The following is an 870,125-nucleotide window of genomic DNA, read 5'->3' as shown; positions in this document are numbered from 1 at the left end:
GGACCTGTGTCAATGAAAGAAAGGGCTTTGTCTGCGCTTGCCGCTACCCCTTTGGAGGAGCCACCTGCAGCACAAAGATGATGGAGGAAAACGCTGCCACCCCAGGCAAGTATATGCAGAATCAAACCATCTCCTTCCCTCCCTCTCTACCTGTAGTCCAGGGATTAAGAGCCACCGGCTCCCCTGAACAAAAGCACCAGTTTAGCCTGAACCGAAAAAACTGTTTTTATAATGCTCAGTTCCTGAAGACGCGCCACGGTCCTCTCGTTTGATGGCTCCCACATTGCAAAGTGTAAAATTTGATCTCTGTCTCTGGCCTCCTTGGGAAATAAAGATAACACTCAGGCCTGTGAAGGATTGAGCAAGATGGTTTTTAGCCGAGGTGTACTATCATAAGTAGTCCAGAGCAAGCTGGCAGTTTTTGATACAAAAGCTGTGGAAATTGCATTATTGGGAAATTACATGTGCAACTAAAGCTGCTCCTTCCATTTTACAAAAACTCCGCTTGGCGAGGTTTGCACTCATGGTTATAGTATTTGGGCAGAATTTCCCTTGACTGACTTTTATTTCCTAGAGAAACCGTTCCCTTTCTCTGTGATAAACGAGAGCAATGTTTTTCAAATCCTGCTCCCAGACATCATGAGCTTCCTCAGAATATAGTTTCTTAATAAGGAGGTGGGAAGGAAGGAAGGAAGGAAGGAAGGAAGGAAGGAAGGAAGGAAGGAAGGAAGGAAGGAAGGAAGGAAGGAAGGAAGGAAGGAAGGAAGGAAGGAAGGAAGATAGCAGAAATGGCCAGGGGAGATGAAGGAAGGAAGGAAGGAAGGAAGGAAGGAAGGAAGGAAGGAAGGAAGGAAGGAAGGAAGGAAGGAAGGAAGGAAGGAAGGAAGGAAGGAAGGAAGGAAGGAAGGAAGATAGCAGAAATGGCCAGGGGAGATGAAGGAAGGAAGGAAGGAAGGAAGGAAGGAAGGAAGGAAGGAAGGAAGGAAGGAAGGAAGGAAGGAAGGAAGGAAGGAAGGAAGGAAGGAAGGGGAATGTACTGTCAAGTCACAGCTGACTTATGGCAACTGTGTAGGGTTTCAAGACTAAAGATTTCAGAGGTGGTTTGTCATTGACTGCTTCCATGCCATGACCCTGGTATTATTTGGATGTCTCCCATCCAAACCTAGCCAGGGCCAATCCTGCTTAGCTTCTGAGATCTGACAAGGCCGGGGTACCCAGGTTGAATTCAAACCCTCATTTTGCTGAGGAAATCACTGGATTACTTTGGTTATTAGCTGTGACACATTAGTGATGTTATTTTCAGATAGTCTTGCTCCTTCAAGACTCAGCTGCCTTATTTGGTGTCAGTAGGAATGTTGGGACCCTGGGTTCACACTTGGGTACTTTTTTGGACTCTTTCAATACACCCTCCATGGCGGAGGTTGACAGAGTCCTGTTGGCTGTGCAATCTACTACCTGCTCCTTGGATCCTTGCCCTTCCTGGTTGGTGAAGGATTCCAGGAAGTGGTAGGAGGTGCTTTGGGAAACATTATAAATCTCCCAGGGTACTTTCCTTAGCATCCTCCAGGAGGCAGTGGTGACATTCTTCCTGGAAAAGTCATCCTTAGATGAGAGGTAATTACCATCCAGTAGCAACCTTCCATTTTTGTTGGGAGAGGAGGTATGGCTCATCAGTGTAGACCTCCCCTCATTCCCACAAATCTAGGATTGCCTAAAACCCAGGGGACGGGGATGACCTGGCCCTTTAAGAGAGGCTTAAGCCGTGGAAATTAAAGGTGAAGCTTTTCTTGGAATGGAAGTAAATAACATCACCTAGCAAATATCACAGAAGCTAAGCAGGGTCAGCTCTGGCTAGAATTTGGATGAGAGGCCTCCAAGGAATACCAAGGTTGTGACACGGAGACAGGCAATGACAAGCCACCTCTGAACCTCTCTTGCCTTCAAGGTTGCCATAAGTCAGCAGTGACTTTATTGCACTTCCCACTTCAGCAAATAGCATCTTACAATGCTTGTGTTAAGGCTGCTGGCAGCCCTATAAACTACAAGGAAGGGGGCTACCAGAACCCATATTACTTTTCCCCTCCCATGCAAAAAGCCTCCAGCAATGGAGAAATTTAAGCAGGGGGACATCTGGGAAGGAACCACCCATCTGGAGGAACTCACTGGGTCAGGTCAGGACATAACAAAAAAAGCATGATGTGTTTTAACTATGGTTAATCCATAAAGCTAGGATTCATCTTGCAAATGGTAACTCAGATCCTGGTTTGGTTGAACAAATGCTCATTACAGTACCTTTACTATACAGCCAGAGAGGGCAGTGCCTGGAGTCAGGATTCAACCAGAATGCCTCCATTCCTCCATTCCGTGAAAGCATAGCTATGACTAATGGATTAATAACCCAGGCTATGATATCAGACCAGGTTTGGCACACCTTAGTTCAGGGGTAGTCAAACTGCGGCCCTCCAGATGTCCATGGACTACAATTCCCAGGAGCATTTGCTGGCAGGGGCTCCTGGGAATTGTAGTCCATGGACATCTGGAGGGCCGCAGTTTGACTACCCCTGCCTTAGTTCATGGTTGTTCACACTACCCCACTTCTGATAGTTTAATTAAAACATGGTTCATGTTATGTCTGAACTGGGCAACTGTTACTTTATATTACAAAACAAAATGTGGGGTAAATAGCCATGAATTATGGGTAACATATAGATTGTCCGGTGGTGTACACCCAAAAATGTATTGTCTGAAAAGCCTCTTAAAATGCAAAGTTTGCTGCAGCAACAACAAAAAAATGATGAGGAATTTCCATCTGGATTTCAGCCCTGATATTCACATAGACTTTTTTCTACTGAGAATTTCATTTCAGCTGTAACTGTCATGGTGATAGTTGCCATAAAAATGAATAAACTAAGATTTGCATCCAGGATATATGAAATGTGTATTTTATGCCTCTTTCAGCCACTATTTCAGTATTTCTCAATCATTTTTACAGCGGTGAAGGCATTGGTTCATATGCTAAGGGTGAGGGGAGAGAAACAAAGAATGTTTTTTTTATTTCCCCATTCATTATGAAGCTTGCTAAACCTTCAGCATTTGTTAAGAACTTGCAGGCACAATTCTAAGCTACTCGCCACACATGCGCGCACGCACACAAACACACGCACACACACACACACACACATGTGTTAGGTTTGTAGAAATTTGTGATACTGACATGGAGGGAGAGACATAGAGCTTTTCTTAGTAATAATGCAGCAAAGCCAAGACTGCAATTTTCTTGCTGTTTCCAAAGAAAAGCTTTTGGTTGGTGGTGGTGCATTTGATGCTAATTGTGGAGAAAATTGCTTTCTGTGTAGTAGTTAAGAATTCATTCAGCTTTTCTTCTTTGGTTTCCTAGGCTGGGGGCGGCGGGGGGGGGGGGAGGGAGGTTGCAACTGCCCCATGGCTGCTATGCAAAGCTGATCCCATTTCAATCTGCAACAACTAATGAGGGATGGATCTAGATGTTACAACAGCACATGCTCACTGCTGAAAATAGAAGCTCCATGTCTGATGGTTCCCCCCCCCCACACACACAATAAATTAAAAGTCACTTTGCTGACATGAGTTCATCGTGCTGTGGGCAGGGGTTCCCAACAAGGGTTCCAGAGAGCCAGTTTGGTGTAGTGGTTAGGAGTGCGGACTTCTAATCTGGCATGCTGGGTTCGATTCTGCACTCCCCCACATGCAGCCAGCTGGGTGACCTTGGGCTCGCCACGGCACTGATAAAGCTGTTCTAAGCAAGCAGTGATATCAGGGCTCTCTCAGCCTCACCCACCCCACAGGGTGTCTGTTGTGGGGAGAGGAAAGGGGATGCCATTGTAAGCCACTTTGAGGCTCCTTCTGATAGCGAAAAGCAGCATATAAGAACCAACTATTCTTCTTTTGTTCTGTCCGAGCAGTGATATCAGGGCTCTCTCAGACTCACCTCCCTCACAGGGTGTCTGTTGTGGGAAGAGGAAAGGGAAGGCGACTGTAAGCCACTTTGAGCCTCCTTCGGGTAGAGAAAAGCAGCATATAAGAACCAACTCTTGGTCTTCTTCTTCTTCTATGTGAGAGCTCCCCAGGGGTTATGCAGCCTTTCCCACAAGTTCAGATGGCTGCTGACATCACTAGATATCACTGGAGCCCACTTCCCCTGTTGCTCTGGTCTCTCTCTCTTTGCAATAAAAATGATAAATGATCACTCGATTGATTGGCTGGCTCCCACATCTTACTTCCCCACCATCTTCTCTGAAGGGCCATGCCACCACTTCTAGGGTTCCCTAAAGCCTGAAAAACATTTCAGGGGTTCCTTCTCAGTCAAAAGGTGGAATGAGCTTACCTCTCCCTTCACCACACTGCTGGCTGCTGGCACATGGGAAGCTCACAGCATGACGGTATCATGGCATGTGGTAAATCTGATTAAACATTACAGGGAAAGAGAAAAAAACTAGATGCAGGGGTGTCATTTTCCATGGCAGAACCACGTCAACAGTGACAGCTAGTTTTGACCAAACAGACTGGAAGACTGACTTCTCCTTAACTGTTCTTTCCTCTGCAGATTTCTCAAAAGGATCTTACAGATATGCACCCATGGTGGCCTTTTTTGCTTCACACACCTATGGGATGAACACTCCCGGCCCTATCCGGTTCAACAATCTGGACGTCAACTATGGTTCCTCCTACGTCCCATCGAATGGAAAGTTCCGTGTGCCGTACCTTGGCGTTTATGTTTTCGAATACACCATTGAGTCACGCAGCCCGCGCCTCTCTGGCTACCTCGTGGTTGACGGGACAGACAAGCTGGCTTTCCAGACTGAAAGCACAAACAATGAGAAGTCTACGGACAGGGTGGTTACCGGGTATGCGTTACTGGAACTGAACTATGGCCAAGAAGTCTGGCTCAGGCTGGCCACGGGATCCATCCCAGCCAAATACCCACCTGTAACTACATTTACTGGATACTTATTGTACCGTACCTAAATCACTTGCAACTAAAAGCTCTCCCCTTTTGCTTCCTTTTTATTCCCAGTTCTCCTTCAACCACAGCAATCTCATTTAGAATTGCCCCGTTTCACTCACAGTGGCACTTATGTCTTCAAATAGAAATGCAAAATCTTTCTCCCCCCACTGTAATTCCGTGAGGAAAAGAAAAGCTTTCCATCTTCCTGCAGTTATTAAAAAGCCAAGGCGCCCTCATGGAAAGTGTCAAACCTTATCTCATTAGGTACAGCTCAAACTTCCAGATATCCCAGTTATACCAACTTGTCTTCCCATGAATGACTGGAAGTCTTTATCAATAGCTGTTCTGTGTGTCCAGGCATCTCATTAGTTAGATGTGTAGCCACAACCTTACTGAGATGTTTGCACCAATATTAAAAAGAGCTGCCATTTATTAATATTATCATCACTGTGAAGTGAAATTGATTTCAGTAGCTGACACTGGTCAGCAGTCATGTGATCTTGGGTGCTCATAGCTGACTCTGATCGGGATGTTTCTGTTCCCGTTCTGGGAGACACTTATGGAGAAGTAGAGGGCCCCTTGAGTAAGGAAGGTTCTATGTGAGCAGCCTTGTCCACATGATAGAAGGTTTACTAGACATTATGCGTTTGCCTCCTGTGCTACTGAATGCATGTGTGAAGTGGACAATAAGATTCCAGACTGCCCAAAGAGTTGGGTCTTAAGAGTGCAATCCTATACAGAGACCCAGTGTGCTGCAGAGGTTGCAGAGTTTCAAGTATCCAAGAGATACCCAGGTTTAAATCTCCATGAGGTTTTTTGGGTGACCTTGAGCCAGTGACACTCTTTCTCTCTCTCAGCCAACATCACAGAGTTGCTGTGAAGATAGACTGTAGTTTCAAGGGGTAAACGGAACCAAACCCTTTTATTCTCTAGAACAGGGGTAGTCAAACTGCGGCCCTCCAGATGTCCATGGACTACAATTCCCAGGAGCCCCTGCCAGCGAACGTTGGCAGGGGCTCGTGGGAATTGTAGTCCATGGACATCTGGAGGGCTGCAGTTTGATTACCCCTGCTCTAGAACATTAACAAAATTGAATGGCCTTTATTTAAAAGATAAACAAATTGATCAGTTTGCTAATGTAAGAGACAATACTTTGAGGATACCAAAAGATGATAATTTCTCTTGATGTTTTTTTTTTTTTTAAGAAACGCATGGTTGAAGGGAAATATCATCCTTAATGCATTGTGTAATTCAAGAGAAATATATGGGGTTGCTTGTCGTCCGCACGCCGTACCCTTCACAGGGGAGAGCTCTGATGAAAATCTGATTAAAAATCCATGTATTTAATCTGCAGTGAGTAAATTAGACAATTAATAGCATCAATTAGAGGATTAACACTTTCATCCCGCTGTCAGTCCTACCGGACTGAATTTTACTGTAGGTCGAGAAAGGAATTGGTGACACTTAAAATACAAAGCCAAAAAAAATTAAAAATAAAAAAGAAAGAAAAAGGAAAAAGAAAGCAGTTTGCTCTCCACTCCCTTCCATGCTTTTAATGTTTTTGTCTTCTGTTAATAAGATTAATTTTCAACACACCATGAACCCTGACTGTATATACCCTAGCCCCCTTTCCCACGGATGTCCTATGTCATCCTGTAAATATGTGAATTCCCTGATTTGTCACTAATTTAGCCTTACATATCATTGTATTTTATCAAATGTCTCACCCAGAGGGCCAAATCCTTCCCCACTCCTTGTATGACTTTGTCAGCTTAATAACCTGTTTAGTCCTATTTATTCCTGCTACGGATAGGGCTAAATGGCGTGGAAATTACTCTGCAGATGAAATTCAAATGACCCACCAGAGACAGCCTCTCTCTCTTTAAGTATGACTTTGGTTGCCCTTGCTGCCCTTCCAATTAAATCCTTCCAGCCAGGTCTCCATCTTGGAGGAAGCTAATTGTTTTCTTCCTAATACAGATTCCTGACAGGCTTTTTGTTTGTTTATTTCTCCTGTTATCAAAAAAAAAAAAAATCTATTTAGAGCAGACCTCTGACCTGCAACCCTTTCAAAGCAATATGTTTTTTAAATTAAAAACAAAACAAAAACAAAAACACAGCAACCCAAAGCTAGCTTGGCTGCACTGGTCATAAAAACACACACACACATACACAGTTTGCTTAGAAAATGAATACATGCACACACAGAGGCACAACATTCTTTAGATCATTCCCCTGAGGGTTGTAAGTTAAGTATAACTATGTTGCTGATAGATTTTTATGAATTTCTCTGGGTTAATGTTTTAAGGGGGGTAGCTGTGCCCTGAGGGCTGTTGCTGTTCAGACAATCGTGCCTCTTTCAGTTTGGAGTGAGTCCAAATTAAGTTGCTTCCTTGAGTTTTCAGAATGTTTCATTTTGAACTGAGGAACAGCTAATATGGCGGCTGCCCCTTCGTAAAGCGCCTGTGACATCAGCAACTTTTCCATTCCAAGTCCAGTTTTGCTACTACTTTAACCAGGGGTAGTCAAACTGCGGCCCTCCAGATGTCCATGGACTACAATTCCCAGGAGCCCCCTGCCAGCATTCGCTGGCAGGGGGCTCCTGGGAATTGTAGTCCATGGACATCTGGAGGGCCGCAGTTTGACTACCCCTGACTTTAACTCTTTATAAGATGAAGGATGGTTGTGTAAATACATAAGTTCATAAGCAAAAAAATGCAGATACCTGCCGGGTGCAAATGATAGAGACCTGACGCCTCTTCAGCATGGCATAAATCGCTAGTCCAGCAATGGGCTTGATGATATGCATTTCTGTAGCACAAAGACCAGGCGTGTTTGTTCTAACTATGTTGTGCCTTTCTCCGACGTATTATAAACCGATATTATTCGCCCTTTTATTTGAAATATTGTGTGCTGTGGTCCCTCCTACCTGAGGATGGTTTTGTAACAATGGAAAAACTTCATTAATAAAGTAAAAGGAAAACAGGTGGGACTCCCTTTGTGCATCTCTAAGCAGAGCATGAGCCTCTTGTGGCGCAGAGTGGTAAGGCAGCGATATGCTGTCTGAAGCTGTCTGCCCATAAGGTTGGGAGTTCAATCCCAGCAGCCGGCTCAAGGTTGACTCAGCCTTCCATCTTTCTGAGGTTGGTAAAATGAGTACCCAGCTTGCTTGCTGGGGGGTAAACGGTAATGACTGGGGAAGGCACTGGCAATCCACCCCGTATTGAGTCTGCCATGAAAACGCTAGAGGGCGTCACCCCAAGGGTCAGACATGACTCGGTGCTTGCACAGGGGATACCTTTACCTTTACCTTTAAGCAGAGTATTTCAGTTTGAGTTCCATGCTAGCATGTAGTCAGCATCCCATTAAAAAAAAAACATTTACATAGCAAACAGAAGGAATTCTTGGAAGGAAATAACCGCTTTGGCCTGCTCACGTCTCCTTATCTGAGTATGTAAAACAATTCATCAGACATCTTAAATTCCTCGCGGAAGCAGTGGAGCCAATCCATCCTGCTGTGTCAATGAGTAGAGGCCGACCCCATTATCATTGCCAGGGGCTCTCGATCAGGTGCATAAGATGCACCAATAAAGTCCTATTTGCAGAGATTGGGAGATCTTCAGCATGTTGTTTTCTCCTCCTAGAATCATAGAATAGAAGCATAGAATCATAGAGTTGGAAGGGACCTCCTGGGTCATCTAGTCCAACCCCCCGCACTATGCAGGACACTCACAGCCCTATCGCTCATCCACTGTCACCTGCCACCCCCTTGAACCTTCACAGAATCAGCCTCTCTGTCGGATGGCTATCCAGCCTCTGTTTAAAAATCTCCAAAGATGGAGAGGCCACCACCTCCCGAGGAAGCCCGTTCCACTGAGAAACCGCTCTAACTTTCAGGAACGTCTTCCTGCTTCTACGAAACACATCCTCCGCTTGTTTTTGAAAACATGACACTGCTAGGGCTCATAATAGTAATTGACAATGGAAGCAATCCCCCAGGGCAGTGGTCCCCAACCCCCAGTCCGGGGACCGGTACCGGTCCGTGGATCAGTTGGTACCGGTCCGCAACTCCTCCTCGTCCTCCTCCCCGGGTGCTTCCTCGGGGGCTGCCCTGCCACTCTGTCACCGGCTCACCTTTGGTGCTCTCCAGCAGCTGCCATGGCTGGGGTGCCCCCTCGGCATGACACTGTGCAGCTGCTGCTGGCAGCGCCCCCAGTGGGCGGCGGGAAGTCAGGGGCACCGGCAGGAAAACAAGTGGAACTCAGGAGGCAGTGACGTCCCTCGGCAAAAGACTACCGCACCCCAGGCCTCAGAGAAATTGTCAAGCATTGACCGGTTCTTGGGGATAAAAAGGTTGGAGACCACTACCCCAGTGATCCCTCAGTGATCTTATATGGCCGATTCTAGAGAAAACCTTCTCAAGAAAGGCTATGTAGATGTGGAGTGGTTTGTCCTGACAACTTTTGGATTGCCACCTTTACGATGATTTGTGAGAACACCTAATAGAAACTATAATTCCAACATCTTGTCCAAATAATCTGATCCATAAATTACTAGCCGATCCAGACTCCAAGATTACAGAAAAGGTGGCAACCTTCTTGGTGGCAGTATAAAAACAATGGAATTCTAGTTCGGAAAAAAGGATAATTATCCTGACATGTGCTGGGATTGTTCATAATACTGGGGCTGCATTTGTCAATATTTCAGTAATTGAATTATGCCAATAAAGGTATTCTGTCTGCCGATCTGCCATCAGGAATGCAGGAGCTTTGGATTTATTGCATTTGGTGGGTGGTTGGACTAAAGGGCCATCTGGCACTATGATTCTACGGAAATAGCTCTTAGCATTACAGCATCAGTGTCAACTTCGGTGTCAACAAAACGTAATTTGCATGCCTCCCAGAGGGCATATATTATGACTTTGCAGTTCTAGGGTTGCCAGCCTCAAGGCGGGACCTGGAGAGCTCCTGGAATTAAAACTGATCTCCAGAATATGGCGGTCAGTTCCCCTGGAGAAAAAAGGTCACTGGGGAGGGGAGGAGACTTGAAGCATGATATTCCACTGAAGCCCCTCCCTTCCACAAACCCCACTTCTCTGTGCACCATACCCCAAATCTCCAAGAATTTCCTAAACAAGAGTTGGCGACTCTACAGCTCACATATATGATCTCGCACATTCATTTGCTCCTGCAGTGGCTCCAGGGAAGGGGCAGTGGGCTATCATCTGCTTGATCTAATGAAGCATTCGATGGTGAACGTAACTGTCGATCAATACAATCAGTAAGCTGAACCATTATGCAGAAGAGAGGGGAATCAATCACTCCGGGCTCCTGTGACTCCCTCCCTCCTCCTCCCGCCCTCCTCACTGCTGCCTTCTTTCAGAATACGTGCAAAGGACGTCTCCAGTAGCACCTTCATTTTTATTTTCTCCCTGATCATTCAAGACTGACCGGCTAATCTCTACCCCAAAGCTCCAAAAGGTATCCAAGTCCTGTGCACAATATACAGTTAAGTAGAGTCTCCTCTGTATATTTGGAAAGCCCAATTACCATGGCAACATTTCTATCGGCTTGGCTTTGACAAGCCCATCCAATTTATTGTGGAGCTCTGCACTATCATTTTCTTTCCTTTTGCCTAGCAAGCCCTCCCGGAATGTGTTTGCCAGCCCGTCACCTTTTGAGATATGACATTGCAGGCGGCAAGTTTGGGAACACATTAGGTAGCCCCTTCACATCAGCCATGCAGTTTGCCTCCCACCCCCCAAGCCCCTCATAGTGCAAATTCAGAGGCATTACGATCCTTCGTCATGCAATCAGTTACACGGGCTCTTAACATCACTCCCCCCAAAATGAATGGTGAAATGCAAGGGAGTGTTTTCAATGAGCAGAAACACAATAAGGTAAAGGTAAAGGTATCCCCTGTGCAAGCACCGAGTCATGTCTGACCCTTGGGGTGACGCCCTCTAGCGTTTTCATGGCAGACTCAATACGGGGTGGTTTGCCAGTGCCTTCCCCAGTCATTACCGTTTACCCCCCAGCAAGCTGGGTACTCATTTTACCGACCTCGGAAGGATGGAAGGCTGAGTCAACCTTGAGCCGGCTGCTGGGATTGAACTCCCAGCCTCATGGGCAAAGCTTTCAGACAGCTGCCTTACCACTCTGCGCCACAAGAGGCAGAAACACAATAACTAAGGCTTAACTAAGCCCCTCCATGAGTGTCTGGAGGATCAGAGTGAGCAAGCCAAATATGTTTTCCTTGTGTTCAGAATTGTCATGAGAAACCTCTTTGGGGGTTGTTGACCATACCTGTAGCCACCACCCATGCACGACAGATGCTGCGTTCTAAATCTCACTCTATAGCCCCACTGCATGCATGTGCCACATAGAATCATAAAGTTGGGACTTCATGTGTCATCTAGTCCAAACCCCTGCACTATGCAGGACACTCACATCCCAATCGCTCATCTACTGTAACCTGCCACTCCTTTGCCTTCACAGAATCAGCTTCTCCGTCAGATGGCTATCCAGCCTCTGTTTAAAAATCTCCAAAGATGGAGAACCCACCACCTCCCGAGGAAGCCTGTTCCGCTGAGAAACCGCTCTAACTGTCAGGAACTTCTTCCTGATGTTTAGATGGAATTTCTTTTGAATTAATTTCATCCCATTCATTCTGTCCCTCTGGGGCAAGAGAGAATAATTCTGCTCCATCCTCCATGTGGCAGCCTTTTAAATACTTGAAGATGGTTATCAGATCCCCTCTCAGTCCTCCCCTCATACAGAGTCAGACCATTAGCCTACTGAGGTCAGTACTGTTTACTCTCACTTTCCAAAATCACAGCCAGAGGTCTTTCATATCATCAGCTATCTGATCCCTTTAACCTGAGATGCTGGGAGCTGGACTTCAGAACTTCTCCATGTAAATCAGATACTCTATCACTGGCCCAAGCAGGCTTCATGTGGAGGATTTTTCATGTAACTGTATGTCCTCAAATATGTGGTTCAAAGAGACTCTATGAAGGGTTCCTTCCTTTGGTTTACTGGATCACTGTTAGAAACCTAGTTCTCCATGTGTTCAGAAGAAACCACGGTCTAAATACAAATTTGTGCCCAGGAAAAACATAGTGTTTTTTTTCTCAAGCAAACCCTAGAACTTGTCGCACACAACAAAGCACTACCAGGAAAATAAAAAAGTAGCAAGTATTATATTAGCATTGTTAATTATGTGCTGACAGGGTATTTTGCATTTTACAAGACAAAGATAAAGACACGGTTCCTGGCCTGATGAGCTTGTAATGTAAAAATCAAACTCTCATCGACTGATCATACCATGAATGTATCACCCAGTTACCTAGCAACTTCAGAGACCTGATTAACCCTTTTTTAAAAGGGTGCCAAATGTACAACACTTTGGAGAGTGAATTCCCTGATGATTCCCCCCTAATCTTATGCACGTTAGTTGCATGTGTTCCCCTACATCCAGCCAATTGTTAATAGGAGTGATCCCTGACAGTTACTCAGAGTATGCTATTAACATCCCTACTGTGCTGGTACAAATCAGTTGGAAATAAAGCTAATTTGATTTTTTTTTTTTAGCAAAAGGGCCTCTGATATCATTTATTTTAAGGAATTTTAGTATGATTTCCAGTCTTTGAATGTATCTTTCTGGAGACCAATATAAGCATTAATTTTGCAGCATGGTAGCATCCATTTTTAGCTGTCTTCTTCAGCACCTGAAGTTTGGCACTATATTTATCTATTCTGCTTCTCTTCTTACTTTTTTTTTAACACACAACTCAAGATTAGATTGTGGTAAAGACAGGCTGGTGGGACTTCCTCATTTCCAACTTTCTGCAGCCCAAAATGCCACTGCTGGAGACTGAACATCCCGGAACAGCATGAAGAGGAAATCAGAGATCTGTCATGGAAAGTTGGAAATCCATAAAAACTGCCTCCTTTCACTAGCAGATCTCTACTGGAGGGATCCAGCTCATGGCTTCCTAACCAGACTTGTCAAAGTTCCACAGGGCCTGTAAAATGGGAAGAAGAAGAAGAAGAAGAAGAAGAAGAAGAAGAAGAAGAAGAAGAAGAAGAAGAGTTGATTCTTATATGCCGCTTTTCTCTACCTGAAGGAGTCTCAAAGCGGCTTACAGTTGCCTTCCCTTTCCTCTCTCCACAACAGACACCGTGTGAGGTGGATAAGGCTGAGAGAGCCCTGATATCACTGCTTGGTCAGAACAGCTTTATCAGCGCCATGGTGAACCCAAGGTCACCCAGCTGGCTGCATGTGGGGGAGCAGGGAATCAAACCCGGCTTGCCAGATTAGAAGTCCGCACTCCTAACCACTACACCAAACTGGCGCTTCCACCAGGTCTTCAGTTGAGGTGGGGTCTGTTAAGAGAAATGGCCCCCCTCAGGCTACACTATTCCATCTGATGAACCCCTTTGTGGACAGTTGTGGGGAGGCTACAGGATTTTTCTTACTACCATCTTGTGATTGTGATTTTTATAGTTTCAGGGTTTTAATGGGGTTTTATGGGGTGCTATTATGTAAGTCCAAGAAGAATGGCGGACTATAAATTGAATGAATGAATGAATGAATGAATGAATGAATGAATGAATGAATGAATGAATGAGGTGCCCATGTGTGAGCAGAGACTGCTCCATTCACATTGCCCATACAGGGAACTTGCATGACTGAGATCCGCCTTATGGTTAAGGCATGGCTGTTCTCAAAGGACACTACACACAGATGCTGCGCATACATGTGCAAGGGATGCCACCACATTGGAGAGCAGAGTGCATCCTCTGTTCATGGGTATTCATCAACATTCACAGCATGCCGAGTTGAACAGGACAAAAATTATGTCATTTGCCAAAGAGCATTAATTCAATAAACATTAGCAAAATGTAATATCATGGCTCAGCAGAAGCAGAAGCAAGCTCCTCCAACCATAATTTTTATCTACTGTGAGGGAAATGATGTCTTGTCAATCATGGCCAAGACTATCGTCTGTATTGCAACCAAGCAGATATGCTAATATCCGTCAGTGGAAGGTCGTGTGTTGTTGATGAAGGCATGATAGGAGAATCAACATATAAAACAAACAGTCAGCAAGGATATTTATTTACTCCAAACACAGACTGTTATCCCACTGGATCTGAGAGCTACCATATGTCATATGTCCCCAGAGAACACAAATGCTTGGCCAATCCCAGAACCCTAAAGATCAGAGTATTTCATCTTCAATCATGGCTAGAAAAAAAAATGTTTCGCCTCTGATGAAACCAACATGGACTTGGTGTGATCTTCATCAGTGCTGATAACAGTTAAGTTGCCGCATGGAAATATCTACAGGAACAGTCAATCCCTCAAGTTCAGCAAGGAGACATGAATTGACACTGCTCAGCTGCCATAGCTGCCACATCCTCCTCCTCCTCCTCCTCCTCCGTCCTGAAGGAGGAGGACATTACACCCTTTCCATTCCACTGCAAGCCCATCCCAGTGTAGAGATCAGGTGTTGTGAAGCTCCAGTTTAAAGCCTTTATGCACGGATTGGCATCTGAGAGCAGCAGGCATTATACCTGGGTGCATAGCTTTAAGGGGGCTGGTGGACCATGTGACCATGATGAAGCCTAACTCTTTCGAGACACAGGCACAGAGACCCCTAAGGAGCTTTCTTTGACACAAGCTGCTTCCTTTGAACTGAGGTTTAGTCGTAATACACATGCCAGTCTCCAGGTGGAGTCATAGCTCATCTCCAGATGACAGTTCCACTGTCAGAAATGGATGCTTTGGAGAGTGGACTCTATGGCATTATATCCCACTGAGGACCTTGTCCTCCCCAGGCTCCATCCCCAAATCTCAAGAGGTCTCTTAGCCTGAATAGAATCATAGACTCATAGAGTTGGAAGGGACTATATAGGCCATCTAGTCCAACCCCCTGCTCAAGGCAGGATCAGCCTCAAGCACCCAGAGTTCCCCACGGGTGACCATGAAGGACCTAGCAATACCATTTGCCTCCTAAATGAAATCCCTCCCAACTGAACAGAACCGTGCAAGCAGCCACCTCTCACCTTGTTTTCTTGAAGCAATTAAAAACCCACCTAACAAAACCAAGAGGCGGCTAGAGAGAGAGAGAAAGAATCACTCTCTGCTCCCCATAAACAGCCTGGCCTCTGTAGATTGCCCTGCAAGGGGAAGAAAAGAATCCAGTGACCCATTACTGTGATCCTTATATCTTTTTTTTATCATGTAGAAGGCCACAAACGAGGGAAGAGGTTATTTATGAAGATTATTACTGTCAGAGATAGTGCTGTTGCCTGCTTATATACTACCCAAAGGCTACACCTATTAAGCCTCAGGGTACAGTGCTAAATCCTAATCTAGTACAGCCAAGCAAGCCTGTCTACGCCAGCCAGAGCAGAGAACATTCAGCACAGGCTGAGGTAGGATATGCAGACCTGTTTAACTCTTATCAACAGGGCAACCTTTTAAAACAGGGGTAGTCAACCTGTGGTCCTCCAGATGTTCATGGACTACAATTCCCATGAGCACCTGCCAGCACACACTGGCAGGGGCTCATGGGATTTGTAGTCCATGAACATCTGGAGGACCACAGGTTGACTACCCCTGTTTCGAAATACACTGTATCTCCTTCAATTAAACAACGGAGTGCTTTCACCTGTGTTGTAACCCACCCCGAGCCATCTAGGAAGGGCAAGATATAAAAAAATTAAGTTTATGATTGTGTTACTGTTGCCGGCAGCATCTGTGCACGTGTGCGTGTACCAACTGGTGTGCCAGCACCAGTGCCACCCCCCCCCCCGGCACCGGCGGCTCCGGGCTGGAATGGCCACTTTGGCGGCTGAAGTACACAACCCTAGCTCAGATCTCTTGGCTAAATAACCAGAAGATGCTATTTGATATGGGCACAACCAGACAACATGTTAACAACTAAGTCTTGTTCCCTCCTTTGGCACAGCGTTGTCATATGCATAGAGTAGAATCTGGTTTAAAACCGTGAGCTGAACTTGATGGTTTTTGGTAAAGATGACTGGATGTTTCTTATTTATTTTTATATACATAGATATTTTTATCGGTTGTGTCGGATCTCTGCTTTTTTGCAGTGAGCTTTGTAGGGTTATTTGCATAATATATTCACGCGCATTTTTATATGCCGTTTATATGGTATTCTTATATCCAGTGTGCATATATGCAATATATGTATGAGGCTGATTTATTGACATACAAATAATGTCAGAAAATGTATGTAGTTTACCATTAAAAAAATTGTCATAAGGAAATAGAATCGTGGTGTTCATTTTTCACAAAAGAGAAACAAAAACCAAAAGGAAACTTTCAGGCTAAAACGGGTAAAGGAGAAATTCAGAACCATCCCTTAATTTCTGGCTTCTTCCCACATCTATGAATGCATGGTTTTATGCTGCAATAGTACATAGATTTGCACTGAAATTGCACATTGCCTATTCTGATGCGTCTTAGAGAAAGTTTGCTCAGAAACATACTTGAGTGAATCCCACCCATGTCACAAAAAAAAAAATTGTGTGTGGGGGGGGGAAACCCCCTTTTAAAATTCACATTATTTGCCTGCCTGTAATAGCACAACTGAGGTGACATGAATAACGTGAAAGGTGGCATTAAGATGTCAACAGGAGACACCTCGAGGAAGTGATAGAAAAGAACAGATTAGCCAACGAGCATGAAATTTCTTTTTCCTTATGCCAGTTTTTTACTGGTGAAAACTTTTGTTACATACTGAATAAAAACACTGAAGTAGAAAAGGGAAATTGTCATTCTACATCTGAATTCCTTGGGTGTTTTTTTTCTTTTCTTTTTTTTTTTGCTAAATCTGGATTTTATTTTTTTTATTATCATTTTCTCTCTTTTTTGGGGGTTTAGTTTTCCTCCTGACAAGACACGGATGGCTGAAGAGACATGTGATGCTTTTATCCAGAAAAGGAGACGCTATGAAGAGAGAAATGTTACCTTCTTTTGTAGAGTAAGAAACAAGCTTTTCTGACAGCGTACGTCTTGACAAGTGAAGAAAACACGGTGAGTGTGTTGTTGCTGGGGGACTATAAATCTGGAAAGGCGTAAACACCAGTAGCAGCCTATTGCATTGTGGGTAGAGTACAAGGGTAATTGGGTAGTGCTGGCAATTCATGGGTTGATCAAAGTATATCATGCAGGTTATATATCTGACACTAGATTCCTCGCAGATTTGGATTGCCAATTTGTCTCCTATAAGTGCCCCCCCCATGCATTTACCAGCTAAAAAGATAATTGGTGTAACATTGTCAACCACCTCCCCTTCCCCCAGATCAGGCTTTCTCAAGGCTTTCCTGAATAGGTGGGAGTCCATTATAATATATATAATTTGTTAAACATTGATATGGTCATGTTGACCCTCCCCCACCATGGCCAATGATGTGCCTGGAGAAGTTGGGAAGGAGAAGGGCCCAGCAAATTTGCTAAACATTTATCAGGTGATATGACTGCATTTGTTCCTGCCAACCTGAACCCCTCCCAAAATAGCCAATGATGGGCCTGGAGGGGGTGGGAAGGGGAGGAGCCCCAGGTAGGCATGTCCACAGCTATGTTTCCCAATCATATTCTGCATGATCATGCCACTTCTCCGGTTTCTCGAAGCCTGAAGAATGTGTCAGGGGTTTGTCAATGGTAAATATTCTGAGAAAGACTGCACTAGGCAGATGACAAAAGGGAAAGCCGGAAGAGATGAGCCACTCCTCAACTCTTGTGGCCCTTTCTTGTATGTGCAGGGTAATGCTGATCACCATACTGGGGTCAGGAAGGAATTTTCCTCCAGACCAGATTGACTTGGAGATCCTGGAGGACTTTTGCCTTCCTTGAGGCATAAATCAGGTGTCACTGGGGGCATGGTGAGGGTTGGACTAGATGATCCTTGGGATTCCCTTCCAGCTCTATGTTTCTGTAAACCTTAGGATAGCCAGTCATCCAGACAGAGAGCTCCACATGTGTACAGATGTTGATCAAAAAGCTCCATACTGACCCAGAAATGAATACATGGAGGTTAGGAATGGAGACAGAATCCGTTTTCCATGTGCCCCTGAGACAGCCAATGGGACATAATTACCTCCCAAAATATTTTGTTATAATTCCTGAAACATACAATGCTTTTTTGTTCCTTGGTTGGGTTTTGTTCCTTTTTTGGTTTAGCACAGCCAATGGGACAGCCAATGTGGCCAATCCACTTCCCTTTTCATTAGCCCAGTAGGCCAATAACTAACATGAGTGGATCAAATATTTGGCTGGCCTCAGTACAGAGCTGGTGAACATGGTTCTATTGGGTAGCTCTCAAGTGGTGGAGGCCTGCCTCAGATTCAGTGGCTTTCCTCACTTCAGTTGTGTTTCCATGTTGGCAAGACAAAAACCACGAGCAATAATACAGTAACGACGCAGGTGTCGCGAGAACACCGTTAACTAGCATATATGCAAAACTTAAGATCCCTCCTTAATGGGTTTGATGATCCCTGTCCCATTTAGAGACATGAAATTGTCTTACGTTATTATCAAAAGGGGAGGACAATGAGAGCGATAAAAGACAGGTTTGCACACCCAAAATGCAAAGCTACCAGGGTCAGAAACGCTGATGACGCGAAGCCAATTTTTTTTAATATTGGGGGTGAAAAAGACATCTCATTTGCTCCTCTTCTCGTTAAGATCATTGGGAAATACGCTGACAACGACAGGCCAGAAACAAAGCTGCTTCTTGACTAACAAACCTTAATGAGAAATTTTCTGCCTGGGGTTTGATCTGCCCCCAGCATGAAGGCTGCCCTTTTGCAGAGTTGCATTCCGATCATGAGCTCATGTATGCTGATAACAGCATGCCGCCTGCCGGTAATATGGTGGGGTCTGCCTATTGACAGTGACAGTATCGATTGTAGGAACAGTGTCTTCCGTAGGCCTCGATATTGCCTAAAAGTAGTGGAGGCAATCTATTACTTTGTGCAGCTCGTATGGATTTTTGCTCATAAATCCCTTTCCCCTTTACGACAATGTTACGAGCAAAATTTGTTTTCTGCAGCCTCAATTCTGAGATTGTAAATATGTATTTATTTGAGCGGGTTTCACAAGACTTTGTATACACGTGCAGCCTTCAGCAAGAGAAAGTCTTCCGGACACATATTCGTCCTCATTTTATCCCTGAGGACAAGCTCCCCGAATAATCTACCACCTAGGCCAGGGGTAGTCAACCTGTGGTCCTCCAGATGTCCATGGACTACAATTCCCATGAGCCCCTCTTATGCTACTCATGGTCGACCGGCTCCCAGGATGTTGGTTGCCAACTCTGGGTTGGGAAATACCTGGGGACATTGGGGGCAGAGCCAGGAGTGAGTGGGATTTGGGGTAGGGTGAGACCTCAATGGAGTAGAATACTATGGAGTTCACTCTGCAAAGCAGCCATTTTCTCCAGGGAAACTGATCTCTGTTGCCTGGAGATGAGCTGTAAAACCAAGGGATCTCCAAGTCCCAACTGGGGACTGGAAGTCCTAATTCTATGGCCTTCTACCCTTCTGTATCCCGTGTCCTCCCCAGGCTCCATCCTCAAATCTCCCAGAGTTTCTCAGTCTGAATAGGGCAACCCTACCCTCCATTCCCCATTGGTAGCCAGAGAATTCTTATCTAAATAATCCTCATAAACAGCCCCTGTCAGGTAGGTCAACAGTACATTCCCCATGTTGACAAGGTGAGAGTCTGCACTGGGAGCCACCAAGTAAGTTGCAATGCAACCCAGGGACTTTCAGCTATCACCCTTAGTCATTCAAGGCTCTGGAGGGAGCTCTCCCCTTTCTGCTTCCTGCATAATCCTCTAAAAAAGTATTTATTTAAAACATTTCTGTGTCTCTTCCACCCAAATAAGATCCCCAAGGAGGTGAACATCAAGCACTAAGCATTAAAATGAAATATATAAGCAATTCAGTGCCAACACATAAACACGCAGCACACATAACGCAACAAAGGTTTAACCAATAATGGTTAAACAAGGGGCTTAGAAGGGTTTAAAAGGTAAAGGTAAAGGTATCCCCTGTGCAAGCACCGAGTCATGTCTGACCCTTGGGGTGACGCCCTCTAGCGTTTTCATGGCAGACTCAATACGGGGTGGTTTGCCAGTGCCTTCCCCAGTCATTACCGTTTACCCCCCAGCAAGCTGGGTACTCATTTTACCGACCTCGGAAGGATGGAAGGCTGAGTCAACCTTGAGCCGGCTGCTGGGATTGAACTCCCAGCCTTATGGGCAAAGCTTTCAGACGGCTGCCTTACCACTCTGCGCCACAAGAGGCTCTTTAGAAGGGTTTAGGAGGCACCAATCCTCTGAATCCAGGAGGCAACATCAGGGGAAGGTCTCAGCCTCTATGCCCCAGTTTGATGGCCATCCAGAGGATATGGTTGGCCACTAGGTGAGACAGGCTGCTGGACTAGATGGATTACTGGTCTGATCCAGCAGGGCTCTTCTTTGGTGTTAAGCACACCTAAAAACAGAGTTCTCCTTTCATTAAGGGGACTTCCTGGGCTTTGTTGGTTGTGGGAGGTTTTGCCACACTCCTTTATTTTCTGTTTATCTTTCCAAAGCCCTGAAAGACATTTGCGTGACCTTTGTAAGCACCTTACAGAACAGTTAAGCAGAATTACACCCTTCTAAGTCTACTCACTTCAAAGGGCTTAGAAGGGCTCAGGATCACACTGTTGTATCTCTATTGCCTATATTAGTAGCATCATAGAGAGAAAACATCATTATTGCCTGTGACCTGGAGTTCACCTTCCCCCAGAGCTTGTAAAGAATCACAGGATCCTAGGAGGAAGTTGATGAGAGACACAAAGCAGGTAAGCAATACCTTTTACTGAACTTATAAAATGGGGGGAAATGATTCCGTGAAAGGTATCTCCTTACCCACTTTATGATTCCCTTTCTTCCTCCTCCCTTTTCTTTCCTCCCTGGGATCATCCGACGCATTAATAACAAGACTGTGCAAAAGAAGAAAGAGCGGAAAACAGATGTAGGAGGAGAGAGTAAGCCAACAGATGAAAAGGAAAGCCAGCTTCCTACAATGGACATTGCACACTCGACAGAATCCCATATGCAAAACAGGAAGTGGTAGAGGAAAAGCAAGATTTGGCAGAACTCCACAAACCAGATGAAAACAGGAGAAGAATATGCAATGCCGTGAGGGCAGGGAGAGAATAGAAACACCGGAAATATAAAGAGAGCTGACTAAAGGTAATGCTTAGTTGGCAAGGATTTCTACCCCACTAAATCCTTCTATAAAAATCATCACTTTCCGATGCATGCATTTGTTTGCCAGAATGAGTCACACCAATGGTCTTTTTATCCCACCGTCCTGCCTCAATCTGCGTCCATTCCAGGTGCTCCAAAGGAAATTCTCGACATTCCAAGCTACTAAAGACTTCCAGTATATTTTCAAGGGGTGCAGTTAGGGTGGTTGCCAGCTCTGGGTTGGGAAATACCTGGAGACTTTGAGCGTGGAGCCAGGAGTGGACAGGATTTGGGGTGGGAAAGGACCTCAGTGCTCTATTGAGTCCACCCTCCAAAGCAGCCATGTTCTCCATGTTCTACGCAGACTGTGCCATTTTTTAAAAAAAACAATTTTGATTAGGGAATGGAGAGAGAAGGGCAGGCGCAAGGATGGGCGAGACTGTTGTGCCTTTCTCCCTCAAGACTGGCTTGCTCCTGTTTGTGCCCTGATTTGCATTGTGACTAGAAGAAGGAAACTGGGATTTTGTGATTTAGTTCATCGTGGCGTAAACTGGATGAAATCTTGCACCACCCACTGGAGAGCTCCAGGTTGCTGCTGACATCATGTGGAAGCAGTACTAAAACCCATGAGCAATGAGAGGCTGTCCAGGGGCAAATTCCTTGTGTGGAATCAGTCAGAGTATGAGTCCAGTGGCACCTTTAAGACCCACAAAATTTAATTCTAGGTATACCTTGAATAAAACTTGAATAATCGCCCCTTCTGGTACAATCGCCCCTTCTAGCAAACCGTTCCACAACAAGTGTGCAGCAACCCAGAAGTCAGACAGAGCAGGATCATGTCCATCCAGGAGTACGGGGGGAGGGGACCGCAACCAATAGTATGCTAGAGAATGCTAAAGACACTTCAGCCCACTTGAAATCAAATTGGTGAAATGTCCCTTTTTGACATGCAATGCAAGAAATGGCCGATATTCCCCAGACATCGAGCCCTTTAATTCAAATTACCCTGGCTATGCTTATGTTTCTGTTTATGTGAACTGACACAGTCTTTAAAATGGATATTATCTGTCATTGGTCGCCTGCCAAGTTTGCCACAGAGGGACATAAATTCTAGGCACTTCCCTTCAGTCTGGCCTTTAGCAGACAGGAAAGCAATAGATAGAGGTTTTAAAAGACCCCAAATATTAATGTTTGAGCACGCCCAATGCAAGGTTTCTTTGATATCTTTCAAGATATGTAGAACACATACAAGTTTTAAAGTCTCCTTGTGAAAGCACACCAGAAACACAAGCTGTTTCTTCTGAAATGTTTAAATTTTTCAAATGATCCAAACTGAAAGCCCAGGATGGATAACATAGTTACAAAGAAAAATAAACACATATTGGTATATCCAGATCTGAGAGCCAGCATTGCACATATAGGAATTAATATTTCAAGAGATCCGGTGAAATTATTTTAGGGGGAAACAAATATTTTTTTCCATTTGTGAATTCTGATGCCCATGGAGCTTAACATTAATCTTTTGAGTTGGATTTTTAAAAAATATATATATTGTATTCATTTCTACAATGGTTATCTGGAGGGGGGGATCGATACAAAGTTATTTTTCTGAAAATGAAGAGTGTAAAATACCTATTAAATACAAAATACAATACAATATAAAATACAATATCAAAACAAAAGGCCTTGGGCACTGTAGAAAATTTGATCTTGAAAACAGCACTTTCCCATCTTTTCCTTCTTTCTCTCTGACTAACATCCAGAAGAGAAAAAAACCACAATTTGTATCACAACGACCGTTTATGCACTGGGAACTTCACTGCCCCAGCTCTCGTGCAGGAGCATAAATCGGGGGCGGATGAGGTGCACCGGGCCAAATGCTCCCCCATGTAGGTACAGGAAGAGGTGGGGCAGCCTGCCACCACTAAATCTCCAGCCTGCAGCTCAGCATGAAACCTCCAGTGCATAAACGGTCAACCTCCATGTACTGTGGCCCCAGAAAGCAGCAGTCAATGAAGTGGAACAAATGCAGGGAAATTAAGAATGTGAATGATCAACTCTCATGTTTTGTTTTATTGGGTATTTCCAAGGCTCAGAGGAAGAGGAGACATGAGTGTCTACATCAGGCCAGAAGAATAAAATACTTCCAAAAATGTTTTAGCATGCCTCCACAAGAGTAAGGGGGCTGTGACTAAGTGGTAGAGGATCTGCTTTAGGTGCAACTAGCTGCATGTGGAGGAGTGGGCAATCCAACCTGGTTCTTTAGATCAGAGACCTACACTCTTAACCACTACATTACTCTGTCTGATCTGATCACTTTCATTTTCTTTTATTGAGCCTCCTCGGTGTCGTGGTTAGGAGCACCGACTTCTAATCTGGTGAGCCGGATTTGATTCCCTGCTGCCCCACATGCAGCCAGCTGGGTGACCTTGGGCTTGCCATGGCTGATAAAGCTGTTCCAATTGAGCAGTAACATCAGCCTCACCTCCCTCACAGAGTGTCTGTTACAGAGAGAGGAAAGAGAGGGTGACTGTAAGCCACTTTGAGACTCCTAGTAGAGAAAAGTGGCAAATAAGAACCAACTCCTCCTCCTTCTTTCCTTTGAGCCTCCTTTTCTCTCTAATGGGTCTTGTTTTCACCCCCAGTTTATCTGTTTTATACAGCCCATGGGTCATCCTCATTGCCACTGTACCAGCTGAAACTTTGTGGTGAAGATGCCTTTATCTCATTTTCAGCCTCTTACCAGAATCACCTGGAGAAGAGGCCACCTAGACAGAGCCTCACGTGAGCCACACCCAAGTCTTTTAGGAGTCTCTTGAATTTTGGCTAGAAGAAACCAGCCAAGATGCTGAAGCCCGGGTGTAACGTATTCACCATGCTTCCGTATAAATGAGAAATAAATGAGAAATCACCATAATGGACAGGTGTTAAAACAAACAGACAACTAGTAGAAAAATTAAAAGACATAGATGGTCATTTATCTTCCGGTAGCCTGAGCCGAGCTGGAGCCTGGGCCAATTAGACGAACTGGAGCTGTAACAGTGCCTTTTGTCCTGCTTGAATTAACAAAATCAATCCTCGTCAATTAAAGTATCATTGATCTATGATACAATTAAGTCCTATCATCCCCCCACTGGAAAAAAACCCACAACAAAAAACAACTATCAGCAGACACAGCATCACCCAGCAAGTTCCAACACTGAATTTTAGCCAGTGTTGGCTACATTCTCCTGCCACTCTGTGTAAAGCTCCCATCTGGCGCATGAGAGGCACATATTAGGATACAGTCTCTCTCTCTCTCTCTCTCTCTCTCTCTCTGTCTCTCTCTCTCTCTCTCCCTCTCTCTCTCTCTCTCTCTCTTTCTCTTTCTCTCTGTCTCTCTTTCCCCCATTTTTCAATTTAGGCTGACATCTGCTGGCCTTAGCTAATGGTTAGCCAAACAATGCTGAATGTAACCCAGTTTTTCAGGAGGCAATTTTTTCCCCTTTGTCGTTTGCGCAGTGCTTTGAAAGCCACAACCAAACCACTTAATTACGTAGGAAATTCGCTTGGAATAATAATTTGGGGGGAGTGGGGAAGGCAAGGGACGAACAATAGAGGCAGATGAAAATGACTTTGACATAATAAATTATATGCATTGCAACCACCGTGCGCCACATTCTTAATACAAAGAGTCAATAGGAATCATCGTATATTGGCCAATTAAGCCTATACAGAAAAGGGGCCATTCAAATGGTGCCACACTGCGGGGTCAGGGTGGGGAGTCAGCGCACACGCCCCGTCTTTTAGTCCTGTGGCACAATGAAGGGAGGGGGTGTGGTCTCGTGGCTGGTAACGACCTGTAGAGGCTTGATCGACAAAAGGTAATTTAGGATAAATATTTGTCTTTCATTGGAGCGCATGAGACACTTCCCTTAATTAGAGGCAGCCTGGAGGGAGGCGTCTCAGAGCAGGCGGAAAGGTGGATCGGTCTTGATCAGTCCTGCGACGGATCACAGCAAAGACATAAATTCTGCCCTGCAAAGAGAGCATATAGAATACCCAAATGAAAACTGTATAGTGCTACGACAGGCATGGAAACTCATGCCACCTAGCCAGGTTTAGTCCTCAGTATTAAAAACCGAAAAAGGAGGCCTTGGAGCACACCCGAAAGGTATCGAGGCAGGACTTTTGTAAGCCGAAAGGGGTCTCGGGCAGCCTTTCTCAACTTTTTTACCATTGAGAAAACCCTGAAACATTCTCCAGGCTTTGAGAGACACCAAAAGTGGCACAGTTGTGCAGAATATGCTAGGGAAGCAGAGCTGTGTACATGCCCACCTGGAGCTCTTCTCCTTCCCACCCCCTCCAGCCCCATCGTTGGCCATTGGGAGGGGCGGGTCAACATGACCCTATGTCATCATATCACCCAATAAACGTTTAACAAATTTAAAACATGTATGAAACATTCACAAACTCCCACCTATTTTGGAAGCCCTTCCAGAGCTGTCAAGAAGCCCCAGGGTTTCACAAAACCCTGCTTAAGAGAGCCTGCTCTATGGGAAGGACTTGCTTCCTTGTAAGCAGGACAAGAATCCCTGGGCCTCAGGATGACTCACTCTGCCCCTGAGCAATGGCCAATTTCCTACCTGGCAGTATTTCCTAAAGTAATGCCTTCTGACTTTGCTATCATTCCTTGCTTGGTTAGCTGCGAATGGGCCACTGAGCAGGCACTGCGAATGCCCCTGCAATGCAAGTACATGCAAAAATGAGCAGGATGTATTTCAGGCGCATGATTGTCTCTGGGAACGGCAGACAACAAATGTCAGCTCTGCGAGGTCTCCTGCTTGCGGCTGGGCAGTCTGGAAATGATACTGGAAGCTGAGTGTTTATGCTGACAGTGATCAAGGGAAAGCTTCCCCCCACCTCAAAAATAGCCACAACATTTCCCAGTCTTTGTAAAAGAGAATATTATCTATCTAAGGACAGACTGATTACCGTCTGCAAACTCTATAAGAGAGGAGCAGAGAAATGCTTAGACAACAGTCTCCGTAGGACCGTAATCTGGTCCAGGAAATTTACAGTGCAATCTAACCGGGGCCTTCCTAGTTTGCAAATGCATTGAGGTCGCCGGAGTTAGGAGGGTATAAGTCTGTTCAGGACTGCACTCACTGATAGCCATGTAGCTAATCAGTATTTGCAGACTGGGGGATATTGTGAGGAGGTGTTAAAAGAGAATTCTCTCCTCCCGCCCAGAAAACAAAAATGGAAAAGATGCTTCTGACAGATTCAAGGCAGTTGTCCTTCCTATTCTTTTATATAGACATGGGCTGTTGGTTGTGTTTTTCCAGAGGACTGGTTGCTGACTTGCAAAGAATAATGCATTGTGTTATGCCAGCCTTAAGATTCTTCTGCTAGGAAGTTTTGTTCCAACAAGGTAAATTCTTGCATGTTGCCGTGTATTTACTAGGAATGGCCAAACTCCTGTGGGATGCAAATTATGGCACAAACAATTGCTGGTAATTGCCAATCATGAATATTCCTCAAACTGATAGATGGAGTAATTGCGGAGCTATTCTTTGGATTTCACTGGGCGGCTGCATATCTAGTGCAACGTTACTTGCACACACGAAACTGGATTTAGTAGAATTGTGCTAGCCTGTCAAGGTCCGAGATCATCTTCCTGGAGTGGAAGCAGCTTTTTAGGATTTCTAGCACTGATCCTTCACAGGATGTATTACTTGACTTTTTAAACTGGAGATGCCAGGGATTGAACCTGAAACCCTTCGCTATACCAAATAGAGGTTCGACCACCAAGCCATGGCTAATTTACCTGTGGTAACTGGCCCTACAGCAGAGGTAGAATCAGATGACTTGAGTGTCCTCAAGGATTGTACAGGAGGTGGTACTGCCCTCAGTGAAGGCCAGAGTTTTTTCAACAGTGGCCCCTGCCTGGAGGACGCTTTTGCGAGATGACCTGTAGGATCTTTCTAGATTCCATAGGGCTGTAAGAGGGAGTTTTTCCACCAGGTTTTCTGTTGAGGACGGTCAAGCCCAGTCTCCTATCATCTCTCAGTAGTGCTGCCTGTTCTTGTTGTTTGCTTGTTTGTTTTTACAACCAACTGGCATGCTGGTTGTTAGGTACCAAATGGCTGTGTTTGTATCCCAATGCCTAAGCAACAGTAGAATGCGGTTGACTTCTGCACTTCTGCCTGGAGTGTTCTCACCCCTTGAACAGCTCAGGGATCCTTTTAGTTTTGCAGATCCTACTGATTGTATTGCCAATTCCATCATTCTTGCCAATCATTTTTGGTGCGCGTCTTCTGTTTATGGATTAATGGGTTTAAACTACAAGTACAACGATATAGGCTAGATATCAGGAAAAAAATTTCACAGTCAGAGTAGTTCAGCAGTGGAATAGGCTGCCTAAGGAGGTAGTGAGCTCCCCCTCACTGGCAGTCTTCAAGCAAAGGTTGGATACACGCTTTTCTTGGATGCTTTAGGATGCTCTGGGCTGATCCTGCGTTGAGCAGGGGGTTAGACTAGATGGCCTGCATGGCCCCTTCCAACTCTATGATTCTATGATTAATGCTATACTTCACAATTGCTCTCCTTTGCTCCCTTGGATTACTGACTGCTGAGCCTGTTTGCTGTATTTTGTTTTTCTACTGTTCTGTGTGAGTAGTACTACTAATTAGATGCCAAGAATGCTGGAGAGGGCGGGGCTGGAGGTGGTGGCGGTGAGGACGGTTTCCCAACAATAACTCTTGTTCCCCGGAAGGATGCAGCTCAATAGCAGCCAGGCCCACAACTCTTCCGCACAGGTCTGAAGATGGATCACTTTCAACCATTAGCACAATTTCCCCAGGGGGTCTATTTGGATGAATCCGTTGCATAAATTTGGGAGAGATGCTTAACATATTTTTAACACAATCAGCAATGGCCCTCAGGGGGAGTGGGCTCATGCAACTCTAAAACATTTCCTCCATGGCAAAGCCTATCGCATAAATATCTACGTGGTGGTCTGTATGTAGCAGCCACTGTATGATTCATGGGCATCTTCCCACAGGTTAAAGACTTCCCTATTATCTATGAATTAGAGTCCAATCAATCTCTGGAGTCATTTTATGCAAATAGCTCTCTTGCCTGCCCTGTTCTCATCTTTCCTCACTCTTTTTTCATTTTTCTCTAGGTAGCACACTTCCCTCAGGGGCGCCATATTAACCCCAATGTGATGCCTGGGGTGCAGCTCCTTGGGACTCCCCATGTGCAGGATTAATCTCAGAAGGAGAACCTCCAGAATGAAGAGGGACTGGATCTGTTGCTAGTACTTGAGAGATATGGTGGGCTGTTGGCATGCCCAGTGTGGAGTGGCAGCCTAGTATGGATGATCTGCCATTTGTTTTGAGAGCCAGTTTGGTGTAGTGGTTAGGAGAGCGGACTTCTAATCTGGCATGCCGGGTTCGATTCTGCGCTCCCCCACATGCAGCCAGCTGGGTGACCTTGGGCTCGCCACGGCACTGATAAAACTGTTCTGACCGGGCAGTGATATCAGGGCTCTCTCAGCCTCACCCACCTCACAGGGTGTCTGTTGTGGGGAGAGGAATGGGAAGGCGACTGTAAGCTGCTTTGAGCCCCCTTCGGGTAGGGAAAAGTGGCATATAAGAACCAACTCTTCTTCTTCTTCTTCTTCTTCTTCTTCTTCTTCTTCTTCTTCTTCTTCTTCTTCTTCTTCTTCTTCTTCTTCTTCTTCTTGAGTCTGAAGTAGGGTTGTGCAGTTGAGCCACTGAAGCGGCCATTCCAACTTGAAGTTGCCAGCACAGTGCTGGCTGTTTCAGGTTGGAGCGGCTGCTTCTCCCGCCAAATGTAACATATGCTGAAATCGAGATATTAACGCATGGTGCAGGTTTTAAGAGCCCCCAGATCTAGTGTCCAGTGTCCATCTGCAGTGTCAAGAAAAAAGAAGTCACGGCATTGTCGAAAAATTGTGCACGGGATCATGAAATAAGCAAAAATATCATTTCCCAGGATGCAGGCAGGGTGTTTGTGGTAAGCCCAGGGGGAAGATAGGTTGTTAAATTCCTAATTGATCTGTGTGTGCAGAGACTACAGAGCCACATTAACACTTCTGAAGTTACCATGGGAATGAAATTGGGAGTTAAACAATCATTCGTGTGTGCGCGCGCATGTGCACATTTGTGCCCGTGTGGGTCTGTATCCTCAGATTTAGTTCCTACTTGGAAAAGGGGAGAAATCTTGCTAATCCGTCCATCAAATAGACGTCATTAGCTGTCTCTGACAAGGCCATAAAGGAAATGCCAAACGTAAGATTATTCTTTGTCCTTTTCCTCTGCTGGAGGCCGATGGACATGGATGTGCTTGTTATTATCACTCGGAGGGCGCTACTCATTAAAAGGTTTTTACACGTATCTTGTTGGTAAGGCACATCGGGTTATAATCCAACACGATCGTCACTGATTTGCATACATGACCAATTTTCACTTCCTGCCAACTTTCTCACGCAATTATTATAAACCTGAAATTAATCCGGACTCCCACTTTCAGACTGAACTGTCTCCTGATACCATTGTGGTAGACCTTCGTGTCAAACATTAGAAATTTCAGTGTTTGATATTTGACATTCGGCACCCAGTATTTGACATAACCGACGTTTGACAGTCTGTATTTGCTGTTCTATAGTTGACATTTGACATCCTGTGTTGACATTCAACATATGATAATCTTGGGAAAGACTATTTGGATCGATTTCATAGGAATGTTCTGTAGGGCAAACACGGAAGAATGAGCCGTTTACATCTTCTGGGAGAAGTGGATTCAAAATGTTTATGAAAGCATTACCATTACAATAAAAACAACCTCCCAAACTTAATACATTAACCCTAAAGCCCTAAACAGAATTCGACGCTTGTAAATCCACTGAAGTCAATGGGTTTACAAAGGTGTAAATCTGTTTAGGATGGCATTGCAAGTCCTCACTGCTGCAGGAAGTGGTGGCAGCTACAACCATAGATAACTTCAAGAGGGGACTGGATAAACATATAGAGCAGAGGTTCATCTCTGGCTTTTAGCCACAAGGCATAGATAAAGCTTTAACATGGTCTCTCTTATCTTCTTATGGATTACACTTTTACATACAACATTGGGCATGAGAAATGATACCCAGTAGAGTCATAGTCTTCAAATCAGTAGTCAACGAAAGCCAGCAGAAAGGTATGTAGAAAACCATGTGATTGTAAAGACCTCCTACACTTGAATTGTATAATTTATTTAATTTTTATTTATGTTGAAATTTATTTGCCACTGCTCTCACGGCAGCTGACATTGCAATAAAAATTACAATAAAAGTCGATAAACCCTCAATTAAACCCCCACAAAACAACCTACATAAATTAACAAAACCACGGCAGTTTCCCACAGATGTCCTGACAGCTCCAGACCCTAGTTTGCAAATTAGGAGGAGGATAGATAAACCTCCAGAAAACCTCCAGAAAAATAAGGCCGGGTGAAAGGGAGGGGGGACACGACGATCTTCCAAGCCCTAGCCCTGACCAAATGCCGGATGGAGAGCTCTGTCTCACAGACCCTGTGTCAGCTCCGTCAGTGTCTTCACCCCATCCAGGAGCTCATTTGTTTCTTCCTAAACCATTGAACATGCTTCAGATATCTCAGGTGTACTGATAACATGACAACTTGATTGCATGTTGTTTATAAAAAGTCACCCAAAATGGAGGAGGAGACAGCATCAGCCAATCCATGGACAATGCTATAATGGGCAAGCAGGGTGGTAGTCACAGCCTCAGGAGTAGGTATGTGCCCTATGGCAGGGGTAGTCAACCCGTGGTCCTCCAGATGTCCATGGACTACAATTCCCATGAGCCCCTGCCAGCAAACGCTGGCAGGGGCTCATGGGAATTGTAGTCCATGGACATCAGGAGGACCACAGGTTGACTACCCCTGCCCTATGGCATGCATACTAGGCTGCTCCCCATTTGTCTTCTACCTTGTATGGAGGTGGAATCCGAAACCTTCATGGCTTGCATAACTTTAGTGGCATGTGAAATATCCCTGCCCTTCCGGCACCCAAAAGTGGGGGTGAAAATCCTGAGCTAACATCTTGGGCTGCCGGATCTGATGAAAACCTGGAAGGTGGGGGGCAGTGCCAAAAGGCAGCCATAAATTTGTCATCATCACTATGCCAATTTCCCCTTAAAGCCCATTTTCCAGAATCAGGGCCACAAATTTCTATGAACAATTCTTCCAATCCACCAGATTTCAACCAGAACTTTCTCCGCAGCCATATTTCCTTTCTTTATCCCTGTTTATTTTACTTAGAATATTAGGGTTGCCAGCATCCAGGTGGGTCCTGGAGCTCTCTCAGAATTACCACTGGTCTCCAGGTGACAGAGTTCCTCCAGCAGGGATGGCCACACTGTGGCTCTCCAGATGTCCATAACTACAATTCCCATGAGCCTCTGCTGGGGCTTATGGGAACTGTAGTCCATGGACATCTGGAGAGCCACAGTTTAGCCACCCCTGTGAGAAAAATGGCTGCTTTGGAGTGTGGACTCTATGGCATTTATACTCTCTCGGCCTCTTTCCCCATGCTGCACCCCCCAGCCTGGAGTTGGCATGAATGGTCTGTGTTAGCCACTACACTACATTGGTTCCGAGGCAAAAACACTTTATTGGCACTTGCCAAGGAAGCCATTATATTCTGAGTCAATTCCAACCCAAGCCAAGAGTTCTTACGCCATAGGGCTTACTCCCAAGTAAGTAAGTATAGGATTGCAGCCTTCCCCTAAACAGAGCACTTTCCTGGAAGTAAGAATAGAATTAGGCTTCTTCTGGAGGTGATATACTCTGAATTCTCTGGATTACTTACTACTCGTGAGAAAGAAAGAAAGAAAGAAAGAAAGAAAGAAAGAAAGAAAGAAAGAAAGAAAGAAAGAAAGAAAGAAAGAAAGAAAGAAAGAAAGAAAGAAAGAAAGACAATGGCTCATCATAACATTAAAACATTTTAAAGCATCCAAAAGCTCTGAAATAGCAGTCAGCTCCAGAATAAAAGTTGGACTAAAAACAAGTTATTGTTAAACAATAATAGTAATATTGCAGGAATGCCATTCATTTCAGTAAGAAGAATTAATTGCATGATCACAGGGCTGTCGTGAAAGTGTTATTTATTTATTTATTGTTTGTTTGTTAGATTTATTACCCACCACTCACAGAACCGGCTCATGGCGGGCTACAGTTGTCTGTATCAAAACCCCAAATAAAATCCCATTAAAACATTACACAAACATTAAAAATGACACAGCAAGAGCCAAGAACGTGACGGTTTAACTCAGCCTCGCATCCCCCCAGTAAAACATCCAAGAAAGGAAGTGGGATGACGGGTCCTGGGGAGGCGTCAGAAGATAAACCCCGCTTAATATTGCGTTCGGTTGACACTTGTTCATTTGACCCGCGCAAGGAATTCTAATATGAATCAGAAAGACCCTCAATAGCTCGATTTGGGGAGAAAGAGAGATCATAGAGGCTGCTCAAGAGTGCCGACGCGCTCCCAGAAAGATGCCATTGTCTCAGGGAATGCCCTCTGACCCCCTGCATTAGCTCTCCATTTGCTACCAGCCAGGCGGGTTGATTGGAGGCGTGTGTGGCTCGCCAGCAGCAGGCCCACAGTGGGGAACTAGGCTGAGGCAAGGAAGAAAGGTGAGAGATTTCCAATTAAAAGCCCCCCCTCTGCAACAGCTGCCCTCCTTTCCCGGCCTCCACAACTTCACAGGAGTGAGAGAAGCAATGGGGTTCTCCTCCTGCAGTTGCCGAGATCACGCGGCTCTCTTGACCCCGGAGCATTTACGGGCCGCGCTGTCTTTCATAAATGACACCTCGAACAATTATAAAAAGGGCCTTAAGCTCAGGTAGACGTTTTGTACTATAAATATCAAGGCAATATTCTCTCAGGCACGTAGGACGTAGCAGCCTTTCAATCCCTCCGTTCCCGCTCTGAGCCCCTGCGTCCTGTTTAATTGTAAGTCGAAAGACAACCACTCACATTCCTGTGGATTTCTTTCTTTTTTTTTGTTTTTTTGTTATGCCTTTCAGGCTGAAAACCTCCCCTCCCTCCCCAAACCATTCACACAAACATTTAATTTACGGAACTGACACATTAGCTTCCCCTGGCCTGAGAGAATAAATGAACGACGCTATATGTTCGTTGGCCGTACAACAGCAACATTTTCCCAAAGATTGTTTTTAATTGAAACCATTCATCATTTTGAATGTAGGATGTATTCATTAGGAGAGCCGCGGCTCTGAAAGGGATGAGAGGCTTAGGAGATCACCAGTAATAGGAAATGAAGGCCCGCCTCACATCGTTACTTCCTCCAACATGGAGATTAATACACATGTTGGGAAAGTCTGTAAAATCTAATGCGTTCGCCGCGGCCTGACTGGATCTATTTTACTCTGGGTATTGGGCATCAGAGAACCAGTTGGGACAGGTTAACAATATTTGGGATAGTGTCCATGCAAAATGTTGAATTTCTCCTTACTATGGAGGCCCAGGTCATGGAAGTAGCACAACTAGCTTCTTTTTTTTTTTTAACATCTCTGCAAAGTCAAATGAATTGCACCCTATCTGGCCCTGGAATAACTGGTCACGGTGATCCATGTTACAGTCACCTCCAGACTGGACTTCTGTAACTCACGCTACAAGGGTCTTCCCTTATCCCTGATCCGGAAATTGCAATTAGTACAAAATATAGCAGCCTGGATCCTGATCAGGACCTCATGGAAACCTCATATCCAACCTATTCTCCAGTAACTACACTGGTTACCAATTGTATACTGGGGCAATTTTAAGGTGTCTTTAAGGCCATCTTTGGTCTAGGCCCTGCATGCCTAAGGGACCTTCTCTCTGGTCTCCAGAAGAGCCTTGCATTTGGCCAACATAAACAGGCTGGTGGTCTTTGACACCAGGAAGGTTTAGCTGGCTTTGAACAGAGCAAGGGCCTTTTTGGACCTGGATCCTGCCTGGTAGAACAAGCTCCCAGAAAACATCAGGGCCCTGTCAAAGCTCACTGAGCTCCACAGGGCCTATAAAATGGAGCTCTTCCACCAGGCTTATGGTTGAGGCCAGTAAAACATCTAAACTGGCCTACCTCCTAAATCACACCTATCCAGGACCAAAGAATCTGGCCTTAGAGGTCTGGTTTTGCGTTTTTAGATTCTGAAAAATTTAGCATTATTTTATTATGGTTGATCGCTATAATGGATATGTTTTTCACCACCACCTCTGGCAGAGAGGACATGTTATAAATTTTAAGAACTAAAATTTTAAAAAATTAAAAGCTGATATAGCTCTCCCAGTATACCTTGAAGTAAGCACACACACTGGGTTATGGCCTGTTGGAGTTGGTGTTGAATAAAGAGCTGTTGTTTTTGAAGAAATCTGTGTCTGCCAAGCCCACAGGCTTAACTGAGTCCACTGTCCAAAGTAGCCATTTCCCTGTTATGTGGATATGTGGACACATGAAATCAGTAATAATTCCCAGAGATCTCCAGGGCCCATATGGAGAGTGGCAACCCTATATACCCCACATTTCCAAAGAGGACTCAGAGTGACTTAGAACTTCCCTCTCCTTCTGGTTTATCCTTACGTCAACCCTGGGAGGTAGGTTAGGAGAGGTGGGAGTGACTTGTCCAAGGTCACCCAGTGAGTTTCCATGGCAAAGCAGGGATTTGAACCTGGGTCTTCCGTACCCGAGTCTCACAGCCTAAGACTAGGAGAAATAAGATGATAAATGTGCAAGTCCTCTTTTTAAGAAACAAAAAACCCTAGTCATTTTCTATTTCCAAAATTTAGGCCTGGTTCAGGGTGTTGGTGCCTCACCTACCCACTCACGTACCACATACATACAATTGTTTGTGAGCCTGTGTAAGACTTTTCCTATATTGGTGACTCTACACCAGAGGTCGTCAAACTGCGGCCCTCCAGATGTCCATGGACTGCAATTCCCATGAGCCCCTGCCCGCGAATGCGGGCAGGGGCTCATGGGAATTGTAGTCCATGGACATCTGGAAGGCCGCAATTTGACTACCCCTGCCTACACACTGACATGGAGGGGGGGGGAATCTGGGATGGTGGTGGAGTGATAGGAAGGGCTCAGCAAATTATAACTGTGCTTAGAACCCGTGAAGTGAAGAGTTTTCCACAGTTAGTTATAATTTGCCAGACCATTTCCAGTAAAGGTCTGGGAAGATTCTCTTGTTAGTTCTATTAAAAATGTAATTTGTAACACAATTAAAATGTAATTGGTCATGCAATTAAAATGCAATTTAATACAATTAAAATGCAAGCAACCTTTATACATCAGCTCTTCCACTTTTTTTTTTTTGCATGGGACACTACCCCACACACTATTAATCTGTACTATAACCTGCAGACTGAATAAAGCACGTTCATTTTGTCCCACCCTCCGCATTTGTGTAAGTAACATGTCAAGTCGAACAAAAAACAACACAAAAAAATTTGCCTGATACTCTAATTTGACCCCAAGTTATCTGTGGATTCAGATTCCACTTGTATTGTTTCGTACCAAGTTTTGTATTGCTGAATGCAATGATGCAATAACTGCTTTTAGGGAGCTTAGGCAACCCGGTTCTTGCCAGCAGACTTCGGTGTGGGAGTTTCCATGTGGTGCTCACATGACACCAGGGCAGAGTCTGCACTTACTTCCTTTATTCCATTGTCAATCCAATCAGATCACTTTGAACTCGATTCTTCCTCTCTTCCCCCCCCCCTCCATTGAAACAGGAAAGTCTTCTGCACGTGGTTAGGGTAGTTCAGAAGGGGGGAGGAAGCCAAGCCTCTTTCTTTTCTTGAAGGGGGGGGGAGAGGAGCCAGGCAGGGAGCCTCTTTCTTTTCTTGGGGGGGGGGGGGAAGGATCAAAAAAGGCAGAGGAGGGAAGAAAAATCCCGGACTGACAGAAGTTGAGAGAAATTAGGGGCTTCTCCTTTAAGGCAAGCGTGTCACATGACTAGTTGTAGCCTATCAGAGGTTCTCAGATTTCTTTCCCAAATGGATATTCGGGATTAAAAGCAGTCTGAGATATCGATAAAGGTAGGGTCACACCGGATCAGTCCTTCTTGCTGCAGAAGGAAAATTTAAATTGCCCCAAATCCAAATGGAAATCGCATTCTGTGTAGAGGGCAGGGACTGAATCGATCTGGGGTTGGAATAAAAGCTCCGTGCAGTTTACACCCAGTCCTTTTCCTTTTCCCCCAGCTCTTCTCACTCTTCCCAACCTGAATTTCAACTTGCCTGTGTAGCCACCATCTCATATCTCTTAGGTTTGGTTCCATAGAAAGAAGAGACGAAAGCTCAGAACTGAGTATCTGCAACCACAACATGATGTCCACTATGGAGCTCAACCCATTCCCTAGCTCAATCCATTTTCAAGGACAGGTCCATTTAAATCCCTATCGAAAAGCCGAATTTGTCCTTAACATTCTTAGAGGTGCTTTGCTGGACCGGGATCTGTTGCTCAGCATTCAGTTTCCTAGAAATTTGGTGGCAATTTTCGTAATGAAAATACTTTTAATGCCAATATATAAGAGAGGGGGGGAGAGGGGAATGGTAAGAGACAGATTGGCCCATCCCTGGGACGTCAAGCACTAATATCAATTTAAATAAATACCAACAGCGCAGAGCCCCTGGCTGACGTTCACCCAAGTGATGAATGTGAAGCGCTCCATCAAGGTTACTAAATAAGTGCACTGTGTGGATTGTCTGTACACAATTCATCATGTCAATGAGGAGCAAAGAGCTACTTACATTGCAGGTTGCTACATCATATATTAGACACCAGACACTGATGACCCATTCCGACGTGTCTTAAACAAAACGTATCGGAGTGAGGATCCCTGTCACAGGCAACGCCTCTTACTAAGACACAATTACCTATAAGCAAAAGGACTTTGCTTTAAAATATGAGACGACTCCATTCAAAGCCCAGTTTTTTCAACGGTACTTTGTTTTATTTTCTTGTCATCAAGACACACTTCTGGTGACCCCCGTAAGGTTTTCAAGAGGTATGCAGAGTTGGTTGGCCATTGTCTGCCTCAATGTATGGCCCTGGTATTCCTTGGAGGACTCTCATCCAAATACTGACCCAGTCATGCTTGGCAGCTAAGATCTGACAAGAGCAGTCTAGCTTAAATTGTCCATACCATTGGATTTAGACAGGCATAGCTCTTTATAGGATTGCACTGGCAATCTGATGGTTTTAAATTGTGCCTTTAGGTATGCCTTTTTAACTCTCTGTTGTCTAAGGAGCTTTGATCGGGGGATAGCAATGTATAAAACCATGGTGAGATTTACTGAAATATAATACATAGTATCCCTTATGACTTTGCATATGTAATCCCAGAGATCAAAAACCAGGCTAAGAATATCTTGCAGCATGATATAGCTGCTCTCCAGAAAGTTTAGCTTCCTTTTCTTAACTAAAACTAAGCCTTACTACCTGAAATAATAATAATAATAATAATAACACTTATAATAATAATTATAATAATAATAATTATTATTATAAGTATTATTATAATTATAATTATAATTATTATTATTATTATTATTATTATTATTATTATTATTATTATTATTATTATTATTATTATTATTATTATTATTATTATGCACTTCATTTATAGCCTGCCATTCTCACCAAGGTTCAAGGCAATTCAGCCAGAGAGCAGAGATCTGTAAGTAATGCATTAGGGTTAGGACTAAGAAGATTTTCATGTATCTTTTCTTTATGGCTATAGCTAATCCAGACGCCCATTGGGTTCTTATCACAATATTCATGGAATGGCCCATATCAGCATTGCAGACTGCTGACAAGGCTGGAAAGTGGCCCCACAGCTGGGCATTTAGCTGATTAAATGGCCATTGCAGAGCCAACTGGATGCAAATGAAAGATAAATCTATTGGACTGCCAAGTCTTTCCTGAGACAAGCCTGGGGAAGGATTCCTATACAACCGCCTTGCATTCTTATCGTAGTGGGATGCATGTCGATTGTTTTGCTGGGAAATACCTGGATATTTTGTAAGTGGAGCCTTGAAGAAGCCATGGTTTGGGGAGGGAAGGGACCTCAGTGGAGTATAATTCCATAAAGTCCACCTTCCAAAGTGGCCATTTTCTCCAGGAGAACTAGTCTCGGTCATCAGATCTTCCCTACCACCAGTGAGGCAAGTCAAGTTAAGGGAGAGTGATTGGCCCAACCATTTAATGGTCTAGAGGGGATTCAAACTTGACTGTCCCAGATGCCACCTGTTGTTTTTTTCAAGGACCAGTTATTTATATCGTATCTACAGACCTACTCACAGAGAAGATGAGCCATAAGCTTATAAAGCAATTTTAACTGAATACATTACAAGGACAATACATTTCCATAAAGTACCGTTAATATTCTGACACACGTAATATGTCATTTTCTTATGGTCTCACCACATGCTCCTTATTTCGGAGCTCTTCAGGTGGCAGCATTAATGATATTCCATGGGGAAACACGTTTGGACTTGCAATATTCCTGTTTCTCCAATTGTTGTCTGAACTCTCTCATTCTGTGTTGCCAGAGGCTCTTTTCTGCCTACTGCACACAATATTCATTTAGTTTGTAACAGCCAGTCTTTCAGTGATCTGGGAATGTTTCCTTTTTGAGTTAGACATGACCAAAAAAAAAATAAATCTCAGCTGTCCAATCTATTATTGACAGTCCAAAAGGCTGCAGTATGTGAAACGGTGTCTACATGCTACATAATGCCTTAATATTCATGTGCATCGACATATATGTGCACTAATACAAAATGCATCTGTCTCCTAAAATCAGCCTAGGACCTGATTTTAAGTGTTATACTGATGGTGCAAAGTAATACTTGTGCAAGTTTCCTGATGTGACTCCCCACCACCATCACAGGTGGTACCTGCGTCTTGCAGGTACCTGGTCCATGAATAGTCAGTTTATCATCTACTATCAGGGATAGGCAAACAGTGGCCCTCCTGCAGATGTCCATAGACTGCAATTCCCATGAGCCCCTGCTGGGGCTCATGGGAATTGTAGTCCATGGACATCTGGAGGAGAGCCACCGTTTGGCCATCCCTGCACTAGGTCAAGGGCCTTCCACGGGGCGGCCCCTGCCCTCTGGGACCAGCTCCCCAAGGCAGTTCATGCCACACAAAATCTATTAAGGTTCCAGCAGGTATGCAAAGTGGCCTTGTTTTGCGCAGCAGCAATTAATTAAACAGGAGAATGGGTATGGTGGCTAGCTGTCCAGATTTCTTAGCTGATGACTAATTGAATTTTAATTAGAATCTGTTTTATTGCATTTACTTTTCTTTCTTGGTTTTATTATCTCTTTTAAGTTTGGCTGCTGTATTATATGTGCTGTGAACTGCCCTGAGTCCTCTGGCGAAAGAGGGCCAGAGTCATAAATCAAACACCAAGTTGTCCAAGTACATTTTTGTTCTCTTGCTTGTGTCATCACTAAACCTGTCCCAAGATCTGGTCTACACATGCAGCAGAATGACATGGCAAGGGTTCTGAAGATGTCAAAAGGGACTGGACCACTTCAGACTGCAGTTGGGGACATCACCGCTTATAAATCATAGAGTCATAGAGTCATAGAGTCATAGAATCATAGAGTTGGAAGGGACCTCATGGGTCATCTAGTCCAACCCCCTGCACTATGCAGGACACTCGAATCCCAATTGCTCATCCACTGTAACTTGCCACCCCATCAAGAAGAAGAGTGTTGGTCACTTAGCCATTTACCTGCTGTTCTAGGAAAGGGAGCTGAAACCTAAAGAACAATGCAGACACCACTCGAAGACAGGTGATGTTTTATGAGGAACAGGTACAGACAAATTAAAGTGGTACCTGCTGAATAGGTGGAGTGTGTGCTGTTTGAATAGTTAAAAGCTGCCCCTTGGGACTTTGTCAGTAGCCACTGCCAGGTGAATGGCCATCTGTATCCCCCTTGGAAAAACCCTTTGCCTTAAAATTCATACAGGGCTCATGGTTGTTTACGCTTTTTATGCAGAAAAGCACACTACCCAAGTGAACAGGAAATCAGGCTACCGAAGCAATGAGGAAGCTGTTCTTTTCTGTGTCAGATGGCTCTTGTTCTTTTCTAAAGAGGCAAAACGGAAAGGCCGACATCCCCACGTGCTTTGATCATCAATGCAAGCTCAACAAGCAGGAGTAAACACTCGTCTTTCCTCGGATGCATTTGATGCCGAAGCATTCGCGGGCATTTTGCCGTACGGCGACAACAACCCGGGCTTACCGCAATGGCACAAGAGGAGCTGTTGACCTCAACAACCTCAGCTAATTGGCCATTCACAGCAGCGTTTCAGATTTGGATAAAAAGTCAGCCAAGGCATCCTCATTAAAACGGAAAAGCTATTCAGGCACCGTACGTTCTAAACATCCAAATACGACTCTGGCGGCCGCCCCTTGATGATGAAAGAGAAAGGGAAATGGGATGTGGAGGAGGAGGCAACTCAACCCTGTTGGCAAGGGAAGCGTTTATGCGGGAACAATCTGAGAGACAGGCCGCAGGTTCTCTTTAAGCTCATAGGAGGGAATGGATCAAAGTGCCCAGACAGCCTACCAAAGCAGTCAAGGGGGCAAGCGCAGAAACAAAAGCTAGAGAGGGCGATCACAAACCCCAAAGAGGAACGTTTGCAGGGTGGGGCAAGGTCTTCCCCTTCCAATAGTTTGGGTTCGGCCCTTACGTGCCAGGGGCAATTGAAATATGCTGCTTCTTGTGACACAAAAGGCATCTTTCCCCCACTCCAAAAGCAGGTACGGCTGGCCAGCCGGCCTCAGAATGTCATTCTGACATCCCTAATCAAGAATATGGATGCCAGACGGAACAACCCTTTCCACACTGGGGGAAAACGGAACAACGGCCGTCTTAATGCTCTGTGGAATTGCCAGAATTCCACACAAAAATCTCGGGATTTGCGGTGTCAAATGCACTCCTTTTTTGCAGTGCATTTTGGGAATGCTGCTAAAACTGCTTTACCCCCTGGGAAGGAATTTGTGGTAACTTAAAGTGGAAGCTCAAAAGAGTCACATTGGCTTCCTCCACTTTGAATTACCTCTCTGTGAAGTCATACGAATCCATCCTTCATGATATATATTCTTCCCATCCTAGTCATTTGGAGTTACTCATTGAGCAGGGGGTTGGACTAGATGGCCTGTATGGCCCCTTCCAACTCTGTGATTCTATGATTCTATGATTCTATGATTCTACTGGAGTTCCCTGAGAATCAAGAGTTAACTGGAGAACCATAATTTAAAATGACCACCCTTTGGACCACCAATGAAACCACAAGATTATTATCTAGAGAGGCACCAAAAAAAGAAAAAGAAAATATAAACAAAAACAAAACAGAGTGTCCAAGGGAGAGTGAGTTGCTTGAAGAAGGAACGGGTTTTTAGTAAAGATGCTTAAAAAGCAAAGTTATTAAAGCAAAAGATAATTCACGAAACAATTATCGCCAGAAGCCCCCTGCTGCCTGGTAGCTGCAAGCTAAGCAACGTAAAACCGAACTCCGATGACCCGGTGGCCTCCCCTCCCCGGAAAATGCCTTGCACTCCTGTGCTTTGGGTGTCTCCATTTGCATTTTTCATTTGCTTCCCATCAGGATTCCTGTAGAGATCAATAAATGCATTACGTGTCAGGAGGGAAAGCACGGGATTCTAGCTTGGGTGTTGTTCAGCTTGAAAACCTGGACAGAAAGAAAAGTAGGAAGTAGCACAATGGTCAATTTACAAAAAAAGAAAAGAACAAAGTCCAGCCTTGAACAAGTCTTGAATTCTTCAGGAAAGGGGATTTGATAAGGGTCATGGAGGAACAGAGAGCGAGATCAAGAGGCCTTGTAACCCGTTCTCCATACAAAGGAAGAAGCAAAGTCTTAGCTTCTTCCGATGAATAACTTTTTTCCAGGAAAGCTGTACTAAGCCAAATTGAAGGTCTGGTGGGGAAATAGGGCACACGTCTCAGGTTCAATCCAAGAGGACGAGATTTGGGTAGCAGGACTGGGGAAGGCCTGGAAGTTTGGAGAACCAATCAGCATAGACAGCTTTGGGCTAGAGGGATCAATGGTATAGGTTAGCCTAAGACAGCTAAATACGTTCATGTGCAAAATGAAGATATGCCCCAGAACTTTCTGGGGCTTCTAGAGTATGGCTTTCGTTATTGCTGGGAGCTGGTCTACTACTTCTGGCATATCTGATCCTTATTTTCTGAGATCTTTGTGTATGCCTTTAACATAAGGAATTTTTCTCTAATCATGCATGAGGAGGAAAAGGAGAAGAGTAGGTTTTTATATCCAGCTTTTGTTTCTCCTCCCAATAGGCACCATGTGAAGCAGGTGAAGCTGAGAGGGTCCTGAGAGAACTGTGAATGACCAAAAGCCACCCAGCAGGCATCCTCTGGAGAAGGAGTGGGGCATATCTTCAGATTAGAGTCTGTGCCTCTTAATCACTACTCCATGGTGTCTCTCAGAGGCTGTTCCACCAGTGGAAGGAATTGCTGCCGTAAGCAGTAGGATATGAAACAATCAACACTGAGACAGGAAGTGAGATCACAAGCTTCAGCCAATCAACAATGAGACAGGAAGTGATATCACATAAGGCCATCTAGGCCAACCCCCCACTCAATGCAGGATCAGCCTAAAGCCTCCAGGATAAGTATCTGTCCAGCTACCGCTTGAAGACTGTCAGTGAGGGGGATCTCAGCATTTCCCCCCTAATATCTAGCCAATACCGTTCTCCATGTAATTTAAACCAGAGGTCCTATCCTCTGCTGCCAACAGGAGCCTTTCCCTGGCCTCCTCTAAGCGACAACTTTTCAAATACTTGAAGAGCGCCATCATGTCCCCTCTCAACCTCCTCGTCTCCAGGCTGGACATTCCCAAGTCCCTCAGCCTTCCCTCACAGGACTTGGTCCCCAGGCCCCGGATCATCCTCATCGCTCTCCTCTGCTCCCACTCAGTTTTGTTGAGATTGCTTACTTCTGCAGTGCTGAATCAGATACCCTTGGATTTGGGGTTTCTTCTGCCTCCCCTAGTGGCCTGAGTTCTGCATTGAAACCAGAGGGTCATTTTAGATGCTTCTAGTTCAGCTGCGGTTGACTAACGATGGGATTTGGGGAGGCAAGGCTGCTGAAACTCGCTTATTGAAAAGTGTGTGCGTGTGTGTTTGCACCCTGGAAAGGTTTGCTGTGATTCCAATCAGCAGGAGAAATTCAGTAGAATCGGTTCTTTTGTTTATCTAGTCGCCTGCAGGGGGAAATGCCTCACTACAGGTAAGAGATGCAAAACAGAGACCTGAAGGTCACTTCTTCCTCACATGTTAGAATCACAACATTTTCTCCAAAGAGCGTCGGCTGACAGTGTGCTTGAGGGTCAGATGAAAATGGCAACCTGTGTCAGTCAAGATCCTGCAGGGCTTGGAGTCCCAACTTTTCATCTTTTGTTCCTGAACTCCTGCTGAAAAGGAAACAATCAGCTTTCGGGTTCCTGTGTAGAGAAGAACAAACACAGGGTCCCAATGCAGCAGCTCATTTGAAGTTGGCTTCACACCCAATCGTTGCTCAAGTTATATATTTTTCCCCCTGCAGGTTCCATCCTATAAAGCTATGACCCTAGCACTTATTTTCTTTTCAAGGGGCTCTTTGAATGTGAATTCTTGTTATGGAAAGGTGGGATTGCATTCTTTTGAAATTCAATTAGAACTTCAACAGAAGCCATTTTTCCCATATGTTACTGTCTTGTGTTCTTCACAGTTGTATCTCAATCATTGTTTTTAAAAGGCTGGGGGGAGGAGGAACATTTTTTAAAAAGCATAATGACTAAAAAAAACAATTTAATGTTGCTTTTTTGTTATCCCTGTTACTTGTGTGGTAGTCTCAGAAGAAGTCCTTGAACCTGTCATTCTTCCTGCTTTATCCCATTTATTTGTTAGCTGCGTGATGTTTCAGCCACGAGGCAAGTCTAATAGATCTTCCAGCTTAGTGGCCAATCACAAAGGTCAGCCAAGGTGCCACATTTCCATTGAAGCCACTGGGTTGGATCTAGTGCTCGATTTCCACAAATGGCTGGGTGGGGATGGATCCTTGACTCAATTTTCATGGTGTTCCGGGGGGAGGGTCCCCAGTCCATAAGGAACACGATTTGGGGGAGCATTTTAAACTGCTCTAGGAGAAAGTCTCATTGAACTGATGGAAATCCTTTCTGTCATTAGAAATTACCACTGGATTTAAATCACTGTCACGGGAGCCCTCATGATTGCAGTTCACCATGGTGGAGCTTGTGTCACCATCATATGAAAACTGAATTGGATAGCTACCATGTTATCTCGGTAATATATGGATCAGGAATAGGCCGTTCACTTTCTCCACAGAAAGATGACTTTGAAGGTGTTCCAACCTGGCATGCTGAGGGACCATGACAAGGACTGTGATAAGGCCCGAGAGACCCCTTGCTGCTTCTTGCGTTTGGTACCAGCTTGGTGTAGTGGTTAGGAGCGCCCACTTCTAATCTGGTGAGCTGGGCTTGATTCTGCGCTCCCCCACATGCAACCAGCTGGGTGACCTTGGGCTCGCCACAGCACTGATAAAGCTGTTCTGAGTCTGAGCAGTAATATCAGCGCTCTCTCAGCCTCACCCACCCCACAGGGTGTCTGTTGTGGGGAGAGGAAAGGGAAGGTGATTGTAAGCCGCTTTGAGACTCCTTCAGGTAGAGAAAAGCAGCATATAAGAACCAACTCTTCTTCTTCTTTCTTCTTCTTCTTCTTCTAACTATACACAAACTTAGGCATGCTACATCAAACTAACTACTGCGAAAAACTGGCTCATTTTCCTTTATGTTTTCCCATCTCAATAGATATTTATTTGAACTTAAAGTAAATTCTGGCTTGGGAGTTGCATTGGAGAGAGGTGACAAACAGCAAAACTGCAAATACTTTAACTTCTTTGTCTAGGTCAGGCTTTTTTCAGCCAGGGTTTCATGAAACCCTTGGGTTTCTTGATGGCTTTGGAAGGGTTTCTCGAATAGGTGGGAGTTAATTAATTAATACTTTGGCCACCTCATGAGGAGGAAGGACTCCCTGGAGAAGAGCCTAATGCTGGGAGCGATTGAGGGCAAAAGAAGAAGGGGACGACAGAGAATAAGGTGGCTGGATGGAGTCACTGAAGCAGTCGGTGCAAACATAAATGGGCTCCGGGGAATGGTAGAGACAGGAAGGCCTGGAGGATCATTGTCCATGGAGTCACGATGGAGCGGACACGACTTTGCACCTACAACAATGACAACAACAATTAAGTCTTTAATCCAGGTCCCTGCCTAAACTAACTAAAAAAGTATGCCCACAAGGCAGATACCAGTCCAGTCTTTTTTCCTAAAATGCCCAGATAAGGCAATTCTGCACTCTTTATTCAAACTACTAAATTCAGGCCATGCAGCTATTTACATCTGAATACTGATTTGTTTATAAATAAGTGTTGCTGGCATGGTGTGTGCTGCAGGGAAAAAAAGATTAATTGCATGACATTCCGCATGTTTCTGGGAGTTAATGCGTCTTAAACTGTGTAATTGTCGTCGTCCCCCCCTTTCCATAATTATAAATCACAACTCTGACCATCAATTTTGCAAGGAAAAAATGATCCCATTTTTCAGTTTGCTCAATAGCCACGTCAAGTGCACGTTTCCTGTTTTCTGCATCTACAATTCAACACAGTTTCCTTCTTTTTGTGTTTGTAGGGGGGGGGAAGGGAGAGCATGCAAAAGAAAATTCACGCATTTCATATCTTAATTCAGAGTTCTCTTTAAGAACAAAAACCTGTGTTGACAAGAAGGAGGAATCGTTGTGTTCGGTTATAATAAGTGTCAACTGCTGGAGCTACCCTACAGTATATTACGAAAAGAACCAATTACATGTCATTGACTCCTTTCATGCTGCAGTTTACCTTGATCAGAAACCGATGACTTGTCTGCTGTGGACCGGGCCCGAGGAGGGGGGGCAGGGGGAGGGGGAGGGGGAGGAAGGGCACAAACTGTTTTAAAAAAACAATCCTCATTCATTGATTTCTCCTCTGATAACCATCCGTTGATTGTCAGACCTGACCCTTCCTTTCTTGCCTTCCTTTCATATAAATATACCCTAAATTACATGCCCACACTTTTTCTCCTGACCTGGGAGAAAGGCTGGGTTAATGACACTGTGTAGTCTCAGAATTAGCCAGTTGCCCAAGGCAAGAATTCCTTCCAGGGGAATAGCTTATAAAACCAATCAGGTTCTCATGTGCGTGCTACAAAGGTAAGCTAGCTTAATAGTGGGAGGGAGGCTTACCTGCAAGACTCCCATGATGCTCTGGCCCTGCATTCATTCATCACAAGGGCACTGCTGCCCCAAATGGTCAGCCCTTTGTTGGGTTCCACGTCCCCCCCTCCCCTGCTGTGGGCTGACCAGATTTCCTTGATTCAAAAAGGGGACATCGGGATGGCAAACGTAGGCCGGGGGTTAAATATTCTGTATTCCTGAAAGTAAGACCCTAAAGTTTTATAAGCATATTGGGTTTACCATTATACTTGGGCCTGCAAATACATTAATAGTTTTAAGTCCTGGCCTTCTCTTTCTGCAGGCCAGAAGAGCTCAGCTAGGGGAAAGGAGATTTTTAACCATATCTTTAATTACAAAAAAAAAACTTTCTTAAAGCAGCCTTTAAAAAGAAATTTTAAAATAGAATTTCTTCCCTGGTTATTGAGCCCATTACATACCGGCAAATAAATTAACAGTTTAAAGTCCTGCCTCCCCCCCTTCTTTCTCTTTCTGCAGGCCTGAAAAGCTGAGGAAGGGGACCTCTTGTAGGGTCAAGTTTACTAACTGCCCATACTCCACAAGTCAGTATAGTGTAGTGGTTAAGAGCGGCAGCTTCTAATCTGGAGAGCTGAGTTTGATTCCCCACTCCTCCACAAGCAGCCAGCTGGGTGACCTTGGGCTAGTCACAGTCCTGTTAGAGCTGTTCTGACCAAGCAGTCCTGTCACAGGGAGATTCCTTCGGGCAGTGAAAAGTGGGGCATAAAAAACAACTCTTCTTCTTCTTCTTCTTCTTCTTCTTCTTCTTCTTCTTCTTCTTCTTCTTCTTCTTCTTCACCCTAGACCCAAATTCGAACTGTTTAATAGAAATCAAATATAAATGAAAATGACATGAACTACATTAACATACAGACAAAACCAAAAACTAACACTACAGCAGTTTTTATTAAAAAGGGGACAAAAATTGACATTTTTATTAAAACGAGGGGATGGCTGGGAAATGTGAAAACGGGTACTGTCCCCTTCAAAAAGGGTATGTATGTTCAGCCTATCCCATAATCATATAGGGCAACCTGCTATCTTGACTCAATATTACTGAACTATATAGTTTTCACCCATATGTTCTGTGGGGAGAAGAAGCATTCCATGTTATGATATCAGGACAAATTTACTAGCTTTTAATGCCACGGAAGTGAAAATTCAGCACGTCTCCCTGCGACTTAATTTTCTGTCTTAATGGTGCATCATACCTTTTTAATTTTCCGTTCAAGATGGCTGATAGCAACAACTCATTGGCTTTGCTATTATGAAATGCCCGCTAATTCAATTGCCCACTTCATTTATTAATATATCTCCTTTCCTCCAGTATCTCTCTTCTGCTTTTCTATTATTGCTGTTAGCTTTATTAACTGGCAGTAAGTCATTACGTTTCTCCTCCTCCTTCCCCCCACCCCTCCTTTCCTAAGCTGTTACTCATCCTTCGTGTTTGTTTTCATTCCCTGCCATTCGGCTCAATTTCCCAATATAGCTTCGTCTCTCTTTTCAGCCTTGTGTGTTGGTACATGATGCAGCTTTATAGAGATATAAAAATATCTGCCATCCCTGACAAAACAGCGCCTTCTTGGTACTCCTCTTAGGTTGGTCTCATGGGGGAAGGAGTTTCCAGGATTGCTTTTAGTGTAGTAGCTTGGTGCAGTGAAAGTCGTCATGATTTATTTAGCTATTCTGAAGTGCTGAGTCCAGGTTAAAATGGCAGGTGACGGTAATGATGCTCCCCACATGCACTGGGTCATCTGCAGAGGTCTTGCTGAGATAACCTCTCCACTATCTGACATTTTGACAGGAAGGAAGGAAGGAAGGAAAGGAAGGAAGGACAGGATCATGTTATAATATTATCTAAAAATTTGCAAGTAAAGAAAACACACCCTGGTCCAGCTCTTCCATCATCTCTATCCTGGACCCCAGGTTGCGAGCCATGAGCCCTGGTTGTCAATTGCTGTCCAGATCCAGTTCGGTTTTGGTTTTAACCTTTAAGGCCTTACATGGGTTGGGACCCACATACCTGAGGAACCACCTATTGCCCTATTCCCCCTGCAGGGCCTTACACTCTGTGGGTGACAATTTACTGGTTGTTCCTGCCTAAGGGAAGCACGACTGACCTCAGCCTTTTTGGTCCTGGCTCTGACCTGGGCAGAGTCTGCACTTACTTTGTTTATTCCATTGTCAATCCTGTTGACTTCAGATCGCTTTGAACACGAGTCTTCCTCTCCCCCCCTCCCCATTGAAACAGGAAAGTCTCTTTCTTTGTTTTCTTGAAGTGGGGAGAGGATCCAAGAAGTCAGAGGAGGGAGGAAAAAATCCTTTCTTTTCTTGAAGGGGGGGGGGGGTGGATCGAAGAAGGCAGAAAAAAAATCCAAGGCCGACAGAAGTTGAGAGAACTTAGGGGCTTCTCCTTTAAGGCAAGTTTGTCACATGACTACCTGTAGCCAGTCACAGGTTCTCTACCTCGGAGGAGAGCCCTGATTCAAAACAATGCGATTTTATAATATATTCAGGATTAAAAGCACTCTAAGATATCGCACAATAAAGGTAGGGTCACTCCGGATCAATCCTTCTTGCTGCAGAAGGAAAATTTAAATCGCCCAAAATCAAAACGGAAATCGCATTCTGTGTAGAGGGCAGGGACTGAATCTTCAGCCTCCCCAACCTGTGGTTGGAATAAAAGCTCTGTGCAGTTCACACCTTGGTGGAATGAGCTCCTGGATGAGCTGCAGGCCCCGGGGTTACTTTTGGCGTTCCACAGGGCCTGCAAAATGGAGCTCTTCCGCCAGGTCTATGGATGAGGCTGGGGGCGGTGAGGAAGATCTATGCCCCCCCCTCTGGTCATGGTAGGGGGTGGTATTCTGCCATGTTCGCTGTTCTAATGTGTTTTTATGTCTTGGTTTTTTTGTGTCCTTTTAATGGGATTTTTAATTAGATTTTTATCGAACGTCCGTAACCCACCACGAGCCAGTTCCAGGAGTGGCAGGAACATAAATATAACAACAACAACAACAACAACAAAGCAGCTCTTGCCCTTACCCCATCTAAGCTAGATACTGGAGGAAGAGAAGGAAAACAGACAGCCTAGATGGGATTCAGCTCTTGCCAGATTGCTGCAGAGGGATTAACGTCATAACCTTCAAGTCACTCTTAACTTGTTGAGTTTGAGAAGAAACTCATCTCCCGAAGCCTGCTGCCTGGGATGGTCTAATGTGGGAGAAAGAAAGACAGCTGCAGATCAGTAAAGGAGGCATAAAGCAGCCCTGAAATTTAGCTATTCAGCTGGAACAGTTCGACAAACCCTACCGAACCTGCTGGCTTTTTTGTCCCTCGGCTGTTCCTTGTGGCCCTGCCAGGAAATGCATGGCTGCGTGTTTCCCCTCCTTCCAAAAACATTGCATGCTGATTGATGGTCAGTGTCAGGCAGGCACGAGGTGCAGGACTGCTGCTCGTAAACCTTCCCTTAGGGATCCTTGCTCCACAGTTGCTAATTCCTTTCCATTACGGTGAGTGATCAGATTGAAATCTAAGAGGAAGACCTCTCTCAAAGGAAATCGCATTTTGCCTCCTCGCCCGTCTGTCGGGAAGCTTTACAGATGAGACACTGCCTTTTGCTATAAGTCTGCCTTCCGAGATCAAGTGACGGTACATAAAACCCTTTCTTTTCTTCCAAACATCCAGCAAGTGCAACCAATATTCAAGGCAAAAAGAGATGACAATGCAAAGTCTTGACTTGGGGAGGGGGGCAGAAGGTAATTCCCATTCAAAGCAGTGAGGTTTACTTTTGAGCAAGTGTGCCGCATCATTGCATGTGCAAGTTTTTCCATGAACAACAGGTGTGGGTAGGGACTCTACTGTAATACAGGAGCTCTTGTCTATGTCCAACAAGGGCAAAACCAGACATGAGGAATTCGTGAAACTGCCTTATGGAGAGTCTGGCTTTTGCTCTCTCAAGGTCAACATTATCCCCTTTGACTGATCCGGGGCCAGGGGACCAAGCTCTGTGATGGAAGACAGAAGGACTTGGGAATGTTCAGCCTGGAGAAGAGGAGGTCGAGAGGGGACACAATGGCTCTCTTTAAGTATTTCAAAGGTTGTTACTTGGAGGAGAGTAGGGACAGGACCCGTAGTAATAGGTTTAAACTACATGTAGAACGATATCGGCTAGATATCAGGAAATTAAATTCACTGTGGAATCGGCTGCCTAAGGAGGTGGTGAGCTCCTCACTGGTGTTCTTCAAGCTGCTGGACAGATACTTATGCTGGATGCTTAAAGTTGATCCTGCATTGAGGAGGGGGTGGGACTAAACAGCCTGGTTGAGCTCTTCCAACTCTATGGTTCCATGATTCGATGATTAGCCGTGGCTCTCCAGGGTCTCAGGTTGATAATCCTGCTTTTTTTAAAAAAGGTATGGTGGTGGTTTTAGTTGGAAGCCACCTTGAACAGTTCGCAGAAGAGGTGGCATAGGACTCTCCTAAATAAACAAATAGATATCCATCCCTATGTTTCCACCTTTTAGCAAATTGTGGCTCCCTGGGAACTTTGCACACCTGAGAACTGGTCTTGAGGGAAGGCCTCTTCTTGGGCCATAGTCCCAATCCACACACACAGCTGGTAATTGAATTCTAAAAACATCTAGGGGATTGTCAGACTCCAGCAGAGTTGATGGCACCAGAGTTGATGCAGACCTGGGCTGTAGCATCCTCTAGCTTTAAGTTATTTTTGGTATCAGCCCCGGAAGAGCCACAGAAGAGGGCAAGGAGTGGAGTCCGCCCTTCACCCTGGTCCCTCTTTCTCTCCAGCCAATTGCTTCCCCCAGGAGCTTTTCTTCACTGGCTATTCCAGGGATCACTCTTGAAGGGGTTCTCTGGGGGATTGACATCCTCTGTCTCACCCACACCTTCCTCCTTATGAGCCGGGCTTGTGCAGCAGCCGTCTCCAGGACCACTATGCCCCATGTTTAGGGTTTCCATCCCTCCTGCTCATCCCTCCTGGGCCTCTTGAAATAACAGTGTTCTTGCCCCTTGTAGGATACCTGCCCCCTCCCTCCCTCCTCTATTAGGGACATCCTGGGCCCAGACACTTGCATAAGGCTGGCTGAGCACCATGTGTCTTCTCCACCTTTGTTGCCTCTGGGCCACCTGGTTCTGCCTCATGTTGGTCAATTGTTGACTGCATCAGGCACCCAGGGGAGATCCTGCTCAGTGTAGCTCTGGCCATCTTCCTGCCTTTTCTGCTGGCTGCCTCCTCACCGCGGCCTCTCTGGATCTCTCCTGCTTTGCCATCTCTCCGTCTCCCTGGCTGCACCAGTCATTATGGCAGCCTGGGATTTGGCTCCATCAGCCCCAGGCCTTGCCTCCATGTCTTCTCCCTGCTGGGGAGGTAAGTGTGGGGGTGGAGGAGCCAACCGTGGACAGTATGGTAGCCCTAGAACTCCCAGCATTGCATCTGGTTTGGCCCTGAGAGGAGCCCAACAAAGCTTGCTGGAGAAATTCAGTCTCCCTTCAGCTATTCATAGAATCATAGAACCATAGAGTTGGAAGGGGCCATACAGGCCATCTAGTCCAACCCCCTGCTCAACGCAGGATCAGCCCTAAGTTGATGTTAAGAAGATCCTATGAACATGTGCCCTGTGCGCTAGATAGACTCTGACACAGCACATGCTTCGCCATCCACTGAAACCTCCTCCTGCACTGCAGCCTGTTCAAAACCAATGATCTTGGGCAAGTGGACATTTTAGCAGAGAAGGAAGTTGTGTTTCATAGCAGGGCCTACGTAGCCCAAACAAAACTCATTCATCGTCTGTAACATCAGGCTGTTTAGGGGCCTGTGGGCATCTAATGGGTAGTTCCCATGACATTTCACCAGCAGCTCTGTGATTTTCTTTTCCCCAGCATTTCTGTTAAGCTGTATAATTGAATCTAAAGACACAAATTGCAAAGCAGCAATTTGGGGCTGGGGTGGGGTGGGGATCCGACCCTCTCCACAACTGGAAGGAACAGGGCCAAGGAGAAACCGCAGTCTTTTTTTTGTTTTGTAACAGCTGGAATCGTGTCAGCCTATTCCACGTTGCATAATTACATGCCTCGCTCTTGGCTGGCACAAGGTTGGGGACCATTATGCTCCAGGGCAGGCCCACATCCAGGATGCTGCTGTCTGTAATATCAGGCTGCCGAAGCCAAACAGGCGAAAGCTGTCTTGCTGTTTTCTGCTTGCTTGCTTGCAGAGAGTGACCTTTCCCACTCCAAACAATCTTCTCTTCCCTTTGCCTCTTCCCCTTTTGCAAAGAGTTTCTTCCCTCCCCCCCCCCCCCCCACCTTCTCCCTTATGACTCATTACAGTGGTTTGGATAGCTTATGCTTTCAGGTAAGTGTAATAACCGCGCGGGAAACGCAAAAGGTTAATTGGCTGGCCGGCCCCACATGGTCGACGGGGACCCAACGCCGAGTCTTGTGAATCTTTGGGCGGAAATGGGATGATCGGGTGTGAAGGAAAATGGGGCTCCTGTGCCTTTAAGACTGACACAGTATTAGGCAGATGCCACTTGTCAAGCATGGGCAAATCAACTGGTTCTGCAGAAAACGCCTGAAACTCTTAAGCCTTTTCCTGCTTTGCGGAAATGGGGCTATTCTGATAGCTGCCTAATGTCAGAGCTTGCTTTAATCACACAATATTTGCTAAATGCAAAAATTAGGTCCCCGCTGAAACCATTTGCACTGTTTGGCTGCTGTTTGGCACTCTTTTTCCCTGGAAATGGCCGCTTCGATCATTCTCCTCCTCTTCCTCATTCATTTACTTACAATATTTATAGTCCTCCCTGGGAGGGCATGCAGCATGGCATTGCACAGTCTTGCCAGATCTTGGAAGCTAAGCAAAGCCAGCACTGGGAAGGATGACCACCAAGGACACCTCTGCAGAGAAAGGCTGCCAGGATCTAAGTCACTGAGAAGTCGATGAGGACAAAGCCAATGGCAAAACATCCCTGCTTCTCACTTGCCTTGAAAACTCCCTGCTGGGTGGCCCTAAGTCAGCTGCCCCTCGTGTTGAGCAGACAAACGCCTCCTCACACTAAGGCAGTGGTTCTCAACCTTCCTAATGCCGCGACCCTTTAATACAGTTCCTCCTGTTGTGGTGACCCTCAACCATAAAATTATGCAAGTGTTCTTTCACAGAAATTAAAGCAAAACTGACCAGTGGTGTGAAGATCCATTGTTCATGATTGTATATTAATTGGTTTTTCCACAGGGTTTCTCAGTTCAGTTCTGCCTCTTGTCCCACCATGCCGATCTCGGTCTTTTCTGCTACTCCAGACAGCGGAATGCTCTATCTCGATCTACCCCGCAAGGCTGTTGTGTGGATGGCACCCCCCCCCTAGGCCAAGCTGCTTGCCCTACCGTGACCCCTGTAAAAGGGTCATTCGAAAACGACTGCACTAAGGAATAGTTCCTAGGCAGCTATTCAGAAACACCCTTCTTTAATATTGCATCAAAGAACTGTCTCTAACAAAAACCATTTCCGGTTTACCTCACTGCTTTCATTAAAGTTTTTTAAAGGAACATCCCAGTAGATTTAGGAGGAGATCCCATAGTCATTGGCCTCTCACTAAGTGACCGATTAAAATGCTAATTTCCCCCAATTAAATCAGGAGATGACATTTGAGGATCCCTTACACCAGGGGTAGTCAACCTGTGGTCCTCCAGATGTCCGTGGACTACAATTCCCATGAGCCCCTGCCAGCATTTGCTGGCAGGGGCTCATGGAAAGTGTAGTCCATGGACATCTGGAGGACCACAGGTTGACTACCCCTACCTTACACACACAGAGAGAATCTGCCTTTTTCACTGGGGCTCAAGTCAGATCACACAGACCGAATGAGTACAATCAACAAGTTGAGGCCTCTTTTGCCCTTCCTGCTGTTTAGTCAGATGGACTGTAGTGGGTCCCTGTGCAATTTGGCTTCCAGGAATATTGATGTCATCCGATTGCTCAAGTGTAGCATCGTGACATCACTGACAAATCAGGCCATTACCACTTGACTGCATACAAGAGCAGTAAGGACAACCCAAGCTGGGGACAGCGAGATCCTCAGTTTGCAAGACCTGAGCCAGGCTACTAATGACAGGGAGTTCTGGAGGTCACTCATTCGTCAGGTCACCATAAATGAGAAGCAACTTGACTGCACTGAACTCTGCAACAGCTCTTTCAACCATTTTCCCCAGGAACGCTGGATGTGAAACAGGTCGGTAGCTGTCGGGCTCTCGTGAGTCCAGAGATGGTTTTTCCAGCAGCGGGCGAACCGCAGCGTCTTTTAGCCCTTCCGGGAATTCTCCTGTTTCGAGAATTCTGACACTCCTCTTCCCTCGTTCCCTCCGTCTGTTCTATTAACCCACTTGCACTACCAGCTGAGTCCCAGGGCTTGACAATGAGATACAAGCTGTTTGCAAATCCGAGATTTTCTCTCAGCCCTATCATCAGGCAACACGCCTGGCCCTTTCCTTTCCTGCACGTTCCCCTCCCCTTTAATGTGGATCTCCCCCTTAAGTAAGTCACCTCGCTTTTCCCAAAGCAAATGGATAATAAACCATGCTGACCTAGATATTTCCCCCCCCCTTTTCCTCTGGTTTTTATAACAGAGCAGGTAAACGAATGTGACAAGATAATGTTGGATGACTGCCGCTGTCTTGACAGCCTCTGAGTCAAATGCCAGGAGTTCCTCCGCTTGTTCTGAATGGCTGATGATCCCAAATGGGCATCGGAAGTCAATGTACCCCGGACTTTTATTTTGAATGTTGACAGGATAATGAACCTAAGTTGAAAGGCGTTGTTGGCTCAGCTGGTTGAGTGGCTCCTTGCAAAGGCAAGCTCCTAGGCCTTGAAGAGCTGGGGGAACAAAGGAGAGGGGCATGTGCCCCGTGACACTGTTGGCAGAGAGAAAAGGAGCATGCTGCTGGGGTTAAAGTTAGCGGTGCTCAAGGCCCCACCGCAACTCCCACTTTGGCTCACATCCGGGCCACCAGCTGCAAGCGAGGAGCGGATGCTTTGATGCACGGCTCTGCTTGAACCTGGCCAGTGGGTTACGTCTGCGGTGTGTTCCCCAGGCTGCGTGCCGCTGGCTGCATATTTTGTATGCATCTTTTTGCTAAGTCCACTGGAAAGACATAGTCAGGCATCTTGTCGCTGGGTGCTGCCCTGCTGCCAATGCTTTAAGGAAGGAGTCAGCAACATCATCATCCCAGTCATAAAGAGGCCCTGCGTGGATGTCTTCACTGGCAATCTTCAAGCAAAGGTTGGATCCACACTTTTCCTGGATGCTTTAGGATGCTTAGGGCTGATCCTGCGTTGAGCAGGGGGTTGGACTAGATGGCCTGTATGGCCCCTTCCAACTCTATGATTCTATGATTCTATGTTTTAACAAAATAAATGTGCAGTTTGCTGTCCATCCACGCTGTGTTGGTGGCTGCCAGTCTGTTTGGATCAGCTGCTTTTTGCAAAGCCTGATATCCAGGGGGAACCTGGCAACCCTAATCCCATATGAAGCCTGTAATGACACCCCTGATTTTCTCACTCTCGCATGGCAAACTTCAACTCCCCAACTGCGTCCTTCCATCTGCGGAACGAGAGACCCGTTCTCTTGACCATCCTGTGGCACGATGCGAAATGAGTCTATGTTGCTTAGCAAAACAATGAGCAAGAAATTTGAGAAGGAGGCCTTGCATAATTGATAGAATTGGTCTCATTCATCCTTTCAGCTGTGCAGAACTTGCCTCCCCGCACCTCAGAACTAGGTTACAATTTTTTTAATCGGAAAAAAAAACCTAGCAATTTCAGCCGGCTGGAGTTTATTATACTCATCTTTCTGTATTTTAGAAAATTATTTTCTGTCGAGCGGCACTGGCTGAATATCAGCCTTCTGATCTGCAGTAGCTGTCACTGGCAAAGAAGGGATGAGACGGGGAATTAACTTTTTCTTTTCCCAATCCATGTCTACACAACCATATCTGGAGTTGTAGGAACGAGGACAATAAATCCCATCTTATTATCTCGCGCCTGAAATGTAACTAGGCTAATGACCATATGGATCAGACTAATGCAACCGGAGTTTAATTTAGTAAAGGCATGAACAAAATTGAAAATTCTTACTTAATTATCCAGCAAAGGAGCACATAATAGCACAGGGTACAACAGGCGTTGTCGTTTTTAACGAACTTCCCCTCGAAAGGAAGCCTGAGGGAGCTGAAGAAACCTATTCAGCGGCGTTTCTGCCTCTTTATTCATAAAACATCTTTGCATTTTAAAAAGCTTTGGCATCAGGTTGACGAGTGGGGCATTTTAAAACTGGCCAGCCAGGTTCGTTGCCACCTGTCAGGTCTCCTGCTCTCTGTTCCTCCACTAACATTAGACAATGGGTCATTTTATATTTGCAAATATTTCAGCTCATCAACACAAAAACGAATCGGTGACAACTTTTATTTGGACAAAGCACACAAACCCTAAGAGCCTCTTGTGGCGCAGAGTGGTAAGGCAGCCGTCTGAAAGCTTTGCCCATAAGGCTGGGAGTTCAATCCCAGCAGCCGGCTCAAGGTTGACTCAGCCTTCCATCCTTCCGAGGTTGGTAAAATGAGTACCCAGCTTGCTTGCTGGGGGGTAAACGGTAATGACTGGGGAAGGCACTGGCAAACCACCCCGTATTGAGTCTGCCATGAAAACGCTAGAGGGTGTCACCCCAAGGGTCAGACATGACTCGGTGCTTGCACAGGGGAGACCTTTACCTTTACCTTTTTTTACACAAACCCTTCATGCTAATATGTACAAAATACCTGCGTATATTGGATGCAAATGAAATTTCAAGAAAAATTTGTAGCTTAGTACTTGGGTGAAATATCTCTGAAGATTCAAGAGAAGCAAACTGGAGAATAAGACCAGAAATATCTCAAAGGGATTTGGTCCACACAGCCCTGCTCAGGGCTACAGAAAGCTAGACTGCAGGTTGTTTAACAAGCCACACTAAGTTCATTTGTTTCTGGGCCACCAACAGATAGCTTGTTTGGAGTCTGGCTGCAGAAAGATGTTCTCCACACTGTGATCCAAAGTCTGGGACTAGAGTTGCCACCAGATGTTTAGGCACAGCCTCAGGTGAGATGTAGAAAGAGTTTTGACACAACTAGAAAAGCTCCTCATAGACCGTTTACACACTGGGAACTTCACTGCCCCAGCTCCCATGCAGGAGCACAATTTGGGGGCGGATGAGGTGCACCAGTCCAAATGCTCTCCTGTGTGGGTGCAGGAAGAGGTTGGGCAATCTGCCATGACTAATAGTCCAGGCTGAAGCCCAGCATAAAAATACCAGTGCATAAACAGTCATAGGTGTTCTGAGCACTGAGAGCTAATGTGGCATAGTGGCTAGGATGATGGGCTAGGATCCTGGGAAATTGAGGGTTGAAGCCCCATGTCTAAGATGAAAGCTTGCTGGTTGATGTTGGACTTGTCACAAACTCTTAGCCTGACCTTCCTCACTGAGTTACTGTTGTCAAGAAATGGAATGGGGGGGATGATGGTCTAAGCCAGAGGTAGTTAACCTGTGGTCCTCCAGATGTTCATGGACTACAATTCCCATGAGTTCCTGCCAGCAAACACTGGCAGGGGCTCATGGGAATTGTAGTCCATGGACATCTGGAGGACCACAGGTTGACTACCCCTGGTCTAAGCCACCTTGAGCCTTAAGTGGAAAGAAAAATGGGATACAAATAAATAAATATATGCAAATACACCTTTATTATGAGGATTGGTGTTCGGTTTTGCAAGCAATGAACTGACCCCCCCCTGCCCTGTTTTCAGGACTGCTACAAGCCTCCTCATGTGTCATTGCCCCACAAGTGACCCATCTAGTGTCCAGTATTCATTTTCACTAGACAGAGTCAAGCTGCTGGGGGGGGAAATGGAAACTGGAAAGCGGGAATAGATGGAGATTGTAAACTGGAGATTGAAAAAAGGGAATGGGAGAGGTGGATGAAAGTACAGATTGGGAGGTATGAGTACAAAGTGGGTGATGTTGGATTGGAAGAGTGTCCTCTGAGAGGTGAAAAGGGGTGACAGGAATTAATCCAACAGAGTCCTTTATTTTGGTTTAACTTCAGCTTTTGAGTGAAGGGGGGGGGGAATACCCCAGAAGGACTTTCAAATAAGCCAGAGATAAACTGGTCAGAAAGCAAATTTCAGCTTGAAATAAGGAAAAGCAATGCAGAAGCCAAAATTAATCCTAAATGAAGGGCATAGAGAAGAAGGACAGCAAAATGGAAATGAACTTTGAAAACATGGGAAACAGCCAATGCAAAAACGTCTTATTTTTTCCCTGCCTTGCAAGTGAATCGGGCCTTCTTCTGGGGCAGGCAATTGCTCATCAGGCGGTGTCCTGCAGGTTCAAGAAAACTATCCAACTGGGGATGCCAACTACCCGTTGCATCTATAGCCAGGCTACCACTTCCCACATAGCTCCCCTTCTTATACTGCCTTGCATTTTCTGTCCCTTCTCCTTCATATCCGGGTCTATGTCAAGGTGTTAGGCTTCTCTGATTGATTTCCATAGGAATGAGGGCATCGGTCATGCCCTAAGTAATGAAGCACCACATTATCTCTATTGAATTACCTGACATTGACAAGCGAGGGCAAATCAAAGATCAGCAGGATGTTAGACCTGCCAGATCAAAATGATTGAATTTGTTGCTGCCTATAAAAAGAGGGCATTCATTTTACTTGACAGTGGGGCACTCATGTACTGGTGAAAGGAACCTGTCTTGAAATGATGGTCACTGGGTAACCTCTGGCATAGAGCTAGTTATGCACTGAAGTTGAACATTCCAGTTTGATATTCTATATGCACATGGCAGCCACTCTGGTAATTCATCCCACTGTGATGTTGTGCATAAGGCTGACAATAGCCCCGTACAGATGTCCCACCTACACATTCACTGACCATGCAGAGTGGAAGGGCAGGCGCAAGCTTGAGGGACCCACCCTTTGCTTCCTCATGATCCCTGAGACATCTACATGCTGTGAACATGCAGAAGACGTATCCACATATATTCTCCTTCTCCATGATCAGTAATCCTCAGAAAGCAGCATCTCTGCTGATGGAGAGAAAGCTTACATGAGGACACTTCCTTTTATATTGTGAGTCTGAGTCCAGTATGCTCATTCCTAGACCATTTCTGCATGAGGAATCTGTTCCTGGACAGCCTTAGGATGTTGGTGGGTTTTAGAGCCCCCTCCACATGACATTGCCTGCATCCCGAGGCTGTCTAGTATCTGGGTTAAATGTTGTCGATTTTTAACTCGCAATTTTGGGAATTGCCAAAACTGGATTTACATCCCTAAATCATGCATACCATTGGTGAGCAACCAGGGATAAGCCCATATGGAGGGGAAAATGTGTGATAGTCTTGGCAACCCTGTCCCGCCCTTGCACCCACCCTCCCCCCTCTAGTTCCTGCTCCAAGTAATTATTTTTTGTGTTGCAGTGCAACCGCAAACCTACATTGTCAAAGGTAAAATAAAATCTTCTTTAAAGTGTCCATGGTCTTTTTAGGATGAGCCAGGCAATACACAGCCCTGATTTGCAATCACTGGCAGACTTCAAGCCGTGGCTGGACAGCTACTTATCCTGGATGCTTTAGGCTGATCCTGCATTGAGCAGGGAGGTGGACTTGATGACCTGTGTGGCGCCTTCCAACCCTAGGATTCTATGAAATATCTCAACCGGAGACTCTGGAGAACTGCTATCAGTCTCAATAGACAATGCTTTCCTTTGTGGACCAATGATCCGATTGAGTATACAGTAGCCTCATATGAAGTTATGTTCTCTCCAGGAGACATAGAAGTCTGCAATGGGAGATCTGGAGATCCAGTCAAAACCGATGGTGTTGACCATGACAAATGAATGGTCTGATTCTGCATAAGGCAACTTCAGGCGTTTACAAAGAGAGCAATGTATAGGAGATGACTGAATGTCTCCAGTTTAGTTTCTTTTTTATATCCATTGACATTTTTGTCAACTGTTTCAAGTGTTTGGCAGATTGGTTTGCAGTGCTTCTGCCCTTTGTTTTTGCACACCACGTATTCAATATTAATATATACAACTTACATTATTTATACGTCTAACATAATATGATTTGTTTCCAAACAAGTGACACTGAAAAATGCATAGATTCAGAGTGAGGACACACAAAAATAACGGATCACAAGTTCAGTTAGTACAGAAGAGAAGCAACATCAAAACAGAGCTTCACAAGCAAAACAGCAGGGATGAGACACTCAAAACCAGCAGATCCTGAGAAGCTATGGCTCCATTACCTTCAGTTTCCTGGACATTTCTCAAGTTTTTTTTTAGTTCATTCATTAATTCATTTATAGCCCAACCTTTATCCCCCATGGGGACCCAAAGTGGTTTACATCATTCTCCTCTCCTCCATTTTAGCTTCAGAACAACTCTGTGAGGTAAGTTAAGATGAGAAAGACGGTTTCCGCACTGGAGGCTTCGCACGGGGCTGCAGGCTGGAGTTTGAGCCAGGGCAGGTTGCCCCACCTCTTCCTGCTCCCGCATGAGGGAACATTTGGCCCAGGGCACCTTGTCGGCCCCAGATTTGTGCTCCCTCATGGAAACCAGGACAGCAAAGTTCTCAGTGAGGAAATGGTCAAAGTGTGACTGGCCCAAGGTCACCCAGTTAGCTTCCATGGCACAAGTAGGGATTTGAACCTGGGCCTTCCAGATTCTAGTCTGACTCTCTTAACCATTACACTGCATTGGCTCTCATTGAAGTGATAAACCTAGTGGAGGGATGGAACTGTATAAGTAAAAGCATTCTTCTTATTGGCTTGCCGAATTGCCCTCCCTATGAATGAATGAATGAATGAATGAATGAATGAATGAATGAATGAATGAATGAATGAACACAAACAAACAAACAAGCAAATGCTTTTGTTCCTAGTGAGCCCCTTATCCTAGGGAGGGGCTGTAGCGCAATGGTAGACCATTTGCTTTTCATAGAGAAGATCCCAGGTTGTATCTTTGGCATCTCCAGTAATAAGGATCAGGTAGTAAGTGATATCCTGGAGCGCCACTGCCAGGCTGAATAAACAAAACTGACCCCGAGACACCAATGATACAGCTCAGTACAAGGGAGCATGCGTATGTTTACCTCCCCAAATATCTGCCAACAGGAGAGTGCTTTTTGCAGCATGAGAAAAATGCCTTCCATTTCAGCTCTCTCCTCTCTTGTACCAGTGAATGGGCCTTTGATGGCACAAGGTATCAAATACTTGGAAACTTTCCCTCTGACCCGCCTGGTAGACCTCACACTCCCAAGCTGTCTGAATGAGGAACAATTGTCAATGGGTGAGGCTATGGGACACAATGTGGTACCCTGCAGGACAGAAAGCACAACTAGCCTGGAGAGGAGACAACTGAGAGTGGATTTTATAACCATCTTCAAGTATTTAAGAGGATGGAGCAGAGTTGTTCTCTGTTGCCCCAGAGGGACGGACCAGAACCAATGGGATGAAATTCATGCAAAAGAAATTCCATCTAAACATCCGGAAGAAGTTCCTGACAGTCAGAGCGTTTCCTCAGTGGAACAGGCTTCCTCAGGAGGTGGTGGGTTCTCCATCTTTGGAAATGTTTAAACAGAGGCTGGATAGCCATCTGACGGAGAGGCTGATTCTGTGAAGATTTCAAGGGGGTGGCAGGTTACAGTGGATAAGCGATAGGGTTGTGAGTGTCCTGCATAGTGCAGGGGGTTTGACTAGGTGACCCAGAATGCCCCTTTCAACATTCTATGATTCTATGATTCTATGCTGTGCCCACTGTTTGTACTCCTGCTCTCTCCCCTTCCCCACCCCAGGGACAAAAGGCAATGAGCCGGCTTTATGGATCCAACACTGGAGGCAGAACGATCATAGCTCCTTGCATTCAGCCGAGATAAGGAAGCTAGATTGTTCACTCATTAAAAGCTGCCAGCCGCTGGGTGTGCAGAAATCAAGGGGTATAATGCAGGTCTTAGACGGCCAGCAGAGGGGCACGTGTTCTTCTGGGCTTGTAAACCGGGAGGGGAATTTCTTTCAGCGTCCTCTGGAATCTTGATAACGCAGGAGATCTTTACTTCAAACACTTCAGAATAATTACGCTTATCAATGACCTTGACTAAGAAGGTTAGATCCTTTTCACTCATCTCCGGGCTGAGCGTTATCTTTTTCATGCAGCTTACATTAGCGCTCGAGTAATCCATGCAGTATAATTAGCGGGGAATGACCATAGGTTTTATATTCAGGAGGGGTGGGGGTGGGGAGCCGACAGAGGTGTGATTCCTCTCGCTCCTCTTTGCCGAGGATCAGCTAATTGACTTCTGTTCCATCATCAACACCACCTATAGATTACCCACGAAGGCTGACCAGCTGCTAATACATGCAAAGCGCTCAGGATGCTCCATTGTTATACCCTGTCAATACGGGGATGGACTCATTTACTTGCGAAACCTTAACTTCAGGGCTTTGCTGCCTCTGTTGCACAGGAGACATAAATGAAGGGTATTAAGGAGATCGGGGAGGGGAGGAGGGCGAGGGCTGGATGGGGAAGCCTGTCAAAAGCTGTAAAGATGCCAGGAAAGACCATCTGTTAATAGTGCTCGGTTGATACATTCTATCGGAGGCCTGAACATGTTGGGAACTTGGTGCAGGACAACTTTGCCCTCCAAACTGGTAGGGGTGTTATTTCAGACTTCATTCGCAGGTGATAGGGGGGTGGGGAGAAGAGGGAGGCGACTCAGTGGAATCTTCTGGCCTGCTCCTGGATTCATTCCCATTAAAGGTATTCCCTGTGCAAGCACCGAGTCATGTCTGACCCTTGGGGTGACGCCTTCTAGCGTTTTCATGGCAGACTCAATACGGGGTGGTTTGCCATTCCCTTCCCCAGTCATTACCGTTTACCCCCCAGCAAGGTTGGTACTCATTTTACTGACCTCGGAAGGATGGAAGGCTGAGTCAACCTTGAGCTGGCTGCTAGGATCGAACTCCCAGCCTCATGGGCAGAGCTTTCAGACTGCATGTCTGCTGCCTTACCATTCTATGCCACAAGAGGCTCTTCTAATTCCCATTAAGGTGGCCATTTAAACAAACACGCACACACAGAGCTGTTTTGAAGGTCCTGGCTTGATATGTTTTATTTCACGGCAGCATTTTTTTCCTTCTCCTTTACTTCTCATGGGTGGAAGATTTCTGTGGATAGAAACTTGGGGGGGGGGGGGGTAGCAGCTTCCACTTCTTCCCCCCTCCCATCGTATGCCTGCAATGTCTCCCTTAAGCTGTTCCTTAGAGTCCCTTATCCCGCGTAGGGAGCATTTCAAGGGTGTTTGACTTGTTGCTCAAATCCTTTCTGCCAGAGCAAACAAAAACCAGGTTCATGTAGGCAATCAACAATATACACACCATTTATTTTATTTTATTTATTTATTCAATTTACCTCCTGCCTTCCCAACAATCCAGCTCACAGTGGTCTACAACAATAGACAATAACAAGAGTACGAATTAAAGATTAATAACATTCTAAAACCATTTAAAATCACATTCTGTTCCTAGCAGCAGCATCCATTTAGGTATTATTTCTATTGTAATCTCCGTTCAGTGAGTCCATGTCTAGGTTAAGATGAATTATATAACAACAACAACAACAACATTAATTATTATTATAACTGCTGGTTTTATTGACTGATTTGGCCTCCCTGATTTAATTGCTGGCTTTGTTGGCATCAATTATTGATTATTTATCATTGTTGACTGGTTGTTTATTGGCATCAATTTTTTGCGTGTGACGAAATGATTTTATGGTTTAAGCTGCTATTGTGTGATTATTTCAAACTGAAACAAATCATATTCAACAAAAGCAAAGCTAAAACTAAACAGAAGGCTTTAGTTGACTTCTTCTTCTATATATAGCCAGTTCACCTTCCTTGCACCCCATGATAAGAAGTACAGGCAAGGCAATTCTGCAAAATTGATGGACTATCTGCTCAATAAACCATGAAAAACTGACGCATGCTTGGCAGTTTCAATAAAAAAAAAGTTATTATCACTTTTTATTTTCAAACGGTGTGCAAGCAGGGTAGCGTTAAGCGGCCGATATTAATACACGAAACTCGTATTTTCAGGCTCTGTAACATTAAGGGTTGGAATCCTATACACTTTTACTTTGGAGTAAATGCAAATGATCCCCATGGGACCGACTTCCAAGTATACACGCAGAGGATTAAGCTGAATCTTTCTGCCCTTATTGCAAGTGATGTCTCTGCCTATGATCTTTGCTTTCTCAGATCTCTCCCCTTCAGGCACCTATAAGATTCTCGCTCCCTTAAATGACTCTGTCCATTCTCTCCTTTCCATTTTTTAAAAATTTAATCCTTTATATTTTTCACTCGGGGTTGTTTCCCCTTTTTCAGAATGGACAGATGCACAGAAAACAACATATCCGAACATCAAATAGAGAGCACAAAGAAAAGGGCACAGCTCATTCTTTTTCACTGCCCTCAGAGTAGAACTTCGTCTGTCTGGTGCCCCTTCCCCCCCCCTTTAAATTCAGTTCAAAGCCCACCCTTGTTCATGAAGCACAACCCCTCAGCTTCTCACAGTGGCTGAGCCAAAGCTGCATAACTGGGCTTGTGAGTGTCATGGGCCTCTCCCATCCCATCCCACTGTTTTGATCCCAGTTGAAATAGAATCATAGAATCACAGAATCATAGAGTTGGAAGGGGCCAGACAGGCCATCTAGTCCAACCCCCTGCTCAATGCAGGATCAGCCCAAAGCATCCTAAAGCATCCAAGAAAAGTGTGTATCCAACCTTGGCTTGAAGACTGCCAGTGAGGGGGAGCTCACCACCTCCTTAGGCAGCCTATTCCACTGCTGAACTACTCTGACTGTGAAAATCTTTTTCCTGGTATCTAGCCTATATCATTGTACTTGTAGTTTAAACCCATTACTGTGTGTCCTTTCCTCTGCAGCCAATGGAAACAGCATCCTGCCCTCCTCCAAGTGACAACCTTTCAAATACTTAAAGAGGGCTATCATGTCCCCTCTCAACCTCCTTTTCTCCAGGATGAACATTCCCAAGTCCCTCAACCTATCTTCAGAGGGCTTGGTCCCTTGGCCCCAGATCATCTTCGTCGCTCCCCTCTGTACCCTTTCAATTTTATCTACGTCCTTCTTGAAGTGAGGCCTCCAGAACTGCACACAGTACTCCAGGTGTGGTCTGACCAGTGCCGTATACAATGGGACTATGACATCTTCTGATTTTGATGTGATGCCCCTGTTGATACAGCCCAAAATGGCATGTTAAGTGAAGAGGGTAAGTTCTGGTTCCCCTCCTCCCTCCTGCTTTATATAAATAACAGAAGTAGAAGTGAAAGAAAATGAGGGGAGGTTGGAATGTAGTGTTCTGTGTGAGTATCTTTGTGCTGCATTGAAGGTGGTGTGGACAGTCCTCCAGAACTCTTTAAAAGTGCCGAGAGCAGATATCTGCCACCAATGGTCCCCCCTCCAGATCATAGATGCTGATTCATTATAAGATGTTCTCTGTTTAGGTCCAGTGCTTAGCTCCTTTCTGAAGGCTATCTGTAAATCTGCATTGCACTGAAGTCCTTTTAATTATTGGGGGGGGGGAGAATGTATGTGCATAAAATCTAAGATGCAAGCTTATTTTTAGTTCACAGAGGTCTATTTGCATGACATTTAGGTGATGAAAATACTCGAAGGGAAGAGCTTTATGCACATCAGAGGCAGGAATGGGTTGAAAGGCAATCTTCCCTCCTACTCATCCCCAGTTAAAGTAGTTAATCAGATCCTGGAAAGTTAGGAGCAACTTGGCAGTTGACTGCCTAACTATAAACAGATCCATTTATGGATGGCCTCTTTGAGGTTTCTGAATCTTGTGTTGGTGTCTAGGAAGTCTGTTTATGTCATATGGAAGGAATGTAGACTTGGAACCACAGGCTTTGGTGGAGAGATGGGGGAGAAAGGAGGAGGAGGAGGGCTTGTTTGGACTTTGCCTTGGTGTTGGAGAATATACCAGTTCATGCTAGTATTAGAGATGAACCAAGAAAATTCAATTCATTTCAGCTTCTGGTTTGCGGCATGCCTAGTTTAGAAGAAGAATTGTTGGTTCTTATATGCTGCTTTTCTCTACCTGAAGGGGTCTCAAAGCGGCTTACAGTCGCCTTCCCTTTCCTCTCCCCACAGCAGACACCCTGTGGGGTGTGTGAGGCTGAGAGAGCCCTGATATCACTGCTTGGTCAGAACAGATTTATCAGCACCTTGGCAAGCCCAGAGGAGAAGCGGGGACTCAATCCCAGCTCACCAGATTAGAAGTCCGCACTCCTAACCACTATACCAAACTGGTATAAACCATAAAGGTAAAGGTAAAGGTATCCCCTGTGCAAGCACTGGGTCATGTCTGACCCTTGGGGCGACGCCAGTGTAAACCATGAACTCTCACAAATGAGAGACTCTCTGCAGTAGAGACTCAATAGGGATCATTTTTGCTAGACCAGGAAAACCGAATGCTAATGTGGCATCACCAGCTCAATCACAGGGGGCAATTTTGCAAGCCCAGCAGAACCAGTACAATGTACAGAAGCCCCTGAAGTACCAGTGAAATCACAGAGTGCCCAACAGAACCGTTTTCCTGGCATTGTAAGCTTAAAAGGGCTGATCTCAAAGCACAGTCACAAATCTAAATGATAAGAGTTATTTATTTCTATAATTTATAGTCTACATTCCTCACTTGGACTCAAGACTGATTACACAGAGTAAATTCAGTATAAGCCCCAGATTCTGTGCTGTTCTGAATAACACTGTCCCTGAAGATACTGTTTTTCACATCACTGCAGTAGAAACCTATACCAGCCAAAACTCTCCACTTTTACAAATATCAGAGATATGAGCCTATATATTTCTCCAATTATTATTATTATTATTATTATTATTATTATTATTATTATTATTATTATTATTATTATTATTATTATTAATTTTACTAAATATATGCACTGCCTTTCTGCTCTCATAAGAGTCCCCAAGCCAGATAATAAATTTAAATCCCTCAAGAATCAATTTAAACTCATTGTTTAAACAAGTAAAACCAAAGCTAAAAATATAAAAATGCTAATTAAAAAACTGGGCAGGAGTGAGGAAATATCACATGAAACAAACATGTCTTCCCCTACCGGAAGACGGCAATAGAAGGGGGCAGATAAGCTGTTTTAGGGATAAAGTTCTAGAGTTTTGGTGCCACAACAAAAAAGTCCATTTCTCGGGCTGCTACCTGTCTAATTTCAGAAGCCAGGGACACTCAAAGCAGTGCCTCTAAAGATAACCATGGTGGTTGGGTTGGTTCATAAGGGAATAGATAGTCCGTCTGGAATGTTGGTTCCCAAATAATGTAATGCTTTAAAGCAGTGGTCCCCAACCCCCGGTCCAGGGACCAGTCCCGGTCCGTGCATCAGTTGGTACCAGTCCGAGACTCCTCCTCGTCCTCCTCCCCAGGTGCTTCCTCGGGGGCTGCCCTACCACTCTGCCACCGGCTCACCTTTGGTGCTCTCCAGCAGCCGCCATGGCTGGGGCGCCCCCTCGGCGTGACACTGTGCAGCTGCTGCTGGCAACACCCCCCAGTGGGCGGTGGGAAGTCAGGGGCACCGGCAGGAAAACAAGTGGAACTCAGGAGGCAGCGACGTCCCTTGGCAAACCCCCCCCCCCAGGCCTCAGAAAAATTGTCAAGCGTTGACCAGTCCTTGGGGATAAAAAGCTTGGAGACCACTACTTTAACGGTCTACTCCAACACTTTGACTTACGCTTGAAAATTGGGTTTGAGAGTTTATATTTCTGCAGCATTTAATTACCCACTAAAAGTGTAAAGATCTAAAGCAATACTATCTAACACAAAATAATCAGATAAAACACATTATCTCATGTGATGTGTTGAAAGACAAATCATTTTAACTAGTGTGGTGTAATGGTTAAGAGCGGCAGACTCTAATCTGGAGAACCATGTTTGATTCCCCATGCTGGGTGACCTTGGGCCAGTCCCAATTTCTCTCAGAGCTCTCTCATCTCAGAGGGGGTCTGTTGTGGGGAGAGGCGGGGAAGGCGATGGCGAGCCACTTTGAGACTCCTTTGGGTAGTGAAAAGCGGGGTATAAAAACCAACTCCTCCTCCTCTTCCTCCTCCTTAATAAATACTTCCACCAAATGACTGTGCTTTCTTTGTGTCCTCCTTACCTTGCCTTCAGATGTTGTTGTTCAAATTGCCACACAGGAGAGATTTGGAGTTTCATCGACATAGTCTCCTCGTAATTCATGATAGGATCTTTGAGGAGGGTTAATTAGACGGATGTGGAAGTAAACTATGTTATTCCCTGAGAGGCTGCTTTGAAAGCACTGGAGAAGAAAGGAAAGGAAGGATGGGAGACCCTGCAGTTAATGAAAGGCAAACCAGCTACCAGAAAACTGCCTGGCACTTTTTATCCCAGATTGTCTCATGGCACCCTAGATGGCTTCCGTTTTATCCTCACGACTACCCTGTAAGAAGGGCTAGGCACAGGCCTTATAGCTGAAGCTTCATAGCAGTATCAGGATTTGAACCCTGATCTTCCAGGTCCTAGTCTGACATGCTAACTGTTATACTACACTGATGCTGTTGTCTTGGCATGCAAGCTTACCTCAAGCTCCTTTGGTTTCCCTTCCCCACTGTTTGAAAATCAGTCCTGTATCAGCTGCCAACCTGCACATGGACCATCCTCTCAGGGGCCAGTCAACAACATCTGCCTCTATGTCCAAGGTTCAACTTTCAACTTACAGTAGAGAGCACAAAACAGACTAAACACACTTCCCAGCATTTGTTGGCAAGTCCTTGGCTACATCCACATGGTGGCATTTCTTCACCTAGGACTCTAGTAGCAGCATTCTTTTTTCAAGCAAACCTACAATGTCATTGTCTAATTGTCCACTTTCCAGGCTTATCCTCTTTGGTACGTTCTTTCTCAATCCTGGTTTGCTGCCCTCTTCCTGGAAAGAATGCATTCCTAGCACATTAGTGAGTCATCTGGGTGGGAAGATGCACAGCTTAGATGGTTTCCCCCACGTGAGTGCTTTGGGCTCAGTCTCTTCGGGTGCCTCCCCCTCTCATTACCATAGGGCTTTTTCAGACGTTTAATTTTTAAAAACCCTACAACTGCTATTGTACTATACTGCAAAATGTCATTTGTAATGTAAATACATAAAAGTAAAGGTAATTGGATACTGGATAACCCTCGCTGTGCAGATGCAGCCCCATGTTCCCATTGGCCGTGCAACTAGATCACGTTTCACTTGAAAGCATGCGTAGCTATGATCATGAAGTTCGTAACCTGCTGAATTGCTCCACCAAATTGCGCTCCCTGATATTTCCCCTGACAATACTAAGGGTAGAGCACAGAAATGTATCACAGCAACACAAGAACCAACAAGAGTCCAGTAGCACCTTTAACAAAAATAGAGTCCAGTAGCACCTTCAAGACCAACAAAGATTTATTCAAGGCGTGAGCTTTCGAGTGCAGGCACTCTTCCTCAGACTAAATGAACAACCATCATAACTGTAGAGATATAAGGCCAAAGCAAATTATGGCAAATTAGCAAACTGCGTCCCAATATCCAAATTAAGCCATATGTTTAGTGAGTTAGGTTCTGAGAGCCAAATGTTAGAGGCTGGAAGCAGAGTTAAAGAAGGGTAGCAGACTGTGGGGCATAAAGGCATGGGGGAAATCAACATCACCATGCCATCACTTCCAGGAAAACCGAAGCAACATTGTGCCTCTCTAGAAATTGTTGGAAACTCTATGGTGTCACCATGGAGGCTTTGCCAACCCCTAGAAAGAATTGACATCATTTCTAGGTTTTCCCTGGAAATGATGTCATGCCATTGACCCAAAGGCTAAGAAAACTTTCCTCTACAGCTGCTTGAAGCAGAGGTGAGAAACAAGATCAGGGCATATTCCTGCTTTCTTCTATTCCTCAAAGTCAGGTCTCTCTTCCTCTTGCTAGGTGCCTGATCGGGGCAGCTCATTTCTCACTGGCTCGGTGAATTCAATTTTTGGTTCTCTTTCTCTTTTACAGGTTAGCAGGAGGACTGAAACGTGTCTGATTCATCTCAGTCACTTCTGGAGCCTCTGTCTCACCTGATACTTAGCTGGCCTTTCAATGGGGGGGGGGAGGAAATCCTGTCCTATTAAGTCTCTCCTGTCAGCCCAGTTTCCATCAGTTCCTCTCCATTCCCACCCAGCTTGGGATTCCCTTAAAGTGCCCCAAGCTGCAGGGGTGGTCCCTGACCTACCAGCAGCACCATGCCTCTACTTCTGACCTGACTTTGTTGATATTCAGCCTGTCAAATAGAAATATCTAGTTGATAGTCCCTGCAGGGCCATGCTCTGCTCTCATTTAGATGGCTGAAAAAAGAGAATGGAAAGACCACAGGAGAACACGAAAACAATATAGTAAAGCAAAAAAACAAAAACAAAACCCATGAATCGTCTGGCCAAGATATGAATCAATGTCTTTAGAAGCATCACAAAGTAAGAAGTCTAACAGGCAGTAGTACCTCCAATGGATTGCTCAGTAAGTATTGGCAACATTCTACAATTATGCTATTTTCAACTGGTATTCTTTCCTTTCATTTTTTTAATTAGAGCAAGAAATATTAAAATGGCTACTTTGAGTTTGGCTCCTTCCTAGAGCTGTTTTCTATGCCTCACAGGCTTTGCTGCAGAGGAAATCATTTTGAAACAAGGATTTACCAGAACCTTGTTCAGCTCTCAGCATCAGCTTTCAGCATTGCTTAAAGGAGACATACTTGTCCATGGATTATTTCCTCCAGATTAATTTCATTTAGGATGAAGATTTGTTAACATAACAAAGAGACTTTTTACTTACCCTTTCTTGATCATGCTCCAAAATTCATAGATTCATACCTCGGCCACACGATTCGTTATTTCTTTTGCTTTACTCCTCTAGATGACCCCAGAACTTCCCACCACGTATGAGACCATCATCTAGATATAGAGACAAGCGACAATGTATTTCTGCCTGACTCACAAACCCGAGCAGGCCATCGGAAGGACTGGAATTTTTTTTCTCTGTGTGTTTTCTATGCAATATGCTAAACAGGAGACAAAGAAATTAGACCACATATTCATGCGCAAGTCCCAGTGCAATGAAGTTCCCTTTTTAAATAGGAATTCAGGCCTCGGAGGTGGGGTAAAACTCAGCGGACGACTGCTGATCCACATTTCAAGTTGTCATTTAAGCAGAAGATTAGGGGCAGCAGATTCCCTGCCATGCCATAAATGTTGCTGAATGTGCCCACATGGGAGCAACTCAAAGGCAAAAAAGATGGATAAAGAATATATCCAGAAGGCAAAGGAAATGTTCTTGTATCTACAACTGGGGGGGAGGGGTGTGAAGCCTACAATAATTTCCTCCAGTACCGATGAGTACCCTCAGCTGCCTTTTTTGGACGGCATTTCCTCGGAGAACTCTGCTAGCCTCAGTTGGAGTCCTTGCAGCCGTACGCTTTTCAATTATTCCGCCTGACGACGTGGCGAGTTGGATTCTGTTTATCACTTTTGTACCTGCTCCTAATCCCCGTAGGCAGAGTAAGTGGGATCTTATCTTTCAGTGTTTTATTAGACTCAGCTTTTTGGTCTCCTCGAGGAATATAATGAAATGACACCCTGCTCTGCCTATACAGATGGCTGAATTACAGGAGACCTGCCACTGTTGTGTCAATTTGACTGGGAGCTCTCTTATCCCAAAGGCACAAAGAAACAAAAAAGTGTAATGGATCAGGGTGGGGGGGAGCGACAGAATAGGCCTTGATGGAACGGCTATCTCTCGTCACAAAGATTTCAGTGTGTGTTTTATGATTCTTCTGTGAATTAGAAGAGATCCAGACTGGGGCGTGATTCTTTCCGACAATATCGCTAATTAATTACTGTATGCCCCACTGTTCTTTTGAGGGGCTCAGAGTAGCTGGCGTACAGTTAACATCCGAGGACTAAGCAAGTACAAAGTGGGCTAATAATGAGCTGGTCCATGAGTCCGTCTAGTGTGCTGTTATTGAATCTGGCTGGCGGTGGGTTTCGGGCGGCCTCAATCAAAATTCCCTCCCAGCCCTGCTAGCCGACATCCTTTGGTGATTTAACTATACACGTAAAGCGTGTGTTCTGCCTCTCATGAGTACCTCTGTCCCTTTGAGATAATGTGTGGCATCATTCATGCCAGATGGACTAGGCCCAATTCATGATGGGGATGAAACTAGGCAGTTAAACATTCTGCTGAAGAGTTAGATCCGTCCATTCTACCTCACTAAAAATTCCGAGTGGATCCAAGAATCCAGAATGGCTTCTGTTGTTCACTCTGTGTATGAACATGGAGTAACAGGCTTCTGTATAACGGGGGTAGTCAACCTGTGGTCCTCCAGATGTTCATGGACTTCAATTCCCATGAGCCCCAGCCAGCAAACACTGCCAGCCAATACCCAGTGTGGTATAAAGGAACCATGCCGGGGAAGCTTCACAGAAACACTCAATTTTTGGTGAAACCCTTGAGATTTCAGGCACGCCTTTATAGACCTTTTTCTTTGGGGAATTGGGATTCTTGACAGTCACACTTATTTTGCAGACTTCTCTATTTATCCCAAGAACTGCCATTCTCCTTTACCTCTCCCGAGAAAAAATAAGGGGGGGGGATCCTGTTAGAAGAAAGTGAGAGAATAGCAGGTCTGTGATCCCTACAAAAGATCAGAGCATGGATAGAATGATATCTTTCGTCTCGGTATTATCTGGCCCCTCTGTTTTGACCTCTTCTAAGAAGGGTGTTCCATTAGTCCTTTCTGTAATAAAAGAAGCATTCCATCTGTACTTGCTGTAACCATTTCTCATTTCAAGCTCTGATCCGAAAGATGAACCCTTGATACGGCAGGAGCAGGTGAGCACATGCAAGAAATATATTGTTTAAGGGCATTTGCTCACTGAACCAGGAAGAACAGCTGAAGTTTGGGACAGAAATCCATCTCTGGCTCGCCTGTGATCATAGCAAAGCCCCCTACAGCCCTGCGCATGAAGCAATAAAGCACTTTCCTCCTTTTTCACACCCCACCAACAGTTTCCAATGCCACAAAGGTAAGCATTCTATTAAGTCTCAAGGCACCCACAGTCTTCAGATTGCAGACTGACATATGGCTTCATTATACACTGTTTTGCTCTTCCCACATCTCCGAGCTGTAGGATGTTCTGGGAGAATATTACTGGGGGGGCGGGGGGGGGGAATGCTGTAGCTATGTGATGCTGTTGTAATAGCTGGCTTTGATCTTATGGTTTGAAGGTAGGGCAAAACAAGTAGGCACCTAGGACAGAAGCTGCTGTGTCTGCAGACCTGCCGAGGACCGAACTTGAGGTCCGAGGCAGGATCAAAAGTGTGCACGGCAATTAGCCAATGCACAGCTAGATCCCATCTGCAGGATCCAGTCAGTTTAACGTGAAACTGAACAAAAGCATGCACTAGTGGGAATTCTTTCTCTTTCTCTTTCTCTTTCTCTTTCTCTTTCTTTCTATCTTTCTTTCTACTTAAAGAACGAGGACCTTTAAGTAGTCCCAAAATTACAGCACTGGAGCTGTATCCACTCATGTCCAATGGGGGCCTGTATGTCTACTTGGAAGTTCTAGTATACTTCAAATATACCTTCAGGCTTCACAGTGAGCAAAGCTGATGTTCTTGTCTCCGTGTGTTGGTGGTGGGAGATGTAATCAAGTAGTGGATGGTTTGTGGCAACCCTGTAGGGTTTTCAAGGCAAGAGATGTTCAATGGTGCCTTGTTGTTGCCTGTCACTGCAGAGCAACCCTGGACTTCCTTGGTGGTCTCCCATCTAAGTGCTTACCAAGGTCAATCCTGCTTAGCTTCCAAGAAATGGCAGAGGTCGGGTTAGACTGGGCCATCCAGTGTGCAGGGAGCCAGTTTGGTGTAGTGGTTAGGAGTGTGGACTTCTAATATAGCATGCCAGGTTCGATTCTGCGCTCCCCCACATGCAGCCAGCTGGGTGACCTTGGGCTCGCCATGGCACTGATAAAACTGTTCTGACCGAGCAGTGATATCAGGGCTCTCTCAGCCTCACCCACCCCACAGGGTGTCTGTTGTGGGGAGAGGAATAGGAAGGTGACTGTAAGCCGCTTTGAGCCTCTTTCGGGTAGGGAAAAGTGGCATATAAGAACCAACTCTTCTTCTTCTTCTTCTTCTTCTTCTTCTTCTTCTTCTTCTTCTTCTTCTTCTTCTTCTTCTTCTTCTTCTTCTTCTTCTTCTTCTTCTTCTTCTTCTTCTTCTTCTTCTTCTGTAAAGCAAGGGAAGAACTTGGAAATGTTGACTAGAATACCACCAGCACCAGTAGTTCTGGAGTTCAAAGCTCAATCACTAATTCACTCAGTTGCCCTGGACAGAGAGCCGTTTTATTTACCTCCCCTCCCCAGCCTTCAATATGATGAGAATAATCATCTGGTCACCTTTACTAGGCTGTTGTTTTGTATGTTTGACATGCACTGTATAAATGCCTAGTATATATACAAGCAAATATCTTATCTTCCTTAAAAAAAGAAAAAAAAGCATTTCAAAGGATAAAAAGCTCATCGATTTAATTAAACTCTGTTCACACTCCAGTTTTTCACAAAGCTATTTAAAAAAAAACACCCTCTGCTGTTTCATTGATCTCCTCTCTTTCTCTATAACCATTTGAAATTAAAGCTAATACAGCGATAGGATCTCTGGTCTGCAAGGGGTATTGTGAAAGAATATGCCTGACCTGACACTTCTAGGTCCTGTATTAGTGGAGTAGGGCAGAGCCTACGAGGAGCACATAGGCAATACCCTCCCGAAATTCCCTTCAGGATCAAACTATAATACTGATACTTCAATTATTTATACTGAATAGCAAGCCATCCCAACCATTGTACAGGTAATCTGTATTTCCAGGCATTGAGGGGGAAAGGGGGGGGGAATTCCTTGTTTGTAGCATGAAACACCAACCGAGCTGTAAAACTGGATTTCCTGTTCTTCTAACCCGAAGGGAGCCCCGCTGTGCTGTTGTCATTAGAATGTGCAGAAAGAAGAGGCTTTCAGACAGTTACCACTCAATGTGGTTTCTAAACAGGCAGCCTCTCTCCGCTAGTTTAACTACGGCAAAATTGATCCATTCCTTCGCCTTGGAAAAATGGCTTGAGGAAAAACAGCCAGGTTTACTTTTAAGGTGCCCAACGTGAACCTTTTAGCCACATGCTGCCATTGGGATGTTTTGCCAAAGGTTGAAAAAATATTGCCGCTAAAAAATACGTTTCCACCCATCTCAGAACTCTAGAAGTATTAGTGTTGCTGTCTGTTTCTTCAGACTTCCAAGTATTAGGAAGACATTCCAGAATAGGCACAGGCAGTTAATGGAGGCAGGGACAGATCGTCGAAGCCCATTTATGCACTGGGAACCTCACTGCCCCAGCTCCCGTGCAGGAGCACAAATTGGACGTGGATGAGGCACACCGGGCCAAATGCTCCCCCATGTGGGTAGAGGAAGAGGTGGGGCAACCTGCCATGACTAAAACTCAAGCCTACAGCATGGTATGAAACCTCCAGTGCATAAATGGTCAAGTTGAGGGAAAAATGAACAAGGGAAACTGATTTTCTGAAGGCACAGAAGATTTCAACTCTGAGATACTTTTATATAGCTCCACCAGCCAGCTGCTCTGTCATACAATTCATACAATTCCAACCATGCATCTTAAGAGATGTATTGCACACAGTTCCCCACACACAAATGACAGTATAGTATCCTGTTCTAATGGGATGAGGTTTCTGGAGTACCAGATGAGATTCTGAAAAGGACTTACCTGAAGTAAGGTGAGAACTGATAACCGGTAGGTATTGCAAGTAAGTGATCATTGGTCAGTCAAGTAATTCAAGCTTATGGCTTTGAGACGAGGGCCCATCCTGCACACATAGGATAATGCACTTTCAATGTGCTTTGGCAGCTGGATTTTCCTAGGCAGAACAGGAAAATCGATTTCTAAAATGCATTGAAAGTGTATTATCTATTGTGTGCAGAATAGGCCTAGGAGAGGGGTAAAGAGGAAATTTAGGACCAAGGACAGCTCCAAAGGAGCGCACCAGTTATTCTGAAAAGGTGAAGAGGTCACTTGGATTCTAGGACTGGTTAATAGGACTTCTGCAGAATAAAAAAAATAAGTTTTAAAGATAGGAACACTGTGGCAATTTCAAAAGTAAAATTAAAAGGTTCTGACATGGCAGCATGCCCTTGCTGTGGACCGATGGGCACAGCACAGTCTAGCTTGACCCCCAGAGGTGAGCTGACCACTGGGTCTATTTGGTCCTACACTGAACGATCCCAATGCTTGCCGATAAGGTTTGCGTTACTTTTTTTTGCAAAACATTGTTCGCATGAGAATGCTGCAGCTCAAAATACATCCCCAAGAACGAATTAAACAAATGCTAAATGTAAGGATTGTTTTCTTTAAAAATCATGACATATATTTAAGATGAATACATATGGATTTGCGATTGATTTACTAATTTCCTGTTTAAAAAATTGCCTGTCCAAGCTTGCAGTGATGCAGCAACAGAAGAAGAAGAAGAAGAAGAAGAAGAAGAAGAAGAAGAAGAAGAAGAAGAAGAAGAAGAGTTGGTTCTTATATGCTGCTTTTCTCTACCCAAAAGAGTCTCAAAGTGGCTTACAGTCGCCTTCCCTTTCCTCTCCCTACAACAGACACCCTGTGAGGTGGGTGAGGCTGAAAGAGCCCTTAGATTACTGCTCGGTCAGAACAGTTTTATCAGTGCCGTGGCGAGCCCAAGGTCACCCAGCTGGCTGCATGTGGGGGAGTGCAGAATCAAACCCGGCGTGCCAGATTAGAAGTCCACACTCCTAACCACTACACCAAACTGGCTCTCAGGCGAGGCGGGGGAGAAGAACTTGATTGGTTGTGTGAGAATTCGCTTGAATGAAAAGGCAGTTGTGCCGTACTGTACTCTAGGGATGGAATATAGTGAAGCAGCCTGCTGAACAGCCCCGAATAGGTCAATTAATTCACAAACAATCAATTGAAAAACCCGCTTCCTGGTGAACAGGCTGGGACCTGACCCAGACAGTGTTTGAGCATCCCTAACAAGGCTGTCTCCTCCTCCTCTTCACAGTGATCCATTGATTATTCCCCACTGAGGCTGAGCCAGACAAAAGGCGCTTGGGCTCTCCAAAGCCGCCTTCCCTGGATTCTTTTGCTGCTTAGGTCATGCTTGGTGTAGTGGTTAGGAATGCCGGCTTCTAATCTGGCGAGCCGGGTTTGATTCCCTGCTCCTCTTCCACATGCAGCCAGCTGGGTGACCTTGGGCTCGCCACAGCACTGATAAAGCTGTTCTGAGTCTGAGCAGTGATATCAGGGCTCTCTCAGCCGCACCTCCCTCACAGGGTGTCTGTTGTGGGGAGAGGAAAGGGAAGGCAATTGTAAGCCGCTTTGAGACTCCTTCGGGGAGAGAAAAGTGGCATATAAGAACCAACTCTTCTTCTTCAGTAATATCAAGGCTCTCTCAGCCTCACCTCCCTCACAGGGTGTCTGTTGTGGGGAGAGGAAAGGGAAGGCGATTGTAAGCCGCTTTGAGACTCCTTCGGGGAGAGAAAAGTGGCATATAAGAACCAACTCTTCTTCTTCTTCAGTAATATCGGGGCTCTCTCAGCCTCACCTCCCTCACAGGATGTGTGTTGTGGGGAGAGGAAAGGGAAGGCAAATGTTAGCTGCTTTGGGACTCCTTTAGGTAGAAAAAAGTGGTATATAAGAACCACTCTTCTTCTTTACTTGACTCCCATCAACTCATTTGCAAATGTGGATGTATGCTCAACATGTATTTGTAGAGGGGTTCTTTTCATTCAAGGATCCTTCATTCCTTGAATTCTATTTTAGTTAATTGAGCTAGGTGGTGCCACACCTGGGCAAAAGAGCAGAAAATCCCCTCGACTCTATGTCGAGACATCCCTGTTTGCTTCTCTGCGTAGAGAAGCTGAAGCCCTTTAATGCTACCAGCGGCAATTTTTGAGCTGTGTGCACGAGATTGAGCTTTATACACATTTTCCTGGAAAAGAAATAGCCTGCAATTTGCAGCCTTTCATTAACTGACTGTGGTTCTGCTCCAGTATCTACTCTAACAGATATGATGAAATGGACAAACAGAGCTGAACGATGCTGAGTCAGCCTTTTCCCATTTATATAGCCTACGAATGAAGATAAGTTGCATCTCAAGGAAGATCTATCACATTCCAAGGGCATGCATACATTTGCTTCCTGATTGCAATGGTTAAATTATAAATGAACTATAACAATTTAAGCATCCCCTATGAATTAGTCTGATATTGCTTCAGAACAACCCCCTGATTATTACCATCTCATTTGGTGTGCCTCTGGACACTGCCTTTGTTCCCATTTGTGTACCGTAATCATTGGATGACATTAATAAACTGCTGCTTACAGCGCAATCCTAAACAGAGCTGTAGTTTTCTAATTCTGTTGAAGTCGATGGGCTTAAAAGGGCATGATAATGCTTAGGAGTGCTGTTAAAACAGCTACTGTGGATTCCTAGGAAATGAACTAACAAGTAAATAAACTTTAGGACAAATCGGCATTTCTACATTTGTGCAAGAAATACCTGCTTCTCCCTGTTCTTGCTTAACACTATTGCATTCTTATCTATGCCACCATTAATTAATGCGCCGTCATTAATTTTAATTATAAAGTACCTAATTTTTAGGTGTCTGCCTTCCGCCGTTATTTTCCTGATGGCCTCTGGCTAAAATTTGCAGTTCAGGCTTTCACCTGAATATGTTAGTGAGACATATTTATTCTGTGGCAGAGCACTTAATGTGTACTGGGCTGCATAACTCGCCTGTTAAGAAATAAAAGAGAAAGTGGGTTTAGACCACAAGCATGTAAGAACTAAATAATATTTCTTTTTCTTTTTTTTAAGTGGAAGAAGTTGGAAGAGGAAAGGTAACTGAGAATTTGATTTCAAAGACAGGGATGACTGCCTGTCATTTCCCCAGAAAGCATTGGGGGTGCCTTCTTTGGGGGGCCATTACTGAGATCCCATAAATCTAATTCTCACTAGACTTGCAGGGCAAGAAGAGGACAGCGATCCTCTATGAGTATAGTGTCTCTAGGTTGCACAAGGTCCTTCCTGTGCTGGCAGGGGCTCATGGGAAATGTATTCCATGGACATCTGGAGAGCCACAGTTTGGCCATTCCTGATTTAAAACTGATTGGCCACCCCTGTATGTTTTTATGATTTTACAAGTGGGAAGGCTTGGGAAGACTCACAAAAGAGAGATCGCCTTTCCTCCATATAAACTACAAGTAACAAAAAGATTCACGTCATGCTGAGGGGTGTTTCACATGGCTTTAAGTCCATAAGGGAACTAGAGTTGTTTCTCTGCAGTTTTGAATATTGGAATCCAGAGATCTACCATGATGTCAAACAGAAATTAATTTTCGGGTTGCTCATCCTGAACTGCTTGAAAGATGCTCCTGGCTGGAATGAACATTCAGCTGCCCAGAGACTGCAGATATGAGGAGAAAGATATCTTGACCACTACTGCAAGAAAGAGGTCCAAGGGCCACTGGGAGATGCACCCCTTCCCAAGAAGAACACCATCTCCATGGGAAGAACCTGGTCCCTCTCATCAGCAAAAGAATAAACATCTTCAAGGAAATCAGAGCCCAGTAGGACCTTTAAGACCAACAAAGATTTATTCAAGGCGTGAGCTTTCGAGTGCAAGCACTCTTTCATTTGAATCCATCTTCAAGGAGTTTGCTTCATATAAGTCCATGAAGGAAACTCTGGCCTCTGCTACTACCTTGGTCCTCTTCCCTCAATAATATAAAGCAAATGAAATCAGAGTCCAGCAGCACTTTTAAGACTAACAACGATTTATTGAAGGCATGAGCTTTTGAGTGCAAGCACTCTTCCTCAGATTATGAACTGACCATCATGACAGTGGGAATATAAAGCAAATGAGTTAGGGTAATTTGCTGTTATAGCTGGACATGAACATATGAACACATGAACACTGAATCAGACCATTGGTTCATCAAGTATTGTCTACTCATACCAGCAGCAGCTCCCAAGGGTCTCAGGCTGAGGTCTTTGACGTGACCCATTACCCGCTCCTTTTAACTGGAGATGCTGGAGATCCTGAACGTGGGAGCCTTCTGCACACCAAACAGATGCTTTACCACTGACCCACTAGTCCCTCCCCCAAAGGACTTGCAAACTGGGCCTTTTTATAAGAAATGCCCTTCTCCTAATCATGTCTTACAACTGGGCCTGAAATTTCAGTTAGCAATCTGGAGAATCCAAACACTAAATGGTTGGCACAACTTAGCTGAATTCTATCCCCCCCCCCCCTTAGCTTCAGGGAGATTATTTCATGATAGCCTCCAGACATAGAAATATGGGAATCCGCCTTTTTTTAGTGCAGAAGAATAAATGGTAGGTTTGCAGGTGAAGTTAAATAGGAATTGTAAAATGGCATCATACCATTAGACCTAAATAAATGTCTGTTGGCCCATGTTGGTTTCGAGCACTGGTGACACACCCAGGCCACCCAGAACGGTGACAAGAATCTATCCCAGACACTCCCAGTAACAGATGCTAAATAGTATAATTCTAACTTCCTTTGTGTAGAAATATCAAGCCAGGACATCTTATTATCCTTAGTTTCATACGCATGGCTTGATTTAAGGGTGTATCGAGAATAACAAGACTGCAACATTTTATGTGACTCTTCGGCAGGGGTAGTCAAACTGCGGCTCTCCAGATGTCCATGGACTACAATTCCCAGAAGCCCCTGCCAGCATTCGCTGGCAGGGGCTCCTGGGAACTGTAGTCCATGGACATCTGGAGGGCTGCAGTTTGACTACCCCTGCTCTTCGGTCTCTCCATACTCTTGTTCAATGCATCTGAAAAAGCCACTCTTTATCACTGTAATGACTACCCTTAATGATTTGCTTAGACCAGGGGTAGTCAAACTGCGTCCCTCCAGATGTCCATGGACTACAATTCCCATGAGCCCCTGCCAGCGAACACTGGCAGGGGCTCATAGGAATTGTAGTTCACGGACATGTTGAGGGCCGCAGTTTGACTACCCCTGGCTTAGACCCACAGTTGGCATCACCGCGATGTAGCTAACAAAGAAGTCTTGTTTCAGCTGTTTAGAAGGCTAGGTAAGAAAGACTTCTCTGAAGCGAGCCTTATACATTAAAAAAAATATATATTTTAACACTAGTGCTAGTGATATTCTAGTACCATGACTATTTTGTGTAAGACTGCATATACATCCACATGTTAACAGCAATTTTTAGTCTATTTTAGTGCAAGGAAAAAAAATAGATCTAGGGTGAGTGAATGATTTCATACAATTACAGCTGCAGATAGACAATGGTTTTCAGAAAGGAGGATCGGAAGAGGTGTTGCTCACTACAGTGAATAGTCACTGAACAATTTTCTTGGGTAAACAGGCTTTGTGGGTTTTTTGGAGTGCTTCAGGAACCCTCGAAACCGGTATGGTCCAAGGTGACTGTGGAACATTTTTTGAAAGCCTCAGCTCAGCAGACAAATGATACCGCTCTCGTAACACCTTCTGTTATCCTTAAAACAATTGGATCGGATCCCATGGATCTCTTTCATTGCAGAAGTGTCTTTTACCTAGTAGAAGACCTCTTCGCCTCTGGCATCATGGAAACACACTGTACCAGCGAAGATGCTGCTGTGGGGACTTGTGGAGATTTTCTTTCTCCAGCTTAACTGCTCTTGATATTATACTACCATTATTGACTGCATGAAAACCCTTAAGTAACACATGGGGACATTTTATCACCACAGTGGTTTGTTTGTTAGTTTCGCAGAATGCAGAGAAAAACGGAACTAGATGTTTTTTCCATTTTACGACGTTGTCACTTGTACGGTAGTAAACTATAAATTCAGAGTCCACTAGTGCCTTTAAGACCAACAAAGATATATTCAGGGCGTGAGCTTTTGAGTGCATGACAGGGAGTTCATATTCTGAGGAAGAGTGCTTGGACTCGAAAGCTCACGCCCTGAATAAATCTTTGTTGATCTTAAAGGTGCTTTTATTGTGGTACTTCAGACCAACATGGCTACCCATTTGAATATTTCCTTGTGGAAGGTAGTAAAGTATGTCACTTAAGGTGCAGCCAGCCTTCACTTACAGCATGGGCCTAATCAGATTCAGGCCCTTGTGGTATTTGAATATCACTTTAAATTAGTGACAGTGAACTTATAGTGGCCTCAAGTTCTCTGTCACGTTTAGTTTTGGCCCTCATTATCTTAGAACAGGGGTAGTCAAACTGCGGCCCTCCAGATGTCCATGGACTACAATTCCCAAGAGCCCCCTGCCAGCATTCGCTGGCAGGGGGCTCAGGGGAATTGTAGTCCATGGACATCTGGAGGGCCGCAGTTTGACTACCACTGTCTTAGAATGTACCTTCTTATCCCATTTCCTCTTAGAATGTAACTAGAATGAGAACGTACCTGCTTACCCCAAAAGAAGGCTAGGTTGTTCTTTTCCACCTGTGCCATCAAGAAAAAGAAGGGGACACCTTAAATCCCCATGCAGGTTATTGTTATGTGCAGTAATAAAAAAAAACTCTTTGTATATGATCTTTTTAGGTGGATTGGCTTACATTCAAGGTCATCTTCCTTTCAGTATATACATGTAACAACCTGAGAAAAGTGACTCATTATGTTTCACTTTAGTGAGTGCATGTGTTCTGGTAAACGTGAGGGTATTTTTCCTGGTAGGGGGTCTGATCTTTTCGTAAACTGAAGAGAGAGTGTAAACAATTGTATTTCCTATATAAGACACAAATGCTTGAAATTGGCTTTGGGAGCACAGATTTTTGTCTGTTATCCTACACCAGGAGATGAAGTGATCCATACTAAAAAGGGTTTAGCACAATTTCTCAGCAAACACTTAAAAGACCGCCTCTCTGTGGCTGACAGTTGTCCTTTCTACTTCAAAAAGGGGGAAGGAGATTTATATTGGAATTTTTTTTTTTAACTTATCACAGTTGAACCTCTAAAATGGTTTATACAGGTTGAAATATTTACACCATTGCAAAATAAATAGCTATAAGACTATTATATCTGATGATTCATTTTCTCTTGGGATTTAAAAAGCAAAGGAAACATCCCTAATTACTTCACTTTGCCTATATTTTTATGATAGGAGGGTTAATAATAATGAACATTATTCCAGAGTGTAACTTTTATAATTGTGCGTGTTAAGGGTCATCGAGTCACTTGGGACTTATAGTTACCCTAAGAATTAATGACCTCCAGGCATCCTGTTCTTAACAGCCTTGCTCAAGTATTGGTAGCTGAGGGCCATGGCCATTTTATTTAGTCAATCCATCTCATGTTGGGTCCTCTACTTTTCCAGATGTGTTCAACTTTTCCTAGCATTATTTTATTTTCCTCTGGGTCTTGCGATCTCATAATGTGACCAAAGTACAATGCGTGTGTGTAGAGCCAGTTTGGTGTATTAGTTGAGAGTTGTGGCCTCTAATCTGGAGAACCAGGTTTGATTCGCCACTCCTTCCCATGCAGTCAGCGGGGTGACCTTGGGCCACAGTTCTGTCACAGCTCACTCAGCCCCACCTACCTCCTCTTTTGGAGAGAAAAAGGATAGGCAATTGTAAGCCGCTATGAGAATCTTCCGAGTAGTAAAAAGCAAAGTACACAAAAAAAAGCCCTTTTCTCTATAAAGTGCCATTGAGTTGCAGCTGATTACACGTCAGCCTCTTGTGGCGCAGAGAGGTAAAGCAGCAGACATGCAGTCTGAAAGCTCTGCCACGAGGCTGGGAGTTCAATCCCAGCAGCCGGCTCAAGGTTGACTCAGCCTTCCATCCTTCCAAGGTCGGTAAAATGAGCATCCTTCTTGCTGGGGGGTAAAACGATAATGACTGGGGAAGGCACTGGCAAACCACCCCGTATTGAGTCTGCCATGAAAACGCTAGAGGGCATCACCCCAAGGGTCAGACATGACCCAGTGCTTGCACAGGGGATACCTTTACCTTTAACTTACACGTCAAGTAGATGTGGCCAGAGGCCTAAAGAAGGATACCACACGATTCCTTTGACAATAAATAGGCCACAGATTAATTGAAAACACATATCAAGGAGCATCGGCACAGCATGGGTGGATCTTGCCGTCTCGTGGCCAGCCAACCGTTAGCAAGCCCCTGTCCAGGGGCTCGATCTAGAGCAATCAAACTACTACCTCTTTGCTTGAAGCCCCACTCCTTCTGGAACCTTGGCAGGTTAAAGGGGAGCCTGATGGGCTCTGGCCTCTGCTTGTTCCCCCCACCACCCAGAAATTCAAGCCACCCTGGCAGCCCTGCCTGGGGGCACCACTGTGGCCCACCATCCACACAGGCCCCGGTCTCCCCCCAAAAGGATCCGCCCCCAGGCATAACAACCGTCAGCTGTGAGAATGTTACAAAAGTCACGCAAGAGAACAAATCATGAATAGCAACCATAAATCCTTGAAATATAAAATATGGACATGTCGTGATAACAAAATAACAATGAAACGTAACACGCAATGATGGTGAAAGGTAATCCGTTACTTGCTGGGGGGTAAACGGTAATGACTGGGGAAGGCACTGGCAAACCACCCCGTATTGAGTCTGCCATGAAAACGCTGGAGGGCGTCACCCCAAGGGTCAGACATGACCTGGTGCTTGCACAGGGGATACCTTTACCTTTACCTTTAATCCGTTACAACCCAAAAGGCAGGGTGGGAAGCTCTGGGCTGGCCCCAATTTTAGTTTGTGCCCATGTATTAGGGAAACCCTTGCAAGAGGCTTTTCTCAAAGGAAGAAAGTAGCAGAGTTGGTTGGCCATTGTCGTCCAGTGCAAATCCTCCCTTGCTGTTTTTTCTGTGTTTGACAGCTAGCTGCTATTGTGAGAGAGGCTGGCTTCAGGTTGTGAGTTTTCATACAACTGAAGTAAACAAATCGTGTTTTCAGATTCTTTGTAATCTGGGGGAATGTTCAGCTTTACTCGTCGTGGGAGTCGTCTGACAATTTTTTATTTCCCCCCCATTTATCAGTAAGACTCATATATCTTTAATAACCATTTAGAAGATGATCCAAAAGAGTCACTTTGCTTCCATTGACCCTGGTGAATAGACTTTGAAAGGGCTCTCCCCCCCCCCCATATTTTTGGTATGGTCTCATAAATCTACAAAACCTCTCCCCTTAGTAATCATGTGTGTGTGGGGGGGGAGGAGAAAGCAAAGTGTGTGTTACACGAGGACAACAAAGCCTCTAGCCCTGTGCAGATGACATTTTCATAAAGAATAGATGCGTGGAAAGGTTGGGGATTGTGCCTGCTGGCGTCTGCTGTGTGCTATACATTCCTTTGCCCTTCTCAACAGGCTCTGTGCGGAGGGTCTGATACATTTGTGGAGGCTGGAAGCTGGGCTGGTTGATTCAATCCTGACCCTTCCCCTCCTCCTTGTGTTCATTTCCCGTGGATGAGCTGTCTACAGCCTTTTCTATCATAGCATTGAAAATAAACAAACCCTGTCTCTTTCCAGCATTACAACAGCACAAGATCTTGAATTTGGTAGTCCCCACCAGCCGACCACCTCTGTGGGTAATGGGTTGTCGCTTGGGGTCCCCCTGAGACCAGATGATAGCTAGCACTATGGGATTTGGAAATGTCGCTGCCATAGGGATTTTTAATGGGTATTTTAATGGGACCATATTGTATATTTTATTGGGGTCTTTAGAGTGACCCGCCGTGAGCCAGCTTGCTGTGAGCGGCGGGATATGAATTGAAACATAAATAACTAAATTAAAAAAACAGTATAGCTTTCCTGCAGCAATTTTAGTGGTGAATATCTGAAATCACAGGCCACGGACTGACTCATTCTGTCACGCCTCCTGTCCAAGTATCCCAATTAAAAACCCACAGAGCACGGAAGTCATCTAGGCTAGAAGAAGAAGAAGAGTTGGTTCTTATATGCCGCTTTTCCCTACCCGAAGGAGGCTCAAAGCGGCTTACAGTCGCCTTCCCATTCCTCTCCCCACAACAGACACCCTGTGGGGTGGGTGAGGCTGAGAGAGCCCTGATATTACTGAAGAAGAAGAGTTGGTTCTTATATGCCACTTTTCCCTACCCGAAGGAGGCTCAAAGCGGCTTACAGTCGCCTTCCCATTCCTCTCCCTAGTACGTCTTCTTAAATGATCAGTTCAGCTTAATCATTAAACAACTTGGATATTTTCCCCACTCTCGAGTATCCATGGCAGAAACTTCCTCTTCATGAAAAGGGATCCACATGGTCCTTTTAGATAAAGTTTTTTTTCCCACACTAATTAAATGGGGGGGGGGGAACTGGTGGTAATTGCGCTCCCTCATTATTGGCAAGGTGCCACGACTGAATCACAGAATGACAGATTTCCTCTTAGCTATTCTGGGTAGCATGTTTAGTGAGCGGCATTTACAAAAACTGGCACAAAGAATACCTAACCTATATAATCTGTGTCAGATACATGAAATCAGGCATTGTTATCTTTCGGGAACAATTAACACCATTTTTCACTAAAGGGGAAGAATAAGGCCAAGAAACTTGCTTGTCCCCCTCTCGACACTGCTGTGCTTCAGTTCCCATGTTCATTTTCATATCCACACTTCAAACAAAATGCATTAGTACATCCGCTATCTTTCCCCCCCCCCCTGCTTTTCACACCATTTAGGGTGTGAGAATGAGGCTGAGGTTGACAGGGGAGCCTACCCTCCCGTTTTATTCAAACGTGCAACATGGACTATCAGAGCTAATTCAAAAATCTTCACCAGTGTGAGTCCTGTTGAGGAGTTTTGATACAGCCCCCTCCCCACCCCCACCCCTTTAGGTTTACATTGACAGGAAACACAGTCTGGTGGCTATATGATATGAGATCACGTATCAATCTGGAGCAAAGCTCAGCACAGAAGAAATGGAGCTAGTTAAAATTCTGCTACTATTCACAGGAAAATGATTCTCTATTGTGTGGGATTCTATACCCCCACGTGCAATCGCTTTTTTAAAAAAAATTACATCTTCCTATCTTCAGGATTTTTACTCACAAAAGGCCCTTTTATGCTTAACAAAATACAGTTCAGCATTTTTGACATTTATTGTCGCCTCTAATTCTCTGGAAGCAAACAGAACGGGGTGGCAGAGAGGCTTTTCGCTCGTTTAAGTTCAAGCAGCGTTTAAGGCGAGGCTACAAAACGTTAATCGCTTTTTTACTTTCAAAAAGAGGTCGCACAGCTGAATTCTGGGAGCAGGTGAATCATGGCGTCGAAATCTGCGCCCTGCGTCTTCGTCTTTAGAGAGAATTGGAGAGGCTTCCAGAATTCACACTGGGTTAGTCAAGGTCAGGAAAGCTTTCTGCCCTGGCTGGGTTTATTTCGTATTGTTCCCCTCCCTGTGGCAACTGCAACAACAGAAGGGTGGGCTAAAGCCTTAGGAAGGCCAGCCTCCAGGGGAGGCCTGAAGATCTCCTGGAATTACCACTAAACTCCAAACAACAGAGATCAGATCACCTGGCTGCTTTGGAGGGTGGATTTTAGGGAATCATACCCCATTGGCCCCGATCTGGATGGCCGAGTGTATCCCAATCTCATCAGATATTGAAAACTAAGCAGGGTTAGCCCTAATTGGTATTTGGATGGGAGACCACCAAGAAATCCCAAGGTTGTAAGGAAATGGCAAGCCACTTTTTAGTCTCTTTTAGGCATGTCAAAATAAATAAATAAAATTCAGACAGCTTCGTATTTGGCCCAAATTGATTTGGGCCGGTTCCAAAGCACCTTCCCTGGTATGGCCAAATCAATCCAGCCGAATCTGAAGCTATTCAGCACCGTTAAAGACAGTGGTGCCATTAAAATCAATGGGACATGTCCCCTATCTGTCTATTCCATGGTTGGGCACGTGGAGGGGTGGGGGACTTGTGGTAGAGGCACCAAATTTGCAATGAGATGAGAACAGATAGTTTTCCCCCTCACACTTGGAAATAATGGAGGTCAGGTGGGGGCACCCACTTTGGGTGCCTGTAGAATTGGTCCACCTGGTTGCATCTTTTTAAAACGTTTTTTAAAGAAGAGGCTCCCACAGCTACACTGCAAATTTAGTGCCTCTACCTGAAACTCCTGCCCCCCTTCCCCCCCCCCCGACCACAGAATAGACAGAAAAGGAATAGACAGAAAAGTTGGTCCCTTTAAACTGCCTGATCTCTGCATGACCGAGTCATGCCCAAATCACAGTTCGGTGATTCAGCCAAAGACTGATTCAGACAGATTAACTACAGGGGAAGATCGATTCCAACCAGATTATTGTATATACCCGAGTATAATCCAAGTTTGTCAGCAAATTTTAAACTGAAAAGCCCCCCTTGGCTTATACTTGAGTATATATAGCAGTCCAAAAAAGTGTCCAAATCAACATTAATATAGACCAGGAGTGGATAAACTGTGGCCCTCCAGATTTCCATGGACTACAATTCCCATGAGCCCCTGCCAGTGAATGATGCCTCTAATGAGCCTCCTTCGGTTAGGGAAAAACAGTATATAAGAACCAACTCTTCTTCTTCTTCTTCTGTATCACCCCCACATCCAACCAGTGAGGCAGGATACATGATACCCCACAGTCTGTGTCAGATGACCCCGCCCATTTCATCTAGATTATATTGTTCAGCAAGGAGAGAAAAGGAATGAAGTGTAAGAGGCACCTTGGAAAGCTATAGTTCAAATTTAATGCCCTACAGTTTTGTGTGCCCCTGCTGAGGTGGGAACCATTGGTTTCGCAGGCAGATCTGCTAATATGACAACTCTCAAAGAAAAAGAACTAAATGGAAATAGATTGTAAACAGGACTTTAAGGAAAAACACATCGTTTTAAGTTTCTAACAAATTTAACTCATTGTATCCTCCAGCTGCTGTTATCTTGGTGGCTTGCGCAAGGTTTCTTGCCTGGAAACTAAATCAGCCCTTCACAACTTTCTATCCTATGTAACTGAAATGACATTAAAACTCATATATTTACAGTGTATGAAAGTGCAGGGTTTTTGTCTGGAGGACTTAATATGTTGAATTTGTTCTGAAAATAAGCATATTTGATAGAGGATGGTACCAAGCCATTCACTTATGAATCCCTCAGACAGAGTCGATTCACATGTAGAATTCGGATGTGGTAACATCAGCAGGTGATGATTTTATCTCATTAGCTTCCCCTGGTGAAGTTCTCCTAGAATGTGGCCTCATGTAGTAACATTCAGTTTTTATCCCACCAGGGAGCTTGGTAGATCTCCAGGCTGTAAACGGTCATGACTGGGTTGGGTGGGTGGATATAGAGGAAACACTCTCTACTCAAAGGTTGTGAGGTAAAGGAGGGAAAATACCTCGCTGTGATTTTAGTACCTAAATAAACACAAACTCTTAATTGAAAGTTAATATGCTAGCCAGTTTCTTTCGCTTGGCCTTTTTATTTGTTTTTGTTTTGAGGGAGTGTCAAATGGTGAACTTTCCACAACTGGAAGGTTCTCCTCTTTAGTTATTTAGGAAAGGTTTTTGCTTCCTCCAGTTTGTAAGACTTCAAAGCGAAATAAGACATTACTCATTGTTAAGTAGATAGATATCAGGAAAAAAAAATCACAGTCAAGAGTAGCTCAGCAGTGGAATAGGCTGCCTAAGGAGGTGGTGAGCTCCCCCTCACTGGCAGTCTTCAAGCAAAGGTTGGATGCACACTTTTCTTGGATGCTTTAGGATGCGTAGGGCTGATCCTGCGTTGAGCAGGGGGTTGGACTAGATGGCCTGCATGGCCCCTTCCAACTCTTTGGTTCTATGATTCTATGATTCTAAGTATGCCTATTTCGGAGTGAAGCCATTGCTGCGTATTGATTTTGTGAATATATATGAGCTGCTTAGGGTTGCTGCTCTGGGTGGGGAAACCTCTAAAGATTTTGTGGGGAAGGTAAGATTTAGAGAGGGGAAGGACTTCAGCAGGGTGAAGCGCCATACCAATTCCCAAAGCAGCCATTTTCTCCAGAGGAACTGAGCTCTGCTGCTCTGTTGTAATTCTAGGGGATCTCCAGCCATCACTTGCATGTTGGCAATTACAGTGGCTTTAAAACACTAATCTTAACAGCTCCCTTAGGATCCATTGAAAAGCAAGCACGTGATAGAAATAAAGGGGAACCCTGAGATGCTCCCTCACTGTGTGGAAGCTTGAACTAAGGCAGGGGTAGTCAACCTGTGGTCCTCCAGATGTTCATGGACTACAATTCACATGAGCTCCTGCCAGCGTTTGCTGGCAGGGGCTCGTGGGAATTGTAGTCCATGAACATCTGAAGGACCACAGGTTGACTACCCCTGGACTAAGGGAATCTGCCCTAAGTCTTTTTGAGAAAGAGTGGAATAAAAATCAAAATATAAATAATATAAACTTAATATTTTTTATGATTGTAGCTGCCAGAATAATTATTGCTAACAATTGGAAAAGTGCTGAAAATTTGGTGATAGATAAGTGGTGGAATAAACTAAAGCAACTTATGATACTAGAAAAAATAACTTATAAGAATAACTCAAGGAGTCTGTTAAAGGAATGAATTTGATTTAGTTTGGAAAAATGTAATAGGATACAAAAAAATCTTTAAATAGCAATGTTTGGGAATTAATTATGTAAATATGTTAGTTTGTGTATTTAGTTAATCATATTGTGTTTGGTTTGTGGTTGTTAATTGTTTTTACATTTTTCTTTTTTCTACACAGTATTCTTGATGTCACTGTTATTTTTTACTTTCTATGCCTATTAAAATAGAGCCTCTTGTGGCGCAGAGTGGTAAGGCAGCAGACATGCAGTCTGAAGCTCTGCCCATGAGGCTGGGAGTTCAATCCCAGCAGCCGGCTCAAGGTTGACTCAGCCTTCCATCCTTCCGAGGTCGGTAAAATGAGTACCCAGCTTGCTGGGGGGTAAACGGTAACGACTGGGGAAGGCACTGGCAAACCACCCCGTATTGAGTCTGCTATGAAAACGCTAGAGGGCGTCACCCCAAGGGTCGGACATGACCCAATGCTTGCACAGGGGATACCTTTACCTTTACCTTTACCTATGTCTATTTAAATAATTTAAAAAATATATAATAACTTCATTTTCATATTCTGCCCTTCCTGGGCAGGTAAAACATGCATTTAATTTTTACACGGATAAACAATGTTTAAAAATTAAATTTAATTAATATTAATCAATTAATCAAATATTAATTTATACTCTTAAGCTGTGAAGGAAACAGAATCTGAGTAGCAGGTGTATCATAGCGAGGAACAAGTCAATGGAGGTATGATCAGGCACTCTTTCCCGGCAAAATCTCTGTATTTGTTATCCTCAAGGAAAGATTTGCAAATTTGCCCCCTCCTCCCCAAGGTTTTATTTTATTTTATTAAATAGATTTTTATTTCTCAAAAAAGAACAGAAATAGAATTGTTATCATTAGTACATCATATTACTTATACACACTATAATAACAAGATATTAAAAATACCTCCTTTTATTCAACTTCAGCTATCTATTTAAATAGTTCGGATAGGGGCCCCATTGTTCTTGAAAGGCTTCTTCAGTTTTCCCGTTGACCATCGGGTGTCAGTTCTGCCGTTGTTTTATTGTCTCCCTTCATCAGAAGAAATTTTGACTTTTCTCCTCAGCCGCTTTTTCTTCCCTGGCTGTCTCTTTATAACTGTGACTGAACCGGAACATTCAAAATTCACAGCTCCTCCTTAATAACAAGCCTACAATTCCTGCATATGAAGATGAGTTTTCATTGGGATGGAAGCTCTGCACTGCAAGCTCATGTAAGCATATTGTAAGGTTGATTGGGAATGGTAGGCATGATTATGTGAGGTTCTGCTGTGGGGGGGGGGAGCCTTTGAACCTCCCCTGTTCTGCAAAGGCTGCCGCCGCCGAAAGACCCGGACTCCACCAAGGAATGCAGCCGCTCGCCACCGCCGAAAGACCCGGACTCCAGGAAGGACTGCAGGTAGTCCCCCCCCCCAATACCCACTCTCACTCCTGGGGCCTGCTAGCGCCCATTGCATTTCGGACTGCAATGGGCTTGATTACTAGTTCATAAATGATTTGGATGAAGGAATGTAAAGGTAAAGGTATCCCCTGTGCAAGCACTGGGTCATGTCTGACCCTTGGCAGACTCAATATGGGGTGGTTTGCCAGTGCCTTCCCCAGTCATTACCGTTTACCCCCCAGCAGCAAGCTGGGTACTCATTTTACCGACCTCGGAAGGATGGAAGGCTGAGTCAACCTTGAGCCAGCTGCTGCGATTGAACTTCCAGCCTCATGGGCAGAGGTTCTGACAGCATGTCTGCTGCTTTACCACTCTGCATCACAAGAGGCTCTTGAAGGAATGTAGGGGGTCCTTATTAAATGTGCAGATGACACTAAACTGGGAGGAGTAGCAAACATATCAGAAGACAGAATCAGGATACAGGATGATCTCGGCTGTGAGTGCATAGTGCAGGGGGTTGGACTAGATGACACATGAGGTCCCTTCCAACTCTATTATTCTATGATTCTAGGGTCTGTCATATAGAAGACGGAGCAGAGTCGCAGCCAGGTCAAGTGGGACGGGTGGGGGCTGGGCAGTTCATTAGCTGGGCTGGAACAGAGCTCTTTAGCAGGCAGTCAGCAGGCCGGGAGGCCCTCATTAGCAAGGCCTCCACCACAATCCTTTACCCAGGGCCTCTCCCCTTACCTGCTGATGGCTCCAGGCACTGAGTCATCTGAGAGCAAAGAGGCTAGAGCCCAGGGACGGAGGGCGGGAGCTGCAGAGGCAGGTCCAATCAGGGCAAAGCTGGCTGCACCCTGATTGGCCTTATTCCAACTTGGACAGCCGGACATGTCCCACCCCCTAGGCTGTTTCATAAATATATAAAGGAACAACAATATACATAAGGGTGTATATGCTGCCGCTCTGAAGACCTGTGTGAGGCAGCTCACTAAGTAAAACAATACAATAGAATAATACAGCCAAGTATCAAAACAAACCACAGGCACCACATTGTTGCTGTTGTTGGGTGCAAAGTCGTGTCCGACTCATCGTGACCCCATGGACAATGATCCTCCAGGCCTTCCTGTCCTCCACCATTACTCCATTTAAGTTCACATCAACTGCTTCAGTGACTCCATCCAGCCACCGTATTCTCTGTCGTCCCCACATAAAACCATTCAAAAGCCTGAAGTTACATTACAAAAAGCCCTCAGAGTAGAAGCAAGCCATAAAAAACTGCTTTCAAAACAAACGGAACCCCTTAGTTCCAAGCCTGGGTATGAACAAAGCAGGTCACGGCAAACCAGAAGCACAATCAAAGAAAGCTTTTTAACATTATACAGAACTCTAATTCTCATTGCGAGAGTTCATGAACACCTAGCCAAGTTTTCCATTTTTCAGAACAAAGAAGCTAGAAAATGCAGCAAATGAATGTTAATTAGAGTTAGAAATAGTTATGCCCTGGTGTGAATACTGAATTACAAAAGGTCATCTAGAGACAAAACAGTAAATAAGAAATATTTGCTACCTTTTGATATATACAGAGAGAGTCCAATCCCGCCATATCTGCATCCCTGACAGTGTACAGAAAATGCCACTAAAATCAATTTGAGTAATCTTCCATTTATATATGCAAAGTCGTCTCGTCTGCTTTTCAAAGATCAGATTGTAGAACCAGAGCATCCATGTATGTTCGTTAAAAAATGGTTTCATTAAAATTTCTGACCTTAGAGGTTTTGAAGCAGTACAAAAACCTCCGAAACCTGTTGGCCCTCAGGCAAGATGGGGGGGGGGGGGGGAAGAATCCCGGGTTATTTTAAGGGATTTTTAGGGTGAAAAAAAAATATATGGATGCAGCTACTCAACAAAAGACTTAATGCTGACAATGATCGATGTGGGGGACTTCAGAGGAAGGCATAAAGACTGTCGCTATAATGCCAGGGAAATGCCTCCCTCCTCCCAGATCGCAGCTGGTGGCCAGTTTATAGGTACTGAAGCAGGAGGCCGGATGGGCTTTGTAATGTCATCCCAGATAGTTTCACCATTGATGTTTTTCCTATGCATATACATGCGGTGAACGACTTCAAACATTGGCTTCCCCTGAGCTGCAGCTTTCAAAAGGACAGAAAGTCTTGATGGTCCCATGCTGTGCCAGAAACCTATGGGCTGGCGTCAGAGTTCAAGGGCACTCCCGTGCTGTCAAAGGAGTTTATCCTGCACAGTTACAACTTGCCACATCCCGTGGCTGAAAATGCACAACTTCCCTGCGCGTTCTGCACCGTTGCAGTAATTTATGTCAATAGGTGTCTTGACATTTATTGTCCCCCGTTTGCAGTGGCCTGGAATAAGATTTTCATAGTTATCATGACAACCTTGGAATTGCATCTAGGTAATAAAAACAACCTCCTTCCCAGCACCCTTGTACCGGACCAGATAAAGACGTATGTGTTTTTCAGCAAACCTCTTTTTAATATTGGTGTGTGAGCCACATGCCTGCCGGGGACTCCCTCAAATAATTCTTAAAAACAGGTATTAGGCAAGAAAAATGGAAGTGAAAATAAGCACAGCCACTTGTGAGCTCCACCAGCATATTAAATATCTGTTCATTAACAAAAAATAAATTAAAACCAGAATGTGCTTGCATCCCCAGGGCAAGTAGGTTATGCCTCAACAAGCAGCAAGGATTTATGCTCCTACACATTCTCATAACGCGGCAAATGATTCTGTAACTTCCATCCTGCCTGAAGACCAAGATGCATTTCTTTGAGGATCACAAATGGTTTGGCCCAAAATGTGAGTAGGCACAAACACCTTGCTCTAATGTGGGGGATCAAAATGACCAGTTCGGTGTATTTGATGTTCTCCATGGTACACACTGCCAGGTGTCACCTGCCAGAGAAGTTCTGTGTCCCATTTTGGGGCCAGAACTTTTCAGAGGGGGAAAGAAGGCTCTCAGGCTTTGTGGCCCTTTTGAATGAAATGTTCAGTTCATGGTCTCCTAACTGAGAGGCCAGGAGAGATCAAATTTCAAATGGGAGGGGGCGGAACTTGCATGTCTGTTCCTGCCTTAAATCACATCCTATATCATCCCACAGTTCTCAAAACTGTCAACACAGGTGGTGATTTCACTTCCTGTGACATGCAACTTATAGCGGCATGGTAGGGAGGCGTGGCCAGCTGACATCACTTCCGGGGTTCCTTGAAAATTGAAAAATTATTCCAGGAGCTCCTTCATGGTCAAAAGGTTGAAAGAGGCTGATCTATATAAAGGACTGGGAGTAGGTTGCCAGCCTCCTGTTGGGGCCTGGAGCTCTCCCAGAATTACAACTGCAAAGGGGTAGTCAACCTGTGGTCCTCCAGATGTCCATGTACTACAATTCCCATGAGCCCCTGCCAGCAAATTCCAGCAAATGCTGGCAGGGGCTGAGGGGAATTGTAGTACATGGACATCTGGAGGACCACAGGTTGACTACCCCTGCTCTAGACTACAGAGATCAGTTCCCCTGGAGAAAATGGCTGCTTTGTGGGGGGACGGGACTCTATGGCACGGCCAATTGGCAGGGTCCACCCTTTGTAGTCCATGAACATCTGGAGAGCCACCCTTTGGCCACCCCTGGCGTCATACTCCACTGAGATTTCACTCCACCCCAGAATCTCCAGGAATTCTCAACTTGGAGTTGACAACTCTAAGTGGGAGGCAGATGCTCCTCCTGTCTGCCTCACAATCTCCAAAAAAGAGTGCATGAATGTCTTCCCTTTGTTAGCAGAGCAGAGGAAATAAATGAGTTCACACATGCAAAATTGCATGCTATATAAGTAAACTGCAATCACAACCCTACAAGAAGTATTAACTGTAGACCTACTAGTAAAAAACAGGTACTAGCCAGGTTATAAAAAACTTACAAGTAAAGAAAGGAGAATAGACACATTTGACAAATTCTGAACAAGAAAGAAAAATTACAGCTCCCCCTGGAGTCTGAGTGGATTAAACACACCCTGTGCCATCATTTACACCAGGGGTAGTCAAACTGCGGCCCTCCAGATGTCCATGGACTACAATTCCCAGGAGCCCCTGCCAGTGAATGCTGGCAGGGGCTCCTGGGAATTGTAGTCCATGGTCATCTGGAGGGCCGCAGTTTGACTACCCCTGATTTACACTTTTCAAGACTCACATGCTGTTGCCTCTCCCACACATCTGAGGAAGATCATTAATCTCCTTTCAGAAGTCCAATAGAATGAATGCATGAATGAATGTTCCCAATTTTGTTTCTGTACATTTGTCAAGGCCTTCGGTTCTCTGCTTTTCACTGCTGGTTTAGTGCGCGTGGATGCATGCTGTCTGCAGGGCTTATGCATGCAATTTAAATTGCATGCATAAATACAATGAACTCCCACTGTCTAAACCTGTTGTAGAATGCTGCTTTACTGATGCACAAACAATGCTGAGCAGTGCATGCAGTTCATGGGGAACATCCCAAGTGAAGACTTAAAATTGGCACGGACATAAAGAATCATGGGTGTGGTTGATGGAAAAAGAAAAGATAAGGAAATGTGTCGTTTGGGGTCAAAACTGCAAGGATGAGAAATCTGACATGGCCTCTAGTACATGTGGGAAGAAACCATGGCCACACAGTCTGCATCCAAACTATGCTTTCACACGTGCTAAATTATGCAGCTTCAATCCACTTCAGCAACCATTTGTGAGTCGATTTTGCCATTTCACACAGTTGCAAAGTGCATTGGAAGTGGATAGAAAGTGTGTGACTTAGTGTATACACACATGTATGACGTGCAGGTACACACTCTTTCTGTGTGATCCTGATCACAGACAGAAACTTAAATGCATACATTTGTAATTCACAGAGGCTCTGTAAGGTTTTATTCTCCTCCCATTTTATTCTCCCATTTCCCCTCTACAGCAGCCTTATAAAATAGACTAAGGTAAAGGTAAAGGTACCCCCTGTGCAAGCACCAGGTCATGTCTGACCCTTGGGTGACGCCCTGCAGCGTTTTCATGGCAGACTCAATACGGGGTGGTTTGCCATTCCCTTCCCCAGTCATTACCGTTTACCCCCCAGCAGCAAGCTGGGTACTCATTTTACCGACCTCGGAAGGATGGAAGGCTGAGTCAACCTTGAGCCGGCTGCTGGGATCGAATTCCCAGCCTCATGGGCAGAGCTTTCAGACTGCATGTCTGCTGCCTTACCACTCTGCGCCACAAGAGGCTCATATAAAATATACTAGATGAGAGTAATTGAGCCCAAGTCACCCTGTGAGCTTTATGGTCTACCCTAGCATTCTCACCATCATCACACTAACTCTCAGCTCTCCCATGAATGAATGTAAGTCAAGGAAGAACTCGCCATTCCTTCACTTGTCCCTTACTTCTGTCTAAAGGAGTGCTTTCTCATGGGAGAACACCACATTTTGACTACTGGGATGTCTAACTGCTTGTGGGAATAAAATTCTCCACCTAGGCTGCGAGGAGCTATTGTGATCTGGAATGTTCTCAAGAACACAATTAGTGATTGTCACAGACCCTTTGTGGATCATGCCCAGAAGAGCTTTCAGTGGCACAAGCTGTGGCCGATGTTATGCTCCTGATATCAGCATGGAGTAAAGAAGAGATTCCCACAAGATCTGAAATGGATGAGTCTAAAGGCAAAGAACTGCATGACAATTTCATACATATCCCCTTCTTCCTCTCCTCCAAGGACTCTTCTGAGATTCTAGCACGGCACTCTGCAAGGCTGCAATGGACAATTGGGACGGCAAAACAAATAAGCGCATAATTCTGTGGCAAGAAAATCTGAATTGTGAAAAGGTACTCTTTTTTTAAACATCATATGATCAACAACAGCCTATCCCTAAGAATTATTACCCTCCAAATCTACTGAATTCAAAGACTTTAGGAAGCTGTGACTCTCTTTAGGGTTGTGCTTAGATTCTACAATTTTGCATAACTTATTATGCTTCTCTTCGCCAAAGAGCTCTTCCAGGTTACAGTCTGCCTGTCCCCAAATCACAAAGAATCTATCCAGCCGCAAACATCTAGTGTCAAGCATGACTTTCAACAACCAGACGGCCTAGAAAGTTTCTCTTAAAAATGAAGGCTGAAATTAATTCTGTGACCAGGACTTCATATATGCATTCCTACAGGAGAACTGTGACTTGGTGACTGGGCACCTGTTGAAGATGCCAGGGCCAGTCTCTGGCATCTGCAATACTGAAATACCACCCAGGACTGACCCTTCTGAGTCTCTGAGATAAACCGAACCAGCCCGCATCATCCAAGTCAGCCTGGAAAGAAGACTGCCCAAAGAAAGGTGGTGATTAATTCATTTGGTGCGATGTGAAGAACAGGGATGGGTGCAAGCACATTACAAGAAAATGGAGTAAGACAGGAAAAGCTGGGCTGGAACAGATGGCTGCTTGTGGGGAAACCAGAAATACAGCACATCATTGGACCAAACAACTAAAAGCATTTGCTAGAGCCCAGGATTAGAGGCCTGGGGCTTTCTCTTGGCGCTTGGGGCTAAGGCGTACGATGACTAGCTGTGTTTCACGGTCATTGAATTGCAAACATCATTATTACACGTCAATGGAATGTATTCAGAAGAAGCATCGGGTTGCCAGAGGTGAGGCTGAACATGATTCCAAGGGTCTAACTGGGACTGGCTAAGAAACCAACAGGTTTTGAAAGGGGGTTGAACTTAGAGGTACAGGAAGAACTGAATCTGCTGATGAAGACAGCAGTGCCTCTTCTTCCGCTGCACAATCAAACTATCGGTGGGGGACGTGGAGGAGAAACTCCCGATCAGTTCTCGATTCCTCGTGGGATATGCCTGCTTGAGACAACAGAATATCTTCAGGATATTAATATGCAGACACAAAGCTGATAATTTTTATTCATGCCTGCCTGCTTAGCAAACTATAGTTCCTGCCTTCTTGGAAACAGACATGAACCAAGGTTTTGGCAATCAGGGTACTAAACAGCAGCCAAGGTGTAAATGGAGAGTCAAGTGGGGCAGTGGGCATGGGCTACCTGAGAAAAGCTGTGACTGTACCTGAGAAACACCTGTTCATTATGAAGAGTCAGACAAGAGGTGGAAGTTTTATAAGAATAACTAGGGTCCAAACCCATTGCATTCAGGAACACACAGGCGCTAGATTGGGGGGGGGGGTCGAGTGGAAGAACTCTGCAGACAGCCTCCCCTCCCACCCAGGACCTGGAAAGGCTGCAGGCAGTTAAGGAACTCACCTGCAGGGGCAGCTCTCACGTAGCACGGATCTGCAGCCTCCAAACCTCAGAGAGAAGAGAAAGGAGGAGGAGGTGGTGAGGGGTGGGGGGACGGAAAGCAATTGGCTGGCTGCTGGATGGACAGGCAAGCCGGTTGGAGGAGGAGGCACTTAGAGGCGGGACAGCTGCCCTGAGTGGGTGTTAAGTGCTGATTGGCATTTAAGCCATGAGACAGGCTCCTCCTCCAAGGCCTTACTAGAAATATATAGTGGAACAGATTAGAGCTGTATTAGTTCCTTATGTCAACTGATCCTTGCTGAACTGGGAGCCACGATACCACAATATGTCCATCTGCAGTGGTGGCGCTGAAGAGCAGCAGAGAGCAGTCCAGGAGCCTTTTGTTGTACCAAGCTACCAGGATGGCACAGAGTACATTTATAATTGCTGGAATCCCTGGTCGTTTTCCAGTGGTTTCTTCGGAATCAGCATCCAAATATTACATGATTTTACTGGTGTTGAGGATCTCTAAGAGTTGATTTCTCAAAAGTAGATTGCTTGGCTCATTCTTTGTCGAAGTCATGCTTAAAATTCATGAACACATGAAGCTGATTACTACATATCAGTAGGCCACCGTTGTCTTTAACAAACTCTAGATCTTCAAGGTCTCAGGAAATGAAAGGCTTTCCCCAATATTTGTTACTTAGGATCTTTGAAACTGAGAATTTCCAGGATTGAATCAGGCTGCCCTTTCTGGTAGGCAAAAATACATGCCCAGCTTTATCCTCCTCCTTATATCTGTCATGAGCCTTGGCTCATAACAACAATGGTGAATGGTTGTGATGGGGTTGTAGCAGAAACATACATAAAATCGTCATAACACAAACCACTATACAACTCCCTATTTCACTCAGGCACTTCTTTTTCTAAGCCATTTTGGCAATCTGTCAGAGCCAAGGATTCCTGGCTTGCTCTGTGCTGCCCTTCTCCATTTTAGATGGCAAAAGGGTGATGTTACAAGAACCAGCTTACCTGGATCAGGTGACACAAGGAGTTCATATAGACTGTGTCAGAACTTACAGTAGATTCCGCTGGCCGATATAAAACTGAGCAAAGTGTTTAAATGGAACAACAGAGTACTGAACAGCTTCCCATTCCTAAAAGATATAGTAGTTGTGTACGCTCAAGTTGCAAGCGATTGCAGGACTGTGGGGTTTTCAAGGCAGGAGATAAACAGAGGTGGTTTCCCATTGCCTTCCTCTGTATAGTAAATCCAGTCTTCCTTAGCGGTCTCCCATCCAAATACTAAATTATGCTTCTGCTGATGAGATGGAGCTAAGTTGGATTATTAGGGATCAGAATACAACACCCTGAAAAAAGGCTACAAGATTGTTCCCTGTGCCACATATAATAACTTGTGAGACAAAGGAAAAAGGGAGGATAATTTCTAGGTGGAGGAGGGAAGATAGACGTGCAAATCTCTGGATGCTGATGATAGGTCAAAGTTTATAGCAACTGTTGATTTCAGAAATGTCATGTTCATTTTGAGAAACCATTACACCATGCAAGTTTTAAAACGTGCAAGCATTTGTGGAATGACTTTTAAAACTACTTCCCAATCTCTACCTTAAAAAATCAACAGCACTCCTACATATTTTAATTGCATTGTACTCCAGCCTTCCCCTGCCCAGTATGATTCACTCGGTTACATAATCTGTGTCAGATGTATTATTCAGTCCAAGGGAGACGAGAGCGGAGCAGCAAAACTAAGACTTGTGAAGGTTGTTTCAGGTTAAGTACCTATTAGTGGTGAACAACAGGCAGAGAGTTCAATGGGCTATTTATGTTTGGAGAGAATTATACAGGGGTTACCTTATTGTCTAGACATGGGAAGGGGTGAGTTAACCCTGACCTCACTGCAACTTTTATTTGTTTTGACTCCAGTGGAGTCAGGAATTCATCCCACCTCTTAACCATAAGCTGCTTTGAAAATCCATTCTTCACCTGTGTGCAGGTTTTGTACTTTTGTAAATTTCCTCTCAAGGTCACCTCTCTTGCTTGTTTGCAGCCCTTTTCATGGACCTGTGTGATCCCCCAGTGTGCAACAAAAACAATGCTTATACAGGTGGTTAAAATGAAGAACAGTAGTTGGTTCTTATATGCCGCTTTTCTCTACCAGAGCGGTTTATAATTGCCTTCCATTTCCTCTCCCCACACCAGACAATGGAATTGGACTACAACTGAGAATCTTTTCCCCATCATAAAGATACAATGGGGCAGGATAGTGCACTTACTTTGGGTGCCCCTAGAACTGGACCCTCTTGTCTAATCTTCTTGAAATCTGGGGGGTCTTTAGAGAAGAAGGTCCTTAAGTTACACTGAAAGTTTGGAGCCTCTTACTCCAACTTCCCCCCCAGACCTTGGAGAAGACGGAAATGGGAATATGGCCATTGACTTTAATGGCGCCATTGACTTTAATGGCTGAAACCTTTTGGAAATGTCCAAATTGTGTTTCATCCGTTTTGGACGGCTCCGTTTTAGCCATACAAATCTATGGCAGTTGGCGTTTCAGACTGCTTCGTGCCCAAATCAAGCCTGATTCGGGCTATTTTCAGCCAAGACAATCTGAAGCGCCCATGCCTATAAACACATCCTGTCTTCACCCCTGACTGAAGTGCAACAGCCTATTTGGGCTGTTCTGTTTACAAAAAGGATGGAACACATGATGCACAATCATAAACACTATTCAAATTAACTATTCAAAACCCAGCTAGTACTATAAACAGCACAACACGCATAGTAGCCTAGAAACAATGTAAAATCAATTTTAAAAATCAAAATCTTCAGTAAAAAACCTGGATTAAAAAGAAGTGTTTTGGCCTGATGCCTAAATGAGTAGTGTAGGTGCCCAGTAAATTTCAAGAGGCCATTCATCTGGTGAGGTGCCACCACAAAAGAAGCCTTGCTCTTAGTTGCATTGGGGGACACAGGGAAAAGGGTTTGTGGGGCAGACCATATGTGGTCAGGTAGACAATGAGAAAGTGACCTTCCAGGCACCATTCACAGTTTATATTCTTACCTCTGAGACATTAAATGGCTTAGAAGTAGGGCACTTGAAGGTCTGTTTCCTCTTGTGCTGTCCAGTCTACCAGGAAGCCTCCATGGTACGCCAGTGTTCTATAGTAATGGTATTTCGTTCCATAGATGGGTATTTGCATGCAGCGTGAATATGTTATAGTTTATCACCTTGTTGAGAAGTACCCAATGTCTACAGCAGGCTTTCTCAATCAGGGTTTCTTGAAACCCTGGGCTTTCTTGATGGTCCTGGAAGGGTTTCCTGAATGGATGGGAGTGTTACTTTTTTATATGTTTTTAAAAGTTGTTAAACATTTATCGGGTGGCTAATGAGGGTCCTGGTTGGGTAGGGGAGGGGCCCCAGGTAGGTGTGTACACAGCTATGCCTCCCAATCGTATTCTGCATGATTGTACCACTTCTGTGGTTTCTTGAAGTCTGAAGAATGTTTCACCGATAAAAAGTTTAGAAGGGTTCATCTACAGTAATATGCTAAGAACTGACTGTACATATATGGGTGACCCTTTACAAGACAGCTATTTGGATTGCTGCTGGGACTGTATTACCATTTATATGCCACAAGGTAAGCGTGAGGATCTATTTTAATTGCCTCTGAATCTCCTTAATATGGTGGCATGATTAAAAAAAAACTATATTCATTCTTGCCAATTTTAAATATATCTTACATTTATTAAGCAGATCAAAAGAATATACAAACACAACCTCCTTTCCTCCTGCTAAAATTTAAAAGTTAATGAAGTCACCGGGGCCCTGAGATGCATAACGTTAACAAGCACAATCCCTGAACGATTAGGGCCTAGCAAAACCTCCCCCATCACTTATGGTAAGCTATTGGCCAGAAGTTAAGTGCTTTTCCACAGCTGGCTATGATTCATCCCACTAAGAAGCGCAAAATCATTCAACATTCAGCAAAAACTGAAAGTACACAAATAAATCTAACTTCTCCCTTTTCACTTCCTTTCTGTGTTTGTGTAGGCGCGCCAGCTGTAAATATGCTGCTTTGAATCTGGAATAACTGGCTTGTGTGAATATGAAAAGTAACCATTTTGGGATTTACATCAAAATGAGCTGGCAAAAATTCAGTGCAATCCTAAGTAGAGGCAGGTAAGGGCAAACTAGTTCTGTTCACCTCTGGCCTAGAAAAACCCATTAGGGGTTGCTATAAATCACCACCTTTACAGAATCACAGAATCATAGAGTTGGAAGGGGCCATACAGGCCATCTAGTCCGACCCCCTGCTCAATGCAGGATCAGCCCAGAGCATCCTAAATCCACTGAAGGGCACAGTTCTGTTTAGGATTGCACTGTTCATCATTAACCATTGTGGCTTGTACGCTTTAAATTGTCATCATTGGCCAGGCTTGTTCAAAAACCAGTATTTTTACTGCAAACACAAAAGGCAAAACATATTGAGAATCCCAGGATATGAAGGGCAAAGAAATGTGCTGTGCTTAGATTAATTTGCCCCTGTGGTCCAGTGGATACCGTGTCAGATCAGGTTTGAATCTCCACTCTGCGATGGAAGCTTGCTAAGGGACCTGGGGCTAGTCTCACACTGTCAGCCAAACCCAAGGGTTGTTGGAGAGGAGAATTATTATCAAGGCATTTTGATGCCACCATTCCACCCAATCAGGTTCTCCAGTGTGGCAAACATAAACACAGTAAAACATTGGAACAATTTAAAACATTTACAATTATAAAATAATTCAATAAAATATATATTCAAAAACAACAGCGGAACCAGGGAGAAGAGCCATAACCATTATTGGAGGTATGCAGGACTCACTTATCCATATAGCAAGTGCTAAGGGACCCGTGCTTCCAGGGGCTCTGCATGATGCCTCCCCCACCCCCGGATCAGGACCATAGCTGCTCTCCTCTCTGCTTTTCCCTCTTTAAGGACACCTGGAATAACACCTCTTTCCACTGTGTGGGAAAGCCCCCCCCCCCAATCTGGCTGCCCCCACTGCAATTGTACTCTGCCAGGGCCCTGCAAATCATTAAACTGGTGCTACAGGCCCCCATGAATCTTTAAACCACTCCTGGAGGCATGCAAAGCAACACAAAAAGTCTTGACCTGCTGATGGAAGATGCCAACAGTTGCTTCTTTTTTGGCCTTACAGAGGGAGACAGACAATCCCCCTGGGGAAAGAATTACACAATTACAATTGGTTCCATGAATGAAAAGGCCCTTTCTTGGGTTACCTCCCATCTAGCCTCAGATGGCAAAGGCAAGTGAAGCAGGGCTACCAAAGATGATCGGAGTAACAGTGGGAGAAGGCGGTCCTCAAGATTTGTTGGTCCCAAATGATGCACGCTGCTGTGGATCCTCAAGGATGAACAGGGTGGTTGTGGCCAAGGGGACTGAAATTAGCAACACAATCTGAAGCAGAGTTATGTCATTTGAAGTCCATTGACATCAGTGGGCTTAAAAGGGCATAACTCTGTTTAGGATTGCAATGTAGGAAATACAAACCAGCCATATGTTTATACGAACGGATCCAGAAGGCGCTAAAAGTAAAAGTATGCCCTGTTAATGTCCCTATGGCACTTGAAATGTTGCTTCCCACAGATTACCTTGGTAATCCTTACAACTCTGCATAGTAGGCTGCTATTATTAGATCCATATTGTAGACTGCAGTGGGCGAGTGATTGTAGCTTCAACCTAATTATAGTAAGCAGAATGAAAAAATTAATGGAATACAAACATGACTTATTTTATTGGAATAAGAGTCAGCAGCAAGGCACTTCACAGAGCAACAAATGTCAAAAAATAGGTTCTTGTCCTAAACAGTGTACAATTTAAATTCCAGCAATGAAAGAAAAAAACAGATGGGAGGGGGAAACAAGTCTAGAGACTAACAGGGCCCTATATCGGCAAATACAGTCAAGGGTAGGTTTTGTTTGAGAGTTAAATGGAAGATTCATGGCACAATTAAGAACAGAAGCCATTCTCTCAACAGCTTAGCTTCTACAGGAGTTCTCTCTTTCAGGATGCTGGATCACAGGTCCAAAACGAAGGGCTATCATTGTGCTGTGGTGTTCTAGAACAACAAGTGTATTTCTAAATAAAAGTGTATTGATTTCCGATGCTCTGGAATATGAGACTTAAAAAAACCCTGGGCTGACTAACTGGAAGCCCTTGGATCCAGTCCAGTCCAATTTTCCTGGGCTAAATTTTAACCTAAGACATGGTTAACCAAATATTCCCCCAATAAAGAAATGGAATCTCCCTCCCTCTCTCCCTGGGTGTGTGAGAGAGATTCCACATAACACAGCTGAGGTGCAAACCTCAAAGGCAGCATCAACCAGCTATGCCTGAATAAGTAACCTCAAAAGTTCTTTTCCACCTACACATGAGGAGGTTGGATCTGGCAGTAAGATACACAACAGGGCAACACATTGGAGAACAGAAACAGGTTATCTCTGCTTTAAAATAAAGGACATCTGGCAATAGGGTACATCCTGGTTGGTAGCAAACATCAAGTTAATTAATATACCGGACGGGTCCACGTTTCCTCGGCAGGAGTTTGCTTTGCTTTCCTTGGGGTTCCTCTGGAGTCAAGCAGGCTTTGAGAAGAATAATTTACCCCAAATCCATTCACTTGTGTACCCACACACATATACAAATCTCCAGGCAGACAGGAGATATTAACCAGCCCAAGGTCCCTGGACTCTGTAGCTGGCTTTCTCTTCCCAAAGCATGTCCTTGTAAAGATGCCTTCTTCTCCCTTCAAGACACTGCCATTCACTGCAGATCAGCATAGCCTAAAAAACAACTGTTGTGCGCACCAGGTTCATGCTCCCAGCCATTACTACCAGTCAGAAATGCCTCTCCCACATCATACATGCAGGTGAAAATGGTCATGCATGGTGCCAGGCTTCTGTGCACAAAATGACCTTCCAGTGACCTTGACTCAGCATCAAGGACAAAGCTGATCAACTCCTTTTAGGCTACCACAGCTGAGCCTCCCAGGTCCTCTGCTTCATATGTGCAGCACCACATACTTATGGTGCCTCGCCCGCTATACTCTGTATATCCTTTTTTGCTGCAGACTGGTTAATCCGGAATAGTTACCACGTCTTGCTTGGGGACTCCCAATCCCTACAGGGGAATAGCCTCCAGTCACCAGCAGAAAAGCACCAGTCGGAACAAGGGGGAGATTCAAGAGTAAAAGAGGAACAACTAATCCGCGGTAAGGACATTTGAAGGCGGCTTCCAAACAACATTTTTTAAAAAAATAAGGGAAGGGGGGGAGGGGGGGAGATCGCTCTCAGCCTTTCCCCCCGGCCCAAAATAGATTAAGCACACCTGAGCAAACAAACGGTGGCAGATAAGGAGCAGAAAAGGGGGGGGGGAGAGCAGAGGAGGAGGAAAGAGCCCAGTCCGTTTACACTGAGGCGTTGCTCTGGATTTCCCCTCTTCTTCTGCAGCACTGCTGCTGCTTCTCCTCCTCAAGTGTGGCTCCAGAAGCCGAAGGAGGAAGAGCGAGGCGCGAGGCGAAGCGAAGCCAAACCAGCCCCGCTGACTCAGAGCTCAGCAAGGTGAGGCTCCTCCTGGCAATCCGGCGCGTCCGCGGGCTCCGCTGTGCCGCTTGCCTCTCCCCTGCCGCGCCGCAGAGAGCCTCTCTCCCTCCGCAGCGCGCTCGCAGCAAGGTGGCACGGCGCCGCCCGCTCCCCGCTCGCGCCCTCCCGCAAGCGCCGCCCCCTTAGTCCCGCCCCGTCTTCTCCTTGGCGCTCTCTTCTCTCCCTCTCTCTCTCCCCTCCCTCCGGTCTTGCCACAAACAGCGCCGGCTGCCAATCCGCCCGCCGCACAGGCTCGGCACCCTCGCGCGCGACGCACAGCCCCAACATGAGTGCCTGCGAAGCCGCCGCCGCCGCAGAGCCGGCCCGCCGCGGGAAGGATTAATTTGCCGCTCGCCCCGGAGGGGATTTATTTTGGGGGAGCTGCCCGGCTCTTTGGGGGACCTCGAAAGGACCGAGGCGGAGGAGAAGGAGGAGGGAGTTTGGTGGGGGTCCCTGGGAGAGACTTCCAGCGGTCCCTTCCGCAAAGGCGCCCAAGAAGTCGAGGCACCCGGCAGCGGCAAAAGGTACTTGGGCTCACCTCCTGGCCAAGCACCCACCTGGGGAGGGAGGCGAAGTGATGCGCACCTCCTGGTAGATGTGTGTGGGGGGGTCAATTGCCCGCTTCTGGTGCCCCCCACCCCCTTTCCCCACCCAGTTTGGGAGATCTGCGTTTTTGCCGGCTTGGAAAATGCATGTGGTTTGTTGCATATATATATAATTTTTTTGCTTTGGGTGGGCGGGACGCAGATTCTTTTTTTTTTTTTTTGACAGAAAAGTGCAGCGGCTCGGAGAACAGATGGAGAGTGACAAGTGGTGCAAAGCAGGCTTTTTATTTGGGGGGAATAAGATTCCTTGCAGTCCTGCAGGTAGATCCGGGGCTGGGCAGGCGGTAGTGGCAGCTGATTGGGAGAGACGCCGGAGGAGGAGAAGGCAGAGCCGGTAGGTTATTGCACGGAGTAGCCGCGGCTGCCGGGAGGGGAGGGTGGTGGTGGTGGTGGAGAGAACCGCATAGCCTTGTATGTGTGTGTCTGTCAGGCGTCCTGATCCCGAGGATTTGACCGAGCTTGGCTCGAGCAAGTCGGCCGCGGCGATTGGGATTAGGCGGGGGAGCAGATCGCTTTGTGGCGGTGCTCCTTTGGGGGAGGTCTGGACTTTGCAGGGATGAAGCGGCTGCTGACTAGCGAGATTTCTTCTCCCAGCACGGCCAAGTCGTGCCTTCGGGGAGACCTGTGGCCCCCGCGGGCGTGCTGCGTGCCGGATGACCTCCCAACATGTGGCCGCCTCTTTCCTGCCGCCTTGGCTCTGGCCAAGGGGTGGCAATCATGACCCAGGCTCAACAGATGTGGAAAATGACAGGTTGTGCGGTGGAGATGCACTGGGTAGCAATTGGAGGGTGAGTCCTGGGAAGATTCCATATGTGCCAATGGGCCTTTGGGTGCTGCATCTTGAACAAAGGTCAGCTGCAGGACTGGGGCCCTAAAAGAGGGGTTGGCCCGTTTCAAATAGGGGAGACCAGGCCCTGAAAGTGCAGAAGGCAGCATCAACAACCTCCAGTTTGGGCTTTGGCACACAGCTGGCTCCGAGCCAGTTTACCATGGTGGTTTCAATGCTGTGTTTAGATCCTTGTTGTTTGTAGAAGCAGCATGCATGTCCCTTATATGTCCTGTTGCTGTCTTAAGAAGGGGAAGTCCGGACTGAGGCAGAAATCGGAGTTTCCTCCTTGAGATTTGAATAGGGAGACGGTGTCGCCGGATGATGACGCACACGTTCCTAGATGGTTCATGTGCACACTCTGAACTGTGATGCGTACCTGCGCCTTTTTCGTGAAGCACGGGAGAAGCTGTACAGTGCCGGAGATAGCATAATTGCACATTTAATGATGGGGGGGGGAAGGGGAAAAGCTTATGAAGACCATTAGGCTTCCGATAATGCATCATTTTAGCAACAGTGTGGCTCTGGGGTGATTTCAGACACGAAAAAAAACAGAAGCATGATGCCGGGTACTCAAGAGGATCAATTTTCTTTGCCTATTCCAGGATGGAATGCTACCGAATGTCCTTGTGCAACAGATTTCACTCTGCTGGAACCTGGGGAGTACAGAGCCCAGAGATTCAAAATGACTAATCTATCAAATTCTCCTTTGCAGCATGACTTTCCTGTTCAGTATGCGCTGTCTGTTGCCAGATTAGCCCCAGAGTGAGTGAGGCTATGCGGGAGTGCTTTTACTGCGGGTCAGAATGCAATTGAAGCCAGACAGGGAGCTGGCCAAAGAGCCATGGTTCTGGGGACACAGAAGGAAAGGAGAACAGAGACTCCAGGTAGACCAGGGGGGGGAGTCCTAAGGATGGCAAAAGGGCTGGAGGATACCAGGACTGAGACATGGCTGGGGGCATTTCAGCCATCCAGCTTGGTATCTGGTTCCAGGATACCAGGATTGAGACATGGCTGGGGCATTTCAGCCATCCAGCTTGTTATCTGGTTCCATTCACAAAATATTTGCCAATCTGAGGTTCCGTGGCACTTCCTATGCTTTCCCTTTCATTCTGCCAGCATGACTTGTACTGGTTTTGCTTTTTCGGCATTTTCACAGCAGAATGCGATGACAAAACAATTGCAAAACCTTCCTTTTTGAGAAGTGGTTCAAAGCCAGACTTGGGTCCACCCCCCCTTCCTCTGCTTCTCTCCTTCTGGTATATGTTGTACTTCAAGTGTTAAAATTCTCAAGAGGCCGAGGTGGAGAAAGAGAGAACAAGGAGGGGAGGAGGGGGGAAAAAAGACGAGGAAAAGGTTTACCAGTGCTTGCTTCAAACATTTCCTTTTGCTTATGCCTTAAAAGAGGATAAGACGGAAGCATGTTCCAAAACCGGTTCAGGGCTATATGAAAGTGAAATATTAATGACCCGGGGAAGCTTAGGAGGCAGATAACTTTGCATAGCATCGTTTTGGAGGGATTCCGTTCTCTTTACAACTCCTTGCGGTATATAAAATCGTGTCTCTGTAGTGCAAATGCAATTAAAAACTTCAGGGCGGCAGGATTTGTAATTATGGGGGTATAGTACTATGCTGGCCGGTGGATTATGATAGCAAATCTAATAATTTTTTCTTCCATTGGAGAGCATCTGTGATGTGAATTGTTTTGATATTCTTGGAGGACGTTGGAGGCCTGGTTCCTGTAGTAACGTTTGGAAGATACCTTGGGCCTGCCAGTGAGATGCAGTGGAAGAGTCTGCTGATTTTAAGTTTCTCAAGCAAGTACTGTAAAGACCTAGTAAAGGTCTAGTACTGTAAAAGAACATGCCGCGCTCATTCGTGCGTGGCTGCAAAACCTTTCTTCCCTTGATCGCTGCGGGCGATCTTACATTTTACATATTAAGATCCTCATTCATTTGGTGAGAGCCCATTCCGGTAATCCATTTAGTTTCACTATTGTTAAGAAGTTACTGCTCTCGCCGTTTTTGCCAAGCCGACTCTAACTTTACTGCTTATTCCTCCTTCATGCCCTTATTTAGGGACTATCTCACTTTCTGGTCACTTTCCACTGTGTTTAAAAACTTATTAGGTTCCTTTTTTTGCAGCTTTTGGCTTTGTGTCGTACTTCTGGTCTTTATTTTTTCTTCAGCTGTCTCTGATATACTTGTATACAGCCCTTCTCGGAGCTTGGAAGGCCATAGGTTTAATCTTGTCTAATCCTCACAGTAACCTTTAGAAGTGGGTTAAACTGAGTGTGTGTGTGTGACTGACCCAAGGGTCACCCTCATGAGTTTCGTAGCTGAATGAGGCCTTGTGGTAGGACTTCTCCAGTCCTGGTTCATTCCTCAAGCTTTTACACTGCACTAGGTGCTCATGAGTTATCAGAATGGGGGGTTCTTTCATACCATGATGGACCTGTGACTATACGGACACATTTTTCTCTGAATGTACATTTTAGTTCTGAAATAGACATTCATAGGCTACCTCTTCTGAAGCCACACTGACACACATTCACGACCCTCCTAGGTTAAAAGGCTTAGCAGAAAAGATCTGCTGCTTTCCATAATGGAAGCTGCAATGAATTATGAAACGTAAGGCATCTGGCCAATCCCATTAAGATATAAATATAGGGAACGTTTTGAATATTTATGCATTTCCCACATTTATGTTCTGCCTTTCTCCCCAGTGGGGTCTTAGAGTGGCTTATATCACTCTTCTCTTCCATTTTATCCTTACAAAAAGCCTGTGAGGTAGATTAGACTCGGAGTGTGTGTGTCTGGCCCAAGGTCAACCAACCAGCTTCTGTGGTAGAATTGGAACCAGGCAGAATGGGAATTCGCAGGTTCTATACCAGCCACCACCTCAGCATGGTGTGATCCAAGGCTTAATTTGGTTTACATTAAATCAGTATGAAAATCAAAGCTGGCTGATGGGCAGTTGGCTATTAGACTTCAAGATTTAATTATTTATTTGGAAGATTTCTATGGCACCTCTCCAGAGAACTGGTCAAGATGACATCTTATGTGTTCCAGGGGTTAGAATACTGGACATGGCCCCTTATGATGCAGGTTACTTTTCTAATCCACTATGAATCTGACTAGGCCTCTATTAGTTTTAGTTCCTCCATCTCTAAAATAGAAATTACAGAGACAAAGTTGGGAAGATGAATAAGATACGAACAAACCTTTTAATACATTTTTGTTGATTTTAACCTGTTAAAGCAGGGGTAGTCAACCTGTGGTCCTCCAGATGTCCATGGACTACAATTCCCATGAGCCCCTGCCAGCATTTGCTCATGGAAATTGTAGTCCATGGACATCTGGAGGACCACAGGTTGACTACCCTTGTGTTAAAGGAACAAAATTGGGAATAGTTATGGGTGAATCCTGCCATGAGCCTACAGTTAGGCCAGATGAGTTTTGCTTGCTTGGGCCGGTTGATCTTCACATCTAGCTTGGTAGGTAGCTATTTATTTATCTATTTTTCTATGGCCGCCTCTCTTGGCATAGCTGTCTCAGGGCAGTTTGAACAGTTCAGTAAAACAACTTATTAAGCAGTAAAAACTATTCAAAATTTTGAATCCTTTAAAAATGAAGACTTCACTCTCGCTGACAAATATAATAGTCAGTCTGCTCGCAGTCAGTCCAAGACGGGAGAAGGGTGCAGAGGAGGGCCCTTGCTGGTGATGTTCAGCCACTTCATTGGCTCCAACCAAATGTCTAGTGGAAGAGCTCTGTCTTACAAACTCTTTGGAACTGTGACATTTCCTGCAGGGCCCGCAGCTCAGTCCACCACGTTGGGGCCAGGACTGAGAAGGCCCTAGCCCTGGTTGAGGCTAAATTTATTTATTTACATCTCTCAGGGCAGAAATGTACATCTCTCAGGCCAGGGATCACCAGCGGGTTCGTATTGGTGGGGCGGAATGTTCTTCCAGGGTATAGCCACAAGTCTCAGAACCAGGAGCAAAAGGAATGGCAGCAGGTGAAAGGAATTTTCTAACGGGATGTTCACAGGAACCTGACCTAGACACAAGCATGGCATTCAGAGCAGAGTTACACTTCCAAGTCAGTTGCTTATAGCTACGGTAATCGGTCCACAGCTTAGAATCATAGAATCATAGAGTTGGAAGGGGCCATACAGGCCACCTAGTCCAACCCCCTGCTCAACGCAGGATCAGCCCTAAGCATCCTAAAGCATCCAAGAAAAGTGTGTATCCAACCTTTGCCCGAAGACTGCCAGTGAGGGGGAGCTCACCACCTCCTTAGGCAGCCTATTCCACTGCTGAACTACTCTGACTGTGAAAAAGCTTGCGGAAAGCCACTTCAGCAATTGCCATCAGCTAAAGCAACCACATTCATTTATGTCCTTAGAATGTGGCCTGCAACTTGGGGACGCTTGCAGCATAGCTGTTCCTCCAGCAATGTCTGTTGCAAAGTGGGGAGCACCTACCAGGCCAGGCCCCACTGGGCAAAGTTCTTGCCTCCTTTCCTGAAATACGAGGAGGAATAGTGGTCAGAACAGCCACAGGTGGTTCCTTGCTCCAAGTGAGTATCACCGCTTGAGGGGGTGTAACGGTGCCTGTGGTCGTACTGTAGGTATCCTATCTCCTTTACTCACTTCCTTTGAGGTTTGTTGGGTCTCTCCTTTGGTGTGTGCCCACTATTGTATATTCTGCCCCCCTTATACCTACCATAGCAGCTTCTGGTATGCCAGTATTCTGGCTGTGCCCCAGGGAATGCAGGGGATTCCTTTGGCTTTGTGCTTTCTTTTCAAGACTGACCTTTCTATTTTCAAATGGGCAGTACCATCGAGTCACGGCTGACAGTAGGATTTTTGAAGGCAAGAATAGTTCAGAGAAGGTTTGCTGTTGACTGCCTCTGTGGAACAGCCCTGGACTCTCTTGCTGCTCCCTGGTGCTTTAGAAACAACCCTGTATTGTGTATTGTGTGTAACAACCCTGGACTTCCAAATACTAACCAGGGCTAACCCTGTGTATCTTCTGAGATCTGATGAGATTGAGCTAGCCTGGCCCATCAAGGTCAGGGCAAAGGTGGAATGGGATTATTCACAAAAACAACACAGTGTTCTGTGTGTGTGTGTAGTATTGTCGCAATCAACTTATGGCAACCCCAGGAAGGAACTCTCCAGGGAAGTGAGAAGCAGAGGTGGTCTGCCATTGCTCTCCTCTGACAAGCCTGCCTTGCTGGTCTCTCTGCTTAGCTTCTGAGATCTGCTGAGACTGGGCTATACTGTGTCACCTTCCCTCCATATTCGAACTACTGCCTTGTTATGCCCAATGTTTTAAAATGCAAAGGGAAAATCTACCTGTGGGGCCAGCTGCACAGTTTTGAGGCCAGAGGGTACTTGTGTGGAGTGTAACATACGTATGGGGCTTAAATTCATTTGCAGTGGAGGATTTGGGTTATAAATGTTGTATCCCTTCTTTGGGGTGGAGTGGGGGTAAATTTGTGATACAAATTGTGCTTTTTTTTGTCCTGTAATATTGACCCTGCTGGACCAAATGAAACATCCATCCAGAGTAGTGTCCTGTTTCCAGCAGTGACAAGCTCAATAATAACTTTTTAGTATTTATATAATGTTTTTAGTGTCTATAGCAGGGGTAGTCAAACTGTGGCCCTCCAGATGTCCATGGACTACAATTCCCAGGAGCCCCTGCCAGCATTCGCTGGCAGGGGCTCCTGGGAATTGTAGTCCATGGACATCTGGAGGGCCGCAGTTTGACTACCCCTGGTCTATAGGACTTAATATAGAAGAGATTCCTTGGGGAAGTTCTTAAACCAGGTAACCAGGGAACATCCTTCCTTTGTTGTCCATTCCTCCAGCTACCGCTTAGGGTTCCATTTGGCTATCAAGGCAGTTACCCATAGACCGGGAATCCTTCATGAAGTGGTTAGGAGTTAAAAATACCATCATGAGCTGAGTCATAGAATCATAGAGTTGGAAGGGGCCACACAGGCCATCTAGTCCAACCCCCTGCTCAACGCGGGATCAGCCCAAAGCATCCAAGAAAAGTGTGTATCCAACCTTTGCTTGAAGACTGCCAGTGAGGGGGAGCTCACCACCTCCTTAGGCAGCCTATTCCTATCATCAATAGGAATCATCAATAGTCCTATCATCAATAGTCATCAAACTAAATCCACTCAGATCAATGGGGCGGGGAAGCTGTAACTCTGCTCAGTGCTATAAGCCTGTAAATGCCCCTATAACTTCCGATCCAGTTCTTACTCTCACCTCCCAGACCTATCATGCTGAAGTTGCCACCTATGTGCAATATTCTGGAATTTTGGGACCGGACGCCTTTCCATTTTCCGCAGCAACAATAACCCGTGCTTCGTTTTGTCCGCTTTCTCTTTGAGATCCGCTTAACTCCATTTGCGGCATTTTCTTCCTCCGGCTTTGTGACATGACATGTGAAATGCAGCATGTATAAGTGCTTAGCGGTAGCATGCACAGTGCAATTTACAGTGGGCCGATTTCATGCGCATCTACACCAGCGGAGGGCCTGTAACACCGGGGTAATGGAAGCTACAGATGTGTGTATTATACACACAATTGAATAAATAACAGCCTAGCTGTTCACTAGTTAATTTTGCGGGCATGCATATGCATTGCTTTTTCTCCCGCTGCCTGTCATGCGGCATGTCAGCTTGTATTGCTTAGATACTACAAACTTGCATGCTCTCTATGAGTGGCAAGTCTAGTGAGATTTCCCTCCTGGATTGTAACAAAATACTTGTGCTTTATATAGGAGGCTATTGCTTTTATCAGCGCCGTCATCTGTCCTATACATGATAGTCAGCTCATAATAAAGCCTGAGGATTGGGTATGAGAAAGAAAGAGACTTGTCGCAGAGATAGAGGAGCAGCGCAGCAGATGCAAGGAGGACATCCTGGGGGGGAAACGAGAGAGAGAGAAATTGCAAAAATATCTACATTAAAATCTCTCGGTCTGCATTATGCGAGTTCTTCTTCTTCTTTTTTTTTTGGTAGCAAAAAATTAATTTAGATGGAGGGAGACTGAATAAGATGCCATGTAGGAATTGTTAGGATAAATGGGAGTTCAGGAGACACAATCACTTGGCAATTATTTGCCCGTAAATATGCAGGCGACTTTCTTCCTGCTGTACAGTTTGGTGCTTCTTAAGATTGGGGCCCTTCTGTTGGGGGAATCGCCACATGTAGCTGCATTTGAATCTTGACAGCTGCCGCCCAACATGGATTAGCAGTTTTGTTCCGGGAAGAAGTTGTCATGGTTCGGCTGCAGTTCTGTGTCCTGGTGAGGTCAAAATCTGTTTCGCCAGTGCAGTTGCATCATTAATTTATAAGATGCCATCCATGACCCTGGGATTTTGCAGAACAAGCAGAATGCTCAGCCCCTCCTCTGGTGAGCTTGTGTCACCTGAAATGTTATCATTTAATCCCTTATTTTCTTCGTTGAAGCTTATAGCCGCCAGCTTTTCCCCAAAGGTACTGTACTGCCCTCAAAAAAGCAAGCAGACATCTATTACGATCAAAGCAACTATCAGAAGCCTTAGCACCAGTCTATACTGAAAACAAAGAATCTTCGCAAGGCTGTACCATAGGACAGGGTTGGCCAAACTGTGGCTCTCCAGATATCTATGGACTACAGTTACCATGCCTGCATGCTGGCGGGGTCTCATAGTAATTATAGTCCATGAAACATCTGGAGAGCCACAGTTTGGCCACCCCAGTCGTAGAACATCACTAAAACAGTCCTCAGCATCTCCAGTTCCAAAGGCTGTGATAGTCGATGATGTCTAGTCCAGTCTGATCTTGTCAGATCTCAGAAGCTAAGCAGGGTCAGGCCTGGTTAGTACTTGGATGGGCGCCCACCAAGGAAGTCCAGGGTAGCTAAGCAGAGGCAGGCCATGGCAAAGCACCTTTATTAGTTTCTTGCTTCAAACAGAAGGAGAAATTGGTTTTTATAACCCGCTCCTCTCTACACGAAGGAATCTGAAGTGGCTTATTAATCGTTTCGTCTTCCCACAGCAGACATCCTGTGAGCTAGGCGGGGCTGAGAGGGCTCTGACAGGACTGCTCTGTGAGAACAGCTCTGACAGGACTGTGATGAGGCCACGGTCATCCAGATGGCTACATGCAGAGGAGCGGGGAATCAAACCCAGCTTGCCAGATTAGAGGCTGCTGTTTTTAACCACTATATCAAGCTGAATACCCTAAGGCAGGGGTAGTCAACCTGTGGTCCTTCAGATGTTCATGGACTACAATTCCCATGAGCCCCTGCCAGCATTTGCTGGCAGGGGCTCATGGGAATTGTAGTCCATGGACATCTGGAGGACCATTGGTTGACTAACCCTGCCCTAAGGGGTCACTGAGCCTCTGGGGAGGGCGGTATATAAATATAATATGTTGGCTGCAGCTTGTCAGCACTTTTCCTCCATCTCCACCTAATAGCTTGGCAGGCTGCTGCTAGCCAAAGCAGACTGTGCTGACTTTAGGAAGACGATGGCCTGACTTGGAAGAAGCAGAAGAGTTGTTGTTTTGTATCCTGCTTTTTATTACCTGAAGGAATCTCAAAGCAGCTTACAATCTCCTACCATCAAAGCAGCTTACAATCTCCTACCATCCTACCAGCTCTGAGAGAACTGGGACTGGCCCAAGGTCCTTCCCCTGGCTGCATGTGGAGGAGTAGGGGATCAAACCCCATTCTCCCTATTAGAGGCTACTGTTCTTAAGCACAACACACCACACTGGCTCCTTGGCAGCCACAGACTGGAGGAAATGGCCATTGGGGAGTCCCTTCCTAACCTGCGATCAGCAGTGCTTCTTACCAAATGACTCCGATCACAAGGAGCAGAGAGTTGTATGGCCGCTTCCTTTCCACAGTCTCCCCTGCGGATGACCAGATAGTTGCACAAAGGCATAGATGGGGCCAGCGTACTCACTGCTTGTCCCCATGTGGTCAGTGGGGCTGTTGTTTGTACCTGGCTAGTATAAGGCAGCTCTCATGTATTCTGGCTGCATGTGCGGGAAGAGAAAGGTAGTTAAAGAGAAAGAGAAACTGTAGTTATGAAATCAGAGCCCAGTAGCACCTTTAAGACCAACAAAGATTTATTTAAGGCGTGAGCTTTCGAGAGACATCTGTCCCACTATATATTTCTGGTAAGGCCCAGGAGGGGGAGAGTGTCTCACGGTTTAAGTGCCACTCAGCGCTTAACACCCACTCAGGGTGGCTGTCCCGCCCCTGAGTGCCTCCTCCTCCAACCGATTTGCCTGTCTGTCCAGCGGCCAGCCAGTTACCTTCCTTCCCCCACCTCTGACCACCCCCTCCTCCTTCCACTTCCCTCTGAGGCTCGGAGGCTGCAGATCCCGGCCATGTGAGAGCTGCCCCCTGCCAGTGAGTTCCCCCTGCCTGCAGCCTTTCCAGGTCCTGGGGGGAGGGGGAGGCCATCCGCAGAGTTCTTCCACTCCAGCCCCCTAATCAAGCGCCTGTTGTATTCCTGAATGCAACAGGCTTGGCCTGAATCAGTCTATATGATATAAACACGTTCATCCTGCTGTTGTTTGTATTGACGGGTTTTGCAGGTTTTTGCAGTATGGAAAAACCTGCAAGACCTATTTGATCGGAGTTGGTGGTGAGCGAAAGAAATGAGCATGCTTGCCATGGGCCACCGAGCCTCTTTCCTCATGTTGCTTTCAGATCCCTTAAGCATGATTGTCTATCTTTAGTCTGGGAGGGTAGGTGGAATCTGAATACACATGATGGTCAGTTTTCTGTGACGTCTTCTGGAATGACACCTCCATGCTAGTGGTCAGAAATGGGCTGGCTGCAACGTTGATTTCACACACACACACACCCCTCCGTCGATGGGAATGCTTCTATTGACTTCAGTGGAGGAGAGATTTCATCCTTGGAAACTACTCTGCTATTAATCATAGTGTAATACGCAGCCACCTGTTAAAGCCAGAATCAATAGCTGTCTCATTGGTAGCCATTTGTTACCGGTTCCACCAAATGTTAATGACCGCCGAACGGAAAGAAGAGAATCTTTTTGGGGGGATTGAGGCTGTCTGCGACTAGGTGTGGGTGAGCAGCCTTGCGTGTGTCAGTGAGACAATGAAACCGGCAGCCCGGTCGGCTCCAAAATTCAGAACGGCAGTGTTTCTGGCAGTCGGTGACACACATTTGCGTCTGTGCGTGTGTGTTCAGTGTTCCACGTGATAAGAACATCTATTGGGGTAATTCATCTTCCAGCCGCGAGAGACAATATGAAGGCATTAGATAAGGGGGTAGCGCAGATATAAGGAGAGCATGCTGCCATGGATGTGTAAGACGTTCAGAAATGTTCAGTGCACAGGGAGGGTCGGAAGGAGTTTTTGGTGGCATGGGTCATGCACAGTGTGGAGTGGAGGCAGTGGCTTGGATCCGCCAAAAAAATTCCGTGTGCCCTAGGCTCTTTGCACAAGCAGAAGGGGGAAGAACCCCCACCCCAGGCCTTGTGCTAAAATAACCATGCTGTATCCAAAGGAGTGTCTCTGGCTGACTGTTCTGTAAGCAAATTTTCTGGGCATTGTATGATGTACTAAGAAAAAGTGTTGCAGAAGATCTCGTGCAAGCAGAACTGCACTAAGTCTGTTTATATTTCTGCTTGTGCCTCACTGGTTCCAAACCTATATTTGAAGGTACCAAGGCAGAATGTAAATGTCAGTTGTGACTATGCATACATGTTTCTGATGTATCATGGTTGCTGATGACCCCTGTGATTTCATTTGATTTGGAAATGGAGCTGGCTGATTTTTTGAAGTGAGATGGTGCCACAAAACCTTGAAGACATCAGTTTGTTCTGGTGTCTGGGGGCCAGATTTCATCGTCCCGGATCTGTAGGTAGTGGATTGGAGTCCAAGGACTTGCAGGGGATTTCCCTTTGTTGTTGTACCTGTGACGGATATGTTACTAGGGCAGGCCCTGACAGATGAAATTCATAAATGGGGAAATATAGTCTTATGAGGTAAGTTTGAGAATTCCCCAGAACAGGGGTAAGAAGTGAAGGTGTTTTCTGGGTCAACAGATAAAGATGTAACAGAATGAGAAAAGGTTTAAAACAATTTTAACATGAAAACTAAAACATCTTGCAGAGCAGGCTCTCAGCCCTGTTCTGGAACAGACTAGGGTCATATGATTATATGCAAATCACAAGTTTCTTTAGCATTGTGAATGGTAAAGGAAGATCCTTGAACGTGTATATGCTATGGGGTGGATTGTAGGTAAGCATGGGATAATGGTGAAGCCCCACAGGCCCCTAATGAACAGACTGCACCCTCAAACATGTCCCTGAATTAGGATTGCCTGGTGTCCTGCTATCGTGGGAGCCCTCCCTGCAACCCTGCTTATTGCATGCTGGTGCCTGAAGTGCTGGGGTGGTGGTGTATGAGGGCATCTGCTGACCAGTGCTCTTCCTGTGAAAACCAGAAGTGACATCATGGGTGCTCTAGGATTTGCAAAAACTCTATGGTTTCACCATAGAGTGTTAGTCCTTCTGGTTTTTACCGAAAGTGATGTCAGTGTGATGTCATGTGACACTGGCACAGCAGTCCCCACCCCTAATTGCCCCTGGCAAGCCCACCCTGAATCCTTTGCTACATATAAGAGTTCTGTTGCAGAAGTGCAAAGGTTTCTCATTGAACGTGGAGTTTGGAAACCACTCTGTGAAGGCATTTGGAGTGCTAGCAAGGCAAAACACAAGCTTAGCTTGAACTTTTGCAGGGCTTGGCCTTTTTCTTTTGTTGATACCGACTTTTTATTGTTTGAGGAGCAGAGGGTAGCTAAGGAAGGAATCTGGCACCCATTCCGAGGACTCGGGCAAGATTAATTAAAAACCAAATCTTCTCTGACAGTCCTATATCCAAAGTAATTTTAAAAAACATACTGTGAGTGAGATCCCAGGGTCTCCCTTGGTAGTTTTTTCCAATTTTCAGCCTATTCTTATGGGTAGCACATATCTCCTGATGTTATTTAACCTAAATCTTTTCTCCTGCAGTTTAAGCTCATTATTGGTTTTCCTATCTTCGCTAGCAATACAGAGCAACCGGTTACTATTCCTACTTAACACAGCCTGATGCGTATTTGAAAACATCTATCAGACTCTCGCTAATGTAATCGCCTTCTAAAGCAAAAACACTACCCATACTCATATCTTTCCAATAGGTTTCTCTCTGTCATTTGCTCTTACTTTAATCACAGCTGTTGGTGCTCTTATCTTTATATATACACACACACACATATATACCCTTCAAACTAACGCTGGTATTTTAAAACAATAAAAAACCTGCATTGTGTTGCCTGTAAAAATATGCAGAATCAACAGATGTTTGCAGAATCATTTAATCTGTATATAAATCATCTAGAGGGAACAAGAAGCTCTCCTTTTCCTGGATATCGCATGCTTGTGTGTTGCAGAATTCTCTTTCAGGACTGGAAACTTGAAAACAAAAGTGTTGGATTCTGAGTCCTCCACCCATTCTGAATACGACTTCCTTAATATATTTGGTCTTTTCCATAATATTAGCACAACTTGAAAAATAACCCCTAGGCTTTTAGTGTTTTTTTTAAAATATATCTCATGTGCCTAGAAATTTGGAGTCCCTTCATAGCTCTGTGCATTCAGTTGACCTTCAGTAATTTTTTTAAGAATTTGCCAGTTTGATTAAGACCAGTCATATCTTGAAAAGTCGTGTTCGGTTGGCCACCTTTTTGGTGAGGTTGCTGAAGCTTGGTTCCCTAAACCAGTGGTCCCCAACCTTTTTATCACCGGGGACCACTCAACGCCGGGGACCACTCACCAGGGACCACTCAACGCCTTTTACTGAGGCCCGGTGGGGGGGGGGTAGTTTACTCCTCTACTCTCAACCTCTGCCCTAATTCTCTCTGATCGCTATGGTAATGTTTAAATATCCCTTCAAAATAAGATACAGACACGCCACAACAATGAAGTGTGTTGTAAAGGGCTGGGGGGGATGAAGTAAAGGGCCAGTGGGGGGGGGAGAAGGCTTCCTTTGGGGCCCACCTCCAATTAGTCTAAGGACCACATGTGGTCCGCAGCCCACAGGTTGGGGATCGCTACCCTAAACCATCCACCAGGGAAATCACTGTACGTGTAGTGTTCATGAGACGTGCACTCTGCAACTGGTTTGCTGTTACAGATTCCGTGAAAAGAACCAGGGTGGGTCTGCCTTAGCAGCAACCTGCACAGAAGACAGAAAAAACTTCTCCTTGGGAAGCTGAGTACAGATTGGTGGTTTAGATCCAGGAAAGGAAAGGCTTTAAGTTTGTGTCTGCCGTTTTCTGGAAGGGCTGGTATGTGTGCCTGGCAGAGCTCCTCGTGCGACAGCCCTGCTTTCCTTCCAGAATTTCTGCGGCTGGCATCCAACATTGCTGCATTCTGCCCTCCCCCTCCAATATAGAACGTGGCAGATGGGTGGCATACAGGATGGGAGTAGATGCTGATATACTGTAAGCTCACAGCTGCAGTTTTTGTCCAATTCAGAAGCCTCTGACACCAACAAAGTTTTTTGGGGAGGGGCGGGTAAAGAAGGACGAAATATTTTTCTCACTGTGAACAAGGAAACAGATCCAGTCCTCAGTACCTGGAGGAAAAAAAGTACTGAAAGAAACCCAGAAGGTGTTGATGGGTTAATACAGAACTTACAGGGATATGTCAATCAATCAATAATAAATAAATTACAGGCATTGGCTACAGCTGTTGATATTGCAAGCGGGCAAACAGGGGTAGAGTTTTGGCTCTGTGATACAGCAGCTGCTTTGCATACGGAAGGTTCCAAGTTCAGTCCCAGGTAGCTCTCCAGTTAAAAGGATCTCAGGTAGCAGGTGCTGGGGGAGGGGGACTCTTTCTCTGCCTGAAACCTTGGTGAGTGAGTTCTTGCCAGTTCCTAGACAGATGGTCTGACTCAGTATAAGGCAGCTTTGCATGCTCATCAGTATATATTTAGTATTGCTTCAAGAACCTTCCCTTTTGCTCTTGAATACCTTGGCAGACGACAGAGCGTTCTCGTCTCCGATGATAGCTGTCTGAACAAATGTGGTGGCTATTTGAGCAAATTCCATGTAGTATCTTCCTGTTTGAATGGAAAAGGGTCTGTTAACTGACCTTGCCTGGTTAGGCCGATCCACAGGACCACTAAGACACGGCTTTCTCTAATTATGAGTGATTTGAACACTAAATTCCACTTGTTTCTAATGCCTGTTTTCTCTTGCGGAATGACTCCTAGAATCATAGAGTTGGAAGGGGGTCCCCAGGGTCATCTAGTCCAACCCCCTGCACAATGCAAGACACTCACAACTACCTGCCCATCCATTCACAAATTAAGTTAATAAAATTACCATTTCTGTTAGATGACCATCTAGCCTCTGCTTAAAAACTTCCAAAGAAGGAGAACCCACCACCTCCGGAGGAAGCCTGTTCCACTGAGGAATCACTCTGTCAGGAACTTCTTCCAGATGTTTAGCTGAAAATTCTCTTGAATTAATTTCAACCCATTGGTTCTGGTCTGACCCTCTGGGGCAACAGAAAACAAGTCTGCTCCATCTTCTATATGACAGCCCCTCAAGTATTTGAAGATTGTTATCATATTTCCTCTTAGTCCTCTGCACACAGTACTCCAGGTGGGCTCTGACCAACAGAGGGGCTATGACACCTTGTGGTTTTGATATGTGTGATGTTTTCAACACTTGAGAATGTTTGAAGGAAACAAAACAATTTGTCGAAGGTATGCGAGTGCTGTTTGGAATTTTCTGTCAGACTGCAATTTGGACGGAAGGGTGTGAGCTTCCTATGCTTGCACTGTGCTATCCTAAGTGGACTGCCACCTGTTTTAGAAAGGTGTAACCTAGCTGAGGATTGCACTGGAATTCTCGCTAGCTATTTTTGAGCTCTCCGATAAGATGGCAAACATATGAGTAGTCCAGGAAACTTGCCACATTCGTTCAGAGTCAGCTTGCTATTCTTGTCTGTAATTGCTATTTTTTCATGCACCTGCATATTGGAGTGCAAATCTGTCGCTAGATAAGTGATGATCAGGAACTCCAGCAAATATAATGTTGGGGTGGAGCCTCACCCTGCCTCTGAACTCCAGCTCCTGACTGAAGTTGTTTTCTGTAAATTGGTAGCATGAGTCATTCTGAGATTATCAGCTGTTATGGGAACCACTTCTGTTATGGCTTGCCAAGTGGGGAACGCTGTTTGCTTTGCTGGACTTGCCGGCAAGTCTATGCGTGCTCTTAAGGTAAAGGTAAAGGTATCCCCTGTGCAAGCACCGAGTCATGTCTGACCCTTGGGGTGACGCCCTTCAGCGTTTTCATGGCAGACTCAATACGGGGTGGTTTGCCATTCCCTTCCCAGTCATTACCGTTTTACCCCCCAGCAAGCTGGATACTCATTTTACTGACCTTGAAGGATGGAAGGCTGAGTCAATCTTGAGCCGACTGCTGGGATTGAACTCCCAGCCTCATGAGCAGAGCTTCAGACTGCATGTCTGCTGCCTTACCACTCCGCACCACAAGAGGCTCTTTTGTGCTGGGCTATCCTTGAAGAGAACTTGCAAAATACATCTACATTGATTGCCAGCTGGTTTCTGAGCTTAATTCAAATAGTGCATTATGAATTTAAGGCCTTTCTGGCCCAGACCTGAAGGGGTGTCCCATGTTCCGTATTCCAGGGGAATAAAATTAACAAAAGCCTGAAGGGAGAATGGACATGCAAACTAAGGAAAGCTTGAGTGCTTGTCAGTCCTCCTGATACTGCAGAGGCTGCTAGTGCAGGTAAGAAAACCCTTTCCTTTAAATAAGACCAGCTACTCAAAAAGCGTACCTTACATGGCCTGGCCTACTTTCTGAAAAGCTCAGCAGATGCTAGGAATGTACTTGTGGGTGCCACGGCGCTCATGGGCACCATGTTGGGGAACCAAGCACTAGGGTGGGGTGGCCAACCTGTGGCTCTCCATCTGCACTAGGGCATTTAGCGTGGTGTAAGTTGAGGGCATTTGGAAAGCAGGGTTACTTGGAGTTTTAGTAGATTGAAGATTGTCACATGGCAAGCACAGTTTTGCTCAGCTGGAACCAGTTCACACTTTCTGCTTCCAGCCTTCTGTTCACACATGTGTTACGATATCTTAGCTCCTGGCTCTTATTGGCACATTCTCTACCATCTAAGCTTCATTTATAAGCTTCTCCCTCTATTATTCCTTTATTACATTTTTGCCCTGTTCCTTCTTAGAGAAGGAGCCAGAACATAGTGTATTCCTTTAAGGGCTATCTAGGCACTGATGAGACTTAGACCTGCTAAGGTTGTCTGTATCATGTAGCTTCCATCCATATTCTTGGTCAGCCATATTCTGTAGCACACTGGTCCTTAGCCATTAATCTGCTGCCCACCAAGCTTGTAGCATCATCATGAAATGAGCAAGGGAAGGAGCAAGGGAAACATTAGGACATGATGTTTACCTGGATTTTAGTTAGGCTTTTGACAAGGGTCCCCATGATGTTCTGATGGGTAAACTGGAGGACTGCAGAGTGGAATTTCTGTTGGTTAGGTAGATAGGGAACTGGTTAGAAAACTGCACCCAATGAGTAGTTGTCAACGATATTTCATCAGATTGGAGGAGGCGAGCAGTGAGGTGCCACAGGGCTTGGTACTGGCTCTGGTACTTTTCAACGCTGTTATCAATGATCTGGATTAGGAAGTGGAAGGACTCCTCATTAAATTTGGAGATGACAAAATTGGGAGGAGTAGAGAACACCCCAGACAATAAGAGTTCAACGAGATCTGAACGCTTTCCGTGGGCAAATGAGAACGAGATGCAATTCAGTAAGGAGAAGGGCAGAGTACTATATCTGGGTCACAAAAATGAGAAGCATGTATACTGGATGGGTGATACACTTCTGGGTAGCAGTGTATGTGAATGAGATCTTGGCTTACTTGTGGACTGTAAGCTTAATATGAACAGACAGTGTGATGCGGCAGTAAACAAGGCCAATACAGGCCTGGGCTGTATCAACAGAGGCATCACATCAAAATTGCAAGATGTCATAGTCTTGCTGTATACGTAATTGGTCAGACTGCACCTGGAGTACTGTGTGCAGTTCTGGAGGCCTCACTTAAAAAAGGATGTGGACAAAATTGAGAGGGTGTAGAAGAGAGCGATAAGGATGATCCGGGGCCTGGAGACCAGTTCCTATGAGGGAAGGCTGAGGAACTTCGGAATGTTCAGCCTGGAGGAGGTTTTATTTGGTCTTTAAGCAGCAGCTGGACAGATACTTATCATGGATGCTTTAGGTTGATTCTGCATCAAGCAGGGGATTAGACTAGATGGCCTGTATGGCCCCTTCCAACTCTGATTTGATGACAATAGAGTCCACCTTCCAAAACTGTGTGTTCTCCAGGTACACTGATTTCACTAGTGAGATGAGTAGTAATTCGTAGAGGTCTCCACCCCCCACCCCCGAGGCTCCTCTGGGTCAGATGGGCTTGGGCCTCGAGAAGGAGAGGATGGTGATTCAGATTCAGAGTACCTTTATTGACATAAAATTGCAAAGTATAAAACAAAAATTTCAAGAGAGGATGGTGGTGTCCGTACTGCGATTCTTGGACCTTCACATTTCATTCAAGGACATGCTGCTTTAGCACAGTGGAGTGTAAGCACATATTTTTATCTTCTGAAATATATTTATTTAGCAGAGCAAAATGCATGCAACATGTATTTACTATATTCATCTCTTTCTTCCAATAAGAAGAAAATGCTCTTAATTGGATATTTTATTATCTCAGACATTTCATTTCCCGCTGTACAAAATCTGTAGTGTATCTTTCTTTTTTTACCTTGGGAATTTTAATATATCAATGACAATAAGAACACTTACTGGAAAGTAGTAGATGCTTGAAAATTACTGTCTTTATTTCCCAGGGGTTAACATCTGCACATCAAAATAGAATCAAGCAACATATTATGTACAGTAAAAGGTTCTTGGCTACAGAAATCAAGAAGCCAATCCATTATAAAATGAAATTAACTCTTTGTGCTCTCCATTGCTCTGCTTTCTGCAGGGAAACCATCCATCACTAGATTTTCAGGATTATGCAGGATTCGTGCTCACCTAGGTTTTCCAAGTGCCTGTTTTTTCCCCCTTTCTCTGCAAGAAAAAGGAACAAAGAAATGTAGGTAGAATATTGGATTCCACTCACTGGCAACTGGATCTCTTCCAGTAGTTGATAGGTGTCATTTTTTATTCCTCACTTCTTTTAATGGAAGGGCCAGGTGACCATCTGCTATGTCAGCTGTAGTAAATGATGGCTAAAAAGGTTGCAGTTTTTATCCTAGGCATATGCAGACTTCAGTTATTAAGAATGTTCCTGGCAGAGTTTTTATTTTTTGTATGATTGTTCCGGATTTCAGGGCCATAGAGCCCTGCAGCCTGCCAGTAGCCTACAGTTGAATGGCTATCATTTTCACTTTCTGACCTACTAGTTTTAACTAGGCCTGCCAGCCTCCAGGTGGGTTCTGGGAGTCTCCTGGAATTACAGGCCATCTCCTGACAACAAAGATCAGTTCCCCTGGAGAAAATGAATGTTTCAGAGAGTAGACTCTGCAGCATTGTACCCCATTGAAGTCCCTGTCTTCTGCAGGCTGTATCCCCAAATTTCTAGGCGTTTCCCAACGTGGATCTGACAATCCTACCATGCATGCTCTGCAGGTAATTAGAGGGAACCTGGCAATACTACTTTTAACCGTTGTCAAATAATTGCTGTTTTGGAGTTAACCTTTCTGTTTCTTTGTCGTTTTGAGACCTGGATAGCTAGTCTAGCCTGATCTTGTCAGATCTAGGAAGCTAAACAGGGGTTGACCTTGGTCAGTATTAGGATGGGTCCACAAAGGAAGTCCACCGTCCCTACACAGAGGCAGGTAATGATAAATCACCTCTGGACATCTCTTGCCTTGAAAACCCTACATGGTCGCCATAAGTCAGCTGCAACCTGACAACACTTTCCATCACCCCACGGTTGTGTGAGATTTTGCTCTGTGTGCATTCATTCCTCTTCAGGGTTGCCTACCTCCTACCTGATCTCCTGGATTTACAAATATTTGTTAAAGGCTTTCACAGCTGGGGTTACTGGATAAATGTCAGGGACTACACTTATCAGATCGCAACCACAGAGCACGGAAAGCCCACAACAGCCAGTTGCAAATTTATTTTAAATGTTTGAATCTTGCCCTGGGTTGGAACCAGACTCACTTTTCTGCTAGTGGAAGTGGATGGGAGTAATTTCCACCTATTCTCTTTTCCTGCTGTAGATCCCTTGATTTGCTTCTCCTGCCATTTGTGAGGGGGTTCCCTGCCCCAAGGAGAGGGAAGACTAGTGGGCTGTGGAGGGAGAGAGGAAGGAATCATAGAATCATAGAGTTGGAAGGGGCCTCCTGGGTCATCTAGTCCATCCCCCTGCACTATGCAGGACACTCACAACCCTATCCCTCGTCCACTGTCACCTGCCACGCCCTTTGAACCTTCACAGAATCAGCCTCTGTTTAAAAATTTCCAGAGATGGAGAACCCACCACCTCCCGAGGAAGCCTGTTCCACTGAGTAACCGCTCTAACGGTCAGGAACTTCTTCCGGATATTTAGACAGAATTTCTTTTGCATTAGTTCCATCCCATTAGATCTGGTTCGTCCCTTTTCTTCTAATGAGAAAAACAGCTTTCACAAGCACAGAATCTAATCTGGATCCAACCACTTATCCCCTTAGGCTCCAGTTGTGCAACACAGAAAGATTCCTGAGGCAGTGGCCAAATGTACAAATAATACCAAGCACAGGATAAAAATGTAAAAAACACTAAAAACAACTGATTCACAGTAAAACAGTCAAGCGTGAGTAATCACGGTACATAAGTCATCAAAATAGCAAGAATCCTTATATATTTTTTTCAAAAACAGTGAAAACATTTATTTAAAAGCATTTATGACCACAGGCAACAGGTACCAAAAATAAGCAAACATGCAACCTGTCCAGCTTTTGGCATAAAGTCTTCTTGACACCATTCTTGTTTGTTTTCTAAATTCACACTGTGCTTTTCTCCCCAGGGGGGGGGGGGCAGAATGGCTTACATCGTTCTCCTCTCCCCCATTTTATCCTTACAACAGTCCTTTGAAGTATCTTTGGCTGAGAGTGTGGGACTGGCCCAACATGACCCAACAAGCTTCTATAGCAGAGCAGGTGTTCCAACCCAGGTGTTCTTCCAGATCTCAATCTGCCACTCTGCTAAATCAAGCTGGATCTCAGTGTGTCCATTGCATCCAACATAGTGTATGTAGCCATGCAAACAGCTGTGTGGAAGAAATTCCAGTGCTGAACTGCCATTGCGGAGAAGGCCAGGCCTTGAGAAGACCCTGCACCTTGGAGTGGGGCCCAAAAACTGGTTAATATGAGCATAAGGAACCCAGACTTGGGTGGCCTAGCCTAGTCTCATCAGATGTTGAAACCTAAACAAGGTCAGGCCTGGTAAGACGTTGGATAGGAGACCACCAAGGAAGTCCAGGTTTATTCCAACTACCTCTGAACCTCTCTCGCCTTGCAAACCCTGCAGGGTGTTGGAATATCCAGGATCTATAGTAAGTGCATGATTCAAAAGCATATAAAGAGTACCCTATGGGGCCTTTGAAGATGTGTATTTAGCACAGTTAGAATAAGAACTTCCTGATATTTTTTCAAATGATCTCCTGTGCCCTGGCTCGCTCTGTTGGAGACATCCTCCTCCTTTGAGCATACTTCCTCCCTGCTTGCCCCCACAGACACGACAGACTGTCTAATGAAGACAAGAGCACAGTCTGACAATTAGCTAGGACTTGCCGTCTCTCCTCTTTCTTCACAAAGGCCCTTCTCTTTTGGATAAAACTGCTTTCTTCTTTTAAGCCGCTGGGTGCTCTGTCCTCTTTGCATGTTTGAAGTCTGCCAACACAGGGTTGTCATAAGCTGGTTGTAACTTGATGGCACTTTCCACCCCCAAGGAGTCCTGTGTGCTTAAAGTTTGCCTGGTGACATTTTCCGTGACGGATTTCCAGTAGTTCCCGGTGTTTAAATTCTCACGTAATCATTTGTGAGCTCAGTTTTCTATCAGCACTGACTAGTGTAACTGGAACGGATGTACTTTGCTTTTGATCAATACCCAAGAGCTATGCATCGCCTGCCATGTGGAATGAGGATCTGGCATTTAGAAGGACCCCTATTTGTCGAGAATCACGTTCTGTCGGTGTCCTGAAAATAATAAACAGCATGTCATTAAAACCAATAATGACTTTTCGGGGCTTTTCAGAAAGTACTGCTTTTCCTGAAAAGCCAAGTTAATCTCTCACCAAATCCATAAGTAATTCTAGCTTATACTATGGTTTCAGCATTCCCCTCCCCAGAAAGCATACCACAGGAGGGGGGGGGGAATGGGCTGCTTTAGTAGCAATCTCTGGGTTTTAAGTACTTAGAAGAACATTGCATCTGCTTTTCAGACAAAGTATCTAAAATTCTTTCTTATTATTAGATTATAATGCTGTAGAACAGGGATTTATTGCAGAGAAAGAGTTTTGCCACAGAATAGCCTCTTAAAATAAAGGGTGCTTGTTTAGCACATTGGCTTCGTTTTGTTCTAAATCTTGCATTTATTCATGTCTGCTGCCTGAAACCTATCTAATGCAACCCTACAAGTTGGAACTACTTCAGCAGTCCTGAGCTTTGTGTTGCTGGCTTGTGCTAAGTGGTTCACAGCTGGAAAGATGTTGGAGAGAAGAGGGGGAAACAGTGACTTTACATCCTGTTCAGTAAGCATAAGACAAAAGGAAGGCTTTTAAACCACAGGGAATTCATTGAAGTAAGAGGCATGCCCATAACACCTTTAGAGAAAGATGGTGTGTCCAGAAGATAGCACTGAACACTAGGTGGGTTGCAGATGGGATGTAGGATCTAGGCTTTGCTCTACCTGCCAGGGGTCCCACCAAGATGCCTTTTCTACTGCAAGTTCATCCCTTCTCTGCCCTAACAACTGGAGTACAGGTCTTCCCATTCTATGTCATTGGCAGTTGTAGGGAAGGAATGGAGAAACTCTGAGCATGATACTAAGTTCTTGTATTATGGAAGGAAGGTAAAATATTTGCTACCAGGGGAGCCAGTCTTGGTAGCAGATTTGTTGTTGGTTAACAGCGTCGGAAAGTTGTCGGAACAGTTGTCGGAAAGAAAGTTGTCGGAACAGTTGTCGGAAAGAAGACAGTCCCTATTACAGGATGTTCCCAGAGTACCATAGACATAGAATAGTCCTCTATTGCAACAATTTTAATATGTTTATTCAATTGGTATTGGCTCCTGAATCTCAAGGGTAGGCAGCATATTGTTTAAAACCAGATTACAGCTGTTAAACATGAAAAGATGGTTAATTAAAATAATCCTTTTCCAGTTTAAGCTGAGCCACCAAAGGGATTTTAAAACTTCCGAAGGAAAGGCACTGCCATGAACGGGGAGCTGTTGTCAAAAGTTCCTCTCTGTGCGCAATTCGTTTCTCAGACCCATGCAAAAATGGATTTGTACCAATATTTAATCCTCCATTTTATCAAAATCAAGTAATTTTTTTGCCTCTAGTGTATACTAGAAGCAAAAAATTTACTTGATTTCCTCCATGTTGTGTTTATTAGCTGTTAGATAAAAAAAAGACAGGTGTGATTGTGGAGGTGTGAGTTTGGTGTAGTGGTTAAGAGTGGCGGCTTCTAATCTGGTGAGCTGGGTTTGATTTCCTGCTCCTCCATATGCAGCCAGCTGGGTGACCTTGGGCTCTTATAGCCCTGATAGTACTGTTCTAACCGAGCAGTCATGGCAGAAGCTCTCTCAGCCCCGATAACCTCACAGGGTGTCTGTTGTGGGGAGAGGAAGGGAAGGTGATTGTGAGCTACTTTGAGTCTCCTTTGAGCAGTGAAAAGCAGGGTATAAAACCCAACTCTTCTCCTTTTATTGCTGAAAACACTCAAGGAGGAAAGAATTAAACCCTTCCCTCACAGGGTCCCTCATGCCTGAACCAAGCCCCCATTGTCTAACACCCCTGGGAGGATCCAGTCTCTCAGCATGTTGTGGTGAACCCGTCAAAGCTACCTGTCCACTTTACATCAGATTGGAATGTTCACTAACAGCCAATCAGAGCATTTGGAACCTTGACCGTGCAGGTGAGAGAGGAAAATTGGAGCAAAAATCAGTTAAACTGCCATTTTTCTTCCGTTAGGAGGCAGGCTAGGGAATCCTTGACCTCAAGAGACAGGGTTGGCCTCAGCCTGTCTGCAAGGGAAGGGCAGGCTGGCAGAGTTTGATGTCCAGGACAGGTTCAAGTTTAATGACTACTTTTCACTCATCTTCCAAGACCGAGAGAAGCTAAAGGGACAGACGGTAGTCTTTGTTTAAAGCATTCTGGCAATTTTGTTCTGGGATTCAGCAACTCTACATCCAGGCATTCACACCTCCCATCCTACAGATCAGCTGTTATTTTCTCGCTACTGTCAGAATACATTGGCTTTATCCATAACTGTTTCTATGTCCTGTGCCAAGTAAAAACTGGGAGTTACGTTTGCAAATGTTTTCAAGCCTTGCTACTCTAAACCACCCTGTAGGTTGGGAGCCTTATCTGGCTCTTTGACATGGCACCTGTGGTTCTTCTGAGAACTGTTCTCCAAAGTGACACCTGTGCCAAGTTTCAGGAGAGTGGCAAGACCTTTGTCCCTACCATATGGAGTGAGAGAACACCAGACGAAAGGGAAAGTCTTTGCCTGGTGGTGGTGGAAGATGACAACAGAAGGAGATAACTGAGTCTTCCTGAGGAGAGAGTTCCAGAATCTTGGTGCCATGACAGAGAAAGCCCTCCCCCAGGTTGTCACCCATCTAATGTCAAAAAACAAGGGTACATGAAGTAGGGCCTCTAAAGATCACTGTATTGGATGGATAATTTTATAAGGGTGTAGGTGGTCCTTTGGGTATCTTGGTTCCAAGTCATAAAGAACTTTCAAAGTCAACTCCAGTACCTTGAATTGTGCCAGGAAGCAGATTTGAAACCAGTATAGATGAGCCAAGACTGGAATGCCATGGTCCCTATGCCATACCTGCACTCTTCAAGGGGGTGGGAGTAAAGCCTTAAGCCCTCATTAGTTACCTCAGGACAAATTTTGAGTCCAGAGGCACCTTTATGACCAACAAAGTTTTATTCAAGGTGTGAGCTTTAGTCTGTACAGACTCTTCCTCAGATACAATGGAATGGAATGATAGTAATTAATTCATACCTATAAGCATAATGAAAATGGTTAACAATTTCCAGAGATAAATAGGAAAACCCAGCTGTTTGTATTCACTTGAGTTTGAATGACATGGGAAATGTTTTGTACACAATAAAAATGTCCACATTAAGAGAATAATGAACAAATATATAAGCAATTGCTAACAGCAATTAGCTGAGACCTTGCCCTCATGCCCTCCTTCCTCTGGACTCTACATTTGTTCTGCGGCTTCAGACTAACACAGCTTCCCACTTGAATCTAGTTACCTCAGGGTGACTGCTTACCTACCATAAGGACCTATGCATGCACTTACACCAAAAAGAGCTATATGGAGGTCCTCGCTTAAGAAACCCTGAAGAGTGCCGAGGGTGGTGGCTGTGAATGAAATCTCTAACCTGCTGCCAGAGATTTTCTAAGCTTTTATACAGAACCTTCCAGAGTCTTCATATGTCCTCTCGCTTGCATCTTAAAATGGTTGCCAGTTTTCAAGAATTGACATTCCTAGATATTGCACTTTAGCAGGATACAGAGTTTTAAAAATGCCCATTGTACAGCAGAGTTTCAAAGATACAGAGTTTTAAAAATGCCCATTGTACAGCGTTTTTTTCAGGGAAGGGGGTGGGGGGAGCCAAGTGGCTATAAACAGTACAAAGAAAATCTCCAGCTTCTCCGGTGAACTGGCAGTGGGCAAAGCCATGCATCCATATCAGTCTTGCCTCAGGTTGTGATTTATGGCTTGTTTGATGCTGTGTACATTAGCAGTAATGTGCCTTTTTAGATGTGGGAACGGGTGTGACACATTTATTGTCTAAGGACATTTAAAAGGGGTTTTTAACTCTGAGGAGTATAAACTTGCGTATCCCTCATGTGCTATGGTTTTGAGCGGAAAGACTCGGTAAAGCAGAAATAGCGCTGATCTGGCAGAAAAGGCAATTCTACAAAGGGACACCCGTGGGCTTGTGTAATTTAGGTCAAAGAATTATAGAAATTAATGCAGTTATGCTGCTCTGTGCTACCAGCTGAGGATCTGATTGCAGGCATCTAATTTTTCGGAATATGTCGAACGTGAAGGCCAGAGCCAGGGAGAAGTTGAAGGAATGTTGTTTGCTTTAAAAACATGCTTGTTAGGAGTCTTTTCTTTCCTCCCCTTTTGTGTCTGACTCTTTTGCCTGTGCATTTTCTGGTATGGAAAAGAGAAATCTTATTTGTCACACATTAAAAGGTGGCAACCAAATCCTTGCTGAATCCCCCAGTGTCTGTCTCTGGAAAGGAGGGGGAAGAAGCTGAATAGTTAAAACTGCAAAATCAGATTGGTTGTCTTAGCATATGTAAGCTGCATTCTTGGAGAGAAGATTATTCCCAGTTCTATTTCTTTACTGGGCTTTCTGATGGCTCAGCCAGAGCAGACACTGTTAAGCTAGATGAAGCAATGATCTCATTCTGTACAAGGCAGCAGCAGCTACTGTTGCTACTGCCTTATGCACTAGTGAGACCATTGTTTCACCGAGCTTAGTATTGCCTGCTCTGGCTGGCAGCAGCTCTCCAAACTCTGAGGGAGCAGTAGAGATAGAACTGGAGCTTCCAGATGTAAAAGCACTCACAGCACTTCCTACTGCTCAGCTATGGGCTTCCTATATTGATTATAATAATGAAGGAGCTGGTTATACAAACAGCATAGCGAATGAAGTTCAGTGTAGGTAACTGTAAGGTAATACGCAACTGAGCAGAAATTCCAGCTTTAAATGTCTGAACTTGTGTGAGACTAAAAGGGGAAGCGAAATCTTGGGTTCGCGTAAAATCTTAGTGTCACACAACAAAACATGGGAAATCCATTATAAGGATTTCAACCCTTGGTTTCCTTATTGGGGGGTGGGGAACAGCCACAGGTTTAAAAACTGAAGGGATTTTTCATCAGCACAGTTCTTTCCAGACCATTTTTCTGATTTAAATCGCTGATCCTGCATTGAGCAGCGGGTAGGACTAGATGGCCTGTGTGGCCACTTCCAACTCTATGATTCTATGATTCCCTGGGGAAAGGAGACATTTACTGGTACTTGTTTAGTTCCTGCTTGTTTTCTCTAAAGGTCAGTTTAAATCAAGAACACTAAATGGGGAGATCCTCTACCTGTGCTTTCTCAGGGTTCATAGTCCGGATCTGATTCAGCTGCTTTTTGTAAAGTGAAAAATCCTGATTTCTTGCATATCATTGAGTTCAGCCTTGACACACACATCTAAAACTGTAATTCTAAAGTGCTGTCTTGAAACCTTTATTACAACTGATGGCAAATCATAGCTATTTCACAAGTGAAAAGATCATCTAGCCAAGCTAGGATCTATTTTTTTTTCTTCCTTTCCTAATGACCTAAAATTTCCTTAGCCATTTCGTGTGCCAAAACTGCTTGGAACGAGAACATAGTTCCTAATCGATAGACAACCCATATGTTGTCCAACATCTTTGCGCGACAGGATGGATTAACAATGTCTAGGTGTTGCTCCACATTGCCAGAAACCAGGGAGGGCATATGGCATACTTTCAGAAAGAGCCAGTCTTGATCTTTCCACCTTTTCAGTGTTTTGTATAGAATATTATTTCCTCCTCTCTTAGTTTAATGTAAGTGTTATGTCTGTGATTTGATTTCATACTATAATATTTGAGAAGAGCCCCGAGTTTAATTATGAAAGCCCGAATTAAACAAATATTCAGTTATGGTCTGTGATGATTTTTTTGGAATAAGGCCATTTCTTTCATGCAGGTTTGTATCGGTTCTCTCTTTAGTGTATGGTAATTTTTTCAAAGCAAGTAGAAGCTGCTTGGTTGAAATACACATCTAAGGGCACATCTGAAAAGTGGAATATTTTAATTTCGAGTGTTAAAAAACATTACTCCACTTCTCTAAATATTGATTTTAGAAAATGTGGTTTTAAATACTTAATCAAATGAAAACCTGTGCTAATGAAATCTAACAAAACCCTGAAATGGATCGTAATGGAAGCTGCATTCCCATGGAAACAAATTATTTAGTGAGATGGTGGTATATTGAGGATTATTTTGAGGGTTCAAACAAAGACTGAGATCCTTCTCTTGGCATATTCTCAAAGTGTTTCCCATTCAGAGAAAATACTGTAGTTAAGTTACTTTTTGAAGACGCAGACTATCTTCCCCAAGTAAATATCACAGAAAGCTATAATGTTTATATTCTAGTTCTTGATAATCTAGCCAGCCTAATTTGCATACTGTGCCAATTGTTTGCTAATTGTGCAAATCAGGCACATTCTTTGTTGCATTGTCTGCCAGTGGCTTTGCGTCTAACTCACAAAAAGTTGGAGAAGAATCAGAGGAAGCATCTTTATACCTGACGCTTGCTCATACTGTTTTTTTGTTCTTCTAAAACAGCAGCAAAGCCTGTTGGGCAGAGATATGGCCAGCATATCAATCATAGCTGGGGCTTCCCTTATTGGCTGAGCAAGGGAAGGCAGAAGCAAGCTTGTTTCTTATTAAACTATCAACTGGGATATTGCCTTCACATTTTTGTCTTGTATCTCTCGAGCGGGGACTCAGGCAGCAATGAACGGACATTGAATGGCGTGTCCAGAATCATGGGATGGAATACCTATCCTAGCCCTGTACCTACCATGTGCATGGCTGGAGATCCCCAGCCTTTTTGAACTTGTAGGCACCTTTGTAATTCTTTGGAATCACTTTGTAATTTTGACAGTGCAATAATAAAATGGCTGCTGAAGGAGGCGGAGCCAACCACAATATTTCAGGAAGTGAAGCCTAATAACAATATCTCAAGCCTTTCTAAATGAACCTATTGTTTACAAATATTTTCTTTCCTATACATACCTTAGTTACACAGTGAAGATCATTGTGGTGTTGTAGTGGCTTTTGCTGAAAGACTATTTTTGAAATCTGCTCAAAAGGTGCTAGGAAAGATGTCAGCAGGCACCACGGTACTGTGTATCCACATTGCTTCCCCCATTAGTTGCCAGAATGGTACAGGAGAGAGTGTTTAAAGACGGGGGGGGGGGGTTTCTTGGATGTTCCTGCCAGCCCAGCCTCAACAAAATGCCTGGTGGAAGAGCTCTGTTTTATAGGCTCTGCAGAACTGAGTAAGCTTCAACAGGGCCTGTGTCTCCTCTGGGAGCTCATTCTACCAGGTGGGGACTAGGACTTGAAAAGGCCCTGGTTGAAGCCAGATGTACCTCTTATGGGCTGGGGACTACCAGTCTGTTGGAACTGGCACAGTGCATTGCTCTTCAGTGGACACACCTGGAGAGGCAGCCCCTCAGATACACTGGGCCCAGACAGTGAATGGCCTTAAAGGTCAAAACCAACACCTTGAATCTAATCCTCTGCTGGGTGTCGATGCAGCTGCCTGAACACTGGCCGTATGTGAGCCCTCCAAGACTAAAGAGAAACTTGAGAGCATCCTCACTTGAGGGCAGAATTATACTGAAGACTGAGAAGAAACTAGAGGGGATCTGGATTGATGAGTTCTTCCATTGTCCACCAAACTAGAGAAGCTGGTTTTGAAGTTGGGATTTTCTGATTGCTAGTTTGCTGTGTTCTGTGCTGAAACTGTTGATAGGTTTGCATTGTTCACCCTGCTTGCTTCCATTGAAAGTGCCAACAAGTTTGTTGTAATACCCCTCATGGGCCTCTTTCTCAAAGCAATCACGCATCCTTCTGCATTCTGTTCAGTTATGCAACAAGCTGCCAGTCCTCCTCTCCTCTTTTTTAGGGCTCTGTGATAACCAGAAACTTTTTTAGGGACATACTTCTGCTGCGTCAAATATAGTTCTTCAACTTGATGATGGAAACCACAGATTTCTGCAGCATGCCAAATGGGGCCTTTGTTTTTGAACTCTCACAATCGGAACTTGTGGTTGAATATGGTCCAAGTGTGCAAAGGCAAGCAGAAACTATGTCTTCAGGTTTCTGTGGCAGTATTTGGGGTTTGGCAGTGGGAGCCATAGTCGTGGACCCATGCCTTCCATCATCACATGATTTCTGAGGTCATGTGATCAACCTTCACATTAAGCCTTTAATCTCCTGGCTAAGCTCATTCCTCCCCATGAAACATTTTGTTCTAACTGACTTGGCCGTTGAGGGATCAGGGAAATAGGGAAGAAGGATGGAGCTGCCAGGGGCAAAAAACGGGTAGATTAATCCTTAATTTCTTTTTACTTAGAAGTCCAGTGCCTGCTGGCTGGGTATTAGGTCGGGGAAATTGAGTTAGAGAAATCAGATAGCTTTCTCCCACCATCTCGTAGCTGCGGCTTGTTAGGAGGAACGTGGTGACTTGGAAAACCCCGTGTTACTTTCATTAAAAGATGTTTCTGTTCTATTTCACGGCCATCTGTCAAGATGCCTGAAGCAGCTCGGCAGAGTTTGAAAAGTACGGCGCAGTGACTCATGCATGCTGTGGTACAGATACACAAATGTGCACACACAATAACGTACCCACTTTCTCTTTTGTAAATGAGTAGACTATAATGCACCTAAGTAAGGAGTGTGCATGGTCTTTTCTTAGATGGTGATTGCAGGATGCAAAAAGGGAAATCTGCAATTGTTAGGAGTGCAAAAGTTCTGCAAGAGTAAGGGAACTGTCTGGGCAAAAGTGGTTCTGAGCATGCTACTTGGAGAAATACATCTCCCCCCCAGGTGTGTAAGAATCTCGCCTCATCCAAAGTGTATAAGTAACACATGTGATGGGAAATTAAAATATGAATAACAAAATCTGATTAAAATTCTTACCTCAGCCGAGAATTCACTGGGTGGCCTTAGGAAAACTGCTCATTCTCATCCCCAGAGTCAAACTACAGATGACTGTAATTCCAAAATGTGTTGTTTTAGGCCTAAAAAGCACAGCATAGACTATTAAAACAGCCCCAGGGAAGCCTGCAAGTGGAGGAAGTGTTAACCCCTCTTTCTGTCATCCCTCATCCCTCATCCAGGCTCTCCCCCCCACCCTCTGATTCTAATAGATTCTAGCAAGGTGTGTAGCTTGACCCTCAGTCATCTCCCCCCCCCCCCCCGCCACCCACAATATGAGATAATGATGCTGGCTGGTTTTACAGGTTTGTAAAGATGGCTGAGATAACATATGTGCTTTGGACTTTAAAGAAAATTATGAGCTATGGCAATGTTAATTATTACGTAAGTAAAAAATACCCCAAACCAGTAATTAAGTGTTTTTTGAATAGCCTGATGTGCTACTTTCTACAGAGTAAAGTGGAGATTTTAAAGTGTGTGTGTGTGTTGCTTTGCTCTCTTGTTAAAGTCAGAGTTTTTAAAAAACAGTAGTAAAAGCCTGATTACACAACTGTGATGACAAATGGAGTTCTCCTGGGAAGTCCTACTGGTTCTGTTGAAATGATAATTATTTTTCACCGTCTTCGGAAACTGAGAAAAATTAGTCCCGTGTCTCTTGCGGCGTACATGAATTACTGATTCTGGATAAAAGAGTTGAAGCTGAGAATCTTGGCAGTTACAAAAAACATGGTTTATGATGATGAATGGTTTATTATGCATTTGGGAAAGAATCTTGCCTCCCAGGCGTTGAACTCAGGTAAGATGTGGGTTAAATCTCTAAATCTGTGCTATACATCAAATGGCAAAGATTGAACTCCTCTCTGATCTGGCCTGCTTCAAAATAGTTCACTTGGGGGGCAGTTTAATTCAGGCCCCAATTAAGGGCAGATTACAGAGAGGTAGGGGTGTTCCCTAGCCAGCTCCCCATTCCAAAGCTTCTGTTACTTTCTTTTCTCATAGTAGTGATGTCTTCCTGCGAAACATCAGCATCGTAGCGGAATCCCGGATGCAAAGACCCATGGGAGAGGCAAGTCCCACGGACCCTGGATGTCCAATCAGGCGAGAGAAAAGGCTATAGCCAACCAACTTTTGAATACCAAAATGGTTAGGTAGAGGATCATGGGACCTGTATGGACCAAAGCCATGTGGGAGGGAGGCTGTAGTAAGAAAAGGCAAGACTGAGTGAAAAGATATCTCATAACTGAATCTAGACCACTGCCATGGCAGCATGATCTGCTGTAGCTTCTTGATCAGTTGGTAATGGGATGTGAAAGGGAAGGAGTCAATAGTGGCAAAAGGCCTTGTTTGGGGCCATTATGAGCCATGCTCAGATTTTAAAAATTGTTTGGATTCAGCTTTTAATAGGCTTAGAGGCTGTTGGACTCTAGAAGTTCACTTCCAAATGTCAGTGATATCAATATTTAGGAGACCCATGGGATAACACTGAACTGAAAAAGGACAACTATACTGATACGCCTTGGGACTGACAGTTCATAATATCGGGGCTGTATTTGTTAATGTTTAATTTTAACAACTGAATTATGCCAATAAAGGTATTTGATTGATTGACTGAACTGTGAAACTATTGCACGAGGCTGCAGCAGAAATTCCACTTCCCATGCCTAGAACAGGGTTTCTCAAACAGGGTTTCACAAAGCCTTTGGGTTTCTTGATGGCCCTGGAAGGGTTTCCTGAATGAGTGGGAATTAGTTAATTTATCAGGTGATATGACCATATATATGAGCCTCTTGTGGCGCAGAGTGGTAAGGCAGCCGTCTGAAAGCTTTGCCCATGAGGCTGGGAGTTCAATCCCAGCAGCCGGCTCAAGGTTGACTCAGCCTTCCATCCTTCCGAGGTCGGTAAAATGAGTACCCAGCTTGCTTGCTGGGGGGTAAACGGTAATGACTGGGGAAGGCACTGGCAAACCACCCCGTATTGAGTCTGCCATGAAAACGCTGGAGGGCGTCACCCCAAGGGTCAGACATGACTCGGTGCTTGCACAGGGGATACCTTTACCTTTACCTTATGACCATATATGGCTGTGTCGACCCACCCACCCCTCCTAAAATGGCCAGTGATGGACCTCGAGGGAGTAGGAAGGTGAGGGGCCCCAGGTGGGCATGTACACAGCTATGCTTCCTAACCACAACTGCACCACTAATGGGGTTTCTCTATGCCTGAAGAATGTTTCAGGGGTTTATCAATGGTAGAAAGGTTGAGAAAGGCTAGCCTAGAAATTAGCTTAGACTTGATGTCATTTTCCACCACCCTCAAATATGGATAGGGATTCAGTGATGTGCCTGCCGAAACATTAACAGCACAGTTCTGCTTGGTCAAGCTGTCCTGTAATACAGTGGTCCCCAACCCCCGGTCCGGAGACCGGTACCGGTCCGTTGATCAGTCGGTACCGGGCCGGGGCTCCTCCTCGTCCTCCTCCCGGGCTGCTGCCTTGGGGGCTACCCTGCCACTCTGCCGCCAGCTCACCTTTGATGCTCTCCGGCAGTTGCCATGGCTGGGGCTCCCCCTCGGTGTGGCATTGCACGGCTGCTGCTGGCAGCACCTCCCAGCGGGCAGCGGGAAGTCAGGGGCACCAGCAGGAAAGCAAGTAAAGCAGGGGGTCAGACAGCAGCAGCAATGTCTCTCGGCAAAAGACAACCCCTCCCCCAGGCCTCAGTAAAATTGTCAAGCGTCCCCAGTGATAAAAAGGTTGGGGACCACTGCTGTAATACCTAGCACTCTCCTTCCCATGTCTTACAGTGCCTAGAACAGAGTTTCAGAACCAGGGTTTCCTGATTGGCTGGGAATTAATTTTTAAATATATTTTTAAAAATTTGTTAAACCTTTAACAGGTGATATGGCCATATATGACTGTGTCGACCCACCCACCCCTCCCGAAATGGCCAATGATGGGCCAGGAGGGGGTGGGAAAGGGAGTGCGTGCGTACACAGCTATGCTTTCCTAACCATAGTCTGCATGATCGTGCCACTTCTGGGGATTCTCCAAGCCTACGGAATGTTTCAGGGGTTTCTCAATGGTAAAAAGATTGAGAAAGGCCCGCCTAGAAATTAGCTTAGACAATGTGCAATCAATTGAAAAAGAAATACAGCCATGCCAGCTGTGACTTGATGTCATTTTCCACCAGTGCATGCGGGGATAGTCTTTGGAATGTAGAACAGTTATTCTCTTAATGCAAGAACTTCACGTTAGGAAGATCAAACTGCTTCTTGGGAGTTTTCCTAATTATTTGTCTGGTTATTCACTGTAAGTTTTGGCCCTGGCTCTGCAGTGCAGAAGTGACTTTTTGCCCCATTGGCTTGTGGCTGTCAGGATGAGAGTGCATGCATATTTTAATGGACGGTTCTTTTGCATGTGCAAGCTACCATCTGTGGCTCCTGCCATATCTGTCAGAAACAATAACTTTGTAACAGTTACACATAATGCGTATCTGGACTACCTAATAATTTCCTTTTTACTTCCTTTTCCAAATTGCTATTTCAGTCCGGCTGTACAGCTGCATGTAAAAAAAAAGAGATCCTAATTGCTTAAAAAAAAAATCATAGCTATTTGTTGGTAGCAAGTGTTTATTTAGCTGTCAATCAGCGTAATGGAGCAATCAATAGCTTTGGCAGACTTTTGTAGATAAAGGTAATCTGTTGGTGGGAGCAGTTTAGTTTCTATTCTTGAAAAAAAAAATTGCTCCATGAATATAAAACCTTTCACAAAAACAGATGGGGCTTCATCCTTACTGTGTGACTGTGGATCAATGGGTATGTCAGGAATTATTGCTGCAGTCGAAAACCCCTGGGATTTTGTATTGCTTAAAGCAGGGGTAGTCAAACTGCGGCCCTCCAGATGTCCATGGACTACAATTCCCAGGAGCCCCTGCCAGCATTCGCTGGCAGGGGCTCCTGGGAATTGTAGTCCATGGACATCTGGAGGGCCGCAGTTTGACTACCCCTGGCTTAAAGGGTACATATATAAACAGACAAAGTGGTCTTATAGTGGTCCTTGATACGTGACCACTCTGTGAACATGGGGGAGCAGGCATGTGAATGCTGGCCCTGCCTTATGCAGGGAGCATGCGGCCTGTGTGTAGAGGCAGGGTCCATGTGCACACTCCCTCCCCATGACTGGAAATGCTGCAGTGCTGTTCAAAGCCTGTTTGCACTCTCTGCTGCTGCGTGGCTAGAGACCATGAATCAGGTCTGTGGAATCTGGCCCCAACTCTTTTAAAATGGGGATGTGCATTTGGCTCAGTACTACATCTCCCAGCAATCTTTGGGAGACGTCATGGTAGTTAGAATGGTATAAAACTGCCACAGTGCGGGGATAATCCACAAAGCAAATTGGAGTGGCTGCCCTCTCCAAAGAAGGGGTTCATATTTCCCTGATAGTATTCTATGATTCTAGAACAAAGGTGACCAATATACAAGATACTGATTCCTGAAGCATCTCTGACGGGTGCAGTCCCATCTTTTCCCCCCAAAGCTTCCAAGGAGGGAGATCTGCGACCTCCCTTGAACTGTTGAACAGCTCTTGGAGATGCACATGTTGTCCTGGTGCTTAATTGGTCTATCTTTAGGTTCTTTCCCCATTGTCATGATATGGTGAATAACAGTTTAAAAATGCTGATATGCTTGCAATATGCTAATAGAGCTAGGATGTTTCCCCATATTTTCCAAATTAGGCATATCTAATGTCTACAGCTTTTTCTCACGCGGTTCTGGTTTCTAAAGCCTCATTTTGGGGGATGGGGCACATAGGTGCACACTGAGGTTGTATGTTGATGTTTTATGTGAGCAAGCATAGAGTAGGGTAGAAGAAGAAGAGTTGGTTCTTATATGCCGATTTTCTCTACCCGAAGGAGGCTCAAAGTGGCTTACAGTCGCCTTCCCTTTCCTCTCCCCACAATACCCTGTGGGGTGGGTGAGGCTGAGAGAGCCCCGATATCACTGCCTGGTCAGAACAGTTTTATCAGTGCCATGGCGAGCCCAAGGTCACCCAGCTGGCTGCATGTGGGGGAGTGCAGAATTGAACCCGGCATGCCAGATTAGAAGTCCGCACTCCTAACCACCACACCAAACTGGCACCAAAGGGATACGATGGGTTCCCACACACTCTGCCTGCCTCGAATTGCAGCTTTAGAGAGATGGTGCAGGTCAGGACAAGGGTTGAGCTTTCATCTCTGGTCTTGTGCTTGTTGCTCCCAGTGGAGTCTTCAGGGTCCTTCTCCAGATATGGTATCTTTAAAGGTAGTTTTGCAAGCCTATATAGGCTCCTCTGACAGCTTCAGATACCTCCAACAGATGGAGTACACAGAATATAGCAAGTAAACATCAAATGAATCTGTGCAGGCTTAATAAGTTTAATGAGGTAACCTCCTAACAGGTGTGTACCAATTTCCTACAGAATAACAAGTCCCGGTGAATTACCCTTGTTTCGTAAACTTTGTCAGTCTATAATGTAACAATCAGTGGACAAAATGAGATACAATGGCAAACCTTCTGTATTCTCTCCAGTGCACATTCCTGGAGATGGAGAGGACACAGAGCGTTTGCCATTGTATCTCATTTTGTCCACTGATTGTTACATTATACACTGACAAAGTTTACGAAACCAGGGTAATTCACAGGGACTTGTTTGTTATTCTGTTGGAAATTGGCAAACACCTGTTAAGAGGTTCCCTCATTAAATGGTTTATTGAGCCTGTGTGGATTCATTTGGTGTTCATACTGCTTACCAATGGTAATCAGGCAGCCAAAAAATCGACAGGCCACTCTACTGTTTGCAGCCTATTTCTGCCTGTTTATAGGGACAGGCAACTTGCAGCTACCAGAAGCAACTCCTGACTGATCTCATCTGGGAGTTGGCTTCTGAGCTCCTTCTGGAAAAGTCTTGCTTGTATCCAGTAATGCGTCTTTAGCAGGGAGAATCAGGAGGTGACTCCCAGCTGATTTCTGGGAGCACATCCTTTTTAACTGAGCAATAATTCCCCCCTTGCTGTAGATCCCTCCAACTTTACCTTTGCAATGGCACTTCCCAGCTGATTGGCGGCTCCATTGTATGGGTGGGAAGGGTTCTGTCCAGTTCAAAAATATCTCTTCATGCTGCAAGAGTTTTGTAGAGTTATTAAATGAACTGGATAATAGAATAAATAGCAACAGCTTTTATGGTAAGTATATGCAACGGGTAGAAGTTTAAATTATCATGTAACCTCTATGCTGACCAAGGTCTGCAGGGAACCAGCTGTATATTTCTCCTGCCACTCTTTGCAAATTAGCAGTATTAGAGGATTGTTTGGCCTCATGGTGAGTCTCTGATCCTAATTTTGAAGGGCCCGTTGTCTGAACGGGTGTGGCAGCTGACTTGTTAGGAATTCATTTCCCGACTCGTCTGTAATCCCGGATGGAGATACTTGTCTCAAAAGGATACGGCAGAAGATTAATACTTACGAAGCATGTTAGAGATACAGAGTGCAAAATATTGTTACATCCATCCTGCTTCATTGCCGAAAACATTACCTTGGTGTGCCCAGTATTGCAAAGCAGGGGCGGGGAGCGAAGCGACTGTCTGCTTTGAAGGCAGCGAGGGGTCTGGAAGTGGATTTAGCCCTCCTAATCTCTGTGGCAGTGCAGATGGGTACCTGAGAAAAGTTGAGGCAGCTGCCTTTGGGCAGCAGACGGACTAAACTGTCTGGCAGAGGCTTTTAGAAGACTTAATCACACAGCTGGAACAGACTTTAAGGTAAAAGGAAAGCTGTTTATCCTTAAATGTGAAAGGCCTCTGGATTAAGCGTCTGGAGGAGGGGAGGTCTCAGTTGCCAAACATGAGGAAATGCCTCCCTCTCCCCGGTTTTGCCGGATAACAGAAAGGATTCTGCACTGGAAGCCCAAGGCGAAATGACTGAAGAGAATGCCCCCCCCCCCACTTCCACGTACTTGTTTGTTTGGGTAGCTGTGAGTTCAAAGACGTTTTCTCTTGATCGGGAATTTATGACGAGAAAGCGGATGGCAACTCGTCCTCCCTCCTTACTCTGATCTCTAAAGGAACTGCTGCTCGGTTATAGGCCGGGAGGAGGGGGCGGGGGAGAGAAAGTCAGAGTCAGCTTTAAAGGGCTTTTCCACACTTGCTGATAAAATGTGCCAGAGCTGCATTTTCACCTTTCCGTGCAGTTCTCCCGAGATGACGGTAATGTGATGTTCTGTCTGAGGATCATGGATTAGGAGGATAGTATTAGGCTGGGGGGAGGGAGGTACACATGGTTCTGCTGATCCCCCCCTTTTTTTTTTTTTAAAGATGACTGTGTACTCCAGGTTGGAAGAAGGAGAGCGCTCACTACTTAAGGAGTGAAGCAATTCTCACGAAACAGCGGAATAGTATTATATTGATGGTGAGGCAGAAGAAGAGTAATCTTGCAAGATGAGAATTCCAGTCCTGTAATTTCACAGTGGGGGCACTCAAACCCCCTTAAGAATAACAAGAAGAAAAAGGAATTGGGTCTAGAATTGGGGTGGGGAGAGGAGGTTTGTGTGATTGGTAGGGATGCTCAGATACCTGTCAATTTGGCTCTTTGCCCATTTGCTAGGCAGCTAATGAATAGACGGGCTGTTTGCAACCTGTTCCTGTTCCTTTGCATGAGCAGGCTCCTTGCAGCTAACAGAAGCTGAAAGTGGGCACAGCAGACTATTTTTCTCTGGCATCGAAGTCCAAGCAGCAGAGGGACTGGCAGCACTGCTGGGGCCTGCGGTACAGGAGAAGCCAACAACGGCATCACCGCCGTGGACTGGCAGCTGAGTCCGAGCAGAACCCCTAAGATTCTGGCAATGCCACTGGGTTGCTCCAAGTGAGTCTGGCCAAATACACCCCTAGTCTTCTCCTCCCACTGCTGCCATTTCATTTACTGACACACCAACATCTCCACAGGTGGATGTTGTAGGATTTTTTGCCCTTGGGCCAAATGAGGTGCCTACTCCTTTGTAGGAAATGGGAACTGCAAAAGTGTCTAGGGTCCTGTGTACACCTCTAGTTTCTCCATGTGTCAGTCCTTTCTACCCAGATGCGAACTTGAATCTGGGACGATCAGGAGTGGACTAGGAGCTGCAGTCCTGGGCCTATTCTGCACATGTTGGATAATGCACTTTCAATGTACTTTAGAAGTAGATTTTCCTGTTCTGCACAGGAAAATCCAGCTGCCAAAGCACATTGAACGTGCATTATCCTATGTGCGCGGAATGGGCCCTGGTTTCTGCTCTCCCACATTTCACTTGTACCCACTTATAACCAAAATGCTTCCAGATCTCCGATATTTCCTTTTCCAGAAACGGCTTTCCCTTAATTGTTGTGCTTCTTCCCAGAGCGTGAAGAAAACATGGGAGGGTAAGGAAATCTGCACTCTCCAGTAATTTAGCATTGAACTTCATCCCTCGTTAGATCTTTCACAGGAAGAAGTCAGCATCAGCTTAGTTTGAGATGTTCTAATGAGCATAAAAAAGTCTGATTTCTTAGGGCAGTCACATCCCTTGGATCGGTGCGCTGCCTGAGCTGTCAGGGCCGGGCGACTCCAGGCATCTCTCTGCCTTGTCATACTCATTTGCTTTTTGTCAAGAGGCAAAGTTGCAAGGGAGGGGGGGATTATTCGAGCAGGAGTCTGAATTTGAAAGGAGAGGGGGGGAAAGAGTCAGGCTTATTTTGATCTATAGCTAATCAGGTCTCCGCCCCTCAACCTGGTTTCATCGCTGTGCCTTTTGGAATATGCGGAGCAGTCAAAGGGTGTAGAGAAACCACCCCGGTTGCTTCATTCATGCATGGTGCGCACTCTATTTCTCTCCACGTGATTACTGAAGCTTTGATGAACCAGCAGTTGGATGCGTAAACAGGTTTCCTTGAACAGCCGAGTGTTTTGAAGCCACGGGTCGGCTAAGTGCAAGTTCTGACTGTGCCTGAGATGGGCTGTTAGCCCATGCCGGCTCATCACTCCATTGTTGCAGGTCCTCAAGGGAGGGGCATCCACGGCTGACCCACTTCGAAGCGTGTGAGCTGTGAACCGAGAAGCTCCCGGTTCAGATTTCACCTCATCCATGAACTCATGAGGTGGCCTTTCGAAAGAGAGTCTCTTCCCTTGTCGCACAGAAATCTGCGATAGGAGAGTTTTCCAGGACTGGGCTCTTGCACAGGGGAGGGGCTGTGACTAAGAGGCAGCACATTTGCGTTGGGTGCACAATGTTCCAGGTTCACCCGCTGCTATCTCCAGTTAAAGTGCCCAGGACTTTCGAGACCTGTTACCTGTCAGATCAGATAATGCTGGGCAAGAGAGATGAATCGATAATAGTGTCAGTTCCAGTATGAGAGTAGCTTCATATGTTTACCTGTGGCCTTTCATGGACTACTCAGGAACATCCAGGAAAACCTGATGAGCCATTGACAGTCAAGACAGATTACACGGATGGTTGCCAGTGTTCTAATTTAGTATGAGGCTGCTTCATAGCTTTCTATGGGGCCTTCTAAGGGTTAACTGAGATAATATACCAAGGATCATGTAGGAAGCATGAAATGAAAGCCAAATATCATTAGCGGAGCTTCTCTCTCTCTCTTTCTCACTCTCTTTCTCAGTAGATTTATTAATTTTATGTATTTGAAACATTTATAAACTCACCTTTCTCCTGGGCAATCGGTGGCTAACAGATAAGGAATACCATCCTAAACAGAGTTACACATTTCTGAGCTGGTTGATTTCTACTCCAGCCTTTAAACACTGTTTAGGACTGCCTGGCTAAAAAAAACCTATAAAATGGGAATGTTTAAAACATCAGATTATCAAAATAAACCTGATCCAAAGTGAGTTCTTACTCAAATGTGCGTTTTGACTGGCTAAGGAAAGAAATCCTTAATTTCTTTTTAAATACAAGTTCTCATAAAAAATGTATATGACAAGTGCCATCTTATAAGAGGCCACGAAAAGAACTGTAAAAGCTGGACTGTAAAAGTGTAATTTAGAGACACTCCTTTTCATGGAGGGCCCTAATTAACATTATGAAGGAAACGGTAATTTGTGGGCATGCCCTCAGGTTACATGGGGTTGTGAGATCTGAAGTATGGACTAGAGATGTCAAATTTCCGGAATATGATTCTTGTGTGATATGAGCTGCTTTTTAAGAATACTGCAGGCACCGAAAGAATTAACTATTTCAGAGAAATGCTTCGTTTTTCTCCTGCAAAAAAAAATGGGTTAGTATGTCACAGAAGCAAGAAGGTTCAATTAGAATTGCAATTTTGGTTAATTAGCAGCATCTGTTGCTGTGACGAATGTGTGTATTGTCTAAAAGCAAATTCTGCTTTTTCCCTTTGAGAGTAGATATTTTTCTCACACAAACATTTATGCAGTTTTGCAGCACAGTCTTAAGCAGCATTATACCCTTCTAAGACTCATTGACTTGGATGGATTTAAAAGCGTGTAACTCTGTTTTAGGGTCACCATGTTAACCAGCTAAAGCAGAGTAGGATTAACTTTCTTCACTCTGGTGACCGCTGCAATTAATGGCAAGCATGCCTCTGGGAATGCACAGATTGTGTTTCCACCCCTGTCGTAACCACACCCTCAATCTCAGTCAAGATTTGGAGGTGATGTGAGGGTCCTCACTGGAACATCATGGAGGGCCCATATCCCCCCTGTGCTACAGCAGCCCCATTGGCTGCAAGTGGTGTTTTGGATCAAGTTCAAGGCCTTGTTTTGGACCTTTAAGGCCATTCGCCGCCTGGGTCTGGCATAACTCGGCGACCACCTATCTCCTTATGCCCCTAGCAGGGCATTAGGCTCTGCGAATCTAAACAGGATAGTGGTCCATGGGCCAAGAGAGGTCCGCCTGGCAAGAAGGACCAGAGGTTTGACTCAGTATAATCATATTTCTGCCAAAATAAGTTGGAATGGCTGCTGCTTTCCACAAATGATGCAAAATGGATGCAAAAATGATTCAAGAGGATTTTTCTACACAAGTAATAGGGCAGCACTGTCCAGAAGCTTAAACACAAGACTACTTGGATATATTACCGGGGACTGGGGTCTGTACCACTGGTGCTGGCCAGGACTCATGTTTATTGTAGTCCGTGGACATCTGGAGAGCCACAGTTTGGCCATCCCTATCAGGTTGGACCCCACTGTGTAATTTGACATCTATTAATGTGACGTTTTAACAATCATGCTCGGTTTCAGTTCTGTTTTTTTAGACGTCTGGTTGGTTCTACACTCTCAGGTGCTAATTCATTGTTTATTGAATGTCGCATCTCCACTCTGCCTTGAGTCCCACTGAGAAACGTGAGCTATAAATAATCTGAATAAGTAAATAAACCCCTGACTCTTGCACACAGGAAGTGAAATCCAAAGCCAGAAAGCGAATCAGTCATCTCTGACAAGGCCGGGGTACTAGAATAACGCAAGCCATGGTAGGACTGGTAATTTCATAGAATAATAGAATCATAGAATCATAGAGTTGGAAGGGTCCATACAGGCCATCTAGTCCAACCCCCTGCTCAACGCAGGATCAGCCCTAAGCATCCTAAAGCATCCAAGAAAAGTGTGTATCCAACCTTTGCTTGAAGAATTTCAGTGCCCAGGCTCCCAGTTTCACGGAAAACATGCGGTGGTGACTCATGAACATGTCCATGGCTGTCCTTCTTTGTGTGTAATTTCAGGATTTTGAGCGAAGCATCTCTGGTGTATTGTGATTAGGTAAACAAGCCCTGGATGAGCGCAGGAAAAAAAAAATAAAGATCTAAGGTCCTTCTTTCTGAGCGGCATGCTTTACATAATTGCCAGCGGTGAGAGCATTAATTGATTTATTGGTGTGATTAATCAATTAATGCATTATTCACCATTTTGAATTGTAGATTTTTAATTGGAGCTGTCCCCTGTGGAAAATGACATTGAGTGCTGATGGCACTGGTATATATAATTTATGTGCGTGATCCGGCAATGATTTTTTTTTCCTAAACAATAAATGCCTTGTCTGCATCATTTAGTCTGAAGAAACTGTTATCTTCATTAAATACACCTGTATGGGCAGAAAGGCAACAGCTACTTTAAAAAAAAGAGCCTGACAAATTAATCCATTCCTTTGTTTGAAAACTGGATGAACGAAGTATTCAGAATCAGAAAGGAATTTTCTCCCAATTCAGACTCCTAGATTTGATTGTTGTTTTGCCCCATCCTTTAATTTGTATCTTGGCTTTCTTTCTCTGATAATATGGGACTGTGGGGTGTGTAGCTTCTGCCTTTTAATGTTTTATTTCTGTAGCACACTGATCTCCCTGAAATTTTGTTCCTGGCAATCAGTGGACCCTTGGGTGCAGCATAGGTGGCAAATGCAGGAGGCAGCAGTACAAGTGGAGAATCCACAGAAACCTCTGCCCAATGGAAATTCTGCTGGAGGAACTGCATGACTATATAACAAGCCATTACATTTCTACTTGAAGAGAGCCAGTGTGACATAGTGGTTATGATTTGGGACACCCAGATTTAACTCTTTGCTCTACTTTGGAAGCTTGCTGGGTAATCACATGCTCTTAACTGGATCTACCTCAAAGGGTAGTTGTGTGGATGAAATGCAGGAGAAAATTATTATATGAATTACTTTAGGTCCTTGTTTGGGACAGAAGTGGGGCACACATGAACTTTCTACTCCCCCCCTCCAACAGATCTCAAGATAGCATGTGTGGGGGTCCCCCATTTTGTGTCTGAGGGCACTTTTGGGATTCTGACACAACTACAAAATGGCTGCCACAAAGGCAGAACCATCCACAAACTGGTTGTATTAAGAGGCAGAACCACACACACAGTTGAAAGCCAAGTACATGGGAGAAGAGAGGCAATGTAAAGGGTGGCCACTCCCACTTTCTACAAACATTTGGTGGGTACCTTTGCACCCACCAGCATCATGTTGGAGTTTTCAATTCTCGATGGACTTCCATTAAGGGCACTGACCAGATTCACATCAACTTTGTTTCCTTGACCTTTCTCCAGCGTACTTTCGCCTTGCCTGTGGTACATAGGTCAGTTCCACCCGACTTCTGACCAATGTATTCTCTCCCTGCTGTCTATTGTGGGTGTGTTACGTGCTTGATAGCAGCTCTGCTCTTGCAGTTGAAAGCAAACAAGAAAATCATTGGTGGGGCCCAATGATGACATCTGTGTTGTAGTGCAGCGGCCTTCCTATCAGTCGCGTGGCTCATTGGGTCCTCTGTTGGTAGTTAAAGGCGGGACCCAAGTCTGACTCAGCAATTCTTTGTGTAGGTTAGGCATCAGGCATGCAGGGAAGGAAGGAGTTTGTCAAGACCTTGGGCATGGTAGTTAACCTGGAGGCTGTCTCCCAGATCTCCTAGGTTCAGTTCCTGATGCACGTGTTGTCGTTCTGCTGGTCGGAGGGATGATCTGGGTCTGATTCTCTCAGGAGAAAATCAAACGATGGATGAATGGAGGTGCAACAAGTCGGGCAGGTGTGGAGTTCTGTTTACCAAGGCCTGGAAGAGTGGAGGTGAAACTGCAGAACTTCCCTCCTAATCTCCGCCAGTCCTGACAAGCTCGTTCGCTGGAGATGCGTAATTGACAACTCCATCGCTGTTCATATCCGTATACGGCGAAAAGGGTTCCGTTTGATTTGCTGCGGAGATCAAGGGGGAAGCCTGTCAGTTTTCACATCTGCATTTTGCAGCTTTTGCGAGCAGTTCTGCTTAAGGAAAACCAGCTGTTTCACATTAGAGGGCTGCAAAGAAGTGCTGGAAGTGACAAGTTTAGAGGTGCCTCCTCGATGAGAAGCTGACAAGGTTTCAGAGTTGTCAGTTTATTGTCCTTGGGAACCCATTTCATTTTGCCTGTTTTTTTGTAATTGCCGTAGCCGGTTCATTTATTTCACTCAAGCAATTACTGTATATTCTAAGCCAGGAGTAGTCAACCTGTGGTCCTCCAGATGTCCATGGACTACAGTTCCCATGAGCCCCTGCCAGCAAATGCAGATTTGCCCCTGGCAAATTATATGGGGGAGCAATGTGGGAGAACAGCGGGAAAAGACCCAGAAGCAAGGGTCAATGCCACTGTTTTAAATGGGTTGATCATTAGTTTTATAACTTTGCTGTTTTGAACTGTTGTCCACCACCATGAGACAGCTCGGCCAATTGGGGTGGCCCTATAAATCTAATTATAAATGAATAAATAAAATTATTGAGATGAGATCTCTATGTACCATAAGACTGTAATTCCTGGCCTTGAATTGAATTTGGAAGCCAAGAAATATCTAAATAAATTGGAAAGTTTTCTCAAACAGGGAAATGCCATGCCTGCATACCGCCAAGCTCCCACTACGGCAAAGACGGTTTAGAGTAAATTAATGGCATGAACCTTATTTGCCTTCCTGACAGTTGGGTGTGTGTGTTAAATTAGTGTTAGATGGCATAAAAGTATATCAAATAGCATTTAAACAGGCTTCTTTCCTATATTTATTTTCCCTGCTAGAGATCATCCTTTGCAATCAGTAATCCTCTTGAAACTTTCCCTTCCTTTAAATTTGCTATCAAAGTTTTGCCTGAGGAGGACTCAGCCACCTCCCCCCCTTCCACATTTGCTGTGAAGTTCAGTGCAATTATAGAAATATGAAACCCCCTTAAAACTGCTGCGGATCATATCAAGGTGCTCTCAGCTTCCTTCAGAATGCCTCTCTTCAGCAGGCCCCGTCAGATTTGCCTCTGCTTTCCCTCTACCCATCTACCGCCAATCTCAAGTCATTTTTGCACTGTGCCAAGTGTTGCTGGCAAAATGCGGGGTCCTTGCAAGGATTTCTTGGATTAGAATCCATAATCTTTCAGAGACCCCCCTCCTTCAGTTTGCTTATTTATATTAGGACACTGATTTTCACTTCTTCTGAGCACTGTTCCCCAATGTGGCCTATACCAGTGGTCCCCAACCTGCGGGCCGCGGCCCAGTGCCGGGCCGCAAAGGCCATGGCGCCGGGCTGCGGCTCCCTCTCCCCGCCCCCCCCCCCACAGTAAAAAACTTCCCAGGCCGCAAGCTTGCGGCCCGGGAAGCTTCTTACTGTGAGAAGGCGGGGAGAGGGAATCAGGGCCGGGCCGCGCTCGCGGGTGCGGTCCGATCCACGGGCGCGGCCCGCCGCGTGGGCGTGGCCCGTGCAGCAGTGGTCCCCGCGGGCGCGGCCCGATGCCCTGCCGGTCCCCAGCCTCATAAAGGTTGGGGACCACTGGCCTATACCACATATTTCAGGAGCTTATAGTGCAGTTTCTGGTTGGCACCTGGTAAAGTTTCTGGTTGGCAGGTGATACCCACATTCAAATACCTGCTACTAGAAGAACAGGTAAGCCGGCAGTCCTCCCTGTGGAACAGGCCTCATGCCAAGGATGGAAGTCAACTCGGATTTTTGGGGTGACGATGATAGAGAACACAGAGTGAGTAAGAGGCTTAAAAGACGGCTGTTACGGCTGAGGTCATGTAGTACCAAAACCAGTTCTGCTACAAGAAACATTTTGTGTTCCAGAACTTTGCCCCCAAGGATTATGAAAACAACAACAACAACTTAGAAATGTGCTACTGGAGCAAAATTCCCTTCGACGTATTGAAATATTAGGTGTATAAGAGGAGCTTGTCTGGGGCTGAGAAGGAAATCACGTAAATAGCAGAGGGGAATTTAGAGGCAGCTGGTGACTTTTGAAGATAGGTAATGGAATTCCTTGCGTAACCTCCCCATTTTGGCTGCAGCTTCAAAGCTGTGTGGACAGGTACAAGTTATTTCAGTGGCAGGTTGGTTAAGGAATAACTTGGGCCTGGTCTCTGAATGGATCAGAATGTAGTGGCAGGGTCCTGAGAGGAAAGAGGGGATTTTAGACTGTGAGTCACTTTAGAATGCATCCCTGCATTTGAAAAAAGCCTGTGCCGGCAGGGGCTCATGGGAATTGTGGTCCATGGTGCATCTGGAGAGCCACAGTTTGGCCACCCCTGCACTAATAGAACCTATGGATTCTTTAGACTGGGGTCTTCCCACCTTCTCACACTGCTTCTTGACCTATTTTCTGTCTGTCTTTCGGTTAAGGAGAATTTTTCTTCTGGCCCTGGTCACAGGTCATCAGGACTGTCCGGCACTAAAGAATGACTTTGTTTCATCTGCTGCTTCCAGTGCTTTCTTTTACCTGAGCTGGAAAAAGGTTCAGCCGGAAAGAATATCGAGAGCAGCAGTGCAGAGATTGCACACGCAGGCTGGCGGTTTCAGTTACATAACCCGTTTGACTGCTGCAGATGTACTCGGCAAGGTAGTCTGCAGGCTCTGGCGCGTGGGAGAGAGGTGTGAAGAGAAGAACTTGTTAGCTCCTTGAACTGAGGCCAAGAAACCTCCTGTTGAAACCCGAGACAGGTGGATCCTGGATTCTGAACTCTGAGTGGCGACAGGGATTCGAAGCAACAGGCAGCTGCAGGGAAGCGTCTGGCGTGACAGTTCATCCAATCTGGAAAAGGCCAGGTGCACAGTACCGTTCTCTTCCAGATATCTTTGGGCCAGTCCGATCGATTCCAAGGTCCTGCGGTCTGCCAAATGACTTTCATTGCTAAAGCTACAGCACAGTTGGGTGCAATTAATAGTATGAAACTCAGCTGTTAGCATATACCCAACTCACCCCTTTTGCTGGTTTATTTTATTTTATTGGCTTTTTCTTTTGATACAATGGTTTTCTTTTCTCTAGCCTTTCTGTCTCCCTTAAGCCCCAGGCCTCTTGGCACATTCTATCTCTGCACATTGTGACTCCGGGCATTGTATGTGAGGAAGTGTGCGTGGACTCAAAAGCTCATCCCTTGAATAAAACTTGGTTGGCCTGAAAGGCACCCCTGGAATCTCAGTTTGTTCCGCTGCTTCAGACCAACACGGCTCCCCGCTTGAATCCTAGGCCTAGTTAGGTCTAGTTAGGGACCCACCCTTCTTAACTAGACCTTTACACAAAATTAAAAACAAGTTATGGATGAATTTTGTAAACCTTGTGAGCCCCCTTCTCTGCTGTAGTTTAATATACTAATTTTGTGCTCCTCCTCAAACATATATATATATATATATATATATATATATATATATATATATATATATATATATATATATATATATATATATATATATATATATATATATATATATATATATATATATATATATATATATATATATATATATATATATATATATATAATTATATAATTCACATGGGAATAAGCCTCACTTTGATCAGTGGGACTTGGTTCTTCGTTTGAGCTCCATGCTACCTTCCCAAAGGTGTGCACGACAGTAATCCTCTCTGGTTCCATTGTTCATAGATTTCTAGGCGACTTTCCTTAAGGAGGCCAATTCAATTAATCATGTTTCTATTCTAGGACTAGGTTTGGATTTCCTTTGTTGAAGGAAAGGTAGCTCTATGGGTGAAGCTGCTGCTATTAAAAGCAGGGGTCCACACAGGTTATTTCAATGTGTATGGGGGAGGGGGCGCAGCAAGTCCCTACTCTGGCTCTCAGCACACTAATTGGAGGGGAAGGTTGCAAATCCATGGTTTAATTTAACTACCGTTAAACTGACCATCTGTTTGCAGACCACTCTGTTATCTGTGGTTAATTAGGCTGTGTCAAACCAGTAACTGAAACCTGGGTTTGAAGGTGGTGGTGGTGGTTGTTGTTGTTGTTGTTGTTATTATTTCCCGCCACTCCCTACAGGCTCGTGGCGGGTAACAGTAGTCTTAAAACCCCCCATTAAAGCCTCCACTAAAAGACTATAAAAATACCCAACACGGCGGTAAATACTACTCTCCCCTACCCGAACAAGGGCATTGGGGGATGGAGGGTAATGATGACTACTTCAGACCCCCAGGGTCTGATCAACCATGGTTAGTCTTGATTGTGGTTTCTCGCGATGTGTCAAAGCAGCCATCCTGGCTTAATCCTTCGCTGGCCCTGTCTTCTGTGGCCCCTGAGTGATGATGATGAGATCGGCATTTGCAAAATGAACCAGACTTTGAGAGGTGATCTGGAAGCAGAATCTTGGCTTCACAAACCATAATTGAAATGAACCGTGACTCTGATATCTCTGAACCAAACCTTCAGTATGGTGAACATGCAACCTGGTACTGGATTTCCCTGTCACCATAACTGTAAAAGAGTGGGCTAAAAGCATTCGGTAATTTAATAGTCATGACACAGCACTAAGGCAGGAATACTCCTCAGCATATAAAGACTGAAAGTGCAAGATTGCATAACTGTCACATTAGAAATCAGCCAAGCCAGCCTCTTTCTGCTGTTCCAGAGATTGATGACAAGGCCTTGGGCTGTCTTCAGAACTCACTGAGTTAGAATCATAGAATTATAGAGTTGGAAGGGGCCATACAGGCCATCTAGTCCAACCCCCTGCTCAACGCAGGATCAGCCCAGAGCATCCTAAAGCATCCAAGAAAAGGAACTCCTGATGGAGCTCTCTTGCCAAGCCTACGGTTGACGCCAACCCAGAAAGCACCTCTAGATTCGTGATCTAGCTTGGGCTTCCCCATTTCAATTTCATTTGATCTTTATATTTCCATCATTCCTCCCTTTTCTACTTCAGGGCTAGACTATTTTATTAACTGAACTGGATGGCAGTGTGACGTCAATATTTTAACGTGAAGTTTAATTTTAATCCAATTTTAATTCAGTTTTGTGTTTTTATTGTGGAATCTATGAACAGATTAAACTTGAACACCGCCCCGAGATGACCTGGTTGAGAGGGGATGGTATATAGATTGAAACAAAGACATAAACAAACACCCTGGACTTGATCTTTGGCGCAAGGCTAGAAGTGGATGTGACAGCTAGGAATGCAGTGCCATGGTCAGACCATTATCCTGTAAAGGCCCAACTGTGGCTTTCTCACCCTCCCCCCACAGGCGGCGGTCACATTTATGCCTGAGCAAAGAGATTTACAGATCCTGATGGTTGCTGGAATGCCCTGTGGGATGCAAAACTCACTAACTCATTACATGAGATGGTCAACAATTGGCATAGCCACCATTGATGAAATTGCATCCTGCTGTCCTCTGTCTTCCCATCGTAAGTCAGCATCTTGGTATACCAATGAGCTATGTGAAAGGAAATGAGAACTGAGATGGCTAGAGAAAGTTTGGAGGAAAACTCATGACAAAGCCTCAAGAACATCTTATACTTTAGATAGCAGTGTTAAACAGGGATGAAAGAGCTCCCAATAGGAAAAAAATTGGCCTTACATTTTCAAATGTACCAAAATCTATGTTTTGAGCAGCATTGCCATGCACAGTTACATATACTCACTGTAGATCTTTTCTCTTGATGTTACACAACATGCCTTTTTTAGTATCGTATAATGCAGGACAGAAGGGTTGTGTTGACTTGAGGATTTGCGGGCTCAGATGCATTGGCTTTGAGGAGTCCTTCTGCTCGTGCTCTGTATGAACTAAATTCCTCTCTTTCATGTTGAACGTTGTGGTTTTTGGAGTGTCACATAACCTGGTGCTCCTTTTGGAAGTTGATAAGTAGGATGTGAACACCTTCTACTAATGTGGGTGACATTGTGGAATGAAGCTTATTGGTAAAGCACACAATTTACATACAGAAGGTCTCCATTTCAAATCCTGTCACCTCCTCATAAAAGGATCTCAGATGTCAGGCTGGCAAACTCCTTTAATTGAAACTGTAGGAAACTGTTAAATGGGATGAGCCATTCCAATGCTTTGACTCGACTTGGTTTTTTAGTAATCTTTATGCAGTTTTTCAGTTCAGTTTATTTCATTTCCAGTCCACTGATCATAGTGCAAAAATCAAATATGATAGAAAAGTAAAAAATACCCACTTCCAGCGAGCTTTAACCCTTTTCGAACCAGTTCTCATGGAAGGCCAACAAATGGGCCAATGAGGTGCAAACCACCCCCTGATATTGCCTCTTAGCATTGGTATTCAGCGGTTTACTGTCTTACAGCAGATGGATTTTAATTTTATTTAGTACCATGTTTTCCCAGCATGCCTTTAAAGAGCTGAAGCAATGTATATGCTGTTCATTTAGTCCATTTTAACCTCCTTACAATCTCATGAGGTAGGCTAAGCTGAGGGGCTCAGGTGGACTTTATGGCATTTGTGAATTTCAGTCTGGGTCTTCTGAGACCTAGCTCAACACTTTGACCCTGTTGCCACACTAGCTCTCTGCCCTGAACCGTGTTTCATTGTCTGTCCTTCCCATCGTAAGGTCTGGGAACGATTTGTTTGTCTGGTGGTTCTCCTTGTACATCCTGGGACCTACAGTGATAGTTGTGGAGTGCTGCACACTTTCTAGACAGCAAAACCATGCGTCATATATGGTTGAACCGTGCCATGTTCTCTTTAAAAACAGATCTATCAAAATCAAGGCTCCTGCTTTATGCTGGTAGAGAAACGGCAACACGGCTTGTTCATGGTTGCCTGCCTTCTCCCCCCTCCCCTCTCCTTCCCCAGTATTGATCTGAAGCCGTGCTATAAATCATTCTATATTTAAACTAAATCATAGAGCAAATAATTAACATTGAATCTGCCTCTACTGATACAATCTCATGTCTGTAAATGAAGAGACGGGTAAAAAGGCAGGGGAGGCGAGAGTTGAACAATAAGCATTGTAACGTCAGATTGGGCAAGGCGTAAAACTTGATGGAAAGAGCTGCATTGTCAGAAGCCCATAATATGTGCCTTGCGTCGTATGCTTCTCATTACAGCATTTTTAAGCACCTGGGTTGTCTTCAAGGATACTAATTAAACATCTGGGGCATATGGAAGAATCAACAAATTTATGCATCGTATGTGATAGATGGATCCCTCCCCCCACCCTCTGTTTCACGATGAAGTATCCTTTTATGTCATTTTGTTCTGAAATATTTCTGTAGCATTCCGCACTCCATATATAATTTACACAGGCTGCGGTCCTAAAGCCAGGGATTAGGAAGGAAGCCCAGAATTACTTTTCTTTCTCAACCACTTCTCCATGGCAAAGCAACAGAGGAAGGCAACTGTTTGCAGGGAAGAAGCTATGGGTATAGGGGAGTGTTTAATATTTTTCCCCTCTTGCTGTTTTTCCGCTTCAGGTTGCCTGCCCATTCTACCCAGGTCTTCGAGTTCAGGTCAAGAAAAGGCAGCAGGGGGATGGGGTGTTACTAGGGAAATCAGCAAGTGGGAAAAAGGTTTAGCACCCCTTCTCCTTCTCATGCCTCTCTCCTGCAAACTCTCCCCTCTTCACTGCTGCTTTCCAGTAGATGCAGAAGAACAAAGAATAGGATTGATGAAAGGTGTACCAATAAAGAAACCATTAAACCCAAGTGTAATGTCCAAATCTTTAATGAAGTAAATCGGGAGTCAAGCCAAAATGGGCTTCAGGATTTTAACTTCCGTTTTCATGATGTTTGAAGGTTACATTACATGAGAATTGCTGGGAGCCTCCAAAAATACGTGAACATTTTGTTGATTGATACTATGAGAGAACACTATCGACATAGTGAACAATGATTCTGCTTGAACATATTTTGAAATTGACAAGGAGCGGATCACCGTGGAAGGTTTGAAAACTCAGGTAGAAATCTGGAACCCTGCTTTGGCCTGACTCCCAATTTATTTGATTAAAGAAGTCGCTTGCCTGAAAACCCCCATGAAGTCACCATAAGTCGGTTGTGGCCTGTCTGCTCTTACCCATCCCTGTTTCTGTGGACAAATGCTTTGGATTGCCTTGAAAGTTAAATAAAAAGGACTTTATGGATACTGAGCCCAATAGCCAGTAAGCTGTTACTTTCAGAATTGCATGAGGTTTTTCAACTGGTGGGCTTTCCCTCATTTTCAGCATTGGAATCCATGAAAACCTGCTAGTAGTCCCTGGCCCAAGGCTGGTGCACCTGTTGTCAACCAAGACCAAGGGTTTTCTGTCCTGGTCCTGTGAAACTTGCTTCCGATTGAAATCTGAGCCCTGTGGGACAGTTTGGTGTAGTGGTTAGGAGTGTGGACTGGCACGCCGGGTTTGATTCTGCGCTCCCTCACGTGCAACCAGTTGGGTGACCTTGGGCTCACCACGGCACTGATAAAGCTGTTCTGACCAGGCAGTGATATCAAGGCTCTCTCAGCCTCACCTACCTCACAGGGTGTCTGTTGTGGGGAGATGAATGGGAAGACAACTGTAAGCTGCTTTGAGCCTCCTTTGGGTAGGGAAAAGCGGCATATAAGAACCAACTCTTCTTCTTCTTCTACTTGTTTCAGTTCGAATGGGCCTGTGAAGTGGAGCTGCTATATGGCCACAATTCTAAGCTTTACCTTTGTTCTGATTCCATAAACTAGGTTTGTGGCTAAAAGTAATTCATTGACCTTGTGCAACCTGTAATTAAATATGGAAGCAGCTCCGTATGGCAACGAAACACTTAAAAAAACAATATTTGCTCATGCGGTAGTGCCGCTGAAGGCCTCTTGATGTCAAATCATCCATCACAGAACGAGCTCTCTTGAAGAGTCCATGAGAGAGGCAAGGGAAAGCAGGACACGGATTGTATTCTAGCGGCTAATGAAGAAAATGCTTAACAACTACAGTGACCTCTTGGAAAGTATAACTTACAGATGATCCTTTATCTGAAGTGACATTTGGACATATACCGCAGAGAGTAGCGTGAGAGGTTGACAGCTATGTTGCTTGTCTCACCAGCGTCCTTGCCCGGTAAGACACATCCTGAGGAAAAAGGATTCCTTTCTCGGTACTAACACAGGTGAACCTTCTTTTCCGTTCCTCATTGTGTCTGGGAGATTTCTGCTTCTTTCCTCTTCTCCCCATCTTGCCTTCTCTCCTCCCTCAATACTGGCCCTCCTCCCTGGTTGTGTGGCGTGTGTTGTATGTTTCTGTTTTTTTTTTAAATTGAATTGTTTGAATATTTTATGCGCACTGTACTCTAAACGCTGTTTTAACATCTTAAATATTTTACTGTTTTGATTATTGCTGCATCAGGGACCCTATGTGGTTGGAAAGGCAGCAGAGGCATATTTTAAATTATATCAGGATTGTGTGTCGATTGGAAGGGGGAGGGAGCCTTGGGGAAACGGAGAGGCGGAAAGACAGAATGTGGCCGAGCCGTGTGACCTGATGCTTGCAGGCCAGCCAATGGGCAGGTCTGAAGGTTAGATTTTCAGACTGGAAGAGACCCTCCTTCCTTAGTGGCTCCCTCTAAGATGACTATAGCGCTAAAATTAACTGGTTGCCTCCTGAGGCTGAGTAGCTGTTTTTACACTGGTGTAAAAGAGGAGTTTCAACCTACTCTGCATTGCAGTGGCAGAGGGAACTCCGTTCCTCTTTGAGATTTGCACTTTTAAAAAGGCGGTTGAAAGGTCTTCAGACAGGGAGGTGCATAAGAGGTGAATGAGGGTGATCTTATGTGGAACTACTCGAGTCTTAGCCCAGTGGAATCAATATGCTCAAAGTAATTCTGCAGAGGATTGTAGTGGAATTAACTTAAGAGTAGTCACTTGGAAAGGGGTCTTTCCTAGATCAACCACTCAAAATACTCTTCTTGAGGGACCTGCTTCAGCGTTCCCATTTCACCAGTCCAGCTTTTCTTTTTTGTGTATGGGGACAATGGAGGAGGGGGGACATGATAGAGGTTTATAAAATTATGTATGGAGTTTTGGCTCTCTGTGGGATACATAACACTTTCTCTCCCATGATTTTGGAGCTCACCCTGTGAAACTCATGGGGAATAGGTTCAGAATAGACAAAAACAGGTACTTCTTTACTCACTGATTAATACATTTGTGGAATTCTCTGCCAGGGGACAAAATGCTGTTCGTGGGCAGTGAACCTCAGGATACCAGTGACAGGAAGCAATGTCAGGGGAAAGACCTTGGTCATCAGCAGTGGAATAGGCTGCCTAAGGAGGTGGTGAACTCCCCCTCACTGGCAGTCTTCAAGCAAAGGTTGGATGCACACTTTTCTTGGATACTTTAGGATGCTTAGGGCTGATCCTGCATTGAGCAAGGGGTTGGAGTAGATGGCCTGTATGGCCCCTTCCAACTCTATGATTCTATGATCATGCCCTGTTTGGTGGCTCTCCAGAGCAACTGTTTTCCTACTGTGTGAAACCGGATGTTGGACACGATTTTTACTTATTTACTGACAAAATATATATCCTGCCTTTCTGACCAATCGTGGTGACTTAAGTGGATGTTGCCCTCAATCACTTTTGCCCTCAATTGCTCCCAGCATTAGGCTCTTCTCCAGGAAGTCCTTCCTTCTCATGAGGTGGCCAAAGTATTTGAGTTTCATCTTCAGGATCTGGCCTTCTAAGGAGCAGTCAGGGTTGATCTCCTCTAGGACTTGACCGGTTTGTTTGCCTTGCAGTCCAAGGGACTCGCAAGAGTCTTCTCTAGCACCAGAGTTCAAAAGCCTCAATTCTTTGACGCTCGGCCTTCCTTATGGTCCAACTTTCACAGCCATACATTGCAACTGGGAAGACCATAGCCTTGACTAGACGGACATTAGTTGGCAGGGTGATGTCTCAGCTTTTTAGGATGCTGTCTAGATTTGCCATAGCTTTCCTCCCCAGGAGCAAGCGTCTTTTAATTTCTTTGCTGCAGTCCCCATCTGCAGTGATCTTGGAGCCCAGGAAAATAAAATCTGTCACTATCTCCATTTCTTCCCCATCTATTTGCCAGGAATTGAGAGGGCCGGATGCCATGATCTTTGTTTTCTTGATGTTGAGTTTCAAGCCAACTTTTGCACTCTCCTCCTTCACCTGCATCAACAGGCTCTTTAGTTCCTCTTCACTTTCTGCCATTAGAGTGGTATCATCTGCATATCTGTGGTTGTTGATATTGCTCCCTGCATTCTTGATCCCAATTTGTGACTCCTCTAATCCCGCCTTTCTCATGATGTGCTCTGCATACAAGTTAAATAGGCAAGGCGACAGTATACAGCTCTATTCGTGTATCCAATCCCCTCTCAAAGCTGTCTGTGCTTGCAGCCACCGCCACATCCTGCAGCAGTGAATTCCATGTGTAAATTACTCTTTGGGTGAAGAAGAACTTCCTTTTGACTTTTCTAAGCCTGCTGCTCAGTAATCTCATGGAGCGCCCATGGATTCTTGTATTGTATCATCCCATGTACAGTTTTGTAAACCTGTATTTGGGGGGTTGATGGAAATATATCCTGGCATATCTTTTCAAAGGTTGTAGTGGAGAGGTCATCTTGGATGAGGACTGCAGTGTGGAGGCTGACAGAAATGCCCATCAGCCCAAGTGCTCTTAGCATCTATGTTTGCATCTATGTTTAACTATGTTAAATCTAGCTTTGTGCAGGGGTCGTCTCTTAGACAAACAGCATACAGAGCTAGATTAGAAGAGGGTATTTCCTCTTTATTTTATCTTCACAACAGGCCTGTGAACTTGAAGTACCTTAGGTTGATGTGAAGGCCCCCAATGAGCATCATGGCAGGGAGAGATTTGAACTTGTTCTAGTCCAACATTAGACCACTGCACTGCCCCAGCTCTTCTTTGAAGTGAGGACCTCTGTTTGTGCTTTAGATCACCCAGAGATAGGGCATGTAGCTGCATCTCAGAGTACATTACAGAGTACATCTCAGACGCATTACTTTCAAGTGGCTCTTACAGTTGTCGTAAAGGTACTCAGGGTTGTCACTGAGCACCAAGAGTGGGGGAAGCAGCAGGGATCAAAAGGTGGATCAAGCTGACAACAACCGTTTCCCATATTCTAGAATCCTCTGCCCCACGAAGTGCATCTCAACCCTTGGCCTTTTGGAAAGTGGCTAAATCCATCTTGTTCTGGAGGGCCTTTGATGTTTTACTTCTACAAACCATAGACTTAAAAAAAAATAGCTCAACTTCAGTTAAATTCAGATGCACTGCTGAATTTTGTTTTTGTTTTTTATCGTTTACGAGTTTTGAATCTGATTTGCAGCTGTTTCATTAATTGTCCAGTGAGCTGCTTTTTAAATCCTCATGGATGCTACTTGGTCGTGATGTTTTATTCAATGATTCTGTTACAAAACTAGATATGCTAATCACATTCATCTGTATTTTCATCAAGAGCATCCTCTTTACTTTTATTGCATTTCTTATTTGGAATGGTAGATTGGGATAGCGATTGTAATGTGATGCAGTGAATAGTGCAGGGGTAGCCAAACTGCGGCCCTCCAGATGTCCATGGACTGCAATTCTCACGAGCCCCTGCCAGCGAACGCTGGCAGGGGCTCCTGGGAATTGTAGTCCATGGACATCTGGAGGGCTGCAGTTTGACTACCCCTGGAATAGTGGAATGGTAGATTGGAATGGATTTCTCTGGTTTGCTGGGCCAGCTGTCTTCTTTGTTTTGAAGGGCTGAAGTGGTGCTCAGCTAACGGATGGTTGGTTGCCTGGCCTGTCTGGGGCTTCATCTTGCTAGGAAGTGCCTTGAGATTGACTTTGCAAAGCATTCCCTTAGATTTCATTCTTGGGACGGGTGCTGAAAAGACTTGCCTTGGTCATTGTTCCTGGGATCGATGAGGTAAGGAAATTGTTCCTGGGACCTTTCTCTAGCCTATGGAGGTGATGCTGAAACCTGCTATTGTTCAGCGATACATGAAGACTGTGAAATCCGTGCCTGATATGCGGTGGGAGTGTAAATGCCCTTGAATGACATGCAGTCCTCTCCATAGAACCGTTCTGGGCTTCAGTGACGATGTCCCCTATATTTTAAATTATTGTGTGGGAAGGTGGTTATGGATGCACTGGGAGCTGCAGAGGGCTTTTTCATGTACCGTTCTGGCAGGATATTAATATTGCATTTGCATTAATATTGTAGCATTAAGGCTTTGCTCTTACGTTCCCGGGCAAATCTTAATAACCTTTTCCTAGTCTAGCCTAAGAAAACAGTGGTTGAGTCATTCAGGAGGTCTGATTTTTTTCAGTTCCCACCCTGATGGGTTTCTATATAATTTTCTCATGTTTACTTAATTTAAGCCCTACTGTGTCAACTAAATTAAGTTGCCTTTTCAGTAAATTACTTGCCTCAGCTTCTTTTCCCCTAAAGACAAAGATTCAGTGACAAGTGAATGTCACAGGATGACCTTCCAGCTTTGTGGGGACTGATCCGAATCAATCAGTAAGATTTTTTTTCATAGCGATATGGAAACAGAAAGGCAGACGCCTGTTCATTCTGATGAAAAGCTGGGGAGGGGGGGGAATCAATACATATCTTACTCCGCTCCTGTTACCTTTCTGCGTTCATTGTGTCTTGGCATTTAAATAACAAAAGAATTCCAAGAGACTGGATTCCATTGGGGAGCAGAAAGGCGTGCATTTACAAAATAAAACCTGTTAAGTATTCTTCTTCTGCAAATCCCAGTCTGCATTAAATATTGTCAGTTCTTTGGCCTATAACTGGGAACCCATTTATTTATAGGAATTTGTCCCACCTTCTCTCCCCTCCCCCACCCACACAAGCATCGAGGAATGACAGCTCTGTTTGGCACGTAACTTGGAGATGTAGAAACCAACCAAGTGTGGCTGACTATATACAAATTTGATTCTCACTTTGTGGATGATTGTGCTTCTTGAAGTGTTCTGGGGTTATTTTCCCCTTTGGAAATACTTTGTTTTTATTTCTGTTATCACAGCAAACATTGCATATGTTTGTGTAGAGTCAAGAAATCGTTGAGTGTGAACATTCAATTCTTCATAAATGTATTTGTCCGGGGTGATCGTAATTCGCTTTTTGAGTATGCTAGAAGAGCCGCCATTCATATTCTTCTGTATCAAGCCATTAGCAAAGGGCAGATTCTTTGGTTTTCATACTTTGCTGGAGTTATGAGAGGCATAACTAATTTTATTCCGTCTGTTCTGCTGTGGCCCTTAAAAACGTTTGGTAAAAGTATCCCAGGTTCTGGGGCAAATAATTTGCAGTGGCTACCCATAGTTGCTTTGAAAAGGTGATGGGCATCTCTGAAACAAGTGTATGTATTTGTGTCCTTAGACTGACAACATGAGCATTTTGTTTGTCGTCTCCTAGGCATAAGGTACCATTCGTGGAATTTCTTTTTTCTTTTAGATGGCAAAAGACAACAGAGGGAACGGTTGCTTAACTGCACCAAAAGCCAGCTTCCCTCGAAACCCATTACATTTCACAAGTTTTGTTTTTCTCCTCAGAAACTGATTTTTTAAGAATCCTTGCTTTCTGCTAAAAATGCAAACCTACCACCATCTGAGAGTTCCAGGTCATTGTTCAAAATCCTACCTGGAGCGCATCAACATATGTTGAAATGAAAGGCTTTGTAGCAATATGAATTGTATTTTTTCTTTTGCAGAGCAAGGGATATCTTTGGGTTGGATCCCTGTTATCTTTCTACCCAAAGCTTCATGTTTTATGAAAGATGCCTCCCTTTTTCTTTCCTTTAAAACCGTATACTGGCTGGCTTCTTTCCGAATTGATTGTGTTGAAAGCCTAAAGAGTTTTTCAGAGTCAAATGGCCTCTTTGTAAAGTCTTTCTAATCAAGACTGTTCTTAGAAGCCCTTTGTAGTGCATCCGGGAGGGCTTTGATCAGAATCACCTGAGCTGGCTCCCACCTGAGCCAGCAGGTGGGAGGAAAATAGTGATACCCCCCCCCCCATGTGACAGCTGAACATTAGAATTCACCAGCCCCACAATCTGTAGTTGATTGCATTAGCTGGCCAGACTGTTGTAGCAAGTCTTTGACCTTTATAACCCGCCTGCTTTAAATAGTTGGGGCGGGTGCTGACATTCCTCCCTCTGCCATCTTATCCTCACTACTATCACATGGACAAGTTTAGACTTTCCCAGGGGCACGAAATGAGTTTTACGGCTTGGACTCATGTCTTACTAGCTTTAGGCCACCAGTGCACCAGTTCTATCAAGGTTTTCAGTGATGGTGGCTGACACAGGGAAAGAGTTTGTGCCAATTTATAATGGGATAATATAGAAGGTCTGTGTTATCAAAAGATGGGATATCTTCCAAGTGGAATCCCAGTTCAGATCAGTAATTGATGTGGCCTAGTGGTTAATATGTTGGACTAGGGATCCGGGAGACAAAGGTTCAACTCTCCACTCAGCCATGAAGTTTACTGATGACCCTGAGCTAGTCCTCCTGCTTCAATGCAAACTTACAGTGATGTTGTGAATGTGTGTAGTTTAGGAAGAACTGTGTGTTCTGCCCTGAGCTCCTTGGCAGAAGGGTGGCATAAAAATGTGATAGATTGGGACTGTGGTTTAGGGGTGAAAGAGTGTGTCCTTTCTACCTCCACACAGTTTTGTTTATCAAAACCAGCCAACCAGCCACCTCCAACAATGGCTTGCTATTACAAGGAAAAGAGAGGGTGCCACTAACCAGATTACAGGAGGAGGGTCCAATTTTAGGATACTTTTTTGGGGGCGGAAGGAATGGAAGACTTGCAGTTCAAGCATCCCAGGCTCCCAAAGCTGCTTGCGGTGTTTTACAATTTTTAGTATACAATCCATATAATAAAATAACCCCCCCCATTAAACCCGTTAAAAACATTCTAAAACTCAACCCAAGCAATGGCAAAGTACAATGTAATTTATATCCCACACAAGCCCAGTGGGTGGACCAATGATGCCCGATGGAGTTTGGGATGTTTTCACTGGGGACTTGTTGAGTCAGGCCAATCTAATACTGGCCCAGACCCTAAGGGGAGAGGGGAACAATATTGTTAAATAACAATAGTTCATTTGAATGTTATAAAATGTTGGATCGCCTTGATGAGAGATCTGGTGAGAGACATGTTGGTTTTAGCAGCTCTGTATAGATGGCAAAAAAGAAAAAAAAAATTACATGTTGGGATTGTCTGAATCTACCCTTGTATTTCCTGTGCTGTATTGTGATTTTCTGTTTGCCCATAGCTTCACAGTGTTGGTAGTGCCTTTGTTCGTAATGCTTTTATGCATCTGTAATGAAATCAAAATAGTGATAGAGTAAATTGGGATATAAATAAACAAAATCACGGTTGCATTCATACTTGGGAGTAAGCCATATGAAACACATTGGCACTTACTTCTGAGTAGGCATGCAAGAGATCGGCCTCCATGTGTATTTGTTGGCATGCTGCCATCACAAATCTCTAATAAAGCTTCAAATCCCATTTGTAAAACATTCGTGTGAAATCACATATAGCTCAACCGTCACCAAAACATCCAAAAGTCCGTGAGGTTTTTACCTCTTGCTGTAATGGCCTTAAAAAAAAACCAACAACAACACACCATTTCTGATAATATGATTCTATACCTTTGGACTGCATCTGATATAAAAGCAGATCATGACGAATTTTTGTATTGTACTAACTCTGTTGTACTAACTGTGTTGTACTAATTTTTGTGTTGCTACAATTATTGCTTTTTTTATTTACAATTATTGCTTTGTGTACTGAGAACTCAAAACGACTGCTCCTCAATTAAAATTATCAAAGGTATTAAATACTTCAACCTGCCAACGTTAATAAACAAGAAACACAATAGGAGGATTTCCCTAGAAGTCGAGTTCTTGCCAACCCAACCTATAATAGCATTACCTAAAAGGATGAACGTAGCATCTGGAGAAATGACACATCTTGTTCTCTTTCTCAGTAGAGAAGCGAGTTACTTTTCTGAGAAAGAAATGAGCCCATCTGGTTCTGAGGTCCTGAAATACAGGCCATTTCATACAATGCTTACTTGAGAGGTGGGTTGCTCCTCCATCCCAGAACCACGAACTCAGCCAACATTGAGGCACCTGTCACGGAGCTCAAGAGACCTTCCCTCCTCTTCTCCAGCCATGGAGAGAATCAAAGTTGTCAGAGAGGCATTGCCAGTCTATTAGGTGTGAGGAGGGGGAGGGAGCATGTGCAAGTCAGTGGTGTGCCTTGGGGTCCCCTACTCTGATGTGCAGCTGTCTTTCCCATTTGCGTGCTGCAGATGTGCACATGGGCAATCCTGCGTTTCAGCACGCAGGCTGTTCTTTCAGATCAAGGTTTGTATGTGTCATTATAGCTGACAGGAAGCAGAGATTTTGATTTCCAGCATGACTGTGATGGTGACATCAATGAGACACTCTGGTTTCTGCTACAGGAAAAAAACCCAGCGCTGTATCTGCCTTTGCTTTCAATGTCGCATGTTTCTAGCCCATGTTGTTATGGAGAAGAGCTTCAAAATGGGAGGCTGGGGTTGGATCCTTTGTGGATGAGAGGTTGGGAGTTTTCACCTAATTACCACTTCTCCCTGCAGCCCCTGTGGTATTTTGTCCATGAGCTTCCCCCTACCCATAGCATTGGCTTTTGGAGAGTGACAGGGAAGGAGAAGGCAAGAAAGATCGATATCTGTAGTTTGCAGCATCCAAGCCAATCTCCCCTCAACACTTACAGAAATCCCTCCCCCCTGCCCTAAAGAGGGGCACATCTTGCATTTCCCCCAGGGGGTGATAACAACTAGACTAGAACCAGGGCTTTCTCAGTCTTGGCCCCCATCAGGTGGAAGGAGTTCCCAGAGAACACCAGGGCCCTGCCAGGGCTAAAACAATTCCGCAGGGCCTGCAAAAAGGAGCTCTACCACCAGGCTCTCTACCAAGATAGGTGAACAAGCCACTAACCACCAACCAGAAGCCGCATAATCTGCACTAAAAGAAAACTGGACCACGGTGCAGGTAGACTAAATTGTTGTTTGTTATTGAGTATTGTTGTTATATCACACGGTTTGATACAAGTTTCACTGTTAAGTTTTATATTGAATGTTCATTGTACTGCGTGTAAGAGTTATAATGTAAACCGCCCTGAGCCGAAAGGGAGGGCGGTATACAAATATATAATAAATAATTATAATAAAATAAACCAGTTTAAGCAGTCTCTTCTTTTGCTATTCCTCTGCCTAAGCAGCTAGTTTTGGTTTTAAAACATCAGTGATACCTGTGGCTCTGCGTAGTGTAGCCCTCAGAGTCAGACAATTAAACTTCTGTCACTTTGGTGTGATTTTCGGCATGCAAAAAGCTCCCCGAATACTTGCTTATTAACGGCAAAAGTGAGCAGTGCAGCGGTTACTTAGCAAACAATACCTGTGCTGTGGTAAGGTTAGTATACAATCATTTCCCAACACACGAGCTTCCGCGTGACAGCAAAATTGAAAGAGGGTGCTAATTAGCAATTAGTTAGGCTGACTGATTAACAACGTTGATGTCGGAAGACTGGGATTGTGTTTAGGTCAGTATACCTTGCGGTACTAAAGGAAGTGAGAGATGCTTTTTTTTTGTTGGTTTATTTTGTTTGGTAGATGTAATTCAGAAAAAATCCTGGCCATATTTAACTAATAAGAAGAGAGACAGAAGGGCTGAAAATCTCTTTGATTGCTTATCGAATATGCTACTTAATATTTAATCTAAGTTGGCGTTTCTTTGACAGCAAAAGTAACATATCGGGTCCCCCCTCCCCTTTGGGAACAGTTCATACCCTTGAAGGCTACCATGTAATTATCCCCGATTGGTACGAATTGGTACCTTCACATGAGTCCTGCACCTCCACTGGTCTGATATCTACAGCTACTCTAATTCCTGTGAGATGAGCATCTCAAAAAAGCGTGAGGAGGTTTTGCACCTGGGAGAGCATACAAACACACAAAATTTTGTGATATATTCTAAGAAGGACTTTGTATGTGATTCCCCTTGACTCTGCTCTAAGGGCATATTGAAGTTAGAATACTATCTGCGCAAACGGACCCTTGGTGGCCCCATGCTGCTGTGATTCCTGCATCAAAATTCAAATTGTGGTTATAATCTTCAGATCATTAATTCTCCGGGGGGCCTGAACCCAAAACGGTCATCTCTTTGTCTTCTGTCACGACATCTCCGATGTGTGTGATTTATAGAAGAGGCAAGCACAAGTTAGATTATCAGAGCAGAGGACAAAGGCTGGGTGATAGCTCAATTGCCTTTCAGAATGACATTGGAAGAATGATAAAATATTAAAGCAGTCAATTCGAGGGAAGTGACATGTGGCGAACATGTTGCTACAAAGGGGGTTGGGGAGGAGAAGCATGTTAAATTATCATCTGGTGATGCCCCTGCCAACCTTTCCCTGCTTTGGAGCCTTCCTGTTATCCCTTCAGTTAAGGGATAAAAACTATTTGGCTTTATGGGATAAAATGGTACACCTGTGTCTGGAATCAACCACTATTGCTTTAAGTTGACTGTCTGTTGTGCCAGCCAACCAAAAATAAATACTTGCTTTAAAAAAAGTATCTGGGAGAGAGAAGTTCTAGCATAATCTTCTTTCCAACATGTTTGTGGTCTGTGTATAGGAATCTTTTTTTTCGCATGGATGGAGAATTCTGTCTTAGAAATTTTCAACCAAATTCTGAAAGTAGAGCAATTGAGATATAGGTGGAACACCTCCTTGGCTGTTTGTGCAAACTAAAGAAAATAGTCAACAGCCATAGCAGTCCACAGGAAACCTAAACACAAGAATAACGTCCATGTAATGCCTTTCATAAGGACCAAGCAAATGGATAAACTACATTGTGAAAACTAGATCAGACATGAATTGATCACAAATTCTTCATTTTGCCTGTATAGTTTTTGCAAGTTTGGTGTGCTTTAATCCCTGTGAATACATGCAGGTGCTGACTAGGAATTCTCAAATTTCCTTTTTTTTGTTGTTTTTTTGGTGGGCAGTTCTTTATTATCTGTTGGAGATACTCCCTAGTTTCAAAAGAGGTTTGTGGAGTAAAATTGGGTTTTGTTGCCAGAGCCCCCCCAAAGTGCTGTGTAACAATCTCTTCAGATCCTTCTCCCAAGCTTTTGAGCCATAGAAATGTGGATAGGCTGCCTTCGGAACTGCTTGAGTAGGATGGTTGTCTTATTCATAGGTAGTTATGGCTTGGTGAGACTCAAGCGCTTGTTGAGTAGGGTAAGTGTTGTAGATACATTAAGCATCTCTTGAGTTAGATAATAACTTTTCCAATTCAACCCTGTCCAGAGCTGTAGTCAAATGATCTGTTCATTTGTGAAGCTAATGCATTTTTTTCTTCTCTATGCCTGCTACCCATTGGAAAATGGGTTCCATTAATTAGTGGCAGGGTTCAGTGTCATTGTATGCGGAGCTCTCTCTAATTACGTGCGCAGGCCTGCCCATTTTCCTGGATAGTGACATTTATGAATTTATTCATTGCAGTTGCCACGTATCATCTCACCCATGGAAATGCTTCGTGCCGGAAACACAGCTGCATTATGATTTCTAATAATACGCGTTAATTGATAAATGATAGGTGCAATCTCTTGTTTGTCCCGTATTACAGTTCCGCATTTAGAACTGGAGGAATATGTTTTGCTAGCGAATGTAAGACACCATGTGGGGAAAATGTCATTTTGGCTGCCATCCCAAGTACACCTACTTAAGTATGAATTACAGTGAAATTAATGGGTTTTAACTTCCTGGGAAACATGCTCAGGGTTGGCCTACAAGAATTTCAAGATTAGGAAACATTTCAACAGTGGCATTTTCATTCTGCTGCACTTTTGGATGCTGTGGAATAGACCGACAGGTGTTCCTTGGGTGGCGTTCTGTTCAATATTTTTATAAACGATTTGGAAGAGAGGGTGGAGGGGCTACTCATTAAACTTGCAGATGACACTAAATTGGGAGGAGTAGTGAACATCCTGGAAAGATATAGAATTCAACATAGAAGATATAGAATTCAACAAGATCCGAACACACTGGAAAAGTGGATGGATGTGAACAAGTTGTCATTCATAGCGACCCCCAACCTGTGGGCCGCGGACCAAATAATTGGAGGTGGGCCCCGAAGGACGCCTTCTCTCCCCCCCAGGCCCTTTACTTCACCCCCCCGGCCCTTTACAACACACTTCATTGTTGTGGCGTGTCTGTATCTTATTTTGAAGGGATGTTTAAACATTACCATAGTGTTCAGAGAGCGCTAGGGCAGTGGTTGAGAGTAGAGGAGTAAACTACCCCCGCCCCCCATCGGCCCTCAGTAAAAGGCGTTGAGTGGTCCCCGGCGTTGAGTGGTCCCCGGTGATAAAAAGGTTGGGGACCACTGGTCATTCAGATAGGATAAGTGTGGAGTTCTACGTCTGGATAACAAAAATGAGAATCACACGTACTGGATGGCGGATTCCCTTTGGGGGTAGCATTGTATGTAAACAAGATCTTGGCGTACAGGTGAACTGTGAGCTAAATATGAGCATGATGCAGTAGCAAAAAAAAGCTAATGCTATCTTGGGCTATATCATCAACAGAGGCATAGCATCCAAATTATGAGATCTCATTGTCCTGCTGTATACTGCATTGATCAGGCCGCTCCTGGAGTACTTACTGTGTGCAGTTTAGAAGGCCGCTCTTCAAAAAGGATGTGGACAGAACGGAGTGAGTGCAAAAGAGTACGATGAAGATCATCCGGGGCCTGGGGACCAAGCCCTATGAGGAAAGACAGAGGGACTTGGGAATGGTCAGTCTGAAGAAGAGGAGGTTGAGAAGGAATATGATTGCGCTCTTTAAGTATCTGATAGGCTGAATAGTTTATGCGTAGAGGAGCTGTTGCTGTTGGCAGTAGAGGATAGGACTCACAATAATGATTTTTAAATTATGGGCAGAAAAGTTATCAGCTGGATTTTAAGGTTTTTGTCCCCAGCTGCCTAGGGAGGTGGTGAGCTCCTCTGTACTGGCAGCCTTCAAGCAGCAGCTGGATAGATACTTATTACAGATGCTGTAGGCTAGGCTTTCTCAGCCAAGGTTTAATGAAACCCTGGGGTTTCTTGATGGCACTGGAAGGATTACTTAAATGGGTAGGAGTTAATTATTATTATTTTATTTGTTAAAACATTTATTGGGTGATGTGACCATATATGGTCATGCTGACACCCCCTTCCCAAAATGGCCAATGATGGTCCTCGAGGGGGTAGGAAGAGGAGGGACCCCAGACGGGCATGTACACAACTATGCTTCCCAACCATATTCTGCACGATTGCTCCACTTCTGGAGTTTCTTGAAGCCTGAAGAATGTTTCAGGGGTTCTGCATGGTAAAAAAGTTGAGAAAAGCAGCTTTAGGCTTTTTCTGTGTTAAGCAGGGGGTTGGATTAGATGGCATCTATGAACCCTTCCAACAGTGGAACAGTTGCAGTGAGGACTGTAATCCTGCCCATGCATATGCATGCAAATTCTTCCACCTGGAGTCGAATATTTCAGCTTTCTCAATACATATGTACAGAGCTTGCTGCAGAAGCTGATTTCTACATGTGAGCTTTCCAAAGCACAGCTGGTGAGTCTGAACCTGCTACAGATATGACTTTTCACATCCGATTGTTTGGAAAAACTGGGCTCTCCGCTGCAAAAAGAAAAAGCTCGGTGTACGTGCACAAACCGTGCATGAGTCTGTGCAAAAATTTCCCGTGGAGTGCGTACAAGCTCTCATTCTCCACAAATGTTCAGTCACCTTGGCTGTATCAAGCAAGGATTCTAACCAGACCATCAATTTTGCTGTGTTTGACCGGCTCTCTGAGGCGTCAGCCAGAGGTCTTTCTCAGCCTTGCTGCTTGAGATCCTAAAATAATGATTGGCTGTCTGTGATTTTATGAGCCCAGCCACCCAGGCAAGAAAGTGATTGAGCCAGACCTCTGGCCAGGATTTGGACTTGCAATGAATGGGACCAAAAGACCACCTGGCTCTCCAGACAATAATAAGAGTGAACATCACCCGTGGACTGGCACTTCCCCTGAATCCTATTAAGTCAGTCCACTGCTTATTAGTTGGACTCTTGTAGAGTATAAACACTGCTAAGTAGCAATAGATCATTAGAAATATATTAAGATGAGAGTGAATATGATTATAAAACGGCGACAGTTTGTACAAATGCTATCCCGAAAGCGGAGCCGTGCGATAAGGACAGCGTAATACAGAAATTCTTCTTGCAGTAGGGGGTTCTCATTGATTTCTCTCTCGCAAGGTTAATAATTTATTGGAAATAACTGCTCCGCTACGTCCAGAATAAGTGGTTGGCGGTGGGGAGGGCTAGAGGCAGGTGTATTGTTCTTCAGCCTCCATGTACAGCACCTATTGTTGATCATCTAAGACCGTGTTGCTCTATTTACATATGAATCTACCTTCTGATTAATTTTCTGTTAATTTAACACCTAACGTTTCTCTCTGCTGGCCCTCTTGACTTCATCTGGGATAATCACACTTTCTGCTGGGTGGACCTTTGTGTTCCATTTCATTTGGGCTGTTTGTTCCCCAGTGGAAACCATTCCTGTACGGTGAATAGAATCTAATTTCCCCCTTTTGTGTAGTAGAGGTTTTTCCCTGGTGTGCAATACACCCGTCCTGGTTGTGTGCATTTTGTTGCATGTAGGCACATATCCTCCCATGCGCAGCCATTAAAGAGTGAAATGCTTTCAATTAGAAAGCTCTAAGGTTTGGTGCTGAGGCTTCTGTGATGTTACACCCACCCTCTTAATAAATATTGCTTTCATTGAGTCATTGGCTGCACTCCACCATCTACTTAAATGTATATTATTTTAAGCTGATTTCCTCCTTAATCTCAAATTCCTAAATTCACATTGGTTCCTGCCAAATGATTCACTTAGCAATTTGGGGGTGGGCCGTCCCATGTTAATAGGATTAAACTGGAATAAATGTAAATGTGCTGGTTTAGCGCTAATGCGGATTGGACAATCCGCGTGTTTGTTTACAATGCATGGTGCTGCAGCTGGTCTCACTTGCCCTTCCCACAAGGACATGCCTGGGTTGGTGGCCCTGTGTGTTCACTGCTCTGTGTGCATGTTTGTGTGTCTTATTGTTAACATCCTAGCTCAGGTCTTGCAAATGGAAGGCCATGGCAAGACCTGAGCTGGCATGTTAACAATAGGACATTTTTGAAGGTCCTTAATTCACAGAGCCATTGGAAGTGACTTGGCAGTATATATCACACACAAACATGCACAAATGACAAACATGCACACAGAGCAGTAAACCTCATGTAACCAGGGCAGCCTTTCTTGACTTTTTTTACCATTGAGAAACCCCTGTAACATTCTTCAGGCCTTGAAAACCCCCCAAAGTGCATGATGGTGCAGGATATGGTTAGGAAGCATAGCTGTGTGCATGCATACCTGAGTCCCCTCCCCTCCCCATCCCTTCCAGGCTCATTGTTGACCATTTTGGGAGAAGAGGGAGGGCTGATATGAGAATAAACCTTTAACCAATTTAAAAATATTTAAAATTAACTCCCATCCATTCAGGAAACCCTTCCAGGTCTGTCAAGAAACCCCGAGGTTTCATGAAATCCTGGTTGAGAAAGCCTGAACTAGGGGAGCATTTTGAGGAGTATCTCTTTTGATTATTTCTGGACCGTATGGGTGCAATAATGTGATAGCCCATACAGCTGGCCTAGTAATTAGTATGTTGGACTAGGTCCAGGAAATCCAGGTCTCAGATCTCAAGTTTTCCACGAAGCTCAAAGATTCATTATCTTTTGGCCTAATCCTGCTGGGCTGTGGCGAATTAAAAATCGAAGAAACAATCAGACAGAGAACAAACTCCTGAGTTGCTTGATAGCCTAAAAACTGATCAAAAATAATATCAGCTCAATTCTTTGCCATTATGTGTTTTTTTGCACATGTACTGCCAGATTTATATGGATGAAGACATAGGGGAAGTCCATAGGATTTAAAAAGTATATTTATTAATTGAAAAGACTATATGATTTGTAATAAATGCATCTCACCTTATTTATATAATATCCTTCTGCTTCCACTTCTGTCTTAGCTTTACTTTATTTTCATTTGGAAGCAAATAAGTTTATCATGAAAAAAAATCCAAGCTATTTAATGTATTGATTTACTATAGCTTTAGAAGCAAGCTAGTTCACACAAGGTTTGTAACTTTAAACCTTAGAAGTCAAGTAATGTGTGGATTCTCCTAGAACATTAAAAAACACATTGTTAAGTACTTATGTCACAAAGTTAATGACAAAAATGATTGTGCTTGAGAAAGCTTTTTTTGGGGGGGGGGAGGAGAGACGGGGGGGGGGGGGGAATTGAGATGCAGCAATTTTTCACTTGGGTAAATTCACCGTAATTTACCCTTTTTGACCAGCATAGATTCCTTGATGGTCATTGATTCTGCAAAGATAGTTCTTATTTACTTGCTTACAGAAATGGAAGGGATGAGGCAGAGGAGGAGGGGAGGGAAACCACCCAGCCTGTATTGACCCACAGGTATTCTTCAGCCGCTTGCAATTTGGCAATGATGTTAATGGCTTTTCTAACCTACCCGGGTGAACTATTCAATACAACGAGAAAGCAGTCACAAAACTGCTGGGAGTAAAAATGTTATAGTTCCCGCGTAATTACACTGGTGGAAAATTTGAGCTCCTACGGCTTCATTCTCCTTTGCATCCTTAGCAATCCATTGAGGGTCAATGGCACTATTCTGGAGTTAGGGGTTTTGTCGATGGGAATCCGGTGGCAGCAATCCGGCTGAATGCTGATAAAGAACCTGTGCTGCTTCCACTGCTTGGCATTTGTTCAATGCAGGGAGAATGCTTTATTTGAATGGAGCTTGGCTTGGGTCAACAAGGCACTTAAGGTTTTAAGTAAGAATAGACACTCAAGGATCGTTTAAGCCTACTTACGTATGTAAAGTGCTGCCAAATTGCAGCCAACTTATGGCAGCCAGGTAGGGTTTTCAAGAGATGGTCAGGCATGATTTGCCATTGCCATCCACTGTGTAAGGACCCTGGACATCCATGGTGGTCTCCCATCCAAGTATTCGATGTTATGCAAGATCTGCAGTGTGCATGATTGAACAGAATGTGAAGAGTAGCCTACAGGGGGCATCAGTGGAGATGTATATTTATCATAGTTAGATTGAGAACTTCCTAATACGTTTTCCAAATAGACTCCTCCTATGTTCTGATCAGCTCACTAGGAGACTTTGTAATCCTTTGAGCATATTCCCTCCCTGATTGCCTCCAGAACAGACTAAATGAATGCAAAACAACAGTTATATAATTAGATAGGACTTATGACTCTTTTCCTAAACAAAATTTGTTTCTTTCTTAATAAAGCCATTTTATTATTGTAAGCATCTTGGTGCTCCGTCATGCTTTGCGTATTTGAACTCTGCCAACCTCAAGTAGAGCCAATCCTGTTTAATTTTCTGAGATTTGACAAGATCAGGCTAGCCTGGGCTATCCAGGCCGGATTTCGCTTGCCTAGCGATGTCTTAATCATTAAGAGCAGGAGTAGTCAACCTGTGGTCCTCCAGATGTCCATGGACTACAATTCCCATGAGCCCCTGCCAGCAAAAGCTGGCAGGGGCTCATGGGCATTGTAGTCCATGGACATCTGGAAGACCACAGGTTGACTACTCCTGATTAAGAGCACCCAAGGATGTCCTCAACTGGATTCAAGGCAAACCAACAACAACCATAACAAAAGACCACACAAAACTAAAGTTGGCCAAACTCAAGACTTGAGGAAAGAGCTGAATGCCTTTGAAATCTCATCAATGTGAAATGGAGGTTGTATCCACAGCATGTTCATGAAACAAAATATAGTATATAAAAACACTGTTTTTGTGTGTGGATTGCATACAGTTGCCTACACAGCACTGTTGTCTCTGTTGTGTAAGAATTATGTCCTGTTTTAAATGTTATCAGTCTCAACTTAGTTACATCCTTGTTGGCCCGAGGGCCATAGTGGTCGAGCATGTGCTTTGCATGTAGACGGCCCACATGCCATTTCCTGCCCCTTCAGCTGAAAGGAACTTGGGTTACTGGGAGGGGGAGAAATGCCCAGTGACCTTTCACGATCTCAAGCAGCAAATACTAAACTAGATGGGCCGGTAGCCTGTCAAGTCAGCCTCGGTCATTAATTATGCTACACTTTCTCTGTGTCAGTGATATGAAATTATAGATTTAATAATTTTCTCTGGTCCTTAAGTCTGTAACTTGGAAGGCACCGGTATAAATTAAAAACAAAATCCTTGTCTATCAAGCGAGCTAAAATAGTGGGCCTTTACCCAAATGGGGGGAAAAATTATCTTTCTGAATATTTTTAGGAAACAAAATGAAAATCCTTCAAGCACAAACATTTTTATAATTAGTTTTCTAGCATGGTCAATTACTAACTGCCTGCTAATGCTGCTTAACAATCCATGTGCCATTAAAATTCATTTCTAGTTGCAATGTGTTTATCACTGTCCCCAATTCACCAGAGCACTTAACCTCAAGTAAGCAAGTTTTCCAGTTGAAGTAAATGGGGCTACTCAAGTGTTCACAGCTGGAACATTTTTAATTATCTTGCTAAGGGCAAGCAAGTTTTGTATCTTGCATGACTGATCCATTAACGACTGCTAGATTTACACAGATAACAGTATGAAATTAAGAGACTGGCATCTCTCTGGACCTTGGGATGATTTGTATGCGCCCAGCACTGATTCATTTCTGTGAGCTTCAGTGCCAAATTGCCTAATCCAAGGGAAGTTTGCTTTGAGCCCTGTTGTGTTTTTTTACACTCCCCTCCTCTTGATCAGCCAAATAACTCCACCAGGCCATATTGCAAACTGCTGCATCTTCAATTTACAGGGCTCTTTATAGGGTATGCCCCCCCCCAGCATCTCTCATTATATCAAGAAGCTCACTGTTTAAATTCTGATTGGAAAAGACAACAAAGAGAGAGGAGAGTGGGAGGGGCACTGCAGACCCCCAAATTACACCTAGTGCTGCTTCTGGGGAACCTGTGAATTAGGGGCAAGTATTTTGACTGGTGACCTGACCTGGACAGCCCAGGCTAGCCCAACCTCATTAGGTCTTGGATGCTAAGCAGGGTCAGCCTAGGCTAGTACTTGGTATGGTTGTCTTGCCTTGACAACCCTACGGGGTCACCAAAACTCAGCTGTGACTTAGTGTCACTTTCCACCACCCTGTTCTGATCGGCGGAGGCAGGCATTGCCTAGCCTAGGTGGAGGAGGTGGAAAAGTCTTCTTCTGCAAATCCCATTGCCCTTACAGTCCTCATTGCATGTAACCAAGTACACAAGTATAATGTTAATCATGCAGTATAATGTCCTTGCACTACCAAGTTTACAGAATGTGCTGTCATTAATAGTGAATTCCTTCTGCTGTTTACCGATATGTGTGTTGTCCTTCCAAAGGCTTGGTTGGGGATACTTACCAAGTAAAGATAATACAATAAAGTTTTAAAAAAATCATTGTTATACTGGCACTGTGGATGTGGTTTGCCTATAAACGGACATGGAATATTAGAAATACCCACACCCCTTACTTCTACGTCACAAGTATGCTGGGGGTTGGATTTTTTACCAGCCCATTCCTTAAATACATATAGTATACTTTTTGTCTTACTCTAGGCCAGATTAAGAGCCTCTTGTGGCGCAGAGTGGTAAGGTAGCAGACATGCAGTCTGAAAGCTCTGCCCATGAGGCTGGGAGTTTGATCCCAGCAGCCGGCTCAAGGTTGACTCAGCATTCCATCCTTCTGAGGTCGGTAAAATGAGTACCCAGCTTGTTGGGGGGTAAACGGTAATGACTGGGGAAGGCACTGGCAAACCACCCCGTATTGAGTCTGCCATGAAAACGCTAGAGGGCGTCACCCCAAGGGTCAGACATGACCTGGTCCTTGCACAGGGGGATACCTTTACCTTTACCCTTTAGGCCTGATTAGGTCTGTTTTATTTTATGTAATAAATAAAGCAGATGACATTTGTATAGCAATTTATCAGCGGCCATTGAAGATAATTGATCACTTGGTGATTACAGACCTTGTCCTGAACATTTGAAAGTGATTCACTACAGCAAGCTGGAGGACAGAACGCAATGTAAGCGGTTTTGGGTCCTCAGTTTGGAGAAAGCTGTGGTGTACATGGAAAATAAAAATATACATATGCAGCACTCAATCTCTCTGTGTATACATGTGGTTCTGGGCATCGACAGTGTGTATATGCACCCAGGCCTTTATGGTCCTGTAGCCTGGCCTGATCTCATAAGCTAAGTAGGTTTGGCCCTGCTTAGTATTTGGATGGGAGGCCACAAAGGAAGCCCAGAGTCACTGTGCAGAGGTAGGTAATGGCAAGCCACCTCTTGCTTATCTCTTGCTTTGAAAATCCGGCAGGGTTCCTATTGGTAAAATGCATCTTGACAACACATGTTACGTTAGCTTAAGTTGACCAGATTTTAACATTGGTAAAGCGGGACACTATTGACCGGGGGGGGGGGGGAGATTCTTGATTTAAAATTTGGTATATATGGAGCAACAAAAGTTTCATAGAATGCATAGAACGCAAAATAGTACTGTAATATATATATTTTTTATTTCAACCTAAGTACAATTTGCCAGGTGCCCCCAGATGTCCCTCCAAAAGTGGGACAATCTGGTCACCTTATGCTATGTTATGTTAGCTGGATTTATAAAAGCTACCAGACTGGTAGCTTGTTGAATCCAACGGTCCTTTGTTGCTGGCAGAGAGGAAATTTGTTGCTTATTCCTCCCTTCTGCTACACCTCACTGAACTCTCTCAAATGCTGCTCCTGTAGAAGGGAGGTACACCCAGGAGCAGTGAAGGGAGTGCAAAGTCAGGTCGGCATGCAATGGGAATTAGCAAAAATCCCCCCCCCCCGACGTACATAGTTCTCTGGTGGAAGATACCCTTAGGATGCAGCCGAGTGAACCCCAGAATCCTATACCACTGAAAACAGGGCGTGAGAATGTGGAATCTTGATTCCATCTGGGTATGTGAGTAAAGGAGGATCAGATGCCTGGTTCTCCCAGAAGTATAGCAATGGCATGCATTCATTTGCTTGGTGACATGTTTCATCTTAGAGATGCTGTATTTGCAATTGAAATGAAACCTACATCAGAGCAGCACATGTGCCTTCTTGTCTTGAGCATTTTCTTTAATAACCTTCTCTAGGCGGTTGCTTCTGTTGGTAAATTACTTATGGCAGGCTATGGTATAGTGCAGATATAAATAATGCACAATTCATAAGGGAAGCTGTTTTGTTTCCTAACAATTTGGCATGTCCAGTGCCCATGAAAACGCTACATGTATTGAAGCCCAAGTTTGCTCTGTTTTCTGAAAGGTACCCCAAAGGCTCTAAAATCTTTTTTTTTTTTTTTGCGGGGATGGAGGGCGGGGGGAGGAGGAGAAAGATTGTCCTGTAAGATCAGGAAGAGATTTATGGCAATTGGCTTCCTTCAATGGACAAATTATAAATTTTCTTTTCCCATCTGTTCTCTGTGCCATCTTTCTTCATATGCAAGTGTCAGAAATAGGATACTATGGGATGCTTTCCTTGTAAGATGATTAATGGTTAGTTCCAAAAAGAGGATGATTTCTGGTTTTGGGAGCGTGGTATGGTGTCTGTGAATCAAAGAGACCTTGGTGCAAATCTGAGAAACCGCCCCTCTACCTATGCTTCCCAAAGAGCACTGCGCTCCACCAGCACCAACACACTGGTGATCCCTGGCCCCAAGAAAGCTTGTCTGTCATCCACCAGAGCTAGGGCTTTCTCAGTCTTGGCCCCCACCTGCTGGAGCTAAAACAATTCCACAGGGCCTGCAAAAGGGAGCTCTTCCACACGTTTGGTCAGGACGAGTGAACAAGCCACCAACCAGATCCCTCCAGAGCCCAACCAGAGCCATTCACTGCACTAACAGAAAAAAAAAAAAATCACAGAGCAGAAAAGCTGAGTTGCCAATTGTTGAATGTTAAATGATGAACTATGTTATCAGATAAAAGTTCCTATTGTTAAAGACGTTGTTAGATATCTAAGTCAAGATGTTTATTGTATTGCATTGTAATTATGAAAATTCCTAATGTGAACCACCCTGAGCCAAAAGGGAAGGCGGTGTACAAATATAATATAAATAAATAAAAAATGTTGTCTACTCTATGAATCGAAGGGTCCTTGGTGCAAATGTTACTTCCATCATGAACTCATGCAGTGGGCAAGATCCAACCCCATACTTAATGTTCATGGAACTCAAAACTTATGGCACTCAAGGCGAGGGGGATTGATATTCTATTGCGCACTGGTACAGATTTTGTAGTTAAAATTGAGTGTATTTGGACAAAGTCTACTTCTGATTACCAACTTCTGCCAGAAACAGTAGGAAATGGTTACCACAGGGGCCCATTATGCACGGCCGCCGAAACGGCGATTTCGGGTCACATGGAAAACGCGGAGGGGGAAGACGCGACGCACACCGGTTATGCACGGGGCGGGGCGCGACGGCGGCAAAACCCAGAGTAACCGATTATGCATGCGGCGATCCAGGCGCCGCTTCTGGTTGCGCCCCGGTTACCCGGAAGCTGCGCTTTCTTCCGCGTTTCACTGACGCGGCTTTTTCGGCGGCATGCACCGAAGCTGCAGCCGGTTGCAGCCGGCTCCGTGCGTTATCCGTGATTTTAGTCGCCGCCATTCCACCCCGAATGTGCGCTAAAACCCCCGTGCATAATGGGTCAGGGATGTGACCAGAACTTCCCAGGAGCCGCTGTTCTGGATAAAATGCAGGACTAGACATTTGATCCAACTAGCAAATGTACCTCCTGCCTCATGCTGTCAAGTCATACAGCAATCCTGGAAGCATAAGGGTGTTTTTCCCCTTAGGAAATAATTGACAACTAGACCCATTTATAGTTTTATTTGTCCTTTAATTTCTATTTTTTTAATGTGTCAATCCTTTTCTGTTTCTTGGTGGCTGGAAGGAAAATTAGGCCGCCTGTAATTCAAAGAAACTTGCAAAACTCAATTTACCTGTAATTTGTACTCTGCATAAGCTTGGAGTATTACAAAGGAGTTGAGTTCAGTTGAAGAAATCCTATCTTAAGCAAATGGCTTATGCACATCTTTGACTAAACAAATCAGAGCGATTGAAAAGGGCTTGCTTCTAGGATTCCTCTTGCCAGTAAAGTCATCCACATATTAGCAGACATTGGAAATGTTCCAGTTGACACACATTGGAGGGCATTCATCAGGGAGCATCAAGTAATACCAGCTGATGCGTCTGTTTCTGAGACCAAATCCTCGAGATTTCTGTTTTTGTGGTGGACAGCAGCTTGCAAAACAACACAATCTTAGAATGCATTCTGTAGCTTGCCACCCTTTATGAAAGACCCACCTGAGCAATAGAGTATGGTCTACATTGTCCTTATGTAAATAGGCTTACCTGTTCCACAGTTACCATCAAAACTGGTTGGGGAAGGGATGGGGGCAACAGTCATAATGCACAGCACTACCATCCTGGATGCAGGAAGAAATTGAAGCTTTCTGCCAATGCTACTGGAGCTGCCTTATACAGAATCAGACCATTCATCCATTAAAATCAGTAATGTCTGACTGTCAGCAGCTCTCCAGGCTGTCAGGTAGAGAAGAAGAGTTGGTTTTTATGCTTGTTTTTTTTCACTACCCAAAGGAGTCTCAAAGTGGCTCACAATCATCTTCTCTTCCTCTCCCCACAACAGATGCCTTATGGAGTGTGTGGGGCCAAGAACTCTTGAGAGAACTGTGATTGATCCAAGATCACCCAGAATTGGTAGCAGCTTCCTATTGAGCATAAAATTAGGTAGCAAACATGGGTCTCTTGTTGCATTATGCATGCAACAGGCCATAGTCAGCTGGGCATACAAGTCGTAACTACCTGTCAGTGTGATGGCTGACACCAGTGTCCTACTTGGGCTTGTGGATTTGCACATGTGCCTGGAGAACAATGAAGGAGGCTTTTGTGAATGTTAATAGAATTTAAAATACACCCCTTTGAGTTTGTAATATAGGAAGTATTAATGAGGACTGTTTTCACTTTTGGACTGCAGGCATGCCATGTTCCCATCTGCTGGACTTGTAAATAAACAGATGCTATGCAAACTTCATGATATTTCGGTTCTTTTTCCTTATAAGGTGATAGACTCTCTAAAAAGGCTGCCTTAAATCTACCTACTGTTCAGAGAAGTAAGTAACATTATGCAATCTATATGCACTTGTCTGGGTCCTGGGCACCTAAGGAGGCCATCACTATCCTTATGTTCTACCACAGCCTTTACATCTGGTAGGGATAAGGTTGCCAAGGGATGGGGAAACCAGTCTTCTCCACTGCCTGCATTGCTGCAGATGGTGTTGGGAGAAAAAATGGGGGAAAAAATTGTTGCCAGCCTCTGTGCTGGCATATCACTTCTGAGTACAACTTGGAATTGACAATGCGTAGCTCTAGGAATCGCTGGAATCTCTCTGGTTTTTACCATAGAGTTTCCAGCAATGCTTAGAACCACCAAATATCACTTCTGAGTTGGGTCTGGAAGTGATGTAGTGATATATTGGTGATGTCACCAGCATTCCGTGCTTTCTCCCACGTCACTGACTCCCAACCTTCTGTCTGGTTGGCCGACTTGACCTGGGAATCCTAGGCAGAGGTCTCCTTACTGAATACACATCCTGTGTGTCAACTTGAGTCTGCAGCAAGCAGGGTGTTCTCATTGGCTGCCCCTCATTTTTGGAACTCTGTTCTTCAAGTGACTGGCCAAAGCCTGAATATGTGTGTCTTCCAGAAAGAGTGTTGTGTTTGGTTGCCATGAGGTTTGCTGCCTAGTTTTAAATTAGCCTATCTCAGTGTAATCTACCTCATTGAATTGTTGTGATGATAACATGGGATCATCACTCGGGACTATGCCTGGAAGAGAGGTGAGATACAAATGCGGCTTCAAGAAATGACTACTTATGAGCAGTAGCTGCACAATTCTGATTTCTTATCCATTTCTGAACTTGGAGGCCGTTGCTTGCATTTGCTGACATTTAAGAGGAGGAGCACTTTCCTTGCCTTGCAGATCTTCATGTGCACACTGGAGCCTCCGTTTTAGTCATGAAAGGCGTTAGATCAGGATTAATATTGTGCAGCATCAAGTTAATTTAACAAAGAGGAGGGAGGAAAAGTCATTCTCTAAGTATTCATTCTGGATGAGCCAACACTTGATCAGCTTTTGCCGCTGAAGTTATTAACCCCTGAAAGAGTTCACTGTGGAAACAATGAGAACTCCTTAATTAACAAGTTATTCCCATGGGCCCTGCAACATTAAGATAGCACCCAGGTTTGTGTGGCTAGGACAGCAGTTGCATTTTAACACAAAATAAAACTACGCAAATCAGAAGCTCGCCCACCATGCTGTAATCTGCATCCTCACTTTTTTGAAAGATACCAACGTTAAATACGTTTATCATTTCCCCTGATAGTATCTCTGTCTTCTCATATACTCAAACTGCAGGCTGCACAAGCCACGTTAAGCTACATTATTCCCCACAGAGGAAGAAATTAGGGCAAGACACACATGTGAGTGGAAAGTCGGTTGAAATTAAGAATGGAGTTGGCACAGTTCGGTTGTAGCGGGCATGCAATGAGGGAGAGGTAGGAGGAAACAGAACAGGAAAATCAATTCTAAAGTGCATTATCTCATGTGTGCAGACTAGGCCCTGATCTCCAGATGACAGGGATCAGTTCCTTTTGGAGAAAATGGCTGCCTTGGAAGGTTTGAATTCCTTCCTTTGCCCTCCCCAAACGCTGCTGTCCCAGGGATTTCCAAATCTCTAGGGATTTCCAAAATGGGAGTTGGCAGCCCTATGTTGGAGGAAGACATCATACTTACTAAGCAGGATATAGGGTTGGGTTTCAAAGCCCTCTACAAATTGCTTGTCTGTCTCCTTCCTACTTACCTGGTATGGTGTATCTGTGTCAACAGAGAGGAAACGAGAGACTTTTTTGAGAGACCCCTCTCCCTCCTGACACTATAATTCTTGGAAAGTTAGTTATCTGAAGCATCAAGGATCTTGGAAAGTGTGCTTTTTTTTTTCTTGAGCTGCCAGGATCATGTGAATGCAAATGATGTGAGAAATTACATTTTGCCTGCCATGCAAATGTTTCTAGCCCCGGGATGGGTAAGAGGGGACAGGTCTTTAACAGTTTCTGTCACTGAGTGTCCAATTGACACCTTTGGGGGTAATACCTCTCAGTCTGGATTACAGTCAAGCATTATGAGATGGCAAATGCGTATTTCGCAATCTTGCCTCCCTGGAAATTCACTGTGAATTCATCTGTGTGCCAGGTCTGCAGGGCTATAGGTACTCTGAACTGAAACTATCAAAATCCTGTGCCATGGTAACCACAAACTCTATTCTGGGAGAAACTGAATTTTTGTAACTTGCATAAATTATGTAAATCTCGCTACTTGCTAGTTTTGAGCACTGGCTATCCATTGCGCATATATGTCTAAGTGCATCTTCTCAGCTTTAATGGCTGGCAACAGGCTTTAAAAAGAACCCCTGAGATTTCTGAGCTGCTGATTTCCAGAGCACAGTTTTGCAATTGCATTGAGCGGAAGTTATTTGGCTAGACCTGAAGCAATTTAATGATATATAACGGCTCAGTTATAGAACTGCCATGACACCCTGCAATCCGGCATATTTCAGACTTCCAAAACCAATGGACTGCCTTATTTGTTTGGTGCCGAGGGTTGCCAATTCTGCACGGGAGACTCCTGGCAATTTGGGGTTGGTGCCTGGAAGGTGAGAGTTTGAGTCAAGGAACTTCAGCGGGGTATAACGCCACAGAGTCCATCCTCAAAAGCACCCATTTGCTGTATGGGAAATGATCTCCATAATCTGGAGATGCATCTGTAATTCTGGGAGAATTTAAGACCCTACCTGGAGGTTGCTAACCCATAAGATAGCCAGGTGCATCCTCTCATGACTTAGAATCATAAAATCATAGAGTTGGAAGGGACCTCATGGGTCATCTAGTCCAACCGCCTGCCCTATGCAGGACACTCAGAACCCTATCGCTCATCCACTGTAACCTGCCACCCCCTTAAGCCTTCACAGGCTTCACTTACAAACCTTCACTTGTAAGCTTGTAAAATACTTAAGACAACACTACCCTCTCCTGAAATATTGTGAGAGCCTGTGATATGTAGTGCTTAGAGTATCTAAGTAGAATTTGGGAGATCCAGTTCATATCCCCACATTTCGGTGAAGCTTGCTGGAGAGTTTTGGACCAATCACATTCTTTTTCAATTTAGCCTACTTCAAAGGATCATTGTGAGGACAAAATGGAGGAATTGTCTATGCCTCTTCGTGCTCAAGTTCCTCCTTTTGTCCAATGGTGGTGGAAAGTGACATTAAGTCGCCGCCATCTTACAGTGACCCCATAGGTCTTCCAAGGCGAGAGGCACTCAGAGGTGGTTAGCCATTACCTGCCTCTGTATAGTTTAGGTTTGCCAAACTCCAGGTGGCACCTGGAAATCTCCCTCTATTAAAATTGACCTCCAGGTGATCGAGATTAATTCCCCTGGAGGAAAAGGCAGACACTCTGGCATTATATCTTGCTGAAAACCCTCCTGTCCCCGAACCCTGCCTTCCCCTTACTCCACCCTCCAAATCTTGAGATATAGCCCATCCCAGAGCTGGCAGTCCTAGTCTAACACCCGCTTATTTTCCTTGGCAATTTCCCATCCAGGTACTAACCAGGGCCAACCCGGATTAGCTTCTGAGAGCTGAGGAGATCAGGCTAGCCTTGATCGTATGTTTACCACAAAAACACCCAGCTGGCATTGCAGGGAGCTCTACGTGAACATCCCTTTAAGCAGAAGAAAGCTAAAATAAAAGTCCTGTGAAAAAATATACCATTAATCTTCCCTTTGTGCCGGGGAATGCTCCCTGTTTTTGTTGTTATCTAACCACATGTCTTGTTCTTCTACAAGAAAGTGAATAATATGACTTTAAGGGTGCACGTCATAGAGATGTGCTTTGTATAGTACACAAGCTCGGCTTGATCTGAATAGCAACATTGCTTAGAGGCAAAATACTTCTCTGCTTGCGCTGCGGTAGGGACTCCGACTGGTGCTTTCCGAAACGAAAATTCGCTTTGGGATTTTTCGGGTGGTATCTGCCCTTCCCTGGCATGAGTATTCTAGGACAAAGAGGCAGGACTTTTGTGCTGTGTAAACGAAGCCTCTTTAAATTTTAATCAAGAGATTTCTTTCTGTCTCCTGCTCTGAGGAGTTAATCTTCCTAAAATAGCCCTTCTGATGCTCATTCAGCCTGTGGTATTGATCACTTCATTGCTTTTGAGACACAGGCTGCACCTTAAGCACTGATCTTTGACATTGCAAGACTTCTATGGAAAGATAACTCTACTGAACAAAATTGATTTCAGTTTCATTCTTCTGGAGCTTTGGATTTAGATTGTCTCACCTAATTACCATTTCTTTTTCTTCTTTTTTTTCTTTTAAAGCTCTTTCAATATGATTGGGATTTCTCCCCCCCCCTCCCCACTGCTTTCTAATCAGCAACAATCACCAATAGTAATATGTCCATATTTCATTCCTAAACATACCTATTTGGGAGGCCAGACATATTATTTAATACAGCTACGTTTCCTCTTTGATTCAGAGTACGTGTTTCACGTGCCATTTTTATTGACAGATTCTAATAACATGCTTCTTTCAATCTCATAGTTCAAAATTTCTTTACTATTCTAGTATAAAATGAAAAAAGCCGCTGGCGATTGACGGAACAAAGAAGGGACTCCTTGTAAAGAGGAAGATTTGCTTTCAGAAGGGGCATTGCCAAGGTGGTTCTGTTGGAACCATGATAGACTGATATAAGGGTGTGTGTGCTTGATTATGCACAATTAAATTTTCTTTTGGGTACAGTTTTTGTGGTCCGAATTGTTGTGTTCCAAAACTTGAACCCACCGTGCATCTCCCAGTGTGGTTCATTTAGGGGCTGATTAAGCTTATTTCTCTCCAAGTGTAGTTTCTCCACAAAAGCCTTTTCTTGTGGGGTGAGATGGTGGGAGTATCTTTTAAATCAGGGGTAGTCAACCTGTGGTCCTCCAGATGTTCATGGACTGCAATTCCCATGAGCCCCTGCCAGCAAACACTGGCAGGGGCTCATGGGAATTGTAGTCCATGCACATCTGGAGGACCACAGGTTGACTACCCCTGATTTAAATGACTCTGTTGGGCAAAATGAGAGGCTGTGGCCACTCCTGGTAGAAGGGAAATATTAAAGTTGCCCTCTATGGCAGCCTTTTTCAATCTTTTGATCGTGGAGGCGCCCCTGAAATATTTTTTCAGGCTTTGAGGAGCCCTGGGAGTGATGTCAGCTGGATATGCCTCCCTGCCACTCCCCCCAGAAGCTACATGTTACCAGAAGTGATGTCACCACCCACATGAACAGGCAGGCTCAAGGAGGACTGAGGGAAGGGGAGACGAGGTGTGGTTTAAGGCAGGAGTAGGTGTGCAGGCTTCACCGCATCCCAGACTCAGAAACCACGAGAGAATTCATGCGCAGGATGGAGAGTAGTGGAAGTGGCCAGTTCCCTGCCTTGTGACCGAGGCAGGCGGAAAAATGCCATGGACCCCCTCCAGAATTTCTGTGGACCCCTGTGGATCCATGGAATCCTGGTTGGGAATCCCAGCTCTATGGTGTCACAAATTCACCATTAGAAAGAACAATCCATATAGATTGCTGGGGGGTAAATGGTAATGACTGGGGAAGGCACTGGCTAACCACCCCGTATTGAGTCTGCCATGAAAACGCTGGAGGGCGTCACCCCAAGGATCAGACATGACTTGGTGCTTGCACAGGGGATACCTTTACCTTTATATAATAATAATAAATTGTATTTATAACCTGCTTTTCCCCAGATGCTCAGGGCAAGTAACAGCATATGTAATAACAATAAATGACCATTAAAGCCACTCATTCTGAAGTTGTCCTGTCACTTTTCTGGCGGGAGGGGCAATATAAGCATAGATTCACAGTATAGTTTGACTGCTGTTTTGAGCAGGGAGGCCAGAATTTTGATATTGTTCCTGGCCTCAATGGCAGGCCTGGCAGAACAGCCTCATTGTACAGACCCTGAGCTACTGTCCTATGTCCTGCAGGGCCCTGAACTCCCTAGGCTAGTTTGACATCTTGGGGTTCAAGAATCTTGAGTAACTTCTGCCCGCTATATCTTCATCTTTTTTTGCGGATATAGGGGAGGAGGCAGTCCCATGAATCTGAAAGTCACAGTCTGTTTAGGACTTTACAGGTATATGGTGTACACCTGGTATACTTTTTAATAGTTTCCTTCAACCAGATTCTTCCTTGCCCCTTTCTGGGTTCCCTCCTTCTGCTATACTCTTGTCTCTGCTATACTCTTGTTTCTCCATTGCTTTTACATTTACTTACACCTCTTCCTGTTTCTTCCTTGCTGTGACTTTCTGCCCCCTTCTTTCACTCTTTGGCATCCTCGTTGTCTCCTTCCTGCTGTTTGTTCTAGCCTAGTGCTTCTCGGGCCCACAGACCTGTGCTTTCCAGGCTTCTTTCTCATGACCCGTTAAGGCCCTTCAGTGCCCCCCTGCCCTCTACAGCCGTGCCTCCAGGACGGGCTTGAAGCTGCACTCTGAGCATGGACAGCTTTCCTGGCTTTGGCCACCTCCTGTTTCTGCTGTGCTGCCTTTCAGCCATGCCCACACAAGTTGCCATGTTGGGTGTTGGCCAAGCTGTGTCTAGGTCTCTGTGACATCTTCTGGGTAAGGCTAGTTATTTGGTGCTGACTCCGTGGGGCTACTGCCAAGGGGTCTTTGACCTCTCCTTCTCCTTGCTTGCTCTTGTCACTGCTGCTCAGCTTGGTAGAGGAAGAAAATTTCCCAGAGGGCTGGAGGAGGGTGATCTTGTTGATGCCATGACACCTCTTCTGGCATGACTTGGAAGTGGCACAATCCCTGACACAGTGACATCACTTCTGGGTTATGCCGTCAAATAAGCTCCTGGCTATTGCAAGCCTTAGGCTATAAATCCTATGAGGTGAGGATGAAGCCACTGTGCTTGGCCGGTGAACGTACAATTTTCAACAGCTGTGATCACTCCAGAGCCAAGCTTTGGATCTTTTTGCTGCTGTCTGACCTAACTGTTGGACAGCTTTGCAGCTGCATTGAGGTTATGACAATGCTGTTTTATTTCCTTCTATTCTAGGCCTGTTTTGCACCTTCAGAATAGATTAAATGGATTCTCCAAATTAAATGAAGAGGTTGGAAAGTACCACTCCTATTAGGGTTTGTAAAAGCGCACATATGCAAAGCACACTTAATAACACAGATGTAAAAGAACACCAAATTGTGTGTGTGTGCGCGTGTATAATCAATCACTTATTGACTGTTTAGTTTGCCAAGCAGTGTACAATGAGATATGGTCTTTGGCAGGATCAACAACTGACCAACCTGCAAATCAGCAAAATCAACCACTGCTTGGATATGTGGAAAGGGAGGCCTGAGACTTAGATACAATGGTGTTCATTGTCTAGCCAACTTCAACCACAGACCTGGTGGAAGAGTTGCATCTTGCAGGCCCTGCAGAACTCAGAGAGTTCCTACAGGGCCCTGGTCTTCCATCATTCTACCAGACAGGAGCCAGGGCCAAGAATTTCAGGTGAATTTCCCTAGGGCCAGGGATCCTTAGCTGGTTTGCTGTGCTCAGTTGAAGAGCTCTCTGGGGAACGTATTCAGAGAAGCGGTCCCTCAGATACACAGGGCCCAGACCACGCAAGGCCTTAAAGGTTAATACCAAAACCATGAAATAGATCTGGAACTTGACTGGAAGCCAATGCAGCTGCCACAAGACAGGTCTTATGTGGGCTCTCCATGGTGTTTGGTTGAGAACCTGGGCAGCTGCATTTTTGACCAGGTGTAATTTCTGAAATAGGGTCAAGGGTAGGCCTGTGTAAAGCAAGTTACAGAAGTCAAGTCTGGAGGTGGGGGCCATTGCATGAATCACAGTGGCTAAGTGTTCTAGAACCAGATAGGGCAAAGGTGTAAGAACGCCCACTGTGCTACCTTCATGACTTGAACCTCCATCATTAAGAAGGCACCAAAAAGCATTCCCAGGTTTCTGGCCAATTGTGCAGTTGTGAGCTGCACCCTGTCCAGCACTCTGCCTCTTTGCCAGGGCTGAATTCAGAATTAATTCTCTTCTTCATCAATTAGCTCTACCGTCTCTCTCTGCTCAGCTTATAACTGCCATTCAGATTGCTTGGAGCAGCCTATCACTCAAGCCTCTCTGTTTCTGTGAAGACTTAACCCTTCACAGTCCTTGAGCAGAACTTCTAAGCTTTTAAAAAGGGCAGTCCCTCAAAGACTCCCTCACCCCCTATTCTATATGTGAATGGAGCAGCCGTGTCCACGGACAAGCAAGCATGGCTGTTCCCGTCCTGTTTAGTTTAGCCATAAATATCGAGATCTTGCAAATAAACTCTTAGAAACCCCACTAGATTGCACATAACTTCGACTGGCCTATTTGCCCATTGAAACCTGTGTAAGTTGGTAATTGCTCTCCGCTGGGGAGGGGAGATCCTTCCAGTTTACAAAAGCTTTGCTGCCTGGGGGGTCTGCCACAGGTAATCAGAAGAGCTGCTGTTCACTAGCCTGTTACAATGAATGGCCTTACCGACACAACATCACACTCCAGGAATTGATGGTGGTCTCACAAGCAGGTCGCCCAGCGTTAATAGCTTGACAATTCCATACGAACCAACCCCCCCCCCCCTTGATTTGCCTTTAAATAGGCTGCGTAGACAAGAGCAGCTTGGACTCCGCTGGAAATCTTGAAATGCTCTGCCAGATAGAGACCTCAGGATTGTAGACTTGTGCTCCATCCGTCAGCTACCCGCCCCTTTCCCTGTTATGTTCTTGAGATATGTATCAGGGACTAATTGCTTAAAAGATCAGTAATCTGCATTTTAATTACAATCCATTTCTGAGCATGTGTTATACCCAGTTGCAGCTCACCCTTTTGACTCTTAGCAGGGAACAATGGGCACAGTTCATTGTTGCTAAACTAAATAGCCTTATTGATTTTTTACCCCCACCCCAGGTACCAGGGAATGAGCATGTGCACGGTTCAATTGGAGACCAGTCACTCATTTCAAGTATTTGACGTTCATCCCGGCAGGGCTGCAATTCAGGTGGAAAAGTGCAGGTGAAAGGCTATCGCAAGCCAAATAGCGGCTTACTGTCAGTTTCTTTTATAATGTTCGGTGCAAGTCCTAGACTGCTGGGCCTAGGCCCTTGCAACACTGGGCTCTTTCAAGACTGAATGCCTTCCAAGCATCTTGAAGTGCTGCTGAGAATAACACAGAACTTCAGAAGTGAATTGGTCAAGCACAGGGCAGAACCCACCAGGGGACTTGGTTGTACAAGTCTCTTAGACACAAACAGTGTGTGATGTTCTTACGCATTTCAGTGGGGTTTGGTGGGGGAGAACTTGCTAATGAATCGGGTCCAGAATTCAATTTGTTTCAGTATTTCTGCGCAGTTTCATTTTTAGGGGTGATGTGTTGATATGGCGATAGTTTGGTGATGGTGACGGTGTCTATTAGTTGCTACGTGTACAGATTACAATAAGCACTGGGCCGAAAGGGGCTGTCATCAAAGCTGCACTCATAGAAATAGCTGATATTTGCAAAGGTACAACTAAACACTGAGCATTAGAAATGCACTTATCCTCCAAGTCAGCAGCTCTGCACACCTGAGTTATTGGGCAAAGATAATAGTATTGTGTCAAACCAGTGCTTCAGATATTGCCTTACTGGGTGGATTTTTTTCTTGTTTTAACTTGTGATTTTTTTTCTCGGGAATTTGTTTGATTTTTTGATATGGTTGGACACCACTCTGGGCTCCATTTTTCAGGAGAAATGCGGGCTCATTAAACATGTCCTCCTTTTAGATCCGACCAAGACCTATTGTTTGGACCACTCTTTGGGTGGGTCTAGATTGGGTGGCTTGAGCCTACTTGGCTGCTCCTGCTTCCTCCCTGTAGTCTGCTCTCCTCAGATTGAGATGGGAGCTTTGATTTTGCCCAGTGAATTGTTTTGTCTTTCTGAGTGATGTCACATCCTGGCTTTGCACAGGACTGGTTTTGCCTTTTAGCGAGTGCTGATGGCAGAAATGTGGAAAACAAGGCCAATTATTGTAGGCTCTTGTCCTCATTTCCAGCACTAGGATAGGTAGAAAGGAGTAAGCTTAATTGTGTTAATTGCTTTGAATAGACTGCCTATTATTATTATTATTATTATTATTATTATTATTATTATTATTATTATTATTAGATTTATAGCCCGCCACTCCCTTGCGGCTATCCCAGAATACTCTTGTTACTCAACAACCAGTTGATAGTTAAAGCAAGTGCTCAAGCTGGTAATGTAGGTGCTCATCTACTGTGGTTCATGGTGTGGGGAAGGGCAGTAGAATGCAGGGAAACCGTCCTTCATATATCTTCAGGGCATTGCCAACCCTCTGGTGGTGGCTGAAGATCTCTTAGAATTATCACTCTGTCCCCTGGTGACAGAGATGAGTTCCCCTGGAGAAAATGGCTGCTTTGGAAGACTCAAGACACCTTTATTGGCATGACTCTGCTTTGAAAAGGATTCTGGGAAATATAACTATCTGAGATCCTTCCCCTCCACGAACCCCACCCTTTCCAAGTTCCACCCTCAAATCTCCATTAATTTCCCGAATCTGACTTGGCAACCCTGCCTTATGACCTTGCTAAATGGAATTAAAATGTGTGGAAAAACCCTGAGTGTATTTTTCTCCCTGTTGGATTGCATGGTGGAAACTTAATCCTCCATTTGCAACAGCCATATCTGCTCAATCTGGCATGCCTCTGGGTTTACTTTATTAGAGCACAGAGGAGTCTGCCATAGCAGTATGAACAGGACTTTTATTGTTCCTGGATGAATTAAGCCCAAACTGACTCAGCCAAAAATTCTGGTGTGTCCTTGACATTCTGGTGCGGAAATTCTCCTGCCAAAAGACCCACTGCAAGCCTTAATCGCATTTTTAGTACCTAGCCAAAACCTAAAGGAATTAGCATATCACATTTGGCCAGAGTCCTAAATGCTAAGCTAATTACCCTTGAGCTCTGGTGAGTACAGATTAAAGCAGACAATTGAAGCCTTGAACATAGTAAGTAAACATGGTCGTAACAGCCTTCGAGCTGGAAAACCCGTGGCTCTGAGTTCCTCTGTTCCACAAATAGCTTTTGGATGGAACGCCTTCCTTTTTCTATTGCAGGATGTTGATTTTGACCCAGGCTCCCCTATACGTCTCCCCCTTGTATTCTTGTTTGGCTAACACTAGCATTTTCCCCATTTTCTATATGTATTATTTCATGGTGGGCCCATGAGGACTTGTTCCTTCTCTCTTAGCCAGCTGGAAAAGCCTCCTTTTGCACTGGCATTATTTTGTGAAACATGGTACTACAACCATCAGGAGCATCTATTGAGTAGTGCTTGTGACTCTAAATTCAAGAGATAGGTGCATTAATAATTTCTGATACCATTTTGTAAGCTTTATTGGATGTGAATGTGTTTCTTTTCGGGAGGGGGGCTTCCCTTCACTCTCACACAAGCAAGGCTACCTGCCGGGCTTACCAGCTCCAGTTTGGGAAATACCTGGAAATTTTAGTAATGGAGCCTGAGGAGAGTGATTCAGGGAGAAGAGAAGATTCAGTGGGGGTATACAGTGGCCATTTTGTCCAAGTGAATGGATCTCTGTCGCCTCGTAGTCCATTGTAGAAGTGGGAGATCTCCAGCTGTCACCTGGAGGCTGGCAACCCTACAACCTTCTCTTAAAGCATAGCCCTTTGGAGGGATGGTGGAAACCAGGTGTCTCTACCTTCCCGCACTGAAATACACAGCTTCCTTTTCTTCTTAAAATTGACTTTCTTGGGTTTTGGCCTGAAATGTTCACAGTAAAAAATTATTGAAAATTTTGTTTTCAAAGGGGTAAACAGGATTTTATGACAAGGCTGTTCTGGCTAGGGCAGGCCTTCCCTCCCTCTTCCACTGTTGCTGCAGGACTGGGATTAGTGCAAGCCTTGTGCTGGGGTGAAAGTTATTTTTACTGTGCCAAAAGATGGTATTATGTCTACAAGCTTTTGCAGTAGCTCCCTTGGCCTCAATATGAGACTATTGTTACACACAAACGCACCAAGGGGCCTTATACTGACTCATCCCATCAGTCCATCAAGGTGAGTTTTGTCTACTCAGGTACTGGTAGCAGCTCTCCAGGACATGCAGAGAAGCCACAAAATGCACCAGTAGCTGGACTTGCTTGACTTATTAAGTCTTGGAGCCAGTCAAGAGCCTTGGCAGCCATTTGGCACTTCCACCTTCTTGCTTCCTTTGAGTGAATCTCAGAAGAAGGCTGTGACCAAACATCAGCTTGAGCCAGTGGCTTCTTTGATTTATTTACATTTTAATGTATTTTCTAGCCATTGTTGGTTATTGGCCTGAAACAATCGTATTTTGTACTACTTGAAACAATCTTGTTGTTTTTGCCATGGTTTATTAGTGCATGTATACACAGTGGCTGCTGGGCTGTTTGTGTTTTCGTGCAGCCATGTTGGTCAGCACCAGCAGCAGAAGAAGAGTTGTTTTTTATGTGCCGCTTTTTTCTCCCACTTATGGAGCACAATAGCAGATGGCAAGGGGAGGATACCTATCTACCACAGACAATTATGTTGTTGCCAGAATTTCCGCAGTGCATCTTAACCAATAAGGCTGCATTCTTTAGACTTGGAAGCAAGACTTGATTGAAATCTGACCCTGGTTAACGCAAAGCCCATTGGATTCTGCAGTTACAGTGTCTTGCTGGAGCTTTGCTAATGGCAAGGCCATTAGAGTCAAGCTTAAATCTTGAGTTCTCATTGGCAAAGTTTAAGAATCAAGCTTTTTAATGTTTTTTTTTTTACTTTAAAAAACAGAAAGACGTGACAAGTGTATTTGGATTGGAATGTGATTTTAAACAGTGCAACTTAGATCTGACCTTTGACTTGCTAATGACTTCCCCAGCGTGAACTGACAAACTGCATGAGTCACTTGAACTTGAGTCACTGAACTTGACAGAAAGACAGACTGTTAACTCTGCCCTGGTGAAATCTGTTGGGGACCCATGGTGTGTTTAGCTGTATGAAAAGGCAATGGTGAACAGACAGCAGAAATGACAGGGACTCTTTAGTTAGACCCCTTAAATGACAGGACCAAACACTAGGTCTTGAAAGGAGTGAGCCTTGGGCTTGTGTGTCTCTTGCTTGGGCTTGTGTGTCTCTTGGGCTTGTGTGTCTCTTGGGCTTGTGTGTCTCTTGGGCTTGTATGTCTCTTGCTCCTTTGCTCTAACAGAGCACTTCCTGGTTTGTAAGACACTATACATTTAGAAGTTGTACCAAATTGTGATTGTGGTCAGGAACTCTTTGAACTCAGCTCTGTGTGCAAGTGGGAAGGGGGATACGTGGAAGATGGAGGGGCCTCGTGATGCCAATTCCATGCCCAGATAGTGCTCCAAAAAACAACAACAGAATCCCTGGCCAGTCTTGGCCTGGAGGAAATTCACCTGCTGACCACAATGTGGTGATGGCCATTTCCCTCGGCATGCAAGAAGCCAAGCATGGACACAATCCCTTCTTCCCAGCTATTTACAGTCTGTCTAAATTCACAGAATCAGCATTTCCGTGAGGTGACTATCCAGCCTATGCTTAAAAACTTCCAAAGAAGGAGAACCCACCATCTCCCGAGGAAGTATGTCCCACTGAGGAACCATTCTGTCAGGAACTTCTTCTGGATGATTAGCTGGTAATTCTTTTGAATTGATTTCATCCCATTGGTTCTGGTCCTACCCTGCTCCATCCTCCATGTGACAGCCCTTCAAGTACTTGAAGGTGGCTATCATATCACCTATTAATCGTTTCTCTCCAGGCTAAACAGACCAAGCTCTTTCAACCTTTCCTGATATGTCTTGGTCTCCAAACCCCTCACTATCATCTGTGCCCTCCTTTGGATGTGCTCCAGTTTGTCTACATTCTTCTTCAATTATGGTGCCCAAGACTGAATGCAGTATTCTAAGTGAGGTCTAACCAGAGCAGAGGAAAGTGGTACCATCACCTTGTGCGATCCGGACACTATACTTCTTTTGATACAGCCCAAAATCCCATTTACCTTTTTAGCCACCGAGTCACACTGCTGACTCGTGTTCAGTGTATGGGCTACTAAGACCCCCAGATCCTATTTGCACATGCTGCTGCCAAGACAGGTCTCCCATATCCTACAATGATGCATTTGATTTTTCCTACCTAAATGCAGAACTTTACATTTATCACTATTGAAATTCATTTTAGCCCAGTTTTCCAGCCTGTTAGGATCATCCTGTATCCTTATTATGTTTTCTGCTGTGTTTGCTACCCCTCCCAGTTTACTATCATCTGCAAATTTAATAAGCATAGAGTTCTCTGCATAGAGTTGCCAATCTCCAGGTGGGTAGAATGGAGAAAGTGACCTGCCACTGAGGACATTTAAAAAAAAATGTTCATAACCTCTCCATGTTCTGGCCTAACTTCTGCTTCAGTAAACAATTGCTGTTTCGTCATACATCATAGCCAATTGTCAGCGTTTTTCTCTGGCCTCCAGGTGGGACCTGGAGATCTCCTAGAAAATGGCAGCTTTGGATGGTAGACTGTTTGCTCAACTTCCTCCCCAGCCTCCACACCAAAATCTCCTGTGGATTTCCCAATCTTGAGATGGTAACCCTTACATTCCTATTTGGTTGTCTTTGTCCCTATGCTGAACTACCGAAACATTTGAGGTTTTCCTGGCAGAGAAGATTCTCCTTGTCCGTCTGCTTTTTTCTTTTGCTGTACTTCCCCCCCCCCGCCCCGATTTATGATTCCTTTTGTGAGATGAGGGCTATCAAGACTACACTATGAAGGAAGAATCACTTCTGAGGCATACATATAGAACAGTTTAATTGCCTTGGTCATGGCAATGGAAACACCTGGTCTCCAAGTGCAGTGAAAGGAGTAGTGCAAATAGAATGGGGGGGGAATTGAACTTTTTCTTTCATCTGCATTTTCGTTAAATTTCCTTTTCAGTGTATCAAAAACCATTGAATGTTGATTTTTTTTTAAGTCATTATATCCTGTTAAGCCTTTTCATTGTTTTCACCCTCTGGCTGTGAAACAGCAGCCATTATAGCATTCAGGATTAAATAATATGTGTTCCAAGCCTGTAGCTGGGTTAAGTCCTTAGAAGAATGGTAAAGGTTCTGTTTTGCATCTCTGTGAGTAGGAAGCTGGAAACAAACAAACGGAAAATCACCCTCGCTCTCTGATGGGGTGAAATCTCTTCACTCAAGAGTCTAAAGATAAAAGGGTTCTGTTGGGAGCATTTGTTTAATTAACTATAGCCAACAGTGAAGAGGGTCAGAAGACACCCAGTGGGGCATGACTGTTTTCCTTGTTTGAAAGAATCGCCTTCATTTATGGGCTCTTAGGCCTCCATGGCTCCTATGAGGCCTGTGTTTGATTTAATATTTATAGGGGGATTATGTTACCTGGATTATTCTCATGGTTATTTCCACCCACTGCAGTATAGGGTTGCCAGGAGCCACTGCGTTGTCATTGGGGCAGGGGGGCGCTCTCTGGGAGCTCCCCCCTACATTTACTCAAACCCAGAAGAACATCTGGCATGCTGATGCCATCTGGAAGTAACATCAACTCATAGGATATGAGGAAGATGTTCTGGCTTTTTGGGGAAACTCTGTTGTAAAAAATTAGCCTCACATAATAGAGGTTGGAGGGGGAGAAGGTCCGTTGTGGTGGTGAAAATCACCACTGAACTGGGGAATTGATCTCTGCCACCTGGAGATTAGCTGTAAAACTGGGGGGTCCCCAGATCCCACCTGGGGACTGGAATCCCTAATATGGAGGTTGGTAACCCTAGTCTTATGGCCAAATTTCTCCTAAGGTCATGCTTTCCATTTAGCTGCATGTTGAGTTGGGGGCACACTGCGAGGAGTCATGGCCTCCACACAAGGGCTGTGCCTTTGACTTATTACAAAAATTATGGCCAAATAATTGCTGAGTATTTTTGTAAAACATTAAAGTGGAACGTAATAAAAAATACTTCAATTATCAAGAGGTTTAATAGTTGCGCTAATGAGAAAAGCTAATGTATTAACAGTTCTTGTGAAACATTGAGATGTAAGTTTTAATGAAATTATAATGAGTTATGACACTTAATGTTCTTATATTGTGAAGAACCCTCTGTAGGTTGAGCGATATCATGGCATAATTGTGTCGGTCTTGGAATTGAGAGTCCTAAGATTGATCCCTCCGAGCCGTGAAGCTAGTGGGAGACCTTGGAGGTAGTTTTAGAGAGGGCAGTCATGTTGGTCTTCAGTAGAAATTAGATTCCAGTCCCGTACCACAAGATTTTCAGGTTATGAGCTTTTGAGAGCTGACACTTCCTTCATCCCTTGACTCTCTGAAGCTCATACCTCCAGAATTTGGATGGTTTCTAAGATGCTACTGGATTCCAATCAAGCTGGGAGTCCATGAGCAGAATTAATCCAATTTAACCCCACTGATTTTCATTGGCCTTAGACCGGAGTAACTTTGCCTAGGAATGCAGAATTGAATGATTTAAATCCCTTCATAACCTTGAAACAGGACTTTTGGGGAGAAAGATATTATAGGATTAAGTTATTATTGCAACGATATCTTGCAGAACCATGTCTGCTCGAGATCCAGAATTGTTTTACTTTTGCTAAAATAACGTGCTTGGCCAACCCCACTCCTTTCAGTAACTTTATTATTCTTGTTCCTTGACCCTTATCCCATGGGCTCTGAAAAGGGTCAGGGCAGACTTCTAGCTAAAAAGATTTTAGTAATTCTAAAGATATCAAAGATGTACATGTGTTTTGTGCTTTTCTGTTCACCAGTGAAAACAAAATAGAAACTGCTACTTTAAGAATCCCAAATACCATTTGAACTATAGTTCTAATTGAGTGTTGAGAATTGTGTGTAAATCGTGCGTACAGGGTCAGCATGGACTGAAATTCTAGTGTAATTACCCATGCCAGCTAAAAGAGTCCTTGACATTTCTGTTTGTACATGTGTGTTCAGTGTGCATATATGAGTTTTAAAGGGGAAGATACCATAAAGACATCAGGGTGTTGGTCTGTGTTTCAAGAATTTCCTGTTGTGTTACTACATGCAAGAGATTCATATTTCTAGGATTTTCTCTGGGTGAATCACTGTCTTTATTTGCCAGTCAAACAAAAGAGAACATCCTGAGCTTCAGGAACAAGAGAATGGTTTCCTTCCTTCCCCAACCCGGTCCATTTCCTGCTTCTGTGGAAACAGGAGGTCCTGACTGGAGTGGCAAACGGGTTGCCAGCATCTTGAAGGAAAAGGGTCCTCTCCCTTTAATAGTGGCTTCGTGGGCAGAAGTGAACAGGTGGCTCTTTTCCATAGCATGGCAGTAAGTAGTACAATCTGGTGAACAACCACTAAAGTCTATATTAAAGGGACAGAGGACCTTTTTCTCCTCCAGACTGTAGGCATCCCACTGTCTAGGGAACAGTAAGGGGAAAACATTGGTTCTCTAGCAAGGAAGAACTCAGACAAATAAACAAATCTGGTTTCTCTTCATCCATTCCACACCCCTGGTCCTGCTGGGCCAGGGAGCCCTAAGCCTATATGTTTATCTGCAGAGCTAACAATAGCTAGTTAGATAAACTGGTTTTGACTCCCAGAGATGCTGGCCCAGCCCAGGATCAAGAACATGCACCATCAACCTTTTTTATACCTGCAACCACCTTTGCTATAATGACTTAACATGGTGGGTGCAGCCCCAAAAAATGGCTGTCAAGGTTTATCTCTGGTGACACAATAAATATCCTTGTGACGTGATGACAACTACTGCCAAAGGAACATTAAAAAAAAATCTGCACAGCCAATCAAGTCTCCACTGAGAAATTGGAAGTATTTCTGGACAGAAGCCCCACCCTGCCCCAGCCAATTTCTCATAACATGCAGTAGGCATTACAGTGGGTGTCATCCCATGGGGTTCTCTGATCGAGATACGTAAAAAGACCCAGCAGCTCCTTCTCCCGAATCCTACCTTCTTTTTAGGAGCCTGTTTGTGAGAACACCTCAGAGAGAAGTTGGCTTGCTCATAATGAAAACCCTTGCACCCCACAAAACTCTTAGGTTTCATACATCTTTGGTGGAATTGGATTCAGTGAGGCAAAGCCCAGCTGATGCCTCTCAAGGGTTCATATGTATAGTGACAGCTTCATTTCCTCTTACAAATTTTGGTAATTGGGCCTCTCTGCCTACATGGCCCTTTGATCATCTTCAAGGGCAGAGTAAGGAATGGGATAATTGGTTCATCATGAGAACCTGTGGGCCACAAGATGGGAGGGGGAGAATCAGGAGGGGGTAAGGTCATCTTCTGGAGATATCTAGCAAGAACATGCCATGATTGGTTGCTCATCATTGCCTGATCCCACTTAGCCAGGAATTGTAACTGGGCTCAGCTAGCTTGGGTCCTGTTAGCCTAAAGGCCTTGGATATTGTTTCCTTATTTGCCAATGGACAGCAACATAAAGGCTGTTTGCACTACCATGGTGTTGACTCCACCATGGTAAGATTGTGCCATCTGATATACATATTGATTTGGGCTAAGCTAGTTTTTCTTCTTTTCTGCATTGCATGATTTTGGACATGTATTGTTAATAATTGATAAACTTACAATGAGAATTAGTTCCATAAACACGAACACACCTACACACACATATTTGCTTTCTTGTACATGCCTAGTCTAGGACTTCTCGACAAATTCCATTTGAATCCTTCATCCTTATGTTTATCTTAGCATTTCTCAAGTTTTTTTCTTCCCATTGAGAACCCAGGCTCTCCCACCTCCTTCCCAGCTCCTGCTTCCTGCCTGGAACTTTTTTACTATTAAGAAACCCGTGAAACGTTTTTCAGGCTTCGAGAAACCCTAGAAGTGGTGTGATTGTGCAGAATATGGTTAGGAAGCACAGGTGTACACATGTCCACCTGGGACCCCTCTCCTTCTGACCCCCTCCAGGCCATCATTGGCCATTTTGAGAGGGGAGTAGTCAGCATGACCATGGTCAGCATCGCCCAAGAAATATTGGAAATGAGCAAGCCTTGTACCATTTAGTCTGACTCTTGGGGAAAGGGCAGGCCGGGCTGGGTGGAATCTTGTGTGTGTGAGAGGAGGGGGTGATTTCCATAATGTGCACATTTAGCTCAGTCAGTTGAGCAAGCCGGAAATGGAAGATGAGGTTCTAGTCCGACTGAAACCAGATGGAAATCTGGCCTGGCTCTTCTAGGCAAGAGAACCCAACAGCCCTCTAGAATGGGTTATCTGGGCTAACTTATATAGATATTATTGCAGTTTTTGCCGCATCTGTCCTATTATACCATTTTGTGTATTATTGTGTAATTGGGGTTTTATGGATTTTATTGTACGGTTTTATTGGGGGTTTAGTGCTGTCACTCGCCTCGAGCCTCCAGGGAAGAGGCGAGTAACAAGTCTAATAATGATAATAATAATAATGATAATAATAATGATAATAGAATGGAAGTTTGAGGACTCTATAAAAGTCATTTTTGTACATTTGATTTGCCATATTGGTATCCCAGTGCCTCTGTACTTGCTGTCCTCCTCCCTGGTACGAATCAAGGCCAGCCCTCCTTACCTTCCAAGGTCTGATGAGTTTGGGGTAGCCTGGGCCACCCAGCTCACAGTCGTGGTTCCGTAGGGTCTATGAAAGTTCAATTGCTGACAGCAGGGGGGGGGGGGCAGGTAGATGAATCCTGTCTCAAGTTTGCATGCATATAAATGCCATGAGTCTAAATATTTAAGGTACCATGTAGTGGAATGATTGCCTTTTCACACACCGCAAATGTTTTAAGACATCTGCATTTACTGTAGGATAATTAAGGTTCTTTCCCCCATTGTATCTTGAAGCAAAAGAATAAGCACGTTCTGGGGTTTCAAAGCTGCTGGGCACCAGCTGCTGCAGAACAAATGAACGGGGTGGGCCAGGTACCATCTTCAGCAATGGATCAGAATGGCTAGACAGGCAGTTCTCCTTGCAGTTTCACCTGTGAAATGTAGGAGGGGACGTGAACAGCAGCCCTGGCTCTTAAATGCTGCGTGTGCATGCCGCCGTCCTCTCGCCCAACTCCCAAAGCTCTGCTTTTCCTTACTCAGCGATTCCTGCTACATTTTCCACCATATGTTCAGGCAAAATGGCAGATGTGCCGTGTAACAATTAACAGAGCGCTCTGATTTGGGAGCAGCGTTAGGATCATTCATAATTAATTATGATCATCTCATCCTTTTAAGGTGGCTTTGGCTTCAACACGGTCAGGCTGGCTGCTTTTGAACCTCGGCACTGCCTGGATCGAGCCAAGTGAGCTACAGGGCATTTTTGTGACTGCTTTTTCTTGTGACTCTGTGGGGGCTTGTGTAGTGCCCCCCACTCTGGTTTGAGAGGCATATTAGAACTGAGGCATGTAGAAGGATGTGGTGGGTCCTCAGTTCCCTCAGGTGTAAAGTCAGCTAGAAACAAAGTTAATGCTCTACACCAGGGGTAGTCAACCTGTGGCAGGGGTCATGGGAATTGTAGTCCATTGACATCTAGAGCAGAGATAGTCAACCTGTGGTCCTCCAGATGTTCATGGACTACAATTCCCATGATTTCCATGCACATGCAAAATTTGCTGGCAGGGACTCATGGGAATTGTAGTCCATGGACATCTGGTGGACCACAGGTTGACTACCCGTGATCTAGAGGACCACAGGTTGACTACCCCTGCTCTACACAACATCTGAGCAGCCCCCTATGGATGACATGTGGGGGATAAAAGGAAAATACGGAGAGGGGAGGGATGAATGAGCACTCCAGCCCCACCGCTAGCGATCTGCGCCAGAACATGAGCATAGCTCCTCTAGAAAGTGTATGTATGCTGTTTCCATCCTCACATTTGGGAACAGTGGTTTTTCTCACTACCGTGAACACAAAGAAGCAGCTTTATTTTTTTTATACCTGATGGAGTAGCAAAGTTGCTTGCCCCATGGCCTTTCTTTCCTCTCCCTGCAACAGGCACCTTTGAGGTAGGTGGGCCTGAGAGAGTACTGAGAGAACTGTGACTGGCCCAAAGTCACCAGGCAGGCTTCACATGGAGGAGGAGTGAGTTATGGAGTCTGCTGTTCCTAGCTGCTACCCCATTCTGGTTGCTGTAGACTGCGCTTGTGCACATGCAGTGCACTCAGCTTTATACAATGTTCAGTTTGCCCAGTACATGGCTCATAGCACTTGATCTATGTACTTCCAGACTGCAGTTTTTACAATGTGATCTTCCCTCTGATGTTTCCCAGTTGAAAATAAGTCTACTGTTATGTACTTGAGCTAGACTAGATTCTTGTCTAGTCTAGTAGCATCTTAGAAACCAACAAGATTTTTGAGTATAAGCTTTCAGGAGTCAAAGTTCTCTTTGTATCTGAAGAAGGGAGCTTTAATTCTCTTAATCTTGTATCCCCAAAATCACATTAGCCTCTACGATGCTCCTGGATTCAAATCTCGTTCTTCTACTGCAGACCCAAGTGGATTGCCCTCTGAAACTATCTTTGGTGCAACCACCAATGAGCAAATTCCCCCGATGTTCCTTTTTGTCATTTACCCCCCTCTGTCTTTCTTTGTGTTGGTGTTCCGTTCCTCTGCATTTCTTCTGCACTCTTTAGAATTTCTGTGCTTTTTTTTCTTCCCCAACGTTTTGCTCAAATATATATATTTTGGAAGGGGTATTTTTACCTTGCTCCTCAATCAGGCCCTTCATGTGTGTAGCTGAATGAACACCTCAGTCAATCAATGTTCCCGACAACGTGTGATTTCAGTACATGCTTTATTTTTTCCATCGTTTATCATTCTGTCAAAAGGAGAAGAGTGTGTGTGTATGGGGGAACGGAGCACCATCGGTGCTGTTACACACCGTTGGTATGGTGAGTGAACAGACTAAACTTGGCAGTAGTGAATTTCCTGAATACTCAATTTACCTCCACCCTGTTTTTATATTGAGGAGCATTACCTGAATGCCATATTTTGCTAAAGGCCCTCGTCCACCAGCCATGTTAGTCAGTCATTATTCAGTAGTGGCTTCTGAAGTTGGCAAATTAGCACACAGACGATCACGGTGGCCCTTCAAATAAATCCCATGATCCTTAATTCTAATGCACGGCGGATGTGTTTGTTTGTTTTTTTACTTATTATGAAATAGATGCCACTCCGAGTCTGCTGTGTTTACTCTCTGGATATGCAGTTGTGGAGAGCGTACAAAGGAAAGTAAACTAAAATGGCATTTTGGTATGCACACACGGGAACGCTTGTCCACTCTGCCCAAAATGCATCCTGCCCCCTCCCCCCACCAGGCTGAAATCTGAAGAGAAGGGGCATAATGATATTGCTGTCATGAAAGCCCGTGTGGTGTCGTGGTTAGAGTGCCACACCAGTTGCTGGGGGACCCAGGTTCAAATCCTCACTTTTTGCCATGGAATCTGGCTGGGTGACCTTGAGCCAATCACACATTCTCAGCCTCACCTACCTTATAGGGTTATAAGGATAAAATAGAGGACAGGAGAGCTATGTAAGCCATAGGGGAGGAAGGTGGGGTATAAATGAACTATTAAAATCATCCATGTTAGGTTGACTGAGAAACGACCTGTAGACAAGGTGTCAGAACCTTAGAAGGTGAGCTAGGGGAGCTCTCTGAAAGCAGAGTCGGGGTGGGTGGGGGAAGAAAAGATCCCTTTTGCTTTGTCTCAAGGATCGCTTTGTGGAATGGTTTCAGAACATGTGAGGAGTGGAGGAAAACCCCCGCAGCCAGACAAGTTTAAGTTTAAAAGAAAAGGAGTTGATTCAGATGTTCAAAAGAGAAGTCAAAGGATGGGAATTGGGAAACTTGGAATAGAAAATTTAGATGTATTCTGCTGGTTTTGTGTCTCCCAGCGTGGTGCCTCTAAGCCTCATGGGGTCCACCGATGTGCTGCCCCAAACACTAGTTCCTCAAACCAGGGAGCTAGTCTGGGTTTAGAGTAGCCAACCTTCAGGTGGGGACTGAAGATTTCCTGGGAGTCCAACTCATCTCCAGGTGACAAATCAGTTCACCGGGACAAAATGGCTGCTTGGGAAGGTGGGCTTTATGGTGTTAGATCTCACCAAAGACCCTCCCATCCCCAAACCCCACCCTCCTCAGCCCCTTCTCCTCACAAAGCTCTGGCTTTATATAACTTTTTAGAAATGGACAACCGTGTTGTTCTATTGGCTGAGCATGACCCCTGCTTACTCTCCCATCAGCATGATTTTTCTGGTAGTGACTTGAGTTCTTTGCTCATCTTTTGGAGTGAATGATATTGTAGATGAACTTGAAAGCAAGTGAATGCATTTTTGTTTTGCTGGATCCCCACTAGTAAGGGTTGCCAACCTCCAACCTGGAGAGCTCTCAAGAACACCATTGATTTCCAGAGAACCAAGATCTGTTCTCCTGGAGAAAATGGCTGTCTTGGAAGGTGAACTTTGTGACATTATACCCCGCTGAAGTCCTTTCCTTCCCCAAAGCCCTCTTTCTCAAGGCTCCGCTCCCAAATTCTCCAGGTACTTCCCAAACTTGAGCTCTACCCACTGGAGTCTCTACCCAAATGGTCCTATCACTGGATCTGAAGGCCCGGCCAGACCTTTTGTACATTTCACAAGCATTGGATGGAGCTCTGGAGAGGGCTTGGCTGGATGTCCGTGCATGCTGTAAAAAAAATTAAAATAAAGGAAAATTCTCCTGGTTCTCCTTAAAAAGACGGTGCTGTTATAAGGCCCAGGTATCATAACATTAGGGTCTGCTGGAACATATGGCTGTTGGTGGGAGGGATGGAAGTGCCTCATTTGGAATCTGTCATGGTTTGCTATTAAAAGGAAGTGCAGAGAGAGGGGAGGTCAGCAGTGGAATCAGCAACAAGGAATTGAGGAGTCAGCAAAGCCAGAAAGATAGCTCGCAACAGCAGCCTGGGATGGGCTTGTGCTCCTCCAAAAGCCAAGAGGCCTAAACAGTTGGTGCTGAATTTCAACTACCTTTCTGACCAATCAGCCTCTTTGCTTTTGCCTCTGGGATAGTGCCGCCCCTGCTGTTCATACTTGTTGCTTTTCTTTTCTGCTCTTCCACCTACCGTGCTCCCCTCGAAACCAGGGGATAAAGAGCAGCTGGTGGACAAAGAACAAAGAAACAAGCCCTGCTTTTTGGCATCAGGCCTGTGCTGGCACGAAGGAGGACCAGCTGGTGCTCTGTCACTTGATGGTTGTGGAGAGGCCAAGTGATTGCAGTGAGTGGTCTTTGACTCATAGGTCAAGGCCCTCCGGTGGGTTACACAGCCTTGTCTTTGGGCTGAGAATCCATGCAGAGATGCCATTTTGGGGCTAGCTTTTGGAAGGACCAGCTGCTAGCAGGCAAGGAAGCCATGCCTCTCTTTGAATGCGTTCTGAAAAAAGCAACAGTACGGTGAGGTGGCCCTGATCTGGACAGCCCAGACTAGCCTGATCTTGTCAGGTCTTGGAAGCTAAGCAGGGTTGGTCCTAGTTGGTATTGGGATGGGAGACCATCAAGGAAGTCCAGACAAACCACCTCTGAATGTCACTTGAAAGGCCTATGGGGTCACCATAAGTCAGCTGTGCTGTACTTTCCACCAGGGGCCATCAACCTGTGGTCCTCCAGATGTCCACGGACTACAATTCCCATGAGCCCCCTGCCAGCGTTTGCTGGCAGGGGGTCATGGGAATTGTAGTCCGTGGACATCTGAAGGACCACAGGTTGACTACCCCTGCTTTCCACCACCATCCTGGGAAGGTGAAGTCAGGCATGGAATGACTTCCTTTTTAACACAGACACAGGTGGAGTGAATTTGTGTTTAGCTCGGACAGGTTCATTCTCTGTCTCCTCTTCCTAACACTTGATCCTCTCTCTGCTATGGGCTTTCTTTGAGGTGTTGAGTGTCCCTCAACATACCTCTTTGAGTCTCTTTTGCTTGGCACACAGAAGGTCCCAGGATCAATCCCTGATATCTTGAGTACAAGGACCAGGTAGTAGATGAGAGACCCTCCACGTAAGACCCGGGAGAGCTGCTGCCAGTCTGCGTAAACCATGCAGGTCTTGTTGGGCCAGTGGTGTGATTCCATACGAGGCAGCTTCATGCGTTCATAGAGTGGGCCACTTTGTGCATTCTTGTGTGAATCCGGAGCAAGCGAAAGCTCAGCTCCTTTGCGGAAGTGACTCGGTTGGTTATGATTTCCAATACTGCTGCTGTTCCTCTGAAATGCTGCCTGCGGTGAGTCTTGACACAGCCAACCGCTAAAAGGAGATGAAAGGTGCTCTGCCGCCTTCTCTTTGATTCACTTTTGTAAGCAACTGAGAAGCCGTGCGTTTTTGCTGCGTGTGTGTTTTGTCGGCTTAGGTCTTCCGAGCACGCTCTTTTCCTGAAGAGGCTGTAGGACCGTAGCCTTGCTGCTTTTCAATGCTTTTTGGCAAGTTTGGCGATGGAGTGTGAGAGAGACGAGCACACACACACACACACACACACACACACACACATTTCCTTATATTAAGCGGAAAAATGGATTCATTTGACTCTTTTGCTGGGCAAATCTGTCTCAGGCCACATATTTCAATGGAGGGATTTGGGCCAAAGTTCTGACCTGGGTAGTCCAGGCTAGACTGATCGTGGAAGCTAAACAGTTTGTCCCTGGCAAGCTATTTGGATGGGAGGCCTCTAAAGCAGAGGTAGGCCACCTGTGGTCCTCCAGATGTCCATGGACTACAATTCCCATGAGGCCATGCCAGCAAATTCTGGTAGGGGCTCATGGGAATAGTAGTCCATGGACATCTGGAGGACCACAGGTTGACTACCCCTGCTCTAAGGAATGTGGAGGTAGACAATGGCAACCTACCCCTGACTGTCCTTGCCTTAAAAACTCAGCAGTGTCACTATAAGTTGGCAGTGACTTGGCAGAACTTTCTACTGCCACCAGTGGCTAAAGAACAGAAGTGTCTCCACTGTGCAGCTGTGATAAATTGAAATAAAACTTCGGACACCACCCCTCCACGCAACGCTAGTGATGTTATACCCTGATTTAGAAACGTGTTCTTTTTATTGTTGCTGCAGAATAAATACACCAGAGGACAAAACAGCCCATCTATACAGTTCAGCCTTCCTGAAAACCAAGGGTTGCCTTCCAAATACATCCAGGAAGGCCACAAAGTTATGGTTGCTACAGAAAATGTCATGGGACTGGCCGGGGCTATATTCAGAATGAACTTTACCTAACAGTTCACCGTGTCTGTAATTGAGGGCATGTGAGCCTGTCTAGGTTTGCCCGCCGTGGGTGTGGACGTTTGAAGCTTGGGTACTTCCATCAGGTCATCTCAGCCTGGGCATTCTGGTTGCATGACTCACACAGGATTGGCTTGTTTGCTGCTTGTGGAGAGCAACCACTCCATGAAGGCCAGCAGCGTGCAGAGTCTGGAGTTTCATAGGATCTGGGAGACCCAGGTTCAAATCACTACTCTCTCATGGAAGCTCACTGGATGACCTTGGGCCAGTCACTCTCCGCCTAGCCTACATCACAGGGTTGTTGTAAAAAGGAGAGGAGAAGAATGATGTAAGTTGTCAATATAGCTAAAGATAGGGGCAGATAAAAGGGAGTTTGGTATGTGGGAAGGAAAAGAGAAGATAGGGCAAAGTTGCTATGGGGAGAAGAAATAATGGGAGGAAGGGAGATACAGGGGGGAAATGTGGTGCCCCTATACGTTCTTGTGGGTGTGGCAGCCAGCATTATACAATGGGGCCTGGTCTGGTGACTGGCATTGCATGACTAGGCCATAGATTTCCTGTGCAAGGCTGCCAGGGGAAGGGAAGAAGGGAAAACTGAAGACTGGGGTGGGGAGAAAGATAAGTTGGTGGGTGGGTAGGAAGGAGAGAAGAAAGCATAAAAGGGGACAGACGACTGGGTTTTCAGGAAAAAGGAAGAGGGAATGCTGGAGGAAAAAGAAGTGAGATACCCCACAAGTCCTTGAAGGTCCCCCCACTTTTGTGCTTATACATAAAAGAACCGCAAGAAAGCCGAGAGGGGAAAATTGGTTTTGTGAGGATTCTTGCTACAGAGCACTCAACCTGAAGAACCAAGCTGAAGCAGATGATTGTCCGACCATGCGGCTCACCAGACCGTGTAAAAGGTCGATCTTCGTCTTGGAACGATAGAAACACGAAGCAAATGCTCACTCTCCAGCTGGCTGGTTCGCGGTTTCAAAAACAGTGCCTGAGGGAGGAGGGTCATAAAATATTGTGGGGCAGCTTTAAAGGGTAGGAGAGCCCTTTTTCCTTGAGCTGAACATGCTCGAGGAGCAAATACATACTTTCTGTAGCTTTCTTGAAAATTCTGTGCGAGTAGAAATAGTCGTTTCGTTTTAAACAGTGGTCGGGGCAGGATTGCAGCGCTCCTGTTTCATTCCCTCCTCTGGAGCAGGGGTAGTCAACCTGTGTTCCTCCAGATGTTCATGGACTACAATTTCCATGAGCCCCTGCCAGCGTTTGCTGGCAGGGGCTCATGGGAATTGTAGTCCATGAACATCTGGAGGACCACAGGTTGACTGCCCCTGCTCTGGAGTACCCTCCTCACCTTAAAACTCTGCTTCTAAAACTTTTTGCAATGCAGGGACTCCTGGCTCACCTGTAGCCCTCTCTTTGGCAGGGCAGCTCCTTGAATAATTACACACCTATATCTGGTCCATTGCTATGAATCGCCAGGCTTATGAAATGGGATGTTAAGCTGAGCCTGGCATGAAGTATTACTAGTTAGACATGCAGGGAGTTCTGTGTTTAGACTCCCCTGTCCTGTGTGTATTTTCTTTCTAATTAGTGATGCTGTTGTTATGGTGATGGGAGGAGGTCAGATTTCAACCATCATCATGCTGCAAAGGGTTAAGCTTTCCCTCCTGTGTTGTTGTCCTGACTCAAGATAGGCCCTGTAGTGCCTGCAGAAAGGCTCCAACACCCCACACCCTGCACGGCAATCCTAATTCAAATCACAATCCTTTCCAAAGAAACAAAAGTCTTGGGAAATCTGAATATGGGCCTCCTGACAATTTTACACTTGAGTCCTAATGGTCCCTCCTGTAATTGGTTCTTATATGCTGCTTTTCTCTACCTGAACAAGTCTCAGAGTGGCTTACAGTCGCCTTCCCTTTCCTCTCCCGACAACAGACACCCTGTGAGGTGGGTGAGGCTGAAAGAGCTCTGATAGTCCTGCTCAGTCAGGACAGCTTTATCAGTGCTGTGGTGAGCCCAAGGTCACCCAGCTGGTTGCATGTAGGGGAAGAGTGGGGAATCAAACCTAGCTCACCAATTGATGCTCCTAACCAATGCACCAAGCAGGCTGGATCAAAACCTTCATATTTTTCTTCCCTCATTGAGCTAACACATTTGGAAAAGAAATGTAGCCATCCTTCTGCCATGCTAGTTTTCCATGGGCTGAGAAGGTCTGATTTGATCTGGGTTTGATTTGGAAGCCTTTGGGCATGTAATTGCTGGCTTGCCGTCTCCGGCAGTGCAATGCAGGAAGGACTGTACTTTACAACCCATTACTGCATGTTTGACTTTGCTCAAAAGGACCTCTTCTGCTGAGCAATGCGTGCCACAGGAAGAACCTTTAAATTAAAAGGGAGCTGGCAAAATTGAAGATTGAAAATATATTGGTGGAACGATAAGGTTAACCCAGTTCTGGGATTTCTCTTGCCAGGAGCCTGTAAAATTTCCTAATCTCTTACCTTGAGTGTATAAATTCAATTTCATCGTCAATTACCGGCAGGTTAATTAGCGCAATTTCATTTTGCTTTGACACACACAGGCTTTTGAAAGTCTCCTGAAGATCATACCCTATCCCTGATGTCCAAGAAGTATCTCTCCTGGATTTCTGCCTCTCTTATACATACAACATCCCGCTCTTCTCCAAATTGCCTAGGTGTTTGAAGGATGCCCTCTTCCTATCTATTACGGAGTTACTGGGTTGGAGTTTGAGTGGCATTCTTATGTTTATAATGATTGCATTTGAATATAATTAGCATCTGCAAATGATTTCGCAGTAGGACTTGGAAAACCCTGTTTAATTTATCAAGGGCTAGACCAGTTTCCTATACCTGTGTCTTCTACAAAAAAACAAAAACACTTTTTGGGGAGGGTAAAGATAAAAATGCTCTACTAAAAAGGCAATGAAAATGACTTTATTTAGCAACCTTTTAATCAGGATTCCATGTTCACAGCCCAAAGTGTGACATCTTCTTTTATGCCTCTGATTTTGGGAACTGAGAACCATATGGTATCTTGTTTTTGCATTTCTTAGATCTTCTTAATTGCATCTGCATAGCAATTAGACTTGTGCATAAATTTAAGGAAAAAATAATGCATTCATTTGTTCTTGCTGTGTAAGAGTTTTTTTTGTCGTTGTTTGGGAGCTCTTAAAGTACTGCCGTTGGTCTATGCCTGGGATTTACTGTGTTAATATCTGACTATGTAACATTTTAGTTTTCCATTTCCTCCCTTTTAACACAGCATTGGAATGGCTGCAAAGAATCTGAGGCCTGAGTACTCAAACCATTTTAATTAACGTGGATGGGATGCTTTGAGAACAGGTTCTAATGTTAGCTCAAGGGCTATAAAAAGCCTGAAGATCCACTTGATGGGATGGCAAAGCAAAGAGCCTTTGTGAGATCTTCAGTGACTAATTCCCACATTGCCTTTCTGTACAGTAGGAATAAGCTTTTCCAGTGTGGGTTCTTCTTGCAGGGACTGTGTTCCAGATTGCATGGACAGAAATATGAAGGGGGAAGGTGGCATTCTGTCCGCTTGCTGACAATACCTTTGTTCCAGCTATTTCCCCTCATAACCCAGGGTGTCACCCCTTTTGATTAGGGTCTAAGGAGGAGCTGCAGTTTAGTGGTAGAGCATCTGCTCGACATGCAGAAGGTCCCAGGTTCAGTCCCTGCCATTTCCAGGAAAGGACAAGGCTGTGCGTGATGTGAAAGAAAGTGTAAGGCTCTAGAGCAGCATTTCTCAACTTTTTCTTTACCATTGAGAACCCCCTGAAATAGTCTTCAGGACTCGAGAAACTCTAGAAGTTGTGTGATTGTGCAGAATATGGTTGGGAAGGATAGCTGCGGACATGCCCACCTGGGCCGCTCCTCTTCCCACCCCCTCCAGGCCCATGATTGGACATTTTGGGAGTGGGGGCAAGTTGACATGACTATATATAGTCACATCACCTGATAAATGTTTAATTAAATTACAATATATAATAAATTGTCTCCCATCCACTCTGGAAATGCTTTCAGGGTCTTCACGAAACCCTGGTTGAGTAAACCTGCCCTAGAGCAGGGGTAGTCAACCTGTGGTCCTCCAGATGTCCATGGACTACAATTCCCATGAGCCCCTGCCAGCGTTTGCTTGTAGAAAGCCAAACCCAAGATGTGCTGTCAGCATCATCTCAGGGATGCTCCAGGGATGCAACTGGTGGCTGTGCAGGTCTGGAACGCACTTGTGGGCATAGGTCTCTTGTCTTCTCCTGCAGTACTGGACCTGGCAGTGTTGCCAATGCTTCTGTTGCCTGGGCAGACATCTGGACTTGGGCGTCATAGAATCATAGAGTTGGAAGCGGCCAGGCAGGCCATCTAGTCCAACCCCCTGCTCAACGCAGGATCAGCCCTAAGCATCCTAAAGCATCCAAGAAAAGTGTGTATCCAACCTTTGCTTGAAGACTGCCAGTGATGCAAAGTGGTGTGCTACATCATGCAAAGAGGTGTGCTACTGTTGGGATACATGCAAGGGATCACCTATCCCTGATATAATGTAATTGCCTTGGGTGGCATTCAGAGATTAGTGGATGTTACGCCGTTGTTGTGCTTTATGGATTTCCTGCTTGAATCACACGCAATCGTTGTGTTTAGTACGGTGCCCCAAAGTACAATTGGGTTGGATCCAGCCAGCTTTTCGTTAGTGAAAACAGCAGAAGGGGGTGTCCTTCAGCAACCTCAAAGGCTTATGTCTGGGTGGAGTCATGGATGGAAGACTTGTGTGAAAAAATCTGGAATGCATAGAGGGGGAACCAAGTGAGACTGAATGATAGAAAGGTGGTAGGATCCAACCCATTGTCTTTACCACCACCCATTTTTACTAAGCACGAGTCATACATGCATAAACCAAAGCATTTGATTTGCTTTCCCCTCCCCCCCCAATCTCTAGCAAGTTGGCCAAATCAAAGCTGTGCTCTTTGCCTACACTCATTAAAGAGAACAAAAACACACCGTTCCCTTTGAAAGATGGATTGCTTTAGCGCCTGGATTTGCAAACGTAAATGCAAATTGCCCTGAGAGTTTTCATTTGGAGGACTCTCCTCTCCTGTTGGCTTTTATTAGGGAGAAGAGGGAATGAAATGGACCTAATGAATCTAGTTTAGAGATAATTCCATTTTGAATAAATCAGAAGTGGAAATTGGTTTACTTCGTGTTTAAGTTGCCGTGAGCTCTTTTACTTCAGATATATGGTGTCAAAGGTGCAAATTTCTCCTGATGAATGTTTTTGCTGGCTGAAACTGATGTCCGGCCGAGTAGATTAATACAAATGCAGCAAACAATTAGCCTATCATCTTTTCTTTTCTGTTTTTCTTTTAATCATACGATTAAATGGAAGCACAGCTATTGCGTTACCGCTAACGTTGATCTTGGGAGGGGCCGGCTTGGTCTGATAATATCAGAGGGTAATGAGGAATTAGGAGTAGAAATCATAATCTAGTTCATTGCAGAAAACCTGATGATAGAAACCGAGTTTGGGAAATAGCGCTACATCATAATGCTCTGTGCAGCGAGAATAGTTTATTAAACATTGACAAGACTTGATGTAGATGGCCTCATAATGATCTTTTTTTCTTTATGGCGGTTAGATGGGGGCCACTATATCCCCCCCCCCCCGCATCCAATTGCAGATATCTGCTGTGACTTGAATATTTATGCTGGCTTCAGCAATATTTCACAGCCATCTCATTGAAAGTGGCTGCAGTCAAACTTCCTACGAGACCCACAACTGTTCTCATCAAAGGCTGATCCATATCTTAATTTGCTTAATGTTCGTACAGTGCGAAAGGCTCGCCTGTCATTAATACTACTGAGCGGCCTGACTTTTATTTCTTTTTAAAAGCTATTTCCCCTTATTTCTTTATCTCCTGGATAATTATCACTGTCAACTTAATCGCCTCAGTATTGAGCAGAACTGCTGGATTGCAAGATCATTTATTTCCCAGGAATCTGTTAAGCCCAGATTGCACACAGACCAAGGAATTTGTCGTCCCCCCCCTCCCTTTTGTTCCAAATAGACCTCAGTGCTGCATTGGTGGCTCTTTCTGCACCTCTCCCACAATGCTCCATGTTGCTCTGGAACAGCGCTTAGGATTGCAGGGGGAAATTGGGGGCCTATAGAAAAAGGTGACCCAGACAGGAGCTCTTCAGGCCTTAGACTCCTTATTTAAACACTGATATCCTGTGTTTCCTCTTTGTTCAAGGCAGCATACAGTAATAATTAAAACATCTCCAGCTGAACCCAAGGATGAACTAACCATCCTCCAATTCCTCCTCACTCTTAAAAGATGCCTGGTGTTCAACCCCCTCAAATAATCTTGCAAACCAGAAGGCCTTGCAGCACCTCCTGAAGATCTCCTAAGAAGGGATTCCTGTCTTACGCCTTCAGGGAGCTTGTTCCACAGAGCTGGAGCCATGATAGAAAAAGCCAGAGCTCTGGTAGATGCGGAATGGGCTACCCTAAGTGGTTGGATAGCCCAGGGGTAGTCAACCTGTGGTCCTCCAGATGCTCATGAACTACAATTCCCATGAGCCCCTGCCAGCAAACGCTGGCAGGGGCTCATGGAAATTGTAGTCCATGAACATCTGGAGGACCACAGGTTGACTACCCCTAGGATAGCCAACAGATGGCCGTGTGATGACTGTATCTGTCACACAGGGGGCCTATGCAAAGAGATGGACCTTCAGATATGGAGATCTGAAATTATGAAGCGCTTTAGAGGTCATAACCATCACCTTGACTTATACTCAGAAACAGTCTGGCAGCCAGTGAGGATGTTTTTAAATGAAATGAGTCATATATGTTCCTGGCGGCTAGCCTTTGATGGCAATTGGACTGCTGCGTTCTAGACCAATTGTAGTTTCTGGGTTGTATTCAAAGGCAGCCCGGGTAGAGCCCGTCGCAGCAATCCAACCATGAGGCTACCAAAGCAGATCAGCTGGGTCTAGATAAAGATAAAGTGTTCAAACCAAGAGCAGAAGGCACTTCTGGCCACCATTCCTGCCCATTTTTTCAAACATAAGCAGGCTTTTAAGTAGGGATGGGCATGAACTGGGAAAATGTAGTTTGTTTTGGTTCATGATTCATGGCTTACCCGGTTTGTGAGCCACAAACCATCATGAACTTTTAGACACCAAACAAACTGACTTGATTTGTGACAAGGAAGAATGGCCCTTCCAGCATGCTGGGGACACCAAACTCACGGGGGAACGACGGCTGATTACCTTTTACCTGCTTCCGAGTTTGGTAAGAATTGTATTTATGGAGTCCTAAAATATGGCTCCCATTTGCCCCCAGATGCAGGTTCAGAAGTGTGTATAACACACCCTGTGTAAGCTAAAGACATCAAACTCATAGGGGGCCTTTCCCTGATGCTCCTCTACATGCCCTCCAAGTTATGGGCAGATTGGAGTGAGTGCTTGGATGAGAGACCACTAAAGAAGTCCAGGGTTGCTACGCAATGCAGGCACAGGCAAAATATCATCTCTTGTCTCGAAAGTTCTTTGGGTTTGCTGTAAATTGACTGCCTCTTGATGGCACCTCCCATAGGCCAGAGAAAAATTACCAAGGGACCTAAATTATTGGGAAATTCCAGCCCATGGAACCAGACTCCCCCTCTAGGCTATAAAAGCCTTGCATTTTCTCCACCATCCTTTCCTCCTGATTCCCAACAAATAAGAATAGGAAACAACCAACCATTACCACCTGAATAATAATTTACTGAAGTACATTTATCCTATCACCTTGATTTGTCCCTTGGCATTCCTAGGGTAAGGGGCACACACAATCCCTAGCAGCCTGTTTCACGCCCTGTCTTAAAACTGTTGGATATTAAGGATTGGTAATGTCTTAATATCCATAAAGTTAGCAGAGTGAGGCGTGTAATGCAGTGGCTGGCAGAGTGCACGTGGAGTGAAAACAACAAAGACACGTTCACAAACGTGGTACTTAACTAATATAACAACTATTTAATAAAGAACTTAATACTACATACTTAGAGGTAAAGATTAAGTTCCTATTCTATTCTAAATAGCTGGATGGAGGGAGATGCTTGAGGCATCTCCCTGCCATCATGTTGCTTGCTGGAGAGATGGAGGAGAAAGAGGATGGGGACTCTGGAAACAGGAAATTACCCTCTAGGGACAGGTCAGTGAGATCAAAGGTGAGAGTGGTCAGTGTCCTATCTATCTCACTAACTCTATGGCAAGCAAGGCCTGTTTATACCCCACAAGTCAGGAGACATAGCACAGAGAGATGTTTTCCAACAAAAACAAACAAAAATCACAGTAATATTGTTTCTGAATACTTAGGAAGTGTGCAGAAATCCTGACCTTGACTGCAGATGGATCGGTTGTGTTGCTTTCATGGTGGGCACTCGACCATGAAAGTTGCTATCAGAGGGGGCGATTGATTTTTTTTTACTTCTGCCCTTTTCATATAAACATACGAAGCAGTCTTATACCGAGTCAGTTCACTGGTCCAGCTAACCTGACAGCATCTCCTCTGCCTGACAGAAGCTTTCTAAGATTTCAGGCGGAACCCTTTCCCAGCTACCTGAGATCTTTGTCATTTGGAGGTGCCAGGGACTAAACCTAGGACCTTTGGGGAGGCAAAACAGGTACTCTGCCACAGATCTGTGGGCCTTCCCTTTTAGGCTTCTGGTGTTCTGATCAAGAGAACATTGCAGTCCACACATGCCTAGTCTTAAAAAGGTTACACTATAGCAGCCTTTTTCATCTTTTTGTACTATTGAGAAACCCCTGAAGCATTCTTCAGGCTTTGAGAAATCCCAGAAGCGGTGCTATCGTGCAGAATAGCAGAGCTGGGTACTTGTTCACACAGCCCCCCCCCCCCATTCCCATCCCCTCCAGGCCTATAATTGGCCATTTGGAGGGGGGGAAGACAGGTTGACATTGACCATATATCATATCACCTAATGAATGTTTAACAAATTTGAAAAATCTATAACGTATTTATTAACTCCCATTCATTCAGGAAACTCTTCCAGGGCCGCCAAGAAACCCCAAAGTTTTATTAAACCTTGGTTGCGAAAGCCTGCACCACAGTGACATCCAGGCCTTCCACAGGTATATATGTACACTAACAGCTGTGTTCATAAACTCACAATCATTCATGAAAGCAGTATGTCAAATGTTCCTGGTTTTATTTTTTAAAATATTTATTTGGACTTATTCTTGGACTCACATGCTGAATTTCTTTGAGAAGTCAGCTCCTCCCCCCAACCCCTTCAAGTTGATAGACAGATTGATGACACTAAATTGGTGATGGAAATCAATGAAACCTGATTACAGTCCAGTTACCATAACTTGGGCATCTGACCTTTGGAGAAGGACCTGAACTCGCATAGCAAATAGGGGCTTATTTTATCAAAACTGGAGAGGGCTCCCTTCGCTCTGCTGCAAAAGAGTCAAAATGCAGCCCTTCACAAGTGCCCACCTTTCCTCCATTAATAGCTGCTAACACATAGCTAAAAATGTCCACACAGTAAATGATCATAAAAATATGAAAAAAGCCCCCAAACAGTCTTCAAAATTATCTGGAGTTCCATCAGGTTCACAGGACCCTGTACTACCGTGTTTTCCCGAAAATAAGACCTAGTGGTACTTTTTCATGCACCGCTAGTATAAGCCCTCCCCTGAAAATAAGTCCTACCTCTAATTGGTCCTTAGAGCCAGGGCTGGCCTTAGGATGCTTTAGGATGCTTAGGGCTGATCCTGTGTTGAGCAGGGGGTTGGACTAGATGGCCTGTATGGCCCCTTCCAACTCTATGATTCTAGGGGTGTTCTTGTAGGGGTGTTTGCGGTCATACATTGTGGGCCCCGACATTCAAATCTGCAGCACACATGTACACTGTGCTGCTGTGCCACTCGTCTCCCCACTGGCAGCGATATACACTGCAGAGCCCTGCCCCTGCTCGTTCAGCCTCTGTCAGCTCCGCCTACAATCCCAGAATCCCCCGGCTTGACAGAAGCTGTGCCCTGCACTTAAGGTACGATTTAACGGGGTTCTGGTGGGGGGGGGGGACTGGAATAAATGTAACATATTTTTGGGCGTCAATAAATATAAGACCTACCCGGAAATAAACCCTAGTGCATATCCAAAAATTAATATAAGACACAGTCTTATTTTTGGGGAAACACAGTAGATGGGCCATTGGCCTGATCCAGCAGGATTCTCCTTTTATTATGGGCTTAGGTAACTATTGTGGCATCACGAGATTGCTCAATTTTCTTAAATGGGAGGGCTGGGAAGGACAGACATGAAAGTTTAATTAGGGCATTGAAGGTGTACGGAACAGACAAGAGGTTGGATCTAGACTGAACAGGCTATTTCTGTCCATTCCCGCTTTCTGCTGCTGACCGTCTTCATGTCATTCCTCAAGGTCCCATATCCACGCCCCCCCCCCCCCCCAGAACAGCATTTTGTGGAGATCATTGGGAAGGGGAATGTAGGAAAGTCCCTTTCCACTAAGGGAAACTTTTTGTTTAGTTGGATCCAACCCAAATGCATATTATGTTGTTCACTCACATTGTATAGTATTGGAAATCTATCTCTTGGCTCAGGTTAACGAGGCAAACTTCTGGCTGGAGGAAAGGTCCGTAGGAAAGGAGGAAAGGTTGTGGCATCTCGTTCCTTTATGCTCAATGGCTGTAGTCACCCAGTGCTGGCAGACGGATAGAGCACATAAGATCGTAGAATTAGTCCATGCAAAATTTCATCTGGTAGTACAAATATCACATTAGTAGCGTAGAGCTGCTTGGACCATAAGGAAGGCCGAGCGTCAAAGAATTGAGGCTTTTGAACTCTGGTGCTGGAGAAGACTCTTGCGAGTCCCTTGGACTGCAAGGCGAACAAACTGGTCAGTCCTAGAGGAGATCAGCCCTGACTGCTCCTTAGAAGGCCAGATCCTGAATATGAAACTCAAATACTTTGGCCACCTCATGAGAAGGAAGGACTCCGTGGAGAAGAGCCTAATGCTGGGAGCGATCGAGAGCAAAAGAAGAAGGGGACGACAGAGAATGAGGTGGCTGGATGGAGTCACTGAAGCAGTAGGTGCAAACTTAAATGGACTCCGGGGAATGGCAGAGGACAGGAAGGCCTGGAGGATCATTGTCCATGGGGTCGCGATGGGTCGGACACGACTTCGCACCTAACAACAAAGCGTAGAGCTGCAGCGTCATTACCTTCTAGTCCTCATGTAACGTTCTACCTTTTCTAAGTAATTGTGTAGAGGTGTCCACTTCTTTGTCAAATCATTTTTTTGAGAATGGGACTATTCTTTGACCTGATATTGCTTGGGATGCCCTGATGGCAAGTGTGGCTAACAGTGGTTTTCAGCTGTCGTGGCTATTTCCCTTTTTGGTAGCAAAAAGATTGTTTCCATATAGGTAAAAATAACATTTGGTACTGGGTAGCTATTTCTGACTTATTTTCTCCAGGGACATTTATCTCTGCATATATTCGGCTTGGTACCTTGAATTGCTGCAAGACTCATGGAATATTAAAAGTCATTATGAATAGAGGAGGCTTTAAAAGTAATTGTATGAGCTTTAAGCTTGTAGGTTTTGAAACTAGTCTTTTGATTGCTCTCCCTCTTAAATGGAAAGAGTGTGTAGATCCACTGGTAATGAAGAAAGAATATATTAGCCAAGTTATGCTCTTATTAACATTTTCATCACAGACAGGTTTAAAAGAAAGGGAGGGATAATGTGTTTGGAGTTATGGTTCTCCTCCCCGCCCCCTTTGAGCATTCCCCTATATTTTGTATTTTATTTGAGCGTTGCAATGGAAACTTGGAACTTTTAGGCTATCTAGATTGAATCTGACTCAGACACTCAGACCTTGAGTTAGTTGAAGGCTCTACATGTCGTTATATTCCAAATTAAGACAATTCTTTGGATCTTATTCTGAATGTTTAAACAGATGCTATTTCTAGCACACGTGCATGTGACTAGCCCAGACTAGGTCAAAGTGGCAGGTCCTATGAGTACAATGTTTAATCTGTTTAAGCTTGGCTTGCCTACATTGCCATCATGCTCCTCAGTGACTCATACTTTATGGGTGCCATAATCTAGCCATAACCAGGTATATTTTTATTTTGTATTTACTAAATTTATACCCCGCTTTCTCTCCAATAGAAACGCAAAGCAGCTTACATCATTATCCTGTTGTCTATTTTATCCACCTGACAACCCCATGAGGTTTCGGCTGAGAATGTGAGGCTGGCCTGAAGTTACCCCAGTATTGAGGTTGGGGAATACTGGCAGAATTTTGAGGATGTGTGTGTGGAGACTGGGGAGGGACTGTGGCAGGATGTAATGCCACTGAATCCACCTTCCAAAGCAGCTGTTTTCTCTGGTCTTGGACGTCAGATCCAATCCTACCCAGGAAGTTATCATGGTAGAGTAGGGATTTGAACCTGCGTCTCCCCATCCCCAGTTCAGGACTCTAACCACTACACCAGGGGTAGTCAACCTGTGGTCCTCCAGATGTTCATGGACTACAACTCCCATGAGCCCCTGCCAGCAAATGCTGGCAGGAGCTCATGGGAATTGTAGTCCATGAACATCTGGAGGACCACAGGTTGCCAACCCTGCACTACAGCACACTGGCTGTCATTTTAGGGATGAACTGCGGGTTAGCGGTATATTGTCCGCTTTGTCCGCTGAAGGCTTAGTCCCCATTGACTGGTGGCAGCGCGGTGGCTTCTCCTCTAATTGAGCGGCTTCTGTTTTTTCTCCCTTCCCTCCATCTTGACTTCAGCATTCCCTAGAAGGGCATGTTACGACATGCACGGTCTCACTGTTTTGTCAGGCTGTTCCTTTTCTATCGTGGCAAGGACAGATGCTGGGAGGAGGTATCTGGGAGAAATGGAGACGTTCAGAGAATGCGAAAGGTGGGCAAGAGCAACATTCAAGAAGCAAGCGAAAGACGTATATTGAAGCTGCATTTAATTTGATTTCCTAGGCCATCAAGGAGAATCTGGGATCATGGGGCATCTCGTTGGCAGCTGAAAGCCTCAACACCTAAAGTGTGCTGGATATTACGCAGATACATGCTGTATACGCACCTGTATATGTGTGTCAATGCTTTGTTTTGGGATTCAAATATTCCCGTTTCTGCATTCTCCCTTAATCCCATTACAAATTGTTTTAATGTAGAGAAGAATGTGCCTCTTCCCACAGGAACGGAAATCAATGAAACTGCGAGTATGACGTTCCCAACCCCCAAAGGAGACTATTACACTGAAGGAATGAGGAGGAAGAGAATGGGGGTCAAGTGGGAAGGGAGACAATTACACTCCTCTAATCTCACAACCAGGTTGTTTTAGGTATGCCGCGTTGGCAGCCGGCAAATAGAATTCATTCAGTACACATGAACGGATTTAGTAGCAGGAAGATTTGCAGGGAACTATAGTGGAGAAACTTATTAGCATCATGACCATTATTTTTATATCACTGCTGTACATGTATATATATTAATGGATGTGTTAGTTTTTTACAACCAAACGGAGATTGGTTGCCGGTTGCTGAGTCACCAATCAATTTTGTTTTGATTTTTTTGGGCCCCGGGGGGTAGGGGGCAGCTACAGCAGCCACAATCAATATGCGGTCAAACTTCATCTATCATTTCATCTGTAATGGGGGAAGGGAGGGCCCCGAGTTTTGCATGAGAAAGAAAACATCCCTCGTGGTTGCATCTTTCTCTAGGATTTTCCTGTCCTTGTCCCACCAGCAGAGCATAATGATCTAATTTTGCACCCGAGGCAAGAAATTAACATTGTGCCCCCCATACCTTCTCAGTAGCCATCTTCCATGCTTCATGGTAACGTGCACCTCTGATTGGCCCTCACTGGGGAAGTGTTCCCCCTGAGAGGGTGAGAACTCTGCCCCACTGTGGGTCAGTCACAAGCTGTTCGCTGTTCTCCTCCTCCTGTCCCCAGCACTTCCCATGATGATGTAGAGCCAGCAAGGAGGTAAGCCATGGCCACCCTGCTCTCTCAGTCACCAGGGGAAGTGGAGGAATGCTGAATGGCCACCCACAACCCTGGTCTCCTGGATACTGGGGGACAGAGTGGAAGGCCGGCAAGGTACACTGCATACTGGCCATGCCACTCTTGCTCACCTCCAGGTAATGGCGGGAAAGCCTGGCCGGACATGCTGTGGGCCACTGCCCTCACAACTGGGCAAGGGAGCAGAAGGATGGGCAGGTGTGCTGTGTGCTGGCTTTGCCACTCCCGCCCACCTCCCGGGCACCAAATGACGCTGGGGAAGGCTGGCCAGGCATGCTGCACATCCACACTGCTATCTCACCGGGAGACTGGAGGGGGGCACCACACCCCTCCGCCCATATTTAAAACTGGCTTCTCCATTATTTTAGTATAAAGATAAGCACATAAATAACAAGAATAATTGTAACAGTGCTTATTTTAGTTGTCACTCACCTTTTATTGAACCCTTCAGCATTGTGTGCACTTCACTTTTCATGCCCTGGTTAGAACTCTGCCTCCCAGTCTGCAAAGAAGAGGGCACTAAGTCTATTCCATATTAGTGGATTGCACTGCTGTCTCATGCACAGTCTTCATTGGTTAAACCCCACTGGAAAGCTGCCTTAGCAGGGGATCATTGGAGCAGTGTGTTCCTCTACACATAAGGCTTTTATGTTCCATAACCCTGAAGCCTGAATGCTTGTAATGAGCCTGTGAGGTGATGTGGTACAATGTACTTCCTCATTCATGGACTGCTATTTGAGGAGTGGAGCATGCAGAAGTTGCTTTAGGATGCTTAGGGCTGATCCTGCGTAGAGCAGGGGGTTGAACTAGATGGCCTGTATGGCCCCTTCCAACTCTATGATTCTATGATTCTAAGTTGACCATTCCTGAGAAGACATTGCTTCTAGATTATGGCATTCGTGACACCTCTCTGCTCTGCAAACCTGGATGCCTTCCTTCAATCCAAGGAAGAAGAGACTTAAATTGCATGAAAGTCAACTGAGGCCTAGTGGAATGCTTCAAGCTCTGCTGAGGGAAGTGGTAGGAGATAGGGTTGGATCGAGTGCAGCGTTTCTGTGGGCACAAGGACTTTGTGCACAAAGTACAGCTCTGTCCTGCAACTGCTCAAGGTGCCCCATGAAATCTGAGAGCCAGCGTGGCGTAGTGGTTATGAGCAGTGGCTCATAATCTGGGGAGGTGGGTTTGATTCCCTGCTCCTCCGCATGGAGCCAGTTGGGTGACCTTGGGCTCATCACAGCCTTGATAGTGCATTTCTGCTTGAGCAGTCCTGTCAGAGCACTCTCAGCCTCACCTCCCTCACAGGGTGTCTTTTGTGGGGAGAGGAAAGGAAGGTGATTGTAAGCCACTTTGAGATTCCTTTGGGCTGTGAAAAGCGGGGTATAAAACCCAACTCTCCTTCTTCGTGGGGGTCCCTTGCATCCCAGGAGCAGAGTTTCAGGGGCTAGTCACAAAGAACTTGGCCCCACAAGTTCAGTATTGCCTATTTAGTCTGGCAATGGCCCTCTAGGATTTTCAGTAGTGGCCTTTCACAGCACCTGTTTACCTGATCCTTTTAATGTCACTGACCTTCTGCACACCAAGCAGATGCTCTACCACTGAGCCACAAACCTTCCTTAATTTTGGGCCGTTGTGGTTATTTTGCCTGTTGCAGAAAGGGAGACGAGAGAAAGCTGCTCTTTGCAGGTGCAAGCGCAGCCCTGGGCCGAAATCAGATTGGTGTTCACAAAAGCAAAACAACTTAAGGAAATTGTGAGGTGTGTTTGTGCATGCTCACACCCTGACAGCAGCAGCTAATGAAATGTGATGGGATGCAGGTTATGGCTGAGACTTTGCCACTAGTGGTGTGGCTCGTGTCTTGCTTTTTCTCCACCTGATGCACCTTGAACACATGAGCAGACATGAAACTGCTTTATACTGAACCAGATCCTAGATAGGCCATCACGATGAGCTTGGTCTGTTCGGGCTGGTAGCAGTTCCTGAAGGTCTCAGGCAGTGGTCTTTCACATCACCTCTGAGCTGATCCTTTCAACTGGAGATGCCGGGGATTGAACCTGGGACCTTCTGCATGGCAAGCAGAAGCTCTTCCAGTGAGCCACTGTCTGTCCTCTAGCCACAAGACTCTCTGTGAGCAACTCAATACACATCTCCAGCCGGTTTTTAATGGGATAGCCCCCTGCGCTGCTGTGATGTCAATTCTGTAACACTTGCTGGCAGACTGTTGGCAATCTCTGCTCATGGTTCCGGTGTGCCAGAGAGAGACATGGGCAGTAGGAGACCCATGGGAAAATGCTGAGTTCGTCAGCAACTTTGGAAAACGGAAGCATTCCCGACTTGCAAGTGCAAAGTGAAGCAATGCTTTTAAAAACCCACAATGATGGGCAATTTCCCTGTGCCTACGACAGGAGGGGAGGAGGCGTTTGCTAACGTCCACTGACACAAGCTCCCCCCTCCCCGTAAAGAGGCCGGCATCTTCAATACTCCAGGCATCCAGATGTTAAAACTGGCTCATAACACCGAGCACTGAGAAGGCGAGGCAATTTGCTTTTCAAAGGGAGGGAAAGACAAAAAGACAAAGCTGAAACCATTCCGCCATCTTCTGGCACAAAAAGGCATAGCCAAAGTTTTATTTATGGAAGAAACAGCTATGATGATGATGGCGTGAGCCGTTCAGTCGAATCCTCCTCTTGGCGATCCTGTGGCTCAACTATCTCCACGATTTCCAATCTTGCGGCACATCGTTTAGTTGTAGAATGTTCTGGCCCGTGTCCATTTTGATCGTATCTAGCCATCGCGTTCTTTGTTGGTTTCCTTTTACCACTGATCAATCCTAGCTTAATGGCTCTCTCCACTGAGTTGGGTCGCATGATATGGCCATCGTACGTGAGCCAGAATTCGAGGTTTGGAAGAAACTGTAGATGGATCACAGACCTGTGTGATTACGCGTTGGCTGTGTAGGGTGGACATGGTAGCCATGGGTCCAGTAGGGCGGTCGTGTGCCTGCTGTGGGACTTCCTTAATGTCAGGAAAAGGGTTCCCCTTCCATAAATGCGGATGGGGATCCCCATAGCAAAGTAGAGGATTGTGAGTGGCATAAGGTTCTCTTGCTGACTGTTTTGGAAATAGCCCAACTCATCAGTTTATGGCTTGGCAAGAGACCACCAAGTAGGGTTAGGTGCTGCGGCATCTGAAGTGGCCGTTCCTGCCCAAAGCAGCCAGCACCATGGCGGTGGGGGGAGGGGCGGTGTTGGTGCACCGGTTGGCACACACACGCAGGTGCAGAGCGCCCAACCCTACCACCACGAGAGCCAGCTTGGTGTAGTGGTTAGGAGTGCGGACTTCCCTCCTCCTGTGTTGCAATATGTTAACATGGTCCTGAGGCAAGCCAAGGTCAGTGGCTCCTGAAGCACTACAGGCCGGTAACTGCATGGCATTTTAGTTCAGCGGCACCCAGCAGGTGAGAATTTGCTCATCTGTTTCACTGAAGGTTGCAGGGTGAGGTTGCCAACCTCCAGGTAGGCTCTGGAGATATCCTGGAATAACAGTTAATCTCCAGATCACAGGAATCAGAAGGCGGTCTCTATGGTATTATGCCTTGCTCTCCTTAGAATCCTCCAAACTTGGTCTGGGGTTGACAGCATGACTTGAGCTTGGCAGTTGGGGCTTGGTCCTGCTTGCTTCTGACCACCACTGGCCAACCAGGACATTTCCCTGCCAGTGTCTGTTCCGCCCTCGTCTTCATAGCGTGTAAGAGCTGGCAGAAGATTACCCGGGCAACAATCCTATCACCTCCCAGATGGAAGAGGAAACTCGAGAGGGCAAAAGTCGTGCAGCTGTACATTGCAGCCCTTTAAATAGCTTCCTCATTTCATCACACCCTTGATCAGCAGCAGCTAGGCATTCAGAGAATTGGGCGGGGATCCCCACTGGCTGAGAAACGAGTCGGAATGATTCGTTTTCCTGTGCAGTAGAAATTCAGCAGTGGCCTTCATGAATGATCACTGTCTTCCCACACAAACAGGTATATTTGCAGAATCAAGGTGGGGAAGAACGGGAGGAATAAAATGCAAAGTGATAAACGAGGACGTTCTGATCTGGGGATGAACTGCCTGCTCCTTAGTCTTTGTCATGCTTCTGCCGTGGCGTGCTGGAAGAAGAGTCCTATAGGAAAGGCTGCCTGGGTTTTCCTGGCACACGTAACTGAAGGGACTCTTCCTTTCTTCCCTGTCCCCAGTTTTTTTCTCTTTCTGTGTCATACTTTAGATCAGCCTTTCTCAACTTTTTTTTAATATTGAGAAAACCCTGAAACATTCTTCAGGTTTCAAGAAACCCCAGAGGTGGTGCGATTGTGCCGAATATGATTGGGAAGCAGAGCTGTGTATGCGCCCACCCAAGGCCCCTCCCTTCCACCTCCTCCAGGCTTATCATTGGCCATTTTGGAAGGGGGTGGGTGAGTGGACATGACCATATATGGTCATATAACCCGATATGAAAGGTCTTTGAGAGGTGGCGGGGTAGAAATCTAATAATGAATGAATGGATAAATGAATGAAAATTTAAATATATATATATTAAAATTAATTAACTTGTAATTAACTCCCACCCATTTAGGAAACTCTTCCAGGGCCATCAAAAAACCTCAGGGTTTCACAAAATCCTAGTTGAGGAAGTCTGGTTTAGATAGTAAAGTTCTCTGAAGAGGTACCTGCCTTTTTATTAATATGGAGTAAAAAAAAAAGGCAGGACTTTAACCCTTCCCCTAAGGCTTTCAGGGTAACATACATGGTCATCCATGTGTGGGGCTTTAGTTAAAAAGTCATCTGTGAATAAGCTAAATGTATGCCACCAACTGGATCTGGGTGCAAACATGATGGGTGGGGAGAGATATTCCTGGTTGTTTCTGACCCTCCTTCTGATGGTTTCATCAACAACAATTAGCAGTTGAAAGCAATAACATATGGTAGCAAGCGGGGGGCAGCCTTTCTCAACATTTACTCCACTGATAAACCTCTGAAACATTCTTCAGGCTTCCAGAACCCCCAGAAGTGGTGCGATCATACAAAATATGGTTGGGAAGCACAGCTGTGGACATGTCCACCCAGGTCCCCTCCCCTTTCCATCCCCTCCAGGCCCATCATTGGCCATTTTGGGAGAGGGTAGGTGGGTCAACATGACCATATATGGTCATACCACCTGATAAATGTTTAATAAATTAAAAAAATATATATAAATGAATTCCCACCCTTCCAGGGCCATCAAGAGACTCTAGGGTTTTATGAAACCCTGGTTGAGAAAGGCTGCTGTAGGGGTTTAAAGAAGCATTTCTAATGCTCTCTCCCCCCCCCCCTGCACATATCTGCACTGCTGTTGCATCTGTTTTTTCCAGCTTTGTCTTATTGTACTGACGCTGAAAAGGAAATTACTTTTGCGTGAATAACATCTGAAATTGTTAATAAGGTGAGAAGGAGCATTGTTCTCCCTCTTTTGTTTCTTCCCCATTTGCATTAATTTAGTGTCACGTCGTGTTCAGGCCTCCACGAGATCAGCATCGTCTAATTCCCTTCATTAATCGTACTTGGCAATTAAACATACTTTTAAACTACTGTATTTTTTTTTTTTTTTGCTCATTAAACGTCTTTCTGCGGTTGCTTCTTGAAATCGTCCTCACAATACGGCTGATCAAAATCAGTCTATTTTTTTTTTCCACCCACGGACGTGAATGCCCGGACAATTAAGAGCGCTTTTGAAAAGCTGCCTGTCAGGGAAATTAATGAATTAAAACAATGTTCTTTAGCTGCTTTTGTCCTTTTATCCAATAAAAAATTTAGTGGCTGGGGAATCTGATCTGTTGCTTCAATCATTTGTATGGGGCACTGAAACCTGTGAGAACAATGCCTTTAATGAGGTTAGGATTTGGTTGGACAGGCCACTGGCTTCTGCCTGATGAAATAAAATACAGAGTCCTTGTGGCTTAAAGCAGCGGTCCCCAACCTTTTTTGTCACCGGGGACTGGTCAAAGCTGGACAATTTTACTGAGGCCCGGGGGGGGGGGAGGTTGTCCTTTGCTGTGGGACGTTGCCACCGCTTGAGCCTCTGCTCTGCTTGCTTTCCCGCCGGCGTCTTTGACTTCCCGCTGGCTAGCAGCAGCTGCGCAATGCCATGCCGAGGGGGAGCCCCAGCCATGCGGCTGCTGGAGAGCACCAAAGGTGAGCTGGTGGCAGAATGGCAGGGCAGCCCTCGAGGCAGCAGCCAGGGAGGAGGACGAGGAGGAGTTGCGGCCCGGTACCAACTGATATACGGACCGGTCCCGTTCTCCGGACCGGGGGTTGGGGACCACTGGCTTAAAGGAAAGGGCATTAACATTTTACCGTAAGAATAAATGAAATTGGGGGGAAAGGCAGCTTGGTTCCTGACTGTAGGAGCTCTGTATATCATAAACCAGGATGGCCAAGTGTTGGCTCTCCAGCTGTCCATAGACTATAATTACTATGAGCATGCTGGCAGGGCATCATGGTAATAATAGTCCATGGACACCTGGAGAGCCTCCATTTGGCCAGCCCTGTCATAAACTGACCTCTGCAAACCGCTTCACAGTATAGGTACCAGAGTATTAACAACTGCATGGAAAACTCTACCAACACAGCAGCTGAAGTTAAATCCTGTTGAAAAATCTGTGCATACATGAGGTGGGGGCAATTCCGTATTCCTATGACAGCCCACCTTATTCTCCTCATTGCTCCTGTGTGGGGTCTCTTGTTCCCCAAGAGGGAATTTGGTGGGCACTTGGGGCAGTTTTTGGAGGGAAGGTGTGGGAAAGTTGTGTTTCCATGTACAGAATTTAGAAGAAGACTTGGTTCCATTATGCCGCTTTTTCTTTACCCGATGGAGTCTCAAAGCGGCTTACAGTCGCCTTCCCTTTCCTCTCCCCACAACAGACACCCTGTGAGGTGGGTGAGGCTGAGAGAGCCCTGATATCACTGCTCGGTCAGAACAGTTTTATCAGTGCCGTGGGGAGCCCAAGGTCACCCAGCTGGCTGCATGTGGGGGAGTGCAGAATCGAACCCGCCATGCCAGATTAGAAGTCCGCACTCCTAACCACTACACCAAACTGGCTCTCTTTTTAGATGGGATCCACACAGAATAGAGAATAAATCTCATTAAATTCAGTGGCATTTACTTCTAAGATTTTTTTGGAAGCTGCTCATTTTGGTTGAATGAAAAGTCTTGGTCAAGTGCTTGGAGTTGCAAGTACTGTTCATGTTCACATTTCAATCTTATTTGTCCTTTACTCTGAAGCAGTGGTTTCCAAATTGTGTTTTTTCCCCCCAAGACCTGTGTGGGGGGACATAGGATGTGCACAGTGGCGTCAGGTGTAGCCATGGCAGCTGCATCTGATACACATGAAACGGAGGAAGCTGTTTCCCCAACAATTGCACCCAAAGATGGGGGAGGGTCTCTTGATTATATTTAGGAAGTCCTGATCTGAAGCTGAAGCATATTTTAATTTGTCCCTTGAGATGCCAGCTGCTAGTCCTTAAAAACTAGTGTTAGCCAATTGGATATATGATATTTCTGACTTCACAGGTGTGATGGAAGGAGAGCTGCATCCTCCTTCAGGTGGAGAAAAGCGGCATATAAGAACCAGCTCTTCTTCAAACTGCATCCTTCACTTTCCTCTGATGGTCCCATTAATGGCGGTTGGAAGGTGGCTTTTAGATAGACCAGAGTAGAAGGCTAAGGAATCAAATTTAGCAGTGCAATCCAAAACAGAACTACAGCCTTCTGATTCCACTGGCGTCAATGGGTATTGCACTGTAACAGCACCCAATGACATGAGGCTTGGGTGGCCAACTCCAGATTGGGAAATCCCCGGAGATTTAGGGTCATAACTTAGGGAAGGCAGAGTTTGGGGCCAGGAGGGGAGCTCTGTGGTGATATGATGCCTCAGAGTCTACCGTGTTAAGCTGCGAATTTGTATAGGGGAACTGATCTTTGGTGAGCCTGGAGGCCAGTTGTAATTTTGGGAGAACTCCAGGCTCCACCTGGAGGATGGAAACCTTTCATAAATCTCTACCAGTAGGTATGATACCACATGTAAAAAAAGCATGCTCGTTTGAGTCAACTTTCCCCCTTGGAACTTTGCATCACCACCTGTGACTTAAAAAAAAAAAAAATGTGCCACTTCCTGTTTACCTGGAGCAGAAATTTCCTTTAAGAATGTCCACATTAGTCACATTGTTTTTCAATTACTTACCAATTGTGCATAAAAGACACAAAACCCCCATCCATATATAAATGGTCTACAACAAAGAAAAGAGGCATTTATGATGGTAATAAAACGAGGACTACTAAAACAGTATAAAAAAGAATAGAAAAATGGTCCCATCAATTTATTCCCCACCTCCCACCCAGTTGTTACTTTTGCTTAAAGCAACTTCTTTCCTGCTCGAAAGGTTTTTAAAAGAATATTCAGACCTTATTTTGGAACCCCTACAGATGCTCTCAATGTCACTTGGTACATCTGTTTTCACCATCCTACAGGGAAAGGAATCAATTCAATCGTTCGCTTGGCTTTGCCGGTTTTTTTCCCTCCCTCTACATCCGGAAATGAGCTAAATAGTAGCTTTGGAGTCATTCAGCCAGTTCATTTTTCTGGCTTTGGTGCGATATGCGAGACGATTTCACAGGGAGATTCTGTCAGCAGCGCTGCTTGTATGATGATGATAAAAGCAGATCTGAGGACACATCTGCCTGTATTGTGCATGTTCCATCACATCCTGCTACTATGAAACCCATTTAGTCGCCCATCTTTGGAGCGCTGCTGAAGCGTAGATGAGAAATTCAATGCAGAGGAGATCTGTAGGCACAAAACCGGCCAACACTCCCTGGGAAAGGAAGTAAATGGATATTCGAGCCCTTCTTTGACTCCCCCCCCCTCTTCTTGTAGTTCTTCTGTTTCTATAAACCTCAAACACAGCTGCATGGCGCACAATAAAGTGTCAGGGGGAAGCGATGTGTAATTTCTCCTTAAAGGTTAGGGAACGTGCTCATCTCATAAGCCTGAAGGACTCTCTCAATTTCATGTGCTCCCCTTCGCTGCTTTCTCTCCTGAGCACAGAAACATTGCTGTGTAATCTGGCCTTAATTGATCAAACAATATTATAATCAAATGCTTATTTGCTTTTGATAACTTTTAAAAGCTCGCTTTTCATTAAATTAATCTTCTCAAACAAAACAAGGTGGGAGGGAAGGATCAACTTTGTGTTTTGATTTCAGCGAGGCTGAAACCTCAGTAGAATCCACCTCGGGCTGTCTTCAAACACCCCCACTGTTTTTTAAAAATAAAGATTAGCCACTGTTTTGAGCCTTTGCCTTTTATCTGAAGCTTCAAAATTGCTCTGCTCTTTCTTGATCTCTGTAAACCCCAACATTGTCTGCTTATTACAAGTAAGCACAGAGATTGGGGTTTACAGACGTTTAATGCAGGATCAAGGGGGAACGCGTATGTGATATTTGGGGAATGTAGACTCAAGGATAGTAGGTTTTATCCATGGAGCTGACTTTTCGACACCAGAGCCCTTGAATAATGTTCTCCAACTGGGGGCTGGAACACCCCCCCCTCCAATATTACAATATTTCTTTGTTGTGCTTGTTTATAATCGGTTGGAGTTAGGAGCTTAGGAAAAATTTTAATTGATGATAGTGTGGATTTTGAACAACACATTATTGGTAACAAGCAAAATTGGCTGAATTGCGGAGGCCTTTTTAAAGAGGTCATTGTGTCAAAACTTTGGTGTGCCATACATAATCATACATCATTATGGTTATGAGCTGCCTATAAATCACAAGATGTCACAAGATGTCATAGTCCCATTGTATACGGCACTGGTCAGACCACACCTGGAGTACTGTGTGCAGTTCTGGAGGCCTCACTTCAAGAAGGATGTAGATAAAATTGAAAGGGTACAGAGGAGAGCGACGGAGATGATCTGGGGCCAAGGGACCAAGTCCTATGAAGATAGGTTGAGGGACTTGGGAATGTTCAGCCTGGAGAAAAGGAGGTTGAGAGGGGACATGATAGCCCTCTTTAAGTATTTGAAAGGTTGTCCCTTGGAGGAGGGAAGGATGTTGTTCCCGTTGGCTGCAGAGGAGAGGACACGCAGTAATGGGTTTAAACTACAAATACAACGATATATGCTAGATATCAGGAAAAAATTTTCACCGTCAGAGTAGTTCAGCAGTGGAATAGGCTGCCTAAGGAGGTGGTGAGCTCCCCCTCACTGGCCGTCTTCAAGCAAAGGTTGGATACACACTTTTCTTGGATGCTTTAGGATGCTTAGGGCTGATCCTGCGTTGAGCAGGGGGTTGGACTAGATGGCCTGTATGGCCCCTTCCAACTCTATGATTCTGTGATTCTATGAAATGAAATATAGACAGACAAAACATGGTTTTGGTCTTCTATCTCCTGCTGTGTTTATGTTCTGGATAGATGCTGTATTTCCTCCTCTTCACACGAGTACCTCTGTACATATGGCCAATTCATTAGAAAAGTAAAATATTCGCTCACGCAAACTGCTTTGCCAGCATTCCAGTTTATTGGGGCCCGTGTTGGAATATAGCCCCCTGAGGAGCAGCCTTTCTAAGTTTGCATTTCTGTAGATTATATCCTGACACTGCGCACTCATAAGTCCTGATGAGGTATCACCTGGAAGTCAGAATTGTGGTTTCTTCCCCCCCCCCACTTTCCCTCGGGGCTGTGATTCCGACTGCTGGTTCTGCATGCATAAAAATAATTACGTCTAGAAAAATAAGCGCCGGAAGGGAGCCCATTGTGTCTTCATAAAGTGAATTAAAATTTGCACAGTCAGCGCTCAATGGATCTTCTGTAGTTTTGTGCTGAATTTTGCTGAGGAGCTACATTGTTAGAATAATCTCTGGTTCAGGAAATGTGTGTGTGTGTTTGTACACAATTGTGCATGTGCCCAAGAAGGAGAGAGAGAGAGTGGAAGTGTTGTGTGACAGCCGGTCTGGTTTTCATTCAGGTCTTAAATACCTGGGTGAAAAGTTAGGTGTTCCTGGCTTAAATACCTGGGTGAAAAGTCAGGTGTCCCTGGCTTAAATACCTGTGTGAAAAGTCAGGTGTCCCTAACTTTCATCTTTAGACTTCCTGTATTGGTAGATGTGGACAACATTTTGGCAGATTAATTCTACTGTATATAACCACCCTCCTTCTTCTAAGTAATGCGTCTTTTTTTAATTTCATGCTTTCTTGACCTGGCTACATACAATGTCTCCACATGTTGACTGAATGCGCAGGGAGGGAGGGGGACGTGAGCATGCCAGCCTGGCCCCCTCACTTCAATGTGATTGCTTGCTCATGAGTGTGCAGAGGAAGTATCCATGCACATGCTCCTTTCCTATGTGATTGGGGATGTTGCTTTTTGAACATTGCAGACTGGGCAGAGGGGGTATGTGTGCAAACACTTTCTCTGTGCTTAGGTGCCTTGCTCACAAACTGGCAATTGTGCATGTTGGTGCTTGCAGTCCTTCCTCATAGATTTAGTCAAGATGTGAATGGGTTGTGGGCAGGGGGCTTTTGTCATCCATGTCTTTCTCCCTCCCCTTTTGTGTGCCTTCCCTTTTCTCTGTCTGCTCTCACTCTTAAGCTACACCATCTCTTTCCATTCCCCATTATGGGGATCTTACCATACAAATAGCAAGAGCCTCTTGTGGCGCAGAGTGGTAAGGCAGCTGTCTGAAAGCTTTGCCCATGAGGCTGGGAGTTCAATCCCAGCAGCCGGCTCAAGGTTGACTCAGCCTTCCATCCTTCCGAGGTCGGTAAAATGAGGACCCAGCTTGCTGGGGGGTAAACGGTAATGACTGGGGAAGGCACTGGCAAACCACCCCATATTGAGTCTGCCATGAAAACGCTGGAGGGCGTCATCCCAAGGGTCAGACATGACTCGGTGCTTGCACAGGGGATACCTTTACCTTTACCTTTACCATACAAATGGGGATCTTACCATACAAATATAGTGTGGAGGTAGCCTGCACCCACGTATGAAAGACCTTTGCCTGAGACCTTGGAGAGCCACTGCTAGTCTGAACAGACAATACAGACCTTGATGAAGCAATAGTCTGATTCAGGATTAGGCAGTGTCATGTGTTCATATCACCACCTATATTTGTCATATTGACACCCTATCCCTACCCACGTGTATCAGCAAGGGGAAAGGTCATGGTTTATGGCAAGGGTCTCCAAAATGGTAACCACCAACAGTTTTCCTGGCACTTTCCAAGTATGTTTAGAAAGTGGGCAGCACCAAATCAGGTTTTTTTTTTTTTTTTGCTGAGTAGAGCAACATTGGAGATCTGTTTTGCTGTACAGATTTTTTTTTAATTGCTTTGGCAGCAGTTAACACAGAAGTAGTGAGCCTCTTGTGGCGAGCGAGCCTCTTGTGGTGCAGAGTGGTAAGGCAGCAGACATGCAGTCTGACAGCTCTGCTCATGAGGCTGGGAGTTCAATCCCAGCAGCCGGCTCAAGGTTGACTCAGCCTTCCATCCTTCCGAGGTTGGTAAAATGAGGACCCAGCTTGCTGGGGGGTAAACAGTAATGACAGGGGGAAGGCACTGGCAAACCACCCCGTATTGAGTCTGCCATGAAAACACTAGAGGGTGTCACCCCAAGGGTCAGACATGATCCAGTGCTTGCACAGGGGATACTTTTACCTTTACCTTTAACACAGAAGAAGAATCACTGTGTGACTGAAGGAAAGATCTGTGAATGTAAGAAAATATTTTAGAGCAATTTAGCCATTTTGAAAGTGGTGATCTGCCATCTTTGGAGTGCCTTTGGAAACTTCAACTGGTCCAAAATTCAGCTGCATGGGCCCAGTGGAGAGGACTTCAACTGGTCCAAAATTCAGCTTACTTGGGCCCAGTGGAGAGGACATTCGACTTGTGCTCTCCCAGCCACACTGAACTTCAGGACCAAATCAGATTCCAGGTTTTGGTGATCAACTTTAAATCCCTAAATGGTCGGGGTCTTTTGTATCAAAATTGCTGATAGGTAAATAAATGAATAAAATGTCTGTCAGGTCCTCTCTTGTCCCACCTTCCTTATAGTGTTGGCCCTCTTACGTATGTTGTTAAAGAGAAGAAAATAATGCAATGCAATACAATATAAAATGTAACATTTTACAGGACAGTTGCCAGTGTTACTGCACTACTTTTTGTGAAGTGCTTTGATCTGGTAAACTCATTAAGCTACTGCTAAGAACCTGATGCCTACTTGAAAAGTAACTTCTCTTCGAAACCCAAATCCATTGATTTCAGTGAAAGTTGTAAAATATAATTTGTGATATGAAAACAGCAGGGAGAAACCTCATACAATAGTTCTAGACACGGGAAACGAGCAACAGGAGGTTGGTTGGACCGTGGGGGGGAAGAAGGGGGGGTTAGAGCAGGGGTAGTCAAACTGCGGCCCTCCAGATGTCCATGGACTACAATTCCCAGAAGCCTACTTGAAAAGTAACTTCTCTTCGAAACCCAAATCCATTGATTTCAGTGAAAGTTGTAAAATATAATTTGTGATATGAAAACAGCAGGGAGAAACCTCATACAATAGTTCTAGACACGGGAAACGAGCAACAGGAGGTTGGTTGGACCGTGGGGGGGAAGAAGGGGGGGTTAGAGCAGGGGTAGTCAAACTGCGGCCCTCCAGATGTCCATGGACTACAATTCCCAGAAGCCTACTTGAAAAGTAACTTCTCTTCGAAACCCAAATCCATTGATTTCAGTGAAAGTTGTAAAATATAATTTGTGATATGAAAACAGCAGGGAGAAACCTCATACAATAGTTCTAGACACGGGAAACGAGCAACAGGAGGTTGGTTGGACCGTGGGGGGGAAGAAGGGGGGGGGTTAGAGCAGGGGTAGTCAAACTGCGGCCCTCCAGATGTCCATGGACTACAATTCCCAGAATTCTGGGAATTGTAGTCCATGGACATCTGGAGGGCTGCAGGGCTGCAGTTTGACTACCCCTGGCTTAGAGTGTCATTTTCAACTCCCTGACATTCCCTGGGTACTCTTTAGCAAGTTAGTGTCTTTCAACCTAACTTACCTCATACGATTTTTATGAGGCCATTTCAGATGCGAATTGTCATGCAGACGAGGAATAACGACAGGGAATTGGAGTAGAGGAAAGGCCTAAACACAAAGTTAATTTCTTCCGTGGGAAATAAGCAGCCTCCAGAGCTTTCCCGTTATTATCTAGGCAATTTGTTTTTGTGGTTCGGACTGGATATTATGCATGTATTTGAATAGGTCTGCACAGCTTGCGGCCACCAACCCAAATGAGGCCCGGCAGCTATGTCTCCTGGTTGCTTGACAACCCTTCTGATTTGGCAGTCCCAAGAAGGCTGCAAAAGGCCTGGAGTATATTGAGCCCAGGTGAGCCACCGTACTTGGCTGATGCACTGTGGTTTGTGACTCGCAGTGGCGCAGACCAGCTTTAGAGAGTTTGGTTCTGAATGGGGCTGCTGAGCTATATTTCTTTGGAAAGCCTAGGATTTCTTTATGTAGCGCATTTATTCTGAGGTAATAACGGCAGCCCCCGTTCGGCCTTTTGTTTCCTTATGGAATCAAAATAAATCAAATGTGAGAATATGTAAAAGGGGAAAGAGTCAGAAATATAGGCACCAGAAAAGACCTGGTACCCAAGTGAGAAAGTGACAAAGGTGACTATGAAACAATGAAAAACATTGATATTCCAGTGTGTCAGCACAGCAATGTGGAAAACATAAAAATTCAGTTGTATAAGAGTGGTTTTTTTGGAGAGAATGCAGAGAGTTAATAACCAACATTAGGTTGATTAAGGAGTGGATTTCAAATGGTCGGCTTTGAGTATTGGTCAAGTTGCCCTTTCGTATTATGGCTGGGGAAGCATCACATTTCTAGACTGGGACAGATGAGTGCCAGATTTCAGCCAGCAGTAGAAAGGGCAAGGGGACTTTCTGGAGGGGGAAGGAGGAGAAGGAGAGAGAAAGGAAGAGGAAGAGAAATAATTTTGTGGCCCCTAAGCAATATATGGTCAGATTTATGAGATGACTTGGAGATGCATTATGCACGGAGTGGAGAGAATTAACGAAGAGAATGTTTTCTCCCTCTCTCACAGTACTAGAACTTGAGGATGTCTAATAAAGCTGGTGGGCAGTAGGTTCAGGATGGATAAAAGGTAATACTACTTTACATAGAGAGTGTTACAATGCCACTACATTGCCAAGGCATGTAGTGATGACTCTGGAACTAACAGCTTTAAAGGGGTATTAGATAGATTCAGAGGATAAGTCTATCAGTGGCTTCAAGCCATGGTGACTGAGGAGGACCTGTACATTCAGAGGCACTAAACCTTTGAATTCCAGAACCAAGAAGGAAGGTTTCAGCCTCTGCGCCTTGTTGTTGTCCCTCCAGAGGATCTAGTTGGCCATTGTATGAGGCAAGATGCTGGACCGCTGGTCTGATGCATCTGGGCTCTTCTTACATTATATGGTTGGCTTTTTGCAGTCATAGTTGAAGGTGTCTATAATTTATAACTACAATGCTCTTCTTCTTCTCTCCCCATACAGATTTTAATATTGGCTGATCCTGGCCAAGCACAAAGGATCCTGATGGGGGACTCAGGATCAAGGCGTTCAATCATCGTGTCCCGGTTGCCAATATTCAGGAGAAGTATTAGCCGAAGACACGATTCCCTTCCATCATCTCCCACTTCCAATAGTACTGTTGGTGTTCACAGCTCTTCTCCCTCCAGCACCAACTCCAGCTCAGGTAGTACAGGCAAACGCAGGAGCCTGTTCCGCACACCTTCCATTAGCTTCCACCACAAGAAAGGGAGCGAACAGAAAGCTGAATCGCTAAGCCAAAATGCAACCGTTTCCAACGGTGCACAGTCCGGTCACACGTTGCAAAAGCTCGGTTTGGAGGAGCACGTGAAAAGCAGAGGAAGGCATTCCGTCGGCTTCGGCAGTTCTCGAAGTAAGAAGATAACAAGGTCTGCGACGGAGGACTTTGAAAAGGGCAGGGAGCCTTCGGCCAATAAGAACGTCTTCATAAATTGCATCCGGTCTGGCAAGAACGAAGGCGACGACTCTGGCTTCACAGAGGAACAAAGCAGGTCCTCTGTTAAACATTCCTCAAGGAAACTTCTCCCCAAATCCTTCTCAACACACTATAGGTTTTCAAAGCCAGTTCCTGAAAGCCAGTCAGTTTCGTGCGTCCAGTCATCTTCTTGCCATCTGGATATTAAACCCAGTGTTGAAAGTGAACCCCAGTCAGCCAGGTCCTCCCCTTCATGTTCTCCTGAGGTTATAGAATGTGTAGGCAGCTCTTTGCAGTCACCGATGCTTTCTGCCGATGTGACCATGGTCCAGACGCCTTCAGAATTTCTAGCACTGACTGAAGACTCTGTCTCAGAGGTCGATGGGCTGCCCAACTGTGGGAATTTGCACGCGGAAACCTTTGTCCACAATATTTCTACCTCTCAGATCTTCCTCAATCCTGCTGCTGCTGCCTCTGCTCCCCTCTCAAGGAAAACAGATCATCTTGAAAGTGTTCTGCATTGTGCTGTTATAGAAACCAATAGTCAGGGAGTGGAGAATTTACTGCTCAGCGAAGCTAGTGACCTATCTGGAGCTCTCGATGCTAATCCAAACCATGCAAAAGTATTATTGAAGGAACTTCCCATTCGACAGACCTGCCATCTGGAAACAGTAAGCTCAGGAGCTGAAGCACAATTAAAACCTTTTGTCTTAAACCAGGAAGAAATAAATGGGTGTTCTCCAAAAGCACAGGGATCACATAGGGACCAACAACATGGTAGAGCACCTGAACAGATTAGAGAAGCCATCCCAATACCTGAGTCCAAGGTCATCTCTCCATCTTCTGAACCTCAGTCTTTTCAAACTCAGCAGGGATATGAAATGAACCACACAAATGGTACGTATTCTGACCCTCTTTGTTTTCTTTTAACAATGTCATTTGGTTTTCAGGCACATGCAGATAGCACTTAGCTTGGTGGTTGTTAAGCTTTTTGAGAATCTGATGAAAGCTATGGTCCCCCATCCCAGGCAGAATGTCATTGCGAGGTGATAACAATGCTTTATTATTTATTGAGAGCCAGTTTGGTGTAGTGGTTAGGAGTGCGGACTTCTAATCTGGCATGCCAGGTTCGATTCTGCGCTCCCCCACATGCAACCAGCTGGGTGACCTTGGGCTCGCCACGACTTACATATCTTACTTGTATCAAAAAGGCCGGGACAAGTCTCTTGCATTGCTTTCCTTTAATCTTCTGGAGCATGCCAGCACATCACAGTAGAAAGGGCAATCTCAAGAGTAAAGTAGACAAACCTGTTTCAAATATATCTTCCTCAGTACAGAGCTGTTGCCAAGAGAAGTCCCAGAAGACATGGGAGCAATTTAAACATTGTGTTTGACTTCTGTATGTCTAGTGAAACTGTACTGAAGAAGGTGTATCTGAAACAGGCTTGTCTTCCTTACTCTTGATGTTGCCCTTTCTACTGTGATGCATTGGCACACACTAGAAGATTAAAGAAAGCAATGCAAGAGACTTGTATTGATGGGTCCTTTCTATTAGTGGCATTTCGTATATGGTATACGTTGGTAGCTTTTGTGTATTTTCCATTTGCTTCTACATCATGGCAATGGCAAAGGAAGAGAGGACCAACTCTTTGCTCTATTTCTGTTTTCGCAATTTAAAAACAAAACATCTTTCCTGGTTTATTTAAATTCAGTATGAAAAAAAGGACAGGAATCCATACTGTGACTTCCAGTGTAGGTAAGGGCATCATCATCTACATAACAAGAGTTAATCCTGCCTGATCCCCAGCTGTTCCTTACATCTAAATTATGTATCTGGAGATTTGATTGTGGAATTTCAAAATAGTGTAGTTGTTCCCTGTGCGAGCGAAGACATTTCTCCGTTTGGAGGAAAGTTTTCCCTCCATTTTCTTTAAAGTTTCCCCATATTTTTGCAAACCAAGGGGATTCCCAATGTTTGAAGAAAATTCTCCCTTCTCTCTTTCTGGCCCTGATCTGTGGATTTAAGTAGCCCGCCGATGAAGTCACGTTGCGGATTAGATATATTGGTTCCTCTTCTGTTGAATCAGTTTTGAGGTCTGTGTTTCCTGTCCTGTTTACAGCGAATCTTGCCAGTAGCTTCAGCCCTCATCGTGAGTGGAGATTCATAGAGAAACGTCTGAGATCTTCCTCTGAAGGTACCGCTGGAAGTAGCCGGATGATCTTAAAACCAAAGGATGGAAACCCGGAAGAGCTGAGCAGTTTGCGAAAGCAACGGACGGGCTCCTCCTCATCGAAAATGAACAGCATGGTAAGTGTGTAATGCACATTTCTTCCGACATTTTACTGCTTCTTTCCTTTTATTTTTACTGATGATGATGATGAAACATGGCGGCAGTTTTTAAATATGGACTCCTGAGTTTGGGCAAATGAAATATTCATTGACCTGAGAAATGTCAAACAATCTAGTTCTTGTCCAATTTATTTATTACATTTGTATGAGGGTCAGGGTGGTTCACGTGGAACGTAAACAATACATTGGTTTATTTATCTTGGATTATGGATTAGCTGGGTGGGAATAGGAAAGTCATCCTTTGCTTGTTGGCCTCCCAGTTTGCAAAATGGAAACACCAGTGAGGAAAGGCCATAGATCAGCACCGAAGGATCATATGCACAGTTTGCTGTTGTTGTATTTAACAACTCAAAGGGGCTATTCAGTGTTGTAGCTAGTAGGAAAACACCAGGATGATTTTAGCAAGCAATGTGATAATTTCTCATTTTTGTTTACGGTGTCCAGAGCAATCCTCCAACTAACTGATGATGACAATGGGCCCTGCTCCTGTTTTGTGAATTCCTATTGTGAATGTCGTGTAGAGGGCAGCATTACATGTCCCCCTTTTCTACGGAGAGGACAACAGCAGCCAGCGGCGGCCCATCCTCAGTAAAGGTGTTCTGTAGTGAATAGAACACTCCTCAGCCACAAAAGAAAACAGCCTTTTTAGCTTTGTTTTCTTCTTGTCACAGATGCTATGGGGGGACTCGGTGTTACCTTTCATGGCAAGGGAATATCAGAAGCTCAGGATACTGGATTCTGTTGTCTCGTGCTAAAGACCAAAGCTCTTTGGAAATAAAATAGTTTCTAGGTATGGAGCATTCCCCCCCCCCCCACAAACAACTTGTTAATTGGAGTTTGGAGGGGCTATGAATCAGTGGCAGAGCATCTGCTTGACATGCAGAAGGCCCAGGTTCAATCCCTGTTGTCTCCAGTTATAAAGGGATCTGGCAATAGGTGATATGAAGTATCTCTGCCTAAGGCCCTGGAGAGCTGCTGCCCATCTCAGTAGGTGATACTGGTGCTGAGGCACCAAAAGGTCTGATTCAGGAGAAGGCATCTTCATCTATTCACGCTGAGTCCCCTTTTTATGACAGGGATCCCAGCCAGGGGTCCATGGGAGCTTTGGAGTGGCATGGTATGGGAGGGGCCAGGCTGTCTTCTCAGGTCCTGCTCTTCTTTCTGCCCTACATGAGGCAGGGTAGGGGGAGGGAGGGAGTGCAGGAGCAAAAAGAGGGGTAAGGATGTGGGTAGCGATGTCACTTCCAGGGGTGTGGTAAGGGGGTGTGTGTTGGCCAGCTGACATCACTTCCGGGGATCCTTGAAATCTGAAAAATTATTTCAGGGGCTCCTCCATGGTCAAAAGGTGGGAAAATGCTGCTTTAAGAGTTCTGAACTGGGTGGGAGCTTTGGGCATCAGAGTATATTTCAGTCTGAAATGGATGCTTTGTACTGTGCTCTTTTGCATTTTGGGCAACTGAACTCAGTGCGTGAACAGGAATGTAATTAGACACCTAAAATGAACCCAATGAAATATATGGGGTCAGAGGACTTTGCAGAGTCTCGCAAACAGCTGTTCTCTTTTCAGAAGTCACCCGGCAGTAATTCGCTTGCTCCACGAGATGTCAGTGTTACTCTGTTTCAGCAGCCACCAGCCCCTCTGCCTTCTCAAGCATACAGAGCCGATGGCCTTTAATTGGTTTGTCCAGGGAGTCAGAAATGTTAGCACAGTGTGAAAATTCCTTACGTTCATTGATTCTGGCTGTTTTCCAGCCAGTGCGAACGAATGTATTTTGGGAGCAGACATAAGTGAAGGTTATGGTTGTGGATAAAAGAGAAAAGGATGGGGGTAGAAAAGGGAGGATCAAGTTGTGGTTGTGGAGGGTGAAGAAGACCAGCATCCCATGGACCCAGATCCTTTGTGGGTCCCACTGCCACCACCTGAAGGTTTCTTGAAGTTCCACTTGAAGATATGTGTACATGTGTGCCAGAGGGCTTCTATGCCTTCATGGGACAAGCCATCTCTACAGGCAACATACATATGGGAGCATGCTTGTGGGGTCGGATATAACTTAGACCATTTCCTCAGTAGGAGAATGAAGAGACTTTTGCTTTAAGTTTCATTTTCTTGGCATGCAGGAAAGCACAAGTCAGTGGAAACTCTGGGCTGGAAAAGGCGGAAGTAAAATAAAAAGTAGAGCTTGTACAGATAAACATAACTGCCATACTGAGGTTAGGACAAACGGTCCATCCAGGTGACTGATAGAGGTCAGGCTGACTTGGGCCCTTCCCAACATCTTATTTCAGGGTTACTCAGGGATGGGGAAGGGGAGGAATCCCCTTGATCCAGTTAGAAATGAGGTTTCTTGTTCAGTCCTCTATTGGCCAGTACTCTGTTTCCGTAGGTTTGTGTGCGTTTGACACCTGGAATGTATTTATTTATTTGTTTTGGCAAAGTTTTGTGCTGAATCACCCAGATACTATATTAGTATAAAAATGCTACAAAACATCAGCATGGGACCTGGGCATTTATGCACTTCTTATTTTAAGGTCAACTCAGCCAGCAGGATTAATGCTGAAATAACTCCCAATAGAAACAAACTGCTTCTAGCAGGGAACGTGCATCCTAGCATTGGTAATGAAAGTCAGAACAGCAGCTGATGTGTTGTTGAATTTGAAGGTTGGGGGATATAATTTGATGTGATAATGGGTTCAGAACAGCTCAAGGTTTCCCATTGCACTAGATCTTTTGGGGGTGGTATGAAGTGCCATGAGATTGTAGGACTTTCGTAGCAGGAGATTTAACAGAGGTTGCTTGTCATTACTTGCCACTGCACAGTAACCCTCTATTTCCTTGGTGGGCTCCCAAGTACTAACCAGGGCTTACCCTGCTTAGCTTCTAAGGTCTGATAAGATCAGGCTAGAGTACAAGCGAAAACACAAGAGAAATGCTGTGGTAGCTACTTGGTCTAAGACAGTCAAACTTTATGTACCACAACCTTAGCTCCTGCTTGCGCAAGATCTTCTGCAAGCAAACAAATTGCTAAACATTATAAAGTTGAAGTTGCGAGCAGCCAGCTCACTCCCTATCTGATTGGCCCTCCCTAGTGGTGTTCCACCAATAGGGAGAGAGCACTAAGCTAATGAGGGCCAATCAATTCAAATTGCACACTGCCCAAATTGCACTCTGCCAATGAGAGCTAAGTTCAAATTGCACTCTGCCAGTGAATCCCAATCAGTTTAAATTACATGCAGACAACTGACTCCCTACCGGATTAGCCCTCCCAGGGGTGTGCCATCAATTGGGAGAGCAATCTTCCAATGAGGGCCAATCAATTCAAATTGCATGTAGACAACTGGCCCCCACCTGATTGGCCCACCCTGGGGGTGTACCTTCAATAGGGATAGAGTACTTTTCCAGTGAGAGCCAGTTATTGGGCTTATCTGTGCTTGCTACATGGAAGAGGTGCTGGCCTCTCTGAATAGTCCTGCTACTGGTAGGTTGCTCCATCCTCAGCCTCTTCCCAACCGCCATCTCTGCTGGGCAAAGGAGGAAAGCCAGCTACTTACTTTGCTTCCTGTGTTGGTCTCCGGTTACAGCACTCTGCTGGAAGGAAGCAACAACAAGCTGCCAGGTAGGTAGAGAGAATCAGTATTTCAAAAACAAAATGCCGAAGGGACAGACAGAATGCAATGAATGTCTTAACTCAGTCCAATGAGGTAAGGGTTCCTTCAGGTAGTCCAAGGGCATCACAGAAGGAAGAGTTCCACAACCCGGCCTCCTAGCCTCAAGTTATTGTAGGCTGTCAGTAGCCTTTCAGTCCTTACTCTGTGATAACTCACCATCTTCTGCAGTCAGTAATTTTCTTGCTAACATGGTGTGGTGCCTTTTAGACTGGAGCTCTCTTCTAGCACATAGCTGCTTAATTACCTCAGGTGAGCCAGGTGTCTAATAAATAAATAGATAGATAGATAGATAGATAGATAGATAGATAGATAGATAGATAGATAGATAGATAGATAGATAGATAGATAGATAGATAGATAGATTATCCCCGATGGCCCCTGGCATTCCAGATTCTGAGAAAATGATTCTTCTATTGTCTAATAACGATCCATAGGTTTCTAATAGGGTTGCGCTGCTTGCTCTGACTACCAGACAGATAAGGTCTAAAGTGAGGGGCAATGGCTGATTCTGGTGAGCTGTGATACCCTGTTTATGGATTCCAATGTTATGTGCTATTCTCCAGTGACCTGCTTTTATTGCTTGTGGTTGTCTTTTTGTACTTTGCAAAGGCCTATGGCTGCACAACCATAAACTTGGTTTTCTCTCTCAATACTAGGAGGCAATATCAACAGAAGGCTTTGGCCTCGATGCCCTCCAGAGCAGCAGATTGGCTGCTTTATCAATCAGGATGCTAGACAGGGTGGTTCATTGGCCTCGAGCCTCTGGGACTGCCCTTCCTTTAAGTATTGGAGTCGCGTTTGGACAGCAGCAATAAGCCATAAGAGCTGGAGACGGCAACATGCTGTGGTGTTGGTGAGGCAGACCAAATTCCAGGACCAGACCCAAAATCTACCAGAGTCTCCCCAGACTTTGCAGTTGCAACAGGCCCAGATTTAGTAGGTTAATATTCATCCGGTAGAAAAGTTCTTCTGAGGGACAATTTTTCAGCCGGTAATATATGCACTGTTTGCAATAAAACTGACAGGGGCTTCTGCAAGAAAGCAATCTAATTTTGCTACGCTGTGCACAATAGCAGATATACCTTCTGTGTTTTCATTATTCACATCTGAAATGTTTTCCCCCGGAACGGAATAGAGATTTGCCATTTCTGTCTCCTCTTCTTAGGACAGATCTGACAGGGAAAGCAATTTGATCTTGTTACCAGAGACAGATTTTACAGAACCTTTCAAAAGGAAGGGGAGGGGGAAACACTCAAAAAGCATTATGAAATTTCCTACCACCCAGCCACCGCCTCACTGTATGCCTTTTGAAAGTCACACATAATGAAGAGTCGGATCTTATCGAACCAACATCACTGTCCACAAATATTTCTCATGACTTAAGGAACTCACTGCCTACTAATGAACTGCTACTAGCCTGGATGGATTTAATGTGAGAGGCTTGGAAGATAATCATAATAATTCATGGATCTTCCGTGTACAAAGGTAGTATATCTCAAGAAGACCAGTTGTTTGGGCAAACTGGTAAGCAGTGGAATTATTATCAGGACCTCTTTATGAGGTTCAGGGGGCACTTGGTTTTTTGTTGTTGGATCCGAGGACTCCTTTCTGCTCTTTGAGGAAGCCTTCTTTCAATAGCAAAAGAGAGTTTTAGGATCCAGCCCAACAAGACTGTTTATGTGCTTGTGGCATGAGCAAGAACAAGTGGGTTATACCTTAATGCAGTGCAAAATATACTGATACCTCCTCCACCCACCCAAATCAGGAAGTTAAACAACTCTTGAGATATCAGAAAAGATGATCAGAGCCAACCCATATAGGGGAAAAAACATAGAGAAAAACAATAATAACAAACCAAATCCACAGAAAGAAAGATGAATCTACGGGGAGGAAGCCAAACAAACTGACTCAAATTTCTATTGTTAAGAATATTTTTCGACTCAAGTTCCTATTGTTAAATGTATAACATATTCAAAATAAGATGTCTATCACATTGTATTGTTTTCATGATAGTTCCAGTGCAAACCCACCCTGAGCTGCAAGGGAGGGCGGAATATAAGTAGAATTTAAAAAAAATTAAAATAAATAAAATTAATACAGTAATTAGAGTTCCAGGCGAGGACAGGAACAAGTTCCAGTTAGCCAAGAACCCACTCTATCAGCTAGGGTTGCCAACTGTGAATACCTGGAGACTTTGGGGTTAGAGCTGGGAATGGCCAGGTTTTGGGGTGGAGAGGGACCTCAGTGGAATGTAATGCAATGGAGTCCAACTTCCAAAAGCAGCCATTTTCTCTGTCACCTGGAGCTGAGCTATAATTCCAGGGGACCCCGAGGACCCTCCTGAGGAGTGGCATCTCTACTCAGCCTGGATTGTTGCAAGGTTAAAATGGTGGAAGGGGAAGGAGTATGCATGCTATGAGCTTCTTGGGAGAGCAGGATTGGATGAAATAATAATGTACTTGAAAACAGGGCAGGTGTTGGTGGGCTTGCCTCTGAAAAGTTTAAATTGTGTCCTAAATGTGCATCTCAGTTTGACATAACCTATTTACATTCTGTTCTACAGATTTACTGCCCCAATTTTGGCTGGGGTGCAGGGTTGGGCCAGGGTTCACCCTTGAAAAACAACATGTTGTCCTGAAGACTTGGGTGTCTTGAACTTTGCATTTGCAGTTTTGGATGTCTCGTATTGGATGTCGCTATAGCTGTTGCCATTTTTTTGTCGCAGGTTGCCACTGAGGGAGAAGTCATTGCAAGCCCGTATCTCTTCCAATTGTCTCTCTATACTAAAGAGGTTTGAGGAGGGAGGATGCTGGCTGTCAGCTCCGTCCTATCCTACATTAAGTGTCGATAAGCGGTGACAGTAGATCTCAGCATGCTGCTGCCTTTGATATGCTACAGTCTGCAAGGAGTGCAGATACATGAATGGAGAGCTTGAATATATGTAAGAAGAACCATCTATTTAGACATGGTTCATTACTCATAGTATGCCCCCCCCCCCCAGGAACAAGTAGAAATGGAATTTGAATCTCGGATGTCGAGGGGCTTAGTTCATGCTGAAAATATGCCTTGGACTTGGTGGTCTCCGACGTAGTCCCTACAGGTGGAGGAGAAAAGACCGAAAGCACAGAAGCTGCGCTGTCTTGCTCAAAGGCTGGGGGAGCAAAACTCTATTGATGCATGGTTCCAGTCTTGCATAACTTTCAGCCTTCTGGGAGGCTTTGTATAACAAAAAGGGGTGGTGGGCTTCTGAAATGTTGTCAACTGTTAGCACCTATGTCCCGAGGCATCTTTATTGCTGCTCTGGAGGGGGCCTGTAAGGTCTGGTGACTAAAGAAGTTCAAAGATTTCTACTGTTTTTTATATATATGAAATCCCTTCTAGGGGACTGTTGGAAAAAAAGGTTTTTTTTGAGATTCTCTATTGTTTGGCACTTGGCACATTCTGTTTCTGCATGGATTATACCCCTCTCTGTCATTATCACTCCCCTTGCAAGAGAATAGAAGGAGATGCTAATGCCAAATCTTCTATTGAGTTGCCTATAGCCCGAGATGAAACCACAGATCCATGAAAAATGGACAGCAGACCAAATAGAGAGGGTTGATCGTGCTATTTTTTAAGCGCACTGAACCAGTTCATTAATTTACATTATATTGAAATGGAAATGTATTTCCCCTTCAGTAGATCATTGGCTCCTCAGGTATTGAGCGGTGGCTTAAATTGCTTCGAGCCTCTTGTGGCGCAGAGTGGTAAGGCAGCCGTCTGAAAGCTTTGCCCATGAGGCTGGGAGTTCAATCCCAGCAGCCGGCTCAAGGTCGACTCAGCCTTCCATCCTTCCGAGGTCGGTAAAATGAGTACCCAGCTTGCTGCTGGGGGGTAAAGGGTAATGACTGGGGAAGGCACTGGCAAACCACCCCGTATTGAGTCTGCCATGAAAACGCTAGAGGGCGTCACCCCAAGGGTCAGACATGACCCGGTGCTTGCACAGGGGATACCTTTACTTTTACCTTTACCTAAATTGCTTCATCCTCGCCTAATTGTTTAGCAAATATGAATCTATGATGACTAGTCTTTTGTTAGCATGACAAGTTGGGTGGGCAGAAATGGGGAAGAATTTTAACAGCCATTCAGGTGGAGCTGAAATACAGTTTATTTTAGCATAGGGAATAAAACATTATTTAGTACTTGCCATTATTTAGTACTTGCCTGGCTTTATACTTTTGGCTGAAATTTTAAAATTCCTTTAGAATGCTTCTAGTGTGATTGAATTGTGTTATTCCGTACATACGATCCTCGGCCCTGAGTCTGCGTCGGCAGAGTGGGTGGTTTACAAATTCAAAGAAATAAAAGAAACAAAAGGAAAATGTAGGGCTTTTAAAAAGTGTTTAACAACCCAGCCTAACCAAATACACACATATCCCTATTTCTGATTCCCTTTTACACTCTAGTGCCGGAGTAGTCAACCTGTGGTCCTCCAGATGTCCATGGACTACAATTCCCATGAAACTGTAGTCCACGGACATCAGGAGGGCCACAGTTTGACGACCTCTGCTCTAGTGTATCCCCCCAAAAGAGAATAAACGTTTTAGCAATGGTAATGGAAGGATGAGGTTGACCAGTATCTGGGCTCTTGGAGGGCAGGGAATAGATGTCCCTGCATACATCACTTCCTTCTACGGGGTGGCGGGGGGGATTAAATCCCTAATTTTGGCAGGTTGTCTCAATGCGGGCAATCGGTGTCCTTCTCCCGACTCAGAGTGAGCCGGTCTTCGTTGATAGGATCCTGTATTGTGGTATGCTGAGCCTCTTTGTGCACAGAACCATATTACATCTCCTAATGGTTCTTGTGATAAAGAAGTTCTCCCTCCGTGTACAGATGACATCCATCAAAAAGATGGGCGTTTTGCTAGTAAATTAAGAATTGCGGGATTTTGCTACGGCCGCTCGCCTGATTTAGAGCAGTACCAAAATACCTCTGCGCGGCAACTCCAAGTATTGATTAGACTATGAATGCGAGGGAAAATATAGCCCATAAAGGTCAGGTATGATTTCTTCTTGCGAGGCTGCAGTAAAATATTTATTCAGCGTCAGACGGATAATGGACTTGAGCCGCTTGGATAAACACGGGGAGGCAATGAACTTTCGAGTATCAATTGGTAGGGTGGTTTTCAGTGCACCGCACAAGTGAATAACACCATTCAGCACCGTCCTCCGTGGGAAGCGACAACCAGGAGTGAAATGGTGGGAGGGTGGCTGGCTAAGTTGCCATTATCCAAATGCGACACGCAATGGGTTTAAATAGCCAGACCTCTGATGGGGTGGAGAAAACGGAGCCTAAACTGCATTGCACCAAGCCCCTGGATCAACTTTCTCAAAACAAACCGAGCTCATGGCTTTCCACATCGTAAACGTTTTTCTTTCACGGGAGGAAAATTAAATGGAAAACCGTTCAGTCCAACGGAATGTCATAGTTATCTCATTGCACGGCACGAGGGCGGATTCCATGTACCTTAAAAATGTACCATACGGTGAGATACAGGATGGAGGGCACAGGGCAATGTTGAGGCCTAGCGGAATGATTCCTTCTCTAATCAAGTTCCCCTTGGCCTGTGAAATCTGCCTGCCATTCTGTCTCTTCTTGTTCTGGATTGGAATGTGTCCTCCTCCTGCCGCTTTTATATCAAAAAGAGACTTTTCAGGAATGTGCTCATTGCTTTTCATTCCTTGTTCGGGCTCTTCACAAAGCGGAGTGAGCTATGGGGCTCCATCCCTTCTCTGTGGCTTCTGATGGCCATTTGATTGACATCCTGCCACCATTTCACCCCCCTCCTTCTGGAGTGGTGCCTCCCATCAAGTGGCAACCTGAACAGATGTTCCGGTTGCCACACCCTAAATTTGCAATTGAATATCACCCCTATAAATGGCAGGCAGCACGTGGCTTGGCCAGGCGACATGTGAACGCCAAAGTCTAGCCTTCCGATCTTGCCTGGCTAGCAGAGTAATGCTTTCTCTTTGCCGCAGTCAAGTCCCTGAAGCCCCCAGCTCCAGGTTCCTCCTGCAGTGACTCTGAGTGGGAGAATATCCATGGTCCCAGGCTGCCCCAAAACTATGTTTGCAGCCATCTTGTAGGCAGCCACTTCCCCTGCTTTCTATATCAGAGGGACTAACTAGAAAGAATTATACAGTTGTTCGAATTTGTCGAGAAAAGAGTTCTTTTCGTAGCCTCTGAACTAACAATGAGAAGCAAGCCCAGCAACTACATTGTCCTGTCCCCCCCAAATCCTTACAACAGCTATCCGATGTTACCAAATGCTGAAAGCTGTCTTGCTTGGAATGTCTCATTAAAATCCCTTTTGCTTGCAGCCTTAAAAACTACAGGCTCCCCCACTTTTCCGCAAATTCCTTCTGTAGTATTTAGCTCTCCGGAAATCTACCGCCAATTCAATTGTTCCAGAGTGACTAATTTAGAACCAAAATACGGTTGGTGGATTATTCCCCCTCCCCCTTTTTAATGAGTCCACAGCGATTGCCTTTCTAAGAACGGGTAAGTTGAGTTGAAGGCCGGCTTTTGAGTCTTAATCATGACTGATACCTTCATGATTAGCAAAGAAGCTTGCAATCAACCTGGGGAGATTGCCCGGCTGCTCTTTTGTTCTTTCATGTCTGCGCTTTTTAGTTGAAAGCAACCTGCCAGACCTGCTCCGGCGAGGAGGCAGCAGTCTCCGCGGCCGTCACGCCGAGAAAGTACAAAAAGCAGTGCTAATTACAATACAATCAAAGCACGAGTCCCCAGGTTTGCCGCGTTCGCTACGTACAAACGAGATTTTCTTTTTACCATGGACTCTTTCTATTAGTCCGTGCCACCTCGCCGAGCGAAGCTGTGCGCCAAGCGTTCCAGCACTTTCGCGTTGACAGTTTGCGTTAGCGGGCCTGGAAAGGGGATGGAGGATGTCAGGAGCGTGAGCCTGGAGCGTAACACAACCTGGCAGTTTTTACTTAAAAAATGTAAACGACCCAGAAGGAGAAAATTTATCAAATTGAGCGAACCGACCGTCTTCATGCTCAGCACCTGCAAATGAAAACAAACGTAAGGAGCTCTCTGAATTGCGGGGATGACTGGTGACCCTGCGGCGAAAGGTGGCCCATAGAATGGGAGCCACTGCGAGCCCAGCCCCGTGCTACCGGCCAGTGATGTATGGCAGGGGTAGTCAACCTGTGGTCCTCCAGATGTCCATGGACTACAATTCCCATGAGCCCCTGCCAGCGTTTGCTGGCAGGGGCTCATGGGAATTGTAGTCCATGGACATCTGGAGGACCACAGGTTGACTACCTCTGATGTATGGGGCCTGCTGAGGACTTGACAAGCTCCTCCTTGCAGTTCTGGGCAGCAGCGCTAACAGGTTTCTCAAGCTCTGGGAGCTTGATACACTATTTGTCAATTGGCCCACCTCTTCCTGCTCCTGCACGGGGGAGCCTTTGGCCCAGTGCACCTTGTCTGTTGCGGATTTGTGCTCCTGCGCAGGAGCCGGGGCAGCGAAGTTCCTAGTGCAGAAACGGTCTTGGTGGATTATAATTGTTTTGCAGGGGCACAAATCAAGTCCATCGGGCTTCTTATTAAATACTCTCCTGCAGCTACCTGACCCAAACCTGGAAACTGAAGTAAACTAGGCCAACGGCAACACCGCTCCTTTCTTCTTCTCTTGTCCCCTTGTTTTACCCAATGAGGTAGGACCAGAAGCCAAGACCTGTTCATAGATAATTCACAAGCCAAAATCCCACAGCCCTCATGAAGGTAAAAAAAGAGCGTCAGCAGCAAGTGGGTGGGTGAGATGGCGGAATAAGAGAAGCGTTGGAAAAGAAGCATTTGTTGCAGGACCAATCGAGATTGGGATTGTCCCACGCTGCAAGGATCCGTCTGAATCAAGTGCAGTAAACTTATCACACTAAATTCCTGCCTGCCCCCTGCTAAACCCCTTTCAAGGTTTGAATGCAAATATAGCAGTTTCTGACAAAATAGGGATGCCAACTCACACTTTGGAGCTATCTGAAGATTTGGGACTGAGGTCTGCGGCAGGCGGGGTTTCAGAAAGGGAGGGGCCTCAGCAGGATGCTATAGAATCCGTCCTCCAGAGCAGAAATTTTCTCCAGGGGGACCGATCTCAGTCTCCTGGGGATGAATTGCACTAGAGGTTCTCTGGGTGCCACCAGGAGGTCAGCAGCCCTAGCTGCATCTGATGTTTTGGTCCTTTGGAGGTGCCGATCCTGGCTCTTTATAGCAGGAAGGGCAAATTTTAAAAGGCAGGGGCTCTCTTAACAGTTGGAAGCAATCACAGCGATGTTGTCAGTGATGAATTGCTGCCCATAAATGTGGGTGAGGTGGTCAAAGGACAACAGCAAGCTCAGCTTCCAACATGGAAATCGCTGCCCTCATGTGCTGCCCTTGACAAAAGGCACTTGCATTAACAAGTTTTTAAGCAGGTAGTTAAGAACAGTTTTGGGATAAGAATCATTCTTTAAGTGCGTTTATTCTAAAAATAAGTGGAAACTGTATGCTTAAGAGAAGTTCTCCTATATAGAGGACCAGACTACAGAAGAGATCCTTGACAGACAATACAGTCCTAAATTGGGCTGGGTACTTCAGTCTCAACGAATGCCAGTGGGTTTAGACTGTACTATCGTGGATGGAATAGCTCTGCTAATCTGCCAATCTACTTCAGAGAAGATGATGCCCCAAGATGCTTCCATGCTTGAGAAGACAGGCAAGGGGCAGAAGGGCAAGATCTCAGCTAACCGCTGTCAGCGATTGACTGTCCGTTTGCCCATTATTCTCCTAATGAAGGCACATTTATTGTACACCAAATGTTTCCCATGCAATTCAATCTCAAGTGAATACAAACAAATCCAAGTAGCTGTTTTTGCCTATTTATCTCTGGAATCATTTTTCATTAGGCTGTCTGTTAATTTACTCTCACACTCTACCTGTAAGTTTGAATGGATTACTCCCATCCCATTATATTGTAACCGAGGAAGTGTGCGTGCACATGAAAGCTCATACCTTGAATAAAACTTTGTTGGTCTTAAAGGTCCCCCTGGACTCTGAACTTGTTAATCTGCCAACTTTTTAGGTTAAAAAAATAATTGAAATGCAGCAGTATCTCCTAGGGTTGCCAAGCCCCCCTTCCCACTGGGGGGGGGGAAGTGGGGGGGACATACTTGGTGGCAGGAGCCCTCACAGGAAATGTGCTGCTATCTCCAGCAACATGGTGATGTCACCTACTGTGCATACCAGAAGTGACAAAGAAGTGATATTTGGTCAAAACTCTGGTTCAACTGCGTAAAACACTATGGTTTAATGGCATTCCCCCAGTGTTGTGCTAACATGCTTTCCAGGTGTATGGTGAGTGACATGAATGCATTAAGATGCTGCTGACATGCTCTCGATTTTAGTGCTATTTCTCCACCACTGGCTACCTGAACCACATTGGGGATTGACCACTGGGGATGGGGCCTTGGGCCCATAATAGCACCCTGTATGTTTTTATCTTTCCTCTTTCTCCAAGGAGTTCAGGGTGGTGTACATGGTTCTCCTCTCCCCCTTTGGCCTCACAACAAACCTGCAAAGCTGGTGAGGTTGAAAGCCAGTGACCGACTGGTTTGGGATTTGAGCCAGGGCTAGAATCCAGCACTAACCTGTCCATCTCAGAGTCTGTCTATATGGAGCTGCTATTTGGTCTTCCCTACCCCGGGGAAAGCCAGTATCTGAATAAACAACTGCTGTGCTAAATGATTCATGTTTGTGTTGAAAAGCCATAAAACTGTGCCGCCCAAGCTACCTCCTGATTTTATTATAGAAATGTTTGACTCCTGCAGGTTGTGAATTTATTGAGTAAGCTAAGAGAAAGAATGCATTGTTTTTCACTGACTGCTGTATCCGGTATGTTGTAAGGATTAACATGTCGGACTAACTATTGGGTTTTGATAGCTGTATCTTTTCATAGAATCATAGAGTTGGAAGGGGCCAGACAGGCCATCTAGTCCAACCCCCTGCTCAACTCAGGATCAGCCCAAAGCATCCTAAAGCATCCAAGAAAAGTGTGTATCCAACCTTTGCTTGAAGACTGCCAGTGAGGGGAGCTCACCACCTCCTTAGGCAGCCTATTCCACTGCTGAACTACTCTGACTGTGAAAAATTTAAATTGTTGGTATTTAGAAGTGCATTTCATTAAGGAGATTCTAGGCAGACGAGACCCCCTCTAGTCTGAAAGAAAAGCTAACACACAGACATAAGAAAGGAGGAGGAAAGAGCAAAAGCTGTCTATAAGGACGGAATAATAAAACCTTCATGTTAAGAATGCTGCTTTGAATAATCTCCTTGTCTGCTGTGGCACTAACACCTTGAAGGTCCCAGATTCAAATGTGAAGTGATATCTGGCTAGTCGCTCTCTGCCCATGTAGGCTGCTTCGCAGGGTTGTTGTGAAGGTAAAATGGAAGAGGACAGAAACTCTGAGTTCTTTGGAGGAAAGGTGGGCCGGCAAACGGAACAGATAGAATTCTGGAAAGGGGGAGGGGAAATAGGAAACTTCTGTTTGTTTTCCGACTGCAGGTAGCTCAGTTAAATATTCCCCCCTCCTCTGCCCATTTATCACTTCATTTTATATTCCCTTTATATTTCTAGAGTGATTAAATACTGTGCTGTAGCACTCGTGAGAATAATTTGGGCGAGCAAAAGCATCACTAATAGGGAAAAATCGCTGCCTCCAGCAAATCCGTCCCCTTATTATTCGAAGTGCTACCTTATGAGAATGCAATTAATTTCAGATCAGAACCTTCCTTTAGCGACACGCATGTGTAATAGTTCAGGTGGGTCATTTGTTCTCTCAGCCCCAGATATCGGATGGGCGATGAGGAGCCGTCTCTGTTTTGCAGCCGCATTACAAACATCATTAATTGTGTCCCGGCTTGTTTGCTTCAACTGCACACTGGCGGTTGCGTGCCCTGGGATTAGTCGTGTGTTAAGGATTCAGACAGTGGCCTCTGGTTTAGATAGTTTGAAGTCCCAAATCGTATTACCCAGCAGAGATCTGCAGGCCTCCCCATCATTTTTCTCCCTCCAAATGCCGACTTTCCTTTTAATTCTACTTAATGCAAAAACGGGAGCCGCAGTTAGAAGCAATTATTGTGTCTTTGGTGAATGGAGGAGGAAAGTGCCATCAAGTTGTGACCGACCTACAGCAAGTGTTCCCCAACCCCCGGGCTGCAAACTGGTAGCGGTCCGTGGAGCCCTCGGTACCGGGACATTCTGGAGGGGAGGGAGGGGAGCGGCGAGCGCTATGTCGCCGGGAGGGGGAGAGGTCCCTAGGCCTCCCTCTTCCCCCCCATGGTCTTTGGCCCGAAAAAGGTTGGGGACCACTGTGGGTTTCAAGGTAAGAGATGTTTGGATATGGTTTGCCATTACCAGTCTTTATGTAGCAGTGCTGGACTTCCCTGTTGGTCTCCCATCCAAATACTAATCAGGCCAATTCTGCTTCATTTTTGATGAGATTGGTCTAGTTTGGGCCACCCAGGTCAGGGTTCGGTGACTTTAGCTATTCTTACACATTTGCAACTTTAAAACATCTTGTCATCCAGGTAGGAAGACCCATGAAAATTACTCTAGCCTCCTAATTCTTGCATATTGTAGTTTTGTGATCTTCAGACAGCTGGTGCCCCTAAATGCATAGTAGAAGAAGGAAGGAAGGAGAAGGAGAAGGAGAAGGAGAAGGAGAAGGAGAAGGAGAAGGAGAAGGAGAAGGAGAAGGAGAAGGAGAAGGAGAAGGAGAAGGAGAAGGAGAAGGAGAAGGAGAAGGAGAAGAGTTGGTTCTTATATGCTGCTTTTCTCTACCTGAAGGAGTCTCAAAGCAGCTTACAACCACCTTCCCTTTCCTCTCCCCACAACAGACACCCTGTGAAGGAGAGGAGGCTAAGAGAGTCCTGATATTACTGAAGAAGAAGAAGCATCGATCAGAGCAGTTTTCTCAGTGCTGTGGCAAGCCCAAGGTCACCCAGCTGGCTTCATGTGGGGGAGTGCAGAATCGAACCCGGCTCACCAGATTAGAAGCCCACATTCCTAACCACTACACCAAACTGGTAATCCACCATGTGTGTCCACTTGCTTGTTTGACACACCAGTGAGCGAATCCAGGCATTATTCAACTTCAGTGGCATAGAAAGTGCTTTAGAAGAGCCCACAAGCTCATTTTTGTGTCCGCCCACATTTGGAGACAACTGCTTCCATCGTAGGAAGCCACTTGGTTTGGTACTCCTAACGCTTTCGGGAATCTTTCAATGATTTTTGATTGAACATAGCCCTCACGGCGGCCATTTTGTGACTGGTCCCACCCCTCTCTCAGAGCAGCCATTGTACTGTGTGGCACCCATTCTCCAAAGCTCTAAAAGCGCCCCTAGATGCAACAGGATAGCTGCTATAGCCGAGCAGGATTATGCCACTGGGAAACAGCCCATGTGCCATTGAAGTAAGACGAGAGGAAGGCCTGAATAAAACATAATAGGAAACCATACTTTTGAGCAGCTGTTAGCAATGCTTGCAAATTTCATTTGCGTTGCACTCCATTTTAATTATATAGTTTTATGCTAATTCCAATCGCTTGCGATAGCTCATGATTGATGGTAATAAAACTGTACTGAACATACTTTAGGAAAATAATGCGCACACACAAATGCTATAGTGTTAGCAGGATCGTGCGACGCAGCTCCTCTACTCTCCCTCCCCCATTCTCCATCTACTGGGAAAGGGGCGCTTGTCTCTCACCAATGGCCGCAGAATCACCTAGCTTGGAAGTGATAGCATTTTGGTGGCTGTGCGATATATGGGCATGCGAGCTGCATTTTCCTTTACCGATAAGTACCTTTGGGGGGTCAGTGAAATGCTGCAAGAAGGTTGCAGTTCTCTAGGTGGTGGCATCTCCGGGTAATAGAGGTGAATTGACGGCTAAACATGGAAAATAAAGACAACCAAAACTCACCTACAGAAAATGTCCCATTTGGAAGGTATCCTCTATGGCAATGTGGAACCCCATTGGAGTCTTTCCCCTTCCCAAATCCTGCCCTACCTCAGGCTCCTTCTCCCAAATGGCCATGTATTTCCCAGCCTGAAGAAGAAGAGTTGTTTTTTATACCCCACTTATGACTACCCAAAGGAGTCTCAAAATGGTTTACAATCACCTTCCCTTCTTCTCCCCACAACAGGCATCTAGTGAGGTAGGTGTGGCTGGCAGAGCTCTGTGAGAACAGCACTATCAGGACTGTGGCTAGCCCAAGGTCACCCATCTGGTTGCATGTGGAACAGCAGGGAATCAAGCCCGGCTCGCCAGATTAGAAGCCGCCACTCTTAACCACTACACCATGCTGGCTCTTTTGGAGCTGACAAATCTACCTTTTAAAGATCCCTCCCCTTTCAGTCCTTTAAACCAGGGGTCGTCAACTGCCGGTCTGTGGCCTGCTACCGGGCCGCGAAGGCCTCAGTAACGGGCCGCCACGCCTGCCTTCCCCCCCCCCGCAGCGAAAAGCACACCAGCCCGTGAGAGAAACAGCCGCCAAAGCGGTCGCTTCCTCGCGCCCCGGCTAGCTTTTTGCTGCGAGGGGGGGGAAAGGTAGGCGCGGCCGCTGGCATGCCGGCGGACACAAATGCGCATGTGCGGAGCTGCTACACATACGCATTAGCGCCATCTGGTGGTGAAAACGCACATGCGTGGCAGCTCCACGCATGCGCGTTTTCACCACCAGGGGGCGCTAACATGCATGTGCGGCGCCCGGGCCGCCGGCTCTTCCCCACCCCCAGAAGTGGTCCTCAAACCTATAAAGGTTGGGGACCGCTACTTTAAACAATATTAGTGAGGTTAGAAGGATTTTGGGGTTTTTTATCTTGCTTTTGTGAGTGGCTACTATAAACACTGGATTGGAACCCACCAACTGAGAAGTCTGCTTGGTGGTTAAGAGTGGTGGCCTCTAATCTGAAGAACCGGTTTTGATTCAGCCCACTTCTCCAAATGCAGCCAGATGGATGACTGTGGGCCAGTCACATTTCTCTCAGAGCTCTCTCAGGCTCACTTACCTCACAGGGTGTCTGTTGTGGGGGGGGAGGAAGGATCGGTGATTGTAAGCTGCTTTGATATTCTTTTGGGATATGAAACAAAGCTCGTCATCTCTTCTTTTTTGATGGTGAAGGAGGAGGAGGGGGTCCCCTTTGACAAAAAAAAAAAAAAGGCCACACGGGCGGGGAGCTCATGGTTTCTACAAATACAAAAAGTATGTGGAACAGTGGATCATGTAAGGAAGAGGAATTGGATGAGATAAAAGTGAAAAAGCTGGCTAGAGACAAGCCAATGTGTATATGAATATCTTTCAAGTTGCCATTGGTTGTATTTGCAGTGCTATACAAGGAGAATAGCTTCCCACTGAAAAAAAAAGGATTAAAAAACATAAAACCTAACTCTTATATGTGATACAACTGCTAGGATGCTGCTGCTAGAACTCAGTGACGGATCTGTTATCTGATCTGCTGCTGCTAACAGTGGTGATGATTGGTGGGTTTTAATTGTGGCTAAATGCTAATATTTACATTCGTACACCTTTCGCATTGTAAAACAGATTTATGATGCAGAACCCTGAGGCTTAAATGGAAGGCAATTATCTTTAAGATACCGTCGCAGTACCCCATTTGTCCATGCACAGATCTATGAAAATTGCCCTTCACTTGCTGTTGTGCTTTGAAATGAATTTTTGATTACAAGGTTGTTTTTTTTTTTTATATCCTCCTTAATACAAACAGACCGCTGACTGCAAATCAAAATATCTCCTCACTGGGAAATGCATCAAGGTTAGAAAGAGACACGGGGATTTCTGCAAATTCCCTCGGGAGAGATCATGCTCCCCCTCCCCCCCCCACTGGAAGGTAGCATGTCCCTTTTGTAAGGTGGGGAATGTTGCTGGAAAAATCCATATATTGGGGGGGGGGGGGGGGTGGAGTGTCATATTTTTTCTACATAATACTGTAACTAAGGCTTTCAATTAAAGCCTAAATTATGAGCCTCCATATTTCCTGCTAATAACTGAGAGATAACATTCAGGAGCATTTATCAGGAGGACTTCAAGCTGGAGGAGAGTTATTCTTTTGTAGAAGGAGGACTAAGAGAAAAGAGTAAGAGATTTGTGAGGCAACCCTGCCTAGAGTTATGCTGGTTTAACCTCATTGAGATTCCTGGATGTAGATCAGCAAAACTCTGCCGAAGATTGCACGGTATGTTTTTACACTGCATGAGGTCCGTGAGGCGAAATCCCCTGAAAGCTTTTTATTACTGCTGATAATATTGTCGTAGCCAGGGAGCTGAAAACCGGAGGTGTCCTGAAACTAGCGGTCTCATCCCAGGGACTGGAAATCGCTCAGCAGTAAAGAAGCTTGACAGGTAAATTACCATGATAAGTCAAATCCTTGCATTAAAAAATGAGACGTGCTTGGGTTTGGCATCCTGTTTTAGAATTGGGTAGCTCGTGTTATGTGGGAATAGAAGGAAAGGGAGCCCTGCAGGCACTCAGAGCAAATTAAACTTGAGTAGAAGAAGAAGAGTTGGTTCTTATATGCCGCTTTTCTCTACCCAAAGTAGTCTCAAAGTGGCTTACAATTGCCTTCCCTTTCCTCTCCCCACAACAGACACCCTGTGAGGTGGGTGAGGCTGAGAGAGCCCTGAGATTACTGAAGAAGAAGAGTTGGTTCTTATATGCCGCTTTTCTCTACCCAAAGTAGTCTCAAAGTGGCTTACAATTGCCTTCCCTTTCCTCTCCCCACAACAGACAAACTGTGAGGTTTGTGAGGCTGAAAGAGCCCTGAGATTACTGCTAGGTCAAACAGTTTTATCAGTGCTGCGATGAGCCCAAGGTCACCCAGCTGGCTGCATGTGGGGGAGCGCAGAATCAAACCTGGTTGCCAGATTAGAAGTCTGCGCTCCTAACCACTACACCAAGTTGGTGTTTCTTTTGGAGATACAGGGAAAAAATGGGTTGAATGAAACAGGCAGCCCATCAGTTTCCTGGTTCATTTCCTGTCCTTCAATAAATTGGATGGTTTCTGCAAACTCAAAAGGAGACAGGCCAGGGTGTAGGTCCCAGGATCACTCACTTCTGTTGTGTGTTATTTGAGTGTGTGTGAAATTCTCTTCATTCCCCTTTTCCAATTCCTTCCCTGAAAACTAATAATCCATTTATTTTCTCTTTTTTAGGAATTTGGTGTTAGTTTCTAGTCAGTTCTATTTTGCTCAAAGAGAAACTCAAACAGCAGAGGGGCGGGAAAGGAAGAGCACCATTTTATCCCATGTAATGTAGAACCACCGCAAGGGCTGAAGATACGAAAAGGCGCCTTGATTTCTTTTCAAAGAGAAATCAATGAGAAATTCCTCTTCCAAAGGAGGTCAACAAAGGAGGTTAACAAATTAGCACCCAAAGACATTTTACTTTCCATAACCATGCTACAATCCAGTAAACTTATAACACACTTTTGAAACCATGGTTTCACTGCTTTAAAATTTGCTCTCCCTGGTTAAGCACCTCACATTGTAATTCTGTATGCAGCTCCCTGGACAAACATGGGGCATGATACAGCTGGGGCCAAATATTTTCAAGTTATCTTTATGCATTGATTGGATTTTTATACCACCCTCCTCCCATGGAGGGCTCTAGGTGGTTTCAAAGAGCCAACCACTTGCTTTACAGTACCAACCTACGCTATCCACTGTGAGTTTACAAAGATGCAACTCTGTGTAGGATTGGACTGTAGATCTTTCATTTTAATCTATGGGGTTTATTTTATTGATTTATTGATTTCCCGCCACTCCCTGAAGGGGGATGTGCCCCGAATTTGTATCTAAGCACACTTGAAGTATGTTATGTTTATTTATTTTTATTTATTTAGATTTCTTTACCACCCATTTCTTTGCCGCTCTGGGTGGTTTACACAGAACATTATAACTTACATGAAACATTATGCAGACTATGACATCAAAACAACTTAAAAAAACATCAAAAGATTACAAAACCACAATTATGATATAATAACAATTAACAGTTATGTTATGTTATGTTGTTATGTTATGTTATGCCCTCCCTTTTGGCCCAGGGAGGTTTACATTAGAACTCCCATAAACGATACATACAGTAAACATCTTGACTTAAATACGTAACGTCTTTAATGAGAACTTGCACTGAATAAAACAATTCATCATTTATCATTCAACATTCAGTGCTCAACAACTCATTTTTTTTGCACCGCGGCTCCATTTTCCCACCGTGGGTGCTGTTGATGGTGGGAGGGACTCCTGGGCTCTGGTTGATGGTTTGTTTCACTTGTCTTGGCTGTTTTGGGATATGATGCATTGTAGCCTCCCTTCCAGTATAGGTTGTGTCCCATCTCCCCATTTTTGACAAAACCATTTAGGAGAAGATCTAATAGTGGTGCAGTGAGTTTCCTTCCCAGAGGTAAGAATGGTGTGATGTTAATAGCCAATTACAGGCTTTTACCTTCATCGTAATATTTGTTTACATTTATTTTGCTACTATATAATCAACAGAAAGCAGATGCGCCAATTCATGTCATGGCAATTACCATATATGGGTTCTAATGAGGATTCTGCAGATGTTGGTCATGACATTGATTTGATATGTTTTTGCTAAGCCTACTCAGAATTCTTCCTCCTCAGTGTGAGAGCTCCTCTAGGCTGTTTCCATCTCCCTTCTTGTTTAGGAGAGACATGACTGTACTTACATGAATCCTTTACATATTACAGACCTGGTCTAAATATTATACTCACTCCATTAATAGTGATTCTATACAGTGGTATTAATACAACCAAATGGCCAGAAAGCATCTGGAACTTTGCTCTACAAACAGTACAACCTTACAACCCAGCAAGAGAAACCTTTTGTTTCTAATAGGTTTCTCCTAGGAGTAAACCTTGATGAACAAATTCAACAGGACGTTTATTGCATGGAGGCCAGTGTGCTGGGATACAGTCTGCTGTTTGAGCTGGGGTGGGTTGCCCCGGCTCTTCCTGCTCCCATACAGGGGAACCTTTTGGCAGCTGCACCTGGTTCACCGTGGATTTGTGCCACTGTGTGCTCAGCCAAGGTGGCGAGGTTCTGCCATGCTGGAAGGTGGTGGGGGCCTTTTCCCTCTGTTTAGGAATGTGGTATTGCTTGGGGACACAGTACCACGTTCCTAAAAAGAATACCCAGACAGCTCCGGAAGGCTGTGCAGCACCATGGAGCCACCTGGGACATTTTTTGTCCCTTTTGGCATGCTGTAGTTGAGGGAGGAGCTGAGCCTGGACAGCCTGACACTTCTCTTCCCCACAGCCCAGGCCCACCATAGGCCCCATTGCTGCCTGTCGCAATGGAGGTCCAGGAGACGAAGCAGAGTTGGGCCATGCCTGGGATGGCCCCAACCCACTGCCAACATAAAGCAGAACTGGGAATTTGCTCCATTATCGGATGACCGGAAGGCATGACTAATTCCTGGAGTGGAAATCAAGCAGATTGTAATTAATTTTGCTCTGACAATGTGCTATTCCTTTTGGGGAGGGGAAAAGGGGCATTAGTTCTGCTAGCTGCAGGTCTCAGGTCATTCAAGTCAACATAGTCTACGATACCAAGGAAGATAAGCAACATAATTAATAACAGCAAGATTATGTCAGTCCTCTGTGCTGAGTTGAAAAGTCAGAAGGTTGGATGGCATTCAAGATTGCTAGTTTTGATCCCACCATTCATATTTTAGATTTCAGAGGCCCCCAAGGTGGTGACAACAAGCACCATGGCTCCCATCAGTGCCTTTTAGAAGGTAGGTGGCACTTTTGCCCAGCAAGAGTTTTGATTGGCTGTGCAGGATTTTTTTGTTTTTTGTTTTAAAAAATTTGCTTTGGTAGCCACTGAGAGTGAAAGAAGAGTGGTACGACCATTTTGTAGCTGTCGCTACATCCTGCGATAGTCATTTTATGGCAGCCATTTTGAGGGCTTTACTCACCACTCTGTCAGAATTTCAGAAGTGCCCACAGGGTTGAGGCCTCTTGGCTTAAATAATGGAAAGACTCCTTGCTTTTTGACCATGGTCTGATCTACAACCCAGGAAATATAAATGACCAGACTAAATTATTCACCTTTAAGACAGGGAGGGCCTTCGGAACCCACCCCAGTATCTCAAGGCAGTAGTAGAATCATAGAATCATAGAACCATAGAGTTGGAAGGGGCCATACAGGTCATCTAGTCCAACCCCTTGCTCAACGCAGGATCAGCCCAAAGCATCCTAAAGCATCCAAGAAAAGTGTGTATCCAACCTTTGCTTGAAGACTGCCAGTGAGGGGGAGCTCACCACCTCCTTAGGCAGCCTATTCCACTGCTGAACTACTCTGACTGTGAAAAACTTTTTCCTGATATCTATCCTATATCGTTGTACTTGAAGTTTAAACCCATTACTGTGTGTCCTCTCCTCTGCAGCCAACATAAACAGTATCCTGCCCTCTTCCAAGTGAGAACCTTTCAAATACTTAAAGAGGGCTATCATGTCCCCTCTCAACCTCCTTTTCTCCAGGCTGAACATTCCCAAGTCCCTCAACCTATCTTCATAGGGCTTGGTCCCTTGGCCCCAGATCATCTTCGTCGCTCTCCTCTGTACCCTTTCAATTTTATCGATGTCCTTCTTGAAGTGAGGCCTCCAGAACTGCACACAGTACTCCAGGTGTGGTCTGACCAGTGCCATATACAATGAGACTATGACAACTTGTGATGTAGGTTATGTAGGTTATGTGCAGCACTTCACCCTGGTGGAGCTGGATAAGAGGGGTGTTAGTTGGTGCACAGCCTGGTGTTGAATTAGAAAGCAAACAGAGGCCAAGGAGCTCTGGTTAGTAGGAAGGTCTCACCCCAGTGGAGGTGGGTTTTGTCCATAAGAATGTTAAATGTTAATGAGTTATCATCATTACAGTTAATAAAGTACATGCAAAAGCCCTACAAGATGTGTACCCAGTACCAATAAATACAAATAACAGAAACGACAATGGGGCATTAAAAAAAGAAAAAAAATGGAGAATACACACCCCTAGGTGGCACCAATGTACTTTACGTGTGGAAACATTCACTAAATTTCAGATACCACTTCCACACACAGGAAAAAATGCCATTTCTAATATTTCTAATAAATAGGCTTATCCTTGTAGGAGTTGATCCCCCAAATGTAGAAAAAACAGGCATTATTAATGTCATTAAGATATGGTTCTTGTTTGTAAATCATGAAAGAGTGAAAGGTGTAATGAACGATATCAAGAAGTTGACAAAGCGGGCAAAAAATAGGCTTTTGTTGAATTTTTCTCAAGCTTTGATGTTCGGAACAATACCTGAAATTTACAGTGGAAATATGTTTCAGTAAACCAATGATGCAAATGATGGCCCTATAGAAGAGTCTGGTTTTGCGTGTGGACCAGCTTCAAAACAGCCCTTTGGGCATTTCGGCATAGAAAAGAGTTTTCTGTTCCAAGGCTCTGACAGAAAGAAAGAAAGAAAGAAAGAAAGAAAGAAAGAAAGAAAGAAAGAAAGAAAGAAAGAAAGAAAGAAAGAAAGAAAGAAAGAAAGAAAGAAAGAAAGAAAGACTAGCAAAGATTTTTAAAGGCTGTTGAAAAAAATCAATGAGAAATGAAATTGATTATGAACGGGTATTATCAAATTGCAACCAAGTATTGGTTGCATCCCCCAGGTGTTCCGGGGGGTGGGGGGCGGGATGAGCAGAAGCAGTTTTCCATTTTCTTTCTTTTCCTAGCTAGCCCAGTCTTCTTTGGTGGCCTCCCATCAAAGTACTACCTGTGGCCAAGCCTGCTTAGCTTTGATGAGTTTCGGCTAAGATGGGCGACCGAATCTTAAACCAGCATAGTTTGTACTCCAGCCTCGATGTAGTATATACTGCTCTCTAGAACGCTTTTTAAAACATACGATAACCATCTTGAAGGGCCGTCGTATAGAAGATGGAGCACAGTTGTTTTCTGTTGCCCCAGAGGGTTGGACCAGAACCAATGGGTTGAAATTAATTCAAAATAATTTTTGGCTAGACATCCGGAAGAAGTTCCTGACAGTTAGAACAGTTCCTCAGTGGAGCACGCTTCCTCAGGAGCTGGTGGGTTCTCCATCCATGGAAGGTTTTCAGCAGAGGCCAGATGGTCAACTGACAGAAACACTGATTTTATGAACTTAGGCAGATGGTGAGTGGGTGGGCAGGAAGGGATGTGCCAGAGTTTGTCTCTTGTGGCCCTTCCTTGCATACCAAGGGAACTGCCACTAGGGGATGATAGCAGAATTTCCTCCAGGCCATGCTGGATTTTGGAGGGAGGGAGGATCGCTTGGGCATGAAATTGGGGTCACTGAGGGTAGGCAGGTAGTTGTGAGTTCCTGCATTATGTAGGAAGTCTCTGTAGGTCCCTTCCAAGTCTATGATTCTTATGGCTAAAAATCCAGTTGCCCAGTGATGTTTTAAAAAAATTAATAGAAAAGAAATAATAAAAGTGCTGCCCTAATTTAGGTGTTGCTCCTATATGAACTGTGTCTTCTTGTCTTTTATTGACTCGTCAGCAGCTGTTCAACCCGCAGCCTATTCTTAGTGGCATGGTGCCATTGCTAGTAAAAACTGTACAGTCCAATGATCTGAAATTTGTGAGGGGGGCTTTGCTGTCACAGTGCGACTTGAATATAGCACAGGTTACAGCCCCGTTCTCTTCAGGTTGGATTTGAGGGATGGAATTGCAATTTTGATAATCCAGTTCTCAAGAAACTGCCTTGGCACACCTGTATCTACCTATGCAGATCCAGTGCAAACTCCATCTCTGGTTTGCAGTCCTGGGGTCTCTTTGGGAGAATGCAGAAATACAATAGCATGCCGTTCGAGGCTTTCACTAAGCTCCTTTGCAAAAAACAAAACAAAAACAAACAAACAAGCAGCTCGGGATCCAGTTTTCAAGAGCAATCAAGGGAACCATTGTGTGCCAAACCTGGATTTTTGAAAAATCAACTTCTGTGTAATTGAGACACAGGTGGGCTGAATGGTCCTGAACAGACTTTTGTCCCCTTCCTAAGAGTATAACTCAGTTTCGGATTGCACTGATGTGACGAAAGCATTCCCCCCCTCCCCCACTCCGGTACCGTAATGCCCTGGGAACCTAATTTGGAAGAAAACATCATAAAAATGGTTCCAATCATAAATTCTGCTTGAAGTATGTAGAATTTGGAGCTACAAAAATAAATAACCTAAAAGTAAAGGTATCCCCTGTGCATGCACTGGGTCATGTCTGACCCTTGGGGTGACACCCTCCAGTGTTTTCATGGCAGACTCAATACGGGGTGGTTTGCTAGTGCCTTCCCCAGTCATTACTGTTTACCCCCCAGCAAGCTGAGTACTCATTTTACCGACCTTGGAAGGAGGGCTGCTGGGATCAAACTCCCAGTCTCATGGGCCGATCTTCAGACAGCATGTCAGCTGCCTTACCAATCTGCGCCACAAGAGGCTCTAAAATAACCTATATTTATTTATTTATAATTTATATGTTGCCCTTCCCCAGAGGCTCAGGGCGGCTTACAACAGATGGCATTATGAAGCTCCTCAGTGGACCCATTCGGAAGAATATTTCTGGAAGAGCAGGGAGGAATCTGTTTGTTTTAACAGTTGGGTCAATAATTGGGTGTGCTTCTTTGCAAACCAAAATGAGTGATTTAAAGCTGACATTCATGAAATGGTAATTTCTTGTATCTTGCACTATTTGCTCTGCAAGTTAAAATGGAGACTCTTAAATGAAATTTCGGGTGACCCTTTACTAGAGCATTATTAATACAGTCCTGTAATAGATAATAGATACACTATGGCCTAATATTATTGGAATGCTGCCTGTTTCCATAGCAACTTGGGCCTGTGACTGTTCCACTGGTAAACATGGTATTAAATCATTCTTTGATGAAGGCTTTTACTCAAATGTCATGTTTTTATCCGTACGTGTGCTCCACAATTGCCTTTTGTGTGTGCAATTGTGAATGCAGTGTTTGTAAAGATAGAGATCACACCGGTGCGGGAATCTTGCTGCTGGAAGTCACAAAATGGTGAGGACTGAAGAAGCAAAGTATTTGGCTTGATTGACCTGGGTTTTCTCTTGGTGACTACCCAAAACGGCCCATGCTGGAGGGGGGGGGGGGCATGAGACTTTCATGGACAGAAATCACCAGTAGCGCCTTAGAGACCAACAAGATTTTGAGGGCGTATATGGTTTTTAGAGATAAAGTTGGAATCCAGTATCAGGACATTCCTGGGCAAATAAGAAATCAAAGCGAATAGGAATCTGGTGATCTTGAGTGGGGACCTCATGTGTTCAAAGCCATTGGCAACAGTGACGGCTGCAGCAGGGACACATATCAGCTGGCAGTAGATCTTTAATGCCATGCTATGATGACAATTTTATATCCCAAAAGACCTTTCCAGTTATCACTTGTCAGCAAACCTGGGTTTGTACCCAGACTGGGTATACTCCTCATAATATTGCTCTGTTGTTGTAATCATGCTCTTCCTGGACTTGCCTATCTAGTCAGGAATATCCTGTCAGTAACTGAATGCAATAGAACAATACTGAAGAATCTGTGGACCTTACCTGTGTCTATACATGATAGGAAGCTGTAGCCAATCCCAGATATCTGATGAGTGTAGCTGCTATATATATATATTTGTTTCATTTGCACACTAAATTTTTTAAGCCAGCCTTTCTCAACTTTTTTACCATTGAGAATCCCCTGGAACATTCTTCAGGCTTCGAGAAACCCCAGAAGTGGCATGATCATGCAGAATGTGGTTGAGAAGCATAGCTATGGACACGCCTACCTGGGGCCTCTACCCTACCCACCCTATCCAGGCCCATCATTAGTCATTGGGGGGGGGTCAACATGTACATATATGGTCATATCACCTGATAAATGTTTAACACACAAACACACATTCTGGAAATTGTTCCAGGGCTGTCAAAAAACCCAGGGTTTCATGAAACCCTGGTTGAGAAAGCTTATTTTTAAGCATACACTTAGAAAAAATATCACTGTAACATATAAAACCGTATGCATTGCCAGTTCTGATCTTCTTTCTCGGAAATTGTGCTTTCTTTTTTTGACAATGCTTGTTTTTTGTTGGGTTTGTTGTTAATTCCTATTATTTATTTCCGTTTCTTCATGATTGTGACAAATGTTCCCAATACATATTTTATTTGGTTGATTGTTTTGTGGGGAGAAGAACAACAACGGTGTACATGTCAATCACGAGTCTTCTTTAGCCGCTTTTTGTGTTTAAAGCAATTGTGTATTTTCTCTTAAGTTCATGAAAGTTCTATAAAAGTCACTAGGTGTTCTTAGCCAATCAGTGTGGTTGGCCTAAGCAGCTTAATAGGGCATATAAATTGCCATGCTATGGATCATCAACAGCTTATCTTGCCCAGCGCTGGACAAATCCCCGTCACCAGGATTCCCATGGTGCCTAGAAATTTCATCATGACACCTAGTAATTTCCACAGTTTTATTGTAGCGTCTCTTGTCAGCAATACAATATTGTAGGCCATAAAAATAAATGTGGATGAACTTCTTGTCATTGCACATTTATGTGTACTTAAATTTACACCATTCAGTGTTGATGGATGAATTCATTTCTTAAGCAGCTGCTTTATGTACTGCCTGCAATATTCAATTCGAAAGGGCTTTTAAAAGCAATCATGAAATTATGAGCAGTAGGGGAGAATAATGCAGGGTAGATTTAGATATAAAGTTTTTGTTGTGGTTACCTCTTTATTTATATATCAAATACATTTGTTGTTGTTGTTATGTGCGAAGTCGTGTCCGACCCATCGCGACCCCACGGACAATGATCCTCCAGGCCTTCCTGTCCTCCACCATTCCTCGGAGTCCATTTAAGTTTGTAATCAAATACATAGCATTGATAAAATTGCAGGAAATTGTGAACAAAGGTTAGGAACAGGTCCCACAATGCATTGAACATTGGTATCCCCTCAAAATCAACTTGGAAACTCCAGCTGGTCCAGAATGCTGTGGTTCAACTACTTGCGGGAGTTAGATGAATCATACATATTACTCCCATTCTGCAGACAGCTCATTGGCTGTTTATTTGTTACTGAGCTCAGCTGAGACATTGGATTTCTCATACAAAGCCCTTCATGGTCTTGGCCCCTCTTATTTGCAGGGCTGCTTCTCTTGCTATGCTCCAGTATGAAAACTCTGCTCGTGTCAGCAGGGGCTTCTGTAAAATCAAGTCCATACATGCACTTTCTTTGTTGTGGCTCCTGCCTTGTAGAATGGCCTGCCTGTGAAGGTGAAGGAAGCTCACAATATCCTAGCCTTCTGCAAACTATGCAAACACTGAATTATTCAAGAGTTTTCTGTGCAGGCAATAGTGTTGCACTGTACACAATGGTACACAAGTTTACTTGGGTAAATGATTGAGACTTCATTCATTCATTCATTCATTCATTCATTCATTCATTCATTCATTCATTCATTCATTCTATATACCACCCCTCACTACGATGCTTCAGGGCGGTGTACATAGAACAGTGGGAATGAGAAGATACATTTAAACATTTGCAAATATTTGCAACGATAAAACACACACAGTCATTAACAGTCAACACTAGTCCAAGCCAAACATAACTTTTAGCAGAAGCCTTAGAAGAAGAAGAAGGAAGAGGAAGAGGAAGAGTTGGTTCTTAGGCTAGGGTGTCAGAGTTGCCTGACAATGGGACCAGGTTGTGGGGAGGTCCTCATCACTGACCATGTATATAGAACTTGTGCTTTACACTACTGCATGCAGCTTATTGTAACTAGGATCCTGTCATGTAATTTCTGTGTCGCTTTGTGTGTCATGAAAAAGTCAATTATACTGAACTGGTCTGAACCTCCCCGTGGTTTTCTTGACCAAACATTTTCAGAACTGCCAACAGTTGCCTCTTCTTTTTGGCCATTATTCCACATGGTTATTTTGCCAGACATCCCCCGAGGTGTGTCATAATATAACCAAAACCACTTTGTGTTTTCAGAAAGGATGGGCCAATTCCTGTAAATGTCTTTATTTGTTTGCTTTATTTATAGTCCGCCTTACCTGCTGAGTAGAAGCTGCGTTTGCTCAAATGATGGCCTTGAACAGAAGATTTAAAGAATACTTTTACAAATTAAAAAGGTAAAAGTATCCCCCTGTGCAAGCACAGGGTCATGTCTGACCCTTGGGGTGACGCCATTAACGGAACACAATTCTTCTTCTCTTGGAAAGAGACCTCACTCTGCTGAACAGTTTGAAGTGCTGCCAGTGAACTGAATCAAAATAAAATGACCAGGAAAGTTCTTCAGTTGCCTGTAAGCCTCCCTTTGTCTGAAGCTCAGCCCCACTGAAGAGCTAATGTCCATATTTCGTGGATAATGATAACATTTATGACAGTCGCTTGACTCGAAGCAAAGCAGGTACGATGGCAACTTCATCAAATAGACTGTGGACCGTTCACCCGGTTCTCCATTTGTCACATCCAGAATGCAGGTTTGTGACATGCTTGGCTCTTCCGATGTCCGCTGAGAGGCAATAAAAAGGTGTCATAGGCTGTTGATGGTCTGTACGGGTGGAGGATTTCAGAGAGGGCAGCGGTGATCTGAGGCTTAAGCGCGAGAAGCATTCTCGTTAAATATTTTTAGGGGACACCGCTTGACCTAATCTGCCTCTAGAACTCTCTTTTCCAGGCCGTAGTTGTTGTTTGCTTTTCCTTTCAGGATAAAAATAAATGAGTTTTCCTCAGAAGAAAACCTACAGCAGGGGTAGTCAAACTGTGGCCCTCCAGATGTCCATGGCCTACAATTCCCATGAGCCCCTCCCAGCGAATGCTGGCAGGAGCTCATGGGAATTGTAGTCCATGGACATCTGGAAGGCCGCAGTTTGACTACCCCTGCCCTACAGTGTCTGATAAAGAAACTGCTTCTTGTGTTCGACAGTGAACGCCGAATACAGATATAGAAGATTTTCAAATCTTCTTTATGTTTCTTCGGGTGGTGATGACAGCAACAGTACTTCAGGACTGGAATGATTTACCGATGGCAACTGGGCAGCTATATGAGAAAGCAGATACCTTTCTACCATTTTGAATCAGTGCGCTATCTACCTGCCAATGTAATCCTGACAGAGCTCTTGGATTAGGGCAGGGGTAGTCAAACTGCGGCCCTCCAGATGTGCATAGACTACAATTCACATGAGCCCCTGCCAGCATTCGTTCATGGGAATTGTAGTCCATGGACATCTGGAGGGCTGCAGTTTGACTACCCCTGGATTAGGGCATCTCAGGGATGTAAAAGCTACTGCTTGGTTTTCTATGCATGCCAAAAACGATTTCTTTAAAAGGGCCATGTAGTTCCTGGGATTATAATGAAACTATGTTGCAACCACAGTTAACTGCTCCCAAATGTAGATATAGGGAGCCTGATCCAACCGAAGTAAAACTGTTTTCAGCTCCATTGGCTGCTGAGGGAGAAATTTAATCACCAGTTTAACTTGCCGATTTGAATGAATTGGACTTTTTTTTTCTTTTAAGGTATGTTTGATTATGTTTTTGCATTACATCTTGCTACAAGGAGTAGAATTTTTTCTCTTGCTTCTGTTAGCTGACTTTGAGTGTAAGAGCCATCCTGGACTTCCCTGGTAATAATGAAGCAATGTGGAAAAAGGAAAGGAAGGGAAGGAATATTCAAAATAGAAAAGAAGAGAAAAATGCTATCCTCACTGGAAAGAGAATGGTTGCATTCTGTAGTGGGGGAGTCCATGTGTAGGAATAACGCCCCAGGAGGATCCAAGATGGAATCGCTGAGGGTCGGACGTGAATGAATGGATGACATCATCAGTGTTGGATTTTACCTTTTAATGTGTGGTTTTACTGTTGTAACCCACCGCAAGATGGTTTTCCAATAGGAGACGGTAAGAAATGAAGTCCAAATAATTAATAACTAAGCAAATAAATTCCATCTCTCAGCGACCTTTTACCTCCCTGAGCCATTGTGTTATTAAATAATTTAAGAAATCCCTCATTATTGGAAGTGCAAAATTCTAATCCAAGTTTCGTAAAATTCTAACGTGGCAATCCATCTGACTGGTGCTCAAAGACTGCAAATTTAAGTTTGAGTGTAACCAAAATTTACTGCTAAACAAGAAACCAAGCACAGCAAAATGCCTAAGAACTTGTTAATAAACATCTGGTATTAATGGAATGTAGATTCATTATAATGCGTTTGCAATCAAAGCGCAGAATGTCACAAACATTAGTCAAGACTTGGTAACAATATTGGTATAATTGGATGGTAATTTGCATCATTTGAATAAGGGAACATAGGATCATACAGAAAGACAACATATTTTTTGCATTGTTAATGGTAAACAAGAAGGGGCAGGCAGATTATCATTCACTGAACAAGTGAACAAGATCTAGATTACAGTCTGTAAATAAACATGTTAGAAGGGCCCCTAGCAGAAACATAGTTCGATGCTTGGCCATGCATCAAAAAAAAAAACCTGTTTGAGCATAACAATTTTAAAGAATATTAAAGGACCTTGGCCTTGGCCTGGTGGAACGCTCTGCTGAAAGAGATCAAGGCCTTGCAGGACCTGGACCAGGCTGGTCCACCAGGCCAATGGTTGAGGCCAAGTGGAACAGCAAGAAGGGCTGGCTTTGCTGCTGGAATGGAAGTTAGATCTGCTCCCCTCCCCCTAAGTATCTGGAAGTTCCTCCCCCCCCCACAAGTTTTATTGGATGGGGCTGATAACATATATAATTATACTGGGTGTTTTAATCCCACCCTGAGCTACCAAGAAGCTACTCTGCGAAGCGTCCTCAGTCATGCAAGTTTCTGACCTGCCTGGCTGACAATTTCATTTATCAAATGGTAGATGAACCCACAAGAGGTTCAGCCATACTGGACTTAATACTGACCAACAGGCAAGAGTTGGTGGATGAGGTGAAGGAGGTGGGGACCCTAGGGGGAAGTGACCATGTCCTCATAGAATTCCTTTTGAGATGGGGAGCCAAGGAAGCTTGTAGCCAGACGCGGATGTTGGATTTTCGTAGGGCAAACTTTAATAAACTCAGAGACATGATGAGTGTCATACCATGGACGAGAATGCTGGAAGGGAAGGGAGCATGTGAAGGGTGGGCGCTACTCAAACAAGAGCTATTGCATGCTCAATCAATGACTATCCCAGAAATACGAAAACACTGCAGGAGCTCTAAGAAGCCTATTTGGATGAACAGAGAACTTCAAGAGGAACTAAGAAAGAAAAGGAAAATGTTCAGGAAATGGAGGGAAGGACAGAGCTCTAAAGAAGAGTACCTACAGGTTACTAGGCACTGTAGATCAATCATCAGAAAGGCCAAAGCTGAGAGTGAGCTAAGATTGGCCAGGGAAGCCCATTGTAACAAGAAAAGATTTTTCAGTTACATGAGGAGCAAACGTAAAGTAAAGGAGGCAATAGGCCCGCTGTTGGGTGCGGATGGACAAACTCTAACGAAAGATGCAGAGAAAGCAGAAAGGCTTAGTGCCTATTTTACATCTGTTTTTTCCCACAGGTCTAAGTGTTTAGGCACATCTAGAGATGGCTGTAGCCAAAGGATAGTGTCTGGGTGGCAGGTTAACATGGATAGAGAGGTGGTCGAGAGGCATTTAGCTGCACTGGATGAGTTCAAATCCCCTGGTCCAGATGAAATGCACCCGAGAGTACTCAAAGAACTTTCCAGAGAACTTGCACAGCCCTTGTCCATCATCTTCGGAACCTCTTTAAGGACTGGAGATGTCCCGGAGGACTGGAAAAGAGCAAACGTTATTCCGATCTTCAAAAAAGGGAGGAAGGATGACCCGGGAAACTACAGACCAGTGAGTCTGACCTCTGTTGTGGGGAAGATAATGGAGCAGATATTAAAGGGAGCGATCTGCAAACATCTGGAGGACAATTTGGTGATCCAAGGAAGTCAGCATGGATTTGTCTCCAACAGGTCCTGCCAGACCAACCTAGTTTCCTTTTTTGACCAAGTAACAGGTTTGCTGGATCGGGGAAATTTGGTTGATGTCATTTACTTGGATTTTAGTAAAGCTTTTGACAAGGTTCCCCATGATGTTCTGATGGATAAGTTGAAGGACTGCAATCTGGATTTTCAGATCGTTAGGTGGATAGGGAATTGGTTAGAGAACCGCACTCAAAGAGTTGTTGTCAATGGTGTTTCATCAGACTGGAGAGAGGTGAGTAGCGGGGTACCTCAGGGTTCGGTGCTCGGCCCGGTACTTTTTAACATATTTATTAATGATCTAGATGAGGGGGTGGAGGGACTACTCATCAAGTTTGCAGATGACACCAAATTGGGAGGACTGGCAAATACTCTGGAAGATAGAGACAGAGTTCAACGAGATCTGAACACAATGGAAAAATGGGCAAATGAGAACAAGATGCAATTTAATAAAGATAAGTGTAAAGTTCTGCATCTGGGTCAGAAAAATGAAAAGCATGCCTACTGGATGGGGGATACGCTTCTAGGTTGCACTGTGTGTGAACGAGACCTTGGGGTACTTGTGGATTGTAAACTAAACATGAGCAGGCAGTGTGATGCAGCGGTAAAAAAGGCAAATGCCATTTTGGGCTGTATCAACAGAGGCATCACATCAAAATCACAAGATGTCATAGTCCCATTGTATACAGCACTGGTCAGACCACACCTGGAGTACTGTGTGCAGTTCTGGAGGCCTCACTTCAAGAAGGACATCGATAAAATTGAAAGGGTACAGAGGAGAGCGACGAAGATGATCTGGGGCCAAGGGACCAAGCCCTATGAAGATAGGTTGAGGGACTTGGGAATGTTCAGCCTGGAGAAAAGGAGGTTGAGAGGGGACATGATAGCCCTCTTTAAGTATTTGAAAGGTTGTCACTTGGAGGAGGGCAGGATGCTGTTTCTGCTGGCTGCAGAGGAAAGGACACGCAGTAATGGGTTTAAACTTCAAGTACAACGATATAGGCTAGATATCAGGAAAAAGTTTTTCTCAGTCAGAGTCGTTCAGCAGTGGAATAGGCTGCCTAAGGAGGTGGTGAGTGCCCCCTCACTGGAAGTCTTCAAGCAAAGGTTGGATACACACTTTTCTTGGATGCTTTAGGATGCTTAGGGCTAATCCTGCGTTGAGCAGGGGGTTGGACTAGATGGCCTGTATGGCCCCTTCCAACTCTATGATTCTATGATTCTATGATTCTAAGAAGGGCAGGATACAAGAAGAAAGATTCAATTATTTATACCCCACCGTCCCGAGCCAAGCAGCTTACATCAATTTTCTCTGGCATCTTATGTTTGTAACAGTTCTGGGAAATAAGTTAGGCGGAATGTGTATGGCTTTTCCAAGGTAACTCAGAATAAAAATCAGAATAGGTGCAAGACCTACAACCATTTGTTGGAACTACGCAGTGGTACCGAGCAAATAACAAGTATGCTTACATTGCCTTAACTCACAGTCCTTTGTGTAGTTCATTGAAAATAAACTATTGAAGTCACCTGGATGAGTTTCTGAGTGCATATATGAAGGACCGGGCTGCGAAACACTGTAGTACTTTAATGGGACAGGACTGAAGTTCTGCTTCCGCAACAGTGAATCAGCTCCTCTTTTTCTAGCATCTCTTGGGTTGGCTGTTGCTATGAGGACTTCAACTGGGGCACAAGGGAAGTGTCCTACTATGTTGATGCTGTCATACAAAAGTGCAGTTCCATGTGTTTCTATGTGCACAGCAGGAGTTAAAGCTGTCTGCACTAAAGAAAGATCCTGCTAAGAGGAAAGCTGTGTTTTAAAGTTTCTAAGGGGCTATTTCAAAGTCAATGGAGAGTTTTATTAAACCCTTTGCTGAAGCGCTTCTCTGAAAGTACTGATTAAATCCCCCACCCCTCCCCAAAGGGACATGTCTGCATTCATCTGTCAGCATTTCTCTGGAACTTTGATGAGAAATTTCTTCTCCATTTCTTCCCTCCTAATCAACTCACAGCACACAGTGGAGAAATTTTTCAGTGAAAACATTGTAAGGACCACTTCTCTGAAACTCTCTTGATGCCTTAAGCAAATGCTGGTAGGGGCTCATGGGAATTGTAGTCCATGAACATCTGGAGGACCACAGGTTGACTACCCCTGCTTTGGAGAACTGACGTAGAAATGTTCAAGTAATCAACACCATTTTGAAAATCAGTGGAACTTTGTGTAGATGCTCATGATTTTTATTTCTTTCAAAGTAATAGCTATTTAATAGCAATGAATGAAAGAATTTGTTTATGAACTCAGGACTAGCACTGTTTTTTCAAGGTCTTGCAGAAGTCTTTCCACCCACGCCTCCTGAGATCCTCATAAATACAGGTACCAGAGACTGAACCTGAAATCTGCATCAAAGACATGCACATAGTTATGTCAATACAGCAAGCTTTTGCGGAAGATGCTAGTCTCCCAAAACACATCTGCTTTGTTTTCTAAGAGCTGGTTTTTTATATGGCAGGGCGGGGTAGAAGAGGAGTGTAACCTTTTTGTTGTATCACAAGATGAATTAGAACCTTTAGCCCATAAAACCTTTCATAGAATCATAGAGCTGGAAGGAGCCGTAAAGGCCATCTAGTACAACCCCATGATCAATAGAGGATCAGCCTAAAGCATCCATGGTAAGTAGCTGTTCAGCCACTGCTTAAAGACCACCATTGAAACAGAGCTCACCTTTCCTTAGGCAGCTGAATCCACTGCTGTACTACTCTGCCTGCGAAAAAGTTTTTCCTGATATCTAGCCGCTCAACATAGTTTAAAGCCATTACTGCGGGTCCTATCTTCTGCTGCCAGGAGTAATCACTCCCTGTCCTACTCTGACAACCATTCAAATACTTAAAGACAGCAGTCATGTCCCCCTTCAACCTCCTCCAGGGAGACTGTAGCAGGCACCATTAACTTTGTTTTTCCCTCCCTTATCTTCACCCAGATATTTTCCTGTCCTCCTCTAGTATTTCTTGACAGGCAATCCCTCTCCTCATCTACAGCACCACTCCACCTCCTCTTCGACCTTTTCTGAGTTTTTTTTTTTAACAACTCATCCATCCACTACTGCATCCCAGTTATGGGAATCATTCCACCATGTCTCTGTAATACCTACTAAATCATATCTCACTGTCTGCATGGGAAGTTCATTCTCCTCATTTTTATTGCCAATTTTTTGGGCATTGGTATATGGGCATCTGAAGCCTTCTACCCTTGGTTCCATTTGACCATAACACAAGCATAAGTATGTGCTCAAGATGACATTTTTCTTGAGCATGCATATGAAGTTATCCCTGTATTTCTGATCAAGATGCATCATTGGGGTGGCTTTGGAAATCTGGACCATTTGCACTGATCCACCAGTTCTTCTCTTATGTTCTGAGAGCCTCCTGCTATTTAATCAGAAGGATTTTCAGTAGAATCCTAAATCGTTTACATCCTTCTAAGTCAACTGGGTTAGGAAAGTATGACTCTGCTTATGATTGCACTGTTTGAAATATCATGGTTTCCAAGGAAATGCTACCTGAGCAATACTGAAGAAACTGCTAGTATAAGTTTTTGTTGATCTTCATACCCTAATGTAGAAGTATAGTCACTGGTCTTTATCCGTACAGTTCATTGTAATATCTACATGCATACACTGAACATTTTTGTGTTTTTTTTCGTAATTATTTACCTTCAGTTTTATATTCTTTTCTTATTCCTGTATTACAGGATGTTTTGAATAATTTGGGCTCCTGTGACCTGGATGAAGATGACCTCATGCTTGACTTGGAATTCCTTGAAGAGCAGCACCATCACCGTTCTGGTGAGTTGGACATTTATGGTCTTGGGGATTCATTTTATATGTTAACATTTCATAGAAGGAAATTGGGCAACTACACTTCAGTAGCTAATAGAAATCTTCTAAAAATAATATTCTAAAAAGGAAATGAGTGGGTTTGTGTACTTAGCCATTTAATGGTTCTGTTGCCTTTGAGAAACCGATATCTCGACTACAGATATTGATTTCTTGCTGAACACTGTTTGTGAAGATGTCACGTTTGGTGATCACACTGTTTTACCATTGGTCACTTCAAGAGGCTGACTGTCAAATGGTTGAGACATTTTTGCAGGTGCTGAATTATCCTAGTTGCTCTGTGATTGGAGGCTTATTGGTTTTCCAGATGCTTTTAATGCCTAGTGCCTTCAGGGTAGCTGTTGAAGAGCTTTCACAGATGTTAATGCCACTCTATTTTGTGTGTGTGTTGGCATGGTACTTAACCTTTCCCTTCTGCTTTTGCTGTTAATGGCTTTAATAACAGGCTTTGCCATATTAATTTCTCTCTTTCCCTCATTTAACTTTTCTGCTGTGCTTATGGTTCCATGTCACTTTTGGTTTAAAATCCCCGTGTAATCTGGAATGCTTCCAAATGAACAGGTATTTGAGAACAAGTATTTCATAAGCCATGAATAACTATAGTCATTGTTTTAGAGCAAGTATCTAAAGCATTTTACCATGCAAGCACCAGCAGGAAGAAGAAGAGTTGGTTCTTAGATACCATTTTTCTCTACCCGAAGGAGTCTCAAAGCAGCTTATATTTGCCTTCCCTTTCCTACACCATAGAGCCTCTTGTGGCGCAGAGTGGTAAGGCAGCTGACATGCTGTCTGAAGCTTTGCCCATGAGGCTGGGAGTTCAATCCCAGCAGCCGGCTCAAGGTTGACTCAGCCTTCCGTCCTTCCGAGGTCGATAAAATAAGTACCCAGCTTGCTGGGGGGTAAATGGTAATGACTGGGGAAGGCACTGGCAAACCACCCCGTATTGAGTCTGCCATGGAAACGCTGGAGGGCGTCACCCGAAGGGTCAGACGTGACCCGGTGCTTGCACAGGGGATACCTTTACCTTTACACATATACACCAGTATTTCTAGAGTATTACAGATAGAGGCAAACTTCCCTGGCAGGCTGAAAAGATTTACTTAAATTATGAAAGAATAAGAGCTCCACCCACTGCCTGTGCTTTCTCTCTGATGTTTACCAGACATACTTTGCTCTGAGGTTTTGGGAGAGCTCACAGCAACGCTTGGAAAAGTTTGGATTTTTCTGGTTCAGTCCACACAGCAGCTGTTTCCCATGTAGTAGCCATTTCTTCTCCCTACTACAGAGGGTTTTTCTTTGCTATGGCTTTATACTTATTATATAGCATTATATTAAAATATACTAAAATATGCATCAGGTTCCCAAGAGCCACTTTGGTGTAGTGGTTAAGAATGGAGGCTTTTAATCTGGCAAACTGGGTTTGATTCCCTGCTCCTCCACATGTAACCAGTTGGGTGACCTTGGACTAGTCATGGTCCTGAAAGAGCTGTTCTCACAGGGCAGTTCTGTCAGACCTCTCAGCCCCACCTACCTCTGTTGTCGGGAGAGGAAGGGAAGGCGATGGTAAGTCACTTCGAGAAAAAATCTAAATCTAATTTAAAAAATCTAAATCTCTAGCTTTAAGTCCAAATGAGAAAGGTAGACTATAACTAATTGAAATAAAAATCAGTAGCACCTTTTCTTGGGGAAATAAATGGGAGAAAGCATCTCTCTGCAACAAAAGGGACTAGAGACTTAGATGAAGAAAATAAACCTGGGAATATCGATGTAATGCTATCAAATTGCCCCAAACCTACCAGGGAAATCTACTGTATGGAACTGTTCTGTATTAGCAGCCAGGACAGCAACAGGGGAACTAAACACATCAGTCACTATATAAAAAACACCTACAAATAAACACTGCAGTTAAAAAAACACACATCTTATTCTTGGGTGTTCGTTTAAGTCAGTATCAAGGTTATTAAGTGCTATGTGTTTTAGCCTAGCTTTCTGGGGGCAGCGATGTCCCCCCTACGGCTCAGCCGTCACGGACCTGTGGGAGAATAGATTTTCCCTACTCCACCAACGCAAAAGCACTTTGCAAAGCAGAAACGGGATAGGTGCTGTGCAGCCACAGAGCTCTTAATCAGTTGCTTGAGAGGAGCCACGCTGAGACGTGCAGATCAGACGTTCACTTCCTTCGCTGAAGACAGGATAGTTATCAGATGGAGCTGTTTGCAGTGAGATTTGTGGCATCCCCAATACTGGGGCAGACTATCTTGTTCAGCATTATGTCTCTTCAGAGTCTAAGGTAGATAAAGTGCTCCTCAACCCCTGTAGCTGGCATCCTTTCCTCAGCGGTGCCAGAAATTAAGCTAGGGCTTTCAGCATGCCAAGCACATCCTCTGCCAGCAGCCATGACACCCTAGTCTGCCTTGTGCCGAGTCAGACCATTAACTCACCTAGCTTTGTATTGTCTCCTTTGAGTGTCAGAAGTTCTTCGGTATCTCTATCAACTCATACCTAATACCCCATAAGTGGAGACGCCAGGGATTGGCCCTGGATGCTTCTAGATGCAAAGAAGATGCCTGCCACCAAATAACTGGATTCATACAAGCCATTTAGTTGTGTATGTAAATAGTTCTACCCTGCTTTTCCTTGGAGCTCAAGGAAGCTTAAAATCCATTTAATTAAAACAAAATGGTAATCGATACAGACATTTCAAAACAAATAACTTTACAGAATGCCTGCAGCTCGATTCCTAAACGGCCTCGTAAATAATATAGCCTCACAGCATCTTTGAAACTCGGTGATGGACTGTACTCCCCTTACCACTTCACGGAGCCTTTTCAATGAAGTGTGAGCTTCTACAGAAGAAAGGAATGGGCTCTAGTGGATATCATCCATCCATCCATCCATCCATGCATCCATGCATGCATCCATGCATGCATCCATCCATGCATGCATCCATCCATCCATCCATCCATCCATCCATCCATCCATCCATCCATCCATCCATCCATCCATCCATCCATCCATCCATCCATCCATCCATCCATCCATCCATCCATCCATTTTATATAGCACGTGGGCAAGCACTGAAAAGGGGTAAGCAGAAAAGCATAGGGGGCATATGAAAGAGACGGTCCTTTCGTCTTCTCATGCAACACTAGCACAAAGTTCAAATACTTCCTTCTTCCAAACACAAGCCCTGTTGGATGGCTTTCATATTCTTTCTCAGTAACATTGCAGCAAATGCCATTGTGCGTTCACCTGCCTTGCAGGGCTGCTGTGAGGAATTAATGAGCTCTCTTTACAAAGTACTTGGAATGAAGGGGAGAAAGCTGTTTGTGAATGTGCTAAATATTTACTTGAAGTCTTTTAGAGCTTCACACAGGCTGTCAATACCGAAATACTTAAAACAGCCTGTTATAACAGACACAATCAGCCTTAGGGGGTGCCTGTTTATTACACTACATAAATTAGAAGCTTAAATGCTGCTAATGTGCAAAAAGAGTAATCGTGACAGGCAGGTTACTGTTTTTCATGTGGCACAAACTCATCGAGTGTTTATACAAAGGAGGAGCATTAATTTAACCTTGTTTGTTCAGGGTTTTTCTCTCTTCTCCCTCCCCCACCTCCTAATTAAATATCTCACATTTAATCAAAGCATTGATTTTTGAATGGTGTATATTTATATAAATGAGTAGCTTAATCTTTGGTAATGAAAGGAAAGATAATTAGAACAAACGGCGTGTGCAAGGATGGACAAGGGGTGCACAATGTTCCAACTGCATCATCTTTGACATGCCCCAAATGAAGCAACCCCCCCCCCACCTCCAACCCCAGCGTGAAGCAAGTTAAAATAAAGTTAACTTGGGTTTACAATGCAAATTCAATCTGGCTGGATTGAGGAGATATTTCAGATACAATCTCTCTTGATTTAGGAGCCGGGTGGGGTGGGGTGGTGTGTGTGTGTGTACAGTGAGATAGTGGGATGAAACTCCCTTCCCAGTAGGGAAAAAAGGAATTTTAGCAACATGGATCTCACTGCACAGGAGTCTCAAAGCGGCTTACAGTTGCCTTAGTCTCATAGAATCATAGAGTTGGAAGGGACCTCCAATGTAGGAATTTACAACTACCTGCCTACCCAAGGGGACTCCAATTTCATGCCCACCAAAAATCTCCAGAATCCAGCCTTCCCTTCCTCTCCCTATAACAAACACCCTGTGAGGTAGGTGAGGCCGAGAGAGTTCTGAGAGAGGCTGCTCTGTGATAATACCTTCTAACAGGACTGTGACTAGCCCAAGGTCACCCAGCAGGGTGCATGTGGAGGATTGGGAAATCAAACCAGGTTCACGAGACTGGAAGCCGCTGCTCTTAACCATTAAACCAAGCTGAAATAATGAAGATAAATATTGGTCTGAACAGCAGTAGGACTGCTGCTTTGAATTGATGCTGTGGTACATTGTGTGGGAATACCTGTGTGCTTCCCTGTATATTTTCCCCACGGTACAAACTACAACCTGATAGTGGTATGGAAAGTGCTGTCAAGTCATAGCCGACTTATGGCAAGCCCTGTAGGGCAGGAGTAGTCAACCTGTGGTCCTCCAGATGTTCATGGACTACAATTCCCATGAGCCCCTGCCAGCATTTGCTGGCAGGGGCTCATGGGAATTGTAGCCCATGAACATCTGGAGGACCACAGGTTGACTACCCCTGCTGTAGGGTTTCAAGGCAAGAGACACTGAGAAGCGTTTTGCCATTGCCTTTCTCCACGTCACAACCCTTGGAGGTCTCCCATCCAGACACTCACCAGGACTGGTCCTGTGTAGCTTCTGAGATTGGATGAGATGGGGGCAAGGCTGGCCTATCCAGGTCAGGGCAGTTGCAACTCGGGAAGGGGTTATTTCCAGTGGTAAACATGCCAGTGGGTAGAGTTAAGCCACCTGTCCCCGTTGCTGCTGATAACTAGCTGAAAGCAACCCACAGGGATGATGCTGTGTTGACTGTGAAATTTTAAGCCAGGAGAATAAGTCCTTTAGCTACGCTTCAGAGCCAAGTCAACCTGTGCAGTGCCTTCTAATAATCAAGCTTGTATCAGAGTCCTGCTACCTATTTTGGTGGGTTGTTTTGTTCAAGGGCAGTGAGGAAGATCATTGCCCCTCCCCCCAGTTGGGTGCCCTGTTGGGTGCCCCTTCAAGTGCTAGTGCTACTGTTCCTAGCACTGGGTTATGGAACATCAATGGCCCCCTCCTAGCCCACATCTAGATAGTGGTAGGACGGTGGGGTTAGGTTTCGCCATCTGTGGTTTTCTTGTTTATTGATGGATGTCCTGTTTTTAATCTTTTTTTTATCTGGGTTTTATGATGGACTGTTGTAACCCGCCATGAGCCAGTTTCGGAAGTGGCAGGGAATAAATCACACAACAACAACAACAACAACAACAACAAAGACACAGCCAATTAATGGCAGTCCTGCTGGTGGTTTACCCTTGCCCGCCTCTGCATAGCAGCTCTGGTATTCTTTGTTGGTCTCCCATATAAATACTCATCAGGGCTGACCCTGCTTAACTTCCAAGATCAGATGAGATGCAGGTAGCTTGGGCTATCCAGACCATGATAGGGAAACCTAATAAAGAGGCACATTAATAGGAAGCCCCCAGGGCAGCTCTGTGCCATGCATGTTTGCTTGGGTATAAAGACAATGTAACTTTCCCCCAAGTCAGTGTGCATGGATCTGCAAAGTCCTCGTTGAATCTCCGTGCGCATCCATGCATTGGATTTGTAGCCGTGGTGGAACTTTCGATACACTTTTTATTGCTCTGTGTGCCATTTAGAAAAATGATAAAAATATTAAATGGGTATGGAGATTTTTCTTGGTTTAAAGTTTAATGTTGTGGCGCTGTGGCTATTTAATAACACAGTATAATGAGCTGGCAGTGTGAAATGCCAGTGAAATAATTAAGGTCCCTGGGTTATTCCTCTGCCAGGTGTTCGTATAACAGATTTCCCCCACGCTCTGTGTTTTGTGCACTTTACTGAGCTCAGAAAAGGAGCATCTTATTCTGGGTTCATGGACAGATCGTTGAGAGATTCATAAATTAATCCTCTAAGTTTTCTGGTTTCCTTCGAGCAGAAGCTCAGTGAGATTGTTTGGGTTCGGAGCAAGTTGGACTGCTAAATTTGTCATGTTGTGTATCAATCTTTGGGAGGCAGCATAGTCCCACTGCTTCTTAGTGGCCAGCCCCAGAGTTTGGAGGCCCTTGAGGAAGAGGCAGTCGGGCCTTGCTCCTCATTTCTGCCATGTGGTTGCTGACTCCATTGATGAAACTAGATAATGGCGACTGCTGGTTTTAGTAACAGAAGAAGAACCCTCTTGGATCTGTCTAGTAGTCCATCTAATGTAGCATCCTGTTGTAGACAGTAGACCCCAAGTTGTCTTAACGATCCAAGTGTTATTTCCTAGCACTGGTTTTCAGAGGTTTGCTTTCTCTGGACATGGAGGTCCCCCCCGTAATCTTCACAGGTAGCAGCTTTTGATGGACCATTCCTCCACGAATCTGTCTGATCCCCTTTTCTTACTCCACACTGCTGCTGCTCAAAGGTGGGGAAGTGAGGGATGCATAGGAGAAGAAACAGAAGCAGCTTTCTTTCATGGTAGGCTCAATCTGTTGCCACCCAGAAGGAGATAAAGGTGAAGCAACGGATTATTGCTGCCACCGCAGCTGTGCTTTTACTTCTCACCACCCTTGGTGCTCCTTGCGTCTTCCTCTAGTCTAGATGAAATGAACAACAACAAGTGAATGGGACTGGTGAGGAAGATCAACGGTGTCCATGATTCCTTGGTTGGCTGGGAGTGATTCTTTGCAGGGCATGGGCTGGTCAAGTTTTTGATCATTCTGACACACAGTGCCAACTGGACATTGTGCTGTACATTGGACAAAATGTGTCTTCAGTCCGTTCCAATACTGTATGAAATCCTGCCTAGCAGGAGTGATAGAGGCAAAACTTAAGCAGTTCTGAGTCCCACTGATTTAAACATAATCTACAACTAACTCAGGCAAATTTCAGCGCAGGTGCTGATGACTCTGGTCGTGATGGAACCAGCCTCTTCTCAGGCAGGGTGGCAAACCCTTCCCTCCCAGAAGCTGCTATGCTGCCTTCATTTATATTCCCATTGTGGGAACAGCATTTGTGTTGTCCAGTCCAGGACTGCAAAAGCACACTTGTGAACAGAATGGCTGATCAACTTAAGCCCCTCGGCATCTTGCCAGGATCATAGTCTAATTCAGGGGTAGTCAACCTGTGGTCCTCCAGATGTTCATGGACTACAATTCCATGGGAATTGTAGTCCATGAACATCTGGAGGACCACAGGTTGACTACCCCTGGTCTAATTTATTGGGAAGTGATTTTGTTTTGAGATCATGGTAGACCTTAGTGTGGTGTAGTGGTTAAGAACAGTGGCTTCTAATCTAGGAAGCCAGGTTTGATTCCCTGCTCCTCCACATGTAGCCAGCTGGGTGACCTTGAGCTCATCCCAGCCCTGATAGTGCTGTTCTGACCGAGCAGTCCTGTCAGGGCTGTCTCTTATTTACCTCACAAGGTGTCTGTGGTGGGGAGAGGAAGGGAAGGCTTTGAGACTCCTTTGGGCAGTGAAAAGCAGGGTACAAAAACCAACTGTTGAAGTCCACTTTCAGGATTTTAGCCAGTCTAACAACTGGCAACAACCACAGCTGCAAAATTTACTTTTGAAAGGAGAAGTTTTATTGGTCATCCTGGGAGAACGCTTAGAAGCCAAACAGCCCCTAGGCCACAGCCTAGTTGGTATCCAGCCAAATGAATGTGTTGGCGTAATGACCCAAGGATGTCAATTAGGAATTAATTAAGAAGTGGCTAAATTATTTTTGAGTTTGATGAACAAGGCTGGATTGTAACACGGCAGCAATTTAGGAGCTCGTACTGCATCCATAAATTAAAACTGGCAATATTTGCTAATATTTTTTAACGGGGAAAAGTAGAACTGCGATGGAACCCCAGAGACTTTTGATCCTTGAACGTGTCTCCTGAAGAAAACAGAAAGACATAAGTAAAGCCTACTGGATGAAAACAGCAGTATATGGTGGCATCATATGTCTCAGCTTTGTCTCAGCTTTCCATGTTGATATCAACCTACTTAGAGGGTTGTAGAGATTGCTTAGAACGGTGGTTCTCAACCTTCCTAATGCCACGACCCTTTAATACAGTTCCTCATGTTGTGGTGACCCCCAACAAAATTATGCAGGTGTTCTTTCACAGAAATTAAGCTGAAACTGACCAATGGCATGAAGATCCATTGTTCATGATTGTATATAAGTTGGGTTTTTTTCTGTGGTTTCTCAGTTCAGTTCTGCCTCTTCTGCCAATTTTGCTATTTTCCGCTGCTCCAGACAGACGAACGCTCTATCTCAATCTAACCCACAAGGCTGTTGTGTGGATGCCTCCCCGCCAAACTGCTTGCCCTGCTGCGACCCCTGTGAAAGGGCCGTTTGACCCCCAAAGGGGTCCCAACCCCCAGGTTGAGAACCACTGGCTTAGAGAAAGCATGTAGTCCCTGGAATACTTTTAAAGCTAATTTATTTCCTTAAAAAACAATTCCTGTGCTGAATTAGATGGACCATATAGCTTAGCACCCAGACTTTTGGGCAGTGGGCCAACTGAGACGAATTAGTCCCAGCCTCTCTGTTTTTCTTCTTATCCAGCTATCCTGGTTTTACTACCCCTGAATGTCGAAGATCTATCCCTAGCAATAATTGCTAATTGCTTTTGATAAGACCCTTCCTTATGTGTTTAATAGTGTTTGGTGACAACAGGGCTTTGTTGCGCAGCCCATAAACATAGTTTAAATGATGTTTTAAATATTCAGTTAACTTCCAATTAACAATTAAGTGTGTCAACACTTAGCTAATAATTCAGAGGTCATTCTTCTGCCATCTGCCTGAACAGCGGCCTTTGCATCTCCTTTCCAGTCAATGTTTAGATAATGGCCATTGGGATACAGAGGTTTAGCACAGATGACAGCGGTAAGAAGTCCATCCAATTGGGAGTAGGATCTTCCAGATCTCTTGAATGACTCTTCTTCAGCTGGAACAGAGCTTCTGGCCTGTAGAGGACTCCGCCACTAGGTGAACCATGTGCAGTATCCTACTCTCTGTGTCTGGGTGTCATTTTTAAAGAAGCAGGGAGGGTAATAGGGTTGTTTACATTGTAAGAAGTGGTGAAATTTTATGGCCGGTATGTGCACAGAAGCCATTTGAGCCTTCTACAAGGATGGAAGGGGCCCAGCTGGATCATAAGGCCAGGCAACTATATAGCACAAGGAAATAATTTGCAGTCGGTCTTCGGCTATAGTGAGATTTAAAAAAAACAAAAAACATCTTGATATAAAATTTCATGGTCCTTTCCAATTACGAGATGGCTTTGTGACGCACTGTTTTGATTAATGCCAACATAATCAGCTGTCAGTTACAAAGAGCAATGCAGTAATTAAAGTCAAGCTAGCATCCTTGCTTCCTTCTGGAGACCTTAACATCCTTAAGCATTTTTTAAAGAGTTTGGCAAAAGTAAAACAACAACAACAACAACAACAACAACGTTGAGATGAAAAAAACAAACACAATCTTCACAGGTGCCCTGGGGCAGGGAAAAGAGACACAATAATGAACATCCCCCTCATTACGACAAATTAAGATACAGCCACATTAGCTTAAAACAACCGCAGAGAGTTTTCAATTTTTTGGACAATAAAGTTTTAATAGCATACCAGGTGCTAATGCTCTCCGTGCCTTTCCCAGCTCTGGGATTTACAAAGGGCTACAACAGTCCTGTTCCACCCCCCCCCCCAACAAAATGAAAGTGCCCCAGGAGTTGATCCAGTACGAAAACTTCTGCTATTGGTTCTTGAATGTATATATAACTAGCGAAGTTAATATATGAACTTCATAGTCACTAAAATTAATTATTTAAAAAAATTCAGCACAGTCATCCTTAATATATAGCTAAGTGGTGGGAATAACACAAGCTGATGATAGAGTAATATTGAATTATGGGACTATTATTTTATTTTATTGCTGGCTCTTTCATTAGGATACGCATACACAACTGCATCTGTTTCTAGATCATTGAGATCTAGCCACAGTGATACATGCCTTAATTACATCCAGTGTAAAAATACGTTGCAGTGTTTTGGTTTTTTTTGTGATTTTTATATCCCTTTTATGAGCCTCTTGTGGCGCAAGGTGGTAAGGCAGCGAAATGCTGTCTGAAGCTGTCTGCCTGTGAGGCTGGGAGTTCGATCCCAGCAGCCGGCTCAAGGTTGATTCAGCCTTCCATCCTTCCGAGGTCAGTGAAATGAGTACCCAGCTTGCTGGGGGGTAAATGGTAATGACTGGGGAAGGCACTGGCAAACTACCCCGTATTGAGTCTGTCATGAAAACGCTAGAGGGCGTCACCCAAGGGTCAGACATGACCCAGTGCTTGCACAGGGGATACCTTTACGTTTACCTTTATATCCCTTTTCCCTCCCCTTGCAGACCCCATGTTCACTCCCCCTCACTTCTCTCCCTGAAGCAGCCTCCTTCCCTCCTTGTAATGACCACAGAACATTCAGGTGCCGTTTTAGGCTGACCCAGCTTATTGTACAGATTGTTTAGTCCAGGGGTAGTCAAACTGTGGCCCTCCAGATGACCATGGACTACAATTCCCATGAGCCCTTGCCAGAAAACGCTGGCAGGGGCTCATGGGAATTGCAGTCCATGGACATCTGGAGGGCTGCAGTTTGACTACCCCTGGTTTAGTCATTGTCCAAGCTTGCTTTTGTCTCGGGACACGTTCAAAGTTCTTATCATTGGTATTTCAGTCCCTTGGAATCCCAATTTTTATTTCTGCTAAAGATTAATGTTACTTTTTCTTTAGATGAGCCTCTTGTGGCGCAGAGTGGTAAGGCAGCGACATGCTGTCTGAAGCTCTGCCCATGAGGCTGGGAGTTCAATCCCAGCAGCCGGCTCAAGGTTGACTCAGCCTTCCATCCTTCCGAGGTCGGTAAAATGAGTACCCAGCTTGCTGGGGGGTAAACGGTAATGACAGGGGAAGGCACTGGCAAACCACCCCATATTGAGTCTGCCATGAAAACACTAGAGGGCGTCACCCCAAGGGTCAGACATGACCCGCTGCTTGCACAGGGGATACCTTTACCTTTACCTTACTTTTTCTTTAATTTTGCATCATGTTTTATGGGGGTTTCTCATAAAATGTACGCTTCAGAACTATAGTTTACTCTGTGCAGAAAGTATTTGCATGGTAGAAATAAACTGCATATAAAATCTGTGCAACTTATGTACACATTACAAAGGAACGCACATAAACCAGAGAACTGAAACAGTTCACACAAACCTAAGTGAATATAAACAAGAACCCAAATATTGTTTGCTCATCCTTACCTTTTTGTTACCTTCTTTCTTTTATATATCATAAAAATTCTCACCTCAGCAATCTTGGATTTCATGTAATCCCATTTTTGATGATGTCTGCAGCGTTCAGCAATTGTACTGTAATGTGTATTTATGTAGGCTTCCACTATGTGTTCTTTTTAATGGAGACAAGTATCTGCCCCCCCCCCCCACACCTCTTGCAGGAAACAAGCTATGTACCAGGTTGATATTTAAAGAGTAATGAGCCATTGCCTAGTCTGGGAAATACTGGCTGCTTAAGAACATCTTCCCTTCATCACCACTTATCGGACAAAAGCAGGTCTCCCCCCCCCCCTCTTTTGCCACAATTGCTGGTTTTCTCAGCTACTATGTGAGCAGCCGAAGCGCACCCTCTGTGCAGGGATTGGACATGCATGCATGTATATAGACACAGATTTGTGTATAAATATCTTCTCAGTTTCTTGAAACGGTGTCATTGCTGTGTTTGTGGGCATTTGGCCACTGATGCAAATGAGGGCTTCTGCCAGCCAAGGAACTAACCAATCAAAGGAACCTGATCACTCTGCTTAGGGATTCTGTTCAGTATCTGTTGCCTGTTGCTGGAATTGCTAAATAAAAAGAGCTGTTCTGAAGAATGGGAGTCTGTGATCACTGAACCCGCAGACATAATAGTCATCAACAGTGACTGTCTGGGCCTTAATCCTTGCAAAAACTCTGCTTCCTAATCTCTGTAGCGGTCACCACAACTGTGGAAATCATTGGTCTCTGATCGTTCCATTCTGAAATCATATATTTGCTGGATTTATCTTCAAAAGTGGATTTGCAATTTGCAATTTTGCCCCCCCCCCCGTTTATCATACTCACTTTTGAGTGTGTAGCTGTTGTGTGCCATTTTATATAGCATGGCTCTCTCCACCAGAGCACTGGTTATTTTTAGTGGTTTTGTGTGTGTGTGTGTGTGTGTATGTGTGTGTGTGGGAGGGGGGTCTGCCATGTTCCTGCAGATATTTCAGTTGGGATTCTTGTGGAGTGCTTCCTGCTCCTTAATAAAGCAGCTTTGGGTGAATGCCAGTATGGATCACTGAATGACTGTTGGGAACGTAGTTCTCCTTGATCTCTTCCTTTGAGAACTTTACAACCACCCCCTTCAGTGAGCTTGCTTAGTCTTCCAAGGAGGGAGTTGGTAAGTGTTGTTTATTGAGGAGTCTTCTGTGCAGGCACGCATACCTCCCCTCTGCCTTGCTGTGAACATACTTTAGTTTCTTGTGGTCTCTAGGGTCAGCAAGGAGAACTTTGAGGGTCACGTGAGGACTTTTGCAGGAAAGTGCCATAGAGAGGAGTGGCACTCCTAGTTCTCACATAAAGTTTTAGAAATAGGAGATCAACGCACATTGTTACCTATTAAACTTATTTGAAGAATGGGTACTCTTCATTGAGCGGGGAAATTGATTTAATGACACATAGTGTGTACCCAAAGCATTTTAAATTACTAAGACTCAGTTTGGGATATTCCATCCTGCTGTTTACCTGTTTACCTGATCACATTACCAAACATTGTTATATACAGGTATGCAGTTTATGAAGCAATATAGCTTTATTTCATAGCTGCAAAACAGCATATGTTGCAATTTTAGGGAAGATGCTGCACATAAAAATAAAACTCAGCTTCAAGTCCCATGATCATAGATAGCCTCCTAGTAGGTTAAGATTTATACTTTACTGTTAACTCATTTTGTGTGTGTCTGATTTTCATCTCCCTGCATTAGGATTGTTGCCTTGTATATAAATCGAGCAATGATCAGGTGTGCTATCTTATTTTAAGTTGGTCAAAAAGTATATTGAATAGGACAACGTCTGGTGGTAGCCTCTCTCAGCAATGCCCGTACTGCAGGGATGCAGCAGTGGCATCCTGTTTTTCTGTTCTCACCTTTCCCCGAAGGCAGAGGAATCCGGACTGTGATGTTGCACTCTTTGATCTACCTGAAGTTCCCTTTGCTGAGGAGTAGAGTTGGTTCTTATATGCCGCTTTTCTGTATCCAAAGGAGGCTCAAAGCGGCATACAGTTGCCTTCCCATTCCTCTCCCCACAACAGACACCTTGTGGGGTGGGTGAGGCTGAGAGAGCCCTGATATCACTGCTCAGCCAGAACAGGTTTATCAGTGCCATGGCGAGCCCAAGGTTATCCAGCTGGCTGCATGTGGAGGAGTGCAGAATCGAACCTGCCGTGCCAGATTAGAAATCCGCACTCCTAACCACTACACCAAACTGGCTAACCACTACACCAAACTGAAGGAGACCAGTTTCAACGGTATGCCAGGCACACATCTCCTGGCAATTTAATTGGTTAAACCATTCCTTAGATTAAGGGACAGTGCACAACAGTATTCCTCTTCACCAGTGCTGCTGCTCTGATCATATTTGGAAGTTTGCTTGCTCTCATGTCCCATGCAGTCAGGAAGGCCCAGATGTGCTACATGGTTTGTCTCCCATTAATGAATCCAGAAACCTTCCTGCCTTTAGAAGTTCCTGAAATTACTATGGCAACTGAAAGCTGTTCTTAGCATCATTGGGAGTTTCATCTATACATTGAGCATCAATCCCCACCCTGGGGGAAAAATGTTATGAACAAGTGCACAGAAAGGATGACAAACAAAAGGATGAAACAAAAGTAGATCTTTCTCTACCAAAGATTCAGTATTCTCTGTCTGAGCTGAAAATAGTACACAGCAGGACAGAAAAGTGCTGTCTCTCCCCCCACCCCCCCAAATCTGACATCCATGACAACATTTAATTCTGTCACTTTTAAACCTGATTTTCTACTTGAATTGAATCACGGAATCAGAATCACAGAGACAATTGCTGTGTCTCTATGGTCTGTGTTTCTTAGAAAGCCCCCCCCCCATCCATTTTTTCATGTACTAATAATGGAAATGCTATTTGCATTCAGAGATTCAACTAAATGACCTCATTGTTATTGTTGTTGTTATTGTTATTGTTACTTCGATTTATAACCCGCCACTCCCCTAAGGCTCGTGGCGGGTAACAGCATATAAAAACCCATAAAACCCCTAATACATAAAAACATCCTACAAAAACAAATACACCGTCCAGCCCAACCAATTACTGAATCCCGACCAATTATTGAATCAGGGTACTATTACACTACTACTTGATGGCACAAGGGGGGGGGGGGCAACAACAACATGGTAAGAAGGCTACAGAACAGCATAATATAAAAGTTCCCAGAATTTAGTTTTATTAGGAAATACCATACAGGATGAGCAAATACAGAAAAAAATACAGAAAAAAAATGTAGATTGTCTGGCTGAGGGGGTCTTGTTCCCCAGGATTGGGTAAATAGGGTGTATTCTGGGGTACAGTTGAGAAAGGCTCCCCCTCTTGGGGTGGGTAATGTGCAAATTATGAGTGATTCCAGTGGATGATAGAGAAGCACGCCAAGCCATGAAGAGCAGTATGCCCTTTCCATGTTTCTACATAAGTTTTGGGGCATAGATATTCATAAACTGAGACACACAATCATGCAATCATAGCATTTTAGATACCTCTACCATATGCTTCTGGCTTGATAAATGTTCGGTCTCCTTTTCCCCCTTCCCCTTTGTTTTTGACATTCATGTCAGATGCCATCAGCACAGTGCCTGGCAGGTATCTTTGCTCCAATATTCTGCATGCTGAGGATTTCAATGCGAGGCAGTTGCTATTCGCCACGTTTCCCAGACTTCCTGCCATTCTGGCTCCTAGCAGTGTTGTAAGTCCAAAACTCATGAACTGGAGCTTGTCAGATAATGAGCTAAATGTTGAAAGACCAGGAGTGTCCTCTGTCCAGGAATTTGGCTCTATTATCAAACCATTGCAATGACCTTATTGTAATTTTCTCATACATATTTATTGGTGCTCCTGTGGCAATCCAGGAGGATTAGCTGCCTTTATGTTTTTTAGTGCCTGCTGCAGGTGAGCACCTCTTAATGGCAGATATTAATTTGCATTCATATGCAAGGCATCTGGTTCAGGTTGGGAGTACCAAACACAATTTCGGGGCTTTCCAAATTGTTTATCTGGCAACATTTCCTGCTCCCCCCCCCCCGCGCTCCATCATAGGCTTAGAGAGCTGATTAAAACTATCAAATCATGCTCTCTATTATCTTTCATTGGCAAGTTCTTTGTTTATTACTGTTAAAGTGATGGCAGCTATTGTTCTGGTTGGAACGTTGCCTCACAATCAGGTCTTTCAAAGAGGCTTAACCTTCCCTCAAAAAACCACTCAAGCCTGCTGTTTTCTCTACCATTGGCTACTGTTTATGACCCTTCACAGCCCTTCACCCAGCTCTGGCACATTATTTTTTCTGTGTTTCATTCCTTCTCCAATGTAATGTGAAATTCTATTTATATTCCACCCTTTCCCCAAAGCTCATGGTGGGTGGCAACAGAAGTATAACAACAGAAATAATACAATAACAGTAAAATAAAGAATAGTTAACATCAACATTCTAAAAATATAGTTTCTATTCAGTTTAAAATGGGATTCCTTCTAAAAGGTCACCTGCTTCTCTCTGGTGAGAGAGGTCATATAAGCCTGCAAGGGCAGCCCTGCATAGAATAATTTGCAGAAGTCTAGTCTGGAAGCCAACTCATCATAGATTATATGCCAGACACAATCGCGTCAAGAAAACGTTACAGAGCAAATAAGATCTTGGCTATACATTGGTTTCTCAATTAGCAGTGGAAGTCCATTTGGAGTGAAGCAAATGTTTGATATATTAATCATCTAGGTCACCCTAACCATTAAGGAATTATCCTAACATGGGCATCCCTATACTTTTTAACATACTGTCCTTTCACAGCAATCCTGAACAATACATCCATATCCATTGTTGTTCCTCTATATAGTTATGAAACAGCCTAGGGGGTGGGATGTGTCCAAGTTAGAATAGGGCCAATCAGGGTGCAGCCAGCTTTGTCCTGTTTGGCCCTGCCCCTGCAGCTCCCGCACTCCGTCCCTGGACTCTAGCCTCTTTGCTCTCAGACGCCTCAGTGCTTGGAGCGAGCAGCAGGTAAGGGGAGAGGGCCCTGGGCAAAGGGTTGTGATGGAGGGCTTGCTAACGAGGGCCTCTTGGCCTGCTAGGCTGGGCCTGCTGATGAGAGCCTCCCGACCTGCTGACTGCCTGCTAAGGAGCTCTGTCCCGGCTCTGCTAACGAGCTGCCCAGTCCCCGCCCGCCCCACTTGATCTGGCTGCGAGCTGCGGCCCAAAGTCACCTTAACTTGCCTGGCTGGGGGAGGGGCCCTTTTCAAGGCCTGCTCTTAGGAATGGGCTTTGAAGCTAGTATATAGAAAGAGAAAGATCACCATTGATTCTTCTTCTCTTTTATCTCTTTCAAAAGAAGTATTTCTCTCTCTGTGTTGTTTTCTGTTACACTTCTATGCTCCCTGTTGTAACTTTAGCCCTTGTAGGTCTTTTTTGATGTTACTTACCACAGGGTGCTCTAGCAGAAATGTAGAAAGCTTTGGGAAGCAGTGCCTACCTCTGAGCATCTGAAGAATGAAACTCTGAAATTTAGTTGAACCTCCCTTCTCACCCATTCTCGTCAAGGTTCTCTTTTGATCAAAATAGATTGGATGCAAAACAGATCCCAAATTGCAGCAAAGACAACAAAAAACAAACAGATTATTGGATTTCAGGGAGCAACTGTGAATTAAAAGATTTCCTCTTAACAGTGCCATTGTGAGGTGGCTTTCAAGTGCTGCTTTCTCCATGCAATTTCTCACAATGTTTCCAAGGTAGCGAGGGTGCTACCCCCACAGACGCCACAGCAGGGCTTGTCCAAGCACCAGTTGTTTAGTGGCAGTTCACACAATGCATTTCTCCACACAATGAAGTTGCTTTAGGATGCTTAGGGCTGATCCTGCGTTGAGCAGGGGGTTGGACTAGATGGCCTGTATGGCCCCTTCCAACTCTATGATTCTAAGTTTTTTGGAAAAGATCGGGAGGAAGTGGGGGACAATGTGGCCAGTCTCCATTTTTAAGAACTGGCCATACTTTACAGCTCTTTGGAAAACAGGAGACATCTGTTGGCGGGGAGTTTACACTGCAGGGGTTGTCTGGCTAGCCTGTGCGTAGCTAGTTTGGTCAAGTATTGTTGATGTTGCCTCTTAACATTTGCAACAGTACTACATCTGGTGTTGTAAGAAATCTCCGGGATGCGCAGGCCTATGCCTAATTGGGAAAGAATTTATTTATTTTTCCTTTACATCACAGTGCACTTTCATCTATGACGGTGGCTGTCAGGAAACATGAAAAAGCATTCCTCTGGTGCTTAATTAAGCCCTGTGTTTTAGCAAGAAAAACAGCCAAACATTTAATTAATGATTAAAAATTAACTGTATGTTCTTTGTATTGATTTATGTGCATAATTAATACTGCAGAGTTTTAAGGTGTAAGCTGTCATTTGCATAAGCATAACGAATGGATATTTTTGGTGGCATTGCTTAAACTCTGTGCTAATTTCTTAAGCATAGAGCTGTGGGGAGGACAATGTAGGTAAAGAGCCACATGTACTTCACTGTATGTTCCTGTGTCCATCAGCAATGTTTCAATTCTTTGCTTTATACAGCTCAAAAAAGGAAACCTTTTTTATTTTTGGAACTGCAGCACTTTTTTGTCGAGATAAATTACTTAGGTTAATACCTGTTTGAAAATTTCCTAAGCTGTAGCAGTATTTCCAAGAGACTTCAGTGTATATTGTGGCACACAAGTTAACAGCCAGGGGTCGAGTGTTCTCTGGAAGAGATGATGTTGAGTTGACAGGAGATAATTCTGTTTATAACAAGGCCTGAAAAGTCTGAATAAGGTATTGTTGAGAGAGAAAAATCAATAGGTAGAAAGATTGGTTTAAAATCTTCTCTATATTGAACTTATATGACTTCCAGTATTTGAGCTAATACTCTGTAACATTTCTAATAAAGGCACAACAATCCCCACAACTCCATGGCTTGGTACTTGAAAATGTAATCGTATCTCAGTGCTACCGTGGACTAGAACACATCTGTAGAATTCAGCGTTTTTCTAAAACAATGCCTGAAACAATTACTTCTGGGGAGTGGACAAAGTACCTGAAGAAGAAGAAGAAGAAGAAGAAGAGTTAGTACTTATATGCCGCTTTTCCCTACTCGAAGGAGGCTCAAAGCGGCTTACGGTCACCTTCCCATTCCTCTCCCCACAACAGACACCCTGTGGGGTGGGCGAGGCTGCCCGGTCAGAACAGTTTTATCAGGTCACCCAGCTGGCTGCATGTGGGGGAGGGCAGAATCGAACCTGGCATGCCAGATTAGAAGTCCGCACTCCTAACCACTACACCAAACTAAGGGTGTTCTTAATTTTAAACAGGGGCTCGAGCCTGTGTCAAGTTAAGGAACATGGTCCCAGAAGCATATTGCCAACAAGTAGAAAGTATCGCAAGTCAGTGGTGCAGTTATGCTCTTTTAGTCTCTAAACTGTTGGTGTTAATGCATAATGCTAATTTACCCCTGCTGAGCCCATGAGTTGGGTTCCTGGAATTCCTCCTTAAAACCTAATCAAAATGGAAAATTCAGTCAAAATCAATAATGTATTCTGAAGTCTGTGAAAGACGGGAGAAGGCTGGATGGACAGTAGGAATAGGAAGCCACCTCCCAATGTAAACAATAAAAGGTGACTGAGGGAAACAAGGAGTACAAAAGGTTTGAAAAAGTCATGCCAAGAACCTGGAGATCAAACCAAGAGTGTATAGAGTAGCAATACTGCTTCATGGATGATAAGAGATTTGCTATTCCTCTTTATGCATTAGACTCATTTCACAGATTTGTGATTCACGATTTCACTTATTTTTGATCTGTGACTCAACGGCATGATGTAGCTAGCCCTGATCACATGACACTTCTGGGACAGGGAAAATGAGCATGAGCATCCAGATCTTGCCCCTAGATTCTGCACAAGTGCCAACTTGTCAGCAATGCGCTGCCTTCTAGTACCTGCAGATTTCACCATTCACAGTAATCCCAGGATTCAATGCTCCAGTAATTTTAAGGGTCCAATGTAATCCACTAGATCTTCTGATTCTGGTGAGTAGAGAATATTATTGGATAGTTCACTGGATTAGGTCTTCACCCGCAGGTTTTAGAGATCCCAAAGCACTTAGTTTATAATCAAATGGTAGAATATATGTAGGCGCAGAACATTTTCTTGGAGAAATGTGCTCTGAGTATAGCTTGTTTTGCTTTATATCTTTGAAGTAATTTGTTTTCTGTTTTTTGGCCATCTCACTAGGAGTTGTCGCCCTTAGGTGAATTTGTTTTTCATAAGCATAACATTGACTACATCCAGTGGAGCAATATTACATTTTGTTGAAAAGTAATTGATACAGAATGGTAGCTTGTGAGTTGCACAATATGTCTGTAGCTCATGTTGAATTGTTGACGTAAAAGCAGATACTATTAGGGATGCCAGCCTCTAGGTGGGACCTGGGGATCCCCTGGAATCACAGCTTAGAATTAGAAGTTGGGATTGTATGGCATTATATCTCATTGAAGTCCATCCCCTCCTAAACCCCACCCTCTGCTGATTTCCATCCACAAAATTTCCAGGGTTTTCCTGACTCGGAGTTGGCAGCCTAGATACTACACATATCTCTCATAGTTTCATATTAACTTATATATAATGGGGAAAAACTTGTATATAATGGGAAATGAGAGCCAGTTTGGTGTAGTGGTTAGGAGTGCAGATTTCTAATCTGGCATGCCAGGTTCGATTCTGCGCTCCCCAGGAGGAACCAGCTGGGTGACCTTGGGCTCGCCACGGCACTGATAAAACTGTTCTGACCGGGCAGTGATATCAGGGCTCTCTCAGCCTCACCCACCCCACAGGGTGTCTGTTTTGGGGAGAGGAATGGGAAGGTGACTGTGTAAGCCGCTTTGAGCCTCCTTTGAGTAGGGAAAAGCGGCATATAAGAACCAACTCTTCTTCTTCTTCTTCTTCTTCTTCTTCTTCTTCTTCTTCTTCTTCTTCTTCTTCTTCTTCTTCTTCTTCTTCTTCTTCTTCTTCTTCTTCTTCTATGACAGAGGACTTTGAGTAAGCTGAAGTCACCACTGTTGTCAATTGCACTGGAATGATTAGACCATATGTTTTAATAAGATTTATTTATTTATTTTTGGATTTATAACCCACCCCTATCAGACCTGCTGTCTTCCTTTGCTTATATCAGGCGTGATCATTGTAATGAATTATATTCTTTTCTAGCAGTTGTTTCCACACTTTTAAAAAGTCGATGTTCACTTGAATGAGAACGTGGCCACAGATATTTAAAGTACTTTCTATATGGTTTATTCAGGTCAAAATGCATACAATTGCATCCTCTGATAAACTTAGCTTTTCCTTTTCCTCATTTGAACATTTAAAGGTATTTCACTAACACTGAGGTCATTTTCAACATATGCGCTTGTCTTTGAAAGCCTCTCATTCTGCCATGGATGAGAGGAGGAAGATGTGACTCCTTAGTAGAACATGTGCCTCAGAGGCCGGAGGCCAGAGACTTACTCAGTCTCTACACTTAAAAGGAGCTCAGGGGGAAGGTGTTTGGGAAGACCTCGGTGTGATGGAGAATTCTTTGATAGCCTTCTTCCCTTGTGAAATATAAGAAGCTGACGTTTGAGTTATTGTCAGGTTTAATATTGTAAGGCCGTAATTGCCTAGTTACTGCAGAGGACAGGAATTCTTCTTCTTCTTCTTCTTCTTCTTCTTCTTCTTCTTCTTCTTCTTCTTCTTCTTCTTCTTCTTCTTCTTCTTCTTCTTCTTCTTCTTCTTCTTCTTCTTCTTCTTCTTCTTCCCAGTGGTACTTGTTAATTGTTGGTCTTAAAGGGTGCCACTGGACTATAAAAGAAGACCCAAGATCACCCAGCTGAGAGAGTTCTGATAATTACTGCTCAGTCAGAACAGCTTTATTAGTGCTGTGGCGAGCCCAAGACCATCTAGCTGGCTACATGTGGAGGAGTGGGGAATCAAACCCGGCTCACCAGATTAGAAGTTGGGGCGCCTAACCACTACACCAGGCAATTAGTTATTAAAATAAAAATAGTTATTAAAATCAATAATGTAAAATGAAAGAACTAGTCAAATGTTGTCATAAATAAAATTGCCTCCTAAAGATCAAAAGTGAGTGGGCAAGGCACAACTCCAGGGAGATATCCCCTAATGGAGGGGCTGCCACTGTAAAGGGACTCTCTTGTGTACCCACCATATGAGCATCTTAGGTAAAATGAAATGCCCAAGAGTGCTTCTCCCTGTGATTTCAGTATGGGAGATGATGGTCCATGACTGGGTGGCTCTCCTTCTAGCTTTTAGTAGTAGGTAAAGGCAAAAGGGCTTCTATTGTGCTGGATTCACATTTCAGTCATTCTTTGCCTCCTCTGATAAGGGGCCTTAGATAGCTTCTCCAGCTACAATAGGCAACTCTGGATTATATGGACCAGTAGAAACTTCAGGAGTTAAGTGCATAGTTAGCTCAAGAGAAATTTGCAAAAAGAAGAGTTTTTTTTATACCCTATTTTTCACTACCTGAAAAGCAGCTTACAATTGACTTCCCTCCCTCTCCCCACGACAGACACCCTGTGAGGTAAGTAGGGCTGAGAGAGCTCTGATAGAACTGTGACCGACCCAAGATCACCCAGCTGGTTGCTAGTAGAGGAGTGGGGAATCAAACCCGATTCTCCAGATTAGAGCCTGCTGCACTTAACTACTATGCCACGCTGGCTTTCATACCACACTGGTGTGAAGGAGAAGAAAATTTTGCCCCATGTGGGTTTCAAACTGGCATTGCACATTTAGGTGAACCAAAAGCTGCATTAAGTATTATGTATAAAGCTGTCGGAAGCCTTAGTACAGGGGTAGTCAAACTGCGGCCCTCCAGAGGCCCATGGACTACAATTCCCATGAGCCCTGCCAGCAGATGCTGGCAGGGGCTCATGGGAATTGTAGTCCATGGACCTCTGGAGGGCCGCAGTTTGACTACCCCTGCCTTAGTAGATACTATGCATCATAATTGAATGCTCATTGATTCTAATTTAATAACGGCATCACATTGTATGCAAATTTACTTCAGACAAAATTTCCATTACGCTGGGGGTTTCCGCACTGTTTCAATATCATAATCACATTCACCATACTATGAAAATACTTCTTTGTACTTCTTTATACGCAGAACTGTGAAGCACTCTATGTTTCTGGTAACATTTTTTCCTCCTAAAAATGGAATGTGCCACATCAGAAATTGTGCTTTAAAGGCTACCCTGGATTCACTTTTGTTGACCTTGGTGTTTATTCTTTATGTGTGTGGATGAGTTGTGGGGAAATGATTCATGGTGTTTACTTACAGATGTTTGAAAGGTGAATGTGGCTTTGTGAGAGCATGCATTTGTTCTTTTTTTTTTTTAAAGAGGTCAAACGTGTGAGATCTTACTCTTCAGTATTCTGCTCCAATAAAAATGTGCCTCTTCCAGATCAAGTACCATAGGCAACTATTAGCAATTGTATATTTTGGCTGCAGAGGAAAAAATGGCTACTCCCATTGGCTGCAGAGGAAAAGACACGCAGTAATGGGTTTAAACTACAAGTACTACGATATAGGCTAGATATCAGGGGAAAAAAATTCACAGTAGTTCAGCAGAGTAGTTCAGCAGTGGAATAGGCTGCCTAAGGAGGTGGTGAGCTCCCCCTCACTGGCAGTCTTCAAGCAAAAGTTGGATACACACTTTTCTTGGATGCTTTAGGATGCTCTGGGCTGATCCTGCGTTGAGCAGGGGGTTGAACTAGGTGGCCTGCATAGTCCCTTCCAACTCTATGATTCTATGATTCTATTCTATTCTATGATTTTATTATTTATTTATTTATTATATTTATATACTGCCCTCTCCGAAGGCTCAGGGCCATTTACAGGAAACAGGAAAAAGATATAGATAACATATGGTAGCAACATATGATAACAGCAATAACATGATAATAACAGTAACCTTAACATGATAACAACAATAACCTTAGAGAATGATGGAACTGCAAGAGAGCCTCAGCTCAACTCAGCTCAAGCCCAGTGGGTTAGGCAGATTAATAGCAGTCGTAGTAGGAGGGGGGGGAGGCTTGGGGGCCATTTGGAAGTATAGAAAGGTTGTCCCTTAGCGCAGAAGCACGCACTCAGATTCCAACAAGCACCAAGAGAAACATGCAGGAGACACCAAGTCCATTCAAAATAGTTAATGGATGAGATAGTCAGAGCTGTGTACAGTTCTTTATTTTTTCTGCAATTTGTAGGGTGCATAACGGCATCACATGGGATGGCTGCTTTCTCAATGTGCTAGATAAAGCTAGTTACAATGGCAAGAATACCATACACACATGCATGGGTGTATACACTCATTCTGCCTATACCCAAATGCCTATACCCACACACACATGCATGGGTGTGTACACTCATTCTGCCTATACTCCAGCCATAGGAATGGAGTTCTCTCATAATTACAGCTGGTCTCCAGATAGAAGAAATCAGTTTCCCAGGAAAAAAATGGCAGGACATAAACATAATCAAATAGGGTGAAATGAACATGCTCTCATTGGGTGGGTTTGACCAAAAGTATTTCTATTCCTACTGCACACCTCAAAAGCACTGTTTTCATCTCCAAAACCAAAGTGGGAGAACATTCCTAGAATTTGAAACGCACTGCAGCACCTTCGTGGATGCATCTTTAATACTTGGACTAATGTCAAGTATCAGTTTTAGGCATGTTCTTAAATTCCAATCAGTAAAGATGGTAATTGCACATTAGTGATTAAAGCAAATTATGTTATTGTACGCAGCAGTTAAGTAAATGATTTAGTAGTGTGTTCCTAACTCAGTTCTAATAATATGTACGATCACACACTCCAAAATACAGACGCAGCATAGTATAAGCCATTACATAGCTAGTAAATTTTGACTCCATTTTGAGGGCATGCAGATGTTTTCAGCTGCCGCTGGACATCTGTTCCTCCCCCTCATCTGAGGTTTGTTGAAATATATTGAAGGAAAAGTCCCATACTGGTGTTCCTTATATTCCAGTTGTTAAGAGAGTGTGACAGGGAACCTGGAATAGGCCACAGATCTTTGATTTGTGATGTCTGGCTTTCTTCACAGAGGGGAGTTGTCTGCTTGTAATGGAGTTTTAAAAACCTCCCTCCTAGTGAAAATGCCTCTGGTATTCTTTGGTGGTCTACCATCAAAATACTACCCAGGGCTGACCCTGCTTCTCTGCTGAAATCTGACAAAATTGGGCTAGCTTGGGCTATCCAAGTCAGGGCCACAGAACTGAGTTATGTTTTTTTTTTAATTGTTCCTCAACCTTTTTAGCCTGCAGGCCCCTATGGAATGATGGGCACAGTCACAAGGTGCCCCAGATGGCTACACCAGCTCACATGAAAGGCTTTGCCTTTTATTTGTAAGCCGCCCCGAGCTGACTTGTTGAGAAGGGCGAGGTATCACAATACCACCCGCGGAGCCACGGGTGCTGCAGACTAAATAATTCCATAAGGGGTTCTGGGGCGGGATGTGACCGGGATGAGGAAGGGTCCGGATTGGACCCTTTCTCCGGACAGACAATCGGAGGGACCAATCGGCAGGCGGTTCGCGCCTGCCGATTGGTCCCTCTGATTCCCAGCCCCAGCAACTGCGAGCCGCACACAGCGCGGCTTGCAGTTGCTCCTTTGCCGGCGGCCTGACACGTCGGAGGCGCAAAGCGCCTCTGATGCGTCAGGCCGCCCGCAAGGGAGCCCATGGCTGCCGGGGGCTCCCTGCCTGGCGGCCTGACGCATCAAGAGGCGCAAAGTGCCTCTCGCCGCATCAGGCTGCCGCACGACAAAAGAGACGCCGACGAAAGACCGCTGCTGGCAGGGGCTGATGGGAATTGTAGTCCATGAACATCTGGAGTACCACAGGTTGACTACCCCTGCTCTACAGAAAGAAATGGATAGGAAAAGTAAGGAAACTTCCTGCCGTTAAGGTGCTGTCCCCTGTTTATTTTATTCTCCTTCTGTCAGCAGAAATGTTGTTAAAATGATTCGGGGAGGGGAGCTTAACGTAAAGTTCACTTTAAGTACCTAGTTGTAAGAAAGGTTTGATAAACAATTATGGGCTTTTACATATTGAAGATAACTGCTTTTAAGTAAATGTTATTATTGTGAACATGTTGACTTCGTATCGCAGTGTGCATTTATTGTGTAGAATGTATTGTATAAAATGACAATAGGAGCAATTATTATATCTTAATGTGCATGCTTGTATTTTTGCATTACTGTAGTCTTGAAAAAGAGCTGTGAGGCTTTTCTTTTAAAATGTAGCATATTTTCTTTAGTCTCCCCTCCAAGTGCTTTCCTGATCTGGGCTTTTGATCAACAACCCACTGGGATTAGTGCATACATTCCCAGTATCCCCTGGGCTTTTCGATTTCTGAATCATATTGCAGTGCTTTTCCTCTGGGGGAATATAATTTTCAGGTTAAAATTGATTGTTGGTGGGTTGGTGAGATAACATAATTTCCTTCACTGAACCATCTTCAGTGGTAGGTAATAATCATAATTTTCTTTCACATGGAATAAAACAGTGAGGACAGAATTCAGAAACAATGAATGGGACCAGTTATTGCAATGATAATATCTCCCCCAGTGTAAGGTAGCTTCCCCTTGTACAAGGAACTCTTCTGCTGGGTCAAGGCTCCTTGAATTGCATGGGGAAGGCGCTGTCGTTAGCCCAAAAGACTTAATGCCAGCTTGGTGTAGTGGTTAGGAGCGCAGACTTCTAATCTGGCGAGCCAAGTTCAATTCTGCGCTCCCCCACATGCAGCCAGCTGGGTGACCTTGGGGTTGCCACAGCACTGATAAAGCTGGTCTGGCCAAGCTGTAATATCAGGGCTCTCTCAGCCTCACCTCCCTCATAGAGTGTCTGTTGTGGGGAAAGGAAGGGGAGCCGCTTTGAGATTCCTTCTGGTAGAGAAAAGTGGCATATAAGAACCAACTCTTCTTCTTCTTCTTCTTCTTCTTCTTCTTCTTCTTCTTCTTCTTCTTCTTCTTCTTCTTCTTCTTCTTCTTCTTCTTCTTCTTCTTCTTCTATGCTGAAAAAAGTACTGGGATGCCCAAGCAACTGAATTCCAAAACCAAAAGCCATGTCATTTTTTAAAAATTAACACTGACCAGAATAACACAAAACGATGTGCAAGCTATCCAGTTTGAATTGAGTTTTATTTAAACGGTCTTAACCAGAGCAGTATAAAACACAAAGCTATCCAGTTCTCCGACACTTCTCATCAGGCTGGATATCACAATTTTGGAGGAGGGGAGATCTTTCTGGGCATGACATTATGCCTACCCCTGTTCTTTATCTGAATTCTAGCTTTCACCACAAACCAGAAATGTGTCTGTAGATAACCTGCCTGACCACTAAGTGTCGCTGTTTCCTTTTGTGCGTCAAGAGCAACCCAAAAATCCTTAAAGCAGATTTTAAAAGCGGTGTAGTAGAAATTGATGGTTACAGCCAAACCAACTCCCCAAGGTTAGAACATTGTGTTGCTTTGCAGGAATCAGATGAGCTCCCACCACCAACGTGTGTGAGTTTTTAAGGGCATGTGGTTTGTTGCATTTGTGAATGATCTGCTTATGTTGTTTATTAGTTATATATGCTTATAAAGGTAAAGGTAAAGGTATCCCCTGTGCAAGCACCGAGTCATGTCTGACCCTTGGAGTGACGCCCTCTAGCGTTTTCATGGCAGACTCAATACGGGGTGGTTTGCCAGTGCCTTCCCCAGTCATTACCATTTACCCCCCAGCAAGCTGGGGACTCATTTTACCGACCTCGGAAGGATGGGAGGCTGAGTCAACCTTGAGCCGGCTGCTGGGATTGAACTCCCAGCCTCATGGGCAGAGGTTGAGACAGCATGTCTGCTGCTTTGCCACTCTGCACCACAAGAGGCTCTTATATATATACTTATAAATTGCAACTAATCTACCTGCAACTAGTTGTATGTCTTTGCTATGGTTCAAACAATCAAGCATTGCTACTGTTTTCCAGAGTGAGCTAGCCCCATAGCTTGGTAGGGTAGTATCAGCTTTGCATGCAGAAGGTCTCAGGTTCAACTTCCAGCAGTATCTGTCAAAAGGGTCAGATAAGAGGTGATCTGTAAACCTGAGACATTTGGAGGTCTAGCTAGAGTAGACAATACTGATTTTGGTAAGCCGGTGGATAAACTCAGCATGAGGCAACTTCATAGGTTCTTAGACATAGTGACCACTACATCTATGGTCACTATGACTTTAAAAAGCATGCACCAGATACACAAAATGTCAAACATAAGCACTTTTTGTTAATTGAACTGGCTGATGGTTCTCACCTTGTTTGATAACAAAGATGTGCTACAGAGTACCTACTACCCTCCACTTCCTCTGTCCTGCAGGTTCAGGGTTGCAGGTGGTCTATGCTGTTGCATGTTGCTACCCTTCTTGCCTCTTTCAAAATCTATAGAAAGCCATGACCATTTCACAACAGACAGACAGACAGAGAGAGAAATGATTGATCGATCCACTCCCCTCCTGAAATCTTTGCTTGTGTGTGAGTGCGAAGCTTCTTACCCTGAGAAAACCAGCACAGGGTTAAACAAACACTGCGTTAACTTTTATTAACAGTTTTAACATAACAGGAAAAAAAGAGTTTACAGCTATCTTGTCTATTGAGATTTTGAACTGTTTCCCTATTCCAACATTTGGTATCTTTTGTTACACAGTGGCTCTTTAGTCCAGGGGTAGTCAAACTGCGGCCCTCCAGATGTCCATGGGCTGCAATTCCCATGAGCCCCTGCCAGCTGCTAGCTGGCAGGGTCTCATAGGAATTGTAGTCCATGGACATCTGGAGGGCCACAGTTTGACTACCCCTGCTTTAGTCAGCTTAAAGCTACTCTTCATCAGGGTTTCGGCAAGATGCATTCCGCACATGTTAGATAGCACTTTAGAAGTAGATTTCACCATTTCATTCATGACTTCGGGCAGATCACTCTGAGCCCAAGCTACTATTGTGAAGGGACAATGATGACAAAAGAATTATCCCCACTAGGCTGTTGCATGTTGAAAATGCATTACCCAACGTGTGCAGAACCATTGATACTCTCTCAACTTTTGACCTCCCTGCCAGTTCCCAACTGCTGTTTTCCAACTGTTTCTCACTGCTGTTCTGTTGGCTCCCTTTGGTCGCTCTTAAGGAGAGGTGAGACCTAATCCGTTCCATGTATTTATTTTTATAGTTGCCACTCGATGTTTACAGTCATTGTTTGCCCTGTGAGAAGTGTCTACTCGGAAGATACACAAGAGTTGCAGTTCACAAGCCTGTCGGTTTCTTGGCTGCAGGCTCAGCTGGCTCTAGTTTTGCCTGGGGTTGGAGGGGGGGGGGTCTGGAGACAGAGATCAGCTTCCCTGGAGGTAATAGCCCCTCCAGGCCCCACCTCAAGATCTCCAGGTATTCCCACCTGGTATTCCCACCTGGGGGGGCAGCTGCAATCCCAGGCTATCTCCAGCCCCACCTGGAAGTCGTCACAGACCCCTTCATTGTAAACCCATGTACAGACCATCAACACAGCAAGAAGCCAATACGTGTAGAGGGTTCATGGGAAAAGGTGCGCTGGCCATGCCCCTCCCCCATTACACATGGGGTCATGTGTGTGAGCATGGCAAAGCTGCATGTGGAAACTGAACCTGCAAATGTTCTCAGTCACATGGACAGGGCTAATGCCTGCCCATTTGGTGAAGAGGAGGGATGGACTGCTGAATTCTTTCCCACCTTCCTCACTTAATTTATTGACTTCTTCCGGTCTTGTGAACTCCCAAGAGCCATAATGTTTTCCATCAGCATCTAGGCACTGTTATAGGAAGATCCTGGATAACATGCCAAAATCTTTACCCAAGGATAATGAAGGGCAAAGGAAGAATTTGAAAGCGCTGACACCTCTGACATCCCTGGCAGTAAGGGACTGATGAATATGCATGATAAAATGCATGTTTTTATTGGCATTTCAAATAGCTTCTTTGTGAAATAAATCACTGCTTTTATTTAGGCCGGCTTGATTTTGACCTTAAATGAAATGAGTGAGATCCTTTTATTTGCTAATGGATAAGTCATTCCATGGAATTATGACACCTACTGCAATTTGGCAGAATTATCTGTGCTAGCCGTGGTTCAGATCTATAATCTAACGCAGAGGCCCGCAACTTGCTTGCAAAAGTGCTTTTTTAAAGCAACGATCAGGTCACAAAACAAGTCACAAACAATGATGCTAGAAACATTAAACTATGACATTATCCCTGCATAATAATAGCTTGATGAAAAGTAATCAGGGTTATCTTTCTCCTTTGCCAGATCAAAAACATGAGCACCACATTAATTCAGTACGAACCAACTCCTTAATAATATGTTCTGTACTAAGCACCATTACTTAATGATCTGCTCACTTGATAGTTTAATGCCAAGTCCTCCTCTTGTGCTGGAGCCCAGGGATGAAGTGGGAAAGGCTGGTCAGTTGCGGGGTATAAGATAGTCACACTTGCTAAGGAGCTGCTGGTTGTGGAAAGTGCTGTCAAGTCCCAGCCAATTTATGGTGGCCTGAAAGGGGTTTCAAGGCAGGAGATATTCAGAAGTAGCTGCCTCTGTGTAGGGACCCAGGACTTCTTTGGGGATCTCTAATGCAAGTACCAAGAGCCTCTTCTGGCGCAGAGTGGTAAGGCAGCCGTCTGAAAGCTTTGCCCATGAGGCTGGGAGTTCGATCCCAGCAGCCGGCTCAAGGTTGACTCAGCCTTCCATCCTTCCGAGGTCGGTAAAATAAGTACCCAGCTTGCTGGGGGGGTAAACGGTAATGACTGGGGAAGGCACTGGCAAACCACCCCGTATTGAGTCTGCCATGAAAACGCTAGAGGGCGTCACCCCAAGGGTCAGTCATGACTCGGTGCTTGCACAGGGGATACCTTTACCTTTACCTTTTAATGCAAGTACCTTTCCCAGTAGGCCTTTCTGAGCATGAGGAATTTGATTTCTGGGTTGAGGAACTAGTTCACAAAGTTTGGGATGCAGAGGGTGGCCCCACAGGGTCCTACAGACTCCAACATCACAGGACATCTCTAGCTGACTCTCCTCTACCTGCTAAGATTGAACCGGGGGGGGGGGGGGGGAGATTGAGTTGAAGAAATCCAAACAAGGTGCCCGCACATAAATGCTTTTTGGGGAGATGGCAGGTGTGGGTCCCGGAGTGTATAAAACAGACCCTGTGTGAATTTGAGGCATGAACATTGTGAGGGCAGGATGCTGTTCCCGTTGGCTGCAGAGGAGAGGACATGCAGTAATGGGTTTAAACTTCAAGTATAGGCTAGATATCAGGAAAAAATGTTTCACAGTCAGAGTAGTTCAGCAGTGGAATAGGCTGCCTAAGGAGGTGGTGAGCTCCCCCTCACTGGCAGTCTTCAAGCAAAGGTTGGATGCACACTTTTCTTGGATGCTTCAGGATGCTTAGGGCTGACCCTGCGTTGAGCAAGGGGTTGGATTAGGTGGCCTGTATGGCCCCTTCCAACTCTATGATTCTATGATTCTATTCTATACTATGATTTTATTATTTATTTATTTATTATATTTATATATCGCCCTCCCCAGCAGGGGGTTGGGCTAGGTGGCCTGTATGGCCCCTTCCAACTCTTCTATTCTATTCTATTCTATTCTATTCTATTCTATTCTATTCTATTCTATTCTATTCTATTCTATTGGATTTTGCTTTGGATTTTCTTTTTTTGGAGGTGCCATTGTCCTTATATTTTTTGCTAGCAAATTTAGCCACAACCTTTTAATTAAATATGTCATCGAGTTTTTTTAGGACGAAAGTGAGGAAAACATGCAGAGCCATCTGGAAGGGGGATAGTGAAAATTATAAGCCTACTTACACACATCCAAGGGCTTTTGTAAACAAAATAGGGTCTTAGGAAGCTGTTATTTCTTTATGGATTTCTTCATAATGACTGGGCTGCTGTTAATTTTTTTTTATATCACTGCATTCAAAGAATCGAAAACCGCTTCAGAACTGATATCTCCAGCAATGATATACTCAACATTGTTCCTCTCCATTGAAATCCTTTCTTAATAACGCAAAGTATACCTCGCTGCATCCTTTGTGGCTGTTGTTTTAAAAAGGCGAAAAAGAAACAATGCTTGGTAGAATGTAATTCATTTGCCAGTAATGGTCCTATTACAGTAATTACAGTTTTCTGATTGTGGTTCTGCAGTGTGTAAAGACCCTGGCCTGTGGCTTAATTGCAGATTTATAACAACTAACCCTTTGGGGACCATTGTCCTCTGTAATCACATTTTTTTAAAGCAACGCTTTGAAAAACAAAAGTTTCGTACCAGTTGTTGTGCTACTGATTACTGTCATCATTTCATTTGTTCCTTTTGAAAGGCCAACGTCTAAACAAAGACTCAAATTAGGCTGTAATGTTCACTCCATACTGGAGTGTGATTTTGAGTTAAAAATGCTAAGAGTGCATGCGTTGGTCATACAATATGACCAAAGGAAGATCTCTGCTACTCTGCAGAATCTGATCAGTGTTGACTAAACATCATCTTCATGGGGAGAGACTTCCAAAGTGAAGTTCCACCATAGGCAAGGTCTGAGATCTCACTGCATTTCTATTCCCAGTACAAAAGCACCATGGAGAAAAGCATAAAGTTCTCATTAAATATCTGTGTGCATTTTCTTGGAAAACCTAAAGTCCACAGTGTATTCTAACATGTGTAATACAAATAATTAATACAAATAATGAATGGGAACAACAGTAATGAATGTCCTGGTAACTAAACAAATGCTTTTCTTGCAGTTTGCAGGGAAGATTCACACCAATCTATAGTCTCTTGTGCTGCAGTGCTACTGACTCCAATTGAACAGTCTGCTGAAGGGAAGAAAAAAGAACAGCCCAAAATGCCAGAAGTGACCAAACAGTGAGTGATTAACACACTATTAACTCTTTTATGTCCCTTATTCATACACCACACCTCTTCTCTTTCTGCTATGTTGTAAACTTCTTTTTAGCACACAGTACAGTGATTGAAACAACCAGTAAATATTATAGTCCTGTGTGCACGGTAGTAAGTAATGTATTTGTTGATAATATTCTGTATCTGCTCTGAGCTGTGTTGCCTTCTTCCATGCTTGTGTCAGCAAAGGGCATAATAAGAGTCTCTGTGTTCATAATAACCCAAAGTAATGTTACAATACTGTCATCCATGTAACCTCCCTATTTGTATACCTTTTTGCACAGGTTTTCTTTCATTCCTCAAACTTAGGTTATTTTGCTTCTTTATTGCTTTGATATAAGGGAGAAGGCATAGGCTCTGACCACAATCTCCTCCAATGCAAATAATATGGTGAAGACCTTTGAGGCAAGGTGATAATCATAAGTGACATTGTTATATCACCAACAGACTGTTTACCAAACAGTCATGAGCCACTGAAGAAGTCATATCCAAAAAAGAGGCATACTGGATCTCGTTCTGGCACGTTGAAAATTGAATAAACTTTTGCCATAGCAGCCAGCTTGATATTTCTTCATTTTGTTTGATATAAGTCCAGGCAGCAGCTTGCAGAAAAAGTCATGTGTTACCCGGTAAATCATATGAACGACACAGACTGTTGTTAGATATCTTACAATAATGTGTTGGGGGAGAATTATGACCCTGGCACAATGAGTGTGCAGAGTGTGTAGAGGCAGTAGCTACAGGCTCAGATGCTATAGGAAGCCTTCAACCAAACCGTGTTAGTCTGATGGAACAAAACTGAAGTCCAGAGACACCAGCTGCTTATATCTTCTATCTCGGCATCAATCAACTTGGCCTAGATGTGTGTCCGTGGACAGAGAGGGAGGAAGGTTCGTGCATTGTGGAGTGAATGGCTGTGATGCACAAAATGCAGCAGGAGGTCTCTCAAATTGTCACAAAGACATGTTGTTTTCCGCATTTAAAAAAGAAAAGAAAAACAGCTTAACAGTCTGAAGACTGTTAATTCTGTATTGAGAGATTACAGGATATGCAATCCGGAACACACTTTCCCAGGAATTAAGCCCATTGACATTGAGGGCCTCACTGCAGAGAAGATATGCTTTTAAGTTTTAAAGTTTTGCTTTAAATTAAGTTCAGATTTCATACTGAAAGACCTTTAAAGTACAATTTTAAAATCTGTTTTGATTCACCTTGGTGCACAGTATAACCGTACTGGAAGAATTACTGCAGCACCAGGTCTTTGTCACAAATTCTGTTTATCTTGTTATTCTGATTTAATACTGGAAGAGAAAGGGCGACTTTTGTGTGAGGCTCTCACCCACCTTCTGAAGCAGGATGGAATCCAATGTGCCACTCAGTTTTAGATCATATATTTCACACTGGAACCTCTGTTGAAAGTGTTTTGCTGACTTTAACATTGGCCTTAGAATGCCCAAGGTGGCCATTTTTTTCCAAGGTATATTGGCAATGTTATTATTGTTTTATGGGGTTTTAATGGGGATTTGCGATATTGTTACCCGCCACGAGTCGCAAGGGAGTGACGGGCTATAAATCTAATAATAATAATAATAATAATAATAATAATAATAATAATAATAATAATAATAATAATAATAATAATAATAAAGGTGGATTCAGAATTTTGCCATTGGTGCAACATTTGTCCCCACAGATATAGTATAATCTGAGTACTGATTATTTTTGAGTATGTAAACTCTCCACCTACCCTCCCTACCCAGTTTGGAGCTGATGAACTTCAGTTTGATAAGAGATGATCCAGTGAAATAACTATCGGAGTAGAGTTTTTACTTGTTGGAATAACTTCTGCTTGGTTTTATAAAATGAAATTTGATTTCCTGATCTTCACTTTCATAATGTTGTGCCGTTAGCTATTGATTGGTAATTCTAAACTTTCCCCCTATTCTGCTGGGAGTCTCTGTGGATGTTCATTTAATAGTTCCTCTTATTTCTTATTTTCCTCCAGAACAAGGCAGTTATTGCTACTTTGTCAGTTGCACACAGGGACCTTAATTTTTAAGCAAGCTATCGTGGATACTTCTTTCCTATCTACCTCGGTGAATGATTGGAGACAGTTTTACTGGAATAGTAGCATTTGATAACTGTATACTATTTGTTAACCAAGTGTGGTTCATAAGAACAAGTATATACCCTAGTGTTTAGGATCATGAGTGTTCTGAGAACAGCTAATGCTTTAAAGGTAAAGGTATCCCCTGTGCAAGCACCGGGTCATGTCTGACCCTTGGGGTGCCGCCCTCTAGCGTTTTCATGGCAGACTCAATACGGGGTGGTTTGCCAGTGCCTTCCCCAGTCATTACCCTTTACCCCCCAGCAAGCTGGGTACTCATTTTACCGACCTCGGAAGGATGGAAGGTTGAGTCAACCTTGAGCCGGCTGCTGGGATCAAACTCCCAGCCTCATGGTCAGAGCTTCAGACAGCATGTCTTACCACTCTGCGCCACAAGAGGCTCTTAGCTAATGCTTTAGGATTTCTTTTAAAGACATCTGTGCATAAATTCCACACTTATTTTAAGCATTAAGTTCATATTGTTTGTAGAGAATTGACAGCCCATTGTAAGGCCAAGTTCTAGGGCTTTTGCTTTATAAAATCAGAGTCCAGTAGCACCTTTAAGACCAACAAAGATTTATTCATGGCATGAGCTTTCGAGTGCAAGCACTTTTTGTCTTCTTTTGCTTTAGTTAGTCTCATTACCATCGGGGATCCCCTAAAACTAGAACTAGAGAAAACTAGAGAAAGGACCCTCGCTCTTGATAGAAGAGCTCCTGACTGCAAGGGGAGGAGATGGAGAGTTAACTCCAATTGAATTGCCATCTTTTAATGGGCTGGGGGCTTTTAAGGGGTGTGTTGTTGTTTTTTTATTGTGAACCGCCTTGAGAGTGGCAAGTCCTTGAGAGTGGCGGTCTATAAGTTAAAATCTAAATAAATAAATTAATTTATAGGCTGACAGAGTGAGCAGCCCACAGACACCCAAAAAGCTCCCATGATGGAGCAGGGATATGAACCTGGGTGTACCAGACTGTTGCTCTCTAACCATTACATCATGTTGACTCTGGTCAGCAAATGGACAGTTATTTCGTTTCAGGTTTTCTCAATACTTTGGATAGTGTTACTTCAGGAACTTCTTTGCTTAAGTTCCAGCAAGTCTTGCCACTCTGGTATCCCCCCCCCCAAAAAAAAAAGCCACGTGCTAGCAGTTTGAGAGAAGTAAGAAGCAAATTAACTTTGGAGTGCTGATCCTTGATTATAGATTAGTGTCGTTATATTTCTACACACTTTTCTTACTAGATGACATTTGTCCATTGTTGATTTGTTGTTGAAATTCACGGAAATAAACAGTGTTTAAAAACATGCTGACATGCGGGTTAAACATTCTAGGCCTCTTGTGTTGTCGTGGTGCCACTCCAGCAAGCTTCTCGTAGAAGGGCATGGATTCTTAAGCCTAGGTGAACTTTCCTTTAGATTGGTAGAAAGGGCTAAATATATGCTTAAAAAGAACAGTCAGGAACACACTGAAATGGCTACATGATGGGAAGACTCTCCTAGCTGCGAGCATTGGAAAGGAGGCCGGCCAGCTCGTGTTTTAGTAAGAAAAAAGAGCTTTTTTAAAAGTGCGGCTGATCACGGAATACTTCTTGAAAGCTCATGCTGCTCGTGAGGGACCATCCAAGGAGTCGGGAAACAGGAAGGCCATGTAGATTACTCTAATGCTGTGCTTTCTGTCAGGCAGTGCTTTGTGGCTAGATTCCTGCGGTTCTGAGATGCTATTAGAGAAAGTCTTTTCATACTGCTGGATGCAAATACCATAAAAGCAGATTCATGGAGTACGTTTTGCATCTTGAGGGAACCGCATTGGCTGCTAGCTTGTTTCTGGAGTTCTTTATTCTTGATCCTCTCTAGTATGTCCCGAGTTCTACTTCTGAGTTTTTTGGAAAGGGCTGTTACTACATGTGCCTATTTGCACAGAGTTTACTTGTTACACGTAACATCTAGGGCTGTCTGAATAGTTGTCCCTGTCCCTGAACATCTTCCTAGTGACCACTACTTGGCTGCCTCCCTACCAGTTTTGGGGGGGGGGGCTCTTCTAAAGCCCTTCCTTTCTGGGAAAGTTACTAGGTGAGTTTTGATGAATTACCTAAGAAAAGTTTAGCTAGGCAGCCACACTTCTAAATATTTTATATTAACTTTTATTTTTTTAATTATTATTTATAAACTGACTTGAATAGCTAATATGCAGTATCGTGTGTTTTAAAATAAGTGGGTTTGGATTGGCCTTTTGTCAGGGAAATCTCATACAAAATTTTGCTTGAATCTCATGCAAGATGTTTTGCTTTCTGAAGGGATTTCCCACTACTTTCCACAGTTGTCCTAGAAATATTGCTGTAAAGCAGTGGTCCCCAACCCCTGGGCTGCGGCTCCCTCTCTCCGCCCCCCCAGCGAGAAGCTCGCCAGGCCGCGAACAAATTGATTAGCTTGTGGCCCAGCAAGCTTCTTGCTGCGGGAGGGGGGGGGAGAGGGAAGTGCGGCCACCAGCACGCTGCCGGTGCAAATGCGCATGCCTTGTGGGAGGGCACCATTTTATTTTTATGTAATCATATTTTTATTTTTTTAAATGAGATAATAATATAAAATAAATACAAAAGAAAAAGAGGAACCATGCAATAAACCACATATATCAGAAATCATTATATATTACTCTTGGCCCATGCCAGCAGGCTGGTGGCCCCTGGCCCCAAAGAGGTTCACGTAGCCCTGGCCCTGGCCCCAGCTTGGTGGAATGAGCTCCCAAGCGAGATCAGGGACCTGCCTGAACTCCAACAATTGTGCAGGGACTGCAAAACGGGTATTACCATAATAATTAATTTTTGGATCTGTAAGCTGCTGTCAGCTCCAGGAGAATGGAGGTAGTAGTAGGAATTGGGGGTGGGGTTCCACCATGTTGCTGGGTTGCGGGTTTCTGTATCAGTATTTTGTGTCCATTTTAATGGGTTTTTAATGGGAGTTTTAACTGGACATCTGTAACCTGCCACGATCCTGCCTGGGAGTGGCAGGTAACAAATTACATAATAATAATAATAATGATGAAGATGAAGATGATGATGGAGTATACATATATTCAAATAAAGAAATAATTGTATAATATTAGAAACCATGACTTTGAGCAGCCCTCTGCTGTAATTTTTTACACTAGAAGGTAGAAATATTTCAGCTGAATTCATGTTTTTTTTAATAGCCTGCAGACGGATAATAGCCAAGCGCTATCAGGGCTGTAAAACAGCATGGTCTCGACAGTCTGTTGTGACTCAAGCACTGCAAGAGAGAAGGTTATAAGTAACATAGCTTATTAGCTCTGCATTGTCGTTCTTTCCAGCAAGACCGAACTTCAGTCATTCAGGATCTTACATCTAGTATGTCTTCTTTTTAAAGGCCTCGGAGTTCACTAAAATGTGAACGTCTTCCAATGTAACCTGCTTAATAATGTCTATAAACGGCTTGATGTGGATGTCTTCTAGTCCGTTAGAACACTCGGAGGTCAGGACAGGTGAGCGAAGAAGCTTTTCCACCATTAGGTGCACAATAACACATTTAAGTTGATGTATGACCTCATGTCACCTGGAAAGCTAAGTAAAGATAAGTCCAGTATTCTTAATATAGCTCTTAGGTCTATAGATCCTCACCTTGAATTTCATACATTTCCTAACGTCATAGGAGAAATGGCCAAATTGCCTGCTAAAATCCTGCAAAATGATGTCCGTATAATTATTATTTAAAAACCCATTATGCTATCAGCATTTATTACACGCAGAGGACACGCAGTAATGGGTTTAAACTTCAAGTACAATGATATAGGCTAGATATCAGGAAAAAGTTTTTCACAGTCAGAGTAGTTCAGCAGTGGAATAGGCTGCCTAAGGAGGTGGTGAGCGCCCCCTCACTGGAAGTCTTCAAGCAAAGGTTGGATACACACTTTTCTTGGATGCTTTAGGATGCTTAGGGCTGATCCTGTGTTGAGCAGGGGGTTGGACTAGATGGCCTGTATGGCCCCTTCCAACTCTATGATTCTATGATTCTATGATTATTTTTCTTAAACCTTAGGCAAATATGTGTTAGTTATAACAAATATTTTTGGCAAGCTGGAGTTTGGGACGAGGGATTTAGCTAGTTGAGGCCCTGGCTGGTTTACAGAATGCCCCTCTGTCCATATTGCCAACCATTGACCAGGCATCCAGATCGGTTAAAATGAAATAAAGTATCTTCAGCTCAGCATTGTGCTGTGAAATATGAACATTTTAAGTCATGAACATGAAATCGCCAGGATAGGGAGATATCCCAGGCTTTTTCGCCAGAGGCTGTGAACTTGTAGACTATAAATCAGAAATGAGATTTGCTCATCTTTCATTTGCTTTAGAGAGCAAAGTGAAGGGAACCAAATGGACCTGTACATGTTACTTAAGAACAAACTGACAGAACGTGGCAAAATTGCCTACGAAGAACGTTACTGTGGATTTGACTGTCTTTCTCGAATTTGAGTGTTATGTAGAAATTTATAACGCAATCCTAAGTAGAACTGAAGGCAGTGAGCTCAAAAGAGTGTAGCTCTACATAGGATGGCACTGTTAATCCTGTCATAAAATGAGATTTAGAACTTGAAGGTAACACATTAGAGAAGACACAGTGTCTTAATATCTTCTTTTAAAAAACCCGAACAAGCCCACCCTGTGATCTAGCTGAAGTCATAAATTATCTCTACATGACATATCCTTTATACATCAACTGTAACTGCAAAGAAAAGAAGTCAAAAGGGAATCTTGGATGTCATTCTGGGTGGCCTTAACAGGGCAGAAATCAGGAATGTTGTCTTAATCAGCGCGTGAACATCAGTCATTCAAAGAAGATACAGGCATTTTTATTCTAAGACTTATGCAGTTTGGATGAAGCATATGGACTACTCATATGTCCACCATACTATGCATTAAACATTACCTATGAAGCTGCTTTTTGCTGGGTTGCACTACTGGGCTGTCAAATTCTGTATTGTCTGCTCTGCGGGTTCTTGAGTGGAAATCTTTTGTTTTATCTTCTACATGATCCTTTGAGATGGATATCCTGGGCATGGAACTTGATGCCTTCTGCATTCCAGGCAGATATTCTACCTCTGTGCTGTGGCCTCTTGCTGTTTCAAAGGCCATGAAGCTGCTCCCAAAAATGAAAGCCCTGCTTACTTCCCCCTCCCACACTTTAATGTTCACTTGTCTGTTCACAGGTAGGGGAGGGGAAACAGTTTTGTGCATAGTGAATTGCAACCCCCTCCTCACCGCAAACACACCTTTATATGACTACTTTATGTTGTCCATCACTTCCTTACTTGTGCAGTAGTTAGAGAGCAGATATAAAATAGGCTTGGTTTTATCTTGATTTGCTGTTTGCCAAGGGGAGGTCAAGTGCATGCTGGGAGTTAATACCGGGCTTTCAGGATGTGGCAGGTAAATTTGCAGACAGCCATACATCCGGCAGTGAGAAAATAAAGCAGAAGGGAATGAAAAAGCACTCTAATGTTCTTAGGAAAGGAACTTTACTAGATATAGACAAAGTCAGTTCTCCGTGGAAGGAAATATGCAACCTGTGTAAATCAGCGGGTTGTTTTCATTGCACCATCAAGGTAACCTTGGCTCGGCACACAGTTGTGTTTGAACGGCAATTTAGTGTTATTCTGGTTGGCAATATGTTTTATGAGGGTGTTAACAGCTGCCACACAGCATAATAAAAAGCATCACCAGTTCATTACAATAACAAATCTGATAAGACGCTCCGCTGTTCAGTAAAGCAGCTCTCTCCGATGTATCTTCACGGATAATGCACAGGGAGCTTAATTATCTATTTCTACCCATCTTACCTTGCAACCCAATGCCTATCAATCTTCTCCTGTACTTGCTCTTGCAGTTTTGCCTCACACTCAAAGATTTAATGCAACCCATTTAGATTACAAATAGTAAGTGGGTGCGTGTTTTTAAAGCCTCAATTAGCAGCTCAGTGTGAAGGCTGAAGTTTAAGAAATGTGAAGGCAAAAAAAAACCCCAGGGCGTTAGGGACTACTGCCAAAAAAATGACAGCCAATACTCCCCTCCTTCTATAAAATATCTAGTTTAAATTATCCTGTGTAATGATGTCATTACTCTTAGGAACGGTGGTCTACAAAAAATGAAGATTCGTTTTCATTCATTCATTCATTCATTCATTCATTCATTCATTCATTCATTCATTCATTCATTCATTCATTCATTCATTCATTATGATTATGTTGTTTATTTCTTCAGAGGCAGCCAGTAATGTGCAATGAGAGTGGAAGTTGGTGGTCTTCAGAGCTCCCTTCCACCCAATGTTCCTCTGATGGAGAAACACTTTAATCTGTAAGTGTAATCTTTCTTCATGGGAAAGAGACTTTTCTCCATTGCAGGAACTGTTTCTTCATTGAAAACCTATGTGAGTTTTTAAGATTTTTATCATAAACCGCCATGAGCCGGCGGGGTCCAGGAGTAGCGGTTAATAAATGTAAATATAAATAACTAAACAAACAAACATTTTGCTTTTCCTTGTGGCCCAAAGCAGCTTATAAATTTCATTTTAAATTTGCAAAATTAAACCTCAAGCAACCCCGCTCTTTCCTATAAAATATCTTTAGTTTCTGAACATCATTAAAAGACATGGCAAATATAATGGCCTTGCAGCACTGGCTTGAGATTGCTAGTGATAGCGTCTTCTCACTGGGATAGTGAGTGCAAGCCCTGATCATTCCTGTGTTATTCCAAGCCAGTCATCTGCTTTCATCCTAACCTACCTCATAGGGTTGTTGTGAGGAGAAAATGGGAGAGGAGGAGAAAAGGCATGCAAGTTGTTCTGAGCTCTTTGGAGGAAAGACAGTATAGAAATTACTAGATGTAAGGTATTCGGTCCCCTGTGAAACAAGCCCGTATGGGGAGCTGAGTAGAATTATTTTCAGTAGGGCCCCGTCTTAATGTGCCAGCAAGGCAACCTTTGTAATCTTCTCATGACTATCAGGAAACAGTTACCAGGTGTCATGAGAAAATAGAGGCACTTAGCATTAATGCCATTTATGAAAGACACGGACAAAATTAATTTAGTAATTTATAACTCTGAAACATTCAGATTAGAGTTCCCTCTCAATAGTTACAAATTAAATTTCAAAACAGATTTGCCACTCAGCTCTGGGGATTAATCAAGCACATTATTACAAGAAGAACTGAAAGCCAGTTTAGTGTAGTGGTTAGGAGTGCGGACTTCTAATCTGGCGAGCCGGGTTCAATTCTGAGCTCCTCCATATGCAGCCAACTGGGTGACCTTGGGCTCGCCACAGCACTGATAAAGCTGTTCTGACCAAGCAGTGATATCAGGGCTCTCTCAGCCTCACCCACCCCACAGGGTGTCTGTTGTGGGGAGAGGAAAGGGAAGGCAATTGTAAGCTGCTTTGAGACTCCTTCGGGTAGAGAAAAGCGGCATATAAGAACCAACTCTTCTTCTTATTATTATTATTTGTGAGTAATAAAACATAGAATGGAAGCAAATGCTTCATGCACATGTGCAAATACATGATTAAGGCAGATCTTTAATAGGGGGAATGTATAGTGTATCCCGAGTAACACTCCTGACACCTCAGAGTGGAATCTAAAGACTCAGGGATCTCAGTTCAGACTCGTTTCTGATGAAAGGAGTTCTCAAAAGTTCATACTCTGAAAATCCTGTTGTTCTCTAAGGTGCTGCTGGTCTTGTACCTGGCTGCTGTGCTGCAAACCAACACAATTTCCCTCTAGACTTAATTTGCAGTTTCCATTGCCTTCCAATGCCCACCACTAAGCTGCAATCGTTTATTAAAACATTTTAAAAATTTGCAAAAAGAAGGGACCATTACATGGCAGACCAATGTTCTGGTGGGTATCCCATGTTGACTCTGCACTAGCTTTTATATTTAGTAGCGTTTCATAAACCACCGTCAAACAAAACTTCTCTGATCTCATTGCTATGGGTTAATTGATTTCTAGAAGGAACGTGTAATGTTTTGCTGACTTACAACATTGTTTGGGCTAACAATGAAAATGCCACATCAGCATCTAAATCTCAATATGTGAAATAGGGTTGTTAGGGTTTTTTTTTGTTTGCTTGTTTGTTTAAATCATCTTTTTTGTCTAAGCCGTAGAGACTTTTTTTTCTTTCATGGAAGAAAGTAGGGAATCCTAGCTATGGAAGTAAATGGAACCAAAGTATCCAGTTAAAACGAAAACAGCCAAATGTTTATACTTATAAACAAATTATGCTTATTGACTATCCAAATGAATATGCAAATAGCATGCACGACAAATTATTTTGCTGGGAACGGATGCAGTGCTGCATCAGTTAATATACATTGCGGAATTGCTCTGCTGTAAGCAGTTATTTCCAATTGTTCTGAAATGAAAAGCCTTTGAAGCCCCAAATATAGCAATAATAAACTGCAAACACCAGAGTCTATTAAAAACACACTGTGTTTCGTCCAGTGTAAAGCTGATGCAGTTGAAATGGCCAAAAGTATGAACTGGGAAGTCCAAATCCTCCTTCAGCAGTGAATTCACTGAGTAGTTTTAGGTAAGCCACCTTTTCTCAGCCTCAGGGCTTCCAACTGCGATACAAGGATGAGGGCAACAGTCTACTTGACATGGCTGTGATAAAATGCTTTGCTCTCTTAAAACTAGCCTGTAACAATGTCAAGCCACTAAAGCGGCAGTCCTTCGCACTTCTGTGTGGGAGTTATTGTCTGGGGTCTGCTACTCCTGTCGGGTTTAGATGTTCCCCTGGCCTCCAGTTTAATTTAGGGATAGGGGCATGCTTGCTGGCTTGTCAGAGGGAGATGCTTTCTCAAATTCACTTATAGGACTGAGACATTCTAGTGTTTCTCCGCTGTTTGGCAGTTCTGACAGGAGTCCTAAGACTGGTTCTGATACCAGAAAGGCAGCAGCGGGTGTGAGGGCAGGGGAGAGGTAGGGCGGTTCACCGTGATGGTAGAGGTGCAGGACAAAAGGGACTGGGCGAGATTATGGCAGACGCATGAAAACCGGATGTTGCTCTTTAAAGGTGTGAGGGCCGCAGTTTGACTACCCCTGGTGTGAAGGGATACATAAATCCCTACAGCCTTGGGCCAGTCATTTTCATATCTGTATTTCTCTCCACTTTTGCTGCAGTCATCCACTTGTCCAGGGTAAGTATCACTTCTTCTCAGACAGTGAAAGTGGATGTTGTAGCAGCTGAATCAGTTCAGTTCGGCGTCTTATGTTCTTTGTCTCAACCTGCCAAACAAATGTCCAGTATTTATTAGCTCAGATATAAAATAAGTACACATCCATGCATTTTGCCCTTGTTCTCCTGAGTATAGCAGAAGGGTACACAGTGAAGTGGTTGCTTTAGGATGCTTTGGGCTGATCCTGCGTTGAGCAGGGGGTTGGACTAGATGGCCTGTCTGGCCCCTTCCAACTCTATGATTCTGTGATTCTGTGATTTGGCTTCAAAGACATTTGACATCTAATTCTATGACCCTCTGCTTCATGACCACCACTATCTTTATATACCTGGTCTAAAAGTCAAGTAGCAATTGCAGAGAAATAATAATAATGTTAAATAATAACAACAATAGGCATTTACATGCACTAAAGTTACATTGATAATGATAACAGTTAAACTTTTCAAATTGAATTATATTATTAACGTTAGACCACCTCTTGTAAAGGAAGGAACTTAATTTCTGCTGGGCAGTTGATTTTTTTGGATGGTGCATTGTTGGTTTTGGGTGGGAATTTTTTGAGGAGGGAGGCCAGAGTTGTCTTGGTGTTAATGTAGATAATGTTGAGCCTCCCTTTGGTGGTAAATATATACTACTGGAGTAGGGTTGCCAGAATCCTAGTAGAGATGAGGAAACCTCTGCCCCTAATGTCTCTTTCATTTTGCTGCTCATATTGGGAGTGGTAGGGAAAACAAACATGGTTGTCAGGCCAACGAGATGATGTAGCTTCTCGAGGAGACTCAGAAGTGATGTCTCATTCCTGCAACTATAGAGTTTTTGGAGATTGCTAGAGAGAACTCTAAAAATCCCCCTCCCCAGTTTCCCACTACTTTTCCAGGTCTAGTCTGGCAATCCTATGCGACAGCTAGGTTTCCAGAAGTAGATTTTTTCCATTGATGGTTAAGCTAATCTACTGTGGTGAAGTTGGCTTCTGCATATAGGGATTTAGAACTGAATCTTTGTGTCCTGAGCTGTTATGAAAAAGGTTTTCTTCCAATGTAGCTATGTGTATGGGAGCAGCATGAGTGGACATCAGAACCCTGTGCGTAGAATCATAGAATCATAGAGTTGGAAGGGGCCATACAGGCCATCTAGTCCAACCCCCTGCTCAACGCAGAATCAGCCCTAAGCATCCTAAAGCATCCAAGAAAAGTGTGTATCCAACCTTTGCTTGAAGACTGCCTGTGAGGGGGAGCTCACCACCTCCTTAGGCAGCCTATTCCACTGCTGGACTACTCCGACTGTAGGAGCAATCACAAAGGCCTTTCACAACAGAAAGTGATCCAGCTGGATGATGGCTGAGATCTAAAAAAACATGAGGACGCTGAGTTCCAGTATTCAGCCATACAGCGACTACATGGGATCTTTTCAGAAGAAAAATAGTTTCTACATCATTGCAGCTTTCTGTGAAATGGGACAGTGCGGCCTGTATTTTCTAAAGAGAAGGGATAGTTTGTAGGAACCGACATAAACCTTGATTTGCTTATCATCTGTAATCTTTTTTTTAATGGGTAAATAAAATTTGTGGGAGGCTAGACTTGTTTTTGCCAGTCAACTCTTGCAAATGTGGCCTGACTTGTACAAATGTCTGAAATAGCCTGGTAGTTCTAACCTTCATTTGAAAATGGATGTATGATAATGGGGTACTGTGGAGAAATTTAATGTAATAACCAGAGAGATTTTCCAAAGATAAAAATAGAACATACAAAGTGACAATGTGTAATCAAGTTTCTAATAGATCATTGAGCACAATTTACATCAATGAGTGTTTTTCCCAATTTCCCCAATTCGACAGAGCGCTGAAGTACATGAGCAATTCTACCCTAGTGAGCTAAGCTCTTTGAATTCACGCTTGAAGCTCAATGGCCTTGTACAATGGGAACAAACTTGATTAAAGCTAATGTGACCCAGTCATCACAGTCTTATAGTCCCGCTGAGATGAATGCCTCTCAGATTCAGTAGAGCAACTTGGCAACCAGTGAACTGCAGCAGCGGGCCGAGTATATATTCAGAGCAATACACTGGCAGCTTGACAGGACATGTTTCCTTATCTCCATTGTCTTGGTTCCGTGCAGGGGTTTCTAAGACTCGGTTCACTAGGAATTGGCATGTTTGGTTCATGATGTGCTCAGTTCTTGAACCATGAACCATCATGAACTTTTAGGGGCCAAACAAACCAGTTCTGTTTGTGAGATCTGTGACGTGTTAAAGCGGCCCCATAGCATTCTAGTGATACCAAACATGCCATGATTCTCCAGCTGTCTCTCTTTGACCCATTATGCACGGGGGGAATAACGCACATTCGGGGTGGAATGGCGGCGACTAAAATTACCGATAACGCACGGTGCCGGCTGCAACCGGCCGCAGCTTCGGTGCATGCCGCCGAAAAAGCCGCGTTAGTGAAACGCGGAAGAAATTGCAGCTTCCGGGTGACCGGGGCGCAACCAGAAGTGGCGCCGGGATTGCCGCGTGCATAATCGGTTACTCTGGGTTTTGCCGCCGTCGCGCCCCACCCCGTGCATAACCGGTGTGCATTGCATCTTCCCCCTTTCATGTGACCCGAAATCGCCGTTTCGGCGGCCGTGCATAATGGGCCTTCTATCTGCCCTTCACGTTTCACGAGGATTAGATTTATAAGGTCTGAGTTATAGCCCCCCCAAAGAAGGTTTGCTTTGAAGTTTGGTAAACATTTAGATGGAGCTGAAATATGTTTGTCTGAATCTATTCACAAACCTCAATGAACTTCCATGAACTGCTTAAAAAGTTTCTGGAAAGTTTGTGCTGGTTGTCCTGCCAAAAACTGCACTTCACAAAGCATGAACCAGTGAAAATCCCTCGAATGTTTCTCTGCTGATCTCTGGGGTAACATAAGTATTGAACATCACTGGGTCCCTTATGGCCATGATTTGAGATTGCTGTCTATATCCCTGAACCTCTTCATATTCAATACTGAGCTACCACTCTCAACATAAAGATTAGTGTCACTTTGAAAAACTTATGAAACTTTCATTTGCCTGAAAATCATATGAACTGAAGCCTTTGCATATACCAGTTTTACCTCAAGGTTATGTATATTGATTTACTTCAGAAATGTTACCCCTGATTTCACCTGATCTTTCCTCCTCTGTGTTGAATAAAATATTTTGTTGATTTGTAATATAAAAACTGTTCAAGTGACATTTGCAGGGGTTTAAAGGGGGTTCCTATACCTTCTCTCTGGTTCCTAGGCTGAGCAAACAGCCAAAATATCATACGGTAACAGCCAGAGTTCTTCAGGAAAGGAGAAAACAGACATTTAGAGGGGCTCAGTTAGAGAAGGGAAAGAAAAATGGGGGAGGGGGAATCTTTCATCTGAGGGAGGGAAGGGGACAGGGGCCATCATACAAACCCTTCTGTATGTGTAAGGGCTTCCAGAAAAAAATAACATTTGTGTGGCACACACAAAGGTGCTGGTGGCAAAGGAAGCAGGGGCTAAACTGGAGGATGGCTTTTGCAAAAGCTAGAAAAAACTAAAAGGGAATGGTGTCTGCACAATCAGGAGAGCTCTGCTTTTGCAGCACTCACAGAAGTGTGAAGAATAACTCTGAGAAGTTGTCTTGAGATGGGACTGGAAGCCACAGTGCGGCTCTTCTCAGCGTGTTCAAGGTTTTCGTATATTTTAAAAATCACAGCGAACTGGATTCCTTGGGTATATTATATCCTAAGTCTGTTTTTTTGACCGTGAAATCCTAACCTGAAATACTGCATTCTAAACTCATTCATTTCAAGTAGAACGCCAAGTAATTCCAGGAATTTAGAGTGCTTTTTTCATGTTTCACAATTAATTACATAGAAATTATTTTTGAATGTAGTTATGCACATTCTTACATTACCCAAAACCATTGTGATATTACATAGAAAGTGTTTTTGAACCCCGTCATACCCGTTATTCCATAACCAAACCGCAACGTTATTAAGAAGGGGTTGGAATTTTTGTTTAAAAAAATCTTTCCATATTCAGCTAACAGGCCAATTTAAGAAAATCTTTATCGGACATTTTTATTGTCCCAATTATGTGAAGTATGCTTAAAAATGGAAATTCTTATAATGCAGATGGAAATAACGAATTCATTTTGTATGAATGGTCATTTCACTTGAAAATGTGGAAACATGTCATGGAACATTAGCAAAGTATTAATTATTGCGTACATAAAACTCTGAAACTCATGAATGGGATGTAAAATCTGAAACCCAACCAGCTGTGATAAATTTTCAATATATTATCTCAAAATGATGACATGGCACAGAGAAGGTGCTAATCCCAGCACACTGGCAAGATTATACCAGTTCACTGGAACTAATGAAATAATGTTATGGGTGCTAAGGATGCAACCTTCTCATGGCTGAATATTTTTTTCCTGTCATGACTGGCTTCATTTTTGTTGGTCTTAAAGGTGCTACTGGTGATTTTATTGTGCTACTTCAGACCAACATGGCTACTCATTTGAATCTGTCTTCATGGTCAAAGTAATTGGGTTACCTGAGTTGGTAATTATGGATACTTCTATAGGTGTTCCAGGCACAAAGCAAATTGATTCCAACCAATCCCCCCCCTCAGCCTCCAGATCTTCAGTTGCCTTCTTGGGTGTTCTTAAGCAGTGGTCCCCAACCTTTTTGAGGCTGGGGACCGGCAGCAGCAAGGAGAGTGATTGCCCGACCGTGCAAGCTGCACATGCACCATGTGTGGCCGAAAACACGTGTTGTGCATGCGCGACTGGGATGCGCATGTGCCATGCGTGGCCAAAAACACACATGCGCGGCACTTTTGTGCATGCGTGCATACACAGCACTTTTGCGCATGCGCGTTTTCGTCCGTGCATGCGCAATGCGCGTGCACGGCCCTGCTTCTCTCTCCCCCCTCACAGTAAGAAGGTTGCCGGGCCCCAAGCTTGCGGCCTGGTAAGTTTCTTACTGCGGTGGGGCGGAGAGAGGGAGCCGCGGCCCAGTGCCAGGGCCCGGTGGTTGGGGACCACCATTCTTAAGGATCCGTTGATACTTAGGAACAAATTTTCATGGGACACAGTCAGCTTCAACAGGAGAGGGAAGCAGAAAAGTCTGCAGAACCTGTGGATGGTGGAATAGTTTTACCTGACTCTTGCTGCCATGAATAAAAGACCAATATAGAAACTTGGAAATTCAATAGCGGAAGAAATTCTTAGCTGAGTTAGATCCAGGCATAACTGAGGAGTTTTTTTCCTCTGGTTGCCAGATCTCAAACTATGGCATCTACTCTTGGAAAACAGATTATCCTTTTCTCCCACAAGCATAAAGCTGCTGAACAAGAAAGGTGGGAGAATCAGACATGGACAAGAAAAGCAGTCAATAGTATCTACCTAAGCACAAAAAAAATCATTTATTCAACTGGCAGAAGTGTAATTTTGTTATATCTTATTACTGAATTTAGCATTTCTTCCTTAGAAATTCTTCATATGATATTAATTTTAAGAGTACACCCCAAAATATAAATGTGAATATGATGAACAGATGTTCAAAAATGGACTGTACAGGTATTTATATAAAAGATGTTGTATTGGCTGAGACATCCTGTTGAGCTTGTACCCAGCCACAAACATGAATTTGTGGCTTTGTATTATATATCAAGGTCAACCTTGGTTACTACTTGTAAGGGAGAACACCATGGAAGTCTGTGGTTGATACACAGAGGCTGGTAATGGCAGAAGTCCTCTGCTCATCTCTTCCCCTGAAAACCCTATGGGATCATCTTAAGTCTGTTGCTAACGGTACATGGTTTCTTACAAGCTTTAAAGGAAAACTTTTCGGATTACCTGGATCAATTCACACCCAAGTCTTTGAAGAAGCAGGTGAAGCACTTTCCCTGAACATTTCATGTGCAACTAACATGAACTGTCATAAAGTTCCTAGCCTAAGAACTACATGTTGTTCCCTCCACCTTATTTTTCATTTAAAGAAGGGAGAAAATACATATGGTCCAAGTGCTCCCATATAACCGATTAAAAATGCCATTCACCTAAAACCAGCTGTTAAATAAAAGACCTAATCCTTGGAATCAGTGAGGTTGCTCAGGCATGTCTGAAGTCAGACTATTATCCATTTATATTTAACGAATTAAAATGTTTTGAAAGTCAAACAGATATGAACCGTCACTTCAGCCATGTGGACAAAAGCTGGGCCACTTTATGGGTTGTGGCACTCTGGGAGAACAAGGGTTATTGAGATTTTAGATTTAGATTTCCCATTGAATGAAGTCCAAACTGAAAGCCTGCTTTGTGAGCATTTTGAATTAAGACAAAGCCCATGGACTTCAATTCCAGTGAAGCACGAGCAAAAACTGGGCAAAAAAGAATCCTGGAAAAGCAAGTTCCCTTTAAAACAAAGATTTCCATCTGCTTTTCAATGGCAAATGTACCTTTTTGATTAAAATTTCATCATGTTTCAATATCAATTATCTTCTGCTTGATAATGAGAGGGAAGCTGATTTACATTTTATGGGGAGTTCATTTGCATTTTTCTCCATTAAATGTTTGATGCTGACTTTTAAAAAAGTAGTACTAAAATTAATATCATTTTGAGAAAAAGAAGAGATCTGAGAGTGAACTTAGGTTTTCCGAATGGGTATTCTGAAATCTGCCTCCAAGTTTATTTTGGTAAGAAGGAGAAACGTAACAAGATGTCACTTGAAGAGCAGAGCTTGCAGAGGTGGTCATTTGGGTTTTTTCTATGCCCTGGAGTGGTGGTCCCCAACCACCGGGCTGTGGCCCGGTGCCGGGCCGCGAAGGCCCTGGCACTGGGTCGCGGCTCCCCCCCCCCCCCCGCAGCAAGAAACTTCCCAGGCCGCAAGCTTCTTACTGGGGGGGGGGGGAGCAGGGCCGCGTGTGTGCAGCATGCGCGGCCGGGCAATCGCCCTCCCTGCTGCCGCCGGTCCCCAGCCTGAAAAAAATTGGGGACCACTACCCTGGAGCGCAAAAGTTACTTCTGTATGGCTTCTACCAGTGTTGCTCTAGTTTCCAAAAGGAAAGAAGCCATGCTGTGATAAAGTAAATCCCTCCCTCCCGCCAGTTGTCTGCCATGCCGAACCAGGCTGGTAACTCTAGTTTTGACAGTTGTGAAAGGACAGAGCAACAAAAGGCAGCGGAGAGACACTATTGTGTGTCCCATTCAGCACTGTGGCTTGTCTCTCTTGAAATGGCTGTATTTTCCTCTTGGGATAAGGTCGGTAGGAATTAGGTGTCATTTCTTCTCACTTTATTATTTCCTCCCGCATAAAATGTTTGAATACTAACCTGGGTGTATTGGTTCTGTGCCCACTTAATATTTCAATGTTCAACTAACATTTAGGGTGATGTTGAATGTGGCTGTATCTAGAATTTATTACTTTTTACTATAGCCAGGTCTATCTATATCCAGCATGGTGTGGTGGTGGTTAAAGAGTGCTGGACTCTAATCTGGAGAGCTCGGATTGATTCCCCACTCCTCCTCTACACAGCCTGCTGGATGACCTTGGGCCAGTCACAGTTCTCTCAGAACTCTCTCAGCCCCAGCTACCTCACAAGGCTCCTGTTGTGGGGAGAGGAAGGAAAGGCAATTGTAAGCTGCTCTAAGACTTCTCAGGGTTGAAGAAAGTGAGGTATAAGATCCAATTCTTCACTCTCTTTCTCTCTCTCTCTCTCTCTCTCTCTCTCTCTCTCTCTCTCTCTCTCTCTCTGGTCTATCAAGTTGGAGCATTGTCTACGCCAGGGGTAGTCAAACTGTGGCCCTCCAGATGTCCATGGACTACAGTTACCAGGAGCCCCTGTCAGCGAATGCTGGCAGGGGCTCCTGGGAATTGTAGTCCATGGACATCTAGAGGGCCACAGTTTGACTACCCCTGGTCTATGCTGACTGGCAGCAGCTATCCAGGCAGCAGCTATCCAGCAGCTATCTAGAGGGCCACAGTTTGACTACCCCTGGTCTATGCTGACTGGCAGCAGCTATCCAGGGTCTCCTGTACATTGCCTATTAACTGAACCTTGCTAAATGAGATGGTGGGGATCAAAACCGGGGCCTTTGGCATAGAAAACAGACAACTTATCATTGAGCCACAATTCCTCAGCTGGAAAAGTAGGTCAAGTAACCAAACAGCATGCTCATAATTCTTGTAAATTGTTCCATTTCTATGCTTATTATAGCGAGCCTGCGGAATTTGGCTTGATAGACTGAATAACTTTTTGTCTTCTGGGCTGCATTAAAAAAAATATCCCTGATTAACAATGTATCTGCCATTGTTATGATAACAGGACTCTGTAATTAAATTTATAAAATACCCTGTGCCCATGATGGTAAGGAAAGAATGAGAATAACAATTATTTTGTACATTTTTCCCCCTCTTGCGATCCAGTCAGCGAATGCATGCCTCAATTTTATTTTATTTTTTTTTGTCTGCATTTTACTTTGTAAAGCAGAAAAAAAAGAAGTGGCAGAACAGCGTTTTTTGAAAAGAGGGGAAAATTCCTTGACGTGTTTTGTGGATAGCAGGCCTATCATTATACCCTCATTTCCTCTTTGTGTGGTTTCGTTATGACAAACAATCAACAGCCCCCATTTGGCATCTTATGTGTTTAAGGGATGATTTGCACAATAGAAACCCCTTAAAATGTCACTTTAAAAGAACGCAAATGTAGAATTCCAGTTAAAGAAGTGAAACGTGATCTGTAACAGGCAGGATGATAAAATCAAATTACCTGGTCCCTAATTTCCATAGATAGTAGTGATAGCTTGCTGAGCAGGCAATGGTGCAGTTGCTACAGGAAAATCTCAGATAAAAGCAAATGGGACAGGTCCATCCTCCCATGATAGCTGCAGTCTCACTGGGTCCCCTCACTAATGAAACAACAAGGAGTTCCGTAATATCATAAAGGCGTATAGATTGGTTGTGGCAGAACCTTTCATGCATCAGAGCCCATGGCATCTGATGTGGCACAGCATATGTTATTCATAGGAACATGGGACCTGTTCAGATGTTTGAGTGGTGGTAGTACAGAGCTGATCAGGCTCACCAGGAGCATGCGTTACCTGTGATGCTTCCGGTACCCAAGGTTGAAGTTGTTATCTATGAATGGAATACTACATTTTGCAGGGTACAGATTTGTGTGTGCAGAAGATGAAAAACAAATTCTTCTCCCTGTTCAGATACAATGTCAGCCACTCCTGGTACATGTTGTTAGGGGTGGGAAGTGCTGTCAAGTCACAGCCGACTTCCAGCGAACAGAGATGGTTTTCCATTGCCTGACTCTGCGTTTCAACCCTGGACTTCCTTCGTAGTCTTCCATTCAGGTACTAACCAGGGTTGACCCTATGTGGTGTCATGTCCCCAATGACTCCTCAATCAGGCCGAACCAGGCTTGGCATAGCAGCAAAAGTGGTTTATTGATAAAGTAAAGTAGCAGTCCGCGCATGCGCATTTGCGCTGGGGCTGCCGCACGTGCGCGGGCCCCCGGGCCGCCCTCTCCCCCCAACTACGCCACAGTGGTCCGCAGCGGGAGAAAGCTTGCGGACCGCTGTTTTAGAGGACCACTCGCTGCCCTTTGAATCTGTCTCTTGGCAGTTGCTGCTAGAATACTAGCAACAGTGATAAACTATGAGTAAGGGAAGTGAGTGCTTACCTGTATGCCAGTAAAGGGGCTTGTAAAATTAGCTTTTGCTTAGCTTATTTTGTACAGCGATTCACTTCTCAGAATCTCTCTCATATCATCATTACAAATGCAGGATCATTGTTTGAAGGCTTCAGAGAAAATGAAGGAATTGGGATTTTTGTTTGTTTGTTTGTTACCTTCATGTCCATTACCTCCGCTTGCAGCTGGGCATTGTCTTGGCGATATCGGAAGGCTCACGCTGGCGCCTTCAGCAAAGGCTGTCCTTGGAAACTGCCTTTTGATGAACTGAGCAATGTCAAGAACAGGAATGCCCGTGTAAAATTTCTCTGCTTCTTTATTACGTCCCCGTAGATGAAAAATGCTGTGCAGAAACTGTTCTCTTTTTAAGCTGCGAAAATCCGTAGCTGCTGTTTGTGTGCGCTGGGAAATTTAGCGGCCGGATGTCAGATGCAGCAGCAGTGGCATAAAAGCAAGACGTTGCCATCCCTTCAGTCCTGCGATGTCTGTAAAAGGATTACTTGGAAGATATGAACGTTTCCCAGCTGTAATTGTAGAGGACATTTAGGCACAAAATATGTTAGCTTTCTGCACCGGAGCTGCAATTCTTACTGTGTGAGATGAGCCTCCATAAGGAGTGCAGGAGAACAAGAAAGTAAGAAAGGATCAGTACCTTGGGCAGCAAAAGGGGACACAAAACGACAACCGATCAACTGAAAGAGCAGGAATAACAAAGAACAAGTTGACAATGGCGTGAAGAGCTTCACTTAATTAATGGTTCACAAGTAACAGTAGAAATGCAAGTCAAAACAAGCTACGGTACAACTCCCGTTTTCGGGAATTCCTTCTTCAGTGACTCTTAATTATTCAAATCCTATATTGTTGACCAGCTCTGTAGGCTGCAGACCACTGGATCCCCAGAGACTTTGGGAAATGTATGACTCTTTTAATCAAATTGATATGCTTTAGAGACAGATAAGGAAAACTTTTGAGGCATGTTGAAACAATATAGGATTTAAATAATTACGAATCACTGAGGAAGGAATTCACGAAAACGTGTGTTATACCAAAGCTCATTTTGACTCGGATTTCTGCTGTTACTTGTGAACTTTTAATAAAGTGAAGCTCTTCATGCCATTGTTGGCTTATTCTTCATTGGTCCAGCAGAAGGGGATTGGACAGGTGGAACAGATGGAAACTGGGAGTTCTGGAGAACTGGGAAGATACTTCAATTCAGTGTGATTGAAGATATACTTCTCCAGCTATATGGTGATGGAAAAGGCAAGTACTGAACTGCAATCCAAAGAACACTTTCCCGGGAATAAGCCCCATTGAGTCAAATATGACTTTTTATGAGTAGACTTGCTATTGATTACTCCCCTAATGCATGAGCTTGTTCAATTTGTTCCCCTCTGTTTAATTTGGAAGAAATATGCAAATCAGGTCACAGAACTAACCTACTGACAGAACTAACCTACTGACCCACAGTCAATATTCTTCTTAACCAGTTGCTTGAAGGTGAGTGAGTAAACTCATCATCTCTGTTTTTAGGTGCACATTAGCAGGTCCGCAGATTATGAGGTCCAGAGACTATTGGCTTGGATGTGGATGCCTTCCCAATACGTGATACGTGGATACTTGGGTACTTGCTTTAGGATGCTTAGGGTTGATCCTGCGTTGAGCAGGGAGTTGGACTAGATGGCCTGTCTGGCCCCTTCCAACTCTATGATTCTATGATTCTATGATATATTGCACAAAACTGAACTTATGGGTGCTTTATTATTCCACCACAGGCTATTTTATGGCAAACAAGGGATTTCAGGCCTTACTGTAACTTCTACAACTTCAGTAAGACTTTGCAATTCCCTAACAAATTTGTTACAATTATCCCAGTAATTAAAGCAATCTATTAGTCATCGCTGAGCAGAAATATAGAACAGAACTGCATATTTCTCACTGCTTTTGTCATGAGAAATAGTATAGAACAACTAATTAAAGGGGGAGAAAGACGACTACTTCAGCATAACTTATTCTAGCTATACTGGTGTGCAAACAAACACATGAAGCTGTTCATTGGTTCCTCAAAGTCAGTACTGTCTACTCAGACTGGAATCAGGGTCTCTACATCACCTTCTACCTAATCCATTTTAATTTGAGTTGCCAGGGATTGAACCTGGGATTTTCTGCATGCCACATCCTCAATCGAGCCAGGGGACTTATGGTCCTCTGAACCAAGCATTGGATCCAGGCAGTTTTTTTTTTCATTCAGTCTTACTCAGTTTCCTTTACTACAGCCCCTGTCACAATGCTTTGCATATGAACTTCCCATAATACACACTTAGCAATTTCAGTAGTCCAAGGGGACCCATCTTCTCTTTCTCAGCTTCTAGGCTAAGGTGACCAGATTGTCCCACTTTTGGAGGCATATCTGGGGGCACCTGGCAAATTGTACTTAGGTTGAAATTAAAATATATATATTACAATACTATTTTTGCGTTCTGTGCGTTCTATGAAAATTTTTGTTGCTCCATATAGACCAAATTTTTAATCAAGAACCCCCCTGGTCAATGGTGACTCGCTTTACCAATGTTAAAATCTGGTCACCTTATTCTAGGGTTGAACTCCAGTCTCAGTTCCAGGAAGCAGGAGAATCAAACTTGCTGACAAGTGGCGATACATGGCTATAAAGTTGTGTTTGGTTAGTTAGATCATAAGTTGGGCAGGCTATTAAGGTGCCATAGAAACTTTTGTTGCAACATACTGAGTATTAATACAGTCCCTTAAAAAATACCCTATGTTTAAAATGCTTTCAGAAAGTAATTAATTAAATGTTTTTAAAAAATACCAGGGGTCTTAAATGATTCTGAAAGTGTAAGAGTAGATTTATCAAATGTGCAGAAACCAGGCGCCTGTAAAATTCCCACTTGGCAAAATGCGATTTTACACATAATGAACTGCTGAATTTATTGTATTTTTATTCATCTGCGATAAATGAAAGCTATTGCTTCCATTTGCCATTATTTCCTTTGGAAGCGACAAATCCCATGATAGCAAAACACCAAAGAAACTCGAGTTTATAATTGTTTTTTTTTTGACACTCTCTCTTTTGTAATGTTGTAATATTTTGTTTTAATTTTTGCCTGTCTAAATTGGAAATGCATGAATGTGGCTGGCATTATTGATTATTAAATTCTTCAGTGTCTTCACAAGAGCCCCCTCCCAGTACAGATTGAAAGTTAGATGGCAGGATAATAAATTGCTCTATTGTGTTTCTAAGATAACAGCACTGCTAGATTCAAATAATCTTTACATAGCAGAGATTGTAGCCTGCCTGCAAAGAATGTCTTGGGCGCTCTTTCAAATTTAAGTATTATAGAATAGTTGCAAGGAGTGGTGTTACCAGTAAACCTTCTTGATCAAAACATACCAGATGTGGGAGAACTATGAGTGGACATCCCAAACGGATTTTATGGATAGACTATTAATAAAACTCATTGTGGGGGAAAATACAATGGCCTCTAGAAAAAAGGGAGGGGGAGTGGGTGCGACGGTTGTATCATAGAATCACAGAATCACACAATCATAGAGTTGGAAGGGGTCACACAGGCCATCTAGTCCAACCCCCTGCTCAACGCAGGATCAGCCCTAAGCATCCTAAAGCATCCAAGAAAAGTGTGCATCCAACCTTTGCTTGAAGACTGCCAGTGAGGGGGAGCTCACCACCTCCTTAGGCAGCCTATTCCACTGCTGAACTACTCTGACTGTGAAATTTTTTTTCCTGATATCTAGCCTATATCGTTGTACTTGTAGTTTAAACCCATTACTGCGTGTCCTCTCCTCTGCAGCCAACAGAAACAGCTTCCTGCCCTCCTCCAAGTGACAACCTTTCAAATACTTAAAGACGGCTATCATGTCCCCTCTCAACCTCCTTTTCTCCAGGCTGAACATTCCCAAGTCCCTCAACCTATCTTCATAGGGCTTGGTCCCTTGGCCCCAGATCATCCTCGTCGCTCTCCTCTGTACCCTTTCAATTTATCCACGTCCTTCTTGAAGTGAGGCCTCCAGAACTGCACACAGTACTCCAGGTGTGGTCTGACCAGTGCCATATGCAATGGGACTGTGACCTCTTGTGATTTTGGTGTGATGCCCCTGATGATACAGCCCAAAATGGCATTTGCCTTTTTTTACCGCTGCATCACACCGCCTGCTCATGTTTAGCTTACAATCCACAAGTACCCCAAGGTCTCATTCACACACAGTGTTACCTAGAAGCGTATCCCCCATCCAGTAGGCATGTTTTTCATGTTTCTGACCCAGATGCCAAACTTTACACTTATCTTTATTAAATTGCATCTTGTTCTCATTTGCCCATTTTTCCATTGTGTTCAGATCCTGTTGAACTCTGTCTCTATCTTCTGGAGTATTTGCCAGTCCTTCCAATTTGGTGTCATCAGCAAACTAAATGAGCAGTCCCTCCACCCCTCATCTAGATCATTAATAAATACGTTAAAAAGTACCGGACCGAGCACTGAATCCTGAGGTACCCCAATACTCACCTCCCTCCAGTCTGATGAAACACCTTTGACAACAAATCTTTGAGTGCGGTTCTCTAACCAATTCCCTACCCACCTAACTATCTGAAAATCCAGATTGCAGTCCTTCAATTTATCCATCAGATCATGAGGAACCTTATCAAAAGCTTTACTAAAATCCAAGTAAACAACATCAACCAAATTTCCACGATCCAGCAAACCTGTTACTTGGTCAAAGAAGGAAACCAGGTTGGTCTGACAGGACCTATTGGAGACAAATCCATGCTGACTTCCCTGGATCACCAAATTGTCCTCCAGATGTTTGCAGATCACTCCCTTTAATATCTGCTTCATTATCTTCCCCACAACAGAGGTCAGACTCAGTCTGTAGTTTCCCGGGTCATCCTTCCACCCTTTTTTGAAGATCGGAATAACGTTTGCTCTCTTCCAGTCCTCCGGGACATCTCCAGTCCTTAAAGAGGTCCCGAAGATGATGGACAAGGGTTCTGTAATACATTGGCTATGTTGAAAAAATGTGTGTGTATGTGTATATGTGTGTGTGTGTATACACACACACACTTTTAAAAACATAGCCAATGTATTCAAGTTTACAAACACACAATTTGTATTGCACACACATGCACACCTTTTGCATACATTATATTATATATACATATATACACACACAATTAAAATTATCTGCCGTCTTCTTTTTTTCTAATAGAGGTGTAAAAATTCTCTCCCGCATTCAGTATCTAATTTTCCAAAGCCTCTTCCCACCCTAGTGTGACTTTGACCTTTAACCTGTGACTTGAGGCAAAATAATTACAGGTCCTCTCAAAGTCAGTTATGCATAAATACCATTACTTCTTTTTATGCTTTGCCAAAAAAAATTCTTGAGCCTCCGCTGAAGGTGCTGACTGAAGTGGTTTTGGGAAGCAGCAGCAGCTGTTTGCAAGTTGCTATGGCTTGGCTAATGCTTCGGGACCAGCAGATTATTTAGATTTCATTAACATTTAATTAGCCCAAAGCACCTATGCCTTACCAATGACAGATGGAGGAAGCGAACATAATGGCCATCTTACTGTTGTTGGTGTCTTTTTTTTTAATTTACTATTTACAAACTCTTCTCCTGAGTCTTGCCCTTGTATAATAATTAGCCATGAAACCATTTTATACCTTTATTTAATTGGCTAACGGACAGCCAAGCGTATGCTAAGAAGCAACATGTCCTGGTAACACTTGAAATCAGAAATGATATAATAATGAAGAAGTTGGATGTCCTTCAAAGAGGCCACCTCCTTAACAGGAAGTTATCAATGATGGGAGATTGTTGTAAGCAAAGATGTTAATATTTCCAACCAGCCAAGTTTTTCTTTTAATTTTCAAAAACTCCATGTAGGGTTGTAAGCATATTTGAATCTTCGGTGATGCAATTAGAAACTTATGCCACCAGCAAGTAAAAGATTAGAGTGTTCAATCTGGATTTGCTACTTCCGAGTCAAACCAGTTGTAGAACCAGAGTTCCTAGGAAGGGAGGTGCTGCAAAATGTCATGCTCAGGGGGAGGCAGTGCATTCCCCAATGTTTCTGTCCTCTTAGAGCACAATCTTGCAGTGAGGGACATAAAACAACTACAAGGGCTTGAAGTTTCTCTACAAAGTAAAATCATAGAGAAATGAAGAAGAGAAGAATGAGGAAATAGAAAAAGAGAGGCAAAAAAATAAAAATAAAAAACAGAACCAGTACCTATATCTGAATGAGGGGATTCTGGAAAAAAGAAATTCCCATCCCTATAACAATGCTAGCTGCAAATGAACACATGAAGCTGCCTGGTACTGAAGCAGACCACTGGTCCATCAAGTTCAGTAGTGTCTACTCAAATGTCGAGGCCATGACTCTCCAGGGTCTCAGACAGAGGTCTTTCAAATCACTTGCTTCCAGATGCTTTAACTGGAGATGCCAGGGACTGAACCCGGGACCTACTGCATGCAATGCAGAGACTCCTCCACTGAGCCAGAACCCCTCCTCGGATGATGGAGATTGAGCAGAATATCCCAGTCTCTCTGAAGCCCATGAGAGTGGCAGGATGCTGTAATTCCACAGGGCCTGCAGTCTGCAGGGCCACAAGTCTGCAGGGCCTGCAAGAGGCAGCTCTTCCACCAGGCATTTGCTTGAGGCCGACCGACTCAGGAGACATGCTGCTCCCCCCAGACACCTGCCCAGGACTCTCCCAAAGTTACTGTTAATTGTTATTATATTATAAATGTGGTTTTGTAATCTTTTGGTGTTTTATTGAAAGTTGTTTTGATGTTATAGTCTGTATAATGTTCCATGTAAGTTTATATTGTTCAGTGTAAACTGCCCAGAGCTGCAAAGAAATGGGCGGTATAGAAATCTAAATAAATAAATGGACATCCTCTTTTACTTGCTGTTGCCTTCACGTACTGACCGGGATACCCGGACAACAGAGGCATACCAACCCAAGCTAGCCATTTCCACAGCTGGAAGCAGCCCTGTGTCCATGATGGGCTACCATCTCCTGCTACCTCCTATGAGACACACACACAAAACAAACAAAAACCAAGCAGGAACACCCCCTCAAAACCTCACATCAATGCAACAAACTGCTTTCACACATATGAGATCATCACAGCATACTAAAATCATACACCACGGACAGTTCTGTTTGCTTTTGGATGAAGGGGGAAAGTGCCCTAGTACTAGTTTCAGACTGGGGGAAGAGGGAAGGAAAAGTGAAATTTATCTATGCCGACAAGAGTGGTGGGAGAGTCTTTTTTCATGATGAAAGTTGCAGGAATACCCTGAAGTTGCAGGAATACCCTGAAATTTGCAGGAATACCCTGAAATTTCCAGCAGCCTAAAATGTGAGCAGCCTAAAATGTGAGCAGCCTAAAATGTCTTGTCATTTCCCTAATGCACAAGAAAACAGAATAACAACATGCCAGACAAGACCTTATTCTTTTACTGTTTTACCTTTCCAGATTATTTTCCCCTCCTCTCTGGCTGGGCTCTAACTATAGAGATCCTTCTGTTGCTGAGAATATTATTATGACAACTCATCACGGTATCCCCTGGGGCGTATTTGCTCATATAAAACTCACTGTTCTTATGAAATTAATCTCTGTAAAATTGGATCGTAAAGCAGAAGTAGCGAAGCTCTTGGAGGGGGGAAAAATTGTTGACTCTAGCAATTACATGTGCCATTTTTGTACTGCCAAGAAGATGATCATGGCTCAAAACTACAGTCTATATAATATGTAATGTATGATATTTTTTAATGCTTAAATTAAAAAAAAATACAACCTATTGTTTCTTGCTTTCACAGCTGCTGGTTTTTTTGTTTTTAAAATAATTTTTAGCATCACTGCGTGCATTCAAATGACACCTTAGTTTGGAAACCAGTGAGGCCAGCTGGGAGGCAGTGAGGTGTAGTGGTTAAGAGTGATGGCCTCTAATCTGGAGAACAGGATTTGATTCCCCATTTCTCCTCCACACAGCCTGCTGGGTGACCTTGGACTAATCCAAGTTCTCTTAAAGCTCTCTCATCTCTACCTACCTCACAAGGTGCCTGTTGTGGGGAGAGGAAGGGAAATGCAATTGTAAGCTGCTCTGAAACTTCTTAAAGTAGATAAAAGCGGGGTCTAAAAACCAATCGTCACCTTCTTCTTCCTTATATTCTTCTTTGAATCATAGAAGAAGAGTTGGTTTTTATACCCTACTTTTCACTACCAGAAGGAGTCTCACAGCGACTTACAATCTCCTTCCCTTCCTCTCCCCACAGCAGACACTCCGTGAGCTAGGTGAGGCTGAGAGAGTTCTGACTTGGTTAGAACAGGACAGCTTGGTTAGAACAGGACAGTCAGGACTGTGACTAGCCAAAGGTCACCCAGCTTACTGCATGTGGTGGAGCGAGGAATCAAACCCAACTGGCCAGATTAGATGCTACCGCTCTTAACCACTATACTAAGCTGTTGGAAGGGGCCCTAAAAGCCATTTAGTCCAACTCCCTGCTCAGTGCAGAATCAGTCTAACGCATCCATGACAAGTATCTGACCAGCTGCTGCTTAAAGACTGCCAGTGAGTGGGAGCTCACTACCTCCTAAGGCAGCCGATTTCACTGCTGAACTACTCTAACTGTGAATAATTTTCTCCTGATATCAAGCTGATACCATTCTACACACAGTTTAAACCTATTACTGTGGGTCCTATCCTGTGCTACTGCAAGAACTTCTCCCTGTCCTCTTCTATGCATGCTTCTCATGTTTGTGACCTAGATGTAGAACTCTGTACTTCTTATTGAATTGTTTTTGGTTTTCATTTGCCCACTTTTCCAACATGTTCAGCTCTTGTTGAATATCTCTATCTCTTGGAGTGTTCTCTACACTTCCTAATTTCCTCCACACTTCCTAGTTTCCACGGTCTAGTAAACCAGTCACTTTGTCAAAGAAGGAAACCAGGGGCTGTTATGCATGTACCAGTATTCTCTGCCATCAGTTCGCTGACCCTTTTATTTTGGCCTTTAAAAAAATTGTTTTAAAGACATTTCCATTCATGCACGTGCTCTGATACTTTGTCGTTATTTGGGGGGCACCAATTATGCCTTTAAAAAGGGAAATTTACTCCATTGTGCCACAGTGTCACCTGATTGCCACTCTGGCAGGGCCTCAAGGGAGGTTCCCATGCAAACTTAAAGTCCCCACCATACCAGATATATTTTGGTGACCGTATAACCCCATCCCTCAACCTCCCGTAGTCCCTTTTCTTTTCTTGTTCCAAGCTTCATTTGGCAAGATAGTCCAAGTAAAAACTCCATTGCTCCTGGAATTCTTTTGTTGACTACAGAAGTTAGCTTTGCCATTTTCGCTAATTCAGTGAGTTTATTGTCCCCTTCTTTGTCATCTTTATCTTCTTCTATTCTTTATGCCTAGGAAATCTTTTTTGGTTCCCAATGTAATGTCCCATGCTAGGACATAAGATCTGGGGGAGAAGACATGTAACTCCCTCTTGTATTTGAAATGGAATGATACCTAAATAAAATTTACGTAACATTTAAAAGTTAGTAAATTTAGATTTATTTGTCTTTTGTTTGCCTTTTTATTTTTTTGAAACTCAAAGGGACTTTGCTGTTCCTCCTTACATTCATATTAAAAACTGACAGTGATAAATGACTGGTAATTAGATACAAAAGTAGTATATCCACAGTGTCCTTGGTTGTCAACATCCTGTATTGAAAAACAACCCTCCTGCTCCCCAGATTAGATTACAAAAATGGCCCAGGAAATACATTACCTGGCCCCAGTGGATACTTGTTTTGCTCATATTTTCATACTCTAATTTTCGCTCACTAATGTACTTCTGATTACATCAACAGCTTTCCTAAAGAAAGTTGTAATCATTAGCCATTGCCCCAACCCAGTGACCTTCACTGAATGCTGATTGCCTGCCTCATCATAAGTCAATTTGTCTTCAGATTCCTATTGTCTTACCTTAAATTCTTAGTTATTCAAATTGATCTTCACAGCTCAGACTAGTTCATTCTTCCATTAAATGTATAATATTAGAATTATAAGATATAAGATATATAAACTTTTGTCTATATTGAATAAGAGCTTTTCTCATATACAATTCAATATGTTCTTTTTAATAATATTTAAGATACATGTAATCTGTCTGCTGTTATCAGAGTGGTTGTTATTCCATTAGTTGAGGAATGGGAAGGCAACTGTAAGCCGCTTTGATCCTCCTTCAGGTAGGGAAAAGCGGCATATAAGAACCAACTCTTCTTCTTCTTCTTCTAGTTAATGGACAACCATTGAAATGGTTTGCTTTTTTGGACGTTCTTCTTTCACCATTGCATAACTGGTCGATCTGGCCATCCAGGAATAAGGTGCACGCATACCTCTTTGCATGAGAGTTTTGACGTATCCATTGAGATTTTGCATAAGAGACTTTTGTTTCCATAACCACCCAATACATATGCTTGATCATTATATTTTTTGATATTTGTAAGAAGGGATAATAAAGAATCATGATTCCGTTTTAGCATAGTAATTGCGTGTTTATGTCAGATTTTGGATCCACGAATGGAAGGCATTTCCATGAGCAGAACACAGACAGGCAGTCTTTCCGTCTCCTACCGTAGCCCATTGATCTTCCTGAAATGCTGCTCTTTGGGGACAGAAGATCCTCAGGAAAGTAAAAAGGGCAAATTAGGGGCTCTGCAGCAGGAATGAACAATGGGCAGAAATTACACCTCTTTCATTGGCAAAAATATTACCTTATGTCTAATCTGGATCCAATGGCATTATGTTCAATGCAGTCTTGTTAGTTATTTTGGAAGGAAGGAATAGAGCATCTTCATAATAATTGGCATACTCCCAATTGTACAGATTGAGTAGATATCACATGTATTCATAAGAAGGATATAGGCCAGGGTTAGTCAACCTGTGGTCCTCCAGATGTTCTTGGACTAAAATTCCCAAGAGCCCCTGCCAGCGTTTGCTGGCAGGGGCTCATGGGAATTGTAGTCCATGACATCTGGAGGACCACAGGTTGACTACCCCTGATATAAGCCATACAAAGATATACACTTGCCAGAAAACCCAGTGATGTAACAGGCTTTGGGTTTGACCAAAATAGTGGCTTTACCCTAAGAGGTGTGAGGCATATTACACACTGAATAACAGAGAAATAAGGCCTGTTAATGAAGCACCAAGTGTTCCACATCTGATACCCTGCCCGGCACAACCTAGATCTCTTCAATTGTTTAACGGAACAATTGTTCTGTAATTCTGTCTTCTGGAGTAGAAGATAAATCAGTATGCTGCAAGGACTGTATTAACGCAATAGGAATGCTTGTTATTATCTTATTTTTTTGCTAGAAATACTAGTTTAGAAATAAAATGGTCAACATTGCCAAGTTATATTTCCAGATGTCAGAAAACATGCTAGGGCTTTCTGGTACGGTGGTAAATTCTTCTGTCTAGATTCAAGAACAGTTTTCGTCAAAATGTCACAAAAGGCTGTCAACTGATTGACCAAATTAATGGCATTGTGCGAGCATAAACTTGTAAAGAAATGCTACTCTAAAGTAAGTACATAAAATTATACAAGTCTTTTTTTTAAAAAGCAAAACATACTTTTATCATCAGTTTTCTTTATCACCATATTAAATCTCTCTCCTGGCAGCTAAGAGGAAATTACAGTGATTTACAGCGTGAATCTTTATCAGTGGTTGACAGGCCAAGGGTGGGTGGGGGAACGATAAGACCATACAAACAGTTATTTAAAATAGCATTTAGCTGGAAAGTGGCAGTCGTTCAGTATTTGATTTATGTAATTTTTCAAGGCAGTGGCGATACCTTCTGCAGTCCATCAGGGGACTTTTCATGAGCTTGTTATTGAAGGATGAAAGTGCATTGAGTCCCTGCAGAAAAAGCATGATTAATGCAAACATGGGGTGCTTTTTTTTTTGAAGCAGATCTATTTGGTTTTTGATGCTGTTGAATGGCTTTCACTCTGAGGCAGCAAGAGTGCTCAGCGTTTGGAAATAGATTTTCCAACATGGATCTGTTCTGCCTGGGCCTCAAAAAATAGATGCACAGAAAACAGGTCCTCATGATCTCTTGACAATATCTAGTGGGGTACTAGTTATGAGCCTCTTGTGGCGCAGAGTGGTAAGGCAGCGACATGCTATCTGAAGCTCTGCCCATGAGGCTGGGAGTTCGATCCCAGCAGCCGGCTCAAGGTTGACTCAGCCTTCCATCCTTCTGAGGTCGGTAAAATGAGTACCCAGCTTCCTGGGGGGTAAACGGTCATGACTGGGGAAGGCACTGGCAAACCACCCCATATTGAGTCTGCCATGAAAATGCTAGAGGGCGTCACCCCAAGGGTCAGACATGACTCGGTGCTTGCACAGGGGATACCTTTACCTTTACCTTACTAGTTATGGAGAGACAGGTGAACATATGAACTTTTGTAGGTTCTGTAGGTTTCAGGTGACATTTGTTAACAGGATTCAGACTGCTGCCAGCTTTGTATTTCTCCTTTACTTTATCATGTTTGAATTGAACCCGGGAGTCCCGGGACCATTCCCCTAGCAACATAATCAAAAGCTTACATAACCATACAGCCTGTTCTTTCCTGTCTGCCTCCAAAATCTGAAGGATTTACCCCCCTCCCGTCCAAAGCTCTCAAAACATATTTGAGTGCATTCTGCCAAAATTCTCAGGGACGCATCCCACAAAGATTCCATGCATAATATTAATATGTCAGGGGAAGTAAACACAAATTAATTTGACCTAAAGTTGATTGAATTTTTGTGTGTTTTAAAAGAAGCGTTAAATGTTAGCGGCTTAGCTGCTAGACTATTTTAGCATCCCCAGGCATGACATGACTTTCTTACAATGACAGTTCATGCAGATTTCTTTTCAGATGCATCTCCTTCTCTTTCCCCGAGAGGCCAAATTAAAAAGAACCTGATCAAATTCTGAATAACTCCCTTAGTAAAGCGGCTGCTTTCAGGCTTGATTTGAAAGGTGGAGGCAGCAAAATATTGGTCTTTAAGGAGCACAGAGATTAAAGGAAGGAAGACCATTGTTCCTTTCTCATTTCCTTCTTCTCGCTGGGGACCATTTAAGCTGGATGAATGCAAATCACCGACGGCATTTTCTGTTTCTTGAGCTTAGGCCAGCAGAATAAAGACTGAGGAAGGAGGCTGGCTCAAGCGGCTGCAGCATATTTGTGGATCTCCCCCAGAGAAGTAGGAATAGTAATAACCGAACAGACAATCACATACGCTGGCTTCTTCTGAGAGTGCTTCTAATGCAGCATTCATATGTCAAATTAATTTGGTAGCTGCTGATTAGGTTACAATAAAGTTTGATAGAATTAAGATAGGGAGAGCATATCTGAACAGGGTTACACCTTTCTGCATCCACTGAAGTCTCAGAAGGGTCTGTTACTTTTTAGGATTGTAGTTTTTCACCACCATGAAAGACAGAATTCTATAAGTGCCTCCAGTGGTTAAAAGCAGCAGCTTCTAATCTGGAGCACCTGGTTTGATTTCCCACTCTTCCACTTTCTGCGAGCTGAGTCACCTTGGACTAGTCACAGTCCTGTTAGAGGTGTTCTCACAGAGCACTTCTGTCAGAGCTTTCTTAGCCCCACCCACCTCACAGGGCATCTGTTGCAGGAAGAGGAATGGAAGGCAATTGTAAGACGCTTTGAGACTCCTTTGGGCAGCAAAAAGTGGGGCATAAAACAAATTCTTCTTTTGCCCCTTTATTTATTGAAGGAGATATGTCTTCCCCACTTTCCTTCCTAGTGGGGCCCAAAGGATTTTAAAATGTCATTTTTTTCTCTGTTTAATCCTCACAATGACTCTGTGAGGTAGATCAGAGTCTTTAGCTTGTTTTGCAGGGGGAGTCTTACTAATTAAGAAGTTCTCTGATTAAGTTGTACTTTCAAACAAAATTGTTTTGGAAATTTACTTTTGCTTACATCAGTGATTCTCAACCTTCCTAATTCCATGACCCTTGAATCCAGTTCCTCCTGTTGTGGTGACGCCCAACCATAAAATTATGCAAGTGTTCTTTCACAGACATTAAACCAAAACTGACCAATGGTGTGAAGATCCGTTGTTCATGATTGTATATAAATGGGTTTTATATTGTAGAATCATAGATTCATAGAATCATAGAGTTGGAAGGGGCCATAAAGGCCATCTAGTCCAACCCCCTGCTCAACGCAGGATCAGCCCTAAGCATCCTAAAGGGCTGATCCTGTATATAAATTGGCGGGCGCCTTCAGGAGCAGCGGCAACAATGGTGGTGCCCCCCCCCCGCCAAGCTGCTCACCCTGCCGCGACCCCTGTGAAAGGGTCATTTGACCCCCAGGTTGAGAATCACTGGCTTGGATGCACTAGTCAGGGCCTCTTGGATTATGGAGATCTAAACTGAATTATATCTTATTTTTTGCACTTACCTCACAGGGTTTTTGTTGTGGGGAGAGGAAGGGAAGGCAATTGTAAGCTACTTTAAGACTCCTTTGGGTAGTGAAAAGCAGGGTATAAAACATCCTTCTTTCTGAGTCTGCAGTACTAAAAACCTTTCCATGGGAATAAGTCATTGAATAAAATGAGACTTACTTGCAAGTAGGCCCGGTTGGGCTCACTCCATCAGTCTTTCTCTTGACATTGTTAGCTTTACTGGAATATTCTTTTGCCCAGATGAAAACTGGGTTTTTAAAAAGGAGCGAGCAAGTGAGATAGGCATTCATTCATTCATTCATTCATTCATGTTAATAGAGGAAATGTTTGTTCTTTGTTCCCTTATGTTGTCATAATTGTGTCAATAACTGGAAGTCCATCAGGCTTCATCCTCCGTTGTAAAGCTGTTTTGATGCAAATAAGGCTTTGTGGCTTCAGACCTTTCGTTGTCACAAATGGTGCTAAATGCTACATGCACTTTTATGAAGCTGTATAGGCAGTGGAATGAAAACAAAAGACACCTTTTGTCATCCATAATTACAAGGGTAATTAGAATTTTTATCATAGAACAAGAATTATGATGATTACCTCAATGTCGAAAATGGCACCCACACAATTCCAGGTGACTGTCACATTCGTGCTCTTGTCCTTCCTCCACGGAGTTCGGGATGGCGTACCTGGCTGTTCCTACCTGTACTTCAGTGGCATGCCAGCCCTGTGAATAAGGTTGCCACTGCTGCCTGCTAATGACTAAAGGAAAACAGAGAGTGGAATGGTGTGTGTGTGTTAAACTGTAGAATTTCAAGCAAATGACAGAAAGTCACCCTGGCGTGACATTACTTCTGGGTCAGTCCAGAAGTGACATCGTCTCTCTGGGCCTGCCAGGCACCCTTCCTAGTAAGTCCCCCCCCCATTTTGTCCCGAACCTCTGAGATAGGTTGGCCAATTTGGGAGTGGCTCAGCTGAGATTTTCAAGTGAACTTCAAATCTGAATGAGCCCAGATTTCTCCAGCCCTAATTTAACAGTCCAGCAACACTGTCACACTCACTAGACCCCAAATTGAGGCCATGAGGTTTCCATTTCATTTCCTTGAGTCTCACATGGACTCATATATATTGTGATTTCTCAATAATGTTGGGTCCCCTTTGGTTAGCAAAGTTTGTTTTTCTTTATTTACATGTCTGTCCTTATGGGCTGACCTTCCCTGAGGGTCTCAGGGTGGCTCACAATATTTCATGGGATAAAGCAATGATTAAAACATATTGAGCATTTTAAACAATCAGCTTTACATTAAAGGTAAAGGTATCCCCTGTGCAAGCACTGAGTCATGTCTGACCCTTGTGGTGACACCCTCCAGCGTTTTCAGGGCAGACTCAACATGGGGTGGTTTGCCAGTGCCTTCCCCAGTCATTACCGTTTACCCCCCAGCAAGCTGGGTACTCATTTTACCAACCTCGGAAGGATGGAAGGCTGAGTCAACCTTTGTAGGCCTCAAACATAGGCCTGGTAGAATATTAATGCTTGTAAGTGGACATTTTCTCCAAAATAATGTAATAACAATCAACACTGTTCAATACATACCAAGTGAGTGTGTGTGTTTTATTTGACAGTGTAATTAATGAGACAAATGCATTTTTAAAATAATTCATAAAATACAGGTCTTAATCTTGCCATCAAAAGCCCTGCATTCCACAAAAATAAACTTTAGAATGTCTTTGTTTTTGCCTTTCAAAGCCCAGGTTACAAGACAAGATAGTTAGAGAGGTTATAGGAAATATCCTGAAGAGCTGAATAATAAAATGACTATAATGGCAAGTTGAATTAATTTCCTACTGCACCATGGTAACTTTTTAAAAGAATCTCAGTATTAACTTTATGCTAGATTACATCGTAAGTATATATATATATATTTAAAATGCACATACATATGCAAATTATAATAAAGGCTCTATTAAGATAACATTTTGAAATAATTTTCACTAGCTCATTGTCTTTATCTGCATCAGTGCACATTATTTGGTTTCATGTTGTCTAATTATAATATTTTGTCTCTTAAGACCCATTAAACACATTCTTCTAGCCTCTCTCTCTTTCTCTTTCTGTTTCTCTTGTGCACAGATACATTTTTTCCATTAATGACAGTAATTTAATTTAGACTGTATCCTCTTGGCTGGGAACCAAATTACATTTTTCCCATCCAAAAGGACAATTGATGTTGGAACAGTCTTCCCAAGTTATTGTTGCGGTGGCTGTTTTTAAAACCAGATCTTGTTTCCAGTCCAAGACTGGAAAGATGGTTTTTGTGCTGGCAGCTGACTTGACAGATTTTTAAAAACAAACTCTTTATTTTCATTAACTATTTTATACAATTATATCATGATGATTGTGGGGTCAGGAGGGAGGGGTGAATGAAAGGCTTCAGTAGAAATTTGTGGGATCAGTTCCTTTCCTCATATGTATCTGGGTATCTGAGAGTGTATCTGAGAGTGTATCTGAGAGCCCAGTGTATCTGAGAGACCGCCTCCCTGCCTATACCCCCAGAAGAGCTCTACGCTCCGCCACCTCCAACTGGCTACAGATCCCTGGCCCTAAAGAGGCACGTCTGGCCTCAACAAGGGCCAGAGCCTTTTCAGTCCTGGCCCCCACCTGGTGGAATGAGCTCCCCGAAGAGATCAGGGCCCTGCCGGAACTTCCACAATTCCGCAGGGCCTGCAAAAAGGAGCTCTTTCTCCAGGCATTTGGTGGGGCCGACTGAGCCATAACATCTACAGGTGCCCCCCCAGACTGAGGGACCGAACCTACTGAGGGATTGTTAAGTTATTGTTGAAGTGCCATTCTAATTGTTCCAGTTGATACGTTGTTGTTATTGTTATACTGTTATATTGATTTTGATAGTGTTCTATGTGAATGTTCAAAAATGTTCTGTGTAAACCGCCCAGAGCCGTAGAAAAGGGCGGTATAAAAATATAAATAAATAAATAAATAAATAAATAAATAAATAAATAAATAAATAAATAAATAAATAAATAATAAATATTGTAGTGAGTCAAATCTCTCAGATATACCTTTGTCAGTAATAAACCATCACAGATCATCAAACTGTAGAGTGAGCAAGCATCATGGTAGCCACAGGAGATATCGTACTCCCGTAGTGAGACCCGGATGTAGTTGACTAGCTATTTCCACATTGTGCTGTGGCCTTCTCCTAATTCAGTAAACTCAAGGGCAAATCACAACGAGGTCCATTTGGAGCTATATAGGTGCCATAGCACCATGTCACATTTAAGAACCCATGTAGTGTAGTAGTTAGATGGGTGAACAAGGATCTGGGATTTTGGGGTTCAAATTAGGGTTGTCAGCATCTAGGTCCTGGGATTACCACATCTTTAAGCATCAGAGATTAGTTCCCCTGGAGAAAGTGGCCACTTTACAAGGTAGGCTCTATTGCATTATACCTCACTGAAGCCCCTCCCCTTATATAGTTACCATTATACTTAGTAGGGCGGGGGGGGGGGAAGATTGGTACTGTTCTTGTAGCAATTTGTGCTACCTTGTAGTCATGCCATATACCAAGCTGAAAAAAAATTGTCATACACTGACACTTCTGTACCACCATGATCTCTCAAAGATCCTAGCTTCAACTGTGCAAGTCTTGGGTCTCAGCAGTTTTATTTGCATATGCCACTGGTGACAGAAAGTCAGTGTGAGCAGTGGCTATGAACATCAGCCCTGCTCCTAAATAAGAATGGTGGAAATCAAGGCAACATTCTGAGTTTTTTGAAAAATGCTGGCAGCTCATCTGATCACCTCCCATATTTTTAACTATTGATTTATACAATCTTCTGTAGGTACAATAAAGAGATAAGACCAGTAACCCAATCTCTGTGGACAGAAAGGGCCACATTAACATTGCATTTAATTTTAGAAAAAACTTTTATGTAGCTCATGTTAGTTGACCATATGCCCTTCTAGGCTTCCTTCTAATGGAATTTTAATGTTGGCATTTGTTTATAGGCTGTATTAGAATGGCATTGTTTCATTAATCGCTCCTTTCTAAATTTTACGTGACTTGCCGATGTCTCTCTTGACTTTTCCAGATGGGCTGAGAAAGGGGCTGACGTAAAACAAATGAATGAGTTTGCGAGACAGATGGAAGGTGCCAGGTCCTTGCAGATCCCAGCTTGGTGCTCAGCATGAGAGCTGATGGTTCTGTAGCAGACGACATACATCCTACATCAATCCGTTTCCACAGAGAACCCAAATCAAAATTGCAGCCATTGGCTGTGATCCTAGTGGACTTGTGAAATTCATTTTGGATTGTTGTTTTTGGCTCTGTGAGTGTATGTGCAATACACACACACACAGAAAAGCCCATTGTACAAAAAACTGTACAAAAACTCTTCAGGGTTTCATGAAACCCTAGTTGAGAAAGCCTGATTTACATGGTTGCCTTCCGTTAGAGATAACTTGATGGGACATTCACCCTTTTTCCTGCATTCTTGGGGAGTCCCTCAAGTAGGCAGAGATTCCGACTCCATCTGTTGTCTGCACAGGAACTAGCCAGTTTATTGTTAGATAAAGGGATTGAGAGTCATAAGTTTTGTAGCTTGGCTTATGTTCTGCAGCACCTGTCTTTGAGGACTTTTCAGAGCATGAGAAAACCCAGATGATGGTTAACCTTTTGGGATCAGGATTCTCAACACCATTGCAAGGAAAGGTATCTATGTCAACAAAATGACCGATCAGCTAAGCATTTCAAAGAAAAGAAAAATGGCCAGGAGACCCCTCCGTAATAGAGAAAGTTAATAAAACTTCTCTAAAGGATTTACTTTTTCTCTCACACTCAATATAACGTGTGGTGTTCTGTTGACAGGTGCTTCACATAGAAGGATAGCTTGCAATTTGAAAGGTTAACTTATTGTGCAGATACTGAACCAGCGGGCATCTGCAGATCCTTCAGAAGCAGACCCTGTCTGTGAACTTAAAGCATATGGATGAGCGTTATTAAGGGCAGTTAAGCAACAAACTTCCTTGTAAGTTCATATGCGCACACACAATGATAAGTTTCTGGACCACCGTAGGGGAACAGGCAGTTCAGGTCTTGTTTGTCCCTCTGCGGATGCAGTTCTTTTGAAGTGGCACAGATGGGTGCAGTAGTTTTGCGAAGATCAGGGGAAGTGAATGAAAGAGACAAAGAAAAAGGACAAAAAAATGGAAGCCATTAGAGTTGCGCTAGGCTGCTAAATCGATGAGAAAATAGCTACTGCTTTCAAAGCTGCTTAGCTGATGGTCATGTCTGTTTCCTAATGGAGTCAAGTACCTATAGAAATAAAATACAACACTTCTCTTTTGCTTTTATCCGACTTTTATCCGTCTTTAATGTGGTTTTTGGTTTACGAGCTTCTAAAAGTCACAGGTTCCTGCTTATTTACTTTTATAGCTGCCTTTTTGGGGTTCCTCACAGGGTTGATGTCCCTTTTATAGCTGTAAGGCAAGAGAGGTTTAGGAGGCATCAAACTGCTGTGATATACCGGCAAACTGCAAGGATGGGCACTGTCTTGCCAAGCCACTCTTAAGTTGGATCACTATTGCTGTTCTCTCTCTCCAGCAGATTGAACTGGAGCAAACCCAGTTGCAGGGACCAAAGGCAGGCATTAGCTTACCTGTTGCTTTGTCTTGTAAACCAGGGGTAGTCAACCTGTGGTCCTCCAGATGTTCATGGACTACAATTCCCATGAGCCCCTGCCAGCAAACGCTGTCAGGGGCTCAAGGGAATTGTAGTCCATGAACATCTGGAGGACCACAGGTTGACTACCCCTGTTGTAAATTACAACACAAAAAAGGAGGCGGTTCTGAATGAATATCCTCACAGAAAAAAAGAGAGAACCTGTCCCAGGCTATCAAAATCAGTTAACAATATATTTGTACAAGCTCTATTTTAATGATAATCGGAACAACCGGAACGGACTCTAGATTTCGTTCCGTTTTCAATGTAGACCTTTCATCGGTGGTTGTTTCCAACTCAAAGTTGTAATCAAAATCCTATGCATATAATACTGGCCTTCAGCTCGCAGGTATGGGAGAAAGCTGAGTTGGGAACAAACCACCGATGAAAGGTCTACATTGAAAACGGAATGAAATCTAGAGTCACAGAATCATAGAGTTGGAAGGGGCCATACAGGCCATGTAGTCCAACCCCCTGCTCTCCCAGAGTCCGTTCTGGTTGTTTCATTTATCATTAAAATAGAGATTGTTAACTGATTTTGATAGCCTGGGACATGTTGTCTCTTTCATCTTGTAAACTGGCAGCAGTATGTTCAGAGGCCATTGGTGGGAGAGCTACCGGAGCTTGGAGCTGCTTACACAGCAGCCTACCAGGGAATTGCCCTGTTGGATAAATGGCCAGTCAGCCCTTGTATGCCACCTCTTACACAAATGAAAGATCTTAAGGGAGACTTTTGCGTCTCTCAGTCATAAAGATAACCCAGACTCTTTTGGGGTGGGCTCTTCTGGTGGGACGTCATGTCTCCGGATGTAGTGGGAGACCATTCAGATGAGCTCCATGTTTACCACTGTCACTTAAGAGGCCAGCATGGGGAAAATTGAATGGGATCCTCAGGGCCATGTGGAACATCTTTCTGGCAAAGAATGAAAGTGATGCCATCATGCCAGGGTGATATGCTAGGGCTCCTCCCAAACTAACCATAAAGTTTTGGGTGCATTCTAGACCGTCACAGTGAGATGATTTCTCCAGCCACCCAAGCTCTCCCAGAATGTTTCCCAACATTTTGCACCTCCTCAGGTGATGTGTATTCTGTGTGTGTCTGTTGACAATTGCCACATTCCATCCTCTCCTGACGTAATGCCCCAAGTAGCCTCTTTAGTTACTTTGGCAGTGACCCAGAGAAGAAAGCTCTGGAGGTGCTGGATCTGCTAAGCAAAGCTGATGCCATTCCTTACATTACATTGCAAGATGTTTGTTTCCTCTCAGTTATTCTATCGGTAAGTTAAGATTGTTTGCAAAATATATTGGAAGCTCATTTATTTTTAGGAAGCACCGAGCTGTTTGTGTAGACATTAAATCATTATTGTGCATTAATGTTGTAGGGTTGCATGCCCCATAAAACCATTTCCCATCTTTTGGAAGATAAGTTTAGCTCAGTTATTAGATGACTATAAGAAGTAAGGATGTCAGTTGGCATTAGTGATAAACACTTTGTGAACAGCTAAATTATCCCTGAACACTCACCGTGTTGCTTGGGCTCTTCCTAATTTAAATTGATGCCAATAAGAGTTGAAACCGTATAGCATTTGTCCCCCCACAAAAAAAAAAAACAAAAAAAGAAAAGAAAAAAAGTTCTTAGCTCCAGAGAAAGATAGCTTACTAGTCAAAATAAAAATCGAAATGTAGCATTAGAAAAATAGAATACCATGCTTGGACTGGAATTATATTGCACTGTAAGTCCATTTGACTCTTGAGACATAGCATTATATATCTGAAGACACATGGGATGGAACTATTGGAAGGGTAATGCATTTCTATCAGAGAGACGGTGAAGAAATTCTCAAGTGGTTTCTGCGATCTTGTCCAAAATAGGCAGATATAGGGATGTATCACGGTTCCAGCATTCTATTTCCACAATTTCCCAGCATTAGCATAACTCTTATCATAAAGGATCATACCCATATCCTTCAAAAGTGGTCTTTTATTCCTATGTTTAGGTTTCAATCTTTCTCCGACTAGAGTTTCTCTGACTGTGGCATTTGAAACATATTGGATATATTAAATGTAATTCTAGAAAGACTGCTGCGTTAGATCCATGCCTCTGATGGCACATAGATACAGTAAGGACTTGAACTGCTTCTGAATGATACTTAGGCATTTCTGAATCCACAACCAACATGTTTTTTGTTGGCTGGGAATTGCTTTTGAGCTGGCAAACCTCAGGGAGGTACAGCACAGAAGCCTAATAGTGTGATCTTGTATAGACCAGAGTAAATCTGTTTAGGATTGCTCTAGTAGGCCTCCTTCCCCAAGAATATTCTTGGTTGTGAGAAAAACACACAGCCATGCCATCCTCTAAAGAAGGGGTAGTCACCTGTGGTCCTCCAGATGTTCATGAACATCTGGAGGACCACAAGTTGACTACCCCTGCTCTAAAGCTTTAACAAATTTAGAGACCTAAGCCACAATGAGAAGTTCTTAGAGATCCATCACTACAAAGGGTGAGAAGCACACTTGTGTCATCTCTTCTTTGTTAGAGTTTGCCCCCAAATCTCCTGGAATTTCCCAACCCAGAGACGGACAGCTGATATGTAGTAATACAAACATTTTTGTGTGATGCTGCCTTCCTGTGATTTTCCTTGCCGCAGCAAAGACAACTAATAGTGGAGCCAAAGCTCAGAATGTTTGCAGGGTTGTAACGTCACATCACAAAACATTAGGGTTACCCACTTCCAGATGGTGACTGGAGATCTCTCAGGATTATAACTGATCTTCAGGCAGTAGAGATCACTTGGAGAAAATGGCCATTTTGGAAGGTAGACTCCATGGCGTTATACTCCACTGAAGTCCCTCCCTTCCCACACCCCACACTCCCCAGGCTCCGCTCCCAAATCTCCAAGTGTTTCCGAATATTACTAGGGCGGAAAGGAGATACAAAGTCTTTTGGGTATTGCCAGGCTTTTCCATGACGTCCAGTGGCATTTCCCTTTGATCAGAAACAGAAATCTGCAGTGTCCGAGAATGACTGAGCAGACGGTAACATCCCTTGGTTGATAGGAAAGATTTGCACATACTTTTTCAGTAGACTAAAATAATACAGTTTGGTGATAGAGACAGCTGCATTACTATATTTAGAGATGATTGATGCTTACGATTCTTGAAGACATGTGTGAATCTTCTGGGTTATCAGAACTTTGGGAGAATTAAATAAAAATCACATGCATTTACACCACCCTTTTTATCTTTTCAAATTTCTCATGTCAACCAAACGTCACCGCCATGATGACATCTTTGAATTAATCTGCTAAGATTTCTTTATTTAAAGAAATTAGTTTCATATATTTTGATAAGGACTTGGTAGAATGAATAAATCGTAGCACAAAGAAGGATTTTTAATCAAATGGCTTTTGCTGGGGCTTATAGGTTAACAGATAGGCCTGCTCTGTTTTAATATATGCCTTAGTCTCATTTGTACTAAGGAGAAAACTATGAAAACCAAAGAAATGGATTTAACAAACATGGCTTTTATTTGTTTTTGCATGCAGAAGTGTGCTGTATATTGTTATAATTTAACAGTTTTCAGATACTGGCAAAAGGACAGCTTCTTTTTCATGTAGAACCTGCTTTCTTATTTACGGTTTCAGGTAATTGTTATCTTCCGTTATCCAACTACCAAATAGTATGCATTTTCTTTTCAGATTATGAAGATTTGCAGCAATTCTGTCTTATAAAGGACGCTTGGTGAGCACGCTTGAGAAACAGGCAATCGATGCTGAGAAAATTCAGTTTGTAGATTCTTGGTTAGGACTGCTAAGTGCACAAAATAAAACTATTTCAAATATCCTCGTGTATTAGCTATGGGGCAGACCACGGTAGATGCTTACATATGATGGGCTATATCAGGGGTAGTCAACCTGTGGTCCTCCAGATATTCATGGACTACAATTCCCATGAGCCCCTGCCAGCAAACGCTGGCAGGGGCTCATGGGAATTGTAGTCCATGGACATCTGGAGGACCACAAGTTGACTACCCTTGGACTATATGATAACACAAGCAGGATGCTATCAAAATGTAGGGCAGGTGGGTACATGATGTTTTGGTGATATTAGCACGGGAAGTGACGTGGTGAGTCTGGCGTAAAGAGCTTTCTGTGATTACACGAAGAGTTGGTCTGTTAAACTCTTGACTGTGCAAATTATATATCATCAAATCAAGATGCGAGAGCAGAACCGTTTGGAGGCACGGGGAATATTTGCTTCCAAATGTCTCCACATCACCTGCTTTACTGTTATTGACATAGCATCGAAGAATCTCAGAAAGGATCGGGAGAGCTCTCAGGCTGATATACAAAATGGGGGTGTACAGCGTATTGCAATTGCACAAAATAAGTAAGAAAGAGCCTCTTGTGGCGCAGAGTGGTAAGGCAGCCATCTGAAAGCTCTGCCCATGAGGCTGGGAGTTCGATCCCAGCAGCCAGCTCAAGGTTGACTCAGCCTTCCATCCTTCCGAGGTCGGTAAAATGAGTACCCAGCTTGCTGGGGGGTAAATGGTAATGACTGGGGAAGGCACTGGCAAACCACCCCGTATTGAGTCTGCCAAGAAAAGGCTAGAGGGCGTCACCCCAAGGGTCAGACATGACTCGGTGCTTGCACAGGGGATACCTTTACCTTTACCTTTAAGAGTTTATACAGTAGGGGGAAAGGTTATGCAGTGCTTTAAAAGCACAAAGTCTGTATTGTAATATTCCAAAAGCGTGTAACTGTAGGAAGGCCACTGGAAATCCCAAATCCAAACAAGGAACCGGTAAAGACAGAGATTTGCCTGTGAATGTTTCCTCAGTAGACTCCCACCAAAAACTTTACTGCACAAGTCCTGAAAAGCCTCTATAAAAACATTTATGTCCAAATGAATATCTTCATGATTTTATTGCAGAGTATCAGCTCTGAAACACGGGAAAGACGTGCTTCAGGAGTAGATATTCAGAGCAGGCATGCCAGAAACAATGCCTATGAACAACTTCTTGGTGTCAGTAGAGAGAGAGAGTCAAAGGGCTTGATCCAAAGATATTTGGGTCCCCAGGTCATTGGTACAATTACCTTTATTGGGGGTCCTAGACAATGAACACACACACTGTTCATTGTCTGGGTACCTGGGGATTTGGGGGGGGTGGTGGAGTCTAGAGATGCCAAGGTTTGGGGAGGGGAGACCTTCACAGGGTATGATGCCCTAGAAAGCAGCCAGTTTTCCAGATTGTCTGCAGATCAATTGTAATAGTGTGGGATCTCTGGGCATCACCTAAAGGTTGGCACCTCTCCTTTCCCTGTATAAAGTCAGTATCATATTCTTTAAAAACAACTGCAACAACAAGTTGACTATTCCCTTTGAAGTGTATTGAAACAAGCCTGTGCTAGTTCCACCTTTTCCCATTCCTGTCTAGGCTGGAGCCCTTTCTCTCTTGCACTGCAAACAGCAGTTTGTAAGCTAGAGGAGAAGCTTTGAAGAGTCCTGTGCTGTAGTGAGTCGGGGCGGGTGGGAAACTTCTGCATCAGAGGCTTCTCCCACATTGGAACAGGGCTAGGGCTAGACGGCTTTAAAAGCCCCTTCCAGGATTCTAGGTGGAGGCTGCTCATCTGAAAAGAAAGGAAAGTGCTCCTATTTTAATTTTTTTTATTTATTCAATTTATAGTCCACCTTCTCCTTGGACTCAAGGCGGATCACATAATAACACCCCATAAAAAAACCCTTTAAAACCCTAAAACTATAAAAATCACCAACACAAGATGGTAAAAAGCAAAATCCCCCAGCTTCCACTCAACTGTCCACGAAGGGGCTCATCAGATGGAATGCCATAGCCTGACCCATTTGATCTTTAACAAACCCGAACTGCAGCTGGCATGCACTGAACAAGCATAAAGCATAAATGTCTCTGCAGTGTGCAGGCCACTGAATGCATGTGCCCTACGATGCCAATACACAGTGGTAGTGATATACAGATGCTGTAAGACTTTTGTTTTTGCACCTCTCTGGGATTGTAATAGTGGGACAGAGGGCCATAAAGCAACACGGGGGACGTACCATTCGTCTTTATTGTCCGCAGGCCGTCCAGGTTCAGAATCTATAGAGAGAGTATGACATTTGTACAGCTCTGTACCTATTTGCACATGATTAAGCACCTAAACGAGTCATGCATTTGTGCCAAGGAAGCAGAAAGACACTGCTTCCCATGCCCCTCAGAAAGGATGGAGTCGGAGAGCCGATCGTCTGTCACTTCAAGGGGGGGTGGGGGATGTCCCTTTGCCGGTAGCCATTGATTTTGGGGAGGTGAATTATTGGGGTGTTTATGGAGAGTAGTGATTTGAACAGTGTCAAGACACCAATCACTGGGCCTTGCTGAAAGGGTTTGTGCACAACTGGTAATAATTTCCTCCCATGAAACGTTTTTTATTGCACAGTCCCGTGCTGCTGCTGTGTTCCAGCTGCCGAACGTACAGATTTGTGGCCAGTTTCCAGCAGCCTTTTGCTTTCCATGTGGAAGCTGCTCTTTCAGATTTTAGGACATAATCGGCCATGTCCTTTCAATGTACTTCAAAAAATGGGAAGAGTTGATGGTAAAAATGTCGCAGTACAGGATAGGAGAAAGCATGATTTTTTTTTAAACTGTGTTTTTCTCCTCCCAAATGTCAAACATACTTTTAAATGGCATATGGTTATAACTCTGTAAATGAAATGCCAAAACATTGGAATCTTTCTTTTCATTCAGTCTAGAATCCCCTCCCCTCCCCGATTTTATAGATCAGTACTAGTTGCGTTCAGAAATACAATGGGTGGGTGGAAGAACTCGGCAGATGGCCTCTCTGATGGCCCAGGAGTGGGAAAGGCTGCAGGCTGGAGGCCCCTGGGAAGGGAACTCACTGGCAGGGGCAGTTCTCACACAGCAGGGATCTGCAGCCTCTGAGCCTCAGAGGGAAGTGGAAGGAGGAGGGGTGGTCAGGGGTGGGGGAAGGAAGGTGACTGGACAGACAGGCAAGTCAGTTGGAGGAGGAGGCACTCAGGGGCGGGACAACCGCCCTGAGTGGGTGTTAAGCGCTGAGTGGCACTTAAGCCATGAGACATGCTCCTCCTCCAAGGCCTTACCAGAAATGTTATGTGGAACGGATTATTTAATAGTTATGCCAGACAGATTGGGAAATCCTCGTAGAGACTAATATCTTAATTTTCAATCCATTCAGTTATGGCTGGGAAGAGTCCAGAGAGTTCTGCCACATCTCCCTGGGGAGCACAATGCTCACATTCCTGCGACAGATAGAAGTTGGTTTGGTAGGCTGCACCGCAATCACATTTGGGTCCTGGTATTTTTCCCCATGTAAACAACAGGTCTGCACAACTTCCATAGCCTGTTCGTATTCTATTATCCTCCATAATTTATGTGGCAAGTCAAATTCCACAGGCCTCTCACTGGTGTGTATCAGGTCATGGATATTGGGTAGAACTGATTTCATCCGTGTTTGCAACCATTTATTCCCCAGATCAAAATGTTGTGATTGAAGGATTTGTGCAGATCTCGTTGCTGGGTGTTGGGACTTTAGTCTGGATTAGGCCCACGTCAGCCATGCCTTTGAGGATGAGCAGCTCTCTGTTTTCAGCGCTCTTTCTGTATTCATGAAGAAGACGCATCTTGCCTTTACAGATGTGAGGGAGTGATGTGGCACAGTACAGGCAACCAACCTTATGCTTTCGTTTAGGTCCGTGTCAGTCGGGAATGGTACAATCCATAGATCTTATGCTCCTATATTGCTAGTTTTACTAGGATATTCACACCCAATATATTTTGCCAATATTGTCTAAATTTACAGCCAGAACTGACCATTTTTATACTTGTCTTCTCCTAGCTGATAGCGCTACCGAAATTACTTTGGATGTAGCAAAATATAGCGCAGCGGCTTGCTCAGCAGGGCAGAAGAGATGGACTGATTCCCAGTAAACTTGGTGTTGTTTTTATGTATAGATTTACTGTTCCATGATATTAATAGTTTTCTCGTTTGTTGTGCGGATGACGGTTGTGTATTTTTCGGTGTGTCTGTATGCTGATATTGGATCGTACTAAAGCAATTGATTGATTGATAGTTCAGAGTGGGTTTAATACAATTCTAGTTGACCTCCTCATGGTAAAACTTGGGTACCCCTAAAGAGCTGGAAATTTTGGCTGCCGGACAACCGTGTGATCTCCTGCCCACAGCACACACATGGAATCTATATATCACTTATGGTTGTCTTTAACAGCAATTGAATTCAAGAGGCACAATTATTTTTACTGTGGGGAAAAATGCTGGGAAAGCTTCACCTATTTAATTGCTGCCTGTCATGTAGTTAAAAGCACAGCACTCTGGCAGGACAAAAATAATGGTCACTTTACTAGTTATCAGCAACTGCCCTTGTACCCTGATATAGACCTCCCTGCCACTCTAGACCTGCCCACTACTGCCTGCTGGCAGTTTGCTCCTTCTTGACCGTTTACGCACTGGAGGTTTCATGCGAGGCTGCAGGCTGGAGTTTTAGTTGTGGCAGGTTGCTCCACTTCTTCCTGCACCCATATGGGGGAGCATTTGGCCTGGTGTACCTCATCCACCCCTGATTTGTGCTCCTGCACGGGACCTGGGGCAGAGAAGTTCCCAGTGCATAAACAGTCCTTGAGGGATTGTTTGGCTTCCACAAGATCAATACCCCCCCCCCCCCCTTTTTCATGGTTGGACCCAGCTTGCTAGATTAGAAATCCACATTCCTAAAAACTACACCAAGCTGCTTTGTTTTTTTTAAGCTAATGTTTTTATTCTTAAAGAAGAAGAGAGATGGATAGATAAAAGTCTGATCATTACATACAGTAGACTAAGGCAGTAGAGTTTGTGAGATGGTAGAAGGAACCAGGGCCAGTTTAATATGTAGCACATGTAGCATGTGGTACGGGCCCTGCACTTCCAGGGGCCCCTCAAAATACCTCTCCCCATGGATTAGGACTGTAGCCTCTCTCCTCCCTCCTTTTCCCTATTTAAGGACACTGACACCCCTTTTCCACTGTGGGGGTCCCCTCTGACCCCAGTCTGGCCACACCTGCCGCAATTGTATTCTGCTAGGGCCCTGCAAATCCTTAAACCGCTTCTGGATAGAACAGTATTAATTCAGAATCAAGTGCGGAATGTTTCTATACATCTTAAAAAAAATAATCTTGGAAGTAACAATTGAACACACAGGGACCAGGTGGAAACCCCCTCCCCATCTTGTGATACTTTCATGTTTGTTGACATGCGTCTTATGGATTCTGCTGTCTCATTCCGATGTTGTGCCCGGTCCTCCTATGGATTAGAATCTGTTTTCCACCCAATAAGCATTCATAGAACGCACGGAACACATCTATCCCTTTATTAACTTTCCACAAACCCGGCTATAGCAAGTGTCAAATGATTGTCAAAACATTACAGGCTGTAAATCCCCTCTGTAAACTGAATTGCCACTGTGTGTGTCAGATTTATGTCTGACCACCTTGACGGGATGGAGGTTTTCCTCTCCCTATTTTCTCCCAGGTCCTTTAAAGACACAGTAATGGAACCAGCTTCGAAATTGCTTCTTTTCTGGAATCCGAGTCTGTGGAAAGGAGATGTGAAAAAAAAACCAAAATATTCATGGCCCAGAGCATGATGGGGATGGATATGCTGCCACAGATCACATTGCAGTTAATTAAGTAACCCCTCTGAGGCAGGGATTGTTTAGCCAATTAATAAGTAGAAACATAAAGTGACTTGGCAGATTGTACCTTGAATCACATTAATAACCCCAGAGCCGGGAACAATGCCATCCAATCGCAGTTACATCCGTGTTTGCATTTCTCAGTCTATTGGATGCTAAACTTAGCAAATTACCCTACTGGATCAAGTGGATAGCAAGTTGATTTGAAGAAGCAGAACAAAAGTTTGAGTGCAGGGACATCTTTAGACCAACAAGCTTTTATTCAAAGTGTCGGCTTTTGTGTGCACGCACACCTCCTGGCTCTTATTTGTCCTCCGAAGAAGCCTGCGGAGGCTATTCTACAGAGGCATGAAACAGACTTGGAAATAAGCCCTACTGAACATAGTAAGACCGTTTCAAGTAAACACTGAAGTCAATATGCATATAATTGGGCTTTTAATTACCTAATTGATTGTAATGGCTAATAGAAATTGTCAATGAGAAGCAACAAGAGGAAGAGACAGCAGGAATTGCAGGGTCAGTCAGTTTCTTCCCAGAGCTGATAGACTGAAGAACAAGTGCCAGTGTCTTGAACCAAAGTGGTGGCTTAAGGCAGGAGTAGTCAACCTGTGGTCCTCCAGATGTTCATGGACTACAATTCCCATGAGCCCCTGCCAGCAAAAGCTGGCAGGGGCTCATGGGAATTTTTGTCCATGAACATCTGGAGGACCACAGGTTGACTACCCCTGCCTTAAGGCACAGAAATGGATCTGTTTAATCTAAAGGAACAATGAGATTTGATTTTTCCACAGCTGCTTCTCCAGGGGGTGGAGAAACATCTAGTGCTACCAACTCCAGGTTGGGTAATTCCTGGAGATTTCGGGGGATGGCATCTCAGGAGGGTATACTCCCACAGAGTCCAGTCTCCAAATCAGTTCAAAGGGAACTGCCTTGAATTTTCCAGTGCTTATTCTGGAGGAAGGCAGAGAAAACCAGGGCTGGACTTGACATTCCTAGGAAATGCTGACTGGGTCCAACCCATCATGTGCATATTAAAGACTCTCTGAAATACCAGAAGATTTCCTAAGACTTGTTCCAAGGAAACTAACTTGAATTTTCCAGTTTTTAGCAGAGGAAACCAGAGTGATTGGGGCCAATGTATTGTCAGAAAACCCAGTGAAATGTACTTTGGAGGAAATGCATATAGGCCTGCATGCTAAATTAGGATGGCTTCACACAAACATCCCTGCTAGCTAGCCATGTCTGCTTCAGATGATTTGGCACTTAACGCCCATTACTGGTAATAGAAGCTCCACAAGAGCTCATGTAGACATGGCCCAAAGTATTTCTCGTGCCGCTAAATAACTCAAAACTGCACGTGCAAAGACACTCTTAATTATTTGCTCCTAGCCTTCGATTGCTATGGTTTGATCTTTGTCCAGTAGTTGCCTGATCCGTAGCTAGCTGGACAGCTCCCGTTTCCCTTGCCAACCTGCGAGGAAATCCAGCTTGCTTGCTAAATTGATTGCCGCATTTTTAAGAGAGTGCTCCGTTTAAATATTGAGCAAGGAATAAGTTAGCTTCAAAGAGTTACCTGTGACAAGGGATTCCTTTAATATAGATTGCTGGCAGGCCTCCCTGTTTTTGCGGTGGCCCCGGAATGCAGGGAACAAAGGACAGACCGTATTTTATGGGCTGTGCCCTGGTTTACAGCCACCTGTCAGACTCAGTCCCATTTCTGTCTCCACTGGATGACCCCCTGAGGATGCCACAGTGACAGATGCATTAGTGCCGAGAAGAATAAATACATTTTGAAGTACTTTACAGAGTGGCTGCAAAGTGGAACAAACATCTCCATATTTTATTTAGACCCTCCAACAAACAACAGGCTGTGCCACTCATGCTGCTACACCTTTTCTGCTTGGTCCTGGAAATCACTTGTAAAATACACTCTATTATGGAGGAAGCCAAAGAGAAAAAGTTGCCCAGTTGCAGGACTCACATTTAGAAACAGTCTTCATCAGGCTGCTTTCAGGGATGTGTGAACACTTGCTATTTGACTTCCTTTTTTTTTGTAAATCTCTGTTTCAAAAGTATCCGTGTTTGGTCTTCTTCTTCCCTCCTTCCCCTTGGCCAGTCTTATGGGCGGTATTGTATTGTGTGTATTTTATAAGCCTTTTGTACATTTATAGCAATCCTTGTACGGACTGGAAGTGGGCTTCTGGCTGTGATCTTCATCCTTCCCTCCCACCAAAGCAAATCCCAGCACTGGATTCCTTTCTTGTTCCCCTGAACTTGAGGGACATCTTTAGTTTTTTGTTTCCCTGGTGGGACAAACTCTGTGCAGAAGGAAGTGTAGACCTTTTTGCAAAAAGTGAGCCATTTTGATGTAGGGGTTAGGAGCACGGACTTCTAATCTGGCGAGCTGGATTTCATTCCCTGCTCCTCCACATGTAGCTAGCTGGGAGACCTTGGGCTCGCCCCACCACTGATAAGGCTGTTCTGACCAAGCAGTAATCTCAGGGCTCTCTCAGCCTCACCTCCCTCACAGGGTGTCTGTTGTGGGAAGAGGAAAGGGAAGGCGAATGTAAGCCACTTTGAGACTCCTTCTGGTACAGAAAAGCAGCATATAAGAACCAACTCTTCTTCTTCAAAAGGAAATAATCTGCTTCTTGCTAAAACCTTTCCACCTGAGCAGTCCAGAGTTGCGTGTGCCTGGAAATCTCAGAAGCTGTTGGGGGTTGCGTATAGGGATGGGTAGACTTGCATAACACATTGAAAACCAAGTCTTGAGTGATGTGGTGATTGCTCATCAGGCAATGTTGTGGCTATACCTCTTTCCTCCTGGTCTGGTCAGTCACCTTGGAGTGCACACTGATGCCATGGGCTGCTGCCAGTTGCTTGTTTTCTGCTTTCTCTGAGAGATGATGCTTTCATGTAAAATAAAGAGAGATAGAGACAATTCCACATGTTTATGCTGTATCTATGATATTTTACTCACTTCTCTACCACTGTTTTGATCCAGCTGACATTTGCCTTGGCAGTCCTTATTGATCGTTCTCAGCCACAAACAATGTTCTTGTGATCGATTCACAGAACCACTCAAGAGTGTGAAGTTGTTTTTTGCCCCCACAGTTTGTTAATAGTTTGGGGGAAATTAATCCAGAGGTAGGCTTGATCATGGATCCACGAACGTTGTGCTCATGCACATGAATGCAGTAAGGCTCGTTTTGTTAGTTTTCATAACAAGTAGAAGAAGAAGAAGAAGAAGAGTTGGTTCTTATATGCCGCTTTTCCCTACCCGAAGGAGGCTCAAAGCGGCTTACAGTCGCCTTCCCATTCCTCTCCCCACAACAGACACCCTATGGGGTGGGTGAGGCTGAGAGAGCCCTGATATCACTGCCCGGTCAGAACAGTTTTATCAGTGCCGTGGCGAGCCCAAGGTCACCCAGCTGGTTGCATGTGGGGGAGCGCAGAATCGAACCTGGCATGCCAAATTAGAAGTCCGCACTCCTAACCCCTACACCGAACAGGATCTCAGTAATCCGTATTATGGGTTCAAATGCTTTTCTTCCATATGTCCTGTGAAACTGATCTGAAGTATTGACTTTAAAAGCCTTGTTGATAACATTTTTTTTTTTGCTCATGAACAAAACACTTTTCTAAATGAATTTTGGCTGATGAAAGGATTTTCTTTCATTTTTTTTAAAATTTGTTCTCTGATCAAAAGCAAACCTTTCATACCATTTTTTCCCCATACAGTTGCATAGTAAACTTAGTAAGTAGATGAGTTCTACTTAAGACAATTTGTCTTTTCTTCCTGTTTGTCCATCATTGGTTTGGATGCTTCGCTTCGTAATCAGAGATGGTTATTGGGCCCAAGATTCAGTATTACAAGGGGAATAGTGATTCCGTAATAGTTCCCTGTCAGCTAACTACATGGGCCCTGTGAGATGCCCTGCTGTCTTTTTTTTTTTAATGTCCAGGATAAGGAGGCAGAAAAGCTCAAACCTGTATTCAGTACTCTCTCTCAATTCTGCCTTGTAAACCCAAAGGCTAATTCATGGGTACATTTCCTGCCCGGCAACTGAAGTAGGTGATTCCCAGTCTCATGAATGAGTAAACCCTGGAAGCAAATGTTTTGCTTCCACTTGAGCACATGCATAATGGAGGTATGTGATCAATCACTTCCCAGTTTCTTCTCGCTGGCCTTTGTGTCATCACTAATTTGCTCCTTCCGGGTAGCTAATCAATAAGGAGAGAGATGAAATCGCCCCCCAAGGTACTATCCTTTCTGCCGCTTTGTTTGGTTTCTACTTGGAAGGGATTAAAAAAAATAAAAGAAAGAATCCAAAGGAAAAGCAAATCCTGCACGCAAGTTGGTTTTATACTTTATTTTTATGTGCTAATAGGATAGATTTGTTAGCTTCTAAAAGTTTTCTGGGACTTGAAGGTGACATTTATAAAATGATACCAGGTGTTCATAGGGGTGAGCTCCTTTTTCTGAGCCATTGGCTGAAAGCGCAGGAGATGAATGGCTATGCCAAGGTTAGAGTTATTGATTCAGGCAGGTAATAAGGGTTTCAGCCACAGTCTCACTAACATTTGTTTCCATAGAAACAGGCCGGGTTTACTCTGCAAGTCAGATGAGACGATACGGGCACTTTTTTGAGCAGGGAGAGAAGCAGAAGCCGCGCAAACCCAGAACCGTTTCTTCCTCTTTTGGTAAAGCAAATAAATCTTTTACAGAGGAGTGAACTTCTTCAGAGTAGAAAGGGACGTAAAGGTCAGCTAGGCAAACCACCAGCCTTCCGTGCCGCAGCATTCATTCCTACCACGGCTGATGCATAGAGCATAGTTTCTTCTAGCCTGCAGTCTCTTCCAAGAATCCCATGCAAGAATGATGAGTTGTGTGCTGGATTTGCTGGCGTGGTGCAGGGGTAGTCAATGAGTTGCCGTCTAATACCACCGTTTCAGATCTCGCCACAATCACAGATCTAATAAGGGCTCTTCAAAGGCGAAAGAAACTTCATTTCCCCCTCCCGATGGTAATGCCTTTCTTGGTCCCTTCTGGTACTTATCCCCTTTGACGAGGAGGGCCAGACCTTAAAAGCCCTGGCTCACACTTGGATGGGAGACCACCAAGGAACTCCAGGGTTGCTATGCAGAGCAAGGCAATGACAAACCTCTATTATTTGCCTCTTGACTTGAAAACCCTATGGGGGGTGCTATCCGTAGCCTGCAACTTAACTGCCCTTTCCATCACTGACTTGTACCTGCTTAATTTTGTGCTCTTAAGCAAGCTGCTTAATCTGTTTCAATGAGAGTTGGAGGCAGATCCTAGAGTCTCCCTCTGGCAAAGCGACATAACTCTAGTGTGATGCTGATTTTCCTGACCTTTCCCCCTGCTACCCAGCCGAGTGCTGGCAAGGACTGTGACTGGAGGCTAGGAAGTCCTCTGCTAAATCAGGAGTCCTCCTCCCCTTAATTTTAGTCCCCCCTCTTCTGCAATCTGGGGATAATAATACCTTCCAGAACTGTTGTAATGATGAACGATACAATAGATCTGAATTGCACTGAACCATAAAGGCACTGAGCAAACGCAAAGATTTATAATCAGAAGTGTGAAGAACGGTTTAATCAAGCAGTCTTGATGCCTCAACCAAATGAGCCAAGAAATCTGCACTGGGAAAACAGTGGCATAGGAAGCAAAAGAATTTAGCAAAGGATGCAGTGGTGAAAAGTTGCATTAAAGAAAATATATGAATTATTTGATTTAACGTTGGTTTAGAAGCACCCATGCTATATAATTATAGGATCTGGGTTACAGATTTTACTTCCTGGAGATTCAGGAGCATTCCTTGTATTCTGCTCTTTTGGACCTGATTCAGCTGTATGAAGCCAAAACTGCATTGGAATTTCTTGGCAGCTTGCACTGGACTCTGTTCCAGTGCTTCATGATGGCATTTTTGCAACCAGTCATCCTTAGATCTGCAACACAGCTGTACATTTCTAGGTTTTTCCTACATTTTGCTACTCCCCTTTCCGTGCCCTGAGCTATTGCTTGAGACCTGTTCATTTGCAGGCTCAAAAGTGGAATGTGCTTTTCCCTGCACACGGTGGAATAATGGGTAGGATTCAAGTTTTATCCGTTGAACAGTCCAAAACACCAGACATCCAGGTTAGGACAAAACGCAGGACGGCTGTAATTAAAAGAGATTATAGTTGATGGGGAAAGGAAATTAGGCTTGGCCGCCTTACAGCCTGAGGCATGGCTGTTGACTCTGCAATACAAAGGCCATGCTTCAAATAGGACATCCCAGGTGCTTCACACCAGTCCCAGGGAAAAAGAATATTTCAGCAACAGATTGAACATATTTGGACATGGGGGGGGGGGGGAGGACTCATAATCGAAGGGCTTGGTATTGGTAGAGTCATCTTGCATAATTCAGAGCCTTTGTACTATGTAATTTAATAAAAATACCTCCGATTGCTGGCAGATGGCAAAATGCATTAACCGGGAAGAATCGTCAAGAAGGTCGAATGCATTGAAATGATTCTTCCGGGGTCTCCAAAACGGGATTAGTAAAATCATTTCTTTGAATTTCTGGCTGCCCCACACCAAGAAGGAAGCTCTAATTGGTGATTCCTTTTTTTTTTTTGCTAACTTGTATAATTTAAAGTGAGTTGTGGGCAGAATAATTGCCTTTCCACCACAGCACAGCTTGGCTGGGTATGTGTGTTTGGCGGTATCCCCAAAACGATGTTCTTTGAGCAGTCAGGTCACATTTTGAACAGAATCATTTTTTTCCCCCTTAGCAACTAGTAAATTGGTAACTGACACACTGCAGTCCTAAAAATAATTCTAAGAGTTAAACCTGGCTGGTTAGGGGAAAGCTCTGTTTAGGATTTTACAGTTAATGTCTGCATTGGCAATTTGGATTAGGGCATTTTTTTCCCAAAGAATTCTTCTTGAAAGTTTAGAGTCCTGATAATTCTCTGAGAACTTGGAAGAAAGCCAACATTAACAGGTGAGATTACTTGCTTCTTTTCTTCCCTGGGAGTTCACATACACACCCCTCCCCACCTTGTATTGCAGGTTCCCTCCTTACTTCCCTATCCCTATCCCCAGAACTGACTTTTCAGCTGCAGTAAATAGATGGGACATTTAAAAAGAGATTGCTCTTCAGGCTTTCACTAGACTGTGGTCCTCCAGATGTCCATGGACTACAACTCCCATGAGCCCCTGCCAGCAAACGCTGGCAGGGGGCTCATGGGAATTGTAGTCCATGGACATCTGGAGGACCACAGGTTGATTACCCCTGCACTAGAGCATTACTAAAGGATTTTCCAACATTGGTACCTTAGGGAGTCATAATTTTCCTGAGTCTCTGTTCCTTACAAAGGGACAAGAAACACAACTCTGAGGCATCTTCCCTGATGGAGTGTTTGGAACTGAATGGATGTTTCAGCAGGATCCCGCTTCTTTGTGGCTCATTCAGCCAATGTGGCTGGGAGGTGAATTAAAAAAAAAAAAACAATATCTTGCTGTTTATTTAAGATGAGAGAAGAACAGGGTTTTTATATCCCACTTTTCAATCCCCAAAGAAGTCCCAAAGCGCCTTACAGACACCCTGTGAGGTAGGTGGGGCTGAGAGAGCTCTAACAGAACTGTTCTGTGAGAATAGCCCTAAGAGAACTGTGAATAGTCCAAGCTGGCTGCATGTGGAAGAGTGAGGAATCAAGCCCGGTTGTCCAGATTACAGTCTGCTGTTCTTCACCACTATAGTACACTGGCTCTTCTGCACCATGCTCACTCTCTGCTTACAAGCCAAATCAGAATCCAAAGGTATTGCAACTTGGATTTTTTTTTTAAAGTTTAGTATTTCTGAACATGCCCTATCCCACTTCCTGGTAACCTTGCCACACTGTAGTGATGCCACAGCTTTCACCTTTTGTTCTCAGTGAAACAGGTATCTGTGGTTTAGCTGATGCTTCTGGGAAGAGCAGGTGTCTACAAGATTCCCTCCTAACAGCCCTCTCTTTGCTTTCTCCCTTTGTTATCACTTAACTCAGGAGTTCTTATAACACTTGTGTAATTCTAGCTCATTCTTGAAGTCACAGTTCTGTGATTCACTCACGGCTGAGCTTGCTGCGTTATAGCCTTCTTGCTCCGCTTTGCCTTTCCAGTGGTCTGTTACCCTTCTAATAATTTAGCATTTGTTGGTGAGTGGTGGATTTTTACAGTGAGAGCTGCAGGATGGGGTTGGCGGCAGACAAATATATATATAAAAAGAATTACTGCTATCTGTTCAGAGTCAAGTGCGAAAGAATGATTGCTTGGTCCTTTAAGCCTTGGAACGCAGTCTCAATGCCTTCTTTTGTCTGGATGGATAGCGGTCTGGCAGCCAAGAAGACAGTGATCCTAAATGGGACTTCTTGGTATTTCCGGTAAGAGAGAAGAGTGATATTTAAAAGATAATGGCTGCGATGCACAGGGAGACACGTGCATCGCACCCAAAAAAATCAACACAGCTGGCTTTGAAAACAATATTTTGAGAACTGCAAGGTACAAATGGAAGACGATAGGATTTTATAAGCTGTTTTCCAGATTCCAGTGAGAGTCTTTAAGGGTAACTAGTTTTAGGACAGCTGATGTAAAGTCTGTTGAATCAGCATAAAGGACCAGCCTTGGGAGCTGGTAATAGTTTTATGCTTAAGGTTGCATGGATGTTACTAAGGCTTCTGTGTTTGTTTGTTTTTTGATAGTGAACTGAAATCAGCTACATTCAAGTGGCTCCACAGTGAGCAGCCATCACACAGATGCTTGAATGGACAGAATAATTAAGGAGGAACCTGTTGGCTTAGGGCAGTGCTGCGTGTCTCCAGAAAGGGGGCTGCTGCCTAGAGAATAGCCTTTTCATAAACATAATAAATAATGAAACTTACTAATGTGCTGACATAACAATGGCATTAAAGGTAAAGGTATCCCCTGGGCAAGCACCAAGTCATGTCTGGCCCTTGGGGTGACGCCCTCTAGCGTTTTCATGGCAGACTCAATACGGGGTGGTTTGCCAGTGCCTTCCCCAGTCATTACCGTTTACCCGCCAGCAAGCTGGGTACTCATTTTACCGACCTCGGAAGGATGGAAGGCTGAGTCAACCTTGAGCTGGCTGCTGGGACTGAACTCCCAGCCTCATGGGCAAAGCTTTTAGATGGCTGCCTTACCTCTCTGCACCACAAGAGGCTCTTATAACTATGGCAGTAGGACATGGTAAATTTTGCCACATAGTATGGAATGGAGAGAAAGATGCATTTCTTTTAGCCAAACAGCTCGAAGTGCAAAGTTGAGGCTGATTTTAGAATGGCAGCCATAAGTCAGTGCTGGCCCAGTGAGAGACTAGCATGGCGGGGAGAACTGGGTTGCTAGAATGGTAGGGAGACAAGGACAGTGAAAGACAAAATGTTCACCAAGTCCCATGAACTGATGTACACTTTCAGACAAATCTGGTAGTACTGCAGTCTTATTAATAATTAAGTGCCATCAAGTCACCCTGTGAGGGAGGTGAGGCTGAGAGAGCCCTGATATCACTGCTCGGTCAGAACAGCTTGATCAGTTCTGTGGTGAGCCCAAGGTCACCCAGCTGGCTGCACGTATTGGAGTGGGGAATCAAACCCAGCAAGCCAGATTAGAAGTTCATGCTCCTTACCACTACTAGAAGGGCTTTCTCAGATCTGTCTCACAGTTAAGCATGTTTCCACAGCTAACCATATAAACAATATTCAAGTTGTCATTGCCATGGGCTCACTAGATCAAGACAAGTTCTCAAGCGTTTGGTCAATAAGCGAGCCTGGGAACGCAATTTACTGCTCCAAAAGTTTCTAATGACATCAGGAGCCAATCAATATAGGGTAATAAATGATCCTTTAACAGCCAGATTAGAAAATAATATATATCTAGACAAGCAGAGATGCATTGGAATGGCTTACCTAGAAACTGCATCTGCAGCTACTGCTGTTAAAAAATTATGTTTTATGAAACCCAGTTAGATTAGATTTAACAGTCAAGTTAGGACCACTGTTCCGTTGTTTGGATTGAGTTCCATTCCAAAGGATTTCCAGAGAGCAGAGTATATTCTCTAACTGTGCAATCCTAAACAGAATTACAACATTTTACGTGCAGTGAGTTCCATGAACCTAGAAGGGTATCACTCTGTTTAGGATTGCACCGTAAGCAGCATCTGAGCCAAATTTCAGAGTCTAGGATTGTGCGTGTGTGAATCTTGTTAATAGTGGCAGGTTACTTCTAGATAAGAGACTTGCACCAGTCTGAAGTCTACTGATCAGCAAGCTAGGCACAATCTGAAATGTCCCTTCTGTGGCAAAACCCCCAAGGTAGATGGTGCTTGGTGTACTGTTGCCCCCCGTTTCACACTTAGCGATAAAGTACTAAGATGGTGGTCAGCTGGAACAAGCATTTGGAAAAGCAAAAAACTTTTTTTTTAATTAAAAAAAAATGCAAGTGTCCCTATTTAGCTGAGCTGAAGACTAAAGCTAAGAGGACTTCAGTGTCCGAAAATTCCAAAATGTTTTGTAGGCATTTTGGACACAGATTGGCCTCAGTTTTCTTTTCATCCTTGAACAAATGCACTGGAAACTGTACAGCTTTAGGGTGGTCTTGGATTGGACTCTGACACCACAGAGGTTAGGCCTCATTAGGTATGTGGCTCATTTGGTTTTCCTTGTCATATGCAAGTCTGAGTGGGATTGCTGTGAAATAAACCCTAATCATGGCAGACAGAGGCAACCCTCTAAATTGCACGACCAGCTCTACCTGCACATGCCAGCCATAGTATAAATACCTGTCCACCAAGCCCAGCTAGACTTACGATGCCAGTCTGAGCATCTTACCCTTTGGATCAGGGCATGGCTTGACTAAAGCAGCTCTCACCTGTTGCCTTGGGTTTTAACCATGGCATAGTTTAAATCAGGGGTAGTCAACCTGTGGTCCTCCAGATGTCCATGGACTACAGTTCCCATGAGCCCCCTGCCAGTGTTTGCTGGCAGGAGGCTCATGGGAAATGTAGTCCATGGACATCTGGAGGACCACAAGTTGGCTACCCCTGGTTTAAATGACCACTTCTACCCTTTTAGTATTTAGCCACTTATGTCCTTCCAGTGTCTCATTACACTCATGAAGAAGAAATCTCTCAAATCCTCACTTCTTTTTTTGAAGCCTGACAACAGTGAAGATTCTAGAGGAGGATACCGTATAGCAGGGGTAGTCAAACTGCGGCCCTCCAGATGTCCATGGACTATAATTCCCATGGGCCCCTGCCAGCGTTTGCTGGCAGGGGCCCATGGGAATTGTAGTCCATGGACATCTGGAGGGCCGCAGTTTGACTACCCCTGCTTTATAGGCTAAATTGATCATGGGGAGCTCCAAATGGAGGAGGGAAATGAGGAATCTTTAACAGAGGAGACATTTTGCCTTTTGCAAAATGATAATGGCTAGAATGCCATGGAAAGAATCCACATTTAACCAGAGATAGATGGGTATACACCACTTCCCCCTCTATGGGGCACTCAAAGTAGATTACAATGTAATTCTCCCATCTTCCCTTTTATTCTCACAACAGCAACCCAGTCAGGTAGGTTGGGCTGGGAAGTAGTCAGTGGCCCAGAGTCACCCAGCAATTTTACATGCCAGAGTGGACATATTCAAATCTAAGTCCCCCATATCCTATTCTGGCACTCTAAACATTACCTTACGTTGTCTGTCCATGTTTCCTTGCAGTGAAGATGTGTCAGATGTCCTATAGCATCTCTATGGATTCACTGGCGAATCACCTTGCTTGATTTTGGGTACATATTTTTTATTTTCTTCTCACTGGCCGGCTTCAGCGCACCCAGACAGCTGAATTAAAATGTATTACAGCCTTCCATTTTAAATGCATTGCTTTCAGAGGAGAATGGTTAGAATTGATCTACAGCGTTAGTAAGTCATCTTTATCCATTCTCTTTCGGATTTATATGGTTCTGTGACTGATGATGTGCCCGTGTTGAGTAAATGTTCCGTTTCTTTCTCTTTTTTTCTTTGTTGCGAATTCGAGAAAATTATACTTCCTTATTTGTAGCATAAATGATTTCTTATCTCTTTTATTCTTGGAGCACAGTGCCTCATTTCCCATCCAACCAGCCATATGGCTATACCGTGGGAAGGGGAGGGGAAGGGTGTAGAAGGAGTTAAAAAAAATTCTAATTTGATGGTTCATTTCCTGAAATTATTATGTGTCTCAGAGGTAATAATGATCAGTGATGTATGGATTGCTTCTTTAGGAGGGAGACAGGGGGCATCTCAAGATGTGTGGGTTAATGCGCTGCTCAAATAGATAAGCTCAGCCATAATGTAAAGTATCATGATTGACATTCTTCATACCAGGCGAGTAGGAAATCTGATTGTCTAGCGTGTTTTCTTGACAGCCGTTTTTTGAGGGGAAGCCTCTACCGTAGATATGGCTCATCTTAAGGAGGAGTGTGTTTGTGTGTGTGTGGGGGTGTGTGTCCAAAGCATTGACAGGGCAATGATGAGGGAAATATGTTATAATTACGGTATCTGTTGCACTATATATTTATGGCAAGGCCTTAGAGGAGGAGCGTGTCTCATGTCTTAACACGCACTCACAGTGGGTGTCCCGCCCCTGAGTGCCTCCTCCTCCAACTGGCTTGCCTATCTGTCCAGTGGCCAGCCAATCACCTTCCATCCCCCACCCCTGACCACCCCCTCCTCCTTCCACTACCCTATTTATTGATTTGTTTTGATTTGATTTGATTTGATTTCTATACTGCCCTTCCATATGGCTCAGGGCGGTTTACGTACAACATGGGGGATACATGGAACCAATTAGTACATAACATAAACAAATACAACAACAACAACAACCCAATAACACAGTTTCAGTGATCATAAACAATACAACAGGAATGGAACCCAGCCAAGGCCCCCGAGAGGACAGACTGGTTCAGGCCATGGAGGGACGTCTGAGTGGGGACCTGTTGACGGTCTCAGGCAAATGCCTGGTGGAGGCTCAGAGGCTGCAGATTCCTGCTGCGTGAGAGCTGCCCCTGCCGGTGAGTTCCCTAACAGCTGCCTGCAGCCTTTCCAGGTCCTCGTGGGAGGGGGAGGCCATCTGCAGAGTTCTTCCACTCCACTCCCCTAATCTAGCACCCGTTGTATTCCTGAATGCAACGGGCTTGGCTTCTAGTATTTAGAATAATCACTTTACAACCCTGTGAGCCATACCTCTTTTATGCTCATTTTACAGACATGTTACTCAGGTTCAGGCCGGATATGTCTTTAGGAAAAGCAAAGCCAATTGGAGGGTTTTGTAGTGTAGCAAGCCCTGTCTGCCAAATTCCCTCCCCTTTGTCCCTGACCTTGGAAGAAAACCTGTGGCCAATCTAGGATTGTGCTTTGAATCTCCACATTGGCTAAGCATTGGGATAATAGCCATGGTCGCCAGTGTTGGTGCTGTCAAATCTAGCAAGACCATCAGCACCGACCCACCTAGTTCCAATTGCCTCTGAAGGTCGTCTGTGAGGACGACTAGAACCGTCTCCACCTCACTGTCAGGCTGGCAGCCAGATTGGAATGGGTCCTGGGCTGATAGTTCTTCCTGGAAAAAAACCCAAAATTAATTTCTTTTTTAAAGGCACTTCTGTATTGCTATGCAGTAATACCATAACACAGATGCATCTTTAATAAAATCAACACTGTCCCATAGCTATGGAGAAACGCCAGAACAATCCAGCAGAATGATACACCCTTTTGGGGATTTGTAATATTTTTCTGCCCTTTATTTCTGTCTGGAGCCCAAGAAGATGCTTTGTGCTAATGGTTGTCTTTAAAACGAGCTACTCAGACCCCGGTATGATCGTCAGAAGGCAGCCAGATCACGCATCCCTCCCCTCACCCTGTGATCTGGGAATCACAGGTTCAACTATCCCCTGTGCCACGGAAGTACACATTGAAGCCTACACTTTTTATTGCGATGCTGAAATGGAGGATGGAAATAGGATGCTGGAAACTGCATTGGGTTCCCCACTAAGAAGAAGAGTATAAATAAATCAATAGCGTGACAGAAGGTATCATCAGAAGGTATCACCAGGTACTGCTGGTACCAAATCGGATTCCCCTTTCTCCAGAGCAGGGGTAGTCAAACTGCGGCCCTCCAGATGTCCATGGACTACAATTCACAGGAGCCCCCTGCCAGCGAATGCTGGCAGGGGGCTCCTGGGAATTGTAGTCCATGGACATCTGGAGGGCCGCAGTTTGACTACCCCTGCTCCAGAGTGTATGATTCATAGTTTAGAAAGGCAGAAGTTCTCTTCGTATTCATTCTGTGATGAAACTAGAAAGTAAGCCAGCTCTGGCTTGCCTTCCCTCCTCCTCTGGCTCTCAGTAAATTCAGTTGAGGGCGAACCGGAGTAGTCAGTGCCTTCCTTCCTGGTTTTTTGATGCTGTCATGCTCTCTGTTAGATGCAGTTAAGTTGCTTGTACTGTAAATTTCATTTCTGTTCCTCTTATCGATTGCCTTTTTTCCCTCGGACGCTCTGTCTTCTCTTTCTCTTTCTTTCCTTTTTGTTAAAGGCGCAGTAAGGTCTTTCTTTTCCTTTTATTTCAGCCTCCACGCTTCAGTTCATTTCGAGATGCCTGTTTCGGTGTTTATTTGTCTGCGCTTTCCAGTGATTAATTCTAGAAGGAAGCAGCTGTGAATAGTAAATTGGCAATCCAGAGTGGCTCTGGGGCTTTGGCAGTTGGTAGGATTTTCAAAGTGAGGAAATAACAGGTGTCCCGTGTCATCGCAGGCTTGGAAAGAACTTTCAAAGCACAAAATATTGCATTCTCTCCCCCCCCCCTTCATACGCCGAGGTAGCAATTAACAGGCTTGATTGTTCTGTCACTCGCTTCAAAGGGGCTTTGAATTCAAAGGCATGAATATTGTAAATCCACCTTTTGGAATGCTCTGTGCAGATCTTGAGTGTAATGAGGGCCAAACATGAAATGACACTGGAATTCCAGATGTATAATTTCATCCTCAGATGTAACCACTAGAAGAAAGGGGGGTGGGGTATGGATCTAATGCTGGGAAATGGAGGGTTAACTATTCCTCATGGCATTTAAAAGAAGAAAGTTGGTTTTTATACCCCACTTTCCCCTGCCTGAAGGCTTACGATTGCCTTCCCTTCCTCTCCTTGCAACAGACCCCCTGTGAGGTGGGTGAGGCTGAGAGAGCCCTGATGTTACTCCTCAGTCAGAACAGCTTTATCAGTGCTGTGGTGAGCCCAAGGTCATCCAGCTGGCTGCACGCAGAGGAGCAGGGAATCAAACCCAGCTTTCCAGGGCCTAGTCTGCACACAGTAGATAATGCACTTTCAATGCACTTTAGAAGTAGATTTTCCTGTTCCGCACAGGAAGATCCAGCCGCGAAACTACATTGAAAGTGCATTATCTGTTGTATGCAGACTAGGCCCAGATTAGACGCTGCTGTGCTTAACCACTGCGCCACGCTGGCTCTCTTACCTACTCAAAGGTCCCCTTTCTGACGTTTTAAGCCATGCCTCAAACCACAGATTAATGAGCCTGCAGTCTCCATTATTACAAAACTGATTAACAGCACTGCAAAGGAACATTATTTGTTTTAAAGGGCTGAATGGCTTGTAAATGTGCACACTAGCTGTTTTTGTTCATTTTGATGATGTCTGTCACTGTATACACCATTGGAGGTAAATCCTTGGCATTTCTGTGGATCCGTGCACTTAAGGGACTCGCAGTATGACAACTTATCCCTATGCAATTCCCAGCAGGATCAGCGCGGCTTATATAAATCTCTGCTCTTGGAGATTTATGAGCCAGGTGATCTTCAACTTTGAAAAATGCCTCCCCTCTTCGATTTATGTTCATAGACAAGCCGGAATTAAAACATCTAGTTCTCCCTTGATATTCAGGAGGACGCCTCGGTGGGTGTTTCCCGCCACTAACTGGGAGGCAGGACTCATTTTCAACTTCCTGTCCTGCGTGGTGGGAGGCACCCTGCCCCAGTCGTCTTCCTGCCTATCCTGGGAGTAGCAGGTCTGACTGGTCTCTTCCCAATTATTAATGCGTAGTGTTAAAATTGATTGATTAAATTAAATTGTAGTTCATAAGTCAGTAGTTCTTAGGACTAAAGTGTTTAGAGGGTTAGAATTTATTGTCTTTAAGGCAAAGTCCTTGAAAACAGAGTCACTGGGAAGGCTAAATATTGAAATTTTTTTAAAAAAAATTAAGCTCTGAGACACATTTGGTGGCTGGTGGCTCTGAATACTCTCACGTATCAGAAAGCTGCAACTTGCAAGGACTTCACTTTACTTGGATCATGAACTGTAGATCTGAGATGGAATTTTGTAAGGCTTAGGTCTTCACAGGGCCATGCAGGCAGTTCCACCCAAACTCCAAGCAGAACTGTGAGAAACAGCAGCTTTCCCAGCAGCAATGAACTTATCAAAAGTAAAGCAGGCCTTTGCTATACTGTGTACTTCTATTTCTAACTCACTTTAGTGGATACAGTTTCCCATTCCATTCCAAACCTGAGATAGAGATGGCCCTGAGCTCTGAAACGCTTCATGCCAGACCTTAATTTAATGTATAGACTTACCCATTTAGATGAGGTAATTCAGATGCCTTAGAACAATGGAAACCAATCCTATATCAAACGTTAGGCATTGGCCCCCAAAGTAGATTAAAGCAGGGGTAGTCAACCTGTGGTCCTCCAGATGTTCATGGACTACAATTCCCATGAGCCCCTGCCAGCATTTGCTGGCAGGGGCTCATGGGAATTGTAGTCCATGAACATCTGGAGGACCTCAGGTTGACTACCCCTGGATTAAAGAGAAAGACAAAAGAAATGCGTACAATTTTGTAGTTCCCATCTTCAACCCTGTCCTTTCAGAATGAGCATTTTGTTAGATACAATCAGATATTTCATGCCTAGAAGACATTAGGGAAATGTCCCATTTGCCTGTTAAGACGGCCATGCCTGGGATATCATGACCTACCTGACAAAAACCATCTGGGACAAGAGCAATAACAAAGAGGGGAAATAACCAAAATTTAATCCAACATCTGTCTGGAGCCAAGCAATTTGCTCCATTGGTGCTTGGCTTGAGCATTCATCTACTGCAAAGATTTTCTGCTAATTAATATAGGACACTTTTGAAGATCTTGAGGCCAGTGGGGAGGGATCTTGTGGGCACAAGCAGAACAAAACAGTAGGACCCAAGCCCACAAGACCAGGAATCACTTATAAAACGTGGTTATATACATTCTGGACAGATCAATTAGAGTGGTGCATTTTTATCAATTAATCCAATTTTTTAAAGTCTTTGAGTGCCTATCCTGCTATAATGCACACCTTGGTTTTAGGGCTCACAGACTTGCCTTTAAATAAAATGTGCACCCTTTCTTTATGGGCTTTGCAACACCCAGATAATAACAAGGTTGAATTCATTTGCTGATTGCCATGTCACTGTTATCATCTCACTACAAAGCAGTGTGTATAATTTTTTTTTTTGTCAGCCTATCATTGGATTTAAACTTTCTCCCTTAGTGGCAGGTGTCTTTCACCGTATTTGTCACTCATTGTTTGGGTGTCTCTTTCCTGGGAAAGTGAGAGGAGAATAGGACTTTCTTCATCTCTCCCCTCCTTGTATAGAAATCTTTTGCATCCTTGGCTTTTGTTTCAAAGACAATGGAAAGCCGATAGCGATCGGTGTTTATGGCACCAAGTATGAAGGGGAGCCTTCCCCCTTTGCTTCCAGGCAGCTTCTGTTATCGGTTTTGAAATGCCGAGCATTCTTCAGCGTGCATAAAAGAGAGCAAGAGATAACATTCAGAGTGGTGTAAAGATGGAGCAAGATACGTGGGGCCAAGGAAATTGTTTCTCCGATATTCTGTATGGAAATTTTGCTGGAATCTGTTACAGTGTCCCTTGTTATTATGCATTAGCTATTACAATTTGCAAGGCCTATACAAAAGATGCACATGCAGGAGTGAATGTAAACCAGTACAGTATGGAGTTGGCAGTCGTGGTACGTCCCATCTTTTGCTTTGAGGCACCCACAGCAGGGCAGCCGGGGTATGAAATGGCAGGTGCTCTCACTCACACGTGACAGGCGAGTGAACGATTCTTGTACTATTTATTGATAGCATTTTGCAAACAGCCATTCTTCAGAAATAGATTTACGTCCATTGGCTACAATGTACCTTCACGTTGCAAATGATTCTCCTCTGCGTAAACTTCTATGTTAGCGTTATGTGAAATAGCCTTACGTGAAATCCAACGACTACAGTATTGTTTGTTATTTCAATTCGATATCTCTACATCACAATTCTTTTAGTACTGCTCGGAGCGTGAACCTTTTGTCTGTTGCTACCGATTCTGCAGGCAGAAGCAGAGATTAGAAAGGGATGCTACAGTAAATCTATACATGATGGAGATCATTGTGGGAGGATGTAGACCCCAGAACCAACTTGATCGTAGTTATGCATGATTTATGTTTCCTCTCTTCCCACATATGCTGTTCCTGCTGCAGATCAGAGCACAGCATGCATGTAGAAGGAACTTTAGCTTTCTCCTCTGTGCTGCTACCCAGGATAGAAACGATGTTAGTAAACCATGGTCCATAAAGAATCTCCATGACACCCTTTTACCTTCAAAATGCCTACCCCGGACTAGTTTCCAGAACTTTCATATGAACCATGACAATAATACTCTTGTTCCAGAGCCAGAAGTTCAAGCCAAAGGGACGTAACCCACAACCGCACAATAGGAACGCACACCGGCTTGAAATACAAGGCTTGCACTCAATTATGGACCAATGATCAGTGCCTCAGGCAAAGGCGGTGGGCTAGGCTGCCCAGGAGGTCTTACTGTATCCTAGCCTAGGGGTAGTCAACCTGTGGTCCTCCAGATGTCCACGGACTACAATTCCCATGAGCCACTGCCAGCATTTGCTGGCAGGGGCTCATGGGGATTGTAGTCCATGAACATCTGGACGACTACAGATTGACTACCCCTGTCCTAGCCAAAATACAGTCTGTGCCCTGAATTTCCTCTTCCAACTCTCCATCAGTTGCATAGTCTCACAAAGTTGTAGACTGGATGCATTTTTAGTCTGGATAAAATTGCAGGATTCCAATGGAAAAAAAATAGTATTTTCAAGTTTTATTCCACTTGTAGTTGTTAACTGTATAGCACTAGAATACCCTGATTTGGGAACTTCCTGGACCAATTTTGAGTCCAATGGCACCTTTAAGACCAACAAAGTTTTATTCAGGTTGTAAGCTTCCACATGTATCTGAGGAATTGTGCTATGAATGTGAAAGCTTACAACTAGAATAAAACTTTGTTAGTCTTAAAGGTGCCATTGGACCCAAAATTTGTTCAGGAAACTTCCTATTCATTTACAGAGATCACTGGCTTCCATCATTGACAGAGTAGAAAGTAAGTGCTCTTCAGTCCTGCCTCTATTGAAATGTTTATTTCAGTATCTGATAAGGGGATCAATGGCCAAATAACATCTCCATTTTGCACCTCCTCTTCCTCAGATGAGCCATTGCAATTATGTGTCTCTTTACCCATTCAGTGGGATTTGGGGAGATTTTGTACATTTTGCAGTCATGAGATTACCTGTTTATCCAGTATCTCTGAATCTGTATGAAATACTTCAAGATGAACTGTACATTTGTAAGATCATTCCTTATTGTATCAAGAATATCAGGATGGTACCTCTATTGCCCTAATCGAAGAAACTGTGTGAACTGGTTTTGGTTTAGGAGAGATCAATGCAACATGATTTTTTCAATGTTCATTTTTTCTATAGTAATTATCTTTTATAGTGTCACAAAATCTGAAAACAATCCATTTTTATTTGGGATGGCCACAACCACCCACCATGCATACCCTACAGATTATTTTTGTATTGTAGAATATCATGTTTTATGTTTTGGCCTCAGGTAACAGTGGAATGTAAGAACAAAGTGATTATGTTAATTTGCACAATTAATTAGTTTGTTTGATCTTCTATCATCTTTGTTGAAAATTGAGCTGGACTGCTTTGATTTCATTCATTAATTAGGAAGGGCCTATTTGCAACACGTGCAGAAAAGAAAACCTGGACTCGAATAGGAGAAAATCCTTGATGGTCCAGACTACGGATCCATGAAATTCGGCATCCTATTTTACACAGTGGACAACCAGGTACCACGGAGGGTCCACAGCAGAGGCTCAGGGGCCAAAGTCTCCTCTGTAGGCTGCTCCCCTTCCAGTAGCTGATATTCAGAGGCATTTAACCACCAAAATTGTCCACTGATGGGCCCTAATATATTTCACAACAGTTAGTTCTGCATATGTTATCTTGTCTGTCCTGCTTCTACTGCCTGTTAAGGTAATTGGATGTCACCAAGTTCTAGCATTTTAGACAGCATACACAATTTCATGAATCTCTGGCACATCCTCCTTACCTGCCTTTTTTTAAGCCGCAAATCTCAAGCTTTCAAAGTCTACTTTTTTTATTGGGCTACTTTTATTAGTACCTTTTGCAAGTCTCTGATGGGCAAGCAGAAGTGCACATAGTATTCCCAAAGACACTCATTTACCTGCATGAACACCTTTATAATAAAAACGATACCACATCTCTTTTTACAGTCTGTTTGTACGACACCGTATTTTGTTAGATACTCTTTTCCCATTGATGGTTTTTGTTGGCCAGAGGAACTAGTGTTTATAGGCACTGTCCAGGGCAGCCTTTTTCAACCTTTTGATCATGAACAAACCCCCTGCAATGTTTTTCAGGCTTCAAGGTGCCCCAGAAGTGGTAATAAGACCCTTCAGAGAAGTGAGCACGGAAAGAGAATCATAGAGTTGGAAGGGGCCATACAGGCCATCTAGTCCAACCCCCTGCTCAATAAGATGTGGGAGCCAGCCAGCCAATCAATCAATTGATCATTTACTGTTTCCACTGTGGAGAAAGAGACTAGGCCTGTGTAGGAACAGGGAAAGTGGGCTCTAGTGATCTAGTGATGCCAGCAGCCTTTCAAATGTCTGGGAAAGGCTATGCAACCCCTGGAGAGCTCTCCAGGGTTTCCTGGAGCCCTTGTTGGGAAATCCCTGGTCTAGGAAGAATAAGGTAGCATAGTTTTGGTCAGATGCGGCCTCAATAATTTATTGAGGCTCTCATACAGATGAAAGTAGCCCCCTCTGCACACATCCTTTGACCTGCAAGCACAAATTCTGGTAGACCAGGAACTTTCTGTATATATTCAGCTGAACGAGAACTGCTTTGCCTGCCAGCTCACTGTCTGATTCTTCTAATCTTTATACATTCCAGGACTGAGCCCTGGCCTAGAAAATAGAATCTGGGACCAAGAGTTGTTTGTGAGGTTTTGCTTTCTATCTGAAGGCTGTTTGTTTTTTGAAGATCTGCACAATCAAGCAGATAAACTCACAATAATGGGGCTGTAAAATGGCAAACACTTTCAACTAAAACAAACAAAAAGTAGGCAAATACCCTTTCAAGGAGTTGGAGGCAGAATAGTAACTGCACAGAAATATTGTGGAAGAGTGGAGGTAGGATTCCCCCACACACACATGCATACTCTGTCTTTTCAAACTGGCAGTTTTGTGCATTAAAAATCGAACATCAAAGCCATTCGGCAACACATTACATAGAACAACCAGGAAGATAGAGAGTCTGCAGTGTCAAAATATTTGCCACTCCAGAGAGGAAAGTACCGTCTGCTGTCATTCATTGTGACTTAAACCTTCTGAATCCCTATTTATTCATTCATCATTGTTGTCAGCGGCTTTCTCTGAAATATGCCCTCTCTGTGACCTACCAGGATGGGGGTGGGAAGCACATTTACTGCGTTAGATAACTTTGTATGTACGTGGCAACAGCAGGAGCCCTGACTTAGTTTAAAGACAATGCTTCACCGGTGGGCTCTTTGGTGCCATTTGGTTATTACCTGAATTCTTAATGTCTGTACATTTTTGTGCATCTGAAATTCTGTTGAGAATGCAGACAGCTGTTTAGTACTGGATGCATTTAAAATGTGTTTGGACGAAGGCAAGAGAAAATTTGGGGAAGAGCCATAGCTTAGTGGCAGAGCAGATGTTTTACATACAAGAGCAAATGTTTCCTATTTCATTTATTTTTCATTTTTGCTTCTGTGTTTGGCAACAGTTGTTCTCTTTTGGTTGCTTTTTTTGTAGTTTGCTTTGTATCACATACGGAAGTTTTGTTTGTATTGTCCAATATTCCATTGGTGTAATTGCTCTGGGGTGGAGGGGCTGGAGCGGTCCTTGTGTTTGTTTGGAAGTCCTAGCAGGGAAGCGTAGCTACCATATACCCTTGGCCAAAGAACGATACATTCCTCCTATCTGGGATGGTTGTCCTCCTCCACTGAGCATGCAGCTTCGGGAGGGATGCCCATGGAGTGGTAAGGGAGGTAGAGGACACCCACCTAGCCAGGCAGATAGCCAAATCAACCCAGGTGATCAGTGGGGTGACAGACGTTGCAGCCAGATAGCCCTCATACGATGACAGGACAACCTTCTGAGGCCACAAAGTAGCCCAAAGGCATGACCAGTTACATAAATGTATGGAGTCTACACAGTATTCATGCCAGTCCGGGGGTCCAGCAGATCATATTTCTTTCCTTCAACTTTGAAGAGGCGTCCTTCTGTGATCATTGTCTCCCTCCCTCCCCAATACACCTGGCTAGGAAAACTTCCGTAATTAATAATTATAGTGTTGAAGGAGAAACATAATGATCAGTACATAGTAATATCAGCAGCAAATCCTACTGGTGAGTTTAATTAACGCCATGTCAAGGTCCAACTATTTGGTAACTTGTTTCATTTATAGAGGTATAACATTTATAGTGCAGATTATCAGTTAGAATGGTCAAAGACTAGCCTACAAAGTTGGAATTATTATTATTTTTTTAAAAAATGCATGCTGGCTTCATCTAAGTTGGAGGAGGGGGCCATTAACAATTTATACATATTTTATAAGTTATGACTTCAAATCCATTAAGGCTTTTTCTTAACTGGCTATGAAACAGGGACTTCGCATAAAAATTATTTTAACAATAGCATTAACTACTTAGTATTTTATGTGATAATGAAATAGGACGTTTTTTTATAGTTCCCGTTTTCCTCTTGACTGATTAATGAAATTACCCAGGTTGCAGATGTGAGGCATCTTCAGCAATTAGGCACGGACTCTTCTGCAGCTTGTTATTCTTGGGAAGGGATGGCAATTTGACTCTTCTGTGCAGTTCCCCACTTATCTGAGCCAGGGTTTCTGCTATGTGTGGAACTTCCATGAGGTTAGGCAAAGCTTCCCCTACCTGAAGTAACTGCCTAAATTAGAGCATGCATCAAATGTGAGCCTGTCCATAGACTTAAGTGAGATGTGCTTCCTTCTTAACTGGCGTTGAGTAGTGGACACAAACACAGCCGTGGTGGATGTGAGTTGCAAGAGAGGAAGGCTTTGAGGCAACTGCCTTTCCTACTGAAGAAGGTCCAGTCCCCCACCCAACCTCTCCTATAAATGCTTTAAACCCCAAATTCCCACAGTCAAATAAAAAATGGGGAAGACAAGCTTTGACTAAAGGATTGGTAAGGTGTTCCCCAAAACGTGTCCCCCAAAACTCTTATTTGTAAACTTGTTAGACCAAAGCTGTATTTACATGGATGATAAATAGAGCCCCAGAGCTGCCACCCCCCTCATAACCAGGCAACCAGAGACCCCCAGAAGACCAGTTCTCCCCAACTGTCCTCTCAAAAGAGAAATCAGGGGACCTACTGAAGTACTGCAGTGTGTCACACAAGCACACAACTCCAAATGTGGATATAGGCACATTAAGAACTGCTCATTAGTATTGAAGGGTGGGGCCTGGCTGAATCTTTCTGGCTGTAGTAGTTGTGAGAACAGCTGTTGAGCTCCTGTAGGTACCCTAGTCTGTGATTCTGTACGATCATTTTCATGTAAGCTGGTTTCTGCCCTGCAGGTCCCCTAGTCAAGACAGGACATAACCTGACCCCACTAGGAGAAATATGAGGCAGGTCAGCATTGTTCCCAAGAGCACTGCAGTGTTTGTTTGTTTGTTTGTTTGTTTGTGTCTGTCTGTCTGTCTGTCTGTCTGTCTGTCTGTCTGTCTGTCTGTCTGTCTGTCTGTCTGTCTGTCTGTCTGTCTGTCTGTCTGTCTGTCTGTCTGTCTGTCTGTCTGTCTGTCTGTCTTTCTTTCTTTCTTTCTTTCTTTCTTTCTTTCTTTCTTTCTTTCTTTCTTTCTTTCTTTCTTTCTTTCTTTCTTTCTTTCTTTCTTTCTTTCTTTCTTTCTTTCTTCAGTTTTAAGGAAGTTCATATTTGGCCTTACCAGGCCTGTTTAAATTCAATAAATATATATGTACCCATAAAAGCAAGACCTGAACATCTCTTATTTACTTACTTAATTTGTGGGTAGGAAGCAGTTTCTATAGAATATTATGGTTTGGTGTCTTTGTACATGGGTTGCTGCCTAGATAGTACCCCAGGGGGTAGGTGTGTAGGTCTGCAGTATTCAAGTCCAGTTAAAGACTGACATGATTTCCAGGGTTAAACTGTTAAGAGTCAAAGCTCTGTCTAATGAAGTCTGTGACTCTCAAAAGTTTATACCATGGAGGTCTTGTTGGTTCTTGAAGTGCAACTGGGTCTGAATGTCTTCAACTAGAGAGTTCTTGAGGTTAGACTAAGGGCTTCTTTGAATGCAGCTCATATTGTTAGCTGCTATGATACACTCTGTTCACTGTTGAACAGTGGATTGTCTTCTTTATGCACTCCATCATCGTGCTGGTTCTCTGGTACCAATATAGAAGACTCCTTGAGGGGAGGCAGAACCTTGCCCATGCAAAATGTACTCCTGCATGTCAAAGTATTTATGGTACATTGGATCATGGTCTGTGCATGTGTAGAACTCGTCTAAGAATGCAGGAGAGATTTAGAGTCTAGTAGCACCTTGAATACTAACAAAATGTCTGGCAGGTTATGAATGTTTGTGAATATCTAAAGAAGTGAGCAGTGACTCTCAAAAGCTCATACCCTGCCATAAATTGGATTAGTCTTTAAGACAGGCTTTCTCAACCAGGGTTTTGTGAAACCCTGTGGTCTCTTGATGGCCCTGGAAGGGTTTCTTGAATGGGTAGGAGTTAATTAATTTTTAATATATTTTTAAACTTGTTCATCAGGTGATAGGACCATATATGGTCATGTCAACCCCTCTCCTCAAATGGCCATTGATGGGCCTGGAGGGAGTGGGAAGGCAAAGGGCCCCATGTGGGCATGTGCACAGCTCTGCTTCCCAACCATATTCTGCATGATTGTTCCACATCTGGGGTTTCTCAAAGCCTGAAGAATGTTTCAGGGGTTTTTCAATGGTAAAAAAAGTTGCTTTCTCTTGCTCTTTTCTACTTCTACAAACAGGTTAACACGACTACTTATCTTGATCTGTCTCCAAGGACAGTGGTGTTATAGTTGGAACAGTATGGAATTAGATTCCTTGAAGTGACTATACTTCCTAGCTTTTCTAAACCCAGGCATTATCATGAGTCAAGGATTGTGCTGTAAAGGCAGGCTATGCAATCAAAAAGTGGCCACAGACACATGTGAATCCTGTCAATTAAAAATGCTGAGGAGAGTCTCTAACCTAGGCTTGCTAGATGTCCTCTTTTTAGAAGACATCCCTGTTTTTTGTGTCCATCCTCCTCTGGGCTCTTAAAAAAAGAAAGCTAATGAAAATGTCCTCTTTTGGGATTGGGAGGTTAGGAATATTCCTAGTTAATGGCAATTATCAATTTAAAAGGTAAGGTTCTTTAAAATGAGATTTGTCCTAGACCATTTATGCACTAGGAACTTCACTGCCCCAGTTCCTGTGCAGGAGCACAAATCGGGGGTGGATGAGGTGCCCCAGGCCAAGTGCTCCCCCCACATGGGTGCAGGAAGAGGTGGGGCAACCTGCCACCACTAAATCTCCAGCCTGCAGCTCGGCATGAAACCTCCAGTGCATAAACAGTCTTTGTGATCACTTATTTGGCATAGTCAGTCAGGAAATGTGTCCTCTTTAGATAGGTCTCCCCTATCTAACCAGGGGACCTCTTTATTATTGGTGGCCTTTTTATCATTTGGTCGTTCCCTCACTGAGTCTGTGAAGGCAGACCACTCACTTTTCAGAAGAGGGCATTTTAAGACAGAGCAGAATTTGCTTGGAAGATTATTTTTGTAGAACATCTGAATGTATCTGTTATATCAGTGCATCCTAATGACCTCATTCTAAGGCTCTTGTTTGCTTGTCTGACACACACTTTGTGAAAGGTAGGCTGTAAGCCTGTAGGTTTGATTTTTATCTTATGATTTGGAAGTCTCTTAGAAATAAGTATCACTTTTATCTAGTTATATGCTTAAGGCTGCTTATAACTGGTAGCCTCGGAAGCTTCGCCTACCCTTCTGTTTTCACAATTAAGACCTCAGCAAGTAGATAATTCTCGCTGTGTCCTTTTGATCTTCTTAGAGAGCTTCCCGAGGCGAAGTTTTGGTGGTCTCTCTCACTAAGCTGATATCAAGAAGTGCAGACACCGGCAGTCCATTGTGCATGTTCAGGCTAATTCTACTGTGGCAGGGTTGCAAGTCCCATTGATAAAAACTAAGAAGATTAAAGGAAATAATCTGAGAATCTTTGTCAGTGAAGTTTAAATTCTCATAAGCTAACATCATGGCCACGGGGATTAGTGAAGAAGAAGAAGAAGAAGAAGAAAAAAACCCAGAAGAGTTCTCTTTTCAGTTATCCTTACCCCTTACGTTCTTATCCCTAAGTGCAGAAAACCATTGGAAAGGGAGAGTAACATGGCGAGATTTTAAGATTCATTGTTGACATTGGAAAGTTGCTCTAACGTAACCTTGCCATTGTACATTGTAAAAAAAAATATTGTCTTGTACATGAAGTTTCTCCTGAGTGTATTTATTTTCTGTTCTGATGCTTTCTCTCACAACTTTATAGAAGCACTTGAATATTGGCATGTACACCCCCCCCCCCCGGCCCAGGTTCACCCATCCACAATTATATTTTAAGATGGCAGGGAGAAAGCACTCCCTTCTCACCGTGAATTCTTCCCCTTCTCATAAGCCCTCATGCCACCTGTAGTCACATTTGCCTGCACCACATTCATGCTCAACAGTAGCGATCCCCAACCTGTGGGCCGCGGACCACATGTGGTCCTTCGACTAATTGGAGGTGGGCCCCAAAGGACGCCTTCTTCCCCCCCCCCCGCCCTTTACTTCATCCCCCCCAGCCCTTTACAACACACTTCATTGTTGTGGCGTGTCTGTATCTTATTTTGAAGGGATGTTTAAACATTACCATAGCGATCAGAGAGCGCTAGGGCAGTGGTTGAGAGTAGAGGAGTAAACTACCCCCCCCCCCACCGGGCCTCAGTAAAAGGCGTTTAGTGGTCCCCGGCATTGAGTGGTCCCCGGTGATAAAATTTGGGGACCACTGCTCAACAGCACTGGCTGTTCTATACAGATGTGTACATCAAGGAGCATAGGTGATAGATGGATTGCAAGCAAATGTGCAGGGAAAGTTATTTGACAAGTTTGGGAGGGGGGATCCATGACAGGAGGCCTTGCTAGAAGCCACTGGGCCTCAGCTGTTGCCCCACTTCAGCTTATTTTTGTTTAATAAACTCAAATAATTAGCATTGATGTCCTTTAAAATATTGTTTTGCCAGGAATCTTTCTCTCAAACTGTCGAAGGATGTCGATCGAGGAGAACCCCGGTGTCCTCGTGTCGGCCAGCTGGCCAGCAGCCCGTCTATGGAGTGGCCTTTTGCCACGATGGAAGAAAGCGGCGGGATGGAATCTCTGCCTTTCCGGCTGATGATGCAGGACTGCACGGCTGTGAAAACATTGCTGCTGAAGATGAAGAGAGTTCTTCAAGAGGTAGGAGTTTCAGTGGCCCTGTCTTTTTTTTGGGGGGGGGGAATTATTTTTCACGTATGTGCTGCTAAGTATTTTATGCCAGTCTACTGATAGATGCTTAATTGTCAAATAGAAATCATGGTTCCACCTGATTTGCATCCTTTTTTTGACTGCTGAAGGGAAAAGAGGGAAATGAAGCGTGCTTGGGTGCATGCGGGGGTGAAGGCAAGATGGGAAGCTTGACAGGAAAACGAAATGGAAGTGAAAGGGCTGGAACTGTGAAAGAGATGAAATGGTAAATAAAGCTCATTGAAGGTTGATGATCTCCGTTGAAAAATAGTCCCTGGCCTTGTGGAACATCTGCATGCTTTATTAGTTGCCACAGATCAAAGCCGCCATCTGATTGCTTCCTCGTGCAGCCAGATTGATTTTCCTCCGGCATTGATGTAGCCTTGTTTGAGCATGCCATCAGAGATTGCAAACAGGTCTGACAACCGAGAAGACCCTCTGGATTGTTGCATCGTTGCTGCTTTCAAATCATATGACAAGGGACCACTGTCTGTGATTGGGGATGGTTTTTTGACATGTGAGAGTTGCCACTTGATGTTGCAGTCATCCATAGAGAAGAATGTGTGTAGGAGGAAAGCTTGCTTTGCATATTGTATTTGTGTATCATAACCCATGCCTCAGGAAATTAATTTGAAGATTCTAGTTATCGCGATCAATCCATTTTGGCATGAAGTTCATTCAAGGTCAAGCGTGCAACTTGGTTCAAGTTTAGAAGTGGTATTGTACTTCAGAACTGAAACACCACCAATATTTGTGGGGGCGTGTTTCAGTGATATAGGCATTGTAGCAGAAGCAATGAGCTAGTAGACAGAAATGTGCTAGTAGGATGGGGTATAGTTTCTGAAGACTGTGAAAGAGAACATTTTCTGCACGCGTGACACACCCATGATCATAAGCACATGCACCAACATGAGGTCTAGAAACTGGAAGGAAAAGGAAGGACGAAGCCTCCAAATCAGGGGTAGTCAAACTGCGGCCCTCCAGATGTCCATGGACTACAATTCCCAGGAGCCCTTGCCAGCATTCACTGGCGAATGCTGGCAAGGGCTCCTGGGAATTGTAGTCCATGGACATCTGGAGGGCCGCAGTTTGACTACCCCTGCTCCAAATTGTCCTTGTGAAACAGCCCGGACTACATCTGGAAACAGTGAGAAGGTTCCAATATTCTCAATATAAAGAGCTCTTTGGGACCGACATGTGATTCCGTCCCCTATCAGCTGAACAAATATTTCAAATTGCTGGCAAATTAAGAGGCGGTTGTAAATTTATTCAGCTCCCCTAGGTTCCTTCAGCTAACCAAGTTTGTAATTAACTAGTGTAGCATTGCTGATTGATTCAACAAGTTTGCATTTCAAGTGGTCTCGTTTTTTAAAAAATGAACGAAGCCATGCTAGAAATGGGCAATTCCTTCATTTCATGCTGGTTTGACACTCATTTCAAGTCCATGCGAATTTAAATAAAAATTAAAAGGCACTGGATTTAGCATTGGGATAAATTAAAACTTTGACTCCCGCGGTAGCTTAGAAACGTATCCTTGGCAGTCCGTTCTTTCCCTTTTGACGGTTTCCTGACAACCATTTACATAGTCAAAAGATTTGCTGACAAGTGAGTCAACATCGTGGCATTCTCTTTTCAGAGAGAACCGTTAGGAATGATGACTATAAAGGCTGCATGTGTTGATACAGCAGGCAATTGTTACAGAAGTTAAGAGCCCAAGTAGAATTGTCACTCCGGTGATGGTTCGTGCCTCTCACCATTCTGCCATAGTGGGGAACAAAGGATTTTAAAAAATGTTCTTGGTTGTGAGTGAATCGAAAGGTCTTTATCAGTGAGAAAGTGTTCTTTGGGCAAATGATCAATGATTCGAAAATGAGTCCCTTAACAACGGTCTCTTGACCAAGCCCTATGAAGATAGGTTGAGGGACTTGGGAATGTTCAGCCTGGAGAAAAGGAGGTTGAGAGGGGACATGATAGCCCTCTTTAAGTATTTGAAAGGTTGTCACTTGGAGGAGGGCAGGATGCTGTTTCAGTTGGCTGCAGAGGAGAGGACGCACAGTAATGGGTTTAAACTACAAGTACAACGATATAGGCTAGATATTAGGAAAAAATTTCACAGTCAGAGTAGTTCAGCAGTGGAATAGGCTGCCTAAGGAGGTGGTGAGCTCCCCCTCACTGGCAGTCTTCAAGCAAAGGTTGAATACACCCTTTTCTTGGATGCTTTAGGATGCTTAGGGCTGATCCTGCGTTGAGCAGGGGGTTGGACTAGATGGCCTGTATGACCCCTTCCAACTTTATAATTCTGTGATTCTGTGACCAGAGCTTTGGATCTCCTTCCTTTCTCTTGGTCTCCTTCTGCTGTCTTGGAACTGAAAGCAAATAGAGGAAAGCACCGCTTGCTGACAGGCAGCACTTCTGTATGGGTGGAACCTAAAGAAACTTAGCTTGTGGGTACAAGGCCGATGATTTATTATGGCCTGGGCAATTAGAAGAATTAATGGTCCTGTGGGATGTTAATTCACTTTGTATTCTGAGTTTTTCAACAAGGAGCACATAGTGCAGGCTTAAGCAGAATGACACCTTTCTAAGTTCATTGGCTTAAGATGATTTAGAAAGGGTATAACTTTGCCAAAGGTATAGGTTTGTTAGACTGTGGTGCATGGATTGGGTGGCCCCAATTTCCCTTTGTAGCCCCCTGCTGAGAAATGCTGAGAAAAAATGACTGGTCCAATGTCACAAAATAGCATCTTAAGACCAACAAAGATTTATTCAAGGGGTGAGCTTTCGAATGCAGGCACTCTTCCTCAGACTAAATGAAAAACCATCATCCAATGTCATTTTTTGTTTGTTTTTATTTTGGCAGGGGGTGGTGGTTGTGCTTGGGTAAAAGACTCAAATGTGTGTCTTCTCTGGTGGTCACACACTATACCACAGTGGCTCCCATTGCTGCCATAATCCTATTTAAAAGCAAATATTAGAAAAGGGGAGGCAGTATTTCTGATGGTCAGGTATAGATATAAGCCAGACTGGTACAGACTGCCATCTTACTGCCCATCAGAGTTTTGAATCTGGTTTGAAAGCCTAGTTAGCATTAACCATGGCTAACTGGGATGCTGATGCAATCTTTGACCGGGAAGCTAGGCTCTTGGCCTTCTGCCTTTGCCTGGCCAACAAACACTTCATCTAAGCTGCATTGTTTGTGCCACAAATCTTAACTCTTGTTCCAGATCCCATGACGACTGCTTGTAGGGAAAATAATTGGGACTCTCTTGGGCTACCAGTGTGCTTCACTGACAAGATCACCACTGATAATAGTAGCTCAGCAAGGGTCATGCTGTCATTATCCCAACTAGAAATTATGAATTTTCATTTTTGGCCACAAGGACAGTGGAAATGAGCCAGGTTCCTAGTTATCTATTGTCTTCTTTGGCTATGTTGCCTCAAGCTAGTCATCTCAGTCCCACCTGATTCTTAACACATTCTGTCTTTCCCCCTGATCAGCTTCCATGCCAGGAGTTTACAAATAACTAGCAAGCACAGAAATGAGTGTGTGTGTGTGTGTGTGCGTATATATAAGTCTAGAAAATAATGGAGAATGCTTCTTCCTTTCCATAATCCTGTGAGCTAAGTGATGTGGCCCTTCATGACAGCGGAGATAAAAATGTTACCGATAGCGGGGAAGACAAAGTTTAATAATGTTAATGATAACAAGGCTCGTAATGAGTTCTCCAACTCTGTTAATAAAATAATATAGAGAATAGAAAGGGGAATAAGGAGGAGGGCACAGCAGACAGGGGAGTTCCTGACCCATGTTATGCAGTAATTGAATCTCCTAACAACGTAATTGGGTTGAAAGAATTAAAATGTCAAGTTGTCAAACATAATTTTCTAGTATGTAAAGCGACACTAACTATGTATACCGGAACGTAAAGAAGTGGTGTCCACTTTTGGACACAGAAATGAGCTCTTATTAATAATCTGGCTCTTTTGCCCTTTTGTGCTTGTTGTAGGCATCAAAGGCATAATATCACTGGGGGGAATGGACTCACATTATAGGGTAATATTTAAAAATATTAAGAAGTATAAGAAGTAAAGAGCAAAAGGTCCAAAAGAGATTTCCTCAACGCTTTTGGAGTGTGTGTGTTAAGACTTGTCAAGTTGCTTCTGACTTACGGTGACCTATGAATCGATGACTTCCCAAACATCATATCGTTGTCAGCCTTTCTCCCGTCTTGCAATCTGTTGACTTTGGCTTCCTTGACTGAGTCAATCCATCTCATTTGGAATGACTGTATAATAATTATTGCAGGTTGTATTGGTGCTGGACTTTGTCATTAGGAAACTGAAAAACAGGACAGGAATTCTCTTCAGAGAGTCGCTTCCCTAGAAGCTAATGGCTAAATTCGACTGTCCACTGGTTGGGCCTATGGTCCACACCCTATATAAAAGTCAGGTGTTAATTGAGGGTTCTTATAAGCTCCTGAGTACCCAGCTTGCTGGGGGGTAAACGGTCATGACTGGGGAAGGCACTGGCAAACCACCCTGTATTGAGTCTGCCATGAAAACGCTGGAGGGCGTCACCCCAAGGGTCAGACATGACTCGGTGCTTGCACAGGGGATACCTTTACCTTTACCTTTATCAGCTCCTGCATGTGTGTTGCCACTCAGGACTGTGATGCAGGTAGATAAGGGTTTCCCCATCATGATCTTTTCATGACCAGAAATGGCAGGAGGGGTGCTTCGTATGCATCGCAATCTGAAATGTGCACCATGCCTATAGGGAATGAAAAAAACCCGTAACTCACAACTCATTTTCACCCAATGGTCAAATGCTGCTGACAGTGCATGGACTTAGAATGGTGTAAATCTGCTTAACATGTTTTTTTAGGAGCAAAGTTCTAAGGCTTTCATGCATTGACTTCAACCACCATATTAATTTTGGCTTCTTTATAACCCAACTCATGCCAGTTAATGGGATATATATGTATCTTATGTTTTAAAAGTTGCTTACTTTTTAAATCATGTTCCATCACGTTGTTTTGGCATAAATAAAAGTTTACTAACGCCAATAAAATAGTCCTTATGCATTATCCCTCGCGAGACTGGCCACCCATTAGTGGCATGCGCTCTCTAGCACCCCTTGTCAATTCTCTGTGCATGAACACCAATTCTCAAAGGATGAACGAGAGCTGCGGGTATGAAATTAATCTCCTGCTTAAGTTTCACCATTGGAAAGCTTTCCTCTGCCTACTGAACCTCCCCCACTTGGCTTCCTTTTCCATTCCTGACAGGCTGTCAAGTGAAAACACTCTCATCCAGCATCCTCCTCTGAAAGACAAGAGTCCTGCCTCTCATCCCCCCCCCTCCCCAGCACTTATTTCAAATCTGCCGAAAGATAACTGACACAGAAACAAAGATATGCTCAAGCATTGCTGCCATTACTTCAGCAGGCTCCGGAACACCACAAAGCAACTCGCCAGTGATACAGCTAGATGATTGCCAGCTCCCTTATCTCTCCTAAGCAGGACAGAGATAGCAGGAGCTAAATATCTACCCACAAATCACTGATATCCTGGGATTCTTTCTTCGGAGATGATCAGTATGCTTTCGAATGGCAGCGCTGCTTTTACAGTGGAGGGGAAACACTGCAATTCTGTCTAATACATATAAACAATGGTCTGATGATGATAAGTTGTGTCAGTTAGGATTCAGCATCTCCAGTTTGCATCTATGAACATCTAAGAGGCCAGTTTGGTGTAGTGGTTAAAAGTGCGGACTTCTAATCTGGCATGCTGGGTTCGATTCTGCACTCCCCCACATGCAGCCAGCTGGGTGGCCTTGGGCTCGCCATGGCACTGATAAAGCTGTTCTGACCAAGCAGTGATATCAGGGCTCTCTCAGCCTCACCCACCTCACAGGGTGTCTGTTGTGGGGAGAGGAAAGGGAAGGTGACTGTAAGCTGGTTTGAGACTCCTTTGGGTAGAGAAAAGCGGCATATAAGAACCAACTCTTCTTCTTCTTCTTCAGTAATATCAGGGCTCTCTCAGCCTCACCCACCTCACAGGGTGTCTGTTGTGGGGAGAGGAAAGGGAAGGTGACTGTAAGCTGGTTTGAGACTCCTTTGGGTAGAGAAAAGCGGCATATAAGAACCAACTCTTCTTCTAAGAATAACCATTTGGGGGGGGGGAGGGGGAGGAATCCTACCATCCCTGGCATACAGCATGTACCGTGGATCTTCTGACCCACAGAAGGCAGCCACTGAAACTTTAGATGTCGATAGAAACAATAATTTAGTGTATTTTAAATACATCTCAGAATGTTGAAAAAAATGCTAAGAAAGAACCAGACGTGTATCCCAGAGTCACACAAGGAGAGTAGGTGAAATCCAACTAATAATATTGGGGGGGGGATGAGTCAAAGGTGACATACTGAAACCTAGTTTCTGATACTCATTCAGGGGCTCAGGAGGCACGTGTGGCTCTGATATGACACCTGAGGCTCCTCTGAGTTCCCCAGTGTGGCACCTATATCATCCTCTAGGAAAGTGAGAAGGCCTGGAGAGGCTTGTTGCTGACAGGTGGAACTCACCTTTGAAATATTCACTTCCAGATATACTGGAATATGGTGAACTGCAGGCCTGTGTTAAAAGCAGACCCAGGAAAACATGTGGGTGCACCCATGGTTATAGTTGTTTAGTTGTTTTATCTGATTTTATTTTATGTCCATGTTTGGTACGGTGGTGCATGGTGCATACAGTAATCCTCTGGCTGTTTTTGTGATCATTGCAGATGTGGCTTTCTCTGTGTCACAAATTGACCACATAGATCTAAGGTTTTGCCTATCAGAAATACTAATCAATAGGGATAGTTCAGAAATCCCAAATTTCTGAGTCTTGAAGGTGGCCGTCCTCTTGGAATTCTCACACTTGGTGACCAAATCAGGCTTATTTTGGCCTTTTGTTGAACGGAGGCATTAACTTTAGGGCTTATCATTCATCGCCCAGTTGTTTGCTGGACACAGAAGATACTTTCGCTAAATTTCTTGAGAGGAATAGCCAACCTACCCATGTGTTAGTACTGTATGGAGGACAAGCTGGCTCTCTCTTGATTGCTGAACTAAGCTGCAGAAGAAGGGTGGCACTCTTAAATCTTTTTGAGAACCCGGCTTTTAAAATTTCAGCATTAAACACAACACAGAAAGCCTGTTGTTTCTTTACCTCTACAGCAGTTGACTACCCCTGCTCTAGAGGATGCCCCTTTCAGTGGCAAGCTAGCTGGAAAGAGAAAGCAAAGAGACGATTATGAAGGCCTATTAGAGCCTCTTGTGGCGCAGAGTGGTAGGGCAGCCGTCTGAAAGCTTTGCCCATGAGGCTGGGAGTTCAATCCCAGCAGCCAGCTCAAGGTTGACTCAGCCTTCCATCCTTCCGAGGTCGGTAAAATGAGTACCCAGCTTGCTGGGGGGTAAACGGTAATGACTGGGGAAGGCACTGGCAAACCACCCTGTATTGAGTCTGCCATGAAAACGCTGGAGGGCGTCACCCCAAGGGTCAGACATGACTCGGTGCTTGCACAGGGGATACCTTTACCTTTACCTTATAGATGCATAATCCAAAGCATCCTTTATTATTAGTGCAAAGTGTCAGAACGCAGTAAAAATTAGAATGGCTCAGTCATGGGAAGTAACCTTGTTTGAGACTACTCTGCTTCAGCTCACAAGCCTCACAAAAAGCCGAACATGTGCCCGGGCATGTAAGGGCACTTCTCTGAAGAGGGAGGACAGTTTCTCGCATCACCTGAGAGCATTGTGTCACTCGAAGGAAATCAAATTTGGCACCGTCAATTAAACTTTTTGATACTCTCTATTGAATCACAGTTGTCCTGTTCCAATATTAGTACTAATTTGTCTTGTCAAGCTGCAGGCCAGAGCTGCTGCTGGGTGTATCTAGGCATGCTTGACTGTCTTTTCCTCTCCTAGGAAGGATGAAATAATCGTCTCCCTCTTAGTCTGTGCATGAGATTGCTGTTGGTTTAATGCAAAACCCACTTTTATCTTCCTGAACCACACAGTGAGGGCTGCGTAGGGGATTTGGAGGAGAGGAATCCCTCCTCACCAAACAGATGGCCACATTGTACCTGATCTGAAATCTGAAGCAGTAATAACGGCAGCGGCTAATGACCCTTGTGCTTCAGCCCACAGGATTTGGGGGGGGGGGTGTTGGATATTACTGAGAGAATCTGTACACGCAACATATGTTGGGAAGGGATGTTGCGGATTTTGCGTCCAAGGTGTTTGGCTGTCAAACTTGCTTAGTTCTGCTGTGACGATCAGTGGACCTGTTTAGTTTTGGCTGGATGCAAATGCTTGCTGAACAAGTTTGTCCCATGGTTCCCCGCCCCCCCTGCGTGTACCAACTCGATGCTGATCCAAGCAGACATTAATGTTGCTAAGGATTATGCAGATGAAAGCCAAACAGTATGATAACCCCCCCCCCCAAAACAAAAACAAAAACACAACACTTATTTATTTGACTAATTTATCTGATTTGAGACTGATTTATCTGTATGACTCTTATTTATTTGTTTATTTATTTAATTTCTTATCCCTGGGGGGTGGGGTGGATTCTCCATGCAGAGACAGGATTTTTCCAGGATTTTTTTTTTTGGGGGGGGATGGCAATTGCTATTGCACTTTAACATAATTTTGACATGATTTCTACCAGCTTCTTTAAATTTCCAGATTTCTATACTTGAACATTTATTATAAGTGTCGGTGGAGGCTGTGCTCCAGATAATCCCTATGGTAGGCACCGCCGACCGGCAACCCGACTGAAGGGAGGACAACGCTTTAGGGCTTCCACAGAAGAAAGGGGCAAGCCCCTAGGGTGCATTTGGCTGGATGCCCATCATATGGGGCGCAGCCAGCTTGTCACGTTCCTAGGGGTGAAGGAGTTGGGTGTGTCCCTGGGACTACAGGGGTGGCTGGGAGTGAACACAGCGGTCCTGTGCAGAAATTATCCTAAGCCAAGGCAGCTGTTCATGAGAGATTTAAATGCAGACATTTATGGGAGCTGGGAGCCAGAGCCGGAGACATCCATGGAGACATCAGAGCGACACCTGAAGAGACAAGGTTGGAGCTGGGAAGTGAGGAAACTGCCCAAGATGTGAGACTGATGAACACGAGGTGAGGGGCTAAAAGGTAAAGGTAAAGGTATCTCCTGTGCAAGCTCCGAGTCATGTCTGACCCTTGGGGTGACATCCTCCAGCGTTTTCATGGCAGACTCAATACAGGGTGGCTTGCCAGTGACTTCCCCAGTCATTGCCATTTGCCCCCCAGCAAGCTGGGTACTCATTTTACCGACCTCGGAAGGAAGGTTGAGCCAACCTCGAGCCAGCTGCTGGGATCAAACTCCCAGCCTCGTGGGCAGCGCTTTCAGACTGCATGTCTGCTGCCTTACCACTCTGTGCCACAAGAGGCGGTGAGGGGCTAGTTAGCAATAAAGGGTTATTCGCCCCATGCTTGTTGCTTTCTGCCTCCTTCAGAGACCTTGGAGACCTGACCACGTCTTATGGGCCCTGTTGCTATAGGCGCCGTGCCCCAGTCCAGTCTTATGGCTAAGCCTACAGCCCCACTTTCAAAACCCAAGTGGGTAGATAACAGTTGTATGGAGTTTTCAGGTTTTTGCTGAGCAGTTGCACACTCCTTGCTTTCCTCACATTTTCAGAATCTTAGTCTGAAAGAAGAGGGCTTTGGATATGATGATTCCAGTTGTTACAGGAGGTTTCATCACAGCTTTCATTGTTGTAGTCCTTGCCGTCTATGAGGCAAGCACTGTTTGTATATCTAACATCTCTAAGGTAGGGATGAAAGCTTTGGGTGATCTTAGGCTAGTCATGTGTTTTTCTTAGCCTAGTCTACTCTACAGGGTGGTTGGGAGGACAAAGTAGAGGGGATCAGATATGATCCCTTGAGATCCTTGGAGGAAAGGTGGGATGAAAATTAACCCATGTTACAAACAGAATGAGATTTAACACTGAAGAGTAAAAAAATAAAATGTCTGATGTCCTGCAGGCAAATCTTTCTACCATACATTGATTAAAAATTGGCAGCTTCAGCACTCAAATTGTGGAGCCAGATTTAGTCTCTCAACTCCTCTTTGGCTGTCTTCAGTCTGTCCTGCTGGCAATGAAAGCCATGCAAAATGTCAAGTTTTGCTTGGTGGTAAGGATACACAAAGTCCAATTTGTCAAATCCACATAAATTAGCAATTAGTAATTTTAGAAATGACTTGAGCTTGCCAGTGATCATAAATATTCCATACAATCCTTCTTGATGTGTCCGTACATATATTGTTAGAGGCTTTTGCGGGCCAACATAGGTTTTGGCAGCAGTCCGAAATGACTTCAAAACGTTGTTTGCTGGGGGCTGTACCAAAATGTTCTAAACAATTATACTCCAAGATGATAAGGGAGTCTATTATAACGCAAATGGCGATGCTGTTTTGTGACAAACTGCTCTCTGTTCTTGTAAGGAAACGGTTTACACATTATCTGCTATTAAACTATCCTTTCTAATTTCAGCCAAATATGATTCCTTTTGAAAGTGCAGATCTTCGAAACAGAGTACTGCTTTATGACAAGTGTAAATGGATTTTTTTTAAAAAGAGAAAATTAGTCATACTAATATAGCAAAAATCCCATAGTGCCAAGGAGGCAATGTCTCTGAGCACTCAGTTACATGCAAATGTGTCTTTAACATAAGCGGGAAGGAGCATATATTGTGTGCGGTTCAGTCGATTATGTGAACACACTTAAAAATTCCATGAAAGGACTGTCGAGGCATTTCTTCAATAAAAACACCGTATCCACAGAGTGTATACAATCTGTGTGCAAGGCTGTAATGTACCAGTATGTATTTTTCTCTTGTCCACTTTGGCAGCGAACGTTCTCCCCTGGATTTAGGTGACACCTCTTCTGCTGTAGTTTATATCCATTAGTTTGATTCCTATCATCCAACATGACGGGAAAAAAATGTATCTTCCACATTCTCCACATGGCCTACCTTTTAAGCATTGGAAGGTGACAATCATGTCATTTTGCAGGCACCTCACCTCCAATGCAGAGATTTTCACCTCCTTCCTCCACTCCTCTAGGACATGATCTCCAGCTTATTGCGATCCTCCCTTCAGTGTTACAGAAGGCAGCTGTACTGGCATGCTGTAGAAGAGCTAGACCGGACTCCAGGATCATCTTAGAGACCAACAAGATTTTCTGGGTATAAGCTTTCAAGAGTCAATGCTAACCTTATCAGGTATCTGTGAAAGGGAACATTGAGTCTGAGAAAGGTGTACCCTCCAAATCGTGCTAGTCTCTAAGGCGGAGATTCCCAGCCAGGGGGTTGGCGGGAGCTCTGAAGGGGGCCTTTCCCGTCCTGCCTTAATGGATTCAGCTACAACTTAGGGAACTGGCTTCTTCCATTGCTCCCTCTCCCCTCCTCTTGAGCGTGTGTGAGGTCTCTCCTGGCCACTGCTCTTGGGAGGGGGCAGAGTCTGAACACCTACTCCTGTCTCCCCCCTGCCTTCTTCCCTGTTAACACTGTTGGTGATGTCACTTCCAATGATATGGGCCCTGGTAAGTTTTCATGAGAGCTTCTTGTGGTGCAGAGTGGTAAAGCAGCAGACATGCTTTCTGAAGCTCTGTCCATGAGGTTGGGAGTTCGATCTCAGCAGCCGGCTCAAGGTTGACTCAGCCTTCCATCCTTCCGAGGTCGGTAAAATGAGTACCCAGCTTGCTGGAGGGTAAATTGTAATGACTAGGGAAGGCACTGGCAAACCACCCCGTATTGAATCTGCCATGAAAACGCTAGAGGGCGTCACCCCAAGGGTCAGAAATGACTCGGTGCTTGCACAGGGGATACCTTTACCTTTAAGTTTTCAAGAGGAAGTCAGAACTCCTGGGATCCTTCCAAGCCTATTTGAATTCTGTTGCAGTCAATGCACGTAAAGAGTTACCATGAATGAAATGGAAGGCAGTATGAGCCCAGTGGGCACCTTGAAAACCAACCAAGTTTTATTCAACGGATAAGCTTTCATGTGCAAGCACATTTCTTCAGATACTTTAAAATGGAAATTAGCAGTCCATCCATGCAGGTAGAGGATGAGGAACAAATTAGCATAAGCCTAATAAATGGCGTTTAACCGAAGCTAGGCCAATTTGCTGATTGCCCTCTACCTATATCGATGGGCTCGTAACTTCCGTTTCAATGTATCTGAAAAAGTGTGTGTGTACACAAAAGCTGATGTGTTGAATAAATCTTGGCTAGTCTTAAAGATGCCCGTGGACTCAAAATCTGGTCTGCTGCCTCTGACTAATATAAAGAAGAAACTGACGTGGCATCAAAATCAAACCAGGGAATCCAGCTTTCCTGTTTGCTTCTGACGAACACAGCAACTCACCTGAGTCTGTGTGAATGAAATACCACCAATTAACCCTGCTGCCAGTTTTATTGGTGCATATGGCTCCTGATTGTCCTGCCACTCCTGTGTGGTGTTCTCTGTTATAAATTTAGAGGGAAATGCATATATGGCAGAGCCTCTTGTGGTGCAGAGTGGTAAGGCAGCAGAAATGCTGTCTGAAGCTGTCTGTCCATGAGGCTGGGAGTTCAATCCCAGCAGCCGGCTCAAGGTTGACTCAGCCTTCCATCCTTCCGTGGTCGGTAAAATGAGTACCCAGCTTGTTGGGGGGTAAACGGTAATGACTGGGGAAGGCACTGGCAAACCACCCCGTATTGAGTCTGCCATGAAAAGGCTAGAGGACGTCACCCCAAGGGTCAGACATGACCCAGTGCTTGCACAGGGGATACCTTTACCTTTACATATATGGAAATTCATACTGCCATGGTGCTTGATTATCAGCTACATGGACCCCAGCTGTATTCTGGAATGGTCAAATAACCACTGAAATTCTAACTTTGAATTTGCAGTTTAATTTGCAAATCTCAACTTGCTTGTACAATGTTGCATTTTTTAAAAAACCAGAACTGTGTCGAAACAGCTCTCTTAAATGTGTTGCCTGCAGTATAGCAGATGACCAGCAGGTGGAACTCTTCATGCTTGGACAATTGTTAAACTGCTACAGGATTTCGGTTTCCAGCCTGAAAACAATTTCTGCCCAAGCTATAGCAGAGAAAGCTAGGAGTTATGTTTCCAAGACATTCTCATTGCCAGTGACAAAAAGCTTTGCATATGTGTGTTACTCTTCCTTTTAATTTTGCAGAAGATACACAAGCTTGATTAATTTTCTTATGTTTTCTTACGTTCCTTAGCTACTGTGTGAAAATATTATTCTCATGAACATTATTCCTTAACTAGAAATAAAGCCCGCTGTACCTCGAATACAGCGGGTGCTAGATCCGCGCCCCCCCGGCCTCCGGGCAGCAGCTGGGGGCTTCTCCCGGCCGGGAGAAGCGCCCTCCCCCACCGGCGAGGCTGTGGGGCCTTCTCCAGGCCGCTGGAGCGGCCTTGCTGCGTCTGGGACCCGGCGAAGCCGCTCCAGCGGCTGGGAGAAGGCTTAGGAAGCCCCCCCACACCGACGAGCATCTTCGTCCTTCTCCCGGCCGCTGGAGCAGACGGGAGAAGGCGTAGTGGGGCCCTCCCAGGACAATGGCTGGTGCTTCTCCCGGCCGCAGGAGCTTCGCGGCTCCTGATTGGGCCCTCCGAGTTTTTATCCCAGACAGGGCCCGCCCTAACTCCTCCCAGACCCTTTTATTTAATCCGCTCCGCAGGAGCGGTTTAAAGATATATATAATTTTAAAGTATCTATTAGAAGATCTAATGCTTGTATATAATTACAAGGTAGCTGTGGCTTCATTCATTCATTCATTCATTCATTCATTCATTCATTCAATTTATATACTGCCCTCCCACAAGCCGGCTCAGGATGGTGTACAAAATCAAATAAAACAATAATATAATTAAAATAAAAACAGATTAAACCATTTAGATATAAAGAAGTTCAAAATGGCTTTGGCAGCTTCTCTTTCAGCCAACCAAGTTAAGAGATACAGTGTTGCATAATGGTCACAGTTTCAAACTATGACCGGGGGGGGGGGGTCTGGATTCAAGTTCTCGCATGGCCATGAGATATACTGGGTATCTCTGGACTATCCATTCTATTGCAGCCTAATTGCCTCAAGGGGCAAGTATTACAGGAGAGGCAACCTTGTACGACACTCACTGTTCCTTGTAGTAAGATAAAAATCTAAGAAAAGAATGTTGCGATTCAGAGGAAGTCTGGATCACAAGGTAGTTTCCAGCAGGTGGAAATCAGAATATGCATTTACACTTTTTCATTTCATTTGCTTATTCAACAAATTAACCTGTTTCAGCTGAATCAGAACAGTGATTTATCATAGTCTGTACTGTCTGTCCTGGCTCTCCAAAGTCTTGGACAGAGTTCTTTCATCTCACCCATTGCCTGGTCCTTTAAATAGAAAGCCAGGGATTGAACTTTTGTCTTCCAGATACTCTGTTATTGAAACATACACCCTTTTTGAAATGTTATCATGGCCAGCGGTCCCATTTTGTCCCATATTTGTTGATGATGTTTGTGATTTTGCGTTTTAGTCTTATTTATACCCTGTGTTCCCTGACCTGGGCCCATTCCGCACACATAGGATAATGCACTTTCAATGTGCTTTGGCAGCTGGATTTTCCTGTGCGGAACAGGAAAATCTACTTTGAAGGTGCACTGAAAGTGCATTATCTGTTGTGTGCAGAATAGGCCCTGGTTGGCTCAAGTCAACCCAATATTGTTGGATCTCAGAAGCTAAATGGGGTCCGGCTGGTCACAATTTAGATGGGAGACCACCAAGGAATTCCACTGTTGCAATGCAGAGGCAGGCAACAGCAAACCTCCTCTGTTCACCTCTTGCCTCGAGAACCTAGAACAGGGGTAGTCAAACTGCGGCCCTCCAGATGTCCATGGACTACAATTCCCAGGAGCCCCCTGCCAGCATTTGCTGGCAGGGGGCTCCTGGGAATTGTAGTCCATGGACATCTGGAGGGCCGCAGTTTGACTACCCCTGACCTAGAAGGTTGTCTTAAGTTGGCTGTGACTTGATAGCACTTTTAAACATCATTTGTATACCATATTTGTGTCTAGATGACACAAAAAAATATTATTGAAAACGTCATTATTTTTTGCGGGAACAGCTGAACATCGATAAAAAATGGGTTCAGTTCACATATGAGAGGAAGCAACTTCAAATAGGAAAAGAGTCACAAAGTTTGGTGATATTCACAGATGTAAGTATGCCTCTGAACCCGAGATGCCAGTGATAAAGAACCAGGGAGCGGTTATTGTCTTTATACCCTTCTGCAGAATTTCCCAGAGACCTCTGACTGTTAGAGTGAATGCTGATCTGTTGCTTAGTTATGTCATCTTTAAAAAAAAAAGGTGTCCTTGTATACTTTCATGTTATGGGATGTACTCATGGTTCGATTAGAATGAGAAGAGAAGTTCATTTTAGAATCTTTCACCTCCGCCCCAAGAAGGGTGAATCATCCTCCATCTAGCTACAGAACCAGTTGCACAATCCAGATTAGGCTGTGTATCAAACAGACCAGTCCCAGTGACACTCTGAAGGTGGAAAACGAAATTAAGCCGTTCTAAAAGTCTCAGTGGCCAGCCCGATCTGGTGCAATATTTTCAAACGTTTAACAGGGGTAGTCAAACTGCGGCCCTCCAGATGTCCATGGACTCCAATTCCCAGGAGCCCCTGCCAGCGAATGCTGGCAGGGGCTCCTGGGAATTGGAGTCCATGGACATCTGGAGGGCCGCAGTTTGACTACCCCTGGTTTAGCATATCAATTAAGCAGATGCTTAACACGATGAAAACCCCTATCCCAAGGAAATTTTAAATTAGGAACATATGATTTGATTTCATGCCGCCAAATATCCTCTTTACAGTTGTAGCTGCTCCTGGGTCCTTTCTTGAGGAACTAAGGGAATAGCCTCCAGGCAGTGGCAGAAGGGGAGAGAAAGAATAATCTTTGACACAGCTATTTAGTTGCCCAGAAGACTAACCTCGGAGGTGATGTCTGCAAACTTGATCCTCCCTTTGAGGAAAGGCTTCCCAAGTTAGAATATTTCTCTGGCATTGAGAGCAGAATTTCCTTTTTTTAATACACAAAGTTGTTGTCCCACCCTCCCCTCGCCCCCATCAAAGTGTCTGTGCTGAAAACTGCAGCAATGATTGTCAAGTGCTATAATATAGTGCAGACTTCCTCATGCTTAAATTTGAGATATGTTCAGAGGTTAATGCTGGTAAAGCTGAATTTACGGCGATTTTATGCCCCTTTTCTCTTGCTTTCAAGGTGCCATTGACAATCCAGATATCATTTTGGACAGCAGCTCCATTAATGTCTGCTCTTTAAAAATATGGATGAGGTTATCCTTGATCTAGGACTGTCATTTACTTTCACCACATTCTTTCTGTCTCCATTTCCTCCCCCTTAAAATTTTTTTTGAACATTGTTCAAATCCATCTTAGCATGCACAGATCCAGAATCTGGCCCCCATTTATATATTGCCTCCCAGTAGAATCCTTCAGTTATCTGTTCTCTCAATGCTGCTCCTTCATTTGGGGGGTGTCCCCCTTCTCTTGGTCCTTCAAATTTTTATCCTTGATGCTGGTGCTTTCTAGAATTCTGTGCAATACAGAAAACACACAATTTCTTTGGTTATTCGCGATTAGCAGCCATAAAGTGGTATTGAATGTTTTTATTGCACTGCTGTGACCCTACCGTTTCATAAATAGCATCCTTTTAATCACGTATTCCTAGTTAAGTCAGGCGTCTCCTTGATCCTACATATTTTCTTAGTGAATATGAGCAAGTACTTCATAAAGCGTTTGTGGACAGTTGCATGAACAGAGCACAACACTTTGTATGTGCCTTAGATAGCTCTTGAATTCATAAGGTCAGGTTTAGATAAGAAAGCATAGCCTGGGACAGAACTCACCATCAAGTTCTCTCTGTGGATGGCATTGTGTTTATTTTGTGGTGGTGAAATGGTCTTTATACTTATCTTAAAAACAGAAGCTTATTCTACTGCATATTTAACGTGCTTGATAATTTCTTAGGGTAGAATTTAGTAGATGAGTTGTTGGTCTGTTGTTTTATTTTATTTGCTTGTCCATTTATTTGCTTGCCCATGATGTTTTACAGAGTCCATTTTTTTCTGGCTCAGTTTCAAGTATAAAACATTGGAATTCACATAATTCAAGCCTCAGATTCGTTATCCTTCTGTCTTCATTTGTTTTAATAGCTTTTTTGTCAACAGAGTGCCTCATTGTGTGGGTTGTAACTCTCCTCCCCCTCAGAACCCTTCACAATGGAGACTCCTTGTTAGTCTTTGTAATAGTCTTCTTCAGTTTAAAATTCTACAACCAGTAGAAGGGGCAGTCTCTTTCAACTTTTCCACAACACTGTCTTTTGGAATACTGAATTTGTGCGAAAGAGTCATAATTATGGGCCTCTAGTGATACAGCACCATTGTAACCAGTATTACATCCTTCTGAGCCCTTTGAAGTCAAAGGTCATGATTCCGTAGAAGATACCATAAATCCACAAAAAAAGTTCTAGGAGGTGAGTTAAAGGGTAATTGATAGGCTGTGATTTCTGATGGAATTCTTCCTTTTTCCTCCCGCCATGATCAAACTCAAGTTGGGAGAAGGGCATAACTTCCAGTTTCTTGATGGTTCGGGGGGGGGGGGTGGATCATAATCTTCCTGTGATGTTAACTCCAACTTCCCCCATGAATCATAAAATAGAAGGCAGCAAGATATATTTGGAACAGAGGCTATGAGTCACCCATGCCTTCCACCGAACTTTGGGATATGATTGAGCAAATCTCCTTTGTAATGAAATGGAAACAACTTGGAACCCTTTAAAAATCTTTCCCTATATTTAGTTTGACCTGACCTGGCTGGCCCAGACCAGCCTGATCTCATCAGATCTCTCAAGCTGAGCATGGCGTGCCCTGGTTAGTGCTTGTATGAAGAGCCACCAAGGAAGACCAGGGTTGCTGCACAGAGACCAATTCCACATGGGTGGTAAAGCCCAGGCTGGCATCCATATAGACCTGGAGCTAATCCCCGTGTCTACATGATGCTGCCACCAGGCTGCCGCCCTCCCAGACCCCAGAAGCCTTGCACTAAGGCCTGGCTCCTCCCTGCCCTATGGAGGCCTGCAGGGGACAAAGAATTCCCTAGATAGCTTTGTGGCACTTCATGGCACTGCAGGGCGGACCAGGGCCTTTTTTGTTTAGTTTGCATGGAACACAATGCCCCCTCCAGCAAACTAAAACATCTCCAGCTCCCCCCCCCCCCCCGCATGGCAGAACCTAACTGCTGCCACTGCGGAGGACTCATTTCAGTGGGGCACCGGGTGTCTGGCTGATATGTCCCCCATGGGACACATTTCAATGCCGGAGATCATCAGGCGCTGAAATGTGTTGCCCATGGAGCATGTAGCTCTGCAGCAATGCACTGGCAGCAACCCGAAGTGGCGCCACTGATGTGGAACCGACCAGAGATGGCAAACCATCTCTGAACCTCTCTTGTCTCAAAAATCTTGGAAGATTGCTAAAAGTCGGCTGAAACTTATTGGCACTTCCCACCATTACCATACTGAAGGCATATGAAATATTAATAGTCCCACCTCCCTGTTACAAACTGCTTAATCCCTTAATAAATGGGTAAAATTAAGAAAACCATAAAGCAAGATTTACTAGCAGTGAAAAGTAGTTATCGAGTGTCTTAAACACCAAGGAATCACCTTGGTTTTCACCTGGCACCTAAAGCTTTAATAAGTTAGGCACTAGGTGAACAGCCGTGGGAACAATATCCCAGAACCAAGATATGGTTAGGTCCTGGAGCTACAGTATTTATCTAGCAAACCATTTTAGAACTCTTGGCCAGCTGAAAACAAATATTTGGGGTAAGGTGCCAGAAGATTTCACTTTCACAGTACAATCCTAAAAAAAAACACTTTTCTGGATGTAATCCCTATTAAATAAGCATGACCAGGGGTCATAGCTGACCTTTTCGGACTGCTGTTATCAATTTCCCTCTACGGGAGTTTGTGGATTTCTTCTTGGGTGAACTATAAATGTTGACGGATATAATCTCATTTCTCAGGAGCTGTATACGTTCACCCCTGAAAAAGATCTGGTTTAAGGCAAACCTATGGAGCAAATTGAAGACTTTCTTGTTGACCAAACTGTTGGGAAAATGTTGTGGTAAGCCACAAGGATTCTAGTGTCTAGCGATTTTGCTTAAGGGGATTCCACACGCCATTCCCTTGAGGTGGCACCAAACCTCTCCTCCCTTCCCACTCCATTCATAAAGGCTTCCCATGAGCAGTACCTCTTCTTGGAAATTGGGCAGTAGTAAAATGCCCTACATGGAGGTCAGTTAAATGTGCACAGATGTGCTTCAACTTTCAACATAACCAAAATGTGCTGAACTTGGAGACTGGAGTGAATCAAGTCACCCCCATCAAGGAAGCCACATCTTTTTGAGTTGCTAATGAGCAAGATAGCTGAGGACAAGGGGGGGGGGGAATCACCTTGAGTATGGTGAAAGATTGATATTCTTTAAAATGTGTCTTGGCTTGCCAAAGATTTATCCTAACGAGTATTTCTTATCAAAATGGCCTATATGTGATTAGAAATTATAGTAGAAAGAGCATAGCCTTGAGTTCGCATTAATAAAGCTATATCAGAAAGCAGCCTCAGTTCTTTTGCACATTACTATCTGTGAACCTGAAATTACTGGCGGGACCCTGGGTTCTGAATTCCGAATTGGCAAGGGTAGAAGGAAACACACTGCTCTTTGTTTGGGCATGAATTCTGATGAGGACTGGCTGTGCTTGCGCAAAACTGAGAGGACCCAGCCTGTTATAGAGTAAAGAAAAACCAAGGAGAAAAAATGCTTGGGTGTCATATGGGATTGTTCCACGCTCACCATTAATATTTATTTCCAAAAGAATGGAGACAAATGGGATAGAAATTCATACCGGCATTCATCTATCCAGATATGACAAAGTGCCCTCTGGAAAAAATAATATATTTCTTATGACATTTAGGTATCCCAAAGCTGATCTGGAAAAATGTCCACACACCCCGCCTTTTTAAAGACACAGATGATTTGCAGCCATTTCGCAGAGCAAGGTTGTTCAGAATCAGGTTTGACAGAGCCTCTAGTCCAGCGGTGCAACCCCCGCATGGGTGATGATCTGAACCATGGTGCTTTCAGGTCGACTTAGCAATAAGTAGACTTCTATAGCATGTGGGTTTGTCTGTTTGTCTTTTACTCTGGCAAGGTGAAAAAGGCCAAGGTGGAAAACTGAAGGCCAAAATGTTATTAATAAAAAAAATAGAAAACTGACACATTGCAGGCAGCTAACTCTCTAGATCTCTTTTGTTCCTGCTTTTCACATGCAAGAGAGTTTGGCAATAAACATTTCCTTGTCAGGAGGCCATGCTGAATTGTGATGAGGACAATATAGATTGGGGATATTAAAAAAAATCCACACATACTTTGAACTTTGATGGTGAAGTATGTATGTTTGTGTAAGCTTAGGGATATGATTGCTGCTGACAAATGTGTGTTTTACTGCTGAACTTCAGCAGTGCAAAAAAACAACAAAAACAACCGCAACCCAAAACCTGGATAGTGATTCCGATAGTTTAGAGTTTGAAGATTAAGTAGCTTCTTTTCTAATTTGCAGCTGCTGGTTTATTATTCTTTTATTGCATTGTTGATTCAGAAGGGTTCACCACTCACCAACATTTCCACATGGGTGTTAATCTTTAGGAATGATAGTATTCTGAACGTTGAGAAGACATGTACTGTTTGGTTGAGGGCCAGTGCTTCAGGAAGGAAAGTGATTCAATGTTTTGGAAATGTTGAGTTGGAAGGAAGGTCACTTTTTTAATTGTCACCGATTTAACTGTCACAGTTTACACACTGCACGATATTACACTTAATTTAAAATATTTTAAAGAAACAGAGGCATGTATTCAACTGAAGTTCATCAAAACAGCCTACTGCCAACATCAACACATCAGCACTCAAGAATTTTAGTGGTTTCTACAGCGTCATGCCTAGAGAAGGCACTGGCAAACCACCCCGTATTGAGTCTGCCATGAAAACGCTAGAGGGCGTCACCCCAAGGGTCAGACATGACTCGGTGCTTGCACAGGGGATACCTTTACCTTTACAGCGTCATGCCAATACACTGATGTTAATTCTGTGTTTGTGCTGTTGAGGACATTGCAGCATTGGCACAACCCCAAGTATTGCTCCCCTGGTCTTTTCTAGTACAAATCTCTGGAAAGAATCGTGCGACCCAGAAGTGCTTGACTGCTGGGCAAAAACAAATGTTTCATTTTTGTGTTTATATCCACACTGGGCTGCTCCTAAACAGTTTGGTAATTTATCTCCCTTCCTCATAGGAATCTTCACCTCAGGAAATTCTAGGCCCACATTTCACCTCTGTCACACATTCATTGTGTTGCTTTGGGAAGCCAGTGTGTCTCTGTCTCAGTTCCTCGTTTGTAAAACTGGCATAGCAGTAGTGTCTTTCCTATCACTTATTTATGAGAAGAAAGAAAGCAAAGAATGAAAATGCATTCTTATTTCTTACAAATCATTGGACAGTGGTGGTGTAGTTGGATCAGAGGCCCATTATGCATGGAGTGGAAGGTCCGCATTTGGGGTGGAATGGCGGTGGCTAAAATCACCAATTATGCATGCTGCAGGCAGCAACCGGGCACAGAGTCAACGTATGCTGCCGAAAAAGCTGCGTTAGCGAGATGCGGAAAAAACTGGAGCTTCCAGGCGACCAGGGCGCAACCAGAAGCAGCTCCAGAGTAGCCGCATGCATAATCGGATACTCTGGGTTTTGCCGCCATTGTGTTCCATCCCGTGCGTAAGTGGTTTGCTTCGTTTCTTCCTCCTCTGTGTTCTCCATGCTGCTGTTTCAGCGGCCGTGCATGAATGATGCTGTTTGACACAGCAGTTTTAGTGATTTCTCTTTTAAACCGAATAAGTGACATGTGGGTCTCCTCCCGTACATGGACTATTCCTGTTTCCCACTCCAAAGATGGATCTGCAAGTTTTTTGGTGCTAGTTGGTACTTAATTGTCTGTATCTAGTAGGGGAACCGTTCTCCAGAATCTTCATACAGTCACGTGGCTTAGCAGAAATAATGGAAATTTTCCACCATATTCTCTTGTCCCCTTTCATAATGTTTAAATCAGTCCTCAAACAGTAAGACGTAACATGATTTGATGGAGCAAATATCTCAAATAAGCAGCCAAGGAAGTTCAAACATCTTCATTTTAAACAAATGTGGCTGACAATGTAGAACTGCCGATTAAAAGCAGAATATAAAGGCCCTATAATATTTGATTTAAATGTGTTCACTGCTGTCAAGCTACTCATCTGGAACCATTTGTTCTCTTTTTTGCATACATGAAACAAAAAAGGATAATAAAATATAGTCTTATAATAGATTATACTCTCATATGTATCAACAACTGTTCTGCTAAGAAAGATAGTAATAACTTCTAGATCAGGATCAATATGTGATGGGAACTGAATATGTATGCCAATATGTATACTAAAAGAGGATGACAAACTATACTTCATATGTATTAACAAGACGGCAGCAGTAACTCTTAGGTCAGGGCCAATTCATGAAGGGGACTGACCTTATATCACTTAAGATAATAATAGAATATATTCTTCTAACAGATCATATTCTCATATGTATTAACAATCATTTTGCTAAGAAAAATGGTAAAAACTTCTAGATTAGGAATAATATGTGATGGGAACTGAACATGTATGTTAAAAGAGGATGGCAAACCATATCAGCTGGTCGTTTTTTTTTCTCTTTACTTTTCTGTAAATGCTTCATATAATAATAGATAATAAAATTATTTTTAAAAAAGGATAATAGGTTTTCTTAACGTTTCCCCCCTTTTGATGTATCCTCTATGTTCTGAGAAGCTAAATAGATGCTGAAGACATAATAATGCAAGATAATTTCTTTCTGGGGAAAAAAAAACACTTGCAGCATTCAAGCTAGCCTTCACCTTTTCCTCGATTCCGTTGTTTACGTCTCCCTTCTGCAGCTCAGCTAAGGATCCCATAAAATGGTGCAGCCCCAAGAGTTAATGCTGGTATCAAGGCCCCATAGCTTGCCTACAGTTTTTAAAGGAAGTTTAAATGAAGAGTAGTGCTGGAATGGAACATCTGTCAGATCCATCAGTGCTGGCCTCAGAAGTCTAATCTCTGAAGTTGCTGAGCGTGGCTTTGGAAACTCGGATTTCAGGCCGAGCGTAGTTCAGTTAGTGAATTGCTTGATTTAACATACAAGACATGAAACTGCTATGTATTCCACTGGGCTTAGAAAAGGCGATATTATGTTCAGGAATGGACTATAAATGAGTTTGATGTCTCTTCTAACATACTACTATTGCTCTAGGTCAGTGATTCTCAACCTTTCTAATGCCACAACCCTTTAATACAGTTATTGTAACCATAAAATTATGCAAGTGTTCTTTCGCAGAAATTAAACCGAAACTGACCAATGGCGTTGAAGATCCATGATTCATGATTGTATATAAGTTGTTTTTCCCCCCGGGGTTTCTCAGTTCAGGTCTGCCTCTTGTCCCACCATGCCCATCTTGCTCTTTTCCACTGCTCCAGACAGACGAATGCTCTATCTTGATCTACCCCGCAAGGCTGTTGTGTAGATGGCACCACCCTGGCCAAGCTGCTTGCCCTGCCATGACCCCTGTGAAAGGGTCGTTGGACCCCCAAAGGGGTCCCGACCCCAAGGTTGAGAACCACTGCTCTAGGTGTTCCTCATCCCTGCACTAAAACTTTAGCTGGTGTTCTGTTGGACTTCTGGCACCCAAGCAGTGACGTTTGATGGGTCTCATATTACTGTGGTGTGAAGGAGAAGCTTGAGGTCCCTTGAAGAATTTGTTACTACAAACACTTTATTGAAAAGAAGCATTTCTACCTACAAGAATAGCTCCAAATCACAGTATTTAAAGTGTTTAAATACTTTGTAAGCACATCATAAAACTGTTGAATTGGATAAATTCCAATGACATTTATTGACCAGGAATTTGGATAGCTCTGGAGTAGAACACGAATGAAAGAAAAGTCTAGCTTTTTACCACCTGAAAGATGCAAAGCACTAAATCTTAAGTTGCTTTCCTTTTGTGTGTTCTGAAGTGAACAGAATTTATGTACGTTCATTTGGCTTGTTATAATATGTGTAACTATACCAAATGACTGACCTTGGCCCTGTTAAAAGCAAAAAAAAGATGATTTCTTTTGAACTTTTCCTGATACTGACAATAATTACTCAGGGCAGTCAGACTAATTAGGATTGTACAGAAATGTAGCTCTTATAGTGCCTTTTAATCTTACCGTCCCCCCTTCTTAATTTTAATGTATGATCTATTCTCCCATGTTTGTGGTAAGAATTTCACATTTCTCTGAAAAGAGAAAAGAGCAGTATGGGTATTCCAGATACAACATGATTAAGAATGGCAGCTTTTAATCTGATAGGCCGGGTTTGATTCCCTGCTCCTCCACATGCAGCCAGATGGGTGACGTTGGGCTCATCACAGCCCTGATAGTGCTGTTCTGACCAAGGAGTACTGCCAGAAGTCTCTCAGCCTCACCTACCTCACAGGGTATCTGTTGTGGGAAGAGGAAACGGAAGGTGATTGTAAGCCGCTTTGATATGGCAGTGAAAAGTGTGGTATAAATCCAACTCTTCCTTTTAAAAAAAAAACAGCTGTCTAGTTGGTTGGGCAGCAAGATGCTTGTCAGTGTCAAACATCCTTGCTTGTTCCGAAAGCCAGTGTGTAGTAGTTACAGTGCTTAGCTATGACTGGGGAGGCCTGGGTTTGAGTTAGGATTGCCATGTGGCAACTCTGTTATTGCAAATCCTAGTGATGCCTAACATCATGACATCACAAGAAGTGGCACAACAAACTGAAAAGCCAAAGGCAAAAGGACGTCAATCATGGATACTTTAGGTTGATGCTTCACTGAGCAGGGGGTTGGGCTAGATGGCCTGTATGGCCCCTTCCAACTCTAGGATTCTATGCAGATCTTTGATTTGGTTCTCTGCTCAGCAATACCAGCCTTATGGGACACCCATGGACATACAGACCTCCCAAGGGATGCTTTCCAAATGTCTATGTAACTCACCAGCAGGTAACTATTGTATTCTTCTGCACCCTCAGTTAAAAACATGTTTCACTTTGACAGCCTTTCCCAAAGCAAATTGAGTTTGGGTAGCTGTGTTGGTCTGGAGAACTAGAACCAAGTTTAGCTCCAGTGGTACTTCAAAAACCACCGAAGTTTAATTCGTTCTATTAGCGTTCATGTACATGCACCCTTCATCAATGATATTGAGAGTGTTTTCTTCACACCTTACACATTGGTAGAAGGGAGGAGGGGGTTAGTAGCCAGAAAGGGCTAGTTAGTCAGAAGGCATAAGTAATTGAGTGATAAGTACGGCCGAGTTTGGGTTTAAGCAGTAATAGATAGATTGCCTTTTTAAAACCGTTCAGGCCTTTCATGGGGGAAACAGCCCGCTATTCTGGTTCTATATATCCATTTATAAATCAGCATGAAGATGTAGGTTGCAACCCAGTGGTGTGTGCACACCAGATTGGCACATATATCAAGGCTGATCAGGTTGTTTCTCATTTGGCAGGTTCTCCTGGCAGTTCTTCAAGATGATCAATGGTGAGCTCCATGGCAAAAATTCCTGTATTGAATGTGGAAAATGCAGACTTGCATTCACTAGGAACTGTCGAATTGGGGTGCGATGGAGTAGATCTTCTATTTTTGACAACTCTGGCTTTCTTTCCACAAAGAATTGTTTTTATTTTTTATATTACCTTCATCCTGCTAGAGAGACAGATATATTCACTGTTATTAATGAAGTTGTCATTCATATCCAACCAAAGATACATCAGTCCATTGACAGCTATAAAAAAGGAAATGTTCTATTTTTTTTTTTGCAATCCCCTTGCAGTTTTTTGCAATTTAATTGATTGTCTTTTCTGTTTCTTTAAATAATCATTGTCGCACTCCAGCCAATTTTAAAATTATTTCTAAGCAGGCTCCATTAAGCCGTTCTGCACTGAACTATTGTGTGTCTGAGTGGTTTACTGTGTGAGTAAGCAGAACCATTATGTAAAAGTGTGGAAATGTCTCTTGCCTTCTCTGTTCAGTGGTGCCAGAATCCATTATCTGCAATGTTCGAAGCTCTAAGGAAGAAAATGATCAAAAGAAGATGCAGGACTCTGATATGTGACATATAATTACAGGTGGCCTAATGATGATAGATAATAATTTAAATTCTAAAGGGAAATCTGGTTCACTTGCATCCATTCAAATATTTAGCATCCACTGATGCAAAATTCTGCTTGTTGAAACATTTGATTTGATTAATAAAGCTGTGAGGTTGTGATACTTTAAGGAGAGCCAGTTTGGTGTAATGGTTAAAATGGTGGCCCCCTCTTCTGGATAGGTTTGATTTCTCAGTCCTCTTCCAGATGCAGCCAGCTGGGTGACCTTGAGCCAGTCCCAGCTTTCTCAGAGCTCTCTCAGACCATTTATGCACTGGAGGTTTCATGCTGGGCTGCAGCTGGAATTTTAATTCTGGCAGGTTGCCCCACCTCTTCCTGCACCCACGTGGGGGAGCATTTGGCCAGGTGCACCTCATCTGCCCCCGATTTGTGCTCCTGCACAGGAGCTGGGTCAGTGAAGTTCCCAGTGCATAAACGGTCTCAGTCTCACCTACCTCATGGTGTCTGTTGCGGGGAGAGGAAGGGAAGGTGATTGTGAGCTGCTCTGAGAATCCTTTGGGTAGCAACAAGTGAGTACAAAAAAAGCTGCTTTTCTTCTGCATTGTCTTCATCTTCTTCTATCACAAGTCCACAAGTAATGTGGATGAGTTATGGAAGACTACTGATTGGATCCAGCCAGCTATTTCTCTCCAGCCTGGCCAGTTCTCCTCCTTGTTATTGCAGCCTCCATCCTACTGGGCTTTTGTTCATGGAGGCACTATGATCCTTAATATAGTCTGTGTTCAATTAGGACGTCTTTCTTCATTTTATACCAGTGGAAAATCTAGTTGGATCCAACCCAATGGCATTTGGCGCTAAAACAGATTGCAGTGTTGCAGTATATGTGTAGGGTTGCTAGGTACCACCACCAGAGGATGAGGGGTCGTATTTGGTCCTCCAGACTGTGAAACTCCTGGAGATCTGGGTGTGGAGCCAGGGAAAGACAAGGACTTCAGTGGGGTACAATGCCATAGAGTCATCCCCCCCCCCAAGTTTCCATTTTCTCCAAGGGATCTGATCTGTGAACTCTGGATATGAGCTGTAAGTCCAGGAGATCCCAGGCTTGACCTAGACTAGAAACTTTCTTCCATTGGTATCACATGTGACCAAACATCTGTTGAGACATGTTTGCTATTGAGTGCATAAGAGGCCAACTTTAGGGTGGCTTACTTAGTTATATGGTTGTTTCCTGGCTCAGTTCAAAGTGCCAGTGCTGACTTCTAAAGTCCTTCACCCCCTGGGACCTTCATACCTAAATGATCAAGTCTTCCTGGATGAGCCCATGTGCCAGCTGCTTTCTGTGGCCAAGTTGCTCCTTTCAGTGTCACTGAGTTCAGCAGGTGCAGTTGGGTTTGGCCACAGCATACACCTTCTCCACAGTGGTACACACTTTATGAAGTAAGTCTGTAGGGGAGAGAGGTACATTGAGCTGCAACTTCCCTATGGGGATTTCAGAGAAATCTATTCTGCTTCTCTGGGAGAAGATAATTAGTATATATTATCCCTATATTGGAAAATCCATGTAAAGAATGAATAAACTGTTCCTTTGCATTCAAATATATATACAAAGAGGGAAGTCGAGAGGATTGTATAAAAAATGATAGGAGATGATGACGCCCAGGCTGGGTCCATGCTAGACAGTGCCATCCAGAGAACACTTCCTTGTAGGTGAAGTCCACTGAACAGAGTTGAGTAGGGCTATGAGTAGACCTGCTTAGGAAGGCAATGGCTATTTAACTTCATTCCAGTGTATTTTTGAGTGATTTTGCAAAAAAACTCAGTGGGTTTCTATGGCAGGGATTACCAGCTTTGAATTCAAGGTTACAATGAGCTTCACTTTCACAACAGAAAATGTTTAGGATTGGTCAGCCATCCAAATTTGAGCCAAAATGGAGAGGAAGTTATCAACATTTAGGTCCATCAGCACCAGCTGGGTGCACTGGCTAACAAATCTGGCTTGTTAATGTTGCATAGTGTGGGTTAATCTAAGGTGCTTTGGGTTTTTTGGGGGAGGGGGATTGGTTATTTTCAAATTCTGATAGTTTGCTGGATGGTGGTCACATTATGGAGCAAACAGAATACCGTAGAAGAATTTGTTGGCTGTGCCATTGATGTCCTGTGCTTTTGCTGCATTAATATTTTTGATGTGATGAGAACATGAAAATGCTTGTGAATTTTAAGCATCCCAAGGCTTATCTTTCTAACCCAGGACCCCAAATTCTGTGGATTGTGCATTTTATATCAGCGACAAATGGCAGCCCTTTGTCTATGGCTTTCCCCCCATTCTGTTCAGTATATATTACTTTTTCAACACAGCTGGAAGGATTTGGCTCTCCTGAACTCATTCTTGCCAATATCAACACAGTTTGGAAAGACGAGTAGCCACAATGTGATTGCCATTAATAAGCATCATGACAATATGCTGAAAATATGGGTAGCAGCTGAAATTTAATGATGATTTAAAGCTCTAATATTGTGCTGCTCTCGGCTATTTATTCAGAAGAAGCCCCAGTGAATACACTCTGATCTAAGAGGTTTGACAACTGCAGCCACAGTCTAAGTTGAGAAATATGAACTTTGGTGTTGGTGTGTTAAGAGAGGACAATGAGACCTCTCCTGCCTTGTCCTTCTTCCACAACTTGAGGTCATCCATTAAAACCTGCAGCAAGTTTAAAGCATCCAAAAGAAAACTCTCTGCTTTTAATTATCTGTAAATTCTATTGCTTTCCTGTACCCTTCCAAGAAGCATCTTTTGGGTTGCTGCTGGGACAAAAATGGTAGTGGAGTAGGCTAGCTTATGCACTACTAGGACCATTCTCCCAAAACCAGTTGGTGCAGTTCCAGCAATATATTCATGTAGAGATCAACAGTGGAACCAGCATATCAGCAAGGACTTCCCTGTCCACACATAAGGTGATTCTGTTCTGGTTCTGATTTTGCCTTTCCTACTGTCCATATGCCTCCATTTGTGAGCCTTGTATCCATCTGAATAAGTAAGTTGTGGTTCTCCCCATGGCCCAGGTAGCACCCAAGCTTCAAATTCTAGCTGGAAGCTCAACAGTCTCCTTTCCAATTCAGGTTTTCCTCTTGGAAACCACACTGATACATTTCGCCTATTCTTAATGGTGTTACAGCACCAATGATTTTTTAAGGCAACTCTGGTAGCTGTTTAAGTTAACTCTGCTTGCACTGCTTGGAACTGAGTAGGAAGTTGCCATGAAAAGGAAGGATCTACTGGTGCATTAGCACAGAGACTACACAGAAGTTGCACTTTTATTCTAAGCAACAGAAAACAGTTACAACAGAATGTGTTCTGGAATAATCAGGAAACTGCAGTTTGTTATCAATGACATGTAAACCACCAGGGCAGAGGCTGGGGCACAGTGGCTGAGCCTTTCTTGGCATGCAGAAAGTTCCCGGTTCAATCCCCATCATCTCCAATTAAAGCAATCAGGCAGGAGGGGATGTGAAAGACAGAGGTCCCTGCCTGAGACCTCGGAGAACTGCTGCTAATCTGAGTAGGTGCTACTGATCTTGATGGAACAATGGTCTGATTTCAATGCAAGTTGGCTTCATGTGTTCGTTGTAACTGCATGTGCAATTGATGGCAATGGTGCTAAAATTAAATGAGTTTGCTCATGTTCCTAAATTCCTGGTTGGCATAAAATAACAAATATTTACAGCATATCGATAATGAGAAGTACTAAAGAGTCCTCTAAGTACGTTGGAAGGGGAAAATACTAGGCAGTTAGATGGAGCAGGAGAAAAATGGTTAAATATTGACTTATTTTAAAGCTTCTGCTGCAAAAATGTCTTTCTGCTGCATAGTAGGACTGGATGATATAGATCTGAAACCTCCTCCAGCCCTTGGTTCAGGCCCTGAATTTCATTAGCTTATGCTCTCATTCATTAGGCAGTTTTAGTGAAATTCTGAATTATTTCTTTCTCCTCTTCATTGGAAGCAGAATGTTGGTCAACATGAACAAATGAATGTTTTCCTGCAAATATTTGATGTGTTCCATAAATCCTTAGTAGCTGGCAGAGTTCTTCTTTTACATAGAAAAGAAATAAGAGTACTTTTTAGAAAATCAAACCATCCCAGAATGTATGGAGGGGCAGAAAATGGCCCTCGCAGAGAGGCTAGCAAGGGAACCCTGATTTTGGAGCTGCCAGTGGGAGCCAGATGAGAAACTCAATGAAGGACAAAATGGACAGTTGCCAGGGCAATCAAAGCAATCAAAGCAGACCCTGTCATGCCATTTGACTTCAGAAGGCTATTTCAGCTGCTTAAAGAGAGTATTTAGAGATCACACTGCAGCTGAAGCCAGATCTACCAGACAGAAATGTTGCATTTCTGGGCAAGGTGTTTGAAAGGGCCGCCGTGGACCAGCTCCTGGCATTCTTGGATGATGCTTCTGTGCTCAATCCATACCAGTTTGATTTCCATCCTGGCCACGGGGTGGAGATGGTGTTGGTTGATGGATGATCTCTGACGTCAGCTGGATCGGGAACGTTTGGCCATCCTTTTGATGTTAGACCTGTCAGCCACATTTGATGTGGTTGACCACGCACTGTTGGTCTGCCGTCTCACTGGGGTTAGGAGACATGGGACAGCCCTCCGGTGGCTGTATTATATTGTGGATTTTAAATCTGTAATCCGCCACAAACCATCTCGGCTGGGAGTGGCAGGCAATAACAATAATTAGCAATAACAATAACAATATTGTGGTCACAACAGGGCAATTGGAGTGTGCTCAAATGGTGCCTGTGAAGAAATCCATCTTAACTGTAAAGGTCTGAGTTGAGCATTTTAAATTCCTGCTCCTATTCATTGGACAGACCAGGCAGGGATGGGGAAGTCAGTCCAATGAAATAATTTCAAGAATGAAGGAGGAAAGTGATAGTATTGTGCATTAAAAAAAATATTGTAGGAAAGTAAAGACACTTGCAGATATTCTGTTATCATCTGATAGTCATTGCCTTAAACGTCATATCCTGTTTGTAATTTTGAACTCAACATCAGCATGCAGGTTGAATACTCCTCACTGTGAATCCAAATAAAGATAGCTGAAGCTTTTCAGACACCCTGTGGGGTGGGTGAGGCTGAGAGAGCCAGTTTGGTGTAGTGGTTAGGAGTGCGGACTTCTAATCTGGCAAGCCAGGTTCGATTCTGCGCTCCCCCACATGCAGCCAGCTGGGTGACCTTGGGCTCGCCACGGTGCTGATAAAACTGTTCTGACCGGGCAGTGATATCAGGGCTCTCTCAGCCTCACCCACCCCACAGGGTGTCTGTTGTGGGGGGAGAGAATGGGAAGGCGACTGTAAGCCGCTTTGAGCCTCCTTCAGGTAGGGAAAAGCGGCATGTAAGAACCAACTCTTCTTCTTCTTCTTCTTCTTCTTCTTCTTCTTCTTCTTCTTCTTCTTCTTCTTCTTCATACACCTAGTAGAATGACAGACTGGGGGGGGGGGTCTGAAAACTGTAAAAAAGGGGTGGGGGAATAAACCCTGAAGCATGTGACATGAAGTTTCTGTTTACACATATGTCACAAAAGAAACCCTTGTTGACACCTTTGGTTGGTTAGCATCCCAAGACAACACTGGGGGGAAAAAATGTCTGGGAAGTTAAGAACCATCTGATTCATTGGACTGGAAGTGGGAGGAAATAGAATGATTTTGTTTCCTGGGGAGTGGGCTAAAATGGAGAGTTAGGGAGTTGGACGTTGGAAGAAGGAAAGAGCAACTTAAGAGGAAGAAGTAGCAAGCAATCAGAGAGATGGATTTCTCTTCCCGATGACTCCTTGCTGGTTGGCCCCTTGTGTGTATCTGAACTACATTTGTCACTACAAAGTTCTTTTTATTGGTCATCTTGCAGCTGAGATACATGTCGTTCTCAGGCCCAGTGGAGAAGTCAGCAGTTTTTGAGATCTGTTAGTGAGCTTGAAATGGAGTGTGTGCCATTTTGGGATACAAGAATGATAAAATTGTAGCTGCTTGGTAATATCTGCTGGCGCGGTTTGTGAAATATCCGTAGCCTATAATAGAAGCACCAGTTTCCAGAAGTACCATGCAACTCCTAGCGTGCATTCTTAGAAGTAAATCCTACTGAGTTCAGTAGGGTTTTTTCTCTAGAGAATGTGTTTAGGATTACAGCCTCAGTGCCTTCACATAATCTGTGCTGTACTTTTTGAGCATTTGAGGTTATGAATCTATCATTGGCCCCACACGTTCCCATAATATAGGCTAGATATCAGGAAAAAAATTTCACAGTCAGAGTAGTTCAGCAGTGGAATAGGCTGCCTAAGGAGGTGGTGAGCTCCCCCTCACTGGCAGTCTTCAAGCAAAGGCTGGATACACACTTTTCTTGGATGCTTTAGGATGCTTAGGGCTGATCCTGCGTTGAGCAGGGGGTTGGACGATGGCCCCTTCCAACTCTATGATTCTATGATTCTATGAGTAGTTATGTAAGAACTAGTGATAAACTGGGCATCCAGTCTTATTAATAGAGACATTTAGCTTATTCCGCAGTGACATGCTTGCTGCTTAAAGCATTGGTTGATGCACAACTATGAAAATAACATGCCCCAGAAGACTTCTAATCTATGTTTGTGATTAATTGTTGGTCTTTTATCTCTAGTTGAATGAAGCTTACTGCGTGATCCAGAGAAAAAAAAAAAGTGAAGGCTTTATTCTTCCTGTAACTGAAACATCTTTAGATAGTTGACTCTTTTGCTTTGGGACCGGATGCAAGCTCTTTCAAGGTCGACCATTAAACTTACTTGCCAGTGTGATAGGGGAACCATTAGCTCACTGTGTGTTTGATGCATTGACACACACACAAAAAATTTCCCTAGCTAGCATTTATATTTTGAGTAGGAAGGGGAACGACAAATCTTCCTGGTTCAGTGCTTGCTGTCAAAACTTGAAAATAGCAGAAACTGAAGTTATTGTTATTGGGTGATAGATGGATTGTTGAGATTATGCACATAGTAAATAAGACAATACATCATTTGAGGTGTTTGTTCCAATTTAAATGGTGGTGGTGCTTAGATAAAAATCACATATTACTTCCCTCCCGAATCTGTACGCTCCAAGTGAAACAAGCTGATACAACAGGAAACAGAGATGAATTAGACAATGCATTTTAGGCTTGTCTGGGGGAAGCTCTTCTGGGTCCTCGTTGCCTCATTTAAATGCCCCCGGCTTTGTTCTCTGGATTTCTTAACACATTTCTTACTGCAGAAGGTCTTTTGTTAACTGCCGTATGATCTGGAAATGGCTAGGGAGGTTAGTTAGCAGCCTCTGAGAAGTCATCTTGACCCCCTTGTTTAAGTAGAACGGCCTCAAGATGACATGCCTGGCCATTCTGGAACACTATTAACACTGAGCAATTATTATAGTGAAAACTCTTTAAATTAAAATCCATAGTTCCAGTGATGGGCCCATGAAGGCTCTTATAACCCACAGAAGCTTTGTTTACCCCACTCCACCAGACCTTCCTGCTTGAAATAATATGGGGGGAGGGAAAGCCAATAAAGACAACAGTGTCCTACCCCATGTGGCTATACACACATTTTTGTGTCTTGCCTAAGATGGCAGTTGCCTTTAAGCTGTGAGATGCTTCCTACTTAAATCATGGAAAGTGGTCAGTGACAGACAGTATTGTCTAGTCTCATACATTCCCCTTTTCTTTCCTTCCTTTCCCCTCCTGTCTCAAAGTTATTAAAGACTTCTCCTTCTGCAGCAAACTACTGTTAAGCACTATATCTGAACCACCAAGTATGGTTTGTTTTATCTCTGTAAGCTAGTTCTTGACCTCTCATAGAATCATAGAGTTGGAAGGGACCTCATGGGTCATCTAGTCCAACCCCCTGCACTATGCAGGGCACTCACATCCCAATCGCTCATCTACTGTAATCTGCCATCCCCTTGAGCCTTCACAGAATCAGCCTCTCTGTCAGATGGCTATCCAGCCTCTGTTTAAAAGTTTCCAAAGATGGAGAACCCACCACCTCCCGAGGAAGCCTCTCCCATCATGCATTATGTGGAATTACTAATCCTATTTGATTTTTGATGGAATTCATGCCTAACCTTTCTACTTTCTCCCCTTTCATTGATTATTTAAACGTGAAGGAATGATTGCGGAATTTGTACCAGACTTCTCTGCCTTGACTCCCCACCCCCCACTAATCTTCCCCATAGGAATTAATTCCTTTTATGATTGTCCTTCCCATAACTATCTGAAGACGTGAGCTGTGACTGCTAGAAGTTCCTTTTAAAACAAATGTTTTATTTAAGGTGCCCCTAGACCAGGCTTTCTCAACCATGGTTTTGTGAAAACCCGGAGTTTCTTGACAGTCCAGGAAGGGTTTCCTGAATAAATGGAAATTAATTTTATGCATTTAAAAAAATTGTAAAATATTTATCACATGATATGGCCACATATGATCATGTTGACCTCCCCCCCCTAAAAAAAAGAAGTAATTTACACGTTTCTCCCCACACTTCTTAGATTTGGTGGCCATTTGTATACTATTACTGGTTTAAAATAAGCTATTGGCTAGAGATCCATTGTATTTGAAAATTGACTTCCCACAGAGGAAGGTTGTTTTCCATTGAAAACGGACATTACCAGAATGCCGTTGTGGTAGAAATCCTGACAAATGGAGGAATAAGAAAAGAAAGAACATATAAGGAGAGACTTTTCTTGTATTTGATAGTATTAAGTTTATTGTATTGCTTATGGATAGGTTTCTTTTTCTGAGATTGCCCCCCACCAATGGCCAATGATGGGTCTGGAAGAGGTGGGGAGGGGCTCTGGGGGGGCATGTACACAGCTATGCTTCTCAACCACATCCTGCACCATCGCACCACTTCTGAGGTTTCCTGAGGCCTGAAGAATATTTCAGGTATTCCTCGACATTAAAAAAAGTTGAGAAAGGTTACACTGGACTGGTTGGATGGAGCGTTGGATACACAACATCACATTTTCAGGTGATAAAGTGTAGAGCTCTGCGTCAAAGTCATTACCCTAAAACCTTTCTTCCCCACAATGATAGGGTGCTTTTATTTTCTTGCTACACTGTTGTGTTGCTTTAATAGCTCACCTTGTGCTAAGTATATTTTCAGCAAATTGCCTTCTGCACTTCTTTTCATTTGCAAGGAGACAGCAGGTCCAATTTTTGAGTTCCTAATCTCCACTTACATGCTCAGTCCATTTGACTAGCATACAATTGGCCATCTGTCGGGATGCTGTAGCTTGGAACGGGGCTCAGCACTACATCCGACGCGGGCACGGACGGCTTTGCAAATATTATTTTGTGGTTTTCTGAATCCTAGCCGGTAATGAAAGCGGTCCACTTGCCATATGGAACTCTGTCAAAGATGTCTTCTAATGAGCTGCCACACAGCAGCATCTACTTTACCTAGCTAATTCCATAACTCTGCGGGAATTGCACAGCCATCCTTCCCAAACCAAAACAATACAAAAAATTCTTCTAACACAATCCCCCACCCCGCCCAAGATGTGAAACTAGGAGATACATCACTGAGAAAAGAGGCTAAGCTTTGCTGGCAACCTGGCTAACCTATTCATTTATTTTCATTTAAAATTTGTATTTCTATTTTAGTTTCTGCAAGTGGGCTTGGAGCAGTGTACAATGGGCATTTAAAAGGCGAGATATCCATATCCATTGTTCCTCCTCTTAATATTTGTGAAACAGTCTGGGGAGTGTAACGGTCCAGGGTGTCCGAGTTGGAATAGGGCCAGTCACGGTGCGGCCAGCTTTGCTGATTGGCCCTGCATCTACAGCTCCCTCCCTCCCTCCCTTCCTGGATGCTAGCCACTTTGCTCTCGGACGCTGCAAGAGCCAGCACCTGAGAGAGAGAGACATAGAGACACAGAGAGCCCTGCCAAACCACTAAGGAGCCCTGATTACCTGCTATGGCTCCTGCTGCGAGAGGGTGAGAGAGACAGATAGAGCTGCCCCAAACTGCAAACAAGCCCTCGTTTTCTGCTACAAACCAGCTCTGATTACCTCCTATGGCTCCTACTGCAGAGAAGAACACACACACACAGATCTGCACCTGCCGGTGTCCCCTGGGTCCTAGCACCCATTGCATTCCTGGTTGCAATGGGCTTTCTTGCTAGTACCAAAATAAAAGCTGAAAAGTGCAATCTTGTGCATAGTTACTCTGATCTAGGCCCACTGCAATTAAAAAGCTGAAAGACTGAAGTAACTCTGGGAATGCACTGTAGACACAGTTTCACCTTTTAAAGGAAGATCCACCCTTCTTCCACTCCTGTTCTTCCTGTGCATTGAAAGAGGGTTTTGCACAGAGGCATTTTTCCCTCAAGCTGCTATCTGGCTCATTTTCAGGCTAACTGAACAAACAGAACTGTGAAGTCTGCATTTTCAGACTTGGCTTGTGCCCTGGCATAAATGCATTTCAAAAGCTAGAGATCTGAAACCAAAGCCCCCGCGTAGGTTTGCTTGGAATCATTTCCTACTGAATGTAGCGTAGCTTACTCAGAAGTAAAGCTGTGGGGCGTAGAATTGTAATTTTAGGCCTTTTTGCCTTTGCTATAAAGCACGGAAGTCAACAGAGACTGAGAACATGAAAAAATGTACCGTTTTGAGTCCTTTTTTGCATCAGTTTGTGAGCAGCCTGTGTGGTTGGGGACCTGCCTCTCACATCTTGTGTACCTACTTCTGGGAGGCTGAGGCAGTTGACCTTGCACAGGAGACATGATATGCCCTCTGCATGTGCCTGCCAGGCACAAATCTGCTTCCCAGGAACTAGATGAGATGCATACTACAGGCTTCCTTGTCTGCTGCTGAGATTGCTGGGATTTTGTTTGTTTGTTAAGTAGAAGGCAGAGGCATTCAGCTCCTGAATCTATGCTTGTGGGCCCCAATGTTTTTGAGCCTGCAGGCACCTTTAGAATTGCGCCCCAGAATGATGGTCGATAAATAAATAAACAAATAAATTTAAAAAATGGCTGAGAGCGAGGTTATGTTTGACTCCCATAGTAATTCTTCAACATTTACGACAGAAGCTCTGTCTAGCAGCATGCCTTTTAATCTCACAGCCCGAAAAGGACTTGGTGCACACCAGGGGTGGCCAAACTGTGGCTCTCCAGATGTCCATGGCAGGGTCTCATGGGAACTGTAGTCCATGGACATCTAGAGAGCCACAGTTTGGAACCCATGGAACCCATGGGCATCACATTGGTGACCCCAGATTTGTGATATGTAGACTCTTCCCTATATTACAGTAATATAGGGATCCCTAAACAAAAACCCTAAAGGTAAAGGTAAAGCTATCTCCTGTGCAAGCACTAAGTCATGTCTGACCCTTGGGGTGAAGCCCTACAGCGTTTTCACAGCAGACTCAATATGGGGTGGTTTGCCATTCCCTTCCCCAGTCATTACCGTTTACCCCCCCCCCCAACAAGCTGGGTATTCATTTTACCAACCTCGGAAGGATGGAAGGCTGAGTCAACCTTGACCCGGCTGCTGGGACTGAACTCCCAGCCTCATGGGCAGAACTTTCAGACTGCATGTCTGCTGCCTTACTACTCTGCGCCACAAGAAGCTCTAATAAAAACTCTTAACATTTATTCCAGTGTGAGCTTTCGTGAGCCAGAACTCACTTTTCAGCTTCTCTCCAGACTACAGAGGTCAGATCCCTTGGGGAAAATAAATGTTAAGGAGGGCATTGTTGCCCCGCTGAGGTTCCTCCCCAGGCAACATCCCCAAATCTTCAGCAGTTTCCTCCTGGTTTTGCCAATCCTCCCCCCTCTATCCTTTTTCAGTGGCCAGGGGGGGGGGGAGACACCTGACAACCCTAAATGAAAGGAAGAAAATATCTCCCCTCATTATACTGCAGAGAATTACAGAAAAGGGGGAAATTGTAAACAGATGCCTTTTATTATAAATCAGCAGGGACTCTCTGTGTTAGAGCCTGGAGCAGTTCATACATAACTGAGGATGGTGGAGGTTGAAGTTCAAGCCTCTCTTTGCCATCCTGTGGTGAAGATAAAAGTGCAGTAGGATGGGATAAATAGCAGACTAATTAAGGAAGTGCACTGAAAGATTAGAGTATAATACAACATGTTAAAGCAGTCTGTTAAATTTTCTAAAAGCAAGGTTACAACTAAGAGGGAAGGAGGAATGTGTCAGCTTACTTTCACTTCTGAACTTTCACTTCCAACAGCAGGAAGAAAGAGTCTTCTCTGTCTCTCTGTCTCTGTCTCTGTCTGTCTCTGTCACTGTCTCTCTCTCTCTCTCTCTCTCTCTCCCCCTCCCCAAGTCAGTTCTGGTGGTTTATGTTTTTTTTACCAGGGAGTCAACATCTTTGCTTGATCTGGACAGCCCAAGCTAGAGATTTCAGAAGCTAAGGAATGGGCCCTGGTCAGTATTGGGATGGGAGAAGCTTAGCAGGGTCAGCCTTGGCCAGTACTTGGGTGGAGGATCCCGGGGGTAGCAACACAAAGACTGTCCATGGCAAGCCACCTCTAGAAGCCATTTTCCTTGAAAATGCCACAGAATCACCATGTCAGCTGTGACTTGACAGCAAAAAAACCCACAAAACCCAATGGGGTTCAGTGCGCATTACTTTCAAGTAAATCAAGTTCTGGCTGCAATCCTAAACTTGGCACACTCGGTAGAGAAGTAACAGTTTAGGAATTTCCTTAAAAACAATGGGTTTCTGCCCCAAAAACCTGGGCTAGACTGCAGCTGCTAGAGAGGAGTCTGCCCTGGAAGAGGACTCTGGACATCCCTGCCCTTCCAGAGGAGCGCTGCTTCCTCTACTCCTTTCCCTTGGCTGACCTCCCCCCCCCCTTCTCCTCACACTCTGTTACTTTGGAGATGCTGGCTGCCGACTGATGACTACTTTAAGCTTCCAGTGAGATTAATGACCAGTCCACCCTTATCACCGGACAAGCTTTATAACAGTTCTAATTAGTTTGCAAACCCACTTGCCTTGCAAGTTTCTTTGCTGGTGTAGAAGAAGAAGAGTTGGCTCTTATATGCCGCTTTTCCCTACCCGAAGGAGGCTCAAAGCGGCTTACAGTCGCCTTCCCATTCCTCTCCCCACAACAGACACCCTGTGGGGTGGGTGAGGCTGAGAGAGCCCTGATATCACTGCTCAGCCAGAACAGTTTTATCAATGCCGTGGCGAGCCCAAGGTCACCCAGCTGGTTGCATGTGGGGGAGCGCAGAATCAAACCTGGCATGCCAGATTAGAAGTCCGCACTCCTAACCACTACACCAAACTGGCTGTATATCAAAACATTGGGTCACTCAGAAAGTGGCATCAAAACTTTGTCAATGTTAAAATTAAACTGACCGAACTGAAGGGAAAGCTGGGAACTCATCGGAAAGAGATGCAAGGAAACCTGCTTTCTATTGTGTGGCTTACTGACTGAATCAGCTAGAATGTGGCAATGAGAATAATTATGCAGCATTGGGAGAATATTTTGTGTTGCCTGGTATATCAGATGCTTGCATTGTGTTGTTTGCAGGTGTGAAGTGCCAGCAGGTTGCTTTTGACATATGGCCACCCTGTGAATTAATGATCTCCAAGACATCCTATTGTTGACAGGTCTTGGGAACAGAGGGCTGCAGCTTCTCATGTTGAGTCTTCTTCTCTTCCCGTTGCAACCAAATTTCAGTATGGACCAAAGTACGATAGCCTCAGTTTAGCTGTTTAGCTTCTAGGGGGAGTTGAGGCTTGATTTGATCTAGAACTCACTTATTTCTCTTTTCCACAGTCCACGGGCTCCACAAAACTCGCCTTCCACACTGATGTGCAGCATCATTTCTCAGTGCGCCCCTCCATCCCTGGCCCAAGAACCTTCTTTACATTCACCTGCATCCATTCCTGGTTAACCTATGCATTGCAGAGTATCCACCAGCATATTCTAGAGATCTCATTAAGTAGCAGTGGCTAGGCTAATCAACGTTGCTTGTTTTGAATAATCAACCGAGTTCAAGATGTGGTATGTTTCATTGTTTCTGTTTGGTTCTGCAAATTTGCATTCTATTTTGTAATTTGCTTCAGATCCCTGCTGGGGAGAAAAGTAAGATAAAAATGCTTAAAATAAATTGGCTGCCTGTATCAATTTGACAGAATTTCCTGGTTGCAGGCCTCAGTCCTGTGTGAAGCACACATTTCCACATTACATTGAAGCCTGGCTAGAACACATCTGACCCAATTCTGTCTTCTCCGACATCCTGTCTGAAGAGAAACTATGACCCCATTTTCTTTGGAGCAGATCCTGTATCTCAGGGACTTGCTTGCTCTTCAGGCCATCCAGGGAGATCAGAAGCAGTGATGAGAATATTCCTTCTGACCTGGCTGACCTGTCAGCTTGAAAAAAACAAACATGCTTCTGTGTTCCATGTGCAGGACACTACGTCTGTTAGCTTGGGTATAAGCAGTGGCATGGGTCACAGGTGTTCTCTAATGAGTGTTCCTGTGGCCGCTGCCACATGGTACAATAAATTTTGTAATTAAGGCTTGTTTGCTGTTATTCCCCTGCAATAAATTTTCTTGCAATGCTGGAACGGCTTTCTATATGAGGCCTCCAATTCCTTTTAAGGGAATGCCCAGATTGCAGTCTCAATGATTTACTATAGCAGCAAGCATTTATTCTTGCAAACATGCTAGATGTTGCAAGATTTACTACACAGTGGCATGGTGCTGTATTGGAGGCCAGTGGGGAAACTTGTAGTTACGTGTTGTTGTGACAGTTCAACACAAAGCAAGTGCGTATTTCTTATTTGTCTTCTATTTGCTTGCTACAGTTATGTCTGGTTTTATCGTCTACCATAAATAAATGAATATTCCTAGCTGGTGCAATTAGCAGTTCCCAGGAAGAAAGCTGACAAGCTCTGTGCGTAATTTGCATTGTATGTAGGAAATGACTGACAGAAGAAGATTGGGAAGAGGGATCCAATACCCCTACATCCCTTTAATCTAGGCTGCCCAACCTGATTGGGTAGGATCATCTATTTGGCAGCTTCCGTGCATCCCATAGTGCTGGGCATGATGCTGTTCCCCACAGTACAATTTAGCTTGTGTGACATTTTATCTAGAAGTAGACTGGCCAGAGAAGATTGTTTCCTCACATTGACAACCTTTACTAGTTTAAGGCAATATTTGCCAAAGTTATGAGCAAGATTGAAGTCCACTAGCACCTTAAAGACCAACAAGATCTCCAAGGTATAAGCTTTCAAGAGACAACTCTCTTTGTCAGATACTCTCTGTCCCACTGGGGGATGAATATGTATTCTGGTTGGCCTTTGCAACTGGGAAAATGAAAAGGGACGAGTCAACACCCCCCCCCCACACACACACACACAAACTCGTCATTTGATGTTTATTACACCCTCCCACAAAGGTCAGGGCAGTTTACACAAAATGTAGGGATAATACAGCACAATTCATAACATCAACAACAATAATAGTGGGTTTCATAACTGAAGGCAACAAGTAATATTTCTCATAACGATAACTTTCTAACTGTGATCCTGTAGGTTGGTCAGTTTGGGTTCAGCTTGTGAGGGGGGACTGTCTGGGGGCCCAGTGGATGATGTTAAATTGGTTGACCTCAACCAAATTCTTGGTAGAACAGCTCCCTTTTGCAGGCCCTGCGGAATTGTGGGAGTTCCGGCAGGGCCCTGATCTCTTCAGAGAGCTCATTCCACCAGGTGGGGGCCAGAACAAAAAAAAAAAGCTCTGGCCCTAGTTGAGCCCAAACTTTGGGGCCAGGGATCACCAGCCAGTTGAAAGTGGCGGAGCATAGAGCTCTTTGGGGGATGTAGGCAAAGAGGCGGTCTCTCAGATACATTGGGTCCAGACTGCGTATGGCCTTGAAGGTGATTACCAAAACCTTAAGTCTGATCCAGAATTCAACTGGAAGCCAGGGCAGTTGTTGGAGAGCAGCCCAGATGTGGGAACTCCACAGTGTACCTGTGAGGATCCTGGCCACGGCATGTTGTTGTCACCATCTGAATTTCTTTCATGGCTTCTATTTTATAAGTGCGTACAGAAAACGATACAACTCACAGTCCTTCTAACCTTATTGGATCGGCCCTCAATTCCAAGTAAGCATGAGCAAGATGGGCAAGTTAGTGCCTTCCGCAATGCTGAAATCAGAGGAAACGTGTTAATGAACACAGCACGGCTGTAACGAGCCTGATTTCAAGGCCCTGGAATGTTACAGGATTAAGAGCCGCATAAGGAACTAATTATATCAGTAGCAACCAGAAGGAATCTGGCCAAATTTTCATGGGTATGAACTCTCCATTTACTTTAATGTATTTGCATGTGTTTATGCCAGGAGAGAATTGTATTTTTCACAGCATTTACACCCACTACAAACTGGCATCTGTATGTTATTAGTGGATCTTTAGGCATATGTGCCGGTCTGGAACATCTAATAAGCTAACTGCATTCTCTGCATTTACTAGGTTAAATCAAGAGTATTGGAAGAACCTTGTAGCCCCCCTGACATTTTTTCTTTTCTGTAGGTGTCTTACCTGCATTAATTACCTATGTGGACTGATCTGAAACTGACCTGAAACATGGCATCATCCTTCTTTTAACTGCACATGGTGTTGTGTCATCAAATTAGTAATTGTGGCATATATCTAGAAAGGGAAGTTAACAGGGATGAGAACATTCAGTTTTCTTTACAGAGGGGTAGGTTTATTCCAATTCTCAGTGGCAAAATATTAGCCATTATTTATTTATTTAATGTCCATGCTTCCTGTGCAAGGAACCTATTCCTTAGACATGTGTGTGAGGATTGTTAGAGCTCTTCGACTGACACACTGCAAATCTGATACTTTTCAAAGTATCCTTATGTGAATAAACAAAAGAGGCTTTTAGCGCTTTTAAAAACGTACACATTTGCAATAACATAATCTGTTGTGAACCAGAATCCTTTTGTAACTCTGTCCTTCAATAGATCTAGAAAAAGAAGAAGAGTTGGTTCTTATACGCTGCTTTTCTCTACCCGTAGGAGTCTCAAAGTGGCTTACAATATCCTTCTCTTTCCTCTCCCCACAACAGACACCCTGTGAGGGAGGTGAGAAGCATTGGTCCTCCTCTTCTCAGCCCTTCCAGGTCCATCATTGGACATTTTTGGGGGGAGGGGGCAGCAGCTTATTATTTCAGTTATATATTAATTAAATTTTTAAACCGCCACTCTCGCCACTCATTTTAACTTAACCGGGGCGGTGGGAGAGAGAGAGAACAGCATAGGTCTACCTCAGCGATGACTCTGCAGGCTCCGACTGTTGGTTCCTTTTGGTGAAAAAGAGCAATCTGGGTTATGGTTCTGTTCACAAATCATCTGAAAATACTTCTGTGCTGTCACGTCCTGTATTATGGCGGTGGTCTGGTGGTGTCATATCTGATGGGAGCATTTGGGTGATGTCACCTCTGCTGACATTTGACTTCTGGGGGCCTGGCAGGAAAGTGTGGCCTGCTGACATCACTTCTGGGGTTTCACTTAGTCTGAAGAATGTTTCAAGAGGTTCTCAATGTAAAAAAGGGTTGAGAAAGGCTCTAGGGAAAAGGTCAGCAGTGCAGTTAGTCTACCCTGGCAGGTGAATCACCTTTGTTTGTAATGCCATGGTCTACCTAAGAAGATTTGGGGGTGGGGGCACTATAATTTCTGTCCTGTCTCAGAAACCTGTTATAATAACTTGCATTTTGCAAATGTGTTAAGTTGCAGCGATCTTGTGACAACTCTTCAAGCGGCTTTCAAGGCAGCTGCAAAGCAGAAATGGTTTGCCATTGTCTTCTGCAGAACCTTCTGTGGTGGCCTTCCTGGCAAGTCCCAACCCTGCTTGCCTTCCACGATCTGCTTAGATCAGGCTATGCCATCTTTTCTAATTTCAAATTAAACACAGACCTTGCAACACAGTCCTCTGGCCACGTCCTATTTGATCTCCCCTCCCTTACTTTCCTTGTGCCGTTCAGTCCTGTGGCAATTTGCCTGTGTGTCAATTTGCACAGTTCATCAATATCTGGGCAAGTAATTAATAGGATTTGTAGGTTTGATATGATCTGCTGTTCTGGGACTTTTGTGTTCTTGTTTTTTTTTTTTTTTCATTCCTCTGAATGACTCTTCATCAGCTATCTGGCCTCAGAGGATCGACTATTTTTTTCAGTTGCCAGGTAAATTTCTTTTGTAGGAACACATTTACTTGCAGGCCATGAATCAGTGGTCCATGCTGGGAAAGGAATGTTTGTATAATTATCTACTTAATTGTAGCCATGTACATGCCTGGTTTGGGCTCTCCGATGTCTCATAAGGCATAACAATAGAGCTTCACGTCCTTGTTGAATTCCCCATCCAGTGGTGTAAAAACATTTGTTTTACTTAGGTCAAACATCAATGAGCAATGAAGCAGATTGCATGCATGGAGCGTTCTTTAGTAGGCAAGTGCTTTGGGCAACAGCATTGTGCATATGTTTTCAATTCATTCTATCTTCCTTTCTATTATTAGGACTTCTGCCATGTTCTTAGCTGCTCCGGGCCTGGAAAGAGATTTCCGCACCACCACCTCAGGACCAGAATCTTCCACCCCATTTACCTCTGAGTCAATGGCAGCACTTAAAGTGCATAAGGCTGCCAGAGTAGACTGCCTTCTCCTGTATTGACTGCAGCCCTTTGGCCTTGCTTGTTATGACTCAGCTCTCAAATCACCCCAAGGGGATCCCTCTGACACAAGAACCTTGCCTCTTTCAAAGTGGGAACGTTGACAGTGCTTTCCCAGGGGCCAAGACTGAACTGTAGACAGCTGGGGAACATCTGAAGTGTACATTCTCCCAAACATTAGTAGCCATGTTGGTCCATACTGAAATTCAAAACCAGAATGTGTGTAATACTCTTTTATTTGCAACCAATCAAAATAACACAATATGTTGTTGTTTGTGTTGTACCTAGCAACAGGTATCACATGGTTTTTGATTTGCAGTTCTCCAACCAAGTTCATTGTAGTTGGCAGATTTGGGGTGGAGGTCAGAGTGAACGTTGAGGTTAAGGTGAGAGTTTTGTCAGGGAAAGACTCACTTGTTTACGGTCTGTTGTAGTACTGTCTGACATAGCATTAGGTTCATCCTTCTGGAAGGTCAAGGATTCAGAAAGACGTCAAGGCAGAGGTGTTTTATGTCTAAACAAAGATTGGTCAGAGGTATTTAGTCAACTATCTGGAGAAAAGGAAAAGAAGCAAAGGTCAACAATTTCTTATAGGCATATATTCCATGATCACACGAAGTTACATTTCAAATTTTCAGGTTGCAAGTTGTTGTTGCTGTTTTTTTTTTTTAAAGCACAGGTAATAAAATGTGTAGCAACTGATTTTGATAAGTTACAGGAAATGTCCAACATTTTTGTTTACTTGGGGAGGCCAAATATAGGATTCCCAGCTGTGAGTTGGGAAATTCCTGAAGATTTGGGGGATAGAGCCATCACACTATCTTCCTCGAAAATAAATATATAAATATATTTAAAATATATACATATATATATTTTCCTAATGGTGCCACTGTGGCACTAAATTACTATATTTGTCTAGTGTTATAACACCCAACTTAAAACATTTCGAGGAAGATCACGGGTGAAACAGCACATCACAGTGATTTAGAAGTGCAAGGAAGAGGTGAAAACAGAAGAATGCAGTTTATATCAAGAACGGATCAACCACACTGAATAAAATCCATTAGCAGCTGGCTGCTAAAATGTTTGTGTCTGAAAGGACACACAAAAATCTGTTCGCATCTGGCTACCAAAACAGTTTGCAAAGTCTGTCTGAAAGGTGCCCAGGTCTTGAGCCCAGCAGGGAGAGCTGTTGTTGTTTCTCCTTATACCACTCAAGAGCAGTTTTTATGCTTCTAAGATTGGAGCTATCATTTCTGTTTTGTTCGTGGTGGAGCCTTTGCCCATCACAAAGAACATCTGCCATAGAGTTCCCAGCCTTCAGGTGGGACCTGGGAATTCCCTGAAATTACATTTTATCTCTAAACTACAATTTCCCTGGAGAAAAGGGATGCGCTGGAAGGTGGGCTCCATGACATTGTATCTTGGACCCATTATGCACGGGAGTTTTAGCGCACATTCAGGGTGGAATGGCAGCGACTAAAATCACCGATAACGCACGGTGTCGGCTGCAACTGGCCTTAGCTTTGGTGCACGCCACCAAAAAAGCCACGTTTGCAAAACGCAGAAGAAAGCGCAGCTTCCGGGTGACCGGGGCGCAACCAGAAGTGGTGCCCGGATCGCCGCGTGCAAAACTCTGGGTTTTGCCGCCGTCGCACCCCGCCGCGTGCATAACCGGTGTGCGTCGCGTCTTCCCCCTCCGCGTTTTCCATGTGACCCGAAATCGCCGTTTCGGCGGCCGTGCATAATGGGCCTTGTTGAGGTCTCTGTCATCTCCAGGCTCCATCCTTAAATCTCTAGGAGTTTCCCAGTCTGGATCTGGCAACCCTACCCTCTGCCTCCAGGCTTTGGGTGGAGATCTCCTGGATTACAACTGATCTCCAGGTGACAGATCAGTTCATAATGTCTACGGTATTATAACCCAATGCAGTTCTTCCCTTCTCAAATTACACCCTCCAAATCTCCAATCAGTTCCCAGCCCAGAGCTGGCTGCCCTACTTGTGTGAATGTGCAAAGTGCCATCAAGTCACAGACGATTTATGATAGCAAGAGGTTGACAAGACAAGTAAGAAGCACAGGTGGTTTGTCATGGGCTTCTCCTGCACGGTCTGCCTTGGTGGTCCGCATTCCAAGCCCTAACCCTGTTTAGCATCCAAAGTCTGATGAGATAAAAACATTTAGCATTAGGAATTATTTCAAATATCTCATCCCTGATTCAACCTAAAAATCCCTGTTTTGATTTTGATCCTGTTGTGCCAGTAGTTAATGCCATGATTCCTTAATTGTTGCATCATTTTCTTTTTCTTTGCATTGAATTACAGACTCATGGGGAGAGTACATTTTTCTAAAGCATAAATGAAATGTGTGTGATTGGTAGGCAAGACACAGTCAAGAAGGAGCATTCATTGTGCTTTTATTTAGAACATTTAATCCTGCCCTTCCTCTAAGTAGATTAGGGAATTTACTGTAATATTATCCCATGTTTTGTTGCAATGTCTTAATTATGATTTTGCATAATTAAGTCACAGTAGGGTGTCTTTTACATGTCATGGTGAATATTTCTTTTTTGTATCCCAGGTAATAAATTTTTAGATGTCAAAATTCTCAACGCTTCCTCCGGTAACCCTCGTTCAGACTTCTCCAATAACCTTTTTTGTGATTTCACCAAGAATATAAGTGCTGTTGAGTTGTCACTGGTTTATGGCAACTCCTGAGGGAAGAGGTGCGCAGATGGGGTTTGCTGTTGCATACCTCTGCAAGGCAACCTTGGATTTCCTTGGTCTCCCATCCAAATATGCCATCTCCCATCTCTGGCTCTGCTGACAAGGTCTGGCTAGTATTATTCAGGCTACTTGACAATGAGTAGAGATGCTCATTTGCCAAGGGTTATCTCATCTTCCAGTGGAATAGGCTGCCTAAGGAGGTGGTGAGCTCTCCCTCACTGGTAGTCTTCAAACAAAGGTTGGATACACACTTTCCTTGGATGCTTTAGGATGCTTTGGGGTGATCCTGCGTTGAGCAGGGTGTTGGACTAGATGGCTTGCATGGCCCCTTCCAACTCTATAATTCTGTGATTCTGTGATTCCTCCATTTGTAACCATGCAGGAAGACAACTGTCACCCCCAACAATAGGGAGAATTTGACCTTTTCTTCTTGGAATTTCTAGGTGCCAAAATATGACCAGATTGTCCTTACCACTGTGCCAAGGTCGCACTGTGGAATTCATATGCTTATCACAATATTTCACCACCTGGTGAATACTTGCCTTCATTCACCCAATGTCAAAATACGAATGGAGGAATGTAATGGAAATAAATGTAATTGTCTTTTCAGAATCGGGTAAGTATCTTTACTGTACTGTAGAACTAGAATCTTAATTGTGATTTTTGTAATGATCAAGCTATTAATTGAGAAAAAAAACTTCATTTTCAGTGGTTTGGCTGGATCTGTCAAGATTTTCATATAAAAGGCATTAATGAGCTATAATAGATTCTGAAGCAATTACATGTTCAGAGGAAGAATATGAGAGTTCCTGAAGCAGCAGTAATTCAGTTTCTCTTCAACCTTAGATAGCTATGGGAAGGTGATATATTAGGGACAGTGCTGGAAATTAGAGCTTCAAGCTGTGAACCTCAAACACCGTTAAAGGAATGTTTTGTTTATATGAGCAGATTGTGTGTCTACAAAGTACCTTGAAAACTTGACTGCTGACATCTTGATTATCTCTAGGATAGTTGAAGAATTTGTGCAATGCATGAATGACAAAGGTAGATATAATATTAATCAAATTTGTGTATCCTAGAATAATAAGAAGAGTTGGTTCTTATATGCCGCTTTTCTCTACCTGAAGGAGGCTCAAAGCGGCTTACAGTCGCCTTCCCATTCCTCTCCCCACAACAGACACCCTGTGGGTGAGACTGAGGTGGGTGGGTGAGGCTGAGAGAGCCCTGATATTACTGCCTGGTCAGAACAGTTTTATCAGTGCCGTGGCGAGCCCAAGGTTATCCAGCTGGTTGCATGTGGGGGAGCGCAGAATCAAACCCGGCATGCCAGATTAGAAGTCTGCACTCCTAACCACTACTCCAAGCTGGCTCTCCTAGGTGTCAAAGTTTCTGTTAATAGTATGTAGCTTGAATTGCAGGCCTCTTCTAGCACAGTTAGAGGTGCCCCCCCCACATGTTGCAAGAGCTGTGGCTTCATCCCACATTTCTTTAATAATTAACAGGGGTTCATCAGGGCAAACTTATGGTAATCAGTGGAAGAGATTCTGGTGAGTAAATCATAGGGATGGTTTGTTGATATGGCAAGTGCCCCAAACACCTGAATTTGCTTGCAATGGGCTCTCAGATGGCCCATTGGATTTAATGGGATCCACCAATACCAGTTGTTTCGAAAGGGCTCCATTGAAATGCATTGAATTGCTTACTACAAAGGGCCAAATAAAAGAAAGGACAGATCAAGAAAAACAAGAAAATGCGTCAGATTTAGATTTGGTCTCTGCAAGTAAAACAAGGCTTGTTTCTGGGAGTGAGCAGATGGAATAAAAAGGGATTTGCATCGGAGTAGATGTTCTTAGGACAACACTTCTCAAGGATAGGGATGACAGCTCTCACAGTAGAATAACTGAGAATAGAATGAAGTAGCAGGGGACCGGCAAGGGTTTGCAGGATGCTCTACATCCCCCCCCCCCCCCGTATCTGTCTAATTCCCTTTCAAAGCCATGCATGTCTGTGGCCATTGCTACATCCTCTGGCATCAAATTTCACAGATTAATTACTCATTGAGTAAAGAAGTAAATCTTCTGCCCCTCAATGTCATTGGATGCCCTCAGGTTCCGGTATTTTGGAATAGGGAAAAAACGTTGTCTCTGTCCATTCTCTTTATGCCACAAAAATGTTTATAAGCCTCTTTCTGTAATCAGAGTACACCCCACTCTGTATTACTCTCATGACTCGCTTTGCGACTTATGTAGTTTCAGTGCTGAATGCTCAAAATCAGTCCATTACCTTTGAGCAGGCTAGCAAAATCACTATCAGGTATCGCGATATATTTTAAGTCTGAAAGGTAGCTGCAGTGGACACTTCTTTAAAAAGTGTGAAGAGAGATTGGTGGCTCTACCAACACCAGAGACTATTTATTTGATAGAAAAAAGTTCTTTCTACTAAGAGGTATTATGGGAAGAGAATAGCAAATACCCATTTTGTTCCTGTCTTTTTCCTGCTATCAGTTTTCCTGCTAACAGTTCAGGAGAAAATTGCATGGGCCGAAAGAGTTAAAACACCATTTCCTGTGATTTGGTCCAAACCCAACCGAGGTCCCCGGTGGTTCTTTTTAACCTTAAACAATACTGTGAGAGATATTATCATGGAGCCCCCACATCTCTTGTAATTGTACCTTAAGTTGCCTGTCACTGTATTTTGCCACATATTTTTGCATCATGCACTCCCACCTAATGAAAAGCTAATTGATTCTAACCTGAGTGCTTATATAAATAGCTCAATTGATTACCTAGCCATAATTGTATTTTAGAGTACAAACACATGGGCTCACCCAGCACAAGGCAATAAAGGGCAACCATGATGCCTGTTCATATAACCCTGCCTATCATTATTGGCTTCTACAGAGAACAGTATTTCTATTGCCACCCAGCAGGGTCTCTGGATAACTGGTTATTCTTATTACCAACACATCAGTCACTTTCCCTCTTCCCCCCAACGGTAAATTATCTATTGAGCTATCAATAACAATTTATAGGCAATGTAAATTAGAGCCTGGTTAGCTCCCTGCTGATCTTCTTTATTATTATTTTGCTATTTTCTATCTGACACAAATGAAAACAAAAGCTCCCTTCCAGAATGAAACACAAGCACCTGTGTGTTGGTGCTAATTCCTGCTGCACTCGACACCAGGTGATTAGCTCGTGTCAAGAATTCAAAGGATAATTATTGTTTAAAAATGATTGTCTGACTATATTTGGCGTAGTTGAATCAATTAGGAAGCCAGAACAGATTCCGGCTCTGTTTTCCCCAAGGCTTGGCTTGGTATCTGTTGGAAGAGAGATCCAAAGGAAATGCTAGTCTGCGATGCTTGGAGACATCCCCAAATCCCAGCAATAATTAGAGTTGCCTCTGGGCAGTTCTCATTTGTGCCACCAAATTAGGGTCTGTAACACAGCTTACCTCTCATTTACAAGGAATTTGAAGTATGGATTGGGAGTCTATTGCATTAGCTACGGGCCATCAGCAGAACAGCGGCCCATATATCAAAAATGTAAGATGGTGAAGTTAACAAAATGGAATGCCTTGCACCTGCAGTTTCCAGGGCTTGGGGACCACCAACCTTCTCTGCTATATCACTGGAGAGAAATCATCTGAGGCTACCACCTCCCTACCAAGAACTGCTACTTGGAAAATAGAATATTGCTGTTCTGTTAATCAACTATGGATTATTTTGATTCAGACACTTGGAATGGCTTAAAGCCACAATTTTGACAGCATCACAAGTCAAGCAGAGTTAGGGATGCCAACCTCCAGGTGAGACCTAGATTTATCCAGCATTATAGCTCATCTCCAGAATAGAGAGGTCAGTTCCCCTGGAGAAAATGGAGGGCGGACTCTGTGGCATTATATCCAGGGATCTCTAGGAATTTCCCAAACTGAGGTTGGCAACTCCACCTTTCAATCCCCCGTTGGTGGCCAAAGGAACCTGGTGACTCTAAGCACAAAAGAGATTGTGCGACCATAGTTCTTGCCACTGTACATGCTCATACATACATCTCTGTCCTGGCATAGCTTTATCTACTCCTTTTTTATCCTGCCCTTCTTCAAAAGAGCTCAGAACTATGCACCATTATTCCCCCCTCTCGTCCGTGTTCTGTCAGTGTCACTAAGCTTAGGCAGAGAGAGGAAAGAGAGGGGTTCTAGATCTCCATAGTGTAGATGGCGGAGTGGAAATAAGGAAGTTTTCAATTATTCATTTTCTATAAAACCAAGGTATGTTTGGGATGATGCAGAATTGCAGTAATTAATGTGTCCATTATCCTGCCTTTCTGTCTTGTAGCGTTGATTGTGTTAGATATTTTTTTAAAAATTGGGATGATGTATAATGTTTACAGTTGACATTCACTATCTGTGTGTGTAGGGCTTTTCACTTCTTGGGATTACCACAGATGGTGAATTTGTGGAGACTAGGAGGCAGGGAAAGAGCCTCTTGTGGCGCAGAGTGGTAAGGCAGCTGCCTGAAAGCTTTGCCCATGAGGCTGGGAGTTCGATCCCAGCAGCCGGCTCAAGGTTGACTCAGCCTTCCATCCTTCCGAGGTCGGTAAAATGAGTACCCAGCTTGCTGGGGGATAAACGGTAATGACTGGGGAAGGCACTGGCAAACCACCCCGTATTGAGTCTGCCATGAAAGCGCTGGAGGGCGTCACCCCAAGGGTCAGACATGACTCGGTGCTTGCACAGGGGATACCTTTACCTTTACCTTAGGAGGCAGGGGTCTGTCCATTGCCTCCCGAGAGCAAACCAGCCACATTTCAAATTGTAATAGTGAAGTGATCACCAAGATGGTACAGTGAGAGTAAAAAGAGGCTGTGGGCCACGTCATGTGACCGGACTGTGAATGAATGAAATTCCAAGTTATGGATCTGAAGGGGAAGGTTCAGTAAATCCCACCAAAAACACTAGTGCTTACTTCTGAGTGCATTTGAGTTAGGCTCAGGCTATAGCTACTGTATGACAATCTATTTTTGAATCCTTGTACTTTTAAAAGCGGCTTCACTGGGAGCCTTCTATCTTTTTTTATTTTCCTATGCATGCTGATAAACCCATCGTGGGGTGCACGTGCCTGATATACAATCATTTTCTTTGTTGCTTCTTTTTTTGCCAAAGTATGGAAGTTGACTTCTTTCACATTTAGAAAAGTCAGCAGCGATGCTTGTGCCTGTTAACACCAGAAGGAGATGTGCCATGGAGGTTACGCTTTGTTGTTGTTGTTTTTTTCCCCCCCAGAAGCTTTCAGAAAAAGAATTAACTTCCTCCAGTCGCAGCATATTTCACCAGAGCTTTTAACGAGCCATTTTGCACGTCTTAAATGTTGTGACTGCAATTATTCTCACTGCTTCATCTGCTTCTCCAAAGGGCCTTTGTGATTTAAGTACGGAACCACTTTTGACAGGTCATTTTAACATTTAGCGGCGAAGCCTTCATTCTGATCCTCCTGGTCCTTTAATACGAAAGCAAGCGGGCCAGACATTTATATATGACATAACCCCTTTGTTCAAGGAGAAATTGCTGTTGCAGAATGTGGATGGCTGTAGCATATTCTGAAAATAGCAAAAGACCGACAAAGATCTTATTTGCTGTGTCGCATTTCGTTAACAAACACATAACATACGCAATTTTCAGCGCTTCTCTGCTGTAGTGTCATAAAGACTGGTGAGGAATTTCTTTGGGAGGTTATGAGCTGTTACTGATGATGTCCAACATTTCCAATGATATATAATTTTTTTTAAACATTCACGTAAAATAGGAATCAGTGTCAGCTTCAGTCAACTTTACCTTGGGCCACGTTCTCTCACACTCAGCCTGCATGCAGTCACATTCTTGTCCTCTGTTGTTAACTGCAGATGACAGAAAACCATACATGTCTAATACCGAATTCTGATGCCATAAATTGGTGCTATGGTTCCCATTCATAAGCCTGCGCTGAAATTTATTTTAAACTTTTTTTAAACTGCCTTTCCACTCAGTAGCATCCACAAGGTGGCTAATGTAAGACCATTTATTTATTTATTTATTTATTTATTCATTCATTCATTCATTCATTCATTCATTCATTCATTCATTCATTTATTTATTTATTTATTTATTATATTTGTATACCACCCTCCCCGGGGGCTCAGGGCGGTTTACATAGAACAACAACAGTACATAAAACAATCTATAAACATGTGAATAACTTTACAATAATAATTAATGGTTGTAACCGTATAACAATGTAACAGTATAAATAATATAGGCAATACAACAATGCAACAATACAAACAGGTCCAGAGCATGTTGGTGGACCTCTGAGGGGAGGGGAGCAGGGGCCTTTCAGTCACTGTTGATTGTGTCTGGTCTCAACCAAATGCCTGGCGGAAGAGCTCCTTTTTGCAAGCCCTGCGGAACTGTTTAAGCTCCGTCAGGGCCCTGATCTCCTCCGGGAGCTTGTTCCACCAGGTGGGAGCCAGAACAGAGAATGCTCTGGCCCTGGTTGAGACCAGGCGGACTTCTTTAGGGCCAGGGATCCTTAACTGGTTGGTGGCAGTGGAGTGCAGAGCTCTTTTGGGGGCATAGGCGGGGAGGCGATCCCTCAGGTACACTGGGCCCTGACCGCGTATGGTCTTGAAGGTAATTACCAGGACCTTTAGTCTGATCCGGAATTCAACTGGCAGCCATTGCATTAAAACATTGTAATAAAACATTTCAACAATAATACAAACAGGCAAAATTATAACATTGAATTAAAATGACAAAAACACAAAGTGCTAGAAGGGGGGGACAATACCGTTAACAGGGGTGTGCCAGGCTAAACAAAACCCTTCACCTGTTCGTGAAATACCCTGAGACCATTTCCGCACTGGGAACTTTGCTGCCTTGGTTCCTGTGCAGGAGCAAAAATCCAGGGCCAACAAGTTGCATGAGGCCAAATGCTCCCAGAGGCAGGGCAACCTTCCCCAGCTCAAACTCCAGTCTGTGGTTGAGCATGAAGCCTCCAGTGTGGAAATGGACTGAAAGAAATAGATGAGTCTCCCTGAGGAGGTGTCACAGGACAAAAGGTCCTTTCTCAGGTCATTGCCCACCTAGCCTTAGATCATAAGAGTGAAAGAAGCAGAGCCTCTAATGATTATCTGAGTGAATGGGTAGCTTTGTATGGGTGAAGGTGGCCTATAATATATGTTGGTCCCAGGCCATACAAGGCTTTAAAGGTCAATAAATGTCAGCATATTGATATGGTAGTTAAAGGGGGAAATGCATATAAAATCTGTTTCCAGGGCTTGGAGTCACTGAGTGACCCAAATTTTGGCAGGTTTAGAGCAGAAGGCTTACTGGGGTGGGTGATTCAAAGATGTATTTCATCTTTAGGAGCTTGCAGCTTTGAAGGAAATTAGCTTTGTGCACCCATAGTTTCCGAGTAGCCACAATTCCATCACAGTTAATCTAATTAAACCATTGTTTTGAGCCATTGTATTGTGTTCTTTATTTATAAAGCAACCTTTCTGGTGCCATATGAGACAAACCATCCCACTAGAACAGAATAAATGTCCTGGGCAGGGTGTGTGTGATTCAATGCCGTAGTTTTTATCCTACAGGGCAACTCACACATAGCATTCTTTAACTGTTGCTGGACGTTTTCACCATATTTGGGCCTAATGTAGGTATTATGCACATGTATTAATTGACTAGTTAATAGAAATATAGAATCATATAATAATAGGAGTTGGAAGGGACCTCGTGGGTCATCTAGTCCAGGTGTAGTCAACCTGTGGTCCTCCAGATGTCCATGGACTACAGTTTGCTGACAGGGGCTCATGGGAATTGTAGTCCATGAACATCTGGAAGACCACAGGTTGACTACCCCTGATCTAGTCCAACCCTCTGCACTATGCAGGGCACTCACATCCAGGGAACTCACATCCCTATCGCTCATCTACTGTAACCTGCCACCCCCTTAAGCCTTCACAGAATCAGCCTCTCCGTCAGATGGCTATCCAGCTTCTGTTTAAAAATCTCCAAAGATGGAGAACCCACCACCTCCCGAGGAAGCCTGTTCCACTGAGAAACCGCTCTGTCAGAAACTTCTTCCGGATGTTTAGATGGAATTTCTTTTGAATTAATTTCATCCCGTTGGTTCTGCTCTGTCCCTCTTGGTCAAGTTGGGATTGGCCGAAACTTCCTGTTGAATATAAACATGGGGGCAAACCCAGGTTTGCCACCACATAATGTAGAAATTGGCCCAATCCTGCAGTGTGTCTGTGACTCTGCATCTTGGAAACTCTATATCATTAAATCACCAGAATGACATCTTTTCTTTTTAACTTCAGAAAGTTACGGGAGCAAAACAGATGACACAAGAATTCAAAGAAATCATATGCGCTTCCCGTTAAATTTGAAATGTTAGACACAGAGGCATTTGTTCCATTACATCCCATATCATAGCTATATGCAACTCGTACCAAGTTTAATAGCCAACAGTATAGCTGAAGCAATCACCCTGAAAATAAGTTGAAAATAAGATTCACACACACACCCCTTTAAAGAGCTCTGAAGTCTTCTCCTTTCTTTAGTTATCAAGATTTATTTGTTCTCTTACTTCTAATATCCAGTCAAGATATTTGCTGCCAGTGTTAACTTCTTGGATCAATAAATTTTGATAGTGATCTTGAGGGAAGTCAGTATCTGCCAGCTATCATAGCCCTGCACGCTCTTGCTGAAAAGCAGCTGTTACAAACAAAATTGGCCATATCTGGGGGACTGATATTCAAGTCACTGCACATATTTTATGGCACAATTATCTAGGGAGGCTGCATTGTCCTCTGCATGGAAAGAAAAAGGAACGAGGTTCAAGGCAAGATGCTGCAGCTTGAACAACCCGGCTTTATGAGTCGAAGGCAATCATTCTTCCCCCCCCCAGTCTAAATTCCCACAATGATGTGTTTGTAACAGTTGAGGAGTTAAAATGTGGACTTGCAGTGAGTAGGTTAGGTATGTGGTTCTTAAGCCAGCCACATAATGCATAATTCACCAAGGACAGTGAAGCTCAACTCCTAGTTTCCAGGCTTCGAGAAGCCCCAGAAATGGCAGGATGGTGCAGAATATTGTTGGGATGCATAGTTGTGTATGCGCCCACCTGGGTCCTCTCCACTGCCCCTTCCCCAGGCCATTGGCCATTAGAGGGTGGGGCAGGTTGTTTAACAAGTACTTGTTTAACAAGTTCTCCCACCCATTCAGGAAACCCATCCAGAGAGCTCATAAACTCACCAGGGCCCTGCTGAGTTTATGAGATCTGACATATTTGGGCTACCATGGGCTGACCAGATCGGGGTACCATACGGGAAGGCAATACCAATAAAGGTGGACCAAGGCAGTATAAGGCAGTTGGTGTAGTGGTTAAGACTGGTGGCCTCTAATCTGGCAGGTTGATTCTCTGCTCCTCCACATGTAGCCAGCTGGGTGACCTTGGGCTCCTCACAGTCCTGTTAGAAGCTGTTCTCACAGAGCAGTAACATCAGGGCTCTCTCTGCTACCTACCTCACAGGGTGTCTGTTGTGAGGAGAGGAAGAGAAGGCAATTGTGTGCCGCATGAAGATGTCTTCTGGTATGGAAAAGTGGGGTATAAAACCCACTCTTCTCCATAATTCTCTAAAAGGTCAAATCTGACCAGCTTTGTTTTGTTTTGTTGCCACATTCAGTGTTGCTTTTACTGTTTGAGGTTATTGTTGTTTTTCTGTTTGCAGTGGGTCAGCAATACATATTAAAGTTCATCTTCTAAACCAGAATAATTTTGTATTACCTTGTGCCTTTGCTTCCCATTAAACTTGTATGGTTACACTCTTTTGAACTTTGGGATTTATTCACATTTTTTCTTCTTTTGGCTCTGTTAAGAAGGTTGAGTGTTTTAGTGTGCATGTTTTTCAGAATATAACTCCTTTGGATTTTTATTCACTGTTTTATGGAAATAATTCTGATGTTGTTTATAGGAACACATCAAGAGACAAAAAATTAAACAGTTGCAGGGCATTTCCCTTGCATTATTTATCATTTCTATAGCATTTGTTTTCTCTCGTTTGCACTTGGTGATGTGTCAACTCTTTATTTTCCATGTTAAGAGGATCATAGCAGCAATGTGCTCATAAGCAGTGTCAAAACAATGTTGATTTCTCGCATGTTGATCTAGCCATTATTTTTTTCTCTCTCCCTTAGAGTGCCGATATGAGCCCTGCTGGCAGCACGAATTCACTTCCTGTTAGCCCACTTACTGAAGAACCATTGCCCTTCAAGGTAAAGCTACTTTGCTAAAAACTACATATGACTGGGCAATCTTTAGCATCCTGGAACTACACTTGGCTATCCTGTTCCAGAACAATGATAGATATCAAGCTGAGGGCTTTATTTGTTGAGATATCGTTAGATGGATTCTCAGTTCCTGGTTTGCAAAGATGCCTTTCCGTTTTCATAGTGCCACACGGCATTGGGGATCTTTGGGTAGACCCTCTGATATGGAATGCCTCCTAAAAAACAGCCAGGGGGCCTGTGCTTATTCAACACTGTATCAATGGGAAAGAAACTGTCTTTGGCTCCATTTAGGCCTCTCATTTTTTTTTTTTGGGGGGGGGGGAGGCAGACAGACAGAATACAGATAAAGACCTTTTCCTTCTATAGGGGCATATAAAGTGAGGGAACAGAATTTGATAAGGAAGAGGTAAAGATGGCCCCAATCCATATGGTTCCCCACAGCTCTTTGTAGCTGAGATCAATTCCAGACATCTAACATCTCGTGAAGTTTGCCCCATAGCTGTTATTTACTTGTTTGTGCATTAACCCCACATATTTATTGAAAGCCAGTTTCCTTTTCCACTATTAGGATTTGACTTGGCACGTCGGTGGTTATGGTGGTGCAGATGTAGATTCTCTGCACCATCAAGGTCCTACTCTGAAGGAATTTCAAAGACTAGATACTACCAGAAGGAATTGGGGATCATATAATGATGGACATTGGAACTGCATAATCCTGGAGAGTTTGTTTTGTGTCACTATGTACCCTTTAGCTCAAAGCTCTAGGCAGTTTATTGCTGTGGGAAGCCACTAGGCTTCTGTGCTTCTAGATAGTTCTCTGCCTTTTATCCTTCTGGTTGCCTGCTTGGTATACCTTCTCCTCTACATGCTTTCCTGAAAGGCACCAAAGACTGGAAGCTTACTAGTAATGGGATCTGATCCACCTGCATTGCTTAATTCTCTTTTCTAAGATTCCTCCAGAGCATAGTCACTTTTAGAATGTTAACCCAGAGTTAGGCTACTGTTGTTGGGAACAATATGCTTACACTGAATGACTCCTTATGTAATGACGATAAAGACTTGATGTTCTAGTCAATGTTTAGCTTCTGATGGGTAGCCATATTGTTCTGCAGTGGAAGAACAATATTTGAGACCAGTAGCACCTTAAAGATTAACAAGATTTCCAGAATGGGCATCCATGTTAGTCTGCAGTAGAAGACAAGATTTGGATCCACAGCACCTCAAAGACCAACAAGATTTCGAGAGTATAAATTTTTGAGAGTTGACCTTCTGAGCCTTAAAGGTGCTAAGGACTTTAATTTTGGTAGTCAGTTATGTGGTTACACCAGGTGATGGAAGGGGATACATTATAATCCAGTCATCTCACCTCCACCACAGATACTCTTCCTCCTAGTCCTAAAACACTCTTTTGGCTGATACATGTAACCCAATATGCCATCTAAAAATGTCATCGGTATGCAGTTGTGTTCAGCACCAACATTGTCAGAAATGCTTTGTCTTCCCGCACACCACAAAATAAAAGGGAAAGAAGCAGAACCATTATAGGTTATCTGAATTTGGAGTTTGTCTGAATCATGAACAGCAAGCTCAAGGATTACACACCTTTTCTCCAAAGATTGTAATCTTTTGTGGGTCTTTCATGGTTCTCTGGATCCTTAAAAATTCTCTTTCAGTGGTGTGCCTCTGCTGTGACTCAGGATCGGAACTTCAACAAAGAAATAGATTTAAACTGAAAGTGCCACTGAGTACATATGCAGAAACTCATATTACACTCTGAATTGGTTCAAAACACTCAGAATCAAATGTTGTTGTTGATTTGGGACACTCTCTTTTGATGCCTGTAATTACCAACCCAATTCCGGATTGAGCTGTAGCGAATGTGCTCAGTACTGATCCTTCCTTCCTTTCTGTGTGTCTTGTTTTATTTTCTGCCTTTCTTTTTACGGGGGGGGGGGGGGGGACATGGTACTTTTTCCTTGTGCCACCTTTGCTTTCATCACAGAGGTTTCCGGTGCCATCATGAATAATGGTGCAAGCATGATGGAATGGAAATCTTCAAGGGAGCTATTTTTGAGAATCCCCAAGAAGAAGGGAGAAAAATACATGATATTAATTTCCATGGGCATTCTGCTGTGTGCTGTTTTTAAAAATAACACAGGATATTAAAAGAAAAAATAAAGCTATCCATGCATTTGGTAGGACAGCAATTGTTCTTTTCATTTTTAGGCCCTGTGGAAAGATGGGCATCTCCCCCTTCCTGTGGAACTCATGTGAACATTGAGGCTGGGCTGCAGGGAAAGTCAGATGTGTCTGTGAGCCAGTGCGGTTAAATAGAGATAAAAATAATATCAAATGCAACAGTTTCTGTTATTGCTTTCCGACTTGTTCCAGGAGAGAGCAATATTGTTTCAGCAGTAATGTGAGGGAGTGATCTTATATGCAATAACCCTCTACGACTACTATCAGTCTATAATATTGGTTTCTGATGACAGAAAATGTATTGCCCTGGCCAGCACAGTGGTAATGCTTCCCACCTTCCCGCCATCATGAAATCAATGGAAATGTTTTTAAATTTTATTTGCTTATGCATTGCCGAGGAGGCCCGTAGTATCCAACAACGGAGAATAAGCATGGAGCTCCTGTGGGATGATAGATGACCTTTTGCGTGCTAGGATTTACTTTTGAATCTTAAATTATTCCGTGTTTTCATCACATCTTCCCTATTCTGAGATGTTACAAGAAGGAAGTAAACTTAAAAAAAAAACCTTTCTATTAGGGGGCATCATACTTTCTTCTCTCCTGTTACTTGCCATTTCTCTTTCCTTGAAAGCCCCCCTAGCTTCTCCCTTTTCCTGCCTTCTTTCTATCCCACCTTCCAGCCAACCTACCTTTATCTGCTTCCCTTCTTAAGTTTTTCCTCCTTCCCCTCACCAGTTGTTCGCTCCTAAGTACAAGACTGGGCCCAGTTGGATGGTGGTGAACCCTTCCTGACCCCATTTCCTATTTCCTTTCCCCTGGCAGCTTTGTACCCTCCTTCTTCCTCTCCCACTCACCTACCAACCTACTTCTATCTGTCCCCCCATTTTCTGCTTCATTTGTTGTTTATATACCTTATATTTATACCATACCTTTCTCCCCAATGTGGACCCAAAGCAGCTTACCTCATTTTACCCTCACAACAACCCTGTGAGATAGATTCAAATTAATAATCAGATTCAAATTCAAATTGTTTTAACACAGAATTAGCAAAATAGAGAAAAATAACGACAAAGTTGAAAGCAAGTTAAAGCAGCATCCATTTTTAAACAGAGGAGCCAAACATACAATCAGCATCCAATCAACAACCAGTGTTTGGTGATTTTTGTTTTAATATCTTGTTGCACCCTCTCTGGTTCTTTTAGGGAAGGGATTCCATAAAACAGTAACTACCAAAAGGAAACCTGTCTTCCTCACCACTTTAATTCTCATGTGGCTGATCAGTGGAAGCATCCAAAGTCTTTGTTGATTCGAATCTAAGAAGGCTAGTGGACACACACACAGAGGTTTTCAAGTAACATTTTGGAAGAAGCGGTGGAGGAAAAAAAATCCGGCAGAAGTTCAAAGACCCAGAAACCGAAGGGTAAAGAGAGAATTCACCTCCCTGTTGCTTCAGGGTATATCCCATGGGTATTAATATTCCCCTGAATTTGCAGTCTCTACAGATGCTGAGGCAAAAACTGATGAACAGAAACAGAAGGGCAAGCCCATTTCAGATGGTTTATTAAACCCCTTGCAGATCGGGCTTTCATCTGAAGAGTGCCTTGAGGTGGGAGGCATTGGGGACCAAGATATAATTGTCCTGACCCCGGGGTCTAGTCTCCTTGAGAGGAAGTTGAACAAGAGAGCAAGGGGCTGCATGAAAACCTCCAGCCACCCCAAACACACACAACTCAAATGGGTCAACAGGGGATAGAAAAGGCAAAAGGAAGCTGGTAAGGGAGAGGATTCAGCCGAGGTGAAGACACAGTGAGGTGGCACAACATATTATATATATAGTAGCTTGGGGGTGTTTTTGAAATATGATTAGATCAGATTTTGTTGCAACTCAGAGGTCTGCTTCCTTGGGCTATTCATCAGATTGAATTCCATGGAACTTCCGTTGAGCGGCTGAACCAAGTTCTCTGTAAGTTTAGCTTCTTTGATTGTAGACATTTCCCCCTTGGTGTCTTAGCAATCTTTTCTGAGTTCTGCTTCTGGACATTTATGAACTTTGATGCAGGACCATCTGATGGTATTTCCAGATGTGGATAGAAACCCAACAGTAAACGGAATTACAGTTTAGGAAACCCTGTCATTTCTCATTGGAATCCAGATAACAGTGGGTAGGCCGGCAATTTGGTTAGGTTGTTCCTTCTCCCCTCACTGTCACTCAGGACCTCAGCCAGCCTTTCTTACATATTTCTAGTGAGGCGAAAGGAGAGGTTTCAAAACTAATTTGGTGTAGTCATTAGAGTGCCTGCCTAGGGTCCCCTGCCCTGCCACAGAAACTTGCTGGGTGACCTTGGGCCAGTTACTCCTCCTCAGTTAAACTTAATCACAAATTGGTTGTTTTGATCATAAAACAGAAGATGGGAGAATGATATTGCAAGCTGCATTGTGTCCCCCTTGCAGAGAAAAATGGAAAATAATAAATAAAAGCAATCAGTGCAAAATTAGCTGGGAGTGGCGGGGCATGAATCCAATAAATAAATAAATAAAAGGCCAGCATTTTCCTTGCTACCCTGCCATGCTTTAAATCAAAGTGTTCAGGGTTGCTTAAAGTAAGGAAAGTGTGATGGTGATTTTGAAACATTTCCCTGTGCCACAAAGAAGCATGTGTCAGAAAGGTGGGATTCAAACAGCTAAAATCATTAGAGGGTCCCAGGTGACTTTGATTTTTCTCTTAACCAGAAATGTTTAATATTCTGCAAAGTGGTTAACATTAATTGAGTGAGTACAGGCAACATTGTGGGTGCTGGTGGAAGAAGGTCAATCTCTCATTGTTACTGTTCTCATTTCAGCCTTGACCCAGGTGCAGATCCCACAATCCCTTGCTATAGCTTCCCAGGGGTCAAAAAGGGGCCTCTCCTCCTCCTGCTGCCAGTGGAAGAGATAGTAGGATCCCACACAAGGAAGATGGTAGCCATGTTGATCTTCAGTAGAGGAGTTGGATTCAAGTCCAGTAGCTCTTTAGAGACCAAAAGATTTTCAGGGCATACACATTTGAAAGTCAAAGGTACCACTAGTCTCAAATGTGTGTGCCCTGAAAATCTTGTGCTCTGGGACTCAAATTTAACCTAAAGAACTGAACAAGTTAAATGGTTCCTAATCAATATTATGATTTCATTAATATTCTCTTCTTTTACTAAATATATCCTTAAAAAGAGAATGGTTTGTCTTCTATATATGATACTTGGAAGCAAATGATCATTCTTGCCAGCTTTTATTATCTTGGTTACTTTTTTCTCACTTCAGTAATTAGCTTAGCTGATGCTAATCCCCCAAGTGAGAAAGAGCACCATTAATAAAAGGGAACAATCTTTTGACAGTAATGCTGAAAGAAAGCGTGGGAGTCTGCTGATAGATCTCTCATTCATCGAGTTCTTTTTTTCCTCTTCTGCATGTCTGTTTATAGGAAAGTTGTAACTAGGATACCAGCTTTATGTAACATCAGTTAAAACAGATAATCTAGCAGTCAGGAGCAGATCAAGGGAGAGATTCTCCATTTCTAAGATACCACTAAAATGAAAAGGATTGTGTTGCATGTTGGGTAATGATAGTCAATTAATTATAAACATTGCAGGCATTTTTCTGTTCTTTATTTACAAGGGGACACATAAAGCCAGGCTGATTTCATTTGCAGGCCCTTGGTACTGACCATTGATGGAAGGTATAGTGGGGAGACCTCATTTCTGAAAGCCAGCTTGATATAGTGCAGGGGTTGCCAAACTGTGGCTCTCCAGATGTCCATGGACTACATTTCCATAGCAGGGGCTCATGGGAATTGTAGATCATGGATATTTGGAAATCTACAGTTTGGCCACCCCATAGTGGTTAAGAATGATGGAGAACTAGGTTTGGTTCTCCACTGCTCCTCCATACGCAACACCTGAGTTACATTCTCTGAAAGCTTCTCTCAAAGGTCTCTCAGCCTCACCTATCTCAAAGGGTGTATGTTATGGGGAGAGGAAGGTTAGGCAATTGCTTTGGGTACAACCCCCCCTCCAGTTTTTCTTCTGTACTGAACATGACAGGATACATAGCCTGGCCTGTGAAGCATCAAGGACCTGATACTGAAACAGTGATGACATCAAGCTGCTGCTGTGGCTCAAAATTGGGGGACATTATTCAGAGTTGAAGGGAATGCGATTAGTTTGTTTTTTCCTCTTCAAGTTACATCTGACATGCTGCAAACCCATAGGGTTTTCAAGGCAAGACACATTCAGGGGTGGTCTGCCATTGTTGTCCTCTGCATAGTTTCCTTGGTGGTCTTCCATCCAAGCCTGACCAAGGCTGACTTTGCTTAACTTGCAAGATTGGGCTAGCCTGGGCTATCCAGGTCACATAGCTGGTTCTGTTACGGGAAAAATTGTTCCAATGAATCTGTAAACTGGAAATTATATATTAGTTTAACTGGTGGCACCCCCCCCCAAAAAAAAAAATTACAATTCAACACCATTTTCAGAAGCCTTTCTTATATATTAGCAAGCCATGCTGTCATTTGTGTGCAGAAATTCCTGCCAGGACTTTATGTAACTCAATGAAATCAGTGATGTTAAAAGGCATGAAATGCATAATACCACACAATTACTTTGGGTTTTTGAGTGGTGTATAGTTTCCATTTCATCATGCCCTCCGTCAGTTAAAAGTGTTGTTTGTTAATGTACTGGGCAGGAGAACAAGATTAAACTTTCTTCTAATTTTAAGGGAGTTAATTACAGTGGGTAAAGCACAGTATTTAAGCATGAAGAATTGTTTGGAAATTAAGCCAAGGTTTTGGTATAAGAAAAACGCTGGACATTGAATGATCTAAAACGAAGCTTGTTCAGAGAGCATCATTCAACTGGGAAATGTGGAATAATAATGTAACCCTTTATATCACTTTTTCAAGGTAGCTGCCACTGGAACTTTCAATAAATGTCAGAAAGATGGAGACGTTGTATTTTGGAATAGACACCTTAGATGAATTAAGATGAAGTATTGATAAATTCATCAAATACATTTTCATAGGGTTGATTTGGGAACCTTGGCCATTACTGCTGCTTCCATCAAAGATAGATGGAGTCAAGAACAATAGAAATGACCAGAAGCATGGCTGGCTGATCCACCTTAAAGGAATTCCATTTGGTTTCTCATAGATAAAATGAAGACTCCTTCAATGGCACTCCATTTCCAATAGTCAGGTTTAGTAGAAATGCCTTTAGAACAAGGCATAAATTAACTGAACTGGCATAAAGCTGCTCACAAAATTCTGGGCCCAATCCATAGAAACATTCATTGTGCTTAAGTCCTGTTGAAATGAATGAGCCTCGAGATAATTTCAGCTAACGTAGCCCGTTGACTTTAATCAGAGGAACAGAGCAAACTTTCTCTGAATTGGAGCTTTTCATATTTTAGGGCTGAGTGAAATAAAGGATAGCATGCTTCTGGTAACAGGGCAGGTAGGAAGATTTTAGAAACTCCTACCCAGCAGGTTATGAGCCTCTTGTGGCGCAGAGTGGTAAGGCAGCCGTCTGAAAGCTTTGCCCATGAGGCTGGGAGTTCAATCCCAGCAGCCGGCTCAAGGTTGACTCAGCCTTCCATCCTTCCGAGGTCAGTAAAATGAATACCCAGCTTGCTGGGGGGTAAACGGTAATGACTGGGGAAGACACTGGCAAACCACCCCGTATTGAGTCTGCCATGAAAACGCTGGAGGGCGTCACCCCAAGGGTCAGACATGACTCGGTGCTTGCACAGGGGATACCTTACCCAGCAGGTTTATGAGAATCCATCATATGATGCTGACAGCAGAATTGCCCCCCCATCATGTTCTCCTTATCTGTATTGTGATAAGAATGTAAGAAGAATGCAGCTGGATCAGGCCAAAGGTCCATGTAGTCCAGCCTTCTGTTTCACATAGGCCTATTGTGCACGGCCGCTGAAACGGTGGTATGGAGAACAAGGAGGAGGAAGAAGCGAAGCAAACCAATTATGCACGGGATGGAACACAACGGCGGCAAAACCCAGAGTATCTGATTATGCACGCAGATACTCCAGAGCCGCTTCTGGTTGCGCCCTGGTCCCAGGAAGCTCCACTTTCTTCCACATCTCGCTAATGTGGCTTTTTCGGCGGCATACGTTGACTCTGCACCCGGTTGCCGCCTGCAGCGTGCATAATTGGTGATTTTAGCCGCTGCTATTCCACCCCGAATGCAGACTTTCCACTCCGTGCATAATGGGCCATAGTGGCCAGTCAGCTCCTCTGGAGGGCCACCAAACAGGACGTAGAAGCTCAGGCTCATGGTGTTGCCTCCTTGGTCTCTGAACATCAAGGTTCCCTTTACTCCCCATGGCCAGTAGCCACTTGATAGGCCTGTCCTCCGCCTATCTGTCCAGTCCCCTTTTAAAACAGTCTGTGCTTGTGTCCACTTTCCCAGTCTGTGCTGAGAATCAGCAGTACCCTTACGGTGACTGTTTTCTTTCCCCATCCCTGCTGTATGAAAATGAATGCAAAATTTGTTTGCAAAAATGGTAATTTGTTATCATGACAAGGCAAACTGAACCATTGTTCCATAAATTAAAATGGAATTATTATTGGATTTCATCTCTTTTTCTAAAGCAGTCTGTTCCTCTCAGACAGGTCCTTAGAGTAAATGGGAATTAATTTGGGGAGGGGGGATTACTGAATATTATGAAGCTGTCATTTCAGCTTTTGAGATCACTGCCCTAGATAGGAGAGATGCTGGGTGCATACCAAACCATGCAGAGGGTTTCAGCATATAGAATTTGAGTCGGGAAGTGGATCATCATCCATTTTTATGTACTCTGTGAAGAAAACATGTCAATGTTTTGCTTTGAAGATGGTGCTTCTTTTAGGTATTTCCCATATCCTTCCGCAGGAAGGTGATATGCCAATAGGTTATTAAGCAACTTGGGGATAGGACATTTTTCTTTCAGGAATTCAGGAAATGGGAGTCTGGCAAACTACTTGGTATCAACCTACCGGGGGGTAGACACGACATTCCATTGTGCCTAGCATTGCGACGGACCTGGGTGGAGCATGGGATTACCAGAGGCAGGAGGGCAGAGCCAGGGTAGCCATAACAGAAGAGCGGCTTTGGCAGTCTGCTATAAGGAGGCTCTGAAGAGTCAGAGACACCTGGCAGGCCAATGACTCTCTGAGCACAGGTGGTTTAAGGCAGGGAGTGGGTATAGAGAGGAAGAGCTGTTTACAAAGTAGTAAATAGAGAAGCAGAGGGTGGAGCTTAGCACAGAGACCTGGTGTAGAGCTGGGGCTATAAAAAGGGAGGAAATGGACATGGGAGGGGGCTAGCTAGTAGGAGAGGATGCAGGACCAGAGGCCAATGGAGGAAGACAAACAGGAAGCCAGGGGGAAGAAGAGGAGTGCTCTCAAGATCTCCCAGTCAAGGAGGCAGGTTACAGAATTGTATCTCGTCTCTATGGTAATGTATAGCAACACTGGGGTGAGTGAAGCTATTCCCACCTTCGGGTGCTTGGATTGGTCAACTTCCATTTAAAGTCCTTGAAAAGAAAGCTGTGGGTGGGCTGGGAAATTATTCTGCCAATGGAGGTCGGATGGGGGCACCCTCTTAGGGTGCCCATAGAAGTGGACCCCCTGGTCCAATCGTTTTGCAACTTGGGGGTTCTTTTGAGGACAGGCTCCCACAGCTATGCTGCAAATTTGGTGCCTCTACTTCAACCCACACACCACAGAATAAACAGAAAGAGAAATTTTTCCATTTACTTTAATGGCATCAAATCTGAGCCAGGGAACAAGGCTTTGGGTTCAGATTCAGGTTGAATCTGCATTTATTGTATTTATTATTGAACTTCTTACCCACCACTCTTGGGGCACCGACTTGTGGTGGGTTACAACATAAAAAAAACATATAACAATCCCACAATGATAGAACCCCATCATACAACACTACCAAAATTAGCAGGATGGCAGCAAAAACCAATCCCTCCCCCCAAACAGTACGCCTGCCACAAGGGCAGCAGAGGACTATGTCAAACACTTCCCACCCATGGTGTTCAGACGGATGACATTACTTCCGGGGGGAGGGGGGTCAACAGATCTGGTAGAAGAGCTCCATCTTACAGGCCCTGCAGAAAGCCGGCAGCTCCCGCAGAGCCCTCGGCTCTTCCGGGAGCTCATTTCACCAGGTAGCAGTCAGGACCAAAAAGGCCCTGGCCCTGATCGAGGTCAGGTGTGCTTCCTTGGGGCCGGGCATATGTCTGTTTTAGATCTCAGGTCTCACACTGAGTTCCAACTAGAAATGGCAGCCTCCAGGTGGGACCTGGGGATCCCCTGGAATTACAGCTCATCTCCCGACTACGGAGATCAATTCCCCTGGAGAAAATGGATGCTTTAGACCAGAGTGGACTCTATGGCATTGCACCCCACTGAGATTCCTGTCCTCCCTAGTCTTTAACTGCAAATCTCCAGTTTCCCAACATGTATCTAGAAACCATATCCTCTTATCCTCTCCCCCTTCTGGAGGCTAGGGAGGGCCTGGCAACCCTAGTCCCAAAACAGAAACTGGCATACCTCAGACATGAGCCAGCTCCTTTCCAGCCTCTCTCTGTCAGCTATATCCTGTAGATTAGCAACAACCAAAATTCCTATGAGTTATTTTCTATTTAAAATGCTAGGTGTGATGTGGAAGAAGCAGAACTATCACTTAGCAGAAGATCAGCTCAGTGGTATGAGAAATCAAGTCCGGCCATCCACTCTTGCCTGTTTACTCTGTTCTGAAACTTACAGTCATGCAACATTTTTTTTAAAGCAATAAAATTAAGCTAATAAGAAGAAGAAAGTGCCATCACATCATTGCTGATTTAGGCAACCCTTGTAGAGTTTTCACGGTAGGTGATGCACAGAGATGGCTTCCTATTGCCTGCCTCTGTGTAGAAACTCTGGGCTGCCAGGGTAACCTCCCATCTGAGGACAAAACAAGGTAGACCCTGTTTAGCTCCTGAACTCAGATGCACTAAGGCTGCTTTTAAAAGAATAGCATTTTTAAGTGACCTCCGAATCCATAGCAGTAAGCCTCATTGAATTCAACTACCCTTCAATACTTCTCCAAGTCTCTACAGTTGGCTTTGACAAAAATTGGCCAGCCAGAAAGGGAGGTGCTCTCCCAGGTGACAATCTAATGTAAGGGGCCCTCCTTTTAAAAGAAAATAGTGTTGTTTTGTTGGGCATCTACACTGTACATCATCACAGGGCATATATGGTGGGGCCTGTTTAAATTGGGTTGTGGTACATCTTATTCCTTCATTTTGTGCCCACAAATTGTAGGGGGATGCAAAGAGAATCCCATAGCTTAAAAAACCAAAATTATTATAGATCTGGCCTGTCCTTCCAGGGTAGCATATGCAGTTCTTCCTTCCCCAGTCAATTAGGGAACCAAGGAGTGCTTTCCCTGGAGCCCCTGTGGATTTGGAAAATTGTTGTAAATGTGGAGTTCAGTAGACCTGAATATTGCGGGCAGGTCCCATCTCGCCAAATAAGCATCGGCCCAGTAAAAGCAGCAGTGGCTTGTTCTGAATGCATGTGACAAACTCATGGTGCACCCCGCTTCTCCAGATTTCAAGTAGTGAATGTGAATTGGGTCCATGTGCCCCCAATGACTGATTGTTAATTGTATAAGAATAATCCACCCTGTAAGGATTTAGACAGCTCTGCTAGCCTGCTATGCAGTTATTTTTTTTAACCTTAACCGGTGTGCATGCAAACTATAAGATTCCTATTCACACCAAAAGGACTGGATGTGTCTTCTCTCTGGCAGCTCCCGCTTAATCCATCTCCTTCAGTCCTGAAGGTAACAGAGCTTTCAGCAGACTGACAACTTACATTATGGGGAACATGATGTTTTAGTTATGCTTAATTTCATGCATATGAGGAATCATGACTGGCTGACAGACTCGATGAATCCAGAAAACTATAGCCTTAAGTGACATTTTGCTCCCCTCTCCCAAATAATGTTCGTTATAAGCAAGCTGAACACTTAGATTTCAAAAGGGTGGAAAAAAATCAAGAGCCCCCCCCACCCACCTTTAATATGCCGTTTCTCTCCCCACTGCTTTTCTGTTTGCATTTTGGAAAACTAATATCAGACACAGCCGTGAGAGAAAATACAAACTATTATTCTCATTAATTTTGTATTGTTTGCATATATATAGCGTTGTTCAAGAAAGCAACCTAGATCCTAAGCTGCGTGAGCAGAATACCATGAAAAGGAAAGTGACGCCTCCCATCCCCCTTGGCAGACTTTTGTGTGCACCATAAAACTGGGTTCCTGCGCTGCTGTGGAGCATGAGGAATAACACCGGGGCAGCCTGGAGGTCTACCGTCAGAATGGAGGGTTCCGTGAAAATTGTGTTCCTCTCTTTGATGAATGGAAATGACATTCCATCAGCGGAAACGCTGTTGCAAGTAAACTGTGAAGCAAATTACCAATTAGAATTCATCTTAGGCTATCCGTTCCCCTGAAGAAAATGGCTACCTTGGAGGCCCGCAGTGGAATTATATCCCTGTTGAGGTCCCTCCCCTCCCCAGCCTCTATCTCCAAATCCCCAGGAATTTCCCAACCCAGAGTTGGCAGCTCTAAGGTGGAGTCAGCCATTGTCTGGCAACCCATCTGACATGTTTTGAGGAAAACCGTTTCCTGTGAGGAGAGTGGAAACGGTCCGGAGAGGTTCCTGCCTGCTTCTGGGTTCCTTGTCTCCTGTGTCTTCCTCAAACTTAACTAACATTTTATCGGTGGAGGTGTTAAAACTTTACAGTGTGAAAATTTTGGTTATTTCCGTCTCTCTTGCTTGACGAAGTCTCAGCAGCGTCTGAAGGCTGATGGAAAAGAAACCCTCACACTACCGTGCAAATAATTTAAACAAGGGCAGTGCACCAAAGCAGAAGCACTCACCTCCACTATGGCATGTGGCTATCGTAGCACTCTCTCCATGGGGAATATCAGCGTTGCCCCTTTTCATGGCAAGAGTACTCCTCAGAAAGCTTTTTGTCTCGGAACAGCGGGAGCAGCAAAGGGGTAAATTACTGCTACATCAATTCTCGAAGGGCGTGCTGTTATCAAAAAGGATGGAGCTCCATCTCATTCTTTTCAGTCCAGTTGTCAGGAGACAAGAGACCAGTTTTTCTTCTTCTTCCCTAAATGAAACCACAAGAAACTACGCAAATCAAGGGATTTTTGAGCAGGCCCCTAGAGATTTTGTATTGCTCAAAGAGTCTTGTGCGCTCAAGGCTTAAAATGATAATAATAATAATAATGACAGAGAGGATAGGATTGTTTTTCTTTTTAAAAAGTCATTAGGGATAAGCAATATCAGCATACAATCCCTTAAATCACTTTGAGCGATTTTTCCATAATACATCTTCATAGATCTTCTGCTTGGTGATGGCTTCTTCTATTTCTATTGGAATAAATATGGCCTGTTGATTTCTTCATTAACAATGGCCACTGTCATGTATCGTGTGTATTTATCTTTCCCTGCCTCCAAGGAGTTCAAGGAAGCTTCACAGTCTCCTCCTCCTCCTCACAACCTTAAGAACTGGATTGGACTGAAAGTGACCCATGGTTTCCCAGGGGGCTTTACGGCTGAATGAAGATTTGAACTTGGATCTTGTCAGGCCTAGTCTAGCTCCTACATCACCTTCTCCTTTTCAAGGTTAAAAACACTGGAAAAGGAATTGTAGCTGCAAAATATCTTTTAAGCTTATGGGTGAATTTCTTTATAAATACTCTCTAGCTCACATGGGCTAAAACATAAAATAAATTTACACGAGGCAAAAGCAATCTTGAATATTGTGTCAGGGTGATGCCTCCCCTGCCGCTAGTTTCAAAGGGGACTTTGGTGAGGAATGGCCTCACCCAGGCACTGCTAAGTCAGGCAGCCCAACCAGGGGCATGGAGCAAGCCATACCCAGAAATATGCCAGCAGTAGCTTCAGAGACCAGAAGGTCCAGTGCATGCCTCAGAATGGAGGCAGAGCTGAGGCAGCAGGCTGCTCCTGAGGACAGGCCAGAGGAGGGTGGACAGCAGCAACCTAGGCCTCCTAGGGCTTGCACAAAACCCTCATCTGGTCATGGATCACTGTAGATGGGCGGGTAGTTGTGCATTTCCTGCATTCTGCAAGGGATTGTACTAGATGAGCCTGGATGTCCCTTCCAACTCTATGATTCTAGGCCAGAAGAGCAACCTCTTAAAACCTGAGAGGAGGGCCCAGGCCATTAACCAATATTCCCTTCAATCACTGTGCGTCCCGAGGAGAGGACATTGAGGGAGTCAAGGGTTACCCCACCTCAGGTAATCCATTATTAGTCCAGCTCAGAGAGACCCTTGAAGGAGAGGCCATGTTATGCCATTGCAGACAGAGGACTAGCACAAAGCTAGAAAGAAAGAGAGTTCAGGGTACAGCTGAATCGCCCTCTACCTAAAATGAGTCCCAACCTTTGGGCCCACTGAAGGAAGAATACTGGAAGGCATACCAGTCCAGGACTCTGTTGGAGTTTCAATAACACACTGAGCTGTACATGTCTTAAATGTGAAGGAGGAACAGAAGAATTAACACACATACAATGAAAATTTGAGTGTACAGATTGGATGTGCGTTCAGTGTTAACCATTACGAACATTCCTCCAGGATGGTTGTAGAGCTTTCTCCAACAGTGCCATGAATGGAGAAGCTGGTCTTTTTGATGGCCATTCTGGTGATCTGCAAATGGGGCTAAAGTGTCCCATCGCTAGTTTCAGGAGAGTATTGGTTCTATATAACTCTTACCTTTAGAACTGCAGTAATATCATTCCTAGCAGGTAATTAAAAGCATCTGTCAGGCCAATGCCTATAGTATCAGCACCTATAGTATCAGATAAAACATTTGATGAACACGGAGACCACCTTTATTTGTTCTGGTAAGATGTATCTCTTTTCAGCCTGCTTGATGTGGTTCTAGCCACAGGCTAACATTTTGAACAATATTACCTTTAAAAGAAAATCAGTATTTAAAGTCAAGCGTGAATAAGTCTTCCAGATGTGATAATATTTACTTATCAGGGTATAATGACATGTACTTTGTGCAGTGTTGAGGGTGATGGCACAATGAAAATGTGTGTGAAACATTATCTTCAACAGCTAAATAATTAGATACGGGAACAGTGAGTAACACAATCAATACTGTTGACAAATAAAGGCAAAGAGAATAAGCACCATTGCAACTTCTGTCAATGTGAAACCTGCAAATTGGTTTAACCACTAGCTGGTCCATAAGCCACATATTAATACACCTGCTTATTCATGCAGGTGGATGGCTTAGATTTCCAGAGATGATTTTATATGCTGTATTTGTGAGTGTGGGTTCAAGAAACACTGTGCTTTGCTCTGTTGCACTAGCAACACCTGTCGAGTTAAATATATTTAAGACATTTCTGTGGCACAGTTTTTAGGCTGGGCCCTACTGCAATTGCATTCTCTGTACTGTTGCATGCCTTGTTTCCCCTGCTTTAATGGGACTTTGCTGTGTTACACTCCTGCAACAATTAAAGAGTTGGAGGTGGTAATCTTGTTTACTACCACCACCCAGGGGGGAAAACACTGGACAATGTAGGAAAGCTGGCATCCCTCTGGTAGCAAAGGACCAAAATCAGAGTTGTAGTATAACATCAATCAATGCAACATGCAAAGAAACACGAATGTAGATTCTAGTAGTGGAACCTCTGATCTTGGATGCCCCCTCGTGCAGATGGGCCAAAAGGTGGTACTGCAGTTTGTTGAAACTGCTGATAGGAGGGGCTTCATTTCAGTGGTGGAGCTTCTCCTTGGCATGCAGAAGATCCAGGTTCGATCCTGATCATCTCCAGCTAAAAAGATCATGTGGTAGGTAGAAAACCATTACCCGTGACACTGTAGAACCCCCACCAGTCTGAGTAGACAATAGGGACCTTGATGGTCTAATTCAGTTTAAGATTAATGTTTCAGATGACACAAAAATGCCAGTGAGGTTTCATCTGGCTCTATAAAGATTAAGCCCAGATCTAGTTTTTCAGTCTTGAATGAAAACCAAGCTGCTATCTCTCTCGCTTCTCACCTCCTAACTAGTTTATTATTATTATTATTATTATTATTATTATTATTATTATTATTATTATTATTATTATTATTATTATTATTATTATTATTATTATTATTATTATTATTATTATTCAGCGGAAGCAGTCTCAGAAACTAGTAAAGCATGGAATAAAAAGGAGCTAAACATTGGTCTGGATGGGGCTTCTAGTTCTCTTAATGGGAATACATGGAATAAAAAAAAAGATCAGAATAGTGGAAGGAGACATTTCGCCCCCTCAGATTTATGAAATAATGGAACACATTAAGTAGTCTTTTCTTCGTGTATTGGTCTAACACTCTACTTGGAACTTTCTTTTGCTTCAGGGGTTACTTAGGTCAAGATAAATACAGATACTACTGTGTCAACAGTAAGCTTCTTCGTGCTGGTATTGATTCCTTCTATCAGAGATATCGTTTGGAGTTAAAAGGGATCAGATTTCTGGGTTTATCACATGATAATTGTCTGGTTTTGTGCTTCTCTTGACTGAATCTCACAATATCCAGAATTCCATTAAGACAATACATTCAGCACTTTCTGAGTACAATTGTTCCCTAATCTTTTTTCTTCTTCCAGGATTTCCCTATGCTTTAAAATTAGATAGAGAGTCCAGATATACAACCTTGAAGGATAACTGTGAACCCATTTCAATAAAATCTTATTTATTCTGAGTGGGATACAAAAGGGATCCTTCAGACTCAGCCCAGGGCTTTGTGGAGCTAAACATGTCTATTTTTGAACAGTAGAATCCATGCTTATCAGAAACAGAATTTGAAAACCCACTTAGTTTCAAAAGGAGGAGGAGCTATTATTCATCTTTAAACTTTTTTTAATCCCATCTGTCCTCCAAGGAAGTCAAACCTTCATAAAGTGTACAGCTCTTCTCATATTTATCCTAACAACCCACAGAGGCAAACTTGACTGAGACATGGTGACTGGACCAAAGTTATCCAGTGTGTCTTGTGGCTCTAAGGAAATCTGAAGCCAAATCTCTGCCACCACACTCAACATAAACTGTTGCCTAACATTGGTTCTCATTACTAAAATGTAAAGTGTGTTATTGGGCTGCAACCATCTCATGTCAACCCCAGTCTTCCTTGGTACTCTCCTATCCAAGTACTGATGATGGCTGTCCCTGCTTAGCTTGTGAGCATTAATGTGATAAGGGTAAAGGTATCCCCTGTGCAAGCACCGGGTCATGTCTGACCCTTGGGGTGACGCCCTCTAGCGTTTTCATGGCAGACTCAATATGGGGTGGTTTGCCAGTGCCTTCCCCAGTCATTACTGTTTACCTCCCAGCAAGCTGGGTACTCATTTTACTGACCTCGGGAGTCAACCTTGAGCCGGCTGTTGGGATTGAACTCCCAGCCTCATGGGTAGAGCTTTCAGACTGCATATCTGCTGCCTTACCACTCTACACCACAAGAGGCTCTTGTGATCAGGGTAGGCTGGGATAATAGTAAGAGTTCTGAACTGGATGGCTCTTGCTTTGAACTGGATGGTTCAGGCTAACCCACTCTTATTGGTTCTTGTAAACCAAGCAGGGTCTGCCCTGGTTGATACTTGGATAGGAAACTACTGAGGAAATTCAGATCTGCAATGAAGAGGCAGGCAGTGACAACCCACCTCTGAATGTCTCTTGTCTTGAAAACTCGGTGGGGTTGCCAGAAGTCAATTGGGACTTGATGTCCCTCTTTGTCACCTATAGCTATTCATTCCCTTGCTTTTAGTGTTTGGGTAGAGCAACAGCCCAGGAGATAAGCATGATGTCCATGCCATGTTATGAGCATTTGGGTTTAATAACAGTTCCACCTGCCAAATCCTCTTCCCTTCCAAAAGGTTTTTATACTTAGATCATATTCATTGCAGCACATAGAAATCCTCTCCGTAAGTTATAGTCACTTGTTTACCATTCCATCTATACTGAAATAGGTACAATATAAAGTTATAAAACATTTATGAAGTCTAGCTACTCCAAGCCTGTGCAGTGAAGCTCATAGGGAAGGGTAATCTATCTTCTCTGTCTTTCAGGGGATGAGCTCTTTTAAGGATCAAGTCGAATTTAAAGGATATTGCTTGCATAATGTGACCGTGCTTGAGATGAGTCAAACGAGAGCCATGCTAGTAAACTGGCCTTTTTTCTCATAGGTGCTCTGCCTTCTCAAGCAGAATCCAGAATGAAAAAAATAATAATAAAGCTTATCTTGCAATCACAACACTCTGTGATTGGAAAGTTGTACAGAATTGTACAAGCAATCAGATAGCTAAATGAGATCCCCCCCCCCACCACCACCAGTTTGAAGAGTTTCTGACTGCTAGATAGTGGAGACAAATCGGTGACTATTGCTATCTTCCCAGATATGTATGCTTTTTAAATTTACTTTATTTATAGTCTGCTTTTCTCAGTCAGATTTCAGGTGGATTCCAGAAGACAATAACATACGCCCCAAGCTATCCAATAAAACTAGAAAGCAGTGCAGTCAAACCAAGCTGATGCTAATTTCATTAAACTACACTCCTATTTCTTTTATAAAAATGCCCTCCTGGACAGTTCCATTGTATTACAGCTGTATTCTTTTTATAAAAATGCCCTCTTGGTCTTTCCGTGGAATGATAGAATTTTGGAAGCACAACAGGGAAAGGAAGTGTGTACAGGCTGCTTCCAGTCTTTTCCAGTTGCTGAGGCTTTGCTCGGCATAGAAATGCCACTGCAACAGAGCACAATGGAAAAAGAGGCACTCCCGCACTTATGTGAGTTCAAGGCCATGAAGGAATTTTCTAGGCAATAACCAGCACCTTGAATTGAACCTGGAATCCAGCCAGCAGCCAACAACTCAACTGCAGAATAGGTGTAATGCCTACACTCTGTCTAATCGCAAGTAGTAACTGAACTGCAGCATTCTTTAATAACTGGAGCGTCTGAGTTGTCTTCAAGGGCAGATCCATGCAAATTACATTGTATCCATCTAGCCTCAACACCCTCCTACCAACAAGCCTCATTGCAGGGGCAGAAGAAACCTGAGCAGCAACATTGCCATTGTCAGGATGTCAGTTCTGAATGAATCCCAAAAGTGACATATGGTAGATCTAGAAGTCACCAATTATGGTTATTCCTGGAGCTACGCTTGGGTACTATTTAACGATAGCAATTTATTTAAGCTACCCAGACCTATTAATAAATTAACATCAAGCAAGCAGACTTTCATATTGTTGTCCATAGACTTTATTAGTTAGAAGGCACAAATATTACACGCACACACGCACACACACACACACACACATATATCACATCACATTCGCTGTTCTAGGTAGTTTTGCTAGAATCTGGAATGGAGTATTAGATCAACGCTTTAAGGATTTACTGCCTGGTTATATTACTCAGTTGAAATTTCATTGCAGGATTGGGAGGAAAGAAGTGCCTTTGATCTGTTTGAAGAAAACATTTAAATTTTTAACGATATCTCAGCAGAAGGTAACAACTGTACGTTATTGGATAGTGCCAGTCAGAATATATAATAGTTTTGAGTGATCTATCTTGGCATTTTGCTGCTTGCCTAAACATGTGCTGCCTTCTTACTGAGTTTTCGGAGGTCTATGTAATACAAAAGAATCACTACCGGGATTGAAAGTTATAAAGTATTCATTAGAAAGAAAATGTTCACAAAAATATCCTTAGCACAGCATTAGTTTGACCGAGGGCCTACTGCATCAAGATAGTTCAGCATGAAATGACCAATTATCTGTTACTGATACTTTGTTCATGTTATTTTGAACACTTTAATTAAAATGCGTTGGGTCGGTGTAGTTGATCGTTTGATAAACTGGCCATATTCCGCCATCAAACTTTTTAAAAAGTTCTATTGGTTGGCATTCTAATTTGTTACATAGTTCAAGCTTTTAGAGAGCCTCTTGTGGCGCAGAGTGGTAAGGCAGCCACCTGAAAGCTTTGCCCATGAGGTTGGGAGTTCAATCCCAGCAGCCGGCTCAAGGTTGACTCAGCCTTCCATCCTTCCGAGGTCGGTAAAATGAGTACCCAGCTTGCTGGGGGGTAAACGGTAATGACTGGGGAAGGCACTGGCAAACCACCCCGTATTGAGTCTGCCATGAAAACGCTGGAGGGCGTCACCCCAAGGGTCAGACATGACTCGGTGCTTGCACAGGGGATACCTTTACCTTTACTCAAGCTTTTAATCCCACTATGAATGGGAATTATGCATATTGCCACAAAAAGAAATTGTTTCCTTATTCTTTGTCTGGTCATTTCAGCAGTGATTCCTAGGCTTTTTCCAGGATCCTTTTCTAAATGTTCATTGTGCTCCAGATCTCCAGAGAAGATCTTTATATCTGTTTACGTGGACAGCTATTTGTGACATCTCAAGCAAGGTAGTACAGAGGGGTAGAAAAAGTACACACTTCCTCCCCTCAGAGCTTCCGGCTACTGATTAACATTTTCATTAGAATATTTGAGTCATGGTTGATTTGCATGAGGATTTATTGTCTGGGTAAACCTGACCTGCAAAATCTTCAGAAGCTATTACTGTCAGCATGTTCGATAATTACAGGAAGAACTCTGTCTGTGCCATATCAACACCTCGGCTGTACGACGTTTCTTTTCTCGAAAAATCATTGCTGCCCATTTCGTTTCAGAAATATTAGATATGATAAATTATTTTATGCCTGCCACTGTTGCGTCCATCTTTTTTAATACCATCCTTGCTCATAAGATGTGCCTTTAGCTGTACCGGTTTAATGAACGGTTCCTCGTATCGTCTGATTACAACTCTAATGTTTTCCAGGCATGCTTGTCGATGAGCTTGGCATATGAAGCAATTTCCTTCAGCAATAAAACTAATTAAAGTAGGCAGTCATCCACACAACACTCTTTAATGAATGATAATGAGCTCATTAATCCAGGCTCTCTTGCTTTTACCAAGTCCACTAGCTGGACCTCTCCAAAGGTCTTCCTGAAGAGAACTCTTGGCCTGAAAAGAGGACAGTTACCTCAGGAGGAATTCTTCAGGGGGAAAAAACCCAACAAACCAACTTATATTACCTTCTAGAATCGAAATGATGGAAGTAGAGTAAATTATATATCTGAAAACTGTTTGTAGTGATGTAGGCTGGTTGGAGGAGGGCAGTGAGATCATTTGCCATCAAAATGTACCAAAGCAGTTTAGCACATTTTTACTTCATGTTTAGCGGTTATGTTGGGTGTCCTCACGAAATGTGGCATTGTATCTGTTCCATCTGTTACACATAACATATTTCTGATAAGGGCTTGGAAGAGGAGCGTGTCTCATGGCTTAAGTGTCACTCAGCCTTTAACACCCACTCAGGGTGGCTGTCCCGCCCCTGAGTGCCTCCTCCTCCAACCAGCTTGCCTGTCTGTCTAGCAGCCAGCCTGCCATACCCCACGCCTGACCACCCCCTCCTCCTTCCCTCTGAGGCTTGGAGACTCCAGATCCCTGCCATGTGAGAGCTGCCCCTGCTGGTGAGTTCCCTAACAGCTGCCCACAGCCTTTCCAGCTTGGTGTAGTGGTTAGGAGTGTGGACTTATAATTTGGTGAGCTGGGTTCGATTCTGCACGCTCCCACATGCAGCCGGCTGGGTGACTTTGGGCTCGCCACAGCACTGATAAAACTTTCTGACTCAGCAGTAATATCAGGCCTCACCTACCTCAGAGGTTGTCTGTTGTGGGGAGAGGAAAGGGAAGGAGATTATAAGCCACATTGACCATTTACACTGGAGATTTCATGCCAGGCTGCAGGCAGGAGTTTTAGCTGTGGCAGGTTGCCCCACCTCTTTCTGCACCCACATGGGGGAGCATTTGGCCCAGTGCACCTCATCCACCCCCGATTTGTGTTCCTGCATGGGAGCTGGGGCAGTGAACTTCCCAGTGTATAAACGGTCTTTGAGACTCCTTCGGGTAGAGAAAAGCGGCATATAAGAACCAACTCCTCTTACTTCTTCTTTTCAGGTCCTGGGGGGAAGGGAGGGCTGTTCACACCCCCCCCCCCAATTTTCTGCCCATTGTATTGCTGAATGCAACGGGCTTGGCTCCTAGTTTTACATAAAGTTGTACTTTAGCTGACCCATCTAGATATTTAAATATGTCATTTCTAAGTTAGTGTTCCATCTTGTGCTTATAGATCAAAAGCTGTGCTTTTGGGGGGCTTCATGTATCGGTAATAATTGCAAATAATTTGCCCTGACCTGGATAGCCCAGACTAGCTTGAATTTATCAGATCTTAGAAGCTAACCAGGATCAACCCTGGTCAATATTTGTATGGGAGACTACCAAGGAAGTCCAGGGTCAAAACTCAGAGGCAGTCGATGGCAGACTACCTCTGAATATTTCTTGCCTTGAAAACCCTATAGGTTTATAGTTGACTGTGACTTAATGGGGAAAAATGTGTGTGGGGGGGCGGAATTCTTCTCTGTACAAAGAAGGGACTACTAGCCAATCACACCAGGCATATTGTACAATTAATCTATATAACTGTATTCACATTTTTGTCACAGTAAATGAATAGTTTCTCTTCACAACTGAAAGGTTTTGATATATTGTGCCATTTGAACAAGTCTTCACTGACATCCTAGTGAAATTGTGCATTCATTGTTATAGCTAGCTTTTCTAATCTAAATGGATTAATTTTCTTTTTTTTTAAACTCTTAAAGTCCAATTTGTTTCTGAGGTAATGATCTTCTTAACAGCTGCATAGGAACTGGGATTGTCTACATTTATCCAAAACCAGTGGTATTTAAAGATGGATATAGCCACACCAAAAAGTAGCAGCAAAGTGTCACACAGGCTTAACAAAGGTATACGTCCTGGTGGGAAAATATATATATATAAGTTTTTGGATCTCCTTATAGGAAACTCAAACATATGTATTTTATTAGTTGTTATTTATTACATTAAAATATTTTTGCTGGGTGTCTTTTTAAGAAGGAGGGACAGTTTTTGCATATGATGACTAACTCAGGACGGTACAAAACTGAACCACAAATATTATCATTAGAATGGCTGTCACCTCTGTGTGCCCAAAGTTTTGTATGTCTCATGTCACAACTGACTTTTGGTGTCCTCCAACAAGGGATTTTCAGGGCAAGTGAGAAGCAAAGGTGGTTTGGTATTGCTTTCCTCTGAAGATTCTTCCTTGTTGGCCTCCCACGTAACCATTGACACTACTTAGCTTCTGAGATCAGACAATATTAGGCTAGACCCTGGGGTTTCTTAATTTTTAATATATATTTTAAAATTGTTAAACATTTATTGGGAGATCTGACTATATATGGTCATGTCAACCCCCCTAATGACCAATGATGGGCCTGGATGGCGGGAAAGGGAAGGGCCCTAGGTGGGTGTAAACACAGTTATAATGCCCATCCATATTCTGCATAGTTATGATGCTTCTGGGGTTTCTCAATGGTAAAAACATCGAGAAAGGCTGGGTAGACTATAACATTCTAGTGTAGCCATGTGGTCAGTACCATGACTGTAAAATTAGTCAGTGCCATTGTATTTAGTTTAGCCCTGTATAGACCATGATTCTGATTCCTGATTAGTCTCAATGATCACTTTGGGCTGGTCATGTTTAATAGGGAGAGGCGGAATACAAATTGGATGGATGGATGAATATGAATGAATGAATGTCTCTCATAGTTCTATGTAGTGGTGATAAAATGGGTAAATCCCATGTGGTTCACAGTGTGTTTGAGGATCCTAGGACTTCTTTCTACTACATAAGAGTCTTCCTCCAAGGGGATTGGCTCCAAAAAACATTTGTGCTAAGGTCCTTGGAGGAAGGTTGGGAAATATATGTAATATATTCCAGAAATGATTGCAATGCCTTCAGTGTTTATTAAAACATTTTATATGACAAAATATCACCACTATTAAAACTGGAAGCAGAATTACATATAAAGCATAAGAATAAAATGATTTAGAAATACTAATGTATTATTTTATATTTTCAATAGTTTCTCACACACACACACACACACACACACACACACACACATATATATATATATATATAATGTCTTTCTAGCATGATGTATGTAATTGTGACCTACAGTGATTTTAGTACCTAGTACATTTAGATTTGAAGAGCTGCTGCAGTCATGATGCATCACTCTATATATTGGCTATATATTGGCTGTTATAGTAATTTAAGTGGAAGCTAATTTTGTTTAACTTGTGGGACAGAATGATTTTACCAATTCACATTACTGTGCCTTACATATGATGGATTGGGAGAATACTTTAAAACAATATTTGCGCCGACATCTATGAACTTTAATACACGAACGTGCACTGTTTTCCCAATCTTTTTCATTCCTATAGCATACATGGAAGATTGATTATTCATGGCAATGCATGCAGTGCATAAAGAAAGTACACCCATTTATGCAATATAGCTGTATCACCGCCAGCTGAGAGCTGAAAAATCAGACTGACCATGAGCACTTGTTTAGGAAAGCCCAGTTGCAAGTAAGGTATGGTACCCAACCTCAGTCAATGACCCCACCCCCCATACTCATTTAGCAGAGAGGAAAGCAACAGAGTATAGCACAATCTCATGAGATTTCAGAACTTAAGCAGGACTGGCACTTGAATAGGAGACCACCAAGGCAGATTCTGCAGAGGAAGCCAACGACAAACCACCTGTACTTACATGCCTTGAAAGCCACTTCCTGGGGTCACCATAAGTGGCTCGTAAGTTGATTAACATAAGTATGTACCCACTTGGTGTGTGTTTTTTAGAAGGGATCTCCCACTCTCGGGAATGTAGCGCCCTGCACTGGCAGTCTTCAAACAAAGGTTGGATACCCACTTTTCTTGGATGCTTTAGGATTCTTTGGGCTGATCCTGCGTTGAGCAGGGGGTTGGACTAGATGGCCTGTATGGCCCCTTCCAACTCTATGATTCTGTGATTCTATGATAAGCAGATACTAGAACTGGGAGGAAGGGACACCCTCCTGATTTTGGCAGCCAGTGCAAGAATCACGTGGCTTCAGTATTACATGAAGAGGCTAAGATGTGGATTGCCTTTTATATGTGAGTGTGTCCATTAACCAATATGTGACTAATGGATCAGACTCCTGCATGCTTCCAGATTAAGAAGCTTAACACAATGCCACCATGTCCTTTAATTAGATTTTGGAGAACTGACTCTACAAGGCCAAAGAGATATTCAAATAAAATATTTTTGAAAGAAACCTCAAGCACCATCAACGTTGAGAACTCAGTGGTGAATAGTTCATTCTTCTGTTACGGTATGCACCTCCCAAGCAATTGTTGTTTGATTTTAAAGCCTCTGACAGCTTATCAGATCCCCTTATGACAGACATGTGTGTCCAGCTTTTACAAATATTGATATAACGGCTCGAGTGAGGAAATAACGTGATATTATGAAAAGCCAGAAAATGTTGTCTGCTTTCTGAATGTTAAAACATATCCTTTCCCCCACTTCCAAAATACATCTGGGAGAGGCAATATGCTGAACCCACTCACCATACACGAAGGCCGTTTCCGCACGGAGGGCCAAATCACATGATGTCTCCTACCTACAATTGCAGGATAGTAAATTGTGCTATTTCTCCCCTCCACACTGTACCACCATGTCTTGCCTTTTTTCCTCCTCACTAGCAGCAAAAAACAAACACACACACACACACACAAGAAAGAGCAATGCACTCTTTTACTCACCACTCCTCCACCTGTCACTCAATGCAGACAACCAATCGGAGGTTTGTGGGTCTAGTGCGATTTTTTAAAAATTGAAACCTATGCGTGGCAACGTGTAGTCGTTGCTATGGATATGAGTTGCCATGGAAGGTAAAGCACACACAAAAAAATCCAAACATGGCCGGCCATCAGAGGGCACGGCAAAGGGGGCAATTTCCCACCCCTGCAGTAGTTCAACCACCATTAAGGTTCTCTTTAGTGGTCCTAAGTAGCTTCCGCCACCCAAGCCACCGCTGCCTCACTGCCCAAGTGCCTTCTTCCCTTCCTCCTTTCCTCTGTCATGCCTCCATCCCTACTGCTCCTCTTCTCCCCCCCCCACCATCCTACTGGTCTGCCCGCTGTCGCTCAGCCCTTCCTTCCCCACTTACCTTGAACTCCTGCCCTCCCTTTCCCTCCCTGAGCACTTCTTACGCTGTTGTGAAGAAGTTGCAGGAAACGGAGTTTAGATATTGTTCTGGTTAACTTCTGCAGTGGAATTCCTGATGGCTAATTTCCCTCCACACTTTAACAGGAGTCCGCTTGTGTCTTTCTTTTCCCCTTCACCTTAAAAGCTTCCATAACAAATTGTGATGCATTTGACAGTAATGGTCCAGAACCAGCAAGCCTTGAAACAATGACCTGTTCTTCACCTCAGGTTTCCTGGCATTTGCTACTTTTAGGCCTTTCAAGGTACAACCAGTAACTTTTGTGCATTGCTGTTCCTTTTTGACAGGGATGCTCCTCTTTGTCATCTTGCCCACCCACCTTGTCCCTCTCATTACATCCTTGCTTTGTCGGTTCCCATTGTTGTATTTTTGTGGCAATATTTATAGCTCCATGATGTAATTGTGTTTTTAGACTCTTTTCAAAATCTTTTTATCACTTTGAACTTTCTATGAAATATTTTTTAGTCAACTGGATTTGTTTTTTTGTATTGGTTTTTAACAATATAGTGGAGTGAAGGAAAACCAATGCTCTTCTGGCATTAGGTCCCTTTCCTAACAGTGGCTGGGATTCTCTTTGTGAATTGCTGGGCAAGGAGTGGTTATCACCACCCGTGTATATACTTCTGTGCCATTCTAAGTAAAGGCATTGCTCTCCTCTTTTATGGATAGGAAGGATTGTGTGATCAACAGGGACAGATTGGCCATTATGGCTACCAGAACTTCTTCTAGTAGGCCGATGCTCTCCCCTCCTGCCTCATTAGGAGAGCTGTGAGTGGCCAGAAGGCCACTGTTTGCCCAGTTACAAGTGATGGTGTAATTGGCCTGGTCAAGTCACATGCACAAAAGACACTGCCTGGGCCATAAAAGTTGTGGTGGAGAGGATACAGATGATCAGGCAAGGAGAATGCCACAATATTTCCTTTCCTCTGGTGAGTTGTTTCTTCTCCTGTAAGGGGCAGGTCAACGGTCAAGCTCTTTTCCAGGGCTACTTTTTCCTTCCAGTCTGCCCCTGGCGATTACACACTATGTTGGCAACATACCTATTTGAAGAATTTTTATTTTACCTTGTTTATAGTTCCCGTGGTGTTCATGGGGTTGATAGTAATGAGCTCTACCAGTACACATTCCTCTTCACCCGCCCATAGAGCGGTCATATTGGTCCAGAAGATTGCTGTTTTGGGATATGGGAATTTGCAGGATCATTAATGCTTACATATTAGTACATTACATGATGGTTAAGTGACATTGGAATTTAGATGTTGTCAAAAAGCACTGGGGAACTATTGACTAATATGATTTAACCCCTCTCTTGTATATAATGAAGTTAATTAAGGGGCCCATTTTGGACAGCATTGAAATTTTAAAATCTTTTTCTTTATACATAATCCCCCCCTCCCAGAATTATGATATTTGCATGAATTCTGAGCTTCTGTCGATCCTTACACAGAAATGCAGTCCACTGAGGGCTCTTTCCTTATGAACTTACTTATTCATCTCAAAAACCCTTCTCTGGCTATCTTGCCATTGGAAGAAAGAAAAGCAATGACGCAGAACAGTTTTACGTTCATTTGTTTCAGTCAGAATGCTCTGTATCCTAAATTAGGTTTGGAACCCCTGGGTGGAGGCTGGAATTCCAACTGATCTCCAGGTGACAGAGACCAGTTCACCAGGAGAAAATGGCCACTTTGGAAGGTAGACTCCATAGCATTATACCCCATTGAAGTCTCTCCCTCCCCCAAATCCTCACCTCCTAAGGCTTCACCCCCTACAATCTCCCAACCCAGAAACCATACTGGGACACTTTCCCAAGAGCCTCACTGTGCATTTTCATTTGTGTCAGCAGATACATTATTTCTTCTGTTTCTTTATCCATGCACCACTAGATACTTTGCTATTGTTATAACAGTTATTCAGTTATACTTGAAAATCCAGTTTCAAATTATAGCTACAGCAAAACAACAGTGCAACATCCTACATGTGATGTAGTTTGCCAGTTTGGTGTAGCGGTTAGGAGTGCGGACTTTTAATCTGTCGAGCCGGGCTTGATTCTGTGCTCCCCCACATGCAGCCAGCTGGGTGACCTTGGGCTCACCATAGCACTGATAAAACTGTTCTGACTGAGCAGTGATATCAGGGCTCTCTCAGCCTCACCCACCTCACAGGGTGTCTGTTGTGGGGAGAGGAAAGGGAAGGCGACTGTAAGCCACTTTGAGACTCCTTCGGGTGAAGAAAATCGGTATATAACAACCATTTCTTCTTCTTCTTCTTCTACTACATTGTGCAGCATTTTTTGTGAGACTGTGCATGTTTTGCTCTAGCTAGTTTAGCATTGGTTTCTGGCCATTATCAATTTTTACCATGTATTATGATAATTATATGTCATTTATGGTTGTTCTAAATATTTGTTTAAGTGATTTAATTGTATTTCACACATTCTTGGTCGCAGGTCAGTTTGAGCTGTTAATTTTGGAAAAGTAAAATGAAAATACTTTAATGATGTAGTGCGCGGGGGTGCTTTCATCAAGGACTGCAACTTAAATATTGCCCACTCTATTTTGTCATTATAGCAAAACTAATAATCTGGTCTCTCATTTAAATGTTATATAGTTGACATCTGAAAAGTGACTTATTACTGATGTGTTAGTAGCAGTGCAGAATGTGACTCTCGGCTTGCAAAATGCAAGCGGAATTTAGAAGGGTGATTTTCATAAGAGAGAGAATTCGGATATGTGATACCTGCATTATAAAGAGTTATAATCATAGGGTAACCATGTCACTTGTTTTTGTTTTTTTTGTTCATATTAAAATCCCCTTCAGGCAGGAAATACATCTTCCCGCTTGCTTTGAGGAACTACTCGCTTGGATAGCTGATTATTGTACTACATACTGTTCTAATTGTGCTCTGCTTTTGAAGACACTGATACACTATAAGCTTATTTAGATTTTTCTTTCAGTTTATCTACCCTCCCAAATAGTCTTTTGGAATGTCTTTCTGTTAATAACAGGATTACCAGCACTGGCAACCCTTGGTAGATGGTGGAGGGTAAAGGAAATAAAAGTGCTTGTTATACCATAGAGTTTGAGCGTGAATCGTAGGTTGTCACCCTGATACAGTGACATCACTTCCAGATTTGTGCCGGACGTGATATTGCAGCTTCTGTATGACACTGGTTTGCCCAACAAATTTACCTCCAGTGTTTCACCAAGCAGCAGCAGATATCCAATCAACTCTCCCAGTGGAAAAATAGTAAAAGGTATCCCCTATGCAAGCACTGGGTCATGTCTGACCCTTAGGGTGACACCCTCTAGCGTTTTCATGGCAGACTCAATACGGGGTGGTTTGCCAGTGCCTTCCCCAGTCATTACCCAGCAAGCTGGGTACTCATCTTACCAACCTCGGAAGGATGGAAGGCTGAGTCAACCTTGAGCCGGCTGCTGGGATTGAACTCCCAGCCTCATGGGCAGAACTTTCAGTCAACATTTCTGCTGCCTTACCACTCTGCACCACAAGAAGCTCGTGGAAAAATAGTAGAAAAAAATAATTAATCTCCAAGCCTTTTGATTGTGATTGAACAGAAATACATAAACAACTAGGGCTAAGGTTTCCATGTTTCTGTAGGGCAAGGACGATTATTCAACTGTTTTTTAAGTCTGTAGTGTAGACATCCTGCTGTGTTTAAGAATCTTGTTCTGGTTTTCCCCATCCATACCCTTATATCAGTTTAATTTCATGCCCCTTACAAAACCCTGACTGTAACCTGTGTTGTTTGAATCTCATTTAGAAGAGCATCAAAGCCACCCACAGATCACTACATTTGACTTTGTAGAAATATTGTTGACTGTCATGGTAGGTTATTTCCTCCCATGAAAGGGCCGCTTCATTTCTCCTGCTGAATTGCAGCCCGTGCCTCTGCTTACCTTTTCCATCTGCAGTCTGATTTGGTTTATTTCTTTTAATCCCCAGTAATGCATCTGAAGCGAAATTTCTTCTATGCTGTTTTGTGCGAACAGAACTATGAAATTTTATGGCCATCTGTTCCTCCGCTGAAATAAAGAGACGCCTGACAGAGGCTTCAATAATAATGATAAAAAAAAATCTTAAAAGGATCAGACTCTAACAAAATGGAGTTAACACACAGGGAGCTGTTCCCATTCCTGGGCATGTAATATCTGTGACTGCATTAGGTTGTGTATGTAGCAAACCTAGAATTTGTTATTTATATGTGTGCATCTCCCACCTGACACAGAAGGGATTGCGTTTTCGTTGGATGCAATTATCTCACCCTGTGTGAAGCGGCCTTTTCTTGTCAAAAGCAAAGGAGGCCCGCAAAGTCTATTATAACATCTCTTTTGATGTTTTTATAGGATTTAATGAAAGATGAATGCTCAGCACTGAAGCTGCAACTTAAAGAGAGAGATGAACTAATTTCCCAGCTACGCGAAGAACTGGTAAGCCAGAGTGAACACACATTTTTTCACAGAGCTTATCCACATAGCAAATGACCAACAAGTGTGTGCGTGTTAGATACACACACACACAGACTGCTTGTGTAGTCTCCCCCACACACATATGCCATCAAAAAAAAAAGGGGGCTAACTTAAATTTGCGTCCAGTTACAGTTCTGCCCAATAATGACTTTTTCTATGTGTATTTACAAGTTTTAGGGGTAGTCAAACTGCGGCCCTCCAGATGTCCATGAACTACATTTCCCATGAGCCCCTGCCAGCATTTGCTTGAAGGGGCTCATGGGAATTGTAGTCCATGGACATCTGGAGGGCCGCAGTTTGACTACCCCTGTAATTTAAGGGATCATGTTACATTCAGGATTGTCTTCCTTTTGAGTCACTTTGGTATGTTAACATAGTTGTGTGTGCTGTAAAGTAGATAGCCAAGAACGGAATTAATAATTCTTTCTGATTCAAGGAGATTTACAAGTTCTTGGGTATCTGGGGACTTGTCAGCCTCAGAAAGGGGTACCATGCAGGGGCACTGATAGTGACTGTTTTGGAAGATTGTGTTGACTGTTGTCTTTCAATATGAAAGAGGCATTTGCCATTATTTAAAGGAATGCTGCAGGTCTGTGCGGATCCTACCTAGGACAGGATAAGTACCCACCCACAAGCACAAGGGGGAGTTGAATGGAAAATTAATAGCTTTGTTTTTAAAGTCTATCAATGGTACTTTTTAAGGAATGAGCTAAGTTTTCTGTTTTATCCCATTTGGGTGTTTTTTAAACATGTTTTTGGCATCCACTGTCACTATCCGCTGTTTCTAAGTTTTAAAGAAGTAGTCTTGCATGGCATCATTGTAATGCAATAGCACAGGATTTTTTAAAAAATTACATTCAGGACATTTGGGGGGAGGAGGGAGGTGTACAAGGGCACAGAATGGTGGGATTAAGGGGTGCGACTTAAACAAAGGTGCAGGCAGACACCATTTTGCAAAAAAAAATCCACATTTTTTGAAAAGTAGAATGGAGCAAAGCATAATGGGAGGCTGCGTCCATTGGACTCAATGTGAAAAGCATATTGCGAATGTAAACCTGGGAAAAGAGGGGAGGAAAGTCCAAATGTGGAAAGGCTGGAATCAAGGATAGTTGTTTTCTCTCTCATTCAAGATATTCTCTATAGCAGGGGTAATCAACCTGTGGTCCTTCAGATGTTCATGGACTATAATTCCCATGAGCCCCTGCCAGCATTTCCTGGCAGGGGCTCATGGGAATTGTAATCCATGAACATCTGGAGGACCACAGGTTGACTACCCCTGCTCTATAGTTATTAAGACTTCTGATTGAGGAATATTGGTGTTTAGCGAGGCCATATCAAAGACCGTTTATGCACTGGGAACTTCACTGCCCCAGCTCCCGTGCAGGAGCACAAATCGGGGGCAGATGAGGTGCATGGGGCCAAATGCTGCCCCCTGTGGGTGCAGGAAGAGGTGGGGCAACTTGCCATGACTAAAACTCCAGCCTGCAACCCGGCAAGAAACCTCCAGTGCGTAAACGGTCAAAGGGAGCAAACAAGGTGGTTTCATCCGTACATGGTAAACTGGCTAGGTTTTTTATGAAATCTGTTGTGTCTTTAAGATAGAAGGGATGTTAGGGTCTGAGGAAATATCACGTATATTTGGAAAAGTGTTCTAACACTAAATTGCTACCAGATGTAAATGGTCTCCCTGGGGGGTAGGATTTATACCTTTGTGAATTGTAGGTAGTACATAACATACAGATGTTGTGGGATTTGTGTTATATAAATATGCCTTCTCTCATGATGAAATGTAACCCAAAATCGCTTCTTCTTCCAGTACAAATCTAATCTATTCTTGCATGGACTGAAAAGTATTGTAACTTCAGGGAATACAAGTTTGGCTGTTAAGTTGTCCCATGACCTCTGATTCATAGGCTACCCTGTTTTGTATAACTGTTGCTCCCCCCTTATCAGCTTCCTTTAAAATAATGGTATGTTCTTTGGTCATCTTATTCAATGCTGATATTTCCAAATTATTTAAATTAGACCAATATAGTTTGGTACATTTCCCCAGTCTCTCTAAATTAGTTTATTTTCAAATAACTGAGTAGAAAGAGGTACTAGACCTGGACGTATGAAAGGTGCAACGGTGAAAATTATTAGAGGAAGAAAAATTATCTGATACATTTTCCCCAAAGAAAGCTCAATCTCAAATGTGTAGAGGTTATTCAACCATTAAAGATTATTTTCCTTCTGCACCAGTTGTTTCTTTCCAGTGGTATGTGGACATGAGAACCACAGATCTTTCTCTTACTTCTTTCTCTCCCTGGGAAATTATTCCTCTGTTTCCCAGGAAACTTGTGAGGCCACAGGACCTGCGTGGTCTGTTTGCTACATATCTTGGAGGGCTGCCCTGAAAAGGGGAAAATGCAACATTGCCTAGACCTTTCTCTTCCAGCTGTCTGATGCAAATGACTTGATAAGTTTTCTTTGTCTGAACTGGGGTTAAGGGATCTCAGGTGTACTTTTTTTTTTTTTTTTTTTTTTAATATCAAGCTGCATCAGTTTTTAGCATACAAATATTGTCAGCTTGAAAGCTGCACTTTCAGTGTGTGGAATGCTTTCTCAGAAAACCTGCTCACTTTGTTAGCTGCCTGATCAGCTGCACCTTCAGCACTATTTATTTAAACCAAGGTTTCTCCACACTGAATACAACCAATCAGGGTTTACGGTTGCAATACATAAATGCAATGAATGAATGAATGAATGAATGAATGAATGAATGAATGAATGAATGAATGAATGAATGAATGCTGCCACACAGCCAATCGTGGCAAGGGATTTCTCTGAAATGCCACTCATCTGAATCTCTGCTCTGGTTTTTGCTTGGAGTTTTCTGGCCTTGTGTTTGTTTGAAGCTGAACCATTCCATTAGGAGTTCTAAGTTTTTGTGACTTTTGTACAGAACACTTTTGAAGTGATCTCTGCCCCAACCCTCAGCATCTTTTACCTACTTGCCCAACTTCTGTTGCCACTGAAGATGTACCCTCTGATAACACACTTAATTAAAAAAAATGTTTATGCTTATAGGTGTATGCACATGTTATTAAAACAGCACACAGAAAGAAGCTGGAGGCAATCGTGTGTATGATCACTTAATTGTTGCTTCTTTGCAAAGTTTTGTCAGGGGATTGATAAAATGGGGCGGTGGGGCGGCATACAAACCATGGAAAGAACTGCAGCAGTTTCTGCATTATATAATTCCAAAATGACTTTTAAAAGATAGTCTCTTTATGAAGCTGGAATTAAGGACAAGTGGACTTCATCCCAAAGTGCAATAAAAGAATCAGAGAAGTTTGTTAATTCCTCGTTAGTTTTGGGATGATGATTCAGAGTGAGGGGAGTTTTTCTTGTCTGCACACTGAACACATTAAAAATTTTTGCCCATTAACACCCCTCTCCATTTGCCAAATAATGTTGGGTGCTTTTTGCAGCTGAAGGACATGTGGCAACTCCTTCCCCCCAAGAAATAACTCCTGCTTGGCTCAGCAGAAATAGAATAATAGGAGAATAGGACTGTGATTTTCTCAAGGATCCTCTGCTCTGATATCTCCAGCTCAATAAAAGGAGACAAGGGGAGAAACGGCTTGCTGAAGCAAAACTCAGGGTGACAGTCTAATGAATATTTGTCAGTGGTCCATGGTATCTGCCTTTGAAAGTTCCACCATGTTGTCAGAGGTTAAGCGTTCTCTGTCCTAGAACTATCATTCCTCTATTCAAACCAGTGGTCCATCCTAGACCTTCGCGGATGTGCATTAAACATTTGTTAAATCTCTTCTCTTTGGGTTTGTTTGTCCCTTTTTTGAATGCAGTGATGTGCACAAATTTCTAGGGGATGTTTTGTGTCTTTAGATTTAAATAGACACAAATAAATGTGTAGAGTGCGAACAATGCAGAAGACGGTATTCCTTCAGCAGAAAGCCAGTTCGTTTTCCTCGACTGGTCTATTGTGATTTGCCTCCTACTTCCTTTATAAAAAAAACAGGCCCCTAGAACAATTCTGTTTTGCATAGCTGTTGAAATGCCAAGAGTGTGGGAGCCTTCCAGACCTCCTCAGGCAAGCCTCCATGGCACAGGATGGGGGGGCCGCTACACAGAAGGACAGTTGTTAACCTTGCCCACCTGTAGGTTGGAAGCTGTTCAAATATGTGAAATTGTCATGGGGAAGCATCGGTGGAGGGGCAGTCCTGCAGGTATGAGGGTCCAAGACCATGAAGGGCTTTGTATATGAAAGCCAATACTCTGATGGGCAGCTCATGGGGTAACTGCAGTATAGAATCATAGAATCATAGAATCGTAGAGTTGGAAGGGGCCATACAGGCCATCTAGTCCAACCCCCAATGCAGGATCAGCCTTAAGCATCCAAGCATCCTAAAGCATCCTTTGCTTGAAGACTACCAGTATGGATGCAATAAGACTATTTCACCTAGCTCCCAATAGCCAAGCTGTAGCATTCTATACTGACTGGCATCTCTAATTTGTCTCATTAGGAATCCTGTTTTGATTAAGGTGGAAAGCCGTTGACCCTATTACATCCGTTCTGTATTCCTATAATTAAGGGAAAATTTTTAGTCTCCTGTGTTGAGTTGAGCTGAATCCTGGGAAAGTGTTCCTCATGGCATTACAAAATACGTTATATTTCAATTTCCCTTCCCATATTTTAGGGAAGCATTCGCTGGCAGGGGCTCCTGGGAATTGTAGTCCACGGACATCTGGAGGGCCGCAGTTTGACTACGTCTGTTTTAGACTTTAATTCTATGTTGATATTTGGAATGAAATATATATAATTTTAAAGAATTATATTCTGCCCTCTTGTGTGTGACTTCATGCTGTTCTTTCCAACCTGGCTTCGAAACAGAGAATAGCTGTTGGCAAAATAACCAGAACAAGGAGTGGGTTTACTTTTGAGCCTGAGAGCTACTGTCCATGATCAGCCCCCTGTGCAGTTAAGTAAAACTCTGCTTTCATTGTACTTAACCAGGCTTTGAGCAACAAACCTGAAACCATGATCAAGGTTCTGTTCCGTTTCCCCCCACTTGGATTTGTGTGAAAACACATAAGTGTAAACAAATCATGTGGCGACCTTCATCTCCTTCAGGAAAGTTCTTCATTACCACTCTGCCTTCATGACCTGCCTGTCTCAGTAAAGGATTCTTATTATTCTTTAATGCAAAATCTTTACATCGTCTAATTAGTATTGGAATTTAATATTGTTGCGTAGTGGCCTGAATCCAGAGATCCTGCTGATAAGGCACAGGTAGGTTGCCAATATCTGCCTCCAGCCTCAGCCCTCTGGGAAGGCTTTTCTGGGAAGTGAGGGGCTGCAGCTGTGGCTGAAGGGGCGAATCATTATTATCCCCGTATTCTAGCAGTAGCTAGCTTTGCGTGGGGATCAGAATTGTCACTCCAAAGGTGTGTCAACAGAGAGGCTGTTTAGCTTTGTTGACTGTGATATTGACATTTCTGTGTAAAGAAATTGAATATTCTCGTGTAGGGGAGTAGCACGTTTCCTTTGGAAAAGTGACGTTTTTTGCAAGCCGAACCAAACAAAGCTTTTTTTTTTTTTCCAGAGCCTCTGCAATAAATACTAGTTATCTGTGTTGTGTTTCAGATGTGGGTACTTTAAGGCATGATGTATTACGTAATTAGTATATAAAATTAAGTGACAAAATGGAATACAGAGAGCATCAAGCTTTTGTGCATTGGTGGAATTCTGATATCGAATCCATCTTGTCTGAAGCATATATTACGCAGCAGCTGGCAGTTCTGCCACTGAAAAATTAGACTTCGTTGATACATTGAGCTTAGCATAGTTGATGCTGTGGAATTTGTTCCAGTGAGTAGGAAATGTATTCATTTGAGCTGACAGCAGTGTTTGAGTTTCTCGCTGAAGTTTATTTATTAGGTCTTAAGTACTGTTGTTACTATTTATTTCTGGTATTTTGCATTGTTTCTTCTTTCTCGTCCCCTATTACTTTCAGTAAGCTTTCTTTTTATGATGTTACAATGTTATAACATTACTACATATGCAAAAAAAACTAAATTAAAATTAAAATGAGGTTCCCTCACTGACAGAGTACATGAGGACACATTTAGCATGCTTCATAATAACCGAAATGGTGCATCCAGTTCAATGATCACCAGCCATTTTCCTAGTTGGTGACTAAGGAAGAGCAAGGGACCTTCGAAATGGTGGCAACCATGTTATTTCCCATAATGCATCCAACCTTTAAAAAATGTGATGTTCTACTGTTACTGTCTTAAAGCCAGCTGAGAAAATCATTTATGTACATCAATATATCTAATTTCAGCATGGCCAGATCTGTGGATAATTAAATCTGGAGACTGAGGCCATAAGTTCTTTCAATAAACTCAAAAGATGTTTCAGCTATGCAAAGCAACGACATAATAATATAAGCAGCACCTGTAGCTTTAAAAAACTATTGTCCTCAGTGACTGTTACTATGTAGCCACTGTAGTGTTACCATCTTTAAAACCTTGGCTTCTGTCAGTAAAAGGGACAGGGACTTTGCCAGAACTGTTTTGACCATTGAGGAAGGACTCATTGGATTCACACCCAGCAGAAATCACTGGGCAGCTCGCTGTTACCTGACTGGAGTGTCTCATTCGGGTCTGGCTACTTACTATGATTAACAAAAGCCTCCCCACAAAATCCAGTGTGGTGTAGTGGTTAGAGTTTCAGGCTACATCTGGAAAACTCAGATCTGAATACCTACTCAGTCTCAGAAGGTTTTTGTGAGGATAAAATGGAGGAAAGGAAAACAATGTAAGTTGATTTGTGAAGAAAGTTGAGGTATAAATGAAATAAGTAATAAATATAGCTGAAGTTGTAACATCAGATAAAAGATAGACTGGTGGGTAGGAAGGAGAGACAGAAGCAGGGGAGAGTATTTATTGTTTTCACATAGAAGAGAGAGAAAGAAAGCTGATGAAAAAAGAATAATAACAAGGAAATTATCATCTTCAGTTGTTTCTCTAATCTAAAACAGGTTTCAAACCTACTTATTCATACAGTCTAAACAAAAGTGCCAGTGAATTTTAAATTCTTCCAGGGGTCTCCTGTTTACTAAACTCATCAGCTTTCTCCGAGTTTGCATTGTTCTCCGGGTTTGTCATGCCAGAATGTCACGTTGGGTAGCTCCAAATGTTTCCAATGCTGGGCGATGAGTATTCTTGCTCCCGATGTGATGTGGGGAAAAAATTCATTGGCATTACAAGGGAGTTTTACAGGAGTAAAGCATACAACATAAATTCAGAATGCATAGAGAACTTAATATTTAACATTTTTTTCTAGTACGGCATTAATTTTTATCCAAAATTTCCTAACCTTTTTACAATTCCACCACATATGATAAAAAAGAATCAACCTTTTTATATCATCTCCAACATTTATCATCATGTTGTTTAGACATTCTGCTTATCACTTTTGGTGTTATATACCATCTAAACGATTTCATACCAGTTTTCCGTTAGGAATTGACATTTTGTGGATTTTATATCCCCCCCAAAGCTGTTCCCATTTGTCAAGGGAAACATTATGGTTTAAATTCTGCATCCACTTCACCATACAGTTTTTATCTGTTCAGTTTCACTCTCATATTTCAACAGAAGTTTGTATATTTGCCCTTGCATATGGGGTTTGGTTTGATGTAGAATAGTTTCATATTCTGCTGTTTTGCCAATGGGGCCTGTCGAGTCCTTTAGCTCAGACTTAAGCTTCACCGGAAGCAGGGAAGAGTAAGGATATGGAGGTTGCCAGGAGGAGGGAAAGTTAAAACAGTTTGAGAAAAAGTGGCACAAGGGTTATAGAAGATGTAATCCATTATGTACTTCAACACCCCCTCTATTCAGAGCCGAGATCTAAATTCTTGGGAAAGTTTCATCTTAAGTATAATGGGCACATGGTGTCCGTGTTCATATACACATTATTGCTGGACAAACTCCTGCAAGGAAAATTAGGGATAGATTTGTGAAGTCAGGTTTCATTTGAACTCTTTAAACTTAAAGTTATTTTGTAATAATGAACTTGAGACTGTGATTTGAAACTTGTATAGTTTGTATAGTTGCAGAATGATTTTTTGTAAGGTTTGCAGCGCCCTTTGCCTGGGTTCGGATACAAGGGGAATTGCCTCATTCATGTTCTTATGGGGTCCCCCACACAACTGGGCCAAGCCCAGCAGTCCACATCAGTCAGGCCCAGCACTCAGTACTTTATAACACAGCCTGGGAGCTGGCAACACACAACTGGGTGTGGCCCCATGGCCAGCACCACGCCACTGGTTTTCCAGGTGGAAGTTGCCAGTTAGAAGAAAGGAGAGGAAAAAAAAAAAAAACAAGCAGAAATCGGTTGTGTGGTGGGTGTGAAGGAGGCCGGAAGAAAGGACAGGTTTTCGAGGGAAAACAGAGGAAGGGGGAAATTAGATAACTGCTGCAAGTCCTTGTAGGTCTCCCACTTGTAAATTTTCTCTTGCTATTGTGGTCTATTGATTGAACAATCAAACGCCCTCCCATGCTGCTCTAATTCATCTCTTTTTGCAGAGTATCAGCACTAGGCCCTTCACCCTGACAGAAGGGGAATGAGATATTTCTGTTTGATAGCTGGCCCACAGAGGATATACCTTTGCCACTGCTGCTTCATGAGAGGTGCTTAGTGCCTTAGGACAAGCTGTTGGAACATATGCAGTAGACTCGCAGGTCCCAGGGTTTAATCTTGGAGGATTAAATAGATGGCCGGCATTAACATCTTTTAACTGAGCAATTTGTCTGAAATCGTTCAAATTAGAAATGCGGCATAAATTTATCATGAGAACACAGGCCACTGTTCTCAAGATTATCTCCTTTTATCCCCTTACAATGACCTGTAAGTAGGTTTCTCCAGGAAGGAGTTATCCAATTGATGTGTCTGTTGCTGTCCCCATTTTGTACAGAATACTTGTCATCGCATTCCAAATTATGTTACCTTCTAAAATTGAGCTTTGACAAGTAATTAGGTCTTCCTTTAAAAATGGCACAGGGAGGGGGGAGTGTTGCTCATGGAATGTATTTATGCTCATTTATGCTCATTGAATAAAGCACAGCTTGAATAAATCTTTGTTGGTCTTAAAGTTGCCGTTGGACTCAAGTTTTGTTGCGCTACTTCAGACCAACATGGCTACCCGCTTGAATTTACACTAGCTATATATATACTTCCTTCAAGTTTCGTTTTTTAGCTTGCTTTTAAAAAGGTTTTTTTTTAAGAGCCTCTTGTGGCGCTGAGTGGTAAGGCAGCCGTCTGAAAGCTCTGTCCATGAGGCTGGGAGGTCGATCCCAGCAGCCGGCTCAAGGTTGACTCAGCCTTCCATCCTTCCGAGGTCGGTAAAATGAGTACCCAGCTTGCTGGGGGGTAAACGGTAATGACTGGGGAAGGCACTGGCAAACCACGCCGTATTGAGTCTGCCAAGAAAACACTAGAGGGCGTCACCCCAAGGGTCAGACATGACTCGGTGCTTGCACAGGGGATACCTTTACCTTTACCTTTAAAAAGTTTTTAATAGGTGAGGGAACCTAGGGTTGGATTTAACTGGCTTTTCCACTGATGAAAAAAGGAATCCCCTTTGACCACCCAGATGGCTATGTATTGCGTTTTGTGGAAACTTCGCAAACAAAAACCACGCAGGATGGGAGATACAGTAAGAAGCGGAAATGGGCAAGATGGAACAAGATACCTAGCTGGATCCAACGCATGTGCCAGCACATATCCTCTGTGGCAAGATAGATAGACATGGCGAAGCGATTATAATTCAATGCAATATACATATAGAAAATTGAATTAAATTTCATGCCCTTGAAACTTTGATGCCATGATAATCTCTGTTTGATAAGAGTAATGGCGGTACGGGAAGAACTCACATTGTGTATTCATCTCGATGATAATTGAGTGCTTGTTCTGCATTCTATTACAATTTGTGATCTCCTTTCGCGTTTGCTGTTTTATGATAGAATGTTACAAGTCCATGGATGATTTACATAAAAGGAGACAGCTATAAGTACTTCCAAATCCTCTTTCTTCCTCATATTTAGGAAACATCTGAGCAGAAAAGAAATAGATTAGGTGTACTTAGACATTATTAAAGTGTCAGATTCCTCCCTCCCTTTTTTTCACTGGGAGAATTAATTGCACGTATTCTGGGGGGAAAAAAGCTTATCTCAGCAGTAATTACTTTTCAAGTCAACTCTGCAAGGCAGCTGTAGAGTGTGAAAATGACAGCATCCAATGATAGACAATGTGGATTAGCCGGCAGTCCATTGCGCTCTCGGAAGCCTTGATGAAAAGCTGCCAGACAAGATAGAATCTTTAATATTCCCTTACACTTGTGGAGGTGATTCTACATATTAGTTTAAGTCTCTATCACAAAGAGGCGTCATTTGGGGCCACTCAGTGCCGGATTCAGATAAATGATTGTCACGCTGTCAGCACAGGAGGAGTTTTCGGGTCTGGTGCGGATTCCCTTAAACGTATTTGTATAGAAAGAATACGGCACAGGTCGATTGCCTTGGTAGTAAAACTCTGTCCGTAAGTGCTTTGAGCAATGTTGCAAAGTGACTAACAACACACCTTTCATGATAACAACGCATGCTGTTTAGGTGTCACTGGTAGAAGGCTAGTTTCAGAGGAGATGCATGGTTTGACTGACAGGTAGGCTGGCGGATTTAGATAACCATGACTGGAGGTTCCTTTGAAAGGGCTTTTTTGGTGGGGAGGGGTTGGCACACTGAAGACATTTTAACCTTGCTGTAGGTAGGTGGGTATTCCCCATATTTATTAGTTGTCCCTGGTCTCTGGGAGATACGCCTGGCCTCAACCAGGGCCAGGGCCTTTCCGGTCCTGACCCCAAACTGGTGGAATGAGCTCCTGGAAGAGCTGAGGAGCTGACACAGTTCCACAGGGCCTTTAAGACAGTGTTCTTCCACTAGACATTTGGTTGAGGCCAGGCTAAGGAAAGTCAGGTCCCTCCCTGCAGAAGCCCCATATGCCAGATGTCTGGGCAAGGACTACCTCTCCCAAGGGGGGTGGTGTGTTGCTGTTACAGAGCATGGACGGTGTGGGCGGGGAGAAGGTTGTAGAATTGGATTGTGCCACCATTATTGTTGTAGTTTTATGAATTTTATTGTAAACCTCCACAAGTCAGCAGGGTCCAGGAGTGGCAGTTAATAAATAATTTAATAACAATAACAATAACAATAACAATAACAATAACAATAACAATAACAATAACAATAACAATAACAATAATAATAATAATAATAATAATAATAATAATAATAATAATAATAATAATAATAATAATAATAATATTTCCTGTAGGTTCCAATGTTGTAAAAAGAAAGTGTAATTAGCTGCTGTGCCAATTTTCATTTAGCTCAGCAGTAACAATAAAACACAAATTGGGGACCTGCAAGGAATCACACGGGGATGGAAACAATTGGGACAATTCTGATCCAAATGCCCCCCTCCCTTCTCTTTAATAATCTGGGTAAAATGATCCTCAGGCCAGAGCAGACTATGAGATGTTTGGAAGATAAAACCCCTGAGTTATAAAAGCCTGGGTAAAGCAGATCATTTTAGTCTGGCAGCTAAAAGAATGTAAAGCAGCTGCCAGGCAAGCCCCATTGGGATGGAAGTTTCAAAGACAAGGAGCCAGTTCTGAAAAGGCCCTGTCCCTGGTAGCTGCCTGCTCCCAAAAATGAAGCAGAAGTACGGAGTGTGGTGGTTCTGAGGTAGGTCTTAGCTGGCAGGCTGGACAGTATGGGAGAAGGGTAAAGTAACCTGTGGCCCAAGCCATTTAGGGCTTTAAAGATCCAGTCCTCTGAATTGTTCCTGGAAACAAGATGGGGAGTTGTTGCAAATCTTTCAGCACAGAAAAAAATCTTTATTATAATGTATAGCTTAATATTTTGGTGTGGTTATGGCTATCTTAGTGTATGCATTAATTCCTACTTGGGATTTCTTTATTATAATTTATAACATAATATTTTGGTGTACCTATGGGGGCCTGAGCGTATACAGAACCCCCTACTTGGGATTTCTTTATTATAATTTAATATAATGCATAACCTAATATTTTGGTGTTCCTATGGAGACCTTAGGGCAGTGATGGCAAACTTTTAGTGACCGAGTGCCCACTTATTTATCACAAAGTGCCAACACGGCAATTTAACCAGAATACTGAGGTTTTAATTTAGAGAAAAAAAAACAAAACCTCACACATTAACATATTTTGTCTTTAAATAAAAACACAATAACAGAGCCCTTTGTTGGTGGGCTGTTTGGTCCCCCCCCCCGCCATTTTCCCACACTTTTCCCTTCCGTCCTTTCCTTCTTCAACCTGTGGTCCTCCAGATGTTCATGGATTACAATCCCCATGAGCCTCGGCCAGCGTTTGCTGGCAGGGGCTCATGGGAATTGTAGTCCATGAACATCTGGAGGACCACAGGTTGACTACCCCTTCCTTAGGGTATATAGAAATCCCTACCTTTGGCTGTCATTCTAATATACTCCAAGACCATTGTTATTGGTAGGAATGACTGAATTAGTCTTTAAAATATTTTCCTTTTAATTACATTCTTAAGGTGTCCTTGAACATAAATTCATTGCAAACCTAAATCTTATGAGTCCCCAAGGCCCAACCATTGTGTCCTTGGCCAGTGTAGTAGGGTGTCGTAGTTAAGAATGTTTCACGAATATTTGGAAGACCCAGGTTCAAATTCCTGCTTGTGCCTTGGAAGTTTGCTTATACAGTAGATCTTGGGTCAGTCTTCCATACTGAGCCTGTCCTACTTCACATGATAGTTGTGAGGATAAAAGGGAGAAGAGAATGATGCAAGCTGCTTTGAGGGCTTCTTTGGGAGAAAGGGGGCATAAATGAATTATCTGATACTAGATCTGAACCTTCTAAAAAGTACTCAATTTTATCATGTTAGCTGCATATGGGATGGGGTATGGAAACCATCCTCAGGTTTTCTTCTTTTCTCTATTATGTCAGAACTTTGTGTGAACAAATGACTCACAGTTGGCATATATGAGTATAACCCTGAAATTTACCTATCACCAGAAAGGTGGAATAATCAGTATGATTGTGTGTGCTTGGTTTTATCAGTTGTTTTGATATATTTTAGTTTCTAATGTCCTCTGAGCTGCACGAACCCTTAGAGCAAGAAAAGTAGGTTTTAAAAGATGAGGGGGAAATAGTACATCCCTTGCTTGGAAGGCCCTCTCTGTGTGTTGCGGTCCCAGCACCATAAGTGCCTGGCAAATGCAGTTCTGAAAAGGATTTTGTCCACCTCTAATTGTATAGACGCACAACGGGGTGCCTCTTTTGCCTTACCAGAAGTAAGTACCAGAACTATATTTTCATTCAGAGAATTATCCCATGACATTTAGCACAAGACTGAAGGTTTGCCATGATCAGTAGCTCAAAGGTCTTTGTTATTTGTTTTTCTTTCATGTGGTTGGCAGTGCCGCATCAGTGCTGTGGGATTAAGCACCACAGGCTACAATCCCCAATTAAGCCTTCCTGTTCAATCATTCTTGAACACAAATTCTGGTGAAGCCCTATATATTCATCAGATGGGTCTACTGCATTCAGTTGGACTCCATAAATCTGCGTAAAGAAATTGGCTCTCAAGTTGCTGGAAAGATTATCTTCTGTGAGACAATGCCCATTATCCTGTTCAGAGTAATCCATTGAGAACTGTTTGCTTCTGCATTTTTTGACTTAAATTTAGACCTTGCTTTTCTCCATAATAGGGATTCAAAGTGACTTCTATTGTTCTCCTTGTTTCCACCTTACCCTCGCCACAACCCTGTAAGATAGGTTGGACTGAGAATATATGAACGGCTCGAGGTCACCAGGAAGCTTCCATGTCAGACCAGGAATTCAGACCTGGGTTTCTGAGACCCTAATCCAGGGGTGGCCAAAACTGTGGCTCTCCAGATGTCCACGGACATCAGTTGCTATCAGCTCCTGCCAGGTTCGGCCACCCCTGCCCTAGTCTTGACACACTAGCCACTGCAGTACACTGGCTAAATGAAAATGAAGTCATCTGAAATATTCTAGTTAACAATATTTGCTTGATTGAAGAGAACCTCAGTGAGAACCTGAAGAGAACATTAGTGTTGAGGGTGCCGCCCAATTTTGGGTGCTGCACATGTGGCGTGGTAGATCTGAGCCTGAATGAGTTTTAGATCAAGTGGAATCATGGGATGATTGTAACAGCTCACTGGAATAGAGGGTTACCACTGGTTTTTACCACCATCTGGGGATTTATGTTGTTAAATATTGTTGTATGTAATTGTAGATTTTAATGTTTTATGAATTTCATGGGGTATATTGTTTTATTGTTGTAAGCCGCCTCAAGTAGACTTAGTCAAGACCTTTTATGAATGACGGCAGCTACCCCATGCTGCCGCTGTGCCGTTGTGGTGGGGCACGATGCACCCCCATTCCCCGTGTATGCACGGGGGTGGGGTATGCTGAGCTGCCACGGCGTAGCGTGCATGCACTTTACGCCGGGGCCAGGACGGCCGGATCGCTGCTGGCCGAGGTAAGCTTAAGCAGCGGACAGAGAGGGGGAGGGCCGGGGAGAGTGGGGGGGCCAGGCCCCCTTTACACGCACTGGTGGCGGCAGGTAGTCACTCCTGCCAGCTCTGCGGCTCCATGGAGCCTGCAGGGGCGTGCGGTGTCCCTACAGGGACACCGCAGGTCGGGGCTGGGCAGGCTGAAAGACCTGGTGCTGGTGATTATGCACAGCGCCGGCCCGCCTCAGCCCTTGCCGGCCCCCAGCGTACCCAGGAAGCTGCGGAAGTTCCCGCGTTTGCTTAACATGGGCCTTCTGTAGTCCTGGGTCGTGACGTACTTGCGCTGGTGGCGGCAGTGAGCATTATCGTGGATTTTCCTCGAAGCGCTGCCACCACCAGCGCGGGCATTATGGCCCATGCATAATGGGCCCAAGAGAGGTGGGATATCAATTAAAATATAAATAAATAAATAAATAATAAATTTGTAACACCTTGTTTCAAATGTGGAGGAAGTGCACATAACCAGTTGCCTCGTAGCACACAAAAAAATCAGCTCTTCTACAGTAGAATATAGGCTTTCCATCTTCTCTGATTCCTGTCAGTCCCTTTTTGCTTCATACCAGTTTTTTTTGCACTTTTGCATATCTTTATAATAGTAGCTGCAGAATGAAACGGTACTATTTCCTTTATTTTAGTCAAGCTCACTTTCACCTCTGTAACAGGGTCTGTTTTGTCTCCAGTGCTGGCCAAGGCCTCAAAACCTTAATTTATTGTTCCCTAGTTCTTGGATGGGCTCAGAAGAATTTGTGACTTGAAGAAGAAGAAGAAGAGTTGGTTCTTATATGCCGCTTTTCCCTACCCGAAGGAGGCTCAAAGCGGCATACAGTTGCCTTCCCATTCCTCTCCCCAAATAGACACCCTATGGGGTGGGTGAGGCTGAGAGAGCCCTGATATCACTGCCCGGTCAGAACAATTTTATCAGTGCTGTGGTGAGCCCAAGGTCACCCAGCTGGTTGCATATGGGGAAGCGCAGAATCGAACCTGGCTCGCCAGATTAGAAATCCGCACTCCTAACCACGACACCAAACTGTCTCTCAACTGTCTCTCAACTTGTTTTTATTTACTTGAACATATCCTCCCTATTGCCATATTATGAATTGTATGTATAATAGAAAGAGAGAGGGTTTTTTTGTTTGTTTGTTTCAGATACACAAAACAAGTACTACCCTGAGTATTCAGAAGTAATCATGTTCATTGGATTAACAATAAGTTATTTTTTTAAATGTTGCTTTGTTGTTCAGCACTTCATTTGATTCTACTGTATTTTACACTCATGGGGATTCACAGAAATTGGACTTGAATACTCTTTGCTTTATTATAAATGCCTGCTACCTAACCTCCTTCAGCAATCTTGGTGGGACACAACAGTATTCTAAGGTCCCAATCTGTTTTCTTTCTTTCTTTTTTTTTTGCCTATTAAGCAACAGTGGAATCTTGTTCAGTGATATGTACTTTGACATCAAGCTATAACTCTGTTTATTTTTTTAATCTTATTTCTATAGGAATATTTTTGTCACTGTTAAAATATAAGAATGTTCCCTATAGTAATAAATCATTCTTGCAGAGATGTAAAATTATGGACATCTGTGTCTGAGTTACTGTTGGCCTTAGGGTGGGGAGGAATATGATAAAAGCTATAGAGAATATTAGAAAGTCGTTTTGCGCTCCCGTTAAATGGGCTCCTTGACAAGTATTGAAATAATCATTAGAAATTGATGATGCCATTTCACAAGGAAGTTTCCCCCTCTAATAGCCCCTCTTCAAAACATATTACTCCAGAACATGGCCATTATTTTGCTTTAGATTTTGTATAGTATATAAGCAATCTTTGTGACAAATGTGAATAGTGAGGATGTTCAAATAGGAACAAAGGTGTTCTCATGCTTCTACAATGTTAATAGTGTTACCTTTCCTTAGAATAATGTTGTATCTCACCAAGATTGCTGAAGGAGATTAGGTAGCAGGCATTTCTAATAATAATCTCAGCACTTGTCCTTGCATTGAGAAGAACCATCTGCTCATTCAAGGTATTTTCTGTTACTTTTCTCCAGGAAAGGAAATCTTGCATTCTGATGTTCGGTATATAACCACGGCATCCCTTTAGGTTATTCTGGGACAGAACTACTGAATACAGCCAAGCTCTTGTGTAACCTTCACGAAGGGTGATAATAACAAATGGTTAAGCTCAGATATAGACATACACACACCGTAACCCTGCTCCCATGTTACAGTGAATGATCACGCATTGTTCATGTATGTACATATATCTGTAAGAAAGAGCTTCCTGAAGACTTCCAAAGGAGGTTTAGGTAGAGTAATTCTTGAAGCCTACCATAGAATCATAGAGTTGGAAGGGATCTCCAGGGTCTTCTAGTCTAGCCCCCTGCTAAATGCAGGAAATTCCCAACTACCTGTCTACAACAGTGATCCCAATTCCATGCCTTGATTACACCCCCCCCCCCAAAAAAAAAAAAAAAAAAACAGAATCCCTGGCCAATCTGGCCTGGAAGAAATTCACTTCCCAACCCCCAAATGGTGATCAAGCATTTACTGGGAATTCAAGAAAGACCACAACAGCCAAGCATGGACACAATCCTTTCTGGCCAGCCACTTACAATCTGCCGAGATTCACAGAATCAATATTTCTGTGAGGTAACTATCTAGTCTTTGCCTAAAAAAACTTCCAAGAAAGGAGAATCCACCAGCTCCCGAGGAAGTATGTTCCACTGAGGAACTGCTCTAACTGTCAGGGGCTTCTTCCAGATGTTTAGCTGAAAGTTCTTTTGAATTAATTTCATCCCAATGGTTCTGGTCCTACCCTCTGGGGCAACAGAAAACAACTGTGCTACATCCTCTATGTGACAGCCCTTCAAGTACTTGAATATGGTTATCATATCACCTCTTAGTCATCAGCTCGCCAGGCAAAACAGACCAAGCTCCCTCAACCTTTCCTCATACATCTTGGTCACCAAACCTCTCAGCATTTTTGTTGCCCTCCTCTGGACACCCTCCAGTTTGTCTACATCCTTCCTCAATTGTTATTTATGTATTATTTAAATGTATATACAGCCCGTCCTGATTGGGTTCATGGCGGTTTACATAATAAAAGAATAAAAGCACAATAAAACCCATAAATACCTGTAATTACGATTTCTAAAGGTAACAAGATGGCAAGCGAAAAAAACTACTACGTTCAGCTCCTCGACCAGCCGTCTGACTGACTTACTGGTGAGAGTGAGGAGACAGATCTATTTATTATCAGATAGACACAATGGACATAGGGGATCTCAGATTGAATAGCAGGCCCCGCCCTGGCCTCAACCGTATGTCTGGTGGAAGAACTCCGTCTTGCAGACCCTGCGGAAAGTTGACAGCTCCGACAGGGCCCTTAGCTCTTCCAGGAGCTCATTCCAGCAGGTTGGGGCCAGGACCGAAAAGGCCCTGGCCCAGGTCGAGGCCAGGCGAGCATCCCGAGGGCTCAGGACTACCAGTAAGTTCATATCCACAGAGAGAAGAGCCCTGCGGGGGGCATAAGCAACCAAGCGGTCCCAGTGTAAACACTGTTAGTAGTGAAAGAGAATCATAGTGTTGTGTTTGAAATAATGAAGCTGATTATTGAAAAACATCTTGTATAATTTGTATAATTAAGCAATTTGCTAGCTTCTCTAGAGGAAATTAATGTTCAACCTTTATTATTTCCTTACTTTTTAAAAAGTAGAATGTTGAATATATAAATTCCCTCTCCCTGGACCATTGAACTTTATGAGATTTGGATATTATATTACATATCAATTTGCATTATCTTAATAACAACTTACTTCCTAATTTGAAATCATTTTATATTCATATTATACAGAGATGAAAGCCTCCTATACAGGCTAACTGTAAATTATGGGATAAATTTACTAATTATTTATTATGCAATTGGTTGTATTTGCTTGGAATATTCTCTACTTCATATTATAGCTGTTTAGGTCTCCAGGGCCATTAAAATGAAACATTTCGCTGATATGGTACTCCATGATCTCTGTTAGAGAAAACTTGGAACTGAGATCACATTATGTTGTGTTAACTTTTTAAATGTATAAATTAATGGAAGAGCTGCAAAGAGCTCTCATTGCTGGGAATGACTCCATGTATTGAAACCAAAGCAGCAAGCAAATAATTCTATATTTATTTAGCAGGTCAGTGTCCATCATATGATGGGTGGGTTGGATGTCCAGTATGATAAGCCAAAGGTCCTCCAAGTACAACTTTTTCACTGGGTTCAGCAAACCAACCTCTTCTTTAAAATAAAAAAAATAATACTGAAAACAGATTTAAAATGGAGATCCATGACTAAAATCTAAATCAGGCTAGCAAGTGATTTGCTGGCTAACAGGCAAATTGTGCAGGTTCTTATAGGCTGGATTCCAAGCACTCAGAATACAGCAGCATGTCCAGTGACGTCATTGGGAGTGTCACTGAGATTGTCACGGGTTTCTACGCCCACAGTGATGAAAAGTGATGTTAAGTCGCATCCAACTTAGGTGACCCACAAGATTTAGCAAAGCAAGGTACAAACAGAGATGGTTTGTCATTGCGTGGTAGCCGTGAACTTCTTTGGTGGTCTTTCATCCAAATACTACCCAGAGTCAAACTTGTTTGGCTGCTGAGACCTGACAAGATTGGGCTAGCTTGGGCCATGCTGCTCGATATCCTTTCTCTCCACCACAATTTACTCCTGAGGGGCATTTTTGTAGTGATACCCATGGCAAGTACCAAATTAGCCTGCCTTCATTCCCTCCTGGTCCATTCCCCCCCCCCCAATAGTAGAATAATATGACAAATGAGAAATATTTGCATAACTCTGAGCCATTATCCCATCAATAGGATGCAGCTTCAGTTGACACAAAGACCGTTTACGCACTGGAGGTTTCATGCTGGGCTGCAGGCTGGAGTTTTAGTCATGGCAGGTTGCCCATACCTCTTCCTCTACCCACATGGGGGAGCATTTGGCCCGGTGCACCTCATCCACCCCTGATTTGTCCTCCTGCATGGGAGCTGGGGCAGTGAAGTTCCCAGTGCATAAATGGTCAGACAGGATTCTGTCAGAGTTGCTCAAGCAAATTTGTAACACTAGGTTTGGAGAACAATGAAAGCTTCCAGGTTCAGTCTGGAATTGCTAAATGAAGTGCATATGGGGCCAGGAAGACGTTATAAGATCATTGTACCTGCTGCAGGCCTGGTTCTTACCTAGCATAAATGTTTCTCTGCTGGTAAAGTTGCATTTAATTCCCTAGAGCAGAGTTTGTCCCATCTTGTTTAATTTTACGAACACAGTATTCATCCCTTAAGGAACAAAGATATTTGCTTGTTGGCTTCCTGTGGTTTTTGAAACAGTGGGAGGATGTGGTTCATCAGCAATCTTCTGCCAAATTTCTTAATAAATTAAGTTTTCTGTCTGTAGAATTCTCCAATCCTTATTAATCCAAGGCACTGTTGAGGCCGCCATGACTCCTTTAGGCCATTGGTCATAACTGCAACTATATGTAGTCCAGTGTGATTATTCATAGCTATGTGCAGTTATTGGTGAGCTTTGAATGTTGGTACAAAACAGAAGTTTCGGAGGACCTTGAAATGTCCTACAAAAAATCTCTCCCAAATTTGACTTTTTTCACACCATGTTTGGAGTCTCTCTAGCCAAACACATCTGAGAGAGTTCTTGTAGGTTACAGACGCCAATCTGTCAGATATTATCATAGAAACCATAATAATGTTACCAATACAAGTCCTGAATGGTGAAAACACACACATAAAATAAAAACAAACAAAACCCAAGAAAGATACAAATCCAAGAAGACTGGGAATCACATGCAGATTCTCCCTTGGATAATTGGTCCATAAATAACAGTAATAGTTTTATAACCATTAACCTATTGTTTCAGGACAGATCACTGAGAGCTACTGCCCTGGTCCCCTCCCGGCTGCCCTGGACTTCTCCCGGCCGTGGCTGGAGCCCTATCACTCCTGTGGCCAGGAGACAGGGGCTGGGAAACCCCCCCCACTCACCTCTGACCGGCAGGGGTTCACAAGACAGTCCAATCCAGGCAAAGATGAGGACCACCAGGCCTGAACTCCACTGAGGCTCTGACTGCCTCAAGCTGCAATATGTCTACCCAAGGCAGTAAGCTCTGGAAGCACACCCTGGTGAAAGGGCCAGCGTAGGGTTGGCCAAACCAGTGTAGAATGATTAGTGCATGGGGCCTTCAGAAAGGATCCTGGACCGCCTGAAATACAGAGCCTGCCCATCCCAGCAGCCTAAGGCAAGGGAAGCCTTACCCAATCCCAGTGAACATCCCAGCCTTCCTCAAACAACCTGAGGCCTCAACAACCTAGGGGGAAGGCACTCCAGGCTCAGTCCACATAGCCAGCATCCAGCTCTTCCCAGCAACTCAGGGTCAGAGACCCAGCAGGGCATGGCCATTGGCCCCTCCTTAAAATGTCAGGGGTAGGAACTTGGGTGCGGTCTCACTGAGGAACTAGATATAAAAGAGAGAGGCAAAGGAGAAGATGGGCTCAGAAGCTAGGAAGGAAGAAGGCAAGCAGAAGACCCATGGAGGAGGAGGAGTGAAGCAGAGTGGAGGGGAGACAAAGAGGAAGTGAAGAAGGAGGATAAGGAGCAGAGGAAGGAAGGTTGAATCAGTGAAGGAAAGATATGCCAGTCAGATGGGTCAGGCTGGCTTCAAAAAGGTGCTACCTCCTGGCCATCACAGCTATGTATGTTCTTTTTCTCTTAGTTTCCATGTGTAGAGGAAATACATATTTCATGAAAGAGATGTGCAAGGGAGGAAAGTTGCTTGTGTACTTTCAGAGGCAGCTGATTGGCCACCACTGGAAACAATGGATATGAAGACGATTTTGGCCTCCTGTAGACACAATTCTTTTGCTCTTACCCCTGGAGTATGGTATCCTGTCCTTCAGTCCTGCACCAAGCAGAGGGTCCAAGATTTCAATTTATATTCTATGAGAACGTGAAGCTTTTCTCAGTTATCCCACTCAGGACTTGCTAGAACTTGCACTACTTATTAACAGGAAGTTAAGGCCATTATCATACTTCTGTTCTTTCGTGACAATGGATACGGCTGATTTCAGATGTATGGATCAGCTGATTGCCTTGGTCTCCCTTGATTGATTAGTTTTGAAGTATTAATGTACTGTGCTGTTAGCATTAGCACAAAGTCTGCGGCTATTTTTCATCTGTGTACATCTTTTTAATAGGACTGTGAAATTACGCCACCTGTGTTATGTACAGGCTGCTGGACAAGCTGCTTTTCATCTCTTAATGTACCAATTTTTGATGAAAGAATACACCATTAGAGAAAAGAATGAGCTCTCGTGGAAGGCCATTAAGGCCAAGTGATGTGTTTTTTAAAATTCAGACAGCATGTTAAAATAGCCCATCTATTTGGACACTGCACTGGAATGTGTTTATTAAACATTGCACTTATTAAGTGTGAAATTTTCTCCCTCCACTTTAACATGTGCATCAATCAAAAAAATCCTTCTGGCTTATTTAATCTCCATCATTTTCTGCCTTCGGATCTGGGTCCAGGCTATTTTCTTGCTAAATATCAGAATACAAATAAGTCCTTAAAGCACAGCCTTTACTCCTTTGAGCAAACAAGCTCGGGTATTAATATCCATTTTTAAAGAGCTCATAGGATGATCGATAGCATGTCAGAGCAAATTTGACTAAGGAAATTAAGTAATGGGAAAGAAGCCTCGCATCTTGTATCAGTGTTTCATTTATTGCATTGATTTGTTGCTGTGTTTTGGGAGGGTGGGGGAGCTTTGTTAAAGTTGGTATTTCCAAATTCCGCCTTTTTTACCATCCAGACACCAATGGAAATAGCCATGGCCATAAATTCATTTGTCATAATCAGTCCATTGTGAGTGTCGAACATTTTTTAATACTAGGGGTTATTTCCCAGAGATGTTACAGCCATTTTTCAATGGATTCATTATTTTTTGTTAATAAAATGTTTCCTCGGCCATCATAATGTTTTACTGTGCCCCCCCCCCCCCCCGGATAACCAGACCATTTCTGTATTGTGACCTCTCCTGGGTCTTGGATAGAAGTCTTTCATGTCACCAACTAGCCCATACCTTTAACTGGAAATGCTGAGGATTGAATTAGAGATTTTCTGCATACACAGCAAATGGTCTACCCACAGGTCATGGCCCCGCCCAAAAGGAAATTCACAGAAATTAGTATCAGAAATACAGAAGAGACATCATTCTTATATAAAATCAATAAAACAAGTACAGAACGGAATTAGTGTTGTGTACTGGAAATGCTATAGGAGTGATTCCCACCCCCACCTCCAGTTCCACTCCGCTGGGCTCATCTTATTACCAGAAGTCCCATCCAGGCCCTGAGATCTGCGAGGTTCAGGCCCCTAGGTGCACCTTGCACATCAACCTTGTGATCCTGCCACAGCACCACCGTGGACCCCACACACTCCATGCCTACAGAAATCCTCCCAGAGCCTCAGGATCTGAGGTGACCAGGGCAGAGACCGGAACCCAACAAACACAGAAACACAGAATAGAAACACAGAATCACAGAATCATAGAGTAGGAAGGGGCCATACAGGCCATCTAATCCAACCCCCTGCTCAACGCAGGATCAGCCCAAAACATCCTAAAGCATCCAAGAAAAGTGTGTATCCAACCTTGAAGACTGCCAGTGAGGGGGAGCTCACCACCTCCTTAGGCAGCCTATTCCACTGCTGAACTACTCTGGCTGTGAAAATTTTTTTCCTGATATCTAGCCTATATCGTTGTATTTATAGTTTAAACCCATGACTGCGCGTCCTTTCCTCTGCAGCCAACGGAAAAAGCATCCTGCCCTCCTCCAAATGACAACCTTTCAAATACTTAAAGAAGGCTATCATGTCCCCTCTCAACCTCCTTTTCTCCAGGCTGAACATTCCCAAGTCCCTCAACGTATCTTCATAGGGCTTGGTCCCTTGGCCCCAGATCATCCTCGTCGCTCTCCTCTGTACCCTTTCAATTTTATCTATGTCCTTCTTGAAGTGAGGCCTCCAGAATTGCACACAGTCCTCCAGGTGTGGTCTGACCAGCGCCATATACAATGGGACTATGACATCTTGTGATTTTGATGTGATGCTCCTGTTGATACAGCCCAAAATGGCATTCACCTTTTTTATCACTGCATCACACTTCCTGCTCAAAAGAACACGTGATGAGCTATCTGTGCTCTTCTCTCTCCGGTCTCTCCCAGTAGGGAGAGAAGTTGAAGTAGTTGTTGACCGGAGCTGGAACTTTAAACGTACCATCAGAAAAGGTGGGCATCCAAGCTCCTTCCATAATCCTTCAGAAGCTTGATTTGCTCCTCTAGCTGCTTCCACAAGGGTCACTGCAGTTGCCTCAGTTTTGGCTTGATTGACACCTGCATTCCTCCATACCCTCCCTCCTGCCTTCTCTGCCTGTCTTCTGCCTCCCTTATGCCTGTCCTGGCCATCTCCTGCTGCCTCATACCTCTCTGACTCTCACCTGCTTGCCTTCTCTCCTGCCGGTGCGCTGGTCTCAGGATGACTGCTGGCAAACAGGACCCATGTGCTGGTTGGTGTGGAGTATGGAATGAGTGCTCTACTCCACAGCACTCCCAGAGGCCTAATGAACCTTATGTTTGAAACCACTGCTTTTAGATGTGCATAAACGACCCAAATAATTAGAAGAAAAGGTGCCTCTAGCTATATATCCCAAGAATTATAGGATGCTGACAGTTGAAACAGCTGGTTGCTAGATACAGTATATGTTTCCATTTGCTATATTCCAAAATAATATATCCACATATTTTCTGTTTAAAACAAACATCTCTTTATAAGCCCCACAGACTTCTGCATGTCTGCCTTTTAGCCATCATTGGTCCCAATCCAAAGAATGTCTCACAAAAAAATTAGCTTGGTGTAGTGGCTAAGAGCGGCAGCTTCTAATCTGGAGAGGCAGGATTGATTCCCCGCTCCTCCACCTGCAGCCATCTGAGTGACCTTGGGCTAATCATAGTCTTGTCAGAACTGTCCTCACAGAACAATGCCTACCATGGCTCATTTTCAGTTACAGCGTGAGAGAGCAGCTTCTACCAAAGCAGTGTTTTAACCATACTCTTAAACACAACACCATACTGGCTTAGTCAAGCAAATCTCTAGTCACAGCCCATTAGAAGACTTGTTGGGCAATATCCCTATCTCACTCTGTCCCCTTTTGGCAGCACCATGAAAGGTGTCACATTGGGTGACCCTTTAGGGCAGGGGTAGTCAAACTGTGGCCCTCCAGATGTCCATGGACTACAATTCCCAGGAGCCCCTGCCAGCGAATGCTGGCAGGGGCTCCTGGGAATTGTAGTCCATGGACATCTGGAGGGCCGCAGTTTGACTACCCCTGCTTTAGGGTGACCTCTTCTTGAAATTACAGCACTATGCAAGAGAAATTTCACTTGCTCTGAAGGGGTCTGTCCTGCCCGCCCCCATCTCGTAACATGGATTGTTAAAACAAATGTTAAAGTAACAACATGCAGGGCTGAGAAGAGTCAGACCTCTCAGTTTATTGTTTGGTGCATTTGGAAAGCTCCAGTGAAGCCGAGAGTTTGTAGGAGCACTTCTTTCCTTTACACCTTACATTACATGATCATTACCCTTTCCATCCTCCCACTTGACATTTGATGGAGTGCACTACCTTCTGAAGAAGGTGCTATAAATAGCAACGACACTTGTCAAGGAGCCTGGGAGTGGAGATTTTATGCTTATGACTAATTAAGCAATTGAAAACGATCACATATAAAGAAGACGTCTTTCACAGCTCATCTGCTTTATGTGAAAATAAGGAAGATCCTCCCTGACTCGAGGAGTTAGAGAGCACCGGTAAACCCACCACATGGTCTGGGCAGTTAACTCCTCCATAATTGCTACTCTGAGATACAGTAGTCAACCGTGAGAGGTAGGGATCTTTGTACTAGAGCCGGACCACAAAGGAGTGGACACTGGCATCGATCTGTATCCTGGACCACTTCGCTTAGCAACAGAGGGACTTCTTGAACTTTGTTCCAAACCTTAATAACAAATTAATTGTCATACGTTATGTCCTGATCTGGATGATCCAGACTGTTCTGATCGCATTAGGTATCTAAAGCTAAGCAGAGATGGTCCTGGTTAGTATTTGAACAGGAGGCCACCAAGCAATCCCTGGGTTGCTACAAAGAGGCAGGCTGTGGAAAGCCACCTCTGAATGTCTCTCACCATGAAAACTCTATGGGTTTGCTGTAAGCCAGCTACAACTTGTCAGCCCTTAATGCACACAATTTCTGTGTCCAAATAGAGTCAAATAATACTTGGGATAGCATCTTTTTTTTTTCCTCCAGAAAACATGGATACTGAGATTCTGTCCACTCTGTGAAGGCTTTTTCCAGCACAATGAGCCTTCCAGTAGTGGGATGGGCCTTGTCCACCAAAAAAGTCCCTTTGTGCCAGGAGGCATTGGACAAAGTCACGACTCTTAGAGGAACAGAACCTTTGGTCCCAACATATTTGTTGCTGTGGTGGTTGTGTTGTTCAGTTTAAGTACAATTGAACACACAAGTTCTTCACATGTTGACTGAACAAGCAGCCCACCCCAGGTGATTGCTGGGTCTTCTGCATGGTGCGAACACGTGGAGGGAGTGTCCACATGTACACTTCCTCTCTGTGATTGTGTGGGTCACTAAATGTCTACTATACGTAGGGCTTTAAACCCAGCCTCAAAAGCTTTTCAGACAGAGAGTCTTGCACAGTTTGGGCTTCGTTGAGTTTCTGAAGAAAGGAAGCTGCCAAGAGTAACTTTCCCTCCCCTCACTATCTCTGATTTGATGTAGGTATGTCAAGATGAATCAATGGGTGTTGTGCATTGAAGAAACATGAATGTGCTTTATAGTGAATCTGCCCTTTGACCCCCTGAAAATCAGTATTGTCTACTCAGAGAGCCAGCTAGTGATTAGGAGCACAGACTTCTAATCTGGCGAGCCAGGTTTGATTCTGTCCTCCCCCACATGCAACCAGCTGGGTGACCTTGGGCTCACCACAGCACTGATAAAGCTGTTCTGATCGAGCAGTAATATCAGGGCTCTCTCAGCCTCACCCACCCCACAGGGTGTCTGTTGTGGGGAGAGGAAAGGGAAGGTGAATGTAAGCCCCTTTGAGACTCCTACGGGTAGAGAAAAGTGGCTTATAAGAACCAACTCTTCTTCTTCAAACTAGCAATATTCTCTAGGGTCTCAGATCTTTCACGTAACCTACTGCCAGATTCTTCAACTGGAGATGACAGAGTTTGAATTTGGGTCCTTCTGCATACCAACTCGAGGCTCTGCTCCTGAGCTACAGCCTCTCTTTCAGACATTACATATTTAGTAAATTCATACTAACCTGCTTTGTACAAATACCAGAATCTGACCACCTCTCACCTTGGAGAACTGGCGGCAGTCATGGCTGAGCTAGCTGATGTGACATACGCGTCACGTGTCCAATGAGTGGAAATGTTCCATTCTGAAAATGGGCAGCTGCAAGTGTGACACCAGCATTGGATTTTAGGAGATGAGAGCAGCGGCACATCATGTCATTATTGTTGGAGGGTGAATTATAGTGTTTAGTCTGTATAAGACATTTTTTTTTTATTAACAGACTAAGCCGTTAATGCTGGAGTAGGAAGACAGACGCAATTCAGCTCCATAGTTTAGTGAACTTCATTAGCATTTCACGGCTTCTCAGCTCAGTTCCAAATGACCACAAGAGAACTTTAGAGCCGTTTTGAAAGGTGGCAAAGTATCCATATTCTCATCCATTCCTATGCAAACGGTTCAAACCGCGGGGAATTCTTCAATTAAAAAACACACCGTTATCTAGGAAGTTATCCCTCCGACACACTTCCGTGGGCAGGGATTGAAAGCTTGGTTCTGTGAGGATGCATTCTTTATATCGACGAGCCATGAATAGCAGGGGAAATGAATTATACTCTCCGTTTAATTTCTGCTACTGAAAACACCTTTAAGATAAACCCATTCAGCAGATTTCGAAGATACTTCTGTTATGCTTCCCCATACAATCATATCCTTTATGGAACTAGAGGTTTGTGATGAGAAATTATCTAACTCAGCAATGTGCATCAATAAATCTGTTAGCATCTAGATTTATTTGTATCGCAGAGGGGAGGGACCATAGCACAGTGAAAGAGCACGTGGGAAAGATCCCAGATTTGTTTCGTTTTAAATCCAGTTCAAGGATTTAAGCCAGCACGGCTGGGAATGATGTGGAGCTACTACTCTGAATATATGCTGCAAAGGAGGTGAGATAATACTGAGCAGGGCAAAAATAATGGTCTCTCTCACCCTCAAGGGCTTGTCCACATTCTCAGATTTTCCTTCCTTGTGTCATTCGTGTCGCAGGGAGATATTTTGGTCATTAAACAATGTAATATGGAATCAACCACAAGATGGAGCTAAATACATGTGGAAATAGAGGGCGGAGCAAGAATCAAAGCAGCAGGAACACACAAACAAGGCAAATAAGAATATGGAAAGCCCCAGTAATCCAGGATGGGGAGCATCTTTTACATCATAGGTACACTAATGTACAAAAGTGCAGTGGTGAGAGCCACAGTTGTAATTTATAGGCTAACTTCACATGTTTCAACTGTATACCATATTGTTGCCAAAGGGTTAATCTCAGGTATGAAATAAGCAAATTGTACTTTGAAATATATGTAACTGTTGAAAACAAAGTGAGCATTTGTGAATTGTGAAAAAAATAGAGAGAGAATTGTGCCTCTCTTCATTTATTTTATTTTATTTTTATCCCACTTTTCTGCTCTATGGGGACCCAGCACGGCTTACATCCCACTGCTGCCCTCCATTTTATTTTCACAACAACCCAGTTCAGTAGGTTAGTCTGAGATTGTGACTTGTCCATGAGCTTTGGTGGCAAAGTGGGGATTTCAACCTAGGTCTCCAAGTTCATCAGTCTAACCGCTACACCCCACTGCCACTCTTCTATATTTTGCCTAAAGGAGCTTCTGAAAACTATAAAGATACAACAATCAAACTTAATAGTGCAGTTTTATTAATAATGAAATTGATTAGCGTAACCCTCTATAAAATCCAGCCCCTCGCAGGAAATAACCAAGGCCAATAACAGTAACTCGCCAGACCAGTAAACAAGCTAGCACAAAAGGACAATCCTTAACTCATGCATTCCACGGTGATCGATTTTCAGCAACAGCAAAGCTTGACAATTTAATTTCCATAGGCTCACTGCAAGTGGTGTCATGGTTGTTGTTGTTATGTGCGAAGTCGTGTCCGACCCATCGCGACCCCATGGACAATGATCCTCCAGGCCTTCCTGTCCTCTACCATTCCCTGGAGTCCTTTTAAGTTTGCACCTACTGCTTCAGTGACTCCATCCAGCCACCTCATTCTCTGTCGTCCCCTTCTTCTTTTGCCCTCGATCGCTCCCAGCATTAGGCTCTTCTCCAGGGAGTCCTTCCTTCTCATGAGGTGGCCAAAGTATTTGAGTTTCATCTTCAGGATCTGACCTTCTAAAGAGCAGTCAGGGCTGATCTCCTCTAGGACTGACCGGTTTGTTCGCCTTGCAGTCCAAGGGACTCGCAAGAGTCTTCTCCAGCACCAGAGTTCAAAAGCCTCAATTCTTTGACGCTCGGCCTTCCTTATGGTCCAACTTTCGCAGCCATACATTGCAACTGGGAAGACCATAGCCTTGACTAAACGCACTTTTGTTGGCAGGGTGATGTCTCTGCTTTTTAGGATGCTGTCTAGATTTGCCATAGCTTTCCTCCCCAGGAGCAAGCGTCTTTTAATTTCTTTGCTGCAGTCCCCATCTGCAGTGATCTTGGAGCCGAGGAAAATAAAATCTGTCACTATCTCCATTTCTTCCCCATCTATTTGCCAGGAATTGAGAGGGCCGGATGCCATGATCTTTGTTTTCTTGATGTTGAGTTTCAAGCCAACTTTTGCACTCTCCTCCTTCACCCGCATCAACAGGCTCTTTAGTTCCTCTTCACTTTCTGCCATTAGAGTGGTATCGTCTGCATATCTGAGGTTGTTGATATTTCTCCCTGCAATCTTGATCCCAATTTGTGACTCCTCTAATCCCGCCTTTCTCATGATGTGCTCCGCATACAGGTTAAATAGGCAAGGCGACAGTATACAGCCTTGCCGAACTCCTTTCTCAATTTTGAACCAATCCGTGATTCCATGTTCAGTTCTCACTGTTGCTTCTTGACCTGCATATAAATTTCTCAAGAGACAAATAAGATGCTCTGGTATTCCCATCTCTTTAAGAACTTGCCACAATTTGTTGTGCTCCACACAATCAAAGGCTTTAGCATAGTCAATGAAGCAGAAGTAGATGTTCTTCTGGAACTCCCTAGCTTTTTCCATGATCCAGCGTATGTTGGCAATTTGATCTCTAGTTCCTCTACCTCTTCGAAATCCTGCCTGTACTTCTGGAAGTTCTCGGTCCACATATTGCTGGAGCCTAGCTTGTAGGATTTTGAGCATAACTTTGCTAGCATGAGAAATGAGTGCAATGGTGCGGTAGTTTGAACATTCTTTGGCATTGCCCTTCTTTGGGATTGGAATGTAAACTGACCTTTTCCAATCCTGTGGGCATTGCTGAGTTTTCCAAATTTGCTGGCATATTGAGTGTAGCACTTTTACTGCATCGTCCTTTAAGATTTTGAATAGTTCAACTGGAATGCTGTCACCACCACTAGCTTTATTGTTGCTCAGACTTCCTAAGGCCCATTTGACTTCACATTCCAGGATGTCTGGCTCCAGGTCAGTAACTACCCCACTGTGGTCATCAGGGATGTTAAGCTCGCTCTTGTATAGTTCTTCTGTATAATTTTGCCACCTTTGCTTAATCTCTTCTGCTTCTGTGAGGTCCCTACCATTTTGGTCCCTTATCATACCCATCTTTGCATGAAACGTTCTCTTCATATCTCCAATTTTCTTGAAAAGATCTCTGGTCCTCCCCATTCTATTGTTTTCTTCTATTTGTTTGCACTGTTCATTTAAGAAGGCATTCTTATCTCTTCTAGCTTTTCTCTGGAATTCTGCATTCAATTGGGTGTATCTTTCTCTTTCTCCCTTGCCTTTCACTTCCCTTCTCTCCTTAGCTATTTGTAAAGCTTCCTCAGACAGCCATTTTGATTTCTTGCATTTCTTTTTCTTTGGGATGGTTTTAGTTGCTACCTCTTGTACAATGTTGCGAACCTCCGTCCATAGTTCTTCAGGCACTCTGTCTATCAGATCTAATTCCTTAAATCTATTTGTCACCTCTACTGTATATTCGTCGGGGATATGATTTAGTTCGTACTTGAGTGGCCTAGTGCTTTTCCCTACTTTCTTCAATTTAAGCCTAAATTTTGCAACAAGAAGCTCATGATCTGAACCACAATCAGCTCCTGGTCTTGTTTTTATTGCCTGTATAGAACTTTTCCATCCTTGGCTGCAGAGTACATAGTCAATCTGATTTCTGTGTTGACCGTCTGGTGATGTCCATGTGTAGAGTCGTCTCTTGGGTTGTTGGAAAAGAGTGTTTGCTATGACCATTGTATTCTCTTGACAAAATTCTACCAGCCTGTGCCCTGCTTCATTTTGTACTCCAAGGCCAAACTTGCCTGTTATCCCAGTTATCTTTTGGCTTCCTACTTTAGCATTCCAATCCCCCATGATGATAAGCACATCATTTTTTGGCGTTGCTTCTATAAGGTGTTGTAGGGCTTCATAGAACTGATCAACTTCATCCTCTTCAGCAGCAGTGGTTGGGGCATAGACCTGGATCACTGTGATGTTGAATGGTTTGCCTTGGATTCGAACTGAGATCATTCTGTCATTTTGGGGATTGTATCCCAAGACTGCTTTTCCTACTCTCTTATTGATTATGAAGGCTACTCCATTTCTTCTGCGAGATTCTTGTCCACAGTAGTATACCTGATGGTCATCTGAATTAAATTCACCCATTCCTGTCCATTTTAGTTCACTGATTCCTAAAATGTCGATGTTCAGTCTTCTCATTTCTTCTTTAACCACGTCCAGCTTGCCTTGATTCATGGATCTGACGTTCCAGGTTCCTATGGAATAAAAATCTTTACAGCATCGGACTGTCTTTTCGCCACCAGTTACTTCCACAACTGAGCGTCCTTTCGGCTTTGGCCCAGCCGCTTCATTCATTCTGGCGCTACTCGTACTAGCCGTCTGCTCATCCCCAGTAGCATATTGGACACCTTCCGACCTGAGGGGCTCATCTTCCGGCGTCATATCGTTATGCCTATTGGAACTGTCCATAGAGTTTTCGTGGCAAAGATACTGGAGTGGTTTGCCATTGCCTTCTCCAGTGGATCACCTTTTGTCAGAGCTCTCAGCTATGACCTGTCCGTCTTGGGTGGCCCTGCACGGCATAGCTCATAGCTTCACTGAGCTACGCAAGCCCCCTTGCCACAACAAGGCAGCGATCCTTGAAGGGGGGGTGTCATGGTACGATGTTTAAAACGTTTCCAGAGAAAGGAGCACGTCCATTGGCAGCCCTATCCAGGGGGTGCTCACCCCAATCACAAGGCCATTGGTCTTTCACAACTCCTGTTAGATCAGACCAAAGGTGGTCTAGTCCAGGGATAGTCAACCTGTGGTCCTTCAGATGTCCATGGACTACAATTTCCATGACTACAATTTTCATGGGAATTGTAGTCCATGGACATCTGGAGGACCACAGGTTGACTACTCCTGGTCTAGTCTACACACACTCAAATGAAGCTACCTTATTCTGAATGGTCTATTCAAACTGCCACTGACTCTCCAGAATCATCTACTGCCTGGTCCCTTTAACTGGATATGCTCAGGATTGAACCTGGGACTTTCTGCATAGAAAGCAGATGCTTTACCACTGAGCCACAACCCTCCAGTATCTTCTTTCCCTCTGTAGCCAACCAAAATGCAGAGAATGAGCACAAGTGTCCTCCCCTGCAGCTGGCCCCCAGTAACTTGTCTTCAGGGAAACACATACGTTCAACTTGATTTGTCCATCACTCCAATGGTTCCCATGCAATTACATACACACAACAATAACATATTTCATTTTTCCTGTACTATTCTCACCCATGCAATTAGCCTAAAAGTCTTACATCTAAACTTGGGGAGGGGGGGGGGGGGAGAACAGCTGGTGCTGAAGTCAGTAACTAGTTTCTGAAGACCATATGGGAGAGGCAGTGAGTGGGCAGCGTATGTGGTGAGGTTATTTAGCACGTGTATTTCAAATTACTAAAAAAGTTGTACCGGGAAACTATTATTTTTGTCATCATCAGTTTCCAACAGTGTTTACTTTCAACCCTTTGCTAGAAAGTCAGTGAATTCAAAGCAAAGCCTTGTTATTCCATTCCTGGTACAGACAAGGTACATGGGTTCCAGCTGATTATTTTGTAAAGAAAGTAGGGAGGGGAGGAGGGCTTGGTTTCAAGTGGATACTTTTTTTTTTTTGTCGTTGTTAAAGGGAGGAAGGACACAGGTTTGAAAACCGGGAAACGGAATGTTTCCCTATAGGAAATCACCGGCGTAAGTGCTTCTCATGTTCGGTTCCAGCAGAGCGTTGTTGACCTTCCTTGCGGAGTCAGTGAACTCTGTCATGCTGGTTTTCCGCATGGCTTTTCCCCCTCCTGAGCGCTATTCCATGACAGTGGGCTGCATGCATTGTTAATGACGATTGTTTGTCTTCCTGCGTGTTGGAGGTAATATAATCAGTGTAATTGGGAAGTAAGGAAATCTACACTTGGCGTGCTGATTTCTCCTCGGGGTTTCTTTGTTGCTTGCTGTTCCTGCAAAGCAGATTGTACTTCGACCTTCTGGATACAGATTATTTCCACCGGCAGGCCAGGGTGAAAAAAATCTGTCATTATAAGCGGAGACCCGTAAGACAACCATATTGTTAGAGCGGTAATTGGAAATGTTCAACCCTGCTCGGAGCCTGAACTACTTGAGCGGAGAGAATGAAATTGTACTATTAAGTGACCTGCAAGTGTCCATTCCAAAGGCAGTGCTTCGTCACACCACCGTGTTCTACCTTTTCACCTCTACGCTCTCGTCTTCAGAAAGTGAACGTACGCAGAGTGTTCAACTGTGGGCTCTTCCTACAGGCGTGGTAGGGGGCATGCCTAAAGAATGCTGTATATGAATTTACAGTTTACTAGTTTAGCTGGTTGTGTGATGTGTGGTGGTAGTGGTGTTAGTGGAGGAGGAGGAAAGGGACATCAAGTCGCAGCTGATTTATGGCGACAGTGGAGGAGCCTCAAAGCAAGAAAGGCCTAGAAGTGCTTAGCCAGATGGAAGAAGCTGGGATTTTTGCCAAGCCAGATGATCAAGACCGTGTGCCAAGGAGCTTTAAGCCTTGAGTTGTTGGGTGTCTGTCTAGAACTCCTTGAGAATTACTTGAGATGGGTGCTCCATTACCAATGAAAGAGGGAGAATGCAGCAGTTCCAAAAATGACATCCTGGGTGATGGGTAGCATGTTAAGACTTGATTTGCACTGCACATTATGTTCAGATTCCCACTCAGCTATGAAGCTCATTGACTGATTTGGGACAAGTCACAATTGTTCAACCTAACCCAGTCTTGTAATATAACAAATGTAAACTGTTTTTGTCAATTTCTGTGAAATTCCACAGTCTTCAAACTCTCATTCTTAATCAGTTCTAGGGAGTTTGTCCACGGACTGCTTGTTTTGTTTCTCCTTGAGTTGTATTTTGTTTTGCTTGCTGTCGTTTGTTATAATCAAGTCACAGCTGACTTATGGCAACCCCAGAAGGTTGTCAAGGCAAGAGTCATTCTGAGATGGTTTGCCATTGCCTGCCTCTGCCTCTCAACCATGAAACCCTTGGTGGACTTCCATCCATACACTAACCTGGGCTGACCCAAGCTTAGTTTCTGAGATCTGACAAGACCAGGCTAGCCTGAGTTATCCAGGCCAGGGCACTGTTTGTTTTGCTGGATGTAAAAACACATATTTTCTCAGATCCCAAGCTCTCTTTCCAGCACCAAACGGGGATATGTTATGAATTCCTGGGATAGCATGACAAGGGATTTTGATCTGTGTCCTGGCTACTTTGCTCCATAACACCATATTTTGTGGACCCAAGCTGTAGCTTTTTCTGGTCACCACCCCTTTGCCAGAAGAGAACATAGGAGAGAAATAATGGTGGGAAGAGAGGCAGATGAAAGGCGGTAGACTCCAGAGCCCTGCACGTGCTCATTGAAGGCAGTATCTATGCTGGACCGCTAACTGGTACGGAAATAGTGCACTTCATGTATTGCTTTGGCTCAGGCTCATGTTGTTGTTCTGCTAAACAAAAAACAAAACAAGAAGAACATCAAAGTGTACTGTGAAGTTTCAGAGTGCAGTGAGATTTTGGGACACACCAAGATTCATTAACCAGCAAAATCTACGGTCCTCCATGTCCTTCTGGAAACCAGGCTTCTTATTTGCAGTGGCACTAAGCTATAAATGCCTGGAAAACATGAACACGACGCTTGTGTGGCTTTCATTGTTTGTTCTCTTGATGTTATTGGCATACTTTGCATAAAATGTACGTGAGGGTGGTAGACGCTAGGATGCAGAGAGTGATAAATTGTACCCTTTTTAATACACTGCTAAATTTGCATATAAAGCAAATGTGCGCAGCAATTTACATGACATTAATAGGGACCTAGTAAGCGGCTGGGCTGGGCTGCTGGAAAACTGGCATATCTTTTGTGAAGCCGTTTGCGCAGTTTTCCGGAGTGAGATTAAAAGTGGCAGTTCTCAGGATGCTTGGGAGTTGATCGTCTGTCATATGAGATCTCATTTTACACTTGTTAAGCTTCTGCAGTGAAAATATTTGCTGACAAATGTACACACTTCCACAAAGCATATGTTGCAAGGAAGTTTGCATATGTTAATATGGCTGAAGGCCAGTGGGAAAGGATTTCAATAGTGGACCAAACAGTTGAACTGTAGGATGAAATGCACTTTCTGTTATATCCACTGGAAGATTTGCAACTGATTGCAATGGGGTGTGGATTTGTGCCCCTGATAATGTACTATTTCAGGTTTTTTACCTTTCAGGAATTATCACATGGAATTAGATGTTATGAGAGCGGAAAACATTATAGATTTTGCACTGTTTGCATGATAGTCTCTTAACCTTTAAGACCTGCTCTCACTACATTTTCAAAATTGCTTCTATATGCCAAAACATCTTAAGTGCAAAGGGAAGTTAATCAAAACCCTTAGAAAGCCCTTGGGAGAGGCTTGTGAATATCACTGTTTCTTGCCCCTGCACTTTTCTTTGCTCCATGTTTAGGGCCTGCTATGGTTGGATAAATTGGGACCTTTCCAGTATATCATGGCGGTGCCCCAGTTTTGTTGAATGTGCACTTGACTTATGGGTTTTAGCTTTTTATAGTACCGACCTGTAGTGCAAGAAATGGAATAGCTCTCAGAATTTTTCTCTGTTTCAGATACTGCATCTGAGCCAGAGAATTCCCCTTCTTGTCTCCTTCTCCTTTCCTTCCCCGCTCCAACTTAATGGTTGCTCTGTTGGGACAATAAGATGGTTGCTCACCTATAACACCCAGAATGAAGAAAAGGTCTTTCTGTCTCATCCTTCTGTAAGTTGGTCAGTACTTACTGGGATATGTTGTTCCCAGGAGACCTTGCATTGGGATATCTGATGTTTTAAAAACTGCATTTCCCAATATGGATAGAAAAACCAAGTAATTGATGAACCGTGTGGGTGACAAGGGGTGGGGGACAGAAGTAAGACACATCCTTATCTCTGATGACACCACTGGAGGAATCATGGAGTTCTGAACCTATGTGTTGGATCCATGGTTTCAGAGACCAGGACACTGGGGGTTCATTTCAGCTCCTTATCATGCCCCAATCATGATGGTATGAAGAGGCAAAAACTGAACCTAAGAAACCCACAACCAACCCCTACTTATATACAAAAGCCGCATGATAGGTCTTCCCGCCAGGGCACACTATTGGTCAGGTTTGCTTTAAACTGATTGGTTATGGCTGAAGGGTTCCAGCTGCGCATTGGTCAATTACAGTGCAGGCTCACAATCCTACCTTGGACCTCAAGCTTGGTCCTTGGTGGAACTACAGACCCAACACTATGAATGCTCAGCACACAGCACAGCTTTCGAGGGCTCACACACAAACACCCCCATGAACTTGTCTTATGTTTTATCAAACCATTGGTTCTTCAAGGCCAATATTGTCTACTCAGACTGGCAGTGGCTCTGCAGAGCCTTAGTTAGAGGACTTTCACATCAACAAATCACCTGATGCTTCCACCCTTTTAAACTGGAGGTGCCAGGGAGTGATCCTTGAACCTTGTGCTTGCCAAGGAGATGCTCTACCATGGCCCCATTTAGTAAGCTGTGACCCCATTGGACATGAGCATCACTAATGCATTCATTTATATCTTAATAATTTAATATTTAATACAATATTTAAGTTTGGCAAATGGAATACAATTTTAGCTTGATTCTTTTTTGTGTGATCTATTTTATATATATATATGTATGTATGTATGTATGTATGTATGTATGTATGTATGTGTATGTGTATGTGTATGTATGTATATGTGTGTGTGTGTCTATATATATATATATGTATGTATGTATATATATATACATATGTATGTATATGTATATATACATACACATATACACACACACACATATATACATACACACACACACACATATATATATACATACATATATACACATATATACACATATATATACACACAAACACTTTCTCAAATACCAAAAAGATTACAGTATTCCCATTTCCCCCCAAATTAAACCACATTTATCCTCAGAAAACATTGAGTATTTCCCCTGTCTTCGTTACTATACATAATCAAAACTATATTTCTGCATTGCTCAAAATCTTCTATTTATTGTTCGGATTTGGCTTACTGGAGTATTAGCATGGGGAACTTTCAGACTCCTCCATCTACCGAATGGATTATGGCTGTAGAACTAAAGAAGCAAACAGAATTGTGGTGATTGGAGACTTGTGGGATTTCAGATGAATGAATGGCAATGGTTTGTCATTGAGAAATAGCTAGAAGGACAAAAAATAACCTCTAGGTTTTCCCAGGGTACTTGTATGGAGGCCTGTGCATAACATGTCCAGAAATATGTGAAGAGGCCCGAATAAATCAGTCAAATTTCGGAACTGAATTCCTGACCCTGTTGAAAATGGGTCTAGTCTGGGATTTCAAGCCTCTTGCAGCCTGAGCCCCCAGCACTGCCCTCCAAACACTACCTTCAAGGTAGGATTCAAACAACAGCCTCCCAGTCCTGACTCTGAAAGATGGGCCAGAAGGATGCCATTGTTATGGTATCAAAAGTCACCAAGAGTTCCAGGAGAATTAGCATGTTAGAAGCACTCCCCCTGTTCATCTCCTGGCATAGGTCATCCACCAGGGCAGTCAAGTCCATTCTAGTCTCATAACCAGCCTTGAAAGACTCCAAACAATCCACTTGATTCAAGAGTCCATGAAGTTGCCCGACCACCATTTGTTAAGTTACCTTGCTCAAGTATAGCCCATTAGAGACTGAACAGTAGTTATTTAGGACTCCTGGATCCAACGTGAGTTTCTTTAGGTAATGCACCAGTGCTGACTTTAAGGTAGGGCAGCCACCCCTCCTCACTCCTGGCCCTGTCTCCTAGCCCCCTCCCCTTGCAGATATAAGCAGCAAGGCGGGGCAAGTCCTCACTAAATCATCTTGGAGGTCCCATGTTCAGCCTCTGCTGAAGCAGCTGCACTGGTTGCCAGTTTGTTTCCGGATCAGGTTCAAGGTTTTGGTATTAACCTTTAAGACTATACGCGGCTTGGGTCCTGCATACTTGAGGGACCGCCTATCTCCTTATGCCCCCCGCAGGGCACTTCGCTCTGCGGGTAAGAATCTGCTGATGATCCCAGGACCCCGGGAGGCACGCCTGGCCTCGACAAGGGCCAGGGCCTTTTTGGTCCTGGCCCCTACCTGGTGGAATGAGCTCCCTGAAGAGCTGCGGGCCCTGTCGGAGCTCTCTGAGTTCCGCAGAGCCTGCAAAACGGAGCTCTTCCGCCAGGCGTTTGTCTAAGGCCGGGTGATGGCCCGGGGCTAAGATCGGACCCCTCTCCCCGGAGGGGGGAGGCCAGTACTAGACTGACCTGGTTCCCCAGAGTGTTCCATCCTATGCCCAATTATCCTCCGTTCCTTTCTGCTCATCCAGCGGGCCTGTATGGGAATAGTTTTTTTTTTTTTTTTTAATCGCCATCATTGTGACTTAGTCATTGTTTTAATGGGGTTTTAATGGGGTTTTAATGGGGAATTTTTAATGGTTAATATATTGTATTTGTATTAAAATATTGTGAACCGCCGCGAGCCGGTTTCCGAGAGCGGCGGTCATACAAATCAAATAAATAAATAAATAAATAAATAAGTGTCTTATAAGCAAGAAGTAGGTGTCCAAGAATACCTCTGCTATATCCTCAGGTTGTGATACAAGACAAAAGGTATTCTTTTGAAAATAGACACATAGGCACTCAGGGGCCATCTGATCCCTGTCACTGCTAATGCAGAGTCCAAATCAGAACAGATGCAAGAGATTTTATCTGCAAACTGTATAGCAAAATGTTTGCAGAAGGCTGCAAAGCAATCCACTTTCTCCTGTAGGCCAGACTCCAGTAGGTCCCAGACCACCTGGAAGACCTCCCCTGTGCGGCTCCACCGGTGGTAGAGGAATAGCGTTTCTTCACCACGATCACCACTACAGAGTAGGCTTTAGCCTGCGCCTGATTCATCCCGAGTCATTCCCTGCCATTCTTCTAGCCGTCTTCCTTGTCTTTCCATCATCTGCAGCCCTTCAGTAAATGTTTACAGTTATCTTGTTGTGACACTGACTTCCGCTATTCTGAGTGCAAGCTTATCCTTTTCAAAACAGTTAGATTTCAGGAAGTATAACCAGAGCTGGCAGTCCACATGCGTGTCCTTCAGGGACAATATGCCGCGTTTCTCATAGACCATATGTTCCCGACTCCCGAGAATAAGAAATGGGGGAAAAAATAAGAAATAGTGTCCTGAAAGACAATGTGTCCTAAATATTTTGGGTTTTGGCCAGAAGCAGGAGTTCCATGGCATGAAAAATTCAGTATTAGGTTTTGTTTTTTGTTTTTTTGAGACCAAAACATCTGGATGGGGAGAAAACAAGGCTGATCTATAACTGTCATGCTCGATTCTTACTTAGGAAGAAGTTTACATCACTCACAGGAGAATCGTAGGACCTCCACAGTGATTACCTTTCTTCAGCCAGTTGTCTTGTGTAACTTCCCCCCCCCCAAATGCTGGATTTCTTCTTCTTTTTTCTTTTTTTTAAGTTGGGTATTTCTACTTCAAAGCATTTTTGACAGATGGTGCGAGCGTGTGCATGTTAGAGGAGGTTGTGGCATGAAAAAAACATTTTCAATCATTTCCAAGAACTGTGTTAGAGGCACCTTGTCAAATTCACTTCCGGATTTGCCAGAAACTTCCTTCCTGTCTAAAGGCAGCATGTACAGAAGGAGGAGTGAGTTTGCTGCTCTTGTGTTGCATGCATGAAAAAGATCACCTTTGGGGTTGAAGTCAATGCAGACTGGCCTGTTTCTTTAAGATCCTGCTGTTGGAGGTAGAAAGTGCTGTCAGCTGACTTACAGCAACCCTGCAGGGTTTTCAAGGCAAGAGACAAAAAGAGGTGATTTACCTTTGCCTGCCTCTGATAGCAGCCCTGGATTTCCTCAGTGGTCTCCTGTCTAAGTACTGATACGGATTGACCCTGTTTATCTTCTAAGACTATGCTGGGCTAGCCTGGGTCATCTAGGTCAGGGGTAGTCAATCTGTGGTCCTCCAGATGTTCATGGACTATAATTCCCATGAGTCCCTGCCAGAAAATGCAGGCAGGGGCTCATGAGAATTGTAGTCCATGAACATCTGGAGGACCACAGGTTGACTACCCCTGATCTAGGTCACAGTTGCAGAAGTGCTCCTTTGATAAGCATTTGCATTCAGTCATGGGGAGGGAGAGGGACCATGGTCATGAGTTCTCCTGTATACCGCATTGGTCCGACTGCATCTGGAGTATTGTGTGCACTTCTGGAGGTTTCAGTTCAAAAAGAATGTGGACAAAATTGAGAGGGTGCAGAAGAGAGTCACAAGGATGATCCGGGGCCTGGGGCCCAAGCCCTAGGAGGAAAGGCTGAGGGACTTGGGAATGTTCAGCCTGGAGAAGAGGAGGTTGAGAAGGGGACATGATGGCTCTCTTGAAGTATTTGAAGGATTGTCACTTGGAGGAGGGCAGGGAGTGTTCCAGATGGCAGCAGAGGATAGGACCTGCAGTAATGGGTTTAAACTATATGTTGAATGGTATGGGGGGGAATTCATAGTCAAGAGAAGTTCAGCAGTGGTAAAGTCTGCCTAATGAGGTAGTGAGCTCCCCCTCACTGGCAGTCTTTAAGCAGAGGCCGGAAAGATACTGATCGAGATGCTTTAGGTTGATCCTGTATTGAGCAGGGGGCGGGACTATCTGGCCTGTCTGGCCCCTTCCAACTCCATGACTCTGTGATTCTATCCCTGATGACTGCATATTCAGCCAAGTATCTACAGTGAGCCTAAACAAGAGTTCCCAGCTGCACAGAGTAGGAGTTCCAGCAGAACTAGAGGGTGTGTCTCACTGTCCTTTGAGAGTGCAAAAAAGTTTCTGAACTAGGCTGTATTGAGGGAGGGGCCATGTTGTGGCGGGGCGGCAGAGCATCTGCTTTCCATGCCGAAGGACCCAGGTTCAACCAGTGAAAAGAATTCCATAGTAAGTCCTGGGAAAGACCCAAGTCCCTGAGCCACTTTGAGACAGAATGAGCTTACTAGATCAATAGTCTTACCTAGCAGCCCTGTTCACCCACTATATCGAACACCTGTACCATCTGTGAACAGTGGGCACGTGATTTTTCTTTGCATACATCAGGGTTGTCCAAGTTGGGGCTTGCCAGATGTCAGTGAACTACAGTTCCCATGAGCTCCTGCCAGCATGTGAATTGTAGTCCATGGGCATCTGAAGAGCCACAGTTTGGCCAACCTAGCATATGTGTTGAGTAACTGCCATGTTACAATGAATGCAGCTGAATGTGGGACTTAAACCTCATTTGTATCTGCAGGATGTGCACGCGTTCGCTGTAACATGTGAACAGGGCTTGCATAGGGCAGCTTTATGTGTCCATGCAAATAGAGCTAGAGCTTCAGTCAGTCACTGGGCTTGCCAGACCTTCAAAACTACACCCACCATTTATTCCGTTCCCATGTTTTTCTTGCTCACGGCAAAAGGAATATATTTAAAATGACTGTAATAATGACTGTGTCAGACTTTATTTTAGTGTGTCCTACAAGGGGAATAACACCCTCACTGTTTATATTGAATTCCCTTGATATTGTTTGTAAATTTTATTAGGCATTTTCACATTAAGTAGTTCTTACCTTCCTCATGCGTCCTTATCTTTGTGTACTGAGAGCATATGCTTTTTTGCTTCAGGGGAGAAAAAAAATGAAACCTATAATCTGAACTGGCAAAATTTAATAACCACCCTAACAAGGTGTGATAAGAAAATTGATGTTTTTTTCTGTATAATCTTCCCACACAGAGGACGGAAGATGGGTCCCGTTTTTTAAACAGGGAATGTATTTCCATTTGCTATGGGAAATTCTGAAGTTATAAAAAATGATTAAATTATTCCAGTGTTGGACTAAATAACTCACTTCATTATTGAAGTGTTGTGTTTGCATTGGTGGGGAGATGGTTTTTCAGCAGAGCTGGCTTCCCGGTTGGGGACGGAATACGTCTGCTTATTCTCTACAAGGCAAATTGGTAGGAGTTAAGTTTTTGTTGTCGCTGTTGAATAAATTTAACTAGAGCAAAGAGGCAGAAGGCTAATCTTCCTGATAGATCTTCAGAAAAAAACAAATCTAAGCCATACTTTCATGTAAGCGAGGCTTCAGACTTCACACAAAAATGTGACCAACCTTTGAACTTTTCGGAGTGCAGGGTTTGGTGTGTTGACTTGAACCACTTTGTATGATCGCCTAGATCCGTAGGCTCGCAGTTGAAAGAGAATAATATTTTGAGCAAGCGTGGTATCTACTGATTAGCTGGCTGGTTAGTTGCTTTGATGAAGCATGCTACCACAGCTCCAAATGAATAATTAAGACGGTTACGCTCAAGTATTGCAATGGCAGCGGGGCAGTTTGGAAGTAGGGCTGGCAGCTCGGACTTGGAAAACTCCTGGGGAGGTTACAGTTTGGGAAAGGAGCACATGTGACACCTTCCAATGTTGCCATTTCCTCCAAGGGAACTGGTTTCTGAAGTCTGGAGATCACTTTAAGAGAACTTCAAGCCCCATCTTGAGGTTGGTAAACCCTTTTTGAGGCAAACCACACATTTTTCTGATAAAGCTACTCTTCGCGTCATTGAGTCACTGTGCCACCCTGGTAGCCATCAGGATAGAATGTAATCATGGCTACCCTTGCACAAGGTTACAAGTTCCCCATGGACCTTTGACCAACCCAAACTGTTATGACGAACTGGTGTTACTCCTCCAGCAGCAGCCAGTGTGGTCACTTGTTCACTATGGTAGCATCCTATAATGCAGTTGGATGACACCGTGAGGAAAACAAGGCTGAGAGACAGAATGTTTTTTTTCTGGTTCTGCTCTGTTAAGAGGAGACCTCTTCTGAAGTTTTGTAGAAAGTTCCTCTGGTTGCAGGAAGGGATTTCTTCCAGACCATGTGAAGGTATCAAAGTATTAAAAGCTTTGCACACATGGTGATTCTCTCAGATAATGTTGGGTCAGGGGGCTGATATCAGTTGAAAGCACACTCTCCTTTTTTGTACCCTGAACAGGGAGCCTAGTAGGGTTGCCAGTGTCCAGGTGGGGAGTAGGAATCTCCTGATATTACAATTGATTTACAGACCACAGAGGTCAGTTCCCCTGGAGAAAATAGCTGCTTTGCAGGGTGGAATCCATGACATCATAGATTGGATGGAAATCAGTCCTGTTGATTTCCCTCCCAACCCCTGACTTCCCCAAGTGCCACCCCAAAAATCTTCAGCTTTTTCACCACCAGAGCCTTAGAGCCTACAAGCCTACAGAATGACTACATTCTGCATTCAGTTAGAAAAGAGTTTACAAACTCCATCACTTACAGTCAGTGACAAATGCAACGCTCCATGCAGCTGTCTTGGCTAGTGGTTTCTTTCCAATGAAAACAAGTGCCCGGATTTCAATAGTTAAAGCTGTGAGATGTATTTGCAATTTTAACAAGTGATATTCATGGGAAATTTGCCCGAGAGCATTCATTTCTATTTTTGCAGCTATGTTGAGCCAAGGGGTTTATCCCCCCTTTCACTAACATACATAATAAAAATAAAATATCTGTCTCTGTTGACCGATCAAGTGGGGAGCAGATCAAAAACACCTCCAGGGCAAGTCTTTACTCTGTCTCAGAACAGTGGGGCGGGGGTGGTGAAAATGAACAAAATCATAATGGAAAATATCACTTGTGATGCTAGAGATTTTTTATTAGTATTTTTATTTCAGAAGCTACTTGGCCAGTGTCATTTAAGGCAGTGTGTGTGTGTGTACACGTGTGCAGATGTGCTTATTATTGCTGTAGAATGTATTTCTGATAGGATATACCAACCTGCTCGTTAATTAACCAGTAAGACACAGTTTGTTAGGAAGAATTTATTGGCAATGTTTGTTTTCAGGACTTAACCTGTGGTGTTTTGCTTAAAGAAGAAACAGAAGAAGAGTTAGTTCTTATATGCTGCTTTTCTCTACCCAAAGGAGTCTCAAAGCGGCTTACGTTCGCCTTCCCATTCCTCTCCCCACAACAGACACCCTGTGGGGTGGGTGAGGCTGAGAGAGCCCTGATATTACTGCTCATACTGAACAGCTCTATCAATGCCGTGGCGAGGCCAAGGTCACCCAGCTGGCTGCATGTGGGGGAGTGCAGAATCGAACCTGGCATGCCAGATTAGAAGTCCACACTCTTAACCACTACACCAAACTGGCTCACCAAAGCCCTTCTATACTCTTTTCTGATTTAACCATGAAGTCCAATGTTACACCATGCCTTACCCATCACTTAAAATGCCTCGTCTTTTATTTCTTAAGGTTCACATTGACATATGCAAGTTAAACTGGAAAGTCCCAGTGCAAGCTGCATGTTTCAAAAGCATAATATTTCCATCGGCTTATTGGAGCATCATTGAAATGTTCATCAGAATTCCCATGTCTGTGGCAAGCATGAGCCTGCTCGCGCTCCGAAATGCATCAGCCTTTCTCAGTGAACATATTTATCTCCGTCAGGGTAAAGGTAGGGGTGCGGCAAAAAAGCAAGTGGTACACCTGCCTGCCCAGCACCATTTTGAGCCTCTCCCTCCCCTCTTTCAACCTTTTGACCATGGAGGACCCTCACTTCCTGGAATGTTCCTGTGAAATTTTGATGCAGAAACGGTGACCAAAAAAGAAGAAAAAAAGAACAATCTTATGTATGATAAAACAAGACATGTCTGGTCAGTTTTATTGAGCAGAAAGCTGAAAGTGTTGAGCGTATGAGAAATTAATAGATGTAGAGCCAACAACGAAATAACTCTTTGCCCATCAGCACAAATAAAAGCTATTCTTTGTGTGTAGCACTATCTAAACTCTCAGCATGGAAAGAAATTAATTGTTTTCTCAGCATGGAAGAAATCATATTTATGTCCATTTTGTTTTCGTCTACAAACCCAGTTAGTTGTTTTTTTTAAGTCTTTACATTCTTTGGGGGAAGGCAGTGCTAAATAAATGCTGCACCCCACAGGGAGATGTCATCACTAGTGTTCTTTTGTGAAAACGTTTGTGCCGATTTCCACCTCCATTTTCCCACCAACAGATTCCCAATTCTCAAAGGAAACACTGATAAGATAGTAACATCATTTTGCCCTGAAACATACCTGTCCCATTCACTGATTACAATCCTATGTACGCTTACCTAACGTAGTCCATTGCACATAGGGCAGTTTAGTGAACAAGCTTGTGCTCTCAAGGGGCTCACATTAATGATGTTTCAAGCTAACTGATAAAACCTAGTACGTAATTACATTTTGATATGATACCATGATGCTGTTGTCACGTGAGCGTTGCCCATTTTGCTTGCCTGCCTGCCTGCCTGCCTGCCTGCCTGCCTACCTACCTATCTACCTACCTATACTTGGCATCACCGGCTTCAGAAGGGCTCCTCCCTCCATTTCCTGGGCTTTGAGGTACTCAGCATTTTTGCTGCCTCAGATAAAGCACAGGGTGTCATAGAGGAAACCTGATGAAGGCTCATATGAAGCTGCCTGATACCAAATCAGAACATCAATCCATCCATGTCAATCTTGTCTACTCCTACTGGCAGCAGCTCTCCAGGATCTCAGGCAGAGAGTCTTTCATATCGCCTTTCAATACCTGATTCTTTTAGCAGCAGGTGCCGGGGATTGAACCTGGGACCTTCTTCAGAGGTTCTAACTCTGTGCTGAAGCCTTTTCCATCTCATTTGGCTCAGTTGGGTCAATCCATTAGGGACCTCTGAGAGACTGTTAAAAATAGACTTCTCAATGTAGGATTTTCAAAGATAATCAAAGGGCAAAATCATCATCAGAACATAAAAGAGCCTGTTGGATCAGACAGAGTGATGCTCTAGTCCAGGAGCAGCCCCAGATGTTCATGGACATCTGGAGAGCCACAGTTTGGCCACCCCTGCTGTAGTCCATAGGGTTTCCACATTACTACTTGGCACTTCTAGACATGGCTAAAAGAACAGAAATGATGTTGGATGATACATTGATAACAGTGTGTCTGGAAGAACTATGAATACCCCAAAACTCTGTCTTAATACCATAGAGTTTGGGTGAGGGGATTGCAGACTCAGTTTGGAATCCCTCCTTGGGCTACAGAAGTTGGCTGGGGGACCAATTCTACCCTCTTGCCCTAGTGACATCACAGGGTTGTCATTGGGAGGGTGAAATGGAGGAGAGGGAAATAATGTAAGCCAATTCCTAATAGAGAGAAAGGCATGGAAGGACATTGGCTATACATCTAACTTTGCCAACAGTTTATGAGTGAAAGATGATTGCTTTGCTTTTGCTTCATCTGGTATTGCTGCCATTTTTGGGCCACAGGGCCTGTAAAACGGAGTTCTTCCACCAGGTCTACGGTTGACGCTGGGGCTGGCGTGGTAGATCAACACCCCCCCCCCCCGGGTATGAGTAGTCCTTCGCTTTGACCTCCTTCCCCACCCCTCTAGTAGTGAGGGTTGGGAGTGGGTTTTTCCACCATGTTGGGTTTTTTATGTCTTTTAATGGGAGTTTTAATGGGGATTTTATACGACTCTGTAACCCACCACGAGCAGGTTTTGGAAGTGGTGGGGAATAAATCAAAAAATGATGACGATGATGACAGCGAGCACATGGAGCTATGGGGTGGGCAAGCAGAGGGAGCAGAGGTGGAGCCCTAAGAGACATTGTAGAACATACTCCCATATTCAATAAGGGACATTTTCTTAAGGAGATGGCATATTTAAGGTGTAAATTCCGATGCTTTCAAATATGTCTGTGATACTGTATTATTTACTAGCGGAAGAAAAATAGCTGGATGTCAATCTTAATCGTACATTTATGCATTTTCTCCTCCGCCGGTTTTCTGCTTCTGTAGCCACACGGAAATACAGTCTCATTCCAGGCTTGAAGTGATAGGCACCCTTTCCAGCAATTAGGTTCCGTGAGAAGGCTGAGGAGCTGGAAAGCAATTGGAATGCCGATTTCAACCTCTGTAATGAATTCCAAAATATATAGATTCCGCATTATGATCAAATCATGAAGCCAAACATGGAGGGACTTCTCTCTCTGAACAAACTAGAACTGGGAAAGCTGCAGAGCTATATGAAGAGAACGGGTGAGCGGGAACGCTTTCCCCCAAATACACAGTCTGGTCGGAGTAATGAGCCCTAATGACAGCGCCGCATTTTGGTACTGCTGTAACAACCAGCATCAGTAATCCCCAAAGATATTATGTAGTTGTAGATCATAAACTTTTAGCTTAAATTAAACATCACAGCTGGTTGCTTTAATGCAATGCATTAGAGCACAAATGTTGCAACAGCTTGACGAAAACAAAGCATGCTGCAGATTCGGAGAGAAGAGAAGCAAGGAGGTCAGCTCACAGGATGTAGATGACGTGTGTGGGGATGGGGGAGGCTTGTGTGGCTGCATCAGTGCATTCTACGGAGTTTTGGTGGCTGGCAGACAACCCACTAGAACCAAACATCCCAAAACAGAATGTTGTGTCAGAAGTTTTGCATATGGGGAAGGCAGATGGTTCTCTCTGCTTTTGAACTGCACCTAGTCAGCCAACGAATAGGCATACGGGAAAGTGGGTTATTTTATTGTAGTTGTGCTTGCTGGTTGTTTCTGGTGCTTAATAGGTACAGTAAACTTAATTATGCTCTACAGAATGCTTCTGTTTTTATCTCCTTACTAAGGAACGGTAGTGGAAGAAGTAGAAGAATTGGTTTTTATACCCTACTTTTCATTACTCAGAGTCTCCAAGCAACTTGCAAACACCTTTCCCTTCCTTTCTGGAGAGCAGACACTCTGTACGGTAGATGGGGCTGAGAAAACTCTTAACAGAATTGGTCTGCAAGAACGGCTCTAAGAGAACTATGACTAGTCCAAGATCACCCAGCTGGCCGCATGTGGAAGGGTAGAGAATCAAACCCCATTCTCCATATTAGAAGTCCACTGCTCTTAACCACTACACCACGCTGGTTTTAACCAACTTTTCCAAAAGAGAAGAATTATTTAATGCCACAGAACTCCCAGACTCACAACTTTGGCTCAGTGGATGAGATACTTGTTGTTAGGGTGGCCAACCTCCAGGTTCATTGGAAGAAAATGGCTGCTTTGGAAAATGGGCTGTATGATATTATACCGCACTGAAGTCCCTCCCCTCCACAAACCCTGCCCTCCTCCAGCTCCACCCCCCCCAAAATCTCCAGGTATTTCCCAGCCCAGAGCTGGCAACGTGAAACAATTAGTGGAAGACTAATATTTTCTTAATAGGATAAATAGAGTGAAAAGTGTCAAAAAAATCATCACTGTTGTAAAGGTAAAACAAATAGGATTGCTATGAAACATTTCTGTAGGTAGAAAATGAAAGTCATAAACGGGAGAAAGTGACAATATCTTTGACTTTCAACTGTTCACTGAGGCTATAGCTACACTTGGAATTGTCCAGTAAAATTCATGAGCCCATTATCTCTGCTGACCATGGGGAAGAAAGAAACCTGATTTGGAACCATTTCCCTGCCTTCGAGTATATGACAAATGGTTTAAGAGTTCAGAGCAATATAAAATTTGGCCAAGTTTGCTTTTTGCCCTGTGGAGTTGTATTGTAATGCAAATTATATAAAAATTCTCACAAATGGTCAGATGCTAGATGACTTCACAAACACAGTGCTCATGAACAAAACTCTCCCAGCATTTCTGTCAATTAAACCACAGGAAAAGGGATAATTCGTTTTTCACCATCCATTATTTGTGTTGTAATGATGAGGAAAAGACCTGTAAAGAGAGTTCCTCTGGGAAACCCTCAAAAGCATGAATATAGATCATTTTAACCAATATATTTTGAGCAAGTCTGGAACACGTTCAGGAATCTTCACTACAAAACCCCTGGAGATTATAGCTATTGCTTTTTTAGAAAAATCACCTGAGCAGAACCAAGTATTAAAATAATAATCCTTGTTATCAACAATTCAGCCATGAATATCAGGGAAAAGCTGAAAGCTCACATATTCCTTTTGGGCCTTGTGTTCATGGCTTCCTTTTCTTTTACTTTCCTTTAAAAAAGAAGAAGAAGAAGAAGAAGCTTTAACCATACTTTGCCAGAGTGTTGAAAGACAAGTAGCACTTTTCTCCCCAATTACAATCTAAATCCACTTAAATTTGTGGGTCCTCGTTCAAGTTTAGAGGAGAGATGCAAATCAAAGCTTCTCAATTTGGGCCTCATAGTAAAAGATAGCTGGCACGAAAGGGGCAGCTGTGTGGAAATGAGGGAAGGAAGACAGCTCACAAGTAGGGATTCCCAAACACCCAGCAGGTGATCTCATTTCCTGTTTGCCAGTCACACATAGAGAGCCGGTTTTTCAGACTATTTGTCTGTTTATTGATCCCCCTGGGATCAGTGTTCAGCAATTTCAGTCCAGTGGCTTTTCACTCAATGTGGGTTCTCATAACAATTGCTGTGTCACTGATCCAGTTGGAAGGAAGTAGTTCATCGAGAGAGTTAAATGATTAATAAATCATAGAACCATAGAGTTGCAAGGGGCCATACAATCCATCTAGTCCAACCCCCTGCTCAATGCAGGATCAGCCTAAAGCATCCAGGAGAAGTATGTGTTCAGCCGCTGCTTGAAGACCACCAGTGAGGGGGGAGATTATCTCACTGCTGAACTACTCTGATTGTTAATTCCCCCCTGATATCTAGCTGGTACTATTCTGCATGTAGTTTAAAGTCTTTACTGGGGGTCCTACCCTGTGCTGCCAACAGGAACTGTTCTCTGCCCTCGTACATATTACTGTCTATCAAATCCTTACAGACAGCAATCCTGTCCCCTTTCATCCTCCCCTTCTCCAGTCTGAATGTTCCCAACTTCCTCAGCCTTTCTTCATAGGACTTGGTCCCCTGGCCTTGGATCACATTCTTTGCTCTCCTCTGCACCCTCATAATTTTGTCCATGTCCTTTTTTAAGTGAGGCCTCCACAACTGCACACAGTACTCCAGATGCAGTCTGACCAATGTGGTATACAGTTGTGATTTTGATGTGATGTCTCTGTTGATACTGCCCAAGATTGCATTCACCTTTTTTACTTCTGCATCTCACTGTCTACTCATATTTAGCTTACAATCCGCCAGATCTCATCCACACACGCTGTTATCCCCATCCAAGTATTCATGATTCTCATTTCTGAGACCCAGATGTAGAACTCTCCATTTAGCATGGCTTTTTAAAGTAAATACTTACCATTAGTGTTTATGTGACTCTTAGTGATTTTTTAAAATTGTCTTTTGCCTACATATCAAGTTTTTTTATTGATCCTGCCTTGAGCAGGTGTGACTGGTCGGCAAAAGTAAATGGAAAAGGTTTTCAGGAAAACACAACATACAAAATGAAAAACCCACATTTCAGCAGTATCTGACAAAGGAGAAAGTATTTGGGTCCTGTTTTCCTTAACAATTTCTTAAAGTATTTTGGTGTCATGAGAGAGATGCTGTTGTCAAGGTTGCTACCCACTGATCTCAGAAGGTGGGGTCACCTGAAGCAGAGCCTTGGAAGTTGACTTTAGTATTTGAGTAAGTTCATGGGAGTAGGTGGTCTTTTGGGCATATTGTTCCCAACCATATAAGGCTTTCAAGGTCAACACTAGCACTTTGACTTGTGCCCAGAAACAGCTTGGGAGCCATTGTGGAAGGCCAAAGGCTAGAGTAATATGGTTCCTATGAGCCGTTCCTGTTCACATCCTGACGGCAGCATTCTGCAACAATTGAGGCTTTCAAATGCTATTCAAGGGCAGTCCCACATAGAGTACATACTGGACTAATATGCAAGGCACTGCTGAGTGTGGAATGTCTTGAGTTCAGAAACAAACTCTAAAAGATTTATGCTGTAAAACACAGTACTGTTGGCAGTTCTTTGTCAAAGTGAGCTATGAGAAACTGGTTGACTGCGGTGTCTATTGACATGAAGCATTTTGGTGAAGCATCAGCGTTCTGGAACAGTAGCATCCATTTACTTGTCAGCCAGATGCTATGGAATAAGATACTGCTCGTCAAGTGGAGAATCATGAGCAAATTTCAGTGCAGATAAAAATATGCAGGATTGAGCTAAATGAACCTTACCTCCTACTGAATCAGACTGTTGGTCCATCACGGTCAGTACCATCTTCTGAGACTATCAGGGGTTCTCCAGGATTTCAGGTGGGGGTCTTTCATGTCACCCACCACTTTTAACTGCCAAGAACTGACCCTGGGACCTTGGACATGCCAAGCAGGTGCTCTACCTGAGGAATTTCAATAGACTTGTTAAACTTCCTGTGGCTTCTTTCAACATTCCTCAGAGAGTTTACCTGAGAAGTAGCCAGCCTTAGTCAGGGGACTGTGGGACTTCTGTGCTGGATTTGGCAAATCCTTACACTCAAGCCTTTTAAAGATGGAGGTGAAGGGAAAACTGCAATGTAATTGCATTTGAGAAAGAGAAGGAAAGTATGTTTGGTGCCTTGGTAACTGTGACTATTTGTGGAACTTTGCAAACTTTATAGCAAAAAGACCCCCCCCCATGTCCTGTGGCATCTGAAGGCCATATAGTGTAGCATAAGCTCTCCTAAACAGCGGCCCAGCTTATCATTTTAAATATGTATACACACAGGCTGTTGCCTGTGAAAACCTGTGCCATAAGGTACCAGCACGATGTGTTAAAAAAACACACACAAAAAAACGATAAAGAACTTTCAACAAAGAAAAGAGAGCAAGTTTCTTATCAAGAAACTTGTACCAAAAAAATGATTTCTGTTTAGTGACAGGGTGTTGGCAAAGACCAAGATATGAAATTTGGAAGGGAAATCAGAGGGTGCTGCTTCCTTTTTAGAGAATTACAGCTGACGAAGGGCTATGCCTGATATGTACCCCATAAAGAGAAGCAAGGGTCCAGATTTTAGATTCTTTCCTCTTCTTCAACTGGCTCATGACATCCTCCATGGAAAACAACCCCACAAACGCAACCATGTATAGCCAATGATGATGCAGGCAAAGAAGATGCAACTGTGTGATGCATGGGTTTTTGTTGTTGTTGTGTTTTTTTGCTCCTTTGGTTCTAGTATTTGTCCTCCTGCCCAGCATGCTTTCAGTATAAGAACTTGGTAGAGGGGGAAAGCCTCAAAGCAACAAAATGTAGGGAGGCAAGGGCAGGGCAGATGAGTTTTGTTCTCCTTGCCAAATTATGAGAAGGCACATGCTGATGCACATGCAATCCTCCCCCCCCCCCATACACACACAGTTATATTAATGGCTAGCAGGCCTATCATTCCTGCTCTGTGTTGACATTACCCTTAGTAACCCAAGGTTCACAACTGTCCTATAGATACTATTCCGTGAGCAGTAAGAAGTTCCAGGGAAAACATTTGCCTGGGTTGGTTCCCTTTGGAAGGACTTATTGCAGGGGAGATGCTGTTCCATATGAATGAGTGAGTGAGTCAGAGAGAGAGAGAGAGAGATCCTTCACCTCCGGAGTGGTTCAGCCAAATCACATCAGTGCCTGTTTTGTCACTTGTGGAATCCAAACTGCTGTTCTTTACCTGTTCTGCCCCTTTCTTTCACCTGGTGGGGACTCATATCTCCCAAGCCCTGATGTGCACTTCTGCCTCTGTGTGTAAAATGGTGTGTGTGTGTTTTATTTCATGAATTGATGCCAAGTGATGAAGCCTAGGTAGGAATTTCTGTAAGAAGCTTTGACTTTAGATATAAACCAGAAATGAAACCCAGCCAAAGGTCCTTGCAATGAATGTTTGATTGCAGGAGCCTCAGGGAAGCACAACATCTGCTAGTGCTTTTAAACTGTAAGAAATGGAAACAGATTCTGTGCATATTTTTTAAAATTGGCTATTTTGACTTTGTGCATATATTTAAAATTGGTTATTTTGACCTTGCAACCTTTACAGTTTATCGAAATGTTCAGAATTTGATAGAGGGGAGATCTCAGAGGATTCAGCACTTTAGTTGAAGTGGTGGGCGAAGTTTAGTTCAGGATCCCTTTAATCGAAACTTGTTTTTCTGCTATGTATTTATGCACATCTCAGCCTAATACTACAGAGTCAGAAAGGGGGAGGGGGGAAACTAGGCTTGCCAAGCAGACCAAATGAGTTTCTGAATTTCAGCTCCCAAGATAATTTTTGTTTTTATCTCCATGGCTGCAAAAGTTTGCTCTTTACCAGACATAATTAAACCTCTCAGTGGGTTGTTGGAAAGTAAGAACCAAATCTTTTCATACTGAAAGGAATTGTGCTTCCAGAAGGCACACATGTAACTTAATACATGAAACATTATATTCAGAACTGAACAGAAACCACTGTTTTTTTCTTCTTCTTAGATTTGTAGAATTGGAAGGTGTCTTGTAGGTCATCGAATCCAGCTCCTCTGCTCAGTGCAAAACTAATTGCATCCCTGATAGATAAACATCCAGCCTCTATTTGAAGAATTCTAATGACAGAGAAGCCACTAACCCCTAAGGGCTCCATCATCAAATTGCTGCTGATGCTAGGAAGTTCCTCCTAATATTCAGCTGAAATCTATCCTCCTATAACTATCTACCATCCATAACTATCTACCATCCAAAGCCTTTGGAGCAGCAGAGGAAAAAATGTTACCCATCTTCCATTTCTAGCTAGTTTCTTTTCTGTTACCGTTCATTCGCCCCAGTGTTCCCAAACAGCTGCTGAGAGTTTATGTTTGAAAAACTGATGGAAAGCTAACCACATAATGGAATCTCTCCTACAGAATATGATAGGCTTTATGCAGTTGTTTTAGAATGTTTCAGCAATGGCAGCCAACAATCTAGTTACCCTATAAGTAACCCATCTAGAGCTCGGTCGCCTAGAATGCATAGGTATCCGAATACCTCTTTATGTCTCTCTTTAGTCTTCTTTTTCTTGAACCTTTCATCAAGCAATTTGTTTACCAAACTCATTCTTTGTTGTCCTCCTCTGAATGTGTCACAGATAGGTTGCCAATTCTGAGTTGGAAAATTCTGGGAGTTTTAGGGACAGAGCCTGGGGAGGGCTCTCAACAGAGTATAAAGCCATACAGACTGCCATTCAAAACAGCCATTTTCTACAGGGGATCTGATTTCTGCTGTTGTAATTCCAGGAGATCCCCAGCCCTACCTGGAAATTGGCAGCCCTAGAGATTTTAGTCTTAATATAATGCCATAGTTGCATAAAAGCCACACAAAAGGCCCGGTTATTTGCTCTATCCTCTTCACTGAAAGGTTTTGTTAAGCTTCCACGATTTTTATCTCCTCCCAGCAGGAAAGTTACATGATGTCCAGAATCCTTTCTTCTTCCTTCTTTCCTCAGTGGGGTTTATAGAACCCGCCCTCAAAAGCTGCCATATTCTCCACTGAAACTGATTTCTGTAGTCCAGTTCAGTGGTGGGCAATCCCAAGAAATGAACATAGAGTTAGATCCACTGGAGCGTTTCTGCAGATGGATGGATCCTACCTCCAGAGCATTTCTCACTCCCCACCCCTATACTACAGTGCAAAATAGTCCCTAGTGTGTTGAAGACCATACAACAAAGGGAAACCAGCCAAATTAAAGATAGTAATAATATCAAATAGGAACTGACTGGCTGTGATAAAAGCAATAAAACTAGGTCACCAACAGGCAGGCCTGAAGTCTCTACATCTTTGAGGAACATACCACCTAAGCAGAAAAAAGTATCTTGGGGATCTTCAGATTTGTTCAGCTTCTGGTCATTATTGGAATTTGGCAAATTAGTGGGTGTCGGCACAAAATGGCTGCTATGGATGTTGCAAACCACAGAATGGCTACCATACAACGAGCAGGAGCCAATTGCATAGTGGTTGGAAATCTGAGGCCAAGCCTTATCCTGTGATGCAAACAGCTGTTTTGAGATGAGTGTACCTTTGCAGAACAAGGGTGATACCTCTAGAGATTCCAGTCTCCAGGGGAGACCTAGGGATCCCAGAGAATTACAGATCATCTTCAGATGACAAAAATCAGTATCCCTGGAGAAAATGGATCCTTTGGAGAGTGAATTCCATGGCATCATACCTCACTTAAACCCCATCTGGTCACCAGGGGGATCCGGCAATGTTGGGTTGTTCTGAAACACATCCTGCTCTAGTGAAGTGGAAGAAAGATATGGATGGTTCTTTGATTTGGGGAGGACATAGGCACCAGGATGGTATGTTAAGGATTGCTGCATTAATGCAAAAGAACCAGAAAACAAATCATTTCAATTAAAGCAGGGAGGGAGGGATCAGAAATCAGTCTATTCCATTATCTCCAATATGGCACTCATGGTTGCCATGGTCTCTGCCAGTGTCAGTCGTAGTGCCTACTTGTTTCTTCCCAAACCCCTCTTCTTCAAAAAAAATTCCAGTCCTGGCTTTCTTCTACTTCACTGGAATAGGAGATGGTTCTGATGAGGCCAGGACACATTACGGTTACGTTTACTGAGGCCAAATTTCAAAGCAGCTGCCCCCATTAGAGGAGAATGCTTGGTTTGGGACCTCCTAACTTAAATATATATAAATTATATCACAATATTTTGTGATTGGATCCAGCCCCTGTGCAGCCGTTTTGTGATTAACCCCACTCACCACTGGGCAGCCATTTTTTATGGTGTCTACTGCCTGTTCTGTAAATTGCAGACATGCTGACAGTTCCAACAAGAATATGGAACCCTAACATATTCAGTCCCCTATGAGTTTAGAGAACCTTGGCAAATGAGATTTTGAGGGATGGAATGGGTTTTCCAAATTGTTGAAGTCCCAGTTTGCAGTGCTTAATGGCCTGAACAGTACACATTTTATTGACAGACCTTTACCAAATAACAGAAGGTTTATTCTGAATTCTCACTGAGTTGGATCCTATGATTCCTGTTCCCTATGAGGAAATATTCTTCTGACAGAACAACATTTCCTACAGTGTAGAAAGGCCTAGTCCAGCACATTCATACCTCAATCCTAAGAGTTTCATTGAGATACCATTTTGTGGGCCAAGCAAGATCAGGGTCTGCCACAGGTAGTGGGCTGCCTGGGTTTGGTTGGTATCAGATTTTACCTCTGCCTACATCTCCCACCTTTCAAATGCTTTGATCTCCTGTCTCCCTGTTCCAGCCTCTTTGCCTCCTTCTTCAGCATTCCATCTTGTTTATTCTGTCCACTGATCCTCCTATGCCATGAATCCCTTAGCTCAGGGGTAGTCAACCTGTGGGCCTCCAGATGTCCAACAGGTTGACTACCCCTGCTTTAGCTGCTCTGGAGGAGCAATGGAATTTCTAAGTCTTCCCTTTATAGAGAGGTGTCTGGGATATGCACAGCTATCCATATCACTTCAAGCATGCCAATTTTTACTTCTTAGCATGCTATCAGAGTTAAGAAGCTTATCTAGGCCCTAGGCAGCCCTTTGAGTCGTAGGACCTAACCTATACTTTTGATTTTGACTTTCTGTGTGTCCTGAAAAGACTTATGCTGAAACTTATACACCATGTGCCTTCCATCATTATAACTTGTCAGAGTTTATGATATCATTTGTACCTGTAGTGTTCCTGGTAGGCTTAAGTATAGATCTGTCATCACTTTTACATGAATGAGACCTCTTGGTATCGTTGAGCTAATGATATACTTTGGCATGGAGCTCTTTGCCTATCTGTTTATGATAATCAGATATTCAAGAGTCTTGTCTAAGATCATTTGCACAGTGGTCCCATTCTACAAGCTGTTGTCCGTGATCCCCTTTAAACCTGTACATATTGGTGTTGGCTGAATTCAGGGTATTCAAAAAGTAAGTGGGGTGAATGTGGACATCTCTATTCTTTTTCATTTTTCTTTTGGAATAAATATAGAGTCCTTTTGAGTTCAGCAGTGCTATAGCCCAAGAGCAAGGGCGGTCAAACTGTGGCTCCCCAGATATCCATGCTGCCAGGGGCTCACGGGAATTGTAGCCCATGGACATCTCGAGAGCCACAGTTCGGCCGCCCCTGCCCTCGGGCATTGTTTTTACTACAAGCCTATATTACGTCTGTTCAGAACTGAAGCTGAACCTCAGAGTTCTTCTATCTCTCCCCGTACCAAAACAACACATTAGCAGTATGTGTTTTTTACTTCATTAAGAATTATAAAATGCAGAATAATATCTTAACACGTTAACTAAATTTAGCTCAGGCAGAAAATGAAAGTGATCATGTAATTAACTATCGTAATCTAATACAAGTGCACAGGGAGCAAAATTAAGATTGCCTGGATAACTTCAGTTTTGATGCATTTGAGCAGGGTTATGTCAATATAATCTTTCTTGATGAATGTTGACTATTATAGCCTATGTCCTCTAGATGTTGTTGGCGGAAAACAGTGACACCTCTTTTTGTGTTGAACAAGAGAGGTGTATTCCAAGGATCTGAAAGCTGGGCTCAGTAAAAGAATCACAAGGCTGTCAACTGATGTAGCAATATGTTTGATGTTCCAATTTTAACTAGTTAATCAGTTTATTAATGTGGTACACGCTCACACAGAGCAGTAAGGATTAGGCATGGGCACAAACTGCATTTTTTCAGTTTGGTTCGCAACTCATTAATATTGGTCCATGACCTTAAAGTCTAAGCCCCTGCTTTTTGTTCCCTGTAGCTCTTTGCAGGAAGCAGAAGGCAGAGATTTCCAGGCAGCTGAGTGATAGGGATTGCCAGTCCCCTGTTCGGTTTAAATGGCTCTTAGCTACTTTAGTCAAGGAGCTTGAATCAGGTGAAAGGAAAGGAAGGACTGGCTGGGCCCAAATGGCCAAGTGTGTAGGATAGTAGAGGCTGGCCCATCAGGTGAGTCTGACTAGATATCCAGAAATTAGGCAAGGCGGTTGGTGTTGTCAACATCCTTGGGTGATGGAGGTAATCCATAAGGCATGGATAAAAGCAGCTAACCTCAGGGGCAGGACCAGTTACTGAGGCAGGCCTGAAAGGGCATGGTTCATCACAGCTGAGAGATATCTGGTAGCAAGAACAGGAGCTTAGGCAGGGTATGCAAGAAGGAGTAGCATTGAACTCAAGTGTGGGAGAGGATTCTGTGAGTGGCCAAGCAATAATTAAGAAGCATTTATTGTTCCATCCTATCCTATTTCTTTGATAATGCAGACAGGATGGCATATAAGAACCAACTCGTCTTCTTCTTCAAAGGTCTGATTCAGCTTGGTGTACAAACAGAAGTGATTCACATGCCTCGCCCATTCATGTTGGATGCTTAAATGTTTAAGCAGAATTGTATCAGACCAAGACTACAGCTTTTTAAAAGATTGCTCTGTCAGACTGGTAATAACCAATTCTAAGAGTTACTTGAGCCTCTTGTGGCGCAAAGTGGTAAGGCAGCAGGCATGCAGTCTGAAGCTTTGCCCATGAGGCTGGGAGTTCGATCCCAGCAGCCGGCTCAAGGTTGACTCAGCCTTCCATCTTTCCAAGGTCAGTAAAATGAGTACCCAGCTTGCTGGGGGGTAAACGGTAATGACTGGGGAAGGCACTGGCAAACCACCCTGTATTGAGTCTGCCATGAAAACGCTAGAGGGTGTCACCCCAAAGGTCAGACATGACTCGGTGCTTGCACAGGGGATACCTTTACGTTTACCTTTAAGAGATACTTGGTCCTTTAGTAAGTAGGCCACTGTTTCCAGAATGGAGGCTGTTACATTTATTAGTGATTTGCTTTCCAATGAGAAGGTGCTATATTGCCCTTTAGGAATGTGGCTCTGGCTCTGCTCGTATAAAGTTCAACTCCTCGAGAGGAGACTGTAGAGAGTTGCTGCCATTCTTAGTGGATAATACTGACCTTGATAGGACAATGATCTGACTCAGCATAAGGCAGCTTCATGTGTCCTGTTTAGTCAGCTCCTTAAATTGTGCTGCAGACTTCTCAGGCCTTTTTCTCTCCTCCGCCCCCATAATTGTTGCTTACGTACACTTCAGCTAGGGAGGCCACAAAATATCAGAAGCAAATCACCATGAGATTTAATTAATGTCGGGAGTCATCAATAAACATTAGTTTATGCATCTGCCACTAAAATCTATACGGGGAAATGACTGGCAGTGACCTTGGTAGGGTCACATTCAGAGATATATCCCAGGCGACAGGAAAGATTTATAGAATTTACCTTATATGGTCAAAAAGAGACACAATCCCTCCATGTCTGTTTCTATGCTAAGAGTATCAACGCCAACCTTTTTTGTAACAATGAAAACTTGGCCAGTGTCTCGCCTTATTACAACACTCATCCCACATGGCTGTTGTCTATGGAGGTTCCATAATCCCAAGCACTGCCTTTTTGGTAGTCAAAAGGAACTAATCCAAAAAGTTACTTGGTCCTTTTGTGAGTAGGCTACTTTGTCCAGGCTGGATGCTGTTAAATGTATGAATTATTTGCTTTCCAATGAAATGGGACTGTATTGTCCTTTAGGGAAGAGGCAATGATTCAGTGGTAGACTCCTGGAGTATATGTGTCTTTTTTTAGGCCTCTCTGCCTTGTTGTTGAACCTCCAGAGGAATTGGTTGGCCACTGTGTGTGATAGCATATGGGACTAGATGGATATTGGTTTTATCCAGCTGAGCTCTTCTAATCATCTTATGACCACTTCTTCCGTTTTCACCAGTGTGAAAACAGGTTGGATCTAACCCTTAGATCAGGGGTAGTCAACCTGTGGTCCTCCAAATGTCCATGGACTACAATTGTCATGAGCCCCTGCCAGCAAATGCTGGCAGAGGCTCATGGGAATTGTAGTCCATGGACATCTGAAGGACCACAGGTTGACTACCCCTGCCTTAGATTATACGGTTGGCTTCAAAATCCCTTATGTATATACAGTCAAGAATCTTCATGACTAAGTGAGGAAGGGCCACCATAAATTTAGAAAAAGCAGAGCCCAATGCTGACAGAAATCAGGAGAACAAGTTTATTAAATCTAACTTCAAAGCTTATAAATAATAACTTACTCCAGGCACACTTTTCCTGCCAAAACTTGCAAGTTAGAGGGTCTGCCAAGTTCCACTTTTAGGACATTGTCACTGGCAGACTGGTGCATTTCCTATAAGGAAATTAATTGCCATAAATATTTTCCCTCTTGTTAGCAAAAAAAAATTAGCTGTGGTCAAAACTAGATTTAGTGGCTTTATAATAGAGGATAGCAGATTAAATGTGAGGAGAAAGCATTTTGTCAGTGTAACCAGTTACCTGGAGCAGGGGAGAATCTTCCTTGTTGGAGGTTTTCATACAGATGCTGGATAGCCATCTGTTGGGGATAGTCTCACTAGCTTTCTTACTCTGAACAGGTGGTAGGACTACGTGGCCTTTCCAACTCTGTTCTTGTAATAGAAATGTTCAAGGAATGTCTAGAATTCGGCACAGATCATTAAAAATGTAGCTGTATTTTTTCTCTTTTTGTTTTTATTAGCATCATTATTTTTATTAAGAGCCTCTTGTGGCGCAGAGTGGTAAGGCAGCCAACATGCTGTCTGAAGTTCTGACCATGAGGCTGGGAGTTCGATCCCAGCAGCCGGCTCAAGGTTGACTCAGCCTTCCATCCTTCCTTGCTGGGGTCCCCATAAGTCAGTTGTGACTTGATGGCACATGCATACATATGCAAATACTTGAACTAGAATATTAAGGCACAAGCAGTCAAATACCAAACATTATAAACTCATGAAACAGCTAGTTGATCCAGACATCCAAAGTTACTAGACTAAAGCTACCAATCTCTGAAAGTGAGTTTGCACTATGCCCAAAAAGCAGGTTCATCAAGTCTCATCAAGGTCTGTATTGTCCATGCAAGACTGGCAGCAACTCTCCAGGGTCTCACATAGAGGTCTTTCCCAGCCCCTTCTTCCTCATCCTTTTACCTGGAGAGGCCAGGGATTGAATCTTGGACCTTCTTCACACCAAATAGATGCTCTGCTGCCATCAACAGCCCTTCTACATATAGGGTCCAAGCACTAAGATCCGTTTGTGAAATGGTGAGAACAAATAGATTCATAGATAATAGACTGATTTCATCAGACTTGTGAGGGTATAACTAGGAGATCCAGAGAGATTTGGGGGTTGAGCCTCTGGAAGGCAGGTTTTGGGGAGGGAAGGAAAAGTACCTCAACAGAATATAGTATCAGAGTTTAACCTTCAAGGCAGCCATTTTATCCAGGGAAATTGATCTCTATAGTCTGGATGTCAGCTGTAATTCTGGGAGACCACCAGGGCTCATCTGGATGTTGGTAATCCTAGGTATAGATATGTTTAGGCTTGTACCTAAGGTTACCCAGAAGCTTTTGTGAAAGGTGCCTTCTGACAAGGAGAGACATCTGGCTTCATGAAAGCTGCCACTGCATGTTTCATGAGTAAGCTCTTTTCAGAATACTTGCATGAGCAGCTATTAGCACATATCATATCAGATTCATAATGCATGAATCAGCTCAAAGTCTTAGAAAGCGGATTGAGCTGGAAAATTGAAATTTTGTGGATGTTATATAGAAATGCATTTTAAAAAGTGGTGCTCTGTTGGGATCCAAAGTGGAAGGAAAGTGAAACAATAAAATCTGAATGTCATAAGACTGAAGATTTATTTCTAATGGCTCTTAAATTATTAAACTGTCTAGTTTTCTACTACCGAGGCATGTTAAAATATACAAAATCAGCCAGCATGTCCTACGTGGCGTAAATGAAAGATTATAACACCATTTTTCAGGTGTTTTCAAAAGCTTGCCCAACATCGCTTTGGCTCTGTGTTTGGAGTTTTTCTGGCCCTTAGTGTCCCATGGTGAGTTGTATCCTTCTTGACCCAAAATACTTAGTTATGTTCCAAATATTGTGTGCTAACCCCCCAGTAGGAACTAGTGTTTTTTTCTCAGATCCTGAAGCCCTCTGTTAGACCATTTATGCACTGGGAACTTCACTGCCCCAGCTCCCGTACAGGAGAACAAATCAGGGGCGGATGAGGTGCACAGGGCCAAATGTTCCCCCATGTGGGTGCAGGAAGAGATGGGGCAACCTGCCATGACTAAAACTCCAGCCTGCAACCTGGCATGAAACCTCCAGTGCGTAAACAGTCTTAGAGCCATTCATGTGACCACTTCTTTCACAGAAGTCCCCTTTCTAGATTCTTGGAATGGGTTGTTAGGAAAAAGTGAGGTGGACTTCAGTCCAACTCCACAGGCCATTCTTTTTTAGGGAGGTCTTTGACGATCATTAGGCTTGGTAAATGATGTTTGTGAACAATAAGCAGTCTGGCTGATGTTTTATATTCTGTAAAGTTTTTGTCTGTAGGATCCTGTTGCTGGCATTATAAGCCACTTTGATTAATAATTTACGTTGGAAAAAAAAGGTTTTTACTGAATCCTTATAAATACCCCTTCCCCGAGTTCCAGTTGTCCACTGCTGCTCCAAGTGTTGGCAAGGGGGGAATAAAACCCTGGCTGTATCACCATTATGACAGTGTCATTTCCAGGGAGAAACTAGAAGTGATGGTGGGTATCTCTAGGAAGTGCTGAAAACTCTATGGCCTCAACAAACTAGTGAAATTTAAAATTATAGTACTTGTGTCTCCCATGATCTTTTTCTATGTGTTAAAAAAAAACACAGGTTGATCATGCTAATACAAACTGTAGCAAATAATCATAAAATGCATATTTAATCTCATTAATTTCATGAGCTAACGATAGTAATTGAGTAGAATTGATTCAGTTGGCTAAAAAGTTTGCCAGTTTAATCAAGTAGGTGATTAAATGAAAATAATGCCAGCACACAAAAAAAAACATGCAGATCGGAAGCAACGCACAAAGGGAAGAACACTTTTCCTACCTGATTTGTATTGTGAATTAGGTGTAAGGACTGCTTACACCCATATGAACCTACCTGAGCACATACAGGCATCTCCAGAGGCCCTGCTTTGAGACAAGATGGCCACCAGACTAGATGGCTGGTAATGCAGAAAAGGGCTCAAAGTCTCCCGCAAAGTCTCAAAGTCTAGTTTTCTCCCTTGTGCTTTGTGTTGTGCCCATATATCAGGGGTAGTCAAACTGCAGCCCTCCAGATGGTCATGGACTACAATTCCCATGAGCCCCTGCCAGCGTTTTCTGGCAGGAGCTCATGGGAATTGTAGTCCATGGACATCTGGAGGGCCACAGTTTGACTTCCCCTGCCATATATGAACAAAGGCTGTGTTCTGGCACGGGATGAAAGTAGTTTATTAAAGCGGACCCTTTTTCTGATTTATTTTTTGGTACGTGTGTGGTATGTGCTCCTTAATACATCACATTCTAGGAGAGACTTCTGGGGCATAAATACCTGAGACTGGAAGCAGCCATCTCTTTCATCAGTGAAATAGGAGGAGCGTTCCCCCTGCAGTATTCAAAAGAGTCGGCTTGGTATCAAGGAAACGGAATGAGCAAATCTCATTGGGAATGAAGCTCTAGTAAAAATTGGAACTGGGCAGGATCAAGTGAAAAAGCAGGCTGGGCCAATCCTGAGTGTTCTTTTTGTGCGAGTTGTTAAAGGAAATCAGATTGAGTTAAAGAATTATTACCCCGTGTATAAATAGCGGGGGAAGAATTGACTGCGTCATGCAAAGCTGCAACTGCCTATAAGGCAGAGCGGGTTAATCCTATTGACTCAGTGCTCTAACAGTGCACAAGCAACACGCTGGCACCTTGTCGTTACAGTACTTCGCCGTGCCATCAGCAAGCCTACCATTAGGAACAAGGGAGAGCAAAATGAGATTGAACGCTTGGAGCAAAACATATACAATTTTTAAAATACAATTTAAAATATATGACACGAGAGAGAATATAGTGCCCAAAGAATTCCCAGCCCAACCAGGGCCATTAAATCCAGGGCCAAATAAAAACGTCTTCCCTTATATCCTGAAGCAGCATTTTTGGGGAGAATGAGCCTGCATTGATCATCGTTGAGCGGGGGCTTTGGCGAGAAGTACCTTTTTATTTTGATTCACTGCAAACCTGTGCACAGATTTTTCAACCACCACTGCCGTGGGACCCCACAAAGCTTTCAGAAGCTAAAACCAAACTCCCTCTGAACTTGCTTTAAGAGAGAAACGTAGATGTGATGTCGGGGATCTCTGGATTGCTCTTCTCCTTTTAAGAAAAGTTGCAGCCAAACGGGTTCCCAGTTCAGATTGGTGCAAAGGTGTGCATGCCTCTAGCAAAGATCCAATTATCACAGATTATGTGTCTCCACATAATCTACGACAATCTGATTTTCTGAATTTTTTTCTGTCACAGTACAGTCATAAGAGCCTCTTGTGGCGCAGAGTGGTAAGGCAGCCGTCTGAAAGCTTTGCCCGTGAGGCTGGGAGTTCAATCCCAACAGCCGGCTCAAGGTCGACTCGGCCTTCCATCCTTCCGAGGTCGATAAAATGAGTACCCAGCTTGCTGGGGGGTAAACGGTAATGACTGGGGAAGGCACTGGCAAACCATCCCGTATTGAGTCTGCCATGAAAATGCTAGAGGGCGTCACCCCAAGGGTCAGACATGACTCGGTGCTTGCACAGGGGATACCTTTACCTTTACCTTACAGTCATATGAAAGGGCACATAACAGGTTTGTAATAAAGGAGTTTTGTAATCTAAAGATCAAATGTAATCTTAAAAATATAATGGTTGTGTCTGGCAGTTCTTCATGGAAGATAGTTCATCAGTCACTGAATGCACTACAAGAAAACAGCTGTGAAGGTATCTGAAATTAAAGACAGTGCTGTTGTTGTCTCTGCTCTTTATTCTGACCTTGGTCTATATGTGGTTTTCCATAGGCAACAAATACCTCTTCTTCCTTCAGGGCTGGCTCTTCAGTACTGACCTTCAGTATTGTCATTTTTGCTGCTGTTGTTTAAAATTCATATGCAAAATTGTAATTTGTATACAAAATATTAACAATGCTCCCACTATTACTACTCTCTATGCATTCCAAATCCTTGTTTCCTCTGGCTATTTATCTGATCTTTTATATGCTAAGCCTCAAAGCATTCAAGTCATGGCAGCTGTCCTGAGGAGGAAATATGCAAGTCTAATCTATTACTGTTATTTAGGGGAGGGACTGTGACTGTGACAATGTTCAGTGCAAGAAGTCTTCTGCTACAGTGGGAGATCTGTCCACTTTGCCAAGCAGGGTGATCTCACCCTTCCACTTCCTTTGTCTTGTACTAGTTCTCTTCTTGTACCTACACTTGACTCAAATGAATTCCCTATGACAGATTATAATGGACTAGAATATAATGGAGACTTGACAGGAACGAATAATTAGATGGAGGGAAGGAATTGCTCTAATTTGAGGAGGGGAAAATGTGAGGACAAAGTTGCTCTGACACTTCTGCTCATGCTGGAAGGTGGTTTGGAAACATTTGTGGGCACTTAGCTCAACAGAAGGCTGTTAGGTAAATAGGTGCTGGAGGTGGCAACTAGAGATGGACACAAACAAGAACATTCTGGTTCACTTTAGATATTTGGGTGTCCCTTAACAGAACATCTGAACCCAAAAGATCAAGAAGCCCCCAAACAAACTGGCTGGATTTTGGTCAGTTTGCTTTGCTTCTTTCTCTTAGAAGCAGAGGGAATTGAAATTTAGCGCCAAAATGGATGCCAGCCATTTTAGGGATCCATTTTGCTCCCACATCCAAGTGGGATAGAGCAAATCATTCTCTGAAATGACGTGCCTGTCTGCTGTGAGACCAAAATGGCTGGCAGCCATTTAAACCCAACTGGATAAAAGGACCAGGAAATGATCAAGCTTCTCTGAACCTGTGTTCAGTAGGGGGGAAGAGCCATGCAAATTTGTGAGGGATTTAAGGTCATAAATTAGTTTATGTCCATCCCCAGTGGCAACACTCATGGAATCAAGAATATCCTTAGGAAACTAATACACCTTTTTTCCCCTGATGTGCTATGGAGACATCTGTTGTCCATGTTTTACAGATCATAAATGAAATATGACTTATGATGCTCTGATCTCATATAAACCTAATCCTAACTCAAAGTCATGGTGATTTTGTAACATTACAAGGAAACACTCATCTCTACTCAAGAACATGAGGACATAGCAAAACATTTTGCACATTTAATGGGAAACTTTCAAAATAAATATTAAACAATTAACATATGATGAGTGATGGGGATCTGATACAAATTCTTTGGAAGTTGTCAATGGGACTTAGATTGCTTAAAGTCATAACGCAAATGTTGCAAGAAAAGATTAATCAAACCTGAAAACCAGAGAGTGGGGAATGTAGAACAAAACCTGGGTAAAGCAAGACGTGGAGAAATAGAACCAAGATGGTAACGAAATTTGAACTTCTCTGTGTTTCCTTCCTTCTCCACTGCAGAATCATATATTTCACTCAAATTGTTCATCCTTTGTAGTCTTAAGAGGGCTTTTTGTTGTATTTCCACAACTGAACAAATGGAAACTCAGTGTTCATACGTCTTCCCATTCCATAGCAAATGGCCTTAGTGTAGAAAGTTCTTGTACCTTCTATAGAGAAAGTGAATTGATAAAAAACACACACACACAACCGTGCTCAAGTCTTAAATTTGTTTTCTTGAAAATAGGTCCTCTGTGTATTACGCCATTGTAGCGTTTCCTCAGCTCAGCTGAATTACACACACTTCAGTAAATGACCTCAATGATGGTCTAGTAAATGGACCAGCCAGATAAGAGCACCAGGAAAATGAATCTCCCTTTCAGAAAGGTATAACAGCAACCGTTTCCCAAAAGCTGCTGCTGTTTGATAGTTTGCTCTTATTATGGGGACACTAGTAGCTGAACAACCTGTGTGAACAAGCACAACTGACCTGGAGTGTGTCATATTTTTGTTTTGTTTTTCAGGAGAAAGCCCAGCATTTACAGAGGACTCTTGCTTCTCAAGTAGATAAATCCACGCAGACTGAACTTGTAGGCCATGATGTAAGTCGCTGTATTAAACAGTTTTTTTCCCTTTTATCTTCTCTGTTGATATGCAAATGTCTACCAACCTGTCTTCCTCAGCTACTGCTGTGTCTGTGTGGTGATACAAATGTGTGACACCATCCATCTTTTTTGCTGTTAAATGGTTCTCAAATGTATTCTGCAATGGGGGGAAGAAAAGATAATTATAGCTACCTGCCAGCATACCAATATCCTATTAATTGCTTGTTTTTCCAACAGCTCCCTGATAATCCCTAGAATCTATACAAGGAGAAACATGGAGTATATTTACTAGTGGAATTTGAAATCTTTCTCTTTAGCAAAAACATTAACAACATTAATTAACTTATTATTATGCAAATATTTTAAATATTCTGTTATATAATGAAAATTGAGGAATCTAGCAAAGAGGTTTGCATTAATATTCTAACGGTTGCTTATCAGTGGGGGATGTTGTCAGTAATTGAAAATTAGTGTGTGTGTGTGTGTGTGTGTTTATCCTGGTGGGATTATGAACTGTGACTATCAACTAAAGTACTTGGCCCTACAGAATGACTAGCCGCTTTGACTGGCATGTGTGGTATAACTTGTCTTGGTAATCATGGTTTGGAGAATCTCATTGTAAAATTATCTACTGCAAGGAGCATCATTCTGTTATCTTTTCCCAATCAAAATTCTATAAAATGAATTTCTCGCTTTTGATTTCTCGCTTCCATTGTGCTTCTGAGTGGCTCCACATGGATCTATTGCTGCATATACTGTATTTTATTTAGGTTGTTTCTCACGGTCGTATTTTATGGAACAGTCCTGCTCAGTTTCATGTAGTGGGTGCTAGGTTCAAAGGATAACGCCTGTGTTTTTCTTTCAAGAAGAAACCGTCGTTCTTGGATGCTACAAGGGTGCTTGTTTGTGGTCATGCATTTACTTTGTGGACGATGGTTCAGAAGAAGGCAACTTTGAACTGTTATTGTTGTGAATTTCCATCTCCAGATTCTCTGGCAGTTCTGTTGAGGACTACAGTGTTTGAATCTTTGAATTGGCTCTCATAGTCACATTCTGCTTTGTCTACCACAAAATCTCAAGATGATCCATTTAAAATAATAATTTAATAGCAAAGTGATACTGCCATTAAAATGTCATAAGGGTCATGAAAACCATCAGTTACACAGCATATGTAGACCTCAATCCAGAGAAGATTATTATTATTTTGAGTTCAATGTGTTGGATATGAAGTCTCTATGGAACAATTTTTTTTGTATTAGCCACCAAGGCTGACAGAAACAGATGTTTAACATTATATTATCTATTTATTTATTTATTTATTACATTTTTGTGCCTCCCTTCCTTGCGGCTCAGGGAAGTTTAGATGGAACATGGAATCAAAATATAACAGATACAACATACCTGCAGTAACGGCATCTCTCAACAATAACATCAACAGCATTGAAAATGTATTTATTCATTATTTAACTCTTAACATTCTGACCACAGACTGGTCAGGTCGGGATTGCCCCAAAATGTGTCTAGCATATCTGACTGGAAGGGGGTTCTGGACCACCCAATAGATGCTGTTAGTTCACTGGCCTCAACCAAATACTTGGCAGAGGAGCTCTGTTTTGCAGGCCCTGTGGAACTGCATTAGCACTGTCAAGGCCCGGATCTCCTCTGGGAGCTCATTCCCCCAAGTGGGGGCCAGGACAGAGAACGAGGCGGAGGTGAAACGTGTTTCTTTGAGGCCAGGGATCACCAGCTGGTTGACATTGCTTGAGTGTTGTGCTATTTGAGGATTTCTGTATTGCAGTTCATCAGGAAGTGTATGACATCACTTTTTAACTAGATTGGCTCCCAGTGCAGTTTTAAATCCAGATCCATTTCGTACACAGTGGTAACAATGGAAATCATTGCTAGTCTTCTAAAAATCACAGGAGAGCTGTGCCTACCTTGGAAGAAAGCTCTATATAGGAGTTGTCATCATGGAGAAGTTTGATTATACCTACCAGCTTTCATTTTCCCATATGTTCAAGATCAAAATGTCTCTATGAAAGAATTGTTTGGTTCAGTTTTGTATGAACCAAATGCATTGCTTGTGTATGCAGCTTGATATTTTGCTATGTGTTGTACTGAAGTTTAAGGTCACCTTGAGGTCATTTTCCACCTAAGCAATGACAACCTAAATAGAGCAGTTGTTCAAATTAATCAAATATTTGAAGTAACCAATGGATATTATCCTGTGACTTTATTTTGCTTCATGACGTACAGTACTTTTAAAGGTTGTTTGTGCCCGCCAAGTTTGCAGCGATCCCAGAGCCAAATCCCTCGTGCTCCGTGGTCAGAATCTGCAGTTGTGTCACCATATGGTCTCCCCATACCAGAGAACAAATAGACAGCTGTTCATATGTCTTGATATTACCAAGCTTAGCCAATTTATATTAAGAAAACTGGAGGGAAAGACAAAGACAAGAAAAAATCATATGGAAGAATTAAAATGATGCTTTATTTAGTATGAACCAAGAAAGTCCATTTTAATGACAAAGCAATAGTATTAATGCCATACGTCGAGAACTGGCTTTGGTTCATATCTCAGATGTTCTCTCCCAAATCAGTCCCTGGATCCCAGAAATAGATTTTGAATTTTGACATTATATCTGAACTGGAAATTATGGGTTTATGAAGCAGCATCTTGAGATGTTCTTTGATCTGTGTTTCAAAGGGTGTTTTACCCAAATGGAATGCCATGAAATGGTGATGCCTTTTTAAAAGCTTTAGATGAATTAAAGACAAGCACAGCTGGGACTCGCCTAACATGGTGGTTTGTGGCCCAAGAGGTAGGTGAGGCAGCAAGGAGGCAGTCAGTCAGTAACCTTTTATTGGCATAAAGCAAGGAGGCAGTCAACGGCATCTCGATGCCATTGGGGGGCCAGAAGGAGGAGTCCAGCCAGGGTCCTTACATCTGTTGTGTTGTGCATGAGGTCATTAGGCATGTGATGTCTTTGTAGGATTCTTGAGTGGCATACAGACTGACTGTCTTGCTCCATGGCACCCCATTTTTCAGACCCATCACTTTGTTCCTCCAGCAATGGCCTGGGGACCCAGAGGCCTACAACGGGTGGCCTGCTTGTAGACTCATGAAGTGAACTTAGTGTTGACAGCCATCCCTACTTAGCCAACGGAGGTTTTTTTTTTTTTTTTTTTTCTCAGTGCCATTAGGGGAGGCAAAAGGAGGAGTCTGGGCAGGGTCCTTACATCTCCTGTGTTGGGCTGCAAATCACTATAAGCTGGATTCAAGGAAACCCTAAGCAAACAGGAGGCTCATGGAAGTACGCCTGACAGTAGTACAGTGCGCAAAAACAATGAAATTAAAGCCAAAGTGTCCTTGTTTTGCAGCACAAGATGCCTTGCATTGCCTTTTACATGGGAAACATGTTAGAATGTATTGATTATAGTATTGTGTGATTTCCTGCACAAGTGCTTGCAAAAAGGTTCACAAAATCCCATCGGTGCCTGATTTCCTTCCACTCGCTGTTCTTTAGGTCAAACTGCAACTCTTGAAATGCCTGGTGTCATTCCTAAACTCTGCCCTATCAGTCACACCCTCTTATGTGTCTGCCTGGAATCTGAATCACTTCATTTTTCACAAAAAATATGCCCCAGGTTACAAACCTGCTGTGGCCATAAAGTGCTGATAAAGAGAGGCAGTAATTAAAACAAGGGAAACATCAGCTTCTGTTCACAAGAAAGGGGCTTTTGCACAGGTTGTAAAGTGACTGTCCAAACGACGACGATCAGAAATGTTCCCCTTCCAAGGTATGTACATCAAAGTTGTTTCCAGACAAATCTAACATCCCAGCAAAATCGACGCTGTGCAGCCGTGTGTGGATGTCTGTGTGTGTGGGGGGAGGGAACTTGCTATCCAATATGTATACTAAACAATCATTGTCATTTTAATGTTCTTCTCCCTCTTTTGTTTCACTGAGAGATGAAGGAATAATTTATTTGCAGTTTTGAAGTGAAGATGAAAGGTTGAGGTGCTGCTGGTAAAGAGCACCTCTGATTCATGATTTTAATTTTTTTTATGAGTCTATGACAGAGTATGTGAAATCTAGGGTTAAAGTAAATCTAGTCTACTGTTGCCTTAGAAGACTCTCTAACTGTCCTTGAACCTTTCCATTAATATTTGTAGATCATTTGTCATTAAGGAAAACATCTGTGTCATTACTGGTCTTTGAGACTTTTGGGAACTCTTGGGTATCCTAGAACAGTTTGAAAATCATTGAAGTACCTCAAAGAGCTCACTCTGTGAGAGACACCATTTCACAGACTAATTTTTGAAAACCGATGTTCTCCTGTGGTATTCTAAATATGTGTCGTACCATATGTATTCATAGGTTGGACAAGTAAATAATGAGGCATCTCTGCTTTTGAATAGCGTGACTGTTTTAGCTGTATTGTGTCTAGGGTTCACCTGAACAGCTCGGTTTCTCCCACTGGATCCACATGAAAATGAGATGGGGAAGCCACCTTCTGTTTGAGGATTTTTACCTTCTTGATAACTTTTGGCTCAGGCTTAGCTCTGAGCCTATTCTGGATTTCAAAAGACCATTCACTGGGTCATATTTCAGTGATAGACCTTTCAGAATTTGGGTTATTTCATATATGAAGACAGTGGGGTGACCCATATATCTTCAAAGTTTAGAATTGTTGTTTTTATGGCAAAAAAAGTTCTAAAAACACCAACTGCCATATATCCTGTAAAAATGTTTTTGCTTCTTCTACTTTTAGTGCTTATAGCGCAATCTACAGGAGCAAAAAGTTAAAAACAGGATCCACATGCATAGAAACCATATCCTTTCCTTCCAGCATCTATGTCCATTGCTCATAAATATTTCCACAGCATTTTGCAACAGAAAACAGAAGTGTCCACTGTTTCATGTGTTTGGCTTCTCATCGACCGTTTATGCACTGGAGGTTTCATGCCGAGCTGCAAGCTGGAGTTTTTGTCCTGGCAGGTTGCCTCACCTCTTCCTGCACCCACATGGGGAAGCATATGGCCTGGTGCACCTCATCCTCCCCCATTCTTTGCTCCTGACAGAAGGGTGGGGCAGTGAAGTTCCCAGTGCATAAACGGTCATCATGAGGCTGGACTGGAAGCACTGTATAGCCTTGGTCTAGTTTAATAATAGTCAGTGAAGTTGAATGGTAAACCTACAGAGGTCATGAAGGAGAACAGACATGTCAAACAGAAAACTCTTGGCAGTTCAAAAGTCGACGTTTCCCAGAATGCTGGGCAGGGAGTCCCAATAGGGGTTTAGAACCAATATACATTTGTAGTAGATCATAACAGGTGGGTGGAGAGCTGTCCATAGAACCAGTTCTTCTGACTCAGGGGCGGGGGGTGAATCATGTTAGAGTGACTTATCTTTTAAAACCACTTTAATAGGAAAGAGACTTCAACCTCTTTCATAATCTTTCTAACCTCGGATCTTTTCATAAAATAGTGGTGTCTCTCCATTTATCATGTTGATGACTTCATACACCCAAAGATCTGCAAGCTTTAATCATGGTAACACTTTCATTTTTTTAATCTCATTTTTTTTAATTTCCTCAGCAATAGGATTGTGCCAAACAAACAGTTCTGCAGGGTATTCTTACATTACATTTAGCCTATTTTATGTGCCATCCAAACCAGACTTTCCCAATATTTATGAAATTATGCACATTTGCCAGCAGGTCCTTGCATGCTTTTCTGGCCTTTTATATTTCTTTATAAGATCTTAGCAGGAATGTGGTCATGTGATGCGATAAAAGGGAATTGCTACATTTCTGTCCCACTGCAAGCAACTAGGGTTAGGTGACAGCTCTTGGATACCTTGCAACTAGCTTGCTACAACCACAGCTGTTTCAGAGCGACATGAATTCTCAGCAGTTGAGTTCCTAATCCTATAACTGAATGATGAACTACAGATGGACTAAGTTTTATTGCCATTGTTGATGTAGATCTTTAATTAACATAATGAACATGATTATGCCTTCGTTCAGACAGTTTGATAAACGATTCCTGTACTATTAGCATCGGTATTAAGGATTCTTTTACCGTATATCTGTGCAATCTTGGAGATTCCCTGTTTACCTATGCTGCAGCAGAATTGCCAGTCTCCAGGGTGGGAGCTGGAGATCCTCCAGAATGACCACTGATTTCTAAACTACTTGAATAGCTTATTTATTTATTTAGAAATTTCATTCTGCCTCTGGAGAAAATGGCTTTGGAAGTTGGATTGTATAATATTATACTCTACTGAGGTCGTTCCCTAAAGCCCACCTTCCCCAGATCTGCCTTCTAATCTCCAGGTATTTCTGGATCCAGAGTTGACAACACTGTGTTGCAGATAGGCACAATTGTAGGGATACCAAGATGAGAGCAGCCTTTACAATCAACAATACAGTACTGGTAAATGTCCTTTCGTGTTAGACTGGGGGGGGGGGGGGGGAGGCGGGATTCTTCCTGTGCAGCCAATTGTCACATCTCAACAACATGAGTGGAGAGAAGGTGTCAATCTTGATTCCCCCAACAGCAACGGACAGACATGTTCAACGGTTTGATTTAGATGAAGAAAGGCTACAGCTTTGCTTTCAATCCAGAATGTTTGAATTAGTCCTTATTTGATCACCATGGTTAATAAAGCATACCTAATAGCTCTGCTTATTCCAGAATGTTAAGTGTTTTGCAGAAACTCTCATTTATCTTGGTTTCTTCCTTCTCCTTCAGTTATCTGGAGAGATCTGTCTGCATTCTTTTACATTATTCCCAAGCACGTCCCGAATTTCCCCATCTTCAACCCTTGCCTTAATAACTCAGCCCTGATTAACCTTCAGAGAGACCGAGGACATAGGTGCCAAGGAGGCAAACTTTTACAACAGTAAGATGAAGTTTAATTTAGAAATTACGACCTCCTTGCAGTGGCCATTTCAAATGGCTCAACATGACAGCTAGTCCATCTCAAATGAGGTAACTCTTGTCACATTGTCTCAGCTTTGAGAAAGAAATGTTGTGTAGAGATGTCAAAAGCTGTATGGTGATCTTCACCACATGGAGCTTGCTATAATATTTACACAGGCCCGTGGACATGTCAGGATCATATTGAAATCCTCCATGTTAGACTCGAGATTTAAATTGAATAGGCTGGCAAATATATTCCATTCAGGTAAACTGAGTCGAGAAACACCTTAGACGAGGGATGGGCAAACTGTGGTACTCCCGATGTCCATGGACTACAGTTCCCATGAGCCCCTCATGGGGATTGTAGTCCATGGACATCTGGAGGGCCACAGTTTGCCCACCCCTGCCTTAGACATAAGCCTGTGAGTTTAAAAGCTCGAGTGAGCTTTGTCTCTTGAAAGCTTACACCCTGAAAACCTTATAGGTCTGTAAGATGCTACTGGACCGACATTACCACACTCTAAAACTGTGTCATACAATGTTTCTTGTTTCATTCTTCGTAGAAACTATAACTGCTGTTTTGTCCTGCATTCCACTGCTGACTTTTAAAGCTGAATAGTCTCAAATGTTTCCCCATTTTGTGTTCATCCGGGCAAAATGCAATCAAGTTAAATTAGTTTGGTTTCTGGCTACTAATCATCAATTTCTAATAATCTTTAGCATTCTGTAAAGATTTGATGCAGGTTATCTTGCGGGCCTTCCAACAACTCTGTAAGAGGTGTCTGTTTGGGATGGGGAGGGGGAACCTACGAGAGGCGGGTTTGCCTGAAGCTTTCTGGTCAGTTTTTGGCAGATATGAGATTTGAATTCATTACTGCCAGCCCCGTCTCTTGACTACACCAGTTCCCCAGCAACTCACCACAAATTGCTAAAACATTATAGTGTATGTGGAATACAGCCAGATTTCCTTTGCAGCAGCCGAGCGGATTCTGACTATAACAAGGAAGATACTCTAATATAATTCTGTAGATTCTTATCAATTTATCTTGTTTACCTTTGGCACTCAGTTCTTTCCTAATTATTTCACCCCCCCCCCAACTGATGCAATTGTCCCAGGGACTTTCCCCCCTTTTAAAATGAAATGTTTTAGATGAGAGAGAGAAGGTATTAAGGGCATGGTTATACTTATTTCAATCAGTTATTATTGTTTCTGGTTAAATATTTTTAATTCAGTCTTGGAGTACAAAGCATCTGTAATGCAAATAGCATTTTGTGTCTCTGCTACCAGTCATGCATGCAACTTCATCTTTGAGACTTCATTTATCATTTCCTTTTTTTTCCCTTTTTTTTTGTCTTCCTATTAAAGGCCCTGTGGAATTCTTCCTGTACTGAAGGTTCAGTTTACAAACCAATCAGCATCTCTTTGGTATCAACATTATTTAATTAAAGAAAGAGACTTGGAGACACACCCATTTAGTTTACTGATTTTGCCTGAGAAAGGATCTGTCCTTCTCTTAGGGGTTTGGCTGATTTCACCATATTTTTCCTGGGACAGAAAGCCTTATTTGGTATTAAACAAAAAGTATTTCCACTGTTCTTTGCAGCATTAACAAATATTTTATTAAATTATTAGCAATAAATTATTATGAATGGATTTTACCTTACCAAAATAAAACATATTTTTTTCCTCCAGAATGTGTATGGTTGTATTATCCTTGGTTGAGAGCCGGGGGAGTGGTCTTATATTCCATATTTATACCTACAGGGAACTGGGGTATGAGTAAATTGCTTAATTTGTAAATTAAGTAAATAGCTTACATTGGGGTATGAGTAGAATGCTTAACAGCAGTGTTCTCAAGGAATGAGCAGTGTCCACTGAAGAAATCTTTATAATTTCACTGGATGTTCCATTTGTCAGATGTCCAAATACACATTGAAGGTTTGTATTAGCCAAAGTACTCTATGATACAGCCCATAAATACTTGCAGTTTATTGATTCTGCAGTTCTGTCCTCCAAAGGGTATGTTACATATGGGGGACTATCCCATTTCTTCCCTTACAACCATTCTGAAAAATAGATTAAACTAAGAGAATATGACTAGCAAAAACAGGGATTCAAAGCCAAGATTTAACAATCCAAGACTAATATTTCTTTGCATCACATTTTCATATGACCCTTCCCTTCAAGAAGCTCAAGTCTAAGTACAATCTTCTCGCCTCCGTCACTTTCTTCTCACTACCACACTTTGTGGTAGGTTACTCTGAGTGTAACTGCCCCAGGGTCATCTAGTGAATTGAGGATTGCCAACATTTAGGTGGTGTCTGGAGATATCGTAGGAGTACAACTGTTCTCCATGCGACAGAGATTAGTTCACCTGGAGAAAATGGCTACCTTGGAAGTCCTTCCCCTCCTAAAACCCTGTCTTCCTCAGGCTCCACCCCCCAAAATCTCCAGGTTATTTCCCAACCTGGAATTGGCAACTCTAAGTGAGCTAGATGGTTGATTGCAAATTTGAGCCCAGGTCTCCCAGAGTCTAATCCAGCCTATTAACCTGTGTACCACATTAAGTCCCACAGTATACCCGCTTGTTTGAACACACCAAAGAATCTCTTGCAATCTTTAGATTTAATTCATTCTGGGAAGTTTGACATTAAACAAGAAGCCAAATCGCCCCTCTGATTTTGCCAGCCCACTGAATACAGGAAGCAGAAGGGTTGCATATTGTGAGGTACCACAAACTCTGTTCCTCTGTGCTTCTGAGTTTAACTAAATGGGACCCTCTCTGTAGCCCCTGGGACTCCAGTTTCCAAACTCTCATGGAGTCAATCTTCCCCTTTTCCTCACTCTTTGTTTATCCTTCTTTAACTTAAGTCTAAGCTTTGGATGGAGGAAGCCTCCTTGGAGGATGGATGGATGCACCCCACTTAATTTTGCAAAGCAATACTGATAACTCGTTGTGCCATCTTTGCCTTACCGCTGATGATGACCATGATTAACATCTATTGAAAGTAAAGGGGAAGGTAGCTGTGGTTAACTTGTTCTTTTAGTTTCGGTGGAACTTAATCATGCCCAGCTTATTTGACTTGTTGAGAAATTCTCTTAGGTACAATATTTCATTACTGTGTTTCAAATTACAAATCTTTATTGTGTTCAAGCAAGCCAATGAGTTGGAATGGGTGAATTAGAAGCTATCCATAAATATCCTGGTTTGGCAAGTGATTGTAATGTGTGAAAAATACCCTCCCCGAACCTTCAGTAAGCCCAAGCAACATTATGTAGCTATGGGAGATATCTCATTATCCAGCTTTGTATTCTCAGTGTAATGTAGCAACCATGATCTATCAGTAGATCTTTTTATCCACCTCCATACTTATTTCTTCCAGTTCATTTCCTGCTGTCCTAACTGGAGATTCCTCTTTGATTTGAGGGTCTATTGTTTTTTAAATGTATTAGTTACTTGCAAAATGCAAACTTGATTGTTCTTTCTTTTTTCAGCCTCTCCTTCTTTGCTGATCTTTCTCTTTTTCCGTGCACAGTATTTAATTAATGCTATGATTTTCTGAACTAAATCCTACCCTTTCCCCAGTCAATAATGAAGTTAGTGACAAATAGTAGACCCATGGGGAAATATTACTCAGCTGGATTTCCTCTCCCCCCCTGCTCGACATGACTGTTAATATCCTCAGTAGATCTCCTTCTGTAGCTGAGAACAGACCCATCAATGAAATAGGCACAGTTGATCTCCTCCATGGGAGTAAGGCATGCTAAACTACATCGAAGGCATCCCTGATGCCTAGCTATTCCACCCCACCCCGTTTCCTGGAACATTTCCTCATAGATTTGTCTGGACAAGCAGCTCATCAATAATAAAATTGTCCCCAAGGCCAAACTGTAACACTCCAGTCTCCAGGCAGTTTCATAAACTATCAAGCTCAAAAATATTAATGTTGTGAATGTCATTACAATGCAAATCTGGATACAATACCGAACCTTTTCTGGGATAATTTCTCAGGTCTAGCCAGTAATCCTATAACAATTCTGACATATTTAATTCCATATTTACTAATGCTGCCCTCCCTCCCAGTCCTTATATGAAAGGTTGAACTAATAAGAGAAAGGGAACTCACATTCTTCTTCTCCATTGCTGGCTAATGGCCATTTCTGTGGGTAGGACTTAAAGTAACTGGCCAAACATGAAGAGTATGAAGCCACTTGTCTAGTACTAGGAATGCCAATGTGCTTTTGTAAGCTTCTTATTTTTATTCTGTACATGCACAGAAACGAAAAGAAAAATAAGTCCACTGCATGCAAGAGAACCAAGTGGAGTGTTTTGGCCCAGTGCTGTGAACCTCCTGGCTGTCAGTGCAGTTTGTAAAAACCCATTTGGATTGTCAAGAGAGTACTTTCTTGGAATGTGATTGATATGTACATTGGGAATTTATATGTGGCACTAAAATCCTGGATTGTAAAGGTTTCTGTCACAAAAATTCAACCTCCCTTTCCGTCGTTCGGAAGAACTTCGGACAAAGATAAATGATGAAGGCAACAAGACGTTTATTTTTATGTGCACAGAGAGAGTTCAGGACACACCCACATTCCTCTCTGGGGTCTGTGATGTAGCTGCTGGTAATTGTACAATTGGGGGAGATGGAGAAATACAGTTAATAATCCCTGGTAGGTAGGGCAGGCAGGCAGGCAGCATGACATCAGAAATACTTACTGATAGACTAGAAGAACGGGGTTGGGGATCAGGAGACATTTGAGTGTCCAAGGTAAATTGTAGCATATCATAAAGTCATACAGGTAGGTTATCAGGAGTCAGTAAATCACACATGGAAGTGGACATGGGGACTGAGAGAGGGTGAATTGTTAGTCACTGTTATGAAAAAACTACATTCCACCTAGACTAATTCTGTGTCCCACCATTGAGGCTGTGTCCCACCATTGAGGCCAGCCTGCCTGCTGAGAACCACTGGTCTAAAGGAGAAATTGAACACATATTGATTTAAAATAGTAGAGGAATAGAATCTTAGAATCATAGAGTTGGAAGGGGCCACACAGGCCATCTAGTCCAACCCCCTGCTCAACGCAGGATCAGCCCAAAGCGTCCTAAAGCATCCAAGAAAATTGTGTATCCAACCTTTGCTTGAAGACTGCCAGTGAGGGGGAGCTACAGTGAGGGGGAGCTAAAGGAAGATACTTTAATACTCTTATTGTTGCTTTGCATCTAGGTATGTTTAGGAGAAGCAAAAGGGTTGGTAGGGGAGTCTAGTGAATTGTAGGCTTGTTTGGAGAAAGACTTATCTGCCTTTTGTGGAACCGAACACAAAAAGTCTTAAGGCTGTGGGCTCCCCTCAGATATGGGCTCATATTTTCAGATTGGGGAGATGTCATATTTTGAACATTCCAACTTGAATATTGTTAATAGCGGTAATGGTTCCCAAATATGAAGTGTATGTACATGAAGCTACTGTGAACCATCTCTGTGTTAAAATCTCCTGTGATTTGTTATGAGAATTTAGGCAAATGACATAGGTTATGTGGCAGAGGAAGTAGGGAGGGAGAATTCAACAGAACAATCTCATTGTGTTCTTCTGTGTGTATCAGATGGTTAGATTAAAAAAATTAAATAATTCTGCAATTTAGGAGATTTACCTATAAAATGGTGCTATAGTTAACCTCAGTTCTAGAATGTATATAATCTACCAATGAGTTTTGGGACTGATCCACATCATATCATTCCTCTAGAACAGGGGTAGTCAACCTGTGGTCCACCAGATGTGCGTGGACTACAATTCCCATGAGCCCCTGCCAGCAAACGCTCTAGAAGGTTTCTATTGAAGTACTTCCATTGTACAATTTGTTTCCCAGAAGCATTCATAGGCAAGCATCATTTTGTGATTCAGAATGGAAGCAAAGGTTATGATTTGAATCTTTCAAAGTGAAGAGAACTGTTGCAGCCTTTATGAATGTTCCACATAGAACTTATCATGCACTGATTTAAAATATATATATTATTAAATGATGGAGTGTCAAAACCAATAAGATGTAATAGGTTGCATCTGGGCAAACAAAGATCCCAGTAAACTTTCTTAAATGCATGCCTGTTTTAACAAGAAGACATGAAACAATGGAGTTAAAAGGAAGGAGACATCCCACCATCCTATCATGAGGTAAGATATTTCTTGGGCAACCATCCATCTCCATAAAATGATGGGCATAAGTGTTCTCTCAATGCATTGCATTACATCAGAATACATTTCCTTTGGCTGAAGAGGTGAAGGTGAGCGGTATACTATAACATTATATTTATGGATACAGAAGTTTCTGAAGACATAAGCAGCATTGGTAGATGACTTATTACACATTTCCCTCTCTCAAGGGCAGCAATCTGTCCAACAGAATGGATCCTAAATATCAGCAACATGGAAGAAAAAGATTAGAACTTCTTAACTGGTTTTACCTGTGGAATATTGATTTGAATTCTGACCCAGGTTACTGAATTCCATGTTTACCTGAAAGAAGGGATTGAATTTTTATTTTCACTTTTGTCTGTGGGGGGGAAATAGTTGTGAGTTCTCTATTTTAACAGTTTTCATAGAGTTTCCAGAAATTCCTAGAGAGGTGTGGCATCACTTCCTCATTTCTTCCAGAACGGATGTTATGCTGTTGCTAATGGAACTCCTCCATGTTTTGTTCTGGGCTCCTGCCATTTGCCCAGCCATATCTGGTAATGCTTTCTCATCTCTCTTCCTACAAATTAAGTTGGGGAGAGTACAGCAAGTAGGCTTGAAGCTATGGCTTGTTCTAATTTAGATTCTAGTGGGTAGCCATGTTGTTCTGAAATGGCACAACAAAGTTGTCATTGGCCCCACAGCCAGCAGGAGCACCAGGTAAGGTGGTGGCAACGCTGTCATGGGGGGCCTGCCGCTAGCGCCCACTGCATTCCTGGGGGAGCCCTGATATTACTGCTCAATCAGAAGAGCTTTTGCAGTGCTGTGGCGAGCCCAAGGTCACCCAGCTGGCTGCATGTGGGAGAATCAAACCTGGCTCGCCAGATTAGACGTTGACACGCCTAACCACTACACAAAGCTGGCTCTATAGCGGGAGGGCTTTTAAAATTGTTTCTGATGTGCTTACTTTGATGAACTGAGCAATAAAAACAACAAAACCGTTTTGTAGATTTCCTGTGTGTAGCAGAGTTGCATGTTCAGCCTTTTGTTCAAGAGTAAAAAGATACAAACATTTTTTTAGCTAAAGTTCCAGTTACTTATTTATCTCCTGCTGCCCCACAGAGCTACATTTCTGCTGTTATTGAGATGTGAGGATGACCAAGATTTCTAGATGATTGACAAATGAACTGAGAGAGTACCTCATACACTTGCAGGACTGAACATCTATTTGCATTAAAATGACCTAAATAAATACAGGTTAAACTCTACCAAGTGTTTATTAGCAAAATCTCCAAGGTTAAAAATAATAATCTTCCATCACTGGTATCCAAGTTGAACTTGGAGAAAAACGTGTTCATGTTCCAAAGAGAATTTGTCCTCCTTCTTCCCCTTGACATTTCTAACTGTACAAAGCGATCCAAAATCCAAATTGGGGTCCCAGATTTCTGGCATAAGATTCTTAGCTGTTGGTTTCCATTTTAGATTTTAAAGAGCAGCTCTTATCTGAACCCCAAGCATGATGCAAATCCATTTAAGAACGTTGCAAATCATCATTTGTCACATGAATGTTAAAGTCAGTGAAACAAATGATAATGAGACTAAAATGAAACTTCAGAGAATGCAAAAAAAAAAGTGAATATGTAGAAAGAGATTTTGATAAGCGCGCAAGGGCTTCAAATGAAAAGTCTGTTTTTGGTAGAGCCTGCCTAAAATAAATCATCCTGGATCTTGCCATTTTTGCCTCTTCATTTCTGAGCTGTCACCTTCTGTTCTATTAGATTTAATTTCTCCAAGATTGACTGATTTGGGTGATGAATAAAACGTACTCTTTTTTTATTTTACTGATTTTGACTTCAGAAGGTCACATTTATATAGCGGTACTATTGAATTAATGCAGAGCTTAATATTCCTCCTCCTAATCTCATCGGCAAATTTGTAATTTTAATGCCACTCTGATATAGTATGCCCAGTTCACACAGCACTGAGACTGCGAGGGGTGAATATCAGCTTTGAATCCTCTTTCATATTAAATAAAGCTTCCATGCATACATGCATAAAACTAGCACAACAGCACCACCACCCCCACTTAATGCGACAGAGTTCTGTTTGCAAGGATTTCTTTTTAACATTTGGAAGAATCCCAAAATGTGACCCTATACCTATAGTCTGAGCCCTGACTGAGATGGTCCTTGCTAGCCCAACCTAATCAGATCACAATTTATTTTTTATTTATATATTATTGCATTTTTATATCTCTCTTTTAAAGAGCTCAGGGTGATTTTCATCAGAATGAAAATACTGTTTCAAATCAATTAAAATGTTCCATAATAATATAAAGGTAAAGGTAAAGGTATCCCCTGTGCAAGCACCGAGTCATGTCTGACCCTTGGGGTGACGCCCTCTAGCGTTTTCTTGGCGGACTCAATACAGGGTGGTTTGCCAGTGCCTTCCCCAGTCATTACCGTTTACCCCCCAGCAAGCTGGGTACTCATTTGACCGACCTCAGAAGGATGGAAGGCTGAGTCAACCTTGAGCCGGCTGCTGGGATTGAACTCCCAGCCTCATGGGCAAAGCTTTCAGGTGGCTGCCTTACCACTCTGCGCCACAGGAGGCTCTTACCATAATAATATACAGGAGTCTAAACATAATAAATAGGTAAAATCACTTAAACAAAAATAGAGTCCAGTAGCACCTTTAAGACCAACAAAGATTTATTCAAGGCATGAGCTTTTGAGTGCAGGCACTCTTCCTCAGACAAAATGGAACAAGGATCATAGGAGTACAGATATAAGGCAAAAATAAATTAGTGGCAAATGAGTAAACTGAGTCATAACATCCAAATGTGAAAAGAAATAACTAAAAGAGACTAGTGCTTAGTGTGTTATTTTGTCCTGAGTCCAAAATTCAGAATCTAACTCTCTGGTCTCAAAACAAAATAACAAACTGAGCACCTTGTGTCATATGGGGATGCTTCCATGCTTCAGTAGAGACAGATGGGGCAAGCAACTAGTCTCTTTTGCTTATTTCTTTTCATAACAGGGAAAGTGTCTCCCATTATTAACCTTAACATGTTTATTACCCCAATGTTTTGTGAACTACAACTGAACTCAAAAGGACTGATTAGCTGTTTTAGCAAAGAATTGCCATACTCTATAATTTGGATAATATGACACTGTTTGCTAATTTGCCACTAATTGACTTTTGCCTTATATCTGTACTCTCATGATCCTTGTGCCATTTTTCTGAAGAAGTGAACGAAAGCTCACGCCTTGAATAAATCTTTGTTGGTCTTAAGGATGCCATTGGGCTCCATTTTTGTTTTGTTACTTCAGACCAACATGGCTACCCACTTGAATGGCTACCTGCAGCCACAGGAAACTATGCAGGCTTGAACTCTGATTAGTATCTGGATGGGACACCATCAGGGAAGTCCTGGTTTGCAATGCGGAGACAGACTATAGCAAACCGCCTTCGAACAACTCTTGAAATTATGGTTGCCAGTTATGCCTTGGGAAATACTTGGAGATTTTGGTGGTAGAACCTGGAAATGACAAAGTTTGGGGTGGTCAGAGACCTCACCAGGTATATTTCCACAGAATACAACTTGCAGAACTATTGTTTTCTCCAGGGGAACGGATCTTGGTTCCCAGGAGATCGATTGTAAGAGTGGGAGCTCTCTAGGTGCCACCTGGGGGTAGGCAACCCTCTTTGAAAGCACTATGGTTTTGCCACATATCAGCTATGGGTTTATGGCATGTTCCACAGCCACCAGTAGTCTGAAGTGGAACAGTCCATTATATTGTCTCCACATTGTTACCATCTCATTTTTTTTGCATATATACATAAGACTCTTCTAAGAGCTTATGAGGCATTATAGCATACTTGAAGTGCCCTTAAAAAATGAGAAGTGTGTCCAAATTCATTGAAGATAACTATGCCTCTTGGTGTAATTACATATGCAAGGAACAGATTTTGCATATTTATTGAAGACAGCAAAGGACTCAAGGAGGAAATCAGAGCTACTGCCTGAAACTAAGGTATTTATCACACTGTTCATAAATCTTTGCTGACCACAAGTTGTGTTGACTGTTGCGTATTTAAAAGAACCTGGTATAGTATGGCATGCTTATATTGGGCCAAAATGAACTCTTCTCTGGATTTGTACTGATTATGTGGGTTTCAAGAGATTATCTTCCAAAGTGGCACATTCTAAGATCCCCACCCCACTCAAAAATATAGTAGTGGCACAGTCCATCGAATCAGTGGATTTCTCAGACCAAGAGACATAATTGGCCAAACAGATCTAAATTATCAAGACAGGGAAGAACAGAAAGTTTAGTGATCTAAAATAAGTAGCACAGGTAGATTACAGATCATACAGGATAAGAAGGTAGAGTCCCATTTGATTCAGAAAGGAATTGGGTTTGAGGTTTGGTTGAGGAAAAGAGTTGCCAAAAGGTTAGGAAATGCATTTAGATTCTGGGGAATAGAGCCCAAGAAGGGCAGGATTCAGGACAGGGAGAGACCTCTGGGATGTATTGCCACAGAGTCCCCCATCAGATCAGTAATTTTCTCCTGGGGAACTGATCTTTGTAGTCTAGAGATGAGCTATAATTGCAAGAGATCCCCAGCTCCCACAAGGTTGGCAGGGAGAAATAGGAAGTGACATTAGGGCTATGTTTTGGATCTACCCAAAAGCAAGGGAGAAGTGAGCACAAATAGGAAATGTGATGTTGCCCCTATAATACTTACAAAATGGCATATATCTTTCAATGCATTTAACCAAAAGTAGCTGTATATGAATTCTATTAAAAGAAGGAATAATAGGCAGTCGGGGAGTCATCCTCTAGGACTGCCTGGGGGCTTCCCTTTCCCTTCCCAGAATGCTTAGAACCAGAAAGTAGGCCCAGGGGTCCAGTTGAAGACTACTGCCCTTCCTGTGCAAACTTTGAACAGGACTCAAGCGGAAAAGTCTGGGGTTAACACAAACTGATTGCCTAGCTGGAGACGTGAGACATTTTTCTGATTTGTTAAGTACCTTTTATGACACCTAGTAGTTTTAGCCTGGGGTTAAAACAGGATTTATATTAAGAATATGATACAGATTTTCCTAGGCTGAGCTGTGCATTATGCTTTCCGGCGCACCTTAATCTGTAAGCATATTTAAATGGTAAGAGCTTAAAAGGATATTATCCCACCAGTGTACTTCACTCCATCTGTGACATACATAATGCAAATAATGGAAGCTAGATAGATTATCTTGATTTTCATCCTTGACCTGCTGCTATCTATCTATCTATCCTAATAGAAATGTATATGAGCATTGCTGGCTGGCTGTGAACTGTATATACCGTTTTAATATCGTACAGCTTTAGAATTCATTTATTTATCCACCCCCTCCCAAAGTAATGCAAATTCCTGCTTGTTAAGAACAAAGCAGAACATTAACGTTAATGATACAACAGGATGAGAGCATGTGAAGATTATACAAAGGGATTTGGACCCATTAACACATTGCTCTGGAATGGGGGGGGGCGCGCACACACACATCAAAAGGTACTGTAGTCAGGGGTTTCCGAGAACATTGCACAGGAATATGAAATGACAACAGAAGATACATTTCCAACAAGTCAGGTTGCTCTTTGAAGCTCGATTGCATGCAGTGCTAGTTTTGTGGCTGCACTAATTCAGGTAAAAAATTAGGGCTGATTCAACCTAGCCTGTGTCCCAACTGCTCACTCAGCAATCAGTGTCTTGTGTCTGAGAGTTTTAGATGGCCGTTGTGCTTGAAATAACATCTGCAGAAAAATCAGAGTCCAGTAGCACCTTTAAGACCAACAAAGATTTATTCAAGGTGTGAGGCTCACACCTTGAATAAACCTTTGCTGGTCTTAAAGGTGCTACTGGACTCTGATTTTAAGCAGAGACATCACCCTGCCAACAGAAGTGTGTTTAGTCAAGGCTATTGTCTTCCCAGTTGCAATGTATGGCTGTAAAATTGGACCATAAGGAAGGCTTAGCGTCAAAGAATTGAGGCTTTTGAACTCTGGTGCTGGAGAAGACTCTTGCGAGTCCCTTGGACTGCAAGGCGAACAAACCGGTCAGTCCTAGAGGAGATCAGCCCTGCCTGCTCCTTAGAAGGTCAGATCCTGAAGATGAAACTCAAATACTTTGGCCACCTCATGAGAAGGAAGGACTCCCTGGAGAAGAACCTAATGCTGGGAGCGATTGAGGGCAAAAGAAGAAGGGGACGACAGAGAATGAGGTGGCTGGCTGGAGTCACTGAAGCAGTTGATGTGAACTTAAATGGGTTCCGGGGAATGGTAGAGGACAGGAAGGCCTGGAGGATCATTGTCCATGGGGTCGTGATGGGTCGGACACGACTTCACACCTAACAACAACAACAACTTCAGACCAACATGGCTATTCATTTGAAACTACAGAAAGCGCGGTTGGTGGGATTTGCTTAGAGGCTGCTGTTTCTGGCATGTGTAGAGAATTACTTGGTGAGTTCAGGCCACCCCATATTTACTCTTTCATTTCCATCTTGGCTCACCCCCCCACTTCTGCTTCCCCTTAAGGATCTACTGCCACCTCCTTGCAGCCTCTTCCCCCATCTTTTCCTGTCTCCTTACCTGCATTCATTTGCCTTCTGGTGTTGGCCACACTATATAAGGCACTGGTTCAGGCACAGGCTGAAGAGGGAGCCCACTTACCAGAGGCCAGGAGGTTCTCCTCAAGAGGAAAGCCCTAAGGGACAGCTGGAAGCAAAAGGGTTCCTCAGTAGCTCTAAAAGACCTGCTCAGAAAAGGCAAATGCAGAACTGGTGAGGGCTAACAACTTTGGAGACAACAGATCCAGCAGCTGGGAGTAGGTGGGGACAGCCACTCAACCAAATCTGGATGCTTGTAAAGTTTTGAGAGAAGCTGGCAGATAGAGCAGTGAGGGGAATTTTTGAGCCATGAGACAGGAAGAGTGCTGTCAACCGCTTCCTTTCACTGTATGCCTGAATAAATAACTGGCTGTAGAGTCCTGCATGTTCTTGGGGGGGAAGGGCCAATGGATTCTAGACCCTTACCCAGTTGGCCATGAGCTACAGTAATGCAAGTCACCTGGAATATACCCAGTCCTTCTACAGGCACCATTTTGGGTTGCTATAGCAAAATGCCATCTGTGTGTAATTTTTGCCACTTTGTGTGTACATGTATCGCTAGTACCTTTTTCCTTCTGTACATTTTTTGTTTTACAAATCATTGTTGCCCCTCTCAAAACTTGGAAGTTACCTTAGATTTACAGAAATGCCTTATCTCCTGGGTGCCCTGTCCTTGTGGATATTTTGATCCTCTTGGTGGATCCACCTCTCACTATGGGACACATGATAATTGGTGACATTCCATCCTGTTCTGTCAGCGTCTTAGCTAGTAGTGGCTCTTAGTTGTCACAGGAGCAGACTTTCAAGAGCCCTGCCAACTAAGAACTTTTTAAAATATAAACTTGAGACATCAGGGATTCAGCCTTCCGTTTCTTGCATACTTCCCACAAACTGCTAAATTATGTCAAGCCCAATATTTAAAAGCCTTTGGAATTAACTTAAGAAAGCAGTCATACCCAGTAAATATTGTCTGTGTTAGGATCCAGTGTACTTTTTTTCAAGCGACGCACCATTAAAGTTCCCCATCGTAGGTAACTGTCTTAAAGCTTTCTCAGTGAGCTGTCTATATGTTCTTTGCCTGAAATCAGAGCAGGTGTGCAACCTCCTTCAGATCTTAGCCATCAGAATAAAAGCCCGTAGCTCCAAAGCACTGGAAACCAGGGAATCAATAGTTATTGCGGGAGGGAAAGTTATACTTTATATTCTGCTAAGGCAGAGTCGTCTGGTTCAGTTATGGACTACCAGCATTGCACATTGATTGGTTTTGCCTTTTTGCTTTAAAGTCTTGGAAGAGAGGGGGGAAATCCCCTCCATGAAATCCTGGCTTGTACCTCGCTTCCACCTTTCAGTAAATAGTTTTTACTGATGCTGTGAAAATACCTTCAACTTGATGCCATGGCTGTGTTATAAGGGGGATAGCTTCTTCTTTTTTTTTTCTGAAGTCAGGTTCAACATTGCATGCAAATATCCTGGGCAATTTCCATCAGTAAAACTCATGTAAGGAACCAGGCTGTAAAAGGAAATGACTAACCCTGGTTAGTTCAACCCAGTTTTATACTCCTGCTATGTATAACGATGCTTAAGACAGCCAGTTGAAGCTGGGGGAGGGGGGGACAGACAATGTTAAAACAGGGGAGGAACAGGATGGTGGTTATAGTGCTGAGTTCCACTTTGCATGTAGAAATCCAATTTGTGTATAAATTTGCATTAAAACTGGGTTGAGAAAAATGCCTCTGGATTTAATCAGGATTCAACATTATGACAAAACTGGGGTGTGGTTTTTGTCGTTCAAATAATTTGCCTTCAGTGAATATCATACTTAACCCGCCTTGGAGATACAGCATTCAGTCTCTGGCATATCCAGATAAGAGAATCAGGTAAGAGATGATATCCAAGCCTCTCTGACTCAGGCCCATAGAGCTGCTGCAGTTAAGTGCAGAGAACACTGGCCTTGAAGCAATATTAAACTGGAAATCTAAGATATGCAGAGGGATGCCAGCCTCCCGGTGGAACCTCGGAATCCCCCTAGGGCAGGGTTTCTCAACCCGGAGGAGGGGTCATTTTTGACCTCACAAAAGATTCATGGGCAAACGCCATATGAGTGGGAGGCCAGATTGAATGAAAAATCTGGCTGGATCCAACCCAAGTCCTTTTGAACGCTTTAGCCATTTTCAACATGCATATTAATTGTTGTTACCTTTTTATCTAAGCCAGGAAATGCCATGAATCACCCGGCAGCCTTGGGTCAGATGAATTTCCCCAATTTGGCACCCCAAGAATGAGCAAAGCAATTGTAAGCCAGTTAAGAACATATGATTAAAAATAAAATAAAAAAGTTCAGCTTTGGAAATCACACATGCAAAATGTTCAAAACTAGAAGAGCCACAAAGCTTCCTATCTACTGTCTTTTCCATGTCGACAGGATTGTGGCAAGCAAGGACTCCAGTTATAAGTTAATACGCAAGTGGGTGAGTGGGAAGAAGTGCAAGTGATTGAGTGTGAAGTGCAAGTGATTGAGTGTGAAGAAGAGGGACAGGATAGCCATGGAAAAGCAATGCAAGAATGGTCTCATGCAGAACATTTGCAATAGAACATAGAGCAGGAATATTTGTTATTCCTGGCAGTGGCTGCCTTATTTATTGTGCTTTTTGTTTGTGAATATAGGTTTTGCATTTTAATTTGTACACATTTTAAAACTTTAAAAAAAAATCAGGAATGCTTGAAATGAATCAATGAAATACAAAATAAACCAATTGTATAAACTCAGCAACCACCAAAGATGCTGGATCTCATGGTCGTACACGAGTAAAGAAGCGATTACTCTGTGTGTATTGAGCAATCTTCGACCTTGCATGAATATTGACCGTGTCGTTTATCTAATAAATTAAAAGCCAACACCAGCTCCTTTAGAGCCATCCCAGAAGTATTCCCATCTTCCGTTTCTGAAGCAAGAAAGATACCAAAGAAAACGACAGTGTAATTCATCCCTCTGTTCCTGTTCCTATCAACTCAGCTTACCTGTCCTCTTGAGTTGATTGCGGATTTCATGTGCATGCACTGAGATAGCGAAACTGCATTACCAGCGCAGCAGGTACTGGCACATGTAGAAGCAATTAGCCACAGAAATGATCATAATTGAATATCTCAACACTTTCTCTTGCTACAGCTGACATGTCCCTCGCTAATTCATCTTCCCCTTTCCATCCTAGAGAAATAGTCAACAGCTGTGGCATCAGACAGAACTTAATTTGGCAGCTGGAAAACCCAGATGCCAGAGCCTGGAATTTACCCATAAACTTTGGAAATCTATAATTCTGGAAGCCTCGTTGGGATCTGATGCTAATGGCCCTGCTTGGCGTTACAAGACAAGCTTTTGCTAGTTAAGTGCCTGGCTTCCCTTCTGGAATCCAGGCAATTGTCCAAGCGAGTAAACGTTTCTCTCTCTCTCTCTCTCTCTCTCTCTCTCTCTCTCTCTCTCTCTCTCTCTCTCTCTCTCTCTCTCTTTGGGTGAGAGAGAGAGAGAGAGAGAGAGAGAGAGAATAGTGTCATTTGGGATTATTACCTATTAAATGTAACATAGCTTACTTCTGAGTAAACATGCATGTGTTCAGGTTATATTGTGACAGCAGATACCACATTGTGAGAGAATATGCATCTAAATATTACGTAGCAAGGGAGAGGTTTGGATTGACTATGTAGACAAAGTAAACAAAACATCTCTTTGTTAATTCAATCCCCCCCCCCCCCGGCTACAGAGGAAAAAAATGACTGGTTTGGTCAGTGGATTTCTTAAATTTTACCCCCTGAGATCCCTCTTCTCCCTCCCTCCCTCCTCATCAGAAAATTCAGCTCCCTCATTTGCTTTGAGAGCGCCACGATCATACTCTGGACTGGTACAAGGTGCCACAAGAACAACACAAGACCTAGAACTCCATATACATAATACTAATGAAAATTAGATAGGCCAGGCCACTGTGGTGCAGTTAAAAGAACCGGAGAAGCAGGTTTAATTCCCCAATCCTCCACATGAAGCTTGCTGGGTGACTTTGGGCCTGTCACAGTTCTCTGAGAACTCTCTCAGCCCCACCTACCTCACAAGGTGCCTGTTGTGGAAAGATGATTGTAAATTGTTTTGGGACACATGTGGCCTGCAGGGCAACATTGGACCAGTTATAGTTCTTTCAGGACTCTCTCAGGGGCATCTGCCTCACAAAATGGAACAAATCTTGAGTCCAGGGGCAGCTTTAAGACCAACAAAGTCTTATTCAAGGTATGAGATTTCATGTACATGCTCACTTCTTCATTGCATCATAGGAAGTGTGCATGCACCCAAAAGCTCACCCCTTGACTAACTCTTTGTTGGCCTTAAAGGTGCTACTCAAAATTTGTTCCACTGCTTCAGGCCAACACAGCTACCGGCTTGGATTTACTCCACAAAGTGTCTGTTGAAGGAAGAGAAGGCAATTGTAAGCTGTTTTGAGGCTTCGTAGGGTAGAGAAAAAAAATATAAGAATGAAAATCTTTTCCTTTAAAATAACCATGTAGGCTGGTCTCACCCAGATCTGCCCTGATTTCTACCCCGCTAGAAAGCTCTGCCTTCCTGAGCATTAGGAAAACCGGGCGGGACGAGAGATTGTGTTATTTCAGGGATGTGCAAACTGCGGCCCTCCAGATGTCCATGGACTACAATTCCCATGAGCCCCTGCCAGCATTTGCTGGCAGGGGCTCATGGGAATTGTAGTCCATGGACATCTGGAGGGCTGCAGTTTGCCCACCCCTGTGTTATTTCTCAGCATCATTAAGACATAGACTGAACAACAGGCTATTTTTTTCCCCAGCTTGTAACACACAAAAATAGATAATTTTAATTTGCTCCCCATCGGATCAGTTCTTACGCGCTTACCTGTCGTTCCTACAATGCCGTTACTGAAGTCAGCATTGAAACGATGTTTCTGCCCGTGGCTTTTTCCATTTGTTTCGTAGGAAATGCTAATGAAAGAGGTGACATTGACTCCCTCCTGCCTATTACTGGATCAAGCAGGATCCACGGTTTATCTCTGCTTGCATATGTTATTACCAGCGCTAATTAATCCCATTTGCAAAGGCAAATTATGATTGGCATTTATCCTTAAAAATTAAGAGCTCATTACACAGAATATAATCTTCACATTTGTGTAAGTGGCAGCTATGATTGTGTGTGCTCAAGATGAAATGTTTAAGCAAGCTGGCTCAATGTATACCCCGTATTTGCAGATGCTAATGAAACCCGGCTTCATTGTGTGTGCCCCAGCAAGCAGGTGAAGTTCTCATGCGCCTCAAAGTCCCTCCGCTTTGTGAGCCAAGGTTGTCAAGCAAGGCAGCTCTGACGGAGGTCGAGAATATCCCACGCCTGCTGTGCTGTGATTTAATCTCGCCGGCTGGCACTCGTACGAAAGAGCGCCTCTTGGAGCATTAACGGCCTTGCTAGCTTTAAGTGCAAACATGACTTTACAGAAACGACTCGGATGTTTCTGCAAATGACGTTCAAAGAAGCATGCGACTGCTCAGGAGCCAACAGGCTGCTCAACAAGCTAATTCAGCCGGTGCTATTGTAGTAAGGAGGAGCTGAGTTTAAAGTAAAGTTGTGCTTTATTGGGATCCTCGTGCCTTCCACCTGCCTTTAGGAGCCCAAGCATATTAGAAGTCATAGAATCATAGAGTTGGAAGGGGCCATGCAGGCCATCTAGTCCAACCCCCTGCTCAACGCAGGATCAGCCCTAAGCATCCTAAAGCATCCAAGAAAAGTATGTATCCAACCTTTGCTTGAAGACTGCCAGTGTCATTTGACACTGTACCGGTAAGTTAGATAATAATTTAGCTATCAGTTATGGGAGATTGGGAAAAAGTGTAATGGGAAAGAAACTGCAATCTGATGTGCTGTAAAGAAAGACCTGTACAGTCCACAATTTGTATATCTCGGGCCCTTTAGACTCCACATGCCTCTCTTTGAGGTTATCACTGGACTTCTGGAGTCTGCTGCATTTACACATCTCCTTCAGGGGCATTCTTCGGTAAGACGTTTGGTGTTTTCACAAAGATCCCCCGGTGTTTCACAAGCCAAGGAATGGGAGTATCTGCCATAAAGACACCATCCCAGAATACAATTTCATAATCTGCCCTAATAGTAGGACAGAACAGTTTGTTGTTAGTAGTGTGAAGTCTAATCAGCGGTCTCTGGATAATTCAGTTAAGTAGCAATTGATACTGAATGCCATCTAGGCATTCTTATCCAGTTATCTAGCCTTGTGTTGTGAGTCCAAAGTCCATAATGGAGCGAGCCGGCCATTTGTGGAAAGAAAAAAAAATGGCCACAGCTTTATTGAGCATAAGCAGATAGGAGCACTGACACAGCCTGGGGATGGATCCACTGTGGGATGAGCTGCCTGCCACATGAGAATCCCCTTCCCCTCCCCCAGCCCATCTGCTGGAAAAGGAAGGCCAAGGTATGGCAAGTCCCAGGGACCATGAGGGTGCCTGCTGCTTCATAGTGAGAGCCAGCTGACAGCCGCCCAGCTGGACATGCTGCTTCATGGCTCCACCCCAAGATCCCTGAAGGGAGATCCCAAACAGAGTAGGCAGGCACACAGGCACAGATCTATCCCAGTGCCAAAACCACTGGAGGTCATTACTTCAGCATGGCACCAGCATGGTGTAGTGGCTAGGAGGGGCAGCCTCTAACTTGGAGACTTAATTTTGTCCACTTCCCCATACGCAGCCAGCTCGGTGACCTTTGGGACTCCTTCAGGTAATAAAAAGCCAGGCATTAGAAAAACAGCTGTTCTTCTCAAAACATCTGTCAAATGGATTTCCAGCTGCCCTATTGTGTTTCTCAAGATTCAAGATACCAAGTTGAGTCTCAGGTGAACTGGGGATCAGCTAAGAATGAGTTCTGACCCCCCCCCCCAAAAAAAAACCTTTCTTACAGCCTGCAAGGCAGCAAGAATTGTCCTGTTTGCACCAACTAATCATCATGAACAGCTTAACCACTGGATGGTTTCCTTGATCACCACTTGATCCACCCCTAATCAAAACACTGTGGATATCTCTAAATCCATGTTGGATGCTGTTTTCTCTAAAAATAAATAAATAAATAACAAGCCTGGAATTTCCCATCATGCCTTTAAGAATTGCCCCTCCCTCCCCTGCTTCTCCTTTAAAAAAATCTTGCCAATTGAAGAAATGTGGAGACCTTAAAACCTTGCTCCCTATCTCATGGCATTTTGATGAGTCCTAAGAAGAGGCACAGAGATTAGTCCTAAGAAGAGCCTCTTGTGGCGCAGAGTGATAAGGCAGCAGACATGCTGTTTGAAGCTCTGCCCATGAGGCTGGGAGTTCAATCCCAGCAGCCGGCTCAAGGTTGACTCAGCCTTCCATCCTTCTGAGGTCGGAAAAATGAGTACCCAGCTTGCTGGGGGGGAAACGGTAATGACTGGGGAAGGCACTGGCAAACCACCCCGTATTGAGTCTGCCATGAAAACGCTAGAGGGCGTCACCCCAAGGATCAGACATGACTCAGTGCTTGCACAGGGGATACCTTTACATTTTTAAGAAAAGGCATTGCCTTGTGGTAGTTTGGGAATTGTTTTTCCTAACAGACCAATATGCCATTCCATGTTTTTACAGTTTGCAACATCAGTGTACCTAGCGCCAAAAAAGGTAGCTTAGTATAGTCAATATTTTTTTTTCAAAACATCAACTTTTCCTCTCAGCCTACAAACATAAAAAAAGTCATGGAAATAATTTTCATTCAGGAGTTTGCATCTGTGGAGTTCTCATTGACATCATAATGACTTTGAATTTCACCTGCGTGCTTTCTTTTACAAAGAACCTATAAAAATTGTCTCTAAAGCTTTCTAACTGAGTAGGCTATTATTTGCATAGCATTTTGCTGCCAAACCTTCAGGGTTACACAAATTTAATCACAATGGGAAAAGACTTCAATAGGAATTGGCAAAAATCTTCACTTGCTAAAGCTTATTTAAAACTCCCAGGACAGATCCTCCATATTTTTGGATCCTCTCATGAATATTGACATCTAGTCTTGTGTATTATTACCTACTCTGAATTTATTCTTAGTAAACCTGTCTTGTTGGCTGGCTCAGAACTGGAACCTGAGGTCAAACCAGTTCCAACAGACGAATATTGTCTGGTGTTTCCTAGTAATTTGGAATAGTGACAAACTCACCTCCACATCCTGGTAGCTGGCAAAATCATCCCAGTTGAGGTGGCAGCTAGAGAGCATGATGGGAATTAATTTTTGTATATGTGTGTGTGTGTGTATCCTGCCACTCTCACTGTGGGTTACGATCTCAAATCCTCGTACAAAGCCTCATAAAAGTCTAAAAAATCCCAACCCCCATCAAAACTCAATAACCCACCCCCCAGGTGGCAACCAAGTTCCCAGCCCTCGGCTCACAGACTCATCCATAGACCCATCCCCAGAGGGCTGCCTAAGCAGACTGGTGTTCCGATTAACTCAGAGAAGAGCTCAGAGTTTACATGCCCTGCCTTGCCCAAAGACCTGGCGGAACAGCTCCATTTTGCAGGCCCTGCAGGACTGAGATAATTCTGTCAGGGCCCTCAGCTCACCTGGGAGCTCATTCTTCATCATGCCCCCCCCCAGCTCTTGATGGAACTGTGTCACTACTGTTTCTTTATTTACTTTGTGTGCTTCCATTTTCACAGAGTCAAGGCAGATCACAAAAGAGCACCTATGCAAGTTTAAAAGGTGGTTCTCAGGGTAACAAACACGGTTATCCATAATCTTTTAGCTATCGACTCTCTGTTTTCAGCAATCATTCTGAATCCGTAGAATTTCGATAGAATGAAGGAACTAGTGTTTTTATTTGAATGGTCTACTTCTCCGTCTCAAACTATCTGCCTGCATGTTGAGGCAGAGTTGCGAAATTCCTTTTGTCTGTCACGTGAAGGAAGGACCTCAGATTTCTTCTTTCTCTTATATTATCCGGATGTGTGTTAAATCTTTCCTGGAAGAATTCTACCCTCCTTGTCCATCGATGGATATAACATGGCCTACATCTTTATTCACTCAGAGTAATGGCTAGGAATGCCAGCCTCCAGGAAGGACCTGGGCATTCCCTGGAATTACAGCTTATCTCCAGACTACATAAAATGCATATTTTGATGGGTAGACTTGGAAGGTAGAGGGTGGGATTGTACCCCACTGATCCTAGTCTTCCCCAGGTTCCATTCCAATTTTTCCTAAAATCTCTCAACTTGAACCTGGTAATCCTACTCCATATCCTCTGCCAGTGGCAGTACAGTATTTACTGGTCACTATGATGAATATTTGATACTCTGATAGGTATAACTCACTAAATCAAGACCATTTCAGTGCCTTCTACGAGGCTGGAGGGTAAGCCTGTGTTAATCTTGTTTGTTCCACGAAAATTCAATTATTCTAAAATTTACCTCAGAATGAAACGTACATGTACAATATTATCCCACACTAAATGGACAATGGTACCACTAAAGGTTTCTTTTCTCTTTGTGTTCTTCTTCCTAATAAAAAACACATAATATAAGCAAGAGACTTCCCTACTGAATGAGTTGAAACTCTCTTCTAGGATGAAATTATTTAATAACTGATAACTAAACATTGAAAGTAGGGATTATCATGGGAGCTGCTGAGCACAGCACAGTGATGAAGAATATTCTTTTAGGAATCCAGAATGGGTACTTGGCTATTTATTGAAAATATAAAATCATCATGGTTTGTTCTGATGTGTAACTTTCAAAAAATGAATTTAGCCAATCTATATTCATTTTATGTACCTCTAGCTCTACCTGGAATTTTTATTTTCTATTAATGCTTCAGAAGTACAGAGGGAAAGAAAATGGCTTATTTCTTTCAACTGAGAATTTAAAAAATGGTTCATTCTAGGGATTTCTTTGGTTGCCTGGAGTCACTGCAATCAGGTGTACAGTATTTTAAACCCTGAAGCTACTGAAGTAAAACATGTCAAGATGTAGCCTAATGTCTGTTATAAAACCCAAGAACGGCTTTTCCGCAGTTCTCTGGTACGGATACATGACCATAAAATGCACTGAAAGCCATGCCTTCGTAAAATTTGGTCTTGCATATAAGCCGACCAAGCCGAGGCACCTAATTTTACCACAAATCTGGGCAAACCTATTGACTCGCATATAAGCTGAGGGTAGGAAATGCTCCATCCTCACAGGCTCTCCCATACAGCCTCCCTCCCCCCGACATATACAGAAAAGTCAAGAGTATGAATAGCTGCTGGTTTTGTACCCTGGTTTTCACCCACAGAAACCAAAATAATAGTTTGAAAGACGTGATTAAGAAGAGGAAGAAGTGAAGGCAAAAGGGAAAAAAAGATCAGAGTCCCTCTCAGTCAAACCATTGGTGTCCTACAAGCTGCCAGAGCAACTATTGGCTGGCTGGAGCAGGCTTTTATTTCAGTTACCGTATATAACCGCGTATAAGCTGAGGAGGAGAGCTTTTTCAGTGTGAAAAAGGTGCTGAAAAACTAGGTTCATATGTGAGTATATAGGGTACTTCCAATAAACTCAGACACAGCAATACTCACTGAGACCATTTATGCACTGGGAACTTCACTGCCCCAGCTCCCGTGCAGGAGCACAAATTGGGGGTGGATGAGGTGCACTGGGCCAAAAGTTCCCCTGTGTGGGTTCAGGAAGAGATGGAACAACCTGCCATGACTAAAACTCCAGCCTGCAGCTTGGAATGAAATCTCTAGTGCGTAAACGGTCTGAGAAAGGAGTCACCAGTGTCTCAAATGTAAAGTTCTGCATTTAGATAAGAAAAAAAACATATACACCAATATAGGATGGGGGACACTGGTCTTGGCAGTAGTACTTCTTTTAATCAGTATTTCAATTAAGTAGATATTATCTGGGTTTCACCAAAGGGTTGTGTAATTATTTTGATAACCCAACTTCAAAATATCAATCTCGTAATCTCTTGGAGCAGGTGGTATGGTGTGTTTTGGAGAGTGAGTCTGTGTGTGTGCATGTGTGCATGTGTGTTTCTAAGCAGCCTCACTTTATTGTAAGTAGTGAATATATATTGAACTGTTTGTGAGATGACAGATCAAATCCTTGCTGACTTAAAATAATAACCTCTACTTTCCAAACAGTTTTTGGCCAAGAACATATCAACAGACTACTACTTGCCAGAAAGTGTAATAGAGCCCAGAACTTAATGTTCTGCGTCTCCTGACAGAAAACTTGTTTCGTAGAACAATTCCATTCATATTGGAGCCAATTTTATCACTACCCCTTGAATATCCATGTGTTTAAGTGTTCAAATAAATTCTAATTATGGTCTCAAGCTATATGTTCCACTGCACTATGTCTAGGACCTGTGTTGTGGGCTAAACTCTATCCTATGTCTACTATGTAAGGGCCAGGCTGGTTGTCTGCAAGCAAAGGGAGATAGATCCAGTCAAGTGTTCTGACTGCCCTAAAGATCAAAGAAGACAAGGAAGTTTAAGAGCATCCATTTGGGACACGGCTTCGGTTAAGACTGGTGCCAAAGCAATGGAACAATTTGATTGATTTGATTGATTCCATTCATAGCCTGACACACCCAAGATGGCTCATGGCAGGTTTTTGCCCTCATGTTTCCTACTTGCAAAGTTTCTACATGCATATCACTCCCTGAACCAACTAGAACATAAAAGCAGCCATTCTGGATCATAAAAGGGACCTTATATTCATCCTGTTTCATGCAGTTGCTCATTTATTTATTTATTGTATTTTTATGCCGCCACACCCAGCATAGATGGCTCATGATGGTTTACAAATTAATATACATCTCATAAAACATCAGTAAAACTTCATAAAACAAGATACCCACATGATACTCTAAAATGCACCTCCAAAACTGTGGCATTAAAGCAACTGCCTCCCCAATGAACTGTTGTCTTGGCCCTATGCAGTCATGCCATCTCTACATCACATTATAAAACAATAACAATAATACAGAGGAGCAGCTTACCCAGTGGGCCTGGGCAGCGTCTAATACCCTAGCCCAGAGACCCTTGGGGGGGGGTGACCCAATCTCTTATTTAAAGTATGTGGTTTGATCATGCAGCTCAATCTCCAGCCACAGTGTTTGTTTTTTCCCCTCTCACCGCACCGCCATAGTAATCATGGCATTATTAAAATTTGCAGGACATTTGATTGTATTTGTACTGCCATGCCGCAAACTTTCTGCTTCCCCTTATTTGTTGGTTTTGCCATTTGTGATGATTGCAGGAATGGATCCCCTTAAAAGGCGAGGATCTACCATATCAAATCCTCTTAATGGGGCTGGGGAGACCCCAGATGGCAAAACTCAAGAGACCTGCACCCCCAAAACAAAAACAACAACAACCCTGATAACATCTTTTTGTTTAGTTGCAACCAGCTTATGGCAACCCATGATGGAATGTTCAAAGCAAGAAACATTCAGAGGTGGCTTGCTATTGCCTGCCTTTACATAGCAACCCTGGCCTTCCTTGGTAGTCTCCCATCCAAATACTGGCCAGAGCCAACCTTCCACAGATTTGGAAACCTGCTGAGATCAATTCAAGTAGATAGCCATGTTGGTCTGAACTAGCACAACAAAATTTGATGCCAATGGCACCTTTAAAACCAACAGAGGTTTATTCAAAGTATGAATAAATCTTTGTTGGGCTTAAAAGTGCCATTGGACTCAAATTCTGTTGAGATCAAGGTAGCCTGGGCTGTCCAGTTCATGCTGGTAACATTTCTACGCAGGGGCAAACAAATTACTGCCAGTTCTGCTCCAATGTCTGCCAATCCCTGCCTAATGAGCTCCCTGCCCACACTGTTCCCGCCCTAGGTACAAATTTTGTTGTTTTTTTTTTTAATCAAGGGTTGACAGTCCTATTCCTTTTGGAACCATTAGCTATAGCATATTTATCTTATGAGCCACGCTGAAAGAAGGCCTCTGTTTCTACCAAATAAGCCAGTCTGATGAATAACAATGATGTCTTGAAACCTGCTCCCAAGAAGCCGATTGCAGGACCCCTTGGAGAAAATTACACTCCAGCTCTGACGGAAATGTCACATGAGTCATTGATGAATGGGGTCGTTAGTGCACAGTTGATGCCAATCAGGCTGCCTTTCTGACAGCCCATAAGTAAATCATAAGTAAGCCTGGGAACTTAAAAAAAAAATTGCCCTTCAGTTATGGGCATCTGTCAAGAGGAAAGGGCAACAGCATAATGATGGGCTTTCAAGGAATATAGCAGGGGGAAATCATCATCTCAGGATCTGGAGCTTTAACATCATATATCTGCCATCAGAACTTTGTGCAAATTACCACTTCCTGTATTATTGTAAATAATGACATGTGTTGCCAGAACTGGGTTAAAAGTAGAACTCTTGTTAGAGAGGCGATCATTCTGTCTCAGAATGGACCTGAAGTGCTGATTTGCATATACCAATAGAAAGGATACCAGATATAAGATGCAAGTGCCACTCAGAGTCGTTCATCGACATAAAAACACTTTTGTTCTTAGCTCAATACTTGAATGGTTTAAAAGCTTCGGGCTGCTCTGTGAAAGGCATATATCAAATCATTAAAAGTCACAGACTTTTAAGACAAAAGGTAAAGGTAAAGGTATCCTCCCTGCAAGCACCGAGTCATGCCTGACCCTTGGGGTGACGCCCTCTAGCGTTTTCATGGCAGACTCAATACGGGGTGGTTTGCCAGTGCCTTCCCCAGTCATTACCGTTTACCCCCCAGCAAGCTGAGTACTCATTTTATCGACCTCGGAAGGATGGAAGGCTGAGTCAACCCTGAGCCGACTGCTGGGATCGAACTCCCAGCCTCATGGGCAGAGCTTTCAGACTGCATGATTGCTGCCTTACCACTCTGCGCCAGAAGAGGCTCTAAGACAAGCAGTCACTTAATATCACTAGGACAAGCAGTCTAGTTCTTGGCCCAGGATCCTTAAGGCTGTTGATGGTAATATAAGACAGGGGTAGTCAACCTGTGGTCCTCCAGATGTTCATGGAATACAATCCCCATGAGCCCCTGCCAGCAAACGCTGGCAGGGGCTCATGGGAATTGTAGTCCATGAACATCTGGAGGACCACAGGTTGACTACCCCTGATATAAGAGGTTTGACCTAACTAGCAATTTTTTTTTTCCTTCTTGAATGGTCATCTTCCACCACATCACAAATTATTGTTTTGAAACTTCTCTGCATTTCAAAGGCGCTAGCTGGCTCTGCGGTAGAAATTGGGGTGATTTAAAAAAGCCCTCAATAGTCCTGTTCAGGAGGGACAGGCGTAGCCAGAGAGAAAAACCCCATTGTGCAACCGGGATATCAAGGGAAAACCACAGGGAGCCAGAAGAAGCTCCAAAGCCCACCCAGACTCAAAGAGACAGATAGAGGGGAAGTTGGGAAGGCTAAGAGGGGAATGAGGGAGAGAGAGAGAAAGGCAGAGCAAAGGATACTTACCGAGGGAAATGGGCTGTTCTGGAGAGTTGTAGAAGGCTTGGGAAGAGGTTTCTCCATCAGCCCACAAGCAGGGTGAAGAGCTGGAGAAAACTACAGTAGCCCAGCTCTGCCACTCTCAGGAAGGGCCAGACAGAGGTCCTGAGTGTGATGGAACCTAGAAGACAGTAACATTAACTTACCTGCATGCCCAGCAGAAGAAAGAAGACTGCTAGAGGGGAAAGAAAGGGTTAACACATCTGAGGGAAGGACACACAATGGGGCTTAGAGCCAGGTGAGCGAGGTCAGAAGGGAGTGAGTGTGACTAAATAAGGGGGTGGAGTCAGCACAGGGGAATATAAGGAGGGGAAAAGGAAAGGGTGGGGCTGGTGCAGTTTGGAGGAAACACTTGGGGGTACGAACTGATGCTGGATAAGCTGTTGCTGTGGGGAGCTGTGTAAGCTGCTTATCTTTGCCAAAAGCGATGGAGGAAGGCCCACATCACGGCAGAGAAAGAGGAAGCCGGGAGGGGGTCTCAAGAGCACCTCACAACTCCTTGAGCGTGTCAAATCAGTGCAAAATAGAACTATTTTCAAAGTTCATTTTTTGATACTGGCCAAGGTATTTTGCAGACCCAAAGGGCTTAAGATTCTGATTGATAAATCGTGTGTGTTTCTGATTGTGCTGTTAACCTTTGTCAGTGAGAGTGCATGGGGACATTACTTATTGGTTAAAGTCTAGAGTCCTGGTCCAGAAGACTTGGGAGAGAATTGTTACCTTACAAATTCTTTGATGTTTTGGGGTTGGGTCGCATCGTTATTTTTTTTGGCTTTCATAAACTGTTTCGTTGTGTTATACGCACAATATTATAAATACAGTGTGAACTAAAATTACTATGACAATCAATAATAATAATAACACAACAATTAGTATGAAAGTGGTGGCTTTAGTAGTAGTAGTAGTAGTAGTAGTGGTAGTAGCAGCAGCAGTTAGTAGATGTATTCCTAAATACTTTATTTGGCTGTACAAAGATTGGTGCTTATATTTTCACAATCATTATCATGTACTGAGCACCTTCTAATACTTCTAGAGATAGCTGATGTACTACTACTCAGTGAGGTTATTGTACATCGGTGTGGCCCTCATAATGTGCTCAGAAAAGTCAACTGGTCCATAACAGGGCAGCCAAGCTATTCACCATAAAACTCCATTCATTATAGGTCCTATCAAAGTATTGGTCTTGACCCATAAAATCATAATAGTCCGGGCCTAGAATATTGGTGGGATCATTTCTTCCAATAAGAATCTGCTTGTGAAATCAACCTCAGGAATAGGGAACAGACTGTGCAGGCTTGCAGGGAAGGGAAAGAGGACCTAGAGGAGGGAAGAAGAAGAGTTGGTCTTATATGCCGCTTTCCCCTACCCGAAGGAAGCTCAAAGCGGCTTACAGTCGCCTTCCCATTCCTCTCCCCACAACAGACACCCTGTGAGGTAGGTGAGGCTGAGAGAGCCCTGATATCACTGCCCGTTCAGAACAGTTTTATCAGTGCTGTGACTAGCCCAAGGTCACCCAGCTGGTTGCATGTGGGGGAGTGCAGAATTGAACCCGGCATGCCAGATTAGAAGTCTGCACTCCTAACCACTACACCAAACTGGCCCTCCAGTCTTGTAGATCTCGGATTCAATTAAAAAACTGAATCATGATAGTTTGCATAGACGTTATTCATAAATACCCCTGGTTGAATTAGGCTGTCTTTGTTCCCGCTGGAACTACAGGTTTTCAGGAAAAGGTAGAGGTCTGTATATTTGCGATATTTCAGAGGAGGGTTATTTGGAGGGTGACACGAATCATAGCGAATCAGCCGTCTTTCATCTTCCCTTTGTCTATGTTCCATTTTTCTGGCCATGACTGCCAATTCTTTGAAAATAATGCCAGATCAGAGGCCATTAAGAGTGTTGGGGAAACAGGGACAGTAAACAAACAGTGTGCTGAGGCAGCAAATTGCTCGATTCCGAGCGATGAGTAGAATGATTGATAGCAGGAATTAGGTTGCTAAGTGTTGCCTACTGACAGCGTTCAAAATGGCAAGGCCTGAAAAACACCTTGGGCTTCCAGAGCGTCTCCGGCTGTACTCAATGCCAAGGGCCTGCAGGTAAGAAATCATCTCAGCATATATTGTTTGGGTATCTTGTCCAGGGGGAGATTCATTTTTAGATGAACACTGATTACTTAGCCTCTTTGATAATGTGCTATCATTGGGAACATCATGCTTGGGATAATAGTCTACTACTACTACTAACCATAACAGAGTAGGGATCACTCAGTAATCTTTTGTTTAATTGTATCTAATTTTGTCTTATTGTGTTGTTGTTGTTGTTAAAGATATTTCTACCCAAGTAGGATCCCCAAGGTGGTCAACATCAAATATATTAACATTTCAACATTTAGAACATACTAAACAAAGTCTTTGAAAATGAAACTCAAATACTTTGGCCACCTCATGAGAAGGAAGGACTCCCTGGAGAAGAGCATAATGCCGGGAGCGATTGAGGGCAAAAGAAGAAGGGGACGACAGAGAATGAGGTGGCTGGATGGAGTCACTGAAGCAGCCGGTGCAAACTTAAATGGACTTTGAGGAATGGTAGAGGACAGGAAGGCCTGGAGGATCATTGTCCATGGGGTCGCAATGGGTCGGACACGACTTCGCATCTAACAACAACAACAACAAACAAAGTCTTATATAATGTAGTGAAAACATTTGAACAGAAATAACACCAAAAAAATTAAAAAACAGGAGGCCAATAACATGTATCGGAGGTATGCATATTGGAACAAAATATCTGTTGGCAGAAGACAACAGCATACAGTTTCTTCTTTCACACCTAACTGTAGCATTTCTTTTTGGAAAAACAAATTGTATATAATGAATTACATTATATACTCTGAGACCAGCATGGATTTTAAGATCCCCCCAGTGGTATGCTTACAGTTTTACCTGCTCATAGGATGCAGAAACCAGACGGAACCCTTGTCTAGTCCAGCAAGGCTCTTCTTACGTTTGTATGAGCCTCCCTTCTCCCTGTGGAGCTGTACTCTAGCATAACCCTCTTTCTCAAGAAGGTTAGCTACTTGGAGGAAAACTCCTTTTCCTGGTGGAAGGCTTGATATTTTGCTGTGTGGAGTGTTAGGACAGGGGAAGGATCTTGGTTGTTTTTTCTCCTTCTCTCTCCTCCTCAAGGTAAGTTTTATTAAACTTGGGTTGAACAGGGCAGGTAAGAGGGAATTTCTCTTAAGTTTGCATGCGTGAATCTGAACCCAAGTCATATTCAGCCCAAATCAATTGATTTTATATTGGTCACTTGAGTTGACTTTTGAGAGGCTACCGATTGCAAATTACTTTTGCAATTACTTTTGCAAATTACTTTTGGGTGGGAGGGTTGTAACAACGAGAAAGCATAGTGATCACAGAAATGCAGCAGAAATTGTCCAGGGCAATGTGATCCAGCGGTTGCGGTGCTGTATCTCAGCAGATGAAGGGCCTCCTCTTGAAGCCAGATGAATGGGCAGTCATCATAGTTGGCACGGGGAGAGACATATGTACTTGAAGGATTGCCTGCTCCTGTATGGATCTACCGAATCACTACGGTTACTGTTGGAGGCCCTGCTTCAAGTGCCTTCATCTTATGTGGAAACCTGAAGGACCCTTAGTCATGGCACCCAGTGGTGGAATTCTCTCCTCAAAGAGGCTGTCATTGCCTTCTGCCAGGGCGTGAAGACTTTGTTTTATCTGGCATTTGGTCTCATGCTCCCCCACCCCTCTGAAAAAGGGGACCCCAGGAAGGCCTAATCCCCAAATATATATTGTGATGATTCACATCTGAGCATAGTAATTTGACATGCCATATAAAACACGGCAGAATCGGTAGTAATTACACAGCCTCTTGTCTTGACTGTTCTTTAATTGCAAATTGTCTTCCACAAGTAATTGCAATAATCTAGTTCTGCCAGGAATCACACACTGTAAGCCTAAACTAAGTTAACTATTGCAGCTTGTCCCAAGGAGTACTGTCCTTAAGCTAGAGTCTTAGCAATTCCAATACAGAATCCTCCTTATCCTTATAAAAAAGCTACTGTTACAAGAATGATTACTGAGCCAAAGTATGTGTGCAAGCACTTTTGAAAATCATCACCCGTGAAATGCATCTCGTTTGAGTAGTGTTATGTTCATGTGTTGTAAACAGGAACAAAACTGTTCGGTACAGAGTAAAAACAGAAAGCATTGCCATCATTCTGGGGTTGTTGGTTCATTTGTTGTTGTTGTTTTTGGGGGGGAGGTTGCAAAATGTACTTGCTTTCTAAAGATATCATGAGATCACATGGCTGATGCATGTTTGGTGTAGTAAGAGACCCAGCTTGGTGTAGTTGTTAGGAGTGTGGATTTCTAATCTGAAGAGCTGGGTTTGATTCCCTACTCCCCCACATGCAGCCAGCTGGGTGACCTTGGGCTTGCCACAGAACTGATAGAGCTGTTCTGCCCGAGCAGGAATATCAGGGCTCTCACAGGGTGTCTGTTGTGGGGAGAGGAAAGGGAAGGCAGCTGGAAGGTGCTTTGAGACTCCTTCGGGTAGAGAAAAGTGGCCTATAAGAACCAACTCTTCTTCTTCAGTAATATCAGGGCTCTCTCAGCCTCACCTACCTCACAGGGTGTCTGCTGTGGGGAGATGAAAGGGAAGACAACTGTAAGCCACTTTGAGACTCCTTCGGGTAGAGAAAAACTGCATATAAGAACCAACTCTTCTTCAGTAATATCAGGGCCCTCAGCCTCTCCTCCCTCATAGGGTGTCTGTTGTGGGGAGAGGAAAGGGAAGGTAAATGTAAGCTGCTTTGAGACTCCTTTGGGGAGAGAAAAGCGGCATATAAGAACCAACTCTTCTTCTGATGTGAACCCTGACTGGTAAGCTTTTTGGTTGGGGAAAGATACGATTGAAAAAGGCAGCAAAGGTACACATGATGGCCCACCAAGAGGATTTTGTGAAACTTGACTCTCCCACTCCCAAATAAAATTACTCCTTTTGACCTCGCCATTTTTGTGGCTGAAAACATGGCACACCTGAATGGGGAACGCTAGGAGTGGGCGTATGCAGGAATAGCAACAATGATGAGTTTAGTGTTCAGATCTGGGCTACAGGCAAAACAAAGATTTGTGTTGTGACAGTTGTTCACATGGGTGTTTCCCCGGGACTCAATTTGCCACATATGTCAAAGGAAGCAAATTATGAATATTTAAATCGTTGAGTCCCAAGGCATGCACACTAAAGCTCACACCTTGAATAAAACTTTGTTGGTCTTAAAGGTTCCTTTGGACTCAAATTTTGTTCTGCTACTTCAGACCCACACAGTTAATCTGTCTTTTTAAAAGCAGGTATCCTTTTACCTCTGCTGGCTTGACGGCAGATGGAGCAAGGGCTCACCCTGGGGGCTTAAACTGATATGGCACCTGTGCATAATCTCAGCCTCTAGAATTGCTTTTGTCTGACTCCCACTATGAAATCCCCTGCAAGACGGAGCTCATCCGCCAGGTCTATGGTTGAGGCTGGGGCTGCTGTGGTACATCGACTGCTCTCCTCCGGGCTTCTTCTTGAACATCGTTGGCCTCCTTCGCCTCCACCCCCCTTTTTTAGGAAGGGGGGTAGGAAGGGGATCTTATTATTGTGCCGCCATGCTGTGACATTTTAAAGTCTTTTAATGGGAGTTTTAATGGGGTTTTAAGACACTGTAACCCGCCATGAGCCATTTGGGAGTGGCGGGAAATAAATCAAAGTAATAATAATAATAATAAATGAGTGCACCTCTGAGTTCTTTGCAGCATCACGAGGCATTGTGGGACACACTGTGGATTTATACTGAAACTAGTAATCAAGCCCACTGCAGCTAAATGCAGCGGGCGCTAGGGACTCACTGTGGGTGGGGGCTCCTTGGGCGGCGTTCTTCTGGCGGCGATCCGATGGGGCGGTGGCTGCCCTGCGTGGCGTTCTTCAGCAGCAGCGGCCTGACGAGGCGAGAGACGCTTCGCGCCTCTCACTGCATCAGGCCGCCTGGCAGGGAGCCCCCAGCAGCCGTGCTCCGCGCGACTGCTGGGGGTTCCCTCGGGCGGTGGCCTGACGCGGCGGGAGGCGCTTCACGCCTCTCGCCGCGTCAGGCCAGGAGCAACTGCGAGCCGCGCTGCGCGCGGCTTGCAGTTGCTGAGGCTGGGAATCAGAGGGACCAATTGGCAGGTGCTTTGCGCCTGCCGATTGGTCCCTCTGATTGTCGTGAGGAAGGGTCCAATCCGGACCCTTCCTCATCACGGACAAATCCCACCTCAGCAGCCCTTAACCATTTATTTAGTCCGTGGCGCCACGGGCGGTTTAAAGATGCTGTTCCCTCTAACACATCACATGTGTTAGCCTGGATTGCACACAATTTGTATGGCATTCAAGAGCGAGGAACATGGGCATTGATCTTCTATCCCTCCAATTACTAATTTTCTTTTGTTGACTTTTAGATTCCATTGATTTTAAAGCTCCTAATGTGCTTTGATGGGTATGGCGAAGGAGACATTGTGTAAGTTTTGCATGGAACTCTGTTCTCAGATTTTCGTATCACGCCACGGTTCTCAAGGGGGGAAAAATACTCTTGGAATGAATTTCTAAATGTACATAAAGCACTATTTCTATGAGTTTGAAGCAGATTCTTATTGTGCCTCAATTACACCTCGTTGTAGCATTTTAATACTTGTTCTGTAACTACTTTCAGACTGAATAGCTCAGCATAAAGTTTAAGGGGCTATTAAGCAGATTTAAACGCTCTTGTTTGCAGCTGGAAGCCGTGTTTTTGCACACTATTAATTATAAGGTGTGAATAAAAAAGTATAGTTTATTAGGCAATAATGAGGAAAATAAAAGGCATTACAGGTAGCTGTAGTTTTGCCAATAAATGTTGGTAATTGCTCCAAAGGAGGGCAGTGGAACAAGCAATCCTTTTAGGCTGCATCTGCACAAAATACAACACTACTTCGGTGCACTTGGATATGCATGCCACTGGGCAACGATCCTGCACTATCCTGGCTGTCAAGGACCCGAGGAAAGAGACAGGCGGTAATAATCATAACAAAGGCAAGCAGTCATCAGATTCTTTAGGCCCTGCTGTTTCAGTCTCGTAGTGTACAAAGTGGGTTCCAATCCAGAGGCCTAAAAAGTTCTGAACAATTAAGACAAAAACATCACCATAACCAACCAGAGGGAGCTCCTCCCCCAAAGAACCATCAATGATTAAGTCTCCTTCCCGGATCATTTATCACCTGTTCCATACAGCTATTCAAGCAGAACCATTTTCTCTGGCATCCTAGAGGGGAATAATATAGGAGATTCTCTGTGACCATGCCCAGTTGCTGCAGAAGTAGGGTCACAGAAGATGACCTGATTGTTTGACTTAGTGCATATTACATGGAGCAATGATCAAGCTATCCATGTCTCAGGCTGTTAAGGCCTCTAAAGCAGGGAAAGTCAACCTGTGGTCCTCCAGATGTCCATGGACTAAAATTCCCATGAGTCCCTGCCAGCATTTGACTACCCCTGCTCTAAAGGTTCAAACTGGCACTTTAAAATGGGTTTCTAAACCAGATTGGTTAGTCTGCAACAGCAAAATAAAATAGGAGTCCAATATCACTGAATCAAATGTATTTTATGCTGGAAGCAATTTTGTTAGTCCTTTAAGTGCCACCAGATTCCTGCTTTAGTCCACTGTGAGCCAGTATTTTTTTTTTAATGCGAATAATATAGTCCAAGGGGTGTACCTCTGCAGTAACCAGACTGTCACATTCTGGACATCCCTTCCTTTCCTAACATTTTTCACAGGCAACCTCCACACGCATGCCTGTGTGGTAGTCTAATAAGAATTCATGAGCGCATGTTTCCCTCTGCTTTTCCTTCTTGCTAAAAAAATAAAACGAAAACAGTCTGCTCAAATCCCTGGATAGTTTTCCTACCAAGATCCTATTCTGATTTATCCAGTCAGCTTCTTGCATTCTTGGAGAAAAAATCATGTGCCAGAATTAACTAAGGCAGCCCTGAGTGGTCAGGCCCACAGGGCATCACATGAGTACCAATACTCCCTGCTACTCCAGAACGGTTGGAAGTGTCAAGTCACATGTGCAGCCCAAGTCAAATTGAGAGCCATTGGCCTCAGACATTTGGTGCTGCATGATGGCCGTTCACTTCAGTCTGGTTTGCTGCAGGCAACCTGCCCAGAAACAGAGGTGAGTGAAAACTGTCCTCTGGTTCTAGGGGCGGGACAGCCATTGTAAAGTGTCCAAAAGTAATCAGTCTGATGTGCAAGGGGGGAGGGGCTTCCGGGTACTGAATCGTATGAAGGCAGCGGCACTAATTAATTCCACCTTTGAGCATTACCGCTTCTGTCTGATTACTTCATTCATCATTCCGGGCATCCTCCTTCTTCCCCGCCCTCTTCTTTGAGTATGTTGCATGTTCAGGAATTGGTGGATCACCAAACAGTTTGTCTTTGCAAGAGTCCAGGGCTGATCCTTCCAACTGGATAAGAAATTAGTGAGTTTGAAAATACATTCCCATCATATCTATATCTGCAGTGCACTCTGGGAGCTGATGAATGTCACAAGAGAGGCAGCTTCTCTCATTCATCCTAAGGTGGCTTTGCAAAAGCAACAGCTGGGGTGGTTAAGGGGGCAACCCCACATTCTTCTTATGAAATGCGTGAAGAATGCATGGTTGCAATGGGTTTTGTATTCGTATTTCTTGAAATGTCCCATTATGATGCTGCTGTAAACATCAGTGCATAGCAAGGCTTAGAATTCTGTATATTCTTTCCTTCAGATGGTCTTGGAAAAAAACCCGCCTTTTCATGCCAGTATCATCAAGGTAAATAATGCACATGGAAATTGTAAGGTGCCATAATGGGGTTACTGGGCTTATATGGCTATGCGGCCCTGATATGAATGGGCCAGGCCAACCAGAGCTTGTCAGATCACAGATGCTAAGCAGGTCAGCTCTGGCCAGCATTTGGATGGGAGCCCCACCATGGAAGGCAAAGGTAGGTATTCAGAGGAAAGCACTGGAAGCCATATTGGAACATCTCTTGCCTTGAATACCCAAAGACTCACCATAGGTTTGCTGCAATGTGACGACGCCATCGATGACTGGTTAGCCCACGGTTGTGCTGAATGGCATTTTCCAGCTGTATCATAAGGACAATAAACACGCATCTGAGCACAAGACCCAAGAGAAATGCAAGCTCTCAAATAGCAAGCAAGCGACGGAACAAAACAAAAGGAATGCCGCTAGACACGCGCGCTATAGAGAATAGCTGATAGCCTGTCTCTCTTGGAAACTGCTGGTGAATGCATTTGTTATTTTAACATGCCCTCGAAGGTTGGTACGGAAGGTACACCTGTGCATCTTTACTGGAAAGAAAGATAGCTGGGGGTGCGGGGTGGGGTGGGGAGAGAACTGTAGCACACTCAGCTGTTTAGGAGAGGATGTCCTTGAACACAAGTGCAGACAACTCCTGAGGACTTGATGCTGGTGGGTGAAAAACTCTGATGCATGTTTTACTGTCCATTTAAAAGTCCTGGACCTGCTTAATATTAGAAAGCCCTGTCTGTATACAAATCTAAAAAGACCCATATTCTTTCCATGCTTTTCAAGTTCTTGTTCAACGTGAGACGGTCAGGCTCCCAGGTGGAAGAACCACCCAGGTCAGTACTTTGGACCGAGAGGTCTTAAGCAGCCCTACAGAACAGAGCAGTGCTTCAAGTGCCTCTGGCTGCTTGGAGGGAGCAATCAAACGCATGAGCCCTCTGCATAAGCAGCAGATTTTCTTGTTGCAAATCCATACGCAGCTCAGATATCTCTCCCCCCCCCCCCATCACCACCACCATCAGTGCATCTCCATTCATTCTGCTTGCCAGGGACTGCTTTCCCTCCAACCTACTGATTATAGCCAATCAGGGCCACTCAAGACTGTGATTATGGCAGCTGTTCACTGAGCAGGGGAAAGGCCCAGAGTTCACATACAAACTTACAGTTCATAAACTTCGACATAATCTGCTGCTGGGAAGGGGGGGAATTTAGCTCGAGCCTCTCGGTTTTAAATGTGGTAAAGAGTGCCTTGAGGAGGGATGAGGCAGCTCAACTGTGAACCAGATATGTTTTTGGAATCCTTCATTTTTTGCTCACTGTCCCTCGGTGTATACATCTGATAATATGCTTCCTTGTATTCAGCAGGTCTTTCGTGTTAAGAAATTCAGAATTATCTGACAAGTTGGGAATAATTGAAAGCTAGTGGGGTGTAATGGTTAAGAGGCAGGTTCTAATTTGGCAAGCTGGGTTTGGTTCCCTGTTCCTCCATATGCAGCCAGCTGGGTGACCTTGGGCTCATCACAGCCTTGATAGTGCTGTTCTCACAGATCAGTCCTGTTAGAGCTCTCTCAGCCCCACTTACCTCACGGGGGGGGGGGTCTGTTGTGGAGAGAGGAAGGGAAGTCACTTTGGGACTCCTTTGGGCAGTGAGAAGCAGGGTATAAAACCCAACACTTCTAATTTGGGGGTTAAAAAAAAAGACGGACCATTTATATATTTATTTATGACTGACTTGTGGCAACCCTGCAGGGTTTTCCAGCCAAAAGACATTTGCCTGCCTCAGTCATGTCACTGCAGCCTCATGGTGACCTTCTGCGGTTTCTAAGGCAAGAGACATTCAGGGGTGATTTGCCATTGCCTCCCTCTGCATGGTGACACTGGACTTCATTGGTCGTCTTCCATCCAAGCACTAACCAGGGCCAACCTTGCTTAGCTTCCAAGATCGGTTGAGATCAGGCCCATCCAGGGCAGGGCTCAGACTACAGCTACAGGACCATGTTTTGAAATGTGCCCCTCGGTCAAGGCCCTGTTGTTTTCTGCCACCATACCTTTCTACGTTGGGCTATCACAATGGATAACTCCAAGATCACCTAGAAAGCTGCATTGTAGAAAAAGGATTTTAATCATCATGTTTCAACTGGAAACTCCTGATTGCTCCAGGATTCACTAGCTCTAATAAGTCTATATCGCTGAGTTTTGGAACTAGACGACTCCCTTTGTGCTGCTCCCCTGGTCCTGAAGCTCAGAAGTTCTCAATTGCCCAATAATGCTGACCTCCAAGCAGGAAACTGTTTTTTCTGATGCCAACCTCAAGTGCCCCATTGTGGAGAGGGAGGATGTTTTACTTTTCTCTCCCAAGTCTGTATGTCTGGATGGGACAGTTTAGGTGATAGGATTGAGTTTTGTCATTTCCACATTCTATTTTCACTTCCCCTTCCAAGGTACGAGCTCTTCCCCCTTCGCAACTCGGAGTCTGGGGTGGGTAGGAAGGGTGACTTTTAAGAAGATCAAAGCAACTGCTTCCACCCCACCCCCATTCGATCGAGGAGTCTGTCTGTTTCTAGATGATATTCCAAAGATTTGCAAGGAATTAATAACCCTTCTGCTATAAGACTTGAAAAATGCATATTGCTAAGTCTTATAAAAGCAAATCGTTTCTCGGCCTTTCGGCTAAGATCAAGTGTAGTATAAAAGCAAATTCATACCTAGCATAAGTTTGATATGATGTGGGAAATTTTAATAGCCAGCACAATAACCGGACAAATTAAAGATGCACAAATTTATTCCTATATAAATAGCTGTGTACAAGAACAGGTTCTCTTTTTATCATTTGTTGACTCAGTTTGGCATACCACTGAGAGAGCAGATTTCAATGGGTAGCTGTTTCGAAGCAATCGAGCAAATTTTGAGACCAGTGGCACCTTTAAGGCCAACAAAGTTTAATTCTGGATATAAGTTTTTCGTGTGCATGCTTGCTTCTTCAAATATCTTCAGGCAAATAGGCTTCCCAAGGTGGCAAACATCAAGACATTTTTAAAAATGTAAAATGTTAAAACACCATTTAAAAGTATCTGTAGAAAATGAAAACATATAGACCCACAAATAAATATAATCATGGAGGCAAGCCAATGAAGGTTTACTGGGGGTATGCAAAATGAAATAAAATGTACTTGCTAATGGAGGACCCCACATTCCATCTCACATCTTGCATTTCTGTGGAGGGTGATTGAAAGGAAAGTCCGGAGAAGAAGCATGCTTGCCCTGCCTTGGCAATGTGCAGCTGATGGTTGCACAATCTGCTAGCAACTTAGGCATGACCCTTGATGCTTCCCTGTCTATGGAGGCTCAGGTCACCAGAGTAGCTCAGCTGACATTTTGCAATCTCCACCAAGCTAAGGCACTAGTGTCCTACATGCCACGAAGCACCTAACTACAGTGATCGAACTGTCACCTCCAGGCTAGATTATTGTAATTCACTCTATGCAGGTCCATCCCTGATCTTGACCCAGAAATTGCAACTAGTCCAGAATATAGCAGTACAGGTCCTCACTAGAACACATTGGATCGCCCATATCTGGCCTTTTCTCAGGCAACTGCACTGGCTCCCAGTTGAATTCTGGATCAAGTTAAAGGTCTTGATATTGACTTTAATTCCATTCACAGTCTGGGCTTGGTATGCCTGAGAGACCACCTAGCTGACTGGACCCCCTGAAGAGTACTTCACTCCACTAATATGAACTGGCTGATGATCCCTGGCCCTAGAACCATACTTCAACGAGAGCCAGGACCTTCTTGGTCCTGGCCCCTACCTGGTGGAATCAGCTCCTGGAAGAGCTGCAGGCCCTGCATGAGCTTCCTTAGTTCCAAGGAAGCTTTTACCTTTACAAAAACCTTATAAAAGCCATTCCCTATGAGCTGCTGCAGGTGACTCAAGAAGACCGTATTCTGGATGGATTCTTGAGAATATTGTGAATACCAAGGAATAAAGAGATGGCAGAGAGATATCAGTCATGATGCGGTTTGCCCATCCTTGACTATTGAAAGTGCTATGCTCAATCAGCTGCTAGTCTGAAAAGTTTGTCAGATAGTACTATTAAAGTCTAAGCTGTAAAAATATTGCAAGTCTCCTGTGAGGAGGAAACTCCAGAAACGGAACACTCCATATGCCATTATGTGCAAAATCCCCAGGTATAGATTATGCCATAGCCTGAAATGCATTACTGTGACATGACAGCTACCAGGTGTTTTGTTCCCATTTGTTTTCAGACAACAACAAAAAAGACCTTTGAGGGACTTTTGCAAATGAAGCAAAACCGATTCTGCCAGTATAAAATTCCTGTTTGGAAAAGTAAATCCCAGCTGTTGCCTAGCTGAGGGTAAGGTAAACTGCCTCGGTACCGATTAAATGTAATTGTAAAGCTGCCAAAGAGTCCCGCAAAGCAACAATATCAAAAACAGGTGTACTTTTGTCAAATATTAGAAGGAATCTTGGAAAGTTCTAAGAAGTCAGTGAACTTCAGTTGATCATAAACAGGAAGTGCAAGTTCTCAAGATGAAAGGAGTGGGCCAACCCTCCTTTAGTAGAGGGTTCTAAATCATATGTCTCGGCTTCAGGACTGAAACTTTGTGAAGACCTAGAAACCAACAGGTCAGGAATTTAACAAGAAAACTAGAAGCAGAAATTTATAATCCAGAAGACATCAATCGTCACCATGAGAATTGCATCTCATGGACAAATGTTCCATACAGATGACCTCTATATCCCAGTAGTGTACTTTTACGATTGGCTCCACAGCATCCATTGCTGGAAAAGGTCTCTCTTTGTTTATCAAAGTCAGATGGCGACTTCCCATTCTCTAAGAGTTATATGTCCACCATGCATCACAGTGTAAATTGCTGTCAATCTGCAGCCAATTTAAGACTCTTTAGGGTTTTTGAGGCAAGAGATAAACAGAGGTCCATCTCTTTACTCTCGTTGATGACCCAAGAAGTCTCCAGCTGAACCAGCTTCCAAGATGAGGGTCCCCAAGGAAGTCCCCATTAGATAACACAGCCCAGAAATAATAATTCAGAAACTACAGTTTAGAGCAGGGGTAGTCAAACTGCGGCCCTCCAGATGTCCATGTACTACAATTCCCAGAAGCCCCTGCCAGCATTCGCTGGCAGGGGCTTCTGGGAATTGTAGTCCATGGACATCCGGAGGGCTGCAGTTTGACTACCCCTGGTTTAGAGTAAAAGGCTCCCTCCCTTACCAGTTTTCATACATACGTCCTGGTTGTCTTAAACAAGGTGTTTGGAGCCTATGATTAAAATCCCCAGCAGGTCAGGTCTTACTTCTCTCCTTTGCACTCTTCTGCACCTAGAGGCCCCACCCCTTTCCTAACTCATTCCATTACCAGCTAGGGGTTTCATCAACATGAATTACTTCTATATCGTGGAACAACACGGCTACCCACTTGAGTCCTTCTATACTGTGAAGTGTTTTTTCTTATTCCTGCAGAAGAGCAAACTAACTTCTGACCTTGCTGGAGCTTTTCTCATGTGTCTGGTTTTTTTTCCCCACACCCCTGTGTTTGTAACACCCTGAAAAGGCCAGAAACCTTCCAGATTTAATGTTGGTTGTACAGTTATTTTTTCTGATGATGACGCCTTTCAAAAGGTACTTCAAAATACCGTTCTCCAAACGGAAGGCAATTATACTAAGTAGCGTACAAAGACGATGGATGGATTCTACCAGATCCTGGTGAATTTTGTTTCCGTTAAGACAGGAAAGCTCTTCTTCATTCCTAAGTACTTATGCAACTTCATTTGTCTCGAATGAAGTTAATTTGGGCTGAGAGAGCCTGGAATACTACTTGTACAAATCCATTAATTGAATGCCAGTTTATACAGCCGTGTTTCTTAGTATCGAGAATACTTGAAGGTGATGCAATTTTCCTTCCGTTGAGTTGGCTGCTCTTAATTTCAGATAGAAAACTATTAACAGGTTAAGAGTCAGGCTGCATCTGAGCTAAGAAAAGGAAATCCATGTGGCCTGTCTGAGTCATTGTGAGCCAATCCAACTAGGATCATTTCTTTAGGGTCTCAGGCAAAGAAGAATCCTTCTGTCCAAAACATTCTACCCAGGGGTCGGGTCAGTGCTTACCGCCCAGGGGCTTGTCACACTCCATCACCTCGGAGAATGATGAAAATCTGTTTAGCAAAGTGCCATTGAGAGCTGGTTTGGGGTAGTGGCTAAGAGTAGTGGCCATTAATCTGGAGAACTGGGCTTGATTCTTCATTCCTTCTCCACAAGCAGTAAGTTGGGTGACCTTGGGCAACTCACAGTTCTCTCATAGCTCTCTCAGTCTCACCTACCTTACAAGGGCTTCGTTGTGGGGAGAAGAAACGTAGGCAGTCGCAAGCCGCTTTGAGACTCCTACAGGTAGTAAAAAGCAGGGTATAAAAAACCTGTTCTAATTACTGGAGCAGCAGATATGGTGGTGAGGCAGTTGCAGTGAAGGACTATGTAATTATGCACATGCAGTCAAGCATCCCTGATTAATGTTCTCATTCAAATATATTACATAAACTTAGTTTCCATCTTGATATCTGCAGACACAAGGGAGAGAGGCTATTTGTTGATTTTTTTTTTCCTGCTGTGGCAGCCTGAAGCACATCCAGCCTGAAGCACATCCACAGCTAGTTTGGTGTAGTGGGTAGGAGTGCAGATTTCTAATCTGGCGAGCCAGATTCGATTCATGCAGCAAGCTGGGTGACCTTGGGCTCGCCTCGGCACTGATAAAGCTGTTCTGACCGAGCAGTGATATCAGGGCTCTCTCAGCCTCACCCACCTCACAAGGTGTCTGTTGTGGGGAGAGGAAAGGGAAGGCGAATGTAAGTCGCTTTCAGACTCCTTCGGGTAGAGAATAGCAGCATATAAGAACCAACTCTTCTTCTTCTAAAATCTTTCTTGCAGAGGGGACCGTGAATGGTGTGTGTGTGTGGTGGTGGTGCTGGTCTGAGGTTTCTGGCAGCAGAACCTCCTCCTGTGCGCCACTACAATTTAGGAAGGATTATAAACCCTAGTGGCACTTTATGGATAACTAATAAGGCCCTCAAATTTTGGCTTAACATGTATAAACCTTTTGGAAAACTAACCCAACCCATATGTGCCATGACACTATCCGTATAAAATATATATCAAGCATGATTTCTGAAGTTGTACTGATAATACTGGTATCTCCATTCTCCCATTGTCTACCCTTGCAAGATGCTACTGCCAACTGACTTGCTGGGAATGTTGACCCTGCTCATATGTTTGAAAATCCAGGTTAGGAATCAGCCAACCCTTTTTGCTTCTTTTTTCCTTTCATATGGTTCCACCATTATTAGTTTCAACTCGCTTGATAGTTGTTTCTGCCTCTGAATTTTTTTATTGTCTTTTATTCCACTATGAACTATTTATATGGAAATGCTATTCTTATGCTGCTTTATAATATTGTTTATGTACTTTTGTTAGATATGTGGCAATTTTTATGTCATTTATGCAGGGATGATGCACAGATGATATTGAAAAATTGTGTACATTTTTATGAAGGAAAAATTCAGAGCGAGGAAACAGAAGCTGGTAGGAAAGTAATGATTCCGCAGTTTATTTCTCACGAGGGAGAACCAAGATCAGAATTGAAATATTCAAATCAAACTAGTTTACCTGCAAGAATTAACCTTATCTACAGCTTAGCTAAATTTGAGTCCAGTAGCAACTTAGCAGCTTGGTGGCTTCACCTCTCCCCACTCCTCCACGTGCAGCCAGCTGGATGCCTTTGGGACTGTCACAGTTCTTTCAGAGCTCCCTCAGCCCAACCTACTACCACACAGGGTGTCTGTTGTGGGGAGGGGAAGGTGATTGTAAGTTGCTTTGAGATTCCTACTGGTAGTGAAAACTAGGGTATAAAAAAACAAATTTTCTTTGTCTTCTAGAGATCAACAATTTTGGGGGGGTTTATAAGCTTTAGGTTTCTGATTTACCACAGGAGAGCTGATTGGCTATGCAGATTAAAATAACACAGTTTCAGTGGCCGCTAATTCTGCCTCACCTCTAATTCCCTGTGTAGCTCCGCCTTCTGTGGCAGCCATTTTGTGGTTGTGCCCACCACCCTATCTCCAAATTCCAGATGTTCCCACAGGCTCAGAAAAGATGGGGAGCCACTGGGACAATCCCTTGCTCACATGTCTTTTTTTGTGGCGTATTTAGAGGTACATGCCTGGATTGGGTCAGCTGTGTTCAGTTCTCTGTTTCTGGAAGAACAGCGTGTGAGAAATATCTCTTAAACATTGTTTCCTTGTGGTGTAAACAGCTGGGAAAAGAACAGAAGTGGGTACGCTCCACAAAGGGCGTACGGCCTTCTGAAATGAGGCCCACTCCCACAGAGCACATGTTCGTGATTGCTTAATACTCACTGGCCTTAGCAAGTGCTTTAATAAAATGTACTAATGAGATTTATAATTTCCCAATACAATCCCTATTGAAATTTATTAGGACTATTACCATGAGATTATTAAAACATATTAGTGTATTCATTGGAATTGCAATTCTTTTGTGATAGTTGGAATACAATAAATGTTTCTAATTAACTAACACTCCGATAGCATGTAAATTTTTTTTCTTGTGTCCTCAGTTTGAGATTAAATGAATTGGTTGTCTTGTTAAACTATCATTATAAAATATATATTAAGGGTTAACAACTGTATTCTGCCTACCCATTTATTAGCTAATTTCACAGCCTGTGTGAGTGCTTTAATTGTACTGCAGAAGGAAGCTCTGAAATCTCCCACTATTTGCAAACCATGAAAGTCTCTTTGGGGAAACAGGCAGACTGGAACTGAGCAGAGACACTGAGTACGTCAAAGGAGATTTCCTATTGGCTAAATGGATAGTCCTTAGGATTTTGATAGTCCGTGGTCTTTCAAATATTATGGGTTCACTCCTTAATCTTCTAGATTCAGTGTCTAAATAATGATATGCAAAGAAATACCCTAAATATATTGAAAGCTATATTGAATAGGGTGGATCCTACCCCTGTCCTAACTCTCCATTGGATGTAAAGCTCATCTTTCCCTTTGGCTCTAGTTTGAAGCCTTATTTCTGTTTAAGGATACTGTCCCAAGTTTTACTGGCTCTGCCAATGGAGGAAAAACCAATTCAGTTTGAGCAAGGCACGGCTTCTCCCTGTCCGACAGAGGCCTGGAAGGGACAGGAAATGCCCCACTTGGCTCCATAGCGCTTTGTACCACTGCAGGGCTGAATGGGGCATTTTTTTTTCTACAGGAAAGCCGGATTGCTTTCTCACACAATCCCACCTTCCTGCAGAAAAACCCTGCTGTCCCCCTCCCCCTGGCACGTGCCAGAACTAATCCACACCAACTGCGTCTCTCGGGATGCACAAATCCTGAGTGGACCAGGTCCACCGCCAAAATGTGTCCCCCATATAGACACAGAAACCTCTGCCGCAACGCACCAGTGGCGATCCGGAGTGGTGCTGTTGGTGCAGAATCGCCCCCCATGAGCTTTCTGTGGCTGAGTAGGGATTTAAAATGGAATTTCCCAGATTCAAGCCTGGCACTCTAACCACTACTCCATGCTGCATCTTAAAAATACTGGTCTTTAATTGATTGATCAGTTAGAAGGTCGATCGTCATTTAAATGAAGCCTTAGGAACTGTGGATCAACATCTGCTCAGGGTCCTTGGCCCAAAGGGGGTGAAACTGACCTTGATCAGGACCAGGGCTGTCTCGGCCTTGGCCCCAGCCTGGTGAAATGCAATCCCAGGAGATATCAGGGTCCTGCAGGGCCTAAATCACTTCCACGAAGCTTGTGGTCAAGGCCTAACATCAACTCCACCAAGAAGGTTGGCCTCACTGCTGGGAGGTAGAGGAGAGTCAAAAGATCTTGCCAAAGGATCTTGCCAAAGGACTTCCCTGTCTGAGAATTTTAACTGGATATGTTATTTGTACACCCATAAAAGGTTTTTATGAGGTGGCTGGATGGAGTAACTGAAGCCGTAGGTGCAAACTTAAATGGACTCCGGGAAATGGTAGAGGACAGGAAGGCCTGGAGGATCATTGTCCACGGGGTCACGATGGGTTGGACACGATTTTGCACCTAACAACAACAACAAAGATTTTTAATTTTTTTAACCCTGTATTTTGGTTTTACTACTGTTACCTGCCCTGAGCGACTCAGAAGGGCAGGATAGGAATTTTTAAAATATATGTTGTATTATTATAATAGCTCTGCATGCGATGAAAATTATAAGTGATTTTTTGCCCATCAGTTCCACACAGATCTGAGTATTTTATTGTTGTTGCAATGAATCGCTGTCCATTTCCCATGAAGATTTCTTCTTATATGTATGAAATTGCTGGTTAGTAGAACTTCCTTGCTGCGGTCTACTAGACTTCCAGCTCAGGTTTGCAATAATTGGCCACGATAAGGCTTTAGTATCACACCAAAGAATTTTAATTAGCTCAGGTTGAACAAAAAAAAATATATATATATATATATCTCAACAATAAAAAAGATCCTGTACTCCGACACTGCTGCATATGACCACTTGCTTCATAGTTGGAAAGCAAAGATGAGAGGATTTTCTTGTTCAGAGCTCTTGCTTCCCTCCCAAGATGCAGAAAAAAGCCCAGGGTTACATGCATAGTGTGAAAAAGAAATTATTATATCAGTGTTATGAAACCTTAATAGGATAAGGCTGACAGGTTCACATTTAGGGATCAAAGGCATGCCGTGTCTCTGAAAGTTAAGCTTCATACCCGAAAGGCAGAGAGGGGGAGAGAGAGAGAGAGATGCATCCGACACACATACTATTTAACATAAGTAAATTCACACAGATCTTGGATAAATTTAGGTTAGGAATATTTGTTCACTTGGGCACTAGAATATGTATACTCTTTGCTAAGTTTGGTGTAGCCAGTTTGGTGTAGTGCTTAGGAGTGCGGACTTCTAATCTGGCATGCCAGGTTCGATTCTGCGCTCCCCCACATGCAACCAGCTGGGTGACCTTGGGCTCACCACAGCACTGATAAAACTGTTCTGACCGAGCAGTGATATCAGGGCTCTCTCAGCCTCACCCACCCCACAAGGTGTCTGTTGTGGGGAGAGGAATGGGAAGGCGACTGTAAGCTGCTTTGGACCTCCTTTGAGTAGAGAAAAGCAGCATGTAAGAACCAACTCTTCTTCTTCTTCTTCTAAGAGGTGTTCTATGAAGCTATCAGCAAAGCAAGAACCCCCTCCCCTTTAAAAAAGCCATGAATCCTCCTTACCTTGCGGAATACACACAGAGTTAAGTTTCCTTTTCCTTGAACCTACAATTTCCTGTCTGTATACTTTGCACTTTGTTACAATGACATTTTTCTCATCATTATGCCATACTTTTCGGAACTTCCACTGATGCACAGATCTCTTCAGCTCAGCTCAGAAGGAGCTTGGTTGTTGCAAGCTTTCTCAGCCAGTGTTGCAAAAAGCTGTTCCTTTCTACACATTTTTTCCTCCCAAATTGTAGTGCAATGCACAGATACAAGCCAATGTTGTCACATGCAATCAATATTGTATTTCCCCCTGGGAATTATTTTGCATGTCCTTTTACTCACCTGATAATGCCAGAGATTGCAGAGAAGTGTCCAGAAAATAATTTACCTTACCACCAAATTCATTTTCCGTCTCTACGAAGACTAACCACAAAAGGCTTAAAAAAAAAAAAAGCAGAGATCTCATTGAGCCAACCTAGAAGTTGGTCACCAAACAAAAGGTGGTTTTCAGTATGGTCCAGTCACATAACTCACAGCATTCGGTGAGAATTTTATAGATAGTAAATTGCTAACATTAAAAACCTATGTCCGTGCACGTATGATATAGCTCCCTTAGCATTCCATCACAACAACCGGGTCATGACTTTCAACAAATGCACATATAATCCATGTAAAGTGTAGTCTTGATTTTTCTTTCTATGTGCACTGGGTCATTCACTTGTTGCATTCCGCTCATGACTGAAATCTAGTTACTAGTACCCAGATTTATTTGTAAACTGAATGCATGTTGGCTGTTTCATCAATCATATGACTACCTGTACATGCAGGATGTATGTGCATGTCATAGTAGCATGACCAAGAAATCCATATCATTTCACATCTAGCATGTTTCCAATTGTACAACCAAGAAATACAATCAATAGTGTGGTGGTTATATGCACAGTGGCAGAACATATGTGTGTCATGCAGAATATCCTGGATCCAATCCCCAGCATCTCCAGTTCAAGGATCTAGCCCTAGGTGATATATGAAAAACTATGGCCTGAGATTCTGGAGAGCCACTGCCAGCCTGAGTAAACAGTACTGACTTTGATCAAGTAAGGGTCCAATCTCATAAAGCAGCTTTATGTGCCCGTGTATGTTCATGCTAATAGAGGCTGGATATATAGATAGTAAATCTATAGATAGTAAATAGTAAATATAGTAAATATATAGTAAATATAGTAAATAGTAAATCTGGATATATAGATAGTAAATAGAGCCTCTTGTGGTGCAGAGTGGTAAGGCAGCCGTCTGAAAGCTTTGCCCATGAGGCTGGGAGTTCAATCCCAGCAGCCGGCTCAAGGTTGACTCAGCCTTCCATCCTTCTGAGGTCGGTAAAATGAGTACCCAGCTTGCTTGCTGGGGGGTAAACGGTAATGACTGGGGAAGGCACTGGCAAACCACATTGTATTGAGTCTGCCATGAAAACGCTAGAGGGCGTCACCCCAAGGGTCAGACATGACTCGGTACTTGCACAGGGGGATACCTTTACCTTTACCTTTAATAGAGGCTGGCTTGTTTTGGGATGGCTCTCACTGAGATTGTAGAACAAAAAAATACTACAGAATTAAGAGAATCCTCATGAAGCCCAGGGTTTCACTGGTGAATGAAAGACTGAAGAAGAAGAATTGGTTTTTGTATCCTACTTTTCTCTACCCAAGGAGTCAAAATCAGCTTACAAACATCTGCCCATTCCTCTTTCCACAACAGACACCCTGTGAGGTAGGTGAGGCTGAGAGAGCTTCTGACACCTGTGCTCTGTGAGAACAGAACTACCAGGGCTGTGACAATCCCAAGGTCACCCAGCTGGCTGCATGTGGAAGAGCGGGGAATCAAACCTAACTTGCCAGAACAGATGCCGCTGCTCTTAACCACCACACCACACTGGGTCTCCAGGGGAAGTGACCCAGGAGTGGGAGTGGAGACCCAAGAGGATGGGACTGAAAGTTCTGAAACTCTTAATCCTTCTCCCTTTCATCCAACATGGTTTATCTTTATGTCATTAAGAAGAATCAATTAGGGATGTTGAATACCTGCCAATTTGACACGAATCTTCTTCACCCATCATGAAATGGGAGCTGGTTTTTCCGTGATCGGTTTGACTGTTATTTACCTGTTTGTAGCTATTTGGAAGGTTGCTTCACTGTGTCCCTTCCTAATGGAGCAGTACAGTGTCACTTGTTTATTCTGCATGCGCCTCTTCATACATCCCGAGAATTCTAATTCCTCACCGTCCTTGATTTGTCACTGCACCATCCAACAGGCAATTGTTTAAACAGACAATCAAATCAGTCACGAATCATGTATTAAATCCGTCACAAATAAATGCTGTTTTAATTTTAAAAAACACTACCATTCATTGTCCGTCTCACTAGGCGTGATGAAATGGCTGCCAATCGGCTCAAATCGGCAGCATCGGCACCTGTGCAGTTTTGCAGAAATCTGATGCACACCTGTTCAGCAGGTATTTGTGGCTGTTTGACATGAACCATGACTGATCAGCAATGTGATAAGTTTAATTGTCGAACAAGTTCCTGGCAAAATCGGCAGCACTCCTGCCAATAAGTAATTGAAGACCGTGCACCGTTTAAAAAGTAAAATATGGAAGCTCGTTTTTTTGTTTGGGCTAGAATGAAAAGTTGATGGTGCATAAAAAGGGGTTTGGGATGTGTCTGAATTGTTCTACAAAGGACCCCTCCCCCCCAAATATTTACCATTCCCACAATATTTCTTTCAGTTGATCTCCAGCTTCTTATTTTGGAACATGTAGCTAAATGGGAGACCATTTTCAGCACATTTCATACACCCACCCCCAAAGGCCAGAATGGCAATGCAGGATTTACAAGAAACGCTCCCCCCCCCCAAAAAAAATCTGCCTCCTTCCTTGGTTGAGCCCAGATTTCTGTTTTTGATCTGGCCATTGGACAAAAGTAGGATTTCTTAAGGGTGGTGGTGGGGGGTGTTTCTTGTAAGGTAGGTGAGACCAAGAGAGTTCTGAGTGACCTGTAAATGGCCCAAGGTCAGCCAACAGGTTTCATGCAGAGGAGGAGTAGGGAATCAAATGTGGCTCTCCATATTAGAGTCCACCACATTTGATCTCTATACAAGGGGTAGTCAACCTGTGGTCCCCTCCAGATGTTCATGGACAACAATTCCCATGAGCCCCTGCCAGCGAATGCTGGCAGGGGCTCGTGGGAATTGTAGTCCATGAACATCTGGAGAGGACCACAGGTTGACTACCCCTGCTCTATACGACACTGGGTACATTGAACTAGGCCATATGAAGTGTAAAGTTACTACCACCCAATGCTAGTCACGGACTATTTGACTTTTCAGTATAGCATAATTCCCAAAGAAGAATGGCTAGCATGCATGACAGACTTCTGGAGGTGGGGTAAGGAGGTGGCAGAATTTCCTGTCTCTCTTTTTCCAAAAAAAATTCTCACCTATCTTATCAAGAAACTAATTATTGGAAAGTCTGAAATGACTGCTGCTGCCAAATGGTCTCACAGTTAGCGACCAAGTATATAAATTAAAAAAGAGTGCTTGGGGGCATCGGGCAAGCCTGCCTGTCCTCTTTTGCAAGCCAGGTTTGTTCCCAGAGTGTCAGATGACAATTAAAGGAACTGAAGCTTGGTGAAGTTTAGAGGGCAAACTAAAAAGTATAACTTGTCTGAGTCACTTTGTGCTTTTTGGGAGGCGGGGGAGTGGAATTAAGGATGTGATTTACCCACAGGATCCTCTTAGGATGAGGGAACTTCAGAGTCATAAATGTGGGTGTAGTTCTGACGTCTTCACTCCTTTTTTTTTTTGGTGACCCCTTTGTCATCTACTGAGGTTTCTATTTCTTGTCTGGATATTACCTTCAAATGTTGCAAGAGTTTAGCCCAGGGGTAGTCAAATTCCCATGAGTTTATGGCAATTGTAGTCCATGGACATCTGCAGGGCCACAGTTTGACTACCCCTGGTTTAGCCCCTAACATTCACCCCTATATTCCCTGCACTGTCTCCTAGTAGAACAACAGGGTATGGTTCTAAGGCTCATTGAAATTAGGCTAATAAATCTTGGGTGCAAATAGGACCAAAAAATCCAAACGAGCCCGTAAAAAAACTCTTGTCTATGCAGTAGTATTGATTTTCTTTTAATCTTTGCTTGCCCTGGGAAATGTTTAATTGGGATCAATTTTTCTTCTTGTCTGAAGGCATCAAGAGCTTGACTTAAGAGTGAAAAAACAATTTATTATTAAAAGTATGAGAACGCTTAAACAGTTAATGGCTCATTGTAAACTCACAAGGCCTTTCTTGAGCTCTCTGAGGGGCCTTAATATTGGATCTGGGGAGGGGGGGGGGTCGTAATAATCCCTTCGCCGTCTGCTGCAATCGAAAAGCACAAATGAAAAAACCTTCACTAATATGGAAGGCAGAAAAAAATGCAATAGGATTAAGATGGAGAAATGCTGACCAATCCAGGTTTTAGTGGCTCTGGTCATTCTTCCCAGGGGCTCCTTCAAAGGTGTGACTAGTTCTCAAAGGGCGGTGAGTCTCTAGATGGGGCCTGAAATTGTCCTTGAATTACAGTCGACCACCTAGATAAGATTCCTTGGAGAAAAAGACAGCTTCAAAAGGTTACCCCATGGCTTCCCATCCCTGCTGGCCCACCTTCCCTAAATTCCACCCTCCTCATCCCCCACCTCCAAATGTCCAGGAATTTCCCTGCCTGGAGTTGGCAGCCGCATATTCTCTCCATCTTTGAAATGTTGGGTCAGAGACGCTTCTCCACAACAGTCCAGAATATCCCAGTTTTAGTATTCAGAGCAGAGGCAGATAAATCACTCCCAGTGGGACCATGTGCAAAATAACTGTGTAAAGGCCAGCACTCTGTGTGTGTGTGTGTGTGTGTGTGTCAGCAGTTGGTGATTCACAGTTGCATATGTGAGTTGTCGGTTCTTGTAACAATTTCTGTTTTCCAGTCTACATTTTTTAACACAAAAGGTATGCCGTTTTCGATCATTTTCCCATAATCATTCAAAAATTAGCACTGTACATTATGCTTAACAATGGTTTGCCACGTATATATTGATATGATATAAATTGTATATAAAGAAACCCTACAACATGCTTACCAAGGACAAGGCATTCCTCAAAACCAAGACCAATGAGCAGAGAGTGGAAGCAGGTGGCCAGCAAAAAGAAATTAAGCTGGGTACATTTTCCAATCCCTAGAACTTCCGGACCTGAAAGGGATTGCACCAAAATGCTTGATCTCAGACGAGTGTTCCACATATGCAGTTTCTGGAGAGCTGTACATTAATGTTGCTCTGATGGGACCAAACGTGAAATGTGGCACTTCAGCCTTCCCGTCTGACTCCACAAAAGCGATAAATTTCCGACAGACGTGAAAGCTGAATAAATGCAGCGCTGACCTTTTGTTTACAGGATGCCCGGGGAAATCTTTATTAGGCCGGTGAAGTGCTTCAAAAGGTTTTGAATCATTATGCAAGACGAAAATGTGTCCCTCGTGCATAGTTTTGACAGCCAAAATCTGACTGTTTCTCACTGAGCTGTGCCCTTTCCTCTAGGGTATCAACATGTCATTGGGTAGTGGCACTGGAGAGAGATTTCGGTGGTATAATGCATAGACTACTTTTTTTTTCTTCCAATAAAGGATATACTATAATGTTCTACACTTTCCCCCTCTATTGGTATGCCTGACATGTCAGCAGTTAACCCCCCTTAACAGTGCAACTGATTTATGTGCCTCAATTTCCCCCCAAAAAAATGAACTTGCAAAGAAATGGGGAGGGGGTATTTTTTTTTGCCCTTGATATTCTGTGAACATGTAAGGTTTGAGCTAGATAATACTATTTCTGTAAGCATTGCTAAAAGATGGAAATCCCAGACATATGTTCGGTTTATCCCTGCAAACCACAGGGACCACCACGTGGCATCCTTTGGCCTGACCATGCCAACTCAGGTGCCACCTTCTAATCTGGTGAGCTGGGTTTGATCTCCCGCTCCTCCACATGCAGCCAGGTGGTTCAAACGATCCAAGATGTGATTATGTATAAATTAATAACAAGAAAAAGAACCCACAGTGAATTACTATTTATAACCATGTCAGCTTGTTAACCCAGCAAAGAAGGATAAGAACCTACTATGAAGATGAGAACTTAGAGACAGATCTTGCCTGCATGTTCAACAGACTTTACTTTTGACAGTTCTTCCATAATGGAGCTCAACATGGTTTGTATAGGACACCTGGGAAATCTCCCAGTCTCCCTACCTTCAAGCAACTGGAATGCTGTTTTAGCAAACATTTGAGGTGCCATCAGGTGCATCTTGGGAAATGTAGTCCCTTGGATACCTGACAGTGGCTTTTCACAATAGTCTGCTGACACCACCATGGGTTCCTAAAGAGGTCCTTGGAACTCTTTAGGATACAAAGGGAAGAGAAGGAGAGAGAGAGAGATTATTTTCCTCTGTGAGTACATCAGCTAGTTAAATGGGACAGAGAGTAAAGGAGAAGAGAAGAAGAATGTTCTTTTCTGTCTTGGATATACAATCCAAAAAGTACTCGGGGTCATGATGTTCACCTTCATGTGGGTGGAGAGTATTAGAAACCACTGAGGTTCATATTCCAAATTAGCAAACTTTGGGATGACATCAAGTGTGTTTTCCCCCCTTCTGATTTGATTTTCATCCAAGATGATTGAGCAAAACTACCTAAATATTAATATTGCGGAAACAGCATGGTGGTAATTGTAGGTCTCAACAGAGCACTTTCCTCACCGAATGGTATCTTTCTGTGAGTTTGCAAGGGGTGTTTTACCTCAATGGCTTCAGTAATTGCTGCATACACAGCCATTTCAGCTGTGTGCCTATTACAACAGGTTGCCACAGCAACAGCTAGCTGCAGAGAAAGAGGGGGGGGGGAGAGGTCTATTTGGCAAGCATTACACAGTAGTGTTTGCTTTATAAAGCTGTTTACCCAGGAATTAGCAATATCTTAACACTGCAAATAGAAGGCAATAGCTTGGGCTTCTTCCATTCTCCTGCCCTGCATGCTAACCTCTGCTGCTTTATGTAACATTACATAGATGGAAAACCAAGCCGAACCCCATTCGGAATAGGTTCGCTTAAGAGGAAATGTGTCAGATTGCTTAATCGTCTCTGCTTACCAAGGACTGTTCTAATTTTCACGTATCGGTTCCTAGAAGGTCACCCAGTCTATTTTGACTTACAATGTTCTTTGTGTGAGTTTCTCGTTATTGTTCGTGGTTCTTCTCCGTTCCTCAAGTCTGTAGGACTTAAACGTCTGAATGGGGCAGAGGCTTCCTGTCCCCAGAGCACATCCATGAAAATGCACATGCATGAACATAAGAGCTGCAGCCTGGCCATTTCATACACTACAGATCCAGAGACATATTTTGAACAAGGGCTCCCACCTTGACTGTGAAGGGGTGGGTATGTATACAACCCTAAGGAGATTAGGAGCCCAGTGCCAAGGCTGAGAAAAGAGCTGGGGGGGGGGCAGCAAAAGTTGGGGTTGCACTGTCAGCAAGGAAGCCCACCAGTCTTAGCTCCTTATGGAGCATAGAACTTCTTGGGGGGAGGGTAAGGCTTCCTTGAGAGGAAGGTTTTACTCAAGAGGACGAGCAGGGAAATAGGAACTGGAAGTGACCAGAGGGGGGGACGATAAAAGGCCAAAGGAGATAAAGAATACAGTTGCAAGCTCTGGGTTGGGAAATACCTGGAGGCTTTAGGGGTGGAGCTGGGAGTGGGTGGGGTTTGGAGAGGGGAGGGACCTCAATGGAATATAATGCTATGGAGTCCACCCTCCAAGGGAACTGATGAGCTAAAAAACCGAGGGATCCCCAGGTCCCACCTGGGAACTGGCATCACTAATAAGGAGGCAGATGACTGAAGACTGGGAGAGATCTCTAGGCAGACAGTCTTGGGGCCATTACAGGTGGGACAGTGTCCTGCTTCCCAAAGTGTCCAAAGAAGCTGGCCTTCCTGGCACCAAGAGCAGCCAGGAGGAACTCTTCACACCTGACCCAGGCAAATGGGCTATCCCCTGACTTAAACCTGGAACTAGGGTGCAACAGCTAGGACAGGTGCAGCAAGACTTGGGAGAAGGACCAACATGGGGAAAGCAACCCTGGCAGCATGGTGTAAATTAGTGGAGGTGAAGGGGCATGTACTGGCTGAGCCACAGGGTTGTGACTCACTTTTGCAGTTGGCTGCGTGGAGGAATCTACAAATCGAAGTACCTGTTCTTGTGTGCTTCCTCCTCTCTGACAATGTGGGGAAAGATGGTCCCTCGACAGAGAGATGCAATACCTGATCCTGGGGATTTTACACCATGATAGCATGTTAGCAGACAATTATATATATTGTAATATACCTTTAAACTAAAGGACAAAGTTTTAAGTTTTAGAACAGTGGAGGATGAGGATGTATGTTGCAGAGCAAAGGATTAACAAGCAGCAGAGAGAATATGTACTTGGAAGCATTATATGTCACTTTTTATTGTTGAAATAGTGGAAGCTCTTGTTCTGGGCTGCTTTGTAAGCTGCTTTGTGTTTCCATTGCGGAGAAAGGGAGGGTATAAATGAAGATAATAAATGCATGTGGGGATATTCATTCATGGAAGCAGGGAAATATGAGGATCTGGGGGCTGCCAGGAGAAGGAAGAGAACAAATAGGGTTTGGAATGCCTGTTCATTAAAAAAAAAATGAGAATAGTGGACCACTACCTGAATAAATATGGCATTTTACAGGCTTATCTCTGCATATGTTGAATGTAATAGGAAAATTACTCACCACACTTATGAAGGAAATAGCAAGTTACATATCAGCCCCAATGGTGAAAGGGTGGCTGGGCCAAGAACAGAAACATGTTTTTTTGTGGATTTAACAGGCCACAGCTTTATGGATTTCAGCTGTAGAGATTTGGCTTGACATGAGGTGATGGATGCAAGGTGTCAAGCTGCCAATCTACTGCCTGAGAGAAACCTGTCCATCAGTCTGCCTACCAAGGGGGAATTACCTTGGGATGGCAGACAAACAGCAACACCTGGACAGAGGGCACAAGCCCTATGAAGATAGGTTGAGGGACTTGGGAATGTTCAGCCTGGAGAAAAGGAGGTTGAGAGGGGACATGATAGCCCTCTTTAAGTATTTGAAAGGTTGTCACTTGGAGGAGGGCAGGATGCTGTTTCTGTCGGCTGCAGAGGAGAGGACACACAGTAATGGGTTTAAACTACAAGTACAACGATATAGGCTAGATATCAGGAAAAAAATTTTCACAGTCAGAGTAGTTCAGCAGTGGAATAGGCTGCCTAAGGAGCTGGTGAGCTCCCCCTCACTGGCAGTCTTCAAGCAAAGGTTGGATACACACTTTTCTTGGATGCTTTAGGATGCTTAGGGCTGATCCTGCATTGAGCAGGGGGTTGGACTAGATGGCCTGTATGGCCCCTTCCAACTCTTTGATTATATGATTCAATGTTCCCTTGTCACTTGGGGGTGAACAGGACACAGCAGTCCCCAAGCTGGGCATAACCTCTAAGCCTCCACCCCCCAAATCTCCTTAAGGAGACCCCATCTGGGGTGATGGGCATGCAGGTCCAATCTTTCCTGCAAATGGATCCAGCCCAATACCAAAACCACCAACTATCATGGAACAAAAAAGAAATAACCTGCATCTTGTTCCCTTCAGCTGTTGCGTACTTGATAATATTCCATGCTGTGTGCCATAACTGCAGTGTTTCAAAATGCAGGGCTCAGTAACCACATGCATCTTTGCAGTTACTGAAAAATACAGCAACCTTATTAAAAAGGAGGGGGGAGTTTTGCTATAGTTACATTAATGATTTCTTTCCTTTTCTTGTTCCTTTAAAAAAAAGAAGTTATTAAAATGAAATGTACTGCCGATGCATTAATGTGCTTTTCTAATGGAACTCCAACTTATATCATTCCATCTCCTGATCTGATTCATTCTCTGCTTGCTTTTGCCTTTTTCAAAAGCTTTTATAGTAATTTGCTTCTTCCTCAGTCCGCGACTCTCTCCTCTGGCTCGGAAGCAGTTTCGGCCTCTCCCCAGTTGCTTACTGAGTTCATCCATTATCCATGTTCATGCTTGCTACTTGAATGCTCTGGCGGAGTTGTCGACAAAGGCCGGTCTCCACTCTTGCACACACCACGCACGGCCACAGTGATTTCCAAGGAGCAAAATTTGTTCAGAAGAACTGATGTGCTGAATATTTCATATTTCTTGTAGGAGAAAGAGTGGTTAGGTGAGCTACGCAAAGGCAAGTCTGTCCCCGCTTTGTTCGTGTGATGGGTTCCCAGCATGACAGAGCTTCGTTTTTAGAAACAAAATATGTAAAAGTTAGAAGGGATTTTTTTTTAAGTGTTCCTGGTTCTTACTGGGGTTATGTAGCTTAACTTGGCCTGCTCAGAAATAATCGTAGTTGGTTTTGCTCATGGATCAAGGCTTAATATGAATCATTGCCTATTTTGGAGATATGTAAAGGTAAAGGTAAAGGTATCCCCTGTGCAAGCACCGAGTCATGTCTGACCCTTGGGGTGACGCCCTCTAGGGTTTTCATGGCAGACGCAATACGGGGTGGTTTGCCAGTGCCTTCCCCAGTCATGACCGTTTACCCCCCAGCAAGCTGGGTACTCATTTTACCGACCTCGGAAGGATGGAAGGCTGAGTCAACCTTGAGCCGGCTGCTGGGATTGAACTCCCAGCCTTATGGGCAAAGCTTTCAGACGGCTGCCTTACCACTCTGCGCCACAAGAGGCTCTTGGAGATATGTAAATAGAAGCAAATTGGATCTTTTGGCCACTCATCTCCGAGGCCGATGGATTAAGGGGAGTGGATATATCCAGTCTGGCACCACCTGGTGAGATCAGGTCCCCCTCTTCTGGTGGCCTTCAGGCTATCCCTGGTCTCCTCCTTGGGTAATGTCGCCGTGTTGGGTTGGTTGATGTGTTATGTATTAGGATGGCTTTTTATGTATTAGGGGTTTTTTATTGGGGGGTTTTATATGCTGTTACCCGCCACGAGCCTTAGGGGAGTGGCAGGCTATAAATGCAAATAATAATAATAATAATAATAATAATAATAATAATGAATATCTGTTTGATACTTGGCTTTATTGGGAGTTGTGACAATGTGAATTTCTATAGGAGTGGAGGAAACTGTAACTGCCATCAAAATTGTTAGTTAGTATATATTCACAAGCCGTATTATTTTGGGAGGGGGGAATAGCAAGGTGCATTTATTTAAAAGTAAAGGCTGAGAATGGGAAGGAAAAGAGGAATGCCAACAAAACCGACACAGAATGAATTTTGTTACTGTGTTATAAACCAGGGGTAGTCAACCTGTGGTCCTCCAGATGTTTGCTGGCAGGGACTCATGGGAATTGTAGTCCATGGACATCTGGAGGACCACAGGTTGACTACCCCTGTTATAGACTCTCTATTGTATTCCAGTACCATGGAGAGCTCAAGCCTTTTATTTTATTTTATTTTTTGTCAATGGGTAATTTAAATGAGATTAAAGGATTATTCCAGATAGGCTTCAGTGGGGAGTTGATAGTATTAGACTTGCTAAGTGTTTTTGAGATATCGCTGAGTCTCCCCACCTCAATTTGCAGTAAAGATTGAGCTGTTTCTCGAAGGTGTAGGTATTCGTTTTTGAGGTGTAAAATATGTTTATGCTCCCAAGAAATCTGCTAAATCAGCCTATTAAGCAATAAAAGAGTAACAGTCAAACTGAACAAAAAAGAGGCACATAATCATAGTATTGATAGAAACAAAAAAAAATGCAGCACATTCACACTGGGAAATATTTCAAATACTCCACTGAAATATTTTGGGAAATAACCTGGTTTATATTGGATTTGGAACAAGGAAACACTGATGTGCTATTTTATGCATTTGAACAGCCCCAATCGTCTTCTGTCTGTGGTTGAGGCGCCCCGTGCAGAGGCCTGATTTTCTTCATTTCGTTTCTTTCCTGCCTCTTGATGTTTTTTTTTTATATAACTTGCTTTGATGATGACGAAAGTCAGTTTTATGCTGCTAGATTTTTAATGACTGCCGGCTGTTGGCTCATGAATTGTTTTACTGCAGGGCGATGGTTCTTGTTGGATTATTTTTAATGGTATTATTTATTGTTTCATTTCTTATTTTCTTGTTAACGGCCTCGAGCAGATATTTGGAGGAGGAAGATATGAATGTGCCAAATAAAGAAATCCCTTCGCCATTCAGGGAACGGGTAGAGGTTTTTTGTTCATTTGCAGTAGGCCTCAGTATTCTTCCAGAGCAACTGATATCTTTCTCCCACATGCAATTTTACCCTCCTGTGAAGTAGATAATGCCTCCAGGTATTACGCCTGATGGGGAGGAAGAGATTATGCTGCTCATCCTGTGTACAGGATGGAGATTTTGCTGCTCTTCATCAGTAGTACAGGTGAGCATTCAGAACATATCTTTTCTATATCTGTGGGAAGCCATGTTTGTCTGAAGCAGCAGAAGGAACTTAGTGTACAGAACTTAGCGCACCTTTAAGACCAATGCAGTATTATTCATGGCATGAGCTTTCGTGTGCATGCACACTTCCTCAGATACCATGTGGAAAGTGTAAGAGTAAATTTACATACAGCATAATGAAAATGGCTAACAAATTCTAGAGATAAATAGGAAAAATCAGCAGTTTGGATTTGTTTGAATTGCATGGGAAACATTTTGTGTACACTAAAGATTGCTAAATTGGCAATTCTAAAATAACTATTGATGGGATACCCCATACCAGAGAGATAGCAGCTGACTTCTCTTTTTGACGTCTCTTATAACCAGAGGGCATATTACAACTAGGGATTATTATTATTATTATTATTATTATTATTATTAGATTTATAGCCCGCCACTCCCTTGTGGCTCGTGGCGGGTAACAATATCGCAAATCCCCATTAAAACCCCATAAAACAATAATAACATTGCCAATATTGCCGGCATGGCAAGAATGGCAGTTCAACTCCCCCCCCTCCCTCCCACTACTAGCGGGTGGAGAGGAGGTCCTGATGATGTTTTGCTTCCGGTCCAGAAACCGAGTCCCTGGGGGAGGCATAGATCTATTATCAGCCCCGGCCTCAACCATAAACCTGGCGGAAGAGCTCCGTCTTGCAGGCCCTGCGGAACGTTGAAAGATCCCGCAGGGCCCGCAGCTCTCCCGGGAGCTCATTCCACCAGATGGGCGTGGACTGAAAAACTCTGGTCCCCAATAACCCAACCCCCTAAAATGAACCAGTCCAGTTTGGTTCGTTTCCTACCACATACTTAGAAGTGGTGGGGGAACAAATTAGCACACTAAATTGACTTCTGGGAGCAGAAAGTGGCTCCCCAATCTACGTGTGTGGAGGAGACTCCTGGGAAACTTCTGCTCTCTGCCCCCCCAAATAGGCCCCCCAAAAAACAGATAGTCCAGTGGAGAGCTTTCTTTCTGCAGGATCAGCTGTTTATCTGGGTCTGCTGCAAACTATGTCATGCATTATGAACTCTTCTCAGAGCTGATTTGGACTGAGCCTTCATGTATTTCAAGAATGTCCTGGCATCATTCAAGTTTTGTTCTTTGTTGTGGTGGAAGAAAAACGCTGCTTCTATAATTTTTTTCTTGTATATCCACCCAAACAGACTATGTTGCTTATGGAGGATGCTGGTAATTAGAAGGACCTGTCTTCCCTATAGACACATATCAAGTGTGATTTTTTGCCTAATTTGTATGGCAGGAGTGACAGTGTTCCGTATCTATCCATCAGGTGTAGAGAAGAAGGACTGCAAGTGATAGAGATATTCTCAGAAGTGAATCTGTTGACAGCCCACTTGCATAACATGAACATTGTTTGCCAGTTTAGATGCCACTGCATAATTGGTCTGAGCTAAGTAGTACAGCCAGTAGTGATTTCATTGGCAAATGAAAAGGGAGCATCTGAGGCTTGTCCCTTTTCTAGGCTGGGAACAAACAAGCAAGTCAGTTAATTAACTAAAATCATTGTATTTGAATGGTTGTACATCTACATAACTAAGTTCAGGTCACTAATAATCCGTTTTAATGGGGTATTTAGACCCTCAAAAATATGATTTTATACAATTTCAGATGCTGAGTATGACCCCAGAGTGCCTATCAAATATCCTGCACAGTGGGGCCATGCACCAAGAAGGGGGATGTTCTTAGAAGTCGAGGGGAAACTCTGAAAAGTAAATGAAAAAAAAAAAAAGAATACTTCTAGGAGCCTCTAACACAGGACTTGCCACCTGTGGCTCTCCAAATGTCCATTGAAAGAGAACACAACACAGACAGGAAGCAAGGGCCAATGTAAAAGACTTGGACAGAAAGTATCTCATTCCATGCTTTCACTTCCAGCCCTTCCTCCTCAGCCCATCACAAGAAAGCTAAAATGGTGGGTCCTAGTCAGGATCATGCCTGGTTTGGCCCTGCAACATTGGACGGGAAGTTGGCCCGCACATGGAGGATGCCATTATCTCAAATGGCCTCACTTGCACCCATTTTGAAATATGCTGCGATTGAGCAGTGCTGAGAACAGAGATAGTAGGTCATTGGGAACATGTTCAGGAAGCAATTGTAGATTTCATGTTCAAACCCAAGCTCCACCCCAGGTCCCGTTTTCAACACAGAGAATGAGGTATCTCAACTACCATTCTTTACTAGTAATAATTTACCAGTGTCCCATTTTAATGGTCAATTCCTGGGTTTTTAAAAACCTTCTAAGTGCCCGTTTACTATCCAAAACCACTTATCCTCCAAACGATTTCCCATCTTCAGGCCAAGCTAATGCTTTACAAAGTGATAGAGATTTAATATGCTGAGTTTAGGTGGGTAATAATTGCTTGTTATAATGGACTAATTTTCTCCACTTCAAACTGGGGCCGAGTTCCCATTGGGTATCCATATGCATATTATCAGGCATTTATTACCAAATGCTCATAATAAGACGGTGCCCTGTGTCATCACAATGTTCTCCTATTTGATTACTGGCAGTATGCAGGCAGTGATACGCCATTTAGCAAAACTGGTAAATACCATTAAGGAACTAATTGCTAGGCAGGATGTCAGACGTCGAACATTACACGCAGTTATAAATGAAGGAGGGAAAAATATATATAATTTGATTTCTTGAAGAGGACCAGAGGATGGCTCTTTCCTCTGTTAATGTTATTACTTCCAGCAAAATCAAATTATACCTGTCCAAGGCCATGTACATGATTCATCTCGGTCTGTCTTGCATGGAGTGTCATTGCATTCTAGGACATGCTGTGGAAAGGTTAGGCATGTCAACAATGTAATAAAATAATGTTTGTTAATTAAATGCATCTTCGTATTCATAATTAAGCTTCTTACCACCCGGCGTGTTTTTATCTCCTTTTATGCCTACACTCATAGCTCAAACTGATGATTCATGTTTTTAAAATGTATAGCTGAAGCCTCAATGAAATCATTACATTCCCGACAGTTAGAGCAGTTTCTCAGTGGAACAGGCTTCCTCGGCAGGTGGTAGGTTCTCCATCTTTGGAAATTTTTAAACAGAGGCTGGAGAGCCATCTGATGGAGAGGTTGATTCTGTGAAGATTCGAGGGAGTGGCAGGTTACACTGTCAGCAGTAGGGTTGTGGGTGTCCTACATGGTACAGGGGGTTGGACTAAATGACCCAGGAGGTACCTTCCAACTCTATGATTCTATTGTTAATATGGAGTAGCGATGAGCAAAGACCCTTTGGTTTGATTTGGATTTGGACTTTGGCTAACAGAGCTATTTAACATATCACCTTTGCATCTTGTTGTTACAGTTCTGATCCTATAATCTCACACAATAGGAAAGCATGCTACTTGCCATTTTGTGTGAATAGGGCATATATTTAGAAGCACAGAATTTTTTTAGTGGGGGCAGGGGGCATACACCAACATTCCCTATTCAACTGGGAAGTGTCTCTCTCCCCATTGCAGCCTTGCCGATGTGGCCCGCCTGACTCCCAAAGCTGAATGGGCACATGTTAACTGAATGTGCTCAATTGGGTCACAGATCCTTTGCCCTTTCTAGTCCTGGGAACCATAGTTCAATACAGTACATTCTGAATACCACAGTGTATATTACCATCTGATTATTGACATCAATTACACATCAATTACATCCCCTGTCCAGTCTCCATTTTTAAAGTATTACGTGTTGCCAAGACACTGGTTTCGGGGATCATTCTTGTATCCTTATAAAGATGAACCAGGGAATAAACATATCTCAATATGTTTATGCAGACTCGAATGTGTCACCACTCAAAACCTATAGGTTAAATAACTAGTATCGTATATAAGTAGTACATATTCCCAAAAGTGTGTTTTCTGAGTGTCAAGAACATGCAAATCCTTAACATTTCCAAAGTTCTTCCCTAGGGCTCCTTCTCTCTCAACAGTTTGATAGGTTCGTTGTCTCTGCACAGGGGATACTTTTACCTTTATGAGCTACATCAAGATCGCAGACCAGAGAGTTTCCGCAATTGTTGTGAAAATCTTCCTCTCTTGTTTTGTCTCTGCTTCCCCCCTTCAGATTCCAAATTCAAAATTGTAGTGATAACCATGGACAAAACTCCCAGAACAAGAGACCTTTGACTGGAATTAGCCCAAAATCACAAAATAATAACCATGAGTCTGGTTGTTAAGCACAACATATGTGAGGAGAAGGGATGCATTAGCTGAACCCCAAATTTTGCAGTTTTCATCTTTTTTTCTGTGACATTTGTTAACATGTGCATACCATACAACCTCATGACATCATTGACTTTTTTTTTTCCTTTGGCATTCATTTGGATATATCTTGACCTGTAACCACATCATATTTGTTTTATGTATTTTCTTTCTCACCCAAAAAGATTTAATTTTAGGCACTGATTCCTGAAAAAATGACCTTAAAAGTTTTTTAGATGTGAATAAGTACACCAAGGACTTGTTAAAAGTTCAAGGATCTGATTTAGAGAAAATCCTCCAAGGAAATTCAGTCTTCAATAGCCACTTAGGAAATTAGATTTATTTTTGATGAATGCCAGAGGGATAGAAAGAGTGAGTGAGCTGTGGAGGGGCTGAAGATGTAGTAAAAATAGTTATTAAACCAATTACCCTCCTTTCCTAAAAGTGTTATCGCACGGGAGTTGAATTTTAGTAGCAACCTCAGAATGTGCGAGGTTGAAGGCACATTCTACCAATGAATCAGAAATGTGGCCTACATCTGACACATCTATTTCTAACTTTTTTGAAATGGAAACATTGGACAAGCTAGACCAGACCTTTCAGTTGGATCAAAGAGTCTTAAGTGTTGAAAGAATTTCAGAACTTCCGTTCAAGCTTCAATAGTCAGGGCAAACAGCCCCCTCTCTTATTAAATTGAGAAGATTATGTAAGCCAGTGCAATGTAAAACTTAGAGTGTCACCTCAGTTTAGAATGACTGAAGGGAAGGGGGTAGAAGACCCAGGCTCAAATCCCACCTCAGCCATGAAGCTCACAAGGTTAGTCACTCAGCATTACCTAACTTCAGAAGGATCTTGTGAAGATAAAAGGGAGGAAGGGAGAACCGTCAAAACTGCCCTGGATTCCTTGGAAGAAAGATGACAAAGGTAGGTAAGGATGGATGCTTTCCTTAAGCACTTGTGATATTTTTTTTTCAGAACAAAGAATAGAATGAATTGTAGCAAGTCCCTTTGCCATTCCATCTGACTGACTCAACTTTCTTTCCTCTCATGTGTGGGCTTCAGGGAAAGAGGTGAATTGCATCATGGCCCAATCTACATTGTCTCAGTTGTGTCTAATCCACTCTGTAAGGGATGTGTGGACCTTTGCTCTTTTCATGAGAACCAGAGGTGGAAGAAAAGGAAGAACGAGTTGTTTATGCATATTCTGGTAGGGCTTCCGTGGGAGGTGTCAAACCTCTGTCTGCTCCTTTGATCAAAGCATGATTGAAAGAAAAGATTTGGGTTGCAAAGGCCTCTCCAAAGTCAATGTGGTAAATGAGAAATATGTGTTACCTGTAGGAACCTAACCATTCAAAAACAACTCATTTGTAAGTACCTTAGGGAAGTGGAGTGATTGATAGAAGTCAAAGTTGTTTTAGAAGGACAAATCATGCTGGGCCAACTTAGTTTGCATTTTGATAGAGTTAGCATGCACACTTAAAAAGGGGGAATGCAGTTGTTATATCTAGATTTCAGCCTGCCATTTTGAGCTAGTTCTGAAAGACACTCTGTAGGAGTAGAAGCCCTTCTAAGTTGGATCACTGTTGCATTCTTTCTCTTTCTTTGAAGATTTCCAAGAAGAACATTATGAAGGCAACTCACATCAACATTTTAGTATAGGATGAGCAGCTCAGAGTTAATAGGTTGGACTAATAAGGCCAGTGGATATCTCCTCACCCAAACAAAAATATTAATTATAGTTAAGAAAAATCTTTTTGGTGTTCACTGTCATGGCCTTTTACCTAGTATGTCATGGTCCACATTGAACACCAGGGTGGTATAGAGGTTAAGAGCCCCAAACTCTAACCTGGAGAACCATGTTTGATTCTCCACTCCTGCCTATGAAGCCTGCTAGGTGACCTTGGGCTAGTCACTATTTTCTCAGAACTCTCAGCTGCACCTACATCACAAGGTACCTATTATGGGGAGAGGAAGGGAAGGCAATTGTAAGCTGCTTTGAGATTCCTTAGGGGAGAGAAAAGTGGGGTCCAAAAATAATCTCTTCTTCATTTGTATGGTCCCCATTTGTAGTCTAGTCAAGGCTATGGTCTTCCCAGTTGCAATGTATGGCTGTGAAAGTTGGACCATAAAGAAGGCCGAGCGTCAAAGAATTGAGGCTTTTGAACTCTGGTGCTAGAGAAGACTCTTGCGAGTCCCTTGGACTGCAAGGCGAACAAACTGGTCAGTCCTAGAGGAGATCAGCCCTGACTGCTCCTTAGAAGGCCAGATCCTGAAGATGAAAATAATTTGGCCACCTCATGAGAAGGAAGGACTCCCTGGAGAAGAGCCTAATGCTGGGAGCGATCGAGGGCAAAAGAAGAAGGGGACGACAGAGAATGAGGTGGCTGGATGGAGTCACTGAAGCAGTCGTGCGAGCTTAAATGGACTCCAGGGAATGGCAGAGGACAGGAAGGCCTGGAGGATCATTGTCCATGGGGTCGCGATATGTCGGGCACGACTTCACACCTAACAACAACAAGAAGTCAAAAAGTATTGCTACTAGGGTTCCAGTCCGTATATGTATGGGTTTATTCCAAATATGGGTTTATTCCAAATGGAATGGTAAGAAAAAGACCAAGAAAGTTGCACCAAGGGATTTTTTTTCTTTAATACAATACACCTGCTCCTTCTTCAAGAGTAGCATAAGCTGAACTATGAGAATTTCATTGGGAAGCATTGCCCTATCCACTCTACAGCCGTGAGCTTGCTCCTTCAGGTTTCTTTTTGTTCCCCAAACTCAAAGAACATTGAAAGGAAACACGGTTTGAATCCCCAGAGGATGCCAAAACTGTTGCTTGGACACAGTGTACATCAAAGTGTGCAGAATTCTTTGGTGAAGGGTTAGAGAGAAGGAAACAGCATCTTCAGAAGTGTATAAACCTAGACAGAGGCTATGTTGAGAAGCAATAGCTTCACATTTTGATATTTTTGTTTGATAAAGGTTGCTGATTTTGCAGCAATACTTTTTTACTTACTTGGCCCTGCCCTGAATGGCCCTGATTAGCCACCAGCCTATGAGCTTTGATGGAATCACAAGAGGAGACCAATTTGGAATACCTCCCCCCTCCCCCATATCTTCCCTAATATTCTAGAAACTCTCCAAACCAAGATTCTGGCAATTTACTTGTCTCTCCCTTTCTATCTACTAACAGAGTCTCTACTGATCTCAATACTCCATGGCTGTCCGTCTTGCCATTTGAAGGAGGGTCCTTTTTCATTCAATCCAAACATATGCTTCTGCATACCCAGGGAATTTCTCTCTGTGTGTAGAAATTCCTCCCGTGTTTGTGGGTGGCTCCATTAAGCTGCTTCATTTTTTTTTAATTGACAAGAACTCCTGCCGATACAGTGATTTAAAATGGCACCGAAACATGACATAACCTAGTTTGACCAGACATTCTGACAGAACATCTGTTCCAGGCATTTTTTTTTTACTTCAAAGGAAAATGGAAGGAGATTCCGAGCACATCTGACCGGCAGCGTCTTCTTGAGTTACATCATCCACAATGACGGCAGCTCAAAACTTGTGTGTGCTAATCTCCAACGTGGCTTTCATCATGAGGAGGTTCCCAGAATATTAAAAGGGCCCAGTTCAAAGAATGCCACCTACTCTGCGGAGTATTGAGCATAATGGCTCAGTCAGTCCTGCTGAATAACAAATCAACCTGAGATGTTGAAAAACACAAACGTTGAACTACCGAGGTTGGAAAAAAAGAAGAAGAAACCTTGGCAAGGCTTTTGATGTGAGAATTAGCATCAACAAGGTAAAATATTAATGACTTTCCAGAATAAACACATTTGGTCTAAATAAGTACAAGTTATCTCTTTGTGTTTTATTTCGGGCCCTCTGTTCTTCTTTTGTTTGAAAAGGTTACTGAATTTTAACTTCGACTGTAATTAGAGATAAGAGGGAAAACTTGGAGGCGAAGGTCTGCTGTAATTAGAGGGGGGAACGAGAAGTAAGGAGGTTGGAGAAAAGGTTCCCCTAGTTCAAAATAGAAAGTCGAATGAGGCACAGAGCCAGAGTCTACTGCCAGTTTCCATTGTTCCCCATATCTGCCTTCCAAGGGAGAAGGGAGCAGAATAGAAAAGAAAGAGAGGAGGCCGGGGGTTCCAGCCTCCTATTAACACTCACTGCCCTTGGTGACACAATTCAGGCTTCCAAATATGTTTGGCAGCCTCCATCACTACAGGGAACACTGGGGTCTGTAGCGTTTAGTTTCTCTTGGCTCGATATTGTTAAAAAAGATTAATTACAATTACTAATCCTGGCATTTTTTATTGCTCAGAGCCACAGATTTTCGCCATGTTGCTGGGAAGCTCATCCAGAATGTTCATTTTTTCCTCTGCCACTTGTTTTGCTCCTCCTGAGGGCTGCCAACTTCCCACCAGGGGTGGAGCATTACAACAGCTGGCAAGAGGGAAAGTAGTAGTAGTAGTAGTATTAGTAGTAGTAGTTTAATACAGTCAGTGACCAGCAGGGTCGATGACCACAGGTCTGGCCGCTGCCTGGCACAGGAAGCAGCAGGTGGTCCTCGCTGCATAGGGGCGGCCCCCTGGTAGCGGGTGGGTGCAGGGGTAGGGGGCTGATTTGGCCAGCAGTGGATGGAGGGGAGCGGGACGCCCAGGAAGCCTGTTCCACTGAGGAACCACTCTTCTGGATGTTTAGCCGAAAATTCCTAGAGAGACATGACATCATGTCTGTTTCCCCCCACCCCCCAAGAACTTTTGTAAACAAGCAGGCCACAAAAGCAGATGTTGCAGAGTATCAATTTCCCCCAAAATTCATATGCATCTCAGAACAGGGACCTTCTTACAATGACCATTCATTGATACCCACCTTGTATGTTGAGCTTGTAAACAAAATAACTTGGTGTCTGGCACAGGATTTATCATTTTTTAAAACATTTTGTGTAGATTTGCTTTTTCTTTTAATAAGGGGCCAAATGAATGCAGGGTAATCTGAATGCACTTGCCCCTAAATCACAATATAATTGGCAATCTAGGCCAAGGTTCCAAGCCAATGCGCACTCTTTTAGTCCTTAAGACCCTTTGTTCCCTCAAAATTGTCCAAAGTTCTGTCTCTTATTAAGAAGAATGGCTTCTGCTTAAGAAGATTAAGTGAAAGAACATGCATTCTATCTTCATCTCTTCTCAGAGTGAAAAAAATAGTGATTTTTTTTTAGGCTGTCCCCCTTTTGTTAGGTAACACATTGTCAATGCAATGTGAGAAAATTTCATTCCCACCTCTTCACAACTCATCATTAAGCAGGTGATATGTTTGGCTTTATTTCCCCCCTTTCAAGATGGCTGTTGAGACGTGCCAAAGATGAGGCTTCCCTTGAGGCAACCATGGGAAATAGCTAGATTTGAGCCCAGTAGCACCTTAGAGACCAAGAAGAGTTTGGAGGTATGGACTTTCAGGAGTCAAAGCTCCCTTCATTGGATACAAGTTGAGCTGGGGCTCTCTGAGTCCTGTCCCAGTCATAAGGCAGGAGGAGTGTTGCAAAGAAGGAACTCAGGATGCAGAGGTACAATGTGCAAAGTAATCAGCCTGACTAGAGCAATGGGGAAATGCTTGGGGGGTAGAAAATTAGGCTCTGTAGAATCATAGAATCATAGAGTTGGAAGGGGCCATACAGGCCATCTAGTCCAACCTCCTGCTCAATGCAAGATCAGCCCTAAGCATCCTAAAGCATCCAAGAAAAGTGTTATCCAACCTTTGCTTGAAGACTGCCAGTGAGGGGGAGCTCACCACCTCCTTAGGCAGCCTATTCCACTGCTGAACTACTCTAACTGTGAAAAACTTTTTATTGATATCTAGCCTATATCGTTGTACTTGTAGTTTAAACCCATTACTGCGTGTCCTTTCCTCTGCAGCCAACGGGAACAGCATCCTGCCCTCCTCCAAATGACAACCTTTCAAATACTTAAAGAGTAATAAGAAACTTATGTCCCTATTCAGCCCTGGAGGAGCTTTGTTCTGAACTTGCAAATGGACTCAAGTTTGAAGGATATTTTCAGCTGTACTTCCTTTACAGAGTGACTTGAGTGATAGCCCATTCATACCTTATGTGGCCTTATACAGACAAGATTGCACTGTAACGTCTGGGAGATAGGAACAGTGAGGACAAAGCAATAGATAATGTTGCTAGTACTGACAAGTATCTCTGCTGTGTGTGGATGAGAGAGTGAGAAGTGCTATCAAGTGGCTTCTGACTATGGTGATCCTCTGAATTAATATTCTCCAAAACTTGATGTCTTTAATAGCTTTGCTCAGGTCTTGCAAACTGAAGGCCATGGCTTCCTTGATTGAGTCAGTACTTTTATATTAGGTCTTCCTCTTTTCCTGCTTCCTTCAACTCTTCCTAGCATTATTGTTTTGTTTTGTTTGTCCAGTGAGCCTTGTCTTTTCATGATGTGCCCAAAGTAAGATAGCCTCAGTTTAGTCCTTTGAGATTCTCGGGAGAGTTTGGGCTTGATTTGATTTAGTTCAGCCTTGATTTGATCTGTCTTTTGGCAGCCCATAGGATCCATAAAACTCTCCTTCAACGCCACTCGTTAAAGGCCAACAAATGTTGAATAGAGAATATTATTTGTCATGTAGGGTTTGGATTTAAGCATCCGTTCAGAAGATAAATAGGGATCCTTATAATACAAATTATTTGGTCCTGCAAAAGTCATATGAAGCTGTAAGCTGAATACTACCAGAATGAGGCACTGAAGGGTCAACATTTCTTCTGGATTTTGCTCAACTAAAAGAACAGGAAGAAAGTAATGATTTTATCCCCTTCCCCTGTCCACTGCATTTGCCTGACCTGCATGGCTGTTAGTCCACATAATTCCATCAACTCTGAGAATAAACTTTCCTGCAGTTCAAAGGACTCTGGGGATAGCACATAAAATCCAGTGGTACTTGTGCTTGAAGATCATGAGACCCAACCCAGTGTGTTTTCTGGCATGTAGTTAAATGGACAAGGTACCATGCTTAAGGTGAGAAGAGCCCAAATTTTTTTTTGCTAAAACTATGATAAAAGGAAGTGACAGAAGTTATTTAATGAAGAAGAAAGGGAATTCTTTAAATCTGAAATATACCAGTCTCTCTTCAATCATTAATGCTCAATGTCGCTGCTACGACATATGTCTCGGTAATTTGATGAAGCCCTTCTTTGACCCTGTCTTAGATGGTGTCTCAGCAGCATGCCGACATACCTTCTGTAAAGAAAAATGTCAGAAATTGGTTCCTGTTTTTAACTCAGCCATCTGAAGATTAGATGCAAGGCAGCAATTCTGCTTTTCAGCCATGGTCAGTTGCAATATCACCTGATCACCACTCTGGCACATGCTCCTGGCAGGGTTTCATGGGAATTGTAGTTCATGGACATGCAGACCTCTACAAGAAATTTACTTAGGTGCACACAACCTTTAGAATGACAACTCTACAACATTTCCATCTCAGAGGTATGCTGTTCCTCATAGACAGTGGACTGGAATGCTTACAAATGCTTCTGAGGGAATGAATAAAGATTGAAATATATGAATGGGGCAGAAATTGAAATATAACCAATAGTTCCAGAACAATAGTCATTTATAATTTGGCATAATCAAGGATGCTTGATTGTCCTAAGTAATAACTAGGTATGCTTTTTATGTGGTAAGTATGAGGGACTGGTGCATTATTTCATAATAACAAATGCCATATTATTGTAGGTGTTACATCTCTAGGTCTAGTTCAGGCCTTTCTTTGAACATCTCATGGAAACATCTCATGGAAACAACACAATTTTGAAACTCAAAAGTCTCAGCTATTTCAGTTTTTACAAACTGCACATTTCAGAGGTTCCGAAATCACAGTTTAGATCTGTGAGTTTACAGCTTATACATAACATGCCTTTCCCAGGTGAACTACTGTGTATAGTGAAAAAGACACCCTCCAAGGTGAATCAGTTCCTGCTATCGATCACTGTCCAATTTACTTATATTCCTCACTTGTATCTATTCTGTCTTTCTATTTAATAGCAATACTGGGACACAAGCCAAGACTGAACCACTGGGTTCATGACAGTAAACAGCCTAACTAACTGGGCAGCCTCACAATACTGCAGTTAATTAAAAAAAAAAACAACAACTCCAGCTTATGATCTCAGAACATAACTAACTGTGCTAAGTGAAGTAGTAGCATTCAGACAATTCTGCTAGCCATTGTTTTGTTAAGCCCTGGCATTTAGTTATTAGAAGCCTGAACAGCCCCCAGGTTAGCCTGAGCTCATCAGAACTTGGAAATTAAGCAGCGTTGGCCATGGTTAGCAAAAGAAGAAGAAAAAAGTAAAGTTGGTTCTTATATGCTGCTTTTCACTGCCTGAAAGAGTGTCAAAGCGGCTTACATTCCCCTTCCCTTTCCTCTCCCTACAACAGACACCTTGTGAGGTAGGTGAGGGTGAGAGAGCCCTGATATTACTGAAGAAGATGAAGAGTTGGTTCTTATATGCCACTTTTCTCTACCCAAAAGAGTCTCAATGTGGCTTACAGTCACGTTCCCTTTCCTCTCCCCACAACAGAGAAACACCCTGTGAGGGAGGTGAGGCTGAGAGAGTCCTGATATTCCTGCTCGGTCAGAAAGCTTTATCAGTGCTGTTGCGAGCCCAAGGTCACCCATCTGGTTGCATGTAGTACTTGGATCAATGGTTTATCCATTTACGGGTCCCGCATGGGGCCTTCACTTCTGTCCTACCCCCTTTCCTCTCTTTAAGGACACTTGGAATGATGCCCTTTTCCACTGGGGGAGCTCTCTGTCCCAAGTCTGGCTGTTCCCGCTGCAATTGTACTCAGCTAGAGCCCCCCAAATCCTTAAACCACTCCTGACTTGGATGGGAGCCCACCAAGGAAGGCCAGGGTTGTTACGCACAGAAGTGCAATGGCGAACCATCTCTGCTCCTCTCTAATTATCTCTGAGCTGATCCACTCTGCCTTCCAATGCAGGCTACACAAGGAAGCTTTTTATCCCCCCAAAAGTCTCCAGCATAAATGGGAATTCTCTCTCCTTCCCAGCCCGTCATAGCAACAGGTAGTACGCAACTGAAAAGTCAAATACGCGGAAATGAATAAATGCATCCATTTTTTAAAAAGATACCTTTGAGCCACGATTCCCTACTCATATTTCTTCCGGCCGGAAATTTCTTGGAACAAATCCTTCTGTTGGTCTTGTCAGCCCGTAACTAATTGCGATGACTTTTGGCTCTATCCGTCTGGTCTCTTTCAGGGAATACAGGAGAGAGCGGCACAGCTGCAGCTCTTAATTAGGACTCAGCGAGCAAGCGAGGTAGCTTCCCTTGCAAGGAACGCTGTGCAAAGCCGTGTTTGGTTTTAATATACCTTTATTATTCCAATTACACACCCCAAAATGACAAACCGACACAGACGGAGACACAAACATCAACAACATTAAAAAGGATGCTTGGAATTAAAGTGCAAAAATGACTAATGGATAGCCGTGTCATAGATGAAGAGGAGTGATATGCGAAATTATGCTGCACATGGGAAACACACAAAGAGCTGGTGCTAAGGCATGGGAAGGTTGTACAACCGCAGAAGCCTCAGATCAGATGGAAAGCCAGTTATAAACGCTCCCTTTTACAGTAATTGACCCTTTGACGTATTGCCAGCAAGGAGAAAGAGAGACCACTGCTAATATCCTGACCCAATAAGCCCTCAACGCTAGGGGAGCCCTCACTGAGAGCAATTAGAACAATTACCTATATTTCCATTTCCATTTAGAAAAGCAAAATTTGAGTCCATTAATAACTTAAAGAACAACAAGCTTTCTTTTTTTCTTCTTCTTCGTATTTATTTAGAAGAAGAAGAAGAAGAAGAAGAAGAAGAAGAAGAAGAAGAAGAAGAAGAAGAGTTGGTTCTTATATGCCGCTTTTCCCTACCCGAAGGAGGCTCAAAGTGGCTTACAGTTGTCTTCCCTTTCCTCTCCCCACAACAAACACCCTGTGAGGTGGGTGAGGCTGAGAGAGCCTGATGTTCCTGCTTGGTCAGAACAGTTTTATCAGTGCTGTGGCGAGCCCAAGGTCACCCAGCTGGCTGCATGTGGGGGAGTGCAGAATCAAACCCGGCATGCCAGATTAGAAGTCCACACTCCTCACCACTACACCAAACTGGCTCTATTTAAGATAAAGATTACAGAAAAGGAAACAGACAGGAAAAATGAACAGTTTCAGGTTTTGCAACTATTTTAGAAATTCACCCCAATGATTTTGAAAATCTTCTATCGGTTTTTGATTGACTATATTCATTCACTTGGCCATCACTGCAAGATCTCTAAGTTCATCATGGCATGCGTCGGTCTGAGGCTTTCACTGTTGTTTCCATCCGGAGGCTGTAAGGAGCCTCATCACTGTTGTCGCGTGGAAAAAGAATTCTGCTCCTGGAACAACAAGATTTCTGTGGTATGAGCTTCTGAGAGTCAAAGCTCCCAAAGCTACCAGAAGGTTAATTTGATTTGAGGTTTCCATGTATATTTTAATGATTTGTGACTTAACTTTTTGAACACATTTTTTAAAAAGGGCTAAGGTCTTGTGGCGCAAAGTGGTAAGGCAGCAGAAATGCAGTCTGAATCTCTGCCCATGAGGCGGGGAGTTCGATCCCAGAAGCCAGCTTAAGGTTGACTCAGCCTTCCGTCCTTCCGAGGTCGGTAAAATGAGTACCCAGCTTGCTGGGGGGTAAACGGTCATGACTGGGGAAGGCACTGGCAAACCACCCCGTATTGAGTCTGCCATGAAAATACTAGAGGGCGTCACCCCAAGGGTCAGACATGACCCGCTGCTTGCACAGGGGATACCTTTACCTTTACCTTTTAAGGTTATTTCAGTATGTACAGGCTACCACAGCCTGCACCCATATACCTAGCTTTGGCACTGTTGTATCAATGTATTTGGTGACTCTTCTGTCCCTTTTTTTTAAAAGATGGAAGTAACTATTTCACTGTTTGGCCTCAGTGTTAACAGTTACATAGTCATTAAGCATTCAGGCACACCATGTTCAGGCACAACGATCAAAAACATACGAATTGGGTGACACAGTGAGAAGCATGCAGGTACTCAGAAAAGACTGGAGCAGGTCAAAATTTGGACCTGCCATCCTTGATGATACATTAATTATCCATTAGTCATTAGCAGGCGCCATGGGACAGTTTTGCAACTGCTATTATGCAAATAGGATTTTAATAGCTTCCTTGCATGGTGGAAATGGAGACCAAGTCGGTGGTGTCAATTGAATTCCAGCCCTGCTTTGTTTGTTTTTGGGTTGTTGGGTTTGGTTTTTTTTTGCTTTTGTCAGGTGAAAGGATGACTTACAGAGAAACCCTAAAAAACATTTTGTTCCTGTTATGGGAGTCCATACTATTTAAGAAGAAAAACTGCATTTGACTAATGGTGGCAAACAACCACAGAAGACTAAAATGAGAGTTGTTTGAAAGGGAAATTTTCCCTTGAGGAGTAGCAACTGAGATAGGCATTGTTTTGTTACCTTGGAGAACATAGTGCAGCTTTGGATGATTTCTAGAAAGGGTGGTAGAGATACGGCTTGTTTGCCAGGAACTTGTGAAAAGAGGAAACACCCACATGGGACAAATGCTCAGTTCCTTTTTTTACATAAAACATCCATTCTAGAGGGGAGGGAGACGGAGGGCGCTGTTGGCATTCACTACTGCCACTCAGATTACTCCTATAGGGCGTAATATGGCATGCAACCATTGAAGGCCAATATTTTCTTCCCTGATTGGTAACAGCTTTCTAGGGTCTCAGGTGGATGCTTTTCACATCGCCTACTACCTGATGTTTTTAATGAGAGATGTTGAGGACTGAATCTGGGACTTGCGTGCAAAGCAGATGTTCTACCACCAAGCCATGGCCCTTTCCCATTCCCAGTGTTGCTACTTCTCTATAGACAAGAGTTATAGTAATAGGGAGCTGGATGGTACTCTACAGCAGGGGTAGTCAACCTGTGGTCCTCCAGATGTCCATAGATTACAATTCCCATGAGCCCCTGCCAGAGTTTGCTGGCAGGGGCTCATGGGAATTGTAGTCCATGAATATCTGGAGGACCACATGTTGACTACCCCTGTTCTACAGGGTCTACTGTCCAACTGTCTACTTATTTCTTATTTTAGAAGTTTCTTGACCAAACTTTTTTCTGAAAAACTTCCAAGGAATGAGGTTCTTTGTGCAGCTTTTTTCAGCAGCAAATTATTTAAACACTTGGGAAGTGCTAAATATTGTCAAATCGACCATCTCGTTAGTTAAAACTGTTATTTCATGCATCCCTTGGGGGAAAGGAGGAAACATTTCTTCTCTTTTTTTCCAAAATCTTTCTCAGTATTTAAGAACTGTCAACATATTTCATCCCCACCTTTAAAATTCTTGATTTTGTGCTTCCGAAAGAAAAACACAAGGATTTTCAGCCTGTCTGCATCACATTTTCATTGTGGATATTTTTGATCTTTTTACAGGGACTTTTATTTTTAGGGGCACTTTTATTTTTTTGAGGCTATCATAGTTTGATGACATTCTGTGAAGACAAGACTCACTGGCAAAAACAATACTGCTGGGGAAAGTTGAAGACAGCAGGAAAAGAGGAAGACTCAAGAGGAGATGGGTGGACTCAGTCAAGGAAGCCTCAGTTTGCCAGACCTGAGCTAGGCTATTAAGGACAGCAAGTTTTGAAAGAAATTAATTCATAGAGTTGCCATAAATTAGAAGCAACTTGACAGCACTTAACACACAAACATCCCCCTGTACTGGAACCTTTTTAGGGAACTTCCCCAAGACGAGGAACTGGTGGACATCCATGCAACTTCCCCAAGATGAGGAACTGGTGGACATCCATGCAACTTTATATGTACCATAAGTACAGGTTCCTCTTTCTTTAACAACAAAGCATAAGTCTGAACTAAACATACAACTGTGACTTATTGGGCCTGCCATAATTGCGGATTATGCAATAGACAGGCTCACAAAACTACCTTTGTTGTTTGCAGAGCTTAAGGGCCACTTCATAGGAGCAGGAGAGAACTCTTGCAATTACTTCTTATCTTCTAAAACAAATAAAAATGCTCTAGAGGTGTTTAATAGGAATGCAGAGGGAGACGGGCAAATCCTCTCGTAGTTATGAGAGGCAGTGCAGGAAGACCGTCTCCTTCCATTATATACTTTGCATTCTTTTCATACCGAAACCAGCCTCTATTTCATTATCAAGGCCAGCAGCTTTTGTGTGTTTGGAAGCTCCATGAAATGAACTTTTGGAGGAGAAATTGGATGGGGCCTGTGCTTTTCATTAACCACGCATTTGTTGGCTCTACAACATGTCTACAAGTGCCCTGCGTTTCTGATCCTGCATATGGCAAGGTGTGTGAAGCACAGGGCTGGGGACAGAGGATAGAATCATTGAGTTAGAAGGGACCAGCAGGTTCATCTAGTCCAACCCCCTGCACAATGCAGGAACTCACAACTACATGCCAACCCACCAATTTCATGCCCCCAGTGATCCTCCCACCAAACATTTCCAGAATCCATCCTGGTCTGGAAGGAATTCACCTACCATCCCACAGCAGCAATTAGCAATTCCCCGGGCTGGCAAGGAAAGGCCAGAAGAGACAAACACTGGCACATCCCTTCCTGCCCACCCACTCACAATCTGCCTAAATTCATAAAATCAACATTTCAGTCAGATGACTACCTAGCCTCTGCTTAAAAACGTCCACAGATGGAGAACCCACCACCTTCTGAGGAAGCCTGTTCCACCAAGGAGCCGCTCTAACTTTCAGGACCTTCTTCTGGATGTTTAGCCAAAAATGCTTTTGAATTAATTTCAACCCATTGTTTCTGGTCCACCCCTGTGGGGCAACAGAAAACAATTCTTCTCCATCTCCTCTATGACAGCCCTTCAAGTATTTGAAGATCATCTCTTAGTTGTCTTCTCTCCAGGCTAACAAGTCCAAGCTCCCTCCACCTTTCCTCATACAACCTGGTCTCCAAACCCTTCACCATCTTTGTAGCCCTCCTCTGGACACACTCCAATTTCTCTACTTCTTTCTTCAGTTGTGGTGTCCAAAACTAAACACAGTACTCCAAATGAGGTCTTAACCAGAGCGGAGTAAATTGGTAGCATCACCTTGCATGATCTGGACACTATACTTCTTTTAATACAGCCCAAAATCCCATTTGCCTTTTTAGCCATCCAGTCACACTGCTGACTTATGTTCAGTGTATTGTCTACTAAGATCCTTTTCACACATACTGGTGCCAAGACAAGTCTTGTCTCCCCTATAGTGATGCATATTATTTTCCTACCAAAACGAAGAACTTTACATTTATCACTATTGAAATTCATTTTATCCTTTTAGCCCAGTTTTTTAGACTGTCAAAATCATCCTTTATTCTGATTCTGTCTTCTCATATATTTTCTACCCCTCCCAGTTTAGTGTAATCTACAAATTTAATAAGTAACCCCTCTATTCCTTCATCCAAATCATTTATAAATATCTCTAACATCACAGGGCACAGAACAGATCTCTGAGGTACCCCACTCGTCACTCCTCTCCAAGAAGATGTTGAACCATTTATAAGCACCCTTTGGATACAATCTGTCAACAAGTTCTCAAGACACTTAACAGTCATAGGATCCAGACTGCATTTTACCAACTTGTCAATAAGAATTTCATGTGGAACTTTAACAAAACCTTTACTGCGACAAAGGTAAACTATGTCCACAGCATTCCCCTGATCTAGCAAGGTAGTAACTTTTTCAAAATAAGAGATAAGCTTAGGTTGACATAACTTGCTCTTGAGAAAGCCATGCTGACTCATAGTGCCATCTGCTCTAGCTGCTCAAGGACCAATAGGATCCAGGTTGTTCCTCCATGTTTTCAGGACACATCACTTTCACATGAAAACAGCTGCTATTAGGTAGCTTAAATTAATATATTAACTTGGTCAATGCTACTTTGGGATTTTCACAATTATACTCCCCACTGAAAATATGGAAAAACCAACCCTAAATTAATCCTGTTTGAAGTCTGGTGGCCCTACCCTATCAAAATACATTTGGGTGGAAAATGCCATCGAGTCACAGCCAACATATGATAAACCCTGTAGAGTTTTCAAGGCAAAAGACCTCCAGAGGTGATTTGCTGTTGCCTGCCCTAGACTTCCTTGGCAGTTTCCCTTCCAAAGTACTAACCAAGACTTCACCCTGTTTAGTTACAAAATCTGGGCCATCGTGGTGAAGGCTAAATCAACCATCCTGTCCATAGATTTGCTGCATGTTCCCCCTTGGCTGGTGTTATGTGGAAATATCCACTTTCATGCTCATATTATCATTGAGAGGTTTTGCATATTGCCTGCTTTTCAATTTGTGTTCTTAATGTGTTAACTTCTTTCATGCCATCTAAATACACAAACAATTCCAGCATCCATTTTAGTGGCAAGATGTATGTTAAACTTTGTTAGCAAGGGCTGGCAGTTTTGTCCAAAGTGGTGAACCAGCATGATGTACTCATTTGAAGAAGAAGGGTTGGATTTTACACCTCACTTTTCATTACCTAAAGGAGTCTTGGAGCACCATCAAAACACTTCTCCCTACAACAGACATTCTGTGACGAACGTGGGGCTGAAAGAGCTCAGGATTGCTCTGGGAGAACAGCCCTACAAGAACTGTGACTAGCCACCCCGCTGGCTAAATGTGGAGGAGTGGGAAATCAAACCCAGTTCTTAAGATAGGCCACTGCTCTTAACCACTACACCACACTGGCAGGAACACTCCTAGTTTCACACTAGGATCTGAGAGACCCGGGTGTGAATCCCCACACCTACCATGGAAATTTGCTTGCTGACTCTTGCATCAGTCATTCGGTCTTAGCTTAACATAACAGGACTGCTGTGAAAATAAAATGGAAGAGAGCACTGGGCCACTTTGGGAAAGATATACACATCTATCTAGACATGTAAGTATCAGGGATTTTTTTAAATTGCTACAATGTGGCATCAAAATATAGCAGCGTTCCAGTCCTTGACCTGGAAGGTTTCATTGTCACCATGAATATTGTCTAAAGGTAAAAAGGTAAAGGTATCCCCTGTGCAAGCACTGGGTCATGCCTGACCCTTGGGGTGACGCCCTCTAGCGTTTTCTTGGCAGACTCAATATGGGGTGGTTTGCCAGTGCCTTCCCCAGTCATTACCGTTTACCCCCCAGCAAGCTGGGCACTCATTTTACCAACCTCAGAAGGATGGAAGGCTGAGTCAACCTTGAGCCAGCTGCTGGGATTGAACTCCCCGCCTCATGGGCAGAAGTTTCAAACTGCCTTACCACTCTGTGCCACAAGAGGCTCTTGAATATTGTCTAGGTTTTTTCAAATAAAAATACATCTGCATTCTGACAGTGTTCCAGTTCTTTTGTACCTACACATCTGTTCATATTCTTAATGAGTTTTTTCACTCTTTGTAGAGAATTCATTCTCCACAGTGAACAGCACCTTGAGTGAGCAGATAAATTAATTCTGTTCATAAGTAAATAATCTTCCCCCTTCAGTTGTAGCACCATCATACCAAGCTGCATTCTGCTAACCAAAATCTGTTCAAAATACGTATGGGATAAAAAAATACGAGCATATATTAAAACAAGGGAGTGCTGATATAGCTATAAGATTGTAGAGCTTGAAATCCCATGATGCATTGTGACCAGAATCAAGATGATGTTTGCCAAGCACATATTGGACGGTGATCAAACATGCAAGCATAAATGAATTGGCATAAACAGCTCAAAGGATGGGAGCAGACAGGAGTTGTCCAAAACTTGAATATGCCAATGGTGTGTGTGTGTGTGTGTGTACAAATTCAAAACAGGGCCAGGAAAATGGAAAATCCCCAACAGGCTTTCCATATGGCTATCCTGAATAAGGACGTGAATATGACTTTCCAAAATCTAAATCTGGCAGTTCAGTCATTGTACCACACTGATTCCCAATTCTATTCTTCTAGTAAGTTATGCCTGTTACAACCTGACTTATAGACACGGGCATTACATTGGCCTCCTGTTAGCTTTTTGGCCTGCCAGCTGACCCCTCTGCTCTCTCCAGTGGACACCAGATCCTTCACCCATGAAGTCCCTACCATCTGTGTTTCCACTTCTTCCATTGTGCTTAATTAATTCCTTGGCTCTTTCAAAAGCTTAGCTCATGACCCTGTCTAGACCCTGACATTTATTGCTGCCTCTGAAGCAATCAAGTCCTGTCCCCCAAGGATTCTGCCTGTTTATGCTCTCTCACTAGCCACACGTTAAAGTAATCTTTCCCAGTGCTGCTTGCCATATCAAATTATGCAAAGGAAATGGGGAGTAGGGAGGTGTTGGTAATTTTGGGCTGCTGCTCACTTGGATTTGCAAGTTAAAGCTGCTGTTTATAGACTTGCACACTATTTAAAAATGACACCCTGCATGTGGATTTTGTACTTGGAAATCTATTCCCTTCTGTAGAATTATGATGGCTTTCTTGACCTTTTGACACTCCCGTTCTCCGTTTTGCTGAGAAAAGAAAATTGGCAGGCCAAGGATTCCAGTTTGCTTTGAGAAAAAGATTTTTTTAAGTAAAATCTTTTAACATTTATCATATTGATTGCATGTTTGGTTTACAAGCTACTTTATAATTCTTATCTCCTTTTCCTTCATGACATCCCTCTGGTTATGTTGCATGGTTCACGGCCATTCCCATTGCTTTTTTTGTCTGAGAAGAGAATGAAAGCGGTCCACTGGTTGTACCACTTGGGAGTTCAGAGCCTCCTTCCTCTATTCTAGCAGGAATAGTTGTTCTACTGTCAAAGATCATCTGCTGGGCAGTGTGTTGATGACTTGGGAATGGGGGAGATGCCAGCTGTGCCCTTGTCATGGAGACTTAAGAACTTGGTGTTTGGAGGAGTTTTGGTCCCTTCTAACATCTGCCATGTTTATTAGAGTTAGGAACTACAGACACTCCTCCAGTGTTTCTAATTCTATCCCTTGCACAGATTTCAGGACCTAGAGTTGAGAAACAGTTGACATTCCTTAGCAATTCTATTGCACTAAGCTTTTCAACATACACATCAAGTCCCTAAGTGAGGTCAGGTCGCTGATAAGTGATTGGCTCTCAGCTCTGTTTAGTTTACAGGCACAGTAATGTCCTGTATTTGGGGTTGCTTTTAAAGACAGTTCAGAAACTGTGGCAAATCTACAATAAGACAACTGAATTGCTAATTGAAGATTACCATGGGTTGAATGAACTTCTCTAGCTCTGAGTCTTGATCATCTCTAGAAACTGAACTGACCTCTAGTCTGAAGGTACACTCAATAAGGGAAGATTTACCTTCTTGTTCTGGCAAGGCATTTATGCTGCTTGAATCCTAACTTCTTCGGACACATCATTTCCTTTCCCTCCAAAAGGGCTCGTAGCGGCTGAGATGTAATCCGTTCTGATGAGCTCTTTGGTAATAAAACAAATTTGCATTTACCAATGTTTGGGAAACTTTTGATAAGTTGTTATATATATACATATATATATATATATATATATATATATATATATATATATATATATATATATATATATATATATATATAGTATTTTGCCACTGTGTAATTGTGTTTCTTAAAAAAAATGTTTAATTAGCTGAGACATAATTCTGCACAAAACCACTCTTTTCACAGTGGGGAATTCCACCAGTGAAGTGTTTACAGAAATGAATAAAAGTTAATTGAAGTCATTGTGAATCTCTTAGAACAACTGCATTACAAATGAGGCTCTGACTTACTTTAGAGTGACTGTCATGCGGAACTATTCTCACTGTGTCATAGAGGCATCTTGTGTTGGACCATATAACAGAACTAAACCCACAAATAACAGTAGATTAGTCTGTAATAAAGAGGGAGTCCCCCAATACTGGAAATGACTTCCAAACTGGAAATCACTGGAAGACTTCATATTGAAAACTCTGGAAATTTGTACCTAAGTGCTTGGATCCAGGAGAACATTTCCATGATTAGAAGAGAAGGTAGCTTTTGCAGCCTAAAAGTTCCCCCTTCCATTTGTTTCAGGGGAATCTCTTGTCCCACAAGAAAACCATTTGAGGGTGGACAGTCTAGGTTGCAGCAAGAGAGGTTGGAATCAGCAAAATTACATTCCTCAATGGAAAACCCTTTCATCCATGGAATTTGTTGGGGGAGCCAAATCAAGATGTTTTAAAATGAAATCTGGTGGCTGTGGGGATGATGATGATGATGGAACTTCCACCACTGCCACCCTAAACAGCAGTACCCCTTTATGGGTCCAAGGTGATCAACAGTAGGAATGGGCATGAACCAGAACATTCTGGCTTGGGTCCGGATGCTCGTGAAATACCACCCCCCCTCAACTGAACACAAAACCTTGACATGAATTGGCTGGTTTCAACCAGTTCATTTTGCTTCTCTCCACTTAGAAGTGGGGTGGGAGGGGGGGGATGGATCATTGATCTATTTGCTTCCCCACATTTGGAAACGGAGAGAGTGCAGTCAGTTGCTGAGATGGCTTGCTCTTGGGTTCTTCTAAAGCAGTGGTCCCCAACCTGCGGGCCGCGGCCCGGCAGCGGGCCGCGAAGGCCTTGGTGCCGGACCGCGGCTCCTTCTTCCCTCCCCCCCGAAGCGAAAAGCTCGCCAGGCCGCGAGCAAATCGGCCGCCAAAGTGGCCGATTAGCTCGCGGCCAGGCAAGCTTCTCGCTTCGGGGGGGGGGGGAGGGAAGAGAAGCTTGCCGAGCCGCAAGCTAATCGGCCGCTTTAGCGGCTGATTTGCTTGCGGCCCGGAGGGGCCGGGAGGGGGAGCCGCGGCCGCCGGTATGGTGGCGGCGCAAGCGCGCATGCGTGGACTGCCGCGCACACACGCTTGCACTGGGGCTGCCACGCATGCGCGGGCCCCTGGGCCACCCTCTCGCTGGACTCCGGAGCAGCGGTCCGCAGCGGGAGCAAGCTTGCGGACCGCTGTTCTAAAGTAACTCCTGCTGCAGTACAATAGAGGAAAACCAAGGTTGGTTCTTTATTTTTGGGGGGGAGGGGGAACACATTGGGGAATAAAATTAAGAAAGGTTTTGTGAATATAGATCCACCTACATTAAACACAGTGTTCTTGAGCTGGCGCCAATATCTTGCCATTGCAATTGAATTCAGCACAGTAAAGAATGTGCCCGAGCCAATGTGTTTTCGCCCCCCCCCTCCTGCTTTTGGAAAGCAATTTTATGTGCACCGAATTCTAACATACTTTAATTTATTTTCAAATCACAGTTACGCCACAGGAGATCACATCCTCGTTCTTATAGGGGAGGGGAGGAATCAAGCAGAAGGGCAAGCTCATACCATTCTCGAATTATGGAGGCCTCTTGCACTGAGGGATGAGGAAAAACCTAATTCATTATCACTCTTTGAAGGAAAGGGTGACCAGCAACAGTAAAGTACTTCAGTGTTGACCATAGCAGAAGCAGGGCCATGTCTAATCAATTTTGACTTCCCGGTTCAATAAACCCTTTAAAAATGTAGGTCATCCAATTCTTACACAATGGGCAATAGTACCTATTACAGAAGGGTAACGCTAAAGATTTTCAAGTTTTTTGCGTGATGTATAGAGTGGCCGATCAAAAATGTCTTAAACTACGAGAAATATTTTCACGCTCTTTTGTCTGCTGAGGGAACCATATGTATTTACCTGCGCATTGTCCTGTAGGGTCTGAGAGTCTACTAAAATATACACTGAGATTCTACAAAGGTTGCACATTGTAGCTTGGACCTGGCAAAATTGTCTTCTGCATAAATATAGGCAACCTGTAAGAATTAGAATGGTTTCCGATTTTAGTTGTTTCAACCTCACCAATGTCCAATTTCTATGGACATATCCCTTCTTCTTTGTTTTATTCCATTTTCTGTGGCCTCACATTGAATTTCCCTCCATTAAATTTGCATTTTCAATGTTATCTATGTTGTGGTGGAAAGTACAGTCAGGTCACAGTCAGATTATGGCAACCCTGTAAAAATGTCAAGGCAAGAGACATACAGAAGAGGTTGGCCATCGCCTGCCTCTATGTAGCAACCCTGAACTTCCTTGGTGTTCTCCCATCCAAGTATTAACCAGGGCTGACCCTGCTTAGCTTCTGAGATCTGACAAGGTTGGGCTAGCCAGAGCCCTGTGGATCATGGCACACAGTATACAGCAGGGATTCCCAACAAGGGGTCTATGGACCCCTGAGGGTCTGTAGGAGCTCGGAAGGGGGTACTCCAAAGTGGTGTAGTCTGGGATGGGAGGTCCGGCTTCTCAGCTCCTGCTTTTCTTTCCAGCCTACATTAGGCAGAAGGGGGGAGGGAGCAAAAGAAGGGCTAAGGTAGTGATGTCACTTCTGGAGGTGTGGCTGGGCAGTCACCAGCTGACATCACTTTCGGGGCTCCTCGAAGTCTGAAAAATTATTTCAGGGGTTGAAAAAATTATCTCAAGTTTATAAAAGGTTGGCATATAGATTAGACATATGAATGGTGTGGGTTGCACATATGAATGAATTTAAGTTGAGTTTAAAAGCTATGCATGCACAGTTCAGATGAACGTTCATAACCGATAGCACAGATGGAGAACTGAAACCAAGGACAAAAATATAAAAAGTATATGGAATAGGAAATAATGCACTCATCCCTCGTAAAAGATTCGTCCCAGAGTTTAAATGAACTGAATAGGAGTATCTGCAGGAAGAGAAGACAGAAATTAAGTTATGTGTATATCATATCAGAACCTAAATTAGGAACCATATTGAGAGAAAGCCTCTCTTTAGGAACAATTCATGCAAATGGAAATGAGATTAAAATACTAAACAAAGTTAGATATAAATGTGGTCGGATCCCCAGAATTGCAGCCCATCTTGAATAATTCATGTATGGAAAGTGCTCCTTGATGGAAGGTTATGTACCGGTGCTGTTATGTAACGTTATTTATTGTTACTGCTAATGGGAGTTCTGTTCCCACTGAGGAGAGAATATACTCCCAGCAGCTTTTAATATTTATTCTTGACACAGTTCTGCATCATTCCCTGGTGTTATCACAATTGTAAGGAGTAGTGTGAGCATATTTTGTATCTCCAGCTGCTGAGGGGAGGGCAGGGAGATGCCTGGGCACAAAACCATGATTCTCCAATGACCATGTGAATGTAGGATCCAACAGTAGGTTTTTATTTACTATTATTTATATTTATATGCACTTTCTTCAAGGAGTTTGGAGTAACTCCTCCTCATTTTTCTCCCCTCACCACAATGCAGTGTATTACCTTCAAAGGCGAAGCAGGTTAAGCTGAAAGTGACTGGCCCCGGGTCATCTACAGTGGCATCTTAAGGGAAATTGGAAAGTGCTATCAAGTCAATGCTGACATATGGTGACCCCCGTGGAGTTTTCAAGGCAACAGAGGTGGTTTGCCATGACCATGGTATTCCTTGGAGGTCTCCCATCCAAATACTAGAGCGGGCCTACCTTGCTTAGCTTCCAAGATCTGACAAGATCCAGCTAGCCTGGGTCAGGACTAAATGGAATTATGTCCTTCTAAATCTACTGAAGCTGATGGGTTTAGAAGGATGTAACTCTGCTTAGGGTAGCACTGTTTGTGAGTTTCTTCTAAGATCTAAACCCAGGTTTCTTTTATTCTCATTTGTATTGTCATCAAAGAGACAAAATAATAATAGTTATTAGAAAGTATTCCATTCTGTACCAAGGCCTGAAATTGTTCTTCTGTAGCCCATGGCGATAAAGAAGTTGATCATCTTACTTCTAAACAATTAGGGCCCAAACAGATATGACCTAATCCACTGTTACAGCCGCTGTTGACATATGCAGCTTGGTATAGTTGTTAGAAGTGCGGATTTCTAATCTGGTGAAACGCGTTTGATTCCGCACTCCCCCACATGCATCCAGCTGGATGGCTCACCACAGCACTGATAAAGCTGTACTGACCAAGCAGTGATATCAGGGCTCTCCCAGCCGCTTTGAGAGTCCTTCGTGTAGAGAAAATGGCATATAAGAACCAACTCTTATTCTTCTTCCACTTCCACATATTTCCTTTGTCCTTACTTTGAGAGCCAATTTGGTGTAGTGGTTAGGACTGCAGACTTCTAATCTGGCATACCGGGTTCGATTCTGCACTCCCCCACATGCAGCCAGCTGGGTGACCTTGGGCTCACCACAGCACTGATAAAGCTGTTCTGACAGAGCAGTGATATCAGGGCTTTCTCAGCCTCACCCACCTCACAGGGTGTCTGTTGTGGGGAGAGGAAACGGAAGGCGACTGTAAGCTGCTTTGAGCCTCCTTCAGGTAGAGGAAAGTGGCATATAAGAACCAAGTCTTCTTCTACTCTTCTTCAAGTTGTATTTCTTTAAATATTCTCTAAATGTGTTTTGTGGGGGAAAGACAGAAAAAATATTTGTCCAAGGGGCATATGGTAGCTCTCAGCATCTCTGGACATGTTACATACATTTGATCGGTGAACAAAAACGCTTTTTTTTTTCCAGACTTCCCTGACTCTGGAGGCCCAGTCTCTTGCTTTGGCCAAAACCATGTGCAACCATCCATGCACATTTCCTGTTTCCTTCCTTCATTTGGCTTCTCCCAAATATACTGTCTCTACAGCAGGCTTTCTCAGCCAGGATTTCATGAAACCCTTGGGGGGGGGGGGTGTTGACGACCCTTGAAGTATTTCCCGAATGGGTGGGTGTTAATTAATTTATATATAATTTGTTTGAAAAATGTTGTGATATGACCATATATGATCATGTTGACCTGCTCCCCATCCCTAAATGGCCAATGATGGGCCTGGAAGGGGTGGAAAAGGGAACCCAGTTGAGCATGTATACAGCTTTGCTTCCCAACCATATTCTGCACAATCGCACCACTTGTTGTAAATTGTTGATCAAGATCCAAAAAAAGATTGTTTGTTTTCAAAAGTATCTGCCAAGAGTTTTAGTAGAAGCAATTATTGCCATGACCATTTTAAGGGGTGATGTGTTAGTATTACTAGGGAAATCTTTTTAAAAATCTTTAAAATGATTATATTACGGTTCTATTTTTGTTTGTTTCCATCTCTGGTGCAGACTGTGCCACCTGTCTCATTGACCTCAGCCATATTATCCTCCTCTGATGAGTTTCCGCATGTTAATTTATGTGGCTCCAGAAATAACTAGCATAGGGTGCTTTACAAGGCTGGACCTAATGTTCTAACAAAAAGGGAGGAGGGGGAAGGAAAGAAGCACCAAGAACATTTTCCCAAGCTCTTTTCTTTGTGCAAATGTAGGATCACATCAAAATAGCTTTTAGAAGGGGGGAATCAATTTCCCTTCAGTATTTAAAAATGAAAAATATATTCTTCATTGGTTATTATTTCTGTCACCTGTTATGTGTTTACAGTTTTATACTTTCTTCTTTGAACAGCAGAGGGTGGGATCAGATACCAGGCAGATGAGAGGGGAGGCCCACTTGAATACCAAATGGACCTGATATATACTTATTAAGATGCATGAATATACTTGTGCTTTACGTGCTGCTTTTAATTTGCAAGCTCTTTTCTGGAGGACAGAGAGATGTATGATAACTAGGTCTAATCTATTAATGTACTGCCCTGCTGGGTAACACAGCAGGTACCAGTTAATAAGACCTTCAGTCGGGAAGCCAAGACCAAATCAGTAGACAAGTTCAGAGTCAAAATCCAGATCTGGGGAAGACAATTCATCAAGGAGGGGAGGGCAGGGCAGGGAGCACAGTCAAAGCCAGGCTGGGGCCAGGGAGAGTGCCAAAGCCATACTATGGTCCAGTATCCAGGAGCAGAGTCGAAAGCCAGACCAGAATCAAGTGCCAGGAGTGGAGTCAAGGAACAAGCCAAGCCGAAGTCAGGAACCAAGTCAGGAGTCAAAGCCAAGGTCAGAAACCAGGAATGTAGTAAGAAGTCAGGCCAAAGTCAGAAATCAGGAGTCAAGCAGGCAGAGCTTCTCTGTAGAGAACCAGAACACTGAGCATCTGGAAAGACAAGCAGAGAATCCACATGTTGCACCCATGCAGAGGCTTGCCTCAAGCCTCTTAAGTACACCAAGGCTGGGTCAGGCAGCTGGGCCTAATTCTCATATGAGGAAGGAGCTGTGCCTGGGCCCCATCTAGACTGGCAGCATGCTGACAGTTGTGCTGATCTTCTGACAGCTATCAAGTTGGTCCGGTGACACCAGTGGCGCTGCTCTACCGAGTGCTTGGGGCTGGATGGGGTCTTGTCCTGGGGTTTTATGTAGACTGACACATAGGGCTAGGTATCTGCTTCTCTAGGACTGGGCTGCTTGTCATCGAGGGAATCAGGTGGGCCCCAATCTCCCAATGGCAGGATTTCTGGGAAGTGCACTTGGGTCAGTCACAGCCTCCGGAGTGCCCTCTGGTGGCTCAGCTGGAGGTGCACCGGAACAGGCATGGAGAAACATGATAAGACATCATTCTTTTTTCGCCACTAGAGTAGAGGAGAACAGAGGAGGAGCCATTGGGACTCAGCTTTCAGCAGCCATTGCACAGCTGCTGCAGTAGGAAAATGTGTTTAAAGTACTGTTCGCAGAAGTGCCAGGCCTATCTGTTCTGATGAAAATTTGGTGGTTGAAGATGGAAAAGTAGAAGTTTCTGTCTTCCTATTAGCTTGGCATCTATGCTCTGTGTTTTAAATCGTTATTGTGAACACACAATCATCAGGGTCCAGTTACCATGGCCAGCCTATTATAAATCTACCTGAACATAAAGAGAGACCATTATACAAAGTATCCCGAAAGGGGATCTAAGGAAATTTTTTATTGTTGTGTCATGATCCCATGGCAAAGCAGACTTAAAAAAAATGTTTTGCTGTTGTGGCATTTCCCAATAGTAAAGCAGAAGTGGGTTTATCATCATCATCATCATCATCATCATTAATTTTGGGACTTTGGGGGGGGGGACAACCAAAATTTGAGTCCCAAAAACAACCGCTGTGAAGAGATTGGTGGCTTGCATTGATTGACAACCTGAGGAGCGGGGGGAGATGTGTGGGTTCTCCAGGCTTCTCCACCACTTTGTCAGGAAGGGAATAGGTGTGATGAGGCAGTGGGATAACATGGGAGCCTCCCATCAGGAAGGGTGCAAACACCCAGTTTCCTATCGCGCATTTGGAAGTTGGAGGTGGCATGCATTTTACACTTCCATGCAGCAATGGTCCTTCATTTAGCAGATTCTATTCAGCTCTTTGATTCTCAAACAGGGCTCAAAAGGTGCCCCAAAGGTCTACCAAACCTGTAGTGTCCCCCAGCAAAGACAGGTCCCTTCTTGTGATCCCGTTCTAGTGTATACCAAAAGTGGGCAGGGAAAGGAAAGGTCTTTATTCATTCCAGGAATGACCCTGATCATAAAGAGGTCTTTCAGGCTGTGATACACATAGACTTAATTGAAAATGGTTGGGTTTGGTAATTTGGATTATGCCCAGTTATCAGGGATGGATGCTTGGAATGCGGTGGTGTCCAAGGCATCTTTAAGCCCCATACCCTCCCCAGAATGATAGGGCACTCACCACTACCTCTCACCTCTGGTAAGTCATAAAAAAGAGCATCCTTGCCCCAACTGTTCCAGCTCAAAGCTCATGAACCTTGACATGAAGACAGTGGTCCGTAGTCTATCCTTCCTCTCAGCATCCATTGAAGAAATATCTATAAGGCCATTCATTGTTATTTGTTTGTGACTATCCTACTTCTAATGATTGGAATCATTCTGCAAGGAGTGCCAAGAAGGTTTCAAGTAGCCATTAGACGAGATGAGCAATTGTCTTTCAACGTACCAAAGCCAAATGGGTCAGATTTCTTGCTCCTTTAAGGAAAATCCACTGCGTTTTTAATTCACTGAAATCTGGAGATCTGTGAGCTACAAACCATGGAGGTGCCCAGAGGGACAGGAAATTTTCAAGTTCTCATTGATTACATCTGGGAGTTGAATTGGGTTCTCATTTGATCCTTTTGCAGGATAAGGGTTTAAATACAATTTAAAATAATTGCAATGGAAACATTTGAATGTACCAGCAAGGCTTGATCTGAAGCAAAGGGCGGGGAGAGACCCTCCCCTTCTTAATGCTTTCCTATCCTAAAATAGACATACCTGAATGACAAGTTTTATTTTTTTTTAATGGGAAAAATGTAGTTCTTACATTATTATTGATTGCAGGTATTTGAGTTAGCATAAAATCCAATAACCAGCTTTTGTACAAAGCAATTTGTATTTGGCAATAGGAAAAAAATGCTTTTAAAAGTGTAGGTAAAATTCGAAGCACTTCAATTTGCCTTCTTTTATATGGTGAAGGGGAAATCTGCCGTGCCCAGCAATAATTTTCAGGCCATTTCCCACTCCTTTGCAAGAGAAAATCTGTAAGCACTTTGAATGAATAAATTTAGAAGTCACTCAGGATTTTTTTAAAAAATGAAGAAGGCGCATGAATGCTAATAAATTTTAGTCTGCTTAAATACCAGTGACCACCGCCCAGCACAATTTGGGCAAAAAATGCTCTCTACTGGAATAGAAATTTTCTGTGGACTCCTAAACTAGTTTCATACCCTCTTCTGCAGTATTAAACTCAGAAGAATGGTAGTTCCTCATTGCCTACTCAATGGAAATAAAATAAATAGGATGGTCTCTGAACTAGTGGAGATACTATATATTGTCAGGGGGGGGTTTGGTTTTGTTTTCCTTTTTATTTGGGGAAAGCAGGAATTCGTTTTGTGTTCAAAAATTAGATGGAAAATGGGCGACAAAGAATATCCGCATTGCTCAGTCATTTGATTTGGCTTCTATTGCAATAGCTGAGAGTCTTTTGTGATTTCATTCTCCTACTGCTTTGGTTTGCCTCCTGGCATAAAGTTAATAGCAGCCATGCACATTTATTTCAGAATAAGTTCACCCGCTCACTACCTGATTGAGGTTGAATCCTGCCAGGTTTTTGTTTTGCTCGGTCTCACCCAATTCTCCTCTCGAGCCTTGCATGGTTTTTGCCCAAGCAGGTGCCATAATCTCTGGCATAATGTTCTTCGTGATCAAAGGGGACCTCCCTTCTTCCTTTATTCTCCCAAGAAAAAGCAGATTGGATCATTAACGTCTGAAGCCTGATTAAGATGCCTATGTTGGATAAGTGAGACAAATACGTCTCTCAGAGAACCTGGTAGAATAAGTACTGTGTCTTCCGAGGCAACAAATTGGGCATGCATGATTGTTTCAATGAGTAGGCGTGTGCATAAACAAAGCATTTCTCTTTTCATTGCCAACTGGAGTGTCTCCAAGGTGACATAGATCCTGGTAATGCAACAACATCTGGAACGTGAACTTTCTATGCTCAGAGTAGATTTGACTTACATTTTTTAAATTGCATATTATAATTATTTCTTGCAATATTTCAGTGTTGATGACTTCCCCCCCCCCTCTCTTCCAATAGAATTTACTGGCTCAGAATATGTTGTCTGATAATGAATTTTATTGACTTCATTTCTAATGACCTTTCTCCCTGATGGGGACTCCAAAGACACTTACTCTGTTCTTCCTATTATCCCCATCACAACCCTGTACAATAGGCTAGGTGGAGAATATATGCTTAGCCCAAGGTCGCCAAGAAAGATTCCATGGCAGACTGGCTTTTTAAACAGATTCTCTTCTGACACTTTAACCACTATATCACGCTGGTCTCCAATGTAAGTTTTATCACAATTTCTTTGTTCTTAGATGGTTGGGTGGGCAAATAAAAGAAGCCCAGTTGTCTGTAATTTAAATCAGAATCCCTTGAAGGTTCACATCACGTATTCAGATCTAAACCAAAATATCTGGGGTTAGACCCAATCAGCTTTTGCATTCCCATCTCACCCAATCCCCTTCTTTATTGCAACTCTATCCCACATAGCTTCTTTCCACTCAAGTCCCATGATCTTCTGCATTCCTTGGCCTTTTTAGTGTTCAAAGGAGGCCCTTTTCTCTCTGCTTCACTAGTGGAAAAATTAACTGGATCTATCCCATGAGCTGCACCCTTCTCTCCCCAAACCTTATATAATGACAAACCACAGTTTACCTTTCTGTCAGAATCACAGTCTTCTCCAATATTTCTATAAGTAAAGAAGTTAAAACTTCCACTTTACAGCATTGTACTGGTATGTAGCTAGGGTTGCCAGCTTCTGCTTGGAAAATATCTAGATATTTTGGAGGTGGAACCTGTGGAAGGGAAGGGACCTCAGCAGGGTATAATGCCACGAAGTCCACCCTCCAAATTAGCCATTTTCTTCAGAAGGAACCGATCTTGATCATCTGGAGATTAACAGTAACAGGAAGAGATCTCCAGGTGCTGACTGGAGGTTGAAGGTGACAGAATTTAAGGTTGGGATGTGGATTTGCATTACATAACTAATGTCTGATGAGTACTAGAATTCCAGGGCAAGTCTGGGGCTGTTCACTCAGAAGCAAACCGTGTATGTCCAGTAGGTCCAGAAGCCAGCTTGGTGTAGTGGTTAGGAGTGTGGACTTCTAATCTGGCAAGCCGGGTTTGATTCTGCGCTCCCCCACATGCAACCAACTGGGGGGGGAGGGGATTGGCCATTTAAAAATGCCTTGAGGGCATTAGCAGGTGATCTCCCTCCCCCCATATTTTTAAATGCTGGAGCAGTACCAGCTAACTGCACATGTCCAGTATGCTGTACCAGATTTTGGAAGTAAAAACAGGAATAATGGGAAATTCCTAATGTTTTTTATTCTATCTAGCTAACAAGACCATTGAATTGAGAACTCCAGAATGGAGAGGAGAAGAATGTTAGAGACTGTTGTTGTTTGTTTTGGGATAGGAATAATTTATTATTATTATTATTATTATTATTATTATTATTATTATTATTGACAATTTTACACAACAACAGAAAATACACAAAACCTATGAAATACTACCACCAACACCACCACAATAACCCCCCCCAATGAGAAACAATAATAAAAACACCTTGCCCAATAAACAAAAACATACAATGGTTTTCAATGAACTTCAAACAAATTCATGGGAGATCAGTCCATCAATGACTACTAGTCATGACTACTAACCATGATGGCTAGATGGAATTCCAAGATTTGGGTTCAACATTCCTGTGAATCCTAGCTGCTAGGGGAGTGTAACAAGAGAAGGAAGTTGAGCTTCCTGCCATGTGCTTGTAAAATTTCCCAGAAGATACTGGTTGGCCAGTGTGAGATCAACATTTGGCCCCTCACAACGGCCATGAAGGCTGTCAGAAATTAAAGCATACATGATTAGTCTATGTTTCACAGTCGTTAATACCAACCACCCAGAAAAGTAACCCATCAAACAATTAAAACCAGAATTAAGATACAAAAACTCCATTAAAAACAGCAATAAAAACACTGGTTAGGAAGGATAAATACTGAGGGAATGTCTGATAAAACAAAGAAGTCCCAACCCACTGGGGGAAGATGACAATAGAAAGAGACAGATAAAACTCCCTGAAGAGAGAGTTCCAGAATTTTGGTGCCACGACCAAGAAGGCTCACTTCTGGGTTGCCACTTGCCTAATCTCAGAAGGTGGGGGCACCGGAAGCAGAGCCTCAGAAGGTCTGGTAGATTCCATAGGCATTCCTCATGTTGCCACGGCATCCCCCAAGGTTGATAGTAGGATTCTGCCACCATCTAACATTTGAATGAGTAGCTAGATTGTGAGGGGGGGGGGGTTACCTGGCCTGGGGTTTTTAGCAAGGTTGTCACTTTAAAAGATGCCACAATGAAGCCTCAAATTGACACCATCAGCACTAGGCAGAAATAACTCAGCAGAATAAACAAGACCACATGAGTGCATCTCTGTGCATACATCTATTTCTAGCCCTTGAAATTCTCGCCCTGAATAATACAGGATGAACGCTTGGCACCTGATTGTTCAAGTGCCCTGTTCTCCTTTTAGCAGACATTTGAATCAAAACATCTTTATCTTCCCACTCTTGGCATTGTATAAACCACTCAAATGAAATGTCTTTGAGGGAGGTCAAAGCCAAGCGCTGCACTCGGGAACAACATGCCGTAATATTTTCCTTAACCTGTAATAACTGCCTTGGCTGATCCAGTTTATCGGGATGAAATGGGCTCCGACAGTCCCATTACATCTTTGTATTGTTGTGCATTAGTAAAATGTTTGCAAGGAAGGCCTTGTAAATAAATCAGCTGGCGGTTTACAAGTGAAGAGAGCATCTTCCAGGAAAATGCAAACTGGGAATCCGCTGTGAAAATATGTCTTTTTCTTCCTGGAAATTCAGGCCAGCAAAAGGCAGGCACCAATATCATGTCCCAAAGCCTGTAGGGGATCGCAAACCCATTGCATTTCCCTGTTTGTTGGATTTCATCTGCATTTTTCAGAATAATCTTGACTCCCTTGAAAAATGTTCCAAATTAAAACTTGGATGAATGAGTGGGAGGAATGAATGATTTGTGGGGGGGCTTGGGTGTCATGCAGGATCAGGCTTGTAAAGTCCCTTTTGGAAGATCCTAGATAGGCTGTGGCATTGTGAAATATCTGGAAGTCAACAAAGAATGATGTCAATGACATGCAAGTGTATGCTCAGTTGTGGCTCTCCAGGTTTGACAGTCAAAGCCCCAGGCCATTTTCAAACTGCCATTGTATTCTGTTTTAGTAACTGGTTACTAATAGATTTCTTCTGTCATTTCAAAAAGACCCATTTTAGCAACCAACCGCTAACAGCATTTATTTAACTGTTCCTACAAACCCACTTGCATCAGGTTAGCAAAGGGTGGTTGAGCCACTTTTGAGGGAACATGGTTTTCTACACCTTCATTGTGCTTCTGAATTGGTGTGGTGTGGTGTTTAAAATATCCATAGCACTTCCTACAACGCCGCTGTTTATCTCACCCTTTTCTCAATGAAGTCAAAGCATATCAGTGGTGCCACCCTAGCACTGAAGCGCTTTATTGGTTTAGTTCAGTTTAGAATGTTTAGAAGAAAAAATTCAGAGGGACCATTTCTGCACGAGTCAATTTCCTCGGTTTACCCTCTGCTTGTTCGCGGGGCTTATTTGGGTTTCCTCATAATGTCACCTCCCTTCCAGAGCTGGCATGAATCTGCCTGGCTGTTGCCCCACGATAAGGGAATGCGGATAAATCTGCAGTCCCTTTTTTAGAGAAAAGTGGCATATAAGAACCAACTCTTCTTCTTTTAAGCCAGAGACATTCAATTTTGCAGCTTCCTTAAATTATTATAGAAGTGATGTGGTATTTTATAAATAGTAACGTTGTGTCATTCGGTATTAAACTTGCGAGGCAACTGCTGGGAACCCCTTTTCTTTCTGAACATTTCACGTGGATCCCAAATATCTCCAGTTGGCTGCAAGAAAATGTAATTAATTTTCTTAAGGCAACACATGAGAGAAAAAGGAGCCTATTGTGGAATGTTTCAAAGAACTTAAAAGGAGAGTTTCCAGTTCAAATTTTGGAGTTTGGAATTCTTTTTCTCAACCCCCTCTTCAATTGTATGAATATTTTTTTTGTGGTTTAACAATCTTTATCACCCTGCATTGCCTTTGTCTTGTCTGCATTAATCTTCAGCCTGATTTGTCTTAACCACTTGATGAAACAAGAAAGTGACAACAGCTTCAAGGGGCTTAGTTAAAGAAACACCGGCGACAAGCAGTCCCAAAGCTATGCAATGACACCAAGACAACTGAGAGCTTATTTGCTTTACTTGTAGTCTGCTTTTCTTGCTGAAATTCAAGGTGGGTAACACAATTAAGAATCAATGCAATAGAAACAATATAGAACAAACCAACTGTACACTAAAATTAGCTTGCTAAATTAGAGAACACAATAAGAATCTGTTAACACGAGAATGGCCAACCCTCCTCGATCCAGCTGGTGTCAGAGGTCATCCGTCAAGGGGACCAACACTGTCTCCAGCCTGTGGCCAGGACGGAAGCCCGACTCATTTGATGTATTGGTGAATTGTTATAGTCTGAGTGTATTCCTGTTTATGCATGTTTGCCCTTTAGGTGACTTTCTTGTGCTGAAACTAAATCCCTTTGGAAACTGCAAAAAGACAAATATGTTGTTGTAAAGGAAGGATTGAGGACTAATTTGGCTACTGGATGGCCTGTTGGGCAATGGCTAGGGTTTGAACCTGAGTTATCCCTGGATTCACTGGTTGATCTCGGTCTTGTCATTCATATACTAACTTCCCTCAAAGTATTGTTTGAAACACATTGAAGTTAACTCCCATAAATGTTTCCTTGAAGGCCATGGGAGCAAAGAATTGAAGAGCACCTTCCACCCACATTTTCATACTATCTTGATAATACAATCCTTTGCATTTTTCTTTCTGCACTGTAAAGAACAGAACATTTCGCTGTGAACACTGCATCTTGCACACGATTCTTGTATTCTTGATTAATATTGCCAAATCACAGCAAACTAATGTCTAGCTTACTACCTCAATTTCTGCATGATTGCTGTACCCACTCACAGAGCGAGCTTAGTAGTTATCATTTCAGGGTGAATGCTGCTTTGGTTTTTGTCTTCTCCCTTTCATTCAAAAGGGGAAAAGAGCAGAGCTGTGATTAATCTGGGGTTGATTCTCCACCCAGCTGGGTGACCGTAGGGGTAGTCAAACTGCGGCCCTCCAGATGTCCATGAACTACAATTCCCAGAAGCCCCTGCCAGCATTCGCTGGCAGGGGCTTCTGGGAATTGTAGTTCATGGACATCTGGAGGGCCGCAGTTTGACTACCCCTGCCGTAGACTGTTCTTGCAGAGCTATTAAGGCTTTCTCAGCCCCAACTACCTCACAGAGAGGAAGGAAAAGCCACTTTGGGAATTCCTTGGGTAGTGAAAAGTCGGGGATTAAAAAACCCAGGTTTCTTTTCTCATCTTCTGTAGGCAGAAGCATTTACACAGCATCTCTTTATAAACTTCCTGGCCATTTAATTTGTGACTTGCTGCCATCAGACCTGGATTTCCTTTATTAGACCCAAATAAGCCTAGGGATTATGGTCAGCCCCAGAGTACATGCTGTGCATACAGAAGACTGCAGGTTTGATCCTTGGCTGGGCCTAACTTGGAAAATGCTAGCTTCACGTTCTGCCTTGCTTTGCCTGCAGATCACTTTTTCTTGCCAATTGCCTCTCCAGAGACCAATTCCAGTTCTATCTGGCACTACTGCAGTTACATGGCTTGCGCCAGGTAAAACACTGAGATAAAGTCCCAGGCCCTATCCAACTGCCAGCCTCTTGTATAAACTCAGCTAAGTCACTTCCAGCCTGTTGACTAATATCCTGATCAGATCCTTTTATGGAAGTGAAGAGAAGGTAGCGACTGCATCGTTGAGGGTTATGATGAGTCCTAATAACCCTCTTTATCCTTGTCCACCCTACTGTCAAGTAGTAGATGATCCAAATCACCTGCAAGCTACCTTTCTTCTGAAATACATTTAGGCTTCATCTGTTGGATAATTCATGTGTTCAGGTTTTTGGTGGAAACAGGTATTGTGGAATGAAAAGCAATTTTGCCTCCTTGAATAGGAAAGGGGTTATTGATGGGACAATCTTATATGTACATCCTTGGACACAAGTCCAGGTCCTCCATGTCATACTGCTGTGTAGCATATTTGAGATTACATACACTGACCTGGACTAATGACTACCTTTTTAAAAATCATGAGTCTTCCTCCAGAGGAAAAAGTCCACTAGAGCAGTGGTCCCCAACCTTTTTATCACCGGGGACCACTTAACGGTTGACAATTTTACTGAGGCCCGGTGTGTGGGGGGTGTAGTTTACTTTTCTACTCTCAACCACTGCCCTAACGCTCTCTGATCACTATAGTAATGTTTAAACCTCCCTTCAAAATAAAATACAGACACGTCACAACAATGAACATAAGGAACATTTTATTTTCATGGAAATTTTAACTCATGACAATGACAAATCAATGGGAACCCTGAGCTTGTTTCTCTGCAATGAGATAGTCCCATCTGGGAGTGATGGGAGACAATGACACCCAAAGTGTGTTGTAAAGGGCCGGGGGGGGGAGGCGTCCTTCGCGGCCCACCTCCAATTAGTCAATGGACCACATGTGGTCCGCAGCCCACAGGTTGAGGATCGCTACACTAGAGGAAGAGTCCTTCCACTAGAGAAAGAACCGGTCACTAGATCCACCTTTAGATTTTAAACATCAAATCATACTTTAAGTTGGTTTCAAAGTTGTTTCAAAGTATAACACTCCAGCAAAGATTTAAGCAATTACCCAATTTTTCTTTGTATCTTGATCCGAACCATTACTGTACCCATCATAGAGTTCAGAAACTAGAAATGCTGAAGTGATACCATTTGCTCTTACATTAAATATTGAGGGGAAATAGATATGTAACTACTTTGATTGATACTTCTGCTCTCAGGAACCTGAAGTATTTTGAACAGATTTAATTATCTCTCATTTTTCTTCATGTACAAGAGGGACGCCAGACATCTATGTGTTGTGATGATTACCTCCAACTTGTCATATTTCAGGCAACACTTCAATATCCAAAAGGTCATCTCGCAAGCAAGGATTTCCAAATAGACTTGCTGTACTTTGAAATGCAATCTACTTAAGTCCCCAAATTGTCTAAACATCAAATAGGATTTCATTCAACAGGTGTGTGTTGGTTCATTTATATTTATATCTCAATTTATATGGTAATGTCACACACCATACTTAGCAGCTTATGAGAGCCAGGTCTCCTCTGAATTAGAGTGGTCTTTTTCAGCATATGTAACATTTATTGCAAATGAAATGTCAAGTCAGATGGGCCACGGTACGGATCCCAGCCTTGGGTCATTGTCCCCCGTAACTGACTCTTGCTCTTAGAGATGATTATTTCCGTCACTTTGAGATTAAAACTCCCGTGTAATTTTCTTAAAGCATGAGCCTAACTTTTCCATTATTCCTATTCCTTATTTCAGGCAGATAATAATGGAGGTCTGCTGAATAGATCAAAATAATCTTAGGCATGACTTAGATAAGGAATTGGAATTATATAAAGAATGGATTTGCTCTCTATAATTTAATGTTCTGTGACATTGCATAAGGAAGCCAGTGGAATGAAAATCATCCATTTCCTCACCCACATATAAAACTTCATATTTGCTGGTGTGCAGACCGTTTGGTCTTGACTACCAATTCTGGATTGTTCAGTTAAGCCAAACTTGTTAGGATGTGAAAGATGGTACATTTTGCAGATAAATATTGCCGTTATGGTTGTTCTTTCTCGTATATAAAAGATGTAAAAGAAATTGTATTTACTCATTGTATATATTATTACAAACATATTGCCCTAGAAAGGTTCCCTGTTCCCTGTTCTCTTTTTTATTTTTTTATTTTATATAATTTTATTTATATACCGCCCTCCCCGAAGGCTCAGGGCGGTTTAAATGAATCAACAAAATAGTACAGGTAACATCATTCAAGTAACAGTACGGTGGTAACAACAACAATAACATTTACATAATAACAATAACAACAATAACATTAAAGTAAGGTCCAACTGCAAGAGCCTTAGCTCAACTCATACTGAGACCCAGGGGTTGGGTGAATTTGTTCAGGATGTGAAAGAGGGCAAATTGTGACTGAAAGATCAGTAGCACCTTTGCCTGTTATCTGCAGCATCTGAGCATCACTAGAAACTCCTCAAAGCTATTAAATGGCTATGTTATGCAATGTTGGGCATCCAAAGATTGGGTGAGAGAAAATTATGAGCAATAAACAAAATATCTGTATTTATTATAAACTCTTAAAACATAGGTTAATTCCATCCTTGGAGCAGCAAATATTTGAGCTAAGAAATCCTAAATCTATATTACACATTAGCAGATGTTCTCTTTGCTTCCATTTTCAGTGTTTGGCTGATGTCTGCTCATTCGTTTCTCTTGGGTCTGACTTGTTTGTTTTGCGTAAGCAGGAGAGAAGACATTGTTGGCAAGTGCATCTATGACCTCAGAGGTTGCAGAAATGAAACAACTGGTGCCAGTATGATAGTGCCATTAGATCCATTCATAGAGTTGCTAGAATACTTGGACAGGGATTGACAGCACTGAGATTCGCTGAGGGCCTCACTCATAATTCATTACCTCACCCATGCACGACTTTTGATGAATAACTTTCCGTCTGGAAGATTAGTTTATCTGTATGAAAACATCCGTCTTCCATCATGGAACAGGTACTGCCTTCTAGGACTGGAGCAGTTGGTCCTAGAAGAATTTTTGTAGTTCTGATGATGGCCGTGTATGCACCACAAAATGGTTGTGGGAGATTGAACCATAGTAGGGGGGGAGATCACTAAATGTTTAGGAGGTTCCAGGCCAAGCATCCTAGCCAAATTCTTTCTGAATAGGTGTTTCCTGAAGTCCCAAAGGTGATGCCTCTTGGAGTCTTTTGAAGCACCTTCTGCTCCACTGTAGTAGAGGGAAGCCTTTTGTTAGGAGAGGGAGAGCCTTTAGGGAAGCAACAACATTTACCAAGAGACGTGACCATGTGAGTCACATGAAAATGAAGGTGAAAGCATAAACTTAATAGTGGGGAAGAATTTGACTTTTTTCAAACCCGTTGTCCTTCAGCCCCACAAATTCACTTTGGAAGTTGCTTCTCCATTGTGTAAATTGAACCAGTGGGTCTTTTCCTGCCATTTTCTGTTGTCTTGTACTGGTTTTCCCCATAACAGGTATGTATTTTTGTGCATCAAACTTAATAATGGTACATTTTGCAGACAAATATTGCTGTACTGCACACAGCACACATAAAACTGTATGTTGTGGAGTTTTAAAAGCCAACAGCAATATGCAGAGAACCAAAACCAATGACAAAAATATAAATGAAACGGGGAACACTTGCTCATTCCAAGTTGGAATGAGTTTTGGCTGTCCTCATATTGTAACCTATGTGGGGGATAAGGGAGAGAATTAAAAACAAAGAACATCTCCAAGTTGAATAGCTGAAATATCACCCTTGGGCATATTCAAGAAATACTGTGTGAATATTGGCTAGAAATGAAGATACTTTGATTTCTTTGGGGGAAAGGATAAGAGCTACCAGTTCAAGGCCTGTAAAAAATTCATTAGCCAAGAGGGATTTTTATTATACCAGGATACTCCCTGTAAAATGAATCAGAGGCATAGGGTAGGAACTCAAGTAATCACAGAAAAACCCCTGGTGGTTTCTAATAGTCCTCTCATTGTTCTATGACAAAACACAGTTAGTGTTTTGACCCATCTCAAGCTACGGGCAAAACGTTATGCGTCTCGGAGCACACCCTTTACACTTCCCCATCCAATTTCTTCATGACAAAAATATGCAAGTGATTGTTATTACTGTTTTAATTCTTCCCACCGTGATTTGCCCTGCACGTGCTTACTGTGATTTTTAAAAAAAATATTTATCGGACGAAATAGTAGCTTCTCAGCAGCATCAGATGTGACCTTGTTGTGGCAATCAGGAGAGGACCAGAACCACACAAGAGGTTGACTTCTTGTTTCGATGGCGCCAAGATGATGTTATAGAAGGAATCTTGACATTAAATCATCTAATTTCCACCAGAACAGGTGTCAAGAGTTGTCTTCCCTGTGCACCTTCCAGGGGCCTCTTTGTGCAGTGAGGTCTATAGCAATTTAGAATCATAGAATCATAGAGTTGGAAGGGGCCATACAGGCCATCTAGTCCAACCCCCTGCTCAACGCAGGATCAGCCCAAAGCATCCAGGATAAGCATCTGTCCAACAATTCCCCCTCCCCCCCAGTCCAGACTAGACCCTGCCTCAGGGTTGTGAGGGTAGCCTGATGTTCCAGCTTGGCCTGGGGAGAGGCCCCTGATCTTACTTGCCCTGGCCTCAACCGAAGACCTGGCAGAAGAGCTCCATCTTACAAGCCCTGCAGAACTGCAACAGATCTGCCAGGGCCCTTAGCTCTCCTAAGAGCTCATTCCACCGGGTAGGGGTTAGGACCGAATTGGTCCTAGCTCTGGTTGAGGCCAATGCCTGTCCAGATGCCACGGCCCTGAGGCAGTGTGGGAACGTGCAGCCCAAGGCAGCTGGCCTCTCTGCGGTACAGGGTTCTGCCCCAGATCACCATATCATACTCTCTGCATCACGAAGCCATGCCCCTTGCCCCAGGTGCCAAAATACATGCCTGGAAGCAGCTTCAGGCTACAGCTGTTGCTGCAGAAGGGTGGCAGTCACTAGAGATGGGGAGTTGCTGCCACAGCATGATGCCAAAGATGAGGTTCTAGAGTGCAAGTGAGCAAACTAGGGGCATTTTCTCTGGCTTCCCCTTACTTTGTATTTGGATGTTGCTAGGGGGCGGCCGTTCCCGGAAGGATATTTTGCTATGAATTCCCGAATACTTGCAGCTGGCCCTGACCTTCAACAAGCCTAATTTCATATTATACCGTTACTATGATCTATAGCAGGGGCATTCGCTGGCAGGGACTCCTGGGAATTGTAGTCCATCGACATCTGGAGGGCCGCAGTTTGACTACCCCTGATCTATAGGATTCATGTAGTGTTCCCTGAGTGTTCTTTCGTGGCAACTTCTGTCAGGAGGTACTAATCACGCACATAATATAAACTATTCCTGCGTATCATAAAAGCACATATGGCTTCTCTGGGTTACCCGCAGCCTCCAGCAATTCATTTCCCATATAACAGACCAAGTGGTGAGGCATCAGGTGATGTTCATGCATGCCGCAGGTCCAACGTTATGGTTTCGAAGCTTCCACTCCAGGATTGTATTTACGAAGCAGTGCTGCAGAATGATAAAGAGCACAGCAAAATTACAAATTAGCATTGGATTTTTCCCAGTGTCTGATTCAGTGGAGAGTGATAGGAAATGATTTGTTTAGTCTCTGCGGAGGAGCATGCCAGATGTCTTGCTGTTTCTGCTGTCCCTGACAATTAGAACGTGGAAGGGTATTTTTGGTGCTTGTGAAAGGAGAGGCAAGCCTGCCCCCACCCACTCCTAGCACACGGAGGTACTCCTTTCCCTAAATATGGAATTGGTGATCAAAATAGTGACAGCTGCAAAGGATGGATGTACTCCTGAAACATTCATGCCGGGATCCAGAAGCCGTACAGAAGCTAAGCAGCATGAGGAGCCCAGAGGACAATGCAGATGGGACTCACCTCTCTGATCCAGCAGCTGGAATTGTACACGGTGAACAGTTTTTGAAGGTTAAAATCCCAGCTGTTGGCTGTTTAGGAGGCAAGCCAGGGGCTGCATGCAGCTCCCCCTCCCATCCCTTTCTCTTCCTGACTGTTGATTGGTGGGATTTAATTATGTTGGGGAAAGTATTTCATATACGGAGACTCAGAAATCTCCATTCCGACTTGTTTCTGATGCAGGGAGCTTTGACTCTGGAAAGCTCATAACTCAAGTATCTTCTTGGTCTCTTAAGGTTCTGCCGGATTCAAGTGTAGCTGTACTTACAGAGCCTAACTATACATTATGCTTCCCCCAGGTACGCCCCTGAGTTAGGTAAAGCCGAGATGTCAAGTTCTGTGCTTTGCAGGAAAATGCATGCGGGCCCAAATTGCACACAGAGAGAGCAGGCTGAGTCCTTCTCCGCTACACCATTTTGTCGACTTGAGGTGTCCCCAGGAAGGGCTTTTTAACCTATTGTGGAAATGTAATGTGTAGCCCATCATTATACATGCAGCCTCCAATGGGCTCAATAATGCCATGGCCATTTCAAGTTAGCAAACCAATGTGGGTGGGAGATCTAAACCCCCTCTCTCAGTGCACGGTGACCTCAATCCATATTAGGCCCATAAATACCACAGAACTTCAGCATACACCTTCCCATCCTTCCTGCATCTGACTGGGGAAAAAATGGAATGTGTAGTTAAAACTGCTCTGATGGACTGGAATAGCATGGCTGCTACATTAAGGTGTGTAGAGCTGGATGAAGGGAAGGAGTCGCCATCTAGCCCGATCTCATCAGATCTCAGAAGCCGAGCAGGATTAAACATGGATCTCCAGATTAGAGTAATAGATTCATAGAATAATAGAGTTGGAAGGGGCCTCATAGGTCATCTAGTCCAACCCCCTGCACTATGCAGGACACTCACATCCCAATTGCTCATCTACTGTAACCTGCCACCCCTTTGCCTTCACAGAATCAGCCTGGCTATCCAGCTTCTGTTTAAAAATCTCCAAAGACGGAGAACCCACCAGCTCCTGAGGAAGCCTGTTCCGCTGAGAAACCATTCGAACTGTCAGGAACTTCTTCTGGATGTTTAGATGGAATTTCTTTTGAATTAATGTCATTCCATTCATTCTGGTCTGTCCCTCTAGAGCAAGAGAGAACAATTCTGCTCCATCCTCCATATGGCACCCTTTTAAATACTTGAAGATGCCACTCTTAACCACTACACCACGCCTAGTGATGCCTGGGAGGCGGGATTGCAACTGGATTTGGAATGGTGGGAATGCCCCTGCAGGAACCCTTATTCATTAATTTTATTTATTAAATTTCTATACCACCACTCGCCAATAGGTCTCGTGGTGGTTTACATCATAAAATCCTAAAAACCGTAAAATCCCAATATTACCCAGTTCATCAATAAAACAATATCACAATACAATAGCGGCAGTGGACATTCTTTGTAAGTCTATTTTAATCCCACCTTGTTCAGCATGGGGCACTGATCTTACTCTAGTGAGAGCAGGTGCTGTCAGGTGGAACTTGGGATCCAGTTGCCCTGGCCTCAACCATACACCTGGCGGAAGAGCTCCGTCTTGCAGGTTCTGTGGAAAGCTGGTGACTCCGGCAGGGTCTTCAGCTCTTCCAGGAGCTCGTTCCACCAAGTCGAGGCCAGGACCAAAAAGGCCCTGGCCATGGTCGAGGCCAGGCATACATCCCAGGGGCCTGGGACGACCAGTAAATTCTATGTGAATAGAGAAATGCCTCTTGTAATGTATGACAATTTCCCCCTTCATATTACATTTTGTGCCATTCCTGAAGGGTCCCTGATCAGTATGGTGCAGTATCAGACTCTGAACTGGAGAGCCATGTTTCATTCCCTGTTCCTCCACATGAAGCCTACTGGGCAACCTTGAGCCAATCACAGTTATCTCGGAATTCTCTCGACCCCACCTACCCTACAAGATGAATGTCATGGCGAGAGAAAGAGAAGGTGTTTGCAAAGTACTTTCAGACTCCATAAAAAGTTGAGAAAAACAGGGTGTGAAAACCAACTCTTCCTCTTAGCCCTTGGAGAGGGCTTAGGGAGCTCTGCTCAAAAAGAGGAGATGGCAAAGATATTTTCAATTAATTGGCTTTCATTCATAGTTCAAACCTTAGGCTGCCCCAAGCCCATACATATATTGTTCTTGAACCACTATATTTGTTTCACTGTTGATGTTAAGAAATTTGTCCTGTTAGGGAGACTATAGTTTGTTGCTGGGCAAGCTAGACCCCTCAATACTGAAAGAGAAGAGGAGGGAAGATAAAACTGGGGCTGTAAGAAAGACAAAAGAATACAACCTTGTGTTAAGAATCCTGCCTTCTCTTGATTCCTTGCCTGCACCAAGCTACACTACATCTCTGCACATTTGCAGCCCTTTATTCCTCGATGGTACTCAAGGGAGCATATGTGGTTGCCCCATTCCCTTTTAATTCTCACAGGAATTCTGTAAGGCAGGTTAGGAAGATTAGGTAGAGCTGAGAGAGCATGACCAGCCAACGGTTCATGGTACAGTAGAGATCTGCAGTGTCCTAGATCCAAGTCTACAATCCTAACCAGTACATGACACAGGCTGTCCATCTCTGTGTCTCTTTCATTTTTCTCCTCCCTGCTCAAATGTGACAGCCTTGTAGGTTCCCCACAAGACATCCCATCTGTACTCCCCGGACTTCACTGTGTTCTCATTGCCAGATGATTTGGAGGAGTTTGCATTAATTTGCTGCGTTACTTTGGGCAATGGATAATTAGCGCATTGTGCTTGTTTTTTTTTCTGTTCCATTCTGCCTAAAAACATAAAAGTGTGAAATATTGTTTACACAATTGTTGCTAATTGTTTACTGTAAATAATTGCTCTGCAGACACTCATTGCAACCAGCTGCTGGCTTAATTTTAGAAAGTTTCTCATGAGTAGACTATGCAAATGGATGCTGAAACACAGAGCGAGCACCAACCTGCTTTTTGTTTTTGTTTTAACTATGGGAAAAGAGCTGAAGTAATTTGAGCATCAGACGATTGTCAGATCAATTAATAAAGCGTATAATTCGCTAATGACTGATCTTGCACAAGCTAGAGATGCTTCCCAAATTGTCCTTATTTGAATTTCTCCTTAGATCTTTAAGTTCTGAAATACCTTTCCTTGCTTCGGAAGTGGAGCTGATGCATCATCCATTCTTTTTCTTTTCCCTGAAACTTGTACAAGGCACTGTACACATACCATTTGCCAATTTTTTCTTGGTGTTTTACCAATGCGCATCTGCTCTTGTGTGCATTGGTAACAGACAGTGACTTTGATCCAGTGGATATGGTCACTTCAAGGTCAGAGATTTTTTTGGCTATGTTCTACCAATTCATGCATGCACATCACCAAAGTAGAATGCAAAAAGAGGGAGGGAGGGAGGGAGGAGGGAGGGCGGGAGGGAGATACAAAATGCTTGAGGAAACTTATTTGCATCCAATGGCACAAGTTCTAGTTCTAGGACTCATTCTAGAATTAAGGAGAAGTTGAAGGTAATTCAGAATGATCTTCCAGGATGGTAAAGGAATGGTAAAGGATCAGGGAAAATCTGGCCATTCCTGGTACAGCTTTGGGGATGTGGAATGGTAATGTATACACTGATCTTGTCACATCTCAGGAGCTAAGCAGGGTAGTAGGTACTTGGAATGGAAGACCACCAAGGAAGACTCTGCAGAGGAAATCAATGGCTATAATAATTCTCTATAATTCTCACTTGCCTTGAAAGCCTCTTGCTGGGGTCTCTATAAGTCATTGTGACGTGACGTTACATCAGGCTTTGAGGTACTGAGCCCAAGGTTACCCCAGTGCTATGAAGAATCTCAGTTCTTGAGATCCATCCTTCTCAAATCTTATGTTGAGTATTGACAAGATTTACCTGCCATGTCCTTGAATAATTAGAAGCTTGCTGCATATGTGTAAGACCCAAGTTTGCCCCAAATGTCTCCTGTAGCTGATGAAAAGCCATTGGTCTTCTTGGCTTCTTCTTGGCTGGGCATTTGCCCCTGGCCAATAGCCAGTCAGCAGGCAAGAGAGAAGATGGATGGGGTGGGATGGGAAGGGGTGTGGGGTGTGAGTTTTTAAGGGTAAGGTGTTTTAAATTTTGATTATGAATGCCTTAATTGTGCAGTATCACCCGGAGCCTGCTTGCAGAGAAGGGCAGTCTATAAATATAATTATAATAAGCTCAGACAACCCTCCAGAACAATATGCCATAGAGCATGGGTTGCTCCCTCTAGGGGAGGAAACCGATTGAAATCACTCATCACTCACTCCTAGGACAGGATCCAATCCTAAGAGTGCATCTGAATCTTGGATTACCTGGGTAGCACCTAAAGCAGGGGTAGTCAAACTGCGGCCCTCCAGATGTCCATGGACTACAATTCCCATGAGCCCCTGCCAGTGAACACTTCCATGGGCTCATGGGAATTGTAGTTCATGGACATCTGGAGGGCCGCAGTTTGACTACCCCTGACCTAAAGAATGGATGGAAATGTGCCCATGAGTTTAGGTCTGCCTAGTGATCCTTGTTCTGTTGAACTGTGCAGTCTTGTGGCATATCACAAAGCTGCTTGTGGAGTTTTCTTCAGTTTCTGATAAGGTTTACCACGTGTCTCCAGCCATTGTCTCCAGAAACACAAGCCTGTAGCCCAGTTTTCTGTTGTGGGTATATGGCTAACAGCTCAACAAGCTGGGATTTCTTCCCAGCCATTCCTCCCAGGAACTCAGTATGGTTTCCATTAAGGCATCATGTTTTATTTCATACCTACCCTTCGGAGTAGGTTTGGATGAGAGATGTGTTGCCCAAAGCCATTTAGGGAGCGCCACAGCTAAGAAGAAATCTGAAACCATGCACCCATTGTGTCCCTCCAGCGCTCTGTCTGCTCTGTTGCTCTGATCCTCACCATGACTCCTTTGATAACCTCAGGCATGCTGTCTTCAGGTTACATTTCCCTATGTACAAAATACGGAGTTAGCAACTTGTTTTGATAGGAAACAGGATAAAGCATGTCAAACAATGTTTCTGTGAAGTGTCTCTTCTGTACTTTACAGAGGAAGAAGAAAAAGCTCAACAAAATGACAAAAAATTGGGGATTGAGGAGTACTAGGTGCTCCCCATTTTTTTTAAAAGCCCTAAAATATCTACTAATTATTTTGTTACCCTCTGTCTCATATTGTCATAGAAGGAAGGAAACGAAAAACATAACAGGAATGCTTTATTGTGTTTGAATTGAGCTTTATTGTTTTGATATGTCATTTTGTTCATAGCTTTCTTCCCCTTCTTTCTTATCACTCCAAGCTCTGTTTCTTAACTTTGACCTCATTTTAATAAAGGAACATAATTTAGGCTCAACTAGGAAGAAAATAAATGCTCAGTGTGCATATTGTGTTTTGATTCAAAGATGGTGATTGACGTAGAGTTTTCGTTTTGCCTGGCTAGAACCTGGGAGGCAATGGTAGCGCCAAGCAATGCAGAAAGCATATTGTAAGCACTGCATGGGAAGGAGCAGGCTTGTGGTAGGGCTTCCTCAGAAGGGTGTTGCCCCTTCCAATGACAGACCTGATACTGCCAGGGAACAGGCTGGCCCTACAATCCTCTGCTGTTATTTCAGGCCAAGTCCCTTGATTTCAGCATCGGATTATGTTGTAAGCAGCAGACTTCATAGAAGAAGTAGGTTTATGACCAGATTGGAAAGAAGAAATGGCAGCACAGTTGCACAGATAATGCCCTTATTTTCAAGAATCTGGACTCTCATCCTTATCCAAGGTTCCTCTATCCATAGTTCCTCTACATGGCAAGTGAGGGCAATAGACAACACTGCCCAAGTTGGAATTAGCGGAGTCTCTCACATTTTGTTTGCTTTCTTAATTTGAAGCATGGGGAGTAACTTGGCAGGTACTATTTGCTGCGTCAGATTTACATTCCCACTGCCTGCAATTGGCATGGAGTCCAGATGTAATTGATTGGTGGAGACTTGCCCTCACTCTCCAATTTGGCTACTGGTTTATTGCCCAAATCAATGAAATGCACGCTGCGTTTGCCAGCTCACATCCCGCTTTTTCCTGCAGAGAAAGCAACCCTGTGCAACTATACAGTACTGGAAGTAATTGCACATCTCATAAACAGTTTTAGTTTATAGTTTAGTAGATGTACCGATAAAGGTGGACTCAGTGTGTATCTCTCAGGTCAATAAATCTTGATGACTCCACTTGAGAAGTCAATATCTGCTGAGAGGCACATCTTTTTCTTTCTTTTTTTTTCTTTTTTTTTTTACGCACACGCCTTGCAATGGAAGAAGCCAGAAAGGGCCAAATACAAAGATAGAAAAGACCAAGTGCAAAATCCTTTTGGGGAAATAATAACAAAAAAGCTTAGAGTTGCATTTTCATATTGTCTAGTCTCCTGCTAGGGCAGGACACCTCCCAGCTATCCTTGTCATTGCCCAGCAGGAGGAGAAAGGTAACATATTACTGGGGGATGCCATCATCATTATGGTATGGAGTCCTACTTCCAATGAAAACTGGAAGTGACATCATGACATTGGAAGGGACACTCAGGGATTTGCCATAAATTCAGTCTGCCAAGTAATCATAACATTGACACATGTACTTGGTTGTCCCAAAGCTGGCTAATGTAATATGATGACATTTATAATCTACAAAGTATGTCAAGCTTTTAGAATATTATCTCCAATCATCATTAGAACATGTCAGACTGGGTATGTGGTTCCATCAACTTCGTCAGTTGTGTAAAGCTGGGACATGAGGTGGTTAGGGTTGCCAGCTCTGGGTTGGTTGATACTGGAGACTTTGGGGGTGGAGCTGGGAGAGGGCGGGATTTGGAGAAGGGAGGGACCTCAGTGGAGTATAATGCTATGGGGTCCATTTTATCCAGATTGTTTCTTTAGTCTGGAGTTGACCTATAATTCTGGGGGATCCCCAGGTCCCACCTAGGGACTGGAATACTTGTAGATGGCTCCTGTTATATTTCCAAAATTCAGAGGAATCATTTACTGCAAATCTGAGAGCAAGAAAATTACTTGCAATTAAGATCATAAAACCATTTGGATTTTCTATTTTGTAATAGTTGTATTCCTATAGTTATTCTGGTTAGGCCTACTAGAGTGGTGATTAATGTTTTCTGGATTAAGGTGACAAGACGTCAGACCTGATTGTTCATCCTGAATACATTGAGAAGCTCGATTTTGGCCACTCCTTCTCTTATGAGCTAGTACAGTGGATCCACCTTGTGCACAGAACACCTCATGTGCTCATGTTCCTCTCTGCTTTTGCGGTGCCTTCTAAAACCAATTCCCAGGACTGTGGGAATTCACAGAGGAACAGCCTCATTGGTTGGTGGGGGAAAGAGTGAAGAGGACATGGAGGTGAAATCACTCCTCTTTCCTTTCTCAAGGGCAGCTCCCATCAGTGCCATCTAATCATCTCTCCTCATTCCAGCCTGCTGATGCTCATGGCTGTTCCTGTGTACAGAACCTGCAATTTACGAATGTTCATTCTTGGAGCTCCATGAAAGCAGAGGAACAGATGGTAGGACACTGCCTGACCAATGTCTCCACTGCCTCACTTTTTCCTTTAAGAATGTTCATGGTGTCCTGAAAGCCAGTCTACTATGATGGTCAAAGTGTCAGAATAGGACCTGGGAGACCTCCCTCGTCCTTGGAAGTTTGCTCAATAATCTTGGGCAAGTCACACACTCTCTGGAGATACAACAGAGGTGAGGGGAATGGTGCCAGCCACTCTGGGTTCTTGCTGGGGAAAAAGCCAGGGTATGAAGTAAATAAGTATCTTCACTGGCCTTACATAGTGTATGCTGCTGAATTTATAGCTGATGCACCCACACACCCCTCCGTTAAATTGAATTCTTGCTGCAGAGTGAATGTGATATGGATTGCATCTCTTCTTGACTGATTTCCGAATATTACCTCTCCTCTTTCTTTTTTTAGATTAAGATGAAGCATTTTAGTTCAACAATGTCATATTTCATAAGCCAAAAAGCGACACCAAGCCTTGCAAAAATTTGGGCGGATTTCAGCTATCTGCTCAAGCCAGTTTCTATCTCTAAGGGAGATGAGGTTTGTACCTCTTCTTTCAATGAAGCTAGAAGGACCTTATCTTGTCGCTTGACACTGTCTATGTATCTTCTGTAACAAATGATTTCAGATCTATAATTCAGAATGATTTTCTTTTAGCATTCACGCTAAAACAGAGCTATGCATTTCTAGCATCATTCTAAATGATGTCTTTATTCTCAAGGCATTTCTTGAATGCAAACATCTTTCTACTTACTTGAGGTCAATAACAGCACATTCCAAAGCACGGCTGCACCATTTTGAGTCCATGGACATTAATCAGCTTAGAAGGGAGTAGCTGCTCAAAAGGCAAAGAAGAAGAGTGCGTTTTTATGCCCCACCTTCCTCTACCTCAAGGAGCCTCAAAGTGACTGATTACTCGTCTTCCCTTTCCCTCTCCAGAACAGGTGCCTTGTATGTGAGAGAGAAAGTTCTGAGAGAACTGTGACTGAAGCAAAAAAGAGCCCTACCTTCACAAAAAAGGGTGGTAAGAAGCCAGATGCACACCTGTGCTGGGCCCTGCACCTGGCAAGTCTGGCCAGCCAGACTGGAGCCACCTTCCTGTTGCACAGGAAACCTTTTAAGGAAGGGGGGACAGCTTTGGGATCCTTAAAATGGCAACCCCAGTTATTCTTCAGTATTCCCAAAAATAAATAGGACCCAGATGTCAGTATTCCCGAGAATCCTGAATACTACTTCTGATACCCAAATGTACCCAAAATACAGATAAAGTTTTTTTTTCCTGGGGATTATGGATTGTTATTTAAAACATTCCTCTTTTCTACATCTGTAGTGCTTTTTATTAAAGCCCTTAAGAAAACACTTCTGATATGAGCAAATGTAACATGCAAGCATAAGCAATTTTGCGATTCTCTGGTGAGTGAGTGCGTATAATCCCCTTGGCTCTGCATGTAAGATGGGACCCCAGTCTGTGACCCTACAGCTTCCAAAAGTGACAGGTGACTGGCTGTAAATGTTTGCACAAGAGACATTGAGTGGTCTCTTGCTGTGAACTGGCATGAGCCCCAATGACACAAGCAATGGCGTGTGCTGTGGTAGCTGGCATGACAGCTGAGTGATGTGCCATAGGGAGCATGGGAGCTCCTTTTTCCAGAAAACACTCTCTTCCTACTATTAGAAAGGTGGGGGAGGTGAATCTGAATGGCACACAGGAAGCCCCTTACTGGGGGTGGTCCTGACTCAGTGGCACTTGTATGACACAGCTAGATGTTGTAAAGACCGGAGTAGGACCCGAAACCTGCAAAGAAGCCACAGTACTTGATAAGTTCTTGAGGCCTGTAAGCATGATCTTATGAGCTCTGGAGGCAGCAGAGTGATTCATCGTAGCAGCCTGGAAGATATCATTGTAATCAATCATTTTAGCAATTTTAACTTTTTAAATAATGCATATGGCCAATGGCTTTATAGTCCTGGAAGATATATAATGTGCTTTAATTTACTTATTTATTGTCTATTGCAATTAGGTCTATTGGAAAGAACTGAAGGAAATCACTTGCATGGTGGAATTACCTAACGCTTATGGGATCGCGAATGAGTTCCATTTGCAATGGATCAGGTTGACTTGTGAGCAGAGATAATTTACTTTGGTGATACTGGCTTATCTCACGATGGCTAAGTTATTGATATGTAACACAGATGCAAGAGACCTAAGGAGATATGCACGGGTTGTGTAATGAGAACAGAGATAAGGGACAAAGGTGCTTAAAAAGAAAGAACATTTTACCTGGACTAGAGAAACTACAAATCAATAGCAGCTACCTCTAAGGTCAAACAATGACTCCAGAGACACACAAGTGCATGTTTTGTACATGCTGGCAACATGAGCATTCTGTCTATTAGAATAACCCGAAAATGGCTCTGCTCTTCGTTCCTTTCCTGTCTGCCTCTTCAACCCCATCTGTCTTTTCTCTTAGACCCAATTGTGCTGTTACTCTTTCGCTAAGTTGGTTCCCACTGCTTGCTGCCTCTAAATTCTTCCTTGGAGAAAGCCTTGATGGAAGGTGGTTGCAGAATCTAATTATGCATAACAAGATTCAAGCTATTGTTTGAGTCAGCTAACTGTCGACTTCCACGACTCTAGCCAAGAGGTGGGTTTAGATATCACAGCTTGCATGTAAACCTGCAACCCAGTGGAGCTTTTGGTCTGGTTCGTGATCTGCTTTTCACTGTCAGGAACATCAGCCCCCTGGACTGCAGCATCATTGAGTCAGCCAAAGTTCCTGAAAAATTGTTAGGCAGCTTGAGAGCTGAGTGACTTCAAGACTATCAGAATGGAAAGAATGGAATGGACCACTGCAGCCTTTGGTAGCTTCTTGCTACTGCCAGCTCCCTGGAATGTAAACACAGGCGAGTCAGGAATGAAAGGCACCAGAAACCAGCAGGGCCAGTGTGCCACTGGGACCCCTCCAAAGCAACTGGAAACAGGCTGAAAAAGTAATGTTTCCCCTCTCTTCTTCCAGCCAATCTCCCAAAGACCATGAGAGCCGTGTCCCACTTAGTACCAGTTCTCCAGTTCTTCTCAGTCTAGTTTTTAATTGTGCCTGGATTCTGAGATACCAAACCAAATTACAATAATCTCTTCTGAGTAATGAAATTTTAATGACTTGTGCTGAGTGTTTATGTTTTGACTGGTGGTTTGCAGCATTAGTATGCAGGCCATTTACAAATGCCCTTTAAAATTAACATTTTCTTTAGGATATAAAGGAAAGGGACGGGGGGAATATCAGTGAGGGGATACTTGTTTCCCTCAGTGTAACTGAGCCAAAGACCAGTGTTGTTGTTCTCACGTTTCATTGCCGTTGTTGGGATTTAGAGGAAAACAACATTTCTGCATTAGAGAATTCCGTGCCTCTTTCATTCTTCCAGTGTAGATTTGATTAAATGGGCTTTACATTAAGGCTCAGGGGAGGATAAAAACTACACACTGTGGATGTTTCTGTCTCCTCACAGGAACTACCAACTAGTCTTGATTTAGATTTAATTGGCTGACCTATAACTGGACCTCTACTTTGGTCAGACATAAAAGACACTCTTAGGGATAAAATATGTTACGTTGTAGATCCGTGTGATGGGCTCTTTCCGTGTGTTTCTTTACCCTAAAAAAATCAAATGCAGGGAAGGTGAATTGAAACTGAGACTGCTGGCGGGGGAGGTCATTCCAATTCAAAGGCTGGAGGCCAAGGCTGAATTGATCCCATTAAGAGGGAAAAATGACAGGCACCTAATCTTTCTCAGACATATTTCCTCACTGGGGTTACTTGTTTTTTGTACTTTCTATACAACATGATTGCCTGGGGAACACTAATTAGAGCTGCCAACTTTGAGTTGAGAGATTCCTAACAATTTGAGGAGTGGAGCCAGGGGCGGGGTGGGATGGGGAGGTGTTTGGGGGGAAAGAGAAAGTTCAGTGGGGTATTGTGCCATAGAGTCTATCACCAAAGTAGCCATTTTCTCCAGGAGAATTGATCTCTGTTGTCTAGATATAATTCCTGAAGACGTCAAGACCTTACCTGGAAATTGACCACCAATGCATTTCTGTGGACAGAACAATTTCTGCCCTCAGAGTCTGACTTTTAAACTTCCCCCTCCTGCTGGATCCAAAATACTGCAGGCAAGGGGCGTCATCCTCTGTGAGTGGAGATCATTCTGTCCATCGGAATGCTCTGGTGGATCCAAGCCATTATCCTATTAATAATAATGACATTTGCACTGCAATCCTAAACAGACATGCACCCTTCTAAAGGCATAGCTGTGTTTAGGATGTCAATTTTCTACTTCAGCTGCATTATTTTATATATATATATATATATATATATATATATATATATATATATATATATATATATAATGGGAAACCTCCTTGGAGGCTATGGTAATCACGGTCTCAAGTATGATATGTTTAATTTGAAACAGAACCTGTAACTTTGAGCAAAGCAAAATTATTTTGTACCTCAGGATGTTACTGTGATTACTAATATACAGGAATTGGGAAGCAATAGACCACTTGTTCCTTTATCTTTCTAATATTATGTTGAATGCTTTGCATTTCTCTGATTATTATGACTCCACATTTATGTTACCATCTGGCCGTGCTCCTTACGTATAATAGGGAATTAACGTATATCGTTAGCAGCTTTTTGAGCAGCTAGTTACAGGCAAGAGCTGAAAGCCTGAAAGAAGCTAATCTTGAAAGATCTTGTGATTTAAAAAAAATAAATTAAAGTCCTGCTGCCAAAATGATTTTTTTAAAGAAAACTGTGCTGGATATTCCGCTCTTAAATTAATAATTTACGAAGCTGTATTTTCATTATTATTTTTCTGCAGTGAACAAAATCCCTTTAAAACAACAACAATTAATGAGAATTTTTGGCAAGAGAAGATTTTCCTTTGAGTATCGCACCAGGCTAAGCAGATGTCGATTTTATTCCATTATTTTAAAAATTCCACTTTAACAATGAGCAAACTTTTGTGTGTGTGTACCGTTGAGTCATGTACATAAAATTCTGTGCTTGATGTATTGCTGGCTGCCAGGGAATCTGAAACAGGCCTACAAGGAGGCAAGTCACATTTTACTCAGTGGAGCAGGAAAGCATTCTTAGGACTGCAAAACAGCCCCCTTGTCTATACTTTGAAAATACCTTAGCCACAAAATCCAAAATTACATTTGTGTAAAATCCATTGAAGTGAGTGGGGGCTTAAGTGAAACACTGTGCTAGATTGTGGCCATAAAGAGTGATTGTCATTCCCCGCAAAGCTCTTAGGATTTCCTGTAATTTGAGGATGTGAGAAGTCTGATTAAAAATCATATGGAATTGTTTGTTATAATAATTAACAGTTTACATTTCTTGAAGGAAAGTGTGACTGAAAAGCTTCACAGTGTGAGTTTCTGAACTCACCCATTTTACAGATAATTTTTTTCCCATTGGTTTGCTCTTTCCCAACAATTGTCTCTCAAGAGGCTTTCTTCATTGAACAGAGCCTGAAAGCATACATACATGCTCTGTACCACAATCCAGCATTCTCCTTCTAGAACAGAAAGGGGGTGAGAAGCAACAGAAATAGCCCCTATCCTAGATCAATGCTGTGTCAACAAGAGTGTAAATTTTTCTGTTATAAAGAACTTCTGTTTTGATATGTTTGTGCATGGGTTTGTGTGCATGGGGGGACTGTTTTTTATTCTCTTCAAGACTATTTATGCACTGGAGGTTTCATGCCGGGTTGCAGGCTGGAGTTTTAGTCGTGGCAGGTTGCCCCACCTCTTCCTGCACCCACATGGGGGAGCATTTGGCCTGGTGCACCTCATCCGCCACCAATTTGTGTTCTTGCATGGAAGCTGGGGCAGTGAAGTTCCCAGTGCATAAATGGTCCAAAGGGCGACCCATCAAAATGTTCCTGTAGAATCAAATTCCCCACTTCACTCGCCATACAGGAGAGCCTGATGTCTGAAGAGTCTTCCCATCTCATTTCCCACTCATTTTGCTGCCTCATAGGCAGAGCCTCTCAGAGGTTGTAGAGTGAAGTCCAGATCACTTTCTCTGCCAATAGAGGACATTGATTCAAAAGTCGCAAAAGCCTGGGTGAGATGGCCCTCCTGCCCCTCCCGCATGGCATAGATGCAGCCTATAAGCCTGGAAACCTCACCTGCCAAGTGACCTAGGTGTTGATGGATAGAGGCCCACTTCTCCCTTCCAAATTCCAAGCAAGTCAAGAACTGTTGTCCATATGGCAGAGAGAAAATGTCTGAAGTCATGAGCATCCTTCACTTTCCCACTTAACTTTTCCTATGCACTTTGTCGTTTCTTTGTAAACATGGGCCCGAGACGACTTCTTGGCATACGTGACAATTCTTAACAATGCGCATCTCTTCATTAGGGGTTGTTTTGAAAAATCCTCATTAGCACCAATCTGAGTCTTAGCAACACCAAGACAAGCAGTAATGATATCCTGACATGACTTCAAGTGGAAAACAAAAGGCTGCTTCACCTGTCAATGCTTGCTTTTTTGGGATGATGTCTGAGATCCACCCCTTATCCCCACCCCTCATTCTTCCATCCTCACACTTCTTGTAACCATGGCATGCCTTTAAAAAAAAAGAAACTTTTTCACTTACAGATACAGGGAGTTGGTATTGAAATGCTAGGGCCACAACATATTCTTCAAGATATTTGAGGCCTTGGTCATTAAATCACCATTGTGGCAAGTGAGATTCAGTATGTCTGTGGGGATGGGGCAGAATATAAATTTAACTAGGATCCAAGCCCGTTGCATTCGGGAATTCAACAGACGCTAGATTGGGGACCTGGAAAGGCTGCAGGCTAGAGGGCCCCGGGGCAGGGAACTCACCAGCAGGGGCAGCTCTCACGCAGCACGGATCTGCAGCCTCCAAGCCTCGGAGGGAAGTGGAAAGAGGAGGGGGTGGTGAGGGGTGGGGGATGAAAGGTGATTGGCTGGCCGCTGGAGAGACTGGCAAGCCGGTTGGAGGAGGAAGCACTCAGGGGCGGGACAGCGGTCCTGAGTGGGTGTTAAGTGCTGAGTGGCACTTAAGCCATGAGATACGCTTCTCCTCCAAGGCCTTGCCTGAAATAGTAAGTGGAACAGATTATTAATTAATTAATTAATGTCAAGTGATACACCTTGGAGCAGAAACAGTCCAGATCGAGTCTGAACGGACTCTGACTGATCAAGAAAAAAGGATTTGGGGGTTGATAGCTTGATGAAAATATCAGCTCAGGGTATGGCAGTTGTGAAAGAGGAAAATTCTTTGCTAGGGATTCTTAAGAAGGGGTTTGGAAATAAAACAGCCAAGAATATAATGCCTTCGTATAGATCTGTGGTTATGGCCGCCTTTGAAATATTGCATACGGTTCTGATTGCCATTCCTCAAATTATAAATTGTAAAGCTGGAAACTGCCAAGAAAAGGGCAACTAACAATTCTAGGGCTCGTATATTCCCAGTGAGGAAAGGCTAGAATACTTGAGGCTTGTCAGTTTAGAGAAAAGATGACTAAGGAGGGGATAGAACAGAGGTTTATAAAATTATACTTTGTCTCAAGGCAGTGGATAGAGATAACTTTTTCTCCTCCTCCTGAAATACTAGAACTTGGGTCTCCTAATGTAATTGATGGGCAAAGCACTGAAAAAATATAGTAGTGATGCAGTGTCATTTATAATCACATCAAACTGAAAATTATTTTTATACAGTGTTTTAGTGGTGCATCAGTTATTCAGCACACAAAATGAATCTGGATAGAACTAGATGCATATGACCTTTGGGTTTATACCTTTTTTGGCAGGGGAGAGTTGCCACTTTATCTGTTGTCATGGGTACATTATCATCAAGGTAGGGGAATGAGGAAAATTGTTATATATCATTTCCAGGATTGTACCATTTCTCCTTCTATCTTATTAACACATTGATTGTGGTTTACTGTTTGAGAAGTTTTATCGTAAGGTAACACCATATCAGACAATTATAACATCTCTGTCTTGAGTAGAATGTATGTCCATGCTCATCTTAGGACATCTGACATCTGGTGTAGTGGTTAGGAGTGCCAACTTCTAATCTGGCATGCCGGTTCGATTCTGCACTCCCTCACATGCAGCCAACTGGGTGACTTGGGGCTCGCCAGGGCACTGATAAAGCTGTTCTGACCGGGCAGTGATATCAGCGCTCTCTCAGCCTCATCCACCTCGCAGGGTCTCTGTTGTGGGGAGAGGAAAGGGAAGGCAACTGTAAGCCACTTTGAGCCTCCTTAGGGTAGAGAAAAGTGGCGTACTTCTTCTTCTTCTAAAATCCTAATCCGTTTAAGCATTGAATTTAATTTAGGCAAATTGGATTTACATGTTGATTTTTGCCAATTCACATTGATCCATGATAGTTCCTAACCCCTCCCTCAGTGTACTAATTTACTGTACATGCTGTGCTTGTGTTACTAGATAGAGGAGACAGGCTGCATTCTACATACCTAACTGCATAAATGCCACTAAATAATGGCAGAAGCAACAGGATTCTTGCATCCTGAGGATAAGTGATGGGAACGTAACCCATGTCATCTTGATGTAGCGAACGGTTCAGAGAATAATGATGTGAATGGTCCATCTTTCCTTCTTCCTGAATAACTTGTGGGCCCAGCTGGGAGAGATTATGCAGTTGGTCTTCAGCTGCTTCTTGGTTTTCCAGCCAAAAAGTCAGTGGTTCAGCCATACTGAGTTTGTCACTGATGCAGAATCAAATGTTATGAACAACCTTTATGAAGTAGCTTCTTGAGAATGTAACCCCCACTTCTGGAATGGATTTACTATCAATTATCTTGACGATCATTATCTGCTTAGAGATGGCAAATAGATCTTTTTATGTGGCAATCTGACCAAAATGTCTTTCCAAATATTCACTTCATGCTCAAGCAGCAATCAATAAATGCTATTTGCCATCCTAGATAATAGTTTGTTGAATGTTGTAAAAGAAGGCGGGAAAGAACTCCACACAATGCACTTGTATCATCATTTGGTAATCAGTTTTGTATTATAACGTTCACGCAAGGGATGAAACAGCAACCCTGCTTTAGAATAATATCATTAGTTGCTCGACTAATGAAAAGCAATAGCCTCGAAATGTTTTTTTGGCACTAACCTGAAATCACTTGTTTTCATCTTTCTGTGAAAAGAGATATTTTATAAAGAGACAAGATTCTTAGAGGGGCCAAAAAAATGTTTAAGCTCACTTGTACTTCATTGCATACGCACTATATTAGCCAACAGTTCAATAATATATATGAGACCCCTTTGACATTCCAGGGAAGGAGATTAGACTTCTCCTATAAATTTTTGCCAGTTTTTCTAACAATGGTAATTAGCACAGTGGGCTTAAAAGAATAAAGGGGTTGTTTCAATATTGACTTCTGACAGATCCTTTTGCCACTTTCTTGGGAATGAATCCCATTTGCAATCCTGCCATGTGATAGATCATAGTATGGCTTCATGAACTCATTGACCTCAATTGTTGGTTTCTTTGTGGATTTTATTTAAATACATATGTCCCACAGTTCCATAGTTCCCCCCCCCAGCTCATACATTTCCTATACTTTCACAGTTCAATAATCTATTCTTGTTGAATAGAAGCTTTCCTGGACCTTAATGTTTTCATCTCAAATAGAGAACATAATTTCATAATTCTATATGTCAACTTTATTGACTTTAGGTAGTCATATCCATTATATGAGGTCGGTAAAATGAGTACCCAGCTGCCTGCTGGGGGGTAAATGGTAATGACTGGGGAAGGCACTGGCAAACCACCCCGTATTGAGTCTACCATGAAAACGCTAGAGGGCGTCACCCCAAGGGTCAGACATGACTCGGTGCTTGCGCAGGGGATACCTTTACCTTTACCTTTATCCATTATGAACACTATAAAATCCCTTGTAGAACAGTCTTTCTGATTTCTGTACAAGTGTGTCATTGAGACACTACCTTCCAAAGGTGAAGTGAAAGTGAAATTCTTAATGAATTTTTAATTTTTACATAAGTTCTCTTGTCCAAAGGAGTCCCCTTGGATTTCACAAGCAATATCTTGGCAGGGTTTCTTATTTGTAAAAATTATCCAAGGGAACACATTATGGAGCCTCTTGAGCACAGAACACTAATATCTAATTTTAAAGCACATTTTTGTAAAATGTTAATTAGGCCATTTGCAAAAATACACTATTAAATTTCCATTAAGGAATTTTTTTTGGGGGGGAGGGGGCTTCTCAGCTCTCAGTGTGCTGTATGGACAATATTTTCTTCATGCAAAAGTGAATTGTAAGGTGAAACACTGTTTTCTTTGGTTTAAAATTCTATTTAAAGACCTCTATACATAATTTAAATTAAAAAGCTGAATTTGCCTTAAGGGTTGCCAACCTCACAAAATTACAGCTGGTTTCCTGGCTACAGAGATCACTTTTCCTGGAGGAAATGGCAGCTTTGAGGGGTAGATTTTATGGGTTCACATCCTTACTGATCTACCTCCCCTTCACAGGTACTGCCTCCAGATCTTTAGAGATTTTCCAAACCTTACTTCATGTTGGGAAGTAAAAGTGCTTGCTGGAATCAAAGCAGTTGGAGAACCCTGCACTACATCATCCAGAAGCAGTTAAAACAACCCAATATTTACACCAAGAGTCCAGTGCTAGTAACTTAAGAAATGCTAGCAACTGAGTACAAAGATGTCACCTGGCATCTGGCTGAGGAGTACATTTCCCCATTTTCTGCATGGGTGTAGACATTATTTAATGAAATAATAAGTTTATTTTTATAGCCCAGCCTTCTCTGGTTGACTCTGGATGCATAACAATATCAATAAAACAACAATACAATTCAAAATGTATCTATGCCAATTTACAAATAAATTAATTACATTTTAAAAATTAAAGTTAAAATCATACTAAAACCACCAATTTTACAAATCTAAAATTACCGAGGAGTTAAGGGGCATTTCATCTATGGAAAGTTGGGTGTGCTTTTGAACAGGGAGGTCAGCAGCTTCATGGTATCATTTCCTGGCCTCAACCATAGGCCTGGCGGAACAGTCTTTGAAACTGACACATATTTATGCATGTACAGTGCCAAGATGCTGTTGCAGAGCAATATATTAGTGGGGTGCAGGCAGCAATAACAAAACTGTCTATGGGCAAACTTCCCCTCAAAGCAAGGAGGGGTCCTGCCTCTACCAAACAACCCTGTTAGGTTAGGCTGAGAGAGAGTGGATGGCCTGAGGTCATCCAGCAAACTTCGTGGGAGAGTGAGTATTTGAACTTGATTGCCCTCAGATTCTAGATTGCAGATGACGCCACATAAGGGGGTGGTTTTGTGTGATGAACAGTCCTGGGGTATTGTTGGTCACCTCATGTTTTTGCTTGGAAATCTTGTTGTGGAAAGAGCCTAAGGTGAGATTGTCAGTACTGCCAGTCTCCGTAGTCACAACTGTGAAATGTATAGATACATGAGGGGATAATAGGACAATCAAATAATTCACCTCCCTTTCTATTTGTTCCTCCCCAGGTTTTTGCTCTCATGAGATGCAATAAGTGAGCTTGAGGGATGAAATATTTTCTATATCTTTAAATGCAAGTTTTTCCCACCATCAAGTACAATACACTATTTATTTATTTTTTTAACCTCAGATCTAAAATATTTATATTGGATGACTTTTTTTTCCTGATGGGAAGACTAATTCCTGTTGCTATAGCATCAGTGTTAGATGTGCTGTGGTGGTTTTGGCAACTTTAAACTAATGCTTATGTAGTTAAAACTGTAATGTATTCAAATCAGGCCTATTCGATGCTTCAGCCAAATGCAATGTTAGAATATTGAAGTGAGGGAAGCCATCCATTTTTCTGTTTCCTGATGCCACTTGGGAAGAACTCCAACTTTGCTGCCAATCCATTAGCAGGATGCGTGCACTATGACCTTCTCTCCAGTCAGCAGTCTTTAACGAATATAAGCTAAGGTTCAAGATGGCTGTGTCTCCACATAGGTCATTAATAGGCATCAGGTCCACCTACGATCTACAGCAGGGGCAGTCAACCTGTGGTCCTCCAGATGTTCATGGACTACAATTCCCATGAGCCCCTGCCAGCAAATGCTGGCAGGGGCTCATGGGAATTGTGGTCCATGAACATCTGGAGGACCACAGGTTGACTACCCCTGATCTACAGTATCACCTAGCTTTCATAATACCTTTTTTTCATATTTCAAGCAGGGACAGGTGAGGTTCTGAAGTATCTCTGAACGTTGTCTAATCTGGACGTCTCTTTTACAAAGGACAGCTACTGAGAAGCCATATTATTTTGGGTGGGTGGCTCATTTATCTCTCCACAACCCTGTCATCCCACAACCCTTTTTTGAAACCATTATTGATCAACTCCACTATTTCCTTGAGGACAGATGATTTTCTGCCCCTTCCCCATCCTCACTGATGTAACCTTAGTACCCAGCATGAATTAATCTCTGTCTAGCTATGTTTTAAAACTTAGCATAGTGAAAATGACTCACTCTTGAAGCTCTAGTCATATCAGTACAGATTCTGAAATTTCTTGGGAAAAGTTCATGCCCTGTGATTATATAACAAATGTGGAAGGTAGCTAGAATAAATTGTGGAGGGGTTGTCATGCTGTCTCCTGCACCATTGGTCATTGTCTAGGATACATTTATTTGTGGTGTCTTCTTTTTCATGTTTGGATGTTCCAGCATAATTGAAGGGATTAAAGTGACCTAATAAATCCTAAAAGGATGGAGAAATCCCCCCACCCCAAATAAAGAAGTCTTATATGGACAGAGGAATAGGAAATCACTTCCCACTCCTTCCAAAAGGACCAACAGTTATTTATATGTTCATGATTAGACTATTAGTACTCCTGGGAGTCTACATTATTGTGAATCTGCTAGTCTTTTAGAAGGCTGACAAGGAAGAGTGTCGAATATCTTGCAATGCAATCTGAAGCAGACTTCTGTCCCAACCTGAATGGCCCAAACTAGTCTAGCCTTGTCAGATCTCAGTAGCTAAGCCAGGTTGGTCTTGGCTAGTATTTGGCTGGGAGACCACCAAGGAAGTCCAGTTTTAATACAGAGGCTTCCTCTGAAGATCTCTTGGGTTGAAAACCCCGCGAGGAGTCACCATAAGTCAGCTAGTGACTTCATGATTAAGCTTTGCATGAGGAACTTGGGAGCTCATACTTATGCAGTGCAGCACCCTTGTAAGTCCATTGAAGTGTGATTTTCAGAAGAGAATCTGCAAGATCAAGAAAAAGTTAAGGAGTTGACATACTTTTCATTGCTATAAAATGACAAGCATTGGAAGCAAAAGGGAGGCAGTTGTTTTTAGATGAATGGTGGGGAAAGGAGCAACAAGAAGAACAGAAACCTTCTGCCCTAAAGCAGAGCTGAGCTTCATCAGCAAGGCAGCACAAAACCTAGTAAGTCTTCTGAAGGTAACACTCAAATAGCTTTGCTGATGCGGCAACCCTTCACAGCCATATGAATGTTCTCTATTGTGTGTGTGGATGTGATTTCTGGCTTTTGTTTCATTGTTTTCCAGTGACCTCTCAGTACAGCTAATATGGTGTTTAAACTGCAAGCTGGAGGCTATTTCAGTAGGAAGATGATAGACAGCTCTGCTTGGAAGGATTGTATGAGAAATGCTGACTAAAAAGATAATGACTCCATTACCAAGCTACTGAGAGACAAAGCAGTGTAAAATAATCAAGTGCGTAGAGATGAAAAGAACATAGAAAAGGGTGGATGCAGACAATGGCAGGCGTTTCAAAGCTGTAGTTCTATCCGTGCCTTGGGGGGAGGGGAGTGTCAGTAAGGTTGTCAATGCCAGCTTGGGAAATTCCTGGGGATTTGGGGTAGTAGACTATGGAGCAGAAACCACCCTCCAAAGCTTGGTTGCTTGCTTTATCTATCATCTATCTATTTACCGCCACTCACAACAGGTCACGTGGTGGTTCACAGAACAAGCTTTAAAATTACACTATAAAATCCTCATAAAACCCCATACAACAATGTATACATATACAATAACAATAGCATGATGGCTTAATTAAAATTTATAACACAACTGCATCCAGTCCTGCTGTTCCAGCCAATGGACCCAACTGATGACCCTAGGCAAGATGCCTAAATACCTGGTGGAAGATCTCCATCTTACAGGCCCTGCAGAATTCAGAGAGATCTGTCACTGCCCTCAGGTATTCTGGGGGTTGGGGCCAAGGCCAGGCAGACATCCTGGGGACCCAGGACAGCCAGCAAATTCATACCCGCAGAGCGGAGGGTCCTGCAGGGGACATAAGGAGATAAGCAGTCCATTTGGTAGATGTGACCCAGTCTGTATATAGCTGCCCTTTCTAGAAGAACAGATCTCTGCCATTTCGGCCCTGGCCCCTACCTGGTAGAATGAGCTGACAAAACTTTCTGAGTTCTGAGGGGCCTTCAAGGTGGAGCTCTTCCATCAGGCATTAGGTTGAGGCCAGGACATGGAAGATCTGGCCCTCCTCCCATGCCTTCGGGCACCTTGCATGGTACCAAATTTGCAGCTGGGTGGGGAAGGGGTTGGGGGGAGGATGGGGAGGGGGGAGGGTTTTTTAACAAGAGGATTTTCTTGTTATAACATGTTGTAAGCCACCATGGGCTAGCTGGGCTAGAAGTGGCAGCATAAAAGTCAAAGAAACAAATACGTAAACAAATAAAATTTGGAGAGAAGTTGTCTTTCCAAGAGACTTTCAGGTATCAGTCATGCAGTAAACCTACTGTCACCGGGCTGCTAAGGCTCCTTTCATCTGCACACCAAATGGCTTCTCTGGAACAGCTGGGACATGGGTATTCATAGAATCATATAATCATAGAGTTGGAAGGGGCCATACAGGCCATCTAGTCCAACCCCCTGCTCTACGCAGGATCAGCCCTAAGCATCCTAAAGCATGTGACCAGCTCTGTGGATAGCCAGTTCTTCCTGGTAACAGCCAGTTCTTCCTGGTGGAGGTCTGGACAGATGGGATGACCCAGTCACTTAATCCAGCCTACTTGGTTACAATATTCCCAGCAATTTATGCTACCCTTTAAAAGCAGCCCCCATGTGGTGCAAAGTATTTGTGGAAGAAAACCTCGGAACGGTAATATTGGGGACATCACACTGTCAGGATTTATTTATTCTGTTTATTTATATCCTGCCTTTCCCTTGTGACTCCCTCAACTTTTAAAGAAAGTTGGACTATACAGCATATTGGGTCTGGGAAGACCAAATGACTATTGTTATCATCTAAAATTTAGTCTGGCACAGATGAGTCATAAACTGAAAACAAGAACAATGTGGAGAATGAACACCATATGGTGGTCACTGTCCGAGTCTCAGAATAAGCCTGTAGAGTAGTGGAGATCTGATGGGAGCAGCCTCTATATGGGTGCTCTGGTACTAAACTGGTCCCTCACTCCTAACCTGAATGAAGCTAAGTTCACCTTGTCCCAAAATTGTTCTGCCCATGGAATTTCATTTATCAAGCCCTGGCCCTTGACCACACCCACACCATAACACTTGTGTAGGTCCCCTGTCATGTCTAGAACATATATACCAGATGTGTAGGCCACCTTCTGACATAATAGCTTTCTAGCTCCCAATGAACGCACCAAGTTTGGTAACCCACAACTTGTGCAAGATGAGGATCTTATGAGTCTTGAACCTCATCCATGCAAATGTAACCCAAAGTGAACTTTCAGATTGTGAATCAATCCCATTTCATCAGTCTTTGCTCAACTCAGGTTCTATTACCAAAGTATATTTTTAGGATCCTTCACCTCGGCTTCATGAGCAGATTGCTGAAAACCGCATGCAAATGTTCCTTCCTTTAGAGTTGAAAACATGCCAGGAGACTTCTAGTAAAATATTTACAGCTAACTTTAAGATGGAAATATGTCTTCCTTATTGAGCGATAACTTTGCTTTGAAAGATATTTGGGAAAGGAACAGATTTATTTTAGTTTACTTGATGACTGTGTTTGTGGCATTTTCTTCAACAGCTATTTGGCATTAATTTTTATTCAAGTGTGGATTTTAAAGAAAATCAGTGAAAGCAAGAGAGCAACTTTCTGCGGTTTCCCTTTTTTTTAGGGATATTTCAGGGGTGTTAAGTAAGAGTTATAAGGGGTTATTAAGAGATAAAGAGTTATCATGAGCTACTTTTTCCACTAACATAATTGGGTAGCCATAAAAGAGGTGCTAAGGGTGGAACCATAGATTGCACTGGATAGATATGCACTGTTCTGGTTAGATCAGCAATAATGTATACTTGTTCAGGTGAATCACAGGTTCTTTAAGCATTCTCAGGCTTTCCAAATGTCTACTGCTAGAGCTGGGGGACTGAAAGGGTGAAGAAGATACATTTGGTGGGACCACTGTATGCGTACAACGGTGTGTATCAGAACCCAACCAACCCTCTCAGTGAACAAACTTGGCATTATCAGTAAAAGCAGGGTATTGAGGTAGTGATACAAAGTTCATGATTATTCTTGCTGAAACTAATTTGATAGGCAATACACTGATCAATATAACCCCCCAAAAAATACCCTGCCCCAACTGACAACAGGTGGACTTTTCCAGTTCCCAGGAAAAGGCAGGCTCCCTCACTCATTTCTGGGGGAAGCGTGCAAACTAGTCCTATACCCAAGTGCAAATTACACCATTCCTGCAAGACTGGCTCAAGGACTGCATCACTGATAATATCCAAGGTCCCCTTTCCTACAGTTCCATCCTGTGCAGAAAAAAATGGCCATTAGACAAATGGCAATGGGAAGAATGACTTTGGCAGATGGCATTGTATTTAAAAGGGTGCCATATGGAGGACAGAGAAGAATTGTTCTCTCTTGCCCCAGAGGGACAGACCAAAATGAATGGGATGAAATTAATTCAACAGAAATTCCATCTAAACATCCGGAAGAAGTTCCTGACAGTTAGAGCCATTTCTCAGTGGAACAGGCTTCCTCGGGAGGTGGTAGGTTCTCCATCTTTGGAGATTTTTAAACAGAGGCTACATAGCCATCTGACGGAGAGGCTGATTCTGTAAAGGCAAGGGGGTGGCAGGTTACAGTAGATGAGCGATTGGGATGTGAGTGTCCTGCATAGTGCAGGGGGTTGGACTAGATGACCCATGAGATCCCTTCCAACTCTATTATTCTATGATTCAGTGACAGGTAACCCTTCCTCATTAAATACTATATCAGATGATCATGGCAGTAGACTGTCAACCAGGCAGATCCTGACAGTGTGTTTCTATGTGTGTTTGTAAACAGATGGACACTATTTAGCCAAGAATAGATGAAATCATAACTTTGAAACGAGAGGAGTTTGTACACTAGCCACTGTGTTTTGCTGATAGGCACGCACACACATAAAAAACCAATGTAATACATATCTATTGCTTTCTTTATGGAACAGAATTCTTCATAAACACACACATGCTTGAAGAGTTCACTCCTTTTCTTCCCAAGAAGAACTAAACTTTGCTAAATGACACACAGAGTCATTAGTGGGGAAACTGGCAGGAACTTGTTTGGGTAAACCGACAAAATTCAAGATAACTCCACTCAATAGTGTTAAGTTTCAGTGATAATTTCTTTGCAGCGTTCAGGAAGTGACATTCTGTCTTCTAAATTGTGAATATGAAATCATGCTGTGCTTTGGCCTTACAGAAATTAAAAATTGATGGTGTTTTCAAGAGGATGATCTGAGGTTTGTCTCATACCAACTGTCTTCGTTTAAAAAAAAAGATTGATTGGATGAACAAATCTGGAGCAAGAAACAGGCTCACCTGCTGCTTTGAGTATAGAATCCTCATTCAGTCCAGCATGTCTTGGGTAATCAACCAGATTTGCTTTAATACTAAGTGGCTGTTACAAGTAGAACATAGACATTTGGTACAGCATAATTAAGTTCAGAATAGAGCCTCTTGTGGCACAGAGTGGTAAGGCAACAGACATGCAGTCTGAAAGCCCTGCCCATGAGGCTGGGAGTTCGATCCCAGCAGCCGGCTGAAGGTTGACTCAGCCTTCCATCCTTACAAGGTCGGTAAAATGAGTACCCAGCTTGCTGGGGGGTAAACGGTAATGACTGGGGAAGGCACTGGCAAACCACCCCGTATTGAGTCTGCCATGAAAACGCTAGAGGGCATCACCCCAAGGGTCAGACATGACTCGGTGCTTGCACAGGGGATACCTTTACCTTTAATTAAGTTCAGAGGGAAGCAGTTCACAAGAGCTCAGACATGCTCCTATAATACTTAGATGGTTGGATCCATCCACATTTTTTACTGGTGGCACAAGAAGGAGGGGTCCTCACTAGGTTGTCCAGGAATTACAGCTGTTCTCCAATCTGCAGGCACTAGTTCCCATGGAGAAAATCTAGCGACAGGCTGACTATCACAGGTTATGTGGAACACATACCAGATCTGAGGCTCCCTGGTCCTAGACCTCCCCCCTATCACAGATGCACACACACATGAAGACACAGACTCCTTCCCCCACACTCCCTGCTGGCCTCTCCCCCCTTACCTTGTGCTTCCCTGATCTCTTCCATGGTCCCTCCTGCCTCCCTCTCTCTTACACACAGATGCACACACAGAGAGACACAGACTCCTTCCCTCCCACTCCCTCCTTGCCTAGCCCCCTTACTTCTTGCTTCCCCAATATCCTCTTTGGTCCCTTCCCTGCCCTCTCTCTCAAACACACACACAGACATACCCAGACATCTTCCCCCTACTCCCCCTTCCCTTCCCCCTCCTTACCTCTTGCGGCCAGAGGTCTGCTGTGTTCTGCGGCCCTCCACCACCTCAACTGGCCACCCCATGGCTAGCAGCTGTGGGGCTCCTTCAGGGCTCTGCCTCCCATCTTTCAAGGCCAGTCCCACTCTCCTCTGAGGGAGGGGCCAGCCTCAGAAGATGGGTGGCAGTGGTGGCAGAGCACTGAGCAGGGCTCAGCACTGGGCCTCACCACCGTGCGGCTGCTCCTGCTGGCCATCTTCCAAGGTTGGCTCCACTCTCCTGGACAAGACAAGCAGCAGGGGCAGCAGCAGTGCAGCTGCTATCTACTGGCATGCTCCCTGAGGCAGGACAATGGATGTCACATTTGTTATCATTTCTGTTACAGGGAGCATGGCAGTAGATGTGTTCCACTTAAAAATGGTGGTCTCAGAGGACAAAATCTACTGTATACCATAGATTCTTGGTGAAATGCCTCCCCATATTCCCCCCTCCATAGGTACTGGCCCCCAAACTCCAGGAATTTCTCAGGCCAGAGTTAGCAACCCTGGTCCTTGCTGACCACACACACACACACACACACACACACACACACACACACAAAGCTATGTTCAGAATCAAGGCACCATCATGTGCAAAAGCTTAAAATGAAAATGCTATCTGAGTCTAACGTTTGCCTAGGTCTAACCCTGTGTTAGATTATAGAGATAGAGATGCTCCAACACCCACTGGTTCAGCTCACAGCCTGTGCACCAGTTTTTATCAGGCAGCTCATTTTTATTTATTTGTTTGTTTGTTTGTTTGTTTATAAACTGCCCTCTCTTATGGCTCAGGGTGGTTTACAAGAATCATGGATTGCCTAATACAATATAATATACCTTGGCAATGGTGTCATTAACAATGTGGCAGCTTCAACCATTGTAATATAACATGGGTAACCACAGAATGTTTAGTCACAGTAACATCACGGTCACACTCCCGTGGAATCGATGGGAGGGGATTCTGGGAGCCCGATGGTCTGAAATAAAGACCTAGTGAAAGAGCTCCATTTTCAGTGGACTGTCCATCTGCTCATTGATTTGCACTTGGCTGCTCAGCAGGCTGTTTCCTTTCTGCCAGGCATATGGTTGAGGCCAGGGTGGAGTCTCGATATTCTATCTGAAGGTCCCCCTCCCCATGGTTCTGCCAGATAATGTTTTATTGTTGTAAACCACCGCAAGCCCATTGGGAGAGTGATGATATATAAATTGAAAAATAAATATATAAATAAATGAAATAAATGGTAAAGCACAGAGACATCCTTGTGCGTATTGCCTGGTTGAGTTCTCCTTCTCCCTTGTCCTTGCCGTACCACTACTCTGCCCAGCAAGCAATTTTTTAAGCAGACATTGAAATTAGTCATAAATCATATACGTGAATGTATCAATAAATGCTGGGTTGGATCCAGCCAGCTTTTTGATTGGTGACAAATGAAAATAGATGGTCCCCCTTGACCATCCAAAGAACTACGCTAGAGCCTGCGGAGAGAACAACCATGAAAGAGTCAGTGGAAAAGCGAGCTAGATCCAACCTGCTGTGTTTTTAGAAAAAACAATCTTAACATTGGATCTTTTTCTAAGAAGTCCTTAGTGAAGTCCCTAGTGTTTGATCAGTTTGAAGCAGCAACATTTCCACCCATAGCAGTGCTGGGAAAATATACAAATCTGTTTGGCAGGTCTTCAGTCTGAACTGTTGCCAAATTGAATAGATCCCTTGATCAGCTCATGTCTGATGTCTGCAAGGTTTGTGGTATCGCTAAGGTAGACATTCACAGTGCAATCTGAAGAACCTTTTTCCAGGGTGTGGGCATCATTGAATATTTAGGGAAACTCTGAGCAGACCTGTTTAGGATTGTTCTCTTGTTGTTCTCACAACACATGCAAGTGCTGTCAAGTTGCAACTGATTTATGGAGACCCCAGCAAGGGGTTTCCAAAGCAAGTGAGAAGCTGGTGTGGTTTACGTCTTCCTCTGCAAAGCCTTCTTGGGTGGATTTTCATACAAGTAGTGACTCCGATTAACTTCCAAGATCTGATGAAATCAGGCTGCACCATACCATTCTACATGCTCTGGTCTCTTTGTTGTAGGAGGGGAAATGATAATGGATGTTGTCTGTGGTCTTGTTTATATGTACATGGGACTAAAAATGCCATCCTACGAAAATATTCCTGGGAGTATCCTGTGAAAGGTTAGCCCAGTCTAATCCCATTGAAATGACTCAATTTATATTTGTATAACTCTGCACTGGATTAAACTGCCCATCCCACTGAACTCAGAAGAACTTATTGCTCAGCAGATTTATATTGATTTGTTTGGTAATCATTCACATGACTACAGAAGTTATTTGAAATTATCTGAATCCATTCCAGCAACAAAATGAAATGAAATTTATCCAACAGGAAGCCACTAGGAAATGTATTGTTCAGGGTGCATAATTGCATCATGTTTTGTTCTGAGAGAAGGATTGGAGGGAGTTGTTGTTGTTTTTTTTGCTACCTCTCAAAACACTAGAATCCAGGGTCGTTCAGCCAGAAAATTGGATGCACAAAAGAAAGTACTTCTTCACCCAACGGAGTATTAATTTAAGGAATTCACCGCTTCAGCTGTGGTGATGGCCACTATCTTAGAGAGAAGACAAATGCATGGAGCTTAGTGCAAGCCATGGCATATATCCATGACAACTAAATTGATTGCATATGAGATGCTGAATACAAACTAATGAGCTTTCCAGCCACTCTAGTGGGCTTCTGGAGGCCTCTAGCTGGCCAGTATTGACAAGTGCCCTTAATCCAACCCATCAGGGTCTTTCCTGCCTCCCCACTTTTTCTCAGCCTAATCTACGCCACAGTTTTGTTGTAAAGATAAAATGGGGCTGAAGGAATGCAACTAGATGTTTTTGATTAAGGTGATCTAGATTTTACTGTCAAAATAGCTATCATATGATTGCTTTGCAAGCCAGACCCATGACCCACGAGAAAGATGTTCATTGTAGTACTGTGGAACGAGATTGTCCTGCCTACAAATGAATGCTTACAGCAAATTCTGTGCATGTTTTAGTGCTGTGGATGCATTGGTCTTGCACGTCTAATTTGGAGCATTGCAGAATGCAAGGCTGTGCATTTGTGCATCTCTTGGACCCAACCTAATTCCACAGAACTATACAACTTTTCTGTATTCTTGGCTGCTGTGCCCATAACACTCATTTAACTCTTTCTTTAAACCCTGTAATGATGAAAAACAAGTTTTTAAGTTGCTCGTTGGCTCCGCTCCATGACCTGTCTCTTTCTCCCTATTCCATTTCCACCCCTTCTGTTGACTTGTTCTTATATCTTGCTTACTGTCTCCCAGCATCCATCCTCCTCCAGAGACCCCCAGGCCAGCACCAGGTAAAGAGGTGCTTGACTGGGCTGGTCTCCACCTCTCATTCCCCAATGCTGTATATAGAATTTCTACAAATGTGATAAATCCTAAGGACACTCAGCTTGGTCAAGGTAGCCCTTCTTTATTGAAAGACTTACCATTCTCTGTGATTTGTCTGCCTAGCCTGGCCATATCCCCATGTTTTAAGACAGGTCTTAATGTATATTTACTAAAAGTGAACTATCATAGAATTAAGGCACCCAATTGTTTGTAGAAGAAGCATCTAATGAACTTCCAAGTGGTATCAATTACATGTTCATGGATAATTAAGTGCCTCAGGGTTCATCACTTACTTGACTAGCTGAGCCAGGTTGTTAACAATGATCGTCCTTTACATGAAGGCAGATTTCTGTGCTTGTACAACATTTATATAACTCCTAAGCTTGTGCTCATATTACAATGGGGCAACATTTCCTTCAGGGTTTCTCTTTTGCTTGAAACCCATAATAGTATCTCTCGTTTTCATATGCCCTACTGATAGTTTGTAATTTCTGGGTATTTGCTGCTGTATCTACATTAAATTGAACAAATCTACAATAGTTGCTGTATCTTCTGAAATAAACTTTTTGACCATGGGTGTGATGGAATTGTGAAGCTCAGTTCTGATCTGAAAATCTGTTTTGTCTTTGTTTCCCCTGTGTATGAATTGATCTTTTATCTCTGTGCCTTTTCTTGTTTCCTAGTGTTGCACTCTTTCCCACAATGCACATATTATAAAGTTACCTTGGCATCCCTGCTTACAAATACAGTATTTCTGCAGTGTCTGTAAAACAGACAAATCCATTGGAACACCGACAACTAAAATGGACGATGCGAAAAATCTCATAATGACAACATGTGAAGAGAAAAAGAAATGAAAGGTGCCTATTTGTACCTTCCTATTGTTGTCACTATTCTGACCTGGATGGCCCAGGTTAGCTCATCAGATCTTGAAAACTAAGCAGTGTCAACCCTGTTTAGTACTTGGATGGGAGACCACCAATTGAAAACCCCACAGGGTCACCATAAGTTGACTGTTATTTGCTTACACTTTTCCACCAGTACCATTGTTGTCAAATAGACATACATGCAGCAGTTAACTACATCATCTATCAACCCATGCATCGGTTGTACTACTCAGAAGTACTACTCAGGCCAGCTTCTGTTTATGACATTTTATACATCTGTCCATCCCTCTTCTGCTTTGCCTAACCCTTGTTTTGGAGTTTGGACCAGTCTCCTGGATGGGATGGACTACTAAAGGCAGAGCAGGATCGTTCTATCACTGTGTGTCCTTAGGAAAATGGCTGCAAATAGCTTGCAGTCCACCCAGGGCATCTGACCTGGCCACTGTGATCCATGCAGTGGTCACCTCCAGACTAGGCTACTGTAACACACCATGCAGGGCTACCTTTGTATCTGATCCAGAATCTTCAACTGGTCCAAAATGCAGAAGCCCAACTCCTTACATGAACCAGGTGGAAGGAAGACATTCAACCAGTGCTCTCCCAGCTGCATTGGCACCCAATTGAGGACCGAATTCGGTTCAAGGTGTTGGTACTCACCTTTAAAGCCTTAAACAGTCTGTAACCCTTGTGCCTGCTGGAGTGCCTTCTCCCCTGTGCTTCTCAGAGGAGCTTACGCTCCAGCACACAAAAACAGCTAAAGATCCCTGGCCCCAGAGAGGAGAAACTAGCCTCAATCAGAAGCAGGGCTTTCTCTGCCCTGGTCTGGTGGAACAGTCTACCGAATGAGATTAGGGCTCTGTGAGACTTCATACAGTTTTGCAGGGCCTGCAAGACAGAGCTTTTCTGCAAGGCCTATGTTTGAGGCCTATAGCACATCAGTAATAACTGACCACTTTATTTCCCCCCACCCTGCAAATAGTGGGGGCTCCTGAGCTTTTAAATAACTGTAAACATACATTGGTTTTACTAATCTTAAATGTTTTAACTGAACATATGTTGTAAGCCACCCTGAGCCCTCGGGGAAGGGCAACATAGAAATTCAATAAATAAATATTTAAGAACTTTTAAATTTTAGACCGTATATTTATTGATATTTCTTTCTTTATTGTGTAATGGCAATTTGTTAGCCAGCATGTCTTTTTAGGATGGTATAGTATAAGCGATGATTTAATGTGGGGAAGGAGAGGTGGATAAAAATCTGCATAACAATTAGCTCACTTCTAAATTGCAATGTCTTCTGCAAGTGTCAAAGAATTAGAACTGGGGGGATTTATCCAGCATCTCATTTCCCCTTCTGGCACCCTCTTCCTCAGTTCTCATTGGCCTTCCTATCAGACCTTGTTTTAAAGTAACCTGGCCAAGCTGTGAACGCCCCTGGCAACTTCTAGCCTCTTGAAATTGGAGATGCCCTTGTGAGAGGTCAGAAATGAGTCTTGTCATTTCCACATCCTTGTCCTGCCTCCATCTCATAAGAGTGTTGTCTGGACTAATGCCAGTCATCTGTTCAGCCCATGACTGTTAGCCATCCAAATTGGTGGTGACTCTTACCCCTGGTTTGCAGATGCCACTTGGTAAGTCCAAGGTGTCTCTTGCCTCTGATCCTAGAAATAAGCGAACAAATGCAGTTGTCAAACATCGTCCTAATCCTAGTGGTAGGCTTGCCATCAACATCTCTCTTCTTTCTATACCATTTAAATTTGGATAATCTGCTAACATTCTGCCCTGTGCTTCTGTTCCCAGTCATCCCCCCCCCCCCCGCGAAAACTCTCTAGTTCTTTCTAATCTTCTAGTGATAACAAGTTCAACTTCTAGGTCTTTCTTCTTCTCTCTGGCAACCTTTGCGTCAATCGCCTTCTTTCATTTCACTGTGTTGGCTACAACTGAAGTGGAGTGGGGAAAAAGTCATGACATCCAACCCAACATCCACCTGGGATCAGTTCATGTGAATATTTGTCACCTGGTGACAAGAAGAAGAGGCTAAGTTTGGCCATCCTTCTTCCACCTTGGCAATCCAACATTCTTCATGTTATAGTGAATATCTGTAACTGGGGAACAATCCTAGGCTGTTTCCTCGGTTCTCTGTGGATCTGTACACAAACATTCCATTCTTTTGACCTTTTGCTCCTTTCTTTTGAATGGTTTTGGCATTTTGCCTGAATACGCATATTTGAATAGAAAGTTTATACTCTGAAACTCTTGCTGATCTCTATGGTGCTAGTGGACTTGAACTAAAGTATTTTACTTTGGCATTCAATGTCACATTTTATAAATATAGTTAGAGTGAACACCATAGTTATGTTACCTGTGGAAAAGGGTTGTCTGGAATAATGGGAGATTGGAATCACTAAACCTTGACTTCTGAGATAGCCGCCGTTCCTCAGAGGGCACGACTTATGGGCTTCTGTGCGTTTTGGTGTCATGTTGAGATATAAGTAAATAAATACATAACCCAAAACATATGTCTTTGGACCCATCCAGCTTTTCTAGTCAATCTTAGGTAGTTCCCCATTCCTCCCTGGCTTTGTCCATGCAAATCCCAAGGTGACCAGCATAGTTATTTTGGTGCTCAAAGGGGAATCACTCTCTCCCCTTTTCACCAGTGGAAAGACTGATAGGCTGCCACCCATAATGTATTAATTTCTTAGGGAGCACAATATGAAGAATGGAAGGAAGGGACCATCAAATCTATTTCCGTGTGCCATGCTGGTACGAGGGCAGATTAAAATCAGCAGTGTGATTTCAGCCGCAGAGTATTTTGTGAGCGTTCAGCATTCAATACTGACATGTATTAGAATGAGATGTCAATGTCCACATGAGAACGTTGACCGGTCACCAGAGTTTGGACGTTCACCATTTAAGAACATTGAAGAACATGGAAGGGAGAGGAAACTTGACTGTTGGGTTAATTCTGTGAGCTGTTAGAAATGCTTGAAGCAAACACCGCTTGACTACTTCCGTTAAACAGCTGATGTAATGGAGTTTATTTTTCTTAAGGAGGCTGCATTGATATGTAATTCATGCAGTCTCCTTTTCCACCCAGCCTAATTTCTGACAAGTTTGAAAGTGCCTGTCATTTGCTGTAATGCCTTGCTTTCTTCGGTAAACAACAAGATGCGTTATTTATCTGAAGCTTCTCCCTCTCCGGCGCCATCATTTCCTGCCATTTTTCTTTTGCTATGACTCTTAATGCTGACACCCTTCGCTCCAAAACCAAATGTGTTTTGTTTACAGGGCACAGCTTATGGAAGTGCTCCTGTTCCTTCTCGCAGGCAATTATGTGAGTCCCTTATAAATTCTGCTCTGTGTTGTAAAGATGACTATATGTGTTTTATGATGTGCTGTAGCATGGCATGCTGGTAGAGTTTCAACGCCCCGAGGCCAATATACAACCGCTTAGTGTTGCATATTGCCTAACATGTCTGTAGCGAATGGTTTTTGATGCGCCCTCCTTTCCTCGCTTCATCTGCCCTTTCTCCGGTGCAGCTGTAAAGGAAGGTTGCCTTGACAGAGTTGTGAGAGAAGTTGAGGAACTCCACGCTGACTCAAAGTCTGCAAGGGAGGAGGAGGCTGGCCTGAGTTCCGCTCTCATGCCTCCTGCAGAAGTTGAAAGGGGACCCCCATCCCTAGCTTGTCACCAAATTGAAGCGAGCTAATGACCTCGTTTCTGGCTTCATGGTATGTTCTTGCGATGCAGTTGCCCTTTGTAAGGCGAGCATAATCCAAAATAATTGATGAAGCTTTTTTTGAAAAAAAATTGAGAATGAAAGAGCTTGCACCCAAGGGGATGGCACCGCCACTACTGTCACTACTGCCATTGCTTCTGATTAACCCATGAAGCACACTTAAGAAAAAGACAGTCCAATAATAACCTGCCTGCATTTCTTCCCTTGCTACCTACTTCGTAGAGAAAGGATGACCTGTGCAAGATGGTGGAATTAGGGTTTCATTTCTAGTGATAGCGCAGAAAGAGAGGGCAAGGAAGAGGTCTCTGGCACCCTTTCTGTTTCTGTGACTAAGTTAAATAAGCAAAGTCTCCCAAGTGCCATCAGACGTTGAGGCAAGGCCTTTTCTGCACTTCTTCAAGTCTATCCCGTCTCTCTTCTGCCTTCCCCCACCCAATGGTCCATCTGTGAGGCATCCATTTTTGTTTCACGTGCACATAACCAGCTGCAGCAATGCACCGCATTAACAATAACTGCGCAATGCCATATCAGCGATGAATGCCAAGTCGATTCCTCATCACATGACATTACTGGCTTCTTCACCAAGCACGGTCCAGTGGAAATAACGCTTTTATTTCACTGTTGGCAGTCTTGCACATGTTGCTTGCATCACATTCGCTGAGGCTGATATGTGAATCGGTGGGGTACCAAGAGCTTGATCACGTTTGTCCACTGATACGGGTCTTGTGGGAAGAGTAAGAATGGTATAAGTACAATGATGGTCTATGTCTCATCTTACTGCGGGAAAGGTTTATAATCTGTTCAGTGGAACAACTCACTCTTAAGAAATGCTGGAAGGATTGACTTTGCTCTTATTAATGAAGGCAGGTGTGGAATGGCTCATTTTAAAGTCCTTGCTTTTGAAATCTTAAAATAATTAAAGGAGTGGAGTGTTCCTTGCAATGTGTGGTAGGTGCAAGGTGTTGTCGTGGTGGAGTTGAAGCATCTAAGATTGCTGATGCTGCTTTCAGCCAAAGCAGAAACACCTATAACTTGATAGCAAAGATTTCATGGTCATTATGGTCAGTAATGGTTATTGACATATATTTATATGACTTTTTTCTTGTATCTCCTGGTTACTCCTGCCATCATTTAAAAGCTTTAGTGCCTGTAAATTACCACCAGGTTCTTCTTTGGAAAATCCATCTCTGGTTACTCCTGCCATCATTTAAAAGTTTTAGTACCTGTAAATGACCACCAGGTTCTTCTTTGGAAAATCCATCTTTTAGGTATATAACGTACAGTAAAAATTGACTCCCTAGGCCTGTATTATATATTTCATAAGAACATCAGAAGAGCCCTGGAGGATCAGTCCAGTGTTCCACCTACTCCAGCATCTTCTCTCACATAGTGAACGACCACAGTGAAATCAAGCACAGAACCACAGAGAAGCAATTTAGGGCAAATTGATGTATACATTTCTACACAATGGTACAAAAGTACTATGGTGGATGTGGTTGGGTGGATCCATCCATCTGCCAATTATCCTTGATAAAGTGCTAGAAAAGCAAGATAAATGCAACCTCGTTGATCCATATCTCAGGCAATATCAATGAATAAATTGGTGGCCAACAGTTTTGTGAGGCCATGAGGTCATTCCGTCCCTGCCCCCCATCACTGCAACCCTACACAGAGTATGGCTTTTCAGATCTTCTCACGGATATGTATCCAAAAAGAGCATACAAAGTTTTGCTGTTGTAATTGGGTTAGGCAGCACTGGATTTATTATGTCATACAATGTGTAGCCTATCTGAGTTCTCATTATTTTTGTGAAAGGTTACGTGCCAACCCCCTACCCTCTTTAAACTGCCTTTACATGTTATCAAGTGCTGAGAGAAAATAAGAGGTCAACCCTAAACAGAATCACAGCCAGAGCGATTCAGTGGGGCTATTCCCAGGTAAGTGTTTTTTTTCCCCCCAAGATGGCACCACAACTCACATGCATTCCTGCTTTGCACATTGCACTAAACAATTGAGCAGTGCGATTCACCTGTGCATCCTCTCTGGGTACTTCCTGATAACATATATTCCACCTTACAGGCTTCAATGGTAATTACGACCCTACATCTAGTGACTCTCCGTAATATTTCAGCATACATGCATTCCTGTTTTGTCTCTCATACACTCTTGCCAGTTTACTGATCTAAGGAGGGGGAAATAGTTTGTTCTTAGTGCTTAACTTCTGCAGTTTTAGGTTTCTTTTTTTTTTAAGTGATCTTTGAATTTCAGCAGTCTTATTTTTCCCCCAACATTGCCTTTCTTGTGTGGTTTCCTAAGCAAATGTTGTTATCAGCTATGATAAATTACTTAGAACTTGACCTGAAATCTTCATTCTCCAGGTGGCTGTAAAGGTTTATCTGCAAATATCAGTAAAGGCAACTTTACACCATGTGAACTGTTAGGTGGCTCAGATCTTGCAAGGCTTCCTAACTAGTCCTGTTTAGCAAAGTTTTCTGATTAGCAGTTAAAGGGTTCCTTTGGTGGTGTCTAACACAGACAAGTAGACTCTCCTGATCATCCTTAAAGCTTATTTTCTCTGTGGATAATGGGAGGTAACGATCAGGCTTAATTTCAATGGACTAAAAAGGTTATAGTTGTGCTTAAGATAACTCTGTAAATCTTTCTCTGGGTTTTTTCAAAAGTTATGCTTTATGAGTAATACCTATTACTCAAAAAGCAGGTATGCTTTTTGAGTAATACCTATCTATCTATCAATCATCTGTCAATCTATCAATCAGCATTTATGACTGTATTGCTTTCTTTTAGAAACACCCTTAATGAAATGAATTTCACTTAGAGGCAACAAACACCAAATGCATTGAAGACGTAAATCATGTCTTCGAAAATTATGCTCAGCCTTGTTCCATAATTCATGATTATCAAAGGAAGTTGTGAGGAAGTTTTCTGTTGAGTGCCTCTAATTATATGTCTTTCTGTATGATTTTTTTGGGGGGAGGGGGGGCTTTCTGTTCCATCAGTCACTTTTTGACATAACTGTCCTTTCTGGAAACTTCTCTAATGGGGATTTCCGGGAATAATATTTCTTCCGTCTTTTAGTGTGATGACATAAAGTTGTCCATGTTGAAAACTTTTTCCATTTGTGACTTCAATGTTATATAAGGTCCTCCAGCCTTGGAAACATTTCAATGAATTAGAAATCAGAGAGAGAGAGTCCCTAGCCCTCTGTTGTCAAAGAGAAAGAGAGAAATAAGCTATGAGTTTCTCTTTTGAGTAGTGTGACTCATGCTGAGGACTGCCATCTATGGAGCACAGCTGAATGAAGTCCCCCATTCCAAATTTTCCTCTGCAATAAAATCCAGTAGATGTCCTCAGGCAAATCATTCTTTCCCAACCTCAGCTCCCCATATGAAATAGGAGATTAATAATATATGGAGAGACCACATAACTCAGTGGTGCAGTGCATGTGTTTAATGAGAAACAGTCCAATGCTGCAGAAGATACACGTGATATGTTCAGCTAGAAAGATCAAGTAGCAGTGAAAGATATTGTTCTGAGACCATACAGATATCCCTGTAAATAATATTGGACTTGATAGGCCAGCATTCTGGTTCAGAATAAGATAGTTTTATATGCTTCTAGGAGAGAACCATACAGGCACATAGCTTTCCAGTAGGTAGCAGTATATATATATATATATATATATATATATATATATATATATATATATATATATATATATATATATATATATATATATATATATATGGAACAGTCATATATATGGAACAGTCTTGGTGTAGTGGTCAGTATCATGGCTAAGAGCAGAGGCCTCTAATCTGGAGAACCAGGTTTGATTCCCCATTCCTTCACATGCAGGCAACTGGGTTACCATGTGCCTAAGTTCTCTCAGAGCTCTCTCATCCTCACCTACCACACCTGGTGTCTGTTGTGTGGAAAGGAAGGGTAAGCAATTGTAAGCCATTTTGAGACTCCTTCAGGTAAAGTGGGGTAGAAAAAGCCAGCTTTTCTTCATCTTCTGAATTGTTAAAGAGGAATAGCATGTAGCATATAATGAGTCTAGTTTTCTGGCGGCTTTCATCTTTCCAGGAGGTGTGACATCATCCTTTTATTTCGGTTTAAGGGTTGTATGCCATGGTCGCACTGACATTGGGGTGGTTACTTATCGCTGTGCCTTGGTGTTCCTTGGGGATTCCAAATCTCCACTAAAACTGTAAATGAAATACAGTGCATAAATATGTAAGCCTGTGCCATCAAATTGCTCCTGACTGTAGTGACCCTATGAATTAATGACCTCCAAAAATGTCCTTTCATTTGCAGCCTTGCTCAGGTCTTGCAAACCAAGGGCTGTAACTTCTTTGACTATCTGGCAATCCCAGCAAGGGGTTGGGAAGCAATTAAGCAGTGGTGGTGGTTTCCCATTTCCTTCTTCAATGGTCTTCTGGCCCAGCACTGACCCTGCTTAGTTTTATAGATTTGATGATGTTGGGCCGTATCGTGCTGCCTTCCCTTCCAACATGGATGGTATTGTTTTTACTTGAAATTAGAGAACCTTGCATGTAAGATGACCCCCTTCAAAAATCTAGAACAATGTTTTTCCAGGAAAGCCACCGATTGGAGGATTTTAAGGGGATGGTTGAGTTGTGCTTTATAATGTTATGGGTTTTATGGGATTTTTTTGTATTGGGGCTTTTATAATTGTTAGCTGCCGCGAGCTCTTGTGGGAGTGGCAGGATAATTTTTTTTTGAAATGGTCAGAGGAAAGATGTGATTTTTCACGACATGGGAGCCTTTAATAATACTCCTCCCCCCATTGCTAAACTTGGAGTGCATAATATTTTTCTCTTTTGTATAATTTTTAGGTTAATGCCCGAATTAATTTTTAGGTCTTTCTGTTTATTCTTTTTCTCACAGAAATCAAAGGATAATTTGGAGCATGCCCTCTTATCTACCTAATACTAGACTTAATATATAGACTCTTCTAATTCTTCTCCCATTGGCAGTAGTATTCTTTCTGGTTTCCATGGAAACTGCTATTAGAAGAATTAAAGTTTTAAAACAGCAATTATGTTTAAAAAAAAAAGAAACACTGGAAATACAAGAATACACTTGAACAGATTTAGAGCCTATTCATAAAAATGACAGAATTTTCCTTCAGCCAGAGGTTCTTTACTCCTGTTTGGGTTTCTTCATTAGTGTATTGTTGTGCTTTTAAAATCCCTCTTATTGGCCCTTAAAGGCAAGATAATTTAAAAATTAAATTTTGTTGTATTCATCAAACAGATTTTCATTTAGCGTTTCATGCTTCTTAGAATTAAATTTCCTCAGAAAATCAATGAATCATAATAAAGGAAGAGACCGTTTTGTTTTATCGGTAGACGATCGGTATCTTGTTCCCTTTGCCCCTTTGTTGAACCCACACACGCACACCTTTCTTGTATAAGTTTTAAAAGCATCTCTTTAAATGGAAACGGAAATAGGAATAGCATTTTTGGACTCTGCAGCCAAGTTGTTCATTCTCTTTGCTGTTTCCATGGATACAGATACTCCTTGGGTGAAAGTGGAGTAAATCTGAGGGAGCATGCGTAAATAAACGGATCAGAGTAAAGCTAATGTTAATATAGGACAACAACAAAACTGTACGTATAGACGTTTAAGGGACAAAGCGGCATTTTCTTTCAAAACATTCTGAATATTCTTATGAGAATCTATGGAGAACTAAGGCAAAATTCCAAGCACTGCATGTGGCATGTATGAACACAAAGGAACTTAGATCAAGATGGGTCTGTCTGTAGCAGTAGAGATGAGCAAGGATCTACTAGCACCTTAAAAACTAACAAAATTGTTGGCAGGGTTCATACTTTTGTGAGTCACTGCTCAATTCTTCAGATATTTTCAGATGTAAAGGGACTTTTTAGTTTCTAGGTGGCAAAGAGGTATCAGATGTGGCCCTGGCTAGTGGCCAGACTTCTTAGACCTCACTGATAATGCATGTGAACTGGGATCATTCATTCATTCATTCATTCATTCAAAATATTTTATGACACCTTTCCATTCAATCACCTTTCCATAAAGCGGCAAACATAAATTTAAAAATGGAGGCAAAACTATGAAATTCAGGGGAGATTCAAGGCAAAACTATACATTGAGGGGAAAATTGATTATTCTTCTGAGATACATGGCCACCCTTCAAAGCAGCCATTTTCTCCAAGGGAACTGATCTTGGTCATGGGGAGATCAACTGTAATAGCGGGAGATCTCTGGCTCCCACCTACCCCTGGGGTACAGGATATCCTGAGGAACAACATAAGGGGGTTCCGTGGTGGGAAGCAGGATTAGTGGAAATTGCATTTAACCCCCTCTCTGCCAATGCAATCTAAGAAAAAAGGGATGGGGAACATCAGGACTAAGACAAACCAATGTGAGATGGCTTCTTCTCTCTTCCTTTCTCAAACTTCAGGGTAGCTGGCTGCTGATTCATTCTAAGAGCCAGTAGGCAGCTATCCTGCATATAAACTATATAAATAGTGTTGGAGTTGTCTCAGCAATATAGAGTTTGGGGGACGGAAATCTGTTTTCTTTTTAAATAATACATTGAACAATTAGTTGTAAAGGGGGGGGGGGATAGGGGGCTGACCTGGATGGGCCAAGCTAGCCGGATCGTGTCAGATCTTAGAAGCGAAGCAAGGTCAACCCTGTTTAGTACATGGATGAGAGACCACCAAGGAAGGCCAGAGGAGCTATGAAGCTATGAAGAGCTCTGGCTTTGACAAACCTGCCAGGTCACTGTAATTCAGCCATGACTTTATAGCACTTTCTACCTGACTAGTCACAGGGCTTTGTGTGTGCTTTCATGGCATGCAGTAGTATTTACAGAGTGGTTTTTTATTACCCATTCCAAGATAAATGTTTTGTCCCCAAATATTTACAAACTGGCATATGTCGAAGGGATAACAGTGCTATGCAACAGAACAAATAACATCTCTGTATAGCCTTTTGCTGTATAGGCACACACAAAATATCTGTGATTCCTACTGCTGAGAAAATAGCACAGGGATTCCCCTGGTATCCCCACCACCAATACCCCCAATCAGTCAAGATCTAGGTAAGCATGTAAGATGGTTGTTTTTTTTAAGCTCAATCACCAAAGCAATGATGAAGAAAAGGAAGCTAGTTAGCAGTCAATTTCTGGGACTTCATTATACTATTTGTAGCACAGGGTTACAGAGCAGAAAAGTAATGTCACCAGAGTTATATTCGAAAAACAGCAGTTTTCAAACATAATAGGCACAATCCAGAGGAAATTAGGTGTGTCCAAATTGCACGAAATGAAGGGGACTTCAAAATACCAGGCTCCCCCTGCATTGTATCTTTAATGTTCATTGTATACTTCCTTTTGAAATGACATCAAGCAAAACTGGGCACATTTACAGTTTAATAATGTAAGATCCTCAGAAATGGTATGTTTCTTTGTAGGCTTGTCTGAAGGGTCAGCAGAATCAAAAAGAAATAGATGGAGGTATGATTATCCTCGGAGCTTCTTCACCAAAACTGTGTCTTGTAGGATTCAGCACAAAAGTCCTAATAATGAGGTGACATTAGCTTTCTGCTGGAGCTGGGATTCCAGACGGTGCTGAAATTCATACTCACAGAGCTTTGAGTGTGATCTTTGGCATCTTGTAACTTATTCTATGCAATATGTCATGTAGCCTCATGGATGCCATGCCATCAATGTGGAGGGGAGACGCTCTCTTCTTAGAGGTCTAACGGGCTTCTCAGTATTTCTCCATGCTGTGGCTGTTTCACCTCATGTCTCCTTGTCTCTTTAATTCCTAGGTCACTGGGTTCATGATTTATAACTTTGTATCTCTCCAGGATGCCTGTGTACTGTCTGAAGGGGAATAAGCTTAGGTAAAGGTAAAGGTATCCCCTGTGCAAGCACCGGGTCATGTCTGATCCTTGGGGTGACGCCCTCTAGCGTTTTCATGGCAGACTCAATACGGGGTGGTTTGCCAGTGCCTTCCCCAGTCATTACCGTTTACCCCCCAGCAAGCTGGGTACTCATTTTACCGACCTCGGAAGGATGGAAGGCTGAGTCAACCTTGAGCCGGCTGCTGGGATTGAACTCCCAACCTCATGGGCAAAGCTTTCAGGCGGCTGCCTTACCACTCTACGCCACAAGAGGAATAAGCTTACTTCAGATATATTCAGCAACCCGGTGTTAGATCCTGAGTTACTTTCACAGAGTTGGCAAGGGATCATGGGAACTGTAGTCCTTGGACTCCCGGAGAGCCACAGTTTGGCCACCTCTGGTCTAGAGCAGGGGTAGTCAACCTGTAGTCCTACAGATGTCCATGGACTACAATTCCCATGAGCCCCTGCCAGCATTTGCTGGCAGGGGCTCATGGGAATTGTAGTCCATGGACATCTGGCGGACCACAGGTTGACTACCCCTGCTCTAGAGTATAAATGGACAGAAACACTGCTCTCTTTTACCCTACCAGAAATGCAGGCTGTCTTGCAGACAAGATGAAATACTTAGCTGGGGCTCTCAAACTGGCTCATGTTTGATTTTTCTGATGAGTAGTCAGAGTGAAAACCAGCATACACCTTTAGTGCAGGTGACCTGTAAGAACAGGTATAAAGGTAAACGCAAATGTATGATTATGTAATTGATGGTGATGGTAATGTGGAGAAATATGTTCACCTAGGATATACATATTATGTGTCCCTAAGAAGCAAAGTTTTTGGATTTCTGATGCAGCCTTTTTGTAACAAGTATAGAGGTCATGCTTAGAACACCAAAAGACACCCCAAATCCTTTGTGCAGTCATTTGAAAAAAAGCTGCTGGTGCTGTTCTATCACTGACAGAAATTATAGTGGGGGGAAAATCCTCGCATAGATAGAAGGAGATGCCTCCAGTGGTGAAACTTTATGAAATTCAATCATGGAAAATGAAGCATTAGCCTTCTCCTGCTGCGATAAAGTTTTACTGAAACCAGAGGGACTGTACGAATTGTGATTGAAGTTTTCGTCACTCTTGGAGAAAGAAATATTCCGGGGATGAGCTAAAATGGCCCCTTGTCCTTGAAGACCAATTTGTAGGCTGGAATCTGGGCATTATAGTAGCCACCCTGCAAAAAAAAAAAAAAAAGACACAGAACAACCACAGTTTGGGTTAATAAATTAGGCTTTGCTAAATGGCAGACCTGCATCAACACCATGTGGGGTGGAGCTGTGGCTCAGAGGTCAACTATGGCCATGCAGAAGGTCCCGGGTTTGCCTTGGCTCTGATTTGACTTCCCACTGCCATTACTTAGCAATCAGTTGGGGCTATATGCAAGTATCATGAAGTCAACTCAGACTGAGGGCCATACTTTGTGGCTTTATTCTGGTATATCACAGCTGGCACTCAAAATGGCACTCAACATTAGCAGAGCTGCCTTAGTAGCCGTGTCTAGGCTAATCGTGTCAGTCCTTGGGCGATAAACAGGGTCAGCCAGGGTTAGTATTGGATGGGAGACCACCAAGGAAGGCCAGTGTCAGAGACAGGCAATGGCAAACTACCTCTGATTGTGTCTCGCCTTGAAATCCCACTGGTTGCCATGAGTTCTTCGTGACCTGAGATCACACTGCAAGTAGGGCTGACCCTGGTTAGCATTTGGGTGGGAGACCTCCAAGGAACACTGGGGTCATGACATGGAAGCAGGTGACGGCAAACCACTTTTGAACTTTTTGAAAGAGATCAAGATGATTTTTTAACCCTTAGCAGGAAGTAGATTGGGGGAACACAGCAGGGGGCCAGCCTTGAAAAAGACTTAAACAGCTATGCTAAGTAAGATGGTGTCTGTGGGAAATATTTTAGTCCCAAACCCACTTTAGCTCTGAAAATGTTTGCTCCAGATCATTTGATGTTCAGAACATTTGCGTTCATGCTTGACATCTTTGGCTCCCTAATTAAGGGCCAAGTTTTCACTGTAAAAGGAGCTTTATTGAGTTCTTTGGGGGACAGCAGAAGGGCAGCAAGTCACACCTTTCTAAATCCATTGAAGTCAGTGGGCTCAGAAGAGTATAACTCTGGTTAGGATTAAACTGCAAGAAGCAGAAACCAGAGCAGGGCTTTGCAAATGAAGGAATGAGGCTAAAATGCAGGCAGATCTCAATTCCCACTCACTCCTATTAAGTTCTGTCGGGCAAAAAGAAGAGGATGAGATCAGGATGGCTCGAGAAAAGATTGATAGTCCCCTACACAAAATCTGGTGTCACTGGTGGCAAATTTCATGTATGCTGTTTCCTTGGTGCACTTTCCTCCCCCCCCCCCCCCCCGCAGTGAAACATGGATCTCACTCATTCGAATGGAGGAAAGGACAATACTGGCCATTGGGATATTGTTGCAGCAGCTTGTACAGAGTGATAACAGGAAATAGCCTGATCTCCATGTATCAGGACTTATGGTTAGGGTGGCTGGCTAAAAGCCCTTTCTACAGAGCTCCTGCATTAAATGAACTTTTCCGTCGGCACCTGACCCTGCCTATCGTGACAGAACAAGATTGGAGTCCTGTGGCACCTTTAAGACCAACAAGGTTTTATTCAAGGGGTAAGCTTTTTGTGTGCACAGAACACTTCCTCAGATACTCTGAGGACGTATGCTATGAGCATGAAAGCTTACACCGGGCTTTCTTGACAGCCCTGGAAGGGTTTCCTGAATGGGTAGGAGTTAATTCATGTTAATATATTGCTAAAATCTGGCTTCCATCCATGCTCTGTCGGTCTTCAGCTCGGTAGCACTGGCATTAGAGGCTACAGGATCCAAAACTGAGTTCATGTCTTAACTTGGGCTCTAGCACTTTTGAATTTGAGCGCTTAATGTTGTGACGTTGTTCTCACAGGTTGTGTGCCTATTTGGTTACGTACTGAAATGCTGGATTTTTTAAGAAAAGTGCATCAGCAGCCAGCCCTGTGTCGTATTCCACAAAGGACGGAAAGGGCGATTGGTTTCTAGGACTACTCAGAGCTTTGTGTAAACCTAGGCTGCCAAATGTTCTGATTAGAAGGCAGATTCAAATGAGTAGCCGTGTTGGTCTGAAGTAGCACCTTTAAGACCAACAAAGATTTATTCAAGGCATGAGGGGGGGAGGGTTTTCGCAAAACCCTCCCCCCCCCCCTCACGCCTTGATTAAATCTTTGTTGGTCTTAAAGGTGCTAGTGGACTCTGATTTTATTGATTAGAAGGCAGTTCATTTCAACTTTAGGACCCTTCCAGTACATTTAATTAGTCAGTCTCTTTCCCTCTCTCTTTCTCTCATTCTCTGCATAGATTATCTCAGGAAAACTCAGGCACTTCCAGCTGCACACAAAAAAAAATATACATATATACTGTAGAGATAGATGAATGATTATAACCATGCCCAGATATTACTACATGTTTGAAAGTGCATTACTATGCAATCAAATGTGCAACCGTCTTTGACATGAGGGAACCGCAAATCTGGGCAAAGTGAGTTCCCCGTCACTAGCCCAGAGTGCAATTCCGATGCTATTTCTGCCCTTCATGCTGCTTCAGCTGCCTCTTATTGTCTACAATAAAACAGCAATAAAATAAGCAATAAACTAGCTGTGTGTCTTTTGACACGGACTGCAATGGTGTATAAAGTGAGACATAATGGCTGTTTTTTTCCCCCCCTTGGCTTTGAGACAAAGGACTTTAGACGAAGACTGCTTCTGTATTCTAAAATGACCAGATATTTAATAAAGAGCTGGTCACTTTGCTTCAGCGCTCCCCTGGAGGCTCCGACTCTTGACCAAGAATGAAAATGCCATCAACATCTCTGCTTCTGCTCAGGCAGGGGACAAAGCCTCGATACAAATGCTTCATTTCCTTGTGCGGAATGATAAACATTTACTCATTGTCTACATTATTTATGCATCAGCTGTTAAAAAGCACCACTAAGATGCCATCGAGGAGCACCAGAAAGCACCACTAAGATGCCACCAATAGCAACAAAAATGAGGTGGAACGGACCCTGTATATGTAACAATACATCGCATCAAAAGGAAATGGAAATGGTCGTATCAGCCCATTGTGCTCCACTTCTGTTCTTAACTAACAGCTGGTGCTTAATCTTCATTTAGATCCAGCAGCTGTGCGTGCCGTTACACTGATCCAACTTTCGTTTAACATTGACAAGGTATCTATAACATATAAGAGAGTGCACATACTTCCGACAATGTGCTGATATCACATAGTCTGTGGACTACAGGGGCTCATGGGAATTGTAGTCCATGGACATCTGGGAAGCCACAGTTCAGCCACCCCTGATCTATGCAGAGACATTATAATTACAACTCTTGATCCCTGGATCTTTTTCTTTCTTAGCAAGTTCAGACCCCATAAGTCTTTGAAGCTGTGACACCCCCCCCCCCATATGCATCCCCTTACACTTATCAACAGAGCCTCTTGTGGCACAGAGTGGTAAGGCAGCAGACATGCAGTCTGAAAGCTCTGCCCATGAGGCTGGGAGTTCGATCCCAGCAGCCGGCTCAAGGTTGACTCAGCCTTCCATCCTTCCGAGGTTGTTAAAATGAGTACCCAGCTTACTGGGGGGCCAAACCAGTAATGACTGGGGAAGGCACTGGCAAACTACCCCGTATTGAGTCTGCCATGAAAACGCTAGAAGGCGTCACCCTAAGGGTCAGACATGACCCAGTCCTTGCACAGGGGATACCTTTACTTTTTACACTTACCAACACTAAAATTCATTTTCCACATTGTTTCCCACTCACCTAATTTATGGACTCAGTCATCCTGAAGTTTTCCCCATGGAGTTTGGTTATTCCTAGAGCTACCCAGAAGTAACAAAGGGTAGCTCTAGCAATCACCAGAAACTCTGTGGTAGAACTGGAAGTTCCAAACTCTTCCATTGATTTTCAGAACTACTTTTTATCACTTAGCAGACTAGCTCTAGGAATCACCAGGAACTACTATAATCCCTATAAGGGTAGATAAAGCCTTGGGTTTTTAAAATATTTTCATTTTGCTTCTAGTGCCAATGGGCAACAGAACCTGGGGTTTCGCAATCCCCACTCCCAATTGGGAGCCTGGGAGCTATCCCTGTGCTTCAAGATGGGATGAAGTGGCATTTGAAACGATTTACAAAGAAAATCATTTAGTGATAATTTTGTGGGAAATGGTATTTGTGCCTGAGCAAAGCTTGGTGTGTTATCCTCTCTTTGACAAAATGCATTTCCTCTGGCATTCTTGCCAGGACCTACAACTGATGTTCACAAACATCTGCGAATGTCTGATTAACTTCACAGAGCCTCTCTTAGACTATTTATGCACTGGCAACATCACTGCCCCATCTCCCATGCAGGAGCACAGATTGGGGCAGATGAGGCACATCAGGCCAAATGCTCCCCCATGTGGGTGCAGGAAGAGGTGGAGCAACCTGCCATGACTAAGACTCCAGCGTGCAGCCCATCATGAAACTTCCAGTGCATAAATGGTCTTACAGATACCTTTCCGAATGCTGCTTCCTGTACTCATTTGCTTTGATGGCGTGCGGTCTGGTCATCCTTTCATGTAGCACACTTCATAGACTTTGGTTGTACAGTTTTACATTAGTAAGCAATAGATGGAGGAAAGGGGGAAATTAGGCTAATGATATTGTTGCCTAATGGACTGGAAGGTCACGGAAGAATAATAGATTTTTTAAAAAAGAAAAGTAGGAAAGAAAGAAGCAGTGTACTTGTGTATTTATTGAGTAAGAAAGAATGGACTCCTCCGAGCGGTTCCACTCTATCAGGTATGGGATATATGGTTTAAGAACCTGCCTCATTAAGGAATTATGCAGTAGGTAGGCATGCAGGCTCTAAAGCCCTTGCTGACAACTAATATTTGTTTTATGTCTGGAATAGCTTTTTTTTAAAAGAACAGGAGAAAGAAGAAACTTAAATACTTTGATTTATCTTTGGCACCTACTGTGCTTTCAGTGGTTGTGTGCAATGAGATTACAGTGCCATGCAACTGCATGGGGCGAAGGCCTGCTGTAAGCGCCTGCATCTCTCTGACATTTTACATTCATTGCGCTTCAGGCAGGAAACCAAGTCCTTAGCTGGAACACTTAAAAAGCAGTCCTATAATGTATCAGACCTCTGGTCTATCACAGGTCTACTCAGACTTGGAGCACCTCTCCATGACGTCTTTCACATCCCCCCCTACTTGGTCTGTTTGCGGGGGACTGAACCTGGGAGCTTCTGCATGCAAAGATAGGTGTTCTGCCAGTAAGCCATGGCCCCTCTTAAGCTGTAGAATCACCCGGTCCCCACCATGAACCAGAAGCAGCACAAGATCAATATTTTTGCTTGTTTTCAGAAATTATCTCAGATCAGTTTGTCCTAAGAAATTTAAGGCCACTGTGTTCTCCACTCCTCAAGCCTACTTCACTGACAGCAAAAGGAGCACTGCTTGGCCTTTGAGGATGTAAAACTACAAATCTTCTTCCAAGTCCATTTAAAGGGTGCATCCTAAAGGGTGTATCTTGACTTAGGGCAGTCCTATAGTGTCTGATTCTCACAACTGTCCATTTATTTAGCCAGTTGCTTTGTTTTTCTTTAAATCCAGATTGCACTGTGTACACATAGTAACTGTGCAATCTGTTTTGCCGCTTGAACCTTTCCAGTTACATTCCTTTGCAAGAGGATTTATTTATTTAGCCAATGGATTGATTGACTTTCTATAAGAAGGATGCAGTCAATGATGGGATTGGAATATCTATTTGCATTGCTTAGAATAACCTGAATCGCATGTCTTGAATCAGTAGAACCTGTCGCAGATGTTTCCATAAGATGCAGATTTTTTTGTCCTGGAGTTGGAGATGTTTCTGCTCATCATTTGGTGGGCCAGATCAGGGTCAATGATTCCAGCAGTCCCCATCATTTGCACAACCTTCCCATTCATTGATACCAAAATCAGTGGCATTGAAGCCACTTTTACAAACAACCTTGCCGTGGATCTTTGGATATTGGAATCACTTCACACTGGTTAGTTTACCAAAAAGGATGTGTTCATTTTCCATCGTGTGCTATTGCCCCAAATAGCAGAGCCATTTCTCATCAAGAAAATGCCTTGTCAGCTGGCAGGATGTCTTTTGTGGACAAAAGACACAAAATCTGATATCAGCAATGAAAGTGGAACTGCTCAGGTTTTTTTGTTGGTGGATGGAAGGAATCCGTGTCTCAGTGCTTGAGGCATGATATGGAGACCACAGGTGTAATAGATCACCATCTTGGTAATTATGGTGGCATTTTTCTGGACATCATGTGTGGGCTTGTGAAAGCGGAGGTTATGGACCTGTGGTCTCTTTTCAATTGGCATGTGCATAATCTCTGTGGATCTGAGACAGTGGTATACAGTGCTTCAGGACTGGTAGTGTCTAATGCTCACTTGGGCTATTGTATCGTATTTTGTCCCATGCACCTGCTTTTTGTTAATGCTCACTACGATGCAAAATATTCAGCATGCATATGAAATATACTGCATGTAGTTTTGTAATTCATTCTCTGCCAGCACTCGGATTGCACAACAAACGAACATTAGCCTGCGATATTCGTGGATTGAATATCGTGGAGCAAAGACTTTCCTATAGAATCGGGGAGGGTCGGACACGGCTGAATGGATAACATCATCATCATTTGTGGATCGAGCTTGCGGTTGAGCTTTCACATGCGCTTTGCTCCCTCGGCATCCTTTTACCTTCTCCTGCAGAGCACATTCCTGGCTACAAACTAATTTTGGCCATCTGTAATATATGGAAGTGACGTCCGTGCAGTTAATTGAAGTTCGTTTCCCTCCGCTACAACTGTGATACTAAACCCTGGGTTAAATTTTAGATTAGAATCTTATTATATATTTATTTAGACAGTTGCCCTCTATGGGAACCCAAGGTTTACAAGAGTATTCTCCCGTCCTTCAGTTTATTTTTACCACAATCTTGTGTTGTTGCGTTCGCTGGCAGGGGCTCAGGGGAATTGTAGTCCATGAACATCTGGAGGACCACAGGTTGACTACCCCTGCTCTACAGGGGTATCGTCACACCCCCAGACTCATGGACAGACAAATGAAAAAATAAAGAAGATCAGAAATATGAGAGACCTGGGATTTTAGAAAGCAGTATTTGTCCATTTACGTATAAATGAAATTCATATTTCCAATCGTACTGAAGAGATCTCTCCATAAAACCTAAAATAAAATGAAAGCGCTGCCTTTTTTATTGAGCGTTCGCTGAATTTTAAGCATAGCACTAAAAACTTCTCATTTCAAATTTAAATTCTTTCATCATGCTTAACTATGTCAAAACTACTGTTTTTCTCCCCAGCTATTTCTTTTTTAAAAAAAAATAACATAAAATAAGGATATAGGGCACCAAATCTGTATTAAAATTATCACCATTATGTTACAGAGGCCGATGAGTAGAAAACCAGACGAGAACTTTCTATTAGCTCCTAAATGAGAAAGGGAAAGAATGAGAAAAAGGATGACAAAGATTCCCATGTGAAGAGTCTCGGTAATATTTTTGAGAACTGTGACCCTTGGCACTTCAATGCATGTTATTCAGAAAAGTTGAGAGGACAAAATGCCTTTAAAAATTATATATCTTTTTTTTTATCCCTTTCTTTGACTTGTGACAGGAATTGACATTAAAGGATGAGGAAAAATTTATGGAATATATGTAACCAATATCTTGAAGCATTAGAAAATTAGGATGGCGTTTGAACAACCCTCTCATGCCATTTGACAAATATAGCAGGAAGGAGCAGGGGGTGGGTGGGCGGAGTTCTTCTGGTCTATAGAGTAGGGTTGCCAGCCTCCAGGTGGGACTTGGAGATCTCTTGCTGATCGCCAGACAGCAGAGATCAGTTCCCCTGGAGAAAAGGGATGCTATGGAGGCAATGTACTTTGCTGTGGTCTCTCCCCTCTCCAGGCTGCATCCCCCAAATCTCCACGCAGTTACCAATGCAGACCTGTCAGCCCTGTTGCAGAATGAGTTAACTTCAAAAACAGGGACGCATTAAGAACAAGCCCTGTTTGAGGAAGCAAAGCAAGTCTATAAATTGGCTATTCTTGACCCAATGCTTTGAACCCACAAATATGCTCTTTTTGATTATGACAAAAAGGTGCTCAGATAGGAACTTGGAAGGAAAGCAGAGCAGCATGACAGATACAAAGCTCCGTGTAATGGAGAAAAAAGCGAGAAGTTTCATTTCCCCCACAGTGGTGTCGCTTTCCCATACTTCCACATCATTGCCTCTTGCCTACTCCATGACTGACAGTTTGTTAGCTGACGAAATGATTTGCAGGGTGGGAGATATTCCACAAAGCAGCAGGAACACTGAGAAAACCCACGTGTGATGCCAACGGGGTTCAGCAGGAGCAGGAATGCTCTTGTTCTACAAACGTACACGTACCCTTTCCATTAAGGACATTGGGTGGCTTTTGGCCAGTCTGTCTTGTGTGTGTGCCAACCTGAATTCCTTGGTGGATGGGATAGAAATCTAATGGATAAAATATTTATTTACTTAAGTTATCCCCTGGCCCTGAGTATTTGCTCTTTGCTGTAATTAAACTGATTGTGGATTGTATCTTTGCAAAACTGTGTTCATTCTTTGAAATCCCCCTTGCACCTTCTGACCGAGATATGAGAGCTCAGAAATCTCCAATTCAACTTAAATCTGACAAGAGACCCTTGATTCTAAAAAGTTTATACCTCCAAAATCTTGTTGGTCTCTAAAGTGCTGCTAGACTCGAGTCTAGGTATTCCTAGCATTTTGATTCTAGTTTTGAAACAAGGCAAGATAGGGAGACATCTTTCAATCATGGAGAATTACCGAAGTGGACAGTTCTTGACACATCCCTAAATTCATATTCATACATGATATTTCTTTGTACATCTCATTTTAGGGGGAGGGAATTACCCTATGATGCAGGAAATGCAGAAGAAGAATGTATTTTACCACCAGTATGTGAACTGGATACCAAATGTTTGGGCATTTCTGCACATCATTAAAAATAGCGTTACACCAGCTGAATGGTGTAGAGCTAAATATTATCGGTCTCCCAGCCATTCTGTAACTTTTTGCAGTCTCGCTCCAGTCTGATGCTTTTCCCTGCTTCTTACCCTCCACAAGTGCTGCTAGAAATTGCAGAAGCCAGCAGCGTGGTTTATATGCAACTCTTTTCCATCTGTCAATCAAGCCAGTTAGCCAATCCCCTTTTTCCATGTTTTAAAGGTCCCATAAGGCCCGCTATTTTTTAAAAATAATACTTCTCTGTTTAAACGCCTATGCATATAATCATAGATGCAAGGTACTTTTTGAACACCATCTGTCATGGAATCTCAAGTTTTGATACTTTTTAAAATTAATCTTTCTCCTGATATTGGGGGGGGGGTAACTTTAGATAGTCATGCTTTGTGTAACAACTTTGGGAGAAAATTATTTCTGGCATCGCCTGCACACTTGTCCGCCTATTCATTGCTCCAGGCTGTTCTCAATTTTTAAATACCACTTCCCATCCCCCAGAAGTCGGGATGGGAGGTGGGTGCAAGGACAGGACATGGGAGGCAGAGGTAGTGCTTCTTCGCCTCCACACATTTCTTTGTCTGATGGCCTGCTGGTTGCTCTCCCTTAGCGAGCGCTAAATAGGTGTGGGAATCCACTTTATGTGATTCCCCAACTTTAAAATGGAGAATGTAGACAGCCCGTTACTGCCGAGTTGCTGGATGTTGGCGACGTCATGCAGAGTGCCTAGAATAGTGTCTTCACAAGGTAGGTGTGACGTTAAATTTATGGCATACGGAAAGGACCTTTTGTTGACCATTGTACATATTGACAGCATTAACTTCTATTGTTGTACATGCTTGCATTATTATATATCATAGAATCATAGAGTTGGAATGCTCCATACAGGCCATCTAATCCAACCCCCTGGTCAGTGTAGGATCAGCCTAAAGGTATCCATTATAAGTATCTGTCCAGCCACTGTTTAAAGGCCACAGTGAGGGGGAGCTTGCTACCTGCAACCGTGATAGATATCTATATCTGTCTTTCTATTTGTCTGAAGGAAGATTGGGAATGTGGTATGGTTTAGCCTAATCTCATCAGATCTTGGAAGCTAAGCAGGGCCAATACTTGGAAGATAGACCTGCGAAGGTAGACTCTACAGAGGAATACAATGGCAAACCATCTCTCCTCTTCACTTTCCTGGAAAGCCTCTTGTTGGGGTCACCATAAATCATCTGTGACTTGACGGTACTTTACACATACATATATATGAAGATTACCTCAGTATAAAAAGAAAACTCCCATACCATTTCCTCCCCTGAATTTGAACTTGCTCCTTTCAAGACGGGAATGAAAAATGGTTACTCCTGCATGCTGAACATCTTGGATGACACTCATCATATTTCAGACTTGGCTTAAATTCTCACAATATTTTGCTGCCAGGGTCTTCACTTATGTTGTCCCTTGTCGGTCTGTCATCTCCTCCACCCCCAGTCTCTGTCCCTCCAGGGTAATGTTCAGTAAAGAAATGGAAAAACACAAAAAGGTGTCATAGTGACAGTGACTTCTGTGTAATCTTCAGTGACTTGAGCCAGTTTATGGAGCATTTTTCTCAGTTATGGCAATCATTTATTTATCAAAACCATTTTCCTCATCTATGAGGGTGAGGCAGTTATTTATTGAAACATTTGCACCCTACCTTTCCTTTTGGCTGTAGGCAGTGTGACAATGGTGAAAACAGGCAAGGAATAGCTGAGGCAATATGATAAAGACTTGTCCTTAGACTCAAAGATGTCATGCTCCCATCTGCATATTCATTTTGTCAGTTTTCTTCCTCTGGGATCCTTCGAAATCTTAACAGTAAATAAAGAAGTGACACAGACAGGGAGGAAGTAGCTCCATTTTGCTATGGGTAAATATTGAAACATCTAAAAGCCAGACAGCAGGATGAGTCGGAAATTAGGTCATTAAGTGCTGAGGTAGTAGAATGAACTCCACTGTTTTGCTTCTCTCTTATTTTTATGGAATGGCCTTCTGCCTCCCCATTCTGCTGCATAGACCAGGCCTTTCTTGGGCCTCTACGTGGCATCTCAAGTCTCTCTTCATAGGTGCTTGGTTTTCTCCTTCCCCTTCTACCATCCCAGTTATGATCCCACATGACACCTCAGTGTCACTCTTTGTGGCTTCGTGTCTGTTATGTCAGGGCCTTGTCTTGGCCAATAAATTTCACAGTCTAATGAAGAGTCCTGAAAAACTGGCCAACTTCAGCTTTTTGTGGATCCTGGCTGAGTCTCAGAACTGGACCTTCTAAATGACTGCCCTGTTTAAGCCTATGATGAAGCTAATCTTTTTAGGCATTAGTGAAGTTTAGTTTTCTTAAGGAGACAAGCTTAAATATATATTCACACAGTGTAACGGACATTTATTGATGTCTGCAGTGAGACCATTTCAAGACTAGATAACCCTCAAGGTAGGTATTGATTTCCCTTTTTCTTCTCAGACAATATTTCCTTCTAGATAGTGACGTGACCCAAGTCAATAAATTACAAAGTATGTTGTGTGCTAATACATCGATGCCTTAAAGTGTTTATGGCAATGATGCCTGTCCAGACTTCTCTCTACTGGGTCTGGACTTAGTTCCAGACCAAGGAGAGAACCACCCTGTTCCAAGACTTGGCAATGAAAGCCCTGTTCCACATCCCTGCAAGACATACTGCTGCCCTAAGGATGAGGCAGCTCCCCATCTCAGATGAAGGTGATGTTGGAGGTGACCTTGTGGGGCATCAAGGGCCAACCAAGTGAGAGCACAGTGGAATGTAACTCACAGAAGCCAGATCTGGACTGGAATGAAGGGAAGCCTGGCAAGGCAGTCACAACCAGCAAGGAGACACTGGGAAACACCTGCAGTTCACTGGGACAGACGGTAGAACATGCCTCCCTGTCTGAAAAGCATGCCTGGAGAAGATATCAATGGGGGAGGTTAACAGAAATCTGATAGAAGTGGTGGGACATGTGCTGCAGCATTGGACAGCCCCTGACTCATGCAGGCATGCCTTACACAAAAGGGCCAGGATAAGCTGGGAGTGGAGTCCCAGAGTCCCTGGATCCAGGATAAGCTGGGAGTGGAGCTCCATAGCCCCAGGACCAGTGGTGACCCAGTGTCCAGAGCATGTGTCTGAGGGGCAGGTCCAGCTTCCAAGGAATGACCAGAAGGGGAGTGGGGAAAGATAAAAGGAAGCTCCAACAATAGACCACGTGGGATGTCAGTCACCAACCCAGGCCAAGTTCAGTAGTGCTGGCAGGGAGGAGAAGGAGGACAGGGGTGTGCAGAATCCACCCCCCCCATCTGAGTCCTGAGGAGAGTCTCAACATAAGCAGGTCACCACAGCGGAGGGCACTGCGACCCCAGGCTGGGATGGCAATCCCACTGCCCAGAACATTTCCTTTGTACTTTAGAAAATAATATTTTTAAGTAACATAAAAGGACATTTATGAACTGAGAGTAAACCGTTCGGGTGGCCTTGCTGACTCAAAAGAAGCTGATTTTACTGCCACGTTGAAAGAATCAATACTTTTCAGAAATCTTTTGGGATGTTTCTTGTTTCTCATTTCCAATATGATAGAGAAAAAATGTAATCGTTGCATTCTGTGCTTCTGAGAGTCAAACAAGATTTTGACCGAGAACAGATTGCAGCCCTATAGGGTCCCCGTTCAGGTTGGAGCTATGTGACAAGGGTAGACCAGATGGCCTGTATGGCCCCTTCCAACTCTGTGATTCTTTGATTCTGTGATTCTAAATGACATCACACCTCCTGTTTGTAGTTATGATCAAATTAACCAGCAGTATTATTATTACTATTATTATGAATTAGATTTATTACTACCCTCTTCTGGAAGGCTTGAGGCGAGTCACAACATTTAAAACCCCCATAAAAACCCCTTACCGTAAAAAAAAAACCGTACAAAAATAACACTACACACATATACCAACCATAACAGGACAAGATGTGTCGAAGAAACACAACCAGTGACCCTAACCAAAGTTGTACTCTTCTAGGCCCTTTCACTTCCGTGGGTGTAACTCCACTTAAGATTGCATGGTCAATATTCTGTAGCAGGCTGTTCCAGCCAAATTGTAGTCTCCCTGATTTTCTGCTGCCATGAAGTTCTCTTATTCTATCCTGTCGATTGCTGCCCTTTAAAATTGCCTGCCGTTTATATTATGCCAGCTGTTTCCCTGATTGCAGGATGGGAGGGAGAGCAGTTGCCTTTGATTTGCCTTTATAAGATTTTAAAATACGGCAGTTCCACAAGGAGGGAAAGCGGCATGGCTGTACTGTTGCTCTTGCCGCCAGTACTGGGATAGGAGTCTTCGTATCTCCCTGCGACTTCCGTCAAAAGGGATACAGTCATTGATTCAAAAGGCCAAAGGAAAGCACCCATGCACGAGCTGCAGCCTCTAGCTAGGGCAACACCATGTAAAGCAGGGGTAGTCAACCTGTGGTCCTCCAGAGGTCCATGGACTACAATTCCCATGAGCCCCTGCCAGATTTTTCTGGCAGGGGCTCATGGGAATTGTAGTCCATGGACCTCTGGAGGACCACAGGTTGACTACCCCTGACGTCAAGCACATTGTTGCAGTAGGCCAACACGTTGCGCTGGTACCCCATGGGCATCTCACATACGTGGTTTGCCAGACTTGCATGCAGGGATGCCATCGAGGTTATGTACAAGTATTTTGCCTTGAGCACGTTGCCTCTAAATACATGTCATAGCACTTGAGAGTAGTTTTAAATCTAAAAGGAGATATGTCTGGGAAGTATAAACGGGAGTGTGTTTTATTACTTGGAGGAGATGAAAAGTGCTTCAGGCTGCTTGTACCACTGGGACTTCTAGGTGCATTGCTGCTTCAACAACCAGACAAAACTGCATGATGAGGGAAGTGATTTCCCAGTGTGGTATAGTGGTTAGAATGCTGGGCTAAACTCGGTGAGGCCCAGGTTCAAACCTCTCCTCCATCATGGAAGTTGATGGATTTAGAAGGGTTTAACTTTGCTTACAGATGAACCTGCATTATACTGAATCCGTTCCTTCATCCCTCACAGTCAGTGCTAGATTATTTTAAACTGGAGATGCCAGGGATTGAACCCAGGACCTTCTGCATCCTGAGCCGTTGCCGTACCACTGAGCCACAGCCCTTTTTGGGGACTGCAGTGCTCGCTGAAGTTAAGTAGCTAAGACACTGATCAGTGCGCCAATGGAAGTCTCTGAATGCCACCTTGAGTCAAAGGTGGAAGGAAATAAATGTATAAATAAATACATAAATCAAACCAGTAACATGTATGTTTTGAACCCAAATAAATCTCCATGTTGGAAATAAAATTGTGAAGGCGAGAACTACATTTCAGGATTCTTTAGACAAGGGCACTAAAGCATTTGCTGGCTGTAACATGCCTAGGACTTTTCTGACATTGCTTGAATATTAAAGTGCCATAATAATACCCTATCTGCTGCACCCTTGGAATTGCTTTGGAAGTCTGCAAATGAGGTCTTGGTTAATATGAGCCTGCTCTTGCAAGTAAATTGCACATTAAACGCAGGAACGGCTTGCCTGAAGTTTCTCTCCCATAAGCAGGGTAAGCGCGAGAAGGAGAAATGGGAGTTTAAGATAATGCACCACTTTCTTCCTTCGCAAAACTTTTCCGTTTCTGTGTTGTTGAACCTTGAGGAATGATTTGATTTCCATGAGTATCTCGCCATGGATGCTAATTTTCTACCCCCAAGCATTTCCCCTCTGATCTAATCAAGCTGATTGCAATATGAGTTGTACCTCTGCATCCCGAATTCCCGCACTGAAACACCTATCCCGCCTTCTGACTAGGATAGAAACATCTGCATTCCTACTTGTATCTGATGAAGGGGACTTTGACTCTCAAAATCTTATGCAGTGAAAATAGTGTTGGATTCCAGGGTGCTTCTGGACTCAAATGTGTTTTGCCTTAGATAATGATTTTGAAGAAGGAGGAGGAGGAGGAGGTGGTGGTGGTGGTGGTGGTAGTGGTGGTTCTTATATATCGCTTTTCTCTACCCAAAGGAGGCTCAAAGCGGCTTACAGTTGCCTTCCCTTTCCTCTCCCCACAACAGACACCCTGTGAGGTAGGTGAGGCTAAGAGAGCCCTGATATTACTGAAGAAGAAGAGTTGGTTCTTATATATCGCTTTTCTCTACCCAAAGGAGGCTCAAAGTGACTTACAATCGCCTTCCCTTCTTCTCCCCACAACAGACACCCTGTGAGGTGGGTGAGGCTGAGAGAGCCCTGATATTACTTCTTGGTCAGAAAAGCTTTATCAGTGCTGTGGCGAGCCCAAGGTCACCCAGCTGGTTGCATGTGGGGGAGCGCAGAATCAAACCCGGCTCACCAGATTAGAAGTCTCACTCCTAACCACTACACCAAGAATCTCTGGCCTGTTTGGAGTGTTCTGAGCCTTTGCCTCAGCAAAAATTGTCCTACCATTATCCCTTCTAGTCAGGATGTTTTAAACCAATCAATTTCAGCACTTCACTAAGCAGTTATAAACATTTGGTATATTGTGATTAGGAGGATAAATACCAAAACCTAGTGCTTTTTTTTAAAAGCCTGCAATTGGCCTTCATTTGAAGTCCTGGAAAGAGTTGTCTTCATGCAATCTAACAAAACATTTCCCCTCAGTTGTCACTGCTACTCAGATAAATGTTTGTTTGTCATAATAGCACTGAAATTAAAATATGTTCTGTTTATGGTTAGATAGATTTCTTTAAAAAAATAGTATTAGTCAGTAGAAAGAGTTTCCATGCTATTGAACATAGTGCCAGTATTTCAGAAAACATTTATGAAGAGTTATATTATTTGATCATTCGTTGATCTATTTTGGATTTTTTTTGCCATTCATATAGAACAGTAACAAATCATGCTATCTTTGAACCATAATTCATTACATGCCAGCTGATGTTGATAAGGTAATTCACTAAACCAATGAAAGGAATATAAATAATATACTTTTCAAGGCAAATGAAATCCCCAACTTCTGTATAGTCTTTCTTGCTTAGATGTCAGAAATCAGCTGTGGAAAATGAGATTATTGTTCTTGGGCTGCATCCCCAGGGGCTTGGAAAGCTGTTTTAAACAGCTGAGCCCCATGAGGTAAACTGCTCCCATGGCTCAGCTGTTTAAAGGGGCATTCTTAGGTAACTAGCACTGGTGCCTGGCTGCCAAAGAAAGTTGTTTTACATGACTGAGCCCTGCAGAGTAGATTGCACCCAGAGCTCAACTGTTTAAAGGGGCTTTTTTGGCAGCACTGACTGCCCAAGAAAGCTCCTTTAAACAGCAGTGCCTTGGGAGCAGGCTGTTCCTTTAAACATGGAATCAGATGTTTAAAGGGGCTTTTTTTAAGGGGCAGCCCAGGTGCATAGCCATGTGACCCCCTGCTTTCTGCTCCCTGCACCTTTTCATGTGGAGTGGAAAGCAGCCATTTAAACTGAACAGCTGAACAGTTGGGAGCAACCTGACACTGAGCTGGGGGGGGGGGGTTGTGCAGAAAGAAAGATTTTAAACTTCTGCTTCCTGCTCTTCACAAACTTCATCAAAATTTCTGAAAGTTTGTGGTGATTCTTCAGTTCACAAACATTGCTCCACGAACCAGCCAAAAGTCACAATGGACTTCAATTCGTCTGCTGATCCCTGCCCACCCCTAGTGGAGTGGTTGTAAGACTGGTCTTTGAAATATGCAGCACAAATGTTTCCTCAAGTCATGTCCTCATTAGGTAGGCTTATGCAAGCCTCCAACCTCACCCACACACATAGTATTTTTGCAAGGATCAGTGAGAGGATGTATATATATATATATATATTTGACAACTTCAAGTGCTATATAAAGAAAAGTTCTTATTTTTCCATATCTTGTCGTAATAATTATTATTTTATTATTATTATTTTAATTTATTTCCCTCCACTCCCCAAACCGGCTCATGGCGAGTTACAACCATCCATGCTATAAAACCCAATGAAATCCCATTAAAACAGTCCAAGGACAACAAAAAAAAACATACAACAAGAAACCCCAAAACATGGTGGTAGTCCTCAATCTCCCAGCCCCCAAGAAATCATCTAAGAAGGGGAATGGGAAGAGGGATAATGGAATAGCCTTGGTGGAAGGACATTAGCCAGGGGGAGAAGAAATAGATTATTTCTGTTTACTGCTGTGTAAAGAAATGAGAGAAATAAGCTCCAGCTGTTTCAAGGGATGGCACACAGCCAGCACAGGGGGGGAAAAGCGATGAAATTCAGGAAGATAGGGTGAAACTTTGTGATAGCCATCCTTTTGTACTTTAGAGGCTTTGTTTCTTGGCTCCATTAGCCCCCTGAGGACTCACATGTTGGATGAGGCTCTGAGTAATATAGCCCCCGGGCTTCTTTTGTAAGTGCCATACCAGTAGCTCCCCATTTCAATTCTTCCAGTCTGGCTTCTACCACCCGAGATACAGGATAGGTATCCATGGCTGTTGCTATGCTGCATCAGGTCAGGGATCAGTAGTGAGCCCTCTAGAAGGAGCTTCATCCTTAGGTAGCTGCCATCCACAAGACCAACCATAATATAGTTCATACAATGGCATGATCAAGGAAGGGCAAACATAAGGACATAAGAAGAGCACTGCTAGATCATCCAGTCTCACACTGTGGCCAACCATTTCCTCCAGAGGTCCAACAACAGGGTGTAGAGGCCAAAAGCATCCCCTGATGTTGCCTCTGGGCTCTGGGATTCACATATTGACTGCCTCTGAATACTCCCTTTAGTCACCATGGCTACTGATCGACCTACCCTCCATGAATCCCATGAATCCTCTAGTATTCCCTTTTAAAACCATCAGCATCAATGGCCATCATGACATCTTCTGGCAGTGAATTCCACATTTTAATCATTTACCGTGTAAAGAAACATTTCCTTTTTTTTTGTCCTGAAGGGATGAAGAAGTTATCACTCTCATTTTCCAAAGGAATTCTTTTGGGGAAACAAGTTTCAATTTTAGAGCCAGCTTGGTGTAGCAGTTAAGAGCTTCTAATCTGGCCAAGTACGTTTGATTCCCCACTCCTCCAGATGCAGCCAGCTGGTGACCATGGGCTAGTCACAGGCCTGATAGAGCTGTTCTCACAGAGCAGTCCTGTCAGAGCTCTCTCAGCCCTACCTACCTCACATGTGTCTGTTGTGGGGAGAGGAAGGGAAGGTGATTGTAAGCCCCTTTGAGATAGTGAAAAGTGGGGTGCAAAAACCAACTCTTCTTTAATTTTGTCCTTCATTTTTGAGGACTGGGGAAATGCAATAACCCTTCAACAGGAACACATTGTGAAGGAAAGACATCTGGGTTCCTCTACAAAGAATCTAGAGCCTCTTGTGGCGCGGAGTGGTAAGGCAGCAGAAATGCTGTCTGAAGCTGTCTGCCCATGAGGCTGGGAGTTCAATCCCAGCAGCCGGCTCAAGGTCGACTCAGCCTTCCATCCTTCCGAGGTCGGTAAAATGAGTACCCAGCTTGCTGGGGGGTAAACGGTAGTGACTGGGGAAGGCACTGGCAAACCACCCCGTATTGAGTCTGCCATGAAAACGCTAGAGGGCGTCACCCCAAGGGTCAGACATGACCCGGTGCTTGCACAGGGGATACCTTTACCTTTACCTTTACAAAGAATCAACAACAGAAATGATAATGTGGAAATGCATGTAACATAGATAACTGCTTTATGGACCATACCAAAACGGCTGGCACGTGCCCAAGAAAATGATCAATGTATAATAGCAGCTTGGTGTCCATCGGGGTTTCTTTGGATATAAGAATGTGAGTCTGATGAACTGCTGGGGATTCTGAACTGAACAGTTCAGAGCTTTCTTTAAGCCACTTCTAAATCTGTGAATCTTTCCTCAAATAACAGCAAGCTCTAGCACTGGAGGCCCCATGATGGCTAATTATTGCTCACATCCTTAGCCTGACATTCCTCTTGTATCACCTGCACCAAATGTGCCCCCGTGTGGTCACATTTATGTTTAAATTGTATCTAAATATTAGGTTACCTTTGGGTTATTCTTCATGACAAAATAAAATGTGTGGGCTGCGGGGGGGGGCACATTCATTTTTAGGATCTGCTTCTAGCTTGAGAGCTGTTTTATTATGTGTTGTCCTGATGGTCTTTAATATTGATAATTTTATGTTGTTTTAGCTCTTTTATTTTTTGGAAATCATTGTTAATTTTTCATTATTATTTCATTATTGTTTATTAATCATTATTTTTTAAAAAAATCTTGAGCTAGTCTCTGGAGAGGGAACATGAACATTTCAAAACCTTCATCATGGGACAGAACCAAAGATTATGATGGCAAAATTGGTCTCTCTCCTTTTAAATCGAAGCATAATATAGCTGGATTTTGAGCTTGAGATTTAAAGATGGGCATAGTGTAGACTTTCCTACAATCCCAAGGCGATTTTAGAAAGTCCCAAACAAGAAGGTATAATTGAATCACAAAAGTCAGCAGGAAGAGTTGTTGATTCGAGATAATAAACCTGAATCAGTAGCCCAATTCATTTTCAAGCATCTGTAGTGATGTAATCCTGTCTTCTAACCTGAATTTCAAGCTACTGGGTTTCCTATTCATCCTGGCAGCAAAATACCTTCATTATCTTTCATCAGTATCTGTTTGGCTGTACATTTTCCAAGTATCATTGTAACTCAAATGCAGTGAGATGAGATTTTAGCCTAAAATGGGTACCTGCAATGGTTTAAACTGCCAATCCATAGTGCTTTGTGACTGTGCCATACATTCTAGATCAAGAAAAAAGTTCCACTGTATTAATTATACAAAGAACAATTAAGTCTTGTTCACATAAAAAACTGGAAAAGTGATTTGATCAATTGTAACAATAATAATATCACACAGCCATATCCACCTACTTCCCCCAGAATCTTGGCGAACCTATAAATCAAGAAGCAAAAGCCACCCCCAGAATGCCCAACTAATTTTACATTGAATATGGAGGAAAATAAATTAATATGAATGGCAGTTTTCTAACCATCAACACCAGCAAGATTGTACAATCCAAATATTTACAAAAGGGGGACTCCCAAGGACTCATGGGAGGTGAAAGGCTCTTCCCACCCTAGCACATATTTTCCTCTATTCCTGCTCTACTTTCTTCCCTTCTCTCTAAACTATATCATCTTCTTCTCACCTCCCAAGCCTTCCACTGGCCATTCCATACTTCACCCCCCACTAGCTTTATGATGCTTTGCGTATGCATGCATACAGGCATCGTAGATTATATTGGTAGAAATTTTAACCCCCCTTTTGATAATTGTAATAATTTTAAAAGATTGTTCTGCAGACCTCCTTGTTTTTAATCTTGGTCTCCAAACCCCATACCATCTCTGTAGCCCTCCTCTGGAAACGCTCTAGCTTCTTTCTTCATTTGTGGTGCCCAAAACTGAATACAGTACTCCAAGTGAGGTCTAACCAGAGTGGAGTAAAGTGGTAACATCACCTTGCATGATCTGGACACTATAATTCTTTTAATACACCCAAAAATCCCGTTTGCCCTCACACTGATGACTCATGTTCTGTCATGGTCTATTTGCTGATCTTGATTGTGTTACTGGCTATAAGATGAACAATGTCAAGAATACAACTCATTGTTATCCCCATTGGATCCTGACAGATATTTGCTCAGTCCTGCTCAGTTCCTCTGCTTACTACAACCCCAGATCTCTATGACACTTGTCCATTTTGGTCCAGTGGTCCCCACCACATCCTTGTTGATGGTGAAAAGAGACCTTCCTCCCATTTCATCCAAAACAGAACATCTGGCTGGATATTCATCCTCTTTAGTCCACATGCAGCCATCTGCTCCTTCCCATACTTTCCCCCATATTCTGGGTAGCGCGAACAGCATCTACCTCATCTTTTAAGTATGAGATTCAAGACAAAGTTGTAATTTAAAGCAGAAAAGAAAAGCTTTAGCAAACATTAATAGATGTGCTGTTAGAGAGAAAATCATTAGCTTTCTTAGTACAATCAATGCAATTTGGGACACATAAGGAAGGTGTGAGTAATAGCTCTTTATTTACATTTCTACCTCATTAGCGCATAGACTTAAAGCAACATCCTTCTCTTTTACAGATAATTAAATATATTCTGCATGCTTTACATTCTGAAGGCTTTGCACAGGGAAAAAAACAGTGGACTTCTCCAATTAGGCCTTTATTGGACCCTTGTAATGTGTTTCGCCCTTGGTTAAAATAAGCACATTGAACAGCAGATCAGAGAGTCTTTGTTTGGTCTCTTGTAGAAATTGATACTCCAGTCTTCAGGATCCAGCTCACAGATTAGAGTCAGATCTTATTCTTAGTTGTAACATTGACGGGTGGCAAGTGTTGCTTCACATCTGCAAAACGACTGAATTGGAAAACTGTCTTGTTTTGGGCTAATAAAGGTGCAGTTAATAGGAATGGCCGTTACAATGTGATCATCTGTAGGAGAACTCGAACTGGTGGCAGGCTTGTGGCCACATGGATCATTTCCACAATTATGACTTCCTTTTTTCACTGTATTGAAACTTTGATTAAGTATCCAGTTTGGCTCTCGTCCTTTGGCAGTTGTGCTTTTTCTTTGAGTTTTCCTCTTTCTGTCGAGATTCATCCCTCTGTATTCTGTCCTCATTTGCCTTTGTCTGTGAACTCCCAGCATGCCTTCCTTCTTTCTTTGTGTTTGCACATGCATGGTAACATTGACGTACAGTAACACAGTAAAGTAAACAGTCATGTGACCCCCGCTATCTTATTAACATCTCCCCCATTTGCCATCTGCCCGCATGTTTAGCTAGCATTTGTCACATCGCATATTTACACATATTATTAACATTGATCATCATAAAAAGGGAAGTGGCGACTGGTGGTATCTCAGGAGTACAACCTATCTCTACCCTGGTACATACAATTCCCTAAGTCAGGAAAGAGGGGCTATGTGTGGAGATGAGCACCCTGCAAGACAGTGCATTCCACCCATGGGCTCTTTCCCTCCTCCCACCAATCCCACAAGAATCAGCCACCAACACTCTTGTTCTCCTTGACCGATTATGCACTGGATGTTTCATGCTGGGCTGCAGGCTGGAGTTTTAGTCCTGGCAGGTTACCCCACCTCTTCCTGCAACCACATGGGGGAGCAGTTGGCCTGGTGTACCTCATCCACCCCCGATTTGTGCTCCTGCGCAGGAGCTGGGGCAGTGAAGTTCCCAGTGCATAAACGGTCCTTGGAAAACTGTCACACAAGCCTCCGACCTGTGGAGATTGCTGCTCAGGAAACGAGAGAATATGTTGCCTTGTAAACAGGGATGGTAAAACGAGGTGACAGTAAAGACAGGAAGCTCCACAATGTAATGTTATTTTATGGTGTAAACAAAAAGGATTGATAAATGAGGGGAATGGAGAGGCTTCTGCAACTCGCAAATGTTCAGCTCTGAGTGCTGGCATATTAGTTTATCATCTCATGCCATCAAGGTTGTGTTATAATGCGAAGAGACATTAAAAAAACAAATTGGAGGCAGGGTAGAGTGGGAGCTGGGCGCTTTCTTATGGGTAGCCATGACGTTACCAATGCAGGAGAAGGAAATGGAGATAGAAATGGAGGCGGACTGGAAGAAAGACTACAAATCTGTGGATTACACATACGCAAAATGCAAATTGCAATGTGCAGGAAAAGTGAAATTCACTGCTTCTCCGGATTCTGAGAATGTAAGGTAGGTAGGCAAGAATTCTATGCTGGCAGGAGGATTCTGTGTCGAGTTCTTTACTTCCTTTGGGTATTTAAAACTGCTGATGCCGGGATCTGATCCACTGCAGAAATGATCACAGTCCCTTGAAAACAACCCTTGATGAGAAGCTACTTGGACAGCAAGGCAAAATTCACTGCCAGAATAAGAATACCAACATTTAATGCTCAATTAGTTGACAGATGGACTAGACTTTGAATTGTTTTTATTTGAAAGGTGATTTCTAACTTACTACATTTTACACAATGATCCTACCCGCCATGAGCCTCACAGGAAGGGCAGGACAGAAAAAAAATATTTATCAATTATTTATGTAGTGAGGAAAGCAACTGGAAAAAATCAAGCGGAAAAACTGGTATAATCAAACCCAGTTGCCAGGCTATGTCTGTCTGCCTATCTGTGTATCCACTGTAAAGCTTCCCATTTGTCCAAAATGGGAGCTGATTGACTTCCATCCCTTCCTCCTTTCAATAATTATACACATATACAGAAATTAGAGAACAACTTTAGATTGCATTTCCATCGTAATTTCCTTTTGACTCTGCTGAATCAATCATACCTTGTAATGAATTTTGAACAGGTTTTCACTTTGCTGACATTTGGGCTCAGCAATCAGTTTTGAGCTTAGCTGAAGAATGTCATTCATTCATTCATTCATTCATTCATTCATTCATTCATTCATTCATTCATTCATTCATTCATTCATATGTTTCCCTTCCCAAGTACTTAGTGCAATTAGACCAGGAATAGTCTCAACATAACCTGTGATAAATCTGGGCAGATCGGAGCCTTATTCCTGTTCAGTGTAGCTACACTGAACAAACACTACATAGGAAGGAAGGAATTCACTCAAGACGTGTGATAAAACAGAGAGTGCCGGCAATTGTCGAACAGCAGCCACAGGGCTGAAATGAAACCTAGAACAAGATAAATGTGATATGGAAATTTTGCCGGAAGTTTGCCTGAGGTTGCTATAATTTGGGGGGAGGGGGAATTTCAAGAAATCAGAAATTGGATATGCTCTCGACTCCAGATCTCAGTCGTGAACATTCTTCTCATTAATCATTGTAAGCTTTAGTGGATAATTCAGTGGTGGATAGATAACACCAGGGCAAAATACATATCATTAAAGAAAAATCAGTATAGGTAGAATTTATCCAATGTACGATATAATTTTAAAAGGCAGATATAATGTAATTCAGATAATGCTAAAAATTTAATTGCAGCATTTGAAAAGGGGCTAGGGAAGATCATGATAAACTGGTTTGGGCCAAACACATTTCTGCCCCAATATTGGGTAAGGCAGTTTTCCATCCATTCCTCTCAGAGAATTACAGGTAACATTTATTTATTTATTTGGAACATTTTTACCACCTCTTTAGGAACCTTCCTCAGTTGGCTTGCAAAAGGGACTAGGCGTTATTAGCAGAAGCCATAGCTCAGAGGAAGAGCATCTGCTTGCCATGTAAAAGAGAGCCCTGATATCACTACTTGGTCAGAACAGTTTTATCAGTGCCATGGCGAGCCCAAGGTCACCCAGCTGGCTGCATGTGGGGGAGTGCAGAATCGAACCCGGAATGCCAGATTAGAAGTCTGCACTCCTAGCCGCTACACCAAACAGACTGCTGGTACCAGTAAGTTTAAACTGAAACTGATCAATAGCACACACTGGTGGGAAGATCTATTGTGTTGTCTATAGTTGGGGATTTTGGAGGGGTTCTCTAGTTCAGTTTCGATTCCCTTGCATCTCTGTACCATCTTGCTAGGTCACAATAAAGAGCTGAAATGAATTCCCAGTGCCCTGGTCTCTGAACCCATGGATCTACAACCCACTGATGGATGCAGTGTTCCAGAGTGCTAGTGGTTTTTAATTGTTCAGTGCTGCTCATCAACAATTGAGCATCTGCCCTGCACATTGTGGGAAGGTGGACTTGAAAGGTGATATATCACTGCAGAAGTTTGCTGCAGACAAAGAAAAACAAGCTTGGAATCTGGTTATGTCAAGCTTGGAGTCAGGGTGGGTTTGCCAAATGCTGGCAAACTCAACGGACAGTCTATTAAAGAACCGGTATAAAATAGTTTAATATGGAGTTCAGATTGTAATGAATAAACCCGAGTTTGTTTCAAGCATTTTTTTCTGGTGTCTTCATTTCTGAGAATAGGACCAATATTCCATCTAGGCCAGAACTCTGGTTTCTTCTGCAGATCATATTGTGTTATACTTCCGAGAAGCTGTGTAACATTGATACATGGCTATGGTTCAGTGCATGCAGAAGGTCCAAAGTTCAGTCCCTAACATCTCTGGTTAATAGAATCAGATAGTAGGTGAACTAAAACAGGGGTAGTCAACCTTTGGTCTTCCAGATGTCCATGGACTGCAATTCCCATGAGCCCCTGCCAGCAAACGCTGGAGAGCTGTTAGCAGTCTGAGAAAACAATATGGACCCAGGTGAACTAACGGTCTAATTCATTATGAGGCAGCTTTATGTGTATGATTCAATGACATTTAATACTGTTATATCTTATTCTTAACCAGACCATAGATTGTGGATCAAAACAATCTATCTACTGTGTTGAGGGACAGTGGGGGAGGGGGGTACATGCCTGGGAGAGGTCCTATATTTGCAAAATAAATTTTTAAACCATTTTTGCATAGCTTTGTGGAAAGCCAAAAAAAAAAAACGGAAAAAATATTACAAGCTAATGAACAAAATGTAAACCAAAGTAAGTGTGAATAATGAAAGATTATTGTGCAGAACATTTAAGGATTGATATAAACATCATGTTCATTTTTTATAACATTAACTTCAGTTAAATTACTCCAAAGACCAGGGGTATTTATATTGGAATTTATGGCTCCCTATTAGCACTGTTCATTAGTCATGTTAATATTTAGCCAAGTATTAATGCAAATTAAACAAAAGCCTGCATTTAGACAGTGAAATTACCTACTGGGGTACAATCCATGGGTGGTGGGTTGGATTTGGCTTAATAATTTGGAAATTGTGCAGGTCTGATTTAACTTCTTTGTTTTTCTTGCTACGTAAATATTGGGAAAGGAAGACAGTAGCTCATGGAGTCAACCAGTAGCTACTGAAATATCAGCAAACTTCAACAATGGCAAGATGTCTGGTAGAATGCTGATATGCCATTTTGCTTTATAGTCCACTGCATTACGTCCCTGACCTAACAATTTAGTTTTATTTTCTCCATTAGACTCTTCCGCACATCCATACCATTTTCTTCCCATTTCTCTTTCTTTTCATTCCCATCACCTACTATATCTCATTAGGTGTCTGCAGCTAAAGATTGTGTAATCATTACCACCTTCTGAAGTATGTAGTTCACGCATGGATCAATGTTTATTAGGACCTATAGTACTGGGCTTCCCAAATTGCTTCCGACTATCAATTTGTTGCAGAATTTGCAAGCATAGAACCTTGAAAAATTTATCTGCCTTCCATTTTTGATGGGGTTCAGCTGACTGACTCTGACCTACTCTGGTAAGAGACTAGTGATCACACTGCTGGGGGAAGTATGATTATACTGCATGGGTTCAGCATTGCTGCTGGGGAAGCGAGTTAATGCATCTGCAAACCAAAAATCCACTTTCTTCCAACTCGGTCTAGCCCACAGGATGGCCCCTATTTTGACATGGCTGATCTGACTACTTGGATCCATACTACACTAACAATAAGAATAGACTATTGAAATTCATGCTACATAGGTGTCCCTTTGCAATCCAGTCAGAGACTCCTTCTGGCGCAGAATGCCGCAGCTTGCTTATTATCAGGAGCTAGGCAGATTATATACATCTTATTCCCATTCTGCAGTCATTCTATTGGCTGCCCATAAATTACTGGTTCAGTTCAAATTATTGGCTGTTACACACAATCCCTTCATAGTCTTGGTCCATCATATCCTCAGTACAGCCTCTTCCTTTATGCTCTTCTCTACTAGCTTATCTTTGTTAGAAGGCCTTCTGCAGGTGTTCGAAGATCATAAATTTTCCTTTTCTTTCCCCCTCCCTTTCTTTTTTTTCTTTTAAAATGCTTGGTGCATCTTAAGATTGCATTTTGGTTCACATTTTTGTATCATCCCCCTTCATTCAATCGTAGAGTTTATTTTCCCAGCAAATAAGTTTCATTGTTGATTGATTAAAGGACAAAGAAATATGGTATGGTGTTATTGTCATTTCATCTACACGTCTTTCTGAACCAACATCCATAGTCAAGATTACATTTATGAACATTATCTATGTATCATTGTTCCTTTCAGATCCGTGCCAAGATAGTGATGGGCATACAGCTAATTAGTTATGCCTTCTTTAACGATATAATGATTATATCTGAAGATGATGACTTCTGGAAAATCTTGATTATTAGCTAGTTGCAGTTTTCTCCCCAAAATCTGTGTGTGGAATTAATGGCCTATGATTGAATTACCCAATATACTTCCCCAGAAAGTTATGGTCTTATAAATATGGATTTAGTGATACATGTTGTAAACATATGCATATTTTGGGTTAATGGTTATGTATGGCTACATTAAGGTGGCCAGAAGTCTTGCCTTTGGCGGGACAGTCCCGCAGTTAGGACATTTGCCCTGCATTCCGCGGCATTTTCTAAATGTCCCGCGGCATTCTCCATTTTTAAAAAATAATTTTTAAATTTTATTTTAATTTTTTTGGCCGTGCACCGCGCGATACCCCAGCAGGCAGCCCGGGCTAAGGAGGCCCCCACACAGGCACCTGGGCTCCGGGGTAGGGCTTCCCAGCCAGCTCTGCTGCCACCTGCTCAGGCAGCCTTTTCCTCCGCGCCTTCCTGCCTCCTCCTGACCCGTCTACCAGGCTCTTCCTGGGCCGCCACTGCCCTTCTTGAGGCCAGTCAGGGAGGGAAGGGGAGGGAGGGCCTGCCTGCCTCTGCCGCCGTCGCCCCGCCACTGCCCTTCTGAGGCCAGTCAGGGAGGGAGGGGGAGGGCTCGCCTGCCGCCGCCACAGCGTGTCCCGCCTTGTGGCCCCAGATTTCTGGTCACCTTAGGCTACATAGGCAATTTTTTTACTCCATTTGTGTGGAACACCGGCAGCTAGAGCTAAGGCTTCATACCACAAAACTTCGCATTTTCTTCTAAGTTGTGGATATTAATTTTTGCCACATAACTCCATTGTGGGACTTGATTATTTCCTCTCTAGGTTTTTTGAGGCACTTCAATGGATTAAAACTTCTTTTAACTTGTTAGCATAACTTTCTTTTTCTTCTTTCAGAAAAAAGAAAGTTCTTAAAATAATGTGTATGCGTGTGTGGGGTTCCTTCAGTGCATAAAACCAGGAGGAATTAAAATGTATCTCAGAGTCTGAAGTGTTTAAAATTCATGCATTAAAATAGGTATGAACTGACAAAGTGGAAAATCCAAATGTGATGCATAAATTGTCTAGAATACCTGTTATCTATTGTTTAGTGAGTGAAATACAGTGGATGCAGGTTTTTATATCTATATTAGGGGCCAAGCCCATTGCATTCAGGAATATAACGCGTGCTAGATCGGGGGGAGGGGGTGGAGTGGAAGAACACTGTGAATGGCCACCCCCTCTCCCCAGGACCTGGAAAGGCTGTAGGCAGCTGTTATGGAACTCACTGGCAGGGGAAGCTTTCACACAGCAGGGATCTGCAGCCTCCAAGCCTCAGAGGGAAGTGGAAGGAGGAAGGGGTGGTCAGGGGTGGGGGACAGAGGCAGTTGGCTGGCCTCTGGATAGACAGGCAAACCGGTTGGAGGGAAAAAAAATGATCTTCAGGTCTCACTTGGAGGCTGGCATCCCTGGTGGAACCCTTATTTGTTAAAAGTTCAGGGGAGGGTATATTTCAAAAGTCAAGGCTACTGTAGATTTAAAAAAAATTAGAGAAATAAAATCCATAATGTAAGATCCAATTATCCTTGCTGCACTTTACAAAGTGACTCAAAACTGTTGCGCTTGTTCATATCTTTCTGTTTACTGAGAATGGATTCACAGAATTATTTGTCCCTGTACCATTACTATTAAGTCACCGCTGTTGCTTCTGCCTGTCTTCATGCTTTTGCAATGCTAATGAAGCAGTTTATTAAATCAAAGTGAATTTCTCCTAGATCAATGTATTCCTATGAGCCTTTGATAATTAGAATAATTACTTTCCCCCATTTCTGCTTGCTGGTGCTCTTTAAGAGGATTTGTCTGCACAAAGCGGGGATAAATATGGGACCCACTGAAGCTTCATTTTTTCCTCTTCACAATATGATATAACTTCCCCACAACTGTAGAGCTTCTACTCTTACTGTGTTGCCATTCATGGCCATAAAAATGTGCAATGGGTGTCAGCCACTGAAAAATTTGGAGAAATGAGGTGAACATGTAAGCAAACAGGTATTAGAAAGAAATACATGAAGAAATGCAACATAAATTAAAGTTCAGATATCCTATGGAAGCCAAGGATAAGCTGTTAGGTATCTTAACTGACAAATTAACAAAAATATGGTGACAGCAGCTAGAATAATCTGTGCAGCAAAATGGAAAGTAGACATCTGTCCACATTTAGAAGAATTGGAAAATAAACTTGCAGAATATGCCGTAATGGTGAAATGAACAACTTATTTGAGAAATAGATCAATTATGGAAATGGAGGAAAGAATGAGTGTGTATTATGCAAGCAGGAGACAAATTTAGAATGCAAAGTAGTTCAGAAATATATACAAATGTATTGCAATGTAGAAGCAGAATGGGAATAAGTCTTAAATATAACATCTTGAATATAAATATATATAAGGAAGAGGACCTTTCACTTTCTTATTATGAGATATATAGAATCATAGAGTTGGAAGGTACCTCCAGTGTCATCTAGTCTAACCCCATGCAGAATGCAGAAATTCACAACTACCTGCCCACCCATAGTGACCCCAATTCCATGCCCAGATGATGCCCCTCCCATTAAAAAACAGAATCCCTGGCCAATCTGGTCTGGAGGAAATTCACCTTCTGATACCAAAATGGCAATTAGCATTTCCCTGGGTGTGCAAGAAATGGCCACAAAAGCCAAGCACCGACACAGTTCCTTCTGCCCATCCACTTACAATCTAAGTTCACAGAATCTGCATTTCTGTCAGATGACTATCTAGCTTCCGCTTAAAAACTTCCAAAGAAGGAGAAGCCTTCTTTAATAATGGACTTTTCCTCTATACTTTGATATATTTCCTAGTTATTAGAAGTAATAGTGAGTACACAGAACTGGCAAAAGCATGCAGTGATGCTGAAACCAATAATATAGCCGTATAACAGATCAGTTACAAAATCTGAAATCTAGAATATTAACTATAATGAACTCCAATAGACATAAGCATCATTGTACTTTATAGACAGTGTCCTAGAAATTATAATGAAAGGAGACATTTGTTTTGTTTTAAACTATTTGTTATATATAATCATTTTTGCGATACACAATTATCTGTAACTGTTCTGCGGAAACGGTATAAATAAAAGGGTAAGGGGGGTAGAGGTGGGCCGTGTCCGGGATGATGAGTTGGGAGGCACGCAGCGTTCACAGGCAACCACATAGGACAAGCTGCTCAAACTTCCTGACCCGCCCCCCCCACCTCGGCCAACTTCGTGCAGCTGCCGCCATTACGCAGCTGCCCGCCTATGAGGTAGGTTGGCGGCCGGCCGGGGGAGCCTTCCAATCAGCCCTCACCCCTATGAGCCTCGCACGGAAGCACCGGGGAGGGTCGCAGCAGGCTTCCTGTGGCCCTGGGAGCACGCTCGATGCATCACGGACACGTAGGCCGTGCTTCCTGGGCCGCAGGAATTCTCCCGCGCCCATCCCCCTCCCTGCTGCTCGCCCGCCCTCCTGCGGAGCACACCAGACGCATCACAGACATGTCGGCCATGCTTCCCTAGCCTGGGCCAACTCTCCCACGCCCGTCCCCTGACAATCGCCCACCCTCCCATGGCCCGGGGAGCATGCCGGATGCACTGCCCGTGCTTCCCCAGCCAAGGGAAACCCTCCCACGCTCGTCCCCCTCCTCGGCGATTGCCCGCCCTCCCACGGCCCGGGCAGCACGCCAGATGCGGTGCAGACACATCACCCATGCTCCCAGGACTGCGGGAAGCCATGGCCACTCTCTGCCCCACTCGACAGTTGGGGCACCCAAGCACAGGAGGCTTCCTTCTAGCGCCCGCTGTCTGGCAGCCACAGTGGGCTTAAATTCTAGTATTATATAATCCCCTTTCCCCCTTTTGTACCTCTTTATACAATCCCAGTGTTTTCTAAAATGAGAGAGAGAGAGAGAGAGAGAGAGAGAGAGAGAGAGAGAGAGAGAGAGATGAGGACCGTTGACAGGGCCTCTGTGACTATGTGACTATGTGACTGTGGGGATATTTACATTGTTGGTGGGAAATGCCAGCAAGTCCTGGTGATCCTGAGGGGTTTTCAGTGCAATAGACTTTCAGCCCCATTCTTAGTGGTCTCCCATCCAAATATGAGCCAGGATTAACCTTGCTTAGCTTCCAAGCTCTGACAAGGCTGGGCTAATCAGTACAGATTTAACACTAATCAAATAGCTATTCTGTCCTTCACTAGAACTATGGGAATTGTAATCGTTGAGGGAAGACCATAAATTTCTCATAGCACCTCTCCAAGCTACAACTCCTGGGCAGGGAAGCCGTGAGATTGCCATAAACCTGACATATGTTTCTGGTTTCACAGTACTTTGCTGTCTCCCTTTTCTCTTTTTTTTATGGTGTTGGGGTATCACTTCTCATTCTGGTAACTGGCAAAGCAGGGGAAGAAGTGATGCCAATTGAACACAGGACTTTTCTGGATCAGCCTTCATTCAGTCAGGTTGGCTGATTGATCTGTAGATGACAGGTGATTGTTAAATTGTCCTCAGAAGTCTGTAACCATGGAGCCACACTCTTGTTACGGGGATTAGAACATCGTAGCCGGCCCTGTAAATGAAATCCCTGCTGTAGTTATGAATAGCAGTTCTCCAGAGACAAATGCCTGAGTAACCAGAAGGCCGTGGGGTAATGAGGATAAAAGTGAAGGCAAGCTGAATACAATTAAGTCTTAAAGTCTAAAAGATGTATGCCATGTGGAATCATGAATATTTAAGGAGGGAAAGACTGTGCAGAAATTAGTCTTTTTTGGCACAACGAGAGTGTTCAGTGTATGCAGCAAATTCCATAAATAGCATTAATATTCTGTGGAATAGAACAGTTGAACAGCCTGATGTTTGTGGTAATCTTCCCACTATCTTTTTGTTATATAGTACAGCAGCACCAATATTAATTAGGGATTTGAAAATCGTATTTTTCGATGCAGACCATGATGGAGAACAAATATTTGGAGGCCACACAAGATGTTGAAACACAAATGACAGTTAGGTTCCCTTTTTTGCATATGTTTTTGAACCAGGTGGTTTCGTGAAATGGATCACCTATTGTCACACGGGTCAAAACTGTACAAACGGTAACGAGCTGTTAGCGGTATTCTGCAAAAAGAGAAGGGAACACTGGTGATTTTCAGCAGATCTTTGCTGTCCCTTGGAATGCTAGCTACTGTCATCATTTCAGTGCCTGCTCTTTCTGAGCCTGACAACTTGTTTTTATTATACTACACCAGTCTGTATAGGAAGTTTGCCAGCGATATTAAGAGATTTTTCTCATGACAATAGGCTGGATGTGAACAATTTTTATACAAGAGAAAAAGGAAAGGGGGATATCCTTTGAGTGCCAAAAATGTAGAATCATGGAATCATAGAGCTGGAAGGGGCCATACAAGCCATGGAGTGCAACCTTCTGCTCAATGCAGGATCAGCCTCAAGCATCCATGCTAAGTATCAGTCCAGCTGCTGCATGAAGACTGCCAGCGAGGGGGAGCTGACCACCTCCGTAGGCAGTCGATTCCACTGCTGAACTACTCTAACTGTGAAAAATTTTCTCCTGATATCTAGCCAATATCATTCTCCACATAGTTTAAGTCCGTTACTGCGGATCCTATCCTCTGCTGCCAACAGGAACCTTTCCCTGCCCTCATCTAAGTTACAACCTTTCAAATAACTTAAAGACAAAAATCATATCCCCTCTCAAACTCTTCTTCTCCAGGTTGAACATTCTCAGGTCCTTCAACCTTTCCTCTTAAGGCCTAGTTCCCAGGCCTCGATCATTCTTGTTGCTCTCCGGTTGTGTTGAGGATAGCATTGCCAACTGCTAGTTGGGAAATTCCTGGAAATTGGGGGGGGGGGAGGTACCTGAGGAGGATGTGATTTGGGGAGAGGAGGGACTTCAATGGAGAATAATGCTATAGAGCTCACCTTCGAAAGCAGCCATTGACCCCAAGATCGGTGATACCTAGTATTGTTAAAAACAAATTCTATTAATTCCTCTTTACCCCATTTCTACATGAAATCCAACAATCCATTTCTTTACCTCTTTGTAGGAATTCTGGAGTCTGTTTCTAATCAGCTTCCTTGTGATCAAAGGGAAATTCAACCAAAGGAGAAGCAGGAACAAAATTTCTGCGGTTTCAGGATTTGACTCTGTAGATGTTCAGAGGCAGGCGTTGGCTCCCCATATCTAACTATCCTCCTGCTAGAGCATTACCCTGTGGTGCCTAACATAAAACATCTTCAAGTATTTAAAAGGCTGTCATATGGAGGATGGAGTAGAATTGTCCTCTCTTGCCCCAGAGGGACAGACCAGAATTAATGGGATGAAATTAATTCAAAAGAAATTCCATCTAAACATCCGGAAGAAGTTCCTGACAGTTAGAGCGGTTTCTCAGTAGAACAGACTTCCTCGGGAGGTGGTGGGTTCTCCATCTTTGGAAATTTTTAAACAGAGGCTAGATAGCCATGTGATGGAGAGGCTGTTTCTGTGAAGGCAAAGGGGTGGCAGATTACAGTTGATGAGAGATTGGGAAGTGAGTGTCCTGCATAGCCCTGCATAGTGCAGGGGGTTGGACTAGATGACCCATGAGGTCCTTTCCAACTCTATGATTCTAACTGCAGAGGCATGCATCGGTCCTTGCAGACTCTCTGGGAAGGTTTGCTCCATTGGCTCCCAAATCCACACACCAGAGCAGCAACATCGACTTGCATGTCTATCAGACGGAGTTTTGTTTAATTTGCTATGCTTGCTCTTTAACAGTCCAGAGAAAGTTCAGGTGTAATTAGGTTTCACCACAATCAATTTTATTTAAGAAGTTAACAGGGTGTTTGTATCCAATTGATCTGAAAGCACCATACTTTTTCCTCTAAAGGTGAATTTGCAAGACTTTTGTGGAACTTGCAAGATCGCAGGCAGATGTAACAGCTGGTACCATACAGCTCAGCTCTGTAACTAAAATCAGAATGGATCAAATCAGGTTGAGATTGGAACGGAATACCAATTCATCAAAACTGCTAAGCTGCAGCTGCCTTAGCGCCTGGCTTTGTGGTTCAATTTGTCACTGATTGTGTCCTTGTGAAGTCGGAGGGATTGGAAGTCCACCTACAGACACGAAAAGATATTGGTTCAATAGGTTTACTGAACTGTGCAGATATACAGAGAGGTTTATGGAAAAGACTCTCAGTAAAGCGGATGGCTGTTAGCTAGTTACTTCAGATACTCAGTGGCCTTTTTAACTGTGCAGTCAGCCTTCATCTTAAGAACATATCATCGGTTCGTTAAAGACCCGTGAGAAGCCTGGGATCTAAAAGTCAGATATAGACTTTGCAGCTGCTGAAGGCAAAAGTTGCTGAGACACCAAAGCAGTAGAAAGACAATCAATAAAATAGATCCTGTCATTAAGTCAATGTAACAGGACTTTTGTGGCATCAGATTGATGAAGACATGGTCATCTCACCAACCCTCTGCGCAGTCAATTAAAAAGCCCCATTCCCCCACTTCTCTCTGTCAAATATTACAGGAAATGTCCCAAACTCTGTGATGTGAAAGTTTTAGACTTTTGTATCTCAAGCTACAAAGTCTGAAAGGGACAAATATCAAAGTAAGGGGAGTAATTAAAAACTGGTTGTCTTGGAATGGGAATCGTACAACATTCCAAAGACCAATGGGATTGGGTGTATGGACGAATACAACTTAGTATAGCAAGGGACATCTGTTGGCACTTACCATACCTTGTATCAAATTTCAGTGTAATTTCAGTGTTAAGAATTTGGTTTCAAAAAGTTATCCCCAAATTTTTCACTTTATTACAGTTTGTCACCATGGGATGGTTGACCGGATAGTCAATATTTGCAGAATTGAACCAATATGTGACAAACAGGTGGAGCAGTGGCTCGTTGGTACAGCATCTGGTTTGCACGCAGAAGGACCCAAGTTCAATCCTAGTTAAAAAGACCTACTAGTTAAGAAAGAGCCTCTTGTGGTGCAGAGTGGTAAGGCAGCAGACATGCAGTCTGAAAGCTCTGCCCATGAGGCTGGAAGTTCGATCCCAGCAGCCAGCTCAAGGTTGACTCAGCTTTCCATCCTTCTGAGGTCGGTAAAATGAGTACCCAGCTTGCTGGGGGGTAAACGGTCATGACTGGGGAAGGCACTGGCAAACCACCCTGTATTGAGTCTGCCATGAAAATGCTAGAGGGCGTCACCCCAAGGGTCAGAAATGAACCGGTGCTTGCACAGGGGATACCTTTACCTTTACTAGTTAAGAACATGGAGAGCTTCTGCCTATCATAGTCAACAAGACTTGATAGACCAGTGGCCTGACTCAGTAGAAAGCAGCTGCATCCAACAATTTCTGTCCATTCATTTTACAACTTTTTGTTTCCAGTAGAGGGCATTGAATATCAGTCTTGCAGAAAACGCCGCCTCCTTTATGTAACCTTTTTTATAAAAATCAATTTAACATTTGCATCCACATTGGTAGATCCATACATTATACTTTAGAATATTACTATGTTTCAAAAACTAGACACCGATAACATTTTTAGTACATAACGAAGAATGATTCGGATATTAATATTTGAAAGAAATATTACATATATCCCTCATTATAATTATATTGTAACTAAGAGATTTTGTTACAGAATGTGCTTGGAAACTCTCAGGGAATTGCCATATCTGGGACACTGATTGGGAAATGATTATAAAGAAGTGTTGGATTGGATTCAAGCTATTATTGCAGAAAGGATTTTCTGGTGCATTTTCTAAAATGTCATTTCGGGGTATCAAGGGAACCATATGGGATGTGATGGAGGCAATCCACAGTGAAAGGAGGGATCCGTGAAAATTTCCAAATTCTTTAACAACATTTTGGAATAAATGGGTATCTTTCTTATATGAGCCAATAGATTATATCTAGGGGCAAGGCCAGCCCAAGAATTTGGGGTACCATGGATATGATGTCCAAGCTCCTAATACCACCTGCATTACAGGAAGGCAGTGCCTGCCCTCTTCTCCCCTGCATTGAGGTAAGAAGCTTCCTCCCATGTTTTTGGTCCCCAGGCAGTGGCACCCTCCCTCAGTTTCCACTGGAGTGTAGAGAGGGAGAAAATGAGCACCAGGTTGAGGAGACCTCTGCTGTCCATTGCCCAGCAGCTAGGTGGAGGTGAGATGGTGCCCTTTCTCCTCACTACATTGCAGAAAGAATTCACTGCTGCTGACCTTCTTCATCTCCCCCCCCCCGGAAGAAATTCAGGCCTTTGCCTCATCCTGCCCTGAAGAAAAGGGGGCAGGCTCCCTGCTTGCCACCTAGTATTGCAGGGGCCAGTTCACAGGGCAATCCTGGAGGCTGTGGGTAGGCAGCTGGGCAGAAAGGCAATTGGGCTGGTTGGTACTCATTGATCCCTGGCAGAGTAAATTATCACCTAGGGTCACCTAATGGAGGAACCCACCCCTGTCTAGGGGGAGTTAGTTTGTTAGAAACATTTACTTGTTAGTTTGTTAGAAACGTTTTCTTATTGCTTTTCTCCCCAAAGGGACGAAAGCTGTTTACAACAGGAGAGCAAATAATAATAATAATAATAATAATAATAATAATAATAATAATAATAATAATAATAATAATAATAAGCAATTTAACTATGCAAACACACACAAATAACAACCTTCAGCCCATCTTGAACAGTGGATTAGGTTGCCCAGGGCCAACAGGCATGAACTTCAAGTGAAGAACCAAAGGCCAATGGCTCTTTAGCTCTTACCTGAGGGCTTGCACCTCTGGCCACACCCAGCCTTTAAAGCTGTAAACAGGACAAAGGCAAAGCAAGGAAAACACAGTTTAGAAATTTAGATGTTGCAAGATGACAGTAGCCTTCTTCCAAATCTACCCTTACATATCCCTGACACGCCAATTTGAAATTTTGAAATAATAGCATGTATTGGTCCCAGAAAACAGTGTACATACACAATCATTTCATAGACTCCTCAATAACCCATGAACCTTTCAACATTAATGGTGTGATTTCTTTTATGTGGGATTTTTAATATTTAACATGTGGTGCATTGCCTATTTTTTTTACAGGTGTATAATACACCTTAGTGGAACAATACATCTACAAATTCTTTAAAATGATTTCATATACAGTCAAATGTCTAATTAATTAAAGGACAATCTTTGGATTTGTATTGGTTTATTGGATGCCCAGTATCTTTCTATTTTAGTTGTTATTTATTTCTTGCGGTCTGCAAGGACTTTAACAGCGTTCCTGTTTTGTAGCCCTGGGCAGGCAGCAAAATTGAATTTTGGATGGTGAACTACATTCACCTTGGAGGGGGGTCACAGATTATTAAAGTCGGGCTTCTGTTTGGACTGCACACAGCCTTCACTAGCCCCATCTGAGATTTCCCCATCTTCTTCCTTGTTTCAGTGCAGTCTTAAGCAAAATTATACCCTTATAAAGCCACTCTCTTCAATGGATTTAAAATGGTGTGAAACTCTGCTTAGGATCACACCATTATTGTTGTTTTGGCATATGATCCAATTATTTCAGTATATCACCTATTATCAACCCATTGAACTAATAAAATATAATGTCAGCCAAAAACAAAGAAAGGATGCTCCAAATTAAATTGACCACTACATAAGTAATTAAAGGTAGGGCAGTTTAAATTAATGTAAATCAATATGGCATTACTGACATAAATAAAAAATGAATAAGGGTCATGGGGTCATCTGTCAAGATTTCATGATGGTAGTTGAATAAGACTCTATTGGAACGATGCCAGTGAATTAAGGCCTTTTAAGATTAACATGGATACTTACATTAAATAACACCAGCGATCAGACTTGGGACTTGAATGTGGGACTGTCCAAAAACAGATATTTCATCAAATTCTGCATATTTATCAGTGAATTCTAGCTACAGTCTATGACTGTCAGTATTTACCTTTGTGTTTTTTGGGACATCCTAAAAATTCACCTGGAATTGTCGACATTCTTCAAATTTCAAAGTAGCCACTGTATCTTGGAGTTATAGTTATAGTCAGTGTAATGCATGTAGCCATAGGCCATGACAAAGTAGATTAAAATATTTCAAAATGATAATAAAATAAACAATAAGATTACATTTACTGATCAAATTTAAAACATTTCTAGATTGTCATAGTCCACCGGCAGTGATACTTACTATCTTTAGAAAGTTCTTTAGCCCTTGGCTGAAATGGCAAATGATGACCTTCTGTTGGTAACAAAAAGATTAGTATCTGTAAACAAGAAAATTCATTTTTCGTAATCGGATTAACCATTTGGACCATTTAGTAAATTAGCAAGAAATCTGGGCCTTGGTTCTGTATACAACAAGCAAGTTAAAATGTAGTGTATTATGGAGTCACAAATCCCTATACAGTTGTGTTTTTGATGTGGAACATCTACTGGCACAGTCCCTATAGTGGAAATGCTAACGGATGTAACGTCCATTGTCCTGCCTTAGGGAACGCACCAGTAGATGGCTCACAGCATCGGCAACAGTGCCAGAGCAGCAAGCCCAGCACTGAGGCCTGCTCTTTCCTTTGGCACCGGCGCCAGCCTTCTAACGCCACTCCTGCACTCCAAAGAGCAGGAGTGGCCTTGGAAGATACTCGACAGCGGCAGTGATACCAGAACAACAAGCGGGCCTCAGTGCCTGGCCTTGCTGCTCAGGCCCCGCAGTTGCCAGTCTTCCAAGGCTGCTCCCATCCATTGGATAGCAGGGGCAGCATCAGGAGAATGGCGGCGGCAAGCAGGCCTGAATGCCAGGAGCGCCCAAGAGCCCTAAAGGTAAAGTTGGAAATGAAGTGGGCTTTGAGGGGGATAGCGTCTGGGTGTCTGTGTTTGAGAGGGGGGAGTTGGCAGGGGGCAAGGATTCTCACCCTGTATGTAGATGTTCCACATAAAGGGCAAGAATCCTTGTTTGCAGAGAGCAAAAATGCTTTATATACCCCTACCTCCTTTTTAGCACAGACAGTCCAGAGACTTGAACCCTTCCTCTTTCTGCCACATGACACTGATGTCATGCAACTTCCTGTCATGTGCTTTCAGCTTAAAGGGTCCCATGCTAATGAATGGTGTTAAAGATGGCGTTGAAAGGCTGAAGCGTAATGGATAGCACTTTCAGCCTTCTTATATAACTTGACACCTACAAAGTTTCCTGGTTCACTGTTTCACCTGATTTTAGATCATACAAACCAGTTCACCACTGCTCTAAGCCCAGTATAGATCCTTGAAAATAGATATTTAGATGGGAACAATTTGATCTCCTCAACCTTTAAAAAACCCTGAAGATGTGCCAATATATGCCTATGTAGATGGAAACACTTTCACCCCCTTTATATCTCTGCTTGTCTATACATATTTTAAAAGTGGGGTTGCTAAAGAGAGTCACTGTACGCCTAATCTTCATTAAGAGATCTTGAATATTTTCTGCATTCCAGCCCAGAGATGGCTAACTTGTAGCTCTGCAAAGTAATAAAGCTGAGAATTAGAAGCCGGAATCACAAAAAGTATTAATAACATGCTACAGCTCTTTGGCTGACTGTGAATGCAGCCTCTTTATCTTGTTCCCCTTTGAGACAGTTGGGCCTACTTTAGAATCTAAAGGCTCTATGGCATTGCTTCTGTGATGAAATCAGAGTCTCATTGCTTAAAAATGATAGTGAGCAGCAGTTAATCAAACTAATTGGGGATTCTGTACAAGGAGTGAACACTGGTAGGCATAGAGAAAGTGCTAATAATTCTTAGAAGTGCCCTTATTAAAGTCCAAACTCCTGACAACTCTTTCAAGGGCAGAGGGCTGTAAGCTTGCCGGAAAAACAAGGGGCAATTCACATGTTCAGAAAATGCCACTGGCACATCATTGTAATCTAAGACCTAGTCTGCACACAATAGATAATGCACTTTCAATGCACTTTCGAAGTAGATTTTCTTGTACCCCACAGGAAAATCCAGCTGCCAAAGCACATTGAAAGTGCATTATCCTGTGTGTGCAGACTAGGCCTAGGACTGTGAATCACCAAGAGGACATCCCCTAGAATTGCAACTTGTCTCCAGGCAACAGAGATCACGTTTCCTGAGGGAAATGCCTCCTCTGGAGAGTGGACCCTATAACATTATACCCCATTGACGTCCGTCAACTCCCCAAGCCCTTCTCTTCCCAGGATTCACCCCTGTAGCTCCAGGAATTTCCCAGTCCAGCACTGGCAACCCTATTATCATCCTCATTACTGAGCTATTCTGAATTCTCAGAAAGGACACTCTGAAGTCCCCTCTTAATAATCACTATATACCACACCCGGAAATGGCAGTGGTATGAAATCACATCAAAATCAGAAGATGTCATAGCCCCTTTGTATGCCAAATTAGTCAGGCCACACCTAGAGTACTGTGTGCCGTTCTGGAGGCCTCACTTCAAAATGGATGTGGACAAAATTAAAACTCTGTGATTCTATGATTCTATATTCTTTCATTCGATTGATTGATTGATTGATTGATTGATTACCTGCTGCTGTTGCACAGCATCTCTCAAATGTTCTTTTGGCACTACTTGCCCTTTTGTGAAGAGCGCTCCCTTTCCCTTACATCCCTTTCAAAGGAAGGGAAGAAAAAGGGACTGCTAGACTGACCAGCTGGCAGGCCAGGCTTTGTGTGTGTGTGGGGGGGGAGGGGGGGTTGAACCACACCCACAAATCCCAAGCCAATCCCACAAAGAGACTTCTCTCCCAGAATCAGCTGTTTGTCGGGCTTTGTGGGGAATGGTCGTGGTTTCCCAAATATTTTTCTGAATCCCAATACTATACCAATATTGAGATTTGGGAATATCAGGAAATACCAATATTTTTCGGTATTTGAGACTTTCCCGATTTTTCCCCCCTGCACATGCCTAGTCCAGGATACCTGAATACAGAAAAATACTTCTCCCCCCACCCTTACACACCCCTATTAGCAAACCTAGGCTTCTTTGGTAGTCTCCCTTCCTAGTACCAACTCTGCTTAGTTTCCGAGTTCTGACAAGTTTAGTCTGTTAAAGGCTGGTGTTTTCAATAAAGCTTTTGTATAAAATCTGTTTTAAGAAGGATCAATTGTATGTTTCTGACAATGTGGCCACAAAAGTGCCACTAAACTGTTAATTTTTGCTACAAGAGAATACTACTCCTCTGGAATTCTGAAACTTGGAAAGCTACAGCCCCCTTTTTTCAGTCTGTTTTAAGCCAACAACATACTTTTTGTTGTTGTTCAGAAGATATAAGACTCACCACTGGCAAATATTTTCTTATCCTAATAAGCCATGCTCTTTAAAGTTTGAAGACGCCCGAGTTCTAGTTATTTTTTTCGAATGTGGGGGGAAAGCAGGGAAGCTTTGATCTGATGCGTTTAGTGGTTACAAAGACAGTGTGGTTGGCATGAACTTTGAAAGGTTTTTCCTAGGGGTGGGGGAAGATTAAGGTTAAACAGGACTTGAAACTCCCCAAACAAAGAAGACACTTATACCTTGAGTAGCTGAAGGTCAGCCTACCATCCATGTCTTGCTTGAAAGGGCATCCTAAATTTCTTTGTAGACATCTTACGCTTTTATCAGAAATACGGAGTTGTATGCAAACTGGTAATTGGGATCTGTGTCTTTATAGGGGTGAATTCACACATTCAATTCATTTTGCCCCGTTTGTTAGGTAATTGTCAACCATTCTAACAATAGACAATGAACCATGCAAGTGGACCAGCAATCAAGTCAATGCTGATTGACTAACCGGAAAGATTCATTAAAAATTTTGCTTTTTCTGGTTTTAAAAGGAATGCAATATAATTCTTGGGGCAGAACCAGGGAACTTTCCCAAAGGTTTTTTTTTATCTTTCTCTCCAGCTTTTGGAATGTTGAATGTGGTGGTCTTATTTCCAAAGTGAAACTGAGGCACTGCAGCAAAACAAACAAACAAACAAGAACCCCTTCCTTACTGTGGAGCACATAGAGTTTGCTATCATTTTGAATTTCTTCATCTCCCATTGCTTGGGATCACTTGGATGGCTTTTATGTTTGACTTCTATTTCCCAGAAAAGTGCCACCTGAGAGTCGCCATTCCCAGTATCCATTGAAGTCTTGGGGTGGGTAGAGTATCTCTTTTGCATGCAGAAGATCCCAGGTTCAATCCCCATGCATCTCCAGTTTAAAAGGAACTGGTACAAGGTGATGTGAAAGGCCTCCTTCTGGGACCTTGGACATCTGCTGCCCATCTGAGTAGACAGTACCAACCTTGATGGACCAGTGCTCTGATTCAGTATAACATGGCTTCATATGAATTTTCTAGTCTGCAGGTAGCATGTGGAGAAGATCCTGAGAGCCAGCTTGGTATAGTAGTGCGGACTTCTAATCTGGCAAGCCGGGTTTGATTCCCTGCTCCTCCGCATGCAGCCAGCTGGGTGACCTTGGAGCAGTCACAGTCCAGACAAAACTTTTTGACCAAGAAATAATATCAGGGCTCTCTCAGCCTCACCTCCCTCACAGGGTGTCTGTTGTGGGGAGAGGAAAGGGAAGGGGATTGTAAGCTGCTTTGAGATTCCTTCGGGTAGAGAAAAGTGGCATATAAGAACCAACTCTTCTTCTTCTTCTTCTTCTTCTTCTTCTTCTTCTTCTTCTTCTTCTTCTTCTTCTTCTTCTTCTTCTTCTTCTTCAACATCATAGCCTGAAATTTTTCCCACCCGCTTTTGGGGGTCTTTTGACAATCACCCTGATATACTTCAAAGTTTGCATTCTGTGTTATTTTTTTTTGCAAGAATGCCTGGAAAAGGGGGGGGGGGTTCTTTGATTAGCCACTGCCATTTTCACTGGCTTTCCAAGTGGTAAACATTGCTGTAATTGTTTCTCTTCCCAGCCTTGTCTGTAGCCTGTCTTTCTCTTGTCTCCCATTGTTAAGCACCTTAAGATATAATACAATAGTTCTTGGACATCAAAGACATTCTATATGAATTTTTTAATGGTGTACAGCGTTTCCTCTTCAAGTGCCACACTCAGAAGATTGTTTTCAGGCTTCCTAGCTGCATCACAGCCTTGAAAAATAGAGCACACCCAACCAAGCCCAAGAATAGCATCCTTCCTTTTCACACTTCTCAGGGAGATGTCTTTTATTGACATGATTTTTGCCAGCTCCTGTTCCTCCTGGACTAAAGATGACTGGATTTTGTATTGATCTAAAGCCAGAGCTCTTGAGTTGCAGGTGCAGCAGCGTGAAAGAAGACTTTGTAGACTAAAGTTCTTTTGTAATGGAGTTACTGTGGACTGCTTTTTCTTTTAAGAGTAATGTGAAGAGAAATTTTGATTTTCCACTTACAAAATGTGCAAAGATGCCAGCCTCCCAGTGGGACCCAGGAATCCCCCAGAATTACAGCTCATCTCCAGACTACAAATACCAGTTTCCCCAAAGAAAATGGATGCTTTGAAGGATGGGTGCTAGGGCATTGTCCCCACCGAGGTACCTGTCCTCCCCAGGCCCCACCCCCAATATTCCAGCCGTTTTTGAACCTGGATCTGGCAATTCTACCCTTCCATCCTCTGCTGGTGCCCAGGGTGGATCTGACTACCCTAAATATGTTCATGGGAAAGGACAAGAGAAGGGGAAATTGCTGATTGGAAGAGTTTTGTTCCCCAGCAGGGAGTCGGGAAGTCTTCTAAAAGAATCTTGTCCCAGCAGTGGGAGTAGCTAAGAAGATATTTAGCCTCTTGCAATTTTTCAGGATGAAGTGCTTCTTCATAAACCTTCATTGGATCCCAAAGGCAGAACTGTTTTTTTTTTAACTGATTTGTTTGGTTGCAGTAGCATTCCATCCTGAATAATTTATAATTGCTTCATATCCTCTTTTGCACACTTAGTATCAGTTTTGCTTAATGTAGGTCCCACCTAGTGGAAGGCGCTGTGTGAGATCCACCTGGTTGTGCCAGAATATGGATGAAGTTGGGGTAGGTGATCTACCAACTGAGATAATGGAAATAGATTACCCATAACATTTTAGTAACATGTTAATCTAACATGGTTATCTCTGAACATGGTAATATTAGCTTGTATCAAGCAAGATATTGTGCTCTTCAACGGAACAGCCGTAATCATACTTGCACATAGATTTATGTGGATAATGTGACTTGTGAACCAGAAATAATGTGTACTGCCAGAACCAGTTTCCTTGATGGTCACAAAGTCCTCTTTCCGTCAGTTATATTCATCACCTTCCATTTCACACGTTTTATCTTTGTGGAAATGTGTGGGTACAGATGCTGGTGGCTGGTCACTTGTATATGAGAAAATATTTTGTGCAAAATGATCCTTTAAAAGATTAGATCAAGGTGGGTAGCTATGCTAGCCTGTCTCTAGCAGACGAAAAGAGGGCCATTCCGCACAGCGCTAATGTTGCTGAAGTCTTACCATTGTGTAACGCTATTTTTTTTACGTTACATATGACGTCGTACACAATCTGCAACACTCTTGTAACACTCCCGCAAAAATCACTTAGTTGTAACGCTTTTGGGGGAAACCACAAAAGTGGATTCCCCCTAAATAAAAACCCGCTAAACTCTTGCAACACATCCGAAAAAGTCATGTGCATTCTCAATATAGTGGTAGCAAACATGTCCCTTCCTAAACTCTTGCAGCCGAGCTTCCGGTGTCGCGATCGCCATTTTTTCCCCCTTTAACCGGCAAAAGCAATGAATAAGCGATGCTTCTTTGGCTGAAATCCCTCTACAAGCAATTGTCTGTAAAGTTTCGAAGCACAATACAGCCCCCTGTTCGACACTGCCCATAATTTTGGCCAGAAATTGCATGGGAGGGTTAACTTTAAGAGCGTGTAAATGATTAATTGCCAGCTCCCACACCAGCGGAAAAGGTCTTTCTGATACATCGAATGAACAAATATGCGTTGCTACAGGTGTTTTCGGGTTTAAAAAAAAACAGTTTTTAAAGGGAAGCACAAACACAACAGTTAATTGGCTGTTCTTTTTGATTGATGGCCAGGGGCGGGAGGAAGCGCGGAGAAATATCACCTCCTTCGTTACGATTTCAGCGAGACCGGAAACTTGTGCGTTACGAGAACAGCGCTAGTGAGAGAGCCTTTTTTTCGATAGAAATGGCTGTGTGCGTTACCAAGACCTGCCATTATTGATTGCAGCGCTTTTCAATAGCGCACAGATTTAGCAACATTGCCCGTTGTGCAGAATGGCCCCAAGAGTCCAGTAGCTTCTCAAAGACTAACAACATTTGTGGCAGGATATCAGCTTTCGTGACTTGAACCATGACTTACAGAAGTTGTTAAATCCTTAAGGTCCTACTGGACTCTTTCTCTTTTCTACCTTAAAAGAGAAGTTTGCAATTTCTCAGTTTATATTTGTTTTCTGATACCACAAGCTGACACCAAGTGGAAGAAGTTTCCTGCTTCTCTCTGCTTATATATATAATATTTATACATCTCAGTATATTGCTAGCATTAAAAACTTATTCTGACAATAGATCCTTAAGGCCTATGGGCAATTATTTTTCCTATCTGGCAAGCTCTACTAATGCTCATATTACTTTCAGTCACACTGTCCAGATTTGATAAATCCACAGAGAGCAGTAAACTACTAAAATGAGACCATTTACTTGTGTTGTTCACAGAGAGTATCTGCTTCACTTAATGGTCAGAGATAAATTCATTAGGTTATTATGTTAGCCAGAAGTGGGGGGAAACAAAGGGAAAGAGATCAATGAGCAACGAGATTAATTCCATTCTTTCCCACTTTTAAACCAACTCCTCCTCCTGACATAAAAAAATCTTTCTTTGAAGAAGCCATCCGTCAGCTTCCTCAAGTAAAGACTTTGGCAAGCCTACCTTGGAGATCCTTATCTCCGTAACAACATCTGAATCTCCACAGGATGCAAATAAACACCTCTCTTGAATCAGTCTGACATTTTTAGTTGTTAAAAGTGTAAATCATTACCGTAAACATTTAACTTGAGTCAATGCGATGTTTTGATATTGAGGCCAGAGATTTGGAGCGGGGATACTAAGGTAGAATCTCCATTATTCATGTTCATTGAAGAGCGAAAGGAAAGTCTACATGAAGTGCTGTTTTTTATATACAAAGTTTGAGGCCAATGACACCTTTAAGACCAGCAAAGTTTTATTCAAGGTGTGAGCTTTTGAGTGCATGCACACTTCTTCAGATACATTGACATGGAAATCATTAGACTACATCTATAAGGAGAGAGTATATATCTAGCCTAGTGATGTCCAGGTCACTGTCTGAAGACATGTGCATGCACTCAAAAGCTCACACCATTGGATTCAAACTTTGAGCTGTTACGTCAGACCAACGTGGCTACCCACCGCAAGCTTGAGTTGTTGTTTCATCTCTTCAGAACGGAAAGTTTTCAAATTGCTTATGCTTTGCCACTGGAGGCTGGGTGGACCCATGCACTATGAGACAAACAGGGATGACTAAGGATAATTATCTTCTGTATTCAGTCTTAACCAATTCCAATCCTCTTAGCAGCTCCTTTCCTACATGACCAGCTCATGCAGGTTTTAGAACACATTTGCCATTTTTGGTACCCTTTTTGCTGATGCTGATGCTATCTAACAAATCTAGCAGAGCTCCTAATTAGAAATAAACTAATCTGGTTCAAAAAGGTTTTTAGGCTCCACTTTTCTGTGCCTTAAAGGTAAAGGTAAAGGTATCCCCTGTGCAAGCACTGGGTCATGTCTAACCCTTGGAGTGACGCCCTCCAGCGTTTTCATGGCAGACTCAATACAGGGTGGTTTGCCAGTGCCTTCCCCAGTCATGACCGTTTACCCCCCAGCAGCAAGCTGGGTACTCATTTTACCGACCTCGGAAGGATGGAAGGCTGAGTCAACCTTGAGCCGGCTGCTGGGATTGAACTCCCAGCCTCATGGACAAAGCTTTCAGACGGCTGCCTTACCACTCTGCGCCACAAGAGGCTCTTTCTGTGCCTTAAGGAGTCTCAAAGTAACTTACAATTACCTTCCCTTCTTCTCCTTGTGAGGTAGGCAAGGCTGAGAGGGATCTGAGAGAACTGTGGCCCAAGGTTATCCAAGATCATCCTGGTATCCAAAGATGATTGTATCACTAATGCTATCAAGAAAGTTACAAGGTGAAGTGAAGAGACTTCACTGAAGAGGTGGGCCTTTCAAACCCCAGTGTGGGGGACCCTCTCTCTGTGTGTGAAGTGCTATCCAGTTGCAGCTGATTTATGGTGGCCCCAGCAAAGGACATTCAAGGCAAGTGAGAAGCAGAGGTGGTTTGCCATTGCTTTCCTCTGCAGCATCTTCCTTCCTCTGGTGGTCTCCCTATGAAGGAGACTACATGGGGTTTAAAGTGGAGAAACATTCATACTTCTTTATATTGGCAGTTAGGTAGGGGTGGGGTTTGGGAAGGAACATAACTTCAGGGGTATATAATTCCACACTGTCCATCCTTCAAAGCAGCCATTTCTTCCCCGGGGTCTGATCTCTTTAGTCAGTAGATCAGCTGTAAGTCTGGGAGATGTTTGGAGGCCAGCAACACTGATTGGTGAGGTAGGTCATTGTGATTCTAATGACATCAAGGGAATTTGGAATGCACCCAAACCAAAAGCCAGCTTATTCAGGCCTGCTAAGAATCAAGCCCAAATAGGTAACTCCATTCTGTAAGCACACTCTTTAAACTTACCCACCACTAGACAAGACATGAGGTCTAGAGCAATAGTCTTCAACCCATGTGTAGGGATTCTCAAGTAAGATTCTGGTTCATAAGTCTCTACACCAGGCTTAGTCAACCTGTGGTCCTCCAAATGTTCATAGACCACAATTCCCATGAGCCTCTGCCAGCAAATGCTGGCAGGGGTTCATGGGAATTGTAGTCCATGAACATCTGGAGGACCACAGGTTGACTACTCCTGCTCTACACCACTGCCATGTTTTTGCTGCTCCTTGGATGGATCTGTTGCCAGTGGATCTGTTGCCAGTGTCCATGTGTGGAGAACAAGGGTGCCACTCCTGCTGTGTGTGTTGAGAGGGTTTGTGGGTAAGGCTGAGATGATTCCTTTTGAGAATAGGCAGATTAAGCTTGCGAAAGCTTTCCTTTGCCATCTTCCTTTTTTCTCCCACCCACCACAGCCTGGCCTGGCCACCCCTGCTGGTCAGTCCCTCTGACTTAGCGAATTCTAGCCAGTGGCCATAAAACAGTTAATTGTGTGGGTGCAAAGAGAAACTATATTGTTTATCTCTTTATTAATGACCCTGAAGGACAACTTTCTTTGACATTTAGTAGACTGGATTATTTTATGCGAGTATTGGCAATCTGACTCCAGCATGTGACATTGATCGTGCTTGTCAATAATGCTTTAAACGTAAGGATTGTCCTGATGAGCAGAGTCTCATTGAACTCAGGCGGACTGATTTTCAAAGAAACATGATGGAATTCGGCTTCCTGTGACCACTGTCCTAGGCTTTAAAGAAAGGTCATATAGTAAATTATTGAGGGGTCTTCTTATTGTTTTAAACATATTTTATTATGATTGTTACAGTTATGAACTTCCAGAGATACTCTTCCCTCAGTACATTCTTTTACAACATTACTATAATCTAAAGTCATAGAAATCAATGTGGAATTTGCTGTCAGAGGATGTAGTGATGGCCACAGGAGTAAACAACTTTTAAAAGGGATTAGATAGATTCATGGAGGATAAATCTGTCAATGGTTACTAGCCAGGATTACTATGGGGAGCCTCCTCACTAATCCTCTGAATTCCAGAGCCAGGAGGCAGCATCTCTATGCCCTGTTGTTGGCTGTCCAGAGGATATGGTGGGTCACTGTGTGAGACAAGATGCTGGATGGACCAGTGGTCTGATCCAGCAGGGCTCTTCTTTTGTTTTGTTGGGACTAAACAGGAGTAACCCTCCATCAAATTAGGCCACACCTTCAAAACTGTTTTTTAAAAGGGGTTACAAAAATTCTTTTATGTTGATGCCAATTTGACCTAGTGGCTACGGGACAGCTCCAAATTAGGAAAGTCTCAAATTAAATGACAGCTCTGCTATAAACTCTCCAGGCATCCTTAAGCCAAGACGGGTTATTTGACCAAATGCATCTCTTAACATAGTCTCATTGTTGGTGACCTTCTAGAAAGTTGTTAAAAAACAAACAAACCTCTGTTGTTCTGGAAGGTTTTATTTTAATGAAACCTGAAATTAGTTTTGATGGGATTGAGATTCATATCATTTTGGGTGATGTGTTTTTTATTCTTCAACCGAATGTTTTTATTGTTGTGAACCACCCCGAGCCCATCTGGGGAGGGTCGGTATGCAAATTAAATATTATTTTTCTTAAGATGAGCTCTCTTAGAGCAGTCCTCAGGAAATCTTCCCAGAACCCCTTCCAAGTCTGTTCAGTGGGGCTTGTTTCCAGGAAACAGTTTTGAGGGTTATTCTGGTAATCTTACAGCCTGTTCATAACATGGTCATAATCACACTGACCTGTTTTGTCATGAAGATCTTAGCAAGTTACACATGTTGCTGCCTTATATTGAATCAGATACTTTGTCCATCAGAGTCAGACCCACAATAGCTCTCCAAGGTATCCATCATAGGTTTTACACACAACCCCTATCCAATACTTTTAGCTATAGATGCCAGAGATTGAACCTGATACCTATGGTATGCAGGTCCGATGCTCTACCACCAAGGCTCAGCCCCTCCCCATGCGTGTGTGGAATATTTGCGTGAAGTTAACATTTGTGAACTGCTCTAAATACTTGAAAACTCTATGCAATTGCTAAATAACAATACTAACAAACAGCTCCTGCCACTTTTGCAACATGACTTGGATCTATGCCACATTTTATCTGGCCATTCGTCAATTGAGGGCATCTTTAACTCCCGTTTTGCTACAGTCTGGTTAGCAGTTAGGCCCATCTGTTCACCTAACTGCTAATTTACCTCAGTAAAGCTATATTTAATATAGTCAAGTAATATAATTTCTGGATTCAATCAAATAAGGCACCTAGGAATTTTTAATATATGACAGGATCTATCCATTAAACCCTAATGTTTGGGACAGTTCCCCATATGCGCCTCATACAAGCTTGTTACTGATATCCCTCCAATTTATGAATTTTACTTCTTATTGCAGGCAAGAGGCACCAATACATTTTTTTTATACAGCTTCTCTTTAAAATTGTCACGTGGGAGAGCTGCTAGGGCAGCCAATCCCCCCCCCCCATTTTTCCTCTGATAGTTTGTTCCCCAAATCTGTCTCCCCTTCCTAATTAAATTTAGTCCTCAGGAATAAATTGCAGTCTGAGACTGCAAAAAGTTTCTCTGCTCAACAGAGAGGACAGAACGATGTTTTAAACGATTCCCTCTGGAATCTATTGATAAGTATTTCAGAGATTCGGCTCTGAGGGGATAATTTTTCCTTTACACAAGCTTGGAAGAAAACTCAGACAGCTGGTTTGTGGAGAACAGGGAAGAAAATTAACTTTCTTATTACACCACCAAGGCCCCTGACCTAGCTTACTTCACAATTTGTATACTTCTCCATGATCCTTGAAAACTCTAGGAGGCATTGTAAGTGCTAATTCAATACAGATTGTAAGCTTCCCAAGATGTGTGTTTGGTACATTTTACTGGGAGTCTTTCCAAAGCCTGCCCACTAATTATTGGGATCTGAGGCTGAAGAAAAGCATTGTTTTATGATAATCATGACGCTAGCCTTGAAAAATAGGACAAGTGATACATTCTGTTAAACAACTTGCTTATTTTGGGCCAATACTGAAGACTGTATCCATATCTGGCAGAGTTAGAAGCTCTGAGAAATAATTCATTGGGGGAAGGGAGGTTGCATTCAAGACTCCAGACATGCTGGAGATAGTCCATAGGCCTCTATACAAATGTAGTATCTCCAGCTAGACCACAGGAGAATCCTGTCAGAGCTTCCTTCTGTTTTGGAGTAGTAGAACTGCGGAACTTCATATTCATACTGGATTGACTGTCAAAGCAGAACTTCAGAATGGTTCTGCTGAATCACTAGATATACACTGGCTGGAATAAGGTTGTGAATTGTGAATCTTACTGGTGATCTGTTATTTCTGCTGCGCGTGAATAGAAAGAGTTCGAAAGGCTACATGTTTTTTTTACTGTTTCTCTAAAATAGTGTGGCAACCCTTTGTCCGACAGTTTGGTAATCATTTCTCCTAAAAGGTCTAACTCAATGCTCACTGCAAACAGGTGTGGACAGAGCTAGGTCTTTGCACAACACAACCCCCTGACTTCTAAAACATCCAACCACACCCTCCTTTTACAAGAAATGCCTGACCAAGGCTGGGTAGATCCGGGAATGGACATAAGCTTTTGGGGAAGTTCTAAACCACAGAACAAGGGTCAACAGACAGACATCCATTTGGACATGTATATCAGAACCTCTTCCCCCACATTATTATTTTTTTAAGAAATGCATCCCCCCCCCCCCGGAAAATTTAAGAAATAGAGTTAAGTAACAATAGGCGAGTCGGAAAGATTGTAACTCAGAGTACCCTAAGTAAAAAGGGGAAATGGAAGGGACATTTTGCGGTCGGTAAAGGATATAAATTAAATGTGTGATTCTGTGTTTATCGAGCTGGCTTTATTGCCATGTTCCCATATCAAATGCCTTTGATATGATAAAAACGGAACTCTTCGCTTCAATCTTCGATAAGTGGGATAAGGGCCCTATGGCCTAGACTCCCTTGGGGTCTTGCATAACATTTCCAGTTTTAAAGGAGCAGTTTCTTCTAGTGTAAAAAAGGAAGTATTAAATCCACAATAGTTTCAATTACCTGAATGCATTAAGTAACGTGTACACATACCTACCTGGCACCGCCTTCACACAATTCACACACCTGAAACCTGTTCAGTTTAATTGGCTTACAACTCATGCATATTGTTTTCCCCCAATAGTGGAATCTAATTTCATTCTTTTCAAGTTAGATTGTTTAGCCTGGCATTTCAAGGTTTTCGGAGGGGCGGGGGCATTGAAAGCCTCTACTTTTTTAACAGCCCTAAAGGGAAGTGTACTTTTCTTAGTCATGCCTGTAAACACCTGTGCACCAGCAAGCTTAATTGGGCTGCAGCTGGTGCTGCAGAAATACAGTGAGAGCAGGTTTTGCAGACTAAATAGAAATCTTGACATTGTGTGTTGTCGCAGTTTTTTCCTGTAGAGGTTTGTAGTGCACAGTCAATTTGCTGTGGGCCAGTTCCCACTGCCTTCAAAGACCCTTAGTTCACAGTACCATTTGGATAAGACCACTTTCCTAGACATTGCAGCTGCATATCAGAAAAGCCAACATAGTGCAGTGATTAGATTAGGACAGTAGCCCAGGAGCACCCATCAAGTATTCGTAGAAAGTAGGTGGGGCCATTCGGGACTTTTGCCCAGTAAGGCTTCTGATTTTCCACTGGAGATTTTAGAGCCTGTGTGCAGATTACTAAGGATGTCGCTTTGGCAGCAATCACTCACACCGCACAAGGACCTTCACTGTATGACTGAAAGTCAACAGTGGCAGCCATTTTCTGTCTGGTGCTGCCTACCATGGCAGCCATTTTGAGGCAGCCGCACTTTTGCTTGTTTCGGCTTTTGTAATAGTGATGTGTATAGAAAGTGGTATACCTTGGAGTGTATGTTACAATTCTGAAGGAACATGGGGAGGGAGAGCCAGTTTGGTGTAGTGGTTAGGAGTGCGGACTTCTAATCTGGCATGCCAGGTTCAATTCTGCACTCCCCCACATGCAGCCAGCTGGGTGACCTTGGGCTCGCCACAGCACTGATAAAACTGTTCTGACCGAGCAGGGATATCAGGGCTCTCTCAGCCTCACCCACCCCACAGGGTGTATGTTGTGGGGAGAGAAATGGGAAGGCGACTGTAAGCCACTTTGAGCCCCCTTCGGGTAGGGAAAAGCGCCATATAAGAACCAACTCTTCTTCTTCTTCTTCTAAACATCTAGTGTAGTTCCTCAGAAACTCTGTGTGTGTGTATGTGTGTGTGTATATACTTATATGTATATGTGTGTATGTATATGTATATTTAATACATATACACATAATACATAATACACATTTAATAATACACAAGGATGCAAAGATATGCTTGGATTGTGCATTTTTAGGTTCACTGAAGCTAATGGAATACCTGTTTGAGTAAAAAAGAAGAAGATGGTCAATGATTGTCTTTTCAGTGCCCCACATAATATTACACCCTACCCTGAGGCTGCACGAGGAAAGTAAATTATGCAAAATAAGAAATATCATGTCCGTGTTATCCAATCACATTTTTAACCTGGCCTTCCTCCAAGGAGCTCAGGACAGTGTACTTGAGCCCCCCTCCTTTTGTCCTCATAACAATCCTGTGAGGTAGGTCAGACTAAGAGAGAATAGCCAAGACCGCCAACAAGTTGCATGACTGACTAGATATTTAAATCCCTTCTCTCCCAGGTCTTAATTGTACATACTAATATTTAATTAACATTATTGGAGTAGACCACGAAATTCATCCTTTCTTGCTGCAGAATCTATCCTTCCTAAGTTTCAGCACAAAGAGTACACAGCTGTCACACTCTCACACACATGACATATTCCATGTGCTTCTGAATATTACTGAAATCAACTACGTTAAAGACTTTTTAAAAAATCCACATCAGGATGAGTTTAACTAGAATTCTCACGAGGAAAATTCTGTTGTGAACTCTCTGTGATCCTTTTTGATCATTTCTCTTCCTTGGCACCTATGTGGGAACTGTACTGTGACATTTCTTAAAAGAAGGTACTAAAAAAATAGTTTCAGTGACTCATTAAAAGAAGGCCCCGGTGAGCTGGTGAGCTGCAAAGCTCACCCTGAGTAAAAGGAAAAGTAGAGTTAAAAGGGGACACATGTAGAAGATTTGGAGGTTACCCGAGGAATGAAGTGTGCCTTAAATGTTAAACAATTTTAAATAGTCTCTGGCTCCAAGGAAGTATGTCTGGCCTCAACCAAGGCCGGAATGTTTTGTATCCTGGTTCCTACTTGGTGGAATGAGCTCCTGGAGTAGACCTGGGCCCTGACAGAATTTGTGCAGTTCCACAGGGCCTGCAAGATGGGGCTGTCCTACCAAATGTTTGGTTGGGGTCAGTGATCCTAGAACATCAAGGGGACCCGTATTGCCCCCCCCCCCATGAAAACATCACTGAATGGAGACTATGCTAGAACCATATATAAAATGACAATGACGCTAGTTACGAACTGTGGTTTAAAATGGTTTTGTAACGTTACTAATTTTTCTCATTACTTTTATTAACTCATATGAGTATAGGATAAAATGGGCTCTAGCATAGCGCGATTTGGGGGGGGAGTAAATGGGAGGATATTGGAGCCACGAGGGGAGAGAGTGTGGCTGGTTCCCTCCTCCCCCTCCTGCGTCGCGCCAGCTGGGCTCACCTGCTGGGCAGGCATAGTCCGTGGAGTGTGATCAGAGGTTGGGGAAGTGGGCAGAGGTGGTGGTGCAGTGTGTCCTAGAGGGCAGGAGGAGACGTAGTGCAGTCAAAGAGCGGGTCACAGTGTGGCCGCGGTCTGCTTGGTCGGGAAGGAGGAGAGAAGCCAGAGGGACGATAGAGGCGGCGGACACTCTCAGCGCTGTCCCGCGCTGTGGTTCGACAGCGAAGCATGACTTGCGCACTCTGCATGATGTGGCTCAGCAGAGGCCACTGCAGCAGGACGGGCTTGAGAACAGACATGGCATGTGGTGCGCTGTGTCGCAGGAGAGGCAAAGCGGGCGGAGAAGAGCCGCCGGCTTTGTCGGCACAGGTGTGGCGTGGTCTCCGGGCACCTGGCATTTCCAGTGACACAGGGCAACACAGGCCGTGGCTGCTCTCTGGCCCATCTCACATCAGCGTCCTCTGATGCTGTGTTGTCCTGCATGCAGGAGTGGGGGCTCGCTGCCGGGCGACAATGCAGGACGGCGCAGAAAGCATCCGCCAGCTGTGTCGTCTTTGGAGGTTCGCACCTCGTGGGGGAGAATGGAGGCCATGGCTGCGCCACTGCACAGAGGCTAGGAGGGAGGGGGAGAGCATGAGGGGGGGTACCAATCAGAGTGTGGCCAGTCTCCCCCCAGGCTGTTTCAGAAACATTAAGAAGAACCATAGATAAGGATTATTGTTATTAGAGCCAGCTTGGTGTTGTGGTTAGGAGCATGGACTTCTAATCTGGCGAGCCAGGTTTGATTCCCCACTCCTCCTCCACATGCAGCCAGCTGGGTGACCTTGGGCTAGTCACAGCACTGATCAAGCTGTTCTGTCCAAGCTGTAATATCAGGGCTCTCTCAGCCTCATCTACCTCAGGGTGTCTGTTGTGGGGAGAAGGAAGGGAAAACAATTGTAAGCCACTTTCAGTCTCTTTCAAGTAGAGAAAAGTGACATATAAGAACCAACTCTTATTCTTCTTCAGTAATATCAGGGCTCTCTCAGCCTCACCTACCTCAGGGTGTCTGTTGTGGGAGAAGAAAGGGAAAGCAATTGTAAGCCACTTTCAGTCTCCTTCAAGTAGAGAAAAGTGGCATATAAGAACCAACTCTTATTCTTCTTCAGTAATATCAGGGCTCTCTCAGCCTCACCTACCTCAGGGTGTCTGTTGTGGGAGAAGAAAGGGAAAGCAATTGTAAGCCACTTTCAGTCTCCTTCAAGTAGAGAAAAGTGGCATATAAGAACCAACTCTTATTCTTCTTCAATAATATCAGGGCTCTCTCAGCCTCATCTACCTCAGGGTGTCTGTTGTGGGGAGAAGGAAGGGAAAGCAATTGTAAGCCACTTTCAGTCTCTTTCAAGTAGAGAAAAGTGACATATAAGAACCAACTCTTATTCTTCTTCAGTAATATCAGGGCTCTCTCAGCCTCACCTACCTCAGGGTGTCTGTTGTGGGAGAAGAAAGGGAAAGCAATTGTAAGCCACTTTCAGTCTCCTTCAAGTAGAGAAAAGTGGCATATAAGAACCAACTCTTATTCTTCTTCAGTAATATCAGGGCTCTCTCAGCCTCACCTACCTCAGGGTGTCTGTTGTGGGGAGAAGAAAGGGAAGGGAATTGTAAGCCACTTTGAGTGTCCTTCAGATAGAGAAACGTGGCATATAAGAATCAATGCTTCTTCTTCTGTTGTTCACCACCCTAAGTTGACTTGCCAGGGCAGTATACAAATCAAATAATTAAAAATATATTTAAATATATATTATATATTCCACTGAGATCCCTCTCCAACCCAAATGCTGCCCACTCCTGGTGCCATCCCAATGTTTCCAGGTATTTCCTAACCCAGAACTGGCAATCCTAGCCCCGAAGGAATTTGTTTGAGAAAGAAGGTATGTCTAGAAAGGAACTGGTCTTTCAATTGTGTGCTCCAGGTACTGTATACCTGAGCTCTTGTGATTGTATAACACAATGAATACTCTATTACTATTACTATTTTAGCAAAATAGTTGATATTTTGGCCATCTCCTCCCCTTTTATTAAATTACTTTCACACCCAACGTGTTGTTCCCCTTAGTTCTATCCATGATTGGTGCATCTTTGAACTGGTAATGCTAACTAAAAAAAAATGCCCATTAATCTCTGTGAATAACCAGCTCATTTCATTTTTCTTCAGAATTGATTAAAAAGAAAACCACCCATGCCATGTTTATTGTAACATGTTCATGAAACATCGATTCTGTTTTATGTACGTACTGCACATCTACTGTTGCGACCCAGGCATTCTTCACTGTTAATGGCATTTTTTGATGCTTAAAGGTTCAATGAATTATTCAGCCCCTTTACCCTTCCTGCATAGCTGCACACCTATTGAGCTCTTGGTGCCGATTCATATCAATAAATTCTGACTTGCTTTGTGGCTCCAATTTCATGCTTGGCCTTTCCTCAGCTACATGATAGGAAAAATAAATAAATGAAATAAATAGAATGGGTACACAAATTGCTTTAAGTAACCACTTGTGCATCTCTTGATGCTTCCCTCTCCCCCGCCCCCCCCCCCCCCACCAAAGGAGCAGACATCTCATAGTCAGCAGTAAATGGTTGGATGAAATCTTTCTGAGGCTGATTCTGCACAAGCAGAAAAGGCCAAGAGGGCAGTCACATGATGCAGCCGCTGAGCATGCCCCCAGTTGCTCCAGGCTAAAGGAATGCAGGACAATCTGTGTTCCCTTAGCCACTGCATGGGCCAACAGGGCCTATTGCATGACAGGCCCATGTGGACAGGCTTGGTTCCTCCTTGCCCTATAGTGGTCCAGAGGGAACAAAAAATGCCCCAGTTGGCTTCGCCATACTTCACTGTGCCGTGGAACAGACCAGGGCAAAAGAAACCCCCCAATGGCCCCCCTCATGCAGCAGAACCATTCCAACATTGCTCTGTTTCCCGGGGGGAACACATTTCAGTGCCAGAGCAGAGCAGATCTGGCGCTTACCACCCCATGGAGACACAGAATGCTGTGGAGCTGCACCAGCAGCCTTCCAATGTGGCTGCCACCATGCAGAATAGCCCCAAGGGGATTTTTTAATGGTTCTTAAAGATGAAAGGGCTGACTAAAACTTGCCATCTCCAACTCCCTTATTTTAAATGTTTAAAGGCTCAGGATTATGCTGCAGTGATGGTACAGGTCGGCCTCAACCAAATGGCTGGTGGAGGAGCTCCCATGGCCAACACTTGTTTAGTTTCCGAGCTCTGACGTCTTCCAATGAAGCTGGGCTGTTCAGGCAGCTGTGGCTGTTTATAGGTTCAGTTCTAGTGCAGAAGTATGTCTTAAATATGGCTAGTATGAATGGCAGGGAGATAAGATCCACACATTGAGAGGGGTAAAAGAAACCCTGTGCATTTGAAGTGATGTCGGAACCAGCCCTTTGTCACTGAGGGTTGCTTCTTGATTGCAGATCGGTCTGAACAATCAGCACTGATTCTTAACTATGTCTACCAAATCCGCTGTGCTGAAGGCAATAGCTGAGGTTCCAAATGCTTACCACTTCAACACGGTACGCTAATCACATAGACTTGGCAGTTTTGGCACGGGCAAAACTTGAAATTGTGCTCCTTCATCACTTAAGCCACAAAGTTCCTTTTTTTTTCTTCCTTCCAGGAGATCTAACGAGTTTTAACAAATTAGTGCATTTGAGATAAAACTGACCCACACTCATCTGAAATGACTTCTCTGTCCCCGCCCCCACTCCCCATTAATTTTATTTCTGTGGAGTATAAATGAACAGCAGGCTTTGTACTTTTGAGAAGTCGGAAATCTGTGGGAGTTCTACACAGAAACATTCACTCCTTCTCCAAAGCACTAACAGACTTGTCAGGCAAATCTTTTAAAGTCGGAGTTACTCAAGGGGACAGACAGTAAGTCCTTTCAAAAAACGCCTGTGTGCCGGAAGAATGGGAATTGATGCTGTTTATGAAAAATAAGACAGCTAGTACTCACACAAGTTGCCTTGAGACATAAGAACTTCTCTTCGGCGTGAAACTCGGGGAAGTAATGTTTGTCCTTCCAAAGGGACATCAATGTTAATTTCCTACCAAGTTCAAATTAGGTCATTCTACTAAAAATTACTGTTGGGAGCTAGGTTGGTAACATGACGCTCCAGTTCATGTTTAATATGTATTTTCTATTTTTGCACACATATCTCACAATCCCAAACACGCTTCTCTGTCAGCTGAAGTCTTAGAAAAGAGTAACTCTGCTTAAAAGTGCACTGAGAGAGGCTGAGGTCCCCTTAAATGAGCATCTGCCATGTCATATGGTTAAGTACTTTTGAATCATCCTTATATCTGGCTTAAGTGTTTGGGGGAATTCAATTTAAACCACTGGTGAAAATTCCAGAATACGCACACAGCAGAATGTATAGTGCACAGAGGTGGTGCACAGAGGTGGTAAAACGGCCCACGTTACTTCAGACTTAAAATAAAGCTGACCGTTTTCTTTCTAACCCTCATAAAAAAGCAGTAGCTGTTAAGCTTTCAAATTTCGCTCTGAGTGTTCTTCAAAATAAGCACATACCTTGCTGAAAAACCATGCCTGCAATATTCCAGGGGTTTCAAATATCCAAACGGAATGCCATATTGTAATTGAGTGGACAATCACTTTACTGTTTCCCCTGGGAGCCACTCTCCTCTTTTCCCCTCAGAGAGTAGGAGCGAAAAGGGCTTGCATCCCCCCCCCCCCGACACTCTTCTCCCCCTGTAATGCGGCCTATCTTCAGAATTGTCGGCAGGAACAAATAACATATCTGTCATAGAAAGCTAAGAAAAGGTACTTACAAAATAATGTGCTATGCTACATTGGGTCCAGTGAAATAAACAGCATTTCTGGAGCTAATGATACAAAACAGCATGTTTCAAAATTAGCGTCATTACCGTTAACATTGTTCCTATGGACAATATGGATTGCCAAGTCGCCATAATAGCATCGTTCTTCGCGGCAGCTCTGCAGCGGCAGGTCATTGTAGTCTCACATCTTGGACAGATCGCGCTACTTAATACGCTGGAGCCGCTCAAGCTATTATGATAACTTTCTTTTTGTCTCCCAGATCAATCTTCTACTGGGCTTCGTTGTTATTAAGTAAATAAAAGCTTAAATCGGGTCTTTTTAAAACTGTGACAAGAAATCTATGCCGCAGGCTCCCATCAATATGGTGGCAAGCAATTTCCCAGGCCTTGCTTTAAAACAGGAAGCTTCGGTGAGGAAGGAGGCTTCCAAATCTCTCGCCTGAATTTCTCCCTGAAATTTCAGTTTTCTGGCCTCATTCCCAAAGCAGAGGCGATTATTCTGGACTGTAGACTTTTAAACAGAGCATTGTATTTACAGATTATGGAGCTTTTCTATCGTTTTGTATCCCTTTTGTATCCCTTCCCCCACAATGGGTTGTATACAGTGGTGAAAAGAGGTGGAAGGGTTCATCTTTGGCCAACAAAATGACAATGATGGGACCTCTGTGGACAGAAGTGGTATTGAATAGGAGCTGTGACAAGGAAGGCAATGGGTTGAGATTGTGCCAAAAAAAAACAAAAAAAACCCCGGCTAGATCAAGCCCTATGTCTGCACATGGGATCAATGGGAGCTGATATATCCCACTAGCAATCTTGTAAACCCCCAAATGCACCACACGAAAGAAAAATAATGCACCATCCATGCTTCTGTGGGTTTTAATTCTGTTAATTGGCTGCATTTGTGACTTAACGATGCTTAGGAGGAATGGTACAAGTTGCTTTCTTCCAGCCCAGTAAAATACATCGAACTGACACCAGAAGATTGTATTCTTCTTAGTTGAGAATCATCTGAGTGTGAAGTCTACATTGCTCAGTGCCTTGCTAACCTCTGAAAGTCCCTAAGGCTTCAAGATATGCTGCTTGCTTGATGCAAATGTATTACTGCTGTTAACATTACTAAGAGATGTGCATCAAAGGGAGAATTACTATAGGCTTCGAGTAAAGCTGAATCTTTTCTCCTGTCAGGTTCGACAATTGCAGGGCATTAGGCTGCAGCAGTTAAAAGCTCCCCACAGAGCTTATTAATAGTTTCCTCTTAACCCCATCTGTCACTATCCTTTCGGGAGTATATATTATAGCGATGGTCTAAATTCAAAGACTCTGCTTATCAGATGTACTGCAATTGCCACCAGCGTCTGTGTACACTTTGGGAAGCAATGTCGTGTTATTACCTTGTAGGGTTGTTGGCTCTGGAGATTTTGGGGGAGGCACCTGGGAATGGCAGGGTTTGGGGAGGGAAAGAACCTCAGCAGGGTATAATGCCATAGAGTTCACCTTCCAAAGCTGCCATTTTCTCCAGGGGGAACTGATCTTAGTTGTCTGGAGATTGCTGGTAGTCCTGAGTTCCACATGAATGTTGACATGCCTATCACCCTGTGGGAATATCTATTTATTTACCATTCCTATAATAGTTAAAAAAATGGTCACTAGTCTTTTAAAAAACTACTTGTAAAAACAGAAGAGCATGTACAGTCTCACACTAGAATATTCCCTATACATCCAGGTCTTAAGTACTTTTTTGGGAAAGTTGTTCTCATCAGTTGCAGTTAATTTAACTCTAAGTAAATGTGCGTCACACTGACCTAGATGGCCCGTGGTATCCTGACTGGGTCAGATTTTAGAAAAGTGGGGTTGTCTCTCATTAGTATTTGGATGGGAGGCCCCCAAGGAAGGCCCAAGTTGCCACCTCTGGATGTCTCTTGCCTTGAAAACGCTACAGGGCTGCCGTAGGTCTGCGGCAAGATGGCAGGACATTCCACCACTACCAAAGATGCTTAAAAGCTCAGCCCTAGATACAAATGGACAAGGGGACACTATTTATTTTCATGTTTTATTGCTTAGTCCTGGGCTGTGTAGATGCATTTGTACTTGAGTTGCTCAAATTTCATAGCAAATACTTTCTGGATTCAATGTATGCCATTGCTCAGTATAGTGCTTAACTGACCATTTACGGATGAATGGATAAAGTTGGAAAAAGTATACATTTTATAGGGAAGAAATCTGGTGCATGGGAATAGAAAAACATTAAAAATATTATGAGATGGTACCAAAGCGAAAGAGCCTCTTGTGGCGCAGAGTGGTAAGGCATCAGACATGCAGTCTGAAGCTCTGCCCATGAGGCTGGGAGTTCGATCCTAGCAGCCGGCTCAAGGTTGACTCAGCCTTCCATCCTTCTGAGGTCGGTAAAATGTGTACCCAGCTTGCTGCTGGGGGGTAAATGGTAATGACTGGGGAAGGCACTGGCAAACCACTCCATATTGAGTCTGCCAGGAAAACGCTAGAGGGCGTCACCTCAAGGGTCAAACATGACCCGATGCTAACACCGGGGATACCTTTACCTTTTTACCGAAGCAACTGTGGCTCAGTGGTAGACAATTTGGTTTTCATGCAGAAGAAAGGATCAGGTTTCGTTGTGTTTCTGGAGAGAAAGCCTTTCTTCTTGGTTGAGGGCACTCTTTTGCCTCATTTATTGTGGATTTGATGTTTTGATTGTGGTTGCAGACTGCTCTAAGTAGAGGATAAAGCAATACAAAACTAGTGTAAATAAGTGTAAATAAGGTGAGTGGATAAATCACTGATAGCATTAATAACAGTCTCGTCTCGCTAATTAGCCATCTTTAGTACACACTAATTTTGCGCTTTTCCTAACAGCTTAGCACAATAAGCATTGTTTACAGCCATATCCTCCAAATATTTGAGCAGCTGCAGGCCATATTGGCATGACAGCTCTGCCAGTTACACATTCGGATCCCAAGTACACACAGAGAGAGCCATAGAAACAAATCATTGTTGTACTACTGCTGGGAACACCAGCATCATGCTGAAAGCAGGGCCCATTTGGAAAGGTATCACCAACCTCCTAGCTAAAGGAAATGTCAAGGACAGCTTCAGTCCATATTCAAAATGAAGTCCTAAAACTGTAACTTTGTGCAATCTGACAACTCCTTTGCAATTCAGAATTGGGGAGTAGCTCTGTCCCCGCCCCCCTTGGGATGGACAGTTAAAACAGCTCAGGAGCAAACCAATCTGAGCAACCCATGCAAGCTGAGACATTAGAAAACAGCACTGTCAAGAAACATGATCACTGTTCTCTAAGGGTCCCCAACCTTTTTGAGCCTACTGGTGCCTTTGTGGGTGCAGCCACCAAACGAATACTCCGGGGGGGGGGGGTGCAGCCAGCCACAAAATGGCCACTGTGACTGTAGTCCATGGGAACTGTAGTCCATGGACATCTGGAAGGCCGCCGTTTGATTACCCCTGGCTTATACTGACCGAAATTATGGACTCAAATCCAATTTTACTAAGTACGTCCAAATTCGACTTGAATGGGACAGGAGAAACATGCCTCTCAACCCATTTTTCCCCACCCAATGCATTATTTTATGAATCTCTTTTGTATCTCCATAGTCATCTGTTCTCTCAAATAAATCGCCTCCTCCTCTTCACCATTTCTTCTTTAGTCTTAAGCAAATCCCTTAATCATTAGTTTTCCCAGCACTGATTTTTATTTGTATTTGTGAGCTACAGTGACCAGAATTATATGGACTACTCCAAAAGTGATTATACCATAGATGCTGCAACCATTTTATTTTCAGTCACTTTCCTAATAATCCCAAATTTTCTTCTTTTTTCCTCATTTTAACCTCAAGATATTTTTTCATATGTGATCATTGCCAGTTCAGGCAAGTATATACCAAATTAGGAACTCTCTGTAATCCAGTTGGGTTTTCATCATCCTGAATGATTTCGTATCCTCATCTCTTCACTGCTTACCCTGACTTCTAGATCATTTGTAAACACTTGACCCTGTAGTTTTCAATAGGATTTCCTTGTGCTGGATTTCAAATTCTCAGCCCAATCTGCTCCTGGGTATGTGACAAATTGGCTTGCATCCAACTACTTGGACTCAACAAGGCTGTCGATTGCAGTGTCAGGTGGTTGGGTTTTTTAAAATATATTTTCCACACCATTTAGGAACAGATGGAGTTGAAGAACTCTTTAAGTGTGAATTAATGTCTCTGATGAAAATACTTTAGTCTGTCCTTCTAAACTAGCTGCTGGAAGCTGACTATGGCTTGTTATAGGTCTGAAGTTGTCTGCTAACTCATAGAGATCAATATATTCAGGTGCTACTTCAATGGGACTGCACAATGCAGAATGCAGAACATAGAAAGCTAGCATGTAGCTAGTACACAGAATTGAGAAAAAATGGATTGAAAATAAAACCAGTATGTGTTTATTTATTATTGAGATTTTAAAGCCTGTCCTCTCAAGCCTGTCATCTTGGGGCAGCATACAGCATTTTAGATAAAATTCATAAGTACAGTAAAATACAATAAAACTACTAAAGTTAACAATATCCTGTGCTAAGTCATTGCTACCCCTTGAGAGGGAGGATGCAGGAAGAGACCACAGACTGGTAGGGGAGGCCCATATGTCATTCTGCTCCTCCATGCATACTGGCCTCAGCCATATGCCTTGCAGAAGAGCTCCATCTTGCAGGCCCTGTGGAACTGTGTTAGCTCTGTCAGAGCCCTGATGTGCTCTGGGGGCTTATTCTACCACGCTGAGACCACTTGCACTTCTTTGGGGGCCGGGGACAACCAGTCGGTTAGTCATAACTGATCACAACATTCTCCGTAGGACATATTTAGATAGATGGTCCCTTAGATATGCAGGTACCAGACCACAAATGATCTTAAAGTTAGCACTAAAACCTTGCATCAAATTCAGAACTCCACTAGAAGCCTTTGAAGCTACTGCAGTACTGATCTTATATGTGTCTCCCATGGAGTCCTGGTGAGGATTCACGCAGCAGCATTCTGGAACAGTTGTAATTTACAAATTAAGGCCAAGGGCAGGCCCTATAGAGCGAGATAAAATAATGTAGTCTGGAGGTGATTGTTGCACCTTGGCTAGGTGTTCTGGGGCCAGGTAGGGCACTACTAGCTTAGCTTGGCAGAGATGGGAAAATGCCAGTTTTGCTACTTTCATGACTTGGGACTTTCTGCATGCAAAGCAAGGTGCTTTGCCACCAGCCCCACCAAAATAAAGGTTTGGAATGGGTAGTCCAAATCTGTTTTTGCATGGAACGTTAACTCATTCCTGGCTTTGTGCAAGCCCTGAAAAGGTTGCAAATGAAAAGCCATTCATCCAATGACAGCGCAGTGTGCGCTGAGTGCAACCTTAATGACACTCTTCTGCTGCAGTCATATTTCTTCCTTAGTGTTTGAATTATTAAGCTTAATTGTAGCCTTGCTAAAGCCACCAAAGTCATATTTATTGGATTTATATGTGTCATGGGCTGCTGACAGCTTTATGAGCAAAATTGATCAGAGCATCTTGATGTATTTTGTTGCTCTCTTTTCTCCCTTTATAATTAAGGAATGGCTTTTTGCACTAGGCTGACATAATTTTAATGATGCCGCTTCTATGAAAATTTTAATTATATTTTATAAATCTATGATTTTTTCCCCATCCCTCTTTTCTAATGGGGTAATAATCTAGAAGGCATTTTCCCCCCTCTACGCTTGTTGAGAGAAAGAATGATATGAGGAGAAATGTTTAAGGTTTCGGTATCTTCTCCCGGAAACCAAGCATTAATAAAATAACTGACTCGTATTAAAACTAACAATAATTTCCAAGCAGAATGCATTTCAAAAGGCCAGTCTCTTACAGAACAGGAGCTACTTTTTATAAGAGATTAATATATTTGAGAAATTATGAAGAGGGGGAAAAAAAGCAGTAAGGGAGGGGAAAATAAAAGACTTGTGTGTCAACTATAAAAATGTGGTCTTTAAAATGCTCTTTTTTGTTAGATAAGCCAAGAAGGAGACCAATGAATAAGAAAACACTCATTTATATATTAACACCCTGGAATGTGTTCTTAGTGTCAAGGATTATGGGCTCCTCAATTTTCCTTTCCTTTCTGAGAAGTTACCTCCATTTGCAGAACTGCTCAAGGCATCATCTGTTATTCTAGAATGGTTCCACGGCTAGATATGAGAATGAGCTCCAGCATAATGTGTTATTTTTTTCATAGAGTGATAACAAGAAGTATCCAAGGTCACCTTCATGCAAGGCCTTAGCACTGCTGCACTGAAAGCAACCATGAAAGAGTGTAACCCAGTTTCTGCGTAGGACCAGTCTGGATGTTGTGGGAGGGAGGGACCAACCCAAGAGGTTACAGCATGTCCTCCAACATGTCACGATGAAAACTGGGACACTGGTTTAACACTCCTACTCTTGTACTGAGAATCACTGTGCAAGCCAGCTGCCTTTTGTACTTCACATTGGTGAAAGTTCTATCCTATCCATTTGTTGTCATTTGTTCTGCCAGAGCCTGCCTAGGACTAATTTAAAGGCACAGAGAGTATTAGTTCTTTAAAGGTATGTGAGGATGTGCTATCTGTCAGATAATGAATGCAATTGCAGGCTGGGCTGGATAGTGCCTAGGGTTTATGAGCATATATTTGCAAAAGCATGTACCACCAATGAGATACAATTACCATGGCCACTCTCACAGGAACCAGAAGATCAAATCAGTACCTAGTTAAGCTGGGACATTTGGGGCATATCGCACAGCTGTGACTGCAGACTGGGGTCTCATATATTTGAATGACTCATCACATGAAAAGCACCTTGTCTTGTCTGAGATAGCCAGTATCTCAAAGAAAAAGGTTCTAAGTTAGTATTCTATCTAACAAACTAGTTTCTTGAGTCAGTGTGGTGTAGTTATTAAGAGTGGGGAATTGGAATCTGGAGAGCTGAGTTTGATTCCCCACTACTCCTCCTCCATATGAAGCCTGCTAGGTGACCTTAGGCCAGTCGCAGTTCCCTCCAAACTCTCTCTGCCCCTCCGACCTCACAAGGTGCCTATTGTGGGGAGAGGAAGACAATGTAATTGTAAGGTGCTTTGAGACTCCCTAAAATAGAGAAAAGCAAGGTATAAAAACCTACTCTTTTTGTTGTGTTTGGGATCATTGTTGGAGTGTATTTATGTTTGTGTATCCCACATCTGTATTTTGTGCCTTTGAACAGGCCAGACTAGCCTGAGCTTGTCAGAGCTTGTCAGGTGAATAGGGTCAGATATGATTAGTTTGTGGATGGAAGACCACCAAGAGAGACCAGAGTTGCTATGCAGAACAAAGCAATTGCAAGCCATTATTGCTCATCTCTTGCCTTGAAAACCCCAGGAGGGGCTGCCAGAAATTTATTGTGACTTGAAGAATTATTATATTAGATTTTCAATTCCAGAGAACAACCCACAAAAGTGGCAAGCTTGCAGAAGCAGACTGGCCATTGTGGCCACCAGAAGAAATCCCTTTAGGCTGAGCGCTTTATGAGTGGCCTTTCCTGGTTCCCCCATGCCTAGGTCCAGCCAGCCTAAAGGGAGAAGGAGACTGCTGGGTAGAGGGAGGCTACAGGAAACGGGCAAGTTGTGCAGGGGTTGTCAGCAGGTCCATCAAGTCTATCTTCCATGGGGGGAGGGATGGGGGGAGAGGACGTTAAGGGAGGGGGAGGGTCCCCGTCCACAGACATTCTCCTACCCTGTAAGCTTAGGAACACTTTTGAAATTCTCCAACTGGGACCTTGTAACTTCTAAATTCACTTAGCTGAATGTAACACATTAGCCATGACTTTTCTGCATATAAAAGCAGCCATTTGAAACCGTAACCTGATTCTCTCATTTTTGTGGGCTTTTTTTTTTTAATATAATGATTTTTTTTATTTTCATAAAGATAGAAATATAATAATCATTTGAGAATATACGACCCCACATTGACTCCACAGTGATATAAACTTTTGCCCAAAACTCTAAGAGCCATGAGTCTAAGAGCCGTCCACATTTCCACTACATTTAAAAAAAAAAAAAGGCCTGTTTACATATACAAAATAAAAGTTATTATTAGTCAACTTACTTGAGAGATCGTAGACCTCACATTAACTGCTTGATACAATCTAAGAGCTATCCTAGCAGATATTTCTAGGTTTGAGTTAGATGCTTAACATTAAACATTTCTTATAGCACAGTATGAGTTTTGGCCCTGTATCAATACCCTGATGAAGGGAGAGGAAAGTAGGGCTTTGCCTTAAAGATGTACAAAGAAAAAAAATTACAAAAGGATTTCATAATTTCTCCTTATCCTTAATACAGATACATCTACAAACCATTTATACTTGACCCATTCTAAGAGCCATCCTGACAGGTATAAGTTGAGAGCTTTGCATTTTCTACAGATCAATATGGGCTTTGGCCCTATAACAATACACCAATAAAAAAAAATAATAAGGGGGGAAAGCCCCATTTTATATTTCCAACGCTAACTATTATATTACCTATATGCCTACTAAGAAAAAGAAACAAGAGAGAAAAAAGGCACTGCTTCCCCTTTTTCATAAAAATAGCAATGTAGAATACAGTATATGTTGTTAATACAGAGAATAATAAGATTTCCAGGTTTAGATTAAATGCTTAACATTAAACATAAAACAATATAAGCTTTCAGTCTTCTATAGCTTCTCCTTATCCTTGGTTCTGATACATCTACAAAACAATTTATGCTTGACCCATTCTAAGAACTATCCTAACAGATATATTTTCAGATTTAAGTTGAAAGCTTAACATTAAACATTTTCTACAAGTCAGTGTAGGCTTTAGTCCTAGGACAATACACTAATAGAAGAAAGAAAAAATAAGGGGGGAGAACCCCATTTTACATTTTCAGCACTAATGATTATATTACCTATATGCCTACAAAAGAAAAGAGACAAAAAAAAAACAAGAGAGAAAGAGACACTGCTTCCCCTTTTTCATAAAAATGGAAATATAGAATACAGTATAACATTAAACATAAAACAATATGAGCTTTCGGTCTTCTTAAGGGGGTCTCATCTCGAGGCTTGCTACATCTTGTCGTTCCCGTAAAATTATATTCTGTCCCATTGGCCTTTGGCGTAGAAAGTGCAGTTGTACTCTTTCCCGCAGAGTATGCATCGATAAATCTTGAGGCCGTTGCACCTCCTGGACTCCAGTGTCAATACAATTTTTTCCCCAGAGAGATCCTTTAAATCGGTTACTTTCACTGCAGATCCATATTTCTTTTGATTGATTTTTGTACACTGTTGCTTTGAGATGGCTGTATGTCTTTTTAAAAAGGGTGTCCTTATCTGGGCTGCAGAACTCCGGCATCCCATTTTCCGTCTCCAGAATTTCAGATTTCTCTTCTACTGTTGGTTTTCCACCTTGTTTAGAGCTGTCATCAGCCACTGTTATTGATCCATTATTCCTGTTAAAGACGTCTTCCTTGGCATCTTGGATCTCCTTGAAGATATGAATTTCAGATTTCTCTTCTGCTGTTGGTTTTCCACCTTGTTTAAAGCTGTCATCAGTCACTGTTATTAATCCATCATTCCTATTGAAGACTTCTTCCTTGCCATCTTGGATCTCCTTGGAGATATTTTTGATCAATCCATCTAAGAATACTTTGTAATCTTGGGTTTGTATCTCTATTAGATGAGCCAATCTTTTTAACATAGACATGATTTTGACTTTAAAAAAAAACCCGGCCTCAAACAGTTTTACAAGTGGCCAGTAGAGGTCCTCTGTTTTATCCTCTGATGTTCCGGCACAGGCATGTGACGTATTGAAGTGAGTTAAGGCAGAGATTCTCGTACTGGCACAGAGTTCTCGTGAGATTTTCCCATTCACAGCTCTTATCTTCTTATCTTCGAAAACCAAAACAATTACAATAAGAGCTTTTGCCAATTAATTCGAGTTGATTTGAGTCCTTCTTCTGCTTAGTTAGGAGAATTAGCCTGCCTCTTAACGAGGTGGCTTCAGGCAGAGCAGAGTAAGAGGAGGGGGGAAACAAAGGGCTTTGATGCAGGAAGAAAGACGAAGAAAAAAAAAAAACGAGAGATACTTGCAGTAAATGATGTTTTGGAACTCAGCCGATGTCCTCCCCTCAGTTCAAAGCGTTCATTTGTGGTAAATCATCATGTAGGGTTGAAGCAGATACTTTAAGATTGAAGAAAGAAAAGAAAGTCCGAGGTAGAAAATGGCAGTCGTCCTCTGGACCTGGAACGCTGACAGCCTATAATCCAGGGAGATATACTCCCTAAAGGATTGGAGACGGCCCCAAGAACTTCCTGGGTAGAAAGGTGAGGTGGGGTTTGCGTACCCCTCCTCTTTTCTGCCAATTGCTTGCACAATTGACCCCTGTCAGGCTTCAGAGATAGCAGAGCAGATGCCCTGCCACCCTCTCAGGACGACATCTTTAGCCACACCCCTCATTTTTGTGGGCTTGAACCTTGCTTGTCAAATAAATCAGCTTCACACCTTTGTTGCTTTTTAAAATCCTTTACATATTTGTAATTTCAACTAACTAAAGTTTTTTTTCCCCCATATGGAACCCAATGTGCTGTGTATTATGACAATCAGGAACAACCTTTCTCTCCATCTGTTAACTCTGCCTGGCTGAGGAAAGGAGCATGTTCATTGTGAAAAGTGCTTTCTTTGCTCTGCCCTATCTGAAAATTACACCTTTCTTCCAGGTCATTTGTATGTGAGGAATACAAAGTTAGCTTCACAAAGAATCACAGCGGCATTAACAACCTGACTTATTATCTCTTTTCATATCTGTAATAACAAGGACTTCCTCTTTTTGTCACCATAAGACTCTTAATTCATAAGTCTCTTATATCATGTTTTGTGACATTTGCAGTTGAATGGCTGTGACAATGTAGATTTCTTGATCTGAATCTTCTGTGGGGGATGTCTTTCTTTTTTGACCAAACTGCATTGATTACTCCAGTTCTTCCCTTCTAGTTAAATAGCACACTGAAATGAATGCAGGAAATCTGTCCCTTCCCACATGAATCTGGACTCCTTAGTTACTATGAAAATATGGATATTGTATCATAGAATCATAGAGTTGGAAGGGGCCATACAGGCCATCTAGTGCAACCCCCTGTTCAACGCAGGATCAGCCGAAAGCATCGTTTATATCGTTTACATGGTACCTAAAAGCTCCAGGTTCATGAAGGAAGGGCCAATTTTCCTGCATTCATTTCAATGTGTTATTTAATCTGAAAAGATTAATTGCAGTAATCAATACAATCTAGTCAAACAAAGGAAGAACTCCCCTCCCAAGAGGACTCATATCAAGAAGTCTACATGTTGTCATAGCCATTTGCGTGCAAGTGTGACAAAATACACTGAAAAAGAATATGGATGTTGGATACTCCACATTGGGATAGCCTAGTCCAGCCTGATCTCGCCAGATCGTGGAAGATAAGCAGGACTGGTCCTGGTTAGCATTTGGATGGGAAACTACCAAGGAATTCCCAGATTGCTATACAGAGGAAGACAGTGGCAAACCATCTTTAGTCTCTTGCTTTGAAACCTGTATGGGGTTAATGTAAGTCAACTGTGATTCAACAGCACCTTCAAGACACACACACCCTAAGTCTTCAAAAAGATTCAATTTGATCTTGGCTTAGATCATTTGGATGGCATAAAGTTCTCACATTACAAGGTTGAATGTAGGATCAACATGAATAAATAGCTACATAGAATCATAGAATCATAGAGTTGGAAGGAGCCACACAGGCCATCTAGTCCAACCCCCTGTTCAACGCAGAATCAACCCAGAGCATCCTAAAGCATCCAAGAAAAGTGTGTATCCAACCTTTGCTTGAAGATTGCCAGTAAGGGGGAGCTCACCACCTCCTTAGGCAGCCTATTCCACTGCTGAACTACTGTTGACTGTGAATTTTTTTCCTGATATCTAGCCTATAGCATTGTATAGTTGTACTTGTAGTTTAATCTTACATTAATCTTAAAGAGTTCACTTGAAGGGTTAGCGCTTAAAGATCTTGTTCTTTAAGGGGCTACTGGGCTTAAATCTAACTGTTCTACTGCAGACCAAAACGGCTTCTCAAATTCTTAAATCTTAAACGCTCTTGAAGACAGGGCTCTGAAATGATTAATGTGTGTTTCTATACAGTAAGGTTCCCCTTATTCCACCTGCCTAAGTCAGGAGGCGGCAAGAGCTGTCCATGTGCATCAGAAGCCAACCACCTGTGTCCCCACGCCTGTATTGATGCAGCTTTACACTTCGTACAGATTCTGAAGCAAAGACAGCTATTCAAGCAGTTCTTTATCCACCTTGTTGTTTTGGTTCTTTGTGGCTTTGGGGACTCTCAGCTGCCGCAGACGCTACCAATTCTGTTTCTCGATTACAATTTGTGTATTGATCCTTTGCTTGTTATTTGATAGTGATGCTGAATTGGGTCACATATCACTTGCTGGCACATTGTACCCCCTGGTCTTATAGAGGTAATCTAGGTTTTATCTATCTGGATAATTTAAATTGTACATTAGGCACGCTATAGCCTTTTAAAGCTGTTTTATTAACAGAGCTATTTCATAGTCCAGTTGTTCTTTCCACTGTGGAAGAATCCCACAATCTGTCCTGATAGCTAACTTCTCTATCCGGAGCACATTGGGCCTCTCTTCAGAATAAATTTACCTCATTTCACTTTTTAATTCCTCCTCACACACTCACTTCAATTTTTTTGGCGCCTTCTAAATTCTCCTTCACAAAGGCAGGGCTTCTCTCAATTTTCTTTCTGCCATGTGTGGTGAATTACAAATGTTTTCTTTGGAATGAGGCAAAGTTAATGTTTCACGCATTCCTGGTTACATTTTGTCAGTGGCTGCAGTCATCTGCTTTTCACTGTTGTTTTTGTAGATCGGTTTATGGCTCAATGGTAGAGCATCGAGTTGGCCTGCAGAAGGTCCCAAGTATAAGCTCCAGCATCTCCAGCTGAGGTAGTGCGAAAGACTGCAACTTGAGACCTTCGAGAGTGCTTTCAGATCAGTGTAGCAATGCATGTTGGTTCCATGATTTGAGTCAGCAATGCCATACTGCAACGAAACAACCCCAGTCAAAACAACTTAATATTGTTCAGCTTTCTCAGAGCTCACTGGTCCATTGGCTCCATTAAAAGTAAAGTGAAATAGCATTTGCATGCCAAAAATAGCGTGTGACAGTGCCCTTTGTCCTTCTTCAAGCAAACATGCAAAACAGTAGGCCTGCTACTGAAAATGGCCTTGCCTAAGCCGAGTCAGAAGTCTCCGATTAGAAAGAAGGTACCATGATGAGACAGCCATCTGGAAAATATACGTGGGATATTTATTATATGTATATAATTTGAAATGTTTAAACCTAAAAGAATTTATTCCTGTATACGGGTTTTTGGGGTAGGGCTGACTTTATCATATAAAAGAAGAAGAGTTTGATTTTATCGCCCACTTTTTACTACCAGAAGGAGGCTCAAAGCGGCTTACAATCGCCTCCCCTGTGACATAGGTGGAGCTGGCAGTCTCATTATAATGTACTCTATGTATTATAATGTACTCTATACCAACGTGAGTTGGTATAGCATGCTGCAGCCAGGATGTTGACCCCTTCCTTCCTTCCTTCCTTCCTTCCTTCCTTCCTTCCTTCCTTCCTTCCTTCCTTCCTTCCTTCCTTCCTTCCTTCCTTCCTTCCTTCCTTCCTTCCCTAGATTTTAAGTGCTGTTCCAACATTCTTTTCCATATTTCAGTTTTCATTGTAATTGTTTTAATGCTCAGTTTTTGAATGTTAGCTGCAGTGGTGAGTCCTGATTAGGCAGAAAGGTGGGATATACATTTTGTAAACAAAAACAAGAACCATAGAATCATAGAGTTGGAAGGGACATCATGGGTCATCTAGTCCAACCCCCTGCACTATGCAGGACACTTGCTTCCCAATCGCTCATCTACTGTAATCTGCCACCCCTTTGCCTTCACAGAATTTGCCTCTCCATCAGATGGCTATCTAGCCTCTGTTAAAAAATGTCCAAAGATGGAGAACCCACCACCTCCCGAGGAAGCCTGTTCCACTGAGAAACCGCTCTAACTGTTAGGAACTACTTCCGGATGTTTAGATGGAATTTCTTTTGAATTAATTTCATCCCATTCATTCTGGTCAGATTGCACAGTTGTTATTCAGACATTTAGGAGCAACCATAGAGATCACATTTCTCCAGGTAACCCAGCCTTAGATCTGCATGTAGCCAAAGGCAAGCAATCTTTTTCTTGTCTGTGTCCATGACTTCACAAAGCACAATGGAAAACAAATACACTTGGTTTAAGTTAGGGATATCTTTTTATTCTTAGCAGAGATTTCAGAATGTTTATTTTTTTCCCCAACATTTCTTGGAGGAAATAAAAAGGTAGTTTCGCATTTTCTACGGCAATGTTACAACCTGCATTTTCTCATTTACAATTTCCCATTACACATGTGGTAACTCATCTTACTATCCCGTTGTATTGTGAGACATTTGAGCCCAAAGTTCATGACCCGCAAAGGACAAAAGAAAAACATTAATTAAATACTGGTATTTGCTGAGAGACCTACTAACAGCTCTCTGAACATTTTGCGGCTGGTAGAATGATAGGGGTCAGCTTTTTCAAATGGCATTTCTGTTCACCTTTGCAATAGTACAGCATTTCTCGAAGCTCATTCATGCAGATATGGCTCTTACAATTTCTCTGTCCATATAATTTACAATATAAATTCTTCACACACAGACACATGCCCACACACACAAAGAGAGAGAAAAGGGTTTTATATCTTCCACAAGGCACATGGAAGAGAAAAAGGACTATGCAGGGTATTTTCAACATTTCCTCCTGGTCTGAACCCTCTTTCCTGACTTCTTTAGGGGCAAGTGTACAATTTTGTGAATTGTTTAGGATCTCCTTGTTTTGTTTTGTTTTTTTGTAGATTGATTTCTATTGGGTATCAGTGATGGGAACCCACTGAAATCACATAATAGTAGGAATGCCTAGGCTCTTTCCTAAACTGTCCCTAAAAATGTCAACACTTACCAAGAGTCTTTGTACTACTGGGGCAATTCTCCAGAGATTAGTCCTGAACAGGGCCGTTTCCATCTCTGAATGTAAAGGTTATGCACAAAATATTTTTATTACCATACATACTGTAGCTGTGAATTAAAAATGAGTTCCCTATACTTTTTTATGACACTCAAGGGTGTGGTCTGTTCTTCCTTTCACATGAAAAGGAAGAGATTTCTGCATTCAGGACTGGTGTTCAGAATCATCAAGTTGGGAATGGGCCATACAGGCCATCTAATACAACACCCTGTTCAATGCAGGATCAGCCTAAAGCAGTGGTCCCCAACCTGCGGTCTACGGCCCGGTGCCGGGCCGCGAAGGCCATGGCGCCGGGCCCCGGTTCCCTCTCCCCGCCCCCCCTGCAGTAAAAAACTTCCCAGGCCGCAAGCTTGCAGCCCGGGAAGCTTCTTACTGCGGGAGGGGGGGAGAGGGAATCAGGGCCGCACTGCGCATCGCGCATGCGCGGCCGAAATCGCACATGCGCAGCACTTTTGCAAAAGCGCATGCACAATTTTGGCCGCGCAGCGCGCATGCACGGCCGCGCATGCGCGATGCACGGGCGGGCGGTTGCCCTGCCGGTCCCCAGCTGAAAAAAGGTTGGGGACCACTGGCCTAAAGCATTTAGGATAGATATCTGTCCAGCTGCTGCTTGAAGGCTGCCAGTGAGGGGAAGCTCTCTGCCTCTTTAGCAGCTGATTCCACTGCTTAACTACTCTGACTGTGATTCCGCCAACCCATAACTGCCTTTCAGTTACTTAAAGAGAGCAATCATGACCCCTCTTAACCTCCTCTTCTCCAGAATGAACATTCCCAAGTCCCTCATAGGTCCCCAGTACCTGGCTCATCCTCTTTGCGCTCCTCTAGATCTGTTTCTGGAATAGAAATATGGTTTATGGTTGAGGCTGGGACCAGCAAACCAGGGACATCACCCCAGCCCCCAGGAGTTAGGAAGTGTACATCGCACTCTTCCATTATCTCCAATGTTAGCATGGGGAGGGATGAGGATTTTCTACTGTCATGTTAGTATCGTATAGTTTTAATGGGTTTTAATGTGGTTGAGATTATTGTTACCCGCCTCGAGCCTATAGGGAGAGGCGGGAAATAAATCGAACAATAACAATAACAATAAAATAACAATAAAATAACAATAACAATAACAATAACAATAATAGCATGATAGCTCTGATTTCTTATGTCCTGCTCTGTTCTATAAGTTGTTAGACCCATGTTCATGGAGAGAACACAGATACAGTGAGCTAATTATTGCCAAGTTAGGCCAAATAGAAGTTGATATTCTTCCGCAGGTAGATCCAATTGGGTAGCCATGTTAGCAGTGGAAAAGTCCAGTAACACCTTAAAAACTAATAAGATTTGTGGCAGGTTATGAGTTTTTGTCAGCTTTCTAGCTATATCTGAAGAAGTGAGCAGTGACTAAAAAAAAAGCTCATACCCAGCCACCCACTTTGGTGGTCTTTAAGGTGCTACTGGACCATTGGTCTTTTCTTCCTCACAAATAGAATAAAATCAGATTATATAGAAATCTGAATGGTCTTTTGAAAGAGCTCACAATATATTGACTTTCTTCTTGAAAATTATTATACTTTCCTGCTTTTGACAAACAGCCTTCCAGACTTGTTTGGATTTTTAAAATATTTGTTACTTTTGCTGACTTGGGCTCCTTGACTTGGGCTCCTTGACATTTTTAAAGGTATTTTTCTTAACTCAGAGCTACTTGGTCAATAGCAACAAAATTGTAGTGCAGATTTCCATCCTGTGGTCATTCAATTGAGGAGCAATTAATAAACAGTAGGTTTCTGCTTTCATAAAGCTTGTTATAGTCAATAGGAAATGTATGTATATTTCAAGCCTCTATGCCATATAAGCACCATTGAAATGATCACAGTATTTGAACATGAAGTGTATGCATTTTAATATAATTATACCCTTAAAAATGAACCCTTTTTCATTTTTTTCATTTCAGTCTTAAACACTTGGAAGTAAATACTTGTTAGTTTAGATGAAAATCACTTGTAAATCACTCTGCTAAATATCATGACCCTGCCTGCAATAGCAGGGGGGGGGGAATTTAAAGGGCATACCTATAAGCTAATGTGTCATGATCAGCTGCTTGGCAGTCCCTTTAAATGTCTCTCCCTCCAGCCATATTTGGCAAGAGACATGCTCTCGCTCCTCCATTTGACTCTTCCTTTAAATGGCCAAATCGTCACCAAATCGTGATTTGGCCACCACTGGTTCGATCCATTTAAAGTGCAGGGACTGGTGAGTCAACTTGTATAGGTCCAAAAAGTACCTGAATCAGCATTGATTTGAGTACTTTTCATCTTATCCAAATCAAATCATGCATTCCTAATTGTGAGAGTAGTAGTGTTTTTCTTCCTCAACCATGTTCCAGGGAGCATTGTAAGAAGTATGAACCAGGTCTGAATCTCATAGGGCTGGTCTCTGATGATCGATAGTTTCACTTGCGTGCTGTTGTTCACTTGTGAACAGCTAGAGAAGGAAGTTCTCATTGCTAAGTTCTGTGGACATCCAAATGAAAGCATGGTTCTGACTAGACTAGAGATGCCAGTCCCAAGTGAGATCTGGGAATTCCTCAGTTTTTACAGTTCATCTCCAGATGACAAAGATCTGTTCCCCTGGAGAAAATAGCTGCTTTGGAGAGTAGACTCCATAGAATTATACTCCACTGAGGTCCCATCCCAAATCCTACTCACTCTTTGCTCCACCCTGAAAATCTCCAGGGATTTCCCAACACAGTGTTGGCAACCATTTGCTAGACACCCCCATGCACATCAATGATCAGTCTCATGTGTGCCTAGAGAAACATGATGTACTAGCACTCTCTGTTGAAGCACTCCTCGAACAAGTGACAAACTAGACACAAGTGACAATTCAGGTGACCAATCAGGAATCAGGCGTACAAATGATCAAGGTATCTCAGAGTACAGGAAACATTACTTTGATAACATGTACCATAGCCCTGAAATTTTCAGAGGTGATGGTTGCTAAGCCCCAACCTCTTGATTTTGCATACCAGTTTGTAAAATGTGATGGTAAGTTTTTTTTTTCTGGACTGGACTACACAACACATAATTGTGTCTTGGCAATACAAAATTTGTCTCATCTCTTTGTCAGCATCCCGTTATGCCGTCTGACCATGAGTTTCAGAAATCCTTGGGGAAGCTTAACTAAATTTGTTAACTTCCCTTTCAATTTTTTCCCTGCGTAGCAGAAGGGAAGAAGCAAAAGTCTTCTGAACTTTGCAAATGGCTTTAATGCAGACCATTACAGAATTAACAAGAGTAAAAATTGTCTGTGTCATTGGACAAGGATGAACTTTTTGGCATTGCAGCATTAACCATGAAGCCGGTGTTCCATTTCATGTTTCCTGTTGACCTGACATAAAGTTAAAATAGCATAATGCCGGTGGAAGAAATTACGATAACACAGTGCTCGCCGAAGAAATGAAGTACATTGAAATTCCATGTGTGTTTAGGAACAAATGACGATATGCGTGAAGAAGACAGTGAGATGGTGCCAGGAGGGGGAGAAAGATATCACCTAAATGAGTTAAGGGAAGAAAAATTATTGGGCTGCAGTAAGCCATCATTTAAAAGGAATAGCTCTGGCGTGTATGTCTTACACAATTGTAAGGCAATGGTAAAAGGAAATTATGTTTCATTTGCAGTAACTCAAAGTCGGCTTACACAGCTCAACTTCTGCAAAGGCTGTAATAAATATGCCAGATCACAATTAATCCAGTTTGCTGTGGGAAAAGAATAGTTCATTTTGGATTATTCTCTGTACTTAACACCTACATTCTTTTTTCTTATATCACAAAAAAGGTTATGATTCAGTCGTGTCTTGACAAGGATATAGATAGCCAGAAATTGCTATACATCAGTCAGTACCACATACCTGGAGCCTTATCTTCCTCCGTGACCCAGGTATTCAAAAAGATTATGACACCTGAGTTTAGGAATTGGGGGGGGGGGTGAATTCAGGCTCAGGAGTAGAACTATAGCCTTTTATATAGGGTGTTTTCCCACACTTTCACTGCGCACATCCATTGGGTTTTCTTTGTTGTCCAGCATTAGTTTTCTTCCCTTCAGAGCTCCATTCACTCTCCCAATGCTTCGTGCTCGCACCCCAATTCCCTCCAAGTGGTTTTATGGTGGTTTCCCCCTTGCTTTGCTCCCAAGCCAAAGATAATTCAAAAGCATATAGATTCCCTTGAATTCTTCTCTTGCCCTTTTCCTACCTCTCAACGGGGAATGCACCTCCCACACTGAGTTTGTTCTTCCCACTCTGCACCTTCCACCATCTTCTCCCCTTTATTATGAAGGGAAGTGATTGGCCAGAGAGCAGCTGGTTGTTTCTCTCCAATTTGTTGTTGTTGTTGTTGTTGTTGCTCTCTTTCTCCTGATATGGAAATAATTTTTGGTGGGTAGTTTGCAAAGAGAGAGAGCTGCGAGATAGGGCTTTTGGGAATAAATCTGAAATAGGGATTATTGGTCTGCTGGAAAGAGAGTGATTCACAAGAGCTGAGTGAGGGGAAAGGAACCAACATCCTAACTATTCTGGGGACTGTTGGGCTGCCTGTGGAAACAGAGAATGGACTGCACAAGCACAGGGATCTGGTGCGGGGCTCGTGCTGTGTACACCTGGCTAAATAGTTGCTACTGCTGTTGGAACTAGCACACACCAGACGAGTGGCAGCGCCTGCCACTTTCCTGCCTCTGCTTCCAGCCACTCTTGCTTTTGCCAAATGGGCCTTGGCTTGCTCCTCGCCAGCAGTCTGCGCTGCCACTTGCCCAGGTGAATAGTGTGTGAGTGGCCCAGAGTCATCCAATAAGTTTGCATGGCAGAGTGGGGATTTCAAAATCAATAATGCCCTCAGCATTGCTGGGCAAAGGGTTGCAGTGCAGTGAGGACTCAGTGAAAAATGCATACCCTTCCACTGAACCATCGGGCATCTGCCAGGAACATCAGTTAACTGGAGAGTAGAAGTTAAAAGGATGTTTGGAGGGTAGCAAAGAGAGACAGAAGTAGAGGGAGGTGAGGGATTGCAATGAGTGGGGTTGTCTCCCCCACCTCAGGATTAACTTCATTAATCCTGTTAAACAATTGTCACCCAAGGTGAACGAGAGCAATTCAGGACAAACTGCAACTACTTGGTTTCTCCTGTACAGCCTTACTGTATCTTGGGTACTTAGGAGCCAGAGCACTAATCAAACAGACTATGGGACACTGTTCTTCAAGTTGACAGATCTACTCTGGCAGTGGGAAACTGTAACAAAACATTTCAGAGCTTTCACTCTGGCCTGGTTTAATGCTTTCGCATATGCCCTACTTGAAGGGAGATATGCACACATCCCATACACAAAACATTTCTGTCCCTGTCAATCTGGAATGGTAGAAATGATCAAACATGTCCTCTTATATTGCCAGTTTTACCAAGACACTAACCCTAACCTAACCTGGTGGAATGAGCTCCCGGAAGAGCTGAGGGCCCTGATGGAGCTATCACAGTTCCACAGGGCCTGAAAAATTGAGCTCTTTTTTCAGGCATTTGATTGAGGCCAAGCTGCAGAAGAACAGGGTACCTCTTCCAATGGCTCCTTATGGCCTCTATGGCCCTAAATGCCCATCTTGGGCAACCTCCTGAAGCTGGTTGGCACTGCATACTGGGACTAGTTGGGACATTGGAGAGAGTATTGACTGGTTTTTTGCCACTGAGGATTTGTGTTTTATCCTTCTTTTATTGTCTTTTTGTAAACCACCATGAGCCGGCATGGTCCAGGAGTGGTGGTCAATAAATCAAAATTATTTGTATAATATATATAAAATTACTGCAATCCTGCCCAAATATCCAGGAAGATCAAATTATGGTTATATTTCTTCTTACTGTTTCAATGAAACTACCCTTAAAGTAGCAAGATTCTGCAATCTGACATGTTGAATAAGGCAGAAGAACATGATCTAGTGTTTTAATAATTTTATTATCACTGTTAATTGAATTTTTTGAAGATTATCAGTTTTATGCATTTAATGTGTGCTATGTGTTGATATTCTTGATCGCTGATCTTGAATCATCAGAATAAACTAGGGAACTAAACTAAACTAGGGAAGGGGTACAGAGTGGAAACAAGGTACTCCCATAAGTCCTTGAGTGTCCCCATGATACAGTTGGTCTCACCCATAGTTTTTCTAGGTAGGCACTACCCAGGAGGGAAAGAGGGAAAGCTGAAAACATGATAAGGTAGGTTGGCTGGCTGGTGGGAATGGGACAGGGAGCTAGAAAAAGGGGAAAGCTGTGGGGACTTTCAAGGAAGAATAAAGGGAAATAGAGAATGAGGAGGAATCAGATGTCTGGGGTTAGTCCTTGTGGGTCCCCAACTTATTTATTTTTTGAATGTATAGACTGCCCACTCCACCAGAGCAGATAGTTCCTTGTAACTATATAAAATGGAACTCTTAGGGACACTGTAGTTTTTCAGTGGATCTTCATAAATTTCACTTTGCATAGGTGTTGTGAAGAAAGACTGTTGAGCTTCCGGTCACTTGGAATGTTTCCGATACAGGTCCAGGCTTCCTTCAAAAGATGATAAAATATATTTTAAAAATACCTCTTAAGGACAGAAGCAAGATTATTAGCTGTATCTGCAGAGTCAATCAATGAAACAATGACAAATTATGGTCTGGTATAGAACCAGAGACACAAGCAGCAGAATTATTGAACGTAAAGTAATGTATAATCTCTCTTTGGCAAGATGGCGGTATTCAGTTGATCAGCTTCTTCATGTGTTTCAGTGATTCATGGTTTCTGGTGACACTAGACTATCCTTTTAAACACCTTTGAGTGTGTGGAGATAGATGATATAGTTAGTGATTCTTTTACTTGGTTTGTGAAACAAGAATTTTATCTTTGCAAGAAGGCAGAAGTGGTTCTGCTGCTTTGGAAGGTCATCTTTTTCATTCCTTAGTGAGAAAAAAGCAGGTGAATCCAAACCTATGCAAAAAAAAAAAATCATGCACGCCGTGTCCCGGATCCATCTGAAATGAAGAAATCTCTCCAAAGAAATGAGCTGACTCTTGGGTGATTCAGCGTGCCGTGATAAATGTGCTTACAGGCCCTTTTGACAAGAGCCTTAGTCTCTTTCTCTCACTTACTCCTAGCCATCCCGATGACATTATCGAGCTTTAGAAGAGATCTTCATGTTGCAGCACATCATTTCTGAGAAATGGCAAACCAAGCGGCAGAGGCTCAATATTGAAAAAGAAGGCAAAGCTTGCAATTTAGTTTTTCTTCCGTTTTGTCCTTTCATGTTGAACTATGTTGTGCAGTCCTCAAAGTCACATGATATTACAAAGGGCCAGATGGCCATTGCTCCTCTGATTATTTGTATATAGGCAGGCTGTTTGCCTAGCTCTGACCTGGATAACTCAGGATTGCCTGATCTCATCCATTCTCAAAAGCTAAGCAGGGTTGGCACTGGTCAGTCTTTGGACGGGAGGCCACCAAGGAAGATAAGGTTTGCTATGCAGAGGCAGGACATGGCAAGCCATTGCTGAATTTCTCTTTCTTTGAAAATCCTGCAGGGTTACCATAAATTGGTAGCAACTTGACAGCAAAAACAAAACATCGAGCATTCCTCTCTGGGTTTTGGGGGGCAATTGGGGGGGGGGGCATTTCTCCTCTTGTGGCGCAGAGTAATAAGCAGCAGAAATGCTGTCTGAAGCTGTCTGTCCATGAGGTTGGGAGTTTGATCCCAGAAGCCAGCTCAAGGTTGACTCAGCCTTCCATCCTTCCAAGGTCGGTAAAATGAGTATCCAGCTTGCTGCTGGGGGGTAAACGGAAATGTCTGGGGAAGGTACTGGCAAGGCCACCCTGTATTGAGTCAGCCATGAAAACGCTAGAGGGCGTCACCCCAAGGGTCAGACATGACCCAGTGCTTGCACAGGGGATACCTTTACCTTGATTTCTCCTTTCTCTCAATATACTTTTTCTTTATTGTGCACTATGCTATTTTTATGTGCTTGGCTGAATAACCATTGCAGTCATACACTGTTCTATAATGTTATCTAGGTTTGTTTGGATTGGGGAAATGGAGAAGCACAAAACACCCACCTCTGAAATCAGCTGCTTCACCCCAGGATTCACAACCCATGAGTTTCTGTATGTTCCACCTTCACATCAAAAGAGTTGAAACCTGTTAAATAATTAGGCCTGCATTAAATAATCATTTTGTTAATGGAAAAAAGAAGAAAGCACAGTTGGGTCAGTGTCAGTGTATTGTGTTGATGGATTAAAGTTGGAAGGAAACCTTGAACTATGCAAAGATGACACAGAAATGTAGAGAGACTCTAAACAGAACGAAACGAAGCTCTTCTAGCATCTTTGATGATAAAGTTTGGATAATGCAGGTTTTTGTGCATATGCATGGAAAACTGTACACCTGTTGGAATCCCCAAGTATAGATATTATGCCAATAAAGGAATTTGACTTTGACTTTGATATACCATTCTTAGCAGTACAAAACAAGAGACCATTAAAAGACCTCAAGGGAGGATGCAGCTGCTGAATTTCTCATTTTCTTCACTTTTCCCATGCTCATTTCCTTCTCTCCCCACAGTAGAAAGCAGGTTCCTTGATTTACTCCACAGCAGACAGAGGCTGGCAAGAGACGTAGGTGCTGTATCCTGTCTCTGTTGCCTAGGTGCTATTAAAAGGATGGATAATGCTCTTAGGAGCCAGTCAGAAAAAGCAATCCAAAGTAGGTCTACTTAGAAGTAAGTCACATTTTATTCCATGGTACTTACACACAAGGTTCTTAGGATTGCTGCTACAGTAGAGTAAGTCAAACCTTACTCTACTCTATACTAGAGTAAGAACAAACCTAGTTTTTCTAAACCTTGTATCAAGGGACTCAGGTATTATGGATCAATAAATACATTAAAATATTAATTCAAGGCAAAACGAGATAAGACTGATAGTATCACATTATGAAGATCATGAGAATCACAGTGGACTGTAAATATCTCCAAATGATTTCTCAGAACTGGCTGAGAGAATGTGTTAAGTAAGGTAGAAGAACTAACCTTCTTCTTCTTCTTCTTCTTCTTCTTCTTCTTCTTCTTCTTCTTCTTCTTCTTCTTCTTCTTCTTCAAGTAAGGTGCAATATAAATAAATGAAAAGTTCCCAAAATTGCAGTACATCATTGTAAGTTTTCCTTTAAAAATACTAGCTCCAAATTTGTGAGGAAGTCCCAGGCAGGATGCCATCCAGTAGTCTCCTTCTAAGTACTTCATTGCTGACATCACCTCATTCTGCTCCATTCTCTGTCCTTTGTATGCACAATACACTTGGTTGTTGCTGGAGAGTCCTTCCTCCATTACCTTCCTGCCAGGACACTGGAATGTTTTCCTGAAGGCTCTTGCAGTGTCTCAGGGGCCTCTGCAGAGAGGTCACATTTCCTGGTAGAAATGGAGAGGTCAAGTGTCTCTTGTGGTGGACTATCATGAAAGATGTTCAGTCATGTCAATGCTGGATGGTAGTCTTGCCCTGACACTGGAGCTATCTGCTGCCACACTATTCTTCATGTGTGCCGTGGAGCTACTGACAGTACTATGCAATGTTTAATGCTTCTTGAGTTTCTACCAGAATATACTAGAATCATAGAATCATAGAGTTGGAAGGGGCCATACAGGCCATCTAGTCCAACCCCCTGCTCAACGCAGGATCAGCCCAAAGCATCCTAAAGCATCCAAGAAAAGTGTGTATCCAACTAAATGCTGACTGTTTTATATTGCTAAAATTTAGTAGTGTGACACTCACTTTGGCTAGAGGCCATATTTGGGTGACTGCAGAACACAATTCCAGTTGATTTGAATGGCCATACACCACCCCTTTAATCATCTCTTTATTGTGTTTCTAAAGAGACTCTAGGAGCTCAAAGGCCTGCTTCAGTCCCAGAAGATCCATGAACATTCCAGTCCATTCAGTGGTACTGGATAGATTATATTCTGTTAACAAGTAGGCAGGACTGTTTTAGCTGCCAGCTACTTGTTTTTGGCTTCCAAAATACACCTCTAAAATTACAATGATATACCAGTTTTAAATAGTTAATTGCCATTCAATTCATGTGGCAGTTCCAAAACGTTGTTTGGCATGGAGTTCTGGCATCCAAAACCTCTACCCTGTTAGCTGTCATTAAAAGCCTTTCCCCTCCAAAATAACAGATATATTTGCATATTTAGCCAGAATGTCTTGATTTAAATTTCTAGGTAGCTAACATCTGCCATCTTATGCGAAACAGTCATAGTGGTAGTTGGGTGAAGGTGGCTGATAAAGGGATCAGGTAGGGGGGGGAATCGATTCCTTTCAGTCTCTGAAGAGATATTAAGAAGTTGCATCCTCAAAAATGGTAAAAACCCAAATGTGAGCAAAGAATCAATCCCCAAATTTTGTTGGCATTCCATTGTTTGTATTGATAGGGCAAAATCACGATTAGTACCGGGGATTCTTCCTGCAGTTCTCCTGTAACCCTCAGCTCTTGATCCTTCGACTCTGCCAAACTTCACTGCTTAGTAGCTATTAAAAATGGGAGGAAGAAAATAAAGGTGAGTCATGTCATGATGCTGGGAATGGAATGCAGAGAAGGGAAACAATAATGGCTAGATGGCCTTGTGACCCCCTCCCCAATAATATTCACCTTCCTCTGCAAATGTGCAGAGGTTAGTGTCTTCAGAGCTGTTGGATATAGATGCATGGCTTTGTATTATACATGCAGTGGGAATATTTTGTGCCTCCCGGATGCATTCTGGTTCTTTGTGACCACGGCATGCAGGGGGAAGTGGGAGTAACCTTCCCCTCCCACCATTTTTGTGACTTTGATCTGTTGCATGGAGCCACTGTGAGCTCCATTGTGAAACTTAGATGTAGTTGTGCAAGTGATGGGATTTTTGGGAACAATGAGAGAGGACCTCTACAGATGCCTCTCGTGATCACAAAATGGCTGCCCAAGGGTGGTAGGGCCAAACAACAAAATGGTGGAAGGTTGCAAGCAAAATGTCTTCCTATGATGGAGGTGTCTGTTTCTGACTAGGCACCATCTGCAAACACAAAGGTGATGCCTCTTGGATTCTTCTAAAGGATCCCCCACCCCAATTTGGTAGAGGAGACAAGGTGGATTTTTCACTTTGGAGGAAAGCTGCAGAGGAGAATAAAATGTATACCAGGAAATGCTTGGCAGGTTCATGGTCTTTATGGGTGCCATGTCAGGTATCACTGCAATAGCTGAATGAGTGCAACACATTTTGGAGGTTACCACAATTAGATAAATAATATCAGTGGTATGGTATCATGGTATCAAAAGTCCACAGTGCAATGCCAGTTTTGTAGTGAAGCAGAGAGAGATGATGAACAAGAAAAAATGGCAAACAGATAAGAAGTATCCTGTTTTCATATCATTATTTCACTGTCATCAAGAGAAATGGTTCTAGAATACTTTCAGAGGACAAACGGATAATTTGGCAGGCTCAGAAAAACTCTGCAATGCATGCGTATGTGCGGAAGGGGAGAAATTACACTTTGAAATGGTGGCATGCCTATTCTTTAAATAAATGACCGAGAACTATTGAATGTCTGCTTGCCATTCTGTACTAGGTCTTCCAGGTTTTAATAATGAGTTTTTTAAAATAAACATTTCCTTGACTTTCCAAAGGATCAGAAGTGGCATTTCCTCACTTTCTCTGTTTCAGATATGCCATCGTAGAAAAGCAAGGGGATAAAGAGAGGGGTGCAAACTTAAATGGACTCTGGGGAATGGTAGAGGACAGGAAGGCCTAGAGGATCATTGCCCATGGGGTCGCAATGGGTCGGACACGACTTCGCACCCAACAACAACAACAAAGAAAGGGGGCTTAGTTGTGTTGGTCTCAATTGTCACATTGGAATGTCTCCATGCATTCCAGTTCTGTTGTAATCACTGACAATACACAGGGCTTCTATCGCTGTCCCTTGGCAAGGAATTCCATTATCAATACCTCCTTGTACGGTGGAAACCTCAAAATGGGGACAACTATATGTAGATCAAAGAACAAATGCTGCCCTTAACCCGAAGATAATCTACCGCTGATGCACCGACACATGTTAATGTGTCTGTGCTTGTTCAGTGTTTTAAAAGGGAGTTATCCATTAGCCCATTTGAAACAGATCCATATCGTTCTCTGTCTTGTTCTCATTATCTGTTCATCTGATGTTTAATAGCAGCCTATCTAGGTCAGTTAAAGTATAGGTATATTTTAATTCTACAGGCTACACACATAGAGGGGAAACTGCACTCTCGTCTCCACTAGCTCCTGCCCCACTCCTTAGCCATCTGTGGTCAACTGTACACACAAAGGCACTTTCAAACAGTTTCCCAAGCTTAAATAAGCAGTGGGAGTAGTCGGTGCAAGTGGGTGAAATTTCATTTCACTGTGTAGCCATCAACACCTGTCTAAAGTCCTACTGACATTGAAGACCTAATGAGCAGAGAATGGAAATATGACTGACTCTACCATTTTTCAATTGATCCCTCTGGTTTTATGCCAGTCTCTGCTGCTGTTCTCTGCTCCCTTTATCAAATATCACTTTGCCAAAACTGAGTTTCTGGGTTTCTTTTTCTCTTCTCCGCAACTGTTTCCAGCATCACTGTCTCCTGCTTGTGATGATGTTGCTCTTTGTCCTGTTTTAATTCAGAATCTTGGAGTCTTTGCATTTCCAGTTGCTTAAGATATCTGGATTTTTTTTTCCTTTTTATTCTCACTTTGCTTTCTGGTATTGCTGCATTGATCACTGTAACATAGAATCATAGAATCATAGAATCATAGAGTTGGAAGGGGCCATACAGGCCATCTAGTCCAACCCCCTGCTCAACGCAGGATCAGCCCTAAGCATCCTAAAGCATCCAAGAAAAGTGTGTATCCAACCTTTGCTTGAAGACTTCCAGTGAGGGGGAGCTCACCACCTCCTTAGGCAGCCTATTCCACTGCTGAACTACTCTGACTGTGAAATTTTTTTCCTGATATCTAGTCTATATCGTTGTACTTGTAGTTTAAACCCATTACTGCGTGTCCTTTCCTCTGCAGCCAACATAGTTTTTGTGGGCCACCCACTTCTACCCTTAAACTATGCCAGTCTTAAACTTTGCCACACCCTGGATATTTTTTTTCAGCCTGTTTCCCAGACAATGTTGCTGCAGCCTCCCAGCTTCTCTCTTCCCATCTCAAGTTTCTGAGGTGTACAAATGTCACTTGTTCCATTTCATACTTATTATATAATTTTGCTGTGGAGCAGCTGTTGAGATTTCAAAGTACTTGCGTTGTTTGTGCTGCCTGCTGTGTGCTTGATTCTGTGCCCCAGAAGACATTTTCCGTTGTATATCTGTAAAACAAACAAACTCTGGTGCTTACTGTTCCAAACCAATCCTGTCAAAAGCTGGAAATAACTTTGTACCACTTAGGAAGAAAGAACCATGACACCGTACAACAGAAACATAATACGCACAGATATATGTGGTCTGTCTCCAGATAATCTGAGGGATATTGCCTTGGTTTGTTGTATAGACTCTATTTAACTTTTGTGTATATATCCTGCACTTCCTCCAAAGAACCAAGGGGTGAATATCTGATATTTTGTTTCATGGCAGAAGATCATCCACATCCAGTGAGTTTCATTGGCTTGCCAATCTCCTGGCGTGGCTGGAAATCTCTCAGAATTACAACTGTTCACAGGGTTACAGAGATCAATTTCCCTGGGTATAATGGTTGCATTGGAAGGTATACTATATGACATTACTTCCCACTGAGGGTCCCTCCCATCCCTCAACCCTCCTTCTCCAAACAGCACCCCCAAAATCTCCAGGAATTTCTCAGGCCAGACTTGGCAACCCTATGACTGAACAGGAAATGAACCTGTGATCCTAATTCAAGACTCTAATCCAGGCTTTCTCAACCAGGGTTTTGTGAACCTCTGGGGTTTCTTGATGGCCCTAGAAGGGTTTCCCGAATGGGTGGGAGTTTTTAATTTTTTTAAAATTAGTTTTTATTTTTTTTAATTGTTAAACATTCATTGAGGTATATGACCATATATGGTCATGTTGACCCACCTATCCCTCCCAAAATGGCCGGTGATAGGCCTGGAGAGTGGTCCCAGGTGGGCATATACCCAGCTATGCTTCCCAACCTTATTCTGCACAATCACGCCACTTCTGCATTTCTGAAAGCCTGAAGAATGTTTCAGGGGGTTCTCAAAGGTAAAAAAGTTGAGAAAGGCTACTCTAATCTGTGTATCCTGCCATGCCAAGACTCTCGAGATCAGCTCAAGAGTTTATGCAGTTTAATTTCTTCACACTGCTTTGGGCCACTGATCAGCTTCACTTCAAACAAACAAGCTAAGAGGCCCCTGGCAACTCCCCTTGATATCAATGACCCAATTGCGCAGTTATGGCACTTCATAATGTGCGCTGAGTGCTTTCTTTGTACGCACTTGGCACCTGAAAAATACTCATGTCACTGTTCAAGGCAACATAACAGCAGAACCAGAGAAGAAATAATGGCTGAGCCCTTGAGCTTTCCACACATTAAGACAGTCATAACCCTTTCTATTTAGGAGAATAATAGTTTCTATTTCCATTCCTTGAATTTGACACACTAAGGCTTGAGACAGTGGTTTCATAAATATTTTGATATACTTGGATCATTCCTGTGAAACTTATGACAGTTTTTATAAGTTATGACAGTGTTCATGATGGAAATGGATGTTCATATTTCATGGAAGTTTTTAAAAAGGTGCTGTTGGGGTTTTTTTGGCCCATAACATAAGAACCAGCCTTCTATACAATTTCTTGGTGTGGAGAGAAACTTGGTTGTGCTTGATCACCCTAAGATTTGTTGATGGTTCAACCAAAGTTGCTTAACTCATGTGGTGTTCTTTACATGAGTGCCAAAAAGGCATTTTCTATCAGTTTGGTCACTTATGAACTCATTGTTTAATTTTAATTTTTGTTTTTACTGTATTTCTACTCCACTATGTTTATGGTCCACTTTTCTCACTGAAGCTACTTTCATAGGGCAGATGTTTTGATCTGCGGTAGAACAACTGGATTCAACTCCAGTAGCACCTTTGAGACCAACAAGATTTTCAGGGCATACGCTTCTGAGAATCAACATTTCCTTCAGCAGATCCAATGAAGGGAGCTTCAGCTCTTCAAAGCTTATACCCCCCAAAGTCTTGATGGTCTCTGAGCTCAAATTTAGCTTTTCTCACAGTGAGACTCAAAGCAAGATTACAATGGAAATGAACATTAAATAAGATTACTATTAAGCATTGTAACAGGATTACAGAAATTTGACACAGGCATAAAATATTAGACATGATCCCGGATGCAGTTACAATCCAAGAAAAATTGTATTAAATCATTAGCTACATTGCAAAAAAGAAATCAGTACATTGGTAGCAAAGAATGCAAGGTTTCTTCTTTATTTGGACGATTTCTCCCTTTATCTTTAGCATTACAGTTTTTGGTCTCATGTGTATATATTGTAGCTTTCATCCTGGGTCCCTGACAGCTATCTGTTGAACAACATGACTTGTTTGTTCATGCTCTCTTTGATGCCTGCTGTAGCCTGGATTCTGCGAATAAAATCATGGGATTGATAAACAGAAGAATTTAGAATGGGACAACCTTCAAAACCTTTTGGTCTCTTTCTGTCTCCCCACCTTTATATAAGCAAAAGTTGGCCATTATATCTACTCATATATAATCCATTTTTTAATGTCCAAAGGCACCTTTAAGACCAACAAAGTTTTATTCAAGATGTGAGCTTTCAGAAGTGAGCATGCACATGAAAGCTCACGCCTTGAACAAAACTTTGTTTGTCTCAAAATTGCCTTTGAACTCAAAGGCACTTTTTGTTCTGCTACTTCAGACCAACACCCACCTGAATCAATTTTTGTGTCAGAGGGTGTCAGAGGAAAAATATGTCTTGGAAAACTTGCCAATATTAATTCCCGTCCCCCTTTTGGGAATTGTATATTAATATTTATTTCACTGTTTGTTGTTGCTTTGCTGCAAGTTCTCCTAGCTGACATTCCCTTGTCCATATAGGACTTGTCCAAAACCTCCAGGGATCATGTAGTGCGGTGGTCCCCAACCACCAGGCCGCGGCTCCCTCTCCCTGCCTCCCTGCAGTAAGAAACTTCCCAAGCCGCAAGCTTGCGGCCCAGCAAGCTTCTTTTTGTGGGATGGGGGGAGAGGGAAGCAGGGCCGCACATGCGCATTTGCGCCATGCACGGCAGTTTCGTGCATGTGCGCACGCATGGAAGTCCCATGCATGTGCATTTTCTGTCACGCATGGCACATATATGGCATGCGCAGCCTGGCAATTGCCCTCCCTGCTGCCGCCAGTCCGCAGCCTGTAAAAGGTTGCGGAACACTGATGTAGTGAATATGATGAGATCATCACAACACTATGTGGCCCATTGGATTTAATTAACTGCTGATGTCGCTGAAGCTAGTACATAGGACAGAGCTTCATGGTATGACACTTTTGTCCTCTTGCACAAGAGCACCTGAAAAAAACTTTTATAAATGCAGATATCATAAGATAATAAAATTGTTTTAAAATATTTCAAAAATGGTTATTTATTATTTATATTATACTAATGTTTTCATCATGTTTATGAGAAGCTAGTTGGCAAACACTATTCATTTACATTCATACCCCTGCTAGCCATTTAATCCTTCCCAGATGACACCCTCCCTTTCTATAGCCAAAAGAAAGAGGACCCAAACTGGCTGGTCTAGTGCAGGGAAAAACTGGCTCAATTCAGGGGTCGGTTCATGGCCAACCCTTGTTCCCAGAATGCCCCTTCCCCCCAAAAAAAAACTTGCTTTGTAGCCTTCATTGCAAAAAGAAGCCATGAGAATATAGAATGATCCCTTCTTCTCTACTACTGTATTTCTTCCCATTATAAGTATGTAAGGCCAGCCTGATAGCCCATTCTAGCCTAATCATGCTAGCCCAAAACAATTAGCTTGGAAGCTAATCAAGATGTGCCACAGTTAGTACTTGAATGGGAGACCACCATGGAACACTGGGGTTATGATGCAAAGAAGACATCGGCAACCCCTTCTGCTCATCTCTTGTATCGAAAACCTCATGATTCGGATGCAGCTTAACAGCACACATTTATTAAATTAAACATGAGAGGGATGGGCAAGGAAATTGGCAGCAATGGGCCCATCAGTAAGGGTTGAAGAAATATCCCGATATGGATCTTACTAAGCTTTTGGGTCTTTCTTCCAACAACAACAACAACAAGCCTTTAATAGCATATAAAAGTACAATATAAGAAGGGAAAGTGCAAAAGGATCCACTGCTAGTGAGAACAAAGGCAAAGATCATGCTTTAGACATAACACATTCATGATTTCTCATGGCAAGATGTAAAAACTTTGCTACTGGTTCAATTATATCAGGGTTCTGGGATGTCAAAAGAAACTGAGTCTTTCGTTCATCCGAATGCAGTTCTCTTTTACGCAGCAGTGAGTTAAGAAATTTGGCTCGGATCGAAGAATAAAATGGACAATGGAAGAAAATGTGTGTAATTGATTCTATACAGCATTGTCCACATGGGCACAACCTAGCTGAATACGGGATCTGTTGAAATCTCCCATATAGAACAGCAGAAGTTGGAGCATTAGTTCTAGCTAACATGAATGCTCTACGCTGTTGTGGAATGATTAGATGGTAGAAGGACGCAGCTAGGGGCTGAGAGCTTGGTGAGATCCCCAAGCTCAATGGCGAGCAAACGTTTCTAGCTTTACTGCTAAGTTCCTGCAGTTCTATGTCTAACAGTCTGCGTTTAATTAAATTAAATGCAGTCTTTTCAGATATCAGATACAAGGAGTCTAAAGATATCCCTATAGATTTAATTTTTCCCTCGATGTGTCCTAACCAAGTAGATGACTCATGTTCAGATAGCATGAGGGAAATTAGACTATTGGGGTCAGATCTAAAATGCATGCGAAGCGGGTCTTTCTTGAAAAAAAACCCAGACTTGGGTTTTGTAAAGAAAGCTGGGAAGGACTGAACAAATTATGAACCAAGATTGGGGGATTTCGCCTGTTGCTAAGGATCGAGAATAAAATGAAATTTAATCTCTTTTAGCTGTCATCCAGTGCTTTCACACTAGCTAAATAATGCAGTTTCAATTCACTTGAGCAACTATTTGCAAGTGGATTCTGCCATTTCATACAGTAAAATCCAGTGGCGAAGTGCTTTGAAAATGTGTTATTTAGTGTGTCTGAAAGTGCCCATAATAGCTACCTAGGAGCGGTGAAATTTGTAATTCTATGGGGGGCTAGGTTTCGAACAGAAATCTCTGCTCTCTCACAAAATTACTTGCAAGTGATTTTAAAATTTATTTTAAAGGTGACACAACCCATTTTCAGCCTGCACCACAGATATATAATAACAGTGGGCTCTAATACACACCTGATCTCTGAGCATCTGGGCCATAACTCAGTAATATATCTATGGGACTGAGTTTAAATCCAAGCACTTTGGAATCACTGAATTGTAGACTGGAGTAGTGCTTGGGCATTTGAGGCTGCACTTCATCATGTGCTCCAGCTGTGCAGCGTAAGAGAACTATTGCCTTTAATGCACATTATTCAGTTTAAGTGGGATGTGGGTCATGTCTTTGGGCTATTAATGGGGGGTCACCGTCTTGTCCCGGCTATTTCCTAAGTCTTGAATAAAACCCAGCTTTAAAAGCTTCCCTGGCTTTATCCATCTGTCTCTTAATAATGCAGAGGTCCGTGTTGCTTGCTAAGGATAAGAGGCAAGTGCCAGAGAGAAGCTTAGAAAACAGGGGACATAAGATTGTCACTAAAGTGCTGCAATCAATCAGTTTCTGAATGGTACACATATATATTTGTCTGGTGAATGTCACGGGGCATAACTTCCAGATAATCTCTTGGGATTGTGATGCCCAGGCAAACCCCCTCTGAATGTTGACTTAAAACCACGGGGCCACCATAAGTCAGCTGTGACTTGATGGCACCTTCAACCACCACCAAGAAGGATCTTTATCAGATGATGGGAGCTTTGACTCTTGAAAGTTTATACCCTGAAAATCTTGTTGGCCTCTAAGGTGCTACTGGACTTGTATCTAACTAACCACAGTTAGTTAGAAGAATTAGTTAGTTAGAGCGTCAAAGAATTGAGGCTTTTGAACTCTGGTTCTGGAGAAGACTCTTGCGAGTCCCCTGGACTGCAAGGCGAACAAACCGGTCAGTCCTAGAGGAGATCAGCCCTGCCTGCTCTTTAGAAGGCCAGATCCTGAAGATGAAACTCAAATACTTTGGCCACCTCATGAGAAGGAAGGACTCCCTGGAGAAGAGCCTAATGCTGGGAGCGATGGAGGGCAAAAGAAGAAGGGGACGACAGAGAATGAGGTGGCTGGATGGAGTCACTGAAGCAGTAGGTGCAAACTTAAATGGACTCCGGGGAATGGTAGAGGACAGGAAGGCCTGGAGGATCATTGTCTATGGGGTCACGATGGGTCGGACACGACTTCGCACCTAACAACAACAACAAACCACAGTTAGTGAAATGGCCTGCCTTCAGGTGTTGACACTGGCCGCAGTTAGTTGAATTAAAACTTCATTTTGAGTAAACTGATCCAGACTCTCCAAAAGTCTATGGAGAAACTCCACACTGAAAGAGACCCCCTACAAGTCCTTTTATCAGCACAAGGAAGTATTACATGACATATTGACCTGTTCTAGGCATATTTGTACACTTGTGTTTTCTTTTTAGGCAGTAGGCAAGTCTAAGTGACACGATCAGAGAATAACTTGTAAAGTTTGGTCATTAAGCCAGCCTCTCCAGGTGGTGTTTTTTTTATTTAAAGACTTAATAGCCTACTTGTTTCTTCAAAGAAGACAAGCACCTTTACATCATATCTCCTCCCTGTGTTCATTAACTTTGACAAAGTAATTCATCTGCAAAGGTCGTAAGGTGGACCCAATCATTGTAAAGATGGAGATTTCAGCCAGGCACATGGATAATGCCATAAAACTAGTCCGGAATTCATTGGCTGCATCTTCTGGGCTGTAAATTGTGTTTACTTGGTTGGTATTATTAAACTAGGTGCCATTCCGCCACTGCACTGAGAATTCTTGGCAACAGCATGTGTGATCTTTCAACTGGTACATAACACGATTGTTCAAGACGGAAAGGCGAGATTCAGCTTCCCTGTTAAACAGATGGGTTATTAGTGTGGGCTAATTCACATAATAAATGGTTGATACGTAAGCAAGAGCGTGGCAGTTGCCGGCACAGGTTGGCTTGACATGTCACTGCTTTGATCGATTCGAATACTGATGTCCCTGCTTTTGATAGATAACAAGCCAATTAAAACAGTATCCAAAATGGAAAATAAAACATCAAAAGAAATCAGGTAAACAGAATAAAGCTCAAAGCAAAATACTAAAACAGCTCGGCATAACAAAAGCAGTGGTTCCTGAAGCCTTCTTAGAAGAATGATTTGACTGATGGCTCAAAGGTAGCCAGCGATGAGGACGGCTGAACTTACTCTGGGAGAGCTTCCCAGGATCATCGGACTAGACCTGAAAAGGCTGTTATTTCATTTGTTTGTTCATTCGTTGGTTTTTACCTTTGTCCCCAGTGGAGACCCGAACCAGTATGCATCATTCTCCTTTCCTCCATTTCCCCTCCCAACAAGCCTGTGAGGGAGGTTACGCTGAGCGTCTGTGGTTGGCCCAGGGTCATCCTGTAAGCCTTCATGGCAGAGTGGGGAGCCAAACTTGGGTCTCTCAGATCCTAACCCGATGCTCTAATGCAGAGGTAGTCAAACTGCGGTCCTCCAGATGTCCATGGACTACAATTCCCATGAGCCTGGGAATTGTAGTCCATGGACATCTGGAGGGCTGCAGTTTGACTGCCCCTGCTCTAACAACTAAATCAGAGGTGGGCAAACTGTGACCCTCCAGAAGTCCATGAACTACAATTCCCATGAGAATTGTAGTCCATGGACATCTGGAGGACCACAGTTTGCCCACCCCTGGACTAAATCTTGTCATTTACGTGAATGTCATATTACACAATATAGCACACCGTCCACATAAACTGCTTTAGGAGCCTCTTAGAGAATGTTCCGGTCTCACTTATATGTGATATACTGGTGCGCTGAGAGACAGCAGTTGGATTCTTGTCCCTGTATAATCATATTATGCAATCCCCCCCCCCCCAAAAAAGAAGCCCCTAAAGAATTCAAAAGGGAAACTTATCCGGAAGGCAGAATGACTTTCAGGGTACAAGAGGTCTCTCCAGCAGAATTCAGGCTACAAAGAGCTTGGGGGCCTGGCCGTCCTGCTGGGGAGAGTGATTAATTCTATTTAGGTGATAGAAGTGCAAGGATGGGAAGGTTATGGCCTTAGGCATGAACAAACTGGGAATATCGCCAGGGAATTTAAAAGCCTGGAAAATCTGCAAAGAGTGCTGGTAGGAATAGTTTAGCATCACAGGACAACCCTGTAGAATCTATGAAGTACTCATGGACAAGGTTGTTTGAGGAGCTAGTCTGACTTTAGTCTGAGGCAGTAGAATGACAAGGGGTAATAATAATTAGGGTTCTTGGGCAGAAAAGAAGGCTATAGGTAATTCCTGCTGGGCCATAAGAAGAAGACCTGTTTTTTTCTACCCCATTTTTTTACTACCCAGAAAGGGTTTCAAAGCGGCTTACAATTGCCTACTCTTCCTCTCCCTCAGCCCATATGCTGGGGAGGTCAGATAGGGTTGCCAATCTCCTGATGAGGCCTGGATATCTTCTGGAATTGCAGCTGATTTCCAAACACTGGAGATTTGTTCACCTAGAGAAAATATCTATTTTGGAAGATGGACCCTGTGGCATTGTACCCTGCAGAAGTCTCTCCCTTCACAATAACCCCAACCTTTCCAGGCTCCCCTCCCAAAAATCTACAGGTATTTTCCAATCAGGAGTTGGCAACTTTAGACAGTCAGTCTGGTGGTACTGATTAGCCAGCTGTTGAAAAAATTCTACCCCTTTAAATGTTCAACATTTAATAATAAAGCCAAAGGCCACCAAAATCCACCATCATAAACCCCAGTTCAGACACTTGTTGGGCCAGAGAAACAAGGGATATGCAGTCCTCCTGTGCTGTAATGTATGACATGGAGACTTAGCAATCTTAGTTACACATTTGAAAAGGGGAGGGGTCATAGGTTTAGTGTTCTTGTCTCATGTTACATTAGGTGCCTGTGGAGTATTCATTCCACCACCACAGAAATTGCAGCATGGTACATTAGCGATCCCCAACCTGTGGGCTGCGGACCACATGTGGTCCGTCAACTAATTGGAGGTGGGCCGCAAAGGACGCCTTCTCTCCCCCCTCCCCGGCCCTTTACTTCTCCCCCCCCCCCCGGCCCTTTACAACACACTTCAGATGTCATTGTCTCCCATCACTCCCAGATGGGACTATCTCGTTGCAGAGAAACAAGCTCAGGGTTCCCATTGATTTGTCATTGTCATGAGTTAAAATTTCCATGAAAATAAAATGTTCCTTATGTTCATTGTTGTGGCGTGTCTGTATCTTATTTTGAAGGGATGTTTAAACATTACCATAGCGATCAGAGAGCGTTAGGGCAGTGGTTGAGAGTAGAGGAGTAAACTACCCCCCCCCCCCCACTGGGCCTCAGTAAAAGGCATTGAGTGGTCCCCGGTGAGTGGTCCCCGGCGTTGAGTGGTCCCCGGTGATAAAAAGGTTGGGGACCACTGAGGTACATGATTGAATGGCCTCAAAGCTGCCCTAAAACGTGACAGTTATGACCTAGAATCAGGTCAGGCGCTACCAAAGAGCATTTCAAGGGAATGTGTACAATTAAAGAAAACAAACAGTCTATCAGCAACGACAACCCTGAAGTTAGAATGTTGCAGTAAAGTTTCTAAAAAGCCTTTTGTGATGAGTAATTTATATGTACATCTGTCAAAGTACATCTGTACTCGTTTCCAACTGATCAGGCTAATGCAGTTAAGGAAGCATACTTTAATATCCTACATCTTTTAGCTGAATGCCCAGCGATCTTGGACTTCTATATGTCCCTGTAGGGTAAAGGCTATGGCCCAGTTGGTAGAGCATCTGCTTGGCATGCAGAAGGTCCCAGGTTCAATCCCTGCCATCCCCACTTGAAAGAATAAGATAGTAGGTGATGTGAAAGAGCTCTGCCTGATACTCTGGAGAGCTGCTGCCAGCCAGAGTAGACAATACTCACCTTGATGGACCAATGGTCTGATTCAGTATTGCATAGCATCCTGTGTATACGTGTTGTCCCCAGGCTGACTGTTAGAGGAAAGATGTGGTAAATATATGGGCATAGGTCTGCACAATGAAGAGGAATTACTCTATGGGTAGGGGTCCACTGCTCAGTAGTACGTCATGCATTTCATATGCAGAAGAAGTTCCTGACAATTACAGCAGTTTCTCAGTGGAAGAGGTGGTGGGTTCTCCATATTTGGACATTATTAAAAAGAGGCTGGATAGCCATCTGACAGAGAGGCTGATTCTGTGAAGTTTCAAGGGGGTGGCAGGTGAGAGTGGATGAGTGATAGGGTTGTGAGTGTCCTGCATAGTGCAGGGGGTCGGACTAGATGACCCAGGAGGTCCCTTCCAACTCTATGATTCTGTTCATTGTTTGATACATCTGTTTAAGGAGTTTCAGGATGAAGTGGTTGAAAAACCCTCTTGAGCACAGACCCTGAAGAACCGCTGCTGACCTTCCTGAACGAATGTTTTCGCTCAGGAGAAGGCGTGCTTTCTCAAGCTAATGACCACATTCACAACAAGAACTGGACCAACCAATAAGCTGTGAGATGATGTAAAACTTCAGCCCCTAAACTTGAGCAGTTCAGCCACGTGACCTACGTCCTTGGGCTTTGCTCAGTTTTGAACACCCATAACATTTGCACTTCCATTAATACATCTGTGTTGCACTGACCTTTTCATTCTTGGGCACACATGATAAAGAAAGGTAGACAACCTGGTCAACCTCAGTGCTATAGATACGATTTCAAAGGTTGCAATATCACAGCTGATGATTTGACCTCACCGAGCACTGGGGAGAATGAAGATTTCTACCAGAGCAGGAAATGCCATGTTTAGCTGTCTTGCAAAACAAGTCAGTTTTGCCTTGTATTGAAGATAAATCATATTTGAATTAATTTCCACCTTCACCCTGCCAATACTGTCTGGCACTTTCTTTGCCGTACATACATACATCAAGCACAGGGCATGGGGGAGCAGGATTTGTGTTCTCAAACTGAAAAATCTCCCAGCGGTTGCTTCTAGGGGCAAAAAGACAAGCATACTACTTGCCTTTCCCCTCCTACCAAGATTTACACTCACTCCTCTCCTCATATTTGTGGCCCAAGTCCACATCAGGGATTGGGCTGCAGACCCCCATAGTCACCCTCATGCTTACAGCATGCAGCGTAGGCATTCCATGCAGTTATAGATGGAGATGGTCTGAAGCAGGGGTAGTCAACCTGTGGTCCTCCAGATGTCCATGGACTACAATTCCCATGAACCCCTGCCAGCAAATACTGGCAGAGGTTCATGGGAATTGTAGTCCACGGACATCTGGAGGACCACAGGTTGACTATCCCTGGCCTGAAGGGAAGGGGAGATCACACCTCCATGCGGGGCCCTCATACCTCTGATGAGTACTTGGGAGAAAAGGCATGCGTGCATGCTCCTCCACCATGAAACAGGATCATTGTTCCAAGCAAGTGGCTCAGCAAGGCCAAAGGTGAAGGCTTAATGTCCTTTTAATTAGGACATTTCTGGTATAGCCTGCTGGTTCACCTCCTTGAATCATCCATTGGGCTTCAAAGACCTCCTGTTATGTAGATAATAGTCTCTTAAAATTTCATTTGCAAAGGGTGGGGGAAAAAGCAACTTATTTCTTTCGAATTTCTGCAGAGCACATTACACTTAATTTGGGGGGCAGTTTTATGGTTTTGTCTTCTCTTTTTTATGTTAGTGCATATATATAGAGTCCTGCATAAAAATCTGCAGCATGGAGTGTCAACTGGAGAAATACAATGGGGCTAATGTGCCCAGATTTTAGAACAAACTCTCCCTACCCCATCCAGTGACTAAAACTACCTCAACAATAAAAAGGTAAAGGTATCCCCTGTGCAAGCACCGAGTCATGTCTGACCCTAGGGGTGATGCCCTCCATGGCAGACTCAATACGGGGTGGTTTGCCAGTGCCCCAGTCATTACCGTTTACCCCCCAGCAAGCTGGGTACTCATTTTACCGACCTCGGAAGGATGGAAGGCTGATTCAACCTTGAGCCGGTTGCTGGGATTGAACTCCCAGCCTCATGGGCAAAGCTTTCAGACAGCTGTCTTACCACTCTGCGCCACAAGAGGCTCTTACCTCAACAGTAAAAGGATAATAGAAGTTTATGGAGAATGGAAAAAAAAGAAAGAAGGGAAGAAATGGGGGTGTGCAGTCTGAAACAATTCCCTAGGATTACTGGGCTCCACTCTGCAAAGCATTGTTGCTGCATATTTCCCATGGACTTATTTCCCCAACTAGTTATACTGACTAAATGGACTCTGGGGAATGGTAGAGGACAGGAAGGCCTGGAGGATCATTGTCTACAGGGTTGCGATAGGTCGGACACGACTTCGCACCTAACAACAACAGCAAGTTATACTGACACAACCCTTGCTTGAGAGTACTTTGATTCTGGTTGGGGAATGTTAGGGCACAGTCAGAGGCCGAAAGTAATCCATAAATATGTTGTAATGGCCTGTCTGTCCATATATTGTATATAAATCTTGCTGCATCGGAAGCCCAGTGCCCTTCCAGGCTAGAGCTGAAGAGATGTAAAAAGAGTCACAGAGAGTCATGATTCCTGTGTCCTAGATCCAGAGTGCTTGGAGCTCCTTTCACCTCCCTTCTGAATCTCCACTCCGTTCCACACAAAAGACTTTCTATAACACTACTATGTTCCTCTGAATGATCTGAGAAGTCAACGTACAGGAATACATGTGCAATCGGAGACTGCTTTAGAGTTTCCTCCTAGCAACCAGCGGGAGATGAGGAGGGACTTACCAGGAGCTAGAAGAAGGCCCATGCTACATTGTCTGTGATGTGATGTCATCACTTCCAGCGTCTACTGGAAGAGACGTCATCCCACTGAGCTTTCCCAGAGGTACTCTGGCATTCAGAGAAATACTCTATGGTGAAAATGACTTTTTACTATAGAAGAAGAAGGGGGGATTAAAAATGGCAATGTTTCATTAAATCAAGCAGAAGTCCCCTCCCCATAACTTAAAAAAAAATCTGTCCATCTTTACCCCATTATCCCTTAATGATGCTCACAGGACATAGTATCTTCCTTCTGTGCTTAAATGTTTAGGCCATATAACAGATCTCCTGCAGGATCAGAGTCTTCCAGTTCCAGAGCAAGGTACTGCCAATGGAATACACCTAAAGCAATATTTAAAGAGAATTCCAATCTGGTCATACCCAGAATAACTGGCCCAGTGCTTTGGAAAAGGAAAACAGAACCTTTTAATGAAGGCTGGTTGTTAGATTTTGGAGAGGATACAGAATGAATGGCATTTAAGAAATTCTCCTTGCATGTCCTCACTATCCAAAGACCTATGTAGAAAGACAGACTTGAGAATTACTCTCCTTTCTTTGAAAGCTTCCCTCTTTTGTGTGTTCATGGAACTCCCCCCTCCCACTTGCACAAACAGAGTTGTGTGAACTGTATCATTCGTCTGTGTGCCATGTTTCTGTCAGGCTGAGATAAGAGGAGCTGGCCATTATCTCACCTCAAGAAGCCTGGGGTAACTTTAATGACTTGCCTCTCCTATCTTCAGTGTTCATCCGGAAAAATATATTAGATCACATAGAGCATCCACCTTTCCCCATAGAACTCACAAGGATGATGATGAATCATCTACTGATCTGTGTCGGCTGGTGAAGGTGGAGGGAGAAGGGAGGCACGGGAGAGAGGCTGGCTGGCATTCTGGGAGGCAGAAAAGGGAACCGGGAGCCTTTTGGTTGAGCTGAAATCTTATTTAACGCCACTCAAATCACTGTCTTTGTCAATCGAATGTGATATTTGCTTGTAATGAAGAAAATGACATCTTGATGGGAGACAAGCACGCACATGGCGTATTTATGACAATTTTTGCAGTTCACTAAATTAAACCAATTAAAACTTAATGTGTTGATCTACCAGCCAAATGTAACGGCTCCTTTTTTTCATCATTCGATTTCTTAAGGTGGTATCTGTACAACGGGCTCATGCTGTTTGAGGAAGTCGCCCCCCCCCAGGCATGATAAAAAAATTTTTACAGAGCGTTTTGCAATAGTCTTTCCTACGTTAGGACAGAGGCTTCCATACCTTAGTCCAGGGGTAGTCAAACTGTGGCCCTTCAGATGTACATGGACTACAATTCCCATGAGCCCCTGCCAGCAAATGCTGGCAGGGGCTCATGGGAATTGTAGTCCATGGACATCTGGAGGGCCGCAGTTTGACTACCCCTGCTGTAGTCCTATAGGGACTTTTCTTCTTCAGTGAAGCCCAAAGGATAAACGGTGTTGCAGTTATGTCTGCTGTGAAACTTGGCTTCTGCTGCTGGCTGCCATTCTCAGAAAGGTCATCCATGCTCAGTGTGGAACAACATTGCCTCACTTTATTCGTGTGTTGCTAGATGGGCACGCTGGTTCCAGCATCCCCATATGATTTATGGAGTTCCCTGGATAAGTTTATCCAAGGCCAGATCTTCTCTGTATTTGGACAGATCGCTTACAACTATGCACAGCCCTTATTCAGAGAGGAGACGGGATTTAATCGTTCCACCCCTGCACAATTACACTTCCTGAACTGCCCCCTGACACTGTTATTCATCCGGATAGGGAGAAGATGTGTACCTTTTTTTTAAAATTCATTTTCTCCCCCTTCCAAGGCTAAGAGTAAATCAGAGGGTGGTTTCAGTAGCTGAAATCATGCAAAGTGGAAGACTAACCTCCCACAAATCAAAATAAGGGCCGTGCATGGATGGAAATTTTAAAAAAAATACTAGAAAGATCTGATTTTGCCTTGTGATTTGTCCCGTGACGGCCTGGAGGATCAGTGTCTATGGGGTCGTGATGGGTCGGACACGACTTCGCAACTACTGACAAGGATTCTCAGTCCTTATGAAGAAATCTACATAAGGGGTGAGAAACCTTGTCCTCTTCCCATTGCCCCCTCTCGGAGACCCAGACTCCCTCCCCCCCACTTCCCAGTCTCTTCCCCTCCTTACCTTTGTGGCTCCTGGGCACCCCACTGCTGCCTCCACCAGTCTCTGGAGGGTGGGAGCAGCCTCGGAAGACTGTCAGCTGCGACGTGAGAGCAACAAGCAGGCCCCACTGCTCTGGCAGTGCTGCCACTGCTGTGGGCCATCTACTAGTGCAGTGGTCCCCAACCTTTTTATCACCGGGAACCACTCAACGCTTGACAATTTTAATGAGGCCCACTGCCCTAACGCTCTCTGACTCTGGTCGCTATGGTCATGTTTGAACATCCCTTCAAAATAAGATACAGACACGCCACAACAATGAACATAAGGAACATTTTATTTTCATGGAAATTTTAACTCATGACAATGACAAATCAATGGGAACCATGAACTTGTTTCTCTGCAATGAGATAGTCCCATGTGCGCCTGCCAGATCGTGGATGAAGTAAAGGGACGGGGGGGGGTGAGAAGGCGTCCTTCACGGCCCACCTCCAGTTAGTCGACGGACACCATGTGGTCCGTGGCCCACAGGCTGGGCATTGCTATACTAGTGTGCTTCCTAAGGTGGGACAACAGACCTCATCTCCATTATCACCGCATCAGTAGATGTTCCACATTTTAAAAAAAAAAATGTGAACCTATTCTTTGTGCATCCTGAGCTGCTTAGCAGAAAGAGTACATTTTTTAAATGTTTGGATCAAATCCAAACAATTTTTCTTCAGTGGACATGTTCAAAACCCAATGGCATTTTCACCCCCTCCGCTGCTGTAGTTGCTTCACACTTGAATGCTCCCGAGGCTTTCACCGCTGTCCATGCACTTTATCCCCGTGTGCAGAATTAAGGCGTGGGATAGAAATTTGGATCCATTCCATTTTCAATATTATTTCCTATTTTATAATCAGAAGCAATTAACCAGTTCTTCCCTCCACGTATCCCCGTCTCTATTCAGTTCATTTTAATCCAAAACAAAAAAACAAAAACAAAATTAATTGGCTTAATTCGTGCACTCTTTCTCTGCTCATCATCTGTAATCAGTTTGTAACGTTATTTCTAACTTAACCTCTGACTGATGATACTTCACCACCAGTCTGTAGTGGAGTCTGAATTGGTAGGGGGAAAATAATAGCTTCAGGGAAGGAAATGAACTGGCTAGGAAATGAACTGCCACTATTCCAAAGGTGGACAAGACAGATGGGTCTCTCTTGGATCTCTCATCGTTTACAAGAGAGTCACAGGAGATGGCTTACTGCAGGTATGTCTCAGTGACTTCACATCTGTGTGGGAATTTCCAGGCTATCCTGTTCAAGCTCAGCACTGTATGCAGAAGAGTGGTTTAAGGATTTGTGGGACCTGTAGCACCAGAGCCCAGGTAAGGATTTGTGGGGCCCTAGCAGAGTAAAATTTCAGCAGGAGCAGCCAGACTGGGGGCATAGTGGAAGAGGGTATCACCCCAAGTGTCCTTAAAGAGGGAAAGGGGGGAGGAGAAAGAGACTATAGCCCTGACTGGCATTGTGTGGGATCCCTGGAAGCATGGAGCCTGTATCCCATGCTACAGGTGCTACATGTACTACATGGATAAACCGGCCCTGGTACGCAGAGCACCACTAGCTGCTGGTTTACTGTGATCACGTTGAGATGACACTCTAGGAATTCCGACAGAGATTGGGGAAGTTCCTAGAACATAACTATCAACCCTCTCCTCTCCATTTTTCATCAGCTACTTAAATCAAGAGCAGCAGACTGAGGATAAGGCTGGGGGGTTGTCTACCATGAGTAGAAAAGCGGCAAGCCTCCTAACATTTCCCCCTACTCCTAAAAGCGGATCCAAAGCACACTAAGATTAAGAGCTGAGTTTTATCTGTCATGAGATGCATTCATGCTTTGCAATCGTGATATGCCTTTTGGTGTAATGGTTAGGAATGGCAACTTTTAATCTGGGGAACCGGGTTTGATTCCCCCCTCCTCCACATTCAGTCAGCTGGGTGACCTTGGGCTAGTTACAGTTCTCTCATAGCTCTGTCATCCCCACCTACTTCACGGGGTGTCTGTTGAATGGAGGAGGAGAAGGGAAGGAGATTTTAATCTGCTTTGATTTATTATCATTTATAATAATATTTATTATTATTATTATTATTATTATTATTGTTATTATTATTGTTGTTGTTGTTGTTGTTATTATTATTATTATTATTTCATTTCATTTCATTTCATTTCATTTCATTTGCAGGCTGCCCTTCCCTGAGGGTCCAGGGATCCTTTGGGTAGTGAAAAATGGGGTATAAAAAACTTTTTCTTCTGTTAGCCACAAAGTACAATTGATTCCTCCCCCTTTCTCTTTCAAAACACAACCAGGTATATCTCTTTTGTAGCCATATTTCAGGTTTCTCTGTGCACATTTATCTGTTGACAAGAATGACCATTGTCATTTGTTAGCATTTTTGCTGCTAGAGCTGACAGAGTATTGCTTTCCGATTCACTTTAAGGAGAAGAAAAAGAGAGTGTGTGTGTGAGAGAGGGAGGGAGAGGAGAGAGAGAGAGAGAGATTAAACAAATATAAAATGGAAGAGTTTCATAAATGATAGAACTGTCATTTCCCCCCCTCCCATTTTTGCAGCAGTCAATCAGCACATTTATCTGTGAACTGAAATAATTTGTCTTCTTGTTGAGGCAGCAAAAGAATTCATCGCATGAATTGTCACAGAACATCTCTTATGGATTATAGTGTTGTTGTTTTTTTTTTAAGAAAGGCAGATTGATGATAGCTTAGGAAGAATATCCTTTTGATGTTGTTTTCTTTCTTTAAAAAAAAACATTTTGAAAATGATGTCCCTTCAGTCGTGTTATTGTGTGGACTAATCGGCAACATTATGAACAATACATGTAAGTGTAAATTATATGCATCTCTTTTGCATTTGGAACAAGGAACTGGTGGAGTGTGTCATTAAATAACAAGAACGTCCAAAACCACCCCCTTCCTAAAAAACGAGAATTTCTCTCTCTAGTTTAACTTGCTGCCACCTCTGATGTTTCTATTGCCCACGGAGAGGGTCAGAAATCCCAGCTTCTCTCCTCCAGCCTAAGGCCTTGCCTTTGTGCCCCCCACTGCTCAGAAGAAGAAGAGTTGGTTCTTACATGCCACTTTTCTCTACCCAAAGGAATCTCAGAGCAGCTTACAAAGTCGCCTTCCCTTTCCTCTCCGCACAACAGACACCCTGTGAGGTGGGTGAGGCTGAGAGAGCCCTGATATTCCTGCTCAGTCAGAACAGCTTTTATCAGTGCTGTGGGGACCCCAAGGTCACCCAGCTGGCTGCATGTGGGGGAGCGCAGAATCAAACCCGCTCACCAGATTAGAACTCCACACTCCTAACCACTACACCAAGCTGGCACGTGACCACTAGGGTGACAATTTACTTTTGGGTTCTAGGTGTGTACTATATTTACTTTTAAAAATGTTATTATATTGCAGCTCAGGGCCATTTACAGTTTAACCTTTCTAAAAGGGGAGCATTGATGCTGTCTTTAGGCTTCCCCCCTAAAATCTCACAACTGGTTCAGGGTAGAAGTCAGAACACTTACATAAAGCTGCATAAAGACCAATATGCTCTTTCTCTTTCGCTCACACACGCGCACACACACAAACAAAGAGAAACAAATTAATTCAACCATAAAAACTCCTATTGAGTTGCCCTTGCAGTCTAATAAAAAACTAAATTGCTTGGGTAAACTTAAACGAGAGAGACACTTATTTGATATAAAAGCAATGCAAAGTCTGTTTCATGTTTACCTGTTGTAAAAACGATTGGAAAGTCAGTCATGGCCCATTAAAAAAAGTCTCATCACTTCATCTCTCTTCAGAGCCAGTGGGAAAATGCTTCTTTGTGCAAACAAAACCAAACTAATACATAATAATTTAGGAGGAGGACTTCATATATGTCACTAAGTTGGCATAAATATGCATATCATTGTTGTCACACCGGCCATCTAAAGACTGTGTCCTTGCAGACACATACGCTAGTAGAGCCCATCAGAGGAGAAAGATGAGGCCCATTTGGAAGGGTTCTCAAGCTTAAAGGGGCCTACAAATTTCTCAATACTTTGATCATGGAGGACACTGAAATAATTTGTCAGGCTTCAAGGAGCCCCAGAAGTTACATCAGCTGACCAAGCCTCCCTGGAAGTGGCGTGTCACTGGAAGTGACATCACAACCTGCTTTAACAGGCAGGTTTGAGGAGGTCTGAGAGGGGAGAGACAGGAGGTGGTTTAAGGCAGGAGTAAGTATGCAGGCTCTGCACCCTCCCAGGCACAGAAATCACTAGAGAACTCACTCATGCTTGGAAGGGAGAGCAGTGGACGTGGCCGGTTCCCCTGCTTGTGGCGGAGTCCATTATGGTAGTAGAGGGAAAGGCGGAGGACCCCCTCCACAGCTCCTGCAGATACCCAGGAGTCCACAACCACAATGATTAATCCCCCCCTCTCTCTGTGCCTCTGTGTCATCGTTTTTAATTTTTATTAAGGCTGGGCTGGAGCATCTGAGGCTTCCTGAACTTCTAAGAGAGCCTGTATTATATATAAGATATTATTTTTAGGAAGGACAGCCCACATACTATCCAAAATGAAAAATGTTTGGACTTCTGACCTAGAAATGTAAACAAGCTCTAAATTATTATTTCTGATATCCCAAATGATGATTGTTAGGCAATGATTGCCAGGCTAGCCTGACCTCAACGGATCTCAGAAGCTAAGCAGAGTCAGCCCTGGTGAGTGCCTGGATGGAGAACCACCAAGGAAGTCTAGGTTCACTAGGCAGAGACAGGCAATAGCAAATCATCTCGGCTTATGTCTTGCTTTGAAAAACTTACTGGATCACCATAAGTTGGCTACAATTTGTTGCCAAAAAAGGGCAATGACGTCACTGTGATACTCACTGAGGCAGGGCAACTTAAAGTTGTAGCTGCAGCCTTCATGTGATGAAGAAACCCTCGCTGAAGGAAGGCATGCGTTGGAAAGTACCAAGACTGGAAAGAGGCCATCCAGCTTTGTGAAACATGCATTGAGCCTCTGGTTTGTTTTAGAAAGATGACAAGGGAATTCTATGCCCTGTTTGTTGGCCCTCCAGAAGAACTGGTTGACCACTGTCAGGAGGCTGAGCTAGATGGACCATTGCTCTGATCAAGGAGTCTTCTTTTCTCCTGTAGAAATAGGGTTTTGTTGTTGGTTTTTTGCTGCTGCTGCCTCCGTGGCAATAGATCATGAACCTCTGTGGGCTCAGACTGGAATAAGTACTTCAACCCAACCAATCTCAAGGAGGTGGGGTGGCTATTTACATTGGTTCAGCCTACCAACTTTGGGAGTTCTGCTGTTGCCCCACCATATGATGAACAATGTGGAATTAGCTGGTCACCATTGCAGAGGACCAGGAATTTTGAGGCTTTCATTGTGCCTCATACTATCTAACAAAGCTTCATGGTGGGTAAGTCTGGTCAATGAGGACTGGTTAGTCTATAAGTAGGGATACCAGGAACAGGCTGCTAGCACGTAGCTTGAGATAACTGGCAAGCATCCTGAGGTTGGGAGATGGGGAAGTGACTCCCTTAGTGGTTTGTAGAATCAACTGTGCATTATGATGTGTTAATGTCTAGCAGTTCTTGACCCACATTTCTATGCAGGTCAGTAGAAACAAGAATGGCCATTTAGTTTGGACCCAGGATAGGCTTGACTAGAAGCTCCCCACAAGGGAAACCCTCAATAAAAGAAACTGAATACTGTGCCTATCAGCTATTATTAACAGTTATTAGGTCCAAACACTGGAGCCTTGTATCTTCATTTTGAGTGCTGCCCTAGGCCAGGGGTAGTCAACCTGTGGTCCTCCAGATGTCCATGGACTACAATTCCCATGAGAATTATAGTCCATGGACATCTGGAGGACCACAGTTTGCCCACCCCTGGACTAAATCTTGTCATTTACGTGAATGTAATAGTACACAATATGCCGGCAGGGGCTCATGGGAATTGTAGTCCATGGACATCTGGAGGACCACAAGTTGACTACCCCTGCCCTAGGCAAATAAGGTGTCACGTCAGTCCAAAAATGTCACAACTTCTGCTGCTTGGAACAATAGAAGGGAGACACAGTTTGAGGCATCACTAATCTAAATCCCGTTTGCAGTAACAATCAGACCCATCACAGCTATAACAGAGGTACTCCCGGTGTTGCTAATGGCCAAGGAAATTACCTATCCTTTGAAGATATTTGTCTTGAGCAAAAGCGAGATGTGAACTGGGAAAGGGCTCCAGATGATTAAAAGAGCACAGTACTGAAGAGGAAAATGTTTAAAAGGACGGGGGCACCGCGCTTTGCTTTATATTATAATAGGAGGATTTGATTCATTAGTGCATGAATCTCTTAAATGCATTTGGTATTCAGGCCAATCACACCGCACAGCTGGTGTTTAATATAAGTCATAGCTCTATTAGGTGAGTAAAAATGTGAAAATAACTTCCCGAGTTCTTCTTTACTAACCTTTATTATGGGCTCCCTTGGTACTCTTGGTGTGGTGGCGAAACACGCAGTCGAAAGTGTAGATCATTACGTTTTTATTGTGTAGATCGTGAAGAGTTTCTAGGCCTCATGAAAAAACATATAGTAATTATGCAAATGGAACAGGTCATAAATTAGGAAAGTTATGACCATCTCATGCGTATACAGCCTTTGGCATTAAGGATTTAGCTACTTCAGGTGACATGCTGTAACTGACACTGAATGCAAGGTGAAAATGTGACAAATATCTACAGCAGGTTTACTCCCCTGAAGTCCTATTAAAGTGCATGCAACTGCTGTGGAATAAGCAGTTATACCATTTAACAAGCTCATAGCAGCTCCATAGCAAGGAAAGACAACCGTTGTTTGCTTTTAATATATGTTAGTTTCGAATGTTCTGTTTTAATTTTAAAAATATACTTAAACAGTTCCGCAGGGCCTGCAAAAGAGAGCTCCTCCACCAAGCATTTGTTTGAGGTTGACCGGGACCAACAACACCCACCAGGCCCCTGAAGCTCCCTCCCAGGAATCCATGGACCTGAATTGAACAACCATGGACCTGTTTGTTATCCTGTTAAATTATTCTTCTCTATTATTATTATCATTATACCATTGCTATAGTTCTGTTTGATACAAAAACTGTATTGTTCAATGTATTGTTCTTTTACATTCCATGTGATTCGCCCAGAGCCTCAGGGGAGGGCAGTATACAAATGTAATAAATAAATACATTCCTCACCTCGATGAACAGTCAAACATATAGAATTGGCAGGCATTGCTTGGTAAATGGTCAAAGAACTGTGTCAGGGGTGGGGGCATCCTGCGAAAAAATTAAAATAAGGCCTTGGCTACTTAGTGGAAGTTCTGACCATAGAATTTCTGGTGAGTGCTAAAGCTACCCATGTCTTTTCAAGGTTGCTTTAGGAATAATCAGGAACTCTGTGGCTAGGACTCCCTGTAAGTAGATGGGGATTTATTTTTCTTTCAGTTTTACTCCCCAGGGTGATTATATCCCTGCCCACCCCACTGTGTAGTTTCTGCCAACCAGGTTGGCGAGTAAAGGCTGCAGTTGGCTCATTTGCTCACTCCAAAAATCAATTACTGACTATCACATCTGAATTGTAGCAGGTGAAAAAACTAGGGTAGGTATTCAGAGAGTGGGAAAGTATTCAGTGCCCCTACAGATTCCCTCGTAAAAAAGTATCTCTTGCCCCACGCTACACAAGTTTAAACATAAAGGCTTGCTGCTATTCTACCACTGAGAAAGGAAATGCTCATTCCTGTGGTCTACCTTGGGTATATCATAGGATATGATGTGATCTGTCACTAACCCCGGGTCTGTAAGATTGCAAAGCTATGTATCAGTCTGACATCAGCAATGTGACGATGTGCAGTCAATCCATGTGATTCATGTTGTTGCCTTTGTCAGCGGTTCACTAACCACTTGTTGTACATACAGATTTGCAGTCTGCAGCTGTAAACCTCTTGTCTATCTTGGTCTCACGAAAATGCACTTTCCCTAGCCTTACCATTTGCCTGACCTCTCTGGACAAGCTTTTGCCCCCATCTTCTATTCACCTGTTGTTGTTAGGTGCGAAGTTGTGTCCGACCCATCGCAACCCCATGGACAATGATCCTTCAGACCTTCCTGTCCTCTACCAGTCCATTTAAGCTCACACTGGCTGCTTCAGTGACTCCATCCAGCCACCTCATTTTCTGTCGTCCCCTTCTTCTTTTGCCCTCGATCGCTCCCAGCATTAGGCTCTTCTCCAGGGAGTCCTTCTCATGAGGTGGCCAAAGTATTTGAGTTTCATCTTCAGGATCTGGCCTTTTAAGGAGCAGTCAGGGCTGATCTCCTCTAGGACTGACCGGTTTGTTCACCTTGCAGTCCAAGGGACTCGCAAGAGTCTTCTCCAGCACCAGAGTTCAAGAGCCTCAATTCTTTGACGTTCGGCCTTCCTTATGGTCCAACTTTCACAGCCATCATTGCAACTAGGAAGACCATAGCCTATGAACACTGAAGATAGGAGAGGCAAGTCATTGACTAGATGCACTTTTGTTGGCAAGGTGATGTCTCTGCTTTTTAGGATGCTGTCTAGATGTGCTGCTTACTCAATGGAGCAGTGGAGGGAAAATGGCAAGGGGGTGAAGTCAAACAATGTGATGTCACTGGGGGTGTTTCTGCACAAGTACCAGTGTTGCCAGTTGGTTCCACAAAGTGGAAACGCTATTTTAAAAAGTGGAATCTCGGCGTTACGCATACCTGCATTTGTAGTGGAGTGGCTAGAAAGGAAGTGATTTTTTCTGTGCTAGGTCCCACCCCTGGCCATCAATCAAACGAACAGCCAATGGGCGGTTGTTATCATGCTCCGGAAAAGCCCCTTTCCCTTTAAGCACAGGATTAAAAAAAAACACACAAACGTTGCAACGAATCTGCGTTGATTCGTTGCAATGGAGAAACCCATCTAGCTGGTGTGTGAGCTGGCGAATCATTGTTACCATGCTCCCCCGAGTGAAACCCCCCCCCCCCCCCGCACAGGCGCAATTTTCAGCCGAAAATAAAGGGAAATTGCAAACGGGGCTGTGTTGTGCTTGGGGACTTAGGGGAGCTTTAAAGCACTTCTGTGGAGGGACTGTAGCCGGAGAAGCCTCGCTGGGTGAATCAAGCCTCGCTGGTTCGTTGCTTTCCCCGATCTCTCCGAGGGGAAAAAAATGGCAATCGCTTCGCCGGAAGTTCGGAGGAGAGAGCCAGGGGGAGGGACTTTGTTGGAACCGCCACAGTCAGAACGCACAGGTCTTTTTCGAAGTGTTGCAGATTGTTCGCAAGAGTGTAGTGCTTTTCGAAGGGTGAATCCACTTTTCCCAATTTCCCTAGAAGCGCTACAACGAATCGCTTTTCGCGGAACTGTTGCAGGAGTGTTGCAGATTGTGTGTGACGTCTCGCGGAACTGCAAATTAGTAGCATTTACAATTTGAAATCCTTCTGCTACATTAAACTCATGCAGAATGGCCCTGGGAATCACCCCAATCGTTTTTTTGTCATAGACCTAATTTCTTCAGATGCATATGGACAGATAATTATTTTACTAACTTTAACTGGGGAATCTTTGGCGTATTTGACACATGTTGATTTCCAAACAGGAAATGCTGTGGTCCCAGGGGCAGACAAAACTCTGATTACTTGAATATAGTGCATAGTGCAAGTGCTTCATGTATTCTTTTGTCTAGACTCCATTGCGCCTTACTGCTTTTGTACCCCCATCCATACAAAGCACTAGGTGCTTGTTTGATAGTTATTTCTAAAAATAACTGGTCTCTATGGTAATATTTCCCTGTGGCCTTGAAGGTAAAAGCAGTTTTGCTTGGCAGAAATCAATTCAGCTCCATGAATGGCTCTTACTAGCTTGATGTGGCTACCATCATCAGAGCTGTGTTTCCCTAAGGACCATTGTGCCACACAAAAGGAGCCTTTGAAAAGAAATACAATTCACAGCATATTCTTGTAAGGATATTTATTGCCTTACATCAATACACGAAATTGCCTTGGTCCATCACAATCAGTATTGTCCACTCAAACTAGCAATAGCTTTCCATGATCTCAGGAGAGGTCTTTCCCATCAGCTTCTGCAAGATCTTTTAACTGGAGATGCTGGGGATTGAACCTGGGACCTTTTGCATGCGAACAGAGGCTCTACTACTGAGCCACAGCCCCTCCCTGTGCCTTCATCACATTCATGCCATCATGTTTTTATCCTAAGTGAAGGTTACTGCTTGGGTGAAGATTGAACCCCATTTGTTCCTTAATGCTAATTACTGCACAAATTTAATTATGCTCTGCAGGTTTGAATAGGTTGGTGATCCCAGGCCCATGGGAAGTTCACCTGGCCTTGGCCCTTGCCTGGTGGAATGGGTTCTTGGAAGAGCTAAGGGCCCTGTTGGAGCTGTTATGGTTACACAGGGTTTGTAAGCCAGAGCTCTTCCACCAGGCCAGGCTAATTGTTAAGGCCAGGCTAATTGATGGGGAGGATTTGGCTGTGATTATCAGAGATAGGATTGTGGGGTTTAATGTTTTTGCTGATTTTACTGGTTTTCTTGTTGTTTGCGGCAGACTGGGAGCAGCAGCCTAAAAGTGTGATGGGTGCATGGATGGATGGATAAGTGGATGGATGGTTAATGTTTTACATAGTTGGCAGGAATGACAGCAGTATGGAGCCTTCCTGATCTCATCAGGCAAGTCATTCCATAAAATGGGACCCACAACAGACAACGTAAATATACAGGGCAACTGTTCCTCTTGCCGATTGGCATGGTGGTACCTGGAAAAGGTCCTGCTCAGGTACGTGAAGCCGTCATAAAGGAGCATAGGAAAGAGTGGCAGTCCTGCATATAGGAGAGTCCTGGGACATGAAAAGCTTTATAAGGGTTAGCTAGTATCTCTGTTTGAACCTGGTAACTGATGGGCTATGAATGGAGTGATGTCAGAATGGGTATACTTTGCATGCCCTACCTAACTTCTGATCATAACCAAGCTGCAAGTCAATTTCAAGGACAGACCCATCTGTCCATCTTGCACGGGTCCCTGAGGTGCCTTTTTCGGACTGTGTGTGAGCTCCGTGTGTGCTGTAACTAAAACTGTCTTGGGAAATGCAGAATATTAAATGCAAGATTGGGTACCACTTCCAAACCTGACAGAATGATTCAGGTTATGATGATTGTTCTTGGGAATCAGCAGTTAATAAGTGCTGTTTTTGACGCATCGTCAGAGGAGCTGAAGGAGAGGACAAAAGAAGAATTGATCCTAAACATATTTACTTAGAAATGTCCCTTCTCACCTGTGAGGAAATGTCTGTTTGATTGGATTGCTGTAAAGAGGCCAGAATATTATAGTTATCTTCATAAACAGTAAATGATGATAATGAATCCCCCCCTGGAATCAATGGAGTAAAATTCCAAGAAAAGATTATTATGATTATGCTTCAGGAGTGCATTGGGTGAACCCTGTTTTATTAATGTTCAAAGGAAGAAGTTATTCAAGTAAATAAATAGACAGTTATTTCTGCTACATATTCAGTTAACTGAATGATTTTGCAAAGGCTTACAATAAAGTGACTTGATAAATAGAGGAAAAATGGGGGAATGAGGGTTACCAGTTCTGTGTTAGCAAATACCAGAAGATTTTAGGAGCAGTACTTGGGGAGGGTGGAGTTTCAGAGGATGTAATGTCGCATCCTCTGTGATGCTCCAGGAATCTTTCCATTCTCTTTGCTAAAGATCATAGAGAATGGGATATCACTTCCAAGGGGAGGTTTGGGGATTTGACACTATTGATGATACCTCCCCCCCCCCCCGAACACATTTTTTTCTTCTGTTCTTCAGATCATCAAAAGTGGGGCTTTGAAGGCAGGGGGTTGCCACAGTCAGTGGACAAAGGGAAGCCTCGTGTTGACATCTCTGATGTCTTTATGTATATACATACACATTTGCCAGTCTTCTAAAAATTGCAGAGGTTTGGGCTGGGTTGCCACCAATATGCTGATGACACCCAGCTCTTCCTCCTGATGGATGGCCGCCATGACTCTCCCCCAGAAATGTTAGCCAGCTTCCTGGAAGCAGTGATGGGGTGGCTTAAGCAGAGTTGTCTGAAGCTCAGCCCTTCAAAGACGGAGGTCCTGTGGCTGGGCAGGAAAGATCCAAGTGAGCAAGTGCACCTCCCCAACCTGAATGGAGTGCAGCTATCAATGGCCCACTCCAACAGGAACCTGGGAGTGATTCTTGATGCCTCCCTCTCAGATCACGACGGTAGTATGTCTGGCATCTTACCACCTTCGCCAAGTCAAACTATTAGTGCCCTACTTTGCCCCGGAACACCTAGCCACAGTGATCCCACGCAATGATCACCTCTAGACTGGACTTCTGTAACTCGCTCTACATTGTCCTGCCGTTATCCTTGATCCAGAAACTACAACTGAGCCAGAACACAGCTGCCAGGGTCCTCATAGCAACACCTCGGAGGTCCCACGTCCTGTGCTGGCTTCTGGTTGAATTCCGGATCTGGCTTAAGGTTTTTGGTTATCACCTTTAAGGCTATATGAAGTCTGGGCCCAGTATACCAGAGGGATCGCCTCTCCACCTACACCCCTCAAAGAGCCTTGTGCTCTACCACATTCAACCTCCTAGTGGTCCCTGGCCCCAAGGAAGCCCACTTGACCTCAACCAGGGCCAGAGCTTTCTCCATCCTGGCCCCCTCCTGGATGAACGAGCTCCCAGAGAAGTGATTTTTCCAAGCTTGAGGTAGAATTCAAAAAACGTTGCTAACTTTCACCATCTCTGTATTCAGAATTACCACACTTAAACTGCATTCCTGTGTTGTTGCTCTTCCAAAGTGATTGATTGCTTGGAGTCTGCACAGAATTGCATTCTTTATTATTATTCTATTAACATTTATAGAGTTCCCCATACTATGAACAGGCTTGGGCCCACCAATATGTCGAAATTCGAAGATCATCATGTTCTTGAGGGCATATTGGGAAAGATGGTCCCTCAGACATATTTAGGTAGTTTCCCTTTATTTCACCCATGCCCACACCTGTATGTACAGCCAAAAACTTCACCTTAGTATAACATTCAAAAAGAGACTGTCCTAATTAGGTCAGATGCTTTATAGAAAGCATGTGATTTCTTTTGTGTCAAAAGCACTTGAACTACATTTAAATAATTACTTAATGCCTATTATAATTATTAGTAGGAATAAAAGGGTTTTTAAATTAGAACAATTATGCCCTCTCTCTGAGGTGCTGTGTCCACTCAATTCCAGGTCACTGAAAGATGGTTATTGTTATTAATATGAATAATTTAAATTTGTATCCTATTTTTAAACTCTCTGATCCTCAAACAAATGTATAGAATTTTAAAATATTACTGGTAACTGTACACAGTTCACAATGCCTTAGTCACTAGAGCTGAAGAGGAGCTGGGTTTTTCATACTCCACTTTCACTACTCAAAGTAGTCCCAAAGTGGCTTACAAACAACTTTCCCTTCCTCTCCCCACAACAGACATCCTGTGAGGGGGGGGGGAGGCGTAGAGAGAGCTCTAAGAGAACCATGCTTAACCCAAGGTCACCCAACTGGGAATCAAACCCGTTTCTCCAGATTAGACTCCACCAACAACTATACCACACTGGACCAGGGGTAGAATGGCTAGTTTTTAGGCCATTAGGACCGTATCCCTCTATAAAATAGAATTTTTATCCTCTTCACTGCAGACCAAAGTACTATTCTGAAACACACGTGCATGACCCCAGGCAACCGGGGTCTTATACTTGTGGCTATTTGTACATCCACAGGCAGTGAATCTCACAATTGGATTAAATGTAGGATGAACAATTTTTGCATTTTACTGTCCTGAACCAATTGCCCATTAACTACAATGAGTTCCACCAAGTTCTAGTATATTGTGACAGAGGGAAGGAAAGTTCTCTATTTATTTGCTTTAGGATGCTTAGGGCTGATCCTGCGTTGAGCAGGGGGTTGGACTAGATGGCCTGTATGGCCCCTTCCAACTCTATGATTCTATGATTCTATTTTTTTGATCCACCCAGTTGTCTCTTTTCTGAACTAAAAAAGCCCAGATTCTTCAACCTTTCTTCATAGGTTGGGTGTCCTTACCCCTTCATCATCTTACTTGCTCTCTTCTGCCCCTTTCCCACCTTCACAATATCCTTTTTTTTATACAGCAGCTACAACCGTATCTTTAATCGCTCCTGGCGGAGCGGAAGAAATAAAACAGTAAGGGCCCTGAGGGCAGGCCCTGTCCGGGATGAGGAAGAGTGCCGATAGGCCCCTTCCCCTGGACTGACAAGCAGAGGGCCCAATCGGGAGGTGCTCCCAATTGGGCCCTCTGCTTGTCAGTCCAGCCCCAAACTGCCAATCAGCAGCCACGCATAGCGCGGCTGCTGATTGGCTGTTTTCTCAGACTACAACCAATTGGGAGGCGCAAAGCGCCACCCAACCCGCCCTACCCCCCACCGGAGCTTACCTTCGCTCCAGCGGCCATTGCTCTGCTGGCCGCCGAGAGCGAAGGTATGCTCTCTGGCCCCCGCCTTCTAACCGACAACGGCTCCCCAGACCCCGGGGAGGCTGCTGGCCGGCTCGCTGAGCTGCCCAGTGCCTTCCCCGGGGCCTGGGGACCGTTTTGAAGATCGGGGGGAGGAAAAAAGCTCCCCAAGCCCCAGGGAAGACGATCTGCGGATCGCCTTCCCCAGGGCCTGGAGAGCTTTTTTCCAGATCGGGGGGGGGGGGAGGAAAAAAGCTCTCCAGGCCCCAGGGAAGGCGATCCGCGGCTCCGCGATCCATGGATCACCTTCCCCAGGGCCTGGAGAGCTTTTTTCCAGATCGGGGGGGGGGAGGAAAAAAGCTCTCCAAGCCCCAGGGAAGGTGATCCACGACTCCGCGACCCACGGATCGCCTTCCCCGGGGCCTGGAGAGCTTTTTTCCAGATCGGGGGGGGGGGAGGAGAAAAAAAGCTCCCCAGGCCCCTAGCGCCCGCTGAATTTTAGTTTCAGCGGGCTCTACTACTAGTATCCAAATAAGGCCACACTGTAGCTCAGTACAAGGGAACTACAAAATGTCTATTTTACTTTCAATAATAATTTCCTAATAATTTTCAGCATGGGGTATGCTTTTTTTAACCCCTGCTACGTACTAAGTCAGCATTTTAATTGCAGTATCTTCTACTTGCAGTATCTTTCCCTCTCAGTCTCGGCCAGTTCAGATCCCTTTCCTATATAAATGAATGTTCTTATTTATCTACTTATTATTAATTATATTTTTATCCTGCCCAAGCCAGCTAACAATGTGACATGACATTATAATAACTGTAATAAAACCTCAATTTCAATAAAATCTAGTTAATCCAGTCAAATCCAATTTTTTGTTCCAATATAATGATGTTAGCCATTCAGTCGTGTCTGACGTTTGGCGATCCTATGGCCCACCTGTCACCACAGTTTTTGATCTTGCGCCACTTCTTTTAGTTGCATAATTCTCTGGCCATTGTCCATTTTTATTGTATCTAACCACTTTGTTCTTGGTCGGCCCTGGTTTCCTTTTACCATTGAACAATTCTAGCATAATGGCTTTCTCCATTGAGTTGGGTTGCATGATATGGCCAAAACAAGTAAGCTGGAGATTCGTGATTTTGCCTTCCAGTGATTTATCAGGCTTTATGCGCTCTGGCATTTCCTTGCTTGTGACTTTTGCTGTCTGCAGAATCTGCAGAAGCCTTCTCCAGCACCAGAGTTCAAATGAATCCTCCTCCTGTCAGATATACATACATCACCAATACACATCACCTTACACTTACCTACACTGAACTTAATTTTTCATGTTAAAATAGCTGAAAGAGCCTCTTGTGGCGCAGAGTGGTAAGGCAGCCATCTGAAAGCTTTGCCCATGAGGCTGGGAGTTCAATCCCAGCAGCCGGCTCAAGGTTGACTCAGCCTTCCATCCTTCTGAGGTTGGTAAAATGAGTACCCAGCTTGCTGGGGGATAAGCGGTAATGACTGGGGAAGGCACTGGCAAACCACCCCATATTGAGTCTGCCATGAAAACGCTGGAGGGCGTCACCCCAAGGGTCAGACATGACTCGGTGCTTGCACAGGGGATACCTTTACCTTAAAATAGCTGGTGGGGGGGGCATTCATGACTGAGATGTTATCAAGGGGGGAAATCACCTTTTCCCACGCCATGGGCTTATTCCATATGAGCCCCTCCTTCAGCTTTCTTTTCAATACCAATATATCTGGTGCTAACTGCACCCATCCCACTACGTTTACCCAGCTGAATCTAGTCATGTATAATTTGGCCAAGGAGTTCTAGTCCAGGGGTAGTCAACCTGTGGTCCTCCAGACGTTCACGGACTACAATTCCCATGAGCAAACACTGGCAGGGGCTCATGGCCCCCTGTTCTAGTCCATTGTCCCTTTGACATTATGCCTCTGCTACTACAAAGCAAGTCCAAGCTACAGGGAGACTTTTTCCCTCATATCCCCCCCCCCCGGGCCGCCTCTCAATATATTATTCCTTTTTATGTTACATCCTTGATAAATGTTCTGAACATGAGTATTGACAGAGTGGGTTGTAGATATTTACTAGAATTCACATCAGAGGGGAGACGCGGGATTTATTTACTCACCACATGTCTGTTACAACTCTTCCCTGCAGCAGTTTGAGCTCCCAAGAGCACCTGCCTCTCTGTTATGAGACATTTTCATATCTGCTGCACATTGTAAGTCTTTGGCAGATTAGCAAAGGCAAAATAAAGTCTCTGAAGTTTAAAATGTAGCATATTTGTTCGGAAGGTGACAACTCCACAGAACAAAGATCTGCTTGCCATGCTAAGCCCTAGCTGAGTCATCATGAGCTTGGTCCTTCAGTCATTTCCAAGGCCTCAAAGCAATGAATACACGTTTCAGGAACTGATTTCTGCACTGCCCTCGGTGAGAATAGACATGCCAGTTTCCTGTTCTTTGTGATGTTAACTGGCAACACACATTAAAGGATTTTCCCTCCTTTCAAATACATTCCTTTGACAAAAACCACTGCTCCTAAAGCGGAAAGTGGATGGAGTATTTGGCAAAGTCAAAACCCTGACCCTGCATTCTCTCTGTGTACTAATGAATATTTGGGAGTGGGGATCACCATAGTGAATTGTTTCCTAGCATTGGGGAGTATTATTTGAGAAGATTCCATAAATCATCTGAACTATTATTTATTCTTATTAATTAATTTATTATTCCAATTTCTATACCGCCCCTCTCGATCCAGTCATCTCTGGGCAGTGTACAATTTTCAAAATATACATCATCGTCATGGTTATAGATGATAAAACACATAGTACTGAATAAAATATATATTAAATACCATTTAAACAACTGCTCGAATCAACAACCAAGCCAGTACCACACAACTGGGCTCTGTTCAGTAGAAGAAGAAGAAGAAGAAGAAGAAGAAGAAGAAGAAGAAGAAGAAGAAGAAGAAGAAGAAGAAGAAGAAGAAGAAGAAGAAGAAGAAGAAGAAGAAGAGTTGGTTCTTATATGCCGCTTTTCCCTACCCGAAGGAGGCTCAAAGCGGCTTACAGTCGCCTTCCCATTCCTCTTCCCACAACAGACACCCTGTGGGGTGGGTGAGGTGAGACAGCCCTGATATCACTGCTTGATCAGATCAATTTTATCAGTGCTGTGGCGAGCCCAAGGTCACCCAGCTGGCTGCATGTGGGGGAGTGCAGAATCGAACCTGGCATGCCAGGTTAGAAGTCTGCACTCCTAACCACTACACCAAACTGGCTGGCACTCCACAACTGGGTTGTAGTTTTCCCATGCCAACTAAAGGCTGTCAGGGGGAGGAAGGAAGAGGAAGCTGAAGACATGGGGGCAGTTAAAGGTAGGTGGGTTTGTGGGTAAGAGGGAAAGAAGGAAGCAGGGAAAGGAGAGAGGCTGTGGGGGTATGGAGTAAGGAAAAGAGGAAACAGTGGGGGAGGAGAAAAAAGAGAGTCCCCACAAACACATGCATAGGACCCCAATTTGGGTATGTATCTTTCCATCCCTCCCTTGACCTTACATACAGTCCAACTGAAACACTTAAAAAAAATTAGGCCACGATCTAAGTTGTGTTGAACAAAACAGGACTTTATTCCAAGTCAACAAGCATACACTAAGGATAGTTTCAAGCAGAGACTGTGAAGTACACAAGTTTAACTCTAGCTGGATTGGACCATTTGCAAGAAAATCACTTGGCATCTCTGTAATATATCGATGGTTCTTAAAACGGCTCATTAGCCTCTGGCCTCTTATCAGCTGCCTTGGCTGGGGAGAAGAACTATTGAACGCTACATCAGCAGTCTCATTCTGATTCACTCTCCATTATTACGATTGCTAGATTTACCACTAGTCCACTTTTGGTTGTGCCATTCCAGCTACAGGACAGTTGTAAAGTTGCAACCTTTGAAATCAGAAATTCTGAGACTGGGCAGAAGGTCTGAGTGAGATGAGGCAAATGGGTGTACGAGTCAAATGAAATGTTTTTTTTTTTTTTTTCATGAGACACCCAATGGTTTGGAGACAAGTGCAATGAGAGAAGCTAGCATCTGTTCACCTAATGTTTACAGCAAAAACAACATGCCTCGGGAAGAAACTGTTTCGTGTCTCTCCCACCCCGTAACTGTCTTGAAAGCCATATCAAGTTGTTTTTTTTCTTGTTTACGTAGCAGACATGTTGCAAAAGTCATCCCAATGTGATTTCCCCCTGAAGCTTTCAGATGCTGAATCAATTTGGGAACGTCGCACCTAGGAAGGACAAAATATCCAACCAGTTATGTTAAATCGATGGAGGGACGGGACATCTGAATCTGGTTCAAGTTTCTACATTAGGGAAGGTTTACACAGCAATCAGCCAAATGTTGTATTCCTCCAATGTCAAGTCTGGTGCATTCTCTCAGTCAGGAGTGTCCAATATATGGTCCATGGGCTGGAATCAGCTTGTAAAGAGGTCTTCTCTGGACCGTGAGCAACTGGAGGGAGGAAGGCAGGAGGCGGCTCGAAGGGAGGGTGAATGGGTACGTGCAGTGAAGGGTGTATTATTATTATTATTATTATTATTATTATTATTATTATTATTATTATTATTTAATTTCTAGACCGCCCTTCTCCCAATAGGTCTCAGGGCGGTTTACAACATAAATAGTTAAAACACAATAAAATCCCCATAAAAACCCCAATTAAAAGTTACATATAACATATCACATAACATATAGCGGCGGTGGTCACAATTCTGATCTTAGTTCAGCCTGGTGGAGAGAATAATGTTCAGAAGAGGGTGGCACCAATACAATAGATCTAACCATGATCTCGGTGTTAGAGATCTCAATATTGGAGGGGATCCTCTGATGGAGGATGTGATCAAAACGGTCGAGAAATAGAAAAGAAATGGCTACGGGCGGAACTATGAGGCTGAGGTAAAATAGTGTGTTCAATGAAAGTGGAGAAAGAATAAAATGATGATGATAAATATTTTCATTTGTATCCCGCCCTTCCAAATGTTGAGAGTGGGCAACAGCAGTGAAAAAATATACGAATATTAAAAATTTAAGACATTCCTGATGTCTGTAACTCATGCACCAACAAAAGTCCCAAATTGGGGAGAGGGGGGGGGGTGGCAGGAGCCAATCTTCAATCTCTTCTCCCTCCTCCCCTAATGGTGGGGCCAGCTTCCATGGTGGATGATACTTTGACGTTGGTCATAAGCCCACTAGAATAGCTCCATCTTGCAGGGCCTGCAGAAATGATTTAGGTCCTGCAGGGCCCTGATCATTCCTGGGAGCTCATTCCACCAGGCTGGGGCCAGATCCAAAAAGGCCTTGACCCGATTGAGGCCAACTTCACCTCTTTCAGGCTGGGGACCCTGGGCAGATGTTGCAAAGTTCTCAGCACTCTTGGAGGATTATAAGGGGATCTTGCAGGTATGCTGGTCCCAGACATGGTGTCCCCCCGCCATCCCTCCTCCTTTGCCCACAGTTCAGCAAGGATTGGCAAAGCCACTGCATAAGGGGGTAGAGCCAAGTGGCTAGTGTTGCCACCCCACTAAGAAATGGCTTTGCATTTTTTTCAAACAGTGACCATAAGGGGTTTGACAAGAGCAGGTGCATGCAGTGGTGGTTTGCCAATGAAGGGACGGGGCTGGCAGTGGACAGAGGAAGAAGAGGGCTGCCATGTGGATTGGCATTACATTTTATGACCCACATGGCTCACCCCAACATGGTGACATTTATGTCAGATCTGGCCCTCTTGGCAAATGAATTCACCCACCTATGCTCTAAGTGCTGCATATCATAAAAAAGTGGGTGGAAGCAAGCAGTTATTCATATTTCAAAAATAGTTTCCATTGCTTATAAAATAAACATCAATAAAATCAATAATTGAAATGATGGCATGCCGAAATAAGATGCATAGGAAAAAAAAAGACACTTTCCCAGTCAGGTGCGATAGGTCAGATTAGCTGTCAATTGTAAATTAAAACCAGCCAATGAAAAAAAATGGGTTTTGAAGTGGACATCTGCCAGGTCTGGTGTTAATTATCAAAGGCAGATGAAATCAGGAAGGGAATTGACACTTCTCCAGAGGAGATGGATTTAATCATTGCCAATTACTGGACACTTAATTCTGCCTGTCACTGGGGAAGAAGTTTATTGCCATTTCCTGGAGACAATAGGAGTTAACTCCATGGACTACCTTTCTGATTCCTGAGATGTGATTAGGTCAGCCCACTCTCAGGGCACATTGAGGTCAACCTTAATTTAAAACTAGCAAGTGAATCAAAACTGTAGTCCAGAGGAGTTTGCATGACAGCTTGTATTACCAAAACTGACCATTTTATTACGCCAACTAAACCAATAGGGGCCACATTTCTCTGTTACAAGCTTTTCTCTTTTTTTGGAGAATATTGATTAGGCACAATAATTACAGTCTGTTGGTCATTCAACTTTGTCTGAAAGACTGTTAGGAACATAACTAGTTTGTCCTTGGATTCTCTTTAAATGATTCTTCTATTGGAAGAGAAGGTAAAAGAGAGGGAGGCAAATATTGTTTTGCAAAGTCAATTCTAAAATGTTGATTGACACCAGTGTATAAACGTGGACATTATAGGATTATGCCCCAGACATGTCAGCCTTAATTTTCAGCCATTTCAGTCGAGTAGAAAATTTTATTGGAAACCATTTTGATATCTAAATATTAGGAATACTTCTGAAATTTTCTGAATCTAAGCTTCTCACAAGAGTTTTTCTCAAGAGGGTAGCTGTGTTGGTCTGCACTAGAAAAAAGCTGACAATCTAGTTGTTTTCTAAGGTCCTGTTGGACTCAAATCTAGCTCTTCACCAGCATATGGAAATCTAAATTTACCTAGTACAGGTTTGGAATTGGGACTAAAACACTAAAACACACATTGCTTCAATTTTGTTACCAGTTTTTGCACAGAGCACTGAGCATGGATTTACTTCCTTTTTAAAATTTTTCCTGCAGTTCAATGATGTCTTCTCCCCCCTCCTCTACATTAATCATGAACTCCTTTGCCTCTATAAAACAGAAACAAAACAATTTGGGTAGAATTATATGTACCTTCTCATCAAGATTGTAATTGTTTGGTTTTGTTTTATCAAGACACATGTATAAAGGGAGGGGGGACAAATAAAATGAAAGAACTGCTTGCTGAAGTGAACTTCATACCGAAACAAATTCAGGAAGAAAGATGTAAAATCTGCAGTTTTCTCAGTCATGGTTGTGTCCTGTCCTTTTAATCCTGGCTGTGCCCCAGTTTTGTCATAGCCCTTCTGCAATTATTTCCTTGCTGGTTTTTCCCACCTCTATTTTCTGTTCCACTTTAAAGTGCCACTGATGAGACCACGGTGTTTTCTACAAGGGGTGCCTACTGTGGGGTTTCCCCATTGCTGTTGTACAGTGTGACAGGCATGGAACTGGTTAAAACCATAGATCACCTTGGCTCTCTTGCCCTGAAAGCAGTTGCCTCCATCCCCGTGTCTCCTTGTTAATAAATTGATGTTGTTTTGAACACACCTATTTCTGTAAGGATCGCATCTAAAATAAGTTGCCTTCTCTCAAGTTGCTTCTCTCTAGGACAGTGGTTCTCAACCTTCCTAATGCCGCGACCTTACAGTTTCTCATGTTGTGGTGACCCCCAACCATAACATTATGCAAGTGTCCTTTTCCAGTAATTAAAGCAAAACTGACCAATGGCATGAAGATCCATTGTTCATGATTGTATATAAATTGTTTTTTTCCCGGGGTTTCTCAGTTCAGTTCTGTGTCTTGTTCCACCATGCCGATCTCGCACTGTTCTGCTGCTCCAGACAGATGAACGCTCGATCTCGATCTACCCCGCAAGGCTGTTGTGTGGATGCCCCCCGCCAAGCTGCTTGCCCTGCTGCGACCCCAGTGAAAGGGTCATTTGACCCCCAAAGGGGTCCCGACCCCCAGGTTGAGCACCACTGCTGTAGGATGTGTCAAGAGGCAAGTGACTGAATGCCTTACAGGGTCATGAGGGCAAGGAGAGAAGGAAGAAAAGGGTAGAAGAGAGAATACCATGCAGATACATGCTTGCATGCTCCTATCTTCATGGGATCCTCTTCCTTTTGGTGTGCACTGTGTGCGAACACTGTAACCTGATGGGCAGGGTGAATTGTACAGCTTCCCCAACTCAGTTGCTGGCCTCTCTCCCAGTAGTGAGGAAGACCCATACAATCTCTCTGAGTATGTGGTATTATAAATACGGCTATTAAAGAAAACAGCTGTCATGCTGGTCAGTCAAGATTGCAGAAGGAAAAGTTCTAGAAGGTCTGTTCAGGAAGGAAAGCAGAATGAGAAAGCGAAAAGCATAGTATCTTCACAAGGAAATCCAATTATTTCAGTTTCAGTTATGACGGAAGAATAGGTCAGGGCAGAACAAACTACCTAAATGGAAGGCTTGAATGGAATGGAAGAAGAGTTGGCATGTCCTTTTATACCCATGGATTTACCTGGGAATGAATAGGGGAAGCAGTATCTACTGTCTGAAATTTGTACAGAATTAAGAGCTGCAGTGCTATTGAACCAAAGCTTCAGGACCTTTGCATTGGTTGCATTGCTATTGGTGGAACATTAGAATCTGAGACCTCACTGAGGAAAGGATCAATGCCTGAGCTGTCATTGGCTAATTCTGGGGTTCATGTAAGGGGTATGTAAGTGATGTAACAAAGAAAGGAGATGTGTCCAGCCACAGGAGATATGACACAGATCCATTGCTATTGGCGGAACATTAGGATCTGAGACGTCATTGAGGAAAGGATCAGTACCTGAGCTCTCATTGGCTAATTCGAGGATACATGTAAAGGGCATGTAAGTGATGTAACAGAGAAAGGAGATGTGTCCAGCCACAGGAGACATAACACAGATCCCATGACAATGACTATAAGATGTGTTGATGGAACTCCCTGGGTTTTTGATTGAACATCCAGAAAAGACTATATCGTAAGAGCAATTCGGAAAGTTTGTCTTCTGGTTCATTACTCTTGCCTGGGGTGTGAGAATCTTTAGAAGGCTACACAAAAAATATTTGATTAGCCTGTCCCTGGGAGTTCAAAGCCACCAAACTTTGAAAGCATCTGGAGAAATAAATGCCTTAATCAAGATGCCCTGCCTTGATATTTTAAAAATGAATGAATTCATTCGTGCCTCTGACTTCGGAAAACCAGAGGATCACAAGATATAAAATTACACGGGGCTCAGTAGGGACAACCATAGCCACAGCTCTCTTTGAGCATGCCTTAACTTATCCTGGGTTCAAGGGTTTCCACGATGATAGTGGAGAAGCCAACAGCCGAATAAAAATAAGTATAATTCCATCAACTTATATGGTCATGTAAGTTCACTAGGATCTTCAAGGATCATTCAGACTCCAACATTACCCACGGTCCAGCCTAATTTAAACACTGAGAAGTTACTGACAGCGGTTAGATTCCGGATCACAGACAGGAGAGGAGAAGGAACATGGAGCAACTTTCAAATAGACAAAAATGCATAGAGATAAGCGGATAAAGGGCTGCGGTGCATGTATATTAATGGCATTATCCTCGCTTGGTGACACATTCCACAGGAAGAAAAACATTTTCCATCAATGAGTGTCATCAACCCGATTTCATTGCAGTATTTACTGAAGCACTACGTGGCTAGAACGGGAATGCAATTCATATTATATATGTTCCTTTCTTTGGGATAGGAGGCGCAAGCAATTATTAACACACGGTCTCAGCATCACTCAGGAAATAGAAGAGCTGATTTAAAAGAAAGGGTGACAGCGCCGCACGCTCTTATCTGCTTCGGAGCAGAAAGAATGAATCCAAGCAGTTTAATCTCAGAGAAAGGGGGAAAAAAAAAACAGTACTTAGTTTCCCCCCAGGTGCTGGATGCTGAAAAAGAAAGGAAGGAAGGGGGGGATAGAACCCATCGAAACAAATTCATGTCACTATGAAATGTTCGTTGCTAATGCAATGCTAAGTGAACAGAACTTTTTTAGCAGACAGCTGAGAATTTACCATGGAAATAACGACAAGCACACAGAGAGAATTTAGCGGGACCCAAAATAGAAGCCAATGGATGGCTGAGATAACCTTAAAACACAGCGCACGGGTGGAGAGGCTGCATAGCCAGATTGCGACGATTGTGTTCCCCTTGCTGCAGCTGGCTGCTCGTCAGAAGCCAGCCTTTCACCCCTCGGACAAATAACTTGGGGATGACCCTTGCACGGGGAAAGTCATGCTTGGCTTAGAGATTGTGTTTTACCTGATCTGAAGAGGCAGCTGAATCTTCCTTGCCTTCCATAAGGGTGCGTGTCTTCTACCTGTACCAGCACCTGCACACAGTGCAGTGGGAGCTGTGAAACACTCCTACCTCTTTGCTTCCTGGCCATGTTGAAGCTTAATGGATGAAGAAGGTGGGAGAACAAATGAAGTCCTGCAGAAAATGAGACCCATCTTCAAACCACGCGCCCCTGTTAAGTAGCTTCAACCGTGAAAATGCAATCCATTCTATCTGTGGATATTGCTAAAGCTTGCTTTGGAAGTATTATGCTACTTGAGACTATATTTTGCTTTCCCCACGTGCTGAAGGCACTCTCTCCTTCTCCCTGTGTTCTGAAGTCCTAAATTACCTTGTCTTTTATGAATTAGAAATACTGAGTTAGGGATTTTTAAAGAATTGACCCATATTTTATTTCTAGTTCTGGGGCAATGCCCGTGAGTAGACAGAACCATCTCTTGTTGTCCCCTATAAGGATGCACAATTAAAATATAATCTGAGGATTTGTTATCCTTTAATCAAGCACATTCTGCTCTCCCATCCTTTTCTCCCTCCCCCACAGCTGTGCTTGAAAATAAGTCTTGTGAGGTCTCATAAGCTAACCAGGGTCAGCCTTGGCTACTAGTTGGATGGGAGACCACCAAGGAATAACAGGGTCGTGATGAGGGGGCAGGCAATGGCAAACCACTCCTGAATGTCCCTTTCCCGGAAAACCCTGTGGGATTGCCATGAATCAGCTGTTACTTGATGGCCCTCTTCACTGCCAGGTCTCAAAATGAGTGGGTATTATAATAGGAAGAACACCCCTCTCCCCCCCACACTTTTATGTCTAAAATTTCAAGACATTGTCTCCGTAATAAGACCTTGAAATGATGGAGCTCTGCAGTGCTTTGAGCTTCTGGTTAATGTTAGATGAACTCCTGACATGCTTTTGTGCATGTGTGCTAAATCCCAGTATTAAAGCTTCCGAACTATGTTGCGCTACATTAAAATTGAAAGTGGTTATTTTTCAATTAAACCATTTCTAAAAGGAAGCAAGTGTGGCTGGGAGAACCTTATTACTTTCAGTAATACCTCTCCCTTTTCTTAATCCATAGCATTTTCATGGAGATGCTGTTGCAGGATATGGGGAGGGGGGAAGGGTGCTAATCTCTCCCTGAACTTGGCTGCTAGCTAGCTAGCTAATGGGTGCTGAAGGTCAGTTCATGTTTCCAGAGCTCAGTTAATTCATCTGCCCAAAGGCACATTAAAATGTCTAATTCCAGAGAAGGGAAGTTGATAAGACTTGACAGATCTCTGGTGGATATAGGAAAGTGGTGCTAGGCTAGGGATGCCAGCCTTCAGGTGGGACCTGGGGATCCCCCAGAATTACAGCTCATCTCCAGTCTACAGAGATCAGTTCCCGTGGAGAAAATGGATGCTTTGGGTGATATTGTCCCCCACAGAGATCCCTGTGCTCCTCAGGTTCCATTTCCAAATCTCGATGAGTTCCCCCAACTTCAATTTGGCAACCCAAGCCCACTGGGGGGGGAGGGGGACCTGGCAATCCTGGTGTAGGCTTTTCAGGATTCTCAATGCAAATTTCAAAACCAGCACGTACGTGAACAAGTTCCCCCAGTTCAGAATGCCTGTCTTTTATAAGATATATAAGGTCTAGAATCTGGGTCTAGCTCCCAGTGGGTTGAGACCCAATGCCAGTTCTCCCCACTGCTGCAGTTACACCCATTTTGCGGTCCATCAGCTGGACTGGCAGGGATGAGGTAGGTTTGGGGCCAGACCCTCTATTATACTGTAGTGCTGCTGCCACTGTGTTCCAGCCACAGGGTTGCCAGGTCCCATCCCCCCCGGGCCACTGATGGTGGGTGGGGGCCAGTGTTGGCAGATCCAGGCTGGGGCTGGAGCCTGGGAAGGACAGAGACTTCAGTGGGGTACGGTGTCTACCCTCCAAAGCATCCATCGTCTTCAAGGGAACTAATCTCTGTAGTTTGGACTAATTTCCAGGGGATCCAGGTCCCCAGAACTCCTGAGAAATGCAGTATTTACTAGATGTTCAGATTTCACTAAGTTATATTCTATTTATAATTGCAATGCTACTACAACAGTCATAGCACCTATCTGCTATAACCCTAAGACACCTTCAAAATCTCTTTATTTTTTCTCAGGGCCAAGGCAGTTGTGGCAACCCGAGGACTGGGCCAATTCCTCATGCTCTGCCATGTTTGAAGATGTCTTGAAGACATACTTAATGCCCTTGAGAACTGTACTCCTTTCTTTTGTAACATTTCATTAAAATGCTTACGTCAAACCACATTGCAGTGTTGGACTTACCTACAAGATTCTTCATTCCTTAGCTGAGATGACCAGCTGCTACAAACTAAGCCACACTCCAATAATTGGGTTGAGGGCATCGGAGAAGCAGTTTGCAGTGAAATGTTGCCAGAAAAGCAAGTATAGGATGGAATTCTAAGCTGTTTTGAAGAAGGAGCTTTGAGGCTTCAAGGACATGCTGTTTTATTTCGGAGAAACCGATACTGCTTTAATACCTTGCACTGCTTGTCTGGGAACTAGCCTGCTTCCCCAGGCCCAGAATTTAAGTAAAGACTGTATTAAACAAAGGTGCATGCCTTGCAAACTGAATTGTGAAACATCTGAACATGCCTGTTTCTCCTGGTGTAATCCAAGAAGGGGCTTCACACAGGACAGTCACTTTAAAATCTGGATAATTCCTTGTGCTTTACAGTCCTTGGCTCCTCTGCACAGATGGTTTTCATTCTTGCTCCACGGATGTTTTTCTCTCTGTCATGTCCATAAAACTTAAGAGTCAGTGAAGACATAATCAGGCCTTGTTATTTTGCCCTTTCCTTGTCACCAATATGCAGCATGCTCATTTTCCCCTTCTTTTGTGTCAGTCTTGGTTTTACCATTGTGGAATTTGACATTGGAAACAAGAGATGGTTTTGCCAATGAGCATGGCAGGGAATGGATGGGCAGGTCTTTGCCAGCCTGCACAGGTTTCCTTCTTTCATCTCGATTTATGAATGGAAAAGTTCTGTCTATGGAACTCTGGCTGGGTGGTGGCAGCAGTTGTGTGCGTTCTCTTCCATTCTCTCCCCCCCCCCCCGCCCTTGGGTCATACCTGATTGTTGGGCTGGACTGCAACAGTTGACAGGCAGTGGAATACTGGAAGTTTATTGTGTTTGACTGTGTTTTTATAGTATTGTATTTTGTGTTTTAATTTTGTGATGCTTTTAACAACAGTTGTGAATCTCCCTGAGACCTCTTTTGCAGGAATGAGCAGTACATAAATTAAATTATAAATAAATAAAGAGAAAAAAAAACAGAGGTGGTGGCTTTGTCAAATTAGCTTTCCTCCCAGACTCCCATTCTTGCAATAGTTGACCACTCTTACGGTAAATAGGGTTGTTGTTGTTTTTCCATTGTTGATCCCTTTCTAGATAGAAAGCAAGGAGTTTTGGTGAGCGAGTAGGTTGCTCCCCTTCCCAAACCTCACCTGCCTTAGGCTCCACTCCCAAAACCTTAGAGGAAGGAAGGAAGGAAGGAAGGAAGGAAGGAAGGAAGGAAGGAAGGAAGGAAGGAAGGAAGGAAGGAAGGAAGGAAGGAAGGAAGGAAGGAAGGAAGGAAGGAAGGAAGTCTGTGCCCTCCCAACTTTAAGTTTCAGGCTGAGGAAAGGGTTAACAAGGGGGCCCAGAGAGAGTGATCATAGAGAGGAGGGTCAAAGGAGACTAGGATCTTCACCATTAAGCTCTTTTGGCTTGGAGGAGAAAGAATGGGTTAGAGAAAGTAGCCTTCTGTTGAACTTCATTAGCACCGGCAATACCTTTCGTTATGTCGGGCCACTTCTCAGGAACTGCAATGAGAATATTCTGATCATGTCACTGATTGCCCACGGATGCTTTCTTATTATTATTGCTTGCCTCACTTGCCTTTTAAATCCTAGCAGAAGGCATAAAATATTCACTGATGTATTCTAATCGTTATCAGAAAGCTGGGATCCGACAGAGTTTTGGGATTTGCAGCGCTAAGAGTTATAGGAAAGTTAATTTGAAACGCGGTGACAAATAGTAGCAATAACATCCCATAAAAATTTCCTATTTGCTTCAAACGGTGAGAATAGTAAGAAAGATCTCCAGGTACCTAGAAGAAGTCAAAGTATATTACTGAAAATACAGTGAGTTTTTTTATTTTTTACACAAAATAAAACTTTCCACTTTAATCCTTTTAAACCCTTGGTGTTTGTAATGGATGTTTGTTACTACACTTCTCAAGAGGCCTTTCAAATATTACAGCCTCTTGTTTAAATATTTTTAATATTGACAGCCTCTTGTTCCATGAAGACTCCCAAGCTGTAGGAGAATCACTGTGGTCTAGCAGTTACAGCAGGGGTCCCCACCATGGTGCCATGGGTACCATGATACCACCCACACCTTTTCTGTTGTCCCCCAAGTCATTTTAGAAAGTGGGCAGTGTTCAGTAGGGCTTCTGAAATGTTGAGTTGGTACTAAAGCTGTATGTAGCTCCCTTCCCTAACATTTTGTAGTTGGCTGCTCCTAAGGTAGTAGCCATTTTGTGGTTGGCTCTACTGGCTGTGGCAGCCATTTTAACAGCATTCCCAAGGTGCCCACAGACACAAAATGGTTGGGTACCCTGTGTTAGGATGTTGGAGTATAATAGGGTGCCAAACCCGCTCTACCATAAAGAACACTTGGGTGAACTTGGCCAAGTTACTCGAAGAAGAAGAAGAAGAAGAAGAGTTGGTTCATATATGCCGCTTTTTCCTACCCAAAGGAGGCTCAAAGCGGCTTACAGTCGCCTTCCCTTTCCTCTCCCCACAACAGACACCCTGTGGGGTGGGTGAGGCCGAGAGAGCACTGATATCACTGCCCAGTCAGAACAGTTTTATCAGTGCCGTGGGGAGCTCAAGGTCACCCAGCTGGCTGCATGTGGGGGAGCACAGAATCGAACCTGGCATGTCAGATTAGAAGTCCACACTCCTCTGGGACCTTCTGCATGTCAAACAGATGCTTTATCCTTGAACCATGGCCTCCCAAGCACATAAGAAAATAATTAGTGCCCATTTTTGCTCCTGTCTTTTCCTTGAACTAAGTACTGAAGTTGTTGTTCTGGTAACACTGGCCCTCATCTTTCTTTCTGATATTGTTTGATATCATTCTTCTTGTTTAACATCACCTCATTTTCATATTTGTAACTGATAATGCTTTGTCTCTCTTATGTCATTTATACACTGATAATATTTGTTTGTTTCTTTGTTTACTAAATTTCTAGGCCATCGCTCCTAGCCAGTTAGTGTAAAATTATGTCCTGAACATATGTGCCAATTTTCATGGCACCTTCTTCGATCAAGGAAGATACTGCATTACAATGTATTTTACATCTTTCTTCCCATCCCCATCTTTGTAATATAGGGTGTGTTTTATCTGGTATTATTTAAGCCAGTTATAGATCAGATGATCTGATTGGCTACTGATATAGCTGAGCCCACATAAATGTTGAATTTTTATTGGCTTTTATTTCGGGATATTCAGGGGGAAATCCAAGGACTTTAATTTGGGCAAACACAGAAACAGAATGCTAAGTATGCAAATTAAGCAAAAGATCTCAGCAAATTATGTGACAGAAATGTGTGTCTGGGGGGTGGGGAGAGAGGAACAGAACTTTATTAGGCAACCCATGGTCCTGAAGAAATTTTGGAAATCCCTTGGCTGGGATTACTGTAACTAAATACTTTTGATCAATTTTGCTTTTTCACTTAATACCTGGTAGATTTACAAATGGTGAATGCTCCTGGCATGTTTCCTGAACACATACATGTATTCCACCATGCGTTACTACCATACTCTCGGTTTTGTTTTTCTCTCCTGGATGGTGTTGCCAGAAGGCAGAGTTAGCTGATCAATAGGAGCTGGTTCCAGTTGATGTAAAAACGCCAGTGATGGTTTCAGAGCATCCTTGAAATCAATAAGGAAGAGTGCTTCTTAACAGGCTAAATGAAGAACAATTACATATTCTGGCTGAATTACATTCTGTATTTGATCATTCGCATCCCTTGGAGCTGGTGGGCATGAAACCAAGGCGGTGTAGAAATTAAAGAGTTGACATGATGACAGATGGGATAGGCCAAGGAACGGATTTAACTGGTGTTGGTAAATTAGATCTGCAGTTACAGAAACCGTCAGGACCACAACCACCGTTTAACATTACATGAAGATAAGCATACAGAACAATGAAGTTGCCTTAGTACTGTCTGCTGTGACTCCCTCCAGACCCTCAATGCTCTTAAGTAGAGATTCCGTGGAGTGAACCTAGAAACTTGTGCATGCAAAATATGTATTCTGGTACTGAGCTGAGACCCCTCAATCCGAGGACAGTTTCATTCTGTCTCTTGCTTGTAGAAAAGATACACTGTGAGTTGGGTATGGGCAAGTTGGTGATGTTTGGTTGACATTCCGGTTTCTCCATGGTAGAATTAGCTTCTTATCATAGAGTTTGGCCCAAAACCCAAACAATGCCATCCCAAACATCATCAACATGTCTATGTCACTTCTGAGTGATGTAGCAACGTTGCTACTTCCCTCCCCACTCCCTGCTCCCAATAATTTCCCCCAGGTCCTGAGAGCTCTAAAATGGGGTGAGAGACACTTAACCAGGGGAGCCCCCACTCCCAAGTGGGAAATGGCAACCCTATTCAAATGGCAACTCAAGAGGCTTAGTCCTGAGAACTATGGGGCAAAACTATTTTAAATAAATAGCTTTTTTCCAATGCAGGATTATATAAATAAATCAAATAATCTGATCTCTAAAGGCCACTCAAGGATGGTAAAGGGAAAATGTAACCCTTGAAATATGGGCATAAAAGAAATGGCAATACTGTCCTTTCATGGGCTTTTTCTGCTCCACTGTTATGGAACAGCCTCCCAGAGGAAATTAGATCCGTGTCTCTCTTGCAGTTTTGAAGGGTGTGTAACACAAAATTAGCTAAGACTGTCTTTTGCTCTTCAAGATGATCTATGGGTGCTTCCAGTGGTAAAGGGATTTTTGTGGGTGTGATGATTTTTTTCTATGCTGTTCTTTTTAGAACTATATCTTTGGTACCCTTTGGAGTGATGTTACATACTTTGGATCCTGGTTTTCTGGCACAATAAAGGTTGGAATAAACAAATATCCACGCATTGCCTGTTTTGCAGAGATGCCTGGCAATAGAACTCGAAGGGAAACTAAAAGATGAGGTGCGAACAGCACGTTTCCCCCCTCCCTATCAAGCAAAACAACTGAAGCAGATATAAGACCATTTGATACTCATCACTGCTGTCATTATGATAGAATTAGGGCTTTGAAAGAAGGATGCGCAGAACACACGCCACAAGAAATGTCATGAGTCTTAACATATCCCACCTCCCCCTGGAATCGTTCAGCTATTTCTGCCAAGCAGGAATTCTCAGAATTAGCCCCAAGGGTTCACATTAGACAAAACTGACATTACATGGCATTTTAGGGATGTGCTGCCTGGCACATTAGAGAAATATTGTTGCTCAGCTGTATTCAGATTTGCCCACCTGATTTTAAAATTCCTTTCTTTTAGGGCCTTTTAAAGATTCCCTAGAATGAGAAATATGGCTGAAAAGGGGAGCCAGCTCTGAGTTGAGTTCCTGAAAGTTTGGAGGTGAAGCCTAGGAAGGGAAGAGGTTTTTTTTGGGGGGGGGAGGGACCTCAGTGGGGCACCCTCCAACAGAACCAGTTTCTCCAAGGGAATTGATCTCTGTAGTCTGGAGATGAGCTGTGTCTGGAGGCTTTGTCTGGAGACTGGTGACTCCCAAAAGAAGAAGAAGAAGATTTGGTTCTTATATGCTGCTTTTTTCTACCCGAAGGAGGCTCAAAGCGGCTTCCAATTGCCTTCCCTTTCCTCTCCCCACAGGCTGAGAGAGCCCTGATATTACTGAAGAAGAAGAAGTGTTGGTTCTTATATGCTGTTTTTCTCTACCCGAAGGAGGCTCAAAGCGGCTTACAGTCACCTTCCCTTTCCTCTCCCCACAACAGACACCCTATGAGGCTAAGAGAGCCCTGCTATTACAGCTCAGTCAGAACAGTTTTATCAATGCCGTGGTGAGCCCAAGGTCACCCAGCTGGCTGCATGTGGGGGAGTGCAGAATTGAATCTGGGATGCCAGATTAGAAGTCCGCACTCCTAACCACTACACCAAACTGGCTCTCAACAAAAAGTCCTCTTCCCACTTCATATTCAGTCCTGAAATGATGAAGAAAACAAACTGGGGCAAGGAGAAAGAAAAGGTAGTTTATACGCAAATACCTTTAAAGGACCCATGTATAGTAAGTCTATTACAGCTAGCATCTCCTCCTACTAACTGGAGCTCTGGAACTGTAATTTCACTAATGACTAAAAGGAGAGAGAAACATAAAATGTGCTAATTGCAGTGTGAATGATGGTACCTTTTAAAGAATTCCCTTGAAAGCATGTGTGGTCTGCATTTGTGGAACGGAACAGATTTATGTCTCTCTCCCTGTCACTTCTTCCTTTCTTTCAGCTTTTCCTGCATGCATATTTTAGAAGAATAACAATGAACTGAATTAGATTTGTGTATATGAGAATCCTGGGTGGTGCATTTATGATGCATCTTTAAAACAGGAAGCAAATTTTCACCGGTTCAGGTTTTGCCTTTCTGCACATGAATTTTCCGTTACAGAGAATGCATAAGAGAGTGCTGTTGGAGTATTTTCATCGCAGTTGAGAGAACAATCTCCTGTGACTTGTGAAATGCTTGATGGAAGTCAGCTTTATCTACTTGTAGCCATCATGCTGGGACAGTAGATAGTTTATTCTCCCATTTGTGGTTCTATACCCCTGGAGCCAAGGCACTGGCAAACCACCCCGTATTGAGTCTGCCATGAAAACACTAGAGGTCGTCACCCCAACGGTCAGACATGACTCGGTGCTTGCACAGGGGATACCTTTACCTTTACCCCTGGATCCATTTCCCTGTGCCTGACTTCTACACCACTTCAATATCATCTGTACAATGCAGCCATGAGAAGGATGCAGGGTTGCCAGGTCTGGGTGGCAAAATACCTGGAGATTGAGAAGGGCAGGGTTTGGGGAAGAGACAGACTTCATCAATGGAGTATAATGCCATAGAGCAGGGGTTGACAACCTGTGGTCCTCCAGATGTTAATGGACTACAATTCCCATGAGCCCCTGCCAGTGTCCATGAACATCCGGAGGACCACAGCCGTACTACCCCTGCCGTAGAGGGTGAAGTGGACATTTTCTCCAGCTGAACTAGAGATCTGCTGTAATAGCAGAAGATCTCCAGCCATCACCTGGAGGCTGGCAACCCTAGTGGGATAATTAGCATGGTTACTTCTCCTGCTGAGGTCACTACCATCCAAGGGAAATGTAAAAGTGGCCCTACCTAATGGTCCTACCTACCTGAGCCATATGATTGCTTGTTATAGAAGTTCCCAGAGAGAAATGTAAAATATAGGCATGGGGGGATGACTAAGCAAGCTGCTCCAATAACATAAGAAAAGCACCAGTTAGGACATGGGAGCAACTATAAAAGAGGAACAGGTTCATTTTTTACCTCCCCCAGTCAAGTGATTAAAGTTGTCAAAGCTAACTTGATACACACATTCTCACAGCCTTCCGTACAGGCAGATTGGATTAAAACTGCTCTTTCTTGAATAGGGTTGCCAGGTCTGGATTGGGCAACACCTGGAGACTCTGGGAGAGGATCCGTGAGTGGGCAGGATTTGGGGCAGGGCGGGACCTCAATGGAGTATCATTTTATGGAGTCCACCCTCCAAAGCAGCCATTTTCTCTAGGGGAACTGTCACCAGGAGATGAGCTGTAAAACTGGGGGATCCCCAGGTCCCATCTGTCGAAAGGCATTGCTATTGTTAAAAGTATTTGTAAATGCTATGTGAAGTTCACAGGCAAAACATGTCATCTCAGTTCTCCACAAGTGCATGTTGATATACAAATGCCCCAGTATTTTCCAGAGTTTCTCTTTGTCAGATGCATATAACCAGTACTCATTTATTCCACTACACTTCTTTTAAATAATGACTAAAAGCCCAGGCATTTCTTTTAGGTTTTTGGCATTTGTCTCTATTCTAGTCAACAGTGCAAATGCCCAGCCTGGTGCATGGCTCCCCACGACACTTGGGGACATTATGCATGCATGCGGCAAGCTGCTTTGCTGTGCACATGTTCTGTTACTAATTCTTCACCACCACCACCCTTTCTGTTTTCTGTTTTCTTTGCACAGGCTACATTTCTAAACAAAATGGTGAGCCAAACTCTCAACACAAAGGACAGAAAGTCGGCACATACACCCATCGAGGACCATTTTAGATACCCGCAAAGCGACCAAGCCAACTCCTACGAAAGCAAGAGCTGCCAGCTGTCGAGTGCATGCCTCAGCGACCTCCTGAAAGAGAAAGATCTAGTGGAAGTGATCAAGCACACGAGAGACGCGTACGAGAGCCTCTCTTCAGAGGTCAACCAGAACGGCCTAACCGGAGAAACACAAAGTGCATCCAAGCCAACTGCCAAGCCTGAGAACGTCCCTGTTTTTGGCGGGGCCCTGAAGGATCATGCTGCTATTCCCCGTCAACATTCTACTTTCATAGGAAGACTGGGACAGCCACCCAGAGGACCAATCTCTTTACACATGTACAGTAGGAAAAACGTTTTCCTTCACCACAACCTACACACGTCTGAGCTTCAGACTTTGGGCCAGCAAGATGGGTAAATGGAGTTGGCCTGTTTTCACAGCAGGCCAAGCTCTTCATGTGTTGTAAGGGGGTACAACGCTCGTTTGAAATGGACTTTTAAAGTTTTCCTCAGCTGCTATCTACCATTTGTTTAAAAAAAAATCCTTATGGGTTGCCTGCTCCAGTTTCTGGAGATTTGGGGCTGGAGCCTGGGGAGGGCGGGGACCTCAGTGGGATATCATGTCATTGGATCCATCCTCCAAAAGCACCCATCTTCTCTAGAGAAACTGATCTCTACAGTCTGGAAGATCAGTTGTAATTCTGGGATATCTCCAGGCCTCAACTGAAGGTTGGCAACTCTAGTTGTCTATGAAATCTGAGCATTACCTGTAAAGGAAGGGGAGGGGGGGAGGGAAGCTAGCATGTTAACTTAAGCAAGTAGCTGGAATTTTTGTCTTGCGGAAATCACTGAGTGTGAAATTCTGGATTTAGTGAAGTCAAAGTGACAAAACTTTATTGACTTCATATCGGATGGGACCATCTTGATGGTACATTTCTCTCTCTCTCTCTCTCTCTCTCTCTCTCTCTCTCTCTCTCTCTCTCTCTCTCTCTCTCTCTTTGTTTGTTCTACCATCAATTGCTCACTTACCTGAGATTTCAGAAGATGGTATTAAATAACGCTCTGTTCTTTGAATAATGTAACTGTGAAAGTAGATGTGAGGAATGAATAGAGAATTAGTTTAAAGCAAAATATCCTCCCATTTGGTGAGAAGGGAACAGTGGTCTTTGGGATTTTTGGTTTAGGTTTTGTACAGTGAAATATGCTCACGCATCATCTGTTAGCCCTTCTGTAGCTCATTTGCTCAATTCAGCATCACATACAAGAAGGGTAATGGTCCAAAGAATTGCTTGTTGACCAAGGTTCATCTAGTGCTGATTCCAACAAAATCTGGTCTGATTATTCTACATAGTAAGCAAGGCATAAGGACCATAGTTTCACCCTGTTGTTTATTCCAAGGATCAGTTATTTGGAGATATACTATCACAGTACATCCATTCTATTTAACTGTGATGACAAATAGCTACAATGGCCTTTGGTTTTTAGCCCAGACTTCTAATTCATTTTGCTCCATTTGGATGTATCAAAGTGTGATGGCATCACATAACCTTACCAATCATGGGTCTTCCATGGCATAATGTGACCAGTCTGAATAACATGACTTATTGAATCATAGAGTTGGATAGGGCCATATAGGCCATATAGACCAAGGTCTACTCAATGCAGGATCAGAATAAAGTGTCCCTGACAGGTCTTTGTCCAGCTGCTGCTTGAAGACTGCCATTGAAGGGGAGCTCATCACCATCCTAGGCAGCTGAAAAATTGTAATCATCCTTTCTGATAATCAAATTTCCACATTGGCTGGTATCCGGATGACTTCTGTCTAAACAGCTTTGAGGTAGTCTGTTTATCACGTTACTTCCTAACTAACCTTTCCTTGAATAGCTTCATCCCCATGCCAGGTGGATTCAGTTGGAGCCTCCTTTCATTAGTAGCCACAGTAGGACTGGTAATTATAGACAAAGTGTTAATCAAACAGTTTTACTGGAATTGATCCTGAACACATGAAGCTGACTTATACTATGCCAATTAATCCTTGTAGATCAGTACTGGCTCCTCTGACTGGCTGCAGCTCCCCCAAACTCTCAGATAGAAGAAGAGCTGTACCCTGCTTTTTAATACTTGAAGGAATCTCAAAGCGGCTTACAATCACCTTCCCTTCCTTACCACACAACATAATGTTAGGTGAGGCTGAGAGAGCTCTGAAAGAAGTGCAACAGGCAACTTTGCACCCAAGTTGCTCCAGCTGGCTGCATGTGGAGAAATGAGGTATCAAACCGGTTCTCCAGATTAGAGGCCACTGTTTTTAACCATTACCACAAACTGGTTCTTCTTTTGTAGAGAAGGTCTACAACAGGGGTAGTCAACCTGTGGTCCTCCGGATGTTCATGGACTCCAATTCCCATGAGCCCCTGCCAGCAAACGCTGGCAGGGGTTCATGGGAATTGGAGTCCATGAACATCCGGAGGACCACAGGTTGACTACCCCTGGTCTACAACACCTGCTGTCTGAGGTTCTTTAACTGGTAAGAGCAGGGACTAAAACGGAGCAGATCTGCATAGAAATCCGGTTCTCTACCATTGAGTCACAGACCCTCCAGGTTGAAGTGTACTGACTTCTTAGTCTGGCATGACACCATAAGCCATGACATTATTGCTGGATTGATGTAAAACCTGCAGGGATATCACATCGAAACTGTAGACCAAGGTTTAGCATGCCAGGTGTTTTCAATTAGGGCCTCCTTCATGTTCACTTGCTTGGTAAATCAAAATGTCAGTGACTGGGAACTGAAGTAATCAATGCTACAGAACTGACAAGAAAACAGTGGACCCGTAAAATGGCATTTGCCGTAGCTGAAGCAAAGTAACATTTGCCTATGTGCTTGGCAGAGAGGGTGCCTATTTGCCCTATGATATAACTGGTTGCATTAATACCATCCTGGTATCATTCGGAACATTGATCAGAAAGGCATTGGAAATCGTTCTGCAAAAGCAAAGGCCGTTTGAGCTGTCCTTGATAGAAACGTTCTTAGATGAAGTCTTTGTGGGGTTTTGTGTGAGTGGCTTAGCTAAGGAGGTGAACGTGCAATACAGTTCTGCTGAAAATCTCATGGTGGACTCTCATCCCAAACCTGCAAGACTGATCAGTGTGCCAAAACAGGTGTAGTAATAAAAAAGCACATCTAGGATCCGGGGCTCCATGTGCAATGACCTCTGGCCCACGCATTCGTCTCCACAGTGAGGTTTGGCATGTTCATTTTGGTCAATGCCAATCACTTGTTAGAAGGGAGGGTTGATCCCAGCTCATCTTTACTTCCTGAACAGGTGCTATTAAAGTTGGCTGCATTCGCTTTGAGGCTACAGATGCTGAGAGCTTTCCATACAACGTTATGGACATATCTGTATGCGGGGCCAGCATGCTTTAATATGAATACAACACAGACTAGATTTGTCGTCTGCAGTTAAGGCACACATTAGCGGCTTTGCAGGCTGGTACAAATGCTTAAATGTAGGAGTCAGGACACTAATGTGCTATTATTTTACGAGTTAATATTCCGCACCTATAAAGAATAAGAATATGCTTAAGAGAAGCAATCCTATGCACACTTACCTATGAACTAAATACATTTTGAGTAAATATGCATAGGATTGGACTGAGACTATATCTTAGGAAACGCTGTAGCAGAAACCAATTTCCGTATCTGTTTTTATCAGAGACCTATATTTTAACCAGTTCTGCAGTTTCCCTTGTTGAAACTTTGCAGGAGAATAAATTATATTGTTTATGAATTTGAATTTCTGTTGTTTTGGATCTATTCAGGCTATATGGTGATATACAGGAACATGGATTCAGGTGTGTAGCCAAGCTGATCTGAAGTTGCAGAACAAAGTTTGAATCCAGAGACACCTTTAAGACCCAACAACATTTTACTCAAGGGATAAGCCTTTGCATGCATGGTGTCTGATTAACTGTCCATGCCCATGAAAGCTTATACCTTGAATAAAACTTTGTTGGTCTTTAAGGTGCCCCTGAATGCAAACTTTGTAACACAGGAACATGAAAACTCTTTGCCTTTTAACAGATCAAAATTCACTACTCCAAATAATGATTTGTGGAGGAGGGAGGGGTCAATTTGCTGTGCACTTCCTTGAATACTGAGAACTAGTATGATAGAATGGCCAGAGAGTTGAATTTGGTTCCTGGTAGCTTTGTGAGTGACCTCATCACACTCTCTTTGCCTGAACTATTTTGCAAGGCTCAAGTGTGGATAGAATCTCCATGCATGTCCCCCAAGGGATTTTTGGAGAATTGATGGGAGAAAAATAGGGAAAATAAACAGTACATTGTACAGAAGTTAGCAGTGCAGCATTGCAAAGGCATCTACAGTAGGTGACTTAATTTCGGTTTGAGATATTGAGGTATTCAGAAACTCTCTCCTGATCCTTATATTGTACCAATGACTGTGACTCCACTTCTTTCCTGCTCCACCAAATAATATAAGCACCAGTTTACTGGAAATAGCTTGATTTCAGTGTTCAGATTTGTTTTTTCCTTTGTTCAGTTGTCTCCTGGTGACGCGGTAGACTGAAAAGGGCACGTGACACCTGCTCATGATGGGTTTCAGGTTGGCTTTACAGAGGGAGTTGCATCCCTCTGTCAACTCTGCCAATACATTGATCATAATTCCATAATTGAAGCAATGCTTTCCTCAATGCAAATGCACTATTCTACAAAAATCAAAGAACCTCTTCCATTTTATACTTAGATAATGCTTCTTTATTTCTTGGGCTAGACAAAGTTTGAATTACATTTTTGTAGCTGGGGGAGGGAATGAATTGGCTTGAACTTTAAGGCCATTTAAATCCTGCTATTTTCTTGGAGGAATTGTGTTTGGTGTTTTTTTTAAAGCCGAATTTTTTTGGTGCAAACGGGATGATGCAAACAAGGGATCTTTGCTAGACATATCCACTTGTTGCTGTTTTTGTATCCACATTTTTCATGCAGTGTTAACAGTATTTCTAGTAGTTCTGCCATGTAAATCTCCTTCTCCACGGAATGGATAGCAATGTACAGGCAACAGTTCCCTATAAACCAGTGCGATTTTGCACTATCCTCTTGTGTATAGTGTAACTCATAAAACAACAGCATGCAGACATTCTTTCAATGAATGGATTCCTTTGTACTGAAATCTCTAGTTTTCTAAGACAGTTCTGTGTATAAAAAATGATTTATACATCTTTCCAAGGCTGTACATAGCCAACCCTCGGTCATCATGCAAGGGGAAAGGGCTTTCTTTGGGGGCTGACGGGCCTCTCTTTTTTTTCTCCTTTTTCTGATTGTGTCTATAAAACAAAAGCTTAAGTCTTGTAAAACTTCTGTTGCAAATTGCATCTTCCAAAGCTGTGGTTGCAAAATACGAGTCCAGGTTTACAGTGGAGGTATAACTGGCATGTTTAAAGAAGAAGGTAATCATACAGGGTGAAGGGAAAGTTTCTATTTCCAACCAACCTCCTTTTTTAAAGTTCTGGAGTAAAAATAAACCATCTAACAGTTCTTCATAAATTAAAATGCCATTTGTAATGAGATACGTCATCATTGTCCTATGGATTAGTGGGTAGGTTTAACAGTGCTATCATTAAAGTACTCTTAAGAAGTAATGGCCCAAGGACCCTATACTCTTGCCTAGCAAAAATATATAGGACACCGTCCTGCAAAAGGTAGCTAAGAATGTCAAAATGAAAATAATGAGATGGACTCCAAAATCCCATTGTTTCCCCTTAAACTCCTTCATGATTAGAAGAAGAAGAGTTGGTTCTTATACGCCGCTTTTCTCTTTACCGAGCTTTACCGATGGAGTCCTGAGTCTCACCCAAAAGCAAAGTTTAAATATTCTACAGCACTTGGTGCTCATCCAATCACAGCTTTGTTATTCTTGTCAATCTCCTTCACACTGCTCGGTTGTCTTCCTCCACCATCATTATATATCCCTCACTATCAAAACAGAAATTGCAAATTCTTTGGAGTGGGCAGGGATTAACTCTTGATTCATGTCATCCTATAAAACACAATACTGACTGATAGCTGTATATAAATAGGAATCATAACTTGGACAAGCTAAGGTGTTGATTAAATGTGTCAATGCTTGTTCATGAGTTATTTGTATATTGGGTGCATCTTCTATTATTTTTTGTTTTAATACCCCAAAACATAGGCAAAGGTTGATTTTTGTTTTTAAAGTATCCAGTGACACAATTCTATCAGTCACTGTACAAATAACTCAGCAATTCTTGGTAGGGTTACAGCCTTCTAGATCTAGTGAAAGAAAGGTCTAGCACTGTTTAGGATTGCACTAAAAATGCTTTGGGTGAAATCACAAGATTTTTTGGCATCAAAGCACCTCATAGGGCACAAAGTTGAAAAATGAACCCTATCTGATCCTATTTGGATTTTTTTCTCCTTCTCCAGCAGACCACAAAATTAATTACTTTAAATTTTCACACACATCAAGCTGCCTTATACGAGATTGGTCACCAATACAAATTTGTTCTAGTGCTCCAAACCAACACAGCTACCCACTTAAATCTGGTCCACCAATGTCAGTGCTGCCTCTCTAGATTGGCAATGGCTCTCCAGGATATCCAGTGGACATCATCTACCACTTGGTCCTTTTAACTGGAGATGTCAGGGATTGAACTTGGAACTTTCTGCATGCAAAGCAGAGGCTCTTCCACCAAGTCACATGCAATCCCCAAATAGCTGTGAAATATGGCTGGGAAAAGACTGTACAAATAGTAGCTGTGGGATGAACCAGTTTGGTTTCTTCACATCCAACTTTGTCCTGCTAACTTGTCAGGCTTTCTTTTCCATCTTATCAGTTAATAATCGCCTACTATATCTTTTAAGGGTTAAACATGCATGGATAACTCCAACCTCTTCATAACTATAATATATCTTGCCCAGTTTTCTTACCTATAATATAGGGGGGAAAGTCAAAACTCAAAGTGGAAATTGCTGATATTCCCAGTGTGGTTAAACTCAGAAACAAGGCAAAACACTGAGCTAGAAACAAGTGAGCAGCAGATGTTGCATGATGGAAGGGACAGGAGTGACAGATTGGTCTCCCTTCTGAGAGAAGCAGCACAGAGTTGTTCTGAGCCATAGCAATCAAGTGGAGCTTATAAAACAGCATGTTCTTTCAAACAAAACACAAGATAATAATATAACAACAAACTGGTAGGCATGCAAACAACAACTTCTGTAAGTTCTGTAAGTCCCACTTATACCACCCAGGCCTGGTTCTTTGTCCAAGCAACCCAAATGGCCACCACAGTGTTGTACTGGACCCTCATCCCTGCTTGGGCAGGAGAAGGTGAGCAGGATTCAAGATATACGCAGGGGGGAGGGGGGGGAACGAACCATCTGGATCCTGCTGTGGTTGCCCATGCTCCTTCAAGCTGGGGTCCAAGGCCCTTGGAAGGTACCTGAGCTAGCAATGGAAGGATGGTACCTGAGCTAGCAATGATACTACCCAGATTCAATCCAACCATCACATCAAAAACAATCCATATGATTCAGTCAAGTCCATAGGTCTCCATAGGCCCTGGAAACTCTGCCCCCCCCCCCCACAAGCTCCATTCCCTGCTAGCATTCCCTGCTAGCAACCGTGGGATCTAGTTGTGCACTCTTTTGGTTCCTTGCTGTTTGTGCAGCATTTAAAATGGCTTTGTACAAGTGACTATGATATCTACTTAGCCCTCCCACCAAGGCAATTAGTACAGCCTCTACCAATTCCTGTACTTTGCAGAACATCTACCTATTAACAGAACTGGGGAAATAAATCATTTTCATACATGCACAGCAGCCGTTGCGAAAGTTTCCTGCAAAACAAGATGATTGCAAGGAACATTAATGAATGGTGGGCTTTCCAGTAGCAGAGACCTAAAGGATGCAAGAAGTATATATTTCAGCTCCCCCAAGAGTTAGAACAGACTAAATACACACTGCCCTGAATGGGATGGCCCAGACTAACCTGATTTGGTCAGATCACAGAAGCTAAGCAGAGCCAGTTCTGGTTAGTATAGGGATGGGAGACCAGCTGTGAAATCCAGAACTGCTACACAGAGGCCAGTAATCATAAACCATCTCTGTTCCCAAGGCTCAAATTGCCTATGGAATTGGCTTGCTCTGAAAACCAAGGAGTGGCCATAAGTCTTCTGTGATCTGATGGCACTTCCCACTACCAATTACATACATTGTAATAGTATGCACATTAAGCTGTTCACATCTTGTTCTTCTTAGACACTAGAAACCTTCCACCATTCATTGTTAAGAACAAAAACACTTCATAAGAACAATGTTAATAATCCCAGTATATAATTTAAAAGGGGGGAGGGGCAATACAAATTGCTAAAGGGTTTTTAGTGAGTATGTAGCAGAACTGGGATTAGAACACCAGGCCAGGGACCAACATATGTTCTACACCAGGGGTAGTCAACGTGTGGTCCTCCAGATGTTCATGGACTACAAGCCCTGTTCTAGACTATAAACTCAGAGTTAACTAGCTTTCAGGTTTTATGATCAGAATGTGAATATTTTTACACTCTGTTTCAGAGGAGAGGAAGGTCTGGAAATTCAACGAAATATATAAAATAAACTCTTCACTCCTATTATCCCCTTCCTTTAAGTGGCTGTCATGAAGTCATTGTAAACAGACACCAAAATAAGACCTTTCAACCAACTGCAGATAATTATTTGGGGGGGGGGAGATATTTTCTCCACATACTATTAATCTAAAGCCCTCATTGTTAAAGTCCCCCTTCAATCCCCTGATGATATGGCGTATCTCATTATCAAGGGTGCAAATAATCGATATTGTCTAAGTGTATGGAATAAGACTGATATTACATTGCAGAGGTCTTTGGTACCGCTGAACTGCTGCATCCTAGCATATTGAATAGTTTTTGAAATTCTGTTTTGGATGGACAACAAAGAACTTCTACATTGTATGTTCTCATATTTGTGATGTATGTGCAATATGATTTGATTGTTTCAGATTCACTCTGCTTGCACTGACTTAAAGTATAGACTCTGCATTTGGGGAATGTAAAGTCAATGAGAGGTTCATCATTGACGTAGGTTTGTTAGAGACTGTATGCAGTTGTCTCGATGCGGTCATTACTCTTTGGCATAAAATCCCCAGTGGGCGCACAGAGGCCCACCATCAACAAGGGTTTCCAGTTCGCTTCAAAGGAGAATCGATGGCACTTGGACACAAATGGCTCTTCCAAAGTGAATGGGAAAACCCATTTCTTAAGGGGCTCTGTGTGCACACCGGAAATCTGGATTAACGCCGGTGTTGGTAATAATGATTGAGCAACACATTGTTAAATGTCTTTCTTCTGTGTCTGATGACATGGAATTTGAGTTGTTTTAAACTTTAATGTGAATTTATAAAACTCCAACCATGGATTTGGTTGGTGTTCTTTTATGGAGCGTTTAGTTATGATTATTAACAGTTGGCATGTTTTTGTAAATGATTATCCGTCAATTTAGTCTTTTCATGGTAGGTTTGATGGAAGAAACAAGGATGCTATTTTTGGATGTTTAAAAATGAAATTCCTGTTATGATAATGCCCCCATTGTCAGTTCAATGACGTTCACGCATTTAAACTGTTTTTTTTTTCCAAACCATTTTTTTTTCTTTCTTCCCAAAGGAAAACTGTGTAATAAAAATTTGGTACTACTGTTGTGTTGCTTTCGTCTTATCTTTGAAAATATTTTACAGAGAGAAGCATAGATTCATAGCATGGAAAAGGCATAAGGAGTGATGGTGTTTGAAGTTTAAGCAATAAATAATGAACGGCAAATGCAAAAGTCAAAAAAGATGCCTTGCCCACTTTGTTCCTATTGAGAATCATCCTAGCTTGGTCCCAGGCTTGAAACCCTGGTTTATGGGCATGAAACAAACCCCAGTTTGTTCAAGAGCCCAGATTCAACTGTCACAACAAACCTGGGTCTTTCAATGAAGAAGCCGCCCTCTTCAGCTTTGTGTGCAACACAGGACAGAATGGGTAGGAAACCTGAACTAGGCACACTCTTGGTTGCAAACAATCTTTTGTTTGTGGTGGTTGAATACAACCTGTGTGCCTTTCACCACTATATAATGATCATAAACCACCCTGGCCACCGCTGGCAAAAAAAAAAAAGCTGCATTAGATTAATTTCTGTTTCTCTGCAGCCGCATAGAAAAAAGAAGGCATTCTCTTGAGTCACTCCCCAGCCACAAATTGCAAAAACGGGGCTGTAAAAGTACAATGAATCATCACAGGTATTGAGTATGAAAGTAAAATAAAAGAATCCCTGCAATGTTTTCAGAATCCTGAGTTACACATAGTGACTTTGGGGCTCACTGCAGGCCTAAAATACACTTTGTCTTCCCAAGACACCTTCCAAACAGTGAATTCTGCCCCTTCTCTCCTCCATTTAGTCACCATCACAAACGTTGCTCACCTTGAATACATGAAGCGGCCTCATCCTGAATCAGGTTGGTGTTGTGTACTCAGACTGGCATTGGCTCTCCAGGGTCACAGGCAGAGGTCTTTCACATCGCTGATCCTCAACTGGAGATTCCAGGGATCGAAACTGGGCTCTTCTTGATGCCAGACCTCTCCCCATCTTCTCTCTGATCTTCCCCGCTGTTTTTCTTCCAGCCTATTCAGAAAATAAGGAGGTGCATATAAGAAAATGGAGGTGGAAGCCACTAGAGGGGGGGGGGAGTATGCACAAAGGAAGAGAAGAAAGAATACCATTTATCATGCTTTTCACAAAGTGACCTTGGGCTTGCTTTTGAAAGGCAGAGGTTATTTCACTTTCTTTGCAAGAAGTGGTTTGGTTTGCAATGGAGATTTCCCAGACGTCTTCCATAGCACACAGAATAGAAGCCTAGAAGCCAACAGGGACTGTCTGTCAATTAAACAGCCACATGAAAGAGGGGTGGAAAGCAATAATTTCAACATTTTAAGACATCCCCAGTATTCAATTCAATATTCTACACGGGCATTTTAAAACAATACATTTTCAGGTGATTTTTATGTGGCTCAGCTGTTGAACTTGTATATTATAAGGACCTTAAAGAACAAAGAGTTCTCCCCTACTATAGCTGGGTTAGAAACCTGATTCTCTTGAGAGTAACAAGGCCATTTGGGAACTGAACCTTGTCTGGGCCAAATTTTTAAAAAATAATCCTTGGACAAAAACAAACAAACAAAAGTGTGGGCTTCATTCAAAAGCATTTTCAGCTAAGGGATCTTACCTGCAAGGAGTCTTTCCGGAGTCCTTGGTGGTGTGCTGATGGGAGGGTTGCCAGCTACCTGGAGAAACAATGTCCTTTAACAGAGGCTGGGGTTTATGTGACCTCCATGCCAAGAAAAGCTCACTTGCCCATTTCTTCCTCTTAAGCTTGTCTGAAAGTAACAATGTATTTTATCCAGGTCTGCTGGCACCCCTGCTTGCCACACCGCCACTTAGAAGACACGGTTCTGATGTTTTGACCCACTCTAAGACACCTTTGCATTTGCCTGCTGAGCAGCCACAACCTCAGATACTACTTCCAAAATAACACATTATGTGCGTATGTATGTGAGTAATAAGAAATCCCACACTGTGGAAGTCCCATAATCAGCTAAATTTATGACATACTAAATGCACAGGAGTGCCATTCAAGGAGGAAAGGAAAAGTTCCACCCTAGATTTTCCAGCAGGACTGGGAGAAATGTCCTGTCCTTTAAGTAAAAGCATAGGACTTAAGCTACAGATATACAACTGGATTCATACATTGGAGGAAGCCATCAGGAAAGAAAGGGTTGAAATGTGTCAATAAATACATACTTATAAACATAAAAACTCATCCTAAAAAGGCACTCATCCACTCAACTCTGAGGAGTTTTTGATTTCTCTATAATCTTAGTTAAGGTGCCTCTAGACTCCTGTTTTATTTTACCCCTTTTCTGAAATTCTCCATTAGAGAAGAAGACTCAGCCATTGTAGTTCTAGTTCTTTTGGACACTTTTTCACCTCCAATGTGTGCCACAGATGGAGTTCTGTCTTTATGTAGCAACTGAAGTTATGGAGAGAGGAGAATGTCAAGAGGGAGATGGCAGGAAGAACTGCAGTGCTGAATCACTTCACTGGGGGATTTAAAGATATGCCATCTAAATTTCCATCCAAAATGTCAACCTTTTTTGCTCCTCCAATGAAACAGCCGGTATCATATGCATGCCTTATGGTTATGATTTTCTATAAGGTACAGGTTATGCAGACAGCTTTCTTTCTTTCTTTCTTTCTTTCTTTCTTTCTTTCTTTCTTTCTTTCTTTCTTTCTTTCTTTCTTTCTTTCTTTCTTTCTTTCTTTTGCTACCCCTCTGTAGCAACAATCTCGAGGTGTATGACAATAGTTAAAACTTCATACTGAAATATAAGCCATTTACATTTTGAGCCAGATCAATTAAAAGAAAAGAAAAACATGCCCCATCATTAAAAATCCAGGGGACAGGTGGATGGAAAAAGTTCACAGCCTAGGCTTGGATGGCAGGAGGTGCATATAACAATAAGTGGCCCATTCAGATGTCAGTAAGTGTTGGTGTCGGCTTCAACCATAGGCCTGGCGGAAGAGGGACATTTCGCAGGCCCTTCAGAACTTTGAAAACGCTGAAAGGGCCAAGATCTCTGCTGGCAACTCATTCCACCAGTCTGGAGCAAGGTTCGAAAAGGCCTTGGCTCTGGTTGAGGCTAAGCAAACTTCTCTGGGGCCAGGGACCACCAGCAGGTTAGAGCTGGCAGAGTGGAACACTCTTCAAGGGATATATTCAGGGAGTAGTTCCTGAGATACACAGGTTCCAAACCATGTACAACCTTAAAGGTTAAAAACAATACCTTAAACCCAATCCAAAACTCAACCGGAAACCAGTGCAGCTGCTGGAAAACAGGATGAATGTAAGCTCTCCATGGGGTCCTTGTAAATACTTGGGCAGCCACATTCTGGACCAGTTGTAATTTCTGGATCAGAGTCAAGGGTAGGCCTGCATACAGTGAGTTACAGTAATCTTGACTAGGGGTAACTATCACATAGATCACTGTGGCAAGGTGTTCTGGGTCCAGGTAGAACACTAAGAGTATCACCTGGGATAGGTGGGAAAATGTCTGACAAGCTACTTTTGTGACCTGCGCCCCCATGGAAAAGGAGGCATCGAGGGTCACCCCCAGATTCCTGTTCAGCTTGCTACTGCACCCCATCAAGGCAGGGGAGGCACACTTTCTCTTCCGGTCCCTTCCTTCCCAGCCATAGGACATCTGTCTTCATGGGATTAAGAGCTTCAGGCAGCTTTGCTGGAGCTACGCTGTCACAGCTCCCAGTTACCTGTCCAAGGAGACAGGTGGAATGTTCAGTGAGAGGGTGCATAAAGATGTTGAACAGTATCAGGGAAAGCATTTTGCCCTGCGGCACTCCACACTGGAGTTGGCAGTGGCACGATTGTTCTTCCCTCTGTCCCTCTGTCCCTGACATTTAAAGTAGGTCATATATTTATCCTTTAAGAAAATCAAAATCCTACAATAGCTCCTTCCTGCATTCCTGAATTCATTCCTACACACAGCCTTAGAATCATGGAATCATAGCATAGAATCATGGAGTTGGAAGGGTCATCTATTCTCACCCCCCTGCAGAATATAGGAAACGCCCAGCTACTTCCTCAGCAGAAATGATAGCGTGCCGCTAAAACCTTCTCTAAATAAATACAAGAGGAGCAGAGAAGTTCCAACCCAACTCTGAGATAGAAATTCCTAAAAGTGTCCCCTCCAGGGTGTAAATTAAACAGCTTGCTATTATAGGGAGGTGTAAATTAAGTAATTGACAATTTACTAAACTTGTATGCTACATACACAGAAGGGGACATTTTAAACAATACACTTAAACTACCTATTTTACCACATACTTTTAGCCACGTTGACTAAATGGAACCATCATGTTAGACACAATAACCCTGTAAATGCTGGTGCTTAGAGGAAAGAACACCAAAGTGAAACCTTGAAGAAGGGGGGTAGATTAAATTGACTACTGAGTGAAAAAAGTTTCTGGATTATCCATGCTCTTATGTTTTTCTATGTCAATAGCTCTAAAAAATCAATGGAAGAGGGGAAATTCCACACAAAAGCACTCTCAGAAAACCAGGTAACCAGCAACCAGAAAGCTAACTGCATGCGGAAAGTAGAAAAATTGATGCAGAATCACAAAGAAAATCTGAAGAACATGCATGATGAAAGAAAGGGAAAATGGATGTGCATAATTAGCTTCAAATAAAAAATCTCAATTTAGCCATGAATCTCATTAGAGCAATCTCTTGCTCTCAGCTTCACCTACCTCTGAGGGGCATCTTAAAAGCGAAATGGAGAACCGTGGATGATGTCTGAGTTCCTTGGAGGAAGAGTGATCTAAAATTGCCATAGATATAAGAGAACTTTAGTGTGGTTACATTCAGATGATTGTGTCAAAATTCTTTTTTACTGTGTTTTGTTGAGCTGTATGAGACAGGTGTCCTAGCATTTGTCCCCTTTTCAGAAATAAAGTTGGGCACAAGTGCATCCCACCTTTCATGAGTACAGAATAAGCTTCACGTAGCCTCACTGTGTGGGAAGTGATCTGGCCCTAGAGACGGTTCTTGGATCTATTCTCACCTGCGGCTCAACGAATTATGGGTGTACTTTTAATCAGTCATTGATAAGCCCAGAAGCTTCCTTCTGGTTATTGCATTACAGCACTCCTTAGGAAGTCACATCATGTCACAGTTTTAGAAGCTGAAAGTCCCTCCGAGCAGCAGAATTAGCATGTCCAGTGACTGCAAAGCAGATGGATGGGTTGCCTCGAGTGAAATGCCGGGAACTTCAGATCAAGGTGAACAGAGATATATGAAACCAAGGCAGGACGAGGGAAGTTTTTCTCCAGTGAATCATTCTTAAAAGCATGAGACCAGTTTGTATTCTGTTGACACTTTACAAAAAAAGGGGGGGGGGGATATCTTGACTTTGAAGCCAAAGAATTCAGATGCATAGATAATAATTAACTCTCTGGACAGCAATCCGAAAGGATTTCATCCTCCTCTCAATGCAATTAACATGTATCCATATGTATTTGAAGAGTCCCTTTCTGTGGTCATCAACCCTGATTTCTGTTGTTGACCTTCATTAACATGCTGTACACAGCTGAGTTTCTGCAAAAACCAACACACCCAGTGTGGTGCAGCAAAGCCTTGTATTTGTGTGAGTTATCCTTGATTACTTGCCTTGCTTTGTTTCACAGCAATTGATGTGTGCAGATTAATTTTTAAGTTTTTTTTTTCAATCCCTTTGTTGGAACCTTGAGGGAAGATATAGCTGCAGCTGAGGACATGCGGGAATAATCGAATGATTCCCCTGTTTTGCCTGCTCACCAGCTGTTCTCAGGAAGCTGCAGCTGGGGTGAAGCATCTGGACCACGAACTCAGTGGAACTGTCTCACGGAACTCAGTGGGACGTATCTCTGAGCCAACGTATTTAGGATCGGACTGCAAAACAGGAGCAATTCCCTCCATTCCCCCATGCACCTGCTTTCCACAGAGAGTGCCAACAAAAGAAGGCAGGGAATGAGGAACAAAAAGAACCCAACAAATTGTAGACGGAATGGTGCCGAGACCATATATTTCCCCCTAACATCTGTTTTCCCACTTCAGCTCAGGCTCTCAAGCCACTTTCCCAATGTCTGCCAGGCTACTCACAATGCAGTTGCAGAGAGTTAATCTGAAATAGAAAAAAAGAGAGAGGTGTGTTGGTCCTGGCTACTGTAAGGTAAAGGTATCCTCTGTGCAAGCACCGAGTCATGTCTGACCCTTGGGGTGATGCCCTCTAGTGTTTTCATGGCAGACTCAATACGGGGTGGTTTGCCAGTGCCTTCCCCAGTCATTACCATTTACCCCCCAGCAAGCTGGGTACTCATTTTACTGACCTCAGAAGAATGGAAGGCTGAGTCAACCTTGAGCCGGCTGCTGGGATCAAACTCCCAGCCTCATGGGCAGAGCTTTCAGACTGCATGAGTGCTGCCTTACCACTCTGCACCACAAGAGGCTCATCCTGGCTACTGTATTCTGCATCAATCACAGTTTTTGAGCTACCATTTGGGGCAGTTCCATGTAAAGCATATGAGGTTGTCAAAATACAAGGTTACCAAGATATGGTCCCAACAGATGTTGGGAACCAAGGAAATTTCAGCAGTGAACTTGGGCTTGAAATGCATTTCTTTTATTTATAATATTTTTATCCTGCTATTCCTTCATGGGACTCAGGGCAGCATCTCTGACTCTTCATTTTATCCTTACAGTTACCCCGTGGGATAGGTGAATCTGGGAGAATATCGCTGTACCAAGATCATCTACTGAGTTTCATTTAAAACCATTTAAGGCCCAAGACTCATATTTTTCAAGGACTGTCTCCTTCTGTATGTCACCCAAAGTCCTGCAAATAGCAAGTTACAGAAGCCCAGTCTCAAGGTGGCTGTCTCAAGGTGGCCCATCCTCCAGCATTCCCTCCTTGCCAGGAAAAGTCTCAGCTGCCTGGTTCCTGCCCATCATAATCACTGAAATGCTTTTAAGGTATGTTGAAAGTGCATTATAGTAGGTTAAACTTCTCTACAACCTTATATATAAAATTCCTTATTCAGAGTAGTGAATGTTGTTAAAGGGTTACAGCTATTTGATCATTATACGTATGATCAGAACCACTGTGGGACTATCTGGTCAACATTCATGTGTTTAGGAAAAAGGAGTTCTTATTGTCCACTTTCTAACATGTCTGATTCAAAGGTCCAGGCAGGTCAGGACACTGCAGAGTAAATTAACAGTAGGATGTGGGGAAACTATTTAAAACCATGAAAACTGAGCACATTCTTTGTGTCTGCTTTGATTGTGGGAAATATGGGGCAAGCACCCACACTAAAGGGGCTGTATTCAGGAACAGTTTCTGAAGAACTAGTTCATGGACTGCAAGGCAAAGTGAAAACTAATAAATCTACAGGTCAGGATGATATATCTACAGAATTCTCTAAGGAACTCAAATGTGACATGGATGATCTACTAACAAGAATAAGTAATTTGTTACTAAAAGAACTAGAAAGTAACAAATGTTACACTGAGTTTTAAAAAGGATATGGAGGGGTCCAGGGAATTACAGGCCAGTTATAACATCTGTTCCAGGTAAATTTTTAGGAAGTGTTATTAAAAGTAGAATTATTAAGCACGTAGAGAAACAAAGCCTGCTGAGGTAAAATCAACATGTCTACTGAAAGAGTTCTTAGAGCAGTTCACAAGCACAGAGATTTTTTAAAAAATTGCTGTGCATAATCACCATTTCTCCCCATTTGGTGATACAAAGGGCCTTACATCATTCACCTCTTTTCTGTTTTATCATCACAACAAACCTGTGAGTAGGTAGGTCAGTCCAAGAGTGTGTGAGTGGCTTAACCCAAGGTTACCCAGCCAGAGAGCCAGTTTGGTGTAGTGGTTAGGAGTGCAGACTTCTAACTGGCATGCCGGGTTCAATTCTGCGCTCCCCCACATGCAGCCAGCTGGGTGACCTTGAGCTTGCCCCAGCACTAATAAACCTATCCTGACTGAGTAGTGATATCAGGGCTCTCTCAGCCTCAGCCACCTCACAGGGTGCCTGTTGTGGGGAGAGGAAAGGGAAGGCGATTGTAAGCCGCTTTGAGCCTCCTTCGGGTAGAGAAAAGCAGCACATAAGAACCAACTCTTCTTCTTCTTCTTCTTCTTCTTCTTCTTTTTCTTCTTCTTCTTCTTCTTCTTCTTCTTCTTCTTCTTCTTCTTCTTCTTCTTCTTCTAGCTTTCATTCAGGAGCTAGAATTTTAACCTGACTCCCTAATATCTTAGTCTGCCTCTTTAGCCAATGCACATCACTATACTACACTACAATATGGTGGTTTTCACAGGTTGGTCTAGTAGATATTAGATACAGTCTTCCAAAAGGGTAAAGAATCCTTAGCAATCTTAACAGTCATGGGACTAGTCCTCTTATGGGTTAAATGTTGATTTAGCTAGAGGAAACAGAGAATACAGGAATAAATGGAGCTCCTGGATTGCATGAATGGACAACAATGTGATAAATGAACTCCAGGGAAGATACGTGTAAGGTGATGCATGTAGGAAAACAAAGCCTAGCTTTAACTGTATGCTGATGAGGTCTAAATTGACCAAGACTAATAAGGAAAAAAAGATCTTAGGGCTGTATCAGGCAGTTTAATCAAAATGCCAACATTGTGTGCAGCAAAAGCAAAGTCCATGCAGGGAATAAATAGGAAAAGAAGTGAAAATAGCCAATTTTGTATTGTAAGGTGACAAGATTTTTAAAAATATAAAGCGGGACATCCGGAAGCGGGACACCTGGAAGGGGGCCAGCACAGCCCGAAGGTCACATGGGCAGAGGTGGCAGCCCAGCTTTGCCCCCTCCCTCTGACTGGGCCACTTGCAATGATCGCCACTTGCAATGATCCATCTGGTGCGCACGCCTCCTGAGTGCACAGGTCTCATCCTGTTGTGCTCATAGGAAAAGTAAGACTTTGTGCTGAACTCCCCCTGGCAAGAGCCCTTTCCCCTTGGCTCCTTCCCTTCGCTGCAGGCCCGCTCCCTGGTCAAGTTTCCAGGCACAGGCAGGCAGGCCGCTGAAAGCAAAAGTGCCAGCCCCTTCCTTTGTCTCCTGTGAGCCCATCAGTTTCCTGCCCAGGCCAGGCTGGCTGCTCCACCGCTGTGAACCTCTCCTCATGCTTGTGAAGGCAAAGGCAGGGTGGCCGGGGCCGGGCAGAGCTGTGTTGAACCATGGCGAGACTAGCTGATGGCTGCTAGCCACACCTAACAGGACTTTTGAAGACCCAGGTGGGATGCAGGACAATGTCCTCAAAGGCGGGAGTGTCCTGAGGAAGTCGGGACAGATGGGTAGCTTACTGTATTGCCCTTTATAGCTCTATGGCACTGCATGCAGGACTAGAAAGATATTGCACAGCTGGAAAACACAAGGTAGCCCAGAAGAAGCAACCAAGGTGATGATGGAGCTCCCACTTCAGGGAAAAAAAACTACTAATGGAAGGGGCATGACAGCACTCTATAACATTGTATATTTGGTGGAGACAGTAGATAGAGGGAAAAAAATTCTCCCAAAAGTTGGGCAGCTGCTGGAGCACAGGTCTTTGGGCGGGGTCAGCAGCCACCAACACCCTGTCAGTCACTTCCTTGTGGGTGCTTTGCCACATGCACTCCTAGCTGTACATGCTGCCCAATATCACTGTAAAAGAGTTACAGGTGTTACACAGTAGCAGCACTTCTGGCAGCCATGTTTGTTTGGGGCAGAAATCAGAAGGTGACTCCCAAATGATCCTTTTATCAGCTGAGAGTTGCTTTCTAATCTCCTAGTCCTGGAAACTTTGCTGCCTGCCAGATGACCAGGGAATTGAGTGGGCATCCTTTCCTTTTCTTTTCTTCCCTCAGATGTTCATCGGTTCTACCAATTTTGAACAGCAGAATGGGCCTCTTAGGGTTTTCTATATTTCTTTAGAAAAAATATATTCTGCCTTTATCTCCTTATAAGGGCCGCCTAGGTAGCTAACAATGAAAAAACATATGTGATAAAATTTTATTATAAAACCATTAAAATACCCCTCTTCCAGATATACCCCCATTAGAACAACTTTAAAAAGAATTACACCATTAAAATGCATACAAAACAACTGGCTAGGCAAGAGGGATTGCTGAAAACAAGGAAGTATATAATTGCTGGTATAGCAAAATGTATGTTCCTGGAATACAAAATAAGGGGATAGTCAACCCTCTCTGGGAAGAGAACTCCAGAGCTTTGACATCATGACCAAGTTGCCATCTCTCCCAGGTTGCCACCCATCCGATCTCAGAAAGTGGTAGGTGTTACAGCAGCATACTAGTAAAGAGCAAAGTTTCCAAGGCTGGAACATCAGAAGCTGATTCTCAGCTGATCCATGCAATCAGCCGTAAGTCAGTTTTTGATTCCCTCACCAACTTTCCTAGGTTTTAGAAACACTGGGACCCAGCAAGGCTTTCACAAGAGGCCATCAGAAACCAACTCCCAGTTGATGGGGGATCATCTGGGAATCTCCTTTAGATCACCTGCTGCATCTAGCTTGTTGGTGCTGACTTGAGCAAGTGAAGATGCTATAAGGTTGACAACACCAGCAGATACTGTTGTCTTTCTCTTGCATTTTTACCTGCACAGGTGCAACTGTAAGTCTTGTGCTAGGTACAATCCCTTGCTGTGACTGATAAAGGCAAATGATCAGTACAAGTGGTGATCACTCAGGCTAAATCCCACCCTAAATGTGAAATCTCCCCCAAAAAAGTCATTTACAGGGGTGGTCAAACTGTGGCTCTCAAGTCCATGGACTACAATTATCATGATCCTCATGGTAATTGTAGTCCATGAACATCTGGAGAGTCACAGTCTGGGCAGCCCTGCTCTATTAGGACTAATATTTCTGTCTTAGTAGGCCAACGGGAAATGTGATGTATAGATACACACACGACTGTCCAGTACTAACTTCATAACATTGTGTGTGTTTTAATCTCACCAGCAGTGTCTGTCAAACACTCTGAATCCGTGTCATCATTACTGCTTGTAAAGGATGGTTTGGGACAGATAAGAAAACTTCAGCAATTTCTTGGACACATTAGAATCCTAGCAGAATATGGCAGTCCCTGGGAGAGATGCCCTGAGGGTCACCATTAGACATATTTGTTTCAAGAGACCTTGCTAACGCATTCTAAATGTTTAACTGAAGGCCTTGCAGCTGAATCTTTTTTCTGTGTTTAGGCTGGTCCTCTAATCACTTCTCTTAATGTTGCAAGGATGAAAAAGATATATATCTTTGGGTGAGTAGATGAGAATTGCTGCAGTAAGTTTCCTCCCCAAAAGGACCAGAGGCTCTTTGAGCTTTCATCTTTCTTTTAGCATTAAAGATTACAGTCCTTGATGAATTAGTAGCACCCTAATTGATTCTTTAACCTTACCACAGCAGTCATGGCCTCCTTTGTTGTGGTTGCCCCAGGGGACTGCTATTTCTGTAGCTTGCAAGAAAGTCTATCACTATTTCGGGCCTCACAGAAATCCTCCATTCAGCTGGATGGGAAAAAATGCAAGAGTGACACTTCCCTCTATTAATTTAGAAAGATGGCACTCATGGAAGATTTGCAAGGTCCTTCGTTACCCGCTGCTTCTATGAGATAATTAGGACTGAAGATAAATCAGTCCTGCGCAGTGCTCAAGAATTCCGTTTTCTTGATCTTATTAAATTGGTTCCATCTCTTAAATTTCACATTATCATGATTGGTCCCATTAATGGTTTGAAACTATCCACTGCTGACAATGCACACTTCCCCCAGTACTTCCTTCTTACTGCCTTGTAGCTGCTTCATATATTGTTTTTGAAAGAATCAATATGGTGAATTCTCAACATGGCCTCATCGGTAGATACTTAAATCCAGAGGTTAGAGCCACAGCCGACACCTCATACTTGCATAAGGTGTTGCTAAGTAAGATCTGGACCCCCCCCCTCTTTTTTAATATCTTATCCTTTTTAACATCTTATTGGCAGCTGGAGATTAATTCTCCCATATCCCCCCCTCCCGAGAGGTTTTGGGTAAGGGGGTCTTTTAGTCTTTTAGTTATTTTAACCCACCACATTGCATCTTGGATTTTTGTGTGGGTACTGTGTAATTTATATTGTTTTTAGGGGAATTTTATTGGGGTTTTTATACTTTGTAACCCGCCACAAGCCTTTTGGGAGTGGCGGGCTAAAAATTGAATAAATATATAAATAACTAAATAAGGTCTAAGATCTTTAAAAAAATACATCGGGGTATTAGCTCCCCTCAAATAATAGGAACGGTGCCTACAGGTTTAAAAATGGCACTCAGTGGCTGTTACTAGGCAACCACAACAGTATTGACAGTCTTTGTGGACTGGTTTCTTCCAGTAAAGAGCAGGACCCTTTCTAAAGCTGTCCTGGCCTTTGAGGACAGATGCACTGGGGTCAGGCCTGACCACAACCACCAAATCACTTGATACCACCAGACTTCCATGACTCACCCAAATATGGCTGATCGCTTATGAGTTTCAACAGCAGCCACATCACAAATGCCAGGGTGGTGCGGTTTGTAGAGCTTTTATACTAGAATCTGAGAGACCCAAGCTGAAATCAATATGGTGCCAGGAACCTCACTGTGTGATCTTGGGCCAGTTACACATTCTCAAACTAACCTACCTCATACGGTAGCTGTGAGGGTAAAATGGAGGAGAACAGAATATTCTAAGCAGCTTTGGGGCTCCGTTGTGGAGAAAACGGCAGTATAAATGAAGTAAAGAAACTATATAGCTGAAGGTAGATAAGATAAGAGGTAGATTGATTGGTGGGAAGGAGAGAAGGAAGAAGGGAAAGATGAGGATATGAGGGTTGCCAGGAGGAGGAAAAGAGCCTCTTGTGGTGCAGAGTGGTAAGGCAGCCGTCTGAAAGCTTTGCCCATGAGGCTGGGAGTTCAATCCCAGCAGCCGGCTCAAGGTTGACTCAGCCTTCCATCCTTCCGAGGTCGGTAAAATGAGTACCCAGCTTGCTGGGGGGTAAACATGGTAATGACTGGGGAAGGCACTGGCAAACCACCCCGTATTGAGTCTGCCATGAAAACGCTGGAGGGCGTCACCCCAAGGGTGAGACATGACTCGGTGCTTGCACAGGGGATACCTTTACCTTTACCTTTAGGAGGAGGAAAAGATGAAATAGTACAGGGAGGGTGATGCATGGAAAATGAGGTGTCCTCGTAACTTTCCAACTATGCAGGTCCTTGTGGTCCTTGGGGCTTTCCTACCATGCAACCGGGCCTGGTAGCCAGCAGTGCTCAACTGGGCCATAGTTTTCCTGGGTAGAGGCTGCTGTTTAAAATAAATATATAACAGTATACACCTTACCTTTCTCATGTATCCCCCACCCCTTATGCTATCTTTATCTTGGCTGGTGAATGAGCTGGCAAAACCATTACTTTCTGCAATTCGATGTGTCCTTTGCTTTAACTAGATTTCTAATTTCTCCAACCACATCTTATGTGTACTAAAAATTACTCAAAGCTGCTGCTTGACTTTCCCAAAGAGATATACAGATTTCATGGTCTCAGACTAATATCGATCAACTGATACATTACTTCTGTTTTATTAACTGCTGGTTCCCTTGACCATCAGGCCTGAAAATGTAATAAAGGAAACCCGACATTAAAGAAGGTCCGGATGTACTACATATTATTGTTTTGGAACTGCAATAGCCCTTGATATTCATGCAGGTCACAAAGGGACTTGCCCATAAATGCAGACTCTACAGGTTACCAAGTTTGACAGGAGGGCACTTCTGAATGATAGATAGCACTTTTTCAATTTTGCCTCCTGGGACTACAGAAAGTAGTTTCTTATTAAATGGTCAGAATTAAGCTATAAAAGACTTTCCATCAGAAGTTTGATACTGAGCAACTGAAGCTTCTAAAGAGCTGCCAAAGGGTATTGAAGGCAATTTGTCAATTATGGTATTGTCACAGAATCAGGGGAGGGGGGAATGAACAAATTAAGGATCTAAAACATGTCTGATTTCATTTGTTTTAAGATACTGTCATTGTAAGCCTTTTAATTCCACCTGGTTTTATCACCAGTGTTCCCAAGTCATCTTCTCCCCTTTTTGTACCCTTTTAATACCACCACCCTCCAAACACCAGACATTTATTTTCATGCTACTGGATTTCTCTAGTCTGATGGTTGGGGAGAGATACAAACATAATATTGTCTTGAGCAACAAGAACCTATGGTTTGTCTTGAGCAAAGAGGATCTATAGGGAATGTCCACTAACAAGTGGTCTGTCTGTCAGTGGAAGAACACAGAATCACAGAATCATAGAGTTGGAAGGGGCCATACAGGCCATCTAGTCCAACCCCCTGCTCAACGCAGGATCAGCCCAAAGCATCCAAGAAAAGTGTGTATCCAACCTTTGCTTGAAGACTGCCACTGAGGGGGAGCTCACCACCTCCTTAGGCAGCCTATTCCACTGCTGAACTACTCTGACTGTGAAATTTTTTTCCCTGATATCTAGCCTATATCGGTGTACTTGTAGTTTAAACCCATTACTGTGTGTCCTTTCATCTGTAGCCAACGGGAATAGCATCCTGCCCTCCTCCAAGTGACAACCTTTCAAATACTTAAAGAGGGCTACCATGTCCCCTCTCAACCTCATTTTCTCCAGGCTGAACATTCCCAAGTCCCACAACCTATCTTCATAGGGCTTGGTCCCTATAAGTTCATCTTTCATTTCTCCTATAAGTTCTTCTAGGAGAATCAGCCCATTAAAAAAATGCCCCTCCCTCTGGCAGAAAAAAAAAAGTACTATGGCATTCAATCTCATGTCTGGAATCTAGAATTTCCAAATCAATGCATCTGGATAAAATGGTAGCTTTAAGCCATTTTTGTGTCAGGGTAACTATGTTTCCGTCGGAAAAGACATCTGTTTTTCTTATACGAGGCACAGCCAAAAATAATCTCCTTCTTTG

At 43.5% G+C, this 870,125-nt stretch overlaps 2 protein-coding genes, 2 long non-coding RNA genes and 1 pseudogene across 8 annotated transcripts in view; 3 read left to right on the top strand and 2 right to left on the bottom strand.

The window, feature by feature from the left end:
* Positions 1-7,969, top strand: part of MMRN1 (multimerin 1) — an 80,173-nt gene extending 72,204 nt beyond the window's left edge. The window contains exons 7-8 of the mRNA XM_077300891.1: positions 1-105; positions 4,583-7,969. The exon at positions 1-105 is cut by the window's left edge and continues 42 nt beyond it. Coding sequence (XP_077157006.1) covers positions 1-105; positions 4,583-5,004 — 527 coding nt within the window. The 3' untranslated portion in view covers positions 5,005-7,969. The remainder of the gene's footprint in view (positions 106-4,582) is intronic.
* A 99,793-nt stretch (positions 7,970-107,762) lies between these two features.
* Positions 107,763-847,599, top strand: CCSER1 (coiled-coil serine rich protein 1). Of its 5 annotated transcripts, none has more exons than XM_077300888.1 (10): positions 107,763-107,847; positions 242,587-243,955; positions 245,179-245,366; positions 282,950-283,043; positions 315,500-315,620; positions 394,535-394,745; positions 452,894-452,971; positions 483,893-483,976; positions 551,591-551,668; positions 845,375-847,599. In XM_077300888.1, the coding sequence occupies exons 2-10, from the start codon at positions 242,629-242,631 to the stop codon at positions 845,858-845,860; spliced, it is 2,667 nt and encodes an 888-aa protein (XP_077157003.1). In that variant the 5' UTR covers positions 107,763-107,847; positions 242,587-242,628; the 3' UTR covers positions 845,861-847,599. The 5 variants fall into 5 exon arrangements, with proteins under 5 accessions (XP_077157003.1, XP_077157002.1, XP_077157004.1 ...); XM_077300887.1 differs by lacking the exon at positions 107,763-107,847 and adding an exon at positions 108,086-108,392; XM_077300889.1 differs by lacking the exon at positions 107,763-107,847 and adding an exon at positions 108,683-108,807.
* Positions 127,284-146,530, bottom strand: LOC143819942 (uncharacterized). The gene is made up of 4 exons (XR_013225176.1): positions 146,448-146,530; positions 145,532-145,616; positions 139,452-139,552; positions 127,284-130,655 (listed from the first exon to the last, which is right to left on the bottom strand). It is a non-coding gene; the product is annotated as an uncharacterized LOC143819942 (long non-coding RNA).
* LOC143820075 (U2 spliceosomal RNA) lies at positions 597,514-597,736 on the top strand (annotated as a pseudogene).
* Positions 847,600-856,107: 8,508 nt separating the features above from the next.
* On the bottom strand, positions 856,108-859,909 carry LOC143819903 (uncharacterized). Its single transcript, XR_013225143.1, has 3 exons — positions 859,855-859,909; positions 856,754-856,811; positions 856,108-856,152 (listed from the first exon to the last, which is right to left on the bottom strand). It is a non-coding gene; the product is annotated as an uncharacterized LOC143819903 (long non-coding RNA).
* Positions 859,910-870,125: the final 10,216 nt, after the last annotated feature.

Source organism: Paroedura picta, chromosome 10 (assembly GCF_049243985.1).
Source record: "Paroedura picta isolate Pp20150507F chromosome 10, Ppicta_v3.0, whole genome shotgun sequence".
Classification (NCBI taxonomy): Eukaryota; Metazoa; Chordata; class Lepidosauria; order Squamata; family Gekkonidae; genus Paroedura; species Paroedura picta.
The sequence above is the reverse complement of the archived record's forward strand: the minus strand, read 5'-3'. Positions and strand labels throughout refer to the sequence as shown.

Coding starts and splice junctions, on each gene's coding strand:
- CCSER1 (XM_077300886.1), top strand. Junction 245,367..282,949: donor CATCGAAAATGAACAGCATG/GTAAGTGTGTAA, acceptor CCTGTATTACAG/GATGTTTTGAATAATTTGGG. Junction 315,621..394,534: donor ATGCCAGAAGTGACCAAACA/GTGAGTGATTAA, acceptor TTGTTTTGCCAG/GAATCTTTCTCTCAAACTGT.